The sequence below is a fragment of the Canis lupus genome, chromosome 34 (assembly GCF_048164855.1).
Source record: "Canis lupus baileyi chromosome 34, mCanLup2.hap1, whole genome shotgun sequence".
In the NCBI taxonomy this organism is placed as follows: Eukaryota; Metazoa; Chordata; class Mammalia; order Carnivora; family Canidae; genus Canis; species Canis lupus.
In genome coordinates, this window is record NC_132871.1 from 26,262,608 (window position 1) to 27,251,292 (window position 988,685).

Below are 988,685 nucleotides of genomic sequence, written 5' to 3' on the forward strand. Positions count from 1 at the left end.
AATTAATTTGGGTAACACTGGATTAAAAAATTAAGCATATTCATTACTGTAGATTTTCTCAGAGCCTTTACTATGCTAATTGCATTGAGAGTCCCAAAGGGAGGGACATAAAATGCAGACTTTCCCAGATGTTTTTGATCATAAAGGAATATTATTCTCATGGCACAACTATTAATGGGTCTCAGAACAGAGTGGTAAATGCTGATGTTCATTCTTATGCCTTTGGTTATACAAAATTTCTGTAGTCTTTATTGATTTTGACTAAGATTATGCTGTTCTTGGTATCAACTTCATTAAAAAAAATAACTAAAATTCATTCTCTCAAACTTCTACTTGGGGGCGGCGGCGGTGGACATACCTTTCCTTATTCCTTCTGTTAACTACAGCTGAAAAATCATGGACATTATATATATACCAAACATAAGAAGACTTTGAAAGGTGGAGAAAAGAAGGCGGACAGGTTAGAGAACTTGTGACTTGAGGAAAAACACAATAATGAGTTCTCTGAGTTTTCTTTTGCCTCAAACATCCAAGATTTGGGGCTGAATAAGTTGGAAGCAGCAACAAGCACAGGCAAAAAAGTTCCTGCATAAGTCTGTTTTCTCTGGCCAAAGGACCATGAAAGGGACTTTCTAAGACAAAAATTTTATATATTTTTAAAATATTTATTTATTAATTGTGGGGGGGGCGGCGAGGAAAGGGAGAGAGAGAGAATCCTTAAGTAGATTCCCAGCGAGTGCAGAGCCTGACAAGGGGCTTGATCCCTGAGCTGAAATCAAGAGTTGGACGCTAAACTGACTGAGCCACCCAGGCACCCCTAAGACAGAAAACTTTTGATAATAACAACTCTACTCCAGTCGGACACCACAGAAACAGATTGTGTTCCCTCTTCCACCTTTAGTAGTAAAAGCCAAGTGGGGAGCCTAGATTTCTAACCTTATGAGGCTATAATGAGGAGCCCCAACACTCCTACCAAAGTGATATTGGAGAAAACCAAGTAGGGAGCCAGGACTTTTATTCCTGCTGGCTGGTAATATTATACCCTCCTCTCCCATAGTGTTAGTGGAAACCACACAGGGCGTCTGGAGTTCCATGCTGACCCAAGAATAATAATACTTCTCCTGAGGGTGCTTGGATGGCTCATTTGGTTAAGTGTCTGCCTTTGGCTCCAGTGGTGATCTTGGGGGCCTGGGATGGAGCCCCATATGGGGCTCCCTGCTCAGCAGGATGCCTGCTTCTCCCTCTCCACCCCCAACCCGGCTTGTGCTCTCTCTCTTGCTATCTCTTTCTCAAATAAATTTTAAAAATCTCAACTTCTTGTTCCTCAAGTATCACAGGAGACATATTGGAGAGTTAGGATTTTCACCATAGTCCAGCGGCAAAGACTACCCCCAACAATGATGTCAGTGGAGACCATACTGGGAGCCAGAACCTCCATCCAGTGGTAATAAGGAGCCCCATCACTCGCAGATATCAAGAAAAGCTGAATGGGAAACCTAGAATTCTACCTTCACAGAGCAATAATGTGGCAGCATAAGACCCCCTTCCCCTGCTTGTGAAGCATCAAAGAAAATCAGCTAAAACAGAAATATATAAAAATGTCCAAGTTTCAATTGGAAATTACTCATCATACCAAAAACCAAGAAGCTCTCACACTGCATACAAAAAGACAATTGATAAATGCCAACACCAAAATAACAGAGATGTTGGAATTATCTGATGATGATTTTATTTTATTTTTAAGTAATCTCTATACCCCACATGGGGCTCAAACTCACAATCCTGATATCAAGGGTCACATACTCTCTCAACTGAACCAACTAACTGCCCCAGATAATGATTTTAATGCAATCATGATTAAAATGCTTCACTAAGACATTGTGAACAGGCTTGAAATAAATAAAAACATAGAAAGCTCCAGCAAAGACACAGAAAATATCAGCAATGCAACATAAAAATAATATAATTAATTAATAATACAATATAAAGAAAAATCAAATGGAATTTTAGAACTGAAAAACACAATAACCAAATAAAAACCCTCAAAAGGGTTTTCTGCTCAACAGCAGAACAGAAGTGATAGAAGAAAGAGCAAGAGACATAAAACTACAGATTCTGGAAGCTGAGGGAAATGCAGATAAGATAAACTCAAATAAATCCACATTAAGACATATAATAATCAAATTCCTAAAAACCAAAGACAGATAAAAAATCTTGGAAGCAACCAGAGAAAAACAATATCACACCTATGGAAAACAACTTATTTGAATGACAGTGGATTGCTTATCAGAAAAAATGGAGGCCAGAAGGAATCAGCATAATTATTTTAAAGTTTTGAAAGAAAAGAATTAGCATTAAGGTTATCATTCTACAGCCAGTAAAAATAGTCTTCAGAAATGAAAGGGAGTTCAAGATATTCTAAGGTAAAGGGAAGCCAACAGAATTTGTTGCAAGCAGACATATCCTAAAAGAATGGCTAAAGGAAGTTCTCTAAATCGAAAGGAAATGAAAAAAGAAGGAATTTTGGAATATCAGAAAGGAAGAACATGGTAAGCAAAAATATAGGTAATTATAATAGTCCTTACATTTCCTCTTGAGTTTTCTAGGTGATTTATGTTGGTTGAAGCAAAAATTACAGTATGTCTAACACGGTTCTATATGTATATAGAGAAAATATTTAAGGCAGTTAATACTGTAAACAGAGGAAAGTAAGGGGGTATAAAAAGATGTAAAGTTTCTATATTTCCCTCAAACTGGTAAATGACAACATTAGTAGACTGTTATAAATTATGTATGTATAATGTAATGCCTAGAGCAACCACTAAAAAAACCACTGTACAAAGCAACACACTAAAAAACTATAGGTAAATCCAAATGGAATTCTACATAATGTTTAAGCAAGTCATTAGAAGTCAGAAAAAAGAAAAAGATATAATAAAGACAGAACAAACATAAGACAGAAATAAATGGCAGGCTTATGTCTTAACATATTAATAACTGCTTTAACTGTATAGAGTCTATAAAACATAAAAGACAGAGATCGGCAAAGTGGATCAAAGAAACATGACCCAATTATATGCTGTCTATAAGAAACTCACTTCAAATATGATGATAAAATCAGGTCAAAAGTAAAAGGCCAGTAGTATGGCTGTTAAAAAAAATAAAAACAGAAAAGAAGTGTTAGTGAGGGTATGGAGAAACTGGACTCTTGTGTGTTGCTGTTGCGAATGTGAACTGCTGCAGCCACTATTGAAAACGTTACGTGGTTCTTCAAAAAATTTTATCTATCATCTATCTATCTATCTATCTATCTATCTATCTATCTATCTATCTATTTGCAAAAGACAGCGAGAGAAAGAGCATGAGCAGGGGGAGAGGGAGAAGCAGATTCCCTGCATAGGATCCAGGGCTGGATCCCAGGATCCTTAGATCACAACCTGACTGGGAGGCAAATACTTCACTGAGTCACCCAGGTGCCCTCAAAAAATTTAACATAGAATTACTATTTGGTGGTTTTTTTTTTTTTTTTAAGATTTTATTTTATTTATTCATGAGAGACACACACAGAGAGAGAGAGAGGCAGAGACACAGGCAGAGGCAGAAGTAGGCTCCATGCAGGGAGCCTGATGTGGGCCCTGGGCCGAAGGCAGCGCCAAGCCACTGAGCCACCCGGGCTGCCCTAGAATTACTATTTGATTCAGCAGTTCCACTTCTGGATATTCCACCTAAAAGAAATGAAAGTGAGGATTTGAACAGCTATTTGGACATCCATGTTTACAGCAGCACTATTTACAATAGCCATAAGGCAGAAGCAACCCAAGTGTCCATTGAAGGATGAGTGGATAAATAAAATGTGGTCTATTCATATCAGGGAATGTTATTCAGCTCTTGAAAAGGAAGGAAATTCTGTCACATGCTAACACATGGATGAACCCTGAGGACATTATACTAAGTGAAAGAGGCCAATCATGAAACGACATGTAAAGTAGGATCCCACTTACGTGCGGTAGGTAGAGCAGTCAAATTCAAAGAGGCAGAAAGTATAATGTTGGTTTTTAGAGACTGGTGGAGAGAGGAAATGGGGAGCTGTGGTTTAATCAGTATGGTGTTTCAGTTTTGAAACATAAAAAGGTTCTGGATGTGGTGATAGGTGCACAATAAACAATTTGAATGCACTTAATGCCACTGACTTGTACACTTACAAATGTCTGAAATAGTGAAAAAAAAGTCAAAGCACAGAAAAGGATGTATCATGTAAACATTAATCAAAAGAAAGCAGGTGGGACATCTGGGTGGCTCAGCAGTTGGGCATCTGCCTTCCACTCAGAGTCCCGGGATTGAGTTCAGCATTGGGCTCCCTATGGGAGCCTGCTTCTCCCTCTGCCTGTGTCTCTGCCTCTCTCTCTGTGTTTCTCATGAATAAATAAATAAAATCTCAAAAAAAAAAAAAAAAAAAGAAAGAAAGAGAGAAAGGAGTAGCTATATTAATATTAGATAAAATACATGTCAGAACAGAAAAATGACTAGAGACAGAGAGGGCCATTATATCATGATAAAAGGGACAATTCACCAAGAAAACAATTTAGCAATATCCAATATATACCCTCCAAACAAAGCTACAAAATATCTGAGGCACACAGACAAATCTATGATTATAGTAGGACACCTCACAACCTGTCTCAACACCTGACATAAACAACATCCCATGAACAACTCAGATATCTGAGTCTGATTTTGATACTTGCTCTGTCTCTTCAGATTGTATTTTCTGGCTTTTAGTATGCCTTGTAGTTTTTTGTTGAAAGCCAGACATGATGTACTGGGTAAAAGAACTGAGATAAATAGGCCATTAATGTAGTGGGGAGGTATGGAGGGAGAGAGGTGTTTTATAGTCTTATGATTAGAACTCAGTCTTGGGATCCCTGGGTGGCGCAGCGGTTTGGCGCCTGCCTTTGGCCCAGGGCGTGATCCTGGAGACCCGGGATCGAATCCCACATCAGGCTCCCAGTGCATGGAGCCTGCTTCTCCCTCTGCCTGTGTCTCTGCCTCTCTCTCTCTCTCTCTGTGACTATCATAAATAAATAAAAAAAAAATTAAAAAAAAAATTTAAAGAACTCAGTCTTTTAGTGATCCTGTGCCCCTGGGCTGTGACCTTCACAAGTGCTTCTCAATTTCCCCCTAGTTTAGGTGGGACAGGAAGTCAAGGGGGGGTATGGAGTTAAGTATTTGTCTTCTCCCAGGCTGGTTAGGCTCTGTTAGGACCTTAATAGGTAAGGCTCTGGTAAAATAGTTTCCCTTGAGGGCAAGCATTGTTAAGAACAGAATATTCTTGTGTATTTTTAAATGATACACATCCCCTCTTCCTAGAAGCACACGGGGATCTTCATGTGGGCTCACAAAATGTGTCCTTCCCTCCTCCACTAAGGGCTCGCAAAATATGTAGAGGGCTCACAAAAAAGGGAGTCCTCCCCTCCTCTACTAAGCCTCCTTGGAGGTTTTTTTTTTTTTTTTTTTAAATGATAGTCACAGAGAGAGAGAGAGAGAGAGAGGCAGAGACACAGGCAGAGGGAGAAGCAGGCTCCATGCACTGGGAGCCCGATGTGGGATTCGATCCCGGGTCTCCAGGATCACGCCCTGGGCCAAAGGCAGGCGCCAAACCGCTGCACCACCCAGGGATCCCCTCCTTGGAGTTTTTAACTGTTAGAATTGAGATTGATGAATTATTGAGCCTCCACCAGTTCATTACAGTTTAGGTTTTTCTACCCCAGTAATGGTTCCCACAGAAGTTTTGCTCTGAGGGCAGCAGTTTATCCTGTGACCTCTCTTTCTTGGTGGGTCTAAGAAGAGTTGTTGATTTTCATTTGTTCAGCTCTGTACTCATTGTTGATGTAAGGATGGAGTGATGACTTCCTTACGTGCTGGACTAGAAACTAGTAGTCTAAAGGGTTGTTTAAAAGAAATTAATATAGGGATCTCTGGGTGGCGCAGCGGTTTGGTACCTGCCTTTGGCCCGGGGCGCGATCCTGGAGACCCGGGATCGAGTCCCATATCGGGCTCCCGGTGCATGGAGCCTGCTTGTGTCTCTGCCTCTCTCTCTCTCTCTCTGTGACTATCATAAATAAATAAAAATTAAAAAAAAAAGAAATTAATATAAAATTGTTTCTTTGACTTTGTATTTCACAAGTCACACATTAAACAAGCTACTTTTTTTAAAAAAAAAGATTTATTTATTTATGATAGACATAGAGAGAGAGAGAGAGGCAGAGACACAGGAGGAGGAAGAAGCAGGCTCCATGCCAGGAGCCTGATGTGGGACTCAATCCCGGGACTCCAAGATCACGCCCTGGGCTAAAGGCAGGCGCCAAACCGCTGAGCCACCTAGGGATCTCCCAAACATGCTACTTTTATTTTCCTTTTGGACAAACTGATCTTAAGGGATCTGAAGAGAAACCCCAGAGCCTACACTTAGAAAACAGGACTCTGTTCTTTGCAAGGTCTCTTACTGTCAAGAAGAATATTTGCTGTGAGCTTAAAAGAAAACATCTACACAAGGGAGACAAATGAACATTGGTTGTGCTATCTTGGGGATAAGCATGTCCAGGGATGTTCTGATTTGATTCATCCTTCCTGAGATGCTACGACCCTTATAATGGTGCCCTAATTCAGTTTTCTCATGAGCACAAACTTTGAGAAAATTTAATTTACCTGAAGAGTGTGTAAGTAACCATTCCAGATAGGCTGTGCTTCAAGGCAAGGTGGTGTAGAGACTAAGGAGCAAGTGCCACAGATTTGGACTGGATTGGCTCCCAGGCCAGGCCTCCACTATCTGCACTGTTTAATTTTTCACCTACTCCATTAGACAAAGCAGACACAAGCTCACCCAGATTCAAGGGAAGGGGACTGCTATGGACCGAATGTTTGTGTTTGCCCCAAATTCATATGTTGAAACCTCATCCTCAATGTGAGGGTAGTTAGAGGTGGGCCCTTTGGGAGGTGATTAGGTTATGAGGGTGGGGCTATCACAAGTGGGATTAGTGCCCTCATAAAAAAGACCCCAGAGAGCTCCCTCACCTCTTCTGCCGTGTAAGCATACAGTGAAAAGATGGTCTTCTGTGAACTAGGAAGCAGAGCATCATCAGTCACCAAATTTGCTGATGACTTGATCATCAGCCTCCAGAACTGTGAGAAATAAATTTCTTTTGCTTATAAGGCATCCAGTCTACGGCATTTTTTATAGCAGCCCAAATGGACTAAGACAGGAACATAAGCTCCACCTTTCAATGGGAGGAGTGCCAGAGAATTTGTTACCATGGTTTATAACTGCCATTGATACCAAGACTCCATATAGGTCCTGATGTTCCTATGAAGTTCATTTTTCTATGCTATTATTCTTTGGGGGAGAAAAAAAGGCTTTGAGCAGGAGGAACACACAGAAGGGGACAGATTTATTTATTTATTTATTTTGGCAACTAACACTGGTAGTAGAGAGCAGGATGTTGCCAGATTTATCTTCTTTCTTTCTTTCTTTCTTTCTTTTTCTTTCTTTCTTTCTTTCTTTCTTTCTTTCTTTCTTTCTTTCTTTCTTTCTTTCTTTCTATTTTAAGAAGATTGTATTTATCTATTTGAGAGAGAGAGAGAGAGAGAGAGAGTAGGGGTGGGTAGATGGAGTGAGAAAAGTAGGCTCCCCACTGAGTAGGGAGCCTGATATAAGGCTCTATCCCAGGACCCCGAGATCATGACTTAAGCCAAAGTCAGAAGCTAAACCAACTGAATCATCCATGGGCTTCATTACCTCCTTTATTTTTCATTCCCTGCAGCTGCAGTCTGAATACTTAAGAAGGGTGGGCACCTATGGCTTTTTGTTTTCTAAATTAACCTCCACTACTCTCAGCTAAAAGGTCACTCCATTCTAGGGTATATTGAGTTGAATAGTATCTGCACCCACCCCAATTCATTTCTATATGGAACCTCAGAATGTCCTTTTATTTGTAAATTGCCTTTTGCAAATGTAATTATTAAGGATCTGGAATTATTAAGGTCCTTCTAAGAAGAGGAGAGAACAAAGAGAGACACTTGAAGAAGAAGGAGGCAGAGGATGAGTTGTGCTGGTACAAGCCAAGAACACCTGGGGTCATGAGACACTAGAAGAGGCATGGGAGTATCTTCTCCTAGAGCCTTTGGTGGGAGCATGACCCTGCTGACACTTTGACTTAGACTTCTGGCCTCTAAAACAATGAGAACAAATTTCTGTTGTTCTAAGCCACTCCATTTGTGGTACTCTGTGATGGTAGCCCTAGGAAATTAATATATATGGTAAATGAAGAAAACCCATTGACAGGAACTTTGGACTCAGAAAAATTAAAGCAAAGTTTATAACCTCAGCAGTACTGAAATTTTTGGATAGATAATTCTTTGTTGTTGGTGGTAGGGGGCTGACCTGTGCATTATGGGATGTTTAGCAGCATCCCAGCCTCTACCCAGTAGATGCCAATAGCATCCCCATTTCAGTTGTCACAACCAAAAATTTGTATAGTTTGCCAACTGTCCCCTGGAGGCAAAACAGCTCCCTGGTTGAGAATCACTGCATTAGAGAGAGAAGCATGTGACATGGAGACAACTGCTCTGAAGAATCAAGAACAAACACTTAAGTTCTTACCTTTGGGTTGTCCTATAGGCTGGTAAAAGAGGTAATAAAATTGCTTTGATGATGCTCTTGGTTGTCTCTTCTGCTGATTTCTTTCTCTTTCTGCTGTGGCACATTCTATAGCTCATCTTCTCCAAAGGCTGTCTTGTCAGTGAGAGAGAGAGAAAGAGAGAGAGAGACTGGGTGATTGCAGAGCCCAACATGGCCTTACCAGGCCTTGGCTGGGGCCCTCCTAGGAGGCCATATTAGAAATTAGTTTCCCCTGGGGCCATAGCTTTTGTGGCTGGGAGGAGGAGTCACACATCTGAACCTAATTTGGCTTTTGGGGAATAGCTATGGGGGACAAGGGAGAGAAACGCTGTATGTAGGTATACCTCGATTTCTCAGAGGCTCAATTCTTCAGAAGACATCTGGTTAAGACCATACTTATACATCCATTGACTTTTTTCCTCCTTTAATCTTGACATTGTTCGTTTTCATTGCTAGAGTCAGCTCAGTAACTGTTAAGGTGTAGTTGACTTTTTTTTATTTGTATGACAGGAGTCCCTACTGTGTAGCTAGCGGGAACTACAGATGATCCCTGCCTTCACTGGAATCCCTCACTATGGCTTTAACATTTCAGGGGGTGGGACCGGCAGGGAGAGGAGATGGGCCCAAAGACAAACCACAAGGAAGGGAAGCAAGATACCTGGGCGATTCACAAGAATAACCTGAAAACAGCTATCTGTCTTGATTTCCTGATTTTTTTTTCTGCCTTGGTTCTTTGAGTGGGAAGGCCATGCATAAAAGTGAGTCAGCAGTTAGCACACCACCTGGTTCTGGGCAATATTTGGGGCACCTCTGCCCTTTCTCAGGGTTTTAGTGTCCAGGAGACAATAAGACATTGACCCATATTTGGTAGGAGAACTCACCAAGGCCCTTTGCGGCCCTGCCCTTAGACCTGGGCAAAAGGGATTTCTGTTCTAGACTCTGTACACTACATACACACCCCTCGGTCATGCACAACCTGTTTTGCTGGCAGAGTCTAGACTCAAACTCCTCAACAACTGCTCTCCAGATCAATACTGCTGAGGCACCATGGAGAAGCTTCTCCATACCTCTTGCACTATGAATTTAAAACTTAAAAGTGTTACAGAAGGCCAGGAAAGTATAGGTAGAACCATGGCCTGGGTCAGAGACAGATCTTGTTTCAGAGTGCAGGGAGAATTTCAATAGTGAGAATGCTCAAGAAAAAGAAAAGTCATAAAGTAGTGTGTCAGATCTTCATCCTCAGGTAGTGTGAGTGCAGTAGATTGTCCTATCACAAAGTCCCCACTTGTGAGAGGCACCCACTTATTGTTTCTCTTAAAGTTTTCTCCCCACCCCCTGTGGGTCTGCACTTTATTCTGAAATGATTATTAGAGTCTAGTACAAGTATGGTTCTGAAAAGTAGTAATGAATGGAAAACCTTTCAGGGGACAGAAGTTCAGTCTGCAAATCTGGTTGTACACATTTTGTAGGAGAGATGGCCTGAAATCTAGATCCAGTCTGCTATAGGCTGTTTGGGTTGCTATAACGAAATGCCAGCGACTGGCTGGCTTATAAACAAATTTATTTCTCACAGTTCTGAGGCTGGAAAGTTCAAGATGAAGGTGTTGGTAGGTTCAGTGACTGGTGAGGCCCATTTCCTGGTTCTTAGGTGACCATCTTTTTGCTATGTTTACATGGCAGAAGGGGTCAGGGTGTTCTCTGGTGTCTCTTTTATAATGGTTGTAGTTCCATCCATGAGGACTCAACACTCATGACCTAACTGCCTCCCAATTTCCCTTCCTGATACTCTCACATTGGGGATTAGGTTCCCACAATTTTGGGGGAAACACAAATATTCAGTCTATGGCACACCCTAGCTCAACTGTCTTCTGAATTATTGTCTAGTCTCTTGAACTATTCATATTTTTCCTTTTTGTTTCTTTGTGCTGTATTTGGGTAATTTGTTTAGAACTGTCCAATTCAGTAATTCATACCTCAGCTCCAGTAAGCTATTTAACTTTGTGATTGACATTGTTTATTTAAATTATATTACTTTTAATTTCTAGGAAATATACTTGGGTCTTTAAAAGATATAAGTAGTCATTTTTGAAAGCATATTTCTCTGTGCATGTTTAAACATTTTATCTTTGATGATATTAAATGCTTATTTGGAATTTTTCTCTGATAATGTCAACATTTGATGCATTTTTTCACCTGTTTCTCGTTTATAGTTTCTGGTGACTCTTATTCAGGGTGGCTTATTTCCTTGTGCATTATGTAACTTAGTAATATTATATAATCCATTTTGAGTTAATTCTTGTGAAGAGTATAAAGCCTGTGTCTGGATTCTTTGTTTTGCATGTGGATGCTCTGACATTCCAGCACCATTTGTTCATTTGTTGAAAGACTATCTTTGTTGCTACATTGCATTGCCCTTGCTCCTTTGTCAAAGATCAGTTGACTGCATTTATGTGGGTTTATTTCTGGGAAAGCTCTCTATTCTGTTCCTTGAATCTATTTGTCCATTTCTTCTTGAATATCACACTGTCTTCATTATTGTAGATTCATAGTAGGTTTTGAAGTTGGGTAGTGTCAGTCTTCTGACTTTCATCTTCTCATTCAATATTAAGTTGGCTAGGGGGCCTGGGAGTTGGTTGAGCATCCAACTCTTGATTTCAGCTCAGGTCATGATCTCAGGGTCATGGGATTGAGCCCTGTGTTGGGTTCCATACTCTGCGGGGAGTCTGCTTGGGATTCTCACCCTCTCCTTTTGGTTCTCTTCACCCCCACTCCCCACAACACGCACCCTCTCTCTCAAATAAATAAATCTTAAAAAAATTAAGTTGGCTATTCTGCTTCTTTTACCTCTCCATATAAACTTTAGTTTAATGATATTGACAAAATGACTTGCTAAGATTTTGAATAGGATTGCATTGAATGTATAGATCAAGTTGGGGAAGATCTGGCATTTGACAATATTGAGTATTCCTAACCATGAACGTGGAATTTCCCTCCATTTATTTAGTTCTTCTCTCATGTCTTTTAAGAGTCTGTAGTTTTCCTCATACAGATATTTTTAATTATTTTCTTCAATTTATACTGAAAGTATTTCATTTTTTGAGGTCTAAATATAAATGGCAATGTGTTTTTAATTTCAAATTCCACTTGTTTATTGCTGGTATAAAGGAATGCAAATGCTTTCTGTATTAACTTTGTATCCTGCAACATTGCTATAATCATTTATAAGTTCCAAATTTTTTTGTCATTGTTAAGATTTTCTACATAGACAAAATGTCATCTTAAAGAGTTTTTATTTCCTTTTCTTGTCTTATTTCATTAGTTAGGACTTCCAGTATGATGTTAAAAGGCAGTGGTGAGTGGATATCCTTATCTTGTTCCGGACATTAGTGGGAAATCTTCAAGTTTCTCACTATTAAGTTATAGATTTTTTTTTGTAGGTGTTATTAATTTGAGGAAGTTCCTCTCTATTCGTAGTTTGCAGAGATAATTTAATTTTTTAAAGATTTATTTATTCATGAGAGACAGAGAGAGGCAGAGGGAGAAGTAGGCTCCCTACAGGGAGCTTGATGCAGGACTCAATCCCAGGACCCCGAGATCATGTCCTTGAGCTGAAGGCAGATGCTCAAACACTGAGCCACCCAGGTGTCCTGAGATATTTTTATTTTAAAATTCTCAGCATGCTTAAAAAATAAAAAAAATTAAAAAATTAAAATTCTCAGCATGTATCTCCTTGGCCAGATAAACAGTGCTTATTCCAAATATCAAAGGGACACTCGTTGATCATGAATATTTAGAAGAAATTATACACACACATACCACACTTTCTTTACTGTGGCAAAAAAAAAAAAAAACTTGAAATTTACTATCTTAACTATTTTTAAGTGTATGGTTCAATATATTAGCATGTTATTAATATATATATTAACATTATATATGTAGCTAACATCATTATAGTGTTAAGTATATTCACATTTTTGTGAAACTGATCTCCAGAATTTTTTCATCTTGTAAATCTGAAACTCTACACCTATTAAGCAACTTTTCCTTTCTCCTTCCCTCTAACCCAATACCACCATTGTACTTTCCATTTTTTTACATTTGACTACTTTATATACATCATATAAATTAATTTACACAGTATTTTTTGTGTGATTCATGTATTTCACTTAGCATAATGTCGTTGAGGTTCATCCATTTTGTAGCATATGATAGGATTTCTTTTTCAAAGTTTCAATGATATTCCATCATATATATAGCACATTTTGTTTACCAACTCACCCATCAATGGACATTTGGATTGTTTACATCTCTCGACTATTATATATAGTGCTGTTATAAATATAGTGTGCAAATATCTCTTCAAGAGCTTGCTTTCAATTTTCTTGGATATATACTCAGAAGTGCCATTGCTGGGTCATCTGGTAATTGTTTTTATTTTTGGGGGATCCTCCATACTGTTTTCCATAGGAGCTGCACTAATTTACAATCCCACAAATAGTGTACAAGGGTTCCAATTTCTCCACACCCTTGCCAACATTTATCTTTTAAAATTATTTTTTATGTTTTTAAGATTTTATTTATTTATTTATGAGAGACACAGAGAGAGAGGCAGAGACACAGGCTGAGGGAGAAGCAGGTTCCATATACAGAGCCCGATGTGGGACTTGATCCTGGGACTCCAGGATCCCGCCTTGGACCGAAGGTAGGCACTTAATCGCTGAGCCACCCAGGCATCCCGTTGATTTTGTTTTTAAGAAATCTCTATACCCAACACGGGGCTAGAATTCACAACTCTAAGATCATGTGACTCTAAAATCTAAGAGTAGATCATGAGTCACATGCTCTACTGACTGAGTCAGCCAGGCACCCCTTATTTTTTGATAGTAACCATCCTAAGGGTGTGAGCCAAAATCTCATTGTGGTTTTAATTTGCATTTCTTTGATTAGTGTTGTCGAGCATCTTCCATATGCTTGTTGGCAATTTGTATATCATCTTACGAAAAGTATGTATTCACGTCTTTTGCCCATTTTTTAATTGGGTTATTTGATTTGTTTTATTGTTGTTGTCATCTTTGTAAGTTCTGATATGTGGTTCTTTTTTTTTTAATTTTTTTTAATTTTTTTTTTATTTATGATAGTCACAGAGAGAGAGAGAGAGAGAGAGAGAGAGGCAGAGACACAGGCAGAGGGAGAAGCAGGCTCCATGCAGGTGCTAAACCGCTGAGCCATCCAGGGACCCAATTTATGTTACCTTAAATTTGTACATATGATGGCATACAGTTAACATGCATGACATTAAGATGGTTATTTGGGGCACCTGGGTGGCTCAGCGGTTTAGCACCTGCCTTCAGCCCAGGGTGTGATCCTGGAGACCCAGGATCGAGTCCCACATCGGGCTTCTTGCTTAGCAGGGAGTCTGCTTTTCCCTTTCCCTTTGCCCCTCCTCCCTGCCTGTATATTCACTCTCTCAAATAATGAAAACCTTAAAAAAAATAAAACAAAGACTGTAACAAGAGACAAAGGATACTATATAATCATCAAGCAGACAATCCAACAAAAAAAAACATAACAATTGTAAATGTTTATGCCTCCAACATGGGAACACCCATAAACATAAAACTGTTAATAACAAATATAAAGGAACTAATTGATGATAATACAATAACAATGGAGGACTTTACACCCCACTTACATCAATGGACAGGTCATCCAAATAGAAAAATCAACAGGGAAATAGTAGCTTTGAATGATTTACTGGAACAGAAGGGTTTAATAGACCTAGTCATAACATTCCAATCTGAAACAGCAGAATGCACATTCTTTTCAAGTGTATGCACATGGAATGCTTTCCAGAATAATCATATATTAGGCCATAAAACAAGTCCCAACAAATTTGGAAAGACTGAAGTTATACCATGCATCTTTTATTTTTGTAACCAGGTGGACATGCATCTAGAATTGTAAAGTTTAATTTTTATTGAAATGGGTAATAAGGTTTAATTAAGTTTGAAAGTAAAATTAATGTCAGCTTTATTTAAATTCTTAGGTTTAAAATATGGTATTAATTAGAATCTATATTTTGCCTTTTATAATTTTGATTAGAATATTTTGGAAACATGAAAAGTAATTTATATTTTTGATTTTTACATGCACTTTAGTTTAAATTTTGGTAAAAATACATTCCTACACTTTGAATATACATTTAAAGACAATTATTTTCTTATATAATTTTTAATATGAATAGAATACACTGTATGTAAAAATACTGATAACTACATCATTAATGATTTTGCCAAAATGAAAGCAAAAAAAGCATTATATGAAGAAATACTTACAATAATGAATTATGTTTGTGTTTATTATTCATCCAAATAATGCTAGCCTCCAGATATGTGCAGTAATTAAAATCAGTCATATCTGATATTTTATAAACTTTTGGTCATATAAAAACCATATCTTTAGGCATGGTTTAAAATTTTTGTTGTTATGAAGATTATCTCATTGAGATAAATATATGAAACATTTTATATAACAATATTACAAGACTTAGATCTTTTAAATGTCTATATATTTAAATGATATGTGGCCTTCGTTTGTATTTCCCTGTTCACTGCAAATGTTAAGGGTGGCCCTGCACTTTTTGTGCCTCTAATCATGTTAGAGGGCAAGCAAACTAATGGCAAGCATCAATTGAGTGCTTATTGTAGGCCAGGCACTATGTGAAGTGCTTACATGCACTATCTCAGCAAATCCTGCAATAACTCATTTTATACGTGATGAAACTAAGACTCAGTGGGCCATGTGCTTTGCCCAAGGTCACCCTATTTAGCGGATGAGCTCCGACAATGTCCTATCCACATCACTCCAAAATCAGAACTTCTAACTTGAGCCTCATAAATACAGGTTCTTATAGAGGAAGGAGGGGTAGTTGCTTCTGCCATGGTACATAGCCAGATCCTCAGGGTTTCCTTTTCTCTCATTTTAGCCCAAGGCAGAAAAGTTGTTAGCTATGCCTGATGATTCATCTGGGGACTTTACAGAACAAGGACCCACTCGGGTCCTACTCATCTAAACCCATCTCTTGCTTGGTCTTAGGAGGTCGGCCCAAGGGAGCGTCTCTGGCACAGGTGCAGTATGTCACCTTTATGCTCAGATCTACCAGAGCTGGTGTCTGTCTTTCCCTCTGTTCTCTTTTGTGTCTGGGCTTCAAACCTCCCCTGGGCCAAGATAAAAGACTGTTTCATCCTCCTCCCACATGTGAAGAAAAATAAAAGATAGCTCTTCTTGGCTCATTCATATCATGGACCCACTCAAACCCTGCAGGAGAACAGGACATGGATTATAGATAAAGCTTAAATCCATTTTTGCAGGAATTATGCGGCTTACAAATGAAGGCAATATCTGTGTTTCCACAATGGCTACCTTGGGGCCTTTATGGCTTTAATGAAATTCTATACATCAAAGCTTTTTAAAAACTTCTGAGTCAAGAACATACAAACTGACCTCTACTTCCCTGGGCTCCAGGAACCACAGTGAGAAGTGCTAGGCAGTGGAGTGGAATGGGTATTGGCCAGGCCAGAGGACTGGGGCTCCCTGACAGGTGGAGCCTCCTGATGCTAGACATGTTACCCCCAGGGTCACGGAGTCGCGGTCAGCCCTCCGCCCCCTCAGGTATATGCAGAGTAAGAAGGAACCGGGCTGATCATCTGAAGTAGTTCTCCAAATTGTTACAGGAACCCCGGGGTCCGAAAGACCTTCTCAGGGGGAACACAAGGCCAAAATTATTCTCTTCATAATACTAATATGTCATTTTCCCTTTTCACTCTTATTCTCTCACTAGCATACAATGGCACATGAAGACATGATGTATGATGTCAGAACAGATTGAATCTAGAAGCAGGTATGAGACTAGCTATGTTCTATTAAGCCAGACATTAAAGAGATTTTCAAAAATGTAAAGCAATGCCATTCTTCTGATTCATTTTGTTTTGGAAATGATAGTTCTTTTCCCTAAAATGTGTAATTTACGTTAGCATGTAATGAGTTTGTTTTTAAATAAGTTATTAAATATGTAAAAGTTTTCAGAATTTAAAATTTCTAACATCATAAATTTCAATAGATATAACCCACATATACAAGAATACTCTGGGTTTCTCAATATGTTCTAAGAATGTAAAGTGATCCTCAGGGGTGCTTGGGTTGCTCAGTCAGTTGGGGTCTGCCTTCGGCTTGGGTTGTGATCCTGGGGTCCTGGGAGCAAGCCCCACATCAGGCTCCCTGCTCAGCGGGGCACCTGCTTCTCCTCTCCAGCACCCTGCACTGTGCTTTCTCTCTCTAATAAATAATCTCTTAAAAAAAAAAAAAAAAAAAAAAAAAAGGAAAGAAAAGGGTCCTGAGACCAAGAAGGTTGAGAACTACTCAAGCTACTGAGTACAAAGAACACCCCTACATCATTTAGTATCAGTACCTGTGATCTTATTCTATCCCTATTCCCTACAGCTATAAAATAAATGGGTCTAGATTTTAATTAGGGTACCTTATATTTAAAGAAAACTTAGTCTAATAAGATAAATTTTGATCATGAAAGTATAGAATATGTAAGTAAAAAAGAAGCATCACCTGAGTGAGGAAAAATAACTGTTATCTACTTTCACACTGCACGGAGTTCTGCTGAAAACTCTTAGTGAAATAAGTACCCCCGCCCCCAAAGAGAAGGTTCTTTGGTCTAATAAAGCTGAGAAACCCTGGATTCCGAATCCAGTGTTTACTACAAACTTCTCGGAGCCTTCAGCACAAGCACTAAAGATACCGTGACTCTCTGGGACACACTGTGCTGCCTGTACCAGACTCACCGGACCATAAAATTCTTCTTAGGGACAATCTGTAGAACCGATCTTCCGAGAAACATGGGAAAGGTCTGCGTCGGGCACAAGGATGGCGCGGTCTCCCGAGCGCGGGGGGCGGCCTGGTACCGGGAGTCGGGCTGGGGTGACGGGGCTGCGCAGGGCTCACCCGGCCCACGGGTGGGAGGGACCTGGAGGCCAGGGCAGCCCTAGGGAGAGCGGCCCGGAGGCTCTCGGGCGCGGGCGCAGAGCACGGGGCGCCGGGGAGGGGCGGCGGGAGCCACGGGCCTGGGGCCGCCCAGCGGCCGAGCGCAGGAAGCTGGAGTTTGCGGACCAGGGTGGAAACCAGGCAGGCCTCGGTGCGTGCGGAGGGGCCCTCGCTAATGCGAGAGGGCGGGGGGACGGGCCTGCGCGGTCACCCGCGAGGCCTCCCTCAGCTGTAAAATGGCGTCAGGGGCGGCGCGCGCCTCAGCCTCGGGGTGGCCTGGCGCACGTGAGGGCTCTTCGCAGGGCCTGACCTTCGGCGGAAGGACGGCGGCGTTATTTCCAGGGCCGCGCCGCACCCCTCGCTGGGCTCGACGGTCGCCCCTCTCCGGTCTCCCGGCCGGCACGGCGGACTTGACTGTCCCTGCGGGGACGCGGCCTCCACAGCCGACCCCGCCGGCCGCGCAGGGCGCTCCCGGAAGCCGGTTCTGGGTCCCGGAAGCCGTCCGGGCCGGGGGGCGGGACTTCCGCGCGCTGAGGCGGTGGCCTGAGGCGGGGCGGCCGGACGCGGTCCTCCTCTGTCTGGAGTGCGGGCACGTGTACGTAGTGACGCGCCCACAGCCTTTGCGGCCGCCAGCGGGGCTGTGGGCCGCGGGGCCCCGGCCGGGCAGCGCTTCGGGCCTCCCGGGGGCGGAGCGGCCTCGAGGGCCACCTTCCTCCCGCCCTCTCCTCACGTGGCCTCTTCCCGAAGAGGAGTGAGGACTAAGGCGGGAGCGGAGCGCGAAGGGCAGCCGGAGGTGTGGAGGTGTGTCGCGGCGCCTTCCCGGACGTCCGCGGCTCCCTCTCCAGACTCGCAGGCAGTGAGTGGCCGTCGTTGGGGAAGGTCTTTCTCCACCGAAGCTGGGCCACGGGAGGCCCTTCTCTCCCTCGGAGGCTGCGCGGCCGCCCGGGGCCCGCCCCCGCCCCCACCCCCACCCCCAGCCCGGGCCGCCCCGCGGAGGGCGGGTGACCCGGTCCTGAGCCGCGGCCGTGCCGCGCGCCGAGCGCTTCGTGAGCGGGCCGCTCGGTACCTCTCTGGTTTTCAGGACATCGGCTTTCGTCTGAGCACAGCAGGTGTTTGCCAAGGCAAACGTTAAAACTGGTTTGCGTTCTGAGCCCGATTTGGCCCCGGAGCTGGTGGGACTTGGGAGGGGGTGCCCGGCGCCGAGGCGGCTGTCCCATGGGGTCAGGGGCGTAAGCGCCGAGTGGGAGAGGCCCCGAGCCTCCTGGTCTCCGCAGCGAGGCCCCGGGCGCTGGCGGCGGCTCCAGAATCCGGCAGGTTTTTCTCTTGTATGTCGGAGGATTATCCCAAACACTAAGCGGAATAACGGGGATGAGGCCCTTAGCACAGGCTTGACCCTAGTAAAATCTCCGCAGAGGGTTATTTTTGGGTTTGTTTTGACCCAAAAGCAGTGAGAGAAACCCTCTCTTGTCTCTCCGTCTCTCACCTGACCTCCTTCTGTGCTGGGTTCAGAGGGTTTTCTCCTTAACCCCCTGCCATTGCTATTTATTTCCTGGCACCTCTGCTTAGAATTAATCTGAAGGTCAGCTGAGTCCCTCTTGCTCTCTGAGGCCTTCCCTGGCAGCCCAACTCCCACTTGATGGCTTCAGGGAGGCTCAGGTTCTTGGGGGGACGGCAGCCTCCCCAGCCTCCAGGTTTATCTGGGATGCCCCCCAGACTCACAGTGAGTTCAGGTGACGCCCGAGAAAGGCTGCTGCTGCTGGGAGTCAGGAGCACACTGGGCTGCAGGCCTGCGCCTCGGCCAGTCATGGACCATACGGTGGCTGTCCCTACTTTGCCAGCTTTTACCCGTGGAAACTTTTTAATATAATCCTACGTGGACATAGGGCATAGAAACTGCTGATGGTGCGCTGCTGTCTGTACAGTGGGGAGATGGGTCCGGAGTCCCTCCGCTTGACTCCTGAGGTGCTTTTGTGGACTCTCACGGCTTTCCCCCTGGAGATTGGAAGTCCTAATGAGGGCAGGGTTTCGGCCACAGAGTACTGATGGTAACTGGCTTTTGATGGTTAACCTCTAAGCTATGAGATGGAACAGCCGATTGAAAATGACCTGCTGGGGACAACCTGAACTTGAGAAATTTCATCCATTTTTGGTTATCTTTCAAGTCTAAGGAGGGATGGGTATAATGGTTTCTCCCCAGGCAGGGAATTAATACAACAACAGGTCTGGCCTGGAGCCTACATAGGAGCCAAAGTAATGGGAGTGTAGGGATCACCTCATAGAATCACCTGCATCCTACACAGAGACTGATTGTGACTTCCCCTTATCCAATCTCCTCGTTTTCCTTATCAACAGAACCCCTACATGAGTAGAGATGGCAATGGGCCCAGGTAAAAATAAGGTGGACAGGTGAGGCTTATAGGAAAGTTCTTTTAAGAGAATGACCTTAAAGGTTCTACTTTCCCACTCCTCTCTGCTTATTGAAGACTGAAGATGTGATGGATGGAGCTTCAGCAGTCAGCTGGGAAACCACGAGGATGAGGCCCATGCCCCGAGATTACGATGGAGCCAGGATCCATGAGGACCTTATAGAGCCACCAAACCAGTGTTGGTCTGTTTTCCTATGTTCGATATATGAAGGAGAGAAAACCCAAAACCTTCTATAACTCATCTTGTTGAAGCCACAACTTTGGGGAAACTTTGTTATTATCAGTCAAGTATAATTCCTTAGTGATGGTACATCACTACTATGACCCAGTAATGTGGACCTAGAGGACAATATTTTTTAAAAAAGATTCTACTTATTCATGAGAGACACACAGAGAGAGAAGCTGAGACACAGGCAGAGGGAGAAGCAGGCTGCCTGCAAGGAGCCCGATGTGGGACTTGATCCAGGATCCCAGGATCACACCCTGAGCCGAAGGCTGACGCTCAATTGCTCAGCCACTCAGGCATCCCTAGAGGACAATATTATTAGTTTCAAGTGGCATTGGACCAGCTTTTCTCCAGTGAAGATGTTCTATAATGGCAGACTTGGAGAGTTTCAATATAATCTCACATTTCCTTTGATAGTTTTTCTTCATAAAAGAATTATCAAAGAAACAATTAAAAAGTCGGCACATGGGATCCCTGGGTGGCGCAGTGGTTTAGCGCCTGCCTTTGGCCCAGGGCGCGATCCTGGAGACCCAGGATCAAATCCCACGGGCTCCCGGTGCATGGAGCCTGCTTCTCCCTCTGCCTATGTCTCTGCCTCTCTCTCTCTCTCTCTCTCTCTCTCTCTCTGTGACTATCATAAATAAATAAAAATTTAAAAATTTAAAAAAAGTAGGCACATGAGAGGAAAATGAAAAAAGAGGCACCAAATTATTTGCAAACTGAATAAATACACCACTATCTTTTGACCATAGTTTACAGGCAAGAATGAGCCTTCCTTCTGGTCACTGAGGCCAGAGACATAATTGTAGTGATGTTGGTGGGCATGTAAATATTTTAATCCTTTAGCTATGGAAGTGCTTCCTGGTTTGTCTTTACAAGTTTTTTTTTGTAAAGGCTTGAAATACATTCCTCACAGCACAACCATCCCTACAATGGCCAGATCTCCTCCTATGATGTAATTTCCAACCTGGAGCCCATCTGGATTGAATTCTTTCCTCTAGTCCTCAGGAAGCCCGGCATACCTCATTCAACTCATTCTCATACCTGGGAAGGAAAGAGAGATTCCTGGGATTGGGCTGGGACAGCACTGACTCTGAAGAACCCTGAAGAGAGGTGCTAGAGGGATGTCATCCTCCCTGAAGTCATTTTATTGGATTAGTACTCAGTGGATGGCAGCTCATCAAGGCCAAAGCTCAACATGTTACATTTTATTGCCAGCAAATGAAGGCAGATTTCGGGGGTGTTGCCTTTGGGGAAGCAAATGAACAGTTATAGGGCATTTCTGAAGGAAGAATTGGATATTTTCCCACTGATCTCAGAATTACACCTTTGACCCAGTGCAACTTGTTTAGTTGTTTTTTACAAGGCAATGCATTGGTCAGCTCTGGAATCACTGGGATGTGAATGGAGGGTGAAATAGTCCATTGTATCATGAAGTCTTTATCAAAATTCCCCCAACCATTGGCTGGGCTTTAATAACGAAAGAGCTAGTTATGGCTCATGCAAACGATTATGATAGCACAAAATGGTTTTTAGTGATTTTGTGTTAGAATTAGGCAACAGCAATAGACACAAACAGCCACTTAAGGGACATGCCAGCTGTTTCCAGCGAAGCTGCTGACATTAAAACGGGGAATGGCACTAAAACAGATACAATTCAAGTCATAGTTTGCTTGCTAATAATTTCATTTTTGTGTCTGTAGGCTTGAAGGATTGTCCGGAATAAGTGAATTCATAAAGACAACAAGTTAAGTCAAACCGTAGGGCAGATGAACAGTCAACTGTTATCACAGGATGAGTGAGGCTGGAGACAAAAGTCAAAATCTTCTAAAGTGAGGCAGAATTGAGAAGATTCTGAGACAAGCTGAGAAGTATTACTCCGTATGGATGGCAGCTCCTGGCTACACACGGTTCTGTGAGGCTGAGTCCATTCCTTGGCACAGGTCAGCAAAGGGCAGCCGTCCATCAGGATGGAAACTGCCCTGGGAATTCCAAACATGGTGTGCATCCTTTTCTGTCTTCTAGCTCCCTCCCCAGATCCACTCTAATTAAAAGTATGACTGTTCTTGGGAGATCCCTGGGTGGCTCAGCGGTTTAGCACCTGCCTTTGCCCCAGGGTGTGGTCCTGGAGTCCCAGGATCGAGACCCACATTGGAGTCCTACATGGAGCCTGCTTCTCCCTTTGCCTGTGTCTCCGCCTCTCTCTCTCTCTCTCTCTCTCTCTCTCTCTCTATCTCTCTGTCTCTAATGAATAAAATAAAATCTTAAAAAAAAAAAAAAAAAGAGTAAGACTTCTCTTCTCCAACAAGGATTTCCTTGACCTACAGCAAAGATCCTCTTAGAATTCAAAGTCTGCTCTGCATTTGTAGAGTTAAAAGTCCCATTAGCTGCTCTGCCTCTGATTTCACTGACCTGTTTGTTTTGCTGCTAACACCTCTCTGGTAACTTGCTGAAAGGATTTCCCTCCCACACTCCTTCCCTGTGGCTTGAGGTGTTTATTTACACATCTCTTTGGATCATTAGGTAAAAGGGGTGACACACTTCTCTCTCTTGGTAACATGTTTAAACATGAGCCTGTTTTACTTTTCAACTTACTTTCTTGTCAACACACACACGTAAATCTGTACAAGCATAGCTCATTCAAAAGACACTCCCATATACTGCTTTTCAAATATGTGTTTTCTAGAATTCTGTTTAAATTTAAATTTGGTAAGCTGTCAGCTTTTAAATAAACTTTGTGCATATAGCTACAAAGAATTTTGTGCTAAAATCTTTTGAGAAACCACTTGTTGGTCTGCAAAAGGGGCCCTGTAGACAGAGGGCCAGGAGAGACCAGAGAGGAGGCAGACCAATCAGATTTGTAGGTGGCAGATTTAATAAGCAAGAGAATTTATGAGGCTTGTCTTGGTGAGTATATCTCTGCACCTGCCCACCAGAATTTTAAAAGTTTATGTTGAAGCCTTAACTGGGTTTAGTAACATATGCCATCCAGATGGCCTCAACGCCACATTACTGTCTCAGGGCTCTCTCCTTGTGGCAGCTTCTAGGGTGGTGAAGGCAAGCAGAATGCGCATTCTAAGGACAGGGAAGGGGATGGGGAGCCTCTGACTGCCTAGTTTCAGCTCTCAAGTCAACTGGTGGTTACATCCTCTCCATGACCAGTCTTAAGTAGATGTTTGGAATGTTTAAAATATATAAATTGGATTTTTCTCAACTCTGTAATCACTTTGATTCTAAGTCATAAAACTAAACCTCAGACAATGTCATCACATACTTCTTTAGTGCCTTTAAAAACAAATGTTAATAACTTTTTAACTTGGAATAAACCTTACATGTGATGAAATGCCCAGATCTTATGTGAAAATTTTGATGACTTTTGATAACTGTACATACCTGTGTAAGAGCCACCCCAATCAAGATACAGGACATTTCCATCATCTCCACAAGTTCTCTAGTCAGTACTTACTCCTATAGGAAACAATATATCACCATAGATAAGTTTTACTTGGTCTTGAAATAGGATCATCCATTATTGTATCTGTGGTTTTTCTTTAAGTGCTGACTAGTATTCTATTACATAAATGTACCACAGTTTGTTTATTCATTCTCCTGTTGGAGATTTGGGTTGTTTCCAGTTTTTTGCCTCTTATGAATAATGCTGTTATAAACAACTTTCAAAAAAATCTAATGAAGTGAACAGAGGTGGCCAAGTTTACAAATACTTTTTTCCTTATAATATGATATGATCATAGAAATAACACCACCATCCAGTGGATTCAAATGTGTGTTCCTCTAAACATATTGCTGAGGCCTCTGAACAAAAGGGCCTTGGCAGATTTTGTTTTAATGGGCCTGTAGTCAGAGGCATGACTCAGAATGTCCTAAGTGGAGTTCTCAGCTCACCTAAACCATCATACACAGCAAACTGGTAAGGACCCACATTTCCCAAAATGAGGTGCGTGTAATACCAGAGGTGGTGGACAGTGAATTCTCTTGGTCCCTCAAAATTTGTATGTTGAATAGCTAAATGTTCATTTTCGTGGTGACTATTTATGGCAGGTGACATTTTTTTCCTTCAGTGATAGAGTTTCCTTTGGAAAATTAAAGACAAATATGAACAGTTTTCCTTAAAGAATAGCTCAGTTGGAACTCAAATGACTGAATTTTAAAAACACTGGTGTCATAGTTAAGACAGACTATAGTACTAACCTGACCTTGGCCACTTACTGTATCATCTTCAGCAAGTTGCTCCACATTGGCTTTAGGATCTATAAAATGGGGTATTAGTACAGATTTCATACATTGACCATGAGGGATAAATGATAATATTTGTGATACTCATAGCACAAAGTGAGTGCTTGAGAAAGTGAACTATTGGTATTTCATTGCAATAATCAGCAGTCATGTGGACAACCAAATATTGGCCAGGGATTAATTGTTGGACTGCAAGGTCATCATTTCTGATACTCATGAAATGTCCTTGGGCTCAAAAGGACATAACTTTAAACAGCACACTTAATACCTCTCACATTTCAAGTTTAGAATCTGTTATAATACTCCAAATCTCTATCACTATTCCAGGCAAACTTTACACCTCAAACCCCACCCACCAAAATTTCATGTCACAGGGCAGGAAGGTAGAGGGTAATGGTGTGTGGGCCAAGTGGCTTTCACCTTGGCTGCATATCAGTCATACAGGGAGCTTTTCAAGAGCTGGCCTGGACCCCACCTCTTGTACTTTAGATTGGTCAGGATAGGGCCCTCCTAGTTGTGAAAACTGCCCAGTTGGTTCTAACATACCCTTAAGGTAAAGAAACACTGGTCTAGCTCATCAACATTGGCTCAGTTCTGCCTTGACCCTGCAGGATGGGGTGGACCTGCACTGAGCAGAACCACAGACCACCTCTAGGGGAATTCTGCATCCTATCTTGTGACGTAAGGGCAGCAATTAAAAAGTCAACTGTGTTATAGCAGAGCTCGTTATACCTTGGAAGAGAGACTGGGATTAGTTTTTTGATCAGCGACAGTTTTGTATCTTTCAAGCTGTCCATAAGCTTCTTTTCTTTGGTCACAAGGAAGGAGCCTTATAGGGCATCTGATCTGCTCAGGCCTCACCCACAGGCCTTCTGGCCCCATTAGGAGATCCAAGTGGATGCCCAAGTGAGTTCTTTGTAACCCAAATTTAGATCTGTTTTTGAAATGCTGTCAGAGTTGGGGGCCTGGGTCCACTAAGTTACCCCAAAGACATATGAAGTCACTAAAAGCAAGTCAGTTACTGTCACTCATGTCAGGCCAACTATAGATTCTCTCGTACTCCTGACTCCTTGAGTGCCTGCAACCCAGACATGAAAATGTCCAGTTCAAAGAAGTCAGCGATTCAAAGCTCAGATGGATACCAGAGCGGTCAAACGTCCTGCTGGCAGTTCCTCAGGGAAATCTGGCAGCTCGGCCACCCAGAGGGCTGTTTGCTGAGCTGTCAGGGCCTATGAGGAGAATTTGAGAAAGCCTGCGTGTCAGAAAGTCCCCCCCACTGACAGACTTTAGGTATATTCCAGTTTGTATTTGTATTTCCATTTCACTTTGGATTCTAATCTTGGGCTGCAGTCCATTCAACAAGGGAAAGCATTTCTCTCCTACATCTTCTTCCAAATACAAATATAAGCGCATATTATAACCTATGATTTGTGCCTCATTTGCAGAATATACTGAGCCCAGTCAACAGCTCTGGGTTTCACTTGCCATACAGGTTGTTTCCCATGTAAGATCCAGTTGGAAACCTCAAGACTTGGGAAGGCCTGTCTGGGTCTCCTGGGGCTGGTGCCCCTGGTCTCAACAAATGGAGAAAAGCTTACAAGTAATGCTGCTTGGTATAACTGGAACTCCTATCATGTATATGGGGCTTCCTCCACGGTCTCTAATCTAGGGATTATTGTCTTATGGGATCATTCAGGAAAATAGTTACTTAGTATTTGTTTTGGTTTCCTACATTGGTGTCTACCAGTAAGCGCTCAACCATTGTTTTTACGTAGTTATTGAATTCTTTAAAAAATTGCCAAAAGGAGTCTTTGTCAATTCAGTTAGGGCTGGTCTTGCCAGATGTAATTGCATTCAGGCGAAAGGCAGTGTTGATACATACGGCAGTCTGAAGACCCAAAAAAAAAAAAAAAAAAAAAAGACAATGTACATTAGATTCAAAACAGATCCCCCCCAAATAAAAATACTAAGGTAGATAACGAGGAGGAAATTTCATAGTTTCATTCTTTGGTACAGTTCATCTCATAAAGTGTATAAAACTAGAAAAGTCCATAAAACTTGGGTATATTTAAGCTGTCTCCAACATGTAGTTATATTCACATTTATAGAATGTGCTTTTCCCGTATTACACACAGAAAATAAAAAAAGAACAGGGAACAAATCTCCAAGGATGAAATTTCCACATTTATTTTTCTTTCATGTGCATAGAAAATGGCAGTGAAGTGTCCTATGAAAGAGGCAGGGAATGGGCATGGCGCTTCTATACCAGACTGGACTTTGTGCTTCAAAGGTACACTATTCATTTTGAAAACAAAGGATGTTATAGTTTGTTTTTAATTGCTAAGAATTCCTTGGGTTTCCCATTTGTTTTTTAGCTGTCAGCTTCTTCAAATCTCTTTTCAAATGACACACTGCATTACAAATGATGGCACTTAACCAATGTGGCATTTCCATATTTACACCAACAAAAGAAATTTACAAGACATAATAGCATACAATCTTGACATTTAGTAATAGCAATAAAACATGAAGGGCATCCATTTTATTATTTTTTTTCTGTACAAACTATCGGAACATAACTTTATTCACATTAAAAAAATCATCTTTAATTTGATTTGACCTACACATCCCCCATCTCATTTCACCCATTTCTCAAACCTCTCATCACATCGCCCACACCTTCACCAGACTATAGAATCTACAAGTAATTAGATCTAACACCTAAATAGAGCTTAGAAAGTCCTCTCTCCCAAAGGTTTCCTTACTTCCCTGATAATTCCTCAAAAAAGAAAAAAAAATATGCTCTTCACTCGGTCCTTCCATTTCACTTTCACATTTCATCAGCAAATCAGCAAGACGGATTTTTTTCATCTCAATCCAAACAAGGTTAGAAAGAAGAGTTCTTCAACCGAGCATCTTGACGCTACACCCATGAGTCCGGGGACCCTGGGTACTGTTCTGCTCTATAAGAAGGTCGTTTCGTGGAATAAAAGTCTACATAATTTGTGGTCGATTTCAGTCCATACTGTGTTGAATAATCAGTAGAAGCTGGAAAGTGAACTCGGTCATCAAAATAAGGATCTTCATAGCTATGAGGAGACTGCAAATACAATCTGTATGCGTCAAAGTTCTTTCTGTTGGAGTCATCTTGACTATAATACAGCTGTTGATGCTGTTGATGAAATGAAAAAGCAAATAAATCAAGGCAATTTTTGGAAATATGTGTTTAAGGGAAATTAATGTGGGTTTCCTGCTTCATATTTTAAAGTAGTATTTAATATTTCTGAACATATGGTTCAAAGTTCTTTCTGGTACATGATGTATGTTTACTAGTAGATTGTAAGGATTTTAAACTGTGTTTACAAGTGGGCTGGCAAAGCTCACTCAAGTCCTGTTCTAAGGTGTCTAGAAGTTGGTGTCTCCAGAGCACCCAAGATTGCCCCTGCTGCCATATTCCCCACTAGAGGTCCACTTCTGTGCTCTGCTGTGGAGGGGCCTGTTCCCTGGGCCTTGATTTTTGCTTTGACACCAGGGAACCATTAGCACATCATGAGTTTGGTTGGAGGTTGGATTTTCATGCTTCAGATAGCTATGTGTAGACAGAGCCATCCTTTAAAGCATTTACCTCAGAGGTGAAGATGGAGTCCATCCCTCAGTTTAAAAAGAAATGTGAGGTACTATTAAAGGAGTGATAAACAATCTCCGGGCAGCAGAATAATAAAATTGGAAGAGACACGTGAGCAAATAGTTTTGAAGGAAAGACTTCCCAAGCCAGGACTAATAGGTTTGTAAAGAAGCAAGGTGACACCCATGTGGGCATCCACCTCAGGGGACACTGCCTCCATTTTCTTTTGTTATCTCATCTCTGACCTCATGTTAATTTCTTCAAATACGTTTGGAGAAAAACTGTCATGGCTCTTATATTTTTTTTTCCCTTTTGCTCATGCCCAAATCCCCCCACTTAGTAAGATGTAAGATGTAATAAATTTATCACATACATATCACCATCATGTTCTGGAACTAAATTCGTTCTAACGTTATTAGCATTTCAGAACAAAATTCTCTTTTTAAGTTAGAGTTATGATTTTAAGGTTTTCTTCCCCCTGACTTAAAAACTACAGCATAAATTTTAAGTAATTTGGGAAGCTCTTTTTTCTTCATCTACAGAGAAAAAATGATGAAATGGAGGAAAGTCTTAGAGTATCCTTATTGCAAGTTTAGGATACGGGCTTGTTTGGAAAACCCCAGTTGCTCAGGTATTATTGGAAGAGATCACATGACCCCTGTGGGCATGGCATCCGGAAGGACCGAAATAAACTTAAGGCCCCCGTGAAAGCAGAGATTGGCTGCTACAACCATTAGTCCCTACTCTGATGGAGAATGGGGTCCACCCAGTACAGCTGAGTCCACTTTGACTTCGGAGACTAGTGGAGACTTGCCACCAACCAAGTGTTTTCAAACCATGGATGTTTGGATGTGGAGGAGTCACGAAGATGAGGATGAGGTGTACAAAAGAGAACAATGAGCTGAGAGAATGAAGCGTGCTTACCAACCTTTCCCCACTCAGAGGATGGAAGAGATTTTAGAGGTTAACGGAAAGGAGTGGGACAAGGAGACTGGTGGGCGAACAGGAGTAAAGACTTCTCAGCTGTTCCCATCAGTGGCTTGGTGGTCTCAGTAGCACCAGTTTGAATATTCAAGCACATGAGGCTACTGCGGAAGTGATTTGCTCAAGCCACAGACGAGCTTCTGGGGAGCTCGATGCCCAGGGGAAGCTCCTCCGCCCCGCTGCGCTGGCCGGCCCTGCTGGCTCCAGCGGCCAGGCCCCTTCCTGGCTCCATCCCTGCTAAATGACCTTCTGTAAAAATGATATTGCAAATTCACCTGTAGCCGTCTATTTTGTTCTCTTGCTGGTGAGGAATAGGAACTGATGTAAATTGGTGAAGGTTTGCTGGAGCCTGTAAGAAAATATTTTGTGAAATTAAAACTAGCGCTCGGCATTCCGGCATTCCGGCATTCCGGCTGCGCGGGCTTCTTGCCCTAGCGGGGGTGGGGGGGAACAGGGCAGGGGCCGGGGACAGGGGACAGGGGCCGGGCTTCCCTGGCTCTCGCGTAGCGGCGGTCGCCCGGGCCACCAGGGGATCGTGCACACGGCCCCAGGAAGTCGTGGGTCTCCCCAGAACGCGACACCAGCCCAGAGGCTTCCTTCTCGACCTCTGCTCACCGTGGGGGAGCCGCTGGCAGCGGAGATGTCCCGGCCGGCTCTGAGCTGGCTCTGACCGGCAGCCTTGCTCCCCGAGCCCCGGGTCAGACGGGGACGGGAAACCGATCAGAACAAGCTCCAGGCCTGCAGAGCAGCTGGGACTGAGGCCCGGGCGGGAGGACAGGCACAGGCACGCTCTAGGCGGCTGGCCACGTGAGGCACAGTCTTGCCTCTGCCATTTTTAAGTACATTTTGAAACAAAAAGAGTCTGATAATCAGAGGGTTGTCTTCAAGAGTTCACGGCAGACTCCCAGTGATGTCATTGGCTACCCTTCTATTGTTAGGGCTAGCAAAGATTTTTTTTTTTTAATGAGGAAAATGAAACATACTTGAGGCAAATTAGTTTATTGAAGCAAGCGAAGAAGATACAGAAGGGCATGCATGCTAAAGAGGCAGTCTTTAAAATGAAGCAGGCTGCTGCAAATCTGAAGCAACAATGCGCTTCAGTTTGTGCATTTCCTTTGCAAAGAGCTTGGTGTTTGAAATGTAGCATCTGCAATTTTCTGAGCTATTAATTGCCATAGTAACAATAGTCGATTAGTAAACAGTCCCGTGAAATCACAATTTCAAAGACAACAGCACAACTGAGACGGCTCCCCCAGCAGTTGTTAAGTTGCCATCGGGTTTTATTTATTTCTTTTTAATAAACAGGTTTTTTTGAGGAAGGAGTACTCTTTTGTGATAGCTCAGTCACACTGCCTTATTTGAAACCTCTAGAGTAGTTATAATTTGCAAGAGAGTTGAGAATGGGGATAATATGAAATCTTGGTAACTCTGCGCTGGCATCCTTTAAATTACATGCCCAGCTTTCTGGATGACATCAAAATTTATATTAATAGTATGCAACATTATTTCTGTTTTCTTAAAATATAATCACCCTGGGAAGAATCACATTATACATTTCGTTATTCATTCAAACTCTTTTCCATGAAAATGTAAATGAAATTGATCTCCATTCCCAGGTTTGAATTTAAGAGATGAGTCAGTCTAGGAGGTGTGGCCTTGCAAGCGTCACAGGCTCAGAGCTCTGACACACGGGAACACGGGGAGACACGGCGTGGACGGGCGCGAGCAGAGCCAAGGCACTGCCTGGGGGAAGCCAGAACCACCTCTCTTGGATACTGTGCCCTCTTTATTTGTGGTCACTAGGCCACTCCCTTGGCTTGTTTTCCTTATAACAAGCGGAAAAGGCAGCAGCCCCGGGGGCAGGAAATGGAGAGACTGGAACATGGTGGGCTGCTGGGGGACCGTCTCAATACAGGCACGGGCTACTTCCCAGGCTGCTGGCAGGGGGCCTGGAAGCACGTGGTTTTTCGAGATACTCTATCACACACCCAGGTGGCGTCTTACCAGGGTACAGGCCTTTATGTGTGGCATCCCCTTGGCTATTGTAATACTGCATAGGTGGCTGGGTCCTATCGTATTCAGAGCGAGGGTCTCTGATTCCTAACAGTGCTGGTGAGGAGGAGGTGCTGCCGACTGGGGGGAGAGGCGGAGCAGGAGGGAGAGAAAGGAGGAGAAGAGAAAGCACTGTCAGTGGCTCTGCAAAATCCTCTCTGGAAAAATAAAGGTCAGCAATTAGAAGTGCCACGCAGCTGGTGCTAAAAATCAGCTCTTAGCTACTGTGAGCCGACGGGCAGCCGGTGCTGAGGAGGGGGGGCGACCCTCAGGCCTGCTGCTGCGAGAGGCAGGGCCAGCGTGGCCCCGCCAGAGCCTCCCCCAGCGGGGGTGCAGGCTGCCGGCTTAGGGGCGCAGCACAGGAACCACGGGGCTTTCTCACTAGTGGCCTCAGGGACTCCCACCACCTCTTACAACGGAGTGAAAGTGACTGATTAGCCACGTAAGAGTTACACTTGCTATTTTATGATCTCAGTTCAGTTGCTTGTAAGACACCCATCTATTATCCTTTATGTACAGCTCTTTAGTAAGTAGGTGTTTTATGGCTTATTTTGATTTTTAATTATTTCAAAAATATTTGCATCTCTAAATGCGTTTGAATAAGAGTGCCCAGCCCATAAAATTTATAATTCTTTTTATGGTGATCAGCTGTCAGTAAGCCTGGCTCCTCAAGAAGTTCACAGTGTGAATAAACTGAGCCTCACAAAACCCCAGAAAATTTTTTGTCCCAGCTGGAGCCAAACATTTAATAATAACTGATCTAGCCATAAGTCTTTTGAGCATTTCTGCACAGAAGGAAAGCACCACACATCCTTTTTTTTTCTCATTAAAAAGTCATCTTGCTTGCACTAAGGTTAATTGTAAGTGAAAGTGGTCACTTATTCACTCGATCCATTTGAAAGCAACAGCCCCCAAGCCTTGCCACCAGTGGTTCTGCATGCCTTGATGCTTTCAGAGGCAGACGGACACAGAAATATTTTCCCTGAAAGGTCATTTCACTGACGTAGGGTTGCTGTGTGTTAAACAAAGGTGAGCATGCATGGGCAGTGTCTGTGTGCTACTACTCTTGTTTATTTTCTAGAAGGTAGGAGGACAAAGAATGTGCCCACCTACCTCCCACAAGTACATTAGCAAGGCATCAGAAGTACCAGTAAGCTAATGCTACATTAGTGCGGAGAGACAGAGGATTAGCCCTTAGAATAACTGGAGCAACAAGTATGGATTACATCTTACCTCTGAAACAGAATCCAAAAAGGTACCCAGGCACTTGGATGAGCTCATCAACACTGTCCAGTGTGTATATGTAAGAGGTCCTCAAAATAAGTTCACTGCTTAGTAACTATGGCCTCATCTGTCTGAAATTATTCTTTTGCCTGTACCTTTTGTTAAGCAGCCAAATCTCTTGTTTCCCCTGACACCCCTACTTCTGAGTCCCTAAAGGATTCTGAGCATTTTTATAAAAGAAGACAGCCTCAGGCTACACCTGGGAGCTCAGCAAGGATGTCAAAAACCGAGCATAAGTCTCTTTGAAGAAAACAACTCATAATTTAAAAACTAAGATAAAAATATACACCATACACAGTAGGCACAGATAATTTAAAAAAAAATCCTAGTACAAGTGGAGACATCCAATTATGTGGCAAGAACCGCCAGTCCTATATTTGTCTTTTTGGCCACGTTTGTCCACAAGAGAAATAAGACTGCCAGCAGTAGCACAGTTGAATACAACATATAATATTTATATGTCAGAATGGGAGATTTAAAGCCAAATAAAAAGATATTTATTACTTTTCCTATGTCATTTAGCTAATAATTAAATTTATCGGACTAACTTGGCTTGGTAGTAATATTCTGCTCTTACATGTAAAAGACAGTTTGAGTCTCAGAACATTCTTTCTACCAAATTAGACACTAATAAGTAGGTACTGTGGTTGCCAAGATTCCCACTTTACAGATCAAAGGGAATTCCTGAAACCCACCTGTAGGGCCTGTTCCCACCAGTCGTGAATGGGGGGCGGGGGGGGGGGTCAGTGTCTGGAATACAGCCAGGGCATGGAGGTTTAACTGGGAAGGAGGAAGGTGCGGGAGATTGTAGCCCCCCCAGAATGCAGGTATAAAGATCACGTCTAAAGGACCCTGTTTCTAAGAGTTCTCACCAAGAAAACTAAAAAATCACTTTGGAGGAGATTCCAAACTTCTGGCCAGCAGGCAGGCAGGGCAGCTCATTTCAAGCACGGCTTGTGGTTCTCAGTGTGCTCCTCCACTCCTGCATCCACCTGGCCAGCCTGTCCAACAGCGGCCCACGCCCCTTCTCACACCGAGGGGGCAGGACCTTGGGGGAGGTGGGATGGAGGGCCCCAGGATACATTTATGTGTAAACTTGCATAAACTTTTAAAATGAAAGGAGGAGAGCGGGCCTGTGGTTTATAATGGCATCTGAGGAGGCTCTTGGCATGAAGATCGACTACACCTCCTGAGTGTTTGGAGGTGACAGGCTTAATTGTCTCTGTTCAGTCTTCTCTGGCTGGAAAAGAAAGCCTGTCACACAAATGTTCTAGCGAAGGAGTGGAGTTTGCCCACTGACCTGACTGAATGATGGGTGACATCTGTTGGTTGGTGGTAGACAATGAAGGATGTGATTTGAATCGGTCTCGCTCTAACGTCGACACAGGTGTAATAAAATGGTTCTGATTCCACCCATCCTGTGGAGTTAAGAGAAAAAGAAACCTCTCAGAATGAATAATGACATTTCATTACAATAAATGATTATGAATGTGTGCTCTGATGAACGCTAATTATGCCGGAGCTGTTCTTGGAAGTTACCTTTTTATAAATGCTCCGGAGGTCCCGATATTGCCATAAGGTGTTCAAGACCTGGGCTGCTGCCTTCACCACTTTCAGAGATGATCTGGGGAGAGAGCAAAGATGTTAATGAACGTGGGCAGCACAGCCACAGGCTCCACTTGCAGAGGTTCAGGCTGCAAACCAGTGGCCAAGATGCCATCTCTCCAAGGACCAGAGGGCATAGGGGCCGCTGTTGGAAAATACAACCAAGGAAATCAGGTGTACCTCGGAGCTGGGCAAGTTCAGGGCTGGTCGGGGTGGGCAAGGGCCAAGGTGATGCTCTCAGGCGGTCAAGTCTGTGGGGAGAGGCTGTGATCGGGATAAGCAGTGACCTTCCTAGCTGGGGCCTGTCGGCTGCCCGCCCTTAGCCTTCCCCCGTATCTACGAGGGGAAACACGGTTAACCAAAAGGCAGTAATGGAGAATGTTGGGACTTCTAGGGGATGAGAATACGCTTTGCTACATTATGACCTTGCATCCCGAGTGTCGGATGACCCTCCCAAGTTAATTTGTTTCCCCCCATTATTCCGTCTTCATATAAATACCTGCGTTGCCTTCTTATCATTTATGTCTCTGTGTAAACAAATGTACATATATGCCCTGACATTCAATGTAGGAAACGTGGTTGGTTAGAAGTTCTCTCCGAAGGCATTTGCTGAATATTGGCACTCTGCTCAAGCCCTGCTGACCACGGGTCACTGCTTTTCAGCTCGGGAGCTGCTCCTCTAAATCACCGTGGCCTCAGTGGTGAGTGAAGAGGGAAGTGTAGCTTCCTGCCTCAACAAAGGCCCCCAGATCACCCGTTAGGGCTGGGGCGGCGCTTGCGGAGTCAGCTGGGGAGTCCGCCGTAAGGATGAGGGAATGCCTCTTCACAATTCATTTCAACACTGAAAACTTGACTTCAAATATATATCACAGGATCTAAAATCTGATTTCCTCTTCTTATCCCCCCAATTAAACTCTCATGAAGGGGAGAAGTAGGGAGGCGAGCAGCCTGGAGGCACTTTCTCTGCCCCAAACAACAGGAGATGGGTCGCAATGACCTCCAAGGGCTTCAGCAAGGCCGTGGGGTACAGGCACCCCCACCGGCTGAGTCTGCTCCTAGAGGTGGGGCATTTCTGCATCCATCTCCACTACTCCCTCCTACCCTACACTCCTTCTCAGTGTTCCTCACGAGTCAAGGGTAGAACCAGGTCAGACCAACCGACCCAAAGCTATTCTAAATTTTAGATTTTCAAAACGGACCACAGAACAAGGAGATTAAAAAAAAAAAAAAAAAAAAAAAAAAAGCAGAGATGGAATTTCTGACACCCAGGATGGCTTTGCAGTCTTCACACCTCACGGCCATGCCATTCTCAGCTGGGTCCTGACCCTGTTGCTGGTGTTCACCTTCCTGTCTGTAACTGTTGGGCAGCCGGGAGGCAGGAAAGGACGGGTGGGCTCCAAGGACTACGCAGCACTCGACACAGCGGGAGCGTGCCAGTTACACACCTTGATACAGGTGGGCTGGATATCTGCGGAGGAGTTCTCTTAGTGGAAACCTAACTCTTGAGAAAAGCAAGGATGTTTCCGGGCTCCCCTTTACAGCACAACTCCTTGGAAAAGTTACGGATTTTCAGAACTCTAATTCTCATCCTCTCTGAAATGTGTGACGTCAGTAGTGTTCGACTGGACAAGTCTCAATCCTCATCCTACTGAGCAGGAGCACCTGCCATGAGCTCAGCTGTGAGACCCTTCCTCCCTTAGCTCTTAGTGCCTCCTCTTCTCAGTGCTCTGGCTCCCCTTCCTGGGCTCTTCTGCTGGCTCATTTCCTTGGCTTCTAGCTATGAGCCCTGAAACCTCTTTTTTTTCTCCATCTATATTTTCTTCCTTCTCAGCCTATTTCTCTTTTCGAAGCATGCCATTTATACACTAATGACTCCCAAATTTATATTTCCAGCTTGGACTTCTATCCTGAACGCAAATATATTCTGCTGACCATGCAGTCTATGTGGACGTCCAATAGACGTCTCAGATGTCACATGTCCAAAACAAACACCTGGTCTTCCCTAAAAAATCCGCTCCTGTGGGCTTCCCCATGTTGGTAAGTGCAGTTTCATCCTGTGGTCTTTTTTGCCAAAGACCTTGGGGTCATCCTTGACATCTTCCTCCTCTCCTGCTGCTCATCTGACCCCTCAGCAAATTCTGTTGATTCTTTCAACCATGTGAGAATCGATCACTTCTTCACCACTACAGTTGCTGCCACCATTAGCCTCTACTTGGTGGAGAAGGTTCACTAAGTCACGATGACCCCTTTAAGGAAGTCAGGCTGTCCCCCCCCCATTGCTGAACAATCTCCGGTGGCTTTTGGTTTTCCTCAGAGTAAATAAAAGTCCTTACACTGACCCACAGAATCCTGTATTTCTGGTTATATTTCTTTCCTCCAGCTCCTCCTTACTCTGTTCCCACTGGCTTCCCATCGTCCACCACACATGAAGCCCTTCCATTTTCTCCTCATCACCTTTCCCGATTTTATTATTTGCTCCATCTGCATCTGACAGGCTGTGTTTCTTACTCACTAGTACCTCATCTACCTTGCCTAGGAATGTAAGCTACCAGGGGGTTGTTGGGTGATCTGTTTGCTGCTCTAGTACATAGCAGGTAGGCAGTAAACTTGGGGAATGACTCCAGGAACGTCAGCGTGTGTTCAGAGGGCAATCTGAATTGATCTAGGACTTTCTGAGTCTTTGTTTTGAAAAAAAAAAAAAAAAAAAAAAAAAAATTACACTGGATTTTTTTTTTTTTTAAATATACAAAGGTTCTGGCACTGGTTCAGCATCTCTCTAGTTTCTTCTTATGCCTTTCACCAATGAAGGCCCTTTAATGAAATTTTAAGAGCACAAAAAGTGATTATGGCTACTTTAGCTTTATCTGTAACATTTAATTTCTTTTGAAATAAGGTGTGTGTGCATTTATTACTAATGAGATTAAAAAGATACATAAGAAAAAAGGACTGAAAGGAAATATGGTTCATGTTGATAGGTGTGACTTCTGGAGGATGAGAATATGCTTTGCTACATTATTTTTCTATTTTAGAAATTCCTACAAAAGTATAAATTAAAAGATTAGACAAGAAATAATGTGAGTTCTAGCATTGTCACTCAGCCAAGTGATAAACAGTGACCAAGCAGCTATTATAGGTCAGGTTTTGTTCTGCATGTAGAGGGTACAATAGTTAAGAAAAGGCAAAGTCCCTGGTACTGGGGAGTCAGAGGCCAGAGAAAGCCCTAGGTAATATATCGGGTTCATCAGTGCTGTGAAGGAGAGGAGAGCAGGGGAAGGGGGTGCAGAGTGGGGAGACAGGTGCCATTTTTATGGATCAGGTGTCCTGTGTATTGAGAAGGCTCTAAGCAGCCCTACTTCCCACTTCCTTGAAGGATTCTTTGATCTGATACTAAGGCAAATTTATAGTCAACTGCTATAGCTCTGTGACCAAAAAACCCTTCTATTTTTGCCACCAACTCTCTAATTCCTACTTCTGCTGCTTCATCAGTTAGGTTCACCCAGAAGCAAAGGGAAATGTATGATCCCAGCCCAGGGCACATCCTGAGGCCACACAGCAGGCCCTGCTGCAGAGCAGTGATTTTTAATACTTTCTGAGCACCTGGCAGAGGAATCAGTCCCAGAGCTGAGGATTCAGTAAGATGTTCTTGCAGAACAGGCTCTAGAGCCTGGAGTAGAGTCAAAGGTGAAAGGGAAGGTGACCTCAGATTTTCCTCATCAAAACATTTCTGATTCTTCCCAGGGTCAGCACAAGCAAACATGGCTTTAGAGACAAAAATGAATGCAGGGATGTCAGAACAAAGCAAAAATCAGAAAAGGGGGCCACATGACTGCAAATGCCTCTTAACATAGATTTTAATTGGCGGAGACTGTTTAGCTTATTGGAAATAAATCCTTTCCAATAGAGAATATCCTTCAAAGGCCCTCATCACAGGACAATTCTAAGGAGAAGAGCCTCGTGTTCCCATGTCCTTGCACCAGACTTGCCTGTCTCCTCTGCCCTTGGTTATGTTCACCAGCTTCTCTATCCCCCCTGAGTCGGCCAGAGCTTTGGCATTCTCCATGTTTTTGCTGGTGACCTCGTGCAGAGCACAGCAGATGGCCGCCATGGTCTCATCAGACAGCACACTGGGGCCGGTGCCGCCGGGAAGCCGGTTGACCAGGTCTCGCATGGCATATTTACCTGCCAAATGTAAAAGATTTCATTCCACTTTCAAAAGGTACTAGGTTTTTGTTTTTGCTGCTGTCGCAAGATCCTGACAATGTGTTCTCTCTTAAAAACAGAACCTCAGGGGCACCTGGTGGCTCAGTCAGTTAAGCATCTGTTTTCGGCTCAGCTCATGGTCCTAGGGGTCTGGGGTTGAGCCCTGCATCGGGATCCCTGCTTAGCGGGGGAGTCTGCGTCTCCATCTCTACCTGCCTCTCCTCTCTAATAAATAAATAAAATCTTCAAAAGAAACAAAACAAAACAATCCATCCCGCCGCCCCCCCCCCCCCCCCCGCCTCAAACCTCAGAAGGCAATAACACAAAGAAAAAACATGACAAAATGGAAAGTGACAAATACCAGAACTTTAGGGGGGAAGTTAATGTTTACTACAATGCCGACTTGAAGAAATGATTGGGTTATAAAACATTACAGGAAGCCACTGAAAGGAAATGTAAATCAGTGTATAAAACTGGTTATACCAGTTGCTTCAGTTGAAATATTTTCATTAACAGTGAGACATAAATTACAATGGTTTTATTCTCAATTGAATTCCTATACATCAACAATACCTTAAGTTCCTTATAAAGCCTTTAAAAACTTATCTTTGAATAAGTTTTAAAGCTGGACCAAGTAAGGCTGCCACACAATACTTTTCATTAAATCTTTCTGGGTCTTAATGTGAGAACAGGGAACCACTGCACATTTTTATCAAGTTGAAGATAAATACCAGCTGATCTGACATCAGTAGTGATAACAACATGTTAGTTTCTTTAAAGAGACAAAAGTGACATTTGGCATTAAAATGATGACTGTATTATCTGATATGATGATGCAAAGATAACAGAGTTCTTGACAGGACAGGCTGGGGAGCCCCGAGCTACTGAAGCATTTCTTTACAAATACTCAGTTTCCCTTACTTCTCCCCAAAACCAAAATCTCTCTAGCTTGTTCAATGTCAATTACCAACTGACAAACTAGAATAATTGTATGACACACAAAAGAAATGAACTAAAGCTCGAGTAAATATTTTATTTTTTTTCTATGCTAATGATTGAGTGGATACAAAATGGGGCTTTTATTAGTGACCTATTTATATACAATAGTAAGCAGCAGCGGACAGGCCCTGACCATACGCTGCGTAATTCACAGCATTTCACAGGGAAGGCTCTGGCTCACTCACAGCGAACACTGGTGTGAATAACAGAAAAACAATGTTGACATTATAAGCCAGAAGATAAATGTGGTTTCTAGAACAGATGGAAGTTAGCACTGGTGATTTTGAATACTGGCAAAAACCACAATGTCCGCGACACGCCCTTTGTCCTTTTGCTGGGCGCAACTTTAAACTGCCCCCCGAGACTGGGAAGGCAGCTCCGTGTGCCTGTGAGTGAGCCTGGTGGTTCCCTCGGAGCTTGCGGCTCGGACAGCTGGCTCGGTCCCACTCAGGTTGGTAAGCGCGGGAACTTCCGTGGGGCGACAAAACTTGGTTTCCTTGTGGAGGACGGCTCTGGAGAGAAAGGCCATTGCTAGAGCTGATGACGGGCATGAGCAGAGAGTGGGGGTGTCCAAGAAGGGGATGGTTCAGAAGGGGATGGTTCTTAGGAACAGAAGTGCTGAGTATATTAGGATCGAATATTGAATCTGGGAGGGGTTTAGGCCTCAGGAAAAAGGGATCTTTATAGAGAAACAAGAAAGGGATTCATGAAACCATTTTAGAGTGTTCCAGTTGGGTAAAAAAATGCTCACAGAAGTTTACAAGTGGGTCAGGACATTCACGGGGAACACAGGGGTGCACTGACAGAAGGCCAGATGCCCTCGGTGGTATGGGGCCTGCACCTCTGTGCCCCCTCCCCGCTGTGCAATATGGGCCACACGTCATATGTGGTCAACTGTTTATTTCTTAGCATTAGGGACTCCCAGGCTATATGTACATCTTATAAGAAATTGAAACACTATAGATGTAACAAAAATAACTTAAAAAACTTTCTTCAGGGAACTACAGGATTTCTCTCCAGGAAATGTGAGAACTAAGGGTTACAGTGCATCTTGGCAGCAGGACCTGCTGGCCTGTGAACAGGGTGTGGAAGAAGCTCCTTTTCTCTCCTGGGGGGGGCACAATTTGGCTCAAAGGAATGGTGTGTTAAGAGCAGGTTAATCTCAGTGATAATTTAAAATAGCAGCTCTGCCGGGCTCCGCGTCGCAGCGCTCACGGAAGCTGCCAGGGAGTCCTCACGGCGACTCCTGCAGGTAAGCACTGCTGCCCTTGTTCTTGGTCTCTCTCCCTCTGTCTTCCCCCTCTCTCAGGGCAGGCATATTTGATCGAGTTTAATACCTATTCACTAACCCACATCCTGTCAAACCTCCCCTCCCTCCCTCCTGGCCTGTCATCGGCGGTGGGGCTGGCGTGGAGCTCATCGTCCATCCTCTTGTTTGATTTGCACAGCAAACCCATGGTGAGGACCGCAGGGTGGTCGGCTCCCTTTCAGAGGCAGGGCTGGAGAAGAGTCTTCATATCTAGATGAAAGAATCGAGGCTGGTGGGCTCACCACAGGACCCCCAGTGGCACAGCCGGTGCGCAGCAGGTCAGGGTTTAACTTGAGGTCAGCTGGAGTCTCTGGTCTTCCCTCCCTCCTATACTCTGCTTGAGTGTGGCAATGGCCTTGCAGGCAAGCAAGCTAAGCTGCCGAGGGTGGCAAGCTTGAAGAAGTGCTCAGCGTCAGGTTCATGCAAGTGCCAATCCTATATCTGGGCAGCCCCGGGTGGAGGGTGCCTCCTACCATTTTGTAACCTATGTGCCTCACTTGCTTTAGCCTCGTCCTGACCCTGCCCTGGTGGGGAGATGGCCTGGGATAGTGGTCCCGCCATGGCGTGAGCACTTGCACAGATCTGAGAGGGAAAAGCTACAAACCATTTATGTGATTTCTTTTTTTATTTAGAACATGGTGGTGTTGGTAAGTTAGCAGTTATCAGTCTCAAAAATCAGAAAGCGAGAATTAACTTCTTTTGTTGCTCAGGAAATGGACCTCTCTTAGGAAATAGAGACACCAACTCTATCAAGTAGTGTTGTAATGTGTAACTGAAATTGCTACCTTTTTTGAAGATTTTCCTTTCTTGATCAAGGTTTAATTAATGAGTTTGCCTCTTGCTGAAAAGGAACGGTCACAAAGTATAGACAGCACAAAGGGTACACAGATCTGCCGAGACACTAGAGAGTAGACTTCAGTTAATCATTTTAAATGTCATATTTTTTATAAGTCAAAAGAATAGTTTTTTTTTTTTAAAGTAGGCTTCATACCCAGTGTAGAGCCCAACACGGGGCTTGAACTCACAACCCAGAGATAAGACCTGAGCTGAGATCAAGAGTCGGATGCTTAATGGACTGAGCCACCCGGGCAGCCCTAGTTTTATAAATGTAGTTTCTCTTTCTTTATAGCTTACCTTGTCACCAGAACATACCTATGAGCTCCTTGTTGCGAACATCTAGCGCCATATTCCTCAAGGCAGTTGCCACCGAAGAAACAACTCTATCATTGTCCATTCTGAGCAGTTCTACAAGGATGGGGAGCCCTTTTTCTTTGCGGACAGCTGCCCGGATGTATGCTGCAAACTAGTGAGTAAAAACAAGCCATAGAGTAGTGTAAAACAGAGTTCAACTCTCAAATGCTACTGTCACCTAAAAAAGATGTTTCCAAAAGATAAACTAATAGATTAAATGTTTTCTTTTCAATTGGAGATTAAATCTGTGGTGTCAGTAAAGAAAAAGAAAAACAACAACTATAGTTAGGGATAAAGACAGGCTAGGATGACTGATTTAAAAAGAAATCTTAAAGCCTGGAAATCTCAAACCACCATCTGCCATACATTTTTTGCAGAAAAGAGAAGGCAGTGATTGCTTTCTACCTCAGATACATATACATGATTAAGGAAGGATCTTGGGTCTTCTCTGTACTTGGCCCCATGCCAGGTCCAGAGGCTATAAATAGGATCGCAGAGACAGTAACTGATCAGTGCACATTATAGAAAAACCGGTCTCCATCAATACATTCTTTTCCTATATTCTCTGCACCAATATTTAGAGTTCAGTAACCTTTCAAAGAGATTGACTGAAAAAAAGCCCTTGCCTCAGAAGAAAAAGAATTCTCCAGAAACACCGAGCATCGTAATTCATACAGACTAGTGAAAAAGTATATTTGCGTGCAGAGTGCTTTCTTATGCAAGATTAGTTAGCTGCTGCTGCTTTTTTAAATTCATAGTCAAGAAATTCTTTTGTGACTATGAGGCAAGTCTGTTCAGCGAGTCAGCGTGTGTACCATTTGAATTGGAAATGAACGCCAGCTAAGTCATCAGGGAAATAACCAAAAAAAGGTAGCATTTGAAAATTGGGTCTTTCATCTTGTTTTGAGTTTTTATTGACATTTTTTACCAATGCAAATTGTTTTTCAAAATTTAGGATAATTGAAAAATGTTGCTCATAAAACATCTAATACTTTCCTGCTGTGGTCAAGGCATGAGGACAAAGATCTGCCAGCCTTTTGTGTTACTTTGAACATTAAAATATATGATTGACCACTGGGTTCCTTGCATACCAACAGAATAGATTACTTTAATAATACAAGGAAGAGGAAAAGATGCATTTCAAAGGTCCTAGTAACATTCTTCCTAAACAAATACTCCTATTTTTCTAAATCAAATGAAATCTATGGGTAGGGGAGGGGAAGGAAATGGAATACATGACTTGCTGTAGACTAAAGCACTTTCTCAACTTCTCTCTGAAATCTTCAAGGACAGAGTCGACACTTGTCTCACCTGGAGACCACCTGGCTCAGCCCAGCCCAGAGCATTTCCCTTCTGGGGCACTATAGTCATCGCTACTCCCAAAATAGCTTGACTTGAAAACATCTGTGGTGATGATTATCTTGTTTTCTTAATGAGGATCTAATATTTTGATTTTAGATACTTTTGAAATTATTTTAATACAGTATTTATATTTTAAATGAGCCTGCCATCTAACTTTCATTCACTAAATGACTCGAGAAGTGTAATTAAACACAACTCATATCACATCTATTTCAATTATTGTCTTTTTTATTATCATCGAATGTGTCTCTCGGGTCATGAGAAACTGGATGTGAACATTGAGTCATCAACATAAATATATTTATGACTACTTATGTGCCGCACAGTCGTAGGTCCTTCATGTTATTGTCTAAGTTAGCTCTCACAACCACCTCGTGAGGTAGGTATTACCTCCATTTTACAGATGCAGAAACAGGATGGAAAGATCCAAGCCCCCTAGCTAATAAATGTAAGGGCCAGGATTTGAAACCAAGGGGTCTGACTCCAGAGACAGCCCTTAGATACCAAGCTATTAGAACGTTAATTAAAAACAATAATAACAAACTAACCATGCTGGCTTAGCACTAGGCCATAAACATTTGTATACATTCATTATAGCAGTTGACTGCATGAAACAAACCACACCTAGCCTTACCAATGCTTTTCTCTTTCATGGATAATACAGTGGCCACAAGGTTCCCATTTTGGGAGGTGATGGTGGAGGAAGCAGCCAAAAACAAGCATTATAATAACTCTACTAAAATACACTTGTCAGACAACTCAAAGACAACCTATGGAATGGGAGAAGATATTTGCAAATGACGTATCTGATGAAGGGTCAATATCCAAAATCTAGAAAGAATTTATTAAACTCAATACCCAAAAAACAAATAATCAAGTTAAGAATGGACAGCAGATATGAATAGACTTTTTCCAACAAAGATATACAAATGGCCAAGAGACACATGGTTAAGATGCTCGACTTCACTCATCATCAGGGAAATACAAATCAAAACTATGATGAGATACCACCTCACACCTGTCAAAATGGCTAAAATTAACAACACAGAAAACAACAGGGGTTGGTGAGGATGCCGAGAAAGGGGAACCCTCTTCTCTTACACTGTTGGTGGTAATGTAAGCTGGTGCAGCCACTTTTCATGTGTATGTGGAATTTAGGAAACAAAACAGATGAACATAAGGGGAAGGAAGGAAAAAAAAAAAAAAGGGAGGCAAACCATAAGAGAGTCCTAACTATAGAAAACAGACTGAGGGTTGCTGGAGGGGAGGTGGGCGGGGGAAGGGCTAAGTGGGTGATGGGCATTGAGGGCACTTGTGATGAGCACTGGGTGTTGAGTGAGTGATCAATCACTAAATTCCACTCCTGAAACCAATATTACACTATATATAAACTAACTAGAATTTAAATGAAAAACTTGAAACAAAAAAAATACACTGGTCAGGAGATTTTTAGAGTTTGAAAATATTTCAGAAAAGGATTGTCTGGGAACTTGGTAGATGATGTTTTAAAAAGTCCTGAGACCCTCTTACAGTTGTAACGGTAAGAAACCACTTTGAATTTTCATAAAGAAGCCACACAGCTTTGAGGAGAAGGGGTAACTTTTGCTATACGTATGTTCTGGAAGAGTCTGAGACAGGAACAGTGGTCCCTCTGCCCTGCAAGTGCTGCCCTAGCTCAGCGCTAATTCAGGCCCCTGGCACGTTCAGCACAGAATCCCAGCCTCTACTTTCTACTTCTTTGAGTTTGTCTTCTGTACTGCGGCTAAGGGGACCCAACAGTATCCACATCTGTGTCGCCTGTCCGCTTCAACCCTTGTAGTGGCCCTTCTGGTGCAGGTCATGTGGCCATCATCCTTGGCCATCAGGCCTGTCTACACCGCCTGGGTCCCACCTGGGCCACGTGTGAGCTGCCTGTGATGCCCCAGCAAGCATCCTGTAGTCTCTGCCACACTGTCCTTTCCTCACCTCAAGGTCTTTCTCCTCTTGTCCCTTTCTCTGGATCACTCCCTCTGTAGCACCAACCTCAGACTCTGCGGGCTTACTTCCGCTCATTTTGAAATACTCCATTTGGGCAGCACCATTCTTCCCAGAATCCTTCCCTACTTCTTGGCTCTCCTCTTTGCCTTTTTCTCACCTGCCAGGCTGGGTTAGATGTCTTTTTAAGACCCCACAGTACACAGATCCTGTGGAGTCTACACTGTACTGACTTGATCTGTACATTTTCTTTCTAGCCTCCAGTTTCTACAGGGAGGGCTGTGTCACATTCATCTTTGGATCCCCAGAGCCAACTGCTGTCAATCCCCCCCCCCAGGTCTGTCCTAACGGCTGTGTCCCTTTCACCGTCATTGTTGGTCTGGGCTGGCCGCACAGATGGAAAGAAGTGTGGGGTCCCGGAGGACATCATACCTTCCAGTTCCCAGCAGAGAGGTTCTGGAGAGATCCAGCAGAGCCTTCCAAGGTGGCTGGGTTGGAACTTTCTGCTAGAAGAGTCAGATACGGTTTTACCACTGATGGATGCCACAGCATCTCAACCCCCTTGGGGGACTTTGACAGTCCTGGGATAGGACCAACTCCATCCCACTGCAAGACAAAGAGCACACGTGAAATGGAAGCAAATGAACACACTACACTCTCCAATACTTGAAAACATTCCTCTCTGCTGGATTCAGCTACAGTGAGGTAGAAAAACTGTATAATGAGAAATTTTCTTTTCTTGCCAAATATGTGATTTCTTATTCCCAGAAAAATGAAACCTCAGAGTTTCATGTCAAATAAAATGCTAACTTGATCCTCCTGGGGTGTTTTCTTTTTCTTTTTCTTTTTCTTCCCCCAGCAGCTTGGCTCTGAGTCCTTGCTGGGCGACTCTTTTCCTAGCAAGTCGTCCAGCTCGCTCAGCCCCAGCAGTCGGGCCTGTGGGACCTCCAGTTCCAGCCGGTAGGACAGGTTCCTCAGGGTGCACACGCAGTTCTCCACAGTCTGAAAACCAACACAGCGTATAATTAAAACCATTGAGGCACATTACTGCAAAATGCTTCTGTACCGAGCAGCCGTGATCTTAAGTAAATGCAGAATATGAGAGAACTTTTTTTTTTTTTAAACTTATAGGAACCTGAAACAATCTAAGGAGAGGATCACGATTCTAGAATTTCTGTGGGATACCCAAATGACAGAGCGCAGAGCCATCCCTGTAAGTACATTTGTGGATCTCATGTCATGCTGATTAAAACGTGCCAGGCTCTGGAAGGGGAGATGCCGAGAGATCCTGCCTCAGGATTGCTGCAGCAGCAGACACACCCAGTTGCCGCACCCTCACTCCTCCTTGCCACCGGAAGTCCTCATGTGACAAGAGGTGTGACTAGCCCCATCTCTGGGGAAGCCCCTCCCCCGGCCCCATCCTTGGCCTCTCCAGCCATCTCCAAACCCTCCCCTCCCTCTGGAAAGCTCCACAATCTCCTTCTCTGTTGACATTTTGCCTCCCGTACATTTTGCTTCCTGTACCTCCTTTTGCCTCTTAAAGACTGAGTCACACCTCTGACTGGGCGGCCGTCACTTCAGTGAGAGCGCCCAAAACCAAGCTCCGCTCTTTCCTAGGAAGCTCTCCTTCCAACCTGCTTACTTCTCTCAACTTTATCTACAGATCTTTTGGTTCAACGAAGTTCAAACAAAAACCTGGCCATCGCTTTGAACTCTTCCCCTCCCTTCTCCCCGAGCCCACCACTCATCATCCTTTTCTGCCGCAGACCTCTGTTCATGGAAAGACTAACCAGCAGGGCAACAGAGGGAGGGGTCAAAGGGCAAGGCAGGGGCTGTAGAGGAGGGCATCGGAGCGGGTGCGGGGTGGAGGCTGTGGCCTGCATTGGGGCTAGAAAGGCAGAGCAGTCGGTGGGTCACAGGGCCTCGACCAGGAAGGTTTATTCACTACGCAAATACAGATGGATCAGATTCGAGCCACAGAGGACACAACTGGAGGAAGCAGAGCAGGGGCAACCACAGTGACCGTTAGCCCAAGAGAACCACGAAGGAAGTCGACACCCTGCCACCCTGTGCTAAGTCCTTGGCTACATGGAGTCACTCAGTTTTCCTGGTTTTAAGGCTATTTTCTTAAATTGTCATGTCGCTGTTAATTTGTAACTTTTAGAGAGACTCCCCTTAATCTGGAGTATAGCGTGATGAGTAGGAAAGGCTCAAGAATTCCAGAAAGAATGAATGGCATGCAAAGAGCAGCGTCAGGCAGCCGCTGTCACCTGCCGTCGTGGCCCTCGCACGGCCAGCCAGCACTGACCTTGCTGTCGTAATCGGATGTGTTCACGCACGTGTGGATCACGTAGAGCAGCGAGTCCACCAGCCCCTCGCAGGAGCGCATCTGCTTCCTGGCTTCCTCCCCTGCGGAGCTGAGGTTCCTGCATGGGCAGAGACATATAGGAGCTGCTGAGCTCACTCCTTAGCCACAGAGCCTGACCTTACATCTGAGAGGTCGGACGACAGTGGCCATGCAGGTCCCAGGAGAGGAGATAGTTTAACATCACGAGAACTCACAATAACTAGCTCCCCATTATCTACCCAAATAGAAGGGAGCAGGGCCTCTGAACTCTGAAGCCCTAAAACTATGGCACACTTTTCTAACCTCCTAAAAATTGTTTTGGGGTCTATCCTCAGTTTCCTTATATGCAAAAAGGGGAGAATACTGATCACCTCAGAGGGTCATGCTGAGGAAGAGATGCTCCATAAAAAGCATTCGGAAAAGTGCCTGCAACGCCTGTTAGCCAGGGTGGTTATTTCTAGACATGCTCTACTTCCCTGGTTGGGCCACCAGTCTGGCAGCCCCCCGCACCTATTACAATGTTTTGCCTAGAGTAGGTAGGTGGTCATATATGCTTCCTGAATGAACAGGAGAAATGTCATTTCTTGTAGAACTATTCAAGTTAAATATGGACATTTCTTATGCTATGATTTTTCTCATTTTTTTCAAATATAAAAAAACCCTGAAGATTGTCTTAGGTCTCATCCATATTGAAACTTTATATAAATATATATATATTTTTAAAGATTTTATTTTAAAAAAAATCTCTACACCCAATGTTAACTCCCAACCCCGAGATCCAGAGTTGCCGGCTGTATCGACTTAAGCCAGCCAGGTGCCACCATATTGAAACTTTTGATATCAGTTTGTCTTCATGAATTGATAACCAAATTTTGAAGATCTACTTTATGTCTTGTTAACAAGGGTTCTAAGCAAATTCTGAGATTTTCCAAACACAAGCCAAATAAGGGGGAATTTTGAATGATTTTTCTTTTCATCTTTTTTTCTGGGGCCAGAGAAACAATGTCACCCATGGTCCCTCCCTCCTCTGCTCTTATCTTGAGTTCACTTCTCAGCAGCAGCCCTCAACAGGTGCTGTCTTCCATTCCTTCATAAGACCCTGGGACCCTTCGCTCCTTTGCTTTTCCTCCCATCTTGCTGCCCTTCCTCAGTTGTTTCTGCTGGTGGGTCCCTCTGGAGTGCCCAGGACTACTTTGGTCTCTTCTTGTTTTTATCTTTACATGGGTAGTCTCCTTCTGCTCCTTGGCTTTAATACAACCCATGGGCCCATGCAGGACTCCCAAAGGTCTGTCTTTAGGCTGACCCCTCTAAAACTCAGGTTCCTTTATCCAACTGCTTTCCTGGTGTTACCACATGGATGGCTAATTAGACATCTCAAAATGACGTGATCAAAACTCTCAACTGCTCATGCCTCCATCCTTTCTTCTTCCTGTGCTCCCAATTGATTCAGCCAAAGATTTAGGTATTAGCTCCCCCTCCACAAAAATACTCAGTATCTCCTACCTTGTTCCAGCACCTGGTCTAGGCCACATGGTCTGCCTGGATCACTCCAACAGCCTCGGCCTCCCAGCTCTACTGCTGCCCTTGTTTGGTCTTCACACTGAAGCCAGGAGCCAGTCCTACTACTCCCATGATTAAAGCCCTCTGAAAGGCACTTGGGATAAACTGTAAACTCCTTCCCCTAACTTTAAAAATCCTACGTAATCTGGTACCACTCTGTGCCTTGCCCATTAAGCTCTAGCCATAAGCCCATTTTTTGCCCGGAGCCATTATACTACTTGTTCCCTTTGCTAAGAACATGCCTCCTCCTGACTCCTACCTCACCCTCATATAAGCAGCTCCTGGTGGTATTTCAGATCTGGACTTCAATTTCACCTCTTATGAGGGGCCACCTGACTATCAAAATCATCTCCTAGGAACTCTCACATCACTGTGGCACCTACTGTTATTCTCTTCTTTGTTTTCCTCAATAGAATATCGTTCTGTCTGAGCAGGGGCCTGTCTTGTTCATCACGGATTTCACACAGAGGGCATGCGCCAAGAACATTTAGCCCTGAACCACTGGGGGAGCCGGGCTGGTGTGTCCTGTCTCTGGGAAGCCTGGCAGGCTAGCTCCCTAGAACCAGGCACTGAGAAAGGATGAGATGCTCCTTCCACAGTAGGTGCTATAATCTGCCCTCTGATGCACATATCTGAGTTAGGGAGCTGGCCTGTTTCCCAGGATCCTGATTGTCATCCACCCATAGCAAAAGGGCCGACACTCACTTGTCACAATAGTGCTGCTTCAGAGCAGCAGCCCAGGCTCCCTCCATATCTTTCAAGCTGTTACTGAGATGCTTGGATGGACACTTAAATGTCAGATCGCGTCGCTGTGTGTCAGACACTACCCTAAGCACTTTATATGAGCTGATTCTTCGTAAGTGTGAGACAGTAAAGATGTAAAGATGTGGAGACTGAGGCTCAGAGTGGGACAGGAAGCCAGGCTGCCTCTCAGCGTCACCACACCATTCTGCCCCAAGGCTTCTGCCTCAAGTTACCAGAGCACTGTATGCTTGGGACACTGGGTAGAAACTGTGCTGATGAGTATTAATGGCAAATAATAAGCACTACTGTCCACACTTGAAGGAGCCTTTATGAATTTCACATGCTCAAATAGTATTTGAGTTTATCTTCATTTATTTATAAAACTCAAACCCAATGATTGCTTAAGCCATACACCTTTTTTACCTTTTAAAAGCAAGAAAGTTTTAACCATCACATTTTGAATTTAAACAAAAACCAGGCTCACAAACACATTAGCAGTCAGGATGTGATGAACCCAGAAAATTGCTGTTAAAGTAGAAAACACTGGAATTTTGGCAGTAATTTCAGACTGAAAGGGCCCTTTTTACTAATCCACAGAAGAGTCATTTATCAGATAATGTCTTTCAGGCCACTAGCCTGTGCTCATGGTGTTTTCCTCACAGGATAAGAGTCCAGTGGCCTAAATTTTGAAACAAACTTGGAAATGTAGGTAAATGTTTATAAAATGAAGTAAATCCTTCTAAAATCAACTTACCCATGACACATGTTATTTGATCAAAGTATTAATTGGAAAGAAGAAATAAAGAATTTACCTCAGGCAACCTGTCGTATTACGTAGAACGAGTGATGTCTGAAATTTAATTTTATGATCATCATCAAAAGAAGAGTTATTCCATCCAGAATGAGGAACGATCACAGTGTTTGTTAAGGTTGAGAGAGCATCTCGAATGATTGTCATCTTTACAGCATCACATGAAGATAAATTCCAAAGAACTCCTAAAAAATGAGATTAAAAAAATCAAATTATCAATTAACGATCCTGCAGGTTTAGTAATACAACAAACCTATCAGCCCTAATTGATGTGAACTCAGTCTGTTCCAAATCTAATCTATGGCCTGAATTTACAACCAGGCAGGGGATGGACTTCTAATAAACGTTGAGTGAACATATGTGAGCTTCTGGCAGTGTATTACAAAGCTGTAACAGTCCTTCTCCTAAGTTTTAGAGCCTATCCATCTATCAGACAAGATGACTGCAGCTCTGCAAAGCAAATTAGAACTACTCTCTGAGGGGAAGGGGCACAATCCAATCAACGGTCATAAATATAACGCATCTCTGATTGTTGTAAAGATGTCATTCATTCCTTCATCCCTTACATTCAATGTTCTGTGTGACAAACCACTTTTAGAATTTAGTACTTGGAAGACATTTCTCTTTCTCAAAAGGCTGACATGTTTCTTTTTATTATGCTTCCTTTTTCTACTTTTGCCACTGGGAAGCTCACGCTTAAATATGCTTGCAGTAAAATACATAGAGGGTGGTTACACGTGCTTCGTCTCCCTCATTTAGGTAAGGTTGAAAGATTTTTGTTTTCAGGCGATGAGCTTTATTTCCATGTGCGGGTCACTGCCATTCCTTTCTGGATAGAGACGAGACTCTCAGCACACTAAGCCTCGCATCGGGCCGAGGCCAGCAGACCTCAAGCGTCCTTACCAGAGTGCTATTTAAATTGTCAGCATATTAGAGCGCCTTCAATTCTGTGTCAACTACGAGGAGGGTTACATTATTGTTATAGCACACAGATTTTCGAAGATTTATTCTTTTAGAAATTAGAGCAAATTCAAGATTATACCTATTCTCTGTCCTTTTCACATCAACGCATTTTCCCAAGTTAGAGAAAAGTGGGGCGAAGAGAGGCGGCGCAGCTGGCGCCGAGGTCCGGGGTCCCTCCGAGCCCTGCGCTCCTGACGGATTCTTGAGACGCTCAGAAGCCTGGACGGTGCTTTTAGAATTATCAACATACAAGAACGCTTGAGGCCGTGTGGAGGGGAGGGGGTTGGCAAGGTCTGGCCACTTCCAGGGGGGTGGGTCAAGCCCCGAACATGACTGATCAAGAGTATGGGGGGAAGTACTGCTCCAGGGCAAGGCAACCCAGCCTCTGCTCAGCCTTCTCCTGGACAAACTGCAGGGCCCTCGACAGAGGAGGGAGGGGGGAGAGGGCCGACAGGAGCCTTTCCCTCCTTCTCCAGGAAGGAGAAGTACAAGCATAGGGCCGGACCAACGGGAGCAACCCCCCCACCCACCCCACGCTCTGGCCAGCCCGGAGAGGGCCAGCGCTTCCCCGCGCTGCACAGGGAGTGGCTGCTGGTGGCAGCTGATGCTTGGGTCCGCTCCTCTCTCACTCGCCTTTGACTTTTGGACCTGGCTTACCCTTGTTTCCCAAGGACTTTCGCTCTTTCTCGGCTTCTACCCTTTGGGGTGGGTTAGCTCACCATAACCGAAGGATCTCAGCCTCAGCAGTGCTTCATCTAGTTAGACCCCAAATGGGAGGGAGGTTGAGACAGTTTGGGATCAGGAAACGTAAAGACCCTGATTTGTCTCTGAAAGCCTGTTCTATCTACCATTACAGACCTTTGCTTATATGATTATCATGTGGCAAACAACAGATGGCTTCTAGTCAAGAGGGCGGCATACCCTGGGGGTGCTTATGAAAGGAACTTCAATTCCTCAGGTGGAGCTATTTCTCCATGGATTCTGACAGAATTGGCCATAAGTTTCTATATAAAATGGTTTTCATCCAAGGAGATTTTAATCTAGGGAGGTTGTGCTCCCTGTTTTTTGGAAGTTTCGCTGGACTCTCTCAAGGGCAGCCACGGGAGGTGCGGAGGGAGGACTGGCAGCAGGTTGCCAGATCCCCACACCAATTCACCCAGAGTGGCTCCATACTTACCTGTTCTCAATACTGGGCTGTACTGTGTGTTTCTGTTTGAAAAAAAGTTTCCTGTCTAAAAGACATCTGAAAAGCATTGTTTTAGGGGAAAGATATCAGAGGACTGATGACCATGGGAGGGGCCCAGGAGCTAAGGATGAAAAGTCCCTGGAGGTCTGTCCTGATCCAAAGACAGGGGAAGGGAGAGAAGATGGAAGAAAGAGTAGGTTGAGGCATAAAACTGTGGCTGATAAAGGCTGCCACGAATGGGGCTTGAATATTTCTTGCTAATGAGGACAGACTCGACCTAGGGTATTCTGGGGCCTGTTGGGACCTGTGCCAGCCACAGGACAGCATGTAGCCCAGATGCTGTTGGTGGGCAGGGTCATCTCCTAACTTCCTTGACAATTTTGTGACATGTTTTCAAAATCCTCACTCCACAGAATTCAACACATGGGGAAGGGCTGCATTTTCTAAAACGCTAGGCTGTACTTCACAGAATAAATGTATTCTTGTAAAGTTAACTTTAAGGCAAGGCTTTTGGAAAGGAAAGCCTATTACATTATAGGCTATAGGTATAAAATCAGATCCACAGCTACAGAAATGAGACAGCGTGAGTCACAGACTTCAGGTGAAAACATAACTAAGGACAGGGGTGGTTTTTTGCCACGATGGATCTAGGAATTGATGCCTAGAAGGTCTCTGATCATTGGCAGAAAATCTTGTTTTTTATGGTTCCTGCCTCCACTCCTGGCTCCTGTAGGACCTACTTCTGTGAAGAGGAGATTTTCCAGATTTGCAGATTTCCCCAATTTTCTGTGCAGGTACCAGAATTTTGTCCTGCCCTTTCTTTCATCAGGCATCTAGAATGACCAGTGGAGTTATATGCCATTCTGTAGTTTACTTTTAGCCCTTATCTACATGGGACTGAACAGTCATAAATCAATATAAACTATGGTAACATGATCATTTATTATGATTTTACTCTGTGCCAGGCATTGTGGGCTTTACACAGAGTCAGGCTGCACAAAATGAATTCTATATGTTGATTTTTTAAAGGATGAGTGTTTGTATTTCTTAATTTAATTTTAATATCATTAGGCAAGTATAATGAGGAACAAATACTCTATCATGATCCATTCTCTTACATGTCTTGTTACACATATGCAGAGCACATAATAGGTGCTCAAAAATATTTGTTGATGGATCCAATTTAATAGCACATATTTATTTTTGGATTTCCTTTCTGCCAGACTTAGCTCATAATTATTACCTGCTTTTCTTAAGCTGAGTATTCAGGAGTGTCTTTAAGGTTTATAACTATGGGGAGAGGTCAGAACAATGTCCTGGATCTTTAAAGGAAATTTGCCAGCATAGTTTTGCTTGCCTTTCATTATGAAGACTAAAAGAGATGGTTATTGAAACCATCATCTTAGCTCTGAGGATAGGAGAATCACATTTCTGTTATATGTCTAGAACCAGAAGTTAAGAGTTATAGCAGTGTGCTAGAATCCTAACCCCTAAAAACCGCAAAATGGAAAAGATCAGTGTCGCCCAATTAAAAAATGTTAAATTGTTTGAAAATATGTAACCCTTTAATAGACAAGGTGACTGTGTTATCTTTTGGTCAGTTGAGATGGCTTTTTGATCATAAAATCACAGGCTTTCTGTGAACGTTTCTCAAAAAATGTTCAAAATTATTCTTGACCAGAAAAAAAGAAAAGATACTATTTTTGCTAAGTCTGTTGCATTCAGGAGACCCATACCAAGGCAGCTTTATCATCTTGCACTGAGTTATGTTATGCCTCTAATCCTGCACTTTACCACGTAACACAAAGAGCTATAGCACTGGGTGTGGATTTAAACTAGCCACTTCAAATCTCAAAGCAAGTCTCAAGACATTAATATTTTTTCCCCCTATCTTCTATTTCGAAAATAAGGTTATGGAAAGCCTAAACAACCAGTTCTGATAAACCAATATTGGATGAAGAAGGTTCAGTTGAACTTAAAAGCCTTAGCTGTGGAATGATTAATTTGGCTTATCTATTCAAAGTAAAAAGCACCATTCTTAAGACCAGTTAATAATACCTATGTATACTCCACCTCACTAAAGTAGTAATAAAACAATGTTCTCTCCACTTAGTCTGTCTAGGCCTTCATTTAATGGGTCCGGAAGAATGTTGCTAGAGCAGTAAGTAATGAATAGTAAATACACCAACTCCCAGATGTAGCAAGACCGCAGAGAAAATAGAGAGCCATAGGATTAGCATCCTCATCAACATGATAAACCTCCAGCTTCTACGTCCTCATGCAAAGTTTGCTTCAAAAATATTTAGTGGCGTACTCCATTATCCCCTGGTTTCTAAAGAGAAAGTTAAAAATGAATCATAATTTGGTTTAGGAAGCCTACATATTTTATTTAACTTAAAGTAATTAGCTATTTGTTGTGAGGACTAAGAATATACACATACAAACTAATTTAGAAAATATTAGAGAATTTCATGCATATTATTGTAGAAAAAGCTGCTTCTTCTCTACTGCAGAAAAAAGTGCACACATTTTTCAGTAGCCAATAATTGCAATGAAATACTCCCATGAAAGATGAAAGTTCATTTTCCCCCCAAAGAATGAGTAAAGTAATTACAATACTCTTTCACATAAATCCTACACTGCAGAATTTTGAAAGAGCTCATATTTAAAAGTAGCTTTATAAAGCTGTTTTCACAACCAATTGATAATTTTATAGTCAAATCAGAAACTGATTTTACTGATTAGTTAAAATAATGGCACTATCTGAAAAATGTGTTTCTTAATGGAAAAAACCAACAAAACATTTGGAAAATGTTACTTCTCTGCTAGCATAAATATGTAACAGCTTACACAATTGTTTTTCTTTGTGATATGAAAGAAATCTAAAACCATTAATTTTTATATAGCGTTCAATTTATGTCCAGTTTCCTAATTATAAAAAAAAATGCTGGTGGATATTGCAAAAAGAAAAATAAAATAGCCAAAAGAAGTAGTGCACTTTAAACGGCACTATTGGGCATGTTCCTGCATCCTTATTCTTGGGGTCTGTTGGTGGTCCTCCATCAGTCCTCCTTTCACAAGGCATCTACTAGGTACGTAGAACTGCCCAAGCCTTATTATAGCAGAGAACAGATGCTAAGGCCCTGCTGTTCTGGCACAGAGTGAGCGTCATGACAGGTCACTCTCATGACTATGCTTCAGCTCAGAAGAATGTGTTCACAACCCCCCCCCCCCCCCCCGCCGGCGCTTCTCCATCTATGGTGCTCCCTGGAACACACTGGTGTTGGGATACCCACCCTGCAAACATTTTTGACAAGTGGGGATAGAAATATTAGGCTAATGGTGAAAATACAAAACATCAAGGCTTTAGATCGCATATGAAGGTCAGAGTATGTGTGCATCTTGCAAACTCAGTCCGTGGACAAGGCAGGAACGTGGGCTTCTGAAGCTCTAGGGCCACTGGGGCTCCTAGCACGTGCCTCCATGATTATTCCCCAGTAGATAGTCATTGGCTGAAACACTCATGATCTAGCAAATACACCTCTCCATTTCTTCTCACTGAAGCTGCCCCTGAAGCTCTCCCCTAACCCCTGTAGGGATTTTACAACTCTGAGGCTTTTTGTTGGGAAGATAGTAATGTCATGACTCTGTGGTTACTATGTTAGGTCACAATATGGTCTCCTATATCCCTGTCCATTAAAGATATGCAGCTCATGCTTTTCAGATACACCCAAGCATGGTACAGATCTGTGCTGTACAAGAGATGAGCTATCAGCCATATGTGGGTAGTCCAAATCGACACATGCTAGAAGTGTAAAATATACAGTAGAATATGAAGACTTGGTATGAAAGGAATGAATGTAAAGCCTCCTATTAATAATTTTTATATTGCTTATAAATTGATTATTGTAGAAGAATTGGGTTAAATAAATCACACTGTCAAAATAAATAATACCTGCTCCTCTTTCCTTTTTCCTTTCCTAGTGGCTAGTAGGAAGTTCAGAATTATACGTGTCCTACATTATACTTCTACTGGGAAGTGTTTGTAAAGATACTTGTTCATTTCATGCCAGCATCTACGGGAGACATGGAGGGGAGTCCTCTGCTCTCAAGAGGCCTCGCCACAAATAGTTATAACACAGGGCAGTCATCACAAAGAACCCAAGAGTATGAGAAGCAACAAGCACAGCTTCCATGTCATTTGTGATAGGCACTCCATAGCTATCCTCACGCCAAGCAACTGGTACTGCGTTGATCACTGGGGAAGCCGGCACTGGGATGGGTAATTTGCCTGAGGCCACAGAGCTGCAAGGAAACAAGTTGATCTCACCCCAAGACCCATTCAGCCCCAACACCATGCTGCTTCTCCCCAGATGTTTTTCTGTGCATAGGAACCTGTCCAGTAGGATTGGGGAGCACCACATCTGAGCTGGAGTGTGAAGGGCAGAAGCCAGGGAGAAGCACTAGGGTCGGGGAAACCATTCTAGGTGGGCCACAGCCTTGGGGGAGGAGGAGTTAGTGGGGATCTCAAGGCTTGGGCTAGCCGAGAAGGGAAGGAAGGGGGCTGTAGATGTCATACGCCAAGTGGGGAAGTGTGCGAGGCAGGGATAAGTGTGATCCCATGGATGATGATGGAGGGCTGATGGACCAAGGGGAGCAGAGCCTATGTCCTAGGAAGTAGTTTAGGGGGAATGTGATGAGGGCCTGAGGAGTGAGTGAGGAGGAGATGGGAAGGCCAAGGGGAAGGGCAAGTGCTTGTGACCACAGTTTGGAGCCTGATGCAAGGTGAGGGCTGATCCATCCCAGCTGAGCCCCAGCTCGGCATCTGTTGAGAACCTGGAGCTGTAACAGGAATGAGGCAACTGGGGCAGCAGGAAGAGAGCAGTACAGTAGAAAATGCCTACCATTTGTGGCTTCAGGCAAATCACTCAAGCTTTTCACCAGGACTGGAATGCTGTGAACAAATTATGAAACTGGAATGGAGCTGAAATAATGGGAAAGCGATTATTATGAGAGTGGGACAGAGGTACTATCTTTACTCATAGAAAAGCCTTTCTTGCTCTGGCTAAATGCTGAGGGAACAACACTCATGGTGGTGTATAATCGCTCCCAGGGTTCCTCAGATGCTACCGTCTCAGCAGGGATTGCTGAACCATGTGTGGGGACTCCCAGAACATGCCATCATGGATTCTCATGTCTTCCTTCTTCCTGCCCTCCCTGCTGGCCAGCATAGCCGGCTGCTTAGGTGATGGGCAGTCCAGCTGCCCCGAGGGCTGGGTCCCCTGGGAGGCCTGGCCCAGCCAGCTGGGTGGGCCTGGCCTTGCTCGCCTGCTTGCTCCTTGTGGTTTCCTGCACACAGCTGATGCATACTCCAAGTCAGGCATGGGAAAGTTCACTTGGGTCCAGCTGTGAGCAAAGTGGCCACCACCTCTGGTTTCAGCAGCAGTAGTGAGAAGACACTTAGGTGATGTGGGAGAAGGAAACTTCCCTGGAGGTGGCAGTGTGGAGCCGATGGCTTGGGCTAGCCGCAGAGGCTGCACACAGTGGGGCTCCAGCCTACAAATTCAAGTTGAAGGAGATTGTTCCTGCTGTTTAAATCTTTCCCTGCCAAAGGACACGAGTGATAGATCTTTAGAGTCTTTAAAGAACACAGGGTTAGCCCATGTCTCTGTGATTTTTCAGGTACAAAGGTGGATCACAGCATCTTTGAAAAGATCTATCAATTTCTAGAGATCCGTTTACAGACTCACATTTACATTTCAGCATAGTCTTATTTCAGTTAATTTTGCAATTTCATGGGTAGGTTGAGAGGATTAATTATGTAATGTAGTCACGGAGTCCTCCATAGCCTGGAAAGGCATTTCTGCTGAAAACAAATCAGCTTACAATTCAGAAATGCTGATTGAGAACTGCCCGTAAGGGATGTAAAAGATGGCTCTTTCTGTCAGGGGAATTTGTAAAAGTGAACGGGTCACACAAAGGGAAATTCTCCTGAGAGAAACACAGTGATGCCAAGGTGGCAGGAGGGCAGTGACCCAGCCACCCTTGTTATTCTTCTGGTTACTTCAGCGTCTGGCTCAGAATTAGGTCATTTACACTGTCTTAGAGATCTGCCTGAGAAAAAGTCACTGAAGTTCTGTGTTCCACAGTTGACTTTCATGGGTTCCAGGGATGTGCTGCTTCATGTGCATTGAATCTTCAACCAGCTGTCTGGCACCAGCAGAAGCTTAGAGACAAAAGTACCTCCGGTACTAAGACATGAGAAGTCCTACAGACTCAGAAACCGCAAAGCACTCAAGGGACCTGGGCTCATGTCTCTTGGGCATCTTCTTTTTATATTTTTGTTATAGGCCTTCATATTTTTCACATATACTGGCTGTCTAATCACCTGAGGGAGTGTGTCACTATGGGGTCTCTCTTGTGCCAAAAAATTCTACTCTGACCCACAGCTGACCACCTGAGTTCTCTAGGGACCTCTGAGACTCCCCACTTGACTGTCTCATTTTGCATGGCATGTAGAAGCCTACATATAGTATAGAAGGTCATATTCTACTTACAAGGTTTAATCTTTTCATACTTGGACTATAAACCTTGAAATATTCACAAGACTAAAATCACATTTCACGTTTTCTAAGCAACCTGATGCTTTATGAAGATTTCTTGACAGCCCTTTCTAGCTCAAAGTTCTGTGACTCTGAATTAGGAGTTGTCCCATTTATAATACACCTTTTTTTTTTTTTGTTACCAATTAAACTTCTTTGTCATTTTATCTATTTATTACCAATTTTTATGGTGTGAAATGTTCAGTAAATAAGAAAGTACATGATTCTGTTGTTCCTGTTTTATAAATTAGGGCACGTGGTAAGGATCCCACGGATGCTGGCTGAGAACTGGGAAGAGATGTTGCTAGATTTCTGAAAATTACCCATGCAACTCCTGATGCCTCTAATGGTCCACAAAAAGCAGGACAGAAATAGGCCAACTCCTCTCTGGACCAAAGAACAAATGACTTTTTTGAAGGCATAATAATTAGACCATGGGGACATGTTTAGTAAATTATTTCATCCTGTAATGGCACTTAACAGTCCAAATGGCTGAGTGCATGTGCACTAAGCTCTTTATAGAACAACCTACTGTTTGTTTGCTAAACTTTAGCCTGGCCCATCTACCCTTCCTTAGTGCAGGACTATCATTTTCTTCTTAATTATTACCTAATTAGAAACATGGCACTAATGATCAGTAAGGGAATAAACCTAATTTCATGTTCTGCATAGTATCTGAAATCTACTGCTAGCATCCAAAAATTTTTAAATAAACAGTGTGGGAATATTTTACTTAGCCATATGGATGAATAATCACTTGCTAAATTGGAAAGAATGTGAATATAGCAGTCATTTAAACAACGTCTATTATTATTCAAGAACAAAGGCTACTTTTTGATATTTAACATCAGCATTAATAGGGATAATAGAAATTTGGTAGTTTTGGGCCGTTCTGATTCATTAAAAGGCAGGCCTCTGGATTCTGTGAAATATCAATTTCTATAGCTTTTAAAAAATGATGCTTTCAGGATGCTCAGTAACTCGAAACTCATATTTCCTGGCTTAGAAACACTATTTAATTATCTCAAGCAAATGAGTTCAACATATCTTTTCTAGTGACAAGATGTTCCCACTTTCCACCCATAATGTGTGGCCTAGAAGACATTCATTTTATAACTCAACTGGGAACAACCATACTTTATACAGCTTTCAAGTTTAAACACAATAAAGGCAAAAAGTATCTTTGTGATTAAAAAAAACAAACAAACAAACGAACACAAAAACAACCACCCTAACCACTCATATAGATCAGCAAATACTGAAAGAAAAGCTCATTAGGTTTCAACCTGGAAAATGTTCAACACAACGAAGAGAACACACAGAACCTGTTACATTATTAGAGGACCATTTTAATTAACGATGACAGCCATACTGTCTTGAGATAATACACCTGGCAAAAAGCACTTTTCCTTTTCTTCCCTGCAAATAAAGATGTGGCCCCAAAATGCAGGTGCTGGGCAATTATTATATTTAAAGCAAAGGTGAAGCATCTTCTTAAAAGAATAGCTAAAATTTCTTCATGTATGTACATAAAAATGCCAAAATGAAACAAAGGGGAGTAGAAGAAAAAATAAGTCTTTGAATTAATAACTAGGTTGCATTACTTACTATTAAGATAAAAAGTATTTTTACTTTTAAAAGGGGATAATATTTTTTTCAGATAATATAATACTTCAAACACAGCAGTTCATTTGTGCTTTAACATCTCACGATCCTAGGCCGACTACAGTCCCCACCGAGGAGCTCCTACACCATGGCTGCGAAGGGCCAGAGTTGTGCGAGGCTGGCCAGGGCCAGAGTGATTTGTAGAGCTGCTGGCCGAACATTGAGGTTTGAAGGGATAATTTTCTGTTTTCAAAGAGGATTTTACAGGAGACAGGCAGCTCATAGGGCATGCTGGGTGATGTGGTCACATAGCACCCAGCTGCCCACATCTGGAACAGACATGCTTTAATGAGAATGGTTTGGACTGGGACACACGTTCCTGGTTAGGAGAGGTTGGGATGCAGGATTTAGGGTCAAATGGACTCCTAGAGGGCTCTTCCTAGCCCAAATAAGCTCCTGAGGGCCTATCTTTCTTGCCTTCTCGAGCCATACTTAATGTTTTGTTATTGTTCTCTGGACAGCTCCAAGGCTCAGTATTAACCCCACAAAGCAGTGAGTTCCCTGTCCCTGGGGCCCAAGCACATCATGGCGGCTATTTTATGTGGAAGCTGTATAAGGGATACATGCATTGGATAGCTGATGATGGGACAAAATTTATTTTGAGATCCCCTTCAACCCCTCTGAACTGATTCTATGGTTCATAGATGGCTTATGAGTATTCGACTCAAGGAAGAGTTAACGAAGGAGCTCAAGGATGTCTTAATTTGCAATGCTCTTTAAAAAGTAACAAAAATTACTGAACAGCTTTTAAAGGTGGTACCACTAAATTCTGGAACTGAAAAATGAACATATAATTTTTCTTATCTTCATAAATCTTGGTCTATAAATACATGCATACATGTAACACATACACAGAACTATGCTAGATTTATATTACAACTTTGTAATTTCATATTAGCTAGATAATGTTTATATACAAATCAGACTCAGGCATTCAGCATTTTGGAGCTAGAAATTCAGTTTTGAAGTCCTCTGCTCCAACTCCTTTATATATGTCAACTGAGTGAAGTGTTCACAAACTGACCACTCCCATTCCAAAGCAAAGACTACTTTTGAAGAGAATGTTTTGTAAGCAATCAGCTCTTATATCAGTATGAATTATTAGGAGAAAAAGTACAGAGTTATATAGCAATTCTTAATTTTCCCTCTCCTACAAGTATGGACAAAAATACTTAAAGCCTAAAAGCTACTGGCAGTTGTTTCAGAAAAAAAAAAAAAAAAATCAGGTTCTTGCTAGCTTTTACATTAGAAGCAATAAAATCTTTTGGAGGAACAGGGCCTTTTTGAATTAATAACACTCGTATCCTCCTTTCAAGGCTAGGGCCCATATCTTAAAACATCTTGTGTTCTCAGCAACTAATACTGGACCCACACACGAATAGTGAAATATGGAGGGAAGCATCTAAATTAGCACTTACATCTAGAGTGTACGCCAGGTAAATTAGTACATAAAAGCTCTTAGTAGTGAAGCCTGGCTATACTTCAAATAAACCAGATTTATTCTCAAATGAAAAAGAAATCACCAAACTTTCATGTACTTGCTTCTTGTTTATCACTAAATCTTACGAATTCCTTGAGCTTAGCTCAGGAAAAGCACTGCAGCCATTTTACCCAAGGATGAAACCTCAGAAACAAAAATCCCGTAAAGACATTCCTCCTGTGAGAAATTATGACAGAAGAGAAAAAGACTGCACATTTATTGTGACTAGTTAATCAAGAGAATCAAATCTGAGTAGAAGCTGTGCTTCTAACATCAGGATGTCCATGGATCTTGCAGGAAGCCCACACACATCAGCCTGCACCCTCGTTGGCTGCACAGGTATTACTGGAAGAAGGTATTTGGACAATTACGCAGAAGTTCAGAGTGACAGGAAGGAAACACCAGGCAAGGAGAGAGAGCACTCATATGCCGCATACACGCAGGTTCCTCTAAGCCTCCCTTACCACAGAGCTTAATGCTAATGTGGGGGCGTAATCACAGTGAGTGTGTTGACTTCTAGAATGGGTTTGTCTATATTCTTCCTTCTTAATTCTATCTAGCTTGTTCTAACTCTCATTAGAACATTCGTTACATACGCCAGACCTATGTAAGTGCAAGTAATTTATTTTTTGGTGTGGGACGGTTTGATGCCCTCAAAGTATTTGAGAAAGAGAAATACTAATAAATCAATATGTAATTTAGATCTGTTAAAACGTTAATATTCAAACTACACTAAGGCAGGCAGGCAGCCCACTCCAGAGTTTAGGGTTATACATGAAGTATATTCTACTTTAATTCTACTTTAATAGCATAGCAAATATAAAACACCCAGGTAACTACTATCTAGTAACTACTATCTAGTTTTGTTAAATATTAACATTTGTCTTGTTTCAGGTTTCTTTTTCTTTTTAAAGAAACAGGGCTGGAGGATACCCCTCGATCCCATTTTCTCTACCAGTGTCCCCTAGACACAATCTTGATCTAGCTTCTGTTACTCCAATGAAAAAATTTAATTTTATTGCATGTGCGTATATCGAAAACTAATGTATGGCCTCAGCCTACATATTATGGAACTTCATACCAATAGTGTCATGTTGTGCTTATCATTCTCCCACTGTTTCTAGATATTTATCTATGTTGCCATAGGTAGCTTTAATGCGCGTGGGTTTTAACCCTTGTATGTGGTTTTGCTGTGTGAATGTATTGCCGTTTATTTAACCATTTTCCTACCAGGGAATACTCACTATTTCCCCCTAATTCTCTATCATAAATAATGCTGTCAATAATTTGCTGTGCTGCAGAATTAGTCTCTCGTCTGGACCTCAAGCATCCTTGAACCATGGACAGTGCTGCAAGGTCCAGTCTCTCAAGACAAAACATCACTCACTTCCTCTTGTTCTCTCACTGCCCCCCCTGGACCACTCACTGTGCCCTCACCATGAAATGTTTCTCTCATTGTTCCCTCTTTTCAACCCTCTATCACTGATGCAGCTCAAGCTATTACCTCTAGATTACAGCCTCCCAGACACTGGTTCATCTACTTCAGATCAATCCCACACCCTGCTTTCTGCTGGAAGAATGCACTTAAAGGCCCAAACCGGTCACGCCATGCCCTATAACCACCTTCACTGTGTATGGGACACAAGTTCCTCATAAAAGTTCCCCAAATCAGACCTGCATTTCTCTTTGGCTTTGTCTTCCTTCAGCATGCCTCTTCTGCTAGAAGCTCTGACCCCATATTCCATGCTGGCTCTGAGCCTCTGCCTGTGACTGGAATTATCTCCCCAGCCAATGCTTCCCCTTCCTTTAGGGCAATTTTGGTTTCTCACTGACCAGGGAACTTCCCCACTTGTCCTCTGTGCTCCCAATGCAGCCTCCACTGAGTCCTGGTACTTGTCACATTTCACTGGCAGAGAACCACCTGTGTTCCTCCTGAGCTGAACTGCTACATGAGGGCAGGCACGGAGTTGTATTCACCTGCACATCTCCGGTACCTAGGAAGGCATCTGAGGTTCTGACGGGCATTTAAAACCTGGCTGAACTCAAGTGGAAGGTAGTCGATCCATTAAGTGTATTTTTCTTTCATAATAAAGGAGAGCTAGTTTACTGAAAACAAAGGATATTTACTATGGAATACATAATTAAAAAAAATATATTCAGTCCTGTATGCACAAGATATCTGTTAGCTGAAACTTATGCATTAATAACTGATACGAGTCAAGATGACCCTGTAGCACCGCAAGTGCTTTCTGAATCACTAGATTAAATTAGATTCAGCCTTTGTTGTAGTGACCACTGCATCACGTCTCCTACCCAGAACCTCAAACTTCTTCACACTGCCCCCGCAAAAAGACCTCATCTAGATGGGTTTCAACATTTCCTCCAGGACAAGATCACGTTGTTTACCCACCTGTAACAAGCTCCCTTACTTCTCCATCAATAGATTTTCTCAACAGTCGCAACAAGGCAGGTATTCCACCGACATTCTTCATTGCTATTTTATTTTCATCTGTAGATTTGCCAAAAACAAGGTTTCGGAGGGCACCGCAAGCATTCTTCTGAACTTCCAAAACTCTGTGGTCCAAAAGGTCAACCAGATGCTTGATTCCCCCTAACCTACATACCTAGAATGAAAAATATAAGGTACCAGGCCTGAGTGACATATGATTAATCAGTGATCAAACAGAAGCCTGTTATGGAAAGATCATGGGAAATGGACAACTCCAGATCATTTCAAAAGGTTGCTTTTTATTCTAAATAACATATCTTTTACAAACATTAAGGGCACTCTCCAAGCTGAAGCTCTTTTCCTGGGTTCATGGCATAGAAAAGGAAGGGAGAAGTAGGTGTATTAATGGCCACAGGAAGCCAGCAGAGTCCTTCTCCAACCTCCTAAACACATGGAAGGGTTATACTTCCACTTCTGAGGGCAATGGGCAAATACACAAACACAACAAAGCTGTATAAAGGATCAGAGGTAACACAGAGGAAAGGATTTCTGGCTGAAGTCACCAGGATTACAGAATTGTTTCTCTAGACTACTCTCCCTAATCTTCCATTTGTCAGTTAATCAGTATATTACATGGATATTTCTGGGCTTTATTTCCTTCACCCACCTCTGGCTCAGTAACTGGTATGTTGTTTTGTATAGTAAAAGTTGATGAAAAACAACCAAGTTCCATATGCCATTGCAGGGGGAAAATGCTAAGATGTTAAAACAAAGAACCTGTATGTCCTAGGACACTAGTCAATAACCAATGACTCATCTGAAATATTCATATAGGTTCAGTATTAGTAACTTAGGTCTGTAACTTGACCCAGTCTTGACCAGAACCTCCTCAAATATATGAGCTCACTAATTTCATACATAATTTTTATCGAATAGAATTTTGGCAAATGCTTTAAAAAGTGCAGGTTAAATTGAGTTTTGCTTCATGTTTTGTAAATCAGCTAACAGTGGACACATGATCTGAAAATGCTAACAGCGCTCCAAGAAGGATACTTATCCTGGTTTCTCCTGAGAAATACTGCAAGGCATGGTTAGGAAGTAGAGGGGTATCTGATTATCTAAATATCCCTTTGAAAGGGCCTCCGGATGGCATTTGGTAATTTCTTAAGCATGCAAGCACGTGACTGCTCAACAGAAAGGTGCTGCCTCCTGGGGCCTGCCAGGTGCTGGGGGCTGTACCTCCATTTTCACTTTGTTGTCGCCAAAGCACAGGTGCTGCAGGTAGGCGGCTGCGTTCGCCTGGACTGATGGGAACTGGTGCTGCAGCATGTGGATGACTTCAGGCAGCTCGGGATCACGCCAGGCAAACTCCCTGGGGGAGAAAAATGCTGTTTCAGAGAGGGAAGGACCAGGTTTTAACAATGCACTGAGGGAAGTGTTTGTCAGAAGAAAAAAAGCTTGGCCGGGACCAGAATTGGAAGTTATAGGACTCCTAAAATAGATAAATATAAGTAACCTTTCCCCGTGATCAACACATGCAGAGGCCTGGATGCTTTAGATTTTAAAGAAATCACAATAAACAGATGCGCAGGAAGAGACTCGAGAGAACAAAGGAAGTTGTGAAAAACGTCTCCATTCTCATTTTCCTCTTCGATTCTAATTTTATGCCTTTCTGCCTCTGTCAGAAATCTGCAGGTGCAAGGCTCAGGTAAACAAGTACACTTTAGTCAGGTGAGAAGAGAGAAAGGGACGCTGGTGGGAATACGCAGATCTGATGTCAGCCTGGAAACTGCAAATAATGTGGGACCAAAGATTTTTAAGAAACTTAATTTTTATGGTTGTTCTTGATTATAAGATAGAAGCATAGCAAATTACTTAAAAAATATTTAATCAATAACCCTATACCCAACCCAGAGAAAACCACTGCTGACATTTCCTGCTGGTCTTTTTTTCCTATTAGGTGTGCAAATGTGCACATGTGCATAAAGAACTTCTTTTTCAAAGAACTGGATCATATTAAATACCACTTCATATTTTATGAGTCTTATTCTGTGCCAGGCAGTATTCTGGGCATTTTATGTATTTAATTCACTTCTTTTTTTTTTCTTAAGATTTTATTTATTTATTCATGAGAGACACAGAGACAGCGAGAGGCAGAGACACAGGCAGAGGGAAAAGCAAGCTCCCTGCAGGGAGCCCGATGCAGTACTCAATCCTGGGACTCCAGAATCACGCCCTGGGCCAAACACAGCCGCTAAAGTGCTGAGCCACCCAGGGATCCCCTAATTCACTTATTCTTAATGCAACCACATAGAAATGGAGATTGAGACAAGAGGGAATAAGCAACTTGCCTAAAGTCATTCAACTAGCATGAGCAGTCTGCTTTCAGAGTTTGTACCATCAACCCCTATGCTACCCCAACTTCTTGTATAATGAATGTACAATCCTACTAAGCATGTACACCTTTACACTGTGCCTTTTTAGATAATATCACGTTGTTAGAATTTTCTGATGTCAACTGATTGGCTCACTGGGATCCTTGTTAAATATGAACATATGCTTACATTACATATAAGAAGACCAATTTCTTAGAAATGGTTCACAAGACAATCAATTTGCAGACTTTGATTACAGAATAAACTGTTATAAAAAATGAATTGATACTGAATAAACCTTAAGAAAAACTCTTTAAATTAGCAAGGCAGTGATACTTCTATTGCCTAGTTTATAAAGGCCTAGAGTCGTTCTTGGTCTGGGAAGGCTCCATGTATTAACTTGCTTGTCACTACAAAGGGGTAATCTAAACCTGCACACACATACATATCCATTCACACGAATAGTGAATCCTTACTATGCTGCAGGTGCTGTAGCAGGTGCCAGAGAGATACAAGCATTGAATAAGACACAGTTTCATGTAAAGATTCTTGGATGCCCAACTAAAAAAGTTTAGTCTTAATATTAATAACAGGGAGTTAATATTTATTGAGTTTGTCTGCTTTAGGCACTGTGTCACAAGCTTTATATGCATTACCTCATTTACCTTGACTTGCCCCACGAGGTAGGCACTATTAAATAACATTTGATAGAGGCAATGAACTGGGATTAGTAATGAAGTGACTGGAGGTAGGTGAAACCCAGGTAGCCTGTATGCTGACCCTACACATAAGGAATCGAATGCAGAGGTTTTGATGTAGAAGAGTGAGAGAATGCAACATTTATAAAGTCACATTTAAAAAAAAGATTTTATTTATTAATGAGACACAGAGAGAGACAGAAAGAGAGAGAGGCAGAGACACAGGCTCCAGTAGGGAGCCCGACATGGGACTCGATCCCGGGTCCCCAGGACCACGCCCTGGGCCGAAGGTGGCACTAAACTGCTGGGCCACCAGGGCTGCCCTATAAAGTCACATTTATAAGATAACTCTGGTGGCCAAGTAGAGAATGTACTAGAATCAGAAAAGATTGGTGACAAGAAGACTATCCACACATTTGCTCAAAACAAAATAGAGCCATCTCTGACCTCTCTTTCCTAAATCCTTCTTATCCAACCTAAAAGCAAGCTTTGTTGACTATCTCTAAAATATTTCATATTAATCCAACCCATCCATTCTCCCCATCTTGCTTGGCACATCTAACCGCCTCCTATATGTTCTCTCTGCTTCAAATATCACTCTCTCACCTCATCCACTCTGCACAGCAGTTAGATCATTTTCGGAAAACTGAAGCCAAAGGTGAGATGGAGAATTCTGGCTTGGGGAACAAACTGGAGGAGAGTATCATTAATAGGGACGCCTGGGTGGCTCAGCAGTTGAGCGTCTGCCTTTGGCCCAGGGTGTGATCCTGGGATCCAGGATTGAGTCCCACATCGGGCTCCCTGTGTGGAGCCTGCTTCTCCCTCAGCCTGTGTCTCTGCCTCTCTCTCTTGCTGTGTCTCTCATGAATAAATAAATAAATAAATCTTTAAAAAAAATGAAGAATACCACAAATGCCAAGAGAGGCAGGCTAACACAGCAGAAACACATAACTAGATTGCCCCTGTTGAACTTGTACGACCTTTATTTATTATGTGATTTTGAAAACTACTTAATTATTTGGAATGTTATCTTTCCCACCTGTACGGTAGGAACAATAAAATGGTCATCTCTACCTTCTTAGGTTGGCTGTGATGATTAAATTGTGCCGATATTTATTAAAATAAGTTATATATTTTGAAATATGATATGAGTGTTTTAATCATCAGCCCTAAAAAAGGGGACTATTCTAAGTTGGGTCACTCTCTCTAAAACAAATAAATTCCCTTTTATGCACTGAAACTATGTTAATTATTTCTGGTCAAAATCTGTCTAAAGCCTATTATGTAAATCTATGCTGTAATTAACAGAGTGCAAGGAGTGTGACTTCATCTTTCCTAGATGACTCACAATCATTACGAATACACATTTTTCTCCTCCTTAAATGGCACAGATATGATCAAGATTTCCGGCACCATTGGGTATCATGAGGGCCCGACAACACAAAAGGTGGGCTCCAGCTGGAGATGGGCAGTTAGGTTTGGTTGGCATCAATTCCAACCCTGATTTTCTGTAGAAATTTACCCTGAAAAGACTGCTATCAATTCATGGGCTGGCTGGATGGCATCAATGCCTGCCAGGGTTTTCTTCACTAAAACCTAGGCCCAGACTTGTTTTCAGCCATGATAGAATACATTGGTACTGGACTTTGCCCTTCCATAAAACACAACTATCCAACCAGACTAAATGTATGAAGGAACTGTTTTTAGGTCCTGGACAACAGGTAACACAAGAATGTAATGCTTGAGAGACAGGAATCATCAGCCCTGTATTCCCTGGCTTTCTGCAGGGCATTTTTGGAATCATGACACACAAAGTTGAGTCCATGAAGTAGAGCAATGGACTTACTGAACTGAGGGGGAGGCACTAGAATTTGGGGATGCCAGAGTGCTTAGAATTTGTGGGGCAGGGTACTGGAGGGAGGGAACTATGCAGGAGATTGCTCACAAGTCCTTAGTTGAGGGCTGGGCTGTCCATGGCCATAATGGATGTATGGGTCTGGTGGAGCAGCTGTTTAGGACAGAGCTGAGCACGTGCTGGGTGATGCTCGACTGCCAGGCCAGTCGGAGTGCAAACTTTACTGAGCATTTCAGGATTTGGTCTCCACAATGAACTATGCGAAAGAGTAGAAGAATACACTAGGAGTAAAACAAACCTGAAACAGACCCATCCTAGAAGACCAAAACCAATCTTGATGGGATCAGAAGCATCTGTCAGTAATTTAGTTGTCTGCCACAGCTAAACTCAGAATCCTAAGAGGAGACAGCAGAATCCAGAGTTCCTACAATGTATCATCCATAATAGTTAGCAAAGGATTTAAAGCTGCTGCACATAAAAGGAAATAGAAAAATGTAACCTACAAAGACGTCAAAAACAAAACAGAAAACCCTCCAAACAACAGAACCAAACCCAGAGAAAACCCATGTTAGAATTATCAGAGGGGGACTCTAAAAGGTCATTACAGATTTGCTCAAAGAAATAAAGGAAAAGATGTACGTAGGGAATGAATAGATGAAGAATGTCTTCTGAAACATGGAAACTATAAAAAAACTTCACTAAGGTCAAGTATCTGAAATAAAATATTCACTGGATGGGCTTTCCAATGGAGACTATAGAAGAAAAGATAATAAATGCGAAGACAGATCAATAAAAAATATCCAATATGAAGAATATAGGGAAAAAAGATTTTAAAATATAAACAGAGCTTTAGTAACCTGTAGGATAATGCCAACTTATTCCAGAAGGAGAGGAGAATGAGTTTGGGGCAGAAAAAAAAAAAATTAAAGCAATTATGGGTAAAAATGTCCCAGTTTTGGTAAAAATCATCAACCAACATTCAGAGAATCTCAGCTGAATTCCAAGCAGGTAAATGTAAAAAAAAAAAAAAAAAAATCACCCCCCCCAAAAAAAAAACCCACCCTAGGCCTGTCACAGTAAAATTGCTGAAAGTCCAAGATAAAGGGAAAAACCTGAAAGGTGGCTGATCAGAAGATGTATTACGTAATAAGAATGATGATTTCTCATCAGAAACAATAGAGGTCTGAAGACAATGAATGACATCTTTTAAAGTAGGAAAGGAAAAACCCACACTTGCCAGTCCCAAATTTTATATCTAGTAAAAATATCCTTTAAAAATAAATGAAATCAGAACATTTTCAGATAACTTAAAGCTAAGAGAATTTGTTGCTGGCAGACAAGCAACACAGGAAAGGCTAAAGGAAGGGTTTAGGTGGAAGGGAAATGGGTTGAGATGGAAACTTGAATTTATGATAAGAATATACAGGAAGAGAAGAACTATACATGGTAAACATGTAGTGAATATGAAAATCATTGTTTCTTCTCTTAATTTCTTTAAAAGGTAAACTGAATATTTACATAAAAATAGTAACACTAAATTATAAGTTTTATGATGGATGAAGCTATAAAATGACAATTATGAGGTCAAAGAGATAGTAAATGGAATTATTTTGCTGAACAGGACAGTAAATAAGCCCTGTTCAAAAGGAACACCACGAATGCTAATATTCTTTATGTCACTAACACTATCATAGTAAGTACTTTGTTACTCCTTCTAGATGTGTCATGTATACTACTAATAAATTTTGCTTCCACACTAGATAACTATAAAAAAAAAATCACAGATTTCCATTTATGTAGAAAACATCAATAACTGCTAAAGTCTTAGAAGAAATTTTCCAGGCTAATTATAATGCAGCATTAATAGTAAAGAACGTGGGCTTGGAAGTGAATAAAAATATTACGTCAAGTTTGCTATTTTCAAAACTAAAAATTAAAAGCTGTCAGGAGCTTTTTATTTTGGTTTGAATATTTAAAGTTCAGATTCACCTGGATTCCAGTTTTGTCTAGAATAAATGCACTTATTATTATAAAATAATCATTTATTCATCTTACAAAATGCATTATCAGTAAAGCTTCACATAATCAAAGCTAGCCATAACAGTTTTACGCATTAGACTACAAAATTATCATACTATGAATAGCTGAAGTGTATTATCATACATGAAATCCTCATTTATGGTGAATCAACTCATTCTAGAGGTCAAAACTGAAGTCTTTAGAGACACAGATTAAGCTCAAAACTCTAATCACACTTCACTGTCTTTCTGGATAGCTATTCTTTCCTCTCCAGGTTCAGGTGAGGTATGGTCTAAATTGCCTATAATTCAAAACCCCTTTTGGGAATTTTCTGCATCCATTAGGGTGTGTATTTTGTCATTTTGAGGTTTTAAAAAATGAAATCATATAAAAGTATTTTTGACCTAATTATATTGGAGGTACTATAAAACAAATCACTTAAAAACCCTTAAAATGGCAAGAACATGGACTAGCAGAACCAAATGTATGTATGAACTATAAAGAACTGTAGGCAAGAGTGACTAGATGCAAAGGTTTCAGTGAAGCGGTGGGCTTCCCATTCAACTCAAAAGTACTTTTATTTTGCTTTAATGAGCAAAATCTCACTCATGTTTTTAATTCACGTTTCATTAGAATAGGTTGGTAGGTTGCTAAAAATGAATTGATAATTATAACAATTTTCCAGTAAAACAACAATTCGTAGGCGAAGAGTGAATGAAATCTTGCTAATATATGCCTTCATATAACACTCAAGCTGCTTAAAATTTAGAAATAATTCCACTCTTTCGGAAATTAAAATTCTTTCAGTTTCTAAATATCTTTTTTATTTCCTGAATATTTTAAATGGCTTTCATTACAGATGAGGCTATTTTTCAAAATCAATCAAGTACTAAATGACTCACACTTATCTTAATAAAACATGCTTTCTACAAGGCGAAATAAAATTAAAAGTAGGAGACATGTATTATTAGCCAAATATTTTTTGCTTATGAGATATGAGAATTTCTTGTAAACTATCTTCTCCTAAATGGCAGAAAGCTTTTCAAAGGACCTAGTTAAAAAAAGCACAACACAGCATTGACCAGTAGGATTTAAAATGTACACAACATGGATTTTTTCCAGTTTAAATCACCATACTTTTTTTTCTGAGGCCCTCATCTAATGAGTCAGTCAGGATAAAGGGAAAGGGGTAAAATGATCCTTTAAAATCTTTCGTATAATTCAGACCAAGAAGGCTATCCCAGGGAGTTGTTTTGGTGAAGCAGGTCAGTGATGAACGCTGCAGATACTTACACAGACTTGTGCATTCTCTAACTTACTATTAAAGCATTGAAAGAAGGAATCTATCATGAAATGAACCTCAATGACCTACAGTGCTAAAATACAACCGGAGATACTAGAGATAAGGAGTTAACTGATACTATAATAGACTTGGCAACTTGAAAAAAAACAAACAAACAGAATAAAGGGACGGTTGATGCTCGTGATACTGTAGCATTCTGGAGACTCATAACCAGTACTTGCCTGGGGTCTTTCTGAATGCTGTCTATTGATGGGGATCTCGTGGTGCCATCATCAGCTGGCGCTGCATGCTGAAGCCTGTTATAATTGCACTCTTGCACTCGGTATTGTATTGGCCTGTAGGGCTCCGCGTAGGTAGCTGTTGTGTTCAGAGCATAATTATTTCTTTGGTATGTAAGGGTGCTTCGTTGGCTGGATGTCCTTTGCAGATTTCCAACACCTACTAGAAAGTCAACATTTAAAAAATGATTAGTATATTCTCTACAAGGTGATACTTTTCAAAGTAAAACTATTTTTAATTTTAAGGATTACAGTTTTTAACAATTACATAAATTGCTTAATGTTACCAATACTAACAATTTAGATTTTACCAATCTAGCTCATTAGTGCTAAAAAAGGCACTTAAGTTGTTTTTTTAAGACTTTATCTATTTATGAGACAGAAAGGGAGAGAGAGGCAGAGGCATAGGCAGAGGGAGAAGTAGGCTCCATGCAGGGAGCCCGATGTGGGACTTGATCCTCAGTTTCCAGGATCACGCCGTGAACCGAAGGCAGATGCTCAACCACTGAGCCACCCAGGCGTCCTGGCACTTAAGTTTTTAATATACACAAAGACTGTGTCAATTTTATTATTTGAAAAGAGCAAAAATAAAACTATAGATCTGCTTACATGATTGATCTTACTTATTAAGATTTAGTAACAAAAGTGAAAGGTAAATATAGGAAAAGGAATTAATTTGAGAAATAAATGGTAAAATGTCATAATTTCATTTTAGCAATAAAAACAATTATTCAAATCTGTAGATAATTGAGATCATCAAACTTCGAACACGTAGTGTAACAGGTTATTTTGATATGTATTTTATTTATAGACCTTTGAACTTTGGTAATATTGGAAAATTTATTTCTTAAGAAAGAAGACTGATATAGCAAATTCTTCTGTGGCTACTCCCTTAAATTTTTGCATCATGCTATGTATAAAGGTACCATATGCTGTATATAATAGTTTTTTCTTAATTATTGCAGAAGGTATCTCTCCAATGACTGCAAACATATTCTTCCCACAATTAAATGATTTTATTAACATCATTTTCTTAATCCTATGAAAGAAATTCCTTAGGAGTTCCTTTCCATTTGTTAGATAGGATGATGAATCATGAATCAGTTAATAAAGCCAATCAGATCTTAAAAAATTCCTCAATTTACAGCATGTAACACGTGCAATAGTTCTTCATTCATATTTATTAAAAATTGGTACGTTCTATTAGAAGAAAAATCCTGCAGTGGACCAAACCATCAGTTTCTGGCAAAGAATCAATTCAGATAGTCTCTTCCCTCCTAGTGTTCTGGGAGGTACGTCTGCTAGAGCTATGCCTTTGTGGGGTTACCACTGTGGGCATGTTAATAAATCTTACTATCTCTCTTTTTTTTAAAAAAGATTTTATTTATTTATTTATTTGAGAAAGAGATAAAGAGAGAGCGAGCGAGCAGGGGGAGTTAATTTCCAGTAGACTCTGCACTGAGCCCAGAGCCTGACACAGGGCTTGATCCCACAACCCTGAGATCATGACCTGAGCTGAAACCAAGAGTGGGATGCTCAACCAACTGAGCCACCCAGGCACCTCTGTATGATCTCTTTTTTTAATTTAAAAAAAAAATTTTTTTTTTATTTATTTATGATAGTCACAGAGAGAGAAAGAGAGAGAGGCAGAGACACAGGCAGAGGGAGAAGCAGGCTCCATGCACCGGGAGCCCGATGTGGGATTAGATCCCGGGTCTCCAGGATCGCGCCCTGGGCCAAAGGCAGGCGCCAAACCGCTGCGCCACCCAGGGATCCCCTGTATGATCTCTTTTTTTAAAAAAAAGGGGGCCTCTTGGGATTCCATGAGCCAGACCTGCAGTATAATCTGACGGGTCATGTGGCCATAGGCTATAGCTTCTGCTCTACCAGCCACTATGGTGTGGTATAAAAGTGACAGTGGGGATGCAAGGGTGTGATGTACTAGCTCCATATTTTTATAAATACAATTACTGTATTCTGTCCCAGACTGAGTCCATCATGAGGAATATATATTTCACATTCTACACTTAGACGTTCAGGGGAAATCTAGTATCTAAAAAGGAGTAATACGAAATGTACTTGGGCTGCACAGATGCTAAATTAAAGATAGGCAAATAACTTATCAAGGGATCTTCTCTACATACACGTTCCAGGAAACAAAAGCACAAAGGAACATCCCAACAAAGGTTTTCCTTTCTATATCCGATATATTTCAAATCCAAGGAGAGTCAGATTCGTAGCTCTACAAACTTATTTGTGAATCAACAGTATAATTACTACGTTCATTTTTTTTTTTAAATTTTTATTTATTTATGATAGTCAGAGAGAGAGAGAGAGAGAGAGAGAGAGAGAGAGAGAGAGGCGGAGACACAGGCAGAGGGAGAAGCAGGCTCCATGCACCGGGAGCCCGAAGTGGGATTCGATCCCGGGTCTCCAGGATCGTGCCCTGGGCCAAAGGCAGGCGCTAAACCACTGTGCCACCCAGGGATCCCAATTAATATGTTCATTGATTAGATTAAACTAAGGTAAAAAATATGTCACTTATAAACAGGTACAATACGAACTTGTGCTATTGCTTATCTATTGGCTGTCACAGCTGCTCATCTGACAATCAAATGGGCACTGTGATTTCTTACTACCAGAGCATCCAATCTCAAGAAGAACTTCTGCTCTTGGGCCTGTGCATTTGGGAAACGAGCTGAATGGTGCCGAGGCCCACCTGAACCTGTGCGGTACAACGCTGTCTGTGATCCTTGGAGCTCCACAGTCCCGTGGTTTGGGCTGCGGTACACTGGGCTGTAATAGGTCCTCCCCTCATATATCGGAGTGATGTGCAGGTCGGGAGACACAGCCGAACGAAGGTCTTGCCCAAGCTGGCTGTGCTGACTAGCATAGGAACTTCGTAAGCCTAGAGGAGGGAAAATCACATCATTAAGAAATTGAGAAAATTCTGGTGAGGTTAAAAGCCTTATTAATAGGACCTTACCAATAGGACCAAATGTTAAGTCTAAACACCAAACCTACTGAGTTTTACAAGAGGATGCCAGATAAAGGTAAATTTTCTAAGAAAAAATAAGTTATTAGATGGTTTGATACTCTGAAATTCATTCCCCAACGGTAAGCTATTTTATCGCGGTGACAGAAAAGAGAATGCCCTCTTCTACTGTTACACAATTTCCCTTGTTCAAACATAAGAACACTGGTTTATACCATTCTCTTTGCTGCTCTGCAGGACTGGACTACCAGCTCTTGCAGCAGGGCCCACCATGTCCCACACCTCTTAAATCTCAACATCTAAGACAATGTCTACATAACAGTGTTTAGTAAAGGCTAATGTTTAAGAACACTTTAGAAATATGTCTTTCAACTCACTCATGATTTTTACAGGAAAACATGAAATTTTCTGTTATAAAATTAGACTATTATCAGTGGACCAATAACATTTATTATTATGAGGTATTGTTTTACTATTTGTTGGCTTTGTATTTTTCTCTGCTTTTTAAACATAGTTGTTTTGGCAGGAACCCACATACTAGATTCTGGTTTACCTTCTTTCTAGTACAAAAGAAAAGCATAAAGTTAGTACATTAATATTAAATCATTTGAAAAATTCTTTCATTCAAACTGTTAATAATGGAAGTTTACAGATTGGACTTGTGATAAAAAAAAGTACACAGTTCAAACCCAAATATTAAAGAAATTGAATTGGTAACAGTCTGTATTATGATGCTCAGAAGTTTGTGATTTATCATCATCAGTAAGTAAAATCTGTCACTTGGTAAGAACATTAAAGTTATGTTCTAAATATGAGCAAAAGAAAGCACAAACGTATCTGAAGTTAGCATTTACTTGCTTTTAAAATGACTGCAAATAATTAACACAGTAACTAATTACAAAAAGATAGGATCATTCACCTCCTATTAGCTCAGTTAATCACATGATACCTAAAGGCAAATGGGCCTGAACATGAATGATAATGTTGCTTGTGAGGAGTGGGAAGAAAGTTTAATATGCAGAATTTCCTTTTTAAAAAAAATATTTAATTTATTTATTCATGAGAGATACAGAGAGCGAGGCAGAGACACAGTCAGAGGGAGAAGCAGGCTCCCTGCAGGGAGCCCAACACAGGACTCAATCCTGGAACTCCAGGATCACTTCCTGAGCTGAAGGTAGAAGCTCATCCACTGAGCCACCCAGGCGTCCCAATACGCAGAACTTCTGGGATGAATGATTATTACCTACCCTGGACAGCAATGTGACATGGAAAGAAACTAAATGGACCAATACAGGTTTTAGCTACTGGCTCTCCACTTACAAGATCATGGGCTTAAACAATCATACAATTGGGATTATCTGGCCAAACCTCATTTCAAAACCAAGGAAACTGAGAGCCCAAAAGGAAATGTGATTTGTCTCCATCAGAGAACTACTTATTTGTAGGGCTGAGAAGGAACACACAACACTGGCTACAGCTAATCCTCAAGGTTCAAGGAGACATGGCGTGAGAGGTCTTGAACCTGGCAGAGCCCTCAAAGAGCACAGAATTAAGGGGCAAAGTTAGCCCACCAGGGGTACGTGGAAGCCAACGTAACTCTAAAGATGGTATTAGGATTGTTACTGTAAAGTTCTCATTTGGAGATTCCAACTTTTTATTCACTTGTAGATTTCTTGTTCTGGGGCAGCCCCGGTTGCTCAGCGGTTTAGCGCTGCCTTCAGCCCAGGGCCAGATCCTGGAGACCCAGGATCGAGTCCCAGGTCAGGCTCCCTGCAGGGAGCCTTCTTCTCCCTCTGCCTGTGTCTCTGCCTCTCTCTCTGTGTCTCTCATAAATAAATAAATAAAATCTTTAAAAAAATTTCTCGTTCTTAGCAGAGGAAAGCTCCATTGCTTTACGGAATCCATGAGTATTCTGAGGAAAGGTGCAGACATTGTTTTTGTTAATGGTGATATAAAGTGGGCAGTTAAATACACCTGGTCCTTGGCAATCTTTTCAATACAAGGTGCTATTTTGACACTCCATAGAGCCACAAATACTTGTGATTTGCTGTGGGATTCTGTAAATCACTCAACACTGTAGGCAAGCCAAGCCCCGGATGCTCTTGAAATTGCCTGAGCTCCCATGGCCCCACTACCCTCCCTGGTAATGTGAAATAAGAACAAAGCCTTCTGCATCATTCTCAGAATGTTACAATCTCACGGTGCAAGCATCTGGTAGATTCTTTGCTGGCAACTATGAGGTATGATATGATTTTTAAGTATTTGTAAATATTTACTATAATTTCATGGGAAAGGTAACAAAATGAGGTTGTTGTTAACTCTAAAAAGCATCCAGCAAATATTCACTTGTTTTAAGATTATTAGTGAGATGAAATTACTATATGTGGCATACGATAATGGAAAATAAAAGCCTTAGAATTAGAGTGAAATATAGTACTTTTTGATTTTAGAAATCTTTGTGAATAACAAAACAGCGATGGTTACTATCTTTGTTCACCTGTTCGTGTACACACACAAATAAAACTCAAATGTCCTATACATTTACATTTAAAAAGAATCACAAAATTGCATTGCTTCTATAGAATAACTAAAATGATTATGTGTAGAAAATCCACTATAACTTAGGTATCTTTTAAATTGGAAGACAAATAATTTCTTCTTTAACTATTATTAGAAATAATTTTTCCAGAAGTATTCACACAAATTTATTTTTAATAGCCTTCTCTCTCCCTCCAAATAATGGAAAAGACTGATCTTCCACAATATTATTTACCTAACCAATAGTTTCTATTTGCAATACCACAAATACATATCAGTTTACCTATTACAGTGACATATACTCTGTGATTTAAAATCTTTATATTTAAGACACTGGAAATAGACATAAATTTATCTCCCAAATGGTATTCTTTGTATTCTCGAAACTTTTCCTGACATGCTCTGATTTTACTAAAATGAATATTTTAGAGCAGGCATATTTTTCTGTTGTAGGAAGTAATTTATACACATATTATATCATCACTTAAATTATTATAAACAAATATGCAAGTGTCTGAATCTATTATAAAATATTGCTTCAGGCTTATCAATTAGAAGGTTATTAATCCTCTGAAGTCAAGAACCATAGTAAATATCGTGACAAGCACAACACTTTCCAAAGTAAGAATAAAAGAAAGGAATTCACAAAATAGGACCCACATTCAGAATAAGTGGGCAGGTAGATGATGAGAAGCAAAGCTTCTCTAGAACTTTATTTATTTATTTATTTATTTATTTATTTATTTATTTATTTATTTAATTTTTTTTATTTTTAGTTTTCATTTTTTTTTTTCTAGAACCTTTATAAGGAAACTCTTTGCTTCTTTTGAAGACTGTAGTCGACTAGGGAAAAAAAAAATCTGTGATAGTCTAGGTCTGCTTTTCTCCCCCCGTGAAACAGTCTAATTTTACCTGCAATGTCAGAAGGCAGGCGTTTTAAACCAAAGGAGACCATCCGTCTTGGGGTTAAACATAGACAGTAATTTATGTGCTCACTTCCTTTCCTCGGTTTCTACTTCACTCTACTGCAAACATAGATTTCTGCATAGCTGTTCTATACATACACAGGGGGGAATACAGAAATTCTCAGAACGATTTATCTTTCAAGGTTTCCTTGGGAGACAGAATTTCATAAATGATTCCTACCTCACTTTGCTGCAGACTTTCAGAGGCATGCTAGAAAATATCTAAGCCAAGTGCTCTCCTCTGATGATTGAATGAAAAAAAGGTGGTTTCTCCACTAGTACTTTATCTGAGCTCAAGTTCTAGTTCAATTTTAATTCTTCATGCAAAATTATTCAACTAGAAAATCTCATAAAGGCTTTATCTTTCTCAGAAGCCATAGGAAAAGGTATTAATGTTACTATACAAAATAATACAAACTCGTATAAATAAGAAATACCAAAAACAAAGTAAAAAATCCTACACTTGTGGTTTGCAGAAAAGAAACAGAATGGCTGATAAACATGTACAATCTTCAATCTTAGTCATAACTCAATAAAGGGCATTTAAAACAATGAGATGCAGCTTTTAACCTACCACACTGGCAAAGACGAAGCACTCTGACAATGTGCAGTGCTAGTGAAGGTCTAGGAGAATACATAGGCTCAAAACTAGTGGTGGAAATAGAAATTTATGCAACTTTCCTGGAAGGCAGGAGGTATGACAATATTTAAGAACAAATACACATATATTTTGACTTAGCAATTTTACTTAAAGAAATGAATCCCATAGTTATCTGAGTAGTGCAAAATATGCAAGAACAAAATAGAACTAACTATATATATTGCATGGTTGTCTCTACTATCTAAAAATGAAAAAACAACCCAAATGTCCATTAATAAAGTAGAGATAAAAGGAATTTTATCTATAAAAATGGGGGTCATAGGCATCTCTTGACAGAATGGAGCTCTTAGACATATTAAAAAAAGAAGATATATATATTACACATATTTACATATGTATAAGGTATTTAATATATATAAATATATAACAGAATTCCCATCAGTATAAAACACAATGTGTGCACATTTGTATGTAATATATGAACTTATATATGTAAACACAGAACCCTCCACTGATGAGTGGGACTGGTTAAGGGTCGAGGAGCCTGAGATTTTTCATTTCTCATTTCACATTTTCTTACATAGTTTTAATTTTTTCCCCATTGTGTATAAAATGGGGAAAAATGCAACTTACTTTAAAATGCAACTTAAAACACTAACTAAAGATAAACTTCATTTTGATAAAAAGAACTATGTCTATACATTATGTGGGAAATCCTCCATGAAACTACCCTGAAGGAAATGGCTATAGTATCAGGCACCTTGCTGGTGTCTTTCTGATTTAATCTGAGTCGCATTTGAAGGTAATCATAAGAGCTTTGTGAATTTCCCAATAGGAAGCTAAAATCAAGGCAGTAGGTGAGAAAAATCCATATTCTATACCATTATAGCTTTTCTTTTAAAAAAGCTAAATATTTAAAGAGATATTCTGATGCCATCTTTTAACATCATTTAGGGGTTTGGATATGAGTAAGCTTATCTAGTGAAAAATCTTTCACTAAAAAACAAAAACAAAACTGGATAAACAGCCTAGAATTACAACCAGTGCTTCTAAAATGCAAAAACATACTTTTTGTACCCAATGTTGGGAGGGGGAGGTTTTTGGTTGATATAAATGTATATAGTTTCATGCACTAAGAATTATAGAGCCTGAAAGACAAGTCAGTGTGAAGTTAGCAGTGTAAAGTCTGAGATAAAAACATAAGCTTTCCCATGTTATCATGCTCTGTTTCAGTGACGATCACGCACAAGATTTCCTCATCCGGCTTTATGTCGTGCTGTCACTTGCACTCACCTGTCAGGCTGTCTGGCCGAGGTGGAACCATTCTTTCGTAAATTTCATACTGCTGCTGTCCATATTGTTCCATGTCGTGAGCAGTCCTTTGCAGCGAAGGTCCCAGATGTTGTGGTACAGCGGTCATCCCTGAGCGTTTGGGGGACGACGACCCCACCTGGCCTTGGGATGGGGAAGCTACTCGAGTTTGTGCATCCATCAGAGTCAGTGGGGACCCTACTCTGGCGGTCGTTTGGTACTGTGGGGTTGGTCCGTTGGGATTGGAGGTCTGCCGGGAGGTGACTGACCCAATCCGTCGCACAGCTGTAGGGGAGGCGGGTCTCTGTGCAGAGTACGGAGAGGCTGCCCGCTGAGCAGGTAAGGTAGTGGAGGAATATGCACTGGGGTTCAGTGGTCGGGGGTCGGTCACTGACGGAGAGCCAAATCCACTACCCAGAGAAGTTCTCAGTGACCCCCTTGAAGGAGACACGCCTGTGCTGATAACATAAGAAGGAGACTGTGCTCTAGATGGAACTGAACTAACTCTTCTCATGGCCCGATTGGCTACTGATGGCTGATGAAAGGGGGAAAAAAGAGAACGGGTTTATCCAGGGTTTTGTGTCCACTGTCATTACAGAAAAAAATGCACATAGCTCACTAAAGACTGAATTCACTGTCCTTTCCTTTTTATGCTTTAGAGCTGGGTATTTGTTCTTACTGTGCTTTTCTTGGCCTACCTTCTTTTGGTAGTTTAACCTCTACCTTTTCCCCTTCAGAATACTAAATCAACCAGTAAAGAGAGATCCAAAGATACTTAATATTCATTTTTCTTTCACCTTTATTTTTTTTACCCTCCTGCCTATGCATTTTTCACAATGGATAAAATGTTGTATTGACATCTGCAACAACATGGGTGGATCTAAAGGACATAATGCTAAGTGAAATAAGTCAGACAGAGAAAGACAAATACCATACGATTTCACTCATATGTGGAATTTAAGAACCAAAACAAATGAAGAAACAAAGAAAAAAAGAGACCAAGGAAGAAAAAAAACAGACTTTTAAATATAGAGAACAAACTAGTGGTTGTCAGAGGGAAGGTGGGTAGGAGGGTGGATGAAATAGATAAAGGGAATTATGAAAACACGGTGATGAGCACTGAGTAATATACAGAATTGTTGAATTGCTATATGGTATACCTAAAACTAATATAACACTGTGTGTTTGGCCAAGGTACTGCATTTATGTAAAACAAAACAAAACAGTATTTGAATGCATCAATCTAAATGTGACTAGAGGAGTGTCTATAATTAATTCATCTTTATGGGTTGGCCCCATTAACAAAAGGAATGTGTTCTTTCAATGTGGAATAAATGAATGTTTGGATAGGGCCTGGGGTCCAAAGCTCTCCTTGGTGAATCTACTGTCAAGGGACAGCCTGGTTGCACAGGTGCTCTAGCCAAATTTCTTCCTGTAGCTCAAGTGTGGCTCCTAGTGATTTTGTCCATTTCTTTCTACCGCCTTTTGAACTATAAGCTCTTATCTTTAGCTGGTGGATTTAGAGAGATGCAAAAAAGTACCCCAAAATCTGTTGCAGCAAGGAAAATGCTCAAAGTCTCTGGTGGGTTCTTCACTAGCCAGCTGGAAAAGACCAGAATGGGAAATGAAGAACATTTCTGCCATGGCTGGTCCTTCTATGAATCTGTAGATTCACTCCTGCAAGCACTAGGTCTCAGATGCCTTTTGTAATGCAGCACAACAATGAGGGATGGGGGCTGGACGGGGGCACTGGCCTGAGAGGAACAGGCATAGGATGAGACAGTAGGGCACTGAATTCCAAGCCCAAGACCAGGCTGCTGGAGTACAGTTCCCACCAACTCCCTTTCACTTTTAGCTGGGGCTCTAAGGAAACAGGAATAAGGCAAGGATTTTATAGACTCTTAGATGTCGTTAAGGGAAAGAATGCTTTGTCTCCATGCATCATAAGCAAGTGAACTAGCTGACACACCTGCTCTGACACCTCAAGTGTGTTCAAACTCAACAATTCTAGGAAGGCAACAGCCATGGAGAGAAGATCTGGGGTAGGAAAGCAATTGTAAATAAACAACAAGGCAAGAAAGAGGGAGTTTGCAAATTAGTAGACAGTTGGAAAATTAAAATCTGTGCTTGGGGTTTAGAAATAGTGCTAAAAATAAGTGAAGAAGATCTCACATATGAGCGGTTTCCTACCAAAATGGGATACTTGGTCCAAAAGCTAGAAACGTGTTGCCCAGACTACATGCAAATCGAGTTTTAGAGACCCCCTTGCAACCTAATTCTTCAGCTCTAGGAACAAAATAAACTTACTGTAAGTTAAAAAAAAAAAAAAAAAGAGGTAAGTACCAAGTACCCCACTTTTAGGGAGAAAAGACAATTTCTCTAGTTAAGACAATTTTTCTAGTTAAGATAATTATTATTCTAAAGTGTGACTTCAAGCCAGCTGACATAAAAATTCACCCAAGTGGATAAACTCCTGTAAGTACCTAGTCCAAAGCTTCTCAAACTTTCCTATCAAACCATCCCTAATGGCAAAGGAACAAATGTATACTCTAAGGACTAGGGGTGCAGCTTGGCTTAAAAATTCATGCACTATATTTTTGCTTAATACAGAACTATTTTTCATTACTTAAGAATTTCTCCTAAATTGTTGAGCCGAAGTTTCAAAGTCCTCCTGTGTTTCTCCTTTGGTGCAGGGAAGCCTGGCCCACTGCAGTGTTATACGCAGGGCTTCCTCTATTACATTATGGGAGGATTAGTGTCTGCCTAACTTCTTTGATGATCTTGCCATTTTTTAGCTCCAGAGAAACCACTGGGGTACTTGGACAGACTGTTATCCCCACTGGTTACTGCCACCCTGCTTCCATTAATTCTGGCACATGTTAGTGGACTGATGGGAATGAAGTGGCAATGAGTGAGGAGCTAATGAGTTTTTATAAAAACGTACACAGGCCATCTCTTTTTTTGACCCACAAGTTAGAAAATCCTAACTTAACAGAATGGCTACACTTGTACATGATACCTTTCTATAGGCAAGAATATCCACATTTTAACAAAGAAATGGGATTTCAGGGAATAATTCCACAGGTGAAGGCAAAAATCTTTGGTTAGAAGGGGCCAGTCCTATTTTATTCAGGTGTTGGAATAGTGCTTAGGCCTCTAGGACTCTTTAGAACATACTGGAGCTCTAGTATTTTTAGGAACGCACATCCCTATGGGATTACAATATTCTACCCAGTTTTCTCACACTCCTGCCCTGGACTCTTCCTTTTATGCCAAACTTGCTTCTTCTAGGAGAATTATTCTCTTGTATTGAAATTTATCAGAATTCATTAATATGAGCTCCTAAATAATTCCTACAAGTTTTTTTTTAGTATCACAGACCTGAAAAGTGTTAAAATGATTTTGCTACTTTGCCCATTCTATAAAATAAAAATGTAAGTAAGTATTGGTTTTATTTCTAATAAAGAATATTTATAACAGGTATTCAGTTAGGAGGGTATTTCCTCACAAGGATCTTGATGTGCTTGCCTTACCTGAACCAGTGTTTGTCCTTCAGCTCTTGAGTTCCTCACCAAATGGTTATTAGTTGATCCTATGAATGAATGCTGGGGTCTATTATCTGCTTTACTCAAATTCTGGCTATTGTGGAAACTTGCTGCTTCCTGGTATCCACTGTCAGAATAAGAATTCATTTGTGTTGAACTTCTTGAGTTACCCAATGATCCTGCAGGAATGAAACCAGCAGAAAATATCTTTATTTTACACTTCTGATGCTCATTTTCAAATAGCACACAAATTAAAAGCAAATCCAATACTTAAAAGATAATACAACAGACCCTCACTTTCATGGAGAGATGTCTGTTCTGGTGAATAGAGGGTCCCCTGTTCTGGCTCTGTCCTGATGAGATAGTTGTTGGGATGGACAGCGTCAGAAACTCTAGGTTTGTTTACACCAGTATTTGGCACATCTGTAAGAAGATAAATTTAATCAGCTAAATCTAATGACAGTATTACATTAAAACTTGCTAAAAAGGTTCAGATATTTGTAACTTCTTATAATTTAAGTCAATACAAAACTATTTTCATTGTAAACTGCACAATCATTTAGACTCTTTTCTACACGAAAGTGTTCAATAGACTCATTTTATTAACATATTTTTCTAAATTTTATGGCAATTGTCTATCCTGATTACCACCCCAAGTTAACTTACATGTTATACAAAATTAAAATCTGAAAACTGACTTTGTTCCTCCTTGGAAGATTCACTTCTCGGGTGACTTCCTCCAAGAGGAAGACTCTGAGTAAGAATGGTGGTCACATGTTTAATAAAAGATCCTCCATACCTCCAAATGTTTGAAATAAAAACTTGCATGTTTATATTATTGAGCTTGGTAATGAAACCTCTGAAGGCAGAGCTAGGTTTTTATGTTATACTTCATGTTATATAAAATCAATGGAACTCTGTACATTGTCTACAGAATTACAAATGATGGAAACTTTAATTTTTTATCCATTTCCTTTCCTTATTTTTAGTTTTTTTCTGAATCAATATAGACAAATCTAAACCTTATCCTCGTTTCCTCTAGCCAAATCCATCTCTCCCATTATCTCTTACTTTCAACAGTATCATTTTGTCATCTTGATCTTAAAACTATTTCTCTCCTTCTCTATTCCTACTTCCATTTTGTATGCTGTAAATTGAAGTGGTGTAAATCATACTGCGTCTCCCCATTTCCATTCAAACGTGACCTCTTTTCTCTAGTACTTTCAAAATATATTTGCCCACGTTCTGATTATCTTCAGAAGTCTCTTTCCTCAAATTTAACCCTCAGATTGCTAACAAACATTTTCAAGAACACTGCTTCACTCTCTCTTTAAAGATTTACATGAAGTCTATCACATTCTGGTCCAAGGTACAATCCTAAGGATTTCAGTGTTCTCATTTGTCTTTCCTTTCTAACTTTCTTCCTTTAACTATTATGGCCCTAAGAAAGCAGCTATGTGAAAAGATACGCGTGTGTGTGTGGGACACAGGGAGCACCTGGGGGAAAGGAGCTTAGGAAAAGTTTCCCAAGGGAGGTAAAGTGTGTCCCTTCTATCCTACACTTGAACTCTCTCTCCATTAGAGTGTAGGAACAGGGCGAGCAGGGAGTTTGGTCTGGTCTGCTTACTGGTATCTCCTAAGTGCCCAGGACATGTAGACTGTGTGCAGTCGGTGACCAGTAATATCTAACAAACAAATTCGCAGTAAGAAGAGCAGCTTCTTTATTGAGTGCTGATTCACGCCTGGCATTGTGCTATGGCTTTATTATACTCAGTAAAGTTTATCTATGTAAAGCAAAGTAAAACTTGTAAGCATTGCTGATCAAGCTAGTTTGGAAAGTGAATATAAAGTTTATAGGAGAGCTGGGAGCCCAACTGCATTCTAAATTTTTAGCTTGATGCCAAATTCAATCCAAGGTTTTGTTTCCTAGCCTCCAGAAAGATTCGCTGACATTCTTAATATAGATTTTTAACGATCTGTCTCCTGATTTATTATTTGACAGTACACTTCTAGGTGGTGGAGTTCTGAGGCAGTTCTGAATTCTTAAGTTTGGAATTTCAATACAGATTACAGATTGTCTATGGTTTCCCGGGTACACATGGAAACGTGATCTGAGGCTCTGGCAGGCTGATAATCCTGGAGAGTGATCTGCTTCATCTGTAAGTCTTCTGGTAGGAGTTTCTAGGGTTCTATACATTCTTACATAGCACTTCGGGATGGAATTTTATCAAGGACTAACTAAAATACGTAGTTAGCTAGGCTAGAAGAGTTGTGCAAGGAATTGGTGTGCTTGCGAATAGTGACACCGAGGACGGCAGAGAGCAGGCTGTGCCGCAGTCCACCATGGCTTCATCCAAAATGGAGCTCTCAAACATCAAATGGGAAACGACAACTTTCTGTAGATACGGCAGCACCCCCGTGGTAGCTCCACGACTTCTCATACATGGAAAATGTAGCATTTTTTAAAAGAAAAGGAGGTTCAGATAGTTCTCAGCTTCAGCTTTAGTACAAGATAAAACGTGGGACACCAATACATCAAAGCTTTTGCCTTGGAAACACTAGGTGGCATGCAGTGTCAGGAGCTGAAAACTTATCACCATGGAAACTGAAACCCATTAGAGTTCCATGTACGCCTTTTTTTGTTTGTTTGTTTTAAACTATTAGGAGCTAGTATTTAAATAGAAAGAGGCACCCTAAAAATCTGTAACCTCAGCAATTGTGTCTCCTCATCCAGTAGGATATTTTCTCACAAATCATGTGACAGTTGTGCTTATTTAAACTCTTCTTTAAGAGAAGCTATTTAAAATAAATAATCTTAAACAGAGCAAGCACAAACTGTGAGATACAGGATTCCATACTGGTCATCCTAATAATAAAAACAGACTTAGTATCTCAAAACAAAACAAAACAAAAAACCCAAACAAAATTTTAAAAATTACCCTGAAAATAATACAACCATAAATCCTCTCTAAATGTTAGTACTTGTTTCCTATACCTTTAAAGATTTATTTATTTATTTGAGAGAGAGTAAGAGGAAAGATGGAGGGAGAGGGAGAGAATCTCAAGCAGACTTCCTGCTGATTGCACAGCCCTATGTGGGGCTTGATCCTATGACCCTGAGATCATGACCTGAGCCAAAATCAAGAGCTGGATCCTCCTTAACCAAGCCGGGCACCACTGTTTCTTATACTCTTAAACACAAAGCTTCAAAAACATAGTATGCAGAAAAAGAGAGTAAGATAGTGATGTGAAGACTAAAATACTACATTCCTATGTCCTCCAAATCCAATTTGTAGATTTAAATAACTGAGCATAGATAGCAGGATCAAAGTTTATTTTTTTAAAGATTTAAAAAGAATTTAAGTAATCTTTACACCCAACATGGGGCTAAAACCCACAACCCCAAGATCATGAGCTGCCACTCCACCAACCAAGCTACCCAGGTGCCCCTATCTTTAAGTAAATATGAAAGTTTGAGTTTTAAAAAGTTGATAAGTGAGATTAATCTAATACAAACTATAAAGCAACCACTTCTTAACTATCAAGGAGGTCTTCAGTCATTTTTCTACTCTATAATGAAGCCCAATGGTAATGTATATCTGCAAAGACAAAAAGATACCAACATTTCTTCTCAATCATTGAAAGAAAGTTAAATTATTTTCAAATTGTTTTACTATTATTTACTGTTGCCTTGAAAACTTGTAATTCCCAAATTACATGCACACACATAAATTATACACAGATAGTCTCTACCTATGGTAAGACCCAATTCCTAATTACTGTAGAAGGCATTCTTATTGTAGTAGGATTAAGGTTTGAGATGATCACCTATTGTTATTTATGCAGTCTTACTTTAAAATGATTGTCTTTCAAAAATGTGCTATGAGGAATGAAAGAAGACACTAGTCACATTTACCAGAGAAACCACAGAGCCTTACAGGATGGGATCACTTCACAATCACTGCTATAAACTAGAATTAAATATTTGGCATGTTGTGATTTAATGCAATGAGAACATGAAATTGAGACATTTTGATGAACAAAATGGCAAACAGAATGTTAATGCTACTTCTTTCATCTGTGTGCTGAAGAACATGTTACTTTTTCCACAAACATGTTTTGTGGGACATCAGAAATATCTTATGGAGTATTTTCAAACATCAAATTAGCATCTTCCATGAAAATGCATGTCTAAAAATATGGAACTTGGACAAACTTCAAGGTAGAATGAAATAATCTCCATTTGTGTTTATGAATGGGAGATTATTGGAAACATGGTCCTTCTTGCCTGTTACATTTCATCTGAGTGCCCCAATATCACCTAAACAAGGAAAATAATTAGAAAAAGTAGAAGACTGTAGCTAAGAAAATACTAGTGAGTAAGGGACAATTATGCTGTAGGGTTATGTAAATCTCATTATTATCCACCATTAAGCTCACAGTGAAAGATAAAGTACAAAGTGTATTATGATATACCTCCCAAATACACACCAAGTGTGCATAAAAATATGCTCAGGAAAAAGGCTAAGGTCTTTCCAAAGAACTTGAAATTACTGAAATTCCTCTGCTTTGTTAATCTGTGTCTAACTGTTTATGGTATATGAAATGGAGGTCTGTACTATGTGTAAAATCACCATGGAAACAGGAACTTAGAGATCAGTAAGGAGATTTTTGGTATATACAACTCTGTAGCTAGTCTTTCACAGTCCAGCATACTATAATTTTTTGCTAGAGTCTCCTTGTTTGTGCTTGTTTGAGTTGCTATGGTGTTTTAAGGTTTGCCCTTACATAAAAGATAGTGCAATGTGAATTTTGGCAGGACTCCTGGGACGGTAACAGAATGCAGTGTTACGGCAGATGATGCTGTCTTTGACAGTTAAGGGAACGGAGTATCTCACTTTTCTTCCAACTCTGGCCTGTGAGTCAAGGTTAGGCTTTCATACTCTGAGTGGCATCACTTCATGAAAATATGAGTAGAACATTTTATCTTATGGGGACTCAACTTCCTGAATGGCTTATGGTACTCTGGCTTCCTGTAGGGCTGCAGGTTCAGGAAGGAATCTACATTTCACAAAGCTACAGATATATTCCAGTGCCTTATATGGCTAAGAAGAAAAGCTCTAGACCAAATTCTGGAAGAGGATACGGATGATGGCCTTGAAAAGACTTCATCTCTTCAGTAACTTCTTCAATGTACATGATTCACTTCTACAGCAGGTAACCCTATTATCAGAGGAAATAAGATAATCTGGAAATACTGTTGCAGAGCGGAAATGTGAATAGGGTGACAGAAACAGGAATCATAAAAACATTCTTTGATCCACAGAAGACACGGCTGGACATTGACTGATATCTTAAGAATATTACAGATACCTGGAGTATTTACTCAAATCCAGATTACTGTATACATATGATATCCTTCTAAGCTGGGTATTAATGGAAATAAAAACTTGAGATAACGGGCAGACGATCTTGTTTACTGAAACTATTTCTAGTCTGGTTCTCTTTGAGTATATCTAGATTCTTGGGTCTTATGCTATCTTTTAAATATTAAGACAGTAGCTCTAAAAATTTTACTCATCTAGAAAATGATGAGCGAAAAGTCTTGGAAAATGGAAACCATTAATGAAGTATCTTCTAGTTCATTTTAAACTTTGCTCTAAACATCAATTAGGCTGCCTTGAAATCTACCACAAAAGCTCATCTTCCTGGATTCAATTTTGTGGTTTCAGGAAACTTAGTTTCTGTATAAGCTGGTATAAAGCACTTTATTTAATTTCTCTAATGCAAATCTAAAAACTATTTTATAGTTTTATATGTCGCCAGAGAGATTTCTTGTTCATAAATATTTAAAATTCCTGAATTCTGTTCAGGAATACAAAATGATTAAAAATAATTGTTAGGAAAAAAAGGTCTTTCTGCAAATAGTCATATTAAAATGGGTATTTATCAAGTATTTTTAGTCTAGGCATGAATTAAAATACAGGTGTCCTACTTACCATACAGAATTTATATCTGTAAGAGGAAAACTAGAAAAACAAGGAGTTTAGAACTATAAAAATGAAAAGAAATGGATCACACATGTCAAGTTTCCAACACCCATAAAAGGCCATGGGTCTCTTGCTTCTTACAGAGAAAGCTGAAAAAAGAATAAAGGACTTGCTGTGATATTAAAAAAAAAAAACTAGTGCTCAAAAATCATTCAACTATTTTTTCAAAGATACACTTTATTCCTTTTAGGGAAAAAAATGTTACCAAATATAGAAATGGGTATATTTGATAGTAGGAGATATAAGATAGATCCCCTCTGTTAAAATGAAACAAAAACCCTCAAAACGAAACAACCAAAACCCTTTTTTTTCCCCAAAGGTTTTATTTATTTATCTGAGAGAAAGCATGAGCAAGGAGTAGGGAGAGGCACGGGGCAGAGGGAGAAGGACAAGCAGACTCCCAGCCAAGAAGGCAGCCTGACTGGATCCCAGTTCCCTGGGATCATAACCTAAGCTGAAGGCAGATGCTTAACGGATGGAGCCACCCAGGCATCCCAAGAAAACTTAAAACAAAAACAAAAACAAAAACACATAAAAATATGTAGGTGTAGGATGATATTCCTATCAAAAGGAATAGATAGGTCTTCTGAAACCAGGTTTTCCTATAATCTTCTATTGGGTTATCTTTTTTGGTAGATTATCAAGATAGAGTGAAATGCAGGGTAACTTTGGCATAAGAATGAAATATGGGGTTAGAGATGGTAGTCTTTCTGACATTTCCCAAAGCAACAACTGTAAACTGAGGAAGTGTGGCTCTGTATGTTGAGGAGGTGGTAATGGAAAAAGAGGAGCTTTTAAACTAAAATAGATAATTTCTATTTTTGAAAGGGAATATAAGGGAAGGGAAAAGAAATGTGTAGGAAATATCAGAAAGGGAGACAGAACATAAAGACTCCTAACTCTGGGAAACGAACTAGGGGTGGTGGAAGGGGAGGAGGGCGGGGGGTGGGGGTGAATGGGTGACGGGCACTGAGGGGGGCACTTGACAGGATGAGCACTGGGTGTTATTCTGTATGTTGGTAAATTGAACACCAATAAAAAATAAATTTATTATAAAAAGTTCTATTTTATGTTAGGTAGTTAATAGAATAATTGTTCACATATCACTAAAAGTATGAGAACACGTAAATATTTATTTAACATGTTTATATGAAACATAAAATGTTAGGGTCTGAAACTGGATATATGATTTTAATACAAAGTCCTAACTCCTTGGGTGGCTTAGCTGGTTAAGCTAGATTTCAGCTCAGGTCATGATCTCAGATTTATGAGATTGAGCCCCCGTGTCGGGCTCTGTGCTGATTATAGAGCCTGCTTAAGATTCTCTCTCTCTGCCTCTCCCTCTACCCCTTACCCCATGAGCATGCTCTCTCTCTCTCTCTCTCTCTAGAAAAAAAAAAGTCCTAATTCACTGTATTTAAGTCTTTGGGGAATGTATTATATACATCCCCATATAGTATGTGTAAATGGTGTAGGAATATTTAGAAACTAATTGGCGATAAAGCGATCTTGTCATAAAAGATTAAAAAAACCCCAAAAACCCAAACAACAAACTGGTTGAGTTTGGTTTCTTTTCTTCAGTGATGCAGTACTTCTATTCTTATATTACATAAAGCTTAGCCCTCATAAAGGTCTATATAGTGATGCAGAGTTTTGAACACACATTTCCCAAAGAACTTTGGAACATCTATCAATGGATATATGACAATATGCCAAGAACAAACAACTGTGTAGAAGGCTTATCACAGCACAACACAAAATTTCAGTTTCAAAGATGCATCCTAATATTTGAAATCTGATGTTTCTCCTAACAAAGAAAAAAGAGAAAGTGTGATGTCAAATGAGGAGACACATCAACAAGCAAAAGTTAATAATGCTATCAACAAAAGACTGAAAAAAACAAAAGAAAAAAAAAACAAAAGACTTTGAAGACAAATGCTTAGGTACAATCCACAAAATAAAAACAGTATTGCTGTGATTCTACATTACACATTTTGAATGTATTCAAATATTTTGCATTAGCCTTCTACATTTTGCTACTCATTTTTCTTATTTCATTAAGTCCTTTGAATGAATGTCCCCCTTTTATTTTTCATGATTTTTTATCTTTTATAGCACAGCTGCCTTATGGTGAATTAGTTATGCTGTGAAAGTGTCTGCAGCTAAGATGTGTACAGTGAAACTACCTAGAACTTGCACAAACACAGCAATAAATGTATAGTTCTAAACTAGCAGAAAGGCTAGCACATTTATAGGTAATTCAGCTTCAATCAAGAATCATTTAACAAAATCCTGCCCATATGTAAATATGCATGAAATAACATCTACTGGCTGGGAAACTGTCATGTGTCATGGCTCACACTGGCAGTTTGGCTTTAACATGTGTCACTCTGATGTACTATTTTACCCAATATGCTGACCCCTTTGTCTAGAGAATTTATATTTAAGTGTTTTAAAATTAAAGTTTTCAAACATAAAAGTAGGGAGAGAAGGGGTGCCCGACTCTTGATTTTGGCTCAGGTTCATGATCTCAGAGTGGTGGGATTGAGTCCACGTCAGGCTCCATGCTCAGCATGGAGTCTGCTTGGGACTCTTTCCCTCTCTCTAAAATAAATAAATAAGTCAATCTTTAAAAAAAAGAAAGAGTAGTATAATTAACCACCTTCCCAATTTAATAGTTACAACATTATGCCATACTTTTTATGTTCCATTTTATCTTTTTCCTTTCTTCTGTTCTAGAATTATAAAACAGACCCTTCATATCAGATCATTTTGACTGTAAATACTTCCATATGTGGTTCTGTAAAACAAGGATTTCAAAAAACTACATTTATTCCATCATACCATATAATGAGTTCATAGTCAAATTTTCCTGACATCTGAAAAATTTTTCTTTAGTTGGCTTGTGCTAGTCAGGCTGAAATAAGATTTACTGATGGTGCTGGGACCATGATTGCTATTTAGTACGTTAAAAAGGGGCTCCCATACCCTCATTTTCATGTTCTTGGGTCTCTGGGGGAACCACAGCAATAAACTCTGAATGCTCCACATTCTGAATGAGTGTGGGGGTTTCTCATGGTGGCATTTATATATCCTCTAACCTTTGTATGTCTTTCAAGCAGAAAGTTAGAGCTAGAAGCTTTCAGGTCAAACTTTTGTGGTTAGAATACTATACGGATGGCGCGGTGTAGTTTTTACATCATGATGTATTAGGACTTTTACAACTTTTAAAATCAGTCAGTCAATTCAAGCAGTGACAGCCTGATCATTCCGTATTTTCAAGTTCATCATCAACCTCTCTCCTAATGCAATGGTTCCCAATGTTGGATGAACACGGCAATCGCCTGGGGTAGCGAGGTGGGTGTGAATTTAGAAACTATTGCTGACGGAGTCCCACGCCCAGAGATTCCAATTTAATCTGCCTAAACTGTGGTCTGAAGGAGTTTAAAAACTCCCAAGGTGATTCTAATGTGCAGCCAGGATCGAAAATACAGAGGGTTTTTTTTTTTTTTTTTTTTTTGCATACACTGACAATCTTTGCTTGAATCAGTTATTTCATTAGAGGATGCAAATCGGTGATTTTTCAAATTTTATTGTTCTTTCTACATTTATCAGCAGGAATTCCTTTGGTATATTTTAGATATCTTTCAGTAGCTATTCATGGCCAGGGTTATTTGGTTATCCTAAAATATAATCTGTACAGGACTGGCAGGATAAACTTTTAATTCTTCTTTTTAATTACCTGTAATTAAATTAATTTACTAATGAGTAAGGCAGTCTTCTCAGACTGCAGTGTTGGGATCATCAGGGGGCCTTCAAACACCGTGGATGCCTGGTTTGAGCCTCAAACCTGAACAGCCCTGCTGGCTGTCTGAATGTACAGTGAAGTTGGGAGCCTCTGGAACAAGATGCTCATACTTGAATTACCTCCAATGGTGATAAAAAGTTTGTATTTTGCTTGTTCTGCTAGTGGTTGTTGCACTTTTGCCAACAGAAAAATGTATGTGATCATTTTGAGCCAGATATGAAAAGTAAAGAAGGACAAGAAACATGCCAATCTTATCAAATCCCAAGAGCAGGTTGACCTCCAACTTCTGTAAGAACTAACCAAATTTAAGGATGGTTGGTGGCATGCTGGTCTTCACGTGACGTTTGATTTAATGAATATTTAAGAATTATTTCATTAAGTGATTTTACTGTTTAATCTGTCCATAAAGCTTATGATACAGGGCAACTGGAAATAAATGGCCTTTTAGAAGTCTAATAACTCATTCAAATTTTATATATTCATGAAAATGTACACTCCTATCCCCTGGCAACATCGTAAGCATAGACAAACATAGCAGCTGGTATAGGTAGGAATATGTATTTGCAGGGACCCACTCGGACTCTGACAGTTGGCATGCAGGTTATTTTAAACTAAAGACATTTGAGATTCAACAGATGTAGAAAGAAGCCTTCTTGGAACATCCCTTATTTCACTAAAAGCAGAAATTTCTGGGGGTGAGGCTGCCACAGATACCCTCTGGGGGAGATTTATGGCATGAAGGAAAAAAACAGGAGGACCACTTGCACCTGCATTAATAAACATTAAAACAAAATTTCTTATATCCATTTGTTCCCCTAGAAACCCATTTGTTTTTCCCCACAGAAGACGTTTCTGCCTACTTCCTCTACTCCATTTAGGTAAATAACTCCTAACTTTATCCATTTAGGTAAACTACTTTTGTGACTTCCTCTGTGTAGATGAATACTTTGTGATTATTCTCTTATTAATTTAACTCTTGTCAGTTAAATTCACTGTCCCCACCCCAACCAGTCACTTAATGTAAGAAGGCAGAGGAAAAGTCTCACCCCCTCCCACATATTGTTAAGCATTTCTGGTGGGCAACTTGAGAATATTTGCCAAAAAAAGCCCCTGTCTATACTCTTGACCAGGCAGTTCCACTTTAAAAAAAAATGTTATCGACAAAGACACTCATGTGCAGAGAAAACTTTTACCATTGTTTGTCAAAGGAAAAAATTGGAAAGAATAAAAATATTTACCAATAAGGGACTGCTTATTATCAATATTATTATCAGTAAATTTTCTTCTACTGAGCCATTAAAAAAGAGGCAGATCTTTACATATTAATAAAAACGTGTTTTATAATGCTTTTAAGGAAAAAAACTTAAGCATAGGATAATGCATAATATGTTCTCACTGAATTAACAAAACAAGCTCAAAGGTGCGTATATGTGTGTGTGGGTGTGTGTGTACAGGTGTGTGTGTAGCAATGGCCATGGTGTGGAAAGATGTGGGAATGAAGGAAATTTTTACCTTTACTCCAAGTTCTTTTGGACTTAATTTTTGTAAAATATAAGAGAAGGCCTTTAGTAATAAAACATTAAAAAGTGAAGAGAACCTTTACAGTGGCGATCGGAAAGCTACGGTGCTACAGCTGTGGTAAGGAGACTATCATGACTATGTTGCTCAAAAGGCCTGAAATAATGAGGGAGGAAAAACTTGGCCAGTTTTCACAGAAAGTCACATCCTCCTGTTATTTAGAAGAGAAACAGGAAGGAATGAATGTGTGATGAAATTATCATTTGTGCAATTTATAAGCCACAATAAATCATAACACCCCAAATCCTCAATAAGATGATGGTCCTTTATACATGATTGCTAATCTAATATCCTATTTATGAACATGTATAACACAGCTTCCTATTCTATCTCTTTTATAAATCCAGTACATTTCTACTGAGGCATAAAGTGTTCCCATTTAAGTTTGCGTCTTATCTCATGATATGCTGATGCTTTTTTGTGTTGTAAATTACTTACTCCAGCTGGAGGAAAAAAGAAAGATAAATTGACTCAGGACTAGTCTCTCATTTATCTTTTATCTTCCTTATTTACGTGTTTTTTATATATTTTTTAAACCCAACACAGTGGAAGAAAGTTGTGTTCATTCATTTTAGGAACAAAATTTAAATATATAAACAAAATGCAAAACCTAACCCTTAAAGTCTTAAATTTTGTAGTATACATGAACTACTACTGTCAGGACATACCAAACCATAATGATTTAAATGGACAGTATGTGAAAATTGTGGCACTTCAGTACATATTCCACAGTAAATGGATGTAGCACTGTGAAGTTAAATAATCGTATCAGTTTAAAACTCCTATTTTACCACAATCTTTTTCATTCCTTTCATATTTATTATCAAACATCAACTATTTCAACTATATGAAGTCATTACTATTTTCTCTCCTTCTCTTTACTTACTGTAAAAGACCCAACCAAGTTTCTTTACCCCTTAAATACCTTCTAGGTCAACCAGAAAATTCCCCTTACTTTCATTCTCCTGTGTCCTTTGCTAACTCGTTGCTTTAGGAAAGACTCTGATCTTTTGGCTGCTGCTGCTTTTTTTTTTTTTTTTTTTTCCTTTTGCCTTCTTTACTTTCTTAGGCGTAGTAATTTGCAATCAGTTACTTAATATACATTAAAATCTGCTCTTGTGACTGTTTCTCTCAAGTGCAAGTGAGCCTGTTCTTTGGCCTGTGGGAAGAGACAGTGCACTCAGGTTCAGAAGGAGGCTCCTTCTCTTCATCTGCAGGGAAGGGGGGACAGGGCTGGAGGTGAAGAGGGAAGGATTCTCAGGCTGATGTCATGCTGCTCCCCTCCTCTCATTTTACACATAAGTACTAAAACTGGAAACTGCTTAGTCTCTAGTAATTTTTTTTTCCTGGAACAGAAAAACTGTGAAGTTGTGACTTGTGGCACAATTCACTTTACAGGATGTGGCTGGAGGATTTAAGTAACAACCAATGAACACTCTAACAAAAGAACTCAATTTATGGCTTCAATAACTTCTTTCTGGTGGGTAACACACACTATGTATGGTGTTGTTTTTGTTTTGTTTTGTTTTGTTTTGTTGAGTGAATTGGTGTGCTTTTTTGCTTTTTTGTAAAAGAGATGTGAGCCCAAGGTTTTTTCTTTCCTTTTTTCTTTTCTTTAAAAGCTACTCTATATAATATTTTCCATCATGAAGAATTATAATTACATGTGCATATATTTGCATTCTCATTTTCCTCAGGCCTTTACCTATAATTCTATTATATATTTTCATGATTATGGTGTTTATCTTCTATTTTATTCTATGTGTTTTCAAAAGCTACCTCAAATTTTGGTAGAACGTAAGAGATGGTACAAATATCTATGTTTTTAAGAAGTATGAAGATGTGAATGATGCAAAACTGGAACACTAAGATAACATTTCTTCCTCCTTTTTAGCAGAACATACATAAAAAGTCCCACAAATGCAAGGTTATAAGAAATGTAAGGCTAAGGAAGAGACAAAGCCAACACAGAAAATGATAAGCTCTCTTCACAAAAGACAAAAGGACGTGCATTTTATGTTTTTAGGGAGCAGATATGAAATGCTGGTAAACTAAAAAACACAAAACAATGAAGAGAGGGGGAACAATAAAGTGAGATAACAATAAAGCATAAATGCTTCAAAACAACTGTATTTCTTCAGGGGAAGCTTCTCCTTAAAGACTCATTCCCAACAAGCCAGAAAACACAGAAGTGTTTTGTAGAGTGGATGTTGTTCCTTATGCTTTGGGAAGTCATCTCTTTGAGCACCAAACTCAAAAAGCTTTGGCTTTTCTCTTTCAAACAGCCTACTAACCCTCATACAAAAATTAACTGAATGACTGACAGACCAACCAACTAATCAGATCAACTAATCAACTCAAGCAAAGGAGCAAAGGGATTCTCCTGAACTGAATCATGAAGCAGTGGAAATCTTTTCTGCCTAGAGCACCCTGAGTTCTTCCTTAGAAAATGCCTCTGCAGTATGTTAGCTATTTAGAAACAAAATTCAGCAGCTGGCCTCAGTTTTTGGCATTTCAACAGAATGTACCATCCTGAAAATACCTGAGTAGGCAGGGATCTCTCCCAGGTAGTGATCAAACCACTGCCCTGCTAACAATTTACCTGAATGCTAAAAAGCTTTTAAAGAGCCAAGCTTTTCAAGTCAAATTTCTAGTATACATATAAAGGCAGAGAAATTGTCTTTAAGAAAATGTTCAAAATGTTAAAGAAAAATGAGGAACAATAAGAGACTTTCAACCCTAAATCTTCTCATGTAATCCTTTCTTATTTAAGAAACCAAGGAAATTCAATAAAGATGTTCCTTTGTCAAAATCTAGCTAAACACGGGCTAGACCGAAGACTTACCTAAAAGGTCTTCGGTCTGATATATATATTTATATTATATATGTACTTATTTATAACATATAAATATAATATATATTTTACTTTTAAGCCACTCCTGCTCCTTATTCTGGTCAGAAATGCCAAATTCTAAAGGTGAGATGACTTTCATGTTTAGTATCTCTGCATACAATTGGTAAAGAGAAGATAATAGTTAAGCTTTACAGCAAAAGTAGCAGCAAAACTGCCGTTTTATGCCATTATTTACTTACATTCCAACTTCTAAAGACATCTATAACTACTTAGAAAAAGAAACATAAAACAAATCAGATTTTACTCTTTCATGCATACAAATTTCAATGTTCTCTCCTTATCTTTGTAGCTAGCTTATTGCCATAGTTACAGCTTAAATGTCATAAGTATGGCTGAAAAGTAGGCAAATTTAAGAAAACACACAAGTAACGTTAATACAGTTAAATAATACAAAGTGAAGTAAATAGCAGTTGTGATTGCAGCGGCTGAAAATTCATACACTCCTATTCCCCCCAAAGAAAAAAAAGGGTAAGTAAATGTAACAGCTGCCAGGTTTGAATAAGAGTTTGGATAAGAGTGTATTCTGACAAAAGTAAAGGATGAAGCAGAGTTATTAGATGTGACTTATCAATGTAGCTGTGGTGGAAACAGATCAATTACTGGAGTTGTACTTCCCTAGCACTAAGGTATTTGGGGAGCTACTTGGACAACACACACACACACACACACACATTTTATCTTTATTTAACTCATTAGTAAATCATGAAAGGGGGGGTGAAACGACTGAACTTGAGTAAATGTACCAGAGGGGAGAGGAGGCAGAAAAGGACATCAAGGATCCAATATTTCATTTTCTATTATATGTCCTTCCTAATCTAAGTTCATCCTCTCTCTATGTAAATCAACATAGTTAGACACTGTGCCTGGCTGGCTTTTGGTAGTGAGAAACCACCAATTGCATGTTCCAGTTCTGTTCAGCCAGATGTTCTCCAGCTCTGCTCTAGGCAGTATTTCTGGCTTGGCTTTATCTCCTTCCTGGTTCCAGCTAGTGCTGGAAATCTCACCCTGCCACACCCCCCACCAGTATTCCAGTTTAAAAACAAAACCACCTAACCCTTTGCACCTTCGGTCCTGAAATGATAGTGGCTTTGGGCAATGGTCAGTCTCTTGAGTGTTTCAGCATGCTGTTTAATCCTCCCAAACCCTGCAATCCTCACTTGAGCATCAAATTCCTCATATGGAACTACCTGACATGGGCTGGGTATTCTCCACCTGACTGACAGAGCTATCATCCTTGGGCTGCAAAGAGCTCTTGCCTATCAAACACTGCCACTTCAAGAGAAGAGAGCAGTATATAGGAGATGTTAATATTCTGTAGATAGAGATATAAATGATGATATCAAATGAAGAAGTACAAGAGGATCAATGTTACATACCTAAAGGGAGGGAGAAATCATACAATCTTTTCAGGAAAGTAACCTGAATACATGTATCAAGAGCCTTAAAATATTCATATACTGTAAATGATATTTTATTTTCTAGAAGTCTAGCTAAAGGTAAATCGAAGGTGCAGATAAAATTTAAATACAGGGATGTTTACCAAAATGCTATTTATATTGGTAAAAAATTAGAAACAACCTGAATGGCTAGAAATAGACCTCAATAAATTGATATATACCTGTAGTTTCCCTTTAGAGCTCTCCTCCCTCCCAATTTCGAGTATACACAACTCAGCTAGACTTGAAGCATATAAGAGGACAAGGATATTTGTTTTAAACATTAACAACTATGTGCCAGACAACTGTTTAAGGCTCTCAAGAAATATTTCTGGAACTAAATTAATGATGCACTATTAAAGACAAACTTACAGAAGAATTTATCAAATTTTATATCAAATGTAAATTTCTGCCATAACCAAGTACCAAATGCACTATTGTGTTCTTTGCATTTTTCTTTAAATTTTTCAAATCACTTTTTAATAATTCACAGTTTTGCTGCTTCTCCTGAGGAATACTTAAATCAGGTGAGTTTTTGGTCAAAGGATTTTCAGTGGCTCCCCTTGACCTGCAGGAGAGTTCAATTTAGAGTTGTATTTACAGATATCTATAATTTGACCCAAAGTGGCTATCCAGACTTTGCATATTTTATCATCTCCTCAAAGAGTTTTAAATGTTTGGATGTGATATTTCTGTCTCTTCTACTGCACAATGACAAAGAGCTCTCCAGACCCTGGCCACCCGTCAAGTTCTAGGCTCCAGGCCCATCTTCTTGCAAAGCGATCTCAGAAATAGGCTGTCCATTTACAACAATACTTCCCACATAATATATTTCTGGAATCTAACTGCATATTATTTCATGGCATGATTTTCCTTATATTAAACTACTGCTAATCTTATTGTTAAGTAGCTTTTCATATGTCTTTACCTAATCTATGGTTTGAATAAACAACAAATTCTTGGGAATAGCTTCTTTGTAAAATAGCAGAGTGCCTTGAATGCACTGTGAATAATCTAGAATTCTGGTACCAGTTTCTGGTAAACTAGGATACCAGGCACTTGGTGATTTTTGAATTTTATTCAAGTTCAAAACTCGTTTAAAAATGGTCAAAGTAGGGCAGCCCGGGTGGCTCAGTGGTTTAGTGCCACCTTCAGCCCAGGGTGTGATCCTGGAGACCCGGGATCAAGTCCCAAGGCCGGCTCCCTGCATGGAGCCTGCTTCTCCTTCTGCCTGGGTCTCTGCCTCTCTCTGTGTGTGTCTCTCATAAATAAATAAAATCTTTAAAAAGTGGTCAAAGTATTTAGATATCAAGGCTTATTCTACCATTTATATATTGATGACATCATCCTTCACATTATAAATGCCATGTGGAGTGCACGAATGTGTACTTGTTGTGCCCATCACATGTATATAGTACTGGGTCCATGATGTACATGCACAGCAATCATTCAATGAATGAACATTGAGTATGAAGACATCAAATATTTATGAATGTGGCAGACAGTCTCCTTAATGTAATTCATCCTTTATATGAAATGAATTTGGGGTAAAAAGTTAAGGAGATTACATTAGAAGCTTCTGGACTAATATTAGAAGCTACCACATATTTTACATCTGGATACATAAAGAATATGAATGTTTCTGGCAACTCTTGAGTGTGGGAAATATTATGAAAGGAAAGACCTTGATTTATATAAACAATTAGTCAACTTATCCAGATGATGCAGTAACTTTTGTGAGGGCATTGCTGTACTTTCTTATAATAGAAAAGAAAATATTCAGATAATATATGCTGATATTAAAAGTGTCTCATGATTATAGTACTGATATGTTGATGTCCAATGCTTTAACTTTCTTTATAACTAACATATACAAACCTATTCAATGATGTTCAAAAAATCAATCAGATTAAGTACATCAAAGCAAAGTAGCTCAATATTGTAACTAGTAAAGGCTTTGCTTGGCTTATTTCACCAAAAGGCAGTAAATTGAGAAAGCAGGCTATGAAACCACTCTTGTGTGTGCAAGATATAAAAAGGAGTTTTTTATATGATAAAAACTCATACCTGTTGATCTCCAAGGAAATGACTTCTCAGTTGAGCTAGAGAAAAAGGGAGGAAAAAAAAGGAACATTTACTTCCTTTGTCATAAAATTTAACTGTGGGCTTATTTTGTACATAAACATTTAATTTTCACATTTTATTACATGAAAGTATAAAAATCTCAAAATTTAAAGCTACTCTTCTAACTAAGTTAATTTTTAGGCACTATTTAACTTTCCATATCAATTTAGGACAAAACTATATTTCTACTTGAAAATTAAGGCAAATTATAAAGTGATAAAAGATTCTCCTTGGATAAGACAAATAAAATAACAATTATGCATGATATTCATGGTTTTTTTTGATAATTAATATGAAAACACATTAAAAAGACCATCTACATGATACACAAGACATATATGTATACACTGAATACAACACATTAAAAAGGACACAAAAGATGGTTATGAACTTTTTAGTCATTTTCAAAAGAAGCCCTAGAAATTGTTTAATAGACACAGAAGTTAAGGGGGTTAGTTTGAATTGCAAGCTACCTTATAAAACTTAAATCATATAACAAACCCTTCTATCAAAAATACAAGGTTTGAAAATCCAGGAGAATATTTTAGCTATACACGTCTCTTATAGAGTTTAATAAATTTAAATTCTAATAAATTTGTACATAAAAGCATACATGTTCATCCCTGCCCCCCTGCGCTGTATGCCCCCCCTCCCCCAATACAGGGAAGGAATCATGGTGCTACAGGGACAGTGTGGTAGACATAGGAACAAGAGAACATGAGGCTAGATTATTAAGTATTTGTTTAATGAAATACTTCACATAAATTATCCCCTTTATATTATTCACAACAACCATATGAATAGACACATTATCATCCTTATTTAACAGGTAAAGAAACTGGCCAAAGTCTTTGCTATTAAACAGAATTGCTGAGATTCATACCCACAATGGCCTGATTCCAAAGTCAGGGCTTCCCACTACTATATATATAGCAGAATGGCTTATGATCCTGTTTTTGCATTACACATGTACACACACACCCACAATATGCCCAGAAAAAAGTCTGGAAAAATAAAAACTAAATTATTTCTGTGGGGTACAACTAGAAGTTTTTTTTTTCTTTTCCTTCTTAAACATTTGTACTTTTATGAAATCAGAAAAACAGCAGATATTGACATCTTTTTTGGAATATTTATTAAATTTAAGGAAAAGTTGTGTGACTTTGGGTGTAAGAAAACACTATAAAATAAAGGAGTTGGAACAGAAGGGAAAATTGCTTTCAGTGCTATAGTTTTAAGTTCTTGTTAACCCCCTGATATTTCCCCAATTCATTAAGTGGTTAATGTAACTCCAGATTCAGTAAGAGCTCCCTGAACTTCAACTCATATGTAATTTGCTTTTCCTCTGTCAGAGGCACAGCAGTTCACATTCCAGGACCTTGAACTAGTTCCAAGCAAGGGGGGCATGCTCCCAGTGAACAGTCAATCAGTTAATGCAAATCCTTAGCACTTCGCTGATGTTCCTTTATCTGATGGACTCCTAACTGATTGCAGGAGGCTCTGATGGGTCAGGAAAAGATGCAAATTTGGTCAAATACCAATAAGGGCACATTTGTTGTCTTGCTCTTGAGTGGCTTATCACATTCTGTGACTCTAAAAGTGGTTTCTTACACTGAATTTCAACTTCTCTTGAATGTGTTTTTATTTCATTTGATCACCTAAATTAGTTTTCTAAATACTGATGTTGATATTACTCAACTGTTTTCCTATCAAAATGTTAATATTGTCTGTCACTATTAGAATACGTGATAAACTAAACTGCCACCCAGAAATGTTTAATATACCTCAGGTTATGTGGGAATATCTTGAAAATTATCTTCTGAGTTTGAAACTTACATAAATTTTTAATGAAATACCTTTACAAGATCTTTTATACTCATAGGTCACAGAATATAATTCATGTCTATTGCTCAAATTGGGCAAATGTTGTGGCTCTTTCACTCATCTTTTTATGTCAGGACCTTGCCATACTGCCTCACACATAGCAGGTGCTTAATATATGTTGTTGCAACAAACCGTGTAGAAGTAATATCAAGTTCTTCTTTTTTATTGAAATGTTTTTAAAAATATTATTTCTTATTAATTTATTTGAGAGACAGAGAGAGCAAGCAAGCCCAAGCGGGGCACAGTGGCAGAAGGAGAGAGAGAAGCAGATTCCCCGCTGAGCAGAGAGCCTGATGTGGGGCTTGATCCCAGGACCCTAAGATCATGACCTGAGCTGAAGGCAGATGCTTCATTGACTGAGCCACTCAGGCACTCACAAGAGTTCTCAATTGTTCTGAATGATCAGATGTATATAAAATTTTATTACTTGGGCTCAAGCAGGTCAACTATTTAACTTCACTCTAGGTAGGAAATTCCAGTAGCCTCAATTAGGCAAACAGCATCTTTACTGCTGAAAAGGCCTTTGATCATCAAAACACAAGCAGCCAATCCTAGGTAAAGGCAATGAAAGCCTCAATTAATATTTTTCTATACTCTTAGTTAGGTAAAAGATGAAAATCATTAGGAAAATAAGCTAATACTAGGATTAAATATAAGCTAAAAGTTCCATGGTATTTTTTGAAGACTGTATATTCAGCCCAATTACTTCACACTAATCTTACAATTCTGTGTTATAACTGGTCACTACGTGTTATTCAGAACAGTCCATTTTCTTGAAGCATTCACTTTAAATGATTCTCAAATTGTTTACCACTCTGGGATTTGGGGATCAGACAATAAATACGTGCAATTTTGAAATGCTGTTATAAGTCACTTAATGTAACCTGCTTTTATTAGAACAATTAGAGGTAGTTCCTTATTAGCAACAGGCTTATTCTCCCTTTCTTCCCTTCTTCTCTCCAACCATCTAATCCTAGAAACACTTCCCCAGTTTAATTGACTGTCTACAATGTGTCTACAGGCACTGTGCCCACAAATGATGCCATCCCATTCCCTTTCACTTCTTCTCTGAAGATGCCAAGTAGCTTGTGTTCTAGGAGCTTCCGCTGGAATGTAAAACACATTTTAAAATACAAGAACTGAATCATCCACAATAACTTTCAGTGGAAAGATGCATTCACAATTTCTAATAACTTAATTATCAACAACCTTCTAGAATGAAATCCATTCATAAGTTTGGGACTGTCTAGTCATACAGTGAACCCTTAAAAGCAAGTTCATCAGCAAATTAATAAATTAATGTGAACAGTATTAGTTTTCTTTTAAGGAAGACACCATACCTTCACCACAATGTTACAAAAAGATTTGTAGTAAACCATTGTAAAATTCTACAAACTTCTGAGATTAAATAGTTTATTTTTCATCTCAAAGACATAAATGGAGGCAAAAATGTTTGCTAGACGTGTATGGCTATGCAGTGTCTTCAAAACCCTGCAGTTTGAGATTGTCCCCCAAGGCAGAGAATGAGCCTGTTCATACTCCTCTGCAGGGAGGGCCGGTCAGTGACTGAGGGTCTGTAAGAAGCCAGGTGAGGGGCGGGGGTTGGGGAAGACACCTACAGCGGACCCAGCGGTGGCAGCGGGCACTGTTTCTGGATACCCTGATTCAGAATCAGGTCGTCTGGCCTTCCTAGAGATTCCACCAAGTTGATACCCAAAAACTCTTAGTAAGTTCCTATTGTGCTTACACAAGCCAGAGAGGATTTTATTTGCAACCAAAAGCCTTGACTGATGTTATCATAAAATGAAGTGTTATGACTGAAAAGTACAAATAGGTCCTCTGCAAAGAGCCAAAACCTCAGGCTTTAACTCCCGAGCTGTACTTCCAACTGCATACTGGATATAACACACTTTGTATTCAACATATTGAAACTCTTTTCCCTGCAAACCAACTCCCATTTAATTATGACCACCTAGTCACTCAAACTGAAGAACATGGGAGTCATTTTATTGTTTTCCATGCACTACTGAGGCAAGATCCATGAGGACAGAAAAATCTGCCTCATTCACAGATGGACTTCCAGAAACTAAGGTAGTATCTGGCCCATGGCAGTCACTTAAAACATGTATCTTTTGAATTCATCCCTACTAGCACAGACAGTTCAGGCCTTCACCTTCGCAGTGTCTTTTGGCTGGACCATCCTTTCAGACTTTCCTTACCTATTTTCCTGGCTTTGAATTTCTCACTTTCTCAGGTTTTCTTCCATGCTGCCACTATAGTGATTTTTCCAATCCTTAGGTCCAACATCATTCTTATGATGCTAATGAGAAGAGATCCACAGAGGAACAATTCAAACATCTTAGTATGCCTCGGACAGCCCTCTGCCACCTGGTTCCTTCTAGTCTGCCCTTTTCCACACAAACCTACATTCTAGGAACTTCTAGTTCTTGAGGTTCCCTCATAGGCTATGCTGCTTCATGCTTCCAATGCTACTTTGGGGATAGAATGTATAGAAACACAGTCTTGAAACTCAGAATTACCAAAATTCTAGAATGGCATACGCAGGTACCATGTTACAATATGTTTGTTATATACCCATGAAATTAAACACTCTAATAAAGTTTACCTTTACTATGTATCACTTAAGAGTATTTTTGAAAAATGGTCTACATAAGTTTGTTCTCAATTTCCTTCTGATTCTACTGTGTCTGATGTGGGCTAGCCTGCATTAGTGGACACTAGTAGGTAAGCAGTAGTTAATGGGGCAGTGGAGAATTTGATGAAGCCACATGGTAGTGTTACTATGCCCTTTCCCTCTCTTCTGGGTCTAGATGGGGTTCTTTCTATTAGTAACAGGGGCAGGCTACTACCTTTACTCTCCTACAAGACACACTGAATTGAACAGAACCCAAGAGTTATTTCTCTTTTGAAAAGAAAACCAGGCCACAGCTTGAGAGTAGAACACAGTCAAACTATAAAACTTACTGCTTTATTGAAAAAAAAAATCTCTGTATTAACAGTAAAGGGAACTATCAACAAAACAAAATGGCAACCTACTGAAAGGAAGGAGATAATCTGCAAATGATATTTATCTGCTAAGGGACTAATATGCAAAATATAGAGAGAACATATACAACTCAAAACCAACCTCCCTCCCCCAAATAATCTAATTAAAGATGGGCAAGAACAGAAGAAGAGGAGGCGGAAGCAGAGGCGAAAAAACAGGAGACTACGACACTAAATAACAAGTGTTGGTGAAGAGGTGGAAAAGTAACCCTCAGGCACTATTGGTGGGGATGTAAATTGGTACAGCCATTGTGGAAAACAGGATGGAGGTTCCTCAAAAAATTAATAGAACTAACATACAACTCAGTAATTCCACTCCTGGGTATTTACCCAAAGAAAATGAAAACACTAATTTGAAGATATATATGTACCCCTATATTTATCGCAGCATTATTTACAATAGCCAAAATATGAAAGCAGCCCAAGTGTCCATCAAGAGATGAATGGATAAAGAAAATGTGGTGTAAAAATACACAAAGGAATATTACTTAACCATAAGGAAAAAAAGGAGAGGGCTTGCCATTTGTGACCGACAGGGTATTATGCTATGTGAAATAAATCTGAGAAAGACAAATACTATACGATTTAACTTATATGTGGAATCTAAAAAAAACAAAAAGAAACAGACCCAAAAATCTGAAGAACAAACTGATGGTTGCCAGAGGGGAGGGAAGTGCGGGATGGACAAAATGGGAGAAGGGGAATAGAAAAAAAAATCACTGTGTTAAGAAATTTTATACCTACTCATACATATATATGTATATAAAGAACCCTCATTAATAGTTAAAAAAGTAAGCATAGTCAATAACAAATTTCACTTCTATTAATGGAGAGGAATCACTGGACTGAATTATTTTAGAAATTTTTATTTATGAAGAACATGAGCATGTGTCACTGTCTAGACTATGTACCCTAACAGCACATTCTCCCTGGTGATCTATCCTTCTAGAATTAACTCAACAACAACAATAAAATAATTAACTCAATGACATTTGATTACTTCCTCTTGTATGTCAAGAATGTGCCCAATAACCCATTTCAACTTTTGACTTTTCATATGATTTTAATTGCAATGGTTGTTTACTATTTCAAACTATGACCATCTTCTTGAGGATAAAGATTGTGTATTTTTTTTAAAGATTATTTACTTATTCATGAGAGACACAGAGAGAGAGAGGCAGAGGCACAGGCAGGGGGAGAAGCAGGCTCTCTGTGGGAAGCCTGATGTGGAACTTGATCCCAGGACCCCAGGATCATGACTTGAGCTGAAGGCAGATGCTCAACCATTGAGCCACCCAAGTGCCCCAAGACTGTGTTTTAATTCTATGTTTATAACTAGTAGTGAGTAGGATGATAAATAAATGATACCTGATATTCATCTTAACTCTTTGGGTTGTTCTTTTCAAGGCAATTCCTATGTAATTTTAGAAATTGTTTCAATCATTTTATGAAGGTGTCAGATTCTACCATGCCTTAGCCCCCAATGTGGCTTTTTCTACATCTTATAAAAAAAGATGTTTATTGTACATATAACATGAATCCAGTTAATTACCTACTGAGTGCAAGACATTATTATAGGGTGGGTGGTAATAGTGAAAAGACACAAAAACCATGTCTTCCAGTGCTTAAACTGTCTTATAAATACTTAATACAGTACTTGTGTGGTACCCTCACTGGATCACATGCCCAAAGTCATGAAGGTATCAAGAGATTTTCAGGAGGCTGTACTTAAAGTGAGAAAACTCCGATGGGCCCAGCAGTGTTTGATGGAAGAAGCATTTACATATGTATCACAACCCAAAGTGTGAAACATTTGTCTTAAAACAAAAAACAAGATCTAGCTCTCCTACTCACCTATCAAGAGAAAGTACATTAGTATTGGGACCACTCAGGTAGAAATTTGAATGTGAAGGCTCCACTGGGAGAGATATGTAGCAGTATGAAATATATTGCCATATTCTAGAGTTCGCTTCAATTCCCACAGCTCAAAAATTGTGAAGAGTTGGGAATCAGCCAGTTTGGGAGACCACCAACATTAATATTCTACATGTCCAAGTAAGATGAACATTTCTCCCTTCTGTGTTATGACAATGTCTTGAAATGGTTGTTTAAACCATCCCAATTTAGGAGCATTACATGATCTATTTATTTCACTATTACAACATATTCTTTCACTATGTTTTTAAAATGATTCTTAGGTGATCTTCCTTTACTGAAAGGAGATAATTAACAGATGAACACTCATTAATCATATGTTCATTAACTATTTTTACTGTTAGTTTTACTATTTTGAGTTCTGACCTTAAGTTCTGAGTTCCATACAAAAGTTTTGTATTTTTTAAAGATTTTATTTATTTATTTGACACAGAGAAAGAGAGAGCACAAGCAGGGGAAATGGCAGGCAGAGGGAGAAGCAGACTCCCTGCAGAGCAGGGAGCCCAATGCAGAATTCAATCCCAGGGCCCCAGGATCATGACCTGAGCCGAAGGCAGATGCTTAACCAACTGAGCTCGCCAAGCACCCGAAAAGTTCTGTATTTCTTCTGTATATGTTAACTCTTGAATTTAAGAATACCACATGTTTACAGATGAAATCTCAGTAGCTCAAATAAATTCTAAACAGCATTTCTTTTCTTCTACCAACTCATTACTGTCTTATTTCCAATTTGTGATTTGCTCATTTTAAAATTACCTTTCAACTTTTTCACTTGTTATTGGTGGGCTTTATTATTCTATTAATTGGAGTTATTCTATTAATAAGTGTGTAGGTCTTCTGGATTCTAAATCCATTGTGAAAACTTCTGGTGACTAACTAGTTTGCTATAATTTCCTTTATAATCCATTGCTCTCAGATTTATAAGTCTACTTGTTAATTGATTCCAAGGTCCATTTCTCAGTTAAAAAGAAAAATGGTTTGTTTGGGTTTTTATTTTTTGGCAATGAATTCATACTGCAATTACTTAGCACCTTGTTATCCTCTAGGCATTACAAATTGCTTTTTAATGAAATGCATCATAATCTTCTTAGATTTGGACTCTGGGCTCCAGAGTTCCCAGGTCACTCCATGTTTCCTATTATGCACCTAGGATTTTCTACCCTAGGAATCTAGCAAAATAACTACTAATGACTGTTAAATTTTAGTCTCTACCTGGTAATGTTACAAGATAAATTTAAACGCCCTTAAATGAGTAACCATTCTGTTGAACACAAATTTCTATATCTTCATTAATTATAATTAAATCTTCAATTGTGATATGGAGATAATATAATAACATACTTTTAAAAAGGTTTGTTTGTAAGGTTTGTTTGTTTATTTATTTATTTGAGAGAGAGAGAAAGAGAGAGAGAAAATATCTTAAGCAGACTCCTTGCTGAGCAAAAGAGCCACCACAGGGCTCATCTCATGACCCTGAGACCATGACCTGAGCCAAAATCAAGAGTCAGCCAGTTAACTGACTGAGCCACCCTGTGCCCCAATATCATAATATACTTTAAGTCTTTTTATTTCTCATTAGTATCATTTTGACATCCTTTAAAATTAGTATATTTAAAATTTTGTTCTATTTCTCCCAATACATTTACAAAATATTCTAGTTTCTTGTGAGCTCTTAGGTAGGTAGAGCTCATTCTGTGCTTTAGCTTTCTTGAGTGCTTGAGAATGCTACTTGTTGAATATAATGTCTGTGGAAGTCCCAAGTCTTTTTTTTTTTTTTTCCCCAGATTTTATTTATTTATTTGTGAGAGAAAGAGTAAACGAGAGTAGGAGGAGGGCCAGAGAGAGAAGCAGAATGTCCACTGAGCAGGGAGCCCAACACAGGGGTTGATTCCAGGACCCTGGGATCAGGACCTGAGCTGAAGGCAGACACTTAACAGACTGAGCTAACCAGGAACCTGGAAGTCCCAACTCTTAAAAACATTCACCATGTAAGTAGGTCAAATTTTTTCTTACTGTGACCCTTAACAAGAATGTTCTTGAACTTATTTTACACTCATAATTAGCAGGGTGAAAAGTGGGGGGTCCAGAAGACTGCGATGGAATCAAGACCCTTCTAATGTACAAGCCAGCTTCTGATGTTCCAAGAACACATACCACCTACTAAAAGGTAACTGTTAGTTTCTAACTAGTTTAATTTTTCCTGTATTTGGGAAACAAGGATCTCATCTCTCACTTTTACTTAGATAATTAACTAGGATAGAGGTGCATGGGTGGCTCAGTAGGTTAAGCATCTGACTCCTGATTTTAGCTCCTCCGGTCATGAACTTGGGGCTGGGGATGGAGTCTGCTTAAAATTCTTTTTCCCTCCCCCTTCCCTCTCTAAACAAACAAACAAACAAACAAACAAACAAACAAACAAAAGTAAACAAACTGGGAAATAGATCCTTTACATTAAAGAGACTTCTGCTCCGTCCTACCACCAGAACCAGAGCACTTAGAAAAAATTAAACTATAATACTTAATGATTATTCAGCCCAAGATGGGAGCGGATAGCTCTACATTCCTCCACTACGCTATTTCAGTAAGTCAAAAGTAGGAAGGCTAATATGTAGGACAGATAATGAAAGTGAATTGCTTTGCCTGGCTGAAGCAGAGGTGAGGAGGCAGAAGGCAAAAAGCTATGTCCATCTACTACATTATTGTTCTTACGGGGCTCTGAGGACTCTAGTTTGAAAAATCACTAGTCTACAGGCAATAACGATATCTTAGTAATAATACTCAGAAAGCAATCCTTCTTGGTATCTAACTACTTTTAAGATCTCTTCCAGGGGGCAGCCCTGGTGGCGCAGCAGTTTGGTGCCGCCTGTAGCCTGGGGTGTGGTCCTGGGGACCCGGGATCGAGTCCCACGTCGGGCTCCCTGCATGGAGCCTGCTTCTCCCTCTGCCTGTGTCTCTGCCTCTCTTTCTCTATGTCTATGAATAAATAAATAAAAATCTTAAAAAAAAAAAAAAAAAAAAGATCTCTTCCAGGGCAGCCCGGGTGGCTCAGTGGTTTAGCGCCGCCTTCAGCCCAGGGCCTGATCCTGGAGATCCAGGATCGAGTCCCACATTGGGCTCCCTGCATGGAGCCTGCTTCTCCCTCTGCCTGTGTCTCTGTCCCGCCCACCCCCCCGCGTCTCTCATTAATAAACAAAAAAAAATATTAAAAAAAATCTCTTCCAAATTTATTTATTGTCTATTCACAATTAATCCCAAGAAAAACAAAAACTCTTCCTCTAAATTTATGATTTTTTTCTAGGACTGAGGTTCTATTCTGTGTTTTTTTACTACGGTATCAGACCCTGGACAAATCTCTATTAGATGGAAACTGATGCCTTCTTCCTAAAAGAAGACCACTTGAACTCAGGAGTCAGGAAAAGGGAAACCATGACAACATGCTCATAATGATAACTTATTACTGTTCTTGTGTGTTATGGCTCTCAATTGCCCCTGAAATAGTATATACCTATAATTTGGACTAAGCAAGTCATAACAAGTGAGACAGGGTAAAGAATCTCTTTTCATAATTGTTCATATGATCTGAAAGTGATACTGAGGTTAGAGAAAAGAAAGGGCACTTAAATGATGTGCTTCGTTTAAGATGTAGTTGTCCCCAACCTGTCAGTACCAGGACAGGAGCCCTGATTCACCTTTCACTCATGCAGATGGATTTGGGCTGACCCATCTGCAATTGACACCCAGTCACTTGCATGACTAACAGAAGGTGCAAACAAGGTGGCCGTGGAAGGGCAGACCAACACCTCATGCAAGGTGGAAAAGATTGAAGGCTTATGGTCTGACGCATACATTCCCTCTCAGTGACATTTTACCTGGAAAAACTACCCATGCTCTCAGAATATGCTTTACAATTTTAGTCTTTAAAATATCATGAGTGAAGGGACAGCAAAGTCTTGGTTTCCATTGGCTGTTAGCAAGGCTAAAGTAAGATGTATAACCAGCCACCATCATGAACATTTTTGGTCTCATTACTGGCTCTATGGGCTCTCACCCTTGTTTTCTTAATTCTCATTCCACTTTTCCCTATGCTACTCTGCCCATGCATATTTTTGGATTCTATAACAGCTGTATAAAATGAATTCCAGGAAAAGGTAAGATATAAATAAATAGTATTCCAACCAGTCTCCTAAAGAGAGAATTATGTACCTAATGCAGAGCAAAAAGATTAAAGGAACAGGAAATACTAGTCCTTTTCACAATTCAAGTAACTTTCATAGGGACTGGAGGTAAACACATTTTAGAAGATGTTAAATATTCTCTGACAAAAGCATTTTGTGTTAGTGCTTTAAATCTATGAATAAAAGATCCAAAAGACCATATGGGAAGGGGAAGATCAAAAAGGATGTAGTACTACACAAAAATGAAACAAACAGTTCCCTCTGGTATCCTCATAAATTATACAGGAAGCATGATTTCTGTTTAAGCCCAGCCCATGACAGGTGTTCCAACCAGTAAAAGTAGAAGTCAGAATAGAAGGGTTTTCTAACATTTCAGTTGACATTTGAAAGAGTGAAGGCAAGTTAGATGACAATAGTAGAATGGCTAACTACAACACCAGGCTCTCTTCCCTAAGTACTCTGTCATAACTTAGGGTCCTAGTTAGGCAAAAGGTCAGTCTTGGAATAGATGGGCTATTGCAAATTGTATCTATGATCTAAAATTTGCTGTTTCTGTCGCTTATTTTCTTCCAAAGCCCCTCTAAAGGTGAAAAAACAGAAATGAAAATCATTTTTAAAGATTTAAAATAAAAAAAGAAAGAGTACACACAAATATACTCTCTTTAGAAATGTGTAAAACGGGATGGGACACCTGGGTGGCTCAGCGGTTGAGCACCTGCCCCTGGCTCAGGGTGGGATCTGCGGTCTCGGGATGGAGTTCCACATCAGGCTCCCTGCTGGGAGCCTGCTTCTCCCTCTGCCTATGTCTCTGCCTTTCTCTCTCTGTATCTTTCATGAATAAATAAATAAAAATCTTAAAAAAAAAAAAGAAATGTGTAAAACAATTTAAATCATGTATATTTTCTAAGAAGCTGGCACTGGTAGGGAGCAGGAAAAGGGTCCTGTTTTTTCTACTGGTTTTGCATGAGATTGAGCAGAGTGAACATGGGATAAAACCGTAGAGATCTGTAGTGAGATACACTGACTGGCATCCAAACCCCTTAAAATTTGTCATTATAAATAGCTTTGTTTATGATGCATACAATTTCATTTTTTTACTTTAGAATTTAAATGTTTTGAGAAGCCTATGTAAAAATTTACTTACAAGGAGTTTTAAGTTATTATAAGCCTCAATTTTTTTTTTTATTAAACATGTACTCTGCTGATTACTTATCCTTTTTAGGCATTCAAAAGCAAAGGATTGGGCAGCCCGGGTGGCTCAGCAGTTCAGCGCCACCTTCAGCCCAGGGTGTGATCCTGGAGACCCAGGATCGAGTCCCAAGTCGGGCTCTCTGCATGGAGCCTGCTTCTCCCTCTGCCTGTGTCTCTGTCTCTCTCTGTCGCTCATGAATGAATAAATAAATAAAATATTAAAAAAAAAAAGCAAATGATTTATTCACATACAATTCTTTATACTCATATAAAGACACTATCAAATTTGGCATATGTCTAAAGAATGCTATTTACTTTCTTTCCGTTGATTACCCAATATGTTTATTTAAAAATTTTTATAAACAGTAAAGTTTCTTTAATTTTCAAAAAAAAATTATTCATATTGTAAGTGTGGAAAGAAAGAGCATATCTCTTAAATCTCTTTGTTTTTTGAAAAAAATGGTGTTTCTCACTGTAACAGCATTTTCAGTTTTTAATTCATGGACAAGCACCATAAATCGCTGTTTTAGTGCTGAAGGAAGAATGAATTCACATGTGGGATAGAGTACAGAGCGAGGATCAGCAATAATTGTTCTGGAAAAAGAATGGACACAAGGATACAGTCAACATTTGGCATAGCATATGTTACGTGTCTATGTAGTAAGACCTATGGAACTTAGGAAAATGGTTCTAGGATGCTTTAAAATCTTCTGGAAGCTCTCATGGATCCCCAGTTTGTCACACATCTATCCCCTCTCTTACCCTCGTTTCCTTCTCTTTTATCCCCCACACATCAGTGCACAGGGTTTCCAAACTACCAAATTAGGGGAATGAAAAAGAAAAAAGCCTATTAGAACAAATGGAAGCAATGACTATCATGATAATGGAGGGTCAGGGTAAAGCTCTTAAAACAGTATTCTGGATATGGAATGTTCCATACACAATGTTCAGTGGCTGAATAAGCACCCTCATGGCAAAGAGACAGGGCAAGTATGTGGGCAAGACTGTGTTAAATTCCTAGCTTTAATGGCCAGCATTTTCCTTTTGAGAGCTATGAATGAAAAGAATAACAATGGTTGGCAACATGACAGAAGAAGTGGTTGATCAGCTTTATCTTTCTTTTTCCCTTTTACTCCTCCTTCCCATGCATTGCCATAGTGAGCCAACATTATTGATGGAAACAGCGGCATGAAGTGTGCGGAGCGCTCTATAGATTCACAGTCTATGCAACTTAAATAGTCTTTATTTAAACAATACATCCACCACTCAGATAAGATGTAGAATCATCCCAATTTTAAAAAAAGGAAACAAATTTTAAACATAATTTCAGTCAGAAAATAAAGAGCTGAATCACTTAGCATTTAAAAAACTTTTTGTTATACAATATTTAAAACACACATATGTAAAAAAAGAGAACAGTATATTAAATCCCTTATGTATTCATTACGCAGCTTCAACAAGAAAAGGAACATGTAGTCACATTTATTTCATCTATACCTTCACTTACTACGTTCTCTGGATTACTAGATTATATCGAAGCAAGGCTCAGACATCTTATCACTTCAGTAATAAGATGTACCTCTAAATATAGAAACTTTAAAAAGATCAGAATCACAATAACAGTAGCATACCTAAAATATTAGAAGTAAAATTCTTTTTTTTTCCCTTTAGATTTTATTTATTTGAGAGACGAGAATGTGAGAAACAGCAAAAGACAGCATGAGCTGGGGGAGAGGCAGGTGGAGAGAAACAGGCTCCCCACTGAGCAGGGAGGGAGCCCAAAATGGGGCTGGATTCCAGGACCCTGGAGCCAAAGGCAGATGCTTAACTGACTGAGCCACTCAGGTGCCCCTAAAAGTAAAATGCTTAATATCAACAACAAATATCTAGTCAGTGTTCAAATTCCCTATTTCAATGTTTAAAAACAGATGGTTTGTTTGAGTCTAACCAAATCAAGGTCCACTTGCTGTATCTGGTTACTAGTCTCTAAACATCTCTCTTAATGATGTTAATGATGTCTAGTTTCATCTTCCCTCTCTCTTTTTTCCTCCCTGTTTGAATTTATTTCATTTGCCCAACAGACTGGATCTGACTAATGCATCAGCACACTGTCATTTAACATGTTCCTTTGGCTTCGTATTTCCTATGACTTGGTATTTATATCTAGATGACTAGCAATTCCTGGGCAAGAATTCGTCACAAGTGACATCATGTACATCCACTGCATCACATCAGGATAATATAAATTTTGACCGTCTCTTGTTTTGCAGTATTTTTTTTTTAAAGACTTTATTTATTTCTTCATGAGAGATACAGAGAGAGAGAGAGAGAGAGAGAGAGAGAGAAGCAGAGATACAGGCAGAGGCAGAAGCAGGCTCCATGCAGGGAGCCTGATGTGGGACTCGATCTCGGGACTCCAGGATCACGCCCTGGGCCAAAGGCAGGCACTAAACTGCTGAGCCACCCAGGGATCCCCTCTTGATTTGCAGTATTAACATAAGATAGATCGATGGGTTCAGATGCCTTCAGCCTGATGCATTTAGTGTAAGGTTTCCCATCATCTCTTCAGCTAATGATTTTAGCTGCTGTTGATGATTACTTATCTAGATACATTAATTATTTCATTGGTGGTTGCAAAATTCACTCATATTTTAACTTCTAGACATATGTACTACTGTCAATAATATAATTTCTACCTATGTATTTGTATTTATGTTCATAGAAATATAGCACTGCTTTACTCACTATTTACAAGTAAGTTTTTACTGGGAAGTACTTTGTAAATGCCACTGAGAAAATAGATGTAGATCTATGCTTTGTCCTTCCTAAGCACTTGGGTTCTTGTATTATGGTTGATAATTTCATTTGAATTTCCTCTGTGGCTCAAATAACTCCAGTATTGATACTATAACGAAAGGTGGGGGTAGATCAACCTTTAACTGACTTGTTCTCAAGCAGAAACAACACATCACAGGGCCTTAGAATAACTGTTACTTGTTCTTTTGCAATAAAGAAAAAGCTAAAAGAAATAAACACACTCATATAACCTAAAGACATTCCTCCTTGGATAAGGTCTATTAATGCATACCAAATGTTATATCTAAACTCCATGACAGTGGTTAAAATGCATGATTATTTAATATAATTTTTTTTTAGCTGTGAAAATATAGCCGACAGGCTTTTTTCCTCTCCAGTTTTAGAGTGTTTTCCCCCCTATTTAATAGTGGAGAAACAATAGAAAAATCCATGCAACAAACAAATTAGACTGATTTGTTATTAAGTAGATTGTGAAGCCTCAGGGAGGAAAGCCATAATAAAAATTCCGTCACTACAAAGTCTGGCAAACTTGTCGGGTGCCTCCCCTCCCCACCCTGGCAGACAAGCCATGTTCATTTTTAGGGCGAGCTGATTAACTGCTGAAAATGCACTAATGGATGGCACTCACTTTTAGGTAGCTAATCATATTTTCTATTTTCTTTTCCATACATCATTGGTTTAGACCTAGATAAAGTAGCAGTTCTCTGAAGGGTTAAAGAAACATCTCATTATATTTTCATCAGCCTTTCCACTCCATGTCCTTAACCTACCAAATGGTAATGAGAATGTGAACTTAATACTAACTTCCTTTTATTTCATCATGGAGATTAAAATGATTAGATGAAGAAATGGTAAACTTTCCCCCTAAAATAATGAACTTCAGAAAGTACATTAGTGGGAAATATATTTTTCAAGACTGTTTTCTAGAATTTTTGAATTAATGTCTACATGATTTCTTTAAAAATGTTTGTGATCAACCAAGAATAATATAAATAGAAGCCACAGCAGTTTCCATAAAGGAGAGGCAAAATAGTGGTAGTGGAGATGGAGCTAGTGGCTAGGGGTTTTAGAATTGTCTTTGTATGTTAAACACCATTTTATATAGGTTGTGTCTATTTAGATTGGTATAGTGGATATAAGTGGGAGGCTTAAGTCTTCTCAAACCATTTATTGACATCCCACTGGAAAAACCAATAGAATATACTATCTTTAGGGGACAATATCATCCTAATGATAAATTCAGATGTACAGTAATGAGTAAATCAAAGCAAATTAAACACACAACACCAACAAGGAAATACTGTTTAACAGTTAAGAAGATAATGGGTATAAAACATCTGTTAGCACAGGTTTCTATTATGGATTAGGTCCTCAATACTATAAAGTATTTTAAGCTAAGGATATGACAATCCACGACACAGGTAAAGTCTTCTGGCACAGAGCTAGGACAGTATAATCTGATCACCATGGAGCTCTTCATAAAATTAGAAATAATAAAATATAAACATGTATTTTAGGCTGCTACTAAGCATATTTGTCATATTATGTTAGTTACAAAATGGTCCCTTCTGCTAGACTGGAAATTTCCAGGCTTTAATATCTTTGTATCTCTACAATATAGCAAAGGTATACGTATTTACTGAGTGGGTTTAGAGAAGACAGCATAAATATTTGCAAAAAATATATAAATAAATGCAAAATCACAAAAGGAAATTTGGAAATAGAAAGTAATGTTAGTATTATGCTTGGGCTTTTACCTTCCCTCAACTGCAGATCTGGAAATTAGGTATCTATTACTATATATAATATATACAGGTTGTATCTTCTATGTACTTGTAATGATACTAAAGAACTTGTATTCTAAAAATGGATTAACATTGTGTACTTTTAGTGCTACAATACACCATGACCTGTGTTATTTTAACATATACATCCCAGAGCTATTTCAGTGCAAAAAAACTAATGATAGAACCAAAGACAATAAGCCAAATTACTCATTAAAGAGTGGGCAAAGAGGGGTGCCTGGGTGGCTCAGTTGGTTAAGTGTCCGACTCTTGATTTTGACTCAGGTCATGATCTCAGAGTTGTGGGATCGAGTCCCCTGCTGGGCTCCACACTCGGTGCAGAGTCTGCTTGTCCCTCTCTCTCTGATCCCTTCACTTTACTTCACTGCTCTCTCTCTCAAAGAAAGGAAGAAAGAAAATCTTAAAAAAAAAAAGGGCAAAGAATATGAATAAGAGGAAGCTCAAATGGATCATAAAGACACAAATATTCAAACACATTAGTCATCAAGAAAATGTAACATAAAATGAGATAACATTAGATTGGCATAAAGAGCCTGCATAATCTTAAATGTTGGCAAAAAAAAAAAGACGAAGAGAGAGAGGGGGAGACAGACAGACACCCCCCCACACACACACCCTGGAACTTTTCCACATACTGCTTGAGAGGGTACAATTGTTGAGATACTTCAGGAAACAATTCAGGAAGATCTAGAAATATTGAAATATTTATTATGACCCAAATATTCAACTTATAATGATGTATTTTCCATAATCTTGTATGTATAAACCAAGATAGAGGTTCAAAAATGGTTACAACTGCATTATTTATAGTGTTGAAAAGTGGAAGTAAAATGTTTTTCAATAAGGAAATGGCCAAACAATTGATTATTCTATGAAATATATATAACAGCAGCTAAAAACATAAACTAGATCTACACACATCAACATGGATAGATTTTAAATACAGAGTAGAAAAATACTGAGTGCACAATGATATACACACTATACCATTTTGTGTAGGTTAAAAAAGGAACACAAAATATTGGCCAAGGATGAATAATGATATAAAAGTACACAAAGTAAACTAAACTATATACTTGTGGTCAGCTATTGGGAAGACAGAATGGGAGCAAGGAGGGCTTGCATTATAAAGATATTTTAAATAAAAGCCAATATGATGAATTATCAACAATATTCAGTTATGGGATATAAGTACTTGAGCTTTTGTTATATTATTCTTTGTGCTTAGTATTTCCAACATTTCTTAAAGATTAAAAAATGCAGATAAAACCCAAAATGACAGTAAATAGAAGATACGTGATTAAAGGAATTATTAATTCTTATGAAACAGTAAAGGTAATTTTTTTTTCAGGAAGCATCTTGAAATATATGATATGGTCTATTTAAATTACTTTGTAATTCATCAATATATACACATAGTTAAAAAAACCTAATGACTAAGAGTGGGGGCTGGTAATGTAATTTCTGTATTGACTGAGTAATTTATTGCTGTTACATATCTTGAGAATAGTAATTATAGAATGTGAACTATGAAAAATTACAGAAAATGAAATACTGTTATTTTAATTAAAATGGTGCTTTAAAAGACAATTAAATAATGGCATGATACATATATTTTAGAAGCAGAGGCCTCTGAATTTTAAAAAGCATTTTCCTCTTCATTAATTAGGAAAATTATTATAGTTGGGCTGCCTCCATATTTAACCAAATACATTGAAATAGTCTTAAGATAATATGAAACTGATGCAAACTATAAACTTGATCTCTTTTTGTGGTTCCTTCTAACGATATCATGCAATTAACATTTTTAAATGTTCAGTCTAAGAAACAGGCAATTCATTTTGAAATATTTGCTATGATTAACACATTTTATTGTATAATGTTCTATATCCATAAAGACTATTACTTATGACAACTATTTGTCTTAAATCCACATTCTCGATGGTAACATTCTTAGGTTAAAATAGGTTAGTTTAATGTAATATTGGTTGAATTACCTTGGGCTCACATGCCCTGCAGAAGACCTAGTTAGACAAGTTTAATTCAAATCAGCAGAAACACTTGCCACTTGGATTTGTATGTCCCAGATGAAATTGGCTTGTGACTGGAATGGCAATGAGAAGCAGTAATTAAAATGCCTTCTGGAAGAACTGTGCTTAAGTAAACTGCTCAAGATAAATGACTTCTGTAGAGCTGCAGGTCAGACATAGACTCATTTATATATCTTTCAGATGTGGTACTGTGTTTACAATAGGAGTTGCATCATAAAAATTCAGTGTTACTAAATTTGCTCGTAAGAGCATCCATTTAATAAATATTCACTGCACAGATCCTCAAGAGAGTTTCTGATAATTACATTCAAATATCAAATAATTTATTCCTCATTTGATCTCCATTAGAAATGATATCTGAGAACTTTTATTTGTTTGACCATTAAGAGAGACACTAGTGACCAAAGGGCAATACTTAGGAATGGAAATTGGTGAACTATATTCCGATGAGTATTACAGGACTCCCAAATAGCTTTAGCTACTAGGTACTGAAAGTAACTGAACGCAGACCAGTAGCTCTGAGTAGCTCAGCAGGATACAGAGATTTACCATAACAGAAAGCAGAGGAAAAAGGAAAGAAGGCAAGTTCTTGGGGGGAGTAGGAGGATGGGTGAAGAGGCTAAGGAAAACTTCTATCACTCCCTGTGTCTCTCCATGACCCCCAGACTAAGAACACCTAAAGCAAACCTCCTGGGATCTTATCCTCTTGATACCTGAGACATAGCATTGTTTACAATAGTTAAAAAGTAGAAATAGCCCTAATGTCTATAAGATGTTTGTTTATTATGAATAAATAAAAGTTGGTTTATCCATACAATGGAATAATTATTTGGAAATAAAAAGGAATGAAGAACAGATACATGCTTGTAACATGGGTAAACCCTAAAAACATGCTCAGTTAAAGAAGCCAAGTTACAAAAGGCCATAGATTGTCTGATACCGTATGTAGAAAATGTCCAAAGGATCAATCCACAGAGACAGAAAGGAGACAAACAGTTTCCACGGGCTGTGGAGAGGGGAGAATGGTAAAGGAGTGCTAATGGGTAGAGGGCTTCTTTTTTAGGGTGACAAAAATGGTCTGACATGGAACAGAGTAAGAGCTGAACAATGCTGTGAATACACTAAAAATACTGAACTGTACACTTTAAAAGTATGCATTTTATGGTATGTGAAATATATCTCAATAAAACTATTATTTTAAAATTTGGGTTTTGTCTGGTGAGAGCTCTGGAGGTCAAATGGACAGAACTTTATCAAGCATCTTCCTAAGTGGTACATTAAATAAGTAATAAACTGTCAAGGCATAAACATTCCATCTTTCCAAAGACTTCATTTTTTAAAAATGTATCATTTGAGGAGGTTTATTTCACAATGACTTAAAAATATTCACTGAAGAAAAGACCTGAACCATGAAAAAGCCTTTTCTGCTACTGTCAGCCTAAAATATTTTTAGAATTTTTAATAGTATCAATGGAAGCCTGATGGGCACTAGCAGATGACCCTATAAAGTGTAAAAAAAATATGTGAATGGCAGTGGGGAATAAAATCTTTTCATTAAAAAATAACACAGTTCTTTTCTTAAGTGGCGATAAGAAGACTATTTGTCAAGATTGTATGACCTTTTTGAAACCATAAAGAATTCTATTTTAGCAGGGCTTCAAACTAACTGAAAGGGAGCGATAATCTTGGGAAGAGTGTAAAGTTATTTAATTTCAATATTGTCACCCATTTTCCCCCTTATTCAGCTGATATGGACAGAATTCTTCTCAGTCTAGACTAACTTCCAACATCAGTAGTAGCAGTTAAAGGACAGGCAATGTGAAGGGACCAACTGTTTCCAAATGCAGACAATGTACACAAATTAAAATGAAAACTTAAAATTGTATTTTGATTCCAAAAGTTGCCATTAATTAATGTTTCCTACAAATACTAAAAGTTCCATTTTTTAAGAATCTTTTTTTTTTATTTCAACGTACATGAAAACTTAGTGTTTCCTCTTAATAAGTGGAGAAACTATGATTTACAAGATAAAATTTGTAGAACCAATTTATGTGCCCTGAAGAAGTAAGCTTTTTCTTTCACTATCTACAACTTGTCTAGAAACTTTGTTTCTGGGCAATGAATGGCAAGATTCCAAATCTGCAACCAGGGATAATTTTGAAATTCTGTATAATAGAATCTCAGAAATAGTTTCATTAAGTTGAAGATGATCATATTTTCATTTACTGACTTTTCAATTCAAATTACATTTTCTTCTCCTTCCAAGTTTTTTTACCCACCAAGTTGCACTACTTGTAATTTCTCTGCTTACGTGAAACGCAGGCCACACCTTGTACACTTGAAGGCTGATCTGCCCTGTAGTATTTCCTCTGGCCAAGTCTTCCACCCACACTGTGCTGTTTGCCACTGGGAGGCTGTAATGATCTCCAACCACTGCTGAATTAGCATCCCTAGGTCACTGGTTCAGCCTCAAACTTTTTGTCCCGTTGGGAATTCCTCAGGCAAGTGGGAGCCATTAAAAGTTAGGTCTGGCATGTCAAAGTGGGACTTTAGGAACAAGACAAAAGGTTAGCCAGGGGGAATTACCTCAAACTTAAAAAAATAAATTGAAGAGAACGAAACATAAAAGTGATTGCCTCTTTTGTGGGGTTAGTGGAAATGTTCTATGTGGTGGTGGTTATACAACCACATGCCAAAAATTTCAAAAATCAGAAAACTGTATGTGACAAAGGGTGAATTTTACTGTAAGTAAACTACACTTCAGTAAGTGTGACTTGAAAACAAAATGGTTATCTCTGAATGGTAGAATTATGGGTTTTTCTCTTTATACTTATTTGAATTTTACAAATTGTCTAAAATGAGCATTATTTAACTCCACAGTCAGTAAAAAACAAAACAAAACCCAGACCCCAAAACAGAGGAAGAATTCAGCTGTGGCCACCCCTGCCCATTCCTTTGCCCTTGGGAGTGGAGGTGGGCAGGGGAAATCTCAGGGTGAGGAGCTGGGCCCCTCACAGTGGGCTACAGGGACTGTCTACTGTCACCCTATCGCTTGAAATCTAACCTAGACTAATGTCAGAAAGAAACCCCACTGATGATGTTGCAATGAGAAAAAGAATAAAGTCCATGCTCATCAGATTTGGATTTGAAGGATGTTGCTAGCCCATGGGAGGCAAGAGATTTAAAGGGCAAATGTCCCTCTGAGTTAACTGTGCTGAGATTCTCCTGAGATGAGCTGTACACACCTTAGCATCGCATGAGGGCCAGGTCCCTTGGTTAAGACATGCACGCCAGGTAGTTGCACAGTGACCTGTAATACAGGACACCTCATGTCTCAGCACCCGTTGTTACCCATGACCATAATAAAAAGCATGGCAGACAGAAACAGTCATCACGGCACACTGCCTGCTTGAAGGACCTGAAATTAGCCCACCCATGTATATACGCTAAATCTATATACTCAGAGCCAAAATGGCTCCCTTACTTTTAGCAAATGTCATGGAATGTTAGCAACATACATTTTTATACTATTTTAACCTTGGTCTCATCTTATGGTTCTAATCATTATCTTCCATTTGCTCTAATTTCCTCACTCTGTTTTTGATTTTTGTATTTTAAGAAATATTTCAAATAATTTTGGAATGAAGCAAAATATTAAATACATAGATAACTATAAGTATACTCCAAACAAATGAAGAAAAGTAGTATCTTCTGTTCTCTATTAACTGATCCCACAGCCTACTTTAAATGAAGTGAATATTAAGTACATAAAAGAAGTATATTTAGTATTAATAGAGAAAAGTTATAAGTTCCTTATTAAGTATTTCCATAGCCTACCTTCGATGAGGGGAAACATTAAATACATAGATAAACTTCTCTATTAACTAATCTCATAACTCACCTTCAGGTTTTTCAAAGTTATAATGATTATTTTTGGCTTGACATTTCATCTTAGGATATTAGCACCATCAACTGTAGATTAAGGATCATTATATGTTGATATTGCTTGGGTTATTAGTGCTTTTTTGTAGTAAATAAAGCAAATGAGAAATCAAATCAGAAATGGGGTTTTTATTAACCTTGTTTAGAACCAGAGTTCCAAAGAGGCATTAATAGAAAAACTAAGCAATTACTTTAATCATTAAGATTTTAAAATGATTTTTAATGATTTTTGCTTTTAAGTTCTCAACAAGGCATATGGCAAACAAATTGCCAATGGCAACTGTTCACATTTGAGGACACTTTCTAAATAAAAAGCAGAGGCTTAGTTTCTCCACCTAGAAATGAAGAACAACATCTCATGGCATGGGTTAAAAATTCACCTATGGGGCAGCCTGGGTGGCTCAGCAGTTTAGCGCCGCCTTCAGCCCAGGGCCTGATCCTGGAGACCTGGGATCGAGTCCCACGTCGGGCGCCCCACATGGAGCCTGCTTCTCCCTCTGCCTGTGTCTCTGCCTCCCTCCCTCTCTCTCTCTCTCTCTCTCAATCTCTGTCTCATGAATAAATAAAATCTTAAAAAAAAATAATAAAATGAATAAAAATTCACCTATGGTACTACCAGTGTGAGGGAACCAAACTGCTCAGTTTTAGAGGCACTCCTTTGGGAGAGGGCTCTATGGTATATTATTCAGCACAATATAAGAATCATTTATTAAATAGGACCTCATGCCACAGCCTCCTTCTTATTCACGGGGTAAGGCCAATAAAAGCAAATGCTTTGAACAACAGAAAAAGTAAATAAAAATGTACTTTTCATCTCCTTTTGGGTTTTTATAATGTCATCATTGGATGAGGAAACCTAAGAAAACCTTACAGATCACCTTACCAACTCGGACACAGGGTCTAAATAAAACAATATGAGAGATAACTAGTTATCAAATCCCCGTTTTGCTAACTAAACCCAATTCATGTAAGAATGACCTGAATCCAAAGGAAGTTTCATTCATGGAGCTTCAAGAATTCTGTCATAAGCAGTAGTCCTGCTTTTAATTTCCTTTGAGCAAATCAGAAATGGCTGACAGGAAAGAGGGCTTGGGAATGAGAGTTAATTTCTGTTTTTCCTTATCTTTAGATTCTTGTTCTAAGACTGACAATTGGTGGGGACTAGAAGACACAAGAAGGATCTCTCAAGTGACAAAAACCTATGCTCCCTCTTCACTAACACTGTTATCTAATGGGCTTCTTGCTAGTGTGTAAAACCTGGTGGTCACAGAACAAAGTAACTGTGTCAATAGTCTTCTTGAGGTCCACTGAGAAGCACACTGAAAGAGAACAGATACGGAGAAAGGGCAGACAGATATCCAAAGATGCCAAATAGAAAACCTCATGGTGAAGCATTCTTATTTGATGAGCTTAAAACACACGAGACTTCATTGAAGTTCATTATTCATTCGATGAGTATTTGTCTGGGTGCCTGCCTGCTGAGCACCAGGCACTGTGCCAGGGCTGTGGGGATGAGGTGGGCCTTACCATCTCCTGGGAGAGCTGACAAATGCATGAACAGTTTTGAGTTCAGATGAAGAGAAATGACCTTCCCAGAGAAACTAGGGAAAGGCTGTGAGGAAGTGTTAACATTATGTTGGGGGCATTGAGAATACATGAGAATCCAATGTGAGATGTGAGTAGGGCAAGCAAAATGGAACTTTTAAGATTCTTAACACTGTTCACTGAATGACAAAACCAGCTTTTCTCATAACCCTAATATTCCATAATAGATCCCTGGCCTGCTGCTCTCATTCTGACCCATGGACTACACTACCAGACAACCACTTCCAAAAATAACTTTCAATGGGTCTCTTTTAAGACCTCATGAAGGTTACTTATCATCACATTTGTCCCCAGTTCTCCACAACCAGATGCCAGCTGTACCCTTCCAACTTCACAAGTCATTAGGTCCTTTTAGGACACATCCTAGGTACCTGAACCTCTTGGTGTGCTTCAATACAACCACAGTGAGGAATCCCATCTACCTCTGTGCATGCTTTCCCCTGTTCTCTGGTCAACCCGGCTTCCCTTGCTGCAGAACCATCCATTTAGACAAAAGTCACTGACCAAGCCCAGTGACATGTCACACATCACACTAGGCCCTGAGATCCAGTGACAAAACACCAAAATCACTCAGAGTAAATGTTATATAACATGTACTTTTACTAACATTTTTAAACCTATGGAATTAGCTAATTCAATTAAAATTATTTAAGATTTTAAAAATTAAGGTGCAGAAAATAATCTAATAGCCACGCACATATCAACCACCCCCCTCATTTAACAAATGTTACTATTGTGTCATATTTGCTTTAGATGTCAATTTTAAATAACATGTTACAGACTTGGCTAAAGCCTAATTACTGATAGCTTCCTCTTCCCTTTCTTCCTAGAGGTACCACTATCTTAAATTGGTGTCATTCCAAAATATTTTTTATACTTTTACTACACATGCATATATCTGTGAACACTATCAAACACTGTTTAAAAATTATGCAGGGCTGCTACATATATTTTTAAAGTATTCATAATTATATCCTCCTATATTTATTCTTTTGCAATTTGTGGTTTTCACTCAGAAGTCTGTTTTGCAGGGCTCCTGGGTGGCTCAGTCAGTTAAGCACCTGCCTTCAGCACAGGTCATGATCTCAGGGTCCTGGGATCGAGCCCTGTGTTGGGCTCCCTGCTTAGTGGGAAGCCACTCCCGTTGCCCCTCTCTCTGCTCATGCTCTCTCACTCTCAGATAAGTAAAGAAAATCTTTTAAAAAGGTCTGTTTTGCAAAGATGTTCATGTTCATACATGTAATCTAATTACTTCATTTTAACTGTTCTTGAGTCCACTTACCCAGTTTATTTCCCATTTTCATCCTGATGGATACTTTCTTTCTCATATTTTACTTTTGCAAATAATATTATAATGAACATCCTTGTGTCTGTTATCCTGTACACACCTAATCAGACTTTCTCCAAGAATAGCATGTTCTTGAAGTTTTAAATTGTCTTCTTCTGCCAATTGATTCTCACTCATTGTTGAGTTTTTTTTTACTCAAGTTTTATAATATCTGATTGTGAGCTCATCCTTAGTGATGCCAGTTTCCCAGATGGGGATCCTGAACAACATGAAGAATTACATTGGAGCTCCAAACCCACATGTGGTTTGGAGTTTACCCATGGGTGCAGCCAACTGAGGGTCAGAGCTTAATATACTAATCTTAAGTTCACATGTGCATGGGTATTAAATCTAAGACTAGTGCTTTCAAGGGGGGAGGAGTTGATCGTCCCTAGGTCTCCTCCAGAGTTAGCTCAAATGCTTCTGGCTCTGCCTTTGAGTTTCTTTCCTATTTCTAGTACCTGGAGATTTTCCTTTCTATTAGACTTATTTTATCAATATATCAAGTATTTCTAGGGGTTTATCAAGAGAATTTCTATGTTAGTTTAATTAGCCAAATTGCCAGAATAAAAGTCCTAACTGAATTCGTTAAGTGTTGAATTAAATTTTCTGTTAGTGTAAAATTATATATTTTTAAATCTGTTGGTCTATGTCTTTGGAACTATACAATATCATAGTATTGAGTTTTCTTTTTGGTGCTAAAGATAGAGATAGTTTTTTAAAAAATATATTGAATAAAAATACTGAATAGAATTAAAATTGATTTTAACAATTTTAACTTCCTTGATAAATTATTTCATTAAGTACAAAGCCAGAGTTAGAAATATTTGATGTACATTTTTACTCTTTGCTTACAATTTCCCTTCCTATTAAAAAAAAAAAACCTGCTTGGATAACTAAAAAATGATCACATAGCTTGATATTTGTGTTTTAGAAGTTTTATTAATCTTATTTGAATACTTTATGTCTTAATAACACATCAATATGCACAACTCTTCAGGGTCAGAGATGAAAACATTCACAAGAACACAACTTATTAGCCTAATATTTTTAAATCCATAGCAATAATTAGCCAGGAAGGAGGAACTACAGACAGCACTCTATTCACTAAGAAGACTTTCTTGGCTAAGAGTAATAGGCAATACTGACAAGCAGAACAATAATAATGTTAGAAATGACTTAAGAGACAAGTTACTGTTGGCACATACTTACACAGTAGTAAAGAAACCAAACTTAAAAATGCAAGCAATAGAAGATATTTTATGGTTGGCTTTACTAGAATATGTAATTAACAAGAAAGAAATCCACAAATAGGATCAGCAGTGATTTCACCATTTGGTAACATGGCAGTAATTTTTTATAATAATAATGTTTTTAAATAACTTAAGAGGCTATTTTAACACAAAACAATAATTCTGATTAAATATAGTTTTTTTCAGTAATATATTGGTTTTGAATTTAGTATGTGAATACACTGAATTATTTCATATAGTAATTACTTTGTATAGCATTTTTACAGAGTTCTAGAAAAACTCAAGGTCAACTGAAGACATTTTTAAAAGCTGCTTAAATGTTATTAGTAATTAATGATTTGAAAAACATCAAAACATAGTAGTAAATGATGTGAAAAATATCATTTACTATGTCTACATATGAGAAATAAAATTTCTAAAGGTAGCATACAGAAACTTCCCAATGCCATAAAAAATACTTCAAGCACAGGATGAATGATAATCAATATTGCAAGAGGTTTCTCAAATTTGAATAAATTGACATTTTTGGTGTCAAATTCAGAAAGGCAAGTTAACAGTTGACAACACCAACAGAATCATTTGCTGCACCCAGGAAAACTTAATAAGGCATGTAACATGAAAGCATGTAAAAAGATAGAGCCATCAGCTCTGTACCTGGTGCTGGCGATACTCGGTGATTCTGCTCCAAGCCTACATCTTTCTAGCTGACTGGCAACGATCTGCCTTTCCACTTCCAGTTCTCGGGTGAGTCGCTGAAACTGAAGCTCCTGTGATTCAAGGAAATAAAAGGCATATAAGGTGCCAAGACAGATATATACATGAATGTATGTCATAGGAAACAGGAACATACCCATTACACAGCACTATATATGGTGTGGCTTTGTGAAATTAAAAAGTTTTCGGTGGAATTATTGACCTACATAACCTACTGATTCATACGTACCTTTTTCAAACTTAAAGGCACTAGCATATTAGCCTTTGCTTGATATGGGAAAAATAGATATTTGCTTTGTTTGTTCTTCTGAGGTTTGCAAATAGTACTTCTGCTACAGTGCTGTATTAAATATAAGGTCTGCAGAATCCTTGATGTGTCTACATCAGGTGCCCACCAACCAACGTAAGCTCTTCAGCCTCAAGAGCTAATTTTTATGTTCTTCCGACTATACTGAAAAAATGTAAATTCCCATGATGAGATCACTTTATCATATTTCACACAGAGCCTTTTAATCATTAAGAAAAAAAAATCATTCCTACCCTACAGAAAAAGTCTTGCTATATTTATCTGCAATATAAACAAAAAAATTTTCTATTGTTAGGAAATAACATGTTCATTGTTCATGTGTCATTGTGAAGGGGAGAAAAAAATGAAGTCTGAGCCATAATATAGAATTTAAAATTGTATTTAAAAGCTGTGAGGTCTAAAGAAATTATCTTATTCATTCTATGCTGCATTATGAAGGCAAGGAAATTCTATCATAGAAGATGCTTTAACTTTATTTGTACTTATCTCATTGTTATCTCAACAAGATTTTAACTTTATTTGTACTTATCTCATTGTTATCTCAACAAGATTTTAATTTTAATTTTAGCATAGGAAGTATGCTATGCTATAAAACATCTATAGATCAAATGAAGTATACTGCAAAGGCTTTAAGCCACAAGTAACACCTCAATAATACCTCAAGCTCCCCTGTACCATATCATCTCCTTACAAATCTACTCAAAGTAAATGATGAACTCTAAGTAGTTTAATTGGAAAATGACTGCTAAGTCAAAAATACCACGCATATGAACCCTAAACCTAGAAACTAGTCAGAAATAAAACTATCTTAAATATTATTTATGACAATATGTGCTATTTGTTTGCCAAAATTGAAAACAATTTAATTGAAGTGTATTAGCTCCCTGTGGAGTCAGGCAAACATGCTATTTATTACTTGACAATACTGGCTCTGTAAATTCTACAAACTATTCTTAGAATAATTTTTAAGATACAGTCCCTGAACTCCTTAATGCTTTCTGATACTGAGAATACTTTTCTAATGAGCCCAGGTGGTGTGCGTATATAGGGCATGGCCTGAATGAATAATAGTTGGCTCAGTAATGCTGTACAATATGATCAAAGTGGGACGCTGCCTGCCCCTGCTTAACATTTCCTAGACCTCTGTTCTTGATAAATGCTTACCAACGGGAGAAAAAAAATGTTTACCAACGAAAGACTTGATAGATATTAACTGTGCAACATTCAGTATTAGGCTAAGATAATTGATTTTAAGAGCAAATAGTATTATGCTTATCTCACATTTGGTCTTTCTTTGCCCTTAAACAGCATCATATTTCTTGTGACACACTTCCATTCTTTCAATAATTTTACTCAATTGTTTGTTATACACTCAATCCCGGAAGACTGGTTGCTTGTATCATGCTGGGCCAGAAAGGGACCATCTGTGAATTCAAATATATTCTCAGAGCCATCACATTACCTTTGTGTTCTGAGTTCAGTGGCTACTAGGGATGGAGGGCTGCTGTGTTTTCTTCATTTTGGGATGGCCAAAAGTTACCAGGGTAGGATTAAAGTATATTTCAAATTAGAACATAAAAAAAATTTTCATTCATACAAAAAATTCCATTTCAGTGGATTTTTATTATGTTCTGGCTGCCTATGACCTTTTAAGCATCCTTTCAAGGAAGTAATCGGGAAATTTCCCCCTTGAAGGCAGAAACTGGAACTTATTGTCCCATAATTCCTTTCCTCAGAAGCAGGGATATGGTGACTTTGGCTCTGCCAAGAAGATGTCAGACTGCGACTGAGATGCTGAAGCTAAGACTCTGACATCAGAAAACAGGAAGCTTATTTTCTCTCTTTCACCTTCTTGCTGCAATCCCTCCAACAGACGTCAAGATCAAGTTCCTAATACAGATATGGCCTCCACACAAACTGCTAAGTTGATGCTTGGTAGCAGTATAGGTGGTTTCTTTTTCTAACCAATTTTGTGGCACTGTTTCTGGAATTTAAATCTCAAGGTTTGTTCTCCAGCTCTTGCAACAAAATGTGGGAATTCACAAATACTTGCTTAATAAATGCTTTTTTTTCTGCTAATTAGTCATGTCAGTCTCTGTTTCTTGCAACTAGAAATCTTGACTGAAGCAACTACAGAAACCATTTACAGTAGCTGAGTTGATAGGAGAACCTATGTACCCATGATGTAACGACATTTTTCATTTAAAAGTTGAGTGATTCTAGGGTGCCTGGGTGGCTCAGTCGGTGAAGCATCTGCCTTCAACTCAGGTCATGATCCCAGGATCCTGGGACAGAGCCTGGTCCTGGCATGGAGCTCTGTATAAGGCTCACTGCTCAGTGGAGAGCCTGCTTTTCCTTCTGCCCCTCCTCTCCCGCTGCCTCTGCTTTCTCTCTCTCTCTCAAATAAATAAATAAATAAATAAAACCAAAAAAAAAAAGTTGGGTGATTACTTCAACATTCATACATTTCATACTCATTCATACTCATTTTACTGAGTAAAGTTCACATTATATCACTACTGGCCATGGACTTAGAATATTGGACATCACCAGCTACTTTTATCAGAATCATTCTGCCCATTATTTGTTCACACTTTTCATAAGCAGGATGTCACTAAAGTCCTGAAACCAGAACATCAGGAAGATATAAAGCACGAAATTTGTAAAGGTTACCTAATACCTGTGAATATTTACAAGTAGAACATATGTGTGCTTTGTTGCAAAATTATTAATATTACACCTATAGAATATAAATTGAACAGCCGTATGGGACTAGCACCAAGATGGGGGAGCAGGATATAAATATTTGACAATTCTGTCTCTTCCAGCTTCTTAGACTGCCTGATGAAGACAGTATTTATTACACAGTCATATAAAAACACACCTCATCATTTCTAAAATAACACTCATTAAGATGACCACACAGATACCACCTATAACTTTAAACTTCATATTTTATCATCTGAACTTACATTGTGAAGGCTAATCCTGAAATCAGTATCCAAAACTGGGCATCTGAATTATAAGGGGACCCAGTATTTGTTCTCCTTTGAGTCAACGAGGAAAATAATATTAAAAGCATTTGCCAATGATTTAGCATATGACAACTTCCTCTTAAATTCTGGCACACAAGACCATAAACAAACTTAGAAAGGAAGTCAAGGCTACTAATATGCTATAAAATGAAGTCTGTTCGCATGTGTTTGAAAGCTTTTCTTTATGTTTACCTCATCTCTCAGTAAATACATTGATAAATATTCTCTGACAGCGAGCCAAGGGAATAGAAGAAAACAAAGCTTAATTTTCATGCTTTGTATGGTGGACCGAGCTGGACAGGGAGCCTGAGGCAGGACTTGCTGCCTCTGCTATCAGTCACTTCAGGGGTGACTCAGCTGCAGAAAACTGCCTGGTTCAAGGACAAGCCCGCTGGGCAGGTTGCAGCCAGACACTGATGGAGGTGGGTGTACAAAGGCGGAGCCCAGATTTGCTCCCCTGCTTCCCAACCCTTCCCCCCGGCTGGGGGCTGGGCCAGTCTGCAGAGTATTTTATTTGAACTCCACCCAATCCTGCTTTTCCTTCCCTTCTCCTCCACAGGTGTCAATTTGCAATTAATACTCTGCACCCCAAACTCCATCTCAATGAGAACTCAACCTATGATAGTATTGTTTTTTGGTCTCCTTTTCTGTAAAGAAAGAAATTTTCTCTCACTCTTAATTTTTAAATTCTGTGAGATACTGGATAATGACTGCCACAGTTATTTTCCCAAGCAGTTGTACCAATTTATATTCCAGCTAGCAGTATATGAGAGAGTTCCAGTTTCTCCACATTTCTCATGGACATCAATTTGCATTTGGGGGCTTAAATCCCCAGTTCCCTTTTTGGTAATCTGATAAATATGGGAACCTACCTTGCATTTGTTTTAATTTGTATTTCCCTGATAGCCAACATCTTCTTGTATGTTTGTTGGCTATTCGGATTTTTGAAAATCTTAAGTATCATAAATTCTCAGGGGAAGGATGTTTCCCTACTTCCAGCACCCAGGCTTGTCGTCTTCTGTGGGATAGGTTTCTTATTACCCTTCTACTAATGTAGTTTGGCCAAGTTTTAGCTTTGGGCAAGGGATTTCCCATTAGAATCCCCACTTTGGACAGCCCTCAAATAGCACGTAGCATGTAGCTATCAAATGGCATGCTCAAGCTCACCTAGATTGGACAGGTACCTTCAAGGTAAAAGGTTTACTCACTGCTTACTCACTTCCCACTTTCATTTCAGTTTTGATCTCTGTGAATTCTTTATTTTCTTTCCAGCTTAGCCCTGCTTTTAAAAAAATGCAAACATTTTACTCAGCATATTTATTTCCTTCAGGGAAAGGACGAGAGTTTAAACAAATTTTTCATATTCTCTCTTAATTTCTCAGAGCTATATTCAGGGGAAATTTCTCAGTATTACCTTCAATTCATTGTTTCTCTGTGTGCCCTATTAAGGGTTTTTCTCATTGATTTTACTTGTTTTCTAATGATAATATTTTCCATTTCTGAGACTTCTAGTTGGTTCTTTAACATATCCATCTGTTTCTGATGCTCACTGGAAGTGAAATCTCTACCTTTTTCCCTTCTTATCAATCTCTGTTTCTTCCCCTTTGACCTATACTATCTTTTGCCAACTATTTTTCTTTAAATTGACTTATTTTGAAAACACAATATTTCAGTTATTAATGCTTTTTATAATTTCTTTTCTAAGGCTTTTTATAATTTTCTTTTTTTTTTTTTTTTTTTAAATATTTATTTATTTATGATAGTCACAGAGAGAGAAAGAGAGAGAGGCAGAGACACAGGCAGAGGGAGAAGCAGGCTCCATGCACTGGGAGCCCGACGTGGGATTCGATCCCGGGTCTCCAGGATCGCGCCCTGGGCCAAAGGCAGGCGCCAAACCCCTGCGCCACCCAGGGATCCCTAATTTTCTTAATATAAATTAAAATACATAATAATTTTTAAAGAGGTTCATCGGCGTACTAAAAATCATTTCACATCAGAATATGTACAACACGGGGGTAACATGCCATGCCCATAAATCTCAGCAGGAAAGTCCTGAATACTGGTTATACTGAAAGAAGAAAATGGACATGGTTATTAGTGGTGCAATCAGTGGCTAAGCAAGAAAGCATTTTTATTTCAATCAATTTTGTTTAAAAATCTTCCAAAAAATTTTTTACTTTTCTGCCTTAGTATGCTGAAAGAAAGAGTTTTGTATCACTAAGAGACTATCACCAAATAATATGTTAGATTTTTAAAGTACATATAGGTTTGTGCTGGATAGGTCCTGCTCTTGCTCTCAGGACATACTATAGCCTTTTTTCCCTCTTTCTCATGTTCAAAATATGAGCAAATTATGGTCATAATCATACCTTCGAGAGTCTTGAGCCAAGCCTAGGGAACTATTTTAAAAATTATTATTTAAGAGCAAATAAGAAAGCCTCAAAAACATCCTGAATGCTGTTCTTTAATCTAGGCTGGTACTAAAAGCAAAGGAGCCACATTTTTAAAGGGTCCTTGAACTTCTCAGCCTCAAAATTACCAAGTCAGTAATGTAGAGGAGATTAACTGTCATGAGTTTCTAATTTTTTTTTTAAAGATTTTATTCATTTATTCATGAGAAACACAGAGAAAGAGGCAGAGGTATAGGCAGAAGGAGAAGCAGGCTCCATGCAGGGAGTCCAATGTGGGACTTGATCCCGGGCGTCTGGGATCACGCTCTGAGCTGAAGGCAGACACTCAACCACTGAGCCACCCAGGCGTCCCACGTCCTGACTTCCTATAACAGTTTAATAACTGACAAATCATTATAAGGTCTACTTGGCAGTCCCTAAATCGTACATAATTATAGAAATGCTAGGCATAACATATCCATCTCCTTTGCACTGGCTAGCTCCCTTTGCTAAAAGGAAACTCAAAATTAAAAAGAATTAAATAATACTGCCTTTCCTAAACTGTGTTCCGAGAACATTAGTGTCTCATAAAATTTGCCCTGAAAGGAAGAGATTCCAGGTCAACAAGGTTTGGGAAATGCTGCCCAGAAGTTTCTAAATCTTAGGTATTCATGGCAACACTAGCATATTCAAAATTCTGAGAAGTCTATCCATAGGAAATCAGCTTACCTTTGTATAACCTAGCAATTCTTTGATTTACTGAAACTAAGCACACTTTTTCTTTTCCAAGGAATAACTATTAAAATCTCAAGAAAAAAAAAATACTGTCCTGCAGAACATGACTTAGGCAATACTGAAAAATAAAGCTCATTTATTATAATTAGAGATGGCTGAAGTAATGTATTTTATACACTGGAAAACAAAATTTTAATTACTTGTGTCCAGACAATATTTACAAAAGGCAGGGCACCACAAAGGGTTAACCTTCAAATGGAAACTGTTGACCTCATCCCACTCTGAAGATATGAAGGGTACACCTGATTAGGATACCTCTGCTAGACTAGTTGCCTGACACTAGCCCATTGCTTATATTTAGATCTTGCTTAAGATAAAAGAAAAATACAAGATAAAATTGCCAGTCTAATTTTTCATTATACTAGTTAACATTCCAATAAGGATGAGCAACATTAAAATATTTATTGTTTTATCTTCCCACCAAAACACACAGGATTATACCAGGTTCTAGCCTTGATATCTTTCTTATTCTTCAATTTTAATGAAGCAGAGAGAAAACAGCAAAGTTTACCAGATGCTCTAAATTTTTATCCCAAAGCTTAGGTCTCATATTTGGAATGCTGTCACCAAAGCTCCTTTATTAGAAGTCAAAATAAAGGAAGATAGGTTTACATTAAAACCTACAAGGAAAGCTTTTTGCCTCAAACCAGACGCAGATGAGAACTCAAGGTAAAAGTCCAAGCATTTTCAATAGCACAACTAATGGCTTTGAAACAACTGTCTCCTTAATGGTAACTCATTGCCATTGCCCCTTCAGTGTCTCACTTGGCAATCTGACCATCACACTGGTCCATACATACTGCTGATACACAAATTCACTATCTTTAATCAGATTCAGTGTTTGGCTAAGTGACTATACCTAAAGATGTGTCCTCCACTTGGCCTCTTGTGTTTTTCCTCTACTGCAGTGGTTCTCAAAGTGTGTGCTCTGAACCAGCAGCATTAGCACCCATACTACCTGGAAACTTCTTTGGATCAGAAGGGGTGGGGCCTAGCCATCTGTACTTGAACAATTCCTCCAGGAGATTCTCATGCATGCAGATTTTCAAGGACCAGTGTCCTAATGGAGCCACCCTTCCCCTCTTACCCAGGCTCAAATCATAAGTGTTTGCACCATTTCCTTCCTTTCTCTTACTCCCTATACTTCTCATGATAAATGCTTTCCAAAATCCTGTCACTCCGCTTCTCTGACATAGGTTGGGTCCATTCTCTTCCGATTCCTGCCATTCCCCACTAATTTGGGCTCACATTAACTTTGGACTCCAGCAGTAACCCCTCTCTCAGTCTTCCTCCAACCATGGTGGTCAAAGGCCTTGCCTTTTAACATTTTTTCCTGCTATATCTGTTGAAAGCACAATTCTAATCATCAATAATCTTAATCTTCTACTGAGAGCTATCTGGGCTCCAGGCTCTCTGCCAAGTGCTTTAAATGCACTATTTGGTTAACTCCCCCATTCAGCCAGCAAAGTAGTCAGGGTTGCCCTCATCCCATAGAGGGCTGACTTGCCTTAGGTCATTCAAAACCAGAATATGAAATCAAATCAACCTGATTCCTAATTTCATAGTGTTAACCATTGTGCACCATGACCTGCCTGCCCCACCCATAACATAACTTATGAAGTCAACGGAGTTGTATCTTAAGACCAAGGGTAGTGTGCCCTCCTTCTCCCCTCCAGCCAAATACTTTTTTTTTGTTTCCTATCACTCTCCTTCATGTAACTAGACTGAACTATTAATGTTTTTCCTATACATACTGCTCAAAGCTTTTTCTCATGTTTCATAACCCTGAAATGTTACCCTCCCCTAAATGCCTAGAGCCCTTTATCTAGCCCTTGGACAAGTGCTTGGCCCATTACATGTGCTCAATACTAAGCTTGATTCTTCTTAAAGAATTGGAATCTATTTCATTCATCTCAGTATCCTTCTAGCTCTCTGCAAAAGCAAAACAAGAAAACCCTGCTAATTCATGCAGGTTGGATTTCATACAGTACATTTTATTTGTATGTTATAATTTATTGTATAAACCTTTAAACTAATTAATTCCTGAGTATTTGTATCAGAAACAGACTTGATATATTATGGCTGATCCTTTTTTATGCTCTTAAAGCATTTTGAATACAATAATGATCATGTCCTTAAAATATAGGTCATCAAAAAAAAATATAGGTCATCAGTGGTACAGAATATGTTCTACTTTTATTTAAAGTTTAGGGATATTTGGGGGCAGAGCTGGGACTAGAACCTCGGTTTCCCATAATTTTGTTGACTACTCTTTTAACAAATTAGTTCTAGCAGGAATTTCCTCTTTTCATGGTGACATGGGCAAATAAAGGTTTTTTTTTTTTAAGGTTTTATTTATTTATTCATGAGAAACACACAGGGAGGCAGAGACACAGGCAGAGGGAGAAGCAGGGAGCTCCTGCAGGGATCCTGACGTGGGACTCGATCCTGGGACTCCAAGATCAGGCCCCGGGTTGAAGGTGGCGCTTAACTGTTGAGCCACCCAGGGATACCCCAAGGTTTTGTTTTTAAAAATAAATGATGTGTACATAATTTCAGCGGCACTGTGGTTTACTACCATTAATATGACTTATGCCACTGCTTACACCCCACCCCCCTGCCACCTCATTCTTACACCTTTGTCCACCAGCTGAATTCTCTGATCTCTTGAGCTTCCTACCTTGGCTCTGAGGAAATGAGGAGTTTCTCACTAGTGCTTAAAATTATGTATACTTGGAGAAGTCCTAGTAGTAAAATATTGAGAAAGGGAGGCAACATGGAAAATTGATACCCGGAGCCAGTGTCAACTGCAGGTGACAATAACTGTTGCTGTCATTTTTCCAACCAGGTAGTTATTTGGTAGAATCGAAATGTCAAAAGCACAAGGAAATTTTTCTTTAAAATATAATACCTTGAAAATTCTGTTAGCCAATACTTTAAAATTCATTAAGAAATTATGAAAGATAATAATGACTTAACATTAACAATTTATCTGGTTTTCTAGTATATAAATATTTCAAAATTAGTAAGACCAATGATGCATATCACGTAATGTGAGTTGCTCATTTGAGAGTTAATTGACTGCACAGAAGATGATAATAATGGAAATAAATCATTATTTCCTGAAATGGAAAACTGAGAAAAATAAATGACCAATCTTCCACTTCCTCCACGTGGACTAGTTATAGCAAGCGTAGCAAAAACCATAAAAACGGTAAAAGGAACAAAAACGAGGCTAAATTTAATCTTCCTTTCTTTGGTAGGTCTAATAAATAGCACTAGGGAATAAGGGTAATTTAAAGAATGATTAATTTAAGATTTGGTTAGTAACTTAATGAAATGTAATGGGAAAAGGAAACAACAAGCAGTGTAGGTAGATCTTTTCTTATGATGATACTTTTTTTCATTACTAAGCTTAGTTTATAGCTGTTCTTTCTGTTTTGCAAATATTTTATGGCTAAAGTGTGTGAGTAATTAGTAGAACTAAAATGTATATTTAATGGTTGGGCCCTAACCAATAAATGGTTCCCTGTGAAGGCTTGTTACCTGGCTCAAGAGGTGTAAGAGGTGATCAACTTTTTCTGCTTTCTAAACTTTTTAGTTTTACATTTTATTCATATGGCTCCGCTAACATGATCTTTCCTTCTGAAACCTCCCTAACTTGTCCTGGGATTCTTGAGAAATGAGGTTAAGAAAATCACTGTATTACTGATAACTATAGGATACATCTAACCTGCAAAGAGCATGAAAGCCTTAGGAAAGAGCTAGGGCATGTCTGGCCACAGGCTGAGGCCAACATGAGTCTGCATCCAGACTCATGCCTGCTGCTGTCTACAATGTGCCTCCTCGTCTTCCTATCTCAACATCTCTCTTTCTCTGCCTCTCCTGCTTCCTCCTCAAACATCCTGCTCCTTCCATTTATAAACACAATTTTCACTTACTTTTTGTTACCTTTAATAGCTGTATTTCCCCCACTTACCTAAAAAAAAAGTTACATGCTGTTGCTTTTTAATTGTGTTAAGTCTCTGTGGCTCTCATTAGGAAAAAATAAACAAGAAATGTTTTTAGGAAAAAAGTGCCAGATTTGAATATGTTATTTTTATTGTTCAGATTAATATATTTATCTGAAAGAATAATTAAATTACCATATTTAGAATTCTTTTTCTTAAAAAAAGAATTTTTTCTTTGTATATAATAACATATACTTGTGAAGAAATGTATCTGTTTAAGTTTAGAAAAGGTACAACTTGATATAAGTATCTTACTTCCTTATTTATTAAATCATAACACATTATATGCTATGTATCACTGAAGAATGCCAACTGTGGGTCAGGCACTCTACATATCTTCTCTAATCCTTATAAAAGTATAGGCCACTATTGAGTTGAGCAACCTTATGTTGGGAGAGGCAAAATAAAGGACTTGCTCAAGGTGATATAATTAATAAGTGAAGAACAAGAATGGAATGTTAAATTCTTGCTTCTTCCATTATAGGAAACTGAAAAAATTGAGGTTGTTTCCTTTTCTGTTCCTGTAGTTGTATTTAGAACTGTAATAGGTTTTCCTGTTTCAAAACTTTCTTCCCAAATCAAATAAAGCCCTGGAATGTAATCAGAATTAAAGAGCCAGATGCTAGTATATGTGGGAACTTCCTAATTATGACAAAGGTAGAATTTCATTCAATGAGAAAAGAACTGCTGGTATAATTAGAGAAAACAAAGCTAGATTACTATCTTGGAATCACATGTGCCTGCAACACACGCACATATACAAGTCCTATAATCAATAAGAAAAACTCCCAATTATGTAAAGATGAACTAGGAAAATATGTTTATAACCTTAGGATGATAGAGCCCTCCATAAGACAAGCAACCCTGAAATCATAAGGGATAAAATAGGCATATTTAACTACATAAAAATAAAACTTCATATGCCAGAATATCATGCAAAGTCAACATGACCAGAAAAGAGAGAAATAATATTTGTAACACATAACAGACATTTAAAATTTCATATAAACAAATTTTACAAAATATACAATAAAATAGGCAAAGGGTATCAAACAAGCAGCCAGGGATGCCTGGGTGGCTCAGTGGTTGAGAGTCTGCCTTTGGTTCAAGGTGTAATCTCGGAGTCCCAGGATCGAGTCTCACACTGGGCTCCCTGCATGGATCCTGCTTCTCCCTCTGCCTCTCTGTGTATCTCTCATGAATAAATAAAATCTAAAAAAAAAAAAACAAAACAAACAAAAAAAAACAAAAAAAAAAAAAACCAAAAAAAGCAAAACCCAAAACAAAACAAATGGCCTAAGATGAAACGTAAATGCTAATTAAAATATTAGACAAAGTTGCTCATTTCATTCATAAGGAGAAAATCAAAAAACAATGAGATGTCATTTTCATCATATTAGCAAATACTTAAAGAAAAAGATTTATTTCTTCTGAGAGATCGAATGCATGCACATGTGAGTGCAAGTGAGGTGAGGGGCAGAGGGAGAGAATCTTCAAGGAGACTCTATGTTGAGTGCAGAGCCCTACAGGGGGCTTGATCCCACCGCCCATGAGATCATGGTCCCAGGCAAAACCAAGAGTCAGAGGCCAACCCACTGAACCACCGAGGTGCCCCCATGTAAGCAAACATTTTAAAAAGTGGTAACATCCAGGGCTGGGGAAGAGCCATGTTAGTGTGATTTGCTACAACCCTTTTGGAAAACAACCAGATAACATCTACTAAAATTAAAAATACATATTCCCCATGACTTTGCAATTCAACTCCTGGATATCTACCCTACAGAAATAAAAGCAACCATATATATGAAATATTAAGTGCAGCACTGTAAGAAACAATTTGAACGTCCATCTACATGGCAATACTTTAACAAACTACGGAATCTCCACACTACATATAATGACTAATCTGTAGTTATTAAAAAGAATAAGCTGAACCTTTATCTGCTCCCTCAGAAAAACCACTACACATGATTAAGAGAAAAAGCCAATTGGGGAACTGAGTAAAACACACTAAAATAATAAAATAAAAGATACTCCATGAGTTTGAGCAGGAAGAAAAGTGTGATCGAAATGCAGCAGGTCAGTAAAATTTGTAACTTTAGGAGGGGATGATTGAGAAAGGGACTGAGAGATTATTTACGTTTTTATTTTATCTCTCTACATTATTTCATTTTTACAACTAGCATAGGACTTCTTTAATTAAAATCTAATTCAGAAAATTAAGAAAGAAAAGAGCGCTAAAGAAATAAAGTATTGTTGGGGGCCTGGGGGCCTGGTTGAGTGTCCTGCTCTTGATTTCAGTTCATTTCATGATCTCAGGTTTGTGGGATGGAGTCCTGTGTCAGGCTTCATGCTCAGCATGGAGTGTGCTTAAGAGTCTCTTTCCATGGGATCCCTGGGTGGTGCAGTGGTTTAGCGCCTGCCTTTGGCCCAGGGCGCGATCCTGGAGACCCGGGATCGAATCCCATGTCGGGCTCCCGGTGCATGGAGCCTGCTTCTCCCTCTGCCTGTGTCTCTGCCTCTCTCTCTCTCTCTCTCTCTCTCTCTGTGTGTGTGACTATCATAAAAAAAAAAAAAAAAAAAAAAAAGAGTCTCTTTCCCTCTCCCTCTGCCCCACCCTCTGCTCACTCACTGTTTGTAAAATAAATCAGAAAAGGAAAAGAAAAAGAAAAAGAAAGGGAGAGAGGGAAAAATGGAGTATTGTTTGAATACTATCAGGGCAGATCCTGTTTAACTATGTTCTGAAAATGGTGTTCTGAGTGAAAGGAGAACAGTTATATTTACTTTTTTGAAGCTATCAAGGTACTCTAAGGGGTTCAATAATATTCTGATGACCTGTAAGTGCCCATTTTAGTCCCATTTTAACAATGAGTAACAGGACTTGGCAGATTTCACAGTGCACAGCACTGGTAAGGGTGTGGAGAAAAGGTGCTGTGAGAATGTGAATTGGTGCAAACTCTGAGAGGATAATTTAAGAATATCTAAAAAAACTTAAAAATGCCACAACCTATTGGTCCACCAGCTCAAAGGCTGAAATTCTGGATATACTTGGAAAAGTACACAGACCAACCAATCAAATAAAACTGGAAACAATCTAACACCTATCAATGAGGAATTGATTAAATATATTACATACATCTATATTAACAGAACTGCATGCAATTGCTAGAAAGGACTGAAGTAAATCCACATGCATTAATGTGGAATAATCTCCAAGAAAGATTATTCAGGAAAGTAGAGCCACACACTTGTTTTTAAAAAGACAAATTTTTTTTTTTTGCTAGAGTATGCAGAAAAATTTTTTCTTGACATATGCTCAAGAAACTTAATTTCGAGGAAAGTATTAATGGTTGTGAAAGGGAAACCTACATTTATAGGATGGCTTACTTTTAATTTTATACTTTTTTTGAATATTTAATTTCTTTGGATATTTAATTTCTTAGCTTGGGCATTCATTTGTAATTATTTGTATAAATAAAATAGAATAAGAGTGGTCTATTCATGTAAAACCACACCAAGATGCTAATTTTCACAATTAGTTAAATGTTCCAATTTTCACCTATTAAAGAAGGCAATGTTTAAGAATTAGTTTTCATGAAGGGCATGAAATACATGACAACAATAATAATTATCTTATTTGAAAATATATGCTGTATAATGAATTGACTGATCTAACGGATTCCACGGAATATATTTCTCTTGAAAACTCCACAGGACTCTTCAATAAAGAACTGGTACCTTTGGAAAGGTGCTTTTCTCAGCTTGTACTATGGTTTTGTGGTTTTTTTGGTTTTTTTTTTTTGTACTATGGTTTTAATTAATTTTCTTCCATAAACTGCTAATAAGGAAGAAAAGAGCAATTTATTCTCAGTGTAGCCATAAAATCAAATTTACATGGTTTTTCTTATCAATCCTCTATGTCAACATAATTTTTGGAATAAAACATGAAAGAGGATGCTACACTTTACACTTTAAATAACTTTAGGGCCAAATCATTTAAGGTATTATATACTAAATGGTAAATTTTTCATTTACTAAATAGTAAATTTTTCATTTACTAAATAGTAAAATTTTACTAAGAATTTTAGTAGTTTGAAAGAGTAATCATTTTATTGTATTATGTAATCGATAGGTATTCTAAATGGCTTTTTAAAGTAGCTGATTATATAGTATTTTTATTATAATATTATAGTATATAGATAGTATAAAAATTTATCATTTTAACAATTTTTAAGTGTGCAGTTCAGTGGCATTAAGTATATTCACACTGTTGTGCAACTATCACCTCCACCCACACCCAGAACTTTTCTGTCTTCCCAAACTGAAATCTTGTAACTATTAAATAATAATTTCTAATTCTTCCCTCTAACCAGCCCCTGATAACTTTTTCATTTTCTGTCTCTATGAATTGGACTACTCTAGGTATCTTACTTGGGTGGAATCATACTTGTTCTTTGTGACTGGCTTGTATCATTTAATACAATGTTTTAAAGTTTCATCTATGTTACAGCATTCATCAGAATTTCTTTTCTACTTAGGGCTAAATAATGTTCTATTGTAGGTTTATACCACCTTTTGTTTATATTGATGGATACTTGGGCTGCTACTATATATTTTTAAAAACCCCGAATTCTACATCAAATTTAAGTCAAATTTCACAAAAAAAATCTTGAAGTTCACATTTGTATTTTTTTCTACTAGTTTCTTCTGTCAAGATCCTATTAACTTTCACAAAATTCAGTAGTGAAAGGCTTTATCTACAAGGATAAAACTAGTATTACAGCTTTTCCTTCTGTAATTTAAAAGACTGACTTGGTTAAACATTCATTCATTTAAACTTTGAGTGCCTACTACGTGACAGGCACTATGGTGGGAAGAAAGGAAGAGAGAGCCAGGAGGAAGAGGGGGAAGGAGAGAAACAGAGAGAGTATGAATGCATGAGTTTCACAATAGGCCCTAGGAGGTCTGTGTGGGAGCCAAAGGAGCAGAATGGACAAAATCTGACATGAAGTTTCTTTTTATGACAATGAGAAATCGGATTATAACATTCAAGCTGAAATATCAAAATAAACCCCTACTTCAGGATGCCAAATAAAATTAAGTACCTAGAAAGCTAGTGAACATGGAAAGCTGTGTGGTGCTGATGAGACCATGTGACTTGGCATCCATTTCCTGGTTGCCTGGTACAAGAAGGCAAACACCATCTGCCTCACTAGCTTTTGGGACCATCAAAAGATCTAAGGTGCATGAAAGCTTTAAGGAATTTTCATGTTCCACAAAAAACTTTTACTAATCACAGATTTTGGTACTAATATCCTAGAGCAGGAGTTTCTATAAAGGGGTCGATAGTGACTCCTGAGTGGCTCAGTCGGTTGAGAGGCTGACTTGGTTTCATTCAGCTCAGGTCATGATCTTAGGACAGAGCCCTACATGGGGCACCTTTCTCAGTGGGGAGTCTCTTCAGGATTCTCCCTATCCCTCTTCCCCTCCCCAAGCTCTCCCTCTCTCAAATAAATCTAAAAAAAAAAAAAAAAAAAAAGTGGGGGGGGGCTAGATAGTAATATTTTAGGCTTTGTGGACTGTAAGCTAGGTCTCTGTCACAACTAGCCACCACTGTCTTGGTAGTACGACAGCAGCCATGGAAAGTAACATAAAATGAGTGTGGTTATTTTTATTTATGGACATTGAAATTTGAACTTCATCTAATTTTCAAGTGTCACAAAATATTCTTCTGATTATTTTTAAACTGCTAAAAAATGTAAAAACAAATTCTTTACTTGTAAGCTATAAACAAACAAAAAACAGGTGGAGGGCCAGATTTGGCCTATGGACCACAGCTTGCCAACCCAGACCCTAGAGTTTATTTTTATTTATTTTTTATTTTTTTTTTAGACCCTAGTTTAAAGGCTTGTAAGCTTCTTTAAAGGCATATGATTTCAGAAACAAAGATGGAAGGATTATAGGATTTGGAGTCCAACCTACATCTGAATCTAGGCTCTATCACTTACTAGCTGTATAATATTGGACCAATCACTTTAACATTTATAAACCCCAGTTTAATCATCTGTTAAATGGGGATAACACCCACATCACATAGGAGCTGGTATGAGTATATGAATAAGATGCTAAATGCTGTGAAAACTGTCAAGCTGTTTTTAAAGAATTAGCCATTATAAAGTAAAAATATACATTTAAAAAATGCACCATGTTCTCCTCTGAGGATTACTTGCCAAAAATTTGGGAATGTATTTTCAATTTCTAAGTAGAAGAAAAAATGAAGCAATTTGGACAATAGATAGATGTCTTGGATTCCATTTTAACTAAGTTGTTAGCATTATATGATGTTATACCACTCAGTTAATAATTCATCTTTCTTTCATCATCTGATCATATTCTGTTCTCAATAGCTCTGCTTCGTCATTTTTTTTGTTCTTTCTTCTTAATCTTCATTTAAGAGGATCCAATTTTATATACAAAATCACAAGAAGAAAGCAGTGGCTGAAGCACCTTTCATAACAAATGACTTAGAGAAGAGCATATGCTACTATCATATGCCCTATTTTCTATTTCTTAAATTTTAGAACAAGCAATTTTAGCAAATTTAGGGGCTCTCATGACTCTCACAAAATTAAAACGCATAATTTCTTTATATAGCCAGCTTGCAGATATCAAAATATCAATGCCAAAAACCAGTATGGGGATGGTGGGTAAATAAATGGAGTTGTTCTTTAATATTCAGATACTGAGTTAAGGCATAAAGCCTTTATTCAATATCTTCTCTATCATCTTATGCCATTAAGAAATTCCTTAACTAGACTACTATGGTGAGCATTTTGCAATACACTCATTATGTTGTATACCTGAAACTAATGTTATATGTCAATTAAATCTCAAACTTCTAAAAAAAGAATTCCTTCCTTATGTCCATCTTTATAAACATACTTGAAAATAGCAGTTTTCTGAGGGTATCTCAGCCAGTAATTTTATTTTTCTTTTAAGGTTCATTTTTTTATTTTAGAGAGAAAAAGAGAGCAAGTGCTTAAGCTGGGGAGGGATCAAGGGAGAGGGGAAGAGGAAGGGGAAGCTGAGCAAAGAGTCAGACACGGGGCTTCATCTCCAGTCCAGACCCAGAGCCACCCAGGTGTCCTTTCGCCAGTCATTTTCATGCCAAAAGCTCATATCTCTAACGGACAGACATAAAAATATCAAGCTGAATTATTTGTCTTTTCTCCTAAAAGCAAGAAGTTGATTTGTCAAGAGGATGCTTCTTCTGAACTGACTGCTTGGTGCAAATGGTCAGCAGTGTTCCTGTCCAAGGCTGTAGGCTCAGGTAAACCGAGGCCAGCATGCTGGCCTGCACCTGCCTCAGAGGTGCCATCAGCATTAGGTCCTGGGACCATGCCTGTGTGTGTATGTGAGCAAGGATATGGAGACTGGCTTCCATCGGACAGAAAGGATAACACAGTCTGCTGTAGGAAACCTGAACCGACCAGCACAGTGAATGTGAGGGCTCTGGAGAAGATCACCATAGGCAGGCTATGGCTACTACTCGCTTTCCTTGAATCTAACCCTAAATTGTCAATTTAAATCAATATCTGTGACATTATCTTTTAAAATAATGTATATATAATTAAACTGAAACATTATAATAGCATTGGGTAATGAGTGTCAGGAACATCAAACAGTAGGTAAAAATACATGATTTGGCAAATCAGCATTTTCTCAGTAGTATATACTAAGTTGGTCTGAACAACAGTGTTTTAGAACAGAACATATTTGGCCGAATGGATTGAATTTAACAACAGTGACACTTTCATTGCAAAGGCTATAGGGCTGATGACTCTAGATCCAGCAACCTTGTAGCTCTAGGACAGTATAAAGGATGGCTTGCAATGTTTTCTGGCTCCCTATCCCATCTCATTCACATGACTAAAAATTTTTATGACTGAATTACATCAAATTTTAACCATTTCCTTATATTTCCTCCTATGTTTATAAAGAGACTGTATCTGGCACAGATTCATTTTAAGGAGTTATAATGACACTAGGATTATTGGCTATTATCTAATAGGCACTAACTATGAACTAGCTACTGTACTAATGCTTTCTCTGCATATTATAAGTGGTGAGTACAACCCATACCCAAACAATGATCTCTATGTGCTAATAAGCACCTTATTTAATTTCTACAACCACTCCACGAGGTATGTATTATTATTTTCATTTTTGAGATGCAAATCATGAGTGTCTAAGGTCATACACCTGGTAGATGGCAGGGTAGGGATATGAAGGTAAGAGGTGTGACTCCAGAGTCAGTGCTCTTCACCGTCTTTCAGCCTCACACCATGACCTACACAGTGTAGCAATGAAATTGATTTCAAGGTGGAGAGGGGAAGATAACAATCTCTGAAAAAAACAGTATGAGCCTAAATAATCCATCAAAGGTCTCACCACCTCGCTTGTTATTTAACTCTAATGTGATCATCTCCTTCAATTTAATAACTGCAACTCACAAGCTCTTTTTTGGCATTATCTAAATAAAATGGCACTACTGGGATCCCTGGGTGGCGCAGCGGTTTGGCGCCTGCCTTTGGCCCAGGGCGCGATCCTGAAGACCCGGGATCGAATCCCACGTCGGGCTCCCGGTGCATGGAGCTTGCTTCTCCCTCTGCCTGTGTCTCTGCCTCTCTCTCTCTCTCTCTCTCTCTCTCTCTCTGTGACTATCATAAATAAATAAAAATTAAAAAAAAATATTTAAAATGGCACTACTGAATAGTCTGAATAGTTTGATGGTCTCAAACAACAAACAGTTTCTAAAGTTCCAGGGAAGCAGTTGCGGATGGAGAAAATCTAGTTTGCACTTTTCAGAGATGATCTTCTCCATGGTTTCCATTTGATAAACAGTGACTTCTATGACATCCAGCTCACTTTGAGACAGTAATGTCTTCAGTGGATCTTGAGACTCTTGGGATCATAGATAAAAACTCCTAAGTGCAAGTAGAACAAGAAGAGCCGCCTTGCTTCATCTATCTATCTGGATTTCTCTCTCTGAATTTTCTATGAGGATTTTTGTTTTTTAGCTCATTATTGTCAATATATCTGATTGAGAAAGAAGCTAAACAAGTCCCAGGTGAGAATGCACCATAGCAACAGGCTTGCTATGAATTCTTTGGGGAGAGTTTCACAGAAGTATTTGATTGCCTATTCACACTCTTGATTACAACACACCGAGCTGTTAAACTAAATTGTATGTCATTAGTGTATTGAAGGAACTTTAAAGAATAAACTACCCTGTGTGAAGATATTTTTCACACATACATTCACACTGATATGTGTTTAATTGCACACAGCCTACTTCCCTTTTATTCGGAAAATAAGAGAGACATCTTTAAACTATTTCAGAACTTGCCAATGTCACAGTGTAGTAATGTGATAAATAAGGCATTACCCTTTATCACAGGCAAATACTGAATTCTTATTCTGGTTCATAAATATTTGTTTAATGTTTTATTGTTATTATGACAGGATATAAATGTACTGTTCTTAGAATTTGATCAAGAGTATTAAAGTACCTTGAGTTAGGTAAACAGTGGCCAAAATAATTATAGAAGAAACAATCTGACATTAAAACCACCTCAGTCTCATAGTAGATTTTACTGAGCCTATGTGGCTTAGCTAGGAGAGTACATCGATAACAAAAAAGTAGGCTGCAGAGAAAAAAAAAACAGTTTATGTCTGTGTATTATCACAGAATGCCAGCCACCCTACAAATAAGGTCATGATCAAATTAAGACCAGGTGAAGATACAGATGGGATGGACAAGATCCATCATAACCATCAGAAAATCAACTCAAAGCAAATCTAGAGGAGTGTGAATTATTCCCATCCATCTTCATGTCCAAATAGAACACATTTAACTAACTTGTCTTGCAGTTGGCTGTAAAGGGTGCTAGAGACAGAGTAAAACATTTTACAAACATTCAAATCAAAGGACTGAAGTGCATTCATGACGTATTATTTTGTACAACCAATTCTGTTATTTAGGCTACTAGAGACACCCAATGGTGTGAATCTAATCCAAATTATTTACATTTGGTTTTGCAATGCATGGTATAATGTTTCTGTGGCAGATTTACCTTTCTAATTGCATTTTGCTCTATTATTCAAATCAGTTTACATGTCCTTAATATACACCTGCTGTTTGGGAAAGGTGGTGTCCCAGAAAACTGCTGGGCAGGAGGACAGCTGGTTCACAATTACAAATATATCAGACAGGCTCTAGAGAAGAAAGAAGTGGCCAATCTCAAACCTCAATACTTTATAAGCACCCAGAGTCTACAGAAAATTGATATAAGTTAATTATTTCTTCCATTTTTGCTGATGTTGCATTTTATCTTTTAGAAAACTGAGAAGTACCTTAAACACAACTAGAAATGATCATTTCACTAAATAAACATGTACGTATATTTAACTGATTAGACACGGCTCTGAAGAGATAATTTCATTAGCATCTATACATATAATTAGAATATTCAGACTAGTTATTTCAAACAAAATAAAAAATAGACCAAAATACAATGAAAACATGCAATGCTGCAAGGATTACATAGTGGATCCTTATTGATTTGCCACTTAACATTTTTTTACTGTTCCTGTAGATATGGCAATCTGATTTTTGCTACCTTCCCTATTGTTGGACTGTGTGAGGTTGGTGTATCAAGAGTAGAGTTGGTTAAGGCAAGACCAATGAAAAGGAACCTTTAATGAAGATGATAAATTATTTCTGGGAGTGAGCTAGAGGACAGTGGGATCTGGTCTAGGAATACAAAGGAAAAGGTCACTTTTAGAAGCATGCCAAGGGACTGCTTTTACCAGAGACTGGATGGGATGTCTGGGTGGATACTGAAGTCACCTAGAGATGCACAGCAGAGGTGAACTGGAGAAGTTGCTATGAACTGAGAGTTGAATCTTCAATGACTGAGGCTGAATAACCAGAAGGCTGTTTAATGACAGTAATGAGAAGGAAAGGGTGACAGAGTCAGGCGTGAAATCTCAAAGGAGCAGGGACTTGTGCAGGGTGCATATATGTAAATGACTGGGGATCTAGGAGAAAAATGATCCTATTTCCTGAGTTTGAGAACCTCAGAGGTTAAGAGAATAATCAGATGTCTGTAGGGTGAATTTTAGAGTATACGGAGTCCCTTCAGGGGACAGCTAGACCACTATTAAAGGCAAGAATTGGGGAAGGGATGATAAGAGGAGGTTGAGAATGTGGGGTTAGTGGCTGGCCATAGAGCAGAGGTTCCAGAGAACCCAGAAGAGTTTGAGAGGGAGCATGGGGAGGATGGGGGTTAGACTGGGCAAGAGAATAAAGAGAAAGATGGAGATGGGAGATTGGCATCTGACAGGATAACCAGACAGAAGTGTACATCTGGTGATGAATCAAAGAAAAGTGACATGTGAAAGATGAGTCCCTTAATATCTCTAGAAGTACAGGGCAGGAACTTGTGGATTGTTGGGAGAAAGGGATGTACATAACTGAGTACAGCTCTCTTAGCTTCAGGTACAGGTATGGTAGGTGCTCCAGGTTTTAAATGGTCGTAGGCCTCAGTGGGTGAATTGGCAGTCATCTGTTCCTGGTGTGACAGATCTTATATCCAGTGTGCAGGTAGTCACAGCCTGAGAGTTAAGTAGATCCTGATCCACAGCATCATCAGGTCATATCTGCAGACTCCTGGACTTTGGAGCCAAAAGAAAACCCTACTCTAAATATTCTTACATGGCAACCTCAGCCAGCAACTCCTTTCTGTTTCCAAATTTTGCTTATTGTACACAGACACTATCCTTCAGTGATTACCAAATGCATCACAATTAGAAAGAAGTGGAAAAAACAACAACAACAAAGCAGGCATAAATGAAGTAAAAGTATTCCAAGCAGCAGGAAGGACAAGTGCAAAGGCCATGAAATGCACTTGGCATGGGTTCACTGAGGAACCTGTGTATCTGAAGCAGCAAGTGAGAAAGAGGAGAAACCATGGGTCTGATCATGGAGGTGTTTGGAGGTCCTTGTAAAGACATTTAGCTTCTATACCAAGAATGGGAAATTGTTAGAAAAAATTTGGCCAGGAGGGTGATAGCATCCATTTTAATTTTTTCCCTCTGTTGAGACTAGACTATACAGGAAAGGGTAGAAACAGGAGGACACGTTAGGAGGCTTCCGCACAAGTCTAGGCTGCAGTTTGACGAGGGTGGTGTGTGGACCATGGAGTGACTGGATAATGGAAATAGAGTAGCTGGATTCTGGACGTATTTTGATGACGGAAGCCCATGGGTCTTCTTCTAGTTCAAGGAGCTTTCCTAACTAGCATAAAGGAAGCAGTGGGAAACATGAGGATAAGAATATTCATTCTTCATTTTGTAGCTTCAATGCTACCTCTTTGAAAAAGGCCTTACCTGAACATCCATTAAAAGTACGTTCCCCCTAGATATTCTCCTATAATATCCATCCTTTTCATTTACAATACTTCTCAAAAATCAATTTATATATGTACTTTTTTTTGAGTTTATTTGTTTAATGTGTGCCTTCTCCCCTGAGATTATAATCCCAACATGATCAAAAACAAGAAAAGAAAATTGGGAATGGAACCATCATTAAATAACAGTATAGATTCTAATGATTAGAATTGCTGAATCTGAGTTTCAAGTATATATAAGCTCCATGAGGGTAGGGAGCATGCATTTTAGATTTTTCTTTCTCACTGTATTTTTACCAGTATTCGTTCTACCAAACACAGGTTGAAAGATAAATGTATAGTTATTTGTCAATATATTTTTAGACTTCAAACTATTGCCTAACACTGCCATTTAATTACAATCATTTTAAATTTTAATAACTGAAGTCCACTTCTGATTAAAACAGCTAAAATAATTTCAATATCTTTTAAAGCTCTTCTTTTATCCTAGTATCTGAAATACTCATAAGATAAATATAAATCAAGGTAACACTTAAAAATTACTTCTCCCCAAGATATAAGAAGAATAACGAAGAATTCCTACAAAAATGAGTAAACATTCTAAGATATATATATATAGCTCAAAACCAAGCATCACATTTTAAAAAATCAATAAAGCTGAGAAATTACTAAATTCTTTTTTGACAAAAAGGGGAAAAAACATCTAAAAGTACAATCAAGTATTTTCTCGAGGGGCACCTCGGTGGTTCAGTCGATTCAGTGTCTGACGACTCCTGATTTCAGCGCAGGTCATGATCTCAGCATGGTAGGATAGAGCCAGGAGTTGGGCTCTGTGCTCAGCATGGTGTCTGCTTGAGATCCTCTCTCACTCTTCCTCTGCCCCTCCTCCTGTTCATGTGCATGCACTTTTTCTCTCTAAACAGATAAAATCTTAAAAAAAAGTATTTCCTCAAAATGTTAGATAATTCTTAGTAATAACCTGGGATAGATCAAATTGAAATGGAAAATTTTACTAAGGGCCAAATATATAAGGGTCATTGTATTAGTCTCTTCTGTCTTTTTTAACAAATTACCATAAACCTGATGCCTTAAAACAACAAAACTTTATTATCACCATTCTAAAGGCCAGCACTTAAAGATCAATTTCAGCAGGTCAAAATTAAGGTGCCCACAGGGCCACAATACCTGTGGGGGTCTCCAGAGGAGAACCCATTCTTTGCCTCTCATATCTTCCTTGGTTTGTGGTCTCATTACGCCACTATCTATCTGCCTCTACTTTCATACTATCTTCTATGTGTTAACTCCCCCTCTGCCTCTCTCTTACATGGACACTTGTGATGGCAGTTAGGCTTCAACCTGTCTAAGTCAGGAAAATTTCCCCATCGCAAGATACTTAATCATATCTGTAAAGACATTTTTCCAAATAAAGGAACATTTACAGGTCCAGGAATCAGAACTTGATATCTTTGGGGGGAGGGGTTGGTGGGATATGGACCACAGCATTATCATGCCTACCACAGTCTATCCTTTGGCAGTCAAAGATTTGTGTCTGTCCCATGTGCAAAATATGTGGACCCCATCCCAACATAATCCTAAATCTAAGCCCATTATAAATAACATCAACCAGAAAAACCGAGTCTCATGTAAACCTCATCAGCTCAAAATCCCAAATCTCATCATCTAAACATCTAAATTAGGTATGGGTGAGATCTGAGTATGATCCATCCTGGGGCACAATTCTTCACTATCTGTTGATCTGTGAAACTAGAAGGCAAGTTATCTGCTTCCAAAATAAGATGGTAAAGCAGGCATAGGATAAAAGCTATGACATCCCCAACTTCACAAGGTAGAAAATGGAAGTCATGCAGCTCAAGTAATTTTAAAATCCAGTGGGGCAAGGTTTCAAGGCCTGAAAGTAATATTCCATGGCTTGAAGCTCTACACTTGGAATCATTTTTTCCTTTTTTTCTTTTAAAGGGTAGCACATATTTGCATCTGAGTATTTTATAAAGGCTGTTTTCTGCCTATAGAATTTTGAAAGTCCCACAGCCTTCCTACATTTCATCCTGTCTCTGTCCCTTTCAGTCAAGCTGTCATGGTTTCTGCTAATTTGATATTCTCAAAAACCATGTGGATCTCCTGTGTATCTATGCCATTAAACAAGAGGGTCCTCCATAGATCTTTCTTGGAAAATCCCATCTCCATCCCTATTTCCTGTTGAGATGGCTGAGGGCATCTAAGAGTCATACATCTCATTCTGTCAGCACTAAAGACTGTCCAGTTACACCTTTGGCCTTCTCTCCAGAGCACACTTTCCCAACAATACATTTCCTAATTTTAGTGTTGATTGCAATCTGGATAGACTGGAAATTTTCCAAACCATCAAGTTGCAGCTCATTTTTGCCCTGAGAGTTTTTCCCTCAATTTCTATCTTTCTTCTTACATTTCACCACAAACCCTAAGAAACCAGGCTGTATATTCAGCATTCTGGCTGGAAGTCTGTTTGGCTAAATATCTAAGTTCATTGCTTATATGCTTTCCACACAACTGTGTAGACAATTTAGCTAAGTTTTCTCCCACTATATAAAAAGGATCACTTTTCTTCTAGTTTCCAACTACATCTTCCTCATTTCCCCTGAGCTGTCACCAGACACACCTACAAAGTCCATCTTTCAAAGTCCATCTTTCTACCACAAGTGTGTTTAAGGCAGTTTGGGCCTTTTCTACTGTATCCCTTAAAATTCTTCTAGGGTCTACCTATTGTAAATTCCAAAGCTACTTCCACATTTTTACATCAGCATTACATCAGCATCTCAACTCCTACAACCAAACCTGGTGTGGAAGAAATCATCACAAATCAGGTATATTATAACAACAGAAGTTTATATTGTTACAGTTCCAGAGATCAGAAACTTGATATTAGTTTCACTTGGCTTTGGCTGAAATCAAGGTTGTAAATTGGGATATACTCATTCCAGAAGATGAAGGGAAGAATATGTTCCCTTATAGCTTCTGGTGCTTGGTGGCTTATTGGACTTGTGGCCACACCACTGTAATTTCTGTCTCCACATCTTTACATTGCCTTCTCCTCTGAGTATGTGTCAAATCACCCTCTGTCTCTCTCTTCCATGGACTGTTTGAAGGCATTTTAGAGCTGACCTGGATAACTTAGGATAATCTCCTACTCTCAAGGCCCTTAATTATATCTGTAAATATTTCTTCTCCAAATAAAGTAATATTTACAGGCTACAGGTATTAAGACCTCATATCTTTGGAGAGGGGAGCATTATTTTGCTCACCACACTCACATTATAGAAGAAAAGCACATTAATTTTGGCTCTTTCAAAGTGACCATTTGTTACTTAATATTGCAATAAAAAGCTGCAAAAATTACTTTTCTAAAGCTATTATGTTAATGTGAAATACTTATTCTGATTTTTCCATTTACAGATAACTGCAATTAACTTTGCAAACATAATTTTAAAATGAGGCTGATAGTACAGCTAAATAGAGTAAGCATTGGTAAATTAGCAAATATAAATAGTTGCAAAGATTAAAAAAAAAAAAACTTCTGCAGAGAGTCAAAAGATTTTAGGAAGAGATATGCCTTTATTTCAGGAAAGTACTCTTTAGGAAAATGTTTTCTCCACTTAAGGAGTGGCTAAATAAGTGGTTGACATCTCTCTTTTAAAACTTATTTAGGTTATACATCGACTCTTTGGGATAAAGAAGAGCCAATGGTGATCAAATAACAGATGGGAGAATACTGGCTGAGATGGTTATGGTAGAAGAGCAGGCAACTAGTCTTTGCTAATTTGATCAGTTGTCGAAAGAGTGGCTTCACAGCCAAGAAATTGGTTCCCTAACCATATTTACTGCTATAGGAAAGAAGGTAAGATTTAGAGAAGCACTGGTAGTGCTAAACAAATTAATGCTTTTTCTCTAACCTACAAGCAAACAGTTTGGGATTTTCCCTCTAGAGCTGTTAACTGGCAAATAAAAACTGTGTCCTTATTAACAGTTTTAATTGCTTTGGTAAAGTTAACCCAAAGGTCACAGGACTGGTACAAATTTCTACACTAAAAAAGGATATTTTTCTTTCCCATTTAAGCTAGCAGGCAAACCAGAGGTATGTTAGAGAATGGCCATTAATACTTAATAGTGAAAGGAATAATGATCACCAAGTAATTGCATTTGTAAAATGTTATTCACAAAAACAGATTCATGCAGATCACTTTGAGCATATAGTTGTATTTTTGATGTAAAGAAGCATAAATAAGCAGCAAAGCAATCTAATCTGTTTTCTCTGCTATTCATGTGGTTAAAAAGCCAGGTTGCTTAGCCTGTGAGCTCCCTGGTAGGGCATACCATTTGTTTCCCAGAAGTTTATAAGCCTTCTCTTACTTATTTTGCAAACCTAAACTAACAAAACAACAATAAATGTCAAATGCGTAAAATATAAAAGCCCAGTCCTGCATAAACTTAAAAATTCACAGCTGCAGACTTCAGTGGTAAGAGCAATTTCAAACACTGGTTTTCATTGGAACACAGAGTGCCAGAAATTCTCAGTTGGGTCTGACTGAGAAGCAGACAGACTTTATGAGCCTAACTACAAAAGTTCTTACACTGAAAAGATCCCAAACTGCCACCCTTGCAGACACTGCAGCCAAAGAGGACTGGAGATCACCCTATCAGTCACAGCTATGGTGGCAAGTGCTTGTTGTATCACACTGTGCTTGTCCAAAGGCTTCAATCACCTTTTGGAAAACCTTCTATAGAACATTTTCTGGAGTGATGGAAATGGTCTATATTTTGATTGTGACTCCACGGCTGTATTCATTTGTCAAAAGTCTTAGAACTACTCACCGAAAAGGTATATTCCATTGCATGTAAATAAGACCTCAGTAAACTTGCCTTAAAAACAGGAACCACATCTATTTTCTATTAAGGTACAACATTTTAATGTACAGGTATCCCTCCCTCCCATTCCTTCCTTCCTTCCTCTCTCTCTTTCTTTCAAGATTTTATTTACTCATTTGAGAGAGAGAGCACAAGCCAGGGGAGAAGCAGAGGGAGAGGAAGAAGCAGACTTCCTATTGAGCAGGGAGCCCAATGCGAGGCTTGACCCCAGGACCCTGGGATCATCACCTGAGCCAAAGGCAGACGCATGACAGGCTAAGCCACCCAGACGCTGCTTTCTCATGTTTCTGGCAATACTGCTGAGATTTACTCACTAATACACCTTGATGCACAGTATGTTTTAGGCAACATTTCCCCTCATTAATAGATTGTCCAATTTAACTTCTCCTGGGCTATAGAATAATTTTTTCCTGAGAGATCTATAAATACAACTTTGGAACAGTGCCACAAAGAGGGCTTCTAGAGAGTGAGGTTTCGGTCCTCATTGTACCTGATCCTTCTTGTGTCTTCTCCTCCAAAATGTTGAAGCTATGCTGCTCTGAAGTAAAATATCACTTACATTATGTTGAATCATTTTAGAACTCTTTAAAAAACCATAACCATATATATTAGGCATACTCATAAGTATTTTTCACAACTGCGATATTTTTTTTCTATAAATTCATACAACTTTTAAAGAAATGATTGAGAGAAAATAAGCTTCATCAAAATAAGCTACTAGATCTTCGATAAAAGTGTTACATTTAAATCAGGAAAAGTTTTTAAATTTTGTTAATAAATGCAAACATAGGCACTGGAATATTAATTACTCTTTCCAAACTAGTTAACACAAAAGATTAAAATACTGGGTTATGGGGATCCCAGGGCGGCTCAGCGGTTGAGCATCTGCCTTCAGTCCAGAGCGTGATCCTGGGGTCCTGGGATCGAGTCTCACATTGGGCTCCCTGCAGGGAGCCTGCTTCTCCCTCTGCCTGTGTCTCTGGGTCTCTTTGTGTCTCTCATGAATGAATAAATAAAATCTTAAAAAAAAATAAAATAAAATACTGAGCTATGTACCTAAGTCAATCTCCAACTTCTTCCTTTGCTTAGTAATATGTTAAAAGGAAGGGTAAAAAATTTGTTTGTTTTCAATTCCCAATTAGTCTGTGTAAAACAAATTTTATAGGAGGATAAAAAGTTGTTTTCTACCTGTTTGAGCTAGTCTCTGGTGATTCTGTCAAAATCTTATATGCAGGGCCACTCACAGGGGGAGAGGACACTGGCCTCCACCCTTCTAGGAACAGAGAGCTGTTGGTGACTGCAGAATCTCACACTAAACACTAGACCAATGAAAGCACTGATGTTTGCATAGTAAGTTCATCAAGGAAATGGATCAAGTATTGGTGATGAATAATATATCCTGGGAGACATGGAGGTCTTACAGCAATATAGGAATATACTGCCAATTAGCCTTAACAAATCCAATATAGGTCTGTATGGCTAGTCTGTATGGCTATTTTTGGGCTGTGTTCCTTCCAAGAGCTCCATCTGGGAACCAAAAAATAATACTATTTGAAACATTAAAACAGGTATTTGTACAGAGAGGCAAATAGCTAAGCAAATACACCTAGCTAGGTAAGACCAAAGAGGTCTATATGCTTTCAAGGTGTAAAAATACATCAGAGCATTGAAATATAATGGCATGTAGCATAGTCTGAAGGGTAACCACAGTTTTTGTTCCATGTTGGAAATCATGGTCTACAGATACTGGTTTGGACATTTTATACACAGGAAGGACCAGAGGAAAGACAAATTTTAGCTTATTCAAATTCATCTATATGCATGTGAAACTAAGGGGGAGGGCAAATGCATAGGCTGATTTGTCCCATCAAGGTTGGTTTGGACTTCCATCACTGGGTTTAGATGGTCTGTGCCAGGTTTCTCCACTGTTCTGCTCTTAATTTTTCTTGGTAATTAATAATATCTTGTGAGGAGATAATTTGAGACAATGTAAACAGATCATGTAAATAATACCCTGCTTCTCATACTTACCTACTAGTTTTCACAGCCACTGGTGATCCTTGCCTGAAACAATTACTACTGTGGTGACTGTCAGTTGTGCAACCACCACCCCAGTTCTATCATTTTAGGATTAATTTTTCACAAGCAAACATAATGGATGATTCTGAGGAAGACAGTCTATCAACCACACTCCAAGAAATCTGGATCTGGTTTTTACTACCTTCAAGTAAGGCTGCGAGAGGAAGGCTGGACCAACCCCACTAAGACCCTCCACCAGAAGGAAACAGTCCCATCTGTCAAAATACTAGGTTTGGTTAAGTATTAAGTACCAAATGACTACAAACACTGCATAGGAAAATTACAGATAAATGAATGAGGTTGGGGTGGGGTTAATTTTCTTCTCTTTCCAAGGACACATCTATGTTCAGTTACAAGACATGGGTGTTTTAGGTAAAACACAATGATGCATTCCCTAGATTAACCACATTCGTTGATCCAAACAAGCCTATGAAACCAAATAGGTGAATACTTCATGATAAGCAAAGATGAGTCAGTGAGTTTTTACAGTAAAAAATATAAAAGATTGAAATATGGATAACTTCAACCAAACCACTCAGCCCTTACAAGGATGTAGGTGTGAGGCCACTGAGAATTTTCTCCTAAAACTCCAGAAAAGTACTACAATAACATTTTAAAGGATTAAAAAGCAGAATACACTGATTCAAGTTTATTTTTCAGATGTAAAATAAAACACGATTCTCCCCTTTAAAAAATACCCTTCTGGTAATACTAGAAATGTAACATTTATGGAGTTGTATAACCTAAAGCAATTTCTTTAGCGCTAACACAGAGAAGCCAAATACAAATATTAAATTTTCCCACAGGGTTAAAGTTTTACTTATCCACCAATTCTGTTTCTTCCTAAGTAAATATGAATATAACTGTTTCATACTTAAAATACTCCTGAAGCACATAAGTTGTTATTTCCGTAATCTTGCCCTCAAATGGATGAGTCAGGCTTGATTTGATTAAAACTACAACACAAGCTTCTTTACGTTATTTCAATAAAATCGTTTCTTATATATAGTACTCCACAGTTAATCGTCTGAATCCCTGTCTGCCATCTAAAAGACTTTATCTATGATTTCAGCCATTGCAGATTACATTGCAAACACTCCTCTCCAATAGAAAAATAAATGTTAGGATGAACAAATCTAAAACAAAAATTTTATATCCAAAAGCTTCACCCAGCCTCTGCTAGACTTGAACTCTGTTCTTCTAGTCCTAGCCTATTATGTCACCTTGCTCCTATCTTTCACTCAAGCATTTGCTCAAAAATATTTATTGGGTGCCTGGTACCAAGCTGCATGTTGGAGGTTTAAAAAAAAAAAAAAAAAAAAAAGTCTACCAAAGGATCTGTGCCTTGTGAAGTTCAGTGTCTAGTTTAAGCTAAGTCATGTGGGATTTTAAAAATGGTTAATAGGGATCCCTGGGTGGCTCAGCAGTTAAATGACTGTCTTCAGCTCAGGGTGTGATCCTGGAGTCCCAGGATCGAGTCCCACGTCAGGCTCCCTACATGGAGCCTGTTTCTCCCTCTGCCTATGTCTCTGCCTCTCTTTCTGGGTCTCTCATTAATGAATAAATAAAATCTTTAAAAAAATACTAATAAAAAATAAAAAAGATTAATATTTTTTACCTTTATTTTTATTTTTTTATTTATTCATGAACAGAGAGAGAGAGAGAGAGAGAGAGGCAGAGACACAGGTAGAGGGAGAAGCAGGCTCCATGTAGGGAGCCTGACGTGGGACTCGATCCCAGGTCTCCAGGATCATACCCTAGGTCGAAGGCGGAGCCAAACCGCTGGGCCACCGGGGCTGCCCTACTTTTTTACCTTTAAAGCCAACTCTGTTGAAATATAACTTACATACAATAAAACACATTCATTTTAAAGGTGTAGTTTGATGGGTTTTACTATATGTACACAACAATGAACCACAATTCAAATAACATTGAATTCCGTCACCCTCTAAACACTGCCTTAACTCCTTTGTGGTACTGCTCCCTGGCAATTGTGATTTGCTATCATTATAGATTAATTTTCTCTGTTCTAAAATTTTATGTAAATGTAATAATGCACAATGTACTTTACGTCTGAATTCTTTAACTCAGCATATTTTTGAGACTTTACCCATGTTGTTTGTGATTTCTTTTTTTGTTGTTGAGCAGTATGAACATAAGATACTTTGCTTATTTATTCACCTACTGATAAAATCTTAATTTGGTAGTACTGTAAAGAATGGTGCTATGGACATTCACACACAAGTTTTTGTGTGGACATATATCATTCATTCTTGGGTCACACCCAGAAGAACTGCTAGGTCATATGATAAGCATATAAGTAATTTTATAACAAACTGCCAACGTGTTTTCCAACATGGTTGTATCCATTTTATACCCGCACCAGCAAAAAAAATGTAATAGCCACCTTAGGCACAGGTCATGCAAAAATAGGTGACAGACCAAATTTGGCTATAATTTGCTGACTCTCATTCTTCGGAGTTTATACATACAAAATCAGGACTTCTGGGGGAAAAAAAGTTTTACTTTTGTTTTCCTATCTATGTGTCTCTTATTTCTTTTTCTTGCCTTACTACACTGGCTAAAATCTTTTTTTGTTTGTTTGTTTTTGTTTTTTAAGATTTGCTAGTTTCCTTCCTTCCTTCCTTCTTTTCTTTTCTTTCTCTCTCTCTCTCTCTCTTTCTTTCTCTTTTCCTTTCTTCCTTCCTTTCTTTCTCTTGGTCACAGAGAGAGAGAGAGAGAGGCAGAGACACAGGCAGAGGGAGAAGCAGGCTCCATGCACCAGGAGCCCGACGTGGGATTTGATCCCGGGTCTCCAGGATCGCGCCCTGGGCCAAAGGCAGGCGCTAAACCGCTGCGCCACCCAGGGATCCCCGACTGGCTAAAATCTTAAAAGGGAAAGTCGTTAGTGTTTCATCATTAAATTTTAGTTTTTCCACATTTACATTTTATCTTAATTTGTTGAAAGACTTCATTATAATTGAGTGTCAAATTTTATCAAATGTTTTTTCTTATCTATTGAGATAATAACACAGGTTTTCTCCATCCTTCTATTAACGTGGTGAATTACATTGCTTAGGTTTCAAATCCTAAGCCAACCTTGCATTCTTGGTATAAACCACACTTGGTCATAATGGATTGTGTGTGTGTTTTTTAAAGATTTCATTTATTTACTTGAGAAAGACAGAGACAGAGAGACATAGCGAGAGAGAGCACAAGTGGGGAGGACAGGGAGAAGCAGGCAGCCCCACATGGGGCTTGATCCCAGGGCCCTGGGACCATGACCTGAGCCGAAGGTAGATGTTTAACTGACTGAGCTACCCTGGAGCCCCACAGATTAAGTTTTTACATATTGTTGGATTGGACTTAATATTTTGAAAAAGACTTTTGCATTTATATTTATCTGAGATAGTGATTTGTGGTTTTCTTGTAATGTTTGCTGATTTTGCTTTAAGAGTAATGTTGCATGTACTATTCAAAAGTTTAGATATATTTGAAGTTCTTTAATAATCTGTCTTCTTTAAAATATGCAAGGAGGGGAGCCCGGGTGGCTCAGCAGTTTAGTGCCACCTTTGGCCCAGGGCGTGACCCTGGAGATCCAGGATCGAGTCCCATGTTGGGCTCCCTGCGAGGAGCCTGCTTCTCCCTCTGCCTGTGTCTCTGCCTCTCTTTCTCTCTGTGTACACACTCTCATGAATAAATAAATAAAATCTTTTAAAAATAAAATAAAATATGCAAAGAAATACAAATCTGCATTTTATAAGCACTTCTCTAGATCAAATTCCTGAAACATACTTGCTATATATAACTTACTACCCTGATATAATACTTACCATTTAAAAATGAGTTCAAAGTTCATGATTGGCCAAACTCCAAAGGCTATTCTCTGAACTGCCATGCCATATCATCCTGGGTCAGTCACTTGTCAGTAGGGAAGTTGGAATGCTAAGAAGTCACATGTCTTTTCTAAAATTACTCAATGTACAGTGACAGAATGAACATTAATAAATAATTAAATAAAAGCAGTCCATGTCTTACTCTAGGCCTTGTGCTTTGTGATTCCAACTCGTTTCTTACCCTTAACCATCACAATTTTGATTTTTTTCAGCCATTATTGCATTTCTCCATTTCTGTTCAGACCTATTTTTATACCATTTATCCATAAATTGTACTCCATTGCGTTTTATTTATTATCTGTTTCCCCCTCCTGCTCCCCATGATGTTTTTCTATGCCTATCTTCTATCCACCAAGCTGCACTGCCTTAAAGGGAATCCTTTTTTCAAAAGTGAAATTAGGTTAAATATAATACTTCATTTAGGCTGTCTACTGCGTGGCTCTTTGGCCCATGCCCTATCTATGCACCTATTTATTCCCCCCAAAATTTCACTTTCCTTTCCTCTTATACTAAGTTCGACAAAATTTCCAAGTATTTTATGACTACATAGTAAAGAAGACTTCAAAAGTATCAAGTTTAAATGTGCAGTGCTGACTGTTTCCATCTAACCATCTTTACCTAAGCATTTCTTATTTGCAGGGTTCTCTGAATATAGTGATAAAAGAGACAGTTCTTACAATCTTTCAAGGAGAATAAAACAAAAATCTGGAGAAAAACGATGTTTTTTTTTTTTTTTTTTAAGATTTTATTTATTTATTCATAGAGACACAGAGAGAGAATGAGAGGCAGAGACACAGGAAGAGGGAGAAGCAGGCTCCATGCAGAGAGCCCGACGTGGGACTCAATCCAGGGTCTCTAGGCTCACGCCATGGGCTGCAGGCGGCGCTAAACTGCTGCGCCACTGGGGCTGCCCGAAAAACGATGTTTGAACAAAATTATATCAAAAAATAAACTGGGCAGGAGGCATGCCTGGGTGGCTCAGTAGACTGAGTGTCCGAGTCTTGATTTTGGCTTAGGTCATGATCTCAGAGGCCTGATATGAGGCCCCAAATTGGGCTCTGTGCTGGGCGTGAAGCCTGCTTAAGAGTCTCTCTCGCCCTCTCCCCTCATCTCAAAAAATAAACAAACCAAAAACAAAATTCAAAAACTTCACATAGCAAAGGAATCTAAAAAGACAGATATTTGAATCTCATTATTCATTTTATTTAATACCATTTAGAGTATCACAGAATTCTCTTCTAAAATAAAATTTAGTTCAAATAAATCCCAGAATAGTGACACAAATTCAGTATATAACTAATAAGTAATCTGACAGTCTAATGCGGAAAGTTTGATGGGTAGTATTCAAACGTCAAAAGGTATTCCAGTATAAAGGACTGAAGAGATATCAATTTAATCTGAGTTTACACAGTTCATTTTTTTCAGGATTAAAAGCAGCAAGAATAATCCAGCATCCACCTCAACCAAAAATATGCTTTTAAGTTGAAATACTGTCAAAAGTATTACATATAAACCTTTCTTGATTGATCATGTGAGAAACTATAAATTGAGTCCTGGGAATTACATGAAGAAAGCAATCATAATTCTTGACATTCATGGAGAGATTTTACCTTCAAAGAATTTTTATAAACATTAATTAAATCATGCAATGCACTTACAAAATTTCATTAACAGTTAAAGACAGGAAAAGCTACAGTATCAGGTTTGAATCAAACATGATCCTAGCTAGTAAATACACACACACACAAATATATATAAATGAATAGCTCTAGTTGCTCTCAGATATGATGATGAACTATTGGAGGTGGGTTTAAGTAAGTATGAAGGCTGTAAACTGAATGCAGGTATAATTAGGAAAATCCTAACCCTGAATACGCTTAGACTTCATAATAGTTGTGATGTTAAACTCATGAGATTTTATCAGTGCTCTGCAACGTGTAACAAGGGCACTTGCCAACTATCAGTTTTCAACTTAAAAGAACAGATTCACCCGAACCTCAAATTTTAAAAACTCTTCTCTACCTCCCTTTCTTTGAACAAACAATAGGAAACAACGCTGTTGGAGAGTTGGAGGAAGAGCAAAAAGGACAAAACTGTGGAAGCAGGAAAAGGAAACAGCTGTTAAAGTGAGGGAATACAGGGCGAGGGTGAGGAGGCCCAGGCGCCTGGCGAGGAAGCCAAGCCCCCAAAGGGAGAATAAGGGTTTCCTCCAGAGGAAACAAAGAGCAGATCAGAAGTAATTCTCAACTGTCTTGTGTCCTGTGGCTCCTGAATAAATGTGAAAGCTAAGTCAGCTCTCTTTCATGCTCTCAACTGAAGACTACAAATTTCAGAACTCTAGGTGCCCAATCATACTGTGTATTCATGTACATAGGACAGAACTAGATCCTGGTCCTCTGAATGAAAAGCCCTGAGGGCAGAAGGAGCCTAGTCGGACAGCTGAATTTCAATCACTAAGCTCCAACTTCCTTAAAAGTTACCATTCCCTCTTTCCACTTGCAGGCAATGAGGGCTTTCTCATGACATGGTTTCTGCTGTTCTGAAGTTCCAACAGATGATGAATGTGCACTTGTCTGACATTTAGTTATATATGGAAAATAGATGTGTATATACTGAGTTGGATGGATGACTGCATGTGAATACAGGACCTTTTGCCTTCTGGTGGCATGTTCAATTCAAACCACATTCACTAATCAGAGCAAAAGGAATCACCAATCAAAGCAAATTCTTCATTGCTGTCACTGTCTCCTTTATGCAGCCTACATATCAATGGAATGAAACAAATATAACCAGGACTTTTTTTTTTTTTTTTTAATTAAGGGTAGTGGTGGTGAAAGTAGAATAGGAGAGTGTTTATGGTAGGGAGAACCAAATTAAGATTTCTAACTTGAAAATATTTGAGGCCTAAATTACCCATTATTTCTTAGTCCACAATGCTATATTATACTACTTCCTAAATGGAAGTAACTTTGTCATTTTGTGGACTATAAGGATATCATAACAAAGTTTTAGAACAATAATTTTTACAGCTTGGAGGATTTCTACATACTTTTATTCTCATGAGTCTCATAATGCCCTCTGCAGTAGGCAGTCAACTAATTACTCTTATCCCCATCATTCAACAGACTAAGGCTTGGGAACACTTCATGGTCTGGCTTGGGTCACACAACTACAAAGTGGTTATGTTTCAACTAAATGTGGCTCTCCTGAACCCTGGACAAGAAACAAAAGCTCAGCAACCGGTGGTGGAATGGGAGTGGAGGGACAGGGGAAGATGTCTGTTAAATGCTTATGAATTGTGTGACCGTTAGCAGCAACTCAACCCATTTACACTCAGTTTCTTCATATTTAAAATGAAATAATCCCTATAATGCTTAAATTACAGGGTCATGGGGAATTTCTTTTTTTAAAGATTTTATTTACTTATTCATGAGAGAGACAGAAAGAGGCAGAGACACAGGCAGAGGGAGAAGGAGGCTCCATGCAAGCAGCATGGAGCTCGATCCGAGTTCAATATGGGACTCGATCCGGTGATTTTGGGATCATGTCCTGAACCGAACGAAAGTAGACACTCAACTGCTGAGCCACCCAGGCATCCCAGGGCCATGGGGAATTAAGGTATGCACTTGCACAGCATCTGACCCATAGTAAGTGCTTAGTAAGCACTAATTATATTTCTCTCATAAAAATCTTACCCTGCCTATTGGTGAGGATAACCAGATGGGTAGAACTAATCTAGTCCTTCAGTGGAGTTTTTCCCTAGTTATGGCTTCCTAATGCATTCTTTTGAAAAACTGTTTATTTGGATCCTTTGTACTATGTAATCATTTTTCATTTCTGTCATCTTTGATTAAAAAGCTGTTGACAGGATTAAAACTTCTGGGTATCCAAAGCTTATCCTTCTAATGCCAATTTATTTTCTAATTTCAAATATTCCTAAGGTATTATACTTTTCCCTAACTTGTTAAATAGGATATATAGAACATACACACTTTTCTTGATAATTAAGAGCATCACTATGAACACTCACAAGATGAAGACATCATTAATCACTGGACATGCCTGTAAGCTGCTGTCTCCTTTCTTGACTTAGAAATGTCAGCTGGTGCTACCACTGTTCCCCTTCTAATTTTGATCTCCACTCTTTCTGTTCCTGACATTTGGTCCCTCTCATCACCCCTCCCCCCATCCTTTACCCAAATTTGCATATCTAAAACATATTCTACAAAAATACAAAGATAACCAAATTAAATACTTTAAATTAGAATGAATGAAGTTGAAGGGCTAAAGAGTAAAATATAGGATCCATGTAGTTATTGAGAGACATTTTAATTGTAATTTTTAGTATGTTTCAAAGGGCTGAATTTGCCAGTAGCCTGACATTTAAATAAATGCATGGGTACGTGCATAACTGGGGTGTATGTGTATGCATGAGTGCAGTATGTGGACATACTGAGTATTTGGGGGGGTAGTTGCTATTCAAGATATTTTATGTGTTTTATGTTACAGTTTGGGGCATATAGATTAAAAATGGGAAACTTTATTTTTTTTTATTTTTTTAAATGGGAAACTTTAAAAAGTTAAATATGATTTGGTCAACAAATATTTGAGTACTGTATTTACCATGTACCAGGCACTATTCTAGGTACTGGGAATAAGAAGTTGAATAAAATAGATAATTTTCTTACTCTTATGGATTAAAATGTTTGAATTAAACAATGTCTTGTTTTCTTAAAAGCAATTTGCTTTATTTGAGATTATACTTTGAAATTTACTCATTTCCAATTATAAATTGGAAAAAGGAAATAAATTGTAAAGGAAAAAGTTTTTGAGTAATGAGGGAATTATTGAGTAATGAGGGAAGTACATTCAACGTACTTACAAATATAATGTGAGACTCGAGTTCTCTGGAGAGAAACCTGATCGTATTATAAAAAATACTTAAATTTAAAACGCTGTGGTAATATAATGATTTTTCCAAAAGCAAGGAATGGAAGTAAAGAAACAGATACAAAACATTTAGGATCTCATAGCAACATTGATTATCACAGAGGGCACATTCAGCAATTTACATTACTATTTTTCAAGATAACAGCATGTATAGTAGCCCAGGGCAAAATGTGCATAGTGATCATTCTGAATTGAAGCTACTTGGGAAACAGTGCAAGGATACTCAGACTCTGCTTCCTGAAACAGGAAACATGTCTTCCATATGAAAAGTGCCACCCTGTTCCAAGAAGAAAAATGACCAGAGACAGGGACTTTAAAGCTATAAAGGCTATAGAAATAAACCTTGTTACTTTTCTACTGAACTACCACTACTACATCAGCCCAAATTTCACTTTGAATTCCTTACTAATTAAGGTTCCTAAGCATCTGCCTTCTTTATCCTGCCAATTCCTCACTACTTAACATCTCTTTTTCTAAAATGTCTAAAACCTGCCTGCCTTGGTCATTTTTTTGGGTCTCAATTTCATTATTGGGCCTCCACATACATGTAATAAAACTTTGAGTTTTTTTCCTATTAATCTGTCTCAGGTCAGTTTAATTCCTAAGCCAGCTAGAGTAACCTTCACCAAAAAAAGGAAAAACTTTTTCCTCTCCTACACGTGAAAAGCTTAAAATGAGATTTTAAAAAAAATTAATTTCTATTATCATTTTACAAGAATGGCAATATCATGAAAAATTCAATATGAGGATTTTTAAAAATTTAAGCAGTATTTACAGGAGAAACAAACTTGAAGCATATTAAAAGTTTACTGAGAACACAAGGGAACCAAGTTTTAGTCTATTCTTCATAGCTACTCTTTGTTACAAATGTTAAATAGAAAAACAAAATCATCTTCCAAGAAATATAAAAATCAATGTAATGACTGATTCTGGTCCTTTATGGACCTACCATGAAACATCTAGTACAGCACAGCCGAGCCTAAGGGTACAGTAAGGCAGGTTGAAAGAGTGAGGAGCCAACAAGGCCCAGGTGCCAGGGCACCCACCCTATTCCCAGGGAGACTGACAGTTGTTAATAATTATTTTCGATGATCCCATTGTTGCTCAACTGGAGCATGCATTCCCAGCTTTTGGGGCTGCTTGCTCTTAAGACCAAGCCTTGTCTAGATCGTGTTCTCCAAAGGGAATGTACGTTCCCCCTGGTTCTTTACCCCTACTTACCAGCCAGGTCCTAATGAGACTGGCAGCTAACTCAGACCCAGAGAAGGCAACTGTGTGGCAATGTTGTCTTGGCTAACTCTGGACTGCTACTCTCTGTAACGTTTCATGAGAGAGATTATATTTCTATCTTGTTTAGGACACACTATTATGTTGTCTCATTATATTATCAGGTAAACCTGAAGCCCAGTGAATACATATTTATGACAGAGCTGACTGTTAGTGCGTACCTGCCTCAACTCCTGTTCTAAAGCTTAGCAGAGGCTATTCTGAACATCTTTATTGGGTTTTGAGCATCTTCACTGGATGGTGATCAATGGGCTGGGATCATGGTCTCTATTTCAGTCTAATACAGGGCTGACTGAAGGAGGAGAGGAGCAGAAAAATGAAGTAAGTTCAAGCTGTAGGCTTTATGGTCAGTCTCCTGGAACTGAACCTTTTGTCAGTCTCTGGATTCTAACCAGACTGTGAACATAAGCAAGTTTGGTCATCAAACAAAATCAGTACCTATTATGCAGCAGGTCCCATTCTAGGAACAAAGGATTCTACTGTGGATGATGGTATTAACATTCTGGAGGACCTGTGTTCCACAAGCTCTTTTATGACTCACCTTCCTCATCTGTAAACCAGGAATAACAATAGCAACAGACTTATCATAGGATGGTTGTGAGGATTATGTGAGATGATATGTACAAAGTACTTAACATGCACATTAGTACTCAATAAATATTAATGATGGTTAAGAACCGTCAATAATTTGTGCTTGGTGTATAGATAATAAATGCCATAGCACTGGGGCACTATTCTTTAGCCCTCAGTAAGAAACACAAGTCAGCACTGCTGTGTCCAATCAGAGTTTGGTATTCATTTTATTTGTAATGTTTTAACTTTTCTTATCTCTGCCATCTGTTTGATAGGAATTGTGTATATGTCTTATAGACAAAGACTTACTGAACATAATGTGTCTCAACAGAGCACTTGGGATCTAGTATTAAAAAATAGAAAATATTAAAAGCTTTCAGGAAATTAATTCCTGGATTCTTTTTGATAGGATAGGCTGGGAATCTTCTTTAAGGGATTCAAAATAGAACATTAGCCATCTCTCTGTGATGATGTTATGATGGAGCACACCAGATTGCTTGAGCACATCATCCTGCACTGTGAATCAGAACTTACTGCCTCTACCCAGTCACAGCTCATATTCTCAAAACAATTAATGGCTCCTCAGATCCAACAGAGAGCTCTTGTGCAATAACCATATCACATCATTTTAGACTACAAAATGTCAAATTTATTTCAGGTAAAGAAGAGTCTTAAGGCAGATTCTAACAAAAAAAAAAAAATGGGGATTTTCTCAACTCACCAAACAAAACTGGAAGATTGGGAGTTAAAAATTTCTGGTAGATAAAGATGGAAAATAAATGTAATGCTCTGCAGGAAATAAAGAGCAACAGAGTAAATAATACTCCACACTGGGTGAGAGGCTTCATTTTGCTATAACAATTTCAAGAGCAATTAGATTTGAATGTCAGCTTTATCACTAAAAACTCCCCAAAAGAGAAAGTGTCATTATTCATGAAACACCTGAGATAGCTCTGCTTCTAAGGAGGGACTTGACCATCTATTAAGTACCCACCATTATCCGCATTTTAAATATACAATCAACAACCTATACATTATTACTGTAATTTTACAGAGGAGGAAACAGACTATGAGAGGTTAAGGATGCCTGCCCAATATCATAAAATTATTTGTGGGAGTCTGGATTTGAAGCCAGGTTGGTTGGACATCAATACCTACATTCTTCCCACCAATTCCTAGAGGAATTCTAAAACAACTGAAATCTTGGGACACCTGGGTAGCTCAGTGGTTGAACGTCTGCCTTTGGCTCCGGGCATGATCCCAGGGTACTGGGATGGAGTACCACATCGTGCTCCCTGCAGGGAGCCTGCTCCTCCCTCTGCCTGTGTCTCTGCCTCTCTCTGTGTCTCTCGTGAATAAATAAATAAAATCTTAAAAAAATAAACAAATCTTTAGAAGAGTACAGTGAAATTCTATTAAGAGTTCACTGAGTTAGGATTACCAGATTATTACCATAAATAATGAGGGTAACCTCATTTAAACATATGTCCTTAGGACAAACTGAAGCCCCCAGGGCTCTGTGTGCCTCTTCTAGAGGATGCTAGGGGTGGGCTGGCAGGTAGGCTGGCAGGTAGGCTGGGAGGATGCTCTAGTTGATAGGCTGATCATGATCAGCCTACCCAGGAGCACCTTCCAAATCATCCAACTGAAGGTAATGGGAGCTCGGTTCTCCTTGCTGTTACCCCTTACCTACTCCCTGTCCTGGGCTCTCAGGTGGCCATTTGACATTTTTTTGGAGCTGTCAAGGTACTTGTAATGAAACATGGTTTCCTCGAGATGTTTAAAAACTTATTCAGGGCAGTCGAAATGCTAGCTAAAATAACCACAGAATAACAAACTGGATCTTGTGCTTTGCAATATTTTGTGGCCAGTCTACTCATTTTTTGTGCATTTCTAGTCTGCCTGGGAAAGACAACTCTGAAATTGGGTTATTTTCCAGACACAAGAATTATACTAGGTATGGCTCCATATTTTTTTGCATAGTTCTAGTCATAAAATAAGACAGTCCTAATTACTACATTTACCTTTTTGTGTAGGAATATATCATGAGAGAACATTTGGGGTACACCAGCCTGAGTTTGCCAGGTCAAATATATCAGCCCAAGTGATGGCAAGTGGCTTTGGACCGCATTCAGGTTATGGAAGGCGAGACCAGAGCAGTGACAAATTCTCAACTTCTCTGTAAAAGCACAGTATTTCTTCGGTTTTAGACATGACTCACTAAAGCTACATTTTCAATGAAATATAGCTAGAAGCATTTAAAAGCTAGGAAACATAGTCACGTCAGTACAGATGATCTCCACCCCCCACAAAAACGTGTGACATCACTTCAAGATATAGTCAGTCTGCTGTCACTAGGCTGTGGGGTTGGAGTCAACTGTATATCTATCTGCATATGCAGAAGAACCCTAAGTGTAGTGTGGTTTTGATTAAGATCAAGGACCACTATTACTCTGGAAAACAAACCCATTTCTGAACAATCTCTTTTGACTACTGATTTTCTCCAGAACTGATTTTTCTAATAGCGAGGAAAAGATAATCAGGTAAAACCTATCATAAACATGTCAGGAAGAGACTATTTACTCCGGAAATGCCCTTCCTACACTGCTTTTTGGGCAGGGGTACTTAGTTACTCCCTCACCTTTCCTAGGTAATTAATGTGAGTCTCTTGTGCCTAGTGTATTTGTGTCTTGTTTCCTACTTCTTTTCCACAAACATTCAAACATTTTCAACAAGTATGTATTCTACAAGTCTTGAGAGCTGATCAGTACCAGACACTATTCTAAGCTCTGGAAATACAGTGGAAAGCATCCTTGGAATTTATATCCTGGAGGGGGGCAGTCCAAAAACATGGGTATTTATTACACCTCTCTGCATCTTCCTTCTTTTACTTAATGACACTCGGTAGAATTCCCTCCGAGGCAACTAGTAAAGATGTACCCATGGAATTTCTTTTTTTTTTTTTTTTTTTTTTTAAGATTTTATTTATTTATTCATGAGAGACACAGAGAGAGAGAGAGGCAGAGACAGAGGCAGAGGGAGAAGCTGGCTCCGTGCAGGAAGCCTGATGTGGGACTCGATCCCGGGACTCCGGGATCACGCCCTGGGCTGAAGGCAGTGCTAAACTGCTGAGCCACCCAGGGATCCCCCATCTAAGGAATTTCTTAATGACATTCCTAAAATTACTCTAAAGATAGCTGCAAATAGTTGAATTTGCAAAATTATTTTAAGATGATACAACACATATCTCCGCGGATCCAGACAGACACTGACCCCTCCCATTAGTTTTGTCAGCATGACATAAGGGCCCTTCAGCACGTAACCCCTGACTGGTCCTTTGCTAGGAACTCCTTCCATGGGTCAAGTCTTAGCCTATGACCACCCTGTTGAGTATACCTCATTCTGGATCCAGGACCCTCCTAAGTGGCCCTGGGCTAGAATATGTTGCTTCCATAACTTTTTTATCATCTCAATTGTAGTGAATGTTTGTTGAGTACTTACTATTTTAATAAGACTTAAAGACATTATTAGGACACAGGAGCTTTCACTCAAAGTTCAAAGTTACACAACATAGCCAGGGGTAGAAGTGGGAGCTCCTGAGCTTAGTAACCACTGCCTTGATACTGTTCTGGATCTGAAAACTGACAATCATGCAAAATTTTCCATTTCAAATATGATTGATCTGACAAGTTTTCCACATCTTACAACCTATAAAAATGTCTGTTCTTTCCTTCTCTGTCAACCATAATCTATAGTAACTTTTTATTGTCATTTTTATAAAGGCTTCCTCCTTCCTAGGTCATATTATTTTGTGACTTTAGAATTTTTATTAAGCACTACATGTGTTTTATAAGAAATTTGGAAAATTCAAAGGGAAAAGCGTATCTACTTACGAGTACCTCCTGTATTATTGAGTGCACATGTGCATATATACATATGTATTTCTATAACAAGATTCTACACACATAGATAACTTATGTTTTCATTTGTATTATGAACACCCTGCAGGTCATCAAATATTCTTTAAAAATGTGATTTTAATGGCTGTGCAAACTCCATCATATACATATACTATGATGTAATCATTCTACTCATATTGGGCAATTAGGTTGTCAATTTTTAGATATTAGAAACATCACTATAATTAATATCTTTGTGTTAACAGTAAATATTTCTTTAGACTGGATCTCCAGAATCAGAATTACTGAACCAAAGATAGAACCAGTTTTAAGGCCTTTACCACAGATTATTAAAGTGCTTTCCAAAATGGTTGTGTCAATTTACTCCGACCAAAACTACATGAAATTGCCAACATCACAACACTTGCACTGTTTTATCTTTAATAGTTGGCAACATAAAGCAGATATATTCCCATTATTTTAATTCATATTTCTGATTACTAGTGAGTTGAGAAAATTATTTCATGTGCATATTGGTCATTTATACTCCTTTTGTTGTCAATTATGTTAATATCAAATACTCCCCTTGTTCCTTACTCATTTGTAATTACTCTACACAGATTACATTTATTTTATTCACACATTCAACAGGTATCCACTCAACTTCTGTTGCTTACCTTGTTTGATGCTAAGGATACAAATCCTATCCTTTGTAGTCCAGAACACCTTTGGGAATTTCCTTACAAGACCTTTGCTAAGTGAGTATATATCAACATAAATAAGATATTACTAACGTTGATATTTTAAGTACAATTAAAATACTACTTAATAGGCCCAAGAAATATGATAAGAATAGGAATTTGTTTCCAGCTCAAACTGCAGATTTCTCTCTCTTTTTTGTCTTTACAAATTCAATAAGCCAATAAACCATGACTCAAGTCATTCAATATAAGTTTACAGGTTGTAAAACATTGTTAAGTGCTGAGACAATGAAAAATGCCACTGAATTCCTTGAACTCTGCACTGACTGGGTATTCTCCCTGTGGACTGTCTAAACATGTAAGCAGCTTAGCTACTATTATCAAAAGTGAATCAGAATAGTAACAATGGCCAAAAATGGCAGTCACCAGAATAGCATATGTATGTATGTATCCATCCATCCATCCATCCATCCATCCAAGGAGTATGTAGCTTGTGGACCACAGGCAGCAGGTGAGCACAAGAGAATAACTGCAAAATCTAATTGATAACATGTAACAAGTCTTGATTTGGAGTCTTAATCAAGGGTTGTTTGGAGTCTTGGTTTGGAGTCTTAATAAAGAAAGATGCACTAGTTATTTTATAACATGAATTTCTCATTTGTGAGTCTTAAATTCAGTTACTCTCTGAAGAAAACACATCTTTAATTACCAGAAAGGATACCAGGGTACAAAGGTGACTATATCTCATGAGAGCCTGAATATCTGAGAATATCTTTTTAATCCTTCACATATTAGACAATTTAGCTGGGTGTAAAACTCCTGGATTAAAAGCATTTTTCCTTCAACACTCTGAACACATTGCTCTATGTTCTTCTTATATCTACTGCTTCAACAAAGCTAGTTCTCAGTCTGATTTTATCTGTTGCAGATAAATTATTTCTTTTATATAGCTTCTTGTAGGTGTTTCTCCTGTATCTTTGTAAATATAAAATTTTGTCAAGGTTATTCCTAGACTGGTCTCATAGGTGATGCCTGGAATGTGATGACCCCTTCAAATCTGGACATTCACAGCTTTACTTTCAGCTTAGAAAAAATGTTTTAAAATTAAGCATTGTCTTTGTTCTAGCTACTATAAAATCTTTCTTGAGAACATTCACAATGCTTATGTTAGATTTATTTTCCATATCCTCCATGTCTAGTAACATTTATCATATCCTTTTTTGTTCTTTTCCTTTATATTCCAAGATAACTTCTCAACTAATCTTGTGACTGTCAGCGATTCACTTTTCCTCTGTATCCATTCTTCTCTTTATTGCTTCCACTGCAGATTTTAATTGCCTAGTAAGCATCTCTGTAACCTAACTGCCTGAATACGAATCCCAGATTCCCTGCTTATTAACTGCATAAGTTTGGGCAAGTTAATCAACTTTCCTGAGTTTCAGTTTCCCTTTAAGTAGGGGCAATAGTAACAACTATCTAAATAATTCAGGATTTTTACTTAAAAGCAACAGAAAATGCCATGGCTAATTTAAGGATTAAAAAAATTTACTGAAACTATTTACCTGTATCACTTAAGACTATATATTTTCCCACCAAGTCTAATAAGGTACAAAAATGCATGGAATAAAGAAATTTGGACCAGAGTTCTGTGGCCAAAAAATGGAGATTTTCAAAGCATTAACTTATGAAGTTGGGATAAAGAACATTGGAGATCCTCCATATGTAGCATTTAGCACAATGCCTGGCACATGATAAATTATAATGTTAGCTATTAGTTTCCTAATAGATTTCTATTCCACAGAGTTCACTGATTCTTACATTCTACCTGTATGACAAAATCTTTTCTAAAGTTTTCATTTGTTTCCAGTAGTGGTAGTGTTAGCAGTGATGATGATAGGAAGAGAAGAAAACAGCAGTCTGGCTGTACTAAAAAGCAGCAAACCCCCTAAACCGATGTTGGGTCAGTCTATATGATCATAAAGGCAGAACTGGCATAGATAATTCACTGACTATTCTTTTCAATGCTGTTCTACTGGCCTTACAAGAGGAGAACTCTGAGAATAGGGTGAATATCTTCATAGTTTTAATGGGAAATCAAAAAGTTTTATCAAGAGTTCAGAAATTTAAAAAAAATTCAACCAAATAAAATAGTTTCACATCAGTAAAATATGTTTTCTTTATTCTGTGCTGCAAATCAAATAAGCCACATATAACAGCATTCTGTTCAGTATGCATTAGTTATACAAATCTAAATCTTCCTATTCTTACCTACAGACCATCAAATCTTCTCATCAATCAACTTAAAATAATGCCAACAGTAGCAATTACTAAGATACATTTCTCTACAAAATAATTTAATAAGAATTCACTTTTTCATTTTTCATTATACTTTGCTAACTGAAATAAGAGAAAAATCAAGATCCTGCTGTGAAGCGCTTCCATTATGTAAAGGAAACAATATTCACCTTATTAAGAAACAAATGAGAAAACAGGGCAATGGAATACTCCAACAAGCTTCTCCCCTTATAGCAGTTATGGTTTTCAAGCAGGAAACATAGGAGGCACCTAAGGTCATGAATGAAAAAAAGGAGGTGCCAAGTGCAAGGCAGGCTATTTTTTAAATAAAACAATTTATGAAAATACTTGCAAAGAGGAAAACTGATAGTTTACATCAACTTTATGATGGAAAGGAATTTCTACAGGAATAACAGAATGCACATATGCTAAGTACAAAGGAAATAGTAAGCCTTAATAGTAAGCTAAGGAGGTTTATCTTTATTTAGGGTTTAGGAATGATTTTAGAAGAACTTCCAAATCAGATATATTTCCATTACAGAGGATGATACCATATGATGAATACTTTTCTGATGTTATGCTGCTCTTTAGCAATTTTCCTATGTAAAAGTATGCAAATTAAAACATAAATTAAAGAGCCTATACATTGAAAAATGCCTTGAACTCCAATTTTTTTTTGAACTCCAATTTTTAAAGGAAAATTACATTTTCTTTCAAGAGCCAAGAGATTTCAATTCTAAGAAAACTATCTTTCAATTAATTATCAATTATCTATCAATTAATGATAGCCACATTCATATCTGAAATATGACTTATATAGAGTTTAATTGGATAACATACATTTATCTTCAGGTTTCAAAAATGTGGTCTTTTTTTTTTTTTTTTAATGTGGTCTTTCAATGTGTTTGGAGACTATTTCTATTACATGCAACCCCTGTATTAAGGTTTGAGTACATAAAAACTCTTAAGACTCTATAAGCTAAGACAAAGATCTGTCTTTGAACTACTTGAAAAAAAAAAAAACTTAGGAATGTCTAGAGTGAAATAATCATAACCTAAATTACTTTGCTGACGTACAAGCATATCTGATCACTTTGGAAACAATATATTCATAATATATAAACAGACACAGTAAGACCATATGGGCCCATTTCTGCAGAAGTAACAAAAATGGCAATTGAGAAATTGAGAGCACTTGCACATGAAGACAGACTGTTTTGCTATAGCTATGGATTAACTGCAGGGTTAGACCTGAGGGAAAAAGAATGTTTCTAACATATTCTTCTCTCCAGAAATGATTCTAAAAAGAAAAACAATCACACAGTGCAGAGAATTCAGTGCTGAACGATCCTGTCACCCATTTAATCTCACCAACTCAGCAGTCACTCATTTCAACATTAATAGCATAAGGTTTGCATGTACAGGGGAAAAAATTTTTCATATATTCATAATTTAACTCTGAACAGGAATTGTTATTCAACTGAAAAGGAAATTATCATTTTAAGTATACAAAGTCAGGCTTAACTTTCAGTGTTAATAAAGGAAAAATACTCTATTACTTTCAAATGTAAACAGAAAGGTAATGCTAATTCGACGGTAAAAATTGAAGTTAAAAATGCCTAAGTTAGCAAATTTACATAAAACTGATATAATACACATCTATAGCCTGCTTTAAAAAAGGAGCAAAAGCACAAATTGTTGGATTTTGTGGTTCCATTAATGAATATTCATACTGTACCAATTACTTCATATAGAAGTATAAATATGGTCTGTGCCTCTCATTCTTCTGAGTGAATCAGAAGAGATCATCTACAGATCATCTTCTTAGGCCTCCTTACTATCCTTCCCCTCCCTTTCCTGGACAGAGTGCTTGGCTCACAGTAGGCTTTCAATCGACATTTTTTTATTTAGTTAAAAGCAATCACTAAAGCTAACTTACAGGGAGTTGTAAGCATTTTTACATTCCCATTTCATTAAACCAATAAATATTTTTGGGCACCTACTATATATTTCATGCTTGCATATGTGATCTAGCTATGTGTGAAAAGCCAGACGGAGCCTGTTCAAATTCCTAGGATTTAAGAGCTCTTCAAAACAAAACAAAACAAAACAAAACAAAACAAAACTTAAAAAACTAAAGTCTGAACAAACCTAAGATGTCTCCAACTGAATCAAACAGAACAAATACTTAGTTATTCAGGATGTACTCCTGGGACATGTAAGACTGGGCAACTTTGTGAACAGGTCCAGCTGATCATTTATCAAGCTATCACAAAGTGTATAAACTTGTTGCTAGCTAAATTGGCAGTCTAATTTTTTGTTGACGGGCAATTTTTTTTTGCATACATTCACATCCTGAATAAACCTGTTGGCCATATTCTGTTGTATTCCTTAACCACAGAGATACCTGAAATGGAAGATACCCTCACCATCAACACACGGAAGAGAAACGTTATATTCTAACCACAGCACACACAACTTAAGAGGACTGATCTGAAAACCGAGTGGCAGGATTCAGAATTTTTGAATACAGCCAAATAGTGTCATAAGAGCTCTGCCACTTGACCTCATACCTCATGTTGAACCACATTTCTATAATATTAAGGAGGTATAGCTGTAAAACTTGATGATCCTACAGAAATCGCTAAGAAAAGATCCAATCTTACCTTGTGTTTGATGATGCAGTTCAGGCATGGAAGACTTCATTATATGTTACACAGTAATTACAACTTCCAGGATAATTCAGTTACCAGTAGGAAAATGATTAAGTTACTAACGGGAAAAATGTGAAGTTTTAGGCATTGTACTTACAGTGCTTTTAGCTAAGCAAAAAACTATGCTTGTTTACAGTTCAAATAAAAATTCCGTCTTCTGCATGTGGTTGAGGTGTGTCAGAGAATGATTTCATTGTAAATAAACTTAGGGGCCAAATAAAAGGAAGCTGCAAAGGCAGGTGCACAACAGTTGAGTTGTTTCAGTTTCAGAGGAATAAAGTAAATAATTGCACTGGAATTTGTTCAGTTCTGGGCATTCCGCCATACAGGAAGGGTGTGTAATTACTGAAGCTAACATATCCACGTAAAAATGAAGTGATATCAATAGGGCACAGTTGGCTCCAAAGTTCCTTATTCTATCTTTAAAAATTAAGGATCTTTAATGACTCTCCTTTCAGCCTTTGATATTTAAATATCACTTAAGTTAATACAGATACACCGAAGGTAGAATTGAAATTTTCACTGAAGTCAGAAAATATTGTCTTGAGGCTTCTGAGAGCCTCACCAGTAAAGAACAATGCAATTTTCACTCATCAAAAATAACAATTAGTACCTAATTCAGGATTTCACCAGAGTAAGAAAAGCATACATAAAATGAGCATGTTTTACCAAATCTGTTCTTCTGTGCTTACGATTTCATGCTACCTAGATTGGCCTAGACCTTAAATGTCATTTCCAAACTTCTTAAATCAGAAACCAAAAATATGAGAGTGCGGTTTTTGAGGGAACAGCAGAATGGGAGAGTGCCTGACTATGGCCAAGTTCAAATAGAGATTTCAATTATGCAAGCTATTTTATGACAAGATAAAAGACTGTAATAAATATTATGTGTGATTCTGCAGAATACAAACCAACTTGCATCCTACATAGAGCCATGAAATATGCTTTTTAACCCTATGATAGGCCATATAGTCTTTCAAAGAGTGTTTCTACAATCCTGATTACATCCTATCAGTTATAGAAACTACAATATCGGGACACCTGGTGGCTCAGTGGTTGAGTGTCTGCCTTGGGCTCAGGGCGTGACCCTGGGTCCAGGGATCAGGTCCCACACTGGGCTCCCTGCAGGGAGCCTGCTTCTCCTTCTGTCTGTGTCTCTGCCCCTCTTTGTGTCTCTCATGAATAAATAGAATCCTTAAAACAAAACAAAACTACAATATACTCTACCAGTTGATGGTAAGGTCCTATACTCAGCCCTTGGCTCTTTGTACCTATGAAGGTAGCACACTGCCACATCTAAGTTGCAGGGCTAGTGGCAGAGCTCTGGATGAGTAGCCAGTGTCTTATCAAATTCCAATTCTACTGCATCCAAATATTTACCAACCACTTCAAGGAGAACTCAATCATTTAAGTCTAGGGATTTCAAAGGAAGCAGGGCCCTTTGAGGGCACATTTGGCCGTATTTCTTTGTCTTACTACATGTAAGATACTAAGCTAGGCACAGACCATTCTTATTTTTTTTTTTAAATGTTTATTTATTTATGATAGTCACAGAGAGAGAAAGAGAGAGAGGCAGAGACGCAGGCAGAGGGAGAAGCAGGCTCCATGCACCGGGAGCCTGACGTGGGATTCGATCCCAGGTCTCCAGGATCGCGCCTTGGGCCAAAGGCAGGCGCCAAACCCCTGCGCCACCCAGGGATCCCAGACCATTCTTAAATTGGCCAGATACTTGAAAACTATTGCGATACACAAAAATATTTCTTGTTTCCAATATCTGTATTCATCATGGACTCCTGGATCTTTATTTGGAATTGAGCTGAACAGGAGAACCTGACCAATGCTGATTCTGATTATAGCCAAGTAGTGGCTTATGTTTAATTGGCACTTCATGTAATTTCAGATTTGAATTCAAAGATCACATTATTTTGTTATTCCCATGGGATGATTTTTAGTTCTCTTAAAGCATGATCCTTGAAGAGATTTCCTCAGGGGTTACTTCTATCACTTGGTAAATATTATGCTGGTGGATATTTTGTGACATCACCAAGATAAACCACGTCCTCCTTTCTGCACATTTAATTTTCAGCTAAGTTGGACAGATGGGAGGTGAAATTCATAACATCTATGTCATTATTTGACAACTAATAGCAAATAAAATTTTAGTTTGCTCCATGTAGAGATCAGATTTAATTCCTAGGTCAATATGGATACATTCCATTCAAATTGTCTTAAGGATAAGAATATATGGCTGAGTAGCTCCATTTCTCAGTGCTATCTGTGAGCTTCTCTTGCTCAGTAATGTTCTATGAATGTGGCTACAGGTCCTATTATCTTCACAAAACAGTTAGGTTGGTTACGAAGTAACCTGAGAGCCAGTATTATTCATCCACACCCTTCCTGAGCAATCGTTTATTGCAAGTCTAATGTTATTAAAGGCTCTAGAGGAGAAGCCTGTAACATATGCATGAAACAATGTATGAAACATGGCTCTGTCATCAGGTAGCTGATCATATAATCCAAGGGAGCATACAATAAGAGTCAAAGCACTGTTATAAAGTGCTAAAGAGGAGAAGAGATCTGACTTCAGCTGGGGTACAAGTGGCTTCACAAAGAGACAATGCTCGAACACAAGTAGGCTCCTTCTTTCTATCTGCCAAAGAGCAAGGATTTTTTCTGTCACTGGGCAGGTATGCACTTAAGTAACTAACATCAACATAGAAGGTTATCACTTTACAAAAGAGAGAGAATGTGAATGTCAACATTTTGTCAAGGAATAAGGAACAGCTTCTGTCTTTGGGATCCTAAGGAAAGTGTGGCCTAGTAGAGTAAGATATAATTGTGGTTTGACACCCAAAATCCAATTTCAGATATTAACAGACTAATGCTTTGCTAATGAGACTGCTTTACTCAAGAAGAACCCAAACTTTTCCTCTCAAAATTCAGGTGTGTGTTAAAAGACATTATTTTCCAATTCTTTAAGTGCTTTGACATCATGTTTGGGTTGCACTAAATCAGCATGCTGGTGAAATTTATTTTTACATGCTTGATTTCTTATAATACATACATAAAACTGTTCTAATTTGTGAGACCAGCAAGGTGAAGGTTTGAAAGTTGAATGCCATGTAGAATTAAAATACTGTCATAGCATAAACATAGCTCAACCTTGACAAAGTTGTTTTATCTTCATATCAATGTCCAAAGAAGGCTCACGGAATCCCCATATATACTTAAAAACAAAAATACCAGTTCCTCCTAAGAGAAGCCTTTTCTTCTTAGGTAGAAATGCCGATTAAAATAGTAATATTAGACCTTTGGGGGGCACTTGGGTGGCTCAGTGGTTGAGCGTCTGCCTTCGGCTCAGATCATGATCCTGGGGCCTAGGAATGAGTCTTGGATTGGGAGGGAGCCTGGAGGGAGCCTGCTTCTCTGCCTATGTTTCTGCCTCTCTCTCTGTGTCTCTTATGAATAAATAAATAAAATCTTAAAAAAAATAATAACATTAACCTTTACTGTGAGCATTTACTGTCAATCATCACTGTAAGCATTTTATAATGGTTAATTTAATATCCTCAATAACTACCATTGTCACCAATTTACAGATGGATGAGAAACGAAGGAACAGAGAGGTTAAGTAATCTTCCTAAGATTACACAGAAAGTAGTACGTGCAGGATAGGAACCCAGGCTATCTACTCAGTTGCACTAAACGTCTCTTCTTTCTGCACCCCAATAAAACATCCTTCCTGAGACATGGCTGCCATCAAACAAGGTCTTTTCTTTGAGGTCAGAGCAGTTCATGTTTTCACTCCATGGCTGTGAACATTACATTGTAGTGAAACTTAAAAAAAAATTATATATCCCACCCAGAAGATTATTCTTTTGACATAAGACATGATCAAGGACATTAACTATTTCACTTGGGCCTAATACAATTAAGAATGTCACATTCTGATTATTTTCAAATCAAATATATAAGGTGAATACTAACTAGCTTTTTATTCCTGACTTTTCTGTGCTGTCTCATTGGGCAGATGATAGGGAGTGCCATTTCAGGAAAGCCCTACGAAATTTCTACCCCCTCCTCCCCCCAAAAAAGGAAATTTCTACCCCAACTATAAAGAAATTAGAGGATCTTGCATGGCAGCACAAAAGTTCTACAGAAGCTCAAGTTGGCTATTTAAAATCAGGTGACTATTTTGGAACAAGAGATGGATATGGTGTCTTGGGTTAAACGAAATGCTTAGTACTGAGCACTGATAAACAATTTTAAAAGAAATTAAGCATGAAAACTGCAAACATATTAATGGATTCAAATTCTTAGAACAGGAATATCAGAGTAGAGTTTATCCTCCCACTAACTAAATAATTTGGGATATATATGGTAATTCTCATAAATATCAAATACCTGCATTCTTTAGGCTATCTTCAGAAACAGGAACCTTTCATGCTATTTCCCAGCACATACTCATTCAGAACACTATTTATCCCAAAAGACAGAATGTTGAAGTCATTTGAGACTGTCAAGGAATTCCAGTGCCAAAATCATGATAGTTTTCCAATTTTCTTCAACATGTAAGGTATCATCTGGTTTCAAGGTACAAATGCAAAGTTCCTGTAGCTGTGTTTACTGAACACAGTTTCTAGCTTTACGTCAGTTCTGGGCATTTTGATAAATTTACCATCATGTTTCACTAAAATGCAAAATATGCTAAGAGCTCCAAATAAATCAGTCTCATTTTACAGTTCCTTGGGTCAAATCTCTACAACTATGAAGTACAGTAAGAAAAGAGTCCTTTCTTCCTCATTTTCTCACCTCAGAGGTGAGAAAAGCTTGGATAATCTATAATTTGGTAGAAAACGAAAACAATCCTGACTATAATTTTTTTGTGTGTTTTCTCAAATTTTTAGTTTGTGGAATGTTTTGGAAACTTCAAGTTTCAGTGGGGGAAGGAAAATATATCTTGCTATTAGAGTAAGCTATGAAATAATTTTTCTTGAAAACATAGCTCTAATGTCAAATATCATTCTGGAGTATTTTTTTATTCTGCATGTTTAGCTTTAAGTTACAGCAAACAGTAGAATAATGAGGTATGAAATATTTCTTTACTCTCATCATTAGTCATCTGAATTGCTGATACTGATTTCTGAAAGGATATTCCAGCAAATATACACTTAAGTTTGTAATTCTTGAGAAAAAAAGAACCAGTGGTTTAATCATAAGGTCAAAAAAAATGTATTATTAACTTATTTCCAACAGAAAAACTCTCATAGAACACCTCTTCATTTGTTTGGTTTTGTTTTTGAGGGAGGGGGCAGAAAAGAAAACTATCCCTGGAGCTTTAAACTTACATTCACCTTATTAAGCTTTTAAGTCTAAAGAAATTAAATTCAGGCATTCCAATTTCTCTCAGCACAACTGATAAGATCTAATTTAGAAGGCTACTTGTATGTGAAGGATACAAGGTATTAAGTACCTTAAGAAAAGTCAACATAAACATGACATTGAAGCAAACTGGCACAGTTTGACAAGTTTTAGAACACTAGCTCACAAAATGAATATATTTTGATTCAGACAAACACAACAAATACAGCCTTTATCCAAAAATCACAGAGACAACCCTACAGAATACCTATGTTACAATGTTAAAATGTTCAACATCTCTAAGATACTACAGGCCTCAAGTTGCCAGAGTCCTGATAGAGAAGTCAGCAGTGTAAAATATGCTTTACAAGGCTTGCGTGCATGCACACACTCTGCAATGTGGGAGAGACAGAGACACCAATCACCATCGATATTGTCCTTACTTGCAGACGCACAAGTATCCTGCATGTTCCGATTCTGACTGGCACCTGGAGCGGCTCTACGTGCCAGTCATCCCAATGTACTCAGGGATGTAAACACCTTATAATTAAAAAACGTGAAGGCATCAAGGACGTTAGACAAATTTAAAACACAACCAAAGATTAATTTTTAAAGGCATTGAAGAAATAATTGATTGCACATTCCACTAAGAGGAGGTACCTGCTCCTTCACGGAAGCTAGAATAGTGGTGGCTGTGGTCTCGGGTTCCATGCCTGGGCCAGTGGAGGCAGCTTCCTGGCAGGTCTGCGGTTGCCCCTCCTCCACCAGTGAGGCCTGCTCGGGAGCGGGCATTCCTCCTGCAAACAAGCAGGCAAAGAGTTAACACCTGCTCCTGGGCTCCTATGCAGGAACAGACAGGGACAGGATCTGCAGATGGCTCCTAGGAAATACTACACTTCTACACACACAACTCCTCACAGCAATCTGATTTTTTTTTTTTTTAAGGATTTTATTTGTTTCTTCATGAGAGACACAGGCAGAGGGAGAAGCAGGTTCCCCACAAGGAGCCTGATGTGAGACTCGATCCCTGACCCCAGGATCATGCGCTGAGCCAAAGGGAGACTCTCAACTACTGAGCCACCCAGGTATCCTAGCTATCTGATTTTTAAAATATAACATCTAAGACCAAACATACAGCTAGTATGATTAAACACTGAAATGATAATAATAGTAATAGTAATAATAAAATACATACTAAGAAAATGTATGAACAACATCATAGCAAAAAAATGACATAAAAGTGTTGTGGGGGAAGGCTCTTAGTTAAAAATGTACCAAGGACAAGAAAGCCATTAGAAGCTTGTTGATTTGCTGATTTTTTAAATCGAAAAAAGTAAGTAGGGATGCCTGGGTGGCTCAGCAGTTGAGTGTCTGCCTTTGGCTCAGGGCGTGATCCCGGGGTCCTGGAATAGAGTCCCACATCAGGCTCCTTGTGGGGAACCTGCTTGGAGCCTGCTTCTCCCTCTGCCTGTGTCTCTGCCTCTCTGTGTGTCTCCCAAGAATAAATAAATAAAATCTTAAAAAAAAAACAGTAAGTAAATATGATCATATCATGAAACAAATAATAATAAATCCTCTAGACTGCAACAGGGGCCAGTTTGTAAAGTACACATACAAGAGGACGTTTACAAATACACAAAGGCTTTACCAGTTACAGAAGAGGCTTATGCAACAGGGAAAAAAAGGTTTAAAACTTGGGCTTGAAAATAAACAAAAGTCTCCTGTATTTAAAAGAAACGGAAGGCATTAATAACCAGAATAAGGATATCTTTGATGGAGTATTATAGCTAACGTGGTTTCCTTAGAAGAATCTGATTACCCAAAAATGACAATGGCTATGGAGATGGTGTTTAAAAAGAGGGTCTATTTTTCAGGCCTGCAACTTGTGAAAGACGAATGAGTCCTAAGCAAGTAATAGAGCGCCTCTCCTAAGATAACACACCAAGAATGGTGTGTCTGCTAGACCAGTGACCTGATATGGACTTTTCATAAATTTGGAAGATTGGGAAAAGATTCCTACCTAAGATGTTGTAAATATTTTTTTTGTAAATATTTTAATAACTAGTTTACACAGCAGTTTGTTTCCTTGAGAGCAGTCTATCATCTATGAGACTAGCCTAGTGCCTGGCATATGTAATAGGTATTCAATCCATGTTTGCTGAATAAATGAATATACAAATGAAGGACTGACCAACTTCTCCCTGTCTCACTGCAGTCATCAAGCTAATCTCACCACGTGCTATGATGCTTATGAGACCTTATTTGTTCAATGTGTTACTCTGTATACTCACATATGGATATCAGATCATAAATACTATTCTTGATGTTCTTCATAGTTTTCTCCTATTACTCTATAGTTATATTTTGATTTTTTAAAATCAACTTCTACAATGTTCAATTCCATAGTATGATCTGAGGATTTTCTCCCCATTCTCCTAAATTTCAGTATCAGCTTGCTATTTCTAAAATCACCATCTGTAAGACAGGGGAAGATATGTATACCACCGGACCTCTCTCCATCTATCATCCTCACTCTTCTGACTTTCACATTAGTGAAGGAGGGTTTAGGTTCCAGGCTTCTAACAGTAGTTGCTATATTCTTGCATATTAATAGTCCAAAATGGGCAGTGAACATGATGAATTTGTACATTTTCCCTAATGCCAGCTTCATTAAGAGCCCATATACCTATTCTAGCACATGAATTCTCTATTTTTCATTTTTATGGTACCCAAGCTTAGATGGAGCTCACCTGCAAGGAGAAGGTATGAGTAGAAGAGGAACTTCATTTAGTCTTAGATAAGTGGGTCTAGGATCAAAACCTAAGTGCCCCAAAACAAGTTACCACTTTGTTGAGTCCTACTTTCCCCCTTAAAAAAGGGCTTACTAATACTTTCTACAACAAAATGGAAGGATTTTATGGGAATCTTTATTTTTCAGTATTATGTGGTAAGCTTACTGAGATATAAAATATACTTAAAATATCATCAACCGAATAAAATGTCCCATTTTTTAATTTATTGGGTGCTCACTAGAAACGAGATGAAGTCTGTGAAGAAAAAAAATGCCTCACATAAAAATCCTAGATTAATATTTAAGGCAAGTAAAGATATGAAAGTATTCTATGCCACTGAAAAACTACACACCTTAAAATAAGCAGATGGTGGCAAAGAACAAAAATGTTACTACGCAACAGTGAAACAAATAATGCCAAGAATCAAAAATTTTAAATGTCAAGAGTATAATATCATGAAATACCAATGTGTAAGGAAAAGAGAAACATAAATTCAGTGAACAAAAAGAATTTGAGAAAAGGAGAAAATACAAATATCACTGGGGAAGTAATTATTAATTCTTTATATAAATAGGAGGAGCTTTACTGAAATATATAATTGTATTATTGTAATTCTATTACATCACTGTAGGTATACCACACTTTAATTTCACAATGTTATTTTGATGATTCCTACTGTCCAGGATCAATATCAGATGACCATTTTCCGAATACCACTCTGCCCGCATAATGTGCAGGGGGATAAGAGGTGTGGGCATAAAGCAGAGTCACTGACCGTTAGTGCCTCATCATCTAGCTGAGGCAGCAAAATATCAATCAGATCAGGGCCATGTACAGCAAGATGCAAGCAATGGTATAACACCACCAAAGTTGACAGGTAGAGGCTGTGAAGCACTTAGGAATTTGTAAAAGAAACTAGTACCTGGCAGGAGAGATTTTCATAGGCAGGGATGATGTTTTTTATTCTCTGATTCCTCAAAGACTGAAAGGCATTGCAGACAATTGCTAACACTGCTGGGCTGAAGAATGACCACGGTGCCCATGCATGCCTGAGGGTGAGACACTTCGCAGCCCCTCATTTCTTGGAACAGCCCTCAAATAACATAACCAACAATGGGCAGAGGAGGGATGTCACAGTACTGACAAGTTCTAAACTTAGTAAGGTCTTCTAGCCACTTTCTTGTAGTCCTCATAACAATTTAAGGAGTCATAGGAATCAAGCTAAAACTAGAGTCACAGGATTTTGCTATTTCCCATTAGCAAAGGAAAAAAAACAAAATAAAACACCAAAAAACAATGAGTGCTTATATAGCAAAGGGACCATGAGAAATAAGGCCTTATGCTTCCTTCAATGACCTCAGCTTGCCTGATCTGGACAATCACATTCCACGGACCTTAGAAAACTGAACCATTTGGGGGGCTCTCTGGAGAATCACAGGGAATGATAGAGGTGCCAGGAAACTGGAAGCAGGAAAATGCCACTGCTGTTTTTGAAAAGAAGAAAGTAGACTCTCTTCACATCAGAAACTAGAGAGCTAGACATAGATCTTAGGTGAGATTCTTATAAGGATTTTATCCAAGAGATGATCTGTGAGAACCAGAAAGGGGCACACCAAAGAAAAGTCACGTTAAGCTGTTCTAATTTCTGTCTTTGGCAGCGTAACCATGGAAATGCAGTGTGTCTAGACTCCAGTGAGGCGTGTATAGTAGAAGTCCCCATGATATTATAATCAGCGGAGAAATGGGTCTGGTACAGGGCAACTGCTGACTCTCACAGTCTGTAAATAGCTGAAGGAAACAGATCATTCTATAAAGGTTTCCAATGTAATGCCAGAGAACTCTGATCTTGACCCAATCTTAACCAAAAACTTTAGCTATAATGTAAAGAATACAAAGGCATGCTCAAATTCTTCAATGACAATGAATATTGAATTCATATAATAAATTAAAATATAAAAAACATTGCTATACTGCTGTAATGAGCTGCCTCTATGAGATAAAAACAACAGGAATAAATGTGGGGTCTTATATTGAGGTTAGCTTAGCAGCACACTGGGGAAAAGATTTAGGCACTTCAGGTTAAGAGCAGAATGAGTGAACCATGCAGGAGACAAAGCTGCCCCTAAGTCAAGGTGATTTTATACTGTATTGTTATCGGTACTTAAGATGATAGGAGAGAGGGACGTGTGAGTGTACACCTCATCTTCAGGCTCCTTGGGACATGTCCACATCCAGTTACAGATGTACACATACAGGAACAGATACAAATGTATCCCTTCAGGAGGGGATGAGCAGGATGGTGAAGGGATTCAGTTATTTCTATCAGTCACAGGAATGGGGACAAAATGAATGACACCTCCTACTCCTTATGAGCTCAGACCTTAATGGGAGGTGGGATGGGGGGGGGGGGACACAGGAAGGGCGGTTAATGGAACAAGAAGAGTAAGTTTGACCTCAAGAAGAGAAGGACTATGCAGACAAGCAGATGTCTATAAACTTCTACTGGACTGCTATTAACAAACAAAGTTAGACATTTTAGGTTCTGATCCAAAGAGCTATAGATCAAAAACTAACAGTTTTGTAACAAACTCGTATTTGCTTTTATTATTACTGTCTTTATACTTTTAATCAAATTTGGCTAATGGTTGTATTCTTTTTAATTAAAATTAAAGGTTGGAACAGTGAAAGCAAGTTCAGGAAGGTCTTTCCTTTTGAAGCAAACATTCAAGCGTCTGAGGCAGACACTAAGATAAGACAATTTCTACATTCTGAATTGATGTGAGTGTTCTTCAGTTTTCATAATGCTGTCTATCATATCACCGCTATCTGTAAAAAGGCACCTGGAGCTTAGGAAGCTGTGCTTTTCCTGAAGGCATCATGGACAGCAGAAATCTTAGTGCTGTTTCTCTGTTTGGCTATACAAAGCTGAGATGAATATATGACCAACTCTTACAAGTATCTTCTCATTTCATCCCAGGCTTTACTTATACTAAATTTCCTCTTTGCCCAGGTCTATTTTTATCATTCTGTTGAACTGCATTCTTTTGTGCCTTGTAAAAATACTTTTTGGAAGGCAGACTATGTACTTTCACTATAATCTTTATTGAAGACAAAGAAGTTTTTATGTGCAACTGTAGTATAATTGTGTATGTGTGTGTATCTCAATCTTAGAGTGAACTATCACTGAATAACGGGAAATTGTCCTGCCCAAGGTTGCAGGCCATATACATTCAAGAGTGAATACTGAATCTTGAGGCTGTGGATGTAATAAATGCAGGGTATGGATGCAACAAACAGCTATGCATGTAATGTACATGCACAAAACCTATGACTCAGTATCTATAATCACTTTTACCACAGATGATACCAATCCACAAAATTATCTCTGTGATAAATCTCTCTGGGATACAAGATCAACTACATACTGTATTTTCCTCTATTTACTCATTTCTATTGTCCTTACTGACGATTTTTTGGCCAAAGTATACTAAATATACTTTGTTTCATTTTATCCAGTGATATAAACTGGAATCCATATATTTTTTTTCTCTCTTTTGCATTAGTGTTTTGAACTATAACATATCTCATGACTTCATTTTCAACACTCAGAAAATGCTATGGATGACTAAGGACAACCATTTCAAAATGCACAAATATTCAAATTTGATTTAAACTAAGATATTAATAATATAGGATAATAAATATTTTTGAATAAGCATTAGATGAACAAAATACTCTAACAATAAACAGAAAAAAAATCACTGAGCATCCTATGTAACAAAGACAAGTTTCTTTGCTTTACTTATAACAAAACTGGAACTATAGAAGAATGAGGTACTGGGAAATCAGGAATATGCTTCAGAAGTTAAACACCTTCAGGACCATATGGAATCTATTCTAGAATTCTAAAAGGAGTACTAGATGAACTTTTCACAGTTAGAGTTTTAAAATATCCTAGAAGTAAGAAGCATTTCTAAAATCTGCAACTCTTTAGGAAGCTTACAGATAGTTACATACTAAACTTCTAATCAGACAGTTCATCCAAAAAATTTAAACTTCTTGGCAAGAATTTGTTTAGAAGAGATATATATGCCAAACAGCATAGTAATTCTAGAGAATAAACTATATATAGCAGTTAAGTGTTTTGGCTTCTGGATTTATTTTTACAACCAAAAGATCAGTGCAAGATAACCTGATATAAAAAAAAATGCAAAAGGTGTAAATAGGCTTTTCAGAGGTGAGGATATCTAGATGGCCAAAACTAGACAACTAGTAACTAGAAAAATGCAAATCCATACTACAATGAGATATCAATGAAACAAACCTCAGAATGACAAAACATTTTTCAATACCAAATTTTGGTGAAGATATAGAACACTGGTAAATATCATAGGCTGCTGATCGGTATGTAAAGGAGCCATCACTTGGGAATACATTTTGACATCTACCTATACCTAGTTAAGCTCCTGATAAATATATTCTATAGGCCAGTAATTCCAGTCCCGATTAGAGACATTCCCGCACACAAACATCTGGAGAGTCACAGAAATAAGGTCATGGCAGCACTCTGTGGAAGCTCTGAAACACAAACAAGCTATATGACAATTAACAGTAAAATGGGTAAATAAATTGTGCAGTCACACATCGTGTTTCATCCATAACAACACAAGTAAACAACAGCACTATACAACAAGAATGACTCTCACAAGAATATTGTTGAATAAAGGAAGTCACAAAAGAATACAAACAGTAGAATTCCAGGTCAGTAAAGTTTAAAAAATAGGCAAGATAAAACTTTATTAAGGATGCATTTGTAGGCACCAGGGAAATGACTATTAAAGTCATTTAATAGTCATTAAAAAAAAAAGTCAGAGGAGTGTCAGAGGAGTGGTTACTTCTACAAGGAGTAGAATCTCCTCTGTGGGGAGATTTCAGAGGGGACACTAAGAACTTTTGGAGTGCTGGACTGGTATGGGTAATTATCAATGGATATTTTTGGTTTTTAATGTTTTTTAGCTGTATATGCATTTTTTGCACTCTTCTATAGTTTTTCTCATGAAAAAGGAAAAATATAAATGCAGAACATGATAAATTCTTTTTTTTTTAAGATTTTATTTATTTATTCATGAGAGACACAGAGCGAGAGAGAGAGGCAGAGACACAGGCAGAGGGAGAAGCAGGCTCCATGCAGGGAGCCCAATGTGGGACTCGACCCCGGGACTCCAGGATCATGCCCTGGACCAAAGGCAGGTGCTAAACAGCTGAACCACCCAGGGATCCCCGATAAATTATTATTAGATGTGATCTATAAATAGAAAAACTTGAGTATTTATAAATAGGATGCAATAGTGTATAACAGCTTAAATACTATGGTTTACTTCTGGTTATAAAACTACACTAAAAAAACCTACACTAAATTTTATAACTCATAAGTGTCTTGAAGGTATTTATTTCAATAAAAAAGGGGCTTACATCACAAAATAAAATATCTGCAACCCCATTTACCATTCACTAATAGTTTCTGAGAACAAAACCCACAGTTAATATGTAACATCAGGGTCAACTCTGTTCATACCTATAGGCAGCAGTTCACATTGTATTCTATATGAATGATGCTCCTTGGAGTGTGCAAAGTGTGGACATGGTTCCTGTAACATAGGGAAACACTGAAAAACTGTTAATAAATCCCAAAAGTATCTTATTTGTTACAAACAGCAAAGAAGGAGAAATGGAAATCTCTTTTTGGAAAGTTCTACAGGCTCACCTTGTAGGATCTGGGATTGGTTACAACACACAGATGAGGAAAAAGGAGAAGCCTGGAATGTTAAGAGTTAATAAAAAGAGGGATGCCTGAGTGGCTCAGTGGTTGAGTGTCTGTCTTTGGCTCAGGTCTTGATCCCAGGGTCCAGGGATCAAGTCTTGCATCATGCTCCCTGTGGGGAGCCTGCTTCTCCCTCTGTTCCTCCCTCTGCCTATGTCTCTGCCTCTCTGTGTCTCTCATAAATAAATAAATAAAATCCTTAAAAAAGAATAAAGCTGAGGTGTGATGACTGGATCAAAAGGCATGATGAGCACACATTTCTTCTCTTTTCCAACTCAAAACACCACAAAATTACAGAAAAGGCATTTTTCAAGATAAGAAAATCAGTCTAGAAATTTAGAAAATGGCTTTAGTGTGAAGTCAGAAAAATAAGACTGTAAACCTATGGTAAAAAACCATAGCACCAAAAAAACAAAAAACAAAAAAACAACAAAAAAACCCCCATAGTACCAAACAGAAGAGGGCCTGCTTTGGAGCACACGGGGCGGGGGGCAGGATGCAGGCTCAGGCTACTCAGATACCAGATTCTAGGTTCTTCAGTCAGGGTCAAGATCAGATGATCAAGAGTAGAACTAGTGCAGCTGGCTGGTCTGCCCTTGTCCTGTACATGTTCAAACAGTTGCTACAGGCAAAGAAGTCGATCCAGAAAGAGTAGGGCCCTGGTCAACTACTGATGTCTGAAAGGGACTGATTCTCTAAGCAAGAAAAGTGGAGTATGTAGAAATAACATTAGACGAAGCTTTACTTATTTATTTATTGCGGGGGTGGGGTGCAGTGGGAAAGGGAGAGAGAATCTTTTTTTTTTTTTTTCTAAAGATTTTATTTATTCATTCATGAGAGACACAGAGAGAGAGAGAGAGAGGCAGAGACACACGCAGAGGGAGAAGCAGGCTCCATGCAAGAAGCCTGATGTGGGACTCAATCCCTGGACCAGGATCATGCCCTGGGGTGAAGGCAGACGCTCAACAGCTGAGTCACCCAGGTGTCCCAAGAAGAGAGAATCTTAAGCAGGCTCCACAATTGGGCTCGATCTCACAATCCTCAGATAATGACCTGAGTTGAAATCAAGAGCTGGACACTTAACTGACCGAGCCACCCAGGTGCCCCTGAACAATGCTGTTTTTAAATTGAAAGCTGTGTGCATGAAGGAGAAACAGCCAGAGACCTTGAAATAAAAAAGTTATGACATAAATAAAAAATCTCAATCAATGAAATAAATAGCAGAACAATTTTTTTTCTATAAAGAATATTTCTGGGGTGCCTTGGTGGCTCAGTTAGGCGTAGGACTCTTGGTTTCAGTTCAGGTTGTAAGATCAAGACCTGAATAGAGTCCACTTGAGTTTCTCTCTCCCTCTCCCTCTTCCCCTAAAGCATGAGCAGGTGCAAGCAGGTGCAAACAGGTGCATTCTCTCTCTCTAAAATAAATAAATAATTTTTTTTTTTTTAAAGAGTATTTCATAAGAGGGGTGCCTGACTGGCTCAGTCTATTGAGCATGTGACTCTTAATCTTGGGGTTGTGAGTTGAGTCCCAAGTGGGTGGAAGGATTACTTTAGAAAAAAGGTATTGCATAAGAATGATCAAAATAATTCAAAAATTTAAAAAAGATGAAAAAGGTAAAAGACATTTGGAGACTTGAGACTAGTCCAAGGTTATGTTTATCTACTAGTAATAGTACTGGTACTAGGGAAAGTTTGGCTTCAACAATCTTTAAAAGAAGTTCTGCAACCAAATAACATATATAATAGAAGGATTAGAACACAACAAACAGTGCTAAGCAAGTAATTCAGACAAATGAAGATTAAAGTCTAAATAAACTCCCCATGATATCAACATGAGAGGGGTGAGAAGCTGAAGAAAATCAAATTGTACTGATGTTCTTATTTAACCTAGTGAGAAGAAACACATAGCAGGTGAGTGTGCCTTTGCTGCTCCCCTAAGGAAGAGGAAGAACCACTGCTCAACACTTGAATGTGGGGCTGGCCTCCTGGGACTCACAAAATGTGGCCAATGTAGATCTTGTGCAACCTTTGAGGTTTAAAAGACCTTGCAGCTTCTTCTGGAATCTTGAAATCACTATGCTGTGAAAGAGCTCAGGATTAAGAGATGCCATGGAGACAGAGGCTCAGCACTCCCAGCCCTTATGGCCAATACCTGAGAACATGTAACCCAGGTCATCTTGGAAAGCCTTGCCCTGACCAAGTCTCCAGCTTACTGCATGAGTGAGCCCAGGCAAGATCAGCAGAAGAACCTCCCTGCCAACCAAGACTTGTGAGAAATTTAAAAAAACCATTGTCTAAGCCACAGAGATTTAAGATGACTTGTTATTACATGATGAGCAAGTGAAACTAATACAGCCATTAATGAGGGCAGGGGAAAATATTTAACTTACATTATTTTTAAGAATCATAAGATTAAAAAATTAAAATTTTCATGCCGAATTATAAGATATAATTTAAAGTATTACTGATCTTCCATTTATTATGTACTACACTATAAGCTAGATGTTATTGACGAGTTTAATGATGAGTAAGACCCTGACCTCCAATCCAATTTACAGCATAAAAGGGAAGACAAATGAAAAAGCAATTACAATAAAATGCAGCTTGAGATCAAGAAGGCAGTAAGAGCTCGAACATGGAAGGCAGGTGTTCAAAGTAGGGTTTCGAAAGGCATGAATAAATGGGGACACTATTCCAGGTGCAGCAGGACCCATGTGGGGAAAAGCCCACCTATAATGTATTAATTAATTTTATTAAGCTTTTATTTACATTTAAAACTTTGCTTTAGGTCCAATAGATTTCTCAAAAACCTCCCTAGACTATTGTTTCACATCATTTGCAATTAAGAATATTTAAGCCATATCAAATCTCAAGCTGTTTAAATAAAAGATTTGTTTTTATCATTAGTTTTTCATATCAAATGCTAGCATTAACAAAGATTAGAAACTAATGAAATCACTAACAGTACATATGAGAATTCAGAAATATGGTAATTTATAAGTGAATTACTAGAGGCAATAAAAATAATGTAAAATTGTTTAATTAAGGACTTGGGCATTTAATAATATTTATAAGGTCTATTAAAAATAAAAAGTATACAACCTAGTAACAATCTGCTATCTTATGCAGTGGTTGTGTTTTTAGTTCATTATATTGATTTTTCTTTTTACATGGACTAGCTAAATGACTTTTCAGTGTCTTGGGATTTATACTAAGCTGTCTAGCTGATAATAATCTAGTTCTGTATTAGATTTCTTAGAAGTTCTGCATTAGACTTCTATTTAAATTATACATTCATTTGTAATTTGAAAGATTCCATTTAAAATTTAAAATTCTCAAAAGTATGCTGCCTAGATAATTTCTAGTATGTCAAAAACAAGGTTCCTATGATTATACATGTGGGAAATACTACAGAGCCTGCTTCCTCTTGAAGATCCCTAAAAACCTTGTGTTCTAACAGGTGATCTGTGGACCAGTTACACTGCCTAATGGCAGCCCATTAGAGCTTGTAAGAAATGCAGAATTTTAGGCCCTGAGACCTACTGAATCAGAATCTTCCTATGAATAAGATCCCTACTATACATACCTTCAAGTTTAAGCAATAGTATAGAGCCATTTAAAAACTCTGAGAAATCTTAAAGTAAATGAACCTGTTTAATCTCATCTTAGTATCGCATATTTGTTTGACCCCTACGCTTTTTAAGGGTCACCTATTAATACTTTGAGAACTTCCACAATAATCATTATTAATGGGCAAATGTAGCTAAAAAGAGGTATTGCTCCAACCTTTACAATTAAAATTGGGCTCTCCCCAGCTTTTCCAGTAATGTCAGTTTATTAAAAGAAAAACATTCATTAAGTACTCTTAAGAAAATGAGAAAGAAAAAATTTAAGTCTTTTTAATAAAGATTCCTGCCAACAAAATTAACCACAAAATTGTGTTTTGGCTGTAAGTTGGGTACCAGTTTCTTGGAAAACTTAGTTTCTAAATGAAGGAATAAATGATTTTCCAGAAAAAGAACCTGGCCCACTCCAGGCCAGGTGTGACTTTTAATTATATTTTTAATGCTTGCCTCATGAATACTTACATGGAAACAGAATGTATACTGGTACTTTGGTTGTAGAGATCAACTCTCCATCTAGGTTATAACAATTTGCTTAAGGTGTCCAGTTTGGGACAGATGTTAATCTATAAGATTTCTCACTGAAAGCCCAGATGAGAAAGAAAAGCTGATAGTTTTGAATGAGAGTCTCAAAAAATACTGATTTTATACATGTTTAAAGTCACTTTTAATAATGCTGATTTAAGCAATGATGCATCTAATGATTTCCAACTTTGTAAGCAGCTCTTTAGTGTAAAAGGGAAAATTTTAGGCATCCAAAATAAAGTACAGGAGATTAATAATTATACTTATAAACAATCCTTTCTTTCTGTCCCTGTCTTCAGCAACTTGAAGTTAGAAAACTGATAATTATCTTTTAGTCTCATTTATTCAGTTTAGATTCTGTATGTTTAATGCCGTAGTTTGTTTCCAAGAAGACAAACACATTTTCACACTTAACATCTCCAAACATCTTTCTGAAGAAAGCATAGGAAAAAATACCAACCATTACAAAGTTTCTAGAATTTTGTTGATTACAGATGGCGCATCAGTGAACCACTGTTCTGAATCAGTGTTCTATATCCCTCAACCATGCACTCTAAGTTCAGTGAGAGCAGGGGCTATTTTCATCTGGATCAACACTGTATTCTCAGCGCCTGAAACATAGTACGTGTTCAACAGTTTGTTCAGTGAAAGAATTAAACAGAGGGAAAGAGGGTTGCCTGGGTAGCTCAGGGGTGGGACGCTTGGGTGGCTCAGTGGTTGAGCATCTGTCTTCAGCTCAGGGCATGATCCTGGGTCCAGGGATCGAGTCCCACATCAATCTCCTTGCAAGGAGCCTGCTTCTCCCTCTAGGTCTCTGCCTCTCTCTGTGTGTCTTTCACAAATAAATAAATACATTCTTAAAAAAAAAATAGAGGGAAAGAGTGGCAGCATATTGTGTTCCCATTGAAGTAACATTTACATGCTAGGTAGTGTTAGATTTCAGAACCATCAAGATGCTGAAGGAGCTCACAGTCTAGCAGGAAAGAAAGGAATAAAAACAGTGTGATGAACGAAATGACTCCAACAGTAAAGATGCATAAAAGGTCCACCAGTAGGAGGATCATCGGGGAAGATGACAGTTACTGTAGAGACAGAGAGGTAGAAAACAGCCCAATGTGCTGTGTGCAGAGAATGCTGATGGTCTAACCTGGGGGGTGGAGAAAACAGGGGAGAAAATTCTGGAGATGAGAAGATGAAGGAACCACGAAGGCAGGGAAGAGATGCACTCTGCACCAGCGAAGGTGGGAATATAACCTGGACTCAGATACCAAGGAGGAGGAGCAGCAGAAGAGAGTAGAAGCTAGATGGTGTCAACTTGTAGTAGTGGGAAAACATCTGGAAAGCCCCGTGAGGAGCTAGAAAGCAACTGCGGGGAATGGAGCAACTTCACCAAAGAAGACTTCAAGAAGAACATATGCCAAAAAAAAAAAGAAGAAAAGAAGAAGAAGAAGAAGAAGGAGAAGAAAGAAGAAGAAGAAGAAGAACAACACTACCCCACCACCACCACCACCACCACCACATGCCATGCAGGACCTGTAAGGGAAAACAAGTCTTCTTTCCATAATGTGCCCAAGTCTCTGGGAATACAATGATAAATGTAATCCTGGGAAAACTTGTCCTTCATTGTCCAGGTGATCTGTTTAAGGAGACTACAAAGAAGTCCTCGAGTATCACTATCCTCTTGGCTTCAATATCCTCACAGGGCACACTTAGATGCTACAGGGAGATGATCCTCAAAATCTAGAGAGAAAGAAAATAGAGCCGCTCCCAGGAGATTTAGAAAACTCAATAAAATAAGGGTAAGATTAGATATGGGCAGAAATAAACTAAGAATCAGTAAATTCATTTTTCTAAATAACTTTATAAAATAATCAAGGAAAGGATCCTAACATCCGGCCCAGAATGAGAATGTGATTGTGACCCATCATGTGTTATTACCATCAAAACTGGAGAAGGGAACAGTCATTATGAATCCCAGGAAGGGAAAACCTAGATCCTGGCTCTGCCTGGGGAAGTGAAAAATATGAGCTCTTCTATATCTATGAGGGACAACAGTCCTGAAATGAATTCTCTCTTGAAACTCTCTTTCCACCCAGAAACCCTGATGGCCAGAAGAAAGTCTGTCTGGTAAACATGGACATTTTCATAATTATGAATTAACAAATTAGCACTCTGGTTTATATTTAGTCTTCCTTCTTAGAACCAAAAAAACTGAGGCCAGGCTCAGGACTACAGTGACTTCAAAGCTCTGGTGTGATTTAGGGGAAGCCTCATTTCTACCACTATCTCATTCTCTCTAGACAACAATCTAGCTGACTAGTGACTCGTTATAATTCAGAAATTTAAGAAAGGGTGACACAAAACTCACATAAATAAAAAGGTTAGTCACCATGAGTAATATACATCTGTTAGTCACTCTACAACAGGATGAAAACAGCTATGTACTTACAGAGCTGCCTAGGAATGTTTTCCATGCCAACTGTTCCACAAATCTCTACCACTGCTGTGCATTTGCAATGCCTATGCATTGCAACTCCAACATATGCATGTTAATTAAACTAGATTCTTTCAACATTCATTAGTTTAAGTCAACTTTTGCAGAAGCTTACCTTAATTCTGAGATATCATTTATGTCTAGTAATCTGTTTTAAAATTTGCTTTAAAAGAAGTGCATTATTTGAAGGGCAAACAATTTTAAAACAAGAACCAGGATAATATGACTCAGTATTCCACACATATCTAGAAAGCACCTAGGCAATTATGTCTGTTTTATACATTTTAAAATAAAGCCTATCATTAGAATTCACAGTGTTTTGTGTTTTATAATTTATACCATACCATTTCTACTGGCTTTAATCCTACCCCCATTTTTATGACTATAAAAATTTTTATGTTTTATTCAGGATTTTTGAAACACTCAGTGGGGCTGATTCAGAGTAGGTATCTATTATTGGCTAGCTTGTGTTTACATATTCTCCTATTTCATGTGTAAAATTTAAATGGTGTGTCTTAGTCACAGGAAAGGTAAATAAGTGTTCTGGTTTGAAAACTTGAACAAATATAAAACTGCAATGGAAGTTTCACTTTGAAAATGTCTTCCTAAATGGTTTCAGTGTGTCTGTCTTCCTCACGTCTCACTATCAGATTTCCAGAAGGAAATTCAATCGGGTGACACAGTTAACTGAGCAAATGTTATTCATCAGATAAATAATACATTAAATTGTTCAAAGTTACATCAAATTCTTCAACTTGCTAATTTCTTCCAAACATTTATTTGTTTGGAGGTACTGGTAAGTTTTAGCATTCAAATCAAATTGTGTATCTTAACCGAAAAGTATACTTTTGATCAACCTAATACAGTATGTGTGAGAAAAATAAAGACCTTCAATTTAAAGGATTTGAGAAAAGGTTCTGTGGGGCAGGTGACACAGCAGGACTCTAACATGGGTCTTACAGACCTTTGAATGTTCCTTCTCCCCTACATTTCTCTTAGGGCTCTCCTTCCTCAACTCACTGAGGCTTACAGATCTGGCTCCCAAGGGACAACAGGAATTGTGCTGGACCTTGAGGAATGAAGAACTCTAAGACAATGATGGGGCAGATATATCAGTACAGATCACTACAAAACTCAGAGGCCAGGGGATCCCTGGGTGGCTCAGCGGTTTCGTGCCTGCCTTTGGCCCAGGGCGCGATCCTGGAGTCTCGGGATCGAGTCCCGCATCGGGCTCCTGGCATGGAGCCTGCTTCTCCCTCTGCCTGTGTCTCTGCCTCCCCCCATGTCTATCATAAATAAATAAAAATAAATCTTAAAAAAAAAAAAAACTCAGAGGCCAAAGTTAGGTGGAAATTTGGAAGGGGGCCCTCTGTGTCTGCTTGTCCCCACACTGTGGGTATCCTTATTAACAGCAGCTCCTTCTCAACACATCCCTCTGTGGGTGAGGATTTCCAAGCCTTCAACTCAGCCCTCCTGCCTCCCCCTCCCCAGCAGAGGTCCAGTCCTGTTTCTTGCTGCTTCCAGAACACAGCCCCTCCACCTCTGTCCTTATAACTCCACAAGCAAGTGTAAACCAAGCTCCCTGCCTCTGCTTCACCGAACCATTTCTTCCTCCTGCACACATACTTTGTAAGTGCCTCACCCTTAAGAAGGCATTCCTTAATGTGTTCTGCAACTGTTTTTTTTTTTTTTTGGATGACTCATCTCTCTAGTCCAACTAATCTAGTTAGAGTCTTAACAACACACAGTGCTCATTTTCACCCACTTGTATCTGTTCCTTAAAATGCCCTCACCTATTTAGAGTTAAGTGTATATATATCTGTATTTTCTCTGGTACGTAGTATGTGTGCTGGGGCACTGCATACAATGCCTCCTGACAGAACTGGTTTTACTATGTGAGGAGTTGAAAACAGAAACTGGCTTGTACTACTGCACTTGCAGAAAAATGTTTAATAAATTAGATGGCTCCTATTCAAAGCAAAAGAACCCCTGAACAATGAACTTCCTTAAAGAAGTTCTTTGTTCAGTAGCTGGCACTAAAAATGTCAAAACGAATCAGATTTCATTTTCTATCTTCCTAGTTAGGTAACTTGTTTCTTTTTAGGTGAGAGTTTTGACTTCCTTAAAGGAAGAATTTAGGAAGAATAACCACAACTCAAGAATGCTACATTCCACTAGCAGGAGATAACTCATCCCGTGTCACGATGTGTTCACTCTGGTATTTCTTAATTCTGATCCCTGCAATAATCTAGAAAGCTGTTATCAAAGTCCTGATGTCTCCATATACTAAAACATTACCTGTTCAGATTAAATGGGCAGGAAAATGAAATAATTAGATTATTCCATATTATAAAAACATGTTTCTTATTGCCACTATTAAAAATAAAGGTATCTGTGCCCTGATTTAATGAGCGGACCAAAGCAGCATTTAGTGATACTAAAACAATGTGACAGGATGCCTCAAAGAGGAACTATATCTACATCTCTTAAAATTTTACTTTTTTTTTTGCTTAATATTTCATTTTTTCAGAATGTAAAGGTAACTTTAGTTTATCAAACTGATCACAAATTCAGAATCTAAATTAATGTGACATAACCAAGTCTCAAAACATAAGCATTTTGAATTTAAAATACTGTGTCCTAGATGCATTTTAATGTCATTTTAATTTGGGGGGTAGGGGTAGCAGGAAGACTTGCTTTTATTAATCTGAAGATCATAAATAGTGATTTGAAGTTCATTGACAGGTTGACAGGGATATGCTCATATTTCTTTTAGATACTGCAGAGAACCTACCTAATGCCCTCTGAAAAGTAGAACATTCACCAATAAAGTATGGCATTACCGAGTATAAATAAATAATGATTGATAAATATTTAGAACCTTGGCAGTGCAAAGAAGACCACATGTTAGATGACTTTCCACAGCCACCCCAGAATCTCTCTACAATTAAGGTAATAGTGTGAATATAAAATTTTGATGTCCAATCAGCCTAGCAGGAGTATAATGGCTGTGTCAAAAATACCATCTGTCTAAATGGAAGCACATACCCTCACAACCTGTAAGAATTACAGCAACATATATAAGTTTGAACATCAGAGGTATTATGATAAATTAGACATTTAATTTAACGTTTGATGAAGATGGAGCAAGCTGTCACTTTGATGGAGTAGAAAAAGACACTGAAAAGGCAATCTGCTTATCTTATAGCCTAACAATTCTCTCTTCTTTCTAAGTCACTACTACTACTCTGAAAGTAGCAGATCTCTCACTATCAATTTCCTACCTATATATCAGTTGTAAACTATTAAAACACATGCAAGAACTGTCAGTGGGAGTTGGAAGTGCCTAGGACTTGAAGTGGTTTCTAATCTTCTCTCACTGGCATCTTCATTTCTGTTTTCCGTGTTTTCAATGGAATGTCTAAGGGACAGAGTACTCTTTGGGTGGGGAAATGCACATGTCTATGAAAGGAGAAAGGCAGCAGGCACCTTGTAGTAGAGCCACAATGAGCAGAGGTGAAGAAAGTCCACTACTGGGGATGGATCCAGGAATTTTTAAATCATGGACAAAAGATCACCACGGAGAGCACTGTGTTCACATTACCCTGCATTCAACTGGCAATAAAGATTGAGAGAGCTTTTTCAAGTAGCAGCCTAAGAAATTCCGTGACCCTAAGCATCACTTTCTTATCGATTGCTTAATACATTTCCTCTGCTCTTTTGGTATCTGTGAAAAAAACAAAAGAAGTTTGAGCAAGACATCAACATTAACTTTAATAATCTGATGGTCACAAAAGAACTGAAAAACAAGGACGCCTGAGTGGCTCAGCAGTTGAGCATCTGCCTTTGACACAGGGCGTGATCCTGCAGTCCCGGGATCCGGGATCCAGTTCCACATTAGGCTCCCTGCAGGGAGCTTGCTTCTTCCTCTGCCTGTGTCTCTGCCTCTCTCCATGTCGTTCATGAATAAATAAAATCTTGAAAAAACAAACAAACTGAAAATCAGTGTTTACTGTCAAGAAGCCCAAAGTCTGTCCTATCAAGGCCTGCAATTTACCTTTTGAAGAAAGTGGAGTTTTTCAAATGGAGTAAGACAGGCAAGAGATAGAGCTGGGAAAGCATCAGATGAAACACAACTGAGAGTCGGCTGGGACAGTCTCACATTGCCATAACTGAGTCCCAGTCTCACAGACCTCTGTAGAGCTTCACCACTGTGATATCTAAACCAGCTGGCTTTCAATTTACTGTTGACTAACAGCTGCCAGGAACAGCTACTGAAATTACATCACAACAAAGCCACTACGTTAACAACATGAAGTCATCTTTGTACCTTCACAGTTGTCAGTCACATGGAAAGAAACACTGAGAAATACACAGGTCTCTCTCTAGACTTGAATTCATTATTCCGATTCAGTATGTCATACCAATCATTTATGGATCAACATATGTGCACCACTGCAAAATATATGTCATGAGAAACGTACAAAATATGAAAACGTCCAAGTGACTGGCATGTCATCTCGGCTTTCAAAGCAAAACCAAGTACAAAACAGCCTATGGCTGGATGGAATAGGCTTTAGGTTGACCAGGGGAATCACTGACCATTTCTCACCTCTGACTTTCTGTAATTCTGTACTGTCAACCAAGAGAGACAAAGTAGCAACAGCAACTCCCAAGACCAGGTCTTCAAAAGTGAGTGCAACCATGAAGAAAACCATTAACTAAATATGGTTCTTTTGGAAACCACTTAGCCATTCTTTTATTAACCGCTTTTGATTTATCTTCCCTAGCCAAAATATTTTTACCAGCGTTGGCTGGCCCATCCATCCTAAGAGTATACAAGGCGAAATTATATCTACAGGAATTTCTTGGCAACAGTTCATAAAAGCATTTTAGTCAGACAGAACAGGGGAAAGTTCCACTCTAATGTTTCTTTCCTATTCTCTTCAGATAATTATAATATTCTAATTTATAAAATTTTACTAATAGTGAAAAAATAGACATAAGTATAAATTTTGAAGAGATAATTATGTCGAATCGATCAGATTTCAAAAATCACAAAATAGTATTAAACAGAGTAGCAACAAACTCTAAGGAAGCCATTTAACCAAATACAAGATTAGTCAAGAAGCACTTTGGTCAGAAATGCTGGAGATCACCAACAGACACCAAACACTGGGGCTAACTTCTGTGGTAGCAACTTATACTTGAGGACTAATAAAAACAGCCTCATACAACTCTAGAGACAGGAAGGACCTTGAAGATCATCAACAAGATAAGTTTTCCAAATTTCTTATTTTCTTAACCCCTTTCTCTAAATAAACTCCAAAAGTAATACCAATACATAAAACAATAAAAGCAGGAGCTACTCTTCCTGGACCTTCTTTATCTCCTCTGCCACAACTGGTCAGGCTGCTCCTCTGAAGAAGACCATCATCGAGAATGGCACTTTAGAGAGGTGACGGGAGGCTCTGAGCCAGGAGACAACCTACCCAAGGTCTAGCTAATAATGCATCTGCTGGTTCACAAGGCAGCGTTCTTTCAATTGCAGGATGCAACCAAAGCAATGCAGTCCTAAAAGGAACACGAGTGAGCTACCATCTGACTCAAAAGTACTTTCTTAATGCTATGCAACCTTTTTAAATTTCAAAATCTGCAGTATAGCTATGAGAGAAAAAGTTGGGATTTATTGTTTTCCAAATGTTTTAATGCTTCAGAATGAGGACTGCTTGCACATGCAGTTGAAGGATGAGCCTCCTGTAACCACTAAAAACAATTCTGTAGCCATGAGTTCAGTTTCAATTTTCATGTTTCTTGGCCATCAACAGGTGTGTCCTTCCAGACCCTCAAATTCATCATGTCCACAGCTGAATTCATTGTTTTCCTAAATCTGTATGGTTTATGGAATACCTTTCTTCCCAGTATCTAAAGCCATTCAAAATAGTTACCCAATTCATTCTTATAATATCCTTATGAACTAAGGAGGAGCAGTACAGAAATACTTTATGAGGGGGTACTTGGGTGGCTCAGTTAGTTAAGGGTCCGACTCTTGATTTCAGTTCAGGTCATGATCTCCAGGTTGTGAGATGGAGCCCCACATCAGGCTCCATGGTCAGCACTGAGCCTGCTTGAGAATCTCTGCTTCTCCTCTACCTCCCAGTCCCCCGCCCCCTCAGATGTGTGTGCATGTGCACATGCTCTCTCTTTCTCTAATAAGTAAATCTTTTTTTTTTAAAGCAAATGTTTTATGAGGTAGAGTCCATGATGTTATGGCATCAGAGCCAGGACAGGAATGGAGCTTTCTCTTAATTTCAACTTGAAGACACTATTAAGCTCTTCTGTCCATTTTCTCATGGAAAGAATCAACACTGGTATGAGCAGGAGTTTAGCAGTCTACAGTGACTCTTCGTATGTTATAATCAATAGCACAGCCATCAAAAAAGCTAAAAACATCATTGAAATTGTTAGAAAATATAACATTAGATATTCAATATATTTAATATTTTGGGAATTATAATAAATTTGGTCAGAATAAAGAACTGGAAATTCCTGTGTACTTGTAAGAAAGACAAAAATAGCATCTAACTTGCTGTCACTTATATTCCAGGTTAGCTAATAAAGTTTTTTTAAAAAAATGTATTTAGGGGATCCCTGGGTGGCGCAGCGGTTTGGCGCCTGCCTTTGGCTCAGGGCGCGATCCTGGAGACCCGGGATCGAATCCCACGTCGGGCTCCCGGTGCATGGAGCCTGCTTCTCTCTCTGCCTGTGTCTCTGCCTCTCTCTCTCTCTGAGTGTGACTATCGTAAATAAATAAATAAATAAATAAATAAATAAATAAATAAATAAATAAATAAATAAATAAATAAATAAATAAAATGTATTTAGAAGAATAAACCTGATTAATGAACCTAAATCATCCCCAAAGGAACTTTAACACTACCTGTTTTAGTAAGTTTTACTAACATTTAAGAGAAAAGTGAGGGCTTAGTTTTATGTTTTAACTTGTCTCCCACTCTTACTAGAAGAGCTAAATTAACAGGGAGATAATCATCTCTTAGGAATATAAGCATAAGAAGCAAAGATGGCAAAAATGGTAAAGTCAATGCACCAGATAAGTCTCAGATATTCAAAGCTGGATCAGCCAAGTTTTCAAGGAGTAACTCTTGTTATGGTGGAAGAAAACGGGCTGCATGTACATTCATTGCCCATTCCAATATTTACTGAGCATCTACTGTGTATGAGGCACTGGGCCATGTGCTTTATAAAAACCTATTTATATTGACTTTCTAACACTGATGCAAAGTTAACAGCTTAAAAGTCACTGCAATGCTGTAAATCGCCACTTCTCAAATTAAAGAAAACTAGCAAATGTACATTTGGTAATTTACCAAGTAATAGCAGTCATACTGTCAGCACTACATATATTTAAATCCAAATATGTGGAATGCAGTATCTTAGGAACAGCAAGAAAAGGAATATGGCTAAAAAGCATCTTAGGGACACACAGGTGGTCAGCTAAGTGACTGACTTTTGATTTCAGCTCAGGTCATGATCTCAGGGTCATGAGATGGAGCCCTGTGTCAGGCTCCAAGTCTTAAATATAATTACAAACCATGAGATCTCTGGTGAAACTTTCTTACATTTTCTGTGTTTCAGACTCATTATATTTGAAAATCATAAAGATCACTCTTTACTAGAATTCCTAACCAGTGGTTCTGAGTAAACAGTCCAGCAGGTTCAGCAAAGACCTAGACCTACTGGATCAGAGTTCCTGGGAGGAGATCACAGTCACTGTTTTTGACAATTGCTCCAGGTGTTTCAGACACACACATGAAAGGTTGAGAATCACTGTGCCAAAATAACAAATCAGAAGTAACATAATAAAACAGTGTTTTCATAACTCTATAAAGATAAAAAATACAGTTTGGGTTTATATTTATAGAAAATTTTACAATAAAATGTTAAAGAACACAATTTCTTAACTATAGAATCAATGTTGAACTTTTAGATAAGTCAATAACTCAGAAATTATTTATTGGGCTTGAAATTAAAAAATTGTTCCAAGTAAAGTATAAACTTTGCCCAGCTGTTAAATTTTTTTTTTTTTTTAAGAGAGAACATGTGAGTGGGAGGGAATAGGCAGGGGGAAAGGGACAGAGAATCTTTTTTTAATTATTTTTTTACTGGAGTTCAATTTGCCAACATATAGCATATAACCCATTGCTCATCCCGTCAAGTGCCCCCTCAGTGCCCATCACCCAGTCACCCCATTCCGCCCCCCCCCACCTCCCTTTCCACCACCCCTTGTCATTTCCCAGAGTTGGGAGTCTCTCATGTTCTGTCATCCTCACTGATATTCTCACTCATTTTCTCTTCTTTCCCCTTTATTCCCTTTCATTATTTTTTATATTCCCCAAATGAATGAGACCATATAATGTTGGGACAGAGAATCTTAAGCAGGCTTCATGCCCGTTATAGGGCACTTGATCTCACGACTCTGAGATGGTGACCTGAGCAGAAATCAAGGACACTTAACTGACTGAGCCACCCAGATGCCCCAAGCTGCTAAAATATTCAATTAAAAATTAGATATTTAAAATGCTTGGAGTGTTCAAATTTTTAACATAAAATTTCAATAATGTAAGATCTTAAAAGCACAATTTAAAAAACTTATGAGTGCATCCCCAGTAAGAAAATATAAGATAAAATGTTTGTATATATATATGAAAATAGAATTTCATTTTACAAAAACATTCTTCATGAAGTTACTTATGGGATTCATTTTTAGTAGTGAATTCTCTTAGTCAAACCATTGCATTGCATTTATTTATATGTTATCACAGTACTTTTGAATCACGGGAGGAGGAAATTAGAGGTAAAAGGAGAATCAATGGCATCTGAAGCTAAAGTGTTAGATTAGAGTTGGCTACCAATTAAATTAAATATGAAACAAATTAAAGCATCACTGAAATTCCTCTCAACATATCTTCTACACGAGACGACATGCATCTATGAAACATCAGAAGCATACAAGTACAGTTAACAATTTGGATATTGCTTATTTCATCTGACAAATGTCGCTTCCAGGAGTTTTTCCAATTCCTTCATATGTGTTATGGCTCAAAGTTTTAATTAGGCTAAAGAATTCCTATGAGGGGAGGTTCTAACTGGATTTATGCAAAACAGATGTGGATAGCAAAGCTAAGAGAGGTAGAAGATGGCCCTAAAATCTTTAACACTTCTTAACAAGAATTCCCACAGCATTCTTAAATATATAAATAGAAGACCACGGAGCAGAAAGTCTCAAGGATTTGTGCCAAAAGTTTATTTTAAAACAGGGAGAGCTTACTATTCTTGCTTTTATGAATGTCTACTTTTATTCTTACAAAAACTATTTCTAACACACTGTAGACACTATATCACACATAAACATTCTGTATCACCATCAGCGCCTATCAGCAGGTGACTTAACACAACTTTGTGAACCAATGTCTCCAACTGCACCAAGTGAATCTCAAGGGTAGTGTTGCATTGGAAATGCTTTTTGTTTGCCATGAGACTACCTGGGCTGAGGGAGCAGAAGTCTGGTGGTGGGAGGTCAGCTACAGGCAACTGTAGAGATTCACCTCAAAGGTGAACAGGAAAGGAGGTGCTAAAGGGGAGGGGTGAAGAGAAGACACTTCAGCTACAGACCAGATGGGACTTGGGGATAAGTAAGACGGCAGGCAAAGTGCAGGACTAGGAACTAAAGGTGAGGCATTTTGTAACAGAATTTTAAAGTTCAAAGGGGCTTGAGAGATGATTGAAACTTAAGGTTTCCAGCCCAGGGCACTAGCTTGGGCTCTAGCTTCTCTGAAAGCTTTCTGGGGAGCTCCCACACTAGGAATAGGAAGATATCAATCTCAGAAGAAATAGAACCAGAGTTCAGATGGACCCTAAGCTACAAGGCAGGAATCTGGATTCTAATGGACCTGGAGGTCACTAATAAGGAGTCCAGTACCTTATTTCCAGGAACCAACATCAACATATCTGGTAGTTCTAAAGATACGAAGGACTGAAAAGTAAGAAGATCAAAGTCACAACCTGTTTTAGGTGAGAAAATCTTACATCTGCATGGTGATATTGTGCATGTGCTAAGAAGACAGTATGAGAATGAATCAAAACCATACATTTTAACAGAGACTTAAATAATAATCATGCACCTTTCACACAACTATAAACTTGGCTGTGCCCTCACTCGGGTATTTAAATCTGCCTCTTTAACAAAACAGTATCAGATGACAAGACATAGTGGCAAAGTCCTGGAGCATAGCCAGTTCACCAGCATTGAAGCCATGCTCACTCCAATTTAGCTCAGTTGTCTGGACATGTGCAGTGGATGGGTATCAGCAGGGTATGCAAGCAGCTGCTACATGAGAACCTCAAGCAGGGAGGCTGTGCAGGGCAGGGAAGGAGAAATCTGTGAAGATGCACTAAAGTGCAGCTTTGAGTAATGTGGCATCTGTGGAATGCTGAGAAACAGAAGCATAAACCAAACTGGCATGTAGCAATTAGAAATAAAGTGGCTCATTTTAAGTGACATCAGTGGATACCTAGAAGGGCAGAGTTGCAAGGCAACAATAAACACTGGGTTTATGGTTGTTTCGCTTTATTAAATGAGACATTATCACTGGTAATGTTAGCCTTTTTAATAACACATCTCTGAAGTCACATAGCCCACTTGAGGCCACAGCCCACCAGGCCCCAGGGTCTGCTGCAGTAGAATAGGGAAGCCCGCCCCAGGGATTACAGTGTTCCCAGATTGCTGCTGAGCCTGGACCCTTCCTTAGGGAGTTTTGAAGATGCTTGTTGTCCTCACCAAGTTCAATCTAAAACCCATCTGTGCCTAGGTCTAGCAGCCATGCTATATTTTGCCAGGTTTCAGACAAAGCAATAGTTCTACAAAATGGCTCCTAGTTAGAGGCAGCCTCCAGCAGCCCAGTAAAAGCAAGGACACTGGGCAAGGTGATTCGGAATCTGTCGTAGCTCTCTGGTATTCATTCTGCCTGGAGCAGAGCTGCTGAGGATGGCTCCTAAAGGCACAGTTGTCACGGTAACTCAGAATATAAATACCTTTACATTAGTCCATGTCTTCTCCCAGATACCTACATCTCTGAATTTCTTTCTAATATTGGAAAGTCTAAAAGATTCTCTCTTATAGGAAATCTTTTCTAATTAACAGAAGAATGGAAGTCATTTCCCATGGTAGTCAATCCTCATGACTTCTTCACCAATACACAAACTCCCATGGTTTATTAGAAATATTTAAAAATACATTTAATATCTTATCAAATTGACTGGTAGAATTTTACTCCAAAGTATAAACAAGTAGATCTCTCCATCCTCCTATTATAAGGCTGTCTCTCCCCACTTATAAATAGAGTATAATAAATGTTACCACAAAGTCCTCATAAAATTGCTTAAAACAAAGGAATGTCAATCAAATTCTCTTATAAATGGTCAAGGATAAGTTTTCTTAACATTACTTCCTACACAACTTTATAAATATTACCAAATATCAAAGGCAATTTGTAGAGAACAAAACACAGATAAGCAGGAATCTTAAAAATCAAGATCTGTGGATTCACTTATTGATGTGTGTGGCACCATGCTCAGCACCAAGGAGAATACAAGAGTGAATCAGAAGCTAATTCTAACCTCAAAGTAAGTTCAGAAGTAAACAGGGCAGCCCAGGTGGCTCAGCGGTTTAGCACCGCCTTCAGCCCAGGGCGTGATCCTGGAGACCGGAGATCAATTCCCAGGTCAGGCTCCCCGCATGGAGCCGGCTTCTCCCTCTGCCTGTCTCTGCCTCTCTCTCTCTCTCTCTCTCTGTGTGTGTCTCATGGATAAATAAGTTAAAAAAAAAAAAAAAGGAAACAGGATATATGGCTATAAACACATTGTCAAAAAGTACCTGAGGTAATTAAAAGAGGTATAAATAAAGGGGCAATGGTGTATATGCACACATACAGGCAGGAAGAAGGAGGTGCTAGTGATCGGAAACATCTTTGTGGAAGAAATACTTGAGCAGGACTTTGAAGGGTACACAGCCCTTAGACACTGAGTAAAAAATGGGAAGGAGAAACTCAAGAGAGAGTGGAATGCATGGTCAGAAAGAATGGAGGTGGTATACTGCAGGATATGTATAGATCTGAGGATCACTGGGGTTCAGCTGAATGACAGAGTCCCTGAAGGGAGACAGTGATAAATCCTGGGAAACACATGGATGGCTGTTGGTCTTACAGGTGAGGCTAAGAAGCCTGACCCTGTGTGATGCGCAGCAGGACTCCAACAAAATATTTAAGCAGGAGAATGATATCACTTTCATATCTCAGGAAGATCACTTTAGCTACTATGTTAGGCTGGCTGGGAAGAAGAGAGGGCAGGAGGCCTTATTGCGAGCATATCCTAACAATTCAGGTAGGAAGAAAAATACAAGTGGGAATTGGACAGACTACAGGTTTGAGAAATCTTACACAAGTCAATCAAACAAAGATAGCTGACTGGACATGGGGGCAGCAGAAAAAGACAATTCAAGCATGAACTACGGTTTTGTCTGGTACCATGATGAAACTAGAGAACACGAGAGGCAGAGCCAATAAGGACTCTCAGTTTGGACACACCAGGTTTGTAGACCTGATGGGTCACTCTGAGGGAGGCCAGCAGAAAACCAGAAAGGACCTAATCGAGATCCACAGCTTCATCAGCTGCTACAAATTGCTTTTGCTCAGCCAGATTCAAGGCCCAAAGTGGCCAACTCTACAAGAGTAGTTCCACAACCCAGGGGGGCCCTAGGTCAACAACACAGGAAAGCTGGTTCAATTGCATACACGCTATCACGGTCTCCATGATTGAAGTAAGCCAGAGATTGCTTAGGAGACACATGTGTGGGGAGAAAATGGAGGCCAATACCACTTGCAGGCTTATGCTGCTAAGTTAAATAAGGACTGTTGTTTCTGTTGCTTGGGGAAGGAAAATATCTATGAACAGGGAAGCCTTTTGTGCCTTTTTCTTTATGAACTCACGTTTTAATAAGAAAGGGTTATCTTGGGATCCCTGGGTGGCTCATTGGTTTAGCGCCTGCCTTCGGACCAGGGCATGATCCTGGAGTCCTGGGATCGAGGCTCACATCAGGCTCCCTGAATGGAGCCTGCTTCTCCCTCTGCCTGTGTCTCTGCCTCTCTCTCTCTCTGTGTGTGTCTCTTGTGAATAAATAAATGAAATATTTAAAAAAAGAAAGGGTTATCTTTATTTTTCTACTATACACGTTTATCAAAAACAAAAACATTATTTGTAAGGCAAAAATAAAAATTTCTGCATGCTTAGTAACAAACCTTGACTGGTATAATCAACTAGCTTGTCATCATTGGCAGTTTATCAGGATGATTGCTTTCTCTAAAGAAGCAACTGAGTTTACCAGGGCCTTCAAGTTTGCCACTGCGCTATGGGTGTGTGCACCGCACTGCGGTTAGAATGTTCCAGCTTCTTGCAGTAGAAAGAGAAATGATAGAAGTGCTAAAAATAGAATAATCAGGAAACAAACATGCAAAAGTAGTCTGCCCTGATTATTCATGAATGTAAAACATACTAAATTACCTTATATACTAACCCTACAAGTGCCAACAACTTACTATGGAAGATGACTTTCACAACTACTTTCTCTAGCATTAGTTTAATAATTTGTACTAACATTTCTGTAAGATTAGCATCTGACTCCTGATATATACTAGATGCATAATAATAGAATCATAAATTGCAAATTCAAGTCTGGAGAGGTGAGACTTTGATCAATTCATGCATTCTGTACTTTAAACTCTGAATCTCTATACTTTTTATGTTCAGATATCCTTCATTTTATTCAAGAAAACTAGACAAATATATGGGCAAGGGCATTTTTTAACTTGGTTCATGCATTACCAAATTTTTTTCCAGAAATAATTAACCTCATTTGTAACTAAGTAGTTGAAGAACAAGTATTAAGACAATGGCATGATTTAGAACACAATGCCATGAAGTCAGGCCACTGAGCTTTCAAGCTGTAGTAGGGGTCAATGATGCTCTGCTCTGTCACCACACAAATATAAATTTTCCTTTAGGCTAGTGGACAAATGACCAACTATCCTTTAGAATTATCAGAACGCTGACCTCTGCTATTCTAACTTAAATGAAGATATGTGTTAAATAAATATTACCTAGCCAGGGGCACTTGGGTGGCACAGTCAATTAAGAGTCAGACTGTTGGTTTCAGCTTAGGTGATGATCTAAGGGTTGTGAGATTGAGCCCTGCATCAGGCTCTGAGGTCTGTGGGGAGTCTGCCTAAGTTTCTCTCTCCCTCTTCCTCTGCCTCTCTCTCTTTCAAATAAATACATCTTTTAAAAAAAAAAATCTGGTCAAAATTCAGTGGTGTTATGATTTCTCTAGAGCTAGAGATACAACTGGGTCACAAGGAATGAATTTTTCCCAAGAACAAGCTCAGAAACTGAGCAAGGTGGGTCAACAGCATGTTTCACGACAGAAGGTGGGGACCGGACAGGGCAGGTTGCTCAGCAGGAGGCTGCTGGGCCTGCTGTGCATTAAGGTTGGGGGTGGCGGGCTGGACCGATGCCTGTTTGGGTTGGCAGTTAGGCATCCTCAGGCAACGTACACATCTACAGTGCTGATGTAAAAGGGGCTCATTTTCTAATTTTTAAAAAAGCCCAATAGATCATTTGGTCATATGCATTTAAAATGAAGTTTCCAAAGGCTTCTCTCTTAACCACTACTATAAACTGCTCAAACATGTAGGAAATCTAAAGTGATTGTTACTTTGTACCCCTGAAGGCACCCTTTCATGTAAGGTAATTTTACAGTTCTTATTGTACATGCTTACATACTTTTGGATTCCAGAGCACTGAGCTGATGCACTAGCCCCATGGGCTCAATCCATGGGCAGGCAGCTCTGCTCTTTTCTGTAGCCACAGGCTATGATGTTACCATCACCAGCTGTGCTGTGGAAAGTCAAGTGGTCAGGAGAGGCAGAGCAACTGGATCTCCCCAACTTTCCTACCTCTAATGAAAAATCCATTTACAGCCCTTCTACTGCTGGCACAGGGGCAACAGCATTATCTGAACAAAAGGAGCAAGAGTATATTTAAGAGCAAAGCAAAGCAGAGTAAGTTCCAGAACAGCCTAAGACTGCCCTATCAACCTATTTCCACGGCTTATCCGTGCAGTATCCCCAGATATTAAAGAAGTATCCTGGAGGAGATGGCTATATGGCCAATATCAACATAATAAAAAACCAGATTCCCAATGATTTTTACCACTAAATTAATGCTGAAAAGAAAAATGCAGCCCAAGAAACAAAATTACTATTCACAACACAATTAACATTTCTGGAACACTAGGTAAAAACTAGTAACATATACAGAATCTATCACGAGAATGTAGTGAAGACTGTAAAAATGTTTTTTTATATCTGAGGAGGTTTTTTGTCCATCTCAAATCACCTACACCTTCTAATTTTATATTCACATTCATTTAAAAATGTGTGAAAAGCTGCACAATTTAGAATCTTCTCCCTCTCCCCTTTTTGCCCATCCTCACATTGCCTCAAGGCAGTCATTCATTCTTTTTTTTTTTAAATTAGGTGAGAGCTAAGACTTTTTTTTTCTCCTTCCCCATAATCCTTTTCTGCCACACTCCACATCTAAGTTTATACAATATTCAAATGTAAAACATCAGATGAACTTTTGAGTACTATAACCCAAAACTTTTGTTTATTTGTTTTTTGGGCTTTTGACTACACACCAAATAGGCAATATTTATTGGCATTTTAAACACTGACATAGCACTTGAAATAAGGTGTCTGGTCTCCATCTCTGAAAAGTTAATGTTATAATAGCAACATCAGCAACAATCTATTGAACACTTCCCATAAGTCAAATCATAATGAGCACTTTACATACAATTCATTTAATCTTCAAGACAAAACCGAGGCACAAGTTAACCCTGGTTCATAACTGTTGAAAATACAGAAGCGAGAAGTTAAATAACTTGCCCTAAGGTCACACACCTAGCAAATGAAACAGTCTGGATTCAAGCCCAGGTCTACCTGTCTCCTAAGCTCTTTCCATAAGTTTCCAGTAAAACTGAGAGACCATTTTTAAAACCACAATGTAAAGAATTGGATTTTTTTTTTTAAGAGAAGGTAGCTTTTCCTCACCCAGCACTTATTTTCTCCATGTGCCTTATATCTAGCATTGGGCAAGCAAAAGCAAAGAAACTAAAGAGGAGTTGAAAAAGTAGACAAGAGGGAAGACAACTAGGAACTTTAAACTAGGCAAAGAGCCAGGGAAAAAGGAAGGGCATTCAAAAATGCATAAATGCAAAGATAGCCCAACACAGAATAGCAAAAGTTAGCCAGTCCTGTAGTCAGTTAAAAAATATGTTCAAACTGATATCCACTTACCATAATGAAAGGTTAAAAATACAAACATCTGTCTCAAAAAAAATGTGTCTATCTTTAATGGCTATACAGAAGTCTATTATATGATGTATTAACTTAATATTTAGATTTATAGTTTTTAATACTCTAAACAACTCAGCAGAAAACAATCTTTGTCCTTTTGAGTGATTATTGCCTTTCAGCACATTAGAAGTCATGGACCAAATGTACTTTTTTAAGGCTACTGATGCTTAGTACCAATTTCCTTTCCAGAACACTTGCAGCAACGTGAGCTCAACTCAGTGAGCCTCATCTGTACAAGGTTCTATTCATTATTGCCAGTCTTTGTGAGTTTGAAAAAAATGATACCATTTGGTTTAATAGTTACAACTAAAACGGCAGAACTTAAAACAAAATAACGGCTATTTATTTCATCTCATTCAGTTAAAAAACAAAAACAAAAACACAAAAACCCCTAAAGGTAGGAATTATTTTGACATCACTGATAAGGAAACAGGTTCAAAGCAGTTTAAATATTTGTTTAAATTTAATGGACAAGCAAATAGCAAAACTAAAACTTCTACTTGCTTTAAAAAATCATAACTGTTTACTTACAAATTATAAGAAATATTAAATGCATTATATCTATAATGAGAATATTTAGTACCTCAAAAAAGTCTTTGCGGTTTTGTTTAGAAAATTTATTTAAAAATATAAATTAAAAAATGAAGTAACGAAAGTAATCTGCTATGATGTTTTAAAGTGTTTTTACTATCTGTGATTGCCTAGTTTAAATATTTTATTCTATAAGAAACCATCCTTAATGTTATTAATCATCACTTCAGACTTATCAGATTCATAATTTCATCTGATTTCAAATAACTAAGATATATATATATTTTAAAAGATTTGTGTATCTTAAGGAGAGAGAGTGAGTCTGAGTGAGCTGAAGGGCAGGGGGAAGAGGGGAAGGGAGAGAGGGACAGAGGGGGGAAAGTGAGAGAAAGAGAGAATAAATCCTCAAGCAGATTCCTCACTGAGCACAGAGCTCTATGCAGGGCTCAATCTCAGGACCCTGAGATCATGACATGAACTGAAATTCAGAGATGGCTGCTTAACCAACTAAGCCACCAAGCACTCTGTAAGGTATTTTTTAAGTCACTTATTTAAAGTATTGCAAGGAACTTTCTAGTTCACAGAGTATTTTTGGCACAGTTGATATTTCAAGTGAACTTTAGGTAAGATTGTATAAAGGTTACAGTTTTTGCTACTAAGATATCTTTTTTGTTTTAAACAGAACTCATTTCCTCCTCTACAATTTGAAAAAACAATTTTAGCGCTGAGATGAAATGATTTTCAGGATGCACATAATGGAAATATATAACCTCTTGTCCTAGAGTGCTGAAAACAGAGCAAATGCCTAAAGTAGTATAATAGACGAGTATCTTGAGTTGAAGTATAATGAGAAATATGCTGAGTGCAAACAGCTTTTCCCTCTTCATCAGGGAATCGTTTAAAGTTCCTAAATTTTAAAAAGAAAATGATCCAATTTTTATAATGGCAAGAGTGTGCCTACTTCCTGAAGTCTGAAAATGTCAGACTTATTTTAAATAAATCTTGCACCCCTGAATTCCATTCTCTTCTTCCCAAAAGACCAAAAAAATGTTGGCAGCGCAATCAATAATCACATGGAAGAATGAAATAAGATTGAGAGAAGGGATCTCAAGGGGCAAGGAAAGGGGAAAAGGAAGGAGGAAATCAATGGTCAGACCTCGAATGAAACATCAGGAAGTGTGCTGACCAATGAGCCGGCACATACAAATCATAAGACCAGGGTCAACCATTGCTCACTGTCAGCATTAAGTGCTTGACATCTATAGGGACTAGAGACCTTCTGAGACCTTCACAAGTCTCCAGATTTGCTAACCTCATTATATAGTTGAATTTATCCCTTGACATGCAGGAGTGTCAGAGATCCCTTCACGCCCTTGATGAGGGTTACTCAGGTGCAATGACATTCAATTGTGAAGCAAGCCTAGAGGGCAACCAACCCAGTCTGGAGCAGGAAGATAGGGTTGGCCCAAAGACTGTGGGTCAAAAGAAAACAGTGAAACTCACATATCTGCTAGACTGACTGCCATATGGAAAATGGTACTAAGAGACTAAAGAAGGGTGTGGAAAGATTCAGCCATAAATCAAAACCAAAGTAAGGAAACGGGGCAGCCCTGGTGGTGCAGCGGTTTAGCGCCGCCTGCAGCCCAGGGCATGATCCTGGAGACCCTGGATCGAGTCCCACGTCAGGCTCTCTGCATGGAGCCTGCTTCTCCCTCTGCCTGTGCCTCTGCCTCTCTCTCTCTCTCTCTCTCTCTGTCTCTATGAATAAATAAATAAAATCTTAAAAAAAAAAGATTAAAAAAAAAAAAGTAAGGAAATGGAAAATGAGGAAAGCATTTCCACTGGAGGATAAATACTTCTCCAGAAAGAAAAAGACTGGGGATTCCTGGGTGGCTCAGCGGTTTGGTGCTTGCCCTCAGCCAAGGGCCTGATCCTGGAGACCCAGGATCGAGTCCCACGTCGGGCTCCCTGAATGGAGCCTGCTTCCCCTCTGCCTGTATCTCTGCCTCTCTCTCTTGCTCTGTGTCTCTCATGAATAAATGAATAAAATAAAAAAAAAGAAAAAGAAAAAGACTATTGGGCTCACTGATGGATGACATTTACACAGTGTAAATAATGTAAACAATGAATAGTGATTTTATTTTAAATACTTGTAATTTATCAGTATTAGAAAAATGGAAAGAGGGTAAAGAGGTATAAGGTATAAATTTTCACTTACATTTAAAAAAAGTAAGTAGATAACGTCTTATATTATTCAAGAAATGGTATAACCACGTTATTTAGAAATGAAGAGATAAATATCAGGAAAAGTAGCTAAAATAATTGAAAGCATATGCCTCTGGGGAAAAGAACAAGGCAAGAGGATTACTCTAATTTATTATATGCCTTTCAATATTATTGAACTATATACATAACTGATAAAAGAATTTTTAAAAGTTCAAACAGAAACCAACATTAAAAACAAAGAGTTTAGTAAATATATGTTATTAGGTAGGGAGAAAATAAAGATCATTTATAAAGACTGCATATGCAGCATGCATGATCCTATTTTTCATAAAGAATCAAAACCAAAAGGTTATTTTTAAACAGTAAGATTTCTGATAGTCTTTTAAAATGTTTCCATATTTTTTACTGCAAACATATAGAAAATTTTTTTAAGAAGGAAGAAAGGTAACTTAAGCAAATGGGAGGCAAATAGCAGAAAATGGAACTAAGAAATAGGAGTTGGAGGGGCACTTGGGTGGCTCACTCGGTTAAGCGGCAGAATCTTGATTTAGGCTCAGATCATGATCTCGATTTGGGGCTCCTGGGATGGAGCCCGAGGTCAGGCTCCTTGCTCAGCAGAGAGTCTGCTTAAGATTTGCCCTTCCTCTCCCTCCCTCTGCCCCTACCGTGCCCCCTACTAGCCAAACCCCTACCCTGTACTCTTTCAAATGAATAAAATCTTAAAAAAGAAAAAGAAATAGGAGTCGAAAAGATAAAAGGAGACACAGAAAAACAAAGTATCCTAAGAGGTAAGGGAGGAAGACAAGACATGTCCCCAGGGAGCGGGAAGTCACTAGTACCGAATGCTGCCCTGCCGGGCAAGATGAAGCAGAATAAACTTCAGTGAGGAGAAGAGAATCCTCCCAAGCTGAGCAGAGAGAGGAGCCGGAGCAAGAGGGGGCAGCATTGGGCCCCGGGCCGTGGAAGGTACCGGAGCGCAGGCCCGCTCGCAGGAGGTGGAGGCACGAGGGCAGGCGTCAGGCTGCTGAAATCCGGGGAGACTTGTTGAAGAGAAGGCGGTGGAAAGGAAGTTACTGAGGATAAGAGAAAAGATATCGCAGTATAAAACAAACAAACCAAAAAACCAAAAAAAAAAAAAACTTTGAGTAAATTATTATTATTATATTATTATTATTTTGGCTTTATACACCTTAGTGTATACACCTTAGTTCCTACTCAGTGCCCGATTACATTCTGCCATTTGGCCCAATAAAAACAAAGAACCCAAAAGGGCTCTGGCCATCCATCATGGATGCTGACAACTCTGAATTCTAATGTTAAAAGGGAAGAACTTCACACTATCACTAATGTATAAGCCAAAAGTTACCATTATTCACAAGGATACTCGACCACTTTAAAATAGCTACCCAATGGACGCCTGGGTGGCTCAGCGGCTATGCATCTGCCTGGGCTCAGGTCATGATCCCGGGGTCCCGGGTCGAGTCCCACTCCCTGCTCAGCAGGGAGTCTGCTTCTTTCTCTCCCTTTGCCCCAACCCCCCCCCCCCCCCCACTCATGCTCTCTTTCTCTCTCAAATAAATAAAATCTTTAAAAAATAAAATAGTTACTCTATAATGCTGTACAAGTTGATTAACAAGGCCGGCATACTTGAGAACATGTTCAAAATTAACAGAATTCTTCATAAATTATAGTTAAATTTTAAACTGAAGGTAGAGTTTTAAATCTCACTTAGCAAATTCTTCTGAAAAAAAGCAGGATGCTGAACAATACGTTTGGTATAAGCCATTTTGATTTTTTAAAGTATTGTAAGAACTGCTGTACATCTAACACTGGCTACTTATTAGAATCACCTAGGGAGCTATTAAAAATACCAACACCTGGGTCCCACCCCCAGCGATTCTGGTTTATTTGGTCTGGAACATGGCCTGGGCATTAGAATTCTTGACATCCCTCCCTGGCCCTCTAGCCTCCAAAGAGAAAAGTTCAAAAGGGTTGGTGTTCAGAATTTTTCATTTAATGCTTTGTACAATTCTATACTGCTTGACTCCTGAAATAATTGGAATGTACTACCTTCTATAGTTTAAATAGAAGTATTTCTGTTAAAAAAAATTAACTAAAGAAATGTCCCTTTCTAAGGTTTTAAATTAAATAGGGAAAATACTTCTGAATTATGTCACAATGCTCACTTTTCTGCTACAGAATGTTTTAGAAAACATCAGATTTTGTGTACTTGTAGTACAAAGGTGAATAAGAGGCAGTGTGGGCACATCTGAATGGGAGAAAAGGTATGAGATAAATGCTGAGGGGCTTCATATGCCCTCTGTGGGTTCTGGCTTTACTATGAAGGCTTTTAATCAGGGCCATGACACGATGTGGACTCCAGAGGAAGGAAAGCTTAATAGTGAAATGTAAAAAAAAAAAAAAAAAGTATAAAAGAAGAAAATGTTGGAAAACATCTTTGAAGCCCAGGAGTAGGGAAGAACTCAGTACCTACTTGTCATAAGGCAAAACAAAAAGAATAAAATGAACCACCCCCCATTTTGATAGTGTATTTTAAGTATTTCTTTTCAAAGGATAAAGTATACAGTCAGATGAGAGATTAGCAGAATTTTGCAATACCCTGATAGGGGACTAATATCCGGAATATGACAATATCCCTCAAATCAACATAAGAAGTTAGGAGCCCCAACAAATCTACTAATAAAAAAAATTATAGAAGAGGATATCCAAAAAGTCAAGTAGATGAATAGATGATGAGGTTCACAAGTAGGGAAATAGGTATTTTATATCTGATAGACTGGCAAAAGTTAGAAAGCTGTACCACATGTTGGTGGGGTGTGGGGATATATAGATGGATGCAGCCATCCCAGGGACCATCAGGCGCTGCCAATGCCGATTAAATGTACTTATAGTCTATGACAGAGTGATCTGCATAGTTCCAAAACAAATCATCATGCAGATTCCAGGGGATTTGGATCTCACTTTGTGATGGTGTGGAGGTGGAAGCAAGCTACATCCCTATCAGTGAAGAAGTAGAGAGGTAAAATTAGATGAATGTATATCATAAAATACTCAGCTGCAGTCAGAACCAACAAGCTGGGGCACCTGGGTGGCTCAGTCAGTTAAGCATCTGCCTTCAACTTAGGTCATGATCCAGGGGTCCTGGTATCAACCCCAGCATCTTGACTCCCTGCTCGGTGGGGACCCTGCTTCTCTCTCTCTTCCCATCTTTGCTCTCTCTTGCTATCTCTATCACTATCTCTCTCTTTCTCCCTCTCTCTCTCAAATAAATAAACAAAATCTTAAAAAAAAACCAACAAGTGAATGAATATTCACACAGGCCCAGGGACAGCTCTTTAAATGAAATTGCTGAGTGAAAATATAAACTAAATGAGAATAATACCATTTATGTAACAATTTACATAATATAAAATATATATTATAAGAGAGTACATACAATAAAAAACCCCCACACTAAACACATAAGTGCCTGTGGTAGTGTGTGTGGGGGCTGGTATATGTAGGAGATAGATAACAGGGAATAAATAAAACACTGGCTTGGCCCAGTCCAATGATGACAAAGTATCACCAACTGAAATGTATGAACAACTCAACCCTCACTTCAGTCCAATTACTACTAAATAAAAATTAGCAATGCAAACAAAGTAGGGAGAACAAATAAAAGTGAAAACAACAAATGAAAGCAGTTTCACTATTCTTCTAGGGTGTCCACTACTAAAAACCCAAAACTTCAAGCCCTCTTCAAAACAGATTAGACAGGTGTTGAAAACCATTCCCTGCATGGGTTCCTAGAGAACACTGCTATTTGCACTTCTTTCTCCAGGGAAAATGTTTCAGTATTCCAACTTGTTATCACCCATTTCCAAATTTCAGCCATCTAGGACACATCAGCTATTATCGCCACTTAACGCCCAACGGCAACTTTTATAGCCATTAAAAGCAGAAATTTGGGGGCACCTGGCTGGGCTCAGTGGGTAGGGCATGTAACTCTTGATCTCAGGGTCATGAGGTCAAGCTCCACACTGGGTGTGGAGAAAAAAGAACAGAATTTGTTACAAGTTTTTTGAAGATCTACAAAAAATACTATGTTTTAATCTCCTCAAAAAATGCTATTATGTTTTCCCTTGTTTTTGTTTTTAGATTTTATTTATTCATTCATGAGAGAGGAGAGAGGCAGAAACACAGGCAGAGGGAGAAGCAGACTCCCTGCAGGGAGCCTGATGAAGGACTTGATCCCAGGGATCATGACTGAGCCAAAAGCAGAAACTCAACCACTGAATGACCCAGGTGCCCCTCCCTCGTTTGTGTGTGTGTGTTTGTTTTTAAAGATTTTATTTACTTGAGAGAGAAAGAGCATGAGCAGGGGGAGGAGGCAGAGGGAGAGAGAGAAGCAAACTCCCCATTGGGCAGGGAACTCAATGAATGAGCTCCATCCCAGAACCCTAGGATCATGACAGGAGCTGAAGGCAGCCACTTAACCAACTGAGCTGAGCAACCCAGGTACCCCGTGTTTTTCCTTGTATTATCACATTTGCTCTCTCTCCAGAGTTTTTAAAATTTGGATTGGTAACCGTGTCTGTTATCACAGAGGTACTAGTAGCCTAGAAGGAAAGAAAGGTGATCAATTAATGTCCTAGATCCTCTCAAATATCCTAGGTAGATGCCATCTGGTATTAATGATTTGCACATCTTTAAATTGACTGACAATATTTTAAATAAATCTAACTCTTTAATCTACTATCTCTAATTTGTCCATTTAAAAATATAATTTGAATAAACTAAAAATAAATAAAAATATTTGAGAATAAATATTTTATCTCAAATAAAAATTTGAGAATAGTTTCTCCTGTTAATCCTTAATGACCAGCAGCTAAAGAAACAGGATTTATAGTCCTAGTTGCTCTCTTAAAGGAGGTGGCAGGGGTGTGACAAGGGTTTTGGCATGAGAGCCAGACCTGTGAAAGCCAGACCCCACTCATCTCAATGCCCTCCTACTATATCTTCTTAAACTTTTGCTGGACACAATTATATTTTTAACATACATACTTCTTGTCTTCTTTGATAGACGTAGCTTTAAAAATTATTTCCACAGATTCCAAGTGGCAAGAAAATTTTGTAAACCATATGAATAACATACGGCTATGTTATATGGGTGGAATTTAGTTTCTTATACTCTGAAAAGGGTTAATAAACCTTAGACTTGAGCGGGAAGGGACTCTAAAAAGAGGGCTCTTAGCAAAAAGCCATCTGCCAGCATCCAGCTAAGGCAGGAAGCCAAAGGGTTAGGGAACCCCATATCTGCATTTTGAGTGCCATCATTAGATACCAGGAACATTTTAGAGGATAGAAGATGATTTCAGGCATGCCATATTAAATCCACAAGAGGAACAAAATACATGCAGCAAAGACAGAGACACATCATTTCCCCCTAGCAAGTAATTTTTAGTTTTAGAAACCTGTTGGTCAGGAACACAAGCTGAAAAAGATTAAGATAGTGTGACCACATTAAAACTTCCTTCATAGCTATAAAAGGTATAACTCTAAGAAGTTACTATAAATAGTAACTCAAAAATGAGAGGCCTGGATAAGCTAATATCTGGTGAAATAATATCAGAAGTTTTAAGACAGTACACATAAATTTCATATGCACGACATGGTTTCTGAAGGAAAAAAGTTCACTCTACCTGGATGGGACTTTTTGTTTAAATGAAACCTCCTTATCAAAAAGAAAAATGTTACATTTCTGGGTGTACAGAATGTGAACTGAAGAGATTTATCAAAACCCTCAAGTTTAACTCCCTCCAACTGAAGAAAGGAAAAAATAGTAGCTCAGAGAGATGTAATAATGCCTTTCCCAGACCACTAAGGTAGTCCACAGAAATGAAGACAAGCCTACTCTTGAAGGCCTAGTGCCTCTCTCACCTGCTCCTATATATTTCTAGATAACCTTTTGGATAGCTCTTTTTAAGTAGTCGCAGGCCTTGTTCTTTCCCTGACTCAGGAGTGGATCGGAAGTTCTTTCACCGAAGGTATCAAGAATTATGATACTGGTAACACTGCTGTTCTTGGTAGTGACATTCCATCATGCTAAGGAATATTCTATTCATAAGAACTGAATAATAAATTCAGGCCATGCTCTAGGGGGATTACACAAAGGCATGCATTCCACATCACTGAAGGCTATCTTAAGAACTGTCTACCACATATTGCCATATACTTATACCTGGATATAAGTGAGAGGAGATAAGTGAGTACCAGAGTCAAGAAAGGGTTGGGGATGACCTCTTTTTCTTTGTGAATGCTTCCTCACATTCTTTATAAGTAGTGGGAAAATATAAGCAATATAGGGGAAAAAAAAAAAAAAACAGTAGATTGGGTGAATTCAGCAAGGCACCATCACCGGAAAAGCCTCAGTAGTCAGAGTAAGACCAAATGAAGATTCATCTCTGTGGGGAATGAGGAGAAGAAAGCAAAGGGATTCTAGCAGGGATAGCATGTGCTAGAGTTTAAAGAGGATGTGGTTCCTAGCACACAAATTATTTGTTAAATTTAGCCTTTCTACATTTTTTAAAAGATTTTATTTACTTATTCATGAGACACAGAGAGAGAGAGAGAGAGAGAGAGAGAGAGGCAGAGACACAGGCAGAGGCAGAAGCAGGCTCCATGCAGGGAGCCCGATGTGGGACTTGATCCAGGGACTCCAGGATCATGCCCTGGGTTGAGGGCGGCGCCAAACCACTGAGCCACCCAGGCTGCCCCCTTTATACATTTTTGAAGTTTATATCCTATCTGCATCTTAAACCTCTTCCTCCCCCAAATTTTTATAATTTGGTTTTATTAGAATGTAAAATTTGATTTGTAGTGCATGTGTAAAGAAATCTGTAGGATCACACAGACAATGGTTAGAAATAACTTAGTAGGTGGCAGTGATAAAGTTGTGGGTAAATAGGGAAGAAATTGAAAAAAGTGGAAGGTCTACATAGAATATGGTCTGATCCTCTGGAAGAATTCAGAAGTGAATCATTCCATAACGGGAGAAACAAATCAGCATTTCCTCTTATGATTTAGGCACCTATCAGGAGTTCTCTACTTATTTTGCATGTTATATTTCACCACCATATTTATTCCCAAAAGAGCTGCTCTTATAAGACACAAATATCTGCCAAATCTTTATTTTTCTTTCAATCATTCACTTCATTCATTCATTCATTCAACTTCACGAAGTCCCTAGGAGCCAGGGCTATGTGTGGCAGTAGTAGAGTACAATGTCCTTATTGAGCAATTGAAACAATATAAAGAAAAATGTGGGGGGGGGGTGCCTGGGTGGCTCAGTTAGTTAAGTGTTTGACTCTTGGTTTTGTCTCAGATCATGATCTCATGGGGCTCAGTGCTCAGCAGGGGGTCTGCTTGAAGATTTTCTACCACTGCCCCTCCCCCTCCAAATAAATAAATCTTTAAAAAATTTTAAAAAGAAAAAAGTGTGGATTATTTTTTAAATTTTATTATTTATTTCACAGAGAGAGAGAGCATGAACAGGAGTGGGTGGAAGGGTAGAGCGTGAGGGAGGGGCGGACTCTTGAGCAGACTCCCTGCTTAATGCAGAGCCAGATGCAGGACTCAATCCCAGGACCCCGAGGATCATAACCTGAGCTGAAACCAAGAGCTGGTTGCTCAACTGACTGAGCCACCGAGGCACCCCCGTAGAAACTATTCTAAAGTTTACGTTCTTTCACAAGTCTATTAAATTTTTTTTAAAGATTTTATTTATTTATTCATGAGAGACAGAGAGAGAGGCAGACACAGGAAGAGGGAGAAGCAGGCTCCATGCAGGGAGCCTGATGTGGGACTCGATCCTGGGACTCCAGGATCACGCCGTAGGCCGAAAGCAGGAGCTAAACCACTGAACCACCCAGGGATCCCTAAGTCTATTAAAATTTAATGTGAATAATTATCTAAACATTATACCCGAACAAACCAAAACTCTAAATTGATGGGTTCTTTCTACATACGACATAGCCCAAATTGATAACTCAGAGATCAGCATGGTTAGAGAGGCTTTTTATCTCTACAACAGAAAACTAAGGTTTAGATTCTGCGTCTATTACTTACTAGTTACAGGAGCCTAGGCAAGTCAAAGATCTTTCTTGTCTGTTTCCTGGTGTTTAAAACATGTATAATATTATTATTTCCCAAGATTATAGTTAAGACATATTTCCAAAGATTATAGTTATGACAACTGGTAAATTAGAAAATATACATAAGTATTGTATGGTTTATACAAATGCAATTTTATTTTTAAAAATTATTTATTGGAGAGAGAGAGCATGAGCAAGTGTGCAGGGGCAGGAGCAGAGGGAGAGGGAGAGAGGATCTGAAGCAGATCCACGATGAATGTGGAGCCCAACACAGAGCTCATTTCCATGACTCTGAGATCATGACCTGAGCTGAAACTAAGAGTCAGATGCTTAACCACTTGAGCCACCTAGGTGTGTCACAAATGCAATTTTAAAAGGGCTTTGCGCCAGTTGAAAATGTCCTGTTTATGTATGCCCTTAAGGCCTATGGCACTTGCAATTGTTTTTAAGTATCACACAAAGTTGACAGGCTAGTGCTGAAATCACTGCTAAAGGATGAACTCCATGCTTTGGCCCATGAGCCACAGAACTTTCCTATGTTCTCTACCCTTCCCTTGTTTATAGGTATACTTTATATTATGTATAATGTTGATGTAACATTTCATAAAGAATACATCTCAGAGATGGAAACAGGTACTTGAAGTTACATATAAGTTACATGGAATATACTTTGTGTTTAAAACATTAACCTTAATTCTGACAATAACCATGCTTCACAGGCAGAGCCATGGCTAAAATGGCCAGTCCCCAAATAGGCTTATTCAACTTAAAAAGAAAGTCACTAGAATCAAACATTTTACTATCTATGATCCAGCCTTGAGCTGTTCATGCTCCAGAGGAACCATCCCAAGCAAAAACACTAACTCTCAATCGCTATTATTCTATAGTTCAGGACAATGTGCTGCTAGTGATACTTGGGGTACATCTTTCAAGTGTTTATGTTTGCCATGTAGTAAGTACTAGTTTGTTGTGCTTTAACCAATTCTCTGCTTTATGGGTTAGCCAAGAAGAGCTGGGTTTGGAATATGGGACACTTGGTTCTAAATCCTACATTTTATTTGACCTTCCACAACTCTTAGTAAACTGAAACACTGCTCAGAAAGCTGCAGGGTTTCACACAGTCATTTAAAACTTTGTCCTTTAAGTGTTCTGTTTTACCTAAAACGCAGTTCTACACTGCCATGAAGCATTAGGTTTCAAAAAGGGTCAGATTTGATACAATGGAAAAGGTTTGGCCATATATTGCTTAAGTTTCTCGACTTCATCATGATTTATTAATAATAACTTCAAAGAAAAAAATTCTACTTTTTATGACAATTTTTTCTCCACATTTCAAACAACTTAATAAAATTTTCTTATATCATATCTACATATTCAAATAGAAACTAGTTTAATTATAGCCTATCACAAAAATAAGAATTTAGAAATTGAGCTGCCAAGCATCTCCAAAATAATTTCACTGTGATTATAAATTAAATGTTACCAAATACAATTTTCCTTATCAAATTCCATTTTTGTAATTCTTTTAATTTGAACTCCACCACTAGTGATTACATAGATTCAATTAGGAATTAAAAATTTGGGAGTGCTGGGTGGCTCAGTTGGTCAAACAGCTGCCTTCAGCTCAGGTCATGATCCCAGGGTCCTGGAATGGAGGAGCTCCATTTTGGGCTCCCTGCTCAGTGGGGAATCTGCTTCTCCCTCCCCCTGCTCTTGTGCTCTTGCTCATCTCTCTCTGTCCCTTTCAAGTAAATAAAATCTTAAAATAAAAAATTCAATGGGACTTAAGATGTACATTTTCTTTCTGTAACAAAATATGCTGTCATGTTTTAAATAAATTGAAATAATTTACTATAAACATAATCTTAGATTACATTTACTAATATATTTTGATTACTGACGGATGTTTTTAAAGATTTATTTATGAGAGACAGAGAGAGAGAGAGAGAGAGAGAGAGGCAGAGACACAGGCAGAGGGAGAAGCACGCTCGCTGCAGGGAGCTTGATACGGGACTCGATCCCAGATCTCCGGATCACGCCCTGGGCCAAAGGCAGACGCTCAACCCCTGAACCACCCAGGCGTCCCAGATGGATGTAACTGAGCATAAACTAATACCTATTCTCATTACTTGTGATCAAAACAAAACTACAAAAACAAGCTTTGGCCATTACGAACTTACACATTTTTTGTATTAGAATTCAACATGCTTTGTAGACATTTCAAGATCATTTTCTGATTTTACAGATGATAATGAACTAAAGAATTAGATAATTTTGCTTACAGAAGAGGTTAGTCTCCTGTTCAAGCTTACTGATGGGTCACATCAAATCATGTTCATTTATTCATTTGACAAATATACATGGGCCACCTAGTATGATGCTTGTAATGAGCTCTAAAAACAATGGTAAAAGGGGAAAGGACATGAATTCCTCTTTCATGGAACTTGTAGTCTTGTAGGAAAAAGAGACTTCAATCAAATCATTCTACAAATAAATGTGAAATTATCAATGGCGGTGATATGAGTCACACTGAAAGCCTATCTCAGCAAAGTAAGGTGTGATGAGTATCGGGTCTAGGATGAAGGGGTGTGGACTAAAATTCCAGCTCTGTCACTTCCTAGCCATGTTTGACTATATGACATACTTTACACTGTTGCCGTTTCTATGTTCTCTTCTGTAAAACACAGCTAATAATACCTTGCTTGTAGGGTGGTTGTAAGGATTAAAAGAATTAATTCACATAAAATGCTTAAAATGGTTCCTGTCATATGTAAGCACTCAATATGCAAAGATCATTATTTTGAAGAGAAGTTGGAAATCTGGACTTGTGCCAGTTTGGAACCTCTGCATAGAGAGGAAGGCAGGTCATACAAGGCCTGGTAGGATCTGGTCAGGCTTTCAATCTTTATCATAGAGCAATGGTGTAAGTCATGGAAAGAGAAAAGTGACCTATTCGAATGGCACTGATTTTTTTCTTTTTTTTTTTTTTTCTTTTCAAAGATCTGGCACTTGGGGACAACAAGTGGGGTACACTGAGGTGAGATTTCAGTATGCCAAACTGGACGGTTTAGTAATAATATCCTAGTAGTATCTTTCATTCTGACTGCCCCTTGCAGAACATTCCTACTATTAACTACTCCCTTCTAACAATTCTGCGTGTGGCTGTGCTGGCACCCCACTTATTAGCAGTGTTTATAGAACCAGGTAATCTTCTGTTTATCTCTCACCTGTAACTACATTTCAAATACGTTCATGGGGGGTGCCTGGATGGCTCAGTTAAGTGTTAAGTGTTAAGACACTGTTAGGTGTCTGACTCCTGATTTTGGACTAGGTCATGATCTCAGAGGCCGGAGACTGAGCCCCACATAGGACTCTGTGCTCAGAGGGGAGTCTGCTTGGGATTCTCTCTCCCTTTGCCCTCCCCCAGCTTGCGCTTGCTCTCTCTCTCTAATAAATAAATTTTTGAAAAAAATAAAAATAAAAAAAAAACACCAGTGGCCTCATTAGGTAAAGTCTTCCTTGAGAAAGGCATATATGCACATGTGACTGTCAAAGGAAGGAATTCTTCCTAAGAATAAACAACATACATATTAAGAAACACTAACCTTGAACCACAAACCATCTCTAACATATTTACTAAATCAAAACTGCAATGGGTAGTTCAAACAACAGAACTTCAATGTCTCAATTCTCAGAGGCAAGTAGTAAAACTGATGTAATTAGCCCAGGATCAAAAGATCTGGAAAAAATATGTAATTATTCATGCTGTTATGGTTAACTTTTTAATGTTCACATATACCTTATACAGATTCATCGGTCAGATTGACAAAAGATGTGAAAACAAAGCTCAAATTAATGGACAATAAATTTTACTAGCTTTAAAATACTTTGCAGAACTGATGAAAAGCAACACTTTTCAGATTATCTGTTAATTTCTCTTCTAATTTTATTTTTTATACATATTATTAGAGGACAACATAATTCTGAAGTCCGTTGGTCTTAAAAATATTAATAAATTCAAGAGTTAAAAACAATAATTAACTTTAATAAAAACTATTAGTATTTTTAATGTTAAGGGCTTTAAAAAGTTTTAAAATATAACCAACAATAAAACAAACAAAAATCACTCTTCTAGATGGTAGGTTCCCCAAACACCATCTCAATGCACAAAACATTACTTTCTCTCCAACATGCCACATTAAGAGTCTTTGTAACATATTACATATTTTATCATTAATGTCCAGCCAGAGCTAATTAATCTCCAGGTGGCTCTACCAACACACGAAATTTATATGAAATAACAGAGATCAGTTAGGGAGGAGCCTTTGAGAAGACTGTATTAACAAAGAATAGAACAAGTAACTGAGGACAAAAAACTAACTCTACCATGAGAACTGGATAAAACAGAACTTATTATAGGTTCCCAACACTTACTTCAACTTTTTAAAAGCTAGTAATTTCCCCAATTCAAAATACTGATTTTTGTAAGCACATACTAGTGAGCAGATAGCTTCACTGGTAACTTGGAGATGGGCCAAGAGACTTTTTAATGCCTAAATTTCAGGACCTAGTTATGAATATTTACTATTTTCACACTGGATAGAGAAAAGCTACTAAATATTTTTAATTATTTAAGAGAAATAAAGTTATTCTTTTTAATTATTTAAGAGAATGCATGCACACACATGGAGGGGTGAGGGGGAGTGGAGGGGCAGAGGGAGAGGGTGAGGGAGAGAATCTTAAGCAGGCTCCACATCCAGCATGGAGCCTGACAAATGTTCACAGTAGCATTTTCTTAATAGTCAAAAAAAAAAAAAAAAAGAAAAAAAGAAAAGAAAAGAAAAGAAAGAAAGAAAACAACTCACATGAGCATCACCTGATAAATGGATAAGCAAAATGTGGTAGATACATCCAAAAGAATATTCAGTTATAAAAAGGGATGAAGTACTAATTCATACTACAATATGGATGAATCTTGAAAATATTATGCCAAGTAAAAGATGTAGACAAAACGACAAAAGCCACATTTTGTATGATTCTATTTATGTGACATGTCCAGAATAGGTAAATCCACAAAGTAAATTTGTAGTTTCCAGGGACTAGAGGGAAAAGGAAACAGGGGACTGCTTTGCATGTACAGGGCTTATTTTGGAGGTGATGCAATGTTCTGAAGAAAGAGTAATGATGACCATGTAACTATGTGAATGTACTAAAAAACACTGAATTCTACACTTTAGTCTGAGAAGAAAGACTGAGTGGCCCTCTTTCTGACATCCTCCTCAGCTGACAAAGGATGGATATGTAAGGTGAAGATTTAAGTCATACGGGCAGCCGTGGCTGACACTAGAACTGAAGGCAAAACTGGAGCCACATTACGGGCAAGCCCTGGATTTCAAAATTAAGGCAAGGAAACATAAGAAATGGGCTAAATTTCTCTCCTTAAAGATACAAAGAGAAATTAAGCGTAAAGAATAAAGCAAGTAAGAACAGAGAAGTACAAAATCTGCATAGATCCAAAAGAGAAAGCACAAATGCTTTAAAAATGCATTTTATTTCATTCATGACTTGGAAAAAGGGTTGCTTTCCTGGGTCATATAGTAAGAGATTACTGAATCACAGAGTAATTAATACTTACAAACTCTTACTCAGCTGTCATTTTAAAAAACCAAATTACTGCCTATTGCAGGTTAATAAAGTTTTTCTGTGATTATGTGATATTAGTTGAATTCTTTTCCAAATTTATAAATATACCAAGATTCTCAATTTCAGTGTAAAAATGTCAAACCTGCTTACAGAAGCTTAAAAATGAATATATCAAGGAAAAATTATTTTATTTTTTTAAGATTTTATTTTCTCATGAAAGGCAGAGAGACAGAGAGAGACAGAGAGAGACAGAGACACAGGCAGAGAGAGAAGCAGACTCCATGCCAGGAGCCTGATGTGGGACTCGATCCCAGTACTCCAGGATCTTGCCCTGAGCGAAGGCAGCCGCTAAACCACTGAGCCACCCAGGGATCCCTGACATTTTAAAAATTATGCTGCATTTAAAAGTTACCTAATATTTAACATCTAAATTGCTGGAGTGCTGAAAAAAAATTAATGTTGTTTAAGTAACTCCTACTAATGGAAAAACAAAAATAATAGAAACTTCTTGGAGAGGGCTGGCTTGGCGGCAGCCCAGCCTAGAAAAAGAATGCAAGTACTTCGACTGAAGTACTTAATAGGTTTAATTTACTATAACTCTAATCATATAACCATAACAAAGATTTTTAGCATCTAAAAGCCTGGTCATATTTATAAAATGTACATAGTAAAATTAAAACATAATGAAAAGGACACACACCAACTTCAGACCTTAAGCAAAACTGGCAAAACAAGATTTAAGTTTAAATGCTAGTTTCATGAGTATTCATTCCATTATTCTCTGTACTTGAAATATTCCATAAAAACCTTAAACAAAAAGCCTCATTATTATTAGCGACTGCCAGTTTCATTTACCCCAAAAGCTCAAATTATGGGTTTCTTTTTTTTTGAGGTATAATTGATATATAACATTATATTAGTTTTAGGTATACAGTATAATGGGCTTGATATTTTTATACATCGGGAAATGATCACCACAGTAAATCTAGCTAACAGTTATTACCACAGTCACAAATTCTTTCTCTTGTGATAAAGAAGTTTTAAGATCTACTCTTAGCAACTTTCAAATATGTAATGTAGTAGTATTAACCATAGCCAACATTCTGTACACTACATTCCCATGACTTATTTATAACTAGAAAATTGGTATCTGTTGACCCCCCTTCACCTATTATACTTCAAACTATATTTTTGTACAACTACCAAAGTATTATGTAGATAATTCATATTTTGTGTTTCACCATGTTGACTGAGGTTTAAGCCATTACTAATAACTTAGGTGATTCAATAAAAAATATTTACAAAGCTATTTAACAGAAAAAGATGAAATAATGCCAAGGAAGAGCAGTGGACAGCAGGCAGATGACACACACTTGCTGATGATGCCATTCATCTTCATCTTGATTAGTATTGTAGTTGGCACAATACTTCTGAAATATGTGACTATCTCTTAGTACAAAGAATTTAAAGACCACATTGTCAGCATGGTCCAAAGTGTTTATTAAACTTTGAAAGTCAAAGTCATAGCAAGTTATCAGCTTGTGACCATGGCATCTTAAAATATTCTAACTCACTGAAAGGAGAAACAATGTATACAACATAATGTGATTACTTTTAAGGTGCAGAATTTTTTTTTTTAATACTTCTAATTAAAAAAAACTCAAAGCAATCTAAATAATGACTTTTTAGAATCTGGGAAAAAGTTAAAATTCCTCTTTATTCAATGACCTCACATCTTGTAGCTAGCATGAGTTAAATTCCAAGCCACACCCTTTCAGAAACAAAACTGCAAATTTAAGATCTCTAACTTTTGCCAGTCTATTTTAGAACACTGGAAATGTTTTCAGCCTGAACCAGAAATTTCTCTCTAGAACACAAGAGCTGAGAGAATAAACTTTGTCCCTGGCTTATCTGTTACATATATGAAGCATTATTATAGTTATTAGATTATTTATTTGCATACCTTAGAAGCCAGTCCCTATGGCTTAGCCAGCATGGAGTTCTAGCCATTTTTAATCAGGAAACTATTACCAGGAAATCGAACCTCAGTCGAATCTCAGTTGATCAATATGACAATAGAATTTTAGGGATCCTTGCTATAAAACTGCTACTTCACTTTTCTTTACAATGTCATCCCTTACTGCTTGGCTTCCAAAAATCAGGCCATAATTAATATTTCAGGGTTATAAGAGCTGATATTTCTGCTGCACTCAAGTAGTTCATTCACTTTGGCATGATTTTCTTCCAGTTCTTTATTTGTAAAAAGCACACCTCCAGCTGAGTTGGCCTAGATCATTCCTGTTTTTAAATTTTTGAGGAGGGGAGAGGAGGATTAAAGTCCTAAATTCTCATTTAAATTAGCTAATGGGAAACATGGTACCCTGCTCAAGATGCTGCTATGTAATCACCCTGGACCTGAAGCTTGAGAAAGTTTTCTGTGGCCTTGAAACAACTGGGCCCATCATCTATTTGCTGTCAACAAGTTCTCTTCCTTTCCTTGGTACACTAGTGGAGGCTGACTGTAGATTAAAAGCTCACATAGTGCATTGAGCTTCCATGTGTGTTTTCTGTATAAGGCACAGAGCTGTTCATGTAGACATCTAAAGGTCTGAGACAAGTTCTGGCCAAACCAAGAGTCAGGTTCATACTCTAGACCTAAATATTTGGCCATTGCCAGTGTTCCAAAATAAGAGATATCTAACCAAGCACTTAAGATTTCTGTAATTACTGATGATGGTTTTACTGCCGTACTTGCTACAATGACTAGTGAATACCAATTGCTCCCTATCCTGAATTTCTTTTTGTTCACCAACAAATGCAGGATAGGAACAAGTCTAGAACCTATGAAAGAAAGGCTTTATGTAATGAACAAGTTAAAGCAAAAATCTTCTGATAAGTGCCTCACAACTATACAAATCAGGACAACACAAAAAACTTCTATATTAACTAAATTGACACTCAAACTCCCACAATTTGTGCTTGGCTAGCTTTGTAGGCAGGCTTACTTTGGTGACCTCATTAACCTTGCACTGATCCAACTCCACATTTCACAGAACTGAATTTTTTGTATCCCACTAATACTATTATGGAAGGGTTTGACCATGCCACTTAAGAGATTATTTTTAAATTGGCTAGCTAGATAGCATAGATAGGCCTTCCCCCCCAACTCTGAATTTAATTCTTAGATTTAAATAAAATGACCATAAGATATGATACTTGAAGCAACAAATTAATTGAACTACATGAGTAGAAGACAAATCCTTTTTTTTTTTTTCTTTTTAAAGATTTCTTTATTCATGAGAGAGAGAGAGAGAGAGAGAGAGGCTGAGACACAGGCAGAGGGAGAAGGAGGCTCCATGCAGGGAGCCCGACGTGGGCCTTGATCCCAGGTCTCCAGGATCAGGACCTGGGCTGAAGGCGATGCTAAACCACTGAGCCACCCCGGCTGCCCTAGAAGACAAATCCTGATGCAAATTTAGCATATCAGTCACTGCCACCTCACTAATTTCTTCTCTGTAACTTCTAGAACCTAAGATTTAGCTAAGGGTCCCTTATCAATAAACAGTAAATAGTATCATCACAATGTACTAGTAGGTCAAAGTTTTATGTACTGCAGCCAGCTATCTCATGAAGCAGAAAGATGTTCTTGGCTAGGCTATTACATCAAGATAAGCCCAAGAACAGATACAAGGGCCACTTAAATGTTTTGGTAACCCAGTGAGAATGAATGATCTAGGGATCAATACTACTTGATTCATCTTACACTGAACACGTGAGTTATTCTGGAAACTGTGTACCCTGTATTTACTTTTTAGAAAAGGGTATATTTTGGGATCCCTGGGTGGCACAGCAGTTTGGCGCCTGCCCTTGGCCCAGGGCGCGATCCTGGAGACCCGGGATCGAATCCCACGTCGGGCTCCCGGTGCATGGAGCCTGCTTCTCCTTCTGCCTGTGTCTCTGCCTCTCTCTTTCTCTCTCTCTCTGTGTGACTATCATAAATAAAAAATAAAAATAAATTAAAAAAAAAAGAAAAGGGTATATTTTGAATATGCAAGTAGCTTGATTCCACTTTTTGAAAACATTTGAATGTAAAATCTGAGGCCACATGTGTATTCCATACCACTTTCATGTACATGTTTTTTTCTTCATTTTTTCTTCAGTACTTCCTAAAATTTAACAGCATAATGTAGCAATCACTATAGAAAGCTAAAAAAAGAACTCCTAGAAACTAAAACATAGAATCAAAATTAAGGACGCCTGGGTGGCTCAGTGGTTGAGCCACTGCGTTTGGCTCAGGGCGTGATCCTGGAGTCCTGGGATTGAGTCCCATGTCGGGCTCCCTGCATGGAGCCTGCTTCTCCCTCTGCCTGTGTCTCTGCCTCTCTCTCTCTGTCTCTGTCTCTCCTGAATAATAAAATCTTAAAAACAAAAAAAAATAATCATAATTAAATGCATGAAATTAATCCATGAAATGACAGAAAAGAGATGTTAACTCTCATTAAGGTCAACGTATCTTTTATGACCTGGCTAATAATTTTGGGTTACTAGTGGTTTACATGGTGTCTGGCTGGGCTTCAGGCCAAGGCTTAGGTCTCACTGTTTTTCAGCTTTATGACTTAGAACTGTCTGGCAAACTGGATAACAAAAATGATATCATTAACATAGATTCCGAAGATGGTACACCCCAGCCACTGTTTCCTGCAACTCAAGCTGAAGTTTAGTCTCCCAAATAACTCCGCCACAGTTAAGCTAAGGCAAGGTGACCACACTGGAGCAGCAAGCTAACTACCTGAAGAAGTAAAGGAGGGATATGGCACACAGAGAACAAACTAGCAGCTGTCACAGGAAGGCCTCATTAGGAGCCTGGGAGGCCTCATCTGCAAAGACTATTCTGACAAAGGACGACCAGGCAGATAAACACAGACACAAATACTTGAGGAGAACACCTAGGCTTCCCGATCCAGGCACACACACGAACCTGACTGACCACCTCTCCAGAACTCGGGTCATCTACCCGGAAAAGGAAGGGACCGCATGTGGTGATTTCTTAACCGCCTTCCTTGGTCTTAAAAGTCTTTGATTCTAAGGGACACCTGGGAGGCTCAGCAGTTGAGCACCTGCCTTCGGCCCAGGGCATGACCCTGGGGTCCTGAGATCGAGTCTAGAGTCGGGCTCCTGCAGGGAGCCTGCTTCTCTCTCTGCCTGTGTCTCTGCCTCTGTGTCTCCCATGAATAAATAAATAAAATCTTTTTAAAAATGCACTGACAGGGATGCCTGGGTGGCTCAGCAGTTTAGCACCTGTCTTTGGCCCAGGGCGTGATCCTGCAGCCCTGGGATGGAGTCCCACATCGGGCTCCCTACAGGAAGCCTGCTTCTCCCTCTGCCTGTGTCTCTGCCTCTCTGTCTCTCTGTGTATCTCATGAATAAATAAATAAAATCTTAAAAAAAAAAAAAGTCTGATTCTGTAAGCATTAACCTTGACAGCAGTGCTACCCTCGAGTGAGTATGGATCATGGTATCTGTGGCTTAACTTTAATATCACCATAAATTTGAAAAAGGAATTTGATTATTCACAACAAAATGGCAACAGTGTCACCTCTGGGTACAAGAAAATAAAGGTGGATTTTACTTTCTTCTTTCGTGCTTCTCTGCATTTAAAGATTTTTCTATGAAAGTATGGATCACTTTCATAATCAGAAAACAGAACATAAGCAGTGAATTGAACTTCCCCAGAATGAGACACCAAGGATTTAAGTACAATAACTGACTTGGGAAGTGGACAAGTGAGACAGGCCAGAGAAGGACATCAATAGAACATGCATAGCATGAGCAGGTTAGTGCTGTGAGCAAGGAGATCACATGGTTGCTGGGAACTCTGAAGTCTACAGAGGGCAGGCTTCAGAGATACTTCATGTAAGAGGTTACTGGCCTAGCTCCTGTTCCTTAATGGTTGAAGGCTGCTAGGGCTCCTACAGGTAAGGACCTCCTGGCACTTCTCACTTTGACCCCATGTTGGACGCAGAGAAGGCCTTCAAGCACAATGTCCCAGGGGCTTGGGGCTAGGAAACTGTGGGGTCAGGAGACACTGAACTGATGGGGAGTTCCACGGGATGTGGGCAGGACACAGAATATGCTGCCACTATTAAGAATAATAAGGGGCAGCCCTGGTGGCGCAGCGGTTTAGCGCCGCCTGCAGCCTGGGGTGTGATCCTGGAGACCCGGGATCGAGTCCCACATTGGGCTCCCTGCATGGAGCCTGCTTCTCCCTCTGCCTGTGTCTCTGCCTCTCTCTCTCTGTGTCTCTCATGAATAAATAAATAAAATCTTTAAAAAAAAAGAATAAGAAAAATGCACTTACTTAAGTTAAAATGCTACTCCAATGTCTACAAACACAGAGTGCCTACTCTGTGCCAGGTACTCTGCTGGGTGCTAAAGGTTAAAATAAGAACAAAGTCAATTTCATGACATTTAGTCCACTACTTAGTAGGGACATGGACCACAGGCTATCAAAAAATGAAAAAGCTCCAATAAAATGATTAAAAAAATAGGGCATGGGTTCTCGGCATTTCAAGTAGGAAGATTATCTTCTACAAAGCAGCTATAAAAGTACTTGTAACATTTTTTCCAGGAGAGAGGAAGGAAGAACAGAGATCTCACCCTGATGGCACCAACAAAAATACCACACAATCTGCTAATTCACAATTTTCTTCCAATCCACCAGAGAGCTGAAACCTCAGTAAAAACAACTAACCTGGAATTAAAGGATGAAAGGCACCCTGAAGGACAAACTGGCTTACCTGGGCAGATGCTGCTGAACGCCAGTAAGAAATGAGTTAGAATTTTTAGCAAATTGGTAAAGCCTGAATGTGGGCAAGCAAGAGAACACAGAATCCTGCAGGGCCACTGACAGGTGGTAAATACACACTCAGGTTCTTCTACATGAACCTCCCCAGGGGCCAACATAAGAGTCCTCAGACAGCCTCCCAGTGGGTGCAAGCCTGATTCACGGAAACAGCAGCTGCGGTGGGAAAGGCACGAAAGCTTGCCTAGATCATCCTTTCTCAGCTTTACTATGGAACAAAGCCTCAAACTGCTGAGGGAAGGGCAAAAAGCCTGTCTTTCTCAGGACATTTGGTTGAAAGCCCATTGCAGCTAGGAATTTGTCAGTATAACTAAATCATCCTATTTTATGAGCAGCCTAACTTCAAGACACTATGCTTGTTTCCAACAGAGCTTCACACTCTGGTCCTACCCTAAGTCCCAGGCCGAGTCTAAGCCCCTTTCAACAAACACTACTTGAACACCCAGGACAGAGGAATTTTTCAGAGCCTTAGAGATCAAGAAGAAATAATAATGGCCCAAGAGTGGGCTTCCTGGAAGGAAAGTTTTAAAGATGGTATGATTAATAATAACGGGTGAGTAAAGATGGGTTATAAATCACTTAGCATGGATTTTCTTCTGAATGTTACATCAATGTAGTTGCTTAGACATGCAAGTTTAATTTTTGTTTAAAATAAGGGAAAAATCCTACATGAATAGATTCCTGGATTAAATTTAGTATCAGATTTAATTTTTACAGTCAAGAACAATTAAATTGTCTGCTCGTATTTTCTGGATCATGAGAGCTATTCACACTGAAATGTCTAACATTTTGCTTGTTGTCAAAAAAAAAAGCCTTCAAGTGCTGACACGAAGAACTGTGCTTTATTTCAAATTGTGCACATCACTGCAGTAACAGAAGCTCATCACACATATGAGAGGAGACATACTGGAAGTAAGATTCATCTCTTCATTTAGTTGATTTGACATAAGCAGTAGTATCCAACCTAAATATCAATGAATGCCTATTTTAATATTTCTCCAATCTTATTCACAGCTACAAAATCAGGATAATTTCCTTCTATTAACTGCCATTTACTGAACTAAGCATTCTTTCAAAGAAAAGCAGCACTAGTCATTGAAAAGTAGTTCCATTTAAGTTACTGCATTAAACTTAACAAAAGCATTTAAACACTTCTGATTATTGAAAAATTAAACATGTTTAAATTATTCAGGCTTATTCTACAAGATAGCCAAAACTTAAACATAGCTTATCAAATGGTTTCTAAAAGATACAGAATGAAAATGCATTCTTCCTCAGCTCTTTTCTCTGCTCCAAAAAGCTTTAAGCAGCTTAATTCAAAACTGAAAGTTACAATGAACTCAGAAAAAGTGAATGAAAAACTATCTTCAGATGGACTCTATCAGCTCTCATGTCTTTACAATCAAACCGAGTCAGACAGAAGAGGGAGGTGGCCTGGATACTAGTTACAGCCTACGTGTTCATGTGAGGAGGGACAATCACCTTGTTTTTTAAAAGCAGTGGAAAAAATAAATAAATAAAAAATAAAAGCAGTGAAAAATAAAACCACAGTCTGTATCGCATAGATTTGTTATATGTTAAACATTAAAAACATGAAATGTTAAGATATATCATTTTTTTAAAAGATTTTTATTTATTTACTCTTGAGAGAGACAGTCAGAGACACAGGCAGAGAGAGAAGCAGTCTCCATCCTGTGAACCTGACGTGGGACTGGATCCTGGGTCTCCAGGATCATGCCCCAGGGCCGAAGATGGCACTAAACCACTGAGCCACCCGAGCTGCCCAGTTATATATCAATTTAAAGCAAATCAAATTGTATGTCAGCATTTTTGCTTTGAAGTTAATTTATGGACATTTAAAATCAGATGAAATGTATGGGTCTTTGGGGGTTGGGGGATGAGGTAACTGGATGATGGGCATGTGATGTAATGAGCAGAGTGTTACAACTGATGAATCATTGAAGTCTACCTCTGAAACTAATAATACACTATATGTTAATTATTTGAATTTAAATTTTAAAAAATTTTAAATTAAAATTGAAAAAATTAAAAAAAAAAAAAAGAAATGTCTGGGTCTTAAGTCAGCATTAAAGGAAGAAACAAGAGAAGGGGGACTCTGCTTTAACTTCCAGATGACTATGAAGCAAGGGCTCAGTCTATATACTAAATGAATATAATACTATATTTTGCATGTAGGTTGACTTATTCCATATACCCAAATTTCTAAGTGTTCCAGGCAATTTTAATTTAAAATTTCCAAAGCAAAACTACAAATGGCACAACTGTTTTCCTTCTTTTATCCTTAGAATTATGGAGAGAGTTTTAATACAAGCTTCCCAAAAATAAGTTCTTTGCCTTTTATACCTTTGCCACCCCTCTAGGTCTCAGCGTACAGATAAAATGGAGGAGAGTAAAAGGCTCCGGTGGACTTGAAATTGCTACATAAGTGAAGACAATCAAGCCTTTCTTTAATCAATAATGACATTTCTGGAATCTCTGAGGCTCAAATGCTACTATAGTATCACTTCTAAGAGCTAATATCCTTAGTGTAGAACATTAACAAAGGATAAGACCTTTTCTGCATCATTTCCACATCCCTCCTCATGCCTAGCACAGAACCTCAGAAGAAAATGGTTATTGACTAGAATTCACTGAGCTCTCTTGAAAATTTCAAAAGACAATCAAGATTTTTTTTAACTTGGTGAGATTTTAAGTGAAAGCAAAAATAACATACAGTCATGTACATCAAATGTTTTCCATAATTCATTAATCAAATATTTACTACTAAATAACAACTATGTTTCAGTATGAAGAACTGAACCACAAACTAAAAGTATATTTTGATGCCCTTTAAGAGTTATTCTTTTTATTCCTCACTGTGATGCTCACAATTTCCTTGCACGTGAAATGAAGGTAGCATATCACCTATTTTAGTTATTAAAAAGATTAAATGAGTATTAATATAAGTGCTCTGAAGACTATAAAGCTAGACTATTTTGCTTTGTTACTGTAAAAGCATCTACAATGTTCTTTTTTTATAACTGGTCCCAGTTACTCTCTATATAAGTTCCAACAGAATTTTTTGCAATGACAGAAACATTCTGTTTCTGCCTATTATAATAATAATAGCTACTTGTCATGTGTATTTATCCAGCAGTTAAAATGTGGCCAGTGAGTATAAGAAACTAGATTTTTAATTAAAAAATTTAAATAGCCCATGAGGTCAGTAGCTACTATAGTGAACATCCCAACTCTGTAGCTTCAGAAGTAGATAGTCTTTTTGTTGTTAAACAAAAATTTCAAGAGGTAAGTCTGTTTTCTTAGCCATAGGTTTCACTCTTTTCAATGTGACGGCAGTAACTTAGAGAAGCAAAATTTCACTTAATACAGTTTATTTCACAATCAGCCATCAAAATAAGTAGCTTATTTGGCTACTGAGGTCACTAATATACCTAAGGGGCATATACTAAAGATTGCTACATGGTAGGTGCTATGCACATAACTATTAATGAAAGGACAAATGAGAGACTGCCTTTTCATGGACATTTCGGTATGCCTAAATTAGAGGATAAGTCTGCCTGGCAACACCACCACAGGCACCACCTCTACTTGAAAAGTGTCACTTGGGTAGCAAATGTGCAAGACAAGAACCCTTCCCTCAAGGGATTATAATCTACTTGGGAGAAGGAGACAAGAGAAAAGTTAATAGGTAGAGATTAACAATCAAATATAACAAGAGAAAAACCATCATGGAGAGTTTATTATTAAAAGCCAGAGCACAAGTAAAAACGTTTGGAGAGAGGATGGTCATCCAGAGTGATCCTAAAAAGTCACCCACACAAGGCAATATTTGAACTAGGTCTTTGAGGACAAAGAAAGACTTAAATGTAGGATGCAGGAAGGAAAGGAACAGTGAGTAGAAACTAGTTTTGCTGATGTGGAAGGTTCAGGAAGGAGAGTAATTATTGTAAAGGGACTTAAATGGTAGGCAGGCTAAGGGGTTTGAAGCCATACTGTAGGGTAAACAACTGGGAGTTACTGAAAGTTAGGGGAGACAGGGACAACTAAGGTTGTAAACAAAGTATTTAATTGTTCATTACCCAAAGCAGGCATCTGGTGTATAATGAACAGCAGGCACACTGCTAGGTGAGAGCTACAATGATGGCTGTGACACAGCTCCAACCTGATCAGAGCTTACAACATAGCCATGAAGAGACACAGAAACCACTCGAACACAACATAACACATGTTTGTAGCAGTTATTCGCAAAGTGGTAAGAAACAAAGGGCCAAAGGTGGCTTCACTAAGGAAGGGTCACTGAGACCTCGAAGAAAGAAAACCACGGGGTCACTCGGCAGAGAAGGGCATACTAGTTACCTAGAGAAAAACCTTCGGGAAATATACAAATTGTTGGGAAGATCATACTGGGAAATTAAAGGGCACTGAGGTTATTCCGTTCAAATACAGAGAAAGGATCAAAGCTTTAAAAAAGCACAGTGTTAAAAAAATGGTACTGTAGAAGTTGTATTTTAGGACTGATAGTGGTCATTAGTTATGTTCCCAGCTATGATATCAGAAGACTCTGAATGCTAAAAGCATTGATAAAAATATTAAACTAAATATATAATACAGAAAATTATATAAAACTAATTAAATTATCTGGTAGTATTTTTTAAAAAGGAAACATATTTGACATTCCAGGTAGAAAGGACATTAATTCAAAAAATCAAATTATCAATAGTAAAGACTTTATTTGGGCCAGACACAATTTCAACATTTTTCTCTGGCAGAAACTGTATATAATTATGCAAAAAGCAGACAGTGGGAAAAAAAGGGGAGAAAGTAAGAGAATTGTGCTTTAAAAAAACATGTCTTCTTTTCTAGTAAAGAAAGAATCCCTGCCTTTTAAAAATATCAGGTATGCTTATTATCTTCTACCTGAGAACTGGATCAATTCCAATCACACAAGGATACTGCTGTCCTCACTGTATATCTACTCTGCCTGTTGGAATGGTACACAAAAAAACATCTTTTTTGAAGGAATATTACCTATGATTACTCACATCCTACATAGATGAAATTCAGAAAAAAATTCAATGTTAAAAACTGCATTTAAAAATAGTATTATCAGAAATTGAATACACCTGCTCCTTAAAACAAAACAGAAAAACAGAAACACTGAAGTTGCTACAAAGCAACTTCATGATTTCCACTTAAAATGAATGGAGTTTTCCTAAAAATAAAATAAACTCATAGGAGTTTATTCAGCAACAAATAATCAGTAACAAAATAATTTATATATATTTAATAAACAAGCTGTCTGTATATTTTATAGATGCTTTTATAATTTACCTTTTAAATTACTGAGTTTTGATGTATTTCAATGTATAATTACAGAAAGCTTTAAAAAAAATTATAATTCGGGGCACCTGATTGGCTCAGTCAGTGGAGATTGTGACTTGTGATCTCAGGGTTGTGAATTTGAGCCCCATGTTGGGTGTAGAGATTACTTAAAAATAAAATCTTAAAAAAAAATTGTAACTCAATCCAGCACTTGCATTCCTGGATATCTCCCTCAAAGAAATCTAAGCTTATGGTAACATAGAAAGCTGGACACAGACATTTATAGCAGCTATATTTGTAAACTGAAAATTATTATAAATTAAAAATGACCCAGATGTCCTCCACAGGTGAATGATTAAACAAATTGTGGTACATCATATTATGTACTACAAAGCAATAAAACAGAAGAGATACTCATACATGTAACAACCTGAATGAATCTCTAAAGAACTTTGCAGAGTAAAAACAAAAAATAAGCAAAAAAACCCCCAAGTTACATACTATATTATTCTATGTATATAACATTCTTAAAATGACAAGTTATAAAAATGGAGGACAATTAGTTGTCGCTAGACATTAAGGAGGGGGTGTGAGTGAAAGAGAAGTAAGGGCCTGGCTGTAAAACGGCAACATGGGGGATGCTTGTAGTGATGAAAATGTTCTGTATTGTGATTGTACCCATGTCAGTATCCTGGTTGTGACACTGTACTATAGTTCTACGAAATGTTACTACTGGGGTAAACTAGGTTAAGGGTATACAGGATCTCCTTACTGTTTCTTAAAACCACATGTAAATTCATAATAATCTCACAAATAAAACTTAATTTTAAATTATTATTTATTCAAATTTTACCACTGTGATTACTTCAAGTTGGGGGAAGCACCACCAAAATGTATAAGAGTATTTCTAACTACACTATTTAAATCAAACAAAAGTTTGTGGCTCCCACTGGGCTAAAACAAGCTATGAAATCCGTTTTAATACTTTTAATGTTTATGTAGTTTTATAGCATGAATTATACCATTTTAGTAATTTTTTTTAGTAATATTTTTTCCTTTGAAAAACTTCACGTTTGAAATTACATATACTTTTTTTTAAATTACATATACTTTTGACCTCAATTCATAAGTTCAGTATGTAAAAGTTATTATTAATTCACAAAAGATGGAAAGTTTGCCCAAAGTCATACTGCCAAAGCCTGACCAAGCTGGTCTTGGTGCTTTGATGGCTGCATATGAATAGTTTGAGAAAGAGCACTATGTAAAAATTCATGTCACTATGGTTATAATCCAGGCAATTAATATGAATATGAATCAATCTCTTATAAATCTCTTACAAATCTTCTAATTGATGGTTTTTAATAAGGAATTTGCCATAATGAATTATTTACCTAGAAAGTTGTATTACAAAGGTAATTTTTAAAAAGCAAATGCACTTTTCCCATTGAAATATGCATGATAAACAGTTCTGAGGGTCTAAGACAGTTTATAAAAGGAAAGAGGATTGCATAAACTCTTGTTTACCCAAGAGTAGTAGGTGAAGGTATTCCAAAATTGTAATTTGGGCAGCCCGGGTGGCTCACCGGTTAGCGCCACCTTCAGCCCAGGGCATGATCCTGGGGACCAGGGATCGAATCCCGCATCGGGCTCCCTCCATGGAGCCTGCTTCTCCCTCTGCCTATGTCTCTGCCTCTCTCTCTCTCTCTCTGCGTGTCTCTCATGAATAAATAAATAAAAATCTTAAAAAAAAATTGTAATTTAAAACTCATTCATTCATGGGAAAAGACATTTGCAAAAGATATATCTCATAAGGGGTTAATGTCCAAAATATATAAACTCATACAACTCAACACCAAAAAAAACCAATCTGATTTAAAAAAAAAAAAAGGGCAGAGTATCTCAATAGATCTTTTCCAAAGAAGTCATCCAGATGGCCAACAGACATGTGAAAAGATGCTCAACATCACTCAGCATCAGGGAAATGCAAATCAAAATCACAATGAGATTATCACCTTACACCAGTTAGAATGGCTAACATCAGAATGACAAGAAATAACAAGTATTGGTGAGGATGTAGAGAAAAAAGAACTCTCAAGCACTGTTGGTGGGAATGTAAGTTGGTACAGCTGCTGTGGACAACAGTATGGAGGTTTCTCAAAAATTAGAAATACCACATGATCCAGGAGTTCCTCCACTAGGTATTTATACAAAGGAAATGAAAACACTACTTCATAGATATATGCACCTCTATGCTCACTGCAGCATTATTTACAACAGCCAAGATATGGAAGCAATCCAAGTGTCTATCAATAGATGAATGGATAAAGCAGATGTGATATATGTGACATATTTCATAGTCTTAAAAAAGGATGAGATCTTGCCATTTGCAGAAACACGGATCCATCTAGAGGTATCATGTTGAGTGAAAGAAGTCAGACCGAGACAAAGACCATGATTTCACTCCTATATAGAATCAAAGGAGGAGGAGGAGGAAGAGGGAAAAGAGGAGGAGGAGGAAGAAAAAGAAGAGAAGGAAGAAGAAGAAGAAGAAACAAAGAGCAGAATCAGACCTATAAATACAGAGAACACACCGATGGTTGCCAGAAAGGAGGGGGGCAATGGGCAACAAGAGTGAAGGAGAGAGGGAGATACAGGCTCCCAGTTATGGAATGAGTTAAATCATGGGAACAAAAGGCACCGCATACGGAATAAAGTCCGTGATACTACAATAGCATAGCATGGTGACAGATCATAGCTACATTTGAGGTCAGCATAGCATAACATATAGACAAGTTGAATCACCATGGTGTACAACTGAAACTAATGTAATATTGTGTGTCAGCTATGCCCAAATAAAAATATTTTTTTAAAAACTAATTTATTCATATAAGGTATCTAGAAAGACTAGAGTCACACAAAAAGACAAAGTCCCTGCTGCTGAATAGCTCAAAGGAAAAGGAAGAGGATGGGACCCTGGAACTAATACATTCCAGTTACATTTAGGATGGTGAATTTCTGGATTTATGTTGCTTCTGTGGAAAACTGTGTTCAGAGCTCCAAACAAATGACCCACAAACAATATTTCTGAAGACTGACACCTGCCAATATACTGTCCAAAGATTTCAGACCAACATATATTTTTCATCTGCTGACAGTATGAATTAGACATTTAACAGATGAGTTTTTTGTCACAGGTCTCAAAATAATAGCAGTTCTTGTGCAAGTCCAACTGAGTTTTCTGATTCTTTTTTCAGTGCTTTAAGAAAAACTGACTTTTCTGCTTATTCAGTCATTGACAAATTGACAATAAGTGGAAAATTCCCATCAGTGCATCAGTCTGAAATTCAAGGTAAGATTCAATGAGACTATTTATTCTAGCAGATGTCACAAGAGATTTTCAAAACATTCTTCTGTTTATTCATACCAACGGAAGGGAATATTTTCAATAATAGATAATAAGTTTGGACTTATAAAGGCACACAAATTGCATAAAGAATAAAGAACACAAAGCACAATAAACCAAAGTACTACTGTACGAAAATAAGAACTTCCTTAAAATGCAAGTCTTGAAGAATTATGGTATTTCATAAATAATTCATTTTCACTGTAATCAATTATTTTATATAGGCTATGTGGTAAAGTATTCCAAGAAATATAACTAAAATAATCAGGTTCATGATTAAAATATTTTCTGAAAGCTCTATTATTGGCAAGGGAGCACTTTTTCAGATGAAGGTCTTTTCTTCCAAAGAAAGTCACTGACAGTGGTTAATGCAGCACCTATCAAGTAACACATACCTAAAAAGGAGATTTAGCTAAAACCTAGTTAATACAAAGTCATTTTACAGCTCATTCCTAACACAGAAAAAATCTGCATGTTTATTTATAAACCAAAGTTTTCTAGGACACCTTTTTACCAGTTCATGTATCTTATCTTTCCCAACTACATTGTAAAATCAATCACAGATTCCTTAAAGATGGAGACTCTCAATACTGAATCCAACACAGACTGTAAAACTCCTGGGGGAAATCATTATTTGGCCATGAGGCCTAGCAAAGTCTGAAGATACAGAGTAGGGGACTAATGAAAGTTGCTTGAATGGAGTGAAAATGAATCCTGTATCTTTTTAAATAAGAGGTTTCCAAAACAGAACACAATACTTCACACACAGTAGGGCTCCAGTAAATAAATGAAGCACTAATTGTGTTCAGTCCCCTTGCTTGGACTCCTGGTGGTACTCAGGAATAACAAGTTACTTCTAACTAGATCAGTACTTTTTTCCTATTCAATCTAGGGTACAGGTGTCAGAAAATATGATGCACTTCACTTCAAAGTGGTTATTACTGGTTTCCATTTTACGTGAGTGTTTCTAATTTTCGTGAAGGTATGGAAGCTGAAAAGCCTATTCAAGTGTTTACTTTGATCATGACATTGAAAATTAATTTAATATTGCATGCATTAGTAGTATAACTGACTCTCCTTTTGAAAATAATGTACTTATTGGATTAGCAAAGAAAAACAGTCAATCCCAATTATTTTTAAACTACTATTTATGGGGAACATATACATTTATAAGTTCTATAAGGATTTTTTTTCTCCCCTTTGTAGGGGAGCAGGATCTAGAGCAGCTCTCCTCAATGGAGTTTTCAATTGTTTAAAAAAAAGCAAAAAGGAAGACCCTCGAGCCTGGGAGCACAAATTCAATCAAGTACAGTATCATTCTGTCGAGATCCACCAGTTTGTGAACAATGGTACATTGTCTATGTGCAAAGATTAGAACTAAATGAAAGATACCTATATTCTATAATGATATACAAATTAGTGAGTTCTTAGGCCACACACATAAAGTATTCATGGAAAAGCAAGATGCTTTCAGAGGAACAACTCTGTCTCAGTTAATTTCTTTGAGAACAAATCAAACCAAAGCAAATGGTAGGTGTTTTTCTCATTTTAACAAGACTAGTCCCTCTAACCACTACCTAAATCCCCTTCTATTTTTATCCCACTTCCAGAAAATTTAGTCTCAATTAGAGGCTAAGCCTCAAAAGTACACAGGAGACTGACTTAACAAACAAATACAAGAGGTTAGCTACTAATTCAGCCAGTATGGGGTCAAATACCTGTCTAGCCACAACACATTTTTATGAGTATTTCAGGTATACAACTTCAAGTTTCTCCCCTTATCCCAAAGAGTAAATTGTAATAAACTCTTGAGAAGATGGTCTCCATTACTGCTGAGGGAAAATAATGAAATGGACTGGAATGTGTAATACTCTAAGAGTAGTGAAATATAAGTAGTAGGGCTCTAGAGAGCATCTAGTCCAACTCCCTCATTTTACACATGAGAAAACTAGAGCCCAGGAGTTAAATGACTTACTCATGGGACACACACAGCTTAGTAGTACAGCTAGGTCTAGAACTAGAGACTCTTCATATCTCTTAAATCATTTGTCTGACTGTTGGGTTTATTACATCAATTATCTTCCAAACTTCTCTTCTAGTCCTTCTTGCTTTGGCAGTTTCCTACCAATTTCAAGGGTGATCAATTCTGGACAGAAAAGGCAGCTTAAAGAGTTAACTTACAATCTGCATATTAGCTCATAAATGATTAACACTAGCACTTTCTTCATGTATTGACAAGCAAGACATTGCATAAAATGACTAGAATTACAAATGCCATAGTTATATACATATTTAAAATATACGTTTTACATTTTGCAAGTATTTTCACTCTGACCCCTGCAATATAATGCTACCAGACTTTACCTTTTAAACATGAGTGTATTGGGGATCCCTGGGTGGCGCAGCGGTTTGGCGCCTGCCTTTGGCCCAGGGCGCGATCCTGGAGACCCGGGATCGAATCCCACATCGGGCTCCCGGTGCATGGAGCCTGCTTCTCCCTCTGCCTGTGTCTCTGCCTCTCTCTCTCTCTGTGACTATCATAAATAAATAAAAATTGAAAAAAAAAATAAAAAATAAAAAAAAATAAACATGAGTGTATTAAGAAATGTTTAACCAAACTTTTTACATGCATTGGATAGTGGTGTTTTACATGCCTCTACGTATTGCCTACCTGAAAAAAAGTATTAAGTTCCCTATTTTAAAAGGGCCCTTCTTTGATTTATTTTGCTGGATTCTCTTCCTTATGGGCAATCTCTTGCAAATTACCAAGCTCATAATTTCTCTTTAGTAGTTTATTTCTTTCCTGAAATAGTGTTTAGATTCATAATTATGTTGACTAAGGTGAAAGCAAGTCAATAATTTGCCCAATATATGGTAGATGCTACAAAAATATTAAATATTATTAAGGGGCCACCTGGGTGGCTCAATTTGGTTGAGTGTCTGACTCTTCCTTTAGGCTCAGGTCATGATTTTAGGGTCCTGGAATCCAGCCTGGCCTTGGGCTCTGTGCTAGTGGGGAGTCTGCTTGAGATTCTCTATCTCCCTCTCCTTCATTCTCCCCTCTCTAAAAATAAATAAATAAATCCTAAAAAAAGAAAGTATCATTAAACATCACAATTCAAAAATAATGACTTAAAGGTATTGGCTGCCCTGGAGCTTCCAGTGTTTAACATGTATTAACTCATTTAATCCTCACAACCACCATTTGAAGTAGATATTTTTATTACTTTGTTTTATAAATGAGTAAAACAAGATCCAGAGAGATAAATAATTTACCTAATCACACACTTAGCAAACAGAACTCACCTATGACAGTCTGGCTACTAACCAAATACCTCACTCACTTCCTTAATGACACTTTTTATGTATTTCACTTGGTGTCAAGGTGAAAGCCCAGGGACTTTTTCTGGCCTAAACTACCACGGTGAATCCTGGATGAGGGGTGAGGGTAGATGGCCAAGACCTTGAAAACATTGTATACCTTTTCTCCTCACCTCCCCAAAATGGTATCTTTAAAAAAGGAAAACAAAACAATTTAAGATGAGCATGATGGAAATTCAAAAGTCTCAAAAGAGAACCTCAACTTCCTTGCTGATATGATTTGCAATAGAAGGAGAAACAGGACTGAGTAAATAAACGAATGCTTAGGAAACCTTTTCATAGAAAACAAAAGAACAAAAAAAAAAAAAAATACTGAGGACTTTGGAAATCTTGAGCTGAAATGTATCTAAGATCAATGCAATCCAAACACTGCATTTTCAAAAGGAGGAGGCTATAAACCTGAATGTTCTTAAATGGTTTATCGCCATAAGATTTAGATCTCCTAATTTCTGGACTAGGGTGCTTTTCACCTCTCCCTCATGTTTGCAATTTAAGAGAGAGCTTACAATGGCCTAGAATTTCAGACACCACTTACTCAATGTTTTAAAAGTCTATTTGTAAGTCAGTTGTGGGTGTCTATGAAAAACAGGCCAGGCCCCCAAATTCTATAGAGTACTTTGATAACCCCTCTTCAACTACACATTTTACCTAAGTTTCATATATAATGCCATTTTTATGACAAAAACTTCCATCCACTCTAAATTCAACTTGGAATACTAAGCACCAAATTCTATATAAAGTGGAAAGTGGAACTTTCTCTGCCTCTCCAAACAGACAGATGCATTGGGTGGTGGTGTGTGTGTTTTGGGGGGAGGGAGGTAAGGGAGAGAATCCATATTAGGTAAGAACAGAATAGACTTCCTTGCATATTTACAACTCCCTTAAATTTATATTTAAATTTATATTTAACATAGACAATAATTATAGAAGTCAAACATGTCTTGGCTGTTGAAGAAAGAGGGTTATTGATTCACTTGCCCTCTCCCTCTCCACCTCTCATTTGGTAGTTCTAGACTTTATGAGGGCTATATGATATATTATCTGTCTGAGGGACTGGCATCTACCCAATTGGGAGGCATTTTTCAGTTCAAGAAAAATGTTTCACAATGACATGACTTAAAATAATTCAGACATTTCCATGTTTTAATTTATATATTTTATAGTATTAAACATTTACAATCTAATGACATTTTATCATCTGCAGTGAATCATTATGTATTAATCACAATAAACTATATTATCAAGACTATGAATAATAAAATGATCAAGAATGTAGCTAACATATATTAGTGTACCAAATAAAAGTAAATCTAAATTATAAAAAGAAAACTTAGACGAATGACAAACAGAATGCCTGCAGCAAACTGAAGAGCACCATCATTTAATATCCTCAACTTAGTTATAACATAGTCCCCAAAAGATGAAGATAGTTCCACTGAATTATTAAAGTGATAATGTAAGCAACATTTGAATGTCATACAACTTCTCAACTGAAACCAGCAAGCACATGAATTATTGATCTTTGTGAGCTAGGGTCGTTATCTCCTTATCCTAAAAGAAGTGTGTTTTTCTCACAGCTGGGTGTCAAATTGACCTGTTGATTGCTATCACCACTTACCGGTAGTTTATGAAGCCTTACATCCAGTTATGCTTAAAGTTTTACTTTCTCTCTCTCTCTCTCTCTCTCTCTCTCTCTCTCGCTGCAACTATATGTAGTTACAGTTTGGGCATGAAATAGTTACCTAATTTTCCAAACATAACCAGTCCACTGGTGTTCTGTATCAGATTCTTCCTCCACCTTCAGTGCAGGAAAGGCACTACAAAACCATTTAACACTTAAGAAGTAATTATCTCCCAGTACACTGAAGGCGTGAAGGCAACTTCCCAAAGTGACATACAATTCCATGAATGTTAATGCCCTAGAATAACCCTAGAATAACCTTTTATCTTTCAGTTAATAATGAAGATATGACTTCATTATTATGATTCCATTTTAGAATTAAGCAAATTAGGGATTTATCTTTTGATTGAAATAGAAAAACAAACAATAGATTATAGAGCATTATCAAAATATCTTAATATTTTGGATTGGTCAGGTGAGAGACTGGACTTCCCAAGTGATTTGCATCTTCTAGGATATAAAAATTCTCTATTCAAATCAATTCTTAACCAACAATAAGGAAATAATTCAATTTTTAAATTATCAATAACTGAATTTTTTAAGTGAATTTAAAAGTTTTAAATTTACTTTCCCAATTTGTATAGTAAAGGAAAAAGACTGCAATTCTGACTTAATATACACTTAATTCAAATACTCAAGGTCATACAACTGCTAAAGTCTTTATTAAATTGAGTTTGGGAATAGTTTTTTTAAGTCAAAATATATCAGAATTACAAAAGTAGATTTGGCTCATTCAGCTTGTAAATGCAGCATTAACATTTTTTTTTCTGGATGAATGCCAGCTGCTCCTATTTTCTGCTTACCTTCTCTTATGCTTTCCATCACTATCCTATTCCACTATCTCCCTTCAAAATAGCATAGGTAAGAATTAAGGTAACTAGACACTTAGTTCCACAATCTTTGGAATCTTCAGCATAACATACAATATGTGGTAACATACAATATGTGAAATGCAGCACCTTCTTCTTATGTAATAGTGGGGGTTGGTGAGGGAATAGACTTTGGCCAAAACACAGTTATTGATTGTGAATGATCACTATTTTTGAAACTTCCCTTCAAATATCTATAACAACTAAAATATATTTCTAACTAAAAGCCTACCTTTACTTGAAGCAAGTAAAACTATTTGTATAGCCAATCATGTATATACATAACCTATACACTTAGACCAGTTGTTTCAATTTCTAATGTAGCAGAGAAACTGAAAGTGCTTTTACTTTCTAATCTTCACATCAAATCAAATAAGCAGGTGCTCTACTCTGTTGTAATATGATATTGTTACATAACAAGTTTCCTGTTGGCATCTATAAACACGTCCCAATATCCAATACAGTGTTACTAATTTAGAGTTAAGCCTCTAAATTAAAAGATCCACAGATTAAGGACATACCTAAAAAACAATGTAGCAGGCAAAAGACGCAACGTTTCCAGGTGCAAAGTTTTGGGTTTTATTTCCCCCCTTCTATCTTTCCTTTCTGTTGAGTCCTAACTAAAAGGTTCTCATCTTATACTATTCAATGCATTTGCTCCACACAAAGTAGGTATTGGAAGACAGCTAGACAATCAACTTATTATTTTCCTGAATCTGATACAAAATAACCAAGTGTGGAGAGGCTTATAGTAAACTCAACCTCCAGAGCAAACTGTGTCAAAGAAAGGCATACATAGTATGCTTTTCAACATCCAGAAATGTTATTTTGGACCTCAGTTGTTCTCATTTTCATGTTACCATTTCCATAACTGTTTCACAGGCACAAGAAGATACTTCTATAGCAATATACTGCATTCAAGAAGAGAAGCTGTCTTCTACTTCCCCTTTTAAAATAAAATAATCTAAGTCCAATTCTAGAAAAGCACTGTCAAAAATCTGCTTTTCTGCATTAAAGAAAATAAAATTCGACCAAAAAATATATATGCATCATTATGATTTTTATACATGACTACAATTCTTTAAAAGTTGGAGGGTTCTATTTATGTTTTTCAGTCAAACTCGGTAACAAAAAGAACGACGACCTCAACTAATAAATTACATCTTGAAATATACATGATTGTGTTGTCCCCGTGTTACTTCCAGTGGTAACTGACACGCCCCGAATTTAGCTGTACCAGACAGTTCTATCTGTCCCATCGCTGACCAAACACTGCTTCTCTGTTTCTATTCATCATGTATTATAAGAGGTCTAAACACAACCCAGCATGACGAGAAAAAAATTACAATTCTTATGATAGCAAAGTGATGCATTCGAGTTCTCTTGCAACACATGCCTACCCATGAGCATTAACAGACATTTTTGCTAGAGCTAAAATGCGTTGGCTGCAAGCTCACTACTCCAAGAACCTTGGGCACCTTTCCTGCAGGCTTTCAAAAAACCCTCGTAAAAACCAGGCTCTATTCAAACCTTGCAAACCAAACTTGCCAAGAACCTTGTGCAATGATGAATAACCTTGGCTACACCACCCTCCGCCTCAAAACCCCGGTCCTGGAGACCAATGCAGCAAAACCCAGGCTAGAGGCTAGCGGAAGCCCGACACAGCCGCCGCGCTTCCCCTCCGCCGCCGTCTGCCGCAGGGAGCGAGGAGCGAGGCGCGGGGAGCCGGGAGCCGGGAGCGGGGGAGCGAGGCGCGGGGAGCCGGGCGCGGGGGAGCGCAGCTTCGCTCACCAGCTCCGAGGATGCTCCGGCGACCTCGGGCTGCGCGGCGGGAGCCGGGCCGGGAAGGCGCTAGTGCAGCGGCGGCGGGCCGCCCGGACTATGCCCCTGGTGCATTCCTCGCATTCCTGCACAATCTGTCGCCAGCCGACGAGCCCGCTGCGCGCCCCCCCTTCCCCCGGACACACACACCTGCCTATCGCTGCGCCCCGGGCGGCCGCGGCGCCTCCCCTGCCCGCGCCCGCCGCTGTCGCACTCAGCCGCGCCGATCCCGGCCCCGCCGCTCCAGCCCTCGCTTCCCGGCCGGGGGCCGGGGGTGGACCCCGGAGCCGCCCGGGCTGGGGGTGCCGCAGCTCCGCTTCAACTCCTGGCAGGCGCAGGGCGGCACCGGGGAAGCCCCGGGCTGGGGGCCGCGACGGGTGGAGCGGGGGCTGCGCCGCCGAGGGCGCGGGGCGCGCCGGCCAGGGCGGCGGGCAGCCCGGCGGGAGCGCGGGGCTCGGGGGCAACCGGGGCAGGCAACCGGGGCAGGCAACCCGGGCGTGGGAGGCAGGAGAGCGGCCGGAGGGCCCGACGCGCCGCCCCGAGCGCTGGGGGGCGCGGGCCCGCCGCGGGCAGCCGTCCGGGGGGCTCCGGCGCGGCGTCCGGCGCGGGGCGGGGGGCTCCGGGGAGAGCAATGCGGGGGAAACTTGTGCGCCGCCGGGGGGAGGGGCGCCGGCAGGCGAGTGCGGGCAGGAGCACGCGGCGGGGCGGGGAAGCCGGGCGGCCGCGGGGCGCTGGGACGCAGCGAGCGGCAGGAGGGAGGGAGGCGCCGACCCCCGCGCCCCGCACGGCCGGCGCGGGCTCGGGCTCGGGCTTGGGCTCGGGCGCGGGCGCCGGGGTCTGGGGCCGGGGTCTGGGGCCCGGAGCGGCGCGCCGCCCCCCCCCCCCACACCCCCGAGCCCGCCCCCCGGACCCGCACACTTACTTTCCCGGTTAGGCTGCGCCCGCCGTCGCTCGCGGGCCCGGGGACATCCGCGCCGAGGGGTCGCCGCTGCGGCACCCGAGGAAATTAGAAAAGTGCCGCGGCCCAGCGGCGGCCCGCCCCCCCTCCCCCGCCCGCCCCCGCCCCCGGAGCGGCTCTCCCACCACCCCCGCGGCGGCGGCGGCCCGCGGGCCCCTCTAGCCGGTGCCCATGGCGCCGCCTGCGCGGCCGGCGTCGACCCGGACTCAGCGCCGGAGCCCCCTCTGCTGCCCAGAGGCCGCCGCCGCCGCCCGCCCGGCCGCCAGCGCGCGCGCCCAGCCCGCCCCGGGCTCCCGGGAACGTCAGCACGCCGCCGTCCCCGCCCCGCCCCCCCGCGCAGCCCATTGGCCGGGCGCGGCAGGCCGGCCCTCCCCATTGGCCCGGCCCTCACGTTGAACGGGCCAATGAGAGCCGCGGTTTCAGGTCGCCATAGAGACCGATGCTGTTAAGAGCGAGAGGGCCCGAAGCAGGCGGGGAGGGAGGCTGAAGGTGCCTGGGGTTTGGGGGCGGGCGGGGGCGCAGGGAGGAGGTGCGTGGGTTCCCGGGAGCAGGCTCGGGAACCCGAGGCAGCTGGGGCTTCGGCTTCCTGTCAAGCCCAGCTGTGCACGTAGGGTTCGTTCCTCGCCTCACCTCCAAGGCGGCGACCGCTGAGCCTTTGTAGGAACCCTGGAGAGCCTAGGAGTGGGCATTTCGCTCGTCTTGCCTCCGGGAGCCCCCGAGACTTTGACCTTTGACCTTTGACCTGTGTGCCGCTTCGGCTACTCCAGGTGAGTTTGCACCCTACCCATTAACTCGCTGCTTCTTCCTGACGTCACTGACCCACCTGAATTCTACTTGGTCTGCATCCAAGCACCCCTCTGTCCCTGAGGCAGACCTTGCCTCAAAATGTTGGGTCTAAAAACTGAAAGCCCCACCTGAAGGAGACTCAAACAAGATTTCCTTTGAATGATATTTTGGCAAGGAAGCAGGCTGACAGTGAGTCGTCACGTAAGATAGCGTGTTCCCCGCTTCTCCAAGCAAACCTCTAATCTCTCCATGGAAGGATATTTATTAAAGACCCACCTGTGTGTACATTCTGCTCCGGGAGCCTGGCAGGTGCACGCTCTTTCCCCTAAGAGTCTACAGGGTGGGGAAAGACAGGTGACAAAGTCAGTTCTCCATGCCTTTTGATGATCTCAGAGAGCATAGGGAATAGATTACAGTTGATAGATGCTGTTTTCTGGGTATTTTCCAGTTTACCTCGAATTTGTTAAGTGAACTGAGACGTGCAATCAGTACACAGAAAGATCTTGAGCTTTAATCACAAGTTCTTTGCTTTCATTTAGTCACTTTGTGCTAGTTTGTCAAAACAGTTGTTTCATGTAAACAACTTTCATATTTAGATACTGGCTATTCAGGTGACTCGACGTGAAAATATTAGTCTTTAAGCATGATACTGCTCTGTCATGTAGCCACTGACATTCTTAAGTTCCTTATTTTGGTGATTTTGGCATGTCAGTAAGACATAAGAAGACCATGTTTGTGCTACCACCCCTCAAGTTAGAGGGACCATATTTTGTGAAAAAGCTGATAGGATTTTGGAAATTATAAATATTTATTGTGAGAAACAAATGAACGTGTGTGCAAGCTACATTATGTCTAACCACTGTCCTGAATTTTAAGTTGAATAATATGCTTTGCTATTAGTTTTTGTCTTACTATAATTGAAAATTACAAAAATAGGTAAGACTTGTTAATATGGTGCATTGATTGGAAAAACATCTCTTAGAATTTGTAGTAAAATTTAAACTTTGTTGGTGATCCTATACAGAAATCCTCCTAACTCTTTCCAGAATTGGGAGGGAAGCAGCGGAGACCTTAGTGGGTGCCTGTCTCATGTCTTGCCATCATGGAAGTTTGCTCATCATGCTTTTCATTTCTGGCTTTTGTGTGTGTGTGTTTGTTTTTGGAGAACAGAAAAAGTAAAATGCAAGTTTTTATGACTTATTTTTTAATGTTCTAAGAAGATGCCAAGGATTTGTTTTTAAAAAATATTTAATAACACTGAATGAATAGAAGATGTGCCTAATGGAATGAACAACACTGATATTTCCTTTATTCTTGCCTTAGGCTAGCATGGAAAGAAAAAAGCAAGAATTAATTCTTTTTTACTCCAATGATCCTTTTGTATTTTTCTCAGATCACATGCGTGATGAATATTTTGATAGTGTGTATTTCATGTTTATAATAATTAAAATGTTACTGGAATCTACCATGAATAAAGTCCCCTAAAATGTTGCCATTTGACATCATCATTATTATTTTTCGTAATTCTTATACACAGCTGAAAGATTTCTTTTGAACCTGCTCCTGTACTAACAAGCATTCCTGGATAAGACCAAGAAATCACTTTGTTCCAGTATAAGTCTATGCTATCCAGACTTGGCTGGGTCTTCACTGATTCTCTAAATTCCTTTCCTCATCAGGAGGGTGATTATCCAGGGCACTTCTCCCAAACCTGTCCTAGTTCTGCTCTCTTCCAGCCCCCACTGTACTTTGTCTTCTTCTAGTTCTGGAAATGATCTTGCCACGTACTTGATGGAGGCATCCATCATGAGGTTTCTCTATTTAACTTTCCTAAACCTGTCTCAGTTTTTACACCTGATCACTTACTTCAGTCCTGATCGAGGAGGGGTGCCACTCTCTGTTCTAAACTCATACTCCATTTCTACTCCTAAACGTGGGCCATGTTCCCACCTCAAGATTCCCCTCCATTGATTATAATTTCTCTCTTAGATTATATGTTATTTTCTTCTCAAAATTTTTTTTCTCTACACCTTCCTTACATATATCTGGCCCTGTCTACCGCCATACCACCCTGAACGCGCCTGATCTCGACTGATCTTGGAAGCTAAGCAGGGTTGGGCCTGGTTAGAAGTTGGATGGGAGACATATATCTGACCCTTTGTGAAACCACACTCCTTCCAGTCTACCTCCCTCTCTATCTTTTGGCTTCTCTTTACACCAAAAAAGAGCCTGGAAGGAATTTCTTAAGGCTTTTATTTTGTAACCTTCGATAAAAAAATTCTGAAAGTTGTTGTGCACTGTCTCCTCAAAATCCTAACTCATTTTACTAGTAAAGTTCTCTCCTACAAAAGGGCCTTTTATTTGCAAATTGCAATGCCTTAATTCCAGATTTCCAGTGATGGGTAGAAACCATTGTCTCCCACTCTGAGGTTCCATATAAATGCAAATGAACAACCTGAGAAGAGGAAGCATATAACCTGCTATCCTACCACCTTGGTAGGTGGGTCTAACTCTGAGAAGTAGACATCGGAAGTGGGGGCTCTGCTGAGGCTGATTGTGGGACCTAGGGCAAAGTTCAAAAGACTTACAAATTTTGGTGAGCACCACCTTCTAGAACAGAAGTAAACAGCAGAAGTCAAAGGGATGTTTTTTTTGGTTACCATCTTAGAAAGAAGGCGATCAGAACCTTTCATGATTATGAATGCTTTGTAATGTTCCAATGTTTGTCGTTTTCATAATAATTCATAATGATTAGTATTCCTGAAAAATAATAGCAGAGGCCACAAGGAAAAGGGGGAGAGCAGAAACACTGCCTCCTTTCTCATTCTTAGAAGCCTATGGAGAAGGTGGGAGAATACAAGAATTCCAAAAAACACACTAATTGATAGTTGCTTGTTTTGTTTGTTTTTATTTTTAATTTTTCTTAAAGATTTTATTTTATGTATTCATGAGAGACACAGAGAGAGAGAGGCAGAGACAAAGCAGGCTCCATGCAGGAAGCCCAACGTGGGACTCGATCCTGGGTCTTCAGGATCACACCCTGGGCTGAAGGGGGCGCTAAACCCCTGAGCCACCAGGACTGCCCATTTTGTTTGTTTTAAAAAGGAATGTTAAAACAAAAGCTGGTGGCAAGTGAGGGAAAGAGAGCCCTGGAATAAACTGGTCCTGAGAATGGCTGCTAAAGCTTAATAATCGTTCTGCTCAGAGTTCCCGACCTGTGTCCCACCTCCAGACCATTCTCTGAATAGAGGCACAGCCCAATAGTTACCTCTGAAGCTTTTTCTGAAAATTTCCCGACCTTACCCACACCTCTGGAGAGGGTGGCATTTAATACTCTCTACCCTATGGTGTAGTCATTTGTGTGAGCCTTCTCTCCTTGAAGGTAGGATACATGAATAGTCATGACTGTATCCTCCATAGTGCCTTGGACTACTAAACTGTCTCCTCTACTAAGAAAAGCCAACACTCATTAATCCTTTTTTAGTCCTTGGAAGAATTTGACTTCTAAGTTTGAAAGCATAGAATCAGTGATGTTGAGAAGTTCTTACAAAAAGACGAGACTAGAATATCAAAGTAGAAAATTGAGATAACATATGGCAGAGCAGAGTATAGGTTTCCGCCATGCAGCCTCCCAAGAGAGAAAAGCCTTAGTTAGATCTTACATCTAAGAGGACCTATCCCTACACCTCTATGACTGAGGGACCAATGTGAGAAGGACCGGCTGTATGTGCTTTGGCATAAAGTTATCATATTCAGAGTTAAAATTCTGTGCTTTGTTCTTTTCATCTAAAGCATCCATTTGCTCTGTTTTTTGGAACACGGTGGAGTCATGAGAATGTAACAACTTTATAACATCATAAGGGCATCCAACATCTGGTGAGTGTAATAGACATGTTTCCAAGTACCCATATACAAAACACTTGAAGTATGCAGCCCTGCAAGCTTCAGACCTAGTATCTGGCCATTGTATTAACTAGGGGAGACCTGACTCAAAATTAACCAATTCATTGCAGACCATTGACCATAACCTATAATACTGCCAATCAGATTCATCTCCTAGAAATTGAGAATTGAGAGAACAAGTGAGCCAGAGAGAACTGCTGCCATGGCCCTGATGTTTTTCCTATTCTCCTCACAAAGCCAGAATACACTTCATTTTTTAGTATTCCATGAGCTGTTTGTTATAGTCACCCCAATACATACTTTTCCTGTTTTGCCTTTAGTGAGGCTCTGTTTCTTATAATAAGGTTTCATGACAATAATATAGTATATGACAAGAAAACAGAGCACGTATTATGACCTCTTATTGAACTATGAAGAGTAACAGTCTAAAATTGTCAAGCTATAAAAAAATGAATAATCTGTCTAGTTCCAAGTATTGCCAGTCTCATTTGAGTAAAAGAGCTTTATTTAGTGTGGTGTCTATTCCTCCCCACTCCCCAATCAAAGCCTTTTATTCTTCAACTTAGTTTTCTTCCTGTGAAATTGGGAGCAAGAGAAGAACTTTAAGAAGATGAGCAATATGATTGCTTTTTCAAGGTAGAATCATTTTCCATGCCACTGGTATAGGAAGAAAATATTAGAATGTATATTTATTATATATATGTATATTAACTTTTTAGAAATTAGGTTTAAAAATAAAAATGGGATAGGAAAATTTACCGGAGATATCAGTGCCCCACAGCTCAGAAGAAACAAATCCTAAAGCCTAATTTCTAGCAATCAAAAAAAAGAAAAAAAAAAAACTTTCAGGAGGAAAACTAGACATGATCCAATATTGCAATAATATTTAGCTAAAATTCAGTTTTCAACCAAAAATTTTGAGACTTGCAAAACAAAAAACAAAACAAAAAAACAGGAAAGCATATCCCAAATTCAGAAGAATAAGTAGCCAATGGACGTGCTGAGTGGTCCCACTCATTGGATTTTATAGACAACTAATCCAAAACAGCTACCATAAATATATTTAAAAACCTTAAAGTAAAATGACTCGACAAATAGAGACTCTCAATAAAGAAGTAGAAACGATAAAAAAGAAATGGAAACTATCCAATCTGAGGAACAGAAAGAAAAAAAAGTTTAAAGAAAAATGAACAGAGCCCCAGAAACTTGAGATAGCTAGGAATACACAAAGAAAAGAGGAATAGGGAATCCCTGGGTGGCGCAGTGGTTTAGTGCCTGCCCTTGGCCCAGGGTGCAATCCTGGAGACCCGGGATCGAATCCCACGTCGGGCTCCTGGGGCATGGAGCCTGCTTCTCCCTCTGCCTATGTCTCTGCCTCTCTCTCTCTCTCTGTGACTATCATAAATAAATAAAAATTAAAAAAAAAAAAGAAAAGAGGAATAGAAGGATATATTAAAAATATTTGAAGAAGCAGCAACTTCTAACACTTCCTGAATTGTATAAAAAAATTTAATGTAGAGATCAATGAAACTCAGTAAGTCCGGAGTGGAATAAACATAAGAACCAAAACTAGATATATCATCATCAAACATGAAAACATGACAAAGACAAGACGTTAGAAGACAAAGACAAGGAAATTTTAAAGCAATAAGAGAATAATGACTCATTATAATATAAGGAAACCACAATAAAATTAACAGGTGACTTCTCATCAGAAACAAATTAGCCAGAAAACAATGGAAGAACAGATTTGAAGTGCTGAAAGAAAAAAAAAATCTATGAATCAAGAATTCTATGCTAAGCAAAATGATCTGTCAAAAATTAAGGTGACAGTCTTCATTAATGGATCTATGTTAGAAGTAATTACTGATAGAATCCATATAGCTGCCAACTTAGAGTGAAGCCCAAAGCAAAAGAAGGCTGTCAGATGCAGGGCACTTGAAAAGTCAATAGTCTCCATTTGTAAAGTATGCTCTAGACTCAGTGCCAACCCTGGGACATCAAATGTCATCATACCAAAATGTTGTGTAAAGTACTAGATTTGAAGTTATTTTCCTTAGGTAAATTCTGTGAAAATATAACTTCATTCGTTTCTTAACTCCAGAACTGTCTGCTTCATAAAGGTGGCAGTAAGCTGATTAGAATAGTAGGAGAGAGAACATAAATCACACATAAGAGCACTCCTTATATAGCCTATCCTCCCACCATGGCACCTGACCCTTCCCATTCCTAGACCCTGTTTCTTTTACATACCAGGTCAGCTAACTCATCACAGGGCTTCCACACAGCTGGTTACAACTTCTGTGCATCTTGGACTGGCCTAGGTGGACAAGTCAACAGCACTGGCTGGTACATTATCTTGTCAGGAACCACAAATCAAGAAATGCCATATTTTTTCTGTTATTTAATAGCTTTTAAAAATAAGGAAAAATGATGAAAATAGATGAAGAAAAGGCAATTGACAAGATACAACACCATTCATGATATAGATGTCCCACGAAATAGCTATAGAGGGGCACTTCCTTGATGTAATGGAGTGCATCTATGAAAAACCTGCAGCTATCACCACATTTATGGTAAAATACTGAATATTTTCCATTAAGATTGAGAATAAAATGATATATACTCTTATCTTTTTTATTTGACATTGTTCTAGAGGTTAGCCATTATAATAAGGAAAGAAAAATTAAAGGCATATAAATTGGAAAGGGAAATTTAAAGCTATAGTTACAGATGACATGATTGTATACATAGAGAAGTCTGAAGAATATACAATAAAAATAATGCTAGAAGTAATGAATGTAACAAGGTCACAAGATGTAAGATCACTATGTAAAAATCAGTTGCATTTTTATATACTAGAAATTAGCAATTTAAAAATAAACTTGAGAAAACAATTCCATTAATAATGACATGAGAAAGAATATGATACTTAGGAATATATTTTAGAAAAGTATAAGAACTCTGACCTGTAGATTCAGTGTGATCCCTAGATTAGTTGTCTACAAAATCCAAACAAACACTTTATGTAGAAATCGAGAAGCCAGTCCTAAATGCACATACAGAGATTTAAGTGTCTACCTAAGGCTCAGTTCATGATTCTGAGATCCTGGGATCTAGCCCTGCTTTGGGCTCACTGCTCAGCGGGGAGTCTGCTTCTTCCTCTCCCTCTGCTACTTTCCCTGTTTGTACTCTTTCTGTCAAATAAATAAAATCTTTAAGAAGCACATACATAGAAACAAGAATATCAAAAAAGAAAGAAACAAACAAAACCCAACAGAGTATGAAGAATTACAATATCCAATTTCAAAATTTATTAACTAGTATTGGCATAATTATAGCCATGTAGATCAATGAAATAGAATAGAAGGTACAGAAATAAGTCCTTACATTTATGGTCAATTGATTTCCATTAAAGATGCCAAGGTAGGGCAGCCCCAGTGGTTCAGTGGTTTGGTGCTGCCTTCAGCCCGGGGCGTGATCCTGGAGACCCAGGATTGGGTCCCACATCGGGCTTCCTGCATGGAGCCTGCTTCTGCCTCTGCCTCTGTCTTTGCCTCTCTGTCTCTGTGTGTCTCTCATAAATAAATAAATAAAATCTTAAAAAAAAAAAAAAAAAAAAAGATGCCAAGGTAGTTCAATAGGGAATGGGCTGTCTCTTCAAGAAATACATTTGACATCCATCCATATGCAAAATAATGAATTTATCCTCTTACCTTACAACACACAGAAAGATTAACTCATTATGCATCATAGACCTAAAAACTAAAACCATAAGACTTCTGGGGTGCCTGGCTAGCTCCCCATTGGAAGAGCTAGGTCTCTTGATCTCTGAGTCATGGGTTCAAGCCTCATGTTGGGTTTAGACATAATTTAAAAATAAAATCTTAATAAAATTTTGACACTTCTAGAAGAAAACATAGTACAAGATTTCTGTGACTTGCTTCAGACAAAAATTTCTTGGCTACGATACCACATCATGATCCATAAAGGAGGAAATTGATAAATTGGACTTAAATAAAAATAAGGGTTTTTTTTTTAAATAAAAGTTTTGTCTTTCAAAATATTTTTTTAAGTTTCTACATTTATTTATTTATTTATTTATTTATTTGTAATCTCTACACCCAATATCAGTCTCAAACTCGACCCTAAGAACAGGAGTCACATACCTTCCAACTGAGCCAGCCAGGTGCCTGGGGAAAGAATATTTTCCAATCATAATCTGAGGAAGGACTTTTATCTAGAATATATATTGAATTTCTAAACATCAAAAGTAAGAAGGCAAAGAACTCCATTTTAAAATGTGCAAAATATTTGGATAGACATTTCACCAAAATGTTATGCAAATGGTTAATCATCACAAGAAAAGATATTCAACATAATTAATCATAAGGGAAATGGACATTAAAACCACAATATAACTACACAACCACTAGAATGGGTATAAGGTAAAGATTGATTAATACAGGGCAGCCCAGGTGGCTCAGTGGTTTAGCACCACCTTCAGCCCAGGGCCTGATCCTGGAGACCCGGGATCAAGTCCCACATCAGGCTCCCTGCATGGAGCCTGCTTCTCCCTCTGCCTGTGTCTCTGCCTCTCTCTCTCTCTCATTCATAAATAAATAAAATCTTTAAAAAAAAAAAGATTGATAATACTAGGTGATGGCAAGGATGTGGAATACTAGAACTATCATAAATTGCTGATTGATATACCCACTCTGAAAAATCATTTAACAGTTTCTTTAAAATATGAGTATAAACTTACCATATAACTCAGTAATTCTTCTTCTAGATTTCTACTGAAGAAATAAAAACACATGTCCACACAAAGATGTTTACATCATAATATCAGTATATTCATAGTAACCAAAAAAAACCCCCAAAATAATCAAAATGTCTATCAATTAATGGTCAGATAAAACGTGGCACAATGGAATACTATTCAACAACAAAAATAATGAACTATTGACTCTTTCTACAACATGGATAAACATGCAGTATATAATGCCAAAAAGAAAGAGCCACAAAAGGCTACATGATTTTATTTATTTATTTATCTTAGAGACAGAGCTTGATTGGAGGGAGGAGCAGAGGGAGAGGGAAGAGGCTAAGGAATCTCAAGCAGACTCTGGGGGCTGAGCACCCCACCTGACCAGGGGCTCGATCTCACAGCCCTGAGATCATGACTTGAGCCAAGACCAAGAGTCAGATTGAGCTACCCAGGCACCCCAAGGCCACATATTACATGATACCATTTGTATGACACTTCCAAAAAGGAAAAAAATGTAGAGATGAAAAGCAAATTAGTGATTGCATTGAGCTGGATGTGTAGATTGAATGCAAGTGGCTATGACGGAAGATTTTCATGTGATGGAAATACTCTAGAACTGAATGGTGGTGATGGTTGCACAATTATACATTTATTAAAAATAATCACATTGTATGCTTATAATGCATGTATCTTCATGGAATGTAAATTATGTCTCAATAAAGCTATTACAAACAAAAACTTCAAAAGTGATAAAAGCATATAATATTAAAACTCTCATATATGAATACTTAGTAAATTTGGAAACAATTTTCTAACATGATTGAAAATTTTCCAAATAGCATTTCAGTGGATTGAGATGCTATTTGTTAAACATTAAAGAAAACAAAAAAACTTTCAGGGAAAACTGATTGATAGGGAAGTCAGAAATTTGTTAGAGAAAAAGGCTAAATTACAACCTTACTATAACTCTTGGTTGGAGTTGAAATTTGAGTGTCATAATTGAGTACATGAAGCCAACTTTGTATTTCTTCCATATCTTTTTGTGGTATCTATTTTAGCTTTTATAGCCCTTACAGCCAAATATGGGAATAAGCTGATTTTAAACTTGAATCCTTCCATGACTGGGTATGAAACCATGATTTTCAAGGTAATGCAGTATTTTCCATCAAAAAAGTGTCATTAAAATTTATTTAAATTGGGGATCCCTGGTTGGCTCAGTGGTTTAGTGCCTGCCTTTGGCCCAGGGTGCGATCCTGGAGTCCCGGGATCGAGTCCCACATCGGGCTCCCGGCATGGAGCCTGCTTCTCTCTCCTCCTGTGTCTCTGCCTCTCTCCTTATGTCTATCATAAATAAATAAATAAACCTTTAAAAAATTTTATTTAAATTATCAATACTATAGGGGCCCCTGAGTAGTGACTCAGTGGGTTGAGCATTTGACTCTTGGTTTCAGCTGGGGTCATGATTCAGAGTTGTGAGATCCAGCCCTGTAGTTAGCCCCATGTTCAGCGCCATGCTCACTGGGGGTCTGCTTTGGTTTCTCCCTCTCCCGCTGCCCTTCCCCACCTCAAATAAATAAATCATTAAAAAAAATCATACTATATATTTAATACATCTTTTTTGTACTTATGGAGTGTCCTATATTTGTGTTTTATAATTTATATAATATTAACACAGTATGACATTTAAACAATTTATAATTACATTTAGTAATAGACGTATGTGATTGAGACTGTTTTTCCCTTTTGTTAGGTTTGTTTCTATCAGTTTTTGTTTTTCTCTTCTATCTACCTCAAGTGGTAGAAATAAATCTTTCGAAGACTGCACTCTAACTTTTCAGTGTTCTCTTTGTCTTGAAGATCAGTTAGATCATTTACCTCTAACAAGTCACATTTGAATTTCTAACATCATCAGAGTCCCTAATCATAACTGTGATCCAACTTGAGAGAGATCAATGAAGTCCCAAGTGGTACTGAGAAGATTATTCTTTTGACATAGCCAAATGATGTGAAAGTGAGACATATATAACAAAATATAGTGGAAAGAAGGCAAGGAAATTGCCATAAAGTAGAGAATTTGAGATAAGAAAAAAATTCCACCCACACCCGAATTAATTCATTTCTACAGTCAATAGAAAACCTGATTTCAAAACACTAGGCTTTCAATGATTTACTATTTGGCTCTGGAAAACTCATTAATTTTTCCACTGACTGCCCCATATTAGTGAAAATGACTCATAATATACTTCTCCATTCTCACAAACATTACTCATTAACTTTTAAACTTAAAAAAATGTGAAATATTTAATCTTACTGGCTTTTAGTATGCATATAGTACTGTACTATAAATACCAGGGTCTTTGGTATCTAAGAGATTATATAAGAAAAATTTTCCTCATTTCTCCTTTACTTCACCTTTCCTTTTAGCTTTCTTCCCTCTATTTCTCAATAGGTAAAAAAGGTTTTTAATCAATTATCGTGTCTGAAATGCCATGGATAACAACCACTGGCATTTTATTAACTCATTAATCTACCTCTTAGGAAGCTACTATAAGCAATTTTCTCAGAGGCTTATGTTAGGTGATGTATCATAATCTTAGGGTCAAATATACTTAAATTATAATATTTTCATCTAATGTTTATTTCAATTACCAATTTTCTAAAAGTATAGAATTTTCAAGCTGGAAAGAACTTTAGGGATGACAAACCAGTATCTAAACTGGCTATGTAACTGCCACCTAAGATTCTTTTTCTATCCAACCTTTTCAGTCTCTCTAGTAAAGAAGAAATTAATATGATTCATTTCACTCTTTGCCATATATACATGTATGATTAAATTTTTTAAAGCTGAAATAATTTCAATTTAAAAATTTTTAAGGGAAAAACATTAGAGGTAAAAAAAAAAATAGGAATTTATGCCAAGAATTCTCTTCCTTGCATTTAGAAATGACTACTTTATCTACATTGCTCTTCTACAATGCTATTTGACTCTTGAGAAGATGATAACTTGAGGTATTTTGTGTCTAATCTTCAACATGTATACTCTATAATTATTTTTTATGGTTCTGAAATTGAGTCAAAAACTATTGACCACCACCTCTGTGTTTTAAAAGCTGATAGAGCTGGTGGAAGAGCACGGAGCTCAAAGTTAGAAGATCTGGTTGGGTTCTAGCCTTGCCTATGTATGCTACCTGCTTCTTCATGTCTTAGACAAGTCATTTAATCTCTCTGGCCTGTGTTTACTGATCTATAAAATGTATCAGTCAAACTCAAATCTTTTCTGGGCTTAGGTTAATTTGTATATAAAATAAAATGCTGCATGATCTCATTCTAAATCTTGGCTTTGTTTTCTTTATTTTCTTGAAGGAAATTTACCACAAACGTTTATCACTTTGCTTCAGCGCTTAAGTCTGTTTCCATCACCCTCTTTGTTCTCATGTTCCCATAAACTGCCTTTGAATACGCTTCTTTCTTTTTCTTGATTCAATAAGCTGCCTCTCCCTTTAACTCCCACTTGTATCTTGCCTTCTTTTCTCTCCTTCTAGGACCTTCCCCTTTTCTTCCCCTTTGGGAGTAGCTGTCTACTAAAAAAAGCATGACAGAGGTCCACTTCTGCAGGAGCACTGCCTGTGAGTGGTCTCCCATCACTGATAGGGAGAATAGAGAGGTTAGGGGCATGGGCTCCAGAGCCTGGGTATGCATCTGGTCTTTACCACCCACTAGCTGTATGATCCTTTTCTCAATTTCCTATTCTGCAAAGCAGGAACAACAGTGTTACCCAAACATCACTGTGAGGCTTAAATGAATCAAAATGGATAAAGCGTTTAGAATAGCGCCTGACTTGTAAGAACTTGCTCAACAAATGTTCATGATTATTGCACCCATTCTATAAATGCCCTTTACTTTTCATCCTACTGGGATGTAAATATTGGGCAAAAGCATGATGAAGAGGAAGACTGGCACAATTTGTGGGTGATGTACCTTTTATTTAATTTGCAGGAATGGCTACCTAATGGCAACTTTTTCCTCCAAGTAAATTATCTGTTTGAAATGTGATTTTTTTTTTGTTTTGTTTTCTGCCAGCATTTTGAACTGGCATGCCATAATTATTATACTCTAAAACATTAAAGAAAAAAGCCCAAGAATTGTCCTTTGGGCAGCTCTATTTATGTAATGCTCCATTTGAGAAATAGCACTGGAAAAAACTGTTCTTAGCAAAGAATGTTAATTGATGAAAACATTTCTTTGCTAACAGTCTAAGGGAAGCAATCTGTTCTTAGCTCTTTAAACCACAAAATAGATTTAGCCATTCATGAACAAAAGCCAATTATTTATTTTCAATACTACCTTTAACAAATCTTTGTTTTTGATAATGGGGCTCTCTTTCTATTCTATCAAAGCAGGTTTTAAAAATATAACTGCTCTTTTGATAAGAAAAAGGCAGCCAAATCTAATAGCAAGATTCTCATTTGGGTACAATATTTTCCACCTCAATATTCAACCACATGAGCTTTTTAAATGGGGAGGGGCTTATCCATTTTGATTAAGGAGTCCATTATACATAATGTTCTGTAGAGCTAGCATGACAAATATGTCATGTAAAAAAAAAAAACAAGAGATAATTTTGACTGGTGAGAAGCCAAAGTTGTATAGTGTTTAGAAAATTGTAATCCTGCACATGCCTGATGGAACATGGAAGATATTGAATCTGGATAAATCAATGAATACTTTACTTTTCCTCATGGTTTTCTAGGAAAGAAGGAAAATGTTATTAGTACATGTACTTTGTCAGGTCACAAATATTATTTTTGAAGCTCAAAAAAATATATCAACAAAAGTAGAAATTAGAAGTGACGTCATAAGATGTCACTTGACAAAAAAATATGCCTTTTAATAAAATATCCTCAGCATATTTTTATTTCAAATACTAAAATAAGAGAAAAAGTCACATCACATGATCACGTAAGAAACTGTATATACAACTCAGTAACAACAAAAAAATAGATTAAAAAATGAACAGAGGAGCTAAATAGATATTTTTCCAAAGAAGATATACAAATGGGCAGCACAAACATGAAAAGGTGCTCAACATCACTAATCAATCAGAGAAATATAAATCAAAACCACGATGAGATATCACCTCACACCTGTCAGAATGTCTGTCATCATGAAGACATGAGATAAACATTGGTAAGAACATGGAGAAAAGAGAACCCTTGTGCATTGGGTGGGAATGTAAATTGGTACAGCTATTGTGGAAAACAGTATGGCATTTCCTCAAAAACTTAAAAGTAAAGTTACCATACAATTCAACAATTCCACATTTTGCTATCTATCCAAAGGGGGGAAAAATCACTGTCTCGAAAAGATATCTGCAGCCTCCAAGTTCATTGCAGCATTATATACAATAGTCAAGATATGGAAACAACCTAAGCATTGGATAAAGATATTGTAATACACACACACACACTCACACACATGCAGATACACACATGCTGAACTATTATTCAGCCATAAAAAAAAGAAGGAAATCCTGCCATTTGAGACAACATGGGTGGACCTTGAGGGCATTAATGCTGAGTGAAAAAGGCAGACAATAAAAGATAAATACTGTATGATTCTCATCTATATGTGGAATTTAAAAAGCCAGAATGAGGGACACCTGGGTGGCTCAGTGGTTGAGCATCCGCCTTTGGCTCAGGTCGTGATCCCAGGGTCCTGGGATTGAGTTCTGCATCGGGCTCCTTGCAGGGAGCCTGCTTCTCCCTCTGCCTATGTTTCTGCCTCTCTCTGTGTGTGTCTCTCATGAATAAATAAATAAAAATAGAAAGCCAGAATCCACAGATACAGAAAACAGATTGGTGGTCGCCAGAAGCAAGGGAGGAAAGTGAAATGAGTGAAGAGTTCAAAAGGTACCAGCTTTCAGTTATAAGTAAGTCCTGGGGATGTACTGTATAAAATGGTGACTAAAGTTTAAAATATTATATTGTGTATTTGAAAGTTGCTAAGAGAGTAGATCTTGAAAGTTGTCATACACACACAAAAAATTACTATGTGACTTAATAGATATTAACTAAACTAATACAGTGGTAATCATTTCACAATATGTGCATATATCAAATCATCATGTTATAGACGTAAAACTAATACAACATTGTATGTCAGATATTTCAAGAAACTGGAAAGAATGGATAAATGGTAAATTTTATATATATTTTATCACAATAAAAATTTATATTATTACCACTCCTACTAGTAAAAAGAAGCTATAATTACATTAAAAAAATAAATTGGATGATGGGCATTAAGGAGGGCACATGATGTGATGAGCCCTGGGTGTTATATGCAACTGATAAATTATTGAACACTATATCTGAAACTAGTGATGCACTATATGTTGGCTAATTGAATTTAAATTAAAAAAAAAATCAGTAGATGTTCCAGGATGTATAAGGTAACTAAATTCTATGCTTAGTTTGCAACCTTATAATCAGGTATTTCTGATTTATCTTAGATTTTTGGTGTGATATTTAGTTTAGAAATGTTTTGGTTAATATAATTAGTTCCGAGAATCTCTTCATTTGCTTCTTATGTATTGTACATTTAGATTTTTCACAGTTTAATTTGGCCAATTGATAGCTCAAGAAATCAAAATCCCATTTTTAAATAATTTTGTTTTTTTAGATTTTATTTATTTATTTGACGGTGCGGGGGAGAGCAAGCACAAACAAGGGGAGTGATAGGCAGAGGGAAAAGGAGAAGCAGGCTCCCCCCGAAGAGCAGGGAGTCTGATATGGAACTCAATTCCAGGACTCTGGGATCATGACCCAAGCCAAAGGCAGACGCTTAACAAACTGAGCCACCCAGGTGCCTCCAAATCCCATTTTTTATTAGGATCCGTGTAAGAGAAGTTTAAAAGAGATGTTTAATTTGTTCAGACTTGGGGCTATATGCTAATCTACTCACCTCAGGATTATAATAGTACTTCAGATTTTGTTCCAAGTTTTCTTTCCATGAAATCTTTGGGCGGTCTGCTTATATAGCTCATAGGAGGTGGTTTTCACTGTTAAGCATGTTGCATTTTCTTTTTACTAGAATATGGAACATCTGTCAGATAAAAACCATTCAGATACAAGCAGTATGAAGTAGATTTGTAGTCATTTTTATTTGCACCATAATATCTAACACATAGCATTTACTGTTACCTGACACAGTGCTAAGCACTTCATGTATATTTCATTTAGTCTCTGTAAGAAATATACGAGGTAGGTATACTATTATTATCTTCACTTCATAGTAAATTATGGCACAGATAAGTTACTTGCCCAAAATTACTCAGCTACTAAGTGGCATATGCTGGGATTTGAACCAGCTTGAGTCTAATTCTGGAGTCTGGATTTATATGCACTGTATTACATGGAAGACTCAGAGTTGAGTTTCCAATTACCAAAGCATCCAATTTCCTGATAGGTTTTTATTTATTTATTTTCCTGTTTCATGTTTCTTCTCTCTTTCAATATTGAACATGAGGATGGAGATGATTCGTATTATTTTAAAATCAACTTTGTTAAGATATAATTTGCATAAAACAAAATGTATTTATTTTAAGAGTATGGTTTGATGAGTATTGACAGATCAATCATCCACATAAGCACTAATAGAATAATTTCTATCACTTGAAAATTTTCCTAACTATCCCTTGCCAGGCAACAAGTGATCTGCTTTTTGTTATTATACATTAGATTTATTTCATTTAAATGGAATTATATAACATGTACTCTTTTGTGTCTGACTTCTTTCACTCAGTATAGCAATTTAAGATGCAGCCATATTGTGTGTATCATTAGTTCATTCCTTTTTATTGCTGAGCGTTGTATTATATATATTTACTACAATTGGTTTATTCATCTACCTATTGATGGACATTTGAATTGTTTCAGTGGTTATTATAAATAAGCTACTATGAACATTTGTATACAAGTCTTTGCATAGGCATACATTTATATTTCTCTGGAACTCCTGGGTCTTATGGTAAATTTAACTATTGAAGAAACTGCCAAAGTTTTCCAAAGTAGCTATACCATTTTATATACCTATCAGCAATGTATGAAGTTCCAGTTGCTTTATATTCTAGTCAATACTTGGTACTGTCAATATTTTCAATTTTAACTATTCAAATATGTGTAGTGGTATCTTATTGTGATCTAAATTTGCATTTCTCTGGTGACTAAAGATGTTGAACATCCTTTCATGTGCTTATTGGGCATGTGTACATCTTGTATTGTGAATTATCTGTTCAAATAATTTGCCTTTTTAAATTGGGTTATCTTATTGAGTTATAAGGTTGTTATATAGTCTAGATTTAGGTTCTTTGTAAGATATATGTATCACAGATATTTTCTCCTAGTGTTTTGCTTGCAATTTAAGTTCCTAAACAGTGTCTTTTGAAGAGCAAAAGTTTTAATTTTGATTAAGTCCACTGTATCAATTTTTTCATTATGGTTGGGCTTTGCTGTCTAATCTGAACATTCATCGCCTACTCCAAAGTGATGAAGGTTTATGTCTGTTTTCTCCTAGAAGTTTTATAATTTTACCTGTTATGTTAATTTCATTATATGGTATAAAACAAGGTTTGACTTTCATTTTTTTTTTCAGTAGCTATCCAGCACCATTTGTTAAAAAGGCCATCCTGTCAGCACTGAATTTATCAGCATACAATTGTTAAAATCAACTGAACATAAAACTGCAATGAGCTATCACTTTACATCCATTGGTTGGCCATTATTAAAGAGATAAAAATAAGCAAACCCCAAAATAACAAGTATTGACAATAATATGGAGAAATTAAAACTCCTATGTATTGCTGGTAGGAAATAAAATGGAAAACAATATGTCCATTTCTCAAAAAATAAATATAGACTTTCCATATGGCCCAGCATTTCACTGGTAGTTATATATCCAAAAGAGTTGAAAGGAAGGACTCAAAACAGTTATTTGTACACCCATGTTGACAGCAGTGTTATTCAGAATAGCCAAAGGTGGAAGCAACCTGTGTCTATGGATGGATGGATGAATAAATAAAATGTGTTATATACATACGATGGAATATTATTCAGCCTTTAAAAGGAAGGAAATTCTGACACATACTACAACATGGATGAATTTTTTTAAAAGATTTATTATTTATGTATTTATTCATGAGAGACACACATAGAGAGGCAGAGACATAGGCAGAGGGACAAGCAGACTCTCAATGGGGAGCCCAATGCACAGAATTCAATCCCAGGACCCTGGGATCATGACTTGAGCCAAAGGCAGACACTCAACCACAGAGTCACCCAGGTGCCCCAACAACATGGATGAATCTTGAAGACATTACAGTAAGTGAAATAAGCCAGTCACAAAAGGAAAAATATTGTATGGTCCCAGAGTAGTCAAATTTATAGAGACAGGAAGTAGAATGGTGATTCCTAGAGGCCAGAGGGGAGGGCAATGGGGAGTCAGTGTTAAATGAATATGGAGATACAGTTTGGGAAGTGAGAAAATTATGGAGATGAATGGTGGTGATAGTTGCACAACAATGGGAATGTCCTTAATGCCACTGAACTGCACACTCAAAAATAGTAAATTTTATGTTGTATATATCTTACCACAATTTAAAAGACCAACTGACTATATTTATTTGTTGATTTTATTTATTTCTTTTTTTTTATGATAGTCACACACAGAGAGAGAGAGAGAGAGAGAGAGGGAGAGAGAGAGAGTGAGGCAGAGACACAGGCAGAGGGAGAAGCAGGCTCTATGCACCGGGAGCCCGACGTGGGATTCGATCCTGGATCTCCAGGATCGCACCCTGGGCCAAAGGCAGGCGCCAAACCGCTGCGCCACCCAGGGATCCCTTGATTTTATTTCTAGGCTTTCTTTTGTTTTATTGTTCTGTATGTCTATACTTCTGCTAAAACCCCAATGTCTTGATATTTGTACTTTTTATATTGTCTTAAGATGAGATAATTTGTTGTTCCTTTCCAAAATTCTTTTGGCTGGGGGGCACCTGGGTGGTTCAGTTGGATAAGTGTCTGCTTTTGGCTCAGGTCATCATCTCAGGGTCCTGGGATTGAGCCCTGTGTCTCCCTGCCCAGTGGAGAGTCTGTTTCTCCTTCTCCCTCTGCCTCTGCCCCTCCCCTCTACTTGTGTGCATTCTCTCCCTCTAATAAATAAATAAATAAAATCTTTAAAAAGTCATTTTTCCTTTTCTGGATAAATTTTAAAATCAGCTTGTCAAGTTCTATTTTTTAAAGAAGCCAGCTGGGAAGCTTATTGAGATGGCATTACTTTTGATATTACTATGGGAAAAGCTGACAATAACATCAAGTTTTTGATCCATGAGTATAGTATACTCTTTTTTTAATTTAGATTTTCTTGAATGTCTCTTGGAGATATATTACAATTTTTAAGATAGAGGTCTTCAAAGTATTTTGTTATATATTCCTAAGTAGTTCATAGTTTTGATGCTATTTTAAATGGTATTTTAAATTTCATTTTCCAACCATTCATTGAATGGTAGAAATACAGTTGAATATTGTGGAAATACAATTGAATATTGTATATTGTTCTTATATCCCATGACTTAGTTAAACTCATATGGTTTCAGTAGATGGTGTTGTTGTTTTGTTTTGTTTTGTTTTTGTATATTACTTGGTATTTTCTATAGGCACAGTATGCTGTCTTTGAATAAAGATAGTGGTTATAGTTCCAAAGTCTCAGCATTTTATGTCATTTTTCTTTCTTCATCTGTACTTGGGAAGACCAGAACAGTGTTGACTAGGAGCTGTCAAGGTATACATCATTGCTTTGTTTCTGATTGAAAATGAAAAGCATTCTTTTACCATACAGTATGATTATAATTGTCAGTTTCTTACAAATGCCCTTTATCAAGTTAAGGAAGTTTCTTTGTATCAAAGTTTGTTGAAAATTTCAGTAATGAGGTAATGTTAAATGTAGTCAAATATATCTGCATCTGAAGATGATCAAATGGTTTTTCTGCTTTATTTTGTTAATATCTTTAATTTAATTGATTGATATTCAAATATTAAACCAATAACTACATTCCTAGGATGAACACCACTGGGTCAATGTACTGTTCTTTACATATATTTTTGGATTCGATATGCTCTCTTATAAAGGAGTTTTCTGTTTTTGTTCTTGAGGAATATTGGTCTTTAGTTGTCTTTTCCTATAATTTCATTTTTCGTTCTGGTATTAGAGTAATGCCAACCTTTTAAATGTTGGGCTGTGTTCCCTTCTCCTTTAATGTCAGAAGGAGTTGGGTTAGGAGTAACATTATTTATTCCTTAAAAGATTAATAGAATTTACCAGTAGAATGGTCTGGCCCTGGAATTTTGACCTACAAGAGGTCTTGGGTTTTTGTTTTTTTTTAAACAACTAATGCGATTAATTTAATAAATAAAAGGCTATTCATGTTTTCTTTTCTTCAGTAATCTTTGATAATTTATAACCTTCAGGAATTTGTACATTCCATCTATGTTATTGAATTTCTTGGTATAAAGTTGTTTATAATATATTCCCTGTTTATGCTTTCAAGGTGTGTATAGTTTGTAGTGATGGCCCTTCTTTCATTTCTGATATTGATAATTTGTATCTTCCTGTTTTTTGATCAGTCTATCTTGTGATCCTTTCACCTGCACAGACCCCTGCCCCCAAACCTGACCCATTTCCAGTGTTTCATACTTCAGTACTTTATACCTGTACCCAATCCAGTTGTGCTGGTCAGAACCAGGGAGAGATCTTAGCTTCCTTTCCCTTATTCTTCTGCCATCCCTAGCTATGTCTCTGTGTAGCCTCTTTATCAGCAAGTCTTGCTCGTTTTATCTCTTAAATTGTTTTGACTCCATCCTTTTCTCATGATTGCCATTGAATTAGCTCAAGCTAAACATTGCCTCTCACCTTTACTACTGTAACAGTCCCTTAACTGGCCTCTGTATATGCCCTCTAACTATCCACCCAATACCTCAGGCTAAAGTGGTATCTTCCAGAATGCAGATCTACACATGTCACCTTCTTGCTTAAATCATTTCAATGGATTCATACTGATTTTACATAAAGACCCTAATCTTAAGTGAGGTCTAAAGGGCCCTTGTCTACTTCTCTTTTTCCCTCACCATAAGACCCTTACTCTTATCCAGCCACAGTGGCTTTCTTTCAGTTCTTGGGAGATGTCACATCTGGAATGTACTTTTTCACATTCAAATCATACCTTTCTCTGGGTTAATTCTTATTTATCTATAGACTTTTAGCTCCTGTCACCTCTTCAAGAAAGCCTTCCTTTACCTTTAAACATGCACTTTGTGTATAATTGTATAAAACTAATTATGCCACTGCCTCTTTGTCCCCAGTGGAAATAAGCTTCACGTCTTCAGCACTAGGCACTACATAAATATTTGTTGAATGAACAAGTCAATGATTGCCTTTTTATTTTTATAGAATCATGAGCATGATAGATCCTAAATGAAAATTTGTTGACCACTTTATGAATTATTGCCTAATATGCATCATTTCATATATTCTGAATGACAGTTTATTTATAGTCTCTAAAAAATGAGATTCATATTTCATTGAAAATAATAGCATAGAGGAATTTAATTTCAAGTAAACTTTTATTATGAGGGCAAAATTTTTTTTTTCTTTTTAAAAATATGGCTGAAAGATTCACCTCATGGTTGCTGTTTGCCATTCATATCTCTAGAGAGGGGAAAAAGGCCTACTTTCAAAATATTTCAGTCAAATTTCAACTCTACATATTGTATATTTTCACAAAGAAGGCAAAGGTAGCTAGTTTCTAGTGAGGGAAATGGGCTTAAAGAAGTAGTTCTGACATTTCTCTCCTCTCTCACACGCACATACTCTAGAGCACCAGGGACTTAAATTGCTAGTGCCTTTTCATTGTCCAGCTTAGCTACCATTTATTATCTCATATGTTCCTAATCCCATGTTCAGTATCATGAATCTTTGAAACATTTATTACTAATAATGCAACATGCATTAGTAGTATGATTTTACAAATTAAAAATTAAGTGAGCTACTGAAAGCCATAATTGGTGTCAGGGCCAGGATTTACAAAGCTCCAAAACCTATACCATTTAAATCTGCTACCTCTTCATGAGCCAATTCCTGATTATATCATGGAAAATTGAGAATTCACTTCAATTTTGTCTGCTCCTTATACTTTATAATATCAAATTCACTTAAAGGATTTTCTTGTGAAAAATGTTTTCTTTACATTTCTATGACTCATTCTTAATATAACATTTCTATAATGATTAAATTTTCATAGAGCTATTTCATAACTTTATTATATGGTATTGTGATTTTCAATTCTTTGAAAATCAATAGAATTATTTTGATACTTGCTTGTTTCCAAATATTAAAAGCTAAGTAATTTAAGCCTTTTTGCTCAATTAGTTAGAACATCATCTTGATATTGATCAGCATATAATTCTATTGACCTTCTGCAGAAATACCTAGCTGAAAGCTAAAACTAATGCTACTTCTGGCTCACATTTGGGGTATAATCTTTCCTAGTTGTGAAAAACAACACAGAGAGCCAAGTTTATATTCTACTTTTATATGACTCTGGAAAATTGAATGAGCTATGATTTTTATAATTCCTTTCATTCTCTTAAAGGTTATAATGTATGTTTTCTCTAAGGGTGCATTATTCAGTTGCTAAGTTGTTCATTCATGTGACATTTATTGAGAGCTTCTTACATGCCAGGCATCATTCTAGGAGATATAATGTTAAACAAGACAGACAAAATGTATTCCCCATAGAGATTCTATTCTAGTGGGGAGAAATGGACAACCAAACAAGTGATGGTAACTGCTGATAAGAAAATATACAGGCTTTTCTAATAACAAGACTTGGGAAGGGTTTGGGAGGTTTATTTTGGACAGGATGGTCATATAAAGTCTTTTGGGGGGAGGTGACATTTGAACCAAGGCCTGAACTATGAGAAGGAGCCATCAATTTGAAAAGTTACAAGAACTACTCTCCAAACAGATGCAAGAGACCTAGAGACAAGAATGATCTTGGGAGGTATCAGAAAGAAGGTGTTGCTAGGACACAGTTCATAATACTAGAAAGAGAAGTAGGGCCAGATCGTGAGGATACAGATAAAAAGTTACCATCAGTTTCTTCTGAAATAACATTATTGATATTATTATATTTAAACTGACTTTATCTCCCTGGAACAACTTATTAATTGAAATATATATTATCATGATATTTTAAGTTGATGAGTTCCTTAGGAATTCTGTAGTCAAACCTCTTCATTTTAGAAATAAGGAAATGGTAGCCCAGAAAGGTTGACTTGCAGGAGAAAACTCAGCAAGCCCAGGCAGACTAGGATTTGAGCTCAGGCTTCAGTATTGCAGAGTCCAGTGTTCTTTACAGAAACCAGTTTTTAAGAAAACACTCAAACAAAATATTCAAAGGTTTTCAAATTTATGGCATTTCCATGGCTCTTCTTTTTTCCATTAGATTTTTTTTTCATTTTGTTTTTGTTTTATTGAAGTTCGATTTGCCAACATATATGTAACACCTAGTGCTCATTCCCATCAAGCTCCTCAGTGCCTGTCACCCAGTTACCCCAATCCCTGCCCACCTCCACAACCCCTTCTTTGTTTCCCAGTTAGGAGTCTCTCATGGTTTGTCTCCCTCTCTAATTTTTCCCACTTATTTCCCCTCCTTTCCCTTATAATCCCTTTCACTATTTCTTATATTCCCCATATGAGTGAAACCATATGATAATTGTCCTTCTCTGATTGACTTACTTCACTCAGCATAATATAGATTTTTTTAAAAAATAGTAAATTACCATAATTTAACCAGTATATAGGAACCTTTTTGATTTAGGATTTCACAGGGTTTTAAAAAAATCATTGGCCACATTCTTATAAGAACAGAATAATGCAGATGTTGAATTAGTATCTATTTTTCATATGACTTTCATTGTACCATCTGTATTGGTTTTCTAACCTGGTATTCTTATACTCCAAGGAATGCACAAACGGGCTGCAAGGTTCTATTAACCCTCTGGAAAGTTGCACATTTTACATGCTTGTGAATATGATTTCAGCTCTTCCAAGAAATAGACATCAAGACAGGTTTAGACAATTTATAGGAAAATGCCTATGGAGGATAAAAGAGAGGGAGCAGGAATAGGTAGCAATGAGACCACAAGGTGGGTCTGACATTTGTGAAGGGAAAAAGGGAAGGAATATTGGGTAGAAAATCTCAAACATCAGTACAGTTCCAAGAAAACGTCAGCAAGGCTGATGGGGAAATCCCCATGGAAAAACTGCTAATTTGAAGTATCTTGTGTCCAGCAGAAAGGTACTGGCACTAGTGTCCTGCTATGCTTAGTTATTGGCTCCAAGCAGCCCCAGGGGAAGTGTGGTTTTGCTGTGAATGCTATCATCGATCCAAAGGGGCCACAGCTGGGCTGTCTGTCAACTCTGCTCCTGGCAACAGTTCTCTGGAAGGAGATTGAGTGGTGCATTTCCAGGACCATCACACTAGGCTTACATGCATTCCCTTGGGAAAAAAGCATCTATGGCTTCTGTCATATTTGCAAAGAGGGTAGGTTCCCCCCCAAAAGTTCTGAACCACTGACTGTTCTGACACCTATCTGATTCTGTTGTGGCCCTCAAAGAATGGAAACTGGTGTAGCCACTGTGGAGAACAGTATGGAGGTTTCCCTAAAAATAAAAAATAGAACTCCTATAAGATCAAGTAACCTCACTACTGGGTATTTACCCAAAGAATATGAAAATGCTAATTAAAAGGGATACATACACCCTTATGTTTATTGTAGCATTATTTACAATAGCCAAATTATGAAAGCAGCCCATGTCCATCCATAGATTCATGGACAGAGAAGGTGTGATATATATACAGCAGAATATTATTCAGCCATAAAAAAGAATGAAATCTTGGCACTTCCAGTAATGTGGATGGATCTAGAGAGCATAAAGCTAAATGAAATAAGGCAAGCACAGAAAGAAAAATACCGTATGATTTCACTCACGTGGAATTTAAAAAACAGAACAAATGAACAAAGGGGAAAAAAGAGACAAACCAAAAAACACTCAACTGTAGGGAACTGATGGTTACCAGAGGAGAGGTAGATAGAGAGATGGTTGAAATAGGTGTTGAGAATTAAGAGTACATTTATCTTGATGAGCAGTAAGCAATATATGGAATTATTGAATGACTATATTGTATACCTACAAATAATATAACATTGTATGTTAACCACAGTGGCATTAAAATTAAAAGTAAAAATAAAAATAATAAATTGTGGCCCTCAGCAACTGAACAACAGACTCAGATTTATTACTACAAGTCAATAAAAGGAGTTATCAAATCACTGAAAATTGTGGCATTGTCCCCATCATTTCTTCATGAGTGGCAGAAACATTCATACTTTTCATATTTATGTTTATCACAATCAAAGCAACTAGTGTCAGAAATACTGATGGTAGGATATATGATGTGCTGTGTATGTACTTATTTTTCCTTAGGGGAAGCACTATAGATTCAGAGTATGGATGTTAGAGACAAAATTCCTGGGTTCATAGTATGGTTCTGCCACTAATTAGCTACTTGACCAAGAGCAAATTACTTCTTTGTACTTCAGATTGCTCATTTCTAACACAAACATAGTAACAGTGCCTGCTTCCTTGGATTGTGGGGAGGATTCAGTAAGATGATCTCCAGAAAGCTCCTCATACAATGTCTGGCACACACTATTCCTATGGTGATAGACCCTTGAGTGCCGAGCACTGCAGTATGCCCTCTTGAGCAGATTGGGCAATCTAAAACGTGAACTTTAAGAGTGAATGAATACCTGAAGCACTGATTCTTCAAGCTACAGAATGATCCTTTGAAAAGTGAGCTCTTTTAACACATTTGAAAATTATTCAGTTGAAAAGTAGTATCTCTGAGTTGATAGCATTTGAGGAGATACAATATTTTTTGTGTGTGCTTATTTGTATTTTTAATTTAGAAAATGAATATGCATTACATTTTTAATTTTATGCCCAATTCTTTAATCCTCTGCCTTTTAAAGCAAGTTAGAGCTATAGAGGTGATTTTGCGTAGAAGTGGATTATTCTATAGTATAATACTATTATTCCTGCCATTATTACACAGATGTTATCAAAGTTTTCATACTTGCATTCTAGGTCTTTACCTTTCTTGATGAATCATTTTCTATTTAGGTGACACTGCCTTTCCTCTTTTAACAACCTCCTTGATTTTTCTCAGCCTATGTTTTCTGTAATTCTTTAATTACCTATCTCCTTGATATACCTGCTTTTCACTATTCCTGGCATAAGCATTTTAAGTAAGGCAGGTACGATAAAAGGTTAAGTAAGATTTGAAAGGTTAAATAAGCATTCACAAATTATTAAGTCTAGTGGTTGGCAAACAAAAGCCCAAGGGCCAAATCTGGCCAGCAGCCTGTTTGTGTGAATAAAGTTTTATTGGAATGATGCTTTTTAGATTATATATTGGCTGCTTTCATGCGACTTAGTGGAGTTGAAGTTACAACAGATACTATATGGGCCACAAAGCATAAAATATTTATTATCTGACCTCTTGCAGAAAAAGTTTGTCAACCTCTGTTTTAGTTTACCTAAAATTTTAAAAAGCAGGATAAAAATAAAAAATATATCTAGAACAGGATAGCTTTATCTTTAGCAGCTAGCCAAGAGCCAGGCTTATAGTATATATTAAACAAATCTTTGTGAAATTGAATTGATTGCATTACTTTTAAAAATTAAATAAATTAAAAAGAAATTTCCTTCTGGTATTTTTTTTTAATTAATAAAGTTGGCACTATAGAATAAACTAGCTGGGCTAGCCCGTTAGAGTGACCATTATAAATAACCTCCCTGGGGTGATTTATAATACATTAGAAAAACATTCCATTTGTGAATAAACTATTAGTTTAATGAAATAATATGTTTGAAAGAGAATACTTGGCCCCCTGCTGCTTCTTTTAACTTTTTGCTTTTTATACTAAGATTCCTTTTGTAATTTCTTAATACTTTAGGATGATAGTTGGGCAGCCCCTGTGGCGCAGTGGTTTGGCGCTGCCTGCAGCCTGGGGTGTGATCCTGGAGACCTGGGATGAGTCCCACGTCAGGTTCCCTGCGTGGAGCCTGCTTCTGCCTCTGCCTGTGTCTCTGCCTTTCTCTCTCTGTGTGTCTCTCATGAATAAATAAATAAAATCTTAAAAAAAAAATACTTTAGGCATGATAGTTCATCAAATTCCTAGACTCACATGCATGAAGCTTTCTAAATATTTCAGCAAGTGTACTGTAGTACCTGGTTTGGAAAAATTGGGTAGAAAAACCTTTGTATCCAGATTACCAAATTAATACTTCTTGTATTATTATAGAGGTGAAAATGTTTTAAACTATTATAATTTATTAATCATTTGTATTCAAAATTTCATAAAGAAAGTAATCTAACTTTAAATAAATGATACTTTTTAAAAAGTAGGGCATAGGTTTGCAGGTTTTTGTTTTTTTTTTTTTGTTTTTTTTGTCCATTTGGTTTTGTGTAATTAACAAGGACATTAATTGATAGCAGCTTTGGAAAATTTCCATAAAATGCTTCCTGTTGATAAGAATCACCAGAGGCACTTGAAAAAAATTTCCAGAGGGAAGGGATGAATAGACAGAGCACAGATGATTTTGGGGGGCAGTGAAACTACTCTGTCATTATACCTTTGTCCAAACCCATAGAATGTACAATACCAAGAGTGAACTTCAGGTGAGCTATGGACTTTGAAGGCTGATGATATATCAATGTAGGTTCATGGATTGTAACAAATGCACCTTTCTGGTTGGGGATATTGATAATGGTGGGTATTAATAATGACTTGTTTGTATGTTTGGGGGGCAGGGAGTGTATGGAAAATCTCTGTACCTTTTAATTTTTCTGTGAATCTAATTCTACTCTTAAAAAAAACTTGAATAAAAAATTCCTAGGCCCCTCCCTTCTAAATTCTGATTCAGTGTTTATGATGTGGGACCAAAGACTTCTTCTTTTTTAATTATAAGCACCCCAAGTGACTCACATAATCACAGAAGTTTAGGAAATGCTACTTTAAAGAATACTTTCACATTTTCTTGATCGTGTATGAAGTAATTTGAATGGGCTTAAAAAGCTTATCTGGACCTTTAATATACTCCCACCAATAATGAGGCCATTTTAATATTTACACATAGAATTTGATATTTGCACTTAAAATTGGCTAAATATTAGTTAATTTCATCAATTACTTTGAGGTTCTTTTGATATTTCAGTCACTGACTCTCCTTCAATATTTTAAGCTTATTTGGGTCACAGATTCCCTCTGAGAAGTTGATGAAATCTGTGTAATCTCTCCCCAGGAAAATTAACACACAAAAATTTTGCATCTAATTAGAAGGTTTTTACTAACCCTGACATATAAATAATGGACTCCAACCATAGGCCAATTTAAGGTCTGTTCTTTAGTTGGACCCACTTTGTTTTATTTTTTTTTTAAATTTTATTTATTCATGAGAGACACAAAGAGAATGGCAGAGACATAGGCAGAGGGAGAAGCAGGCTCCTCGCAGTGAGCCCAATGCAGGACTCAATCCCGGAACCTCGGGATCATGCCCTGAGCCAAAGGCAGACGCTCAACCACTGAGCCACCCAGGCGTCCCAAACCCACTTTATTTTAAATTTTCCTCTACATCTAGATGTCTTTAGAAAAAATCTGTCAGATGCCATATAGCCAAAACTTTAATAACTGTGTTGCTACCCTGATTGCTTATCTCTCTCTTTACAGTTGAATAGGACATATATTGTCATTGTACTTCTTTTGCTTACCACGTCCTTTTAAAAGATTCATGTGTTTTGATACAGTTGTATATTTGGGGGATGCTATTTATGTAAAGAGCAAAAGTTGACAGTCTGTTGGTGGAATGAAAGAGGAATGGATACCTTGAGACTGAGTGACTCCCAATAGACCTTGTGATCAAAAAGAAGATGCCTGGGGGGAAAGCTGAGGTAACCTGAAACCAGCAATGAAAACCATAGGGCAGTCTGGAGTCAAAGGGGTGAATTTAGAGGAAGCTGGCAGCATGGGGCTCTTGATTCCTCCCTAGTTTTAGAAATGAGAATTCAATAAAGGATGCAAACAGCTTGGGTGGCAGATGGCTTTAGAGAGAACTGTTTCAACCCAAATTTGAGCATTGTATCAAAAACGCAGGCAGAAAGTATCTTGTTTTCTTCAAGGTCTTAGGGATGAGGTTGAGGGGGAGAGATAGAGAAATACTGAGTGGGGGGGGGGGGGAGAAGAGAAGGGAAGAGCAAGAGGGGAGTGAGACAGAGAAGTTCAGGAAAGAAAACACACTTATATTAAACTAGACGAAAGTGGGCTCATCCATACACTGCAAATGTAATCTGCCTACCTGGCTGTAATCTCGAGGGTGTACTTTAAAATGACTTTCTGAAAGTGTACATTGTAGTGTTTTAGGCCTCACTGTGAGGGGAAGAGTATCAGAGAAAACAAATACAAAAGGGCCTGTCTCTCACCTGTATGTCAGATTTTAACTCAGGGCTTATACTAGCCCACAGGACACTTCTGTGTAAATTAGAAACAGACGTGCAGTCCATACCACGGCATGCGGCCGAGCCAGCAAGCACAGTCGAGACTTCAGACACCATATCTCTTGATGGCCAGAACCACTTGTGTAGTGAACTCCCTGCCCAACCCTATGTGTCAGCCCTGTTACAAAGAACTGAGTTTCTCCTTAGGCTTTGGGCAGTAGAGCCTTCATAACTGTGTAAAGACATTTCAGGTCTCAGCCAGCGCTTCTACAGCATTGTGATTTGTTTCTAGGATTCAAACTGGCTGATGAAATGTGAATCAGGGTAGCAAGGTCACAGATCAGGCTGGCTTGGGAGAAATTACACTGAGAAATCAGTGGGGAAGTGAAGTGCTGGTCTAGCCAGTGACATCACACAGAACCCCTGACAATCAATAAAGAGGCAGATGTTTAGGCCAGATTGCTCTCACATTCAAAAGCTAGTTATAATTTTTATGTTTTTACAAATAATCATCAAAATCATTTCATAAGTCATCAAATTCATATATACCTTATAAAATATGCACATACACATATTCAGACACAATTCATATACATGCATCATATATTCGTGAATCCTAGCTATTCTTCCGTATGATTTACTTTGAACTATTACAATATCCAAAAATATACTATCCAAAAAATACTATCCAATAAGTTCAAATATTGTAAATAATGCCTATTGTCTACTACAACAAAATATGAAATATGTAAATAAGGCAGTCATTAACTTGCCTGAGGAATTTTAGAAAACACGATTCAATCTTACTAAACTGTTAATTTAATGTTTAATGCTAATTAACTAAACATCTAACATTTTATTCATGCTAATGATTGTTTAAAATATTTTGCTCATATTTACAATATTTTCTTCAATTTTTCCTCTGCTTCTATTTCCTTTTGCAAAGTCACTGAAGATCTGGATAATAAAATATTGCTGATGAAATGTGAATTGTGTCTGTGTGTTTATTGTCTTTATATGGATTATCCTTATAAGGCTGGACTATTTTCTTTAATTAGACTTACTAATCATCTGTCATGACTAATAAAATTTATAGTTGTAAGAGCTAGGGAGGTATTTTTTCTTCCTCAGTGTTTAAATTCCATTTCATTGTTTGTAGATTCAAAATGGTCTCTTTAAAACTTTTTACTTTAAATAAAAAGGCTTTTTACTTTTTAAAATAGACAGTTTTAAAATTCTTTTTTTTAATACTTGATATGGTTCAAAAATTAAAATGATGTCAGAATGTATGCAAGGAGAAATCCAACCATCATTCCATTCCTGGTTCCCCTATTTCTTCTGCCTTGTACATAATCATTTTTAGTAGTTTCTTCTTAATCTTTTCTGTGTTCCTTAATGAATACACAAGAAAACACAAATATGCATTCTTGTTTTTCTCCTATTCTCTCAAAAATAGATAAAATTTATTTTATTTTTTAAAAGATTTTATTTATTTATTTGCAGAGAGAGCACAAGCAGGAGAAATGGCAGGTAGAGGGAGAGGAGAAAGAGGCTCCTTGGGGAGCTCGATCCCAGGATGCTGCCTGGATTCATGACCTCACCCCAAGGCAGATACTTACCCAACTGAGCCACCCAGCTGGGCCTCAAAAATAGGCAAAATTTAAAAACTCTTTCCATAATGCCCCTTTTCAAAATTTTTTTTAAATGTGTTCATTTATTTTTGCTAAGAAGGAAAATTACATTATATATTGTTTATTCAGAATATTGATATATTTTTAAATTTTATTTTATTAATTTTTTAAAGTAAATTCTACCCCCATCGTGCGGCTTACAGTCATGATTTGAGATCAAGAGTCTAATGCTCTATTGACTGAGCCAGATAAATGTCCCTAAAATATTGGTATATATATATATATATACATATTTTAAAGATTTTACCTATTTATTTATGGGAGACACAGAGAGAGAGAGAGGCAGAGACATAGGCAGAGGTAGAAGCAAGCTTCATGCAGGGAGCCCGATGCGGGACCTGATCCCAGGTCTCCAGGATCATGCCCTGGGCCGAAGATGGCGCCAAACTGCTGAGCCACCCAAGCTACCCAATATTGATATCTTATACTACTAGCTTGTTAAATCAAATTATTAAATTTGAAAAACCTCTCACACATTTTCTTTTTTATCTTTTTTTACTGATGTATCTTTTTTTTTTAGTAATATCTATATCTGATGTGGGAATCAAACTCACAACCCCCGAGATCAAGAGTCAAACACTTTACTGACTGAGCCAGCCAGACATCCCTGTTTTGTTTTTTAAATTCCACATACAAGTGAGATTATATGGTATTTGTCTTTCTCAGCCTGACTTACTTCAATTAGCAAAAAACCTTCTAGGTCCATCCATGTTGTTGCAAATGGTGAGGTCTTATCCTTTTATACGGATGAGCAATGTTTCAGTGTCTGTCAATATATATATATATATATATATATATATATATATATAGACACACATATATATATATGTGTGTGTGTGTGTGTGTACACATATATATATACTTTATCTGCTTTATCCATTCATTTATTGATAGACACTTGGGTTGCTTCCATATCTTGGCTGTTGTAAATAATGCTGCAATAAGTATAGAGGTACTTATATCTTTATGAATTAGTGTTTTCATTTCCTTTGTATAAATACCTAGTGGAGGAATTCCTGGATCATGTGGTATTTCTATTTTTAATTTTTGAGGAACCTCCATACTGTTTTCCAGAGTAGCTGTACCAGTTTATATTCCCACCAGCAGTGCATGAGAGTTCCTTTTTCTCCACATCCTCACCAACACTTGTTATTTCTTGTCATTTACACCATTCTAACTGATGTAAAGTGATATCTCATGGTGGTTTTGATTTGCATTTCCCTGATGATAAGTGATGTTGAGCATCTTTTCACATGTGTGTTGGCCATCTGGATGACTTCTTTGGTAAAATGTCTTCAGGTGCTCTGCCCATTTTTTAAAATTAGGTTGTTAGTTCTTTTGGTGCTGAGCTGTAAAAAAAAGTTCTCTATACATTTTGCATATTAATTTCTTATTGGATATATCATTTGCAAATATCTTCCATTTAGTAGATCACTGATGGTTTCTTGGCTGTACAAAAGCTTTTTATTTTAGGGTAATCTGAACAGTTTGTTTTGTTTCCCTTGCTTCAGGAGACATCTAGAAAAATGTTAAGGCTGATGTCAAAGAAATAACTGCCTGTGTTCTCTTCTAGGAGTTTTATGGTTTCAAGTCTCACATTTAGGTCTTTAATCCATTTTGAGTTTATTTTTGTGCATGGTGTAAGAAAATGGTCTAGTTTCATTCTTTTGAATGTAAATTTTGTCTAGTTTTCCCAATGCCATTTATTGAAAAGCTTGTCTTTCCTCTATTATATATTCTCACCTCATTTGTCATAAATTAATTGACCATATAAGTATGGGTTTACTTCTGGGCTCTCAATTCTGTTCGATTGATCTGTGTGTCTATTTTTGTGTCAATGCCATACTGTTTTGATTACTACAGCTTTGTAATCTATCTTGAAAACTGAGATTGTGATACCTCCAGTTTTGTTCTTTCTCAAGATTGCTTTGTCTATTCGGAACCTTTTGGTAGTTCCATACAAATTCCCATAATGTCCTTTTTTTTAAAATTTTTATTTATTTATGATAGGCACACAGTGAGAGAGAGAGAGGCAGAGACACAGGCAGAGGGAGAAGCAGGCTCCATGCACCAGGAGCCCGACGTGGGATTCAATCCCGGGTCCCCAGGATCGTGCCCTGGGCCAAAGGCAGGCGCTAAACCGCTGCACCACCCAGGGATCCCCCATAATGTCCTTTTAATATTGCTACTAACTCATTTGTCATTTGGTAATTTACCTTTTCTTTTAAAGAGGGCTGATGAAATCATCTACATACACATTCACAAAAATCTCTATAAAATTATCAAAATTAACAGGATGATTTTAAGTAAACATTTATGGATTGTACTTCTATAAATTTCCAAATTGATTGACTAATTTGCTAGAAGCACAATGCTTGAATTAAGGATGTCAGAGAGGAAACTTGTCCTCTTTAGTGACTGGAATATTTTGGTGCACTATCCAGGTTACTGCCTTTCTGGTTTGATTATTTGGATAATTGCTGTGCTATTTCTTCCATAATTTAAACCTTAGTTTAATTTTTAGCATAAAAGCTATGCTAAAAACACCACATGGGAAGATATATATAGACTTAAAAATGGCTAAAAATGTTTTGTGATAAATGCAAATGTTAAAAACTCTTAAGTTCAAAGTGTTGTGTAAAGTGGTGCAAAAGGGTTTGACCTGTTTAAATTTAGAATGCTAAAAAAATTTTTGATATTGACAGTTGTCTCTGGTTATCATCAGCTGATTATAAAACTGCAGATTTTTATTTATTTTTATTAAGTTTTCATTTTTAGTTTCAGTATTATTAACATACAGTGTTATATTAGTTTCAGGTATATATATATATAATATAGTAATTGTATGGCTCCACACATCATCTGATGCTCATCACAACAAGTACACTCCTTAATCTCCATCACCTATTTCCCCCATTCCTCCACCTACCTCCCCTCTGATAACCACCAATTTGTCCTCTTTATTTAAGAATCTGTTTCTTGGTTTCTCTCTTTTTTCCCCTTTGCTTGTTTTGTTTCTTGAATTCCACATATGAGTGAAATCATATGGTGTTTGTCTTTCTGACTGACTTATTTCACTTGGTATTATACTTTCTAGTTCCATCCATTCTGCTGCACAAGATTGGAAATTTTTAATTAACTTGAGTCTTTCCTGTTCATAGGTAGGTAGCTAGGCATTCTTCTTTACTAATGCAATTTTATATTCATGTTGCTTATCACTAAAACTTTGCTCCTAGTCTATATTCCATGCTACCAGACTGTGCTATACAATGATTAGATTGACTTTCCATCCCTAGCACTATATTGCTAATAGAGCTCCCTGTCAATCTCAAAAGTGTCTTGGTTTGAATAAGAAATTACATAATCACTCTATGAGACTTCTCAATTGTAATAATGGCTATCCTTTATTGGGCATCTGCTCTATATCAGGCACTGTGCTAAACTCTTCACATATGATTTCATTTATAACTGCATATAGTGTAACTTCCAATAGGCAACTGTTATTATGATACTTGTATTAGAAAAGACAATGGGAACTAAGATGTTAAGTAATTTACCTAAGGTCATGCAACTAGTAACCCAGGAACTAGGAGTTGTATTCATCCAGCCAATAACTATTTGTTATGAGAGTGTTATTAGGATTAGCCTGTGGCTACCAGCACTCAAATTAGTTTGGCAGCTTGAATTGCTGGGACTTAAATTTATTCAAGACATTTATCTGATAAATAAATTAGTTCTTTTTCTTTTTTTTAAAATAAATGCCAGAGCAAAACAATGATTTTTCTTTTTTTTTTGAAATAGGACCAATAATCTTGGCAGTGTTTTGTTACAATGGCTTTTTAAATTTTGTGCTAGATGCCATTTAATTGTTTAGTTTGATGGGTGCATTAGGGACAGTGGTTCACTGTTTTACTTTGGAAAAGCTGCTCTCTGTCAGGTTTGTGAACAGCTTATTGTTCAGTTCACATAAAGGTCACAGTGGCTCTAAAAATACACACTTTAATGGGTGATGTAATAGATATTTTATATGTGTTGCAGGTGCTTTCCCTCAGTGGTTGAAATGAGTATCTTTATGCCTTCTGGAGAGAAGGTATATGCAGGTGTGGCATGTGAATGTGTGTGTGTGTGTGTGTGTGCGCACACACATGCACACCTTGTTTGAAAGCCCCATTTTACAAACTTAAAAACTGGATTCTTAAATCCCTATCTTACAAAATATCAACATCTCCCAATCTATTGTGTATCAATGGATTTAACAGGCATTTTGTCTAATTTTGAAAGGCAGAGTTTGGGCCAGAAGAAGATGAAAAATAGATTTGTGTGGAGTTTTGTTTGATTTTAAAAAATTGAATCAATTGATTCAGTTTAGTTTGGCAGCCTTACAGGTAACTTCAGCTTCTGCATCTTCAAACCGATCTCAGCTTTTCCTGGCCTAAGAGACTATTTCTTTCCTTTTGTTTCTTTTCGTAGCTTGATGAAGTGTTGAGATGTGCTCATTTCAAAACAGACCATTTAAAAGTGAGGAAACCACATTGTTTAGTTCCCTGGACTAGGAGCCTTAGAGACATGTTCTATTCTCAGCTCTGGAAAAATCTTTTAAGGCAAAATCACATGACCTGCAAAAAAATATTAGTCCAGTTTGAGATAATACATTTTACTTTCTAATCATTGTTGAAAGCATAATATTAACTGGAAAGTCCTTGGCAAACTTATACTATCTAAACAGGGAAGTTCCAAATCCTGGCAGAGAATATTCCTTTGAGTTACATTTTCCTACAATTTTTAAAGTCTCTTCTTGACTAAAATCTTCATTCTGACTAGAATAATACAAGATTAACCTATCCATTGGGAGGATAAAGATATTTTGGATGAAGTTACTATAAATCCCCTTATGGGGATGTTATTACATTGTAATCTCCAACTTCTTTGGTCTGGAGCTGGGTGATGGTAGGAAAATTGGGTTATCCTAATCTGTTGCTGGGACTGTTGGTGACCCTATGCCTGACATCCCAGAGAAACTGATCTCCTTAGACATGCTGGTCCAGGCTTTGACATATCTTTTTCCTGACCTTTCTCTTCTGTATTCAACCAAGTCTTACCTGCATTCAAACAAACAAACAAACAAATAAACAATAATAAAACAAACTTCCTTAGGCAGATTAGGAAAATTATAAAGGAAAAAACCAAACCTGGAAACTACACAGTGATCAAAATGCAATTTCTGAAGACTGTGCAGTGAGCAGTGCAAAGTAATTGGTTTCAGAAGAATTAAGCTCTAGCAATCATCACCATTTACTGGTTTTCTGCCTTTAAGCAATTGACTTAATCTCTTCTTCACTATTCATCTGTAAAATAAGAGTATAGGACTTCATATAGCTAGTCTTGGATCAAATGATAAACATGAAAGTACTTTGCACAAGATGGATGGTAGTTGTTGTGTTGATGATGAAAATCCCGCCTTGGGGCTATTAGGTACTTTAGGTGTACAGCCTAGTTATTTTTCTCCACTTTGTGGAGGCCCTAAAGAGAAGTAATTTCAGATTATGTGTCATCACACATGGTGGGATTTGCACTGTCTACGTGATCTCCCTTCTCTTCTAGTCTTGTCTTTGGTTCTCTTGCTGTGTTCTCTTCCTTTCCTCCATTGCTCTGCCCCAGTACCTCTTCCTCAGAGGGAAAGTTTTGTCTTCCCTGGGTCAGTTCCAACTTTTGTGTATCTCCCTTGCCCCTCTAAAGCTTTCTAGCTCCAAGACTTTAGAGGTCCTATCTTCCCTTTCTGGTATGGCTACTTGGTTGGCTTTTCTAAAACATACTTTTTTTTTTTTTAAGATTTTATTTATTTACTCATGAGACACACACACAGAGAGAGAGAGGCAGAGACACAGGCAGAGGGAGGAGCAGGCTCCATGCAGGGAGCCCGACATGGGACTCGATCCCGGGTCTCCACGATCACACCCTGGGCCCAAGGCAGCGCTAAACCGCTGAGCCACCCGGGCTGCCCTAAAACATACTTTAAACTGGGATTTTGCACCAGATTCTTGCCTTTTTCACCTGGGCTTGATCATGAGTCTGGCTGGCTGGTGATCTCACTGCCTTTGAGATTAGAAGCTCTCTCCTTTCTTCCCACAGCCATTTTCAATGTGCTCATGCACAGCACCAGATAGAAACTACTCTTTCACGCACTTGGGTGGCTCAGTCAGTTAGGCATCTGCCTTTGGCTCAGGTCATGATCCCAGGGTCCTGGGATTGAGCCCCACCTCAGGCTTCCTGCTCAGTGGGGAGTCTGCTTCTCCCTCTGTTTCTCCCCCTGCTTATGATCATTTTTTCTCTTGCAAAAATAAATGAATTAAAATCTTGAAAAAAAGAAATTGCTCTTTCCCATCTTTTGAAAGGCTCCATGTTCCCTAGGACTTTCTAAATAATTTCAGTTTCTAGCTTGAGAAAACAGAAATGTGAATGAAGAAAGCCCAGAATTGTGTTTGTGAACACTAGTATAATTGTAGTGGTACAATTACTACTAGCAGTAATGGCGAGAGTCATAGTAACAGCATCATCAACATTGTCCTTGTCATTGTTGTCACTGTGGTAGTTGACATTTATAGCCAAATATTGTGAAAAGTTCTCCATATGTGTTACATTACTTAAACCTCACAATGATCTTGTCAGATGAGCCAGTTACTCTTTCTCTTGCAGAGTTAAAGAAATTGAAGCTCTGAGAGTAAAGTAACTTACCTGAGGTCACATAGTAATCTGGAGAATGAGTATTCAAACCCAGATTATCGGATTTTGGAACCTGAATATACTGCTATGTATTGTGGAATGTGTTCATCAGCTTTTATGGCAGAGGTCACTAACTCAAATGCCCATAGGAACTAGGCCAGAAATGAAAATTAGTGGGGAAAGCCCGGAGTTAGCAAGGCAGCAGTGCAAGCCAGATGACAAATGGCAATTGACATTCTTCCACCATGTTGGGGTGCTATAAGCATGGTAAGGAGAGCCTATGTTCTACCTAAAAAAGCTAGTGGCTACTTACTCCAGCCATTGTTTTCATTAAGGAATAAGCTTTGAAACATGAATTTTTAAAGATTTATTTATTTATCTGAGAGAGAGAGAGACAACACACAAATGGAGAGAGGGGCAAAGGCAGAGAATCTCAAGCAGACTCCCCGCTGAACACATAGCCCAGTGTGGGGCTTGATCCCAGGACCCTGAGATCAGGACTTGAGCCAAAACCAAGAGTAAGATGCTTAACTGACTAAGTCACTCAGGCCTCCCAGAAACATGATTTAAAAAAAAAAAAAGATGGAAATATAGATTTTGTGTTGTATTTCCTGATCATGAAATGCTGGCAACTAACTCAGATAAGAAACCTAAACAGTACTGTGAAGGTTGAAATAATTATATCTGTGGGCCAAATTTAGCTTGGTTTGTGACCTCTCTTAGGGGAAAAATTTGGCAACATTCTAATCATTTCAATGTACAGTACAATAAGAGATGTATTGTTCCCATTTGGCCAGTAGTTGGACCATCCTTGGCCACTCCATCAACAATCGCTTAACAGAAGACTGGAAAAATCCCAGTTTAGCACATGTTGTATAGAGACTGAAAGAAACATCATAAAGAACAGTAACTCCTATTCTTGTGTACCTACTGTGTGCCAAACATTTTATATATGCTCTTTTATTCATTTTATTCTCCAAAACAATCCTGCTTCACTGGTGATGAAATAAGTCTGGAAAGTTCAATGGTAAGAGCAACAACATCACACCAAAGGCATTCCTCCAGCTAGGGGCAGTGTGGGTTTGAATCCACATGTACCTATGTCCAAAGCCCTTCATCTTGCTACTCTCGGCTCTCCTGTCTTTATAGTGTAATATTCCAATGAGATGAGCATTATGCTGGAACTCAAACATGTGGGACAGTCTTTCCATGTGGTTTTCAGTTTCAGTGGGGGATAGTTCTTTGAATCAAAATTATCTTTGCACACTACCAGAAATTCTTCCATTTCACCTTATCACACACCTTGAAATTCTAGCCTATAGAGATTCTTTTGTGTTAACAAGCATTCTCCTGGGAAGGCCCCTGCTTAAGCAACCTTTCTTTCATTCACATGTTAACATGAAATTAAGCAGAAAATATTCTTCAAACAACCAGCTGAGATCATGGGATTTTCCTAGAACACAAGGGAGAAGAAGGGTCTATTCTGAGGTATGGGTCAATGTTTTGGTGGAGGGACTGTGTAGTGTGACTTGAGACAGGCCCCTAGTGTCAGGGCTAGGCTTCTGGCAGGGAAGTTTGTTAGCCACTTTACTTTAGGGCTATCCCCTCAAACAGATGAGACCATATTATTGCTTTGTGCTTTTTATTCTATTACATTCATACTACAAGAATGCAGCATTTTTATATTTGTGGTGAGCATAGCATAACATATAAAGAAGTTGAATCACTCGATTGTGCACCAGAAACTAATGTAATATTCTGTGTCAACTATACTCAACGAAGTTAAAAAAAAGAACACAGAATTTTTGCTTTGAAAATATTTTGAACATCTTTTATACTTCTAAAATAAAAATATAATCTTTAAAAAATTGTGGGTTTTTTGGTTATTGTTCAGATTAAGGAACAGACCCAATGAATAATGAAAGAGAAAACAAAGCTGAAGAAATAATCACAAAATGGCTGTTTCTAAGGGATAGGATTATGATGGACATTTTATGTACTATTTGAATTTTTTATAATAAGATAACTCATTTTAGAAGAAGAGCAAACAACAGAGTTATGTTATGGAAGTACAGTAAATGGAAACTTTCATTCTTAGCTGTCAAGGTGTGTAAGAATAGGTGGGCAAGTTTTACTGCTTATGAGCTAAATCGGGAATGACTTTAATGAGAGGGACTCTGGGTGAGGGTGTAGGACACATGAAAAGGAGCAGCAGAGGAGCTGGCTCTCAAAGTCCTTGTTAGTTTTTCTCTCTCTCCCTAGTCCTGGAGCATGGAGTTTCCTCAGACTTTTTTCCCTTCTGCTTGCAAGAGTGAGAAGGGTTGAAAGAAGTCAGGGAGATTTGATGCTAAGAATTCCCTGACACCTGTTCTCTGACTGACTGTTATTTATTAGACAGCTTTGCCCCAAACATCCCCTTAATATTTAGCATGCCAATTCTTGTAGAATTTTCTCATGCTTCCTTCCAGTATGAATCCTTTCTCCTTTTTAGCAATCCCAGAAGAGTTCTGTTTTCTTTCCCTTTTCTTTCATTTGGGAAACCAGTTATGAAATATTTTTATCCTTTTATTGTGGTTCAAATGCAACCTGGAATCCCCAACTGAATTTCCTGGTTATTTGTTAAGTGGTAATTGCTGCTTTGCCTCAACTATATAGTATATTGTCTTTCTGTATAAGTTTGCGTTTTCTGGGAATAGAAGAGTAATATTTTTTCCAGCTTTGTTAAGGAATAATTGACAAAACTGTAAGATATTTAAGGTATTTAATGTGATACAATTTCACCTAATAAGAGTAGTGCTTGAATGGGGCAGTGTTGAGCATTTGCCTTTGGCTCTGGTCCTGATCCCCGGGCCCTGGGATTGAGTTCCGCATCAGGCTCCCCTTAGGGAGCCTGCTTCTCTCTCTGCCTATGTCTCTGCCTCTCTCTCTGTGTCTCTCATGAATAAATAGATAAAATCTCTCTCTCTAAAAAAAAGAGTGGTGTTTGAATGTATGCATATATTAATGTATAATAGCTAAGCTTTACTTTTCATAAATAAATTCAAAACTGGTAGACAGTGATTGTAAGTGGAAAGCAGTTAATTGATAAGGACTCACTTGGCTGTTTGAACCTACACACCTCTCACTGGTCAAGCCCAGAGTCCCTTAGAGTTTTTGAAGAGTAACAAGGCTACAAAGAGGAATATCAGAGGCAAAGAATTCAGAAAGCTCTTTGGCCATTAAAGACAAAATGATCATGATATCCTTTAAAATCAAATGTATTATGTAATTATTCCATTTGTCTAACTCACGGATAGCTGGTACTAGGAAAGGCTCTTCTGGATAACTGCTCTATTCTCTGTGATATTCCAGGAGATAAGGGCCATTTATTTAGTTACCAAGAGAGCTGCTCTACAGCCATGTCTTTTAATATGACATGCTCCTCGATGATTTCTCTTTAAAAACCTATCCACCTCTGTGATCTGCTCTCTCATCAGCTCATCTATTTAATTTTGGCTGCCCTTTTCTAAATTGAAGTCATCAGTGTTCTTGGCACCAGCAGATTTCTGTCAATCCTCTTCTCATCCATTATTTCTCTGCCTATATCTGAGGCTGCCCAGTTGGCCCCCTCACCTGTAGGTACGCATAATTGCCTGCTGGTACTCCTCCAAACATATCCTGCTCTTGTGCTCCCTGATTTCAATAGCCATGTCTTCTAAGGCCTTCTCTCTTCCTATATATGATGAAACCACCTTACTGTTCTTTAGGATTCACTTTACACGTCACCAGCCCTACCTTTGTCCACCTTGTTCTTCCATCTCAAGTGAAATGAGGTTATCTGCCCTTTGTGCTCTGGTATCTCAGATGTCAGCATCTTTGTCTCACTCTGCAGACCAGTGTTCTTCCAGGTGGAGCACAGGTTGATCCATTGCTGGAGAGTGCAGGAAGGCAATGTTAGATCTTCTTTTTATATTTATTTCAAATCTGAGGAAACTTTTCTTATCTTTAATGCATGGATGCATCCTGGTACTTATGCTCAGTTCCCCCATTATGCCAAGTTTGCTCTCATTTTCTCATATTCAGCATATTCTGAAATGTTATAAATTACTTTTATATGGTTTTTTACACATTACATTAACATTTTTTAAAAATTTTTTTTAAGATTTTATTTATTCATGAGAGACAGAGAGAGATAGAGAGAGAGGGAAAGACACAGGCAGAGGGAGAAGCAGGCTCCATGCAGGGAGCCCGACATGGGACTCGATCCCGAGTCTCCAGGATCACGCCCTGGGCTGAAGGCGGCGCTAAACCACTGACCCACCCGGGCTACCCTACATTAACATTTTTTAAAATCAAAATTAACCTTTATAAAATGGACAAATGCCTTAAATATATTCCTACAAAATCCCTGGATTATTAATGATATGTATAATGTAGGTATAACAAGTAACAAGAAAATATCAGAGCTGACTTCTCTATACCTCTATGAGGATTTCCCAAGCAGCATTATGGCATGTGACTGGATGCAGCAATATGCAGTGGCCCTGCTATTAAACCCATTATAAGTAAACCCAATAACAGTAGCACCCTGATTGTGTTTGGAAGAAGATTTAAATTACTAAGATCACTTAAAATATATATTTACATCGGGGCACCTGGGTGGCTTGGTTGGTTGAGTAGCCAGCTCTTGATTTCGGCTCAGGTCATGAGCTCAGGGCCCTTGTTGTGCACTCAGAGCAGAGTCAGCTTGAGGATTCTCTTTCCCTCTCCCCCTCCTCCTGCTTGCGTGCTGTCTCTCTCAAATAAATAAGTCTTTTAAAAAAATAAATAGGGGGCACCTGGGTGGGTCAGTCAGTTAAGCATCTGCCTTTCGCTCAGGTCATGATCCCCAGGTCCTGGGATCATGCCCTGTACCAGGCTCCCTTCTCAGTGGAGAGTCTGCTTCTCCCTCTCCCTCTGTCCCTCTCCCATACACTCTCTCTGGCATTCTCTCTCTCTTTCTGTCCTTCTCAAATAAATAAATAAAATCCTTAAAAAGAAAAATTTTTTAAAAATTTAAAAATAGATTTATATCGACTGTTGCTATCTAAGAACATTATCCTAAGGGTTTATTTTGCCCTGAGATATTAGATGAAAGGAATAGAATAATAGTAATAACCTGTAATAGTTGTAATAATTTACAAATAGTAAATCTCTGTTATTGACAGAACATAATAAAAATGTTATTAAGAATATGGATTTGAATATGGATTTGAAAAGTTTAGAGAGCACTATCATGAGTTTAGAGACCATATGCTCAAAGCTATTGGAGGATAGAGACTATGTCTTGCTCATCTTTGTAGCTCCAGCACCTAGCACAGCAACTGAAACACAGTATATGCTCAGAAAATATTGAGTGAGGGAGTAAATCAATGGAAGGATCAATACAGAAGGTGAATGCTCTGCAGAGAAACCCAAATCATTTCTCTTTTTTAAAACTGGTACTGGTACAACCTCAAACTAGAGGTGAGAAACCAAGATGAAAAAATCAGATGACTCAGATGCAGGAAATGAATTTATATCTGAGTACATGCAGCGAAATTATGACCCTGCAATGTGATATGTCTGGTGAGGTCAGCACTTCCTGTCTCATGGGGAAAGAGAGACTGCCAGTTAAAGGAACAAATCTGGGATCATTCTCCTTGTGGTTTTATCTTAAAACTGAATCCCATTGCTCAGATTCTCATCCAGGTCTTGTCCTCTCACACCTTCCACTTGTGCCTCTGTGACTGTGGAAACTTTGTGGAACTTTGAAACACTCACCTGCATTCCTGAACGATTTTATTTGTCTCTAGTTGGTCACAGTCCCAAAAGTATCTTCTGATGAATGATTACAACTATACTTGCGTAACCCTACAAACCCAGGCTTGTCTTTCAAAATAGTGGCAAAAACCTTTCAAATTCATGTCATGATACTACACCAAAAATCTCACCTTAGGACTTAATTGTTTTACTGTTTAAGAATTAGTTATCCTTAGGAGATCTTGGTTTGTAATAGAAGGATTCTTCAACCATTTCTATGCATAAGTAATCATATTAAGTGCTAAGGAAAGCAATATGGGCTAGCAATTAACATGTTTTCAGAAGTAAAGAAAGATATTTTCTCAGTATTTTAAAAGAGCAAAATAGTTTCAATAACTAGTATAAAATAAAGCCTCATTACTTTGTGGCAAATGTTTAATTCATTTATGTCACCTTGATTAAATGTTCTGTGAGATTTTATGGCAGTTATAAGCTGAGCTAGCATGTCTTAGGACTAGTGATATAGGCATTTCACAAATAATATTGATTTTTTAATTAAATGTTCATGATAAATACAGACAATTCATTTGAGCACTAATGTTTTTCATTGCATTATTATGAAAGAGTAGCAACCATCAATAGCCAGGAGAGCTTGCCTTCTGTAATTCATTGCCCTTGAGCACATCAGGCCATTAGTAAGTACCATGAAGGCAGGGAGCATGTCTCTTTCATCTACTGTAGTGGACCAGGGGCACCGGATGGTGCCTAGCACTTAACAGGAATCCAATAAATATGTGTTGAATGAATGAATGAAATATGTGTTGTTTCATCCCTGACACCAGCCACATATTAAACCCATTTCTGTACAGAAAGACAAGTCTCAAATAATAGTTATTAGAGCTGTGACTTTCAGTTTCGGATCTGGAGAACCTTGGTGCTCTGTGGAGATGCTGAGGGATTCTGGACAGAGTAAATTACTTTCTGCCAAATCTTTACAAGGCCTGAGCATATTTGTCAGGATTCTTAGTTACAATGCAATATAGCTTAAGCACAACAAAACCAAAAAACATTTGCTCAGGTATACCAACAAAGCTAGAACAAATGAAGCCAAGGGCAAGATTCAGTGTTTGCCTCAGAAAAATTCATCACCTCCATCTCTCAGCACACTGGCTTCATACGTGCTCACTGCAGACTGGTTTCTTTTAGTGGGAAACATGGTTTGTGACAGCTGTTAAGCTTTATGTTTTAGAACTTTAGTCATGGATAAAGACCAACTTCAAGCTTTCTTTGGCTTTAAGTTTAAAATCTTGGAAAAGGAATTTTGTTTACAAAAGAGTTTGGCTATTGAAAAGTGTCTGAAAATTTTTGCTCTAAGCAATTAATTCGTAATCCCACCACTCTTTCCTTAACTCTTCTGATTTCATCCCCAAGTGCTTTTCCTCAGCATCATTTTCCTCATTGTGAACTTGGATGTCCCTGCCTTGTCTTTCCCTCTTTATTAACTCTCCTCCTGGCATGTTTGGCTCTGAGATTTTCTGTTCCTTGGGCTTAATTCATGTTTGAATCTTTCTATCCTCCTGTTTTGAGTGAAGACTCCCTGGCCAGGAGTCTATCTAGGACTATCCAGCTTTCTATCTGGGAGGAACTGAGCCATATAATGTACAAGTTTCAAAAGTACACACACCATAGCTGTATTAAATCTTTCTGCTGCTTTTAAAAGGTTTTCACTTAAGGACAAAGGGCAGTTATTTTATATCCACTGTACTCCCAAGCAGCATGTAAATAGGGTAGAAGTTCTTAAAATAACTTCTTTTGTAAAGTGGGACACCTTCAATCCTCAGACAACTAGAATTTTCTCTGAAAAAGTGCTCAGGAATGACCTTGATTAGTAAAGAGCTACATGCATATTGAAGCATGAGAATGAACAATACAGTGTTTGCTGTCTATTTCTGGACAGTTAAAGTTCCTTTATCATGAGCAGAGCCTAACCTGAGTCAAGGTTTGACGATGACATTATTTGACTATGACCAAGGAGGTGCCAGCCATTTTTTAGAGCAGGATATTTCATCTTCACTATTTCATTTAAACTTTTGCACTGAATTTAGAAAATGTGAGAAACTTGTTCTGGAAATACATTTTAAATCTTGAGAAAATAATTACTAATAAAGTCAGAGAGCAGAATGAACCTAAATAGTTAGGGCAGTAGTCCTACAGAGCATTCTACACTTATCTCTTTGGTCAAATTATTTTTAAATGAAAAAAAAAAACAAAGTTTTACATTAATGAGCTCATGAAGATGTGATGTGGATAAATGTTTTTGAAAGAGTAATGATCTTGGCCATAAGAGACTATGGTTGAAAACTGGAGTTGATCTAGGATCTGCTCAATTAAGTGCATCATAATCTTCTCATGTTCTGCAGTTGATTAGTGCAGAGTCCATCATACATAAACTTTCTTCTTTCTCTTTTTTTCCGGTTAGTTTGTTTCAGGTGATTCTTATTTAGAATAATTGAAACAAGTCCTGCCTATTTAAACTAAACTAAAATTCATTAAAAGGGCTATTTCATCTTTGTTTATATTACCTCAAGTTATAGAGAGAATGAAAATATATTATGTTCTAAGGAATTTTTGCCACACTAGAGATCACCAACATATGCTAGGAGATTTAGAAGTTTTCTGTGAAAATTTAAATTTTTATGTTTTTAATTCAAACACAGTCTTTAAGGGAAGAAGATAAATATACAGTCTTAAATCCATTCATAAAATTTGGTGCCTATCTTTGTGTTCATGGATATTTTTTTAAGCAAAATGTATTTTTATTTTTTTATTAATTTATTTTTATTTAAATTCAATTTGCCAACATATAGTATAACACCCAGTATTCGTCCCATCAAGTGCCCTCTTTAGTATGTTCATGGATTTTTGATACATAAGTGCTAAGACCTAAGTTTCAGAGTCTACATTTTAATATATTGTTCAAATCAGGGTCTAAGAATCAAACCCTATGGACACATTTTCAAGTATTTGGGAGTACCCTTGTAATAACATTAATAAGTAATATTTTATGATATTTTTGATGCCAGATGCTCTTCTAAGGAATTGTTGTATATTATCTGCCATAGTCCTCACAACTGTAAGAAGTACCACTGTTATCCTCTTTTTACAGTTGGGAAAACTGAGGCATAAAAGAATTAAGGAATTTGCCAAAGGCCTCAGAGTTCATTTTGTTTTTTTTTTTTTTTTAAACTTTTTTTTTTAATTTTTATTTATTTATGATAGTCACAGAGAGAGAGAGAGAGAGAGAGAGAGAGGCAGAGACACAGGCAGAGGGAGAAGCAGGCTCCATGCACCGGGAGCCCGACGTGGGATTCGATCCCGGGTCTCCAGGATCGCGCCCTGGGCCAAAGGCAGGCGCTAAACTGCTGCGCCACCCAGGGATCCCCTCAGAGTTCATTTTGAACCTAATATTCTAGCTCTGGAGCTCACAATCTTTTTTTTTTTTTAAGATTTTATTTATTTATTCATGATAGTCACACAGAGAGAGACAGAGAGGCAGAGACACAGGCAGAGGGAGAAGCAGGCTCCATGCAGGGAGCCTGATGTGGGATTCGATCCCGGGTTTCCAGGATTGCGCCCTGGGCCAAAGGCAGGCACCAAACCGCTGCGCCACCCAGGGATCACTCTTGGGAGCTCACACTCTTGAATAGTATGATATTTTCCTTCTCTGGAAGGAAAAATGGATATTATTCTCTTTTTTTGTCCTTGGTTACCCATCCTTCTAATCACTAAAAGATAATTACTTTCATTAATTTAAGGATTATAAACTTTAATTTCTTAGAATAAAGTGACTTCAGAAAATGCAGAAAATGTTGACTCATTCCTATTTTTTTTAAAGATTTCATTCATTTATTTATTTGAGTTAGAGCAAGTGATGGGAGGAGCAGAGAGAAAGGGACAAGTAGACTCTGTTGAGTGCAGAGCCTAAAGTGGGGCTCAGTCTCACAACCCTGAGATCATAACCTGATCCAAAATCAAGAGTCAGATGCTAAACCAACTAAGTCATGCAGATGCTCCACTGACTGGTTCCTATTTTAAGAGTGTCACTGTTTATAGGATAAATTCATTTGTATATCAGATATTTTTAGAGTTGTCAATAGCAAACTGTCAAATTGTAGTAAGAATAAAGTAGAGAATTTCTGTTGAGGTACATTACCTATTTAGGAAGACAGCAATGTTTCCTCTACCCAATTTCTTCTTTTTTTTCTTCCCTTCCTGAATGATCAGTTCTGAAGCCATTAGAAGGGGCAGAACAAGACTGGTCTCTGTACTAGCAGAGGAAGGAACGTCAGTGGCTCAGGACATGGCATTGGAGTCCAGAACAGGGGAAGAGAGGATTCATTTGGGAGGCCTGACCAGTGCTGATGTCAGAGATCAACCAAGATAAGGACTGCATTTATGTGCAAGGGCAGCCCATGAGGGTGTCAGAACTCAAGTGAAGCTGAGGGAGTACCTATGAATGGGGGTAATCCAGTGTAATGTGTTAGAGCTCAAGTGGGGTGAGTAGAGTGTGAATATATACATCACATGAAGTTTTGAAACTCAGAGGGGAAGCCATGTCCATGCAGAGGGCTGCAGGACAGATGGGGAGTCAGAGTGAGGAAAAAATCTATTTAGAAGGTTCTAGTCTGCATTGGGATATTGGAGCTTATGTGGTAGTGGTAAGGTACTGCTGTGGATTGTTGGAACTCAAATGGATTGAAGAGAGAGTTGGTGTAGAGGAGGAATGCTGTCATCAGAGATGAGAGGTTGGTTATATACGGAGTGTTGATGAGTTAAAAAAAATATAAAGCATAACAGGGGCTGGGTTTCTTACTATTAGAATGAGTTACAAATGTAGAAAGGGAGAAAATGAGAATGAATTTCATGCTGTTGTATTGCAGTTGGACATATCAGTGTGCATCGTATAGTCTCTTTATCTATCTATCTATCTATCTGATTTTTTAAAAAGATTTTATTTATTTATTCATGAGAGACACACAGAGAGAGGCAAAGACATAGGCAGAGGGAGAAGCAGGCTCCCTGCAGGGTGCCTGATGCAGGACTTGATCCCAAGACCCTGAGATCACAGCCTGAGCCAAAGGCATATGCTCAATCGCTGAGCTACCCAGGTGGCACTATCTACCTAATTTTTAAGAAGAAATAGAGATAGAAGTAAATATAGAGGGTTGTGTATATGTGTGTGTGTGTATTTCTAGCTTTGCTCATAGGGAGGATCAGGGAGGAGTGACATCCCAATAGCCATGAGTACATCTAATGTCCAGATTTTGACTTCTAAATACCATCCTCCAAAAAACCAGAGCTCCTTGGAAAAAATAGCTGATTCCAGGACTGTGACAAGTAAAGCACAAGATGACACTGGAAAATATGTTATTCCAGAAGACAAGGAAGTACTCAAAGGACGATTTCAAAAGGACACAGAACTTAACCATATATGTATTCTTACATACTTTTTTGTTCCCTGCAAGGATGCTCAGTTATAACAATGGATTTGAGTTGATTACCAGAGATAGATTAGCAAAAACTAGAATGGGAGTGGGGCAGACTGTTAGAGCTAAGGATGAATGTAAGCTAAAAGTAAATGAAGGTGAATGCATAGTGACCAGTCCTGAGAACATGAGGGATAATAGAATATGTGGGAAGGAATCTGGGAAGGGTGGGGTTGGGGGAGTCCCTGAAGAAAAAATGGACACCTGGTGACTTTAGGGACCTAGGTTGACTTTTTATCAAGAATTGTGTAATAGAAAGAGGTAGAAGAAACTGTCCTTGGGTTTGGGGCTTATGGTAAGATGCTAGTTCTAAACATGGAATTCGGAGTATTTGTCTTTGGGTTGAGAGAGCAAGGGGAAAAATTGTTTCAATCTGAATTTATGGTGATATCTGGATGCCCCAGTTAAAAGCATTATCTCCTAATTTGAGAGTAAAATTCTGAGAGGCTGGAGCTGATGAAAGCTCATGAAAAAAAAAATAATCTGCACTGTAATCATATTGTATATGGCTAATTTGCTTTCAGGTTTAGGGAAGCAGTGATATGTACTACAGTAGGTCTTAACCTGGGCTAATCATTGACATTTCTTAGCGAGCTTTAAAATGAATGAATGAAAGAATGAAGCCTAAGAAATCACCAGGAATCACTGGACTGGTAAAAAGAAGTCAGTGGCTTTAAAACCTATTTTAACCATTTCCTAAAAGCATGTCCTTGAACAACTTATTTAACCTCTCTGAGCCTCAGTTTTTTAACCTGTAAAATGGGACTGATAGCAGCTATTTTATAGTGTATAAAGTATTACAGATGCTCTCTCAATAAGTGGTAAATTCTGTTCCCCTTTTACCTCAATTCATACGTATTTCTTACTCCTGGATGCCTCTCATTATAGCTAAAACCAAATAAAAATGAGTATAATTTTTATTTCTGAGTATATAGAATCTAAGCTGAGAGTATAATTTAACCCATTTAGCATAAAGGGAGCTATACATTAGGAATAAGAGGCAAGGCCACACTTTTTGCAATTTAAGGACTTGGGTAAGGCAGCAGTACAGAAAAGCAAGGGAGAGAGATGCCTGGGTGGTTCAGTGGTTGAACGTCTGCCTTTGGCTCCTTTAGTGATCCCAGGCTCCTCCCTGCGGGAGCCTGCTTCTCCCTCTGCTGTGTCTCTGCCTCTCTCTGTGTCTCTCATGAATAAGTAAATGAAATCTTTAAAAAGAAAAGAAAAAAGCAGAGGAGAAAATGCAGAGTCTTCCTCTTCAGGATGCCCTTGTTGCTTTGGCAAAGAGGCATACCAGAGAGATGTTGTCAAGGAATGTTTTCTCCCTTTTCAGGTGACCCTGTCTTGCCAAAGGGCGACCTCACACTCTAGGAAACATGCTGGGGCTCCCTAAGGAGCTGCCAGAAACCTTGTTTGACCTACAGCAATGTGAGGAAGCTAATACCTATCTTTCCATGCAATAGGTGTTTAACTATAACACAGCTCATATGACTCCGGGTTTTGGCTCTGGGTTGTAGGATCGAGCCCCAAGATGGTGTTACACTCAGTGGGGAGTCTACTTGTTTCTCTCCCTCTGCTGCTCCCCCACTCATGCTCTTTTTCTCAAATAAATGAATAAAATCCTTAAAAAAATAAATTGGATTTTCCTAATGAATAAAATTGAATCCTTTTAATATGTTTATTGGCCATTTGGAGACTTTTTTTTTTTTTTTTTTTTTTTTTTTTTGTGGAGTGTTTATTCAGGTGTTCTGCCCTAGTTTCTATTGGGTTCCCTGACTTTTCCTTATTAATTTGTAGGCATTTAAATACATCTAAATTCTGGATACAAGTCTTTTGTTGAATATGTATATTACAAATATATTTTCCCATTCTGCATTGCCTTTTTACTCCCTTAATGGTGTATTTGGATGAACAGAAGTTCTTAATTTTAGTATTTCCCAACTTACTACATTTTCCATTTATGATTAGCTTTTTTGGTGAATTGTTTAAGAAATCTTTGCCAACTCCAAGGTCATGAATATGTTGTCCTATGTAATCTTCTAAAAGTTTCATTTTTAAAATCTTTCACATTTAGATCTTTAATACATCTGGAATTGATTTTTGTGAATGTTAGGAAGTAGGGGGTCAAGATTCATTTTTTCCATATGGACATCCAGCTATCTCCAAACCATTTATTGAAGACTGTTTTTTGCAAACTGCAGTGTTACTCAGTGTAACTTATAAATCAGGTGACCATTTATGCATGGATCTGTTTCTTGCCCCTCTGTACTATTCATTGGCCTAGTTGTCCATCCTTGTGCCAATAACACATTGTCTTAATTACTACAGTTTCATAATGGATCATGATATATAATACTATAAATCCTCCAGCTTTGTTCTCTTCTTCAAGATTTCCTTGGCTATCCTTTGTCCTTTGCATTTCTATACACATTTTAAATCAGCTTGCCAATTTCTACCAAAAAATCTCCTAGGATTTTTTTTTTTTTTTTTTTACTGGAGTTCAATTTGCCAACATATAGCATATCACCCAGTGCTCATCCCATCAAGTGCCCCCCTCAGTGCCCGTCACCCAACCCCCCGCCCACCTCCGCTCTTAGGATTTCAATTGAAGTATATAAATTAATTTGAAGGAGTTGACATTTACAATATTAGGTCTTTTTTATCATTTAAGTCATTTGCTGAGAGAGTTCCATAATTTAAAAATAGTGTGCTGGAACTCATTCTTCTGTAGTCTCATTCCAAAGCCCAACACTGCTTTAGAGTTAAGGTGTATCTTAGTTTTGAGAATGTAGTGTTCTCATATCAATTAAATTTTAAACAAATCCATGTTGTTGGCAATGTTTTCTACAGGAGCAGGTTTTTAAAATCTCCCATTGCATGGATATTTCTTGCATCTCATGTCTTCAATTGCCACTGACAAGTAGTTAGTGGCTATTTTATGTATTATTGACCATTATATTTTAGAACAAATTATTCTGATGGTGTTTTTAAAGCCAAGTGGAAAATCCACGTGCAGCCAAATTCTTATGGTTTGTCCTTGTGTTACATGACAATTGGCCTCCCACCACCTTCCCCCTTACCCTCCTTTCACACCATCCCAGGCAGAAAGAACTCTTCTTTCACTTTTTTGTTAAAGGAGAGAAATTTATTTTTCTTCTAAGATATTTTTGAGATTTTCATAAGATATTATTGAGATTTTTCATACAAGGACTTCCAACTTTATTCAGAGAATATGGATCCCTGTGGAAGGAGTACATGAAATAGAAGATAGTGGAGGATTTCCTTCCCCTTTTTCTGGGTGAAGAATTAGATTGAAACAAAAATTGAGACAAGAGTGACATCTCTCACTACCCTTTCTGCATTCAGCCTATCTGCTTACATCAGATAGATTTTCCGTCTCCTTCAGAGTGCAGCTGCTCTTCCTGAATTAGTTGCCTCCTGCCAATGGAAATCCCACCACACCTGCCTTAGGGCCCACCTTTGTGTTTGAAAATTACCTTCTCTACCTCCTCTGCAGTAAAACTTCTAGCCACTTCAGTGTAGCTGATCAAAACTGTGAGTTTGCCTTTATAGGGAGGAAGATGCTGTCTGTTTTTGGCCAAACTTAAGGGAACTAGAAAGTAGAAATAGGAAATGAGCACATTTTTCTTTCTCTCTTTGTTCTTTTTAATTTTCTTTTTCTTCACACTTTCTTTCCTCTTCTAAACTTTATCTTAATTCCTTTAATCTTTTCCTTTAATTTCTTCACATCTTCACCTACAGATCTTTCTCTTACACACAAAAATAAATATTTCCTACTCATTATATTTCATTCATTCAAAATGTATTAGTGCTACTGTGTTCCAAGCACTGTCATTTAACAGAGTGCTATAGTCTTTATTGTTAAGAGTGGCTAATTGTTACTTTTTATTAAAAAATTTTAAAACCCGATTTATTTCTCCTCATATAGTTGATCCTTTGTGGAAAAACTATTTATTTTAGAGTATTGAACCCCACAGATACATTCTTCTGTGTTATTTTTGATGGTGAAATTAAGTTTCTTAAGATGTTTTTCTTTCCCCTTCCAGAACCACCTACACTGCAAATGAAACTCTATTGGAGTTTTCAAACAGAAAATTTTTCTAGCTGTGATTTTCTCATGCTATTATTGAAAAGCAACCACAATAATATTTTCTAGTATTTTATCCTGTGCTGTATTGATGGGTTCTTTTCTAGAAGAATTTTTATTCTGCTTTATGTGGAAAAGCATCAAAACTTTCTGGGTGCTTCATATTTTCCCATTGTGTATCAATTGGGAATTTTGTTTGACTGAAAGTTACAGAAACTGCTTGTAGAAGCTTGGGATTTATTTCTCTCATAACAAGCCCAGAGAGAAGTAGTCCACAGCTGGTATAGCAGATTCTTGATATCATCAGTGTGCTGAGCTCCTTTTGGCTTTCTTCTGTGCGATACTTAGTATATATCTTTCATCCTAATACTCACTACATAGTCACAGATGGCCTATCCATGTCCAGTTTCACATCCACATTTCCAGGTAAGAAGAAATGAGGAAGAACAGGGAAAAAGGACCAGTGCTCATATGAAAAAAACAAATCTTGTACTCAAATTCCCAGAAGACCTCTGCTTAGGTCACATTGGCTGGAACTGTGTCACACGGTCACTTTGAGTCTCAGGGATATCAAGGAAGGCCAATCTTTTAATCCTGAAAAAAATTGGATTCTGCTAGGAAGGAAAAACGGGGGAATAGATATTGACACCTAGTTATATCTGCCATAGTTTTAAAATGAAGGTGATAGAATTTCCTCAGCAGTCATAGTGGGATAGTGAAAAGTTCGATTTAGTTGTTGAACTCTCTAACCTTGCTTGTGGCCTTGATGTTAATAGTTTTCCTTTAGTGAACAAAATTACAATCAAAAGAATGAATAGTGCATTTGTGACCATTAAGTAAAATTTTAAAATATTGTGTTTTGAATCATTTAGTTAAAGAAGATGTCAGAAGAAATTTCTTGTATAAGGCACAACAAATTTGTATAAAATTATTTGATTGGGACACCTGGGTGGCTCAGTTGGTTAAGCATCCAACTCTTGGTTTCAGCTCAGGTCATGATCTCAGGGTCCTGAGATTAAGCCCCACCTCAGACTCCATGCTGGACCTTCAGATTCTCTCTCTCTCCCTCTCCCTCCGCCCCTCCCTACCCCCTGCTTGTGCATATTCACTCTCATTCTCTCTCTCTCTCTCAAAAAAAAAAAAGAAAGATTATATTCAAAACTAAAGATAAAGTTAACCGGGTATTTCAGGCCTGGCTTCACAGAGTTGTCACAACTTGGGAGGATAAAGGTCCTTTGGAGGAGTCCAAGTTCAGGAGGTTCAGAAATGGGCGTGGTCGGGTTAGTAGGCTGTGGGGCTCTCACCGACAGAACCTACTGGATAATCCCTTATAAACTCAAATATAATTGTATTTATTCTACAATAGATAATATAATTATTTAGAAATAAGACCTTGGGAGGTAATGTTTGCTGTTTTTATTTACATAAGTATACATATATACATTCTCTTTGTAAAAAAGCCAAGATTTCATTACAGATAGAGTCCCCTTTAAAACTAACCTCCAGTTGCAGTATCCTCCCTAGTTTGATCTATTTGTATATCCTTTAGACTTTTGTCCTTTGTAGGATGCATGTATGGGGGAGTGTGTGTGTAATATGCATAACGTTTTTTTGGTGTCTTTGCATGTTTATGTAATGGTATCATGGTGCAACTTGCTTTTTTCATTGAACAATATATATTGGAGATAAAGCCAGGTAATCTGTGTGTACTATGCAAGAAATGTCCTTCTTATCCTCAAACTCTTGAAGAGGTAAGATGACACAGATGTGTTATGTGCTGTGACTGGCAGCTGAATAGCTGGTCAAGGGGCACCTCCAACTGTAATTAACAGGAACTTACATTACTGTCAGTGCTGAAACTCACCAAGGTCAAGTGGGGGTGTTTCTCCTTTCTTACTTATTGGCATATGCCTCAGTGCACTGCCTATTTTGATTTGGAGTTTGTTTTTGATAATAATTTTCATTTCCTACAAGCAAGCCTAGATTTTAAAAATTGGGAAAGAGGAAGGGAAACTATGAGTTTGCCTCTAATAGTACCATGCCTAGGGCCTGGACATGACCTGTAATGCAATCACCTGGTGCTTTTTCAGCAAATATCTGTTGAATGTCTAGTATATAATACACACTATCTTAGGCACTCAAGAGAAATAGAGATAATCAGCCAAAGGACTTGCTTTTCTAGAGCATACATCCTAGTTGTAGATGTGAACAATAAGCAAATAAATGAACGAGTCCATAGCATAATGCTACATAGTGAGAAGTGCTATGAAGGGAAATGATTAGGTTGAGGAATAAAGAGTGACTGGGGATTAAGGGGGCTACTAAAGATGAGATACTCAGGGCAGGTCTCTCTGCAGAGCCTGAATAAATCCATATTCCTTAGTCTGGTCTGTTATAGATGTTCCATTAACACTAAACAAAGGAATAATTGCATCAGCAGATTTACAAAAGTATAATTGTAGCACAAGAAAGGATTCAAATAATCTGTACCTGGATTTAGAGAAACTATAGTAAGATGCTTAAAACGAGACTGAAAAGTACGTAGGCATTAGCCAGAGAAGCAGGAGTTGAGAAAGGCATTCCAACCATAGGTAACAGCATATGCAAAGGTAGGGAGGTATGAAAGAGCACTGTCAATTTCCTATTGCTAAATAACAAATTACCACAAATTTCATGGCTTCAGCAACGTAAATTTATTATCTTATAATTTTGGAGGTCATAGATCCATAGTAGGTCTCATTGGGTTTAAATCAAGGTTCCAAAAAAATAAATATAAATAAATAAATAAGTAAATAAATAAATAAAGGTTCCAGCAGGGCTGCATGCCTTCTGGAGGTTCTAAGGAGAATCCATTTCCTTGCTCTTTCCAGCTTTTTGGAATTGCCTACATTCTTTGAGTCTGGTCCCTATCTTCAAAGCTAGCAGAATAGCATCTTCAAAACTATCTTCTCTCTGACCTCTGCTTTTCACTCCCATCTCCTTCTCTATGACACACCTGCCTTCTCTTTCCAGGACTCTTGTGATTACATTGGGCCCACATGAGTAATTTCCATAGCTAAAGTTAGCCAATTAGCTACAACCTTAATTCTCTTTAGCCACATAACATTTATTCACAGGTTCTGAGGATTAGGATGAGGACATTGTTGGTAGGCCGTTGTTCTGCCTACCATAGCAGATGTGCTGTGAGTATTCTGAGATCTGCAAATGTTTTAGGAATGCTGGAGTGTAACGCGCATGTGGGGTAATGGGTAATGGGTAAGGAAGGGGCTAAAAGAGAAGAGCTAGATTTAAAAGGTCCTAGTGGGGATCCCTGGGTGGCTCAGTGGTTTAGTGTCTGCCTTCAGCATGACCCTGGAGTCCTGGGATCAAGTCCCATATCAGACTCCCTGCATGGAGCCTGCTTCTCCCTCTGCCTGTGTCTCTGCCTCTCTCTCTCTGTCTCTCTTATGAATAAATAAGTAAAATCTTTAAAAAAATAAAAGGTCCTGGTATGCAGAATTTGAACCTCATCCTGGAAGGCCATGAGAAAACATTTGGGGGATTAGAAATATTTGGGTTTTTGAGACATCGCTTATTCAGGCACTTGCGTGATGGCAGCCAGGGCCAGAGAACAGATAAAATGCTACTGCAAAAATCTAAACAAAAGATTTGGAGGGGCTGAATTTCATGATGCTCTTCTACTGATGGAGAAGTTAGAAGTTAAAAGGACCAGGAGGAAGCAGACAAGCCTCTAACTTCAAGTCCAGGTGTATAGGATGAGGAACTGGATTCCCAGATGGTGTCAGAAGAAGGTTGACGAAGTGTCCAGTTTAAGCATGTCCAAAATTGCAAGTCAGAAAGGGCAAGTGGTGAGTCTTTTCACAACAGAGGATCACTTTTAATACTCTTCTTTTATGGCTTGCACATTTAGGGAGAAAATTAGGGATAAAGTAATATTTCTTCATAAATAATTATTTAATTTCCCAATGTTGTTTTGCAGAGCTTAAAATCGCCAGTCATGGCTTCTGGTTAGAATTTCTGAGTCTATCAATATGAGTTTTGTGAATTTATCTATTCCCTCTTCTTGATATTTCCCTCTTCTCCCCACTCTTTGTTTTTACTATGTACTGCTTTAAACTAGGTACACATGCAACTTCTCTTGTGTTTTTGAAATGATGAGAACAGCTTTGAGGATGTAGCAGAAACAAGGGCATGAGAGGCTCTACTGAAGTTACTTCTACTCTCTGTGGAACTCTGAAGTCCCTCAGAAACTTGTGGGTTGCTTGCCTTGATTAATTCTGTTCTTTCTACTTGACTTTGCTCCCTAGACTTTTATTGGAAAAGCATATAGGAAAAGTAAATTTTTATTTAAATCATTTTCATTAGTGAAGTTGAGGGAATCTAAATAGATTCCCTCCTTGAGCTATTATAGAAATAAAGAAAGGGATATTCATAAAGGGTGAGTATATATAGAATTTGCTTCATAAGCAAATTTATATGAATTAGAAAAAGGGCAGAAATTTTATAGATTTCCTTTTTCTGCTTCTGGATTTTATTATGCTGTAAAAGGGTAAAGTATTTTTTGAAAAATTTCATTCTTGAATTCTTGTACTGGTTAAAAATAGTGATATGTATGTGAATTAGTTATTTAACAGCCATTAAAGATATGTCTATATATACCTTTAGACACATGCATATGTCTGTACATATCTTTAGACATATAAATAGAATGATGTGGAAAGATAAGTTATAGATGAAAAACAACTTGTAGAACTGTCCATATATCATAATTGCATATGATATATGCATAATTGCATATATCATAATATACACATGTACTTTCATGTGCATAGAAAATCTTTGAAAGAATATACAATAAAACATTGAAAATGACTGCCAGGGCTAAAAAATTTGGAGTATTAGGGCTAAGTAGGGCTGGAAATTTTAATTTTTACCTTATATTTTTCTATACAGTTTCATATTATTTAACCAGTACTTTTATAATTTAAAGGATAGTTTAATATATTTATTCCACATATAGCATTAAAAAACGAACTTGTTAATATTTTAATGGTAATGTTTTCAAATTCTACAAAATTCTACAAATGTATTTAGCATATCCTGTTTTTTAATAGAAGAGGAGAAATAAGTCAGTTCAATATTAGCGTGGAAAATTATATATACAAGTTCACAACTTAAAGGATTCTTGGTGTCATGAAATCCAGTTTCTTTTCTGACTGGTAAAATACGGAAACTGTGGCATCATTTCCCCTAATATATAGTGAAATAATTATTGCCCCTGCTTAGTATTTTTTAAAATGTATTTCTTTTCCTGTAAAAAATATTTTTTCTCTTTTTGTTTGAACAGAATTTCTAAATCAAAATCAACTATAATCCTACTATCCCCAAATTGCCACTGTTAAATATTTGGTCCACAGAATCAGAATTGATTTTCTTTATCTAAGTCTTGTTTCCTTTAGCAAACTTTTTTGGGTTTTTTTTAGAGTATGAATCCTACACACTTCTTGTACAGTTTATTCCCAGATATTTTGTTTTTGTTTGTTCTGTTGTAGTTGCTCTTTTGAGTGAGAGCTTCCCCCATTATGTTTGAATTGGTTGTGAAATATTTATTATGTAACTGAACACTTTATTTTTGTTAAACTTTAATAGGTTTGCTTTGGTTCCATTAATTTTTCCAGGACAATATTTTTACCTTATACCAACAACAATGTATAATGCTTCACAATGGAAGTAATGGGCACCATTCTACTTAGAATTAAAAAGAGAATACTGCATATTAGAAAAGTATTGCTTAAATCAGACTTTGGCTGTAGTATTTGAAGTCACATTTGAAAGGAGATCTTTCATATGAAAAAAGGTTATAATATGATGTTACACCCAAGATATTTTTTCATATTGGTGTTGTTCTCACCCTAATTGACCTAGCAAAACTCCTGACACTTCTGAAAACTTCCCTTCATGGGGTGATTGGCTAATGTACATGTCTACACAGTCAGGCAGTTTAGAGCTAACAAACCAGCTATGTGCTGTACGATTCTAAGCCTAAGTACAACTGACATTGTCTTCCTTGGTGTATTAAAAGAGATTTTCTTAGGAAAGAGAATAATACAAATTTTATCACTGTAAAAAGATTGCCTTGTTATATAAATGATCTCTTTGCTATTTTTTCTCATCTCTAGAGAAGTCCTTCTTGCTTAACTACCCCATAGAGACCAGTTGAGGTCATGTAGTTTTTTAAGTTTAGATTCTCTATCAAATCTGTAAAAATTAACCTTATATTAAAATCTTTATCCAATCCTCTAGCTACTGCAAAGCTATCGTTACATTATATATCAAAACAGTCTTCCTAAACCATAAGAAACTTCTCATAAAAATATATTATTTTAAAATATTTTCAGTAATTGAGTAGATCTAAAAGGTCTAACATTTTGATAATACTCATAAGCGATTTCTAAAATGTCACATAATGTGAACATGGAATAATTTTTAGAACTAAGTGCTTTAAAATTATTTAACATGGAAAATTCTGTTCAAATAGCCGTTACTCAGCCAAAAGCATTTTAACTCTAGGCTGAAGTAGCCACTTTGAAGTTCACTAGTAAGCATAAAATTGAAATGGCCTAGATGACATATGCTTGTTTGGGAATCAGGGATTGTTTGTTTTAGTACAGTTTCATAATATCTTATCAGAAGGCTGTGGTGCCAGATGTAGTTTTGATATGTAGTTTTGATTTTTCAGATTTTTTTAAAAAAATGTGATATAGAGCATATGCCCTACATTACTTAAAACTGATGATATCTGGGTAGCACCCCAAAATTAAACACATTAACATTTTTGGACAAATGTATGAATGTCCACATTAAATAAAATGAACTTTGATTTGGGTCAAATTTGCTGCCAAATGATTTCAGCTCAGATTGGATTTGGCCACTATATTGCTTATGATATACATCTTCATTTTCAGAGATTTTTGTATTATTAATATGAGATTTTGGTCTTGAAGTTTTCTGTGATCTTGGTCATTTTTCTGGGCTGCAATCATCTTATACGTTAAAATGAGAAGTTAGACTAAATTATATGTGAACTTTTCAGATTCTAAATCTAATGCCTATCTAATTCTCCAATATTAGAAAACTACAATTGTCAATTTTATACTATTTCAGTTTAACAATTATTTAGTTCAGGGATCCTCAACATCCCTGAAAGATAAGTGTAATTATTTATGACTTATATATAAATATTAAAAAATTTAGGTCAAGAAGTGTTTTTGCTTGGTCTTCTATAGAGTTGCAACCAAACTAGATTTCAAGTTCATGAAGACAGAGTAGTTTTTGTTTGCAATTTTGATTTCCAGAATGTATTCTATTATAAGTTTCTTATTTGAATCATGTAGAAATAGTGAGAAATGTTGTGTGGACGTCCTGACTTTCCTCAGAAAATCTGAGAATCTAAGCAATGTTAGACCAAGGTAACCTAAAGGAAGTCTGCAAAACCCCACTTTGTTTCAGGACCTCAGTCTTGCAAACTAAATTCCCCCAAAATGAATCCTAAATCTGAGGAAAACCTAAAGGTAATCAATGAGGGAACTGACAAGGTCTCTCCAAGAAGAGATAGCAAGCTCAGACAAATTCCAGGTGGGAATGGAGATGAGAACTAGAGGTAAGACTCAGTCGGCCAGAACTCATGAACTGGCTGCTGAATGTAGCAACCATTTGTTTTGGATACTGGCTTTATTTGTGGAATACCTTTGTTAATAAAAAGAAAAAAAATGTATTTGATTATCTGTGGGCATGAAATGCTCTTTAATTTTTCATTTCATCTCATTTCTGCATTCCCTGTGGTTGTGTACCTTGTAACTCTTTCATTGACCTGATGACCTTCTAAGGCATGTAAATTTGCCATTTCTGCCGGTAGACTACAGAATTAAGTCAGACTTTTGAAAAGTGAAAATTTATTGTTGGGAGAGGGAAGCTGTAGTACAGACTAAGGAATTGGTATTGCAGCCCTTCTCGAGGCTAGAACACATCAAGCTATCTTCAGCTATCTTTCATCCATTTTATCAAATAATATTTATTGAACATTTACTACTTGTGCTAGGCACTGGGAATGCAATCAGAAGTAAGACACACATAGGCCACCAGTCTGTGGAGGAAGACAGACTTTGAGCCAGTAAACATGCAGATGTGAAGACAGATATAAATTATCATGGGAGGAAAGGAATGGGATGAGAGAGAGTTTCCAAAAGTCATGAACTTGTGCTTTCTCTTCCCTTTAAGAAGACTTAAGCTACTGCAAAAGTCACTAGACATGAGTAGTTCAATCTAGTGGATATGGAACAAAAATTTATGAAAAATGTTACAGTTACTTAAAGCACCACTTGACCAATCTGTTGCCCTGGAGGCACCCTAAAAATATGTTAACTTAGTTTTGTGCTACTGCAAGTTGGGTTCTCAGGAAGGAGATGCTGAGACAGAGCTTGGGGTGGAAATTCATTAGAGATCCATACCCATGAAAGGAAGAAGGAAGAAGCAGGATTGAGCAGATGAAAAAGTCAGTTTCAATGCAGGTCCAACAAAGTCTGGGTCAACCCCGCAGGGAGCTTTGGATGAAATATTGTCCATCAGAATGACCCACATTGGGCCCAAACTGGTAGGATTTATAGTCCCTCCTTGCTTAGTCATTGGGTACAGGCTGCCCCAGCCATGATATACCTTAGGACAAGGCTACTCTCTGAAACTGAGTCCAGCTCTGAAAGAAGGGGCAGCTGTGCGTTGAGTGCTTTCTAGAAGTCAGCCACAAAGGCTGATTGGTTTAATGGTAGTAGTGAGTTACTTGACTTTATTCTTTAATTTATGTAGTTTTTTTCCTCCTAGGAACTCAAGATAAAACTTACACAATTTTTAAATCACAAAATATTTATTGGTCACTGATACAATCCAAGAAAAGGAGATTAAAATTTCAGAGGTTGGAAGGAGACACCAAGAACAGGAAAAGCATAGAGGCAAAAAACTAATGGAAGGCAGCTTCTAAAACTCAGAGAAGCAAATTTTAGTAAATACAAAGAGTTAAGGCACTCAGTCCTGGGCTTTGTTTTAAAAAAACACAATGATTAACACATCTTTAAAAACATTTGGAAAATAACAGTGTGAAATTTTAGCTGTCTTTTTTTTTTTTTTTTTTTTTTGACAGATATGGAGGACTTGAATAAAAGAGACCAACCATTCATGGCAGTTCAGAAAAACGGTATTTTAGGTATTTTTCCTACTTCCAAATGTGTTCTATGACTTATTGTGGATTATGCATGATGTAAAGTTGGAATGTTGATTTTCAAAATTTTATTGGAAAGCTCATTGTTTGGTCATACTGAAGATGTCTCCAGTTGCCTTACAATGCATGCTTTAATCTTCTTCAATAGTGGTCAAGGTAACCATACTTTCCTTTACTGTGCTTGTCCTCAATCATTTAGAGTCTACTTAAAGTTATGTGATCCATGATATACTTAGTCTCAATTATTTTATATGGCACAGAATAAGTATTCGTATAATTGGGGCTAAATTTTATTTTATTTTATTTTATTTTATTTTTTGCTTGAATTACTCAGATTATTATACTTAATCTACTTGGTCTTTGAGTACCTTCTACTTATGTTTTACTTGATCAGAACAGTGAATATCATACTAAACTAGGACATTTTATGTATTTGAATGGATAATGCTTACCTGATCATTTTATATCATTTTATTCTTATTTGACCTATTAAGTTTTTTAGCTCTCAGTTTCAACCTTTTTTCAAGTTTAATTGAAATATTTTCAATTTTTCTGTTAGAAATACAACTATGAGGCAGCCCAGGTGGCTCAGCGGTTTAGCGCCACCTTCAGCCCAGGGTGTGGTCCTGGAGACCCAGGATCCAGTCCCAGGTCAGGCTCCCTGCATGGAGCCTGCTTCTCCCTCTGCCTGTGTCTCTGCCTCTCTCTGTGTCTCTCATGAATAAATAAATAAAAATCTTAAAAAAAAAAAATACAACTATGACTTAAAAATCTACTTAATTTATAATAAGATGATACTTAAATATTCACGGTTGATGCCTAAAACTTTTTAAATAAAAAGAATGGTCACGCTTTCTATCTTGGCATTATAATTTTCTGAAATTCTCAATATACTTACTTAAATGGAAATATTCCCTTTATGTTCTGTTAGAAGTCATTTTATGCAAAGTATATAGAGGTAATTATTTTTAAAGTTTCTAGAGCTAGAGTTTCAAATATAATATGAATGTTGTAATATTATTTCTTGGTTTTGCTTAAAAATATTTAAAAATAAGACCTGCAGTCAAAATGTTGCCATAACTATATTTAGACTTCCAATAATATGATACTATTTTTTGTCATTTTCTGTTTTTGATGAAAAACAGATAATCTGGTGTTCCAAATGAAAAATGGAATGAGAAGCATCAAGTATAAACCAGTAGACTATCAACAGTTGCATGCATTAACAGAAGCAAAAAAATTAGCGTCTGCCTCTATAGAGCCTAAGGTTAGAAGTGTGTATGTGTGTTTTCTAGTTTTGGAAAATTGTGTTTCCAGAAAGTAAAATGATGTTTACAATGTAAATGTGAAATTAAATGACATTCTAAATAGTTTTTAGAATCTTCCACTATTCACTATTGTTAATAGTGAATAGCAGCTAATGTTTATTGAGTGCTCTGGGACACTGTGCTCTATAGTTTATATGCATTCCTCAGTTAATGGTCCTAACAATCCTGAGGTCTTTACTTTTAGAAAGATAGCCATTTTATTAACATTCAGCAATTTCTAACTTACTCTGAAAAATAAGAATTGCAAATAAATGCCAGCCATGGATTATCATCTGATTTAAGGCTCCTTTTGCAATATGATATAAATATGCCCTCAGGTGCCTTTTTTTTCTACAATTCTCTTTTTTTGCCTTGATCTCAGAAAAGGTGAACCTGGACTAAATTTGAAAGGGGTTTATTTGTAAGTGTGCACAGTATTTTAGGACCAATAATGATTTAGTATTACTCATGCAATATCTTTCTCTCTTTGTGCATCTTACAAACAACATTATCATTGCTCGGTTGCATTAAAAATCTGATTTGGCAAAGTGACATATTAAGTAGTTTACAAATTTTCACTTCCATTTAATATTTTTGTGTTGCATTAGTTTTGCATGCTTTTTTATGGTTAATATCTTTTTAAAAAGGCAAACATGATTCCAAAGCACATTTTGTACCTATTACAAATAAATGACTGTCTATCAGTGAGATATATCCCCTCAAATTAAGGAGGCCTCTTATAAAGGGCATTATTTATTCTGTTCAGATATGACTTTGAAAGAATTTGGTATTTTCAGAACATTGAAAGAAATTTTATGGGAAAATCACTTATATAATTATTATCCTAATGAAACTATTTTCGTGTTTCTGACTTCTATTCTGACCCATTGTATGTATAACGTATATATGCACACATACATATTTAGAGATATAAACATATACACACATATTTTATTTTCTCCCATGATAAACATAGACATGAAATCCTGTGTACTTTCTCTCTAACAATTTACCACGTAGTCTTTATGATATTTATTATATAATATTTAATTACTCTCATCAATAAATATTTATCACATGGCTCGATGATACAATAGTGAGCAAAATGCATTCCCTAGCTTCATGGCATATATTGTTTGCAGGAGAGGAGGAGGAGGAAAGTCAGTGTTTATCAAATAATAGATATGCTGTCTGATGTATACTAACAGGATTTGATCCTAGTTGAGTGGGAAGGCTTTTTTGAGGCAATGACATTGGAATTGGGATCTCAAGGCTGATAAAAATTAAGCAAAAGCAAGCGTGATGAGTACTTCAAATAGAAAAAGATACATGCCTTATCACATCCTGAGTTTTGGATATTTGGATTGTCTCCAATTTTACAATATTGGAAATCATACATAGGATAAATTCCCATGATTGGAATGTTTGGGCCAAAAAATATGCATTTTTTAAAAAGTTCTTTCCCAAAGTGTTATTCTAATAAAGATACCACCACAGACACTTTCTCTATACCCTGTCAGTATTGAAATATGTACATATATATTTATATATGTATACATATATCTTAACTATCATCTCTATATCTGTTTATCCATCCATCATATACCAAAAAAAATTTTTTTTTTAGCTGAATGTGGAATAGTTGAGTATCAAAAATCAGTGCTTGGTCACAGTGAATTTCTCTATGGTAATAGAATCACTATCAAAGAATAAATATGCTTAAAAATTTTAATTATTGATGTGGCTTTCATTTTTTGATATTAAGTACAAGGGCAGTAATTTCTCAGCCTTGTCTGCTACTAGATTGCTTCTCTGGTTCATGTGTTACGTATTTGTGAGATTAAACAGATGATCTCTTTCAACTGATATTTTAAATAACATCAGTAACTTTTTTGTTCATAGAATATAATTCAGGAAGAAGCTTTTTAGTTACATACTTTCTGGAAATAACTGTACCTGGGATTTATAGCTTGGCAAATCTAAAAAAATCCCTTGTCTTCAACTACCGAAAATGGCTCACAGTCTGTAGCAATCATTTCGATAAGCTTTTTGCTTCCATTTTTAGTCTCCATAGATTCATAATGATGAAGAATTGTCCTGCTAAAGCATTTTTATAGTATATGTTGTTTTGAATTTTGGTTAGTGAGAACAAAATGTGTCCCGGATACCTCATCATTTTCTAATACTTTCTTCTTTCTTTCTATAGTTTTCATTTTTTAGCATAGCTGGATTAAGAAAGATGTATTGGGAATGTTGTTTTACATGACTTTTGACCTTTCCTTCTCATTTAAAGATGGCAAGTTGACATTTTGCTTTTAATTGACTCTTACAAAATGTGAACAATTTCCAAATAAGACTTTTCTTTGAAAGATTTGTGGCTTAAATGGAATTGAAATATAATTCTTACAGTTTATTTTTTTTAATGTTATGAATGCTGATATATATATATCAATCAATCTACACTAACTAGGATTATGATTATAATATCATCTTTGTTACTCTTATATTGTTTTTATTTTTATGAAATATGCATTGGCTCATGAAAAATATATTTTATTCTTAATGCTATATAGTTCATACATTCTTTCAATACTTGTATTAAAGATCGGTTCATTTCCTACTTTTTTTTTCCTAATTAAGGAGCACAGGAAATTAACAGCTTTAACAATCATTGTTAATTATTACAGCAGTATACCCTGGCAATATTAAATGTAAGCATACTTAAACTGAATGATAGAATGTTAACACTTAATTATTAATAATTAATAACATTTAACTAATAATGATTATTAATTTCTTCTAATAATTATTAATTAACAGTAAATTCAGATGACTTGCCTAGTTTCTATTACTGATATTGTTATATTGATCAGATGTGTCAATGTCACCGATCATGCACGAGTTCTGGGCTGCTAGATAAGACACTGATGTGAACATAGAATGATCTAGTCTTTCACAGGCTCAGATTGAACCTGAAGCCAAATAGTAGATTTGGGCCAGAAACAGACCAGTTTTTGGTATATTATATGTTAAGTATTCATTTCTAATTTAAGTATTAAAGAGATCTTTATAATTATTTTTTTGAATTGCTTTGCTTACCAAAAATGAATATTTCTTGGTGTTTAAGTATCTGTCTACTAATTCTTTTTTCTAAAACATTATGGGAAATTGTAAGCACATGCAAAATTAGAGTGAATGGTTAATCTCTATGTAATTTACTCAGCCTTGACTATGATCAGCTCTTGGCTATTGTTTTCTCTATATTTCTATACTCTCTACCACAACTTTCCCCTGTGCCAGGTTATTTTGAAGCAAATATCAGGTATCATAATATATATTTTTAAAGATTTCATTTATATATTCATGATAGATACAGAGGGAGTCAGAGACACAGGCAAAGGGAGAAGCAGGCTCCCTGTGGGGAGCCTGATGTGGAACTCCATCCTAGGACCCTGGGATCACAACTGAGCCAAAGGCAGATACTCAACCACTGAGCCACCCAGGTGCCCTGGCATCATATTTAACCATAAATATTTCAGCATGTATCTCTAAAAGATTAGGGCTAAACAGCCCCACCCCACATCCTACAATACCATTACCATTAGAGTACTAATAATTTCTTAATTTCAAAGATCCAGTGTGTTAAATTTCCATGATGTCTTCAATTTTTTTACTTAAAGTTTGTTCAGATCAGTATCTAAGTAAGGTCAATATATTACAATTAATTTTTATTTTTTTAGGTCTCCTCCTCTATCTTCTTTTGTTTGTATAATTTATTTTTTGAAGAAATTGTATTGTTTGTCTTCTTTACTTTCTAACATTCTGGATTTTGCTGACTACATCCTGGTGGTGTCATTTAACATGTTTTTCTGTCTCTTGTATTTCTAGTAAATTGGTAGTTATATCTGGAAACTTGGTCAGATTCGGGTTCAATTTATTTTGGCAGGATCACTTATTGATGGAATTTTGTACTACAGTCTTTTTCCATTACAGATAGTGCTGCAGTGAATAGTTTTGTTCATTTATTTTTTATACTTTTGTTGGTATAGTGTTCAGATAGATTTATGTGAGTAAGATTGCTAGGTCAGAGGGTAAATCCATATGAAATTTTGCTATACACCTCCAGATTCCCCTCTGTGGGAGGCTGTACCACTTTGCATTCCCACCAGCAACATAAGAAAGAATATGTTTCCCTATAGCCTCACAGAGTGTTTTGTAACACATCTGAGGTTTTGCTAGCCTGATAGATGAGGAATTGCATCTTAGCGTAGTTGAGTTTTTTCTTTTTATTTAGGTTAACAGTTCTTTATGTATTTAACTGTTCTTTTACCTTTATTGAAGTATGACTCACACATAGTTAAGTGCACAGATCTGAAGTATATATCTCAATGAATCTTGACAAATGTATGTACATATGTACCAACACTCAAGTGGTCCACTAGTTACTGTTGCCAATATTTAAAGATGGGTCATCTGGCCCAAAGGGCTTTCATGGCATATCAAGATGTTTATATAGAGTCTTATCATCTTGGATCTCACAAGAAACCACATAGAAAACCTCTAGTTTCTTATTCCTTAATGAATTTATTATTTTTGCTATTTTTAATTCACCAGTATTCTGCATAAATCATCATGCACCTTCAATATTGATTTCATATGGCTTATTGCCTAGCAAAATGAATTGGAATCACCTAGAAATCTATTGATAAAGATACAACTCTAAATCTTTTTGTTCTTTTAAGACTTTATGTTTCTTCATTTTTGGCCTGAGGATAGAAGTGGAGTCAATGAGTGAACTTACAAAAAATCAAGATGTTCTTTAAAATATTGGAAGTGTCTAGTGAAAAATAGTAGCTTTATTCTGACTTTTATAGTCTATTTAATTGGTCTTTCCCTGGGCTCAAAGCAACAGCATTGATTTTTTTAAGCTGTAAAAATGTGTCTACATCTTTCACCAATGTGTTTTAATTTTTTTGTACAACATGGACCAAATATGTCAGAGAAATCTAATTTTAAAAGTTGCGTCTGCTGCAACAAACTTTAGAGGCTGTAGGTGGCAAGTAGTTGGAATGGGTTTCAGACATTCTTAAAGCAAACATTAGAGTGTCAGATTTTAGAAACACTATGGACTATGGACAGTATGTTTTCAGTAGGTTAGGATAAGGATTGCTGAATGTTTTTATGCAGTGTCCTGTTCTTATTTAAATGTATTTTTCATAATTACGGCATTCTTAAGACCTCCTGAGGGAAAAATTTGACTTTGACTCCGTGTTTTTGTTTTCTTATATCCCTAATTTTGAATCAGTAACCAGAACAGTGGAAAGATAAACTCAAGGTTAAAGCAATCAGTGAATGACAGCTCAAAATAGCATGCATTATGAAGAGTCTTTTTAGGACTTGTCTTCTGAAGTTTTTATATCTTTGGCATTGATCTGTTAAGGCTTTCTGTGTACTAAGTATTCTAGTAACCCAGAAAAAATAAAATATGCATATTTCATCAAACTTCTGATTTGAGAGTAGCACTTTTGTAGATGTTTAGAAGTATTAATATGGAATATGTGAATTCAATGAACACATGCATATCAATGTAACCAGTAAACAGACATTGAGGATTTAGAGTAGAAGGATCTTTTTTTTTTTTTTTTTTTTTTTTTTTTTTTTTTTTTGAGTAGAGGGGTTTTAAATGCAGGAAATGGTTGGCTACACAGGTGTAGAGCTGAGAAGCCAAACCGGGTTGCCATGAAGCAATACAGAGGTTAACAACAGCAGAAGTCACTGCCATGCTTAGGGACATTATAAAAAGGGTCAGAGGGACATTATAAAAAGCAGGGCTGTACAAAATTCTGTGGGTTGAGTTTACTCAGAAATTGTTGGAACTGTAGTGTAACCGTCAGGAATAGTTAGAGCAATGGAGAAGATGCAGATGCTCCTGGAGACCAGTCTGAGAGGAGAGAAGGCAGGCAGAGTAATCCTTTGGCTTCTCCTTTCCTCCCTCCCTTCAATCTCCTACAACCAGTATTTCCCTTTGGCTGAAACCAGCTGGCAGCCAGTGAATTGGGTTGTCTGGGAAATAAAGGCTGCTCTGTGATATGGAGCAGACCAGGGAGATGGCCAAGAATGGATGTCGAGGCAAGCTGACCCAGGCCTGATACAACTCGCCAACAAACCCCAAAGCACTAATTACATGCTACATTTTTTTTAAAAGCCATAAAATTTGGGGAAAACTTACATCTAGTTAAAAATGTGGGTTTCAAGGTTATGTGATTTTTTTCCCACTATTTCTTTGTTAATTGCCTTCAAATAAATATTTGCCTAAATTTTAAAAATATTTGCCTAAATTTTTAAAGACTTTATTTATGAAGTCATGGAGTTGAAAATTAAAATTGCATGTTCAAGGTCATATTTCTAGCAGGTCCTGAAGTTGAGACTAAAGCCCAGGATTTCTAATAACTTATCCAATGACTTTTCCCCATCCTCTGCTGAAGGATCATATAAAAGCCAACCTGAATACCAAGGTTCTATGTATTTCTGGTATTTATGAGCTTTATGATTTTGACCAGGTTTTTTAACCTCTCTGATCCTCAGTGTCCTCATATGTCAAATGGGAATAATGATGCCCATAATGCCTGGCCGGGGAGATGTATGAAAAAGATGAGAAAATATATGGAAAGCTTTTGAAAAATTTTCTGAGACTATATGAATATGAACTAAGGTATTTTTTATTGTATGTAAGGAGAATAGAATTACTTCACCTTTCTTTTCATAAATACTTTAAAAACAACTTAAATTGGATGGTATTCCAAATCATTTTCTCTTTCACCTTCCTGCTTTTTGTCTAATGAATTACTTATTTTAAGGTGGATTTTGTGTTGCACTGATACGATTAAAAAAGGATAAATATTTAACTTAAACAATTTCGTTGTGGAAAACACATTTAGAAAACATTGGAATAGCTCCTTTTTTGTTCCTCTAAATCTAGATCAGAAAAGCAGTGCAGATTTCAAAGATATCTAAGGAACAAACACTAATAAAACAACACAAGCAAGTGTGGTGGCAGGAGCATCAAAGGCTAACTGATGTCAGGTAAGAACTGAGGGAAATCTCTATAAGATGAGACTTGCTAAGAGTTACATCTATTTAGATGTTCTAGGACTTCCATGTTAATTAAACTATTAAAATAAAAACACAGTTCGTAAGTCAAATTAAAATTCCTTCACTTCCTCAATTTAATTTGGAATCTAGTGAAGACATTAATATGGCCTTTGCTTTCCTTAGGAAAAATAGATAATTTTCTATATGTGCTGATCATTTACTCTTCTACACAATCTGTCACACTTGTAATTATTCATGTTGCCCTTAGCACATTGAATTATCCTGCTTGTTTCCATGTTTGTCATCCCTATGAAGTGGCAAACAAGGGCCAACATCCCATCAATTCCATCTTTTCATCACAGGATTCATAGGAGGAGAAATAGAAATGCTTTCACTGAATGAATAAATGAACAAATGAAGGGGTTCAAGTTGTTGACTGCTTTCTAGATGTAGCTGCATCATGACTAGCTTGGTCAGTTTGCATCTTTTACTTTTGTTATTATTTCCAGCCCTTGTTTCAAGATGAAGTAACAAAATCATGATTTTATCCTTGTTCTTAATTCTTATCTGAAAAGTAAATCTCTTTCAAAGGTCAGAGCAAAAAGAGAAGACAGAAGTGTTTCTCCTCCATTTGGGATATATACTAGTTTTAATGATAGTGGTATTTATTAAGTATGGTTTTAAAAATGTATATTTTTAATCACATGTTTTATATCAAACTAGATCATTTTGTGATCTTATTCTAAGTCAAATTTTCAAAGATCATTAGCTTTGCTTTTGATGTAGGTACTTTTCAAATTAATAGGAGTTTCTTATTCTTGCAAGATTTTCATACCTGTGAACTAAAAGGTTCATGATTGGAAATAGTTTTACATCATTGTATAACTTAAAATATCGAAAAACAAAATGACATAGACTTTGTTACCATGCTGCTATAAAAACAAATCAGACTCTCTCTCAAAAAGTCACCTTTTATGGAGAGTATGATTAAGCTCATTAGAAATTTTTTTTTCAAAATTTGCATAACTAGAGCTAGATAAAAGAGGTATATACATATCATATAGAAAATAGTTCTGGGTGACCTGGAATGACACAAAGGCAATGAAAGGGAGAAGCTTTCAAGCAATACTCTTAATGTCTTGAAACTTAGAAGGACTGAAAACTGGGCAAAAAAGAAGAATTCTAAGATAATTTTCTGTGTTAGTCTAGAAAATAGACTCATTTCAAGATGTTTTCAGTGAAATTAAAAACTAGTAGTGAAAGGAGAAAAAGTTAGAGAAGTGGTTGGATTTGTGAAGAATTTAGAGACCACCAGAAAATCGAGAGTTTGACTCTAACCTTTAAAAATATATACTCTCGCCACAAAAAAAAAAAGAAAAAAAGAAAAAAAGAAAAACCTATACCCCCTTTTTTAAAAAAATATTTTTTAAAAAATTTATTCATTGAAAGAGAGAGAGAGAGAGTTGAGTGAGGGACAGAGAGAGGAGGGAGAAACAGACTGCCCACTGAGCAGGGAGCCTGATGTGGGGCTCAATCCCAGGACCCCAAGATCACAACCTGAGCTGAAGGCAGCCACTTAACCAATTAATCTCCCCAGGTGCCCCTGTACTCTCTTTTAATAGAAAATTAAAAGTAAAATATTTTTATGCCTAACTGTAAGAGAGTCCATTTGAGAATCTCAGGCCCATGGAAGGTAGGGGACTACAATGACATTGAACTTTTGTTGGGTTATTTAGCGTGTGACAGGTAATATGATAAATAATTTATATGCTTTATTTCATTAAGTCCTTACGGCAACCCTACAGAGTAGGTATCAATGCTATCCCCATTTTACAGGTGACAATTGTGAGTTTCAGAGGATTAAAGTTATTAACAGAAGGCAAATCAGCTAGTTTATGTGAAGGTGGCATTGGAGTACTTGCCTTTAACTCCTGTGTTCCATGAACTTGGAGTTGAGAAGCTTTTTTCCCCCCACAGAGTTCCATTCATATCACCCAAAGGTCTAATTGGTCTGATCTTGCTAGAAAAAAAATATTTTTTTGCTGAACTTTAATTCTTTGAAATCTGTCCTAAAGAAACTAGACACATAAAATTTCCAAGTATATATTATTTAAAATATATAATATTTAAATTTATAAAATTTAATATTTAAACTTATAAAATTACATTTAGTATTTAGTATTCTTTCTCAAACTACATCCCTCGGAGAACTTGATATACTCTCACAGGGGCACTTGCTTCCCTGTTTCAAAATGACTGATTTTAGAGGCTAAGGCGGGAATTATTTGTATTGGCCATGTGGTAAAGAATTACAATTTTTATTTTATTTTATTTTATTTTATTTTTTATTTTATTTTATTTTATTTTATTTTATTTTATTTTATTTTATTTTATTTTATTTTATTTTATTTTTTTACAATTTTTATTTTAATCAGTATTGTTGAATCATACAATTTGGAGGATTTATTTGTAAGCTTCACTACTTCTATGATGATTCCTACAAGGGATGCTTTATAACCAAATCTCTGTTAGAAATACATGCAGTCTCTTGCTCACAGTTTTAGTTTTAAAATATGATTTTGAAAATATCTCCTTTTAACAGAGGATATCATGGGGTTTTGCCAACAACCATTAAATGTCTGTGCATGCATCCTTAAAGATAAAATTGACACCAGTATTCATACTGTGTAACTCAGAGCCTCCGAGGACGCTCTAAGCTGAGCTCCTGAGTGCCCTCCCTCGCTGCTGGTTGTGAGACTCCTCCCTTCTCTGCCTCTAGTAGGCTCACTCTTTCAAGTGAGACTCTTTCAAGTGAGAAGTGGATCAAATAGCCAAGTGTAAGGAACCAAGCTGTCTGACCTGCTGAATTCCTTCCCTGCGGGAGGGATAGAGCTTTGACTGACCTTTAGCCTGCTCTGGTACCTAATTTTCTACAGGTCTCCTGGCTGTTAGTTCCATTATGGAACTTTAACATATTCTCTTGCTCTGCATTTTGTGATCCATGTCCTTTTGCTTATTATTTGCTTATGGTTTCTGACTCTACCATTCTTGTGCCCCATGTTTTGCTTACTCTATCCAAATTTGTAACTAAATGGTTATTCTAGAAATCTCAGGCAGCTCTGGGGATGTTTGATATTCTGAGGAGACGGAGTCTATACCTAACTTCGGCACCATCCTGGAAGGATGAGGACCTGTATGACAGTAGACTCTGAGATTTCAATAACACCCATCACCAGGCTGGTTTACCTTGCAGGTGGTTGCATTGCAACTAGGCTGACCTAGGAAATAGGTTAACATATCATCTTGGCAAATGGTCTCACAAAAACTCAGGAGGCTTTTTTGTAGTACCATCAAATTTGTTGGTAACAGAGGCTAGGCCAAATAACATTAGGAGGTACTTAAATTGGCAAATTTGGGCACGGAGAGCTGCCTTACATTTATTCACTCTTTGGATGGGGAGGACATTGTATGTGATACAAAGTTCCAACTTGGAGAACATCCAGGACCTGGTCTAGCATGTCAGTGATGAATAGGGCAGGATTCTTTTCTCCAGTTACCATTTTTAATGCTCTTATCTTTTAAAGGTTTATTTCTTTATATTAGGGGGAGGAACAGAGGTGGAGGGTTAGAGAATCTTAAGCCAAGTCCATGCTGCGCACAGAGCCTGACATGGGGTTCAATCCCATGACCTGAGTTGAAAGAGTCAGACACTTAATCGACTGAGCCACTCAGGCACCCTAGACCACAATTTTTATATTTCTTAAACCATGCTCTACAAAACAGAAATATTCTTCAAGATACTCCATTAAGAATAATGAATTTCATGTTCCTATAAATTAGAAAATATGTTTCCTACCCTTTTTGGATAACCTCAGTGTACTTTAGCATAACCAAGTTTTTGAGAAATCCTGTACTGTAGAAACATGTCATTCCCCCCAACTCCAGCATCTCATTGACATTATTGTCTTCTACAACACAATTTGGGAAATGTTAGCCTATATTCACAGCTAGTTTCAGAGTCTCATGGTTCGTGAGGGCATGGTAAAATGGTTTTGGATTTTGTCAGGAAAGTAGAACAATCAGAGAAAAAGCCTAGTCTTGGCAGATGGATTGGGTGTCCATCTAGGAAGCCAAGATGGAACTTATTAGAATTATTACAGGCAAGTAGCAGGTTGGTCTCCTGTATGAACAAACCCAGTTCTCCAGTTGGCTTGTATGTTTTACTATGGTTTTCTTGGTGATGAAATATAAGGGATCTGGCTAGATGTTTGAGAAGTACTGTTTTTGTTTAAACAATTCAACCATGAAATAATTTCTGTGTTTTTTTCCACTATTATGCACCTATCCTCCCATGTAACAGTTTCAAATATATTTCTGGCAAAAAACTGTATATTAAAAAAGTAGATAGTGAAGTTTCATCTACAATAACACCCGTCCTTTACAGATACAAATAAAACCTCTTTCCCAGGTAAGTGAGTTGGCTTAGAAGATGGTGGCACATATATAAAATAGAATCCTGTGCAGTCATTAAAATGAATGGTAATTGTGGGAATTATTTAGACATATCTTAAAGTGTTATTGAAAAACCACAGCATAAAATGGTAAATATGCCATAATTATAGTCATTTAAGATATACAAGCATGTAGACAAGGACTTATATGCAAAAATTAAAATAATCATTGTATTAAAGTGTTGCAATTTATGCTATTTTCTTATTTTATATTATTTCATTTTTTAAAAGATTTTATTTATTTATTTGAGAGGGATAGAGAGAACAAGAGCACAAGAGCAGGGGGAAGGAGAAGCAGACTCCCCGCTGAGCAGGGAGCCCATGCAGGGCTCTATCCCAGGACCTGGGGGTCATGACCTGAGCTGAAGGCAGACACTTAACCAATTAAGCCATGCAGAGGCCCCTATTTTATGGCATTTCTAATATTATATTTTAACAATCATGATACATCAAAACTCCTCTAATATTTAATTAAATCTGCTATAAGCAAGGGATAGACTACAATGTTTTTGGTTGTCCACTTAGAGCTGGTTATGGTTTTATTCTAAAAATGACCATATTTAAATAATATGACAAAAAGTCATTAAGATTTATTACTTATATTAGTGTATAAAAATAAAACATACTTTTACTCCCATTTCCCTAGTTCAGGACCTCATCATCTCTTAACTTTTGAAATAACACCTCGTTGGTCCAGCTTTACCTGATCCCCTCCTCTTCATTTTCTATTTTTATTGACCACCTTTCCTTCCAGTCCACCCTCCATTTGCTGCCTTGGGAATCTTTCTGAAGCAGGTGAGGTCAGCTTAATATCCCTCAGTGGCTTCCCAGTGCCCTAAGCTCTTTCCATGTGAAGCAATGCTAGGATGTGCCACATGCTTGCCTTTGCTCATGCTGTTACTTCTGCCTGAAGTGTTCATTATGCTTCTTTCTATCTCAGTGTCTGGCAAGTGTCCAACCCCCATTAGGAATTTAGTATATGGTCTGCATAAATGAACAGGTGAATGGGACCACATTAGATTAAATTTCTACTGCTACATGTTTTTAAAATCTATATATGTTTATGATTATTTTTTTAAAAATTGATGGAGGAAATGTCTATTTCAGATGTAAAATGGAATCTGAAATAAAATCTTTTCTCAAGAACATTGGAAATGAATGTCTGTCTGACCTTATAAATTTTGGTAAGTTGTTTTCCTTTTTGATCCTATATTTAAAGGGAAGTTTTGTTTTGAAGATGAAAGTGGGCCACTCACTTTATGTTTTCTTACTATTAACTGCTTGCTTTTTTCTAAAGGAATCCAAAGCTAAATCTGTGCTCTAAGGACCTGTTCTTAAAGAAACTTAAAATAATAATGTATTACTTGGATTTAATTTCGTTTCTCCATAGAACAAGAGTTATCAGAACAATGGTGCATGTATCTTAAAAATGTGATAAATCCTATTCAGCAGTTGAGAACAGATCTAAAATACAGACAGCATCATATTTCACAGCACTCATACTCACATATTGAGCTTAATGCAGTGAAAGTACTGGAAGAGGTCAGTATATTACCTTTACTTCTATTAATGTAATATTTCATTTTGGTCCCAACTAGAACCATTTGATGTCAGAAACAAATGTGTGCCTTGTCTTTAAATAGAAGACATAGCAAATTCTATCTCTTCAATATCTTAAACATACCCCTGAATCTATCCAAGCATGCTTATCTCTCTCCTGAAAAGTTACAATGGCCATGAATAGTCTTCCTGCATCTGCACTCATTCTTGCCCCTCTTCACAGTGCATTTTGGAATTCTACTCTCAGTGCAGAGAGATCATTCATCAACCTGGGAGATCCCCTCAAGGCTCCTGCTGGCCCATAATTCTTCCCTATACACCTGGCCGTCTCTTTCTCAAACCTCCTCTCCTACCTGACACTCTCACCTTCCCCTGGGCCTTGTCACATTAGGGCTGGCCTCCCATCTATTCCTCACACGTGCCAGACTCCTTCTCATCTCAAGGCCTTTGTATCACCTGTTTTATCTGTCTCACTGATGGCACTTTTTGTCACATAGGTCTTAGCTTAAAGGTCTTCTCCCTTGAGAGGCCTATCCTGATCACCCACATGAGAGAAGCTATAGTCATTCTCTATTACATTACCCTGTTTTTATGTCACTTACCTCTTCTTGATAATTGTCTTATCTATTTTTTTTTATTACTTTATTGACTACCTCCCCCAGCTACAGCAAAAGCTCCATAGTCATAGTGGCACTAGATGTATGCTTCTAGGTGGTTTTTCTTACTATTTTTCAGTTATTCTGTAGTGTTGTTATATTGCTTTCATAAATAATATATATTTTTAAAAGGCATTAAAAATCTCATGCCCAGCTGGGGATTGGAGGCAAGGATGCAAGGGGAGGAAGGGGTGATTGAACCGGAGATAATCTGGTAAGCTCTCTGCCTTACCACAAACAAAATCCAAATGAGGGTGCAGAGTGGCTATGACTCCACTATACATACTTCCTAGGCCCATTTTTAGTATATGTTTCTGGAAGCTCCCTCTGATAAACACTGCTTGGCTATGGCATCTCTTGAACCCTTTTCCACATGTCCTCAAAAAGACTTTCTCTTATCTATATCCTATAGGTTGATTTCGTGAAGAAACAATTGAAAGCTGTCTTTGAAAGACTTAGTCTGGAGCAACAGAAAATAGAAAACTATCTTTCAGACTGGAATATGAAGGTAAGTGTGATGCATATAGTAATTTGTTTATCAATCTGTCACTTGTGTTAAATAAGACAGTCATTTAATTTTTTTCAGATACTAGATTATTCTTCAGAAGAAAGAAGTAACCTGCTTAGTGAACTGCCCATGGAATTAGAAACATTGGAATGCCCATACCCTGATTTGAAATCTTCAATTCTTCATGAGTTCTGTAACTTTACAGAGAAATATAAAAAGAAACTTCAAGAGTTTGATTTGCAGTTAGAAGACATATCCAGGTGATAAGATAAAACTACTTGAATTATGTAGATTTTTGCCACTAAATTTTTATTTTTGTATTAAGGGTTACTATACTTCTGATTTACTGTTTTCATAGCTACTATGTGGTTAGAATATAGTCAATCAATAAATGTTTAGATTGATTATTTGTTTAATTAGGGTTCTCTTTCCTCCAAAATAATTTTCCTGAACACTATTTTTAAAGATTTTTATAAAATTGAAACATGATGAAAATATGCCCCTCACGGAGCTCTTTCCTACATAATTAAGAAATAGTTTTCAAGCATGAATTTTCAGCAACTATGAATTTTTATTTTAAGATGTGAAACTCTTCTTTAGTGGAAATTTATAAATCATTACTAGTAATAGTTGGTTTCAATGGAAAATGTGTCCATGGAATTATGTTACCTATAATCCGCTGTGATTTTGTTCTAGAGCAAACACAAAATATGTTTTTTTTTTTTAAATTTTTATTTATTTATGATAGTCACAGAGAGAGAGAGAGGCAGAGACACAGGCAGAGGGAGAAGCAGGCTCCATGCACCGGGAGCCCGACGTGGGATTCGATCCCGGGTCTCCAGGATCGCGCCCTGGGCCAAAGGCAGGCGCCAAACCGCTGCGCCACCCAGGGATCCCACAAAATATGTTTTATAAATTTTTAAAAACATGTTAAATTTTTTTTAGAAAATGGACTTTTGGATATATCCTGAAAATGACAAGTCCTCTTCTGAATGTCAAATACAACATTAGGGGATTTAAAATTCAGTTTTGGCGGGGTCATCTTTTAATTAAATAAGTGAACAAAGCCAGAAATGCCACTGTAGGTTAGATCATTAGCTTACCTCATGTATGTGTTTCATATATGAATTTCTGAGGAATATTTCATAGGAAAATATGCCTTTTATTCTATTATATTGAAGCCAATATTGAAGCCAATTTCATGTAAAGGAGTTTCATTTATAGGCAATTCACTAAGAAATGTAAGGATTTTTTTTTTTAAGAAATGTAAGGAGTTTAAAAAAATGTAAGGAATTTAGCAAAAGGTTTACTTTAATTTACTATAAATCTGTCCCTTCAATAGTTTTCCTCTTTTTCAAAATATAAATTCTATTATATTGAAGCTAATATAATATTTTGAATAAAATATTAAAATAATAAATATTTTGAATAAAAATAAATAAATATTTTGAATTCCTTACATTTCTTAATGAATTGCCTATAAATGAAACTCCTTTATATGAAATTGCTAGTTTTAAGAAATAACAACAAGGAAAACCTTAAATCCTACTAAGTAGAGTTCTTTACTTTAATAGCCTCTGGGTACAGCTTCTACTTGTCTTCACATACTTGGAGAGGCAATCTCAGATGAAGCCTGAATCTTTCCTGACCCACACTTTTTCTTACATTTCTGTGGGGATTGTCACGTGTTCTTGGGCAGACACTTTTTAGGCTTATAAGAGCCCCGGTCCTCCCTTGTCTCTCTGCCTTCTTTTTTTCCATCCCTTTACCTTGCAGTAAAGCTCAGAAAAGAAATTAATAATATATCATTTATATGTGCGGATCGATTAATTAATTACACTTTAATTGAAACTCAGTCACAATGAAATGCTAACTCAACCATGAACTTAGTTGAAGTCTTTAATTGTAAAATAAACATCCTCTCTCCTTCCCCATCCCAATCTTGTTGAAGAGATTTTAGAGCTTATCAAGTAAGAAGGAGATGTTTTTTAAAATTTTATTCTTTTGTTTTTCTGGGGAATGGATTATAATCAGGCTGCTTGTGGCTAGGTAAATTTGACTTCTTCCTTTTTAAGCATGCTGACTGCCCTATTACCTTTCCTCCCAGATGCGTCTTGGCCCACTAGGAAATCTGGCTGAGACTGGTGTTTCTGAGTTAGTAGCTCCTAAACATGGACAAGTTTGCCTTGGTAGCCTAAGTGGATACTTTCCACTAAGACCTATCCTTCACAGCTCATTTTCCTACTTCCCTTGTCATGTGAACTCAGTTTCTGCTCTTCCTTTGTACAGTGCTGTACCACTCAGAAAAAGTTGAGATTCACAGTTCCATTGTCATTACTGAAGGTTAAATAGAGAATAAGATGAAAATATATTACATGCTAAGATTTCTGCAGTGGGAAGACACACTGAGGGAAAAATAGCTTAAGAAAGCTTAGTGGAGGAAGTAAAGTTCACTACAGAGTTTAAAGATTGAGTAGAATTAGAAAAAGGCAGAAAGGAAGCAGGGAGGACATTCTAAGAAGGGATATTAAATGATTAGACTGTAAACCCCTTGAAGACAAAATAATTTATTAGCAATATTTGTATCCTTAACACCTAGCAGAACCTTAGCACCTAGCACATCCTGGCACATAGTAGCTTTCAAATAAATAATTGTTCAGTTGAGTTGAATTAAAGGTGAAAACAATGAAGGTGAGAGTGGCAAGGCATGTTATGGGAGCAGTAGGAATCCACTCTGGAGAAATATAGGTTCATAAGTTCTAGTTTAAAGTCTGCTTGCCACATGTAATTGTCCAAAATAAATTTTATATAATTACTGATATTTTTACTTGGTGAATGTTTATTGAGTAATCCTTAACATAGAGTGATTTCTGCTAAACTCCTTGGTAGGGGCGCCAGTAGACAGACTAGACTAGAATATGTCCTTGCCATTTAGAAGGCTTAGAATATTTAGGGGAAGCAACATATATACACATGTATCCCGACCAAATAAGAACTACATGTAAACATTAACTGAAGAGACTATTTTATAAAAATGCTTGTAATGAATGATGAAGCATCAATAAAATTGAGTTTTCAGGAGTACTTTCTTTGAGGAGAAAAAAAGAGTAAATGGACTATTTTGAATAAATACAGAGGTGGTTGGCATCAGCAATCTGTGACTGCTGGGCAGTAAGTCACATAAATGTACTATTCTAATTCGCAAAATGAATGATATGTTTAGCTATAATATTAATTGGACTTATAGATTGCCAGTGTCTGCCACTATGTTGATATGGCCATTTCCCATTTTGCTTCTAGCTATTAGGCCTTATGAGAATTCATATAGATTGTGTACATATATGTACATACCTACACAAGTGAGTGGATGCTTATTTTAAACAGATGTGTGGTGCTATGACATAAGAAAGTTGAAATATTGAGGGGACATTTTTAAATTATAACATTTTCATTGGGCTAAAGGCAGTGGATGCATGGTTAACCCCAACATTTATTTTAATTCCTTCTATTTTGTAGCAGCTCATTGGTTTGGGTTGGAAAGACTCTATCCCCATATCCAAAGGTAGGCTCTGGATGGGAGTTTGTACCAGTCAGTAACCTTATTTCCCCTGAGCTACAGCAACTAGATGTTACTCTGACATGGGAAGCTATTGGAAGTAAAAGTGTGAGAGCAGTGTGGAGTAACAAGACCTAACGTGTTTTAGCAGGATCACTTTGGGAGTTGCTGTGTTTAAGATGGAGGTAGAGAGGGACAAGAAAAGATTGAACACTTAGGAGGTTACTAAAGTAACCTAGGTGGGAGATAATGGTGGCCTGGATCAGGAAGTGGGGGTGTTATGAAATAGCCAGCTTTTGAACATATTTTAAAGGTAGAACCAACAGCATCTGCTGAAGAGTTCAAAAGGCATGTGAAAAAGAGTAACAAAAGAATAATCAAAATTTTTGAGGTTGAGCAACTGGGAAGATGTAGTTACCATCAACTGAGATGGGGAAGACTATAGGAAAAGTAGGGTTGTGCTATGTGGAAGACCAGATGTTTCGGTTTAGACATGGGTTTGAGTTCCTGTCAGATATCCAAGTACAGATTCTGGGAAGGAAGTCAGTTATATGACTTTGGAGTCCAGGAGAGAGATCTGAGCTGGAGATTCGTATTGGTGAGTCATCACCATGAAAATGGGTGTGATCGCCAAAATAGTGAGTGAAGAGACAAAGGAGAGATCAAAGATGGATCCCTAGGTCTGCTGGCATTAAAGCATCAGCAAGGAGAGGGGTAACCCAATACTGTATGCTGAGGAAAGGTCTATTAGATATGAAGAAAACCAAGGAACTATACTGTCCTGGAAGGCAAATGGAGAAGAAGTGGTCAGCAGTGTGAGTTGAGGAGGGATGATCACTGAATAAATGCTGCTAAGTCAAATAAATATGGCTGATAATGGACTGTTTGCTCGAGATGATAAGCAACTGTTGAGTCATTGATAACCATTTTCATTGAAGAAGTGGGAACAGATGCCCAATTGGGTTTGATTTAAGTGAATGGGAGGAGAGAATTGAAGACAATGAGTATAGACCAGCTCTTCTGAGAAGTTCTTTGTAAATGAGAGCAAGAAAGTAGGGCCAGACTTTTATGTTGTTGATTTGTCTTTTGTTTTGCTTAAAATGGGGGAAATATTACTCTGTTTGATACTGATAAGAATAATCCAATAATGGGATTTGGTACACAAATAGAGGAACAAACAGATAGTTCATCTACCCCAGTAACAGGTAGAGACACACAGTACATGGTGCGGGTACTGAGAGGTGAATAGATGTCATAGTGGCAGTCCATGGAACTCTGGGTAGGAATTCCAAATACAGATGACAAAGAAATTTATGAAAACCTTTCTACTCATCAAAGCAATAAACATTTTTTTTATTGGTGTTCAATTTACTAACATACAGAATAACCCCCAGTGCCCGTCACCCATTCACTCCCACCCCCCGCCCTCCTCCCCTTCCAACACCCCTAGTTCGTTTCCCAGAGTTAGCAGTCTTTACGTTCTGTCTCCCTTTCTGATATTTCCCACACATTTCTTCCCCCTTCCCTTATATTCCCTTTCACTATTATTTACATTTTTTTAAAATACTCAGATTTTTACCTATAAGATGGTAAAACATAAAAAATTATCCAAAGTTGAAAATATAGAAGAAATGGGCATTTTCATACATGAATGGTATATAAATTCTTTTGGAAAGCAATCTGACACTATGTCATCAAATATTTTTATAAAGGTGAGTAATTGTTTAGAAATAATCTTAAAGAAAACAATCATAGATGTGAAATAAATAGTTGGCTTCAAGGATATTCAACATTGTTTTTTTCCTTTCATTCGTGATAGCAAAATCCTTAAGGTGACAAAATAGCCAACAATTAGAGGATTATCTCCATTAATTATGATATATCCACTTTCATTAATAATTATATTAAACAATTTATAATGGTACAAATAACTGCAATAAGTTGCTATGCAATTAGAAATTAGTCTGAAAAATAGTGGATTCTCTTTTTTTTCCTTTTCCTTCTGAAAGTGTTACATCTACATTTATAAAGCTACAGAAAAAAGACTGGAAGTTTATCTAAACAAGCAATAACAACAGTTATCTCCAGGAGGTAAAATTATACATAATTTGGCATACCTGTTGTTTTTGTAAAACAAAAACACAGATTTTTTTAAATCTAAAGAGTGAAGGGGATACTGTTGATATTTAATGACTGTTAAATGACATGACAGGTATATGCCATTTTAATCCTCAATACAGCCCATTTAAAAAATGACTTTACAGATGAAGAAACTGCAGCTAAGTGGAAAGTGAAGAATTTCTCCAAAGTTTCTGAGGTAGCAGATAGTTGAACAGGAATGAGTTTCTTCTGCTCATCTGAATTGACAGCTTTTCCCTCACACTATACCACTTCAAGCATGTACATATATCAGTTGTGTTGGTCATGCATTGATTACTAGATCAGTGCTGTTGAATAGAAGTATGACGCGAGCCACAGATTTGAACCTCATATAATGATAATTTAAAATTTTTAAGTAGCCATGTTAAAATATTCCTTAAAAGATGAAATTTATTTTAATAGTATATTTCATTTAACTCAATACTTCAAAACATTATAATTTTAATATATAATCAATATTTTAAAATTATTGAGATACAATACATTCCATTTTCACATGAAGTCTTTGAAATCTGGTCTGCAGATAACCCTTGCAGCACACCTTAATTGGGACTAGCTATGTGTTAAGTCCTGAATAGTCACATGAGGCTTGTGGCTACTGTCTTGGATAGCACAGCTTTAAAGAATGTTGTCTTCTACTCTAACTTACATATATTTTAAATCTGACTACAGTTGAACCTATTTCTTTATTCAATATGTATAAAGCTATTTAGATTCTATTTAGCCTGTATTTCATTAGTAACATGAAGACAAGTTTAATTGCTTGTTTTAGACTCAGATGAGATTGTGGCTTTAATTTCCTAATATTTGGATGAATTAATCATATAGATGAGACATAATTGTCTGATGCTCCATTTAGCTATGTCAGATCTGAAGCCAATATGCAGCAAAAGCTATAGAGAGATAACAAATAATTTCTACTTTATTGCTTGATAGGTATATTAAATTTTAAATATTGATTCATAATTATTATCCTATTATTTTATGAGATCAGAATCTGAGTACTATTTAAAATTCACAATGATTATAACAATTTTGCCCTCTGTGTGTACATTATCAAGGCCTGTAGTTTCAATTAAATTATTTTAATTTACTCTGTGAAGTTACTTGTTAGTAAATTTCAAGATAACTGTTTGGTTGCCTTATATACATGTTTCCTTATATATATATTTTATCTTAATACAGAAATAATTACATTTATTACAGAAATTTTTTTAAAAATCAAGACAAGCAAAGAGAAGTGAAAGTTAGTCTTAGGTTCCCAACACTAAGAGATAGTCTCTGGTAGCATTTTTATATATTTAAGTTATATGTATATTGTTTATAAAAATGGAAACATACTCTACACGTACTCATTGTTTTTCCTGTTTGTGAATGAAGTCCAATATTATTCATTTTTCCAATCAATGTTTACTAACCTATGTTTTAGGTTGCTGTATTAAATATTCCTTTACAACATATTTTTTATTATATGCATGATATTACAATATGTGGTTGTACCAGATAAATTCAACCCATTTCCTGGTTTTGGATTCATTTTGATATTTGTTTAAAAACCTTGGAACAAATAACTCTGTTGCTGTATTTTGAGTAATCCCATGATATTCACTTAACATGAATTTCTGGAAGTGAATTGCTGAGTCAAAAGGACTGAAAAATTCTAACGTTTTTAAGAGTATTGCTATATTGCTCTCCAGAAAAGTAGAAAATTTATACATTGACCAGCAGACTTTCCATTGTTTGGCTCATCTTTTGGGCTTCATTGGATTTTGCAATCATGTGTGAATATCACCAGTGTCTTGCTCATATGCTCTTTCTCTCTCTTTTTCAATACTTATTTACGTAGCATAGCTCTGTCACTATCTTTATGTGAAAGTTTTGCCAACAGAATTGGCAAAAAAAGATGAAAAAGATAAGAGCCAGCATCAGAAGCCAGCACTCAATAAACAGTGAGTGGCTTCATGTAATTTTCTTTAAAATGTTTTTAATAAACAAATATTTACACATGAGGGTGTTGCTTGATAAATACAAGATAGAGGAAAGAGAGGGAAAGGAACAGAATAACTGATACTTACTTACTTGATGATGTTACAACAAGTTAAAACATCGGGGCCTTAATTACCAGGTGGGATTCTTTTCTGAGAATGTAGTCTTGGAAATTTTAGAAAATTTCAGTGCCTGGGGATGTCCAATCTCATGTTCTACATGTCTGATCTGGGCTGGTTGTATGTCAAGGTTGAGACATGCTCTCCTCTGCTTCCCTAAGGGGAGAAGTGCTCAGAATTAGGAACATAATTATTTGAACATTAGCATGTTTACTTAGTCACATTGGTTATATGACCCACTTGTACAGCATCCTAGGTTACGGTAACTCTCATTTTCTCTTGGCATATTCCAACATGGTTTGTCCAATCTGACTTCGCAATTTTTGCTAGAGAGAAGCCATGATTGTAGACTATGATTTATTTTTGTCACATATATTTAACAGCTTTCTCTTAAATATGTCATTGAAAATACTTAATTACTTTATGACTCTTGAACTAAAAGCCATATTTGACAATTGTTCAACCTTCTTTTGGTTTGTTATGGGAATGAAGTATATTTTAAGTTCTTTTGGCTAAGGTGGAATGCATTTTATCAAGGGAAAAAAATGGATGCAGTTTCTGTAGTGTACCCCAAAAGCTAATCTTAAAGTTTGCTTGATTAATTAATAATTCAGCTTGTATAATTACTCAGATGTTTGTTTAAATATGTCTGTGAAAATATAAGAATAGTGGCTATAAGTTTCTAGATTCAACCATCCTTATTGTTAAAATCACTGCAGCCCGTATCTGCCTTCTTGATATAATTGTTTCAGCTAGAAACTACACAGTGTAGTGTTGTCTGAAGCTACATTTTTAATACTTTTGAAGACTGAAAAATCTGGGTTTTGCAGGATGAAGGAGTGGGAGTCATTTATGAGAGGTTTCTCTTCTTTGCTGGATGTGAAATCAAATTAATCCTGAGTAAATCAGATTGGAGAAAATGGAAACAGCAGGTTGAAAGATTTGTGCCCAGGACAATTGACATATGTTATTTTAACCTGGTTAATACAGATAGAATTTATTATTAAAATAATAAAATATGTGTAGCATATTCCTTATACCTTGAGGCCCAATCCTTTGAGGAAACCATATCATTAGAACTGAGGCTATGAAGAACCAGTAATGTAAGAAATTATAATCAACATGCTCAGACTTATGTCTATCTGCCATATTAGTGCCTATGCAAGAAAATAAAGTTGAATATTGATAATGTCTAAAAAATAATAAACTGAGAAAGAGGACTGTCAGTACTAATCAATTCTTATAATTTTTTAGTGATTACTGACAGTTGATTTGAAGTGATATTCTCCTATTTTTATGTGGCATTTAAAATTTCAAAAGCCTGAGGCACCTGGCTAGCTCAGTCATAACAGCATGTTACTCTTGATCCTAGGGTTGTGAGTTCAAGCCCCACTTTGGGCATGGAGCCTACTTAAAAAATAAATAAGTAAATAAAATTTCAAAAGCCCTCAATGGTTAATTGAATTTTTCCTCATGCCATCCCAAAGAAGTAGACCAGTTTTATTATTCTTAAAACTGAGTCTTAATGTCTGTACAGGTAACTTTATTCACTTCAACTTTATTGCACTTAAAAATGTTCTTACTTCCTCAAAATGAAAAATAAAATAGTAACATGGTTGCAAATTCTGGATCAGCAGGATTTTAAAAATGGAGCATATAACATGCTCGTAGATGATCTTGTCTTTTTTTTAAATTTTTATTTATTTATGATAGTCACACACAGAGAGAGAGAGGCAGAGACATAGGCAGAGGGAGAAGCAGGCTCCATGCACCGGGAGCCTGACGTGGGACTCGATTCCGGGTCTCCAGGGTCGCACCCTGGGCCAAAGGCAGGAGCTAAACCGCTGCGCCACCCAGGGATCCCATGATCTTGTCTTTACTGATTCTATACATTTGAGTTTGAGTTGGTTATGTTTAGTTTTGGGTTTTTGTCTTAAAAATGGCCCTTGATGTTGAACACCTGACAGTTGCTAATCATCTGAGGAATGTTACCGTAGATAGTGGTCTCTGGACATATTGGATCTGCATCTCTTTAATCTCTATATCCTTCATAGCACTTTCCTTCCAAAGCAATATTAGGATGCCATATTTAAAAAGTCATTTTTTCTTTCCGTCAGTTAGCTATCAAATAGGGTATCTTTGGCTATAAGTAAGAAAATCTCAACACAAGTCAATACCACTTAAGCAATAAGGAGATTTCTTTTCTTATTTCCCAAAAAGTGCAGAAGTAGAGAAGTCCAAGCACAGTGAAGTCTGGGTTTTCTGCATTCTGTGCCCTGCCTTCCTACAAGTTAGATGCTTCCTGCAGCAGTTCCCACCATAATATTCAGAGGCAGAAAAGGACCATTTCTTCCTTGTAAGCTAGGAAAACTTTGCCTTAGAAGACTTCTCTTTACATTTCATTGGCCAGAATTGGGTCTTTCATCCATGCTTATACCAAACACTGGCCAGAAGAACAGGATGCTTGTAAATAGATGATTGTTAATGGATTAAATCAATCAAGATTCAATCTCAGGGATGGGGATGGTGCTCACCTTCCCTGGAGAGGGCACCCTATGGAAGAAGGTAGATCTTGAATAAAATTAGGATTCTGGTGGGCAGAAGCAGGAGTAGGGGCAATGTTTGCTACAATTACCTTTTCCTTATACTTCTTATGATGAATATAATTATTTAAAACCCAGCACATGGAGTGGTTGAGCTATTATATTTTACTTTTAACAGGCTGTTTTATCCCCTGATCTCAAAACTTCCACTAGGAGTTATATTGCCTCTTAAAATTGTGTAGATGGATGTAGGGATAAGGTGGTTTAGGAGTCTTGCCATCAACCCAGCTACTCCACTTCTAAAAAATACACATGGTAGTAAAAAAAAAAATCAAGCTTTCTATGACAACTATTACCACCCTCCCCCATCTAAGAAAAAACACTGTACTTGCTACGTAAATAGCAATTACAACTTCCAAATAAGTCACTTAACCTCCTCTTCTGGACAGATTCATACCCCTAAACCTTTCTATGAAAAATTCTGGAGTCATCAATTTTAGAACTCTGCCATAGTTTTACTTTCCTGTCACCTCTCAAAGACTATGGCTTTGGATGCTGATGCAAGTTCTTGCTTTATCCTATGGGCAATTTTGTTGTTCATTCTTTAATTCAGTGGATTTTGGCCATGCTTCTACATTTCATTTTAGCCAAAAGGCTGAGAAGCAAAGGTCATACTTCTGAGAGCCTACTTTATTCTAGCCATCAGCTCCCACCTCAGTAGGCAGACTGGGTGGAGCTTGGGACCCTGAAGGTGAGAACTACTAAGTGAGAATAGATTTCCTGGAAAGAAATGTACTTACTCAAACAAAACCCAAGGAGGAGATTCTGTTGGTCAGAAATAAGTGTAAGGCTGGGGAGCCCCCTGTAAACCAGGCTAAAAATCAAAGATAGATTTATATTTGAATAAAGGGAGTGGGGTGGAGTGAGGAGACAGTTTCAGGAACCAGGCTGATTAGATTCAGTGTTTGAGTCTGAGTCGGAAAGACAACATTAAAATGTAGAATCAAGTTGTATTTCCTAGAAGGTCAGACCCAGTGTAGCCAAATAAGCCGATTACATCAGAACTATTTTTTATTCACATTAATCCATCAGTGAACCAATCCTGCTTCTTAGTGGTGAGAAGCACTAGATGTCTCCTGCCACTGTTATACTAGAAGAGTTAAGAATTTTTCTCTAGGCTAGATTCACTATGGCCAGTTGCCAATCTCGAGCTAGCTGTTGGATGTATCAGGCAGCTTAAGGAGGTGCTACCATTTTGCTGGAAAACTCCCTTCACTCTGAGAAAATTATAAAACAATTTTCAGCCATTTGTGAACACCATGTTTAGTTTCATAGACTTATATCTGCTATTAAAATACTTTGTTACCCTCATGTACCTTGTTTGCCATCATTGGCTACCTCTCTGCCTCTCCTCCACCACAAATGTATTTTGATGGAACCAGAATGTTAAGGAAGTGACTTAAGCATGACTAAGAAGAAAACTAGTAGTTCATTTAATTGTGAGTCAGTTTAGGATTTTTGGATGATCCAAACGGGTAGAATTAGGGAGACTTATCAACCCTGGTGTAGTTTGATTCTCACAGCTGACATTCTCCTTTTCTAAATTACCTATTTTGTCTCACATCCTGGGATATCATGATAAAATTATATCATGGGACTTCATTATGGGGCAGGGATGGGGGGGTGGGTGGAGATTGAATGGTAGATACTTCACATTTTTAGAGTCTGGAATTCCCTGAAGTATTAGAAGTGCCCAGGAAGCCTGGAAACTATAAAATCTTGTGCTATTATAAAGATGAAAATTATGAAACATTTTAAATTAGAAAATTTGGGTGGACAAAAAGAAAAGAAATTGCACAGACCTGCCAAGGATTTTTTTTTTTGTCTAAAGATAATTTAAAAATTGCAGAAGTTTAGGATAATTTTAAAGCCTTCTTTAAACTTTTTAAAATTATAGAGTCACTTTTCAAATTTAGAAATCTGGATAAGTGATCAGAATAGTTTTCAATAGCTGCATAATTTAGCTACTTCTGTTATTGGAATCACTAGCAAAGCAATTAAACAGAAAACTTTGGAAGGTAAAACAGGAACTTTGGAAGGTAAAAGCTAACCTTAGTTATTCTATATAGCTTAGCTTTTTATATAGATTTTCCTGTACAATGAAAAGACGATTAGTAAAGATAAATTTTCAGATTGGAATTTAGAAATACAGATTTATTAAATTTGATTTTATTTTAGGGGCCAAGTAGGAAACAGCTACTTTGTTATTGTGAAGAGGCTATTATGTTTGAATATTCCTTTAGATTTTTACTATCCAGAAGACTCAGTGTATATATAATGGTGGGAGCTTTCTCCCTTGCAAACAGCATCCTAATGGAGATGATGTATGACGGTGCCATTAACTATTGCCAGTGTGAATATTTGCCTCAAAATTTAGGCCTGTGGCTCTGGAAACTGCTATAAATACTCTAAAATAATAACATTGTGAGTATTTATGTATCATTTTAAGTATGTTTTTTGTTTCTATTCCATGTATTCTAGAAAAATGACTTACAATTTGTGTAATTGTGGTAATTGGAAAAAGCTGTTGAGATGTGAGGTTTCTAAAATCAATAAGAAGAGCAAAATGGATGTGATCATTTGTAGCATGCTTGCTTTGAAATAGTTTTGATGTTGTATTATCATTTCATATGTTTAAGTGGTTTTGATGTTGTCGCTAAAATGGCACCTAATTAATACATTCACACAATACATTAAAATGCACTCAGTGCCACAAATTCTCCTGCTGTTGCATTTATTTATAGCAATGTACACTGCTTAATGTGTGCTTTTATTTGAAAAGCATTTTTGTAAATGTTTGCCATTTATACTTTCTTTTTGAGTGTAGCCGCAATCTTGTACCACCATTCAATATGAAAGATCATCAAAGCAATTAACTTAGAAGTACTTCTCCATTTACCAAAGGATTAAAACTATCTTTGAAAATTATAGGTAAGACAGTTTAGAGATCATCTTAGGTCAGGTTCTGTAGAAGAAAAGCTGAGACAGAAATGGTAAAAACAAGTGATTTGTTGGGAAATACTCTCAGAAGGATGGTAAGGGGAAGAAGGAAAGAGGAGAGGAAAATGTCTATGTATGGAGGTGATCTCAGTGGAAATGGGCTGCAGTTTGCTCCCACAGTGAAACTCTAGAGCATGAATGGTATCATGGGATTAGTTCCATCAGGAGGTAAGTGAGCTGGCGGTTCTATACCCAACGTCAGCCAAACATTGGTTGCAGCTGGCCTTCAAAAACAGGTAGGAGAGAAACATTTTGGGTGAGACAGTTCCCATTTGGTCCAGGACAATTCTCCAGTGAATGGAGGTACATCTGTGAATTATCAGCATTTTGGTGATGGGACTTTGAGCCAATAAGGGAGATATGGCATAACACAACAGCATCCACTGTATAGATGAATGACAACTTAAGAGATTGGACAATTTATTGGACCTTGATTCTGTTACTTTCCCCTCCTCAGCACACACCCTACTACATACATCCACATTTATAATCAAATAAAGGTGGAAAGTCAAACCATGTTCAAGTCCCTTTGATTAGGAAACAGTTTAAAAGTATGAATGAAGACATGGACTTCAGGTCAATTTTTTTGTTGTTGTTGTTACTTGTGGTGCAGTAAAAGAGAATTTATGTGGCTAACTGCTATTAAAATACATTTTTGTTATCATGAATGAAAATGAGTTCAAGAGAGGAGCTTAGGTATTATCCGTGAAGACTTGAGGGTGGTGTTTTGTTTCGTTTTTTTAAAGATTTTTATTTCTCTATCTGAGAGAGAGAGAGCACAAGCGGGGGGTGGGATGGAGTGGGATGAGGTGGGGGGCAGAAGGAAAGGGAGAAGCAGGCACCCCGCTGAGCAGGTAGGCTGACTCGAGGCTCAACACCAGGACCCTAAGATCATGACCCAAGCTGAAGGTAGAAACTTAACTGACTGAGCCACCCAGGCGCCCTAGACTTGAGAGTATTTTAAATGCCAAGTACACTCAGGCAAGAATTTCTGCAGGTTCATACCCCTATTTGAAATGCTTTGTTTGCAGAAGGCTTCGACTGTCTATGCATTCATAACTGATTCAGACAGAACCAATACACTTGGTGTGTTCAATGAAACAACTCCTCTCAAAGTATTTCTCTGCCATAGATTATTGTGTCATACAGAAGTGTGGAGTATGCTTCCTAGCAGAGCACCTCCAACCCTCTTTTTTCTTCCCATTATAGAGCTGTTAGTAAAGATTATCTTCTTTGAAAGAGAATTTTTTCTTTCTTGCTACTTACTGGAATAATGAAATGCTTTACAAAAACTAGGTAACCTTGTATGAGGACGGTGGAATTCCCATTAGTATCACTGATTTAAAGAGCTTTTTATTCTATTTTAAGTTGTCAAATATTTTTCAAGGGCATAGAAGACATATGAGAAATTCTTTGAATTGCACAATTAACTTCAAAGTAGAAGATCATTGATATAGTAGAAATAAACAATAGCAAGTCTCCATCTTGGATCAAAGAAATACTTGTTGCTAATAATATTCTCTCTGATTGCATCTGTATTTGATTATTCCAATTTATTAAGCAGGAATAATAATATGCAAATAAACCCAGAATGATAAAGAGACATTAATTCCGTTTATACTTCAAGCTGATATTGCAACCTTTCCACTCTGCACAGGGCTTTGCTAAAACCTTATGTAGAACACAAACCAGGCCAGTGCCTAGGAGTTTCCTGAAATGATAAAGGCATTTTTGGTGTAGGGTGGACATGTTTTTAGGTAGGGCCTTGAAGAGTTGTTCCTATTTATAAATTATTTCTTTAGTGATCTGAAATTTAATACCACTGGTAATCTTCTCACTAATATTATCTAGTCTTAATTCCATAGTGAGAAGTTGAAAGGGTAAAGTAAATGACAATTTTAGACTTATTTTAAAGTGAAACTTTAAATAAGTGCTTTCCTCAGGCCTTAATTTCCTTTGTGTAATTGTTCATTTAGCTGTCTACATTTGTGCTTTCCTCCAGGAATAAAAATTCTTTTTATTCTGTATGTCTCAATAATTTATTTCCCCATGTTCATTTATTTCTCTCATTGGCCATGATTTAAAAAATATTATCATAGGAAGGATAGAATAAATATTTTTAAAATATTATGTCACTTGGCAAACTTCTTGAAATAATGCCTGGAATTTGTGGCAAGACCAATAAAGGATTAGAATTTAGAACCTTTTCTATAGCAAACATTTAATTTGGCTAATGTATTTAAAATAAACAAATAAACAAACACCAGGTTTCATTTTATGTAATCTGTACCATTTGTTAGTAGCTTGAGCAGTTTGAATTCTCTGTAACTCCATGGTTGCTTAACAATATGTTATGACTTTTTTATTGCTTCCAGAAATTTCCAGTTAAGTGAAGAAGACCACTGGATTTACCAGGCTGTTTTGGATCAGTATCCTGGAGATCTCTGTGGCAGAAGGACTCTGTATCTGAACATGTTACAAAGATATTTTCCTCACAAATCTAGGCATGATTTGGTGAGTGCTGGACTATAACAGCAAATTAAATAATTCTGGTGGTCAGTAATTACTAGGCAAAATTTATATTTTTAGATATAAATTTAAAATATATATACATTTTTTAAATTATTTTTTTCCTACACTCTAGCAAATAACAGAGTTATAGGTTGAGTCTCTCATTTGTCAAATCCTATGGTCCATAAGAAGGTGGAAAACCCTTTAAGCAATATTTATTCTCTTCCATGCTTGCTTGCACCAAGATCTTTACTGTGATCTCTTGGGTTCCTCTACCAGTGTTTGGCCTCTGGGTGCCTGTGCATTCACCTGCTCATCTTCAAAGATTCTGGAATCTCTGGGTCTTGAAAGTGGTGACAGCTCATCTATCCACAGAGCCTGTCACATCTGAGCCCTTCTGGTCATGGGGAAGCCAGCACTTGCCTTGGGGGCTGGCGCTTACCTATGTCATCCCCACAACAGTGATTCCACTTGATCCCCTTTGGTGAGTCTGAAACACAAATGCCCCAAATTAGAGCTCAGAGTCATGAATGAAATTTCCCCAAGAAAGTCCTGGGAAATTATTGTTTCATTCTTTAGTTCATAAGGCCACAAAGACAAGTAAACAAAAGTTACCATGTCACCAATTAACTTTACCATAACTCACCTTGACACATATGCAAACAAACACATGTGAACTCTTAACTTTTAAATGGGCCACGCTACAAAATATTATCACATACTCTGCACTTCTGTAATTATTTAAAATTAAGCAAGTAGAATTTACCTTATAGCAGTCATGTGTAAGCTCCTATAAGACGTATAACAGTGGATGAAAGAGTACTATTTTTATCCTATTTTACAGATAAAGAAACTTAAGCAAAGGTCACTTATCCAGATGACCATTCTCTCCTACCCCCATTCCCCCGCCAACAATTATTTAATTCTGATCTTTATTTTGTTGTAGATACCTGTTATGTAAAAAACATGTTATGTAATAAATAATTCACTCTAGATTTTTAAAGTCTTAATTTATTAAATTGGATCATTATTTTTATTCCCCGTTGGTTCTATTTATTTCTGTAACCAGCTGTCATTTTTAACTTTGTAAGTTTTTGTATTTACCTGCTATTGACATGATAAAGATTTTTATACTCACTTCTTACATTAGGTTGATTAGTATTCATTTCTGCATGGTGTATGCTTCCTTTCTTAGTGTTTGACAGATTTTAAGTATATTTTTAGCTTTTGGAAACAAAGCTCAGAAGTTTCCAGAACATATTTTAGTAACTGATATTTGGTCTAAGTGAATCCATAGCCTGTTTCATCCTGTACCTAATTAACCATAACTAAATTATTGTTTTAGGACAACCTTATCTTGCTTGCTAGATTCTTTTGTCACTCCACTTAGGGGTTAAATAATATATTAAATTCAGAGATGTGGTCTAAACTGGCAAAATAAAGAATTATGTAGGTCAATGGCTCTCAATTTCAGGAGACACAACTTTATATAAGGAGCATCTCAGAATCACCTACAAAGATTTTTCAAACTGCTCAGGCAATCTCCATTCCTGTTCTTCCCCTCAAGACTCTGAGATCTCTCATGGTTGAGATTTACTGCCAGCAGGAACTACCAGTACCCATGTTAGACTGTCCATGTCCATCAGGACTGCAGGATGGGAAAAGCTAACATAATTGCTGTAATTCCTTTAAATTTAGACATCCTATCACCTGAATATTTCAGTAATCAAGGGCAAACTGAGGTTTTAAGAATTATGATAGGAATATACTTTTATTGGCATGTGTCTAGGTGAAGCACTTGAAGTAATTGTTAAAATATCCCAACTGATTTAAAGATAGAACATTTTTGAAATTATATACAGGGGAAATAATGCTTTTTGTGAATAGTTTCATTGCTGTGTAGATGTGGAAGTTGTTTTAGGACTGCCTAGTGAGAGTCCACCCTATACAAGGAAACTAAGGACTTACAAACATTAAATAACTGGTCCTTAGTCACCAGTTAACCATCAGCTCATAACTTTCAGACTGGTACCTGGTCCTGGTTACTACATTCACAATTAAGATGTTTGTCCCCAGTTTTTCTAAATCATTGATTATAATTCATTTTAATAACAATGACATAAAGCATAGGCTCAGTTTCATAATAAGTGTCTGCCATCTGTTATCTTTTCAGGTGGAGCATGAGAAATATTGTGATCAATATCGCTTTGCTAGGGAGCAGCGAAGGATCCTGATATCAAATTGGAATAAGAACAGGAGAGACTTTATCCAGAAGGCTGTGCTGACCCTTGCGGAGGCCTGCGCAGCACATGCAATAGAGGGTACTTTGGCTAAGGACAGAAGAAAGCAACAGGAACTGTGTGCTCATCTGAAAGCCAAGGTGAGATGCTCTGCTGATGGTGTTTCAGGGTTTGCCCTGGTGTTCATTTAAGAACCCTTTTTCCCTTTTGCTCAAACCCAACCTAAAGTTTGGTTTCTCTAAAATTTTTATTTTGAATAAAACTGTTAGTTTGAACCATATGAAATTGCAATTCTTGTAGATCAACAGTAGTCAACAATCAACAATTTAATATGGTTCAAGTGGAAATTCCTGCAACAGGAGGTCAGTATTTAAGTCTGGATTGAGAGATACCCAACGTAAACCACAAATGCTGCACACCAGGGAAAGGTGCTGGATGAAAAAGCAGAAAGTAGCTATAAAGTGAAGTCTGATTCTGGCTCCCACACTCTTGGACCTCTCATTCACATTAAAGATGTAAAAAAAAAAAAAAAAAAAAAGGTACATTTACGAAGAGGGGAGAGGATTTGTGAAGAGATATGTTGGGAAGAGCCCGATGGGCAAAGCAAAAGGTGGAGTGGATGGGTTATTCCTCTTCTATAGCTCCAGTGAGCGGCCTCCAGTTTGACTTGGAAAGTTTAATGGGGAAGCCCTGCAGTTGGGGCTTGAGGATCAGTGTCTGATGCTCACAGGGAACTAGAGGAGCTGCTTCTGTGGCAGACTTGAAAACAAGGATGGCTGCTATGTTGCAAATAACTGCATTCCCCAGACTGGTCGCCAGTGCATGAGTCCTGGAGGCCCTATGTCGATGGATGTAGCCTCCCTAGGAGTGTTGGCAGGACCATTAAAAACCGATTTTATGGAGGTACAGCATCACATACAGTAAAGCACACAAATCTTTACTTATTGGTAAATGACATGGTAGGAGAATGATAGTGCAACAAGAAATTTTATTCTAGTGGTAGAAAAAAAATAACCTGCAGTTAATAGTTATACTACAGCAATTAATAGTGTATAAAAACAAATATCTCTTAAAACATTAGAGGAAAATGCCTGCTCTGCAGTGCTTTAAACAAAAAGATATTATATTGGGCATTGCATAAGCTTGGGCCCTAGAAGGGAGAGAGGCTGCATCCAAGCCTGATCTATCTACAATGGGCTATAGAGCTAAGGCACATTTCTTCGTCTGCAGCTGATAAGAAAACACACTAGGGTCAGAGACTAGGACAAGTCTTTATATACTCCTTAGTCTTGTTGATATTCAATTTGTGCACATTATCATTAGCCTTTCCACTGTGCTGTGGGGGTATTTTCTTCTTATTGTATTGTATTGAGGTAAACATGCAGTAAAGAGCAGAGAACATAAGTGTGTGACTGAATGAAATTTTACAGACATATATTGCCTCATGTAAAAACCACTGAGATGAAAATATAGGACGGGGACTCCTGGGTGGCTCAGCAGTTAAGCATCTGCCTTCAGCTCAGGATGTGATCCTGGAGTCCCGAGATCGAGTCCCACATCGGGCTCCCTGCAAGGAGCCTGCTTCTCCCTCTGTCTGTGTCTCTGCCTCTCCCTCTCTGTGTCTCTCATGAATAAATAAATAAATAAAATCTAAAAAAATAAAAAACAACAACAAAAAAGAAAATATAGAACGTTTCCTGAAGCTCAGTTTCCCTCATGCCTCTTCTCAGTATATATTACCTGCACCCATAACCTCTATTCTGAATTCATCACCATAAATTAGTTTTACTTATTCATAAATTTCATATAATTCAAATCATACAGTATATACTCTTGTACTTCCTTGACTTGTCATTTCTGTGAGTTTCATTCTTGTTGCATGTTGCAATTATTTGTTTTTCTTTGTTGCTGGGTAGTATTTCATTGTAGACATATACCACAATTTGCTTATATATTACCCTGTTAATAGAAATTTGTGTTATTTCCGGGTTTTTGTTCTTATGATAATGGTGCTAGAAACACTCTTGAACATGTCTTATGGTGGACATATGCACTCATTTCTATAGGATTTATACTTGAGAGTGGGATGGCTGGATCAGGTATGTTTAGCTTTTGTAAACACTGCCAAATAGTTTTCCAAAGAGGTTACACAAATTTGCAGCTGGTTTCAATTGCTTCATGTCCTAACCAACATTGGTTGGTTGCCAGTCTTTACTCTTAGCTCATCTAATGTATGTGTAGTGGTACCTCAACAAGGTTTTCATATACATTTAGGATAGATGATGAATTGTCTTTTCTTTGTTTCTTTCTTTGTTTTCTTTGTTTGTTTCTTTTAAAGATTTTATGTATTTATTCATGAAAGACATAGAGGAGAGAGGCAGAGACACAGGCAGAGGGAGAGCAGGCTCCCTAAGAGGAGCCAAATGCGGGACTCCATCCCAGGATCTTGGGATCACAACCTGAGCCAAAGGCAGACGCTCAACCACTGAGCCACCCCAGTGTCCTGATGAATGTTTTTTCATAGGAGTGTCTTTTCTTGTGCATATTGACCGTTTGGATATCAGCTCCTGTGAAATGTCCACTCAAGACTTTTGCCCATTTTTCTATTGGGTTGTCTGTTTTTTCTTATTCATTTGTGTATTTATATATTCTGTATGCAAGTTCTATTTCCTTTCTTTCTGTGACTTTTCACTTTGTTAATGGTGTCTTTTGATAAAGTTCTTAATTTTAACGAAATTCTTTTTTTAAAATTTAAATGTCTGAGATATAAATTATATGCAGTAAAATCACCCTTTTTAATTAGTGTATAGTTCCATGAATTTTGACAAATGCATGACATGTTAACTACCACCACAAGCAAAATATAGACTGCTTCATCACCCTTAAGAAATCTTTCATGCCAAAAAAAAAAAAAAAAAAGAAATCTTTCATGCCCCTTTGTATTCAACCCCATACCCACCTTTGGCCTTTGGCAACTACTGATCTCTGTTCCTATACTTTTGGCTGTTCTAGAATGTTATATAAAGGTAACTATACAGTGTGTGGACTTCTGGGTCTGGCTTTTTTCGCTTAGCATGATGCATTTGAGATCTAGTCACATTGTTATGTGTATCAATAGTTCCTTTTTATTGCTGAGTAGTATGCCATGATTGGGGTTAATCACAGTTTATCCATTCACCAGCTATTTTCAGTTATTGGCAATTAGTATTGCATAGCTTATGGTGGACATAGGCTTTGGCTTTCCCTGGGAGCCTGTGCCTCAGAGAGCCTTGCTCCTGTTGTTCCTTCCCCTTCAGAAGATTCTTATTAGACACTTGCTGGCCTGTATCTAATAAGGCAAGAGGCATTCTGCTTTCTTGGTTCAGCCTCAGTCTCAGGCAGGATTGTTGTCACTTGGTCTTGGGGCTAGAACCTGCTCAGTGATCTTGTTCTCCTCCCCATGGTAGACAAACTGTGCCTCCTGTCTTGGGGGTTCTTGTGTGGGAGAGAGCTTCCTCCCCCTCCCCTAGAAGAGGAGGGTGTCTTTGTTTTTTGTTTTTGTTTGTTTTTGTTTTTTCCCCCCAGCTGTAATGGGTCTACACTATGCCCTGGTGGGTTTGCTGCTTGACACCGCTCACTACCCCCAACAGATTTTGTTCTGTAGGACTTTTGTTCTTTTTTTTTTCTTTTTAAAAGATTTCATTTATTTGTTTTGGAGGGGGGGATTAGGGGGAAGGGCAGAGGGAGAGAATCTCAAGCAGACTCTCCACTGAATGTAGAGCCTGACACTGGGTGGGGGTCCTGATCTCATGATCTTGAGATCACAACCTGAGCCCAAAGCAAGAGTTGCCACTCACGTAGGGCTTTTGTTCTTATCTGTTAGACCTTAGAGGCTTCATCTGCTCTTCTCCCCTGACCTTGATCTTTGTTATGAGCTTTCTATAAAGAAAAACCTGTAAGGGCATGTAAATTCCCCTGTCTCTGAAACTTCCATGGGTTCTACACTCTCAGGCTCTACAACAGCAGGAAATTGTAAAAATTCATTGACTAATTACAAAGTGTTGTTACCCACTTCTGTGGTGGCCTTGTCTTTCCCAGATGCTCTGTCTCAAGTAAGCAAGTTTCCATATTGCCTGTCTCCTTGGAAACATCTGCCTTTCTTTAAATCTCCGGTTTATTTGCCTGTGACCTCGGCTCTCTGATGGGTTTGAGAAAAGTTCTGATGCAGCTTTTCCTTGTGCTTAAAGTGGGAGATGACATTCTTTCCAGCTTCTTATATTCTAAATGGAACCTGGAAGGTCCTCACGAAATACTATTTATCAATCTTTTATGTGCCCTACTTAAGAAATCATTACCTAGTAGCACAAGGTCACTTTCAAAGGCAGCCTGCCTGAGATTTTTCTGCCCAACAGGACTCCTGCCAATGGGAAGGGGGACCGCCCCCCCAGAAGTAGGGGTGGAATAGCAATAAATCAGAACCTGATAGGTGGAAGAGAAGCACCTAGACAAAGGAAAATGTAAATGACCCACATCAGGGGTATGTTCCCAGAAATGTTTCCCAGCTAGGAATCAAGGCAACAAAACTGGTAGGAAGGCAAGAGTCAGCATTAGCCACCTGCCAGCATTAGCCACCTGCCAGGTTAACTTGGGACAGCACCAGTCACCAGTCTAATGAGAATTCTGCTGGCCTCTCCTATATATATCTACCCCCTCCTTTTTTTTTTAAAGGTGTTATTTGTTTATTCATGAGACACACACACACACACACACACACACACACACACACAGAAGCAGACATAGGCAGAGGGAGAAGCAGGCTCCATGCAGGGAGCCAGGTGTGGGACTCCATCCCAGAACTCTGGAATCATGCCCTGAGCAGACCACTGAGCCATCCAGGATCACTAAGCAGTTTTCCCCTTTTCCTTTCTACCCATGGACTCTGATGGTCTAAGCGTCTGGGGAATGAAAGATGTCATCATATGAATAAAGAGGGAAGAGTTGATTCATTTCTTGGAACTGGGCAATTTAATTTTGAATCAAGGCTGTACTTTGTGTCTTAAAGTGACTTTAGGACCCTTTGTAACCCAGGAGTGAGTCATGGTTTCTGCTTAGTTTTCACTGAGCAGCAGGAGAAATACCTAAATGGGACAAGAATAATGCTGTGTTTTGATGATTTCCCGTGTATCATGCTGTTCAGTGTATTGGGTATACTCTATGGAGTGTTCCCACATCTCAAGCATTCTAATAGATACTCTATAGGCATTTTATCATATTATCCTCAGTGACAAATCCAAGATGTGCAGGCGTTGCTGCAGAGTACCCACCCATGGAAATCAGAGGCTTGGTTTTTGGAAGCAATGTAATATGGCCTCTCCTTAGAGACCCATGGTCACAAGGTGGTGAAAAAAGTCTCTCTGAACTTTTGAAGATGAAGCTTCCAAAGAATAAATGTGAGCAGAGAATGGTGGAACGTAGAGTAGATTGTGATGCAAAATGGATTCAATTGGATTCAATTTCCCATAGAGATGGTGTTATCATGGAGTATGTGTTCGTGATCAAGGACTGAGGTTCAATAAATTATAGCTTGAAACAAAAGTCTATCATAAAAGAAAAGGAGTAGTCCTATCAGTTCTATAGTAATTTAAAATACTAAATTATGCTCTTTTTTTTTTTTATCCTGGAAGGAAACTTGGAGATTTATCCCCATCCTTCATTTTACAACTCTAAAAGCTGAAGTCCTGAAAGATAAAGTGACTTGCCTCATGTTCATGCCAGCTAATTTGACTTGAAATTCAATATTATCTCAGCCCTGTACAGCTTTGCATACAAGAATCTTACAAAATAATAGAAGATATTTATTATACTGTGAGCCCCAATGCACTATAAAATAGACCCACAAAATGTGAAAAATATTACTTTATTGTATCATAAATTTGACCTTCTAAAACTAGCATGCTAGCTATAATAAACATTAATTAAACATTTAACCATAATTTTGTTCCTAGTCTTGGAATTTAAAAAGGCTTTTGGGGGATGATTTAGATGATTTGTACCTTTTAAGAAAAGTGTTAAAGGAATTTTGAAATAATGAGTTTTCTCGTTTTCTCCTTCTCTGTTTTATTTTGGTTTTTCTATCCATAATGAATGCTGTAGCAAGTAGAGGCCTCTCACCAGAGTGGTGAGAAGAAAGCAGAGAAGTAGAGCTCTCATTCTCCTGCTCCTTGCTCTTTGATCCCTGAAGGTCTCTTGGACTACCAGCCCCTCCCCAGCATCCAGCCTAACCACTCAGTTAGCTGTGCCCTTGATTTTTTTGCCTGCTTGTCTACACCATGGCTGGGGAACTTCATTCCCAGATCTGTCTTACAGTTGACTTTCTCTGCATCCATGCTGGGTGGCCAAGTGCTATTAAGGAAAATTCAGCTTCACTTGGACTCTCAATCCCACATGGGAGGCCTTAGTCCTGTCCTTAGCTCACCATTTCTCCCCTATTCCTCATATGACTGTTTCAAAAGTCATATGTCCTTTAAATACATACTTAACCTGATGCCATATACCCTCCCCCTCCAGCCCCCAGGAGACAACCCACCTCTACTTTATCACTAAAATGAAGTCATGGAGGGACGCCTGGGTGGCTCAGTGGCTCAGGTCATGATCCTGAGGTCCTGGAATTGAGTCCTGCATCAGGCTCCCTGCAGGGAGCCTGCTTCTCCCTCTGCCTATGTCTCTGCCTCTTTCTCTGTGTCTCTCATGAATAAGTAAATAAAATAAATAAAACAAAATAAAATGAAGTCATGGAGTGTGAGATAGGTCCTGAATTCCTACCCCATTCTATGCTAGTCCCCTGCTTTCCTCCAAGACGTGATGCCTTCTGCATACTCCTATCCAGTCCTTCCCGCAGTGTTTGGGACTCTAAACCTTTTCTAAACCTTTTAAACCACTTTAGGAACGTGGTTCTACTGATTATCTCCTTTTATTATGATTTTTCTTTCTTATTCTGCATTTTTCCCAGCCTATAAATATGGTTAAGTCTTTCTTATTCAAATCAAAACTTCTCTTGACTCCAAGTTATCCTCTAGCTTCTGGGAAGTCTCTAATCTCTATCCCTTTCTTTGAAATCAACCATTTGAAAGAATAATCTATATTTTCTCAGGACTTCTGACCTCTCTACTCTACCAAGATTCTCTTCTCTCCCCAAAGTCACCAGTGACCTTCCAATTATCTAATCCTGTCAGTGCTCTTCCATCCTTATGCTGGTAGACCATTTCTCACTGTTGACCAAGCACTCTGTTCTAAAGTATTATTTCGGTTTCTAAAATATTATCTGTTTGCCATATCTTAGTCTGCCTGTGCATCTGTCATTGCCTGCACAATCCTAAAACCCTGGTATCCTCAAATTTATTGTCCTTGCTCATTGCCCCTCTCTCATTACTTCACAGGTTCCTAACCCCACTTATGTTTTTACCTATTTTATATGCTAATTACTCTCAAATCTTTTTTCCCATCTCTGAGCCTCTCTCTCTTGAATGTCATTTATCCAGCTACATACTGATTATCTCAAAGCCTGTGTCCAAAATAGGAATTTTTGTTTCCCTCCAGTAAATTTGCACTCTTTTCTTGAATCTTATCTTAGCTTCCTCTTCTCCCTTCCTCACCCCCATAGCCATTTACCAACTTTGGACATTTTATCTCTTAACTTTCTACCCCTTCTTTCCTATCACTGGGCCCTGGGCATTGTCCCTGGACTCTTGCAATCATGCTCTAATGGCTATGCTTCACATCTTGCCCTTCTGAATTTTAGATAGGGAGAATGCTCTATCTAAAATACAATTAGGGTTATGGTCTCCCATGATGACAACTCCTTAGTGACACCCTTTGTTTATGATAATGGCCAAACTTCTTGGCATAGCTTTCTAGGTCCTCAATAACATGGGCCCCAACTCACTTTCCAGCCTCCTTTCTTAAACCTCGCACTTTACTATTTAGAAATGTAAAACCCTTTGTAACCCACTCCCCCTCTACCTCTGCCATTGCACCATACAACATTTTGTTTCCTTACTCTTCATTTGTTCCTGCTATTATTGATTTTGCCTGGAATATCGCTCCTACTTTGCTTCATCTGGCTAAGTCTCACTCGTTTTCAAGATTCAGCTTAAATTACCTGCTACAGAAGGTAGCAGAAGCTTCTGTAGCAGATTTCTTGAGTCCTTGGTCAGATTCAATCACTCCTTGTACATAACCCTGATTTGACAGTGATTATGGCACACTGGACAATCTCTGTCTCCTACACAAATGTAAGCAGGAACCTCATCTTATTCATCTTGAGTAGCATAAACTTCCTCCAACTCCTCTATGCCTTCACCTCCCATCCCAATCCACCATTCCCTGCAACTGTCACAGATTTTTAATGCTTGGAATATAGTAGGTACTCAGTAACTTTTGCTGAAATGAAGTATATAATAAGCCGTAGGCATTTTCCCCCTCTTTTTTCTCAATACCTCCTGATATAGTACTATTTTCACTATCTTCTTTCTACCTTATTTATGAGAAAGCTAGCTGTAGAAACAGGTACGTGGATATGCAAAATCATTAAGAAGTAACGTATAAGTCTTAATTGTCAATATTGAATATGCTGAAATCTCAAACATGGTTTTTATTTATTTTTATTTTATTTTATTAAAATTTTACTTAGTTAATATATAGTGCAATATTGGTTTCTGGAGTAGAATTCAGTGATGCATCAGTAACAGGCAACACCCAGTGCTCATCATAAAAAATGCCTCCTTAATGCATTTCATCCATATATCCCATTCCCCCCACCCACCTCCCTCCGTCAACCCTCAGTTTGTTCTCTGTTGTTAAGTGTCTCTTATGGTTGATTTTCCTCTCTCTCTCCCCCACCTCCCATATATTCATCTGTTTTCTTTCTTAAATTCTACAGATGAGTGAGATCATATGATAATTGTCTTTCTCTCACTGACTTATTGCTATTCCTGTGTGTGTGTGTGTGTGTGTGTGTGTGTGTGTGTGTGTGTGTATCACATCTTCTTTATCCATTCATCAGTTAATGGACATTTGGGCTCTCTCCATAGTTTGGCTATTGTTGGTAATGCTGCTATAAACATCAGGGTGCCTGTTCTCAAATGTGGCTTTAAAAATAAAACCTGGTAATCTATAAAACCGAGGTACATTTTAGGCATGAATAAAGCTACCAGGCAGTCTTCTACTCTTCTCCACTTCATCTTACTTTTGTGTTCCTTATCCCACCTCTAGCTGATTGCTTACCTATCAAGAAGCCATAGTAGTTACAGAATCAGATAGTAATAGGGTAGAAGATTCTTTTTTGAATAAATATTATTTGGACATGCTTTTCACATTTTGATAGTTTCTCATAGCATTAACTCCATTTGCAAAGTCCCCTCTTCACAGATTTCAGGCTCCTTTGCTGATGGAGAACAGACTTGGACTTAGGTTTCACAAATCAGATGGTAAATGGTACTTTCATTAAAAGTAGGAAGTTTTTTGAGGTCCAATTTCAGTGATAAAGAATAGTTGAAAATGGTAAACAACTATAAAAACTGAACAAAATATTTTTTTAAGAACCTGTTTGTAGGCATTGGACATAAAGTGCATAGATAAAATTCTTGAAATGAAAAAAAAAATTGAAGTTGAGCCCTATATTCACATAGTAAAAATAGCTAAACATTCAAAGAAACAGGAAAAGTAACTGAAAGATAATCAAGGAATAAAACAGACTCAGAAATGATATAGACATTGTAGTTAAAAGACCAATAAAAAAGGCCTCCGCTGCCATGAATAGCGTAGGGGAGGCCTGCACCGACATGAAGCGTGAGTACAACCAGTGCTTCAATTCCTGGTTTGAGGAGAAGTTCCTTAAGGGGGACGGCTCCAGAGATCCGTGCACCGACCTCTTCAAGCACTCTCAGCAGTGTGTTCAGAAAGCAATAAAGGAGAAGGAGATTCCCATTGAAGGACTGGAACTCATGGGCCATGGCAAAGAAAAGCCTGAAAGCTCTTCTTGAACTTGACAGTCACCTTGAAAATTGACTCCTCCAATCAGGAAATTGAGGACACTGGATTTCATCAATTAAGGCTGTGAAAATAGCCATTGAATTGATGAGGAGTTCAGAAGGGAGTTTTCTTTTCTCCTTGATTTCCTCTCACTTGTAAAAGATGATGAACCATCACTCTTTGCTTTGAGATGATTTCTCACTTGTGCTGTGGCATCTTGCTGGAACTTCACCTGCTAAAACTGAATGATTTCTTGGGATTATGGTTGCAATACTTGGTCTAGGATCAGCTTTAAATATCCTTTGTGTGTAAATACTGATTAAACTTGTCAGGATGATCAGGGTTGCCTGACCTCTTGAGTTTGCTTCAAAGGACATTAGGTAGATTGTATCAGGGTTATTATTATTATTATGGAAGCAACTGGTTAGGATCTGTCTTTTCTCTCAGGGAGCTAAGGCTCTGAAAAGGGATCCCAGCACAATGGTTCTAATCAATGCTTGGGACATGGTTTTATTTTTATATAACAACTTTTAAGATTGCTGGTGGACTGGGTTAGCCAAGAGGAAGACAGCCTTAAGAGTTCCTTACCTTAAGAAAAGGTGTCAGATTTCTGATTAAGGTGTGAAAGCTTGAAGAATGTCGCAGTACACACCTTTCAGAGCTCCTAGGAATTAAGATCCTTGGAGTAACAATGGAAGAAGATCCTAAATTGCAGAGATTTGCTATTCCCAGCTTTCAGCCCAAGTCAATTATTTAGGTCTACCTATATTATCATAAAACTGCCAAAATGCTGCATCTGGTTAAATGGGACAAGAGTTTGTTTTATTTGCCTTGTGTACCCACCTAGCCTTGCAATATCTGTAATCATGAAGATGGAATTAATTGTAACATTTAGTTTTTTAAAAAAGACCGAAAAAATACATTCTAGAAATATGAAATATAATACCTGAAATTAAGAACTCCTTGGATGAGCTTTATTTTTTTCCAATTTTTCTTTTTTTTATAATAAATTTATTTTTTATTGGTGTTCAATTTGCCAACATACAGAATAACACCCAGTGCTCATCCTGTCAAGTGGCCCCCTCAGTGCCCGTCACCCAGTCACCCCCACCCCCTGCCCTCCTCCCATTCCACCACCTCTAGTTCGTTTCCTAGAGTTAGGAGTCTTTATATTCTGTCTCTCTTTCTGATATTTCCTACCCATTTCTTCTCCCTTCCCTTCTATTCCTTTTCACTATTATCTATATTCCCCAAATGAATGAGAACATATAATGTTTGTCCTTCTCTGATTGACTCATTTCACTTTGGATGAGCTTTAAAAGCAGATTAGACATAGCAGAAGACAGAATTAATGAACTTAAAGACAGGTTAACAGAAAATATTCAAACTGAAGCACATAAAGAGAAAATAATAAAATGAAAAGCAGAATAGAGAGCATAAGAGAGATATGGAATATAGCAAACAGGTTTAATATACATGTAATTAAAGCCCAGGAAGAGGAGAGAGAGAATGAAATACAGGCAGTATTGAAGAAACAATATCCAAGAACTTCACAAATTTGATGAATAACATCTGTGTATATTTTCAAGAAGTTTAGCAAACCCCAAGATGGATAAATGCAAAGAAAATAATACTGAGGCACATGGTAATCAAACTACTGAAACAAAAGGTGAAGGGAAAGAGAGTTATGTGAAGAGACAGATATGGCATGGAGATACATCTTGTTGGTGTGAACAACAGCAAAAGCAGCATGTCCTGGGATCAGTCATGATGGCAGCAACTTTCCAGTCATGCCAGAGTCAATATGACCTGATCAGGTCTGTGTTATGTGGTTCTAGATGTTATTACTGGAAGCTTAGTCTAGACCTTGCTTCTCTGACCCTTCCAAAGACGTGAAGTTCCCTGCAATTCACACTTTCCTTCTTGAACTAAGTAGGGTGGATTCTGATGTATGCACCTAATAACTCAAACCCAGATAGATGATGTCTGGGTTCTGCTATGCTATTCTCACTTGTCTGCTTGCTGACTGCAGGCTAAGATGAACAGAAGTCAGAATCAATAATGACCCAGCACTTACCTGGTTCAAGCTAGAATTGCTTCTATAGGTACACAAGACTCTATATAGGATCATCTTAAAAGAGAGGTGGCCAATAAAAGCTTACCCATAAGTCACATGGCTTGAGTGACTAGATGACAAAAGGAAAAGTTAATTTCACCACATGATAACAATCTATCAATTTCCATAGTTGCAATTAATTTCTATTTATATATCTGATATCATCTCAGGGAGTTTTTCCTTGGTAATGGGAGATAAGGAAGTTTCTTCTTGGGCATTAATGATGCTCACATTACATGCTTCCTTGATCAGAAAAGAAAAAAAACAATATAATTGGAAAAACTTAGATGTCTAGTTTATCACAGGAACTATCAAGATTCAGTAGTTTCTGCCAATTTAGGGCATTTGTTTATGAATGTCTTAGTGTGGTCAACTGTGCCGTGCACCATCGGCATAATCAGTGTTATTGATGAATCCCTTGCATTACTGGTTTCCCTATAGTCTCTGCAGTTGGGGACATTCACAGAGAAGTCCTCTGTGGTTAACCATGAGTATGATATTGGCAGAATCAAGGTAGTCTCTGCAGTTGGGGACATTCACAGAGAAGTCCTCTGTGGTTAACCATGAGTATGATATTGGCAGAATCAAGGGAGCCCTGAGGAACCATAGGCATCAATACTAGAGTGATTTTTGTTCACAGAAGCAGATGGTATTTCCTCTATACAGCTATATTATGCTATCTGTGGCTCTTGGCAGGTAGCTAATTGAAATTCCACAGGGCTTGGGGACTTGATGAATCTATGTATTAGTTCCAAGTAAAATAGTCAAACTAGCCCTACTCTTAAAATGTCTTAGTTTTAAAAAGCATATTTGTCTGCATTGAGGTCTATTTAATAAAGTCTAAAGAGGCTGTACTTTTCAATGTTCTTTAAAATACATCTCATAAGATGTTTTACAAATGAGGATACTTGTTGTGACATATATTGTATGTTTGCATTTTAGAGTGAGTTTATGCATTATAACTTTAGGCAAAATAATCACAAGGACTGGGTAATTTAAGAGAAGAAGCCGCAACTTGGGGTTACGAAATCCAGCCTTTTAGAAATTCCTATTAAAAGTAATGCATAAGGACGCCTGGGTGGCTCAGTGGTTGAGCATCTGCCTTTGGCTCAGGTCATGATTCAGGGGTCCTGGGATCGAGTCCCACATTGGGCTACCTGCAGGGAACCTGCTTCTCCCTTTGCTTCTCCCTCTGCTCCTCATCCCGCTTGTGCTTATTCACTGTCGTGCATTCTCTCTCTCAAATAAATAAATAAATAAAGTCTTTAAAATACATACATACATACATACATAAATATATATATGTACATACATTAAGAAAATTTTAAGTGTGTCTCATTTAACAGAAGGGGGACTCCAGAAATACACCCACATATCTATGCTTAATTGATTTTCAACAAAGATACAAAGTCATTTCAATGTAGAAAGAGTAGTCTCACGAACAAATGGTGTGGGAGCCATTGAAATCCGGATGCAAAAAGAAATGAACCTTGATACATACCTGTACTCTTATGCAAAAATTAACTCAAAATGGATCATTGATCTAAATGTAAAACTGAAAACTATAAAACATGAAAAAGTAAAAGATAAAATCTTTTTGACCTTGGATAGGGAAGATTTCTTCACATCAAATGCAATATCCCTAGAAAAAATGTTGATAAATTGGATTTTCTCAAAATTAAGAACCTTTGAGGTTCCCAGGTGGCTCAGTTGCTTCGGTGTCTGACTCTTGATTTTGGCTCAGGTCATGGTCTCAGGGTGGTAAGATTGCCCCCCTACCCTGTTGGACTCTATGCTCAACAAGGAGTCTGCTTCTCTCTTACTCTCCCTCTGCCCCTTCCTCTGCTCACATTCTCTCTCTCTCTCTCAAATAAATAAATCTTTAGAAAAATAAAGAACTTAAGACACTGTGAAGACAATAAAAAGACAGACCTCCCACTAGGAGAAAATATTTGCAAATTACATATATCATAAAGGGCTCACATCAGAGTTAATGAAGAATTTTCAAAACTTAATAATAAGTAAACAACTCAATAAAAAAAGAACAGTCACTTCACAAAAAAGATATTTGGCAAATATGACATGAAAAGATATTCAATGCCATTAGTCACCAGAGAAATCCAAATTAAAACAACAATGGCTATCGCTATATATCTATTAAAAAGTCTAATAAAAAATCTGACCATGCCAAATATTGACAAAGATGTGGGACAACTTGAATCTCACACATTGCTGGGGGGATGCAAACTGATAGCGTCACTTCATAAAACATTTCTACAGTTCCTCATGTTATTAAATATACACTTACCACATTCCCTGGGATCGAGTCCTGCAGCAGTCCTACTCCTAGATGTTTACTTATTTAAAATGGAAACCTGTGTTCACACAAAAACCTGTAAGTGAACGTGTGCAGCAGCTTTGTCATTGCTAAAACTGGAAGCAACTCCAAGACTCCAATGCCCTCAACTGAGGAAGGGATAATAAACTATGATACTTCCATACAATGGACTATTACTTAGCAATTAAAGTAATACGTACTGAAATATGCAACAACATGGACAAATCTCAAAGGTATTATGCTAAGTGAAAAATACCAGATGCAAAAGGCGACATAGTGTGTAGTTTCATTTATACAATCTTCTTGCAAAGAAAAAACTATAGGAACTGGGGAATGGGGGACTTTCCTAATCAGCAGGAAGAGGAAAAGAAGGCCAGAGAAGGCCACTTCGCTTCAAGTTAACTTTCCAGAAATTGCACCCTGATTCCACTTAGCTTCTCATGAAGCACTTATTAATACCTGCCATACATGACTGCAATGTGAACAATGTGGTCTGTTTCAGGTGATTTATGTCCCACCCTAGTTAAGAGGTCAGTACTATGAAAAAAGGGGAGAATAAATAAGAGGGATAAAAAACAGCAGACTATGGATATGAGTTATCAGCAAGGGATTTGGGGTCCCTGCCTCCTTAAGACTCTACTTCTGCTTCAGACATTCTCACAAAAGCTTATTATCTGTAAGAACAAACACAGGACCCTCAGAGACACATCATTCTCTTGAAGAGCTGTCTATTGTCTTTTAGGGGAAAACTCTGGAAAAAAATAGATTTGGTTAAACGATGACTATAGTCAGTTTCTCTCTATAGTAAGCTTCTCTCATCCCTTTGGTGCCATTTACTCTTCTTTCCATGCCTCTTCACCCTGCCCTTGATATGGGATGACCAAATATTAGTATAACAAATACATGAAACTTTGTCCTGAAACTCACAGGTTAAATCATATCAAATTGCTGTTTTTGTAGGTCAGAAAAGGTTGAATATTAGTAGTTTCTTATGGCAGGCACATCCTAATATATAGGTAAGTATAAGGGGTGCTGGGTCTTTTTACATTATATATAATGGTATATTAATAGTGCAACTGTCTCTGGAGATCTAATTTTTACATGTATTGCAGTAGGCATATGTGCTCTTCCTCCCCCACTCCACATTATTCTCCCCATGTTCCCCTTCCACATTACATTTATTCCATCTGAACTTAATGTTTGTATATCTGTTGCTGGACTCTAAACAACAAGTGAAAGATACATTTTTTTATTCATCTTTATATCACTAATGCCTAACATCAGTTACAATCCATAATAGGTACTCAAAAAGCCCAATATTGATTTTATATACCCTTGAATAAGTTGTATTTGTATAAAATTGACTTTATTTTTAAAAAGTGCTAGGGGGGGCAACCCGGATGGCTCAGCGGTTTAGTGCCGTTGTTGGTTCAGGGCGTGATCCTGGAGACCCAGGATCAAGTCCCACATTAGGCTCCCTGCATGGAGCCTGCTTCTCCCTCTGCCTACGTCTCTGTCTCTCTCTCTCTCTCTCTCTCTCTCTCCCTCTCTCTCTGTGTCTCTCATGAATAAATAAATAAAATCTTAAAAAAAAAATTCCCAACTTATACTCAAGTATATGTTTAAAAAAAATAAAAATAAAAGTGCAAGGAGAAGAATCCTGTTTATCCATTTATATTCTCTGATAATCTGCTTGTATTTCATATTGTTCACATATGGCTTTTATGTTTTTTTCAATGTTAAAAATTTTTTACATCTTATTTATTTATTTGAGAGCGAGCATGAGAGAGAGAGAGAGAAAGAGAGAGCAAGCACAAGCAGGGGGAAAGGGTAGGGGGAGAGGGAAAAGAAGGCTCCCCACTGAGCAGGGAGCTCCATGTGGGGCTCAATCCCAGGATCCTGGGATCATGACCTGAGCCCAAGGCAGATGCTTAACCAGCTGAGCCACTCAGAAGCCCCAATATTTTGCATTTTAAAATCAAACGGTATGGTATGGTATTGTGGTATTAACTCATCCAAGTCTTTTTGAGACAATCTCCATAGTTTTCATAACTATAAAGCTTATTCTGGCTACTATATATACTTTTCTCCAACTAGAAACTCAGAGGGCAGATCTGTATGCCTTTTATAGTTTGCCCTTTTACCCTGGCATTGTTTGACTGGGAAACTTTAAGCAGTGAATGAGAGGATAATTGGGTAGAGAAATCTAGTCCTGGTTCCTTGCTCTTAGCTCTAGATGGAACAGGAAATCTTTTATCAAAAGAATTTCAAGTTTAGGATTAACAGTTGATAAACGGACAGATGAGGGCATCTTTTTAATGTGCCATGTATCTTCATAGACCTCTCTAGGTAATAATGAAGAAATTAAATATGTTAGTTGTTAAAGGAAATCTCTGTTGTGATGTCTATGGTATATAGGTATATTTCTACCTAATGGAGCACTTAGTTCTCTGAACATAATGATTGCTTGTCTCTTGTTACGAAGCTGAATCTTATCCAGTGAATTCCTGTTAGCCTATTTTCACTGAGGACTATTTGAGAAAATCCCCATTTTGCAAATGTCTAAAATAATGTATATTGAGTTTCTCCTATATTGTCTTATTATAACAAATGTTATGTTTGGTTATAGTGGTTCACTGGAAGTTCTTTTTTGTGGGTGAGAGAGGCAGAGTAGCGAAGGGATACAGTTGAACAAAAAATGAGAAAAATGATCTGTTGGTGCCTGAGGCATTTATAATAAAGAGAATCAAATTTCTGGGCATGAAAGAACCATAAGAGACATGTTAAAAGTGATTCTTCTGGGCTCTGTGCCTATTTCTTTACTTTCACAAAAGATGGAATTTGTAAAAGACATATGTTGAATGCTTGAGTATTTGAAAGCGACACAAGTTGCTTGTTACCAATTTCCTTAGTGATTATTATAAAAATTACTTTTATGTATAGCACAACTCACTCATTTACTCAATCACCAAATATTTTTTGAGCACCTGCCTATGCCAAGCACTAATATGAGCACTAGGCATACAGAGATGACTAAGATGCACACAAAGATCTTAGATTCCAGTAGAAGACAATGGTGTATAAATATAGTTATTATGGAGTGTGAGGTCATAGGAGAGTACATATGAAAATTATGGGATAATGGAGGAGGGTATGGGGGGCATAGGGGGCAACAATAGTAAACCCTGGAAGTGGCAAGCATTTGAACTAAATCCTAAAGAATGGTGTTTATTATTATGGTAAAGTGAGAAGTGGGAAGACATTCTAAACCCGAGACTGAGACAGTCTCCCATAGATAAAAAATATATTAGTGTACAAAAGCATTTTGGTGTTTCCTGATTGTAAATTGTGTTCCAGAGAGTAATGAGAGGAAGGCTAGAAAGGTAAGTGTGTGCTAGATCTTACAGGAATGTGCAATGTCAAGGAGCTGGAGTTGTAATCACTGTATGTGATGAGAAGCCATCGAAGGGTTTTAGCAGAATATCGACATATTTTAAGATCAATCTGACAGTTTCGGGGAGGATGGACTTTATGGGACATAGACTAGGGGAGTGGAGGGAAGTCAGTTATGTATTGTCATAGTCTGGGTGAAAGATGACAGTGGTTTGAACTAGAGCGATGGAAATAGAGATGGAAAGGAAGGGGTAGAGGGATATTTAGAAAATTAAATGGACAAGACTGAATGATGGAAATGAAAGAACAAAAGGTGCCCAGGTTTCTAGCTTTCATTACTAGATGGATGGATTTGTTTATTTATTCTTTGTTCATTCATTTTACAAATATTAATCTGAGTATATACTGGCATTCTTCTAAGTACTAGGGAGTCAAACATGAAAAAGATTCATAAATATCAACCCTTGTATATATGTCAGTACTTACATTCTAATAAAAGTCACAATGCCTACCAAGGTAAATAAGTAGAATATATAGTGCAAGAGAGTAGTAAGTATTAGTGAGAGAGTGATACAAACTGGGGTATGTGTGCTGTTGAATATTTAGATGGATTGTCATTGAAAGGCCTTAGAAGAAAACAGTTGAGTAAAAACCTGAAAGAGTTGAGAGAGAAAGCTATTTATCTAGAGGAAAGGTAACAGACAAATCTGTCAAAGGGAGTAGCAAGTGCCAAGACTGCCTACTATAGTTGAGGAACAGAAGTGAGAATACTTGGCTATAGTGAACAAGGAGTGACATGATCTGACATAAACAGTTTAACAGGATCCCCCTGGCTATTGATTTGGGAATAGGCTAGAGGGGCAAGGGAAGAAGATGGCTGACCCATTTGGAGGCTTTTGCAGTCAGCCAGGCTTGAGATGATAGTATGAAATGTTAATATATAACAACAACCGTATATGCCTGTGCCCATTTCTTGCCAGCTGGTAGCCTCCTTCTTCCCTAGCTTGTTGTGGTGACCCCAGTTTATCCCCTCCTTGGCCTGCTGCTGTGCTTCAGCTCCCTTTCCTCTGTGACTCACCTCATCTTCCATATCTGCATCTTATTTGTCCTTCCAGGTCTATCACACACCATGTAATTCTTCCCCCCTCCTCTCCAAGACTTCTGCCTCACCCCAGTCCCTGGCTGTGTGCTTCTCTTAGTCCATTTCTTTGAGCCTCGACCCATACTTTCCCCCTCAGGCTCTACCCTAACATCAGCCCTCAGCCTCTGAATTGTATAAGCAAATTTTTGTGAGAATCATTTCTCTGCTTTCACCACTGGATATGCATCCCTGAACAACACAAACTAGTTTTGCCTGTGTTTCAACTTTTGTGAATAGAATCAAATAGTATGTTCTTGTATTGTGCATAGCATCTTTTCCTCTATATTTTGTTGTTGTGTGTGGCTGTGGTATACCACAGTTTATCAATCCATTTTGCTAATGATGACATTTGAGCCATTTACACATTTAGAGCTTTTTGGAACCATGTTGCTATGAACATTTTTACACATGTTCCCTGGTACTACATTTCTGTGAAGAATACTAAAGAGTGGATTGCTGGGTCATAGAATATGTGTATTTACAACTTTGTAAGGTACTACTACACTTTTTATTTCTTCTTGTAGAATTGCCTGTTCAAATCTTTTGCTCATCTTTTTTCTATTGGGCCGTCTGTCGTTTTCTTATTGGTTTATACTTGTTCACTAAATATTTTGGGTATAAACTCTTTGTGGGTTATATGTGCTTCAGATATATTTTCCCACTCTGTAACTCTCATTTTCATTGTCTGAGTAATAACTTACTACATAAAAGAGTTTTTAATTTTTAAGTAATAATAAATTTATCAACTTCTTTCATGGTTAATGCTTTTGTATTTTGTGTAAAACATTTTTATCTATCTCCAGGGCAGAAACTAGAATCCAAAAAAATTCTCTTAAAAATAAAAAATTATAGGACACCTGGGTGGCTCAGTTGGTTAAGCATCTGCCTTTGGCTCGGGTTATGATCTCAGGGTCCTGGTATTGAGTCCCACATCAGGCTCTCTGCTCAGCAGCAAATCTACTTCTCTGTCTCCTTTGCCTCTGTGATCTCTCTCTCTCTCTCTCATAAATAAATAAATAAATAAAATCTTTTTAAAATTAAAAAAATTGTTAGGACTAATTACAACAGATACCTTAAGTCCAATTATAGATCACAATAGAGTATTGTGAATGTGTTAAGACCTTCGTTATTGAAAACTATTCCCAGGGCTACTACATGTTAGTTGTGCAAAGTAAATATAGAGCACAACTCAAGGGGTGGTGACATGCACAATAATTAAAATTGGGTAGTGCACAACCTAAATGACTCATCACAGCAGGATTGACTATTTCATGCAAAAAGTCTTTTGAGGAGTTGGAGAGCCACTCTAACATGTCCTACACTTCTTTGAGGTGATGATGGTCATTCTTGATACTTAACAATTCACACCTACCAAATGTTCCAAATTAAGCTGATGTTATAATTTTTTTCTCTGACTCACAAACAAGGAAAATAAAAACTAACATTTATGAAACATTTACTACAATTTAGAGACTATGCCACATGATTTACATACATGATCTCATTTAATACTTACTATAACACAGTAAGTTAGATCTTTAATTTTCTCTATTTTATGAACAAGGAAACAGAAGCTTAGAGGGGTTAAGTAAACTTGTTTAACAAGCTCATAAGTAATCTAGAAAAGATATGACCTAATATTCTCAGGCTTCAATTTTTTTGTCTCTCAAAGACAAAAGTTGTACTAAATTATCTCCAGTTTTAAAATTCTAGGATTTGCGTTTAATATGCAATTTTAATATCTCTGCTGTGAATTTGCATCTTTGAGTGAATTTCTAGTATTAGATACATAGGTTCGAATTTCTGTTTATAGGCTGATAATTAGTATGAAGCATCATACTTTTCCCATTTGTCATATTAACAGAGCATCTATGAACAAATTTAAAATAATGGGGTTTAATCCAAGAGACCTTTTCATTTTTTTTCTTTTTTTAAAATTGGAGTTCAATTTGTCAACATATAGCATAACACCCAGTGCTCATCCCGCCAAGTGCTCCCCTCAGTGCCCATCACCCGGTCACCCCAACCCCCTGCCCACTTCCCTTTCCACTACCCCTTGTTCATTTCCCAGAGTTAGGTGCAAGAGACCTTTTCAAAGTCTGATCCAGAACTATGATTATCCATGTATAAATGACCATATTGGATGCCTGCTTAGTTCACAGTGTTTCATATGGCTGAAAAAACTCTTCTCAATGATAATGGAAATGCCATTTTGTGTGTGTGAATGGAGCTGCATCTCACCTAATGTAATCCTTCATACTCAATCTTAAAGTTGGCTCAAGGTACAATTAAGTAATTTTGAACACAAACCCAGGAAATGCCTCACTCTGTCTGATAAGATTCTTGAAAAAAATTCAAGTTATATAAATAATTTACAACTAAATATTGCCATTTTACAGTAATCCTTTTAACTAAATAATTTTTTTGGAGACATTAGGCATCTTTCTCTTTCTCTAGAAAAAGAAAGCTTGTCAGGAATTTATAGGTATAATAGTTATACTTAGATTTTAAAGTGAATATATGCTCAAGCCATAAACTTCTTTGGATACTAACAAGGACTGCTGATGATGTACATGGGTGATTCTGTCTGGAACTTACATTGCAGGAAAAACGCTCACCCTAATATGTACCTTTTCAAAGTCATCATGACTACTTATGCTTTTTCAAAGTAATAATAATTTCTCCAGAGAATTTTTTCAATTTAAAATTTCCCCATCAAGAATCTTTTACAAAATACTTGAATAAATATAACGAACTGCAACTCCGACTTCCAGCTGTCACCAAAGGTCTCCAAAGAATGTACTTTGATTATAAAACTAGGCTGACAGGAATTTTTTTAAAAAAAGATAGAGACTCCAAAAAGCCACAGAACTGTTAGGCCCCTTTGTTCACATAAATTCCCTAGTATGAAGCCATAGAGAATTATTAATATCAGAAAGTTCTTTCTTTTTTGAGAAAGGAAAACCTAATTACTACCTAGAAGTGAGTGGCGTGGCTCCCACTCATGCATACTGATGCTCTGAATGGAAACCTATTATATTGTCGAAATCTGAACAATATAGCAATCACGATTTAGTTATCTTCCTTAATTTTTCAAAATACTTTGACATGTATATTTCTGCCATCAAAGTTATCTTAAGAGAGAAGACAAATTATTACCCCTAAGCCCCAGATAAGGACATTGAGTCAAAAAAATGGGTCTGTCAGAAGTGACATATGTGGCATTTGATTTGAGACTAGAATTAATTCTGCAGTCTTACTACTGCCATTTCCTAAAGACTACAGGGTCACTTGCAGGGAGATAGGAATAAATGGGAAAATGCTGCTCTGAGAAAAGCAAGTCTTCCTTCCTCTTTCTCCTTTTCTATGTCAGTTTCCTTAAATATTCATGCCATGGCAAAGTGAGTTGGCCTTGTTTTTCCTGGCCTTATGAACATTTTGTGGCCACCTAGCTACCAATTTAAATAAATTCATATAACTCCATTTGACTCTATTGACTTACCTCTTTCTTCTTGGAATTCTCCCATCCTTGCTTCTGAGAATCCTCCTTGTCCAAGTTTTTCTTCTGGGCTATGGCCACTCCTGACTCTCTTGGACTGCAGTAATAGTTTCCCAAATTGATTCCTCCAACACCAGCCTTATGGACCTGAATATATCCTCCAAACACCAACAGAATAATTTACTTGGAGCAAAATGTCTATCCATGTTACTTCCCTGCTTAAAACTTGTGAATGTCTTCCCATGGACCTGGGCAGTGGTCGTCAATGCCCTCAGACACAATGCCTTCTATTTGCAAAAACTGTTCTATGAAATCTCAATGTCCTAAAATGAAATACACAGAAAATACAGTCAGCCTACATACATAACTTGAAAATGAAATAAATAAAATGCCCAAACAATAATGCGAAAAGGAAGTAAAATAAAATAATTTGGTATAAAATAATATGTATTTCAGTGTGTAAATGTGTGGGTGTGACACCACCAAAAGACACAATGGTCAGGGGCACCTGGGTGGCTCAGTGGTTGGGCATCTGCCTTTGGCTCAGGGCGTGATCCTGGATCTAGTCCTGCATCGGGCTCCCTTCATGGAGCCTGCTTCTCCCTCTGCCTGTGTCTCTGCCTCTCTCTCTGTCTCTCATGAATAAATAAATAAAATCTTAAAAAAAAAGAAGATACAATCGTCAGATACTTGCATCTATATGTAGAATCACAGTGACTGTGAAGGCTGCAGATGTAGGTGGATACAGATGTATGTATTCATGACTCAAATTCATGAACAGTGTTGCTATCAGTGACGTAATTTTCTAAAATGGTAATATTTAATGATATAGTCTGTAACACTATCTTTTCATACTTGAATGTAAACATAAATCACCTGGAGGTCTCCTCAAACTGCACATTCTAGGATGGAGTTGGAAATTATGCTTTTCTAATGAGCCCCCCCCAGGTGATGCCTATGCTGCAAGTCCATGGACCACATGTTGAATAGCCAGAGCCTAGACCAGGGGGACTTCACTTGTATGCAGAGGCTCATAACATTTAGGGATATTCCAGTAAAATGTTGAAGTCCCACGCAAGACTTTATGAATTGGGGGTCATCTCTATATTGGAGTAACCGCTATCCTGGACCATAGCCATGGAGTTCAGCAACCTTAAGCTCTGAGCCCAAAGCAAGGGCAAGGAAACTGCAGAGAAAACACTCTCCCCTTCTGTGAGAAAGTCAGTGGTTAAGGCTGGAGTCCTCTCCAAGGGAGTGTAGTATTTTGCTGGGAGTACAGAGGAACAAGATAGATCCTTCCAAACTTAACCATTATATAATCTCATGCCATGTATCTCTATTTGGGTATTCGGTGCCTGAGACAAATGGATGAGAGATGATGTTAGGGAACGGCATGGCATCTGAGTCCCTTGAAGCAGGGAGTAATGAACATGATGCATTTCTGTGAGGAGCCTAGACCCCTGCGGTATAAAGAGACTAGGGAATGCAGGGCTCGTTAGCGCTTCCCTAGGATTTGGTGGCTTTGCCGGCACCAGGAGATGACTTGCAAGGGAATCCCTTGTAAGAGCTGCAGACTTAGTGGATGAGAGGAGAGATGGCCGATCCTCCCTGACGTCTAAGAAAGAGGCAAATGTCCAGCAGACATTTGCTTGTTAATATACCCTCTGTTAATTTCTAGAAGTACTTGGGAGCACTTTACAGTGGGCTGAAGTCCCATGGAGGAGGTGAGGATAAGGAGGCAGTAGAATTCGTACACGAATGCTAACGTGACATTATTTGTAGTCACAGGTTGAAGAAGTCTGAGGACATTGTTATTTACTACTGGGACTGGATACACTGTCATTTGCTATTGATAATCATCAAATACCTCCTTACTGCTGCTCTCTGTATATCATGCCTGTCATCGCCATGATGTACACTTCTTACCCATCTTCATCTCCTCTCAGTTCAACATCTTCTATGTCAGGTCTGTATGACTCCCACCTATATTTTCTTCCTTATCTTTATGGAATGCTCACGTAGGGGTTTGCTGATCCAGAATCCTACTTTGTGGTGGAGAAAACAAATCTTTCCTTGGTTCTTTGTTCAGAGCCAGCTATTTACTTCTCACATTCTCTGGCCCCTTCCAAATACATAATCTCCAATTAGAAGAAAAATTAATCTACTTCATTTGTCTCTAAGGCTTCAATTTGGGAGACAAGGTTTTCAGGCCCCAGACAGAGATATGTGCTGGGTTTCATTAATTCATTTTCCCCCCAGTGAATAAGCAGAGATGTAGGGGTTGGTATGTTTGATTCTAGGCAAGCTTTTCTTGAACCTTGACTCAGTACCCCAGGAAGATTGATTCCCCACGTCAGACTTGCATTCAGTGTCCTGTCCTCTGCAGTAAGCCCCACGCTTCCATGCCTGTGCAGTACTAGCATTCTATACTCTGGACGAGGCTTCTGCAGTGACATCGGAAGGTCTGAATCTACTCTACTTGGGGAGGGTTTCATACTTGATGGAGAGGTAAGGCATTATAGAGTTTCCTCTTTTTCTTCTCTGTGTCAAAGATAAGAATTGCCAAAGCATTGAAGTAGTTGCATTCTTTTTCTTCTTGACTTTTGTTCAAGGATGCTTTATCTGTTCATCCAAGAACTATACTTTACCTTCCATAAACCAGAGATGCAGAAGGAGTTATGAATGTCTTCTCCTGAGGCACTGGGTGGCACAGTGCTTGAGCATCTGCCTTTGGATCAGGGTGTGATCCTGGGGTCCTGGGATCGAATCCTGCATCGGGCTCCTGCAGGGAGCCTGCTTCTCCCTCTACATATGTCTCTGCCTCTCTCTGTGTGTCTCTCATGAATAAATAAATACAATCTTTTTTTTTTTTTTTTTTTTTTTTTTTTTTTTTTAAGAAGGAGCCTCCTCCTCTAAAGGAGACTAACTTGGATTTAGGACCCGTATGTTTGTCTCCACCTCTAGCATATGCTCTACTTGTCCCTGGGACTTGTTCCATGATCATTCATAAGTCTGAAGCTGAGCTACAGCTCTTTGTGCTTTCCCACTATAGAAATTCCCACTATACATCTTCTTATGAAAACCTCTTGGAGTGCTGTATTTAAGATTGTCAGGTAATTTTTTTGTCTTAGAACTCACTTATAATTGGTCCTGATAGATCCTGACCGAGCATCGGCCTAGTCTTTTGGGCTTGAATAGGAGGAGAGGGAACAGAAAAAAAGACTCCCATAACACAAAGGATGAATTAGTATAACTTAATTTACTATAGGGAGACAAAGAGGAGGTAAGAGGCCTGAAATTTCCAATCTGAAGTGTCTTAGAATAACAGAGAAAAGAGAAGAGCAATTTACTTTCATGGCAAAATCACTAAGTTCGGTTATAAGGTATGTTGTTTAAATCATAGTTGTACTCCTAAATAAATATAATCAGCAGTCAACATTTTCTTTCTTTTCTTTTCTTTTTTTTTTTGCAGTCAACATTTTCTAATAAAATAGATATGTTGCGAGTCACTCATATACTGGTGAATTATTATCTGAAAAGTTTAAAAGAGTACATATAAAACCCTCAAAATAGCTTATTAACTGTAAAAATCTGCATCATTAATTCCATTAGTTAGTGAAAGAGAAGGTGGTGATGATTATGGTGAGACAGGATAGGTCAGTTTCACAAAGAGTATGTTGTAAATATTTACAATGCTTGATTACTGTAAATCCTAGGCAGTTATTTGTATAATTTTCTCTTATGCATTTTTTAATCTGGAATCACATAACACCCAAATTGCTCATTTTTCCCAGGAGCTTTTCCTTCAGAATTCATCTATGAAGCCTAAACACTGTGAATGAAATTCACGGGCTATCTTCTAATAGAGTACACATATGTGGCTTCTGTCTACTAGTATGTAGCTTCTACCTCTTATGAGGATACTAAGAATACTTTCTATAATTGGAAAAAAACTCCCACACAAAGAGTGCTTGTAGATATAATCAACACACACACACACACACACACAATGTATGTGTGCCAGAAAGATCTATGCCAAAAAGCTTTGAGTTATACTTGTATTGTCATCAAGAAAATTTAGAGATCTAACCTTATGAATAGACTAGCTTTCTTTTGCTTGCTAACAAAAGCTACTTTTGTATGGGCAACCAGAAAAATAGTTATCTGTTGTCAAAGGCAATGATAATAATACAAACCTTGGTAAGATCTCAAGTTTACCTATAAATTAGTTCCCATGTGAACACTTCTAAGCATAAGATTTATCTGAGCCACTTGACTATGCTTTTAGTGGCCAGAGTTATCAGGATCAAAGACTGTGTACTAATACAAAATAAAGTAAAACCTTCCTTTGCTATTTGCTTCTGTCTTAAATGACACAAGGGTCACTGTCACTCATGTCCTCTTTCCAGACCTGATGTGAACTCTTGTACCAGTAACATCACCCTTCCATAAGAAACCACATCTAAATAAGCTGCCTCAGTTGTTTTTCATTATTTCCATGAGGCTCTGTCACAAAATGTGCAAGTAAATAAAATAAAACAATGTAAATTTACAAATTTAAAAGAATAAAAGTTAAATATTAATGTTTAGCAAGTTGACATTAATGTTTTATTGTTTTCAGTAAATCTGAAATACTATCTTCACATATCTCCTGGAAATTCTAATCAAAGAGACATATTTAAGTATTAAAAGTCCAACCATTTAATCATATAACTTAGTGATCTTGTGCTTGATTTAGGCTTGAAGACATGACTAAAAATAGTACCCACCAAAGAGAAAAAAAAAAGTGTTGTTCTTGTGTTTCTTACAGAGAGTTATTTTGGAAAATAACCTCAAGGAAGAAAAGTAGGGGCTTCAAAAGAGTCAAACAAAGAAAGAGGGAAAGCCATTGCTAAGATACATTGTTTTGCTGACCACCGCTGCGGGCAGCACAATGTTCAGTCTGTGCATTCTCACTTGGCATCCTTTGAGGTGCTATCGAGATGGAACCATTCTTCCAAAGGAAGGAGTATGTATTTACCAGCTGCCATCCACATTTGGTCAAAAGTTGCCCAATGGAGTATACATTTTCTTACATTTCTATGTTTATGCATGCATCAGAATGAGAAGGTTTTTGCGTGTATTTCAGATGAGGGGTGGGGACAGAGAAGCTGTGGGGTAGAAAGTGAAAGATCCATGGTGCAAATGAGGTGGAATTGAGTTGCTTTCAGGTCATACCTGTGAGCAGCTGGTTTCCACAACAACAGCTACAGTTAAAAAGTTGGCTAAGAAGATGTGAGGTGGGACGTAGAGATGTCTGATGTATTAGCTAATATGTGAGAGTAAAGATAAAATGATTTATGAGAGGGCAGGTGAATTGAAACAACAATGAGATACCACTACGCTTCAGATAGAATGGTTCTAATCATTCCTCCCCTCAAAAAGTTCACCATCCCTAAATCTGACAACATCAAGACCTAAAGAGGTTGTGAAGCAACTGGAACTCTTTATAGTGCTGATGGAAATGCAGATGGGTACAGCCAGTTTGGAAAAACAGTTTGGCAATTTCTGATAAAGTTAAACATACACTTACCATATGACTCACTGATCCTACTGGGTGTTTATGCAAATGAAATGAAACTTATGTTTATACAAAAACCTGCAGCAAATGTTTATAGCAGCTTAATTATAACCACCAAAAAACTGGAAGCAATCCAAATGTCCTACAACTAGTGAGTGGATAAACAATCTGTGGTGCATCCATACAATGGAATACTCAGTAATACAAAGGAATCGGCTTCTGAAACGTGCAACCACATGGTTGAATTTCAAATGCATTATGATAAGTGAAGAAGCCAAACCCAATAGACTACATGCTGTGTAATTCCTTTTGTACAACATTCTGGAAAAGGCAGAATTATAGACTCAGAAAACAGGACTGAAGCTACTGCACATGTGTGAAGGACTGACCAGCCTGAGAGAAGAGACAGATTGTCAGCATTTTTCAATTAAAGCTAAAGTTGTTATATTTATATGAAAGCAGAGTTAAATTCTTTCAGACAGGAGTGAAGGTCTCTGTTTTCCTACTGTTAATACTTTATTATAACTTGGAAAAATGGCATAGTCACTGAAGTCTTATTTCTTTCCAAAAGTATTATATATTCAATAACAGGCTGTAGGCTGTGAATAGATGTAAAAAGCTGAACAAGTCCTTGCCTTAAAAGAGCTCCATTATCTGATAGGAGAAACAACTTTAAAATAACTAATTTCAAACTGTGATTAATTTTGTAATAAGTGTATATTTTAAAAGATTTTATTTATTTATTTCAAAGAGAGAGAGAGAGAGAGAACAAGTGGGATGGAGGAGCAGAGGGAGAGAGAGAAGCAGGCTCTATGCTCTGCAGGGAGCTGGACTCAGGACTTGTTCCAGAACTCCAGGATTATGGCCTGAGCTGAAGGCAGACGCTTAACCAACTGAACCCCCTTCCCCCCAGGGGCCCTAAGTGTATGTTTTAGAATGGTAGTGACACCAAGGACAAAGTGATTGTCTTACTGTAGCTATGTCTGGGAAGGCTCTACAGAGAAAGAGTGCTTGAGCTCAGTCTGGAAGCATAAATAACAATTTTCTTTTAAAATAAGAAGTGAGTAGGGGTAGCAGGGTGTTTCAGAAGTAGAAAGGCTGTTTAAAGCCATGGGAGGCTAAAGAAGTATGGCATGTAGTTTGTTTGAGTGGAGCATGGAGGGTGAAGAAAGGAATGTTCTCTGACAGATAGTGAGGTATTTAGTATGTCATGCTAAGAGTTGAATTTTATCTAGTAGATGAGAGATTGAAACTGATAGCCTAAGTTTTAAATTAGGTCTTCATATGTTTGTTTTTAAGAAAGTAGGTGTATTTTCAACATTATAATTTAGGCAAATGGCCATAAAACTTCAGACTTCCAGCATCTCTTGAAAAATTGGAATGTCTGGTGTCCCAGGACCTACATTTCTATGTGACAACAACTAGCTGGTCAAAAGCAACTGCCTCCTTTCAGTATCTTTTGGATAGGCATGTGCCTATACATCCGGGTACAGCCCTAGCCACCACCTGGTATCTTATCCCTACCCCCTCTTTACTAACTCAATACTTGCCTGGCCCCAATAGATGTTTGAACTTGTGCCTCTGCTAGAGATAGTGGTGAACCATTGAAAGCCTTGAGGCAGAGGAGTAATACAATCAGATTTTTCATTATAAAAGGATTACTCAGACATGATGTGGAGGATGGATTGACATGGGCTAAATCAAAAGTGGGAATCCCACCTAGGAAATAATTCTCATGATATAAGAAAAAGATGATGAAAGTTTGACTGAACATAGTATCTTTGGTCCTGGAGATGAGATAAAAGAATCTTCGACATGTTAAGGTGGGTTTGGGGGACAGGATGTGAGGTGTAAGGAAAGAAAGGAGTCTGGAGTGACTTGGACAACAAGGTTATCTATGATGTCATCAACCTAGATAGGGAATATAGGTTCTGAGGGAAGAATAGTAATTCTTTTTTTGAATGCATTACTTTTAGAGGGCTGTAGGTTATCCTTCAGGTAGTTGTGTATATGGATCTGGAGCCATGAGTTTGGGAGCTGTGAGCATGTTCATGGTACTGGAGTTCCACTGGGTTGAGTCAAAAGGAAAGAACCAAAAGGAGACCCTGGGAACACAGAGGGAACATTCAGGGGGTGGGTCCAGCCAGCCAGTGAAGATGGACAATCGGCATTATTAGTTCTGACATGTTACTCTTTAAAATGTGCTTTTATTCAATTATAAGTTAGAGATGTTTTCTTGTTAATGTCATGGAATACATCAATTTAAATGCTAATGATAATATTATTCAAGGATTAGAGCCTCTTTCTATGTGATTCATGTAATGTGCATGACATAGAGGAATCACACATATGAGAAATCTGGATTGCCATAACTCATCTGACTCTTATAAAAGGCAAATTTGTTTTAAATGTAAAAAATCCCCAAGACATTTGCAAATAATGATGAACAGAATTATCAGTAAGTAGCATTAGCTCTGTTGTGACAGATAGGATCTTTTTTTTCCTAACTGGGAGCAATTACCTATAAGCAGGTAACTTGTGATAGAATGTAGACTTGAAAGACCAAATTCAAATTTCTGAATTTTTTAGTTTAAGTGCCAATTAGATTCACACCATCATGCTTTATATGTTCTATTTAATATGTTTTTATGGATTAGGACAGACTTGTCTCCTTGGCTGAGTAGTATAGAATTTTATGTAAGAGGTCATAGCTATTCCTCTGAGAAACATATGCAGAATAAGTAATTAGAAGTTTGGGGAAGGTAGAGGAATATGTAAATGAGCTTCAGTGTAGTTGTCGTTTAGAAGTAAAACTGGTTAAATCTTGAACATAAAATAAATGAATTCAAAATAATGTACATTGTTCTAGTGTTTATCTGCTCAGAACATTCATTTTAGAGGTTTACTAAGACTTTATGGAATGGAATAAGATTTCCCATTTCCATGAACATATTGTAGTATCAGTATAGCATCCTGTTTCTTCTTTAGTATCTATTTGGAAAAAGTTCAAGACAACAGGATTTATCATCTTGTGACTATTCGAGGAATTATTGTGTGTAACTTGCATTAGCATTTTGGAGGATAATCTGGGTGAGGTTCCTGTGCATAGGTATAATGGCACCTTAATTTTGTATTTTAACTTTAGTCTGCCTCAATCCTCCTGTTTTCCTTCTGCTTTTTTTACTCATAAGAAGATATTGCTTTTTTTTTCCCCGATATGTTCTGACTGTACTTTCTGCAGGAAGGCATTCAGGCAATATGCATATATCAACATCCACTATCTAGTTTGAAATATTTATTGCCAAATAACATCCCAAGTGAAGGGGATTCTGCTGATGATAATGGAAGTCACTTTCTTTTATGATTTTTCCCAGTTAATCTTTCTGTGATCTCTGCTTGACTTCTCTTCTTGGCCCCCATATAGGTAAGATATAATGAGTTTGTGTGAAGAGATTAAAAGTACTGCCAAGTTCTGTGAATTATCTATTGTTGATTCTGTGCTATATCTAAAAAGAACTGAGCTGATGGGGGAAAACAATGTTCTCATTGTAGGCTTCCTGTTCAGGTCCTAAGAGTTAGGAAATCCATAAACTGTAATCACTTTTATCACACTCTATAATCATTTTCCTTAATTTTTGTTCTCAGCAGTGGGCTCCATATCGTAACTCCAAAATTATCTTATTCTCATAAAAAAAAAAACCCCTATTCCAGTGATTAATGATCTATGAGCATTTCTCTTGAGGTTCTGTTCATTAAAATAATAACTCTGAGGGAAATATCAGAGCTGTGAGGTATATGACTATGCTAGTGTAAACTTGTGCATTTAAGAATAGTTTAATAATGCTTACTTACATTTTATAATACACATCTTCCACTTTCTCCCTCTAGACGTTATAGCATCCTGAATACAGGAGAGGATTCTAAATAACTCCTCTTTTCAGAAGTCCCTTTCACTTTCATTAATTAAGCAAATGCCTTATTAGGCAAATTTTATTTGTATTTTATTTTTAACCAGAGCCCAAGTTAAGAAAGCTCAGAATTGCAGAATAAAAAGTGAAATCATTCTGGGGTTGGTGGCGATATGGAAAATCCCTGATTCCAAACTACAATTACTGCTCAGCAGAAAGTTGTCTCAACTTTCTTATAGGATATATGTAACATCACAGATATCTTTGGACCACCTGGAGGGCTCAGTGGGTTAAGCATCCAACTCTTGGCTTTAACTCAGGTTATGATCTCATGGGTCCTCGAATGCAGCTTTGTCAGGCTCTGTGCTTAGCAGGGAGTCTACTTGAAGATTCTCTCCCTCTGCCCCTCTCCCCACTCACACATGCGAGCACTCTCTCTAAAATAAATAAATAAATAAATAAATAAATAAATAAATAAATAAATAAATAAATAAATATTTTTTAAAAGGTCACAGATATCTTTTTTTTTTTTTTTTAGGTCACAGATATCTTTATAATGTATTTCATAGAGTACCTTCTATGAGTTTGTACTGTAGTGGATTTTATGGATTACAAAAACTGCATAAACCTTGATCTCAGAATATAAGTGGTATATAATCTAGTTTGAAAGTGAGATATGCATTTGAAATGGTTAATAAACAAAACCTTTTTTCCTCTAAAAAATGAAATATAATTGACCTATAACATTGTATTGGTTTTAGACGTGCAACATAATGATTTAAAATACATATACATTGCATTAAATGATTAACACAAGAAATTTAGGTACCATCCATCACCACACATATTTGTTATTTATTTTTTCTTGTGGTAAGAACTTTTAAGATTTACTCTCTCGGCAACTTTCAAATATAAAATACAGTGTTGTTAACCATACTCACCATTCTGCATACCTACATACCCAGGACTTATTTATCACTGAAACTTTGTACTTTTTGACTCTCTACACTTATTTCACCTCAACCTCTCCACCTCTGGCAACCACAAATCTTTTCTTTGCATCTATGAGTTCGTTTGTTTTAGATTCCACATGTAAGTGAGATCATACAGTATGTCTTTCTCTGACTTATTTTACTTAGCATAATACCCTCAGGTCCTCTCTTCTTTTTATGGCTGAATAATATTTATATATTTAAAAATATGTATATATATGACATATATGTATATACGATATATATGCATATTTACATATATGTGTATAAGACACCTTTTCTTTATCCATTCATCCATTGATAGATTTTTCACAAGTCTTGGCTATTATAAATAATGCTACAATGAACATGGGATTACAGATGTCTTTTCAAAATAGTGATTTCATTTCCTTTAAATAAGCACCCAGACACAGAATTGCTGGGTCATATGGTATTTCTATTTTTAATATTTTATACTGTTTTCATAGTGGCTGTGCCAATTTACATTCCCAACAATAGTACACAAGGATTCCCCTTCTCTCTGCATCCTTGCCAACACTTGTTATTTCTTGTCTTTTTGATGATAGCTTTTTAAATAGGTGTGAGATGAGATCTCGTTGTGGTTTTGATTTGCATTTCTCTGATGATTAGTGGTGTTAAGCATTTTTTCATGTACCTATTTGCCATTTGTATGTCTTCTTTGGAAAAATATCTATTCAGATCCTCTGCCCATTTTTAATTGTTTTTTCCTATTGAGTTGTAGGAGTTCTTTATGTACTTTGGATATTGATCTCTTATCAGATATATAATTTACAAATATTTTCTCCCATTTGGTAGATTGTTTTGTTGATGGTTTCCTTTGCTATGCAGAAGCTTTTTAGTTTGACATAGTCTTACTTGTTTTTGTTTTTGTTTTGTTGCCTTTGCTTTTGTGTCAAAAAAATCATTTCCAAAGCAGATATGAAGGAGCTTTCATGTTTTTTGTTTTCTTCTGACAGTTTTGTGGTTATATAAACAAAACCTTTTTATGTAAGATAATAAAGTGCTAAATCATGTTAAACATACACATAATAAATATTTACTGTGGTTCAGGCAGAGATAATTTCTGGGGGAGATTAAAAGGAGAATAAGTCAGTATTCTTTATCCACTGGGAGAAGATAGGTAAGCTCATATATATGCCTAATCTTTCTCAAGACCTTCATCATATATACCCTAAAGTAGCCTTTTTTTTTTTTTTTTAACTTTTAACTACTGTTTTATTATAAGGGATGCAACTCAGGATCAGCCAAATAGAAGAGACACATAAAGCCAGGTCTGAAATGGGAAAGTCTGGAGCTTGTGCCACCTTCTCAGTACATTCATAAATTCACCAACCAGGAAGCTCTCTGAACCTCTTCAGAGTTTTTATCAAGGTTTCATTATTACATAGATATGACTGCTTTAATCACAGCTCTGTGACTGGACTCAGTCTCCCCATACATTTAGCAGTCACTCATCATTCCTGTCTACCCCAGCCACCAGTAACCTTTCTGTCTCTTATGGATTTGCCTATATTGCACATTTTGTATAAATGGAATCATAGAGTATATGGTTTTCTGTGATTGGCTTCTTTCGATTAGCATAATATTTTCAAGGTTCATCCATGTAGCATGAACCATTACTTCTTTCCTTTTTATTGACTAGTAATATTCCATACCATTGGAATATATCACATTTTGTTTATCCATTTATCAGTTGATGGACACTTGAGATGTTGCTGCTTTCTGGCTATTACTAATAGTGTTGCCATGAACATTCAGATACAAGTTTTTCTGTGACTATATATTTATTTCTCTTGGATATATGAGTAGCGGTAGAGTTGCTAGGTCACATTGTATATCTATATTTAAACTTTTGAGGAGGTGCTATTTTCCAAAGTAGCAGTAGTGTTTTATGTTCCTACCAGTAATATGTGAAGAGCACTGGATTTTATATCTTCACTCATGAAGAAATTAAACAATTCCTCTAGCTCCATTTTACTTTTTTCTTATTTTTAATTTAAATTCAATGAATTTATATATATATTATTAGTTTCAGAAGTAAAGGTCAGTGATTCATCAATCTTATACAATACCCAGAGTTCATTACATCATGTGCCCCCCTTAATGTCCATCACCCAGTTACTTCATCCCCTCCCCGTCTCCCCCTCTAGCAGCCGTCAGTTTGTTTCCATATGATTAAGAGTCTCTTTTGGGTTGTTGCTCTCTCTGATTGTCTTGTTTTATTTTTTCCTCTCTTCTGCTATAAACCTCTGTTTTGCTTCTTAAATTCTACCTACGAGTGAGAACATATGATAATTGTCTTTCTCTGATTGACTTATTTCACTTAGCGTAATACCATCTAGTTCCATCCACATCATTACAAGTGGCAATATTTCATTTTTTGATGGTTTAGTACTATATAAAAGTTCTGATGCCAACCAAGGTCCCAAGCCAAACTAATTACGTCAGAATCTGGGGTTGTGCTGTTGGGGCTCAAGCACTGGTGTTTTGTAAAAAAGTCCCCCAGATGATTCTACTGTGCAGCCAGGCCTGAGAGCCAACACCCTTGGCCCACCGGTTCCCTAAGTTGAGCTAAGATCAGAACCACATGGAGGGCTTGTTAAAGCTCAGGTCACTCGTCCACCTCCAGGGTTTTTGATTCAATAGGAATGAAGTGGGGCCTGAAAATTTCAGTTTATAAGACATTTCCAGATGATGCTGATTCTGCTGGTGTGAGGCCTATACCTTGAGAAGTAGAGTATAGATAAATACTATAGGTTAGAAGTTAGAAAGTTAGAAGGCCTCTGCCTGATTATTGTCACCAAGACAAAACCAGGAACAAATTACTACCCAGACAGGGCTTATTTCTGTTTGCAGGGGCCAAATAGCACACTTATATGCCTCCGGACTGACCCAAACTAGAAATTCCTGCTTTGGTGATACTGACTCTCAAGGGCAGCATCCTGCAACCTCACCTCCCCCTCCATGACCCTACCGCACACAAATGACGGGTTCCCCCCAAAACAGAGGCCTCTCAGGCTCGGGTCAGTGTCAGCGACGAGCAGTTGCAAGAATGGCTGCTACTAAACCAATTTCTTTCTCCCCAATGGACGAAGTGCGGGTGTATCCTGATGACAGTTGAAGACTGCAGGCTACTGGACATATTTAAAGGGTATACTCAGAAAAGTCAAAGAAGGAAGAAATAACTTGAAAATATTTCAGCCTTAAAAAGGAAGTATGAGACATTTCCTTTGGGAATAATTCTTGTAGCTCCAAGGGGGTGGATATTTTTCATACTGCAAGTGAAAACCCACAAATGAGAGTGAAGTACATTTTCCTGTTTGTGGCGACCAATTTCAACCTAGCGTCTGACTTCCCTTGAGTTAGAAACACAGACACATAAACAGCTGCGAAACAAGGACTTAAACCTGACAATCTAGAGTTGAACAGGATCACATGTGGGGAGAGGGCCACTGAAAGACTGTTGCAAATATCCTATAAGCTCCTTCCCCATATTAGTGCAGAAAGACATTTCTACCACAATTTGTCCCCCTTCTTCTTGTTAAATTTTATCTCTTTCCTTCTAGATTTCAGTTATCCTTTTATACCCTTAAAATTTGCCTAGAATACTGCTTTCTAATAGCATTTCCAGAGGTGCACCGTTAATAAAGAATTAGGAATAATAAACGTCTTTTTTAAGATCATGCACTAGCAAGTCTAAACAGCTTATTCCTGTGACCAAGCTTGGAGCTCGGCATCATCTAGAACCGCTTCCTGCCAACATTTTAAACTGAAGAATTCTGTTCCGACTCCGATGTCTAAGGCCACCACATACACTGATGAAGACTATAGAACTCCACGCGTGGATTGCCTGCTAACTGCCTGTACTTTTTCTGTTCTCATCACTTATCCTTACTCAGCCTGCTACTTTAGCTCATCAGGCTCTCCATTTTTCTATGATCTATTTAAACTGTGTTCTGTGTGCCAGACGCGGAGCTAGATCTTCCCTCGTGAAGTTTGCTGTCCTACTTCTCCTCTCCCCTCCCCGCCAGGCTGTGAGGCACAGTCAGACTCCCTTTACCTCATTCCCTCTCCAGCTATGGATCCCCGGGTCTGTGTTTGTGAGGGTGTTATCACTAGTATCCTCTCATTGTCTTCTTTTCTTTCCACATATGCCTTGCAATTCCCAGCCCTGATCCTTTGCTGAATTTATTATGTATTTATAAAGTTGAACTTTACCTGGTCATTCAGCACTCCTCCAGATTAATTTTATTTACACCAGCTGCTTAAGATTCTCCCCCTTAGCAGAGAACCTCATCTCCTACTTTACTGGAAAGGCCATAAGCATTCATTTCCCCAACGTGCTTTGCCCACATCCAGTTTTGTCAAGACTCATTCATATTTATCCTTTACTTTTTAAAAAAATTCATTTATTCATGAGAGACAGAGACATAGACAGGAGAAGCAGGCTCCTCTTGGGGATCCCAACGTGGGACTTGATCCCATGACCCTGGGATCATACCCTGAGATGGAGACAGATGCTCCACCCGAGCCACCCAGGCATCCCTATCCTTTGCTTCTTAAACCTTTTTAAGATGCCATATTTTTAAGATGCCTTTTATGCCATCAGCCTACTTGGTTCTAGGCTCTTGCTCCAGAAATGAATTTCTTCCTGTATTTCTTCAGTCTCTCTCTCATGGTCCTTTTTCCTTTATGGTTCTTTTTCCTCTACTTGCAAACTTCTTCAAATGGGGAAAAAATGGGTCTCTTATCTGAATCTCTTTTCAGCTGCCATCCTCTTCTTCATTTTCCCTTCACTGCAAAAATTTTTAAATGAAAAGACATACTTTCTGACATTAGTTCTTCACTACTCTTTTAATCCCAAACCCATGCAGTCTGGCTTCAGCCTCCTGCACTCTCTGGAAACTACTCTCCCCAGTGTCACCAGGGACTCCAAATTGTACACCTAGATTCTTTTAGAGCTTCTCTCTACTTAACCTGTCTGCATTGCCTGGGACTAGTGACCACCTTCTTGAAATGCACATCCTACCTCTCTGCTTTCTTCTTTCTCTTTTAATGGCTCCTCTTCACCTGTCCACCCAAGTTTCCATATGAGTCCTCTTCTTAACGTACAAACATCTTTTGGGAAATCTGACTCCAGCTACAATCAAGGCATCTTTGTCTGTAGCCTCCGCCTACTTCGAACCCCCAAATACTCTGATCTTTTATTTTTCTTTTTATGTAACATCAAAATTGGTTTCAGATAAATCTCTCAAGTGTAACTACATCATACTGATAGTTAAATACAGATCATTTGCTTTTCTGAGCATCTGAGGTTGGCAGCATAGGTTTTTCACAAAAGAAAAAGAAAAATCTTGGGAACAAACCTAATGACACACGCCTATGAGAAGTCCGGAATGTCTCTCTGCATCCTCGTAGACATGAGCCACCCTGGTACCATGGAGAGGGCCAATATTCCATCTCGTCTGTTACTTTAGGTTTGTTCTAATTCAAAGGCAGAGATTAAGTTCCCATTGCTTGATACCTTATAACACAGCTGCAACAATTTTAACCTGAAATACTTATAGCAGGGTTAATTTCAACTACTTAAACATCACAGAATGTATAACTTTGAACAATATGACTCCTTGGAGCCAAGAAAATCTTTCATATCATTAACTGTCTGAGGTCACAACATTTGGGATTATTAGCTACTAATCATTTTATAAATCAGGAGAGGTCTTCCAAATATAATAATTTTATTAGAAGAGTTGTTGTTTTAATTGTATTCCTGCTTTTTGGCAGTAATCGGATACTAGGGCTAACTGCCTATTATGGCCAAATCTAGGTTTTAATAATTAGACCACATTGTGGTAGACATCTGTCTTTTTTTTTTTAATCTTCTAGCATAGACCTAGTAACATCAAACCCTTTCAAACTGCCTTTCCTCATTCCTTCTAGGTCTGTTGAAACCTTTAATCAGAGAATCCTCCCCCTGCCTTTCTTGGTGACCAGATATGGTTAATAATAGTAGTTACAAATATGGCCACAGTGACTGGCCCTCAGTGAGCTTCAGCTGAGCCAATCAGAATCTCTCCTGGGGATTTATAAATGGCTATTGAAGAAGAAAAGCTTTCTTTTCTCCCTGATGTCACTAAGCTAAAATAATGTAATTAAACCTGGAGCTGTTCAAGCCATGTCTCTTTTCCCCCCAGTCTCCCCAGCCCAGGCATATGAGGAAGTCCATATCAATGCACAAATAGATAAGAGTAAAAAAGTAGGAAGGGAGTGAGAGGAACCTACAGATGTCACTTGAGTACCTGAGGCAAGACCCACTCCTAGATTCCCATTCGGGTGACTCAATCTATTCTCCTTAAGCTAGTTTGAGTTAGTTTTCTCTCAGTTGCTTCTGAGGAGTCCTGACCAATAAACATATCATCTATGTATAAGGGAATACTTACTTATCTGTACAGACTCTGGAACAGGAGGGCATGTACCACTCTGTTCCAAGTGATAATCAGTTCATTTCCCAAATTGATGGCCCATGGAATGTTAATATCCCACAGGATGTTAACATGTGTGCCATGGATAATGTGCTGGGTGGTCAAGGAAGCCTGATAAAGATAAACAAAGTGAATAGGTTCCTTTATAGGAGGATCTCTCAGAATACTTATTAGAATACGGTGATACATGCATTATGAATTTTCAGAAAGGAAACTAGTGTGCTAATTTCCCCCAAATTATCTGATAATAGAAGCTTTTTTCTAATAGAATTTAGTTTGGGAAATGTTATTTGCCTTCCACTGAAAGCAGAGACATTCAAGTAAGCATTTTAACCATAGGCATAAACACAGATATACTTATTTGTACTACAGTTATTTGTTTCCATGTGCTGTTTTTGTGTTAGACTACATTTCTTGAGTACATTGGCTATGGCTTAATTGCCTTTGTATCCTAGCATAGTGCCTAAAACAGAAGGTAATATTCATTATAGACCAAGAAATGAAAGACAAAATAAATGATGAATAAAATTTTGAAAGTCATGGCAAACATTCAATCAAATTTTCTAAAGTATAGGTAAATAACAGAACATTAGAGTTGACAATATAAAAAATTAAAATAAGTTGAATACACACTCTTGTTAAGCCTGTCTAATCAGTGGGTATTCCTTTGTAAGATCTGTAATCAGGGATCCCTGGGTGGCGCAGTGGTTTGGCGCCTGCCTTTGGCCTGGAGCGCGGTCCTGGAGACCCGAGATCGAATCCCACGTCGGGCTCCCAGTGCATGGAGCCTGCTTCTCCCTCTGCCTGTGTCTCTGCCTCTCTCTCTCTCTCTGTGTGACTATCATAAATAATTTTTTTTAAATCTTTAAAAAAAAAGATCTGTAATCATTTGAGGAGTTGAAAGAGAAGTAAGAGAAGTTGAAACACTGGAGAACAAATCAGGTATCTAGTTCCTTTGATCAATCAGGAACCATGGATGCTAAATGGCAGACTTAACTGTGACATCCATGACACAGACCGCTAGTCCTGTGATTTTGGAGAGGCAGCAGAGGCAGGAATGACTTGTTGGCTTTTAGGAATTATTTATGATGATCTGAAATTTAACAGGCTACCCACGCAGATCAGCATTTATTTGCCTAATTGCCTTCATACATTCAACATATTATGTGCCACATATGTAAATATGTGAAAATCATAATCATTTCAAGTCACATAAGAAAAGCCCAGAGTGGGCAGCCTGGGTGGCTTGGTGGTTTGGCATCGCCTTGTGATCTTGGAGACCTGGGATCGAGTCCCATGTTGGCTCCCTGCATGGAACCTGCTTCTCTCTCTGTGTCTGTGCCTCTCTCTCTCTGTGTCTCTCATAAATAATTTTTTTTTAAATCTAAAAAAAAGAAAAGCTTAGAGCAATTAGAAATACCGATCAGTAGATGAAAACAACAATCTTTATAGATCTTGCATACTAGCCCTTTATCTGATGTGTCATTTGCAAATATCTTCTCCCATTCTGTCAGTTGTCTTTTGGTTTTGTCAACTGTTTCTTTTGCTGTACGAAAGCTTCTTATCTTGGTGAAGATAGTTCACCCAATAGTTCATTTTTGCCTTTGTTTCCCTTGCCTTTGGAGATGTGTCTAGCAAGAAGTTGCTGCGGCCAAAGTCGAAGAGGTTGCTGCCTGTGTTCTTCTCTTGGATCTTGATGGATCCCTGTCTCACATTTAGGTCTTTCATCCATTTTGAGTTTATTTCTGTGTGTGGTGTGAAGAAATGGTAGTTTCATTCTTCTGCATGTGATCGTCCAATTTTCCTAATGCCATTTGTTGAAGAGACTGTCTTTTTTTTCCATTGGACATTCTTTCCTGCTTTGTCAAAGATTAGTTGACCATAGAGTTGAGGGTGCATTTCTGGGTTCTCTATTCTGTTCCATTGATCTGTGCGTCTGTTTTTGTGCCAGCCACACTGTCTTGATGATTACAGCTTTGTAATATAGTTTGAAGTCCAGAGTTGTGATGCTACAAGCTTTGGTTTTCTTTTTCAATATTCCTTTCACTATTTAGGGTCTTTTCTGCTTCCACAGAAATTTGGGGATTATTTGTTCCAGCTCTGTGAAAAAAGTTGATGGTATTTTGATAGAGATTTCACCAAATATATAGATTGCATTTTAACAATATTTTTTCTTCCAATCCATGAGCCTGGAATGTTTTTCCATTTCTTTGTGTCATTCTCAATTCCTTTAGTGCATGTTCTATAGTTTTCTGAGTACAGATCCCTTGATTCTTCAGTTAGGTTTATTCCTAGGTATCTTAAATGGTTTTGGGTGTAATTGTAATGGGATCAACTCCTTAAATTCTCTTTCTTCTGTCTCATTGTTAGTGTATAGAAATGCAAATGACTTCTGTACATTGATTTTATATCCTGCCACTTTTGCTGAATTCCTGTATAATTTCTTGCAATTTTGGAGTGGAGTTTTTTGGGTTTTCCATGGAGTATCACGTCATCTGCAAACAATGAGAGTTTGACTTCTTTGCCAATTTGAATGCTTTTTATTTCTTTTCATTGTCTTATTGCTGAGGCTAGGACTTCTAGTACTATGTTGAACAACGGTGGTGATAGTGGACATCCCTGCCACATTCCTGACTTTAGGAGAAAAACTGAGAGTTTTTCCACATTGAGAATGATATTTGCTGTGGGCTATTCATAGATGGCTTCTGCAGTATTGAGATATGTTCTCTCTATCCCTGTACTGTGCAGAGTTTTGATCAAGAGAGGATGCTGTACTTCATCAAATGTTTTTGGCATATATTGATCGGATCAAATGGTTCTTGCCCTTTCTTATTATTAAGGTAGTGTATCACATTGATTTGTGCATGTCAAACCACCTTAGCAGCCCAGGAATAAATCCCACTTAGTGATGGTAAATAATCCTTTGAGTGTACTGTTGGATCCTATTGGCTAGTAACTTGGTGAGAATTTTGGCATCCATGTTCATCAGCTATTTTAGTCTGTAATTCTCCTTTTTGGTGGGGTCTTTGGTTTTGGGAAAGTTAATGCTGGCCTCATAGAATGAGTTTGGAAGTTTTCCTTCCATTTCTATTTTTTGAAACAGCTTTAGAGGGATAGGTATTGATTCTTCTTTATTTTTTAAAACATGTTATTTATTTATTTATGAGAGACACACAGAGAGAGAAGCAGAGACATTGGCCAATGAGGAAGCAAGCTCCATGCAGGAAGCCCATTGTGGGACTCGATCCTGGAACTCCAGGATCAGGCCCAAGCCAAAGGCAGAGGCTCAACTGCTAGAGCCACCTAGGCATCCAATTTTTTTTTTAAGATTTTATTTATTAATGAGAGACACAGAAAGAGAGAGGCAGAGACATAGGCAGAGGGAGAAATTCTTCTTTAAATGCTTGGTAAAATTCCCTTAGGAAGCCATCTATCCCCTGGACTCGTTTGTTGGGAGATTTTTGATTACTGCTTCGATTTCCTTGCTGGTTATGGATCTGTTCCGGTTTTCAATATCTTCCTGTTTCAGTTTTGGTAGTTCATATACATCTAAGAATGCATCCATTTCTTCCAGATTGCCTAATTTGTTGGCATATAGTTGCTCATAATATGTTGTTATAATTATATTTCTTCAGTGTTTGTTGTGATCTCTCCTCTTTCATTCATTTTATTTATTTGGGACCTTTCTCTTTTCTTTTTGATATAGTATATCAAAAAATATTAAGTATATCTACTTCTCTCTTAGGACCACCTTTGCTGCATCCCAAAGGTTTTAAACAGTTGTGTTTTCATTTTCATTTGTTTCTATGCATTTTTAAAATTCTTCTTTAATTTTCTGGTTGACCCATTCATTCTTTAGTAGGATACTTTTTAGTCTCCTTGTATTTGAGTTCTTTCCAAATTTTCTCTTGTGATTGAGTTCCAGCTTTAAAGCATTATGGTCTGAAAATATGCAGGGAATGATCTCAATCTTTTGGTACCGGTTGAGACCTGATTTGTGACCCAGTATGTGATCTATTCTGGAGAATCTCCATGTGCATTCCAGAAAAATGTGTATTCTGTTGCTCTGACTATATCTGTGAAGTCCATCTGGTCCATTGTGTCATTCAAAGCCTTTGTTTCCTTATTGATTAGATAATCTGTCCATTGCTATGAGTGAGGTGTTAAAGTCTACTATTATTGTATTATTATCAATATGTTTTTAAAATTTTGTTATTAATTGATTTATATAATTGGCAGCTCCCATGTTAGGGGCATAAATATTTACAATTATTGGATCTTTTTGTTGGATAGACCCTTTAATTATGATATAGTGTCCTTCCTCATCTCTTATTACAGTCTTTGGTTTAAAATCTAATTTGTATGATTGCCACCCCAGCTTTCTTTTGATGTCCATTAGCATGATAAATGGTTTTCCACCCCCTCACTTTCAACCTGGAGGAGTCTTTGGGTCTAAAAGGAGTCTCTTGCAGATAGCACAGCAATGGGTCTTGCTTTTTTTTATCCAATATGATATCCTGTGTCTTTTGATTGGGGCATTTAGCCCATTTACATTCAGAGTAAGAGTAATTATGGAAAGATATGAATTTAGTGCCATTGTGTTAACTGTAAAGTCACTGTTTCTGTATATTGTCTCTTCCTTTCTGGTCTATGTTACTTTTGGGCTTTCTCTTAAAGGATCCCTTCTGATATTTCTTGCAGGACTGGTTTAATAATCACGAATTCTTTTAGTTTCTGTTTGTCCAGGAAACTTTTTATTTCTCTATTTTGAATGACATCCTAGCTGGATGAAGTATTCTTGGCTACATATTTTTCTCATTTAGTACCCTGAATATATGATGCCAGTCCTTTCTGGCTTGCCAGGTCTCTGTGAATTGGTTTGCTGCCAGTCTAATGTTTCTACCCTTATAGGATATGGACCCCTTGTCCTGAACAGCTTTCAGGATTTTCTCTTTGTCTAAGATTTGCAAGTTTCACTATTAAATGTCAGGGTATTGACCTATTTTTATGCTTTTAAGGGGGGGGAGTTCTTTGTGACTTTTGGACTTAGATGCCTATTTCCTTTCCCAGATTAGAGAAGTTCTCCACTATAATTTGCTACTATATACCTTCTGCCCCCCTTTCTCTTCTTCTTCTGGAATCCCAATTATTTTAATATTGTTTTGCTTTAAAGTATCACTTATCGCTTGAGTTCTCCCCTTGTGATATAATAGTTATTTATCTCTGTTTCTCAGCTTCTTTATTCTCCATCATTTTGTCTTCTAGGTCACTAATGCTCTCTTCTGCCTCATTTATCCTAGCAGTTGGAGCCTCCATTTTTTATTGCATCTCATTAATAGTCTTTTTTATTTCAACCTGAGTAGATTTTAGTTCTTTTATTTCTCTAGAAAGGGATTCTCTAGTGTCTTCTATGCTTTTTTCAGATCCAGCTAGTAACTTTATCATTATTCTGAATTCTAATTATGACATACTACTTATGTTCATAGTAATTAGGCCCCTGGCAGTCAATACTGCCTCTTGTTCTCACTCTGTTTTTTAAGAGTTTATTCATTTATTTGAGAGAGGGAGGGAGAGGAAAGGAGAGAGAGAGAGTAAGAGACAGCATGAATGGGGCGGGGAGGGGGGGTACAGAGAACCAGACTCCCAGCTGAACAAAGAGCCTGATTCAGGACTTGATCCCAGGACCCAGGGATCATGGCCTGAGCTGAAGGCAGATGCTTAACCTACTGAGCCACCCAGGTGCCCCTCTAGTCCTCTTTTTTGAGGTAAGTTTTTCTGTCTTGTCATTCTATTCAGAGAATAATAGATGAACAAGAGAACAAAATACTGAAATGACAACAATGACCCCAGAGAAATATTCACTAAACAAATCAGAAGAGACCCAAAACCGAATTTTTTTTTTTTTTTAAAGAGAATATAATCAAACAGGCGAGGAGGTCAGATCCATCATACACCATTCTGGGTGTATTTTGGTCTGTTCGTTAGAAAATCAGATCCCAAAATTTTAAAGAAAGAAAAACTTGTATATGTACAAAAATGAAATTAAATACATTAAAGTGATAGAATGTAACTATAAAGATGAAAATTTAAAAACAAGGGAAAAAGTAATAAAAACAGGTAAACAGAAGAATACAATATATCCTGAGTATATTTTGGTCAATATGTTAGAAGAAACTACATTTCAAAATTGTAAAGAGAGACGTATATATACATTCAAAAATAAAATCAAATACAATGAAAAGGATATAATGTAACTAACTATAAAAATGAAAATTAAAAAGGATTTTTAGGGCAGCCCGGGTGGCTCAGCGGTTTAGCGCCGCCTTTAGCCCAGGGCGTGATCCTGGAGACCCGGGATCGAGTCCCAGGTCGGGCTCCCTCCATGGAACCTGCTTCTCCCTCTGCCTGGGTCTCTGTCTCTCTCTGTGTGTGTGTCTCTCATGAATAAATAAGTAAAATCTTTTTTAAAAAGATTTTTAAAAAGAGTTGATAAAATAAGACATTTGTTGAATTCCTGAATGGCGGGACTATAGGATCGTGGGGAGCCCCGGGAGTTGGGTGTCCCCCCCGGCGCTGGGGTTTCGCGGTCGCAAGCGGGGAGCCCACCTGCTGCTCGGCGCGGGCTTGCGGGGGGCCGTCCACCTGCCGGGGGCCGCGCGGCGCAGGGCGCTGGGATGCCTCGGCGGCCGCTGTTCCCGGCGGCCCTTCCCCTGCTCCCAGCCTGCGGGCGGACGTGGCGGCTCCCGGTCCCGCCCGGAGCTCTGGAGCGAGAGCCGCGGCCCCACGCGGGGAACCGCAGCCCGTCGCTCCCGCCCCCCGCCCGGCGCCCGGAGCCCTGTCGCCCTCGGGGTCCCCCGCCCCCCGGCGGCCGTGTCCCCCCGCCCACCCCACGGAGCCCGAGCCCTGCAGACCCCCGCGGCCCGCGCCAGGCCACGCCCGCCGGGGAGGAGGGGGTTCCGCGGGTTCTGCGGAGACCCCGCCCAGGACCCCCGGTCCCGCCCCGCAGCCCCGGCCCAGGGCCAGGGCCCCGCGGGGCGCGCTGACCGCAGGCGGCGCCCTCACCTTCCTCCTGGGCCACTCCCGCCCCGCCCAGCACCTGTCAGCTGCGCCGGCCCTCCCCCAGGGCTCCCTCCCCCAGGGCCCCTCCCTCAGGTGTCCCTCCCCCAGGGCTCCCTCCCCAGGGCCCCCTCCCCCAGGTGTCCCTCCCCCAGGGCTCCCTCCCCCAGGGCTCCCTCCCCCAGGTGTCCCTCCCCAGGGCCCCCTCCCCCAGGTGTCCCTCCCCAGGGCCCCTCCCCCAGGTGTCCCTCCCCAGGTGTCCCTCCCCCAGGGCTCCCTCCCCCAGGGCTCCCTCCCCCAGGTGTCCCTCCCCCAGGGCTCCCTCCCCCAGGTGTCCCCTCGCATCCACCCTCCGGTGCCTCCCACCTTGCGGAGAGGGGTCACTTCTCTCCGTGGACTCCCAGCTATTCTCTCCTTAGGTCACTGGTTGAATTCCTGGGTGTTCAGCATTTTTTTTAAAGATTTTATTTATTTATTCATGAGAGACACAGAGCGAGAGGCAGAGACACAGGTAGAGGGAGAAGCAGGCTCCATGCGGGGAGCCCGACGGGGGACTCGATCCCGGGACCCCGGGTCACGCCCCGGGCCGCAGGCGGCGCTAAACCGCTGGGCCACCCGGGGGCCCTATTTGATAGCTCCCCAGCTGAATTCCCGGGACCAGAGGACACGAAGGTCTCCTGCTCCTCCGCCACTTTGGCTCCTCCCTCCCCTAAACTAGTCTTAATGTATTCTCAAGTCTTCCGTTGTTTTACAGCCTAATCCTCCTTCTTTCTTGTGAAAGTTCAAAGCCGAGTTCAGGTCCCACAAGCGGTGTGAGATCTTAATGACTTCAGCGTATCTTGTTAATAAAAGGGCAGAGAGCAGAGGGAGACCGGGGATACGTGGAAGGAATTATGCCGCATAGAAGGAATTGGTCAGCCTGAGTTTTCCTACCTTAAGTATGGACTCGCGGAAGTGACATGCTAGATGGTACTTATTTGGATCTGAGCTTTACGGCCTAATCAAGTATAAAATTTATAATCTGAGTTTTGGACACTAATTCATCCACCCAAGAAATAATCATAGAGCACCTAACCCTGAGTAAGTCACTGTTCCAGGAATGAGGATAGAGCAGGGGATAAATAAGGCCAAGTCCCTGTTACCATGGAGCTTAAAGTTTAGTGAGAAACACAGACAAGAAAATAAATTAATAATAATTTTTTTTCGATTTTATTAAGAAATAATTGGTATATCACCATATAAGTTTAAGGCATACAACTTGATGATTTGATTTACATGTATTGTGAAATGATAGCCACAATAGGTTTAATTAATATCCACCATCTCATGATCTACAATGTATCTAAATGTATCTAACAATAAAAAGAAAGGAAAAAATTTTCTCCTTGGGTTGAAAACTCTTAGGATAATATATTTTTATCTAGTGATAAGTGAAATGAAAATAAATCAAGATAGGTTAGAGAGTGACTGGATAGTATCTATTTTAGACAACTATTCATGAGTACAGATCAGAGGGAGGGATAGCAAATATTGCGTGAAATCGTTATGAAGAGGCCCTGAATGACCCTGAAGGATAGGTGAACAGGAGTAAGGGCTTTCTAGGCAAAGGCCTGCGACAGAGATAAGCATGAGTGTGTAAGAGTAGTGGGGAGAGAAAGGGGCAGAGGAGAAGGAGAAAGGTCTGGCCTGTCTGCTCTGGGGAGTAATAGGAAATTAGGCCATATAGGTTCAAGTCCAAATTTACCTTTAAGGATTGAATCCTCCTTTTGAATAAGGAATTATTCAAATGAATAAGGTGGTGTCCAAATAAATAGTTATAAAACCACTTGAAATGATAGCCAATGCAAAGACCCTACTATTCAAATCTTGAGCAGAGCAGGAGGCAAAGATATGTAAGAAGTCATCCAATAGACAAATGTGTACAAAATGGGTTAAATCAAAGTGACACTGAAGTCAGGAAAGTCAACTGGAAAGCAATTGCAGCAATCTAAGAACATAGTTAACATTTGTGTAGCTGCTTTCTTATTCCATTATTCATCCATTCAACCTTATTTATTGAGCATCTAGTAGGTGTCAGGTGGTGTGTAAGGCACTGAAGATATAATGAGGAGCCAATTGGATAGGGTCCCTATTCTTGTGGAGATCACAGTCTGGTGGGGAAGCAGATGGTGGTCATGTAATCCCAGCACTGGATACCTCCTTTTAAACTATGAGAAATATCTTGAAGGCAAAGTAAAACTGTTATGGGAGGATGCAGCTGGGGGGCTTAACCTCCTGTAGGGCGGGTGGATAAGGCTTCACTGACAGCATTGGAACTGTGTAAGGATTGATTTGGAAAAGGTGTGGGGGAGGCAAGGAGGAAGGGAAGAACATTCCAAGCAAAGGAAATAGCATGTACAATATCCACATAGCTGGAGGCAATGTGGCCTGTTCAGGGATTTGTAGGATGGCCAGGTGCACCTGGACCCCAGAGGATGAGTCTATTATTGGTAGGAGGTAATGAGTTGGGGTGCAGATATAGGCAGGGCCAAATCCCGGAGGTCTTAGGGTCCATAGTTGGAAACAACGGAAACCATTGCAAGCGTAGGCAGTGAGATGGGGATGTGGGCATGGAATGAACTAAGAGTGGGTGCCAGATGCATCCTTGTAGATTAGGATGGGGGCTGTGAAGGTGGAGAGAAGTGAATGGGTCTGAGAGACAGAGGTACAGTCAGCAGGACTTAGCAATTGATTATAAATAGAGTGTCAGGGACAAGCAGAATGAGTTTCTGGCTTGTATAAACTGATGGTGTTTGCACAGCAGTCTTGTAAGGCGTGCATCACTCTTACTCCCTTTTTTGTTAGTCTGTAGTTCTAGGTGGTTAAGCAGTGTACCCCACAGAATGCCATTAATAAGTTACAGGGGTAAGTATTCAAGCTCTGGCTTATGATTTCAAAACCTGGGTTCTCTCATCTATACCACGCTTCTGGGTTGGTTACAGAAGGAATAGGGACTGTGGCTTAATGACGGCAACACAATAGCTTTGCTCTTTATATTACAGAGTCATAGAATTTTAGCATTGGAAGAGATTATAGAGAACTTCCTGCTGTATTTTTCGAGCTTCTTTGACCATGGCCTACAATGAGAAATGTATTTTAGATCACACACACATACACACACACAAATGGAAACAAAAATTTCTTGCAACGGCATTACTATAATGACATGAAATGCACTCTGATATTTTCCGTTCTGTTTTCTTTCATAAGAAAACACTAGTTCCCATCCACAAAATCAATTTCATTATCTACTAATGAGTTGTGGCCCTCATTTAAAAAACTGAACTAGTCCTCCTCATTTTTTCAATGAGGATGTGAGGCCTACAAATAGGAAAGGATTCCCCTGGATCTCATAGCCAGCAGGCAAGTGATTTCCTGACAATTTTCTGACAATATTATACAATTTGGCTTTGTCAGCTTCATATATAAAACAGAGTGATAGATTTGTAGATTTCACCTCTTATGGAAAAAAATATATCTTTTGGTAGTTTTCTGCTTACTGACATTTAGTTTGCTTCTTTCTCCATAAGTTTTATTTCACACTAAAGTTAAGACCCTATAGGACCCAATTAAATGAAACTTTGCAAGACTTTATTAGAAAAGTAAAGGACATGAAACAGTCAAGATAATAGTGAATAATCTTTGAGATTCTGAGAAAGACTAACAAAAAGCCACAGAAAATGGAAAGTGGTTATCAAAGTGAGGTGATAAAACATGCACTTACAGATTCAACCAAGAAACCAAGGGATAGTTGTGAAACCAAAGGAAAAAAACAAATTTTTCTGCTAAGTAAAAATGCCAAGGAGAGAATAGAAAGCTTTAAGTAAGATAGGCAATACCACAGGTACTGTAATGATGTGAATGAAGTTTAAACATGAATGAAACACAGGAGATTAAAAAGCTTAAGTAACATTGATAAATAGTGGAACAACTGGAAAGAATTTGATGGAATTATCAGACTGTTTAAGACTTAATAAAATGAAAACTCGAAGTTTACTCAGCTCAACTGAATCTAGAAACTTATAGGAATATTGAAGGAGAAGACAGAGAGCTTGCCACTTCTTTGCACGTGTCCTCTAATATTGCTAGCAATGTGAATTAGTTATTGAAAATCCTGACAACGTTTTCTGGATGTTTTTTCACTGTCGAGACAAGCAGAGATGGAGCCTAGGGGGCATGGAAACAACTAGGACTGGGGAAATCAAGAATCAGAAGTCTCCTGTGGAGGAGTCAGAATATGGTAGCATGTGTGGTGTATGGTAGGGGTGGGGGGTGCCTTTTCTTTCTAAAGACCAGTCCAGTGTGGCAGGGAAGGGGAAATGTCAACCTAATTGCCAAGCAAACCTCAGAGCCTTCTCTGTGCATATCCCAAGTATTTCTTGAAACTTTATTAAGTACCAGATACCATGATAGGCTCGGTAGAAAGGTTATGGATAAGACCAATTTGGTCCTTGCCCTTAAGGAGTTCATAGCCAAGTGGGAAGTACAGGTAAATGGTTTAATGAATGTTGTAATAAAAGAGAGGGACAGTGTGCTAGGGAATTAGAAAAGGCACCTAACATAGACATGGTGAGTTGGGGAAAGCTTCCTGGAGCAAATGATCTCTAAGCTTAGACATGAAAAAGTGTAAGTAGAAGTCAGCCACGTGAAGTGTGAAAAAGAGAACTTGCTTGTTTCCAAGATTACATCATACCATGTGTTCACTGCCTTTGTGTAGCAGGGGCCTGGCACACAAGAAGTCCTCATAAATGGCAGTTTTTAAAATATTATTGTTGCTGGTTATAGGTATTGGCCAGACAGAACTTTTCCTGTATAAGGCAACACACATGACACAATGTTTCCATAAACATGAATGATAGAATTCTATATTAATATTCAATTGTCTATTATTTAACCGGCCTATAAAATACTGATTTTCTCATTGCGATTCGTTTTTGCTTGTAGAAGAAAATTGTAGAGCATATCATATACTGTGATCTCTCCATATAAGGAAAATATAACATCGAATAAGGATAATATAACTTGCAGAAATCATAGAAGTCATCTGATCCAGTCCTCCCCTTTCACATGAAAGAAAACGGTTAGCCATTTGTTCAAAGTAACAATATTATTGGTTATTGGCAGAGATAAGACAAAAAAAAGCAGGTGTTCTGACCAACAGTTCAGTATTCATTTCCTTTATACCACATTGCCACTTATCATAGAATTTTTCATGTACTCACCTTTGTTGTAAAATTGTGTTAATATTGTTACCTTGATGTTAATTTCCATTATTACCTTTGAAGTTTTGATGGGCTTTGTTTTTTGTTTTTCTAGTACTTTATTTACTCTGAGAATATATGTGTTTATTAATTTCAAGCAAAGAATACATGTAATGCTACTAACCATTTTCATCTTAAATGCTTTATTATTTGCAATAGATGAACATTTTAAACTCCATTTGTTCTTTGTTAGGTTAAGGTTTCATTCAGACTGTACCTTTGGCAGGAACATTAAAGTATTAACTAAAGACCTGGAAAAATGTCCTGTAGTTAATAATCTAAATAATGCTCTCCTTACAACATGCTCCTGACTGCCACTGTGGTAATGTTCTTGCGTGGTTATTATTGCTGCACAGTTGCTGAACAGTTATGCTCACATGCTCTATTTAAAGCTATATAATTAACAAACCCTTTAAAATAAAACCACTAAAATGTTCTTCTGGACTATTCTTCCTTTTACTCACTGTTTGCTCCAAAGTCTTCTATACTTTAGCCTATTGTGATAATATTGATTCCTTTGGCAACCTGCCAGCTTTCTTATTCTTGGGCATCTCAAAAATACAATAATTGGGTATCATTCTCTCCACATGGGAGCCATCAAAATCCCATGACTGCCTCTGGGGATCCATGGGATAAGGATTTTTTTTTCAATGACACCCTTTTCCCACCAGATTCTTCACCGTGTCCATTGTGCATTCTGAAAAGCCCGGTTTACCTTACTGCCTGGAAACCGATTGCTGCAGAGCCGGTTTCTTGTTAAGATCTCACAACTCTAGCTGCTTAGGATATAATGCTACTCCAACAACCTTCTCTTCTTTTACTCTTTACTTTTTATTTTTGAGTATGGTTATAATTACAGATGATATTGTGAGTTATTGATTTCAAGCAAACTCTAAGGGTCCCTGACCATTCTTGTGATTCCATTAAGTGGAGCAATTTAGTTTCTTTTCTTTTAAAAACAAACAAAAAACAAAAAACAACAACAACAAAAAAACGATTTTATTGGGCAGCCCAGGTGGCTCAGCGGTTTAGCGCCGCCTTCAGCCCAGGGCCTGATCCTGGAGACCCAGGATAGAGTCCCACGTCGGGCTCCCTGCATGGAGCCTGCTTCTCCCTCTGCCTGTGTCTCTGCCTCTCTCTCTGTGTCTCTCACAAATAAGTAAATAAATTTTTTTTTTTTTTGAGCTGAAGGCAGACACTAAACCACTGAGCTACCCGGGCTGCCCCAGTAATTGAGTTTCTAAAGGTTGATGCTGACTTGCTCAAGAGTCTTTTCCCCAGAATTTCATACATACATCTGTTGCTTGACATCTTAACCCATTGGCTTTTGGTTACTGAACTTCCTTTTATTTTACAATTCTTCAGAGTGTTTGTCCCATTTAAAAATCTACCACATGGGAATCCCTGCGTGGAACAGCGGTTTAGCGCCTGCCTTTGGCCCAGGGCACGATCCTGGGGTCCCGGGATGGAGTCCCGCGTCGGGCTCCCTGCATGGAGCCTGCTTCTCCCTCTGTCTGTGTCTCTGCCTCTCTCTTTCTCTCTGTCTATCATAAATAAATATTTTAAAAATCTACCATAGCCTCTTATGGCACAGTTTTTACTTATGTAGATTTAATATGAACTTAACCAGTTAAAAAACTACCATAATATTTTTTCTGGAGAACGTAAGAAACATCATTTAGATTCGCAAATGACAAGGAAGGGTAAATTGGCTAAATTGATGGGTAAAATGGGTTGCCTTAGTTTTATTGGTGGTATTATTATTATTATTATTATTATTATTATTTTGCTATACTTGTCTTTAGAAATAGGAATCTTTTCCAGTTATAGATATTTGCTTATGTGCAGGCTTCATTAAATATTATATCACATATGTAATGGTTATTCAATGATAATTCCCGTAAGTTAGTCTTAAGAAGAGTAGTTCTAAAATCCAAGCTTCTTTCTATTGAAATTTATAAAAATAGTCTTAGTACTCAGAAAGGCTAAATGTATGCTACTTTTCTTTTCGTTAGTTGAGTGTGTCTCAAATCTCCCTTTCTACTGTGTGAGAACCTTGAGACTACAATATTTTATTACATAAAACTCTTTGGACATACATTATATTTTATGGTTTATTTATTTTTACAAGGTTTTTAGTGTGGAAAAATTTAAACATAAACAAGTCTATTATCACTCAATGTCAACAGTTATCAATTCATTAGTCAAATTTGTCTCATCTGTACAATTACCTATGACCATTGGGTAAGAGTGAGCAAATCCCCAGACATCATACAATTTGATCTATTAATATTTTGATATATATCTCTAAAATCAAAAAGACTCTTTAAAGAAGCATAACTAGGGGTGCTTGGGTGGCTCAGTCAGTTGAGCTTCCAACTCTTAATTTCAGTTCAGATCATGATCTTGGGGTTGTGGGGCTGGGCCCCTGGTTGGACTCCACACTCAGCGTGTTTGCCCCTCTCCTCTTTCTCTAAGATAAATAAATGGATAGATCTTTTAAAAAGTAAATAATAAAAATAAAAAAGCATAACTATATTAAAATCATACCTAAAAATTTCAACAATATTTTCTTAATAGTATCAACTAATTAATCAATATTAAAACATTTTTTTGTAATTTATTTTTTCATTAATTTTACTCAAATAAAAGCCAAATATAATCTACATATTGCATCTAATTGATATGTTTCTTAAATCTCTTAATCCATAGTTCTCCTTCCTTTTTTCTTGTAATTGTTAAATTCCTTTAAAGTTTTTCAAATTTTAGGGGATCCCCTGGTGGCTCAGTGGTTTAGCACCTGCCTTCAGCCCAAGGCATGATCCTGGAGTCCTGGGATGGAGTCCCACCATCAGGCTCCCTGCATGGAACCTGCTTCTCCCTCTGCCTGTGTATCTGCCTCTCTCTCTCTCACTCTCTCTCTCATGAAAAAATAAATAAAATATTTTTTTAAAAAGTTTTTCAAATTTTAGTTTTGCTGATTGTATCCCTATACTATTGTTTAATATATTTCTCCATTAGCTGAATTTCCTGTAACCTGATAGATAGGTCTAGAGATTTGATGATATTCATTTTTAGTTTTTGGTAGGAATACTTCAAGGAAGGTTGTATATTTCCATCAGGAAGCCAAAATATCTGTTTGTTCAGTGTGTTCAGTTGTTACCAGCCTGATTTTTCCAGTACAAAGTTTCCCATCTGCTATTAACGTGAAGTGTTTAGTAGCTATTGATGATCATAAACAAGAATTTATGATCCTTGTTTAATTAGATGTTACAAAATGGTATATTCTAATGCCTTGATTTCTTCTTCATTTATTAGGTTTTGTTTAAAAAGGTCTGTTTTGGTAAATTAAATAGAAGGTAATTATTGAGCATCTATGATGTGTTAGTACTCTGCTAGATGGTATGAGGAAGACAAAATACATGTGTATCATGGACCCTCTTGTAAATAAAAATTAAACATTATGCTCAAAATGATTAGAGAGCAGCTATGGTTTAGTAAGTGAAATAAGAAAAATGATCATGGGTTGAAGAATGTTTCATGGGAGATGTGGGACATGTACTGACCCAAGGAGCATTCTATGAAATAGGGGGAAACTGAGGGTGTTCCAGGTAGGACAATAGTTTGGACCATACCATGAGGCTAAGAACAAAAATAGCCACATATTCACATAATGCGAGATTACACTTAGTTAAGTTAAAATGGGACACTGATTGTAAGAAAACTAAATTACTTAGGTTCTATTGGGATAAATTGGCATCACATCATGAACTCTGGTATTTTTCTCAATATATTTAGCAGATAGACTTTGGGTGATCTAGGAACCTACTGTGAAGTGGCCTAGGGAAATTCAATACTTTAGAAATTGATTTGTCATAAGTAAAACTCATCTAATCTTAAGAAATATAAGGTAGCCCAAGTCAGATATAAAATGTAAAGAATTAGTTATTTTGATAGGTATATACAGTAATAAAAAAATACAAACTGCTTGTGGTTCCATAGGACAACCCAGGATATTTGAAAGAAGAAGCAGGTGCACAGGGCTTGTGAAGCTGTGGTGGAGCTAAAGATGTTGAATTTAATTTTTAAAAATACTGTATTTTGGGTGCACATGCAAATAGTAAAGGCTTTAAGCATTTTTTAGGATAGGATTGTAGGCAAAAAGACAAAGCTGATACTGTACATTTTAGTCAAACACAGAGAAGGATAGGTTAACTCATAGGAGACACACATAATAAGTATAGAGTGGCTGAGGTCAAAGAAAAAGTGTAGCAATAGGGGCAGCTGGGTGACTCAGTCGGTCGACCATCAGACTCATGGATTCAGCTTAGGGTCTCAGGGTCAGGAGATTGAGCCCCACGTTGGGCTCCATGCCCAGCATGGAGTCTGCTTAAGATTGTTTCCCTTTCAGGAACCCTGGGTGGCGCAGCGGTTTAGTGCCTGCCTTTGGCCTAGGGTGTGATCCTGGAGACCCGGGATCGAATCCCACATCGGGCTCCCGGTGCATAGAGCCTGCTTCTCCCTCTGCCTATGTCTCTGCCTCTCTCTCTCTGTGTGACTATCATAAATAAATAAAAATTTTTTTTAAAAAATTTTAAAAAAAGATTGTTTCCCTTTCTCTCCCTCTGCTCTCTCACACCCCACTCATGCTCTCTCTCTCGGAAAAAAAAAAAAAAAGGATAGCAGTAGAGTTGAGGATGGAGAGTGGACACAGAGAACAGGAAAAGAAGAGAGTGCTATCCATCGGTGGAGAAGCAGAGAGAACAATGTTGTGGGGCAGGAAGTAAAGAGCTTTAATTGGGAAAAGATGGTCAACAGGCCAACATGATGTAGCAGCATCACTAGCAGCACTTGATAGAACACTTGATTTTAATACAGTACGTTACAGATGGAAGATGGTTTATAGGAAGGAATGGTTTGGGAGTGGGAGATCAGGATAGAAAGCATATGATCTTATTCTAGGAATGGGCTTCCAAAGAAGAATGTAAATATAATGGCCAGGATATGCAGCAGATGGAGAAACCTAGGTGTGTCTGAAAACCAAGAGTCTGAATTTCCTTGGTTATTTTTTTTAAAGATTTTATTTATTTATTCCAGAAACAAAGAGAGAGGCAGAGACACAGGCAGAGGGAGAAGCAGGCTCAATACAGGGAGCCCGATGCAGGACTTGATCCCAGGTCTCCAGGATCACACCCTGAGCTGAAGGTGGCGCTAAACCGCTGAGCTACCTGGGCTGCCCCCTTGATTATTTTTTTTTTTTTTTGAAGATTTATTTATTTTAGGGAAAGAGAGTACATGTGAGCAAAGGGATGGGGAGAGGAAGGGGGAGAAAAGCAGACTCCTCACTGAGCATGGAGCCCCTCTCAAGGTTCCATCTCACAACCCTGAGATCATGACTTGAGCTGTAATCAAGAGTTGGGCTTGAGCCACCCAGGCACCCCTCTTGATTATTTTGATAAATAGGGGAAAGTATATTTTTAGAAAACAAACTTTGAAAAATGAAAACTTTCATGAAATGATGGTATTCAGAGATAAGGAGATAATCAGTATTATTATTTTGGTAAACTTCCTTCCAAGTCTTTTCCTATGTATACATACAGAGATGATATTTTATATTAAGGAGATCATACTACTAATGTATGCATACTACATGTAAAAGCATGTGCTTTTTTTCATCTAATAATATGTTGTAGACATTTTTAATGTCAGTGAATATAGTTATAGACTATTCTTTTTCAATGGAAGTCATTACATGAGGGTACCATAATTAATTTAAGCTACCTCCTGTTGCCAGACACTTAGGCTCTTTCTAATTTTTCTATTTAAGCACTATAGTGAACATTCCTGTGGATATATTTTTGTGCACTTATCTAATTGATCATCTTTGAATAACTTCCCCAAAATGTGGTTGTGAGTCAAAGGCTATGCACATTTTATATTGTGATATATATTTATTTACATATTGCCCGGTGTCGTTTAGAAGTACAGAACCAGTTTTGCTTCTACCAATAATACCTGTCAGTACCCAGAAAGTTCTTTTAAATGTCTTAAAATTTTTCTTCACCTTTATTCAGGCTCATTTCCCTCACTTATAATATAGGAAGGATGAAATATAACAGTGGTTCTTAAATTATTTAGGAGCTTAGTATCATTTGAGAATTTTTGAAAACTGTTGACCAGAAACTAGAACTGTTGTTACAGAAAAACACCTATGCAAAAACAAAAATTTTTACATACTGTTTATGAGAATTCATAGATTTTTTTGAAGTCAATTCACAGACTCTTTAGGGTCTCAGGCCATGAATCTAAATGAAAAATCCCTGAATGAGATGATTTTAAAGTTGCTTTCTCATCTTATCACTAATACACACATCTTGCATATATATCATGCACATATCAGTCATATGCACACAGAATTTTAATGTGTATTTGGAAAACCTTTGCTTGATATAGAATGTAGTCTTATTATGTCTGCAAAATCACTTGAGTGGGTATAGTTATTGGAATGAATTTCCATTTATTTCAGGTTCTTCAATGGAGAGCTCACCAGGAAGAGATAGCAAGACTGGAAATGGAAATTTCTGCCAGAAGAAGAGAAAAGGAGGAGGAGAAAGAGAAGCTATGGAAGGAGAAAGAATTGTTACAAAGAGCAGAGAAGAAAAAGAAAGTATGAAATCTGTTGCTGTGAATGTGTGAACGAATGCTTAGTTGTCTGATTCAGCTTTGACTGATCTTGGTGTTTGGCATGGAATCATCAGAGGCAGTTCTTAGAAAGATTCATAAGGTTCTAGTGGCGTCTTGCTTCAGTTCATTTAAGCTTCAAAGATTTGTGGACACGGAGGAGAATCCACTTTACTGACCTGCAGGAGCACAGGTACTTTTAACTAGAAGAAATGTGGTAGGTAAAGAAAGGATGGGATTTATGACTTGTCAAGTCTTGTACTAAGTAGGGACTTGGAAAGATAAGAGGATACTGGGATAGCATTTTGGTTGACTGCAGTGGAGCAACTGACTGTCAAGAGATGTCTTTGCTGATAAAATACATTGTACCAGAGTCAGAGCAATTCATGGAATACCAAAAGGCCTCTTCAAGAATTTACTTCTTGACTTGTTAGAGTGTTTGTTTTTCATTTGCTGATACAAATGCATCACTCTACTTTTGAGCAAATGTTTGCTTCCCACTTTTCAAAATATTAGTCACAACACTTATAAACAGCTTTAATGATTGCTGAAACTGTGGGAAAAAAAGTGAATTTGAGGCAGGATTTTAAAAATATATCTGGGATATTTATTTAGTTACTTGTGTTTGTTACACCACAAAAATGGATAAAATGAACACATTAGTACTCATCACCTAGCACTGAAATTGTTAATGTTTTTAATTCTTTATCAGATTTATTTTACAGATAAAGTTGAAGTCCTCTCTTGAGGATTTACTCAGTACCACTTCTTACCTCCTCAAAGTCAGACTCAATTATAAATTTTATTCCTATCTTTTCTGGCCATCTATTGCTTTTGACATCTTTTAAGGTATGGTTTGTGACTTTTGAATTTTTTTCGTGATTACTCTCATATCACTCTGAGGCATGTACTTCTTCATTCAACCTTATATTTTTGAGATAGAGCTATGTGAATAAGCAGGAGACATAGTTCAGCCCTTCTCTGCTATAGCCTTCCCTGCTATAGACTGGTTCATTAGAGAAGTAGGCTGCCATTCGTCACTTCTCTTAGTGATTGACACTACATTTCTAAAGTTTTGTTCTTGTTCGTGCTGTAGCAGCTGCCTTGTTCATGTGGACTGGGCATGTGTGCCTGGCTTTCTCTATGGTACACTGAGGAAGAGAATTACTATGTGATATGATTTGTATGCTTTCAATTTTATAAGAGTTTTTTTTTTTAGTTTATAAGAATATTATAAAAATATTATCTTCTTAAAAAAAATATTATCTTCTTTCTGACTTTTGCCAATCTGATGAATGTGAACAGTATCCTAGTGTTTTATTTTATTTTTTAAAAGATTTTGTTTATTTCTTCATGAGAGACAGAGACACAGGCAAAGGGAGAAGCAGGCTCTGTGCAGGGAGCCCAATGTGGGACTCGATCCCGGAACTCCAGGATCACACCCTGAGTTGAAGGCAGGCACTAAGCCGCTGAGCCACCCAGGCATTTAGTATTTTAGTATTTTAAATTGGATTCATCTGATCACTTGTGAGATTAAAAATCCCCTCGTGTTCATTGGGCATTTTCTTCCTCGGTGCATTGCCAATTAATACTTTTTGTTTGTCTCTTCTTTATTAATCTGTAGAAGTTCTTTATAAATTCTGGATACTATTTCTCGTTGTCAGTTATATGGGTTCCATATATTTTCTTTCAATGGTCCTCTGCCTTTAAATTTGGTTTATAGTGTCTGGAGTTTCACAGAAATTTAAAATGATCAAATAATCAAAGTTATTAAACTTTTTTCCTTTTTTGAATTGTGTTTTCCTTTATGAACCGTTACCCGATAGTGAGAGCATCTTTTTTTTTTTTAAGACTTTATTTATTTATTCATGGGAGACACAGAGATAGAGGCAGAGACACAGGCAGAGGGAGAAGCAGGCTCCATGCTGGGAGCCCATGTGAGACTCGATCCTGGCATTCCAGGATCATGCCCTGAGCCTAAGGCAGACGCTCAACCACTGAGCCACCCAGGCGTCCCAGTAAGAGCATCCTTATGGAGAGTTTTGTTCACTTCTGCTTAGGGCCCTATACATTTTACTGGCCCAGGACCACGTGGGTTACCTGTGAGATTGGGAACCTATTCTGGGACCTTTCAGAGGGTGCTCATCTAGCACTCACGCACAGCACCAGCCTGGGATCTGCTCATGATCCCTTTTTCCCTCTGGTCCCAAGCAGAAAGTTAGCTCTCATGTCACTTTTCCGGGGAGTGGTCCTGGTGTGTCTTGTTCCCATTTTGTATACGGACAAGTCTTACAGGACTTTTTACTCTTTTTAGGTGGCACGATTTCAGCTCTCATGTACACAAATCTCACAGCTAATATTAAAGACCCAGCCACCAGCTCCTCAGGTCTGTATCTGGCCCAGTTCTGCTCAGGGTCCTTTGGTTTTGGCTCCTTACTGCTCTGACTTTGAGTTCCATCTTTATCTTCAGGACTGGGGACTCTGTGTGTTTGTGTGCTGTTGTGTTATAGTTTATCCAAAATTTCTATGTCAACTCAGACAAACTGACCAAAGTTCTGGCTACCTTTATATGTACTACTAATCCAGACTCTCTTTGTTCTATTTTCTATGCTAGAAACAATTTTAGTTCTTTGGTGTTTAACAGCAGTTTGACAGAAACACACTTATAGTTTCTCAAGTCAGAAGCTCCCCCTGACTTGAGACTGATTGCTTTGTCAGCTGGTGCTCTGTTTTTCCTCATCTACTGTTTCACCTGCCTGGACTTCTCTTCTTATAAGTTAGCAGGTGTAGAGATAGAGAAACTATTCCATGTATAAAACCCCACCTAAGGATTTCTGAATAACAAATAATCTTTTTCCTAATTCTTCTTCTCAGCAGTTTATCTTTTAGGGAATGACACTGTCTTTTTGCTGGAATAACATTTTAATTTGTATCTAGTGCCAAGGTTTACCCTGGTAGATGCCCAACTCTTTTCAAATTGACCTTTAAATTATTAGATCATTTTTTCTTCTGTGCTTTAAAACTTGAGTTGAATATAGCATTCACAGTTTTCATAGTTTTATCTCAAGACTCAAGGTAAGTTTTGATTCATAGGCTGTTTGGTGATAATGGCAATATTTCAGAAGCATCTCTCCACTTTTGAAATTATTGTCATGATAAAAGCAAAAGATAATGTCTTCCCATAAACCAACCCTAGAAGCTATTGTAAGAAACAAAACTACTGTGCTAGGTGAACCTTAAAATGCCTGATATGTAATATTGGTCCCAGTACCAGCCTTTCACTAGATGTAGATTTTGGATGGCTTGAACAATATAAAAACTATTCTGCATCACAGAGTTTTAGGAGGTTTTTTGCTGCTTGATGCCTGGAGTTCTATGGGGTCAAAGCAAAGATAGTTACAGCCTCACTCCCAAAATAGAGACTTCAAGCAAGGCTTACATTAAAAGGAGACATATTCCTTCCTTGCTCTAGCATGTTACAAATTTTCTCCCAGTTTTACTAATTCTTAATCCAGCACTGAAGCCTCCATGTTGTACAGCTAAGAGATGGGAAGCATTATCAGGAAAGTCAGAATAACTTCACCAGCCATGGCCCATCAGCCATGTGACCTTCAGTCTTACCTCAGAGATGTTTCTGGGGAGAAATCTATCATTTTGTGATCTCTTAACCTCAAGTGACATCATATCAGTAAATATCAATAGACCCAGACTTCAGTAGAACCTTGGCATTTAGGTGGTCCCCCTTGTCCTCAGGTGATATAGCAAATACTCAGAATTATATTCTTCCACAGATAATCAGAGGAGAGCAGAAAGTCTAAAATAAAAGAAGGTAGGCTATCATAAACAGAATGCAGGCTAGAAGGCTAGAACAGTACTGCTTTCCAGAAGATTCAAGAAGCTCTGTGTTTAGGAGGGAATACAGAGTATCTTTTCAATTCAGATCAAAGCTATTCTCTCAGTGTGGGAATCTGTGGGTTCCTATGAGAACAATTTATCATGAAATCCCTTACCCAGGTTTCTTTTTCTTTCTTCTTCTTCTTTTTTTTTTTACCCAGTGTTTCTTAATCTAATAATGTACTGATCTAAAGAGCTAAGAATGGTGGGGGTGGGGAGGTAGACATAGAGAATGATAAAAAAATGAATTCCCAGACTATAAACTCTACTTCTTCAGGATTGTTGGGACTTAAAGGGGGCTAATGAATAACACCTGTGATAGGCAGGCTTCTAAGATGAGCCCCAAAATTTCCTGCCCTCCTGGGATACATATCCTATATAATCACCAGGACTATAACTTCTGTGGGTTAGGTTATGTTATATGGCACAGATAACCCCGAGAAAGGGAGATTACCTGTAAGAGCTTGACCTAATCACATGGGCCTTTTAAAAGTACAGAGTTTTCTTTGGCTGATGACCCACAAGAGGGGTCATCAGAGATTTAAAGCATGAAAAAGCCATGACTCAATAGTTTGGCTTGAAGATGAGGAAGTCACATGGCAAGGAATGTGTGTAGACTCTACTGGCTGAGAGTGGCCCTGGACGATAGCCAGAAGGGAAATGGGAACCTGTAACCTATGGTTCTGCAACTGTAAGGAACTGAATTCTGCCAAAAACAAGAATAAGCTTGGAAGCATAATTTCCTCTAAAGCTTCCATATTAGAACTCAGTTTTGTCAGCACCTTGATTTCATTCTGGTGATGTCATGGGCAGAGAGCCAGGTACACCATGTCGGACTTCTGAGTTGAGTGTTGTTTTAAACTGCTAAATTTGTGGTAATTTGTTACAGAGCAATTAAAAAACTAGTACAGTTTTTGGTATCTAGAAGTGAATTGTTGCCATAACAAATACCTGAAAATGTGGAAGTAGCTTTGGAATTGGGAAGTGAGAAGAAGCAGGAAGAATTTTAGGAACATAATAGGAAAAAGACTAGAATGCCTTGAACTGATTTAGTAAAAATATGGATGTTAAAGATGTGGCTGCTGAGTCTCAGAAGGAAGAGATGAACATACTCTTGAAAACTGGGGAAAGGAGGGTCACTGCTAGGTGGTGACAAGGAGCCTAAGGAATTAATTCTGTGCTGCAGTTAGGTGGAGAACATTCCTGAGTAATGAACTTCATATGTGATGAGCTATAAGATTTCCAAAGTGTTGAAGATGCCACTAGGGTTTATTGCTACTTATAGTAAAAAGAAGAGATTTGATGCTCTGGGAAATTCTCAGCCTATCTAAGTGGCAAACAGCTCCAGAGTTAAGAGATTATTGCCATCATCATGCCATACAGAAAAGGCTGAAAGTGTGAATATACAGCCCTTTGTTATAGCCTTGCAAAGAGCACAGGGTCAGAGTATTCAGTCATATAAAAGACCCTTCCAAGAGATTAAGAGTGCTTCTCATAGATTTCAAATTAGAGAGACTCTGGAAGTTTAAGAGTGATTTCTCTCAGCCACTTCAATAGAAAACCAAGAGAGAGAGAGAGAAAGGATTATCTCAAAAAGACCTGTGGTTGTGTGGCTTTTGTCTAATGGAGTGAAATCCCCATAAAATCTGCAAAGGTTCACTTGGTTCTTGAGAAAATTTTATCAGAAATACTGCCAGCTTGGACTGAAAAGGACAGAGTGAATACGAAATGAAAGGAAGCTCATGGACCTCCCAAAATTCTCATGGCAGGAAACAGGCTGATAAAACTACTCAGAGACTTGGCATTTCTAATACTTCCACCACTAGACCAAACCCACCCATCTAGGCTCAGGTAAAATTACTCCTCACTTCTCACCACCTTATTATACATAGAATAGTTGTATCAGCTCTCAGTAGGATATATTGACAGTAAAACTGTGTATAAACCCAAGGGGGTCACTAAAGGTCCAAATAGGATAATCGTTTATCCATGGGTTTATTCATTTATTCAATAAGTGTGTACCAAGTGTCTTCAATGTGAGACACATTATACACAATCCTTCATGCAATTCTAAGAGGTCACCCTACTCAAACAGAAATTGCCCCTTTTCTGGTATCTATCTATCTATCTATCTATCTATCTATCTATGTAGGCTCCACACTCAGCATGGAGTCCAATGTCAAGCCTAAACTCATGACCCTTAGATCAAGACCTGAGCTGAGATCAAAAGTTGGACACTTAACCAACTGAGTCGCCCAGGTACCACTCTGGTATCTTTTTAAAGGGCTGTGTTTACCTGCTCCACCACGAAGATAATATGTAATTCTTGGTTAGGTTAGTAGAAGCTCTTACTAATAATACAAAAGGGTTTCTTTTAGCTTTAAATTTTATGAGTAGACCAAAAAGAAAAATTAAATAGAGAAAAATTAAAAATACAAAATGGACTACATGGAGTTTACAATTAAATTATGACTACATAAGTAAATTAAGTATTTATGCATATATACACAGTATTTACAAATGGATATACTTGTGTATGTACATATGCACACACATAATTACAGTGTGACTTTCCCAGTTCTCTCAGTGGTACTGATAGCTTAAGGAGTTTAGGATAGCGCCTTTGCCTTCATTCATGTCGGGATCTCCTCTTCTCTTATTTCCTGGTCCTGTATCAGCAAACCATACTTTGGTATCTATCCTCATGATGGCCCATGCTAGCCTGATTGCTTCCTAGTGTGAATCCTCTTATGCCAATAAGTTATTAGTTTTGCTATAATTGATCAAAGTTCAGGCCTTAGTGTATGAACATTTTGCCCTGCCTGACTCCAATAAGGTTCACCAACTCTCTATTAATTTTTTTTGTTTTTGTTTAGGCTTTTAATTGCTACTGTATGCATTTGTGCCCTGAACTGCAGGACATAGAACTGTCCTATGCAATTTCTTTCAAATGCCTGTGACTGCTTGCCTTTCATTTCCAGTGAATTCTCTGCTATTGCAGAGGGAAGGTGATATAGATTTGAGGATTTAGGTAGTGGGATAAAGGCTTAAAGAGCCTTTAAGATAAGAACACTACCTGGACAACATCCCTTGGTTAAAGGAACAGCACACATGCACACGTGTGTGTGTGTGTGTGTGTGTGTGTGTGTGTAAAAGAGAGATAACTGGATCCCACTGAGGCTAAAATGACTTAAGATATAAATATTGTAAATGTATTTAATGTATCACTAGGGACCAACTGAACTGTGAACTTACAAAAAACATTATGGCAGCACTCAGCAGCATAGTAATGCCATGACACTCAGGTGATCTAAAATGAGCTTAGAGCACTTTTTTACATTTTCATAAAATGGAGAATATAGAATATAAAAATTCTGATTGATGCCTTGGACCTTAAAAATATGTCTTTGAAACTCTCTGAACTCCAGTTTGATCTCTGCTTTAATATACACCCACTTAAATTTCTCACTTGCAAACATCCTCTCTTTAAAGGAACCACCTGCCACTAAAGCCAAAGTAGCACCATCTGGCTAAGGCCCAGTCTGTTGAACTACCTCCCAGTTCTCTCAATTACTAACTCCCAGAAGTGTAAAGTTGCACTCTTGTGAAAAGGGGTGATTGTCTTTTAATTATTGGTCTTTTTGTTTGAGAGTCTGATGAAATACCACAAATGAGGGAGCTATAAAACCTAATGAGTAAAGTAACTATCAGGATATTATAATAGTTAGAAGAAGAAGATAGTGAATGTATATTTTTTGTAAAAATGACTCCAAATAAATTGGGTTCAGTTTATTATTTTCTGAATTTTTAATATTGGCCCTCTGAATAATATTAAGTAAAGAAATTAATGTAATATGGGAGGTTTAATTATCCAAAAGAAATCAAAGATCATATAATTTTAAAATATTCATAATGTTCCTGATTTTGTTATTAAAGTTTAGAAATGGACATTAACTTAAGCTTATTAATTAACTGATTCTAACATTTCAATATGAGACTGAATGTACATTCAAATGCACAATTATCAATCAACAGGTGACATGAAGGTAGGATGGTAGTCCAAGCAGCTCACTTTTCTAGTTTCAACTGTATTTAAAAATTAACATCTCTAGGTGATGTCACCAGGATGGTGACATAAGTCATTCTTGATTTCATTCCCACTCAGATAAAGAACTAACATCTCTTCAAGAGCAAGACAGCACTGGGAGAATTCTAGAACATGGGGGTGAGGCTGAAGCTGGCCCCTGTACCAGACATCACATACTGCATGAGAAGAGTAAGAAAAGGGGCTACACATTGACACTGCATTAATCCTCCACCCAGCATCACACAAAGAGGTCTCCCTTGAGCCTCCAGTTCCTCCAGTGGAAAAAGGCCAGGGGCGATGACCAGCTTCCCCTAGCATTTTGAATCACTTTGTGGGAGCCCCTCCTCTTCTCTCATACAACAGGGATTGCAGGGCAATCTGCAGAGGCCCAGCTATTAGGGATCTGTAATGGAGAAGGCTGAAGGTGGGGCTTGCAACAACCAGCACACAGATCTTGGCAAACTGAGTTTGTACCCACAATGTCCAAATAGTAATCACAAGAGTAGTTTTGCTCATCTGCGGCACCAAGTTGTGGGTGCAGATCTGCCTAATTTGGATCCTCAGATAGGAGTTTTGCCCACCCTGGAGCCTAGTTTGCCCATGTCCAGTCAAGGTGCTGAGTCATAGCCTCACCCACTGTGGAAAGTGCCATCCAGTCCCCTTTAACCAGAAGGGGTTGTAACAGTTTCTTGGAGCTGTGTGGTCCAGTGACACTTAAATTAAAAGGTGAGTGGACAAAACTGATAGCCCCCAGAGCAAAGCCACAGGGCATGGAAGCTTCCTATGCTATGCATAGGTAGGGGGAATAATTCATTGACAAGTCTGAGGATAGGTCCCGGACCTTCTCCAGTAGAGATCCTGTTTGGGAATTTGAGTGTAGCCAGGAGCATCCCTTCCTTCATATTCAGGCAAGGGAGCTGAGACACAGGCCTACCTACTGTGGAGAGTGTCATCCAGCCTCATCTGACCAGAGGTAAAAATACCCTGAAAGCTGTGTGGTCCAGTGGTACTCAAGTTGAGAGAAGGGCAGCAGAGCTGATAGTTTACAGAGCAAAGGCAGTAGTCAGGGAACTTGGGGTGGAGGTTGGCTTCATTAAGACAACACACAAAAGCAGTTTTAGAGCTGCTCTTCCATTCTGCCAGGGCAGGGGATTTAATTCATCACCCTGCTTATTGGTGAATATAACCTTTAACCTGTCCAGCTAGGGAACTTAACCAGAGCACCTGAGAAGTTGCATAGATGATTCAACAGCCCTTCACATAGTGGCACTTGAACAGAGAGCACAGCCTATGGCTTCCCTCATCTGCAGAGCAAACTGGTGGCCTCACCTGACCAGGGAATTCAGTGCACAGTCAGGCCTGATTTGGTTTCCCAGACAGTGAGTAGAACAGACCTTGGGCCATGTCCTGCTGTTCTGACAGTGCAGGGAGTCTAATTCATAGCTCCATCTATTACTGAATATCATATCCAGTCCCAACCATCTAGTAAGCCTGACCAGAGAATTCAAACAACTGTGGAGCCCATCCTATAGCTTCACTTGTATAGAGAACCAAGCTAGCAGTCCTATTTAAATGTTCTCAGTCAATGGCATATCCCCATCCCTGTCCTCAGAGCTTGAATATTTCCCTCACCCCAAAATAGGCCATAACAGTAAGCCCCACCTACCCAAAGACATTACCAGCAGACACACCCAGAAACCCAAACTGAGCCTACTGGTGAAGAACTGTTCCTGCCAAAGCATACCTGTAAAGTCTGTAAGAGGAGTTCCATGACTAAAATGCACAGAAGCCAACATAAGGAATCAGATAAATATGATACCACCAAAAGGAACTAATAAAATTCTTATAACTTACCCTAAAGATAGTGAGATCTATGAACTCTCAAAGAAATTCAGAATATGGGCAGCCCTGGTGGCTCAGCGGTTTAGCACCACATTTGGCCCTGGGTGTGATCTTGGGGACCTGGGATCGAGTCCCATGTCAGGCTCCCTGCTTGGAGCCTGCTTCTCCCTTGGCCTGTGTCTCTGCCTCTCTCTCTCTGGGTGTGTCTCATGGATAAATAAATAAAATCTTAAAAAAAAAAGAAATTCAGAATAATCCTTTTAAGGAAGTTTAGTGAAGTGCAAGAAAATGTAGACAACTAAACAAAATTAGGAAAACAGTACATAAACAAAATGAGAAGTTCAACAAGGATATGGCAACCATCAACAACAACAAAAAAAACAAACCCAAACCAAACCAAACAAAAAGGGATCTTTAAGTTGAACTTAACTGAACTGAAAAATTCAACAGAGTTTCAGAAGTAGACTCAACCATGCAGAAGAAAGATTCAGCAACTGAGAGGATAAGACATTAGAAAACTTAGAGGAGAAAAAGAAAAAAGAGTAAGAATAATTACACTTATAATAATTATAATTAATAATAATATAATAATTCACATAGGAATTTCAGAATGAAAATAGAAAAAGAAAAGGACAGAAAATATATTTAAAGCAATAATGGTTAAAAACTTCTCAAATCTTAGGAGAGAAATGAACATTCAGATCCATGAATACCAAAAGACCCCAAATAGATTGAACCAAATAGGGCTACATTAAGATGAATTTTAAGAGCAGTATAAAAAAAAAAAAGTTACATATAAGGAGACCCCTATAAGAGCATCAGTAGATTTTTCAGCACAAATATTTTAGGCCAGGAGACAATTGAATGATAACATTCAAAAAATTGAAAGAAAATGGAAAATGGTGGGTATTTGTCGTTTGTAATGGCTGAGAAATATTCCATTGTATACATAGACCACAGCTTCTTTATCCATTCATCTTTCAATGGACACCAAGACTCCTTCCACAGTTTGGCTATTGTGGACATTGCTGCTATAAACATCGGGGTACAGGTGTACCGGCGTTTCACTGCATCTGTATCTTTGGGGTAAATCCCCAGCAGTGCAATTGATGGGTCATAGGGCAGTTCTATTTTTAACTCTTTGAGGAACCTCCACACAGTTTTCCAGAGTGGCTGCACCAGTTCACATTCCCACCAACAGTGCAAGAGGGTTCCCCTTTCTCCACATCCTCTCCAACATTTGTTATTTTCTGTCTTGTTAATTTTCACCATTCTCACTGGTGTGAGGTGGTATCTCATTGTGGTTTTGATTTGTGTTTTCCTGATGGCCAGTGATGCAGAGCATTATGCTGAGTGAAATAAGTCAATCGGAGAAGGACAAACATTATATGGTCTCATTCATTTGGGGAATATAAAAATTAATGAGGGGGAATAAAGGGGAAAGGAGAGAAAATGAGTGAAAATATCAGTGAGGGTGACAAAACATGGGAGACACCTAACTCTGGGAAATGAACAAGGGGTAGTAGAAAGGGAGGGGGGGGGGTTGGGGTGACTGGGTGATGGGCACTGAGAGGGGTACTTGGCAGGATGAGCCCTGGGTGTTATTTTATATGTTGGCAAATTGAAGTCCAATTAAATTGAAAGAAAACTGTCAATCAAGAATTTTATACTCAGTGGTACTGTCCTTCAGAAATGAAGGAAGAGTAAAGATTCCCAAACAACAAAAGCTGAGGAAATTCATTACTACAACACTTGCCTTACAAGAAATACTAAAGAGAGTTCTTGAGTGGGAGTGAAAGAATGCTAATTAACATCATAAAAACACAAAATAGCATAAATTTCACTGGTAATGGTAAATATATAGTCATTGTTAGATTCTGCAATATGGTAATAGTGGTACATAACTCACAATTCTAGTTTATGAGTTAAAAAAAAGAACATGGAAAAAATAATCAATACAATGATCTTTTATTACACAATGCAAAGAAAACACATGTCAATTGTAACAGCAATAACCTAAAATATGAAAGGGGAAAAGAAGTAAATGTGTAAAATATATTCTATTGAAGTGAAGTTGTTATATACTTTAATATATTTTTTGGTAAACCTTATGGTAACCACAAAGGAAAATCTTGTAGTAATTACCAAAAAAATATGATAAAGAAGTCAAAGTATATCAATACCAAAAGATATCAAAACTTAAAAGAAATGACAGATAAGAAACAAGGAAAAATGGATCTACAAAATAAACAGAAAACAATTAACAAAATGGCAATAATAAGTTCTTACCTATCAAAAATTACTTTAAATGTAAACAGATTAAATTCCCCAATCAAAAAACATACAATGGCTGAATGGACTTAATAAAAAAACCAAAACCCCAGACCCAACAATATGCTGCTTGCAAAGACACTCTCTTTAGTCTTAAAGACAGACATAGACTGAAAGTCAAGGGATGGATAGAGATGTTTCAAACAAATGGTAACCAAAGCCAACCAACCAATCCACAACAAAAAACTAAACAAAGCAAAATTCCAAAAGTAGCTATGCTTACATCAGATAAAATAGACTTTAAACTAAAAATAGTAAAAATATATAAAGAAGATCATTATTTAATGATAAAAGTTTTAAGACATGAAGATGATATAACTGTAAAGATTTATGCACCCAACATTGGAGCACCTAAATATGTAAAGCAAAAACTAACAGAGCTAAAAGGGGGAAATAAACAGTAATACAATAATAGTTGGGCACTTTAATAGTCTAAACAATGGATAGATTTCCAAATGGAGAATCAATAAGGAAACAGTGGATCTGAACAATACTGTAGACCAAATGGAACTAACAGACATACAAAACGTTCTAGCCAACAACAGAATACACATTCTTAAATGCACATGGAACATTTTCTAAGATGTACCTTATATTAGGCCACAAAACAAGTCTTAGCAAATATAACAAGGCTAAAATTGTACCAAGTGTCTTCTCTGACCACAATGGCATGAAATTAGAAATCAATAACAAGAGGAAAACTGGAAAATTCATAAACACATGGATATTAAACAATGCTCTCTTGAATAACTAATGGCTCAAAGAAGAAATTAAAGAAGAAATAATGTTTCTTGAAACAAATGAAAATGGAAACTTACCAAGCCAGAACTTACGGGACATAGCAAAAGCTGTTTTTAGAGGGAAGTTCATAGCAGTAAGTGCCTACATTAAGAAGAAATAGCCCAAGAAAACAACCTAACTCTATACCTCAAGCAACTAGAAAAACAAAATGAGCCCAAATTAGCAGAAGAAAGGAAATAGTAAAGATTAGAGCATAATAAATGTAATAGAGAATAGAAAAATTAACAAACTAAGAGTTAGTTCTTTGAAAAGACAAACAAAACTGACAAACCCCTTAAATAGACTAACTAAAGAAAAAAAAGACCCAAATCAACAAAATTATAAATGAGTAAAGAGATATTACAACTGAAACCACAGATGAGAAAAGGACCTTCAGAGGCTACTATGAACATTTACATGCCAAAAAACTGGACAACTTAGGAGAAATGAGAAAATTCTAAGAAATATATGAATGACCAATATTGAATCAGAAAGAAATAGTAAATCTGGATAGACTAATTACTAGTGAGATTTTAAATCAGGAATAAAATATCTTCCAATAAAGAAAAGCTCAGAACTAGGTGGCTTCACTGTTGAATTTCAGTAAACATTTAAAGAACAATTAATACCAAACCGTCTCAAACTTTTCCCAAAAAATTGAAGAGGAGGGAAAATTCAAAATTCATTTTTCAAGGCCTGATTCCTAAATCAGAAAAGGACACTACTAGAAAAGAAAACTGTAGGTCAATCCCTGATGAATTACTGATGATGACAAAATTCTCAATAAAATACTAGTAAACTAAATTTAGCAACATGTTAAAAGTATCATTCACCATGATCAAGTGGGATTTATTTCTGGGATGCAAAGATGTTTAGCATATGCAAATTAACCAATGTGATACATCACATTAATAGAATGAAAGAAAAGGATTATATGATCACCTCAAAGGATGCATGAAAAGCATTCAGCAAAATCCATTCATTCATGCATGATAAAAACTCTCTTTTTAAAGATTTTACTTATTTATTTGACAGAGAAAGAAAGAACAAGTAAGGGGCAGGGAGAAGCAGACTCCCTGCTGAGCAGGGAACCTGATATTGGGACTTGATCACAGGACCCTGGGATCATGACCTGAACCGAAGGCAGCTGCTAATCAACTGAGCCATCCAGACACCCCTAATAAAAACTCTTAATCAGGCATAGAGAGAACATATCCCAACACAATAAAGGCCATATAAGCCAAGCTCATTGCTGGCATCATACTTAGTGGGTGAAAGGATGAAAGCTTTTCTAACATCAGGAACAGCATAGGATTCCCGTTCTTACACTTCTATTCAACATAGTACTGGACATCCTAGCTAGAGCAATCAGGCAATGAAAGAGAAGGAAGGAAGGAAGGAAGGAAGGAAGGAAGGAAGGAAGGAAGGAAGGAAGGAAGGAAGGAAGGAAGGAAGGAAGGGAGGGAGGGGGGAGGGAGGGGTATCAGGATTAGAAGGGTGGAAGTAAAATTGTCTCTATTTGCAGATGACATTTTATATATAGAAAATCCTAGAGACTCAACCAAAAACTGTTTAATCAGTAAATTTAGTAAAGTTGCAGGATACAAAATTAACATACAAAAATCAATAGCATTTCTGATCAGTAAAAAATAAAATTTTTAAAAACAAAGAAATCAATCCCATTATAGTAGCATCAAAAGCATCAAAAACAATAAAATACTCAACAAATTTAAATAAGGAAGTGAAATATCTTCATGCTAAAAACTACAAGACACTAATGAAAGAAATTGAAGAAGACTCAATTAAATGGAAAGGTATCCCGTGTTCATGGGTTAGAAGAAGCAATATTGTTGATATGTCAATGCTACTGAAAGTCATCTATAAATTCAGTGCAATCACTATCAAAAATCCAATGGCATTTTTTTACAGAAGTAGAAAAAACTCTCCTGAAATGTATATGGAACCACAGAAGACTCTGAAGAGCCAAGGAAATCCTAAGAAAGAACAAAGCAGGAGGTATCATACTTCTTAATGTCAAGCTATATTATAACTATAGTCATCAAAACAGTATAGTACTGGCATAAAAAATAGACAAATAGACTAATGGAACAAAATAGAAAGCCCAGAAATAAACCCAACTCTTTATGGTCAGTTAATACTTGATAAGAGAGTCATGAATACTCACTGAAGAAAAGAGAGTCTCTTCAATAAATGTAACTGGGATAACTGGATATTCACATGTAAAGAATGAAACTGGAACCATATATTATACCACTCACAAAAATTAACTCAAAATGGGTTGAAGAATTAAAAATAGGATCTGAAACTGTAAAACTCCTACAAGGAAGCATAGGAGCAAAGCTCCTTGACGTGGATTTTAGGAATGATACCTGAATAACAAGCAACATAATAAAAAATAAACAAGTGGGACTACATCAAACTAAAAAGCTTCTGCAATCAAAAGAAACCACCAATAAAATGAGAAGACAATGTATGCAATAGGAAAAAGTATTTGCAAAACATATATCTGAGAAGGGGTTAATAACCAAAATACATAAGGAATTCATAAAAATTAACAGTAAAAACAAAAACAACCCAATTTAAAAATTAGGCATTTTTAAAGGATCTGAATAGACATTTCTATGAAGAAGGCATATAAAAGGCCACAGGTACATGAAAAGATGCTCAACATCACTAGTCATTAGGGAATACAAATTAAAACCACAATGAGTTATCACCTAATGATCTTTATAATTGCCATCATCAAAAAGACAAGAGGTAGCAAACACTGGCATGGATGTGGGGAAAAAGGGAAACTTTGTGCACTATTGGTAAGATTATGAATTGGTACAGCCGTATGGGAAACAGTAGGGAGGATCCTCAAAAAATTAAAATAGAACTATCATATAATCCAGCAATTCCACTTTTGGGACTATATCCAAAGGTAGCAAAAACACTAACTCAAAAAGTTATCTGCACCCCCATATTCAAAGCAGCATTATTTGCAGTAATCAAGACATGGGAACAACCTAAGTATCCATCAATGGGTGAATGAAGAAGTCATGGTTTATGTACATGTATATATATAATGGAATATTATTCAGCCATTAAAACTGAGGAAATATACCATTTGCAACAACATGGATGGACCTTGAATGCATTATGCTAAAAAAATAAGAGAAAGTGAAATCATTATGCTAAGTGTAGTCAGAGAAAGTAATTATGCTAAGTGAAATCAGAGAAAGGCAAATACTATGTGATCTCACTTATGTGTGCGATCTTAAAAAAAAAACTCTGAAAAAAAGATTGGACTATGATCACAAGAGAGAGGGTGACAGGAGGGAAAAGTAGAGTAAGATTGTCCAATGGTACAAACTTCCAGTTATAAGATAAATGCATAACAGGTATTAATTGCACAATATGGTGACCATAGCTAACACTGCTGTATAGAAAGTTACGAGAGTAAATCTTAAGAATTCTCATCACAAGGAGAAAAAATTTTTTCCCTTATTCTTTTCTTCTTTGTTTCTTTTTATTGTATCTATATGAGAAATTGGATGTTAGTTGGACCTATTTTGGTAATCATCCTACACTACATCATACAAAACAAACCATCATACAGTATGCCTTAAACTTATACAAGGATGTATGCCAATTATTTCTCAATAAAACTTAGGGAAATAGTGGAGTTTTCTACTAGGGCTTCTCTTTAAAAAGTAAAAACAAAAGTTGGTGAGAGAATCTTCCTACTCTTTGTCAGGGCGCAGTTTTAAGAAAAAGTCAGATGGAGACGGGAAAATAGCAGCCTGGGTCATCAAGAATCAGATACATGTTTCCTTGTAAGAGATTTTCCAATAGGCAGTTTTCAAAAAAATTTTTTTAAATTAATTCCAGGTATTAATTTTTGGCTATATTTTCTTCCTAGCTCTGGATTATTCATAGTGATTTGATTTAATTAACAGACATTTATAGAGTGCTTGCTTCATGCAAGGCACTGTTCTGTGTTCATTTAATCTTCTCAACAACCCTAAGGGTTGGGTACTAATATGATCTTCATTTTATCAAGGAAAAAAATGAGACACATAGAAGATACAGAATTTCCCCAAAGTCATACTGCCATAAAGAGATTCAGAATTTGAACCCAAGAAGCCTAACTCCACAGTCCATGATTCTAAACACTACGCTATGCTGTGCACCATTGTGATTGCGGTTTGCTGTTAATTTTGTGATTAACCAATTTTGAGAAAGCTCAGTTTTAAACTATTTAGGGTCATTTTCATGGCTTTGGTCCCGTCCTAGTTTAGTTCAAAATTGTTAAATAGACAGGAAACTAATAATTTTTTTTTTTTTTTGGAAACTGATAATTTTAAAACTCTTTAGTAGTCTGCCTACTAGGGAGTATTTGTTGTTCTATGGGTGCAAACAGTTTCACTGTGTCTGTCGCTTTACTCTTCTTAATATTCCCTGAGGATTTCTCTCCTTGGGAGAGAAATTTATAAGAAACCACACAATTATAGATTTTGTTCCCCAAGTTTTTATTTAAATTCCAGCTAGCTAGCACACGGTACAATATTAGTTCCAGGTGTAGAATTTGGTGATTCATCACTTACATATACCATTATAGTTTGATCATAGTTGAAGTGTCAAGTGTAAGATGTGTTATGAATGGATTAAGAAACGCCACCTTCATTGTTCTCTTGGTGAGTAGACTGAAGAAAATAATGATTTTGATGTGATTTTTTTTATCTATCAATATCTCATTTAGCAAGAATAGGATCTCCACAGGCTTCCAATATCACATCTACCAACCAATTAGAATTTGTACCCATTACCCACCTTCCCTTTTACAATGCATAAAGTATCTGTACTCCTAAGGCCAGCCCCTTCATTTATGTGCTACATCCCATCCCCTCTCTCCTATTCAAGGTCATCTCAATCTCTCTCCCACCACCCCTTGTCTCTTCTCTTCTAGATCTTTTCTATTAACCTACAAATCATGCCATTATGACTTCTGTTTTAAAAATACTCTCCCTTGACCCCAGGCACCCTCCTGTAGAAAATGTACCATTCTATGGCCTACACATTATCTCCAACTTCTTTCTACTCATTCTCTCATGGGCAATTTTGTCCCTCCACTCTAGCAAAGCTGTGCTTACCAAGGTCATCATTGATCTTCATCTTGTTCATTCCAGGAGATCTCAGTCCTCACTTTACTTGAACTATTAAGATGGAAGTGATCACCACCTCCTCCTTGGAAAACTTGACACTTGGTTCCCAGGAAGCCATTCTCTCTCTCTGCTTTTATCTCCCTTTGTTTTTGACCTGACTGGTTTCTCCTTCCAATAAATTTGGATGGATCCTCCTCATCATTCTAATTTCTTGGCCTGGGAGTGCCCTGGGGGCTCCATCCTCTAAGCATATACACTTCCTAGGTGATCTCAATCAATGCGGTATTATTTAGATGTCATTTATAGGCTGACAAATACAATTAAGATCCTGGTCTAGGCCTCTCTCCTGAACTCCAAATTCACACACCCCACTGCCTCAAATCTAGTATGCCCAAAATGTATTCTTGTTTTTCCCTGCAGACCTACTCCTTCTCCAGTTTTTTTTTTTCTCAAAAAATGGAAACCTATTATCCCAATGCTCTAGCCAAAAGCCTTGGTATTATCTTTGACTCTTACTTTTCCCCTGCACATCTCCTACCAATACCCTCACCTATCGTCATAAATAAAAGGTTCTACCTTTTAAGTCAGAGTTATTATAATAACATCTCCATCCCTTAAATTTCTCTTCCTCCACCTTTTCCATTCCCATTCTCCTTCTCCTGGCTATTTTCCACACAGCAGTCAGAGAAATGTTTTTAAAATTCATGTCAGATTATGTCAGTTCCTATAATCTGTTGTCTGTTACATCTTATATCCTGCCACTTTTGCCCTCACTCATCCTGCACAAGCCATACCAGCCTACTTCTTCCTCTTCCAAGACCCTGGTACAGGTCCCCGTAGGCTTCTGCTTTGGCTATTTCCACCGCCTGGAATACTGTCCTACCAGATGTCTGTATAACTCATCCTCTCACTTCATTCAGGATCCCACTGCAGTATCATGTTATCAGAGAGAAAGTTCAACTTCAATGACCAAACTTCAAATAGCATCCTCCTTTCCTGTCACTCTGTCCATTTACCCTACTGTATTTTTTTCTTAGCATTTATCATTCCACCTGCCACCCATCTGCTTATTTATTGGCTGTTTTCTCTTTCTCTTCTAGAATGTAAGGCCCATAACAAAAGAGGGGTTTGTCTATTTTTATTGTTTTATCTCCAGTGCCTGGCACAAGGCACTCAACAAATATTAGTTGAATGAACGAATATAACGAACAAGCAGTATACAACTGTACTTTAAATCTGAGATATAGAGGAGAATATGCCAAGCTAGGAGGCCCTAACAAGGTGTATGACCTTGGGCAAGTTATGCAGCCTCTGAGGGTTTGCGTCCTCAAATGTAAAATGAGGTGTTTGGAATAAATGATCGCTAAAATCACCTTAGCTCTAAGAAGTTATGATTGAATGACTCTGAGGTTTGATTACTTTTCACTTTTTACTCTCTGTGACACCTCAGGCTGTGAAATACAACATCCTTGGTATATATACTCCCTTCCTAATGAATAGTGAAAAGAGAGAAATTAAACAAGATTACAGACAAATTCATTTTAGCAATATCAACATATGACACGATCATTATGTAGTATTTCAATGCTCATACTGAAAATAGACCTTACTTCTAAAGAAGACATGACAGTTATTTTTTAATCCACCTGGCATTTCAATTAGGAGGGAGATAACTAATGTGTTTACCCCAGAATACTTTCTTGGCTCATCATTGTTCTAAGGACATAAGACTACATCACAGCAGAAAACAGCTATTGCCAATTCAAGTAGACAGCTCTGCTATGGAAAAATGCTCTTGTAAGTGAACACCACCTAAAAGAGATTCATGTTACTTATTTATGCATATAGACATCACCTACTTCCAAGCAAATTATAGTAAGAGGCATTAGTACTATTGTGCTGGACATCTCCCCCTTGGGTCATATCTACTCTCTATTCTTTCCTGTAGCCCAGGGAGTTGTCTTGTATAGCTCCCTTGCCCTCTGGGTTCTGGTTAGATTCAGCCAAAATGGTACACTGGAGGTGGGGATGAGAAAGGAGACTGATGTTGGGAGAGTTGTTTCCCCAGCTCCTAGCCCTGCAGAGTTGTGATGACCAGCTGCGTCCTCCACCAGAGTTCTCAGCTCCTGTCAGGTGGCCCTCCTCACACAGCTTTCTCTGACTCTGGTCAATGGGTGATAAAGCAGCCCAGCTATTGCATGAGTCTTATGATTGCCCTGAATTCCAACCCTCCTTTGTCAATTGTCCCCTTATTATATTCTTGATTTATTCTAATTTTGAGTGTGCCATCTGTTTCCTATTAAGAATCATTAAAATAGAAAATTAGTAAGAGAATGTAAGACAAAAAATTAAGAGGATGGGAATATAGTTATGTCAGCAAACCAAGACTAAAAAGGGGTGCTGTAATTGAACATGGTTAAAGTTAAAAGGAAGCATTTAGCTCTTATTTGCTAATAATAGACAACATCCCAGCACATCAGGAGCTGACAGCATGTACTGGGGGAGGGAGGCAAACCATGCAGTGAATAGCATTTTTAGTAGAACTGCTTTACAGAAGAATCTAAATCAATCCTCATATGATATTGCATCAACCTTTATAAGGCCTATGATATAAAATTAAACCATAGTCCTATGAAACTTTCTCTAGAAAGTGAAAATGCTGCATGCAAAGTGATAAAAAGTGAAAATGTTATTGTACAAGGATATGCAATATTCTTGTCATCTGACTTGGTATAGAAATAGAGTTTGGAAACTTCAGGAATGAATAATAGTCGTGTCCCTTAGATATTCCTTCTAACTATTGATTTTTCTTGGCCAGACTTAAAAAACATACTTTAATTGTAAAGTATTTTTGTCCTTTGTTGATACAAACAAGCACTCAAAATATAATATGATATACCCCAATTCCTAAACCAGCACCAAAAGAAAATTATTAACAGTGTCCTTATATTCCTTTTTCTATATACATGGGGATATATATACGTTTAACTTAGCTGGAATCATACTGCATATAATATTTTTAACCTATTTTTTAAAATTTATCAATAAATTGTATATTTTCTCCTGTTTTCCTACCACATAATTTTTAGAGTTTATATAGTATTTTATTATGGGAAATGTTGCATTTAATCAATTTCTTATTTTGGAATGTTAAATTATTTTCAACTTTTTGCCATTTTAAGGCTGTAATAAACATACCGATACCCAAATCTTTGCATATGTCCCTACTTTTTAATTCTTAAACTTTGTTTCTTTTCTTTTTTTTCTTTTTTAGGATTTTATTTATGTATTCATGAGAGACACAGAGAGAGGCAGAGATATAGGCAGAGGAGAAGCAGGCTCCCTGCGGGGAGCCTGATGCGGGACTTGATCCAAATACCCCAAGATCACGACCTGAGCCAAAAGCAGATGCTCAAGAACTGAGCCACCCAGGCCCTCTTAAACTTTGTTTCTTAATCCTTAAGGCTTTTGCGAGTGGTTTTCTTATTTATTCTTCAGAAAGTGTATGACAACCTACCCTCTTACCAATGGTGGATGTACTTGTTCATCAAGTTGGAGATTGGTGGCAAAAATATTCAAGTTTAGGGCACTGATAAGGGGCTGTGATACAAATAGTCTGAATTGTGAACTGAAAGGAGATCTATTCAAATAACTAGGCAGGATGGTTGCAAATTTGACTTTCTATTTTGATTTCTTGCCCATATAGAGAGTTCAAAATATTTGCATAAAGAATGCCATGCAAAGTAATTCTTTGGGGGCCAAATTTTTATCAGAAGCTTCCTGGGTTTAAGCCCACAGAGCTGTCTGTACCACAGAGTATAGAAGAGATAATGTTGGCTGAAAGGTTTTGAGGATAGAGGTGACAAAGTGTCCATCTTTGGAAGAAAAAAAAGATCTTTAATCTGACTTTCATGGACAATCTGACTTAGAGAAATACCAAGCCCCCCAGGCTCTTTTGAAATTAAATGCACTTCCACCCCTACATGACTTAGGGGGTGGACTGCTGATTGTTTATTGTCTATTGTTATTGTCTAATTGGATGCTTTATTAATAGTTTTGGATTTATATAAGTTGAAATAAGAAAAGTATTGTGTGCAATGTTGCTTTTCCATATCATTTCTCTCTGGATTCATTTAGCAGAGGTTTATCATGTATTTCTCATTTGCAAGAGGCAATACTAGATACAAATAAATACTATACTGTAAGGAATGTTCTTTACCTTTCAGAAATTCACACAAATGTGTGAAAGAATTATATGATGAAATATAGATGCTTGTCAAATTGATTGCAGGGAATGTATCTAGTTAAGAATTATGACCTCCTTCTGCATGAGTCACTAAAACCTTTGAAATAATGACCTGGAAGCAAGGTATAGAAGCTTATTTGTTCAAGGATTCAACATCACACAGATTGCTTCAAATCAGAAACCAAACTGTCTTCCTTCCATAATGTTTTAGTCCTAACTTTTTGCTTTCTATGTGTAAAAAAATTCTTATTTCATGCTAAATTATAATAATTCTTGGACTGAAGGAGTGAAAAATATAATTTAATGGCTATGTACTATCAGTCCAAGTTTTTTAGAATAAACTCTGAGGTACTCTAATGCTGTAAACATTGTTTCCTAGTGGAGTTTTTAATAGGAGAAATATTGTTTGGAAGATTAGAAAGGTAAAGTAGGATATAAAAATGATCTCAAGCTCTTTGAAAAGTTAGCATAGCATTATGTTACAGAAAAATTATTTGGTTTATTTACACTTTTACTGGCTTAACTTCATCAAAATGAGCAAAATGTAGGACTATGGAAGGGGAACATCCAATATGAATCATAGATAAGAAGAAGAAATAGGGGCATAATTAGGGCCTGATTTCCCTATCATTGGAATGTTACAAGGATCACTCAAAAAGTGAAAAGCAGGGTGTTTGAAATCTGTGTCTCAACAAATGTCCCAAAGGGCTAGCTAAATATCCTTAGCCTTAACTTTAGCTTGAGGCATTCAAAGCCAATAATTCTTGACACATAGTTCCTGCTCCTATTAATTGACAAAAAGTGAATGGAACTGTCCTTAGGGAAGTGCTTAGTTCAGACTTTACCATCCTGCAAATAAAACTGCTGGCCCTGTTCCCATCCACAACTTTGTTATTCTCGGATGAAAGACCAGAAGAAACTTCCACTCACCTAATCAATTAAGCCCTGTGTCAGACATGATACAAGGTACCACAATACCAAGATGAATAATGCAGACCAATATGGAAAGTGCTACACTAAGGATACCTAAATAGTGCCTTAGAAGGTACGCCTATGTCTGGAAGAGAGGGAGAAAGAGAAAGGCTGAGAGAGTAATGCTACAATTGCATCTTAAAGGATGGACAGGAGCGATTCAGCAGGCTACAGGCAGGGCAGACCATGCCAGCTGTGTAGGAAAGACGAAATATATCAGTAATAATGCAGTGGCAGAGCCTCGTGAAAAAGAATCCAGGAACTCAAGGCAGGACAAAGAAGGGAGAGTAACAGATCTTCACCAAGGGTCATCGGTGTGCCAAGGATAGAGCTAAGATTTTTTCCTAGAGGGTTCAGAGGATGAGTCAAGGAGGAGATAGTATTTATCCTGATGATAAGGATAGAGTAAAACTGACAGGTAGAAGAGGGAAAGGCAATAGATCTAGTTAAGAAAGTTTGCAAAAGGCAGATAGGAATGAAAGTACATGGCCACCTTTTTCTTCTATTTATGTTCTCACCCTGGACATCTCTACTAATCCTGTGGCATCAAATACCATTGTAAATAGATATTTCCTTAATTTAGATCTCCAGCCCTGAACTGACCCTCAGCCACCCAGCTGTATGGATGTATGCTTATTTGGAATCTCCACTTCAAGGTCTTGCAATCACGTCAACTGTTTAATATTCAATACTGAGCTCCTGGTTGTCTTTCTTTCCCAAACCTGTTACTCTTCCAATCTTCCATCCCAGTTATTGGTACCATCATTCAACCAACTGCTCTAGCAAAAAGCTAGGAATCATCCTTGATTCCCTTTTTCTTCAATCTTCATATCTAATTCCTCAGTGAACAATTTGATTCCACTCAACAACCTTCTCAGGTCTGAACACTTCCCTTCATTTCCTGATCCAAGTGATCATTTTTACCTTATTCTTCTATCTGGTCCCCTTGTTTCTCCTTTGTTCCTCTACTATCCATTCTTCACTCAATATCCAGAGCTACTTTTAAAAAAATGTAAGTCAGATCATGTCACTCCCTGCTTTAAGCTCTCTAATAGCTTTTCCTTGTTTCTAGACCTAAATCCTCACCTACCACTTAGCTCCCAGCTAGCTTCTCAATCTCACCTTCATTCTTAACTCATACCACATGCTCTAGCTGTACTGGCTTCTTCTCTGTCTTAAAAATGCACAAGGTCTTTCCCACTCAATGCTATTGGACCTAGAGCTCCCACTTCCTGTGGTGATCACCCTCCATCTCTTCCTGTAGTTGTCTCACAATCATCTTTCAAGTTTTAATTCAAGTGTCATTACAAAAATATGCCTTCTTAATGAAAATTCTACCCCAATTTTTCTAAATCATTTCTATAATTATTTCCTTCTTAGAACTTGAGATGTAATATTCTGTTCATTTTCATTTACATGTTTATTCGTTCTCTCTTTCTAGAGAGTCGCAGCTCTGTGAAATAGAGGCCTTATTTCTCTTTAAGCATCATACTCCAAGTACATAGCACAGTATCTGGCTTAAAGCTTGTGTTCAATAAATATTTGTTGAACAAATGAATGCCAAAGTCAGTAATATCTTAAGACTATAGATAAGGGTTGACAGAATTAAATATACAAACACATTATGTAAAATAAGGATTGAAAAGGATCATTTAGTTTGCTCATTTGGACATCACTGGTGAGAGTACTGAATTTGGAGGGAAGGCAGTGGTAGGAATGTCATGGGTGAGGAGTAAAACGTGAGATGTGAAGTTGAAGAAAAGTATTCTAAGATGCTTGACTGAAAAGGGAACAATGAAAGTATAGTCTTGGGGATCTAAAGAAAGTTTTTAAATTTTTGTAAATGTGTGAGACCTGTATATATTTCCATGTGAGGAAAAGGAAGCAGTACAGACCAAGAGTTTGAAGGTACAAGGGAGAGAGAGGTAGATGATGGAGAAAGGTTATGAAGAAGATGGAATTGGGGAGTAGGATCTAGAGCCCAAAAGGGATAAGTCTTTAACAAAAGAAAGGCATCTCTTCTTCTGAGGGGCAGGGCATCATGGAAAATATCATTTAGAGATTCCATTTCCCCTGATAAAAGTGAAGAAGGAGAGGCAAATATGGAACTTAACATAGTAAACAGGTTTTAGAATACAGACATGAGAAATTAAGAGGCATTAACCAGGAGTTCATAAAAGAAATGCTAAAAAAAAAAAAAAAGAAAGAAAAAAGAAAAAAAAAAGAAATGCTGATTGTCAATGAAGATTCAGTTGAAACCATAAGTTTGGTGCCAGTTTCTACAATTGTGTGATTCATTCATCAATCAAATGTTTATTAGGTATATACTATGGTCTAGACCCTTTAGTCGATGTTGGAAATGCCAGATAAATACATCACACTTTCTGAAGTCTGGTGGGAGAGAGAAACAAGCATATTAATTAGCAAAGCCTTGTGATGAGGGCTCTACTAGAGGAATAAAATTATGCAACCAGAACACAGAGGATGATAGAAAAGGAGTGGGTAGTTTCGGGTCATAGAATCGATGGTTATAATTGAAAATTTCAGAATTGGAACTGAAATGTGCTTGATGACAATAGGATCCTGGAGGAAGAGGTGGCTCCCTGGAATGGAGGAAATCATGAAACTGTGAGATTAATAGATTGGAGGGCATTCAGGCAGATGCTGAAGTTGTGTAGGAAAGTGGAAAGAGTTGTTTTGGACAATGAGTCCTATGTGGCTGTGACCCGCATATCTGAATTCTTGATGAATATCTGTGAATGACCTGGAAGTCCACACATGCCAGTGATAAGGACAGGTAGAAAGTGATATAGCCAGATACAGTTAACACAGAAGGAAGAAAGCATTGTACATGAGAGGAATATCATTGGAGTGTAAAGCAGCAGTGAACAAAGAGGAAAATGCCCAAACCATTCCCCAGCCTCCTGGCACATGGGGAATCAGAAGATAATCATCCTTTACTCAAGAGAATTGCAGTCAAAACAGTCAAAATGTGTAATGATACAGGAGTTTCAGAGAGCCCAGTAGAAAGCACTGAGAGAGAATAAATTGTGCTCACATAAGAGGAGGGAGGGAGAGAGATGGGGAGGAAGTAAGAAAGAAGGGGAGAGAGAGAAGAGGGGGAGAGGAAGAGTCAGAGGGAGAAAGAGAGAGAAAGATGGAGAGGGAGGCTCACACTCTAGCAATGTCTGAAGATGGCAGAGAATTGGGAATGGAAATGATTGATCCAAAGATGACAAATGCCTCAGGTATGACTTACTTCTAGAGCCTGCAGAGGATAGCAGGCCAAATGATGTCTGCAATCTGAAGACACCAGCAACCTGGGGTTGGTCTGCTTGTAGTCAAAGGATGTTGACAAAAGGACCACTGACTTCCCTCCAACGCCAACACCCAGTGTAAATGAGCATTGTTGGTCTGTTGGAGCCCAGAGGAAAATGCTCTTTAATATCTGCTTTTTTTTTTAAAACATTTAGTTTTGAAGTTGGTTTTCTCTGATTACAAAAGAAATACATATTCATTGTAAAACAATAAAGTAACACTGAAAAGCATAAAGCATAAAAAAGACCACTTAAACCCCCTGAGGAAGAAGATATAACCATGTTAACATTTCCATATCTGGCACTGATAGAATGCTGCGGCATTTATCCGTTAGGGCTCCGAAACATACCTTGTCAGTGTTTCCTATGTCTGTCTCTCCTACCCTCTCCTTTCACTTCCCATCTTTGGTTCTGCTACCTTTCTAGCTTCGTCTCCATTCTTCCTAAATCCACATCTCCATGATGTCTGGAGTGAAATTACTGTGCGTCTATTCATCTATTCACTAAGCACTGAGTGGATGTCTCCATTGTGGTTGCTGGTGTTGGAGTTGTGACGCCTGTGGCCATGTTGCTCGGGATGCTTCTTTTAGTTCTCCCAGGGGTCAGAGACCATGTTTGCTAGGGAAAGTCTGAAAGCACTTAGCTTTTCATATTCACTTTTTTAAAAATTTTTATTTATTTATTCGTGAGAGACAGAAAGAGAGAGAGAGAGAGAAATAGAAGCAGAGAAAGAAGCAGGCTCCCCACCAGGCATGGAGCCCAATGCGGGACTCGATCACAGGTCCCTGGGATCATGACCTGAGCTGAAGGCAGATGCTTAACCAACTGAGCCACCCAGGCACCCTCATATTTACTTCTTAAAAGAGACAATGTCACATTGTGGGTGAAGCTAACCTGTCCCCCACACAGAGCTTCTGCTGGCAGCTACTCACTATCATTCACCATGGAGGTGCTCTGCTCTTTTCTTTACCAGCAAGATCCAGTCTCTTGGGTCACACACAACATGGCAAACCAGAGTGGTTGACTTCAACTGTCCCGTCACTAGGGGACCTTGAATAATGGTTTCATCCCCTTGAAAATCCCTATGTGTACTTTCAGTTTCCTCAGTCTGCCTCCATTTTCAGAGAACAGAAGTAAATCAGGGCCAGTAAGAACAATGCTCTCACCCTTTTTGAGCTGGATAAATTTGTCCTTTATTTTACCACATAAGTCAGAACTACTATATATCACAACTCTGCTAATTTTTCTTCTCCTCCTTCCTCCCACCTATCTCCTGCCACTTCCCCAGAAGCATAAAGCTTTCAACATCCTGCTGTCCATTAGCATAAATAAACTCATGCTTTTAAAGTAAAAATAGGTTTAAAGCTATATTTGTTAAAGACTGCATTACCATAAGGGGATAAAAATATTCTTGAGTAACAGGTAGATCATATACTTTAGAGACAATAACATGCTTCTATTGTGGTTCCCTGAAAGTCAATTATTTTAGCCCTAGATTTAAACTTTAGATCTCAGCATAAGTTATGTTTCCACCTCAGAAATTGTTAAACCATGCAGTTTCTCAGGACATGTACCTTCACGTTTTCATTTATTTTTTTTTCTGTTGTCAACATACTGTGGCCAGATCTAAGAAATGAAAAAGATAAAGTGCCATTTAAATTCAATATTGGCTATATGAACCAGTGAATATTTTCTCATTACTTTTCACCTGATTTTGACTTAGCAGTTGTTAATTTAAATTCTGTGTATCATTTATACAATAGATAAGAAAATACTGGGCTAAAAAAGAGCAGAAGTGGCAAGAAATGGAAATGAGAGATCTTCAGCGCCTGGAAGAACTGAAGAAATTAATGGCTGAACAATCAGTGAAAGACCGAGAAAGGTAAAAGAAAAATCTTAAATTGCATAGTGATGGAGATGGTAGGGTAACCAGTAGCAGAGGGAGGATTTTTCTATACTTAATGTGTTCTTACAATATTTATATTCACAAATAGATAAAATGATATTTATAATGCATTTCAGTCTTATATTCATACACAAATCTCTAGCTTGCCATTTAGTTCCTTAGATAGCTTCCTAGTTAAAACCCTCAGAGACAATTTCATAGTGTTTGATTGCCCACTGTGTGCATGAAATGATATTGGCTGCTGCTGTGACTGAATATGTTGACCTAGAAGGAGGAAACCATTATTCAGTTAAGAAGGGAGACCCATTTACTGTGAGGATGGCTGGGGAAGGCAGTACACAATTATACCTGTATGTAATTCGTTCTAGTATACTTAGAATGCACCCTATATAGAAAAACACAGAGGATTTCTTGGAATGGTGTAATTTTAAAGCTGAAAAGGACATTTGAGATCAACTAACCCAGTGTCCTGATTTTATGAATGAGTACCCTGAGAAATTAAAATTACTTTTCCAAGTTTACTGTATCAATCAGGGTCAGTGAGGAGACAGAGACAACATAGTAATTTGAATAGGGAAAATTTAAGATAAAGAATTACTAATTCTAATAGAAAACTTCTGTTATATAAAGAGATAAAGAGAACTTTAAAGAAAATCCCAGGGCTGAACGAAGGTTCCCATAGCAGAAACAAATGTGGAAGTGTCCCCCCCCACACACACTCCATGGTTGGGATTCAAACCTCATTGTAGAAGACACAGTTGGGGTTCACTGCATAGTGAAGTTCTTAGATGGGCTCAACCAGCATATGTTCATAGTCACTGGGCAAGCAGGAAACACCCTGCTTGAGTATAGGAGGCCAAAGCTAGAAGTCAACCACTGGGAGGCCTGCAAAACTCAGTGGGAATCTGACCATGGGAGTGCCTCTGAAATTTGATGGGAAGCTGATCATTGAGTGCCATTGGAACTCCATGGGTACAGGTGCCACTGGGTGTACCCCACACATGCAGCAGGCAGCCATATGGTAGAAGCAAGAAGGAGTACACCAGAAACAGGAAAGAAGGCCACTTCTTCCATCACCATCTTTCCAGAACCCCTTTCTGACATAACTTTGTGCCAGCTGAAAGGGAGAAATAGTCACAGGGTGTAGCTCTACTTTCATAGAGTAGGCAATGAAGGGTAGGTTTGGAGTTATGAGATAATAAATTGATAACTGGCTTCTGAGTAGATTTTAACAAGAGATAAATTAAGAATAGCTCTTTGGTTTCACAAAGGGGGTCACAGTAACTTTACTGTTAGTGTAAAAAACTTGCCTGGAACTCTGTAGTTTCTACTAAATTTTGCTGTGAACCTAAAACTGCTCTAAAAATAAAGTTTATTTAAAAATTACCTCATAGGGGTGCTTGGGTGGCTCAGTCAGTTGGGCTTCTGACTCTTGGTTTCAACTCAGGTCTTGATCTCATGGTTCATGAGATTGAGTCCCTTTTTGGGATCTGCTTGGATATTCTCTCTCCCTCTGCCCCTTCCCCACTCTCTCTCTCAAATACATAAATAAATCTTTTTAAAAAATAAATAATGAAAATTACCCCTTAGACTTATATTGGAAAATATAACCATTTTATACAACGAGGTTCACTTACATATAGGAAGCTTCCTTTGTGACCCATGGGAGTTATCTCAAACTCCAGTCACCAAGTTTGCAGAGTAAATCTGAAGTTCCATGTAGATGCCAGACAATTCCTAAAGATTTTCTGGATGAAATTTACGTCATTTTTGAGATATCTCAGAATTTTAGAGTTCAGTTTAATCTGTTATGGAGAAAACTGAGAATACAGAAAAGCCAAGGCTCAAGGCTAAGAGGTAAAACAGCCAATGAGAAACCAGCCAAACAAGCACAAACTAAGATAAGGTGGATACCAGCAAATAGGTCATGCCATGAGTCAGAGACAAAAAATCCCACTAAAGAACAAGACAATGGTGGAGGCCAAAGGCTGGTTAGGTAGTCTGAAGCTATGCTGGAAAAACAAGAGAGAGCCATAGGAATTAAAGGGGGTGGGAATAACAGAACAGATGTGAGGTCCCAGCATCTAGCAGGCATGCTTCTAATAGAATCTCCCCCTCAGAGCCAGGGAGTTTCTTTGATTACAGAGCCATTTCAGTCTTTTGCTTCCTGTTCCAATAATTATCAAGATTAGCTGACTCAGAACTCCAGTTGAAAAGAAGAAAAGGAAAATCAGATTAATCTGCATTACATAACAGGAAAAAATAGGCATGTCACACATAGCAAAAAGAGTACTAAGTACTAGAAATCAGGGGACCAGGGTTTTAGTCTTAAATGTTCATTGAATAGTGTATGACTTGGCCAAAACCATTCGTTTAACTTCTATGAAGTTCTACCTTGTTCTTTGTAAAATTGAACTGGATCGTTTCTGAGGGCTAAATGAGCTATCAACTTTTAGGGGTCTATGATCTGTAGGTTCAACTCATGTGACGTGTAGACTTGGATAGTTATGAGCCTAATATTTGCATGCCAGTGGGAAATCAGTGGAGAAGTTCATTAAAACATCAGGATAATATAATGTATCAAAAAATTGTTTCCTGAAAATGTTGGATAATGTTGTAAATGAAAGCATTGTCCTCATTCTGTGACTTAGGGAGATGGAGTTCAACATGTTAAAACTACTGGTAGCTTTTGCTTCTGGCAAGAACCAGAAGTTCTGTTCTCTAATAACCACCCTGACACTAAGAAATCTGGCTAGGTATTTTTTTCTCTACTACTAAATACAGTTCACAAATCTCATATTTAATTTTTTAACTGAAGGCACATATTTTCACATCAGAATAAAAGCTTGAGACAGTTTCTAGATCTGTTAAAAACACACACCTATGGCCTTGAGGGTTTAAAAACTTCTGTTGTTCATTTTCTTTTTCTATTTTTTAATTCTAAGTTTCTTGAAAACAATATCCATAAATTACCAAATATATTAGGTCAAACTGTAAGAAAATTCCATTTCTGCAGGTCAGAAATGGTTAAGCATTGGCAGTTTTATGTGGTTCAGCATAAAAAGATATAGTGATTCATTTTATTTATTAATTATGTCTTCCTTCTCAGTTATAATCTGTGTTTCACCCTCATTTAAAAATGTTTTTAATTAAATTTAATATATAGTGTATTATTAGTTTCAGAGGTAAGGTTTAGTGATTCGGCACTTGCACATAACACCCAGTGCTCATCACATCATGTGCCCTCCTTAATGTCCATCACCCAGTTACCCCATCCTCCCACCCAGTTCCCCTCCAGCAACCCTCTGTTTCCCATAGTTAAGAATTATTTTATTTTATTGACGTTGTCTTTGCCAAAGTTTCCACTAACCTCCTGATTTCCTAAGCTCTGTTCTCTTTCTGAACATGTCAGAGAAGTTAAGAGGGAAGGTTCTTTAATCAGGTTGTCAACATTAGAATCCTGGCTCCATACTTTATAACTATATGACTTTGGGGTAAGTTGTTCAACTTCCCTGTGCTTAAATTTCTTTATCTGTACAATAAAGGCATATCTAGTGTCTACTTTATAGGGGTGTTGCAAGGATTAAAGAAGTACTGAATGTAGCACACATTAACTATAAGTGATTACTATCAATTGAAATTTTAAAACATAAGATACTTCCTAATAATTTTTTTCTCAAAATATTTAAGCATTTTAACATTTTAGATAAAACATGTAATAACGAGACATTTTATTAAAAATAAAACACGAGGTTCAAGCTAAAGTGCCCGTTGATCACTGTCATATAATGTCTTCTCTTGAAGTCCTTTCTGTTATCAGTTATCTACTGATATATATGCATACATTCTATATGTACCTATATAAAAAATGAGTTTAAAAACAAAAACAAAAAAAAACCCAATACATTTTATAATATAATACTATTGTATTAACTCCAGCTGACATAACAAAATACTATAGACTGGTGGTTTAAACAACAGAAATTTATTTTCTCACAATTCTGGAGACTAAAAGTCCACGATCAACATGCCAGCATGGTGACTTTCTGGGGAGAATTCTTTCTGGCTTTTAGACAACTATTTTCTTGCTTTGTGTCCGTAGGTGGAGAGAGCGACAGTAGCTCTCTGATGTCTTGTCTCACAAGGACATTAATCCCGTCATGAGGGTCTACCCTCATGACCTCATCTAAATTTAATTATTTCCCAAAGACTTCATCTCCAAACACCATCACATTGGGTATTAGGACTTCAACATATGAATTTTAGAGGGACATGTTCAATTTATAAAAACCATTTGTGTTTATAAAAGCATTTATGTATCTATAAGTTTACCTATTTATTATTAACTATTTTTTGATTACTGCTAGCATTTAAGATTTTTGTGCCAATTAGAAAAGGTGCTCTGTTTTAACGGCAAACTGCACAGATTCTCTACCTGAATAGACAAATTAGGAAAAGACCCCTTTCTGAACCATAGCAGTCAGCTTGACAAGCAGCAGCAAAAGTGGACTCATTCCCTGTTTATAATCCTGGTCCAGCATCACGTTTGCAAAACATAAACTTTAAAATTATATGTAGCATCTCTGCAAATAGATGTACCTAATTCTTTGAAAATAGTAAGTATTATCCACATTTCTTCTAAAATTTAGCCATCTGGACTTTATTTCCAAGAATGCTATGAGCTAAGTGTCTGACTTTCATTTTTTGGTTTAAATTGATAGCCAACTCTCTCAACATCAATTATTTAATGATTCATCCTAACTCACTAAGTTGAAATGCCACCTTTATTATGTATTATACTTCTAATTATACTTTCATATCCATATGGACTCTCGATTAAATAAAGACTGATCTATATTTATATTTCTACATTGATACTGTGCTGTTTTAATTAATCTGTTTTGCTATTTGATAGAGCAAGTGTTCACTCATTATTCTTTTCAAAAATATCTTTTTCTTATGTCAAATTTCATTTTAAAAAATTCTGTTGATTGTTTGCATTGAAATTTTTTTAAAGAATACATACCAAACTTAATCTCTAATCTAGGATCATCCTTCTGGAATAGCTCTCCAGTTCAAGTCTTCTCTCAGCTTCTTCAAAAGATTTCATAGGATTTTTTCTGGTGAAGGCTTCAAAATTATTTTGGAATAAGTAGAAATTGATGACCAAGAAGCGAATTCTAGATTTTCTTTAGTAGCTGTGTGAGGAAAAGTGTATGAACTAGGAAGGGACACAGAGGTGACAAATGTCCATCAAGTATTTAGATTAGGTAAAATATGAGGACTTGTTTCATTAGGAGTAGAGTTTGAGGTAAGACAGAGAAAGAAACATGGTCTTGAATATTATTGAGCTATTTCTATCCTCTTAGGTTGAAAGATTTAGTTAGTTTGTTCTCAATCTCTTATTTTCTAATAAATATATTTAGCTATAGATTCCTTTTTTCCCTGTCTCTTTAGCTGCATTCTACAAGTTTTGAAATAGCGTTTCATTATCTAATTTCTAAATAGTTTACATCTCATTTTTGATGTCCTAACAATAAATTGGTAGATATTGGGGTATTTGCCAAAGGCAAGGTTACTTATAGTTTTCAATTTTTTCTACTTGTCTATTTTCCACATCTTTTCATAATAATGTACAAAAATTTAGAATACTCTATAGAAATCTATTAATCTTACTGCTTTTAACATTAAAAAACCCTCTTTATTGAAGAACTTATATATTACAAACTCTCTTGTTTTCAGTGTACAATAATTTTTAGTAAATTTGTGTAGTTGTACAACCATTGCTATAGTCTAGTTTTACATCATTTATATCATCCCAGAAAAATCACTCACACCCATTTCCATTAATTCCTGATCCTACTCCCAAGTCCCAAATAACCACTAATCTATTTCTGCCTCAATAGATTTGCCTTTTCTGGACATTTTATATAAATGTAATGCATCAAAAATAAATAAATAAATAAATGTAATGCATCTGAGTTCTTTTCCTTAGCATAATGTTTTTGAGGCTCATCCATGTTATAGCAAGTATTGTTTTTTTCCTTTTTATTTCCAAATGGTATTCCGTTTCAGTATTACTTTTTAGATCTGTTTTGCTAGGACAATATATGTTTCTTCATGTTGGTAAGAGATGAATGTATACAGGATGATTAACCAAGCAGGGTTCAAAATTTACATAAAAGTATGATATCAACTCTATAAAAGACTTTACTTTGTATTGAGGTGAAGTATTTACTCACATCATTCCCAAATGTGTGAAGAATAATAACTGATCTCAACTTCTTAATGAGACCCCATCATCCAGGGTAGTGAACAAAGATGAAAACTTTTCCATTAAAAGTATCTCAAGTAGCAGCCCGGGTGGCTCAGTGGTTTAGCGCCGCCTTCAGCCCAGGGCATGATCTTGGAGAGGGGATCGAGTCCCACGTCGGGCTCCCTGCTTGGAGCCTGCTTCTCCCTCTGCCTGTGTCTCTGCCTCTCTATCTCTCTCACATGATTAAATAAATAAGATCTTTAAAAATAAAAAAATAAAAAAATAAAAGTATCTCAGGCTCTTTCATTTCAAAATGATCTCATTTTGGGTTATCTCTCTTCATTTGGTTGGGGGGGGGGTGGCGCGTGTAAAACACCAACTCCAGTCTCCGATGGAATGACTGGATAACCTACAGATTCTGACACTGTTCAGGGTCCTCATTACCCTGTTCAATTTCATCTCATCCTTCTATCTCTCCAGGGTATAGGCAGTACTATCCAATAGAAATATTATGCAAATCAAACATACAATTTAAAATTTTCTTGTAGCCACACTTAAAGATGTAAAAAGTGACAGGTGGAATTGGATTTTTTTAAAAGATGTATTTGTTTATTTGAGAGAGAGAGAGATAGCACACGTATGCATGTGAATGAGCATGGGGAGGAGCAGAGGGAGAGAGAGAATTTTAAGCAGGGTCCACATCTAACAGCACAAAGCCTGACACTGGGTGTGATCTTACGACCCTGAGATCATGACCTGAGCCAAAATCAAGTCAGATGCTTAACCACCTGAGCTACCCAGGCACCCCTAAGATTTTATTTTTAAGTAATCTCTACACCCAACATGGGGCTGGAACTCAAATCCCTGAAATCAAGATTCACATGCTCTTCTGACTGAGCCAGCCAGGTACCCCTTTATTGAGCATTCTTTACGTCAGATATGCACAGGGAAGAGCAGAAAGCATCATTCCTTCCCATTACCATTGAAAGTTGCAGAGTAAATATGCAGAAATTAGATCATTCTTCCATGCAGAGGGCCCTCTCTCCTCTTGTCATGATGACATTTTGTAAATGCTTGTTAAAATGTTCAGTCTCTAACTTTTCTGAAGCTCAGCTCTCTGAAGTGCAGCTAACGTAGACTCTCCTTCCTCTGTATTTGCCAACTGTTATTTTTACAAGGATGGATGTAATTGTGACATTTCACTTATTTATATTCACTGTTGTTCTTTGTAATTTAATAAAAAGCCTGCCTTTCCCACTTACCTCCTTTGTAATAACTTTAACATATTTAAAATTTTAACTGTATGCTCTAAAAGGTAATTTAAAGATTTCTAAAACAGACTTTCTTGGCTAAGTAGCTCCTCTGGCTAGCATTTCATAACCAGATGCCTGAATGAAGCCAGCATGACCAACAACTGGAAGGTAAAGATGTAAGAACTTCTTTGGTCAATGCTAATATAATCCTAGAGCACTTTGCATTCTTGGTTGCATTCTTGATTACAACAGCATCACCTGGGTCTGGGAGTATTTGAAAGTCCTAATGCCCAGGCCAGGCCCCAAATCAATTAAATCAGAATCTGTAGCAATGGGATCTTGGTCCTAACCATTTTTTTTAATATCTTCAGGGGATTCTAAAGTGCAGTGAAGTTTGAGGACCAGTATACAGGACTTCTTTTTCTATTTTTTGAAGTATGGACCCAAATCATCTACTGGGTTCTTGAGAAGATCCCATCCTTTGTAGATGTGCCCTGAATTTTTAAATTCTGATGCTATTCCTTCATTGAAATAGTCCAGGGAAGTTATGGAGGTGAAACTTTATATTCATGGAGGATTTTATCAATTCAAGAATCCTCTGTAAGCAAAAATCTTGCAGGTTTCTCTCTAAGCAGGTGTGTATGTGTGTGAGTGTGCATACAGGTGCCTGGGTGTGTGTTTAATGGAGAAAGTAATGCTTTGTGTAATAACAAACACTAGTTTTTAGTTATTGTTTCTGAAAGAAGGGAGTTTTTCTATGTTGCAACACAGTACATATTTGAAGTTTAAGATGGTGATGACCATTTGGGAAGGAAGAAACTAGAGCCAGCTGCCTTCCTAACACTAAATTGCCTTTGTTAATCTAGTGTGTGTTTTGGGGTGCTTGCCAACAGCAGGAAATTGACAATTATTGCATTTTCTAAGTAGTAAAACCAGATGTTTCTATTTTCCATGCCTTTTCTTAACAATATACAAAATTCAGCATGTTGTATTGGAAGACATTAAGGGCATTTAAAGTGGGTTCACAGTCTAATCTGTGATTTTTAAAGAGTATGTTTATTAGAGTGACTTCAACAGAAACTTTACCAGCATTTGTTATGTTTTTGCTTCTCAGCAAGAGATTTCCCAAAATTAGTAGAATGCTCTTGTTCATTAAATCTCTGTCAACCAAATCCCCATTCCAAGTGGATGTTCCAAATAATGTCGACCAAGGATCACTGTGAGACATTAAACAAATATAGTTCTTATTAAGACTGTTTGCTTTGTCTTTTAAATGATATTAGAAATGTTTCACAAATTAGCATTAATGTAAAAGACTGAAATAGACCCCACTGGTAACCAAAAAACCATTTTTCCAACCCATAGAGGCAATTCTGTCTAAAAATAATAATACTTAGAACCTGCTCATCAGGGGCACCTGGGTGACTCAGTGTTGAGCATCTGCCTTTGGCTCAGGTTGTGACCCTGGGGTCCTAGGATCGAGTCCCACTTCGGACTCCCTGAGAGAGCCTGTTCTCCCTCTGCCTGTGTCTCTGCCTCTCTCTCTGTGTCTCTCATGAATAAATAAAATCTTTTTAAAAATGAACATGCTCATCAGTATAATATAACTAACTATGGCATGTATGTGTGTGAGTGTGTGTATTTTCATATATTGGAGAATGAATAAAAATTATTTGGACTTAATTGTAATATTGTATTGTTAAGGACTATTGTAATAGTTCTTAAATGCATTTTAGCTGAACAAGCATAGTTGACAGAGGGAGGCTTAGAAGTTTATGAACAAAGTAATGTACAGTAATTTTAATGTGAATATAAATAAGCAATCTTGTGCCAGTGGGCAGACGGAGCACCAGCTGGGCATAGATGGCTCAGCTAAGGGTCATTGTAGAGGTCTTGGATGATGATTTATCTCCTGAGGTAGGCAGGTCCAGCTTCAGATCTATGATCCTTTCCAAACCATAGCAATCAGAGAGTACCATTTGTTTAGGAGTTTGGGCTGCTTTAATTTATTGTTTACAACTTTGATTTTTGATTTTAGAAATCTTTGCTCATTAAAAAAGCTACTGGATTTCTACCAAATGCCACATTGATCTGTCTGTTGCAGTTACTTGTTTAGGACATAAAATGGAATGTCAGCAGGTATGTGTTTGGTTGAGGGTTGGCAATATTCAGAAACCTGTTATAATACATTTTTATACAAATGTGCATTATTGGTTCCCTTTAGTACCCATCACTATTTGTCCTTCATATGTATGTGTCAATGAAGTGACCACAGATGCTATCATTTCAACATTTATACCAATATGGAGAGGCAAATGATTTGCTATGTCTTTTCTACAGCAAAGGGATGCTTGTTCTCCGATGCCCCACATGGTCTTTTGAGTGAAGTAGAGGCAACCACTGTTTAGGTTACAAAGGTTTTTAATCACCAACTCCTTAGCAAGGGAGTTTTACTAAGCACTTTCCGGTAATGACACACTGACCTATTAGGCATAAACTCTAGGAAGATTTTCTAAAGCTGCAGGGCTAGGCAGGCAGAAACTTGGCAAGCATGGTTAGATGAAGGATGTATAAAGCCACAGGCTGGGAGAAATGTAATGGTAACCTCCTCAAAATACCACTATGAGGATACAATATAGCTTCAAGCACTTGTTTACCCTTCCCTTCCTTGCTTGGCACTACTCCTGTAAGGAACACACACACACACACACACACACACACACACACACACAGCTATCAGATGATATTAAATAGTAACTACTTAGTGAAAGGAACGTGTTTATGATCTAGGTTATTTTCTTACTTTATGTATTTTAATATGAGTTTGATAGGGTCATGTAGTTTTAGAGCTGGGAAAGCATCCAGCCTAGCCTCCTTGTATTAACTAGGGTTCTAGTTTACAAACAACTAAATCATTTCTGCTTGGATTTTGCAATAAAAACATTTCATATTAGGGTAGCTTACAGAATCATTTGCAGAACTGAGCTTAGAAAATGTCTGGGAATAACAGAGGCTGGAAAGATAATAAGAGGCAAGACTGTACTCCAACTCCCTGCACAGACTCATCCCAGCAAGTCCAGCCACAGTCCATTAGATGCCACAGTTTGCACCTCCTCCTCTGCCATTTCTGGACTCCAGATGTCCCAGTTGGCAGTGCTGCTTTTAGTCACACTCCTGGCACACTGCTGCCACCAGTAGCCTTCACGGTGTCTCCACAGGCCCTGCCTCTTTGCATTACTGGCTTCGAAGTGAGGCAGCTGATGGGCCGAACTCAGATCACATGCTCATGAGCCAGCTGCCAAGGTGGGAAAGCAAGTATCGGACATCGCTTTACAGGGGAAATTTCTTCAAAAGAAGGACTCAGAAGCTGAGAAAAGGAAAGAAAGATTAAAAAGATGTCTCTTATAGTCCACAGTTAGAGTTGGCAAAAATCAACATACCCTTCTTTTCATACCACATTGCCAATAAATTTCCTTCCACCAAACACAGTAATTTTACCTTTTACAACTCAAAACATGCTTACCTCATCTTAAAGGGAATCAACTCGAAGTCTCATGTATTACATTTTGTCTAGCTCTAAATTGAAGATCTCTAAATGATGTCTTTTTGCTTTTTTGTTCTCTGGTTCTATTATGATCCATCCCAATATTCCATGACTTATGGACTAAATATTAGATTACTACCAATAAACATGCCTTATGTAAAATTGGAAGGAAAAGAGAGGTGAAGAAAGCAGACAGAAAATTAGTGTGTGTGTATGCGTGTGTGTGTGTATATATATGTATATATATATACATATATATATATATAAATTATATATAATGAATTTTGGATTTGGATCTTTTCCTGGGCTATTGATATGCAGTGTGATACTCTCTCCTGAGAGTGGGCAGTGGCAGCAAGCTGCAGTTTCCAGTTAGCCACACAAGGGTAAACAATCGGTACACTTATACCCATACAACCATTCCTTTTTTCACTTTTAGCACAGTATTTAATAAATTACATGAGATATTCCACACTTTATTATAAAATAGGCTTTGTTTTAGATAACTTTGCTCAACTGTAGTCTAATGGAAGTGTTTTGAGCACACTCACAGTAGGCTAGGCTAAGCTACGATGTATGGCAGGTCAGGTGTGTTATTGACATTTTCAAATGACAATATTTTCAACTTACGATGGGTTTATTAAGATGTTTATTAAGTCGAGGAAGATCTGTATTTATAAATGTATGTATGTATGTATATGTGTGTATGTGGTGAAAATCATAATTCAAATTTATTTATAATTTTTCTTTTCTATTATGCATTACATTTGCTCTTTGCTTTCAGCCAGCATCTTGGCTGGGTGAAGTTCTTTACCTAATGGGTTGACCTATACCGGCTTATGTATGGTGACTTTTACTATTGACCATGCAATGCCAGAAGATATCCTAGGAGTTCCTTAGAGGTCACCTACTTCTTCCTGCCTCTGTTGTTAAATGACAGCAGTCCTATTTCCTTCTGATGTCAACTGTTCCAAATGTCAACTGTTCCACCTCTGATGTCAACTGTTCCACAAGTAGAACCTCCTTTTCTACTTGTTTACTAACTGGTATGATAAACCCCCAAAGGCAAATATTTACATCAGCTCCCATTTCAATGTAACCATTGTTATCCTCCCGCTGGCAGTATTAGAAGTTAAAACCAGCAGAGACTAGAGTCTCAGGGATGGGGAAAAAGAGATTTTGCAAATGGGTCTTTAGGGTTAATAGTGAAAAGCACCATTCCCACTCTATATGATCTGGCTGTGTGGAGAAACGGGATAATATATTAGCCACTACTTGAGAGCAAAACCGCCTCCTGTAAAATAACACCCAACCTCACAAAATACTATCTCACAGCTCATGATATATCTAAGTCTTCAATAGGCCATTTCTTTGTTTTATAAGGACAGCAGCATGGGGGCTTCAGCCCATTTCCCTACATCTTACACAGTTAGGGAGTTCCTTAGGAAGAAGCATCATCTTGTAGAATGCAACAACAGTGCACAAATGGTGCAAACATGGTGTACAGGGAAAGAAAATCCAAATTCTTTTTGCCTTTCCCCTGATGGAATGAGTGTGATATAACGTTGTAACGAGTTAACACTGTCTAAATCCCTGCTGTATTTTGCCCTTGACAAAATCGGATCAGCCTTGATGAGGGTAAATTCATGTAACAGAGCAATGTATAACTTTTGTTCCCACCAGTGGGAGAATTTTACCATGAGCCCACTGAACAAGTATTAATTTGTTGGAGAAGAAGACTGACACACATATAGCAGATCATCTCTTCCATCTAATTCTTTAAAATCACCCATATATTATTCCCACACTCTGAACCAGTTCCATTAGGGGAACTTTCCCACACACATAATCTCTCTGACTCTTCCTGTCACAAATCCTCCAATCATATTCCTTCAATGTCCCTAATCAGCTGGCCAAACTATTAACTACCACCTACAAATTGTTATTAATCCATCATTTATTCATTTACTTAAAAATATTCAAGTACCAGGACGCCTGGGTGGCTCAGCGGTTGAGCGCCTGCCTTGGGCCCAGGGCGTGATCCTGGAGACCCAGGATCGAGTCCCACATCGGGCTCCCTGCATGGAGCCTGCTTCTCCCTCTGCCCGTGTCTCTGCCTCTCTCTGTGTATCTCTCATGAATAAATAAATAAAATTAAAAAAGAATATTCAAGTACCTAATGTGTGGCAGTACCTAATCCTTTGCCTCAAGTAAAGTGAACATTAAGATAGTCTTCTTGAAATTATACCCACTTGGAAAATTTCTCTTCTCTCTACCATCTTTCAGGGAGATTTCAGAGCAGAGCTACTCATCATAGCAGTTTACATCTGTCTGGGGCCAGGATATGTATAGACCTGGCTATAAAACTGGCTCATTTTTTTTTCTTCTCCAGTCAGCTAGTTATTGAGAATGCCCCTTGGGCCATATGTGTGGGTTGAAGGAGTGATGTCAGTGTGGAAGGTGAGCCACCTGTTCATAAAAATTATCTGTGTCTTCCGGTCATGCTCATGGTCAAGCTCAATCTACTTTCATTTCATTAGTCCATGTTGCTAGTCACTCCCAGCTTTATGGCCAGGTGGCTCAGATAACATCCAGCTCATTATGAATACCTGGAGTCTTATTGTCACCTGGTGTCTTAAAGTCAATAGTCCAATTGGTAGCTACACTAGTCTATAAAAGGTAGATTAAAAAAATAATACTATCTTATAAGGTTGTTCTGAGAAATAAATAAATTAGAACATGGGAGCACTCACCACAAAGCCTACCACATTGCGCCTGCTTGACAAATGCTAGTCATCATAATGATTGTCAGCGTCCATTAGTGAACCAAGAGCTGGTTCTTAAAAGAAAACCCTGCAAAGAAGACCTGAGTGTGCTATCCAGTCCTGAGGGTATTAGACAAGCTCTATGGAACATTCTGACCCTCCAGAATACATCAGGGAATCTGTGATGCCATAGGGCCAAGCGGCACTGCTGTCTCCACTGTGGCTTAGATCAGTTGGATAGCTTTCTTTGTCTCTGGTCCCTTTTCAAACTGTAGCTTTCCAGGTCACCCACTAGACTGACTGGAGAGGCATTCCCAAATGCTGATTTTGCTGCTTTCCAAATCCAAAGGCTATCAGCCCGCACTGTGATTTTTATAAGTGGAAAATAGTACAGGTCTTTTACTTTGAACTGGAGTAAGAAGATCTATCTTGAAATTTCGACCCTATACTTTCTGTCTCTCTGATCTTAGGCAGGTCCCACATGGTTGTTATCAGAATTAAAGGAAATACTATCTATAAAGTACCTGGATTAAAATACTCCAATATTAGTTCCTCTGCATACTCTCCTCCTTACCTATAATGTTTAACCAACTGTCTCCTGACTGCCACATGGATGTCTCTCTGGCACTTCAAATTCTCCATGCCTCAGAGGAAGCTATTCATCAACCCTTCTAATCTGTTCTTCTTCTACTATTTCCTTTTGGGTAAAGGAAACTACCACTCACCCTGCTGCCCAGTCAGGTGACTCCTCCCTCTCTCACTCCCCATTTCAACAGCCAAAGGCTGCTGAAATCCCATGAATTTACCTTTTGAATATTGGTCTCTATTGCTATCCTCATCAGTCTACTGTTATCTCTCACCAGAATTAAAGCTATAACTCTCACTATTTCATCCTTGCCTGCAATGCAAACACATCCAGTCATGTGATTCTGATACAAAACACTCTTCAGTGGTTCATCTTCACACTTCTGATAAAGTTCAGATGCCATAATATTGCTTATGAGATGACCATGGTCAGACTCTACTTCATCTTTTACCTCCCACCTGACTGATTTTCTTTTTTAAGATTTTATTTATTTATTCATTAGAAACACAGAAGCAGAGACATAGGCAGAGAGAGAACCAGGCTCCCTTGTGTGGAGCCTGATGAGGGACTTGATCCGGGGACCCTGGGATTACAACCAGAGCCAAAGGCAGATGCTCAACCACTGAGCCACCCTGGCGCCCCTCCCACCTGACTCTTGCCCATCCGACTCCTCTTTAGACTCCTAAACACTACCAGCTCCTGAAGGGTCCCAGTATTTTACTTGCCTCCACTGGCTCTTCAGACTGCATCTTTTGAGAACACTCTCACAGCTAATTCTTACTCCTTCATGTCTCTGCTCAAATGTGACTTCCTCGGAGGCCTTCTCTGGCCCCTAAACAAGGTTAGGTCTTAATACATGTTCTCGTAGACCTGTTGTGATGAAATATGGTGACAAACCATCCCATAACTTGTTGGCATGGGACAAAAATGATGTTATTATTGTGCTTTGGATTCATTGGGTTAGGAGTTTAGACAAGTCCCACAGAGGATGGCTTATCTCTGCTCCATGATGTCTGGACTATCAGACCTTTGAAGACATCAATGGCTAGGAGTGGCTTGAATGCCTGGAGCTGGAATAATTTGATGACTTCCTCTTTTCATTGGACTGGGTTGACTAGAAATTTAGGAGAAGCAGGAGCTCTGGGGTTCCACATGGTCTCTGTCTGAAGCTTGACTCCTTCAAAGCACAGTGGGCTCAGAGCAGCTGGACTTCCTACAAGGTACCACAGGGCTCCAGAAACTCATCTTCCAATAAGCAAGGCAGAAGCCATATGACCTAGAAATCACATAGTGTTACTTCTATTTTACCTGTTGGTCAAAGTAGTTATAAGCCTAACCAGATTCAAGTAAAGGGAGTTTAGCTCCAAATTCTTAAAAAGAGGAAGTATCAAATAATTTGTCATCATGTTTTTTTTTCCCCTAAGATTTTATTTATTTGTTTGAGAGAGAGAGCATGCACAAGTGAGGGGAGGAGCAGAGCAAGAGGGAGAACAGACTCTGCTCTGAGCAGGAAGCTGGACATGGGGCTGGATCCCAGGCCCATCCCACTAACCCTCACCCAGGATCATAACCTGAGCTGAAAGCAGACGCTTAACCCACTGAGCCACCCAGGTGCCCCTGTCATCATGTTTAAAGACCAGCACAATGTCCTACATCTGCACAATCTCAACACCCATATTTTAATTATAATTACTTGTTAGATTTTTATTTTTTCCAATAAATTTTTAATTTTATGAGAACAAAATCTGTGTCTACACCACAATGTTCTCATATTTAGCAATTGTAGAGTAACACACAATCTCAATAAACATCCATTAAATGGGAGAATGCATACAGCTAGAATAAAGTGGTAAGGCCTGAATTTGTTGTGGGTGAATGAGCCACGTTTGTCTTTGCTGTGGTTAAACTAGAGGAATAAGGAATTACCTCACTCTTATGATTATTTATCTTTGCCTCTTTTTTTTCTTTTTCTTTTTTTTTTAAATTAATTTATTTATTTATGATAGTCAGAGAGAGAGAGAGAGAGAGGCAGAGACACAGGCAGAGGGAGAAGCAGGCTCCATGCACCGGGAGCCCGACGTGGGATTTGATCCCGGGTCTCCAGGATCCCGCCCTGAGCCAAAGGCAGGCACTAAACCGCTGCGCCACCCAGGGATCCCTGCCTCTTTTTTTCTTAAGAATGCCATCTCAAAAGTGTCAGGCCTAAGTGTTAAATGTCATAGATCTTAAAGTTACCTAGTTCAATGATTTCAATTTTTGAATCTTTTCTACTACCTCTCCACTTAGTGGTCATACATCCTAGGTATGTGTGTATCTCCAGACACTAAACTTTCGGTCTTCCAGGGCAGTCCATTTCATCTTTGGACAGCTATTGAATTTTTCTCTTTTCCTCTTGTTATTTCTATATTTTTTGGTAGTAAGCCCAGCTCTTTCTTATCAGCTTCCACGCATTAATCCTTCTTCTATTGCTTGAGAGCAAGTGGAACAAGACTGAACCTTCCTTCTCTTGACAACCATTTAAATACTGAGGATAGTTATATATTTCTCTTTCCCCATCTCCATCTCTATCCCTATAAGCCCTTTCTTTTCATAAGCTCTTTTTGGAGAGGTAGGTTTTCAAATCATTTGTCATTTGCAATGAAGGAGAGGCATAGGGGAAAACCCTCTCTGGCCAAAGGGGCCCACCATGGTTCAGCACATATCATGGTTCAAGGTCACTATGGCAATATTATCAAAGGATAGAGATTATTATAAATAAAAACCATTACTTAGGATGCTATTTGTGTCAGTATCTAAATACATTTATTTAAGTAAGACAAATTTACATCTACAAGCAAACTAATTTGATTGCACAGAGGTATTAACATGTGATCAATCGGTCATGGTAAAGCCCCAGGTTAAAAAGACAGTGGATAAGGTGCCTTCACTTGCAGAAGGAAGTGAATGAGAAACCTCTCTAGTTCCAAGCTGATAGACCAAGATTCTAGTTGTTATTTACCTACATGATGACTGACTCCTCCCGATTATACTGATTACTAACTTAGAACAAACCTTCCTATTTAGGGCAGCTAACGGACCTTTTGAATCTCAGAGGTCTGGGAACAGACTTAGTATCTGCTCAGTGGATTTAAAAGCATAGAGCTGTTTAGCCTTGTCAGGCCATTCAGAGGAGCCCCTTTCCTTCACCAGAGCCAAGTGAGGCAGCTAAAACACAGCCTGCACAAAGGTGCAATTGTAAGTTCTTCCCTTTTGTTTTCTAGGTTGAACCATACCTACCATTCTGTCTATTTTTTGTATTGTCTGTAAGCCAAGAATATTTACATTTTTAAATGCCTAGGAAAAAAAGAAATCACATTATGTGAAAACTGCGTGAAATTTAAATTTCTGTGCCCATAAGAAATGTTTTATTTGAACACAACCATGTTCGTTCATTTGTCTATGGCTGCTTTTGTAGGCCACAATGGCACATATAGTGTGACACGTACAGCAGCTGTATGGCCCACAGTGTCAGTGTAACAATGACCATGGGACATACTGTGACTGTATGAGCACAGCAACAGGCCTGAAATATTTATTATCTCACCCTCTAAAGAAAACGTTTGCTGACTCCAGGTTAGTGGGATGGTAGAAGGGGAGCGCATCAATTCTGTGGCTTTGTGTAAAATATCCTTATGTATTTGGGTTCTATCCATAACTAGCCTCTAGATAAATTGAACTGGAATCTTAAGGAAAGCTAGAAAACCTGACAATTCTATTCAATCGACGGCGTCATTCTTTTTTGTCAGTTCCCTTTCACATTAAAGTAATTAGAGCTCTAGGTATGCTCTGACCCTCAGCCAAAGCAGAGCACAAGAAAAGGTTCTTCCGCAGAACATGTATGTTAATTAATTTTGCCCAAGGAGACAAAGTATTGGTGCATGTGTATATGGATCACTTTTTAAAATCTTTATTGAACTCACAATCATCTCTCTCTTTTTCCTCTATCTCCCAACTTTGATAAAATTTCAAGTTTAAGGAAGAACTGCAAAAATTGTACAAAGAATTTCTACCCAGATATACTAACTTTAAGTATTATGCCCTATTTCCTTTATTTGTATTCTTGCTCTCTTCCCTCTTTCTCTCCACCCCGCCCATACACTGTGGTCTACCATACTATTTAAAAGAAAGTTGCAGGGGTACCTGGGTGGCTCAGTGGTTGAACACCTGCCTTTGGTTTGGGTCATGATCCCGGGGTCCTGGGGTTGAGTCCCACATCAGGCTCCCCATAGGGAGCCTGCTTCTCCCTCTGCCTGTGTCTCTGCCTCTCTCTGTGTCTCTCATGAATAAATAAAATCTTTTTTAAAAATAAAATAAAATAAATAAAATAAATAAAATAAATAAAATAAAATAAAATAAAATAAAATAAAATAAAATAAAAAAATAAAAGTTTCAGGCAAGTGGTGGAGTTGCTGTGCTTTGGTTCTCTCTCCAGGCCTGTGTTTCTGTGCTTCCTGCTTCAGTGAGCTTCCTCCAAAGTTTCCTGCTGCCATGCTCAACTGAGGGGCTCCGGCAGCAGCAGCCAGATATCAAGGCTGGGCTGAACAGCAAGGCCTTTGGCATCTTGGCACCTCTTACATTACTGAGAGCCACCTTCCTTGGTTAGATGGCCCTAGATTAGGATTCTCAATGGAATATGCCACCATTAGTTTGCACAGTGTCCAGACACCTAGATGCCTATCCATGTGAGTATTTGCATGTTATGGTAAATGCCAAATTTGAGGAAGAATCAAAAGTATCTGTTGCTGAAGAATAAGACAATGATGATAATGTTGAACCTATTGCTGAACTTAGATTTGTGCCTAGTGATAAATCAGCAATGTTCACTGCAATGTGTGAACGCCCAACTTTGCCTCCAGATCCTGAGGATGAAGATTCAGATAACCATCTGACGAGGATGGAGAAGAATAGGATGCAGAAGCACATGAACAAGGGTGGGCAGACATCCCTACATTTTATACCCATGAAGAAGGATTATCCCAATTAGCAGCAGCAGGCCCGGCCACATTGAAGAGTCTAGAACACAGGCTTTCTCAGGCTGAGCAGCCAGTGTAACATGGCTGGAGTCTGGACAGAAGAGTTAACAAGAGACTATGAGGTGGGATGGAGGTAGCTTCCAACAGTTGCTGGATAGTTCGGGGATGCAGATTGTGGTCACTGAGAATGATTCATGCTGCTGTGAGATTCTACTCCTCGCTGTAGAAAAGAACTTGGTGCCTCTTCTACTGTGGAGTAAGTGTTGATAAAAGTCTTTTTCCTTCTCCAAAATTTACCTAAACCAGTTCTTTTATGAGACAGACTATACAGAGATTAAAAAGTTGTCACCGAAGAAACTATGACCTTTATTAACAAAGGTGAATGAACTAAGAGGGTATTTGTAGTTTATCATCTACCTTAAAACTCTCTGTATATAGGTGCCCTCTGAGTAGGCCTATAGTTCCTACCTTCACTACGTGCATCTTCCGTAACCTGGCAGGCCACACGGTGAGAATACACAGGCACTTGAAAGTGTAGGTAGGCTGGATGGGAAGAGGGAGGTGGAGTATAATATCTACCCCCTTTAGAGCCTAGGCCTTCCCTTACCCCTTAAAAAGAAAAAAAAAAAAAATCTCAGAGAAATCCCGACCGCTGCTCATTCTCCAGAGGGGTAAGTGTCTTTAGGGAGCCTCTTGGGAAATATCTTAGCCACATATACTATCACTAACACAAGTGCTGCTGATTAGCCTTTAATGCCTTTTGCCACATGTCACCAGTCTGTTTTGTTATAACCTCAGGTTTATATCCTTTAATTTCTAACCTCTTAGGTTGGTTTCCATAACAACCAGTGAAATTGGGATGAAGTCCTCAGAGTACTACAGATGATAATTGTCCTGTCTTTGTAATAGCTTAACAAATAAATCTAGGTTTTCTAAAAAACTGAAACATAAAAAAAAAAAAAAAAGAACATTGCAGACATGAAATCTTACCACTAAATATTTTGGCATGATTTAGCTAATAAGGACAATCACCTACTTAACCACAATACCATTAGGATAGCTAAGAAAATGAACAAAAATTCTATAATGTCATCTAGTATCGACTCCATATTCTAATTTCCTTAATTATCATTTAAATGTTTTTATAGCCCCCTCCCAACTAATATAACCACAGGAAGGAAAATATTAGTTAAACGAGGCCTCAAAAAAAAAAGAAAAGAAAAGAAACTAGGCCTCTATACATCCTCCGTCGAAGAATGAATTTTTTTTCTTTTTTTTTAAATTTTTTTAAAATTTTTATTTATTTATGATAGTCACAGAGAGAGAGAGAGAGAGAGAGAGTGAGAGAGGCAGAGACACAGGCAGAAGGAGAAGCAGGCTCCATGCACCGGGAGCCCGACGTGGGATTCGATCCTGGGTCTCCAGGATTGCGCCCTGGGCCAAAGGCGGGTGCCAAACCGCTGCGCCACCCAGGGATCCCAGTCGGATGAATTTTAAGGGGAAAAGTACTGGGAAGAAATCTTAAACTTCACTCAGTGGTTTACTATTAGTGAGAACATTGGTATTGTGACCTTGAAATATTTTACATTTGTGGTAGGACAAAACGTTTAAAGGAACATTTTAATGTTAACAGGACTAGGGTATGTAATGGCCCTCCCTTCTGCTATTTCCCTATACCTGGAGTCAGTATGCTTTTTCTGTAAAAGGCTAGATAATAAATATTTCAGCCTATGGGCCATACACTCCAGGTACTAAATCATACAGGCTAGCACCTACATCAATTTAGATATTGATTTCTAAATATCATTTTCACCTAAAAGAATCAGGATTAACTGAGAAGAAAATGGCTGATTCTACATTTGGAGCAAAGAAATTATCATTTTGTCATCTCATAAATGTTGAAGACCTAATAGATTTAGAAGCTGGCACTTTTCAATCGCCAATGTAATAATTATTTCAGGTAAAGACCATCAGTAGATAATAAAGTCTTTAGATGGAATATTTTTATATGATAAACAGAATATTTACAGAACCAAAGTATCTCTTCATGAATTATTTACTAAATGAAAAGAGGGAAAAAAACATGCCTATACATTGGGGAGATCTGGCTATCACCGCTTTAAGTAAACAAACAACATCACTAGTAGTGGACTAACAACCTGACATTGTGCATCCTGAGAGGATGCAATATGAAATACATCACCTTTGTGCCAAAAATACTTTATCTCAATTTAAACAATTTTCCAGTATAGGAATTGGCAAAGATTTTTTAAAAAGAGACAGATTATAATTATTTTAGGCTTTGTGGACCATATGGTCTCCTCAGCATTGCTCAACCCTGCCCTAGGAAAGCAGTGATAGACAATATGTAAGCTAATGGGTGTGGCTCTGTTCCAATAAAGCTTTATTTACAAAAATAAAATGGAGGATTGGATTTGGCCTCTGAGTTGTATATTGTTGGTTAACACCTTGTTTGAAACTTAAAGGAAAGTTAGGGGGAAGAGGAATGAAGGGAAAGCATTAGATACCAAGAGGAAATAATCAGACAAACCCAAAATGATGGATATGCTATTTACAACTTTAAATGCTTCAAAAAAGTCAATATCATGGCTAAAAACATGATGGAACTGTTGACTATTTAGACTAAAATAAATTAGTGAGACATAAAAACCTGTTTGAGTGTATGGATTTAGATAACAACCATCCTTTTTAAACACGGTGCCACTAAATCCTGTCTCCACACCCTGTTCTTGTGTAGATTATTTTTTGGACCAATGTACAGGATCATTTGATTATCCTCTCTCCTCCATCAGAATGATTTGTAATCATGACCAGAATGACTTGTTTGAGAGTATCTCAAGCCTCCTGGGTTGCTTTTCAATCTCATGACATAAAATCAATCCTATTTTTCTGTAAACTTTTGATTAAAATCATTAAGAAAGCAAGTTTATGAAGAGCAAGAGAGGCAGAAAAAAAGTGCCTATGCTTTAATCACCAATCTTTAATTATCAGTCACAAACAGGAGGTTTGTATCACTGACCCCTTTTATTCCCAAAGGGAAAGAAAACTTTGCTTGTTCCTGATAACAATCTAAGCAGATAACTATATTTTTACTAATAATTATAATAAGGTGACCTTCCTATTCACCTGCAATTTTCCTGTGAGACATGACTTGGAATTAAAATCTCAATTTATTTCAGAAAATGTCATTTAAAACTCCTAAGTTCTGTTATAGAGAAATAACTTAAGAATAACATCAGCTGAAAACTGGTTTTAAATCAACATCAACATATCTTTTTAATTGAAACTATTTAAAAGTTTCCAAGCTTAAAGTATCATATGCTTTTGAGCAAATAAAGCCAAGTAATATTTCTTATAGATCAGGATTTTATTTTTCCCCAATTCACACCTCACCACCATGACACTCTTCTAATTCTCCCAGTAAAGCCTATACACAGCTTTAGAGCAGACTTCCGTACATTCAACTAATCTTTACTAGTCTGATCATCTCTGCCTTTATCTTTCCACTCTTGGTTTCCTCTCTTAATAACTCATCTTTGTGAGGACAAAGCTATTTCAAAATCAAGGTTTAATTTCCCTCATTACAATGAAAGTTTCTCCTGCTTTTGTTCCTTAGAGGAGGAGATGTTTTTGAACTTCACAGTGGCTTTTCAATTTTGTTTAACAAAGGGCTGAATTACGTGCTACCAGTAATATACAAAATCAAACAAGATAAATTTAAATGCAGTTCACTGTTTCTGCCTTTTTTATCCTACAAACCATCCTTATAGGATGATAGTTATAAATGATCTTTTCCGACCTATAAAATAGACCTTGATGCCACCACAAACATTGCATGAAGATATAAGCCAAAAAATTGAATGAAATCCCAGACACTACTAGGAAAGAAAGCAAAAACTGACTTGATATGTGTATAAAATCATCATAAACTTGCATTTGGGAGACTGCATGATTCCTAATGAAATTCAGAAAGTGGTGACTATATTGACCATGAAATCATCCCATTCTGTATAGAGGGCCAGAGTTGATATACTGAGCCTCAAGTATGGAATGTAGTGGTGATGTTATTTTAAGTCTATTAACCTTTCTAATTTATGAGTTTAACAATTATAACTGAATGCTTGCTACGTTGGATAGAGAGATGAACAAAAAGGACAGTTCCTGTTTCCAAGGACCTGACAGTCTGATGGGGAATTCAGATACTCTTGGTGAGGGCAAGCACAAGTACAACAGGAACAAACAGAAGCAGTACCTAAACCAGGTAGGAGGGGTCAGGGGGAGTCAGGAAGTCTTCACGGTAGAAGGAAACATCTTCCAGAAATGGGAAATATCTTTCTGCCAAATACCCATGCAATTTAAAGGAACTGGCAATGATTTGGTACCATTGAAGCATAGGGTTTGGAGTGGGCTGGGGAAATGGTGGTAAGAGAAGAGATTGAATAGATAAGTGGAGGCCAAATTATGGAAGTCATTGGAAGTCTTACATCTCATAGGGATTGAATGGGGTAAATTCTTTTTTTTTTTTTTTAAGACTTTATTCATGGGAGACACAGAGAGAGAGGCAGAGACACAGGCAGAGGGAGAAGGAGGCTCTGTGCAGGAAGCCCAATGCAGGACTCGATCCCAGGACTCCAGGATCACGCCCTGAGCTGAAGGCAGACGCTCAACCGTTGAGCCACCCAGGTGTCCCGAGTAGGGTAAATTCTGACTTTTAATTTATTAATTATAATTAATGCAGTTAATTAATACATTTAGTGATTTATAGCCTTTTTATTTTCAAAAGGATTTTTTAAAAGATTTTATTTATTTATTCATGAGAGACACAGAGAGTGAGAGAGGCAGACACAAGCAAGCTCCATGAAGGGAGCTCAATGTGGGAATCGATCCCGGGACTCCAGGATCATGCCCTGGGCCGAAGGCAGGCACTAAACCGCTGAACCACCCAGGGATCCCCATCAAAAGGGTTTTATTATAATTTTTTATTTTTTATTTTTATTTTTTTTATTTATGATAGTCACACAGAGAGAGAGAGAGGCAGAGACACAGGCAGAGGGAGAAGCAGGCTCCATGCACCGGGAGCCCGATGTGGGATTCGATCCCGGGTCTCCAGGATCGTGCCCTGGGCCAAAGGCAGGCGCCAAACCGCTGCGCCACCCAGGGATCCCAAAAGGGTTTTAATATATGCATAGGATTTAACAAATCCCCAAATACTAGAAGAAAAAAACAACAGGGAAGTAACTACCTTGGGAGGTTGCACTTAATGCGTAAATGGGTTCAAAATGGGATTAGACACACAAATGGTAGGTTATTAGGGGAATTTGTTTATTTAAGGCCCTCCCATGCCTTCCCACAAAGGGATCTTGTTGAGAAACTGAGTCTCAGAATGAAGGTTTTTTTTTATCTGATTTGGTATTATGTGTCTTTGGTATTTATATCCTCATCCCTTATGTATACGTACCCACCTATTCGAGGAAGCCTCAGTAAATATGATCTTCAGGTGAGCTTAGAACATCTGAGAATATTTAGAAAGCTAAAGTCCACATCTACTTTTGGGGAAAATCCAGACATCCCATCTTCCATTGATTGCGTTTTTGAGTGACTTTTTAGTAATAAGACTCTCTACCTCTGAATTAAGCTTCTGTGGAAACATTGATTAAAATGGCTGATTAAAAAGAACTTTAGGGGGAAATAACCCCTTAAGATAATTTTCTCTTGCTGAATTCTTCTCAAGTTCTTTCTATGAAGTGCTGTAAGTTAAATCTCTCTTAACTTATCCTAAGTGGAAACCCAGAACAATGACTCCTCTGTATAAAATTCCCAGTCATTCTCTAAGATCACTTTCAGTTTCCCATTAGCCTTATCATTGCCATATAAGGAGTCTTACTTTCTTTATATTTTCTTGAGTCAGTTCCTGATCCTTTAATAACATTTGCTGATCTCCTCCTGAATTCCCTCTTAAGAATTCAAGTATTGATTCTAAGGTATTTAATGATCTCCCTTTCTAGTGTCTTCCTAGATACAGAGTTGAGCTTTAACTGTAGTTATTTGAAGTTCAAGTTAGCTATTAAGAAGTAACTATACATAGAGCAAATGGATATGCACAAACACAGGTACAAACACACATGTGCAGAAAAGGATCTGGGGACAATGTAGGTAAAGGAGAAGGGATTTTGAACAGAAAAATCAGATTCCTTTATATAAAGGAATTTCTGACTTCATCTTAGGAGATGAAGTCTTAGTCTTATTAATTGGCTCTTCATCTTAGGAGAGCCAATTAATAAAGTAATAATATGAACACTATTCAGGTCAGTTGTTTGATATAGGTTATGCTTCCACATGTTTTGACTTGGGAGAGGTTGGAACACTTTGAAAGAAAAGCAGGTTGGAAGAAATGGAAAAGTGTGAATTAAAGTAGGGAAATTTCACTAACTATACTGTACCTTTGTATTTTTCCATTTTAATACTAAGTGGATTCACAGTAATAATGTACTGGTCAGTATTCAACAGCTTTCTAGGGGTTGAAGGAAGGGATGGGATAAGCCCTGATTTGTAGCATTTGCTGTTTTCTCTGGTGTACATACTTTCACCATGGCTTACTTCAACCAACTTGATGTGACTTAACACAGAATTGAGAGGACATGTGTGGTTGTATGCCATTATATATTATTTCTATTGTACAGATACAACAGATGTAAATAACCCCAAGAGCACAGATAATAGTAAAATAATTAGGAAGGGATGAATTTTTATTGCCACCTTTGTTTTTATTTTTTATTGACTTTTTGGTTTTGTAATAAGTTTTTAACTTTAATTCCAGTATAGTTAACATAGAGTGTTATTTCAGTTTCAGGTGTACAATATAGTGCTTCAACAATTCTATCCATTATTTAGTGTTCAACATGACAAGTGCTCTCCTTAATCCCCCTAACCTATTTCACCCATTCCCCCACCCAGCTCCCCTCTGGTAACCATCAGTTTGTTCTCTCTAGTTGAGAGTCTGTTCCTTGGTTTGCGTCTCTTTTTTTCTTTCTTTTGTTCATTTGTTTTGTTCCTTAAATTCCACATGTGAGTGAATTCTTATGGTATTTGCCTTTCTCTGACTTATTTCACTTAGCATTATACTCTCTAGCTCCAACCATGTTGATGCAAATGGCAAGAATTCATTCTTTTTTTATGGCTGAATTATATTCTATTGCATATATACCACATCTTCCATATCCATTCATCTATTGATTGACACCTGGTCTGCTTCCATAGCTTGCTATTGTAAATAGTGCTGCAATGAACATAGGGGTGCATATATCCCTTTGAATTAATGTTTTTGTATTTTTAGGGTAAATACCAGTAGTGCGATTACTGGAATGCAGAGTACTTCTGTTTTTAACTTTTTTGAGGAACCTCCATATTGTTTTCCACAGTAGCTGCATCAATTTGCATTCACACCAACAGTGCACAAGTGTTCCCCTTTCTCCACATCCTCACCACCATTTGTTATTTCTCAGGTTTTTATTTTAGCCATTCTGACAGATGTGAGGTGATATCTCATTATAGTTTTGATTTGCATTTCCTTGAGGAGTGATACTGATCATCTTTTCACATGTCTGTTAGCCATGTTCCCTTTGTTTTTAAATACGATTTATTTCATTGTAAGTTAATATAAGTTAATGTTTATTAATGGCTATATTAAAGAACTAGCTTGCAAAAGTCCTAAACATTTAGCAGTTGTCACCCTCCAGCTGGTATGAGACAGCTTTGGCACTTGACTAAGGGGCACAGTCACCCCAGCAGATGAAAGCAATAATAGGACTTAGGTCCCGTGAAGAGATAATTGTGATTTCTTGTGGATTGCTATGGAATTGCCTGTATGCAGACCTGCTGTGCCATATTAGCTGTCCGGCCTTCTTGTGAATTCTCCCCAAAATCTGAAGTGACGTCCTAAACCCCATGCACCCAGCAGACACTTGCCCTTGTTCTGGCTTGTCTGGTCAGTTCGAAGAAAAGTAGAAGGTTTTCTAGAAACTTGGAAGTCTTTAGTGTAAGACTGAAGGAGCTGGGTATGGAGGGGGTGTTTTCATCTAATGCTCTTATTAACACTGGGAGCTTAGGAAGCAGAGTCAAACATAGATAACTCTCAGGACATGCTGTACGTGATCTAAGAGAAGTTTTGAGCTAGGGACAAAGATATTTCTTAAAGATGGAGCAAATATTTTTGACAACAGTCTTAACAATCCTAATAAAAGTCAGGGGTGGGGCATAGTGGGGAGAGCAGAGTAAAATCCTAAATTATAAGAGAAAAGGCAAAAATTCACAGGGAACAAGAGCAGCAAAACCTTGGGACTAAATGGGTGTTGAATGATGATGAATTCCCAGATGTATGACTGGAGGATTGATCATTATACTGCAGAAATTAGGACCATAAACTTTAAGTTTAGTCAGGATGTTGAATGTACCTTCAGGTGAATGGTCAAATACAGGAGGCACATGAGGAGATAACATAAGCCAGGGAATATATGGAGCTAAAGTGGAAGATAGCAAGAGTAGTAGAATGTGAGAGCATTTGGAGAGTAGGGAAAACATAAGATATGTACCTCAAATATAGAGAATAATCCAATAAGGCCCATTAACTGGAAATAACATTAAAGAGCAGAGAACAGATAATTCCTCCTACATAGGTCCATATTTGGTTATTGATGGCCAGAAGCTATGAAGGGAGTATCTTACATGTTCCCCTAAACAGTGCTGGAGTAAATTAATCCCAAGCAAGACAAGGAGAGATTGTAGCTGTGAAGAGCTATAAAAGAGATCCTGTAATTGTGATGCCACCAGTTTTGGTTTTTCTTTTTCAACATTCCTTTGGCTATTTGGGGTCTTTTCTCATTCCATACAATTTTTAGGATTATTTTTTCCACCAACAAGTGGATGGTATTTTGAAAAGGATTGCATTGAATGTATGGATTGCTCTAGGTAGCACAGACATTTTAGCTATACTTCAAGCTCTATTACAAAGCTGTAATCATCAAGACAGTGTGGTACTGGCACAAAATCAGAAACTAGATCAATGGAACAGAATAGAGAACCCAAAAATGGACCCTCAACTCTATGAACAAAATCTTTGACAAAGCAGGAAAGAATGTCCAATGGAAAAGATAGTCTCTTCAACAAATGGCTTTTGGAAAATTAGACAGCCACATGCAGAAGAATGAAACTGGACCATTTCCTCACACCACACACAAAAATAAACTCAAAATGGATAAAAGACCTAAATGTGAGACAGGGATCCATCAAGATCCAAGAGAAGAACACAGGCAGCAACCTCTTTGACCTTGGCTGCAGCAACTTCTTGCTAGACACATCTCCAAAGGCAAGGGAAACAAAGGCAAAAATGAACTATTGGAACTTCACCAAGATAAGAAGCTTTCGTACAGCAAAAGAAACAGTTGACAAAACCAAAAGACAACCAACAGAATGGGAGAAGATATTTGCAAATGACATATCAGATAAAGGGCTAGCATCCAAGATCTATAGAGAACTTACCAAACTCAACACCCAAAGAACAAATAATACAATCAAGAAATGGGCAGAAGACATGAACAGATATTTCTCCAGGGAAGACCTACAAATGGCCAACAGACAACAATTTTAGGGGATGGGATGGGAAGTTGGAAGGAGAATACTATAGTTAGAAGAGGCCAAGTATATGGGAACATCCAAAGAAAAACATTAAGCTGTCAATGGACCAGGCATTTGAAAGTACTATGAGCACAGGGCAAAAATCGGAGGGCAAAAAGCAGTATCCAAGAGATAGAGAACCAGAACAGAACAATTTTCTACTTTTTTTTTTTTTTTAAGAGAGAGAGAGTCGGGAGGGGGGTGCAGTGGAACAGAGGAAGAGGAAGAGAATCCCAAGGAGGCTCCATGCCTGCATGATCTCACAACCCAGAGATCATGGCCTGAGCCAAAATCAAGAGTTTTACACTTATCTGACTGAGCCACCCAGGCATTCCTTATTTTCTGTCTTCCTGGTCCTGAGTTTTCTATTATTCCCACATCACAGGCACTAATCCCAGAAAAGCAGTGGTTTCCAAATTTACAGAGCAAAAATAGAACCTAGTGGGTATGTGAAAATATAATCCCAGAATCCTGCCACTAGTGATCTTAGGCTAAGCCCAGGAATATGCATTCTAAAAATAAGCATCACTGAAAATCCCATTTCAGTTGGTTTACCAATCACTTTCTGAGAAATACAGGAGTATAATTAATCCAGAGGCCCTGATGGTCAGATGGTTCTGGAAACATATTGTTAAGTAGCCCAGTGTTTCAGCATCCCACCCCCCACTCCCCACTCCCAACCCCCGCCCTGCTGGTGAGCAAAGGCTAACTCCTGTGAGAGGCAAGTTCACGTTCACGGCCCCCAGTGTCACAACTTGTTGCAATTGCTTGGAAACATCTACTTCTTTTACTTGGTTTTCTATGTTCTTTGATTTTTAATGTTGCCATTTTACCTTGGGTTTAATATTCTGCATCATTTCAATCTTGTTTGGGAACAGGTAGGATATAAATCCTAATTAAATTTTTAAAAATTAATTGCTGATGGCCTCTCTCATGTACTCAGAAGTGGAAAAAGTGAGTAATGCTGTTTAGATATTAGTTGAATAAAATGTTTTATACTGAATCTTTCACAATAATATATGTGAGAGTACCTTGAAAACTGTGGTTTTATACAACTAGGTGATTTTTAAAATATCAGTGCTTTATATATAACAAGTATGTGTATTTATCTGTTGTATTCCTGGAAAGTCTTTATATATTCAAAGCTTCTTATACTTATGATATTTTTTTAATTGAAGGGGAAAAGTCCAGGTTTTCTAACAAACATACCTAAAGAGAAGAATACATCATACTTTGTCAAAATATTGTGGCTCTTTATTCTTTGTAGCTCTTCCAAATCCTACAAACAGAGAGAGAATTATCAGTACTATCTGAGTGTGTGTGGGCTTGAAAGCTCTAAATGTTTCTAAAGGAGCAAGGCTTTTGATGCCTTTTTTTTCTTTTCTTTTTTTTTTTTAATACTGGGAGCAAGTTAATCCTTATGATGTCTCAGGCTATTGCTCCATAAACCATACTTTCCTAAGGCTTCCACATAATGGACTTAACTGATTTTATGTTGGGCCAGGTTCAGATAGGGTCTTCCTGTGGTCTGGGTTTGGCAATTGGCCTATTTGCAGAAAGTCTCATCTGCATCTACAATTATGCCAAGGTCTACATATAAATGTTTTTATGCCTTCAAATGGTGCAATCCTTCTGTTTGGATTGAAGAATACATATAAGAGAGAAATGTCGGCTGTACCTAGCTAAGGTGATAAAATTATTTTCAAAACTGAGGATCCAGGCAGAAGACAGATTTATTGATGTGACAATCTTCAGGGAAACCAGAAACATGATCTCAGAAAGATGTATATTTAAAAGGAGGCCTTAGGGAATATTCTTGTCTCTTGAAATAATGGGGAATCTGGCAGGAGGAGTTGTGACATCTGGGAGAGGACAATAAAGATTGAAATTTAGAGTTACCTGGAGAGAAAATGTGAGTTGCCTTTCATATATGTGACAAGGTTGGCTATATCTCTAAGAAATTAGAATTTTGTGTAAATACAGAGAACACACTGATGGTTGCCAGAGGGAGGGGGAATGGGCAAAACAGGTGAAAGGGCATAGGAGATACAGGCCTCCATTTATAGAATAAGCCACAGAGATAAAAGATACAGCATAGGGAATATAGTCAATGGTGTGGAAATAGTGTTGTGTGGTGACAGTTGTAGCTATGCTTGTGGAGAGCACAGCATAACATATGGACTTGTCAAATCACTATGTTGCACACCAGAAATGAATGTAACATCGAGTGTCAACTATACTTCAATTTTAAAAAAAAGTTAGGTTGAAGGATGTGTACATGTAGTGTTAGTATTTGAAGAAAGAATGTAACTCTTGGCCGTTGTGCTAGTCATTTGGGGCAGCCATATTTCATTTTTGTTTAAAGAGAATATTTTTCCAGTTTTATCAATTTTGTTTCCTTACCACAAAGTAATTCCTTATGTAAAAAAAAAAAAAAAAAAGTTAGAATTCTGAGGACATTCAGCTTATAGCTTTTAGGCAAAATAAAATCACTTTCTTTTGCTACCCAGGCCATTGGATCACCCAATGACTTGAGTTTGGGTAAATAATCTACCTTTGAGGAGCAAGATCAATGCCCCTTTCATTAGTTTAACTTGGACTAAGTGGATTTTCCTGTGGGCTTACTGTTTGGGGGTCATAATAAGGTGCCTGAGAGAGCTGGGTCTGTTTCTTTTGTGAGCTTGATAACTAAGAAGGTCTTGTGACTAGAGAGAGCTCTTCTCCCTAAGGAAGCTCTCGTGCTGTTGCTTTACATGCTGTGCAAAATGTGAACAGCGACAACCCATCTCCTGCTCTAGAGAGGCCAATGCTTGGCCATGGTAACTTTTTTTTTTTTTTAATGATAGACACAGAGAGAGTGAGAGAGAGAGGCAGAGACACAGGCAGAGGGAGAAGCAGGTTCCATGCACCAGGAGCCCGACATGGGATTCGACCCCGGGTCTCCAGGATCGCGCCCTGGGCCAAAGGCAGGCGCCAAACCGCTGCGCCACCCCGGGATCCCCATGGTAACTTTTTTTAAGTAGGACTTCGTAAAAGTTAATTTACCTGTTTTGTTTATACCAACAACTTATTTAGGAAGTTCGGTCCTACTTCTATTCTGTCCACCCTTCCCCAGCTGCTTCCCATGCTGCTCCCCAAGCTTGGGATTTAACTATAATTCTGATATTCTATTAAATTGTGCAAATTGTGTGCTTTTGTTTACCCACTTTACTTCTCTGGTCCATGACTCTCCTCTAGGCATTTCTCCATTTCTGCACTCAGAGAGGTCCCAAGGAACATGGATGTGGATATCTTTAGCTTAATATAAGAAAGGAAAATACAGAGTTTTTGTAGATTTATTTCTGCCTGTACCTAAATAGTGCTGAGAAAAAATATATATCCTTTAAAAGTGAGGCTGAGGGTTGGTGATGTAGGTTTTTTTTTTTTTTTTTTTAAGAGTTTATTTATTTATTTGAGAGAGAAAGAGTATGAGCAGGGCCAGGACGAGTAGAGGAAGAGGGAGAAGCAGACTCCCCACTGAGCAGGGAGCCCAACTAGAGGCTAGATCCCAGCTCCCTGGGATCACGACCTGTGCCAAAGGTAGATGCTTAACCGACTGAGCCACCCAGGCATCCCCTGTGGGTATTATTTGTAAATTTTTTTCAAAGATTTTTATTTATTCATGAGAGTCACACGGGGGAGGGGGGGCAGAGACACAGGCAGAGGGAGAAGCAGGCTCCATGCGGGCAGCCTGACGTGGGACTTGATCCCAGGGATCTGGGGTCTCGCCCTGGGCTGAAGGCGGCGCTAAACCGCTGAGCACCCCCCTTGTTTATCTGCTTGAGCCCCGAGGAAAACCACACATCTCTCCCTTGGCCTCAAGCAATAGCCTTTCTGGAACAGGAGCTTCAGCGTCTCACCTGGACAAACCGCAGTACAGGCCTGGGAGCTCAGGGAGCTGGCCCTGGGGATGCGCCCTCCCCCCAGATCCCAACCGCAGCGCTCATCCGGCCGGATTGCAGGGTGCCCTGCTTTGTGGAGGGATCTGCCTCTAAAGAAAGAAAACGCCCAGTGATTTCAGAGTTCAGCCCCAAAGGCTGAATTCTGGGGCTGAAGGGAGACTAAGAGAGGCGTGACTGGGCAGGAAGTCGTGCAGGAACTCCAGGCAAGACGGGGAGTCGATCAGCACTTAAGGGAGCCAAGGAAAGAAGCACGAGGAAAGTCATGCCCAAAATGAAATATATTTTTATCTTTTGTTTTTTTAAAAGCATATTTAAAATGCCTAACCAAAAAGTCATGGTAAAGTAAATATTCTATAATGTTTGCAGAGGGGGGATTAGCAGGGTACTTAAAAAAAAAAAAAAAAAAAAAAGAGGAGAGAAAAAAAACAAAGCCCCAAAGGTGTTTATGAAAGTAACCGTTCTGCTACACTGATTTTTTTTTTAAACTTCAAATGTTAAAGAGGCTGTTTGTGAAGCCTCTTTGCTGATCATTTCCTAGGCTGAAAGAAAATCAGGGTTTACTTCATTGCTGTGGGCGGTTGAATCACTATAAAAATCTTTGGTCCTTTTGATGTTTGCTGTCTACAGAAGTTCTGAGGGACCTGGCAAGGAGGAAAGAGAATGTAAGGGGGATTTTCAAACAATATTAGAGAAGGCAAGTTTTATTAATCCTATTTACTTAAAGTATTTGTTTGAGGGAGAGGACTGTGGTTTCTTTTGTTCTCTGTGCCATTCCATCAGGATTCCTGGAGGACAGAAACCAGTTCAATCAAAATGACACAGGAGTCTGTCTCTGGAAATATAGGACCAATTAAAGTCAGAAGTTGAAAATAGGCAAAACCAAACTGAATTATTATAACTTGATAACCCAGTGGTGTATTTCATTAGTTAGGCTTTTTAAAATTTCATTCTAACACAATGCTTCTTTCAGTTGTGATTATTCTGAAAACACTCTTCTTGAAACTAGGGTTATCAGAAATTATATGTATCTTACAAGATTCTTCAGGAAAAAATCCAATAAAACTAAATATCTGTGCTTGTCACCTTCTTACCTTTATTTCTTTTTCTGTACGAGCCAAAGTGGAAACATAATTTAAAGAAAGCTAATATTGTGAGGTAAACCCTCAACATGAGTTCTCTTCTTATAAAACTGATAAAATGATTGGATAGATCCTTGAAGATTTTTAAAATGCAATCCATATTACCTGTGACATTAAACTTTATCTACCATAAACCATTTGTGAGTTCAAGAGTCACTGTGCAAATTACCCAATTAGTGTCGAATGACAGATGTTTTGTTTTTTAAAGATTTTATTTATTTATTCATGAGAGACACAGAGAGAGCTGCAGAGACACAGAGAGAGGGGAAGCTGGCTCCCTGCAGGGATACTGATGCAGGACTTGATCCCAGGACCTTGGAATCACTCATGATCTGAGCCAAAGGCAGAAGCTGAACCACTGAGCCATCCGGGTGCCCCCAGATGTCTCTTCTTAGTGAACTCCAGTGATGGCAAGTGGCAAGCTCCCGAATGGATTCAAATATATCTTTTCATCTACATTATTGGTGTTTCTAGTTGCTCTGGGCTTTTCTTATGTGACTTGATATGATTATGACTTTTACATATTTACATATGTGGCACTTAATATGTTGAATAAATGAATGTATGAAGGCAATTAGGCAAATAAATGCTGCTCTGTGTGGGTAGACTATTAAATTTCAGATCATCATAAATAATTCCTAAAAGCAAACAAGTCATTCCTGCCTCTGCTGCCTATCCGAAATCACAGGACTAGCAGGTCTGTGTCATGGATGTCACAATTAAGTCTGCCTTTTAGCATCCATGGTTCCTGACTGATCAAAGGAACTAGATACCTGATTTGTTCTCCGGTGTTTCAACTTCTCTTACTTCTCTTTCAACTCCTCAAATGATTACAGATCTTACAAAGGAATACCCACTGATTAGACAGGCTTAACAAGAGTGTGTATTCAACTTATTTTTAATTTTTTATATTATCAACTCTAATGTCCTGTTATTTACCTATACTTTAGAAAATTTGATTGAATGTTTGCCATGACTTTTAAAATTTATCATTTATCTTGTCTTTCTTGGTCTATAATGAATATTGCCTTCTGTTTTAGGCACTATGCTAGTTGTTATGGATACAAAGGCAATTAAGCCATAGCCAATGTACTCAGGAAATGTAGTCTAACACAAACAGCACATGGAAACAAATAACTGTAGTACAAATAAGTATATCTGTGTTTATGCCTATTAGTTAAAATGCTTACTTGAATATCTCTGCTTGTTCAGTGGAAGGCAAGTAACATTTCCCAAACTAAACTCTATTAGAAAAAAGCTTCTATTATCAGATAATTTGGGGGAAATTAGCACACTAGTCTCCTTTCTGAAAATTCATAATGCATGTATCACCGTATTCTAATAAGTATTCTGAGAGATCCTCCTATAAAGGAACCTATTCACTTTGTTTATCTTTATCAGGCTTCCTTGACCACCCAGCACATTATCCATGGCACACATGTTAACATCCTGTGGGATATTAACATTCCATGGGCCATCAATTTGGGAAATGAACTGATTATCACTTGGAACAGAGTGGTACGTGCCCTCCTGTTCCAGAGTCTGTACAGATAAGTAAGTATTCCCTTATACATAGATGATATGTTTATTGGTCAGGACTCCTCAGAAGCAACTGAGAGAAAACTAACTCAAACTAGCTTAAGGAGAATAGATTGAGTCACCCGAATGGGAATCTAGGAGTGGGTCTTGCCTCAGGTACTCAAGTGACATCTGTAGGTTCCTCTCACTCCCTTCCTACTTTTTTACTCTTATCTATTTGTGCATTGATATGGACTTCCTCATATGCCTGGGCTGGGGAGACTGGGGGGAAAAGAGACATGGCTTGAACAGCTCCAGGTTTAATTACATTATTTTAGCTTAGTGACATCAGGGAGAAAAGAAAGCTTTTCTTCTTCAATAGCCATTTATAAATCCCCAGGAGAGATTCTGATTGGCTCAGCTGAAGCTCACTGAGGGCCAGTCACTGTGGCCATATTTGTAACTGCTATTATTAACCCTATCTAGTCACCAGGAAAGGCAGGGGGAGGATTCTCTGATTAAAGGTTTCAACAGACCTAGAAGGAATGAGGAAAGGCAGTTTGAAAGGGTTTGATTGTTACTAGGTCTATGCTAGAAGATTAAAAAAAGAAAAAAAGACAGATGTCTACCACAATGTGGTCTAATTATTAAAACCTAGATTTGGCCATAATAGGCAGTTAGCCCTAGTATCCGATTACTGCCAAAAAGCAGGAATAAAATTAAAACAACAACTCTTCTAATAAAATTATTATATTTGGAAGACCTCTCCTGATTTATAAAATGATTAGTAGCTAATAATCCCAAATGTTGTGACCTCAGACAGTTAATGATATAAAAGATTTTCTTGGCTCCAAGGAGTCATATTGTTCAAAGTTATACATTCTGTGATGTTTAAGTAGTTGAAATTAACCCTGCTATAAGTATTTCAGGTTAAAATTGTTGCAGCTGTGTTATAAGGTATCAAGCAATGGGAACTTAATCTCTGCCTTTGAATTAGAACAAACCTAAAGTAACAGACGAGATGGAATATTGGCCCTCTCCATGGTACCAGGGTGGCTCGTGTCTACAAGGATGCGGGGAGACATTCCGGAATTCTCATAGGCATGTGTCATTAGGTTTGTTCCCAAGATTTTTTTTGTGTGAAAAAATTATGCCGCCAACCTCAGATGCCCAATAAAGCAGATGCTCTCTGTATTTAACTATCAGTATGATGTAGTTACACTTGAGAGATTTATCTGAAACCAATTTTGAATTTACATAAAGAAAAAAATAAAAGATCAGAGTATTTGGGGGTTTGAAGGAGGCGGAGGCTACAGACACTGATGCCTTGTTGTAGCTGGAGTCAGATTTCCCAAAAGATGTTTGTAAGTTAAGAAGAGGATTCATGTTGGGACCCTGGGTGGACAGGTGAAGAGGAGCCATTAAAAGAGAGAGAGGAAAAGCAGAGAGGTAGGATGTGCATTTCAAGGAGGTGGTCACTAGTCCCAGGCAATGCAGACAGGTTAAGTAGAGAGAAGCTCTAAAAGAATCTAGGTGTACAATCTGGAGTCCCTGGTGACACTGGGGAGAGTAGTTTCCAGAGAGTGCAGGAGGCTGAAGCCAGACTGCATGGGTTTGGGATTAAAAGAGTAGTGAAGAACTAATGTCAAAAGTATGTCTTATTCTTTTAAAAATTTTTGCAGTGAAGGGAAAATGAAGAAGAGGATGGCAGCTGAAAAGAGATTCAGATAAGAGGCACATTTTTTTTCCCCTTTGAAGAAGTTTGCAAGTAGAGGAAAAAGAACCATAAAGGAAAGGACCATGAGAAAGAGACTGAAGAAATACAGGAAGAAATTCATTTCTGGAGCAAGAGCCTAGAACCAAATAGGCTGATGGCACAAAAGCCCAGATTTAAGAAGCAAAGGATAGGGACGTCTGGGTGGCTCAGGGTTGAGCATCTGTCTCCATCTCAGGGTATGATCCCAGGGTCATGGGATCGAGTCCCGGGTCGGGATCCCCAAGAGGAGCCTGCTTCTCCTTCTGCCTATGTCTCTGCCTCTCTGTGTCTCTCATGAATACATACTTTTCTTAAAAAGCAGAGGATAAATATGAATGAGTCTTGACAAAATTGGATGTGGGCAAAGCACATTGGGGAAATGAATGCTTATGGCCTTTCCAGTAAAGTAGGAGATGAGGTTCTCTGCTAAGGGGGAGAATCTTAAGCAGCTGGTGTAAATAAAATTAATCTGGAGGAGTGCTGAATGACCAGGTAAAGTTCAACTTTATAAATACATAATAAATTCAGCAAAGGATCAGGGCTGGGAATTGCAGGGCATATGTGGAAAGAAAAGAAGACAATGAGGGGATACTAGTGATAACACCCTCACAAACACAGACCCGGGGATCCATAGCTGGAGAGGGAATGAGGTAAAGGGAGTCTGACTGTGCCTCACAGCCTGGCGGGGAGGGGAGAGGAGAAGTAGGACAGCAAACTTCACGAGGGAAGATCTAGCTCCGCGTCTGGCACACAGAACACAGTTTAAATAGATCATAGAAAAATGGAGAGCCTGATGAGCTAAAGTAGCAGGCTGAGTAAGGATAAGTGATGAGAACAGAAAAAGTACAGGCAGTTAGCAGGCAATCCACGCGTGGAGTTCTATAGTCTTCATCAGTGTATGTGGTGGCCTTAGACATCGGAGTCGGAACAGAATTCTTCAGTTTGAAATGCTGGCAGGAAGCGGTTCTAGATGATGCCGAGCTCCAAGCTTGGTCACAGGAATAAGCTGTTTACTCTTGCTAGTGCATGATCTTAAAAAAGATGTTTATTATTCTTAATTCTTTATTAATGGTGCACCTCTGGAAATGCTATTAGAAAGCAGTATTCTAGGCAAATTTTAAGGGTATAAAAGGATAACTGAAATCTAGAAGGAAAGAGATAAAATTTAACAAGAAGAAGGGGGACAAATTGTGGTAGAAATGTCTTTCTGCACTAATATGGGGAAGGAGCTTATAGGATATTTGCAACAGTCTTTCAGTGGCCCTCTCCCCACATGTGATCCTGTTCAACTCTAGATTGTCAGGTTTAAGTCCTTGTTTCGCAGCTGTTTATGTGTCTGTGTTTCTAACTCAAGGGAAGTCAGACGCTAGGTTGAAATTGGTCGCCACAAACAGGAAAATGTACTTCACTCTCATTTGTGGGTTTTCACTTGCAGTATGAAAAATATCCACCCCCTTGGAGCTACAAGAATTATTCCCAAAGGAAATGTCTCATACTTCCTTTTTAAGGCTGAAATATTTTCAAGTTATTTCTTCCTTCTTTGATTTTTCTGAGTATACCCTTTAAATATGTCCAGTAGCCTGCAGTCTTCAACTGTCATCAGGATACACCCGCACTTCGTCCATTGGGAAGAAAGAAATTGGTTTAGTAGCAGCCATTCTTGCAACTGCTCGTCGCTGACACTGACCCGAGCCTGAGAGGCCACTGTGGTTGGGGAAACCCATCATTTGTGTGCGGTAGGGTCATGGAGGGGGAGGTGAGGTTGCAGGATGCTGCCCTTGAGAGTCAGTATCACCAAAGCAGGAATTTCTAGTTTGGGTCAGTCCGGAGGCATATAAGTGTGCTATTTGGCCCCTGCAAACAGAAATAAGCCCTGTCTGGGTAGTAATTTGTTCCTGGTTTTGTCTTGGTGACAATAATCAGGCAGAGGCCTTCTAACCTTCTAACTTCTAACCTGAATATTTATCTATACTCTACTTCTCAAGGTGTAGGCCTCACACCAGCAGAGTCAGCATCATCTGGAAATGTCTTATAAATGGAAATTTTCAGGCCCCGCTTCATTCCTATTGAATCAAAAACCCTGGAGGTGGGCGAGTGACCTGAGCTTTAACAAGCCCTCCATGTGGTTCTGATCTTAGCTCAACTTAGGGAACCGGTGGGCCAAGGGTGTTGGCTCTCAGGCCTGACTGCACAGTAGAATCACCTGGGGGACCTTTTTACAAAACACCAGTGCTTGAGCCCCAACAGCACAACCCCAGATTCTGATGTAATTAGTTTGGCTTGGGACCTTGGTTGGCATCAGAACTTTTTATAAGTTTTAGTGATTCTAGTGACTGTCATAGTTGAAAACCATTATTCTATAGCAATATAAGAGGCTAATTTAGGGCTTTGTGATAAGTTAAATAAGAACAATCGTATTTTATTAGAATGTTAGTTTAGGCAGCCTATGACAAACCACAAATACTGTAAGAGTTAAGAGGGTGGGGATCTTTTTTGTCTAGTTTTATCTTTTCCCTGGTATATCCTAAGCACAGGGGACAGTGCTTGGCACATAGTAGGTGCTCAAATAACCATATGTTGACCAACTGAATCAATTAAAGACTAGAGTTCCAATTGGAATTTGCCTTTACACCTCACAAAGGGACCAGGAAATGCTCTGAACTGGAAGAAGAGTCTCTGTTTGGGGCTGGCAAGGGTTCATCTCTTGGTCCTGTGGATACACTATGAATCCTCTTTGTTTTTGCCCCATGCCTGTCCGTACCAGGATGTCACTGCCTTGTATCAGGATTCATATTCTATTTGTAGAAATTGGCACCCGCTTGTGCCCTTAGCCGGGCTCCCCACTGAGTCTAATCTCATTGCTCATATTATTAGAAGCATCCAGTTACATTCTTTTCCTTCTTTTCTCTGGGCTGGCTTCCCTTTCTCCCCTTACCCACCCCTTCCACTCTTGATAGGTGCTGCCCCCTGGCCTGCCTGTGTTTCTATCTGTGATTCTTCCCTGGTGGAGTACCCCATGGCCAGGAGAGGGGTTTCTCTCCACTTGGTGGGCAGAATGGCTTTCTGAGTGGGCTTGAGCCAAAAATGGATTTCCCAACAGGCAGGAACAGGCTCACCAGGCTGCCGCTCCAAAGCCTCTGGCAGCAGCTCCTCCTGCAGGTGCCTGTTGACTGAGTTCTTGTTCAATAGTGAGTGAGCCACGTGACCTCAACCCCAAGTAGCAAGTTTGCATATAAACTGCCTTTAACTCAGTAGGGCAAATCACTTTCCTGAAACAATTCTGGGGGGAGTTCAATACTGGTTCCAGTATCCTAATTAAGAGGTGTCCTTATGTTGTTTTATTTTTTTAATTTTTTTAATTAATTTATTTATGATAGTCACACACAGAGAGAGAGAGAGAGAGGCAGAGACATAGGCAGAGGGAGAAGCAAGGCTCCATGCCGGGAGCCCGACGTGGGATTCGATCCTGGGTCTCCAGGATTGCGTCCTGGGCCAAAGGCAGGCACTAAACCGCTGCGCCACCCAGGGATCCCTTTATGTTGTTTTATTTACTGCCTAAGCTTCTGATGTTGTTTTAAGTTGCAGATCCTGCCACTATCAGCTATCAACCCCCTTGGTTGCTGTAGGTTTATTTAGATTGAAATTACCTGCGGCTACAGACAGGGGGGAGGTCAAGGTTCAGTACTTAATATTTTGTCCAGTTTTCACTGAAGTTTTACTGAAGAGACCCTGCTACTAAAGTTCCAGGTGCTTCCAAGCCATTTGCTTTTGTCCATTCATCTCTTAGAGTGCAGTACACAATAAAGAGTCTCCTAAAGGTACCTAAACTCTCCCTTTCGACATGAAAGCTCCCTGTACCTTCAACTACACTCAGGCCTGGAGGCTTAAACAAAATCCTTTCCAGATTATTGTTAATGCCGAGCCTGATTCTGCAGCAGCTGTTGCTTTTGAACCATACGATGCTTCTCCTCCCCCACGAGAAGTTGAAAATGCCCATTTTGCCACACTTCCCACTTCTGTGGACTCTGAGAGAATAAAATGGACTGAGAGATAGACCTAGGACTCCTTTTTGGGAATTCTGTGCACAACTTAAAGACTATTGAGCTTAGCCACTTCCTGACATTGACTTTCATAGCAACAGTTTAATTTGGAGAAAATCTGCTACCTCAAATAGCTAAAGGTATTTATGTGGAAAATTTTCCAAATGATTGACTTTACTGTGTTGCTATTTTCTTTCCCCATGAATATGTGAGTATTTGGCTTTCTCCCAGGAGTTTTTCTGCATCACTTCTCTTTAGGCAAAGAAAAGTTTCTATCCAGACTGAGAGAAGAAAGAGGCACCGAGAGTTCCCCCTTTAAAGGGAATTGTTATTTGAGTTTAAACTCTAGCATCCGTATAAATGAAGAGTTTGAGTGTGTTGCCTGTTTGCTTAAACTTTTCGTGGCAAATCCCCAAGGTGGCCAGAGGGATCTTGATCATCACTTTGGAGCCAACACAAGTGTGATCAGCTGCACGCTCCCCGCAGTGCCCCCGTCTCTCTCCTCCCTACAGGGGCCCCAGTCTTGCTGAAGGGCTTGTCTCCACTCCCTCATCCACCTCCACCTCCTCCTAGTCTGCTCCACGAGTTGTTCAGCCACCTTTCTCCCAACTGCTCTTGCCAAGATCACCAATGACTCCCCCCTATTTAGTCCAGTGACCATTTGGTGTTATGTGAGATTTTCCTGTAGCATTTGACATTGTTAATGTCATTTTCTTTCACTGCTTTGGCACCATTTTTCCTCAGTCTCCTCAATGGTTTCCTCTTCTGTCTCTTTCTGAAATGTTTCCTTGGCAATCACTCCTAGACCTACTTTTCGTATTGCTCTACACTCTCTTCCTGATTGATTCCATCTGCTCCATGGCCTCAATTCCGTGCTGTTGATAAAGATCCCCCGTCTACATCTTCAGCCCAGATCTGTAAAGGCTGGTCTATGTCAAGACTGAACCTAATTTCTTTCTTTTCCCTGTTTTTCTAAGTTCCCAGTTGTAGTGAGGGACACCGTCGCTCATTATGCAAGAAGGAAAACTTAACTCATTTCTCTATTTCTTCTGCTCTCCTGTAAAAAAATTATTCCATTTTTTTCTATTTCCTACATAAAATTTAAATCTATGTCTTCTTCAGTATCTCCTCAATATTTACCTCCTACCAGTTCCCTAGGTTAGGAAACCATCAACTTGCATGTGGATACCCCTCCCTGGTCTTGACTCTTTACAATCCATATCCATATAAGAGAAGATATTTTTCCTTTTTTTAATATTTAAATTCAGTTTGCCAACATATAGTCTAATACCCAGTGCTCATCTCGTCATGTGCCCTCCTTAATGCCGGTCACCTAGTTACCCCAACCCCCTGAGAGATTCTGTGCTGTTGATAAAGATCCCCCTGTCTATGTCTTCAGCCCAGATCTGTAAAGGCTGGTCTATGTCGAGACTATGTCACCTCCCCTTCTGCAACCCTTTGTTTCCCAGAGTTAGGAGTTGGAGAGGTTTTTCGGATCACCACGTTTCCCTTATCAAAGCCCTCATGATTGCAAAGCCCCAGTCTGGCCTCTGGTCTCTCTAGCCTTAGCTCTTGGAACTCGTCACTCTTGGACATTCCAAATATTTTTCAGTTCTTCAAAAATATTGTGCTCTCTCACCTCTAGGACTTCATATGCTATTTTTCTCAGCCTGGAACATTCTTTTTATTCTCTCCCCCTCTGTTTTTCAAGTCTGAAATTTAGAGCACTTTCTCTTGGATGCTTCCTTGAATGAATGCCCCAAGCCTGCAAAGTGCTTCTCCCAAGGCCTCTGTCCCATTGCCTCTTCAGAGCAACGGCCACCCTTTCACAGAATTGGCTGGGTCTATGTATCCCCGCTAGATTGTCAGTTCTGTGAGGACAGACCATGTCTCCTGTGTTGAAACTGTACCTCCAATGCCTGCAACAGCGGTAGATGCAGAGCAGGTGCTTGGTAAACATTTGTTGCATGTGTGAGTGGGCCTCAGAGTAAAGGGTGAGCTGGGCTTCTTCAGACACAGGTTTAAATGCCTGACTCTGATTTGCAACTTCTTCCTCACTAGTCAAGCTCCCCTAACTGGATCGAGTATTACTCTTCCACAGGAGACAAAACTTAGTTGCAGACAAAGCAACCTATATATCCCAAAGGAATAGAAACTTTTCAAAGGTTCTGAGAATTAGCATATGGTAGTTATAAAATCCCAGGGTATCTTTTAATTGAACCTTCACAGTAGTGTACTTAGCTTGTACTCAGTACATAAATCGAGTAGAACCTCATTAGGGAGGTTGTGTCATGCCTTAGTGGAAGTGGAGAGAATGAGAAATAGGTTTCCATGATGTGGAGGCCTTGGAGGAAAGGAAGCGATCTGGTCTAGGTCTTCTTTAACCCATGTATATGACGGACTCCTGATAGCACAGATGAGGAGGAGGACAGCCACGGCCAGGAGAGGAGTTCAGGATTCTCCCACTCAAGCCCATTGTGGGTTTTGTACTCTGAGCGTCTACTTCATGCTTCCCTCCTCCTTTCTCTCCTGTGCTGCTTACTGTCAGCCTCAGGAGCAGCCTAGTTTTAAAGATTCTTTTCCTCCCCAAGAGCAAATCTTCCTGAAGGAGCCAGGTGACTGCTGGGCTCAGCCTGCTGATACTTCCCTGGGCTTGTCTTTCATTCACTCACTCTGTTCAAATGACACAGATTCAAGTGCCTCACTCACTCTGTTCTAGCCCCCTTGGCCTCTTCCCTTCTCAGAACTGTGACCAGCAAGGCAAGCTAGTTGCCCAAGGGGCAAAACTTAAAAGTTGCCCACTCTTGGGACACCTGGGTGGTTCAGCGGTTGAGCATCTGCCTTTGGCCCAGGGCGTGATACCGGTCGGGGGATCAAGTCCCACATCGGGCTCCCTGCATGGAGCCTGCTTCTCCCTCTGCCTGTGTCTCTGCCTCTCTCTATGTCTCATGAATAAATAAAATCTTTTAAAAAGCTGCCCACTGTTAGATGCCAACCGTACATTTGCAGGTGCCTGAGTATGAGTGTGCTTCTTGAGTCCCACTTGTCCGGCACTGTTTGCCAGGAAGGCCAGCCTCCCCTCCACCACCACATCTCTCCAAATGCTAATCCTTGAGCCCCCGCTCACATGCTGCCTCCTCCACAAAGCTCTTGTTGAATCTGCTCCGTTTTTCCCACAACCCAGTCAATCCTAGTGGACTTTGTTTATACCTCTCTGAAGGCACTGTATACCTTGATTAGTTCTTAGGCTTGTTTTTGTTTTGTTTTTTGTCTTTCTATTAAACTACAAACTTCTAAGGGCTATCTTTCTCTCAATGTGCTTATAATATCTAGCACAGGGTAAGCACACAGTAAGTATTCATGTCAGTGAGGTGAGGGGAGCAATCAAGGAGGGAAGAGAGAAGAGCTTAGTGGCTAATTGCAGGGAGCTGGGAAGGTCAGGGTTGGCGTGAGATCTGGGGTCAGTCTGCCTGGGTTTGATCTCCGGCTCTGCCACTTGCTGGGCGTGAGAACATGGGCAAGTTATATCATCAGTCTATACTTCCATTTCCTTGCCTTTAAAATAGGGTCAATTATAGTACCCCAACATCCGGTCGTGGTGAAGCCTAAATGAGTTAAAACCCATAAAGCACTTACCAATGGACTTGATTCATAGTGAACATCTACCTCAGTAAACAAACCTCAAGATCCAGAATTAAAAGGTTTTAGTGAAGGTACCTCTGTGGAAAATCCAGGTAGGCGCACTAAGGGCAAAGCACATTTGTGACTGATGTCTTGAAGAAAGTTAAATCTAAACCATCAATAATGGAAGACAGGCAATGGCCTCCTATTCCCTTGAGAACCCAAGTGCCTACTCTTTTAGAAAAGATAAATCTCCTCTCTATAATTCAATAGAAGAGTGGCTTGGGCAAAAAGATAGGAAGGGAGGCTGTCTAAAAACAGCAGAAGAGGACCGAATGAGTTTGGAGGTATTGAAATGTGCTCTGCTTTGGTACCTGCTGAGTTTAAAAAGAATGGAAACAATGCTATGGGAAAATCATGTTTTTGCTGCCATCTACAGTCTAAGTGCAATTTTTAAACTTCATACACATGCACACACGCCCCCCTACCCCCGAAGGCATTCTTGACAAAATGAGTGATAATATAAAGTTTGGTTTAAGTTCTAGTAATTGAGACCTTTTGGGCATATTAATATAGTATTTTATTTACTTTTCTTTCTAAAAGCAAGTGTATTTAACTGGTAACAGCCCTTTTAACATCTCAAATTGTGTTAAAACTCGTCTTCAGAAAACTGCTGGAATAATCAAAGAGTGAGACTGTCATCAGTTGGGTTGGATGAGCTGCAACTGTGGCAGGCGACAGACAGTTTGAGAGTCAATACAATGATTCTAGGGAAGAAAGAGATGGATTGGATTTATTGGATTTTACTCTGTGTTTTCCTGCCTCATGATCTGCAGTCCTCTGGCTATTCGAATTAGTGTAGATTGCATTTTATACCACTGCATTTTATCGTGTGGATGTGAGACATCAACCAAAAACAAGTAAAAATAAACTATGCCCATGATGTCGCCCCCAACATGCTTTATGCCCCTGTGCTCCTATTCATATAATTTCCATAATTATTTTCCCAACTTCTTTGTGATTTATTTTTAAAGGGTGAAATATAGACAAAAATTACTGGAAAAGCGTTTGGTGGAGAAAAAAGAAGTGGCCCTTCAAGAAGCACATGAAGAAGAGGAGAGAGAGAGGCGGCTAGAAGCCCTGAGGAAACAGGTGTTTTTAATTTGGAAAGTTTCATGGGTGGTTTGTAAGTGTCCTTAATAACATTATTAGCAGGCTTAGTTCACAACATCTGTGATTATAAAATGTAACTTTGCCAAATTGGGACACCGGTCTTCATTCCTGGGAACAATTAGATTCATGTTGAACAGTTTCCAGTTTCTTAGTATATTAAAATAATTTTATCAGCACCTTTCAAAAAGCTCTCCCAAGATTTTTTTTTTTTTAGCTCTCCCAAGATGTAAATGCATTCATATTTCCTCTAGTTTATTAGCTGAAGAGTTTCCATTTACAGGAGTGGAACTTTGCATCTACCAGAAGGATTTTATGGTCTCAAAAAACCTGATGGAGCTAGAGCCAGGTAATCCTCTTTGGGGATAGAAACCTCTGTTTGGAAATACCCTACAATCAGCAAACACGTGAAAAACCACTTTTTAAAAGTACTATTTTTTTGTGAGAGAATTAGAGCCTCCCATTGCTTTGCCTCGTAGAAAGTAGACCAAAGTTTTTAAAGTGGACCGTAGATGGCAAAAGCAGGAATATAAGAATTTGAGAAATGTGATTAAAATAGTTTTACTTGATAATTTTTCAGAGATTTGATCTGGAAGTGATTAATTCAACTCATAAGCTCCAAAATCCATTGACACCATTTTCTGGCTGACAGGAAATGACTCTCTGATTTCCCATCCATGTCAGTGAAGGCAACATGGAATCTCGGATAAGAACTTGGCCTCTGATGTCTGTCAAACCTGGTACAACCTGGTTTGCTCCTATTAGCAGAGGAAACTTAGATCTTTTACTTAATTTCCCTAAGCTCATTTCCTCCCCTGAACAATGAGAATAAGAATAGTAGCTGCCTCAGAGGTTTGTAGCAATGTGTTCACATTTTTTTAAAAAATACTAAGTATAAAGCACTATTCTGAATGCTCTTAGGTTTTATCCCATTTAATACCTACAACAACCCCATGATATGTGTTATTTCTATTTTATAGCAATATTATTTTATAGAAGGGTAAACTGGGGAGGCACAGGGGTTCCCCAAAGTCACACAGCTATTAACTGTCAGACTGGATTCAAACCAAGGAGGTCTAGTTAAATGGCATAATTTAGAAGAAATGTAAATGCATACAACTGTTATATCATCTTCTTCGACAAAATAGATGACAGAAATAAATTCAAAGTGTAGGAATGTAAGTCCTTGTCATCCTAGATTCAACAAAATTTAAATTATTCAATCATTAGCAAATAATTACATACCATGGCCTTCTGGGGACAAAACTTTAATGTCACTATTACTAAACACATTCTTGATCACAGTGTAACTTTTATAGCTTACAGAGTCCCTATGACTAGAATTCTTTCCATCTGTGAACTCTTTGAGAGAGGAAATATCGGTGCCCATTACCTGTAATCAGTGTTTAGAACCAGTATAAGACATTTTGACTAGGAAACCTATAATAATTAAAGTATGTTCAACCCCCAGTTATGTCATTACAGTTTCTAAATGGCATTAAAAATGCCATTTTCTTAATGTTAATTCTTGACTTTAGGAATTAACAGGCAGGTGTTACTAATGGTGCATATAATTTACAAAATTAGTGGCTTTTCATTAGGATACAGGTTTGAATGATTTCAATTATCATAAAGGACAAGGTCAGTTAGGTTAAAATGACTCTGCAGTTTTTCAGTAGAAGGGTGTCAATGGTTTACAACAGTCCCTGGAACTCTAGTTACTTAATAGGATTCACCCATCTTGCCCAGTAATGCCAACACAACTCAACTGTAGGCATGAGTAATATATTTGAGACTGAGCTTGATCAGATTAAACTTTCTGAAAAGCTTTGTGGGGTTGTTACCATGGCCATAAGTTGCTAGCGGTTAAACATTAATATTTTTTACTTTTAAAGTCAATGTGTAGGTTTTCTATATCAGATCTCCTGTGACTTAGTACCAGATAGATAAATTTTTATCTAAATTTAATTATAAATTTAATAATAACTATAATTATTCAGTCAGTAGCAAACAATAAATATCATGGCCTTTTAATACGCTCTGTTTTTAAACCATTAACTCCTTTGTGGATCTCTAGGATTGAAAAAAAAAAAAAAAAGGATCTCTAGGATTGGCCTGCTTCACTGTTCTGTCTGCCTGTCCTTAGGAAATTTTATTAAAGATGTTTTATCTTTAATGGACATTAAACATTAACAGGGTTCCCCAGATGTAGGAAGCTTGTATCTTAATCGAAGTAGCCATGCTTTTTCTTCTTTTAGGTTGCTATTGTTGCTCAGTTTGACCCTGTTAGAATGATGTCAGACACAACGGCATCAAAAGCAAGGATGGGTATTGGAATTGAAGAAGAATTTATTCTTCAAAAGCCACTCTTTACACTGAATACATACAATGAACACCAGGTAATTATGGGAATTAGCATGATTGATGCAAAAGCCATCATGATGTTAAGATTTATGGAAGTGTTTTGGGTTTCAGATTATTTTCAAGATTTACATTTGAATGCCACATAGATTAGCATAATTTTTACTGCTAAATGATAGCACACAATTACTGCCCAATTCTTAATGTTATAAAATAGTTGATAGGTGACCATGGGACAGTTTATCTGAAGGTATTAGGAATCTGTCATTGAAAATTATTTTTTAAATTTACATTTTTATGTTAAAAATAATTTTTAAAACTTAGGTTGTCTTAATACCATATTTTATTGTTTAAATGTTTATCATTCAGAATTTGTTTAAATTCATAATGTAAATCCCATTAAAGCAACAACTGATGATACTGATAAGACAAAGCAGAGGGAAGCTTTCAGAAATTAAAATGAAGATAATAGAGCTAATGATAAAACATTTTCTGTGGAAAAGTATTAAGGCGTCATTTAACCATTTCTAGGAACTTCTGACTCCTCTTAGTCTGTTCCTGTTACTGAGAAGGGATTTTAAAGTCTTTTTGGATGGACGGATGGAAGGCAGGGAAGGAGGACAGATGAATGGATGTCACTGAATTTTTTTTTTTTTTGAAAATTGCAAATAAATTTAATTTCAGAAACTGAGTTCACATTTATAAACACACTAAAACATAGTCAATGCTGAAATTAAGGGAGAAAGTTCTCCCTAGTTTAATTTTACAGATCTAAGGAGAGAAGCTAAATATTTAATTAAAAAGTAAGAAACTTTGTTCACTTACTAACAAATTGAGTGTGCCTCTTCTTGAACAACTCATTTACTAATTGGACAAATATGTATGGAACGTATACTGTATCTGGCACTGCAACGTCGCCAGGGCTGCCTCCTCAAGCAAGATGCATTGTTTTGTTGGAGAAGTGAGCAGGGCAGCTGGGGTTGGCCAAGAGTCGAAGTCAGAAATTGGAAAGCTCTCGGGTACCTGGGCTAAGGCAATAAGGGTTTCACCAAGCAGAAGAGGGTGGAAAGGGGCCCTTACTGACGTGTCTCCAGTGTAAGGCACGTGGCAAGGGTGGGTGCTGGTAGGTGAGATTGGGAACAGGGTAGGGTCAGACCAAAAAGTACAGTAACTCTTGCCTGCGGAGATATTATCCTGAGAGCACAGGCGACTCAGAAGCAGGTGAATTATACAATCAGGCGTGTTTTAGCCACGTGTCCTGGACAGCAAATTGGTGGGTTTGGTGGCAGGGGTCAGATCCTTTTCAGGTGGTGCCCCTCTCCTGAAAGTGGGAGGTGGGGGGGGGGTGGTCACGGATGGCCCTGGCTGGAGGAGGGAGTAATGATCCTAAGCAAGGCAGCAAGTGACACTGAGGAGAGCCTGCATTTTGGATTCAAACCCACATCTGCTATCTACTGGCTGTGTGAACTGGTGTAAGCTATTAACATCTTTATGTCTTGTTTACTTCATCTGTAAAATAATAATTTGTAAGGTTCTTATGAGGATTAGGATAATAAATGTCAATTGCCTAGGCTATTGCCTGACACCTTGAAGTAATTCAGTAAATTATAATCATTAGGTGTGGCTGCCATTAACCATATAAGAAAACAGAAGTGAAAAACAGACTTAGGGAGAGAGTTTGTTTTGTTCCTGTCAGGTTTAGGGTGAAGATGTCTAGGACACATTCACAAGAAACTGATGGGCTGCTTCTGGGGAGGTAAATTGGGGAAATGGAGGTCAGTTTTCGAAAGAGGTCTCCATTTCATTTGATCTCTATTTTACAAATAGTATAATGAGACATTTTAAACCTTATGAACCAGAAGGTGAGAGAAGACAGGTGAGTCCAGGACATAATTAGGGAGCACACAGGTGGGGCATAAATCATTGGAAGTGAGCACAGAGACTATAGCCAGAAGAGGAGAAATTAGGTCTAAGGCTCAAATATATGTTGCTTCTCAGACACAAATCTCTGTCATATTTTTGACTTGTACGCATCACTGCCTCTCATTCCTGTACCTCATCACTTGACTCTTCTCTTCATAGTGTTTCTGACGGTTCTCTCTTCCTTGCGACCAGTCAAGTTTAGCATTTATTACTTCCTGTGTAGACAATTGTAGTAGACTGTCACTCCAGCATTCTACCCAAACTGCCCTGCTCCCAAGTTGACCTATTTGACCTCTGAATGTGCATGTGACTTCCTTTTCTGCTCCATCTCTTTTCCTCCCCACTCTGCTTCATAGAAGAATAGGGTGGGCTTTATAGTTAGCTCAAGTGCTCCGCCTTACCCGAGGTCATCCTAGTCTCACCCGCACCAGGAGATGTACCTCTGTATTCTATTCTTGGAACATCAGTCACATGTGCCATGAGCTGTAGTTATCTGCATACTTTCTTATGACCCCAAATAGTTTAAGAGTTTCTTGAAGGAGGGGCTGCATTCAACAGCTTATTATCCTATCCTCTGGGGCGGGGAGGGGGGGACTTCAAGTCCACATAAAATGTCCCATTAGCTAAAATCAATATGTGGCTACCTTATCATTGCAAATAATGTCTGTTGACATTTAACATTCATAGAAGGAGGGGAAGAAGAATAAGTTCCAATTGGCTATAAATGAAAATAGAAACTGAGCTATTCATATTTCGATTCCCATTTAGGATCACATTGGTGGAAACATTTTCTAATTCTGCTTGAAATAGAAATCTCAGGCTTGGAAGGAGAACTCGATTGATTTTTGTTTTTAAAGTAGGGGCCATGCGTTTAAACATAACTTACATATTACTGAATGATGGAGAAATTAGAATGTTTAAAGACCAATGCACAAGGTTGTGGTTTAATCAATGATTGTATTTTCTAATTCTAGCTATCAATTTTGAATCAATGATAGTACTGAAAGTGAGCTTTTTTTACCCCTTTTTTTAATAATTTCAAGGTGTCCTATTTTGACTAATCTAGTATGATATTCCCTACACATTATATTGGAAACCACAGATGCACTGGAAAATGATATCAAGATTTGGACCTTTACAGGCAGCCCCGGTGGTGCAGCGGTTTAGCACCGCCTGCAGCCCAGGGTGTGATCCTGGGGACTCTGGATCCAGTCCCACATCGGGCTCTCTGCATGGAGCCTGCTTCTCCCTCTGCCTCTGTCTCTGCCTCTCTCTCTGTCTCTATGAATAAATAAATAAAATCTTTTAAAAAAAATGCTAAAAAAAAAAAGATTTGGACCTTATCTTTTAAGATTTATTTATTTGAGAGAGAGAGAGAGAGAGAGAGAGAAACAGAGCATGTGAATGAGCCTGGGGGAGGGGGAAAGAAAGGGAGGGAGAATCCACAAGCAGACTCCCTGGCTGAGTGTGAGCCTAACTCAGGGCTCTATCTCAGGACCCTGAGATCATGACCTGAGCCAAAATTAAGAGTTGGCCACTTAACCGACTGAGCCACCCAGGTGCCCCTGGACATTTTCAGTTTAAAAAAAAAAAAAAAAAAGGCAAACCAATAATATAGTCACAGTGTACACCAAGTTTATTCTCATCTAGTCATCTACCCAGAAAAAAATAAGTTAAACATCTTGAGGAAATATAGAACTAAATGGTAAAATTTAATTAGTTTGAATTGCCACTTATTTAAATGTATTTTATTTCCACAGATAATTTCTGACCCTAGACTCCGTTTTGAGTTAGCACTTCGAGAAGCTGGACTTCATAAAACATTTTATGCCAAAGAGATCTTACCAAAAATCAACCCTCAAAAACCTCCAAGAAAGGACATGGAGTCTACTATATTTAAAATCTAGAGTTCATCTGCAAATCCTATTATATATAAACAAGATTTGTCTTTGAAAACATTTCTATGGATAACAATTACTACTTTTTAAAAATTTTTTAAATATCAGACATAGAAATCAAGGCGTTCATTAAAACAACTTTGTTTTATGACTCTTAGACTCTCATGTACTATTTCCTATGTCTTTGTTATGCCTAATAGTACTAAATTCAACAAGACTATGAACATAATTATGACACATATGATACATGTATTATCATTTAGTAAATTGCATATTGGAGATTGCATTATCCCATGAAAAGAGCTCAAAATAACCATTTGCAAGAATTATAATTTATGTTGCTACTACCTGCTAAAGTTCATTTCTGCTTATTTCAGAATTTGACTTTTTAATTATGGAAGCTCCATTATCATTAATACTTTTATTATTTCTTGATTATTATAAGAGGAGATTCAACCTTTCTCTAAATTTAGAAACCAATTTGGTATACCATGTTTACTGCAAACCAATCATCCAAACAATTTCATTTTGCAAATTAGCCTGTAAAAATAAATTAGAAATTAGAAACAGCATTTCAAGCATGGGAATATGTGTTTTGGCTAGGGAAAAAAATGTGTTTGTGTGGTTGCTTAGAAGGAATATTTTAAAATCTATAAATGCTAACAAAAATTCCAAATTATCTATTTAATATCTAGATAGTATTATAGATAAGGAGCATTTTTTAAAAGGATTTATCTACTTTTAGAGAGAGAGAGAGAGAGTGAATCTCAAGCAGACTCCCCAATGAGCGCAGAGCTCACTGCATGGATCTTGACCCCACCACCCCGAGATCATGACCTGAGTGGAAATCAAGAGTCAGTCATTCAACCAACTGTGCCACCCAGGCGCACTAGATAAAATAAATAAATAAAACCCAAGCATAGAGGCGCCTAGGTGACTCAGTCTGTAGGTTGCAATCTCAGAGTCCTTGAATCAAGCCCCAGGTTGGGCTCCCTGCTCTGGGGAGTCTGCTTCTCCCTCTCCCCCTCTTCACCTCCTCAATTGTGTGTGCATATGCACTCATGTCTTTCTCTCAAAATCTTTTGAAAAAAAAAAAAACCCTCAAGTATGTATTTCTTACTATTTAAAAATTTTGATTATTTAATCAGAATAACAAGTCAGTGTTGTTGAAAGTTGCTGTTATTACTATTCAGAAGTCTACCTCCACTGCAGAAGTCTTTTCTCTCCACTGCAAGTCCCTGCCATTTCCTACCCAGGAGGTTGCAGCTGCTGGAAAATGTAAAAAAAGACAAAGATCAGTCTGACTGGTGGAATATTTGGCTTCGTGATTATTCTCAACATGGTGGGAATAAAAAATATAGTGAACCCAGCTCATTAGAATAAACTTTCACAAAAATGTCCATGGGCAAAATCCCTTACCTATATCTGCAATTCACTAAATGCCCTCCCAGTTCATCCTTTTGCACCATCACATCTCATAAGAGAAAGAACCCTTAACAAGACTCAGGGCAGTGAGCCTTGGCAACTATCTTGAGGTTGTCTCCCACAGTCACAGTGCTCCTTTGTGGGTCCTCTATTTGATGCAAAGCTTCAGACCATAAGCTATGAGAGCCCTGCTGTGTCAGAGCACATCCTCTCTCTCTGGCAAGACATACTGTGGTAACGTCTCTCTAGTGTTCATTCCTTTTCTGTAGAGACATTACTCTGCTTCCTAATCGTTTTGTTCACATTAAGATTAAGATCATTCTTTCCTTTGTTTTCCTTAACTTCTAGAAATATGTGTGGCTCCAGATAATCCTTCTAAACTCACAGTTCTAGTTCTCTCTTTCGCTGTATTTGTGCAATGTTCGAAAGATCTCGCAACTTTCTTTCTGGAGCTGTGTCCTCCCGTAATTTTATCTTGACCTGCTATTTCCTTTGACTCTACTGTTCCTGTGGTGCTCAATTTGCATTCTCCTTGCAGCATTTTCTCATCATGATAGAACTTTGTCCTAGAAGTAAGTTTTGACGACTTGGGACCTGATGGGACAGACTTCTGGGGCCCCTTCAGAGCTCACCGCAAACGGTGTGCTCACTCATTTTTAGAATGTAAAACCCTTCTCGGGTTTCTGAAGTTTCCATTGAGGATACTTGGCTCTTTTGGGTTCTCTAGTCCATCTGATGTCTCTTGTTTCCCTCTGTCCTGCAAAGGTGTTGGGACAAGCAGGTCTTAGAGCTGTCAGCGGTTACTCCTTATCCGTTCATATTTTGTAGTAGATGGAAATAAGCACCTTGTTGCCTACTGTTGAAGATTATCCCCATGAGTGTTTGGCTTTATTGTTCTATTTTTGGTTTCTTTTCATAGGCTGCTTTGAGGAGATTAAAAAATATGACACTTCTGCTATTGTCTTCCCAGAATCCCCCCAAACTGAATCCTTGACCCCAATGGCCTTTCTTGCACTAAACATGCCCATCCCAACTTAGTATGGCACCACCATCCACCACATATGCACACCTGAAATCTGAGAGTCACTCATACTACCCCCTCTCCCTCACTTGTAATATCTAGTCTATCAAGACCTGCTGATTTTCTGGCTTCTATAACTGGAACCATTCTTCCAATGGAAGATAACGTACCATGCTTTGTAGCTTCCCAGCCACACCATTCTCACATTTGGGGATTATCTCACATCATGTACCCATCTCCCAGAGTAGAAGCTAACTGCTTAATTTTCCCCATTCTCATGATATGTTCTATGGCAATCAAATGCACCTATTTGAGATTTTGTTATAAGAGAGCTATGTGAGAAGGCAAGAATCCATTTTCTGGCAAGGCTGGCAGTGGGGGCTTTCAAGCTTAGGAGGTAATAGGTGCATAGCTGTTAGTATCTAGCATTCAGGGTAGGTGAGGCAAGTAGAGCTGGAACTACCAGAGCAGCAGTGGGGCTCCTGAGGAAGCTTCCTAATAAAGGTTGAGCATCTTCCCTAGTTGGATAACCTCAAAGACAGACTCTCTGGTGTACCAGAAATACCTAACACTCTTTAATAAATTGCTTTTCTATGTAAACTGCCTTAAGTTAGTTTGCTACCATGGCTGCAGGAATACACTGATCTTTTGCGGTTTCTGATGCACCATGCACAGTCTCATTCCCTCCGCTGATAATTTCTCTGACTCTGTAATCTGTCCTCTCTATTACCCTCTCCCCTCTCTTCAGAAAGTAGGAAGAAGAGAACATTTCAGGCGTCTTTTTGGTCACCTTAACTCCTGAGGACTGTTTTTCACAACAATGATTTTCACTCTGAGGGTGGGCCAAGTAAAAACTACTTTCAAAGAGTTCAGCCAATTCCCCGTATTCAAAGTCCTGTACAGTGTTTTTAAAAAGCATGAAGAGGCTGGAGCTTCCTATGCCTGGTATATATTTGGATATTTTTTATGGAGACTGTATTTTCTTGGGTTTTATTTTGCCCTCATTAAAACAGATCCATTATCTCCTTACCTGTGCTAGATTTTAAGTCCAAGACACAGGGGCAAAGTATAAAGTCATTCGAAAGGTAAGAGACATTTTTAAGGAAACTTGGAGAAATTAGAAACTTTTTAAGATCAAGACTGTTTGCCTGAAGAATCTAAGATAGAGAATTCTTCAGATCTCCGTCAAATCCCGGGAATGATTAAGTTTAAGGAGAGAAAAAGATCTGAGAATTCTGTTTCTGACATCTGATCGATTTGTTTTTGGAAAAATGGTATATGCTTGCTGATGCATTTGAAGTTGAGCACTTGCTAGATTACTGCTGAGCACCAGAGCCGTCCTGAAGGGGAGAGCTTTCAGGAATTTAGACACGAAGCGTTTAGGAACAATGAATATTGCACTTTGAGCCTCAGTGTGGCCTGGATTATAATAATAGAATCCATGAGCTGTATGGCCTCATGGAATCAAATCTCAATCCTTAGAGAGGAATGTGGCATCATATCTGTCGTGTTCTTGTCATGTTTTTAAAATCTCCAGAAAGATGTTTTCCAACATTCTGTAGAGACAACAATTCCTCTTTTTACACGAACAAGAGCCTGTGTTCTTTTCTTTCCTATCTTCAACAGCATTTGAGTCTAAATTTTTCATTCTTAGCTTGATTCAGGTTTGGATTTAAGGGCATGTTTTAATGTCACTGGAGGCCTTACTAATTTACCAAGTGCCTTTTTTTCCCACTCAGAACGTATTATTTTGTATGTGGGAACGTAAGTGTGGGGAAAGAGTAGTTGTGTTATTTCCCTCTGTTTTGCACATTTTCCCAGACATGTCAATATTACTTAGCACCACATATGCTTAAAGCTCCTAATATTTATAAATAATTTCAAAAACAATTTGCTTACATTTCTTTAGACGTTTTATAAATATTGTATTAATCTGAAACGCTTACCTTCACAGTACATATGAAGCAAATGCTGGAAAAATTGTCCTGTTACTGTTGAAATATTATAAGCTAACTTAATTTGGAAGATTATTGGAAGTAATATTTGTTTTTAAGCTTATAAAATGAAATAAAACATTACTTGAAAGCAAAAATAATTGACTTGCTAAAGGAAATCCAGCACAATGCAAAATGAATTTATGTACACATGGATTAGGACTCTGCTATTTGGAAAGAAAAGATTCAGATAATGTGAAAAGAATATTTTTTCATTTATATTGTTATATCACTATGACATAGTTGTTTAAAACTGTCTTAAAGGACTAGCAGAAGCCTTGGAGCTTTTTATTTTTATGTTTCTAATTTTCTTTTTCCCCCACTTTTTCAATCCAAATCTGTTTAAATTCATTCAACAAATATTTACTGAGATTGTGGCATAAGATAAAACAAAATCTCTGCAACAATTAAGAAGAATGAATGAGGATTATGGTGGTGGCTGCACAGCTCTGAATATTCTAAAAATCATTGAATGATACACTATTTTTCTAGAAATTTATTTCTTTATTTTAGAGAGAGAGCATGAGCAGCAGTGGGGGGGTATGGGAGGGTTTGCAGAGGGAGAGAGAAAATCCTCAAGCAGACTCCCTGCTGAGCCCAGAGCCCACACAGGCTTGGGATGCAGCTCCATCCGAGGACCCTGAGATCATGACCTGAGCTGAAATCAAAAGTCCAACACTTAACCCACTGAGCTACCCAGGCACCCCTGAATAATATACTTTTAAATAGGTGATTGCATGGTATATGAATTATAGCTCAATAAAACTGTTTCGTTTTGTTGAGAGACAGAGTGAGCAAGTTGGGGAGAGGGCAGAGAGGGAGAGAGTCTTACACAGGCTCCTTGTCTAGTGTGGAGCCCAGTGATGTAGGCTCAATCGTGCAGCCCTGAGAATCGTGACCTGAGCTGAAATCAAGAGTCAAATACTTAACCAACTGAGCCACCCAGGTGCCCTTCAATGAAACTGGGTGGATTCTTTTTTTTAAAGATTTTATGTATTTATGTATGTATGTATTTATTTATTTATTTGAGAGAGAGAGAGAGAGCATAAGTGGGTAAGGGGCAGAGGGAGATGGACAAGCAGACTCTTGTCTGAGCAAGGAGCCTGATGCGGGGCTTGATCCCAGGACCCTGAGATCATGACCTGAGCCAAAGTCAGATGCTTAACCGATTGGGATACCCAGGTGCCCCTCCTCAATAAAACTGTTAAAAAAAAAAAAGAACAAGGAGAGTTACATGACCTTATATGAAAAAATAACCAAAATACATTGTATAGATGAGAGATGTGGACAACAACAGAAAAATACATATAGAATGATATTTTTGTAAAAAAAGATACAAATTTCTGAAGGATAGAGGAGAATCCTTCAGCAACTATTACTTTTAGGCTATTAGAATAGGAAGTTTGTGTGGAGTGGCAACCGGAGTCTTACTTTTGCCCTTATGCCCTCCTATGCTGTTTTAATGTTTACCATGAGCTTGTACTATTTTCATAATTTCATCCCCTTATTTTTATAATGTTAAAGCTGAATATTTTATTTGGTTCTATGTATCAGATGCTGAGGAATCTAAGAGTTCCAGAACCTGCATAAACTGCCCTGTGATGGGCACCACCCGGCAGAGATTTGAGGTGCATAGCAGTCAGTAAATGATTATTGACTCAATGACAGAATGGGTTGATGGATGGATAGGTGAACTGTAAGAACTTTGTCTTTATATGGGATAATCAACTAGCAGATAATTATTTATATTGCTGCTCTGAATAAATATAAATATATAAGGTAGAAAGACATAGTCTAAAATAAAGCCCTTCTTAGGGTGCCTGAGTGGCATGGTTGGTTAAGCATCTGACTCTTGATTTCAGCTCACGTCATGATCTCAGGGTCGTGGGGTTGAGCCACATGTCAGTCTCTGTGGAGTCTGCTTAAGATTCTCTCTGTCCTCTCCCTCTGATTTATAATAAATAAATCCTTAAAAATTAATAAAATAAATCCCTTCTTTTCCTAGAACATGTTCATCATATGGCTGAGGAAATAAAACATCTATATTTAAGAAAAAAATATAAGTAAAAGGCAGTAAATATGATAGGGCTAAAGAACAAGACCTTCTTATCCTTCTTGCTACCTTCATGGCTTGTGGGACATTGGAACAGCTTGAGTTTTCTCCATTATTTCCCTGCGGTCCCTTCCTATCTTACGCAGAGAGATGAGAAAGGACTAGGAAGTGGAGAAACAGAGGGTAGACCGGTATGAATGGCTGCAAAGGTTTGTGTCAAGGGGCAAAAGGGAGTGTTATAGTAACATTGTGTGGCGCACAGATAAGTCTGAAGTTAAAACATGAAGTTGGGAAACCATCGCAGAGGAATTCTGTCGTTGACTAGGACCCAAACTTCCCTCCTGGAGAAATGAAACCCCCCTAATCTCCTACACAGGTATAAATAGAGGCAACTGCATAACCTATAGCACAGGCACAGGAAAATAGTGCCACAAGAATATTGGGACCCAGAACTCCGACATTGGGCATAGATGACTGTCCTAGGTGATGTGGCTTGCTGAGTGGCTTTACAAGGTAGCAGTTTGCTTTGGGGTGATAATGAGACCCTTCCCAGGAGGAAGGAATGAATTTCCAGGTGCCCTTTTGTTAAAATCTGGCCGTTTCTTCATCCCTGCAGGCTGCTGACCCTTGTCGCCTCTGTGGTCTGTTCTCATGATGAAAAGAAATGATACATTATTCATATGTTTCCTTTGTGTTGTTTGTGCACCTGTTAGGCTTGATAAAGCTAGAAGGCAGTAATTATTGGGATGTGAGTTTAGCTTCCGGCATTCTCCAACCTATCCCCAACCTCATCTTCTCAGACACAAGCCCGTGGACCTTTGAATAACAGCCTAAGGTGTCCACACTTTATCATGTAGACAGTACTAAATAGTTAACCTTTCTTGGGCATGGAAACAAAGACTGTGCTTCTGGAAGGCTAACATGAGAGTTGGTACAGGCTGGATGAAAGTGGGGAGAAGACTGGGACTGGGGAGAACCATTTATGATCAGTTAGGTGTGAGGTGATGTGAAAATAAAGAGGAGTGGAGTCTGATCCTTGTCAAATGAGGGGGAAAATGGAACTGAAGGCATCGCTCCTTTCCCCTCTGCAAAGCCCCGTGAGACCATACCAGTGAGCCTGCAGTCCCTTCCCTCCGCCCTGGCTCTAGGTGACCTTGTGACTGCTGTCTCCCCTGGGACACCGTGCCAGCCCTGGACCTAAGCGCGAGGGAAGGCCTGGGCAGCTGCTGCTGTGGTGTTCTGAGGAGAAAGACGGTGCGAGAAGTCAGCCCCTGCTGGAAGGGAGGCCACACGGGGACTGGGGGAGCTGGGGGGAGGATGGGAGGCTCCGTGGAGTGAGACGCCAGGCGACAAGCACTAAAGCACCACACGCGGAGGGAAGAAGGCATCTGGGACACTCCAGTAGGTTCCGGTCTCCAAGTGACTCCAGCCCCAGCCACCGTATGGCTGTGGCCATACAAGAAACCCCAGTGAGAGCCACAGGAAAACCGCTCCTCTGAGGCCACTCTCCCACGGAATCATGAGACATGGCAGCACCTTATTGCTTTAAGGGGGTTCGTTGCGCAGACACCGACACCTGAATCTAAGCTCTTGAACAACAGATCCCGGACTTGACTCTGTTCAGGCCTTTGCCTGAACACCTAGTAGATCAGCCGACGTGCACTGAGCACTAACCACACCCCAGACACTCTTCTAGGGGCTTTACGTGTATGAAGTCATTTGATCAGCAACAGGTCTATGAGCTACGCACTAACATTAGCCCTCTTACTTAATGGGGAAATATATTTTTAATAGAATTTATTTATTTATTTATTCATTCATTCATTCATTCATTCATGAGAGACACACAGAGAGAGGCAGAGACACAGGCAGAGGGAGAAGCAGGCTCCCTGCGGGGAACCCGCCGTGGGACTCGATCTCAGGACTCCAGAATCATGCTCTGGGCTAAAGGCAGGCACTCAACTGCTGAGCCACCCAGGCTGCCCTTAATGGGGAAATAGGTACAGTAAGGTGGCTTGTCTTCCTAATCTCATCAGAACCTAGATTTAGAGGCAGGTAACCTGGCCTCTGAGCCCCAAACACTACTGCCTCCACTCTCAGGATATACCAACCTGGCCATCCTTCTGTTGTCCCAGATATCTAGAACTATGTTGGGCCTCAGCTGAAAATGACGGGACATAACCGCAAGTCAGGTAGTGGCGACTCTTCTTTGGGTTTTTACCTGGATATGGAATCAAACGTATCATAGTAATGTGATTTAAGAGGTGCTGGGAAAGTCCCCCAGCAATCGCCGTGTCCTTCAGTGATCTCTCATTATCTGCAATGGATGCTGAATCCCTTTCAGTAGTGAAGCATTTATGAAGATGTGAATCCTCTGTGAGGGCTGCTACCTGGAGCCATTGTTTCCATCTGTCTATCCTATAGAACCTCGTTTCCTAAGATTTATTCAAGTACCAAATGACTTCCCAGCTAGTGACTATAAATTTCACCTCTTTTTTATATATCAATAGTCTTGCCATAACCGTCAGCTTGTATCTTCACCTGCTACTCCTCTCCAGGTTTCTGGCAATGGCTACATGTCACACAAACGTGTCCTGGTGGCAGCCCATCATCTTAGCCAGTCCTGTGGCTCCAACCACAGCCCCGTGCTCTGAAGACCATCTTTTGCCATCTCACATTTGGCCTTCCAGGGGCAGTTGCTGTTCTCTCTCTAAGCTTGGCTACAAGCATAAAAACAGGGAATTTCCTTAATTCCGCACCCTAATAGCTGTGATCAGCCTGCAGTGAGTGACAAGATTTATTGATGGTGTGGAGATTAAAGGGGGGTTATGAGCAGAGAAATAAAGGACTAATATATGAGATGGGATCACAGGCCCTGGCTTCCACAGGAGGTCTCCCACCGGCCACTGGTGGCTTGCCCCAAGGTAGTCGTGCCATGATGTCGTAGTGGCCTGCTTTTGGGAGAGAACCCAATGTGTCCTCTGCCTGCAGGCAGCCGCCAGCTCTGTCAGGCCCTGAAGGATGAAACTATTCCCTTGAGACTAGTCAGTCTTCCACAGCGAATGAAAAAATGTACAGAAATGGGGCACCTGGGTGGCTCAGTCAGTTAAGCACCTGCCTTCGGCTCAGGTCATGGTCGAGGTCCCAGGATCCAGCCCTGTATAGGGCTCCCCACTCAGCAGGGAGCCTGCTTCTCCCTCTGCCCCTGCTCCTCCCCCTGCTCACTCGCTCTCTCTCTCTCTCAAATAAATAAATAAACTGTTTTTTTAAAATGCACAGAAGCAACAGAGAGGAAATGCTGGTAACACCTTCTTTAGAATACAGCTGGCAGATGCAGAGAAAACACCGGTGGAAGTGGACCTCGGAGCCAGCCGGCTGCTTTTGTGGTGGCCTGGTGGGCCTGGGGGGCCTGAGGGGCCTGGTGGGCCTGGTGGGCCTGGTGGGCCTCCGGGCCTGGGGGGCCTGAGGGGCCTGAGGGGCCTGGTGGGCCTGGTGGGCTTCCGGGCCTGGGGGCCGGCGGGCCTGGGGGACCTGGTGAGCCTGGGGGACCTGGTGGGCCTGGTGGGCAATGAGCACCAGCCTCAGAGTAACGCCCAGCGCGCTGACAGGTTTCCTGGCCTGCACCCTTTGCAAACAGTCAGATGTCCCCTCAACTCCCCCTTTACAGAGAGGAGATTCATTTCGATGGTGTCTTTTGGAGGAGTCTCCACGTAATCGTCCTCACGGTGCTCAGACGGGAGGCCTGGGCTCCCGCTCTCACTCCTCACCTCACGCCAACCCCGGCAGCCATGAATCCTCAGATCTCTGGACCCCGGGAGCAAGGGTCAGCAAACTTTTCCTCTAGAGGGATAGATATAGTTCAGCGTTTTCGGGTCATATGATTTCTGTCTAAACCACTCAGTTCTGCACGGGGAGCCAGAGACAGCATGTGAACGCCGGGCCTGGCCCGGTTCGCTAACGCTTGACAACACGGAGGGCAGGCTGGGCTTGGCTCCGAGGCTAGAGCTGCGGACCCCTGATCTAGAGCTGCTGACTCCCGACCTACAGCCGCTGACCCCCGATCTAGAGCCGCTGACCCGGAGCTGGAGCCGCTGACCCCTGAGCTGGAGCCGCTGACCCCGGATCCAGAGCGGCTCCAGTTTCTGTGTTTGTGTTCATCTGCTTCTGTGGTCCGGGCTTCCTCTTTGCTGCTTCTGTCTTATAAGGATTTCCCCTATTTTCTTGTGAGTTTAATAAAACATTTGAAAGTGTCCTTTAGCGATCTATGCAGATCTAGGTGTTTTGGGGTGGCAGAGGGTTTTCTTATACCTACTTCTCCATCCTGTTGGAAATATAAATCTGACATTTTTTTTCCTGTCTCATTAATGTCAACCTTCTATGTCATTAAGTTTCAGAAGTTCTCCCATATATGGAATATAGCTGGATTTGGCTTTACTTCTCAGTCTCATGGACCAAGGAGTTCATTCGTACTTCCTGTGAGCACTGTTACGTTTATTTCCATCACCTTATGTTTGTTCCCACTTTCCCATGCTATTTCTATTCTTTCTCTTTCTTCTCCTTTTTTCCTTCTACTACTGTAATCAAATTTTCCTTTATTTTTCCCCCTCTAATTATTTGAAAATTCAACATTCAATCTCAATTCTTTTGATAAAGCCCTCATGTTTTAATACACGCAAGTAACTTAGTGAACTCTAACACTGTTCCAAATATCTTTCTTCTCCTCCCTGGTGATGGGAGCATTGAGGACCTTCAATTGATCACATTTCAGTTTTCCATTTAATGTTACCTAGCACTGTTTAATTCCCTAAATTGATTTCTCAATGTTTTCCAGTCTCTTTGCTCACCATTGCTCCTTGTATCCTACACATTCTTCTGAGTTCATTTTTTCCCTGGAACTACATCCTTTAATTAGTTCTTTCAGCAAGAATCTAAGTGTAGGATTTTTATTTTGTTCTTGTGCTTGAAGGATGTTCTACCTGAGTATAAAACTCAGGGTTAAAAAATCTTTCCTCAGGACTCGGAAGATATTATCTTTCAGATAAAGAATCTTCTAGAATTTATGGCTGCTATTGAGATATGTGCTATTAATCTAATTATTTATAGGGAATCCCACTCTTTTTTTTTTTTTTGCTTGCTTTTGATATTTTCTTAGTTTTCTTAGTTTCACTAAAAAATGTCCTCATGTGATTTACCTTTACTTACACTGCACTTCTTGAACATTCATATCTTTCACCAATTCTGGAAATTTCTGTCATTACATTTTTAAATATTGCCTACTTATTGTTCTCTCTACCCTCTCCTACTACAACCTTCTGTTAGAAATATGTTGGTTCTTTTCATTTTATTCTCATATTTCTTACTCTTGCTTTTATATTTTCCATCTTTTTTTCTTTCTGTGCTATATTTTCAGATTTTTTTTTCAGTTGTTTTACACTTATTCTTTCTTCACCTGTGCTTAATCTGCTGTTTAATTCATTCACTGAGTTTTCTTTATAAGTTTTTTCACTTTTGTAATTTTGAAATCTTGAAAGTTTTTGGAATCTGGAATTTCATTTGGAAATAAAATTTGCTCTTTGGTTTGGTGTAGTGGTTAAGACCCTGTACTCTAGAATATAGACTGAAAATTTGTGCCTATCCATTCCCCCACCCCCTCACCCCCCACAAAGTCATGTGTTAAAATCCAAACCCACAGTGTTGATATTAGGAGAAGGGGCTTCTGGGAGGTGATGATGTCATGCTGCGTTTTCTATAAAATGGAAAAGTACTAATACCTCATACTATTATTAGCACTATTATTAGTACTATTATTAGCACTATTATTAGTACTATTATTAGCAGCAGCAGCATCAACATTATTCAAAGTGGCCTTGTCTTTTTCCATTTCTCATTCCTGTGTTTTAATTACTTCTGTGATAGCTTTAATAATGTTAAAGATCTTTTCTTTGGTGGTTACTTTTTTTAAGATTTTATTTATTTATTCATGAGAGACACACAGAGAGAGGGAGAGACACAGGCAGAGGGAGAAGTAGGCTCCCTGCGGGGAGCCCAATGTGGGACTCGACCCCAGGACCCCAGGATCATGACCTGAGCCAAAGGCAGACGCTCAACCACTGAGCCACCCAGGTGCCCCTGGTTGTTACTTTCTAAGTTCCATTCTAGTAACTCACATTATTGGGTCTAATCCTCCCGTATCTTGTGTCCACTGCCTGTACCTCACACAAAAATTGTTACTTGCTATTCTATGACTTTTTTATCATGGGCTCATCTTCAGTAAGTCTTGTCATTTTGTGAGGATCCCTTGCCACCTAGGTGTGTCTGTGTTCTCCTGTGTGGGTTTTGCATTTACTTATGCAAGGAGTGCCAGGGCATCAATTTCCTGACCGAATTTTCTGTTTATATTTTTAAGTGAGGCTTCCTGGAATATGATATAAATTTAAGCTCCAAGTCTGAATAAGGATCAAGCATGGAATTTGGATTACTTGGGGAAATATGTGTTTTTTGGATCTGAGGGCCTTAGATTTTGGGGATCTTAGTTCCAACACCTTGCCTCACCCAAAATGAGGCTTATGCCTACATGAACTTTAAATCCTAGCCTCCAGATAGACAGGTATCCACTCAGGTCACCACTCTGACTTTAAATTTTCTTTTTAAAGCATATTTTAATTCTCTTCTAAAACTATTTCATACAGCTTTTGCAGCTGTTTCCAGCACCTTGGGGATATGTTAGCTCTCCATCTTGCAGAACCCTAATAGACCTCTTCCTTCTCATAACATTATTTCACAACTGCTTTCCTTCCTTGCTAGTCTCCCTTCCCTCTCAACATTTCTTCTCATTTTTTTCTTATCAGCTTCTTCCACTTCACATCATGTTCTTTCCTTCTTTGGTAGCATATTTCAATCCTACAGAGTCCCGTATGTGCTATGTCAACCTGCAAAGATAAACAGCCTTATTAATTGGTCTTCTACTGTCACTGAGACACCAAAGCATTTATGCCAAGGGCAATGCATATTGGGTTGATACAGGAAAATTTCACTTTAAAATCAGACTTTGATCCTGTAGAAATATTCCCGGATGTCACTCCTTTTCTCTCTAGTGAGTATTTTAGATTTAATCATTCTTTCTGATAGCTATTGATGTGTTCATCATATTTTCTCACTGCATTTGTGACTATGATGAACTGTGCTTTGAAAAATAACCTTGGTTGGCTACACTATCTTGAGGAAGAGTACTCAGACTGGCTAATGCAAAGATTCAGACCTCCTTGGCAGATATATTTCTACATTGAGGACAAGAATGTTAGGCCAATCTCTCTTCTGGTAGCCACTACCATACCCAACTCCTTTTGCTCTGATTCCTAATTCCCCATGCAAACTTCTTAGAGACCATGACTTCTCCTATAGAACAGAGGTCCGTGTAGAAAGGCCAACCTGCGGGCATGATCCTATCAGATCAGAGTGTGAACTTTCTCTCTAAAAATTAGTGAACTGGAATTTGGCATCATAGAAACACAAAATAGACCTTTGCTCTTTTTTTTTTTAAGACCTTTGCTCTTTAAAAAATTGTAGTAAAATATACATGCCATAACATTTGACACTGTAACCTTTTTTCGAGTATCCAATTCAGTGGTGTTATGTACATTCACATTTCTGTGCAACCATCACCACCATCCGTCTCCAGAACCTTCTCATCATCCCGAACTGAAACTGTACCCATTAAACAATAACTCCCTTGTCTTCTTTCCATCAGCCCTTGGTAACCACTATTCTACTTTCTTTCTCTATAAATTTGACTACTCTAGGTATCTCAAATAAGAAAAATCATGCAATATTTGCCTTTTTGTGTCTGGCGTACTCCACCTAGCATAATGTTTTCAAGGTTTTTATCCATGTTGTACAATGTGTCAGAATTTCATTGAGTCCTTACATTTTAACATTGAATTCATACATTTTTTTCTTTCTGGGAAAGCTAATTTTTTATTAGTCACAAAGCCAGAAAGTGTTTTATCTGCACAAATACTGAGACCATGGCCGACATCTCTTCCTTTAGATGCCATTCTCTTCCATAGCTGCTGCTCCTGGCTCTGTTATGCTTGAACTTTCCTTTGCCTTTTAGCAAAAGAAAGACTTTGGAAACACATCATCTTCACATGAAAAGGGAATTTTTATTCTGAAATATGTAAGCTGCTTAACTTATTAGGTGAAAATGTGAAGGCAGTGACCTTCACAAGTAGGGGAGCTGACTAGTCTAACAAGAAAATGATGTCTTTGGCAGGTTCAACTTGTCTCTAATCCATCTCTGCCCTCCCCGCAACCTTGATATTCTGGAAGGTAGCGGTCAAGTCTTGGTCATTCACACCCAGATGCAGTTTCTTGCTATGGGCACTTATCTCTACCTTCCTCCCCCTCCTCCCATTTACCTCCAACAGCCTCCTCATCAGTCCTACTTTATGCCTCTCAGCCACCTCCCTTTGCCTAGGCTCAAGGCCTGATCTCCTTAACCTGACTTGTAGGGTTCCACAAAAGTTACCTTTTCAGCCAAATAGGATATGACTAGAATAGCCATGTCCTATTATTTTCTTTCTGTCTTATTTCATGGTTTTATTTTTGATGAAAATACCCTTCCCAAAGACTCTTTCAAATTGTGGCTCTTAAATAAAGCTTGTCTCAAATATCCACCTTGTCCAAGAACCCCTTTCAAATCCTTTCCACTCCATATGATCATTGCCTCTGTTGACTCCCCAAACACTTTTATTTCTATGTCTCTTTTGGAGTCTATCAGATTATCTTTTGAATTATAACTATGCACCCATTTGTCTTAGTGCCTCAAACTTAGTAGGTTATACGTCATTTAAGGAAATTACTGTGTTTTGCTCTCCTATAACACCTATCACTGTGACTTGCACAAAATAAGTTCTTTATAAATACATTTTTTTCTATCATTTGCTTGTTGACTTAGAGTAGATCCATGGTGTTGCAACCTTAAATCAATCATGGAACCAGCTCTCTAAGAGGTGACTTCTCCAGAGGCCCAGTGGAAGAAAGAGGAAGGCAGGACAGTGAAGTGTAGGAAATATATCTAAGTAGTGGACTAGTTTCCACTGCTGATTATTTACCCAGAGTAAGTAAAACATAACTAGCATTTTGTTTGCCTCTTCATTAGTTTTTGTTATTTGCCATGTTGGGAAGACATGTAAATGCAAAGGATCTTAAACTCAGAAGAAAAATAAAGTGATATGAAAAAGAAGAACCTAAATCTTTTTTTCTTTTTTTAAAGATTTTATTTATTTATTTGTGAGAGACAGAGAGAGAGGCAGAGACAGGGAGAGGGAGAAGCAGTTTCCCTGCAGGGAGCCTGATGTGGGACACAATCCTAGGACCCCAGGATCACACCCTGAGCCCAAGGCAGACTGTCAACCACTGAGCCACCCAGGTGTCCCAGAAAAACCTAAATCTTAAATAATTCATTCATCTTATTCTGATAGGGCATGGAGAAAAAATCACATTACTCAGATGGTTTCTCTAACTCTGGAATGTCTACAGTGTTTCATGATGGTAATGATTATAAGCTACTGTAGAGTAACAGCTTTTCTAAGAAATTTAGAAAAAATAGGCACAATCCTAAATTACTGCCTTTTGTGGCTAATTCTTTACTAATCCTCTACAAAATATGTAATATTGGTTTCTAGGTTCTTTGATGATTTTTATACTTATAAAAAATAATATTTAAATCAAGTTTAAAGTTTTGGGGGGAAAAGTGGTTTAAAGGTGGGCTTTTGTTTGCTAGTGAAAACTGTCATGCTCAGTGCTTAGAAAAACAAATTATAAATTGATTCTGGATTGAGCAATACCTATTTGGGGAGAATAAAAAAGCAAACCAGAAATAGAACAGTTGAGGAGTTAATAATTAAGCAGGTTGCAAATTACAAGTATTTCAGTTATTCATCTTAGGAGGAACTGAATATTATTTTTGGATTCTCTGAAGATAGAAAAAGTCCTGAAGGACTGAGGAAAGAAACATTTATATAGTTCTTTTATTTTTTAAAAGGGACAAAGAGAGACCCTGATAACTAAATATGAATTTACTTAGCTCTAATTCCCAATGAAGATTGTAGATCAAATCCTCAAAAAACCTACTTGTGGTACTGACTTCTACAGGCACACAGGATCCCATAGAGGAACAGTGTGGCTTTATGAAACTCAATATGTGTCAGACAATTTTAATTTCCTTCCATGACAGGATGACGAGACCGTAGCTTAGAGGCAAGCAACAGAGGCCATTTATCTGTCTTTTACTCAAGCTTTCAATTCTTTCATACATGTGATGCCCAGCAGCCAGTTAAGAAAATAAGTCAAGCACCATGTTTCTCAAGCTATAAGCCCTGGTAATTCCATGAGAATTTTTACATGTAAGAGTAAATATCCTTGTATAGAAGATTATCTTTTAAAAAGTGTTCCACCAGTTAAGAAAAAAACTAACTTCTGTTTTGCAGTAAAAAAAAAAAAAAGTAACTGAAAGATCTTCATGTGGAATGGAGTTGTAAGTCCATGTTTTTCAAAATGGTTTGGGGTCCCCAGATATATTTTGGAGGCTGTATTCCAGGAATCAGGTGGCACAATGGAACCGAGGTACTGGAAGAATTACTATTTACAAAGGGAGCGGTCAGGATGTAGGAACAAGAAAGGATAGTGAGCTGGGAACAGCTGGATAGGGGGGAGCAATTGCCAGAACCTGGAGAGGACAGAAATATGGCAAGGGCCACCTACAGGAAGTCTGGAATGGGGGACACGAGGTATCCTGCCATGAACAGCCAGAGGCAAGTGTCTGGATCCATGAAATTTAATACAAATTTGGGAATATATGTGTGATGTGCCTTCTCCTGCAGAATGGGCCCATAGATTTTATCAACAATCTCCAAAATGAGTCCCAAATGTTAAGAGCTATATTTTTAAGAGATGGAAATAAAATTCAAGCTGACTTTGTTATAATCCCTGAGCTTGATGGTTTATAGCCCTTGTTAAGGATCTACAGGGTACAAAGCACTAAATAACATTCTATACAAATAAGCCAGGAGGTTATTTGGTGTATTTTGGACCAAAGATTTAGTTTTACTAAGCATTTAAGTGTGTCAATTACTGAGTTTGTTATTGCTTAGAAGTGAAACATGGAACTAACGAGCTGCTCATGGTTGTTAATGAATTCACATAGCACATTACATTGAATAATATACACATATTACTCTGAAAGGTTGGTTAAGAACAACATTTGGGCAAGATTAAGTTGACAGGCAGTTAGCTATACATTAGCTTTTATCTATATCTATCCATCTATCATCTATCTATGATGGCTTTGTTGGTGTTTATTTTTGTATATATATCATTATATACTACACACACACACACACACAGTTGCACTGTGCCTGGTATATTCTAAGAGTGAATGAGTTATACACATAAATTACACATATACACACACATATATAATTCATATATGTACAATTATATACATATAAATCATGTCTTAATCAGCTCAAGCTGACAAAATATTAGGTTGCTTAAGCAACAGAAATCTATTTTCTCACAATTCTGGAGTGAGCTCTCTAGAGTCCCTTCTTATAAGTACACTACTGCTAGCCAATCAAGGCCCCACCCTATGATCTCCTTTACCTTCATAATTTCTTACAGGTCCCATCTCCAAATACAGCCACGCTAAGGATCAGAAATTCAACACATACATTTCAGAAGGGATAAAAAATTTCTCTTAAAAAATTTTATTCCGTGGTAAGGGTACTTAAGGTTTACTCTTATAGCAAATTTCAAGTATGTAATATAGCATTATTGAATATAATCACCACGCTGTGATTCCCAGAGTATATTCATCTTGTAGCTAAAATTTGTATCCTCAGATCAATTTAACCAACATATCTGTATTTCCCTCACCCTAGCCCCTGGTAGCCACCATTCTATTCTTTGTGTCTAGGAGCTTGACTTCTTTTTGTTTAACTATTCCACATATAAGTATTAGTATGCAGTATTTGTCTTTCTTTGTCTGGTTTATTTTACCTAGCATGATGCCCTCCAGTTTTATCCCTGTTGTTAAAAATGACAGGATTTCATCCTTTTTATGGGTGAATAATAGTCTATTGTGTGCATATGCCACATTCTCTTTATTCATTCATTGATCAACACTTAGGATTTCTTTCCATATCTTGACTATTGTAAAAAAAAAAAAAAGGGGGGGGACTATGTAAGGTAGTGGATGGTGTCAATTCACTTGATTGTGTTAATCATTTCACAATGTATATGTATATCAAATATCACCCTGTACACTGTAAATATATAGTTTTATTTGTCAATTATACTTCAATTAAAATATGTGTGTCTGTGTCTGTGTGTGTGTGTATACACACTGTTCCTGACATTGAGACTCAAATGAAAGAGCTTGATCTTTATAGAACTATTCCAGGGGAGACACACCTAAAGATTTGTAGAAGTTCTCCGGGAGGAATGTCCTGTCATATTCACAGACTTTCCATCCTTCTAAATCATTGACCTTGGCAGCAAATCATCAGGGGAAATTTTTTAAATAGGGCTTCCCAGTCCCATTCCCAGAGATTCGTACTTAGTTGTCCTGAGGAAGGGCCCCAGATGATGTTTTTTAAAGGCTTCCCTGGTGATCCTAATGTGTACCACTGCTGACCACCACTCACCCCACCTCCCATGCCCAGGCCATCTGCTCCAGGGCCCCTGCTCCTCACCATACCACACAGTGTGACCTCTTAGAATCGGGACTAGTTGTTCTTCTCCTAATTATTAGTTCACATTTTATCTTAGAGACACTAAACTTTTCTCGTTAAGGAGCAGTGCTAGCTAGCCCAAAGCCAGTTTAGGGCCTGCCATCTTCCAGGCTCTATACAGAATAGACTGTATGGGATGCATCATCTATGCATCTTGGGATCAGCTCCAGGCTCTGTGCCAGTGATGTCCCCTCCCTTCACACTTCCCTATTTTTCCCACTTATTTTAATCTATACTATTTTGATGTGCTCGTATTATCCTTATAACCTGTCTCTACTCTAATTATTTTAGGGAAGAAGGAGGGATATGTATTTATAATGAATGAATGAACAAAGGAACAAACATATTAAAAATTGTACACAAACAGCCATACTTAGGAATAACCAGGAGAGAGTTTTTTGAGCCTGATTCTTGCAGAGTGCTTAAGGAGGGCAAGATGAAATGAGTGGGAAAGGTGGAATTAGTGAAGTGAAAGCCAATACCCCAACATAGGGCAGGCACGGGTGAGCAGATTACCTACAGAGGACTACTCCATGGCAGTCTGTGGGTAGATGGGAGACATGGTCTTTCAAATGAAGCCAAGCTGGGAGGTCATAACCCAAGTTCATGAAAAATGATGAATGTTCTCAACATAATATAGGAATTAGAACAAATTGGTATCTTCCTAGTGTAACCCTAGTTTGAAGGGAACTGAAGAAATATTTAGGAAAATCAATTAACAGGATTTGGTGATTGACTGGAAGGAGACAGAATCACCAAAGAGGGGCCCCTGCGTGGCTCAGTGGTTGAGCATCTGCCTTTGGCTCAGGTTGTGATTCCAGGGTCCTGGGATCGAGTCCCACATTGGGCTCCCCGCAGGGAGCCTGCTTCTCCCTCTGCCTGTGTCTCTCCCTCTCTCTGTGTGTCTCTCATGAATAAATAAATAAAATATTTTTTTAAAAACTAGGTTTCTGGTTTGTTCGGCTGATACCATTTTCTGAGATGGGAAATAACTAGTGGGGAAAATACACATTTACAAACTTAGGTGGGCAGGCACATACACACTCCTAATCAGGAACTGAGAGGATGATTAACTACAATTATTTCATTCTTCTCCCTCTTTCATAACCTCTTCTTCTCCCATAAAAAGGAAAATAAAGGAGATTTTCCAGGAGCTGAGAGTCTTATGGAGAACATTATGAAATGTTCCACGTGGTCTAAAAAGGATATGAAACAAAGTGAAAACCTCACTAGTGACTGCAGTGTTATTCTACATTACTTTTAGCTCTGATCTGTGTATTTGATGGTCAGTTATTGGGGTACCTTAAAAATCATATTTCAAGCATATCTACTGTCAAAAGAAGTCCTCAAATGGATGCACCTCTCAGGGAGTTGTCTATTGTCACTGATTAAAATATAAGATCATTTTCTAAGCAGAAGCAGGCCCCTTCAGACTCAACCAGACTAGACCCTGTTGACCACCAACAGGGAACCCCACCCTGCGCCTCACTCATGTGGCAGTGGTTTCAGGATGCAAAGAACCTTTATTATAGTTGGACTTAAACTTTATTTGAGCCACAACCATATAAATATCTGCACACAACATTACACACTACACAAGCATGTCAGCCATCCTCCACCCACCACCCACCCCTGCTTCCCAACTTCCAAGCACACGGCTTTAGAAACCCCCCAGGAGGCAGTAACTCCACCAGAGCACAGTCACACAAAAGGATGATTTTTACATCTTGAACTCAAGTCTAAACTCACTTGTTACTAATTCCTCAGCCTATTGGGTGATTATTGAAATGAGATTTAAAAATATAGCCTCCTCAGAACATTTCCTCAAAAGACAAGAAAAATGCTAGAAGGCAATTTAGTCATTTGTGAGTTCTGAAAAAAATCAGGATCCTTTTTTGCATCTGACTATAAATGTGTGGTCTAGAATTGTTATGTTCCATGATAAAATCATGAACATAGGCAGAAATAGGCCTCTAATCCTATTCTATGGTACACTGAAATCATGCAGGTGGTAGAAAAGTATGGTCAAATTTCCTGGAGGGCGGCTTTCTCATATACACCTACTTTACACTGACACTTTCTTTTCTGTAGATATTCTAAATGTGCATCATCAATTTCTGTCACTTGTCCAACACCTAGTAAGTGCCTGACAATGTTCCAACATTTCTGGATTGGTTCCAGAAACAGAGTGACTGGTAACTGTATCTACAAGTGGCTAATCTATTTTGATGTGAGCTTAATTAATGCTGCATATGAAACTCCAAATGTTACAATCCAGGAGTTCTAAAATTTTAATTATTAGACTAACTTAGCTAACTTATTCCAAGATGAAATTTTAATTTAATTTAATTTAATGTTAAGTATTAAATTCCTTTACAACAAATTCATTTTTCAAGAGAAAGGGGTTTTATAAAACCACTCTCTATTACTCTTTTAGCACATGGATAAGAACTATATAAAAATGTCACAAATAATATATGATTTCAACATTACAACCTGAACTGCAAATTTTCAGGGAAGGATTGGGCTGCACAGTTCTGATATCTGGCCATGAAATCCAAGCTGCTGTTGGGAAGTTGGAGATTAGAGGCTGAGGCCGTTGCTGGCATTCCATCGGAATACATGGGGCAAGCTGATCTGGTCAAGATGTGTCATGTGGATCACAGGAGCTAGAAGAGCAGGTAATATCACTACTGAATAAGTGGGTTTATCTTTTGTGTAGAAACCAGACAAATATTCCAATCTCCATAGCATATGTGCTTTGTGTTATTTTCCGTTACATAGATGCAAACTGCTGAACCCTCTAGCCTTCCGTATAATTCATATTTCTGGAGACTCCAGCAAGCCTCTATCTAAATAAGTTAGCTGGGATCATTTTAAGCACTCTCCCTTCCCTTTTTTAAGGCTTGGGGAAGCTTAGTGTTCAGGACAAGAAAAGGAGAGATCTTTGCCATCCTAGACACACAAAGCTCCAGCTCTCTATCCTATTGCCAGTTCTTAGAGCAGGAGCTTCTTACTTGAGGGTATTACTGGAGAGCTAGCCATTACTCTTGAGATGACATTTTACTCTGTCATGCAATATTTGAGTTTGCCTGCTGCAGCCCTTGCTGAAGAGTAAATAGAGAAAGAGGTATGATTGCAGACATCAGGAAATACCCATAAGTGTGATCCCTGACCCTTATGAAATTTGATCAGGAAAATATGAAATGAAATGCATAAACCTAAGAACCAGCTCTGTGAAGGAGCAAATTTGTTAAAATTTAGTTTCTAAAGACTAGGAATAAAATTTTTAAGATAAATATGAAACCAGGGGAGAAGAACAAACATATTTTTCTAAAAAAGAAACTGTTTTGAAAAGTCACCCTGGGGAATCCCTGGGTGGCTCAGCAGTTTAGTGCCTGCCTTCGGCCCAGGGCGTGATCCTGGAGTCTCGGGATTGAGTCCCACGTCGGGCTCCCTGCATGGAGCCTGCTTCTCCCTCTGCCTGTGTCTCTGCCTCTCTCTCTCCTCTGTGTATTTCATGAATAAATAAATAAAATCTTTAAAAAAAGAAAAGTCACCATGAAGGTAGTGTCTTTGGGTTTTTTCCATCAAGAAAAACCAGAGAGAAAAATTGGGTCCTCTGCAAATTCTTTTATTGTCAGTTTCACAAGAAATATTTGATTTCAGGGAACGTGGTTATGCACACTGAAATCCGTGTTAACTGCCTTGAATAGATAGCAATGTGGTCATTTCTATCTTCATATGCATCATTTTATTTTTTGTAAGTAAGCTCTATGCCAACCTTGGGGCTTGAACTCATGACCTCAAGATCAAGAGTCACATGCTCACTAGCTAAGCCAGCCAGGTGCCCTTCATCTGCATCATTTTAGATCGTTATACATTTCAGTATACATGGGATTAGGTGTGCCTACCTTAACAAGCTTGGAAGACATGGAGATAAGTTGGGTATGAATGTAATATTTGTGGGTTTTTTTTTACCTCCCCACTAATTCAGACTTCTTAATAAGATCTGGATTTCGGAAGGAGAAATGGACTGTAATGATAATAGATGCTATCTTTTTTGTTTGCTTCAGTTCGTGTTATATGCTGGGTATTTATGATATCATTTAGTCCTTACGGTTGAACTATGAGCTAGCTATTATTTTTATCCCCTTTGACAGATGATGAAATGAGGGCTTAAGGAGGTCAAACAACTGGCCCAGAATGACACAGTTAGTAAACAGGCAGTCAATTCCCAGCCTCCTAAAGTGCCAAGAAGAGTTCTCTGCCTTCCATCCACTGCTCCCCTGAGCAGGCACATGGTGAACCATTACCTGGATCTGCCCTGACCTACTGGTCAGACCGACCCTCCTGTTCAGTGAAGTGAAAAGCAATGAAAATACTCAACTTGAGCTGAGAGCCAAATATTTTATCACCTAGGACTCTATTTATTTAAAACTCACTCGCTTGTAAAGCAACTTGGTTGAATGGGTAAATAAGCAAAGAGAAGGGCCAGAAACTTCCTCAGCCCTTCGAGTTAATGATCAGCTAGTCTGTGAAGCCTGGCATTGGCTGGCAGTGAGTAGCAGGGAAAAGTTGAAAGTCCTCCTCTAATCCTTCACTTGGCAAATGGATAAAAGGAAACTCGTGCTCTGTACCTTTCACAGAGTGGGAACTGACTTTACTAAACGTCTTTTCTGGTGATTTCAAGGGGGAATGCCAAAGATGGAAGAGAACAGGTCATAGCAATCCCAGAGGTGTTTTCTTGACCCTGGAGGACCCATTAACAAGCAGCATATAATAATCTTGTCACCTAAAATTACTATTTCCATGAGCAATTAAAAGGGACTAATTACCCAAAACAATTTGTCAAAATTAAGGCTGACAGCTTTGCTACCATAATCCTCAGATTGGGCAGGGAGAGTGGCTCCTATATAGAGAGACTTGGTGACCTAGCTGTCACCAAGGAGGTTGTCAGCCAACTGACCTGAGGCTGCAGCATGATGGAACACACCAACGTGAACATGGAGCTCTGCTGCACCAGGAATTTGTAGCGATTCTCCATTCTTTGGGATCCTTTCTAATCCCTTTGAGCATCTGATGAAAGTTGTAACTGGAAACTCTTTTCACAAAAATACACATATACACATACACACAAAATATTCATGTATGATTTCAGGGAGTTCAGGGCCCCTGAAATCCACCATGAATCCTTAGGAATCCGCAGACCCCAGTGGACCCCCACTTTAGCCCTACCTCTCTGATTCAGAATGGACTTCTCGGAAGGGCTTTGCATAAACCATAGGCAGAGACAGCGAGGTGAGGCACAGATTGCCTCTGTGCACTGCAGAAGCCAGGCAGGACTGGGCCTTGGAAAATAGCAAAGCAGCAAAGATCAGCTTTGGAGTTTCCAGGCTGGCCCTTATGACTGCTCTTCCTTCACTTACCCTCAACCTTTTTCATGGCCCCCTTCACTCCTCAAGCTTTGAGTTCATTAAGCAGACCCCATCTTTACTTCGTGTATGCCTGGAATACAAAGCATAGGAGGCTCAACAACCCAGAGCCTATGTATTTCCTCTGTCTTCCCTGAAACATCAATTTCAGGCTATTGGCTGCTAATCAAAACCAAGTGGGGAAAATTTATATTCAAAGAGGCGGATCAAAGCTAAGGAACATAGGAATAATTTTCTTCTAGATTGGTATTTCTTCAAATGTGCCCCACTGGCCACCTGGATCAGAACCAGAGCTTATTTTTTGTTTTTTGTATTTTTAAAGATTTTGTTAATTTACTTATTTTAGAGAGAGAAATTGAGTGTGAGCAGGAGGAGGGGCAGAGGGAGGGGGTGAGGGAGAGGCAGAGGCAGAAAATCTCAAGCAGACTCCATGCTGAGTGCAGAGCCCGACACAGGGGCCAATCTCATGACCCTGAGATCATGACCTGAGCTGAAACCAAGAGTAAGAGGTTTAACCAACTGAGCCACCCAGGTGCCCCCAGTGTTTGTTAATAATACAGATTCTTAGGCCTAGACAATGAAGGATGAGGGTGAGAGAGGGCAGTGAGTCTACATTAGAAAAGAAAAAAAAAAGAAATAATACACACCAATCCTTCCAATGGTATCTGGTTACAATACAGATTCCCACCCAATCTACGCAGATGATTTACAATTGCTATAAAAGAAAGAATACTCACTGAGAGTTTCTGGACTCTGGAGGGTTACAGGTAGGGAGAAAAGATAAATATTTTAATCTGTTTACAAAACAACATTTCATAAAAGTTCTGTAAGTTACAGATATCTCTAGAGACAAAGTTTCCTTCAACCTGGAGGAGCAAACATGAGGGGATCAGCAATGTTTTGAACAAGAATCATTAAAAACGGTCATCATTGTCCTTAAAAAAATAAATAAAATAAAATATAGATTTATATCATTAAAAAAGAAAACCTTACCAGTAAATTATTTTCACATTGATATTTGAGCACATTTGCTTTTAAGACTTTAAACTTTATCCTGAGTCAAATCAAGTTACAACAACATATCTGAACCCTAGTGCTTTAGGTTCCCAAAGAAATGCTGATTTTAGACAGAACCAAGACTTAGAATGAATTCTATCAAGAATTGCCACATATCACTTATAAAAGTGTTTATTGAAGACACTATCTCTTATAATATAGCTGACAACTTCACTCAAGCTTAACGTTTGGATGAAGCTTTTATGATAAACCTTGAATATTTCTTTTATTAGATGATGAGTGCTATATAACCCAGACGTCTTTCCATTTTCAACTTGGCCTCCAGGAAACTCAGATCTAAATCTAAGTATTTAGATTTAGTACTGTATTCCCTTGTGGCCTCTTTCATACTGAGAACTGCTCACCTACTTCCTTAAATATATGCCTCAATTCTCTTTACTTTTGCTTAAATTACATTAAACATTCATCCTTTATTGAAAGCTGCTGCTGGGACGCCTGGGTGGCTCAGGGGTTGAGCATCTAACTGCCTTCGGCTCAGGCCGTGATCCCGGGATCCAGGATCCAGTCCCACATCAGGGAACCTGAGTCCCACAAGGAGCCTTCCTCTCCCCCTGCCTGTGTCTCTGCCTCTCTCTCTGTGTGTCTCTCATGAATAAATAAATAAAATATTTTTTTAAAAAAGAAAGCTGCTGCTAATACCTATTCAAAAAAAAAAAGAATATAAGTAACCTGTTAATAGATAAATGTTATTCTTTTCACCTTATGGAATAGTGGAGAGAGTGAAGATCAGGAGACAGGAAATCTCGGTTCTCGTCCATCTGTTTTTCTCTGTCTAGTGGTTTCCTTAGGCAGGTTGCCTCATTTCACCCTCTAGATGGGAGCAAGTTGGATCTCAGAGGCGTGTCCCAAGTCCACACCCTCAGCTTATGTGCTTCCCATCATCTTGTCAGTGTGAGGACCATGCTGTCATCTTCAAGAGGTCCACCTGCAGCCTTGAGTATTTGAGTGTCTGCTGGATGCTGGACCCCAACTACAGAGGCATCAGGATGGGTAGAGGATGGTACCTGATGTGCTGCGGGTGGGAGACTCCAGGAGGGACACCCAGGAATACTCACTGGGGTCACAGTGAGGGCAAAACAGGTCACAAGCAATACCAACCAGGCAAATGGTTGAGTCATTGACCCTAAATGATCCCCTTATACGCGAATGTATTGGTATGGTGGGAGGGGGGAGAGTTGGATAGAGGGTAGGAGAGGAGAACTAGAATAAATTAAATAAAACTATAGAGGCTCAAATTGATTAAAAGTATGTAAAAACTAACACAGAAGCAATTTTTAAAAATCTAGTTTTTGTAAAAGTAATAAATGATTTACCTGCCACTGATGCCTAATTTCCTGGATACACTGACTGATTTTCTTGGCAAAGTAGAACAGCTATCTGCTCACAGCCTTTAAAATAGGGAAATTTGCATTTTTGTTGTCGTTGCTGTTCTGAACAGACTATGAACCTTGTGTATCCATGGGGAGCTGCTGGGATGACGTAGCAGAGTGTGGAGCAAAAGGGTCTCGAATCAGAGCTGGGTTCCAATCCCAGCTCAGCTGCTTGTTAACTGGGAGAATTGGGAAAGTTATTGAACCTCTCTGAGCCACAGTTTGTCTCTTGGGAGGGTGAAGAGAACTGCAATTGGTTGCCTCATACTTTGTGTAATAATATTTTAAAACCCTGTTTTTCTCCATTTTGCAGTTAAGAAATGCTCCAGCTCTAGACCAGATGTAATCTTTAATCGCTGTAATATCTACTTTATCAGTGATCTCTGTGCAGTTCCCGGAGCCCACTATCCTTCATGGCTGGGACCAGCAGAAGAATATAAAATTGAATTAAAATCAAGATTCTGCTCCTTTTCATTGAATTGTAATAAAATAATATTATGAAGATCGACTATATCCCCAAAGTTACCAGCATCTGTCAAAAGAAATAACACTGGTTTCTTCCTTTATCCCCCCCCCCCCAAAAAAAAACCACAAAAAAACAAAAAAACCCACACTGTGAGTGCTGCAAACAGCTAAAGACAGAGAAGAGGATTTAAGCAGAACTTAATCTTAGATAAATATTAGGTTTCACAGACAGCCATGCAAGCAAGCTTGGGTCAAAAGGCAGCAACTGTCTTTTAAATGGATACAAATTGAACATACTTATCACAAGTTCACAGTGCAAAAGGATTATCATCTTTAATCAGAGTGTTAGGGCTTTAATTAAAGTACATTCTGCTTTAAGGGAGGGACAGATGTATGCAGATTACAGAACCATAGATGAATTCATTCATGCCGCATTGTACAGTGGATTTACATTATTCTGAAGGTTTAGCCTTCCAGTGGAGAATGATTCTGTGAATGCCACTATTTCCCTTTGCTGTAATCTTTGTTAAAGCAACATTGGATTTCCGCTGTTCTTTTTCAGGATAACGAGATCAGCATAACAACAGCGACGTCCGGGTGTCCGTGGCCACACTTCGAGCAGCTTGTACACCTATTGTACACCTATTGCACAAAAGGGTCCAGGGGCTGGAGATCCAGCAGAGGTAGGGCATGCGCCTCACAGCGAAGGAAGGCCTGCCTCTAAGGCTTTACCTTTTCCCATTTGGACAGTTCGAGATGCTCTAAGGGCCTTTAGGAATTCCAAGTCATTAGTGGGGCCGGGGAATGAGAGAACCAGAGGAATTTGCTGTAGCCATTTTTCATGGTAAATGAGAGTTAATGGCCATTGCTTTCATTCATTCGTTTATTGATGTGGCAAATACGTCTGGACCGCCCCTATGGCAGGTCCTAGCCTCAGTGCTGGAGAAACAGCAAGAAAACCACAAACAAGGTCTCTGTTCTTACGGTGCTTACAGTGCTAATGGAGAGAGATGCTCAGTATGTACCTCCACTCATTAATATCTGTAAAATAATACATATCTTAATACGTAAAGAAACTAGAAATCTAATTTATAGTGTGGTCAATGTGCTTCAGGGAAATGAAGTACAGTGGGTGAGTCGAGGTCATCATACAAGGAAGTCTTCCTGGTGAAGTGAGATTTGTGGCGAGAGCTGATGCTCATCACAGAGATCAGAAGCGGCCATCCACGTGGACACAAGGTTGTCCTCCTTGTCCCAGGGGGAGGCAGGAAGATCGACTTCGCATCAGTCCAAATTCAGTGAGTCACTCCTTTGAGGTAGTACAATGGCTTCTAGAGACCCTTGTTACATAAAAAGTCATGTATGGGGGGGCGCCTGGGTGCCTCAGTGGTTGGGCGTCCGCCTTGGGCTCTGGCCGTGCTCCCCAGGTCCAGGGATCGAGTCCCGCGGGGGCCTGCTTCTCCCTCTGCCTGTGTCTCTGCCTCTCTCTGTGGGTCTTGGGGATGAATAAGTAAAATCTTTAAGAAAAAAAGTTATGTATAAGTGAAGCCATTAACCATCATCACCTGGTGGTGGTTTCCTGGTCGTCTGGCCCCCGCCTGTGGCTCTTACCCTCACTAGCTTGTGGAGACAAAAGGGCGTTACTGCTGACCTTCTAAAGAGGGTGCGGTGCATTTGCACTCGTCCCCCACATACTGCGGGGATCTGCGTGTGCTGTATTCTGAGAGATGGGAGTATTAGGCACAGTGGTTTTGCAATTAATCTCTTAGGAACTATAACTTCTTTCTAAAATGTCTTTTTAGGGATCCCTGGGTGGCGCAGCGGTTTGGCGCCTGCCTTTGGCCCAGGGCGTGATCCTGGAGACCCGGGATCAAATCCCACGTCGGGCTCCCGGTGCATGGAGCCTGCTTCTCCCTCTGCCTGTGTCTCTGCCTCTCTCTCTCTCTCTGTGACTATCATAAATAAATAAAAAATAAAATAAAAAATAAAATGTCTTTTTAGAAATGTTACCCCATATATTTTGTTTGTGGTTTTATATATTGAAGCTGATTGACTATAAGGTCAAATATTGGAATTAAAATTCTACCTGTGTTTAAAAGACACATTAACATGCTGTAATTATTGACTTCTTTGGAGGTTTCTAGGGACCAGGACACTAGACTCTCCAGGTGTACTGCCCATCCCACTGGCCCCTCCTCCTTGGTCCTGGCTGGATCCCCCTCACCTCCCCTAGCTTTCAGATCTAACCAAAGACTTTTTCTCATCTGCTTCTAGACTTATTTACTTTGTTATCTCATCCACTGCATGCCTTTATTTTTTTTTAAGATGTTATTTATTTATTCATGAGAGACAGAGAGAGAGAGAGGCAGAGACACAGGCAGAGGGAGAAGCAGGCTCCATGCAGGAGCCGGATGTGGGACTCGATCCCGGACCCCAGGATCACACCCTGAGTCAAAGGCAGATGTTCAACTGCTGAGCCACCCAGGTGTCCCCACTGCATGGCTTTAAATGCCACATATAGTGCTCTCTTCGGCAGCACATGTACTAAAATTAGAACAATACAGAGGAGATTAGCATGGCCCCTGTGTAAGGATGACACGCAAATTTGTGAAACACTCCATATTTTTCATTAAGGAGGGTGTACGATGAGATGAGCAATGAGTGTTATGCTATATGTTGGCAAATTGAATTAAAATAAAATAAAATAAAATAAAATAAATGCTATTTATATGTTGTCAACTTACATTTTGCTTCTCCAACCCAAACTTCTCATCTAAACTCTAGGTTCATAAGTCCACCTGCTTACTTAGCCTCCGTTTGATGTCTACTAACCCTAATTTTCTCCAATCCAATTATGTTAACTTCATCCTACTCGTTGTTCAGGACCAAACCCAAAGTTATTCTTAACTCTTGTCTTCTTTCAAAATCCACATCAAACTGTCAACAAATCTTGTTGGATATGCCTTCAAAATGTACCTTGCATCTGACTACTTCTTACTCCCTCCACTACTATCACCCTGGTCCATCGTCTCCCCCTGGACCACTGTTCTACCCTCCTACCCCTCTCCCTGCTTCTGCTTCGAACCCCCCAGTAGGCTTTCCCCATGTCAGTAGTCAGTGTGCTCCTGTTAAAATGCAAGTCAGATCTGGTCACTTCTCTATTCACAGCCCTCCAATGGCTGCCCATGTCCCTCAGAGTGAAAGTCACAGTTCTCACAGTGACCACACAATCTGCACCCACTAGCTCCTCCCACTCTGCACTGCTCTCTCTCCTCCAGTCACACTGGCCTTGTTCCTATAACATAGCTTGTGTGCTCCTGCCTGGCAGCCTTTGATCTGCATGTCCCAGGCTCTTCCCCAGATATCCATGTGCCATTGTCCTGAATAGTACCTTCTCCATGCACCCTTCCCTGACCATGCAATTTAAAATTATGGTTTTACTCCCCAACTTGTTTGTCCATGTTCCCTCTCCCTGCTGCAATTTTTGCCATAGCACTCTTCAGCATTCAACATATTGCTGTTACTACACATTACTCTTTGCTGTTGTTTGTCTCCCTCATTAGACACCACAGAGGCAGAGACTGTCTGTGTTGTCCTCTACTAAATCCTGGGCACTCAGGCCACTATTTGGTGCACAGAAGAAAGTCCTTCTTGGGGCCTGGGTGTCTCAGCTGGTTGAGTGTCTGACTCTTGACTTTGGCTCAGATCATGATCTTAGGGTCCTAGGATCAAGCCCAGCATTGGGTTCTGTACTCGATGGGGAGTCTGCTTGAGATTCTCTCTCTCCCTCTTCCCCAACCCCTCCCTCATGGGTGTGTCCTCTCTCTCTCTCTCTCTCTCTAAAATGAATAAATTAATTTAAAAAGAAATTCCTTTATTTAAGAAGATAATAATTGAGATAAATCTATTGGAATAATTTCACCAAAAATTAAAATGCATGGCACACCCATATTTGATTTCTTGTTACCATTCTCCACCAAAAGGAACTAGAGCTTCTTGGAGAAATGGCTCATTCCAGACCCGAGGCAAGGAAAGCCCAAGCTGTGCCTGAGAATCCTGTTGTGTTTGAAAGCAAGAAAATTCTCAAGAGTTGAAAGGATTATGTCAAAAGGACAACAGAGTACACTAGAAGGAGCTCTTCCTGGTCAATACTGGGATAATTTGAGTATCAAAAACAATGACAGAAACCCTTTACAACACACTGATTTGAACAAAATCCAGAAAGCCATAAATAACTACACCCCCCACTACCAAAAGAAAGAGAAGTGTGAGAAAGAAAAACTTTTCTTAAGAATGCCAGATATTAAACATAGGGGAATGATGGAATTACAAATCGCCATTTAAAAAATAATAATAAAATAAAATAATAAAATAAAAAAATAAAAATAGCCATTTTGCAGCCCATGCTAAAATAATTGGTAAAAGATGGTTGGGTTACACGGTGTTGACGCAGTGCCAAAGTGTCCTGCAGAGATTTTTTTATTCCAGGCAAAGGGAAAATTTTAACTTTTCGGTGGAAAACAATAGCAGTTACCCCTTAAACCATGTAATCCAATTTTAAATTACTAATAGTGAGACATCTTCATGTTACATCTCCCTGAGGCAGTGCGATCAAAAGCTTACATTGCCATAAAGTATTCTTAGCATGTAGCTGATTGAGGGAGGCCACTGGACTTCACTTCCACTTACAGGAAATCTGCAGTATAGATGAACAAGTGAACCTCTGATGAAACACACAGACAAATCTAGAACATGGTATATTCAACAAGATAACAGCCTTGACTCTTTAAAAAAAAAAAATCCATTGTCATAGGAAAAAAAGAAAAGAAAAGTAGAGGGACTATTCTAGACGTAAAAAGTACAGAGATATAACAGCCAAGTAATATAATGTATGACATTATTTTGATGTTGAGTAAGAAAAAAATCTATAAAAGGTACTTTAGGAAAACTAGGGAAATTTAAATATGGAATAGGTATTAAGTGATGTTATGAAGCTGTTTTTACTTTCCTTAGTTTCTTTTGTTTTGTTTTTGGTTTGATAATGGTATTTTGGTTATTAGGAGAGTATCTTTATCCTTAGGAAATGATGCTGAGGGGCAGCCCGGGGGGCTCAGCGGTTTAGTGCCGCCTTCAGCCGAGGGCCTGATCCTGGAGACCTGGGATCAAGTCCCACGTTAGGCTCCCTGCATGGAGCCTGCTTCTCCCTCTGCCTCTCTCTCTCTCTCATGAGTAAATAAAAATAAAATCTTTAAAAAAAAAAAAAAAGGAAATGATGCTGAGGTACAAGAGTTAAGTGGCATGTTTGCAATTCATTTATAAATGAATCAGGAAAAAGAGCAAATAGATGTATAGATACTTAAATTTACACATGCCAGTATAAATATATATACATATAATAGGTGTATATAAATATTTAGGAAGCATTCATAAATGTGGCAAAATATTAAAAATTGTTTTATCTTGGTAAAGTGCACACAGGTATTCTATTTTTAAATTTTTCTGAATTCTGAAAATTTTTCAAAATAAAAAGCTGGGAAAAGCAAAAATGCATGTAAATTAACTTTAAAAACATACTACTCCACTAATGTTTTGTCCTTTGATAAACTGTCTTGGGAATATTTTGTTTCATATCTTGATAAATTGAATTGTAACAGAAAATAGCAGCCACTGCCAGGATCAAAAAAGTAGAACTTGCTGTCAAGTCTTGACTACATAACCTTCATGACTTTGGGCAACTCACTTTTGACTCTTGAGGCTTGGTTTTCTCATCTCATAGTGAGAATAATGTCCTGCCCTCCCACAAGACATTATCATATTATAAACAATCACAAGGCATGCCTTCAGCCCCAAGTAATATATGGTTGGATTCTTTTTTCTTCTCCTATAAAGTGAAAATAACTGCATGAAAAAGAATTGGACCTGAGGTTTTCATGAATAGCTTACCTTTAAGACCACAAAATCTACACTCAGGCACGAACACTGTTGATTCCATTTCAGTATTTCTAACACTGGCTTTATATGCTCTCTTCAAGCGCTGTAACTTTTCTTCTCTGGAAGAGGACCACAGTGTTCCATCTAGTCAACCCTGGCCTGAAAGAGAATGGAGAACATGTAGCAACTTGACGTCCTACCAGCGTGACAGTAGTATTACTAAGGGGCTTGTTGGGGACCCAAGCGCTCTATGGCTACCTCTAGTGCTTGGGTCTGCGCTCCTGATAGGATAAACCCAGCCATCTGAATCCTCCTATCGAGGGGCCTGGGGCAAGGCTGTGCCTGGCTCAAGAGTCTCTTGTAGAGAGGAGTCTCCATGGTGTTGAGCACTCCAGCTCTGGGGCAAGTAATCCTTGAGTGGCCACAGCAGCTAGCACTGGACTGGGACAGCATAACCTCGAGGATTGCTAGGAGATCTACCCTTTGAGGAAAATCTCAGGTTGCTTCCGTGACTGGGTGATGGTTCAGGGACGGGCGCTGGCGGAGAAGCAGCAGGCAGCCTCAAGTCTCCTGAAGCTACTTGTGGATCAGGAAGGGGGGTTCGGACATTGTAGCTCCCCATGTCCATTAGGACGGTGCTAGCTGTATACAACCAATACTCATCCACCTTCTTCCCGGCCCCACGTGTCTCAGGTAGCATGCCACCCTTCTGTGATCCCTTTTTCCCTTCTAGGCCGCTCTCAGTGTTCATTTAGCACTTAATTTCACCTGTGCCAACTAGTGAAGCCAGAAGGAATTGGAAAAGCCTGATGCTATTGTGCCTCCTCCACCGTGTGTGTACTGCTCCCAATTAAGGGGGGGTTGAAGCAGGGAGGCCATGCACTCTGTCACCATCCATTATTCACACAGCCTCCATCTTGGCTTCCTTTCTCCTTTTTTCCTCCCATTCCATTCCTCTTACACACTACTTCCACCCGGGCTGTCTGCTTCTCCTTGTTTCTCCCTCTTCCCTGCTGTCTGCCAACACCTCTACTACGGTGTTACTTGAGCCAATGCAAACCCTGATGTCCCAGAAGCCAAGCAGGTAACATCGATGAGGTCTGCGTGGTCTGAATGGATCAGCCTTGCCTCACCTTCAGCAAATGGAGCCTGGCTCTGGGCTGGGCCTTGCCAGGGCTGCCATGCATAGATTATTTTATATTTTTTATGTTATGTTATCTCAAGATGCCAAAAATCTGGACTTTCATGCGAAACCTCCAGAAATGTTCAATGTTGGCAAAATAATTCACATTAAAAAAAAATACCCGTGCAGGCCAAAGAAAACGTCAGCTCCAACAGGCTGCCATTTACAGGCTCTGGCTGAAACCTATCGATGACCCTCCCCGCGAAGCAGCCAGGGGCCTATGACAGAGTCTCCACCCTATCAGACACAACATGCCTCCTATTTTATGACACATACATACTGACACCACTTCTACTAATCTGAAGTAACATTTACAGATAGTATAACCTGTCTCCATACATAATTTTTAAAAAATTCTATATCATACCCTAAGTTTGATCCAAGGGAAAAGAAAAGAAACATAATTTAAAATGAGATAGTTTGATGAACATACACAAACACAACAACACCACAAGATTTCTAGAAGGCCCTTTAAGGAACAGTAGCAATCTTGCTTAGGTTCTTTCTTCGGGAATGAGCAAGGTCTGCCTCTGAGCATGTTTTCCCCTGGCCCCTCCCTCACCAAGTAGTAGCAAGAGCTACTACTTGGCAATCACCTTCAGTTTGTCCCTAAACCTAATTTGGGGACCCTTCATGGTTGAGAGATTAAAAAAAAAAATTTCTGAGACTACCCATCCCTTTAGATTTCTCCCTCTCCCAAATAATTAAATAATTGTCCCTGTTTCTGGGTCCCCATTCTTCCCTGGGTACCAGATCCTTTCTGAGGTACATTTGGCAAAACAAAATGGCAGAAACATATAATCAGCATTTCCTCTTTTCCCAGAGTCACCAATTTAAATTAAAGGCATAAACAGAGATAAGATTTTGCTAACATGGCTAATTGTATTTTAGTATTTGATTTTTTCTTGGAGGATTAAACCCACTCTCAATATAAATTCATTATGGATGTTTCTCTGCTGCTTATTATGTCCTTACAGTCCTACGCTCTAATAAGTTAAAAAGGCTGTTTCAGTTCTTTTTTTTTTAATCCCCAACTATTTAACTTTCTAAAGCAGAGTTTTTAATATAAATTATGGCTTTGAATAACAAAGAGTTACTGACAATTTTCTGTCCCTCTCTCAGTTTATAACTTCTTGTCACCTTTATAAAAATCCTAGGTACACATCACATGTCTGATGGGGGCTGGGAAGTGGGAATTCCCACAGCTGAGGTGCTCCTCAGCCAGTTCCTTGTCAAGCTTAGTACTTCAGGTGGTGATGTTGTCCAACGTGACCTACTCAAACTGGGGCTCCGGGAAGCAGTCGGCCGCATCTGCTGGTACACCCGACCCGGTGCAGTGCTGCAATGTGGGATTCCAAAAGTGCTTACGGAAGAATGTCACTTAGAGTTTACTTTTGACATGCAATATGTAATCTATTCTGCCAACATTAATTAGTGCTGGTTGCTAATGATTCTCCCTATTTTCATCTTTTACATTATTTTCTTTTCCAAATGCAATTAAATGATCACATTCAGAACAGGCATTTACATTTGCTGTCTTTCCAGATTCGCATTTACAATGTGATCAGGTTTAGATTTCAAGACAAACATGACTCTTGGACATGCAAATTAGGATCGGCCTTCAGGCTCAAATTTGAGTAAATTAGGTCAGGAATAAACCAAATGAGCCTGCCAGCAAGTAGCTTTCATAAAGTGATGTGACTGCTTGATATTTAATCTTCTCTGCAACTCCTTGATTACTGTAATTTCTGTGCATCTCTATCCTCTCTTCCTTCTGATTCTTGTCACATCATTCCCCCACCCCACCCCCACCTCATGTAAATTAGGCCTCTTGGCTGACCTTCCATTGCTGCAAAGCCTGGCTTGTTCATGGAACTCAGGAACTCAAGACTTAGGGACTCGAGAAACCATTTTATGCCAACTCTTACTCTCCCCGCCTGGAATGCTCTCTTGTCCTCCCCCATAGTCTTTCATCAGACTACCTCCAACTCATTCTTCAGGTGTGCAAGTAAGTCACTTCTTTCAAAACATCTGCATCCATGGAGGGGGAAAAATGATGGGGGAAGATGGGGGGGAAATGGGGGAAAAATGATCCGTGTTGAGGCAACATGGATAGGTTATGTTAAATTTCCCCAGCCCAGCTTTGGATCTAATTTTTGATCCATTCTGATTTCTGTTTAGAGCCTGGATAAGGGGACATATACCAATAGTGCCCTAGACTCTCTGTGTCTTAACATTTATCATCCTTAGTTTATCATCCTCACTCATTGTCTGTCTATTGCCCGGATAACACGTGAGCTCTATAAAGATAAGAGCAATGTCTGTTTACCGTTGTCCCTGCAAGCCTAGCATTTTGCCTATTACATTATAGGTACTCAATAAAAATTTGTTGGATGAGTGAATGCTTCCATAGAGATGCCATAGAGCAGAGATCTGCAAACTACAATCCATGGGCCAAATTCAATTCTGTCTTTATAAATAAAGTTTTATTGCAACACAGCCACATTTATTCATTTACATATACATTACCTCTGGTTGCTTACACACTACAATGGCAGAGTTGAGATGTTGCAACAAATCATACGATCTGCAAAGCCTAAAATAATTACTATTTGGCCCTTTACAGAAGCTTATCTCACCGTGCCACAGAGCACAGCCATAACCTTCTGGGTTTTTATGAATTCCAAAATTCATCAACATGGGATTAATTTAGAAGGTACAGGGAGAGACCCACAGTGGGCTCCGATGAAAGAGCTTGGTGGGTCAGACACTTTTAAAATAAGTAAAACAAATAAAATAAAATAAATAAGTAAAACAAAAGGCTCCTTGAATTATACATAATATCCTAGAAACAGGAAAGTGATTGAGAAGGAATTTGAAAATGTGGGCATCAAAAGTGATATTATCTTATAAAAAATAAAAAAGGGAGGAGATGCCTGGGTGGCTCAGTCGTTGAGTGTCTGCCTTTGGCTCAGCTCGTGATCCTGGAATCCCAGGATTGAGTCCTGCATCAGGCTCCCAGAGCAAGCCTGCTTCTCCCTGTGCCTGTGTCTCTGCTTCTCTCTGTGTCTCTCACGAATAAATAAAATCTTTTTTTAAAAATGATATTATTCACATGCCATCCTAAAATTTAGATATGTTAGAACATTTACGTCTTGGTCAGAGTCACTCAAAGGTCAAAGTACCATTTAATTGGGTATTTTATCCTCATCAAGTTTCGTTGGCTCATCTAAGGAGTGGGAACATCAGCAAAGGAATGAGTTTTACCTCCTTCATCTCTGAATGCAATGCTGCTTAAAACAAGACAAACATTTGCATCCTACCAATAAGTAAAGTGTTCTTAGTGAGGATAAAACTTCGAAATGAAAGTATACACAACAGCACGGTGGTTTCATTTCCCACCATTCACAGACGTTCATTGTGATACTGGTACTGCCTGTGGACCGGATGTATCATGTTACAGAATTAAAGAACTAGAATCCATGACCATGAGCTGGGTGGTCAGCAGAGTACCTTGCTCATGCTGGACACTTGTTCCTATCAAGTGGCAGCCACAGCGGCAAGGATGGTACATTGCATGGGCGTGGGCTATGCAAGCAGGTCCTTGTATCTCACAACCGCAAATTGTAAGCAATCTTAATAACAACATTACCCATTTCATCTCCAAATGCACTGTTACATAATACTGGTTATTTGGAGTAACATTGGATGAACAACAGTCCGGAAGGGTGCCTGATTTAACAGTGTTTGCTAACATTGTCCTTCTCTTTCTGAATGGCCATCCACAGATGTTCTCTATCCCACCTGTGAGGGCCATGGCTTGACTTTGCCCTGTACCACAGCAGTGGAAAGGGCATAATCTTTGTGAACATGTCTGTTTCTGGTGAAGCATGGCTTAGCCACCTGTGGCTCTGTGCAACTGGACAAATCACTTCTCTAGGTCTTTGTCTGAAGTTTGCTAAGGTCCAAACTTACTCCAGAATTACTGTGTAATTCTGAGAGCAGAGTCACAGGCCTTCTGACAATTCCCATGCAATCCAGTCACTCTGTCAACCAAACCTTCTCAGTTAGGATGTCCTGTCTATATTTGAATTTGGTGACATAGTAAAATCGCCTCCTCACACGGTCTGCTCCTGGAGAAAAGATTGGAAAATAAGGAGATTTCCTCAGAACTTGGTGTCAACCCAAGATGGAAGCAGAGGCACAGCCCCTGACCGGCTGAGGAAGAAGGAAGAAGGGAGGAGGAGGGGCCCTGGCCAAACCTTAGGAAACCTCACCTGGCCCTTCCCCAAAAGCCCAGCCTGATCTCTTCTGGTGTGTTGATGAGGAAAAGAGCCAGTCAGGAAAAGGGCTGTAGTCACTGACATGAGCTAAAACAATGTTTTCCTAAAAGCTCTGAAATCTGCTTCCTTAGCTGACAAACAAGGCAAATCTTAGTGATTAATTTTTCCTTCAAAGCACTTATTTCTGTCACTTACAAAATTCCTCAGCCTCAACATTTACTCATACTTATCTCCAAAACTTATACTTATCCTCATGCATATTCGCTAGCAATTCTTTCAGCCTCCCCCGTAAGACTACCTAAGTCCATCTGGGCAAGACGCAGTGTGATCTCTCACACCAGGTTTCCATGGAGGACAAAAAAGGAGGAAGACAGAAAGGAAATATTCCACTAGATTTAGTTTTCTTTCATTTAAATTTCTTTAAATTTCCTCAGGCCCAGCCTCCTGACACTCTCTAGCCCATCTGGGTATCTGCTGGGCCCGGAGCATGCTGCTGTACTTTGGCAGCTCCCTGTCTGGAGCAGTCACTTGGATCTGATGATAGAAATCAGCCCGTCTCACCTATTCTCCTCCAGGTACCGATTCTGATAGCGGTGACTTCACAGCACCAGGCCTGGTGCTCTAATTGGATGAGCTCGTGGAGCATAAGCATTCTAGAAGTGGAGGGACTGCCAGGGCCATGCTGTCGAGAGAAAAGAGAAAGTCATTATACATCCTGCAAACTGGTACACGAGCAGGACATATTTTCTTCCTTCATTACAAGTTAGCAGCCCTCAGATAAATTTACATAATCATTATGACTTTGCCAAAGCTGAGGAAAACGTAAGTCAGCTCTAACTGACGCCTACCTGACACGCTGATAGATGTGTCCATCTGTGAGGACCAGACAGAGCCGTGTCCCCGCCCGTTACACGGAGCTCGCTCATTGTCAAGAGCGGAAGATGGGGACGGGGAGGCGTCCTGGGGTCGGGGCTCGGCCTTTCTCCTCGCCCTGCTGGGCTCTTCGCGGTGAGCCTCTGGAAAAGAGCCTTTCGCGAGACTGACTTGATTCCGAGGAAATATAAATTTGGCTGTCGTGTCATTTGTCCTCTTCCACGTACTAAATGGAATAGTAAATCCGCTTCGTCGTGCTCATGCGTTTGCTGCTAACTCGGCGTGGGCTGAGGGAGGGTAGAGGAGCGGCCTACACCGCCCCTGGGCCTTCGGGGCGCAGTGAGCCTATGTCGCCGTACTTCATGACCACAGCCCGTATTTTCCTCAGCATTTGCTACAATAAAATCAATGTCACCAGAAATAGGGGTCCCCAAAGGTAAGAGCGTTTAGTGACTCCTGGTGGCTACAGTATGTTCTAATAACTCTCCAGAAAGATCCTCTGTGCTGGAATTGGTAGCAGCTGGAGCTGAGTTTTGAATCGGTGGCTATTTCGTGCCTAACATAACAATCGAGAGTCAAACGTGTTCTTCAGTGTGTTCTCCTCTTGGGTACAAAGACTGTGTGTGTGGAAAAGCACCAGAAGCATCTTGGCAATGAGGTGATACCTGCCACTAGTTCTCTCATTAACGTATCTGGGAAACTATTGCAACCTGACCATCGTGTGCTCAGCTGAGTTCCCCCTCTCTTGCCATCAAGAGTATTAAACTATGGAAAGTCTGAACCCCTAGGTTGCCATTTTTGGTTCCCATTGAACAGGTCCTGGCTTCCAAATGCATTGTAAGCCTCCTGGAGACATGAATCAAACCTGTATTAATTTGCATGTCCAAGATTAACAAGCCTGGGCTTTGGCACTGGCTCTGCCACTAATGGGTAGACTCTCTAAATCTCATTCTCCTCAACTATAAATTAAGAGAAGGAACTATTATTTGATCTATTAGGTTCCTTCTAAATCAGATATTTGATAGGTTTATGATTATCACTTATTATGCAACATGATGATAAAATGACAAATGGGCTAATGTATTCCTGCTAAAGTCTCTCTCTCTCTCTCTTCTCTCTCTCTCTCTCTCTCTCTCTCTCTCACACACACACACACACACACACACACACACACACACACACCCTCAGCAGCTGTTGGAGAGAAGGAATTTTTAAAGAAGGGGTCCCCATTGGAAATCCTCTGTCTGCCCAGTGGAGGCTGCTTTTAATGGGCCGAGCCCTGGCCATGACACATGTTTCAGGTCTTTTTCCCAGACAGGACAGCGGATCAGTCCAGTGCTGTTTTTATTTCTTACTCGGAAGCTTTACTGCTTGTCTATGATAGTTTCACATTTATATAAATGTCACTTTATTGTTCTTACCCATTTACTGTGCATAAACAGTCGTAGCCTAAAAGTCAAGCAAAAACAGGTTTAGTAAAACAAAACCTGCCGAGATCGGAGAATATTCAGTTTCCTTCTAAGGCAGACGTTCTGTAATAGTTGAATGAGCAAATGGTTAAATGAATGGATTTTTCCATCTGAGCCCCAAAAGCAGGTATAAGGTCTTCCTGGCCCAGAGGGGAGCCCACCTCCGCTGCCCAGGCCTCCCGCCCCGGTCACCATCGGTCCATCACAGGTGCCATGAGGTGCTTGACAGATGAGGGCTCTTCCCCAGTGCAGGGCCTGCATGGCACCAGCTCCTCAGAAGTGTCACAACTCTGCATGGACACCCCCCACCCCGGCCTGGGCCCCTTGGGAGGGCTCCCACGTCCAGACACACGACAACATGGAGCTATTGTTTCGGAATACAACATTCCCAGAGCTGGATAAGGGGGAGAAGAGAGAAAATTGCTGGTGGCTTAATCAGTAATAAACTAAAGAGAGGAGGTGTGTTTTGAGGGGTTTGTCCCCCCTAACTTGAATAGCTAAGTGATAGCTAACAAACTCAACTAAAGTGACCCCAAAGCCATGTCCTGCCCCTAGGACTTCTTCCAACAATGAATGCCACAGCTGGGCTCTTAATTTGCTTGTGTGAAAATGCAAAGCAGGTGAGGAGAAAGAACTCTGTGTTCAGGATTTTGCACCTTTTTCTGCTAGCCTGTGAGGACTACAGAGGGCAGCCACTGAGGACCTAGGCCGGGGGAGGACACAGCACCGGTTCTGGGCACGCAGCATCTGTCCGTTCCAGCTCAGACGTCCTTTAGGTCCTCTCCCTCTTCCTCCAATCCCAGCCTCTTGGGCATAAACGCTGCAAACTCTTTCATTGTGCCCGGGCTCCCACCAACACAGACAAACTGAATAAAAATAAACACCTCCACCTTATAAGTGGTATAAGCACCAAGGGTCAGCTTTCAACTTTAATGTTTTTATTTTATTTTTTCAGTAATTTCCTTGTGGGTGCCCAGAGATGCTAGGGGTCATGTTCATGAGTTAACTTGAGCTAACTTGTGTCACTGACCTGTAAATAAGGCAACCTGACTCCAAGTTTGATGTACTTAATCAGTAAAGAAAAAGATAATCACCAAATCAAAGTAAGTGATGATTTTGCTCAGGTAGGTGTTTCCTGGTGATTTTGTTTACAGTGAACACCAGCCAGCATCCTGAGTTGCTACAGACAGCTCAGTTGGGGGCATTAGCAGGCCATATGCTTACCATGGATGTGGAATATAAGTAACATGAGGGGAGAAAAAAAAGAACAGTGAGTTTTAGATGTGTCTTCTCATTCCACAGTCCCCAACATAAGTCTTTATTGTAAAATGTGCTATGTTAGCTTAAATCTTTAAAGAAATCACACCAAGAGTTTCCAACTTCTCCTTCAGAAGAAATTCTCGTGAAATAAGCATATCGTTGTAGACTGGAAATCTCACTATGATATTTCATCAATTCCAATGATTTGTTTTTGTCTTAGTTTTATTCACATTTTAACGTCTCTGAAATTATAGGTGCTGTAGTCAAGGGTGTCGAATCTAATAACCATGTGGTGATAAAACTGTCTGGTGGTTGCGTGTGCAGTGGTCTATCGGGGTGCAGCCCGCCTCAGGGATGGGTGAGGCGGAGGCCAGAGGGAGGGGGGTAGCAGCCTAACAGTGCGGGCGGCCGGGCCAGCAGTGGAGTAGATGAGCAGTAGCAGATGTCAGAGACCCCGGGAAGTTGCCCATACAAGGGCACCAGAAGAGGTGCCCCTTGGCACCTTGGAAATCTGAGCTAAGGGCTTGGTGCCCCTTGGAAATCTGAGCTAAGCAGTGAGGAGCACAGAGTCTAAAGAAGGTCCAAGTCAGAGGGGAAGGCAACGGATGTAGTGTTTCAGGGCCTGCCCTCCGAGGTTAGATAAACCTGGCTTTGCACCCCAACCCTATCGCTGATTAGTGACTTGCTTAGTGTTACGTACATAATTTCCATGTGCTTCAGATCATTGTCACCAAGATAGAAAAATGCAGAACCCTTTGGGGGGTTTTGGTAAGGATAAAATGGGATCCAATATGGCAGAGGACATTGCACAAAGCCAGGTAACTTCCAAGTGTCCAACAAATGGCAACTACTAGTTTTCACATCACGTAGCAATTTCCTGGCCTTGCTTTTGAGCTTGCTTATTGTTGCTGTACTTGTAGAATTTAGTACAAATGAAGCTGGTTGGAATCCAGTAAGGAAAAGGCAGTTGGTGGCGCCTAACCAGTGTGGGCAGCATTAGGCACAGGATCAGAAGGACTGCTGGTGAGCTTCCTCCCAGCGATGAAGACTATCTGTCCAAGGAAACACCTAACTGAGGTTACAGAGTAGGTCCCCTCATTCACAAAAGATTTACTAGGACTATTGGGTGGTCTGATTATATGATGCGTTCTGTTTCCATTTAACAATAATTCCTGTTCCACATTCATTTTCAACTATAGGATATAATTATCCTTTTATCCAAGGCCTCTGCTAGTCTTCTACCCTCTTATTGTCTTTTCAGTGCCCTGTTACGGGTTTCTCTGATGGGCCTAAGGTTGGTAATGAACTGCAATGAAAGTTAGCCATAAAGGCTGGGTAGCAAAGAGGGTAAGATTGTGGTCTAAGGTGAGTCTTAAGTTATTATTCATAACTCATGACTTTTTTCCTTCTGTTGGTATGGAGAGTTAGGACTCGGCTCAACATCTAAGTACAAAGAGGTCATTTTTGTTGTTGTTTTCTTTTTACAAAATACAGTAGTTTGAAAATAACTTCATTATGTGGTGCCAGTGAATATAAATTACAACTCTTCAGATTGACCATATAACCAAAACAGATGTTAGAATAGCTTGTGGTTTGAATTCTTCTTTGAACTATAGATACTGCTGTAATCAACAGGAATTTCTGAATGTTTCTGGAGACACAAAGATAATATGTACAGACAGAAACATTTTCATTCTTGAGGACTTATTCCTAACTCAGACTTACTAAATATCACCTCTAGACACAATTTTCAGTCTGCCTGCTTTAATGAGAAGTAAAATATGGCTGAAGACCACCAATCAACATTGACCTTAAGTGGCACTTCTGTGATTTATGTCCTAAGCAAAATTATCATTTTTCCTGGTTTTATCAAAGAGGAAATAAATCGGGAAGGAGTCCTTCTGAAGAATTACAAAAATATGTTATGGACTTTGAGTAATGACTACCAGAATGAACTCACTTTCAAATATACCCAGTGTCTTTTTTTTTTTTTAAGATTTTATTTATTTGACAGAGAAAATGAGTGCACAAGCAGAGGGAGTGGCAGGCAGAGGGAGAGGAAGAAGCAGGCTCCCCACTGAGCAAGAAGTCCCACATGGGGCTCCATCTCAGGACCCAGGGATCATGACCTGAGGACCTAAGGTGAAGGCAGACAACCAACTGAGCCACCCAGGCGCCCCTACTCAGTGTCTTAAAGGACTTAACTTTGCCATGTTGTCCATGTTGCATTAATCTGGTCCTATTTCTAGTCAGTTTGATAAAAACTGATTAAGCTATTCACCAGAGCTATCTCCCTTCTTTCCAGGCACACAACTCAATTCAACTTCTCAGCCTCCTTTCCAGTTGGATGAAGCCATATGCCTGAATTCCAGCAACTAGAATGTGAACAAATTTGATGAGTACCACTTCCATCCTAGCCTATAGAAATCTCCCACTGGTGCTCTAATAGATTGACTTCTTCTGTCTGCTGAATGAGTATTGACACCCAGGGAAACTTCCTAAGCCTCTCCTTGAAGGTGACAGAACAACCAGATGGAAGGAGCCTGGGTCCCTGAATCACTAGTTGGGGGGAAAGCCACCAGGAACATTTACTTTTTATCTATGAGAGTGAGAAATAAATTTACATTGTGTTAAGCAAGTAATATTTTTCAGCAGCAGCTAGCAACCCCTTTTAAAATCTAGTAAGCAAGGAAATGAAGGACAAAAGAATGTTTATTAGAAACTTTGAGGTTTAAATTTTATACACCCAGAGTTCTCCTTTCCTTTGTAGATAATACTATTAATAATGATTATCATCTTTATGAAGACAAGGCTAAATTTTCAGATACTGATGCATTTTATCCTCTCTTCTTAGCTAGAAGAAGATTGAAGGAATTCAAGGGAGTCGAGATTGAACCTGGCATGTTCTCTTTCAAAGATAAAAATGTGGCTGGAAGAAGGCAAGTTTCTGAGAAAACCTTCTGTGTGTGTAAAACAGACTTTACTTTACCTGCTACCTCTAAAGAATCCTGCTAGAGGTTAAACAGCCAATTCTGATCATACCAGACTATACTTCCCCAAGCCACACCACACACACACACACACACACACACACACACACACACACACTTTTTGCCTCCTAGCCATCAAAATGACCCACTCAATAAGAGTTGTTCTCTGGTGGGACCATACAGCATGTTTTCATTTTTGTTTTGTCCAAAAGACAATCTACAGAAAAGGTCCATCCATAACCAAGTAGATGTAAGTTTATAAAGTTGGATAGTGGTTATGACTAAGTGTGAGAATAAGTGATAATGAAAATCTATTTGGGTAGAAAGGTAAAGGTCTGATTCCTGGAATTGTAGCAAAGACGAGACAACTGTGTGTGTGTGTGGAGGGGGTGAGTCTCATAATTTTCATGTCTAAAATAAAGCTTTCCATCCCAATGGCTTCCCAGAAACTACCTTTAGAATATCAAAGTAGAGTACTTTCTTCTTTCAAATAGAGAAAGAGCCATGACCTTTTTCATCAGAGAAACTTAAGGTTTAATCCCAGCTTTTTTATTTACCAGTTGTGTTATGCCTATCACAGATGCCCTTGGAGAGATGGGAGGAAAGGAAGCAATTTAGCACCAATATTAATGAACATTACAGATTTATTTCTTCTCTTCCTCCCCCCTCCTTCCTTCCCTCCCTTTCTTCCTTCATCTTCTTTTCTTCTCCTATTTCTTCCTCTAGCTAACCTCTTCCTTTTCTTCAATACCCCTTCCCATTTAATGGACTGTTCTCAGTTACTATGACTCAGAGTATACCCAGTAGAGTGGGCAAGAAGTCTGGAAATGGGACTTAGAGGATCTTGGCCCCAGCCCTAGCTTTGCCACTATATGATGTAACTTATTTACCTCCTTTAACCTTTCAGAACAATTACCTTGTTTTATGGAGGAAATTAATACCTGCTAAATTCACCTACAAGACCTAATTTGAAGCTTTAGCAAGATAGTGAATGTAAGAACTTTGACTTTTGCTCCCTTCTACTAAAGAAGTGAATAAAAGTCAGATGAACACTGCACAATTCTCACAGATAGTTCTCACACAATTCTCATGTGCTGTGAGCACAGCATAACCTATAGACTTGTTGAAACATGATGTTGTACTACACTTGGAACTAATGTACACTGTGTGTCACTATACGTCAATAAGTACAAAATAAATAAAAATAATAACAATAACCGAGAAGAAAAAAGAAAACCACACAACTTCCTACTGGCAGTACTATGAATAGGTGCAGATTTTTGGAAAACAAAAGTTCTTTAAAAAGTTTATTCCCTTGACCATTTCTATGAATCATCCTAAGTAAGTGGGGAAAATCTTTAGTTATAAAAATATCCATTTGAGTGCTGTTTATCATAGAAAATACTTCAACATAAAAATCAACATAGACTAGAGAGTGGATGGTACAGCCACTTGACATTCATACACATGTTTCAAAGAAAATGTTGTAATATGGGGAGATGTTAACGACATAAAGTTAAGTGAAAAATGCAGAATGCAAAGTTATATAATTCCAACTGTTTAAAATATTTATTAAAAACAATTGAGAGAAAAGAAAATAAATTGATGGTATCTGTGTTTAAATAGTCAGGGGTATATTTTAGGTGTGTTTGGTTCTTGTTTGTATTTTCTCAATTTTAAAATAAGCAACAGGAGTTGCTCTTATATTTAAATATATATGATAAAATAAATAATACAGAAGTACAATTTTCCTAGCAGTCTTACATAAACAATTTTCTCATAATATTTCTTATGAAATAACACAAATCTTAATAATAGGAAATATTGGATAATGGTTACTTTCAAGAAGTGGAATAAGATAGTATTGTTAGTTTTGTTGATTTAGTGTATGATTTAATAAAATGAGAATTAATGAGGTTCAGCTCTGAATGTAGATGTTAAGTTCACTAACATCATAACGAATTCCGAATACCCAGCAGTATTGTCAATAAAAATGTATTTATCTCTAGGGACCAGAGCAGCCAAATAATCGTATTTGTATTCAATTTAGTTTAGGAAACTTTATGTCTTGTTGGGATGGAGACAATTGTTCATGATGTGTACATTCTAAATGGTTTCAGAGTATGAACATAGCTTGATTCCTATTGGGATCTCTGACATTTCTCTAGCCAAAGGTATAAACTTTCTCTTAGGAAAATAAGAAGAAACGGCAGCAGAGGAAACTCAGTTGTTTTTCCTAAAGTTAGAAATAGTTTTAGCCTTACATCCCCAAGCATTGCTAGTAGGTTACATTTTAATATTATAATCATTCTATTAAGTAAGTAATATTAATAATGCAATTTACAAATGATGAGGCCAAGGCTTACAGACGCTGAGAAACTCATGCAAGGTTATACAACCAGTAGATTACAGAACAGTCATTTCTCCAATTTTGTCAGGCCCTAGTGGTCATTTTCTTTCTTTGCAGGGGGACTGTATAATATAAGCTACTGGGGTCTGGAAGCAGACTGCCTGGGTTCTGGGGTAAGTTACTTTATTTTGGTTTGTTAGATTCCTCATCTGTAAAAATGGGTAGAATGAAAATAATTGCTTTGCGAGATTGCCGTAAGGCCTGAGATAATGTCTGTGACATACCTGATGTACACGAAACAGAGACTAACTCTGTTAGCTCTCATTATTACAACTCTCACATGAAGAATCTGAAAGATAGCAGCTGTAAAGAGACTGACCTTGAGAAAGTAGGGTGTGGCAAAGTGCGTTCATCAAATGCCAATTCTTTTTCCACTGCTAGACCACAGTTCCAACTTCCCTGCAGTAAGGTGAAGTCATCTGACTGAGTTCTGGCCAATGATATGTCGGTGGAAATGACACACTTATCTTCTAGTATCTCACCCAATCCTTTGCCTTCTGGCCAAAATGCAGGAGATGGAAGTCCCTGGATCTCAAATGGCTGCAGGGTAGACATCACTATTTTAGATTGAGCAAGAAGCCACTGATTTTTTTTTTAAGATTTTATTTACTTATTTGAGAAATAGAGAGAGAGAGCCAGCAAGGAGGGGGAGAGGCAGAGGGACAGAGAATCTCAAGCAAACTCTGTGGTAAGCCCAGAGCCCAACATGGTGCTCTATCCCACAGCCCAGAGATCACAACCTGAGCCAAAATCAAGAGTCAGACACCTAAGCGACTGAGCCACCCAGGTACCCCAGAAGCCACTGATATTTGTAAATAGCATTATCCTACCTGAACAACAAGAGGTTTTTAGTTTTATCAACTTGGAAATGATCTTTGTGCCATTGGAAGATTTAAGTAGGAAATAAATGAAATGGGGTAGAAGCATAGAGCTGAGAAGGAACCAGAGAGACTGGATTTGGTTATAACAGGGGCAAAGAAAGAATGAATGGGCACAAAGTTCTGTAGAAACAGGATTTAGAGTTTATCAAGAAAAGGAATGCTCAAGAAAAAGCATGAAGAAGACATGAGGGCTAAAGAGCTTAGAGACTCAAAGACCTCAGTTTAGCAAACATGTGACAGCATAATACAAAATTATTGTCATAAGGTAAGTGAAACTGAAAAACAGAAGGTAAGAGAAAAAGAAGGACATTCTAATATAGAAAATATTTGTCCAGCAGCATTTTTCCACCAGATTCCCAGGAGAGAATATGGGAAATTTTAGCAAAGGAAAGCAGGCTTGCCAGAAAGAAAGGACTATAGCCACTCAGGGGGCTAGCCCATCACTCCGTCACCCAGTGTGTTCAGTGGTGACCTGTTCACTCGGGCTGACCCTGGTTGTGATGGCCCAGCACGCCGCAGCATCCATCCTAGCCTTGCCATGGCCGCCAGTCCTCCTGTCCCCTCCCCCACTTCATGAGCAGTGCGTCCTGAACTGGCAGCTTGATGCTCCCATGGCAATTCTTCCATACGCCCTGCCGAGGGGCATTTCTCACTCCTGACTCTCCATCTCCACTTCTTTGCCTCCTTCTTGGGTTTCCATGGGGTTCTATACATAGAACTTATGTGTATAGAAATTCTGTGTATAAGTTCATGTCATCTGTGAGTCCTGTAGTCCCTCAGCCCTGTAGCTCAGTGCTTCTCAAAATTTAGCTGACGTAAAAATTACTGGATTCTTCGTGGGCTCCTCTTCCAGAAGTTATGATTCAACAGGTTGGGGGTGTATGTGTCAGAATTTGCATTTCTGATAAGCTCCTCATCGGTGCTGATTTTGCTGGCCCAAGCAGCATGCTTTGAGGAGAACTGCCATGGAGGACTCCCTCTATCGCCTGTGCTAAATCTACCTCCTTTCCTCCCTGGTGGCCACTGGCCCAGCCCAGGCCTCCAGCACAGTGGTGCTAGCTGGGCCACTAGCCCTTCTCCTCTCTCAGGAAAACAATGTCAGCCATGTATGCAAGACAGGGAGCTGACTGCTGCTATGGGAATGACCTTAATTCAATTTAATCCATATTTATGAAGCACATCATTCACAGCCTTCGGTTATTTCAGTAATAATTATATACTGCCTTAATTATTAGTGATAACAAGTTTTCTTCCCTACACTGCAGTGGGTCAAGCCATCTTTGCCAAGAACCATCTGGGACCTCTTTGCTCTGCATTCCTCCCATTTTCCTCCAAATACCTCAAAAAATCTTAACAAAAAGCCAGTATCTTTATATATTTCCAGTGATCCTCAACCTAATTGCCCATTAAAATCACCAGGGAGCTTTTTAACATACTGGTTCTCAGGCCCCAATTAATTTAGATTCTGAAAGTACTTTTTAGATCTTCCCAGATGGTCTGATGTGCAGCCAAAGTTAGGAACCCCTGCTTTACGCCTTTGTTCCTGAAGCATCCTTCCCCTTCCCTTCCTTTTTTCACGTATTAGAATCCTACTTGTTCTTCAACCTCATATTCAAATATCACCTCCTCCATGAAGGCTTTTCCAAGAATCTTTCCTCCCTGGTCAATACAGATTCCTCCCCGCTGTGCTCCTAGAGCACTGATTTAGCATTTTACATGTTAATTTTCTGTTTCCCCAGAAAGATTGTGAATTCCCTCATACAAGCTGTCTCATATATCTTTTTTTAATCCCTAAGTCTTAACAAATTCTATTTGTTGAATTAAATTTAACTGTTCAGGAAGTGGAACAGAAGTACTATTAACTTCCTCCTCAAAAACATTTAGGGTAACAGATTCTTAATTAGTTAGTGGATCATAGCTGGTTTCAAAAATAAAGCATTCCATGATGTTAGTACACTCTCCTATTTCAGAATAAGCCTCAAAGCCTCAAGGCAAAAGGACACCTCCTTTCTTCTCTTGGTGAAGGGCAAGAGGACATTTACCCATAGTCTCTTGTTACACAAAGTGTGGTCAATGAACCAGCAGCAGCAGCTGCATTGCCTGGGTATTGAGTCAGAAATGTAAAATCTCAATCCCCTACCTAGATCTACCAAATCAAAATCTGATTTTAACCAGCTCTTCTGCTGTTCTCATGCACATCAAAGTTTGAGGAACACTGCCATCCACTTTCTCTTCCAACTTTTACAATTTCTGCTTTACTCCACAAAACTGCTTTCACTATCTAGAGATTTCCCAATAGAATCTATGAATCATTATTCTATAAAAGAGGAATCATTCATCTTCTCTGGTGATTCTAAACTCCAACAACATTTCAGAGTCACCTGGGGTGCTTTAAAAGGTATTGATACCTGGGCCCCCAACCCCAGAAATTCTGATTCAGTTGGTCAAGGAGATCTGGGCTTTGGTATTTTTAAAATCACCCATCTACTCTGTGTTTCCTATCTTCAAGAAGCAAGAATTCTCAAGCCAGCCAACCATTTACTTTGCTCTTTAGTTTTCCTTGATGTCTGCCCCAATGTCTGATAATCCCTTGGTCAGTTATTGGAGGACACATCCATAGAAGATTTTTATCCCATTGAGCTCACCAAGAGGCACTCCTAAGATGATCACTTTATTAATGATCAAAGGAAAGACTCGTTTGGGTATCCCACCAAATTCCACCCAGTATGAATCTGGCAACGGTAGTACTTTGACCTTTCCTTTTTTAAAGATTTTATTTATTTATTAGAGAGAGAGAGAGAGAGAGAGACTCCCCTACTGAGCAAGGAGCCGAACGTGAGGCTCGATTCCAGGACCCTGGGCTCATGACCTGAGCTGAAGGCAGACACTTAACTGACCGAGCCACCCAGGTACCCCTACTTTGATCTTTCTAAAATATATTTTTACTGAGTAGAATTGCTTTTACCACTTCCTCCTCAATCTTGTTTTGTATTTTCTTTTCCTAAAACATGGGTCAAAGGTGGGATTAGGAATAAAGTCTTATAGCAAACCATGAGAAGTTACACAGAATGGTCAGTTTTAAATATTGGTAACCAAAGGAAAGTGCTGGCTGAGAAGTCTTTCATTTTACCCTTGCTTTCATCTTCATAATATTTCCTATCCCTCTCTTTGGCTTCCCTAAAGAAATGAACACCTAGGAGGCTACCTCTGTTTGGGATGAGTAAGTGGAGCATTTTCTGAAATGCTGACATGATAAAGGCCGTTAGCAAGAGGTTTCACACAACTCTCAGCAAATCAGAGGGAACTCGCAAGAATTCCTTAAGCCTCATGAAGATTAATGCTCTATTATGTTCTGTGAACCTGGGGCAAGAATTGGAGCTAAATTTGTAGACAGCTTTGGCAGATTTATGTCTACCCCTGAGATGAATAACATACATGATATTTTAGAAGTGAATTCTATGTAAAGTCCATCACAAAGCACATGAAATCACTTCATAATAGGCTGCAACACAGTTAAATCTCCTTTAGGCATTGGGAAGCTCCTTTAATTATTTCTTAGGTTCAGCCCAGGGTCCTGGAATTAAAGGCTGAATCCCAGGCTGAACTTTGAGTTTGTTCACTCATGCAGGTTGGTTAAACCTTTGCATGTTTTTTATGACATTTTTTTCTGTCCTATTTTCTTTTTTTTTTTTTAAGTGAGATATAATTGATAGATTCCTCCACTTTCTTAGATGAGCCAAATACCATAAAGAACCAAGAAATGAAAATGCCATTGGGAAGCAAACGTGAATTGTTTTTATTCTGTTTTGTATTATGAGCTGTGTTCCAACTGTATTATCTCTAAATTTAAGAACATAAATAAATAAATAAATAAATAAATAAATAAATAAATAAATAAATAAATAAAAAATTTAAGAACCATAACTGCAGAGGTCCATCTTATAACACTTAATATAAAATCCAAAGAATATCCATCTCATCAGAACAAATAAAAAATCAAAATTACTCACTCGACATATGTATTCCTGTCAGATTTTGTGGGTTTATTCTGAGCAAGTAAATTTGAAGCCATAGTTTTTACTACATCATTTTTAAGTTGATGTCAGAAAAGAAAAATATTGTGATTTGCTATTAAATTATAGATGAAATCATAGTAGTTCAGCTCCAAGTTAGAATGATACCCTCCCTTATAAGCTATGTTTTCTTCTAAAATTGCTAATGGAGCTTTTCCCTCGGCATTCTAAAGTCCCTTATCAATTCAAAAATATCCTCCCTGACATGGCCTTTTATACTCCAATCCAGCTCTCAGAAAAGCACTTCCCCAAGGTGATAGGCTCTCTTTGAAAGTGTGGCATCCTGTCTTCTTGACCAAGTTGGTTAGCTTGTCAACTGTTAACCAGTGAGCCTTTCTCTCACATCTGGCCTTAGTCCCAGTGTGGGTCTGGTGTAGCATACTGACTTATTTATTTTGAGACAACTATACATGGATATGAGTTCTCCATTGATTTCCATAGCAACTCCACTGGGTTATCTCAAAAATGTGTCCCAAAAATGTCTCCCTTTCCAAACATTTCATTTTCTTACCCCCCATCCCTACCTCTCCCCAACTTGGTCTCATTCTTTATAATCAGAAGTGAGGAGAACATTCAAAGTCAGGACTTCATGTGAACTTTGCCCATTCAAAATCACATGGAAGTTCTGATAATTAAACACAATCCATTTCCCAGGGGCTCTTCACTTAGCTAAATCCTAGCTAAAATCCAGTGAACTACCTGCCAGAGGTTAATCCAGGTAGAAAAATGAACTATAGTCCAATATTTTTAGAAAACACAGTGTTAAGAAATCTGTGAATTCCTAGGGCACCTGGGTGGCTCAGTGGATTTAAGCATCCAACACTTGATTTCAGCTCAGGTCATGATCTCAGGGTTGCGAGATCGAGCCCCGCATCGGGCTCCATCAGGCTGCTTAAGATTCTCTCTCTCTCTCTCTCTCTCTCTCTCTCCCCCTATGCCCCTCTGCCACAGCTTGCATGCTCGCACATGCACATGAGCTCTCTCTCACTGTTTAAAAAAAAAAAAAAAAGAAATCCATGAATATACTACCTTGCTGCTGCTTCTCACTTTATACTTTAGGAATAGAAAATCTAAAAGATTTTAGAGGAAATTCATCTTGATCCTTTTTTGCCTCAGATTTCATGGCAATCAACTATGATAATTAAAATCCTATGCTGGAAAAAAAAATCCTATGCTGGTAAGAGCTTTGAGAACATTAGTCTCATCACTTTCAAGCAAATCAGAGTTCAAAATGTCCATAAGTGCCCAAACAACAGCAAATACAAAGCACTGCATACTGTGAACGGATTTCTTTTTTTTTTTTTTTTTTTTTATGAGTCATAGAGAGAGAGAGAGAGAGGCAGAGACACAGGCAGAGGGAGAAGCAGGCTCCATGCGCCGGGAGCCCGACGTGGGATTCGATCCCGGGTCTCCAGGATCACGCCCTGGGCCAAAGGAAGGCGCTAAACCGCTGCGCCACCCAGAGACCCCTGTGAACGGATTTCTAAGAATGTGCACGACAGTCAATAATCAAGTGTTCATATCCTACCTGGGATCTCCATGTTGAGGATGCTCCTCTTTGTGGTGATAGTCACTCTGGAAAAACTCCTCAAATTCCATGCTGGGCTCCTTCAGTCCAACTTGCCCAGGTAACAGAGCTTACAGAATGAGACAGAAAGCGACTGGAGAACTAACGTAGTAGCAGCCTAAACCTTGCCGCTGCCACCACCAAATAGATGTGTGTAACTTTGCCCAAAGTACTCAGAAGTCCTCGAAGAAACTGATCTTCGCATGGGTCATAACAACCTTGAGGCAACATAAGCCTGAACAGGGGTGTTGCTTCTGTGACTTGAGACAGAAGTACCTGTTGGTAGTTTACAATGATACATCCGTGTCTCACCTGGTGACCCACCTCCCACTGCTCCACCTGAGCGTGGGAGCTGCAGCATGCCCACTCACCACCAGGGCATCTCCACCCTTTACCTGGTATTCCATGCTGCATGTCTCAATTTATTTTAGGGGATAATGAGGAGGACCACCGAATTCCGGTCTGGCATTTACCTCTGGCTCTGACAGGCGACACTGCGAGCTAATTAGATACGTGTTAGCTAATTAATGACTCCTGTGACTTCATTAGACTAATTAACAAGCCTGTTTCCAGTGCAAATCCCGTCAGCCATGGTCTCCATCACCAGTAGTGCCAGGTCGTGCCAGCCAAGATTCATGGGCCCCATAGAACAAGACCCCAGGACATTAAGGCAAGTGGACATCATTGGGGTGAATTGCACAATAGCTTTGTGGAATCCTTGAAAGCAGAGTACTGATTAATGTCTTCTAGCTGGACTTAAATGATTTTCCCTAGTTTTCAATCTTCCCAGACTCCATCCTACTCTTATGGTAGCTTGTTCCTGGATGGTATTAATTTTTTGTGTTGCAAAAGGCCAACCACTTGAATGGCAAAGGGCAAAGCTTTCGTTTGTAGAAAGCAGGTGCACAGGCTGCACGGGGCAACCAAGGGCCAGCACTGGGCCTTTTGTAAATGAAGGCCGCATGCCAGGCAAAGCCCTGTGACCCGGCACAGCCTCGAGGTCGGTGGGCCTGCGTCGGCTCTGCCAGATCCACGCTTCACAGGGCCCGGCCCCGGACAAAGGCCTTTACTTCCCTCCGGCTGGCTCCGCGGTGCCAGCATTCTCCTATTCTCACTCCCATGACAATGCTCTATCTGGCTCGATTTTGCCCCTGTCTCTTTAGTGTTGGAGAAAAGAAATCAGTCCCAGTGTGCAGCCGGATGACCTTGGGTCTCTCTCCAAGATCATTATGCTTTCTGCTTAATCGGTGAGATGTACTTGTGTAGACGTAGGACCATCCCCACCCCCGACAACAGTGCTCCTACCATTCTGGGGAGGAGCATGGCTAGGAACTGGGGCTCCCAGAAACGTGCTCTGAGGCCTGGGCAGCTACCTCATGCCAGCCCCTGTGCTGAATTCTGAGGACATAAAGAGGATGAGATGGGTGGCCTCTGCCCTAAAGGTATTTACACTCTGGAGAGAAGAGAGATGAGCAGTAAAGAATATGACAGGATCTATGGAAACCCTTCAGTGAGGCCTTGAGCCCAGCGGCGGGGGGGGGGGGGGGGGGGTCAGGGAGGGGCAGGCCCTTCTGGGAGGATGTGATTCCTGGGCTGTGTGTTGAGGAAAGATGTAGTCCCAAAAACTATTCCTGGGGGTCAGGGGTGAATACGAGCGGCCTGTGCTCAGGGCCCAGGGGCCAGTGTGTGAGATGCACAGAGGTGATAGAGCAAGCGTCTCACTTAGGGAGCCTTTTGTAGCAGTATGTGCTTCTGCTTCCACTTATAGGCAGCAGAACATCTCCGACAGGGCATGGTGGCTTTCAGCTTTTAAAATTCTGGCATTTTAAAAAATAAAGAAAGGCCAAAATAGGGTGGTGGTAGTCATGCATTAAAAGTTTACACTTAATGGGGGCCCTGGGTGCTCAGTCGGTTAAGCATCTGCCCTCAGCTCAGGTCATGGTCCCGGGGTCCTGGGATCGAGCTCCACGTGAGAGCCTGCTTCTCCCTCGCCCCACTGCCCATGCTCTCTCTCACTATCTCTCTCTCTCACATAGATAAATAAAATCTTTAATAAAAAAATTTTATACTTAACAAATTGGCATCTTAACTCTTTTAATAAAGAATATAGTCGAATTACATCACAAGACATTGCAGGGCTTATAAAAATATTTCTTAATTCATCACACATTGTAAGTTTAATGGAACAAAGTTTAGAAGTTGAGTCTAATTTTAGAACAACCACTGTCCCACCTTTAGGCTGGGCCTGCCTCCCTGAGGCCATGCTTGGTGCTCTTTTCCTTTCTCCCGACCAACCCCTTCTGCTCTGGGCCCAGAGTCTGTCTTGAGAGTGCCTCTCCACGAGGTGCCTACAAAGGATCCTATAGTTCTCCTAAGGCTGCAACAAGCACTCTTGCCCAGGAAACAATCACGCACACACACACACACACACACACACACCCTGTGAGAGACAGGGGTGGCAATGCACAGCAAAGCCTCACCTCTACTCCTTTCTTTTGTCCCTCTCTCTGAAGCTGGTCTTTCATGGTGACGATGGGGTAACTCTTTGGGGTAATGCCTACCTCCTGGCACCCCAGTTTCCTCTGCTCCACCATTTGGCCCATGCTACCATCCATGGCTTGAAAGAGCTCACGAATGTTTTAAGTTATCCATTCTGATGCTAAGCAGTGTATTTTTTCATTTATTCATTGAACAAATATTTACTGAGCACACACTGCGCTCCAGGAAATCTAGAAAGTGCTGGAGCTACAGGTATGATTAAGAGAGCTCTTGCTTCTCTGATTTCTTCCACAAAAATATTGACATTCCATAAATAGAAAAGATACAAGTTACCACACTGCTCATGCAAACCTGTATGTTGAATCACTTGTACTAAGTGATTCAACATTCTATTTTTATTTTTAATTCTCGTATAGTTAACATACAGCATTATATTCTCTTCTTCATACCTAATAACTAAAGCTCATTGAAACTTTGGATCTTTCCTTAAGTGTTTACTCTCCAATACATAGATTGCAGCTGCCTCAAATCCTTTAATGAAGAGGGGAGGTATTAAAAAACACACAATTGTTTCCTTTATGGAATAGACATGTTGCAACCTGACATTTTTACTCATATGTACAGGAAAATGTATCTTATTTTCTATTAGCCATCCAATCTTTCCCAATATGCCCACCATCCTGAAAGTTAGGGCAAGGCATGGTGACTTTAAACTTGCCAATCAAGAACATCTTCATGTCTTTGCTTTACTTTTTAAGCTTTTTTTTTTTTTTTAAGATTTTGTTTATTCATGAGAGACAGAGACAGAGACATAGGTAGAAAGAGAAGCAGGCTCCCTGCAGGGATGTGGGACTCGATCCCAGGACCCCAGGATCATGCCCTGAGCCAAAGGCAGACTCTTGACCACCAAGCCAGCCAGGTGTCCCAGGTCTTTGCTTTAGACAGTCTCATTTAAATGGCTTGATCTCTTTCAAGTACATGTTTTCCTCCCTCTGCCCACCGCTCCCATGTGAGATGACGCACACTGAATGGGATGGGTGGGGAGAGGCTTACTTGGTTACTTGACAGGAAGGAAGATCAGGGCTCTGGGATCCATGTTCTTAGGTCCCCATCTTTTGGCTCCACTGGGAGGTGGCAGGTCAGGCTCTATCCGTTGTGTTCTGGGGAAGAACCTATAGCTATTTGGGTTGGTCTATAGGTCTCTGAATGGGGTGACGGAAATGTAGCTGGGCCCATCTGGCACATGGAACATGATGCTGGCACCCACCTCTGAAGTCTGAGGCCTATTTGTCTCAAAGCTCCCTTTTCTGGTGGCCTCTTCGTTTAGTCCTGAGGCCCCTGACAGCCCACTGGCTTCTGAGAACTTCTGCTTCCTTGCGAGAGTACTCTGCATGCTAGATGTAGGCTTTGGTGTTGTCTTGAGCTGTCTCTCTCGATTCCTCTCTGCCCACTTGGAGCCCCACACCATGCTAGATGGAGATTTTCCTATAGACTTGCAATCTCTCCCAGGCTTCATCGAAGAATGCACACTTCCTGCTCCTGTGGTCTCAGGCTGACCTATGCCTAATTGGATACTTATATGGTACTGTCTCCCTTGAATTTCATCCCCAGGGGTAGATGATGGCCAGGAACCCTGTCTGAACATCTTGCCCTACTTCTCCCTGCTTCCAAGCCCACCTTTCTCATCACAGGGAGATGAGGTCCTCTTTGTATCTTTTCTACCTGACCAAAGTAAAATACCCTTGTATCATAAACTGAAATTTCCCTGGCTTCTGGAAATCCCCATCTTCAAGTTCACAGGACCTAGCTTCTAACAGTTAATGAAAACAAATATTCTTAAAATCTTATTGTTCCTCACACTGCCTCCTTAGGGACTCAGACTTCCTGTGAAAAGACTCCTAAGTCAAGGCACCTGGGTGGCTCAGTTGGTTAAGCATCTACCTTTGGCTCAGATTATGATCTCGGGTCCTGGGATCGAGCCCCACATGGGGCTCCCTGCTCAGGGGGGAGTCTGCTTCTCCCTCTCCCTCTGCCCCTCCCCCTGCTCATGCTTGCTTGCTCACTCTCATAAATAAGTAAAATCCTAAAAAAAAAGTCCTAATTCCCCGAGGTACTACCTACCTCAGCAAGTAGATAGGAATATGGACTATGAAAATGGTCTTGTGCCCAGAAAGGAAAGAAGAGCTTGGCAATATGTTTCAAAGCCACTATCTCCATAACACTTCTAAGCAATAAGAATTAAAGCCTTAGCACATAGGCCAGGAATACCAGTATTTATATTGTTCTTTGGAGTACTTATCCCTCTACAGTTCTGTTAGAATTCTGTACTTGAACTATATGATCCTCTTCTAGATGGGGCCATGCAGAGGGGCAGTGGATGAAGCCTTTGCCATGAGCGGGGTCCCTTGAAGGGGATTCTAGTGGAGACTGACCCACACTGAGACCACGGAGAGGATGCCAGCATCCCCCAGTCCTTGCAGAGGACCGAGGCTCCTGTGTTCAGTCCCATGGGATACTAGAGTTACTCTAGTTAGGTTTTGAAAGTTCAGTAATTGTGTATGAGATTAGAAATACATTAAAAATGACATATTTTCCAGGACCCACAGAGCTCTGACATCTGGAATCTTTATAAAGTTGAGATTTTCTGTAAGAAAATAACTCCTCTTTGAAACACAATAGAGAGCCTGGAAATAAACCTATGACTATATGGTCAATTAATCTTTGACAAAGGAGACAAGAATATGCAGTGGGAAGAAGACAGTCTCTTCAACAAATAGTGTTGGGAAACCTGGACAGCAACATGCAAAAGATTGAAATTGGACCACTTTTTTACACCATACACCAAAATGAACTCAAAATGGATTAGGGACCTAATGTGAGATCTGAAAGCATAAAAATCCTAGAAGAGAGCATAGGCAGTAATTTCTCTGACATTGGCCAAAACAATGCCTTTCTAGATATGTCTCCTGAGGCAAGGGAAACAAAAGCAAAAATAAACTATTGAGACTACATCAAAATAAAAGGCTTCTGCACAGCAAAGGAAACAATGAACAAAACTAAAAGACAACCTACTGAATGGGAGAAGATATTAGCAAGTGATATGTCCAATAAGAGTTAGTATACAAAATATATAAAAAACTGATATAACTCAACACCAAGCGCCTACCAAATAATCCAATTAAAAATGGACAGAAGACATGAACAGACATTTCTCCAAAGAGGACATCCAGATGACCAACAGACACATGAAAAGATGCTCAACATCACTCATCATCAGGGAAATGAAAATCAAAACCATAAGGAGATATCGCCTCACACCTGTCGGAATGGCTAAACTCAAAAACTTAAGAAACCACGAGTGTTGCAAGGATGTAGATTAAAAGGAACCCTCTTGCATGTGGTGTATATGCAATGGGATATTATTCAGCCATAAAAAAAGTTTGGTCCAATTTAACACCCTACCTGTAGCCAGTTCTGTGTGCTCCTGAGCAGTTTCTATAAAGGGAGTTAAAAGGCCCTGGGCCTGAGAGGCTCTTAGCTCCCTGTGGCTTGCCCATTATGGAGATTTGAGGCCTTGGAGATTAAAGCCCCGAGTTTGTTTCACAGCCCCAGATGAAAATGCGCCACCTGTGGGGTGTCTGGCTGGCTCAGCTGGCAGAGCATGTGACCCTTAACCTCAGAGTTGTGAGTTCGAGCCCCATATTGGGTGTAGAGTTTACTTTTCAAAAAAGAAAATGCCCCACCTGGAAAGTGAAGTTCATCAGGAAATCAGACTTTCAGTTGGAAAGAAGCTCTGTGAGTTTGACAGATCTCACCCTGAAATGAGAGAGGACGCTATTTGCCTTGAAACTCAAGGCAGGTGCAGCCCAAACTTCTAACAAAATCCAAGGTTATTACTGCTGCTGCCCAAGAAGGCCCAGATGGGAAAATAATGCTAATACATCGTGGAGGTGATGAATTCCAGGCCCAGAAAGTCATGAAATTTCAAAGCTGAGTGATTCTAATTTGGGTTTAGCTGAGTGCCAGCGAACAGCGTGTTCCATGGGTAACTCTCCTAACCTACTAAGTGCAATACACTGAGTTGAACTCACATTTTTTCTAAAGCAGTAGAAAATCTTGAGTACATCATCATGGTCACATTCACATTTCTATTAATGCCATCCTTGGAAATGTCATGATTTTTCTAAAGTGATTTTTTTGAACACTTCACCTTGGCTTTGCATCTCATTTTCTATTGTGATGATTGTCGGTTTTTCTCTCAGTATTTTATGTTGTCAATTTCCTTGAAGTTTTCATTATGAAACATTTCAATCATGTAAAAGCGTGCAGCTATAACAGATGCCCGTGTAGTTAATACACAAATTTACCAATTACTAATATTTGCCACATTTAATACAATTTTTTTTAAAGAACCCATTAAAATGATTTCCACCTTCCTTACCTTTGCATTACTTTTGTTTTCTATCCAGAGGCAGGATAAGTTGGTGGATATTGTTCTAGCGCACATTTTAAACTTTTATTATGTGTTTATAACTACATGAGCGAGTTACATGTATATCTGTACCTTAAACCTGCCTGTGCTCATGTGTGTGTGTGTGGTAATATAAGCTACGGGGTTGGGGGGGAAGAGACAACGTGAGAGAGTGTATGTACTATATAAATATTCTTTACAGCTTACCTTTTTCTTAGGCTGCTTCCAATTTTTCTCTCTGGATTCCTTACGAATATCTGCTTGTGTATGCACATGAGCTCTAATTCTGGTCATATGTTTGTACATGTTCAATTTCACCAGCTGTTGTTACACGGCCCTACAAAGTAGTTTTACCAAGTCATACTTGGGTCAATAGTGTATAATGTGCCCCGTTTCCCAATAGCCTTGGCAATAAATCAGGTGTTATTTATTAACCATAATTCTTTTAACAAGGTGGCAGTCCTAAAATGGTGTTTCTTTGCTTCATTTTATATTTCCCTAATTATTAGTGAGGTTAAACATTTTCCTTTTTTCCTTAAAGATTTCATTTATTTATTTGAGAAAGAGTGAGAGTGAGAGAGCACAAGTAGGGTGAGGGGCAGTGGGAGAAGCAGGCTCCCTGCTCAGCAGGAAGCCCGATGAGGGGTTCCATCCCAGGACCCTGAGATCATGACCTGAGCCGAATGCAGACGCTTAACCAACTGAGCCACCCAGGGGTTCCAAGGTTAAGAATTTTATACCCGAGTTAATGCATTTACAAATACTGTGATCGCTGATATATTGTAATTCATTTCTTGCCTTATTTTGTGTTTCTGTGTGTGTGTGTTTACGGAGAGACAGAGACAGACAGTACGTCTTTTCACTTGTTCTTGCCTTCTGTCAAATAGGTTATCTGTAGACTCCATTTCTCCGTGTTGTTTTTGAAGTTATATATTCTATGTTTGTTCTGTTAATGGTTATTCTTACATTTTAACAAGCATACCTGACTTAACAAAATTTATGGTTAACTAATACCTCTACTCTTCTGAATAACACAAGGACTTAGAACTCTAATCCTAGTTCCTGCATCCTGTTTTCATGCCTCTCCACCCCCATTAGTCATTATTATGGTTACTGTTTTATTTGCAGTTAATAATACTTTAAATTATCCATGTCTTTGATTCCTGTTGCTTCTCATTTCTATTCCTTCCTTCTGAGTTTCATTTCTTTCATTTAAAACACATTACATAATAGTTCTTCAGCATGGATTTTATCTGAAAAATGTCTTTATTTTTGCCCTCATTTTAGAGTGACTATTTAGGAGGATGAAGTTCTGGATGGATGGTTATTTTCCCCCAGCACTCAGAGGGTATTAGTTTGTTGTCTTCTGGTACCTGTTGTTGCTAATGAAAATTTTGCTTTCATTTACTTGTTTTATCTTAGTAAGTTCCCTGACTATTCTTTCTGTTGTCTTTTGAATTTTCTCTTTATAGTCTCAAGTTTTCTAAAGTATATTTTAGGTGTCATTTGAAAAAAATAAAGTTCTTCTCAGGACTCATTGTGCTTCCAAATTAGAGACAGCAGATCTGTTATAGACTCTAAACTTCTCACTATTTCTTCCTTGAATGCACTGTCTTCTCTGGCACTCCGATTAGATATATGTTGGGCCATCTCAGTCCGTCCCAATGTCTTACCTTGTTCACATATTCTATCTCTTGACTTCTCTGCTATGAACTGAGAAATTTTCTCAGGTCTCTCTTCACTCATTCTCTCTGTAGGTGTCCTTAAACTAGCTTTTTCACCCAATTACCATCTCCTATAGCAACATCCTCCATTCCTCCTGTCTCCCGAATCTGCACCCTCTTCCGTGACCTCCCTTTCACCACGAGTGGAGTGACCTACCCTGCCTCTTAATCAGGCTTAGCCATGTCACTATTTTGATCAAAAAAATGAGGCAGCATGCCAGCTGTTCCTGCCCCTGCACCTCCATCACTGCCATAAGAACATGCACACTCTAGTCTGCTGGAGGATGAAAAGCATGAAAATCAGAGCCCAGTCACCCCAGGAACTCCAACTGAGGCCAGCCTAGGTCTGCCAACAGCCAGTTAATGCCTCAAAAGTAGACCCAGCCAAGGATAGCAGAGCCACCTTGCCAGCCCCAGCTGACCCCAGGCACATGGGCACCATACGCTTATTGTGAATCATTCAAGTCCTAGGCCATAGCATTACTGTGGCAACATATACCAGCTACACCATCTTCTGAGATGTCTCTTCTCCTGAGTGGTTTTCCATGCATAGATATTCTAATTGTAATTTTTCAACTTTGCCTATTCTTTTTAAGTTGTGTCCTGTTGTTTCCATATATTTATATCTCACCTTTTTTGTTTATTTGATCATTTTAAACAGAGCTATTTTATAGCTTCTTTCAGACTTCTTAATTCTCTCAAGTCCTTGGAGGTGCAAATCTTCCTGTTTGTTGTGTCTGTTGTTTTCCCTCATAAGGGATTGTTTCTGAGTTTTACCTATAAATTTTATTTTTGAGCCATTTTCTATGAGCCTAATACACACCGGTTTATGAAAGTATCCCTAGGCAGTGGTTTGTGATTTTTTTGTTTTTTTAAAGATTTTATTTATTTATTCATGAGAGACACACAGAGAGAGGCAGGGACAGGCAGAGAGAGAAGCAGACTCCCCACAGGGAGCCCCATGTGGGACTCGATAGTAGGACTCCAGGATCACAACCTGATCCAAAGGCAGATGCTCAACCAGTGAGCCACCCAGGTGTCCCTAGACAGTGGTTTTGTATTTGTTCCTACCAGGAGCTCCAAGGGTAGCCCTAGTCTAGCACCAGGCTTATATAAATTTCCTATCCAAGGATTTCAGCACCATGTACAACCACACGTCATACTTTGTCTCTCACTAGAAACTGCATTTGTATCGACATTTGCTGACAAAACAAAATTCCTTTGCATTTCAAGACGGGTCATTAGAATATTTAGGTACAGAATTTCCAAGGTCTCAACTTAAGGCAGGGGTTTCAGGTCCAAGTCCCACCTCTGGTCAGCCAGGACCACGTGTGTGCATCCTGCAAAACCCGTGTACCTTGGCATCGTAAGGGTCTCTTCCAAGATTGATCCTCACTATGCCGTGATAGCATCAGCTCATGAGCTGATGGTCTTCATTTCTGCAGTTTAGGGTTAGCCCTTTCATTCCTTAAAGGGCACTCATTAACATTTATGCAGTACTAATCTTGTTTACTTTCAGAGACATGTCGCTGTGGCTCATTTTTCCATGTTGCTTGCACATGCTTTGTTTAATAAGCAAAGATAATACTATAAAAACTGGAGATTTTTTTAACTGAGTCCTCAGGTGAAAGAAAAACATGGCTCAGTACAGAGTGTATAATTCAGGGCCACAAGTTTTTCTTAAAATAGGATTGATTTTTGTTAAGCACTAAAAATGGCCTGTTTCTATTAAGCACTAAAGAACTGACACAAGCAGCTTTTGGACTTGTGTTCTTTTTTTCCCCAATACTAGCATTTCACATAATTCTGCTATATTCTATGATTTACTTTATAAGAATATATCTATTCCTTTATTTTCCTGGTAATGCTTGATTCTTATGTCTCTAACTCATTTGAGGTGTGACAACACTGCAAATCAACATTTAGAATAGGGCACAGGCATTGCTCACTATTTTTAATACTAAATTTTCTTCGAAAAATTTTAAATACATGCCTTTAAATAAATACTTTCAAAATGCTACATGTGGTTTCCTAACAACTCACATTCATGGACATTTTCCCTCTCTTCCTGTCAGAGCCTGGCTCCTTCTCCATTCTTAGGGTGAGAGAAGGGGCAGGGAAACAGGACCATATAGATATTCCACCCTGGTTCAAATACCCTAATTCTTTGCCTTAATCCCTTCTTCATCCACAGACCAATGAGGACATAGCCTGGGAAACAAAAGGCAGGGGCTGGGATTTTGGTACAAGCATCACAATTCTTTTTCAAAGCAGGGGGAAAAAAATTTGCAAAATTTGGCAAGTTTTGACTTAAGTCAAGCTAGCTAGGACAGAGAACTATGGCTTTAATAAGCTTGAAGAGAGTAGAACACCAAGATTTATAAAAATAGACCAACAACAAACCAAATGATGCATTGTTCTTGAGTATAATCAGTGTGTGGATAAATGGAAAGTCATTGTATTCAGAGAAAAGCCATATTCTTGGCTCTGAACGCAGAAGGAAAAAGTAAGCACAATTCTATCACAGTATATGCATGGTGTTTTGTTTCATAATGGTAGACTAACAAATTGCACCTACCAAGGCAATATGGTGTACTGAAAAGATAATTCTTTTTTTAAGATTTTATTTATTTATTCATGAGAGAGAGAGAGAGAGAGAGAGAGAGAGGCAAAGACATAGGCAGAGGGAGAAACAGGCTCCATGCAGGGAGCCTGATGTGGGACTCGATCCCGGGACTCCAGGACCATGCCCTGGGCTGAAGGCAGGCCCTAAACCGCTGAGCCACCCAGGGATCCCCAAGATAATTTTTTTTTTATGTCAAGTGGATCCATGTATTATTGGGCAAGCTCATCTTTTCAAACTCTAGTTAGTTTGGTTGTTTTGTGTAAAATGGAAATAATAGTAATTACCACGCAGGAGTGTTGGGAAGACAAAATGAGAAAATATATATTAAACACCTGGATTATAATAAGCACTTAATAAAGGATGACAATTTCTACCTTAATACCACCTATTATCTTATTATGCCCCCCCTTTTTTTTTTTACAAATTGTGGAACATGCGACTAGAGAAATGTGAAATGATGTGTGGTTTATGGAATCCAAATCTCTTTGTCAAATAAGAAAGCTTCAAAAGGGGAGAGTCATGGGGCTGAGGCCAGGCATGTTGATGTGGCTGTATTGTACCTAAGCAGGCGTCTGCCCTAGAGAATCAGACTTCAAACACAGGTGGTGATGACACTGAATGGCCCAGATATCTCTGCAAATAGTGCCTGACAGACAGAAAAGTGATTCCTGTGATATATTTGTCTGAATGCAGTTAACTTTACACTTACCCACCTTGATTCTATGAAGGAGCAATGAATCAGGTAGCATGTAGCTCACCCTCTCTCAATGATTGTGACTCACTCTAATTAATTTGACCATTCTTTGCTAGATGTACACTCATTATTTGAGGGCAGAAATAGTTACAAACAAAGGATAAAAAATTGGGAAAGCCTTTTAAAAACTATTTTTCTTAAAATATGCATGGAATTCTGGGTATATATCCAAAGGAAATATAATCAGGACCTGGAAGAGATATTTGTACTCCTATGTTCATGTCAGCATTATTCACAATAGCCAAGATATGGAAACACCCTCAGTATCTGTCAACAGATGAATGCAGGAGGAAAATGTGGTACATATATATACACCGGAATATTATTAGGCCTTAAAAATGAAGTAATCCTGCCACGTGTGTCAACATGGATGAACCTAAAGGACATTATGCTGAGATAAGTCAGGCACAGAAAGACAAATATGACAGGATCTCACTTATATGTGGAATCTAAAATAGTCAGTCTCATAGATGGGAGAGTAGAATGGTAGTTGCCAGAGGCTGGGGAGAGAGAGAAGGTTGGTCTGGTCAAGGGGTACAAAGTCTTAATTATGCCAGGTGAATAAGCTCTGAAGATCAATGTGCAACAATATCATTATAGCAACAATACTATATTGTATACTTGGTATTTGCTAAAAAGGTAAATCTTATGTGTTTTTCTCCACACACAAAAAAGGAGAGAACAAAAGAAAGTGATAGTTCTGTGAGGCAATAATTGTGTTAATCAGTTTAATTGTGGTAATTTTTCACAGTGTATACTTATATCACATCAAGTTGTACACCATGAATATATACAATTTTTCTTTGTCAATTTTACCTCAATGAAGTTGGGGGATGAGGGAGAAAATGAAGCTTTATAACATATACTGTTGCAAAAAGCACCCTGTCTCTTGAAGACATGTTTAGCTTCTTTAGTTTTATCTTAGTGTAAAATCATATACCTGTGTCAGTATAAGTAAAATCATACCCTTTCATAATCTTTTAAAAAATAAATAAAGTAAAATATACATGAAAGAAATGAGCAAGCAAGGAAAAGAATTGTGTGAAATGAAATGGATTCAGCATGATTTAAGTGCTTTTTCAGTTGTCTGGCTTCCCTAAATGTGTCTAATGATGACAAGTGATTTGTGTATGTTATCTTGTTTCTTCTTTACAACAAATGTTTAATATAGATATTTCCTTTTTACAACAATGTTCATCCATTTTCCCTACTTCCTGCAAGTGGTGAATAGCCCCTGTCTCTCTGATCCTAAATTCCACACTTCCCCCAGCCCTTCTACTTAAGAAGGATATTGGATCAATTTTTCAAATTTTAATTAAAACTTACAAATTTAGTTATGTGCGAATAGTTGCTTAATCAATATTTTTGGTGAATAATGTCACTGGGGCAGAAAGGAAGGAGCACCAGAATGGGAGTCAGGCCATGGGTTCTGGTGCCACCTCCATAATTAACTGGCTTCATGATCATAAAGAAATTATGCAAGTTTTCTTGTTCTCAGAGATCTTATCTATTCAATGAGGTTAGAGTCTTCACTCAAGACAAGAGACCTAAGCATATATTGTAAGGCATGTCTAATTTCTAGAAAGAGATAGATAGAAGTGTCTTACCTGGAATGGGTAGGGATGCCCCATCTGAATGACACCAACATAAATGGGAGAGCTACTGAGACCTCCAGGATAGTTCAGTTTGGGTCCATTCACGAGACAGAAACCACACAGTAATTTAAACAAGGGACAATTTACTATAAATAATTCTTAAATCTAAGAAGTCACAAGAGATTAGCTACTAAGAAATGAAGAGAACTCTAACAAATATAGAAACAGCAGCTATAAGGTCAGGTGCTACACTTAGGGCTGAGATAGAGCACCCAAGAAAGACCTCTTCTACCTAAGGCTAAAATCCAGATCTTGTTGGAGTGCATGACTATGGCTCACAGATTGTCAGAAAAGTCGCTGTGATGCTAAACCAGTGGAACTTGCTGGAAATCCTCCCTCTAGGGTATTGGGAAAAGCTGTTTACAGGGAGGTGTCTTGTCAGAAGTATTCTGCTACTAACGTGACCAAAGACATCCAGGAGCCAGGTGTAGAGAAGTTATATGCACTACAGTAGAGAGATGCTTAAGAAGTCACCCATGCTGTAGAAGCTGAGTGCTGGAGAAGCTTCACACCCTATAGGAACTGGACGTTGGGGAAATGGCTATGGTGCAGAATCCAGATGCTTGAGAAATCACTCTCCATGTAAAAGTGGGCACTGAAGAAGTCACTGCACTACAGTAGCTGCACGCAATGCAGGAGTCAAATGCTTGAGGAGTCACCCATGCTACAAAAGCCAAGAGCTAGAGAGGATATGCATCTACAGGCATGGACACTGGAGAAGCTGCTTGCACAGAGGGAGCCCACCAAGAGAGTTCACTAGAATCAAGAAGTAAACTTCTTTCTTCTATAATCTTTCTCCAGCACCACCTACTAGCATAGCTTAACCTCATGCCACCTGACATAAGAAAACTATCTAAAGGCCCATCTTGGGAGCACCTGGGTGGCTCCGTCACTTGAGCATCCAACTCTTGATTTCAGCTTGGTTGCTAATCTTAGGGTTGTGGATTGAGCCCTGCATCAGGCTCTGTGCTCAGTGGTGAGTCTGCTGGAGACTCTCTCTCTCCCCCTCTCTCTGTCCTTCCTCTCTCTCATGCTCTCTCTCTCTCATTATTTCTAAAATAAATAAGTGAATCTTTAAAAAAAATAAACGGCCCAGCTTAGTTTTCACAGAGCAGGCAAAAAGGGCACATTTAAACCTAGATGCAATAACAACTTGCACAGGTGGACATTAAAAGCACTCTCCTACAAGAAAAGATATAGGCTGGTGGAACATGACTTCTTGCATCTTAGCAATCACTCACTCCAGGGGCAGCCAGCCAGAGGCTTGCCCACCAAACCAGGACAGGAAAGAATTTAAACATTTGTATTTATTTATTTTTTATTGGAGTTCAATTTGCCAACATACAGCATAACACCCAGTGCTCATCCCATCAAGTGCCCCCTCAGTGCCCATCACCCAGTCACCCCCACCTCCTTTTCTACCACCCCTTGTTCATTTCCCAGAGTTAGGGGTCTCTCATGTTCTGTCTCCCTTTATGATATTTCCCACACATTTTTCCCCTTTCCCCTTTATTCCCTTTCACTATTCTTTATATTTCCCAAATGAATGAGACCATATAATGTTTGTCCTTCTCTTATTGACTTATTTCACTCAGCCTAATACCCTCCAGTTCCATCTATGTCGAAGCAAATGGTGGGTATTTGTCGTTTCTAGTGGCTGAGTAATATTCCATTGTATATGTAGACCACATCTTCTTTATCCATTCATCTGTCGATGGACACTGAGGCTCATTCCACAGTTTGGCTATTGTGGACATTGCTGCTATAAACATAGGGGTGCAGGTGTCCCAGCATTTCACTGCATCTGTATCTTTGGGGTAAATCCCCAGCAGTGCAATTGCTGGGTCGTAGGGCAGGTCTATTTTTAACTCTTTGAGGAACCTCCACACAGTTTTCCAGAGTGGCTGCACCAGTTCACATTCCCACCAACAGTGCAGAGGGTTCCCCTTTCTCCACATCCTCTCCAACATTTGCTGTTTCCTGCCCTGTTATTCTTCCCCATTCTCACTGGTGTGAGGTGGTATCTCATTGTGGTTTTGATTTGTATTTCCCTGATGGCCAGTGATGCGGAGCATGTTCTCATGTGCTTGTTGGCCATGTCTATGTCTTCCTCTGTGAGATTTCTGTTCATGTTTTTTGCCCATTTCATGATTGGATTTGTTGTTTCTTTGCTGTTGAGTTTCATAAGTTCTTTATAGATCTTAGATACTAGCCCTTTATCTGATAGGTCATTTGCAAATATCTTCTCCCATTCTGCAGGTTGTCTTATGGTTTTGCTGACTGTTTCTTTTGCTGTGCAAAAGTTTCTTATCTTGATGAAGTCCCAATACTTAACAATCATCAATATTTAGGCCCCGAATGTGGGAGCTGCCAAGTATATCAATCAATTAATAACCAAAGTTAAGACATACTGAGATAATAATACACTTATACTTGGTGACTTAAATGTAGCACTTTCTACAATTGACAGGTTTTCTAAGCGCAACATCTCCAAAGAAACAAGAGCTTTAAATGATACACTGGACCAGATGGATTTCACAGATGTTTATAGAACTTTGCATCCAAATGCAACTGAATACACATTCTTCTCAAGTGCACATGGAGCCTTCTCTGGAATAGACCACATACTGGGTCACAAATCGGGTCTTAACCGATACCAAAAGATTGGGATCGTCCCCTGCATATTTTCAGGCCATAATGCTTTGAAACTAGAACTAAATCACAAGAAGTTTGGAAGGATTTCAAACACGTGGAGGTTAAGGACCATCCTGCTGAACGATGAAAGGGTCAACCAGGAAATTAGAGAAGAATTCAAAAGATTCATGGAAACTAATGAGAATGAAGATACAACCATTCAAAATCTTTGGGATACAGCAAAAGCAGTCCTGAGGGGGAAACACATCGCAATACAAGCATCCATCCAAAAACTGGAAAGAACTGAAATACAAAAGCTAAACTTGCACCTAAAGGAGCTGGGGAAAAATAGCAAATAGATCCTACACCCAGCAGAAGAAGAGAGTTAATAAAGATTCTAGCAGAACTCAATGAAATAGAGACCAGAAGAACTGTGGAACAGATCAACCAACAGGAGTTGGTTCTTTGAAAGAATTAATAAGATAAACCATTAGCCAGCCTTATTAAAAAGAAGAGAGAAAAGACTCAAATTAATAAAATCATGAATGAGAAAGGAGAGATCACCACCAACACCAAAGAAATACAAACGATTTAAAAAACATATTATGAGCAGCTATATGCCAATAAATTAGGCAATCTAGAAGAAATGGACACATTTCTGGAAAACCACAAACTACCAAAATTGGAACAGGAAGAAATAGAAAACCCGAACAGGCCAATAACCAGGGAGGAAATTGAAGCAGTCATCAAGAACCTCCCAAGACACAAAAGTCCAGGGCCAGATGGCTTCCCTGGGGAATTCTATCAAACGTTTAAAGAAGAAACCGTACCTATTCTACTAAAGCTGTTCAGAAAGATAGAAAGAGATGGAGTACTTCCAAACTCGTTCTATGAGGCCAGCATCACCTTAATTCCAAAACCAGACAAAGACCCCACCAAAAAGGAGAATTAGAGACTAATATCCCTGATGAACATGGATGCAAAAATTCTCAACAAGATAGTAGCCAATAGGATCCAACAATACATTAAGAAGATTATTCACCATGACCAAGTGGGATTTATCCCCGGGATGCAAGGCTGGTTCAACACTCGTAAAACAATCAATGTGATTGATCAGATCAGCAAGAGAAAAACCAAGAACCATATGATCCTCTCAATAGATGCAGAGAAAGCATTTGACAAAATACAGCATCCATTCCTGATCAAAACTCTTCAGAGTGTAGGGATAGAGGGAACATTCCTCAGCATCTTAAAAGCCATCTATGAAAAGCCCACAGCAAACATCATTCTCAATGGGGAAGCACTGGGAGCCTTTCCCCTAAGATCAGGAACAAGACAGGGATGTCCACTCTCGCCACTGCTATTCAACATAGTACTAGAAGTCCTAGCCTCAGAAATCAGGCAACAAAAAGAAATAAAAGGCATTCAAATTGGCAAAGAAGAAGTCAAACTCTCCCTCTTCACCGATGACATGATACTCTACATAGAAAACCCAAAAGACTCCACCCCAAGATAGCTAGAACTCATACAGCATTTTGACTGTGAATCCCTTAAGGAAGGCCTTCTGGTTTACCAAATTCTCAGGAACTCCCTAGTACCTTAGCTGCAGCAAGCAGGCTTCATACAAATACACACCAGGTCCCTGTGATCATCTGTGATCCCTGACCATCTATCTGCTTCATCTTACAGATGAGAAAACCATGGCTCAGAGAAAGGAAACAGCCTGCTTAAACTAGCTACTCCTTCCTCTGCTCCCATCTCTGTCATATTCAAACAAAAGGCAAAGTGGAAGTAATAAATAAACCTATCTCAAATAGTGATTTTTCTCAAACACTTGCACTGGATTTGGGCTGCTTAAGTTGCATAGATTTTGCTCATTTACATAAAATCAGGAGATTGTTAGAAGAAACGTGTTCAGGTAATCCTCTGGCAAGAAAAGACCCAGGGGCTTATCAAGACTTGTTTTTCTTTGGGTTAACTACCCTGATATTAAGTGTGCCCTCATGTAAAATCTCACTCACAATCCCTGACAACCAGATCAGCACCTCACAATCTATAATTACTACTCAAAAACAATTCCATTGATTCCCCCCTTTTCTCTTGTCCTGTGTTTTCAAAGCTATCACTCTCCATGTGATGAGGTTGTACAGATTCCTATCACTTCACCAGAATGGGAAATATATGCTACTTTCATTAAGTATCTAAGCATTAGGCAATTTCTAATCCCAAATAATTTCACACTCTTGGCAGGGTGAGAAAGGAAACCGTATTACAAAATTTTCCCGAGATTGCTGATGATGACGATAGTAGCAGCGTCTTACTAATGCAGAACACTTCATGGTTAATGATATGCTTTTACACACATTATTTAATTTAAAATAAATCTCCAGAAATTTTATTTGCTAGTACCCTTTTATTTTCTAAGAAAGAGGCCTAATTTAGGATACATTGAAGCTTAAAGATGTTAGGTGAAATATAATTCAGAAAATGTTCTAGTTAATTCCAAATAGAAACTGAAGTAATCTCCACAACCTCATTATTTTATTATAAAAGAACAGACACCTCCAGAAGTTGGTAATTTTATGTAAATATGAATTTTAGAAGTTAATCTGCATTGCAATATTTATAATTAAGTAAAGAATGGTTGAAAAATTAGAATTTTGGAAACAGAGCAGGTGGGTTTACATCTTCTTTGCCAGCAATGAGTCATCATTTAACTTGTCAAAGTTTTGTTTTTTTAACCCATGATGTGAGTGGGATTCCATGTTCTTTTACAATTTTTGCTCCTCCAGTAAAGAAAGATCTCTGTAGTCTTCATCCCCCTTGGCCTTTACTATCTTTACTCCCAGAAGGGAAGGAGTTTAATTCATTTTAAAATACCAAAGTCAGGGGCAACTCAGGTGGCTCAGTGGTTTAACCCACCTTCAGCCCAGGGCAGGATCCTGGAGACCCGGAATCGAGTCCCACGTCGGGCTCCCTGCATGGAGCCTGCTTCTCCCTCTGTCTATGTCTCTGCCTCTCTCTCTCTCTGTTTCTCTCATGAATAAATAAATACAACCTTTAAATAAAAAATAAAATAAAATACCAAAGTCATACTATGAGGTATAATCCCATGTTTTTATTCATTCAAAATTAATCAATGTACGAAATAGACATATAAATCAATGGAACAGAATAAAGAGCCCAGAAATAAACTCACAATTATATGGTCAATTAACATTTGACAATGGAGACAAGAAAATGCAATGAGAAAAAGACCATCTCTTCAACAAATGGCATTGGGAAAACTGGAGAGCTACATGCAAAAGAATGAACTGACCACTTTCTTATGCCAAATGCAAAAATAAACTCAAAGTGGACTGAGGGCATTAATGTGAGACCTGAAACCATAAAAATCCTAGAAGAGAACACAGGCAGTCTCTGACATGGGCTTTAGCAACATTTCTTTTTTAAGCAACATTTTTCTAGTTATGTCTCCTGAGGCAAACAAAAGCAAAAGTAAACTATTGGGACTACATCAAAATAAAAAGCTTCTGCATAGCAAAAGAAACAGTTAACAAAACTAAAAGACAAGCTGCTGAATGGGAGAAGATACTTGCAAATGATATGCCCAGTAAGTGCTAGTATCCAAAATACATAAAGACCTTATACAGCTCAATGCCAAAAATAACTAACTCAATTTAAAAATGGCAGAAGACATGAACAGACATTTCTCCAAAGAAGACATTTAGATGGCTAACAGACCCATGAAAAGATGCTCAACATCACTCATCATCAGGGGAATGCAAATCAAAACCATAACGAGATATCACCTTACACCTGTCAGAATGGCTAAAATCAAAAACTTAAGAAACAAGTGTTGGTGACGATGTGGAGAAAAAGGAACTCTTGAGCACTGTTGGTGGGAATGCAAACTGGTACATCTACTCTGGAAAATAGTATGGAGAGTCCTCAAAGAGTTAAAAATAGAACACCTTACATTCCAGTAATTGCATTACTGTATTTACCCCAAAAATACAAAATTACTAATCCAAAGGGATACATGGACCCCTATGTTTATTGCAGCAGTATTTATAATAGCCAAATTATGGAGGCAGCCCAAGTATCCATCAATAGATGAATGGGTAAAGAAGATGTAGCATAGCATCCAAAACCATAAGATACCTAGGAATAAACCTAGGTAAACCAAAGAGGCAAAAGATCTGTGCTCACAAAACTATAGAACACTCATGAAAGAAACTGAGGAAGACAAAAAAGAAATGGAAAAATGTTCTATGCTCATTGGAAGAACAAATATTGTTAAAATGTCTTTGCTACCTAGAGCAATCTATGCATTCAATGAAATCTCTATCAAAATACCAGCAACTTTTTTCACAAAGATGGAACAAATAATCCTAAAATTTGTTTGGAAGCAGAAAAGCCCTCTGAATAGTCAAAGGAATGTTGAAAAAGAAAACTAAACTAAAACTAAAACTGGTGGCATCACAATTCCAGATTTTAAGCTCTATTACAAAGCTGTGATCATCAAGACAGTATGGTACTGACACAAACACAGACACACAGATAAATGGAACAGAGAGGCCAGAAATGGACCCTCATGTCTATGGTCACATAATTTTTTATGAAGCAGGAAAGAATGTCCAATGGAAAAAAGTCTCTTCAACAAATGGTATTTGGAAAATTGGACAGCCACATGCAGAAGAATGAAAGTGGGCCATTTCCTCACACTATACACAAAAATAGACTCAAAATGGATGAAAAACCTAAATGTGAGACAAGAATCTATCAAAATCTGTTCTTCTTCCTAGAGAAGAAACAGGCAGCAACTTCTTTCTAGACATGCCTCCAACGGCAAGGGAAACAGGCAAAAATGAACTATTGGGACTTCATCAAGATAAGAAGCTTTGCACAGCAAACAGTTGACAAAACCAAAAGACAACTGACAGAATGGGAGAAGATATTTGCAAATGACATATCAGATAAAGGGCTACTATCCAAAATCTATAAAGAACTTACCAAACTCAACACCCAAAGAACAAATAATCCAATCAAGAAATGGGCAGAAGACATGAATAGTGGTTTCTCCAGAGAAGACCTACAAATGGCCAACAGACACATGAAAAAATACTCAACATCACTCAGCATCAGGGAAATACAAATCAAGACCACAATGAGATCCCACCTCACACCAGTCAGAATGGCTAAAATTAACAAGTCAGAAATGACAGATGTTGGCGAGGATTCAGTGAAAGGGGAATCTTCATGCACTGTTGGTGGGAATGCAAGCTGGTGCAGCCACTCTGGAAAACAGTATGAAAGTTCCCCAAAAAGTGGAAAATAGAGCTATCCTATGACCTAGCAATTTCACTACTGGATATTTGCCCCAAAGATAACAATTGTAGTAATCCAAAGGGGCACCTGCAGCCCGATGTTTATAGCAGCAATGTGGAAAGAGCCCAGATGTCCATAAACAGATGAATGGATGAAGAAGATGTGATTGAGATAGATATATATATATATATATATATATATATATATATATATATATATATGGCATGAAATACTACTCAGCCATGGAAAAAAAAGAGAAATCTTGCCATTTGCAATGATGTGGATGGAACTAAAGGGTAATTATGCTAAGCAAAAGAAGTCAATCAGAGAATGACTTACTCATACATGGAATTTAAGAAACAAAACAGAGGATCATAGGGGAAGAGAGGAAAAAATAAAACAAGGTGAAATAAGAGAGGGAGACAAACCATAAGAGACTCTTAATTAATAAATAGGAAACAAAGTGGGACGCCTAGGTGGCTCAGGGGTTGAGCATCTGCCTTCAGCTCAGGGCGTGATCCCAGGTCAGGGATCGAGTCCCACATCAAGCTCCCTGTGAGGAGCTGGCTTCTCCCTCTGCCTCTGTCTCTGCCTCTCTCTCCATGTGTCAAATAAATAAATAAATAAATAAATAAATAAATAAATAAATATTTTTTAAAAAATAGGAAATGAACTGAGGGTTGCTGGAGGGGAGAGGGATGGGGGGATAGGGTAACTGGATGATGGACATTAAGGAGCCCTCCTTAATGATATAGTGAACACTGGGTATTATATAAGACTGATGAATCATTCACCTCTACCTCTGAAAGGTAATACACTATATGTTGATTAATTGAATTTATATAAAATTCTAAAAAATAAAATAAAATTAGGACAATCAAAAAGATGTAGTATAGAATATCACTCAGCCATCAAAAAGAATGAAATCTTGCCATTTGGAACAACATGGATGGAGCTAGAGAGTATAATGCTAAGAAAAAAAAGTCCATAAGAGAAAGACAAATACCATATGATTGTACTCATGACGTAGAATTCAAGAACAAATGAACAAGGAGAAAAAGAGACAAACAAACAAACAAAAAGACTCTTAACTGTAAGAACACACTGATGGTTACCGGAGAGGAGGTGGGTAGATGGGTGAGTGAAATATATTGGTGATGGGAATTAAGGGGTGCACTTGTCCTGGTGAGTACAGAGTAATCTACAGGATCATTGAACCACTATATTTTACACCAGAAGCAAATGTAACGCTATATGTTAACTATTTTGGAATGAAAATTTTAAAAAATATTGGAGTGCCTACCTTCTCTCAGGCAGTATTCTGTGTTCTAGGAATACAGTTGTGAACCAGAGACTATAGCCATATGCTAAGCGGGAGACAGGAAGTTAGTGAGTCAGGTAATCACAGAGTTTGGCAGGTGATGATGAGTGCAGTGGACAACAGCGAAGCAGGGAAAGGATTGGGGGCGCTGCCACAGGTGGGCGAGTGATGAGGCCTTAAGGGACGGGATCAGGAAAGGCATTCCAGGAAAGTTAATAATTGATTATTCAAGATCATATATGTTGATTATTCAAGAAAAGACTATGCTTATATTGCAGGTATTTCCTCTAAAACTGTTGAAGCAGATTCAAAGGGATGGTGGTGAAACTGTATTTGTCAGTTTAGGAGTGTGGAAGAGAAAAAGCCAAGGGAGAAAAGCAGATAGGGTTTTTTCTAGCAATGGGTTGAGGTCTTGAAACATCAGGTACGCAACAAATGTGTGTTGGACCTGAGCACAGTCAAGCTTCTAGCCTCACATAAATCAAGTTAATGTAGCAGCCCTTTAAGAACAGTATTTTCAAGTGCCGCCATGATGGCCCTCTATTATAGTGAGGCTGGCTTCTTCCTCTGCACCTCATCCATCAGATGGCCCTGGGAAGGCAAGAGAACAAATGTGATCTCGGGGACTTGGAAGACAGAGCAGTTCCCTTACTGAAGGGAAGTCTCAGCCACGGGACAAAGGAGGAAACACCTGCCCTCCTGGACCCAGGGGCCATGGAAGAGAGTTAGAGTGCTCTTTGCAACCTTTCTCTGGGGCAAAACCTAGAGCATGGGTGGGTGGTACTCTATAGGATATCTGATAGAAGTGAAGGAATCTGGAACCTCAGGGACTAATGGCCTATTTCTCCCCACTCCCTGAGGAAAGCTGTGTACACCTGGTGAAAAGCCTTCAGTAGGAACATCTACCCCGGGAGTGGCTGGGGCAGATCCTGAGGCAGAACTCCTGGCTCCCAGGGCCTGTTCGGAGTGTCTACAGCTGCACTGTCCAACATAGTAGCCACCAGACACATAAGGCTATTTAAATTAAATTTTTAAGTTATCAAACTTAAATAAAACTTGAATATGATTCCTTGGTTGTACTAGTCACATTTCAAGTGCTCAATAACTGTATGCAGCTGTTGGCCACTGTACTGAGAAGCACAGATAAGAAGCGGCCCCAACATTGTAGGAAGCCCTATTGGACAGCTCTAGTGATCTAGACCAGTGGCCAGCAAACATTTTCTCTAAAGAGCCCGATAGTAACATTTTTGGCATTGTGAACCACGCGGTCTTATTCACAACTACTCAATACTGGCACGAAAGCAGCCATAGTCTGTGTGAAAATGAATGAGCGTGACCATGTTCCAATAAAACTTTATCTACAAAAACAGGCTTTGGCCAGAGGGCCACAGCGGGCCCATCCCTGGTCCAGAGGATCCAAAGCTCCCATGTGCTTCAGAGAAGGGACAGGAGCCACAGAAAGAACTGGCAGGCTTGTGAAGCCCTGCGATAGGGCCAAATTACCTGATCTTGCACCCAAAGGTGATGATGCAGGTCCAGGGGCAACTCAGCAGACACCAGCCACGGACCAGACTTAGCACCACAGAACAGCGCACAGACTTGCACAGACTGACTTAAGGTGTGCTCCATTTTGAGAAGGAGCGTGGGGGTGGGGGGAGAAACTGGAATAATAAACCCAAATAAGCCAAATGATCTAAAAGAGACTAAGTGGAAGAGGCAGCCATGCTGTTTGATAGCAAATATAGGTGTCACGACCCACTGTCCCAAATACACCACTCCCTGTCACCCCATCTCCCACACTGAGGGGTGGGATGGGGCTCAAGAGGAAGCTTAGACCTATTATAAGAAACAAGCCCCAGTCCCTCGGCATCTCTGAGTTAGAGAGCAGGTAAACGGTTAACACTGCTGCCCGGTGTTTCCTCCTGTGCACATGAAGAGCAGGAAAGGAAATCTTTGCACGCCCTAGGAGCTCTGGCTTGAGCTAATTCGTCTCTACAGCCTCACCAGGGCTTCCTGTGACTGATGATGTGTACCATGGGCTTGTGTGGAGAGGAGAGGCCTTGGAGGGAGAGAGCCGGACCCCCACTGTGCGGCTCCTGCCGAAGCTCCTACCCCCTCTAGGCCTCATTACCTCACCCACCACACAAGAAGGTAAATCAATGACTCCGAAGTTCTTATCCAACTCGGACAACAATTTTGTGATTCATCTAAAAGACACCCGACGGGGGTTTTAGCTCGTGACTATCATTAGCGTAGCGAACAAGATCACAGGTCAATGAGCAAAGTCTTAGCTTTATTAGTAAGTTTCTACCAGGGCACGGAAAAGTTGTGACATTTTATACTTGGATGATTATAAGATCTTCTTATCATTCAAAGTGTATTAGTCTGCTTGAGCTGCCGTAACAGAATACCACAGCCTGGGTGGCTTAGGCAATAGACATTTATCTTCTTACAGTTCTAGAGGCTGGAGGTCTGAGATCAGGGTGACAGCATGGCTGATTCCAGGTGAGGACCCTCCTCCTGGGTGCAGATGGCACCTTTTAGTGATGTCCTCACATGGCAGGAAAAGAAAGAGAGGGCACTCTCTGGGGTCTCTTCTTATAAGGGCACTTAACGTCATGAGGTCTCCACTCTCATGACCTCATCTGAACCTAATTACCCTTGAATCCTTGTCCATCACACAAACCTTGAAATGACTTTATGCTTAGATGCTGAGTTCCTGGAATTTTGCTCTCTGGTCATGGACAAAGCAAAAGGAGAAGCTCTTCTTATCACTAGGAAACTTTTGAGCAGGAAGTATCAAATTGAGTCCCACTTTCTCTGAGATTCAAAGCAGAGGTGGGATGATGTAGGGATGACTGGCCTGATGATCAACTATCACGATGACTAACACTTACTGGGGAACTTATGGTGCACCAGGCACTCTTCAAAGTATGTTGTATGAATAATCTCATTTCACCTTGCAATTTTATTAGACTTATTGTATAGATAAAGAGGCTAATATGTGGAAAGCCTAAGTAACTTGCATAAGGTCACATAGTTAATATGACACTGAGTCTGGATATGATTCATTAGCAGACTAATTCCAGAGCCTACTCTCCTAATCACCTATGCTGTACAGCCTCAGGTTGGACACAAGTAATGGGAGAGTCCCTAGACACACACACACACACACACACCAGAGATATGCTTGAACAAAATAACATGTATTAGTGACATGTACTAATTAATGTATTAATGTCTATAAACTATTTACACTTTGTAATGAACTACTTTAACCAACTAATCAAAGTGCTTTTTCCTTAACATCTGGCTGAGGTCAGAACTTCAGGAAATAGAGCTTTGATGAATGTTAACAAGCAAGAAGCTATTTTGGTTTGGGACAACTGTGGGATGAGAGGCCTGAATAGAAGGCTGAATTTAGGAGCCATGAACAACTAGGGTATCAGACAAAGACACGAAAGGGAGAAAAGAGGGAAAGAAAAAGAATGGAAGAGAAAGAGGAAGCCATGTTAGGAAGATGGCTACAGAAAGTGGGGTGTGCCCTCTCCAGATCTCTGTGTGCCAGACACTCTACTGAAGATGTTACAAATGTTTTATTTCATTTACCCCCACAATTATCTTTTTTTACATCTTAATTTCTCATTTTTATTTTTTATTAAGTTTCTTATTTTTACTCCAGTAGAGTTAACATATAGTGTTATATCAGTTTAAGGCATGCAATACAGTGATTCAACAATTCCATATATTGCTCAGTGTTTATAATGATAAATGCACTTCTTACTCCCCATCCTCTATTTCACCCATTCTCCCCCCCACCTCCCTTCTGGTAACCATCAGTTTGTTCTCTATAGTTAAGAGTCTGTTTCTTGGTTTGTCTCTTTCTTTTCTTCCTTTGTTCGTTTGTTTTGTTTTTGCCCACAATTATCTTTTGAAGTAGAACTTTTTTACTTGCATTTCACAGCTATTGAATTTTTTACTTGCATTTCACAGCTAACTTATTGAATAAGATACCTCAAGTTACATACCAAGTAAATAGCCAACATTTGAACTAAAAAATCTGTACTCTGTGTAAAGCCTCCCTCAAAGAGGTTTGTCTACATTTGCCCGTTGCTCACCATAGTCAAAGTCAGTCACTAAAACCTGTCTCTGTGCCAGCCAGGTGCTCAAGTTTGGTCATGCCTTGCTGCCTAGATATGATATATCGCTTATGTTAAAACATGACTTCACATGGGAAAACACTCAAGAGAAGCCCAAGGAATTCACAGTTATCCTAACCATCAATCAAATAGCCTTATGATTGAAATATCGATAGGCTTTGTGTCCAATATGACGCTGGCTGAGAACACCAGATTTGTTACCTGATGGTCAAGTTCACTAAATCGCTAGAGCTAGGCAGCAAATTCGGTAAGTGCAAAGTTTCCCTCTCGTGTGTTTTCCCATCTTGCTTGGCCTTTTGGAGGGAATCTATGATCTCACCACTAGCCAGGGTTTTCTTTTTTGTTTATTGAAGATCTCCTCAATGACTGATAATCAACAGCTCACTTAATAACAGGGCCATTTGCTTTGATAACCCCAGCTGACTTTGGGACCCTCTGTACTTGTCCCCTTCATTTATTTTTTTAAGATTTTATTTATTTATTCATGAGAGACACAGAGAGAGAGAGAGAGGCAGAGCCATAGGCAGAGGGAGAAGCAGGCTCCCTGCAGGGAGCCCAATGTGGGACTCAATCCCAGGACCCCAGGATCACAACCTGAGCCAAAGGCAGGCGCTAAACCATTGAGCCACCCAGGCACCCCTGTCCTCTTCATTTATATCCCTATACTTATCTCTCCTCCTTCACTTCTCTGACCACTAGTCAGGAAATCTTTGCTTGATCTGGGCAACATCCTTTCTCCCTTTTTTCATGGGTATTGTGCCTACACATCTGTTCTTCCTATCATCTTCCTGAGTGAGGTGGGGTGAAGTGATTTTATGTAGAAAGGGGCTGGAGAAGGAAATTGGAGCCCAGACCCTACAGGATCTTGAAACCAGACCAAGGATTTGGTCTTTCCCTAATAACAATGAGAAACCATAAAAGATTAAATGTTTGTGTGGTGGAATAAGTAACATCATCATCAAATTTGTACTTTTAAAATATTACTCTGGCTACAGTGTAGAGACTGGATTGACAGAGGTGAGGTGGATCTTGCATACTAGTTAGATGACTATTGCAGGAATCCAGATGGAGGTTGATGGTAGTGTAGACCACGTGGTGGTAGCAGTGGTAAAGGAGATGGGGAGTAGATACTTGAGAGGTATAGAAAGTCAAATTAATGGGATACATCATGAAGTTAAAATAAAGAAAGGGAAGTCAGGGATGACTTCTAGACTTCTGGTTTGACTAGCTGGATAGATGGAGATGTCATCCACCAAGACAGAAAAATATGGGAAAGCAAAATAAGACCAGTTATGCCAAACTGCTTGCCATTTCTGAAATGTACCATGCTATTTCATGCCTCAGCACTTCCAACAGTCTGTCCTCAGCACTTGGAAATCTAACTTCTCCTTTCCCTTGCTTTGAGGAAGCTGTATTGTATCTAATAGGATACACTCAGTGCCTAACACAACACCTAGGTATAAGGAGTTAGACCAAGTACAAAGTTAGAGATAAAGTCTCCAAGATTGCCCTCACTCCTTGACCCTAGGCCACACTATTAATCTTCCTGGTCTGGTCAGTCCCATCCTAAGGTTTAATGAATGCAGGCAGCCCTCACCATAAATACACTGTTAGATTGAATACATTGTTAGACGTCTAGTATGACCTAAAGGCCCCAAGCAAACAAAGCTCTCCTACTAGGCATAACTTTCCAAAGGCTCAGAGATTACCTCCCAGAAGTCAAAGGCAAAGGCTAGAACTTCTCGTTGGCAAGGCCAAATTCTTTAGTACACAAGAGTGCATAGTAAGCTCTCAATAAATGTCAAATAAATGAAAGAGTTAAGAGTTAGGTATTATATTTGCTGGCTAAATGTGATGTTATTTTAAAAAAGAAACTCCTAGGGGTGCCTGGGTGACTCAGTCAGTTAAACATCTGACTTTTTTTTTAAGATTTTATTTATTTATTCATGAGAGACAGAGACAGAGAAAGAGAGGCAGAGACACAGGCAGAAGGAGAAGCAGGCTCCATGCAGGAAGCCTCATGTGGGACTCAATCCCGGGACTCCAGGATCACGCCCTGGGCTGGAGGCTGAAGCAGGTGCCAAACCGCTGAGCCACCCAGGGATTCCAAGCATCTGACTTTTGATCTCATTAAAGTCTTGATCCCAGAGTCATGAGTTTGGGCCCCATGTTGGGCCCTACCAGGCATGGAGCCTACTTAAAATAAATAAATAAAAATGAAAAATAAAAAAACAAATAAAACAGAAACTCCAAGAGAGTTGTCTCTGCATTTCCTCTATACAGAGCTTAGCACAGTGTTATGTAAAATTTATGAGCTCATGATGGTTGCCAGAAGGAAGGGAGTGGGAAAATGAGTGAAGGAGAGTGGGAGATACAGGCTTTCAGCTAGGAAATGAAGAGATCATGGGAATAAAAGGCACAGCCTAGGGAATAGAGTCAATGATACTGTAATTGTGTTGTATGGTGACACATGGTAGCTACATTTGTGGTGAACACAGCGTAACACACAGAGAAATTGAATCACTATAATACACACCCCAAACTAATGGAACATTGTGTGTCAACTATACTCAAAAAAAAAGTTAAGAAATCATTAGCTCAACTCATGTTCATAGCAGCATTATTCACAGTAGCCAACAGACAGAAGCCACCCACATGTACCTTGACAGATAAGTGGATAAGCAAAATGTGGTGCATACATACAAGGGACTGTTATTCAGCCTTAAAAAGGAACGACCCTCTGACACTTGCTGCAACATGGATGAACATTGAGGACATGGGACTAAAGAAAACAAGCCAGATGCAAGAAAGCAACAATTGCATAATTCCACTTACACAAGGTACTTAGAGTAGTCACGTGCATGCATAGAAACAGAAAGTAGAACGGTGGTTGCCAGGGATCGAGAGGAGGTGGGATTGGGCAGTTAAGTAGAATTTCAATTTTTCAAGATGAAAACTGTGCTGGAGATGGATGGTGGTGATAGTTGTACAACACTATGACTGCTCTTAATGCCACTAAGCTGTACATTTAAAAATTATTAAGATGGAGGGCACCTGGGTGACTCAGTTGGTTGAGTGTCTGACTCTTGGTTTCAGCGCAGGTCATGATCTCCAGGTTGTGAGATCAAGCCCTGCATTGGGCTCTGAGCTCAGTGTGAAGTCCACTTGGAACTCTTTCACGCTTCCTCTCTCTCTGCCCCTCTCCCAACTCATGCTCTCTGTCTCTTTCTCTCTCTAAAGTAAAATAAATAAATAAATAAATAAATAAATAAATAAATAAATAAATAAATAGGGCATCTGCATGGCTCAGTGATTGAGTGTCTGCTTTCAGCTCAGGGCATGATCCCAGGTCAGGGATCAAGTCCCACATTAGGCTCCCTGCAAGGAGCCTGCCTCTCCCCCTGCTTATGTCTCTGCCTCTCTCTGTGTGTCTCGCATGAATAAATAAATAAAATCTTTAAAAAATTATTAAGATGGAAATTTTTACATTACATGTATTTTACCACAATTAAAATAATTGTTAATGGACAAAATTCTTAGCTCACTATAATGTGAAATTCATTGCCTATGGGGATGAAAGCAGGCAACAGAAATACAAGTGGCAATGTTTCTGGAGAAGGCTTCAAAAAAGCCGCAGGCAGAGCCTGTCCCCCAAGCACCCCTAGCACACACTGGATTCCCACAAGTCATTGGGTTGGGAATAGTTTTTACATTTTTGATCACCTCACTCTTCTTCATGGCCCACTACAGCAATTTCAGCATGATCCCATGTTATCAGGAACCTCAATATGCAGACCCCACAATTCTGCAAACACACAGAGAAATACAATATTGAATTTCCTTCCCAGACATTCTAAGAATTCTCTTCTTCAAGAAAACAAAACAACACCATGAAAAAATAAAGTAAAACCTTATTAATCATTTGCAAATCTGCATTTTTCCCTTTGGTGACTTTCCTACATGTACAGATCTTTACTCAACATAGCTACTAATATTTTGCTTGTAAGTCACAGTGAAATTGTGCAAATGCTTACAGCAGATACCACCTAGTAAACAAAACACCTTCTTTGGAATAATAATAGGGTGTTATTCCCTATTACTTTCTTCACTACTTGTTTCTACCTCCAGTTAAGAAGACCTTAATCTGTCTATGCCAAGCTCTCCACATTTGACTTAGAGTGGATAAATCCCTTGGGCTTCAAAAGGAATGGCAATGAGTTCAACAACTTGTGCGTAAAATGCTTCAAATTTCCTGGAAGGATGTGATCTACAGCTTCATAGATTCACCACTCATTTGCTCCTTCTACAACTGATTCTAGAATGGTACTGAACCAGGCCCAGGACAAGGCACTAGGATTATGGTATAGGAGTCGAGCATCCAGACACTGGAGTAAGACTGCTTGAATTTGAACTCTGGCTAACTGTGTGATCCTGTGAATCTTTCCAAATCTCAGTTTCTTCATCTGCAAAGTAGAGATAGTTATACTACCTGTTCTTTTTAGAGCTTGAGCTATACTAAAGAAGATAATGTGTATAAAATGCTTAACAGAGTTGCTGGCACACAATAAGCATCCAGTACGTGTTACATATTATCACAAAATACATAAAATTCAACTTTTTCCTTAGAGTTTTTTGACAGAGAGCGTACATGTTTCTTCCTTACTCCTCCACATCAGGCCTTCTCAAAAGGCAGGGCACTGGGAATAAATATTTGCAAAAGACATATCTAATAAAGGACTGTCCATCAAAATATCAAAGAAACTTAAAATTGAACAATAACAAAACAATCCCATTAAGAAATGGGCCAAAAACCTTGATACTTCACTAAAGAAGATATAGAGGTAGCAAATAAGCATATGTAAAGATGTTTCCCATCATATGTTATCAGTGAAATCCAAATTAAAACAGCAATGAGATTTTCTACACTTAATAGAATGGCCAAAATCCAGAACACTGACAACACCAAATGCTGATGAGGATATGGAGCAACAGGAACTCTCATTCATTGCTGGTGAGAATGCAAAATGGTACAGCCTCCTTGGAAGACGGTTTGGCAGTTCCTTACAAAACTAAACATACTCTTACTATACGATCTGCAATCATACTCCTTGCTGTTTACCCGAAGGAGCTGAACACTTATGTCCACACAAAAACCTGCACATGGATGTTTATGGTAGCTTTATTTATTCATAACTGCCAAAAAAATTGGAAGCAACTGAAAGGTCCTTCAGTAGGTGAGTGGATTAATTAATTGTGGTGCATCCAAACAATGGAATATTATTTAGCATTAAAAATAAGCTATGAAAAAAAATAAAAAAATAAAAAATAAAAATAAAAATAAGCTATGAAGCCACGAAAAGATATAGAGAAACCTTAAATACATACAACTAAGCAAAAGAAACCAATCTGAAAAGGCTACATATACTATATGATTCTAACTACATGACATTCTGGAAAAAGCAAAGCTATAGAGAGAGTGAAAAGATCAGTAGTTTCCAGGGGTCGGGGTTTGTGGGGCAGAATGAACAGGTGGAGCACAGAGACTTTTTAGGGCAGTGAAGATACTCTGTATGATACCATGATGATGGGTACATGTCATCATACACCTGTCCAAACCCACAGAATACACAACACCAAGAGTGAACCCTAATGCAAACTACGGACTTTGGGCTGTTATGATATTACGATGAGTCAGTAGGTTCGCCAATTTTAACACATGTGCCACTCTGGTGAGGGATGCTGGTAAGGGGGAGGTGATGCATGAGTGGTGCAGGGAACATATGGGAAATCTCTTTAGCTTCTCCTCATTTTTGCTATGAACTTAAAACTGCTGTAAAAATATAAGATCACAGACACACACACACACACACACACACTTGCCATTCACCACACTTGCCATTATCCACATAGAGCTGATGTCCTGACAGATAAATTCCTATTTATCCAGCAGTTCCTGAAGCACCTCTTTCCTTCCCTCCTCATGATAATGAGATTTGGGAGGAGACTGAGGACCCTGCTTTAAATCAGGAATTGGCACACTGCGGCCCACAGGCCAAATCTGACCCAACGCCTGTTTTCATAAATGAAGTTTCACTGGAACACAGCCACAGCCGTATCCGTTATATTGTTTGTGGCTGCTTTCTCACTACAATAGCAGAGTTGAGTAACTGTGACAGGGACATTATGGTCCATCACACCTAAAATATTTGCCATCTGAGGCTTTACAGAAAATGTTTACCAATTCCCATTCTAGATGATGATGGTGGTGGTGGTGGTGGTGATGAAGAAAAGCCACTTCTGCTGTTTATTGAGTAAAAATAGATTTTATAAATTTTTTTTTTTAATTTATTTATGATAGTCACAGAGAGAGGGAGAGAGAGGCAGAGACACAGGCAGAGGGAGAAGCAGGCTCCATGCACCAGGAGCCCGACGTGGGATTCGATCCCGGGTCTCCAGGATCGTGCCCTGGGCCAAAAATAGATTTTAAAGAGAGTAATATCAACTCTATTACACAAATAAAAGCATTGGAGCCCACGGACTTTTTATAACCTGATCAAAGTGATGGAGATAATAATGGCAGCTAGTATCATTCCAAAGTTTGTGCTCTTAACTTAGTAGCTCCACACCTCTACAATGAATGGGTACGGTTGGTATCCAGAGGATGAGCCATCAGGGGTAATATGGTCGGTCTTATTCTAGACAAAGAAGTGAGTCCATTCTCGATAACAGCAGCCCTTAATTCTGCCACGGTTTATTGAATGTTTACTTACCACAAGTGAACTTTTTCCAAGCTTACCACATTCTGGTGTCTCTGTCATCATACTTTCTCCCACAGCTTCCTGTGCAAATGGACTCAGTAAGGTGCATCTTTTTTTCCTTAGGAAGATTCCTTGCTGTTCATTGGACTCTAGGGGTTCACTGTTGGGTTCCAATTTCTTGCCTGCTTTTTCCTTCAGGTTCCTCCCTTTCGGCAAATGCTCACAATCCCCTATGTCCCCTACATAACATTGCCAGATAAAATATAGGACATCAGTTATCTTTTAATTTCAGATAAACAACAATTTTTTAGTATGGCAAATTTTATGTTACATGTATCTTACCACAATTAAGGTAACTTTTAAGTGGAAAAAATTGTCCCATACAATATTTGGGACCTCCTATGTTTGTATTTGCTAAATCTGGCAACCTTAACCCTATCCCTATATTTCTGTAGCTAGAAGATGAATTATCCACTGCAGAATGGCAGGACATTTCCATGGAAGGTCTTGTGGGTTAGAAAAAAGAACACATGATTTCTTGTTAGAAGAAGTATGGGCCAGGACCACTGGGTCATATACTTACATTTCATTGTACCTATACTTCAGGCCCATGAAATGGGAATAACAGTGTCCTCCTAGACTCAATAAAATGTTGTATGTGTAAAGCACTGTCCTCGGTAAAGAGTAGTAACTGATTTCTCCCCAAGCACTATTTGTTAATTCATTTTAATCATTTCCTCTGATAGTTCACATTCAATTCATATTCCTCAATATGCCTTCAGCATAGCCCAAGTGGATTCTGTCCCCAAGCTCCTTCTTTTCTAGCATCTGACTGAGGAATTTCACTCATCATTAAAGTTGATTTAAATATTAAGCAATCCTCCTTGGTTTATAAATTCCATAGGAAAAAAAATCAATTAATCAACTCAGGTTGCTATAAAATGAAGGATATTCCACGCATATATTCCTTAGAGTGTTCCCCGATGAATTTTAATAGCTCACGACCAGTAATACTATCTGCTCTGACTGCCACCCTTTTCCAAATTCCATATTCACATATGATAGCAGCAAATAAAATGTCATCTTAAAAAATTTCTTGAATAATAGAATTTTTGTCCTCTTTGCTCACTCAGTAAATGCCAGGTCCTTCTTACTCTAAGATCTCTTTTAGAGACTGGAATTTTCTGGTTGGAGTCAATGCAGTGTTCATCAATTATCTCATCAGAAAACAAGGACAGAGTAAAGTAGCATGAAGGGGAAAAAAAACTTAGGCAAGTAACCCACATAAATAAATTGGAGCCAAACTGTTTACTTCCTAGTCTTCACTTGAAGGCTTTGCCTCTAGGCTTTTAACAAGGAGTTGCTAACAGTTTCACAAGTTCCTTCAAAATGCAGATTCGAGAAAATACTATGTTCCCTGTCTGAGGAGATGGTCTATGTCAGAATATATGCTCATGGAGAGCCTCAGCGCATAAAAGTGTCTACTCCTCAAAAGTCTTTTCAGCTAAATTTCTTTGTTTGAGCCATTTTGTTCAAGTCTCTTTCAGGTAAAAACTGTCCACAGGATTTAGGCCTTAAAACAAATACATTTGAATTCTAATACATAATCATAAGAAACTAATGAAAAACACAAACTTCTTTCCAAATGAAAGCTGATGATTGTTCTAGTACAGACTGATTTTTGAAATGGTTTTAGATCCCAAGTACAGTACTCTGTTGGAGTGCTCGGTGCCCCTACTTCCTGCAGAGTCTGATCGCTACAGCCTGTTCTCTCCAACTACGATTTCCATGCACCTGTTGTTCACAGTAGAGAGAAAACTCACGACTGTGTCACACCCTGAGATGAAAAGGGGCTGAAAAATTCTTCTCTGCTACTAAGAAATGCTGAGTCACAAATGGATGAGGAAATTTAGAAAGGAAAATGGGGAAAAGACATAATAAGACCTGGTGTCCTCCGGTTTGCATGGCACCTGAAAATAACTTGGAACTGATCTGCTGAGGACAAAGAAAGAGAGCAGGGTCGAGTCATGGATGGGGAAGTTTTCATACCACAGGAGCTGTGGTTTCCGGGGTACACTATCAGGCGGCACAAGCCTCCAAATCACTATCTGTCCCCACAGCCTACCATGCCACATGCATTCCTCTGAAATACACTGTCTCTCTCTCACACTTTACTTTTAACCTCTGTTAAAAGGTGTCTTCTTCTGGGGAAGAAGTTCAACATGGAGCCATAATCAACTACTATTTTGAAATATGATACTATGGTAAAAGTCACTGGTGAAGCTCCAAGGGTGTTGAACACTTCACAATTAAGTTGTGATGCAGGTGGGCAAGCAGAGTGTCTGGAGCCACCGGGGAGACCTAAAGTGTCAGGGCGCACTCCAATAGCACTGGTGCCTGAAGGCGGCGGGGGCTACAGAGGAAAAGAGCAATGACCGAGGACATATTCACTCACCTCACATCTTGAAAGAGCCTGCATGGCTTAGCTGGGAGAGGAGCAGGGCTTGAAATTGGATGGGAGTTCACCTCGATTTCCAAACACCCTTCAGGCCCTCATGCTGCTTTCTGATGTCCTTTCAAAGCACTCAAATGGTTTAGGTCCCAGAGAAACTAGAAGAGTATGGCTAAACATGGAATCAGGAATTTGGACAGCTAGTAACGGCCACCCCTTTAAACCAATACTCAAGTACTTGCCTGGCTTAGAGGACAGACTATGTGTTACATCAGGGGAAACCGAGAGGGAAGACACAGGAGGGGGGTCCTCAGTGTCTTTTCTTTTTTTTTAAGATTTATTAATTTTATTTTAGATAGAGTAAGAGAAGGGGGGAGGGGCAAAGGGAGAGAGAGACTCAAGCAGACTCCCTGTGGAGAGCAGAGCCCAACACGGGGCTCAGTCCCACAACTCTGAGATCATGACCCAAGCTGAAACCAAGAGACAGCCTCTTAACCAACTGAGCCACCCAGGGCCTCCCTCAACTCTCTTATATTCCTGAGCAGCTCACCTCTGGCTGGGACCACACCCACTACTCAGCAACACAAGAATACTCTTGGGGCACCCCACTCTTGGGGCTCAGTCAGGGTTAAGTCTCTGACTCTTAATTTCGGTTCAGGTCATGATCTCAGGGTTGTGGGATCAAGCCCCTCATCAGGTTCTATACTCAGTGGAACCTGCCTAACATTCTCTCTCCCTCCTAACCTTCCTCTATGTCGCTCTCTCTCTCTCTCTCTCTAAATAATAATAATAATACCACTCTTTAACATTCACTATTTCCAAAGCCTTCCCAGGGGATGGTCTCACAATGCTCCTGCCCAGCCCATCCCACTTGTCCATGTATTCCTTCCAAACGAGAAGGGCAACGTCTGAGAACAGTTGCTGCAAAAACCTGTGTTCTTTCCTATTTAATGTCCTGTAATGCTGAGTGCCCCTTCTCAATTAGGTGGCTGGGGACAGAAGCCCAGACACCTCACCCCTTAATCTATCCCTGGTTGAGTAGCTAGCTATGGATTCTCAGGCCCTCACCCTTTCATCTCCCCTTGACCAAATGCTACTCAAGACTGTTTACCCTGCATACCTCTTCTCTCTTCAGATTTTAAGCTGACCTGGAAGTGGACATCCCACAAAACAAGTAAATACCCGAATATACCAGGGCTGAGGTGGGAGGAAAGCTAGCTGAGGAGATCTGTGCTCCAGCAATTTACAAAAAGCCTGGCATATAGTAACTGTTCACTAAATATTGGTTGAATAAAAGTAAATTAGTAGATGAGCCACAAGGGCATGGGATTAGGATGATCAGCTGTTCCCTACTTGCAAATATAATTGAAGGTACATTTGTTTATAATTTTGCTCTATCCTAACCTATTTTTTTAACAATTACAGCTGATATTGAAGTGAATGTTATTTCCACATGACACTAAGGAGTGGCACTAAATTAGAAAAAATAAGAGAGACTTTCTGTGGCTGTCCATTTCTATTGGTCTCATGGCTGTGAGTAGGTGATAATACCCAGGTTAAAACTGATGCCAGCTACCAAATCCTCATATTGGCATGTTGCTCTTGCCACTGACACACAAATTTCAGAAAAGGCAAGTTTAAACTTATGCTGATATTAGGCTAATGAGTAAACAAACCAGCAGCTCTCTATATATCCAAACACCCCTCGGTCACCATGTGGCCTTCTCATTAGCTAACCAGCCCCGAGCTCATGATGGAGTATGTATCACCTGGACTGGGTTTTACGATTGATTCTCTTTAAATGATCCTCAACATCCCTGCTGTGTGAACATGTGGAGCTCCTGACAAAGATGTTCACAAGGGAGGAAATACACCACAGGACACCTCAAAGTTGCTTTTGGATAGAATGAAATTTGGAATAAATGCCAACATGAGAAAGAATTATAAACTGACATAGACTGTTAGCCAAAACTCTCTCAGATGCACATATAAAGAACAATGATAACTGACTTTCATAATTATAACCCAGAGATACTGCAAAATGCTGAATTATCTTCAGATCTTCAAATAAGAATAGTGTGTTTGGGCATGCGATACGTGATTTTAGTTCATCTGTTCCAATATATTTGAATTCTTTGAAAAATCATATTCTACTTATATAATGGCAAAATTATATTAACTGTAATATCTGAGGAACTGGAATATGTAAATAAATATATAAATAAAAAGAATGGACGGATCCTCGGTTCCCCATGTGGGAGAAGAAGGTGAAATTTACAGGACACCCTACACTTATTTCTGGTAGGGGAGAAACTCAATCACAACTACAAAGGTCTACTGGCAAGACACAGAGGAAGGAACATGTCTTTGAGACAGAACATTTTTATGCCTTTATTTTTCCAACTTTTCCTTTGGTTATGACTTGAATCATAGGTGAAATAGTAAAGAATTCACTAGGCTATTACTTTCTGTACCTCAGATGCTTTCCTGGAACTTCCCTATGTACAGCTGTCTCCCATTTCCTGACACAAACGTCAGAGCCCAATGCACAATCTGGCTCAAAGGGATGATCTGGTCCAAAGCAGGTTCTCTGCCTGGGGGGGTCCTTAAATTAACAAATGGTGGGCAAATGAGACACTTAGTAAGAAATAAAATTGTAAATACTGATTTAGAGAGCAATTGGGAGTTGGCTGGGAAATCATGATGGACCATATTCAAGTGGAAACTATGAGCAAGCAGACACCCTCATGGTAAGGTTATAAATTTATTTGAAGTATAATTCCACAGAATTGGAGAAAATGTGGTTTCCTCATTTGATTTATAGCTTCTTTAATCTTCTTGAGGCCCCATTGACTGGTAACAAAGGGACAAAGCAAAATAAAGCAGAACACCTTAGCCCAATTCTTGACTGGAAGTAATAATTTTGACATTTCTTTAGGTATTACGAAGTGTGTTAGAATTTTATTTCTTTCTTTTCTCTATTTCAGTATGGCATCTGAGTCTATGGGGCAAATGGGGAAGAGCCCTAAAAGCCATGCGATGTCCTTTGTCTCTTCTCATCCCCACAGCTGGCCCTGCTGACACACACCACTGCCACTGGCAGGTGGTGTCACCTGCCATCCTGTCTCGTGCAGCTCTGACTATGGCTGGTGGCCCTCCCTGTCCTGTGGCCTCCCTCTGCTCCTGCCCATATGAAAGGCCTGTGACTCCCATTCATTTGTCACAGCATCAAAACATTCTTGCTCAGAAAGAGAGCTCCCTGAACTCTTTCCTCTGTGTTGAATCCACACCACTGAAACACCAAAAGCAGTTGGAAAACACTAAAGCAACAGGAGGCACCACCGGGTTCACTTTGATGAAGCTGTCCCAGAGCTAACGTGGAAGTGATGGCCTTCTGGTGTCCTGGGCAAGAGCGGAGCAGGATCTTCATGCTATTGAACACTCCGCATTACCTAGATGGTCCAAAAGCTACCCGCTGCCCTTCAAATTTGGCCTTGAGGCAACTGTGGGAGATAAGAAGAAGGACAAAACAGGTGTCTGAAATCTCCTTTCCTCCACCTCTGTCTCTCTCCCTTCTCCCTCGGTCCTGCAGAGGGTGGCTTTCCCCTCACTTCACCTGCACCCTGTGATCCCTCTACCAGTGCTAGTCAAGCCTTGGGACTTGGCTAGATTAGATGGAAAAGATATCTCCAGGCCCTGCGAGGAGTTCTATGATCTGACCCAAACAAGGTCAGTTCCTGAATTTCTGAAGGCATTTAGAAAAGCTTTTCTCACACTAGCCCAGTTTTCAAAACTACTCTTTTCTCAAAGAATAAAAGATTTCACGGTGGAGCCTTGGAGATGGAAAGCTACAAAGAAGATGATTGAAGAGGGGAATAAAACATATTAGTTTGCAAATAGTATCCCTGTTACACTATAGGGACTACAAAATATAATTGTCAAGGGTGAGGGAGGGGGTCAGAAGTGAGAAACTGAGATGGATGCACACACTTGGAGCAAAATTAAGCCTGTTATCGGTAGAGCCCAAAAACACAAACATTTCACTGGAGCCATTTAGGTTAGAGAAGACTCTCCACTTAGCATCTCCCTGAGGCCTCCTTTTGTTAGTTTGCTTGTCTAGCTTCTCCCGAATCCTTGTGCTTGTGTACGGATTTTTAATCACTTCATTTAACTTGAGTGCATTTCTGTTCCTTTAAGCCAAGATATCTGACTGAAGGAAAGCTTTCAGCGAAGGCTTCACATTCTACAATGTGTCCACCGTCCAGGTGAGTGTCGCCAAGTCCCATTTCTTATTTCCTGCAAAGGTCTTTCGAATGCAGCCCTCCACCCAGCCCCAGATGCCACCAGTCATTGCACCCCCCGATACACCCCTACGGCACCCTAGCTGGCCAGCCTGACCCCAGGCTCTCTGCTGTCCTGTTATTCTAGTCCTAAAACTCCACCATCACCACAGGCACTCCTGCTCAGAGAAGTTCCATCTCTCCCTCCTCCCTGTCCTAGCCAGTCCGATTTGCCCCAGCCCGCTGGTTGTCTCTGCCCTTGTAAACGAATCCCAGTGCTTTCTTTGCTCAGCTCCAGTCCAGTCTGGCACCCGATAGACTGTCTAGACCCAATAGACCCAATAGACACCACTGTCTGGGCCTTCCTCTCATGCCCTTTGCATGTCCTGACTGTTTTTTGCCCCTCTCATCTGAGAGGTTAAATCCAGCCCATTTTTCCAGGCCTACTTCACAGCCACGTATCTTCTGCTTCTCCGAACTGTGGGTCACCCTCTGGCATACCCCGCCACTTAGAGCCTAGTTATAGTCCATCTTTGAGTAATGGATAATGTCAAGAGCTGATGTTTACTGAGCACCTGCCATGGGCTCGCAGGGATTGCTCACTTGAAATGCCCAGCATCCCTGTGAGGTGGGCACTATGGTACAACCTTAACAAGCTTCGGCCCTACTGAGATTGTACACGGGGTGGGGGGACGCAGGGGGATTCATGCTAAGAAACTGGACTCCAGACGCTGGCCTTTCAGTTGGTATGGCATATCATCGCCAGAGAATGCCTCCTTCTGACGTGAGTTGTCCTCATCCATCTCCCCAGCGAGAGGACAAGCACCCATATGGCCAGATGGTGCCATCTGGGCCCTCTGGGCCCTCCCATGCGGGCACACAGCAGACCCTGGAGTGGTACTTCTCATCTCCCCCGAACCAGTTGAGTCACCATTTTTCAGATATGAACAACATGACCTTTACATCTAAGGTTTACTGAGACTCTCCTGAGGTTAGGTGCTGTGTTTCTTCTTTCTTCCTGCGAAAGTTCTGTGAGCCCCCACACAGCTAAGGTGCCATCCACACAAGGTAGGAGGCATCTAATGCCTCATGGAGGCCTCAACTTTCCCTCTGCTGATCTTCTAGGCCTGACTTCTGATGTCCCAGGGCCCTGGCCACCACCTGACACCGTTTTGCAATGTCGGGATCGCACAATGGTCCCAAGTCCGCCTTCCAGACACCAGTCCCAAAGGACTTTATAAGCAGGACTGTGGCCCGTAGGAGGTGGTCTCAGGCCAACCGCTCTGCAGCTGGGGTTTATGAGCAGTGTTTAAAGGAGAGCCCGAAGATCTCCCATTAGAATGCTCAGCAGCCCTGTGCTTTATTTGGAGAGAAGCCAGCTGCTCCAGAGAGAGCGGAGAAATGTGTGGTTTGCTAACAGATTTTAAACATTAGAGCTTAGGACTTCAAAGGCAGTCTCCCAAGGGGATCTCTCTCCCCTCCTCTAAACGAGAAGCTACAAGCATTTAGGACTGCCTGAAGATGTAGTGAAGTGAGGCTTGGAGACTGTCAACATTTGGCTTGGGTCTTCGTGGATAATGTGTGGGAGCTTCACAGACCCAGGCCTGGCAGGAGAAGTTTCAGCCGCGGCCACTTTACTGTGGGAGAACTTGCCAGGGGTGGGGGTAGCGGGTGGAGACCCACATCCTCGCAGGCGTCCTCCCAACAAGCAATATGGCGCCTCCCTTCTCCCGGGAGCGGAGCATTTTCTCCAGAGCCTCTGCCTCACCACCTGCCCCCAACTTTCCCCTGTCTCTCCCTCTGTCTCCTTCTCTACCCACCCCACTGTCCTCCTTGGGAGAAAGAAAAGAACAAAGCCTGTTCAAAAGGCCCTCCCAGTTCTTCAGAGGGCAAGCTTCTTGTCATACTAAGGTCAGACTGCAGCCTGGGAGCAACACAGTCAACAATGACAAGATCATTTCAGGATCCCCTTAAAAGACCTGTTGTTTGTTTAAATTTTCGCCCACAGCTGCCTGTTTAGGAAATCTAACAAAAGCACCATGAAATCCGGTTTGATCTCAACCATACTCACTGCTTATCCCACAAGATAGGAGAGTAGAGTTTGGTTCAAAATTGGGGAAACAGGCGGGGGTGGGGGTACACCTGGGTGGATCTGTGGTTGAGCGTCTGCCTTCAGCTCAGGTCGTGATCCTGGGGTCCTGGGATCGAGTTCTGCATCAGGCTCCCCCCCCAGGGAGCCTGCTTCTTCCTCTGCCTGTGTCTCTCATGAATAAATAAATAAAATCTTTTTTTAAAAATGGGGGAAAGGGTGGCTTTTATGATCATGACGAACACCGGACGCTTCTCCTTCCAGACACGTCAAGGGATGTAACAGGGTCAGGAGGTGCTGAGGAAAGATGGGGCCATGCTTCCCTGGCCTGCTTATGTCCTGTTCCCCAGTCGTCTACTGGTCGGGCAGCCGGGAAGGGGAAAGGTGCTCCACATGGGCGTTCACTCTTTCCTTGCAAGTAGGGAATTTATTTCTATACCTGGTCCACCTGCACCTACTTCAAAATGGTCTTGGGCCTCGCCCCTTCCCTGCAGAGAGAAAACTGAGGCAACAACACTTATCCCACACCCCCACCCCCACCCCCACCCTCGCCAACTTGCTGAAGCCATGTGGATGCACTCCGCTCTAAGAAAATGTGATTCCTGGAAATTCAGATTTGTGAAAAGTAAGATTAAGTCAGGGATTAGGTAGCTTTTTCGTTTTACTTGAGAAACATCAAAGGATGCCTTAAAATAGAATCTCCCATCTGAGGGCATTTGAAATACAGTCTGATTCTTAAGAATTTGATCCCAAATCAAATTCTTGGGAAATGGATCATATACAGTCTTAATGGGAACAGGGAGACTCATTAACTACATCTATGCAGTGCCAAGATTTGGTGAGGAAGCAAAAGTTCTCAGGACAGAAGAAGATTCACTAATTAACTGACCACTTTTATAATTAGTTCCTATTTAATCATAACTTCCCATTAAGCTGGTGTCTACCCTCACATATGGTATCAAGATCTTTGTCGGACACTCCCATGTGGTCAATAATACAATGCAAATCAAATGCAAATTGATTGCAACAAAGTGAAATTGCATATCCTGCAAACGATGCGGGCTTTCATCTGACTTGGATGAGGACACAATTTGAGCTTCAAAAGAGAGTCATTTAAATATCAGAATTAAAAGAGACCCTTGGGAGAATGAGTGAAGTCCTTTAATATTTTTGCAAAAAATGACCCTTTCAATAAGTGTGTAGCAAAAGTCAAATGTGAAGAAAAAGATGACTAAACATTTTGTCTGTCAAGTTAAGCCAATAAAATGAACATCAGATGCATTTTATAATTCTAAAGATTACTAAATAATTACAACTATAAAATTTTGGAAAATATAAGCTAACTTATTTTTATACATTTCATTTTTTAAAGATTTATTTATTTGGGGGGGGGGAGAGAGAGAGAGAGAGATGTCAGGGAAGAAGCAGAGGGAGAAGGAGAGAAAATCTTAAGCAGACTCCACACTGAACATGGGGCTCAATCTCAGGACTCTGAGATCACGACCTGAACAGAAACCAAGAAGAGATCACTCAATCGACTGTGCCACCCAAGTGCCCCTATGTATTTCATTTTTAACAATAAAATTCAACCAGTACTTTAAAAATACTATTTATGGTGGAATTTTGGTTCCTGGTTTAAGTTATTTCCCCTTTATTCTTTAAATAATCTCGATTATTCTCAAGAAACGAGTGCCACCCATGGTTCTTTATCAAGTCATGGATATTATTTCATTTAATACTGACAGCCACCTTATCTCTTAGACTGAGTAGTTATTAGCACCATTGTACAGAGAAGATAGTCGAGGCCCTGGAAGGGTGATTTGAACAGTGCCACAAAGTTAGTACACATCAGCTTCAATTACGTAGGCATTGCAAGTGTTCTAATTTTAGTGACTGTTGGCCACAGGGCTAGTAATATTAGCTAAATTCAAATTCAGACCTTCTGACTCCCATGTCCAGGATTTCTTTACAGATAAAATAGCAAATTATGCTATCACCAACATTTTGAGCACTTACAGTCTACCAAGTACCGTCCTAAGTGTCTTATGTGTTCCTCTCACCTAATCTTTACAAGAATTCTATGTGCTTTATCCCTATTTTACAAGAGAGGAAAGTAAGTCTCAGAGAGGTTTAAAAGATTGTCCAATGTCCCAGAGCTGGTAAACTTTTCAGCTAGAATTAGAATCCACGTGTTTATCTGTCTTGGTGCTCTTATCTGACGCACTACCGTGCCCTCTCAGGCAGGAATAGATCTATTCCACATTGTGACACTCAGGATCTCTGCCCTTAACAGTTATAGGACAACCATGCATTGCATAACACATTACATTTTCTGAGGAAAATTGCCTGGAACTCTCCTCAGCTGGTTTATTGAAAAGTAGAAGGCACAGGATAATTAAATTTTACAAGGTTGGGGCACCTGGGTGCTAGTGGTTGAGTGTCTACCTTTGGCTCAGGGTGCGATGCTGGGGTCCTGAGATGGAGTCCCTCATTGAGCTCCCCACCCAGATCCTGCTTATCCCTCTGCCTGTGTCTCTGCCTCTCTCTGTGTCTCTCATGAATAAATAAATACAATCTTTTTTAAAAAATTTACAAAGTTGTTCAAGAGCAGGGATGACAGCCTTCCTCCATGAAAGATGGCAATCGTCTTCCTTCAGTTGGCAATCTCACTTAATGAGTAGAGGCTGCTAGAATGCAGTCAAAGTCTTAATGTGGGCTCTGTGGCAGAGTGGCATGAGCTTTGAGCAGGCCTGGAAGGGGAGGGTGCACACATGGGCCGTGTGTTTCCTATTCTCCCTAGGGAAGAGTGCCAAGGCATGGCACTTTAAGATTCAGTGGACTCATAAATATATTCCTTAATAGTTCGTACAACGGTGAGTACACGGGCTGCCTGAGGTGGCAGGTGGGGACAGGAGGTGAACATAGAGAGTGTCTAGACTCCAAATTCAACAAGGAAAGACTGAAGGCTAGTTGATCTTCAAGAAGTAACCACCCGATTCAGTTTTAACCCTTCCCAATTAGTTAATGACAACTCTGAATCCATAATGAGGCTTCTGAAACCCAACCCATCAGCAGCAGCCACACTTTAGTGCTGCTTCCCCTTGGCCGACCCCAACTACTCCCACTTGTCGGAGCGCCAAGCCTCCCCAGACCCCCACGTAAGAGCAGCCACGTGCTTTCTTCTGGAGGATGATGTCTTATGAACATCATTGGTTTGGGCCTAGCGGATGATACACTCTGCCCTTTGTTTCATTTATTGAGTGGTAGCCTCTTCCTTGTCCAGGGGAAAGAACAGTGAAGAAAAAACATGGAAAAAAGGCCTTGTTATGTGTACTTGAAAGGTGAAAAAAATCTTGGTCCAACTACATAGTGAAAGCCCTAGAAATACACGCAAGCGCGCACACACATACATTCTGCTTTGGCCTAAAGATGTTAAAGGAAAACCTCTAGGATATTCAGGAAACCAAGGTTCTGTTGCACCCCCATGCTGAGGGAGGGATAATCACTGTTAAAGTGTGTGTTTAATTCTTTTTAGATTGAGGTAAATTGGCACTTCAGTGCTGAATACAGCAGGCTATACTCTTCTTCAGTGACCCGTTTGCCAGAAGTTCCACAGTGATTAAACACTAAGCAAATGCATACATAGGTAAGATAAAAATAGCACTCAGACGTTGAAAATCTAACTTATCCAGCATGTTTAAGCCTAGTGCAGCAAGGTACCTGGTATCTGTTTTTATTAATGGATTTCTATTTCTCATTTCCTTTTCCTTTCCTGCTTTAGTAATGCTGGATGTATGTACAAAAATCTACATATTTATTCAGAAGTTGGTACTTTACTACTGATGAGTTGATACAAACAATATAACTGGGGCCATTATAATGTTAAGTGAGTTTTGAACAAATAGAGTTAGAAATCCAATTATCTTTCCATAGAAAGCTTTTGTGTGGAGTCATTGTTAAATAAAGGAGGGAAGCCAGTGGGAAAGTGAGAAGAGCAATTTCTCCCGCCTGCAAAAGGACATTGGAGAATTTCATCTTGAACATATGTTAATCCATTGATGATGGCCTTCCCACTGCAGTCAGCCCCCAAAGATACAAAGATCTCCTCTGGCTACGGAAAGCTTCCTTTTGGGAGTGAAGCCAACAGTCAGGAGTATATGACTTGGGTACAAAGTCCAAGAAGAAACACAGATCCTTGCCCGGGGCAGATGGCTTGGTGCTGCAGGAAGGAAGACATAGCACCCCTCTCTTGGCCCCTTAGTATAGAGCCTTCAATGCTTACCAGAGGCGACCGGAAACAGAAATCCCTTGAATGGTCTCAATTTGGCCTTTGGTCAGCCTTAGTTAGATCAGTGTCCCTCAAGCTTTAATAGGCATAGGAATCAACTTGTTATCTGATTAAAAATGCAAGTTCCAATTCACAAATCTGGAATGGGATCTGAGATTCCAAATTTCCAAAAAAATTGCAGGGGATGCCTATGTGATTGGTCCATGGACTTTGAGGAGCAAGAATCTAAGTGAACTTAAGTCTTTATTGGGACACAGGATCTTCCACTTGACTTCTCCAGGAATAGCCATTAAAATTATAGTCAGAAAGGAACTTAGGGGTGTTCTGATCATCAAAAATTACTAGCTGTGTGACGTTGGACAAGTTACTTATCATCTCTGGGCCTCATTTCTCATAAGAGATTGGTTGTAAGGGTTAAATGAAATAATGCTTACTACAGTGCCTGATATTCAGCATTTGCTTTGTAAAAACTAACAAAAACCGTCTGGCTTCACCCTTTCATTTTGTAAATGTAAAGGTAAGTTTACTCTGAGGTGAAGAAGCTCGCTTAATGTGCCAGAGATGGAGTGAGAACACTACGTCCTGACTTCCAGGCAAAAGCCCTTTCTGCTGTTTAGTTAGAGCCCAACAATAACTGAGAAAGCTGGCCCCAGTGTGCACTCAGCCCACTTCCCTGCCCCAGCCTCAGACACCCACAGAACAACTGTGGCTTAACCCACATGCCCAAATATTTTTGCTACAGCCAGTCCTGACAGCTCAAGTCTTCTGCCGCTAGTTATGAAGATTGCCCAGATAATTGATTTAATTGGGAACAGAGAGTATCTCAGTGCAACCAGCCAAAATGGATTAGATCTCCTCAGTGCAGTATGCAGAACCCCATGGCTCTCAAGGGAAGGCATTTCCTCCCCAGGGGAAATTACAGATGCCCAGTGGAACCTATGGTATAGACCACGTATGCACTAGTCCTGCTGACCTGGTCCCCGGGGATAAAGTTATATATAGTCCAAGTGTTGGACACATACAGCCCTCTCTTTATCCCTATTATCTTTATAAGAACCCTCAATAGAGTTTTTAATGCCTATACTTGACAGTGATCTCTTTGGGGAGGTCAGAAAGCAGAAAGTAAAAAATTCTCTTCTAGTGTGGTTTTGCATTAGCCACAGGATATTCCAATTCAGTGGCGAAGAGTAGTATGAACTCCTTTTTCTGCGGTAAAAGGAGCGAGATGACTCCTTTCTACAGCAGTGCTGAGATATGAATAACTGAACTAGAAAAAGAAATATTAGCTGTCTGTCTACTGTTGCTGCATGATACAAAATATATCATTCCAGCATCTGCCCAGTGAGAAGTTATAAACAACTAGCAAATGCATGCTACCAAGTAGCATTACTTTGGTTGTCCTCATTCAATAATGAGGCGTTATCGACCTAGTTCTTTGAGATCGACTATTTGAGGATCCACTTATCCTATAGACACAGACTTTTTAACAAATCAGCTTCATATTACTTTAGCCTCTGTGGGATAGTTTTTCTGTTTCTACATGTATTGAAGCTATATTGAAAATCTGGCAGGTAGAAAGCTCTGGGGAGAGAAGCCACCTGAACCGAAACAGAAAGCTTGTATTATTGACACAAATACCAAAGGATGTGTTCCTGACATCTTCAAATTTGGGAAACAAAAAATAAGATGGATCTGAAAATTCATGATGGGATATAGAAATTTCTCTTTTAGGTGACAGTGGACATTCTAATCAGAGTTGAGATGGAAAGACAATGAAACAAACACTTCTATCCATTGCGGATACATTATCGGATCCCCTAGTTTCAAAGGCCCCCTGGGCCTGCCACCACAAATCAAAACTATCTAAGATGTTACCATATATGCTTTGGCAACATTCATTATTTGACAGGGTCAGATAATTCCTCATTCCCTATTATGGGTTGGATTGTTTCCCCTTATGCCCCATAAAATTCTCTCTCTCTCTCTCTCTCTCTCTCTCTCTCTCCATATATATGTCAAAGTCCTAACCTGTAGTACCACATAATGTGACTCTATTTGGAAATAGAGTTGTTGCAAGTATAATTAAGACGAGGTAGGTCACCCTGGAGTAGGGAGAGCCCCTAATCCAATATTCCTGGTGTCTTTATAAGGAGATGGTCATATGAAGACAGAGAATGAACACCAATGTGAAGATGGACGTGAGGTTTAGAGAGATGTATCTGCAAGTTAAGGGATGCCAGAGATTGCCAGTCACTAGAAGCTGGGAGAAAGGCAGTGGATAAATGGTCTCTCAAGGCCCTCAGAAGGAACTAACCTTGCTGACACCTTGATTTTGAAATTCTAGCCTTCAGAACTCTGAGATTAAACTTCTATTGATTGCATTAAGCCACGCAGTTTGTAGCACCTTATTATAATAGCTCTAGGAAACTAATATGTCCCCCTTATGGGGATTGTTGCATTTCCTTCCTCTATGTCAGGTTAAAGACTGTGGCTGACTCTGTAAGGTGAGAATGAATCTGAGATTTTAGGAAACAAAATGAGCTTGAAGATCAGAAACTTTCCCAACCCAGTGCAGGCTTGAGACTGACCAGTGTTTGGTTGGAAGCTGTGTCACTTTTTTCTTTAAAGCACATGCAGATGACCTTGGGTCTCCTTGACTGTCTGGGATCTGTCAGTGTGAAGCAAAACACATCTGGAAATGTGAAACTTTGTACCCCTTTCAACTGATCACCATTCTTTGCCTCATTCATTGAATATTTATCTTCTGCCCACAGGGACAGGAAACTGACGTGTCGAGTACTTAGAAGCAACTGGTCTTATCTTCATTTGCCTTTCCATAAACATTTATATTCACAGCATCACTGTCACAATCTATAGTTGATTGATTTTGAAGTTGTGTCTTTCTCTGAGCCTTACACCAGCTTATGAACAGATAAGAGCTAGCAAAATTTCTGCTCATGGTCTTTACATAAACATGTATCACTGGGTACAGTTTATGCTGGAAAGCAGCTTTCATCTTGTGTGGTGTACAGTAGGCCAACGCTAATGGATTCATAATGAATGCTAAGGCGGACAGCTTTGTACTAAGGTCAATTATAAGACCATCCCTGGCCTTGGCAGGAACACGTGATGTCTCTGCTTAGCACATGGGGCTAGAGCAGTAGTGAATGGACTTGTTGCCACCCCCTTTCCTTTCAGGCTCAAGTGGAAAGACTTTAGGTTAGACTTTGACAGGGAAAACTGTAAAACACAAAATATCACTTTAATAACAGAATGTGTGACACTATGAATCTTGGAGAATGGCTTAGGAAACTCAGCAAGCACTTTTCCTGGCCATTCTCTGATGATGATGTATCTAATATCTCAGGATAAAGAAGCAAAGCTGGTATTTTGCCTTTTTTAAATGGGCACTTTTACTTTTCAAACTGAGCCTGGTTTCCTTCAAGGTCCATGTTCAGGTTCCTTCTCCCTCTGGCCAACCGACTCACATGTCAGAGCATCTCCAAGGGCTCAAAAACTACTGGCCAACTATTTGACACAATCCTGGTCCTTCAGAACTCATTAATCTAAGTTTAGTGAGAAAATCAACTTCCTAGACATCCCCTGTTCCAGTAGCTTATGATGATATCCGCTGATTATCGGAGGAAACCCAATTTCAGTATATTTGAACAACTACATCCCATGTAAAACAAGAACATCTCTGGATCAGTCAATCCTTTCTCTGGGAAACTTCACGCTGTTTTTTATATAGTGTTAAACAGTTTGACAGCTCAAATATCGTCAATCTATGGATTAGTTTCATTTCCTTTAGCTGTAAGAGAACCTCCTGTAGTTATGTCAGTGTAGACTGATCATCCAGGTTAGGTCACAATCCCACCCCAGTAGTAGTAGGGTATGATGCCTAATTGATCGCTCTATTAAGATTCTATAAGCTGGGGGAGGGGCTCCTCTAATTGGAACCAGCACAATAGGACAGGATAGTAGTTGATGGACAATGATTGTAAATCCGGAGTCCACTTCAGGACACCGATCCCCTTAAACTCAGGCACTTGACATTGCATCTCTCCGTATCCTCCACAGTTTCTAGCACTAACTCTGAGAACAGCAGTCTTTCAGTAAATGCTGATCAAACAAAGAGGATATGGAGAAGTAAAGACTTTTCCACACCTCTGCCTCATGTCTCCTGGAGCCTGGTCTGATGCTAAGCCAGAAACAGGGCCCCCATCCAAGCTATAGTGGCTCCTGGGTTTCCAATGTGCACAATTTTATGTGGTGGAGGGTCATTTTAGTGTAGAATGGAGTCCCCTGGGCCAACTGACAGGGCCTGGGCTCTTCACAATGACCTCAGGTCAGGCCTCATTCAAGTAGAACCAGAAACCTGAGGTTAGTTTGAACAGGCTGCCTCCAGGTAAGATTGGACGTGCCCCGGGGCAGTGAAAAAAGACAGCATGAACTGCTGTCTGGGCCTTGGGATCTCTTCCTCGTCAATCAGCATGCATTTCTCAGCCTGGGCTCCACAGCCAGACTTCTAGAATCCTCAGCCGCACGACAAATCTCAGTTCTTCTCTGTGAGGAAAGGCATTTCTATTTCCCCTCCTCGCTCTCCTGTTTGGGAACTCCACTACTCGTGGCCCTTTGGTGGGTCCCATCCCCCTATGAAGTCCTTGAAAGCTAAGCCGATTTGGAAAAGAGCACACTTGATCGTCAAGCCAGGCTCACTGCACATCTTAGAACTTACTGACACCTGCTGGACGGTTCTCTCTGGAAAGCATTTGAGCAGAAGTTTTTTTGCTGTGCATGCGATGGTCCCAGGTCATTGGCTTCTGGCCTGGAGTAGGAATGGAGAGCTTGCCACGCCCTCATGAGTGCTGGGTCTGCTCAGTGAAAACGAGCCCCCTTCCCACCAAAAACAGACTTAAGACTCTCCAGCCAACTTCAAAGACAAGACCCTGATGGTGAAAATGAACGCAAGGACACCAGACAGAGCAGGTCGGGGGTGAAAGGGTGGAATTAGAGATCACGGTTAAGCTCTGGGTTCCCGTGTGCTTTGCTGCTGGGAAAAGTGAACATAAAACAGGGCTTCAGAAGCATCCATTTTAGAGTATAGAGCCTTACCCTGGGCTCTGAGAAGCTTACCCAGAGCCAAGAGATGCTGCTCAACTGGGTCTGTGTTGGCCCATGGCAAATCCTAAAGGAAGTAAAAGGGCCCTTGGTATTATCTGTTCTCTCCATTCGAAATATTTAGCTGCCTTTGGCTGCCTTCTCCAACTCCTAATGCCTCCAGGGCAATGCACTCCTCTTACTAGGGAGGAGTGACCCAATAGACTAATTTTATTGTATCTGGTGAAATTACATTTTTAAAGAGAACCCCGGAGTGAGAATTATTCTAAAATCCAGTGAATCCATCCTGATGGTAGCATTTTTTAAACCTCGGATAGCCTAATGCCAAAGCTGCTGAGGGGCTTCTGGGGCCCCTCCATGAGAACAAGTGGGGCAGCTCTTATACAGAGAAAGGTGGTTATTGCCAAGCAAAGGCCCCACATGCAGACCAACGACTGTGTTGCCCACCTCCCAGCTTCTCCTTGTCTCAGGAAACCAGAGAAGCACTGGCTAGCTGGATGGCTTCCTGTAGACTCACTGGAAGAACCGTTCTGGAACAGCTGCCCTTTAGCACTCCCTGTCTGGAACACCCCTCCCATCTGGGGTAGCAGGTCACAGGAGCAGCCCTGAGTCTCCTCTGAGCTTCCTACACTTCCTAGGAGTGTAGCTAAATAAATGCAGGAAAAGGGAGAACAGACAAATATGTGCCTCTGAGGAAGTAGAGGGGCCAAGAGTAGGGCTGCAGCCAGTGCTTAGGAGACAGAGCCTCCCTGAAGTGGACCCGCACCCCTCCCTACAGTAACACAGCCTACCCATGCCAACCTCAGAAACCACACGCCTTCATTGCAGGCAGGAAATACCAACCTCAAAGGCTCCCCACCTTTGGGGCCCCCTGCCATCTCCAAAAGGCTTCAGGCCAGAATTTAGGGAGAGCTCTGAAATTTGAGTTCTAATAGCTGGGTGTTGCCTACACTTGCCATTCTAAATGACCTCTGGCCTCCTGGGGGTAATTATACAGAGGGCTCTGAGGGTTTAGGGGTGGGCAGGCTAATACGGGCAAATGCCGAAAGAATGTACTATTTCCCTTAAAAGCCTGTTAAGGCTAGAGACTCCACTGATGAAAGAGGTCAGGAAAACGCCATGCTAGTAGTTGCTTTCTACCCTAACATTTGTCTTCTCTCGAGGTGCTTCACAAAGAGGCCAACACTGCCTGTCAAGTATGAAAGACATCGCTATTCAGCAACTCAGGTACCAGCAGAGAATTTACTCCAACAACCTAGAGTTCAAGGATTTCCAGAACGTGGCCTTTCCAGCTATCTCCGATCCCTATGAGTCCTCCCCTCACAGACCCTCCTCCTGGTTCTAGGCATCCTCAGGGTTCCAGCCCAGCCCTTTGTTTACAGTCTTCCTGGAGCCCCAGCTGCACCCCTAGAACCTCCCCAAGCACTTATCTGAATCTCAGCCACATTTCACAACCATCCTATATCCCACCTCCTAATGAAGCCCTCTGCGTCTGCCGATTCCTGGCCGTCCTGCATCTGTCAGTATGTCCCTAGTCCGTGGTATGCACTTCCTACACTGTTAACTTATAGTTTTATTTAGACGTCATTTCTTCTGGAAGACAGTAGGCACTGCCAAGGTAGGCACTCTGTAATACATCACCTGTATCCCCGATTTAAACTCAGAGCCTTACACAGCAAGGCGTCCCAGATGTGGCACCCCTGAAAGAGGCCTACTTCATCTTTCCAAGGACATTTCTCATGACTTCGTGACTTCATCCTGGCCCATTCCAAAGTTGACTAGCCCCAAGTTTTATTAAAGCTAAAATGAGCGATATCTAGTCCCACTTTTGCATTAACGGGCAGCACCAGCTCTCAATTTTTAGGTTGAGATTTGTTTCTCCAGACGAGATCCTCAGTTCTCTTTTCTGGTCTTCATTTGTCATAGTTTCCAGATCCTAAAGTATCCCTCTCTCCTGGGAACTTTCTGGTTTCTGATATCCCTCATGAAATGTGCTGCCTGGAACTAAATACAATACTTGGCTATTGAAAATGTGCATTCTGAGTGATGAGCCCAAAACAAAGGGAAGAAGGCACTTGAGGGAGGCTTGGGGTGTTTTGGGTTTTGTTTTTAACTTATTTACTCATTTCAAAGAGGAGGGGAGAAGAGCAGAGGGAGAGAGTTTCAAGCAGACTCCATGCTGAGTATGGAGCCCAATGCAGGCCTCAATCCCATGACCTTACGGTCATGACCTGAGCCGACCTGAGCCAAAATCAAGAGTCAGAAGCTCAACCCACTGGACCACCCAGGCACCCCACTGAAGGAGATTTTTTTTTTTATGTTAACCATGATGATCTTGAACAGAACCAGATTGCAATGATCTTTGCTTAAAACAAGAAAGAAATTCTTTTTAAAGAAAGCAAGGAAGTATTTTACCCAACCAAGGGATTCCAATTTTAAAGAAAACCAAAAGTGTAGGAATTAGAACCACCTGGATTGCAACAGACATGGAATCCATCTTCTCAATTTTATCTCACAGCCTTTTGATGGCATAGTTGTGGTTTGTGTGAGTTCTACAAAGAAGTTCATGTACCTGGTTATCCAGCAATGTGCTCCCAACCACAGAGGTAACTAGAGCAAGTTGGAAAAGGAAGAGAATCAGAGCCGCAAGCCTCCCCAACCGACGCTGGCTGACTCTCCAGATCTTCCTTAGAAAACAGCCAGATCAACCAAGTACCTTAGCAGTCCTGGAGGTGCTCCAATACCCTGGCTCCCCATCTCTACACTCCTCTCTCATCCCTAAGCCTGCTCTCAGCACCTCGAAATCTCTGAAGTTCCCTTAGAGGACCAATCAAGAGAATGGAGTCATCACCAGGATCACATGATTTCTTTTTCCCCAAGCCACTCACTCTACCGAGTAATACCTTAAGTTAGGGTTTGGGAGGCTAGACTATTTTCTCTGGTTCTTAAGGGCCTTTTATGTATCTGTATAGGTTTAACTAAGTGAACTCTCCTCCCTGACCCTCAGTGTACTTCTACTCCAAGATCTGTAGAACTAAGCCCATAGTAAATGGAGAAGGGAAGCCTAATTTCTTTTTATCATGAAGACCTAAGACATCAGAGGATTTCCCAATCACCCCAGCCACACTGATCCTGTTTCTTTTTATTTCGGAGGTGTTCATTTTCTATACCATTGATGTTAACATTTCATTGTTAACATTTCATTGTTAACATCATTGATGTTAACATTTCTAAGAAAACTCCTCTAACTCCATCAGGAGGTTTAAGGGATTTGCCTGAAGTTGCAGAGCTGGTTATCCCAAGAGTGCATCTTATCACCCCCCTGTCCCCAGCTAGACTCTAAGCTCCCAGGAGGCCTGAAGAGACCAGGACAACACACTCTTCTTTCCAGAGCCATACAGTGGCTGGTCTTTGATAAACGTACTTAACACCAAACTAAGTTAGGGACCCAAGGGTCCATGGCTGAGGCTTCTTAGAGCATGTGATTGAAAGGAACTGCCCCTGAGCCATTCAGTGTAGCCTTGAGAGACTTAGCTTGCAGAGACCCTGCTGGTCACCTACTAATCTTAGGACCTGCTCATATTCATAATCCCCTACCCCCTGCATGGTGGTATTTTGAAAGACAGCAACTGGATTTAGGATTAAAAAAGACAAAGCTCACAAACTCAATGTTTTGCTCTATCACCTGGAGTCCTGATGAATTTTCTGCCCAGTCAGGAAGTCAGGGGGACCCCTCCCTTATCCACCCCCTCTTAAATTTCAAGAGCCTGTTGCTACAAACCTACACAGAACAGAAACCCACGTGGTGATTACAACATATGCCTGGATGTAAGCTGACTCCAAATATAAAGTGATTCCCCTAAGAAAATCCAAAGGGAAGTTTTTGGCCAATTTGCATACATAAACTTTTGGGGATATGAATAAAATACTCAAGTGTCTAATCATAATATTTAATTTGTTAAATAAACTATATACTGATATTAAATATCAGGTATTACATAAAATAATGCTTCATTTAGCATTTTGCCCACTCTTATACATTCAGTCTCCATACACATTTTCTGTTTTCATTGTGTCCTTCATCACAATGGCCAATTTTTTTTATCTTTTGCGGAGTCATCCAGAGCACATATCATCACGCTTCAGTTGTTTGACATATAGTACTTTTAAAAATCATGCTTGATGGTGTTGCTGAAAAATTTCTTCTAACCCATACATTTTCATAACAATAGGAATTTCCATTTACCCTATAGGTTGACAGCCCACCCATTTTACCGTTTTGCTTTTAGAACTGTTTGCAAAATCCAGCAGGAATAATTAGTAAATCTGTGTCAAATTTCTATCCCTCCTTTTTAAACCTGATTTCCATTAGTTGATCCCTACAGAAATGCAAAACTAACAGTGGTGGAATCATTTCAGGATGTCTTGCCTAAAGAGTATTTTCCAGTTCACAACAACAAAAAAGGGAGCTTGACCTGAAATATGAATAACTTCATGAGAACCTGAATAACATTTATAATTATAGCTGTACCTTCCATCTTTCTGTGAAATAACTTTGAAGGAAAAACCTTGCCTTATAGGCAAGGAAATCCCAGTTTATATCTGTTTTCCTGGAGTGATTATTAATTGTGCCTCATTTTATTCTCTAAAGTTTGGACAATAAATTACACACTACTCCACTTACAGCAAGGAGCACACTATATATTGTAATTCTGCGGCCTTGCCAAGGCATCCAACATTTTGGCCATTCAGCAAGTTTCCTGTGAGACTAATACCCACATGGCTGCCAGACAGAACTCAAAGGCACAGTAGTTGGAAATTAATGCAACGCAGCTAATTATCTAAAGTGATATTAAAATGTCTAAGATTCTGGTAATTTGACTACCAGTCAACACAGCATCTGCTTCTAAAGGAAACATTATTTTTTTAAGCAAATCTTTAAAAGAAATCTAATTACAAGAAACTCTCTCAATTAGTTAGAAACAGCTGCTTTGATCTGAGAACAATGCATTTAGTTTATTAGTTTAATATTTCTAAATATTTAGAGGGAACTTGTCTTTATTTCTTATTTTATGATGTAACTGTTCATACTTACAAAGATGTCTTGATGAAGGCAAAATTCATGTCCAGGTGACCATCTTGCAGGTGAGGGTGTCACGTGTAATGAGGGGGGTAGAAGCAGGTAGAGGAGCAGCCCTAAGCTCTAGGCCCAGGAGACCCACATCAGGAGTCCAACCCCTGTGCCAGCCCGCGAGCTCTCCTCCCTTTCTTTGGGTCAAGCTGACTGCCTGCACGATTATGCAGTTATGCAGAGACTGAAGAGGACAAATCTATGCAAATCCATTCCCATTCCTCAGAAAATAAGCTCTAAGCACCATCCCTCCTCATTGTAGATCAGAAACGTCATCTCCAAACATGAAATCTGCCATCCAAGGAAAACCCCAACAAACAAAAACTCAAAACCTTACTTCTTAAAACCAACTTCCATGTTTCTCCATTCCTGCCTCTACGAGCTGATTGCCCGAGTGTAAGTAAATCAGCCCAGGTCAGTGAGTCGTGTACCCCAAAGGTAAGGCATTTATCACACTGGCTAGGGGATATGGTTTTCATTTCGAGGGTCATTAAATAAAACTGCTTATCCTTAAATCACCTACAGTATTTGACATTACTCGTGGCCCAAGGTCTCATGACGGCAAGATTTGAGCTCTTTCCATGGGCCCAGCTTCGAGAGGCCCATCTCCCTAGATCCACAGATAATGCAGTGGGGAAACGGTCTTACCGAGGGAATGTCTCTTAAATATCCCTCTCCTCAGCTCTAGAAGCCTCTCCATCAGCTGCCTAGCAGCAAAGGGAAGGTTCTCATGGGACACTGTCCTGCAGACACACTAGATCTGCAGAGAATGTCTAACCTCTCTGCCAAAGCTCTCGCTGATTTTCCCTGCGGTGAGTGGGCCTGAACAGAGGATAACCAAAGGATGGCTGTCCCTTAAAACAACCAGGACCTCAAGGCCTTTGCCCCAGCCCCACGTTGTAAAGAAAAGAGAAAAAGGCAACCTCTCAGGCATCTCTCTTGCACTCTCCAAATTCCTAGGAAAACGGTCCCTTCAGCCTTTCCTCTTCATGAGAGTTTTCCCCTTCCAACCATGTCCTAACCTGACCATGAGCGCAATGGGAAAACATGAGGAAAAGTGAGAGCAAGGAAGGCCCATCTACGGAGGCCTGTCTATCTCCTTGCCACCCTGTAGTCCTGGCAGCCCTTTGTACCTCCGGCAGTGATGTCCTCTTGCCTTCCAGGGTTTCTTCTTCCAGGAGAAGCTAAAATGAGAGGATAGGTTGTGAGGCCACCTTTCCCATGTGCCCTTGAAAAGTGAGTTTTTATCCCTTCACGCTCTCCTCCTGCCTAACCTCCTAGACACATTGTTCCGACATTCAAATGTGTCAGGGACATCCTCATTGTGAGGCTGCGGCCAAGGGCTGCTCCCTGCTAAGTGTGCACAGACACGGATACCTATGGCCCAAAGCCCACGAGGTGACCAGCCACCCTGTCCCCTGCATGCTCCAGTGGCTCTGAGGCCTTTGCCATCTTTTTCGGCCTATCCCTGAGGAATGTGGTCTTGCTCTCACTGTAAACCCAACCCCAGGCCTCTCTGTGCCTGAGCTCCCAGGCCCAGCGTGCAACCTTGCTGATGCCTCGCCCTTCCAGTAGTCTGAGGCCGCGCTGTGGGCTTGGAGTTGTGCTGTGGTGCCTCACAGCGTCTCTCTGCTCTCGGCCCACTGGCTTCCTCACCTGCAGCTGCACCTCCCAGGAGGCCTGGGTGGGGGGTGGGGGTGTCACTGGGAGAAACTCAGGTCTGCACCAGCCAAGCCACAGCTCTGCTGTCACTTTTGTTCAGAACTGCCCTGGTACTATGTTTATCCAGAGCTTCTCTCTCTCTCTCTCTCTCTCTTTTCTGATCCTGACTGCAGACCAAGATAAAGGAAGTTTTACCACATGATGCTTTTTTTATTTCTTAATGACCTGCTAGTTCTCAAAAAAAAAAAAAAAAAAACCCAACTTCTCAGAAAGCTTTTAAGACACTTTCTTTGAGTGACATTTTTCATTTTGCAAAGACTACAGCCTTTTCTCAAACAGATTTTTATCAACTTTCTGGGGTTTGATGTGGAAATCTGACTAAATTCTTCCATCTAGAGTATGTCAGTATTTGATTGAAATGCGAGTTTGAAGGCTTGCCTGTTAAACCGTTTCTCCTTGCATCCTTTTAAAATTAATGCGTCCTTCTGAAACTAATGATGTATTTAATACTGAAAATAAGCTAAACCTGAGGAGAACGCACAGAGCGTTTTCAAATGGATGCAGAAGATCGCCACCTTGTGGCCACTGTGGGACCTGTGACCAGCCGGCGCCGCTCTGTCCTGGGCTTGGGGCCCACCGCCCCCCACAGCGAAGGGCGCCTACTGTCCCCTTTCCCTGGGCAGCTCACGTCCCAAGCCTGCTTCTTTGTGGGCCAATTTGTGTAGATTTCTTGGCAGTTTGGGGAAAGGAGGCTAATCTAAGTGGCCTCAGTGGTTTCGTTGAAGGAGGCCTTTTTGGTCTTCTAACTTCACCTCAGCCAAGAGAGGAAATAACTTCAGGGGAGCCCAGCTCTCCATTTTCTTCTAATCCTCTATGCTTGTCCTCTGGTATTTTTTTTTCTAAATGTGCCCTACGGGGATTCGTGTATCCCCATCCTGAAGAAGATATTTAAAAGGCTCACGTACAGCACGACCTAAGACCTGGAATGTCTGGGGACAGATTGTGGGATTAGCATTTTTAACAAGTTCACTAGGTGACTTTTGCACACACTAAATTGTTAATGCTGCATTTTTGTCTACGCAAAGAAGAAATTAGACAGAGGCCTCCCAAATAAACTGGGTTTGACCCTGAGGAGTTTCCCTCAGGCGCTGGGACAGAGGGAATTTGGAGCTGAACAGAGCTCAAGACACCGATGCAGTAAGTTTCCAAAGTTCCTGCCGGCCAGAATGTTTGCTGCTGGAACAAAAAAGACGCCATAAAGACTGCAGTGAGCTGTGACGGCAGCTGACCCTCTAAACAAGAAGCTGTCATCTACCAAAAGAGTGGCCCACTTGTGCAGGTGCCTCCCTGGGCTTGCACAGGAAGCAGCAAAAGGCAAGGAGGCAAAGGAGAGGCTGCCCTGCTCCTTGGGGCCAACCCTCCAGAAGCTCCTCGTCAGGTAGTTACGGGGCCCAGGCTGGGGCATGTCGCAGAAGACCGGCTTCCGGGCCTGACTCTCCTACTGACTAGTTCTGTGGACGTGGGTGGGTCTTTGGGTTCAGTTGTCCTCTACAAAATGGGAGTGGTTGGAGGACCATTACTGAATTTTCTTCCAGCTCTAACTGAATCTCTTGTCATTTTGAACTTTCAGAGGAAGAAGGGGCTCTTCATGAGGAGTGATCTTGAGAGTTCTTGTTCATTCCAAGCTCAGGACTAGGTTTTACTAGTTTGCAGGAATCCATTCTCTGGGAGTATCATGGTGAAAGACGAGATCCTTCTGTCAACATGAAAATAACACACTTTTGCAATGTCACCTCTTTGTGGGAGAAAAACTTAGCACCAGGCCGAGAGACCTCCAAACTTTCCCAAAACCCCATTATCTCATCACTTCCTCTCCCCTCCCCCTGCTATAAGCCAAAGACTTCAGCTCACCCTGTCATCCCAGACTCCCTACCCATGCCAACGCCTATGCCCCGGCCTCAGGTGTATGGACTCACTTCCTACCAGGGAGCTTATTTTAGAGGGCACTCAGATGCCTGCAAGCGACTGTCTAGTCAGACCTTATCCAGCCCATCCTTATCCTTTCAAACTCACCACCAGCAGGTGCCACTTCTCCGCGATTCCATCACTACCTGTGCATACACTACCTGGCTCAGTTCTTAATACATGACATTATAATCAATTTACACTCCTGGTGCCCTGTATGTAAGACCTGTGTCTACCACATAGTGAATATTCAAGAAATATGTTATCGAATAAATGAAACTAAAAATGAAAAAATGAGTAAATTAAAGAATTAAGAAGATGGAAATGGATTATTATACAGAAGCCACACACCTAATCTTCAACAAGCCTGGATGAAGAAAGAAGGACCGGATCCAGACCCGATGGACCCCGGAGGATGGAAGAAACATGGTGACTTATGCTAACACTGCTTATCAAAGTGCAAGTCACAGGCCATTAGAAGGTTTTGAAATCAATTAGTGGATTCAGACCAACATTTTTTTAAAAGATTTTATTTATTTATTCATGAGAGACAGAGAGAGAGAGAGAGAGAGAGGCAAAGACACAGGCAGAGGGAGAAGCAGGCTCCATGCCGGGAGCCTGACATGGGACTCGATCCCGGGTCTCCAGGATCACGCCCTGGGCTGAAGGCGGCGCTAAACCGCTGAGCCACCCGGGATGCCGCAGACCAACATTTTAAAATGAAATAGAGCGGAACAGAATTAGAAAACACATCTCTTGGCAAGAGCAAGTACTGTTTTATGGAGCTTTTGTTTTATATAAATATTTGTATGTGTATACATATATATAATCACACACATACAATGATATAAAATATACTTCTCTTCTACATGGGGTAGTCAAAAAATTTAGAAGCCACTGATTTGGGAAAGGTCATTCCTATATACTACCTTGACTTCATTTGAAAAAATAACTCCCTGGCCTCATGGTATGGCTTCCATTTATTGGAATGTGGGGACCCATTTATAAGTAAATATATATGGGTTCCATAACTCTTTTGAGAGATCAATGTATTTTCTAATTATATTAAAATATAATTATCTGATCTTACCTAATTTCAGTTAAGTTCCAACCAAGCAAAAATCCTTTCTAGATATTATTATTGTAAGAAATTCTCATTGAAATAACAACCTTCCTCTCTGTTTTTCCTTTGGTGTCTACTCCTGTATTACCTTTCTATACTGACAGCATCCGACTAGCTCTCCCCTCTTTCCTATCAGGGTAAAAAAAAAAAGAAAAAAAAAAAAGAAAAAAGAATCCATTTTCTAACAGTGGAAAGAAGTGATGAAAGCAAATTAAAAACCTTAAATTCCAAATCCAAACTTACAACAAAATCTAAGTATCTCAGTGGGAAATCGCAGTGGAAGGTGGGATGCTAAAATTAAAATCACAAAGGAAGAAAAATAATGACTAACCTTGTTATGAACTTGAATCCAAGCACATGGGATACATACATCTTTTCTGCCATATTTTGTACTCTTCCATCGGACCAATGGCTAAGTGTTAGGCTTTCCTTGGTTTGGCTATGATACTGTTCCCACTCTTACCTGTTGACATCATGTGTTATTGTCACCATTCCTTTTGTGCAGAGTCTCCTACAACATCTAACACAGAGGTTTCGAAATGGTGGCCAGCAGCCAACCCAACCCAGACATGTTGCTGAGGTAGACTGGCTTAATGTTTGAAGAATGTCATGTTGACACTTAAAACTCAGAAAGCTTCATTTAAAAATTTGGCACTCGGCTTCTCTTAAAACATCAAAATATTTGGCACCACACCGCCCATATTTCTACACGGGTACAATTGCTTTTAAAAACTTGACCGATGAGATCCCTGTATTTTGAAATAATAGTATCCTTTATAATCTTACATATATTATTTCATTTAAAAACCTCATCTTGAGAAGGGATCTAGAGATTTCCCCAGACTGCCAAAGGGGCTGATGGCCCTGTAAAGGTTAAGAACCCCTAGTCTATAGCCAGCTAGCAGCTGTCCTTTTTACACATAATTGGCCACAGTTATCATCAGTCTTCAGTCGCTCTGCGGCCACGCATCCATGCATTCACTTCCAATTTCTGCTGCACTGAAATGCTTTTCCCACTGTCATGAAATATTTCCCTGTATTCATGTTCTTTGAAAAGCTGGGGGGAAAAATTGAACCAAGAGGGCCTTGAAATTCTTACAGTAAGCTGCCCCACTTGTTTATGCTGCCTCAGTGGTCCCTGCCCAGCGGTGGTTATGTTCAACATCAGCGACCATCAGTGGAGTGTGGCCACTGACCAATCGGAATGGATGCCAATTATACGCAGACAGTTCAGGAGCGTGCCATCTGAACCTCAGCTCTGTGCCTGGAGTCTTTTTCGTCGCTGCCCCAGTGGGCTTCTCTAGCTCTCTGGACATTATTCCCTGCTGCATCCTCCCTTCTTCCTAGAACATCAGGGCATCGGGGGTGCCATCTAGCACATGCTCCGGAGGACACTTACAGTATCCTGGGGCACAGGGAAAACCAAACCCTTTTCTGTTTCTCCTTTTCAGCAAAAGAACAGAGATGCTACCTCAGCCCTGCTGTCTGGTCTTTGGACGTGAGTGTACATGGAGCTGGTCCTAAGAAAGCCCACACTTGTGTTGCACAGCGCAATTCACACAGCTCACTCCCAGGACTCCACTTCCTCATACCAACCTTTCTAAGGAGAGGAAAGGAATCAAGCCCATTCTGCAGAGGAGGACCAGTGAAGTTCAAGAAAAGTGTGATGTCAAGTCAGAAGGAGAGCACAGATTTCCTGAACTTTGCTCTAGCTGAACATCTGAGGGGGAAAACAAAACACCCACCCCTCCAGGAGAGTGGCCTTTTGGGAATTCCACAGCAAGTGTCTGGTAAGTGTTGTTTAATTGGATGCATTAATGTTTGTAGAGAGCGAGTCTAGACCTTTAGAGTTAATCTAGTCTCTTCTCAACAGCCACATTAGCCTTTAGGCTAATTACGGAAAGAAAGACAAAAAGACAGAGACCTTGGATCTTACAATGGAGCTGGGCTTTTCTTGGGGCAGTAAAATACTGTATTTTATTTTACTTTTTAAATCATTGATTTTTTTTTTTTTGGCATATAGTTCCACGAATTTTAACATTCGTGTAACCACCTTCAGGAGACAGATCCATCACACCTAAAAGCTCCTGAATACTGGCCCTTTGAAATGATTTTCAAAATAGTTATCCTGGTGTACACATAAATTGAAAGCCACCAAGATATTTGTAAAATGAAATACACATTTTGTTTGTAAGACAAAACTCGTGTGTGCTTTAGAGGATTTGATTTCCTTCCACTTTGGAGGATACAAAAATTATTGAGAAAGAATCCACACAGGTCCCTCAATAATTTTTAAAAGCAAAATGATGGCTTGACTTTGCAGGCTGTAACAGGAGACATCAGAGCAGTATGGGCAGTGGTGGGACCATGCGAGAGGAAAGTAGCCTCTCAGGAAGGTAGGCGTCCCGGCATTCCCCTTCCCCACCACCCAGTGGAGCCTCAACCTCCACTCCTCCATTCCCACCCTACTCCCAGACCCCTTCCCCAGCACCAGCTCCTGGCATCCCTCCAGCTTCCTCCGCTCTTCCCCACTCATGCCTCCCTCCCTATAAACCCCACCTGCTGGCCTCTTCTCTACTTCTTGCCACTCCTCTACTCTCTTCCTCCTCTGGCAAGTAAGCTAGGAATGGAGCAGTCTAGGGGCACCTGGGTGAATGTCTGCCTTTGGCTCAGGTCATGATCCCAGGGCCCTGGGGTTGAGTCCTGCATAGGGCTCCCCAGCGGGAGCCTGCTTCTCCCTCTGCCTGTGACTCTTCCTCTCTCTCTCTCTCTCTCTCTCTCTCTCTCTCTCTCTCTCGGTGTGTGTGTCTCTCATGAATAAATTCTTTTAAAAAAACCTTAAGAAAAAAAAAAGGAATGGAAGAGTATTGGCAACATGGAAAAGATTACCTTTTCCCTCCCACTAAGACTTTCCCCAGTACAGACCTACCGCTTACCTAACCTTACCTGAAATACAAGACATGTGTCCACACTGCCCACCTTCGCTCCAGGCCGCCAGGCTTAGCAGCACACGTTCCCCAAAGACACATGGGCGACAGCCATACCTGAGCCTTGCTGCGCCTCTCCTTGACTTCTTCCCTTCGAAGCTGGGGCTGGAAGTGGAGACAGAGAGAGAACAGAGGTGCCACCGAGCACTGATAAAAAGGCAGCGAATGCTCACACAGGGGAGTCCTATGGAGGAAAAAAGGCCCAGCGCCATCATGTTCCCTGCCCTCTATAAACACTCCAATAGACAGTGTTCATGAACTCCAAGTGGTCTTCACAAGACTCTGTAATAATTGCCTTCCTGCAAATATTTTTTGAAGTGGATGTTTGATGGAATTTACAGAAAGCAGAACTTGCAGTGACTAAAACCCGTGTCATTTGAATAATGTTCAATGTGGCACCACAGAAAAGAAACTACTTGCTAAGTGCTTTTTATTGGTTATGACACAGTCTAGTTATTGTATGTGATTCAGTGAAAAAAAGAAGAAATAAAGAGACGAATCCTCGCTTCCTCATTTTTGGTGAGCCATTGCCATAGCCACACGAGGCCGCACACACTGTTAGGCTCAAGACCCTTCTGTGTGTATGTATATAAATACCCACAGACATAATATATATATTTAATAGACAGCAAGTATCTTCAAAGACTGTAAGCTTAAGAAGAAAAACCAAAGAAAGTAGAAAATGAACGGTTTGTTCTTTACAGAGAACTGTACAGGAGTTTGATGTAATTAGGAGATTGCAACTCAGTGATGAAACTGGCAGTAAATAAAAAGCACTTGAGTATCTTAATTAGTTTTTGGACTTAAAATTACTTCTCCATATATGGGAATGAACTCATCCCACAGGCCTAAGCCAGCTTTTGAAAGTCCAAAAACAACAGCTCAAAACCAGGTGTGGGGGGTATGAACTTTTGGTGATTTCAACACTCAGGTATACAAATATTTGACTTTCTGTGACTTTCTACAATAAGTGGTGTTAGCTTTTGAATCCTAATTTCAACCTGATGGCAGAAGTTTGAAGTTTGCCCATTTGAGGTACAGCTCTGTCCCTTCTGGAGTTAAAAATCAGTGTGTTCGGGGTAAACTGTTAATTCAAGATTCCTCCCTGTTCTCACTTCCTTCTGGAAGAGACAGAAGTACCACAAAGGCTCAGGTATTGTCTGGAGAGGTGAATTTAATCGCTTAAATATGTTGTTCTATTATTCACAAGGTACTTCTGGGTCACCTTTACAATAAAAGTGGAGAATATTTTTTAAATAAAGTTAGGGCACACTCCATAAAAGTTTTACAACTCACTTAAAATCATAGACGAGCTGTGTATTTCAAGATGAAGATTTAAACTCTGGTTATTTAGCAGGGTCTTGGGAGGCAGGAATTGCTGTGTCAACTAATGTTGTGCTCTATATTTCATTACTGCCTTTATGTTTTTTTAAATACCTCAAGAATAAAGTTTATTTAAAATGTCACACTTTGCCAGCAGCACATTATATCCATAGAATATACTGGTACCATGGCCATTACTCTTATTTATTACAGTAGATTAGTTATGGACCCTCTGCCATAATATCTTGGCTTATTAACATACTGCATACTAAAAAGTGTAATGAATGGCCCCGTAATGAGCAGTTACAAAGTCTAGTCACTCATTCTTCTTCGGCTCTCCTTTCCGTGCAGAGGGAAAAATTGAAGAGGATTGGACTTATGCCTGAACCATCACCCACCTGATTCAGCTTGTGAGGTGAGGAGGGAAGGGGTCCTTCTCAGCACATAATTAATTGAGAAATCCTTGCGCTCCCTCCAGGGTTACAGATGAGGCCTAGCAATCATCAAAGCTGCCTGAGCTAATTTCAAGTTCAAATTCCACAGGAAGAAGGGATGGGCTGGGGTCATCCAGACCTAGACCTACAGCATTTGTTTATTAAACTTAATTTTCAAAAATAAAATAGCAGAAACACACCAGTGGTATACAACTCACAGCACTATCTGGTTCACAAGAATTGTTTTGGTAGCATAGGTTGCCCATCAACCTTTGCACAAGGTAAGGTCTTTAAGAGAACACGTGATCCCTCCAAGGTGCTCAATGTATGCTGGAGACACTCAAAGATGGTCTTCGTGGAAAGGACTGATTAAAAATCTTTTCTCAACTAACATTAAAAAAAAAAAGTCATCTAAAAATTTTTTTCATTTTGTTTTAAATGACCATAACCAAGAGGAATTCAATGATGGCCAGAAGATTCCTTACAGGATAGGAAGGCAGGTGCTCTCATGATCCATCCTGTTGCCCGCCCAAGATTTCCGCCTCCTACAAATCAAGTTTCATTCTGAAACTCTGTATGGCCCCAGAGCCTAGGATCCTTTTGGAGTACAAGCATGGTTTTCCAAAGAAGTGGTGACCCAACAGCTCATTGGCAACCAAATTTCCCTCGGAAACTCAATGGTTTGGGCATTTGGGGATGGACTTGGTGCGATTGCTTCTGGACGGGGCTGCTTTTGTGGTTTGGAGAACAGAGGATGACTGGACCGTCAGGAGCAAATGCTACGAGGCGCACGTCTCTCGGCTTGGTGCCACACGGCAACAATGTAGTGACCACAGCCCTGGTGAAATAGAGCTGTGCGGTAAAGGGAACGTTTACTACCAGAGACACATTTCTTTTCTGCTATTAAAGGGGAAGAAAGCCCGGATTCACTGTCCTTTGACGAAGGGATGGAGTGCGGCGGGGGGGCGGGGGGGGGACACTTAGGGAACCCCTGGCTTCCCAGAGCAAGCCCCGAGCAAGCCTGGACCCCCGCCGGCTCCAGGCAGCCCCGAGGCCCATTCCCCAGAGCGCACCAGGGCCCCAGGACGGGGGCGGGTGGGCCCAGCCTTCCCCTGCTGGGCCCCGCTTTCCCCTCTGGTCCGGGAGACCGGCTGCCACCGCGGACCACCCCCCCAGCCCCGGGCCGGCTCCAGGCGAGGCGGGGTCCCCGGGGCCAGGGCCGGGTCAGCGCTGGGCTCAGGGCCGCAGCCCGGGCCCCTCGAGCTCGTGGGGGGGGGGGGGGGCTGCAGCCAAGTGCGCTGCGCGCTTCCCTAAGTGGAAGGACCCGCCACACAGGGCAGCTCCGAACAGCAGGTGGGCGGCTCGTCCCGCGGCTCCTGCTCGGGGCCTGGGGGGGTGGGGGGGGCGCTCAGGCCGAGCGCACGGCGGCCCCACGACGCTCCCCGCAAGCCGCAGAGAACCGAGCCGCGGCCTGGGCTCCCTCGCGCCACGTGCTGCGGGCGGACCCCGAGTGTGCGCGTGCGCAGAGCCCTGCAGGCCCGCGGGGGCCGCCCGCTCCCCGTCGCCAGGCGCCCCCGCCCCGGGACCCTGCGCCCGCGCCGGTGTCCCGCAGCCCACGCGGGTCCCGAGGGGCCGCCAAGTCACGCGGCGCCAGCAGCCGCGGCGACGCTCGCTCTCGGTGCGCCCCAGGAGGGCAGGCGCGGAGCCGCCCCGACCCCGCAGCCCGCCCGGGCCCTCCCGCCCCGGCGCCCGCCGCTCCCTGCGGCTGCGGCTGCGGAGCCCGGGACGCGGCGCGGGGCCCCCGGAGCCCAGGCGTTGAGCCCGCCCGTGCGCCCAGGACCGCGGCTCGCGGCCGCGTGCGCACCTGCTCCGAGGTTTACCCCAAGGTGAAAGGAGCAAACGGGAAGCAATGCAAGCGTCCGACGGGGCGTTCCGACGGATCAGTGTCCGTCCATCTCAGAGGATGGCGTCACCGGCCCTTAGGGACGCCGCGGGGCCCAGGGCGTGACCCGGGGCCCGGCATCCAGGCCGCGTCGGGCTCCTGCGTGGGGCCTGCTCCTCCTCTGCCTGGGTCTCGGCCCCTCTCTCTGTGTCTCTCATGAATAAATAAATAAATAATATTTTCTTAAAAGTGGACCATTAAAAATTATTAATAATGTGAAAAATGTGAATTCTTGCTGGGTGAATAGATATTACTAAAGTACCTTTTTGAAAAAGATTTTATTTACTTATTTATTCGTAAGAGACACAGAGAGAGAGGCAGAGACATAGAGGGAGAGGCAGGCTCCACGCAGGGACCCGGATGAGGGACTCGATCCCGGGATCACACCCTGAGCCGAAGGCAGACGCTTAACCGCTGAGCCACCCGGGTGCCCCTGTGGTTACAGTATCTTTGGGGGCTCCTGGGTGGCTCAGGTCACGATCTCAGGATCCTGGGATCCAGCCCTGCAGGGGCTCCCTACTCAGCAGGGAGTCTGCTTCTCTCTCTCCCTCTCTCTCTCTCTCTCTCTCTCTCTCAAATAAATAAATAAAATCTTTTAAAAAAATAAAGTATCTTTATAATTACTCTTATTTAAAGTAAATGTATACATGAAATAAATATCCAATAAAATTATAATAGTTGCTATCTCTGAGTAATGAGTTTATTAAGAATTATATGTATTTTCTCGCATGTATCTTTAGCATTTTTCAAACCTGCTATAACAAAGGAAAAATGAAATACATTTTTAATAAAAATATTTATATACTTTAACAATCCCATTTTTAGGAAACTCTAAGGAAAATCAAACACATGGTTAAAGATCTCGAGGGAATTCATCACAATGTTATTAATAATAATAAAAATTGCTAATAACTAAAATTCCAAGAACAAGGTAATAGTTACACAGTCATGGAAAAAAAATACAATAAAATATTATAAAGACCCCCCAAAAAATGACCAAAACAAAATGTTACAGAAAAAGCGAAAGTAAACTTAAGTTATTTTAGCAACCAAACTTGTTTCAGTATTTAAATAAAACCAAAGCATTATCATGGGGGGGAAAGCTCCTTTTGATTGGGCACATCTTTAAATATCTTAAAAGGGAAAACAATTTGTTATGAAACTTCCTTCTGCCATTTTATTTTATTTTTTATTGTTTTTTTTTATTATTATTCTATGTGGCAAGGAATGCTCAGGAAAGTGAAGGTGACCCCAACGTCAGAACTAAGGACAAAACATGCAAAGGATAAAGAAGGTATTCACTGAATCCAGTAGAGAAAAAAGCCAGGATTCTGGGTTTAAGCTCTGACGAAGAAAGCACATACATGACCAAAGCCAACAATGGGGAAAGGCTGCAAGGCTTAATAAGGAAGAAAATGTGTGGTTTCTACAGTTCCAGAAAATAGCCAACACGCCTGTCACCCTGCCCCAGTACCACTTAATGCCTACCCTGCAGTCTTCTACTCATGTAGTGAATCTGTCATTCATTGAGCAAATAGTTATTGGGTGACATGATAGAGACAGAACAGGGCAGGAGAGAATCTGCTGCAGGTAAGGGTGTTGAGCTACCTGCTCCCCTCCTTCTTTAGAGAAACTGCCCCTCCCCTCCCCCCTCCAGTTCGGTGTTCCATCATTTCCCAGGACCCTACATCCTCTCCACAGTGATCGGCTGAGCCGTGGCCAATTACCCGAGCTTAGCAGATCAGTCGGTGTATCTCACTGGGCCATTGCAATTGACCAAAGTGTGGTCCTATTCTTCCCCAGGTCAGGCTTCTTCCCTGGCTTTTTCCAAAACTCTCTGGGAAAAAAGAGCTTCCTCCCTCCATTATATTTAATTTTTTTAAGATTTTATTTCTTTATTCATGGGAGACCCAGAGAGAGAGGCAGAGACACACAGGCAGAGGGAGAAGCTGCCTCCCCGCAGGGAGCCTGCTGCCAGACTTGAACCCAGGACCCCAGGACCCCATGTGGCCTGAGCCAAAGGCACTTGCTTGACCACTGAGCCCCCAGGGGCCCCTCTTCCCTCCGTTTAGGGAGCTGTGAAGATCTGGGCCTGGAAGCTGCGATGAGCCACCTAAGAAGCAGAGTAGAAAATGGAGCAATAGGGATCCCTGGGTGGAGCAGCGGTTTAGTGCCTGCCTTTGGCCCAGGGCGCGATCCTGGAGACCCGGGATCGAATCCCACGTCGGGCTCCCAGTGCATGGAGCCTGCTTCTCCCTCTGCCTATGTCTCTGCCTCTCTCTCTCTCTCTCTCTCTGTGTGACTACCATAAATAAATAAAAAAATAAAAAATAAAAATAAAAAATAAAAAAAAAGAAAATGGAGCAATAAGCAGAGATATTCAGATACACAAGCTGGAGAAAGAGTCCTGCTGGCGTTCAAATCCCGGTTTCAGATCTCCCTAGTTGGCCGCTTCCTCTGTTCCTCTGGCTGTTTGGTTACATGAGCCATTCCCTTCCAGCTCTTCAGAAGCTAGATCTCGCTGTGCTTCCACCACCCAAACCCAAACCTGAGTCCTCCCCAAGGGCAGCGCCGGGCTTTGCAAGGCTCGGGTTAGGTGGCAGGGATACTGAGGCGGAGAAGCGAGCCCCCTGGGGTGAGGGAAGCTGGTAGGTACTAGGTCAAACAATTTGGCAAGATAAGGAGGCAGCTGATGGTGCCTCCCCCCAGGGACATCATCGCATTTCCTCTTGGCTCTCAGCACTACTGTCCCTTCACCCGACAGCAACTCAACCCCCATTCACTGAAGCTGACTATGTGCTCTCTCCGGTCTGTGGGCTTCTAACTGAATCGATGTGCGCTCCTTCCTCGTTCCTGCTTAATGTCATCCAGCCTAGGGGGCAAATTAAAAGAGTGGATCCCACTTATGCCCGTAACTGTGAAAATGCAACATGTATTTAATGGAAAGTTTGCAAATAACCACAAGATGGGGCTGTTACGCAATGAAAGTAAAATTTTATGGGGCCGGAGAGGGGAAGCAATAGTCTCCAACATCCAGAATGGAACATTTCAATCTTCCCTCACTAAAAGAGAAGAAAGAAAATGTTTTGTGAATGCACACACTTCTAAACTTTCTGTAAAATCAAAGCGCTGCTTGTAACAAATTTAGGAAGTGCTCCTTAAGACACAACCTACTGATTCCTTTTGTGGGAGAAAATACATGATCACTCCATCAGACGTCTTCCTTTCAGAGATTCTGTGGCCATCCAGGTGGCTCACTGCTCTTTTCCCTGTCCATTCAGCTTCCTTCCCCAGACTCTTTCAGTGAAAACCATACTAGACAGGCAGCCCCGGTGGCTCAGTGGTTCAGCGCTGCCTTCAGCCCAGGGCCTGATCCTGGAGACCCGGGATCGAGTACCACATCCTGCTCCCTGCATGGAGCCTGCTTCTCCCTTTGCCTGTGTCTCTGCCTCTCTCTCTCTCTCTCTCTCTCTCTGTCTCTCATTCATAAATAAATAAATTAATTAATTAATTAATTAATTAAAACTATCTTTAAAAATAAAATAAAATAAAGTAAATAAAAAAAGAAAACCATACTAGAAAATGGAAATGCATTGATCTGTTTTTTTGTTACAGACTTCCAGGCCCTTGTATTCAATTTCAGAAACAAATGAATGGCATTTGACACCCTCTAGCAACATGCTCTTGTGTCCCGGCCTCCTTCCACCTCCGTCTTGGTGAAATCAGGTGACCTCACTACTTCCATTCCCTGCAGGTTTACAGTTTGACGATCTAGACAGCTCTTGGTTAATAAGGATTACGTAACGTTTCCACTCTCAGAAAAATCCAAGAGACAAAAGCAGGAGAGCCCCAGTGTGCCTTTGCCTTCTCAGAGAGGACACCGATTGGTGGGGCCAGGGGGCCAGGCGGGGCGCCCAGCTGGAGAGAGCCAGTCCACCCAGGACCTGGGAGATGCACGAAGCAGGGACAGAAGCCTTGGGAAGCCGCAGGGACCAGGCCACCCTCCTCCTCGCCAGCACTGTGCAGTCTGTGCTGCACTAACTCAAAACCGAGAACGTCCTGTTGAGAAATGGAAAACCTAAAAATAGGCCTGCAGCAAGTACTTTGACCTTGGCTTGAAAGTCAGCCCAGTGCTATGACAAGAAAGACCTTTTCCATGAAGATTATGTTCTTAAAAGCCATATTTCATCTGCACACAGCCTCTCAGTAAAACCACACTCAGAAAATGTGCATCTTGGCTATCCTTCAACTGTAAAATCATTATATTTGGCTCTGCTTATTCTGGACATTAGATGTCTATGTGAGGCTTTCTTTCCAAAATTCTTCATACAAAATGTTGGAGGTTATAAACTGGATTAATAGTGACATTTAAGCAAATCTGCTATTGCTGTATGTATCCAATGCTTAATGATTTTTGGAAAGAATTCAAGGACAAGGCAGGAAAAATGTTGCATTCAAGTAACACAGAATGTACACGTTTTAGAATTAACCACAATAAACTACTAACTTGCCTTGAAGAAATCTATCCAGGGTACCAAGAGAATATACTTATTTAAGTTTTAGTAATTAAATCCAAAATTAAAGGGTACTGTCTTATAATGTCTTGCATATGTTGGAATTAATAGTATCTGAAAAATTTCAATATCAAAAAACTTCAGGGGACCTTCATATGTATTCCATATATATTTCAAGGATAACTTAAACCATGATAAAAAAAAAAAAAAAAACGAAGCTATTAAACAGGGGAAAAAAACACTTTTATATACTTGGGTAACTTTCTAAGGAACAGCTGCCACCAATTAAACAACACATACTTTTTAAAGACTCCTGGGGGGTTCAATGCTCCTTCAGCGGACTGAAAAATCTGGAAAAATGGACTTCATTAGCTATTACAAAATTATTGAAAGGATATTTGAAATGGCATTTAATACCTGCAAAGACAGGAACAATCAGTGGTTTAAAGTTTCACTGTAAAGATTGGTAAATAACACTGATTACAGGTCTTATTCAAACAGAAAATAATGAATATGTGATGAAAGGAGAATAATGATCCAAATTGCTCTTAATCTTGGAATTGTGCCTATTGATTGGCCTAGAAATAATGGTGCTAAGCGTATGGCAAGAAAGCCAAATGCTTGAGAAAGTCATTAACTTTGGAGGAACAGGGCACCCATTTCATCGTACAAGTACAGTATCTTCTTGAAAAAGCCCTCCAAACAACTGTGGAGTCAGGGAAAATTTTAGCGTTAACCCAAGTTAAATAATATTCTTCTCCACTCCTCTGTAACTTATAAAAGCTATTTAGATACTCCTTATAATTCACTAACATTTGCTGAACACCTACTGCATACCCGGCACACAACAGGGTCAAGCAAGCAATATAGTGCTCCAAGAGATCATGACTAATCTCCCACGGGCTTGTTTCTAATAAGCTGAAGAAGCAATGACCTCAAATCAGTCAATTTACACTTTTGACTGGCATGCCCGAAACGCTCCAGCAAATTTCACGAACAAACATATTTATAAGCAAGAAATCATGTTAAAGAGACACAGTGTTTTTTTTTAATTATAATTTCTCATTTCTAGGAAAAGCCTCAAAGAATTTTGAATTTGAAATGTCCTTATTTCCCATTAACTTTTTTTTGAGGACCTGTGTATCCAATTAAAGTTAAATTTACATTCTTTCTAATCCGTTTTTGAGACCTTAAATGGATTCTTAGATCCTAATCTTGACAATTGATTTTGATTTAAATGGTGACACGTAGGCATCTGATTAATGAAAATAGAGTGTGTGAGAAAGTGATGCTCTTCCTAGCCAAGGTGTTGTCCAAGGCCCTCTAGTCGCGCTAAGGCTTGCCAGGTGGGGGCGGCAGAGAGCACTTTGCAAAGACACTGGTGAGCCCAGGACCTCAAGAGCGGGTGGTTGCCAGGGAACCCTCAGGACACCCGGGCACTGGGCAAGATCAATCTGTTGCGAGGAAGCCAGCTGAATAGCGAGGCTGGTAACAGGAAGCACGAGCCAGGAGAAACAAGGAAAGGGAGCAATAAAGGGCTGAATGCAAAGAGGAAAGAGCTCAGGCTTTGAAGTCACAAAAACCTGACTTCTGACACTCTACCAACAGTGTCACCACAGGCAAGGGACTTAATCTCTCAGACTTGGTGCTTTTTGTGTATAAAGTGAGCATAATGATATTATATTACCACCTTGCAGAATTCTTACAAGGTCGTAAGATGATGCATGTAAAGTGTTTGGCACATTGCCTAACGGTATACAGAAAGGGCTTAACAAATGTTGCGAGCCATTATAATTTACTGCTGCTGCTGCCAGAGAGGCTGGCAAAGTGGAATTGAGTGCCAGCCTCAGAGAAGGAAATGAATGGGTGCCTCAGAGAAGTCCAAGTCTGGGGGATGAGGGAAGCAAGGCAAAGGGAGCCAGGAGGGTGAGGACTTTCCTGACGACTCTTTGAGTTGAGCTGATAGCTTTTTTGGTTCCAAAAGTCTTATACACTTAAATGTTCCCACTAGGGATGTCCACCTATCCCCACCGTGTCTTAAAGATACCTTGGAATCCAGTCATTTGTAGTAGCTGCTCTGGAAGGAAAACCTAGTGTCATATCTGATCAAGACCCAGTTATCTTACAAGCGCATATATTAAATAAAAATGGAAATGGCGGGCTCCCGGGTGGCTCAGTCAGTTGGGCATCCAACTCTTGGTTTCTGCTCAGGTCATGATCTCTGGATTGTGAGACTGACTCTGCATCAGCTCTGCACTCAGTACAGAAACTGTTTGTCCCTCTCCCTCTGCTCCTCCCTCTTCTCTCTCTCTCTCTCTCTCAAAATAAATAAATAAATAAAATCTTTTAAAAAGAAAAAAAGAATGGAAATGGCACACGTGGTAGGGCATCCACTGGAAATTAGTTTTTAGCTTGTTTGCCAAGTTACCATCATTTTTTACAATTGGAAGTTACCATCATTTTTTATTTATGCGAATGGCCCCCTTATTTCCAAAACTGTGAAGCAAGCACCTCTCTCTCTTGTTTTTGGAGAAGATGGTGAGGTTCCAGACATCTAAGTACAGATGCTACAGTCTGCAAGATGTGAAGTGTTGTGCTTCCTATGGGAATTACAGACATTTTTAACTAGATTTTTTTCTTAAAGAATTCAGTAGTTCTTTTTCTGGCCATAGAATTTTATAAACTGGACTCTCCCCCCATTTATTGTACTTATTGAAGGACCCAGTCTATGTGAAATGTACTTTGGGGTGTCTTGCTGATTGCCTTGACTGGACAGTGAAGCTGAGAACGTTGTCCGTGTGGTGGATGGTTTTTCCCATCCTTAATTACCCTGAGTTGGAAGATAGAACTGCATTGGACTAGAAGAGAGAGAAAGTGCTTAGCTCTGTGGGCATTACCGGATTAGGCATGGGACAGAAGCTTGCAGAGGCCTGGACACTTTGCACTGGAGGCTTTGGGCTGGTCCTGGCCATGCAGAGGCCTCTGGGGACTAGGCTGGGACCCAGAGGTTTGTTTCAGGCCAGCTGTGAACCTCAGTGTACTCGTGGTCCCTGCAGTGTCAAGCACTCAATTTGGGATTCCTTTGGCACTTGGGAGGGTTTTATTAGATGCCATAGGTTTTCCCCATATTTAATAAATAGCACAGCCATATAAATTTACTCAAATGTTTTGGGGCACCTGTGTGGCTCAGTAGGTTAAGCATCTCACTCTTCATTTTGGCTCAGGTCACAATCTCAGGGTTATGAAATGAAGCCCAGAGGCAATGGACACCTGCTCAGTAGGGAGTCTGCTTGAGATTCTCTCTCTCCCTCTGACCATCCCTCCTTGCACATGCACTCTCTCTCTCTCAAATAAAAAATAAATTTACCCAAAAAAAACTTTTTAAGATTTTATTTATTCATGAGAGACACAGAGAGAGAGGCAGAGACACAGGCAGAGGGAGAAGCAGGCTCCATACAGGGAGCCCACTGTGGGACTCGATCCTGGGACCCTGGGATTACACCCTGAGCCAAAGGCAGACACTCAACCGCTGAGCCACCCAGGTGTCCCAGCCCAAATGTTTAAACTACAAACTCCCCTATTCCTTCCCACTGCTACATAAAATCCATCAGCACGTACTATCTATCCTGGCTTCAAACAGACCAAATGCCAAGCCCATGCTCCTTCCTAGTCCTTGCTCCCACTCCAATTCAACTTCCACATTTTCCACCTGGCTTACAGCAGCCCCAGTCTTCCTGCTTCTTCTCCTGGCTCTTCTACTCCTTTCTTTAGAGAGCAACCTGGGAATTCTTAAAATGTAAGTGAAGTCAAGTCATTCTCTTCCTAAAACCTTTCCATTTCTTCAATGTTCTTGGGATGTAGACCTAAGTATTCAGCATATTTTACAAGGCCAAATCTAAACTTGATGCTTTGAAGATTTTAGTGTAAGTCCTGGCTTCCAAGAAGAGATGCCTAAAAATCCTAATGATAGGACAGTGCCAAAATGTCCATTCAAAGTGTGGACTCCTGGGTAAGTGACAAGAAACCATGACCAATTTCTTGGGATCCCTTCTGGAAGGTGACCCAATAGAATTATGGACTTCCTATCCCTACGAGGGAGAAGTGTGAAAAGACAGTAAAGGAAATGTGACTAATTATGTAGGAACAGGTTGGTAAGTTCTGGGGATCTATCAGTGACACACCAAACCCAGGGAAGGAAACAGCTTCTCTATAAGTCAAAGCAACACTCCTTATCTTAGTCGCAAAAGCAAGAACCCAAAATTGTATAACTTACATATAATAATTGCTTCTGTTTATCAAGTACCAGCTAAGGGCTGGCTTTATGCCAGGCATTTAACATATTTGATTACAACCATCTTATAAGATAAATATTATTATCTTTATTTTTGATATATGGAAACAGAAGCTCCAAAGGTTACTAAAAGTCAAATGATTAGTAAGGCATAAACTTTTAAAAATTACCAAATTACCTTTCTTCATGAAGGAAAGGGGCTGATCTAATGTTTAATTTATCACTAACTGATGTATCATATAAGACTGGGTGTTTGCTCATTATCTTTCTCCCCATCGCTAGAATAAGAGAGCCCTGTGGGGGTGGGGAGTCTGTGTGATTCACTGCTGCCCCCCTAACGCAGCAAAGGTACCTGGTCAGAGCAATTTTCAAGTAGGGACTTGTCCATACATTGAAAAAAAATGAATAAAGAAGTGAATTTTGACAGCTGGTTTAATCACCCAATGCTTTTGATTGAGAGCTGTGCAAAAGTAGGAAAAATTAGTGTAAATATCCATGTGTTCGTGGATTTGGTGTTGGATATGTTTTTCTTATTCTTTCTACTAAAGAACTGCTATTAAAATACAACTACGCCTTGTTCAACCAGAGGTTTCCATTAGCAACAAGAATTAATTAAATTATGAGTCATCGGCAGATGACATACTAAGGCAGATTATCCCCCCACGATTATTGGGTTTTTTTGTTGTTGTTGTTTTCTAATTATAAAAGTAATATAGTAAAGAACACAAGCTAGGTTTATGAATTTTAAAAAACAGGTATGTTCTGTTATGAAAAGATTTCCAAGATGTATTTTTAGTGAAAACAAAAATGAGATGCAGAATAGTGTTCATGACATGCTTTTATCCCAGGAATTATAATAATAGTTACTGAGAGCTCACTATGTGCCAGGTACTATCTTATACCCGCTCCATGAATTATATCACTTAATTCTTTTAACAGTCAAATGCTGTTAGCATCTTATCTCTATTTTAAATAGTACTACCATCCAATAGTAACAGCTTTCTAGCTTTTATTTTGAAACAACCTCAAATTAGAGGAAGTTACAACATGAAAAGCACACAAAAACATATATGCATATTTTATGTCTACATTTACTTCTGTATCTCCATACATTGAGATCATACGAACCATGAGATCTATGAACGCCTATAATTTCTATAATTAGAGTTTTATTTTTCTCTCTTTTTTAAAAGTTTATTTATTTATTCTTAGTAATCTCTACGCCCAACATGGGCTCGAACTCAGCACCCTGAGATCGAGTCGCTTGCTCTTCTGACTGGGTCAGCCAGGCACCCCTATTTTTATGTGTATTTCTCTTCTCCAATAAGGAGAAGGCTGACTCCAATTGTCCTCAATATATTCTGTATTGGGTCCACTCCCCCTTCGAATGACCAGTCTCCTTCCTGTTGCCTTCACAGGCCCCACCCCCGGCAGGGTGTCCTTCTGATTTTTCTTTTTCTTTCTTTCTTTCTTTCTTTCTTTCTTTCTTTCTTTCTTTCTTTCTTTCTTTCTCCTTCCTTCCTTCCTTCCTTCCTTCCATCCTTCCTTCCTTCTCTTCTTTCACCTTTCATGTTTCATTGTCATGCAAATGAGTGGCTGAATGGCCATCCGCCCTTCTAGTCTTTTCAAGGATTGATGACCAGAGATGCTAACGTGTCAGGACTGTCCACCAGTCTCCAAGCCACTCCCGCACCCCCTCCCACCCCATCCTGGGACAGCCTCGCCCCGCTCAGGCTCTGACACCTGTGCCAGAACAGAGCACAGACACTCTCCTTCCTCCGTGCCAGGTTCTCCTCGCTCTACCCACCGCCACCGCCGCCCCAACTCATGCCAGCGTGGCAGCGACAGCTCCCTTGTCCATTGATGGAAAGACCCTGAGAAAGTGGCGTCCTTGTTTCCCGGGTGGCTCAGTGGTTGGGCATCTGCCTTGGGCTCAGAGCACGATCCCTGGGGCCCTGGGATCGAGTCCCACCTCAGGCGCCGCATAGGGAGCCTGCTTCTCTCTGTCTCTGCCTCTGCCTCTCTCTGTGTCACTCATGAATAGATGGATGGATGGATAGATAGATAGATAGATAGATAGATAGATAGATAGATAGATGTAAGTGGTGTTGGGGATCCTTGGGTGGCGCAGCGGTTTGGCGCCTGCCTTTGGCCCAGGGCGCGATCCTGGAGACCTGGGATCGAATCCCACGTCGGGCTCCCTGCATGGAGCCTGCTTCTCCCTCTGCCTATGTCTCTGCCTCTCTCTCTCTGTGACTATCATAAGTAAGTAAATAAATAAATAAATAAATAAATAAATAAATAAAAGTAAGTGGTGTCTGGGGATCTAATGTTTTGAAATTGGGTTAAGTCTGACACGTTAGCATCTCTGGTCATCAATTCTTGAAAAGACTAGAAGCATGGATGGCCGTTCAGCCACTCATTTGCATGAAAATGAAACATCAAAGGTGAAAGAAGAAAAAGAAGGAAAGAAAGAAAGAAAAAGAGAGGAAAGAAAGAAAGACAAAGAAAAAAAAAGAAAGAAAGAAAGAAAGAAAGAAAGAAAGAAAGAAAGAAAGAAAGAAGAAAGAAAGAAAAATAATTGCACCAGGGAGGAAAATATTTCATGAGCTGAATCTCAAGCAGCAGAGTCACCACTGATGTCACAACAGCGTTACCAGCTAATAATGGGCTGCTCCTTAACTGTCGGGAAATGCAAACAGCACAACATTAACATGGTTCTATTTTTTCCATCCTCACAATAGCAACACAGCGACAGAGTGCTGATCTCCGGCAGACAAAGGCTGTGAAAATAAACATGCACTTAAGCCCGGGGGCGCTTGGGCTGTGAGTTTTCTTTTGGGATATTAGCTAATAAATCCGGAACACGCGGGCCTGGACGGCTGTGCCCGGGGCTCCCCGCGAGGGCTTCCGAGGGCCCAAGGCCAGGCCCGGCTCGCCCCTCCCCCCCGCGGCCCTCCCCGCCCCCTCGTCCCCCACCCCGCGCCCCCCCGCGCCCCCCCCCCCCGCCCCGCGGGCCCCGCCGTCGAGCTGCAGCCCCGCCTGGTACAAGCCCCTCGCGGCCCGTCCAGGGCCCTCTCCTCGCGGCCCCGCGGCACTGAGATCCGGGGTTTCCCCGCCACCTGTTCGCCCTCGGCCGCCTCCCTCTCTCCTACGGTCACTGTCCCCCCTTCGTATTCCCCTGCCCCAGCCCCAGGGGGCCTCCTCTCCAAAGACACTGAAGATGAGGTGAGTGAGGGTCCGCGGGAGACGCGGAGCGGACCTTCCAAGCCCGAGTGAATCCACACGCGGTCACAGCGCCCTCCTTGACGCAGGGTCTCTCCTGGCAGCCACTGAAACTGCCCCTTCCAAGAACTGGCTGGATGTCGCTCCCCGCTGAAGAACTGAGCCTCCTGGCAGGAGATTCCTTGAATGGCATTTTGCTTCCTTGAATGCCAGGCGGTGGCTTCCATCCATTTCCCTGTTCCTGGTTATGGAAGTGCGGGGTTCCCTCGCTCAGGACCTGAGAGATCCTGGATGTGCAAAGGTTTTGTGAATACCACCAGGAATAGTTCTGAGGATAGGGACAGAACTCTGAATCCAAACGGCCCGGGAGATCATCCAACAGGATGCACAAACCTAGGGAGAAATAGCCAAACTGGGTCCAAGATCTAGGATATGGGGCAGGTTCCAGTCTACCCTCGAGCCCTTGCCGCCCCTGTCTGTGACACACGCAGGAGGCTGGCCTCTTGGACCGTAACAGCAGGCCCCAGTCCTATGGCTGCCTGTTGGACTCACCTCACGGGGAGCACTGGGGACCAGGGAGAGGTGGAGGTCGGGTTGTTTATTCACCAGCTCCCTGTCTGTGGGGTCACCACAGGCTGGCTAAATATCCCAGTCCTGACAGGTGCTCACTCTGTCTCTGGTTCTAATTGCCATTCTGTCCTTTGTCCCTTCCAGTTGGGAGCATAAGAGTACCCTTCGGCTAGCCCAGATTCCTGAATTACCCTCCTGATTTCCCTATAACCTGCCAACACCTTTGTTAATAATCTCTTTATTAAACTCTCTTCAAATTACCCAATTCCAGTGGACTGTCTGCTTCCTGCCACTAATTTGACACTTACACAAGATCTCTGCATAAGCAAGGCAGAAACAAGTGTATTTGAGAAATTACAATGGATCAGGAACCCAGTTACCTGGAAACCGGGGTCCACAGGCAGGAATTTAAGTCACTCTTGACCCAGAGAGACAAAGGAGAAACTTCTTCACTGAAAATTAGGGATGCAGAGAAGCAAATAAATTCACTGACATCTGGAGATACCAAGCTCAGGTTAGTCATAGTAACATAAGATGTACTGTGCCTTTGTTACAGGCCAGATACTGCGCTAAACTCTTAAGACATTATCACATTTTAGATCATTTTGCAGATGAATAAACTAGAGCTAGGGATCACTGCTGTTTTGTCTACCCAATATCCATCCCTCGATATCTTCTTAACAAAAGTTCCTGAAAGGACTTCATTTTACATGTTTCAGGGCTAACTCTGCCTTTGCCAGTTAGAACAACCCACTTCCCATGCACATGTACCCAACAGGCCATTAAGTCTTCCTTGAGATTTGGTAATTTGATATATGACTTAGGGAAAGAATTAGCAGGATGATTATGTAAGCTGCTACTGACTGGGGCCGTCTTTCCATCTGCTTGGAAAAGCTTTCTCTGGTAAGAAATCATATGATATTGTACAAAGAGAGACAGAGACAAGAGATAGCTGGAGAAAGAGCAAAAGTGAGCAGAAGATAAAAGACCTCATTTGCTCCTGCATCCGCTGTCCTCAAGTGGGTTTTATCCCTAGATTTTTCTTAATGAGTCAATAAATGCTTTTTTATCTTAATCTGAATTATTATAATCCTTTTTGCTTAATCTAAGTTGAATTTCTTATTTATCATTAAAAGTATCCCACAAATGTAATATTTATATAAAAATATAATGATATCCTATAAATACAATTTCTAAGTAAGAACTCCTTCAGCTCAACAGTGATCAACACATGCATGTGAGGAAACCATCCAAGGTTGGGGAAAGACTCAGATGAAGCAGGTGAAACAATCTTAAGAACTCACATATATCCAGAAATAGTTGGTGACCTCATAAACCTGAATGAAAAAAAGTCTTATAATACATGAGACACCAGGTAGAGTACTCAGAAATATCAGTACTCAGAATATCCCTATCAAAATACCAAAACCTTTTTCACAGAACTAGAAAAAACAATCCTAAGATTTGTATGGAATCACAAAAGACCTTGAATATTCAAAACGATCTTGAAAAAGGAAAACAAAACTGAAAATATCACAAATCCAGACTTTAAGCTATATTACAAAGCTGTAATAATCAAAACAGTATAGCACTGGCACAAAAATAGACACATAGATCAATAGAACAGAATAGAAAGCCCAAAATTATATTGCCAATTAATCTTCAATAAAGGAGGCAAGAATAGGCAATGGGAAAAAGACAATCTTTCCAACAAATGACGCTGAAACAGCTACATGCAAAAGAATGAAGCCGGACTACTTTCTTACACCATACACAAAAATAAATTGAAAATACATTAAAAACATGAATGTGAGACTGGAAACCATAAAAATGCTACAAGAGAGCATATGTCAGCAATTTCTCTGACATTGGCCATAACAACATTTTTCTGGATGTCCGAAGGCAAAAGAAACAAAAGAAAAAATAAACTACTGGGACTACATCAAAATTAAAAGCTTCTGCACAGCAGAAGTAACAATCAACAAAACTAAAAGACAACCCACTGAATGGGAGAAGATATTTGCAAATGACATAGCTGATAAAGTGTTAGTATCCAAAATATGTAAAGAACTTATACAACTCAACATCAAAAAAAAAAAAACAATATGATTAAAAATGGGCAGAAAACATGAACAGATTTTTCTCTAAAGAAGACATACAGATGGCCAACAGACACATGAAAAGATGCTCCACATCATTCATCATCAGGTGAATGAAGTCAAAACCACAATGAGATATCACTTCATACCTGTCAGAATGACTAAACCCAACAACACAAGAAACAACAAGTATTGGCAAGTATGTGGAAATAAAGGAACCCTCCTGTGGGAATACAAACTGGTGCAGCCACTGTAGAAAGCTGAGATTCCTCAAAAAGTTAAAAAATAGAACTACCCTAAGATACAGTGATCATACCACTGGGTATTTACCCCCAAAAACAAAAACACTAATTCAAAGGGATACATGCACCCCTATGTTTATAGCAGCATTCTTTACAATAGCCAAATTATGGAAGGGAAGATGTGATACACACACACACACACACACACACACACACACACACACGTATACACAGCAGAATATTATTCAGCCATAAAAAGAATGAAATCTTGCCATCTGCAACAACATGGATGGAGCTAGGGAGTATATATTTTTTAAGATTTTATTTTCAGGTAATCTCTACAACCATTATGAAGCTTGAACTCATAACCCCATAATCAAGAGCTGCATGCTCTACTGCCTGAGCCAGCCAGACACACTGGAGCTAGAGAGTTTAATATTAAGTGAAATAAGTCAGTCAGAGAAAGACAAATACCATATGATTTTACTCCTACATGTCATTTAACAAAACAAATGAGCAAAAGGGAAAAAAAGAGAGAGAGAAAAAAAACAAGAAAACAGATTCTTCACTGTAAGAGATCAAACTGATGGTTCCCAAAGGGAAAGTGGGTGGAGGGATTGGTAAAATAGGTGATGAGGACTAAGGAGGGCACTTGTGGTGAGCACTGGGTGATGTATGGAATTTTGAAATCACTATAATGTACACCTGAAACTAATATAGCACTGTGTCCTAACTACACTGCAATTAAAACAAAACAAAATAAGATAAAATTAAATTAAATTAAATTAAAATTGACCCAGAATGACACAGATATTAGAACTAAGTAGTTAAGGGAATTATAATTATAATCCTCATGTTCAAGAAAGTAGAGAGAACCAAAAGTGTATTAGAGAAAGAGAGTGGTATAAAAAAGATCCCAATGGAGGGGTACCTGGGTGGCTCAGTTGGTTAGGCATCTGACTCTTGATTTCATCTCACTTCACGATCTTAGGGTCATGGGGTTGAGCCCAGCATTGAGCTCTGTGCTCAGCAGGGAGTCTGCTTGGGAGCCTCCCTCTCCTTCTGCCCCTCCCCTCTTCTCTCTCTCTCTCAAATAAATAAATAAAATCTTTAAAAAAAAAAAGGCCCAAATCAAACTTCTAGAGTTAAAACATACAATGCCTGAAGTAAAAAGTATACAGGATGGGATTAAAATCAGATCAGGTGCTGTAGAATAAAGCATTAGTAAATTCAAAGACATGTCAATAGAAACATTCAGAATGAAACTTAAAAAGAAAAACGACTAGAAAAAAAATCAACAGGGCACCAGTGAACTGTGGGACAACCTCCAATGATTTACTATCCATGTAATTGTAGTACGCCAAAGGAAAAGAGAATAGGAGACAGAAAAAATTGTTTGAAAAAGTAATGGCTGGAGTTATTCCAAATTTGTTGAGAAAACAGAAATATCCAGATCCAAAAAACTTAATAAACCCTAATTTAAAAAACAAATGAAGGGGATCCCTGGGTGGCGCAGCGGTTTGGCGCCTGCCTTTGGCCCGGGGCGCGATCCTGGAGACCCGGGATCGAGTCCCACATCGGGCTCCCAGTGCATGGAGCCTGCTTCTCCCTCTGCCTGTGTCTCTGCCTCTCTCTCTCTCTGTAACTATCATAAATAAAAAAAAAAATAAAAATAAAAATAAAAATAAAAAACAAATGAAGAAGCCATACCAAGGCACTTCATAATCAGTAACAGCATCCCCAACAATTCATACCTGGTGTTCAAATAAGAGCATCCAAAGATGCAGTTGTTCCCTTCATTAATTTATTTCTCAATGGCTTAATGAAGGGGCCTTCATGGAACAAGGTGGGGGGATGGTACGCAACTTGCATGTGATAAATCCAGTCCAACATTCTTATCCCCTAAGCCTGTGCATTTCCTCCTCCACATGATGCCAACGAAGTTTTGACATGTCATCTCATGAAATGTAGGTCAGCACTGAGTCCAAGCTCTAATTGATCAACCAAGAAAGATGTTAGAACCACCTCCAGCTTCATGAACTGACACATTAAATCCAGAATCTCTAGGAAGTGTACGTATGTCAATAAGTTCAATTCAATCTACTACATTTGGATAAATGCCTTTGGAATACACAAATGTTCCCCAGTTTCTATTGATATACATTTTCGAAATATCTTGAAAATCTTTTTTTTTTTTTAAGATTTTATTTATTTGAGAGAGAAAACAAATACACTCATGAGCTCAAGGCAGAGGAAGACAGAGGGAGAGGGAGAAGCAGACTCCCCACAGAGCAGGGAGCAGGATATGGGGCTTAATCCTGGGACCCTGAGATCATGACCTGAGCGGAAGACAGCCACTTAACCAACCAAGCCACCAAGGTGCCCCAAAGTCTTGAAATTCTTTTGGGGTGTAAATTATTTCCTCCTGGATCATAAGGTTTATCCATCTCCATGGAACATGCTGAGATCTGACTCAATCCATAGGTCCATCGTTACATGGTTGTGGTAAGTCTTGTGGAGAATGGACACCCCCTTTCAAGATATCTGCCCCAGGTGAGGTTATTCCAGGATTTTCCCAGCTAAGGAAGTACAACAATGGACTAAATGCTCATGGAATTACATGGTCTTACCACAGGCCCACTTCTCAGAAATGGCTGGGCTATTTGAGGGCTAGAATGGCTTACTGAAGACTCAGTTATGGTGGTGTTGTTGTTTTAAAAGATTTTATTTATTTATTCATGAGACACACACACAGAGAGAGAGAGAGAGAGAGAGAGAGAGAGAAGCAAAGACACAGGCAGAGGGAGAAGCAGGCTCCATGCAAGAGCTGACGTGGGACTTGATCCCAGGTCCCCAGGGTCACACCCCAGGCCGAAGGTGTAGCTAAACTGCTGAGCCACCCGGGCTGCCCAGTTATGGAGTTTTTTGAGAGACAACAGTCTAAAAAAATGGAAGTCCTGTCCTACCAGGTATATTATATGCTTTGAATCAGAGACCACGACATCATGGCATTTCCCCCATAGCCAATAGACAGAAATCTGGAAATTAAGGAGTGGAAGTAGAGGGAAAATGTGTACTGAAAAGAGAATTCAAACTTTTACCTCTAGAGAAACCAGAATTTGCTAATAATTTAAAAATAGCTATTTCTAGTCCTTAGTCTTGTCTTCTATTGAGCAACAGGGTTCTCAAAGAATGTTGAAGTCCAATTTTAGCTACCTAAAACTGTGGGGATCTTTACACATGTTCAATAGTGTATTATAAAATGATAACCCCATAAGAAAAAATATGAGCAAGGATTTTCCAAGTAGAGTGCCTGGCAGCAAAACAAAAGTAGGAGGGACAGAAACAAATATTTGTGGTGTCCCAAATATGTTTTCCTGATTCTCTGATGAGCTCTCTAGTTTACCTTCCTATTTGACCTAATAATCAGAGTAGTCCCCTTAGGTTACAGGCAGACAAATCACCCTTCAGGCTTAGAGTACAATTCCAAAGAGATGTAATGGGAGAACAAGAGGGAAGGACTCTTGCTTGCAGCCCTTCCTTCAGCCTCTGCTATTGGAGTGGTGTGAAGACTCACTGCTGCGGTTAAAAGTTAAAGGTCAAGTTGGTGTTATTATTCTTTGGGGGCTTTGGCTGACTGAAAAATATTGAGATGGAAACAGGAATTATGATTACTTTATTAGGACTGAATACATGTCTCTGCAAAATGCAGTTTATCATTCAAAGCATGTCATATTGCCCTAATAGTACTTACTCAATTTCTGGGTAGAGAAGTTTTCTTTCTTTCTTTCTCAAGAGGGAGAGAAACACGGTGGTGCAGAGGGAGAGAGAGAATCCTAAGGAAGCTACATGCCTAGCTCAGAGCCCAGTGCAGAGCTCTATCTCACAACCCTGAGATCATGACCTGAGCAGAAATCAAGAGCTGGTTGCTTAATCCACTGAGCCACTCAGGTGCCCCTAGACAGGATTTCTTTTTAACAATTCCCTACTAAACTTCTTATTGATATGAGCCCTGATCGTATGGCCTCCAGTAAAGCAAACCTAGGATCTGGAAAAGTGTGCAAGTTCCTATAAGCAATGTCTGAGCTTACCCATAATGTTGGTTTTCAGGCTGCTTCTTTTCTGCTGAATTCTAGAAGGCTCTAGAAGGACTTAATAGCCATGAAAAGCCCCAAAGAACACAACTCAAGCATCAAAATGGCTATCAAAGGTTTAGAATTCATTGGAAGAATTATTTTCTTTAGACTATAATACTCATTAAAAGTCATTTTTAGGAGCTCAAAATTAGGCAACAATATGCAACAACAGGTCTAATGACTTCAGATTGGAAAGTTCCACTTATTTGATAGCAGGTAAACAAGCTCTAGGGCATCATGTGAGAAAATCAATTAATCATAAAATCATTTAGCAAGAAAAGCTCAGAGAAAAATAGAACCTAGCTTTAAAAAAAAAAAAAAAGTATATTTAGAAACTAGCGATGTCTCCTAACCAGGGCGATGGTAAATAAAGTCATAGCCAAAGTTATAGTAAAATCATGAAGAAAAGCTCTTCTGTCCAAGGGAGAGAGGAATGTGGTATAGTGGCTGAGCATCTTCTGCTCTCCTAGGGTTCACAGGATGTACCTTGGGTTGACAAGTAGTTAGAAGAAAACTAAATTGAGAGCCAAACTTTAAAGAGAGGTTTAATGTGAACAGGCATTCTCACACTAAACCATGCTTACGTATTGGTAAAGTCAATCTGTAGAGCAATCTAGCGATATATATCAAGGGCCTCAAAAATTAACATGTGTTTTGAATAAGATATTTTACTTTAGCCTAAGAAAATAATCAGATTTCTTTTACAATGGTCTTTATGGCAAAAAATAAGAATAAAAAATAAGGGAAATAATTAAAATGCCCAAGAAAACCATTGAGGTTTTTTTCAAAATTATTAATACCCAGTACATTAAGTATAAAAAAATTCAGGTTCCAAACCATGTGCCCATTATTTTCAATTTTGTAACTCTGTGTGTGTGTGTGTGTGTGTGTGTGTGTATCTGTGGGTGCATATGAAAAAAATATGGAAGGACTTAGAATAATTTTCCTAGAGTCTTTCTTTTTGTATTTTCTTATTTTTCTCTAATGTTAAAAAAGTTCTTTCTTCAAAAAGATATTAAGAATAGCCAACTACTTCAAAGACTATATGAATCCATGATTAAATAATGTGATTGAAAATGAGCATCTGTATAGCGCTATTCACATAGCATGCTCTTCTGAAATATCCTTCTTCATCTTCTATAATAGCTGCCTGCCCTTCAGTGGTCCTATAGCTTCAAAAAAGTCACGAAATTGTGCCAGGATGTGTTCCATCATCCTTAATTATTTGTGCCAACTGATGGGAGCTGAAATATGGAAAACATCAAAAAGATAATCCTAAATTAATTTGGACTTGAACTTGGAATATGACCAGACACATGTGCTTAGACATGAATGTATTTACCCCCTACTAAACCTCAGACCTTGTCCTCACCATTTCTTGGCCTGGCTCCCACATGTAGCACTGGGGAGGTGCTCAGGAACCAAAGAAATTCTGGTGGAGAAAGGATTATTTGGTGATAGAGATGTGGCTCTGAATTGTGGATATTTATATGTATAAGTGCTAAAACATCCATATATAATTGTCCACATATTTATATTCTACCTATAGTAGAATTAATTTTCCATGTTTCTTTGACTGAAAGAGGGGTTTCACTTGTGTAGAATCCTCCAGATTTGATGAAAGTGGTGACTAGAGCAGTGGAAAGGAAAGACGTCATGGCAGGACTGGCTACATAATTTAAGGGACCCAGGGCAAAATGAAAATGGGGGGCCTGTGATTCTAAAAGTTGTAAGAATTTCAAGATGGTGACAGCAGAGCATTAAAGCAAGAAGGGGACCCTTCTAAGCATGGAGTCTGGTGGGAACGTACGTGAGAGCTCAGTCTTGGGGTCAGGTAGGCATGAGATGAAATTCTAGGTTTTCCATTGACAACCTGAGCGAGTATCTTGAGGAAGTCACTTAACCTTTTAAAGCTTTAGCTTTCTCATCTGTAAGATCAGAGTAATGAGAGTACAGCAGCATTCTCAAGATTGTTGTGACAATTGAGAGAGATCATTACGTGTACATAACATAGTGCCTGGCTGGTAGAGGCTGTCTCCTCCATCCGGTAGCATGCAGTTAGAAATCATAGGCTAAAACGTTAGCTTGAGGGTCTCTCCCCAACTTAAAATTATTTTTGGTTACCCACTGTCTACAAAACATAACAAAGATGCACATTATGGCATACGAAGATCTTTGCTACCAGGTTTTACCCACTTCTCTAGACGTGCCACCTATCGCTCTCTCACATGTACCAACATCCGAAATATAATTTGTATTTTCACTTTTCATTAAGGATCAATAATTATAATAGGCATAAATGACATGTTAAAAACAGGACATCAGTCCCAAAAGGCTTATGCTAACATCATACTTGCTTACATCACCAAGCTGGGACTTAATTAGGCTCAACTTTCCCAGAAATGGAATCTCAAACCAGTCAGTCAGGATTCGCCTGGTCAGCACTAAGGGAGGTAATATGCCTGATAGGTCATCCCTTAATGGGAAGTGACCTTACAATAACCAACCCTCTTCTTTTGCCTTGTGGAACTTCCTTGTTCCTGCTCCCTTCTGCCAATAAGTCATTTTGTACAGTTCCTTGGATCTCCTTTTTTCCCCGCTTGCCAGGAGGCTGCCCCATGTGAATCAGTTTTTGCTCAAGTAAACTCTTAAAATTTTTCGTATGCCTCAGTTTATCCTATAACATATAAAATAAATGTTTCTTTGTGCCAGATGCTGTGCTAAGCATTCAGTTGCCGGGAATGCTAATTCTCCGCTCCTGATGTTTCTTCCCATGAGAAGAGCCCCAAGATCTGTAACACACCTGGATACCTTCCACCCTCCCCCAGGGGAGGAGTGATTTATCTCATTAGGGAGCTTGGAAGAAACTAGGTACTTCTAATCCAGCCTCTTCTCTCTGTAGCAAATCTTTTCACAGGGAGCATGTGTTCTCAATTGATCTCAGGCATGCTGTAAGCTTAGTAGCAAATACCTTTTCCCAGTGGGAGACCTATTGTCTAGGACTGCTTGTGACCAAGTGGTAAGTCTGTTTATTTCAGTGTTCAGTGTCAGGAAGCCCATGCTCACCGATGTCAGCTTTTTCGATGACAACGTCTCCTGTCTGCCCTCCTCTTGTCGATTTCTTAATTGGTTCAGAACTTGGGTGGGGAAAATGAGTATTATTTATCGAAGCTGTACAAACACCCCAGGACAGTCTACATTCATTAGCTCCTTTAAACTTCATAATTACCCTATGAGATAAGCATTTTTGTCACCCAATTTTTACAGATAAAGTAAGGATTAACAATCAACTAAGCAGCGTTGTCAAGATTTGAACTAAGTCTATTCGATGCCAAAGATTTTGCCCTTAAATTTGCCCTTTTTTCTTTTTGCATGGCAGTTTAATAATAAACAATAAGAACATTCAGATTTGAGGTTGATGTTGAAAAGAAAGCTAACGTAGTATTGTATCCGGTATACTTATATTCTGTTTGGCAGAGAAGTAAGCCAAGCTAAACTTAAATTCAGCAAATGCTGAGTTTTATTTTAGGAAGAGCAAGCTGTAACCATAATAAAGAACTGTATTTACAGCTAACAGCAATACCCGTGTTACTCTATAGGTCTTACACTACAATTTGAAACTACATTTCATGATTTATAAGGTCTGAAACATAAACAGTAAGAAGTATGTTTTTGGACATTTCTCATGAACAATCATAAAACTAACGATTTTGTGTGGAATTGTTTTGTCTATTCTTTCTCAAAACATGTGCAAGACATCTCTGATGGTGAACTCGTTCTTTCTTTTTTTTTTTTAAGATTTATTGATTTCTTTTAGAGAGAGAGAGAGAGAGAAAGTGCACATGCACCCATGCACGCACACACACATACATACGTGCACAGTCGGGGGGAAGGGGCAGAGGGAGAGGGAGAAAATCTTCAGCAGACTCCTGCTGAGCCCAGAGCACAAGGCAGGGCTCAAACTCACAACCATGAGATTAAGACCTGAGCCAAAATCAAGAGCCAGACACTCAACCAGTTGAGCCACCAAGTCATCCCTGAAGGTGAACCCATTCTGATTTGAGCACCTGACTATTTTCAACATTCAGGGAAATCCTTCACACCCCACCCATCCCTGGGAAAGTTTGGTTTTTCTACTCGGTAGGAAGGAGAAATTAGAACACCTGAAGCAGTAGATTGACAATTTATGACCACCTAGAGAATGAGAAGGAGCTTTGCCTATCCCAGATCCTTCATGCTGGCACACAGATGAGTCATCAAAAATTCACTAAAATTTCTATTATTTATGCTGATGACAGTTGTGCTAATAAGAGAAACAACAAAAGTGGGCAATGCCCAAGAAGTACTAGAATCTGGCAGATTTACTGTATTCATTCACATTTATAACTCAACCCTTCTCCATATGTTCCTAGTTATTATGTTCCATAAGAATTCCTACCAAGACCCCACCCAAGTGTTGCCGCTCTCTTGTGGTCCTAAGAATGTCAACACTGTGCAGTATTTTCTTCTTTATATGACTGTATCCCTCCATATGTTGTTCATCAAGATGTATTTTCCCGTTTGTCATATTTGTCTAATCCTATTGATTCAGCCAAGAAAGCAATACATAGAAAAGACTCCCAAGCATTTAACTACTTTTTAAATGTAAATCTTCCTACATTTCCCATATATATTCCCTGACCTGACATTTCTCTTTTTAAGTACAATGCTTGCCACTCTCGACTGTGTCTTTAACATTTTGCCCCAAACTGCAACTGGAAAGGCAAGAAAACAGAAAATGAAAGAATGTAATTTGTACTCTTTGTAACCTTCATTATTTATCAAATATACCTTTTTTTTATAACCACTTTTGTAGCAGTTCAAGACATGCCTAATAGTTCAAGATATTCTTTTACAGGCCTGGTGAATAATGGAAAACCTAGAGAGTCCTGGCTTGGAAAAAGCAATCGATAAGGTTAGTTTGACACTGCTTACTGTTGGAGAAATTGTCTTTTCTTTGAGAAAGGTTGACTGGTGGTAATCCAGAAGAACTTCTAGAGAACAGTTGTAGACTCAAAACATGGGTCTTTGTCTGCATGGATGCAGCACTTTGTTTGCAAAAAGGCTTCACTTCTATTGCCTCACTGATATTCATATAACATGGTGACATAGAGAATGTTTTTGCCCATTTAAAAAAAAATGGTAAGTTGAGGCAGAGAGAGGTAAGTGATTGGCTCAAGAACAGGTAACACATGATTCCATAAGTTTCAGGTTGTAAACTTTGAATCAAACTCCCCTCAGGAACCTGATGGTGAAAAGGACTTCCTATCTCCAAATTTCCTGAATTGTGTGATGTGGAAAATTTGGGAGCCTTGTACCAACTTGATTTGCCTGTTGCGTAGAAGGATATATAATTTGGGGTTCAGAATTCCACATCATGCTCTATAGGTCTTTCTCTTCCTTCCTTGTCTGTCTTCCCTGCCCACTAGTCATTAGTTGCCTACCTTCAATCTTCCGCCAACAGCAACCCTTACCTCTTAGGCAGGCAGTTCTAAATAGTTGTTGTTGGTTACCATGGTAACAGACACTTAAGTTTCAGCTTCAAATGCCTCTTTTAATGAGGCGATTTTAAGAATATTCATGATAAATTGCCGGACCACAAACTTAACTGTGGGAAGTTTTGCTTTGGAAAATCTAATAAGAAGCAAACAGAAAGAATGAGCAGCAAGTGCAGCAGAAAATGGGGCCAGATTTGGAGGGGTGAAGGGAAGGAATGCCAGCTCTGACTACAAAAAGCCAAATCAGAATCAATTCAAAGCAGAACTTTAAATGATAGATGGTCGTTGAAGGGCTACGAGCAGACGGAGCCAGGATTCCTCGCGAGGAGGAATGGTAGAGTGAGGGACAGAGGACAAGAGTTGAGTGTGTCCTACAGAAGGCTGTGCATTTTAAAGAGTTCCATTTCCTATTTTATTGCTGACGGTGGTGGCTAAATGTAAGCAACAATCTTCCTTTTGTTTCTCCATTTCTCCATTTCTGAAACCAAGAGACACTGCAATCTGGAGAGAATGCAATTAACTAGAATGCGAAATTGGGCACGAATGAATTTTCATGGCAACCTAGGTTACCCACAAACCCCCAAAACCTAGGGGTCCTGATAATGCTCCTGGATCCTGTTCTTAATCTCTTCTCTCTTCTACCCACTACGAATTTCACAGAAAACTAAAGACTTGAATACGTTGCTACGCTATCACATGGGAAGAAACCTACCATAATCACCCAAAGAAAAACATGTCACAATCCCTGTTCTGCTGTAAGAGAAAAGCGTGCCTCGTCCGTACAGGCCAGCTTCACTTTCCACCTGGCGAGACGTAGGGGAGAAGCTGGCCTAAAGGAGCTTTCACGGACCCCTGACGTCTCTGGCCGGCTCCCCAGGTCCCTACAGGGACGTCTTCCTCTTGCTGCTCTCAGAAAGCACCAGGAACAGATGCATTACAGTTTGTGACAGGAGAACAGCCTGTGGATTCCGCCTACTGCCTCGGTCCATCTGGGAGGTGGGTGCGCTAGGGAGCCCACAGAGAGGGGGGCTCTCCTGGGAATCCCTCGGGGTGTCATGGCTATTGGTGCTTTAGTTTCAGTAGATGGCACTGTGTCTATTGAGATAAGCGAAAGGAGAGTCTAGATGGCAAATCTAATTGTTTCTAGAGAAAGCACACTGCATGTAAGAATGCATTGCTTTTTTTTTTTTACTTTGTAACGTGATAACACGAATACTACTCAGTATTCATGTTAGCACCCTCTTTGGAGCCTAAGGAACTTTATGATTTATTATTCTGGCTCAGATGCAGGGCTGTAGTGGAGCCCAGGGCCATTCTATGAGGGATATAGTTGGGATAAGAATAAATCAGGCTGAGTGTTCATCCACTTTGTCACCCAAACACATATAACAGAACCTGTACTCCATCTGTGCTCTGGATTCCCACCCTTTACCCCAAAAAGGAAATTCTGACATCTCAGTTTCTACCCAGCACATGGGAATCCTCACACCCCCCGAGTCAAGGCAACCAGAAGAGTTTCTCGTATACTGGTAGTCCCGTGTGGCAGATACTATTACTCACCCATTAGCCATTTTATTTTCTAATACGCACTCAATTTTTTCCACTCTTCTAAGTGTTTTTAGAAAAGTAGACCCCAGCACCAAAAGACAAATCAAGTTTATTTGAAGCCAGTTATGGTCCTTTAAATGGGAAGAGAATCTCAAGTTTGCTTCTTAGAAAATAAACTCTAAACACAGTATGGAGGATAGAATAGAAGAAAGGAGGCTCTGTGAGCCAAGCAATGTGCCATGTACTTAAGAGAATACTCTCTTTTATTCCTTACAATAATCTTAAGGTAGGTACCATACTACCCATTTTACAGATGTGAAAACTGAAGCTCAGAAAGTATAGGGACACCTGGGTTCTCAGCAGTTGAATGTCTCCCTCTGTCTAGGTCTCTGCCTCTCTGTGTGTGTGTCTCATGAATAAACAAATAAAATCTTTTAAAAAAAATATAAATAGCCTATCTAAAATCATCCTTGCAATTGACTGCATGCATAATGAGATTCTTTTTTTTTTAAGATTTTATTTACTTATTTGAGAGAGAGAATGAACGAGAGAAAGAGCATGAGCGGGGGGAGGAGCAGAGGGAGAAGCAGACTCCCCACTGAGCTGGGAGCCTGACATGGGGCTCAATCTCAGGACCCCAGGATCATCACCTGAGCCAAAGGCAGATGCTTAACCAACTGAGCCACCCAGGTGCCCCATATTATGAGATTCTAACCTTAGAAGGGAAATCTGCTATGTGACTTATGAGAAAGGAACATGCAAGGAGAAAATGCCTGTTTCTGTCCCATGACATGAACTTCTGAGTATAAGCCCTGGGACTACAGCAGTCATCTTGAGACAATTACAGGAGCCAACCTAAGAGAAGGAGACAAAAGTCTGAGTGAGGATGACTGAGCAAAATATTGGAAAGAACCTGGGCCCTTGATAATGCAGTTGAGCTGCTGAGTTAACTAATCATCAAACTCCAGATTTATATTTCAGCCACTTTGAAATATATGTTCAGTTACCTGTGGCCCAAAATATAGTATTCTAACTAATACAACCTAAGACCCTAACCACAGATTATTAGAAAAGGATTAGTGCTTGAGCTAAAAGCAGCTATGCAAACGGTGAGTGCCAAGGAGTCAGGACATGAGAGTCCACCTCTCAGGGACTCTATAATGGATCCTGTGCAAGGAGACTAATCAGATCCTTCCTGAGGGGGCTGCAGCCGGTGGAGGGGGGTGGGGAGGCAGGGCTCTGAAAAAGATAACATTTTCTCTCATTTCCTCAGAACCTTTCTCTATCAGCTAACCCATCTCTCTTCTGTTTCTTCAACGTTTTCTGTGGAAAGGACCTCTCTACTAAGTCACTGGAGAACCATACTTCTAAGTATTTCCTTTTGTCTTATAGGTATATTACTATTGCTACTGTGGCACAGGGATGCACCTTCTTAAATACCATTTAAATTTTTCACATTGAAGGAGTACCTCCATGGCTCAGTTGGTTAAGCATCTGACTGTTGATTTCAGCTCAGGTCATGATCTCAGGGCAGTGAGATCAAACCCAGCATCAAGCTCTGCATTCAGCAAGGAGTTTGCTGGAGATTCTCTTTCCCTCCCTCTCCCTTTGCCCCTCCCCCACACCACTCACATGTGCACATGCTCTCTCAAAAAAAACTAAATTAAAAAAAAGTAAACTTTTCATATTAAAAGCTAACAATACCTTTGTCAAATTCAAACTTTCTTATATATACTACTCTAAATAGCTTTTCTCTTTCGTAATCGACTTACTAAAATAGTTGTCTCCAGTTCCTATTCTTCGAGTCACTCTTTTTTTTTAAGATTTTATTTATTTATTTGTGAGAGACACAGAGAGAGAGGCAGAGACATAGGCAGAGGGAGACGCAGGCTCCCTGTGGGGAACCTGATGCGGGGCTGGATCCCGGGACACGAGGATCACGACCTGAACCAAAGGCAGACACTCAACCACTGAACCACCCAGATGCCTTCAAGTCACTCTTCAATCCATGGTAATTTATACCTGCAATACCTTAACAGAACATTGTGTTATAAATCTTTAATCTTTAAAAAATGTTTAAATGTTTAAAATGTTTAAAATGTTATAAAATGTTTAAATGTTTAAAAAATGTTAAAAAATAGTAATAAATATAAAATTATCGATTGCTAAGTAACAAGCTGCCACCCAAACTTGGTCACTTAAAACATTTTTTTTCTGCGTGGCATTGGGTGGAGCTGTGGTCATCTGGAGGCTTGACTGGACTAGAACATCTACTATGGCTCATTCACATGGCGGGCAGGTGGTGGTAGCTCTAGGTTGGGAGCTTAGCTGGAAGTGAGTCCTTCTTCTCATGGTTCCTCCATATGTGGGCTTCCCACAGCATGAAAGCTGAGTTTTAAGAGGGAATGTTTTAAGTTTGTGAAAGTAGGAGCTGTCCAGTCTCAGAAGTTAAACAGTCAGACTTCTGCCGCATTTTATTGGTCAATACAAGCCAAATACAGTCCAGACTGAAGAGGACAATTGCTATTCCTCCCACCAACAGATTAAATCAAAGGATTTGCAGCTATCTTTAATGTACTGCTGTAATTAATGGTTTTCCTTATTGCAAATCCAATGAAAACAATACATTCCTTATTTTATGTGACATCTCAATTCTTAAAATATTCTCTTCTTTCAACTTCCATGACAACACGCTCTTCTGATCTTCTCAATACTTCTAAAGCTATTCTCACTTTCTTGTGATGAATCGTCTTCATTTCTTCAAACTCAAAATATTACTATTCCTTAGGATTCCAACCTTGGTCCCCTTTTATTATCACTTTATATATTCTTATTGGACATTCTAATAAACTCTCAAGACTTTCATTACTATCTACATATTAATCACTCTCAAATCTTTATGCACAGCTCATATTGCTCACTTAAGTTTCAAAACTAGATATCCGGGATCCCTGGGTGGCGCAGCGGTTTGGCGCCTGCCTTTGGCCCAGGGCGCGATCCTGGAGACCCAGGATCGAATCCCACATCGGGCTCCCGGTGCATGGAGCCTGCTTCTCCCTCTGCCTGTGTCTCTGCCTCTCTCTCTCTCACTGTGTGCCTATCATAAATAAAAAAAAAAAAAAAAAAAAAAAAATTAAAAAAAAAAAAAAAACTAGATATCCCATCTTTACTGAACATCTCCTATTTTCATTTAAATATCCTACAAGCATCATAAATTTTAAGTCTAAAATTGAGCTCATTGTATTTTTTCCCAAAGCCTCTATTTCAATGTTATCTTTCTCTGTGAATAGTACCATAATTCTCTTAGTTACATGATACAGATAATTAGTCATTTTGACTCTTTCCTTTTGCTCGACTATACATCCAGTTGCCAAGGCTAGTTAATATTATCTTCTTAATATCTTTGAAATTTGTTGACTACATCTGTTCTCCAATTTTTTGGTACTGAACTCTAGATAGTCCACTATCATCTTTTACCTGATATATTTCAGCATTTTTTATCTAGTCATCTCACTTCCAGACTGGCCTCTTCTTTAATTTGTTTTTCACCGTGAAGCCAGAGTCATTTTTAAAGCTAATATTAGATTATGTTGCGCTCAATTTGGCAGCATATATACTAAAATTGGAACAATACAAAAAAGACTAGAATGGCCCCTGAGCAAGGATAACTTATAAATGTGTAAAGCATTCTTTATATTTTCTGTGTTTATGGGCATGCAATCTATAAAGATGTAATTTAGGGCAGCTCCAGTGGCCCAGCAGTTTCACACTGCCTTCGGCCCAGGGTGTGATCCTGGAGATCCGGGATCGAGTCCCATGTCAGGCTCCCTGCATGGAGCCTGCTTCTCCCTCTGCCTGTGTCTCTGCCTCTCACCCTCTCTGTGTCTGTCATGAATAAATAAATAAAATCATAAAAAAAAGATGTAATTTACATGACAATAACAGCACAAATGAAGGGGGAGGAGTCCTAGAGGGACAAAGTTTTTACATACTATTATAATTAAATTGATATTAATCTGAACTGGCTTGTTATGAATTAAAATGTTAATTGAGCCTTCATAGCAACCACTAAGACAATGACTCAAAAAATATAATGGGGCACCTGGGTGGCTCAGTTAGTTCAGCATCTGCCTTCGGCTCAGGTCATGATCCTGGGGTCATGGGATTGAGTCCTTTGTCAGACTCCCTGATTGCTGAGGAGTCTACTTTTCCCTCTCCCTCTGCTTCTCTCCCCATTCATGCTCTCTCTCTCTCTCTCTCTCTTTCTCTTTCTCTTTCTCTCTCTCTCTCAAATAAATAAATGAAATCTTAAAAGAGTATATATAGTAAGAGGGGTGCCTGGGTGGCTCAGTCTGTTAAAGCACTGACTCTTGGTTTTGGCTCAGGTCATGATCTCGTGAATCATGAGATTGAGCCCTATGTTTGGGCTCCATGCTCACTGGAGAGCCTGCTTGAATGTTCTCTCCCTCTGCCCCTCCCTCTCCTCTCTCTCTCCCTCTAAAATAAATAAACCTTTAAAAAAAACTACAGTAAGAGAAATAAGGAAATTAAAAGAGTTCATTAGAAAATAACCTTTTAAAATAAAAGCAGTAATGGAGAAAGGATCAAAAGAAAAAAAAAAAAAAGACATGTAGAAAACAAATAGGAAAATGGCCAATGTAAACATGACCTTATCAGAAATTTCATTATATGGAAAGGGATTGAACTGAAGTGCAGAAATTTACAGAACAAATTAAAACAAAACAAAACAAAAACTCCAAATCCAACTATATGCTGTCTGTAAGAGACACATTTTAGATTCCAAGATACAAAGAAGTTGAAAGTCAAGTATGGGAAGAGATATACTAGGTAAACAACAACAAGAAGAGACCTAGAATGGCTACTTTAATACCAGACAAAGCAGATCTTAGAACAAAAATTAGTACCAGAGACTAAGAAGGGCATTTGATAAAAATACAGTTAATTCATCAAGAAGATCTAACTATAGACATATATATATATATACCAAATTTATGAAGCAAAAAGTATCAGAATTGAAGGGAAAAATGGTCAATTCAACTATAATATTGGAGATTTCAATATCTCACTTTCCGTAATGATAGAACCAGATAAAAAGTCACCAAGCAAAGAGAAAACTCAAACAACACTATAATTTAGCTAACAAGGATCTATAGAACTCTCCATTCAACAACTACAGAGTACACATTCTTCTCAAGTACATGTGAAACATTTACCAGGATAGAACATATGTTATAACGGCCATGAAACAAGCGTCAATAAATTTCAAAAGATTGAAATCATGTGAAGTATATTCTCCATCTACAATGAATAAAATTAGGAATTACTAACGGAAGGAAATGAGACAAATTTACAAATAGATATTTCTTAAAAATATTTTTTTTTATTTATTAGAGAGAGAACAAGAGAGCACACAGCAGGAGGAGGGACAGAAGGAGAAGCAGGCTCCCCGCTGAGCAGGGAGCCAGACATGGGGCTCAATCCCAGGATCCTGAGATCATGACCTGAGCCAAAGGCTGATGCTTAACCGACTCAGCATTCAAGCACCACTTCAAATGGAAATTAAACACAATCATAAATAATCACAGATTCAAAAAAGAAATCACAAAAGAAATTAGAAAATACTTCGAGATGAATGAACATGAAAACACAACATGCCAAATCTTAGAGATATAGTGAAAATAGTGCCTAGAAGGAACTTTTTTTTAAGTTTTTATTTTTATTTTTATTTATTTATGATAGTCACAGAGAGAGAGAGAGAGAGAGAGAGGCAGAGACATAGGCAGAGGGAGAAGCAGGCTCCATGCACCGGGAGCCCAACGTGGGATTCGATCCCAGGTCTCCAGGATCGCGCCCTGGGCCAAAGGCAGGCGCTAAACCGCTGCGCCACCCAGGGATCCCTAGGAGGAACTCTATAGCTGTAATTGCCCATATTAAAAAAAAAAAAAATCCAATCAATAACGTAACATTCCGCCTTAAGGAACTAGAAAAATGAGAGCAAACTAAATCCAGAACAAACAGAAGGAGGGAAATAAATGAAACAGATATTAGAGAAAGAATAGAGAAAAATCAAAAAAATCAAAAGCTGCTTCATTGAACAGATTAATAAAATTGACAAATCTTTAGCTAGCCTAATCAAGCAAAAAACAAAAAACAAAAAAAAAAGGACTGAACTTGCTAAAATCACCAGCAAAAGACATATCTACCAAACTTACAGGAAAAAAAAAAAAAAGATTATAAGGTGTTGTGGACTGAAGGTTCATGTCCCTTAAAATTCATACCTTGAAGTTCTAACAATCAATGTGATGGGGTTTAAAATGGTGCCTTGGGGAGATAATTCAGGCTGGGTTATGTCATCAGGGTGGGGCTCTCACAAGGAGATTAGTGAAGTTAGAAGAAGAGAAAGATTCTCCTCTCTTCCCCTTACCCCTCTTCCCCCACCGCACCCCTGTCCCAAATGCAACGACCAAGGAATGACCAAGCGAGGACCATGAGAAGGTGGCTCTCTGTAAGCCAGAAGGAGAGCTCTCGCCAGGAACCAAATTAGCTGGCACTTTGGTTTTGGACTTTCCAACCTCCAGAACTATGTAAAATACGTTTCTGTGGTTAAAGCCATTCAGTCTATAGCATTTTATTATGGCAGCCTGAGTTAAGACAGATTTGGTAAGCACCGCTGTAACAAATATCTAAACCTGTGAAGTGGCTTTGGAACTAGATAATGGAAAGAACCTAAAAGAGTATGGAGGTGCATGCCAGACATATGGACATTAAGGGAGACTCTAGTAAGAGCTCAGAAAGAAGAGGAGGGCTGAAGAGAAAACTCCATCTTCTCTCTCTCTTTTTTTTAAAAAAAAGATGTTTGATTGATTGATTGATTGATTGATTTGACAGATTGAGAAAGAGCATAAACAGGAGGAGTCACAGAGGGAAAGGGAGAAGCAGGCTCCCCCGCTGAGCAGGGATCCCGATTTGGGGCTCCAACCTAGGACCCTAGGATCATGACCTGAGCCACCCAGGCACCCTTTTTTTTTTTTTTTTTTTTTTTTTTTTTTCAGAGAGAAAGCTCCATCTTCTTGAAAAAGACTTAAAGAATCATGAATAGAATATTGGTAGGAATATGGACATGAAAGGCCATTTGTGAAATCTCAGATGGAAATGAAGAACATGTTTTTGGAAACTGGGGGGAAAAGAAGTCCTTGTTATAAAATGGCAAAGAATTTGGCTGAATTGTTTGTGTCCTAGTGTTTTATGGAAAGTAGAATTTGTGAGTTATGAAACTAGATATTTAGTTTAAAAGGTTTTTTAATATATTTTATTTTGTGTTTTTTGTATTTATTTTTCTTCAAAATAAAATTTTGACACACAATACTATGTTAGTTTCAGGTGTACAGCACAGTAAATTCGACAAGTCTATACGTTATGCAGCGCTCTCCACAAATGTAGCTACCATCTGTCAACATACAATGCAATTACAATATCATTGACTATATTCCCTATGCTGTGCCTTTCATCCTCATGACTTATTCATTCTATAAGTGGAAGCCTGTACTCCGCCTCCCCTTCACTCATTTGGCCCATCCCACCCTTCTCCCCTCCGGCAGCCATCAGTTTGTTCTCTGTATTTATGGCAGCATTTCTGATTTTTGTTTGTTTATTCATTTGTTTTTATTTTTTAGATTCCATGTATAAGTGAAGTCATGTTATTTGTGGTTCTCTGACTAATTTCAGTTAGCATCATAACCTCTAGATCCATCCATGTTGTTGCAAATGGCAAGATCTCATTCTTTTTTAAGGCTGAATAATATTCCATTGTTTATGTAGACCATTTCTTCTTCATCCATTCATCTATCAATGGACACCTGGGTTGCTTCCATATTTTGGGTATTGTAAGAATGTTGCAGTAAACATAGGGGTGCATATATCTTTTTGAATTGGCATTTTCATTTGCTTTGGGTAAATACCCAGTGGTGGAGTTTACTAGATCAAATGGTGTCTCCATTTTAAATATTTGAGGAACCTCCATACTGTTTTCCACAGTGGCTGCAGCAGTTTGTATTGCCACCAACAGCACAAGACTGTCCCTTTTTCTCCATATCCTTGCCAACACTTGTTATTTCTTTCCTTTTTCAATTTTTGGCATTCTGACAGGTGTGTATGGTGATATTTCATTGTGGTTTTGACTTGCATTTCCCTGAGGATGAGTGATGTTGAGCATCTTTTCATGCACCTGTTGGGTATCTGATGTCCTTCAGAAAAAATGTCTATTCATGTCCTCTGCCTCTTTTAAATTGGATTATTTGGGATTTTTTTGGTGTTGCATTATACAAGTTCTTTATATATTTTGGATAATAACCCTTTATCAAATATATCATTTGCAAATATCTCCTTTTCAGTAGGTAGCCTTTTTGTTTTGTTAATGCTTTTCTTTGCCATGTAAAATCTTTTTATTTTGGTGTAGTCCCAATAGTTAATTTTTGTTTTTGCTTCTCTTGACTGAGGAGATATGTCTTGAAAAAGTTGCTAAAGTCAATGCCAAAGAAATTACCATCCATGTTTCCTTCTAAGATTTTTATGGTTTCCTGTCTCACATGTAGGGCTTTGATCCATTTTGAGTTTATTTTTGTGTATAGTGTGAGAAAATGGTTCAGTTTCATTCTTATACATGTAGCTATCCAGTTTTCCCAACACAATTTAATGGAAGAGACTGTCTTTTCCCCCATGCTATATTCTTACCTCCTTTGTCATAGATTAATTGGCCATATAATCATGGGTTTATTTCTGAGCTTTCTATTGTTTCATTGGTGTATGTGTCTATTTTTGTTCCAGTACCACACTGTTTTGATTACTACCACTTTGTAGTATATCTTGAAATCTGGGATTAGCTGAAAAGATTTCTAAGCAAAGTTTTGAAGGCATGTCTTGGTTCCTCCTGACTCCTCATATTAAAATACAAGAGAGAGTGCTCGCTTCGGCAGCACATATACTAAAATACAAGAGAGGAATGAATTGAAGAAGGAATTATTAAGCAAAAAGGAATCTGAATTTGGAGATTTGAAAAACTCTCCACTTGTCCATATTACAAAAAATTAGATCACATGTATTAAAGAGAACACCATGGGTATGACTGGACTATCTTTTTTTTTTTTTTTGGAATTTATTTATTTATTCATGAGAGACACAGAGAGACAGAGACACAGGCAGAGGGAGAAGCAGGCTCCCCATGGGGATTCTGATGCAAGACTCAATCCCAGGACCCTGAGATTGCAACCTGAGCCAAAGGCAGACACTCAACCACAGAGCCACCCAGGTGCCTCTGGACTATCTCTTGATAAGGAGTTTATGGGGTTATACAAAGAGAAGTACTACCAGTTTGAACTGAAGAGAATGGAAATGAGACAAAGTAAAGAAAGGCCATGGGTCTTTATGATAAATTCACAAGACTGGATGATAGTGCTATTAGGCTAGGACATGTGCTATTCTTTAAGTAAAAGACAAAATGACCCAAAAGTGGTTCAGAGATCATCAGAGCCATCACTTGGTTTCAAAAGATCAGATGGCCTCTGATAGGGGTCTGGGGACTGGAACCATCCTGCAGGGCTGTGGGCCAGGGCTACCCTGAGGTGCCTTGGGAGTGAGACTGGCAGTCTTTCGGGCACAACCCCAGTCCAACAAAGCCTCAGAGGCAAGATCTCTGCTTTAATGGTCCTAAAGGTTGAGCATCAAACTAAAGACAGTAATCTCAAGCCTTAATGGAACTCACTTCTGGGTTTTAGACTTGCTTAGGACCCATTACCCTTTCCTTATATCGTATTTCTTCCTTTCTTCCTGTCCCACCATTGTATTTTGGAAGCACATAATTTGTCTGGTTTCACAGGTTTACAGCTGGAGAGGAATTTGTCTCCAGATGAATCATACTTGAGTTCCACTATGTGTGATTTAGATATTTAAATGAGACTTTGGACTTTAGAGTTGATGCTAGAGCAAGTTAAGATGTTTCAGGCTGTTGGAATAGATAAGAATACATTTTGCGTGTGAGAAAACATGAATTTGAGGGAGCCCAGGGTGGAATATCATGGACTAAATGTTTGTGTCCCCCCTTCCAAAATTCGTATGTTGAAGCCCTGGCCGCAAGGTGGATAGGATGTGGAGATGGGACCTTTGGAAGGTAATTAGATTAGATTAAATCATGAGGATAGGGCTCTCATGAAGGAATTAATGACCATAGAAGAAGAGGAAGAAAGTAAGATCTCCTTCTCTCTTTCTCTCTTTCGACATGTGCGTGCACTGAAGAAAGACCATGTGACAGCATAATGGGAAGGTGGCTGTCTGTAAGCCAAGAAGAGAGCTCTTACCAGGATCCAAATCAGGACCCTGGACTCTACAGCCTCCAGAACCATAAAATAAATTTCTGATGTTTAAACCACCCAGTCTGCAGTATTTTGTTATAGCAGCCTGAGATGGCTAAGACATAAGGCATACAGTGAACAATTATAGGCCAACAAAGTAGAGAACCTGAATGGAATGGGCAAATTCCTAGAAACATAGAAACAACCAAAGTTAATTGATGAAGAAATAGAGATTTTGAAAAGACACGTAGCAAGTACATAGCTTAAGTTAGTAATCAACAAACTTTCAGCAAAGAAAAGCCCAGGACTTTATGGTCTCACTGGTAACTTCTACCAAACATTTAAAGAAGAAGTAATGCCATTATTAACTTTTGCAGATAATAAGAGAGGAGAGAACAGTTCCTAATTTATATTTTGAGGCCAGTATCTCCCTGATATTAAAGCAAGACAAAGACATCAGAAAAGAAAACTTCAGATTTATATCCTTGTAAATATAGAATCAAAACTCCTCAATCAAATAATGATAAACTAAATTAGGCAAAACATATAAAAAGATTTTATACCTTACCAAGTGAGATTTATGATGGGGGCAAAAAATTATTTCAACATATAAAACTCAATCTGTGTAATATAATGTATTATAGAATAATAAGAATAGAATAAAGGGGAATAAACTTGTGTGATCATCTCAATAGATGCAGCAAAAGCATTGTATAAAATTCAACACCTTTTCATGATAAAACACACTTAGGAAATTAGGAATGGAAAGAAACTTCCTCAACCTGATAAAAGGCATCTACAGCTAACATCCTACTTAGAGGTGAAAGAATGGGTTTCCCCTGCAAAGAGCCAGGAAGAAGATAGTCACCTTCCAGTCTGACATCACTTTATAAATCTAAAATTATATGTTGTAGTCAAAAATACTTTTTTTTGCATGGTATGACCTAATTTTTATTCTTTAAAAAGTACATATGATGCATGGAAATGAGTTTAAAAGTCTATGCACCAAGATGATGGCACTGGTAATCTTGGGATGATGGAAATGCCATTGATCCTTATATATATTTTGTTGTTCTTTTTTATAACAGCATCATTGAATATAACTCACATATCATACACTCCACCAATTTAAGGTGTACAATTCAATGATTTTTAGTATACTTGTTCAAGCATCACCACTATCCAATTCCACATTTTCATCACTCCAAAAAGAAACCTAATACCTATTGAAAGTTATCTCCCTTTTCCCCCTCCCAGCACCTAACAATCTCTAATCTACTTTCTCTTTGTATGGATTTGCTTATTCTGGACATATGCCATATAATAGTACCATACAGTATGTGGCTTTTGGGTCTGGCTTCTTTTCACCTAGCATAATGTTTTCAAAGTTTATCCATGTTGTAGCATGTATCAGCAGCTTCTTTTTCATGGCTGAATAATATTCCAGCATATGGATATACCACATTTTGTGATATGCCATTCATCAATTGATGGGCATTTGAGTTGTTTCTACATCTTGGTTATTACTAATAATGTGGCTATGAACATTCAAGAATAAGATTTTGGTTTTTTTTTTTAAGATTTATTTATTTATTTATTTATTTATTTATTTATTTATTTATTTAATTTATTTTAGATGCAGAGGGAAAGAGGATGTGGAGGAAGAGCAGAAGAAAGGAGAGTCCTAAATGAATCCACATTGAGTGTGGAGCCAACCAGGGCTCAATCTCACGACCTGAGATCATGACCTGAGCTGAAACCAAGAGTTGATTCCTTAATAACTGTATCACCCAGGTGCCCCACAAATACAAGCTTTTGTGTAGATATATGTTTTCCTTTCTCTTGGATATATAGTAAGTGTATGTTTAACATTGTAAGGCACTGCCCAATGGTTTCCAAAATATTTGTATATTTTATATTCCAATCAGCAGTGTATGAGAGTTCTAATTGCTCTATATTCTCACTAACATTTGGTTTGGTTAATTTTTTCAAATTTTAACTCTTCTAATAGATGTAGGATAGTTTAAATTTGCATTTCTCTGATGACTAAGGATGTTGAGTATCTTTCTATGTGCTTATTGGCTGTAAGTGTATTGTTTTTTCTGAAGGGTCTTTTCAATACCTTTGTCCTTTTAAAATATTCAATTATTTTTCTTTTTGATGCTGATTTGTAGTTTTTATTTATTCTGACTACAAAGTTTTATGAATATTTTCTACCAGTCAGTGCCTTGCCTTTTCATTTTCCAACTTTGAGTCAGAGTCTATTAGACTTCATACATTGGGCGGGCCTTAAATGTTATCATCTGTCCCCAACCCCCACTTCCTGTAAAACCTAAGAAGTGAAATAACAACACCACCGGGGTTTGACACAACACCACCGGGGTTTGACACATTTGTCCAAGGCAAAAGCCATGCCTAGTACTTCCTTACCTACTAGGGGTTCTATGTTCACTTGACTTTTTAGATCCTTAGAATCTTTACTTCTTGGCAGCTCAGTGATGTATCTGGAAGATTTTGTTTCTTTTTTTGTGTGTTTTACATTTTATATGAGAATATTACTTTCAGCGGGAGGATCATAGCTTCCCTTGCCACCAGCACTAGCTATGTGACACAGTTCTGGCCAATAGGATAAAAAAGAAAATTTACTAGCAATGCTAGTAATGATCCTTTCTTCTTCCTTCCCTTTTTCTGCTTTGAATACACATATAAGATGCAGAGGTGCTGTGGTGATCTTTAATTCATGAGTTGATAAAAGAACAGATTTGCCAAGTGGCAAAATGGAAGGAAAATAGGAACCATAGACAATGACAACATTATGATCTGTGGCACCAAAACTAGGTGGCCTAATTCTAAACTTCTTTGTTAAAAAAGAAGTCATAAACCCTAATTTGTCTAAAGTAGAGTTAGCTGAGTTCTTTGTTACTTGTCATCAGAAGCTAAAGTTATTTTTTGAAGGATAATATTTATACATTCACTCATCCATCCCATCAATAAACAGGAATTAAACACACACTGAGTGCCAGATAGTGCTTATAGCAGAAGTTTGCAATAAGCATGATATTACTATTTGAAAGCATTACAGACATTTGTTGCAAGGTTTTTGTAATATCAAAATAACGGGAGCTACTAGTATTTAGTGGATTGGTACTGGAAATATAACACTTCTTAAAGTGCATGGTGCAGTCTCATGCAGTAAGAATTGTCTCCTCTCCTGCTTCCTTTCTGAGACCCACCAAGACATATATCTAGGTGAAAGTGGGTTTTTAACTATCTAGACTTAGAACCTAACTCCATTCTACAAATAAATACCAAATATCTTCTGCACACATTTAATAGATTTCCATTTTCTAGGAATATTTTGTTAGAAATTTACCATAAATGTTATTCAACATTTAGGAAAATCACATCGTGAGTGGCAATGCTGCACATAGTTTTTGAGTCTCCAGTATAGCACATTTCTATCAGTCAACATTTACTGTGGTCTCATTTACAATGATTCTATCTATAGATGCAAACCTCTCACTGTGTTGTCATGTCTACTAGTTACACCTAGACATTTACATATTGCAGTAAATACTTTTTAATTATAAACAACTTTGCTTTTATTACCCTTTTGTATTTATAATTAAGCACTGTGTTGCTTTTTTGGAAATTATATACATATGTCGGTTATATTTATTTAAACATTTATTTAAGGGACATGTGGGTGGCTCAGTGGTCGAGCATCTGCCTTCGGCTCAAGTCGTGATCCTGGCATCCGGAATCAAGTCCCATATTGGGCTCCTTACAGGGAGCCTGCTTCTCCCTCTGCCTGTGTCTCTGCCTCTCTCATAGATAAATAAATAAAATCTTTAAAAAAAAATTATTTAAGCTATGTATTTAATGACAGAATTATAAGCAGGTTATAAAATATCTATCAATAAAAAGGGAGTTGGGTGGTGCCTGTGTGGCTCAGTGGCTCAGTTGATTAAGAGTTTGTCTTTCAAAAAAAAAAAAAAAAAAAGAGTTGGTCTTCCGCTCAGGTTCTGATCTCAGGGTCCTGGGGTCGAGCCCCACATCGGCCTCCATGCCCAGTGGGGAGTCTGCTTCTCTCTCTCCTCTGTGATCTCTTTTGCTCTGGCTCAAATAAAGAAAAAATAATAATTTTTAAGGAAAGGGAGTTGGGCTTTTATTTTTTATTTTATTTTATTTATTTATGATAGTCACACAGAGAGAGAGAGAGAGAGAGGCAGAGACATAGGCAGAGGGAGAAGCAGGCTCCATGCACCGGGAGCCTGACGTGGGATTCGATCCCGGGTCTCCAGGATCGCGCCCTGGGCCAAAGGCAGGTGCTAAACAGCTGCGCCACCCAGGGATCCCCGAGTTGGGCTTTTAGAATTAACCATTGCTGGTTTTCTTCCTGATTCTATTTTTGAAGGTTATATATTTCTAGGAATTCATCCATTTCTTCTAGATTGTCTGGTTTGTTGCATATAATTTTTCATAATATTCTCTTATAATCCTTTGTATTTCTGTTATGTCAGTTATTTCTCCTCCATTTCTGATTTTATTTATTTGAGTCCTCTCTCTCTCTCTCTCTCTCTCTCTCTCTGATAACTCTGGCTAAAGGTTCATCAATTTTGTTGATCTTTTCAAAGAACCAGCTACTAGTTTCATTGGTCTGTTCTATTGTTTTTTTAGTTTCTATTTCATTTACTTTGCCTTCATCTTTATTATTTCCTTCCTTCCACTAACTTTGGGCTTTGTTATTTTTCTAGCTCCTTTGGGTGTAAGACTGGGTTGTTGGAGATTTTTTTTGCTTCTTGAGGCAGGCCTGTTTTGTATTAATCTCCCCTCTTATAACAGCTTTTGCTGCATCCCAAAGATTTTGGACCACGGTGTTTTCATTTTCACTTCTCCCCATCTATTTTTTTTATCTACTCTTTGACTTCTTAGTTGACTCATTCTTTTTTTTAATGTCTTTTTTTTTAAGATTTTATTCATGTATTCATGAGACACACAGAGAGAGAGAGAGAGGCAGAGACAGAGGCAGAGGGAGAAGCAGGCTCCCTACAGGGAGCCCAATGTGGGACTCAATCCCAGAACTCCAGGATCACGCCCTGAACCAAAGGCAGATGCTCAACCACTGAGCCACCCAGGCGTCCCGACTCATTCACTGTTTAGTAGCATGTTATTTAGCCTCTGTGTATTTGTGTTCTTTCCAGACTTTGTCTTATGATTGATTTCTAGTTTCACACAGTTGTGATCAGAAGAGATGCATGACATGATTTTAATCTTTTTGAATTTGTTGAGATTTGTATTGTGGCCTAACATGTGATCTATTCTGGAGAATGTTCCATGTGCACTTGAAAAGAATGTGTATTACACTGTTTTTGGATGGAATTTTCTGAATATATCTGCTATATCCATCTGGTCCAATGTGTCATTCAAAGCCACTGTTTCCGGGGTGCCTGGGAGGCTCAGTTGGTTAAATGTCTGACTCTTCATTTCAGCTCAGGTCATGATTTCAGAGGTATGAGATTGAGCCCCGAGTCCGGCTCTACACTGAGCATGAAGCCTCCTTGAGATTCTCTCTCTCTCTCTCTCTCTCTTTCTCTCTGCCCCTCCCCATCCCCTGCTTGCACTCTCTCTTCCTCTCTCAAAAAATAAAATAAAATAATATTTTCTAAAAAGATGAAGCCACTGTTTCCTTGTTGATTTTTTGTCTGAACAATCTATCCATTGATGTAAGTTGGGTGTTCAAATCTCCTACTATTATTATACTACTATTAATTTTTTCCTTTAGGGACTCCTGGGTGGCTTAGCAGTTGAGCATCTGCCTTCAGCTCAGGGCGTCATCCCGGGTTTTGGGATTAAGTCCCACATCGGGCTCCCTGCGTGGAGCCTGCTTCTCCCTCTGCCTGTGTCTCCGCCATTCTCTCTGTGTCTCTCATGAATAAATAAATAAAATCTTTTTAAAAAATTCTTCTGTTATATCTGTTAATAGTTGTTTTATGTATTTGGGTGCTCCCATGTTGAGTGCATAAATACTTATAATTATTAGGTTGTTATTTTGTGGTTATATTCCTTTTTTAAAATTTATTTTATTATTTTTAAAATTTTAATTCCATTATAGTTAACATGCAGTGTTATATTAGTTTCTGTTGTACAATACAGTGATTCAACACTTCCATACAATACCTGGTACTCATCACAAATGAATCCTTAATCTCCACCACCTATTTCACCCACTCCCCCTCCGGCCTCCCCTCTGGTAAGTTTCAGTTTGTTCTCTTACAGTTAAGAGTCTGTTTCCTGGTCTCTATTTTTCCCTTTTTTTTCCTTTGTTCATTTCTTTTGTTTCTTAATTGCCACAAAAGAGTGAAATCATATGGTATTTGTCTTTCTCTGACTGACTTATTTCATTTAGCATTATTCTCTCAAGCTCCATCCATGTTGTTGCAAATGGCAAGGTTTCATTCTTTTTTTTTTTTTTTTTTTTGGTTTCATTCTTTTTTTATGGCTGAATAATGTTCCATTGTGTATATGTACCAACATCTTTATCCATTCATCTATTGATAGACATGTGGGCTGCTTCCATAATTTGGCTATCATAAATAATGCTGCCATAAACATAGGAGTGCACATATCCCTTTGAATTAGTGTTTTTGTATTTGGGGAATATTTACTACCAAGTGTGATTACTTGGTGGTAGGATAGTTCTATTTTTTTTTTTTAAGATTGATTTATTTATTTGAGAGAAAGGGTGGGGAAGGTCAGAGGGAGAGAGAGAGAGAGAGAAACTCCAGCAGACTCTTTACTGAACTTAGAGTCCAATGCAGAACTCATTCTCAAGACCTAGTGATCATGACCTGATCCAAGAGTGGGACACTTAACCAACTGTGCCACCTGGTTTTTAACTTTTTGAAGAACCTTCGACAGTTTTCCACAGTGGCTACACTAGCTTGCATTCCTAAGCATAATGCAAGAGGATTCTTTTTCTCTACATTCTCACCAATATTTATTGTTCCTTATGTTTTTGATTTTAGCCATTCTAACAGGTGTGAGGTGTTATCTCATTGTGGTTTTGATTTGAATTTCCCTGATGATGAATGATGTTGAGCATCTTTTCATGTATCTATTGGCCATCTGGATGTCTTCTTTGGAGAAATGTCTGTTCATATATGGTTATATTCCTGAATCAAGAAGAAATAGAAAATTTGAACAGATTAATTACTAGCAACGATATTTCATCAATAAGCAAAACGCCCCAAGCAAACCTAAGTCCAGGACCAGATGGTTGCATAGGTCAATTCTACCAAACATTTAAAGAAGTGTTAATACTTTTTCTTCTCAAACTATTCTAAAAAATAGAGGAAAGAAAGATTCCAAATTCATTCTACAAGGCCAACATTACCCTGATACTAAAACCAGATAAAAACATTATAAGAAAAGTCTTATCTGGCAAGTGAAACAAAAGCAAAATTAAGCTATTGAGACTACACCAAAGTTAAAAGCTTTAGCATAACAAAGGTAACCATCAGCAAAACAAAAAGCAACCTACTGAACAGAAGATAGTTGCAAATGATATGTCCAATAAGGGGTTAATAGCCAAAATATTATGCAACTCAATATCACAAAAATCAAATAATCCAATTTAAAAATGGGCAGAGGACAAGAATAAATATTTTTTCCAAAAAAGACATATAGATGGCAAATTAAAAATGGAAAGACCGTATGATCTAGTAACTCTGCCACTGGATATTGACCCAAAGAAAATGAAAGTGCCAATTCAAAAAGACATATGCACCCCTATGTTTATTATAGTATTATTTGTAATAGCCAAGATATAGAAGCAACCCAGGTGTTCATCAATAGATGAATGGATAAAGAAGATATTATATGTATCTCGTTTATATATATCATATATATGTTATATATAAAACATTTCATTTTATATATGCTATATAGAGAATAGAATATTACTCAGCCATGAAAAAGGATGAGATCACGCTATTTGAGGCAACATGAATGGATCTCTAAAATATAATGCTAAGTGAAATACGTGAGAGAAAGACAAATACCATATGATTTCAATCATATGTGGAATTTAACAAAGAAAAACAAAGAAAGAAAAAAGATAATACAACACTATTAAATATAGAGAACAAGCTAGTGGTTGCTAGAGGGGAGGTGAGGGTATAGGTGAAAGAGGGGATCCCTGGGTGGCTCAGCAGTTTAGCGTCTGCCTTTGGCACAGGGTGTGATCCTGGAGACCTGGGATCGAGTCCCACATCGGGCTCCTTGCATGGAGCCTGCTTCTCCCTCTGCCTGTGTCTCTACCTGTCTCCCTTTCTCTGTGTCTCCCATGAATAAATAAAATCTTAGAAAAAAAAAAAAAACAAGAAATAGGTGAAAGGGATAAAGAGTACAATTAGAGTGATAAGTACTAAGTAATATATACAATTGTTAAATCATTGTATTGTACACTTAAAAGAAATAATTGGGGGCAGCCCCAGTGGCTTAGCGGTTTAGCGCCATCTTCAGTCCAGGGCGTGATCTTGGAGACCCAGGATCAAGTCCCACATCGGGCTCCCTGCATGGAGCCTGCTTCTCCCTCTGCCTGTGTCTCTGCATCTCTCTCTCTCTCTCTCTCTGTGTCTCTCATGAATAAATAAATAAAATCTTAAAAAAAAGAAATAATTGGGTTTAATAATTCCATTGTTTAGGAAATCGTTAAGTGATATTTAACACTTTTTTACTAGGATGACAAGAAAATGTCTGAAGACAAAGAAAACTTCTGGTTGTTTGGAAAACTTGACCCTCATCAAGGATTCTCTGCCAGTAGGTTTTAAGATTTATTTATTTATTTTAGAGTAGAGGGGAGGGGCAGAGGAAGAGGGGGAGAGAATCTCATGCAGACTCCCCACTGATCCTGGAGTCCAATGTGGGACTCGATCTCATGGCCTTGGGATCATAACCTGAGCCAAACTCAAGAACCAGATGTTTCATGGACTGAGCCACCCAGGCACCCCTATCAGCAGATTTTAAGTATCTGAGTTTATGCCCTGTGGCCATTTGACTCACATCACTTAGAAGTGCCTGCCCGTCTACCAACTGGCCCCATTCCTGGTGTCTCCTGAGAAGGGTTGTGAGATAATATTTCCAAGAGTTTGGATTTATTTCTACTGAAGTGTGACATCTTTCCTTTGAAGGAAGAGCACAAGTAAGGAGGACCCCCTGCCTTACACATAGTAAAAGACTGACAGAAGTGTGACTTGTCTAAGATCATGCAAAACTGAGTAAGCATTAACAGCCAAAACGCAAATCCAAATTTCTGACTCCTGAGGCCAAATAAGTTTTAATTCACTAATGTATACACATTTTGTATGTTGGGAAAAAGGGAAGGAAGATGAGAATATCTATCTGTTTATGGTCAGAAAGATCTCTCTCCTTCTTGGAGCTTAATAACTTAAAAAAGAAAGTGGCTAACATTTCCATGTGAACATCTCCCATCGAATTTTCTTTTTCAAGTAATTTCACATGCATAATTTCCTTTGGGCCTCACAACAATCCTGGTATCCCACTCTGTAAGTAAGAAGGAAGGAAGGAAAATTTCAAAGGTCATAAAAATATTAATTGACAAGGTGGGGACTCTGCTCCCTGAAGTTCTAGCCTGACTTCTTGAATATAACAAAGTATTTATGAAAGGAGTCAATGTTCACCTCTTATTATGACTTTCAATATTTATTTATTTGTTTTGAAGGGAGGAGAGAGAGAGAGAGAGAGAGAGCGCGCGCAAGTGGTGGGGAGGGGCAGAGGGGAGACAGACTCTCAAGCAACTCCCTGTGGAGCACGGAGCTTGATGAGGGGCTCGATCTCAGGACCCTGAGGTCTGGACCTGAGCCAAAACCAAGAGTTGGAGGCTTAACTAACTGAGCCATCCAGGCACCTGCACCTCTTATTATGACTTTAAAATGTCCTGATTATAAATAAATAAATAAATACATACATACATACATACATACATACATACATGTCCTGATTAGCCAATGGTACTTGGTCTCCTATGGCTCTATCTATCATCCCCACTCATTCAACACCCGCTCTCCCATACCTGTTAGGTGAAGGATTCTTTCCCCATATTGAGATCTTTCCATCTGGCACTACCAGATACATCTTTATTTAAGCAAATTATTGGAATCAGATGAGAGATTTCAAATACAATGTGACTCTTGGACTCACCAAAACCTTGATCAAACGTCTGAAAGTCACCATACTTCAATTCATCGTAGTTTTATATCTATGATTATTTGTCCGTAATAAATATCCACAAGAGGATGAAAAAATCCCAGGTATTCACTGGACCCATAAAGCTATCCGAAATTTCAGGTGGAAAGTAAAGGGAAACAGAGATAGGTCTGGTTTTACTGGGAATCCAACAAGGCTTTGGCAACGTGGACTCTTTCTTATTATGCTTATGGAGATGGTCCAAAGCTAAAGTAAGAAAACTTGTGGAAGATATGTGGATGAAATACAAGGCAGAAAGGTAGGAAATTGAAGAGAACAAGAATATATGTATTATACATTTTGTAATTAAGAATGCCTGGGTGGCTCAGCGGTTGGGCATCTGTCTTCAGTTCAGGGCGTGACCCTAAAGTCCCAGGACCTAGTCCCACATCAGGCTCCCTGCATGGAGCCTGCTTCTCTCTCTGCCTATGTCTGTCTCTCTCCGTGTGTGTCTCTCATGAATAAATTTTTTAAATCTTAAAAAAAAATTTTAATCTTAAAAAACAAAGAACGCAAAAGGGAATGCTCAAATAGTATCACTGTGAAATAGTAATAGCACATAGCAAATAGGATAATTTTGGCTGTAAAGAACAGAAAAATTAACCAATATTAACAACTATTAGGACAGTTCTTCCTCAATTGAGAGCAAAATGGAAGTAGGTGGTCCCTACTTGTTCTGGAAGCCCATGGTGAAGTCAAGGATCTAGGCTTTTCCCATCTTTTCCTGGGCCATCATCAGTATGTCAGCCAGGTCTCCCATGGTGGTCCTAGAGTGGCTGCTGGAACTCCAAGCATAAAAGTCTCACACATCAGCTTTGAGTAACACCTACACAGGAAGGGAGTAGGAGTGGGCAAAAGACTTTCTTTTCATACCTTTCTCCTGGAACATAATGATTTCCTAAAGTTCTCAACAGAGCACAACTTGGTGACATGCCTCTAGACCAACTACAGTCAAAGAGAATTGGAATTGCCATGATGGTTTAGACCAATCATATAGAATTCATGCCCTGGGATTCGACATATTGTTGCAAGGAAGAAGGTAGAAAGGCCAATGGGTGGGAAAACAGCAGACTCTGTCACAAAAAGGAATAAACAGGGATCCCTGGGTGGCCCAGCGGTTTAGCGCCTGCCTTCTGCCCCGGGGTGTGATCCTGGAGACCTGGGATCGAGGCCCACGTCAGGCTCCCTGCGTGGAGCCTGCTTCTCCCTCTACCTGTGTCTCTGCCTCTCTCTCTCTCTCTCTCTCTCTGTGTCTCTCATGAGTAAATACATAAAATCTTTTTTTAAAAAAGGAATACACACGCTTACTACACAGTCATATACGTATACATGTGCCCACATAAGTATACACACGCAGACTTGCAAATACAGGTATTATCCTCAATCTCAATGTTCTTTTAAAAAATATTTTTCTTTCTTTTTTTAAAGATTTATTTATTTATTCATGATAGATCTAGAGAGAGAGGCAGAGACACAGGCAGAGGGAGAAGCAGGCTCCAAGCGGGGAGCCCGACGCGGGACTCGATCCCGGGACTCTAGGATCGCGCCCTGGGCCGAAGGCAGGCGCTAAACCGCTGAGCCACCCAGGGATCCCCCTTTAAAAAAAATCTTAATATATTTCGTAGATTTTTGTTTCAGTACATACAGGGCCGTCTCTTTTTTTAAATCAGCGTGGACTATTCCATAGTATGACTGTATCATAGTTTCTGTAGCTATTCCCTGGCTGGCGGGCATCTGTGTTACCGTTTCCCTTTTAACCCTCCCCGACGTGGACACTCCCGGTCCCGGTCCCGGTAATGGGATGAGCCCGGCAGTTTACGTTGGTACCAGCTGTGATTCCTTTATTGGTTCGGTTCAACTCAAACGTGCCCACGCAAAAGCCCTTAAATGGGTAATTACTCTGTTGCAGGTACGGGACTTAGCGCGAGGAATGCAGAGATCAGCAAAATCCAGTCTCTGAAATCAAATAGCTCAGAGCCTACCGGGACGTGTGTCCCTAAGGAGCTAAGTGCCAAGACGAGGCCGAGCCGCCCGCGACGGGCGTCCAGAAGGGCCTGAGCTCCCTGGGCCGACGGCGGCTGCCGGGAAGGTCCCGGAGGGGAGCCCTGTTGGTCAAATCGAGGCAAGCGGCAGGGAATTCGCGACAGCACTGAGGCTCCCTAAGCTCAGGCCTCCTCAGCTGGGAGGCAACGGCGCCTGGGGGCCCGCAGGCTGGGGGACCCGAGGCCCGCCCCCCCCCACCCCCCGCCCCCGGGCCCCAGCGCCTGAGCCTTCAGGGCCCTCCGCAAACGGGCGCCGCTCTCCGCTCTCCGCAAGGCGTCAGCCGCTCCTCAAGGAGCCCGGGGTCCCCAGAGTGGAAGACAGTGTTTACTTATTTTGAAGATTTTTTTTTAAGATTTTATCCATTTATTCGTGACAGAGAGAGAGAGAGCAAGAGAGAGAGAGAGAGGCAGAGACCCAGGCAGAGGGAGAAGCAGGCCCCAGGCAGGGAGCCCGACGTGGGCCTCGACCCCGGGTCTCCAGGATCAGGCCCTGGGCCCAAGGCGGCTCTGACCTGCTGCGCCCCGGGCCGCCCCGAAGCTCTTCCTTCTGTATCTGACGGAGGCAGGAGCACGGCGGGGGCGGCAGGCGACGGGTGGGCGCGATGCCCGCACCCTGCAGTCACGGCCCCAGCCCACCCGCCCGCAGGCGCCCCACGGACCCGCACCTAACGCACACCTGACCGCTACGTGCGCCCTTAGCACCAGCGCGGCCCCGCCCCGCCCCGCCCCCCCGCCCAGGGGCCCGGCAGCCGACCCGCCCCGCCCCGGGGCCCCGCAGCCGCACCCCCCCCCCGCCCCGGGGTCCCGCAGCCGCACCCCCCCAGCCCCGGGGGCCCCGCAGTCGCACCCCCCCCAGCCCCGGGGGCCCCGCAGCCGCACCTCCCCCCCCCGCCCCGGGGGCCCCGCAGCCGCACCTCCCCCCGCCCCGGGGGCCCCGCAGCCGCACCCCCCCACCCCCCGCCCCGCACACACGCGGCCGCGTCGGGTCTTTAGTCGGATTGGCGCGTGCGCATGAAGACTCGGAGCCGCCCCGGGCGCGCCCCGACCGCATCCAGCCCGCACCCCGTCTTTGCTGCAGTTACACCCCCTGTTCCGACCTGAGAAAACGGCTTCCACCGACTTTCAAGTACTGACCTGGGGGTCGGGGTTGGCGAGGGGTCCCGGGGCCGCCCCAAGCCCTCGGCCCCGAGCACCGTCACGCTTCGCTGCCGCAGGGCGCCGCGGGGGCCGGGGTTCAGGCCCTGCTCAAGCCCGAGGCGCCCGAGCCCGCGCGCTTGGTCCCGAGGCCGTCGTGCGGCGCCCGCGGAGGGGCGGGGAGGGCGGGGGGGGGGCGGAGGTATCACGGCGGAGAGCCCTGGGGGTCCTGCTGACCGTCTACACTGTCCCCAGAATAAAGGTCTTCTTGGACCCACGGCGATACCCCCGCTACATCCAGCTCACCACCCGTCGGATAAACAGGAGTGACCGCCAACGGAGGATTGCCAGAACCTACTCAGGCTCCAGGGGCAGGTGACACCAGGAAGCAGGAATGTTGTCTTCAGGGGCCCCGGGGGGCCCAGCGGTTGAAGGGAGGTGCGGGGAGCGTCTGCCTTCGGCCCGGGGCGTGATCCCGGAGACCCGGGGTCGAGTCCCCGTCGGGGGCCCTGCGTGGAGCCTGCGCCTCCCTCCGCCTGGGTCTCTGCCTCTGTGTGTGTGTCTCCCATGAATAAATAAAATCTTTTTTTTAAATGTCTTCTTTTATCTTCCCTTGAAACCTCTTTGCCTGACCTGGAGAATTCTCTGACCCAGAAACTTTTTATAAAACCCTTTCTCTTTTATTTTCATTAGTGAATTAATTCATATTTACTTGTTTCATTAATTCCACTGTGTAGGAAATCTCCGAATGCTGCTGTCATTCCCACTTCGCATAAATGCTTTCCTCAGCTGATCAGCTCGCGCGTCCCATTCCAGGTGGTGTCGCTTTGAGGACACTCTCCTCACATCTTCGGAATAGGGTTAACCCCTATTATAGGTTGAGCCCCGGAAGCAAAGTCTGAGGTAAAGTGTAATAAGAAGCCTAGTTGTTAAAAGTCGACATTCATGGAAAGCAGGGCAAGGAAGTGTGATTGAGTAGAGGGAGAAGCTGAACTATGATGTGGTTCTAGCAAAGTCTTAACTAACTTCACTGGGAACTCCGGAACACACATATCAAAGTTGTTCCACAGTATACAGCTAGGCCTTTACACCCTCAAGTGACAAGGCATTGGATGTAGGATACCCTGCAAACGGTGTGTTCCCGAGCAAGGGATGAGATGAAGTCTGAAGAAGCTGACGGAACAGCTTCAAGGAAAGTTTTTCCTTGAAGGGGATCGTTGTAGCTCACATCCGTGTCCATTCTCGTCTCCCCTAAGTGCCACTCCAGAACATATATGTATATATTTGGAGAGTTATTCTTCCAGGATTCTAATGTCCCTCTTTCCAAAAGAAACTTAGAAGGGAAAGGTTAGTGGGACAAATTGTAGTCCCTACCACTAGAACTGGTCTTAGGACCATGACACTCATCATCTTTCTCCTCCAATATTCATTCTGGATTCCTCTTCCCTCAGCACTACTTCTGTTGATTATCTACTGGTGTTACCCATCCTCCCATACCCGAGGGGCATTGTTCGTCCCTGGACACCACGCCCTCTTGAGGCCAGGGTTGCTGACGTGTCCATTTATCATCACAATTGAGCAAAGGAGTACAAAAACACACTCAAGTGTACTGACTATCTGGATGCCACCCATACTCATCCCTTCTATAAAAGCACCTCTACTGCCCCTTGAAGATGAAGGTCCCGTTACCTTTCCAAGACGGTGCCTCCTTTCATTGTTTGCCAGTCCCTGGACACGAGGAAACTCGAGTGTCTAGCAGCACTTGTAGTGGCAATCGCAGTCTGTATTTCAATGGGACACTTGCTAGGTCTCCTGGCAAAAGTGTGCCCCTCTGGAAACCAGAACCTCTAACCTTACAGAGTCTAGAATTATGGGGACAAAAAGGACAAACTCCCCAGCGGATCATTGCGAGACATAGTAATTGAGATCACTCCTATTTCCATCCCTCAGTTACCAGATCTATGTATTAATCTTACCCAGGGATACAGTGTCACATAAATATTCTTGGATTCCATCTTCTGGAAGGTAGATGCCTTTTCTCACAAAAGGTTGTGTCTAAGCTAGCATCTCAACTGTGTACTCAAAAGACCATTTTAATGCTCTATCAGGCAGGTGGCTTCTGATTGGTATTGTATGTGGTATGACCAGTCGGCCCAATCATCATAGGTCCACTCCCATAAGTCCTCTTTAAAAAAAAAAAAATGTTACTTTATTAAGTAATCTCTATGCCCAACAGGAGGAGCGAAATCATGACTCTGAGATCAAGAGTCACACACTCTACCAACTGAGCCAGTCGGGCTCCCCTCCCACACCATCTTGTGTAGTAAAATAAGCTCCCTGCTCTGGTGCAATGTAATCTAGGGTCCTTCCTCGGAGATAAAATATTCCGTAAGTCCTTGGATAGTTGCGGTACCGAGGCCTTGCAGGCAGGAAGCAAACCTGCTCCCAGAATATGTGTTTCTTCTTGTTAGAACAAGACTCTGGCCTTTCCAGGATAGAAGGGACTCGACGTAGTTGTCACCAATGGTGTCCTTGAGGAACAACACTGTATCAGGGGCTCAGCATTGGTGTGTTCTGATGCCCCCTGGGCATCTGATGACAGCAGCAATTCAGTCAGCCTTGGTGAGCTGTTGGACCCAACTATCGCATCCTTCTCTCCCCCAGGGCCACTGTATTCATGGACCCCTTGAGCCAGCACTGAAATAGCTGGTGACAGAGACTGATGGAGCAGTTGTGTCTACTTGGCCATTTAGATCTTCCTGCCTGCTTGCCGCTCTCTGGTGAGCATTAGTGTACAACGCAAAGATTTTCATACTTTGTTCCCACTGCCGTCATGCTCATCTACCTCCTTGCTCTGTTCTGTGCCAGCCCGTGAATCTGGATCTATTGAAACCTCGGGCCACTCTTGGGCACAAAGTGGGTAAACAGGTGCATCGCCCAAACCTCTGCCCATTAGGAGGATTCTCCTTCACTAACTAGTGTCTTTCAAAGCCACTTCCGAATGAGGCTGCAGTGCAGCTGCTTCCATTTTTACGCACCGGCATACTAAGCTGTTCTATTTGTAAACCGAGCTTGTAGATTTTGCTCTTCCGTCAGCTGAGGATAAGAGATTCCCGATATGATCATAGTGTGGTGAGGGCGAGGTGCTGGTGCACAGTGGTGAAGGTCATGGGCTACTGGCTTCTGCAGCTTGGTTTTGCTCTCTCGTCCTTCTCATGCATGAGCTCCTGCTCATCTTACAACAAGCTGTTATGGGATTCAAGCAACCTTATATGAACCCAGCTCTTGATGGGCAGTTCTGGAAGCATGGTCATTTAGTGTCTCATGGCATTCCATCTGTACCAATGTCCATTAGCGGGCCTGAAGTTTTTGTTTATTTGTTTAAGTATATAATGCTCCTTGGGCCAGAATCTCGGGAGTCTTTGCCACTATTCTGCTGGCGCTCGCCATAAACCAGGGCCACCACATTGCATCTTGTCCTGCCTCTTACCTCTAATACCATGACACCTGCAGGGCTGTGTGGCTCAAGCAGCAAGGCTGCTTGCACTGCAGCTTGGATTTGCTGAAGAACTCCTTTCTGTGCTAGCACCTACAGAGAGCTGGCATCATTTCTTGTCACCTGGCATGTGAGCTAGATAAGTATTCTCTGGTGTGGAATATGCTGTCTCTAGAACTGAGAGCAACCTATCGCAGATAGGAGTTCCCACTCTGCAGAGGGAAGTCAAGGTACGATGATCTGTCTGTTACTTTGGGAGGAATGCCCTGGCATACCACTGACGACAGGACTACAAAAATTTTATTTATGTGTCAGAATTCTTATTCTTGATAGAGCTTATCTCACATGGAGTGTGTGTGTCTTACTAAGTCTTCCAGTCTATTAACCATTCTTATTCATCAGCTCCAATTAGCCTAATATTGTTGATGTAATGGATCAATATGAAGTTCTATGAGACATCCGGATGGTCCAGATCACTTTGCCCTATATTCTTATAGAAAGCATAGAATTAACATAGGTTTGGGAAAACCTGTAAATATGTATTATTATCCACTCTCTGTAAATACAAACTGTTCCTGATGCCAATTTTTGCCAGAATATAAAAGAATACGTTTGCCCAGTCAATCACCATGTATCATGTACCTGAAGCCATGCTATTTTCCTCTAGCAAATATATTCATCATATCCAGTACTGTGGCTACAATTAAGGAGAGAGTTTGTTTACGTTTGCAGTAAGCTATCATTTTCCAAGATCCATCTTCTTCTGGGGGACAGATTGACAAATTACATGGAGATATGATAGAGTCCCCCATTCCTACATCTTTCATATCCTTAACTTTTGTCATCTCCCTAGCTGGGGTGGTGATACTGGTTTTGGTTCTTGGATGGGACCAGGGTTGGTGGGGGACAGGGGGTGATAAAGTATTTTGGGGGGCTTCTCCACCATGAAAGCGCATACTCCAAAGGCTGAGAACCCAAAGTTGGAGTTGCACCAACAAGTGCATAGGTCAATCTCAATTATACACTCAGAGATGATGAAGATGACTGCTGGGTGGATCAATAGATCTAGTAGGTTCACTGTAAGCAGAACCTTGGTCAAGATTCCATGAGCCTCCACTCTAAAAGAAAGACCACGATGATACATTGGATCTCTGAATATCCATATTATCTCAGACCTTTGTTTCCCACAGTCTCCAAAATGTTTGGGATTTCTCAGTCAACGGGTTCTGTACCAGAAAACCAATTCAGGTCCAGGAGCAGAGCAAGAAATCAAAGCATTTAATTGCCTGCCATCTAGCAGTCATCCATCTTTTATTTCTTCCAACGGAATAAGCTGAGTTGTACCCTTGTTGGGTGCCCATCTCTTTTGCCCCATGGCATACTGTGCTCCATTAACCATCTCTATTACTCTCTGCAGATCAGGACCCCTTAGCTACCCTATGACTCTGCCACTCATTAAGAAAATTACATCCCTCTTCCTTCTGGCAGTTAAGTGGCACTACCTACTCTCTCCTGCTCTGGAGTCCTAACAACGCTATTGCTATTATTGAGCCTAATTCTGTAACGGCCTTTCCCACTGTCAACTCGGTCTTAAAAAGGAGTTTCCTCACTGAACTTTTTAGTAGTGCTATTACCCGTCTCACGAGTGCATCACTTATGACCTTGACAATGACGTATCCAATAGTCCTTTCATAATCATCTGGTGTCTCTTTCAGCCTTACATATATATCTCTTTGAGCATGCCCATTTCCCTGGGCATTTAATCCCTTTCCCTACTGTCTACCACAGCAATTTTGACATTTCACCTTCATTTAGCCTGAGCTATCATTTTTTCCCATGCTTCTAGGACCTATACTACTGGTGAATTCACACTATTTGCTCAGATCCTTGGCAGGCTGTTAAATGTTATATTTTAGGAAGTGTCTACAAGTCAATAAACTCTCCTCTATCCAATACATTGTTCTAGCCTTGATGGAGCAGCTCAGAATCCAGTCCCTATAATGTTCCCTCAGCTACTACCAATGCATTCTAATTAAGTCTTATAACTCCTTTAGGTAAGAATCTCTTTCCTTCCTTATCAGGCCCACCATGTCCCCAGCTATGTTACGTTGGAACTTAACCCTAGCTAGAGGCCCAATGACCAGAGGGAAAAATGGCAGGGGCGGTGGGGCGGGGGTGGAGCAGATCATAAAGAAGGCACATTCTGCCCTGCAAAGAAACACCTCTGCATTGTCTTCAAGCAAGGAAAGAGTGCTAGCTTTTAATGGAGATGGGTGGTCACTCCTGTAATCTGTAAGCCAGGAGGATTCAAAGAAGTCAAGGGTTCAAAATCTTAAACAGCATCTACCCAAATGTCCCCAGCTTGAGTGTCAGTGTTCTATTTTTTTTTAACCGTGACCCTAATCTTTGCATAACAGAGTTGCTTTGATTTAGCATTTAACCTTTTCCCATTATGGATATCAATTTTAAACAAACAGAAAACCCCAAAAGGACTCTGGTTCAACATGCGTACAAGCACACACAAATGGGCAGGCACATGCTAACGGAGTACACAAGCATTTAAAGAAATTTCTGGAGGGAAACATCAAACTTTTAACAGTAGTCACATATATGGAAGGGAGTAAAATGGGAAGATGTGGAGAGAGGAACCTGAACTATTTGCTATACATTCTACTCTGTTGTCTGAATTTTTACTACAAACATTTGGGCAATATTTTAAAGTACTAGAAAAATTAAAATGATCATTGCCACAGAGGGAGAAGAAATGAAAGAGAGAGAGAGAGAAATGAAAGAAGAACATCTTTAGCAATGCTCTTGATTTTCTCCCAAGAGGTTTGACCTCACTTGACCCCACCCCACGGGAAGAGAAGGGATGTCTGAAGGCCATTGTGTGATGAACCAGTCTCTTGCTCCTGGAGAAGTGAGGGGAAAGGGCTTATCTGTGGTCAGCCCTACTCTTTCATTCCTTTTCAGAAGGGGCCGATGGACTTTGCAAGTGAGATCCGGAGCCAGTGGAAACTGCATCAGAAGCAGGGCAACCTGTGTGCCTGTTAAAGAAAGGTGATTCATTTGGGGGCCGTTTGTACATGATACCGCAGGAGGAGCTGAATCTTTGCCCTAACAACTTTTCTTAGGGGTATCTGGCTGGCTCAGTTGGTAGCACATGCAACTCTTGATCTTGGGGTTGTGGGATCAAGCCCCACATTGTGTGCAGAGCTTACTTCAAAAAAAAAAAAAAAAAAAAAAAAGAACATTTCTCAGCTTTTTGGCAAGTTAGCAGAATGGAAAGGGCCAATAATTTATATAAGCAGAATAAAGTTTCTCTTACAGCTTTTGGTTAGACATATTTTCAATACATTTGACAAATGTATTTAGGATGGTGTATTCATTTTCTTCAGCTGCTGTAACAAATTATCACAAATTTGGTGGCTTCAAACAACAGAATTTTATTCTCTCACAGTTCTACAGGCCAGAAATCCGAAATCGGTGTCACTACGCAGAAATCAAAGCATCGGCAGCACCACACTCCCTCTGGAGGCTCGAGAGCAGAATCCCTTCCTGGACTCTTCCAGTTTCTGGTGGCTGTCAGTAGGTCTTGGCTTGTGGCCACATCTCTCCAATTCTGCTATCTTCACATTGGCCCTCTCCTCTGTGTGTGTGTGTGTGTGTAATCTCCCTCTGCCTCTCTCCTAAGGACGTTGTAGCAGCATTTATGTAATCTAGGATAATCTCCATCTCAAGATCCTTAACTAAGTCACATCTGCAAAGACCCTTCCTTCCTTCCTTATGAGTTAACATTTATAGATTCCAGGAATTAGGACCTGGCATCTTTGAGGTCTATTATTCAGCCTGCTACAGAGAGACTGGTTTTAAACACCTAATACATATGAAATCACTTTGAGGGACTCCATCTTTTCAAAGACCAATCTGCTCCTAGACCCAATACTGAGAAACAAGGGGAATTCCATGTATCTGCCAATGAGAAGAAAACCACCATGTGGATCAAGACACCACAGGTAGAGAAAATAATTGGTGGCTTCAAATTGGACTTTCCCACCCCTGAGTTACTGCATCGGAATCACTGAAGGTATAAGAGTAGACACTGGTATGTAGGCTCCAGGTCATAGTCAAACTGCTTCTCACATGGGAAACTCCAGAGAGCTGACTTCTGGGTAATAAATAGGAATTTATTTGTTTAACCAACAGAGGCTTCACCAACCAATCAGGAAGTCAAACTGGAGTACTAGTTAACATTTATTACGCATTTATTGTATCCCCGGTACTGACTGAATTACCTCACATGTATTATCTTATTTAATTCTCAGAGCTAACTTTGAAGTGGTGGATTGACTGACTATGACTCTTTGGTTGTATCCTACATAACCAAAAAATGATTTATCAGAAGACCTCTGGACTGGCTCATGAGTAAGAAGAGCTGCACAAACGGTGTTAGAAAAGACAGAAAAGGGGATCCCTGGGTGGCTCAGCAGTTTAGTGCCTGCCTTTGGCCCAGGGCGTGATCCTGGAGTCCTGGGATGGAGTCTCACATCGGGCTCCCTGCAGAGAGCCTGCTTCTCCCCCTGCCTGTCTGTCTGTTTGTCTGTCTGTCTGTCTCTCTCTCTCTCAGTGTCTCTCATGAATAAATAAACAAATTCTTTAAAAAAAAAAAAAAAAAAAAACAGAAAGGTTACCAGGGACTCAGTCCCAGCTCTTGATTCTCTTCTCAGTCTATGGCACTATCATCATCAGCTGACTCTACCTAAACTGCCTTCGCCCTCTGTGGGTTTTCACTCACAATTTGAATTCCAAGCAGAGTTTAATTTGACTCTGCTGAAATAAAGGCACTATTGTTGGCCCTGCCTGAGACAAATGCCCACCTTGGGCAAGAGGAGCATGTTTAGGGAAGCGTGAGTTATGGGGGACAAAAAGAGTGAGCGTGAGGAATGGAACAAACCAAAGTGACAGTTGCTTCATAAATAATGTTACTTCATTTAAAAAATGAGAAAGAATTGAGCCTCAGAGAGTTTACAGTTTTGTACCTGTAAAACTATAGTTTGAACGCAATTCTGGCCAACCCAAACCATGGATTCTTTTCTTAAAAAAAAAAAAAAAGATTTATTTATATATTTCAGAGAAAGAAAGTGAGAGCACAGGGGAGAGGGGCAGAGGGAGAAAGAGAGAGAGAGAGAGAGAGAGTCCCAAGCAGACTCTGCACTCAGCGTGGAACCCGAAGCAGGACTTAATCTCACAACCCTGAAATCACGACCTGAGCCAAAACCAAGAGTCAGTCACTTAACTGACTGCACCACCCAGGTGCTTCCAAATCCTGGATTCTCAACCACTATTCCCATCCCAGCATCTGCTGCAGCCCAGGAATCAAAAACAGATTCCAAAGCAGTTTCTGCATGAAGTTCCAGCAAGAGCTGTGGTATTTCAGTCAATTTTGAGACCCAGGAAAGTAAATGTACAGTGAGAACTCTCTCTGCTCATTCATTTGGTGCATATTTTGTGAGCAAGTATTGAGTGTGGTGTTGGACAAAATGAACACATTTTATAGCTTAAAGTGTGGTTGCAAGAAGTAAAAACTCAACTCTAAGAAGCTTATACCACACAGTATTTTTTTAAGATTTATTTGTTTGTTTGTTTGTTTATGATAGAGAGAGAGAGGGGGGCAGAGACACAGGAGGAGGGAGAAGCAGGCTCCACGCGGGGAGCCCAATGTGGGACTCGATCCAGGGACTCCAGGATCACGCCCTGGGCCAAAGGCAGGCGCTAAACTGCTGAGCCACCCAGGGATCTCCCACACAGTATTTATTGACTCAAGGGAAAGGGTCACCTAAGGGAGAAACAGCCGTCAGCAAACCTAGACACGGTGCCATGGGGCTGGTCTCTCTCGCTCTTCATCTTCATGCTCTCCTTCCCTCTACGGTCATTTCACTTGCAGGCAGACCCCCTCCGTGTGAGGACGAGGGTGGCTGCCAGCATCAGCAACAGTCAGCTACAGCAAGGAGAACTCTTTTTCTCCCTGCATCCATGGTGCTTCGGACTGGCCCTTCACAGATCAGCTGCCAGAAGACAAGCTAGACCAATGACCGTGTCCGGGGGGACAGTGTACACGTTCTGACGTGCTGTTCTGCTTCCTGTGGCCATCACGATGGTGGGGTACCTGGGGCCACCCCAAGGTGACTGTATGTGTAAATAGGGCCTTTATTGAAGCAATTTAGGTTAAGTGAGGTTAGAAAGGTGAAGCCCCGACCCAATGGGATTAGTATCCTTGTTAGAAGAGGCACCAGAGAGCTTGTTCCCACTTCTTCATGGGAGGGACACAGGGAAGAGGCAGCTCTCTGCAAGGCAGAAGGGAGCTCTCACCAGGAACTGAGCTGGGCTAGAACTTTGATCTTGGACTTCCCAGTTCCCAGAACTGTGAGAAAATCACTTTCTGTTAAGCCACCTAGCCTATAGTGTTTTGTTATCACAGCCTGAACAGACTAAGATACTCCCCTCCCTGGAATCATTCAAACAAGCTGACAGTCACCTTTCAGAGATACAGAGGGACTTTCCGAAGGACAGTGGAGCGAGAGCAAACCACCAGGGCTTCTCAACCTCGGCTGCATATTAGAATGACCTGGGGGACTTTCCATTTATTTCTTTCTAAAATGTTTTATTTATTTATTTTAAAGAAAGAGAGTGTGAATGGGAGGGGCAGAGGGAGAGGGAGAGAGAGACTCTTAAGCAGGCTCCACGCCCAACATGGAGCCCGATGCAGGGCTCGATCTCAGGACCCCGAGGTCATGACCTGAGCTGAAATCAAGAGTCTGATGCTTAACTGATTGAGCCACCCAGGCATGCTACCTGGGACACTTTTTTTTTTTTTTTAATTTTTTACTTATTTATGATAGTCACAGAGAGAGAGAGAGAGAGAGGCAGAGACACAGGCAGAGGGAGAAGCAGGCTCCATGCAGGGAGCCCGACGTGGGATTCGATCCCGGGTCTCCAGGATCGCGCCCTGGGCCAAAGGCAGGCGCCAAACCGCTGCACCACCCAGGGATCCCGACACTTTTTAAATATATTGATGCCAAAAAGGGGGGACTAATGCCTAAACTTTCGCTCACAAACCAATTAAATCAGGATCTCTGGGGGTGTGCATTTTAAAATAGTGTCTCAGGTGATTTTAATGTGCAACCAAGGCAAGACTGAGAATCCCTCCCTTAAGGCTCTGAGACCCTTTCCAACTCAGGGTTATTATTAATTTATTGAGACTTACATTTGGGGACATAAGAAATGAATATGTGTCATGAATCCCGCTTTGCCAGTATGAAAGAGAGAATCGTGAAATTAAGCTCCCCAAGTCACTAAACAAGCTGATAATGACGTTATCTTTCCATCTGTGACCTTTGAAATTCCCACTTACATGCAAACAACATTTAACTGTATAGTAGACATTTGTTGTTTTTGCTCGGCCAGCACCCTTCCCCTCCTATTGGAAGGAGCTTATCTTTTAGGGGACTACTCCTTCCCAATTCTGTGGAGTCCTAATAGGACTGTCAGTCACGAGGCACCCCGTAAGACTACTCCACTCAGACTCTTTGTTGAAGGAGAAATACAGAGGGACTCGAGGTAGGTGGAGCTGTACTGTTCCTGTGGCATGGCTAAACAAAGATGTATTCCTTAATAAGATCCTATAGTTTCTTTCTTTCCCTCTCTTCCCAAGACCCGGCTCTTAGCATTTCCTTTAATTCTGTGACCTAAAGGGTAGGCTTCCACTAAGTTCCTTCTTCCACCTATGTGAATCAGGGCTTCTTTCAGTTGCTTGTGGAACTGGTTCAAAAACTGGGACCTGGACATGAACATTGCAAGCAACAGAAATCTCAGCTGTGGAAGTGGCTGCTGCAGGTAGGTACAGGGCAGCGAAAATTTCCCCCAATTCAGGTGAAAAAGTCGAAGCCAGTTCTTTTTCTTGAAATTCGCAGTTTTCACATGTACCAATAAATTTCTTGTTTTGCTCGATCTAGTTCTTTTTTTTTTTTTTTAAGATTTATTTATTCATTCATTCAGAGAGAGCAAAGAGAGAGGCAGAGACACAGGCTGAGAGAGAAGCAGGCTCCATGCAGGAAGCCCGATGTGGGACTCGATCCCGGGTCCCCAGGATCACACCCCAGGCTGCAGGCAGCACTAAACCGCTGCACCACCGGGGCTGCCCTGCTCAATCTAGTTCTGATAAAGGAAGCTACGTGTGCAAAATGCAAGGATTCACAAGAGCAATGTGTTCCCCTCTCTGTGGTTATTTGGGACACTGGGAGGTTGGGGCTACCACTGTGTATGCTTTATGGCACTTTTTTTTAATCTATTAGAGTAGCCTTCATGCACATCGAGACCTGACCCAAACCAAGCCTTTTGCTGTTATAACCCTCATAAATAACCCAATAAATGGGAATTGGGAATTTAGGTCCAGAGAGCAGCACCCAACCAAATTCTCCAACTTTCTAAGACTGTTCTAATAGAAAAGAGCCTATAGAAAGCAAAAAGGCAGAGCACAGCAAGTGGGCATAATAATAATGATGATGACCACCATTTGTTAAGCCCTTACTATGAGCCACTGAGCGATTATGTCATTTAATCCTAGAAGAGCAATACTATTATGTTTTGTTTGGTTTTATTTTGTTTCTAAGGTTGAGCTGCAGATGCACAGAACTGAATTGATTCAGTCAGTCATTCTTTCCCGTGACTGGCATGATATAATCATCTGTCTAGACATGACCCCTATTTTTTTCTTATCTTCTTTATCCCTCATTCCCGAGTGTATCTAATGTATGTTGTTCCAATCTATTCTCCATAGACTTACAGATCCACAAAAATATGTAGTGTAGTGTCTGCTTTTAAAATATATATAAATGGATCATACTGCATGTCTAACTCTGCAATTTGCTTTTTTTATTCAGCATTATGTTTCTGAGATCCATCCATGTTGATATATATAGAGAGAGCTAGTTCATCTGTTTAAACTGCTCCATGGTACACTATCATATTGATACACTATAGTTCACCTATGTATTTGCCAGTGGATAGCTACACTGTCCTTAATTCCTTCCTACCACAAAGAGGGCTTCAATGAATAATGTCATATATGTCTCCCAACGCACTGGGCAAGAATCTCTCAAAGATTTACCTAGAAGTAGAATGGCTGGGCCTTAGGCTTCATGCATTTTCAGCTTCAGTAAATCCTGCCAAATCACAAAGTAGTTTTGCTAATTTGCACTCCCACCAACAGTATAGGAGGGTTCTCAGGGGAGATACCACTATTATCTCCATTTTGCAGATGAGGAGACACACAAACCGTCGGCAGTGAAACGCCATATTTATCTGAACCGTGTCTAACTAACTCCCGGTCTACACTACACAATATACACTAGTCAACGGCTGGAGATCCATTCAGCTGCAAGTGATAGAGTCCCCTAACTGTGGCTCAGCCAGCAGGAGCATTTATCATCTCACCTAATGAAAACAGTAGGAGGAGGTGGCTCCTGGGGGGCTGATGAGCAGCTCACCTGTGTCCTGCATCGTTTTCAATGTCACCGTCCTTAGCTGTTGAGTTTTCACCCTCATGTCCTGTGCTCGCAGCCCCAGGTGCCTGACGCTGCTCTGACACCAGGTCTGAGCTCACAGCGGGCAGGATGTGCCGCAGGGCCCTGAAGCTCCTCTCCTCCCCGTCCTTGTTTAGAGGAGGCAAAAGGCCTCCCTGGATGCCACTCAGAGCCTGCGCTTTCCTCCCCTTGGTCGGAGCCCCTGCTGGTCCAGCCTCCGGCAGAGGTGATGAGGTTAGGTCCCAGCGCGACTCAGGGCCCTGGAAGGCTGGCCTTCGCCATCTCGAGCCATCCCCACCTCTCAGAGCTGTTGTCAGCAAGAAAGAAAGCCAATGGCCGTTGGATAACAACATGGTTTTTCTTTCATCTTTCACAGTTTCTTCTCTGATCCTCGTTCTGGCTTCTCCTCGCCACTCAGTTGTTAAATACTTGCTTCACCTTGGGCCTCCGCTCTTCCCGAGATACTTAGGACAACAGATGGCCGGCAGGTCAGACTGCCGTCTGGGCCACCTGCTGCATTCCCTCTCCCTAGGCCGATAGCATCCATTTTCATAGTTTCATTTACCATTTCCATATTGATAGCTCCTAAATTTGTAACTCCAGCTTCCCCTTCTTTCTTGAGCTTCAGATTCATATGTAACACAGCCTCTTTAGAGATTCCTAAGACATATCAAACTCAGCACGTCCAGAACTGAGCTCCTCACCTGCCACCCAAACCGGCTCTTTCTTGTCTGGTGCATCCTGTCTCCATGAATGCAATTCCTCTGGAGTTGCCCAAGTCAGAGACCCGTGAGACTTCCCACACGATGGCTCTCCTCTCAAGTTCCTCGGCTTTTCTTCATCTGCATTACAAGTGCCTTAATCTAAAATTCCTAGTAGAACGTTTGTGGCACAGACCAGCACCTGGGCACCTGGTTTATAAATGCAGGTCTCAGGCCCCACCGCAGACCCTCCGGATCTGAATCTGCATTTTAATAGTATTCCCAGGCAATTCATTAAAATTTGAGAATTCTTATCTTGACTTATTTTTTTCAAAGATTATTTATTTGTTATTTGACAGAGAGAGGGAGAGGGAGAGAGAACAAGCAGAAAGAGCAACAGATGGAGAGGGAGAAGTAGGCTTTCCACTAAGCAAGGAGCCCCTCTTGGGACTCCATCCCAGGACCCAGGATCACGACCTGTGCTGAAGGCAGACACTTAACCAACTGAGCCACCCAGGTGGCCCCTTAATTTTGGCTTTTGATATAGCTTATTAGTTGGTCTTCCTAAATTAGTCTCTTGTCTCCTAAAACTCTTTCTTGACACTACAAACCTCGTAAGTCACTTATCAAATCTTATAACTAGTTCCCTCCACCACTCCTCCTTGCTTTGGAGACGGAAGCAAAAGCCTACAGAATACAAAGCCCGATGGAAGTTCCCCTCCTGCCAAATCTCCAGCCCCATTCTGGCCTGCCCTCTGGGCTCCAGCCACATTTAGTCTTCTAGTTCCTGTGCCCGGCCAGATTTTTCCCAAGTCAGGGACTTTTTGCCTGCAATACGCAGCATGATCTCAACTGCCCTGGCACACAGCTGACTCCCACTTTCACTTGCTCAAAGAAGCCCCCTCTCCTCCAGTGAGGTCAGCCACTGTCGCGTTAGCCACTCTTTGCCCACTGTGCTCCTTCAGACAGTTGTCACAGTCACACCTAAAAAATGGAGAGTGTGCTTCATGTCAGCCCCCCTCCCCCCCCATTGAATGGAGGCTCTAAGACAGGGCCTCAGCTCTTGCCTCGCTGCAGCGCTTGCTATGTACCCAATGAGTGGTTGCTGACTCAATGACAGTGAAGGAATGACTGTCCTAGGGACTTGGCCCAGCCCAGGGGGCCCTGCCTTCCTAGTTCAACTGGAATTCAGAATCTGGAAAACACCGAAGAAAGCCAAGGAAGTATATACTTCAGCCACCAGCAAGCTACCTGGGGATGAGAACACCCAATTCTGACGGCTGCACCCCGGACTGGGCCAACACCAGGAGCAGCCGCCCAGCCGGTGCACAGCGCGTACCCCGTGCCCTCCTCAGTGCACTCCCAAGCTGACCCTCCCAGGGACTTTTGTGTGCTGGGAGGTCTCTTTTAACCTCCAATGAATAAGAGTGTGAAGTGGTGTTTGCTTTTTTCCCTTTGTTCTCTGGCTGAGAAAAGTCTGGAGGCGGTAGAGTGAGGCTTAGTAATACGATTGCCTTCCCTTTCAAATGCTAACGAGGGTTTTTGCTACTGGTTTAGTATAATCTGAGAGTTGTAGAGGTCTGGAAGAGATCCGCTCCCCCTTCCTTTGGGCATCTCATTTCCTGCAGGCTGGGGGCAACTGCAATTAATAGAAAAACTGGAGCTGCAGAAATATAGTCATCATTGTCTCTGCCTGGTGGACCAGTGGGGGAGAGTTAGATGCTTCTCCTGGAGGGCCCCCCAGGAGAACTACAGGAGGCCTACAGTCCACAGTCCTGGGGCGGGCCAGGGATCCTGGGGTTTGCAGCTTTCTCTTTGCCTGGGAGGGAGCTGGAGTCAGAGGGTACCTTGCTCAAGATACCTCTTAGCACAGCCTTTGCCTCCCCTACAGCATGGATCTGTGTTTTGGGGGGAGCCTGATGTTAGACAGCTTGGAGGACTCTCTTTAAGACAGAGAACATAAAACTATGAACAAAATCACATTCAGGGTTTTGGAAAGAACTGAGGGGCTTTGTGATACATGATACATACACCCTCTGACCACAGAGTGTACTGGAAAAGCTGAGCCTTCAAAAGACTTGGGTGGGGACGCCTGGGTGGCTTAGTGGTTGAGTGCCTGCCTTCAGCCCAGGTGCGATCCTGGGGTCCCCAAATCGAATCCTGCATCACGCTCCCTGCAGGGAGCCTGCTTCTCCCTCTGCCTGTGTTTCTGCCTCTCTCTCTCTGTATCTCTCATGAATGAATAAATAAAATCGTTACAAAAAAAAAAAAAAAAAGCTTCGCTCACCCCCTAGAGCCTTAATTGGGCAATCTGTAAAACAGGACCCTCTAGTCCTTCTTAGAAATTCTATAAAGTAAAGATGCATGAAAGAAAGAAAGGACGTGTTACTTGATAGGAAGTGCTCAATAAAACTGTCACTCTGGAGACCTCCTCTTTAGGAAATTATAGATCCACTCTGGGTTACTTTCTTCTCCATTTCAGTATCTCCTTTAGCTTTATTGAAGTTTTTGCAGGTGTTGCTATCCTCCACCTGGAATAGATAGTAGTACTTGCAGACTTAATGGAAGGTCTCACACCGGTAGCTGAAATCAAGACATTTTGGGGGACACTCCAAGGATCCCTAATAAATCTAATTTGTATTACTTTTAAAAAGCCAGTCCAATTCTCAGTTTAATTTGATGTGTTGTTTAATCTGTGTGTTTGTGTGTGCAAAAGGTAATCCAAAAGTCAGTGTGGTGTGTGGTATGCGGTGTGTGTGTGTGCGCGTGCGCATGTGTGTGCGCCCCTGTAGGCTGAGAATCATATTGTTTCCCATCTCTAACATTTACTGCCCCTCACCAGTTCTACATTTATAATCCTGAAGGCATCTGAGTTTATAATAAATCAAGATCAGCTAGTAAACCATGGAGGAAGGGAATAGGAAGAAGCAAAATAAAAGGACAATGATGTGAACTCATAGCTAGCAAGTAGGTCAATAGTATTGGGGTTAGTGGGGGAGCCTCTGGCCTCGTACTACCTTGTTCAACTCCCAGCTCTACCACTTACCAGTTTTAACCTATAGCTATATTCATTTGAACTTTCTAAATCTCACTTTGCTCATCTCTAAAACTGGGATATTTATAGGACTTTCCTAAGAGGTTTGCTATGAGGATTAAATGAGAAAATCCTCTCACTGTGTTAAGAACAGTAACTGGAATAGGGTAAACCCTCCATAAATGTTAGTTATCATTAAGAGCAACTCCTGTGTAGCCTGTAGTGAGCTTTACATATATGTCACCTCTTTTTCACAACATCGGGGAGTCAAATGACCTTCCCAAGATGGGGAAATACCAGAATTTAGACAAGGATCTAGTTTCAGTGAGTCCCCATTTAGTGCTCTTTACTAAATCAAAGATTCATGGATTTGTAAGATGAATGCTTATTTCTAAGCACTAAGATGTGGGGAAAAATGTGTTTCTCAGAAATGAAATATACTAGTGCTCTTTCCCCTACACTACCTCCTGCATCTCTTCCCTTCACTACAACTGTTAACAGATAAACTCAGGCATATGAACAATTTTAAGAGTTTATTTGGGCAAAAAATAAATTCAAATCAAGCAACATCCAATCTAGCAGACAGGATGGCGCTCCATGGAGCTGTACAAAATGATAACCTTTTACAGGCTGAGGGAAGCAGGTGTTTTTTGCCAGTTTTTACTAGGCAAAAAAAGTGGGTTGGTTATTGCATGTTTACTTTTCTTTAGAGGATGGAGCTCTCTCCGGCACTATACCCTAACTAGTGCTGATCTGGTGACTCCTGATTGACTGGTTTAAGAGTCCATTTCTGGGGAAGCTGAAACTATAATTAAGTCTCAATTTGGTGATGTTGGACTTAGCATAAGTGACTCCACTCTGGGCCCATTGTCTTGTTTTGTTTTGTTCAATGGTGGATGTGCCCATTGCCAGAAATACTTCTGGCTAAAGCTGGATTACATACAGAAACATCAGGGACGCCTGGGTGGCTCAGCAGTTAAGCGTCTGCCTTTGGCTCAGGGCATGATCCCAGAGTCTGGGGATCAAGTCCCACATTGGGCTCCCTACATGGAGCCTGCTTCTCCCTCTGTCTGTGTCTCTCTGCTTCTCTCTCTGGGTCTCTCATAAATAAATAAATAAATAAATAAATAAATAAATAAATAAATAAATAAAATATTTTTAAAAAACCATATAGAAACATCCGTGCGGGGTCCTGTAGAGTTTTCATTGTCTGCTCCATTGTCATCACATCAAGATGTACTCCAAATCTTGGTAGATCAAACTTAGAAGGCCACTCTTTTTCTATCTAAGGAAAACTACTAAGCAACTACATGGTGATGTTCAAAATGATATCTATTTCAAGATTTGAGCTGACATACTCTGTAGGATATTTTAGCTGAGGCTGAGAAGACCTGGATTGGAAATCCCACTGTGGGGAACCGTGTAATGTAGGAAAGATACATGTTGTTTGGTAGGGAGGACCCAAGTCCAGTACAATTTCTTCAGCACAGGTAGCTTTGAGATTTTGCATAAATGACACCAATAATCCCACCCTCTCTATTTTTGCCACTCAGAGTAAGGATCAGAATATAACACTTGGGAAATGTAATGTGTGTGAGCATCCTGCAGAAGTGTAATCTTTATTAATGTAATTGTTAATTGTTATAGGTTGTTATTTTTAGGGGGAATGAGATGATAGAAGTTGGACAAGTCACATGCAGAAAAAGATATAGGTATATATGATTATGTATGTATTCAGAAAAGTCTATAAAGGTATAGGCCAACTTGCTTATTATGATGAGACTTTCATATTTACTTCTATATTTATGGCTAATTTGGATTATTTATTATTATTATTTGGATACAACAAGCATGTATTTTTACAATATTTTTATTTCAATAAATTCCTCTAAAAACAACAAAGAATGCCTGTGCTAAAGAAAGGTTCTTTCAAAAGCTGTAATTTGGTCAAATTGAATCCATTTTAACACATATTAGTCCAGCCCCCCCCCCCCCAATATGTTAGTAGATCGTGTGAAAACAGACCCTACTAACTCATTTCTCTTTAAATTCTATGGCCTGATCTTTGGTGGTTGTTTTCAGTTAGATACTCTCATGTAAGAATGTAATACCTCTTTTGAAAGGAAAATGACTAATTTTCAAAATTTGTAATCAAAAGGGACCCAATTGAGCAGAGAATTGGCAGTTTACTCAAATCACAAATAGAACATCTCAGATTGGAAGTTTCCCATAAAAGTTTAAAGACATAAAAAAATTTATGTTTTTAGTTTTAGGAAAACTAAAATATGTAAGTTCACCACAGTGGCCAGTCTTTGTCAGGCTCTTTTACTACACTGAATTCCTCCTCTCATCTTAGAAACGAGTAACGTGTGTGTGTGTGTGTGTGTGTGTGTGTGTGTGTGTGTGTGTGTTTTAATGTTCATAGCAACTTTATTTGTAACAACCAAAAACTGGAAACAATTAACATGTCCATCGGTAGATGTGTTAACATAAATGTATGGTCACACAATGGAATACAACTCAACAATAAAAATGGATGAACTATTTACGAACACCACAGCCTGCAGAAATCTCAAAATACTGAGTGAAAGAAGTCAGACAAAAACAAGAGCACATGCATACTGTATGATTCCATTTATATAAAATTCCAGAAAATGTAATCTAATTGACAATGACCAAAGCAGACTCAGTAGTCACCTGGAACCAAGTGGAGGGTGAAGAGGAATGAGAGGGAGGGAATCACAAAAGGCATGAAGTATTTGAGGGTGACACGGGTGTTCATTATTTCTCTTCTTTCCTCATAAACATTCTCTTTAATAGACAGCTTTACAGGGGATCCCTGGGTGGCTCAGCGGTTTAGTACCTGCCTTTGGCCCAGGGCACGATCCTGGAGTCCCATGATCAAGTCCCACATCAGGCTCCTGGCATGGAGCCTGCTTCTCCCTCCTCCTGTGTCTCTGCCCCTCTCTCTCTATGCCTATCATAAATAAATCTTAAAAAAAAAAAAAAAAGACAGCTTTACAACTGATGGCAATTTTTTATAGAGTACAAAGCTTTCACTATATATTGTCTATATTTTAAGCTTATCTTTCTGAAGAGAGAATTTCTAAGACTAATGTGTACTCAAACTAAGAAATGAGGTAAATTGCTAGTTATTAATATTGTTTAACTTGGTAGTGGTAGCTTATTAAGCTAAAGTTACATAACTTGGTTTGAGGGTGATTAGTAGTGATAAAGGTTATCCAAAATAATGAGTCATGTGATATTTGGGCTTTAAAATACCATACTCCTAAAAATACCAACTTTTATCTTTTAGGAATTGGTCAAACATAAATACATGTTATACTTTAGATGTTTGCCTATCTAGTTTATTTCTCACAATAGTTTTTGAAAACTATCAGCATAACAGAGTTTCACAGCAGGACTTACATAGTGAACCACAGCCATCAAGCACCCATTCATATAAGACATCACCGTCGCCAGGGTTTGCTCACACACCTCCTCTCTGTCATCCTATCTGATCGCCATACTCTCCACCTTCAAGAAAACTGTTTTCCTAACCAATTCCCAGACTACCAGGTCTGTCAAACTTCAGCACTCTTCATACTCCATCACTCCACACCCCCACCATACATACACACACTTAATTATATATTGGCGCGCACATTCAGCGACCTTAAGGAATTTAAAATCTGTCATTCTAATATCAAGCAGCTCTTTAAAAACTTTAGTAAGCATAAGGTCACACAGAGGGCTTGTGGTTTAATGCTGATTTTGATGCCTACCCTCACAGGTTTTAATATCATACTTTTAAGCGTGGAGTTGGCATTTTTGTTTTGGATCTTTGACATTTTAATTATTATGTGTCATGGTGTGGACCTTGGGTTCATCTTGTTTGGAACTCCCTGTGCTCCCTGAACCTGGATGTCTACTTCCTTCCCAGGTTAGAGAAGGTTTCAGGTATCATTTCTTCAAATAAGTTTTCTGCCTCCTTATCTTCTCCTTCTGGGATCCCTATAATGCAACTATCTGTTCACTTGATGTTGTCCAAGATGTCCCTTAACCTATTCTCATTTTTAAAAATTCTTTTTCTTTTTGCTGTTCAGCTTGAGGGCTTTCCATTGCCCCATCCTCCAGATTGCTGGTCTGTTCTTCTGCATCCTCTAATCTACTGTTGATCCCTCTCGTGTAGTTTTCATTTCAGTTATTGCATTCTTCAACTCTCCTTGGTTCTTTTTCATGCTTTCTATCTCTTTATTGAAGTCCTCACTGAGTTCATCCACTTTTCTCTCCAGTCTGATGAGCATCTTCATGGTTGTTACTTTGAACTCCTTATCAGGTAGATTGCTTATTACTATCTCATTTAGTTCTATTTCTGAGGGTCTGTCTTGTTTTTTCATCTGGAGTATATATCTCTGTCTCATCTTGCTCAACTTTCTGTTTGTTTCTGTGAATGGAACAGCTACTTCTCCTAAGAACATGACCTTGTGTATGATCATCCCCTATGTAAACTATGTGTGCCAAATGACTTTGGCTGGCTGGCTGGTGCTGGGGCTGGCTGGCTCAGTATGCTGGGGCACTGTGAGGGGCCTGCCCTGGTGGGATGGCTGGAGTTCAAGTGGGTTCTCTGAGTTGAGGGTACCCTGGGATGACAGCTGAAGCTGAAGTGGGAGCAAGTGGGGACATCCCAGGGTACTTCCTGCAGGGGTGGCCTGGTAGGGCAGCTGAATCTGAATTACCATTTGGCAGGGCTCTAGGCTTAGTTCTGTGTTCTAGTTGTTCTTTGAAACCACACCTTTTGGGAACCTGGGTGGCTCAGTGGTTGAGCATCTGCCTTTGGCTCAGGTTGTGGCTCCAGGGTCCTGGGATTGAGTCCTGCATCAGGCTCCCTGCCAGGAGCCTGCTTCCCCCTCTGCCTATGCCTCTGCCTCTCTCTGTGTCTCTCATAAATAAATAAATAAATACAATCTTCTAAAAAATGAAAATAAACCACCTCTTTTTTTCCTATGCCCTAGGGCATTTGAGGCTGATGTGGGTTAGGGGCCTGGGGCCCAATGAATTGGCAGGCTGGCTATGGTGCCTGGAACCTGTCTGCACTATTAATGTAGAGGCCAAATGTAAACCATGGCACTCACCAGCACCTCTGACCTGGAAAGAGTTCCAGCAGTTCTCTGGCTGTTTGGCAGATTTCTAGTGATGGTCCCTTTATATTCCAGTTGCCCTTTTAAACCATAGCTTTTTTTTTTCTGTGCCCTAGCACAGATGAATCTGCTCACAGTTCTTCAGTACTATCTCTCCCGACTATAGGTCACCATCTGGGCAGGTGGGGTTTCCCTTTGTTTCGCTGTCTCTGTCTCTCTTGCCATTCATTCTCTATTTGTTCTCTTTTTTTCTCTATCTTCTTCTTCAGAAAGAATTGCCCTATAAACTGGTGTAGACTTGGTGTGTCCATGGAGGAAGTGAGTTCAGGGTCTTCCTAAGTCTCCATCTTGGCTGGAACTCTGGTAACATGTTTATAGCTCTAGCCTCAGACCAACATCTTCCCTAACAGACTCTTCTATTCCTTTATTCCCCCTCACATCTGGTATTATCTCTTTGCATATAAATTACAAATAGGTTTCTTTAGCCTCAACTACCCTTTTCATTTCTGTAAGGCTTGACTTGGGTTCATTGCTGGTTTCTCAACCCAAACATGCTCAAAGCCAAATTAACTTTCCTTCCTCCTTTCTTCTTTTATTTTCTCTTTTCTTTTTTTTCATGGTAATTCTCTCCAGCTATCCAGGTCTGGCCAAGACTGTCATTTCATCTTGAACTTCTCCCTTCTCTGTGTGCATCTATCCTTCGCTTAGACTTGTATTACATCGTTTGCTTCCTCCCATGTCAACTTCCACCTCCCTGGTTCAGGCTCTTGCTTTCCAAAAAAATAGCAACATGAGTGAAGTAAGACAAGCAACAGGAGGTCAGAGAAGCCCTCATAATGGGATTAGGATGGGACTCAGAACTTCAGAAATATTCTTCTTAAGTAGAGAAAGTTATCCCAAAATAATGGAACATCATCAATAAAGGCACACCAGGCATAGAAATCCCTGACATCATTAAAGAAAGGCAAGGAAGCTGATGCGACTCTTAGGTTGGGTATGTATAGATATTCTCAGTGATTAGGCTGGACAGGTATGTTCATTCCTGGAAGACTGAATTTCATTCTGTAGCCAGTGGAAAAATACAGACTCACGTGACAAGAAAATTTGTTATAAACTGTGTGATTGTTAAGAAAATCACGTGAGCGTTAACTATGGCACTAGGAATTGACATACAACGTATTTTGCTCTTAGATACAATTGTTTTAGTGGCTAGTTGCTTGTGGGAGCTGGTGGGTGGGAAAGAAAGGTGCCAGAGATGACTCTGAGTTTGGCAGCCTGGGTGTTTAAAAGCATAATTAACCCGGAGGAGAAACACAAATTAAAATTTGTGTTTGTGAATGACAGTAGAGCTTAGTCTTAGGCATGCAGAGTGTGATGTATCAGTGGGATATACAGGTGGAGGTGTCCAAAACACATTATTACCTCTGTGAGGATGATCTTCTAGAAAATCTATTCCTAGTTCCCTGTTGGATATATGGTTTTTATTTATATATTCCATCGACACAAATACAACCTTTCTGGCCCTGAACCCATCATGACGCCCTTGCCACAAACCATCTTCACCTTCCCACTGCCACACTTTGGTACATTTTTCATTTCCCAAACTCCTTATCTACTATCCAGGGGTTGTTTTCCATTTTTCCCCCTCCCTCGATGCTCGTATTTACTTTGACATCAAATCTTATTGACTTTTCTTTTACAGGGTCTCTCATATCCACCTGTCTTCTGCCTCTTTTTTTTTTTTTAAATTTTATGATAGTCACAGAGAGAGAGAGGGAGAGACAGAGACACAGGCAGAGGGAGAAGCAGGCTCCATGCACCGGGAGCCCGACGTGGGATTCAATCCCGGGTCTCCAGGATCGCGCCCTGGGCCAAAGGCAGGTGCTAAACCGCTGCACCACCCAGGGATCCCGTCTTCTGCCTCTTTTAACTCTACTGTCTAACTCTGGTCATTGTTTATTGCTTAATAACCACCTTCTAACATGACCCCTCCTCCAGCCTGTCCCCTAACAATCCATTCTGTCTGCCACATAGGTTTACTCTTCCTAAAACCCACATTGATCTTGTTAGTCCCTTTCTCACACACTTTCACTGAACTTTACTGACTTCCTGTCATCAGTAAGAGAAAGTTCAAATTCCTTAATATTATAATATTCATAATATATCTACTCTAGCATCTTTTCCAGCCAAACTGCCTTATTTTGTATCCGGAAACCTATTTTTCTCTCTCCCAGCCTTGTTCCATCACCTGCAATTTTATTGGAAGTGTTGGAGGTTGAAAGATAAGTTTATAGAAATATTTTGAAATGTTAAGAAAAGAAGGCTTAGTATCCTGGCCAAGTCTCAGATGGGACCCTATGGAATATACCTAACTAACCTGCCATGCTAGTGGGCTCCAATCACAGACCTAACATCTAGAGAAGGGAAGGAAAAGAAAAAGAAGAGGAAATGAAGGAAGGAAGAGGGAATCAAAAAAAAAAAAAAAGAAGAGAGAGAGAGATACATAGGAATTAGGCAGGAATGACACAAATATCAGAGTTTTAAATAACAGTCTTTATAAACTTAGGAGTGATTATCCTCCTGTCTCTGAGCTTCTCAAGGTCAAAAACCACATCTTGATTCTCTCTGTCTCCCAGCACCCAGCACAAAAGCTGGCACATAGATGCTGCTCAGTAAGCAATTTTTAAACGAATTGTCAGCAATGGACTTGCCTTCCTCAACTGAAAGATCTCAGTTTCTTCACTATGCCTTCAGGTTGTGTTTTGTAATTGCAAAGATTTCTTTTGTTTTTTTGTATGCCTTTTCCAAACTGTCCAGAACTATGTTGAGGGAAAAAATACAGAACTCAAAAGAGTGTTTAAAATATGGTATATAATGGTAAATCGATTTACTCCAACAATCTTATTTTTTCGCTGCATTTCCAGAATCATCCTTGACTTCCTCTGTCTCGTTTCCAGCTTGTGAGCTACTTTAACCATTAACTCTTTCCAGCAACAATTCTTCATTGTTAGTCACTGCCCTTGCTATGCCGATATAACGTTTTCCCTCTTAATAAATGTATTACTCTGTGCTAGTTGCTAATGAAGTTCATTCTTTTTGCCTCCACCTCTTCTCCATCTTGCCAGACCATTTGGAATTCTAATCCTGTCCTGGATGCTAGCCCTCCTAACTGACGATGGGTGTCATCTGCTAACAGCATGTATCATCTGTCAGCTTTAGGAGCTTATTTTCTGTTCTATCCATGTAAATCATTGATGAAATATTAAAGAATCAGTCCCAGAATGGAATCCTGTGGGACATGATTTCTAATATCTCTGAGTTTGACATGAATGCCATTGATAACGAACTTGTTGTAAGACTACCTACCACATAGCCTCATTTCTCCAGTGTGTTCGTTGAATGCATTCTTGGAGAAGATAATCAGAAGACTTTCTGGGGCCAAATAGCTATGGAAAAGTTGAGGGAGAAACTTAACATACCGATGGCCTGCTTTTCTGCTAGGCACTTTGGGTACGTTCAACTAACTAGTCCTTCCACAACGCTGCAAGGCAGTACCGTACAGTGGTTAACACCGTGGTTCCTAAGGTTAAACTGCCAGAGGTTGAATTTTTACTCCATCATTTAGAGCTGCCTCATCTTGGCAAGCCATGGAAATTCTCGGTGTTTTCATTTTATCATCTGAAAAATAGAGAATTCACCTCAGAGGACTTTATTGAGGATTCCATTGCATGTAAAGCACTTAACCAGTGTCTGGCACATAGTGAATCTTTTACAAATCTTAGCTATTATTATTATTATAATTTTTATCCCATATTAAAGTTGAGTAAATTAAGGCTGATATGTAGTGGAGTCAAAATTTGAGAACCAGAGGTATCTGATTCTAATTTGTAAGCTCTTTCTACTCTACCATGTGGATTTTTAAATTTATATCCCATGTATTTTCAAAAGAGACTTCAGATGAAAATGGCCATAGCAATCAGAAATACATTCGATTATTCCAAAAACTTTATGGTTTTAGCCAACATTTCTTTGGCGGGAGGGTGTTTATATTTGATTAAAATATTTTTTAAAAAATATTTTATTTATTTAATTGAGAGAGAGAGAGAGAGACAGAGATAGGGACAGGGATAGTGAGAGAGAGCACCAACTAGGAGACGGAGCATCAACTGGGAGGATCACCCACCGGGAGGAGAGCTCCCTGTTCAGCAGGGAGCCCAGAAGGGGCTCAGATCCCAGGACCCTGGGATCATGACCTGAGCCAAAGGCAGACACTCCTGAGCCATCTAGGGGCCCCCTGATTAAAATCTTTTAGAAAGATAAGTTATTTTATGAGGAAAAACAACCAACTTAAATTTAAAATAAAAATCATAGACTCAAAAAAAAATCATAGACTCTTGGTTTGAAAAACTATAGAGATCATCTAGTTGAAGCTACTAATTAATAAGACACTCTTTGGAGTTTTTTTCTTTTTACTTTTTTTTTTTTTCTAGTTACATAAGTAGTAAGTGCTCAACATAGAAAACCGGGAAAACCCTGAGAAGCCCAGAGGAGAAAAATCACCCATAATTCAAACACTAATGGTAATCACCATTAATGTTTTCACCTATGTACTTTTTAGTGTTATTTGTCCAAACACAAATATTTTTTACAAAATGGCATCACGATATATACGCTACAGTCGCCTGTTTTTTTTTTCCACCTAGTAATAGATTCTAAGCATTTCCCATGTCATCATTTTATTGATTTTTAACATCTGTAAAATCTGTAAAAAATAAAATAAAATAAATCAGATAAGAGTACCATAATAATCTAATCCCCTATTGTTGGACATTTAGGTTGATTCTATTTTCTTTCCTACTATTATAAATAAAACTGTCATGAAGAGCCTTGTATTATGTTGTTGCATAATTCTCTCATTATGTACAAATCCTTTTTATCCTTAACAGATGGTTAGCCAGCCTCTGTTTGATCACTTCCAGTAACAGGGAGCTCACTTCTTTGCCAGACAGCTCATTCCATTTATGGACAACTCTAATTGTTAGAAAGTTCTTTATTTTTAACCAAAATCTGTTCCCTTTAACTTACACTCATTGATTCTAGTTTTGTGGTTTGGAATTACCCAAAGCAATCTTTCCTTTTTGTACTTGGCAGCCCATCAAATACTTGAAAGAGGCCGTAGTGAAACTCCCTAAGTATTCTCTTCCTGAAGATAATTATCCATGCTTATGAATCTTATGATAAAAAAGGATGAGGAACTGGTAGCAGTAGGGGGTTCCTCATGAAAGATATACATTTGGTAACATAATATTTCCCTTTCTGCTTTGGCCTGCTGGAAGCTCGGGGCCTAATTGGTGGCCCCATCTCGGTCTCAGTATAACCTTATTATACGCGTTCATCTGCAGTCTCTTTGCCCTTAGGCCCAGGTCTTTGTTTTTCCGGCTGTCCCGTTGCCTTTAAAAACCCGTCCTGCCCCTGCCGTGTGTCTCGGTAAGCCCTGTACCTCGGTGGTGCAAGGTGCATCATAATGAAAATGTTTCTTTTAGGCATTCTTTGCATGAAATTAGTCCATGTTTTGGTCTCCTCTCAGCAGGTGGTCTGGCCTTTCACTCCCCAAGCTGCCGGAACCATGGGCTCGTTTTCATTCCCTGCCCCTTGTCTCTCGGAGAAGCTTAACGGGAGGGGACACTGGAGAGTCATCTCAGGCCTCCTGAACCCTCCGCTCCGTCGGCTCGTCTCTTCCGTCACCCGGCAGCACCGTTTTCTGCTCTTGAAAGAAATTAGAGAGCGGGTCTTGCCAAGCGCTCGGGTCACCTGGAGGAGCCCAGGGTGCCACCTGGGATGGGGCATCCTCCCCAGGTGCCTCCGAGGCCCGTGCCCCTGTCCCCTCGCAGCCTCGGGGCAGGGAGGCGCGAGGGGCGGCCTGAGCCCAGCTCCCCGGGGTGGGAGTCCAGGCCCCCGGTGCCCCCGCATGGGCCCTTCCATGCAGGAATCCGGCGCTGCTTCTCCTCTTCCCCCGGGGAGGAGCGTGGCGGCTGCCAGTTGCATATGGCTTGACGGAGACAGGAGAGGACACAAAGGCGGCCCCTCCCCTCGGGCTCCTGGAGGCGAACCAAGCAGATTGTTTCCTGTTTGGAGGAAGTAGATGTGAGAAACCTACGGCAGCAGGCAAACCCCGACGGGGGGGGGGGGGCACGCCCCGACCCCTTGGGAGGCTCCGGGGCCAGGAGCCAGGTGTGAGGCCCGGGGGTTGAGCCGGAGTCCAAGGCCGCCTCCTGCCTCCGTGTCTCCCCAGGAGAGGAGGCCGCGCCCAGGGCTTCCCCCCCCCCCCCCCGGCCACGTGTCCCCCCCAGGGCTTCCCCCCGCGTGTCCCCCCAGGACAGGGGGCCGCGCCCAGGGCCTCCCTCCCCCCGTGTCACCCCAGGGCCTCCCCCCCCCGTGTCCCCCCAGCAGGCTCCGGGGCAGCTGGGCTGGAGCCCTCCGAGGCGTGCTCTGCCTCGCCCTTGAGAAGCTCTTCATCCCTCGCGGTGAACCGAGAGCAGCTTCCGTGGGAAGGGAGGAGCGGGGGGCGCTCAACAGGGCCCGGCAGTTGCTCCTGGGCCGGCCGCGGGGCCTCGGGGCGGCGCTGTCCCCCTCCACCCCCCCCACCCCCGGCCCCGGCGCCCTCCAGGGCCGGCGGCCGAGGGACATTTGGAGCCCGTTAGCCGCGGGGGGAGCGCGGGCCCTGAGAGCAAGGCGGAAGCTCTCAGGCTCGGGCCCACACTCCGGGAGGGCAAGGGCCGGGAGGCGGGGGCGGAGGCCGGGAGGTCGGAGGGGGGAGGCCGCGGCAGAGGCCGGGGACAGAGGTAGAGGCCGGGGGGCCAGGGTGGAGGAGGCTGGGAGGTCGTAGGGGGGAGGCCGGGGCAGAGGCCAGGGGGGCCAGGGTGGAGGAGGCTGGGAGGTCGGAGCGGGGAGGCCGGGAGGTCGGAGCGGGGAGGCCGGGGCAGAAGCCAGGGACAGAGGTGGAGGCCGGGGTGGAGGCCGGGGCAGAGGCCAGGGCACCCCTGTGTGTCGGGAGGGCCAAGCGCCTGGTGCCCACCTCCTCCAGGACCCGACGGGGCTCCGATGCGGGGTCGGGACGAGAGGCTGAGCCCAGGACGTCGCGCCGTTGCAGGCAGCGCGGTTGGGGAAGCCAGGCGCCCCCGGCCACCGCGCCTCCCGCACCTCGTCCCTTCGGCTCCGAAGCCCGACGTGGCCATCCGGCGGGAAGCCCGGGGCGGCTGGGCCCCCTCCCCCTCCCCCTCCCCTCCCCCCTCCCGGGCCCTCCCCGCCCCCCCCCCCCCCCCTCGGCTTCGCAGCCCCTGGCCTCCTGCCTGACTCAGGCGGCACCCAGAGGCGGCCGGGACACCTCGGCTCCGCTTGGCCGGCAGGACCCTGGCGGGGCCGGGGGTGGGCCCGGATACCCGGGAAGGAGAGGGCAAATAGACACCGACACAATTTAGCAACCTTTTCCAAAATATCTAATTTTCAGGCCACAGGATTCTGCTGTTCTCCCTGTTCAGTCCACATGGTCCGGCGGCAGCTGCTGGCTTCCAGAATCCACCCCACCCCGGGGGCCCTGCCGCTTCTCCGGGAGCCGGCCCCACGGACACATCAAATCCTACCCCTCCTCTGTCTGGGGACGGCCTCTGTCCTCTCTGACCTCTCTCTAGGACTCCTGGCGTAACCCTTTCAATGTGCTCAGCTTTGCCCAGAAGACAGGAAACAAAGTTATTCTGAAACAGCTTCTGATTCAGCCAACCAATGGCCCAACTACCCTCTTGAAATGAAAGAAGAAAAATACAGAGAGCACAACACAAATCAATATTTCAATAAACCATCATATCATGCCACCAACGTACATGAGTTCACTGGCATTATGAGACATTTGATTCAAGACCATTATAAACTTTTAAACTCAAGAATGCAATCTTTTCTTTAGTTTTTTTTTTTTTTTTACTTCTATCCTAACAATAAGAAACCACTTTTTTTAAAGCATCTTTTTCATAAAGACAGAGCAGTTGTAGTCACCACGATGAGTTAGAGCACGTACAGAACACACAGTTGAGATGGGGATGTTGGGCAGATGACTAGGCTGTCACCAGTAGGCAAACCGATGCCACTTACCATTATGAGAGTGGGCCAGAGCCAGATGGCCAGCAAAGTAACAAATTGTTACCGACCATGGATCTCTGAATGTCTCATAGACAGTTGACAACTTAGAGTGACAATTGCTATGGTTTGAATTTTCTCAAGAGACAAGATTTGGTAAGAGTTCATCTGTTTGGTTTTTATGAATTCAAGTCTCTGGACCTTGGGAATTACATTTCCTGGGACTGGAGGAGATCCAAGTGCCATTTGATAGCCACAGAAATCTTAGAGGAATTGTCGTTTATGGGGGTGGCTCCACAAGACAAGATATTTGATTCATACGAAGATAGAGAAGGAACGTCTATCTTTTTGAAGTTGACACTGAACTAGGAAGAATAGCTGACATGACAAATGATGAAACCACAATTAAAAATTATCTCAACTGAGCTGGAATCTCCTAGATATAATTGACGAGCAAGAAGTATCAAGGCCTTTATTTAGGTAAAAATGTTCAAAAGCAAACTCCATACACAATGCAATTGCTCAGATACAGGGTGGAGACGGACAGCTTTGACATCAATTCATATAAAAAATGTTCTAGAGCTTTTAGTTTATCTGAACTTAATATGACAACTATTATGTGTCTGCTGAAAATGTTGATGCGGTCTCCAGGTGCATTTGTTCAATAGGTGATTCCTTAGAGTACATTCTGTGGAAGGTACTGTGATGGGATCTGGGACTTGGCAGCAGCGCAGTGTCTGGAGTAATCTGTCCAGTGAAGGGCATATACTTTAAAAGCAGCATTAATGAATTAAAATAGAGCATTGGCGGGTGGAGACGCAGTCCTATTTCTCTAAGTTTCCGTGAGGCAATGTTCACTAGCTCATGGGAACAATATTTGCATATTTTATTGGGAAGAAACATTTTATCTGGAAATGACAGAAACACTGATATACCTAGCTTAAACAATACGGAAACTTGGGTTTGGGTTTTTTATAATTAAAAAACACAAAAACAAAAAACAAAGATAGAGCCAACATGCTATGATTGGAGCTGAAGATCTATTTCTCTGCTCTTTGAACTCCTCCAGCCTCCAGGTGGGGGCTTTTTTCTTCAGACTGAGTCTCCTTGTGGTTAGAAGAGACCTACCATTAGTCCTGGAACAAAATACTTCCTCATTAGAAAATCCCCTTTCTGGGACACCTGGGTGGCTCAGCAGTTGAGCGCCTCCCTTCAACTCAGGGCATGATCCTGGAAACCCGGGGTCGAGTCCCGCATGGGGCTCCCTGCCTGGAGCCTGCTTCTCCCTCGGCCTGTGTCGCTGCCTCTGTATGTGTGTGTGTGTGTGTTTCATGAATAAATAAATAAAATCTTAAAAAAAAAAAAAGAATCTCTTTTCCAACCATTGCATGAAAGTTCTCGTTCATTCTCATTAGACTAGTTGGAGTCATGTGCCCATCCCTGGTCCTACAGCAGGCTCTAGAACAATGCCGTGAACCAACTGGCTGAAGCTTGAGCTGCGGAACCCATCACTTGCAAGGGGATTAGAGGTACTATGATTGGCTTGAGTTGAGAATGGAGTCAACTTCCAGAGACATTTGGGCACCATGGGAGAGGAGGGCTTTTATAAAGAACGTTGGGAATATGTTTGAAAGGGGGAAAGTAGCGGGAGTGGGTGGCCGATTGGCAACCAGGGAGGAAAGCTGTCTCCTTCGATGGGTGGGTTTGGGGCAAGAGAAGCGATGTAGTTTTCATTTCTCTTTTAGGAAAACCTGTCTTAAAAAAAAAAAAAAAAAAAAAAGAAGGAAAACCTGTCTTCGAGTGGTGGAGCCTTTCTTCGTGTGGTAATAACTGCCACTCTTACCCTCAGAGCCTTGCAGAGTGGGGTGGGTTCAGTCGTCCCGCTTCTCCGGATCAGACCGTGTCAGATGAATCCCAGTAGGTGGGGGCTGTGAGGAAGGCTGACTGCAGTCGAGGTCCGAGGTCTACTCTCCAACATACATTTGCTGGAAATAAAGCTGACCTTTTGATCTTTATCTGTTCAATTCCAGTGTCTATTTCTAATTTATACTCAGTGGGAGGCGTGATCAGCACCCCTATGCGCCTTAGCAAGCGTGCCGTCGGGAGCAAGCCAGAACCTTGAGGCGCCTGAGAGTTCTGTCAAACGGAGGGAATGTAGACAGGGTAAGGGCTTGAGACATTCAGCTGCCATCAGATATCTAGATATATCTAGATATATCAGATATTTAGAAAGTTCAAAGGGTGTGAATTTTCACAGGAATAGCTGTGGAGAAGGCTGCTCTGCTGGTAATGAGAACCCTGTCATTGGAAGTATTCACACGCAGACTGGATGACGATCTTTCATGTATGCTTTAAAATAGAATCTTGAACACAGTTATTTCTATAGTATAATCCAATTTGTAGTCCCACGTAGTCCCATTTTGTAGATACTTTAGACCTCTGGTCTTCAAAGTGTGGTCCCTGGAGTGACATCAAGGTGACCAGGGAAGTTGTTACAAATGCCATTTATCAGGTCCCATCCCAGAACTCCTGGGATGGATTACATCGAGCACCCCCCCCCACCCCCCACGAAGCTATGTTGAAGTTTTAACCCCTAGGACACCAGAACGTGAAACAAGATCATTACAAATGAAATTAGTTACATAAGAGGACACCATAAGTAGAGTGGGCCCTTAATGCAATATGACTGGTGTCCTTTTAAGAAGAAGAGACAGACCCAGAGCCACAGATCCAAGAGGCAAGCACCATATGCTGGTGGAGGCAGAGGTTGGAGCTATGCAGCCTCAAGCCAAGAATCACCAAAGACTGCCAGCAAACCACCAGAAGCTAGGAAGAGGCAGGAAAGCATTCTTCTTTACCTAAGGAAGTTTTCAGAGGGGCTATGGCCTTGCCAACACCTTGATCTCAGACTTCTGGCCTCCAGAATTGAGAGAGATAATAGACTTTTTTTTTTTTTTTTTTTGTCTTAAGCCAGCCAGCTTGGGGTAATTTGTTACGGCAGGACTCTAGCATACCTACTGAATCAGAAACTCACATATCGATGCCCAGCAATCTGGCTTTAATAATCCCCCTAGACGATTCTGATGCATGCTAAAATCTGAGAGCCACCGATCTCTGTTTTAGCTCTAGACCAATGTGCCTCACTCTGATATGCACGTGAATGAACTAGGAATTTATTAAAATGTGGATTCTGCTGCAGCAGATCTGGGTTAGGGCCTGAGATTCATCACTTCCAATAAGCTCCCGCGTGATGCCATACTGCTGGCCCCAGGACCAGACTTTGAGTGGCAAAGTCTAGATCAGCACTGTCCAATACAACTGTCGGTGATCATAGAAATGGACTGTGTCTGCGCTGACCAACAAGAAAATCACTAGCCATGTGTAGCTATCGGACGCCCGAAACGTGGCTATTCTGAAAATGGAATTTTTCAGTTTTTATTTAATTTTAATTTTAATTAATTTGAATTTATGTAACCACATGTATTAGACTGTACAGGTCATCATTTCCTTGTTCCTAGATTTTTGTGCCACGTTTTATAAACAGGGCTCTCAACTTTTGTTCATCCGAATTATCCAGAATTTAGTAGTTAAGACTGTTGATGGTGTGCCTTGTGCAAGGCTGTGTGTGCTCAACAGTAAATTAGGAGCCACCAGAGACCATCAAGTAGATTAGAGGGTCTTTGCCCTTAAGGAACTTCCTGTTTATAACCAACACTCATTGTATTTCTACCAGTTTCTGCCAAGCCTGAAAGTGTTAGTTCAGTGCTAAGGGGTGGAGGGTGGGGGGAGAATTAAGAAATAATTAGAAGAGATGATGCTTGGCAGGGGCTTTTTTATCTCAAGGCTACCAGATTTTGTTCATGGAATTTGAGAACATGAGTGATTTGCATATGTTGCATAAATTTGCATCTTGTATTCAAGAGCCCTGACTCCAAGTCTATGAAGTACAATTTAATTAATTAGTGGAACCTACTAGCGTTGTATTCAGAACAGGATTCAGGGCATAACACACATGGAATAACTAGCTGCTGACAACGGTTCTGGAGATTCCAGACCAGGTTAACGAGGCACAAGAAAAGGAGGAGAAGGGGGTCACGGCTGAAGGGAAGGAAGAAGCACCAGGAGCTTGGTCAGCCCTGACCCCGCCTTCTCTGCACTTCCAGCCTTTGTGTATTTCTGGTTTATTTTCCACTAACTGCACAAAGTCAGCTGAAGTTTCACAAATGCATGGAGTCATGCCTTTTGTGCCCGCTAGTGTCTGTTTCCTTGTCTTTGGTACGCCCCACCGCCCTTGCCTGGCTTCCTTGCCTACAGCTGGATTCTGCAGGGGTGTTCATGTTCATAGATCATTTTAAAGAGAAAAGAGAGGATGCTAGGCCCTGACGGTAGAAAGTAAAATAACACAGAGTCCTTGCCATGAAGGTGCTCAGTGCTACAGCAGAGGAGGTGGGTAGATGAGCAGTGAGTACCACTCCGAGTGTACAGAGAATGCGGAAGCCGTGTCTTAGGAGGAGGGGTGCCCACAGGAGATAGAGAGAAATGCTGCTCCTGTGGAAGGTGGGGAGGAAAGTCTTCACGCAGGAGCTTAAAGAAAGAGAAGGACTGTGGGGGTGAGAGTGGGGTAGTAGATTCTAGGCAGAGAAAACAGCATGGTGTGTTTAGCAAACTGTTGAGTATGGCTAAATGTGAAGGGGAGGAAAGGAGGTCGGGTAGAGGTCCAAAATCCAGACCAGCCTATTGACTTGCTTGCAAGGGGAAGGGGGCTGTAACTAAAATAGAACACTATAGTCCACCTCACCTAGGAATGAAAATATGCCATAAATCCAAATAGAAAGGCTAAAAGGTCTTTCCCCTAGGAATGGCGTCATCCCCTCCTGGCATCTCCCAACCAGTTTGCTGTAAATCTGCCCTAACATCTCCAAGATATGCCCCTTTCTAGGAGAATCTGAATTCCCTTATGACCCAAGTTGACTAGGAACAAGCACCCATACCAAAAAAAAAAAAAAAAAAAATTCTGTTTGTGACACATAATGTGAATATGCTGCCCTGTGTGTTAGGCGGCACGTAGGGGTCGGGTTAGCCAGAGTTGAAGGGGCGTCTATCTGGGAATGATCACGCTAGCCTGCTAACCACCTGAAGATTTCCCTCAGATTATCTCACCTCTTCTTGTGCTGGTATTTATTCCCTCTTCGTCTTGGGACTTCAGAATCAAATGTGGCACCTGTGTGCAGCCCCAGAGATACTACAGATTCATCTGGAGCCTCCCCCATGCCCCAGTGGCCAAATCTGAGAGCCACAGATGTCCCATCACTGCTGAACCAGCAGAATGGTGCAAAGACAGAGACCGAGTCTGGTGCCTCCCCCATCGTGCCCGTGTAACACTGCTGCATGAGAAGACTGGCTTCCATATCACACTGACTTACTAAATGTTTCCAAAAAACCCAAAGTATAAAATATAAATTAACAAACACTCATACACCTGCTCCTCAGTTTAAGAAATAAAACATTTTAAGATCAGTTGAAGCCTTTGTGTATCACTCCCCTATCACATCCTGACCCTTCTTCTCAAGAAGTAATCGCTATCTTGAATGTGGTGCTTATCATACCAAATTCTGTCTTTATATGATTACCTTGATATACTGTGCTGTTTTAAATATTTTACTATTTATAAAAATGTTATTTCATTGGTATCCTGGTAAATGCTTAACAACTGGATCTCCAAGGAAGGAGAAAAATTTCAAAATAAATAAAAGACTTGATTAAAGCTCCTGCCAATTACAACAGTGTAAGTATTCCCACCGCAGCCAATTTCAAGCTACCACCTGATGTCAGTGAACAAGGAGTTGGGAAGAGATGAGCCCAATAGGTATGAGCAGGCTCCAACATGCCACTGATTTGTTACACTGCTCTATATGTTGGGCAACTTGATTTTTTTCCCTCATCACCATTATATTTGAGATTTATTCATGTTGATACACATATTTCTAGGATTTTTTACCTTTAGTGCCATATGGGGCTGAAGATTGTATAAATGCACTAAAATTTATTGTCCCTTTTGATGGACATTTAGGAGAGCGGCATGTAGGGGTCGGGTTAGCCAGAGTTTTTTGACCCTTAAAAACAATGCTATAAGAATCATTTCTGAATGTGTTTCATGGTACAAAAGACTCTAAATCTCAGAATAGATTTCTGGATCTTGGTCATGCATGTTTTCAACATGACTAGATTTTACCTGATTTCTCTCCTTAGATTTACTCTGCCAATGACAGTGTATCAGAGTCTCATTAACCTCATCTTCTCCTAGTCTTAGTTTTGAAAGATGTTATGGACTGAATTCCCCTAAAAATCATATGTGAAGTCTCAACCCCCAATGCGACTGTATTTGGAGAGCGAGTCTGTAAGAAGGAAATCAAGGTCAAATGGGATCATGAGGGTGAGGCCCTGCTCTGATAAAACTGATGTTCTTATAAGAAGGGGAAGAGACACCAGAGTGCTCTCCTTCCAACCACGCCCAGAAGAAAAGCCCTGTGAACACACAGCAAGAAGATGGCCATCTGCAAGCCAGACACCTCTCACCAGAAACCAGATTCGCTGACACCTTGGTCATGGACGTTGAGCTGACACAACTATGACAAAGGAAATGTCTGTAGTTGAAGCCACTCAGTCTGCATGCAGTAGTTTGTAGTGGCAGCCCAAGGAGACCAATAGAGCAGACTTTAATTTTTGCCTTAAAACAGATTGCAGGAGGGGCACCTGGGTGGCTCAGCGGTTAAGTGCCTGCCTTTGACTCAGGGTGTGATCCCGGGGTCCTGGGATTGATTCCCGCATCAGACTGCCTGCAGGGAGGCTGCTTCTCCCTCTGCCTGTGTCTCTGCCTCTCTCTCTCTCTCCCTGTGTCTCTCATGAATAAATAAATTAAATCTTAAAAAAAAAAACAGATTGCAGGGTTTTCTGGTTTATTTTTAGGAACGATTTCCTCCCAATCAAACCTCAACTCTTATCTAATTTGCAAAAAGTCACAAACTGGCCTCTCCCTTAATAATCCCCCTGTTTATACTCTAGACCCATTTCCTTTGCTCCACCTAGCCTGATTTTCTCAGATTCCCCAAACATACCATGCTCATTCCACATTCACGTGTGGACCTTGCCCAGAACACTCTGCCTCCTTCCCTGACAATATCCAAATCCTATCCATTTTTAAACACATAATTTAAACACAAATCCCACCCTATAAGAGCTGGGACTCTTGGTTCAAATGGAAGAAAATCTAAACCAAACTTCTGTGGGCGCAAGATTGAAGTCTGGCTTCAGAAGAATGGAAGAACTTGTCCCAAGGATGCCAGGAACCCAAGCAGTGCTTTGAGGTTCCCTCTTCTCATGCCTGGTCTGCACTGCACTCTGCCTTGGACTTACTCTCTCCTTCTCACCCTATCCGTCTAGACTGAAGGAGCTGCAGAAAACTCCAAAGTTACATCATCCCCTCTTAAGCAAAACCCACAAGAAAGAACTTTCCCCCGTCTCTTTCATTTATAATACCTTGTGGGGGAGGGTAGATTTTTCATTGGCCTGATTTGAATCAAGTGGCATTCTAGCTAGAGGGATGGGATTGGGCAGTAGCCAAGCCTGGGGCATATGCCCATATTTAGCCGGATGGTTGCTCCAGAGGGGGTTTGCGTTGCACTATAATCACGTCCTCTTGTGACTGGCAAACCCAGTCAAACCACATGGAGGGTGAAGATCAAACCCCCTGAAGAAGGGATCTTGATAAAGACAAACAATAGGACCTACCACACCACCTGGGCCGGGAAACCACCTCTTTTTGTCTAGCCTTCGTTCCTTCTCTCCACTTCTAAACTGATCCTGTATTTAAAGTATTTATCACTTAATTATCAGATATTTTGCTTCCTGCTAAATTATATTCTTCTTAAAGTTTAGAATCGCGTCTTCTCTTTCTGTACATCCTTGTTAGCCTCTACAGAGAATTGAGCACCTAGGAGATATCTGATAAACACATATTCATTCTTCGAACTGTGCCCTGCTAGTCCTTTCTTTCTTTCTTTCTTTCTTTCTTTCTTTCTTTCTTTCTTTCTTTCTTTCTTTCTTTCTTTTTAAGATTTTATTTTTGAGTAATCTCTACACCCAACGTGGGGCTCGAACCCACAACTCCAAGATCAAGAGTCACATGCTCCACCAACTAAGCCAGCCAGGCGCCCCTGTGGCCCGCTATTTCTAATAGGAGCAGATCTTCTAAATCCATTCCTATTGGCTTCAACCACAGTTTTAACTCAGATTAGAATTCTGCAGCTATAATGAGATTCTGGAGATAATAACACTGCCAAAAATGTGTATAGTGCATTGCAATTTAGGAAACACTCTTGCATTCTATGATCCTTACAAGTGGATAGAAGGCAGGTGCCATCCCCATTTTATAGACGAAGGTACTGAGGCTAAGTGTAGTGAAGTGTCCTGCCCAAAGTAGACTGGCTGCCAAGTGGCCGAAACGGATTAACCGCATTCTGACCAGGCTTTTGGGGACAAAGCTCTCTCTCAGCCCCTAGAGAGGGCTGAGCGTTGCACGGAGTGTGATGAGGACCCTTCTAGAAACAGTACTCCGGGGGCCTGTCCTCAAGAAGCTCTAACCACCTCTCGTCATTTGAAGGGTCCATGAATGGACTGGCCTATGGAAACTCTACCTACATTTGGGCACCCGCCGCCTGGAACATGTGTTCGAAGCCTGGAACTAAAGCATCTTTGTGGCCCTGGACGTTACTGAGGAGAGATTCAGCCCACATTTAAATGCCAGATGATAGAAGCAAGTGGCCAAGCAGTGCAGGCATTTTTGCCAAGTTGGAATGGGAGCGAGTGTGACTAAGCCAATGGGACTAGAGGTGGCAAACAATTCGTGTCTGGTTGGAACCAAGCACTGTGTTGGCGATAACACTTCCAGAACAAGCAAGGGTGACCATAAACCCGTGTTCCAAGGAGCCCTGTAAAGGAATGAGCTGCACATACTTCTGTTCTTTAACAAAAATTCACCAACTGGACCCATCTTTTAACCTCCGCAAGAACAGAAATGTCGGCCATGTCATCGCCAGCCTCCCCTGCTTCCTGCTGGCCCAGCAGAAGCTTGTAAAGGCAGAACTTTAGGCCCAGACATCTTGTTTCTGTTGCTTTTGCCAGAGACTTGCTCCAGAGGAGGTTTGCATTGTGTTATAATCACATGGTTTGCAAAATGATAGTTAAGAGTCTGTTAGCATTTCCACCCCAAACCTCGTATTTTCAGCTGCTCACAGTGACTCAAATATAAGAATTCTCTTTAGGCTGAAATTTGGCACACAGGGTCTCAGGCCCAGCTGGGGAGCAATTTCAACCTTTTTTGGGACCGGATTTCAATAACATCCATTTGGCTGTTTTTGAATAACAGCAGAAGCACAACAGAAGAGAAGTTAGCATTTTTATAGCAAAATGTTGCCATTATGTGACTCAAAAACTGGTATTGGGGGTGGGGGGGAACCACCCTAGCAACTTTCAATAAACCCTGGCAAGTGATTAGCCTCTGAGTGGACTAAACATGTATACTATTTTCTTAAATATATATATATATATATATATATATATATATATATATATATATCTCCCCAACTGCTAGTCTGTTGTTCAGAGCAGAGGAAAGATTTTGTTTAATAACATATTGTGTTTTTGAAAAGCAAAGTTGACTCAGGAACATGACACATAGCAGTGGATATTGAATTTCTACTACACCCACTCCTTGGTACAACTGGGGCAGTGGCAAATTTTAGGAGGCAACTGAGTTTCCAATACGAAGGGAAAAATTGCAAGGGGGCAAGGGACCCGGAGGGAAAAGCAACCCGGTGACTTGCAAAGATGTGAGGAATATTGTGGACAATCTGAAATCAGGAACCCAAGGTCTTGTCCTTCTTTCTGGAAGGAAGAGGACTTCAGAACTCAGATTCTTTTCTCCACCCCTCTCACTAATGACAACTCATGAAATCTCAAATGGCAGATTCCCAAAAAAAACCAGAATGATACCAAATTTATTTTTTAATCTAATATTTCATGTTTTATTTTTTTTTTTTTTTTTTTTTTTTTTTTATATTTCATGTTTTAAAATATTTTTTAATTTAATATTTCAGGGGTACCTGGGAGGCTCAGCGGTTGAGCGTCTGCCTTTGGTTCAGGATGCGATCCTGGGGTTCCAGGATCCAGTCCCGCATCGGGCTCCCCACAGGGAGCCTGCTTCTCCCTCTGCCTGGGTCTCTGTGTCTCTCATGAATAAATATTAAAAAATATTTTTTTCTCAGAAAAAAAAGGGAAAGCATAGAGAATAATATAACATGTATCCATGTACCCACCTCTCAGTACCTAAAGTAAAATATTGCAAATACAATTGAACTCTGTTCTGTGTATTAATCAGCATTTCTGATTATTTCCTTATCTCAATAGAAGGCTTATTATTGTTTTCTTTCTATAGGATGTTACATCTCCAGTTTTTATTCATAGAAGTAATTATCTATGATTCCCCTTCCTTCTATATTATTGAAGTTTACCTAAATTCTGTTTAAATACTTGCTTTCCACCCCCCCACCCCCACCCCCCAGAATGCCCTCGTTTCCACCTACACCAATGTTGGGAACTTGAGATGCAGAAGCTCCTCTCTTGGGTAAAGTCAAGTGGTGATAGTTTTCATCAGCCTCTGCCAAAAGGATGCCCTACACACCTTAAGAACTTTCTGGCCATTCTATTGTAGAGACTGATGCCCAGAGCCTCTAAATTCCAGCGTTTGTATGCTTTCTGCCTGTCAAACTGACTATTCTGCAGTTGAGGAAAAGTGCTTGTTGACCAGCCCCCATCTTTCTGTGCTCATCACTGCCTTTGCAAATAGAAAGCTTGACCCACGGGCACCTTGATCCTGCGTGAGCTACCTCAGGTTCTCTCCCACCAACCTGCTAAACTTGACCTTGAGTAAACCTGACTAAAAGTAAAGTGGTCAATCCTGAGACTTAGAGAAGCGTTTGACCCAAGAAGTCTCAATGCAGCAGGCTGTAGAAATCACCCTAGCTCCCCCTCCTGAAGCCATCCACCATCTATTCCTGGAGGTTAGACCCCAATTTTGTACAGGAGTCAGGTAGCCCTGTGCTTCAGGGAGGCTGGGCTCCTCTCCAGGCCTTGGGCAAGGAGCAGCACCACAGGCGGGGTAAGCATCTGGGCTCATCACTCCTTCATTTAGTAGTTGTATGACTTCAGGTGAATTCCAAAAACTTTGTGTTCCTCAGTTTGATTCTTCTTGTCAGAAATGTTTATAGCTGACATGCTGGTTTGATAAGAGGTTTTTTTTTTTTTTTTTTTTAAACAAAAACCCTTGGAAACTTGTCAATACTATTGAGTCACAAAACTAACCAATCGTAGAACATAAGCTCCCTGAAGACAGAGATTTTTGTCTACTTTATTCATTCAAATATCTCCAGCACCTAAAACAGTCCTGGCACATAGTAAGTACTCAAGGAAAACTGGTTGAGTTGAATTGTCTTGGATCTCAGATTCTCCAAATTTTAGACAAGACTTTTTGTAATATGAGATAAGAAATATCCGTTTCCTTATAGCCAAAGCATCTTGATACTCCAATACCTTGTGTCTAAACAGTACCATCCTTTTCTTTTAAAAAGAAAATATTTATTCATGAGAGACACAGAGAGAGAGGCAGAGACACAGGCTGAGGGAGAAGCAGGCTCCCTGCGGGGAGCCCCATGTGACCCTGGTGTCCCAGTACCATCCTTTTCTAGGCACTGTCTCCTTACACCTAAACAAGCATGGATATGAGGGGGGCAAAGTAATACAGTACAACTCTGTGGCCACAGTTATTCAGCAATAACTACCTGACCCAAAGTTAGCTTTTATTCAGGAATTTGGAATTAGACTAAAAGAGTCAAGCTCCATCTTCCTGCTTTTTGAAGTGGAAGAAACGTGAACTTGTGGCCTTTTGGCAGTGTATTTCCTGTGTGTACTCATGAGCACCGCAAACAGGTTAGCAGACAGCACGAAGAGAGAATGAAGCAGATGGATGGAGAAACAAAGACAAAAGATAGAGAATGATCACGGTATTGAAGTGTGGCTCCAGGGGTTTATGAGACCCACCTGGATTCCAGTTCTTGGATCTGGGAAACACATGAATTTTCTTATAATGAAGTCTCCTTTGTCCTTAGGCTATGTTGAATTGGGCTTCTGCTCATCGCAGGAAAAAGATCTTAAGGGTTTTTTTTGTTTGTTTAATTTTGAGCAAATTGTACCTTACTTCCTGTAACTTATATGCACCTATGAAAAGTAAAAATTTTATGTAAAGTAGAAACACCGTGGGAAAATTATGACTCAAAACATAATCATAAACCTTTGAAAACTTACGCCAAGAACAAGCTATGTGAGGCCAGTTGTCTCAAGTCTATTTTTAAGCCATCATTTACAACCCTTCCAATCCAATCCTTTTGTTTGTTCATACAAACATGGTGATCTGTCTGAGTCTCTTCCAGGTTTATAATGCCATGCTTCCTATCACCTCCTGGCTTTTCTGTGTTGCACACCCCTTAGCTAGAAACCCTTTCTATTCTATTTAGTGCTTCAACTGCAGTTCTCTATTTTTTATATTAGCTTCAAATAACTTTACGGTTTTGCTTTTATTTTCTTTGAGACTTCAATGTAAAATTCCAAGAACTGTCTCTACCAACTCAAAACCATTACTGGGTTCCATGTTGATTATTTTTTTTTACGGGACCATAAGGACCATCTGGTCTAAGGCCATGACTCTGCTTGCCATTTGTGCAGCTGCCTGTACATCTGTATGTTCCGATGCACCCTTTTACTATTGTCTGCTTTCCATTGCATGTTGTCAAAGACCTGGGGACTGCATCTGTTTGAATTGTTTGTAGGCTCTGAGCATAGAGCCGTGTGTGGCTTGGAACATAGAAAACATTACTCTAAGCAAACTGGATTCATGGAGTCATGATGAATGGAAATAATGAGAGAGATCTGAGCCCACGAATAGGGACTGGATTCATATTCAACTCCTAGGTTAGAATGCTTAATTTAAATGTTCCCACACTGAGCCACCTTTTCAAAGCATCGAACTGAGACCTACTCATGAGATTATTTCCTTTTAAGTACTTGTTATTTAGTTGTTTGCTGTCTAAGCATTAAGAGTTTTTATATTGGGCCTTTAGAATTGTTCTCCATACATTCTTACTCTTTAACGTGAATTCCCCATCCTCTGCCTCCTTCTACCTCTCTCTCTCTCTCTCTCTCTCTACACACACACACACACACACACACACACACACACAGACGTGTTCATTTGAAAAATCAGGCCTTCGGGCTAGATCTATACTTGGCCAACATCTTCAAGGTCACTGATGTTACTTCTTGCTTCTGCTGTGTGGGAGCCAAAGAGAATGAGTCATCAGGGTGGATAATGCCTCTGTAATACTACCAGATTGTGTTTGTCTCCACTTCGAAGCTCTTAGTTTTAACAGAATAGTATTTCTCCATCCCGCCCACCCAAACAGCAGTCTGGATGGCTGCAAGGCATCAGTTAGATGAACAGAAGCCTGGGAACATAGGATGGACTACGCCCCCCATCCTCCCAAAAAACTTGCAGCATTCTTATGGAAGTTCTCAGGTCAAATGCTACTCAGGTTTTGCTGGCTAGAGATCATAATCCATCACCTGTTTTTCTCTCTTTCTTTTCCTTCCTTCCTTCCTTCCTTCCTTCCTTCCTTCCTTCCTTCCTTCCTTTCTCACCTGGGATTATAATTATGCTTTTCTTGATCCATCTTCAGTCACTACTTATCTCATTAGCCTTTTACTTGTTTTAAAAGATTTATTTATTCCAGAGGGGGAGAGAGAGAGAGAGAGAGAGCATGAGGGAAGGGAGGGGCAGAGGGAGAAGGTGAAAGAATCTTAAGCAGACTCCCTCTGAGCGTGAAGCCAGGCGTGGGTCTCGATGCAGGGCTCCATCCCATGACCCTGAGATCATGGTCTGAGAAGAAATCATGAATTGGTCACTTAACCAACTGAGCCACCCAGGTGCCCCTGGCCTTTGACTTTTTTTTTCCATCCAAAAGAGTGTGACTTTGAGTTTGCCACAAAAAGGAAAGAAAGAAAAATAGAAAGAAGATAGAAAAAGTTTTTATACCCTGGAATCTATTCCCATTTCTACAGCACCTTCACGACTCCTCTTGAAAGGACTTGTTATTTTAGAAGTCCTGTGTCTTTGGTAGAACTGCAACGCCGTGGCCCTGATGGAAAGAATAATGGCAGAACCACTGTCATGGAGCACTACCCACTGAGCCAGTGGCTTTATACACATGTTTTATTAAATCCTCACAACTAAAGTAACCTTTATTATCTTTTTTACACGTGAGTAAAGTGAGGTTCAGGGATTTTGAATAACTTGCCCAGGGTCACAACCAGTAAACAGAAAGGTAGAGAATATCTAACTCTATATGGTGCCAAGATCCATTTCTTGCCCAGCCGCTTGGGTGAGAGGGGAGCTACTAACCAGTCTAGAATCCCTAGTTGCTGCGTACCCTTCTTTTCCCAACGCCAATTTTTGGAATAACTTGAAAAAGTACAGTTTTCTTTGATCCTCCCTAGGTCACTTCAGCCCGATGTACCTCCTCGTTGTTGCCGATGGTATTGAGGTGTGTCTCTCCTCTGCTAGTGAGTCGCATGTGTTACACATTTTGCCAGCCCTCATTCATGTCCTACATGTGCTAATCAAAGTTCCTCTAGACCTCAGGTAATGAATGATATAATTACTCGTACAAACTGGGACACTTTTGATAATGAAAAGAAGTGCTATTAATAACTATGCTGGGCTACTGAGGGCTGCCCCGGGCAAAGTGGGGTGCATGGCCATCCTCTTAGGACAAACTCTAACCAAGCTAATGTTTCCTGTGGATTAAGAGAATATGAAGAGACCAGGATTAACTAAATACTGTGCAAAACAAGAGAACAGAAGCTAGAACTACCCAAACCCCTGCCCCGTGAGCAGTTGCCGCATTTCTGGGCCTGGCTGTGTGTGGTGAGAGAGGGAAGGCAGGTGGAAACGACTCACAATGAGAATGATCATTGTCCCTATGTCTTCAGGAAGGGGGTTCTGGGCTTAAGGGTCCCCATCGTTTTTATTCAAAATGAGGATCCCTGAACTCCATACCTTAAAGATGTTGAAAATAGGGTGTGGGGTGGGCTCAGAGAACTGCATTCGAACACCCTCCCACAGGTACTTTGACCTAGGTAATGGCTGAGCCTCCCTGGGAAGGAAAAGTGTGTTCCATGACATGAAGTTCTTGTGTACTTACTCTGCAAAGACAGGCATGATTTCAGAGGTAATCTCCGCAGGACTTAACACAACTTTTTTACAACATGAAGATTTGTTCACTGATACCATCTGTATGACCCGAATCACCCTTTGAATAACATAATGTAAGCCATGATAATTACTTTCAACATGGATTCTCAGGGCTATGCATTTTCTATGCTAATTTTCTTGATTATCACAGCAGTAATAGTTGTTATATATTGAACAATGCTCCTGTACCAGGAATTTACATACATTACTTCGAACACTGAAACCCTCAAAAGTAAGTCAGGTGATCTCTGTTTCCCAGCTGCAGGCCCCCAGTCTCAGAGAAGCTAGGTGACTTGCCCAAGGTCTCACAGCTAGTCCCTGGCACACCTGCCCCTTGACACCAGACCAGCCGCCTGGCCCTTGAACTGTTCAGTGAACTCGTCAGCACTGTGCGAGTCCTGAAAAATCCTTGTCGGAAGCCACATCGTGCACGTGGGCTCATGTGACCTTTCCAGAAGGGTAATTCCTAGACAGAGAAGAGCTGAGTGGTGACTTTGAGAGCCTCTGAGGCAACTCTTGGCTACAAAAAGGCGGGGATCAAGCCAGTTATGGGTTAACATTCGAGTAACTCAGGGGTACAGCAACCCATTTTCCAGGCTGGCCTTTGGACTGATTTCTGTTTCACTGGCTGTGCCGCTGCTCTGCTCTTTATTCATATTTTCAAGGAAACACAAGTCAAGCGACTGTTCCCTAATTGCGCTCCCTTCCTGCAGCCTGCCTGCGCCTTCTGAGCGCCACGGGCTGGTTCCATACGCGGTGCATCGTGTGGAAGGACTGGTGGCAGCTGCAAGTTGGTGTGTGACACATTGAGTAGTCATATTTCCCTTCTCGGTGGCCCTCCAAAGCCCTTTCCAACATAACTTTTCCCCATCTGTTCTCGTTTGCACTGCATAATAGGGGACAGGTTTTGGAACTTGGGATTCAAAAAAACAACATTAAGAGAAATAAAAATGAGATGGAATTTCAGCAGAAAGAAACTCACTGGCTTTCCCCCCACCTCCTCAGTTACTGGGATCATTACCAGAGTATTAAATCGAGCAAGTTTGTACTCTAGCCTAGTTGGTCCCCTCATGTGGCAGTGGGGAAACGTGAGAGCATTTAAAAATCTCTCTAAACCGGCTGCATAGCAATAGGATAGACAACGTGGCCAAGTCATTAGCAGATACAGTATTGCCCAGGACCTGACTTCAAGGTTTTCCACCTTTTGCTTGGAATCTCTAAGAAGGTACGTTAATTGCCTCACGCCTCGGCTTCCTTCTCTATAAAGTGGACTCTGTGTTGTGAATTTTAGAATACTTGGAGACAGGGGTTTCCGAAGTGCCACGAGCCCACCTCTGTGCATGTAGTGAATGCTTTTGGAAAGGATACAAACATTGTTGCATCAGTTTACATTTTAAATGTAATAGATTTCTTCTAATAGACTTTAGGGGAAAAAATCCTGCAAATGGCACAATATACCCACAATTTCCCAGAGTTTTTTTTTCCCCCCATAGGATGAGCCTAAACTAGGCTCTTAAGTTTAAAAGTGAACAAATTTAAGGAAGAATGTTCAGTAATAATACTAAAAGTGAATATGGCAAAACGGAAGCAGAAGTACAAGAATGGTGGCTTAGAAAGCAACGATAGCAGAGCAGTGGCTCTTTTATTCTTTCTTTCTGGTTTTTTTTTTTTTGGAAAAGCCGTATTGTATGAGCCTCAGGTTACCCATGTTGGATGAATCATACTCCTTGGGTCACAGCACTCTGTCATCATCTGTCTAGTGGGGGCTTGTCATCATTTTGAGATCATAGCCCTCTTTGAGAATCTGGTGAAAGTTATGGATTTCACCAGAAAAATATATATTCTCATATACAAATCAACTCCTGTTTATAATTTGTGGGTTTTGGGGGCCACTTGGAGTTTATCCATGGACTTGGAGATTTCAAGTTCATAAATTCAAGGTTGGGTCCATTTGCTTGGCGACCTCCTTCTTTGCTTTCTGAACTTCTTTGGTCAGCATTTGAGCCTCTAAGCCTTACCTATATTTCTGAGAGGAACACCAGCTTCCATCACTGCCTGCCCAGGGCAAAACCACCCAGGCTGCTGCCTGAACTCACGGAGGTAGTACAGAAAATATCCACTCTCTTTCCTCTCCCTCCACCCCTGCCCCCACCTTTAAAATCAGAAACACTACAAAAACAGCTATCTTGAGAGTTCTTCCTCTTTCCTTGGGATCTGGCCCTTCCCAATCCAACAATGTGGTGGTACTTGGGAGAGCTGACATTTATGGTGTGGCCATCACTGCCTGGCCCAGAGAAAAGCACCTGCCCCAAGGCAGGCAAACAAGTTTATGATGGAACTTGGAAAGAGATGTGCATGGTGGGAAGCTCAGGAGAAGGCCTTTCTTTGTTAGTTGTGCAGAGAAGAATGCCAAATACAGAGAGGTGGTCTACAAATGATTCCTTCGACAGACTCCTTTGGAGCTGAAAATGTTCTGTGTTAGTAATCATTTCCATAATTCCCTTTTGCCCAAATACCCAGAGATTTGGGAGAAAGGTGGCAGTGATGTTAATAGTAGTAGTGGAAACACCTGGCACTTATGGAACATGTCCCGGGGAACTGTACCACCTCTACCCCTCGCTTTGTGTGTGTCCCTGTTTACTCTCTTCAGCTCCCTCCTGAGACAGGTAGTATTATTCTCTCTACTTTCTGCTAAGGAACCCGAGTTTATAGTTAGAAAGTGTTAGAACCCCTACGTGGAACTAGGACTGCCTCACTCTAGACCTAGCAATTTTTTCATCAAAACTTTCCACTTTTACCTGTTCAAAGTAGTGAAATATCTTCCCCTGCCTTTCTGTTGTTTCCATTCTCACTCACCCCCCACTGTCTTCGAGAATCTTTGTCCAATTACATTAGCCAATTTAGATGTATATTTCTCCTTTTTAACTCAAATGATAGCTTATAATTCAATTTCCCCAACTTTGCTTTTTTCCCCTCACTTACCACCCTATTGAGGAGCTCAATCATATCAATATATGAAGAACTTTGTTATTTTGTTAAAGAAAAGCTGCTTAGTGTCGCATTGTACGAATATACCATAATTGAGGGACTCAGTATCCTACAGATGACATTTAGGTTGTTTTCAACCCTTTACTTTTGCTGCAATGAAAATTTTGTACATACATCATTTCACAGTTGGGTGAGGAAGTATTCCTAGATTGGAATTGCAAGGTCATAGGGTGTCCGCATTTGTAATTTTGCAATAAAAGGTCAAATGCCCTCCTTGTACCAACTTCCAATGTGACCCTAATATATGAGAGTAACGTGCAGCATTCTCCCTATTTTGAGGGTTTTTTCAATTTCCACACCTGTAAGTTTCATCTTCTCTAAAATGTCTCAAATTGTTTAATTAATAAAATGAAAAACGTAAAATTTACACTCAGTTTCTGCAACCTGGTCACATACATACACATACGGAATTTTTTCTGTTGCCTACTTTCACCTACGTTGCTTAGAGCTCCCCCTAACTTCCAGGGAAAGCTCAGAGGATGCACGGTTAAAAGCTGGGCTCCTCTTCAGTCCGTTAGCGCCGTGTCACCACTCAACCAGCAGATGGTCCATCTCTAGGCCATTCGCCCCTGCAGCTTTCTGTAAGATTTCCAACAACAGCGTCCTCTTCCCTCTCCCCCAGCCCTCCCTCCCCTCAGTGGGCTGTCAGGAGGGCCCCCTACAGGGCGCCCTGCCTCCACCTTCCCAAGAGTTGGCACCATCCCATTCTATTTATTCTTCGCATTCTTCAGGAGGTTAATGACTTTGTGGAAATCTAAAACAGCCCCTCCTCAAGAAGTGGGAAGTCTCTTGGAATAACAGGAACAAGGTCTTGAAAGAGCCCTTGAATTCATCAGCATTTGCCATTGATTAAAAACCCCAAAGAAATAATGATACCCACAAAGATTCAAGAGGCTATAATGAGCAGTGACCAAAACTTGATAATATGGATACTGTTAAGTATGAGCAACTCAAAATATCTAAAGGGGGAACAGAAGTGCCCTCTTCATCGCTCTTTTTTGCGACTTCGGACCCCTTCCCCTTGTAAGTCATTTTTGGATAACCCATTATTTAGCAAAGAAGATGAACCAGAAGCATTATAGCCTCTTTGTAGTAAGAAGGCTTTGTCTTCACGGGAACCCAAGTTCAGTTCAGAAACTTTCAGACATGGTTTTAAAGGCTTTTATGAGTCAACTGTTAGTGAATCACACAAAAGGGGCCTTTATTAATACGCATATTCTGTTCATTATAGAGAAATGAAAGCCTCAGAATAATTCACCAAATGTTTAAAGAGAAAACAAAAAACAATGTGGTAAACATATCAGGACTTGATGAGCTGTCTAGGTAATTGGTTGTTTCTGTGCACCTGGTTCCAAAGACAATATTTAATGTGTAATCTGTTTCATTTTGCTTGGGGAAGTAAGTGTAACTCTACCCCCTGGATCACATCTGCATTAAAATTAGGGGAGGCAGAGTCTTGTTTCAGTGAGTGGAAATTTATGCACATGAGTTGTCTTTTACATGGAGACAGCAATTATACCCCTAGAAATGCAGTCTGTGGGAGAAAATGACATATTCAAGGCTGGGGAACAAAAGCCTAATGCTAAGGGGACATTAACAAGGTTGGGAACCCCCTCCCAACAATTAACATGATCATTTACAAAATCTGCAATCTATAAAATTATTTTAAAAACATGTTTTTTCAAAACAATGTGGTTTTTTCTCCTTTCTAAAAAAAAAAAAAAAAGGAAAGAAAAAGAAAAGAAAAGACTCAGCAGCAACCATGCAGAATCCGTTCCACTGTAACAAGTAATATTTTAAAATCTCTGTTCAGATACATTTAAGGGCTGAAATAAACAGATTTCAGAAAGTAGTAGGTGCCCCCTAGTTTTAGCAGGCTAAAAGGGACTGAGGAGAACATGTAGCCACGAGTTTTTCATTTTTATGTGAGGAAGTTGTGGTGTTGGAAGGCAACAATTCCTAATCAGAATTCTAGAACACAGAAGGAATGCATGGGGCATATGCAACTAAGTCTCTAATAGCTAAAACTGGTTTTAAAGAAATGATCTGTTGGTTGACTTGTTGAAAACGGTGGCGCAGTGATTTGGCGCCTGCCTTTGGCCCAGGGCACGATCCTGGAGACCGGGGATCGAATCCCACATCAGGCTCCCGGTGCATGGAGCCTGCTTCTCCCTCTGCCTGTGTCTCTGCCTCTCTCTCTCTCTCTCTGTGACTATCATAAATAAATTAAAAAAAAAAAAAATTTAAAGAAAACGACAAAGCCAGAGCCACTGAAATAGATTGAAGGTTTTGTTTCTTCTCTCCATCTTCTCTGGAGGCTCTAAGAAATGGATGAGGAAAGATGTGTTCTCTGCCCTGGATTCCCCAGCGTCCTCTCCACCTTCATGCTTCCTGGGAGCATACAAAGTACCAACGACTACACTTCATTCCATGAACTCATTTTATCACTGATAGAAAAATATAAGCCCTGCTTAACTAAAAGAGGTTATGGTAAGTCGGTTTGTCTTGGAGGTTTTCTAAGTTTTCAATGCCTGATTCTAATATCTGGTATATGTGTCTGTACAATCTTGTTGGAGTAGTTTTGCTTCCCATTCTCAGGGAAAGCAGTAGTACTCTTTATCAGTCTGCTAGGAGATGTTTTGTTTTTGGAAACTTGAGTTTCTGAATTCATTTTGGCATATTTTCAGAAAATACCATTTCTGAAGTAACTTTGACAGGCCAGGTATTAGGGAAAAGCAAGCTGCAGATTCTAAATCCTGACTAACTTTTAGAAAATAACTAGGAGTTTTAAATGTAAACAGACATGGAAGAGATTGAGTTTAAAATGTTCCCAATGTAGGGACACCTGGGTGGCTCAGCAGTTGAGCTGCTCCCTTTGGCCCAGAGCGGGATCCTGGGGCCTGGGATCGAGTCCTGCATCGGGCTCCTAGGGGGAACCCTGCTTCTCCCTCTGCCTGTGTCTCTGCTTCTCCCTCTCTCTGTGTCCCTCATTAATAAACAACAACAAAAAAATATTTTTAAAAATGTTCCTAATGTAAATAGAATTTAAATTTTTTTTTTTTTAATTTAAATTTTAAACTCTTCCTAACGTTTTCTGAATCACCAGAATCCTATTATCAGAGATGTTGTAAAACTATGGCACGGCAACAGGACATGGGAAAAGGTGTGATAGAATGGGATTAGGAGATTCTACTCCGTATTGGTTAACTACCTCTTCTGGGGGAATTCCCTCAAGTCATCCAAGCCTGTATTCTTCAACAGTTAGAAAGAAAAATGGAGGTGAAGCCCACTGAGCTGGTTTCACGAAATCAATGGCATCATCACCAGCACCGCCAACAACACTGAGTGGAGTTGGGGGAGGGGGAAGGACTAATCTCAGAATTCAAGATTTCACAAAAGGCCAAAGGACCAAATGATCTACATAGTCATTGTCCGGGTTCTGATGTGATAAAAGACTTCTCTGAGAAAATCTATGCAATTAGAATCTGAACTGGGAATTGAATGTACTGAGTAATCATTGATTTTGTTAGGTTTGATAATGCCATTATGGCTGGGTAAGAAAATGTCCTTATGTTTTAGAGCTGCTTGCTGAAATCCGGAGGAATGGAAGGACACAATGGCTCAAGTTTACTTTTAAACAATTTCCAAAAGTCAGGCTGGGGGGCAGGGGGTGGGGTGGGATGGGGTGGGATGGCAACATGTCCAGACTTATCTTGGTCATTGCTCAACGAGCTCATAGGTATGTGGGGGTCCCTTATTCTGTTTCTTTCTCTTTTTGCTTATGTTTGAGACTTTTCATTAAAAAGAAACACAAATATGGGGCACCTGGGTGGCTCATTCGGTTAAACATCTGACTCTTGGATTCTGCTCTGGTCATATCAGGGTCATGAGATGGAGCCTCAAGTTGACTCACACTCCATGCAGAGTCTGCTTGGGTTTCTTTCCCTCTTCTTCTCCCTCCCCCTCTGCCCCTCTGCCAGCTGGTGCATGTGGGCAAGCATTGTCTCTCTCTCTCTCTCTCTCCTTAAAATAAATAAATAAATAAATAAATAAATAAATAAATAAATAAAATCGTCACAGAAAAAAAAGAAACACTAATATCATGAAATCCAAAAAAAAAAAAAAAAAAAGAAAAAGAAAAAATGGAGGCTGTATTAAATTATTTCTAGATTTTCTTCCAAAAAGAAAACTCCATCATTCTATTTCAAAGGCTGAGTAGTGATGGCTGTAAAAATCTAAAGCCATTTTTGTTTTGATTTTTAAAATCAAATAATATTGAATTAAGGCTGTATTCTGGTTATTAAATTTTACAGATGCCTCATACATAACTGAAAAATCAAGTAGAAGCAGACAATTCACAGTAGAAGTTCTGATGAACAGAACAGATTTGTCAACAAATCTACACTTGATTTGTCAAGAGGGAACCCCAACCTTTAGCCGCAATAGAGTAAGCTTGTCTAAATCAAAAGCTCATCTCTGCTCCATATGAGGTTTCTGTGTGTTCACCAGGAACAATAAATTGCCTTTTTCAGGGCAGCCCTGGTGGCTCAGCGGTTTAGCGCCGCTTTCAGTCCAGGGCCTGACCCTGGAGACCCAAGATCGAGTCCCACGTTGGTCTCCCTGCATGGAGCCTGCTTCTCCCTCTGCCTCTATCTCTCTCTGTGTCTCTCGTGAATAAATAAATAAATAAAATCATTAAAAAAAAAGTTGCCTTTTTCCTCTTTTTAAATGTATTTTATTTTTTAAAACGATTTTATTATCTATCTGAGAGAAAAAGAGAGAGTGAGCACAAGCAGGGAGGAGGGGCACGGGGAGAGGCAGAAGCAGACTTCCCACTGAGCAAGGAGCCCCAGAGCTGGGCTCCATCCCATGACCCTTGGGAACACGACCTCAAAGGACTGAGCCACCCAGGTTCCCCGCCTCTTTTTTTTCTCCCACTTAAATCAAAATCTTAACTGGCTATTTTGTATCTAATAAGCACTGTCATCAACAGTTTTTCCTTGCTGTTTGTGTATTTCTTTTATTTTCCAAGGTCCTTTCCATTATGAAGAGATTCAAACTTTTTCAAAATTCACATTTTGAAATTCCAGTTTCTTAGATATGATCAGTAGAACACCTTTACCTGTTTAGAGAGGGATACATTTACTCCCTTTCTTCCAGATGGGATGTGTGTTAGAAACTCGGGGCTCTGACAACCCTTGGTGCTCTGTGGTGGAACACTAGGAGAACTGAGAGTTAAACTTCAGACTGTTCATGGGCATAAACACTCCTGCTCGTCAGAGAGAAAAGTGAAGAGAGACTTGGGTGCACCTTCCACACCCTGGCACTGTTTTCCCAGCATTGATGTCCTCCTGTATAGGGATGGATGAATTTGGTTGAACACAACCTGTCTGGCTACGTGGGAAAATCAAAGCTTATTAAGGCAGTTTTAATTTTATTGCTGGTAAGTATATTTTTAGGAGCTTTATTTTGTTTTTATTTTTACTTTTTAAAGATTTTAGGGCAGCCTGGATGGCTCAGCGGTTTAGCGCCGCCTTCAGTCCAGGGCGTGATCCTGGAGACCTGGGATCGAGTCCCACGTCGGGCAACCTGCGTGGAGCCTGCTTCTCCCTCTGCCTGTGTCTCTGCCTCTCTCTCTCTCTCTCCCTCTCTCTCTCTCTGTCTCTATGAATAAATAAATAAAATCTTAAAAAAAAAAGATTTAAATATTTTACTTATCCATGGGGTGGGGGGGGGGCAGCACCTGCACGCAAGTGTGAGAGCACAAGCATTAGCAGGGGGAGGGGCGAGGGTGAGGGAGAAGCAGACTCTCTGCTGATCAGGGAGCCTGATGCAGGGGTCAGGACCCAGACGAAATCAGACGCCCAACTGACTGAGCCAGTCAGATGCCCCTATTTTGGGGAACTTCAGACTGAAATTGGCAAACAACCATTTTATCGAAATATGAGGAACTTCACAGACTGGTCCCTACTGCATCCCCAGCACTTTCTTCAGTGCATGAAAAACGAAGAGTCCCCCTAAAGAAAGGCAGCCAGCTCCACTACAGAGATGTGGGAAACAATGACTAGAAACCAAGTTAATCTTTAAAAGTTGTTTGTAGATTGGAATTTCTACCTTCTTAGTGCTCAGCAGGAAAGAAAAAAAGAAAGCTCTTTATATTCTTATCAATAAATATAACACTAACATTCCAATGGAACAATGGGTAAAGGGCATTAACTGAAGAGAAGATTAGAAAAATACAAACAGTTGATATATTTATGAGCAAGGTACTAATTTAGCAGCAACCACACAAATGCAAATTAAAACAAGAATTTTAAAATTTCCACGTTGGCAAGGATGATAGGGAGGATCCTAACTGAAATGGTAAAGAGTGTGGGGAGCTGGACAAGCCACTGGAAACAGTTCAAAGCACCTAGCAGTTGGAAATATGACCTAGATTCTTACTCTTAGGAATCTATCCTAGGAAACAATGAGATGCTGTCAAAATTTGTGGTATATTCAGGGGTTTAAATCAGTCAAAAAATCATACTCTCAGAGAATATCTAATGACCTAGGAAAATGCTTGTAATATAGCAAGAAGAGTAAAAGAAAATGATGTGTACTTATATAAAATATATGAATATGCATAGAAAAGACCAAGAGAAAATTATCCAAAATATTTTATCTATTTATACTGGAAATAATAAATTAAGTGATTTTACCTTCTTTGAAATACTTTTCTGTATTTCCTCTGTAGGCTTTTATTGTGAATATTGCATTATTTTAATATTTTCTAATTGATTTTTTTATTATAAAAGTAACAGTCGCTGTAAAATGTTTTGGAAATACAACACAAGAATAAAAAGTATAAATATGGGGATGTGTACAGGGTTTCTTTTGGGGATGAGGAAAATGTTTTAAAATTAATTGTAGTGATGTTTGCATAGCTCTGTGAATACACTAAAAATCATTGAATTGTACACTTTAAATGGGTGAATTGTATGGTATGTGAATAATTTCTCAATAAAGCTGCTATAAAAACCAAAAAGAGGGACACCTGAGTGGGTCAGTGGTTGAGTGTCTGCCTTCTGCTCAGGGCGTGATCCTGGGCCAGGGATCGAGTCCCGCATCGGGCTCCCTGCGAGGAGCCTGCTTCTCCCTCTGCCTGTGTCCCTGCCTCTCTCTCTGGGTCTCTCATGAATAAATAAATAAATAAAATCTTTAAAACAAACAAAAAGATTACTTGCTACCATCCCAAGATTTCCACTGCCCGTATCTTGGTGCATAGCCTTATTAACTCATTTCTGTGCATCATACATACTTGCTTAAAGAATAAAACTCAGATCACGCCATGTATGTCATTTGAAACATATTGATTTTTTTTTTTTTTTAGAGAGAGAGAGATGGGGAGCAGATGGGAGGGGCACAGGAAGAGAGTGTGGGAGAGACACAATCTTAAGCAGGCTCTACATCCAGCACAGAGTCTGACATGGGGCTGGATCTAGACTTGAGCCAAGATCAAGAGTCGGACACTTAACTGACTGAGCCACCCAGGTGTCCCCATTTGAAAAATATTTTTAATTATAAATGTGTAACTTTGTAATCAGAAAGTATAATCAGGGGCACCTGGGTGGCTCAGTTGGTTAAAGCAGAAGGGAATATGGGTATAATTTCATATGTCTACTGCATTTCTGTAAGGGTACAGAGAAGTTGGCATCAAGGACAGAGAAGTTGGTGAATGGGAAGTGGGTAGTTCTGGAATTTACTTTTTTTTTTTTTTTTAAGATTTTATTTATTCATGAGAGACAAACAGATAGAGGCAGAGACACAGGCAGAGGGAGAAGCAGGCTCCATTCAGGGAGCCCAATGTGAGACTTGATCCCAGGAACCCCGGGATCACGACCTGAGCCAGAGGCCAACTCTCAACCACTGAGCCATCCAGGAGTCCCTGGAATGTATTTTTCATTATACAATATATCTTTTTGCACTTCCATATTTTGCATCTCTCTTTTTTAAACAAAATAATCATCGGGGGAAAGTCTTGTTGATGAAGGAATCTAGATATCTCGGTGTAATGATAGGTGGTGTTAGGCAAACTTGTCACTCACTCCCTTGCTAAACCCCTTTAATCTCCTCCCTTGCACAGTCCTTCTGAGACCTGCATGGTCGGGCCAGGCTCAGTCCTCTCTGTGACATTTCTCCACATGGTCCTTTGATTCCCCTCACCTTGATCATCATTTCCTAGAAGTCTTAAGCTCTCCACCTCCAGAAATGTCAAATGCAGCACCAGCAACTTCAGATAAGCTTCTTTAGGAATTCCAACTCAAGTCGTGGAGTTTCAAAACTAAGAGACCTCCAAAATGCAACCCGCCCCTTACCTTACTACACGTAAGGAGAAGCTAGGCTCTACAATCTGAAGGTACCTGCCTAAGGTCACACAGCTAGTTCTCTGCTATATGTAATTAACCTTAGCAGCTGATCTCTGGAGTTTCATTAAACAAAAGTAGGTTAATAAAAAGGAAGCCTTTAGATTTTAGATATTTGTAGAGTGGAGCTACACTAGGACTTGGAAAATTAATTTGATTTCTTATCCATGAAAATGTCTTCATGATGCCAATGCTCAGAGGGACCAATCAGGCAAAAGAATGTTCCCTAAAAATGAAAAGCCTCTGTGATGTTGGATTCTACCAAGAACTACACAATTATATTTGAAATATATTTGTTTAATTTGAGGAAGAAATTAATTTGATAGTCCTCAGGGCATTCATCCACAGGACCAGCTTTTAAAACCCACATCTCCACAACGCAGCGAAATTAACCATAGTTAAGTAAATTAGAAACTCAAGCAGCTTCAGAATGTGAGCAGGACCACGGACAGTCCTGATGAGCATCTAGCCCTCAAGGTTTCAAGGAAATGGGTCACAGACTGAGATGCAGGCAAAAAGATAAGGCTGTGAGCCCTCTGGGAAACGATTTTCTGAAAGAAATGGACCTACCTGCAAGAGCACAAAAATGATACATTTGAATCCCATTCTCTACACCCTACCTCCCACTTCACAAATATAAATTCATATGCAATCTTCACCGGTTAGGTTTTGTTCTATAATTGTCAGACCTTTTTCAAATATGTGCATTTCTACTTTTATATTAATTCATTAATTAATTTTTAAGTAATTTCTAGGCCCAAGTGGGGCTTGAACTGAGATCAAGAGTCACATGCTCTACTGGTTGAGCCAGGCAGGTGCCTTCTAGCTCTACTTTTATAATGTTTTTTAAAGTTTCTGCTTATAAGAGTAATATGGTATAGAGAAGTTGGAACACATAGACTGGTGTAAAGAAGGAAATATAAGTCAACCATATCCATGATCCAGAGATAATAATGACTGTACCTCTGGGAATATTTTCTTCTAGTTTTTTATCTTAGTGTACATGTGAACATGAGGGATTCATGTGTTTATAAGGGTTACTGAATTAGAATATTAGCTTTATATTCTTTTTTTCAGCTTATGCTTTATTGCTGCCATTTCCAAAATTACTAGATGATTATCATTTTATATACATCTTTGAGTGATTTTTTTTTACATCTTTGAGTGATTGATGATTATTTTCATAGCATAAATTCCTGAAGTGGGATTAAAGTGTCAAAAGGTATACATATTTTTAAGGGGTTTGATACATTGGCATCTAATTATCATCAAGTTGTTTTCCCATTTACACTCTCGACAGCAACGGAGTGTCCTTTATAGTCAGTCTTAACCAAGAATTTGTTCATTTGCTGACACATTACCTGAAATATTTTTTTTTTTAAGATTTTATTTACTTATTCATGAGAGACAGAGAGAGTGAGGCAGAGACACAGGCCAAGGGAGAAGCAGGCTCCTTGCGGGGAGCCCGATGTGGGACTCGATCGCGGATCCTGGGATCATGCCAAAGGCAGACACTCAACCGCTCAGCTACCCAGGTGTCCCTGAAATACTTTATCTGTTTTGTTTGCATGCCCTTTTTTTGAATTTTAAACTTTTTTCATAATGTTCATATATAATTTTATTTTTATTTTTGCCTATTCATAACATCTAACCAACTTTCTGTTAAACAGTACATTTTGTTGATTCATTCAAGTTTTTTATATATTAAAGATTTTAACCCTTTGCATATAGGTTGTAGGTAGCTGGATTCACTACTTTGCTTTCCCCCCCCTTTTTTTTTTTGTTTCCTAAAAAAAAAAAAAAAAAAAAATTAGGGAACAATTTTTATTTTTATTTTTTTTTATTTTATTATTATTTTTTTTAATGATAGTCACATAGAGGAGAGAGAGGCAGAGACATAGGCAGAGGGAGAAGCAGGCTCCATGCACCGGGAGCCTGACGTGGGATTCGATCCCGGGTCTCCAGGATGGCGCCCTGGGCCAAAGGCAGGCGCCAAACCGCTGCGCCACCCAGGGATCCCCGGGAACAATTTTTACATAGTCAGGTCAGCCAATTGTATTTATTTTTTCCATAGCTTTTACTTAACAGAGTCCTTCTCCCATCCAAAGATAGGTATCTACCTATATTTGCTTCGAGTTAATTTATAATTAAAAAAATATTTAATGCTTGTTCCTTCTGAAAATATTTTCAGGAATGGTGTGAGAGGGAGCACTAACAGGATTTTTTCCCAAGTGCCTCAACACTGTTTAATGAATAATCTTTCCTTTCTGCAATGGTTTTGTAAAGCCTCTTTTATCATATGGTTGGCTGGGAGTCGCACACTGGTTTGCATGTAACCTGCTGTGCTAGGAGTGTCTGGATTAACTTTCCCAGTGGGAAGTAACTGTAGGCAGTTTGAGGACTCCCGGGGCAGCTCCCACAGTTCTCTGAATATGGTAGATGGCCAATAAGGTCTTGTATGAAATGAACAATTAATGAGTCATTCATACACCTGGGAAAGTTTAACTGGAAGATAAACAAATGTCTGTCCTGACTGGTTAAATGTTTACTTTTTGGGGCAAGTGTGCCAGGCCTGATAGGATTTTTAGTGACCCTTACAGGTTATGATTTTCTCTTCCACCTCCTACTATTCTGATCCAGTCACTTCCATCTTTGGAATATAATTATGGCTTCTTATGGCCTCAGGATTAGGAATAAATTCCAGATTATTATCATTCAATAAATTCATCATTCTCCAAGAATAGTTAATGATGCAGCTGGATCAGTATTTCTTACACTTGAGTAATATGTAGACACCTCTAAAGGGAAGACAATTCCCACACACCTTCAGTGATGACTTCAATTATTTTTATTAAGATACCATTTAGATAAACTGCATAGTCCTACAGGTACATAGCAAAACAGGGTAGTGGGATCATGGCTAGGTGATATTCATATGATCCAGAATATGCATCATATTAGTTTAACATGATACTAATTTCTTTTAAAAATATTGTAATTGAAGCAAAAACACAAATTTCATGGATTTCATAGAGAACCTGGGGATCCCTGGAGTATGTGTCCTATTTTCAGTCTAACAGAACAGAAAATTGCTTTCCCATAAACCACATCCAACCCTCAAACTTTGCCCTTTTTCTAAGCAGTTTGGATGCCTACCTCATCTTCAAGGCTCAACGTAAGTGTGAATAATCACTAAACTAGATGTAAACTAATCTCCATATGCTCATAACCATTACACAACTGTAAAGCCCAAACGAAATATGAATAAGACTATAAAAGCAATGTTTCAAATAACTTTATTTAATGAGACAGATGACATTGTCTTGCTGAACAAAAATGTCTGCTCACCTTACAAACACAGTCTTGTTGCCTGCTAGGAGGAGGGTTTGTTTTGGTTGCTTCTACATGCCTGTACTGAAGGAACGGACTTGTCAGAATTAGTTCATTCCTTCAACCATTAATCTTTATTTTTCTTCAAGAAACCTTAAACAATTGAACTGCAGCACATCAACCGTCAGGATTCTCATCAACACCAGCTCTAAAACATCCTAATATTCTTCTAGAACTTGCTTCTGGAAGTTGATACGTATAACTAAGCTGATTTTTGCTTTATAGGTTTTAATAAGCCATGTTCTCTATACTGCTAGGAAAGGGAAACTCTTTCTAAAACCAGAAAGAAATGGCTTCAAGATGAAAGAAAATCACTCAAAGTAGCTCCTTAAATATTTTAAATGCAATAATTTCTAAAAATCACAATTTATATTCTGTATTACTTACAATTTGAGTGCAGAGAGGCGGTGGTAGGTCTAAGAGCTTAATTACAAGTGGGAAGCTTTCTGCAAAATTTTATGGAATGAATTCTCCAAATTTTATAGGAAAATATTATACAGGACCCTTAGGTTGCTCAAGACTCTGTTTCCTAATAGTTGTTGAAAGCTGTTGACTTTTAGAAATGAACATGTTGATCTGGGTGTAAAGGAGGAGGATACGCAGAAAACAGAAGAGATGCCAATTCACAATGCAGCAGGCAATTAATTAACAAGAGTCGTGCTCCTGGAAACATATGATGGAAGAGATCTAAGAATCTTGGAATAACAGAAGATGTATTTCTTTCGAGTTACTTTACATGTATGATTTCTCCACCAGAGTTAAATCAGTGGATTAGACAGTGGGGTAAGGCACTGGTTCTCAGCAGGGGGAGATTTTGCTCCCACAGGACATTTAGCAACCTCTGGAGGCGTTTTTTTTTAAACCTCACAACTGTGGAGAGAAGGCATCCTATTAGCATCTAATGGACAGAGGTCAAGGGTGCTGCAACACACCTTACATTGCACAGGGCACATCTCACAGCAATTATCCAGCCAAAGATGCCAACAGTACCAAGGTTGAATGACCCTGGATCAAGGTGTCCAAGCCAAAGGACTGTATCTGGGCTGTATCCTTGTTTGGACAGGGCTTGTGTGACAGGCTGTATCCATGTGTATCCTCCTGCTTTACACATACATGCATGCATGTGCAATCATCAATTTATATTACAAGGCCACAAGAACTACCTAGAATCCTCCCAGATAGTCTCCTGGAATGCAAGGTAGTCCCAGGGAGGTTGGGTTAGGGGGTTTTGTGTTGACAAAGTCACACAAGGCCACTACTGAAGGTACGGATACAACAGTTAAAAGCATAACAGGATTCATTGGTTCATTTATCCACTTACTCAGCAAACGTCTATTGGGCACCCACGTGTTCCAGTCTGCTGGGCATGATGATACACGTGAACACAGCCAACCTGGTCCCTGCCCTCAGGGAGCTTACGGCCTAGGGAGGACTGGGAAGGTTACCAAGAAGAGGCTGGTAAAATGAGGACTCTGTAAATGTACGGGACTGAGGAACATTCACACAGCACCTTGACGGGCTTTCAAGTAAGGGTCATCTCGTTTGAACCCCACGACGAACCTGGAGACAGGCTTTATTCCCTCCCCAGAGGTTAGAGACATGCCCAAGGTCATACAGTTTCTAAGTGGCGGAGCTTCAGCCAAGTGACACGGAGATCCCCGTTGTACTGTTTTACAGAGCAGGGGTACACGTAGGCATTTTTGCTTGATTGACCTGGAGTTTCCTCTCCCGATTCTCGGCAAGCAAGCGTGCAGGTACGGAGTCCCCTTGCGAAAAAACGCCCCCCCCCCCCCCGACTTCTCCAACCTATTGCTTATGTAACACCTGGGGGTTATTTCCTAGCTGTCTCACGTATATGTGCCTTACGTTCCTAATTGGATTGTAAACTCCTGACCTGCAGGGACCAGATCTTCCATTTCCTTTGCAACCTTTTGCAGCACTGCAGTCACCCAATAAATGCCTGCTGCATGAATGAACCTGTAGAGATAAAAATACTTTATGGTATCCCCATTTATTGGTTTCAGGCTCTTACTCTGCTTTGTGATAGGACTGTACATTATAAGCTTCTAGAGGGCAGAGGAAATGGCTTGGTGCTTTCCTTGCACTCAGCAGGCACCATGCAAAATTTGATCCCCGCATGCCTTTTTGATGCTCTGGATAATATTAGCACACTGGAGTGTTTTCGCGTTTCCAAGGACCGAGGTTGTCAGCCTCCGTGCGGCGGGGAATGTTCCTTCCTTTCCGCAGTAAGCTGCCCTGGCGCCTAGGACGGGGCCAGATCGCCGCAGAAGCCCCCTCCCCCGCCCCCCGCTCATTTTTATCGCTAAGGAGGCCGACTGCGAGGATGGCAAGCTCTTGCATAACCCCGGACCTCGCGGGGAAGTGAGCAACGTGGAAGGGGATTCGGAGGCGCACGCCGAGCCCCGCCGCCCGCGCCCCCCGCGCCCCGGGAGCCGTCCCGCCGCCCCCCCGCGCCTACCTGCGCGCCCGCCCGCCCGCCTCTCCGCCCGGCCCCGCTCCGGCCTGGCCGCCGCCGCCCCGCCTCCCAGGACCCCGCGCCCGGCGCTCGCTGCGTCCTCGGCCCGGCGGGGGCGGCGGGGGCGGCGGGGGCGGCGGGGCCGGCGGGGCGGGGGCGGGGGCGGCGGGGCGGGCTCGGCGGGGCGGCCGGGCGGCGGGGCGGGCTCGGCGGGCTCGCCCCCGGCCGGGCGCCTGCAGGGGGCGCGGGCCCGGCCCCGCCCCGCCGCCTCCCTCTCCCTCCCGGCTCCTGGATCCGCGCCGGGAGGAAATGATGTGTTGCTGCCTGGTTAATCACAGCTCCAGACACCCATTGGCCGAGCGCTCCGCAGCCACTTCCTCCTCCTCCTCCTCCCGCCGCTCCCGCTCCTCCCGCTCCGGCTCCTGCTCTTCGCAGCCGCCGCCGCCGCCGCCGCCGCCGCCGCCGCCGCCGCAGCCTCCCCTCCGCGCCCGGGAACTTTCCTACTCCGGGGCCGCCTCCCCGCCTCCCCGCCGCCCGCCGCCCGCCAGCTCCCCGGCCGCGCCCCGCCCGCGCCCCCGCGCCTCGGGAAGTTTATCCCGCCGCCCCCTCCCCTTCCTCCTCCTCCTCCTCCTCCTCCCCCGCCTCCCCTCCCTCCCTCCCCGGCTCTTCCCCGGTGGCCGCCGCCGCCGCCGCCAGGCTGCCCCCAGCCCCAGCCAGCGCGCCGGCCCGAGGGCAGGAGCGCCCCGGCCCCGCCGCCGCCGCCGCCGCCGCCGCCGAGTTCCGGGCTCGCCCGCCGCCCGCACGCCCCGCCCGCCCCGCAGCGCCCGGAGGGCTCGCTCCCCGCCTCCCGGCTCAGCCCGGCCGCGGCGGGACCAGAGGTGAGGGCGGGCGGCGGGCGGGCGGGGCGGGGGCGGCGGGGCCGGGCCGGGGCGGCGGGCGGCGGGCGGCGGGCGGCGGGCGGGCGGCGGGGGCCTCGCGGGCGCCCCCGGTGCCTCCTCCCCGCAGCCTCCCCGCCGGCGGGGCCAGCGCCTTGGAGCCCGGCCGTCCTGCCCGGGGCCGCTCCGTCGGGGCCGCGTCTCCGCTCCCGGCCGCGTCGGCCCCGCCGCCGAACGCCGGGCGCTTCCAGGAGGAATTTTCTGCGGAGACGCAGCCAGTAAACTCCGCTGAACTCCCGCCCGCCCCCCGGGCTTCCGAGCTGCAGTTTCAAAAAGCTTCAAAGCCAGGAATGTGGGATTCGTCTCCCGATCCCCAGAAGGCGAATGTGGTTACAGATGTTGCACGAGACTTTGCCAAGTTTAAAGCCCTTCGCTCACCGCCGTAACCCGGCAGCGAGGCTGGAGGCCGGGCGGGGGCGCCGCGCAGGGGCCGGGGCCGGGGCCGCACCGCTCGCCCCGGGCTCTAGGCCGCCGTCGGTCTGTCCGGCCCGCGCCAGACGTGGCTCCCCTCCCCCCGCGCCCGCAGCCCCCTTTCCCCGGAGTTTTGAACGCTCCCTGCCTGGGGGAGAAGCTGCAGAGGAAGCTACCGAGGGAGGAAAACACACTGCGGGAGGAAAGTCATGGTTAAAAAGTTGTGCTTAATTTGGCTTTTGGAAGGTGGTAGCAGAGTAATCAGTGGATTTGTTCGTTTTGTTGGGCTTTCTTTTGTGTGTGTGTGTCTGTTTCAGAGAGATGGAGAGAGAGGAGACTAGGAGTGATGGCAAGTAGGGGATGGGAAAGAGGACTGGCCTCATGCACAGTTTGTATTGTTTTTGAGAAGAGGCCGTCTAATTGAGACTTAGATAGAACCCAGTGGTTTTAAAGAATCCTGTCCCAGAGATGCAGACTGCTCTGACAGCCCAAGGGAAGGCGGTGGCAAAAAATAGACACCACCTCCCTTTTCCCCCAAAAAAATTCTTCCTGGAAAGGTGGTGTTAAGAAATTTCAGAGATGGGCTGATCCAAGTGGCAGGCCTTAAATGGAAACACTATAGTATGTCTTGGCACTTGTCTCTGGAGGTGGGTGGCTGGCTGGGGGCCCGGGCTTGGGCAGCCAGCAGACACTAGACTTGTGCTGACCTCAGACACTGGCCTCGCCATCCAGCTTTACAGTATGCTTTGGTATGAAATAGGGGCCTCCCCTGTTTAGCTGGTGGGGACAGAGGGGTCAAGAGGTTGTCCTAGGCCTGGACGGGACTTGGATCACCTGGCTCCTAAGACCTAATCACTTTGTTTTGTGATGCAGTCGTTTCTGTTTTCTGGCCTGGAACTAAACACACAAAACAAAAACCAAAAAGGAAGTCTTTTGAAGCTGCAATGTGTGGGTCTTAAATCGACGGAATTGTGTGGTGGGTTAATAGCATTTCTGCTTCACCCCACATGCACGCAAACACTCAGAAGGTGGTGAATGATGTTGCAGTAAATTCTGGATAAATGGCAAAACTCAAGAGCTGGGAGGGGGGCTAGAATGGGTTCATACCCTCCTTTTCTGGAGTTCGGGTGAATTTTTCTTGAAATGGAGAGAGCGGGTTTTAAGTAAAACTCGATTTAGGTAGTGGTGTTACAACTTTTGTACCTTGGAAGAGAGTGATCATTTGAATCCGAGTGAATTTCTTGTTATCTCTGAGTAATTTAAAAGAATATTAAGGATGCTGCTTTGAGATGGAGGAGTTTGCCTTCTTCAGGAATGTAATTAATTTCAGAAGTGGGGACCTTAATGCCATTAATAGCATTGTAATGATTTTTTTCACAGTAGTGATTTACCAAATTTTCTGCCTCTGTCCACCAAACAGCTAACAGTGATTGAAGCAGTGGAGACTATGACTTACCTTAGATTGCACTGAACCAATACTGTGAGAATCATGATAGACTTCTAGGTAGGGTTGTTGGATCAAGTAGTCCAGCCTTATGGGGGAGGAAGGGACAGGGCAGAGATGCGCTTGAAAAATGATCCTGTTATTCAAGGTCATGAGGTGAAGATTGAATCAATGTGTGTGTGTGTGTGTGTGTGTGTGCGTGCGCGCGTGCGTGTGCGCAAAAAGTACTTTAGACAAAGAGGAGCTGGGACTGGGAACAGTCCTCTATGCTTGTTCTGCTATTGGATCTCTGCATCTTGATTTATCTTTATGTGAAGGGGTCTAATGTACAACTTGTTAGACACTGGGGAGAAGTACACTGTTAATGGTAGCAAAAACCCTTTGATATGTTTGAATGAATTTGGTGACAGATATGTTGGGGAGCACCGGATATGTGCTAGGCACAGTGCTCAGCTCTTCACATGCATTTTTCATTACATTTTCACAGCAACCACATGTTTTATTATTATTTCACTCTTATGATGAGGAATTGAGGCTTCCTGAAATTGAGTAGTTGCCCTAGTTGTATGTAGAGCTAGTCCTCAGTGGAGTCAGGATTTGAACCAGGAGTTTGTGGGACTCTGGAACGCGTGTCCTCAGCCCCTTTTGGCCAGTGTTTGACAAATTTCATTCACTCATACACTGTCTTCAGGAGTTTGTTATGGCTAAGTTTCAGTCTATTAATTATTTAGTGTTTTTCTTTAAAGTGGTGATTGCCCTTAGAAAAACTTAAAAGATGTCATCTTTTAAGAAGAACCAATATATCATTGCCTTATTTGGAAAGCCAACTCCCTTGTTAGTAATAGGATGTAATCATAAAGATGCATTTGTACTCATAATAAAACCCCAGATTCAGGACAATGATTAAATGATTACCGTGTGTGTGTGTGTGTGTGTGTGTGTGTGTGTGTATTTTGCAGGGACCTGGGGAGGTTCAGGGAGGAAGAAGTAGGTAGATGATAGAGCATTGATGACCTTCTGGGGTTTTGGGTTGGGTGGTGGGTTCAAGGGTGCTGATTTTATTTTTAGACTTTCTAACCTACATACATGATACATATTTTTTGGTAAAAAGATAAAGAAAATTAAACACATGACTATTAACATAATGACTACTTGGGGAATATTTCCCTGCACTATGATGACTGTAGACAGCTCGGTGCCTGTGCGAAGTAGGCACGCAAATGCTGTTGGCTGATTGATAAGACCCCAGGTGATAATTTTAAAGCAAGTTGATTGTTGTCATACCTGAAGGAGATTGAGGTATGTCCCCCTTTTCTGTATTCTCCTGCTTCCACTCTCGTTTCAATACTGTGACCAACATCAGAGCGTGGGCTGCAGTGGTTTCTCCTGACTGTGGTTAGGGGAGGCTAGGGCTGAGCGGAAGCTGGCACTTGTCAGTCTCACCTCGTCGCATACATCTAGTACTCAGGATGGGTCAGAAAACGCTGTCATGAAGTGTTACAGTGCTTTCATTTTTACCCAGTGGGCACGTGTGACCATTCAGGCTGGGAAGCTGGGATTTAAGTTAAAGCAAAGCCTGGGTAAGATGTTAACAGCGTTAAACTGGCGAGGCTGAGAAGTGAAGCCATCAGAGATTTTAGTTGGAGTCCACATGGTCTCCTGTTTTACTTTCCCAAGCAAATATTGGGCACTGTGGCTTTATTCCTGGAAATGAGAATTTGAATTCGGTTTCCTGGTACAAAATGCCTTCTTTGATCTCCGGGAGTGAGAACTTTGTGTTTCTTTCTGTGGCCAGTTGCAGCTCTCCGAAGAACCAAGTGGAAGGTTTACCTCTTCTTTTTTAGCAGTTGGTTGGCCCTAGACTGCTCTTGCTTGCCCTGCTAGTTTAAGCAGGATTTGTCTGTTGGGAAGGGCATTCAAATCAAAGACTCCTTTTGAAAGAGCTTCCCGAAGATGGTGTGGTTGGCAAACCGTGGCCTTTGGTTCAGATGGGAGGTGGTTCTGTTTGCATTCACGCTCCCCAAATTAACTAACGACCCCCAGCAGCTTCCTTTTTGAAGTTGAAACAGATACTTCCCTGTCCCCAATATTCAAACCAACTGCCCAGTTGAATAATATTCCTGTGCTCTCAAATGCATTTAGGGAAATCTGAGCTTGTTTATATGTCTAAAGACTCTTCTGTGATCCATGAGAGTTTGTTTTCCAGAGCCACCACTACTCATTTGTTTGATTTTTGGGTTTCAGTCTCTGACCAACATTCCACTTTGCCCATTCGGGTTGCTTCATTGTTTGCTCTGGGTACTTGGCCTTTATTTCTGCGATCAGGAAAGTGACTCTGAATTTTAGTTTTTCCAGATTTTGTGGAGGTTCATGCCATAGGTGGGGTTTGATCTTTGGACAATGGGGCCAGCTCAGGGGGTCCCCTTCAGCATAGGTATCCTCATGGTTCTTCTCTCAGGTGTCCTCATAGTTTCAGCACTTTCTCATCATGGAGGCCAAGCCTTGGAGTCGGTCTTTTTGCGTTGCCCTTCCCCCCACTTTTGGGGACGGCCAAATCCTCAGGGCTCTGGGTAATCTCGGTGCAGGAATGCGTCCTGGATTTCGCCTTTTGGCATTTTCCTAGCATTTTATCATCTTTACTACTCATTCTGTACTGATTGATCTTTTTGAGGGCAGAGACTTCAAGTTATTCACCCCTCCGTCTATTTGTTTGACACCATTCATTCTCCTTCACCAACTTCAGACCTTTCAGAATTCTCTCACTGGGCTCTTTGAGGGCAAGGACTGTGTCTTATTCTTTGGTCTATGTTTTGTACCTAACCCAGTGCCTGGCCCCGACTACACAGTCAGTAGGTGGTTTTTTAATTGTCGAGAGAATGACTGTATGATTGCGTATTAGAGAAGCAGACAAGCCCAGTACTCTAGGGAGTCAGGGAGGCAGCCTGAAAGCAGAGGATACCAGACACAGAAGTCCTTAAGCATAAGTTTGGGAAGAAGGGATGAAAGACATAAGAGCTTGGTGTTGTAACATAGTGGATTCAACAAGCATTTATTGAATTCTTTTAAACTTAATGCTTCCTATTGTTTTTGGGTCTAAGGGCAAAACCTTTTTTGGGGAGGAATATCTCAACTCATATTTAATATCCTACAGAGCATGGAATCCTGTGATACTGAGTGCATGGCTGGGACTCTTGGTGAGTTGACTCCTTCACACTGACTTTGTCCTGTTGCATATGTTCACAAACAGTTGACAGTGAAAACAGTATGGTAGGCAACACTCCCGTGGAGGTGGAATATGGATGACCTCTTTGGAAAATGGAGAGATTCCAGAGTGAACTTCTCTTTTGATAGGTTTTTAAGGGCCGATTTGAGTGGGCATGCCATGTCGACCTTTTCTGCTTGAATGCTTGGTAGCTGGGTGCCTTGCTCGTCTGTGAAAGCTAGGATGGGTCCTCACTAGCCTCCACTCAGCATGGATGACATTGAAAATAAGATCGCTCTGGGGTGCCTGGCTAGCTGAATTGGTAGAGCATGCTGCTCTTGATCCTTGGGGTCATGAGTTCAAGTCCCACATTGGATGTAGAGCTTACTTAAAAAAAATTGTAACACAGAGAAAACAAGATTGCTCCAGTTTTTCTTTTTTCTTTTTAAAGCAATCATGGAAGAATTATTGATTGAACTTCTAAAAATAACCTTGAGTTTGATGGGAAATGTACAGAGGAGATAAAGGAACATAGGAGTGGTCTGAGACAAAGCTGGATATTAGATGTGTGGGATGGTACTTGGAATTTGAAGAGACTGGATACTGAGAAAGATGTGCAATAAAAAGAACTTGAGAAAAGGCATTCTGGTGTAGAGGGGATGAGTTGAGATATTTTAAGCCAAACTTCCTCTATTGTAGCTACTGGTGAGTGGTGGGGTACTCTTCGTGAAAACATAATGTGCCTGATGGATCACTCTCCTTAAGTTATAGGTTAATACTTATAAGTTATACTTTAATACTCACTTATAAGTGAGTACCACTAAGGAAGCTGAAGCTTTTGGACTCGTAACTTGATGTCAGGGACTTAACACAAGATAGAAATATATACATAGGACAACCAGTAGGAGGGAAAAGTGTAGGTGGTTATCTGGAGTAACCTTTATCTTCCTTTTGAGAATAAGGAAAATGGTAAGGGACAAGTGTGCCAAGTGATATATTTTTTTTAGATGTTTTTGAACTTGAGGAACTGAACTGTTGTGCACAACAGGTGGCAAGAACAAATATTCTCTTACTTTATGAGTGTGGCCCTAGTAAAAAATGGAAAATCTCAGTCCCTGGAGATTATATAAACATAAATGTTCTATTTCAGTGTTTTAAAAACATTTTTTACTCGCAGCAATACATTTTACATCATGACTGAGTACACACACATACACACATGCATATTGAAAATAAAGCTGAATTACAATTTTTACAACACAATATAGCAATGCTTCCTAATTTCTAGTCTTTTTTTTTTTTTTAATTCTGGTTTCTGTTTACTAAATTGATTTCACAACTTGCTAATAGGTTCTAACTAGCAGTTTGGAAAAAAAAAAAAACCCACAACTATTCGAGATATTGTGGAAATCAGCCTTAATTTGTTTATTGGACATTTGCTAATCTGGATGAGAATTTTGTTTTTCTTTTTGTTGAGTCTCAATTATTCTACAGATGGTCCGTGCCCTTCTGCTCTCCCACCATTCCCCCACCCATTGTTTTTTCTTCTCTGTGTAGGGGGTCTTTGCTTGTTTCTGTATATCAGATTAAAGTGACTAATATGTGCTTTGGATCAGCTCCAAAAGTACATGCTCGTCTTGATCCTAATCGGCATCGAAGGTGGGCCTAATTAATTTAAACTGGGGGCAGGAGCCACTTAGATCCCTGTTTATTTAGATTATACTTGAAATGGGATGGTGGCCGTCAGTAATGAGGGGATAGCAGGAGTCCCTTTTTAGGTCACCTGCACCGAAAGGAGAATGGGCAAGAAGTAGGCGAGGTGACCCGATACAGTTATTGTTCCAAAACACAAAACAAGGCTAGTAGGGGCCAGCTCTTTGCATCGAAAGATGTAAGAGCTGAATTGGTGACTGCAGTCCTCGTAGCTGTCATTGTCCTTATCATTAAAATCCCTTCCTGCCTTGCTGCTGCTCCTCCATCGTTTCCCCTTTTCTTCTTCCTTCATTTGTTGAGCATTTATCAAGGCCTCCCGGACTTGGGGCTGGGCATGGAAAGGACAGTAAAATTAAGTTGATCTTAGGCTGCACTGGAGTAAGAGGCCACTAAGAGGAAGACTGAAGAATCGGACATCTAACTATAAATGGCAGGAGGCCAAGTATCTTGGTCGGGAGACACAGAGGGATAAGGAGCAAATAACACTTGTGGAAGTGACAGGCTGGCCTTGGAAGAAGGTACCACTTTGATGGTACCGTTTTGAGCATCGTACAGATGTGGACTAGGCACCCTGCCCAAGCAGGGAACGGGCGAGTGCCTATGAGGTGGCTGGCTTTCGTTTAAGGGCCAAGTTGTATAAACGCATTTGCACGTATTTGTTGCCCCTGGAATTGGGCTGCGTGCCTTGAGGTGCAGCTCCTCGGGGAGGCAGCGGGACCTGGGCCGGCTGGAAGGCAGAGCTGACTCGGGCTCTGGAGCGGAGCTGGGTAGGACGGTCGGTGCGGCGCCGCCTTCTGTTGCACACGCTGGCCCGTCCTGTCACGTTTTGCTGGGCTATGTGGCAGCGCCTGGAGCGACCAGCCGGGTGACATGGTGTGACCGTGTAGAGTACGGTGGGGTTTGCGCCGTGGAAGAACGTGGAAACGGAGGCTGAGAGCCAAATTTTGGTTTACTTTGAGTGCCGGGCTCAAAATTTTAGACTTGGTTCTAAAAGAGCGTCCGTGAGCCCGTGGCCGTGGGGAGGCCTGCTCAGGCGCCCTCCCTGTGTGCTCTCCCCTGAGGCTCACCCCTGCTGACCGACCTACTCTCCTACCCCCATTTTACAGCAGGAGAAACCGAGGCTTCAGAGGGGTGATGGAAGATGTCGGAGGTGACCCGACACAGTTATTGTTCCAAAACTTGCCTGAACTTGCACCCACGCTGTCCACCCCAAAGGCACTTGCTCGAACGCAGACTTTGAAAACCGGTGGCCCCAGGCCCAGCACCCCTCAGAGTTCTGTCCCGTGTGATCCCGAACGTAAGACAGTTTTTCCTTCTCATTGTTGAAGTAGTTGCTGTCGTTTAAACTTGGGGGTATTTCCCGTAAAATGTTCAACTCTGCACGTTCTTCTGCGAACCTGCAGGCCTGGCAGCTCGGGGCCCAGGCCTCTGCGGGGACCTGACCTCCCAGGCCCGAGGCCGGCATCGCGCTGTCCCTGTGGGCCTCTGGGTGGGTCCCCTGGTGGGTAGGCTTCTCTGTCGCCGCCCTGAGGGGTGAGGGTGGGTGCCCAGGAGCTGAGGGAAACGAGTGGATGGAATCCGGGTTTGGGCCTCTTGCCGGAGAAGCTGTAAGGTGCACAAATCATTTTTGTGAAGAAGGGAAGGAGCAAGTGAGAGGCAGAAGCATCTGACCTGGGGAACTTGGATGGCCCAGAGCATGGTGTTGATCTTAAAACGAAAGGTTAAGAGCTGGTCTGGAGCAGGGCATGGTATTGGGTTTCCGCTTCTGGAGTTAGCATAGAGAAGAGGGCTTCCTGGAGGCTTGTGAGGAGTTGGAAACACGGCCCTAGACCCAGCAGATAAGGGTTTGGAGCTCTGGGGATTCGATCTGTGTCACAGAATGCCATCTGAGGGCACTTGGATCTGGGGGAGAAAGGTCCCTTTTGGAACTAGGAAGAAATGGGCTGAGGTCTGAATGATAAAATGAACCAGCTACACAAACAGCTCAAAGTCTCTTATTGACTTTTTTGGGTCAAGCACCTTATCTTGCAAATAAATCAAATGTTTATCCTAATAAAGGAATACCGTTACAGTCTTCAACTTTTGACCATGGGGCCTGATAAACATCTGCTCATAGAATCAAAGGCACATATACTGTTTGATGGCTGACACCTGCAATTTAGGTTTATGCCCTATTGCACTGAGCCTAAATTAAGTGAAAGGAACCCTAACGATTTCTCTTTCTTTCTTTCTTTCTTTCTTTCTTTCTTTCTTTCCTTTCTTTCCTTTCTTTCCTTTCTTTCCTTTCTTTTTCTTTCTTTTCTCTCTCTTTCTCTCTCTTTCTCTCTTTTCTTTTCTTTTCTTTTCTTTTCTTTTCTTTTCTTTTCTTTTCTTTTCTTTTCTTTTTTCCCTTTTTTTCTTTCTTCTTTCATCACAGGTGACAGAAAAAGTGGTTACTCTAGCCCTGTGAGATGGGGAAAACAGTGCCAGGAGCGAATGATTTGTTTTGAGATTTATTCTTTTAGCCAGTTTAGAATGGAATGTCCTTTTTAAATTACAGATGAGTTTTTTTTTTCTTCGTCTTATCTTGGCTTGTTTGTTTAGGATTCCCTCCAACACATTGTTACTTAATCAGCTAGCTGTTCTCCTTCTCCCACTTGGTTCCCCTTGTGATCCCTGAAGGTCTTATTGTTTTAGGACATTCTAGGCACAGGTGGAGTGAATCTTTCCCAGATGTGGCCTTTGAGCATGAAAATCTTCCAGGAGGGAATTTCTTTTGTTCTCATACTTTTTTTTTTTTTTAAATTAAGTTTTTGATTTTAATTCCAGTATAGTTAACTTACAGTGTTCTATCGTTTTCATGCTTTTGTCTCAGACATTACAGTCTCCTTTTTGGGCCACATGACTTAAACAAAAACAAACCCAAATTGGTGTTTTTATTTCTAATTCATAGCTTTATTTCATTACGTGAGTACATTGATGTGGATTCCCATAATTTTTTTCTTTTTTTCTTAATAACCAGATATTTTTATTTTTTACGATAGTTTATGTTTTAAAGACAATATGTGGTGTTACATGTGCTCAGTAGAAGATTTGAAGTATAGGAAGGGTGTATAGGGAAGGTAACTTTTGTCTTCCAGCTTTTTCTTTACCTTCCTAGAGAAAAACCATCATTAAAACTGATTGTGTATCCTTCCAGGGATCATTTTTATATTTACAAACACATACTAATGTGTTTTTCTTATAAATATAGTATATCGTACAATTTGGGTTCTTTACCTGACTTTTTTCACTGAATTTTTCTTGGAAATCTTTTCCTATTGGTATGAACAATTCTCTTATTCTTTTGAAAGGTAATTCCTTCGTGTAGGTGTATTATAATTTATGTAAGTAGTCTTTTACTTATTTTAGGTGACATTATGTGTTACAGTGTGGCAGTGACTCTTTACATATGCTACTATGTAGATCTGTCTGTCTCCTGTAGCTGGCTGTAAATATCAAGGACTGGAATTACTGAATCTAAGGATATTTACTTTTTTCTTTTTTTTTTTTTTTTTAAGATTTTACTTATTCATGAGAGAGAAAGAGAGAGAGAGGCAGAGACACAGGCAGAGGGAGAAGCAGGCGCCATGCAGGGAGCCCGATGTGGGAATCGATCCTGGGTCTCCAGGATCACACCCTGGGCTGAAGGTAGCGCTAAACCACTGAGCCACCCAGGCTGCCCTGGGTATTTACATTTAAAAAAAAAATTTATTTATTTATTTATTTATGATAGTCACACAGAGAGAGAGAGAGAGAGAGAGAAAGAGAGAGGCAGAGACACAGGCAGAGGGAGAAGCAGGCTCCATGCACCAGGAGCCCAACGTGGGATTCGATCCCGGGTCTCCAGGATCACGCCCTGGGCCAAAGGCAGGCGCCAAACCACTGCGCCACCCAGGGATCCCGGTATTTACATTTTAAATTATAGTATAGGTTGTACCAAGAATTCGATTTTTGAGTTGTTGTAATGAAGCAAAGTGACGTGGTGGAAATGACAAAGCAATGCGTGAGACTCAAGCAGGAATCTGTTCTCTGGTGTAAATCAATTTTGTGGCCCAAGAAAGTCACTTTCTTGACTTTTTTCTTCATGGTACTTTCTTCATCTTTGGAAAGAGCATAGATTCAGCTATTTCTGAAGTTTAATAATTTGTTGATTATCTTTCAGTCTGCCTGCTTTTTAGTACTTCCAGTAAATGGAACCTGATGATTTTTTTTTTTTTTTCCTGTGTAAGTTTGAGACTGAAGAACCCTGGGCTTTGGAAGCCTTGCTAACCACAGCTTTACTTTGATTGTTTTAAAGCACTGTGTCTGGTTTGTGCTTTATGTTAAAAGCAGAGCTTATATGGCTGATTATCTTTAGAAAAAATATGGTGAGTGGTAAGTAGGCATTTAGTGACCAAGAAACTTGTATAGTCAGCTTTTTATTATTGATCAAGAATAGAGGCAATGGATTTTTAGACTTAGGGAAAAAGTTTTATTTTTGTAATAGCTTTTTAAAAAAGCAATAAGCATATGATAGACAGTTTTTAAAAAACAGCAAAATTTTATTTATGATTTTGGAGCCTACCAGAGTGGGCTGCTTTTGATCGTTCAAAGTTTTTATAATATGAAGAAGATATGTTAGGGGATTGTTGCAAATTTTGAGGTATTTAGCTGGTGTAGCTTAATAAAATGGTTGGGTTTCCTGGCGTTACCAAATTAGATGTATTTAAAAATTCAAACTCAAGTAAATAAAATTTAATATAAAATTCATGTTTTTTCCCATGCTGCATTTTTTTCTTTAGAAATTGGCTCCCCCAGAATTAAGCAACATACTTAGATTTTTTATTTCAAAGACTTAAAAATTTTGGGCTGCCAATATAAATGTAATTTTCCTGGAAAAGATTTTGAGCCCTTGGTTACTCATAAAAAAAAAAAAAATTACTTACTAAAGCTCTTTAAATATACAAATGTATTCATCTAGCTGTAGAGTAGCAAAACAAAACAAAACACTTAAATGTTCTTTAATAACCTATACATATAACCTTTACATATGTTAGGTACATAAAAATACATTTTTATTCACGAAATGGAACATTATATAGTCATCAAAATTTTTTATCTCATGAGTCTTCAGGAACAGATCTCACCTTCAAAGTAACCTTCTCAAAAGAGGGTTTTGTTGGCTATTCCATCTAGTTAGATCCTTTCTTCTTTTCTGTATATATCTGTGGGGTAAGTACCAAGAGCCAAGACTGTTTGGTACTCTGAGTGTGCATGTGTGTCCTATGCTTGGTATGCTGCTTTATCCATAGTGGGCATGCAGAAATGTGGGGGATGAATAGGACAGGCTGTTGTATACAAAACAACATTAAGTAGAAAAAGCAGGACACAAAAACTATCCAGTTCCATACCCATAAATTCTATGTAATTCCATAAGTGTAAGTAAACAGAAAATAGTACAATTCCAGACATATATATGTATGTATATACGTATGTGTATATATATATATGTATATACGTGTGTGTGTGTGTATGTGTATATATACACACACACATATGGACATGGAGGGGAAAAAAAGGCTGGTAGGAAATGGGCCTGTTAACAGTTACTGTCTTTGAGCTGTGGGTCATGCATAATTTTGAAGAAAAAGATCTTTAAATACAAACGGGTGAAGTAAATATTGGAAGATTATGTCACCTCAGGAATGTATTTTACCCTTTCAGCATTAAAGGTGGTCACCTTACCTAAAATGATGTATTACAACACCGTGGCCTTTTCTCCTCTTGAGTAAAATGTACTGTATCTCTGTAGTGTGACAGGTTTTATATCTACTTTAGAATTAAATTATGATCTGAGAGTTGCACTTTTAAGAAACTGGTTTTAATTTTACATCAGATGAAGTTAAAGGGTAGTGAAAGTATATTAGATCTGGTACAAGTGTCTAATTATAATTATTGACACATTTTCAAATGCTCTCTTAAGTATGATACATTGCCCATGATTTTGACAGCTGTGACTACATTAAACCTGCTGGAGCACTCTGCACAAAGGTTTGTTTAAACTTAGAATTGTCAGAAGGAATCTTTGTGAAGTAGATGAACACAGATTTAGAGGTCAAATGGTGTTTTATTTCCCACTGTGCCTGGTGATTTTTGTCTGTTAAATGTTAATCAGAAGATTATCTGGATTTAGTTTTCATTTCAGGAAAACTGAGAATTTAATTTTTTTGTATAGTATAAAGAATAGGTGATGCTCTTCATTTATGATTTGATTCTCTGCAGCGTTAGCTTAGATTCTGCTTCTTTCTCTTGCCTAAGGTCTCCAACCACGAAACTCCGAACCGACAAACTTGATTCTGCATGACAACCTTACTTTCTAAAGGTCTCCCTAGACCAAGTTCATATATTATCTCCTCTGTTTGGCTATTCCTTCTCTCCCTATAGATTTGTTGAGTAGCTACTATGTGCCAGGCACTGAACGTATATAGACAGAATGGCTGTCGGAGGGCTCAGCTTGGGAGAGGCAGAAAAATAAATAGCCAGATTACAACAGAGCAAACACCAGAATGGGACTCTGAACCTGAAGACGGGGTGTGCAGTTTTATTCGAGGGGGCATCTGAAGTCCTCTTTTCAGAAGGATATTCTTGAGCATCTTGAAGGTTGAGGAAGAAGGTAGCAGGTGAGAAAGGGGCCTTTGAGGCACAGAGGCTTTTAGGAAAGACAGCATCCTTCAGAACCAAGTGTTACCAGAGCTCTGCTCCTCAAAAGTTTGGTGCTTGGTTCAGCAGGAGTGGCACCACTGGGGCACTGGCCTCTCCAGAAATGGGGAGTGTCAGGGCCACCCAGTTCTGAACTAGAATCAGTGTTGCAACAGGATCCCCAGGTGACTTGAATGCTTCTAGAAGTTAGAGAAACAAGCACGAGAGCTGGGGAAGGAGACTGCCTGCTAAGGAGCCTGGACTTTTGTTTTCAAACATGGGATTGATAATGAAAAATAACTTTAACAGATTTATCTTTTCCCCAAGTTATCTGGAAGTGAGGCAGGATGTTCGAAGAAGTTTCTTGAAACTGAAATCAAAAAGTGCACCACAAAAGAAGTCCTTAAGTAAGTTTGAAAAATGCAGGACATTACACTCTTCTCTCTGCCAGTATAAATTTTCATAGTAAATTGAAAGTTCTGAGAATTGGCTTTGAGGGACCCCTTATCACTTACCCTGGGATAGCCCGGATATCCCTAGTCTTTGAGGTTATTACACCGTGGACCCCTTTGTTAACACCCTGGGGAGGGTGGATAGCATTTTGCAGAACACATTTTGGGAAATGCTAGCACTTATTCCCACACTTGAGACATTGCCTTACTCAGGGTGACCAACTCTCTGGGGTTGCCAGAGAATGAGGGCCATTGTAGGGTTGCTAGACGTTCCGTGCTGAAGTTGTGGGCAGACAAGGTGAGTTGGGTACCCTTCCTATTCGTGTTCTGTGCCTGTGACTAATTACTTCATTTTCTTTAGATGGGCTCAATCTTTGACCTTAAATACCTATTTTAGGCTCATTCTAATGGGATAATACCCAAATTTACTTGCACATTTGAAGCACCAGAGGGATTTCCAAACCCAGCGCTCATTCCCACCCTACCGGGTTGTGATTTAATTGGTCTGGATATACCCTGGCGTGGGATTTTTTTATAGCCCCCTAGATTAGGGGCGTGAAAGCTCGTTCAAAACAACTATCACTGAAAATGCAGTATTGATATGCACCTTAAGAGTTGATTTTAATTTCATTGAATTAATTTAATTTCTATTCTAGAAGAGAAGCATTAATCATCAAAGAAAAAAAGGTTCTAGAACTTGATCTAGCATCATGTTGGGGGACCACCAGTAGTACGTGTTCCACACTTTGGGAAACACTTGTGTGGAGGCTGGGGATCCCAGACTGGCCAAGCAGTGGTGACAAATGTGGCTGGAGAAGATGGTGGAGGTTTCAGAGCCGTCGAGGGGAGTGAGGTGTTGAGATGTGGAAAACTGATCTGATCCTGATCGGTGTGGTTTGGTAGCAGGAGGAGAGTCTCTGGCTACATTGGTTATAGATGTGATCCCGTAACAGGATAGGGAGGGGTAAAGAATGCAGGAAGGTGAAGGGCTGAATTTACGAGCCCTGTTTGAAAGGCCTTGGGACATCCTGGGGGAGTTGACCAATGGCCTGTTAGAAGAAAAGAGCAGTTAGAAAGGGCTGGGCTGGAAACAAATGAGAGCCTGTCCAGGTCCTTATGGCAGTGAAGTCCCAGGTGGGGAATCAGCTTGCCTGGGGACAGGGTTGAGGGTGGTCTGCAGCCAGGGCCCAGGATGGGTGCGGGGAGAAGGCCCTGGGGTGGGGGGGAGAGTCTGGGAACGGCCCCAGGAGTAGGAGGGATGCTCGGGAGAGTGTGTCTTCCTGCACTCACCCTAAAGAAGGTAGTCCTGTGAACCAGATAGATAAGAGCTCCAGAGGGCAGTTTGTTTCGGTTATTCAGGACGTCATTAGTCATGTTTGTGTAAATTTGGCATGAGGGAGGACACAAGATAACAGCGGGTCCAGAGGGAAGAGACTTGCTAGAGCTAGTTTTAACTGAAGAAAAAGCCTGGGATCGTATGGGACCTTAGGGAATAAATCTGGGTTTGTTTGGGAAGTAGTCATCCTCTGGTTACTCATGGAAGTTATTTCAACAAGGCACAAAGATCATAACGAATATTCAGATATTCACAGACAAATTGCCAGAGCTCTCTGGGGTTCCATAAAATCGCTTTAACTTTCAAATCGTACCATTCACATTTTCTCTCCTTCTTTTACTATTCCCTGGACACAACAATGTCAAATTCTGAATTTATATGTTTATAAATGTCATTAGACTTTTTTTTTTTTAATGTTGATGATACGGCCACATGTGATTGAGCATGCCACCTTTGTTCCTTTGTAGTTCACGTTTGTGGAGGGTTTGCAGTTTCCCAAAGCAACACCCCATCTTATGTGAGCTGCAGTAACCTTTGTACAGAAGGCAGGGCTGAGAAAAGAATTCTTCTGTTTTACAGGGAAGAAGAATAAGAGCTCTGAGGTTTAATATATTGAGGAGGACTTGCCCACGATTGATGACTTAGTGATCGGGCGGGGTTGGAATCCTGGTGTCCTGGCACCATGCTTCTTCCATCACATTCTGGAATGAGTGGGGATGGAGAGTGTCACCTCCCCCCCCTTTTCCTCCAATTAGTCTGTAAGTTCTTTGAGGGCAGAACTTGCTGCCCTCAGTGGCTCCTGCTGTTTATCGACTCCTTCACCCATTACTGTAAAGAGGGCTGGGAGGTGGTAGTGGGCAGGAGGCCTGTTGGCCCAAACTTCCCACTCACGAGGTACCTCACACTGGTCTTGACATTACTTTTGAATGACAGGGCCTCAGAAACATAACAACAGGATTGAACGAAGGCATCATGGGTCATGTTACTTTGAACTTGTGTCTCATTACTGAACCATGTAATTATCTTGAGACCAGCCCAATAATACTGCCTGGCATGGCTTGTAAACATTGAATACATACACGGTTTTTGTCACTCTGTTTTGGCATTTCTTCATATTTTAATACCAGAAGTCCTCTTAGTGGAAGAGGCCCAAAGCTTTCTGGACTTCAGAGAGGCTTTCCTTTATGTCTGAGGTTCCCTGATGGGCTGTGAAGAGTGGTGTGAAGGTGGGTCAGCCTCTCTAACCACGTTCGCAGTTCAGGAGAGCTGGTCTTGTTTTGTAGTCCTTACAGGGCACGTAGTGGGCACTCAATAAATACTGTTTTGAATAAGGGAGATGCTGTTTTGTATCACACTTTTTCCATTTTATCACAAGGGACCATTATCAATTTTTTTTTTTTTTTAAGATTTTATTTATTTATTCATGAGAGACACAGGGAGAGAGAGAGCGAGGCAGAGACACAGGCAGAGGGAGACGCAGGCTCCATGCAGGGAGCCCGATGTGGGACTGGATCCCGGGACTCCAGGATCACACGCTGGGCTGAAGGCGACGCTAAACCGCTGAGCCCCCCCTGCCGGGCTGCCCATCAATGTTTTTAAAATGACTTTTTTTTTTCCTTGTGAGTCGTTAAAGATACGATGTTAGGTTTTGGGGAAAGGGAATGATGAAAGAGAATGAAGAAATGGAATCAGCAAGTTTTAGGACAAGAGAGGAGAGGTTTTGAGTGAGCTGTGAAAAGTTGAAAGCAGGGAGTCGCTTGGGGGAACTGGAAGGATGTCAGACACTTTTGAAGGAGCCCATGGAGGCGAGGTGAGGACGAGACAGGAGTGATTCTAATCTGATGATGTCTTAGAGGAGAAACTGAAGAAGGTCTTTTTCAAGCTTAATTATAGCCACGGGCCAAAAGCACGTTATAGCACTTTGTTTCTACTTCTGCGAAGAGATGGTAGGGTGTAAGCTCTTTTGTAGGGTCCCGTCCAAGCAGTTGCACTTCAGACCACATTAAAATGTCTTCTATTTAATTTTTTGATTTTTTACTTTTTAAAAAAGATTTTATTTATTTCTTTGAGAGAGGGATAGAGAGAGAATGAATGATCTGGGGGAGGGGCAGTGGAAGAGGGAGAAGCAGACTCCCCGCTGAGCAGGGGGCCTGATGGGGGATGCGGGGCTCCATCCCAGCACCCTGCGATCATGGGCCAACGCCCAACCACTGAGCCACCGCGACGCCCCCAGATACATTATTTTTTAAGACTGCAGCGGATTGAGGAAGAGGCATAAAATTTTGAGTCCCTTTTTTTGTATTTATGTTAAAATTTCAAGCTACTGGTTCAGCGTGAAGCGAGGGACTCTTTAGTCACTGAGGAAATTTAGGCAGATGAGTTGCTGTTTGGTCATCAGAAAATGCGCCGTTAGGAGCTTGTTTCTCTTGAGAGGAGAGAGAGGCCGACTGTGAGTCAGAGCGGAAGGTCGTGCCCGCCACTGGCTGTCGCCTCCCTCCTGCTGGAGCACAGACCCACAGGGCTCCTCCGTCAGACCGCAGGGCCTGCTGGCGCGGGCACCCGCCGTACTTGGGGCCGCCTCCCCAGGGCCGCCTGCGGGCTCGCGTGTGTGTGTGTGCGTGTGTGTGTGCGCGTGTGTGTGACCCTGCTGCTCAGTGAGTGAGGTGCACGTGAGTTGGCCTCTTAGGGAAGGGGCTTTAGCCAGTTCAGCCCTGAGAGGGCCATGTGCCCGCCTGAATGGATGGGCCGGGCCTTGCTTTGGTGAGGGGCCTGTCAGTTGTGCGGCGGCTTTCACCGGAAGGACCAAAAGGCGGGAAACCCAAGGGAGGAGCGTCAAGTTTGTTTTACGGAGAAGCAGCCTCTGCTGTGCGTTGTGCGCCGCTCCTGTGCCAAGCGCCGTCGTTCTTTCCCGCTGGCTTTGCTCTTGGCCTTCCGGTGGTTTCTGTGCCGTGTTCCAGTTCGCTGGTGATCGAGATCGTCACCGAAGCTTTGTGTGAGTTTCTGAGTAGAGCCATGTCTGTGGAAGGTGGATGCGAACTGTTAGGAATAACAACAAAAAGGGCTTCCGTCATCTTTCTTCTTTCAAACTTTTATGATCCATTGATGGTCTATTTTGATTCATGTTTTTATCTGTTCTTTTTTAAAAAAAAAATTTACTTACTCGGTACAGGTGCGTGGTAGGCCCCGTGCTGATCCCAGAGCGCTGCTCCCCGCCTCAGGAGTATTCGCGGCCTAGGAGCGCGACCCCTGCGTGGGCGGCCACAGTCCGGAGGGGCCCGCGCAGCCCGCACAGAAGCGTGCAGGAGCCGTAGCGGCGGGTCCGGAGGAGGAGCGCCCGACCCGCCGCGGGGGAAGGATGTGGGGAAGTCTCTGGCCCAAGGAGGTACTAAGTGCACACTTGAAAAATAAGTACAAATGGCCTGGCCGGCAGGGCAGCCTATCCTAACCTGGCGAACGGCCGCAGGCAGCTACGAGGCAGGAGCAGAGCGTGGTGCCCGCGCGACCCCAGCGCGTGTGGCTTATGGCGTAGGGTTCCTGAGGGGATTGATGTGGCCTGAGGCCCGAGAGGCGGCTGGAGGCCACGCTGTGAGGACTCCTTATTCTGTGCTGCACAAGTCAGAGCTACTCCCAAACCTGTTAGGGAACTTTGGGTAGGAAAGGGGTCCGAGGCCACTTAGATTTCGGAGCATTCACTGGCAGCAGTTTTGAAGATAATCTTTAATAATTTTATTTGTTCATTTAGGCAATGGACTGAAATGTGGGTGTCCCCCCAAATTCGTGTGTTGAAACTCTGACCCCCCAGTGTGATGGTACAGAGCTTCCTTTTTTTTTTTTTTTTTTTTTTAAGATTTTATTTATTTATTCATGAGAGAGACGGACGGAGAGAGAGAGGCAGAGACACAGGCGGAGGGAGAAGCAGGCTCCGTGCAGGGAGCGCGAGGCGGGACTCGATCCCGGACCCCAGGACCAGGCCTGGGTCGAAGGCGGCGCTCAGCCGCTGGGCCCCCGGGGACCCCGGTACAGGCCCCCCGAGCTTAGGGTAGGGCAGGTCCTGAGGAACGCACTGTGAGTTGACAATGCCCTAAGTGGGGAAGTATCTACCACACCCGCCCCGCCTGCCCGGGGCTGCCACGACGCCGTGACCCAGAGCCCCTTGATGGTAAGTTGTCGGCGGTCGGTGCGTGCGGCCCGGCCCGGAGAGGGGCCCCGGGCCGGGGGCAGGGTCTCCCCGACGCAATCTGAGGTCCGGTTGGCGCGCTCGCTCCGCCCTCACGGCAGGAGCTCGCAAGGTGCAAGGTCTGCGTGAGGCGGAGGCCGCCGGTACCTGACGTGGCGTCCGGGCCCCAGGGGAGTAGCGCGAGGCTGGGAGGGCGAGGCCCCGGGTGTTGGCCCCGTCCTGAGGCGCCGCCCGCCTGGCCCCGTGCCCCGCGAGGACGCGTGAGGGCGGCCGTGTGGCCCCGGGACGGGCCCTCAGGGACCGGGCGGCGGTGCTTGAGCCTCCAAGAGCGGCGCGGCCTGCGGCGCTTCGGTCCGGCCTCCTGAGGGGCCCCCAGGCTCTCCTGGTTATTTGGGCGATGAGGAAACTGGGCTCGCGGGGAACCACTGCGCTCAGAGGCTCAGGGTGCGCTGCGCCGGCCACGTGCGACGGTGACCTCAGGACAGTGTGTGTTCGTGTGAAGCGGCTTAGCCGTGCCCGCGGCGCCTCCGCTGCCCCAGAGGCTTCCCGGCCGGGCCTGGTCTCCCTCCCAAGGCCTTGCTTTGTGTCGTCTTCTGCCCTTTCCCTCCCTCCTCCGCTTCCTCCTCTGTTGGCATTTGCCTTGGGCTCAGACGTAGGCTGAGGCCGCCCCGGCCCGAGTGCGTTTTGAGCGCTGTAGCTTCCATGGGCTGCTTTCTGAGGAAGCGTTTCCAAAAAAGAGGAGTCTGCGTTCATTGCTGCCGCTTAAGCCCCTTGTCATGGCCTTTGAGACAGAACATTCCCTTTCTCCCCATTCCTCCGAGTTGCTCCCGCTCACTGCTTCTGAAGCGCCAGGCGGGCCCTCAGGGCCGACTGTGGCCTCCTCAGGGGCCCCTGCGTGGGGGAGGCGCGGGGGGCTCTGTCCAGCGCCCCGGGCCGCCCTGCCTTGTACCCTCTGCGAGCCCTCGGCCGCGGCGCCTCTGCAGGGTTAGGACCTCTGCAGGGTTAGGGATGCAGCGCCGGGAGGTGCCCATTCTACCTGTAGACACTGTGTCTTTTCACGGATTGTTTGTTTTCACCTATAATAAAGTGCAGCTCCTGTTGATCCTTCGGCCATAGTTCTCTTTTTAGCTATAAGAAATCGGGAAGAATACTGTAGTTACGTGATTAGAACTGTCCTTCCCCCCCATACTCTTAAATTTTTTTTTTTTTTTTTAATTTATGATAGGCACGCAGTGAGAGAGAGAGAGAGAGGCAGAGACACAGGCAGAGGGAGAAGCAGGCTCCACGCAGGGAGCCCGACGTGGGACTCGATCCCCGGTCCCCAGGATCGCGCCCTGGGCCAAGGCAGGCGCCAAACCGCTGCGCCACCCAGGGGCCGCCCCCCCCCCCCCCCCCACTCTTATCTGAGCGCGATGTTTCTGGAGCTTCTGTGGTCTTGCCCGCCTGTTGCGCGTGTCTTTGCCTGCTTGGAAGTCTTTAAAGGTCGGTGTTTAGAGTGGATTGCATTGCGGTACATCTGACTGGATTTTCTGTCTTCCGATTTTTTTGACTTCCATGCTTGCGCGGTGCAGCCCAAACTGCCGTAATTCCGACAGCCACGTAGTCCTACTTAGGTGAGGTGACTACCAACAGGAATCTCAAAAAGTATCCTGTTCTGTCATAGCTGCCTCATATCTAGGTGCTGCTGCTACATCCTGGTTCCCTCCAATTCCACGTGTCCACTTGTGCTGGTTTTTTTTTTTTTTTTTTTATTCCCTTCACTAAATAGAAGACCTTACCTTTACCTGGAGTAATTTTCAGTTTGTCAGTTCTTACATGTGGCAATAACCTTGAACATTTTGGATTCCCTAATGCATCCTTTGAGTGCACTAACCTACAGATACATCTGCTTATCTTTTTGTCCATCTTGACCACAGGTATTTCGTAAGAGCCTTTGTCAGACAGATGCCTTGCCAAAATCTAGAAGTGTGTGTTTCCTTGAACTCACAGTTTCAGAGTCTTATTGAAACAGGAAATTAGGTTAATCTTATATGACCTGCTCTTAGTATTGGGGTCCCCAGGGATTATCATCTGCTAAATGTTTAAAATCCATTCTCAAATCTTGCCCAGGACTTTGGTCTGTGTCTCTATAGTCTGTTAACATTTTCCCCTTGTTTAAATTTTTTAGAGCTTTTATTGATTATTTAATCCTTTCTGACTTAGTTTTTTACTGGCTTCTTTGTACCTTTTCCACCAAATTCTGGAATTTTCTGAGATAGATTGTTTCTCTCTCTTTTAATTTCCATCCTCTTAAGATTCTTTTTTAAACAGTTTTTTCATTTTATTTATTTATTTATTTATTTATTTATTTATTTATTTATAAAATAATTTTTATTGGTGTTCAATTTACCAACATACAGAATAACACCCAGTGCTCATCCCGTCAAGTGTCCCCCTCAGTGCCCATCCCCAACTCACTCCCACCCCTGCCCTCCTCCCCTTCCACCACCCCCAGTTCGTTTCCCAGAGTTAGGAGTCTTTATGTTCTGTCTCCCTTTCTGATATTTCCCACACATTTCTTCTCCCAGTTTTTTCATTTTAATTCCATTTAGTTAACATACCATGTTACAGTGGTTTCAGGTGTACCATATAGTGATTCAGCACTTCTTTACATCACCCAGTGCTCATCACAAGTGTGCTCCTTACTCCCCATCACTTATTTCACCCATTCCCCGCCCCCCACCTCCGTTCTGGAAACCAGCAGGGTGTTCTCTATAATTAACCAATTTCTTGGTTTCTCTCTCTCTTTCCCTTTGCTCATTTGTTCTCTAAAGTTCTGAATACTTTCATTATCCAATAAGGTGGCCACTAGCCACAGTCTACAGAAGTTCTCGGGTGTATGGAATTGACTGACTTCAAGTTGAAAGCCAGAGCAGGAAACACTGACACATGGAGTAGAAGGTTAAGTTTGACTATTCTGGGAATCAGAAGAAGAGCACCAAGGAGAGAAGTAGCCAAGATTTAACCAGTCAGACTTGCCTGTTGCTATTGCCAGATTATCCATGTATGGTATATTCGTTGCCCTGTCTGTTGCTAACAATGAGTCATTTTGCAAATAAATATTAATAAATTTTTATGTAGAGTATTTTTTAAATAAAAACCCTGTGGGTAGTGATAATAAGTTTTGGAAGCAAAATAAATCCTTAAATTGGTAATTTTGACATGTGATTCTGCATAGTGCTACTAACCTATTCAAATGCTACATATTTGTTGTCATTTTCTAGTGTTTGCTTACTCTTATATGCTTCAGTTTTGTAAGTACTACCAAGCTTAACATTCCTTATTAAACATTTAAAAATATATTCGTAATAGTAAAGAGTGAAGAATATTGGGAATGTTTTAAAATAGCTTGTGATTTCAAGAATTCCCAGGAATCCCAATTGCTGCTTCTCAGATCCCAAAGGTTGATGTCCGTAGGGAATAATCCATAGTGCTTGTTCCCAAAACTACTTGATCCTGATCTAAAATGTGGTAGGTTCAGAAATTATGATTAAGAGTTTAGAAACTGTTAAGGCAATTTGATGTTGCCGCGATTGACATGTGATCAGTGGACTCAACTCACTGGACAGGATTTCTTACATCAGTTTTGATCCATTCTAGATGGTAAATTCAGTTGGATCAGCACTGGTCTAAATGAGAGAGTGATGGCTTCAACCAGGCTTGGAAGCATGAGAAGAGGTTGATTGGAATCAGGAAATGCTTTGAAGATTGAGCCAATGGGATTCATTACTGGATTAGATGCTGGAGTGTTCTAGATTATCTTTCCCTCAAGTACTTCATTTGTAAAATGGGGAATGTTATGAGAGCTACACTCAGGATTGTTATATCTACCTCAAGTGTTTCTCTGAGCTTGCTGGAAATCCCTTGCATGTGGTGCTGCTAATGTAATCTTCCTAATCCAGTTATATAATTTCCTTGACCCTTAACCCATCAACTACTCACTGTTGCATTTAGAAGAAGTTTTAAACTGTGTAGGTTGACTTTTAAGATGTGTGGCATCTTCCTTTAGACTCTTTCCCATGGTTGTCTTATACCACGACCTCTCATACTCTTGGCTGTGCTGTTTCATTCAGTCTGTTGCTGCACAATAAATCATCCCAAATGTGGTGGTATAAAATTCCAAGCATTTTGTTATGATCATAGTTTAGCGAATCTGGATTTGAACAGTGCACAGCAAGGACAGTGTGTCTCTATTTTACTGTGTCTGGTGTCTTAGTTGAGAATGTTTGAAGTTTGGGGGCTGTAATCACCTGAAGTCTCATTCACTCACATGTCTGGTGGGTGATGCTGTCTGTCAGCTAAAACGCCTACATGTGGTCTCTCTGAGCTTCCTCAGAGCATGGCGGCGGAGTTCCAAGAGCAGGTGTCACAGGAAACAGGAAATGGAAGCTTCTAGTTTCCTGAGGATTGTTCCTGGCAACTGTTACAGTGTCACTTCCACCATATTCTATCGCTCACACAGTCACATAGCCCAGATTCAAGGGGAGGGGATGTAGTGCCTGCGCCTTGGTGGGAAGAGGGCCAGTGAATCTTGGGGCCATGTTTTAAATCTACCACAGCCTACTGTTAGCCGCCTTCCTCTGTACTGTGTCTAATTTTCTCTGTCAGCTGCTGTCCCCCCATCTCTCCCTCCCCCCCTCCACTCTCTCTTCCCACCCCAGTTCAAATGCCATTTCTTTTACCATGCGCCTTTGCCATATCCCATTCTCTGGTGAAAATCAGTGTCTCCGTCCTTTAAGTGCTTCATTATTTTTTTTCTTTATTCGTAGATTATAAACTCTTTGAAGGTAAGGACCATATCTTGTTTACCTTTGCGTAATCTAAGCAGATACAGTCCTTGATTGTACATTCAGTATCGAACTGAGTCTCAAATTTGGGACCCAGATGGGTTGGGACTTGGCAGTGGTTAAGTAGAAAATTTTAATGAGAAAATTAAAAACTTTCCTTTTAATACAGATTGTTTCAAAGATTTTTTTTTAAACTGGCTTTCTGTTGAAAAGTAAGACTTATGAACTTTTCTCCCCATAGCATAACATTAGAGGAGAGTAGCTTTTTGATACTATCTTCTTCCTGTCCAGTTCAATCCCTGCTACCCATGCCTTACTGTTTTTACAAACTGTGAGTTTTAATCTATTACTAGATCAATTTAGTGAGTCACACCCAACATTAGAAATAAAAGGGAATAGAATTTCGAATAAAAACTCATGTATTGCAAGAGTAAGAATTGCCTCATGAGATTTTTGTTTTGGTTTTACATATGTATGTATGTAATGGGTTGAAATGTAAGATATTTTTTACTACATTTGGGGTCAAAAAGCTTGAAAGACTGTTCAACTGCCTTCTAAACTCTTGGTATTCTAATTCCATCCTTCCCTCCCTTCCTGCCTTCTTTCCTTCCCTTTTTAGATTTATTGCTTTTGATATTTTTAATAATCTTTTCTGAAAAAGATTATTTTAGAGGGAGAGAGAGTGAGCGTGTGCGTGTGTGCACATATGTGAGCACACATACTGGGGGAGGGGCAGAGGGAGAGAGAATATCAAGCAGACCCCCTGTTGGGTGCAGAGCCTGAGGCGGGGCTCTATCTCAGGACCCTGAGATCAAAACCTGAGCTGAAATCAAGAGTTGCTTAACTGACTGAGCCACTCAAGTGCCCCTGATGGTTTTTTTTCTAAAGGCTAATCTGCAGATCTCTTCTGAGGACCTTGTATACTCCATCGTTTATGCTCAAGCTTTTCTTCACTTATCTAGCCTCTTTTTATAATAAACCTCACTGTTCCAATGTGACCTATTGCTTTCTCTTCTCTTTTGGAGACTTTAAGCCTAGTCTTCTGTCCTCAAGAGGAGAAGAGGTGAAATTAGATAATTCCTTTTCCTCTTTTATGTTTTTATGGAGGTATAGCACACATATTGTAAAATGCACACATCCCTAGCAAACAGCTCAGTGAATGTTGACATCTGATTTCATCCATGTAAGGCATCATGCAGATGAAGATAGAAAACATTTCTATCATCCCAGAGCTTATTCTTTTTTTTTAAATAACGATTTATTTATTTATTCCAGAGAGAGAGAGAGAGAGAGAATGAGAAAGCATGTGCACGCACGGGGTCAGGGAGAGGCAAAGGGAGAGAATCTCAAGCGGACTCTGCGCTGAGCACAGAGCCCTAACTTGGGGCTCCATCCCACAATTTTGAGATCATGACCTGAGCCAAGATCAGCGTCAGATGGCCAACTGACTATGCTACCCAGATGTCCCAGAAAGAGATTTATTCTTAAATCCTTTCTGGAACAAGGTGGGTGAGTGGGTGAGTAAATTAGTAGATTCTATCTTCTGAATCCTATGGCATATATAGGTAATAATGTTGAATTTTAAAGTGTATGAAGGTCTAAAGCAATTGAGTTAGGAAGTGTTAAGATGGAGAATGTTGAATATGAATTTTTGAAGAATAAGACAGGACCAGCATAGGTGAGCCAAGGGGAAGAACAATGAAGAATCACTTCCAGAGGAATTCAGAAGTTTTATCTGAATTTCAGAGGAGAAAGCATAAAACTTAGTTTGGGATTGCCACTGTAAAAAGTCATGACAAACTTAGTATCTTGAAACAACACAAATGGTGTTCTCTTAGAGTTCTGGAGGCTCTGAGAGAAGAGTCTCTTTCCTTTGGCTTGTGTCTCCTTTCCTCTGTCTTCACAGCATATTCCTTCAGTCTTTCTGTTGTCACACCACTTTCTCACTGTAGTTGAGCCTCCCTCTGCCTTCCTCTTAACAGGACACTTGTGATTACATTTAAGGCCAGCCGGATAATCCAGGATGATCTCCCCATCTCAAGATCTTTAGTTTAATCACATCTGCTGAGTTCCTTTGTCATAGAAGGTAACGTCCACAGATTCTGGGGATTAGGACGTGGACACTTGGTTTCTGTTCCTCAAAGAATCCTTCTTCACAACAAGAAAGTCTGTTGGATAGTTGCTTTTAGTTCATTCTCCTTTTTCACATTAAGTTACTTTTCCTTGAACACTCCATTGCACATTTTATTCCCTGGCTCAGATGTCTTTGGTGACTCCCCTATTAACTAATAAAATTAACATGACCTAGATCGACATTCCACTTGCTTTCTCCAGCATGTTCTACATTCAGGCTTCTCTCTCTGGTCTCCAGTGCAGCAGCATGCATTTCCTCATTGTGCTTCCACTACCACTGGCTCTCTGCTTGCAGTGCCCATGGTGCCCTGGGCCATCCTCCTCCTCCTGCCCAGGGTGTCCTGTACCATTCCTGCAAGGCCTCTTCCCTGAGCAGCATTTTCCTCACCTTCTGTGTTCATTTCCTAGGCTTCCAGAACAAATTGCCACGGTCTTGATGGTTTCAAACTCCAGAATTTTATTCCTACACAGTTGAGGAGACCAGAAGTCTGAAATCAGGATGTCGGGCCTGGCTATGCTTCTCTGATGTCCCTATGTGGGGATCCTTCCCTGCTCTGCTTTCTGGTGCTCCAAGCGATTCTTAGTTTGTGGCTACATATCTCCAGCCTCTGCTCCATCTGCACATGGCCTTCCCTTCTCTCCATGACTCTCTGTGCCTCTTAGAAGGACACTTGTTGGAGTTAGGCCCCACCTGAGTAATCCAGGACATTCTCATCTCAAGATGCTTAATTTAATGATATCTGCAAAGACCCTTTTTCCAAATAAAGTCACATTCACAAGTTCTAGGAATTAGGATGTGGATACACCTTTTGGGAGGTGTATCTCCCCATTCAACCCATGACATATCTCAGCCAGCAGTTGTGGTTTATTTCCTTGACCTCTTGACATTAGTGACATAACTTTAGACTTGGAACCCCCCATCTTTGTCCTGTTATTTTGTGCTTTAATGGATAATTCCTGCCCTTGGAGGCAAGAAGGTTTCTTTTGCCAAGCAACCCTTAGCTCCTGGCAGGGAGCTTAAGAAATGATAAAGAGGAGTTTTTTTTGCTTTTTTTTTTTTTTGAATAAAACAGAAGCATGTAAGCATCCTGGCATGGTGATTGTCAGGGTGCTATTTTGAAATATAGCAAGTCATCTTTCTCAGTGTTTTTGGTTTATTAATTTCTGGTACGTTGTGTGGGGAGCTTTTTGCATCTCAGAAATGTCCAGTGAGTAGTCGGGAGGGGGGCAGCTCTGAAACAACGGAGGAATCCGCGGGGCAGGGCAGGCCCGGTGGGGATGGTGCGTTCGGAGCCCTGCCAGGTGAAGCTCCGAGGCCACTTGGCTGGCAGATCCATCACTGTCTGGAATTTGTCTTACCTGGTCTCTTGGAAATCTTAGGCTTCACCGGAACCCTTTCCAGTGGATTCTTTCCAGACCGAGGTGCCGCCCCTCGGTCTCCCTGAGCACAGTGGAGTGCACCGACTCCGCCTGGCTGCCCCCAAAGGCCAGCCTCGCCATGTCATCCAGGCTACAGGCTCGGTCTCCTTGGCCTGCCCCACAAACACAGCTGCCTTCCCCACTATTTTCTTCATTGGGCGTAATTTCAAGGTTATCTGATAATACCTTTTTTTCTTCAGTCTCAGTCTTACTTTGAATGGATGCTGGCTGTACAACCCTATTAAACTTTAAGCTGATTTTTTTTTTGTCCTAAGCATTTGAAGGTGACTGATTTTCAGCCTTTTTTGGTGTTTTCAAGGTGGTTATATCTTCACTTGGAGTTTTATTATATCTGTGAATCCTGATATATCTGCTCGAGGCTGTGAAATGTAGCCATTGCTTGTGGTGGCAGTGTCTGTGGCAAGGGTGCTCCCTAAGGTGCTTGCTGATCCTCCCCTGTGATGCAGAGACTTTTTAAAAAAAACAGATTTTAGGGATCCCTGGGTGGCGCAGCAGTTTAGCGCCTGCCTTTGGCCCAGGGCGCGATCCTGGAGACCCGGGATCGAATCCCATGTCGGGCTCCCGGTGCATGGAGCCTGCTTCTCCCTCTGCCTGTGACTCTGCCTCTCACTTTCTCTCTCTCTGTGTGTGACTATCATAAATAAATAAAAATTAAAAAAAACAGATTTTATTTATTTATTTGAAAGAGAAACAGAGGCAGAGAGTGCATGCATGCATGGACAGTGGGGGTGGGAAGGGGATGGATGTGTAGAGGGAGAGCGACAAGCAGACTCTGCGCTAAACACGGAGCACAGATCCTGACCAGGTTCCATCTCCCAACCCTGAGATCGTGACCTGGCCAGAGATGAAGAGTCTGTTGCTTAACCGACTGAGCCACCCAGGTGCCCCCCCAATGACGCAGAGACTTTAATGGGATGGGTAAGAATGCCTGATGCTTTCAGGCAAGTGTGGATCTGAATTTCATTCTGTCACTTTCCAGCTGTGACATTACTTATAGCTTCCTTGAGTTTTGTCGTCTGTAAAATGGAGATCATAATTCCTGTTGCGTCTTTATCCATGTTGGGGGGATCAAGTGATAATGTACATGCAAATCTGGCACTATCTGGGTACCCTGAGAAATGTTCAAAAACTTGTGGCTGCTATTGTTATTCACCTTGCAGGGGAAAACCGGGATTCTAGTGGTATCGAGCAATGTTTCCAAGTCCCCTGCAGTAAGATCCTAACTTGCAGGATTTACGACACAGACCAGTGTGTGTTGGGTAATGCTGTGTTGAATATGTCAGTCCTTATAATCTGGCCGTATGGTTCTTTATTTGCCCAGGTTCTTTATTTGGTTTGTTTGTAGAAAGATAGAAAAATGGCAGGGATAAAAATACGCTTACTATTACTGAATGGAGGCATGTATCATGCTAGCTTTGTAAAGTTATACTTTTCTTTAGTCCAAGGCCTCTGCCTCCAAAGTCAGTGGGAGGGTAGACTACAGAATATGGTTCAATGAGTGTTAAATTCATATTTTTAGGAGTAATCTTGTGACTGTTAAAGTCTGAGAGCTTTATTCTGTATCACTTGGTTTATATAATAGAGATATGATTAAATACGTTGTTTTTTGTACTAGGAAAGCTTCAGTTCATACACTGCCTCACTGATTTTCAGGGCGAAAAAAGAAACCATAGTAGATGAGCCTTGGAACAGACCCTTGCCGAGAGGCAACATTTTTGGATTAAAATGATTTTCCTTATAAGTCCCTCTGTGTATCAGATCATTTCAGGGAGAAAAAGAAGGAAGGGGCATAAAGTGGTAGAAATTGGGTAAATTGGGCCATCATCTGATGCTGAACTTTGTTTTTGTGAGTGGCTAAGACTTTTTCCAGAGTTATTTGGTTCATGAGATGAAGAATTCCTTATATAAAGGGGCATGTGTTCTTCTAATGGAGGGAAACTCTCAGATTTAGGTCCTTAAGCAGAAGACATGTGGTTAGATGCGTGAAGGTCCTTCCATGTGGAGTTTTCTGCCTGAATGGAAACTGCATGAGGGTAGGAACTTGGTCACATTTGCTCGTATGTGTCCAGAGTTGAACACAGTCCCTGGCTGCTTGTAGGCGCTCAGGACAGATTGGTCAAGTGCATGGGGCAAGGCAGTGAACTTGGTGTAGGGTTCAGAATACCCTCCGTACTTTGTGCTGGCTTTTTCCTGGACTGGCCTTTCCTTCGGGTCAAGAAGTTGTTTGGAAGAGAGAGCCATGCATCCTAGGGGCATGGCATGTTGAGATGCCAGCTCTATGGGTCGTGCCAGGTATGGACGATGAAATGGTACAAAAGATCTTATCCAGGGTCTTCCTCAGCATTTGGATCATTGTGGTTTCTGTGCTTCCATGGGGGCTGTAACAGAAGATATTTCCCTAGAATGATCCCTCGTAAAGTACAAGGGAGAGCTCTGATTTAGGTTTTGGGTGGATCTTCAACCATCAAGCCTAAATCAGTCTTGAGAATTTTGGATTTTTTTTTTTTTATTGTCCTTGAGAAACAGCAAGACAAGTGCGTCATTCATTTACATGATTTCCCTGTCTAAGCAGTTTTAGTGGGCTTCCTGTGCTGCGTTCTGCACCAGAGAGGGAAGAGTCAGGGCACCCTGCTCCTTCATATCTTCCAATAAAAGAATGACTCTTGGGGCCTGGGATTCAAACCTAATGATCATCATGATGCAAAGGGGATGAGAGTGGGCTGATCTTGTTCCTTCCTGCCTCTCTCCCATCTTTCGTGATTTTGACCCTTTTCCCACAGTATTTTCTAAGCGCCAAACTGAGATCTTAATCATATGAGTTTCAACTTTAAAGTCTCATTTTAATCTTTGGGGCCCAGGAGTCAGGTACAGATGAGAGGAGGGTGGGGAAACAAGGCTTGCCTGGGGATTGAGTAAGCTCATGCACACATTTCATAATTTTTGCTGCTGCTGGTTGTGCTGAATTTCTGGCGGGGGGTGGGGGGGGATGGAGGTGGAGAAGGCCTGCAGTGCTATTACCAACAAGGGAGCAGGAATTGTGGTTGCTGTCAGGCCGGCAGCCAGGAGGATATTTATAGTTGTAGTGAGTGGCTGTGAGCCCACCATGGTTCTGGATCTGCCTCCTGCCTTAAAGTTCCCGGTGTTCTTGAACCGAACCCTGCCCTTGTTGGCCAGACAGTAGTTAATGATAAAGCGGGTGGCTGCAGGATGTGGCGCGCGTGATGGCCTTGGCGGCTTGCAGCCTGCAGGTGCTTGTGCTTTGGCTGACCTGAACCCCTACGGAAGAGCAGGTGTCCCCCTCCATCCTCTGGTCAGGGCTCCGATGATTTCCTGGCCTTTCTCTGAGATGGCATCGTCGATACAGTGCTGGTGGACCCTTGCTAGCCAGGCTCCGCTTCCTCTGTGCCACATGGGCCAGGTCATGTTTAGATCTAAGACACCAAAAAGAAAGTGCAGGTCATGCATTTAGTTTTCTCCACTCTCCTTGAATTCAGGTTGCAGATTTATACTCACTGTGCCGAAGGGGCAAAATCAGGGTGATGCTTTGCATATTTTGGCTCCCGTTAGGGTATAAGAACTAGAAGGGAAAAGTGAAAGAGTAAGTTCTCACAGGAAACAACCAAAAATACAAAAACTTTTTCTTGCTTACATGGTAAGGTATAACATATGTGTTTGTGCTAACCGGTGGGTGTTCTTAGGATGGAATGATGGTTCATCTGTTAATTTGCATTTGCAAGTGACAGAAAGCCCAGACTGGCCTTAGTAAGATGAGAATACGAGGGTTGCCATCCTCAGGAGCCTAGAGTAGGGCAGGTTTTAGATCTGGGTTGACCCAGGATTCAAGCAGGTGTCCCTGGGACCCTGTTATTTTCCCTCTAATTCTTTCTTTGCCGCCTCCAATCTTAGTCAGATTCTCCATCCATGGTAGTAAAATGGCTGTGGCATATTCTCTCAGGTTCGAGTATAATGAGAAAATCAGACTTTCTCTTCTAGCAGTTCCGGCAGAATTCCAGGAGTCACTCTGACTGGACCAGCCAAGGTCACATCCCCCAATGGAATGCAGTGTGTCGATTGGTCTAGTCCCTCTACCCCCAGCACTCAGGAAAGAAAGGGGCGTAGCTCCAACCCAGGTCAAGGGGTTGTTGCTGGAAGTGGGGGTGGTGTTGGGGAGGCAGACAGTTCCTCCAAAAGAATTCCGTGCATCACTACGAGGAGCCTTTGTTACCATGAGAGAGTACTGTTACGGAACCTCCTGGGTTGTTGCTTGATGGTTACGACGTTGGTTTTCAGGAAGCCATAAGTTCTTGGTATGGTTTCTAGGTAAGTCTGACATCCCTTAGAAGCAGAGGGCCAGTGATTTTGCTGATGCCCCAGGGATGCTCACTGCAGGGTGTCAAATTACAGGAGGTCTTAATGGATGCCATGCTAGGTGGCTCTACAGTGTGACATTAGCTCAATTAGCTTTCACTGTATGCCATTAAATCGAAGATCGTAGCTGGACAGCTCTTCTTGACATATGTTTTGTTTGTCCCTGAAAGCACGTGTTCGGTTTCTCTCTGGCCATTCAGATTCATTTTGAGTGACTGTCTCGTCAGCTAGGGGCTGGGGAGATGGGAGGAAAGGCTGCATTTTGGCAGGACTTCAAGCCTGGAGCAGCATCCTGCAGCCAGCACCATAAGCTGTATAATTTGTCCACGGAGGCCTATGCATTATAGAAATGAAAATTCCTTCTCTGACAGCATTCATTGCTTAGCACGCAGCAATTTGGCTGTCAGAAACAGCTGGCCCTGCGGGGTGGGACAATGGAAAGGCGAGAGCAGAGAGAGGCCAGTGCTTACTCAAGTCTCCCACTGTGGGAGGATCAGGTTACTGAGACCGTCATTAACAACAGACTGCAAGGGGCTCTAAGGCAAAGCTTCCAGTGAGCAGGAGCCTGTGGCGCAGACAGCCAGTGATTTCCCCCTCTTTTTTGCTGAATGAAACAAAAAGATAAATTAAAAATAAACTATTAATCTTTGCTGACTCTCACATCTTGGCTTTTCCAAAACGTTCTGATTGTGCCTTCTGTTTGGTGATGGGCATTTCTGGGGAAGTAAATCCCTTCTAAGTATAGTTGTTATTGGTGCATTCTAGAAAACTTGGAAAGGACAGGGGCGCAGAGCAAGAGGGATTGCCTGACAACTGCGTTTTTGAGGTCTGTAACTTTTAGTTTCTACTTATGTAGAAGGAATTGGATGAAAAGATCAGCATTGGGGACCCCCTGAGGCATGTTGAGGCATGGAGTAGGGTGAACCCCTGGCCCCCGACCCCGCACCCCCACCGGTGCAGATGCCAGAGGCAGGACCGGGACAGCGGAGCCCTGTGGCTTGAACCTGCTCTGCCGCGTGAATCTGCAGTGTGGCTGGCTCTGTGCATTTTCCTGTATTGATTCCATGACTCACGGAGTGATCTAAGCAAAAAGCACATTTAAACTACAGAGGAGACAGCTGTCTGTTACAAGGGGACATATTTTCTGGGTTTAATGGCGCCAGTTTTTTCCTATTAGTTTGTACACTAGAGATGTACTTGCTTGGTATGTGTCATGAAGGGTCTTTTTTTTTTTTCATTTTTGAAAAAGAAATACAGTGTTCTAAAAATCCTCTTTTAAATATTATTCCTTTTTTTTTTTTTTTTTTGAAGATTTTATTTATTTACTCATGAGAGACACAGAGAGAAAGAGAGGCAGAGACACAGGCAGAAGGAGAAGCAGGCTCCATGCGTCAGGAGCCCGACGTGGGACTCGATCCTGGGCCTCCAGGATCACGCCCTGGACTGAAGGCAGCCGTTCAACCGCTGAGCCACCCAGGCATTCCCTAAATATTATTCCTGACTTTGGTTTCACAATGGAACTTGCTCCCCAAGGAAGCAGCAATAAACTCCCCCTCACCCCCCCCCCTTTTTTTTTTTTTTACAAAAGCTACATGTCAAAATGATATTATTTTCATGTAGCAAAGGTCCAGAGGGCGTTTAAAACAATGCGGTGGGAAATACCTTTGCCTTTTTGAAGTGAAGAGCACTTTGGAGATACTGAGTGGCTCCAGAGAAGTTTGGCTGTTGGAATTTGGTTGTTGTTCAGTGTGGATGCAACTGTCTCACCCCCCCACCCCCACCTCTAAATCTGTTTCCCTTTTATATGATAGAGGCTGAAGTTCCCAGATGTTGTTTGGATTAAAGATGTGTGTGGGGAGGGGGGGAGAAAAAAAGCTTTCTTAATGATAATAACAGAGTCAGACTGGCTGGTTCTGTACTGACAGGAAAATGGAGAGATAAAAACTCCATTAATGGTGTGTGCACTGCCTAAGTAGCCAATAAAACAATGCTGTCCTCACTGGAAGCCGGTCCCAGACTGGCAGCGCTTCATGCCAACTGCAGGAGACAACAGCTGCAGAGAGGGGCAGAAGTATTCAGTCAAGAGTCTGCCTTACATGACTGGCTTGGGGGGCGGTTCTTTTGTTCTCCTCCTTCCTCCTCCCGTCTGCTCCTTGTCCTCCTCCTCCTCCTCCTCCTCCTGGTCCTCATCCTCCTCCCTTTCCTCCTGCCTCCACTTTTGCCCATTTTCCTTGATGATCCCTTCTTCATGCTCGCTGTTCCAGAAATTGGACCACATCTGATTAAAACTTAATGGTTACTCACAGAACGAAGTTGGCTGGTAGTTTCCAAGCCTATTTGTCTGGCTTAGTTTGAGTTTTTGACAATAGAAATTGTTAATTTATATAAAGTGTATCCAAGGGTTACTAGCCTTAAAGTTTGATAGACCTGCTTAGGAAGCAGGAGAATAGTCACTTGTCACTGAGGTAATGCTGTAGTCCTCCCCCCCCCAAAAAATTCAAACATCTTTGAATTTCCATGTCCAAAATTAGTAGCAAAAAAAAAAAAAAAATTGTTTTCCCCCAAGGTACCTTGTTTTGGAGAGTGGCGAAGGTTGGTTTAGTCCCAATCATGCTCTCTGTGCCTTCTGAGCCCATTCTCTGAGTAAAGCCTCTCCTCCGACCCTAGGCCATGCAGGCAAGGCTGTATGCAGGAGACCTCACTTTAGGAACTTACTGTTTCAGGACTCAAGACAAGGTGAGCTCTGACCGTCTCCAGAGAAGAGAAAGAAAAGAAATGCTATTTGAGTGGTGTAGAAAAGCAGTTCAGGGAATTCAAAAGAGAGGTGATCCAGTGCCCTAGTATGGTCTGTTTCCTGTAAGTTTATAATCTAAGTTACTTTGACTTTTTGATATCTGGTACGTGACGGGAAGAGAACAGATATTTGAGCGTGAGGAGCTCTGTATCTAGACCCAGCAGAATGCTGGTGGTGGGGCGTGGGGGCACCTGGAAGGCTCTGTGGCAGAGGAGAGACAGTCCCACTCCCTTGTGTGCAAGCCCTGTGTCAGGCACCATGCCAGGGTTAGGAGATGCAGATCTGATTTTAGGTGCAATCTGGTTTCCTTCCCTTTTGGAAGCTCCATGCGGATTATAGTGGTCTCACGGATTCTGGCTACAGACTTCTCCCTCCCAGGCCACTTCCAGGCCATGGCAAGGGGCCAGTGGCCATAGCATCTCAAGCATGGTCTCTTTTCTCTTGCGACTAAGGATGGCAAAATGAGGTTCATGGACAAACTGTGTCCTTTATGTAAAACTTCTATGATAGGCATTTTTTAAAAAAAGGTATGTGGCCTTTCCTAGTATAATTTTTATTTAGATGGCAAACTAGAGATACTGTTCTGAGGAAATAGGATTCCTCAATGATTAATATTCAATTAATATTGATTGAATGGCCCTTAAAATAGGACATTTACACTATTGTGCCACCTTGTCTTTTTCTAAATATCAGGCCACAACCATGTTAATTTTATATCTTTGAAGGACTTGAGTGGGGTGCCTGGATGGCTCAGTCCATTAAGTGTCTACTTTTGGCTCAGGTCATGATCTCAGAGTCTTGGAATCGAGCCCCGCCTTGGGCTCCCTGCTCAGCGGGGGGGCATGCTCTTTTTCTGTCAAATAAATACATGAAATCTTAAAAAAAAAAAAAAAAAAAAAGGACTTGGGTGAGTTCCAGATGTGAACTCTTTGGTTTTCATTTTTAGATATTATTGTATAAATGGCTCCATAGTGTTTTTGATAAACACTTTTTATTATTATTTTTTATTTGTTTTTATTTTATTTAAGATTTTTAATTTATTTATTCATGAGAGACAGAGAGAGAGAGAGAGAGAGGCAGAGACACAGGCAGAGGGAGAAGCAGGCTCCATGCAGGGAGCCCATGTGGGACTCGATCCCGGGATCCCAGGATCATGCCCTGAACGCTCAACGGCTGAACCACCCAGACATCCCTAGCACTGTATATTAAGTTAAAGGTGTCATTGGCTGGTTGGTTGGTGGTGATTTGCGTTCAGTTTTCTCCTCCCTAGATAACCCTTGAAGGATAGAATCTGCAAAGTCGTTATCAGTGTGAAGTTTTTTCTTGAGTCTGTCAATAAGCCCTACTGGTTAAGGGATCTTTGCATTTACCATTGATTTTCAGTTCTGCCGTGGGCAGAGCTAGATGGCAGTCCATTGTGAGTATCACAGGTCGTTTATTATTTATTTGAGGTAAAGGAGTTTTGACATACTTTAGAGCAGATTCAGCACCACACTCCCCTACGGCTTCTGTTATGTCTTCTAGAGTGAGAAAAGAAGGGAATTCAAAGACAAGCCAAAGTAACTATAGTTTTTAGTTGTTAAAAGGTAAGAACTATTAAGAAAAAGAAGGAGAGAAAAAAAAAAAAAAAGAAAAGAAAAGGAAGGAGACAGATTCGGTGGCGCAGCGGTTTAGCGCCGCCTGCGGCCCAGGGTGTGATCCTGGAGACCCTGGATCGAGTCCCACGTCGGGCTCTCTGCATGGAGCCTGCTTCTCCCTCTGCCTGTGTTTCTGCTACTCTCTCTCTCTCTGCATCTCTATGAATGAATAAATAAATAAAATCTTAAAAAAAAAAAAGAAAAGGAAGGAAATGAGTATCACAAAAGTTAAAATAATGGTTGTAGTAGTAACAACAGCATCAGCAATAGTGGCTTACTCTTTAATGGTACATGTATGTCAGGTTCTGTTCTCAGTGCTTTACATATTTTCACTCTTCTAGTCCTTCTAATAACTCTGAGGCAGGCACAACTTTTTTTTTTTTTAATCTTAATTCTATAGTTTGAGGAAATGTGGCCCACTAAATTAATGCCCCTAAGGCTATAAGATAGCGAATTGCCGGGCCTCGGTTCTAACGTAGGCCCCTTGTCTTAATTCTAAGTTTTAGCTACAAGTAGGGGAAGAAGAAGGTATGACTGGGGTAGGGTATGGAGTGCTGGTCATTTCCTATGAAACATAATAGGACCTGCATTAAAGGTTGCAGTCGCATTTTAAATCTGGATTAAATGTATGTTCATACAATATGTATCCATAAATCATACTGTATTTGAGAAATGACACATGTGGGTGTGAGATACTTACATTCTTGATGTTTGATGTACCAAAAAACCCTATAGTTGCAAACCACTCTCTCCCTTTAGAAAGAGAACATATTCATATACAGAAGTTTTGGAAGCTTTTTCCAAACCTGGCATACTACTTCTGTGGAATATTCATATTTATTTGCCTTTTTTTCCCCTTAATTACCTTACATATTGGATCTTGCCTTTGCCAAAGGCATTAGAAGTTGAGTATAACTCTGAAGTAGAAGTGAAAGCATTTTGTGTGTGTGCGCGCGTGCAAGCTAGAGAACTTCCTACAAAATTATATTTAAAAGAGTTTCTAAACATGTATTTGATCTATTCTTCCTACATCTGAAGTGAAAAATGATGGAAGGACATCTCAGTGTTTTGCTAAACAGTTTAAATTTTGGTCGTGAGTTCTCGGAGACTCTGTCGAGTTTATGCTAGAGCGTGTTGTCTTAAACCTGACTGCACCGCAATGCTGGTAGAACCAACAAAAACGCTGCTCATGAAACAACTAAAATTTTATTAAAAAAATGATTACCTAGGAGTTTCCTCCCTCAATACTTATTGCTTTCAGAATTAGAGCTAGCAGAAGCCAGCCTTTTCCTTCCTGCCGATTTTACAAAATAAGCCATCCTAAAACTTCTAGGACATTGTCATTTCCCTCTGGGATCTAAAAAAGTAAAAAAAAATCCAAATCAGGGAGACAAATATTTATAAAATGGATGAGGGTTTAGTGACCTGAAGCTCAAGCACGAGTTTTCTCAGAATTGTTGACAGTGCGGATGGTAAACAGGCGGTCGCTCGTGTTTTATTTCCTGTGAATCCCGGGTTGGGCTTTCCTGGTCCCATCGTCTTCCTGAAGGAATTCTCCACGCCGTGGTATTCAGCTCACTGTGCGGCGCCTGCAGACAGCAGTCGCCACTCAGTGCTTCTGTGCGTGGCGGGGAGACTACTTTGTGACCCTGTGGGTCCCTCCGGGGTCTTGGAGTGTGACAATTTAGTTTGCTCTGAAGCTTCTACTGCCTGGGTGAGGGCAGAGCTGACGACTGTCGCTAGTCCTCCTTAGCTCTTGTTTTTCCAGGGTAGAAACCTGTGCAGCATAATGTTGGTATGTTTTAAAATGTGTGTGTGTGTGTGTGTGCGCGCCCACGCGCGCACATGTGTACATACACATGTACCCAAATAGATACACAGTATATATGTTGAAGGGGTCAGTTACTTGATCACATAGAGCCCCTTTTAAGTGAGAATGGTGTTATTAAAACCACTATGAGGAATGAATTTCACATTACAAATTCTGGCCCAGTTGGGAATTTGGGTTATTGATGGTAAATATAGATTGTTTGTATTCATTGTCGGGTAAGTTGTTTCTTAAGAGTTGCGATATCACAAATGATCGAAAAGCTGATGTTTCAACTTGTGCTGATGTAAATTAAATCACAGGTGTGGAATCTTGAGGCTTGCGATGAAAAGTCTGCTGCTAACACAATCAACTTCAGGCATGTTTTATTATATAGAATTAATCTACAAAAAATGAATCCTGGTGCAAAACTATGTGTTCTAATTAATGGCAGTCCAAATAATTCCATTAGTGGACTGAATGCTTAATGACTCTTGAGGTGATTAAAAGTATAGAAAATCTGTTTTGTGGTTCCTCAAATAAAAATTACTTGGGTAAGGGATCCAGAAATTTAGGTGTCATACGTAATGTAGTCTGATAATAATAGCAGCACATGCTTCTGGGAGCAGACCTCTCTTACCCTCCTACCCCATATCGGTCTGACCCCAAAGCATCCTTGGAACCCAAAAGAGGAATCCAGAGGGATTTGCCTTAATCGAGGTAGGCTGGCCTCAGTCTCTACTCTTCGCTTGCCATATCTTTTCTGCTTCTGTGTCTTCCCTTTAGTTTTCTCTGTACAGCTGGCATGGCCTTTCTGAGAGCCCCTTCTGTTTTAATTTTCTGCCAGTTAGCATCAGTTTGAGCAGATTTGGTCTGCTCATCTGTTAGGTAGGTGAGGACTACGACTCAGACAGTAACATGCTCAAGATTCCGGAGCCTAGGAAATGACAGACTTAGGTTCAGTTCCCAAACTGAACGGTGGGATTCCAGAGCTTCAGCTCTGTCCATAAAAATGAGTTGGGAGACACAATATGTCTACATTGTAAATAGCACAGGATACACTTACTCAGGTTCTTAAGCTTTATAGAAAAGTCCTAAGAGTTTTCAGACTAATTTTTTTTTTTTTCAAAATGGTTTTGTTGAGTTAGTTCATATACTGTAACATCCCTCCCTTTCATGGTGTGCAATTCAGTGGCTTTGAATAAATCCACAGAGTGGTATACCTGTCACCTATCCAATGTTAGGCCATTTTCATCACCCCAAAAAGAAACCATCAGCATATAAGACTGATTTTACAGCTAAGATCATTGAGGTAGAAGCTGAAGGTCGGGCTCCCAGTCATCCAGTGCACTGGGTGAGGGTAGAAGCTGAGCTCTTGGACCAGCCCCCCAGTGGGCACCAGTGTTTGTTGACTGTGTCACAGAAGCCTTTGGAATAGTACATTCTAAACTTGTTATTTTTTTTAAAACCTGTGTTCAATTTTGATAAATTATCTCACCTTCTCGACAGGATTTAAATTTTTTCCAGGGGCACCTGGGTGGCTCAGTCAGTTCAGCATCTACCTTTATGTGTGGTCATCAGGTCCAGGGGTCCTGCTCAGTGGGGAGCCTGCTTCTTCCTCTCCCTCTGCTCTCCCATGCTCATGTTCTCACTCAGACTTTCTCTTTCTTTCTTTCTCTCATAAAGAAAAAAAAAATCTTAAAAAAAATTTTCTTTTCCAAACACATACTTTATTATGTCTTTGGTTTTTCTAGAATATATATGCCACACCCATTCTTTGGATTGGAGAATCATCTGCATCTCCCGACTTCTAGGTCTTCTACATTGCAGGTTTGCTTGAACATATTAAATGAATCAATACAGTCTTGATTTAAAATGACTCATGCATTAAGCAATTTCATGCGTAAACTTAAAGTAAGCCCAGCCAGTGAGTACTACTAATAGGCAAGTATTCCTTGGATCTTCCTTCTCTTTTCTTTAATATTCAACTTTGACCATTTCCTCCTTTCTGTTGCCTTCTTTCTGTCATTAAATTAAGCTCAGTTACATTATATAGCAGTTTATGTATGTTTTTTTCTTCCTGCTCTGTGGTATAAAAAGATTGGGGCTGAGGGGGTAGGGAATGAGCAGTGAGATGTGGAATAACCATTAAGAAGATAGCACTGTCATGGTAAGAAGAACTCCTCTTTTGCCAACTCTGGCCCCCAGCTCCTTGACTGGAGACATCTGAAAGGAGGCCAGGGAGTGAAAGGCTAGCTTTGGGAATTGTACAGGGGCTTGGCTCTAAGGGACCACCTTGGGAAGAATTTTCGGGGATAAAAAATGCATGTTTTTCTTATAAGATGAAGCGTCTTCTTACATTTTACTGACCGCATCTCAGTTTCTGATAGTATTACAGTGTTATCATAGTATTCAACTGCAATTTTCAAGTTACTTTTTTATATATATAATTTAGAAAATATGATGTTCTAAAGTGTTGGAGTAGGGAATAGTTCCCTGTGTATGTACATAAGTCAGTGGGAAACTATGGCTTGGTGTATATGTTTAGCTTACCCATTGTCTTTTTTTTTTTTTTCTTTTTTTAAAGATTTTATTTATTTATTCATGAGAGACACACAGAAAGGCAGCAACACAGGCAGAGGGAGAAGCAGGCTCCATGCAGGGAGCCTGACATGGGACTTGATCCCAGGACTCCAGGATCACACCCTGGGCCGAAGGCAGGCGTTAAACCACTACTGAGCCACCCAGGGATCGTCCCATTATCTTTTTGTATGAAATAAGAAACACTGTAGTTCTCTCTTAGTTTCTATAATTTAGAATTTGAGGAGGGTTTTTTTTTTTTTTTTTTTTTGCCTTGAATTAAAAGCCATGACAACACTAAAAGTGGATTCTGGTAGGCCTACCTCTTTTTTTCCATTAGCATAATTATTTCTCAATTTTTATTGTTCGTTTTTCCTTTGGAGAATCCATCTTATGCTTTGCATCCATTATCAGGGTTCACCCATTCATCCATCAACATTTATTAAGGACCTATTGTTTATAAGACTGTCCTTGATGTTTTAGAGATGAAAAAAAATGCTCCTTATCTTTAAGGAATCACAGACTCACTAAGCATTGAAATTAAAAAAAAAATGTACTTTTTAAGTGCCATGGAAATTAAGTTTTGGAACAACAGATGGTGCATTTACTCCAGACAGGGTGTAGGCATGGGGGCTTCAGGGAAGGCTTCTATCAGGGGTGATTGGTGACCTGATCCTGAACCATAGGGATTTGACAGATGGAAAAAAGACATTTCGTGGGGACAAGGGTAAAGGCAGGAGGTGAATAAGATTGTGGTGTCTTCAGGGTGCTATATGGCACAGTTAGGGTCAGAGTACTTGTAGGGTGATGACTGAATGAGGTTGGAGAGGACACAGGCCAGGTCATGGAAATCAAGAATCTGCTCATGCTTAGGAGAGCCATTGATGGTTAAGCAGAGGAAAGAGCTCAGTGGTATTGATTGAACTGTTGGCAGGTACCCAGAGGAGATCACCAAAGAAGCGGTTGGAAATATTGCTGGTTGGAGATCATCGGAGCTGAGACAAAGGCAATGGTGGGGTTTTTAAGGTGAACCTCTCAGTTTCCAACTGTGTCATCAGGGTTCATTGGTGGTTCGATTGCATGAGATACGACATAAAGGAAGACTGGCAGGTTTGGAGTGGTGGGTGAAGAGGACTTGATGACTTTAGTTTTGTTTATCTTGATTCCTTGTCCTGGGAACAGGGAATATTCTCATGCCTCTTGAGAAACTTCTTGATAGATACCCCCCCTACTGTTCTACTTCTTTTTGTGCATTTTCTTACTCAATTATCCTTCAGTTGGCAAACATATTATTGGTAAGCAAATTAAATTAAAAGCAAACGTGTATGAGTTAAGAACCAATTGGCTAAATTAAATGAAAAATGTTATTTTTACTTTTTTTTTTTTTAATGAGTGGGTTGTGTGCCATCTCAGTACAGGGGTAGATTGGAAAACCATTTTTTTTTTTTTTTTTTTTTTTTATTTATTTGTGATAGTCACAGAGAGAGAGAGAGAATGAGGCAGAGACACAGGCAGAGGGAGAAGCAGGCTCCATGCACCGGGAGCCCGATGTGGGATTCGATCCCGGGTCTCCAGGATCGCGCCCCGGGCCAAAGGCAGGCGCCAAACCGCTGCGCCACCCAGGGATCCCTGGAAAACCATTTTTAATTAAAGACATAGCCTTTCTCTTTGGCATAATTCTTGAGGAATCCTGCTAGCGATTGTAAAAGAAATATCTAAACAGAATTTTTGAGCTGGAGGGAAACATAGCAACTTGGGCCACCATTCTCAATGTATTATTAGGGAGAATGGATGCTAGAGAGGATAAGTGACTTGCCAGTGCCACACAGCTGTGGCATAGGGATGTCTAGCTCCTCACTTCAGTGTTTTCTCCACCATACATTGATGACTGCAATAATCCCATCAGCATGATGGAACAGAGTTGGAAGAAGTATAATGTTCAAGGCTGCTCAGTCTCTGGTAGACCGAGGTACCTGGATTCTTGATTTTCATCTTCAAATTAATCTCACTGTTCATCAGTCAGCAAGTATTTGTTGACTAGTATGGAAGGGATGTTCCCAATTATTATAAAACTAGAAGATAATTAAGTGGCTGGCTGTGTTTCTCTTTAAGAAGTTGCAGGTTAGTTTTTCAGATGACTCATTATAGGACTGGCAACTGCTTATAAAGTGCATAGCTCGCCTGACGTAATTATGACTATGTGGTATACGTACACGTATGCATACAGTCACAACAAAAAAAGAAAGCCATAAAAATGTTGCTCACTTTAATTTTTTAAAACTTTACTGGGTCTTTTTTTTTTTTGTTACTTTGTTCTTTCTGCGCACGGGGCAAACATTTTCCCCCTCCTAGCCTCAGAAATGCCAGTATGCCTATGGGCAAATAATCTATTAAGCCAAACAGACAAAGAATGTTGGTTGCTTTTTATTCCGTTTATTCTTGGTAAACCTTAATTAGGGAGAGTGATCTGGTAAAAATTTTATTTAGGTTGGTAGTTGACATAAATATTTTCAAGAGGGCTTTGGAAGAATGGTTTTTAAAAGCTTTAGTTCTCTCTTCATTTATTTTGGTACCCTGGTTTTGTAGTCCTATCAGTGTTTCTGGAAATTTCTGTAGATACAATTTTGAAAAACTTAACCTTAAGTTTGGAGCTGTTTAGTTAATAAATGTATTAAGAAAACTTACTACCATTCTAAAGTTAAGACTGCTTTTATGAAACAGTAGTTTTTCTACAATATTTTATATGTTTATTTTGTGTGTGTGTGTTGGTCTGTCCCACTCAAGAGTATTTAGCGCATTTTGTACTGTTTTAAATTAAAGTCTAGGGTAGACACTTAACCATTTAGTGAGAGAGAAGTTTTCTTTAGTAAGTTTATGAGCTTGAAATTATCAATGCTTTAGATGTTTTCTAGTTTTAAGCTTCATTCATTCCACAAACATTTAAATCGGTCTGGTGTGATGCTAGACCAGGTTGTGGAGATCCAGCAGGATATTGGACACACAGAGTCCCTGCTTCCAAGAAGCTTCCCTGTTGAAGCTTTGCTAATGTCAATCTAGTGAGCATATAACACAGGAACTCCAGAGTGAAGTTCAGGAGAAACAAAATGCCAGACACCCCATTAGAAAACCAGAAAATCTGGTTCTGGCCCACGTGGGAGGCATCCCTGCGAACTCGAACTCTTGTAAAAGTGCTTTGAGATCATCAGCTGATGAAAGCCTCCATAGTTTTCTGTGTGAAGGTAATCATCAAGGATTGCCACATTGCTTTGAGACAACAGATGAAACATGGGGATGGGGATTGCCGATGTCCTGCAGGAATTGGATTTACCTTCATGAAAGCTGACCCAACAGACTTGAGAAAGGCAATCTAATTACCTGGGAAGTCTAATTCTGTTTTGGGAGGGTGGAAGAAATGACATGTTCCTCCATTCTTACCTCTTTCTGTTATTCATCCCTCTGTACACTAGGTGTTCTGATTTCTCACCTAGAACCCTTTGGAGATTTAGAGATAGCTGGAATAGAGCTACTTGGGTTTGGGCGAGTGGGGTGGCTTGAAACTCGGATCTCATCCAGGAACTGACATGATGACATTGATCAACCACAGACTCATTAGCTGGGTGAGGGTTAACAGGACTTGAAAAAATTAACACCTGTGGTTAATTAGGGAAGATATTAAAAATAACAGGGAAAATGCAACAGATCCATTGGATTTCTTTTTTCTTTCTTTCTTTCTTTTTTTTTTTTTTTTTGTAGGCTCCACATCCAGCATGGGCTCAATCTCTCGACTGTGAGATCAAGACCTGAGCTGAAATCAAGAGTCGGCTATTTAACTGACTGAGCCAGCCAGGCACCCCAAATCCATTGGATTTCTTTATTGAGCTACCAGCTGCCCTACAAGGCCTACCAAAGGCTTGCTGTGTAATTGGTAACATCAGCTGAGCAGAAATGCCATTTCCTTCCCAAACTAGTTAATAAGACACCACTGGGCTTTGCCTCGGGACAGCAGTAATGAAAGGAAAGGACAGGGCAGAAACGGCGAAGGAAAGAGAGAAGCAGAGAGTTACGTGGGCTACCTAGGAGTGAGGTGTGTGTGTTTGTCTGTCTTTTGTTGACTCTTCTCTTCCCTGAAGTCACACCTCCTCTCTAGTGAGGAGTTGACTAAGGGGTATTCTATTTTAGTCTGCAGCCTTCCCATCTGGTGTCTGGATTTCTTCTAAGCTGCCACCAGTTGGGGAGTGAGGATGGGGTATTAGTCTTTCATGCTGTCTCCTTTCAGGCTTCCTTACAGAGCCCTTTATAATATTTATTTAAAAATTGCTATTTTTATGAGTCAAAATGGTCAAATTATAACATTTTCAAATGACTCGACATAATGTCAACCCGTGTGATTCTCTGTCTTCATCACTGTCTCCTCTTCTTATACCTGCTCCATTAATATTGTTTATGATAATAGCTACCATTTATTAGCACCCACCATATGCTGTGGACTTCACATGTGGCAACTCTGCAAGGAAGTCATGATGGCCATTTTGCCTGTGAGAGACTGAGGCTCAGACAGTTGGCCCAAGATTACATGATTGGCAGGGCTGGGATTCGACCCAGGACCCTTTGATTTAAGCCTGGAACCCTTTTGGTGCTGCTGCATACCACGGCTTTTGTTCCCTTGCGTTTTACCCTTGGTCCTTATGCTTTGTATTCGTGGCACAAATAAATGAATCTTTGGCTGGACAGATGGATAAATGGGATTTTGGTGGGCCATCCAGGCACTTCAGATGAGGGTGTTTGAGACTATAAACTATAAGCAGGTTATATTCAGGAATAGTTTGGTGCTTCATTACACTCACTCCTGTCATAATTCACAGTGAATATCTCTCATCTCAGCCAAATTAGCACTTAAATTCTGGAAGGAGAAAGGTGCTTTGATATTTGGGCCTTAAACCTATCACTGAGGCCATAGCATTAGGAATTTTCATCCTCATCTTATCTCCACTTTGGTTGCTTTTCTCTCCAGACTTTGAGACAGACCTTAATCTTTGCCTGAAAACATCCTGAAGACTTTGTTTTTCCCACTTTCTGCCTCCTGTCCTCAACTCTTTTTCTTCTGTTCCTTACAAGGCCAGGGGGGTTGATCTCTACTCAGTGTCTGTCTATACACTTGAAGAGAATAGTTATTTCCATGGCAGGGTTCCTGCCCAGGATTTCTTGGGAAATTTGTGTCTTTCCAGATCCCCAAAGCAATCGGTCAAGAAATCAGGTAAATGGGAAAATGTGTGGACTTCTCCTGTGAGAATGAAACCATGAACACTGGGTAGATAGAAGGAATCCGCGGATGTCAAGTTGCACCCTAGCCTGTGGAGTGGAGGCTAAGAATGACATTTCCCAGAGCCAGGACTGGGTCGGCGTACAGAGGAAAGAATTGGTTGTGATTGCGTGTAGCTGTTGCTATGTTATAAATATGTGTTTGTGGCCCTGTCTGCTGCTACTGGTGAGTCATCCTTGCAAATAAAATAAGTTTATATACATAGCATATTGTATACAAAGCCTGCGCGTGGTATTCCAAGAAATACGTTTCTGAAGCAGGAGAAGTCTATAAAATGGCAATTTCAACATGTGATTTTATGCAGTGCTGTTAAAACCCTCCTCATAAGATTCAAATGCAAGTTATTGCAAGGGTCAACAAACTTTTTCTCTGAAGGGCCAGATAGTAAATATTTTAGGCTTTGCAAGGCATATGGACTCTGACAAAGCCATCGGCTCTGCTGTTTTAGCGTGAAAGCAGCCATGGACTATACGTAAAATGAACAAGTGGGGCTGTGTTCCAATAAAACATTTATTTACCAAAACAGACTGCGGGCTGGATTTGGCCAGCTCTTGGCATACTACCCAATAATGTTCACTGGCATTTTCTAGCGTTTGAGTATTTGTTATAGGCTACAATTCTTTGTAAATACCATTATTTCTTACTTATGTGACATTTTAAAAAAGATATCCTCATAAGAGGGAGTAAAGAATATTTGGAAGTATTTTAAGAATAGCTATAATTGGGAGAATTCTGGAGAAATTCCTGGAAATTCACATCTCTCATCCCTAAATCCAAAGATTAATATCTGTTTGAGAACTTGGAAACCCCCCAGAGAAGGGGATCTGCTGTATCTCCATGCTCCTCCCTACTTCTCGGTTTTGTCACCATTTATCTTTTTCTCAGCTTTGTATGGCTTTCCCTGTTTTTTCTGCTCCACGGTGTCCCCCGAGTTTATCAGTTGTCTGGGGCGTGTGGCCTAGTTTTGTTCCACTGGGAGATTGGGGATCTTGGGAACCAGCTGATATCCCCATTGCCTTTCTCCAGAATTACTAAACTATCATACCTGCCTTTCTCACATATTCGAGTGTCTGGAATAGGTTATTCTTCAAGGATACTCGACATTTATTTGCTTGTCATAGCGAATATTATTTTAGAGCCAGAACAAGAGGACATTTGTAGTGTGATTTGTAGATGATTTGTGTTATTGTTTGGGATTGGCGTGCTTTATGCTTTTCCTCCCACAGTGCTTTTGCACTCCTATTATTCTGAGAAGTAGAAAACAGGAAAGGGAACTAAGAATATTTACTATGAGCGTTGAGTTCAGTTCTTACAAACTGTCAAGATGCAATTTTACTTATTGGCAATTAAGAACATAGATTTTGGAGTCAGCAAAACTTGAATTGATTCTTGTTTTTTCCGCTTATTAAAAAAGTGTGATCTTGGGCAGTGTTACGTCATCTCTCTAACATTGTTTTCTTATCTTTCAAATGGGAATAATTGTACCTTCCTCTCAATTTTTGTGCTCTTAGGATTGAATCAAATGATGCAAGTTTGTGGTTAGCACAGTTCAGGAACTAAAGGCTCACTGAATGATAGCTGGCATTGTTAGTAACCATCAAAGGTGGAAGGCACTTATACCCTAATTCATGGGAAAGGAAACAGACTCACAGAGGTTCAGTGATATGTGGAAGATCATATTAAGTAGGTTGAAAAACTGGGTTTGGCTCTTTCCTAAGTCCATGTTCTTGCAACCATATGCTGCTTCTTAAAGTAATTGCAGTAATTTTACAGCAAGATTCACCATGGTTTATTTGGGTTATGCGGCTGGGTGGATAAACAGGGAAGATATGGGATGAGGTTTTTTTCTTTTTTTCTTGAAGTATAATCAGCATATAACGATATCTTAGTTTCAGGTATACAACACAATGATTCCATATTTGTGTATCTTGTAAAATGATGGCTACAATAAGTGTAATGAACATCCATCCGTCTCCATACAAAGGGTGCTGTCTTGAAGTTTGCAGTAGTTGGAAGCTACAATTTCTAGAGGCCAAGGATGCAGTTATAATTAAATAGTTGAGAAAACTTGCCCTGAATTTTTTTTTTCTTCCTGTTGCTTAGCTGCTATGTTGACTGCCAAGAACTTGTTTGATTTTAAGTACCTTTTATGCTTGCCTGGTACTCAGGTCCCATCATATTACAATAGCTTTTAAGAAACTATGCACGTTCTTTTAAATTGGATTAAAGAAAACCATACTGCCATGTTAAACCTACACTTGGAGTAAGAACTATTTTTTTTTCCTCTTTTTCGCTCTTCCTTACCCTTACTCTCCACCACTTCAGAGGAATGTGCCTGTAACCTTTATGAAGGGTCAGATTTTTGTACAGCGTGATTTGCTGCCAATAATCAAACCTCAATACAATAAGCCAAACAAAGGAGTCGGCTAAGATTTTAGAAAAAAACTCAGCTCAATGAAAGTTTTGTGACTAAATGCTGGAGTTTGCTACATAGATATTTATTTTACAGCACTGATTTTAATTGGCACACGTCTCTTTTGTTTTGGTTTGTTTTTTAATTTTTTTAACCATTCTTGGGGTTTTGAACATAACCGCTTTCCACTACCTTTCAGGATCTGCCAAGCTTGGCTATTGGCATGAAGTGTATTTGTGGGGAGATGGGTGTCCTGTGTAGAACATTTGAAGAATTAAGTATCTGGAATTCGCTTTCCACTTTGGCTCCTTTTTTGCCAACCTGTTCTTCCTCGTAGTACACCACAGTTTTGACTTCAATCCATGGGTTATTTGAGAACCTGATGAATTCCAAAACAAATATTAAATTATGTCTAATTTGAAGACTTGAGTTTTATCCAGTAACTCGAGAGCACCAGCTATATGTTAGGTACTGGGAAGAAATGATACAGCAGAAGGATAGTATGTGATTCTTTCCTAGTTTTAAATTGGTTTTGAGACAAACCAATTTTGTCTAGTTCAAGACAGAGGATTAAGTGCCAGGTTGAGTCATATAGAATATAAATACCAGAGGAGTCAGAATGGAAAGATCTGGAAAATATAAGGATCGTTAGAGAGAAGGCTAAACAGAGAGGCAGGAGAGCATGGGTTGAAGGAATTCCACGCAGTGAAGGTAATAGGTAGGGCTGGAAGTTGGAAAGGAAATACAAGCACCTTTGTAATTAAGTAGTCAAACTCTGACAGTTTTTCTGATGATTCTTTTTTTTTGAAAGAATCAGAAAAATATGCACCAGTGTTTCCTTATTTCCATACGATCTAAAGCTCCCTCCCAACGAGTACCTGTAACTTAAAGACATGGTAAGCCCGAGGCAGGACAGCTTCACAGTGGTCCCCTGATAAAACATGGTTTGTGGCAAAGGGGAAGGCAGCTTCAGTGTGAAGCCACCCAGTGGGTCTGGCCCCAGCATCTCAGAGAATACCAGGATTCCAGCAGTCCATTCTGAAACTCAAGGTCGTAGATGCTGCGTATTAGTTAACGAGTTTGTTTTTAAGGATGTCCACTCTAGAAGTGGATTATTCCTCTCTAATTTCACTAAACAATTGCTGCAAATGTGAAATTTCTGGTTGACCTTTTTTGTAGGAGGAGGGATAGGGATATTATTGTCTTATTTTTAGTGTGCCTTTTACATGTCTAGACTGTCTTTTCAAATTGATTACGAGCCTTCATTTAAACTGAAGCAAGGAAAGGTTTAATATTATTTATGAAGCATTACCCTTGAATGTCAGGGTTGTGATTTTTCTTCCAAATAATTATTTAGGGATGTTGTTGTTGGGTTTGTTTTCTGCTTAAATGTATTTACATGAACGTTTTCTTGGCAAAATGTTCCTCGAGGTTAAAAAAAGTGCTGCTTTTTGAACGGAGTAAGTTCTTCAGTGTTTCGTTGATTTATTTGAGTGGAAAAGTTTGATTCTAATAAAAATTTCCTCTTCCTTTGGCAAATGTCGGTGTTTTTAAAGTCTTCCTAAAGGAAAGGGGAGCTGGGGTGGCTTTTTGTTTTTTTGTTAGTTATCTAGGGCCCCTTCCCTTCCGCTTGGTGCTCCTTCCCCACCATTGTTTTATGAGCCTTTGAACTAGTTCTATCTACAACTGAGAATGATGGTTGAAAGTGGACCTAAACCAGATCATTTCTGGGTGGGATACACAAGAAACTGGTTCCTCTGGTACAAGGGGTTGTCTCTAGGAGGAGGAGGGGTGGGGGAGGTTCTGGAGAGAGACTTTCGTTCTATACTTGTGTACTGTTGGACTATTCTGTTTTTAACCAAGTATATATAATTAATATATGCAAAGCCTGTTTTGGGGTTGTTTTTGTAATTGGCTGGAGTCCGTGGTATATAGCTTTGAAGGAACTTGCTTTTGAAATTTACCAACTGCAGAGCTTACTGAGTTGTGTGTCATTTAGAAAAAAAATATTTTAAAGATTTTATTTATTTATTTATTCATGAGAAACACACAGAGAGAGGCAGAGACACAGGCAGAGGGAGAAGCAGGCTCCCTGCGGGGAGCCCCATGTGTGACTCCATCCTGGGACTCCAGGATCCTGCCCTGGGCCAAAGGCAGGCACTCAACTGCTGAGCCACCCAGGTGCCCCATAGAAAAGTATTTGAAGGCCAGCATGGATCTGTGACCTCAATGTACCACATGTCATTGTTTGTCAACCCTTCCATATTCGCTTCAGTGGCAGATTGGCATCAGTTTTGTGGCCCCAGTTGTCCAGTGGCTCCAGCCCATTCACACCTGCAGAATTTTCTTCTTAGCTGGTTTTCCTCCTTCTTCCCCTCTGCAGCCCTGAGCCGCCTGCGAGCAGAACTGCTGGAGAGCTTCTCCTGGTTCCCGGAGCGCCTGCCAGCCTCCCAGCCCCCCGTCTCCGTGCCCGGGACCCGTGACCTCGGCCTGCGGGAGCCGGGACCCGCCGTGGGAAGGCATGATGCGGCGCCAGGCCCAAGGGAGCTGAGTCAGCCTGCCCGCGCCCGAGCAGCTGCCACTGCGGCCCCAGAGCCGTTGCAACAAATCACCTCTTTTAATGCTCTTTGGCAGAGATCAAATCTACACGGTAAATTCTTAGCCACAGTGATGATTTTGTTGGTTTATACGAATCCAGTATGAGAAGGGTAGGACCCTGGCCTGAGTGTTTTTAGGTCTTGCATTGCCTTGGAGGTGGGCTTCTCTCTCTCCCTCTCTCTCTCCCTCCCTCTCTCTCTCCCTCCCTCTCTCTCTCTTCCCCCTCTTCTTTCACTCACTCTCTCTCTCTCTCTCTCTCTCTTTTTTTTTTTTTTGGGTGGAGCTGCTTAGTTATTCTTTACCATTGACCAGTTTATTCAAATACTATAAATATTTCCCTAAGTGTAAAATACTTTTGCTATTCTTTTCCCCCCTATAGAGCCACTTTTCTTTTTTCTTTTTTTCCTTCAAAGATTTTATTTATTTCTGAAAGAGAGAGAACGAGCTAGAGAGAGCGAACAAGCTGGAGCAGGGGCAGGGGCAGAGGGAGAGAAGCAGAGTCCAGACTGAGCGTGAAGCAGGCTTGATGGCAGGACCCTGAGATCACAACCCCAGGCTATAGGGGTTAACGGGCTGAGCCACCCAGGTGCCCCTTGATTATTTAATTTCAAATAGTACAAAACAGTATAAAGTACAGACATAAACGGTATTTCCTCCCTGCCTTTGGTCTTTGACACACAACTAATAATTTGGAACACATACTTTCCACCTACAAATCTTACCGTATTGCAAATAAAATATATATATTCATTATGTTTAAAAATTGAAGACCGTGAGTACACATTTTGTTTTATGGCTTACTTTTTCCTTCCATTTGATAAGTTGCGGACATTTTCCCTTTTAAGCAGAATCTCAGTCTGAATAATGACTGCTTAGTGTTCTTTATAAGGCTGTAACATAATAACCAGTCCTCAAGTGAGGGGTTAGCCTATAATTTAAAGGGGGATTCAAGGGGGGAGACCTTTCCCATTAGGGAGAAAACAAAAGCCACGACTGTTGACGTTGGAACTTTTTAGTTTAATGATGTGAGTTTCTATTTCCAAGGCAGATGATGCACAGCTTTGGGCTCTTGCCGAGGTGTCAGTTATGTCAAATTTTCATCTTCTGGGTGTCTGGAAGGAACTTCTTTGGCACTAGGCTGTGTTAATATATTAGTATAGTTGTTGGTTCTGGCTTACCATCCCTGGAGAATTTTGAGAGATTTTCATGCCCATTTAAGGTGGCATGAGGTTGAATTAGCTTTAAGAGGAAGTAATGAATAACAGGGATGGAGTTAAGAGACTGACTTTTTTTGCATATGTATTTGTTTGATGGAGGAGGAGATGATGGGGTTTGTTAATTGCTAACCCTGCAATTCTTAATTATGAAACAGGGTTAAAATTGTTCAGTCAGTGGTTCCCTAGTGTGTGTGACAGTGAGAATCGCCAGAGAAGTTTTCAGATATCTGGGATTGGGGATGAATATTTGTATTGTTGTTCCTTTATAAAATATTTATTTTTAGGAAGGTGATATAAGCAGTGTTTGTAAGATTAAAAAGCTACGAAAGAGCGAAAAAATAAGTTTTAGTCCTTCCCATCTCCCAAGTGCCCAGTTGTTTTTCCTAGAGGCAACTGTTGTTACTAATTTTTTGTGTATTCTTTCAGAGGTTTCAGGGCATATATATTATATCAGCACATAACCTATAGATTATTGCAGTTTCGTGTGTGTGTGTGTGTGTGTGGATGTGTGTGTTATAACCCAGATGATAACAATTTATACTGTTTTGTACCTTTTTTTCACTGAGAAAATATTTCTTGGAAGATCTTCCATATTAATACTGCATTCTTTTTTAGTGGATGCCTATTATCCCACGGTGGACATTTGCTGTAATTTATTTAACCCAGTGCCATGTTGGTGGCGGTCTAGATCACTTCTAGTCTATTGTTTATTATTATGAACAAGGCTCTAGGGAATATAAACTTGTACAAATAGTGTTTCAAACATGTTCATGAGCATATTTGTAGGATCCTTTTCTAATAGTAGAATTGCTGTATATCAAAAGGTGCACACATTTTAAATTTGGTAGAAATTTATTGACAACTTACTCAGTTCATTGAGTTTGTGAAGTTTTAGATTTCAACAGCAGTGGATGAGAACGCTGCTTCTTCATACCCTTGCTGATCACAGGGTGATTGTCAAGGTGTTTTTCTTTGCCAAATCGATAGGTGAGAAATGACGGTTTAATGTAGCTTTAGTTTGCGTTTTTATTTTCATTGACATTGAGAATCTTTTCATAGTTTTATTTTATTTTAAAGATTTATTTATTTATTCATGAGAGAGAGAGGAAGTCAGAGAGAGAGGCAGGCTCCTTGCAGGGAGCCCGATTTGGGACTCGATCCTGGACCCAGGATCACACCCTGGGCTGAAGGCAGACGCTCAACCGCGGAGCCACCTAGGCGTCCCTCTTTTCATAATTTTAAAGACCATTTGTATTTCCTGTTGTGTTCCCCCTGTGTTTGTGTCCTTTGGCTCTTTTCCCATTGGGTTATTGATCTTTCTATTATCAGTTCAAAGGAGGCTCCTATGCATTAATAAAATTGAATATGATAAGTGATATTTATATGTTATCATTTGTACAAAAATATTATTTTGCTGTGCAGATTATTTTAAAATTTATATACTTAAATTTACCAGTTCATTCAATAGATACTTACTGAATGCCTCTTACGTATTAGGCACTTGTTCTAGGTAGCAGTATATTTAACAGTGAAGAAAACCCATCCTAATTCTTGTTCCATGGAGCTTACATTGTAGTGGAAGAGACAGTCAATAACAGATGTTCAAAAGGATTTGTAGAGCTAAATAGATAAACTTTCTGTGGCTTCAGGATTTTGTATCACAGTTAAAAGACCTTTTCCATTTCTAAGCTAAAAAACCTATCTCACGGTTCCTTGTATGTCGTGTGGTTTGGTTTTTAGGTTTAAATCTTTGATCCATCCGGAATGTTAGGTATGAATCCAACTTAATTTTTCTCTAGGTGCTCTGTTAATTAGGATAAGGCTGAGTGGCTGTAACCAAGGGATATGCTGTGGTTCAAAGAACATAGAAGTTGATTTTTTTCTCACTTAACTGTCCCCATGTGAGCAAACCAGGTCAGCAGAACCTCCCATTTCCACTAGGCATTGAGACTCATGTTCCTTCTGTTCGCTTGTCACTGTAGTTATCTGCATGGTCATAGATGGTTTGCAACATATCTGGGCTCCCTCAGTGGGAAGGACAAAGGAGAAAGTCCAGGGTAGGTGATCAGAAGTTGCACACACACCACTTCTACTTCCACTGGTGGGAACTTAGTCTTGGGGGCACATCTAGCTGCAAGGGAGAGTGGGGAGTGCAATCTCTGCAGGTCAGCATGCACCCAAGAAGCAGCCAAGAAGGAATATTTAGTGGAAAATTAGTGGTCTCTGTCACATTGGCTAGTTATTCCAATTTTACTGAGTAGTCCCAGCTTTTCTCCTTTGATTTCTTTTGTATTATATATACATTCTTGTAGACACTTTGGTCTATTTCTGGGATATCCATTTAGTTTCATTGATCTCTCTGCCCAAGTGTGTGCCAGGATCACAGTTTTTTTTAACCCTTGGAGCTTATTTGTGTTTTTCCTTGTGATGGGGATAGTTCCATTTTGCAAAATTTTCATATTTTGTTTCCTTTAACAGAATTTTAAAGTTCCATTTTAAAGAATACTCAGGTCTGTTTTCATGTGTGAGGTTTTTAAAAAACATATGAACTTTAAAATACTCCTATCTAGTCACCACCCCCTCTTCTCTAAGAAGAAAGCCTGCTAATATTATGATTGGGGTTGTGTTATACGTATAGATACTTTTCGAGTGCTCACATCTTTGTGATGTTAATTTTTCTTGTTTGATGATAATGTTATGCAGTGTTTGGGAAACATTATCTGGACTCTACAATCTTTCTATATTCTTGACCCATCAAACTTATGTATTTGAAGTAAGAGAAAAAGCACCAACTTATGAGATATTGTGTTAATTTTATTTAATACTTGATTTCCAATTATGACTAGGTAACTGATGCCTATTTCTCTATTAAAAATGGATAAACTTGGAACTTGAAAAAACAGTTCTCCTTTGGAGATAAAAAATAGTCGATATTTCAGAAGTTTATTACAAAAACTTATTTGTGACATAAATCTGGGCAGATTTTTGCGTATATACATTATATGCAGTGCTGTTGTTACTTCCTGTGTGTGTGTGTGTGTGTGTGTGTGAGCGAATGTTAGTCTGCACCTTTTTTTTTAACAGCACACATTCTGTTTTTATCTTCTTTTTATCTTTATATTGTAAAATAAGACACAGACACAGATGTCCATACAAAGCATACATAATTTAATTATTATAGGATGAATATTTTTTGTGACTACCCCACAGATCAGGAGACAGAGTATTAGCAGTCTCCCTCGAGCCGCTGGCATGTCCCATGCCAGACATAGCCTCTCTCCCCCTCCAGAAGTCACTGCTTTCTTGATTTTCGTCGTAATTGCTCTGTTGCCTTTCTTTATGGTTTTATCACCCATGTGTGCATACCTAGCCACTGTACTTTAGTCTTGCACATCTTTTTATGTTTTTTTAAGCCTCTTAAACCTCAGGTTCCCCCTGCAACCCCTTTCCTTTCCTTAAGGTTTATCTGTTGAAGAACCCATCCATGTGACCTCTAATTTCCTACTGGCTGGACTTGGTGATTGCAACCTCATAGTTCAATTCAGCTTATTCTTTTTCTTTTAGTGAGAAGCAGTGTTTTAACACCACTCTCTGGGCACCAAGAATACTTGTTCCTGGGTAGGTCATTGTTTCTAGGCCTTTTAGTGGACAGAGGATAACTACATATAAAATACTTCATGAATTCATACTGATACTTCCAATTCAAATTCTGTTGCTAAGGTTCTTACTTAACCTTTTCTATATTACCTTTATTTCACATGGAACATTGTGGTTCTCCGGAACAGCAGGAGATGATAGAATTTGAATGTACCACAGTAACTCGTTTGCTTTCTGCCACATTATACACAGAGTATTCTCAATACTGCCACAATCCTAACACTGAACCACTCGTTATAATAACTGAAAAGCAATGAAAACAACTTCTTATTGGTATGCTGTTCCCATTCTCCCTGCAATTTTTTTTGGGCGGGTGTTGGGGGGGGGTGCGGGGGATGTTTATAGTTGAAAATTGGGCAAATTTAAACACTGATTAGCTTTTAGATGATATTTGGAGGAGGAATACTTTTAATTTTGTTAGGTGAGATGTTGATTTTATAGTTGTATTTAGAAAAAGTCTTTATTCGTGAGAGAATTTTGTGGGTGAAATGATGTGACATCTGGGATTCTCATTAAAATACCTCAGGAAGAAAATGGGCAGACTAGAGGAAATAAGATGGCTTATTTTTGAAACTGGGTAGTGGGATGGTGCTTATAATTAAAACTGGGAGGTCAAAAATAGGGTTTTTAATAGTTTTCAGTTTCTATGTAATTTGAAATATACATAATACAGTTTTTTTTAAATTAATTTTTTAAACAGTGAAAAGACAAGGACATACGGTTGGAGACTGTCATCAGGATTCAGTGGCGTGGAGGAGGGGTCGATATGAGTAAAGAACAGGTGATTCCATTCTCCACGTGATAATTCAAGTCTCTGCTCAGCGGCCTTGAAGCTAAGGAGTTGGGTACCATCTTGAATGAGAAGAGGGAGCTGAGATGTGAGGCCCTGAGGAAAACTAAGATTTAAGGGATGGGTGGCAGAAGGGGAAAACCCCATCTAAGGAAACTGAGAAAGTCCAAACCATAAAAGTAAAGATCCAGAGAGAGGAGAGCCTCTGCATCCTAGCCAGGGAGGAGCCTGGGAACAGAAGGGCTCCTGCACACCACGCTGCAGAATGGGCAAGTGAGCCCGCCCTCGGCATCCTCAGCACCACCTGAATTGCTGTGGGCTCGGGGGTTCCTAGGCCTCCTCTCAGGTCAACCGAATCAAAATCTCTGGGGTTGAAGCTTGAGAATCCATATTTTGAAGAAGCTCCCTTATAGACCCGAAGGATAAGGTGGGGTTACAAAGAGGTATTTGGTGATGGACTGGATGGAGGAGAGGGAGGATGTGGAAGGAACTCTCTAGATTGCTCTTTCCAGAACGTTTTCTGGAAGGAGGGTAGCTGTGGGAGGACTAGGGGCTGAGGCAGGAGGCAGGGCGGTTGTTGTAATAGCTGTCGCTTATAGAATATGAGAGGGGTTTGCCTGTAAATATGGAGACCGTGAATGGTTCTCCGGCAAGATGACTGAGTAGTCAGGCTAAGCATGGGCCCCCCACTCCCGGAGAGATTATTTTTTGGCAAGAACTTGATTTTTGATAGTTCAGGGAAAGCTTGGAAATCATCATCATGGATTATTAGATACTCATTTGTTGTTATCTTGAATTACGTATTAAAAGAGGAGAGGCACCCATGTCTTTTCAATGCCTTTGCTTCTCAAGTTCTGATGGGCCTTTGGGACCCATCCCTGAGGAACAAGGAAGGAAAAAGGTCTTCAGGGCCCCCGAGGCACTTTTTTCTCTTTATCAGTGCTCCCTTGGCTCCTCTTCACATCCTCTGTTTTCCTCCTCTTGGTTTCCTTTCCCTTGTGTTCAGGGGGCCCCCTCATGTACACAGAGCCTCTCAAAAATGTTGCCTGGTCTGGGGCAGTATTTTTCAGTTACTTGCTTTGGGACTATTGGAGGGATTCCCACATTGCAGGATTTCATAATCAGTCTTTGGAGGTTGTGGAGAGAGGACTGAGGTGAGAATCCTGTTCCTCCTGTTTTCCTCGGCCTTAACGCCTTTGTTTTTTTTTTTTTTTTTTTTTTTTTAATTTTTATTTATTTATGATAGTCACACAGAGAGAGAGAGAGGCGCAGAGACACAGGCAGAGGGAGAAGCAGGCTCCATGCACCAGGAGCCCGACGTGGGATTCGATCCCGGGTCTCCAGGATCGCGCCCTGGGCCAAAGGCAGGCGCCAAACCGCTGCGCCACCCAGGGATCCCTGTTTTGTTTTTAATACCAGATTGGGTTCTTCATTTCTGCCTTGTAGGCTCTCCTAGATTCCATTTCTTTCTCCCCGCAGAGTAGAGTACACTTATTTTTACTTTTAATTTGCCATTAATTTCTTATTTAGGCCAGTGAGTGTTTGGGTTGGGTGAGTGGTTTTTCAGTTACATTGGTTTTTCTGGTCTTTTTCTAGCCAGTTTGTGGAGTCCTTCCTAGCTCCGTCTCCCCTTCCCCGTGTTTTCTCTTGTGGTTACTTCGGTGCTAACTCTTTCAACTTGTACACTGACCCTGTGTACACAGTTCATTTTCTTTCTCATGATCATATTTATACTTTTGATGGATATATTTAAATGAACAGCTGTGCATTTGTTGAGTCATACCACAATTATCTGATTCTGCTCTAGCTGCTCGACTGGCAAAAGCATATTTCAAGCGAAATTGTGAGAGAATTCCATTAATCACTTCCATTAATCTAGTCGGGAAGGAGGGAGGAGAAAGACCGACCACCGAGAAAAGTCTTTGGAAAGAGTTAATTCGTTACTCCGTTATTTTAGAGGAGATTGATATCGGGGCTCCTTGAGGTGTCACCTGAAGAAACTTTATAAAGGGGTAAATAAATAACTATAGAGGTTTAATGATACCCACCTTGTAGGCAAAATTCCCTGGGATCACTGATGTGTAGATAAAGTTAGTAGCTGGTGCTGGTCTATTTAAATAGATAAAGGGGCCTCTTAAAAGTGTTCCTCTCTGTAAAGACCAGTGTTCTTGGTTGAACGTTTCTTGAATTCATTGGCGAAATGTTTTGTTTTAAGCCTCCTGGACAGATAACATATGATACAGAAGATGTTACAACTTTCTTTTTGTTCAAATATATTAATTGCTAATTGTAACTCTGATTGAATCTTTGGCTTCCACCAGCCAGATCTGTTTTTCTCTTGACACTTCCTTGGGGTTCTTTCTGAAGGTTATTAATAGGCATGGAAGCATGGCTTTCCAAATAGCATCAATAACTGTTAGAAGACTGGGGGTTGGAGGAGGAGATAATATGTCAATTTCTGACTTGTAGAAGATGTATTTTCAAGCTACAGAAGCTGTCTCAGAGGTCACTGGGGATGGCTCTGGGCATATCAGCTGGTGTCTGCAACTAGAGATCCAAGCAGTCCTTTCCAAATGGGATATTGTCCACCAGGGAGTTGTCTGGTATACCCGGAGTCTGCCAGCCGTCTTTTGGTTTGGCGGCTTCTCTTGGATGACACCCTTGAAAACTGAAATCCAAGTTACAAATGATATCTTTTAATTTATCTCAAATACCTGGTTGCTACTATATTAAGTTGATGATGAGGAGCACTCCCCTTCCCCAGTCATTTCCTTGCCAGCCTGTATACAGTTCCTTAAACCTCACCTCCTTCTCCCTACCTAAACCCAAGGGGAGCATAGACTAAGAAGTTAATGTGTTTTAGTTTATGTGGAGAGCCTAGTATGTGCCAGACATGGCGAGGTAGCCACGAGCTAGGAAGAATTTTTACTTTCGTGCTGCTTATATTTTGATGTGTGGGGATGGAGGAGTGGGAGAGGGGGAAACAATAAAAATCAATGAACTAATAAATCAGCAACAAATTTTATGGCGTTAAGTGCTATGAGGAAGATACGTCAGGGTAATATAATGCAGGGTGGGGATGGGGAAGTCTGAGACAGGAATGGGCTTGAGTGTGTAGGTAGTGTGGATGCGAAGGAAGGCTTTGGTCAAGCTAGTGTACAAAGGGTGGGCTTTTTTTTTTTTTTTAATACTTCCACAGAAGTATGCTCTACTTTCTCCCATTAACAAAATTAACAAACAAAAAAGAGAGAAGGAGAGAGAGAGATACCTTCCTGGTGCTGACATCTTTTTTATTTTACATCCCCCTGCCCCCACTGCCTCCCACCTTTTAATTACTATAGGTTAATCATACTGGTCTTAGAATTGAGACCGTTGTGTCCGATGTAGGAGCCTGAAACATCATTCGTCTGGTAACGGGAGGGGTAGGAAGTTCTGCACTATAAGTGAAAGGGGAAACCTCGGGCATAGTTAGAAAGGAGAAGACAGGGCCAAGGCTGCCATTGCCTGAAGACTTAGGGAGGCAGTGGGATCTTAGATGGACTCCGTAGTTAGGCATCCATGAGTTATGGGGGTGGGGAATACCAGGGTCCTTCCTATCACTAGGCTAAAACAAAAATACTGTTCCAGCCACACTTTGTGAACTGGAGGGAGAGGCATGAGCCCTGAGTTTCTGAGGAGAATATAACAAAACAGCTGGGAGATGATGGGGTCCTATCAGTTGAAACAAAGCAGGAGAGGCATGGCTATTTGATACAGAGGGAAAGAAGTGGAAAATGAGGGACAGTTTCCATCTAGTCAAGCATGTTGAAATAAAACCTAGTCTTTAGATAGTAAAGCATGCAATGCAGTGGGTGATCAAAACATCAGAATCTCAGAAGCTTTGCTTAGTTGTTATCCATAGGGGTGCGGTAAAGTCAGTTTTGTCCTGTATACAACAATTAAAATAAATGTACCGGGGGTTCTTTGGTTCTTACATACTAGCCTAAATTAAACCTTTCACTTGTTTTCATTCAATTAAGCCTCATGTCCCCTCTACCCCCACCCCTTACAGATTATATTGTTCTTTTCCCCTCCTTTCCAGGCCTTATCTTGGGTCCATCTGTCACAGCTGGAATGTTTGTAGTGTAACTCTTTCAGTCAAAACCCTTTCTTTCCTGAAATAATCTGTAATTATTTCCTCTAACTACAGGATGAACTGATCCAGGGGCTGGGTTTCAGTTCTATAGGACTTGTCCAAGAAGCTATTTGTATTCATCTATCGCGGAAGATCAAATTACATGCTAATATTCTGAAAGTAACACCCCTCCAGAAACCCTCCAGCAGCAGTGAAGTCTATATAAAACCAAGTCCTGGCAACTTACACATTGCCAGTTCAGACACAGTGTGGTGTTAAAAATATTTCACAGGTCATTTGTGAACTGGAGAAAAGACCCTGACTTATATGGTATGATGGCTTTGGTTTAGCCTTTTCTTCCCCCAAGCTGTAACTGACAGCTCCTGTCTCTTTTCACCCATGCCACAGGCCCAGGTAGCTGGAGTTTGGAGCAAGCTGCCCTGGGGTTCTCTCTCTGCTTGTTGAGCATAGAAGGAAGAGAATTGTTGATATATAATGGATGATTTTTGTCCTCCTTGGGGGTGGTTGTTTTAAGGATACCTTCCCTCAAAGTTTTATATCTTAGAATTTGTCTTATAGATCTTTTCCCCAAATGTACCCAACTTACACTAATTCCTCTTTTTATTTTGAGATATGAGCTACAAGAGGACCACGGAGTGGGATGAGGGATGGGAGGTAGAAACCACTTGATGAACAATATCAGAGTGGCTTGGTTTTCCTTCCGCACCCCCCCCCCCGCCTTTTCTTAAAGATCTAATTTATTTATTCATGAGAGACACACAGAGAGAGGCAGAGATATAGGCGGAGGGAGAAGCAGGCTCCTCGCAGGGAGCCTGATGTGGGACTTGATCCAGGGACCAGGATCACCTCTGGACCAAAGGCAGATGCTCGGGGATCCCTGGGTGGTTCAGCGGTTTAGCGCCTGCCTTTGGCCCAGGGCGCGATCCTGGAGTCCCGGGATTGAGTCCCACATCGGGCTTCTGGCATGGAGCCTGCTTCTCTCTCCTGTGTCTCTGCACCTCTCTCTCTCTCTCTCTCTCTCTCTCTCTCTCTCATAAATAAATAAATAAATAAATCTTAAAAAAAAAAAAAAAAAGGCAGATGCTCAACCGCTGAGCCACCCAGGTGTCTCTTGGTTTTCCTGTCCTATCAAGATCGTTTTTTTCAGGGATCAGGTTGCAGAACATATGAAATTAATTTTGAGGTTAGAGGGATGGAAAGAGGGCATGATTGAAAGGTGGCCCAAATAATCATGAGTAAAGATTATTTTCTAAGAGGAAAATCAAAATGGTTAAAGCACAGAATGTGTTGAAGTTTGGATAAAATATTAAGTATGGTAAAAGCAGGTTGCTAGTCTGTGGCTGGCTGGTTTAACGAAGGTTAGGGATGGTGGTTGAATAAGACCTGAACTCTGATCAGATGGTCTTGAGCTTAACCTTGTGTCCTTGAGCAAGTTACTTTGACCCACCCATTTTCTTATGTGAAAAATGGGATAAATGTGAGTATTATTTTAGAGTATTTTGTGGGGAGACGGAATGAGATAATGCATGTGATCTCTAAGCACAGTATCTGGCTGGTTAGTATGTACCACTGCTGCTGGGTGATAATGATGTAATGTTGACGGATAATTAACAGAATTGCTCTCAGTCCTTTTCCTGCTTTGCCTTTACCTTTTATATTAAAGAGAATGAATTTGTTTTCCTTATGGAAGGCATAGCATAGACCATATGGAAATATAAAGAAGAAAACCGGAAAAGTACTGACAGCCCTCACCAATGATGAGCAGGCAACTTCATGTAGATGGTGTAAAAGTCATTCAAAATTGGGAGGGGGTGGCTATACAACTTGGCCTATTTATTTATTTATTGTGCGTGAGCAGAGGGAGGGGCAGAGGGAGAGAGAACCCTCAAGCAGACTCCCCACTGAGTGTGGAACCTGATATGGGGCTAATCCCAGGACACTGAGATCATGACCTGAGCCAAAATCAAGAGCTGGACACCCAACTGACTGAGATACCAGGGTTCTCTAACCTGGTCTTTTAAGATTCTTTCTAACTTAGATATCGTTAGAAGTTGAATTGAAGAGAGTATCAAGAAAGTCTCTATTGAATAAGTACTCAGTAGATTATGTGTTGAACAAATGGACAAGCTAAATGAATTTAGGCTGTCCAGACAATGAACACTTTGTAGAATTTTCTGATGGGAAAGAATCTTAATTCATCTTACAATTTTTCCTTCATCTTCAACATTGTAGTCTAGGTTTTAGAAATCTCTTTTATTCAAATAGTGGATTATCAACTAGATTGCTTAATATGAGTTCCAAAAATTGAATACAGAAGTATATTATACTCTTGATTATTCTGTGACCAATACCGAAATATTTTCTGATTTCTTAGCAGTAGGGGTAATGTGTTGCAATGTATCTGTGGTTTTTATCCAGCTGTAAAATTGTGATGAGCAAAAGAAGTGCCAAACTTGGTCTCAAGCCCACACATGTTAGAAACTGAGCTAAATTGTGGCTCTTTAACTGGATATCAGTCTGGTCTATAAAAGGAGTTAAAAAGTACCATGGGATTTGGAAAGCGGTTCTGTTCTGCCCTGATGATACACCTTTTTGTAGTAGAATATCATGGGACTGTTCTATCTCCCAAGGGAGTAGTCCTGAAACATTGCAAGAGATGGTGCTGACTTAAAGAGGGTGCCTTAGTTAAGATGGGAGGTCTTTAACCTTTTTTCTGAATAGCTATTTTCCTTGTGTCTGAAGAAAAAACAGATCAATTACTAGGGTTAGAAGGCTTTATCCAAGAACAGAAAGGAGATGGTGTATACTGGAGGCAAGAATTTATTATACTCTGACCCCTTCAGATAAGAGACTGTAATCCCTGTAGCCTATGGTTTTTCAGTTAGGCATTTTGACTGTAGAACATTGCATAAAGATTTTGGTTCAACCTAAAGTAGTTGAACAGTTGAGAACCTTTTTATCATAGGGTTAAGTCTTATTTAAGAAATACTTGGTTGTGTACATAAAGTATTATTCCTACATTAAAAAAATGTCTAATGCCTTCTTCCTTGTCTATTAGACTTGTTGACTTCTTTGATGTTAGAGAAGTTAATAAGATTTCTAAACCTGTAGAACAGTAGTATTTTTGTCATGTATCAGGTAAATGTGCAACCTAAAATATCAGGTGCCATCTGATTATCTGGTATGGTAGGAGGAACGGTCATATAAAGAGTAAGGCAATAGTTTTCAGAATGTCCAGAATCCCATGGAATTTCCATGATTTTCTCAGTAGTTCCGTGAGGTCCTTCTTCTAATGACATATATCTGTGAGGCTGTATTTTCTATACACACTTCGACCAGATGTAATGCAGCTTCTCATATATGAGAATCCAGTTGCTCGGGGATCCCTGGGTGGCTCAGTGGTTTAGTGCCTGTCTTCGGCCCAAGGAGCGATCCTGGAGTCCCGGGATCGAGTCCCACGTCGGGCTCCCTGCATGGAGCCTGCTTCTCCCTCTGCCTGTATCTCTGCTTCTCTCCCTCTCTCTCCATGTCTCTCATGAATAAATAAAATCTTAAAAAAAAAAAAAAAAGAATCCAGTTGCTCTCTACTAAGCTAAACATATAGAGATTTGCAGAAATGGAAAATGATGGCACTTTTCTAAAATACTACTTTTTTGGGGGAGAAAATAATAGTTTTTAAATCTATAAAACAGGGTAATATGTTTATTGTTTTAAAACAAATGCAATATTAAACATTTCTCCAGTTTATTTTTTATTTTTTATTTATTTATGATAGTCACACACACACACACACACAGAGAGAGGTAGAGACATAGGCAGATGGAGAAGCAGGCTCCATGCACCAGGAGCCCGATGTGGGATTCAATCCTGGGTCTCCAGGATCGCGCCCTGGGCCAAAGGCAGGCGCTAAACCACTGCGCCACCCAGGGATCCCTTTCTCCAGTTTTAATTTCTAATAGAGTAAATATTGATAGGTGTGGCTCACATTGAGAAGCTGCTTAGGGTCCTCAATATTTTATAAGACTAAAAGTTATTTTGAGACCAAAAAGTGGGAAAACTACTGGTGTAAGTCATTCCCCGAACTATTGATTTATTGCTACTCTTTTTTCCACCACCAGTCCCTCTTTTTTGCCAACCTATATCTGAAACTTTTAACCAAAAATACTTCAGAGCAAGATAGTTGAAAATTAACGTTTATTTAAAAATATTTAATTTAAATTCAGTCTGCCAACATATAGTATAATATCCAGTGCTTATCACATCAAGTGCCCTCCTTTGTGCCCGTCACTTAGTCACCCTATCCCCCTACTCTCCTCCTCTTCTGCAACTCTTTGTTTCCTAGAGTTAGGAGTCTTTCATGGTTTGTCTTCCTCTCTAATTTTTCCCCATGAAAATTTACCTTTAAAAACAACATTTTCTTTATAGTGTATTTTAAAATTGGGAATAGACCCTTGGAGCTTCAATTGGGACTTTATTAGCATTAGTTTTTTTTTTTTTCATAATTAAAATATGACCAGGAAATTTGTTCCAGAACATTCTCCTTTCTACATTCTTTTTTCCCTTTCCTTTGGAGATAGTATTTTTAATAGCTGAATTACCTCATCAGCAGAGACACTGCAGACACTGAACAAAATGGCAACTAGTAGTGATGCTGATATACTTTTCCAAAGATTTTTTTTGACAGATTTGAGTTATCTTATGAACAGACTGGTTTGGGGGACTGAATTTATAACTTCTTTTTCCTGTTTTCCATTTATGAGCCTACATCAATGTTTTAATTTTGCTTGCATGATAATAATCTGTTAAAATATCTTTTGGGGCATGGGCTTTTGTTGGCTTTATGACAGGAAAAAATGCCGCTGGTGACTGTCTTTCAGTTTTTTTTTCTTTTTTTTTTTTTTCCTTTTCCCCAATAGTGAAAGGATTCTTGATCTTGAAGCTTGAAGCTTATTAACTGCTGACTTTTATTAGTACTTGAGCTAAATTGTAGAGATTAAAGTCCCAGAGATGATAAATATTTTAATCCTACAATTTCTTTGCAGGTGTGTATGTGCTTGTGTGTTGGAACATGGGAGCGATTGCTAATTCTTTAGAATTTAAACTTGAGCTGATTAATTCAGGGAAATTTTGAATTTAACAATATTAAATGTGCATCTACTTGGTAGTGATTAATAAAATAAACTATAGAATTGGCTACCATGGAATCTACAGTCTAGTGAGGAGACAGATGTTCAAAAGCACAGACAGGTATGAATACATAATTATTAATTATGATAAGTGCTGTGAATGAAAATTAACAGTGGTATGTGAGCGTGTAATGAGGGCATATGAAGGTTTAGGCAAGGACAGTCTAGAAGGAAGTAATATCAGAGACTTGAAGGATGAATAGGAATTAGCCAGGTTGGACTGTGAAAAAAGGGCCCAATCTTGAGGAGCATCATGTATGCAAAGCTAGGAAGCTGGCTGGTCAGAGTGCCTGGGAAAATGCACCGTTAGGGAACAGCTGTGAGAACCCAGCGAAAGGTGATTGGTTGGCAGGGAGTGGCGAGAGGTGAGCAGAAGGCTTGCCTGGGCTTATTGTAGCTTACTGGGGTTCTGCCCCTGGCCTACTCCTCCAGTCTTTTTAGGTCTCTCCACCCTCTTTACCTCCTCTGTCTAGGCTGTCTGTGACCTGTCCTTGCTTTTTTCTTTACTTCTGAAATATGTCATAAATCCACAGGACATCAGGCTTCCCTGGGTCGCAGGGCCTTTGTGGAAGCTAAGAAGCTGTGCCTTTTTCCTTAAATGCCACCCTCTGCCACAGGGTGCTACCCACCCCAACACACACAAACACGGATGCACACATGCATGCACGCTCACACACTCTTACCCTTTTTCTGGTACCTTCTACTCCTCTTGTTTCTCCCTATTTAGGTATAACCTTCCCAGGGAAGTTCTTCTGTCCTCCAGAAAATCTCAAGTTATTTTGTTACTGGTCTTATTTAACATGTTTCTTTATAACTGATACTTAATTTGTTTTTTAATTATCTAATCGTTTGGATGATTATTTGATTACCACCATAGATCTTGTAAGGTTTGTGATAGTAAGGACCGTGTTTGTGTTATCTTTATCATTTTAAGTTTCTTTTTTTTTTTTTTTTTAATTTATGATAGTCACAGAGAGAGAGAGAGAGAGAGAGGCAGAGACATAAGCAGGCTCCATGCACCGGGAGCCCGACGTGGGATTCGATCCCGGGTCTCCAGAATCGCGCCCTGGGACAAAGGCAGGCGCCAAACCGCTGCGCCACCCAGGGTTCCCCATTTTAAGTTTCTAACATCTACTACATAGTAAACCCTTAATAGGGGTTGAAGGAAGGAAGGAGAGAAGAACTGGGAATTCAATGATAACAATATAGTCCAGTGATTTTCAAAGGCTTTTGATGACATATCCCATCATTAAAAAGCTTTTTAAGCATGCACTCTTAGTATGTATGTTGGTTACAAGTTTCATCTAAAATAAAAATCATGTATGATAAGACATACATAAAACGGAAATATAAAAAAGATTGAAGATGAAATATTTAAGGTATTGTAAATGGTGATGACACCATTATTATTGTATTATTATTAATGAGAATCTCAAGTCATTTAGGATAATGTTAATTGTTTATGATACTGGATGCACATCATTTTTCAAATATTTTAAAGAGGATTTTATTTACTTATGAGAGAGAGAGAGCATGAGCAGGGGGAGCAGTAGAGGGATAAGGAGACTACATGCTGAGTGCAGAGCCCAACATGGGGCTTGATTTCAGGACCCTGAGATCCTGATCTGAGCTGAAATCAAGAGTCAGACTCTGACTGAGCCACCCAGGCACCCCGATATATTTATTGAGAGAGAGTGAGGAGGGGGATAGGGAAAATCTCTAGCAGACTCCATGCTGAGCATGGAGCACATTGGTCAAGAGGCTTGTCCCATGACCCATGAGATTATGACCAGAGCTGAAATCATGAGTTGGTTACCCAACCAACCCAGCCATCCAGGTGCCCCTGAAGTATTTTTTAATTTTGAATTTGGGGATCGTGCTTCCTGTCAGATTGAAGTGAATGTTAATTGCTTTTTTTCCCCCTTAATGAAGTGATCAACAAAGAACCACTAGGAACAGAGATAACCAGCTCCACCATTTTCTTATTCTTTCAGGTGCTTTCATTAATAATATATCCAATCTGTAGTTTCTTTAATGGCTTTAGAACACTTGCAATTTGGGAAGGGCTTGTTTCATAACATTTTATTTTATTTCATTTTTTATTTTTTAAAGAATTTATTCATTCATTCATTCATAAGAGACACACAGAGAAAGCCAGAGACAAAGAGGGAGAAGCAGGCTCTCTGTGGGGAGCTTGATGTGAGACTCGATCTCAGGACCTTGGAATCACGCCCAGAGCCAAAGGCAGACGCTCAGCCACTGAGCCACCCAGGTGCCCCTCATAACATTTTTAAATCGACCCTCAAAAGTATAGTACATGGCTGTACTCTAAGCAAACCATGTCCACCTTTTTAGTAACTCCTACTCTTTCTAGAAGACACTTCCTGAACTAGACAGTCTTAGGAACTGAGAACACACCAAACAAAGGCTCAAGTTATTTATTGCTCTATTCGATTAAAACATTTTTTATCAGATGCAACTTGCAGTACATACAGCCGCTGACTTACGGTGGTTTGGTTTAATGATTTTTTTTTTATCAAAACATTTGGTGTGAAAGTGATAAAGAATTCAATAGAAACCATACTTCAGATTTTGATCTTTGACCTTCGGATCCTTTCCTGGGTTAGCGATGTGTGGTACAACCCTCCCTCTTGACACTGGGAGTGGCAGCCAGCTGTGGCTCCCAGTCAGCCACGGGATCACAAGGGTGAACAACCGATACACTGACTGCCATTCTGTACCCAGATAACCATTCTGTGTTTCACTTTTTGTAGGTGTTTTTGTTTTTTGGGTTTTTTTTTTTTTTTTGGTTGTCCTTGTTATTCCCATTTTGGGCTGTGTGATGATACTCCACTTCTAGTTCTTTTAAAGGAGAAGTAAGGTTCAAACGCAGTAATTTGGCTTGAATTATTCAGTCACTTAATCTTTAACATGATGCTACAACAGTTTATTCATGCTTCTCAGAGTTTTTAAATTTAGTGCCAATTTTGCATTTCATAGGCTCAGATAAAATTCCAAACTTAAAATTCTTTGAGAATGCTTAGCCTTATAGCTGAGAATTTTCCACGTCCCTATTGAGTTCTCTGTGAAAGGGTCATCACCTTAGAGTGGCCACCAGTAGGAGATAAATCTGATTGACTCCTTAAGATCGTTTGCTTAGATCTATGTAAAGGGTATATGTTTAAATTTAGCAAGAAATAAGGCGACATATGTGAGGGGGATTTGTAAGAAAGGCCTTGAATGGCAGTTTGAAGATAGTATGCTTAATTTAATTTGTCATCCTGCAGTTAAGTTTTTTGTTGTACTTATAGTTCTTATTTTTCCTCCACAGTCGTACAATGGTAGATGGAGTGATGATGCTTCCTGTGCTAATGATGATCGCCTTCCCTTCCCCTAGTATGGAAGGTAAGTGGCTCCCAGCTATATGGAGTAGGCTAAGTTCCTGCGGATTGACTGGCTGTCTGTAAACAAGTTTGTTCTTAATCTTATCACATTCAGTACTCCTCCGTTCTCCCCCTTTGTGAAGACTTTATTTATTTAATTTTATTTTTTTTAAAGGTTTTATTTATTTGAAAGGGAGAGACAGAAACAGCAAGACAGCATGAACAGGAAGTCAGAGGGAGAAGCAGGTGCCCCGCTGAGCAGGGAGCCCAGTGCAGCGTTCCATCCCAGGACCCTGGGATCATGACCTGAGCTGAAGGCAGATGCTCAACCAACTGAGCCCCCCAGGTGCCCCAAGACTCCTTTTTTAAAGTCATGTTTTTGGTTCACAGCAAAATTGAGAGGAAGGTACAGAGAGTTTTCATACCCTTTGCCCCCACACATGTAGAACCTCTCCCGTTACCAACATCCCCCACCAAAGTGGTACATTTATTATAATTGATGGACCTACATTGACACATCATTATCACCCAAGTCCGTAGTTTGCATTAGGGTTCACTCTGGGTGTTGTGTATTCTGTGGGTTTGGACAGGTGTATGATGACATGTATCCACCGTTATAGTATCATTCAGAGTATCTTATTGTCCTAAAAATTCTCTGTGCTCCACGTGTTCATCCCTTCCCTCCACCCTCCTTACCATAGCAACCACTGATCTTTCTACTGCCTCTATAGTTTTGTGTTTCCTAGAAAGTCAGATAGTTGGAATCATGAAGTATGTAGTCTTTTTAGATTGGCTTTCATTTATTAATAGGCATTTAAGTTTTCTCCATGTCTTTTCATGCATTGATGGCTCAGTTCTTTTAGCACTGAATAATATTTCATTGTCTGGATGTACCACAATTTATCCATTGACCTATTGAAGGAACATATTGGATGCTTCCAGGTTTTGGCAATTATGAATAAAGTTGCTATAAACATCCATGTGCAGGTTGTCTGTGGACTTCAGTTTTCATCTCCTTTGGGTAAACACTAAGGCTTGTGATTACTGGCTGTTATAGTACAGTATGTTTAGTTTTGTAAGAAACTTCTAAATTATCTTCCTAAGGGGCTGGACCATTTGCATTTCCACCAACAATGAATGAGAGCTCCTGTTGCTTCACAATCTCACCAGCACGTGATGTTGTCAGTGTTTTGGGTTTTAGCCACTCTGATAGGTGTGTAGTGGTGTCTCATTGCTGTTTTAGTTTACATTTTCCTGATGACATCTGATATATGGAGCATTTTTTCATATGCTTATTTGCATATTCATATGCTTATCTATATGTCTTTTTTGGTGAGGTGTCTATTAAGATCTTTGACCCTTTTGTTAATCAGGTTGTGCGTTTCCTTATTTTTGAGCTTTAAGGGTTCTTCGTATATTTTGAATAAACATGTGTCTTTTGCACATACTTTCTCCCATTGTGACTCGCCCTCTTACTCTCTTTCGTTGTCTTTCACAGAGCAGAAGTTTTTAATTTTAAGAAAGTCCAGCTTATTAATTATTTCTTTCATGGATTGTGCCTCTAGAAAGTTATTGCTGTACCCAAGGTCATCTGGGTTTTCTATTATGCTATCTAATAATATTACATGACGTAATATTACGTAATTGGCTTTACACTGAGTTTCTATTGGATAGTGCTATTATAACCAATTTAGGTATCCACAGTCTAGATTTTGCTCTAAGCAGTTTTGTTAAAAAACATTTCAATAATGCTGTAATCTTTTAGTGCCAAGAAGATATAAAATAAAGATCCCTAAAAGAATTAGAGGTGTTTAAACCAGAGGAGGGATTGGGTCTAAGTTGTAGGAATTAATAAGAATTGAGTTGGAAAAATTTGATGGGTTAATAGTGGTTCTCACCTGGGGTTTATTTTACTCCCCAAGGAACATTTGACATTATCTGGAGATAAAACAGACAGGTTTCTAGGATTTTTCCTTCTCTGTGTAATCGATAAGCACTATGATAAGTAGAAAAAAATCTACAGAATGTGGCGGAATAAAGTCTCTCCAAATTCCATTCCCTTCCCTAGGTAGGGTACCAGTTCTGTGTGATATTAAGCAGTTCCATTTGGTTTCATTTGATATCGTGGGTGGAGCTGTGGTTGTGGGCATGATTGAAAAGAAAGAGAATGGATGACAAATTGAGGTGGAAATGTGGTACAAATAGAGATGGAGAAGTTGAGAAAGAATGGAGAGGAGAGAAGGGGAAAAGGACATTTATGAATCAATATTAACAACCATGCCATTGGTTGTTTTTTCCTGCTTTTAGCTCTTAAGCTGCGCAAAGAATCCAGCAAATGACCCTCTAATGTCACAGTGAAGATTATGTAATGAAGCAAGTCAGTCTGGCTGAAGTGGAAATGGATTGCCACTAAAGTTTTGCTGTTTAATATACCACCACCACTAGCATGTTTACAAGGAAGGAAAAGGACACATCATCCTCTACTTGCAATAACTATTTTTTTCCCCCTTAAACCAGAATATCCAGAGTGCTACAGCCTAGAGTACTCTAATCATAATAACAGTTGCCGTAGTCCCGTCTTCCCTCCATGACTCAACTCCTTGGTAACTGTCAATAGCATATTCTATGAAAAGACTCTTTGTTTTTGTATATTTACTAGGAATTAAAAAAAAAAAAACACTGAGAATCCCTAATTGTAATACACTCTAATATATTCAACATTAGTCATAGAGCAAATGTGAAATACTTAACCAAAAGAGGTAAATAATAGGGTAGACAACTAAAATCTTTATACTAGCCCCAAAGATGGTCTAGTGCAGACCTTTAGACTACCAAGTTTAAAAGAAAGTAGCCCATGTTTGATGTTTGCAGGGTAGTTATGGCACCTTATTGATTATGCTTCAGTGAAGCTAAGTGGTATTATCGGGGCACAAATAAGAAAGTCACAGAGATTTTGTTCCAGTATATTTTGTTGAGTAATGCACTCTTTTTAGTTAGTTGGAAAAAATAAAAAATAAAAGCAAGCAAGACTTCTTCCCCTTTGTCTCCTAAATCATATGCATCATTTCCTGAAATCCTCATGAGATAGGCTTTTGGGAGATGAGCCTTTGAATTGTTTAAAACTCCTGCTTGAGGTTACACAGCCAACAAAAGGTACCACATACTTTAAGAGATGGTGTTCAAGAGTTTCAATCATTATCCATCCTCTTCAAAATTTGGCTTCTTTTGGCAGGGGGTACCTTAAATTAGCTATATCCACATCCACATTATGTCTGGTGCATCTAGAATCCAGCTCAGTCCAGTCTGAGAGCTGAGATGAGAGCTTGTAATAGCAAATGATCAGGCTCCTTCACCTGGGTTTGTGTTTTTTTATTTCTCCTCTTTCACACCAATATTCATTTTTCATGTTCATTATATATACACAATTCTAGCTGCAGCAAGAGTTTTATTTGCTCTTACTGAGAAGAGCACTTGAGTCCTAATTATCCGTATATCCTTCCTTTCCCTTCCCATTAATAAAACTAATCATGCTCTAATATTGCTGTTACGCCACTGGGGAGAAGTCCATTTTTGTTTCAGAACGTCCATGTTTGGCTTCCCCTTTGTCCCTGAGAGCATTTGCAGGTGACGTCCATGACACAAATACTTAAAATGGAATATAGCTTCAGAAATATTTCTAAGCTAAGATGACCCACATTTTATCAAATTTACGAGCCATAGTTTGATTTGATTGTAGCAATGAGGGCTGGCCTTGTGCAGAGTTTTGTTGTAAGAGATTTTGGCCTGTCCTAGAGAAGATGGCCAAGTTCTAAATTATTTTGTGGGCTGACTTGATTTTACTCTTTCCAAAACCACCACCACTCAGACTTTCCACCCCAATTACCCAATGAGGGAAGGAAGGGGCTAACTTCAATAGACTTTTTGTTAGGGTCCACAAAGGTGCCCCTCTTTGCCACTGTGGGAGAAGAATAGAATAAGCCTTTCTTTGAATTTCTCATTATTGAAGATTCAGGAAGTTCTTGAAGGGGTTGAATGAATGAATGTAAGAGAAATGTCTCTATTAAATTTGTTGCTCTCATTTCTCATTCCTATAATTTGTCCCTTTTGTTCAGAATAAAATCTTTTTACCAACACATCATCAAATGAGAGACTCTTTGGGGAGAGAGATGAGAAATACCGAGCTATTGGCTGCTCACTACTAGGACCTAAACTGTAAATATCTGATGGAGCTGCACCCTTTGAAGATACTGCTTCTTTGTTGTCAGATTTTCTTATCTAACAGGATGGTGGTGTATTAGTTGATGTAAGGTGAACTATGACAAAGCTTCCATTTAGCTTTTACTTCTTGGGGAACGTTTGTTTTGGCAGTGGTTAGTTAAACTAAAGCCACACCAGCCCCCCCCCCCCCAGTGGACATTTTAAAACATTCACATTCAGTGCATTTATATGAGAGATGGGTAGTGTCAGTAGGGTGTGGAGAATCTAAAAATTCAATCTAAGTCAAATATTGAACAGATATGAAAAATCTAAGACCTACGCTCGATAAATGATTTCCTTGTGGTCAGCAGTGAGAGGGCAGTGCAGTTGCTTCTAGGCTTCTCTTTCATGAAGATGGGTCTCAAGAAGGAGAAGATGGATCCCATCTTCTCTTTATGGAACGACTAGTGAAGCAGGAGATTTGTAGGTGTGTCATATATGCAACTTTTGCTCTTGGGAAGAAATAACCACCACGAAAAACAAGACACAATAAAAAATGACTTTGCAATTCCCCGAACGCTGTTAAGCGGCCTCGCACTTCCTTCTGCAGCCCAGCGTGACCTCAGGCGAGCTTCCATGGATAATGATTATACGCAGTCGTCATAATTACTCAGAACTCCTGTCAGTTCCAAGATCATGTAAGACCCAGGGCGGGGTGACTTTCAAACTTTTCACTGTGACTCACAGTGAGAAAAATTTTAGAGTCGGACCCACACGCATCTGAAACAAAAAAAGTCATGAAAAACACAGTAGTCACTCTTAAGGTGTTTAATGTACTCCCATGTTACTCCCCCCCCCCCCCCATTCTATTTGGCTTTATTTTGTTTAAAAAGAAAGCGAGAGACCTGGTCTGGTCTTGAACCACTAAATCGATTTCCTGACCCAGGAATGGGTGGTGGCCCAGCGGTTCAGAGAAGGCGTCCACAGTGTGTCCCCGAGCTCGGGTAGTGGCCCAGTGGTTAGAGAAGGTGCCCGTGCTGTGTTCCCGAGCTCGCGGCCCGGTGACCTCTGCCACCCTGGGTGAGTGCCCCGGCCGCTGCCGGTTGGGGCCTGCAGCAGCGCTGGCTCGGACCTCGTGTGTTTTCCACAAGGTCATGAAGCCTACCCCCACTGGTCCCCGGTGGTCTGACGGGGAGACTGAGGTGCAGGTGTGTGCCCCGCAACCGGGCGCTGAGGCCGCAGCGCTGCTCCCTGCTTGGCGGCCTCCGGGCTCCGCGAGCGGGACATGCGGGGACATGGGTGTGAGCCTGGGGCGGGGAGGGAGACGGGGGTAGGAGGTGCAGGGAAATTGCTCTTGGGAAGGAGGAGGTGACGATCCCCCCAAACAGGACAGAGTGAACACCCCCCTGTAACCGGTGGTGACCCCGTGTAGGCCTCTGCGGCCCTTGCCCCCCACTGAGCCCCCGCTGAGCCACCCCAGGGCACCTTGAGGCCACACCCAGAGACTGGGGTTCCGTGGCGGTGTGGTGCCAGGTGCCGTGTGGGGTCAGGCAGTCGTGGCTTCTCTGGGGCTTGGCCCTGGCCCTGGGGCCTCACAGTGTCAGTCGTGCAGAGCACGGTGACGTTTGGCGGGCAGATGGGGTTGCTGGTCGAGGGGTGTCCTCTGAAGGGGGCAGGCCCCAGCCTTTCTCAGGACACACGCCGGGCATCTCCCCACTCCGCCCGGTGTCAGTGTGTGTGGGTCACCTGGCCGGCCGGGCTGTGCCCGCAGTGGCGATGGAGACCGCGGGCGGCCGGTGGCGGTGGCGGGTGGCTGGCCGTGGGGGGCCTGCCCTGGGCAGCGTCACTCCTGCGGCAGGCCTGGCCGTGGGTGCTCCAGGGGCACTTGGCAGTGAGCGGCTTGTCCCGTGGGCCGCGGGCACAGCCAGTGTGATGCAGTCCCTGGGACGACTGGCCTGAGGGGATGGCAGCAGCGCGTCTTTCAAAGACTTTTTTTTTTTTTTTTTAAATTTTTTTTTAAATTTATTTATGATAGTTGCAGAGAGAGAGAGAGAGAGAGAGAGGCAGAGGGAGAAGCAGGCTCCATGCACCGGGAGCCCGACGTGGGATTCGATCCCAGGTCTCCAGGATCGCGCCCTGGGCCAAAGGCAGGCGCCAAACCGCTGCGCCACCCAGGGATCCCCCTTTCAAAGACTTTATTGTGGGTTTGGGAGGAGAAACCGCTGTAGCCCCGCGGTACCCCTGGGTGAGCAGGGGGAGCTGGTGGGCGCTGTGGTGTCGGCGGGGCGGGAGCGTCGCGTTGTCAGGGAGCCCCGTCTAGCTGCCCAACGCCAGGGTTTTGCCGGTGCCAGGGCGCAACAGGAAGGGCCTCCTATCCTCCTGGGCTGGGATTGGGGACCACGGGCCAGGGAGCCAGAGCCCAGCAGGATCGACACATAATGCAGCGGAGGAAGCACTGGGAAAGACTTGGTGCGTGGGGAAGGGCCTCCCCCAGAGAAGCGGTGGCTGGGGTTGGAGGACACCACCTGGGCCGTCCCAGTCTGGCCAGGGCAGCCGTAAGAAGGGGGATGGGTTAGGACTAAAGGTCCTGCTGGTCTGGCCGTCCTGCCGTCCTGAGCTGGTTGCCTCCTATCCTGGGGGCAGTGAGGGCTACCAAAAGGTGAAAGAGGGGCAGTTGGTGTGTTTTCAGAGTTGTATGGTGGACATGGACCACAGGGTATGGCAAGCGGTAAGCGGATGAGGCAAACCAGCCGTGCCGGGCTGCTGGGGTGGTGCACAGGCCCGCCGGTTGTATTTTTGGAGCTGTCCCAACTATAGCAACGTAAGGGTGGCAACAAAACGAAAACAAAACCGTAGCTCCGAGAGGGGACCTTGGTGATTATTGTTCACAAATAACAATAACTGGAGAGCCAAATAATAATCTAATAATAATTCAGCAGCTACTCTTATTATTATGAAAACAGAAGCCTGAGCTGCTGACTTTTCTAGCAACTTTTGCAGGACATTTAAATCCCTCTTGCTGGCCCTTTGTTCCTGTGTTGCCATGGAGTGTCAATAAGCCCGGCTCAGAATAACCCAGGCAGTGACATGCGAGGTAGGGCTTGCTCGCTGGCATGTCGGCTGGCCAGGTTACACTGTCTTCATTGCTCCCGTCTTGGGAGGAGCACCGGGCAGCTGGCTCCCTGGCAGCTGGGCAAGGTGTGTGTCTCTTGGCTGCCTGGAGTTTGAAACGCAACCCAGACTGGCCTGCATACGGAGCATGTGCGGCTCCCGATTGAGCCGATAGCAACTGAAAATAGCCCACGGAGCACCTGTCCCTTGTACACCAGCCCCTGGCCGACTGCCATTTAGGACAGTGAGGACTCACTTTGGTGGGTCGGTGGGGGGCTGAGTGGACTTCAGTGGTTCCTAGGAAGGTCTTGGGACCCGTGACCTTGGCTTAAGAGGACGAAAAGAGGTAGCAGCCTCTTCTGAGCAGTTCCCTTTGGCACTTCTGACCAGCTGGTGGCTGGTCACAGGGGCTGTAGGACGTACAGTACGAGCTGAAGACTCCTTACGGTGCTCTTTGCCCAGCCACGCTGTGGTCCAGGAGACTGAGAGGTAGATGTTTTCTCGTGGAGGTAATAGCTTTCCTGAAAAACTCCTGGAAGGTAGATATCCGTGGTTTGTACTGGCTCAGTTTTAGGTTGGGGAGACCTTGAGTTAAACTGTTTGGTTTGGTTTTCTATCTGCCCTTTAATCGCCCATGACTGTCACTAGATCACTTCTACCCAGTGTCTCTTTGCTAAATGATTCTTGCTCAGTGGTCCAAATGTGGGCATGGAATAGAATCACAGCATGTTACAGGGCTCTCTTCCCCCTTGGGACTCCTTCCATTTCCTTCTGGGCTTTCATCTCTTCAGCGGGCTTGCCGTTGTTGGGCACAGTTGGCATGTCAGTGTGGATGGAAGCGGGCTCTGGAAGGAAATACTTCTGAAATGACTGGTGGTATTACAGCTACTATTTAAAAGTGACCCTTCGTAGATACTTGGGTTATCTTTAGGCTGTCAGTGCTCTGCAGCTACAGGAGCCAGTGGGAGTCTGTGGAAACTCTGGCCTGTTGCTTTCACCTTAGTGTGTGTTTAGATATTCTTGCTCCCCAGCCAGTGGCCTCGTGACACATCTCAGATTTAGCTGCCTTTCTTCTGCCAAGGTCCGAGATGATTGTGGAAGTAGGATCAGTGTGCTGTGCCATAGAGATTGGGGGGTGGGATGGGGGAGGGAACGAGTGTTTGCAAAACCAGCTCTGGGTCACAGCACTCTCAAAAAATGCTTGGTTTCTACCTTGAGTGTAGGTACCTGGAGCCTTTTCTGCAGGCTCAGGGGTAAAAAAGAATAAGCTCACAATGACCCAGACTCAACTATGTCATGGTGACGGTAGGATCCTTTAGTCTATGACTAATAAGCCAATCTTCTTAAGTGTTGAATTTGGGAATTAGTGCATTCTTATGGACCATATTAATTAGATTGATAGGAGAAAGAAGATATACAAAGCAAAGATCAAGTTAAAGGTTGGAATTCAGTCCCAATTCATGGGATTGAAGGCATGGGATTCCTCTCGTAATGAACCTTGCATAGCCTTCTGGACCTGGTAGGGCCTTAGGGCATGAATTGGGAAATCCGGGGATAGAGAAGTAGCAGTATCAGAGGCCTGATCATTGCCCCAGTTTTCTACCCTTGGATATCCAGATCTCTTGGGCTCCATCCAGGCTGGACAGAAAATAGTCTAGAGAGCACCTTGATCCCTCTGTGGTTTTCCTGGGGTGGGGTACGGTAGGGAGCTAGAGGGGAGGAATTTAACTAATTCTGGACATTTTTACCTTTGGCTTTGGGTGCTGCGATGCCTGGAGGCTGGCATTCTAAGACTGTTGTTCAACAAATTGTAGCCCTGCCCATCTTCTGAGGGATTTATCTCTGTGGTTTGAAAGCTTCCAGAAAGGCTGTGGGGTGTGGTGGTGGTTTGCTGCTGGTACGTAGAGCCAAGATTGGCAACCTTGAAGGCCCAGTCACTGGTAGGGCACAGAAGGGCAAATAGAGGTGGGAGCCTGGTGCCGAAGCCGCCCTGTAGTTCTTTCTCCACTGTCCTATCCCACGTAGAGCCCTTGGTTGAGGTTTCCTACCACCAGAATTTTCAATACAGAGCCTGGCTAGGAAACCTTCACTGGAGTAAGCCACGTGCTCCCCAGTTAGCCGGTGGAGCGTTGAGAGACAACCACATGAGTCAGGCACACGTCTTCCCACACTGTGAACAGACCTTCCAGTCTCAACATTGGCTAGATGGGACTATATCGCTGGTTCTCTTCAAGTCTAAACAAGGAATGGCTTCTCTGAATTGGTTATTTTAAAAAAAGATTTTATTTATTTATTTGTCAGAGAGAGAGCGAGAGAGAGTGAGAGAGTGAGCGTGAGAGTCTAAGCAGAAGGAGTGACAGGCTCCCTGCTGTGAAAAGAGCCCGCTGTAGGACTCGATCCCAGGACCCCTGGCATCATGATCTGAGCCGAAGGCAGACACTTAACCTACTGAGCCACACAGGCGTCCCTCCTGAAATGCACCCGGTCTTTTTCTCTTCACCCCCAGACTGTGGTACTGTTACTCTTCCTGTAAGTGGAACTTTGCTCAGACCCGGGCACTGTCCGTATATGGGGTGGGGATGTTTTCTGGTCTTTAAAAGAATTCCTTAGTAGGTAATTCCCATTAGGCCTTGTAATCATTTCTTTCTCTGAAGCAGAGATTCAAGAAGTTTGAAGACACGATGAAGAAAGGGGTCATTATTTTCCCCCTATTAAAGAGTTGCTTCATAGACATGGTGCAAGTGTGAAAGCCGTGTCTTTGCTACGTTCTGGGAATCATAAAAAGCATGGAAAAGACAGACCGATATTGTCTTAGGTCAATACCCGACAATGTTCTTTCACTTGTTAGTCACTTAAACACAGACCAAGTTTTTGGCTTTGAAATGGAAGGTGTGGTTGCTGCAATAGGGCTTAATTTACAGGGATTATTTCAGAGACAAGGAGTCAGCCCAGACACAAAATAAACAGATGGCACTTTTTTTTTCCCCTCTCAGCTTCAGCAGTTCAAATGCAGGATGACTTGGGAATCCTTATCACCTTGAGCAAAGCAAGGAAGGGAAAATGATGTAATTCACTCTTCCCCACTCCCTGCTGAAAACGCCATTACTTTCACCGAGAGGAGAAAAGTGGCAGCAAAAACCAGGGGCATCTTTTTCACTGCCGAGCAGGCAAGTCCTGCATGACCCCCCTCACGTGGCTGGAGTCAAGGCGCTTACTTTGTATTGATCGTTCTGGTCACCTGAGCATCGTAGTAGCCCAGAGTCCTCACATCAACCATCTAAGGAAGGACCATCCCTGAAAGCCCTGCTGTTCTATTAATGTATTAAATAATGTCTTGTTTTTAGGGACTTTTGTATTTTTACCTCTTTCTTGCAACAGACAAACAGGCAAACAGAACACCTACTGCACCACAACAAGTATTAATTTTCTACACTTGTAAGCCGGAGTAGGTGAACAGATGTGACGCCATGGTGAGCTCCTCTACGAAAAAGTGGTTTGCACAGACATGCTGGCTCAGTGACTAAGCCTTGCCTTAAGATCTCTGCTGACATTTAAAGACTTTATAGGCTCAGTCTGCTCTGAAAACCAGTATCATGTCTCTTCCCACCTCTAAATCCTTTCTGTGAATTCATTCTGAAGCAAATATTCATCAGGCTGGTACTCCTGTCAATTACTGAGGCAGGTGGGGGGGGGGGCAGGTATATACCAGTGGGCGGAATAGGCTTAGTTCCTACCCTCATGGTGCTCCTAGTCGAGAGGAAAGACATGCTCATTCAGTAGCCAGACAGATACACGCATGTGAGTATATGCAGGTGGGTCTTACTTGAAATTTGAGGGTATTAACAAAGGTTTCTCCAAGGGGGAAGTGAGTGTGAATACATAAATGGGGAGTCGGCAGGGAGGGAGCTAATAAGCTTTACCTGTGGGGGAAATTCTGTACCTAAAGGACCTGACATCCTGGAGCAAGAGAGGCCTTCTGACAACGGAGGCGTGGTGAGGGCAGCCTAAAGAGGTGGGGATCAGCTCTACCAGGACTTGTGGCCACATTAACCCATTTCAACAATCATGGAAGGCAGAGAGGACTACATCTCAATGGGGATGCCATCTACTCAGTTCCAGAATGCTGGAGGATAGGACATATTTGTAGCTATTGTCATTTTCGAAATCTTGGGAATCATGAAATCATGTTCTGTTGTTGTTATTCTAATGTATATGTGATCCTATTCGATCTTTCTTAACTCCTGGAATATGTTTTCTTCTTGGCTTTACAACTTTGCAGGGTATGGGTTTCTCTGATCAGAAAACAAACAAACAAACCCAAAAAAGCAGTGATTTGGGTTCCCTGTCTGGGTGTTTTATGAGAGCATTTAGACTCTTGGGGTATTGTCTTCCCAAGCATATAGCTTGCCTTCTTGTCAGACCATCAAATGCCCTTCCCTGGGCGTTCCAGACTGACCTTTGTGTTTCTGTCTTAGGAGCAGGCTTCTGGCAGTGATACCTGGCATTGCAAAATCCATCCCTGAGCCTTTGTTTAATGCCAGAGATCTCAAATGCTTTCTGATTCTGGAGAAGTGCCAAGCTGCACTCATGGATTAGGAGGCCATGGAAGGACTCCCCCCTGCCCCCCCCCCCCCATCTAATAAGCCTAATAGAAGCTGTCATTTCAAATGAATGAATCATTTATACTGTTGGAAGGAGTCCAGGGATGTTTGGGGTTCCCTTTTTAGCCTATCAGGTTCTGAGCTATATGACTTTTGTAAGAATAGTGTAGTAGTGTAGTCACCACATTGTTACTTGTGCTGCTTTGCGGTGAGTTTCTGAGAAATTCAAGTCTGTTCCTTTTGCTGATCTCTGGGGTCATGGCTGCAGGCTGGTTTACTTGTGGCATTTTCTCATTTGTCTTTTGTGTCAGACTTTAGTGGGAAATATGAGGTTTTGTGCACCATTTAGATTGATAATCAGCTTAAATGCTTTCAAGTGTTCTGGAGTACATGACTAAGAATGTGGATGATGAGCCCATAGTGTTGTGCTGAGATTTCTCAAGTCCCCCCTAAAACCTTGATGTGAATACTTTTACTCTGAGCTACAGGGTGATGTGAAACTGTGGACATTCTTAAAAAGTCCACAGTGCTCTTTGCTCTGCCTTTTCTTGTGACGGTCTATGGTTAGGTGATGAGAGCAGTTGTGTCCAGAAGTGAGCAGAGCATCGCCCAGAACAAGAAAGATCTTTTAAAAGATTTGAGATTCTGAGCCCGTGCCTCTGGTTGTAGCGCCAGCCCCCAGTCCTCCCAGGACTGGCTGGGAGTGGAGGACTCCCCGCTCCTCCCAGTCTGTTCACAGGGACTTGGTTCTGGTGATACAGAGGGCACACGGTGCCAGCCATAACACTGAGTAATACTGGGAGGTGCCTCTTAGAACAAACAATGTGGGTGAGCTTCACAGAGAGGGAATACCTCTGGCTTGACATTTAAATTACTGAATTATTTAAATGAGTGTCAATTAGGTGGAGTAGACTTGCTGCTTTCTGCCAGGGCACTTCCTAGTTATTTGCACAGGCAAGTGTAAAATACTTCATGTCAGATACGGCGCTTCCTGTCTGTGTTGTCGAAAGTCACAGAAGGTGACTGTCCAGGCCTCGGTGTACCTCAGTACGTACTGAATTCACATCACTGTCTGAGAGATTACACTCCTACTCTGGGCCCTACAAGGGATTTTGTGATAATTCTTGCATCCTGTGTACCCCCCAGCCCCACTCCAAATAAAGTATCACAGGCCCACACATGTTATGGTTATTCCTAAATTTTTGATCAGACTAAAAGAGTGAGTCACAGCCATTTTGGGGCCTGCTGTGTGCTCTTAGAATTGTGGATATTAAGATCTGAAAATGTTACCACCTTGCTTTTAACCTTCTTGGTTGACTTAGTAATCCCAGCTCAGAAATCTTTCTGGCATCTCTTCGACTAATCCACACATGTCGAATGAAACTGCCAAAGTGGCAGTTCATGAGTGTGTGTGTGCCTGCAGGCATGTGTGTGCTGCGTGTGGTCATTCTGATATACTTAGAATTGGGGGTCTTCATTCAACTTTGGTGGTATATAAAAAAATCGATTCATGAAGGGCTCTGCTAATTAGTTATATGGAAATGTACAAATTAGGAAGGTTGAATGTTGGTGAGAAGCAAAATTGGAAGTGAAGCTGGTGAAGGTTTTGTATTTTTCCCATTAGCTAACCCCTGGACTGAGCTCATGGGCCCTCAGAGCAGAGATTAATTTAATATCACATATCATTAATAACCATCTTTCTCCTCCTTTTTTCTTTTTCTGGATTGTGGAGGTGAGGATATGAAAACTCTAGTTTTTGACACCTTAAAAAGAATGACCTATTTAAAAGTAGTCAACTCGTGGCCATCTGTATACAACTAGGGGAAGAATATAAAGATTCAAGGAGAGTGTTTAATAAATGAATGAATCCCTTTGACTTAGTTTATGATCCCCCCAGGATAAGCTCTGATTACAGTTTATGACCCGCGATGCCGGTGTGTGCTGCATAGTTGGGTGTGGTGAGTTGACTTTTACTGAAGATGGTATTTACTTGAAGGTGCTCAGTGCTGGCAAAATTCTTTCAGTTACATTCCAAACATCTGTCAGACTGTCCCCACATCCTGTCAAAAGATAGGGACCTAGGAAGGGCAGTCCACACCTTCTATCTGTGGAGCAGGGGTTCAGTTTGGACTCTGGCTATTTATTTATTTATTTATTTATTTATTTATTTTTAAGGGGGCTCTACCCCCTACTTGGGGCTTGAACTCGTGACCCCAAGATCAAGAGTTGCACGTTCCACCACTGAGCCAGCCAGGCACCCCAAGGGCTCTAATTTTAAAAAGCAATGTTCAGTCGGAGAGCACGTGAATTATCGTTATCTTATTTTTTAATTTAAATTTGACATTTTAAATTATAACCACAAGGTGTCCTCAATTCTTTTGTAACTGGACTATTTCCATAGGATCAGTGATGAGCGAGGTCTCTGTTGTCTGGCGTTACCAGTTTGTTGTTGCTCCTGCTGGACCGTAGGCACAGCCAGTTAAGGGATCCACACTCCTTGGTCCATTATCAGTCCACAAACAGCTACTCTCTTACCTTATTTTCATTTTACCCCTTCATCCTTACACTGACTGGTCAGCCCCAACCCAGTGTCAGGAGACACAACCTCTTTAATAATAAGGTGTTAGTGTGTGTCTTTGGATATCTATGACCTTTGAAAATATTTAGGATTTTAAAATATATGTTCGTGTTTCAAATTTTCACACATGCATTCTTGCACAGTTTTAAAATACGGTATTTTAAATTCCCTGCTGTAGATCACAAACAAATCAACATGACACCATTAACTCTCTCTCCCTTTTACCCTGCCTATCCATTTTCCTCCAAAGAATCATCACCTGTTGGGCAGCATAGTTGGCAACCCTCAGCCCAATTTTGTGCCATTCAAGAGTGGCAAAGAGTCTAGACTCCCTAGAAATATTATCTTTCAACTCACTTTTGGCAAGTGTAAACTTTTTGCGGGATTATGTCAACAGATATATATGTTTCTCATCCTCATAGAAATAGATTGGTGCTGGAGTTTCTCTAGGCAGGGAAAATAAAGACTATCTTTTGGCTCATTAAAATTTTTGCTCATTAAAAATGTCTGAGGCTCTTGATTCTCGGGGGTGAGACTGGTGACATACATATACTGTCAGCGGCTATTTTGGATTTTCTGCTTTCAGGCATGTCTTTGCTCTTGGATGAGCCCCTTGTGGTTTTCAAAAGAACTAGCAAGTCAATTATAAATAGAAGGCTTGTGTCTGTGTGTCTGCGTGCACTTACTCTGTGGGATGAGGCACCCACATTACAGTGGGTAGTGAACTATTTTTCACTTCTTTGAAGAGGGAAGAAGAAAGATTAAGAACACTTTTCTCTTTTTGAGATAACCCACGTCTCTACACACACCCACACAAATCTGTGTAAATGAACTTGACATTTTCAAAGACCTTACCTTAAGGTCTCCTCTTGAAAGCACAGCCACCCAACCTGTTATTTTAAGAAAGAAGCAGTTATCTCACAGACCTGCTACAGGGGGTTCAAGAATTAGAAGGCAGTCAGTCTGTGCCATAGACCTTCGGAGGGAGCTTCTAAAAGCTGAATTTTTTTTAATGTGAGCGTTGCTTCAGAACCTCTAGGACTTGGCTGTTTACATTCTATCTTCACTTTCCTTCCCTACTAGTGCAAACTGTTGGGACCAGCAAGTATGAACTGATCATCCTCACAAGGGAAGGGAAAAGAAAGAGCAGAGCAGTTTGAAAAATTAGATCACAAATAAGTGTTTCCTGAAGAAGTTAATTAGGCGGTCTGATTAGGCTTCACTGATGGATGATACGTTTCTGCCTCTTTCTCTCATACCTTGGACCTACTAGGTGTGGACTGTTCCCGTGGTCCTACCTGTTACCTTACTGTTAAAACATTGTTCTGTTCTCTTTGTCTTCTTGTACCCTCGTCTTTAATGATCGGTGCCAATTTTTTTTGCCATTAAAAAATGTGTAAGCCGCCAAGAATTTCCATTGTACTCAACATGAGAACTTCAGTGTTACTCCTATTGAAAAATTAGGCATCTAGCTGCAAATATTGGTAAGAGATATTTGTAATTATAGGCTGTATCCTTGGGAACCCTTGATTATACTGATATATTATAGACAATGGCAGGAACACCAGCATCCCTTGTATTACTAGTTGATGGATTAGTATGGAGTTAGCAGGGACTGGTATTAACAATTGCCATGTATTTAGGAGCCTTTAAAAAAATCCTATAAAATAAAGGTGATGAACATTATGTTCTGGAATAATATTTTATTTTGATGCAAGAAAATTGGGATGAGAGCCCATCAGGCTGAAGATAATGTGAAAACCACAGTGGGGGAAGTTCAATGTCAGAAGCCTTGAGGGTATATGATAACCATTCTTTGGCCTGGTATGATCTAAAAGAGTACACAGCTTGTATAAATGTACTCATATATTGAAAGGTGATGGTTATTTGGTGGTTGGTTGATCAAGTGAAAGGTATGAGATAACAAAATGTGCACCTCACGGCTAGTGATGATGCTTGGCCTGACTTTCTATTTGGTAAATGTGTTGAAATGGTCTTGGAGAAACTGTCTTGTTCCCCTAATGAGAGTAAAACCTACAGAGTGATATTTTTTTTTGCTTCGTCTTGCTCCTTTGCAGATGAGAAGCCCAAGGTAAACCCCAAACTTTACATGTGTGTGTGTGAAGGCCTCTCCTGTGGGAACGAGGACCATTGTGAAGGCCAGCAGTGCTTTTCCTCATTGAGCATAAACGATGGCTTCCATGTCTACCAGAAAGGCTGCTTCCAGGTCTACGAGCAGGGGAAGATGACCTGTAAGACCCCGCCATCACCTGGCCAAGCTGTGGAGTGCTGCCAAGGGGACTGGTGTAACAGGAACATCACGGCCCAGCTGCCCACTAAAGGTTCCCGTTGACTTTTCTATTGCTAGATCAAGGGTTTCTGTTGGTGCTGTTCTTATTCTCTGGGGGTTAAAGATGGAAGTAGTCACAAGGCTTTCTTCCTACTTTTTGAACTAGAGGCCATGGGTGACAGAGAAAGGTAGCTCTAGGTGAGGAAGGAAAAGGCATGGCCTTTTGGAGTCTAAAAGGAGGATAAATACCTTTGGGTAAGTGAGCAAGGTAATGGCCATCTGGGAGAGACGGCTTGCTTGGCTGACTAGATCATGAGCATGTGAATAGCTCCTTTTTCCATCAAGGAACCATGATGTCATAACTTCTGAAACAGTTCTGCTTGGTAAATACTCATCTCTATATTGGGTGTGTGGGAAGGAAAATGGGACGGAAGACTCTGGTGGCTGAGTGGAATATGTTTCCTTCCTCATGAGGAAAGAAACAAAGCCTCGCTGACCTTTGTTCCCATATCTGATTTCCCAGTGAACCATCACTGAAGCTTGAAGCTGGGTAAGATTTCACATGAACCTTGTAGTTTATGTGGAATCTGTGTTGTATTAGATGGATTCCATATCTATGGAAATCAGTCTTCCTCTAAAACCATTTCCCCATAAAATGAGCCCTAATTTGCTGCCTCAAAGTCACTACAAATATTAATGTTCCTTGGTGTTTGTAGACCCACTCCAAGCCAAAGTTAATTCTCTTAACCTATAGAACATTTTAATAGGCATAATTACTTAATTTTGGCCTCGCAAAAGAATAAACAGACCAAAAAAGTGGAGTGAAAAGGCTACTAGGATTGTCCACTGCCAGAAATGTCAACTAGGCAGAAGAGACAGAAAAATGAAAAAAAGAAAAAGGAAAAAAACTGATACAAGATTATGCTTTGCAGTGTTTCAGTTATGGTGATGACCTTAAGGCATATGTTAATTCTGATATGCAAATATCATTGAATAATAAAAGAAGGTATTTAAAAGAGAGATTAAGTATTTAAATGGCTAAAACTAAAAGAGTCCCAGATGGAATAAACTTTACTCTTAACCTTTGTGAATTAAATTGTAATTATTGGAGGGGATGGACATGAAGAAATATCTGCACTCACGCAAAAGTAAGACCTATAGTGCGGAAAGTTCCTAATCTGCAGCACAATCTGCAAGACTGAGTTGTAATAGAAAATTTATTTTCTTTACTTAAGGAATTTCTAATTCAATTAGGGAGACACCATATTTATAATTTAATGTTGTATATAATTAGTTTTACACTTTTTTGTACAAATGACACGTACCGTGGAGTATTATGTGCCAAGTCGTTGATTAATTTGGATTTGGAAAGTTAAAAGAAATGTAAAAAGGATGTCAGGCTTGTGCTTGGATTGTGGAAGGAGGCAGGGATGTGGAAAAGGCCTATGTGGGGAAAAACAGGGCTTGGTGACACCATGTCGTTAGAGGTTAGACATTCAGAGATGATTATTGTTTGGAGACCTTTCAGTTATGAACTATTACTATCCAACCAAGGAATTTTTTTTATTTAGATCGCTAGGCAAGTAGCAAGTCTTTGTATTTGCCAGAGTGGTATGCAAGTGTTGAAGTGAATGCAGGGATGTTTGAATGGGTAATGTGATAATGCCGAGCGAGGGGGTGAATGAGTGATTAGGCGAGTGAGTGAATCAGTGAATGCGGGTTTCAAGTGAGTGAATATTGAATAAGTGAGTAAAAGAACAGATGAATGAATGGGTTCCTAGGCAGAAATCGTGATGTGAAAAGATCAATGAGAATTCAGTGGTAGACATCCAAGATACACTGAGGAGAGAGACCACAGATTGGGTAATTTGTTTTTAACTCAGATAGCACTTTCTCATAGGAATATTACATCATCATCTCTGTCTAGAAGGGCTAAGGATAAAACATTTGTACAGATCAAGTCTGCATTAGTAACAGTAGAGCCAGAGATTTGTGTAGTACTTCATATTTTGAAAGTGCTTATGCATACGTATGTGAATTATATGGTTGGTTCTCAGTGGATTTTTTTCAAACTCTGGTTGTGCCTAAATGAATAATGGTTCAAATGACCAGGCCACTGGCCAGGCATTGGGAAGTATTTCAGTTTTTAACAGTTTGTGACTTGTGAGACCGTGTGGTCAGGCTCAGGAGCTACTTGTCAGGTATTGGTTATGCTAAATAATAAGTAAACCGTGATCCTTACCACCAATTGCCCTTTTCTCCCTCATCTCCAGGGAAATCCTTTCCTGAAACACAGAATTTCCACTTGGAGGTCGGCCTCATTATTCTGTCCGTAGTATTTGCAGTATGCCTTCTAGCTTGCCTACTGGGAGTCGCTCTCCGAAAATTTAAAAGGCGCAATCAAGAACGCCTTAATCCCAGAGATGTGGAGTACGGCACCATCGAAGGGCTCATCACCACCAATGTTGGAGACAGCACTCTAGCAGTGAGTTTGTGACCCCAGGGAATCCCAAGCATGACAAAGATGGCTAAACATGCTTTCTTATTTCCACCCTGAAATGCTAACCAGGAGCTGGTGGCTGGACAACGTGCACACATACCACTGGTCACATGTTGGCACCTGTTTAGTCTCCCCTATGTGAGCACATTTATTTTAGACACATGTTTATGTTCAATGAGGGAGGGGATTTATTTTAATAGATTCTTGGTAGTTATTTTTCTCTTGGGGAGTAAGGGAAAAGGTACAGAGAATGGTTGCCTCTAATTTTGGGGGGAGCTTGGAGTAACTCAGTTACCCTATTTTTAGCAATGAAAGTGCCTTCAAAAAAAGTACCTTTGCTTAATATTAAAATCACTTTCCCTTCTAGATTATTTTAACACCCTGTAATTTAAGACTTTAAAACTTGACATCCAAAAAAGCAGCTATTAAACTTTTCACGCTCCCGTGCTGCCCCCTGGTGGAGGGTAGTCATTTGTTAAATCAGTGCTATCCAATAGAAATACATGTGCCACATATATAATTTTAAATTTCCTAGTGGCCACTCAAAAAAAAAGTTTAAAAACCTCCCACCATAGGTGATATTAATTTTAACAACATATTTGACCTAATATATATGGTTATTACCCTTTCAACATATAATCATTAACCATAAAGAATCATGAATGTGATGTCTTTCTTAATTTCTTTTTTTTTTTAAGCTAAGTTTTTAAAATCTGGTGTATATTTTACACTCACAGCATATACCAGTTCAGTGTAACTACATTTAATTTGCTAAAAGTCAACAACATGTGGCCAGTAGCTACCTTCGTGGACAGCTCAGGGTTAGACACCAGTTTTTAAAGTTGTTCTTTTGCATGTTTTTAAATGATGAAATCACATGAACACTTTTTACCTTTAAAAATTGTCCAGTGTTATTTTCAAAGAAACTTTAAGGGAGCCACTTGCTATAAATAGGTTACCATAAAATGCAGAAGAGAGAAGTTCTGAAGTGGTACTATGCTGAGTCTGATGCCTCCTCTGGAAAAGGTGAAGATTAGTGTGTGCTAGGTGTTAAAAACATGCTGATACTAAAGACTTTCCTTGTCATAATTTGATGGAAGACCATCGAGGTTGTACCTTTCTGACATGATCTGGTTTATTTTATGTCATGGCCATGGCCACGCATCCCTTAAGACCATCTCGTGTTAAGTCTTGTTCTGCTAGACAACAAGCTTCCAAATGTGTGGTAGGTCGCAGCTAAGCTTCCTCTGTGCTGGAGGAGACACGCCCTTACCAGTGTTTGTAGCTCAAGGGCAATTCTTGGACCAACCTTGGCGAGTTGTTAAGACATTTGGTGGTGGCTGATTCAGGCTGGGAAATATCCCACCCTCCTGCCTTCCCGGTCATCGGGCCACCAGAAGGGCGGGAGAGTATCTCATTGGCTTCCTTTCACCTACGTATTTGGATTACGGGATAGCAGAACTGGGGAAAAGAGGAGGTGAGGACAGTCTGTTTCCCAAAGTGAAGAAATACAGTTTTTCGTTAGCAATGTGCTCAGAAGTTTGCTTCAAACATCAAGGAAGAGTAACTGAGTTTCTGGAGTCAGTAGCAAGAGATGAAGCTGAATCCTGACAAAGCTTTAGCAAAGCAAGATTCTTAAGTAGTTTAGTCAGCACTTGGCTCCCCAGGACCGTTAACCACGATGGACAAGGACAGGACTATCTAGCGTAAATCACTGTTTATGTAGCTTCTCTGAGTTTGGAAGAGGAATGGGAGCATGTGCTAAAATCGTCTTCTCAACTGCGTGGTGTCTGAGGACAGGGTATCGCGGTAACAGTAGCACAGTGAAGAACACTGTTTACAGCAAGTTGTCGTTATCGGTCTCTATACTTGCTTATTTATGTTCACTTATGTGGTTCAGCAAAGCCTGACTTACTGAACAGCTTCCTAACTTGGAAAATAAGCCTTGGGACCCAGGAGTTGAAGTAGAGGTTGGTTAGTCTTTGGTGGATGCCACTGCCTTGCCTTAAGTCTACGAACTAGATTTAAAATCACGATTATACATTATGAAAAAACGCATTTGTTTAATTTTCAGAATTATTCTCTCAAAAAAATTGAATGAATAAAGAGAAAAAAGAACAGCAAAAGAGATGGTTAGGGAGATGTGAAACTACTTCATCTACATTCAATTTCTTGTTGATTATCCATTTTGTGGTTTTTAAGGATTCTAAATATCTTCCTTTGGATGTTCAGATTTTGGTAATTTTGCTGATCAACAGTACTTCACAGTGGTGCTCAGAGTAAGTAAAAGAAGACGAAATTCAGACAAATCAATGTATTGCTTGAACAGGCCAGCTAACATGTTGGGAAAGAATGAGCTTTGGGGAATGTTAGCTCAACATTGCTGCAAACTTACCTCCATGGGCATAATATGGTGTATTCCAAATAGTCCATTCCATACAAAGAGATGTCTACTCCTCGGCTTGCACTGAGGATAAAAAGGGAAAACTTAGGAATGAACTAATTGAGGATTTTTTTGCACAATATGTTCATTTTCAGAAGTAGGTTTTGGGCATGGTTTTATGTTTTGTATGAAAGTTTTATTTTTTTCCCTCTCTCATTTGTGAATAATTCACATCCGGAAATGACACTGAGGGTTAGCCTTTGTGATCCTTTTGTTCCTCACTTACCTAAAGGGTACCTCCATCCCGGGGCCCCTCTCTGCTTGAGTGTACCAGCTAGATGACCCACGTGGCCATTGGAGTCTTTACAAGAGAAACAACATTAGAGACTTGTTTGTTCCTTGTTCCTAATTTGTTTGTTCCTGTTAGAGTTCCTTAGTTAGCCTGTCAACCAAAGTGAATCCTTTCATAGATACTTAGGAGCAGAGCAGAACATGGTTGGTTATGCCCAGGCCTTGGGTTTGAAGACCCTTTCCTCTTTTTGCCCCGCCGGTCCCTCATTTGGCTGCTTTCCCGTGTGCTCAGCCCTGCTTCTTGGACTTTCTAATTTGCATCTTTGACTTTGTCCACTCAGCTTTTATATATATATATATATATTTTTTTTTCAATGTATATTTTGTATTCTAAAACTCTAGATGCAAGAAAAGACTACTTATCCCTCAGGAAAACCTATCATATGTTTGGGAAAGGGCTAGCATCTGGTTTTCCTAAGAATACCAGTTCTTCCTCCAGTGGGGCTCTCATACACACAAATGGGCCCCAGGCCCAGGATCGCCGTCTCCATGCAAGTTAAAGTGATATGCATGCTCATACTCTAAACTGGAACTGTTTCTCAGGAGTTTCTTTTTCTCCTTGTTTTGAACCACAGGATTTATTGGATCATTCGTGTACATCAGGAAGTGGCTCTGGTCTCCCTTTTCTGGTACAAAGAACAGTGGCTCGTCAGATCACACTGTTGGAGTGTGTCGGTAATTTTTTTTTTCCTCCTATTTGTGGGTTGTATGCAATGTTAGCAGTGGCTCTAGAAGCAGGACAGAACTTGGAAAATCTGCCTTGCATTGCCTGTTGCTTGTGAAATAACAGGAGATGCTGTGGCCATGTATCTGTTCTCTGTGACTTGAGTTGGAGCACCTCAAGTTGTTGGAATTCTTGTCAAAGGAGTCCATCGCTAGTTAGTCTGAAGAATGGCTAGTCAAAAGCTTTTAGTTGCAAGTAGACCCTTTGGGATGATGGGAAGGCATGAGAAATGAATTAGCATGGCTGCTCCTGGCTGCAGGCATTGAGTGATGTGAGGTGAGTGGGCGTTTGGACAATACACTTGCTTATGGCAATCCTCCAAGCCCGCTCACTCTCCCACTGTCTTTAAAAATAATGAGATAAATTTATCAAAGCTACCTTTATAATTGCTTTGTTTAAACAAGAGCAATCTCTCTCTCTCTGTGGTCTCATATTTTCCCCATCTAGGAACATGTTTATATATAGATGCAATTAGAATGTGTATACAATTTGTGTTGCTTCTTTCAGTTTTAAGCTCGTACACATTTCCACATATCTATACACATCACAAATATTTTAAAAGATAGTGTAACTATGGTCCCTTGAATGACTGTTTCATTTTAACGCTACCACTCAAGAAAGCTTCTGCACGTATTGCATCTTTCTTTTGAGTGCTCAGAAAAAATTCCCAGGAGTTGGAGTATCCTGGGTCAAAATTTGTGACATTTTTATGGCTTGTTTGTAAATTGCTGATTTGCCCTCTACGAAGATGGTGCAAAATGCCTTTTTTGGTGGGGGGGGAGTCCTGAGTTTTATTAGTTTTACTTGTATTTGGTAGGTATTTATGAGTCATGTGGTAGGTGTCAGTAATTTTTGGGAACCACACTTCATGCTTCTCTTGCACAGTGGACTGTGAGCAGGGAAGATACAAATAGAAAAGCCCCAAATACGCTCATCACACACAACCAGGGCTGTCCTCTTGTGCTGCCTAACATGCAGTTTGATTATGAACAGGGGTATTTGGGTAGGAGTGAGAAGGCGGTGACAGGCGACATTTACCTGTCTTGCTTACCCCTACCCCCCTGTCCCGTGGCCACTCACCATTCACAGAGCAGCCAATGTCAGTATCAGTTTTCAGAGACCGACCCCAGAGTCCAAAGGGCAAAACAGTATTGCACCGTTTAAAAACACATACTGTTTCTGCTAGTGTAGATATTCTTGAGCATTTTCGGAAATAGTATAAATTCAGTTATAGCATTTTGTTGGTTTAGTGCTAAAGACTTTCATAAAAGCAATGCCATTTCAGTAGCTTATAAAGTTAGTGTTCACGCATGCAGCCTTGAATAAAAATGTATGTGAAGAACTGCTTGGATAGTATGTTGCCATTTTGGGTTCAAAATGGGAAGTTGGACTAGATCAGTTGTTACCAGATAGTGATTTGTGAACCCCCCAAATTTCAGATACCTTAGCGATTCCTGTGGGGGGCTCCATGGCCTGTACTTTTGGGCAGTTCTGCTTCTGTTTTTAGGAACTTTTGAATAAGGTTGCATTTCTAAAAAGCACTTGACAACTTAAAAGCATTTGAAAGCCACTGAAGTAGGTTTCTATTTTAAATGTCTACTTACCCTGACATCCATCTCTGTTTTCTTTCTTTCTTTCCTTCTTTCTTTCTTTTTCTTTCTTTCTTTCTTTCTTTCTTTCTTTCTTTCTTTCTTTCTTTCTTTCTTTCTTTCTTTCTTTCTTTCTTTCTTTCTTTCTTTCTTTCTTTTAAAAGGATTTAAGGCTACTTTATAGTAATGTATACAATTCTCTGGGACATTTTTTTCTCTCCTTCCCAATAAGACTATGAGGACAAATGACAAATAAAGAATTTCACCAAAGGCAGGAAAAGATCAGCATACTGTTTTTTAGCAGCCTGTTTTGTAGTACCTTAGCACTAGCCTTCGTCTTGAACTCCAAATGCTGGGCAATTGCTGTGACTGTATTAAAATGAGTCCTGCTCTAAATACCATTTTTGCGACCTGACGGCAGCCCACAGTGATGACTTACTGGCCACATTTACCATCCTTTTGGATTAGTCATTGGTATTTCACAAGGACATTGTTTATCACGAGGGAGTGTTGATTGTGTCATTTTCATTCTATGTCAGGACATAACCCCCTGGATAAGCATGCTTTCTTTCTCCACGTTTGGGTTCTTGGGTTCTCGGGTTCTCGTGGCTTCGTTTTTCAGCAAAGAGCTGTATTCCCGTGTGCGCAGGTGGTGCTGCAGCTGCTTGTTACGAGCTGTGACTCCCAGCAACCCTTGCCTGGTAGAAAGCCCTGCAAGGTCTGTCTCCCGCTGCAGCCTTCTCTAGGTGCCGTGTGTGTCTTTACCCTGATTATAGCCCCCGAGTTGATCCTCACGGTCTCATGGTAATTACCTCCTCCTCCCCCCAGCCTCCCTGATCACCCCTACCTGTAATTAAGGAGAAGAATGGAAGAGGGAGCATGTTGTTGACAGGCTGAGAGTTGTGTTGCTGCTGCAGGACGGGGCTTGTGCCCCAAAGAGCCAGGTCACAAACCAGTCACATTTTGGGAAATGCTTTCTCCAAGCGGCCCTTTCAATGTGGCCCACTTCTGGCATCACAGGGGCTAACAAGCAAATTCCCATGACCAATGTCAGGAATCAGAACTGTGCTGGGATTATGTCTTAAGACTCTGCAAATCCTCTTTTGAAATATATCCTCTGCCCAGAAATCCTTTAGGGAAGGTAGTGGCTGCTTGTCGGTCTCCTCCACAGCACTGTTGTGTGTGTGTGTGTGTGTGTACTTGTGTATTTGTGTGTATTTTGGGGGATTCTTCAGAATGCAGATCTCAAACCTAATAGTCTCCCTTATGAAAAACATAAATGCATATGTAAATTCACAAATTTGGACTCCTCAAGAAAATGTCCGCTTTGATCTTGTGCGAAGGGAAGGGATCCAGTAAGCTATTCAATGTAGCCACATGTGCTTTTTCTTTCCTTTTTTCTTTTGGCTTTCAGCACATTGTAACCTAATACTCTGTATTATTTTCTTCGTTTTACTAACTTTTATGTCCTTTTAAAAATCATATGTTTCATGACCTTTGATAGAAGAATTTAACTGTAAGCCTCGTAATTAGCAGCTAATTGTACAGTGTAGATACTGGGGGTGTTGGATTTGTTATGACAGTGGGTGGTTGGGAGGGGCAGGTTCCACACCTTTCTGTATGTCTTCACAGGTAAGCTGTGATATTTAGATCCCCAGATTAAGTTTTTTCCCCTGAGTAAACAATGGGGGGGTGGGGGGGAAGAGCTGCAGGCTATGTCCTGGCTATGTCTCCTGTCCTGCCGTTCCATGTCACCTCTGTGTTGCTTCCCCCAGGGAAAGGCAGGTATGGTGAGGTGTGGAGGGGCAGCTGGCAAGGGGAGAACGTTGCTGTGAAGATCTTCTCCTCCCGGGATGAGAAGTCGTGGTTCAGGGAAACAGAATTGTACAACACTGTGATGCTGAGGCATGAAAATATTTTAGGTAAGTACAAAGATAATCCCACTCATTAATTTTATCTAGAAAGAAATAATTGCCTACCTTTGCCCTCTCAGATTTGGTGTATGAGAATCTGCAAGTCTCCCCCTGAAAAGCGATAATAGGAATCATCAGCGTTTATATCATGTTTAATTTTCTTTTAACACTAATTTCTTGTTTAAATCTGCAAAGAAGCTAAGTTTGAAGATTCTCTGGATGATGAAAATGAAATCATTATTGCTAATTCTTATTCTGTAGGTTGTTATTTAAGCAACAAAAATTTACCCCATATTGTTCACTTCAAGGCTTCATCCGTTGTTCTACTTACCGCACCCTTTTTGAATATTTATTGAATCAAACTAAGAAAGCTCTTTGGACGATTTCCTAGAGATTCACAGCTCCCAGGGACATCGTAATTAAATGCACGTTCCCTCAAACTAGGCATGGTTTTTAAAGCCCAGATTTACAGAGGGATTTAGCATCCATTTTAATTTGGAAACTAAAGCTTAGAACCATTTGTGAAATATGTGAAGAGCCCATCGAAATACTGCTAAGGAGGTATAAGGGATGAGAATATTCCTTGACTTCTCTGTTTTTGGAAAGTTTCTCTCAGTGTGTTTATACCAATACATGTATGCTGAGTGCTGCTCAGAGTGCTTTTTAAATAGGGGATATAAAGTTTATAGAGAAATTGACTCCCTAGGATAGTGCTGGCCTCTTCATGGCTATTGGATGAGATTTGGCTTATCAGAAGGCCCTGGCCATGACTTATTTCGATTCCATTATTGCCAATTTAGTATGAAACCCGAGTCAGGTTGTCTACCAGGAACGCTTTGACAGTTGTCTCAAGTTTTGCCTTAACAGTGTGGCGGTGTGTTCCATCTTAGACTTGTGTGTTTCTGCTGTTGTCTTCTCCCCTTGCCTTACTGTGGGGCCCCAGCTGTCACCCAGCCCCCCTTACTCATATCATTGCTGTTGGTCTCCCATTTCCAGTCCATCTTGCTACACTGAGTTATCTTTCACTGGGTAGCTGGGTACTCCTCAAAGTATCTTTGATGACTCCTCCATTGCTTGTCACATTTGTGCCTTCTGGGCCTGGCATTCCAGACTCCTTATATGTTGGGGTCCCAAGGAGGCTCAGACTTTCTCTACAAATATCCCTAGATGGCAGCCACTTCTGATATTTACCATTACTTGGGATCGCTGTGAGCATTCCAGTGTCTGTGCCTTTGTTCACAGTCTTGATCACCCACGATCCACACCCTATACTCCAACCACCCTTCCTTCCATCAAAATGTCGCAGTTCCCGTCTAGTCTCTCCCAGTGGGTTTACCTGTGCTTTTCTGCACTCCCTACTTTGCAGCTGTGCTGTAACTCTGATCACACACTACCGTGTGTCACAGTTAGATGCACATGTGTAACAACAATGACTCGTTACTGTGCAGCAAGCGCTGCTTTAAGTGCTTCATGTGCATTTTCTCATTTTGGCTTCCCCACAATCATAAGTGGGTAGGTACTCTTGTTTTTCTAGTTTTAACTGATGAGGTAACCAGGGTGGGGAGGTTAGCATCACCCATCAGGTTAAATCGCAAAGCTGAGAATCCTACTGGGCAGTGTGTCTCTTAACCACAGTTCTGTACTCTGTGTTGTGGTTAGCTAGTGGAATTGCTTCTGTGATTCTGTAATAAGAGGATGAGGTAAAGATTCATCCATAGTCAAAATTATCCTTAAATGTCCCACTTTTGCCTCTGACACTGGAATAGAGAGGGGAGTAACGGATAGAGTGTCAGTTGTGTTAGAAGCCATGATGTATCAGGAGTACTCTTTAGACAGTGGAATTACTCTTTAAAAAGAAAAAAATATTTTATTTATTTATTTATTCATGAGAGACACAGAGAGAGGCAGAGACATAGGAGAGGGAGAAGCAGGCTCTCTATGGGGAGCCTGATGCGGGACTTGATCCCAGGACCTCGGGATCACGTCCTGAGCTGAAGGCAGACGCTCAACCACTGAGCCACCCAGGCGTCCCTAGGCAGTGGAATTACTCTTACTGGGCAGGTGCACATACTGTTAAGAAGTATGCGGGGTCTGAGTACATGAATAGAAGGGCATGTTCAGGCACCCCTCTTATGGGCTCACAGGTTCATTGAACAAAATGGGCTAGATATTGCTGGGCTATGCAAATAGTCACTTTATCAGTGCCCTTGAGTTAAATGAATTGTGATATCATTCCCTTGTATGCCAAGGACAAGGATCACTTCCATTGGTTTTGCTCTCACGTGCTAAGGACAGTACCCTGCACATGCTAGGTGCTTAGTACATATCTGTTAAACTGGATGTAATCATAAGAGGAATTTGAAAGTCACCTTTGCGATATGATTCATGTGAGAGGTGAGGTTCCTTTAGTGTGACCACATAGAGCAAAACATTGTTCATTTCTTATTACTTGGTGATCCAGGGAAATTCTGTACTCATGAGGTCTTTCCACCGTCATCATACTTAGAGCTATATGGACTGATTTTACTGTGTAGTTCTTTTAACTTTAAGAAAGCTTACAGAAATGCACCACACTTTTTTGGGGGGGGGGCTAAATTTGGTTAAAGTCCTTTCCTTGCTTTACCAGTTTTCTGGATATAGAGACCTCAAGATTTTCTGTGATCTTTTCTTTTTCTATCAAAGGAGCATATTGTATCGAGTGTTGGATGATGATGTCCCTTCCACCGTTGAGAATTGCTAACTCTGGCCCCTCAGAATGAATCAGTCACACACGCATACATACAAAACTCTGCACACTCACTCTTTATCTCCTTTGCAGCAATATCTTTCCAGGGACTAGGTTGGCTTTTGACTCTTCCTTCTGCTCTGGTATAGAATTCAGCAGACAAGGGGGTAATGGGTGGCTGTGCTGTGTGGTGGCAGGAAGAGTGGTCGGAGGATTTGAGAAACTGGTTTCTACTCTCAGCGCCTCGAACAGGCCCACTCTGTGACTCTGGGCCAAAGTTACATGTTTTGGAGTATTCTTGTCCTCATTACTAAGACCAAGGGAGTTGAGTTAGTGTGAGAATTTTATTCCAAAGTCTCATCTTAGGCTCTTTTAAAAAAATTACACTAAGATACAAAGTTTAGTGTTTAATCATGTTAAGTGGACAGTGCAGTGACACATGTGCATTCACATCGTGCAGCCATTACCGCCTTCCATCTCTAGAACTGCCCCGGGCTCTTCAGAGGTAATGCCTAACCGTTTAATCAGACTTTCTTGAGACCACGTGGAAGTAAAGGAAGTTACCCACAGAAGATATGATGTTGCAGAATTGTTGTGGTTTTAATTGAACCCTGAGCTCTTCTGAATGTAATAGTAGTCGGCTATTCTTGATACTTCCTGGGTTGGGCAAGGTGGGAAGCACTGTACCTATAATTACTCTTCTGTTCTCACAGTACCCCTTTGAGATTGCTCATGACGTTATCCTTATCTTACAAACGAGGAAGCCAAGGAGGACCTTTCATAGGACTTGTGTGAGATCACCCAGCTGGGCAATGGGAGAGCTCATGTGGGTCCCCAGGGTTGGACCCCCGTGCCCCACTGTGAGGTGGCCTCAGTCCTCAGCTGCTGTAGCTGCCTGGTTCCTGGAGGAGAAGGTTCGCTGGAAGAGGCTCGCAAGGGCCATTGATGACCTTGCTTAAGATTTTGGGGTTTGTTTTCTTTCCTGAGGAGGCTGGGAGGATGACCTTGGCTGTTAAATAAGAAGCCTTTGCTCTAATCACCTTCCCTCCCCGTTATGAACACGTCCAGTGGTCATGCCAGCATCCCAGCTTCTAAGGACCTGTTCAGCGTTCACTACCAGTACAGTGCTTTGACTGAAAATGGAGAAATTTCATAAAAATGCCCTAGCATTTTGAAACAAATGTAGTTCTGTAATTCATGCTTGGGAGATAAACAGTTAAAAAAAAAATCCTGCCTTTTTAAAAGTCCTTTTTCTGGAAGATCTAGAGCATAATTAACGGGACAGACAAAAATCCTTCTCTGAGACTTTAAGAGGCTTAGGGAAGGTGAGAGAATAAATATTTATTTGTTATTTATTTATCTATTTATTTAATCAGAGGCTGCTTTCCCTTGGGCAGAGAAATCAGTAGAGGTGACATTAAATACACAACAGTAATTTGATTCCTTTCGAGTGGTACTTATAGTTTAGGATATTTATTTTTGAAAGTCATTAATGATTAATAGCCTTTGGTTTAAAATAATAAAGCAGAAACATTTTCTTTAGTAACAGTAAATATCTAAATACACAGTTTGATTATTCATATTGTGGCCAGTGAAGGGCTCCAGGAGAAATCACTGCGGGGCCACAGAGACAGACTGGAGAGAGGGAAGGAGTGAGAGATGGAGACTGCCCAGGGGAAGGGGCGCAGAGGGCAAGGAGAGAGAGGTAGGGATCAAAGTGTGGAAACATCACTTTGTTCACTTTACAGATGTGCAGTAGATTCAGTGTCAAATTGTCTTTCTCCTAGAAGTCAGCTTGTTTGGGGGCAGTCTGGCATAGTGGGTAAGAGTATGGGTGCTAGAGCAGACTGTTGGGGACCATTACTAGCCTTTGTGCCAGCGATATCCTCTGCCTCCTTCCAGTGAGTGTTGGACAATTACATGTGGAGTGTGCAGAACTCTGCCTGGCACCGTGTTAGTCCCAGTAATTACTAGCTGCTTCTATTGTTGATGATGATGACGATCAAATAGGGGACCTTTCTTTGTTCCCAGAATTTCCTGTACAAGGTATGGTGTGCCCAGGTAGCTGGCACCAAACTTGAGGTCAGCAACAACTTAATAGATATGTAATTTGACATCTCTTAGCAGCAATTTTATTTTATTTTATTTTATTTTATTTTATTTTATTTTATTTTATTTTATTTTATTATTTTATTTTATTTTATTTTATTTTATTTTATTTTATTTTATTTTATTTTATTTTATTTTATTTTATTTTATTCTTAGCAGCAATTTTATTATTTATAAACTGAGTATAATGAGATCTGTGTTACTGGTGTATTGAGAAAAATCCTAGGAGAAAATATGTGTGAAAGTGGCACAAATTGTGTATCCGGCTCTGCAAGTGTGAGGCATGTTCTGCATATTTCTGTTTTTTTTTTTTTTTTTTACAGAAAAGTCCTTTAATCCTGCCCAAGCCACATCTGTCTTTTTAAAAAAATATTCTTTAATTTATAAAGACCAGAGGTCACCACCTGTGTGCCCATTAGGGGTGTGTGTGTGTGTGTGTGTGTGTGTGTATTTATATACACACAAATGGAGAGCGAATGTGCAAGCAAGGGTCTGGAGAGCACATCTATGGCAGGAAAGGCAAGCACACACATCATAATTTATTTTGTAGGTTAGGAAGTTCTAGAATTCATTCAGTTTGCTCTAGGGTCCCCTTAGAATGTCTAGAAAAATCTCTTCCTACCTCTTTACTGGCATCTCTCAAGTCTCACTTCTTTGCAAGACCGCTTCAGTTTTATCACTTCTCAATGGAAACCTGTTGTAACATCTAGTCTGAATCATTAGGATTCCCTGTTCTGGACTCACACTGCCTTTTGCGGATCTAACAGTACTTTTCATTATATTCATTACGTTATACTATAATTTTCCCTTCCTATATCAGTCTTTTGTTCTAGCCGACAGACGCTATCCCCTTGGTTTTCCTGTGTGATGACAAAGAGCATCACAGATTCTTACTGTATTTGGCTTCTTTTTTATTTGATGAGTAGTCAGTCATTTAATAAAACTTATCCTTTATCTTATATTTGAGCACAGATAATCCAGAGAACCTAAATGCTTGCTCAGGATTACACAGCAAATCACAGGCAGAGTCAATACTAGAACATAGGTGTTTAGGTTCTTTTTTTTTATTCTTTTTGAGTGGTTGATGAATAATCTGTGCTTGGAATATGAGCATGATAAAGAGTTTGATACTATTATTATGGATGAACACAAAGATATTATTCCTATCCAAATTGTAATGCAAAGTAAACTCTTTTTAAAAGGATTATTTATAATGAAAATGAATATGGAACTTTCCTATTCATTGGCAGTACCTTTTATGGTAGTATTAATAGTATTATGTTTTTCTGTTGACACCTCTGTAAACCTCCTTTCATGGTAGTTGGTTAGTTTGATTGTTTTTGGTTATAGGTGGTATCTATTGTGTGGGTCACTATTTCTGTATACTATAAGTTATAACGTGAAATTCTTACATGTCTGCTCCTTTTGTTCTTGCTCTCTCCAGGTTTTATTGCTTCAGACATGACATCAAGACACTCCAGTACCCAGTTGTGGTTAATCACACATTATCATGAAATGGGATCGTTGTACGACTATCTTCAGCTTACTACTCTGGATACTGTTAGCTGCCTGCGAATAGTGCTGTCCATAGCTAGTGGTCTTGCACATTTGCACATAGAGATATTTGGGACCCAAGGAAAGCCAGCCATTGCTCATCGAGATTTAAAGAGCAAAAACATCCTGGTTAAGAAGAATGGACAGTGTTGCATAGCAGATTTGGGTAAATTTTTAAAAAAATATTTTTTTATTTAGTTTTTAACTTTTGTTGGATTCCATTGTTTAGCTAGGTTACATCTATGCCCCCTCCCCGAACATCTTGTGAAGAATTTCAAGCATGCAGGCAAATTGAAAGAACTTCCCAGTGAATAGCTGGGTACCCACTGCCTAGATTCTCCCATCAACAGTTTACTGTTCTTAAGCTCTGTCACATACCCATCCATTTCCACTCATCCGTCCATCTTTAATCATTGATATGTTCCCAAGTAAACTGCAGACAAGAGAGCTCTTCTAAAGACTTCAGCATCTGTATATTGTGTCACTCACTAGAGTGAGTCTATTATTTGTTTACTTCTCTCTCTCCAGGTGAAATTTCAATTTCACGAGAAATGAACAAATCTAAGTAATACGTTCTCACAGTTTTGACAAATGCTGTAAAATCTAAATCTCCATCGAAATTCAGACCTTCACATTACCTTGGAAAGTCACTCCCAAGTGAACTGCTCATTTAGTCAGTTCCTGGCCAGCCTCACCCTTAGAGGCAACCAATAGTCTGTAGCATTCTGGTTTCACAAACCTTTACACAGAATAGGTACACAGATAAATAACTTATGGAATGAGGGTCTCCTGGGCAGCTTGGTCAGTTAAGTGTCTGACTCTTGGTTTCAGCTTAGGTCATGAGCTCAGACTTGTGAGGTCGAACCCTGCATCAGGCTCTGCATGCAGTGTGGAGTCTGCTTCAAATTCTCTCTCCTTCTACCTCCTGTTCACTCTCTCTCTCAAATAAGTAGATAAAATCTTTTAAAAAAAGTAACCTATGGAATGAGTTCATCTTAAAAATGGTTTCTAAAGTTGTTTTTCTGTAATCATGGTAAAATTATCAGTCAAGAAAGAGGAAAATAATTCCTAAACCAATTTATAATTTCCCCTGTTGAGATATCTCATTCCTGCGGTGTTAGGGTAATGCTCAGTGTAACTTTAATTGCATTATAAATAAGATTCTTTTCATTTATAGTGACATTGTATATAAAACCATATTCAACTTGGGTATTGGCTGAATAATTATGCTAATGAGAACTGAATTGTAATATTGGTTATTCATTTCAGTGGACTATTGAGAGTCCTCACTCAATTTGATTAAAAAATGGTTTATATTATATTGATATCATTGTAGTTATTGTTAGGCTGATAAAGGTTTGAACAGTATTAGCTCTTTCATATAAATGATAAAATTCAATTCTTATTTTAAACACAAAAGAGTTTACATGTCAGAAAAATTTATTTCTTTTGAATTTCCTTAAAGTCTTTGCATTCATGCTGAGTATTATTTTTACACAGTTTTGCAAGTGTGAGAAGAGAAATATTTGGGATGGCATTGAAAGGGTATGGCTCCAAAGCTCTTCGTGGGCAGTTTTAGTTGTGGTTAGGGGACTTTTATGGCCATGCCATGGCTGTGGAGCAGGGTGATTTGGACTTGAATCCTGGCTTTCCCCTTTATCTTCCCCATATATCTATGTAGATATTTTATCTATTTACCTGCCTAAAGTACAACACTGCTTATAACTTGATGTAAGGATGGGGAGCTAAGCAAGGAACACTTTAGCGTTTCACACTGTGCACTGTACTTCTGTATTGTTTCAAATGTTTGTAACGCTGTGTTGAAGTATTGTTCATGTTACTAAAAAATCAATTATTATGTACCTCACATGGTTCTTACAAAATTCAGAAATTATTATACTTGCTTGGCAAATAATAAACATTCAGATGGTAGCTGCTGTTATAGTCCAGTGGTCTAGGGGAGATGGAAAATTAGGAAGCTGTTAAATTTGGTTATGGCACTTGATAGGGAGTCAGAGGTGTTTTTCATTAACTCCAACTAATTATTTATTCATTTATCTTTCTTTTAGCCTGTAGCCTTCCAATTAGATACATGGATTTGTACAAAAATCTTTGTTAAGGTGTTATTATTCAGGGAGTGGTTCTTGGTATAGAAGACAGCTCCTATAAGAGCATCATTTGTGTGTAATTTTTCACTTCACACCCAGAAATTAAGGATCACTCATTAGAAATCATGTTCTATTTATTTTTATTTATTTTTAAAGATTTTATTTATTCATGAGAGAGAGAGAGAGAGGCAAAGACACAGAAAAGGAGGCTCCCTGCGGGGAGCCCAACATGGGACTTGATCCCACTACTCCAGGATCACACCCTGGGCCAAAGGCAGGTGCCAAACCGCTGAGCCATCCAGGCGTCCCAGAAATCATGTTCTGTTATTGATACTGCAAAAATACCAGTATTCTATTTATTTTTCTGTTTATTATTAAAAAAAAATCAAACATACGGAAAGGCTTAAAGAATACTAAGCATAATGATCATTCATATTCACAACACCTAGATTCAACAGTTGTTAAAATTTTGCCATATTTGCTTCATCTATATGTAGCTGTGCATCTGTCTTTGCTCATACATTTGAAACAAGTTGCAGACATCACACCATGTTACTCCTAAATACTTCAAAATGTATCTCCTGCATAATCACAGTTTCTCTCACCTAAAATAATTGATAATTCTTTAATATCGTTGGACATCCATTTTCATATTTTTCTAGTTTTCTCAAACAAGAACTCAGCCAAGGTTTATACATTGCATTTGGATGTTTTGTGTCTTTAGATAGTGGGATAATTATCAATTACTGGGTGACACATTGTTCCTAAAACTTAGCAGCTTAAAATAACACAAGTTTGTTATCTCATGTAATCATCTGAGGGTCATCAGTCTTGGAATGACTTAGCTCTCTGGTTCTGGCTCAGGATCTTGTGGGGGTTACAGTCAAGCTGTCGATTAGGGCTGCAAGTGTCTGAGGGCTTTGTCAGGGATGGCTCCACTCACATGGTTATTGGCAGGCGCTTCGGTTCTTTGTCAGGGGGACCTCTCCACGGGGCTGCATGAGTGTCCTCATAACACAAGAGAACTGAGAGAACGGAGAGGAAGCCATGATGTCGTTGGTGTCCTAATTTTGAAGATCTGCCGTGTTCTGTTTGATAGTTCAGCCCACACTCAAGTCAAGGGGAATTGAGCTTCACCTCCTGAAGGGAGAAGTTTCAAAGAACTTGTGGACATATTTTTAAACCACCACAGCTAGTATTGCCATGATCTATTTAAGCTGCACCTTTTCATATTCTGTTATTTTTGACTTCTTTGGTTCTGGAAAGGGTAGAGAGGTGTATGTGTTTCAGGAGATGTTCACAGTGGCCATAGAATCTTGGAGTTGATGATAAAAATCAGGGAAAGAGGAACCAGACTGATTCAGTGAATGCAGTTGCTGATTTCGCTGCTAATTATTAAGGGTGTGATACCATGTGCCATCTCCCTGGCATGATAAGGAGTCCTCTTCCCACACATTTAAAGCCATGGAGCGGGAGGAGAAGCATTCTCCATAGAAGGCTTGAGGGAGCCTCAAAGGATCATTGGGTTGCAAAGGTTTACAGAGGCTGCTTGTTCCACTTTGGCGCTTTTCATTATTCTGAGTGTTAACGGAATCGTTTTGAGTTGGTCAGCATATACATCACAAAGTAATTTCATTCTCAAATGAATCACGCGTCTATCTGCCTAACCCTCCCGGTCTGCGAGGAATGCCAGGTCTCTCTAACTGAGGAATTCTGATATGAGTCATGGTTTCAGAAAGTGCTTCAGAGCTGTTTAGCATGAGAGTTGTGCTTTGAATCTCGTTTAATGCTGTCCGCCCGCCTGACTGCAGAGAAAGGCCTGTGGGTCTGGTCAGAGTTGGTTTCTCAGGTGCGCAGCTCGTCCTGAAGGGATTGGAGCGGTACCTGTGGCAGTCTGCCGCCGAAGTAGTGGTGTATTACCTCAAATTCCGGGCCTCGCAGCGTGAGGAATTTGAGTTTGTGCACTGTTGGGAGCTGTGGTAGACCGTGAGAGCTTCACTTCTCAAGGAGACCCTTGGGGGTCCCGCTGTGAGTCTATTATCCTGTGGACTTGAAATGCTGGCCTCATACCAGTTTGGTGCGGTGCCTTGGCTTATTATTCATCCAGATCTTATTGTTTCAGAGGCTCATGTGTTCACCTGATGGCATCAGAATGTTTCTGGCATTAGATCTTTTTGCTGTTGTCACAGACATCACCCCTACAAGAGACCAATGACTTGGGGGCAGTGGCACAGTGACCACGAATACCACAAGAGGGCGCCTCTGACTGGGGTCAGTGTAGACATTCTTCAGCAACCCTCTGTGAGAAAGCAAGTGACCTGACCCACCCTGTTGTCTTCTTCCCTGTAGGCCTGGCAGTCATGCATTCCCAGAGTACCAATCAGCTCGATGTGGGGAACAACCCCCGTGTGGGCACCAAACGCTACATGGCTCCTGAAGTTCTAGATGAAACCATCCAGGTGGACTGTTTCGATTCTTACAAGAGAGTTGATATTTGGGCCTTTGGTCTTGTCTTGTGGGAAGTGGCCAGGCGTATGGTAAGCAACGGTAAGTATCTGATCTAACGTAGTAGATCCTCTCCGAGTCCTCCTGATTCTGCTGTCTTTAAAAGGGCAAGGGAAATATTTAAATCTACATTGTTCCATGAATCATACTTATTCCTTGAATCATACATCAAGCTATCAGCATCTATATTTGATTTATGGCTAGTAGGTGGAATGTAATGGCATTATATTTTAGCTACACAAGAGGAAATGATGGTTGAAAAAGAAGAATATTTTGGGCTGGGACATCTGCTCCTGGCGCCGCCTCCCTGGTGCTTGAGTATAAGCCCCCAATAAACACTTAAAAAAAAAAGGGTATTTTTGGAAAAGACTAGTTATTCTTTGGCTTTTCTTTTGATTGGTCCATATTTCGTTCCCTCATTTCTTCATCTTCCTCTCCTGCCCTTCCTCCCACCCTCGCTCCTCCTTTGTTCTTCTCACAAGTGAGATTTAAGATGAGAAGAATGCTCAAGTAAATCTAAGGGTGAATTTTGTTATTTTAGATATTTTTACTTCTTAAATTTAGGTTATTGAGAAAAGAATCAGGTTGCCCACTCAGAATTCACCTCTTTGTAAGAAGCAGGCTGTACCTTCTGAATTAGTCAAGTTTAAATTCGGGAAGCCCAGAGTAGGCTAATGCGGGTCCTCTTATAAGCAAGTTTTATGAAATAGTGTTATCTTAGCAGTTAGAGAAGCATAGGTCAGTCATTGTTAACCTGTGACCCCTACGGTAAACTCTTACTCTTGACTTTCATATATTCACGTCAGCCACAAACACATTGTTGAACTTTACTGGAAGCACACTGTATTGTGAAAGCATTGAGGATACTGTTGTTTTAAATTGAACATGCCCGCATCTACCCACAAAGTGGATGTTACAGCAGACCCTCTCCCATCACCTAAATAAACTTCTGTCTTCTCAACCGGAAGTCTCCTTTCAGAGGACATGTCTGAAATTGTTCCAGAAAAATAAGAAAATGCCATATATTTAGATGAATATATTATTTTCAAAAGATCTTTTCCACTCCTAGGACTCGTTGGAATCCTGGACTTGAAGTATGAAAGAAATAACGTGTGAATTCTCAAGGATTGAGATTCTTGGGGCAATCATAATTTTCCTGAACAACATAGCCAGAGAATAGGAAGTTCTTTGAGGAAAGTGGGTAATTTACCATAGCTTTCGTGTGCAGTAATTCAAATTGGCATGCCTTCGTGGTAGCTCATGTTGTTTTTCCCTTTCTTTTTCTCTGACAGCAGAGTGCATCTGGCTCCCATACCCTTAGAGAGTTCGTTAAAAGCAATGTTTTAGATTAAATGTCAACATACATGCGTTGTTACCTGACCGTTCTTTTAATTTTCTTTTTCTTTTCCTTCTTCTGATGGAGTCATGAACATTTTCTTGGTAATTGTTTCTCAATCATTGGGAGCTTACTGACTAGCACTTTGTGCCATCAAGTGCCTTGAGAATTATCTGCAACAGGGAGATTGTTTTGCTGATTTATGAATTTCTGAACTTTGCCTGGAATTGCACATTGGCTTCCATTTACTCACCCCCTCCCCAATAATCCTTGAGCATCTTGGAACTGAAAATCTGATTTTAATTTGTTCATTTTAACAAACAATTTAGAGGAGGATTGGCGTCATAATGAACCATGCAACACAGAACTTGCCCCAAATGAAGAGGAAACTAATACCCCGAGGCCAGGATGGTAGTAGTCCAGCGGCGGCTGTGCTGGAGCAGCTCCAAGCAAGCCTGCATGATGAAAGCCGAGCTTGGCACAAACGTGGGATTTGGGCTTTGTAAGAATTCGTGTTGCAGGCACATTCACTGTGTCACAGGCATAAACCCAAGTGGCTCTGAAAGATCAGTTGCACTTAATAGAGGAGTCCATTTGAAATTAGAGTCCTCAGTTTAAAATTGAGCTCAACAAATGGTAGTTTGTATCACCTGTCCCATGTTTAATGTTATTTCGCCGAAAAATATCATAAAGAGTAGAGGAAGAGAGACTACTTTTGGCTGTTTGATTGGTTGATTGACTTCCTGTTACGTCATCATTGAGGTGGCTGTGGTTTCTAAAATTCTGTGGGTTGAACTTCTCTTCCGTGGTGTGGTTTGAGTTTTAGTGGGAGGTAACGGTATGTTGTGTCTCATTTTAAGTCAGTTACTGTCCCTTGGCAGTGACTAATTTGATATTTTCCCCTTCTCCCCGTGGTCCTCCTCCTTGCATGAATGGTCACAGGCATGCGCACGCGCACAAATGGAAATCACTTTATCTGGACTCAGAATAGGTTTGAACCCTTCAGGGTTATTATTAATATTTCAGTCATCACTACACCAAAACAGAAATGAGTAGAGAGAAGAGAAATTTTGCCCTTATGTTCTAACTTCCGCGAGCCTTCCCACTTCTCCTGGGTGCACCCCTGCATATGTTTTTGCCTCAGTTGTAATCACAGTAGAGATACTCTTCTGTATCATCTTCTACTTTCAAGTGTGTCTTTTAACGTTACATAGTCTGTTTTTATTTTACGTAGTCACATGATGTTTTTATTAGCCATCCTCATATTTCAGACATCCCATCTCTTCCATTTGGGGCCTGTAGTAGGTACCTTTGTTCACATAACTTTTTCATTGGGGGAATTAATTCTTAATCTGAAAACAAGTAGACCTGATAGGTCAAAGAGTGTGGAGGTTTTTATGGCTTGACACATATTGCCAAATTGCTTTTCATAAGAGTTGTACTAATTTACAATATCCTGCTCACCCCAGGGTGTGATGTACCTATTTCCCTTTCTTACCAGCTTTAGGAACTGTCATTAAAAGAATATATATTTTTGAAATTATTGCATATAAAATGTACCTCATTTAAATATATGAATATCTTATCTTAGGAAGGTCATTATAATTATGCGTCCTTTGAGTTTCTGAGTCCATGATAAAAATTGATGACCAGATAGTTCTGGAGCAATATGATCCTCAAGTGAACCATGAGTATAAAAATATGTTGCATTTAGTATTTTCATTGGAATGGAACATTTATTTGCTGCTAATAATGAACTTCATGCTGTTTCTGTACAGGAAATGAGAATTAAGTCCATTTGCACATCTGAAAACTTCTCAGTAGTGTCTTCCGGAATTTACTTCTTAGGTTTAGGTTGACACTGAATTTGGAATTGGTGAGAAGGAAAATGGTTTTCTCAACTTACCTGTGTGAATTCTGTGTCAACCAAAGGAAGAGGTTTGTCTGGATCAATAGTTCTTCACCTGAGTATATGTCAGATTAGTCCAGAAATACAGAATGCTTGGCCCGCTGCCCCAGAATTTCTGATTTAGGAGGTCAGAATGGAGAACCTCCTTTTCTAACGGGGCCGCAGGTGATTGCCACACTCCTCTCGGGTCAGGGACTATACTCTTGAGATTTCACATTGAAATGGCATCAGTGAGTCCTCCCAGGCGGGGAAATCGGCTGCCTCCAGGATGCTGACAGTCTGTCCAAACAGGATGCCATGATTTGTTTCCGATGATTTGCTTTAGGTGACGTTCCCTCCTGCAAGCTTAAGAGGGGTTCATTTCTTAAAGAGTCTTGTATCTAGTCCCTGGCCTTTCTTTTTAGATTTTTGCTACTTCTCTGGCAGTATTCTTTTCCTCTTTTGATAGTTCTGTGGACATATTTGTGTCTGGTCTTCATTGTGGTGTGAGGAGAGAACTTACATGGGTGGACCTTGCACTGTTTAGCCTTGGTCTGATAGAAGACCTCTAGTCGCCCCTCCCAAGCGTCTCCCATAGTATGTCCCCTCTCCAGGATAGAAGTCCTTTCTCTGGAGCCTCAGCTGTCAGTGTTATACCTTGTTAGGATGTCTATATGCAGAAACTGTAGCTGTGTTGTTCTCAGACTGTGGTCATCTGCTCATGGATTTAAAAACCAGCGCTTCTTGGACCTATATTGCATCACCTAAGCAGCATGAGCCCTGTTCACCTTCATGAAGCTCACAGTCTACCTATGTTTCATTGCAACTTAGTGTCAGTTTGTCATTTATGTGACAGGTACACTTCACTATCATCAGTACTCTAGAAATTTTGAAAAAGGCAGCATACTCAGATTGTATAGGCAAATACATTTAGAAGTTAGGGTAGATACTGTTCCTTTGTTATGTTTGGTTGCTAAAAAAATACCTTGTTGGGACATGTTTTTCTCCGTCCTTGCTGTGGCTTTCCTCGGGGCCGGAGCACTGCGCACAGAAGCTGATGTGAATTAGCCCTCTGTGCAGCTGTGTGCTGCTGCTCATGGGCCCTTCCAGGCAGTACAGTGTACTCCTTCACGTCTCAGGCTCTGTGATCGTACTCCCTGATTTGATCACTTCCATCAATTCCATCATTAAAAAAATATTGGCGGTAATAGTATTTTACTTTAGAGTTCTGATGATGAAGTGAGATAGCGTGTGTTGGGCACCTCGTGTGACTGGCGTGTAGTAAGTGTTCAGTAACAGAGCCACGGGTATTTACTGTTCATTGGCAATGAGTGCTGGAGGCCGCTCGTGTGCTTCTCAGTTGGCCTTCCTTCACCTCTCCTTATGCTGATCCTTCATTCAGATACTAACATTTGTTTCCCTCTTCACTTCCCACCGGAGGACTGGGTGGACACACTCTTGTTTCGCTGTTTCTAGCTTTGCTTATTTTGTGATGGCTTCCAGTGTTAAAACATAATCATAGAAAAATCCTTGCTGGCTTAGCTGCATCTTTTACGGGGTGAGGACTAGGAAATATTTGTTAGAGTAGGTTTTCCAAAGGATGTGTGTCAAACATAAACTTCTTCTAAGTAATCCTTGGGCTTACCAGGGAACTGCATACACTTCAATTCCTAAGCACAATGGCCTTGTGTATGGAAACCTGACAACTTTTATTTCCTGGAGCAACTTAATATCCACCGTTTCATGATTTTATGTCACTAGTGTGTATTATATTAAGGTTTGAACAAAGGGAAGAGTCATAACATTAGGGAAATTTTCTTTCATATTCATTAATTTCTTTCAGGTGTTTTTTTGTTTTGTTTTGTTTTGTTTTATTAGCCTTTAGTTAAGTGGCTGGGGACAGGAATATGGAGGTGGAGGGGGAAAGAAGGATATTTTCCTACTGATTTCCAGAATTTAGAGATCCAGACTAGAGGAGGGTAGTCAACTGACTTCATGACAAAATAACCTGAATCTGGCTGACCATTATTGGGTGCTGTTCAAGTATTAGGGTCTTTTTTTTTTTCTTTTTATGATAGTCACACAGAGAGAGAGAGAAAGAGGCAGAGACAGGCAGAGGGAGAAGCAGGCTCCATGCACTGGGAGCCCGACATGGGATTCGATCCCGGGTCTCCAGGATCGTGCCCTGGGCCAAAGGCAGGCGCCAAACCGCTGCGCCACCCAGGGATCCCCAAGTATTAGGGTCTTAAACCTTGTAACAGCCCAGCATTCAGTGAGCAAGACCTTCTTCCTCCCATATGAGACCCATGTAGCTGTCAGCTGTTTCAAACTCTAGTAGAACCTCTCTCTCCAGGTGTTGGCACTATGCCAGACCAGAGACCTCTTGTTCAGAGCTCAGTTTAGAGGATGGCTGTGTATCTCTCCTAGGCTTTTTGTCCTTCCCTCTGACAACTGTGGTATTAATGTATTTTTTTTTTTTTAGTGGGGCCTGACTACATAATAATATATAAACCGTTTGCTATGTTACGTTAGTGAGAATCTCAATAATAGAAATTATGTTTATAATTTTAACACAGATCTCTGAGAATAGAGTCAGTCTTGGCTTGAGTGAGGTGCATGGTTCCATATGCATTGCAGTAGGAGTGGAGGGATGAGGACATGCTACACATGTATCCTACCTAGCAGGGAATAGAGCTGTGCTTCCAATTCCCTTACTATGTCAGAAAGGAGTACTTGCCTGGGGTAAGTCTGTTGTGTTAGATTATAGAAGTGACTGAGATACCTGTTCTCTGAAACCTCCAGCAGTGAGACAGGACCCAGGGGGACCAGAACTTCCTGCACTGTTGTCACCTCTGCCATGAGCAGCTGCATCCATTTATCTATCAGTAATGTCTGATGTGGGCCATGGCACAAAAATGTTTAAAGTCTTCCTGTTACGAATGTTAAGTGAAGTTACACAAATATCGGATATACCTTTTTGAATTTTGAAGAACAGAGTTCACAGAAAGGCATTCTTTCTGCTGAGACTAAATTCATTTATACACATACTACCTTCATGATTTTTTCCATATCCAAGTGGTACTAGCACCATTATTAATGTTTTCTTTAACTTGGGTTTTTTCCAACTTAGTTTATCGAGGCCTAGTTGACACACCATGTTACATTAGTTTCATATGTACAACATAGTGATTCGAGAAGTCTCTACATTATGCTGTGCCCACACAGTTGTAGTGACCGTCACCATACAACACTATTACAATACCACTGACCATATTCCCTGTGCCGTACCTTTCATTCCCCTGACTTACTCATTCCATAATTGGAAGCTTATACCTCTTCTTCACCCATTTTGCCCATCTCCCCAGCTGCCCCTCCCCTCTCGTCCATTTCTTTTTGTTCATTTGTTTTTGTTTGTTTGTTTTTTTTTAAGATTCCATAGTAAGTAAATTCATATGGTATTTCTCTTTCTCTGACTTATTTCACTTAGCATGATACCCTCTTCGTCCATCCATGTTGTTGCAAATGGTGAAGTCTCTTTCATTTTTATGGCCAAGTGATAGTCCATTGCATGTGTACATAATATGCATGTGCATGTGTGTGTAACACACACATTATCTTTATTCATTCATCTGTTGATGGGCATGTGGACTGCTTCAGTATCTTGACTACTGTAAATAATGCTGCAATAACTATACGTGTGCATATATCTTTTTGAATTAGTATTTTCATTGTCTTTGGGTAAATACCCAGTAGTGGAATTACTGTATTGGATGGCATTTCTCTTTTAACTTTTCTTGAGGAACATCCATTCTGTTTTCCACAGTGGTTGTACCAATTTACATTCCTACCAATAGTATGTGAGGGTTTTTCTCTACATTCTCACCAGCACCTGTTATTTCTTGTCTTTTTGATACTAGCCATTCTGACATGTATCAGGTGATGCCTCATTGTGGTTTTGATTTGCATTTCCCTGATGATTAGTGATGTTGAGCATCCTGTCATGTGTCTGTTGGCCATTTGTATGTCATCTATGGAAAAATGTCTATTCATGTCTTCTGCCCATTTTTAGTTAGATTGTTTTTACTTTTTGGTGTTGAGTTACCTAAATTCTTTATGTTTTGGGTATTAACTCCTTATTGGGCATAAAATTTGCAAATATCTTCTCCCATTCACTGGATTCCCTTTTCATTTTGTTGTGGTTTCCTTCACTGTGCAAAACTTATTTTGGACTAGTCCCAAAGGTTCATTTTCCTTTTGTTTTTAGTGCCTAATGACATATCTAGAAAAATGTTGTTATGGCTGATGTCCAGGAGATTACTACCAGTGTTACCTTCTAGGAGGTTCTGTGGTTTCAGGTCTCACATTTAGGTCTTGAGTTTGTTTTGCATTTATTTTTGTCTGTGGTATGAGAAAGTGGCCCAGTTTTCCCAGAACCATTTATTGAAGTCTTTTTCCCATGGTATAGTTTTGCCTCCTTTGTTTTTGATTAATAATCATATAAGTATGTGTGTTTCTTTCTGGCTCTCTATTCTGTTTCATTTATCTATGTGTCTGTTTTTACTCTGATATCATACTGTTTTGATTATTATAGCTTTGTAGTAGGTCTTAAAATCTGGGATTGTGATACCTCCAGCTTCTTCTTTCTCAAGATTGCTTTGGCTCTTCAGAGTCTTCTGTGGCTCAACATGAATTTTAGGATTATGTATTCTGGTTCTGTGAAAAATGCCATTGTTATTTTGATGAAGATTGTATTGAATCTGTAGATTGATTTGATAGTGTGGACATTTTCACAGTATCCTTCCGGTTATGATAGATCTTTTCATTTGTTTGTGCCATCTTCAATTCCTTTCTGCAGTGCTTTATAGTTCTCAGAGTACAAGTCTATTACCTCCTTGGGGAAGTTTATTCCTAGGTATTTTATTCATTTTGGTGTAACTGTAAATGGGATTGTTTTCTTAATTTCTGTTACTTCATTATTAGTACAGAGAAATACAACACATTTCTGTGTATTAATTCTGTGTTTTATCATTGTACTGAATTCATTCGTTCTAATAATTTTTTGGAGGAGTCTAGGACTTTCTATGTATAGTAGTTTGTCATCTAAAAATAGTGACAGTTTTACTACTTTCTTACCAGTTTGGATGCCATTTATTTCTTTTCTAATTTTTTTTTGTCTGATTGCTGTGGCTAGAACTTTCAGTATCATACTGAGTAAAAGTGGCGAGAGTGCACATCCTGGTCTTTTTTCAGATCTTAGAGGAAAAGCTCTCAGCTTTTCACCATTGAATAGGATATTGGCTGTGAAGATGAAAAAGTTTTGTCCATGAACTACTTCAAATTTTCTCACATGCCACTCTTGAAGGAAACAGTGTATTATCTTAAAGTTCTCTCAGAAGCCAAACATAAACCATTCTTTCTCTTACTAAAATGACTTCAGTTGTAAAGGTCTAACCTCTAAAAGATTTCAGAATTTCTGTAGGCGTTAACTGGTAACAGTAGCTCTCTATATGGCTGTAGGTGTGAGGGACTGTATTCTCCGTCCCTGAGAGCTGACTATCACGGGGACTACCCATGTTGAGGATGTGAAGAAAGACCATGAAATTAACATGTTGTGACATGAGATTAATGCAGAGTGGAGCATATTTCATTGTGTCTTGTTGGGAAGAATTCTAGAACATAAACAGGGCAATCGGATGTTGTTATTAGCTTTGTCATTAATTACCTGTGAATTTGGACAAGTAAGTTTTCCTCTGTGGTCCTCAGTGTTTCTCTTGTGAAGGAAAACAGGACTGTGATGTAATCTATGTGGTTCCAACATCCCATGATCTCTCTTCTCCTTACCTTCAGATTATTCAAAGTATAGGCAGGTCTATGATCCCTGATCTGTGACTGAGAAATCCCCAAACTTGAGAATCCAAACCGTTCTTCACTTACTTGACAGAACACCTGAACTCATTTAGCAGTCAGACTTGACTTGAATTGGGTCTATTTATAGCTTTTATTTATCCCATTATTCATGTGTTTCACTACAGAAGTGTGTTTAGTTGTGGGGTATCCTTCAGACTCCGCTAGGGTGTCACATAAATAGGGTGTAGGCCTCTTACTGCCTTTGTAAAGTATAAAAAATTTCAAATTCTGCAAACACATCCAACTCAAAGGACTTTGGATAAAGGATTGTGGACATACAATCAACATTCACTCAAATAGTATGTATACAGATACTAGGTATTCCTTTAGGCTCTGGGAAGCAGTGGAACAAAGACATTGTCATTTATCTCCTCAATGTTTCTTTAGTAGCAACTCTGGTTGAGGTTTATAGGGAGGTATAGGGAAGACACTGAACTCCATCTAGGGGCTTGGAATTGTGGCAGTGAGATGGGAGGGTCTTCTCAGAAGATAGAAAGCATGAACGGAGTCATAAATGAGATGAAAGGACCTAGTCGGTTGGACTAGCCTGGGTGGATGTTTATTTGGGAATGAGAAATAAAATCCGGCGATGATGACAGGTGGTACCCTGTGCAAGCGGAAGCACTGTGGGGAATGGTACAGGTGCCCTCTGGCTAGACTGCAAGGCACACAGTTGGCTGATGCCCAGGAGGGCCATGGGGGGAATGAGCACAAGCTCGTGGAGACATAATGAGCTTTTCCCTTGGTTTTCTCCTAAAGATTTAGCAAGGGGCCATGGGCTATGGTAGATGGCTAGCAGGGGAGGATTCGAAGTAGACATACATGTATGACCCAGATAAAGCTGTCAAAGGGGGAAGAGATGGTACCCCGGTCTAAGGCTTTGGTGGGGAGGACCACAGAGAAGGCTTTCTCTCCAGAGAGTGGTCTGAAATGCAGCTCTGGCATTTCATGTTTTTTGGAGCTCTGTCTTTTTGATCTGTGCGTCAGCTTTGTGTGTTGTGTACTTGGAGGTGTTGGAACTAAGGCACGGTAATTAAGGGGTTGACTCAGGACCATGCAGCAAACTAATGGTACGGATATTGGTTGGTAAAGCTATATTTGCACCAGAGAATAGAAAAGTTCCAAATAGACATATGCCCAGGGGGAAAAATTATTGTATAAATCAGATACATATGCCAAGAGTTGTGGGGGAGTAGGTTATGAATAATATCTGATTCCTTTCTCGTGGCCTTTTGAGTCACGCTGGCCACCTTTCATGGGAAAGCCGGGCCTGGCTCATGTCGTCCTTCCCTGACTACTGTGAAGAGCTCCTCTTCCCCTGTGCTCCTGCACCCTTTGTCGTGTGCACCACTCAGCTGGCACTCAGAGTCCTGCGCATTTTTAGTCACTTTTCCTGCTGTCCTCTCTGCTGGCTCATAATTTGGCAGTTGTTCATTGAGTGCTGTCTTTAAAGAACCTAAGCGTTCACTTTTTTGCCTGGATCCCCAGCTTTCTGGCACAAATAGGAACAGTTCAAAGTAACTTCCTGCCTTGACGACATATCATCATTTCAGTGCCCTTGCCCTCTCTGTCTGCTGACCCTTGACCCTCGACCCTCGACCGACCCTCGTGAGCACCTGATTTCAGCCCCAGGGAGTTCCCCTCCCTCTTTACAAGTGAGGATCATTTGTAACCCCTCCTCCCCCTCCCCCTGCTGGTGTTTCTCATCCCTGTCCTCTTCTTGGCCTTGCGAACTCCTTATCTTTCTAAGTCAGCTCAAGCCCTAGCTCCGAGAAAGCTTACTTCTACTTCTAGGAAACCCGGATGTGTCTGGTACTTAAACCACCCAGCTGTTTGTTTGTTTCTCTTTAAGACTTGCTGAGCACCACATCCCTGCACCTTCTCGCTGTTCTTACCTCGAATGCCTAGTTTGTAATTTGTCATATTCTCTGTTTGCTCTTCTGGGACTTATTACCAGCACTGCATCTTTTTTATTTTTTGCATCCCCAGTGCCAAGCACGACCTCTGACTCAGTAGCCATCCTGATCCTTAAACTGTACGTGCTGGTTTAGGAACTCGCACACAAAAATATATTTTGAAAGGCAAATATAGTAGTGGGGTAGAAAGCACTTCTGAGGTTCTTTTTTTATACGATTTCCATTATCTGAGGAAAGAAGGGCTTGTCCCTGTCTTCCACGGATTTTGAGTTCCTTGACAAGAGCACGTCTTACGCTTCTGTTATCCTCAACATTTGATACGGTGCTCCGCACATAGTAGGTACCTAATGTACTTTATATTGATTGAAATAAGTGCTTTGACTAGAGCAGGTTCCACATGACTGCTAAACTTTAATCTCAGATTTATCTGGCACTGGTCATGCTTCTCCAGAGTAAGATGGAAATCATTAGCAATTGACCAGAGATTGAAGAAAGAGAGGTGTGACTAAATCCCAAGCATAATCAATTAGATGGTCTTTCTTTTTGAATTTGATTCCTTTTGTTAAAACATGGGGGCAGTTAATGAGATTAAAGGATGGGAAATACAAACAGGAGGGAGAACGTCAGCTTCGTACAGTGAAATTTGTTGCTGGTGATCACTAGATCTCGTGTTTTAAAAATCCACCCTTAAAAAAAAAAAAAAAAAAAAAATCCACCCTTGCCTTTTTCTTTTGCATTTCTAGAGATAATGCCCACTTAGCCCTTCCCAAGCTAGCCAGGCCAATGATCCCAAATAACTGGCTAAGTGAATGTGAACAGGGAACGTCATTATATTAAATTCTAAGAAATTAAAGGAGGCTACTAAATATTATATATCCTGTAAGTTCATGTGGTCCTTGAAAAAGGTATACATGATCTTATACATCCATGTCCAGTTGTATTTTGTGTGGTATGTCTTAGTATTAGAAGGAAGTATTTTTGTTTAAAAGTTTCTTTGGATCCTCATGAAAGCAGATAAGGCCTTTGAGATGAGGTGTCACATATCTCCTAAAAGCAGTGGTTTGTGTTTTACCAGGAAAGGTTTTAATCCATTCACTAATATACTTTATGATTACAGTTATGCAATGTGGGTAAGTTATTTAAACTTAAACACAACTAGAAATTTACTTTTACATTACTGAACATGGAATATAGTATAAATCAACTTAGTCAAATCAATGAAGTTTCAGAAGATCCATGCAGTTTCTTTAACATGTTGCTTTTCATGGCTAATCTTTTCATAAATGGTGTGTATTTATCTGGGATTTGTGAAATGGATTCTTGCAGTTAAGTAACTTAATTTCTTTGATCAGTGACAAGGGGATTGAAGTTTTTCAGGTGATCCAGAGGAATTAGAAGGCTGTGAGAAAAGTTATAATTCAATTTTTTTTTCTTTTCCCCAAACAACCTATTAAGTATTTGGGAATAAAAGAAAGTTACATGGAGAAAGGAAGATGGCAATAAACCAAACAGTCCCCCCAGTGTCATTGTTGAAGCCTTTGATGATAGAAGAAAAATGGATTTCTTAGTTTCTTCTCTTTAAGGAGAAGAATCAATTTTCTAATTCTAAGTGATGAAGTTTAAAATTTCTCTATTTGTAGAATTACATCAATTTCTTTCACAAGGAAGAGTAATTTTTCTGGGGAAAAAGAGTTTCTCAGACATTGGAAGCCACGCTAAGCCAAAATTAACTGCTTTCATCTTTGCCTGGGGGTAAGAAGAGAGTTCATGCTTATCAGCCATTCTTCTGTCTTCCCAAATGACTGTCTTTCTCTACATTTTCTTTTGCGCCTTCAATCTGAGGGTAAATAATAGAGCCATCAAGCAGGCAACTGTCTGGCAGTCTGAGATTGCTCATTGCCCACAGAATGAAGAAATGAATATTTCGTATTGTTTGCATTCTACCAATGGGAGGGATTATTTCTGTGTTCTGTTTTTACTTTTCTTCTTTCACTTCTAATTTTTTTATTTGGGCCCTCTCTTTTTCTTGGTGAGTCTGACTCAAGGGTTATTAATATTCTTGATATTTCAGAGAACCAGCTCTTGGTTTCATTGATATTTTCTGTTCGTTTCTTTCCCTGTTTTTAATTTTTCTGCTTCTGCCTTGATCATCACTGTTTTCTTCTTTCCACTAACTTTGGGTTTATTCTTTTTCTAGTTCCTTTTGGTATATGGTTAGATTGCGATTTTTCTAGTTTCTTGAGGTAGGCCTGTATTGCTATAAACTTCCCTCTAGAATAGTTTTTGCTGTGTCCCAAAGATTTGGGACCATTGCGTTTTCATTTTCGTTTCTCTCCATGTGTTTTTGTATCTCCTCTTTGATGTCTTTGTTGGTCCATTCATTCTTTAGTAGTATGTTGCTTGGCCTCCACATGTTTTTGTTTTTTCCAGATTTTTTTTTTTTAGAATTGGTTTTTAGTTTAATACTGTTGTGTTCGGAAAAGATGCTTGGTAGGATTTCATTCTACTTAAATTTATTGAGATCTGTAGGCTGACATTTTATCTGTCCTAGAAAATGTTTCATGTGCACTTGAAAAGAATGTGTGTATTCCATTGCGTTTGGATGGAATATTTTATATATACCTGTTAAGTCCGTGTGTTTGAATGTGTCATTCAAAGTCATTGTGCCCTTGTTGATTTCTGCTTGGATGGTCTACCCTTTGATGTAAGTGGGGTGGTAAGGTCCTGTACTATTGGCATATTACTGTCAATTTCTCCCTTTTGGCTGTTAATATTTGCTTTATGTATTTAGATGCTCCAGTGTTGGGTGTATAGATATTTACGATTGCTATATGCTCTTGTTGGATTGAACCTTCTATCATTATGAAATGCTTTTCTTTGTCTGTTGTTACAGTCTTTGTTTTAATCTATTTAGTCTGATAACTATTGCTTCCCTGGTTTTTGTGGGTTTTTTTGGCTTCTATTTGCATGGAATCTCTTTCTATCCCTTCACTTTCAGTGGGTCAGAAGTGAGTCTCTTACAGGCAACTCCTGTAGGTGGGACTTGCTTTTTTGATCCATTCTGTCACTCTAAGTTTTTGGATTGGCACATTTAGATTAACATTTACATTTGAAATAGTTGTGATAGGTATGTACCCTGTGGTGCCATTTTGCTCATTGCTTTCTGGTTTCTGTAGTTCTTCTTTTTGGTCTTCCCTTATCACTGATGACTTTTATTTATTTATTTTTTTTAAGATTTGATTTATTCATGAGAGACACAGAGAGAGAGAGAGAGAGAGAGAGGCAGAGACACAGGCAGAGGGAAAAGCAGGCTCCATACAGGGAGCCCGACGTGGGACTTGATCCTGGGACCCCAGTGTCACGCCCTGGGCCAAAGGCAGGCGCCAAACCGCTGAGCCACCCAGGGATCCCGACTGATGACTTTTTTAAGAGTCATTACCTGGCTTTCTCTTTTTTGTGTATCTATTATAGGGTTTTATTTTGTGTTTACCATAAGATTTATATATAACATCTTAAGTATACAGCAGTCTGTATTAAGTTGATGGCCATTTAAATTTGAACACATTCTTAAAGAGCTTTATTCTCCTCATTTTGTATGTTGTCAGATTTTACATTTTTATTTTATGATGCCCTGTAACCTAGTTTTTAGGTATAGATGATTTTACTACTGTTGTCTTTTAACCTTCATATTAGCTTTTAAGTGTTTACTTTTAATTCATGAATTTTTTTTTTCCTAATTTTCTTCTACTTTTGGAGTCTTTTCCTTTTCCACTTTAAAGAAGTCCTATTAACATTTCTTAGTGGTGATGAACTCCTTTAACTTTTGTTTGGGGAACTCTTTACCCAGAAAGATTATCATCTAGAATTTAAGGAGAGATATTCTTGGCTTTAGGTTTTTTTCCTTTCAGCATTTTGCAGGCGAGAAAGGAGTGACATGTTATATACAAAGTTCCTGCTGTATAATCAGCTGACAGCCTTTTGGGGTTTTCTCTGTATGTGACTATTTGCTTCTGTCCTTACCTTTATTCTTTGACGCTTTAATTATTATTTGTCATGGTGTGGGCTACCTTGGTTTCCATTTTGTTCAGGACTTTTGGTGCTTCTGGACATAAAAGTCTATTTTTTTTTCCTAGATTAGGAAAGTTTTCAGCTATTATTTCTTCAAGTAAATTTTCTGCCCCTTTTCTGTTTCCTTCTGGGACCCATATAATGCAGATTTTTTTTTTTTTTGATGTTGTCTAAGAGATGCCTTAGTTTATCCTTATATTTAAATTTTTTCTTCTGTTTTCCTGTTCAGCTTGGATGCTTTCCATTACCTTGGATTGCTCTCCAGTAGATCATTGATTCTTCTGCATCCTCTAATCTACAATTGATTCCCTCCAGTGTATATTTCATTTCAGTTATTGTGTCTTCAATTCTGATTGCTTCTTTATGTTTTTTTATTTCTTTATTGAAATTATTTCTGAGTTTATCTACTCTCCTCTCCAGTCTGGTAGCATCTTTATGACTGTCCCTTTGAACTCTTTAGTAGAAGTAGATTGCTTATTTCTATTTCATTTACTTCTTTTTCTATTATCTTATTCCTTCTTTTGGAGCATATTCCTTCATCTCTTCACTTTGCGTGGCTTTCAGTGTTTCTGTGAATTAGGCAGAGAAGCTCATTCTAAACTTGAAGGGATGGTCTTTTTTTGTGGTTTTCCCAACTGTGAGACTATGCCTGGTGACTTTGGTTAGCTGGCTGGAGCTATGGCTGATGTGAGCTGGGGGTGCTGGGGCTGCCTTGACTGGATGGCCAGAGCTGAATTGGGCACTGAGAAGTCTGGGGCTCTCCTGTCAGAGAGTGCCAGCTGTGGGACCCTCTCCTACGTAGAGGGTATCCTTTCAGGACAGCTGAAATAGCTGTCAGCTAGGTTATCCCAGGGTGCTCTGTGCAGAGGGAATCCTGGCAGGGCAAATGGAGCTGAAGTGTTGCACAGGCCAGGTTATGTGGAGGTGCTACATGAAGGAGAAACCTGTTGGGTTAGGTGCAGGCTGTGGGTCCCAGGGCCCTACAAACTGGTGGTACCCTGGCAAGTTGTTTGGAGCTGAAGTGATGTGGGTCTGGAGTGTTCCTGGGTAGTTTGTATCTCTGTCACCTTGACAAGGTGACTGGAGCCATAGTGAGCACTGACAGGGAGTGTCTTAGTGTGTGCTGCAAGTGGCTGCCTTGGTGGATGGCTGGGGCTGGTTGGGACATGGACCTGGGGCTCACTGAGGCAGTAGGCCAGCTGTGGTGCTCAGACCCTGCTCTTGTCTGCACTATCAAGGCTACCTAGCAGTGGTGTTCACCAGCCCCTGACTGAGAGACTCGTAGCAGTTCCCCTGCCATTCGGTGGCAGTTGTAAGGGCTAATCTTTTATACTAGTTGGTCTTTTGAACTGCAGCATTTTTTCTGTGCCCCAGGTAGACAAACCTGTTCACGGCCCCTCAGTGAACTACTGCAGTTCCACAGTGTTGAGGGTGGGGGTTCCCATCATTACCATGTCTCTATGTTTTTGCCATTCTCTCTATGGTCTTTTGTTGTACAGAAGCTGTTCATTCAGCCGCCCGTTCTTCTTCAGGAGGAACTGCTTTATAAATAGATATAGATCTGGTGTATCCATGAAGGAGGAGTTCAGGGTCTTCCTGGGTCGCCATCTTGTACCAGAATGTTGTCACTTTTTGATCATCAAAGGAATTTTGCCCTCAATTACATTTTGGGTATTACGGAGCATTTGTCAGTAAGTGTAATTACGTGAGTAGTAGCCACATTTTCTTCTAACGTAATTCCTGCAGAGATTTGGAGGAAGAATAATTATTACTGTGTTCTCCACTTACTGTGTTGCTTTCAGAATTACCTTGAAGTGAGGAAGATGTTCAGTCCTTCTCCTGTCACATTATAATCTGTGATAACAATAAAGGCCTGGGGAAAACCTCCGCGCTCTTGCTAACCAACCTAATTCTTGTCCGTGTGTGCAGGTATTGTGGAGGATTACAAGCCACCATTTTACGATGTGGTCCCCAATGACCCAAGTTTTGAAGATATGAGAAAGGTGGTCTGTGTGGATCAACAGAGGCCAAACATACCCAATAGGTGGTTCTCAGACCCGGTAAGCACACCAGTTTCCTAGTTTCCGAGCTGTCTTCCCCTTTTTACTAGGGTGAAACTCAAGGGTGAGCAGATAACGTTGCTTCTGAGTGATCTGCCCTGCCCGTTGCTTCCTGCCCTATGTAGAGGGGCCCTGGACCTAGTTAAGTAGGTTCACAAAATGGTCTCCCTTACAAAATAGTCTCATCGAAAGAGTGAAGTTCTCCGATCTTGCTAATAAATGACAATATTCACAAGAATTTCTACTGTTGACTAGCTCTAGGAGTCAGGAGACTCAAGACTATGCCACTAGACCTAGGGCTGCAGTTTCACAGGTAAAACAAAAGACTAACCTCTTTCCATCTCTGCATATCTCCAATTCCCATCAGAAGTTGTTCAACTGAAGGCTCTTCTTGCTTCTCTTTAGTAGCAGCAAACCTGAAATACCAGGATATGACACCATCTGCAGAAGTCATGGACTGTGGGGTAGCATTATCTCTTTTAGCACCCAAAAGACCTCAGGAGGTCCATCCTGTGTAATTTACCTCATAAAGTCAGCTGGTAGCATTACGAGTCCAAAGGCCAGAGTGACTCCTTTTCAGTGGTCAAGGCCTTGATTATTTGTTTAAAGAACATGACAGTAAGTAACCTTACTGACTTCCCAATACCTGCAGAGTTCTGCAAAATCTGTTGATGCAACATCTGCCAAGTTTCTGGGGCCCCTAAAAAGCCACTTTTTTCACTGTGGTCTTTGTTCTTTCTCTCCTCAGACATTAACCTCTCTGGCTAAGCTGATGAAAGAATGCTGGTATCAGAATCCATCTGCAAGACTCACAGCTCTGCGTATCAAAAAGACTTTGACCAAAATTGATAATTCCCTAGACAAATTGAAAACTGACTGTTGACATTTTCATGGAGTCAAGAAGGAAGATTTGACGTTGTCATTGTCCAGCTGGGACCTAATGCTGGCCTGACTGGTTGTCAGAACAGAATCCATCTGTCTCCCTCCGCAAATGGCTGCTTTGCCAAGGCAGACATCCCACCCAGCCGTGTGTTGGGGAGACACCAAAACCACCCTAACCTCGCTCAATGACTGTGACCTGGGCATTTCACAAACTGTTCACACTGCAGAGACTAATGTCGGACAGACACTGTTGCAAAGGTAGGGGAACTGGAGGAACACAGAGAAATCCTAAAAGAGATCTGGGCATTAAGACAGTGGCTTTGCATATCTTTCACAGGTCTCCTAGACTCTCCCCATGGGAAACTCAAGGAGGTGGTGAATTTTTATCAGCAATATTGCCTGTGCTTCTCTTCTTTATTGCACTAGGAATTCTTTGCATTCCTTACTTGCACTGTTACTCTTAATTTTAAAGACCCAACTTGCCAAAACGTTGGCTGCGTACTCCACTGGTCTGTCTTTGGATAATAGGAATTCAATTTGGCAAAACAAAATGTAATGTCAGACTTTGCTGCATTTTACACATGTGCTGATGTTTACAATGATGCTGAAACATTAGGAATTGTTTATACACAACTTTGCAAATTATTTATTACTTGTGCACTTAGCAGTTTTTACAAAACTGCTTCGCGCATATGTTAAAGCTTATTTTTATGTGGTCTTATGATTTTATTACTGAAATGTTTTTAACACTATACTCTGAAATGGACATTTTTCTTTTATTATCAGTTAAATTCACATTTTAAGTGCTTCACATTTGTATGTGTGTAGACTGTAACTTTTTTCAGTTCATATGCAGAAATGTATTTAGCCATTACCCATGTGACACCACCGAATATATTACTGATTTAGAAGCAAAGATTTCAGTAGAATTTTAGTCCTGAACGCTGTGGGGAAAATGCATTTTCTTCGGAATTATCCATTATGTGCATTTAAACTCTGCCAGAAAAAAAATAACTATTTTGTTTTAATCTACTTTTTGTATTTAGTAGTTATTTGTATAAATTAAATAAAAGGTTTTCAAGTCAAAGTGAATTTTTTTTATCATATTAAAAAAATCTATATTCTAGAATGCATATTATTATGGAAACAATAGGAGCATAATGTGAATTTGTAAATCAAATTTGCTTTTCACATCTACTAACAATCTTTTGAGGGTCCTATGAGGATGATATCCAGCTCGAAAATGGAATCCAAAAATTTGAATTTTTTTTTTGGTTGTGATTATTTTTTCTTGGTCCATGCCCCCACTGTGAAGTGAGGGTGATAGACCTGTTTGATCCGTTTTCCTTTCATGAGGGTTTTGAGTATAAAGAAGGAATGATATCCAAGCAATTTTTAGTATGTGGTCCTGCATAAGTGGAAATCGATATGTCTCACCTTACTCCTTGGCAAGGGTCTGCTGTTGGCCTTTTTACTTCTTGTGTTCAACAGATTTGAAAGGGAAGATTTAAAATAGCCCAGTTAAGAGAAGAGGGGTGAATTTTTGGAATGTTCATCAGAGGTAAGTTGATAACATCATTAAGATATGTTTACTTAAAGGGTGTATATTAACTCAAAAACTCAAAAAACACTGGTAAAATGTGTTAATACCATTGGATTGTCCATTTAAAGGTGGTTAAGTACATTTACACTTTTGCTGCCATTTCTACTATTCCATCCACAGAACTTGTTTCATCTTGCAAAACTGAAACATTCTACCTGTTAAGCAATAGTTCCCCATTCCTCACTGCTCACAGTCCCTGGCAACCATCATTCTACTTTCCTTCTCTACAATTTGACTACTTGAATGAGGTATCATAGGAGTGGAATTATACAGTATTTGTGAGACTGGCTTATTTCACTTAGTTTAATGTCCTTAAGGTTCACCCTTGGTATAGCATGTACCAGAATTTCCTTCTTTTTATGGCTCATTATATTCCAGTGTTACATTTATGCAGCATTTTGTTTATCTTTTCATGGAGAATTGGGTTGCTTCCACCTTATTCTTGTGAATAATACTGCAATTAACATGGGTGTGTATCTCGGATTTCTTGCTTTCATTTCTTTTGGTTGTATACCCTAAAGTAGAATAGAATCACATTTAACTTTTATTGAAGTCCTGCATATATAAGTATACCTATGTCCAACTGTAGAGCTTGATGCATGTTTAAATTTTTTGTTGTTTATAAAAATTTGTAAATTTGTTACTTTCATGGAAACAGCACTCAGATCAAGAAGCACAACCTTGATTTCTCTAGAATGAAGTCAGCATCAGCATTATGGTGGTATGAATCCTTTTTATTCTTACCTTTGGTTATTGATGTCCAGTTAGATGTAAATCAAACAAAAGTGCCTCTGCACATTATACCAGGACACCTGGGAAATTTCTATACACCCATGCATCTGAAAGTAGGTGGATAGGATCTTGGAAGAGACTGTGGACCCAAGGGCGTCAGTGAGCCTATCCCTCTCCCCTTGCTATGATTGGGGGGGAAAGGGGAACCTGGAGAGTACACAACTGGGTGGACACTCACAGGAGACAGAGAATTTGTAGCGGTCTAAGCCAGCCTGATGGAAGATCCCAGCATGTCCTCCAGTGGGACAAGGAGGAGGTTGGAGGCAGAGGAGAAAGAGGAACTATACATGCTAGATGGCTGGTTTATATAAGCACATCCTGATTGCCCCTGTTAATCACTATCTTGAGAATATACAGATCCCATTCTCCTTCTATATTCCCATTAAGCAGAAGATACAGAAGAACGTGTTGTTTAGCATTCAAAGTCAGGGGCTCTGGGAATGGCCAACCCGGAGCATCTTCTTTGTAACAAAGAATGTCTGGGTGGCAGACCTTGATCTTAGAATGCTGGCCTGCTAGGAGGAGAAGAGCTACAGATAGTTGCTAGGCTGGTTGCTTCACGCAGATTCTAGCGGTGGATGCTTTTCCAGTCAGCCAGTCCTGGACTCCCTTTAAGTTCCCCAGTAAATCTGTGTTTCACTCACTATCTCCTGGTCATTTCTTTGGTCTTACAGGACCATCATCCATATTTGACTGTTGGGGTACAGTTATATAGGAACCCAGGTGCCCCTCTCTCCAGGGCAACATGGCAATATACTGGTTTTTGTCAGCAGCATTGGCTACCTTGCTGCTAGAAGAAATGGAAAGCAAAAATGGCTGCCCTCCTGTAGGGGTTGCAGCTGAAGTGACCAATTTCTTTCCAGTAGGACCCTGATCTTTGGAGGAGAGATCTCCATGACTGAGATGAAAGAAAGAAAAGGAAAAGAGGCCAACAAAGATACCAAAGAGTGTTGAAGAAATGTTTCCTGCTGTCCACTTCTGGCTTTTGGCAGGAGGTCCACCTATGGACCTCTTGGAGTCCCACACTGGAGAATGCCTCTATCAGTCGTGGGCACCTGCAAAGCCCCAGATGCTAAACCCACGCCTCCCTGATCCTTCTTTCAGCTCCCTTTGGGTGCTGCTGAGTGCAGTCTCTAGCCCCCAGGGGAGAACCAAACACATGAGCTCTAGGATCACCTCGGAGACACAAAAGAAACGCTTTTAATTGTCAGCATTTTGAATTATAACAGCTGAAGTGAACAAATTCTTTACTAAAGAAAGGATATGCACCTCTGCTTTTGCATTTGAAGTAGCAAACACACACACAAAAAAAATCAAGGAAATACGGTATTACTAAAAAATGATAATTCTTCAACCAAATTCAAAGGCACAGAATATAGTGATCTGACATAGAATTGAGAATAGCCATTATGAAGAAATTCAAGCTACAAGAAAACTCAGGCAGTTCAATGAACTCAGAAATAAATTAAATAGTTCTTTACCAAAGACATTAGTTCTTTTTAAAAAAAATTTCAAACAAGTTACGGAGATGAAGAATTCAATGAATGAGATAAAGATGGCATTAGAGAGCATAGGTAACAGGATAGACCAGATGAAAGAAAATAGGTGGCTTGAAACGAGAACTAAGATTTTTTTAAAAGTGAAGAAATCCTATGGTTGCTATTAGATTCAATGAGAAAAATCAAATAGACTTAACATATTTTTAGAACATTTCATCCTAAAACAGAATACATATTCTTTTCAAGTGCATATGGAACACTCTCCAGAATAGATCACATATTAGGTCACAACTCAGGCCTCAACCAATTAAAATATATCCTACCATGCACCTTTTCTAACCACAATGCTATGAAACTAGAAGTCAGCCACAAGGAAAAATTTGGAAAGAGCATATATGGAGGTTAAACAACATGCTACTAAGAAATGAATAGGTCAACCAGATAATAAAATTACAAAAATACATGGAAACAAATGAAAATGAAAACACAGTATCACTCATCTATGACCGCAACGGCACTTGCGGTCAAACACTTTTGGGATGTAGCAAAAGTGGTCCTAAGAGGGAAGCATATAGCAAGAAGCAAGGACAATCTCAAATAAATGAACAAATGAAGTCTACAGCTGGCAGAAGGAAGGAAATAATAAATATTAAAGCCAAAATAAATGACAAAGAAACTAAAAGATACACAATAGAACAGATCAATGAGACCAAGAGCCGGTTTTTTGAAAAAAATTAATAAAATCGATAAACCTCCAGGCAGGAGGCAGGTTTCTACCAGAAAGAAAAGAGAAAGTATCCAAATAAATAAAATCACAAATGAGAGAGGAGACATAACAACCAACACCACAGAAATAAAGTTATAAGAGAATATTGTGAAAAGCTATATGCCAACTAATTGGATAACCTAGAAGAATGGATAGATTCCTAGAAAGATACAATCTTCTAAAACTGAAACAGGAAGAAATAGAAAACTTGAACAGACTACTAACCAGCAAAGAAATTAAATAACTAATAATAAAAAAAAAATCCCAGCAAACAAAAGTCTAGGGCCAGACAGCTTCATAGGTGAATTCTACCAAACATTTAAAGAAGAGTTAATACCTAATTTTTCTCAAATTACTCCAAAAAATAGAAAAGGAAGGAAAAACTTCCAAATGCATTCATGAGGCCAGCATTACCCTGACACCAAATCCAGATAAAGACCACTAAAAAAGAAAACTCCGGGCTAATACCCTGATGAACATGGATGCAAAAATTATTAATAAACTAGCAGCAATACTTTAAGAGAATCATTCACCATAATCAAAGGGATTTATTCCTGAGTTGTCAGGATTTATGAATATTGAAACACGGTGTTTCAATATTCATAAATCAATCAGTGTGATACACCACATTACTAAAAGGATAAGAACCATATCATTTCAGTAGATGCAGAAAAAGCATCTGACAAAGTAGAACATCCATTTATGTTTATCATAAAAACAGTGAAATTGCAGGATCAAAATCAACATACAGAAATCTGTTGCATTTCTATACATCAATAATGAAGCAGCAGAAAGAGAAATTAAGGACTCAATCCCATTTACAATTGCACCAAAAACAAGATACTTAGAAATAAATTTAACCAAAGAGGTGAAAGACCTATGGTGTGGAAACTATAAAACACTGATGAAAGAAACAGAAGATGATACAAAGAAATGGAAAATATTTTATACTCATGGATTGGAAGAACAAATATTGTTAAAATGTCTATACTATCCAAAGCAATCTTCACATTTAATGTAATCCCAATCAAAATATCAATAGCACTTTTCATGGAGCTAGAACAAATAATCCTAAAATTTGTATGGAACCCTGATGACTCTGAATAGCCAAAGCAACCTTGCAAAAGAAAAGCAAAACTATAGACACCACTACTCCAGACTTCAAGTTATATTACAAAGCTGTAGTGAGGGCAGCCCTGGTGGCTCAGCAGTTTAGCACCACCCTCAGCCCAGGTCCTGGTCCTGGAGACCTCAGATCGAGTCCCATGTCTGGCTCCCTGTGTGGAGCCTGCTTCTCCCTCTGCCTGTGTCTCAGCCACACACACACACCCCTCCCCGTATCTTTCATTAATAAAAAAAAAAAAAAAAAAAAAAACCCACAAAGCTACAGTGATCAAAACATATAGCACTATGGTACTGACACAAAAAAAACAGGTAGATCAATGGAACAAAAAAGAAAATGCAGAAATAAACCCGTAATTAAATGCTTAGTTAAGTTTTGACAAAACAGGAAAGAATATCCAATGGGAAAAAGACAGTCTCTTCAAGAAATGGTATTGGGAAAACTGGACAACAACATGCAAAAGAATTAAACTGGACCATTTTCTTACACCATACACAAAAATAGACTCAAAATGGATTAAAGACCTAAATGTGAGACCTGAAACGATAAAAATTCTAGAAGAAAGCACAGGCAGTAATTTCACTGACATCAGCCCTAGCAATGTCTTTCTGGATAGGTCTTCTGAGGCAAGGGCAACAAAAGCAAAAATAAATTATTGGAACTTCATAAAAAAAGCATCTGCACAATGAAAGACAATAAAACTAAAAAGCAACCTATGGAATTGGAGATTACATATCTGCTAATGACACATCTCATAGCAGGTTAGTATCCAAAAATATATGAAGGACTTATAAAACTCAACACTCCTTCCCAAATGAATAATCCAATTAAAAATGGGCAGACATGAACAGACATTTTTCCAAAGAAGACCTAGAGATGGGCAACAGACCCATGAAAAGATGCTCAACATCACTCATCATCAGGGAAATACAAATCAAAACTATGGAGATACCCTCTTACACCTGTCAGAATGGCTAAAATCAATAACACAAGGAACAGTATGTGTTGTGAGGATGTGGGGAAAGCGGAATCAACTGTCTCACACTATTAGGAATGCAACTTGTGCAGCTCCTATGGAAAATGGTACGGCGGTTCCTCAAAAAATTAAAAAATAGAACTACTGACAATTCAGAAGTTGCACCACTACATATTTATCCGAAGAATACAAAAGTACTAATTCAAAGTGATATATCCCCTGCCATGTTTATCGCAGCATTATCTACAACACCCAAACTATGGAAACAGCCCAAGTATCCATCAACTGGTGATAAAGAAGATGTGCTATATACATATTCAGCGTAATATTCGTCATAAAAAAGAATGAAATATTGCCATTTCCAACAACATGAGTGGAGCTAGAGATTATTATACTAAGCAAAATAAGTCAGAGAATGACAAATACCATATGATTTCACTCACTTGTGGAATTTAAGAAACAACAAATAAGTAAAGGGAAGCAAACCAGAAACAGATGCTTAACTGTAGAGAACAAACTGATGGTTCCAGGAGGGGATGGGTGAAATTGGTGATGATGGTTAAGGAGTGCATTTTTTGTAATGGTGATATATGGAAGTGTTAAATTACTATATTGCATACCTAAAATCAATTTAACACTGTATATTAACCAATTGGAATTTAAAAACTTAAAAGATATAAAAAGTAAAATTACGATCTAAAGAATGTCAATCAGTCTGGTAAAAGACTGAATTATTCTTTACATTCTATAGGGGAAATATTGTAAAATTGTTACCATATGAAAAGATGGTCAGAGAATACACAGCCAAAAAGTAGAAGGAAATAAAACTGTTGTAGAAGTTCAGAAGGTTAATTGAACTAAAGAGTTGTAAACAAAAATGCCATTTTTCAAAAAAGAAGAGGAAGAGAAAAAGGAAGAGGAGGACAAGAGGGGCAGATTTTAAGGAAATAATATCTGAGAACTTCTTAAACCTGGGGAAGGAATTGGACATACAGGTGGACAACACTAGTGGAATACTCTATTATCTCCATGCAAAGAGACCTTCTGGGGGCAGGGGGAAGGAAGTAGACTTTTTCAGCAGAAACTCTACAGGCCAGGAGAGAGTAAAATGAAATATTCAAAGTGTCGAAAGATATAAAATGCCAGCAAAGAACACTTTGGGAAACTCCCTTCATATCTCAAGGGTGTCTTTGCCAGATAAATAAAAGCTGGGGGAGTTCACCACCACTAGACTTGCCTTGCAAGAAAAAAATGAGAAGATTCTAATTAGCAACAAAAAGCATGAAATACAGAAAATTCTGGTGAAGGTAAACATTAGAAAACTATATTAATGGTGTTAAACAATTCTTTTTATGCTGTGAATTTGTTAATCCTCCTTATTTTAACCTTTATATTCTAATTGTAGCATCAAAAATATAAAGGGAGAAGTAAAAGTGGAAAATTTACAGGTGAATGAAGATAGGTTGCTATCGGCATAAAAGCCATTTTATATGCAAGATGTTTTATGTAAGCCTCACGGTAACCACAAAGCAAAAATCTAGAAAAGAATCACAAATCATAAGGGGGAAATTGTAAATTGGTGGTTTTCCCTGTGATGTGCTCAAAGGCAAGCAGAAACAGAAGGGGGAGGGAAAAGGAGCTACAAAATAACCAGAAGGAAAAAAATAATGTGTCAATAATAATTCCTTACATATTGATAATCACTCCAAATGTAAATGGATTGAATTCACCAATCAAAAGGCACAAAGTCACTAGAGGGATTTTTTTTTTTTTAAGATTTTATTTATTTATTTATTTATGACAGAACAAGAAAGAGAGAGACAGAGACACAGGCAGAGGGAGAAGCAGGCTCTCTGCGAGGAGCCTGATGCAGGACTTGATCCCAGGACTCCAGGATCCTGCCCTAGCGGAAGGCAGAAGCTCAACCACTGAGCCACCCAGGTGTGCCAGATTTCTTTCTTAAGAAAAAAGCCCAACCCTGCCTACAGGGTAACTGATTTTATCTCTAAAGACACACATATGCTCAAAATGAAGAGACGGAAGGGTGTATTCCACGCAAGTGAAAACAAAAAGAAAGCAAGAATAGCCATACTTTTATCAGACAAAGTAAACTTCAAGCCAAAACCAAAAAACAGTTACAAGAGATAAAGTCATTATATAATGATAAAAGGGTCAATACATGAAGAATATATAGCAACCATAAATATATACACACCCAACACTGGAGCACCAAAATATATTAAGCAAATTAGGATTTAAAAGGAGGAATTGATCAACCATACAATAATGTAGGGGACTCAAGTTCATTTGTTTTGAAGTGTGGCTCAATACCCCACTTTTGGCAATAGATAGGTCACCCAATCAATAAGGTAATGTTAGAACTTAGCAGACATTTATAGAACATTCTGTCCATTAGTAACCAAAATATGCTTTCTTTTCAAATGTGCACAGAATATTCTCTATGGCGGATCATATGACAAAAGACAAAACAAATCTCAGCACATCTAAGAAGATCGTGGTCAGAGAAGGTAGTTGGTTTGATTTCAATGGTATAAACTAGCAATAATCAAGAGGAAAGCTAGAAAATACACAAATATGTGGGAAATATATTTGTAAACACCACATACTGAACAACCAATGGGTCAAAAAGAAATCAAAAGGGAGACAAATTATTCAAAACAAATGAAAATGGATATACAACATATCAAAACTTATGTAATGCAGCAAAAACAGTTCTGAGCAGAAAGTTTATGGTGACAAGTGCATATATGAAGAAATTAGAAATATCTCAAACAACCAAACTTTAAACTTCAAGCAACTAGAGAAAGAGGGACAAATTAGGCCCAGTTAGAAGGAAGGAAATAAGGATTACAGCAAAAATAAATGAAACAGACCAAAAAAATAATAAAGAATGAAATTGAGAGCTAGTTCTTCAAAAGGATAAAATTGACTAAGAATAAAAGGTAAGATGAATAAAATTAGAAGTGAAAGAGGAGACATTACAGCAGATACCACAGAAATACTTAGAATCACAAGAGACATTTGCAAAATTATATGCCAACAAAGATAATCTAGAAGAAATTGATACATTTCTAGAGCCACACAACCTAACAAGACTGAACCATGAAGAAATAGAAAATCTGAACAGCTCATTAACAAGTGAAGAGATTGAATAAGTAATCAAAAAGCTCCCAAAAGAAAAAAAGCCCAGACCTGACAGCTTTTGCTGGTGATTTCTACCAGACATTTAAAGAAGAATTAACACTAATCAGTCTCAAGCCCTCCAAAAATTTGAGGAGAAGGAAATACTTCTAAACTCCTTCTACAAGGCCAGCGTTACCCTGATACCAAAACCAAATAAAGACGCCATAAGAAAACTGTAGACCGATATCCCTGATGAATATAGATGCAAAAGTTTCAACAAAATATTAGCAAACCAAATTCAAGAACACATCAAAAGGATTATACATCATGACCAAGTGGGATTTATCCTTTAGACACAAGGATGGTTCAACATATGCAAATCAATAAATTTAAGACATGTTAATTAAATGAAAGCTAAAAAATACACAATCATCTGAATAGAGGCAGAAAATGCATACAACAAAATACTGTCATGATATCAACCTTCAACAGAAGGAACATCTTTCACCATAGAAAAGTCCTTACAAGAAGCCCACAACTGCATCATACTCCATGGGAAAAAAATTGAAAGTTTTTCAAAGGTGCCCAGTCTCACCACTTCTATTCAATATAGCACTGGAAGTCTTTGCTACAGAAATTAGGCAAGACCAAGAAATAAAAGGCATTCAAATCAGAAGGAAAAAGTTAAGCTGATGCTATTTCCAGATGATGTAATTTTAAATACAGAAAATCTGAAGACTCAACCAAAAGACTGTTGGAACTAATTAACAATTTCAGTAAAGCTGCAGGAAACAAAATCAACATACAGAAATCAGTTGCATTTCTATACACTATTTCTTTTTCAGATGTTTCCTCATTAAATGAAACGATCCCATTTACAATAGCATCAAAAACAATGAGGTATTTAGGAATAGATTTAACCAAGAAAGCTAAAGATGCGTGCAATAAAAACTACAAGACTTTGCTGAAGGGAATCAAACATGACTCAAATGTTTGAGTCCATTCCCATGGACTCAAAAAGTCCATGTTACTGGACTGGAAGAATTATTATTGTTAAAGTGTCCATACTCCTAAAAGCCATCTATGGATTTAATAAAATACCCACCAAATATCAATGGCACTCTTTACAGAAATTTTTTTTTTTAAAATTCTAAAATTTGTAAGGAACAACAAAAGACCCTGATAGTCAAAGCAATTCTGAAGAAAGAGTAAAGGTGGAAGAATCACATTTAATTACTTCAAACTATACTACAAAGCTATAATCATAAGAACAGTATGATACTGGCATAAAAGTAGACACCTAGACCAACAGAAGAGAGTAGCTCAGAATTAAACCTCTGCATATCTGGTCAACTCAGATGAGAACGGAGCCAAGAATATTCAGTGGGGAATGGATAGTTATTTCAACAGATAGTGTTGGAAAAATATGCAGAACAATGACATAAGACCCCTATGTTACACTACTCACTAAAATCAACTCTAAATGGATCAAAGACTTAATCTTATAAAATTCCTAAAAAGAAACATAGAGAAGAAAGTCCTTGACATTAGTCTTGGCAATGATTTTTTGGATATGACACAAAAAGCAGAAACAAAAAAAGCATAAATCAAGTGGGACTCCATCAAACAAGTTTCTGCACAGGTTGAACAGTTAACAAAATGAAAAGGGAGCATACAGAATGAGAAGACATTTTTGCAAGTCATATATTGGACAAGGGGTTAATACTGATCCAAAATATATTTTAAAAAATCATACAAATCAGTATCAACAAAAAGTCCAAATATAAAATGGGCAGATCTAAATAGATATTTTTCCAAAGAATGTAGCCAAATGGCCAACAGGTACATGAAAAGATACTCAACATTTCTAATCATCAAGGAAATTCAATCGAAAGCACAGTGAGATACTCCCACCTATTAGAATGACTATTCTCAAGAAGACAAGTGGTAACAAGTGCTGGCCAGAATGTGGAAGGAAAGGGAACCCTATAAAGCTGTAGGTGGGAATACAAATCGGCTCAACCTCTATGGGAAACAATATGGGGCTTCCTCAAATATTTAAAGATAGATCTACCATATGGATCTAGTAGTTTCACTTCCAGGTAAATGTTTAAAGCAAATGGAAACAGGATTTTGAAGAGCTACTCCCATGCTTATTACAGCATTATTCACAATAGCCAAGATATAAAAATGACCTAAGTGCCCATCAATAGATGAATTAATAAAGAAAATTAGGTATATAAATTCCTGAATACATACATGAATAAATTTCATCCATGAGAAAGGAGGATATTTTGCCATTTGCAACATGAATTATCCTTGAGTAAAATATGCTAAGTGAGATAAGTTAGAGAAAAACAAGTATTGCATGATATCACTTATATGCGCAAACTAAAAAAAATGAAACTTGTAACAACAGAGTGAAATGGTCGTTACCAAGGAATGGAGGGATAAGACAGATGTTTAAGTGTGAAAACTTAGTAGTAGTAAATAAGCCCTAGAAATGTGATGCACAGTATAATGAATATAGACAACAATATTGCATTATAAGCAACAAACTTGCTAAGAGACTAGAATTTAATTATTCCAACCACTAAAAAGATAATTATGTAATGTGATAGAAGTGGCAATCATTTTACAGTATACAATGTAACAAAATAACATGCTGTACACATTAAATTTATGCAATGTATATGTCAAATGTATTTCAATTAAAAAAGCAAAACATTAGCAGCACCCTAGAAGCCTCCCTTCTGCTCCTGTCTCCCTCATCAATCCCTCAGAGTAACTACTATCCTGACTCCTAACAGCATAGATTATATTCACTTATTGAACTTATAGAATTATACAGTATGAATGCTGGTAGGTATGTATGCAAGGGGGAATCACTAGATTATAAGATTTGGCACAGATTTAGGTTTAGTAAACATTACCAAACCATTTTCCAAAAGGGATTGTTCAATATAAATTCCTACCAGCCATGTAGGAGAGTACTGGTTGTCCTATAACACCAATAGTACTTTTTTTTTTTTTTCATTTTAGTCATTCTGGTGGGTGTTGTACACATATTTCAAAAAAAAAAAACACAAAAAAACAAAGAAAGGGTGGAGTAAATGCTACTGTTTAAATAGCTCTTGCCATTCTCAGGGACTGTAGAACACATGTGAGAACAAGTTCTAAGATGTATATATAGATTTCAGTTCCCATGTGCTGGCTGAGTTGGAGTCTAGCATTTTGTGATCCATGTTATTTTTTATACAACATGAGCCTTTAACAATCTAACAACTTCATCTGGTACTCATCTTTTGAGAAAGTTGTTCCAACTCTGGAGGATAATCTGGCTGCGTTGATGATAGGTTATATGTAGGTTTCGAAATGGCATATTTTTAAAAAGATTTTATTTATTTGAGAGAAAGAGAATGAATGGGGGCAAGAGCAGAGGGAGAAGCAGACTCCCCACTGAATAGGGAGCCCAAGTCAGAACTTGATTCCAAGACCCTTTGATCATGACTTGAGACAAAGGCAGATGCTTAACAGACTGAGCCATCCAGGCACCCCCAAATGGCATATTTCAAGGCAGGTTTGACCACATATGACATCCCCCCCCCCCTTATTTGCTGATCTTGAAACCTAATCACAATTTAAGATTTATGTTTATAAAGAGGCCAGGGAATGGGTAAGAAGACAACAAAACACACTAGCCCCTCTAAAAAGCCAAGTTTACATAGAATCACACTACCTTGGTATCTAGTAAGGAAACTGAGGTCCAAAGAGTTTTGCTGGTGAGTCAGGACTAGACCTTTTGACTCTAAGACCACCGTAAACTGTTTCAGGCTACACTGCAGTCCTCCAAAGCAAACTCTTCTACCTTCTTTTGCGTGGAGTCACATTCTCCAAGCTGCGCAGATACTATTGAAAGCTCTGGATGAGGGCATATTTGACTTGCTCACCTCCTTAGGTCCCCTACCCAGCTGTCTTCTAGTATAATGGAGATGTCCTATTTCAAAGGACCTGTAAGAAAAGACAGGCAGGCAGGCTGTTTTCTCTCTCTCTTGTGGGCATTGTACTGGGTGTGAAGCAGTTCTCTTCCAGTTGAAAGCCTATCCTTTTATTTATTTTTATTTTTTAAAGATTTTATTTATTTACTCATGAGAGACACAGAGAGACAGAGACATAGGCAGAGGGAGAAGCTGGCTCCCCGTGAAGTGGGACTCGATCTTGGGACCCTGGGATCACGGCCTAAACTGAAGGCAGATGTTCAACCACTGAGCCACCCAGGTGCCCCCAAACCTATCCTTTATATAGCACCTTGTGATGGTGGGGCTGGGAGCACGCAGCGTGGCTCTGCCGTGGGAGGGAGAGGCATGAAAGGGAAACTGAAAGGCCAGAGGAGAAAGAGGGGACTTGCCCCTTCCAGCATGCTTCCTATTCTGTCCACATGGTTCCAGCAGGGGCAGGCCCTTCTAGTATAGTAAGCAGGTGAATCCAGTTTGCGGTTGTTCTAATATTTGCAGAAGTTGTTTTATTGTGCCCCCACCTCAAGATATGAACTAACCCTCAAGCATTCACTTGTCAGGGTGTAGAGTCTTCGCTGCATTGGGGCCCACCTCTAAATACAGCACCACCTCTTCTGAGAGCTGAATGTCAGCTCTGTGGTCCTCCCTCTTAAACCTTTAAATTCTAACAATTCTGCTCTCTTCCCTTTATTGCTCTACCCTTTGGGGTGGAGGTGCTCTGATAGTTGTTTCCTTGGCCATACTTTAATGTGTATTCTTGGCCTCTTTAGTTATATACCCTATTAATAATTTTTATACCTAGTTGATTAGTCTCTCTACTGAAAAACAGAAGTCTGGTGTGGTCTCTATGCCCTGACTAAACTGACATTTTTTGAGGTTCTTACAACCCCGATTTACAGATCAGAAACTTGAGGCAATAAAGTGTGACTGTCTAGCTAATCAGTAGCAGAACTAAGATTGGATTCTTAAATTTTGAGGCCAGAGCTCTGTTACCCTGGTGATGCCTACCCCGGCCCCCTACCAGTTTATATATCTCCCTAGAAGAAAGACCAAGAAGAGGAAAATCATTTGGCCTGTGTTTACAGATTTCTTACCGTGTTTGTATTCCACAGGAAGATCAAATAACACACGTCTTGAACTAATCTTTTCCCCCTGGAATATTCACTTCTATACAGAGGAGCTGTTCTGGTTTTTTTCCACCCCGATTCCAAAATAAATGACAATATCTCCCCTTAAATTGGAATGCCTTTAAGGATTCTCTCAATTACAAGAGATCTGTATTATCATTGAACACTTCTATCGCTCCCAAGCTTTCTTTTCAAAGCTTCCTGCTTTATCTTCTCCCTCTCTCAGACACCCAATACAGTTTTTCAAAACCTTATTAATTCACATATTTCAGGAGGCGTGGTGCCACGCAAGACTTCTATTCTGAGTTTATTCCTGCACGCTGATTTTGATAGTTTCCACCTGCTGAATCACCCTCAAATAGCTGTTATCCTACCCAGACAACCTTTTCTTAATCCCAAAGTCATAATATCACCAAGCCACTCCAGAAGTGCTAAGATTTGCCATTAAAGTGTGTCCACAATTCATTATTTAACAAACATTGAGTGTCTACTAAGCCTCTCCAGAGAGTAGAGGCTTCCCTCCTGTCCTTCCTCTCACACCGATAACCTGTTGTGTAAGGTTTTATAAGAGCCCTTTGTTTATCCTGTCTGGTATATTTTTTTGTAGTGTGAGTTTCATGCTCTGGATGGTTATTAGTCATAATAACTTAAGTAATAATAATCAACATTTACTGAGCATTCACTACTGAGTGCTTGGTACTGTGCTGTTTTATATGTACTTATAGCAAGAGTAGTGGGTAGACATTATCATAATTTTTATTTGACAGAGAAACTGAAGTTTAGAGCAGTTGTGACTGTGTCTATTCCACAACCAGGAAGCAGTAAAGCAGGATTTAAACCCAGGTAGACTGATTCCAGTACTTTGCTCTTAATATACCATGCACGGCTGCTTCTTAAAAGAAATTACTCATTTTTTCTACTTTTTTGCATGAAAATGATGTCATTGACTTTCTTTTCAGTTGAGTATACATACTGAATTGCCACATTATGAGTAGTGAGAGGTTGACTTTTTTTTTTTTCTTCCCAAATGATTTTTTCCTCCTGTTTAGTTCTAATATTTTTAGAAATGAACATGAGGCACAAATTACCACGGTGGGTTATGAACTAAGTTGTTAGAAAAAAATACCTAGAAAAAAAATCAGATTATACAAAAATTTTTAATGATGTTACCTTGAGTAGTGCTCAAGTGCTCATTATTTTCTGTATTTAACATCTTTTTATTGAGGATGTATTACAGACTGTTAAAGAAATGACAATTTTGTGCTGGTTTGAGAAACTTGGTTTGTCAGCTAATTAATGAGACTTAGTGGATGACTAATAATTATTTTAGTGAACTTATACTTTTATTTTTTTCCTAAGCTATGCATGTCATTATATAAAAAAGTTGATGATTCTACAAGGTTTATAATAAAAAGTAGCAATTGGGGATGACATCACCAAGATGATGGCATAGGTGTTCCTGATATTCTAAAAACAACTAAAAGCTGTTCATGGACTGGACACGACTCAGAATTCTAGAAGACAAAGTGAGGCTGGAGTACTTACTGCACCACAGATACGAAGACAAAGTACATTGGAAGGGTAAGAGAAATGGCTACGTGATGACTATACCACCCCCACCTCCAGGCTGGCACAGCACACAGACAGGTCTTTACCAAACTTATGGTTTCTTGGGGAAAAGAGGGCTCAGGGTAGGAATCTAGCTTCCTCAGCATTATGGATCACTTTATTTTTTTGGAGTCCCCGCTTTGGTTCACCTTAGGGATTGCAGGAGGATCTATGGGTTGATCACTGGGAATCTGAATGCTGGAAGCATGATGACAATAAACATTCAGATCTAGCAGACTGAGTTCCTTCATGCAATGCCCAAGCAGTCGTCCCTACCTGTGGTTTGCCATCTGCAGGATGAAGCTGGTGACACAGTCTAACCAGAGAATGTGGTGGTGTATGGGTCTGCATGATTCAGGTTCTCCAACAAAGAGGATAGCTGGCAGGTAGCTGGAGCCCAGTCTGACTCGGTCAGGCAGGAGAGTGGAGTCAAACCCAGTCCATTGCTGAACGTAGCTTTTGGGCATTGCTGACCAAAGAGGTGAACTAGAACACCTAGAAGTTGTATAGCCTATATTCTCAAGCAGAGGGCATGCAGGCTGAGCTAATAGTCTAAAGAATAATGCAAGGGGGTCTGTTTGGCCAGGAGCTTGGGTTTGGGAGAAGTGTTGTCTTGAGTCAAGACCACAAATAAAGAGACTTACTGGCCTTGGAGCTTGTCCACCCACTACACCCAAGTATGGAAACTCATTCACAGCCCTGCCCATTGCTGAATACATCTTTCAGCCAGGAACCTAAAGAAAATCCCAGAAAGCTGATATCCCATCCAACAAGTCCTGCTTACAATGGCACTTGAATGGAACACTGCCTGTGGCTTTTCCCATCTGTACAGTAAATTGGTGGCCCTGTTTGGCCAATGAATTCAATGCATAGTCTTGCCTAATTTAAGTCCCCAAACAATGAGCTATGCAGACCCCGGGGTGCATCCTGCTGCTCTGCCAAGATGGAGGAGCTTATTCATAGCCCACCTACTACAGATGGTACCTAGTCATGACTGTCTGTTAAGCCTAACCAGAGAACCCAGGCAAACACGAGTCCATCGTACAGTCTCACTTATGCAGGTGGCCAAGCCAGCAGTTATCTACCTGTTAATATCTACTCCCACCCTCAGCCTAGAATAAGGGCAGTGGCTTCATCCAAAGGTGGGCCCCACCTGCCCCAAAATTACTGGCAGACACATCCAGAAACCCAAACTGAGCTGAATTGTGAAGAACCATCTCTGCCAAAATGAACCTATAAAATGTGGAAGAGGAGACCACTTATTAAAATGTACAGGTACCAATCTGAAGAATCAAGGATCATGAAACATTAGGTAAAATGACACCACTAAAGGAAACGAATCAATTTCCCAAAACTTACCCTACAAGAAATGGAGGCATATGAGCTGTTAGATAAAGAATTCAGAATAATTCTCTTAAAGAAGTTTAGTAACTTGTCAAAACAAACAGACAGCTAAACAAAATTAAACCTATGCATGAACAAAAAGAAAAATTCAACAAAGAAATAGAAAACATAAAAAGAAACAAACCCTAGAGCTGAAAAATACAGTGACCAAAGGGAAGAACTCAATAGATCTCTAAAAGCAGACTAGAACATGCAGAAGAAAGAACCAGTAACCTAGAATACAGGACATTGGAAATTGTCCAGAGGAGAAAAAACAAATGCAAACCAAAACCAACCAAACAAAAAACAGTGAAGAAAGCCTCTGGTACTCAAGTGAAATAACAGCTATATAATGGAAATTCCAGAGAGGAAAGTGTTAGAAAATATATTTAAAGCAACAATGGCTAAAAACTTACCCCGGGAAGAGAAATGAATATCTAGATACATGAAGCACAAAGGATACCAAATAGGTAGAACCTGAATATGGCTACACAGAGACATAATTAAGTTGTAAAAAGTCAAAGAATTTGGAAAGCAACAAAAGAAAAGAGGTAAGTTACATACAAGGGAACCTTAATAACAATCAACAGTTTTCTCAATGGGAACTTTTCAGGCCCTCCAAGAATGAGATGACATAGCCATAATATTGAATGGGAGGGGGAAACCCTGTTAACTGAGAGTCCTATACTCAGCAAAGCTGTCCTTCAGAAATGGATAAATACTTTCTGAATCACCAAAATCAGAGGAAGTTCATCACCACTAGACTTACATTATAAGAAATGCTAAGGGAGGTTCTGTGCATAAAAGTAAAAAGATGCTAATTAACATCATTAAAAACATAAAAAGTTAGCATAAACTGACAAGAAAATTATGAAAGGAAAAAAAATTATGAGGAAAAGCAAGCACACAGTAAAGGTAGAATAATCACTTAATAAAACTAGTATGAATATAGATACACAAAAATAGTAAAATCAGTTATATCTAAAAGATTGGTGATGGGTGCTCACAAAATGAACATGTAAAATATGACAACCTACACAGAAAATGTGAAGGAGAAGAGTAAAAATGAAGTTCTTTTAGAATGTATTTGAATTTAAGTGACCATCAACTTAATATAGACTACTGTATACTTAGGAGGCTGGATATGAACCTCATGCTAACCACAAACCAAGCACCTATAATAGGCACATCCAAAATAAAAAGGAAGCCAAGTATAACACTAAAAGTCATCAATCATAAGGAAAGAGAGCAAGAAAAAAAGAAAGGAACAGAGAAGAATTACAAAAAAAAAAAAAAAAAAAAAAACAGAAAGCAATGAATAAAATGGCAAGGGAGGACACATCTGTCAACAATCATTTTAAATGTAAATGATCTAAATGCTTCAATCAAAAGACATAGGGTGACCAAATGGATGAAAAAGCAAGTCCTGTATATATGTTGACTACAGGGGACTCGTTTCCAAACTAAAGACACACATAGAAAGTGAAGGGGTAGAAAAGATATTCCATGCAAACAGAAGCTGAAAATGAGCTGGGGGAGCGATACTTCTACCACACAAAACAGACTTTAAAACAAAGAGTAGCAGGAGACAAAGAAGGGTGCTACATAATATAATGAGAAAGGATCAATCCAACAGGAGGATATAACAATATCTATGCATCCAGTATTGGAGCATCTCATTACATAAAGCAAATATTAACAGACATAAGGGGAAAAATTGACAGTAATACAATGTCAGGTAACTTAAGCACCCCACTTACACTGATGGATAGATCATCCAGGTAGGAAATCAACATGGAAACAACGGCTTTGGGCAATGTATTAGGCCAGATGGACCTAACCTATATGCAGAACATTCCAGGCCAAAACAATAGAGTACACATTCTTTTCAAGATGCACCTGAAACATTCTCCAGGATAAGTCACGTGTTAGGCCACAAAACAAGTCTCAAGAAAGTTAAGAAAATTGAAATCATATTAAGCAACTTTTGTTCAAGCACAATGGTATGAAATGACATTTCAATTACAAGAATAGATCTGATAAGAACACAAATAACATGGAGGCTAAACAACATGCTCCCAAAGAACCAATGGGCCACTAAGAAATTAAAGAGGAAATGCAAAAATACATGGAGACAAGTGAAAATGAAAAGACAATGGCCTCCAATCTTTGGGAAGAAAAAAGCAGCTATAAAAGGGAAATTTATAGCAATACAGGCCTACCTCAAAAACAAGAAAAATCTCAAATATACATGCTAACTTTACATAAAGGAGCTAGAAAAAGAACAAGCAAAGCCCAAGCCAGAAGAAGGAAGAAAATAATAAAGATTATAGAGCAGAAACAAATGAAATTGAGACTAAAAATACAAAACAAACAAAAAAAATCAGTGAAACTAAGAGCTAGTTCTTTGAAAAAATAACCAAAATTGATAAAAACTTTAGCAGACTCATTAAAGAAAAAAGAAGCAAAGGAAGGGAAAGAGGAGTAGTGGTGGGAGGGGAGAGAACTAAAATAAATCAAGGATACAGAAGAAATAACTACTGACACCACAGAAACACAAAGGATTATCAGAGAACATTATGAAATGTTTTATGCCAACCAATTGGACAACTTAGAAGAAATGAACACATTCCCAGAAACCTGCCATCTTCTACAACTGAACCAGGTAGAAATAGAAAATCTGAACAGAGCAATTGCTAACAATGAGATTGAATCAGTAATAAAAAAATTCCCAACAAACCAAAGTCCAGGACCAGATGGCTTCACAGGTTAGATCTACCAATTATTTTAAAAAGATTTAATACCTCTTCTTTTCAGATGAGTCCAAAAAACAGAAGGGAAATTCCCATATTTATTCTATGAGGCCAGAGTTACCCTGATACGAAAACTCGACAGTACAAAAAAGGAGAACTACAGGCCAATATATCTGATGAACATAGATGCAAAAATCCCTAACTAAATATTAGCAAACTGAATTCAACAGTATTTTAAAAAAATCATTCATGGTAATCAAGTAAAATTTATTCCAGGGGTACAAGGATGATCCAATATTTGCTAGTCAATCAATGTGATATATCACATCAACAAGGGAAAGGATAAAAGCCATATGGCTATCTCAATAGATGCAGAAGTGTTTGACAAAATTCAACATCCATGATAAAAACTCTCAATGACGTGTGTTTAGTGGGAACATACCTGAAGATAATGAAGGCCATATATGGAAACCCCACAGCTACCATCATCTTTACTGGTGAAAAAATGACATCTACTCCTCTATAAGGAACAAGACAAGGATGTCCACTCTCAGCACCATCACTATTTGCGGATAGCATGATATTATACCTAGGAAATCCTAAAGACACCACAAAAAATGATTAGAATAGATAGATGAATTTAGTTAGGTTGCAGGATTCAAAATTAATATACAGAAACCAGTTGCATTTCTGTACACTAATAATGAAATAATAGAGAAGTTAAGCAAAGAACTCCATTTACAATAGTACCACAAAAGAATAAAATATCTAGGAATAAACTTAACCAAAGAAGTGAAAGAACTATATTCTGAAAACTATAAAACATTGATGAGAGATGTTGAGGACTACCGAAAGCAAATGGAAAAGTATGCTATGCTCATGGATTGGAAGAATTAGTATTGTTAAGATCGCTACTCCACAAAGCAATCTACAGAATCAGTGCAATCCATATCAAAGTACCAATAGCACTTTTCACAGAACTAGATCATATCCTCCCCAAATTTGAATGGAATCACAAATGAGCACAAATAGCCAAAGCAATCTTCAGAAAGAACAAAGCTGGAGGTACTGTAATCCCAAATTTCATGATATACTACAAAGCTGTAGAAATCAAACAGTATGCTACTGGCACAAAAACAGACACATAGATCAGTGGAACAGAAGAGCGAGCCCAGAAATCAACCTTCTCCTAAATGGTCAGTTAATCTATGACAAATGAGGCAAGAATATACAAAAGTAAAATGGCTTTTTCCCTCCAATAAATGCTTCAGGGAAAACCAGTCAGCTACATGCAAAAGAAACACAACTGAATCCCTTTGTTACACCATACCCAAAAATAAACTCAAGGTGGATTAAAGACCTCAGTGTGACATCTGAAACCATAAAACTCCTAAAAGGAGTAGAGGCAGTAATCTCTTGGCCATTGTCCTTAGCAGCATATTTATGGATATGCTCCTTCAGGCAAGGGGATTAGAAACAAAAACAAACTTAATGTGGCTACACCAAAATTAAAAGTTTTTGCATGGTAAAGGCAACCATCAACCAAACACACCAACCCAGTGAATGGTGGACAATATTTGCAAATGAAGTATCTGATAAAGGGTTAATATCTAAAACAGATAAAGAGCTTGCTAAAAGAACTCAATGGTAAAAGAACAATCCAGGTAAAAAAAGGGGAGGGGACCGGAAGAGAAGTTTTTCCCAAAAAGACATCCAGAGGACTGTTAGACACATGAAAATATGCTCAATTTCACTAATCCTCAGGGAAATGTAAATCAAAACCACAGTGAGTTATCACTTCACACAGAATTGCTAATATCAAAAAGACAAGAGCTAACAAGTGTTGGAAAGGATGTGGAGAAAAAAGAGTGGTCATGTACTATTGGTGGGAATGTAAATTGGTGCAACCACAGTAGAAAACAGTATGGAGTTTCTTCAAAAAATTAAAAATAGAAATAATATATAATAATATATGATCTGGTAATTCCACCACTCGGTCATACCCAAAGAAAACAAATACACCAATTCCAAAAGATATGTAAACATCATCCCATGCTTATTGCATTATTTATAAGAGCCAAGGTATGGAAGGAACCCAAATATCCATTAATAGATGAACGGATAAGAAAATGTGATACACACACACACACACACACACACACACACACACACACACACAAATGGATTATTTCTCAGCCATAAAATGAAGGATGAAATCTTGCCGTTTGCAAGAAAATGGATGGATAGATAGGGTATTATGCTAAGTGAAAGGAGCTAGAAGGGAAATATCCAGTATCATATAATTCATTTATATGCAGAATTTCACAATCAAATGAATAAACTAAAAACAAAAAGCTGCCCAGCTCCATAAATACAGAGAATGAGTTGATATTGGCCTGCATGGAGGGTCTAGTTGATGGGCACGAGGAGTGCTGGAGAGTGAGAGACAGAGGCTTTCAGTCATGTCATGGGCTTGAAAGGTACAACATAGGTAATGTAGCCAATGGTGTTTAAATAGTGTTGTCTTGTACCAGATTGTAGCTCCACTTTAGGTGAGCATAACTTGGTAGTTTTCATCTCACTACGCAAATACACCTAAAAGTAAAATTTATATATATATATAAATAAAAATAAAAATTTATATATATATATATATATATATATATATATATATAGTTTAATTTTAAAATTATGCAATAGGCCCTGGATATATACTTCTATAAAGGAGATCTATGAATGGCCAATAGGTACATGAGATGATGCTCAGCACTACTAATCACTAGGGGTATGCAAATCAAAACCACAATGAAATATAACCTCATATCTGTTAGAATTGATAGTGTTAAAGAGAGAAGAGGTAACATACAGCGCAGCTTTGGAAAGAAGAGATCCCTTATGCACTGTTAGTGGAAACAAAGTTGTACAGCCACTTTAAAAAGCAGTATTGAGAAAAAAAAAAAAGCAGTATTGAGGTTCCTCCAAAAATTAAAAGTAGAACTACCATATAATTTTTCAATTCCTCTTCTGCGAATATATCTAAATATAAGCGTCCTGTCAAAGAGCTAGTGGCGCTGCCTTTTTCATAAGAGCACTGTTTACAATAGCCACGAGATAAAAACCACCTACACGTCCCTTTAATGCCTCTACATACATATGTATATATGTACACACACATACACACCAATATTATGCAGTCACTAAAAGGAAATCCTTCCATTTGCAACAACCTAGATGGACCCTGATCGTTCTACACTAAGTAAAATGTGTAAGGCAGAGAAATACAAAGTATTATCTCACTTACATGTTCAATCTTACACATGCACAAAGCAACCTCATTGAAAAAGATTTGATTTCCCTAGGCTGGGTTTGGGAGAGCGCAAATTGGATGAAAGTGATTAAAAGGTACAAACTTCCAGTTATAAGATAAAGTAATAGGAACAAAGAACAGGATGACTGCAGTGAACACTTCCATCTGGTATCTTTAAAGGTGGTTGAGAGACTAAATCCTAGTTCTCATCACAAGGCTTATTTTCCTTTTTGGTTTTTTCCCTTTTGTATCCATTTGAGATGATGCATGTTGACTTATGTGGTAATCACTATCAATATGTATAATTCAATCACTTTGCTGTACAACTGAAATGTCTCCAGTGCTGTGTTCGGTCTCAATAAAACTAGAATAGTAGCAATCTTTTGTTATTTCCCATTTTCCCATCCCACAACAGCAACCATTACTTCTAAAACCGTCTCTTCTGATTTTTGCCTTGTTCTAAATATAATTTTCCTTCCATTTTTTTAGTTGTATATATTATCAGCTTCTATGGAAGATGAGCATTTCTCTTACCAGCTTTTCCCTCACCCTCATCCCACCTCTGACTGCCAAGAAAAAAAGCAGTGATGAACAAAACAGGCAAAACTCCTTTCCTCAGATTTGTACAGCATATAATTTTGTGTCGACTCAATGTCCACTGTTTATTTTGTCATCAACAAAATATTATTCACCAATGATTACATTTCCTTTCCTATAGGAGTCTTCGGTTTCTTTGAGGTGATTTTCTTTTCACATCTGTTTAGTTTTTAATGTACTATATAACTCCTGACCAAACAGGCTACCTCTGTGTTAATATCCTCCCAGTTCATTCACCTAAAATATTTCCTCCCAAACATAAACCCCTGGAGTCTCTGTCCCTCTGTACCAGTCTGAACTGGCTGCTGTCTAAACCTGTTACAGCTATCCACTGGGGTCTCCCATACAATTATCTATGAATTTCCGCAGGCTCATTCTTGTGTAGGAATCTTGGTTCTTAGTATCTTTAGCATTTATTCCTTTGTTCTGTTGAAGCGCATCTTTCAATAAATTTCTGAGTGTGTTTAGTAAATGTTTGGAGAGCTTTCAGGTCTGAAAGCATCTATTCTACTGTATCACCTAATTAAGAGTTTGCCTGGGTGTAGAATTCAATGTTTTAATTTTTTTCTTTAAGTTTTAAGGGTGTTATGATATCATCCAGCTTTTTCTATTGATGTTGCAAGTATCATGTATTGATTACCAGTCTTTGTGGTAATCAGATTATTTTTCTCAGAATTTCTAGAATATGATCTTTGTCCCCACATTTCTATCTGAAGCTATTTGAATGTTGGACCTACTTAGCTAGTTTGCTCGTTAAAAAAACTTCTGTTTTCCAGATTGTTGTACTTGCCTTAGCATGAAGATCTGAAAATAGACTCTACACAAATCCACTTCAATCTTAATCCTACTTAGTCCTATTATTTAGTAGCTGTCCAATTTTGACCAAGTCACTTTACTTCTTGATGCTTTATTTTCTTCCTCTATAAAATGGAGATAGTAGTACCCATCTTATAGGCTTGTTGTGACGATTAAGTTAGTACCTAGATAGTACTTAGAATAGCACCTGGTATATGGTAAACTCTCAAATAATAGCAATTAGTATTTCTTAATATTTTAGCACTATCAGTTTTGGCTTCCAATATTTATTACAGTTTTCCATTTTTAATATTTTTATTATAGATTTCATAAGGTATGTTTCATATTTCTTTTGTTCACAATCTTTTAATATCCTGAAGTTGTGAAAGCACCTTTTTAAAGACTCTTCTTCATGCAGGAAGTAGAATTCTCCTATCCTTTGGAGAATGTTATAGATTAAGTTTTCTCTAACTCCTTCATTTCTGTTTTTTCCTAATTCTTATTCAAGTTTATGTGTTTTCCACTAGAACAATCCCTTAATTGTCTGAAGGTCCTTGACTGTCTATTCATATTTAAGAGTAAGATACTAGAAAGCCAACTAAGAAAGTTTATTATTTTAGTTATATCAATTTCTATAATTGTTTTATTATTGTTCATTAACAATAGTATGTGTGAATCCATATTTGAGTCTTAAGATTAAAAAAGTTAGCCAAAACATTATTTGATAATCATGTTTTTACCTGATAGTAAAAGTTATGCACCAGCTACATTAAGAACTGGATAAGAAAAAAAAAAAAAAAGAACTGGATAAGAGTTATCTTTGCTAATATTTTTTATTTGTTTGCTTTTGGTTTCATTATAACATTTAACCTGAAGTTTCCTTGTACAATTCCCTTTAAATTGTCATTTCCTAGGAATTAGTTTGGCTTAAAGTAGATACGTAATTCACAAATACACTTAACATTAAGAATAAATCATTTCAAAGACATCTCTTCAACAACTGGTGCTGGGAAAACTGGACTGCTTTCTTATACCATACACAAAAACAAATTCAAAATGGATGAAAGACCTAAATGTAAAACAGGAAACCATCAAAATCCTAGAGAAGAAAAGAGGCAGCAACCTCCTTGACCTGGGCCACAGCAACTTTCTACTAGACGTGTCTCTGAAGGCATGGGAAACAAAAGCAAACATGAATTATTGGGACTTCATTAAGATAAAACTTTTCTGCACAGTGAAGGAAACAATTAAAAAACCAAAAGACAACTGACAGAAAGGCAGAAGATACTTGCAAATGACATATTGGGTAAAGGGCTAGTATACAGAATCTATAAAGAAATCCTCAAAATCAAAAGCCCCAAAATAAATAATCTATTAAGAAATAGGCAGAAGACATGAACAGATATTTCTCCAAAGACGACATACAAATGGCCAACAGACACATGAAAAAATGCTCAATATCACTCGTTGTCAGGGAAATACAAATCAAAGTCAAAATGAAATACCACCTCACACCTCTTAGAATGGTTAAAATCAACAACTCCGAAAACAATAGATGTTGGAAAGAATGTGGAGAAAGGTTGGTGGGAATGCAAGCTGAGGCAGCCACTCTGAAAAAAAGTATGGAGGTTCCTCAAAGGGTTAAAAATAGAGCTACCCTATAATCCAGCAACTGTACTGCTATGTATTTATCCAAAGGATACAAAAGTGCTGATTTGAAGGGGCACAGCACCCCGATGTTTATACACTGTCAGCAATAGCCAAATGATGGAAAGAGCCAATGCCCAACAACTGATGAATGGGTAAAGAAGTAGTGGTATATACGTACAATGGAATATTATTTGGCCGTCAAAGAGAATGAAATCTTGCCATTTGCAACAACGTGGATAGAACTGGAGTGTATTATGCTAACTGAAGTAAGTCAGAGAAAGACAAATATATTATCCCACTTACATGTAGAATTTAAGAAACAAAACAGATGAACATAGTGGAAAGAAAGGAAAAATAAGGCAAAAACCAACCATAGGAGACTCTATAGTTAGAACAAACTGAGGGTTGCTGCAGGGGAGGTGGTGGTGGGGATGGGCTGAGTGATGGTATTAAGGTGAGCACTTATTGCGATGAGCACTGGGTGTTACATGTAAGTGATGATCACTACATTCTACTCCTGAAACCAATACTACACTAGATGTTAACTAGATGAATTAAAAAAAAAATTCATTTTAATACATTGAAAGCAAACAAATGCTTGGCAGAGAGGGGAGCGGTGGTGCTCTGTTGGCTTATCTACATGGGCTTTCTCCACGCTTTTTGGTTGTTGTTGAGAGAGAGAAAGAGAGGGTAAGAGCACAAGCAGATGGAGAGGGAGAAGCAGACTCGCTGCCGAGCTGGGAGCCTGACACGGGGCTCGATCCCAGGACCCCCAAGATCATGACTGAAGCCCAAGGCAGATGCTTGAGCAACTGAACCACACAGGTGCCTCTCCACTCTTCTGATTTGTAACCCATGTGATGCTGCCAGTACCACCCTTGAGCTACTATTCATAACACTTACAATATCTTCTCTAGATATCGTGGAGCATATACATATACACAGAGATTTCTTCCCGCACCCAGCGTATCATGTGAGACACCCCTGGGATGTATGGATCCTGGAGTCTCATCTTTTGGAGATTCATTTTCTCATTGTCATCACTGGGCTCACTAACTCAGATCCCAGGCAGCTAGGAGGAGGCGGTAATTAAAAACTTAGCTCCATAGCAGGGTTCTTTGGTGGTAAGGAGCCAAAACATGGATTCTCTGATGGTAAGTTTGTAATTTTTCACATTGTCTTAGTGATTCAGGGACTTGTTGCCATTCATACTCATTTTGGAACGACTGGCAGGAAAGTAGCCCTGGGCAGTGAACCAGGAGGTCCAAGCTCAGGTACCTCACTGCCAGATTGCACTTGACTTCTCTTCAAGTCTTCCGTTCAGTAAATGAAAAGGTTAGAGGAGAAACGATCTACTTAAAAGACTTTCTCAGTGTTAACATTTCATTAATCACTCACATGGCAAGAAGGGTCTTTTTTACCCCCCTAAATGGGTTGAAAACTCTTCAGAAACTGACATTAACATTGCCATCCTCTCAGGTGTTTGAAGCAGCAGGTGATCTCTATCCTTATAGAAACTTAGAATTGAGGTTTGGAGAAAATAATCCTTAAGCGTTCACCAATCTAGTCAGGAACTGAGCCCAGACTGAAATTACTGACATCAATCTTTCATCACCCAATGGTAGATTTTTAAAAATTTCCATCAACTCGTGTTTTATTTACCTCAATACAACAGCACACACTGACAATGACAGGTCAAGAAGTGCCTTTTGAGCAGTGCCCTGAATGAACCACCGCATGGAGCAACCTAAAGAACAAAGAGGTCAAAACAAATACACATAGAGACTCAGAGGCTTATTAGAGGGACGGAAATGTGAGGACAGGTACAGGGAGTTTAAACATGCCCATGAGATGCAGTTAGCAAGAACCCCATCATCAATGGCTCATGCTTAATGACTTGAAATGAGCTAGAGAACTTCAGGGGAAAATCCCACATAACTGGGTATTGATAGAGTACCTTCTGAGTTCAGTTTGGGGCCTGATGTTGCAGAAGAGGCAGCCAGACTCCACAGATAGTACTTTGAGGCTCTTGTGACAGAGGGGCCTATAAAATACAGAAATCTAACATATGGACATTTTCAGTCTAAGGAACCCTTAACTACTGCCATGCCTCTCACGCATAGCATAAAAAAACTCAGGCCATCATAAAGCCAGATCTACTACATAATTGTAGCCAATCCATTTGATTTGATAAGATGCTCTTTATTAACCCACTGTGAAGGGAAAAATGCACTCTTTGAAGACTATTAGAATTCATGAAATCACGTTTTTTTATACCTGTTGGGGGGGTACCTCCTTTTTTTCTTAGTAGTATAGCAGTTTTCAGAGTTTTTGTTTTGTTCTTATAAGAACTATGATTGCACTTAGACCTGTGGAGGACTCAGTGATACTTGATCTGGTGGTCAGGGTCATGAAGCATCCAGAAGATCTTTGTGTAGGCAACTGCCTTCAGGAAAGCAATTGCCTTCTTGGGGTTTGCTAATTGTATTTATCGTTAAAAAATTCTTTCCCCTCAGACTTCAGTTTCCAGCTGTTATAGCCACAGATGACAAATATATCATTAAAAGGAAAAGAATACACTTGGCTCTCACATTCTTGCTCAAACTTTAATGGAAAGTGCTTATACTCTTAAGCCTTTGTTGGCAAAGCATCTTACATCTTAAAGCTTCCTTCCTATGATATTCTTCTGCCCTTGTATCTATCTATAAACACTGTAGCAACAAGTTGTATAATCTCAAGCTAATCATATGCAAAGGTAGGCACATCTTAGGAACAAGCCCCAAATGTGTTTTGGAGCTGTAATTTAAAAAGGAGGAAATGCTAATAGGTGCAACTTATCATCTACCTCCTGAGGAAGGGAAAAATTGGCATTGGGGATAAGAATTTAATAAATTTAAAACGTGAACCCTGTGTACAAATCAACATGTGAAATTAAGAATCAGTGTATATAAAATATGTAACACTTAAGTGTTTTCTATTATAAGCTCCATTTTTATTAAAAAAGGGAAAATTTCAGATCACATGCTTTCCTTTTTATTGTGATACAATGTATACAACATAAAACAACATTTTTACTCTTTTAAAATGTATAATTCAGCAGCATAAAGCACATTCATAGTGCTGGGAAGCTACCATTATCCATTTCTAGAATTATTCCAAACTCTCTACCCATTAAATAATAATTCTTCTGGGATCCCTGGGTGGCTCAGTGGTTTAGTGCCTGCCTTCGGCCCAGGGCATGATCCTGGAGTTCCAGGATCAAGTCCCGCATTAGGCTCCCTGCATGGAGCCTGCTTCTCCCTCTGCCTGTATCTCTGCCTCTCTCTCTCTCTGTGTCTCTCATGAATAAATAAATAAAATCTTAAAAACAATTCTTCTCATTCTACCCTTTTTCCAGTCCCTGGTAACCCTTAGCTGTTATTCTTTCTTTCTGTATGAGTCTGACTATACTATGTATCACATAGAGATTATGTGATATTTGTCTTATTAGGGCTAGCTTATTTCATTTAGTGTGTTCTCAAGGTTCATCCCTGTTATTCCATGTATCAGAATTTCATTCTTTTTTAAAAGTTGTGGCAAAATGTTCATAACATAAAATTTACCCTCTTCACCATATTTAAGTGTAAAGTGCAGTAGTGTTAAGTACAGTTGTTGTACAACTGATTTTCTAGGAATCTTCTTGTCTTGTTAAGCTGAAACCATACCTGTTAGACAACCTCCCACTCCCTTCCCTTTCCCGTAGTCCCTGGCCACCACCACTGATAGGTCTCTATGAATTTGACTCCTCTAGGTACATCATACATGGAATCATCCAGTATGCTTTAACTGGCTTATTTAACTTAGCACAATAGCCTTAAGGTCAATTCATGTTGTAGCATATGTCAGAATTTCCTTTATTTTCTTTTTGCATTGCAATTTTTCAGTTTACATTAATTTTGCTATTTCTAATTATGATAACACATTTAAAAATGGATATAGTTGAGATATAATACTGTTTAGAGTTAAGATGTATAATGTGGGGATCCCTGGGTGGTGCAGCGGTTTAGCGCCTGCCTTTGGCCCAGGGCGCGATCCTGGAGACCCAGGATCGAATCCCACACATCGGGCTCCCGGTGCATGGAGCCTGCTTCTCCCTCTGCGACTATCATAAATAAATAAAAATTTAAAAAACTAAAAAATAAGATGTTAAAAAAAAGATGTATAATGTGTTACTTTGATACATTTATATATTGTAATATGATTGTTGCTGTAGTGCTATTTACATTATATAATTACAGTACAATATTGTCATCGTACCTACCACACAGTAGATTTGCTGCGGCTTACTTGCAAGTTTATACTTTAAAACAACATCAACTTTATTACCATACCCCCATCTTTTAGGAACCACCATTTTACTGGGTTTGTTTTTGAGTTGACACTCTTAAATTCCGTGTAAGTGATATCCTACAGTACCTGTCTTTCTCTGACTTATTTCGCTTAGTGTAATCCACTCCATTTCTATCCACATTGTTGTAAATGGCAAGATTTCATTCTTTTTGATGGCTGAGTAATATTCCATTGTATGTATACACCACTGCTTCTTTATCCATTCACCAGCTGATGGACATTTGTGTTCTTTCCATCATTTGGCTATTTCTTTTAATGGTGCTATAAACATTGGGGTGCTTGTGCCCCTTTGAATCAGCAATTTTGTATCCTTTGGGTAAAGACCTAATTGTGCAATTGCTTGGCTATAGTTAATTCTGTTTTTAATTACTTGGGGGAAACATCACATTATTTTCCTACTGGTTGGAACGAATTATATTCCCATTGACAGTGTATAGGGGTTTCCTTTCCACCACATTCTCAGCAGCACCTACTGTCTGTCTTCTGGCTACCAGCTGTGAGGTGATAGCTCATTGCAGTTTTGATTTGCATTTCCTGATGATTAGTGATGTTGAGCATCCTTTCAGATGTCCTTTGGCCATTTTGATGTCCTCCCTAAATTAGGCAGACATTTATCTACATACAGCATTTTCCCAGATTTCTTGATTTTTAAGTATATTTTGTATATTAACCCCTTATCCAAAATATGGTTTGCAGTTTTTTTCGTTTTGTCAGTTGTTTCACTTGCTGTTCAGGAGATTTTGAGTTTGAGGTAGTCACAGCTATGATTTTTGCTTGTGTTGTTTATGCTTTTTGTGTCATGTCCAAAAAAATCATTGCTAAGACCAATGTTGAGGAGCTTGGTTCTTATGTTTTCTTTTAGTTTTATGGTGCCAGGTTGTATGTTTAAGCCCTTGATCTATTTCAGGTTAATTTTTATAAGTGGTGTGAGGTAGGAGTCCAATTTCATTGCATGCATTTCTCCAGTTTTCCCAGCACCTTTTGTTGAAGAGTCTAGCCATTCTCCATTTAGTGTTTTTAACTCCCTTGTCAAATATGAATTAACTATATGTGCTAACAGTTAGTTCTGGAATCCTGGACACATAGACCTATAGGGGTTCTTTTGATAGTACCATACTGTTTTTATTATTATGGCTTTGTAGTATAGTTTGAAACCAGGAAGTATAATACCTCTGGCTTTTTTTCCCCTTCTACATGGATAAAAATAAGACCCAACTATATGTTGCCTACAGAAGACTCATTTCAGCTCGCAGGACACACATAGGCACAAAGTGAAGGGATGAAGTAGAAACCAAGAGTATAACATAACCAAAGTAGCAAATCTACTTGAAAATAGACTTTGAGCCAAAATGGTACAAAGAGACAATGAAGGACATAATACAATGATAAATGGGCCAAATCATCAAGGTCATCTAATAAATGTAAATATATATGCTCCCAACACACTAGTACTGATGTACATTAAGCAAATACTAACATCTTAAAGGAGAAATAGACAACACTACAGCGATAATTCAGACAAAAATCAATTAGAATGTTAAAATTGAACCATACCTTAGAACAAATGAAGTTAACAGACATACACAGGATATTTACCAGCAGCAGAATACACATTCTTCAAGTGGATATACATCCTTCTGTGGAACAGGTCATATGATATGACAAAAACACCAATCTTAGCAAACTTAAGAACATTGAAATCATACCAACTATCTTTTTTGACCACAATGATATGAAGCTAGAAATCAACAAGATCTACAAAGTACACCTCCAAACAATGTATAAGGCAAGGAAGAAGTCAAAGCAAAATATTATCTTAAAACAAATAAAAATGAAAATACAACATACCAAATCTTGTGGCTTGCAGCAAAAGCAGTTTTAAGAAAGATTATATCAATAAATGCATGTATTTGAGATCTAATTTCTTAACTTTCTTCATTTTTAATACAATAATATTTAATGTGTGTACCACATTTAAATATTTTTAAAAATGTTTTTAGGAAAAAAAAATGTTTTTAGGATATTAATCCTAGTGTAGTAACATAGTGCTATATTGGTTTTAGACGTACAGTATAATGATCCAATAGCGTATTACTCAATGCTCAGCAACACAAGTGCATTCCTTAATTCCCTTCACCTATTTCATCCATCCTCCCACTAACCTTCTGTCTGGTGACTATCTGTTTGTTCTGTGTAGTTAAGAGTCTGTTTCTTGGTGTATCTTTTTTTCTCCCCTTTGTTCATTTGTTTTGTTTCTTAAGTTCCACATATGCATGAAGTCATATGGTATTTGTCTTTCTTAGACTTATTTTGCATAGCATTTTACTCTCTAGATCCATCCTTATTGTTGAATATGGCAAGATTTCATTCTTTTTTATGGCTGAATACTCCACTGTGTACACACACACACACACACACCGTATCTTATTTATCTATTGATGGATACTTGGATGCTTCCATAGTGTCGCTATTATAAATAGTGTTGCAATAAACATAAGGGTGAGTATATCCCTTTGAATTAGGGATATAGGGATCATATTCTTTGGGTAAATAGTAGTGTAATTACTGGGTTGTAGGGTCATTCTATTTTTAATATTTTGAGGAACCTCCATGCTGTTTTCCACAGTGGTTGCACCAGTTTGCAATCCCATGAACAGTGCAAGAGGGTTTTCCTTTCTCCATATCTCACCAACATCTGTTGTTTCTTGTGTTGTTGATTTTAGCCATTCTTACAGGTGTCAGGTAATAATAGCTCATTGTAGTTTTGATTTCCATTTCTCTAAGGAGTGATGCTGAGCATCTTTTCATGTATTTGTTGGCTATCTGTATGTCTTCTTTGGACAAATGTCTGTTTATGTCTTCTGCCTATTTTTTAACTGGATTATTTGAATTTTTGGTGTTCAGTTTTATCAGTTCTTTATATATTTTGGATACTAACCCTTTTTTAGATATATTATTTGCAAATATCTTCTCCCATTCAGTAGGTTGTCTTTTAGTTTTGTTGCCTGTTCCCTTTGCTATGCAGAAGCTTTTTATTTTGAGGTAGTCCCAATAGTTTATTTTTGCTTTTGTTTCCCTTGCCTCGGGAGACATATCTAGAAGAATGTTGCTATGACCACTGTCAGAGATATTGCTGCCTGTGCTTTCCAGGATTTTTATGATTTCAGGTATCATACTTAGGTCTTTAATTCATTTTGAATTTATTTTTGTTTTTTTTTTTAAGAAGAATTTATTTATTTATTTCAGAGAGAGAGAGGGTGCGGGGGGGGGGAGAGAGAGGCAGAGACACAGGCAGAGGGAGAAGCAGGCTCCATGCAAGGTGCCTGATGCAGGACTTGATCCTGGGACCCCAGGATCATGCCCTGAGCCAAAGACAGACGCTTAACTGCTGAGCTACCCAGGCGTCCCACAACATCTATTCATGATAAAAGTTCTCAATAAAGTAGGTTTGGAGGGAACATACCTTAACATTTATAAAGGTTTATATGAAAAACACCACGGCAGACATCACATTCAATGGAGAAAAATAGAATTTTTTCCCGAAGGTCAGGAATAAGACAAAGATGTCTACTTTTACCACTTTTACTCAACATGGTACTGGAAGTCCTATCCACAGCAATAGACAACAAAAGAAATAAAAGGCATCCAATTGGTAAGGAAGAAGTAAAACTCTCACTATTTGCACATGATACAACACTATATATAGAAACCCTAAAGGCTCCATCAAAAACTATTAGAACTAAACTCAGTAAGGTTAGAGGATACAAAAAAAAAAACCCCACCAATATACAGAAATCTGTTGCACTTCTATAGATTAATAATCAAGCGGCAGAAAGAGAAGTTAAAATGATCCCATTTACAGTTGCACCAAAAATAAAATACATAGGATTAAGCTCAACCAAGGAGGTTAAAGACGTGTACTCTCTAAACTATAAAACACTGATGAAAGAAACTGGAGATGAACAAAGAATTGGAAAGACATTTCATACTCACAGATTGGAAGAACAAACATTGTTAAAATGTGTATACTACCCAAAGCAATCTACACATTTAACGCAATCCGAATCAAAATACTAACAGCATTTTTCACAGAACTAGAACAAACAATCCTAAAATTTGTACGGAACCAAAAAGAGACCCTGAAGAGTCAAAGCAATCTTGAAAAAGAAAAATGAAACTGGAATTATCACAATTCCTGACTTCAAGTTCTACTACACAGCTGTAGTCATCAATACACCACATTCATCAATCTATCTGTTGATGTGCACTTGGGTTGCTTCTACATTTTGGCATTATAATCAATGCTTACTATGTATTTTTAGAATATACACATATACTATTTAGCTCACTGTACTTCAAAATTTTTTTCCTAAGGTTTTCTTCATGGTGCATATTATCAGTGTCACGATGTATAATATAGAAGTATTTAAATTATGGCTGGCCAGATATGATCAAGTATGGCCTTAGTTAAGCCCAAAATAAAGAACACATGGCAGCCCGGGTGGCCCAGCGGTTTAGCGCTGCCTTCCACCCAGGGCGTGATCCAGGAGACCTAGAATCGAGTCCCACGTCCGGCTCCCTGCATGGAGCCTGCCTCTCTCTCTCTCTCTCTCTCTCTCTCTCTTGCTCTCTCCTCTCTCTCAGTGTCTTTAATGAATAAAATAAATTTTTTTTAAAAAACCCACATATATACTAAAACTGTTTTCCTGCCCTTCTCATTGCTTTTAATAGATCTTTACTAATTGTTTTTGAGCATTTGATTATGATGTGCCTTAGTGGTTTTTTCTTTTTTTCATTTTTCTTCTTGGCATTTGTTGAGCTCCTCGAATCTGAATATATCATTTATTAAGTTTGGAAAAAATAGGGATGCCTGAGTGGCTCAGCAGTAGAGCATCTGCCTTTGGCTCAGGCCTGGTCCCAGGTGTGAGGGTAAGGGATTGAGTCCCACATTGAGTCCCACATTGGATTCCCTGAGGGAAGCCTGCTTCTCCCTCTGCCTGTGTCTCTGCCTCACTCTCACTGTGTCTCTCATGAGTAAAAATCTTAAAAAAAAAAAAAAAAAGTTTGGAAAAAACAGCTCTTCAACTAAAATTTTTTTTCAGTTCCGTATCCTCTTCTCCTTCCCTTTGGGGATTTTAATTATGTATTAGGCCACCTAAAATTGCTCCATAGTTCACTGATGCTATTTTTTAGTAGTTTTCTTTCTAGGGTTTATTTTAGAAAGTTTCTATTACACTAAATTCACCAATCTTTTCTTCTGCAATGTCCAATTTGATATTAATCTCATGTAAATGTTTTTCATTTCACTTATTGTAGTTTTTTACTTCTAGAATTCTTGTTCATTCTGAGTTTTTTTTTTAATCTGAGTGTTTTAAAAATATTTTCATGTCACTCAAGTTTTGCCTATATGGGATACAGTTCTAATGACTGCTTCATGTGCATGTCTTCTAATTTTAAGATCCATGTCAACTCGGACAGTTTCCATTCATTGGTTTTTTTCTATAGGTCATATTTTGTTTCTTCTTTACAACCCTGCTAATCTTTTATTAGGTGCCAGACATTGTGAATTTTATATAAATTTTATAATTCTATAAAATTACTGGGTGCCAGATATTTTTCTATTCTTCTAAATATTTCTAAATTTTGTTCTTAGTTCAAGTTACTTTAAAGCAATTCAGGCGTTTTGGTTCTTGCTTTCAAGATTTATTAGGTGGGCCTGGAGCTGTACTCCACCTAGGGAAAGTCATTCCTGCTACTGAGGCAAGACTCTTCTATGTACTTTGCCCAATGCCCCCCTAAAGCATAAATTTTTCAACCTCAGTAGAAATAGGCATTTTATTTTTTTTTAAAAAATGTGTGAAAACCAAGGACAATTGCCTCTGATCAAAGGATCAGCTTGTTCTTTCTCTAGCTTTGTGTACTTTCCTTATGCACAATCGGTACCCAGCTGAATATTCTTCATACAGTATAGGCCTTCACTTCCAGAAGACCTTATCTGAAATCTTGTTACTGTTTTACACATATAATACACAGCATGAATTTTCTCTAGTGCTTGAAAATTAAGTTTGGATTTTGAGTTGATACCTTAGGACGGTGGCAAAGTGTGGTTCTTAGATCAGTGGTATTAGCATCACCTGACCACTTATTAGAACTCCAAATTAGGCAGTACCTCAGACTTACAGAATTGGAAACTGAATGGGGAGGCATTAGGTAGAGCCAGCAATCTGTGTTTTAATAAGCCCTGCAGATAATTCTGATAGGTGCTAATGTTTGGGATACAAGTTCTTAGAATTCAGTTTAAGTAGAGGAGGAGGCCTAGGGAACATTTCCATTGCCCTTGAGTCCTCAGTATCAGGCAGCTGCCAATCTCATTTGCATACAGGTTGGTTCTAATCAGATAGAGAATTGAGTACACAGGGATTACTCAAGCTGTAGAGAATATAGGAAGTAGAAAACAGTCTTTCTTCTTGGAAAGCTTCTTGATTAGGAATACTATTTCCAAATTTTCTCTTCCCTCATAGCAGAAAGAGTTTGGGAAATGAGAGGGTTGTACAGAGTTGGGAACTGGTGGTAACTAATCCTATTATGCACATAAGGCTTTCAAGGGAAATGAGCTAAGGGACCACACTTAGGGACCATAGCCCCAGCTTTTGGGATCTCTTGATCCCTAATGCCATGTTGGGTAAACAGGCTATTGGCTCCAGAGAGGAAGTTGGCAGCATTTAAAGAAAGGGGAGAGTTCATGCCACAGGGCAGCATGCATTGAAAAAGAGTTGCAACACTGTTGGGCAAAAGCATTTATCTTGAGAAAAAATAGGCTTTCAACAGCAGTGGGCCAGATGCCCAGGCAGGCAGATTTGTTTGTCCTGAAGGCCTCACTCTAGCCTCTTACTGTCTCTCTTAGGCACATAATGGCCCCTGCCTCTCCTCTCTGCCAATCAAGAATGGGACAAGGACAAAAGAGAAGACAAAAGTGGCTGCTCTCTTGGTTTCTGTAAGTGGTTTATCTCCTCCTTGCCCAAGGGAAAATTTATTCATATTTAAATAATCAGGCTCTTCCTAAACAGACCCTAATTTGAGAAAAGATTGTTAGCCTGAGGAACACATTGGGTAGTGTGAAAAAGTGATATATATAAAGAAATTTATTTTGCTAATGGCTGGACAATATACACAGTTGATACAATCACCCACAAATTTTTCAGTACTTAGGAGTTGTTGAAATTGGCATCACATTCTTAGCCCATAGAGGTACTCAGTTTCTCAGATGGGGCTCCTTTACTCTCATCTCTAGCCTCAGCCCTGCAGTTCCTAAAGCTCTGGTAACAACCGAGGACTTAAAATTGGATTGCTAATATACTTCTTTCATACCCTTGTTTCGATAAACTTTTATTGGTGATCTACTAAGAGGCAAGCTTGTAGCAGGTGCTAGGAAACAAGAAGTTCCATCTTGCTTTCAAAGAAGAAAGGTGTGCAAAAATGCAATGTGTATTCTCACTGAAGCAAGAATCTTAGGAAAAAAAAAAGGGGGAAACAGGAATCTTGAACCACGAGCTTTTTAGTGCTGCAAGGTCTTTATAGTCTCTTTTTGTTTAGGTGCAGTCTCTGAGCTCTCCACCTGTTCTCATAATCGAGTCTGTCCTGGTTTCCTGTCCCTACACTCCCTCACCTCACCACTATCTCCATATCAAATTCCAAGCTTAGAACCCTGTCTTAAAAGTTATTATAAAAGTTTTGTTAAAATTAATATTTTGAAATTAATTCGTTCCAAGGCACTCTAAGGACTTAACGTCAGCTCATCTACTGTTTCAACTCCTTTAATTCCCACAATCTAAAGAGAGTATTATTTAGAGAAGAGAAAAATGATGTATGAAGAATTTAGATAATTCCCATTCCTGCCTCGCATTGACCGTCTCCTTCAGTTTTTGGAGTTGTGTCCTAAATGCAGGTTCCCACGCCCGAGTCTGTAGTCGCCGCTGAAATCACGCTGTCAGCTGGCGTCGAAAAATGCTGATCACAAACAAGAAAGAAGTTCTTCCTGGGTCTTAGTACGTGTCTTGTTGTACCTGGACAGTTTATTTGGGCTTCTCTCCTAATACAATATAAGCTATTTAATAGCAGGGATCACTTGGCACTACTTGATACATAAGATTTTTCCCTTCCCTTTATTGCAGAAACTGGAGGTGTCCTAAATGTCGCTGTGCCTTCCTGTAGAGCCTGTGTTACTTGGCGATACTATCTAGTCTAGGGCTCTTATATTTAAATCCATCGGGCGGGCTAAGGGTAATAGAAGAGGCAGTGGTAAGGACCGAGACAAACTAGAAAGTATGGGTTCGGTCAGTGGAGGCAACTGTAATTTACTTTCAGCCAATTTCTGCCATGTAAGAATGATGACCTCTCATGTTGCCAGATCTCCCAGTTTTCCGAGATAAGTCAGAAATTTGTATTGTTATATAAAATTTTCCATTAAAGTATAAAGCTGCCACACCAAGAAAATCTGAGGTTCAAATTTTTAAGTGAGTTCTGTTTTAGTTAAAAAAAAAAAAATTTCAGCTTTTTTTTACAATGATTTGGTTAGCACGCAGACACAGACACACATATAAGCACCCCAAATGGTAGTTTATAAGGATATCCATAACAGAGCCCAACCAGATGAAGCCATCATTAAGCTAATAGAGGAGGCAAGGATTTTAAAAGGAGACAGAATAAAGGTGAAGAGAAATAGCGATGAGAACAACTCCAGGATAAAGGGGAAGTGTAGAAAATCTAATCACTGGACTAAATTTTCACTAAACCTGTTCTCTGAGGGAAGTGGTAGTTCATAGGACATCACTAAGAAGTTGTGATGCTTTGTTATTGTGGCATCCATGTGACAGGATGGAACTTGGAGTTTTTTTCTGGAATTTAAGGTAATGTTTTTGCTGGGTTGCTTGTTGGGGAACCTGCTGATGTGTGGAAATGTTTTCTAGAAACTCCCTTTGCCTGCAGTCATACTCATAATCATTGTTTTGAGCAAGACCCATAACACAAGCAATGTCTGAAAGGATTTTTTTTTTCCACAGAAAAAAAACATGATTTTGAGAATACCACAAGCTCATATGGAATGTGTCAAGAATTTCCTGGAAGATGGCACCATCTTCAGGAGAGTGAGAAGCATTTGCTAATTTTTAGGAATGTTTCTTCCACACCTTTTGTGCACCAGGTGTGGTCATAAACAACATTCATTGAGGAAAAAATAGCTAACACGAAATAAAGGCTGTCATGTCTATGTTTTCAGAAACATATAATTGGCTTGGGAAGAAAACTGAGCCAGCCCCACAGGAGTATTTATGAGGAAGTTGCAAAATATGAAGAAGGAGGGGAGAGAAATCAGAGATGGGAACAAGCATCCTGACTTTTGGCTGAGAGTTTCTCTGCCAAGATCTCCTCACACAAAAAGGCTTATTTTTTTTCATACTCTTGCAATCTAATATTGCAAAAACAAAGTCAGATTTTTTTCTTCTTTAAAAGAAAAGCTCAACAAGGTCCCAAGGCCTTAGTAGCTTCTTCCAATTAATGCAAAAACTTAATATAGCCTCCAGATAACATAAACCTCAGAATGTATTCTGAACTGCAAATATTGCATTTAAGATAAGATTAGAAGTGGACATACATAAAAAACAATTATAAATAACCAAGTGAAAGCCAGGGTGACATCAACAAGATGGTGGCATAGTTCATCCCTGTTTTTTCTCCCCTTGCAACAAGAACAACAACTATTTATAGTTGAGACACCATTGAGAAAATCCTAGAACACAGAGGTGAGGCTGAAGTGCCCCTTTGTACTACAGAGACCAGGATAGGCTAAGAAAGATGGCTATATGCTGACTGCATTGCCCCCCTCCAGGCAAGGGTAGTACCACAGCTAGAGGTCTCCAATGAGCCCATGGTTCCTCCAGTGGGAAAAGAACACAGGGTAAACATTCAGCTCTCAGAGCGTTGTGGGTTACTTCTTTGGAACCCTACTCTGGTCTCACTCCATAGGAATTGCAGGGAAATCTATGGGCTGCATCACTGGGGATCTGATTGTGGTGTAGAAGGGAGAGAGACTTGCAATAACCATCACTCAAATTTTGGCAGACCAAATTCCTATTGGCAATGACCAAGTAAGTATTAGTCTCGGCCAGTGGCTTTGCTCATCTGCAGAACCAAGTTGTGGTATAGTCTAATCAGGGAATTTGGTAGGATGTAGGTCTCCCTGATTTGAGTCTTCAAACAAAGAGTCTTGCCATCCCTGCAGCCTACTCTGCCCCTACTCTTGGGCATAAGTCCACCCCACTGCTGGGTGTAACTCTTTGCCCCACCTAATGAGAAAGGCGGACCAGAATACCTAAGCTGCACAGGCCCCAGTGCATGAGCTGATTAGAGCAGGCAGAGCTGATCATCCACAGAGTAGATGGTTGCCCTGTTTGTCCAGGGAATGCTAGTCAGCTCAAGGCAGAACAACGAAGAAGAAAAAAAAGAAGAAGAAAGAAGGAAGAAGAAGGAGGGGGAAGGGGAAAGACGACGATGACTAGTCAGACTTGGGGCTGGTTCTCTTGCTCCACTCAGGCAAGGCAATGAACTTATAGTTGTACTCATTACTGAATGGCCACCCTCAGCTTGTCTGTCCAGGCAACCTAATGAAAAGGACCAGCCACTGGCCCTACTTACAGTGGCTACTGAGCAGAAAGCATAGACTGTGGTTTTCCCCATCTGTAGAGCAAAAACTTCATAGCTTGTCTAGCCAGGGAATTCAGTGCACAGTGTTGCTTAAATTCATTTCCCCAAACATGAGCCCCAAACTTGTTCCACCAGGGCAAGGAAGCTAATTCACAGCCCCACCTACTACTGAGTATCACACCTGGTCCTGGCCATCTAGTAAGCCTTGGTAGAAAGCCCAGGAAACCATGGAGCTCATCCTATGGCCTCACCTGGGACTGAAACCAAGCCAATACAATTCTCAGCTAGTGGCACTTCTCCCAAGTTCAGAGCTCAGGCGGTGGCTTTGCCCAAAATAGACCCTAATAGCAAACTGCATCAGCCCAGGAATTTTACCAGTGGACATGTTTACAAGGCTAAACTGAACAGTCTCTGAAAAGAACAGTCTCTGAAAAGTAAATAACAGTCTCTGAAAAGTAAAACTAAATTCTGGAAGAGGGGATCATGCAATTAAATGTGTAAATATCAGTGTAAGAAATCAAAGATCATGAAAGTAAATCAGGGGAGCATGACACCAAAGGAAATAAACCTGCAATGACTAACCCTAAAGAAATGGAGATCTATGAGCTTTAAAGAGTTCAGAATAATTCTCTTAAGTTCAGTGAACAAGAACACACAGACAACTAAAAGAAATCAGAGCAATGTATGAAAAAAATGAGAAATTCAAAGAAATAGAGACCATTAAAAAAAACAAATGGAACTCCTTGAACTGAAAAAGATAATAACCAAGCTGAAGAACATTCAAGAGCTTCAAAAGTGAATTCACCAAGCAAGAAAAGATGGGGGTGGGGTCGGGGTGGAGTAGTACTGAGAGGGGTGAAATCAATGAACTAAAAGGAGGAAATCTGAAATTATCCAGGCAGTGCAGTACAAAGAAAAACAATGAAAGAGTAAGTAAAGCCTACAGGACTTATAAGACACAATTGAAAGAAACAGTATATGTATTATGGAAATTCTGGAAGAAGAGAATGACAGAGATAGAAGGTATATTTAAGCAATAATGGCTAAACTTAATGGCTAATAATGGCCAACCCTGGAGAATGGGATAGCTGGATCCATGAGGCCCCAAAGGACTCCATATAGGTTGAAACCAAATAGGGCTACACAGACACATTATAATTAAATTGTCAACAGTCAAGACAAAAAAATTAATATACCAAGAATGCAGAGAGAAATTCTATAAAAGAAACCCACCATAAAACTATCAGTGTATTTCTCAACAAACATTTCAGGCCAGGAGAGAATGGGAGGACACATTCAAAATATGGGAAGAAGAAATTGTCAACCAAGAAGCCTATGCCAAGCAAAGTTGTCCTTCATAATTAGTGAAGTAAACACTTTCCTGAATAAATGCTGAGAGAGTTCATCACCATTAGATTTCCCTTACAAAAAAGTTCTAAAAGGAAGTTCTTTGAATGGAAATAAAAGGATATGAACTATCATAAAAACATAAGAAATTAGTATAAAACTCACTGATAACAGTAAATATATAGTCAAAATTGACGTATTTTGGTAATCATTTCACAATATGAGTCAAATCATTAACTCCTATCACCTTAAACTTATAAACACAGTATATCAGTTGTATCTGAATATAACTGGAGGAAAAAAAAAACCTCAAAGATCCCATACCTTAGAAAAGGAGCTGTGTATTCATATAAGTACATGGCTTTATAGTAAAATTTGCAACAACCATAAATGAGATGTACCTTAGTATCTCCATGTCTACATCTATTTATGATTTGTACGGGTTATAACTTATAAGAAAAAAGTACCCATTTAGAAATCTATAAATCAGAATTTTTCATTTTCTCATTTACATTCTAGTTTACGAAAATATAAATGGAAATTAACTTTATGCTTTTGAAAGCCTGTTGCCAATGGTATTCTTAAGACTGTAAACAGTAGGGTTTAATGTTATATAAGAAATTACTTTTTTAGATTTAGGTCTTAAGCCAAATCCAGTATCAAAATTGGAAGATGATACGATGGATTGTGTATTTGTCCTTTGCTGTAAGTAGTTAATAGCACTCTGAGGATGCTCTTCTCCTAGTCCCCAGAACTGTAAATAGGATACATGGAAAAGGGGAATTAAGGATATAGTGGAATTAAGTTTACTAACTAGCTGAGCTTAAAAGAAGGAGATTGTTCTGGATCATTCAAGTGAACTCAGTATAATCACAGAGGTTTTAAAAAAATTATTTATTTATTTACTCATGAGAAACACACAGAGAGAGGCAGAGACAAAGGCAGAGGGAGAAGCAGACTCCTTCTGGGGAGCCTGATGTGGGACTAGATCCCAGGACCCCAAGATCATGACCTGAGCCAAAGGCAGATGCTCAACCACTGAGCCACCCAGGTGTCCTCACAGAGGTTTTTTAAAAATGGAAGAGGTTGGAAGAAGAGAGGAGTTATAGGGAAATGGGACTATGGAAAAAAGGTGTAACAGATGCAGTGCTTCTGGCTTTGAAGATGGAGGAAGGGGGCCACTAGATACTAGATGCTGTAAGCAAGAAAAGATTAGTCTTTGTCTCTTGACATATAGGACTGTAAGATAATACATTGTGTTGTTTTGAGCCAATAAATTTGTAGCAATTTGTTATGGCAGGACATAGGAAACTAACAATTCTTAAAATGAGTGACTTATAAGTTTAAAATTACAGATTTAAAATTAAATTTAAAAAATGTTTAAGTCATCTCTACTCCCAATGTGGGGCTCTAACTCACACCCCTGAGATCAAGTCGCATACTTTTCCAACTGAGCCAGCCAGGCATTGTTTTTAAATGTTAATAAAATTTACTTAAGATCCAGACTTCCGCTTCTGACCTGAGTGCAAGAAAGTGCAGTATTACCTACTTACAATAAATAATTAGAAAACTGGATGAAATATATGAAATATTTTTCATGAGGCAGCACAATGGGCAAAACTGGAGTGTGACACCCAGGAGGTGGGAGACAAATGAGATAAGCTTTATAATGATACTTGCTTTCTGCTATAAAGAGCTGAAAGCCAAATGAGGTAAGTCTTAAAAATGAGGTAGGAATGATGTAGAGGTGGGGAACAACAATGAACAATCCCTGCAATATTGCCAGGATGAGCAGATTGGAGAAACCAAGGCAGCTGGAATTTGCATAATTTCTTCCTCCCCACAACTCTGTCCCAAAGAATATTATAAATATTTATGGGAGTGTGCTCAAATCTCTGGTTGAATAACAGTTTGCATATGCTTAAAATTTATTGTGTAGCCTCATGAACTTTTCCCTAAGGAATAAATAACCATAGGGGAGCTATGGAGTTAAAAATTCCCCATGCTCAAACAGGAATAGAACATATTCACAATAGCTAGGGTAAAGAATCCTTGTTGAATACATAAAAAATTCTATGTAGACCATCAGAAGGGTTATGCCTTAGTAGCAGGATTAAATTAGCCTTAGAAGAAGGTCTCTCACAGGCCTATTCTAAAAACAAAACAACACACACACACACACACACACACACACACACACACACACACACACACACCAATAAGACCCAAACGACAAGAAACTCCACCAACTAGAATTTTCAAACTCATTCACAAATAATTTAAATACTCTTGAGATCAAAGTTCAAAACTCCTGTAAGAAATCTAACAAAACCCTTTGCTCAACAATGAAAATGCCCAAAATTATTGTGCAGAGAAGCAGGAAAATGTAATACATAAACAATCAAACAAACAACAAAAGACAATACAGTTCTAGGTGATAGAAATAGGAAGCAAAGATTCTAAGACAGCTAAAAATATGGTTAATATGTTCATAGACTTAAAATATGAACATAATGAGAGAAATGAAAGATAAAAAATCAAACTGAACTACTAGATGTGAAAATGACAATGTACAAAATGGAAATATTACTTACTAGGATGCCAATGGGTTAGACAAAAAAGATAAAGTCAGTAAACTTATTGTAATGAGCACAGGGAGTTCTAGGCCACTGTTGAATCATGAAATTCTTTCTCTGAAACTAATACTACACTATACATTAACTAACTTGAATTTAAATAAAATGTTGAAAGAAAAAAATGATTAAATTTTGAAGACAGCAATAAAAATTAAAGGGCAAAAGGACAAAGTATGAAAGAAAAAAAAGAATACGTCAGTTATTTGGGCCCAACATCAAGAGGTCTCACATCTGTGTAGTTGAAGGTCCCAGAAAGTGAGGGGAAAGAAAATATTTGACAGAATGAGGTCTAAAGATTTGCCAGACATGGTGAACACAGATCAAAGGAGATGAAAGAAATGCTGTAAAACCTAAGCAACCAAATAAACACAAAACCCAATAAAAACTAAGAAAATTACACCAAGATGAGATAGAATCAAATTGCTAAAAATCAGTGAAAAATATATTGTCGATTTTAAGAAAGCCCACAATATGTACAACAGTCTGCAACTTTTCATTTAAACTATGCAAGTAGGAAGTCATTGGAATGGCAATTTTAGTGTTGAAAGAAAAACTGTGTAAATCTAGAATAAGATAGCTGGTGAAAATGTCCTTCAAAAATGAAGTTGAATAAAGCTCTTTTTTAAGACAAACAAAAGCTGACAGCTTTTTTTAAAATATAATTCAGGAAACTTTATTTTTTATATTTTATTTATATTCAATTTAGTCAATATATAGTGTATTATTTGTTTCAGGGGTAGAATTCAGTGATTCATTAGTTGCATATAACAGCCAGTGCTCATTATATCAAGTGTCCTTCTTAGTGCCCATCACCTAATTGCCCCATCTCCCCCCCCAGCAACTCAGTTCATTTACAATAGTTCCCTCTACCCCTAAGTGTTGGAAGGTTTCTATCAGGAGAGAGTGCTGTATTTTGTCAAATGCCTTTTCTGCATCTATTGAGGACCATAGGGGTCTTTTCCTTTCATTAAGTAACATATTGCACTGATCAATTTGTGGATAATGAACCACCCCTGCAGCCCAAGAATAAATCCCACTTGATCATGGTAAATACTCATGTTCATGTACTGTTGGATTTGATTAGCTAGTATCTTATTGAGAAGTTTTTGCATCTATGTTCATCAGGGATATTGGTCAGTTATTCTCCTTTTTAGTGTGGTGTTTTGGGATCAAGGTAATGCTGGCCTCATAGAATGAGTTTGGAAGTTTTCCTTTTGTTTATATTTCCTGGAACACATTCAGAAGAGTAGGTGTTAATTCTTGAAATGTTTGGTAGAATTCCTCTGGGAAGCCATCTGGCCCTGGACTCTTATTTGTTGGGAGATTTTTGATTACTGCCTCAATTTCCTTGCTGGTTATGGATCTGTTCAGGTTTTCTCTTGCTTCTTGTTTCAGTTTTTGTAGTTTATATGTTTTTTGGAATTTATCCACTTCTTCCAGATTGCCTAATTTATTGGCATATAGTTGCATATAATATTCTCTTATGATTGTATTTCTGCAGTGTTGGTTTTGATTTCTCCTTCATTCATGATTTTATTTGGGTCCTTTCTCTTTTCGTTTTGATAAGTCTGGCTAGGGATTTATCGATCTTAGTAATTCTTTCAAAGAACCAGTTCTTAGTTTCGTTGATCTGTTCTACTGGTTTTTTGACTTATATATCATTGATTGCTGCTCTAGTCTTTATTACCCAATCCTACACTGCTTATAAGAAACTCACTAAGATCAGATTAAGTAAAAATAGAAGCGTAGAAATTATTCAAATCCCAATTAGAAGATCCCTGGTATAATTTTAGCAATATCAAAGTGATCAGGAGAAGGACAATATCCAGAGTTACAAAGGAACAGGAGATCAATTTAGCAACAAGACAGAAAAGTATTTTAAAAAGGGAAATATCATAAATATGTATGGACCTAATGACAGATGCTGAAAAACTAAAAAAAAAAAAAAAAAAAATCACAAATTTATAATTATAGTTGGAGAGTTCAATATTCTTAGTAATTATAAAAAAGTAGAGATTTACGTGATTTAAATAATCAACAAATTTGACCCAACTTTTATAACTCTTCACTCATCAATAAGATATGCATTCCTTTGAAGTGCAGATGGAACATTCATCAAGAGAGCCTATGCTGCCTCGCAAAAGTCTCAGTAGATTAAAAAATAATTGAAGGGACTATAGATTACGTTTTTTATTTCCCCATTCACAGAATTAAAAAGAAAATTAGAGTATTTCCCAAATTAGGAATTAGACACTGAAGTAACCAATGGATCAAAGAAGAAATCACAAGATAATTAGAAAATATTTTGAAGAGAATACAAACAAAATATCAAGATTTGTGAGATGCAAATGAAATAATGGTTAGGGAAAAATTCATAGCATTAAAAGCTTATGTTAGGAAAAATAGCTGAAATGATCTAAACTTCCTCAAGAAGTTAGGAAAAGAAAAGCAATTAAGTCTATAATAGGAAATATAAAAGCAGAAATACATAAAAGTGAACCAAAAAAGTTAAAATCTGCCTTTTAAAAGGTAAGTAAAAAGTAAATAATTGGTTAAAAGGTCAAAACATAAATGACTCAAATTATCAGTATCAGGAGCATAAAAGGGTTAACACTAGAGATTCTCCAGACATTCAAAAGGATATGAAAAATGAATACATTCATGCCAAGAAATTTGGCAACCAAGGTAAACAAATTTCTTGAAATAAGTTATGAATTGGTTTAAGTAATATAAAACCTAATAAACCTTATATGAATTAAATAAATTGAATGTGCATTTTAAATCATTACTGTTAAGAAAATTCATGCTCAAATGTTATCACTGATGAATTTATCAAATATTTGAAGAAATAATACCAATCCTATGCAAACTCTTTAAAAAATAAAGACTGTCCATACATTTAATGTGCCAAATATTTGGCCATAATAAAAAACTTTAACCACAAAGACCAAAATTTCTCATGGAAATAGATTCAAGAATTCATAAAAAGATAATAGAAATTAAATCTGGCAATATAGAATTTGAGTCCAGACATATATAAAAAATGGGGTGCTATCCAGGAATGCAAGTTTGGGTTATGACTAACATCTAAATTGGAGAGGAAGAAGTAAAACGGTCACCATTTGCAAATGATAGGATATTACATGTAGGAAATTCTAAAGACTACACACACACACACACACACACACAAAACATTGAGAACTAATCAATGAATTCAGTTAAGATGTGGAATACAAGAATTAACGTACAAAAAATAAGTTGCATTTTTGTATACTAACAATAACACTATCAGAAATTAAGGAGACAATCTCATTTACAATTGCATCAAAAATACTTATGAATAATACTTATGAATAATACTTAGGAATTTAGCAAAGGAGATTAATCCATGGATTTAAAGAATATTATTAAAATGTCCATGCTCCCAAAGCAATCTACAGATTTAACAAAATCCCATCAGATTATTAGAGTAATTATATATCACAGAAATAGAACAAAGAATTCTAAAATTTGTATGGAACCATAGAAGATCCTGAATAGCCAAAGCACTCTTGAAAAAGGAAAAAGCTGGCGACATCATACTTCCTGATTTCAAACTGTATCACAAAGCTTAATTTGAACTGTATGGTGTTGTCATAAAAACAGGCACAAAGAGCGTGGAACAGAATAGAGAATCCAGAAATAAACCCATGCACTGATATTCAATTAATTTACAACAAAGATGCCAAGAATATACAGTGGAGAAAGGAAAGTCCTTAATAAATGGTGTTGACAAAACTGGTCAGACTCATGCAAAAAGAAAGACCAGACCCTTATTTTACACTATACACAAAAATAAACTCAAAATGGATTCAAGACTTGTATGCAAGAATGAAACCATAAAACTCCTAGAAAGAAACACAGGCAGTAAGTTTCTTGGTATGTGTCTTGCCAGTGATTTTTTTTTAGATTTGATACCAAAAGCAAAAGTAAACAAACGAGACCACATTAAACTAAAAAGCTTCTGCACAGCAAAGGAAACTATCAATAAAGTGAAAAGACACTCTACCTAATGGGAGAAAATATTTGTCCATCACATACCTGTTAAGGAGTTACTATCCAAAATATTTAAGAAACATAAAACTCAATAGGAAAAAATGATTAAAGAATGGGCAGAGGAACTGAATAGACATTTTATAAAGACAAATGGCTCAGTGATCCATGAAAAAAAGGTGTTCAACATCATTCATCACAAGGGAAATGCAAATCAAAACCGCAATGAGATATCCTCTCACATTTGTCAGGATGGCTGTCATTGAAAAGACAAGATATACGTGAAAAGGAACCTTGTGCACTATTGGGGGAAAGATCAAAAGGTCAATACATTTGTAATGAGCACAGGGTGTTATATGCTAGTCATGAAACACTAAATTCTATCCCTGAAACTAATACTACTCTATACATTAATTAACTGGAATTTAAATAAAATCCTGAAAGAAAAAAAGTGATTAAACTCAGAAGACATAGCAACAAAAATTAACAAAAGGAAAAAATGAAAAAATATGAAAAGATTCCTTCAGTTATTTGGGGACAACATCAAGAGGTCTAACATAGGTGTAGTCAAAGGCTCCAGAAAGTGGGGGGAAAGAAGAAAATATTTGAAGGAGTGGGACCTAAAAATTTACCAAATATGATGAATGCTATCTACATAGAGATCAAAAGAGGTGGGTGAAATCCTATAAAACTTAATCAACCAAATATACACAAAACCCAATAAAAACTAAGAAAAAAAATCCCCCAAGGTATGGCTAAATCAAATTGCTAAAAATAAAAAAAAAATTGCTAAAAATCAGTTATGTCACACACACACACACACACACACACACACACACACACAGAGGAATACTATTTGGCTGTTAAAAAAGGGGGGGAATCTTGTCATTTATGACAACAGACCTTGAGGGCATTGTGGTAAGTGAAATATGTCAAAAAAGATAGCACCATATGATCTCACTTATATGTGAAATTTATTATAAATAAACTCATAGAAACAGACTTTAATCTGTGTTGGTCATAGGTGAGGTTGGAGGAATTGGGTGAAGGCGCTGAAAAGGCAACCAGTTAAATTAGTTTACAACCAGTTAAATTAGTAAGTTCTAGGAGAGTAATATACAGCATGGTTACTGCAGTTAGTAACTTCCAAATATACAATATTCTATTAAGAGTAGCTCTAGAAAATTCTGATCACAAGAGAAAAAAAAAAATCAGTAAGAATGTGAGGTGATGGATGTTAACTAAATTTATTGTGGTAATCATTTCATGATACATACCTGTATCAAATAATTATCTTGTATACCTTTACTATTATATGTCAATTATATCTAAGTAAAATAGAGGAGAGAATAAAATATTAAATTAATACAGCAATATATATTTTGAATCCAGTCATATATCAAAAGTGGAGTATATTCTAGGAATACAAATTTGGCTTATTACAAAAATCAATCAATTTCAGATCTAAATAAAGATAGCAGAGCAGGAGAATTCTGAGCCAACTTCCTTCCATAGATGCACCAAGTTGACCACTGAACAATATGGGAGTTATAGGTACCTACCCACCATATAGTCAAAAATCTGTGTATGACTTTTGACTCGCCCCCAAATGTTACTAATAGCCTACTGTTGACCAGAAGCTTTATTGATGACAGTTGATTAATATATTTTGTATTCAGATTATATACTGCATTCTTATAATAAAGCTAAAGAAATGCTTACTAAGAAAATCATAAGTGGGATGAGCACTGGGTGATATGCTATATGTCGGCAAATTGAACTCCAATAGAAAATAGAAAACCATAAAAAATACATTTATAGTCCTGTATATTTTGAAAAAAAAATCTTCTAAGTGAATCTATGTAGTTCAATCCCATGTTGTTCAAAAGGTCAAGTGTACATATAGAGCAATTCTGAGAATGACCTGGAGATAAGCATAACAGCTATCCCACAGGTAAAGATGTGAAGAAAAAGTCACGTGGAGAATGGTAGCAGGGTGTTGGGATCCACACCTGCAGTAGTGACCCACAAGTAGGAGAGATACCATAAGCATAGAGGTTCTCCCTGAGGAGCAAGAAGTTGAAACTCCACATTGGGCATTCCCCACCCTGGGAAAATGTACTGAAATTAGCTCCCACATCTGGGACTTTGAAAAATCAGTGAGACTTAACTCCAGGAGAGCAGGGGGTCTGAAGGAAATAGAATCCACTCTTAAAGGACACATACAAAACTCCCTCACTAAGGAACCCAGTACAGAGGCAGTTTGAAAAGCACCTGGGCCATATGTAAAGGAGATTTTTGAACAAATTTTAAGGCATGTGACAGAGGGGCAGGAATCTGTAGGAACTTTCTCCAGAAGCAGAAGTGTTGGAAAACTCCATTTTTCTTGCCATACTACTACCTAGCTGGCTCCATGCTAGCAGGTGCCAGTGCTGACATAACTGGCCTACCATAGCAGATACTCCTTCAGGCCTACCAGGCAGCGTTGGCCCAGACCAGTGCCCTCCAAAGTGGCTCTTGCCCTGCCAACCTGCAGGGTGGCATCAGCTGGCAATGGTGCACTCCCCCCAAAGCAACTTCCACCCTGCCACATCTGGCAGACAGCTGTGCCTGGGAACAGCTCTCCACAAAGTAGCTTCTGCTGGGGTGGGGTGGGGGGGGCAGGCCTGCTGATCAGCATGCCCACATTTGTGGGTGGGCTTTATAGTCAGCCACAATGGGGGCTAGACCTTCCAACCAGTACACCCATAGCAGCCACAGCTAGACTTTTCATCAGGCCAAGCCAGGTCACAGTCTAGTCATGATAGGAGAGTGCATGCAGCCACACAAGGGGTACCCTGGAGTATCTGGTTGTAATGGTCAGGAGGGATTGTGCTTCTGAGCTCCACAGGATTCCTTCTATGTAAGGCCACTCCTTCAAGATTGGGAGACATAGCTGATCTACTTAACACATAGAAACAAATAGAGTCAAGCAAAATGAGGAGACAGAGGAACATGTTACCAACAAAAGAACAAGGCCAAACCTCCAAAAAAACTAAATACAATGGAAATAAGAAATCTACCTGATGAGTACAAACTAATGGTCCTGAAGATGCTCCACAAACTCAGGAGTAGAATGGATGAATACAGCAAGAACTTCAACAGTGAAATAGAAAACAAAAGAACTGATCAGAATTAAATAATATGATAACTGAAATGAAAAACACAATAGAGAAAATCAATAGCAGAAGGAGGATGAAGAAGAATGGATCAGTGATCTGAAAGACAGGTTAGTAGAAACCACCCAAGTCAAACAACAAAAACAAAGAAGAATTTTTATTTATTTTATTTATTTTTTAAAAAGATTTTATTTATTTATTCATGATAAACAAAGAGAGAGAGGCAGAGACACAGGCAGGGGGAGAAGCAGGCTCCACGCTGGAAGCCCTACGTGGGACCTGATCTCGGGACTCCAGGATCACGCCCCGGGCCAAAGGCAGGCGCTGAACTGCTGAGCCACCCAGGGATCCGCAAAAAGAAGAATTTTTAAATGAAGAAGTTTTAAGGGACCTCTGGGACTACAAATATACTAACATCTACATTATAGGGGTCCCAGAATGAAAAGAGTGAAGGGGGAGAAAATATATTTGAAGAAACAGGTAAACTTCCCTCACAGGGAGAAGAAAATAGACATCTAGGTCCAGGAGTCACAGAGAGGCCCAAATAAGAGGAACCCAAATAAGTGTATACTAAGATACATAATCAAAATATAAAAGGTTAAAAATGAGAATTTTAAAACCAGGAGGGGAAAGGCAACTAGACAGATACAACAGAACACCCATAAGGCTAACAGCTTATTTTTCAGCAGAAATTTTGAATATATCATGCCATCTCTCTGGCATGCAAAGTGTTAAAAGGAAAATTTCACTGGCAAAAGAAAACATACTGAAGCCACTTATACAGCTAGTATAAAAGTTAAAAGATAAAAGTAGTAAAATCAATTATGTCTACAATAATTAGTTAAGGGATACAGACACCAAAAAAAAAAAAAAAGATGCAAAATAGGACATCAAATACACAAATGTGGATGCGTGGTGTGCCTATGTGTGAAATAAGACAGTGCTCTTAGAAGGTGTTAAATTTAAGTGACCATCAACTTAGAAGAGTGCTACAAACCTAGGGTGTTATGTATAACCACAAACCAAAACCTATAATAGATATGCAAAAGGAAAAAGGATTCCAAATATGACACAAAGAAAGTTATGGAATCATAAGGGAAGAGAGCAAAGAGAAGAAAGGAACAGGGGAGAACTATAAAAAACAACCAGAAAGCAATTAACAAAATGGCAATTGATAGGCAATACCTGTCAATTACCCTAAATGTAAATGGTCTAAATGCTCCAATCAAAAGACATAGGGTGACTGGATGGATAAAAAAACCAAGACCCATCTATATGCTGCCTTCAAGAGACTCACTCTTGACATAAAGGCAGATACATACTGAAAGTAAAGGGTTGTGATAAAATATTCCATGTGAATGGAAACGAGAAGAAAGCCAAAGTAGCGATACTTATATGAAAAAAAAAATAGATGTTAAAACAAAGACCATAACAAGAGACAATGAAGAGCATTACATAATGATAAAGGGATTAATCCAACAAGATATAGCAATTATAGATGATGTGTATCCAACAAAGGAGCACCTTATAAATATATAAGGCAAATGTTAACCAACATAAAGGAGAAATTGAAATACAACAGAAGGGGATTTGAATCCCCTGCTCACATCAATGGATAGACATCCAGGCGGTGGGGGGGGGGGGGGGCGGGGATCAGTAGGCCTTAAACATTAGATTGGACAAACTTGGCAGATATTTATAGAACATTCCATCCAAAACAGCAGAATATATGTTATTTAAGTGTACATGGAACATTCTTCAGGATGAATCGCTTAATAGGCCACAGAACAATTTAAATTTAAGAAAACTGAAAGCATATTAAGCATTGTTTTCTAATGACAACAGTATGACACTAGAAATCAATTATGAGAAAAAAAACTAGGATCGAAATACACATTCAGGCTAAACAACATGCAACTAAGCAGTCACTGGGACAAACTTAAAACATTTCAGTGGTTTTCCACTGAAATAAAGATCAGAGTGGAAATAAATGAAAAAGAGACTAAAAACAATGGAAAAGATCAATGACACTAAGGGTTGGTTCCTTGAAGAGAGAAAGGAAATGCATAAGCCTTTACCGGGCTCATCAAGAAAAAGAGGACTCAAAAATCATAAATTAAAGAAATTATAGCCAACACCAGAGAAATACAAAGGATTATAGGAGACTACTATGAACAATTATATACCAACACATTGGACAGCCTACGAGAAATAGAAATATTCCTAGAAACACACAGTCTTCCAGGAGTGGATCAGGAAAAAAAAAAAAAAAGGAAATCTGAACAGACTCATTACTAGTGAAATTGACTCAATAATAAAAATCTTCCCATACTAAAGTCCAGAATGAGGTAGCTTCACTGGTGAATTATGCCAAACATTTAAGGAAAACTTAATACCTATTATTTTCAAACTATTCCAAAAACTTGCAAGGAATAAACACTTTAATTCTGACTCTATGAGGCCAACATTATCCTGACACTAAAACAGACAAAAACATTCCAAAAAGAAAATTATATGCCAGTATCCTTGATAAAGATAGATTAAAAAAATCTGTAAAGCATGAGTAAGGAAGAGTCAATAGTATATCAAAAGGTATATAAACTACCATAACATGGGATTTATTCCATGGGTGTAAGGATGATTTTATAACTACAATTAATCCTTGTGGTATACTACATTAGCAAAATAAAAGAGAAATGATATGATCATCTCAATAGATGCAGAGAAAGCATTGGAAAAATTCAAAATCCATTAATGATAAACACATTCAACAAAGTAGATATAGAGGGAATATAACTCAACATAATAACAGCGTTTTAGAAGCTCACAGCCAACATTTTACTCAAAGGTGAAAACCTGAAAGCTTTCCTCTAAGATCAGGAATGGGAAAATGTTCTGATACCATCTCTTTTAGAAATACCAGACCCAATTCAGCGTGGGGTGGGGGTGCCCTCACTCACAACACCAAGCAATTCTCAGACACCAGCAAAGTGTCTGAGAATGTCAACCAAATTCTGACACTATTTACCCCCAAACCACATCAGATTCCACAAGATAAGGCTTCGGTGCGACCTGGCTGTGTCCCATCCCCTACTTTAGGCATCAGTCACAGGCTCCAAGTTGTAGCCTATGCTTCTGACCAACTGGTTAGATCAGAGGTTCTCAAGACTTCCAACTTAGGTTCTTTTAATTTATTATAGTGGCTCAAAGAACTCGAGGAAACACTTATGTTTACTAAAGGATGTGATAAAGTATATGAATCACTGGCCAGATGAAGAAATGCATAGGGCAAATTATGAGGAAAGGGCACAAAACTTCCATGCCTTTGCCATTTCTCTTACTCTCCTCATACCTCCAATGTATTCACCAACTCGGAAAGCTCTCTGAGCTTTTGGGTTTTTATGGAGACTTCATCATCCAACACTCCTTGACTGAGTCAGCCTCCAGCCTTTCTCCCTCTCCTGGAGGTCAAGAGTAGGGCTGAAAGTCCCAGTCCTCTAATTCTGTGGTTGGTTCTCCTGGCAACCAACTCCTACCCTAAGTGGGGTCCAAAAGCTACCTTCATTATTATTAAGACACCCATCACCTAAATGGATCTGAAGGGTTTTTAGGAAATGTGGATGAAAACAATAAATCTGATAAATCTATTTTGGTCATTGGAATAACCAAACATGATTTTCTTATAATTTTTTACATCACAGTCCAACCCCTGGTTTTCAAACACAGACAGGAATACAGCCATAAATTAAAAGATACTAGCCCGTGACTAAAATCTCACAGAGTCACCATTAACTATCTAGCCCAGCACTGTATCATATGAAAAGTTACCCAGGGTAAGGCCCTTCAGATTTGATCTCTTTGGTTTCCAAAAGCGGGAATGGTCCCAGTAATAGCTCGATTATACCAGATGCCTGAAAGGGAGAAACCGTCTAAGAGACAAGATCCTCTCATGCTTCAGGTCTCCTCCCAGGTGTTAATGCAATATTGGAACGCATCTTTTCATTCCCTCACCCTCAGCTACTATTTTTCTTTCTTTCAATTTACATCCCAAATTTTCCATCTCTGGAAGGGACGTTGGCCACCACGCTGGTGTGGATTGCAAGGAGCAATCCTAGTCTAGAAAGTGCTGCCCCCTCAGTCCACTCCTATCCCGCAGAGTGGGGCTGCACAGAGCCAGCAGGTTATCTGGCAATATAACTGCATTCACTGTGAATCCCAATTTTGCCGGGTGGGGCGAAGGCCCATCCTGCCCTCAGGCCCTTAGGAATTCTGACAAAAAAAGTTAAAAGTGTTGTTGCAGTTTCTTGCTTAGGAATCATGCCTGTTTATGGTCCATGTAGTTGCAGTCCTGGTCTCATGACCACTGCATCAGGTAGGTAGGGGAAAAGAAGGCGAGGTGACGTGGGGGAAAGAAGAATACCAGCACCTGCAGATCTGCCCCCCCCCCCAAAAAAAAGAAAGAAATTATCCAGGGGGCCACCCCTGTGAGCCCACTCGTGTTCCTGTGCAGCGTGCTCACATGTCACGAACGCATGTAAACCTTCAGCCCTTCTTCTCCCCCGCATCACCCACACATCGTAGAAGGCCAGTATTTTAATTGCCGTATCCATTTCTCTATCAAACAGGACTCGGAGGAGACCAGCTCTCTTCCCGTTGTTGGACATCATGGGCTAGGAAGGGAATCCCATGGTCTGAAGAAATAACTGTACCGATTGGACAGCAGACCATCACCTATCGTTCTGGTGCTTTCAAACCCTCAGTATTTGCATCTACCATGGAGAAAGCAAAGCCCGGTCTAGAGTCAGGGTCTACTCCTGTCAGGACTCCTGTAGCCCGGTGAAGGCTGCCAGCCTCCATTTGACTCACCAGCTATGTGCAGGGCCTTTCCGCAAGGGAATCTGCCCCATGGCCATGTGCAACCTATCTGCCAACAAATGAGACAGAGAACATTCTTATTGGCATTTTATGCCTCAGAGGGTTCAAGAGGACTATGCCCACATTCAGCCCATTTCTGCAATGCTGTAGCATCCCCATGTCCACTCATTTCATGGACCCAGATGGCCATCTCGAGAGGGCCCCCAGGAACATCTACTTATTTGTTCTACTCACCTTCCAAACCTGGAAGGGTTTCTTCTGATGGGCATCAGCATATTCTTTATATGCTCCTTAGATTCCTGGAATGTTTTCCTTAGGGCCATGCCCCACAAGGGAATCCTTTTAATAGCCCAGTTTTCCATTGCACATCCACCTGACATATGGCCAAGCCATTGGCCACATCCCATAAGCCAGTAAAAACTCAAGCATAGGGGCTTTTACCACAGTTCAGTTCTCCAGTAACTTTTTAAAACAGCATGTAGTTTGGCCCACCAAGCTTGTTTTTACCTTCTTCAATGACAGTGGTAGCCTTCCAAATAGAATGTTGTCCATTCACCTTGAAACTACCATCCATAAGCCAAGCAGCTCTTTGTTGTTCAGTGGAGAGCTGTTCATAGGGTGCTGTTCATGTGGCAGTTAGTTCTGGCAGCTTCTCGGGGGGCTCCAAAATTGGTCCTAAAGGAAAAGAAGCTCTCTGCTTTGGGGTATCCCCTCCTTTCATTTTCCAGGCAGCATGATTTTGTATAAGCCATTTCTATATTATGGAACTCTTCTGGGCACTGCCGTCCGTATTAGGGTGTTCCTCCAGCGCCATTTATTTTTTTAATTTATTTTTTAGTTTTTTTTTATTTGACCGAGAGAGAGCATCCAAGTCAGTAGGGTGGCAGGCAGAGGGAGAGGGAGAAGCAGATCCCCACTGAGCAGAGAGCCCGACGGAGGCTCAATCTCAGGATCCTGGGATCATGACCAGAGCCAAGCGCAGATGCTTAAGCAATTGAGCCACCCAGGCACCCTCCAACACCATTTTAGGCATTGGTCCTGAAACACAGAGTACCCGTATCTCATGTCTTTAAGTAATAGTGGTAGCTTCAGTTGATGATATTCAATACCAAGGCAGTAATGCCCCTCAAAGGGCACTTCTCTCATCCGATGTCCCAGTAGTCATTGTTGAAAGGCACTTACAGGCCTGGCGCCAGACTAGGTTCCACACAGGGCTATTATGTAGAAAATTTGTCCCTTCAGTGCTCCAGCTTCTACTCTACACTCTGTGGGCTCAGGCAGTCCTATTGGTTCCCATTAATATGTTCAATTAATATTGCTTGAAGGGTAGATTTACATGCCTCCTGTTTTACAGTACTAGGTAGGAGAAAGGTTTCCCAGGGAAATACAATGTCCATCCCCATAATACAATCTGATAAGAGATACAACCATTTCATACAGAGCCTTTTAAAAACATAATTCTTCTATAAGCTTTTAACATAATTCCATCAACTCTTACATTCCTAACTGTAGCCTCAATTAGAACGTCACTACAAGACTTGGTTTTACAAATACTATGTAGGGGAAGTGTTTGCTGGCCAGAGTACTTTTGCCAATTAACCATTCAGGTGGGAGAGATACATCTTTATGTAATATTTGCTTAAACACTCCAACTTCATAATCCTTAGCAACCATTATATTTATCTTAATCTAATTGTAGACCATGTCAGAACCTTGCCAATGGATTTTAGTACAATGGTCCATGGAAATCCCATATCAAAGACTCCGGGAATCTTTTCTTCCTCTTCATTCCCCTACCCCCATATCACCTTCTACCTCCCAACCCTTGGCCATTTTACCTACTCATTTGCAAAAGACTTTGGGTTCCCAGTGAGGGGTTGAGCCAAGGGACTCTGGCCCTTTTGTTGACTTTTACTTGATTAGCCTGCCCAAACACTGCCCCAAGAGGTTGCTGGTGAGGTAGCTCATTGTCATCTTTGCCTTCTGGCTTTTTCAATTCCTCCAAACAGTGATTAATAGAACAGACTTTTTTGGGGCCCTGTAATGTTGGGGCAACAGAGGTCCCACTGGTCTATTCAATCTCTATTAGTGTTCCATCAATGCCTGCTTTACTCATCCCTATTTTTCAATAACAATCTGAAGACTTTCACTTTGCTAGCTTCAGTCCTTTGACTGTCCCCCTTTGTCCATCCCCACCCCCAATTTTCTTACTGTAATGTTTATAGGTTTATGATATCAGTAAAAAATCATACAGGGAAGCAGAGATAGCAAATGTGATACTACTCAAACCGTTTTCAATTTCGTAGCAGGAAAGTTACACGGTATGCTACTGCAACATGGGTCTCCTTAATCACACCATTTGCCATAACCTGGTTCATTGGCATATCTAACAGATAAATACCCCTTCATTATAAAGCCAATCCTACATGGTTAGCATATGGAACATAGCTGCTTCATCTGGGGTATTCCATTTGGTATTTACTGGGCATGTTGGACAGCCCCTCTTAGGATAAAAATATTTAATCATGGCTTTTGTCTAGCCCAACAGTCTGGCTGTTCCCTCCAGAACAACTTCCTATGTGTCCATAAAACATACAGTCATCTGGGACTGCTCCTTCATGAGATGTGGGTCCTGTATCAACCTATCAACCATATCATCAAATATGTTCTTGTACTTTGCAGCATTTAAAACAAAGACACAGCCCCCAAACTGGTTGTGCTCATAATTCATTTCAATAAAGGTTTCTCAGGAAGCCTGTGATATTAACTGACAAAATGAAACCACTCCTTCACACTAAACCCTCTGCTTTCAATAGTTTCTTGGTTTTGCCCTTCTTCCACATCAAGTGTCTTGTTGACAAAAGGCCTTGGTGTACTTTCGGTTGTCCCTGTACGATTTTTCATTTTTAGGGGGATTTGATGCTAATGGCCTAAGCTCAGACTCACTGAAATCTGAGCTTGGTCTCATCAAGGTCTGATCCAGCACACTTACTTTTTAGGTTAGCTGTTACAGATAATCATGGGGAAGAATATTTTGTCTTTTTCTTATTAGGTTGCATTTCCTTATACATCAAATGAATCAACTCCCCAAGAGTTGGATCTACTCTTCACTCTTTTACTTCATGTTCCCCAAACCAGAAGCTCACTGAACCCAGTCCTTTTGGGTTCTTATGGAGGTTTCATTGTGTTGTCATGATTGACTTCGTCAATGGCTATTGGTTGATTTAAACACCAGCTCTTCACCCTTCCCTGGAGGTGGGGGGGAAGGGGAGGACTGAAAGTTCTAACCTTATATTCACATTATTATTCCTCCTGGAAACAAGCCTCTGCCTTTGAATGGGGTCCAAAAGCCACCTTCATTACTATCAAGACACCCACCTCACCTTCATGACTCAAATATTTTCAGAACATGTGGATGACAACCAAATGTATCATTTAGATGACCAAAATATATTTATCAGCTATACAGCAACAAGGATGCCCACTCTCTCTAGCTTTTATTCTATATAGTACTAGAAGTCCTACCCTTAGTGAAAAGAAATAGAAAAAGGAGTCATCCAAATGGTAGGTAAGAAGTAGATGGCAGAAAAGAAAAAAACCCTCTCAAAGTGGGTTTAGAAGGAACATGCCTCAACATATAATGGCTGTATTTTTACTCAATGGTGAAAAACTGAAAACTTTTCTAAGATCAGGAACAAGATAGGGATATCTACTCTTGCCAATCTTATTCAACATAGTACTAGAAGCCCTAGCCACAGCGTTCAGACAAGAACTAAAAGACGTCCAAATTGGTAAGTAATACTGTCACTACTTGCAGATGATACATATAGGAAACCTTAAAAACTCCACCAAAAAATTGAGAACAAATGAATTCAGTAAAGTTATAGGATATAAATACAGAAACTTGCTGCATTTCTATATGCTAATAATGAAGTGGCAGAAAGAAATAAAACGATTCATCTACAATTGCACCAAAAGAGAATATAATACCTAGGAATAAACTTGAGGTAAAAGACACATACCCTAAAAATTCAGGGAGTTCACTTCCAGATGAGCTTCATTTATAAATATCCTGCAATTCATGCTTCTGTCTAGCTCCAGTCTGACGGCTTATATGATCACTACAACAGTGAAACCAAGTGAGAGAAAACTCAATATTGGTTCATAAGAAAAAGTGGATATTTCTGGATGAATGGGAGATACTTGCTCTATCCTGAGATCACATGACTTGTGAGACGGTACTAACATGATTCACATTTATGTAGTGTATGCTTGTAAAACACCATCGCCCAAATCATAATCTCTCCAGTCTCCACGTGAGATCGTGTGTAATACCCGACACGTCCACACTGGCTAGCAATGTAAAGCAAGTGATGGAAACCTCACAGGAACCCACACGCCTCGGGCGTGCGCGCAGCATCTGGCGGCATGTACAGCTTGACCTAGATCTCAAGCAGCATTGTTGTGTCACCTCTGACTTCTTCCCTGAGAACTTGTGTCCCCACAAAAACCTGTACATGGGCGTTTGTGGCAGCTGTATTATAACAGCCAGACACTGGAGTAATCAGGCAGGATGTCCTTCAAAGGGTGAGCGGTAAACGGACAGGTGCACACCACGGAGTGCAGCCCGCACTGACATGGAAAAGAACAAGGAATCGCACTCTGAGAAAATGACTTCTGAGAAGGCATGACTCCATTGACACATTTTGAAATGACGTTTTGGAGACCGAGGCCTCGTTAAGTAATAGCTGCAGGGTTAGCAGTGGGGGTAAGTTTGCAGGAATGAGAGTAAGGTGGTGCACTTACAAAAGACCAGCATGAGGAATCCACGTGGTGTTGGGCAGTTGGGTGTCTTGAGGGTGGTGGTGGTGGTGGTGGTGGAGGTGGTGGACCCAAAACTTACACAGATGAAAACGTTTTGTAAAACTTAGGACACACACAGTGACGCAGACACAAATAAGCACAGGAAACGCGGCAAGTCTGAAGGAGGTGAGTGGACGGTCAGCATCCACGTCCCGGTGGTGACACTACTGTAGTTACACGAATGTTCTCTTTGGGAGAAATTGGGCGAAGTTTACAAAGGATCTCTGTGTTACTTCTTATAACTGCGTGTGAATCTACCTTACTTCAGTAAAGTTTTTAATTACAGAAGCCGCCAGTAGTTATATGGGGCTTCTCTGGTCTGTCCCATCAAAATAAATAAATAAATAAATAAATAAAAAATAAAATAAAATAAAATAAAATAAATAAAAAAATAAAATAAAATAAAATAAAAACTTTGAAACTGATGAAAAAAAATTTGGTATGACATAAATGGTAAAATGTACAATGCTCATGGATTAGAAGAATATTGTTAAAATGCCCATATTACCCAAAGCAATCTACAAATTCAACGCAATCCTTATCAAAGTACCAACAGCTTCCCCCCTCCCACCCACTGCTCCCTACTGCCCACAGGACTAGAATAATCCTGATTTGTATGGAACCACAGAAGATCTCAAATACTCAAAGCAATCTTAAGAACAAAACTATAGGTATCACAATCCCAGATTTCAAGATAAATTACAAAGCTATAATAAAACCGTATGCTGCTGACACAAGAAGACAGAGGTCAATGGAACACAACAAGGTACCCAGAAGTAAACCCACAGTTACTAATGTGGTCACTAATCTACAACAAAAAGAGGCAAGAATATACAATGGGGAAAAGATCTTCTGTTCAGTAAGTGGTGCTGGGAAAATGGACAGTTACATGCAAATGAATGAAACTGGATCACTCCCCCACATCATATGCAAAAATAAACTTAAAATGAATTAAGGACCTAAATGTGACATCTGAAATACTACTACTACTAGAAGAAAACCTAAGTAGTAATTCCTTGGACTTCAACTTTGGCAACATTTTTCTAGATAGGTCCCCTCAAACAAGGAAAACTAAAGTGAAAACAAACTTATGGGACTACACCCAAATTAAAAACTTTTGTACATTGAAGGAAACCATCAACCAAATGAGAAGGCAACCTACTGAATTGGGGAAGAGATTTGCAAAGGATATATCCCAATAAGGGGTTATATTAACATATTACATAAAATATGTAAAGAATTTCTACAACTTTATATACACAAAACAAAAAAATGAAACAACCCCACACAATCTGATTAAAAATGTGCAGAGAACCTGAAAAGATATTTTTCCAAAGAAGACATACAGATGGACAATGGACCCATCAAAAGATGTTCAGCATCACTAATCTTTAAGAAAACACAAATCAAAATCACGATGAGATATCGCCACACCTGTCAGAATGGCTAGTATCAAAAGGACAAGAACTAACAAGTATTGGTAAGGATGTGTAGAAAAGGGAACCCTCATGGAAAACAGTATAGAGGTTCCTAAAAAACCTAAAAACATAACTACCATATGATCCAATAATTCACTTCTGGATATTTTCCTAAAGAAACTGACAATATTAATTTGGAAAGATATAGGAGCCCCTATGTTTATTGCAATGATATTTATAATAGCCAAGATATGGAAACGATCTATGTCCTTTGATGGGCATAACATTATAGAATAGGTGGTATATATACACACAATGGAATATTGCTCAGCCATAGGAAAAAAAAAACAGAAATCTTGCCATTTGTAATAACATGGATGTACCTATAGGGTATTATGCTATGTGAAATAAATCAGACTGGGAAAGGCAAATACTGGATGATTTCACCTTATGTAGAATCTCATTTGAGAAAAAAATGAAACAAAGACTCAAATACAGAAAAGATATTAGTGGTTGCCAGGGTGAAGGAGGGTGGAGCCTTAGCAATAGGTGAAGGAGATAAGAGGTAAAAACTTCCAGTTATAAAATAAGTAAGTCACAGGGATATACAGCAGAACACAGAGAATGTAGTCAATAATACTGTAACAGATGGTAACTAGACTCACTGTGGTGATCATTTTGTGTTGTATATAAATGTCAAATAAGTGTCGTACACCTGAAACTATAGAATTTTGTGTCAACTGTACTTCAAAAAACCCCTATGTATTTCATCATATTAAATGGGTAAAAGAAGTATATACATGATCATTTTAGGAGAAATAGAAAAAGTGCTTGACAAATTTAATACACGTTTGTGATAAAAGCCCTCGGTAAACTAGTAGTAGCAGGGGATTTTCTCAATCTAACACATGGGATCTATAAAGAATCTACAGCTTGATGGCGAAATACTAAGTTGCTTTTCCCTTAAGATTCTGAACAAGAAGAAAAAAGAAGATTCTGAACAAGACAAGAGCATACATACCTTTTATCCCTTTTAACACTATATAAAAGATCCCAGCCAGGTCTCAATGCAAGAAAAATTAAAAAGTAAAGATTGGAAGTAATAAAACTACACGATCATATTTAATGCAACCCTTATCAAAATTGCAACAGCATTTTTCACAGAGCTAGAACAAACAATCCTAAGATTTGTATGGAACCACAAGAGACTGCAAATAATCAAAGTAACCTTGAAAAAGGAAAGCAGAGCTGGAGGCATCACAATTCCAGACCGTAAGTTATATTACCAAGTTGTAGTGATCAGAACAGTATGGTACAGGCCCAAAAATAGACACACAGATCAGTGGAACAGAATAGAAAACCCAGAAGTGTACCTACAACTATATAGTCAATTAATCTTTGACAAAACAGGAAAGAATATTCAATGGGAAAAGACAGTCTCTTCAACAAATGATATTGGGAAAACTGGACAGTAACATGCAAAAGAAAAATGTACCATTTTCTTACACCAAATACAAAGATAGATTAAAAATAGACTTAAATTAAATCTGAGACCTGAAACCATAAAAATTCTAGAGGAGAACATAGGCAGTAACCTTTTGGATATCAACCATAGCAGCTTCTTTCTAGAGAGGTCTCCTGAGGCAAGGGAAACAAAAGCAAGAATAAACTGTTGGTACTTCATCAAAATAAAAAGCTTCTGCACAGTGAAGGAAGCAACAAAACTAAAAGGCAACCTAAGGAATGGGGGGAGATTTGCAAAGATCTGTCCAATAAAGGGTTGGTATCCAAAATATATAAAGAACTTCTAAAAACTCAACATCCCCAAAAGGAATAATCCAATTAAAAATGCGCACAATAGGCGTTTTCCCAACGAAGACAAAAAGGAGGCCAACAGACACATGAAAAGTTGCTCAACATCACTCATCAAGGGAAAACAAATCAAAACTACAGCGAGATATCCCCTCATGCCTGTCAAAAATGGCTAAAATCAGCACCACAAGAAACAAGTGTTGGCAAGGATGTGGAATAAGGGGAGCCCTCTTGCACTGTTAGTGGGAATGCAAACTGGTGCAGCCACTCTGAAGAACAGTATGGAGGTTCTTCAAAAAGTTAAAAATAGAGCTACCTGCAATCCAGCAATTGCACTGCTAGGTATATACCAAAGAATACAAAGATGCTAATTCAAAGGGATGCATGTTCCCTGATATTTATAGCAGTGTTGTCTACAGCAGTAAATCTATGGAGACAGCCCAAGTGTCCACTGACTGATGAGTGGATAAAGAACATGTGGTACAGGGCAGCCCGGGTGGCCTAGCGGTTTAGCGCCGCCTTCAGCCCAGGGTATGGAGTCCCATGTCGGGCTCCCTGCATGGAGCCTGCTTCTCCCTCTGCCTGTGTCTCTGCCTCTCTCTCATGAATAAATAAATAAAATCCTAAAAAAAAAAAAAAAAAAAAGAACACGTGGTACGTATATCCAATGGAATATTACTCAACCATAAAAAGAATGAAGTCTTATCATTTGTAAGGACACGGTGGGAGGTAGGGAATATTATGCTAAGCAGAATAAGTCAGGTCAGAGTCAGACAAACAATATACGATTTCATGTATATGTGGAATTTAAGAAACAAAACAAATGGGCAAAAGGGGAAAAAGTAAGGCAAACCAAGAAGCCAACTCTTGACCACAGAGAACACACTGATGGTTACCAGGGGGGAGGTGGGTGAGGGATGAATGAAATAGGTGAAGGGGATTAAGGGGTGTACTTGTCGTGAGCACTGGGTGTTGTATGGAAACGTTGAATTACTGTGTTGTACACCTGAAACCAATATTATCCTGTAACTTTTTATTTAAATTCTAGTTAACATAATGCATTTTAAAATGTTTGCCTTAAAAAAACTACATGATCATGTGTTGTCTAGAAATAAATGTAGATAGGAAATTCCAAGAAATGTGACTACACAGCAACTAAAACAAATTTACCAAGATCAATTTACAATAATCAGTTGTACTTCTACATAGCAGCAGGAAACAGCTAGAAATAGAAATAAAAAAATACCATTAACAATAACATCAAATGCCATCAAACTTAATTATTGCTGATGGGATTGTATCAACCAATCGATTTCACTCTTATGGATTTTCCCAAAAGAGATGAAAACCTATGTCCACACACAAATAGGGTAAAAGACTTTTACATTAATCTTTGTAGTAGAAAATTAAAAATAAAACCTAAAGGGTATAGAAGTATATAAACTAGAAAGTGAAAATCTTGCTTCCTTCTCCAATCCTATTCTCTTGATATATTCACTGTTAGTAGTTTGTCATATCATTCTGGACTTTTCAGTGCATAAGTAAGCACTATGTAAAATTATAAAAACTGTTATGCAACCTCCTTTATCACAGCATAATGTAATATGGATATCTTATCTTTTCAAACAGCTGATGATGCCACTATAGTCTACTTAAGAGATTTTCTATTAATGGACAGTTAGGCTATTCATGTTTTACAATTACAAAGTTTAGAACACATCTGTATATTTTTATATACTTGTATAAGTCATTATTTTTAGAAATGGAATTTTAAATTCTAATGGTTATCAGCAAACAACCCTTCAATATCTTGCCAAGTATACACCTATCAATAACATTCCTAAAACTTTATTTTTTTTAATTTATAATAAATTTTTTATTGGTGTTCAACTTACCAACATACAGAATAACACCCAGTGCTCATCCCGCCAAGTGCTCCCCTCAGTGCCCATCACCCAGTCACCCCAACCCCCTGCCCACCACCCCTTCCACCACCCCTTGTTTGTTTCCCAGAGTTAGGAGTCTCTCATGTTTTGTCACCCTCACTGATATTTTCACTCATTTTTCTCTCCTTTCTCTTTATTCCCTTTCATTAATTTTTATATTCCCCAAATGAATGAGACCGTGTAATGTTTGTCCTTCTCCGATTGATTTATTTCACTCAGCATCATACCCTCCAGTTCCATCCACGTCAAAGCAAATGGTGGGTATTTATCGTTTCTAATGGCTAATATTCCATTGCAGCCACTCTGGAAAACTGTGTGGAAGTTCCTCAAAGAGTTAAAAATAGATCTTCCCTACGACCCAGCAGTTGCACTGCTGGGGATTTACCCCAAAGATACAGATGCAATGAAACGCCGGGACACCTGCACCCCGATGTTTCTAGCAGCAATGTCCACAATAGCCAAACTGTGGAGGGAGCCTCGGTGTCCATCGAAAGATGAATGGATAAAAGAGTTACTTTAAAATGGAATGATATCTAAGCAAATGAGTTCATTTTTTTCTCCTTCCATTGCTCAACTAACTTACTTTGAGAAAGCCACACCACATCAGCTTCTTTGTAGCTTCAAGTTCAAGATCCCAGTCTTAAAGCACTGAATAAATCATTTATCGGTTTATTGATCATTTCTTGTTCTAAGTACTTAGAAACATCTGGCAGTCCATTTTTTAAGTGGTGGAATTAACTCAAGTGTAAGTGAGACTATTAACAAATGTTTTTGATTTTAATTTTATCTATTTGGTTTCTTCTATAAACATAAAACATATCTTTATACCTTTATCTATTGATTAACTTCATACTAGTGCAATGTTCCCTCCATGCGCTTAATTCATTAACAATGAAATTCTCTTTTCTGTGTCTAACCATTGCTAAGAGTTAAAGCAGCATTCAAAATATCTTGGCTAGAAGAGTAAATTTTTCAACCCAGGTAGGAATGGTAAAACACAAAGAAAAAAAACTGTAGTTATCATATTAATGGATACTAAGAGAAACATAAGACATTGGTTAAAAATCACTCTCCATCATCTAGTAAAACCCCACTATGTGTAGAACACTGACAGGCTGTTAAGAGACTGTGTACTTTATCACCCTATTAAACATTTACTAAATGACATCAGAATCTTTAGTAAACTAAAGCCTTGGAAACCACTTACATGAATCTTTTCACCTTAAGAGAAGGTAGCTACTTAAAGCTATACACAGTTGGTTGCTCATACAGGGGTCCCATCTAGATCCCTGTGAGTGTGCAAGACCTTTATGGGGTAGGCCAATTATTTGCTTTTTGCTTGATCAAAACCAGAGGCCTCAGAGATATAGGTTGGGATACTTAAGCACAGTTTTTATTATATGTTCTAAATCCCTTGAGCCCATATTCATGCATCTATTAGATTATAATATTAAATGATGGAAATACACAAATTGTAAAAGTAAAGTAAGTCTTTGGGATTGATCATCTTTCTTCCTCCGGACCTCAGCTCTGATACCTAGTTTCATCAAGGAAAAGTGTTGTATTTTAATTTGAAAAACACTTACCATTAAGGGGAACCTAAGGCCACATAAACACAGCTGATGTTGACTGTGGGAAGGTTGGAGTTCCTTGACAGAATGCAGTGTGACCGAAGAGACCTGATGGTTAACTAAGAGTTGGTGTCCTTGCAGTAGAATTTCCCTGTAACGCCTCAAGACATCATATGTCATGCTCGGCACCATGATAAGCTTCTGAAAGAAAAGACTCCGGGTAAGTGGTGTGTAGGCACACATTTGACAACTGGCGATGGTGGGGGGTGGACAGAGAGAAGAAGGGGAAAGATCAAGAGAGCCTCAATTTAAAGCACTTGCTCATTTCTGTGGGGTAAATAAAGGCTGTCACCAAGGCAGATTTCAAGCTACCAAAGTAAAATGACTGAACACAAAATTTGGAAGATATAGATTCTAGCATATTACTGACTCCATGGACCAACTCTAGAAGGAAATGTTGATTAAAGGACCTTAACCGATTTGGAGAGTCATTTAGCAGCCCCTTAACAGACATATATTAAGTCTCATTAAATATGTGCAGTAGCTCAGTGAAGAGGATTCTAAATTGGGGTCAGTTACTAAAATGTAAAAACAATACTGTGTACTACAGAGACTTGCAAAATTCTTTTTTTAAAATTGTTTTTCTAACACATAATTCTTTATGAGTTAGAGGCTCAAATCACTAAGGCATTTTCTCTTTTATACATGTTCTTTATACTTTTTATTCAACAAATATTTTTCATTCAACACAAAAGCTACTGGGTCCCCACCTTATGCCAGGTACTGGAATACACAGTGGACATGGCCTCTGCTCTCCTAGAGCTAGAAGCTAGTGTTGGAAGGAGAACTTTTTATATTTACAAATGCAAGTGAGTGCTATAAAAGAAAGTGCTATAAAAGAAATCTGTTAAGCAAAGAAGGATGAGCTCCCCACAGGAAGTAATGCCTGAGAGAGATCTGAAGGAAGAAATGGAAGTTAACCAAATACAGAGGAGCTGGAAAGGGAGGCGAGAGATTCAAACATGAAAAAAGCTGACAGAGCTGGAAGTGCTGGAGGCAAGGCTAGGCCAAAGGGCAGAGGTCTGGCATGCAGCCCTTGTAGTCCTGTCAAGGGCTTAAGGATAATGGAAAACCACTGACACGCTTTAGGTAGGGAAAGCATGAGAGGAGACTTAGCTGTAACGTAGGAGAATGAGTTACTAGCTCATTCACTCATTTCTTCTCCAAACAACCTTCTGGTTAGGCTCTGTAGTCAGTCAAAATACAGAGAGGATATAGTCATGCCCTTGAAATTCTCACAGTTTAAGGGGAGAACGGCATTTGCGCTAGTTTCCTATTGCTTCTGTAACAAATTGTCACCAATCTAGGACTTGAAACAACACAAATTTGGTACCTTATAGTTCTGGAGATCAGAAGTCTAAACTGAGTTTCACTGCGCTGAAATCGAGGTGTTGGCAGGAGCACGTTCCTTTTGGAGGTTGTAGGACAAGTTTCAACAAGTTTCAGCTTCCAGGACAAGTTCTTGGTCTGCGGTTCTGCAACGCTCCTTCGGCTGCTTCTATGGTCACATCTCTGACTCTCCTGGCTCTGTCTCTCTCTTTTAAGAAGCTTGTGATTCCATCAGGCACACCTGGAGATTCTCCGCATCTCAAAATTCTCAATTAATTCCATCTGTAAAGTATCTTCTGCCATTTGAAGTTACATATTCACAGGTTTTGGGGATTAGAATGGGGCCATCTTGGGGGAGGGGCTCTATTCTTCTATCAGAGCTGTCATTTAATGACAGACATAAGGCTGAAGAGGAAGGTTGGAACCAAGACAAGAACATCTTTTTAATTTGCCTTATTTTTGGTAGTTACCTAAGAGTACACTGTTATGATTCTGCAAAGGGCAGTTTGCTTTCATGTTTTAAATAAGACTAATTTTGGAATATATTTATATCTGAGTGAAAAAATGTTCATACAGAATCTTTCAAATCATCACTGCAAAAGGGCAAGACTGAGTATTTGTTTTTGTGGCATGATAAATAGCAAATTTCATCAAGGTTTTTATCTATCCCCTGGGTGTAAATTGAATGGGGCAGGGAGCAGCATTTTCCAAACTTTGCATAAACAAATCTGGTTAAAATGCAAATTTTGATTCATTAGGAGTGCAATCTGAAATTCTGCTTTCTAATATACTTACAGGTAAGGTGGTGCTGCTTATCTGAGGACTGTACGTTAAATAGCAACAAGTGACATTTCTGTCAAAAATTATCCTAACACCTACAAAGGAACATATGGTGTACATAATTAGGGGAGAAAATAGCCATTAGTTCATGAAGAGAATACTAAGGGGTGTGTGTGTCTGTGTAAATGAAATAGCTTATTAATTAGTTACGCTGTTTCATTTAGAGGAAGAGCTTATTATCTATACATTGTCTTGAGATCAAGATATGGAGAAAATTCTTTGCCTCTGAACTAATCTGGTCTGGGTCAGAAAATTGGGGGGGGGGAGCTTTCATTCCTCTAGGGACTATTAGAGCTAAACTGTTTTATCTAAACTGCTCAATAGTTAAGTCATGGAGTCAGGGATGTACCAGAGCTGCCAGGAACAAGTAACGGTGAAATATTCGGCAATTTTGTGGAGCTGGTTCTTAAATCACTGGTAGCTCGATACCATCTGTGGTGGGAGTATTTACATCATAGAAGTTGATTAAATGCTACAAACAGGGCTGGCTTGCTTGCTTGCTTTCCCAGTTGACCAGCATAACGCTGCCATGAATCCACTCTTTCTTTTAATTTGTTCATTTCGGCAACTGGCAGGTGGTATGCCGGGTCCAGACTCAGCACACCTAGCCCACCTGCCTTTGCACACTGCCAGTGGCTTCTACTCGGCAAATGCAACTCTGTGTGCAAGGAGCTTCACAGGCATCCTCCAAGCCTGAACTTCTAGTTTCCTAGAGCTGGGTTGCTGTTTTGGGCAATAAGTGAGTTTCTCAGAAGTAATTTAATGTACTCTACAAAGAATCACACACTCCACTTGAATTTCTAGACTTTTCTTGTGAGATGCTCTAAGGGCATCTCGGAACAAGCCATTTATCCATAAATCATTCATTTGAGAAAGCATGTTGGCTCAGTCATGGGCTGAAAGGGAGCATGCAAAAATCAAGCCTGGGGGTATGGGTGGGAAAAAGGGGCTCTAGGGTACAGTCGGAACAGGTAGGAATATAGTTCTAGGCATGTGGTATGTGTGTGTATGTATGTGTGTGAGAGTGTGTGTGTGCGTGTGTATAAGAGGAACTGTGAACAGCAATAAATAGGTAGGGAACTGGAAGGAGAGATGGAAGAAAACAAAAGGTGGTAGTTTGTCAGGAAGCCCAATATTAGTTGGGTAAGCCTCAATGTTTGTGAATTAGTTATTAAACAATCTGTTATTAGGCAGTTTATAAGGTGATTTTATGTCAATTATCTAATTTGGTTCTTCCTTTTCATATTTTCAAGTTAGTTGAAATAGTAGCAATATCCTCATATTTATGGATGAAGAAAGCAGGGTTAATAATGTTTAAGTGATCCCCCCATCCGCATCATGGCAACAGAGCTGGTATGAGGCCAAACTTAGATAAGGGGGGGGCAAATTACGGACTTCAGGCCAAATATGTCTATAAAATTTCATTGGAATATAGCTACTCCCAATTTTATACTCTTGTGTGTGGTTACCATTGCCTTAAAACAGAAATTGATTAGTTATGACAGAAAAATTTTAAAATTTTGACAGGGACTGTATGGCCCACAAAGCCAAAAAAAAAAAAAAAAAAAAAAAAAGCTCCTCCCTTCATAAAAAAATATGGTCCTTTGCAGAAAAAAAATATCTGCGGACCCCACCTCTAGATTCCATGTTCCATCTATCAACTGAGTAATTCTGATGCCAGTAGTGTATATGACCACAAACTTGGCATGACTTTAGAAGTGTTACAGATGCAAACACAATGCCATAGTAATGACTAAAATTCCTTTCATTGATCACTTTTGGAAATTAAGGCATGAAAAATCTTATTAAAACATTATTTAGGGGAAAAATAATAACTTAACAATTAGTTTGTAACATTCTACCAAATAAACCTAATTGGTTTGTTTATTACCCAAAGGGCAAGTTTATCCTAAGTGAATGGGCCACAAGGTGGAAAATTTTAGTTGGACAGTAGATGTTACCTAAAGTAGCATGGTATAAAGTTTCCAATGATCTTGTATTTACTAATCACTAACTATAATATGTATTCATCAATTAGATTCTGATGTGTGAGATTTTTCTCCACCACCAACCTAACTCTCCAACAAGAGCTGGGTGTCCTATAATTCAACTCATTTTTGACACTGACTGCCTGGAGATAGCATCAGATCCCACAGGTTAAGGGCTCCATCCTATAAGTGCCCTCCACTTCCTGCAGATCCAATCCCAAGTCCAGGTCACCACCTGTGCTTCTGACCCACCGACCATAGATAGGTGGTTCCAACAAACCCCTCTTTGGGTTGATTAATTTGCTAGAGCGGCTCACAGGACAGAGAAACATTTTACTTCCTAGATTACTTGTTTATTATAAAATAATATAAAACAGAACATCCAGAGGAATAGAAGCATAGGGCAAGGTATGGGCAAAGGTGCAGAGCTTCCACACCTCATCTGAGCTGCCATTCTTTCTGCATCTCCATGTCTTCTCTAACCCAGAAGCTCTCTGAATCCATACTTCTGAGTTTTTATGGAGACTTTCATTACATAGGCACAACTGACCAAATTATTGGTCATTAGTGATCAAATTTTCCAGGCCCCTCTCACCTCCCTGGAGGTGTATGTGTGAGGGTGGCAGTTCTGAGACAGGGACTGAGAGTTCTAACCCTTTAGTCACATGGTTGGCTTTTCTGTCAATAATCTCTGTCCTTACATGCTTTCCAAAAGCCACCTGTATTGCTCTTATTATAGGAAATTCCAAGGATTTTAGAAGCACTGTTCCAGGAAAGACCAAATACATATTTCTTATTATAAATCAGTATCACACTGATTGTGATATCAAGAAAGTTGATTAATTTAATTGAGTTGTATGTAAAATAAGTTAGCACCCATCTTGTAGGATGGTTGTAAACATTAGAAACATTAGAAATTCTTCATATAAAGTGCTTCACACAAAATAAAGACACAATACATGATGGGAACAGTTTTATTGGTGTAGTTGTACGTGTAGTGGTACTTGAAGTGTAATGTGGTGAACTTGTAGGGTGGTGTAGTTGCTGCTACTACTGCGACCCCTATTACTACTAGTCTTTCTACTATTACTCTACTACCATTTCTACTAGGAGGAGGAAAAGAAGAAGAAGAGGAGGAGGAGGAGGAAGAAGAAGAAGAAGAAGAAGAAGAAGAAGAAGAAGAAGAAGAAGAAGAAGAAGAAGAAGAAGAAGAAGAAGAAGAAGAAGAAGAAGAAGAAGAAGAAGAAGAAGAAGAAGAAGAAGAAGAAGGAGGAGGAGGAGGAGGAGGAGGAGGAGGAGGAGGAGGAGGAGAAGAAGAGGAGCATTAGGAGAGGAGCACCTGAGTAAGAGAATGCTGGAATATTCTGTTTAATATTGTTCTCTAATTTCTATTGTTTCATCTTATTAAACAAACAAAAGAAAATAAACTGTTTTACCTACAGTCTAGAAACAGATCACGGTGTTTTACCTTTCGCAACCTGTGGGCAGTTTCCTATACTCTGGTGGGCTCTTATAATATTTCTGTCAGTTACACATTTTTTTCCCTCTGAGATTTGTAGGGTAGAGGAGAGAAAACCACCATGGATAAGGGGAATAGGTGGCATCAGGGATGAGGTGAAGGAATCTAATACCCTATGCTTATAGTTTTTTTTTTAAGTAAAAACATCAAAACACTGCTTCCTGTGAAAACAGTCTCCCCAATTTGATGTGATGTCCCATGCTTTCATACAATGCAGGAATTCAAATAGTGATGGTTATGTGAAGTTTTCTGATTTTTAAATTAATTTTACAACATACTTTGATCAAATTTCTCACTTGAAGTAATTCTTCAGCACTGATGTCTTTCTAGGGCTCTCTCATTCTTTCTTCTTCCTAAATGGGACTATTGTTGTGTCTTCTGTTAATTTTTCTCTCAACCGGTGTTGGCTTCCCTTCATCCATTAGAACCCCTCTTTTTACTGCTTCTACAAGTCTAGAGCCATATGAATCCTCTAGCCCCCAACTAGACAACTTAGAACTTTCTTTTGTTGGAGTGATGTTTGGATATAGAAAATTTAAAAGTCCCACAGGTAGTCATAAACAAAAATACAGCTTTTAATACACTGTTTCTTAAGTGTGAAAATAACCATTAGGTGTGACCCTTTTTTAGCAAGTAAGAAAAACTATTGAGAGAGCTAAATTAAAAAGTTGTGTTAATTGTCACTGTAGAAGACTGCCTTCAGATCCAATGCAGAAAGGCCGCTGGGCCTCGGGAAGGAACCAGAACTAGAGGCTGAAAATCTGTCAGTTGTCTGTCTTATCCTGGCACCTCTCCCTGTATCTGCTTCCTTCTGCTTCTTACTGCAGCCAGCTTCCCCTGTTTCTCCATATCACAGAACAAATGATGACCACCCCCAGGTCCTGAGCTTACGGGCTATCATTCAATCCATTCACAGAAGCTAGTTGGCTGTCACTGTCCTAAGTCGGCACTCCAGAAGACAGTGTCTGTTCCTGCCTGGTCCCATCGCCATACTCAGTGGCTAGGTCACATCAGACTGACACAGCTGCAGTTCAAGTAAAGGAAATTTCCCAGAGCATTGTGGGATAATTTAGCTCGTGGACTGAGTGTATATCTCAAGGTAGGATTCGCTCAAAGGATCTCACTTAATCAATAAGGCTTTAAACAGGCAGTGTGATAGAGTATCTTCTTCAAACTGTAGTATCTACATATCATGATCACAAATTTGCCTGCATTTCTGAGTCCCAACTATCTCATTATTTACTAAATATATTTCTTACATCAAATTTAAGGTACCATATTACCCTGTTTCCTAAGCGATTTCCTGAAGTCACAGGGTTGGTGTGTTTTATTTATTCTAATATTCCTCCATATAAACATATAAGTATTAAGTGAAGCTGTTAAAATAGGAAAAAAGAGTTTGTGGATGGTCCACTAATGGGTCTCTTGTCTAGACTACCTGCTTAGTTTCCTGACTAGACACCTGACACCTACCTCCAACCTGTTCTCTACATGACACACAGAATGCTCCTTTGGACCAACGAACGTGATCATACTGGCCCCTCCTTGTCAGCTTAAACTACTCTAGTGGCCTCTTCTTGTTCAGTGAATGGCAACTTCATTCAACCCGTGGTTCAGGTCAGGGCCTTGGAGTCATCCTTGTCTCTTTCTCTTTCTCTAACCCCCTTCATCCAATTCAACTACGCATCATGCAGTCTCTAGCTTAGAAATGTATTCAGAATCTGACCACTTCTTGCCAGTTCACTACCACTGTCAACCAACCAACCGTCACTTTTTCCCTGGATTATCATTATAGATCCCCAACTGTTTTCTCTCTTTCCACCCCTGCCCTCTTAACTTAGTCTATGTCCACAGAGCAGCCAGAGTGATCCTTCTAAAACTTAAGTCACATCATCTTAATTTTTTTTTACATCATCTTAATATTATGCTCCAAGGACTTCCCATCCCATTCAGAGTCAAAGTCAAAGTCTTTACTTTAGCTCCAAAACCTTATAACCTGCTCCCTCTAAGGTCTAATCCCAGATTCTACTCTTTCCCTTGCTGACTCCAGGCACATTGGTTTCTCTGCTGTTCCATAAATATGCCAAGCATATTCTCATCTCAAGATCTTTGTTTGTTCTGTTCCCTCTGCTTGGAACACTCTTCCTCTTTATAGCTAACTAGCTCCTTCTTTACCTCTGTCTCTGTTCAAAATTCATCTTAACAAAGAATCTTTCCTAGTTGCTGTTTCTAAAATAGTACTTTATGCCACCATTCTCGGCTCCCCTTTCCCTGCTTCATTTATCCTTATGGCACCTATTATAACCTGATACGTTAAATTTTTTGTTTATTTGGAGTTGCAGAATTAGCTACTAAGGGACCTTACAATCCAAGCTCCAAAGTCTATGGGTGAAGGAACCTGAAGCCCAGAGAAACTGGGTGAATTGTCTAATGTTAGTGAACTAGTTAAATACAGAACTTGGAATAAAATCCTAGTCTGATTCCTAGTCTAATGTGTTCCTAGGAACACTTAGGTTCCTAGGAAACTCTGGGGACCTAACATCAGTTATCTAAGTTGATGAGGTGGGCATGACTAAGTTAATGCAAATCAGCACTCCCACCACCGAATTCAGCACTGAATTTCAAGGCCCCACATTACAGCGTGGGGTGTTCAATTATCTCTATTTTTAAGTATTCAAGAGTCAGATTGTGTTACAGACCAATCTGGGCTTCGTGGAGGCAGGGTATTAGCACCCAAAAACCCTTTATTTCAAATTCAAAGGAAATTCACTCTAGTTTCCCTCAAGGTGGCTCTTTGCTTTAACTAAAACTTTTTTCCCTCATAGCTTTGAGCTACTGTAGAAGGCTTCAAGGCCAAGTGTATCAGAACCAGTTGCCTGAGGAGAAAGAGTATCCAACAGAAGGTTCTTGTTTTAAATGGAAGAGCAACCTGGAGACTTCAGTGGGTAGCTTTTTTTGAGGAGGAGCTATATGACTCCAGGTGGCACTGGATCAAGTATATCTACAGGATGCCACTCACAAGGGCTAGCTGTCTTTTTGAGGCTGGGTAAACAGAGTCTGGAGTCAGACTGTGGGATCCTGTGCTAGCATTTGCAGTTAGTGGCTATGTGGCCTAGGCCAGAAGTTATATTGATATCTGCCTCAGTTTCCATGATATCAAGTACAGATTAGAAAACGGCATCTACCTCAAAGGGTTGTTATGAGTTCTAAATGAAGTTAAAACATGTATGGTGCACATATGTTTTATGTACTAGCAACTGGTTTTGTACTATAGTTACTGGATATCCTTCCTTCTCCCGTCCTTTCTTGTCTTGAAATCACTTCAGTGAAAGGCGGGTGACTTGCATGACACTCTGGTCCCCATCCCCCGCCCAGCAGTGGTGGAGGCATTGTGGGGCCCCGCACTCTAGTTTGACTTCGCTTTTTGCCTAATCCTACTTCTTTCTGCCTCCCACAGGACTTGATCCCTAATAAATACTCTGCACGCAAACCAACTCGGCAGCTGGAGAGCTGACCCTATGAAAATTGATTTCCCAAGGATGTTAGTAATGTGATAGGAAGAGTTTGGGAGCATTGACAGAACACGAAAATTTGGAAAAGCATATGAGTTCTCAGGGTCTCAATTTCCATATCAAAAAAAACCCACAAAAAACAAAAAACAAAAAACGAAGGTGATCATCTATACCTTACAGAATTTTGTGAGAATTCAAGGAAATAGTAAAGTACCAAGCCCATAGCCGTGAGTCCTGTAAGAGCTAATTTGAAACTCCCTCCATTTTAATCTCTTGTTTTCTTCAATTTTCTTTTTCTAACTTGGCCATAATTTTCCTCTTACTTCCCAAGTTCCTTTCCCTCTTCCTTTTCTGTCTCTCCACTTGTCACCGTTTTGAAATTTTTAGTCCTTTAATCAATGTTGTTGAGGTATAAATCACATGCAATAAAATACAGACATTTTAACTGTGCTGAGTGATTAGTTTTGAAAAATGTATATACATTTGAATCTACACCACATTCAAGATAGCATTTCTATCACCACAAAAGATTGCTTTGTACCTCTTCCTAGTCAATCCTCACCTGCAATCCAAGCATAAAAAACTATTGATCTGTTCTCTATCCCCATAGATTGGATTTGATTTTTCTAAAGTTTCATGTGAATGTAATCCTACTGAATGTATTATTTTCTCTCTGCCTTATTTTCTCTCAAAATATTATTTCTGAGATTGTCCGTGTTGTTGTGTGCACCAATAAGTTGCTCTTTTTTTATTGCTATGCACTATTTTATAGTATGAATGTATTATAATTTCTTTATACTTTTACCAGATGTTAGACATCTGATTGTTTCCAAATTTTGGCTATTATGAATAGATCTGCTATGAACATTTATGTACAAGTCTTTGTGTGGATAAACGTCTTCATTTCTTCTGCAGTGAATTGTTCAGTCAAATGTTAAGTTTATGTTTAACTTCATAAGAACATGCCAATATCACATTGTATTCCCTCTAAAAAGTATGCAAGTTTCAGTTGCCCACATTCTTTCCAACACTCGGCATTGTCAGTCTTTTATTTTAGCTATCCTAGTAGGTGTGAAGTGAAAGTATTTCATTGTGGTTTAATTTGCATTTCCTTGATGACTAATGATGTTAAGCATTGTCTCATACTTTAAGGACCTTTTGTGTATTTTTTTTCCCTAAGGGTTTTGTTAAAATGTTTTGTCCATTTTGTTTGTTTTCTTAAACATGTATAAGTTTGGCATTTTTTTTGGGGGGGGGTGATGTCTACCTTTTGTAGACATGTGAATTTTCTCCCACTTTGTGGTTTGCCTTATTATTTTCTTTAGTTCATTTTTCAAAGAGAAGTTTTAAATATTTATGAAGGTTAATTCATTACTTTTTCTTTTATCATGCTCTTTGTGTCCTAAGAAATCCTTGCCTACTCCAACATTACAAAGATGCTCATATATTTTTCCTTAGAAGTAGTACACTTTTAGGTTTCACATTTAGGCCTATAGTCCATTTCAAATTAATTTTTTCATGTGATGTGCGATACAAGTCTCATTTTTATCCATAGATATCCCAGTTCTAGTACCATCTGTCGAAAAGTCTTTCTTTTCCTCCACTGAATTACTTTAGCACCTTGGTCAAAAATCATCTGACCATATATACGTGTTCTATCTGTTTCATTATCTATATGTTCACCCATACACCAGTAGCAAACTCTCTTTGATTATTTTGGTCTCATAGTAAGTCTTAAAATCAGGTGCATATCAGCCTTCAAACTTTGTGGGTTTTTTCCCCCAATATAGTCTTTTGGCTACTTTAGGTCCATTGCATTTCCATATGAATTTTAGAATCTGCTTGCCAATTTCTAAAAACAAAAATGCCTGCTGTGATTTTCATTGGGATTACATTGAATATATTTGGGAAAAATTGGCATCATAAAAATATTGAGTCTTCCTATCTAAGCATGATATATCTTTTCATTTATCTGGATCCTATTAATTTTTCTTAGTGATATAATTTGGGTTTTAGTGTAGATATCATGCATATGTCTTGAAAAAATTACTACTAAATGCTTTAGAAGTTACACTATTTTTTTTTAAATTTCACATGCTAATTGTTTATTGCTGGAATATAGAAATATAATTGACTTGTGTGTTAATGTTTGTTGACATATTGCTAAATTTATTTATTACTTGCAGGAGTTTTAAAAATTACATTTCTTAGTATGTATAAATAGATAATAATATCATCTGGAAATAAAGACAACATTACTTTTTCTTTTTTAATACATATGCTTTTATTTATTTTTCTTGCCTTACTGCACTGGCTAGGGCCTCTAGTACAATAATTGAACAGAACTAGTTAGAATGATATTTTGTCTTATTCCTGATCTTAGAGGGAAAGCATTCAATCTCTTGCCATTAAGTTAGCTGTAGGTTGGGACACGTGGGTGTCTCAGTGGTTGAGCACCTGCCTTTGGCTCAGGGCGTGATCCTGGGGTCCCAGGATCGAGTCCCACATCGGGCTCCCTGCAGGGAGCCTGCTTCTCTCTCTGCCTGTCTGCCTTTCTCTCTGTGTCTCTCATGAATAAATAAATAAAATCTTTAAAAAAAGTTAGCTGTAGGTTGTTTACAGCTGCCTTTTATTTAGCTCAAAAACTTTCTATTTTAGATTGCCGAATTTTTATTGTGAATGGTTATTAACATTTATCAAATGTTTGTTTTTATATCTTTTGACATGGTTGTATGTTTGTTTCTTTTATTCTGTTATTGGGTATTTATGTCAATTGATATTTAAAATGTTATGCATTTCTGAAATGAATTTGTGCAATAATGCCACTTAGTTACAGTGTTTAGATACCACATTTGCTGTTTAGATATTGCTTGATTAAATTTAATAATATTTTCTGTTTGGAGAGGTTTTAAATTGGAATTCATTTTAAAAAATTTCTTCTTGAGTTATTTTGATAATTTGTGTCTTTCAAGGAAGTTTAAACAGATTTTTAAAAACATTTTATTATTTCATTATTTATTTATTTATTTGAGAGGGAAGGGGAGGGATAGAGGGAGAAGGAGAGAGAGAATCTTTAGCAAGCTCCATACGCAGCACAGAGCTCTATGCAGAGCTTGATCTCACCACCCTGAGATCATGACCTGAGCTGAAATCAAGAGTCAGAGGATTAATGAACTGATACACCCAGGGGACCCTCAAGGAATTTTTTCCCCACCAGTTTATCAAATCTAGTGACATAAATTGTTCGTAATATTCCCTTATTATTCTTTTAATGTCTGTATAATCTATAGTAAAATCCCCTTTCATTTCTGATATTGGTAAGTTGTGTCTGCTCTTTTTTTACTTGTTTGGTTTATCTAGGGGTTTATCAATTTACTTGATTATTTTAAATTACCAGCTTTTGATTTCATTGACTTTTCTTTGTTTCCTATTTCATTGATTTCCACTCTTAATCTTTATTATTTCCTTCTTTCTACTTTGAGTTAAATTTGCTGGAGTTTTATTTTGTTTCTAGTTTCTTAAAGACTACATTTAGATAATTGTTTTTGGACATTTTATCCTCCAAAATAATTATCTAATGATTGATCATTTCCTCTAAGACAATGCTGGCAAATAGATCTTTTTGTGATGGCAGAAATGTTCTATGATTTGTTCAGTAAGGTGGATATTAGCCTCAAAAGCTTATTGAATGCTTAAAATATGGCTACTATAACTGAGGAAATGAATTTTTATTTGTCAATTCTAAATAATTAAAAGTGAAATGTAAATAGCTACCTGTGACTGGTGGCTGCTACCCTATTGGGTAGCACATCTCTACGTATCACCACATCTCACAAATGTTGATGTGTATTTTCATTCTCATTTAGTTCAAAATACTTTCTAATTTCTCTGTAATTTCTTCTTAAGTTCATAGGTTACTTATAAATTTATTGTATAATTTTTAAACATTTGGGAATTTTTATTATTGATTTCTAATTTAGTGACATTTAACCTAGTGATGTCTTGATGTTTAGGGTAAATTTGCTGAAGATAGCTTATTGTTGAATCTTGCATTTTTATCCTGTCCAACAATCTCTGACTTATAATTGTAGAGTTTAAAATACTTATATTTAGTGTACTTAATGATACATTTGAGGTTAAATCTAACAACTTGCGGGATCCCTGGGTGGCGCAGCTGTTTGGCGCCTGCCTTTGGCCCAGGGCGCGATCCTGGAGACCCGGGATCGAATCCCACATCGGGCTCCCAGTGCATGGAGCCTGCTTCTCCCTCTGCCTGTGTCTCTGCCTCTTTCTCTCTCTCTGTGACTATCATAAAATAAAAAAAAAATTAAAACCAAAAAAAAAAAAATCTAACAACTTGCAACTTGCTTTTTATCTGTCCTATTCCTTGCTTATTTTTTTTCCTGTCTTATTTTTTTAAGAATAATTTATTATTCTTGTTCTTCCATTTTATTTTCACTAATGACTTATTAGGTATATTTCTGTTTTACCACTTAGAGTGTTTTCTAAGCTTTACAATATACATTTTAAAATTAATACAGCCTATCTCCAAATTATGCAAAATTTCACATATGATGTGGGATGCCTGGGTGGCTTGGTCAGTTGAGCAATGAGCTCTTGATTTCAGCTCAGATCATGATCTCAGAGTACTGGAATCAAGCACAAGTTGGGCTCTGTGCTCAGTGGGGAGTCTGCTCAAGGATTCTCTCTCTCCCTCTGCCCCTCCCACTGCTCATGTGTGTGCTCTCTCTCTTTCTGTAAAATAAATAAATTAATCTTTTTTAAAAGCCTTCACATATAATGAATGACTTCACAACTGTATAACCTATTTCCTTTCTTCTCTCATCTGTGGCATCATTGTCATACATTTTACTTCTACATGTATTATGAGACTCCAAATACATTATTTTCACTATTATTTTCAACAGCTATTTAAAATATTCTTGAAATGAGAAAATAATATATTTTCTATTTATCTACTCATTTACCATTTCTGGTCCTATTTATTTAAGTTGTCATCTGGTGCAATTTTTTGTTCTGTTGGCTATGCATTCACACAGCTTTTATTTATATGTAAGTGCTTTCATTTTTGAAAGGTTTTTTTTTCTGGGTATAAAAGCTTAGATTGAAATTTTCTTCCAGAACTTAAATATATTATTATATTGACTTCTGGCTTTCATAGTTTCTGATGAAAAACTTGCTGTAGTTTTTTCTTTGTTCCACTTTTTATTATTGCCTCTTCTTTTCCCTCTGGCTGCCTGTAATATTTTCATTTTTACTACTACTTTTTTAACACTCTGATTATGATGTGTTGTGGTTTTCCTTATTCTTGTCCTGCATAAGGATCATTAAGCTTCTTCAGTCTTGATTTAGAGTCTTTTCTTTTTTCTTTTTTTTTTTTGAGAGAGAGAGAGAGAGAGAGAGAGAGTGAAAGTGAGTGGGGAGTGGGAGAAACAGAGGGGGAGAGAGAGAATCTTAAGCAGACTCTACACCCAGTGCAGAGCCTGATGACACAGGGCTCAATTTCATGAACCTGAGATCATGACCTCAGTGTGAATCAAGAGCCATAAGCTTAACTGACTGAGCCATCCAGGCACTTGATTTATAGTCTTTTTAATTCTGGAAAAATTGTTGGCCATGATATTTTCAAGAGTCTCCCCTCCCCCGTTTTGTTTCTTAACTCTTCTTGGGATTCCAGTCCCACGTATTTTATGTTAGATTTTTTGATACTGTTTCGCATGCCATTGAGGATCTTCCTCCTTCTTTAATTTTCATCCTCTTCATGCTTCATTTTGGTGAATTTGTATTGCATTATCTGTAAGTCCACTATCTTTTTCTTTTCAATTTCTATTGTTAATTCAAAATATTCCCAGTTGTGTAAACTCTGGAGTTGTTTGCAGTTCTTTGGCAATTGTTCTCCTCTTAGAAGTTGTTCTTTGTACAGCCTTATGCTTGTGCAGATTGATATTTAGCCAAACATTAAAAAGGACTCCATGATTATTTCTGATGCACTTTATTTTTTCTCTTCATTACTCTTCTCTGCACAAATAACTCCTCAGCCTCCTTGAACTCCGAAGTCTGTCTCCTTTACCCAATGAAACTGATAGGTTCCTTCTTTTGCACTGACTTTTGGAAATTACTTCCAGGCATAGATCCTAGGCATTCACAGAGTTCTCCTTATTAACTTCCCATCTCTTATCCATCACAGTCCTGTGCTACCTGTTGTTCAAAGTCTGAGAATTATTGTTTTATATATTTTGTACAGTTTTCTAGTTGATTGTGGGCTGACAGTAAGTCTAAACTTTGTTCCTTCCTTATGGATAAAAAGTCCAAATTTTAATTTTTACTCACATTTATACATGCACAGTTTAAAGAGTCAAATAGTTTTCCTTTGTTTTTATAAAGCAAACAAAACAATGGCACTTACCTGTTCATGACCCCATTGCTCACTCCCAAATGCAATTACTTTCAATCCTCTTGTTGATTGTTCATGTTAACTTCCATTTTGCTTAGGTTGCTATTTCCTTAGTCTTATTTTAAACATTGACTTTCCATGAGAGAGTACAGAAATTTGGCTTTTTATTTATTCTCCACCCTTACTCCATACATAAAACTTTCCCATTCTCCATCTTCCCAATATCATCACACCATAATTTTGATTGTGTAAATATTTGATTATATTATAGTATGTATTTTTAGCTGGACCACATAATATGCTATTTTTATTTATTACATACAATAAATAAAGTTAGTTTTCCTGGAGTTCATAACTATCTTGCTTTTTTCATCTCCAAAATTTCCTCTAGTTAAGTATTTATCCTTTTATTATGTTTGAACCTTTGAGATATTCTATCTCTACCATCTTATTGAAGGAGTTTCTAGAATCTAGAGGATCTAAGCTGGTTTTGTTATCATCTGAGCTCTGTGTGCAACCTTCTTCCTGATATCTCTTTTTATGATCATCTTAGGGTTACCTTTTCCTGTCTCTTAGATTAGGTTCCCTGTTTCTGGTATCCCAGGGTTTCTTTCTTCTTAGTTTACCCCCTGATTTTTGGTGGAGCAAATCCTCTGGTAATTACCTGTGAATAGATACATGAGAGATATTCTTGTTTTATTTTATTATTTGTTTGTTTTTTGTGAAGTTGTTTGCCTTTATTTTACCTGATTTTTGGTTGATAATTTGCAAATTACATTTTTATAAATATATTTTTAAAGATTTTATTTATTTGTTTGATAAAGATTGAGAGAGAGAGCAAGCATGAACATGGGTAGAGCTAGAGAGAGAAGCAGACTCACCACAGAGCAGGAAGCCCAACATGGGGCTTGATTTCAGGATACCGGGATCATGACCTGAGCCAAAGGTAGATGCTTGACCAACTAAGCCACCCAGGTGCCCCTATTTTTATAAACATTTTTATTTGATTAATAATATTTCCTCTTTTCCTTGTTTGCTAAAATTTTTTTCATAAATGAATGTTAAATTTTATCAAATGGCTTTTTTGGCCTCTGTTTATAGATACAAATATTGGAACATCGTTTTCTCAGAACTTGGAAAGTTTTGCCTCACTCTCTTCAAGCTTTCTTTTATTGTTGTTGTAATATTTGGTCCTCTGCATGTGACCTACTTTTTTTCTTTCCAAAAGCCTTTAGGACATTTTTCTTTATTTCTAGAGTTCAAAAATTTCATTATGATGTATCTTAGTATGTTTTATATTGGTTTCCCAGAAAGTGAACTTGAAGCAAAAGCTTATTTGCAATTATTTTACTGGTACTACAAGTCCAGAAGTCACGGTGAGAAACAAGAAGAGTGAAGGAGAAAAGAAATAGAGCCAATATGAAGATGAATTGCTAATGGCTTAATATCATGGGGCTGTCCTCTTGGATTGAATGCATCTCAGGATCATCCATTTTAGGTAAAGGAAAGGAAAGAAGTTTATCCATTAGTTTCCATTTCTTACTGGTGAAAGGTTTGCTCTGAGCTTCAGGGTAGGTACATGTGTGCATGTCAAATAGAGTTTTGGGGCATCTCACTCTTTAGTGCCAATGGAAAAGCCTCAGGGCAGGAGTCAAGAGGCATGCAGTGCTGGCTGGAGGTGAGACATATGTGAAGCTTGTGGGAGCCTGGCAGATCTGGTTGTTATAACAGTGACTGAAACAAGGGACAAGGGAGACCAGGAGGATTTGATGTATTACATAAGAGATGTCTGATACAGTGTATGTCCTTTTGCTTTCATCATGCTGAGTTTTTCATGAGCCCATTTAGTATGGAAACTTAGGTTGTTCAGTTTTGGAAAAGTTCTTAAAATTATTTTTTGATAATTATCTCTTTTCTCTCTCTTTCTCTCTCTTTTTGTTTGTTTGGCTGTTTTGTATTCCCTTTCTGGAACACCTGTTAATCAGATTTTGGACCATCTGGTTTCTTCCTGAAATCTTGTTTGCTTCCTATTTCCATACTGTGTCATATTGCTTGATTTTTGGAGAAATTTTCTCTACTCTACCTTTTGATTCTTTGGGCTTTTTAATTTCTACTGTCATTTAAATTTCCAAAGAAACTTTATTGTTGTTGTTTCTGAATATATGTAAGTATGGATATATGTACACACACACGTGTGCACACACATACATGTTCCTGTTCAATATCAATGGTTACAGCATATGTCTTTTAATTCTCTGGATATTAATTATAGCTCATGTGTAGTTTTCTTCTTCATGAGAATGAATTCTTTGTTTCCTCTATGTTTTATTTTTTTCTTGTTAGTTTTGACCTCTGCATTCATGTTAGAGTTGTTTTCCAGGTGTTTGCTGATTATATGTAAGAGTGGAGATCTGAGAAATCAGTTGAAAGCTCTCTGTGTATGGGGTGAGCCATTTAATTAAAGAGCTTCCACTGTCATTGTCTTTTTTTTTTTTTTGTCATTGTCTTTTTTAAAAAAGATTTTGTTTATTTATTCATGAGAGACACACAGAGAGAGACAGAGACACAGGCAGAGGGAGAAGCAGGCTCCTTGTAGGGAGCCTGATGCTGGACTCCATCCCTAGGCCCCCAGATCACATCCTGAGCTGAAGGCAGATGCTCAACCACTGAGCCACCCACGTGTCCCCCAATATCATTATCTTGGTGACTTTTCTTTTTGGCTGGTCAGATTCCTTGGAGAAAACTCTTATAATCTTTGACCCGGAGGGTATATGACAGGCTGCCAATGCTCCAGAATCCAAATGGACAAAAGGCTAAGAGTCACAACATTTATTTTTTTAAAATATTTTTAAAAAGATTTTATTTATTTATTCATGAGAAACACAGAAAAAGATTTTATTTATTTATTCATGAGAAACATAGAGAAAGAGAGGGGCAGAGACACATGCAGAGGGAGAAGCAGGCTCCTCACAGAAGCAGGCTCCTCACAGGGAGCTCGATGTGGGACTCAATCGCTGAGACTCAGGATCATGCCCCGAGCCGAAGGCAGATGCTCAACCGCTGAGCCACCCAGGTGTCCCAGTCACAACATTTAATATGCAATCTTTTACACATCTGTTTTTTAATCAGGTTAGGACACCCACTGTCAACTGAGTCCAGAGTCCCCCAGTGAGACTCTATTTTACCTTCTCCAGAGAATAAACTCTTCTCTTCTGCCAAGAGAGAGGGGATCTTGGAAGTAAACTGTTTCTTAAACAGAATTAGAACCAACCAGCCTGATTTCAACCTCTCCTTCATACCATCTCTAGAGGTACCTAGTGTGTACTTCCTGAGTCTTTGGGGGTTCTGTAGTGTTAATTAAGTTGCTTTTCTGCTCTCCTCACTACCAGCTTAAGACAGCTTCTTGGGTCTGCTATGTCATCCTTCCATTTTCCAGCTTCCAAAATTTGTGGGTGGACTCTCCTCTCCATTCTCTTTGTGGTATTCTTTTCCAAATCTCTTTCTCATGGAAAGTAAATGTACTCCTGAAAGTCTAACTCTTCCTCCCACCATAACAAATAGAAACTTTGACCACATTAAGTCTAGAGGCAATTCTACTGTTTCTTGTGTCTTCAAAAATTTACATCCACAGTGTGTTTGTAGCATAATAACAGATTTATGTTTCATGTGTTAACTCTGGCTTACTGAGGTGTTATAAGAGATTGTACACTTAATACAGTACATAAAATAAGACCTCATTCATGAATTTTAACTCCATTCAAACAGAGTATGATAGATATGCAAATCCTTCAATTGATTTGATTGTTTTTCTCTGCACTCAACTTCTAGGTGAAACAAATCCCAACATAATAAACCTATCAGGAATTTAGATAAAACAAAATAAACATTCTGATAGAGATGTGAGCCCACAGTCTACATTTTCTATTTCTAAATGACAAAGAGAATTGCAGTTCCAAAGGATAACCTTAAGACACTGTAGTAATTTTTATTAGATAAAAATTACGTTCTATCTTTAAAAGGTGGAACTTTAGAAATTTCAGAAAATGTTTTAATGATAATGGAGCATGAAGAGATTTCAGGTTAACTGTAAGTCATTCATCAGAATGTTTGATTCTGCAAAGTTATTCTAGCTTCCTGGCACAAAAGTAAATAAATGGACAATTGCCTAGAATATTTAACTAGGGAGTGTGCTTAGTTGGAAGAAGCTGAGTCTACAGAATTGTAAGCTTGAGCCCACATCAATAGTAGCAACTATTTTTCACTCAGAATCTGTTTTAGTAATCACTTTGCAGTTGCTGCCTCTAATGAAACTTCCAGAATCACAATAAATAACTAAAGCAATATTCTATGGAAAATTAATACTTTGCGTAGCAATTTAAAAAATCCCAAGAAAACAAATTTGAGGCAGACCTTCATCTCTGAGCTTTGGGGGGCTCAAAGTAGTGTGAAACAATGTTTTTCTCTCCTTAAAAATCTTATAATTTAGTCAAGGAGAAAAACATTATATATAAATATAAAGTAGGAGGCTACATACCATGTAGTGGTAGGGATGTTAGTAGCTTTAGGAATAATATGACTGAGGTAGGAAGACAAGTGGAGGCAGGTGGAGACACCAGGCCAGAGGAGGAGTCAATTAAGATGGTTCTTGCTTTTTCCTTCTTATCTTATACTTAGGTCTTGGGTGCTAGGAACTCAGGAGAGTAGTTTAGATACAGCAAGTTGGAATATAATGGCAGCTCCAATGAGCATATTTACAATGTATAGTTTGAGTTTCTCAAATTTTAAGCATATCATAGGTCCTATAAATAATACACATTTCATATATGTATATATTTTAGTCAGATTTCTTCTGGTGACCAAAACCCAAACCCAACTGAAACTGTTTTAAGAAAAAAAAAATTCTATTGACCAATGTGATTGACAAAGTCAGGGATAGAATGGATCAGGAATGTCATTAGGAATTTATCTCTTTCTGTGGGAATTATAGTCATCAACTTGGGTCTTCTGTGGCTAGTACAGCTTTCCACTTCAGATTAGAGAAACTTCATTCTTAGTGCCCATATATAGGATATGTCTGGGAAGGACTCTTAGTGACTGCTTTGTGGACCAGTCATGATGAACAGAGGATGACGGCTGAGGCTTAATAACATGGGGAGCAGAGCTTGAGTCTGGTGCCTTAGGACCACTTGGCCATTTTGACACTTTCAGTCTTTATCACATGGGATAAGGAAAGAACAGTTTCTCAGTGAAAAGGTGCCCCGGGGGGATGCCTGGGTGGTTTAGTGGTTGAGCGGCTGCCTTCGGCTCAGGGCGTGATACTAGAGTTCTGGGATGGAGTCCCACATGGGGCTCCCTGCAGGGAGCCTGCTTCTCCCTCAGCCTGTGTCTCTGCCTCTCTCTCTATCTCTCTCATAAATAAATAAATAAATAAATAAATAAATAAATAAATAAATAAATAAATAAATAAATCTTTTTAAAAAGAAAGGAAAAGGTGCCCTGCGAAGGAAGAGTCAAGAAAGTTACAGAAAGTCAAGGAAGTTACAGATCTGAAAAGACTCATTTCACATTAATTTATGCCAATAAGCAAATGTGACTGTTTCTTGAATTTCAGGTCGTATTTAGTAAGTTGGATTTGCAGTACTTGGACATGAGTGAAAGAATGGAGAGTTGCAATCAGGAAAATTATATGTCTTAGATATGAATTATCATACCTTTTAGATATTTCCCATCAACAAAGAACCCACCCTTGAGAATACGTTACTCCTTAGGGACCCAGCCTATATGATGGCCATTAACAATTTGGCACCCACAATGGTAATGTGGTAATGAAAAAGCTATATTCAGCAAGACTTGAGAATTCTTTCCTGAACTTTTTGTTCACATTTCATGGGAATCTTCTGAGCTTGCTTCTTTCTTTCTTTCTTTCTTTCTTTCTTTCTTTCTTTCTTTCTTTCTTTCTTCTTTCTTTCTTTCTTTTTTTTTTTGCCTAAAGATTCACAAGCACAAGAAATTGTGCTTATTGAAGTCCAGGGTGTAAGACCTTGGTAGCTTGAATTGAAGAACCAAATATTCTGAATGCCATGTCATAAGAAAAAATACTCATGAAGAGAGAATGCAAGTGGCTCACAGTTCAGGCTAGAGACCAAGGTCTTGAGAGGTACAAGAACTCAAAGGGTGGGGAAACTTCAAAGCCTGGGACCAAGGAAGATCTTGATAACTGCTTAGGTTTTCAGATTCAGATTCATTAGGTGGTTCGGGTATGTATGAAACAGTTCGGGTATGTATGAAACAGTGAGTGGGGCAATGATTGGGAAAACATGGCTTGGAAAGCAGACCAGTGGTATGGGAGAATGACTCTTGGTCATTAGAAATACTGCTTAGGCTTATTCGGTTATTTAGTAATGACTGTTTTGAGAATGTGTTGAGGTTTCAGAAGGTGCAGGAAATAGGGTTATAATTGGTTCAAATATCAGCCAGGGGCTGAGAATGGTAGCAGACGTACAGCCTCAGTAATTCTCTGAGAGGCATTTGGTAGAATGGTCTAAGGAAATATCCAGAACTCAAATTGCAACATTATTTACAATAGACAAGATATGGAGTTAGCCCAAGTGTCCATCCATACATGAGTGGGTAAAGAAAATGTGGCATATATACAATGGAATCCTAGTCATAAGAGAATGAAATATTGCTATTTGCAACAACATGGATGGACCTACAGAGTATAAATGTTAAGTGAAATAAGTCAGTCAGTGAAAGACAAATACCATATGATTTCCCTCATATGTGGAATTTAAGAAACAAAACAAATGAACAAAGAAAAAACAGAAACAAATGAACAAACGAAAACCCCAGATTCTTACAAGGAAGACTGGTGCTTGCCAGAGAGGAAGTGGGTGGGAGGATGGGTGCAATAGGTGGAGGGGATTAAGAGTACCCTTGTCATGATGGGCATGGAGTAATATACAGAATTGTTGAATTACTGAGTTTTACACCTGAAACTAATATGACACTGTATGTTAATTATACTGGAATTTAAAAAAAAATAAGCTTTTAAAAAGAACTAACCACAAATATTTGGATTGCTGTATGCAAAAGGAAATCCGAATTATAAAATGCTTTAATCTGTCAAGCACTGTAGATATTGAAATGAGAAATATATTAACAGATTCCTCAAGATAATTGGTGGAGGTAGAGTTTGCAAGAACTTATGGAGGAATGTATTAGAAAAATTACGTCAATGACTTCAAAAATCACTTGTTTTTCAGAGAGAATTTCTGCTTATAACCAAACAAATGCAAGGGCTATTACAGCAGACTGCTAATTAATAACTAACCATTGCCTAATCTTAATGTATTGTCAATTTCAGTTTCTATACAATCAACTTATGGATGCTACTTTATATACTAAATAACACAAAGTTTCCAAGCACTTCTAAAAGTGTTTTCATTTCTTCAGCAATCAAATATGTATTGGGCACCCACTGTATGCCATATATGCTAAGTTCTGGGATAGAAGGCTGGTTATGATTCATTTCCTCTTAGACTTAGAAATGTAATATTTTACCATGGCAAATGTTAACGTAGCTCAAAGCCACAGAACTTTAAGAACAGAGAGGAAGGAGAGATTCATCTGGCTTTGGGATTTGGGGAAAACTTTGCAGAGGAAGTGACATTTGAGACAGGCTTTTAAGGATTGACTAAATACTGTTGGTTTCATACTTTCTCCTGATTCACCGTGGGCTTTAACTTTTTTTCTTCTTTATTGTTTTTATTCTGAGCTTCTTTATAGATAAGTAGTTAAACAAAGGAAGAATGAGATAAAAAAAGAGAATTTGTCTACTGTAGTTTAGCAGATTATTGAACGTTGAAGGACGAGACATAAAGCTTTGAGTAAATGGAATGAATCTAATTATATGTTGTGTGATGACGGCTTCCCTTTCTTTTTTTATTATTGTAGTAAGAATACTGAACATGAAATCCGTTCTCTTAATACATTTTTAAGAGTACAATACAATGGTGTAATCTATAAACACTATGTTGTACAGCAGATCTCTAGAACTTACTCATTTCGCATAACTAAATCTTTATACCCTTTGTACAGAATCTCTTCCTTTTCCTTTCCCCACAGATATTGGCAACTACCATTCTACTGTTTCTATGAGTTTAACTATTTTAGATACCCCATATAAACATGCACTGTGCGTCTTTCGGTGACTGGCTTACTTCACTTAGCACAATGTCCTCCAGGTTCATCCAGGCTGGTGCGTGTGATAGCATTGTCTTCCTTTTTAGGGCTGAATAGTATTCCACTCTATGTGTAGACCACATTTTCTTTATCTACTCCTATATCAATACACATTTAAGTTGTTCCCATAGCTTAGATATTGTGAATAATGGTTCAATGAACATGGAAGTGCAGAATTCAAATTCTTTTGAATATATATGCAGAAATGGAATTGCTGAATCATATAATAGTTCTATTTTTAACTTCTTGAGAAATCTCCACACTGTTTCCTGAAGTGGCTGGACTACTTTGCTTTCCCACCAACAGGATGCAAGGATTTCAATTTCTCCACATCATCACCAATACTTTTCTTCTTCTTCTTCTTCTTCTTCTTCTTCTTCTTCTTCTTCTTCTTCTTCTTCTTCTTCTTCTTCTTCTTCTTCTTCTTCTTCTTCTTCTTCTTCTTCTTCTTCTTTTTTATAATAGCCATCCTATTGTGATGCGATATCTTATTGTGGTTTTTATTTGCGTTTCCCCATTAATTAGTAATGCTGAGTATCTTTTCATATTCTCATTAGCCATATGTATGTCTCCTTTGGAGAAATATCTGTTCAAATCCTTTGCCTATTTTTTGATTGGATTATTAGTTTTGTTGTTGCTGTTGTTCTTTTGCTATTGAGTTTTAGGAGTGCCTTATGTCCTTTGATATTAATTCCTTATCTAATATATGGTTTGCAAATATTTCCCCCCATTCTGTAAGTTGCCTTTCACTCTGCTGATTATTTCTTTTGCTGTACAGAAGGTTTTTAGCTTGATATAGTCCCACTTGCCTATTTTTGCTTTTGTTGCTAGTGTTTTTGGTGTCATGTCCTGTGTGTGCCTTAGTTTAACTGCCAAATACTGTGTATTTAGGAGGTACAAACCAGAGGCCAATGAAGACCTGAGTGTGGAAGAAGCAAACCCATGTTTCTCAATAAAAAGACGATGTTATAGTCCTTATGTAAATGTGGATTTCAGTGAAAATGGCCATCTTTGTTGAGAGACTATATAGTATAGTGGTAAAAGGTTCAGTGCTAGAGCCAATCTGCCTAGATTGAATATAACTTAGAAAATGTACTATGTCTCAGGTTTTAAAAAAATCTATAATATGAAAAAATAGTACCTATATTTCAGGGTATTGTAAATATTAAATGAGTTAATGCATGCTGAGTCCTATATTCCTCAGCACACAGTGAGCACTCAATAAATGTTAACTACATTATTATTTTTTGAAGACCAAGAACTAAACTGTATTAATATCATTATTCAGACGCTATTTTATTTTATCAGGTGTGATAAATTTCCAGACCCTTATAACTTTAGCTTTCTTGTTAATCAGGTGTGAATCATGAATGAAGGTGGGAGGAGCATATGGGATATCACAGGTGATGAGATTTGCTTATTTCATCAATAAAATATAATTTAAATGTTTTCTTACCCACCAAATGCTTTCTGATAACCAAGGACAATTTTTTTTTCTAAAAAAGTTTGAGGTCTAATTAACATATAGCAAAATGCACAGCTTTTAAATATGCAGCTTGTTGATATTTTTTATTTTGTTATTTTAATTTTTTACTTAAATTCTAGTTAATTAATATATAGTGTAAATTGGTTTCAGGTGTAGAATTTAATGATTCATCACATATGTGTAACACCCAGTGCTCATCACAAGTGTCCTTCTTAATGTCCATTACTCATGTAGCCCATTCCTCACCTTCCTTCCTCCATCAACCTCAGTTTGTTCTCATCTCTTGTGGTTTGCTTCTCTCTCTCTCTCTTTCTCCCTCTTTCTCCCCTTCCTTCATTTTACAATTAAGGAAATTGAAGCACTGACATCTTATCCAACTTGTGAAGATCACAAGCTAGAAATGTGTTTGTGAGTCCCTGTTATGAGATCCTATACCAAAGGAGTAGTTTTGTTGTTTGAGGTGCTTCTTTCTCAGGGCCATTTAATATTTAGTGTCCACTGGGTTTCTCTTCTACATAGTTGTTTTTTTTTTCCAATTCATAGGTTTCCGACATCCTGATACCATATGCTATGACATATACAGGGGATAGGCACAACACTCTGAATCCAAAGACTTCTTTAATTAGCAAAATTATTCTTTCTTACAAGGAACAAAGGAAAAGGTTAATAAAAACATACCAACAAGAACAGTGGGGAAGAAGATATAAACATCTTTCTTTTTGCCCATTCTCTCTTAATTCAGCAAATATTTAAGGAATCTTATTACCCATCAGGCACTATGTTGGGCCTTGGGCCATAACATCAAACAAAATATAGTTCCTATCATCAAAGACTTCCAGTTCATGGGGAAAATGACAAGGAAGCAGATGATACAGTACAGAGAGGCAAGGGCTCGGATGGAATTACATTTGTGTTGCTCTGGAAATAGATAAAGAGGGATCTCCAATACAGACTGTTAGGAGGGAGAAAACCTCCTGTTTGTCTGGACAGTCTGAGAGGCCCCATTCTTGGCCTCATTTCTGTAAGAATGACCATTTTAGATCACTATCTCTGTTAACAGAGGTTCTAGATTGAGCAAGGCTAGGTCCATTGCTAAGAATCAGACATGGTTTTCTCCCCCTCACTTTAAAAACAGAGGTGTCTTTGGTCCTAAAATGAGACTCTTGCTGACAGCATATCAATGGGTCTCACTGTTTTATCCAACCTGTTACCCTGTGTCTTTTTATTGGAGCACTTAGCCCATTTACATTCTGAGTAACTATTGAGAGATATGAAATTAGTGCCATTGTATTACCTGTAAAGTGAGTGTTTCTATACATAAGTGAGGAGGTGGAAAACCATTTATCATGCTAATGGACATCAAAAGAAAGCTGGAGTGGCAAACCTTATATCAGACATTAGATTTTAAACTAAAGACTATAAGAGATAAGGAAGGACACTATATCATAATTAAAGTGTCTATCCAACAAGAATTTCTAACAGTTGTAAATATTTATGCCTCTAACATGGAAGCAAACAATTATATAAGTCAATCAATAACAAAATTAAAGAAACACATTGATAATAATACAATAATAGTAGAGGACTTTAACACCCCACTTATTGCAATGGACAGATCATCTAAGTAAAAGATCAACAAGGAAACAAGAGCTTTGAATGACACATTGGACCAGATGGACTTCACAGATGTATTCAGAACATTCCATCCTAAAGCAACAGAATACACTTTCTTCTTGAGTGCACATGGAACATTCTCCAGAATAGATCACATCCTGGGTCACAAATTAGGTCTCAACTGGTACCAAAAGATTAGGATAATTTCCTGCGTATTTTCAGACCACAATGCTCTGAAACTGGAACTCAATCACAAGAGGAAGTTTGGAAATAACTCATATACATGGAGACTAAAGAGCATCCTTCCAAAGAATGAATGGACCAACCACGAAATAAAATAATTTTTAAAATTCATGGAAACAAATGAAAATGAAAAGTTAACTGTTCAAAATCTTTGGGATGCAGCAAAGGCAGTTTTAAGAGGGAAGGATATAGCAATACAAGCCTTTCTGAACAAATAAGAAAGGTCCAAATACACAACCTAACCTTACACCTGAAGGAACAACAAGTAAAGCTTAAACCCAGCAGGAGAAGAGAAATGATAAAGATTAGAACAGAAATCAATGAAATAGAAACAAAAAAAACAGTAGAACAGATCAATGAGACTAAGAGCTGGTTCTTTGAAAGAATTAATAAGATTGATAAATCCTTGGCCGTACTTATCAAAAAGAAAAGAGAAAGGACCCAAATAAATAAAATCACGAATGAAAGAGAAATCACAACCATCACTGAAGAAATACAAATAATTATAAGAATATATTATGAGCAACAATATGCCAACAAAGTAGGCAGCCTGGAAGAAATAGATGCATTCCTGGAAACTACCAAAACTGAAATGTATAGATTACCAAAGGAAGAAATGGAAAACCTGAACATATTCATAACCAGCAAGGAAATTGAAGGAGTAATCAAAACAAGAGTCCAGTGCCAGATAGCTTCCCAGATGGATTCTACCAAACATTTCAAGAAGAATGAGTACCTATACTTCTAAAGCTATTTCAAAAAATAGAAATGGAGAGACAACTTCCAAACTCTTTCTAAATGCTGAAGCCAGCATTACCATGAGCCTAAAACTAGACAAAGACCCCACTAAAAAGGAGCATTACAGACCAATATCACACTGATGAACATAGATACCAAAATTCTCACCAAAATACTAGCCGATAAAATCCAACAGTACATTAAAATTTCACCACAACCAAGTGGAATTTATTCCTGGACTGCAAGAGTGGTTCAACATCCACAAATCAATCAATGTGATACACTACATTAATAAAAGAAAACAACAAGAGGCATACGATCCTCTCAATAGATGCAGAAAAAGCATTTGACAAAGTACAGCAGCATCCTTTCTTGGTTGAAACTCTTCACAGTGTAGAGACAGAGGGAACATACCACAATATCATAAAAGCCATATATGAAAAGCCCACAGCAAGTATCCTTCTCAATGGGGAAAAACTGAGAGCTTTTCCCCTCAAGTCAGGAACACGACAGGGATGTCCACTATCACCACTGTTGTTCAACATAGTACTAGAAGTCCTAGCCTCAGCAGTCAACAAAAAGAAATGAAAGCCATCCAAATCAGCAAGGAGGTCAAACTCCCACTCTTTGCAGATAACATGATACTGTATTTGGAAAATTCAAACAACTCCATCCCGAAATTGCTAGAACTCATACTGGAATTCAGCAAAGTGTCGGGGTATAAAGTCAATGCACAGAAATCAGTTGCATTTCTATACACTGGCAATGAGACAGAAGAAAGTGTTTTTAAGGAGCTGATCCCATTTACAATTGTACCCCAAACCATAAGATACCTAGGAGTAAACCTAACCATAGAGGCAAAAGATCTGTACTCAGAAAACTATAGAACACTCACAAAAGAAATTGAGGAAGACACAAAGAAATAGAAAAACATTCCATGCTCGTGGATTGGAAGAACAAATATTATTAAAATGTCTATGCTACTTAGAGCAATCTATACATTCAACGCAATCCCTATCAAAATACTATCAACTTATTTCACAGAATCGGAACCAAAAATCCTTCAGTTTGTACAGAACCAGAAAAGCCCCCAAATAGTCAAAGGAATGCTTTTTTTTAATCAAAATTTTTTTTTTAGTCAAAGGAATGTTGAAAAGAAAATCCAAAGCTGGAGGCATCACAACTCCTGACGTCAAACTATTTTACAAAGCTGTAATCATCAAGACTGAGTGGTACTGGCATAACTAGATCAATGGAACAGAATAGAGAATCCAGATGGAACTAGGGGATATTATGCCAAGCGAAAGAAGTCAATCCGAGAACGAGAATTATCATGTGACCTCATCCATCTGTGGAATTTAAGAAACAAAATGGAGGACCATAGGGGAAGAAAGGAAAACATAAAACAAGATGAAATCAGAGAGGGAGATAAACCATAAGAGACTCTTAATCATAGGAAACAAACTGAGAGTCACTGGAGATGAGGGGTCTGGGGGGGTTGGGGTAACTGAGTGACAGACATTAAGGAGGGCACTTGATATACTGGGTATTACATAAGAATGATGAATCACTGACCTCTACCTCTGAAACCAGGGATACATTATATGTTAATTAATCAAATTAAAATTAAAAAAAAGAGTAATACATGGTCTGGGTGTCAGCATCAGAGATACAATAGGAAGACTACTAGGTGCCAGGCTATGCCAATGCCTTTTGTAGAACATGCACTTAATAAATGGCAACTGATTATAAAGGAATTCACTCAACCAAGGATGCTTATCTAAGAGGGGGTAAAATGTAATGCAATATTTCCCAAAATAAAGGAAGTTAGTGTTTTTTTGCATGCCTTGGTTTGGGGCCTGTGAAATTCATATCTGTTAAGTCTGAGGCCACATTCTCTTCTCTTACTACACATTCTACATGGACAATTTATGATTTCAATTACTACCTATAAGGTGATGATCATCAAATCATATCTCCACCCTGATCTTTTCTCATGTGTTTCATGTCCACATATGTAGCCAGTTGCCTGCTGGACATTTCCATTGGGATGGTCCACAACCTCTCAAGCTTAGAATATACAAAAACTTCATTCATACTTATCTATAATCAGATCTATAATGACTTCTATGCTTACTAATATTGAATGTCACCACTATGAATTCATTTGCTCAGAGTGGAGACCAAGAATTCATCCTTGACGCCCTCTTCTCTCTTTCTCCTTACCACCTCCCCCCAGTGACCAACCTAATCATTTCTGAGTGCTACAGATTCTAAGTCCCAAGTAGCTCTTGGCTCTATTAACTTCTTTCCTGCCTAATGTCATGTCTCTGGTTGAGATTACCATATCTCCCACATGGATATTGTAGTAATTGCCTCATGATTGTCCTGCCTCCATTTTCGGTATAATGTGGCCAGAATAATTCTTTTAAGACACAAATACGGTCATATCACCACTTGCCCTAAATATTTAACAGCTTCCCATTGCACTTATAGACCTATCTCCTTCATATCATTTATTTATGTTTATTTTTTCCTTCATATGGTTTATAAGTAAGCTGACCATATATCCACTTTCCTGGAATAGTGTCAGTTTATGCTTGTTATTTCAGCATAATTAACAGTCCCTCCTTTCACTCACAAATGTATTCTGCTTTGGTTGATAGATTATAGGGTTGTGCTATATATAAGACTTTTTATTATTTGGGTTTTGCATACCTTTTCATCTTATTTCTCACTATCTCCTACTTATACTCTGTTTTTCCAAAGGCCTTTCAGTTCTGACATATGTGATTCTTTTGCTCCCATACACTTCTTTCCTCCTGAGCCTCTTTGCATCCTTTTTCAATCCTGGGTAACAGCCGCTCATTCTGCAGTCACAGTGGAGCTATATGTTTGTCCTGTTACTGCTCAAAGCTCCAGAATTCCTGCCCTCATGATTCTTCTCACAGCAAAGCCACCACTACACCGTCAACTCTGAGGGCAGGGGTTAGATCTCTTAGACAAAAGGGAGGGCCATCTCTGTGTTGCTTGTACAGTGAACCTCACGGTACATCAGGAATACCTTTTCTCCTCTTGGCTGCCAACAATCTTTTTTTTATGTGATTTTACCTGTATTAACAAAAGGCTGGTGGTAGGGGTATGAGCTCACAGGGTATAAACTTGCCTTGCCTCTTTCTTAGTCCTAGATCCCTTATTCTGCCAGGAACAACCCAAAATGAGCACAAGGCAAGTTACACATAAACTTGTGAAGTGGTAGGTGGTTTGGTACTCTTGAATGTCCATTTCTCATGTCCTATTGGTTTAGAGCATAAGGCTAGGCTTCTCAAGGTAACTCCAAATTTTCTATGAGGATAGTGAAACACACAGTTTTGCTTCCTGGTTGCTTTTGTTTGCATTGTTTTTCTTTGCCTTGATTAGGCATGGCTAGAGCAGAGGTCCACAAACCATAGCCTGTGAGCCAGATTTGTCCTGCTGCCTGGTTTTGTAAATAAAGTTTTGTTCAAATACTTTATTAATAGCCACGCCTACTCACTTACATATAGTCTATGGATACTTTCTTGCTATAACTGCCAAGTTGAATGGTTGCAGCGAAGACCCTATAGCACACAAAACCTAAAATATTTACTATCTGTCCCTTTACAGTAAAGTCCTGCTGACCCCTGGTCTTGTGTCCCAGCCTAGGGGACCTTGGGAAAAGTCTAGGAGCTTGCTACTCCAAGTGTGGTCTACAGATCAGTAGCAGCTGCATCAAGGAATGTATTATAAATATAGAAAATCTTGGGCTCAACCCTAGACCTACTCAATCAGAAACCGTATTCTAATAAGATGGCCAGATAATTTGTATATATGTCAAAGTTGGAGAGTACTCATCTAGTTGCCTTTGGGAGACTCAGGAGAAGCCCAAAGGAAGTCATTCTTCAGAAGGCATTGCCTCTAATGGATACGGAGAGTTTGGATCAAGGCCTACTGTTTATGGATTTCAGGAATATTACTATGCTAACAAGCCATGGGGCTTAACCCTAATGAATAAAACCTTAATATAGAGTCTTAGAACTCTAGAAACTAACAAGGTGGACATTTATCAGTCAGAGAGACTTGAAGTACTCCTCAAATGATACCGTTAGGCAGCCACATACTTTGACTATCAAGGAAGAGGCCAACCCTGAGCAGTTTTCGAATCTGAGAGTGGCTATGGGTGATTAGTGGTTGTAGTCAAAAGCAGTTACTGTTTTATTACATGCCTCAGTACTCCATTTGGTTGATTACAAAATACCCAGTCTCTGTTTGTCCACCTCACTGTTTCTGATTTATATCCCCCCAAGGCTGCGGTTAGTACTAATAGCTTTGATGGAGAGAGGTTTGATAAATAAAAAATAAAAAAGTTATTTGCTATCCATAATTTGTTATGGTGGCTCTAAAATGAAAAAAAAAGTCATGCAAAACAAAGCTATTTTTCTATTGCTCTTGAGACATCACACTGGGCATAATTCCTGGAACCCTGTGAGAATCATAGTGAACAGTGGGACAGCATGATAGCATTTGTTCCAACACAAGAAATAAGTTGATTACCATTAAATAATGCTTCTGCATGAATTCCAGTAAGACTTGTGGAATATTCTGTAAGTTATTTAGGTAGTAAGACCAGGAATGTCTCCAACAGCACATGGTGTTCCTCTTTAGAGCAGGAGATGTGTTTACCTTCCCCAACAATCCAAAATAAAATCTGGAGGACATAGAGTGCTCTCTTGTTATGGTGAGTGGCTCCAGTGTGTCAACCTGGGAAATTTAATCAATCTAATCAGTTCCATCACTGTAACCTTTTGTCACAGTGAGGAATATATAAAAAGTTGGTTTCTCTGTTTTTGTTGCTATTGCTTTGCTAAGATGTTTATTTCACTAACCTTGGGCTTAGATTCCTTTATAAAAGAGGAACACTCTATACACTCTAAATTTATTAGTTTATTAATTGGATAAAAGCATACTTTGGATTTTGTGAAACCTGAATAGAGTAGTCCTAGCCACTTTCAATTCATCACCATAATAGGGGACAGGGTTGGTTTAGAAACCATGGTTTTGATGTCACCTTTTTCTGCCCACACTAAACCCATTTCTATAGCTATTAAATAATAAATGTGAATGATTTTGATATGGTTTTCTTTACCTAAGCTTACCATTTTCTTGATGCAGTGGCAAATGAGTCTGTTAAAATCAAAATTGTGGGATGCCTGGGTGGCTCAGTGGTTGAGCATCTGCCTTCAGGCCGTGATCCTGGTCCTGGGATTGAGTCCCACAGCAGGGTCCCCACAAGGAGCCTGCTTCTCCCTCTGCCTCTGCCTCTCTCTCTCTCTCTCTGTCTCTCATGAATAAATAAATAAATAAAATCTTTAAAAAAATCAAATCAAAATTGTGTCTAAGAGAAAAAAAAAAGATAAACAAGAGAGACTTGGATGTTCCAAAATGGATATTTAAGCCCTTAAATATGAAACTGGTCTTATAGATTCATTAAAGTAGTCAGTCTCTTAACTGAGTAGGGTTGGGGTTGCTGGCCCAAGAGGGTTTACAGACCCAAATTTCAATTGTGCCCGTCGTGTTTCTGAATGACGCAGTGCCCAATAGCTCAGCCAGCAATTACACAGATGTAAGATTCTGGTCTGTTGCAAGTTGTTCTTAGCAAATCCCTTGCTGTTGATAAATACAATCTCCATAACTAGGGAACGGAGACTACCTATAAATGTTCCCCATGTTGAGGGAAAGTCCACCTCCTCTTTTGCAGCAAGCTGTTCTGATCTAAACAAACTCTGTGAACGGATGGCATGCATGTTCTCTCTTTGCCTATTAACTTATTTTAAAGTATCTAAGATTCCAGTTCAGCAAACAGTACCTGCTTTGGGCCGGGTCCTGTGTCAGCATAGGTCCTACAATTACCCTCCTGAGTATTATATTATCATACTCAATTTACAGATGAGAAAAAAAACTCACGATGGGTAAATAGTCTAGCCATTACACTGGGCTGCCTTGTGTTAGGAGTCAGTTAAAAAGACCTCCTTTATTTATTCATTATCAACAAGTAATGATTAAGGCAACTACTATAGAATATGCCAGACACTGTATTCAGTGTTGGGATAAAAAGGTAAATGAGTCACTATTTTAGCCCTCAGGGGGCTCTATGCCAAGCTGGAAGATATGGATTTTGTTTTTCATTACTAATTTGAGTCGTTGTTGTTTTTAAAATCTCTTTTACTGCTTTTACTTGGCATTAGGACTCTACTCACTGCATGGCCCATGTGTAAGACCTGTGTGAAGTGGCTTTGGCAGAGCCTTTGCTCCTTCAATGTTTCTATTTCATGATGGAAATAATAGACATGGAGATGACTAAGCAACTCTAAAGCAATGATAAATGTGCTCATTAGCAACACTAGCTCACTAATTCAAGAATCGCAAATTTTGAAAAATAACATCTATCCAATAAGTAAAAATGAACCTCTAAGTATCCGAAATAGAAGTCACTAAGTCTATTTACCAAGCTCATATACTTTATTTGCAGGAAAACAATCCAGGCCCTCACTTTGAGCCAATTTCCTCTAATCTCACACAAAATTTTAACATGATTGGATATCTGTTTGCAGTTTACAGTAAATTTAAAAAGGAACTTGTTTATCCTTGGGCATTGGATGGACAAAAGAAGAGATTAGATTACTTCCCCCAAAACTTATTATAATTCTGCTGAGGGCTGATTTTGTCCCCCTGAACTGGGAGACAGTATAGAAAATTTGTTTAACAACACAAACACATTTGATTAGACTTTCCCAGGAAGAGCGTGATTGAGTTTAACAGTCTGTTTTTAAAACCACCATCCTTTTTATTGAAAATAACTGCATCCTTCACGGTGTTGCTCGATCATCGCTCGCTGATTGGTGGGCCCTGACATGGCTCTAGTGCATAGATAATGGCTCCAGTCAGTTATTAACTACAGTTTCTGTAAACCAAAGGGGAGTGGTTGTCAGTCATACACCCCCCTTCTGCTCCCACCCCACCCCCTGCCAGTTTCACAGGGACATGGATGTGAGGCGGAAAACATCAAGCAAGAGTTTCACCATCTTTTGGCAAAGCAGTACTTCCTGGAGGCTTGCCTAAGTGGCTGCATGTGGTCAGTCGCTGGACTGGGCTCCTCCAGGGAACGCCTCCACTAATGAGAAAGGAGGCCCCATGAATCAGAGGGAACCGATGGGCCAGCTACATTCAGGGGTGAAACTGCTAGCCATCTGGGCAGAAGGATTATGATCTAGGTGTTAAGAAATTCCATTTCCAGGTGATACAGGGATTAGTTGATTCATTTGTGAAGAGTCTTTTTGTGTAGGAATATGGGACTCAATGTTTCTGAGAGTGGCTTTATAAAGGAATATTATCGAACGGTGGCTCTGTTCTTGAGAGACTAAAAAGGGAAATGAGTTTCTCAACTGAATTTCTTCTTTGACTAATATATATAATCATATTTTGTATTGTTTAGGATTTTGTACAGCTTGTAGCTGATCCAAATATTTGTACTTTACCTTCTCTCATAATGTTCAGTCCATAAAATCATAGTCATCACTAACAGCATCACCACCATTATCATTTTCATCTTTGCCATCGTGATTTTTGGGAGCAGATTAGATTCTACACACATATTAACTCATGGACAACTACCAATAATCCAACGTAGTATACGTTATTATTATCCTGATTTTCCCGATAAGGAATTGAAGCACAAAAAGTTAATGATCCTGCCCAAATTTGCACAAGCAGTACATATCACTGAAGATAATCTCTTAAAGATTTTTATTTATTTATTTATTTATTTATTTATTTATTTATTTATTTATGAGAGAGAGACACAGAGAGAGAGAGAGAGAGAGGCAGAGACACAGGAGGAGGGAGGGACCCCAGGATCTCGCCCTGGGCCAAAGGCAGGCTCCAAACCGCTGAGCCACCCAGGGATCCCCCTGAGGATAATCTCTTAAACATGATTCTATATTGCCTTATAGACCTGGTGAGACCCAAGGGAAATTTTAATGTTAGCCCTTTATTTATATATAAAGTGAGGGAACTAAGGACTGTAGAAAACTGACTTTCCTTTATAGTTCAGCCTGTTCTTGACAGAATTTTGGCTAGAACTTACATTCCTTAATTTCCAGTACTGTACTCTTTCTAATATTATAATTTGTCCCTGTTTTCTAGGTAATGCAAGCTTCACCAGAACGTCCATTTCATAGAGGATGAAAAGAAAGAAACCAAAGCTTTCCATAAACAAAGTGTTTGGTAGGGGCGGTGACTTAGCCTGTTGATCAAAATAGAGCCCTGGGAATATTTTTACATTCATTGCTTACCGTGAAGCCCTGTTAACCTGGATATTTCATGGATGGCATAGGATATCATCGATAGTTAGCCTTTAGGAAAGCCATTTTATTGCCAATGTACTTAATCATGAAGGGTTATAGTCCAGTATTTTTAAACTCATTCTCTCTCTTTTTTTAACCAAGAGTTGAGATCACTTACCCTATTGAGTCACCAGGTATCCCTACCTACACCCATTCTCTTTAATGTCATTTGTAAATGAGTCATGTTGAGTTATGTTGCAAAAACATAGAGTATGCATCCTTCCTATCTAAAACAATAAAGTTAAATATCCACATCCCTGACACCAAGTGGAACAGTACTCGAGTAACTGAACAGAACTTGATTTACCCGGTTGAGTCCTTGGAGGGTTTCATTCCCATCCAGGACTAGTTCTTTAGGCACATGCAAGGTAAGTGACTTTTTTTGAAAATGGAAAACTCATTGTTGGTTAATATCTGTTAAGTACAACCAAAGATTCAAGTACACTAAAGAACATGTGGAAAACATGCTTTCTGCGCATTAGTAGCTGGCATTCTAAAAAATCTGAAAGTGAAGGTCCGCTAGCATTTTAGAGTGCCCGTGGTTTTAACTGTGAAACTCTGTTGAACGTGGGCCTTTGTATAAACTTTGTTAATTACAGAACAGAATTTCTGTATGAAATTGAAGTCATTTTAATCCTTCTTTGTGGTGGAGAATTTAGATTATAAAGTACCCAAAGGACTTCATTAGGAAGCAGCTTCAGTTATAAGCAGGGCATCAATCTACCCATTTTACTTTTGAGCAAGATTCAAACTTATGGGTAAAATGTTCCCTTGAGGCAAGGCAGATGCCTTGAGAAGTTGCATTAATAACTATTTAGAGTAACTGCTTATGATTCATGAGCTAAGTGGGGTTATTTTCCTGTGGCTTACCAGACCATCTGTAAATTGGCCTGACATAGGGCTTCAAAAGAATAAATACATAAGAAATTCAGAGTTAAAATTGAGGCTGTTTTCTTAACTTAATTTGAAACCTCACTTTTTTTTTTTTAACCCAATCAAGTACCTTTATAGCTCCTTATCAAACACTTCTTTTTTATTGAGGTCGAGGTGTAGACTGTAGGTTAATTTTAGCATATAAACTTTGGCATATTGTAAACAAGTACATATTTCTCATTTAAATGTATTTCCTAATGTTTGAGTATATCGAGTAGATGAAGCAGAAACTATGCCTGTTTGGGTAGCTCAGAGAAAAATAATAAAATAGCTTGGTGTTACATAACCACCAGGTCCTTGACTTCTCTATCCTCCACTTACAAATAAGGTCTCAATGACTTGATTTGTAAGACTATACGTACTTAACAATAAATGTAACACACGGCCTTATACAATTCAAACAACACAGAAGTGAATAAAAATTGGAGTGATTACACACTGCCATCTCCTATTTTTCAGGTATCCATAGAGTATAAAAGCCTAAGGCCCTCTTTCATGAACACACCTAGATATGTGCATTTGCATACATATACACAGTTTTTGTTTTATAAACCTTGGGATCAGATTACACTGATTGTATGTGTTTTTTAATCTTAAAAGTGAACATTTATAAAGACTAAATTAATGTTTTCACAACTGCAGACCACTCCATGTACCACTTAAAAAATCGTTTCCTTATTGATAAATATTGAGGTCATCTTCAATATCTTTTTTCTATAAAAATACTTCCTGCTGAAGATATCCTTGTAAATTTCCCAATAACATTCATCATTAAAATCTTAATAGGTATTATTTCTATTTGATTCAAAATTCAAAACATGCATACGAGTATATGGTGAAAAATAATTGCACCCCGACTCCTATTTCCCAACCATTCAGTTTCCTTCCTGTTCTTGTGACTACTTCCCGAGATTTTCTCTGTATGTGTTTATGTGTGTGTGTGGCAGGGAAGGGGGGATGTATACAAAATTTCCCCCCACAAATATTGCCATAATCTATATACTCCTTTGTATTTTGCTTTTTAATTTAATAAAAATGTAGTCTGTTTAAGCTGCTTATTTCTTTTTACCGATTCTGAAGTATTTCTTTATATGGATATATTGAAATTTATTCATCCTTTTAAATATTATATGATCCCTTATTAAGCTGTTTTCCATCTTTGCTATTGTAATGCGATGAATATCTTTATATTAATACCATTTTCACAAGTGATCATTTATTTGTAGCATCATACTTAAGTGTGGAATTGTTGGATCAAAGAGTATGTGCAATTTTATTTTTAAAAAATTAAAAATTGTAAGCTTCCTATGTAGAGTGGATATACCAATATAGTTTTCAACCAACAATGTATAAGAAATACACATATTCATAATGCATTTTCCCTTCAGCTCTGCCCAGCATAAGTTTTCTCTCTCTCCTTCTCTCTCTTTTATCATGGCCAACCTGGTAGATGAAAATATAACCTCATTTTATTATTTTTAAAAATTATCAGTGAGGCTGAGGAATATTTCATGTGTCTAAGAACCAATTTTTAAAAAAGATTTTCTATTAATATTTGACTTCTGTTTTTTCTCAGTTTGGTTATTGGACTCTTCCTACTGAGTTATATAAGTTTAAGGCTTTTGGTCTTTTATTAGTGACATTGGTTGCAAATTCCTAGCCCATTCTTTCCCCGAAGTTACCATTTGTCATTTGGCTTTTGGTCATTTTTGCAATGCAGAAAGTTCTTATTTTTACAAAAAATTTTTAGTGGTTTCTGAATTTTGTTTGACATTTAGAAAGTTTATTTCCTCTTCCAAGTTATTTGAAAAATCACCTGATCTTTTTAGTACTTCTATGGATTATTTTTTTAATCACGTTTGATCTTATATGCTTCTGGAGATCATTCTATTTTTTTCTCTATCAATTTTTCATTCTACTTCTATAGGTTGAACACTCAACTTACAAGACACATACCCCTATTTACTAGTTTTGAGGACCTTAGCCACTTTATTAGTCTCCCTCAATTGTTTTTTGCATATTCTCAAGGGATAATTTCATGAATCATCTAAGTTTGAGACAGGATAATTCCTTGGCAATAATCATAGCTTCTGGAGTCAAACAGACTTTGATTTAAATTCTGACTCTGCTATTTACTAGCTGTGGCACTTTCAGAAAACATGAGTCGATGCTAATGGTCATAGTAGCAGTGATGCTTACATCATAAGGTTTTGGAGAGTATGAGATGAGATGATACATGTCATCCCTGTTACACTGAAAGTTCTTGGCAATGTTAAGCATGATAATCATTATCATCATTATTAACATAGTTATTAAAAATTAATGATATTATTATCATTATGACCATTAAAATCAGTTTGTTAGGTACAGTCCCATTGAAAAGGCTGCCTTTGCTGGTCTGGAAAGGAGCCTGAGTGATGACAAAGGTACATAGAGTGGGCACCTTGTCTCAGATGCTGTCTCCGGACAAGCCACACTCCCAAAGCCACAGTATTTTAGAGCAGGATTATGTTAGAAGATAGAGAAAGGGCCTGTTTCTGATTGCACATTGCCACCTGGACCCTGAAGAGCCTTGCTTATGCTCAGTGTCCACTACATTTACCTAATTATGAGATTCAAACCCAAATCATTAGGCCTGGTGAGTAACACATATAGAATCTGAAGGAGAGTATATTTATAACCCTGAAGAGTATATTAAAAATCTTCCTGGGGATTCACAAAATTCATATATTAGAGAGGAAAGCATAAACTGATTTTAATTTTTAAAAGTGGAGAATTTCTGTTCAATAGACGTCAAAAGCAGAGTTAAAAGGCAACTGTCAACCTGACAAAAAATCTTGCCACATATATACATAAAAAGATATCAGCCTGAATATTTAAGGTTTCATGAAAATTAAGAAGGAAAAAGCATCCTAGTAGAAATCTTAACAATTACAAATGGTTAATAAACATGTTAAAAATGTTCAAATGCAAAATCAGAGACATATTTTTGCCCTTCAGATAGATAAACACTCAAAATACTTACAAGGCAAGAGCATGGGTACGTCACAGGTAGACTGTAATTTGGAAGTACCAAAAAATTATGCAATACACATACTTTGAACCGGCAAATGCCACTTCTGGATATCTTTTCTACACACATAGGGGCACTGAGACATATGCTTAAGGGAATTAATTGCCACATCAGAAAGGAAAAGTGGAAATAATCTAAATATCTAGCAATAGAAAAAGAATAGTTGATATGGAACATTATAAAATGGTTAAAAATCATGTGGTTAAAGTACTGACGAGGAAAGATTTCCCAACATTTATTACATAAATAAGCAAGTTGCAGAACAAAATGTGTAGTGTGATTCCATAAATGATAAATCCTTCAGACAAAAGTATGTATCATATATATATATATATATATATATATATATATATATATATATATATAATTATGTAGAAAAATGTTTGGAAAAAGGCACACCTAAACGTTCATGGGGTGCTTTTGGTAATGAGAGTGGGATCCATGGGGGAGGGGGCATTGGGGAAGTAAAGGAGAGTTACGCTTTTTATTCTCTATGCCTTTCTGTTTATCTATTTATTTTTTAAGATTTACCTATTCATTTGAGAGAGAGAGAGAGCTGCGTGAGTGGGGGGAGCGGCAGGGGGAGAGAGTCCTGCAGCAGCTTCCCGCTGAGCCCCATGGGTGGCTTGATCCCACCTCCCATGAGATCAGGACCCCAGCAGAAACCAAGATTCTGGGGCTCAACCAACTCAGCCCCTCAGGTGCCCCCTGGTCGAGGTTATGACTAGAATGTATTCACAGGTACTCGTGTAACTAAAACTTGAAAACCCAACCACCCCGTATCAATGTCATCCTTAGTCCTGCTTGCTTTGAAGTTTGCCAGCATGATTACTTCCAAAATTTCACCCGAGATGATTCATATTTTCAGGATACAATCGGAAATTCAAATATGAGATCACAAATAATCAGGAAGTGTCTCAGGACTGCTCATCGACAACTAAATTCAGGACTGGCTTCCCCACCGCACATATTCTAAGATCACGCCGAGGCCCTCGATGGAGCTGGAGCCGGAGCCGGAGCCGGAGCCGGAGCCGGCGTGGGGAGGCGGCGGGCGGCCCGCGGCATGCAGGCCCCACCGCCCGCCGGAGCGCGTTCTGCGCCGCCCTCTGCTCAACTCTTGCTCTTTTTTTTTTAAATAAAGATTTGTTTGTTTGTTTGTTTATAAAGATTTTATGTATTTATTCATGAGAGACACAGAGAGAGAGGCAGAGACACAGGCAGAGGGAGAGGCAGGCCCTAGGCAGGGAGCCCGGCGTGGGGCTCGATCCCGGGACCCCAGGCTCACGCCCTGGGCGCAAGGCAGGTGCTCAACCGCTGAGCCACCCCGGCTGCCCTTTTGCTCTTTAACATATAAGAAAAGCTGGCGGAATGAAACTCCCGTGGCCGTATTAACATTGTGAAACTGACTTAAAGCAGTTGTTTGGCAAAGCCATTGCACAAGGATGTCGTCAATCTTTCCTGAAATTTCGTGGGAAGGACACTGACGCCCTAACATCCCTGCATGTTCTGCCTCCAAGACTGGCCCCTTCGGTGTGTGCTTTGTTTTCCAGCTTCTGACAAAGATGAGAGTCCAAAAAGTATTCCACTTGCGTCTTCTCTGTCCACACTCTGTCTGAGCAAAGTTAAGGCGAGCCCGGGCGGTGCAGAGCAGTGCTCAGCCGTCGGGGCGGGGCGGGGCGGGAGGGCCGCAGGGGGGCGGGCGGCCGCGGGGGCGTGCGGGGGCGGGCAGGAGGGCGCGCGGGCCAGAGGGGCGGAGGGCCCCAGGGGCGAGCTGGCCGCAGGGGGGGCCGCAGGGGGGGCCGCAGGGGGGGCCGCAGGGGGGCCGCAGGGGGGGGCCGCAGGGGGGCGCGCACGCGGGGCAGGGAGGCCGCGGGTCAGAGCTGCAGATTTTCTAACTGCCAGAGAGAAGTCAAAAGCCCTGATTATATGCGACCTTTTCCAATGTTTAGACACTGGGAAGTAAAAAATATACATACATACACAATATAGTGCGTGAAAATCAGTGCCGTAAGCTCCGGGCGGCAGACTGGGCTTCCGGGCCTCCCCGGGACGAGGGAGGGGCGCGGCTCCCCGCCCTGAGCCCGGGCACCCTCGCCGCCCCGCCCCTCCAGGGGCCCGCGTGGAGCCCGCCTCGGGCCGACCGGCGCCCCGAGACCCGGCGGGGGCAGGAGGGCGCCCCCGGCCGTGGGTGGGCGTGGAGAACGCGCGCGGCCTCTCGGCTGACCGTGCCCCCCGGGGGGGATCTGTAGTTTTTAATTTTTTTTTTTTTTTTTTTTTTTTTTATTATAGTCACGCACAGAGAGAGAGAGAGAGGCAGAGACACAGGCAGAGGGAGAAGCAGGCTCCATGCACCGGGAGCCCGACGTGGGATTCGATCCCGGGTCTCCAGGATCGCGCCCTGGGCCAAAGGCAGGCGCCAAACCGCTGCGCCACCCAGGGATCCCGGATCTGTAGTTTTTAAAATGATACTTCGATTCCTCATGGTGTGACCCACCTTCTGCTCCAGCCTCCTCCTCCACTGCATCCTGCCTCTGACGCGAGGTGCCAGCGACCCCAGCGGGGTCCGCGCTGCTCCCGGTGCGTCCCGGCGGCCCGGCCTGCGGCCTTCCTTCTGCAGCCTCCCTCGCCCACGCCGCCCCCCGTGGCCGACTCCGGCTTTCTGCTTAGGCCCAGCTTGGACATCTGCCTCCCAGAGGAGGACTTTTCCCGCCTCCTCTTTCATTTCAGAATGGATGAAGTGCCTTGTGCTTCCTCATAGAAGCATCCTAAGGATACCCCCATCATAGCACGTGCTCCATATTATTGAAATGATCAGTTGACACTTGCCATTTCCTCCCTAGACTGGAAGCTTTCCCATCTTGAATATTTTATTCATATATGTGTAACTGTGCAGTGTATTATCGATTATATATCTAAACAACATATGGTACAACTGCAGTGCTGAATTAATATTTATTAAATTGAGCTATTCCATTTTTATTATGTATAGCCTTGTAGTATTGTATTTGCATTGAAGACTTTTCTTGATGAATTAAAAAGATGTTAAAGCATAAAAGTGCCTTAGGAATTCTCTTATCAATATATTTTTCACGTAATTATAACTAAGAGGTTTCTGGTATCAGACTGTCTGGGTTCAAATTCTGACTCCAACACTTCCTAGCTTTGTGAAATTAGACGTAAATTCTGAGTTTCAGATTCTGATGTGAAAATGAGGTCAAGAATACTGGGTCCTTAATAGGGATAATAGGTTGGTTCAATGAGAAAACCTACTTTAAGTGCTTGGTAAAATTCTTATCATGTTCCAAACACTAAATAAATGTTAGTTGTCATAATAAATTAAGTTGTTTGCCCCTAAAATAATAGTACTTAGTGGAAGAGCCAGAAGGAGAACTCAATTTGTTATCTCAACAATTTGATTGATTCTCTTCTATGGCAGACTAGATGTTTCCTAGTTCTCGCATTGGCCTACCCACAAGCACCTAATACCTAGTGTGTTTTCTCAGATGAGGGCTTTTTGCTAGAGCTTTTAAAAGTAAATGCTAGGTAATGGGAAAGTTCTCTAGCAAAAACAAAATGAGAACAACAACAAAACAGTCTGGACTGAGTGAATCGACAAATTCTTTTTCTCACATGTAATATATAATGTAAAACATGTACATAAGCTACTAGATACATTCGAATCAAGCTTGCCTACAGTCTTTAAAAAAAAGTCATCCAAGGTGAAGTGTTGAGAAACGTGTCCAGCTATGTCCTCTTAATGACACTGTGCTTATAAAATGGCCAGCATTGCAAATCCTTGCTAAAATCATGACAAGTATTTGAGTCATAATCATTGTGAATAGTGAGAATAAATTACTCTTCTAAACATTATCTGTAGCATTTCACATTGTTGAAGTTCTTGTTTTTAAACCAACTGTTCAGGATTCTTAAGTATCTGAAGAAACCAAAGAATATTGTACCATTGCAGTGGGGCAACCAATTGTGTATCTCTTCAGCTTTATATAGAATGTTCTGTTTGGTGAAGTGTCTGGCATCAATTTCCTTGTCTTGCCTATAGTATTTCCTATCTAGGCGTTAAGACATTATTTCATATTAGCCATACTCTTTGGAAGCTGATTAATTTGATCATATATGTACAAATTGATATAGACTATATATCATATATGATAAATTAATCATTTTTAAATAATTATTTTAAAATTAGTTTTAATAGATATCTATTAAATGTCTTGGGATAATTCCAGCTTTGAGGCTGACAGAAATCATTTTGTTTTTACTGAAAACAATAATGCTAAATTAGAGCTAGCTCAATGTATGGCAGGAACCTAAATCTTTTTTTTTTTTTTTTTTTGAGTTCATAAGTTATTTGTGCAGCTTTGAAAATGGCATAGAACCTTGGTTCTTGATGACAGGCTGATTTATGAAATGAACACTGAGACTGCCTGCATTTAATTTCCTTGCTAATGAAAAGAAGTGTGTTATATGTCTACCACTAGACTAATCATTGGCAAAGGAGAGTGACTTGGGCCAATGATAATTCATCCTATGGGTATCAACACCGAAGCAAACAAATCAGAAGGAAAGGGATAATGAGTGATGAGAAAGTAACCACCATTGTGTGCTTTATCACACATAGAAATGAATTCAAAGAACAAATCCTAGTGCCACAGAGATGAATGTTATCTCACATCAAGGATGGCATTCTTAATGATTAGGCATTCACGTTCATAAATAGCTTGGGGGTAAAAGGTGTGCAAAAGCAATAATTCTGAACGTGGTTGTGGTAATAAGATGTATCCTAACTACTTGAAGACTGCCCTAGTATCCGTGCATGTTGAGGTATATTTAGGAAAATTTTTGTTATTTTAGGCCAGTAACTGATGCTAGTTAATAAAGAGGTTTTAGTTAGTAAATAAGATTAATGTTACACCAAAGAGTCAGTAAATACTGGTTGTTCCCAAAACTGGCTATGAATCTGAATGACCAGGGCTTTAGAAATTCCAAGGGTCTATGGGATAGATGAAGAGCATTAGTGGGAAAAATGGAATGGTCCAAGGTATTTGTGATTTGAACAACAAAAAACTCATAGACATTTTGTGACCTACAGAGTTAGAGCGACAATATATAAAATAAGCATGCCTGCTCTGAGCGTATTAGCATTCTTAAAGGGTGAAAAAAATGTATTTAGGTGTGAGTAGAAACCTTCGTTTAAAAACAACAACAACAACAAACCTACTTGTGTTTGCTTCTATCCAGTAGTTTTCAACTTTCTTGGTTTGAGGGCCTCATTGAGAATCTGAACAAGATTATGGCAAGTTTCCCAGAGTTTCGCATTTGCATATTCATGCAATGTTTTGAATATTAATAACCTCTTCTCTAATGTTCTTGGTCCTATTAAAAAAACTGAAGCAGCATAACTAACAACTAACAATAGATACCATTAATCCAATCCTTACCAGTTTTCCAAGTTCCACCTAGATCTCCTGAATTAGAAGCTTCAGGATCTCAAAAATACACAATTTTATGAAGTTCCTTCATTGGTTCTCATGAAATTAATTGGATCTCTATTAGCCAGAGAAAGAAGGGCTTTTTAGAGTCAGACATACTTGAGTTAAAAATAAAAACTTTACTCTTAACAATGAACTAGGGCAAGCCTTCTGAGCCTTAGTTTATCCACCTAAAGAATGGGAATGGTAGCTGTCCTCACACCAGTGTGGCAAAGAACGTAGGACAGCATCAGCACACACTTCTAGCATATAGTAAGTACTAGAAATATCTGTTATTTATTGTGCGCACTCAAAAAGAGCCTGCTTGGTTTGCAGTGAGGATATTGCCTGAATATTAAATAGTTATTTGAGCTAAGAGATTCATGGTTGTATTATTTACATTAAATGTTAAGGACAGAAATAGTGATACTAGAGCAAAGATAACACTGCAATGGCATGAGCTGGAGATGGCTTTTATTTGAGCCACATACTGTGTAAACACATTAGCAAGTCAGAGCTGGCAGAAAACAAAGCTCACTGACCCCTAGATCCACAGGCCTTATCTTTAACCCTAATGTTGCGAGGCTTTTGGAAGTTTTCCAAATCTTAAAGCTTTAAAATGTTCATGCCAATACCATAAATTCTTGGTTGTATGGAAGGAGACTCTTTCAAGTATTCAGAATAGTTCTGAATTGGGGAAAAAATAAAACAAGCTATGTCTTATGTCTAGCAACAGCAACAACAAAAGTATCTTTGAACAGGATGCGATAAACTGTGGAAAAGAGTTAAGGTTTTGAGATTTATCCTGATTAGTTTTTTTTTCTGATTAGTTATTTGGTCAACAAAAAGAATAATTTTTATTACAAATGCTAGCTTTTAAAAGGACAAAATGGGGAGTCTGGGTTAGAGAGGGAAAAAAAAAAGGGCAGTAGAGGCACAAGGTAAAATAAGTCCGGGAACGGGAGAAAGTAGTCCCAAACAGGAGAAGCAGTGATGATTGCTGGCAATTTTGGTGGGATTTTAAAGTAATTTTGCACAGCTCAGTAATTCACCTGGGAGTTTTTCTGTCATTTCTTATGTTAATGCGTCTTTGACATATCCAGAGATTTCTGGGGTGAGCCAGGCATACTCAGGTCAATGACAGAGTGTCCAGAAATAGAACCAGATCAATAAAGGAGCTTCCTGACTGACACTTAGTGAGCCATGAGGCCACTATTATTTTTTAGAGAAACAGCTTATAAGATAAATATATGCTCAGAGCTCATGAATGTTCCATTGAAATGGAGAGTAGAGAAGAGTGATTGTGAGTCAGTATCTTCATAATGAACAGAGCCAACTTACATTTGCCTTTTTGCAGTGATCTCCACATTTTTCATTCATGGACTTTATTGAAAATCTGAAATATGATTCTATATACCCTTCCTGGAGAAATATTTTGCATTTACATATAAGCATAGTGTTTTGTGGATTGATTACCACTTTTCTAATGTTCTTGGTCTTTCTTTTAAAGATTTATTTACTAATTTATTTGACAGAGAGAGAGAGAAGTAGGGGGAAGGACAGAGGGAGAGGCAGGGAAGCATGCTTCCCGCTAAGCGGGAAGCCCAACTGGGAGCTTGATCTCATGACCTTGAGACCATGACCTGAGCCAAAATCAAGAGTCAGACGCTTAGCTGACTAAGCCACCCAGGCAGGCTCCCCTGTAATGTTCTTGGTCTTATAGGGAAATGAAAACAATAGAACTAGAAATTATAGCTTCAATTAATCATTGGTTAACTAAACCAATGAGAAACAATAGCTATTAAGTCCTTACTATGCTAGAGACATTGTGCTAAACTCCCTCTATGTGTCATCTCATTTAATCCTTACCTTGATGCTATGAAGTAAAAATTTAATTGGCCTCATTTTATAGATGGGAAAACTAAGGCATAGGGAAGTTACACAGCTTGCTTAAAGCTCTACAGCCAGCAAGGAGCAGAACCTGGAATCAAACGGAACACTGTTTGATGCCAGAACATATACTCTTAAGCAGTTTCTCATATTATCTGATTTTTTACGTAATATTTTTTTTCAGGCACTTGAGGTCCAATGTTCCAACCTAGGCTCTGAAGGATTAGTGAATCCTTTGAATTTATATACTACATTGTGTGTGTGTGTGTGTGTGTGTGTGTGTGTGTGCAACATGCGTGCATGTAATATTTGTTTTGCTGGAGGTGCATAGTTTAATCAGATTCCCTTAGGATATCTCAACCAAGCAGTTAAGAGTCAGTCATGTAGCTATTCCAGGGTTTAGCTGTGGATTAAGTAAGGCCATCAAAGAGTCACATATTTGGGCCACATGGGTTATCTCCCTTCTACTTCTCTCACTTCACAGAATTGCTCGTATGGATTTGGTTTCAGAATCAGGCCCTAATCTTGAACTGAAGCACACTACCAGAAATAGCTGTACAAAATCGACTACTGTATTTTTCTTCAGAGATATTTTTGAGTATATTTTTAAATATATCATTTGGAGTCCTTTAAAGAAAACCTCAAGCAATAAATGACTTTTGGAAGAAAGAAAATACCTTCCTTGTGTATGATGAAGAATGTAATGATGTATCCCTTTATTCAAAAGCAGAAATGTCAGACTCAAATCTGCAACGCAGCTATAGTGCTTATGCAGGGGCCCTTGGCCTATATATTTGCACTTTACCTCTTCCTCAGTCATAACCATCTGCTCCAATTTGTATTTTTCCTTGTTTTGAATATATATATTTCATATGTTACTGTAAGGCATCTCAAATTCTTCATGGAACACAGAGAAATATAAATTAAAAATTTACCTTTGGTTGCCTCTGCCTTTTCTGCCACTCTATGCCTAAAAAGAGGCAGAGCTCTGAAATCTTGCAGAAATTTGTTCTTTAATACCTTAACCTTCACCAATACAAAAAAAAAAAAAAAGATCCTCACTTAGGGCAACATAGCTGCAATAATACAAACACCTTCAATGGCAAACACTTTTCTAACTGATTAACTTAGGAGAGGATTGTATCTTGTTTCCCTCCTCCCCCACGAATGCTTATCTGAGGCGAGAAAGATGACTTTCATTCACGATTAGATTTTCTAAAAAGTACCTCTATTATATAATTTTGTGTTTTGAATCCAGTGAAGGCCATATGCTTTCAACCCCAGATTCAAAGGGGCAAAGTTCTCTGTCAGTTATGTATATAAATGTGTTCATAAATGTGAGTACATAAATGTGAGTACAGTCAAAAGCCCAACACACCAGGACAGGAATTGGCCAGTACAGTGATATCTATGCATACAGTCGGTATTTTTTCTCAGGGAAGAATTCTGGATTTTTTTTTTTTGAGTAGTTACAGTAAGTAATTGGTTGAGAACCCAAACCTTGGTGCCATAGAGTATGGCTCTTGAAAACATTTTAAGTCAGGATGAACCAACCAACTGAGCTTTTCTAGGAGGTTATAAAAAATCAGGAAAAAACTCAAGACACCTTCACTGGATGTCTAGTTTAAAAACATGTATCCAGAAAACCTTATTACAGGTTTTAATTATCTCCTGTATACCAAGAGAACTCTCAAATTCTTGCTTCTAGCCAAGACCAATCTTCTGAACCCTAAACCTATTTTTTAAATTCCTGCGTCCTCAGCTCCACTTGGGGTTCTCACAGCCACTTCAGACTCAAAGTCTTAGGCAGGATTCATACGTATCCGATCTGACTCTTCCCTTTTTTAGTGAATGACATCTTCGTTCCCTCAGTATAGAGATCAGAACTCTTGGGCATACCGAGAATATTCCTCTCTTTTCCTGCCTACTCCTTCCTCAATAAAATTCCCTTCTTTCCACCTCCCCTGCCCAGTGGGTTCTTGCCAAAACTCTTTTATTGCACAGATGACTGAATAATCCTCCCAGCTAGTGACAGATTTCGCTCGTGCCAAGGCACAACCCATTCTCCACACTAGGATCTATAAGTGATGTTTTACTATTTCAGTTTGATAATGGTATTCTCTTTCTTGAAGTTTTTCAATGACTTCCCATTACCTTAGAAATTAGGAAACTAGCCCTTTATCGGATACTTCATTTGTAAATATCTTCTCCCATTCTGTAGGTTGTCTTTTGGTTTTGTTGACTGTATCCTTTGCTGTGCAAAAGCTTCTTATCTTGATGAAGTCCCAATAGTTCATTTTTGCTTTTGTTTCTTTTGCCTTCGTGGATGCACTGCTGGGGATTTACCCCAAAGACACAGATGCAATGAAACGCCGGGACACCTGCACCCCGATGTTTCTAGCAGCAATGTCCACAATAGCCAAACTGTGGAAGGAGCCTCGGTGTCCATCAAAGGATGAATGGATAGAGAAGCTGTGGTCTGTGTATACAATGGGATATTCCTCAGCCATTAGAAATGACAAATACCCACCATTTGCTTCGATGTGGATGGAACTGGAGGGTATTATGCTGAGTGAAGTAAGTCAATCGGAGAAGGACAAACATTATATGTTCTCATTCGTTTGGGGAATATAAATAATAGTGAAAGGGAATATAAGGGAAGGGAGAAGAAATGTGTGGGAAATATCAGAAAGGGAGACAGAACATAAAGACTCCTAACTCTGGGAAACGAACTAGGAGTGGTGGAAGGGGAGGAGGGCGGGGAGGTGGGGGTGAATGGGTGATGGGCACTGAGGGGGGCACTTGCCAGGATGAGCACTGGGTGTTATTCTGTATGTTGGCAAATTGAACACCAATAAAAAATAAATTTATTATTTAAAAAAGTAAGAAATTAGGACCTAAGTCCTTCATGTGGCCTAAAAGACACCCACCTGATCTAAATGTTTATTTTTGACTCATCTCTAGTACTTTCCCATCTTGTCACATTGGCCTTATTCAGGTTTCTCTAAAACCATGCACCCTCTTGCCTGAGTCCGTCAGACACACACACACACACACACACACACACACACGCACACACACATGTACACATGACACCTAACTAATTTCTATTCTACTTTCAAGTTCTCTTCAGCATACTTGCTACTATAAACTTTCTACTGTAAACTTTCCTTGCTACCTCCGACAGATCAAATTTATCTTCTTACATATTATAGAACCCTGGATTAACATCTCCCATGTTGTAGATGTTCAATAAATATTTCTAAACAACTATGTTGATTTATTTAGAGTTTTATTAACAAAAGAAGTTGCTGGAATCTAAGTCTGTTTGACTTGTGTGTCAAGAAACCATTTCCATTACATAATGATCACTTCTGAAAGAATGAAGAAAAGATAGCTATTAGCAATAGTGCTTTGATACATAAACTAAAGATGTGTTAATGGCCCTGAAAACTTAAAACTTAAATAAAACTTTGGGGCTTTGTAGAAGTAGTCTTCATCTAATCAAGGTGGAAAACAGCAAGTTTTCTATCTTGACATGTGCTATTAGAAACTTTGACCTCTGAGGTTTATGAAAGCATCTAAAACCATTCTTGTTCTCCATTTCATTTATCCTAAGGACATTAGAGCTTACTAGATGTGTCTGTGCTATGGCATGACATGTTTCAGGACCTTGAAGAAGCAGATGACAGCTGGTTGTCCATTTCCATGTCTCTATCTTATTTTCTGGGCTTGGTTTTTTAGAGACAGCTGCAAGTGGGTAATGGAATTGGCCATCCTCTTCAGGGAAACTCAGCTTAGGTGCTCTTGATTTCAGACTTGACTGCCAGTCATCCACAGAGAGATAAATCTGGTGTTACAGAGAGTTGAGACCCTTGCTACTGTGTGTGTGTGTGTGTGTGTGGTGTGTGTGTGTGTGTGTGTGTGTGTGCATTGTTTCTCTTCCATGCCTTTTTGCATTGGATTCTGGTATGGTTATTCTGTGAAGTGGTATCTATGTGGGTGGGAGGAGAGTGAAGAATTTCACTTTAAAGAGTTGGATATTCCTGGAGTCAATGAGGTGGTAAAGGGGAGGATTCTTGGAAAGAATCAACATTTAGAAGGTAGGCTTAAAAATGCAAGAGGAAATATCTGTTGCTCTCTGGGGTCAGCCTCCACTTCATTAAAGATGGCCCCTGCCAAAGAGGGGCCACAGAGAAAGGAACCTGGAGCTGGGGAAAGAGGCATGAAGAGTTCTCTAGAGACAATAAGATAAAACAAGAGCAAATGATATTTTGTGAATTATGTTGCCTAGTTGTATGGTTTTGTGTTTATCTGGTTTGTTTCCTTATTTATTGTATCTGAGCTTTAAGTGGAATTTATTTAAATGCTCCATTCCTGCATTAACTCTAGTACTAGATATTTAGAGACCAGTTGTGGTCCACATTTGACCCAGAGTGTTACAGGTGGACATTTGCTTCTACTTGTGTCCCTCATGTCCTCACTCTCTGGGACCATGTGATGGTGGCAGAACTGATTAGTAGATACCTATCCATCTATCTCTTCCCCACTTACAATATTCTCCCCATTGAAATCACAGAAGATATTAGACGTATTGAGCAAGATTCTGGTCTCCTTAGAGGAATATCTTTAGAATCTTCTTACAGTAACATTTCAAGTTTCTCCAGAGCTCTCAGATTTCTGCCTAATCAGGTTGCTGTTCTTTGAAAGTCATTGAAGAAAAAATTTTCTCAAAAAAAAAAAAAAAAGCTGAAGGGCACAGTAAACAAATACCTATAGTAGTAGTCTGATAGAATTTTGTTCATTCTGAAATACAACATAACAACCCACAAACATACTATTTCTTGACATTTCTTGATTGAACGGGAGGAATGGGCCAGAAATAGGATCCTTTTGTGTAGGGAAGAAGGAAATAAGAGAGGCTAGGAATATCAAAGGCAAGCTGGGGTTACTTTGCCTTTTTTCTTGGAATGAGGCATATTTACTTTCAACTAGATATTGGTAACAGGCCCTGTTCTGAGTCCTTTTGCTCTGTTGGGAAAGTGATAAGCTATGAGCCTGGTTATGAGCTATGAGCCTAACTCACATGGTTTGGAGTGATGGGCGGCCAAGTACTGGGTGACTTTTTCCCCAACCATAGCAGGGTTTCTTAGAGACCATCTGACTCCCAGAGAATGCATAAATACAAGTATCAGTGCATTTTACATTTCTACACAATAGATAAGGAGGAGGGGAGTACCAAGAAAATAATGAATCCCATCATCCAAAATGTCATGGTTTGCTGTATGTTAGAAGTCCTGATATAAGAGTCATCTCAAAGGAAATAGGTGGGTTAATAATGGCTTATGAATTCTCAGAGCAGAGATACATTTGGGGATCTTACCACAAGACAAGTACCCCAATTTGGCAACAGAATTATGAAAGATATTGGGTCACATAGAAAATCCAACCCTGTTGGATTTTATTGAGATGGTCCACCATCCTTCTTCTCAGTCTCATACTTGTGTTTCTGGAGCTTCAGACAGTCGTGCTTTCCATCCTTGTTCTTTTTAGTTTCTTTCCTATTAGGTTTTGGAAGAAGCCCTGATTTATGTGTTTAGGGACAAGAGGCCTCATCTGAGGGAACAGAAAGTGATTCTTTTTGATATATGTATATGTATTTTTAGGGCTTTTGTCATTTGCAATCTTTTTTTGATTTTTTACATTTTATGTTTCACATTTTGTTTTGAAAAACATGGAGACCCAAGCCCCTGCCAGACAAAGAAACAGGCAAATAGGAACAAACAAAAATACATGGTCCCTTTCATTTGGAAATAGGTCACTCATGCCAACCAATATTTGCGCATAAACTTCATTTATCATCAAAACAGAAAAGGCAAACAAAGATCCAGTATTTTTCAAAAATTTTAGCAACAGTGTGACTTGTGATTTTTTAAGTTACGTTTAAGTATTCTACTCTTTTCTTTCTCAGGCAAGTGATTAAAAATCTGTTCCTTGCGTTTGTTCAACTTTTTTGGAAATTCAAAAAGACTCCGCATGATCTTATCTCATATCAACAATTCTATACAGGGGAAAATAGTATACCCAGTTCACGAAAATAATATTTATACCTCTTTATATTTGCATAATAAAAGAGTATAAAATGTGGTAAAGATGTGGCTCATAAGGCGTACAGGAAAAAAATCTCAATTTCTGACTGTAGCTTTGGAAAGATTAAGTAATGTGCCTAAATTTTGGAAAACTGAGACTAGAACTCTGGTTTGTCATTTCTTTTGGACCACCAGCACCTGTGAGTATTCATCCAGTTTGAAGGGAATTCCCTACTTTATGAATCCCTGCATCTTTATAAAAGCCTGATGCTCAGCTCCGAAGTCTCCCTCGAAGCTCCCATTAGGATGAAGGAAGTTGCAGCTAGTATTCAGATGCAGTGGTTGGAAAGGCTTTAGCTGTCTAATCTCAGGGTGGTAATGGTGCAAGATGCATGGTCTGTGCTTAGTGAAGTGACAGAGGCAGAGTATCTCTGAGGCCAGGTGTGTGGATGGGCACACTGTCCCTGGCCATGTAGCTTCCAAGCCTGGTTCATAGACTTTTCTAGAGAAGCTACGAGCTACTTAAGATTCTTTAATACGTTTAACTCTTGCTTAAACTTATTAGGGCAGCTTTCTTTGTTTGCAACTGAAATCTTTGACTGATACGTAGCTCAAGTTATTTACTGGGATGACTTAGCCCACAAGCCAGAGAGTCTTTAATGAACGCTCTTTGGTCACTTAAAAATGTTTACTCACTCTCAGCTTTGGCAATCACTCTCATTATGTGTACTTTACCCAAACCACTGTCTCTGGCTTGGCAATGTGAATACAAAGGGAACAAATCTTTAGTTATAAAAATGCCACTTGTTGTTCAGCTAACTCATTCACTCAACAAATATAGTGTCAGTGTGAGGAGAGCGGAGGGGAAGATGAATATACACTTGGTAAAGCAGGTTTGGGGTAACACAGTTGAGGGTTTTAAATGTCATTTATTCGTTCAACAAGTAGCTATTGAGTGCTTATTATGAGCTAAGATGATTTCAAATGCCAATGTTAGAATTGCTGGTGTTAGAAATGGCAATATGTCTTAGATAGCTTTCAGTGCTAGGATCACACCTTTGCTATAAAAAGATCCCTCTGGCTGAAGGTTCAGTGGGAATAGATTGGAGAAGAGTGAACCTTAAGGAAGGGAGAACAGTTAGGAAGCTTTTTTGACATTTCAAGTAAAAGAAGATGGTTGATCTGAAGTAGAGTGGTGGCAGTGAAGTGGAAAGAAGTGAAAAAAATTGAGAAAATTTTTATAAGAGTTAAAATCCATGGAAACTACTGATTAATTGTTATGTGAATGATGAGAAAGAAGGGAGAGAAAAGGAAAAACACCAAGGTATCTGGCTCAAGTGGTGACAATTACTGAGATAAGTAAGACAGGGAGAGTAGGTTTGGGAGCAGGTTCTGTTTTATACATGTCAGTTTTGGCCACTTTTGGAATATGTAGGTAGAGAGGACTGTAGGATATAAGCACATATCATAAGCACATAACACAGAAATAGACATGAAGTCATGGAAAATTATTAGATCACCAAGGGGAAGTGTAGAGAAATGATCTAGTGCAGCAGTTCTCGATGTATGATTCAGGGACCCCTGAGGGGTGCTCAAGATTATTTTGGGGATTCACAAGGTGAAAACTATGTCTATTAGTATTGCTAAGATGTAACTTTTCTTTTCCAGTATCATTCTGGCACAAAGGTACAATGGAATTTTCCAGAAGCTGCAAGATGTGTTAAGGATGTCATTGCTTTGAGGGCTAATGGAATGTATGCTTGTGTACCCCTGTGTTTTAAAATTTTCTCAATTTAAATTTCTAATATGATAAATGTTGATAGTTCTAACCCACTTAAACATAAGCTCTCAAGGGTCCTCAGAATTTTTGAAGTGTAAAGGGATGATGATATCAAAATGTCTGAGAACCAGCAGCCTAGAGAATTTAGCCTTGATTCTACATGCAAGGGTGATCGTTAAAGATTTGAGGGCATGGGAAAACATAATCAGGGTCATGTTAATAGAAAGTTATTCTGATGGCAGTCTTGAGGATACATTGTGATGGGGATGACATAAAGTTGTGGAGGTGTTTTGGTTGGTAATTATAACAACTCAGGGTATGAATATACTAGGGGCTTGAACTTTGGAAATAACAGTGTGAATGACAACGGACAACACAAAAGGAAAATAAATGTGATTTTATTATTGACTGATTGTGGGTCACTATTAAAGAAAGGAAAGGAGTAAAAGATAACTGGTGTTGGAACTATGTGTTTGGAAGAAAGGTCTTGTTTCTCCTACCATTTTAAGTATAGGAAAAATGATCCTTGACATCTGATGAAGATTCATGAGGTAAGCACTATCTAATAAAAATATGATGAAAGCCATAATTCTAGATTTCCTACTAGCTGCGCAAAAGAGGTAAAATTAATTTTAATAATATATTTCATTTAACCCAATATATCCAAGATATGATCATTTCAATATGTAGTGAACATAAAAAATTATTGAGATTTTGGGGGATATTAAGTCTTTGAAATCTTGTGTATATATTACACTCACAGTACCTATGAGGTCAGACTAGTCATATTCCAAGTACTCAAGAGCCACAAGTAGCTAGTGGCTACCACCTTCAACACAGCAGCTTTAGATTATTATTTTGCTTGAGTCAAGGTCATCAGAATGCCAATGCTGATTTGGCTGGGAGTGAAATAACTGTTTCTTTCTTTTTTTAGTTCTTTACTCAGGAAGGGATGGATTTGTACTGAGTCCCATAACTCACTCTGATAGAGTATAATTACTGGCCCTTTCTAAGGAAATGAGCCAAGGGGTAGCGGCCTGCTTACCTGGAACTGAATCTCTGACCTGCATGTTACAGACAAAGCCTGTATTGAATGCAGCTGATCAGCCCAGCACACTGACACTAGCCAGTGCGTGGGAAAACAGACAAAACTCAGACAAAGTTTGAGTTGTGTGGAGAGACCATAGTTATAGTATTAAAAGGATATGGAAAATCAGTGAAGGGGTGCAACCATTTTGGAAGGTGGTGAAAACAGTTAATGTAAGTACTCAAAGACTTTAAGCTTTTAGAGGTGGTAGTTGATTAAAGAACTGTTTGATGCCCATTATCATATCCACAGAGATGCCATTATTTTTCTCCTTTATGAGACTCGAGCTGTCCCATGAAGTAGACATAGTGAAGGTACACACTGTAGATCCTTAATAAAGCTCCTGAAACACACGACTATTTTTATGGAATGGCATTATCAAAAGGAGGAGGAGAATAGAGGTGAAGCCTAGGTTCCCTAATAGAAAGATTTCTGGGATTACAAGATGAGATAGATGAGCGCAAATGAGTGTGTTGTAGGCTCCTTTAGGGAGAATGAGTTTAGGGAAGGAAAAATGCAGTCAAATGAGAACAGATTAGACCTTGATAGTATATAGCAAATTATCGTAGTATGCCTCCTCACCATATGCTCATTCCATGATAAGTTCATGTTCCAAGATGAAATGAAAAATTAAGATGCATGGCATTGGAGATTCTAGAAAGGATAACAAAAAAAGAAACATGTATGATAAAAAAAATCCCAAACGATCATACCCAACAAGTAGTCATTTTCAAAGTTCAATTATTATACACATTTATTTACCTTATTAATTAGGGATGTTAATCTGCAGATGTATCAAGTCTTTATAGCTTAAAGTCCTTATACTTGTTTCCCTTGGTTATGTAAGATTTATTAAACCAAAGTCTATTTCACTGGTGGGTTATGAACTCCTTGATTATTGCTGTTGTTTTCTTTTGATTATGAGAATCCAAGAGTCATGATGTAATGTTGCTATGGTAATGAATATGTACAAATAGATGATTAAGGGTGGGGGGGAGGTTAAATCCTAAGAAACACATTTGCACATAAATTTTTTCCAGTGAATAAAAAAACACTCACACATGAATTTTTGTTGTGTACAAAAAATATAAAAGATGTATTATATTATGTCATATCTTTTTTTTTCTTGGGGTTCGATTTTGCCAACATATAGCATCCTCAGTGCTCATCCTGTCAAGTGCCCCCCTCAGTGCCCATCACCCAGTCATTGCCTCCCCGCCGCCCACCTCCCCTTCCACCACCCCTAGTTCGTTTCCCAGAGTTAGGAGTCTCTCATGTTCTGTCTCCCTCTCTGATATTTCCCACTCATCTTCTCTCCTTTCCCCTTTAATCCCTTCCACTATTTCTTACATTCCCCAAATGAATGATGAGACCATATAATGTTTGTCCTTCTCCGACTGACTTACTTGACTCAGCATAATACCCTCCAGTTCCAACCACATCGAAGCAAATGGTGGGTATTCTCGTTTCTAACGGCTGAGGAATATTCCATTATATGATATTATATCATATCTTCAACAAGCAGTGCATTGTGTTTCTTATATTAAATGATGGAAATCACTCAATATGCTTCAAAGGGTATTTTCTCAATAATAGTTCTCACACAAAATCTACTGGATTAGAACTGGATTAATTTCTATAGGGGTGTGTGTGTGTGTGTTAAAAGTATACTCTTTTAAGTAAAGACTGGACACATTATGAGGATTAAGTTTTTTTCTTGATTGTCACAAAGGTGGTATATACCAGAAATATTTATAATTACCTAAGAATATACTTTGCCAGCTCTTGGGGTTTAATACCTTTAGAGTGACCAACTCTTTACTTCAAAGCTTCTATAGAATTGATGTTGGAAGAAGAACATGCACAAGGGGACAGAGAGAAGTAGTATTTGAAGATGAAATTTAAAATACTTCTATGGGGCGCCTGGGTGGCTCAGCTGGTTAAGCAGCTGCCTTCCGCTCAGGTCATGATCTCAGGATCGTAGGATCAAGCACTGCATGGAGCACCACATCGGTCTCCTTGCTCAGCAGGGAGTCTGCTTCTCCCTCTCCCTCTGACCTTCTCCCTGCACGTGTGCTCTCTCTCTCTCAAATAAATAAATAAAATCTTTAAAAAAGTAAAATACTTCTACAAATTAAGTACTTAGCTTTTGACATACTAACCTTTTTTGTGTGGATATGTCACAGAACTTTGTGCAAAGAATTCAAAAGATCCTGATTCCTTTACTGCCTGGCCATCCGTCCACTGGCAAGGCTCCTAACAACTCTTTTTTTATACTGTGCCTAAGACAAAGGTGACGATCCTTGCCATTTGATGAAGATTCATTAGACCAGCACTGTTCAGTGGACATATAACACAAGCCATACGTAATTTAAAATATTTTAGTAGTCGTGTTAAAAAGTGACAAGAAATAGGTGTAATTAATTCTAGCAATATATTTATCCCAGTACTTCCAAAATATTATCACTTCAACATAAACAACATAAAAGTCACTAATGATATATTTTATATTCTATTTTGTACCAAGTCTTTGAAATCCAGCACGTATTTTATACTTCTAGGCCATGCCAGTTGGGACTACACATTTTAAGTGCTTACTCCCTGGACGTGGCCGCCGTACCACAGCGTGTGGCCAGTGGATCACCGCAGCAGAGCGTGCACCCCTGGCCTCAGAGGGCAGTGCAGAGTTTTTTTTTAGAATACTAAAGTCATTCAATATTAGACTTCTTGGGTACGAACCTTGCTTTTTGCACAAGATGAGAGCTTTCCAACAGGCAGGGGTGTTGCTCACTGTATTCAAGAGACAAAATAGATATTGAAAGTAAATATTAGTACATTAGTACAATGCCTGATAGTTTAACAGCGCTTTCACATTCACTCCTCCTTTAAATCTTGGATCCATGGTTCCAAGACATCAGGGGGAAAAGGGGAGATGAAGTTCCAATTACTTTTGAAGAAGCAGGCGCAGACACTAAATCCTTCTCTTTCAGCTCCAAATCTCATGATCCAACGGCAGATCACAAACTAGGGTTCAGTTATCAAATAATGAGTGAGCCAAGTCAGCCAAAATATAACGTGCCCTAGCATTTTCTTGCTTTTTTTTTTTTTTTTTTTGAAGCATCTGTTTTGTGGGTGTGTGGAAGGGCTCAGTCTTGTCCCACAACTCCATTTGTTTGTTTGTTTGTTTGCTTGGATCCAGAATAAAATTAGAACAAAGTCTTTTTACGCTTAGGAATGTTTTGATTCATCCGGGGTGGTGGCGGTGGGGGTGAGATCCCCAGGACTGTCACCAAATCCAACCCCCCCCCCCCCCCCCGCGATCTTGTGATAGTGAAGTGAGGGAGCTGCGTGGCTTCAGCTCTGGTCCCTCGCAGCCCTCACAAAGAACCCGCGTTCTTCGGGGCTGAGGTGGGAGGAAGCAGGTCGTAGCTTTTACTCCGAAGCATTTAATTCGTAGGACGGTCGATTTTCAAGGAACCCCCCAACAGTGGCGACAACTCCAGCGTTGGGTTTTGGGCTTTTTGGGTTGTTCGGATGACAGCCATGCCATGTCGCTGTGCAGGCTGCCTGCAAGGATTGGGTTTGGGCTACTTTCTACCAGCTGTAACGCTGCCCTTCCACGTCCCATCACAGCCCGCGGGGGAGGCTCACTCCCTAGACTCGCGGCTTCGGGAACTGGGCTCGGCCGAGCTCCGCCGACACGGCTCTCCGGTCTCCCGCGATCCGGGCCCACGCCGCCCTGTTCCGGCCCCGTCCCCGCGGCCCCGGGGTCCCCCGGGGGGGGGGGGGGCGGGCGGGTCCCGTGCCCCGGGCCGCGGAGCAGGGCGCGCGCAGGTGGGCGGTCGGGCCGCGGGGGGTTGGAGGGGCCGGCGACCGCCCTGAGCCTGCTGCGCCCCGACCCGCCCGCGTAGAGACCTCGGCCGGCTGCTCGCGGTCGGGGCGCGGGGGC

The 988,685-nt window shown here is 39.7% G+C and overlaps 3 protein-coding genes, 7 long non-coding RNA genes, 2 other non-coding genes and 2 pseudogenes across 50 annotated transcripts; 9 read left to right on the forward strand and 5 right to left on the reverse strand.

The window, feature by feature from the left end:
• The first annotated feature begins 18,732 nt into the window (after window positions 1-18,732).
• Window positions 18,733-23,729, forward strand: LOC140624586 (uncharacterized). Its single transcript, XR_012024057.1, has 3 exons — window positions 18,733-18,834; window positions 20,209-20,333; window positions 22,081-23,729. It is a non-coding gene; the product is annotated as an uncharacterized lncRNA (long non-coding RNA).
• Window positions 23,730-26,794: 3,065 nt separating this feature from the next.
• On the reverse strand, window positions 26,795-259,663 carry PKP4 (plakophilin 4). 17 transcript variants are annotated; one of them, XM_072811072.1, is made up of 23 exons: window positions 259,510-259,653; window positions 222,268-222,501; window positions 187,527-187,663; window positions 131,122-131,234; window positions 103,360-103,394; window positions 85,798-85,929; window positions 85,495-85,685; window positions 81,944-82,496; window positions 76,271-76,459; window positions 73,495-73,714; window positions 66,263-66,395; window positions 64,985-65,198; window positions 50,680-50,863; window positions 47,525-47,642; window positions 46,027-46,218; window positions 45,649-45,822; window positions 41,842-41,992; window positions 38,165-38,360; window positions 34,116-34,200; window positions 33,877-33,994; window positions 31,245-31,373; window positions 29,516-29,589; window positions 26,795-27,803 (listed from the first exon to the last, which is right to left on the reverse strand). In XM_072811072.1, exons 3-23 carry the CDS (start codon window positions 187,656-187,658, stop codon window positions 27,555-27,557), a joined length of 3,582 nt encoding a protein of 1,193 aa, XP_072667173.1. In that variant the 5' UTR covers window positions 187,659-187,663; window positions 222,268-222,501; window positions 259,510-259,653; the 3' UTR covers window positions 26,795-27,554. The 17 variants fall into 17 exon arrangements, with proteins under 17 accessions (XP_072667173.1, XP_072667185.1, XP_072667186.1 ...); XM_072811084.1 differs by lacking the exon at window positions 222,268-222,501 and adding an exon at window positions 187,310-187,406 and having other exon boundaries at window positions 259,510-259,600; XM_072811085.1 differs by lacking the exon at window positions 222,268-222,501 and adding an exon at window positions 122,287-122,393 and having other exon boundaries at window positions 85,804-85,929; window positions 259,510-259,543.
• LOC140624329 (uncharacterized) lies at window positions 87,520-133,553 on the forward strand. 4 transcript variants are annotated; one of them, XR_012023822.1, is made up of 5 exons: window positions 87,520-87,665; window positions 90,546-90,723; window positions 112,086-112,289; window positions 112,365-112,468; window positions 133,225-133,553. It is a non-coding gene; the product is annotated as an uncharacterized lncRNA (long non-coding RNA). The 4 variants fall into 4 exon arrangements; XR_012023820.1 differs by lacking the exon at window positions 133,225-133,553 and adding an exon at window positions 115,699-115,852; XR_012023821.1 differs by lacking the exon at window positions 133,225-133,553 and adding an exon at window positions 113,130-113,384.
• Window positions 192,082-244,932, forward strand: LOC140624331 (uncharacterized). Its single transcript, XR_012023823.1, has 3 exons — window positions 192,082-192,183; window positions 192,331-192,436; window positions 244,471-244,932. It is a non-coding gene; the product is annotated as an uncharacterized lncRNA (long non-coding RNA).
• Window positions 259,664-260,042: 379 nt separating the features above from the next.
• On the forward strand, window positions 260,043-541,650 carry CCDC148 (coiled-coil domain containing 148). Of its 16 annotated transcripts, none has more exons than XR_012024035.1 (17): window positions 260,043-260,312; window positions 322,689-322,751; window positions 323,912-324,033; window positions 331,053-331,156; window positions 336,784-336,860; window positions 337,067-337,218; window positions 338,305-338,400; window positions 338,479-338,660; window positions 354,200-354,338; window positions 356,509-356,715; window positions 414,916-415,056; window positions 443,471-443,589; window positions 489,769-489,886; window positions 492,163-492,303; window positions 524,283-525,018; window positions 541,025-541,235; window positions 541,574-541,649. XR_012024035.1 is itself a non-coding variant. In XM_072811479.1 (14 exons), exons 1-14 carry the CDS (start codon window positions 322,817-322,819, stop codon window positions 524,442-524,444), a joined length of 1,866 nt encoding a protein of 621 aa, XP_072667580.1. In that variant the 5' UTR covers window positions 322,795-322,816; the 3' UTR covers window positions 524,445-525,626. The 16 variants fall into 16 exon arrangements, 4 of the variants coding, with proteins under 4 accessions (XP_072667580.1, XP_072667582.1, XP_072667583.1 ...); XR_012024036.1 differs by having other exon boundaries at window positions 322,689-322,742; XR_012024039.1 differs by lacking the exon at window positions 323,912-324,033 and having other exon boundaries at window positions 541,574-541,647.
• Window positions 366,364-367,426, forward strand: LOC140624225 (TP53-regulated inhibitor of apoptosis 1 pseudogene; annotated as a pseudogene).
• On the forward strand, window positions 460,899-464,659 carry LOC140624448 (methylosome subunit pICln pseudogene; annotated as a pseudogene).
• Window positions 508,567-522,888, reverse strand: LOC140624571 (uncharacterized). 2 transcript variants are annotated; one of them, XR_012024046.1, is made up of 7 exons: window positions 522,585-522,888; window positions 521,546-521,561; window positions 520,803-520,881; window positions 520,612-520,724; window positions 520,343-520,477; window positions 517,870-518,042; window positions 508,567-509,508 (listed from the first exon to the last, which is right to left on the reverse strand). It is a non-coding gene; the product is annotated as an uncharacterized lncRNA (long non-coding RNA). The 2 variants fall into 2 exon arrangements; XR_012024047.1 differs by lacking the exon at window positions 521,546-521,561.
• Window positions 524,028-564,431, reverse strand: LOC140624572 (uncharacterized). Its single transcript, XR_012024048.1, has 5 exons — window positions 564,322-564,431; window positions 544,439-544,659; window positions 535,679-535,799; window positions 529,664-529,810; window positions 524,028-525,215 (listed from the first exon to the last, which is right to left on the reverse strand). It is a non-coding gene; the product is annotated as an uncharacterized lncRNA (long non-coding RNA).
• Window positions 526,241-526,347, forward strand: LOC140624623 (U6 spliceosomal RNA). Its single transcript, XR_012024082.1, has one exon. It is a non-coding gene; the product is annotated as a U6 spliceosomal RNA (small nuclear RNA).
• An 84,693-nt stretch (window positions 564,432-649,124) lies between the features above and the next one.
• On the forward strand, window positions 649,125-649,231 carry LOC140624631 (U6 spliceosomal RNA). The gene has a single exon (XR_012024089.1). It is a non-coding gene; the product is annotated as a U6 spliceosomal RNA (small nuclear RNA).
• An 83,699-nt stretch (window positions 649,232-732,930) lies between these two features.
• On the forward strand, window positions 732,931-859,193 carry ACVR1 (activin A receptor type 1). 4 transcript variants are annotated; one of them, XM_072811381.1, is made up of 12 exons: window positions 732,931-733,036; window positions 784,229-784,495; window positions 790,018-790,098; window positions 802,760-802,833; window positions 819,377-819,640; window positions 821,862-822,073; window positions 825,398-825,497; window positions 828,911-829,057; window positions 835,327-835,602; window positions 839,894-840,091; window positions 857,094-857,224; window positions 857,973-859,193. In XM_072811381.1, exons 4-12 carry the CDS (start codon window positions 802,767-802,769, stop codon window positions 858,105-858,107), a joined length of 1,530 nt encoding a protein of 509 aa, XP_072667482.1. In that variant the 5' UTR covers window positions 732,931-733,036; window positions 784,229-784,495; window positions 790,018-790,098; window positions 802,760-802,766; the 3' UTR covers window positions 858,108-859,193. The 4 variants fall into 4 exon arrangements, with proteins under 4 accessions (XP_072667482.1, XP_072667479.1, XP_072667480.1 ...); XM_072811378.1 differs by lacking the exon at window positions 790,018-790,098; XM_072811379.1 differs by lacking the exons at window positions 732,931-733,036; window positions 790,018-790,098 and adding an exon at window positions 777,889-778,037.
• On the reverse strand, window positions 763,415-764,891 carry LOC140624283 (uncharacterized). Its single transcript, XR_012023770.1, has 3 exons — window positions 764,609-764,891; window positions 764,440-764,503; window positions 763,415-764,357 (listed from the first exon to the last, which is right to left on the reverse strand). It is a non-coding gene; the product is annotated as an uncharacterized lncRNA (long non-coding RNA).
• On the reverse strand, window positions 856,768-971,078 carry LOC140624478 (uncharacterized). The gene is made up of 4 exons (XR_012023955.1): window positions 970,899-971,078; window positions 928,006-928,191; window positions 857,556-857,640; window positions 856,768-856,904 (listed from the first exon to the last, which is right to left on the reverse strand). It is a non-coding gene; the product is annotated as an uncharacterized lncRNA (long non-coding RNA).
• Between the last annotated feature and the right edge of the window lie 17,607 nt (window positions 971,079-988,685).

Bases quoted from the DNA above. Each gene is read 5' to 3' on its own strand.
- PKP4 (XM_072811071.1), bottom strand. From the start codon at position 187,658: ATGCCCGCTCCCGAGCAGGCCTCACTGGTGGAGGAGGGGCAACCGCAG. The intron at 38,361-41,841 runs GTATGTTCTGGT...TACATTTGGCAG, and splicing joins TCGCAACAAGGAGCTCATAG to GTAAATATGCCATGCGAGAC. The intron at 29,590-31,244 runs GTAAGACGCCAC...ATTTTCTTACAG, and splicing joins ACATAAAGGCCTGTACCCTG to GCTCCAGCAAACCTTCACCA.
- CCDC148 (XM_072811479.1), top strand. From the start codon at position 322,817: ATGTTGATTTTCAAAATTTTATTGGAAAGCTCATTGTTTGGTCATACT. The intron at 337,219-338,304 runs GTCAGTATATTA...TATATCCTATAG, and splicing joins CAGTGAAAGTACTGGAAGAG to GTTGATTTCGTGAAGAAACA. The intron at 338,661-354,199 runs GTGATAAGATAA...TATTGCTTCCAG, and splicing joins CAGTTAGAAGACATATCCAG to AAATTTCCAGTTAAGTGAAG.
- ACVR1 (XM_072811381.1), top strand. From the start codon at position 802,767: ATGGTAGATGGAGTGATGATGCTTCCTGTGCTAATGATGATCGCCTTC. The intron at 802,834-819,376 runs GTAAGTGGCTCC...GCTCCTTTGCAG, and splicing joins CCCTTCCCCTAGTATGGAAG to ATGAGAAGCCCAAGGTAAAC. The intron at 840,092-857,093 runs GTAAGTATCTGA...CCGTGTGTGCAG, and splicing joins CAGGCGTATGGTAAGCAACG to GTATTGTGGAGGATTACAAG.